Source organism: Sylvia atricapilla, chromosome 4, assembly GCF_009819655.1.
Source record: "Sylvia atricapilla isolate bSylAtr1 chromosome 4, bSylAtr1.pri, whole genome shotgun sequence".
NCBI classification, from domain to species: domain Eukaryota; kingdom Metazoa; phylum Chordata; class Aves; order Passeriformes; family Sylviidae; genus Sylvia; species Sylvia atricapilla.
Genome location: NC_089143.1, coordinates 53,496,589 through 54,445,837, shown reverse-complemented (window position 1 = coordinate 54,445,837; position 949,249 = coordinate 53,496,589). Strand labels below are relative to the sequence as shown.

The following is a 949,249-nucleotide window of genomic DNA, read 5'->3' as shown; positions in this document are numbered from 1 at the left end:
TACCTACCTTTTGAAATAATATTGGAGGTGGGAGAGTGATTAGAGGTTTTCAGAAACAGATCAGTGATCCCAAGTTGATGATGAAAGGATGTATCACCTCATAACATGGATGACGAAAAATGGGATTTTGTGGGCTCAGGTCCCTTTTATCCTCCCTTTATGTGTGCAAGACTCAGTAAATGCACACATAAACGAAGGGCTAAGTATGTTGAACACTTGTCTTTAGCTCAGAAGGAATGGAAGGCTTCATTACACCAACATACAGAAAAGAGATATGTATGTGACATAGTATTTTCTACCAAAACCTTTCAGGGGCTGCCCATTGTTATGTTATGAAATGAAGCCTGTTAATAATTTCAGCCAAGCTGCCACCACTGCCAGCTAAACATCAGACCTGCAGACCTGCAGGGCCTTCCCCGGCCACATTTTAGCCTGGATTTCTCTCCTCGGCCACTTGGGACAGAACATTTGTAGACATTTGATGACTCTTGAAGTTGAGTCGTCAACTTTATTTATTAAATAAAGCAGCTTATAGAATTGATTTTACTGACTAAATCAATTGCCGGCTATTACCTGACTAATCATTAGCTCACTAATCTCTACTTAGTGACACACAGGTATTTTAAGAGAGAGGGTTGCCTCTTAATGTTGCTGCGATGATTTAAAATTTGACATGGATTTGCCAGGAGTTCAAATTGTTTATGGCCAACTACATCACCGAGGTGTTTTAATTTCAGCAAAGATAGGAAAATATTTTTTTTCCCAGATCCCAGCATCCTTCAGTAAAATAAAATTATTTAAGAATGAATAGATCTTGCGAATTTGCAGGCTCTAAATAACAGCAAACAAAAGGAGGTCCCTGAGCGGGCAAGGATCGTGGAGAGTCAGTCATTCCTGCGGGGGAAGAAGCGTGTTCTACAGGGGCTGACTATCCTAAACTCGGGCTTGCAGCCCCATCTTGTGGCGGAAGGGGATGGGTGCGAGGAGCAAAGGGAAAGAAAGCATCACGCCGTGGCCGAGGGTAAGCCGCGGTTTCACAGCCAGCCAAGCGGCCGGGAATGCGTAGGGAATGTCCTCGGCTCGGTCATTGCTGCCACGCCGTTTCTAATCTCGCGCCTCATCAATAGCCTTGCCTCAGAAGAGACTCAAAGAAAATCCTGGCTTGGTACAAAAAAACTAAACAGCAACAACAGAAAAAAAAAAACCCCAACAAAACCAGCTAACAAGCCCCCCCAAAAAACTGCACTCCAAACCAACACGGTCCCACATACCAAAATATGTGTTTCTAAAATCTCAGCGCTCCAAAGACTTTCACTTGGTGCAGAAAGTGTCTCCATCCCAGCACTGTGCCAGCCAGAAATGTGCTTGCCACACTCTAAGAACAGCATCCTCTTCTCAATCTCTTTTTAGCAGGGGAAACCTGAACTTAATCCCACTAATTTCAAGGATTGCTGGTAAATTTGGGGTCAGGTCTGTAAGTAAAAAACCAAGCAAAAAAACCCCAAACCAAAACAAAAACCAACCAACAAACAAAAAACCCCCCAAAACAACAAAAACCCAAAACCATCAGCAACAACAACAACCCATCATGGAAAGATCAGAGTGCTAGGAATTGTAATGAACCTACAGCAGAATAATAAGTCTTCACTAGAAATAATGTGAGAATACCAGTGAGAATAATGACAAGCTTTAAAAGCAGATAAGGAATGTTTGTTCCCTCTTTCTCTCCCCACTTTAGCCCCTACCTCAGATTGTGAGTCAGCCTTAGCAATTAAGCTGTTAAAGAGCAATAGTTTTAAAAGAAGGGAGAGCACCATTTCTACTCTATCCCACAGTGAGCTACACTATCCTAAAAATTATGGATGGTGAAACGTGCACACATTTTTAAAACCAGGCAGATGCAGGCAGCAGCTGGCAGGACTGCAGCATGCTCAAAGCTATGTAGGACCTCCATGGGACAAGATGAGTGTGGCAGCCCGTGCTGCTGTTCAGACACATGTCTGGGAATATTAATAAGATAGCTACACTACTCAAAAAACCCACAAAATTTTCAGTGCCTGTTTCCTGGCCTAGAAAACCAACATAATCCAGCCTCTGTGCCTGTCTACACCTCTGTGCCTAGTGTAGTCCAGGAACCCTAAATTAGGTGGATTGAGACTGCACTAGAATCTGGCTGTGTATGGGGTAATGTTGTGCAAGCTCAGCTAACTGATGGTAATAAGGCAGCCTTAGCCAGAAGTGAAGATTTAGGCTTAAGTCAACTGAAAAGAGAATCTGAGCTCTTGAATCTGGGCTTGACCTTGTGAAAATTTTGCAACACGGCCCTCTGTGTTTGGGATGCTGCTATTTGTAGAGTTCCAGTCACTCCAGGCAACTGTCAAAAAGCAGGGAAGGATTTCCAGCATTCCCCAGAGAGATAAATGAGGTAAAAGTTATAAAAACAGGAGGACAATAAATGGGGGGATTTTTGCTATCACGTTTTGGTAAAGGAAATCTCTTCAGTATTACACATCAGAAAAGCTTCATCTTTCAGTGACCAGCTACACATGACAGCTCAGGTTTTCTTTTCCTGAAATAAAATTTTTTATTATTATGAGCTTAATCTTGCAGCCTATTTCAGGAAGAGCTGGCAGCTGTGTCCTCACTGCTGCCTGCCCAGGGCATGGCTGGCAGCAAAAGTAACACAAGGCAGTGGGGCCTGTCAAATTACAGTCATTCACCCCCCTTAAAGTGTAACTGGGAGGAAGGCGTACTTGCACGTCTCCCAACTCAAAAGTTGTGAAGTGCTACTCACAGTGGACCATGGCTATGAGCATTAATTATTTTGTCAGAAAACTTTGTTTTTATTGGCTTTGAACACTGGAAGAGGTGCAATGTGAGTAGAAGTTACCCCTGAAGAGCCGAAACAGAGAGGTAACTGAAATCATGTCCTTTATTGCAGGGTAAAATGGAGCATGATCAATAGGAGAGAAATATGTAGGCTGGGACTAAATAAAACTTCTCTACATTTGGTATTTGGTTGCCTTGACAATACAAGTCTGTGTAAATGACAAAAAAAAAAAAAAAATTCTGAGTACCAGACTGGATGGAGCCACAGCTGATGCTGGGAAAGGATCCTGCCCATTAATTTGTATGAGCAGAGAAGACTATATGACAGGATTTGAGCACTGGAGACAAACCACTCAAGAGGGAATTTGCACTTAGGCTCCACGGCGGAAACATAAAACACTTGCAAATCTGACCCTGCTTTAAGAATTTCTGCTCCATGAAGCATTTGTCATTCCCCACAAGGAGGGCAAAAGCCATCCTGCATGGTAAAGCTCTGAGGCCATGTTGTGGCCACCCAGCTGCTTGCAAAGGATAAGAAGGAAGTTCTTGTGTCAGCTGTTACTGCCTTACAAGTTGGTTTTAATTATATTTTTAATTTATCAGGCCTTTACCAAGCATGTAAAATAATCACTTTCACAGCAAATGGCATTTTACAAGTTGATTTACTGCAAAAGTCAGCATTCCAGCTGAAGCCAGCTCAAATGGCCTTCAGAAAGCAACCTGTAAAAAAACCAGTGATTATGTGTTCTGGTTGGAAACTGCATCCTGGAGCCAAGAAAAATTCAGTCACTCCACATTTTGTGGATCTTATTTTTTCCAGGTTTTATGGGACTACTTCACTGCCTGAAAAGTTAGTGCCAAGGAGAGATCTAGAGCTCAGCAGAGCCTCAGCAGGGGAAAAAATGTTTTCATCACAAGATTTATTTTTTTTTTCAGTAACACATTAGCACACACCATTTTGTCTGAAAATCTATTATTTCAAATCTGAAATTCCCCCACCACAGCTCATGGGCATTCCAGCCAGATGATCTCTTCTCCTATCCTTTTCTTTAGCTCAAACTCCAGCATGGCTTCTGCATGATAGTGAACCCTGACAAAAATCCTAGGATCTGTGATGTGGTGTGTTTCCAGCTGAATCAAAGAAATACCTGTTGTGCTATGGTATGGCCAAAAATTAACTATGTTCAGTCCTGTTTCATGAAAGGCTAATCTGAATGAAGACAAGTGCAGAAAAGAGCCAGTAGGATCAAACAGAGAGGAGAAAGTTCAGTTTGATATTGGGAAATGAAGACCGGAAACAAATACGATTGTTTATGCTACAGTATAATAAACTCCAGAGAGAGGAGAGAGAGTTATAATTTATGGAACAACATTAGTAAAAAGTCATACTGGCCTATGTGGCTTTTGAATAACTTTAGGGCGGAAATAAAAAAATTATTAAAAATCTAGCCAAGTTCTGGAGTCGCCTTTTGTATTGAGGAATAAAGGCCAGAAACCCAATTAGGCTGAAGGGGAATTATATGATGGGAATGCTGCTGCAGTAGAAAGCAGTTCTGGAGACTCAGTAGATTTTTTCCTGTCTGTGGTTCAAGGGGAGGCCTGATAGGGAGGACACATGATATGGCAAATTTGGGTCACACTGTTTTACAGGAACCGAGTTTCTAAATTTTTTTTTTTTGAGTTTGGGACTTTCCCTTTTCCAGCAAAAGAAGACTTACTCATGGGAAACAGACACACTCCACAAACATGCTTATTTAGTCAAGAAGATGTTTCCCACTGAGAAATCATTCATCTGGAAATTTTCAAGTAGCTGCTGCACTAACATCTGCTTGGATTTAAACCTCTTGGGCAAAGTCCTTGTTTCTTCAGTGTCAAATAGCCTTGGCAATACAGATGAAGAAAGAATGACCAGGCAAGGGAGGTAGAGAGTCCATCCAGCTTTTGCCATCTCCCCTTTCCATGGGCTGGCTGTGAGAGCAGAGGGCAGGGAGTGACCCTGATGCACTCAGACAGCAGCTGGGTTGGAGCAGGGAACGCTGCAAAGGTGTAAACTATACGATGAACCTGACCATGGAAAACTCAAACATGACTTTGCGATGCACAAACTCTGAATGAAATAAAGCTGAATGAAGGAGGCAAATAATAAATAACAATGGAGTATTGCTTTCAATAAACTAGCCAAGTGTTGTGTTGGATGAAACAGGAGGCATCTCAGGAACCTAGGCTATACTGAAAATCATGTTATTATTTGAAAAAATAATTATATTCCAAGAGGAGAAAAAGTAGGATTGAAAAGCTTGGGCTTTTTTTTCAATGATTCCATCACAAAATTGTTCTTTTTAAGAAGAATTCAAGTGTTATCCACTGCAGCTTAATGCTTCTGTCCTACCTGCCTGTTCTTTCACCATGTGAGTCACAGAAATCTGTATATCTTATGCATGTAGAATAACAAATTTTCTTCCTGGAGAAGGTGAATCTTTTGTCAAGTCTTCCACATTTTTGCCACCTACAAGTCCTTTGGGAAATGCTGTTCAACAAGCTTGAGTTAGCAGGGAATTCTGCTCAGCTCTTTCACAAAGCTTTTAAAGAGCTTGATTATCAACAAGATGCGCACATAGTGCTCAGCCACATTCATTTCATGATCTCACACTGCCCAGAGCTTGGGAGTTCTGAGTACAGTCCATAATTTTGGTTTGTACCCCAGCTCCTTTGCAATGTCAGCTAGCCAAAAAAAAAAAAAAAAAAAAAAAAAAAAAAAAAAAAAAAAAAAATCATGCCCTCATGCGTAGACACACACAGAGTATTCTTCCTGCTGCAGAAAGGAAGGATTCTCCATGCCTGGGAGTTTTTGTGGAAAAGCAGTGGAGACAGCAGCTCTCCTCCACTGTGTCCTTGCTTGTCACAGCCTGGCCAAACAAGAAAAGAACATGCACAGATCTCACTCACAGACATGATTGATTGCTGCGATTTACCCTTGTGGGTTTTGTTGCGTTCTAGTTTTTTTGTTTGTTTGGGGTTTATTTTATGGGTTTGGGTTTTTCCCACAGCCTTCTTTTTCTGGCTGTAGCTGCCAGCTGACCAGCTGATTTAGTAGTTTTGCTGGCTCAGAGGCTGTAAGGTCATTTTTACTGTATCGCTCCCACACAGTGCCTAATGATTTGGAGTCACAGCACCCTTGCCTATAAAAGGGAACATAAAGCAGTGGGAATCACTGCCACTTGCTGGGCCTGTCCTGAGTGGAAACAGGATAGTCTCCATTAACAGATAATTGTGTTTATGTTTCACAGCCCATGGGGGTATTAAGGGTCATACAGGCACCAGAAAAGGTTAACGAAAACAGCATGGTTTGGAGTAAATGAAACAATTATAAAGCCCAGTTTACTTGAGCAGTTGTATTGACCATGACAGGAATGGGGCATAATCCCCATTTCCCAGTGAAGGTATGGACAGATCCTGCAGCGCCCTTCCGTCAAGGCCTCCATAAGCTTCTTTTGCAATTTTTGTTCCCAGAAGTATGAATTCCAGTACCTTGTAGATGCATATAACACAGCAGTTCTGGCACTGGGAGTGCTAAATCTACAGTGAAAAGCCAATACAGCATACAGAGGTACCCAACAGCCCAGGGTCACAGCGTTGGTGTGCACTACTCACTCCTGTGTGAGGACTTGACTGCTCTCTCACGCTTTTGGGATCTGTCTTCATGAATCCCCTTAAAGCAGGGTGAGGATTCAGAAGTGGAGAAAGCAGCAACAAGGCGATTTTCATGGCCCTGTCCTGCTGTGAGTACTTGCTAATAATTGCTTTAATTACAGAACACAGCCCACTATGGCACATCTCATCTATCCAGCCTGATAGGTTTGACCAATCCATACTCTCTTCTCTCCCTACAAACATTTTTTTTCTTTCTTACTGTTCAAAGTGATGTGCAAAAAAGGTCAATCCCCACTATCAGCACAGGGGTCTCCGAGAAAATTTACAGGTCACTGCCAGTGGGCAGAAGACATTTTCACCTGTCAGGAGGGAAAAGTAGGGATTTGGAGTTTGCCTTGGAGCAACTAAGCTGATTTTTGCTGTCAATTGGTTTTTACGAGGTTGGCAATGGGGAGAAACAGGCACACATCAGGAACTGAAAGCAAACCCTCTCCTGAGGAGATCAGCACCAGGGCTCTGTCTGCCAGCTCAGGGCTACAGGGAGGAAATTCCCTTTATCAAGCCACCCTGATTCATGGGAAGCCAAATTAATGACAGGAAGGCTAACAGGTCCCAGAATAATTCTAATTAAATGCATTTGTGCTTAAGGACCTCAAAAGACAACAGCAGAGCAACTGGAGAAAGGTACTGAGCCGAAAAATAGGCTGTGCATGCTGGTGGGGAGAAAAGGGAGGTGCAACATGGGGAAGAAGGAAAAGTGAGGTCTTGCCAAGCCCAGGAGCTACTCAATGACATTTCCTCCTGTTGCCAAGTGCTTCAGCAGTGCCGAAATACTTCATAAGCACTTGTCAGTGGTTTAGACACGTTGAATCATAAGTTAACCAGTCAATGATGAGTACAAGTAGGATCCCTGACCTTCCCAAGAACTAAGGTGCTTGTTCTCACCGTCACTGCTGCCCCATTAGATTGTTGCTACAGTTAAGCCAATAAAAACACCTCAGTTTTTCAGTCAGCTTCATAATTCATAGTCAGACATAGCCCTGAGCCTCTTGTAAGCACCAGAATTTTCTTCTCCTGCTTCATTGTAGATATGAAGCTGTCTAATCTTGAAATCCACACAGAACCGATAAGTTCTTCAACTGCTCGATGATTTTGCTTGGATTTGCTTTTTCTTTTCTATTTTTCTCTTTAACAGATCTTCAAACTGCTGTGATTTACTGACTTTCTTGTGGCATAAATTTATACAACACCCCCAAATTCTGCAGCAAAAGAATACTTTAATATGCATCACTCAGAACTGAGGAGGAGCTTTAATGAGGGCTGTCTGTATGGCTTTAACTTGACCCTAAATGCAAGTGCATGATTCATTATACAGTCCTTAATGACACAATTGCACAGTATTTTCTTCAGAGAACCCCTTGCCAATTTACCACATGAGGAGTGTTTTCATCTTTGCTGCTGAGTGTCTCACCCTGAGCTTTGTGCCGCACAATCAGGCTGGCATATTTCTCGCAGAAGATTCAGTGAGAGGAGCAAAAGGGACCAAGCCCTCTGTTCACCCTACCCCAGCCCTTGCCCTAACCACAATCACTGCTGAATCCACTCATTTGTTTCTGCCAGAGTCCAGGGAGCCTGAGAGACATCAGGTTCCTCTGTTGGCTGAGGAAGGGAAAGAGAGAATTTTCCTGCCCTCCTACAGGGTTGATACGCCTGTAGGCTCACACCAGTATCTCCCCCTTAAAATCCATGTCCATACCCCAGGTGTCCTTGGCTCTGCAGTACTGGAAACAACTGCTTTTTTCCTGGTACTCATTCCCATGTTCATACTGGCCACTTAAAATTATTCTGCTTCCTTGCCTATGATTTTTTTTTTTTAATCTTTCAGTTCCCTGGGGCAGAGCAGTGGCTCTGTGAATGCTGGAGAGCAACTAGCAGCAGCGTGAGAAATTGAATTCCTTGTAAAAAAAAAAAAAAAAATTAGATTTCTAAGTGAGACATCCTGTCCTGGAACAACAGGGAAAAAAAGAAAAAAAAAAAAAAGCAGCCAAACAGAGGAACAAGAAAAGTTTGTTCTTTTTAGCAAGAGAGTAAAGCTGGAGTACATAATAAGGTGGTTCATTTCTAAAATCAGGGGTGGGGCTGGAGCATCCAAGGACCTTCAAAACACTCTCTTTGGGATAAAAGTCCCTTCTTGTAGACTAGAAAAGGGATTATGACTCTGCAGAGCCAAAAGGTCCAAAGTCTTAAGGTATCCTGGGAGGGGAAAAGAAACTAAAGTTTGCATAATCTGCAGGCTGCAATTAATCTGACCTGTGCAAAGGACAGAGATCTTGTCATCCCCCAAAGTTCAGGCAGCTATTCAGCCTGTACACTCTTATAGTTCCCTATTTAAACATATAAATTGCAATTGTTAATAAAATGCACAAGGGCTTGTATAAGCTCATGATTATAGTTTGGGTTAGCTGATGAAGAGATTAAATGCTCAAAAAGATCTATGTCTCCTTATCTGGCTTAGTATCCAGGAGCATCCACTGTTTGTACCTTGGAGAGAAAGGGAATGCTGTGAAGGTTTTGCAGAGAGGCAGACACAGTGCTGGCAGGGAGCAGGAGAAAGTGATACTGGCCCCCAAATTGGCTTAAGGTCTAACAAAGTTAGGTGGAGAGGACTCAGCAAAGTACTGGAAGGAAGAATATTCCTGGTATTTGCTACCAGTGCTTTGGTGACACACATCTGAAAAGAGGGCCCCAATGGCTTTGAAACAGATCTGCAGAGCAGTGATGAGACATTGGCCATGCAGACTCCCAGCAGATGGCCTGCCTTGAGAACTTGGGGGGATGCAGTGCCTCTCTAGCATCACTGCTGCCAGGAGATGAGGAGAAAAACCTCTTCAGCTGCTCTTTTCTCATTTTCCTACTTACCTCTGCTATTATAATGCAGATCTTGTGTGCTGCTATCCCAAAGGCAGTAGATGGTGCTATTGATAGCGCTATTAATGCAAATGTTAATCAAGTAAAAGCATCTCTAAAAGAACAGTGCTAAATGCTCGTGTTTTCCTCATATTCATCATCTCAATTCACTTGCCAAAATTTAAAACCTGCATTTTCATGTCAGTTCATGTTTGGCCTCAGTGCAGCCACTCTTGTGTGACCCACAGGCCCAGAGAGAAGACAGGAGACAGCAGACTGACGCTAAGAAGTAAAGAGCCTTGCTGCTCCAAGTCCCATTGAGGCCTGAAAGATAATTTCAGGAAGAAGGATGCAAACAAGCCAGGCTAGAATCTGGCAGGGCTAATATAAATCAAACTAATCTCCATCTTACAAGAGCCCTTAACAACTTGAGGTCAGGTTGTCATCTCCATTATCTCTTGGGAAGAGCTGTTCTCAAAAGCCAGCACTGATTACCCAGTTGGCACATGGTAGCTGCTCTGCTGCTTCTCAGAATGGAGACTTGTGATCTTGGTCCCATTACAGTAATTGACTGTTATTAGTCTCAAAGTAGCAGCTTAGGCCAAAGCCATGGTTCCCAGGGGGGAAGAGATAGTGCAAAGATACAGCTCTTGCCAGAAACGATTTACAAATGTGAGTGCTCCATCCTGAGAAATTAAATTACATCAGAAGTATCACAAAGCTGACAACACTGATTCCTGACTCCAGATCAGGAACAATATTTCCAGGAACAAACTAAACTCCTTTTGCACCCTGTACGAAGTTTTCATTACAGTCACAATCCACGCATCCTAACAGAGATGCTAACAAAGGAATGGGCCAAGATACACAGCAAAGTGTCCCCAAGGATGCTGAACTGGCCGACTCAGCAAGACACTCAGCAGTGTACTTTGTGTTACCAGGCTTTGTGGAAAACATCTGAGGCCTCATAAATAAGACCAAGAGTCAAATTTCTATAGCTGAAGGTGTCAGTGCTCATAGGAAAGATAGCTCCTTATTTGTGAAAAAGAGGTGCTCAGAGCCAAGGCAATTTTAAGTTTTTAGGCGTACCTTAAGTCTTCTCTGTTTTAAAATCAATGTTTCAGGCTGTGTACAGCCTTGTTCCAAATGCATCCAAACACACATCCAGCTCTGCAAAACACATGCCAGGCATAAGAATATCAGTCTGGTCCCACCTTAAAATCTCCAGTATTCTCTATAATTTTCCTTTGTCAGCAGCAATTCATTGATCTTTTGAACGTGTACAATTTTTTAATCTGTAGATGTCTCAGACAAGATTTAAATAGCAGCAGACTGTGTTTGAAGCCTTCCACATCAATGAAAATTAAAGGCCCTTTTCCCAAAGCTTTTTAATACTTGCTCAACTTTGGGCATATGAGCAATGCTATTTAGGAAAGGGATAATTCATGTGTTTTGCTGTACTGCTGCACAACAGCTGGATGACAGTACAAATTGCTCAAGTGACATTCATGAGATTACATGTTTTCTTAAAAAAATAAACCTACAAGAGGAATATTACTTGGCAACACATTTTAGGAAGGGAGAGAGGACCTGGTGACAAAGAATGCACAACCCTGAGGAACAGAGTGTGTTTTGTCTCACTCTTTACAGATTAGATACCCCTTAAATAATCCAAGACCCTGAGACCTGGAAAACTGGAGCAAGGAAGATTTAGCTGTGGTGAAATAGGATCAGGTTAGGGGATATTTAAACAAATTGGACATAGGTTAATTCCATGGACTATGATGGGATGCACCCACAAGTGCTGAATGTTCTAGCAGATAGTAAGACAGCAGGGCCACTCTTGCTGGTATTTAGACGGTTGTGTTCCTTGGAGGAGGTTCCTGAGGATGGGAAGAAAGAAAATGTCATTTCTGTTTTCAAAAAGGGCAAGAAAGGGGATCTGGGGAAGTACAAATTAGTAACCCTCACTGTGATCCCTGGGAAAGTGATGAAAAAATTTCTAAATACACAAAGGACAAGATAATGGAGAAGTCAGCAAGGATTTCTGAAAGGACAAGCATGCCTGACCAACCCAATTATGAAGAGATGATTTGTGAGGGGAAAGCAGACCACGCTGTTTATTTGTTCCAAGGACTGTAGTAGGCTTTCAGCACTGTTCCCCACAGCATTCTCAGAGACAAGCTGAAGAAGTACAAGTAAGGCAGTCGATTGAAATTGGCCTGAAACTGCCAGGCTCAGAGTCGTGATCACAAAATCCAGTTGTGGCAGGAAGCCCAGCTGGAGGCCATTCACTGGTGGTGCACCCAAGGAGAGGATGCTGAAGTCAGTACTGTTAAACATTTCCATTATTGGTTTTGATGACAGGGTGGAGTCTACCCTCAGCAAGTTTGCTGATGACACAAAACTGAGAGGAGTGGCTGATACTCAGGAGGGTTGTGCTGCCATCCAGGCCGACCTCAACAGGCAGGAGAAATGGCCTGAACAAAACTTCATGCAGTTCAACAAGGCTCAGTGCAGACTCCTCCCCAGTGCATCTGGGGAGAAACAGCCCCACACATCGGAACCTGGTGGGAGCCAAGTGTTTGTAAAGCAGCTGTAAAGCAAAGAACATGGGGATCCTGGTGGACACCAAGCTGATCATAAGTTATTGTCATGTCCTTGCAACAAGGAAGCCCACCAGATTCTCCAAGAGAAATGACAAGGAGCATTACCAGCAAGATGTGATCCTTCTTTTAGCACTGGTGAGATACAAATGGAGTGCTGAGTCCAACCCTAGGCTCCCCATACAAGGATCATATGGATTTACTGGAGTGAAACCAGGCAATGGGCCAGAAGATCATGAAGGGAATGGACCGTCTGTCATACAAGGAGAAACTGCGAGCTAGGACTGTACAGACTCAAGAAGAGACAGCTGAGGGATGAGCTCATCAGTGTGTAGAAAGTATCTGATATGGGAAGAAGGGGTAGAGAAGATGGAGCCCAACTCTTCTCAGTGCTAGCCAGTGGCTGGACAAGACTCGATGGACACAAATGAAAGTACATAAAATCACACTCAACCATAAAATGACACATTTTTTTCCCCCTTCCTGTGAGAGTAGTCAAACACTGGCTCAGGTTCCCCAGAGAGGTTGTGACCTCTCCATCATTGCTGGTACTCAAAACCTGACTGGACACGACCTTGAGAAACCTGGCCCCACTGACCCTGCTCTGAGCTTGGGGGTGATTCTCAACAGATAGTCCAGCACCAGCTGTCACAGATCTCATGCTAAATTCAGGTTTACATTAAGAATTTTCATCTTACTTCTCCTAGTGAGTAAAAGAAAACCTTTAAAGTATCCAGTGTAGCTGCCTTATTCAGCTGAACCGTGAAATAATGGTCATTACAGCATACTCAATCTGAAGGTACTAACAGCCAATTATCCTACAAGTGGTGTTTTTTGCAGAGCTAACCTTTTAGTCTTTACTCTGTCTTTTCCTGTGTAATGTACTTACATTAGAATCTAAATGGACAGTATTGCTTCAAGTCTAAAACGTCTAAATAAAAGATACAATCTAGCACAAAGGAGTTACATCCGCTTTCTCGTTTTAACTTCTGCCTGCAAGGTTACAGGAACACTAAAAACACCTGCTCTCCTGCGAAAGTCCTTTCTGTTGCCAGCTGCACTAAGTAGTAAGGCCTGCTCTTAGTTAGCAGCTCTGTAGTTTCCTCTTTTGTCACAAAAGCAGCAAATACATTTTAAACTTGCAGCATATGCCAGTGAAACTCCTGGAACACTTATGGTTCCTCTAGTGCAGGCCAAGTCATATCACCACCAGGATGGTGGGAAGCCTGATACCGACTCGGCTGGTGAATGAACGACTGAGTTATCCAGGTCTGACAAATTGTCAGTCTTCTGCAGACTGAGGTGATTTGCTGACCTCCCTCACCATCCAGGGGAAGTGTTTAAAGGAACAAGTAACCCAAAATTGCAGGCAAGAAAAAAAGGAAGGTTGCTGTGGAAAAGAACTGAATATTAGTATTTGACAGACTTTAAGACTATCATCAAACTAATTTCAGCCATATTCCAATCAGGTCAGTTCAGTTCAGACAGATGTTAATTCTGTTAATCTTCCTGGTTTAGTGGTGGACTTGGAAATACTAGGTTTACAGGACTCTATGATTTTAAGGGTCTTTTTCAACCTAAATGACTCCATGATCTATACTACAATAAGTGCACACATACGCTTTTACTGTCAGTGCTAAAGTTTGCAGCATCAAACTAGTATCTGGGCAAGCCCTGCATTAGCAACAAATTACCTCCATCAATATTTACTTCTTCAAGAATCAAGCCCAGGAGCTTCTACAGGCCAAGGGTAAACAAGAAGTGTTGGTAACCTGTACAGAAAAGCCAGTCTCTAGGGAACCACATAAACAGTTTCATTTCCCCATCAGGAGCTAACACAAGGGTCATCCACCACTACTTCTTGCAGAGTTGTTCATGGTTTTGCTATACTACAACCACAGAAACCAGATGCTGCAAACAGCAGCTCTCACTCCTACCCTGTGGAGATGATCATTTTACAAGGAGGAGACTTCATCTGGTACCTGCAACATTGGTTTCTTGTTTGGAACCTCAAGCAGCATTGAGATAAAGTCAGTAAAATTTGTTTTCTCAGGCTTTGGATCTTACAGGCCCAAATCTGAGTTGCTGTCTTAAGCTACCTTTCACTTTAGAAAATATTTATTGTTGTGAACACTCTCCTCATTTTCCACTTAGTTCAAAAGAAAGGTGGAAATTTGAAAAAAATTCTGCCAGGTTTAGTTTGCCTTTTTTTTTTTTTTTTTTCCCTTCTGCACTCCCAATGATAGAAACAAACCAGAACACAAGGAAGGGCCAGGTTGAGCCCCACTCTTGCAATTGGCACACAAACACGCTCATCAACCAAAGGCATTGTAGCCTGACTGCTGACAACACAGAGCAGAAGCTGAATCACAGCTGAGCAGGGCTAGACAGAGCCTGAGTTTGATGTAGTAGACATTTGTGGAGTCAGTCCTGCAACATAAAACCTGTTTTCTAACTCTGCATGTCAGGAGTTAACAATCTGAGAGGAGAAACCTGCCAGGTACTAAATGAGAACACTACTGAGGTTCACAATAGGAAACCAACAAAACTTCTGATCAGTACAAAAATGTCATCAGTGGGGTTTATTTCCCCCTTGTTGATTTGTCTTAGAAAGTTTCTACCTAATTTTCAGCTGTTCATTCCTATAGAAAGAAGGGTGGGACTGAAGTTACCTACAGTGAATGAAGGAGAATTTAGAGGAGCATTACAGAGCACATGTCACCCATTCACAGAATACAAATAATGATTTGAAAGTATTTGAAGTGTTCAAAGTGGCTTTGCTGTTACATACAGTATTTTACCACATCCTAATTACAAGTTTCTGAATCACTTAGCTAGTTGCAAAAAGCCTAGAGGCATAAAAATCAGAAAACAGAGGTAAATAGTTTATACGTGTTGTCATGAAGTTGCTGGCATTTCTGGTGATATTTCAAATATTTTAGATAGGCAGTACTGACACAAAGTAACTTGATGGAAAACGAAAGAGGAATAGCTCAGATTATTACTTTATATACCCATTGGACATGGTTCCACCGAACCATGAAGTTAATCTCCTTATCAATGCTGATTTATTACCACTTTTGCCTGCAAGAGCATATGTATAAAACATTAAATCACAGTAATATTTGCCCTTTCAACAGCCAAACCCAGGGCCAAAATACCAGGTTTGGATGACACTGACCTCCCACAGCTGCTCTCAGGTATTGATGTTATGTGAACAAAAAGAGAACAAGCAGGGAGTGAGCAGAACCTCTATAACCTTGGAGAGCTTTTGCATCAATCACTTCACAATTTCAAATGCCAAATTTTTGAAAATCAGCAATGAAGGTGCTTACACTCCTAGCCCACTGCAGCCAGCATCTCTGTGGCACAGTAGGTAGGAAGAAGCTCAGCATAAAAGCACTTGGAATGTGCATGTAAAAAAATGGTAGTATTTAATTAAGTTAAAACAGTACCTCAAAATGCTGCTGGAAGAGCACAGCTCTTGTTTCCAGGATTGGAGGGATTGAAGCACCATCAGATTGCACCTGTAGAAAATGTTATGCTCTTGATATATTGTTTGTGTAAATCATTTACCCATGGCTAGAGAGAAGAGTTCTTAAGCACCTTGTAGCTGTTCAACATTTTCCTGGACTGACTGGTTTGGTAGCATTTGCATTCTCCCGCTAAAAAGCCCACCAGCTTCTGTCTACTTGGTTTGTGTAAGAGATTGTATTGCTAACACATATATGGTCTAGTTCAAATAGTAGTAACAGGACTTCTAAGTCCTGCATACCTTGGCATTAGAGCTAAATACGTCATAAAATCCTTTTTGGACCAGACCTAGAAACCTGTGGAAAGATTTAGGAAAATCATGCCAACAGTAAAACCACCTAAGCCATTGGTAAGGAGTGAAGAGTCTGATATGGGGATAATGAGAGAAGGTCAGATCTCTATTTATACTATTTAACTCTATTGAGTTAAAATCGTAAGGGACTTTTAATTTTGCTCTGAGTTCTCTATCACACTAAAACATTTTGTCTGGTTTTGAAGGCACTCCAGGTACAGTAGTGGACAGGCAGTGCTGATAGGTGGCTCCTGTGCCATCTATTACAGGACATCTGTCACACATATACCTGGACTGTTTCTCACTGCTGTTTCTTTAAAGATGACAGACATTCTCATTCAGAAAGGCTGTCTATTTATATCCCCTTAACACTGCTTCCTTCACTGCTCTGTGAAAGCTTTATCCAAACAGGAAGGAGGCCAGTGTAATCTAAAGGATTCTTTGAAATTAAATGATTGAGAAGATTAATTCAGCCATGTCTGCTGGGGAAGGCACAGGAGCCAGGCTCATGGCTAATCCATTAGTATTGTTCCGAGTTCTCAGTTCGCTTAGCCATGCAGTTTTCAGCTGGGGACACACACGCACTTTGGCAGAAACAATGTGCTCAAAGTAGCATCTATGTACCTAATATTTTATAAACATGTTCTAAGAAATTAACACTAAGAGAGAAAATCTGCTGGGGGCCAGCCAGCTACTGTCCAGGAGATTGCAGTGAAGAAGGAAGATGGAATGAACAGCAGGCAGCCTTCTTGAGTCAACACTGTCCCAGCAGAAAGAGGTGACGTGCACTTGACACATCTAAAGACAACAGCATCACAACATGCCCAGTCACCAGAGTAACCTCTTATTTGTCAGCCAGGGCTGTTGCACCACTCTGAGCTTCATGCTGGGTGTGGAGCTGTCTGAGGGGTCCTCAGGGACCACAGTGATGGCTTTTTGCTCTGGGACCCAAATGCTGCTGAGACTGGCCTGCTGCTGAAGGAAAGTGTTACCCAGCTGATGTGTGGCTGCCCACCAGCTCAGCCTGCAAACACACAGGACAGACACCTGAAGACTGTCCCGGGAGGATGCTACCTACAAGGCATCCTGCTTTTTAGCTGGGCCTCAAAGTTGGCATAAATTTCTTTCTGATGGGGTTTTTTCTGCCAGGAATTCAGAGGGAAAGACAACGTGCTCCTCAAAGAAAAAAACCTTCTGAAATCAGTGGAAGTCTTGCCAATGACTACAAAAAGGCCAAGATTTTGCAGTGATCTAAGGGTAAAATATAAATACTGAGCAGAATGTTTGAGTCACTGCTCTGGTACCCGTTTCTGGCCTTTCAAGGCCCTACGTACCAGAAAGGATAACATTACAAATGAATCTAAATGTAGTTATCTGAAACCTCAGTTTCAGCATAGTGAAATGCTGCCTAGCGAAAATGATGGACTTACCTATGCCCTCCTCAAAATTGCTATTTTCATAGTACAATTTCACTGCAAGACGTTTATTCTTTATAAAGATTTGGCCAATAGGAACAAAACTAGGAATTAAAGCACTAGGATAACTTCATTAATTCCCTGCAGGGAATGGTGCAGAGGAGACCCTCATAGCTTATGCTTTAAATCTAGCACTAAAAAAAGAGTCTTAGCTTGTCCTTTAAAAAAGTAATAAAAAAGCTAATCCACAATGACTCGTCAAGACTTGCTGGACTTCCTTTTGTTCTTCTCCTATATCCCTGAATCTGGGTACATCTGAGGAGGCAAAGATATGCTATTAAAGCCTTAAACTAGCCTATGTTCACTCATCTAATTATTTCTACATGTAACATAAGGTGCAGTTATCAGTAAATTTAAGGAGAATTGAAGATACTGCTTAGAGCTAAGGCGGCAGTGCACTTTTTCCTTCTCATTGAAACAAACTGCAAAAAATAAACACTGATGATCAAGTAATGTCTGATGATCAAGTAATGCCACTGCAGAGTAGCAGTATAGTTCAGCCATGAAATATTCCTCCACATTTCATCACAGATGACAGCCGCTTCCCCTGCAACAAGCAGAAGGCTGCTGTAAAAGACAGGGAGCTTTAGGAATCAGAAGACAGAAACTAAGAGATACTGAAAGAGCTGCTGAAGAAACGCTTGACCTTGAAAAAAGGATGACATCTGATGAGGAGCTCTCTTGCTTCCACATGCACAATCTTCTAATTGCTTAAACATCCAGACCCTGAGCACTTATCCCTTCAGGGATTAACACTGCCTGTAGAGCCCATTAGAGCCCCTGTATCTCAAGTTGGGTGTAAAAATACTCAGGAGACAAAACTGGAGCTTTAGCATCTCCCGATCACGTTGCATTCACAGAGACAAAAGACACACTGATGTAAACTGTTTGCCCCATTCCTCCACCTGTTTCAAGTGACTAAACAGGCAATGCCAGCTCTGCCTCCACAACTGTGCTGTTTCAGTCCAGATGCCTCAAGCTGTTATTAGCTATTATGCTGTTGATCATCATTATCTCTCAGACTCATCTTCAGAGAGAGGCTTGAGTTCGTAGATGCTCTCTGCCTCCCAGACCATCTCTGCTTGAACAGACCATGAAATCTGGAATGTCAAATGCTCCTTGCCATAGACTTTCACTACAATTAACCCCCTGACAACACGTGGTGAAGGGAAGGAAGGAGCTGCCCTCAAAGCATTGTTGGAGATGTAAAGTGCTCATCCAGAGCCATGGACTGCCAGCTGAAAAATTAACCCAATGTGCATTCATGGGACCGGGATTAAAAGGTCATTAGATGGTGATTAGCAACACTCCAAGCTGCCTGTTCAGTGCTGTTAGCAGCCCCACACATAGCAGCAATGAGGAGTTGCCTGCGCCTTCCTGGTAGAGACCTCATTGCTGGACTGCCTTTACACAGAGAAGTGCATGTGTTAACCAGGCACAAAACTGCCATCAGGGCTGCATGTAAGAGTGCAGCCTTTCCCAAAGCAGAGGGGAAGCAATAGGACCCAATGGCACAGCCATGTGGCCACAGCAATGTTTATGGGTCTTGCATGTGCTGAGGAAGGAAACTCCCAAGAGACTCTAGGAACCAAAGGGAGCTCAGGGGACAGGCTCTGGCTCTGCCAGCTGGGTTGTGAAAGTCATATCCGGATGTGGGAACAGCTACAGCAAACAAGAAACTCCCCCAGTCGCTCCTGAATATAAACACTATGACAAGCAAACTACTAACTAAATCAAGGGCACTTCAGTAGAGGGTGGCATTAACATCTCCATCAGCTTCTCATGAATGACTCTATGTTCAGGTGACAGCAAGAAGGTCCTTCAGAAGGAAAGATCCCTTCTACACTAGGCACTGTACAGCCTGGGGTGGTTTCCCTACACCTCTCCAAATCTGCAGTTCCAGGAAGACTGTAACAAAAAAGAACAGTGAAACAAAACAACTTGGGGTGAAAAAATACTCAATAGATTCAGCTCTGTTAGCTCTGAACATGGAATTTCTGACAAAGGCTCAGTTAAATTCAGCCTCAAGATGTAACAGTGTCACATGCCTGACCTCCCCCAAAATGGACAAAGCTCACTCTAACTACAGGACAGTGGTCAAGGTTCAGACCTTAGGTGTATGGAGTTATTCAAAGTTAATTCATCAGCAGCTATAAAGGACTGATGGCTTTGTTGAAGTCAATAGCACTATGTTCATTAACTCCAACTGATAATCTGGCCCTTTGGGTTTGATTCAGACACAAATCTTTAATCAACAAAATGCCAACATGAGAAGCTGCAGATGCATTTGTGGGCAGCCCATTGATTAGAACAGGAAGAGAGAGGTGATTTTTCCACATATATTTAACAGCGATGCTTTTTCATTGTTTTCAGATCAAACTCACTCAGACCCAATATGACTCTTCAGAGGAAGCTACATAAACCAGAGTGCCTGCCCTTTAATGTAAAAGGACAATGCAGTGCAGCTGAGGAGTATGATGTGAATTATTATTCTCAATACACTGCAGTCTCATTACATTCCAGGCCAGTCGTCCGAGTCGATTGCAATGCCCAGAGTGCTGGCAATTGCAGTCCAGGGGCTGGCTGAACTAAAAGCCAAAGAGGATGCTGAAGAATAGGTAAATGCAGATTCTCTCTGCCTTTCAGAGGGGAATTAAAGCTCTTAATTTTGTTTCCTGGTAAGAATCTCCCTGCTGAGCAATGCTGCTCTGCTCCGGTGCCCAAGGTTCTCCTGGAGTGCCCACAGTTCAGGAATTTCTTTAGTTTTATCAACCCTTAAGGTTAAGGAGCAGAACTAGGGATAAGACTTGCAGAGGGAATTCAAACTGAATAGGTAAAGCAGAGGTAGGATTGACCCAAAAGGAAATCCATTTTCTACAATGTTCACAGGGGATCTGAGGAAGAGTACCACATTAACATAACATCACACCTGGCCCGGACAGGAGGGAGCTGTAGTTTCTCAGGCAAGGCAAAAATCCCAGGCAGAGCTGGCTGCTGGCCAGTTGCCAGGCTGTGTCCCCCTTGCAAATTGACAGCTCAGCCCAAAGACCAACATGGAGGCAGCGGGACATTTGCTCCTGTGGGCTTCCCATTTGCCTTCTGTCAAGAAAAGCCATGGCCACCTCCTTTCCTAGTGATCCAGGCAGGAATGTAAGCTGACATTGAAGAGTAACCAAAGCATGAATTGCTTAGGGCAGCCTGGGCTGGGCTTCATTCACTCTTCTGCAGAGGACAGACAGTGCAGTGTCCCTACACAGCATCAGAGATGGAGATGTGCCACAGGCACCACTGAGACCTGTCACTGGGCTGTTGGTGGTGCTATTGCAGGTTTGTATGGAAGGTGCTTGGGCAAATCAAAAGACAAGCATTGATTTACACATTCTTCCAAGGAAGCATAATTATTTAATGCATTTAATTAGCAGAGGTTCCCCATTCATTCATTTTGTCTACTTAGCAAAGGGATGCCATGACTGTCAGCCTCCACTTAATGGAGATCAGCCTGGAGGTCTTTGATCTCTGTTGAGCCCTATGGGAGGTGAGCAAGCTCAACTTCTGCAAGGAATTATTTTCTGTAAGATTGCGCCCTTTGAGACGTGGAAAACTCCAGTGACAAGGAGGTCTTCTGCAGGTTTAATCATCAGAAGGCACTGCCCTAGTCACTGAATAGATTGTTTGTCTAATACATGCCAGAAAAACATGATAACTAATTTCTGTACCCGGCTGACTGAGCTGGAACTTACAAGTCTTGTGTGAAACACTCCCAAGTGATGTAGTTGAAGAATATTCCTGGACTCTGCCACTGACACTATTTGATATCTAACAGCCAGCATCGTCTCATACATTGCACCTTGTCCAGGCCATGAGCTGATAAATAGCTGGTGGCTTTTAAAAACCCAAACCTGAGCACTTCCCATGTTGAAGGGAATAGGGTTTTAATGCTTGGGCTCAGTACAGCAGCTGTAAAACGTCCTGCAGTGTGACTGCAGCATTTTCTGGCTCCCCTGCTATCAGCACATCAGAGAGAAAAATGTTCTCTTAGAATAGAAGAACAAATGCCTGCACCCTCTGCTACAAGTGACATGGAAGCAAAGACTTTCTCTAAACATGGCAGCTAATTAGAAGATTAAGAAGCCTCTTTCTCTCTCAGACATTAAGGGCAAGGCTTAGAAGACACATGCTGGGGTGCACAAATCATGAGCTGAAACTCACCTACACAGTAGTCCCCAAGATTCCCTGATGTCCAGTGGCTTCTGAATAGCCTACAACAAAAGTGGCATCTAAGCAAGTGAGAGTTAAAATTGCCTCCACTATTGACAGGCCGGCTATTTTGAGGGGAATTCATACGAAGTGACACAGTCCTGAGACTAACCCCTCCCTTGCTGGTTCAGCAGGCAGAGACAGCACTGCTCACTGGAATGAGACATGTGAGAACTAAACCTTGGGCCAACACAGTTGCCCTCTTTACTATAAATTGTAGTGCAATGCAAGAGTCCTGCCAAGATCAGCTGTTTCCTCTAGATTTTTGTCAAGCCTTGACAGCTCATTAAAAGTTAGGAGGGGAAAAGGGTTTGATTTGCTTCACTTAGAAGCAAAGCATAGAGGCTTACCCTTTTGCACAAACAATAAAGAAAAAATGACCTTCACTCTTCCCAGCTTTTCTCTGCTACACCATAGCTAACAGCAGGGGAGGACCCAGTTCTGTGCTCAATTATTGCCAAAAGTCTTTTAGAGCTCTAAAATTGATTCTCCAGTCAGATACTAATTTGCACTGCAAGAAAAGATTTGGAGCTACCTGCAGGTTTAAGGCATACAGCCGCATCGATTATGCTGAAAGCACCATTTCAGGCAATCTTTGCAGCTTGGAGAGCTAAACCTCACATTTCCCCCCAGCCAAACAGATTCTCCCCACAGACTCTTACAAGGGCAGATCCACTGCAGGGCCTGCAGGCCAAAGGCACAGTGTGAGAAAGAGTTAAATATCCATGTGCCACCCCGGCTGGTGCTGCCAGGAACTGTCATGGTGTTTGTGTGCAGTGTGTTAGTGTGACATTAAAATCGATGTGTGCTCTGTATACCTGCAGGCAGTGCTCGGTCCCTGGTAAACAAGGCAGGCAGGGATAGGATGAGAGCTACAAGACAGAGGACTCAGTAACTTTGCTCTGTTTAAAAGAGATCTCATTTAAAATACGTGGCAATCCCATATAACTTGCCAAGAACACCCAAAATGCCAGAGCACCTTTTTGTTCTTCTGTTAGAGCTCTAATGCTAAAATAAGTGCTGACAATACCTTTTTATGCAGTAAAAAGCTTTTGTATCACATTTCTCTAATACTCTAGGAAGTTACCCAAACAATCTACACCTGCCTTTTCTATCTCTCCAACCTCAGTCAAAACATTCTTCTCCCCTTAAAACCAATACAAAAAAGTCTACCCGAGATTTCTTACTTCTTTTTACAGCTGTGTCTCATGGCAAAGAAAAAGAGAGGCAAACAATAAAACTGGAGGAAAGCCTGGCCTTACAGAGTTTTTTGTGCCTCTCTGGTAAGTCCACACAGCTGAGCCACTTTGCACTCCCTGGGCTGCCCTGGCAGGTGGAGGCACAGGCACAACTGCTGCAGCCTTAGCTCTTTGTCCTTCTTTTCTTTGGACCTTACTTGTTCTTACTCTTGGCTTGCAAAGCAAGAACCATACATTCAGCCAGGCATCTCAAACCACCTTATTCTTGTGCTGAGAATCAAAATCTGTCCCCGAAACTGCACCTTTTAATTGCTATGCATTAATGACACCATAAACTCCATGTAATACAATATCCCACATCTGAGTCCCTCCTCTCAACTCACATCCTCCATCCTCTCCTCTTGACAAAGTTTCACAACTCTTTGAACCGGCCTTGAATAAAGGTATCATATAAGCAAAAAAAATCCATGTTGCACCTTACCTGCAGCGTCCCTGATAACCTCAGCTGTTCTGCAGCATAGACAGTCTTGTCTGGAAGGTTTCCCATCTCTCCTGAGGGGGATCTTTAGCCCACTGATGTACCTAAGTCTCTGCTACAACTCACTGCATCTACATCAAATGCCTTTAGCCTCATGGCTCCTATCTCCTGCCGCTCACTGAGCTCAAGTAATGAAGAGCACTTGTGCCCCTGCTCTCTCCCCACCTGTCAGAGGCTCTACTGCCTCCTGAGCTTAATGCACATCATTATACCTGGTGTTTGCAAAGGTGAGGAAAGATGGGAGCCTCCTTTCTCACTGTCCTTGCAAAGTCCAACCTGCCAAGACAACTGGTTAGGAACCAATCTTACAGGAAAGCTGTTCAGAGACTTTTCATATAAATGGATATTTTTCTTTTAATGAGCTATAGTTCATTTTCATGCACGTTGCAGCACTTTGGAAAACATGTCAATCACTTGATTTTTGAAAGCCAAATGTAACTGTTCTAACAGTGCTGAAATGCCTTTGCAAAAGATTGTTCATCTGCCTGGAAAGGTGTGGAGCATCCCAGGAAAAGGAGCATTTAAACCTGCCCATTCCTTTCTCCACAAACCTTTCTCTTTACTATTCAAGCAAAGCTCTGCACTATGGTTTTCTTTCTAATAACATTTGTTTGTTGTACATGCTGCATTCTCAGCCAAGGACACCGAAACCAAGCTTCTTTTTTCTCCTAGCATCAGGAAATGTAGGAATTTTGGGGGGTTGGTTGGGCAGATAACCTTTTAAGGAAATAGGTCACAGCACTGAAAGACTCAAATAATTTATTCAAGCAAAACTTGCCAAACAAGTTAAAGAAGTATGAAAGCTCTTTAGGGCTGCTATTGAATGCCTCACAACAATAGAAAAGTGTGTTATCAGAGCAGACTGCAGGGAAGAGCAGTGTGTACATTGTGGCATTATATATGTGCTTGGACAAGTAGAAGAGATAAGTGTGTCCCAGTAGAGGGAGGATTCAATGAAGGTATTTTTCCATTTTCTATTTGATCCTACACTGGAGACAGAAAGGACGAGCCATGCTGAAGCTGGACACAACCTCCATATGTGTAGCTATTAAAAAAGGCTGGATCTATACCACATAGCTCTCCTTTTGTCAGGGGTAGGTTCTACAAAAGCTCCAGCTTCTAGTTCAGCAGAAATTAGGACCATTTAGGGACCTGCCTTCAATTTTGGAGGCTCTCTCTACAGTGCCATCAATTAGCTCGCAGTTGTTATTCCAGCCTCTATGTGAGCCAGGCTGGAAAGAAAATACACAAATGAAATGACACAGATATTCTCCCTGAAAGCAAAGGAATGGGCATAATGAGATGGTTACTGCAGCTTTGTGCTTTTGGAAAGTGTGCCATCTCAGAGAAAAATCCAGTGGAAAAAAAAATAGGACTACTCCACCTGTGCTACCAAAAGGTAACAGATCAGAAACCTGGATTTGGCTTTGGCATTGCAAGGACAGAGAGATGAGTGACAGATGGGGAAGAGGCTACTTATCCTTATCCAGCCCAGGAAGGAGAAGCCACGTACTGTCTGTGTAGTTTACACTCAGTTTAGTGATGTCAGGATATGTCCCCAAAGCACAGGAATGTATGTTAGCAAATGAAAGGCAGCTGCCAGTATCACTCATGCTGACGTCCGAAAAGTGAGGAGCAAATGAGAGTGAGAAACCAACCCCTTCACTCTTCAGCTCTCCTTCATCATTAACTGAGCCAAGCTGGAAAGGTGGGTGAGTTTGGGAGGAGAGAGAGAGAGCGCTATCAGCTCCCAGGATAATTAAGCCCAAGATGACAATGCAGAGGATAGTGCTTTCCAGAGAGCTTCAGCTACAGTAAGCACACTTTTCTTCTCTAAAATAAGATGAGTGCAGGAATGAAGTAGAGTCTGTCAGTGCATAAGGTGTATACCAGGAAAGTTAGGGTGAATACCAGGAAGACTTTCCCAGCAGGGAAGTATGTAAACATGCAGAACCATGTCAGTGAAGGCAAAGAGATAAACTTGTAATAAAGGATATTTCATGTCATGAACCAAATTTAGAGCATATTTTGCATTTACCTTATGTAGAACTCATTACAGGGGGCTTACTTAAACTGCTGTACAGATCTTTACTTTCTTAGCCAGCATTTCTCCTTTAAATAGCTGAAGTCACACTGGGTGCAGAGAGATATTTGGATATGACCTGAGCAAGTGATAGCCCTATTTATTCCCCATTTTTTTCTTTCCTGCAGCCAGAAAATAAAGGAAAGCCTGTCCACCACCCTCTGCATACAGAGCAGGCACTCAAAGTGGCCAAAACCTAAGGGGAGCCCAGGAGTTTGAGCAGGGTCAGTAACCCAATGCATGGAGGCAGTATCTCCCCAGAGGCTTTTCCCTAGCTTAAGACTTACTAAACCAAAGCAATTTCTTTCCTTAGCTGACAGCCCAGTAGCTCTCCTTGAAAAAGTAAGAGACACAAGACAGGAAGAAACAGGAGGAGCTCCAAACCCCGGAAGGAGCGGCTTCATGGATGGCCTCACCTCTGCCGGTTCCCAGGCAGACCTGGTCTCTCCTCCTTCTTACGGTCAGGGTGACAGAGTCCGGCAGTTCCTGGCTCAGCCCAGATGTGGGGACTTTGCAGAACCTAGCAGACCTTCCTGCACACCAGCCATTCTCCACCAGGTGCTGAGGGAAAGGTGGGTGCCCAGTGGTTGTGCTCCAACTGCCTGAGTGTTTTCCACCAGCCCGTGAGAAAAATGTCCTTAACTGCTCAGCTCACTTATGTCTTTCTGATGTTATGTAAGTGGATTGAGAGAAAAAACACTGCCACGAGCAGGTTTCTAATTAGGAAAAGAAATAAAAAGAATTATGGAATTAAGGTAAAACCTCAGCATGAATGACCCAAATCCCTTCCTTGTGCGGCAGTCCACAGCAGGCTATTAGAAAACTTTTTTTAAAAAAGAAAGTTAATTCATCACTAAGATGGCACAGCAAAGGCAAACTTTTGTAGGCTGGCACCCGCTCTCCCAAGTAGCTGATCCCACTTAATTTGCCTATTGTAAGTGCAAAGAACACTTTAGAAAGAGATGTGCTTTGTGACACAAGCAGTCCAACAAACATTGCTGAAATATGAGTAACAATGAGGCACACCACAGAGTCTTAGAATCATCAGGGTTGGAAGACACTTTTAAGATCAAGTCCAACCATCTACCCAGCACTACCATGGTAACCCCAAACCATCACTCAGCACCACATCCAGATGTCTGTTGAGCACCTCCAGGTGACTCCATCACCTCCCTGGCCAACCTATTCCAGTGCCTCACCACCCTAGCAGTGGAAAGCATTTTTCTGATATCTAACCTGAATCTCCTGGGCCTCAGCTTAAAGCCACTTCCTCTGGTCCTCACACTCCAGGCACGGGAGAAGAGAGCAGCTCCCACCTCACTACAGTCTCCTTTCAGGGAGTTGTAGAGAAGGAAGAGGTGCCTCCTGAATCTCCTCCAGACAAAACAACCCAAGCTCCCTCAGCTGCTGCTCATAAGACATAAGGCATGCTCTCTATGTCTTTCACACGCCTTCTTGCCTTCCTCTGGACATGCTCCAGCACCTCAATGGACATTTTAAAGTGAGGGGCCCAGAACTGAACACAGTGCTTAAGGCACAGCCTCACCAGCACTGAGTTCAGGGGAGTGATCACTTCTCTAGTCCTGCTAACCATCCATCCAATCACCATTTCCTAATTTGCAAATTTGCACTGGCAGCTTTCAGTTGGTTGTCTGCAGATTGTCATTGCTACTGAGAATTGCCTACAGCGAGTTCCTACTATCACACTGGATACAGGTGCCTCATCAATAGCGACTTTGTGAACATTTCAAGCATCCACAGGTCTCCATGACCTGACCTTAACAGGAGATAAGAGCACCCTACAATTCTCACCAATGAGGTCGTGTATCTTTAAATACTGAGTTGCAGATGTGAGTGCCTCAGCTGCAGATTTAAGTGCCCACATTTTAAAACATTGGCTAGCCAAACTAGTAATTTTATGGTTCTCATTGGAGCGAGTAATTTGAAATTTGCTGAGGAAATCTTCTTTTCCCTCACAATACTCCCTATTGTGAGTGGAAACACCTGCCACAGAGTGATTTTGATGGCATTTGAATCCCTAAGGGCATGGTGGTTTCTCTAGCAGGTGAAGTGAAGCAGATAGCCCAGGATGTAGTGTGGCTGTTTGGAAAGCTCACATCTTCAGTAAATCAGCTGAGGTTTAAACAAGAAGCCAGACTTATTCTCTGTTTTTTAAGGCACCATCTCCCTGAAACTGTCATATTACATGACAAAGTCTGCATCAGCCAGAAGAAGTGCACTGGTCATCATTGATTTGATAGGATGGTAGCTTATTTTCTGTACTAGTCCTTTTTCTTCTGGGTCAGTCCCCTCAGGGTGAGGGATCTTTAGGCTTTTTCCTTACTGCAGCAAGGCTACAAGAATGAAATACTAAAGGGAGACTTCAGCCTTCCTGCCTACCAAGAGACCTTGACAAATGCAGCACAGAGCTGAATGAACCAAGCTGCCACAGGGAAGCACTCTGGCAGCTTGGGGGCTAATGTTTGGCAGGCACTGGCATGCAGAAACCTGAACCATACGACAAGGAATCCAGCAAAGCTCATTATTAAAATACCTTCTGCAATTGCCTAAAGGACTGGGCAATTAGTTGAAGCACCCTGACAACAACAAGGCACAAACAGAGAAACACAACTATTTTTGGGAATAGACTCCAGCTTAGGGTGAGCAGACAGAACATCACTGGTAGGAGAGGCACCATGCAACTGCATTATCTCACTCTGTTCTGCTCCTGTCCTCTCATCATAGGAAAGTGTGTGCCAAGGTGGAGTCCTCATGCCTTCTAGAAGACAGGTACATGGATATACCATATCTGTAACAGCAACAGGCCAAAACACTTCCATAATCTGTTGTCTTACACTCTTTTGTACTATGAGACAAAATTTCCCTTTTTCGGGGTTGGAAAATAGTTCCTGTGATGCTGATGCTCTCAGCTTTGTGCGTGGCATGCTGGCGGGTGGTGCTGGCCATCTGCTACAGCAGTGACCCCGCAGGGATAAATGCTCCTCTCCCACCTGGGCTCAGGGCTGGGGTGCTGGGTGGGTGACGTGCTGTTGTGTGGCAGGGCGCTGTTGAAAGGCCGAGTGAATTCGTGCCAAAGGGCGGAGCAGCAGCTGATGCAGAAGAGCCTGTGCTCAGGAGCAGCCGTGCAAAGAAAGGGAGACTGCACTCACACGGAAGGAAGCAGACAGGTCTCTTCTCCAGCACACACAGCACCTGGAGGCTTCCCCCACCACGCTGAGTTTTGCAAGGTGCCAGATCTCGGGTCTGAATCCAGAAAGCCTTTCAGAGCTGCTCTGACTTAACACACACTTCTTAAATTCAGGCGCAATGTTCACCCTTTAAAGTCCTTTATTTTCCCACATCAGCCTACAAACAGAGACCCAGAATAATTAAGACAGTGCTCATTTTATTGTAGTCAGCAGGGAAACCAGATGTAAAACAGGAAAACATTAAATTCCTAAGGGACTCAATCAGGTGGGTAACACTGCTTTAGTATCACTTTAAGACTTTTCACATGCAAACTTCTGTTGGTATGTCTGAAATGAATGCCATGATACACCTGGTAACCTAAGAATAGCTTTATTTTGTACAGTACATCACGTTCAGTAACTATAAAATTAATAAAGCCACAATAATATTAATTGTTGTTAGAAGCCTCCAAGTTGGTTTTCTTCTGATGCTGGCTGACTCATGGCCATAATTTTTTGAAATTAAAAGTTCAGATACACTCCCTACCTTTGATTCTGCGCAGAAACTCCCAATACTCTTCAGTGTCACTGAGACCTTTACTTCACAACTCAGACTCTGTGATTTTATGTGCCACAAACACACAAATGGTTCTCTTCCATTTTTTGAAAATTCCTCAGAGAGTGTCTAAACTTGCTTCTGATGTACTTGAAACTATTGATTGTGAACTGAGCTAAGGGAAGTGCCAGGAGGACCCTCCAGCAAAAGGGTCACCTCTTACAGCAGAAATGCTGAGAAGTATCTGAGAGACTCGTATTCTGCAGCCGACAATTGCTGGAGACTTTGCAGACAGATTTGTCACTTAGTTCTATTCCTAAGAGTGTCAGTCTTAGAAGAAAGCTAACAAAAGCTTAAGGTCTGATATTTCAAATAGGGATTAGTTGACATGATTCTGTTCCTAAGGAGATCAGATGTTTCCTATCACCCACAGTCTGCTTCTTAGAGACCAGAGAAATATTTAAACTTGCCTCAAGGTTGTGGAAAATGCTAAGCCTCCAGCATTCAAACAGAAGGGCAATAATCATATTAGAGCATGAGTGATGCATGAGACCTGCACACATGCAGGACACACACACATAAGCTTACCTACATCAGAAGTTTTCCTAGAGGAAAAAAATATTTCCTTTCTGTGTGATTTGGCTCAGTAATACCATCACTTTTCTTTAAATAAGCCTGAATGATAAAAAGTAGGTTTCACTTTGCAAAATCTTCTTTGCCAGGATTTGATGCAAAATCCACACTATAAACTCTAGGAAAGAAGAGCTACTCAGAAAAACATAAAGCAGAAAAAACAATAAATCTCAGAGTTAAAAAAAAAAAAACACCCACAGAACAGTTTGGCTCAATTCAGCTGTAATACTTCAGTCTTCCTTTTAAACATCTACAGTGACTCAAGTGGGATAATTTAGGCCCTAAGAGACTATTGAAGCCAGTTCAAGTTACAGGTTCTGACCTTCACATCACACCACCGCATCCAGTGGCACCAGAGATGTTTCGTAGTGTGCAGTATTTGGGTAAAGATCTACCTGCATGTCTTTGGGACAATTGAAAATACTGACCACTCTTACAGGCATAACAGACACACCAAAAAATAAACCAGCAGAGATTGGTTACTGAAACAGGGAGTTAGGGAAAAGGAGGGAAGAGTTTCCCTCAGACCACAGCCCTTAACTTTCTAAGCCCACAGAGTGTGACAATCAGTTGTCTGTCATTCAGAACAGCCATTCCCACAAGCTGTGTGAGAAAGTGACTCTGTTGTGGTATCATTTTGTGTTAATTTTTAAAAGGTGTAGAAGGATAGACACAGAACAATATAATGGATGTAATAATAGAATTTGTACTTTGACACAAACCTTGCATATACTGAGCTAACTAATGAAACACTGGTATGGTACATTCCATGAAGTTTCCAAACTGAAAACCAGTGGCAGCCAATTCGAATTCCTCATCAACACTGACTTTTGTTTGGATTTCCACTTCCAACTTTAACACTTAAACATAGTAATGAAACTCGAGACAAAAGCTAGTGCTATCTTTAGAGCATATATTCAATTTTTTGAATCCCTTCAATATACTTCTTCAAACAGTGCATTTTACAAGCTCTTATGATTAAGTGGCAGTAATAAACAGTTTGACTGCCTAGAGGTTTTCTGGAATCCTATTTGGATATATCTATAAATACTAGCAAAATATACAGCCTTTGGAAATATTCATTTTCCTAAAAGACATAGGACGCCAACAAATAAAAAAAATATATAAGGTCAGAAAACAAGAGGGCAAAACAGACATAGGGATGGGAATTCATTGTGAAGCACCTACACCAACTTTATTTTACTTTTTTTTTTTTTGTCCTTCGCTCCCCATGTTTCTCAGCAATTTCTTCTGTATTCAAAAGTATGTTTTCTTCTCCTGAAATGGGGAACACAGATATTCCCCGTCTTGTCCCTTCAGATCTTTCCTCACTCTTTTTTTCCAAACCAAGTCAGCAGAAATGAGGCAGAACTTCAGCACTTGTGCCCAAGCAACACAAAGCTGACAGATCCTAACCAAGTGCACACAGATGGATATCCCAGCCTCACATGAAATCCAGGACTACATTGCAAATTGCCTGCAATGAGATGCTCCTTCAACTCAGGTATTGTACTGGCAACACTGAAACGTGCTTATTCTCATATTTGCTAGTGGAAAGCCCCCTAAGTGAAACTAGAAGTAAATTATCCATTCTTATTCGATGCTTTTATTAATGGTTCTTGCTACACTGGCCTTCCTAGATGCAACTGACAGGGAAGGGTTTCCTGACAGTGAGCTTATTTCCCAAAATATCTCATCTTGCAAAAAAAAAAAAAAAAAAAAAAGAATTTAAGAGTTACCTCAACTGGCTAGGCTGCAACACAGCTTTGGGGTTTTTCCTACAGATTTACTCTTGGGAATGACAAAGTATTTTCTGTTTTGAACCCTCTTTTTATTAGCCCAAATGGATTTCCTTGGTTGTTTCCCATCCAACTATTGCAATGTGATTCTGAGTCATAGGGCAGAGAAAAAGAATGGGCTGGTGGCACACAGATCATCTCCCCCTACTCTCTGCCATATCACTACTTCAAGCACATTTTCATTTTTGAGACTGACAAGACACCAAGAACAGCCTTTCTTGGCTGCTTCAAGCCCACTCAAATGCATATTTGCTAATTGCTACCCCCAACGTGGTGTTTTGCTGTTGGTGAAAGACATGTCACCGGTGAGGATTCACATTGTCACCTGGACAGTGTGTGCAGGACAAAGCTCTAATCACCAGAGTTAAACTAGCAGATTCCCTAGAGTCTTCCTTAGCAAGGCACAGTCAAAACCTAAAATATTTTCCATGAGATGTGCTGGTGATTATCGACTCATTTTTATATGTTGGCTTTTGGCATTTTATTGCTCGACTTCCAACGTCTGCAGGATTTCTGCAGCCACCAGACAGTGCCATGGACAATTTGCATCTTTGCACTTGTATTTGCCCAGAACACAGGCTGAGCACTACGTGTTGTTTCGGTTATGCCCTTGCAGTTGTTCAGGTGCATCCACTCAGTAACTTGCCCATCAGCACTTTGTAGTAGGAATGCACTGGTGAGATTTTCCTAGAAGAAAGGTCATTTGGTGTGGGGAAGGGAGGGTGGACCAGCTCCTGAAGACTCAGAGCTGAAAGAAGCTGCAAGGAACCAGGGGAGATCTCTCATTCCTTGCAAAGAAGCAGTAAGTCCAGTGCTGCCCCAGCATCCTGCTCATTCATTGCTAAGCCTAGCTCCATCTCCATAAAGCAACTTATACCCATACCCTAGAAATAGTCTGCAGAGCTGAAGCTAAAGGATAAAATTCATGGCAATCAGTGAATGAGTGATAGCTCATAGTTTACTGTCCTCTGGAAGAAAAAAAAATAGGACAATCCATTTGTATATTCAGACTGAGCAAAGGGACAGTTCAGAGTAAGCTGGCTCACAGCTACAGCAAGGGCAATGCAGAGGGGGACACAAGCTGAGCCAAGGGACACGGCTTCACACGAAGACAGGCTGGGCAACAGCTAGCAAGGGAAGGGGCAGAAGGGAGGCAAAAGGAGCAGCACAGAGTCTTGGAACTGGACAGGACACAGCAAAAACTGCAGACAACTCGGGGAACCTCATCAGGGCTGACATGGACACTATGTGGGAAGAGACACTGAACTTGTCAACTAACCTGACCTAATGATACTGTCAACATTAATCCCACACAAAATTTCACGTGAAACTCACATCTCAGACACTGCTAGGACTGGGGTGGAAACAGCAATTCTAACAGAAAAAAGGTTAGAGACTTTCCTCCTGGTAGGCAGAAGCGGGAAGACACTCTAATGTGGTGTTTCAGAATGAAAAACTCAGCACCACAAGTAGGAGAGGACTTGAAATAACATACAGAAGTTGAACAAGGACAAGACATAAAGCTCCCTGGTATATATCTGAGGAAAACTAGGAGTCAATTCAGTACTATGCTTAGGGGTAACACTTCTCATTGCACTGGGTTAAAATATTGTATCTTACAGTATTTTACTTTTCTGCTGAGGAAAAATTGCCCCCAAACAGCTACTATGAAGGTTTGGCAGTTGATATACTCAAGAAGTCTGGTCCCCTAAATAACTGGGGACCACTTCAGGTTCACTTCACCAAAAAAAAAAAAAAAAAAAAAAAAAAAAAGGAAAAAGATACTAATACTCATTTACATGGTGTAAACCTGTAAGATTTAGAGTAAGTTGTAAGAGTGAGATCTACAGAGTAAGTCAGGTGTGTGGTACTAGAGACAGAAATAAATTATCATCATGATTCATGAAAAATCTTTAATGGACTAAAATATCTCCTATTTAACTCTAATACTCTGCAGGATTACAATACCCAAATCATCAGTGCTTTGCAGGATTGATAACTAAATTTTCTACAAACTGCAAGAGTTCCCCAACCTCCCATAATGAACTCTAGTGGACAAAATACAAAGCTACTGGGAAACACATTTCCCAAGTTGAAAAATATTATTGAGAAATGATACCAACATATATTTGAGACATTATTGTATATCATACTTCTGAAGAAACAGTCACTAAGCTACCTTTTATTAGCAGTTTCTACAACTAAGTTCAGGAATACAGCAAAGATTGTCTCAAGATTTCAGTACTGCTGCAAATTTTTCAAGTTAACAGTATAATGGTTCATAATATAGAGTGTCAGGTAAAACAAAATAACACACAGGCTAAATAAATGGTATTTGGGTTATGAAAGGCAGCAAGAAAAGCACCAAAATACTGAAAAAAACCCAGTAAAGTTGGCTAAGAACCTAAAAGGAAAAAAAAAAAATCAGTGTAACACACTAGACATAGAGGCTCATGGACCCCAATGCACAGGAAGGCCTGCTGCTATGGGAAAACATTACTGTGCATCTCTAGAGAGAGAAGAAAGATCCACATCACTTTCCAGAGTGAATTAGAAGAGAGGTGCTCAGCGCCATGGGAGGCTGGGAGCAGGGGCTGCCCAGCTCACCTGAGGAGGCAGAATGGCTGCCTGCTTTTTCAAGACTTGGCAGGAGTACCAGAGCAAGGGTGGGCACCATCCTGCTGGATGCAGGTCCATCTACCGATGTGCTCTCCTGGGCCTCCACGGCTTATACCTTAAGAGTGGCCACTGCAGGGGACAAAAAGCATCTCTCTCCCCTCCCCTTCTGGCCATCAACATCCCACTGATTTAGCTTCTCCCAGAGAGAGAATCCTTCAGTCTTGATCCTCATTCTTTGCCCGGTTCTGCATTTCAACAGGAGGGGAAGACTGGGCACCCTGGGGCTCATCTGAGAACAGCAGCCCATAGTACAAACAGAAGTGAGGCTGCTCAGTGATCAATGTCCATAGCCTGTTCATGGACTTGCCTCAGCACAGGAAACTTACAAACCAGGAAAGTTGTCTTGTGTTAGGTCTTTACAGCTGTTGAACCTTAATTCCACCTCCCTCAGCTTCCCCCAGTCCACCCCTTTGAGTAAGACCTCATAATGCACATAAATCATTTCCCGTAATTCTGACAATCCCTCTGCTTCCTGCTTTATCAGAAGGTGCTGCTCTCCTTGCAGCAAGGTGGCAATTGAAATTTGTGCTTTTGCTAAGTGCCTAGCTTTTCATCTGAGAGCAGTCAAGGTTGAGGCATAACATGGAAATACACCAGCTGTGACAATAATAATGGCAGGATGGAGCATGTGGCTAGTCAGAAAACAAAGGGGGATCATTTTCCACTGTTGCATCACAACCCCAATTACACAACCAAACAGCAGGACTTGAAGGGAGGGATTCTCTCCACCACTGCAGGTATTTAGGCACCCCTGCAAACCATGTCAGTCTAGCACAGAAGAGGGAGCAGGTCGGACGCAGCAATTAGGGCGCCTAAAATTCTGCAGCATGGACTGGAACATGTTGTGCTGCCTCCCTTTCAGTTTTTTATTTGAGGATGTATCTGAAGAAATGGATTTCCGGGTCTGACTGTTTTGGGCCCGGATCAGTTTCTCGTGTTCCCGTATCTGTCTCTGTAAGTGGTTCTGGATGGCAATTCCCAGGGATTCTGGATCGAGGGAAGCACCATAAACCTCCCACGTCATTCCTTGCTCATCCCAAACAACATCCCTGACGTGTTTGGACTGCTTCACCTGTACTTTTGCCTCCATGGCTGGGGTGGACTGCTTTTTGCTCTCCCCCAGGTTTGGTGCAGCCTGAGAGGAAGCGGGAATCACTGCAGTGTGGAGGTCGTGTCTGGACTCCCTGGCCCGGGGCCCCTGTTGCTGGGCAGCTGCCGATGCTGCCATGGGAGGGGCAAGACTTGCAGAACTCACACTCAACTCCGGCATCAGTCCTGCATGCAGGGTCTGGCCACCAGCCATCTGAGACTGGCCGCTGTCTCCGTGGCTGCTGCTCTCCTTCTCACCTGCATCCTGTGCGCGTGCCTTTGCACTGAGAGCGGCAGGCTGGCTGCCACCACTCAGCTCTCCTTTAGGATCAAGCACCGCCAAGTTTTCTTCCTTTGGTTTTACCACAGATTGGTTAGGACTGGCCTGCCCTTGACTCACACCTTTGCTTTGCACAGGCTTTTCATCAGAGCTGCCCAGAATCTCCTTCTGCGTGGCTCCACTGTCCTTGCCAGAGAGTAAAGGTGACTGGCTGCTTCCTGCATGAGGGACGAGATCTCTCACGTTGTTCTGGGTTCCTGGGACAGTATCAGTGGAAGTGGTGCTTGGCCCAGCAGCACCAGTCCCAGACTGTGATGGACTTTGATTACTGGAGTCAACTCCAAGCTGCTCAATGGGGATGGGCTTTGGTGGGACTGGAGCATCCTCTGGCAGCTGAGTAGCATCCTTGACATCACAGGCTGCACTGGGCATTTCAGCATTACACACAGATGTTCCTTGGGAGATAACAGCTGCAAGGGAGCAGGGGAGAACAGGTTTTGCATTATCTGCAGATACTGGACATGCCACATCAGACGGGACCCCGGGCAGTTTGACAGACTGGGTTTGGGCTGAAGCAGTCACAGCCACGACAGCTGATTTTGATGTGATATCAGGAGAACATGGAAACTTTTGTTGTGAGGATAAACTGTCAGTAAGGGCAGCCTGACTCAGGCCCATGCCTCCTTGGTAAATTACGTGCAGCTCTTCCTTCTCCTCTAGAGGAGGATTCCCTTTTAAGAAGGCAGCAAAGATGCTGGGACTGGTGGAAGCTGATTTGCTCTCCACAGTAACCACGGCCTGAACCTCAGCATCCTGCCATGTCCTGCTTACAGCTTCCTGAGTAAAAGGGCTGCTCTCTGGCTGAGCTGTCATTGTACCTGTTTCTCTGAATTTGGAGGGCTGGGTGGGGTTTGGACTCCCAGGTGCGGGGTCCAGGCTCTGTACAGGATGTGGACTCCCGTGGTCAGACTGGGCCGGCGCCTCGCTGCTCTGCACCGCTTCAGTTTTTCCTGGGGGATGCAACTGTGCTGTGTCTGCAGCCCCGCTTTTTGCCTCCAGACCGGTCTGTGGGTCTCTCCCCAGGTCAGCTTCGGCTTGCCTTGCTGGCAAGACTGACTGACACACAGCAGAATCATTTTTTTCTGCTGCCCTGTCTTTTTCCCCTCTTTGGAGAAGGTTTGCCTGAGAAGTATGACAGAATTGATTAACTCCAACAGGATCACTCGGGGAAGAATAATTTAACACTTCAAGCGCTGGCTGATCATCAGTTCCCTGAGGTTTCAAGGCAGAGTCATCTATCTGTGTCAGGGAGCTCGTTTTGGCCTGGCTGCCTTGCACAAACTGCCGGGAGCTCTGGGGGGCTGGCATCATCTCTGGCCCTTGCCCCACCAAGAGGGCCCCCACTGTAGCAAGGGCTGGCACTGCCGGTGCCTGGATTCCCGCCGGCTGGGAACAACCAGCAGGCTTTACACCTGCAGGATGCCCCTCTGCAGTTGTGCTGGGAGAAAAGGCTTCCTGCTGGCTGTCCTCATCTGTGTGGCACGGCTCACACCTCTGTGTGCTGGCAGCACCTGCGCAGCTCAGGTCGAACAAGCAGACCCCAGCTGAGCTGGCCGGTGTGCACGGGAAGCCATTGCTGGCCCTCTCACCACTGAGGGGCTGGGGATGGTGCTTAGCAAGCTGCAGGTCTCCCAGGTGCTCTTCCTCTGCAGAAGCTGAGACCAGGGAAAGCTTGGCAGATCTCAGAGGATCTGGTACAGTCCCCATGGATTGTCCTCGAGATGTTGCTTGTCCTCAGCTTTTCTTTGGAGTTCTCTCGCTGGGCAGGCTGTTGATGACAGGTTTCCTGTGAAGCTAATCTGTTAATAAAACAAACACAGTGTTAGCAGCAGTCAGACTTAAGAAAAAATACCCAGAACTAATTGATTTTACTGTGTGGAGAAAAATACTTGCAGGTGGGGGCGGGGGGGAAGCAAACACCCAATTCTGCCTGAAAGTCACAAAAAAGACACAGATTTCAAGATCTTCCAATTCTCAGGTTTGCATGGAGAAAACAATACTAGGGACAAAGCAACAACAGCTCCTTGTTGATACATTAATGAAAACACTGATATGCCAAGAGAGAGGGGAAAAAAAGAAATATGAAATGAAAGAAGAGGTACAGACTTTGTGTGGAAGTTTGAGTCACAAAATAAAATTCCTGTGATAATATTCTCTAGCAAGCCACCTGTGGAAGGAAATGCCTATGCGAAGAACAGGTTTGAGTGGATTCCACATCTTCAGTGAGCATCAATTCCCCCTTCTTCTCAAGGATAGCCTTTCTAGCTCCACTATCAACAGGAACACAGTCACAGGGGGCAACAGGTCAATTCAGACTGATGTGGATGAACCCAAACCTCACTGGTAAAAGGAATATGGAGGGATCAGAACCTGCTGGGTGATGCAGATAGAAACCAAGAGGAGGTACTACACACTAGGGCTCTGCACATACTTACTGCTGTCACATTTAGATCCTTGGAAATAATTACAAGGAAGCCAGCTTGATTAATAAATGGGGGTATAGATGACCTAGAAATCAACTTACAAGTAGGTGGTATGAAATTGAAAGGGGAACATTGCAGCAGCACAGAACAGGAGGGGTTCATGCCATACCCAGGGAAACGTGGGGGGAGGGATTTTAAGCAGGTAGAACGGAGTTATCCAGGTTGGATTCATGCCAGGACTGCAGAGAAACCATCCCTTCAAACGGGAGGTGATCTCCAAAGGTGCTTCTTGGCTTTCCAAAGGGCTTAGCACTGCCCAGCCTGGACACTGCTTGAGATCAAGGATGGGATCCGTGTCAGCAGAGTGGAGGTGGCCACTGGTAAAATCCCACCCCACTCTTCTTTTAAACTGCAGGCTATCTGTGCTTGTTTAAAAAGCTTTCACTGGCCTGTGCTTCCAGAAAAACACAGGTATGAGACCTGGGAGACACCCAAGTTGTGTAAACCTGAGGATGAAAACGTTGTTGTACCTGTTTGTGTGCCCCTGCACATAGCAGGATCTCCCTTGCTACATTACTAGGGAGATGCTGCTGGAAGCAGTGAAGGAATCACTCAGCTGTTCCAGACCCTCCCTACCCACTAGCAAAATCAATAAAAGCTCTCTTCAGAAAAATCTCTACTCTTCTTTTCTCAGCTTGGATGGTGTAACTTCCTCAGTTTCTGTAAAATCAGACCCATATTTCAGCAACTTCAGATACTCTAAAAGAGCAACAGGAGAAAAACGCTCAATGAAGGAAAATTTTAAAAATACAGTCTATTTTTTCTAAGAAAAGGAAAGTACTGCAACTTATTACTTATTAATTAGGCTGTCTTCCATTTATTAAAAATTTATTACTTTTATACTGCCTTTTTGGGCTCTGTCCAACCACAGAGATATAGTCTGCTGGGTTAAGCCAGCCCTGACAAACTGTAATCCTTGCCCCTGAAGGATCCCAAGTTCCTTAGCTGCACTCTGTGACAGCAGCCCAGCATCACCCCACAGTGGCTTTTCAGGAAGGCTGGAAAGGATTGCCAAGCTTTCTGAGAAGTACTGTAAACCAGACTGCAAATCAATGGAAGTTTGTGGCTGCCCACATGTCTTGCCTTCATTTTGTTCCCACTTTAAGGACAGCCAATATAGTCCTGAAGGAAGGACAGATGTTCCATGTTCACCCTGTTGTGCTATAAACATCTAAGGGCTGTGAGGAGAGGAGCAGGTGGCTTTAGGTATCCATTGGACTAAATTCTGTTACTCTCTTCTTTCCTTTTCCAAATATTGATGCAAGCCAAACCAGTATATACAACTGGGCAGGTCAGACATATTTTTTTCCTTATTGTTTAGATTCAGAGCTTATTTAAGAAAAAATAAGCAAATAAGGAACAAAATCAATCCCCATTTTTAGGATGAGATGTACTACTCAGCAATGTCAGAAGAAGTAAAGATTTCAGAGAAAATCTGTTTGGCTCTTCATTATACAAAGCCTGGGCAAGGCAATCTGCATACTGGAGCACTATCTTTTAACTCATACCCACTCAACAAGGCAGTGATTCCTAATTTTTCAATTAAATTCTGAATTCTGCATGAATTCTCCCCATCTCTTTAGTGGCTCTTCACCAGAATCACCTGAAACACACAGCTGAATGTCTGCCTCATATGGTAATTAAAAGAGATTTTGCTACCAGTCCTTGACATACAACATCAACAGAAGAAAATCTGCCCCAGAAAACCCACCTGGACCTATTCTCTGATGTGGGACAACTGAGCCTAGTCCAGACATTTTGCTTGACCCTTGAATAGGGGTTGGGGGACAGATCATTATTCTTTCTGGAATGATTCTGCAAATGAGTTGGTTTATGAGAGTAATGTTTCTATAAAGACTTTGATGTCAAAGTCATGGGAACTATTCTCTAGACTGTCACTAAACCATCTTAATGACAGGAGCCAAAGGCACTGAAGTAGCCGAAATGAGCATGGTAACTTCAGAAAATATTCTTAACTTAAGAATTAATAAAAAATCAGAAAAAAAAGCAAAGTCTTATGAAAGAGAGCAGAAAGGAAGCCCTACAGATTACAGAATGGGAAAGGCATTTTTATTATTGGAATCTCATTTATGATGATTGTCTCATTTATATTATTTCAGTCCTGTTATATAGGAATGAAGAACAATGTTGGGATCTGTGGACAACTTGACTCAACTGCCAAGACAGTGAGGATTCAAGCAAACAAACAACATTGCCTGCAAGCAAATACTTAGGAAAAACAGAAATACAAAACTCAGTAGAAGGCCAAAAAACATGTCAAAACAAATCAAGATCGCTGATGAATTTTTCAACTCTTGTATGCCAGACCTGGAGCAATTATCCAAAGTTTTTATTTTAACAGGAGGTGAAATTACTATCTCTACAAAGGTCAAAATCAATTTTTAGTAATAAGAACAGATTTGCTACACCAACAGAGTTCTCCTTATCCTTATAGATCACATTAGCCTGCCTGACTGTGTCAATCTCATCTCAACAAAGAACTATTCTGGACCTTTAGCAACAAGAGTTTTCTAACTTTGGCAAAGTCTGTGTTTCGCTTAAATAGTCTGGGAGGGTCCCTGTGTGGCCAGCAGACCTTGACAGACTCTTGTAACTGAGAAGGTCTTTTTCATGTGCTATTAAAAAACCCCCAAAAACCCAATTCCCAGGAAGTTTCCAGGCAACTCAATGCTGACAATGTAAAGAAACTCCTATTTATTTCAGTAATACCCAACCCCCAATAAAACAACACTGCAATTTTTACTCTTGCTGCTTATGAGAAAGTCAACAAAACCAGAAAGTCTGCATGTTTCATAATACAAACCAATACATTTTCAGGAAATTTCTACGTAAGATTCTGCCTTCCATTCCTTCTGGAAGAAATCTAAAAATCTCCAAAAGCACAAATAAGACTTCCAGCATCTCCACCTACTCTAAACCGTAAAAACGACTAAAAGGCAACTCCCAAACAAATCAAGCGCCCCTTTTCCAATTCCAGATTCTCATCACCTTTCCATTCCTTGAGTCCCGCACTCTTTGAGCCCTCTGTTCAACCTTGTCTCTGCAAACAGAAGAGCTGAACACTTGCTCTTAATAGTTCTAATCTTATAAGATCTCTCAGATCATCACAAAAATCATTATACAGCCACATCGGGTAAGAACAGAGATAAACATCTGCTGAAGTGGGAATTCAGTCTCTGTTCTCATTTTCTGATCCAAGTAAAAAGACGATGGCTAACCTGAATTCATATTACACCACTAAAAATACAGAAAATAAAACGCATTTATTTAAATTATAAATACACAAATGCAATTGCGTCCTTCTAATTCTGCAGCCAGTGGGTTTTTTACCCTCTTTTCAGTGTCAAAGGATGTTTGTTATTCTGTTTTTTGGTGAAAAACTTGCTTTATGAATTATTTTCTCCTAATTATTTGTGGGATCAAAAAGACTGGCACTACAAATGAAAGAGAGCACAAAACAAGGACACATTAATTAAAATACGTACGAGATTGCCTGAAGAGATAAGATACAAGACACAGAGTTTCCATCTTTCAGTGTGTTTTGGAATGCTGACAGCAGACAAATTATTCACTGTGATGACAGGGAGGGGAGAGGTGGTGGGGATACCTGGCATACCTCTGATTCCCACCAGAGATGGGGCTGGCATTTCAAGCAGAGGGCGCCCCAAGTCCCAATTCTTCTACACCTCAGGAATACATGTTATTACAAGTCAGACCTACAGACAAAGCAGGAACCTGTGCCAGAGACAGGCAGGGAGCTGGACAGCAGAAGTGACACATTCAGCATCACAGGGCTGCAGCACCTTCCGTGCAGACTTTAAGCAAAGTGGGTGATTGTATGCGAACCACAACACTAAATCAGCTGGAACCACCAACTGAGCCACATGAAGAGCCCTGAGGAGAAACCAGATCCAGCCAGGACTCCTCACCAGACCTCAGAGCTCTTCCTTCTGGATGCTGACATACAACCAGCTATGTCTATCAGGTCTGCTGTCTGCTCAGAAAGGTGTCATGATACAAGGCAAAGTGGAAACGGCAGAGGTAAAAAATGGGAAATAAGGCCAAACACAAAAAGAGAGGCTAAGAGTTTGTCTTTGGTTTGTAATGGTAGTAATCAGAGGAAAATCATGTGAAAATCAAGGGCAAGATGCACTACCATTTTCAGCCAAAAGGAGATGGCTGCCTATCAGCCTGACATCTAATGAACATTTATCTAGCAATATTTGTACATGCTGAAGAAATGCATTTTTCTGGCTGTTGTCTCCTCCCATCTTGCATCTCTCTGCCAGGTACAGAGGTTAACTGCAAAGTGCAGAGCATGGGAACTTCACTTTGGAAGGACAAAGCTCAGCTTAACCTGCTGCCCAAAACCTACAGATGAGAAAATGTGCAAAGCCAGCCCTACAAATGGTACACTGGCCTCTGGGACTAATTCAAACCACAGCAAACTGCTTTGCACCTCCCTTCATTTCTCTCAGCTCCTAGCAAACCTTAAGTACATCCTGCCAAGAGCCCTGAGCAGGACCTTGCCCCAACACTTCAAAGCAGTCCAGGGACACATGGGCACCTCAGCAGTCACTCAGGGACAGATGTGTGAGAATATCTGCAATTGGCTTTTAATGGGCAGGCACAGAGAATAAAAACTGTGTGGTGATCAAGCATGATTCAGCTCTACTGTCCTGCTGGCAGTTACCCTACAATTAGAAAGATGTCCATCTAAAAGGAAATACAGCTCTGCTCCGAGACAGGGTGTTCCAGCCTGTCCCATCTGTTCCCTGTGGGCAGCACCCATCTTGGCCTGGCCAGGAGACAAGCAGCACCCCTCACATCCAGCTCTGGCACCTGCTGATGAGGCCCTGGCAGGAGCCACTGTTTGCAATGCCACGATGCAACTTAAACCCCAAAAGTTGGGCTGCCCCTGCAGAAAATGTCATTGTCCTCTGGCCATGGCCAAAGGCAACAGGCTGCTACGTGCTGTGGATGTGCTGCAAGAGCATCTTGTTTATGTGGGAGCAAGAATCAAGTGGTTATGGATTTATGGCTGCAACATGGTTTATCAAAATACTTCCACATTTCCAGAAAGAAAGTGGGTTTACCTTACACTCCGACACTTTAAAGCAAGAAAAGCAGTATTTAGAAGTGATAGAAAATAAAGTATCGAGAAGATTACTAGAACACAACATTTGGCAAGGAGATTGAAAATCCTGGTTTAAATAAAGAATTGTGGTATCATCTGCTGCCATTGAAATTTCGAGCCTTCAAAGTTCACTCCTTTCTCACAGATTAAAAGCCTTTTCCAGGAGAAGCTCAGATCCTCATGTGATTGCAGCCTCTAGATTCTCTCCAAAAAGCCCCACACATCATCAGAGGAAGGTGACATGGGCAGGAACCACAGGAGGGCTGAACGTCCATCACCTCCACACTCTTCTCTCGTATTCATCCTGCCCCTCTCCTTCCCCACTCAGCTCACCCTCCCAAGCCTGCTCCCTGTTGCAGGCAGGGGTCCTGGGCAGCAGCAGGGGCTGCCAAGACAGGCTCTCTCCCTGCACACCTCCTCCCAGGGCTTCAGCACCCACCAAAAAGGCTTTCTTTGGCAAGGCACGTTAAGTGTGCAAAAGCCCCTGCGGAACACTGGGCTTGCTGCAGAGCACCGCAAAGAGCCCATCAGTCTTCCTCCTCCAAGGTGAAAGGGAAGGATAAATGGCTTTATGAAAACAGCTAAATCAAACAACAACTACACCGACTGGCAGCCAGCTGTAGCAGTTGCATAAGCTACAGTGATACTCCTCCCTCATAGCCTGGGCCACCCTTGGAGGGGAAGCAACACGTGGGTAAAACCCACAAGGTTACACCTTTATTTGTTTAATTGCATGTTATTGTATTTAGCATCATTATTTATCAGCAGTTTTTCCTTATTCCAGTGTTTGACCCTGTAACTAATTTTTTAAGAAATGCAACCTGACTTCAGGGGTAAGCCAAGTTTCAGGAGGAAGTCTGCGTGCACACTCCTGAGGCATGCATGGGAGAGGGAATCAGCAATCTGCTGTCCACATCAGGGAGGTGACTCCACATAGCTCACTGCCACCGCTTATTTTTCTTCAGCTTACTCTTGTGTAAAAACAAGATGAGGCTTTTGAGGAATGTGAGCAGGAGGGTCATGTGGACCTCTCAAACACCACTTTTGTATTTGCTGTCGAAAGCAACAGAATTTCTAATGACCAATGGGAATTTCACTCCTTACCTATCCTGCTATCTCTCTGATAAAGGCATGTTGAAATTTAACCCCTCATTAACACATATTATGCAGCTGACTGCATTTGAATGTTGACAGCTGACAAACAAAAGCCCTTCATGAGCCTTTCGTGAGAGCAGTTTAGCAGTACCAACAACAAATCCTTTTTTCCTACACAGCAATGCCAACATGACTTCAGAAAGCAGAGTGAGCATCTTTAGGGATGAAAGCATAATGCTGGCTCGCTGCCCATACAATTCTTGTAATTCTTTTTTGTTGCCCAGACAACTTGCAATAACCAGGATGATGGAGTTTACATGGACATCCATCCACTCGAAGCTGGACTAAAACCAAAATCATATTTCTGTGGTCAGGAAAACATAACCGCTGCTGAGTAGGTGTGTCTTGGAAAGGGTGGCTCTAGGGACAAAGGCTGTTAAGTACTTCTAACATGCCTTCAGGGTTCTCAAAAGGATATTTCCTGAATTTCATTATGACTTCCTTAAGAGCATTCCCCGCAGTGAACTGAATACAAACATTCATCTTGTGGCTGAAGCATCCACAGCAGCAGAGCTACCACCCTAGACAATTAGGCCTGATTAGCTGCTGAATAACCATACTATCAGCGGCCAGAGAAATGTTTTGTAGCAGCACTTCTTATTTTAAACCAACCTTGCAAACAAGGAAATTCTGCCTTGGAAGAGTTGACAGCAGGATCAATGCCTTTTGCACAAGATAAAACCCCAAAATGATAACATTTAACTCTCATGCACAGTCTGAAAAAATTAAGTTCTCCCCACATATCATATTATTTTAATGAAGATGCTGGGCTCAGTATTAGAGAGGGGAATAGATCTTTACATAACAGGCACCTGGGAAGGGATGTATCCATTGTCATCTACAGGCGTTATCCTAACGGAAAAGAACTACTCCAAATGGCATGTAATTAGAGAAGAAGGATGCAGTGCCTACCCAGTCATTACTGTAACAGAAATTTGCTGTACTGTGTGATTAACCTAAGAAAGGCATGATGATGATCTCACCATGTCTGCTCTTGCCTCCTGGCTATCACAAAACACAACTCATGTGAATAGAGAGGCTGGCAGCTGAAACAGCTATCACCGTGGGTTTTTTTTTTAAAAAAAACCCCAACAGTTAAAAATATCTTGCCTTCTTCCTGCTGCCACCTCAGCAGTTGCTTCCTGTTTTTTCACGTTGTCACTTTGCTCTGCTGCTGGCTGTCATTGACAGTAAGAGCAGCAAAAAGAACAAAATAATCTCCTTAGCAAACTGCCTCCTGCTAAACACCTTCTCAAATAACCCATGAGAGGAAGTGCCATGTGCTGGGCCACTTTTTGTCTGATGTATTGATGCTCTGCAGGAAACCAAATGGCTGCAGGTTGGAGGCCTTCGGTGTTCAGGGATAAAATCTGAGCAATTCTGTGATATCTTTACAATGCTGGTAAATGCTCTTTTGAGGGCAATGACTCAAACATGTGTGCCCAGCTAAGGACTCTAAGCTGCTCACCTTCAGTCACTCAAGCTTATGATGTGACTTTAGTGAGACCATTACATGAAAAGCTGTCATCTCAGCCTCTTCTTTTTCTTTACTTGAGGCTATGTGTTTCATTGTGTTGAACCCTGACCCCAGTGGAACTGGACCACACCAGTGCCCTCATTCATTATTTGTTAAACTGATGAAGAAATGCACGTGGGATGTGGGGGAACCAACACTAGTCATGTACTGCAGATAATCAGTGAGATCACTGTTCTTTATATCCAGAAATGATGGACCAGCCTAACAGCGTACAAAGCACTGTAGGTGGGTGTCAGCTTCCAGTCACCTGACTCAAATGAAGGTCAATGCCAGATGGGAAAATGGTGGTGAAATATTACAACTATAAACCACACCACGTTTTCTTTGGTCTCCAGCCAGAGTTGACAGAAGATGTTGAAAGACTCATGTGAGTAACCACCCAGATGACACTATGGTAGAGATGAGCAGGTAGAATTCAGAGAAACTGACTTCTGGCTCTTGGCTTGAGCAAACAGCTGTACTGGCACTGATACCAACTCAGCATTGCTAAAAATCAACTCCCAAATGCTGCATCACTAACTTTGGGTCCTGAAATTCACTATGTAGCCAGAGGGTTCTTCTGGACAAAGAGAGGTTCTTAAGTCTTCTCCATCCTGCACTTAGACACGCTTGAACAAAGAGACTGCAAAGCTTCCTCCAGGTGAAACAGCCAACTCAGTCACCAAGTCATTCTCTCAACACCTCCATCTTCCTACAGCAAAGAAAAACACCAACAGCTGTGCTGTATGATGGTTTATTTTAGGAAAAACTCATTATCTGCAGTCTATTCCACAGGTGTTTGATGGCAATAGCTTTTTAATGTTGCCCTTACAGGGAGCCCAGGGTTATAAAAATCTCTCATGCTAACAATTGCAGGAACCATCCTCGCTCCTGTTAGAATTGTTTCCTAACAATGGCTTATACAAAATATGTATTTTTATCCCTGTATTCAATATGCTTCTATCCTTCTAGCCCCAAGAAGGAGTGCTAAGGTATCCAACTGTCTGTAGCATTTTATACTGTGATTCAAATATGATTTTCACAGGCTTAAGAATAATTACATTCTCTGCCTCTGAATTCTTAAAAATCTCAGTGCTCTTAAAACAAATCTTTATGTAGTACCTGACCTGGGAAGTCCCATCTGTGCTGGAACCAAACTACGCACAGGACCACTTCCTCAAGGCAGACAATATTTAAGAGGTAGCAGGGCAAAATCTGGAGACTAGTTCAATAAAACAGGCTGGAAACAGAGACACAGCAGGTGTTATAAACCAAAGCTTTGCCCACTGCAGTATGGCACATTATCCATACCGCACACCTCTGCCTTATCCATACCAGACTTATGGTTCAGTCCATACCCTGGAACTCTGTAAGGCTTACACCAGGCTAATGTGACATCCCCACTCCTGCCAAAGGCTGGCATTTTCCAAGTTACAGTTCAAGGTTGACACCGAGCCTATTTCTGGGCACAGCTCCTTATTTCTTCTGCATTTAGGACAGAAGGATTTACATTTATCAGGTGACTGAACCAATGAATGCAGTGATGAAGGCACTGGTAAAAACATTAACTTAGACTTGAATCACTGTCCCTGAGGATGACTGTCAAATTGGTTAGTGAGAATAATTACCATTAATTAAAATGACAGCTCAAAGGAGTTATATCACATCTGAGTTCAACCGAGTCTCCAATAAACTGAGGTTTATTGGAGCTGACTGCCTCAACCACCTGGGCAAGCCCAAAGCAGACATCCCCATGGGCAGCATGACTGGCACCCACTCACCCGGCAGCTATCACTCCAGCTCACCTTCCCGCTTCTCACACTACACACAGCAAGCTCATACCCCCAAACATTAAAAAAAAAAAAAAAAAAAAAAAAAAAAATTTAGCACCGCCAAGCAATTACTGAGTTTATCACCTAGTGCACAACACCTCCCATCAGGCTGCGCTGCTTTTTACTCCTCTTTGGAGTAGTTTTAGCTGCCCTTGCTCAAGATGCCAGCATATTTAACCTGCAGATCTTAGAAGTGATCTAAGGTCAAGTTGTACCTTGCTAGAACACAGCTGTGAGCAAGCAGGGCTGTGGGAGAGCTTTGTCCTTGTTTCTAAGTCAGCTGGAGTGGAAGCTGACAGGGCATGAAAAAGGATCATTCACAGCTTAGGGTTTAATTACTGGACTGGCATTGAACATCAATGCCCCATGCACAGAGGCACACTTGAAAGAGTAAGAAAACATATGGCTATCTTAGAGCCAGTATGAAAATCCAGACAAGATGGTTTATTTCCACATAAGTACTAGATACTTCAACCACTCATCTGACAGCTGTGAATGCACAGCAGCCTTCTGACCACGATTTATTTTTATTGACATCCTGTTTATGGATACAATTTGAATTACCACAAACTACGCCTACTTACGTGATTGAAGACAGATATCCACACACATATAAAATCTGATGTATGCTACCAAAGATAGTCATCTAGCCTAATGTGGGTGATTAAAGCCGGGCATTGAATGCGAAGAAGCCTGATGCTGAAAAGTGCTGAATAATCAGAAATACCAGTAAAGCCACTAGGATTCAAAAGTTACTCAATATTTTTGAAAATACAATTTTTTAATTCCTGTTCCTATCCAAGAAATGCCAGAAGGTTCTAACATACTCTACCATTTTGCTGGATGCTACATGTGAGCATAGAGAAACTAAGCAGTCATCACTTAAGCAGAAAAGATACAGAGGAAAGGTAGGAACCTCTACTTTTTCTGCCTCTTCAATACAATCTAACACAGATGAAGGCCACAGAGAAAGCTATGCAACAGCCAGTGTCTAATGCCAGTCATTTAACTACAGAACAGCTTTCTTCTATATCTCATCATCTACTACTAAAAGCCGTACAATCATGAGCCCAGCAATTCCAGCTTCAGAGATCCACCTCTGCAACATTACTGAAAAAATATTCGAATGAGCTCCTTCCCTTCCTAGATTCAAGCCCTGAATCTACAAAGAAGGAAATAGCCCTCTGCTAAATGAAAGGCAGAAAACAAAACAAGTGTACAGAATATGCTGCTGCTAGCATTTGCAAAGATAAAAACCAAACTCAGAAAACCACCACCTTAAAGCTGAATTAGCAAAGGATGTTATGGACCCAAGAAAAGCACTTGCACATACTCCACCCAAAAAAAGTACCTGCAACCACTGCAGATTTATAACTGTTCATACACGGGGGTAAGCACTTTTGGAAAGGGCTGTTTCTGCTCTTGTTCTGCAGAAAGCTCAGGCAGGGCATGGGATCAGATGGGATATGAACACATGACAGGAGTGAACAGGACATCCGGTCGGAACAGGACAGCAATCAATGAGATAACGCGCCAGCAACTCAATTATCTTTCCATCTTCTTTCAGATGAGCTGCTTCTCTTACAGAGAGCAAGGCTGGCAATTTGTTCTGAAACACCTCTCCTATAAACCTGTAGCCTGTATGCCAGAGCAAGCAAACTCAGAGCAGACCAAATGGAAGTAGTATGTGGACAGAGGCAGATTGTATCAGAGGATGAAGTACTGCCAGGCAGAGAGCTGGGAAACTTAGAGCAGTTTATTAGCTGCTCATTGAATAACCATATTATTAAACACCCAGGCCACACTCCAAGAAACTTGTCTGTCAATAAGGTGGGAAGCCTTGCCCTCCATCTCTGCTCAGCTGCTGGTCAGCACAGTCCAGGTAATTACTGTAGCTTCATTTTCATTATCTCAGCTCTCTTCACTCTGGTCCCTCATCTATGTATTAACAATCCTAAGCCACAGGTGTGGGCAGCCACAGGAAAATTGTTGGGTTTGTTCTACTCCAAGTCAAGAGGAGAAAAATATTTTTGCAAATGCAGACTGCCATGTGAGGTGGTTTGAGAGAGACAGATGTCTGATTAGCACTGCAGATGGGCTGAAAAATCCCCCATCACCACTTCAAAACTCTCACCCTCTTCCTTTTCCAGAAGGACAGAAAATGTGTTCATTTCCCCTCATGTGTGGGAGCTTTGCCTTTATTTTAAGGGTGAAACTGCAACACCTAGAAATTCATTAGGCTCCTGGCCTCCTCTCTGGGCAGTAACTAGATGAAATGGCTCAGCTGTTGAATTTAAGGGTTAGTATGCCTCAGTCCTAAGTTCCTCTCACAAAACTAGAGCGTTAATGCTGACCTTGGGAAGACCAGCCTCCTCCCATATGAATTCAGTGACCATTCCATTTATGAGGCTTACATACCTCTACAGCTGCTGAGTGAATTCTTGCTGGCTAAGAAGGCAGGAGGAGATAAGGGGTGAAGGCGAGACCTGCTCTTTCAGAAAAAACAATGAGGATGTGCAGAGGAAAATAAGTTGGTTGGTCTCCGTGATAAGAGAATTTTTTTGGCCCTCTGCCTCCTGGACCTAGGCTTGAATGCTCTTCCAGCACTGATTCCCCATCTGTCTCTTACTGTGTACTCCTTGCCAGACCATTTCACAGCTTCATATCGCTCAAGGACAGGAAACTGTTCATAAATGCATAATTCAAAATTGTCTTTTGCACGATAGTATAGCATCATTTTTGAAAGACCATTTTAAGTATTTGTGATGTTGACCATGTTCCTATCTCTTGCTGCCGCATGTTGCATGTTCAAGTTGAATAGTGGAAACATTGTTTTGTCTTTCTAAGCCTTTGATGAGCACTTTTTCCCATTTCCTGGGTTTTTTTTTGGAAAAGTATTAGGTCTCTCTCTTTTAATGGTTGACCAATGTCAAATACAATTCAAAAGGCTGCTCTCTGATAATACAGAAAGTATTTTTCTGTGTTTAGGAACATAAAAAGAAAATAAAAAGTAAAACCAAAAAAATCCACACCAAAATAATTCAGAAAAAAAGAACCCGAATACCCGAATAGATTTATCTAAAAAAAAAAAAAAAAAGGTGTATGTGCATAAAGGGGGAAAGTCCATTTTCCCAAAGTCTGCCATGTTTTCAGTCACAAACAGAAAATCCTCTCTCAAAACAGAATTAGTAATTAAGTCTATATAACAAATTAACATTTACAAGTGTCAACAGTGAAGAATTTAAGATCAAGATTAGGTGACCTCAATATATTTATCCCAGCTAAATTCTGGTCCTGGAGGTCAGCTCAGAAGTCCATGAATGAAATTCCCCCATGCAACACACAAATGTTGACCCTACATTAATTCAAAAGGCGATGTATATTTTCATGTTCATTTCTCCTTCAAAATGCTCTCCAAATGTAAGATAACAGGTCTACCCCAAAACAAATTTAATTGTGTCTTAAACTCCACAGTGCATAAGAGTCATCATACAGCCTACTAGAAAACAGACTCTTTTCATTCATCTCTACCTCAACTGCCCTATATTCATTATGAATCAGACATCTAAGACAGAATGACTGAAAGGATGATGTGGTTTGGCTTCCTGTCAGAATGGCAACTATGGTGTTTGGAACAATTTCATATCTCTGGTTAGATACCTCTGGAAAAAGGCCAGATCTATACCTCCTGTAAACTACAAAGGAAATACAGCCTGTAACTGCAAGGTCAAATTTCACCCATCTAATTAAGTTTTCTGCTCTGAGCAGCATGCTAGCTATGGACTCTAACATGATTTTTACAATAACAGGTGTGGCTCTGATTGCCAACAAATGTGCTTTTCTTGAACTCATGTGGTCATTAAAGACTAATTTTGATTGCTGAAGTCAAGATTATGGATCCCATTGAAAAAGAAGAAGGGTTTCAAGAGACAAATATGAGACCGACTGAGGCTGAGTAGGTGGCATTCATTAGTCACCAGAAGGCAGGCTCTGCTGCTGGAGGAACACCACCACATGAATTGTCCTGGAGCTTCCACACAGACGGAACTGATGAGTAACAGCAAATAACACCTCTTACAGAGCTCCCTTCTTGGGATCATAACATTAGAGGCATAATGTAATTGAAGCTGCTTTCCTGGTACACACTTAACGAAACTATTATTAGCTTTGCTGTCCTTTTACTTAATTTTCTTCTCCTAAGGCTTTTTAAGGAATGGCTCAGACATTGTGTGGGTTCTCTCCCTGTCATCTACATGTTTGAGCTGGCTGCTGGTAGGAACGTCTGCTCACATTCCCGCAGGCATGCCAATCTGGATACAGCAAACACATACAAACAGTCTGCATGCAGAAATCTAGAGGAGAAAAAAAAAAAAAAAAAAAAAAAAAAACCACAACCAAAAAAACCCCCTAACCCAACCCCAAACAAACAACAAAAAACCACCCCAAAACCCCAGGGTACTATCTCATGAACACATTCAGTTCACTCATCTTCACATTAGGAAGCAAGTGTGAGTGTGCTTATTGTCCATCTCTTTGGCAAGCATCCCGCTACCTTCCTGTCCCCTCCAGCATGGAAAACTGTAATTCTAAAATAGGTCATTTTATTATGAAAATTTGTTTTCCAAGCAATATTCCCTTGAGGCCCTTCATATTAAGAGCATCTTCTGAACTGGATAAATACCATTCTTCTATTTCCCAATACCAACTCACATGTTCATGTGATAATGGCCAAGCATGGTCCAGCTGGAAGCAATTCTCAAATAGACCATTTAAGAGAAGAGTATTTCTGAGGCAAAGCTCCCAGGCTTTATGATAGGATACTATTTGCTTTTATTTCACTGTGGCCCCACAGCACAATAATGACTTGAGGTTTGAAATGTTCCTTTTAAGTTGATGCATACCCTGAACCCAAAGAGGAAGTAAAAACCCCTTTTCTCGCCAAAAGAAAGACCACGTCTGAGTCTCTATGCCTGCTATATGCAAGAGGAAAGTGCTTGTCCCTTCCTAGGCATCAAGCTAATTGAGACTCAAAACAATCAATAAAGGCTGGATTAATTCCTGAGTGCCAAAAGCACATGCAGCTAAATTAATGAAGCTAATCCTTTTGTAATACCCATTTGTTAAAATTTCTCTGCAGCTCCTGATGCAGCTTGCTTGACTTCTCAGGAAATCAATGAACCACTTTTGTTCCTCAGTCGTAGTTTGCAGTGCATCCTCGTGCATTTTTAGCACCACTAGCACATAGTGGTGCTAAATTAGGCTGAATTCAGCTGATGAACCCTGTTCTCAGGCATGAGATAACAGCACAGATTCTGCACAGTCCTGACCTGAAGTCATCACACTCAGGTATGATCTTCCAAGTCTATGCAGCTCTTGGCTGAGGTAGGTGAAAGCACATTTGTAGTTACCAATGATCTCACTTATGGCATCAATGGGTTTATTTGAAGAGTGGAGCAGCAGACAGGGACCTGAAAGCCTGGTCACTTTATTCTGCCATACCGTGCACTTGAGGTGACTCTTCAAAACACCTCTTACCCTTTCTGTGAAAATGCCTTTGGTGCTGCAATTAAGAATTTTCAAATGTTTCCACAGCTGATTTTGCAGATGGGATACCTGTCCCTACAGATAGATGGAAACTGATGCTATTTTATGGAGTACTCAAACAGCAGACCTTGTTAGGCTACTGCTTAGCTCCAGCAGAAATCTGGATCCTCAAACTCATGCAAACCTGCATAGCCTCTTTAACAGATACTCCCTAACTATTAACCCCAAGGGCAAGATCAACATTTTTATTTTAATTAATGTGGAGAGGCTGTGGTGTGCAGCAGTAAAGAGTTCTGAAATGCCAGCCTTTTGGAGTGGAATAATTCTGTCATCTTGTTTCCATACAGTTCTTCTCAAAACTATCATCTTCCTGACAAGTATTTTATCACTGTTACTTCTACCCCTTACTCCACTCCCCAGCATGCTTATTATATTCCATAATTTTCTTAATGAGTCATCTCAACCTCAATCTTTCAATTGTGTGAAGTTTTTCATGAAACTGATACTTCAGAGGAAGGAGAGTGACCCTTTAGTTTGTTAAATAATGAAGTCAGATTATCCTTCAGCATTTTGTAGCCAAAGGGCTGGCTAAGTCCTCAACAGCCAGACTGCTTCTAGGAGAGCTGAGCTGGGAAGATTTAGAAGACTCTTACACCTCTCCACTTCCTGAAGTTGGGACCTGGTGATACCTAACTCATTCCTCAATGCCCAAAGGCCATCTTAGAAGCTGCTCTGGAATTGTAGCTCCTGTAGTCTAAGAAAACAGGGACTTGCTAAAAGACAACAGTGCCCTGTCCACATCAACGCCTTTGCTGGAAAATTTCTTACCTGCTCTGTTATACCAGCTTTAATCTGTTATTTGACCCTGGTTTTGGCAAAACTCCACAGAGTCCTGGGGCCCTATGGAAGGGGAAGGGCTGCTCTCCGAACACTCAGCAGACACACTGCTTACTGGATTAAGATCTCACTAGCAATATACCAAAGGTAAAGCACTAGTTCTTGGACTTCAAAACATTTTACAGTTTTTTACTAGGACAAAATAACTGCCCACGAGTAGAGAATAACTTTCAGTCAAGCTGGCTTTAGGGTAAGGGACTGTGCTCACCCCAAAGCTGGCAGACACCACATTTCCCTGACCAGAGAAACCACGTGCCAGCTCTACTTGTGACCAAGAGGAACACTCATCTCTTCCCAAACCCATGTAAAATCAGATTAGTAACCAGTCTACTGTTCTTTTCCTTCTCTGTTTCACCCAGGAAAGGAAAAATCCATCCATCTGAAAATTATGCCTAACAGCATAATATCTTTTTCTACATAAATGTTAATGAATTGACTCCTGTTTATCCAAATTTAATGTAAATATCAGATCCTTTGTTATCCTGTGTTGGAAATTCCCACTGTTTCCATGATAACATCTTGACTGATTTTCTTAGCTTTCTAGTGATTACTTCATGCATGTAAAGAGGGGTCCTGGAGTCACCAGAAAATTCCTGAATTAATTCTTCACTGACTTCACCGTCATCATTTGAGATAAGCCATTGCTTTTTATAGTACCCTTTTAAGATTAGTCATAATGTAGCATAGTATTCATGCCCTCTGTTTGAATCTGTTGGGGTTTTGCATGAAGAATATTAAAAATAATTGCACATCTTGATTCATTTTGCCTTTTTTCTTGTTTGACTTCGCTTTTTAAAACTGAACTTTGTTTGTTTGCACATTAGCATCACAGGGAAAAAAATATCACCGTTAGAATGCAGTCTGGGATTCCAACTGCAGTAGCCAATATTTGCTCAATGTTCTCCAAAAGAAGTAGGAGGCACGTGTGCATATAGAAAGCCATCCTGTTCATCTGGATAAAAATGCCAACCGGTGATAACTGCGCGATGATTTTGAGGAACTGACAATATTAATTACAATCAGTGAGCTACAAGAGAATCTCAGCATAGAGGTGTCACTGTGAGAATTCAAGCAAATATTGATTACTTCTCAGTATTTTTAGAAATACCATCCATTTAGCAGAAAAAGAAACAACAACCCAACAAACCAAAACAGTAAAAGGGAAAATAAGTTAGATCTGTCTTTCCAAAGCTGAGTGTTTGGTCACTGTGCTCTGCTTATGTTTGGTATATGTTTTCTTCAGAAAAGAAGAATACTCCTGGTTGCAGGCTCTCTAGACAACCTTTCCTACAGTAGTTACTTCAGTCCTGACCTATGCTTTAGTTCACAGCTGTAGCTAACTGAAGCACTAAAATAACTTTGCTGGCTCTTGCCAGAATCATCCAGACCGCCAATGCTTCAGGGAACACTGCTCTTCCCCCAGCTTGCGTGTTTGCATTCATGTAGAGGCACACAACTGAGAGGGGGTGTGTTACTACTATGTAACCACAATCAATCCACAGACAAAATGAATGGTTTTAAACTTAACAGTACTGCTGCTTCCTGGATCAGGAGGTCACCAGACCACAGTGAAGATTCCTGTCTAGCAATGTGCTTCATATCTGCTTTATCATAGTGGAGTTTAACTATGAGGGTTGCCTGAGAGGGAGACGATAAATATCTCAGAACACATACTTCTTATGATCCCCTCCTAAAAAACTTCTCCTCCACTCCCTCAGCATAATACTTCTTCTCCAAAGCTGGACAACTGTGATATAAATTAGGTTGGACAATGAATTGTTACTACTTGGCAAGTGATACAAACTTTCAGCCTCAGCTCAGAGCTGGTCTCCATGTCAGACACAGACACCAACAGAGGAGATGCTGATAGCACAGATACTAACAGTTTAACAGAGCACTGGGATGTCTGTGTCCCCCTTTATTAACTCCTTCTTAGTAGTTCTCCTAAAAGAACTACTGTCTTTTAGGGAGGAAACAAGCAAACTCAACTGTTACTACCACGCTTTAGTGATGTATAAGTACAGTAAAACAATCAATAGAACATGTGTTTCTAACAATTACACTCGGAGCTTTAATAGATACAGACACTTTTTCCTGGGTAATTTAATAGATACTGTATCTTCCTGGATGTCTGGCTGATACTGGCCGTGGTAATAGCTTCCATACCTGCCACCAAGCTTTGTTACACAGGATCAGAGATTTAGAGGCATGGGGGAGATGAGGAGAAAGAACTGAATCTGTCCTCTGTGAACACACCCATAGCACTCTTTTACCACAATGCATGGTAATATTTGTCATCATTGGCATTCTTCCCTCCACTTGATGAGAATAATTAAGTGCACGTGTCCAGTGCTGACAGAGGACAAACAGATGCAAATTATATGCTGGCTCCCAGTCTTTCCTACTTAGGTGCCCACCTTTGCCTTTCTCCCCCAGAGCCTGCATGGCACCGCAGGTGTTGGCACTGCATTTTCTTCCCTATTTACTCAGCAGCATGCTGACACCTCAACCCTCTAGGATCTGCTGCCAATTTACAATTGTGAGCTCCTAGCCACAGACTCCCAAGAGACAAATAACACGATGTTAATAAGTAACTGATCATGTGTGATTAAATTTTTAATCGGTACCAGTCTTTGTTTCTATAGAACTGTTACAGAGTTCAAAGTCCATATATATAATAAAACAGATTTATGTAGATCTTTTCTATTTTTACTATTTGCAAAAGTAAACTGTATTTAGATATACTTTCAAAAACTTTTTCTGTCAGACAGTAACTTGATTTCATTCAGAACATGAATGTCCAGGACCTGTTTTCCCCTAGTAAAATTATTGATCTTTCGTTTTTGTTCTGACTCTCAAGAAGGTGATGTTTACCTAAATTAGGGAACATCAGGTCTTAATCCAGGATTGCTCTTAAATCCACAAAGGCAGCTGATTCAGCCTATCTCCTGACTCTGCTTTTAGTGTGGGAGTTACAGATTAACAAGTGATGTGCTGCCAGAAGCATAATTCTCAGTTACAAAATTTTATTCTGTCTGTAGCTGTGAGACTACAAGCAGATTGCTTGTACTCCTACAGCAGTGAGGATTTCACAAACTGGAGGCAGCAAGTTGTTCCCTGCAGCTTTGGCTCAGTCTGACAGAGGGAGTTTATGTTCTTAAAAGTAACAGTGTCAGTAACAGCTTCAGGACCCAAATCTGATGCATTTTACCACTGCCATAGTATTTTGCTAGTGAAATCTGTCTAACCTAGCATCCACTGGACAGTCTTTAGCAAGTCTGAGACTCAAAAATACTATCTTCTGTCTGTTCTGGCATTGTAGAATTGATTAACAGCCACTGTTCTTAATACTGGGCTGACTCTGGATGGGCTTCATAATTCAGAAGTGTGTAACTTTTGGGACCAGCCACCCTAAGGAAACACACACATATTCTGATTGCAAAAGAAGTTGAAGAAAAGGTGCAACCATGAGAAGGAAAAGCATATGTTGAAAAAACGTAGAGATATTTGTCCAGTCTAGGGGACAGAAGCTGAGTTTGAATTGGTGAGGGAAAGATACCTCTCAGGTAGTAACATTTCAAAATTTCCTATTGGGGGGATATACAATTGGACAAACAATTGAGACACACTTCCTAAGATGTTGACACCAGCCTGCAGAAAACGCAGCAGAATTCTAGAGCTCTGTTCAATCAGATGTGGTATCTGAGCTCTGTGATGATTTTCAGACCTTTTAAGGGTCTATCACTGTTTATATTTAGTGCATCACTGCCTATACTTCATGAAATCTTATGAATAGACATTTTGTGGGACTTGTAATAAAAACATCTTCATGAAATTTCAGAACACTCTTTGCCCTGACATTGGTTACACAATGAGAATGTACTTTTATTAATTTTAACACTTCTTAAACAATTAGGTAATTCTAAAGGCTAAAACCTACTATCATTATTCATGTAAACAAACCTTACTCACAGGCATCATCATATCACTTAACCCATGGTATGGTCTGCATGTAAAGACCTTTAACTTCCAGACCTCTTATATCACCCTCCCTCACTGTGCATTAAGCTTGTGACAGGGCAAGTCAAGGTGGCTGCAAACACTCAACCCCCAACAAAAAAACCCAACCTAAAACAAAAAAAAAGTTCATTTAAAAGAACTTTGCTTTGTTCCATCTCCTACAGAAGGTGCCTTCAGACTACTCAGTCTTATCCTTTTGTTGAGATTCAAGATGCTACATGCTGCTAGAAAAACTGACAATATTCTGACAGAGCCTCTGGCCCATACTCTCAGATATTGTGCTCTCTAGAGAGCTACAAGTCCAGCCTTAAGCACACTTCAGAGCAAGTAAAACTCACAACATTCAAGTTAAAGACTCGCAAAATAATGACACTGTATATGTCAGCCTAGACACCACAGCCAGCAGTAGGATTTACAGCTCTTTAAGACAGAAGAGCTATTCTCTTTTTTTCCCCTCACCAACACTTGGAGGCACAGCTGAACAAAAACAGTTACAAAAGCAATTCACTGTAATGGGCACTTTCAGTTTGCAGTTTGTATATTACTCAGTATAACTTCTTGGTACCATTTACTCCAGGTGGTATTAAACTTATTTGAAGTTGGCAGGGGGAGAAGACAGACCTTTAGGAGGGAGGTCCCAGGAAAATAAACCCTTCTAACTTCGACAAGACACTAGAGGTCTATTGTGATTCCTGAGCTGCAGACTCCATGGAAGTGATGTGATCTGAGGAGGGAAAAAAACTCTAATAGAGGCAGATCCAAAGGTATGTATGTAGAAATATTTAATTCAAATGCTCCTTACAGGACAGGCAACAAGCTTCTGAGAAAACCTTGGCTTGCAAAGAAGTGCATGGATCGTTGCCTGTAACTAATGGAACAGAAGTTCCCACCGTGCAGTCGTGGGAAAGAAACGTTTGTCCCATTGGGTGAATAGACAGGGGAATACTGAGCACGAGGTTATTATCTCCACACGTGACATCAACAAGGGCCTTCCTGGAACCCACTGTGCAGCACCGGAGGCCGGCAAGGATGGTGGTGGAGGCTCAGAGAAGAGCAGCCCAGACATTTCTCCTGGGGAGCATCTGCATTCCAGCGAGAGACCAAGAGAGTCAGGTCTATTTATCTCATCAGAGACAACGTTAAGTGGCTATTTAATTACTGCCCTTAAATACTTGAGCAGAGAGAGATGATCTGAAACTAGATAGCTATTTAATCTGACAGGCAAAACATTACAAGATCCAGTAGCTGGAAGATGAAGTCAGAAAAGTTCAAAGGGGAAAAGAGATGCAAACGTTTAACAAAGCGATTAAAAATTGGAGCCAATTATCCAGGAATGTAGTCAATTCCCATCGTTGGAAGTCATTAAATCAAGACTGTTTGAAGAGGCTGGTGGGCCAGACCTTGGAGTCACTGGGGAATTGTCTCTTCTTTATATTATGGAAGAGGTTAGGCTATGGGATCATAACAATGTCTTACGACTAAAAAAAGTCCACCACTAGCATCGTTATCTTCCTTGCCAAAAGAAGAGATGAAGGAACAAAGCGTTAATGAAGCCAAGGCCTGTATGGGGCACAGAACACAAGCTGAATGTGGGCAACACAAGCCACAGACCAGGAGCTGACATCATTAATAGTTTTGCCACCAACTATAGCAAAAGAAAGAACAGGCCGTGAGGGATTCGTGCCCAGCCCCAACGCCCCGAGACAGGCAAGGGACATCACCCGGCCAGCCCTCACGGCGCGATGCTCCTTGACTGTGACATCCCAGCTCGCAACCCTCACGGACCCGAAAGGACCCTCCCGCTCTCGGCAGAGTCTCCACACCACGGTCTGGGGAGCCCCGGGCTCCCTCAACAACCACCCGGGGTACCTGAGCTCACCCTCACCGCTGCGTCCACCCGGCTTCGGCCCGGGGGCGCCCCTTGGCCGCGGTCCCCACTCCGGGCGGCGGCTGGGGCCGGTCCCGCGGCGGCGGCCGCCTCCGGGGCACCTTCCGCGCTGCGACATCGCCGCCGCGGGCACGTTGCCGTGGCGACCGCGCCGCGCATCCCCCCGGCCCGTCCCGGCGGTGGGGGGCATCTCACCATTATTCCCTCCACCTTTTTTATTTCTTTTCTTAAGTTTTCCGCGCTCCCGGAGCACGCGTGAGCCAAAGTCGCTTACAAGCGCCGGTGCAAAAAGAGCAGACGATGAGAGCGGAGCCCTCGGGGCCGGCCCGGCCGCTCCCACCCGCCGCTGCCCGCTCGGCGGGGCGGCCGCAGCCCCTCCCGCCGCGGAGCGGGGCACGGCTGGGCTCCCCGGGCCGCGCTCCCCGGGCGCGGCTCGGTCCGGCCGGCTCGGACCCGGCGCCGGGCACGGCCGGCAGGCGAGACACGCCCGCCTCGCCCCGCCACCTGCCCACGCACCCACCCCGCCGCTCTCCGGCGCCGAACGCCCTCGCTGCCGCGCGTGTGTGCCGTGTAGGTGCTCACCGTGCCCGCTCCGCTCCTCCCGCCCCTTACCTCCGCGGAGGCGCCTGGGGAGCCGCGGGCACGCCGCCGCCGCGGGCAGGGATGACCTTGCGGAGAAATCCATCATCCGGGCAGGAAAACAAGCCGTTCCTCGGGGCGTGCGGAGGAAGGAGGGCTCCGCTCGGGCGGCCCTTCCCGCCGCGGAGGCGGGAGGGACGCGATCCGTGCCACCACCGACGAGGCGGCGGCGGCGGGAGGCGCGGGCAGCCCGGCCAGGCTCCGCCGCCGCCCGCGGAGCTGCGCCTCCGGCCGCTGCCAGCTGCGGCTCCCGGCCGGCTCGGGAGGCGGGGAGCGCCGGGGCTGCGGCGCCGGGCCGGGGCCGGGCTCCCCCCGCGGGCGCAGCAGAGCGGGGCAGCTGCCGGGCCCCGCCGGCGGGGAGGGAGCGCAGCAGCCCCGGTGCGCTCGGCCCCGCACCCCGCCCCGAGCCCTCCCAAACGCGCGGGGCGCGGACACGTACCTGCTTCCAGGGAGACATTTCCCGCTGACGCCAGCCCCACCCCGGGCCTCTCCTGGCTTTTATAGCGCGGGAGCTGGCGGCTCCTGTCCTCCATCGGGCTCAGGGGGCTGAGCGAGGGGCCCTCCGCAGCCCCCCGGGAGACCTCGGCAGCCGTGGCAGAGCCCCGGGCTCGCTCTGTATTGCCACCTCTGCCAGCCGGCTTCTCTCCAGATCCCAAACCAAAACTAGGCGCTTGAGCTGCTTCACGGCAGAAGAACTAGAACCTCACTCCCCAAATCCGCCAATTCCATCCACCTGTGCTCGCCGTGCATGTGCCCGCGGAGGATGCGTTCAGCCAGCGAGGCATCTCCTGAGCCCTCAGCTTGCGGGGTGGTACAGGTTTGCGCGGGGAATTGCAGTGAATGCAAATGCGGTTAAGCTCTTGTCACGCTTTCAATTCGGATTGCTGTTTTTGATAGGCGAATTTGGCTTCCTGTGCGAAGCACTGCCCTGTTTGCCAAAAAAAAAAAAAAAAAAAAAAAAAAAAAGTAGAGTCAAGCAAAAAGCAGCAAAAGAGGTTTTGGTTGAAACTCTTAATTATCCGGAAATCTTTGATCTAATTTCGGTTTATTCCCACCACAGTGGAATTTTATCTCTCTCTCTGCTGCAATCACAGGAAATGGTTCTGCAGTGCCCGGAGACTCAAGTCAAGTACAGGTTTTTAACCGGGAAGGTTTTAACTCTTCTGCAATGCCTTTGGGATGAATAGGAGCAGGATTAAAAAAAAAACAAACCCAAACACTGCAGGACAAGCTGTGAGGAGAACTCTGTTGCAATATGGAAAAAATTGAGGGGGGGGGAGGGGGCTAGAACAGGTGACTGGGTTATCTAAAAAATATTTTTTATCCTTAAACGTTGTAGGCATCAGTGAATCATATTCCCTTGATCCTTATGAATGGACCCATATTTTATTTACTGCTTTACCAAACACCCTCTGCCTCAGTTATTGATCATAAGTCTTCTTGACTCAAGAGTTAAGTGATCATGAAAAACACCTTGTGGTGTGGCTTTCTGACAGTTATTTAAGCACAGAAAAATTACGATATGTTTTCAATGTTCACCTGCAATAACCACTTTTTCTCATATGCCAAAGCCAAACCAGCAGTACACTTAAGAGCCTGAACATCCCAAGCATCTATCACTGGAAGGAGATTGGAGAGAGCATCAGATTCTATCAAGAAAAGATTTACAGCACTAGTACATCCAAGGCTTCCTAGCAGCTCTTCTTAACCGTGTTCTCTTCACAATCTTGCTACATTTTTGGTGCTCTGGAGGGCTGAACAAAGCCTGGGCCTCTCCGTGCCCATGTCTGAATCAGGAATAAGAGGTCAGCTTGGCAACTGAGTCAGTGTTCAGCTCTTCATTATTCTGCTAAACGACCTCTTTTTAAAGAAACATTGGCAAACTTCCTAAAATTATTCCTCCTGCCATTAACATTACTACAGTGGAACTTCCCTTTTTTGATAAAGAAGGAAAAGGGCTGGATGATGCAATTTCCTTTTGTCAGCAATTGAACTTCTATGAAGAGATAGCTGTCAGCACTTACAGACCTTGCAGCTGCAAGGACTTTGTGGGACCTCACGGGCTATGCAGCAAGAGACAAATACTCTTAGTAATTGTTTTCATAAACATTCCTAAATGTGAGACTCCTTCTCTGGATTCTTGAGAGACCTTTCTGTTGACAATCCAGTCTTGAAAGTTACAGCAAGAAGAGTTATATACATTTCACTGGAAAGACTAGAAAGTCTTTCTATTGGCTATTGTGTCCTTGCTATTTTAGGGTTGTGAAGCAACTTTAGAGCATGTGGAGGACTCAATCCCAGAACCTGTGGGAAATTGACATTCTGAGGAAAAAAGAGAAGAAATGGGAGCCTTTTTTTGCTCCAAGCCCCTGCATGCTCATGCACCTCATAACTAGTGTCCACATGTTTTCCTGCTGAGTTCAGATAAACCTTTCTGTACAGCATTGCTGAGAATCCCCACTCTGCTGTCAAGCAGTCATATCTGAGCACTGGGTCTACCATTATTGTATCTGATGGACAGAGAATTCTAAGAGAATAGAAGACAGTAATATGACTGAAATACTGCTCAGCTGATAATCTGTTTCTCATGCATGGGAAAGAGGGCATGGATGCTTTAGCCTTCAAATGCAGTGATGATCTGGGAAAGCTGAGAAGAGGTATTAAAGTGACTCAGGTCATAGCAGAACCTGGTTGAGATGATGAACTCAGGGCATGGCCACTTTGTTTATGAATTCTTCTCACATACCTGTTTATTCCTAAGTGTCCTTTACTCTCCCCTGAACCCCAGTCTACCACGTAATGGCTTCATTTGGTACATTAGGCAATATTGGTTTTAAAAACCTCCAAAGAATCTTCTAAACCCTGTTATGAGCTCTGAAGTTCTCTAGCCACTGTTCCAATTGTCAAGGCAAATCACCACATCTCAACACATCAATGTGTCACCATATCAGTGCAAACTAGAGATTTAGATAATTCTGATTTATTTATCTGAATGTTTAACTCCCTTAATCACCTGTGAGTCATGGCCAATTTGCTGCTACTTATCCATCCTTATTTCTGCTTCTGTCTCCAGCTAATATGCATTTGGGTTTATGTTGACTTGTCATAGGTCTCAATGCAGAAAGTATTCATACTGAGGGCAGCACATAGATGGTTGCTTACCTTTAGGCACTCTACTTAAAACTTTGAATAAAGTCAACAGAACACGCATAAAATTAAATGTGTGCATAGGTCTCAATAATATTGAGAATAATAAAGAATTCAGCTTCTTTAACTTCCTGATATTGTCTGAGGTGAAAGCAAAAGTGTAACTGCAGAGAATTTATCTTTTGATATGTGTTAGGCCAGAGCTCAGGGCAACAGGGGCCTGGGTTTTTAGGAACTGTCACAGTCCAATTAGCCATCAAAATGACAATCACACTTATGCAATGCCCTTGACTCTTTTAGGGTATTTTAAAATCTCATCTTCAAACTGTACTACTATCTGGCTAAAAGAAATTCCTTACTGTAGCTGAAAAAAAGATGGATATTGTGATGCCGATTTATCAAAATGAATAGTGTTATCATATGCTGAAAAGCTATGCAGTTGGCCTAAACTAGCGTGGCTTCATTTACTTCAGTAGTGCTAGGCAAGTTTACATTGGTGTGGATTAGGCCTGTTGTTACTGCACTGCTTCTACCAAATTTCTTTAAATATTTTGATGACATTAATGACAAATTTAAATCGTGTGGAAGCCTTTTTTTTTTTTTTTTTTTTTTTAAGACAACATCTTTCATGTCTTCTTTAGGATATGGAGTTAAGAACACTTCAAAAAGAAGCATAACTTTTCCCCAGAAAAACTTCAGTTCAAGATTGAGCTGAAAAGAGCAATGAAGAGCAAATTTGTGAATACAGTCATTTAACATTTATGCTTTTGTGAAGGCACTTATAACTTAACTTTCCATTACTGTGCAAAACAAGTTGAATGACTGGATGAAAATGTTGATTTGAGACAAAAAAGGTGCAGGTCCTCTGGCATGATAGCTGCAGTTGACAGCTATATAATTAGAGACAAATGTATCAAGAAAGAAAACCCTACCATACACAAGGTGATGTGGTTGCATGTGCTTTGTGATCATGTGCTTTCTGTCTGACCAGCAGAGCAGAGTCAATAGTCATTCCATGTGTTACACAGCATCTCCCTCTCACACACCTAATGGGCTGTACCAGGCATCTCACAGATGGATGCACTGTTCAACCACGGTAATAACTCTCCTGGATCATTAGACTGGGACTGGTATCACAGTTTATGGCTAGAAATAATGGGTTCTTTTGGTCATATTTAAAAATGTTTCCTTTAAACATTTTGGTCTTTTTAAAAATAATAATAATAAAAACGGATATAAAGAAAACTGCATGGAACAAATGGTATGCTATTGTGAGGGAACACAATATTTGGGATTTTTTCACAGTGGTCCTAAAACCCTACGCATCCATGAGCTAGCTGCTGTACTTCTGGCACTTACGTCAAATTTCAGTTAAAAATATTCAAGCATGTGAATTTCTACAGCATTGTGAAAATGTTTTTGATCTCACCATGTTCCTCTTGACAGCTTTTGCTTTTGTCTGGGCTGTAAAGGTCCTCATGGGGAACTTCAACCACTCCAGAATATACAGGAGGGACGGTACAGTAGGACATAGGCAATCCCAGAAGTCCTTGGAGCACATCAACTTCTTCATCCAAGTGACAGAGGAGCAGAGGAGGGGTGCTCACTGGGCCTCCTACTCACCAAAAAGGAGGGGCTCACTGTGGATGTGAGGGTCAAAGGCAGCAGTGACAACGAGATGGTGGAGTTTGGGGTCCTGAAAGGAGGTAGGAGGGTAAAAAGCAAATTCACAACCCTGTACATCAGGACAGCAGATTTTAGCCTTTCCAAAGGGTATAGTCCCGTGGAATAAATCCCCAGAGGAAAGAGCAGCTCAAGAAAGCTGGTTAATATTCAAGCATCACCTCCTCCAAGCTCAGAAGCAATCCATCCCAATGAGGAGGAAGCCAGGCAAAATTTCTGCATGAATGAGCTCCCAGACAGTCTCAGAGAAAAAAAGGAAGCGTACAAGGAGATGAAGCAAGGACAGGTAACCTGAGAGGAATAGGCATACATTCATCAGAGCATCCAGAGTTAAAGTTAAGAACGATAAAGCCCTACTGGAATTTAATTAGTCTAGGAACAGCAAAGACAACAAGAAGGGCTTCTGTAGGTAGATGCGTAACAAACAGAAGACAAGGGAAGATGTGGAGGCATTCATTGCTGAATGAGATGGGAGGCCTCTTTACACAGGACATGGAAAAGGCTGTAAGAATCCCTTCTTCTCTTCAGTCCTTACTAGCAAGGCTGACCTTCAGGAATCCCAGGTCCCTGAAATGGGGGGAATCTCTTATCAAAGACATAGCATTGGTAGAGAAGGATCAGGTTAGACAATATTTAAGCAGACTGGACAAGCAGAAGAAGATCAGGAAGGAGGACCAGTAAGCCCCACTTCAATCCTCGGAAAGCGATGGAGAAGTTGAACTTGGAAACTGTTTCAGGCACGTGAAGGATCAGACACCTCTCTGGAGTAGTCAACACAGTTTCCCCAAGGGGAAGATGTGCTTTACCAACTTGATAAACTCCTATGGTGAAATGACTGGCTTTATAGATGAGAACAGTTGTTGCAGCAGCCCTCTTGTTAGAGGGTAGAAATGAGCCAAGGCATAGACAACTTGTTTATCATAGCATGAAAAGAGTCCTGGTTTATTCCTCTTTACAGCTCAGCCATCCTGACTCCAGCCACTCACTGACTCTGGCTGCAGCAAGCTCCTGCTGTGGGTTTCCCTTACAACTTCTGACTGCTGGTTATTTCCTGCTAAACTGCGACTGCAGGTATTAGTTTGCAGACTCTGAACACAGGGGTTTATCTCACTACACTATGACTGTAGGTTCCAACCCCAGGCTCTAACCGCACACCCAGACTGACCTCACAGCAGTGATTCTCTCTGCCCAGGACCCTTCTTCATGATCCTCTCATATCCTCTTCCTCCAGGTTCCTCCTTCACGGTCTCCCCTCACCAACTAACCCACTCCCTTTTATCACACTTACCTTTATTGGATATAGCTGTGACTCATCAGGGGCAAGGCTGTATTGGGTAATTTACACAGTTACTTTTTAGGGGCAAAGTCACTTGTATTCCCTTCTCCTACAAACAGTGATTGTTGTCTACCCACACTTCAGGAAGGATTTTGGCACTGACTCCTCTAAGATGCTCATAATGAACATGGAATATGATCTGGACGAATAGTGGCTGAACAGATGTGTCCAGAGGGTGGTGATGAGTGGCAAGAAGTGTACTTGTAGGCCAGTCACTAGTGGTATATCCCAAGGGTGGAGAGTGGGTTAGTATATTAACAGTATTAAATAATATTAAATAATAATGTATTAAACATCCTCATTCGTGATCTGGATGATGGTGCAAAGTACACCCTCAGCAACTTTGCTGATGGCACAGATCTGGTTAGGGTGGCTGACCAGAGGATTGTGCTGCCCTCCAGAGACACCTCACGGGGCTGGAGTTGGGCTGACAGAAACCTGAGGCATTTCAGCAAAGGAAGTGCAGGGAGGAGTAACCCCAGGCATTGGTACATGCTAGGGCTGCCCATCTGAAAGGCTGTGAGGGTGACCAAGGACTGACACACTTGCCCAGAGAAGCTGTGGAGTCTCCATCCTCAAGGTATTCCAAAGCCATTTGATCTAGGTGGCCCTGCTTGCACAGGGATGTCACACCAGATGACCTCCAGAGATCCCTCCCCTCCCAACCTGTAGCAGTGATTCTGTGATTCCTTTGGTATGATGGGAACTTTTAGCCAATGGGCTGTGACACTTCTGTTTTCACCCTTAGACTCTGAGGAGGACAATTTGATATGATTCATTTCACATTCTGCTATTCCCATTCAACACATTCTGTGTATTCATTACTGTTCCTACATGTGAAGCAGGGCACACACAAAAAAATAACCTTCTCCCTTCTCAGCAAATTAAACAATTTGATGTGTCAGTAATTTATACTGTTTACCTCCTTTTATGTCAACAATCCTGAGACCTGGAATAACACATAATCATAATGATTATAGACATAATGAGCTGATTTATTACGTAGTCACCACATGGTATTCTGGTGCATATTCAGCTGTAATGATGTCAAACAATACAACTGGAAAATCTATCTGCTCAGACAACCACTGCCTACTGGGAACAATAAATTAAGCTAATGCAGTACCAGACACATGGGTTCTCTGGACTCAGTGCTCCATCTCTACTTAAATTATGTATATATCAAAAGCCTTTGACATTTTTAGAATTTCAGGAAGAAGGAAAATTAGTCAGGGATCCTTTTAAGGAGTTGTTGTGATTGCTGAAGGTAAATGTAAATTAAATACTCTCTCAGTACAGGTCTGTGATACGGAATCACTCTTACAGTTGTACATTTTCACCGAGTTTAACAATTGTTTGTCCTGATGGCAGGTTAGTTCTTCTTACTTCCTTGGCTGTGTAAAGTGTTATTCCAGAGGGACATATCCTTTGACAGGGCTATAACAGCTACTTTCATACTTCTGCATTTCATTGCACAAGACAGAAACTTCTCCTCATGCTACCAAAAGCACCATTCCCTGGACCACTACAAAAAATGTTCATGGCTCACAGCTGCCCTCTACAACATGGATTTTTATGCTGATTCATACAACAGGTGAGATGAAAAGCAAATGTAATAGGTGCTGCAAGGTGAGTAGATAAATGATAGATATGTGCAAGCATGGAGGATAAGTACCACAAACAGTAAAGAGTGAAGATAAAAAGAACTAAAGAGAGCAGAGGCTCTTGTTTAGATATAAAGAAGGCCAAGAACCCAAGATATACCATAGGTCAGTGTAGAATTGTATGTCCACAAAGGAAAAAAGTATGATCATATGATTTTTAAACATGTCAATGCTCCACTGGAACAGAAAGCCTTACATTAATTCCAGGCAGCTGACAAAATAAAACATCATGTGTTTCTGTTTCCTGAATATAGTCACTAATTTTCACTAGAATCCCGCTGATACATGGTCTTAACTGTCTGTGATGCAGCTGTGCTTTGTGGAGGAGCATTCCTATTTAAATTTGCCTGTGCATACATTATTCCTGTGTTCTGTATAAAAATGTCCAATTTACTTTCTTTTGGCCATTCTTCATGTTGTATCTATCATCATAATGTATCTCTTAGTCATCTATCCATTATTTCTTAAAATCTAAAATAAGAAATCAAACATTTACAGATTGCTGCCTTTTCATGCATCTATTGCATTTCTTGGCCAGTCATGGTTCTAATAACATTGCTGGTATCACAAACAGGTAATAGCTGCTCTATTTATTTGAGTACATAGAAACTATATCTTTGGCTGAAAAAGCTTAGCTGTAGCTCAGTTGTACTCAGTGTAGCTGTTTCTAGAAGCAGAGCTTGATCTTTTAAAAAAGCCTGGTTTTTGTATTTTTATTTCTCCTTTTCTTACCATAGAAGAAATTACCTCCACTTGATTAAACCAACTGATTTTACAGTTTCTCAATTTAAAGTAGGTCAGACTCTGTCTTCTGTTTGGATTACTTTCTGTTTGAGCTTTCATGCATGTTGTAAACAGCTCACCCCATCACACTGGACAGCCTCATCTGCTGACTCAGCCAGCCCCACGGAAATGGACACAAATGTGCCTAAATGGACACTCTGCACCTCCCACATGGGCTCCTCTGGACCAGGCTTCACCACGGGGATTGCACTGGTTTAGTGCCACTTGAATGGACAAGGTCTGCCTGAGAGTTTCTCCTTGCTTTTTTGTCCTAGTAGGTCTTTCTGCTAGGCTGATTTTCCACTCTGCCTTGGTTATGCTCCCTTTACAGTCCCTCCTTGCTGCAGGGATCATCCAAACACTGCTCATAGCACCAAGAATATGAATCATTCAAGCCAGGACTGAACTGATCTGCTGGGGTATGTGCAGAGCCCATTTTATACAATTTCAGCATTTTTATGACCAGTGAACCTAAGGAAAGTGTTTTGAGACAGGCTTTCTGCAGCACAGACCATCACTGTTTCCCACTCCAGTTCTACCAAAACACACGTCCATTTTGGCTTTTGGTGAATTGCATTAGGGGTAGAAGCATGGTTACCAAAAGCTGTTTTGTCTGATTATTATTTAAAGATGGTTCTTCCTCTGGAGTTTGAGACCTCTCTCCAGAACATGAGCTAGGTTCAGTGATTCACAGGGAGATTGGGAAGATTCCTGTCTCACAGCTCCAGAGCAAGAAAACATTTTTCTGTCAGTGCTAAGAAAATGTATTGTCAAAAAATTGTTTCTGAGCTCAACACAATGGACACAAAAATTTCTAGGTGACTTCTGGTCTCAGTGGACAAGGCAAAAATCCTGGAGTAAGTCACAGATGGCAGATGAGCAAATGTTTCACTAGTCTTTTAAAGTCAACATCCCTTAATATAATTTCAGAAGAACTTGACCTTTTCTTTGAGCTAAAAAACCTTCAGAATCCTGTTAACCAGGGAAAAGAGCAGGGAGAAATAGCTGAAACTAATTCTAATAATTTTAGATTATCTTGACTACTGATAAGATATTTGAATAGTGCTCAGCATGGAAAAAGAAGGTAAATTTTCCATCTACATCTAATGTCACATTGCTTTATGACAGAATCTTTGATTAATTAGCAGCATTCTAAACTCTGAAACTAATGGTCTGTGAGTTAGCTTGTCTCTAGAGGGTGATTAACTTAAAGACGGCTAAGACTTTTCTTTTTAGAATCACGGATTCATTTAGGTTAAAAAAAGACATTTAAAATCATCAAGACCAAACATTAACCCAACACTGAGTCACTCCCTCTGTCCTCTCCTGCTAGAACTGGTAGAATGATGTACCTTCTAGTAGTGAAGGTGTTCTAACCTGTTCTTCTGAAGACAATATCAAAGTCTTTCTCAACTGATATTTAATCTTCTCACCAGGCCATGAACACAAATGCACTTTACAATGTAACTTGCCAGATGGAGTAAGAACCACATCTCTCTACTTCAGATAGCAGAGGAAAGGCTACTCTTGTGGCTGTTCTGTTGAGTGTTTCAGGCATATTTTAGGTAATGACACAAGAAGAAAAGGTATTTTATTACTGGCTTTGTGAAATGAAATTAGACACTATAGCTGACCAAATGACTTCAGGGGTTTGATCCATGGTGTAGCAGTTAGGCAAAGAATGTTAATTCTTATTATATACCTGACAAAAAACATCCCCACCATGTGTAAATTTTATTATATTAGTCTCAGGAAGCATTGTAGAGGTATAATAGTGGTGAAAACTCCCCAGATTCCAGAAATATATGATATTTTATAAAATACACTGAATACACACACCTGTCTCTCTTTCATTTAATCCCTTACTATTGTTATTTGTCCTTCTTCTGAGCTGAATATAAAGTGTTACTCTGCATAGCTAAAGAGTGTTAAGATCAGTGCTGTGTGTGCAGCCAGAGATATTAAAAGGCACTTACTGACACCCTCAACAGTGCTGAACCTCCACCACCCTAAGAGCAACCCTTGCCCCCAAAACTGCAAAGTACAAACAAATTACCTAGATGACCATCTGAGAGACTGAATATTTAAGAATAAATTTGTTAAAGATGCACCCATGGCCTTCACTACAGCTAACAGATTAGTCACCAGGACATTTCCAATTGGCACAGAAATGGGAGTCTTTTGCAGCTATAGGACTCTAAGTGTCTCATTGCACTTTTGGGGATTAATATTTTCTAGGCTAACAGATGACCAAAGCTGGCTCAAGTACTTTGGGAATTTTTTTTTTAAATGAATATGAGAAAGACAGAAATGGTCCAGTGGTTGGAGCACTGGATTCTAACATGATTTTATATCCATTTGAGCATAACCCCAGATCTCCTTCATGGTGCTAGTCAAACCCTTAGGGCCTTGGCTCTCTCTGCTTTACAGTTGCTCAAGAATAGCATTGCTGAAGAATAACAGACTTGGGAGATATTTGGAGCAAAGGAGACAGCTCTCTGTAAAACAGGGCTGCCAGGCTTTTAGAGTTTTTTTCCTTCTTTTCCAAGCTTGCAGTGGAGTAGGACATACCTGAGTACTGTGGTGACCAGAGCTGCCAGGGAAGACTCATTCTAGGCTTGCTTTTTCTGAGCTAGTATTGTGTGAAACAGGAAGAGACAGAAAAATCACTGGTAGTCATATCATCAGTCAATGGTTTACAAAACCTGCAGATTTTATATTTGGGAATAGCAACTACCTGAAACCTGTATAATATACAAAATGGCACCTATTTAATGGATAATGGATAATAGCCCTCCTGGGCTTTGACATTTCTTCCCACGAGGCACATATGACAGAAGCAGCTCAGGTCAAGGATCTCACACTTCTTTGTCAAACCACAGCAGCCTTTTTTACCCCCTCATTCTTCCTGTGCAAGGTTGACTCATCTCCTTACCTGTGAATCCTATGGTGCTCCCAGGAAATAAATAATCTACTGTCTCTCAGTAAAAAACGTAAAAAAGCAAAATATTACAAGAGTGGAACTGTTTGGGGTTTATATTGGTAAAATCTTTCAGATTTGTTTGCTCTGTTGGCAGCCTGATGCTCTGTGACTTTGCAAAAGGAAATCACCCATTTGCCAATACAACAGAACAAGCATGACAAAATCTGTCCTGCTTTGCTCTGGTGAAGCAGCTGCTTGGTATTATGGGATACATATTGACACGGTGTTCCCTTGTCAAATAGCACAGCACTGTTTCCTGGCCGACAAAATGCTCTGGACAGCCTAGTGGCTTTTCCCAATCCAGTTGCTAATTCCTGCAGTCTCCTACCTTTAGAATAGCCACAAGATCTTCTCTTCCGACACCACTGTTAAACACCAAGACAGGTTTACCCTTATGAGTCTCCACTAGATCACATTCCTCTGTGCTCCCACTGGGAGTGACCTCAGCCCTTATGTGATGGCACCTTTCACCCTCCCATCTTTTTCCTATTTGTGATAAATGGCTATGAGTCAGTTGCTATTTTTTTCCCTCCTGTGATGGCATCCTGATGGGATGACTGCAAAATCAGAGGCCTGGGACTAATCCTGCCATCCTGCTCATCATCAGATTCAGCTGACATGAGATCCTGGATGTGGTCACTAAACAGGGTGCCAAAGCAGTGAGAGTATAAAGCAAATAAAAATCCTCTTTCCTCTGTCGCTTCTATATGATAGATGAAAAACTGCAAAATTCTCAGCCACTATGACAAATGCTTTCTGTGGTTATATACACAAACACACAGAAATACATAATGCAGGATGAGGTTTTCCACACCTACATCCTCATGCTGTATGACTGGTTGCTTGAAAGGAGCTGAAGCTCTCAATTTTTTTTTTAATGCTTAGTCCCCTAGATATAACCACACTGGATTTAAATGAGCAAATTGTACCTGTTTTTCTTGCCAGAGTGCTCTGAGCCGGCATCTTGATCAAAGTGAGGCCAGCTGGCAATACTGTGAGAAGCAATCATTATCGGTAAACTGAAATCAATGAATCTCTGGCAATTTATAACAGGTGAGAATCTGCCTTTAGCAAGAGAGAAAGCCTTGAAGCTTTTCTGAGAGGTACAGTAAGACAGAGCAATCCTGAGCAGCCACAAAGCTGTCATAATAAGTCTAAGCTAAAAGCTCAGGGTTAAGTGGGCATCCTGGCACTAAAAGAATGGCACTGCCAGATACAGCAACCCCCTGGTTGATGCAAACCCCCTGAGAAATTAAGTAGGTGGCTGCCACAAAGCAGTCATGAAACTGCTTTTTCTGGGCCTTGAGAGCTGTAAAAAGCAGGGGAACAAGGTGGTGGCCAGGTCCTGGAGCCAGGCCAGGTCCTGGAAAGACACATGGAAGTCTAGTCAGAAAAATTCCTCAGTTTTCAAAAACGTTTGTAAATTATTTAACTCTCTCTCTGTGTTACCTTTTTGTAATACTCAGAGAGAGCATGTTTCTTACTTCCAAAAGAATATCATGTTTCTATTACACTGGAATAACAAACTTTTTAAATTTATAGGGGTCTTTTTATATCAGCTCTTTGTTGAGTATAAATCACTTTTCCTTTTTACAGGGGAAGAAAAGCATAAATATGACTTGACATTCTTATCACCTATCCATTCCCCAACTAAAAGATTTACTGTGTTGTTCTCTGGGAAACATTCCTGTAGTTGGGGGACTTGTGTAGAAAAGCTTAGCTGTGAGACAACCTTATGTGTCTGGGAGATGTAAATCAAACCAAAGTAATCTCCATTAATCTATAGTACATTAGTTGCCAGATTGCAAAGGATGGATAAGACTCTGCTATTTTTCACTCGATTTTGACATAACTACTATACTTTACAGAACTTTGTGATGTATGAGAGGATTTTGGCCATTAAAATTTACTAGATTATGGCTTACAATTCCAAGCAGAATATCTTAAGGCAGTGAATTCTTTGCTAATATCTAAAGTGTAATTGAAAAATTGATTTGTATATGGTGAATGTCATTTTATGCTGTAGTCATTGCAGATTTGCTCTAATTCCTTTTAACCTGGATGTATATGCAGAAGTACCCTGTTTCCAGGAGAAACCGAGACCCTCTTCAGAGGTGTGGTTTTGTTTGTTGTTTTTTTTTTTTTTTTTTCCCCCCAGTGATGCCCCCAGCTGTCTAAAAGTGTGTGATTACTTCACATTTCTGCTTTGCTGGAAAGGGTCACTTTGCTCATTGGTATAGCAGCCTGAGAACTCTCTTCATCATAGAAAATTTGGTTGTGTCTGGTTTTTATGTGACTTATCCTAGTGGACACAAAGGAAGCAGCCTGTTACAGATAGTGTACAGCTACATTGATAACACAACTTGTAATAAAGCCTCATCCCTGGCAGGCCCTTTGGAAGAAACTCTACTCCCATGTAACTCCTTTAGAGCTCAGCACATCATCAAACTTTACCAGAGACAAAAATAAACAGAAACTTCAGTAATTAATATAGACAGTCAATATTGCTAACTCTACTTTTTATCATTTCCACTAAAGCAAATGAACTTGCTATTGATATTGATGGCCATAGGATTACCTTCCTGTACACATCAACAGTTGTCTATTGTGCATATACCTATAAAGAATTCATACTTTATATTTAAAAAGGGAAAAAAAAATCTTAGCTGGAGAGCAGTTTCAGCTAGTCACACATGAAGAAATCTCACTTCAGATTCTGTTCACCTGACTCAGCCCATATTTTATTTTTGACTGAGCTGAATCCTTTGCACTAGAATAAATGGCAGGCTGGTGGGAGATTTTCTAAATGCGCCCTGGAAATCCTTGCTGAGTGATTGAAAGCTTCTTCTTCCTGTGATCCATCCATCCTGGCAGGAATTGCCATCCTCAGGTCTGAGAGAGCAAAGTATGTGATGCTTAAAGCCATCTTTCTTGTGATTTTAATAAAAATCCTTGGAGCCTCAGGCACTCAAGGAAACCTTTCCCTGTGTTGACTTCATTCTACATACAGTAAGCTGTAGAAGGGGAGTGGAATAGGCAGAGGAGGAAGTAAAAAAAAAAAACCAAACCCAAAACAAAAACAGAGAAGTGAATTCCTACTTTACTTAGACCAGAAAGAGTTGCAAGTCCGTTTTTGAATTCCTTGAAAACGTTTGTAGGGACTCCATGTGGGATCTTGCTGAGAGCCCTTGTGCAGATGTTAAAGTGGCTCTTTTCTCCCAGTGATAAACCTATGCCATGAACTTCCTAATTCATTCCTGTCAGACTCAGACATGCATTTGTCTAGGCTAGTTTTAATGTAGGAATGGTGATTATCTTGCTTACCTTTGAAATTTCTGTCTGTGTGGAGTACTGGAGGTTTTCTCACCGGTTCCCTTTACTGGTTCTCTGTCCTCCTCCTGTACCAATTCTCTGCATTTACTTTTAGTTATGCCATTTACCTGTGTGTGATCACTGAATTTATCATCACTGCAGATCCAAGGAAGTCTTGAGTTGCCAAGGTTTCTATCAAAGGTCACAGTGCAATCTGCACCTTTTGCAGAAGATCTCCCTGTGATGCCATGCCAGGTTTTGAGCATAGAGCCCACATCTCTTCCATCCTTTTTTGGCTTAGGTTTGCCTTTCGCTGTCCCAGTGTATTCTCATCAGATGATTTTGGCAAGTCATTTGACCCACAAACAAGCATCACAGTCACAACAAGGTGATGCTGACAGGAATTTCCTATGTTGTCTGTTTTCTCAGGAGTGAGGCCTTCAGAAGCATCTCAACCAACACAAAAGCACAGCACGTCCTGTACTTTCCCTTAGCCACTGATGACTCTTCAGCATCACTGCCCATGAGCTTGCACACATCCACCAGCAGCTAAATAATTCAATGGCTGCTGAGGGATATATTGGAAAAATTCAATTGGTCTTCTAAAAAGTGTATATTAATGAAGTGTGTCTATTTAAGAAACCACTTTAATAGGCAGCAGGAGAATTGTTGAGAATTCTGCCAAGGGCAACGGGTACAATTTATACTGCTAACAGAGGATATTACTCACATCTAGAAGAATAAATTGGATATCACCAATGCACTGAATCACTCTCTTGAAATAGAGGTGGGGAATAGGAGAAAAAATAATATCCCAAAAGCATTAAAGAATCCATCAAAGAGTTTAGACTTGTTATTAAAAACTGTAATCAAAGCTGGATCCCATTGTGCACTCACTCTAGCTTAATGGTTGGCAACACTCCTCTGATCTCAGTGGCATTGCTAAGAAGGGAGTCAGCACAGCCAGAAAGAGATTCTTTTCAGTCTCATCTTCTTAAGTTAAAGGTGAACTGAAGAGAAAAACCTATTTATTTACCAAGATTGATGAGAAGAGGCTAGAGAAATGAAAGCAATATTCCCTCCTGTGTTCAGCTGTATTTCAGAACTGGAGAGATTAACCATGTCACCTCCAGGGACAGTCCCCTCCTTGTCACAGATGTGGGCCCTTCTGGCAGCAGGGCATGGAAGAATTTGCACACTCTGTGCCTGTCTGTTTGCCCCATGCTACTGTGTGGCCTCCATTAAGTGGCACCACTATGTTTATCAGGACTCAGATGAAAAGGCTCTCAACAATGGCCAAAGTTGAAGTCCAAATTTTTTTGAAGTTTTTTTTTAACTGCTCAGCACAGGGTAGCATTGTGTAAAGGGAGAGTATCCAAGGGAAAAGAAGATGCAAGATGCATCCCATGCTAGGGAGAGATAAAATAAAGTCAGCTCCTTTTTTGAAACTCACTGGGAGTTTTGCAATATTCCAGAAAGAGCAGAACTGAGTCATTAATAAAAAAGTCAGCATCCCAACCTCTGAAAAGACCTCAGCCATTAGAAATGTCTCAGAGCAACGTTAAAGCCCCTATGTTTTTCAAATGTTTAAACTTCTGGAAGATACAGCATAGCCTCTCCCATGTGCTGGGCACTGATATGCCAGTTTTAGCTTACTGGTTCCTCAGGAGTTTTAGAAAATTGTGTGGGCAATGGACACAAATGAGTTAATTTCAAGACTCTCACACAGAAGAGATGTGGTGTGTTTGTACAGTAACCAACATGTTGCTTTTCTGTACAGGTCAGCAATGTGTGGATTTTTCTCTTGTGCTAAATGTGCTGTTTACTGACTCAATTGTCTTTCCACAGAGGATAACAATGTGCTTGCTATCAATAGCCACTGAACTCAGACTAAGCCCTTTCTCCTCCAGGACTTTTCCCTGCCTGAATGATACAGGAGCAAGGACAGCAATTTTGGACACATAAAATAAACATGCCGAGGGGGATTCAAGAGGGGCAAAAAGGCAGCCACCTGAGATGGTTTTCTTCCCTTATATGGATTTTCTGATCCTCATGCAGCCCAGAGGGCTCATACAATACAGGTCATGCAGCTGGACAAAGTTTTTTTTCTGGAGAACTAATGCTGATCAAAGTTTAAGCTCCTGGAGGGTCCAGGGGGAATGATATAAGCTGCTAGACAAGAGCACTGTGCCTTCATGTATTTCATCACTGAACCAGCTAGCTCTCTGCTGAGAAATTTCTGTGCTTGGCTGCCTGGCAGGTAGGATGCTCCAAGTCCATGCCAAATCACCTCGTTGTGGAGGACACAAAAATTCACAAAATTTGATGGCACTTGCTCTGTGACATTTGGCTTCATCCTGCAGCAGAGGGGCCACAGACACAGTATTTGCTTGAGGACTGCCAGAAGGATGTGGGGGAATGTGGTTTCAGGGCAGCTTCTAGTGCCCTGCCTGCCTCCTCAGACCAGCACAAACACTTCCTTGCCTCTGTGGTGAGCTACAACAGAGGGCTAATGAAAGCAAAAAGTATCACTCTCCAAATTATTAATTTTATCTATACCAGCTCTCCAAACCATCTTACCACAAGTGTACAGGGACCTTCAGTCACCTCAAGTGAAGGGTGGGAAGAGGAGTGAAACCCCCAGATCATAGTCTTGGGCTAATTGTTGTGGAACTGTACTTAAGCTGTGGACAAGGTGCCAGCACTCCTCTATCACTTCTCTTTGCAATGCTGATCTGAAAAACAATTGTTTCTTAGTTCTGCTTCAGAAACAAGAAGTGGGCCTTTCAGATTCTATAAATAATCCCTGCCCTTCTTACAAAAAGCCATCATATCCCAGGGTTTGATTCAAGAGGAAGAGTGGCTTTTTCAAGGTCTGACAGATTAAAAAAATACTTTCATGGATCTCACCACACAGATGTCGCTAAGGAAGCAGGGAACTTAGGAAAAACTGTGTACATAGAAAAACAGTTTGTCCTGGAGGGGCTGACTGATCCCATACAAGTGGATAACTTGAGATGGGTACTGTAAACTCGTTTGCTGTACAACACTCCTCATTCCATATTTGCACAAGGCTTTACAAATGAGACCTCATTCTCTGTTGTTGCATAAGTAATACCATAATATGACACAGAGCAGCTGAACAGGAAAAGTGAAAGTTTCCTGCAAAAATCGGGCAGATGGATTCAGGGCCCTGCCTACCTTTCATTTCCAGTGGACTGCCACTGGAAGGCAAGCATCTGTACAGAACTCACCAAAGCTTTTCCAGCTGAGAACTTCAAGTGACTCAGGCATCCCTGCAGGACAGCTTGATAAGCTGAACATACCATTCAAATTTTACCCACAAAAGTAAAACCTTTCTGATTCTTCCCTTGAGAGGAACTTCAGGTGATGCCTGGTTGGCAGCCCTCTAGACATTAACCTCAGAAGCCCTAAAATCTCCAGTTCCACAAGCAGTACATCTGTAAAGCATGCCTATTATTCACTGCTGTGCTACTCCAGCTGAATTCCAAAGCAGCTCTGTAACTGGTGCAAAATCTGACTAATGAAGTGCTAAATCAAGCCCAGCAAGTAGAAGGGTTCGATTCTTTTTTAGTTCAAAGCTTTTGCAATTAAGGATAATTATGATCCAATATTTAAACTGTTGCTGTTTCAGTTTTCCTGCAGACAAGATTTGGGTTTTGCACACATAATACTATTTCGTTTCAGTAAATACTTCAGTAATAGTATAAGTGGTCTATTAGCATGTAGTAAAAATCTGTTGCAGCATTTATTTACTAATAGCTGTGAACTATTCAGAAAGGGCCAAAAAAAAAAAAAAAAGGAAAAAAAAAGCAGCCTAGTCTGGAAATGCATGAATGAGCTTGCAAGAGCACTGTTTGCTTTTTCCCTGTAAGCTTCTATTGCTGCAGGGAAATTTGATTTATGAAGCCCTGAGTCCATGTCTGCTTCAGACCCTGGCCTGTTCCTTAATTTAGCAACGAGGCATCAGCTGTGGATTGGCTGCCTTGGAGCAGCACAGCAGTTGGGCTCACTCTCGCTTTCCCTCGTGTAAGGTCACTTTCTCCACCAGCTTGAACGTGTGATGTGCTGCATACAAATAGACAGGGAAAGGCAAAAGCCTGTTGTGAAAAGTGTCTGGCTCTTTGGTACTCATCAACAGCATTCAGTCTGTTGCAGCTGAAATGACACTGCCTTACTCCTCCCACCTTACACCTTAAGCCTCCCTTTAGCCCTGCTCTCTTTCTGCAAGTGTTTTCCTTCAATCCCCTGTGCTTCTTGTTTGCTTTATTATTTTCTAGCACCTTTATCCAAGAGGCTTTATTTTGCAGACATTTTGGAGTGGTGACAGACCATCTGAGCTCCAGACTGTTCAGTTCAGTAGACCAAAAGGAAGGTGACATGACAGCTGGAGTAAGTATCATACCATTTGACACACATAGTGGGAGGTGAGGGACTCTTAAGTCTTACAACTTCACATGCTGGCTGGAAGATGGAGGTGTAATAGGTAAAAAATAACTAACAGGAATCCTAAACAGTTCAGCTCCTAAATTTTACCTTTTTTTTTTTTTTTTTTTTTTTTTTTTTTTTTTTTTTTTTTTTTTTTTTTTTTTCCCTAGGCATGTCTCTGTTTTCAGAACATGAAGTAAAGTTCCTTTCTATTTTTACCTTCTAGCCCCTTAAGTGGATATTCTTTATAACCCAGTTTAGGTCTGGAAAAGCTGCAGTTGCTCCTGCAGGAATCAAATGGAGGATATGGTCCATTGTAAAAATTTGCATTTATCGGATGTCAAAGAACAGAGATAAAGCAATTTTTAATGTCCTCTTGCAGCAAGTGTAGACTTTATATCTCTAAAATTGCTGGCCACTTTGGCTGGATTAACTCTTCAGTTATTGACTTTAGGAGGTGTTCTGCTTGGCTCTGCACCATGTACCTTTTTGGATATACATATTCCCATGGATGAAAACTGTATAGAGCTTCATAAGCAAAGCAGAGATATTCTACAACCATGGGGCAGTTCTGCCAAGCAGCAGGCTTATTCAAGCAATGAGAAAGTCACAAGAATCCTTTCTAATGAAATTTTTCACAGAATATAAATATAGACATTTCTGTCAATTCCCTCATTAATAAATCACAAAGAAGAAAACACAATTGCTGTTTACACAGGAGAATAAACCAAATAATCTAACCTTTATTTAGCATTGGTTTCTGCTATGACTTTTTTCATAGTTGACCTTTTCTACTTCAAGAGAGATCTTTATAAAGAATAAGAATGGATGGGGGGGAGGAAGAAATGAAATTATCTTGCTGAAGTGATAATTAAGCAAGACAAGGGCCATGAAAATAATATATTTTCAAAGGTCTGGGCACTCTCAGTCGCCTTGGGCAACAGGACAACATAAGTGACGCTCTGCCCCTCCTACAGCCCTTCCTGTCCCTGACATCAGCACATCACTGTCATTAAAACTGTCATAAAAAATAGACAGGGCTGATGGGCTGGCTGCGAGGAGCTGTGACAGCTGCTTCGTGTGTGTCACTGGGTTTTATCACTCCATTACAGGATAATGATAATGATTAGCCTTGCCTTGCTCTCAGAATGGAAAGAGGTATTTTTGATGAAAGGAACTAAAAGCTTGGTTTGGGCATCATGGCAAGATTTCAAGAATCAACAGCATCTGTCAGCACAACTCTGAGTTATTCTAATCTGCATTCCAATAACACCCGGACGGCAAGTGTATGAGACAACCCCTGACCTTCAGGGCCCATAGGTTTAAGAAAAAAAGGGACATGGTGTGGAAGAGGAGGCCATTTTTGTGTGTGTTGACTGAAATACATGCATATGTGCATGGACATTTTGTATACAAAATGTAGGGCAAGTCAGTTTCTGGCACTTCTTGTCAAGCTGCTCTTGCCAGTGGGACACTGAGTTACCTTGTGCTCATGCCAGATTGGTTTCCCACTCAGGAGGTGATGTGAGAAAACTCATCATGCAGGTTCTCTGAACTGTAGAACAGGCACAGAACTCTTCCTGTTACCTGTATGTGAAACCAGAGTATCCTGAGTTAGCTGCTCTGATTTGGTCTGTACTCTTTGCAAAGACAGCATTTTGTTCTGGGCTGAAAGCATTAGAAAACAAGTCAAGGGTTCCAGGCTTCTTTGTTGATGCTAAGGATTTAACAGAAGAGATATTCACAAGGACCTAATTGAGATAATCACAATTCCTGTATTTTCTAAGAACTAAAAATTTCAGTCCTCATGCTCATTAATATAGTGTTTTAAGCTCTCAAACAAATACAAAATCTTCCAGATCGTTCTATCTGGTAACCACACAAACTGGTTATTCTGGTATTCTCACCATTTCTAGCATTCCTCTTTTCACTCTTCCTCTTACAAAGGAAGTAGAAATCTGACTGCAAACACAGCAACTCTAAATGACCTGAAAATATATCTGGTACACCAACAAGTTTTTTGTGTCTTTTCTTGGGCCAGGGTTTACCATCTTCATTTAATTGTGATCATTCCTTGCTCAGTAGACTGTCCAAATACAATAAGTTTTTACTCTGATTTAAGCATAGGGGAAACAGATTCACATCCTTATTGACGTGTCCTTTTCTATGAAGATGAAAATGGAAGTTCTCAGCAAAGGAAGCACTTTAACCTGTATTGTGGGACCAAGGGTTCTCAAAATTGTTCAAATCACACTCTCAGCTTTCCTCACAGGGTAACGTTGTGGGCTAGTTTTTCAACAGCAATTATCTCTAGCCACATTTTAATTCTTCCTACTTTTAGAATTTTGTCTCTTATTTCAGATAGATGTTCCTTGGACATGAATGATTTTTCTCGTTTTGTGAATCTTTGGGAGTCCTCTCTGTTGCACATGCAACAAAGCCATGGGCATTTAATGACTATATGGAACAAAACGAAACCAGTAAAAAAAGCAGGCATCCTTCTCTTTAATCAAATGGCCCCCAATCTGAGATTGCTCTATGGTGCAAGAGACCCAGCTGTGCCATTGTCAGATGAAAATGCAACTTGACATTTGTTCACCTCCTTCGCCACTCAGTAGTTGGTCTGTTCTGCTCCTCAGCTGCAGGTCTGTCGTGCTGGGTCAGCTTCACTGACCACAGGGATCACAATCAAGGTGGACTCTGCACCCTGTTGTTCTATCACTTTCTGGCATGTAGGCCACCAGAACCTTAAGCTCTTATCTGGCCTCATTTAAATCGGGTGTCAGTGATGACTGAACCACCTGTTCATCTTGGGACAATGGTTACTGTATCTCAGTATGTGCAAATGGAGTTTTCTTCCTTTTCTACATGAAGTTATTACTTCAGAAGAACTTCGTTCTCTGTCTCCCAGACTCCTACACATGTTCCAGGGTTGATATGTTATATAAACCCCACATATAGACCATGGCCAGAGAAGTCTAAGGCGTCATCTCTTCTGAAAGGCTCATTTCCTAGCAAAGCTGGTCCATGCCTTTCCTGCCAAGAGAGAACTGTCGTTGGGCTAAGCCATAAAGCAGGTAACTTGTGAGAAGGAGAACAACTACAGCTTCAGAATACACTAGCAATACAAGATCCTAGAAAGACCTGTCTGTGATCCATGTGGTGAATGTAGGATCTGGCTGCATGCTGCTGGTATCAGTGGAAGCAGAAGCAGTCATTCCTCTGTGGGTGTGTAACGAAGTCAAATATAGTTTGGGAGTAATCCAAAGATAGCAAGTTAATTGCTCAGTGCTACGTCTGCATGCTGTGCAGAGGAAGGAAATGGCAATTTCATTAAGCTTTTAGTGCAAACAACACACCTCTTTGTCTTGCTTAGTTCCTACATGCTACTCTGGATTTGTTGCCTTCATCATATTTCATTTGTATAAACTGAACTGTCATTTTGCAAAGGGGACACTGGCTTTCATTTTACAATCAGCAACATTACTTACCAGTACATCCTGGTTGTATTCATAACAAGACAAAATATATGTGGTCCTCATAATTGGCCTTTTGGCTAAGGTAAAGGTATAAAGTGTAAAAATGTGGTACTTTATGAGTTCTGGATTGTAGTAGTCATCAAAAAGCATAGCAAAAAAAACCAACAAAAAAACAAAAAACCAAACAAAAAACACACCAACAAAAAGCACACCAAACCAGAACCAAAACCAACAAAAATCAAACACCAAAAAACCAACCAACCAACCAAAAAAACAACAAAAAATAAAACCAAACCCACAATATCCTGACCTATAATTACTTGAACCATATACTTTGTAGTAGAAGCACAGAACATTTTGCAAAACAGTGACATTTTAATACCTGCAGATAAATTCCTTTAGGTACGCTTTGAGAAGCATCATTTTTAACAACCAGACTCTCCCACTGGCAGAGTAGGCAGATGGTTCTGTCCCATGGAGACATGGAGCAGGAGTCACACCAGGCAGCAGAGGGACAGCTGCACATTTGGACAGTCTGATTGGTTTGTACAAGGGGGATGTAAAGACCTCTACTCTTTCATCTCCTCTTTTCCATCCTCACTTAAGGGAACACAGCTCTGGTTTTAGTCACTGCTGCTGCTTGAAGAGGCAGTGGAATATTTTTAACCTTTGGATACACAGGCGCCAGGAGTGATCCAGCTCCTTCTTGTCCATGGTGTTCCTCTGGAGCACTGGGACTTTTGCTGTCCTATCCAGGCTGATTATCTCAGGGTGCCCCTGCCTGCCCAAGCTCTTCTCCCCCTCCTCTCTGTGCTGGTCCAAGTCTTTGCTGTCCCCATCAAGGGTCCCCTTCAGCCCTTTGCTCGGTCACTCCTGCCAAAGCATGCAAGGGCTTCGAGCTGACATTCTGTGTCTCATTTACTTCATCTTCTCCTGCAATGGCAGCCCCACTGTATTTGTTTAGAGAGGCAGAGAAAAGCCTAAAGCAAAACTGTAAAAGCTGCCTCAGGGATTCCCAGTGCCTGCTAAAGTGGGTGGAACCAGGCAAAGCTATCTCCTAGACAATTCAAAAACCTGCTAAAGGGCCCAATCTGTCACGATTTTCTGCACTTACACTGTCAAGAAGAGCATTAGGAGAGAAAATTGCACCGATTCTCTAACCTGAGAATATTTTTAGTTTCCAATCGAAGCGTTTTGGCATTCAGAATTGTAACTGCATGGAATGGGCTGCAATTTCCCTTTTCCCTACACCGATGTGATTTCTTGCTTCTTGAATGTTCCTAACAATTGTTAATGGAAACTGCAGATTTTCCATGTTTTTGAGCAGTTATGTTCATGTAAATGGGGATCTTTTGATGCTTTCTAGGATTATTCAATTTTTTTAAATATAGCATGTTAATAAAATTTGGTTATGAAATTGTGAACTTTGATGAGAAGAAACCTTTGCAAAATCCTTTTTTGCTATAAACTACTCAATTGCTTACAGAGATGGTTAATAGTTCAATGTTCAAACAGTAATGAAAAGAGAAAAGAAAATAACATGCCTTCTCTGACTACCTCTATTACTTGCTGTAGGAAATCTTTAATGAAGAGTACATGAACTTTGACTTGGAAAACAAAAAGTCTCTAGATGCTTCACCTATGCAGTTAGCACCATATCAGTGCTGGGGGCTTGGCTGGCTGATTTCAGAGCTGGCCTCCTGACTGGCAATTTGCCTTTTACCTAAAGACCTTACAAGGCAATTTTGAGTAAAAAAGCCCAAGTCCTTTTGTTGGTTGGTTGGTTGTTTTTTTTTAATTTTTCCTCAAATTGGTTCCTAGGCTGTGGTTCTACAACTCTTGATGCCATAGCTGTATAAACAGGAGCCTGCTAAATGAACTTCAAACTGGATTTAGAGTTTACATGTTGTTGTGGCATTTTAAATATGATTTACAATTGATAGTTCCTTCAAAATTAGACTTAATTAATTCCAGCCAAACTAGTTTAAAACTAAAGAATCTTATAGCCAGACACAATTTCTTAATCAAATAGGTAAAATTATGCCTTTGGCAGGCTGTTGGTTGGAAAAACCATGATAGCTTTTTCTAGATACCAAACAAGGCTAAAGAGAATCTCAGAAAAGCTCATTTTGCAAACCATGAGGTACCTGGATGGTTGTTCTGACCCTTTATGGTCATAGCATAGCAACGCCTCTCCCCTCTCCCAGCTAACCCTGTGCCAGTGACACTGAGCTGTAGGACAGCTCCAGTTCAGAGGCACTCTTTAGGCCAGCATCACTGCCCTGCAGATGAAGAGGAGGCAGGCTCAGGCACAGCCAGGGCACACCTTCTGCAGCCACCAGAGCTTTTGTGACCAGCTGGGTGGGGAAGTTTGGACACTCACCCCTCTGCACCCCTGCACAGGAAGTTTGCAGCCCTGGCTGGCCATTCACCCTCCTTTAGTACAGCTGGGGCAGAGCCAGACATCCACATTTTGACCAGATGAAATTACAGCTGGTGGGTCCAAGGGCACTGGGGAAAGGAATGAAATGGGTGACTTTGTGTGTTGTCTCTACTGTATTTCAATTCCTTTAGCCCAAAGAATGTGAAAATGTTTTGTGATATCCTACATCACTGTGAGTAAATGAAATGCAAACAACAAGGATGTGTCTGATTCCGAGTTCTGAAGGAAACTGTGGAATGTTTCCAGTCATATTAGATTTAATCTAATCTAGCTTTTTCCTTTTTTTTTCCCATAAGCTAGCAGTCAATGTTCCTTTTTCACACTTTAAAGTGAAAATAAATCACTGCTGAAATACACAACACTTGCTAGCATTCACCTGCAGGAAGTCCATAACCCTGACACTGGCAAGCAATACATTAAAGCATGATGTTGAAGATGAAAATAAGGGAATGGATGCTAAATAATCAGAGTTACAATCTGCAAAAGGGGCTCCAGTCCTTATGAATGAACACCCTGTTGCCAGCCTCATCTCTAGGCATAATAAGGGATAAAGAAAAGGACATATTACTTTGTTTTCAACTTTTTTACTTTGTCAGGTATAAGGCTTTAACTTTTGCTCCGTGTCAGTGGCCTGTTATTTTTTTGGCTTTGCACCAGATTCTGTTAAAACAGAAGAAGAAAAACCTTTCAATCCTAAAGGTCCACAGGGAAAAAGATCTTAGTTTGATCTCATTTTCCTTTTAACATTAATTGCATGTTTAGTTTTTGTAGGCAGAGGGCCAAAAAGCAAAATAACAGCTTCCACCAAGAGCATGACTAGGGCCAAGGAGCAGAATTTAAGGCCATTTTGTTCTTAGCACTTCTGGCACTGAAAATCCCCAAGTCCAGCTCAGTCCTTCTATTACCATCTTGGATGTGTTACAGAATAGCCCTGTGCATCTCAAAGTGCAGAAGAAATAAGAGTGTAGGTGCCTGCAGAGCTTGAGATCATCTACACAAACACAGCAGTTTGTAAATACTGCAGTGCACCCTCAATGCTCTTCTGCTGTCTCTTCCCCTTAGCTCTTGAGCTGCACCTACCTCAGTCTCATTGAGAAATGGCACTGAAGAACTGATAAACTTATTTTTTTAATCTGAAAATGTTTGTTCTTACCCTTTGCATGTTTCAAAAAATATAACCACTCCACTCAAAAAAAGAGCAAGTAAATTTAAAGAGAACATGCAGGGAAAGGAAGCACATTCTCATTTGGTTAGCTCTCAGAGCAGAAGAGATTTGGTTTCCTTCAAATGGTACAATACAAACTGAGTACAATACAACACTTCAGGAGTTGGGCTTAAATTCATAACTTGATGTGATCAAGATCACTTGATGTGACAGTTAGAGAGAGGAATCCTGATACAAGATAGCCCAGGACAGCAGAGCATGAGGGTAGCAGGCTGGAGATGAGAATAAAATGGCTATGGTGCCTTCTCCCCAGAACTGACCTGAGACTCCCAGAGTCTGCTGTGATTGCTCTCAGGGCCTTCATGAGAACCAATGTCACTGGGCAATGCCATTGCCCTGCTCATGCTGGAGATGTCCTTGCTCACAGATCAGCTCCCCACAATGCCCAGGCAGGTTTGGAGGACCCTGTGCCTCAGCCTGTGTTTTCAGAACTGGACCATTTACAGAAGGCCTGAGTTAACCTTGTTGTGCCACAACCACAGTTTCTAATGCAAGCAGGAACAAGCTCATTCAGGGCTGGTTTTTTTTTTTCCTCAGCATATTTTGGGTATACTTATTACGGCATAAGCTCCTTATGCTGCCATAAGCATTATAATAATTTAATCAGCTGTCACCTACTGAATGATTTCTTTCCTTCTAGCAACAGTATCCTTCTAAGGTCCAAATTTGTTAAAAAAAGTAATTAACCACAAACTTCATTTAGTTAACTAAAATGAGAGGAGATATTTTTTATTTGTTTGTATTCGTTACTGCAATAGCACCAATTTTGCTGGTTTGTTTTTGCAATGACTCAAGGGGAAGCAAACAAATTATTTTAAACATGTAATAAATACCTAGAGAAAAATAACAATAATTACACTTTCAATGTCAAATAAGTTTTACCTACCCTTATGCTGTTTTTCACAGTTTTATGGTGTTTCCATTTTTAAAGACGGCTTTAAAAATAAATGTCAGTAATGTTCCCTAGAAAATAATGTGTTTGACGGCATTTCTTTTCTTCTGTGCATGAATGGCTTAGGGACAACTGTTGAGTTTTCAGCTATAAATGCAAATGTAAACCTAACCCAGTTTACAGTTTGAATGTGTGCTATTTGCTCCAGCTGTTCAGTGTTTGCAAGGTGGTCTGATTCAATCCCCTCTATCAAATGACACTGTTTAAATTCTCTGGTTGTCTGGAAAAAAAACACTGAAAGGTGAAGAAAGCGATTTCAAATACTGTTTTTCTGGTTAGATATGATAATACTAGATAAATACTGTTTTTCTGGTTAGATATGTAGGGAAACCACTACCTGTCCAAAAATTTTATAGGATTTTTGAGCACCACATTTAAAGAACAGAAGGGAAACAGAAGAGAATTTTTGATCGCAGTGAGACTTCTGTAACCTGTGAGAGGAGGAGGTTTGGGGGCCTGCTTCTACAACTTCTGTGGAGCTACAGGCCTCTGGTTTTTCCCGGCCACTCTGCCAGGGAGAAGTACATTTTATTTTCATGCCAGAAGTATGCTTGCTCAGCCAGCAGGCTGAGCTCTCATGCTGCTTGCTGTACACGGTCAAGGACTGAAGGCATTCCCTGTGGGGAAACTCAGCACACTTAGGTTTTGCAGGCCAATGGTGAAAAATCAATCCTGGCAGGAGAGGCTCAGCGTAAGAGGCACTTAGGTGCCGGAGACAGGGACGTAGTGGCAAGCTTTAAAGGAAAACCATCAATTGTGAAAATCATCATCTTTTGAGGAGGGAAGAGTGTTCCTCCTGGCTGTGGCCTGTATGACATCCACTGCCTGTCAGATGGTCTGTAATGTCACAATATGGCCATGTGGGAGCGGCGCCAAGGCTGGCAGAAGGGTCTAACACACAGAGCATGGATCCTCCTTTGAACCTGCCCCAGGTTCCCTGAGGTTTTGCTTAATGCTCATCCCAAAGGGTTTCATTATTCTGTTTACCTTTGCAGCTTGGAGCCGCTATGTTATTGCCACAGCACTACACATCTTGAGCCAAACACACCTCCAGCTCCCCATGGATATCAGCTGAATTATGTAGGTCTTGGTCATTGTGCTGAATTTGTCTTGGGACAGAGAGCCTGCTTATTTGAAATGCTGCTGCATCTGTGCTCAGTCCACACTAGGGTTGTGCAACCAATAAAAAAAATACATGCAAATTGCTCTAAGTGCCAGTTTGGAAGCATAAATGAAATCTTGTTACATGCATTGTCAGATTGATAGGCTCTGCTGCAGGAAAGAATAGCTTTCATTTTATGGCAGTATTTGCTTATGAATCTAGTGGGAGACAATGTCTTTGTTGCACAGCCTTTGCCAGCAGCCTTGTGAAACTTTGGCATTCCCAATATTCTTCATCTTCTGGTCAAGCATGGTGACCATCGAGGACATGGGAGTGTGACCTTCTGTTTCTAGCTGTGCACAGGCTGCAGAGGCACAACCTCACCCAACTGCAGCCAGATCAGCTGCAGAAGTGGGTAAATTCTACCTCCTTTCCCCTTCTCTTTGTCTGATGAGACTTTAAACACTTGGATTTAGGAACAGCTTCCAAAGGTACATCCATGCTGCACCTTTGCAGTGAGGAGGGGAGTGAGATATTCAGGCTGCCCTGAAGCAGCAGCACTAAGCAGCTCAGCCCAGTCAGTGCCAAGTCCCACACCCTGCCTGGCATCATGTAGCCAGCAGCACAGAGCTTCTACAGCTCAGATATTGCCAGAAAAGATCTCCTCTAGTTCAGTTATCTCTACATTCTGCAGTATGCATCTACCTTTCCTACATTTCTGCAGCCCGGTGGCACAAAGGGTTGATGTTTTACAGTGGCTTTGTGATGTGGGGATCAAGCTCCTCCAGGATACCGTGGTCTGCTTTAATGTAACTGAGGTCACTTTCAAGCAATGTGACAAGCTACAGTTTGTCTCATCAGTACAGGCAGGAGATGGAGCACTTTAAAGGCTTTGAAGGCTGAACAAAAAAAGAGTGTAGAATCAGTTACCCCTTTTTTGGCAGCTGTTCCAATAGAAGGTAAAAAATTATTGTCTTTTCCTAGCGCTCAGAATCATGCCCCAACCTCAAAGTAGCCCATAATAAAATAAAAAGAGCAACCAAAAAAGCACCCATTTTCAGTAACTAGCAAGGTTCCTTCATCAAGCCCTTGCCTCAACAACAGCCAGCAAAATGGCAAGGAAGGCAATTGGACAAAGAAAAGTAAAAATTGTCTGCAGGAAGGCAGCCCATCATCTGAAGGGGTGCTCCCCACTTCCCTCCTCACAGCTTGTTTCTCCTTACAGCATACCGTATGGCTTAGCAACTCTGCAAATGCTGAGACAAGTGTGCTGGGGAGCAAAGAAATGTTTCCTTATTGCCATGCCAGGCTGTCACTCCTCTGCCTCCCCCACTGTTAGGAGCTGCTAGACTCTCCAGCCATCTGGTGCAAGATTTGAAATTTCCTGCTGCTAACCCTGGCCAGCCCTGGCATTGCTGTGCACTTGCCTTATGGAGATGAGACAGGTTTTGAAGTGTTTCTACAAAGCTGGAAAAGCAGTGGAAGTGCTGGAGGAAAATGAGTGGGAAGGTGTGAGCTGGAAACAAGACACACTGGTGATGGAGGCCTCAGCACATACTTCCCTTTTGTGGGGGATAAAGGAAAGAGCTTTGCCCTTAGATTTCAGCAGTCATGGGACACAGCTATGGGAGAATAAATTGTAGATAATATGCTGCTCTTTATTCCCTGCTGGTGAATGGAGATGCAGACAGATTTCTAGAGAAGCACAAGGACTTGAAGCCCTTTGGATGAGGAAGGGTCTGAGAAGCCATCTGCCTCAGTTTCCTCTGCCAGCTCCTCACTGTGGGGTGCCACTCACATGTGACTGTTAGGAAGCTAAAGAAATCCTTATGAGGTTTATTCAGACCAGCGTGCCAGCAACCGGGATCAGGACCAAACTGTGCCTGCATAGTCAGCATGGACAAGAGCTGCTCTTGTGGCTCTCCCTGCTGGAATCTGCTCTGACCCCAAGTTACTCAGGTTTGTTAATGCAAAAAGCTGTAATGCAGCTCCTTTATTTATGCACTTTTTCATTCCACTGGCATTCAGAAACCAATTACACTAAATGCATGATTGACTTGGCCACGTTAGAAGACGTAGCTCTTTCCATACCCTCAGTGCTAGCAAAAACAGAGAACATCCCTTTCCCTGACAGATTGAGGACACCCAGAGCTGTCCCAGATCAGGCTCTGTGATCCCAAACTGCTTATTCATCACTGTGCACATGTCCCTCATAGTCACTGCAATGAGTTTTGAGCCGGTCCTAGAAAGCCCTGAAGATTCCTAGAAATTCAAACAACCATTTTTAAAGTATGAGAGAACACAACTTCAATAGGTGTTTTATGTGCCACAGCATTCGATAGGTGACTCTGGGCAAGAGGCTCATAAGGATGTAGCCTCTGGTTGGGTGGAGTGGCTGTCCTTAGCCAACATGAATACCCAAAATAGTGAATACCCTTGAGTGAAATATGGACTGGGTTTTCCTCTGAACATTATTACACAGCAGATACAATTTGCCTGCAAAGTGACTAGACTTTTTCCCAGTAAGCATGATAGGATAGTCAAACAGTTATTTAGTTATCAATATCTGAATTTTGAAAATATGTTAGCTCCAGATAAAGAGAAATATCTTAGAATATATAGAAAAACCTTCAGTTCTCCAGTTTTAAAAAACTCTCTCAAATATGTACTCTAATACTTGCAGTGTGTATGGTGGATGTAACAGTATTAGTGCAGGACTTCTAAGAAAAATATCTCATCTTTCCACAGGCCAGCATGCAACTGCTTGAAAATAAAAGCTGGAGGCATTATTTTCTATTTCCCAGTGAATAGTTGCTGAAATTATTTACAGTCTTCCCACAGTTCCAATTATTTTCCTGGGGGGCCTTACAGGCTCTCTCTATGTGCAAGAGAGAAGAGAAGTTATTGGCACATAAACTGGCACAGCCAAATTGACTTGGGCTACCTGCAGTGATTTTAAGTCGTAATAACCGAGGATGCTTCTCACCCTACATCCATCACCCACCCAAGTGTGTGCCCTGAAATCCAGCTAAAGGGTGCCCATTAATTTGAATACTGTTTTGGTGAGCCTTTAACAAACATACTACCTTGGTCTTGTTCAGGGCAACCTTGCATGGACTTCAACATGAATTCACTTTCTGAAAAAGGAACAGATAACATCTGTCCCATTAAAGATGCAGCTACACTGCAGTGGGGAAGGTAAATGGTGGTGATGAAGATCATAGTGATGGTGATGAAGGTGTGGTGTGCTCCCCAGATGTCACTCTATGTCTTTATCTCACTACTTAGAGTGTCTTCCATTTTACAGGTTAAATGCTGAACACAGTGGTTTACACTGCTGTGTTCTGCAGATTGCTCTTTAGCTTACAGGCTTTGGAGAAGAGGAAGAGCTTCAGAGAAACTGTCAGTGCTCCTGTCATCAGCTGGCAGTCATCAAAGGAACATTATAACCATGGACACAACAAGGAGCAGCTTGGACTATAAACAAACTGTCGAGACACCAATGTATTATTCTCAAAGGAAACATTTTCTTGGATGTATGCACAGCCTGCTGCTCTTTTGCTCTTCAGAGCACCAAAAGCATGACGTTTTAACCTAAACATCTACCTGAACACATCTGAAGAAACAGAAGGCCTTGTGTCCCAAGCAGGGCCTGTTTCCTTTCCCCCTTAAAACACACAATGGCCACAAGAGTGGCAAATCTTTTGCCTTTAGCATTTTTCCCCCAAATCAATGACTACAGTGGGATGAAAAGAGCACATGCTTCTGACTGACCAAACCAAGACTGTCATTTTCACCTCCTAAAAGAAGTCTGTCTACTAACAGTCTAACACAGTTGAGCAGAAAGGCTTGACTATATTTAAATTAATTACTACTTTATTTATAATTAAATTCAGGAAAAATGGAACCATAGACAACAAGAACTACATACATGAAGGAAAAAGTCTTTCTATCACCTAACCCCTAAGATCCACCTGAGTCTGTGCTGAGAAACAGAAGTGCTCACCTGTGAGTCTATCTATAAATGGGATCACATTCTTCGTGAGTGAGTTCTATCCTCTAAGCTGGACAAATTCTGGCAGTCTCAAGGATGACAGAGAGGCACTGACTGCAGAAGACACGGCCACAACAGGGTTGACAAAATCAGTTGTTCACTTTGTACAGCCTGGAAGTAAGGAAATCACAGTGTGGATTGAGAGGAAAGAATTTGAGTTCGCTGCTCTGTTGGCACCAGGGCAATAGGACTTGGAGTATCTGAAATCAGTCTGTTACTGTTAGAATAATGAGAGACCCACACATGTGCCAGTGCCATCTTGGCAAAGGATTCTCCCTCTATCTTTACCACTAAGAAGTAACTTTGGAGCTTCAAATCAACAGCTGTGCTTCAAGCCAGCTGTACACATCATCCCAAATTAGCTGAGTTGCACAGCTCCCTCTCTGTTCCATTTCCTGTCCCACAAAGCAGAAGACTGACAGTATGTGGATCCTCACCTCTGACTTGTCATCCACCCAAACTGGAGAACTACCAGGACTTGTTGACCACACACTAGAGAGAACAGAATCAGAAGAACATGCAGGTATTCATTTTATTGTGCACTGAGAGTTACTGATAAACAAAATCTCAGACACTGAAACATTCCCAATTTTGATGTAGCAACATCCCAGCCCAGAAACACTACACTTCCAAGAACTTTTATGTTCTGCAAGCATTTCAGCATATCTCCAGCCATAGTTTAAGACACATTCAATAACAATTCTACAGAGAAGAAAGATTTTTGCTGGACGGTCCTATCCCATAGAGATATGGAGGAGGAGTCACACCAAACATGAGGACAGCTGCACATTTGGACAGTCTGATTGGTTTGTTCAAGGGGGATGTAAACACCTCTACTCTTTCATCTCCTCTTTTCCATCCTCACTTAAGGGAACACAGCTCTGGTTTTAGTCACTGCTGCTGCTTGAAGAGGCAGTGGAATATTTTTAACCTTTGGATACACAGGCGCCAGGAGTGATCCAGCTCCTTCTTGTCCACGGTGTTCCTCTAGAGCACTGGGGCTTTTGCTATCCTATCCAGGCTGATTATGTCAGGGTGCCCCTGCCTGCCCAAGCTCTTCTCCCCCTCCTCTCTGTGCTGGTCCAAGTCTTTGCCGTGCCCATCAAGGGTCCCCTTCAGCCCTTTGCTCGGTCACTCCTGCCAAAGCATGCAAGGGCTTCAAGCTGACATTCTGTGTCTCATTTACTTCATCTTCTCCTGCAATGGCAGCCCCACTGTATTTGTTTAGAGAGGCAAAGAAAAGCCTAAAGCAAAACTGTAAAAGCTGCCTCAGGGATTCCCAGTGCCTGCTAAAGTGGGTGGAACCAGGCAAAGCTATCTCCTAGACAATTCAAAAACCTGCTAAAGGGCCCAATCTGTCACGATTTTCTGCACTTACACTGTCAAGAAGAGCATTAGGAGAGAAAATTGCACCGATTCTCTAACCTGAGAATATTTTTAGTTTCCAATCGAAGCGTTTTGGCATTCAGAATTGTAACTGCATGGAATGGGCTGCAATTTCCCTTTTCCCTATACCGATGTGATTTCTTGCTTCTTGAATGTTCCTAACAATTTTTAATGGAAACTGCAGATTTTCCATGTTTTTGAGCAGTTATGTTCATGTAAATGGGGATCTTTTGATGCTTTCTAGGATTATTCAAATTTTTAAAATATAGCATGTTAATAAAATTTGGTTATGAAATTGTGAACTTTGACAAGAAGAAGACCCTTGCAAAATCCTTTTTTTGTTAAAATTGCTTCAATCATCTGCCTGATTATCTATCTGATTTTGGGTATTTCAATGTTCAAACAATAATGAAAAGAGAAAAGAAAATAACATGCCTTCTCTGACTACCTCTACTACTTGCTGCAGGAAATTGTTTCCTCAGACTGATTCGTAGGCTATAGCTGCATGATCATTTATACTGGAGCTCTTCAAATAGTAACCAGCTAAATGAACTTAAACTGGATTGAGAGTTTACATGTGGTTCTGCCGTTTTAAAATCTCATTTACAATTGATAGTTCTTCCAAAATTAGACTTAATTCATTCCAGCCAAACTTGTTTACAATAAAACAGTCACATAGCCAGACAAAACTGTTTAACCAAATGAGGTTTTGCCTTAACTGGATTCCCCTAGGCACCCACATGAGCCCCTGTACAGAGGCAGTAACTAAAGGTTGCATTTAAAGTTATCCTTGGAAAATCTTGAAAGGGAGCCAATAGATAAAAATGTGTGTTTTGCCTTTTTTTCTGTTCCATCTAATTTCACATTGCTTTTATAATTCACTTAGCTGTTGCTACAAAAATAACAACTACAATAGTAAGTTGTCCTTTACCACCTCCATCTCATGCCTGATGTTTAAGTCCAGAGCATCCAAAACCATGAGTGGAATTAATCAAAGTTCAAACTTCATATCAAAACAGATTCAGGTCTACACAGCAGAGCTGATTCTGGCCCAGGTATCCATCACAGATGTGCTGAATTAATAGATAAGCCAGAAGCTACACACTGAAAATCCAAAATCTCTTTCTGCAGAACACTCAAAATTGGAAGAATAAAGAACCTGTCTCTTCCAAAGGAGCACCTACTTCTTAGAGCTTGGCTTGAAAGAGAAAACTGGTGAGCATGACATAGGAAAAAGAGTAGAGAGAGAGTAATTTACCAGTAGAAAAGAAAATAAGACATTCTTTCCACGACATGAAAATTAACTTCATTACTTCATGCAGTTAATTTATAGGTAGTAGCCATCCTTTCACAGCAGGTAAACATAAATAAAGGAAAACATTCCTCCCTCAGTTTTATCTGTAGATTACTATGCTCAGTCTTTTTTTTTTTTTTTGTTAGGCTACATTTCTTGCTAATATTCTTCCATCTCAGTAGTCTTTTGCCACTTCGGCCAGCAAATTGAGAAAAATCAGCTATACTCTCAGCACCTCTAGAAGCCACCTGCTTACCTGAAGATATCTGCAGTACAAAACAGAGGGTTGTGACTGTTCTAGTATTTTGCCTCTAATGCTGAAAGAAACATAATATTTGCATACTATTAGGAGCTAAATAGTCATCCAAGAATATAGAAAAACCTTCGGATCTTACAGAATTGTCTGGTTGGAGATGGACTTATAAAAATGAAAGCAAGAGAGTCATGCCAATTCATTTTTGCATTGTGAGAACTTGGCTACATGAAATTATTTAAATATGTATTAACTTTGGAATGGGCAGCGATTAATTTGTTGATATTTTCTATTTCTTAAAATGAAACCCCTGACTAGCAGTGCTGGGATGAAAACTCCTGGGATGGAGGGTAAGAGGTAAAAGGAGACCACTTATTTGCCCCACTGAGTCTCAGTCTCAGCTTCCATTCCCAAGTATGGCAGCAGCTTGGACCCTGACCTAGAAATCCTTATTCATGCCCAGTTTGGACTAGCTGCTACTTTTTTCTTCCAAAAGCTGTCAATATATCTAGAAATAGGTGCATTCATTTTCTGTATTTTTTCTGTAACAATAGTGGTTCATTTATTTGTTTACTTATGTATTTATTTGTATTGTGAAAAGAAGATCAAGAAGTATCTGAATTTCAAAAATAAAATCCCATATCTGACAGTTCCTCTAGAAGACTTCCATTTCCTCAGAGTCCATGGAGATGGTGCTTTTTACAGATGGGGTTTGGGTCAGCCTGTTCTCACTCTTCATCTCACTCTTTGTCTTCCTATGTGTATGAAAGCTCACGACTTGACAGGCAGCTCAATACCTACAAATGGCCATTTGTAATTTATGGTGATTAGAAAGTGTCCATGCTTTCAGACCGATTACGTATGCAGTGATGTAAGGCTTCTATTTAAAAGATAATATTTATTTATCATACCAGAAGGGGCTAATGTCTGGAAAGGTTATATCGGCAAAGTAAACATGGAGCACTACTGAACAAAGTATGACCTAAATGGCCTGTTTGCATTCAGTATTGAATTTTTAATCTCATTTCCCCATTTTGTTACAAACAGTAAGGGGAAAAACCGATACAGAATCCATAGGAAAAAAATCCAGGGCACTGTACACTGCGTGTGAGAAAAAAAGTCCCCCTGATATCCTTCTGCTTTATCGACAACAGTTTGCTCCCTGCCAATAACAGTAAGAGCAGCAGAGTTTGCTTTAAGTTCTGATTTTCCTGTTTGTAGCTAAGTAAGTTTATTAGGGGTGAAAAAAGCAGGTGGAAAGGGAGGCAGGAAGGAAAGGAGGCCTTTATGGTGTGTAGGTTGCACACTATAGAATAAATATTTAACACCCTGGTACCCCATAAAGCCTATGTTCCCAGGCAGCTCTGCTCTCTTGGGATGCAGCCAAAAGATAAGGAAACATACTCCACCTTCAACTCCCTTCTTATTACAGTTCTGAAGGACAGGGTGAATGAAAATTAGAAGAGCCAAGAAAAGGGTAGAGAGAGGGAAGATCCAGATCATTAGCTGATGTGGAAAGGTGTGGGAAGTCAGACAATTTCTGAGTCCTCTGTGGACTCAGTGCAAGCTAAGACAGAGTCCTATTTTCTTAGAAGATACATGAAAAGAGAGCTACAAGTCATGCTGACCATGCCACTTCAGGTTCCTGAAGCCTTTCCAGATGATCCTAGAGGGAGCCTAGGCTGTGTGAACAGCTATAGAAACAGCTCCATCCTCCACTTTGGCATTAATTTTATTCCGAAATCTTCCTGTGTTTTTAGACACCCTCTGCCACAGCAGTCTTAAAAGAAAAAAGAAAGAGTATCATTGATTTTAGGATCAATAGAAAGTGAGAGTTCTGATATGATTTCTGCACAAGGAAGATAAAAATGGCAGTTTGCCCTGGAAAGCTCAGGAAAGTGAAGCTAGTGTGAAATCCTCAAAGAAAGATTTGTCAAAACTGCTCTGAACAAAGCGAACTTAACTTGATTTCATGCATTCAGTTGACATGACCCTCTTAGCCTCAATTTTCCAACGAGAGTCCAACAGCCAAACCCACAAACATTTTTATAACAGTGCAAGCAACACAACGCACAGAAGAACAAGGCAAATCAGAACTGACTTCTATTGATTTTGTGATAAAGGCTCCATGGAAACCAGCTGTTAATTACCTTTTCAGAGGAGACACTTATTTAGCTCATAGGGTTGGGGTTTTTTTGCCCCTTTTCTCTCAGGTACAGTAGACTGTACTGCTAGGATTAGCATAGGATTGAAACTATAAATGTGTATTGGGACACAGTTTTAATTATTCATCCATTTTATTATGGTACTGCTACAGATCAGGCGAAAATAAGACAATGCACAAACTAGATATGCCCCATCACAACTGCTGTGCTAGTGAGTAATAGTTTCAGCAGTTCAGCATCACTTTCTTTCTAGTCAAAGTTATGCCACAGCAGCACGTACCTGTCCATCTTGTTTTCCTTTCCACTGCTGTTTCTACATATGTTAGTGACTTATCCCTGCCAGGTAACTGGCATGAATGACTTAACCCAGGTACAGAGCTCTCCTGATGCCTTCGGGGTGGGGGCAGAGGGGAGACAAAGTGCTGCGTCTCTGTGCTTAGCTCCTCTCTGAATAAAACCAGCGAGTCCCAGCTGTACCATGGCTCTGAGCTGTGTGGTGGAAGACAAGCAAATGAGGGGCAAATGAGGCTTGAAAACCATCTGTTCACTCACCAGAGCCTGACACGGGCTGATTCAGTGTTTGCTGCCTTGCCTGGGTGATGTGAGCTGTTCCTCACGGCAATAACAGGTGCAAAGCTTCCTGGCAGTAGTGCTGTTTTTAAACCCCCGAGTCCCTTTAATAATCCACAGAGGCGGCGGGCTGAGCTCCCCAAAGTCGTAGGACCAACTTCGTACATGCAACCTGGGCAATTACAGATGCAAAACAAATCCTGCAAGTGAAGTCACACTGTTCCTAGCTTCTCAGAATTACTGGGGATAGTGTACACAGAGCAGGCTCATACACAACAGCAGGATGACATGGTTAGACTTTGCAAACACATATGCTTTCCCTCAAAAAATCTCCCTTCTGATACTAGGGCTGATGCAGTTTTGCTGGAAGTCCTGATGCAGAGATCATGGAATCACAGAATTTCCAGGGACGTGTTCCACTAGACTAAGCTAGACTCAAAGCCCTATTCAACCTGGCCTTGAACACTTCCATTGATGGGGCATCCACAACTTCTCTGGGCAATCTGTGCCAGCGCCTCACTGCCCTCACAGTAATGAATTCCTCCTAACACCTTATCTAAATATTTCCTCTTTTAGTTTAAGATTATTCTGCCCTGTTTTAATACTATCTGCCCCCTCTTTTTAAGACCCTTGAAGTACTGGAAGATCTTGCATTTTTGAGCCACCTTGAGAAAAAAAGGTCAAAGAGAATAGACTTTGGTAGCTGCAGTGCACAAGAAGATAAGGGCTTAAATTATTCATTTTACAAAAAATCTCCCTATACATGATTGAAAACAGGGTGTGCCTGGAATGACAGCTCATAGCTGCTTTCTGATTACTAATATACCATCATTATGTAGTGTAAGGAAAAGAGCTATAGCAGATGGGGCTCTCTATAACCAGACAGACCATACAGGAAAATGCATGAGTCTGTTTTAGCTTACAAGCTGTAAGTAAAAATGGTAATGTGATTTTGACTCAGAGGGAAGCCTTTGTGCAGTAAAATTTGGGAGTCTTCAAACACTGCAACTACTCTAAGTAGACAGATTTTGATTAGTCACTCTTCTGCCTATCTCGAATTTCTGGTTTTTTTTTTCTCTGTGCTTGGATAGGAGCAGATCTAGTGCAAAATAAGCAAACAGAGTAAACTAGAAACAATCAGCAGGATAATCTTGGTTCACACTTCAGATCACACATCAAGACTCTCTGTACCTTAACAAGCTGCCACTCACAAGGAAGCCAGTTCAATCATAAATTAACAAACTCTGCTTGGTTTTGATTCCAGATCTATTGTGCCTTGAGAAATATTACATCTAAAAATACTCTGCGTTACAGTCCCCCATGCTCTTCAAGCAGGGTGTTCTAGAAATGATCTATAGCATTTTGCATGTTAAGGAACAGCAGTGGCCTTGGTGAAGAACACTTTGCTCATTTGCATTTATATCCATTCCCAGACCAGCAAAGTGGCCAAGGTGACTTTGGGAGGAAAAGACTGCTTGAGTACAACCAGTGCAACTGGGGCCCACAACTTTCTGTGCATGTCAAAAGTCATTTGCATATTCATTATCTTTTGATGAGCATTGTGTGGTCAAGGGAAATGTACTTTCCCCTTTGGTGCATATCTCAATTTGATCAGCCTTCTGTAAATCTCCCATGCTCTGTATCAGTGTGGGTATAATTTAGTCCATTTATTGCATGGAAAGATTCTTCCCCCAGATTACCGTGGTTTTAACTGTAAACGAAATATTTGGGAAGGCAGAGAACCTGGCAGGGGAGTTTGCTGGGGGCAAATATATAATTGCTAGCTGTTTAATTAGGACCAGTCCCTAGAATTTTTCTAGGAGATAAAAGAAGGTGCATGCTCATTGGTGTTCAGTAGCAGAGGTGCCAGGCAGGGTTACTAATAAAGCCAAGAAATTTTCACATTGGGATCAGTCCTCAGCTCAGAGCTTATAATAAAACCACAGCTCTTCTGTCCTCACAAGAAGGGTGAGAGCTGAAGCAATTCATGATCTGCCCTTAAATATGAGACAGAAGCTACAGAAGAAAGAGTAGGGACTCAGCAGATAAGCTAACCAGTGCAAGGGAATTTGGCATTGGAGAGGTCATGTTATTCACATTATTGAAAGCTGGATGTGCTTGGTCTGACTGCTTTGCTCCAGTAAGGCAAGGAGCAACCTGCCTTGCAGCTCTACAGGAACAATTCTGTGTCTCTCTCAGGTCTACTCTTAGAGGACAGCAATGCCACTTAGTGGCTTCATGAAATCTGTTTTCTTGTGAAAAAAATTGCCTGTATTAGAGGGCAAGATGCTTGATTGAATAACAGCTTTTTGCTGAATTCTGAGCATAGCTGCAGAGTAAGGATGAGACACCACCCAAAATTTTTGTCTTCATCTTTTCCAGATGTTACCCAAGGCATAACCTCCTTGGGATGTTATACCCCTGCCTTATCTCTGCCCCAGAGCTGGCAGCAGAAGCCCATGTTCCTGGGAGGCTGATATGGGGAAGGCAAGACTTTGGGCACAAAAGCCTACCTTGCCTTAAGAAGGAGCTCCATCCTAACAGTGGAATTAGAACAAATAATCACAGTTCAGGAGGAAAAGCCATTCTCGGGAAAGGAGAGGAGGCTGTATGGCTCTCACCGTCTGCCAAGTGTGTTCACTCCCAGATTTGTCAAGGTGCTGTGCCATCTAGAGGAATTTGAAAGGCATATTCCCGTGCCTCATCAAAGAGCTCACGTCTGCCCCGTGCTGGCTGGTAAAGCTGCACAGGGCTGCCACTGAAGGAGCCAAGCAGTGAGAAAACCACTCCTGGCAGCCCCTCTGTCTGGTATTCCAGCCCCAACATAGCACCAAGGCCCAGAGGGGATTTGTGTGAGTTATACTAAATGCCTTTAAAATGTGCTGCTTTAACTGTTTGGATGTGTTTTCTTTACAGGTTCAATTGACGTCCAAGTGTGATTTACAGAAACAAGGGCACATCCCTACCCAAACACCAGGGTACTGCTGACAGACACCTGTTACTAGATGAAACACGGGCTGCTTCCCTTTTTGGTTTTTTTTGCTTTGTTACACACAGCATCACAAAGGAAACTACTGTAATATCCAACTACCAGTTACTACAGGCAGACATAGACTTAATGATTTTTGGTGCGAGGTAAATATGGAGCACACTAATGCTAATTAACATGAAACAGAAGCTGCAGCCTACAAGTAAAGGCACATGGTAAATAGTTGGTAAACGTTGCCATTGACTGAAAATAGTTATTTAATCTTTAAAAGTGTTAAGTTGATGCAAAATATTGCCTTCATTCCTTTCCTGCTCAAGAACACCTCAAGTTTTATTTACCCTTTGAACTGGCCAGCTCAGCCTTACAGCCTCAGCTCTTTCCTGCCTCATATGCCTGTCCTGGTCCACATTTATCTTCTCTGACTGGGAGCCATCCAAAGTTGATGGGCTGCCTATAGCTTTCCTTTGCATTACCAGAGTAACCCTGTGCTCTCAGCCATGCACAATTCTTTTAGGTTTCCTAATTCCTTTTGTGATTTCTGACCAGCAAAGACATGAGCCATAAATTAGTAGAAAAAATGTTTGTCCATTTCGCTGTAAGAAAAATAAAAGAATTTCCCAAGTTCTCACAAGATTGAAGCCATTGGATGAAAATACTACAGCTCACCTCCTTCTTGACTTGTTTTCAGTTTTGATGCACACTTTAAAAAAGAAGATGATTTTTTGCATCCAGAATGAATATACTTTGTCCTGGCTATCTAGGAGGTGAGGTCAGGGTGTCTCACAGGCTTGCACTTGAGGTACTGACATCCCCACCTTGCCCATGTGCTCCAGGCGCCAAGCTAAGATCTGTTTCTGACTGTCATTAACTTGCTCAGTAGCTCTTAGAAGTCAGTTACTTCCTTCTGTCTTTTTATCCATGTCCTGAGTGATAGGGCATACAGCATGCAGGAGAGAAATGAGCTTTCACTTTCTTTCCTTCTGGGATTTCTGCAATGTGCTCAGAATGAATGATTTGTTTTTCTCCTTGTCCTCACAACCTGCCTGAATCCCCACCTCACTCTCCCCAGGAGAACAGATATAATTATTTCAGGGAATAAGTGAAACACTGCTGAAGCAGCAAGGGTTTCATATTTTTAGTCTAATCCTGTAGTATCTGAGACCTGTAGAAAACAGCAGAGCATATTTTAAATTATAAAGGATTAGATTAGGCAAGTACTCCAACCACTATAATTTCAGAACCAAAGGGCAGGTGGTTTATACACATTCAGCTGAATTCTGACCTGAAAAAATCACATAGCTCCTCTGGGTGTAGCTATTCCTGCCTTCCCCATGCCAAAACCAGTTGTGCTTATTCACTAGAAAAGACTGGAAAAGCAGGTTCAGTCTGTGCCTGGTAAGAAATGGCACCACTGACTTGAAAGTCAAATCAGTAGACAAAGACAGTGCATATATACATTTTGATTCAATATATATTCATCCAAATTACCTTGTATTTTGTGAAAGAAGATTGTATGGAAGATTATGCGTATGTTGAAAAACAAGAAATTAAAATGTGGCTGAGTGTGTAAATGTGTAGTATTATAAAGAAAGTAATAATAATGATGATAATAATAATCTAGAATAGAATAGTAAAAGACAACTTGTGTCAATGGTCCCTGCTGGGGGATAGTCTATGGAAGTTAATGTTGTGGGACCACAAGGTAAGAAGGATATCTGGGTTGATAGGTGAATTAAAAAAGGTTAAGGGATATAAAAGAGGTCATGCTTTGAGTCAAACAGAAACTGTATGGTTTGAATCATCAGACTGACCCTAATTGAGGCACGCAGAGATGCTGCTCTACTTAGAGCACAGCTTTGAAAGCTGATCAAAGTCTGTACAAGAATTACTACATTTTTATGGAGGAAAACTAGAACAATTCATACAAAGTACTATTAAACCAGGCCCTTTAGCATCTTGTAGGAGTATACACTTGTCCAAACTGCTGTCAGAAAGGTCTTGCAGGGAAGCAATGAACACGATGTTTGGTGTCTAGTGAATCACACAACACAAATGGGGATAAGGGCTGCAGAATGCTCAGTGTTGTACAAACATCATTGACCTTTAGGGCTTTCAGGACAGGCAAGAAGCTGTGGAGAAGGCATTATTCAACACAAAAGAAAGGTTTGTCAGTAAAGCCAGGAAGCATGACCAAGCTTCCCAAATCCCTACCTGTCACCTTACCCCCAACCTCCTTCGGATGATGTGAAAGAATTTTTACTGCTTTGTGACTTGCCTTACAGAAGAAAATCATAGGAAGCAAGAACACGAAAATTAAAGAACGAGACTGTCTCTTGAAAGAAATTCAGGCAACTGCACAACGTAAAAATTGCATGCTCTGGCCTAAAACATCTGTTTTGATGCATTGATTTCTTCAGAGAATTTCAGATTGTTCTCTCTCTATTTCAGTTGTCTGAGGGTCCTGGTGGACAACAAGCTGTCCGTGAGCCAGCAGTGCCCTGGTCTCCAGTGCTATCCTGGGGTAAATTAGGAAGAGCATTGACACCAGCTCGAGGGAGGTGATGCTGCCCCTGTTCTCAGCTCTAGTGAGGTTCAGTGAGTGCTGTGTCCAGCTCTGGGCTTCTCAGACAAGAGGCACGTGGAGCTCCTGGAGTCCATGTGGAAGGCAACAAAGATGATTAGGGGAGTGGAGCATCTCTCTTAGGAGGATAGAGAGGGGATCTTGTCAATATGTGAAGGGAGGGTGCCAAGAGGACGAAGCCAGGCTGTGCTTGGTGGCGCCCAACAGGACAAGAGGCAACTGGCAAAAAATGGAACACAGGAAGCTCCACTTGAATATGAGGAAGAACTCACTCTGAGGGTGACTGAGCCATGGAACAAGGTGCCCAGAGAGGTTGAAAATTCTTTTTTCCTTGGGGAGACAAAAAGCTGTTTGGACACAATCCTGAATAACATGCTCTTAGAAGACCTTGCTTGAGAAGGAAGGTTGGACTAGATGATCCCCAGTGGTCCTCTACAAACTTATCCTTCTGATTCTAATTAAGTATCTGAAAGCTGAAATCCTTCAGGAATCTTCAAAAGCAGATGTGATTTCCCCCGTTCCAGAGAGTGGAGAGGAAAAATTATGGCTTCCTTAGTAACACCAAGTAATCAGCCCATGCTCTTAATCAAGCCTATAAATGAGCTTGTGATGAACCTGTGCTTTATGGAAAATGTCCTCCAAGCCTGACATTGTGTGGTGCTGGCTCAAAGCCAGCCCTCCAAGCGAATCAGCATGTGTGCTAATGTGAAACAACCGAACAGCACTGCTCTTCCTAGTGGCACTTTCCTCCTAACACTGCAGGTGTCACTATAAAATAGAAAATCTGCTTGGAACAGACTCTGTTCTGGTGACTTTGCAGTGGGATGTACACAGCTAGACTTGATGGGAGACGTTTTGTCCTCTGATGCTGGATTAGATGCTATCCCTTATTCTAACACTGTTGCTTGATTTGTATTTGGTGGTTGTCATAGTTCTCACAGGAAGAAAATCTGCTGTAAAGGCAGATTTCCCTCTCTCCTATGATATTGCCATTTGTGAGAGAAAGGCAGAGCACCCTTGGCCTGCAAAGCCTAAGTGTAGCTTCATACAAATGAGCAGTGAAAGCTCAGCAGAATGTAAAAAAGTTTGTTTCTTGGGCATGATTGTCCATGGAATTTTGTCTTTCAGAGTTGCCAGAGTAATTCTTTGCAGAAGGAAGTTCAAATGCTTTAATTTGGATGGGTATATCCAATCCACCATGTGATTAGGATGATATAATGAGGAAATCTACAGCAGGCTTCTGTCTGTTATATGTGAGCAGTATTTTATCTTTGCTGTAGCACAGTTCCATAAGACAGAGAGATTGTGTCCTACCACAAAGGCTCATCGTGAGGATAAATGTATTAAAGAATGTGAATCACTTAGATATTTTAGGTATGAAGGTCAGATCAGATGCCAAATGAGATTCACCTCTCACTCAGAAAAACTAGGTTTTGCCGGTTGTTTCACTGTTTTCACTCTCATATGGAAAACCATGGTGTGAAAGCAAATAAATGAATCACCCTGATGCAATCCCTTATTGCAAGCAAAATTATCCAATTTACTCACAATTATAAAGATACTTATAAAGAAAAAAATTTAAACACTTTTTTGTTTGTTTCTTTGGGGTTTTTTGCATTGATTGCTAGCATTTATGCCTTTGAAACATCCCTAAGGATATATTTTAGTAATATGCATTTTAGTACATTTAAAAACATCTTTGAAGCCTCTTGCAAGAATGATGAGAGAATTTCCAGAAAAGGTGACCTTATCAAATGGCATAAAAGACTACTTTAATTGTGTGGATATATTAGAGATATAAGCTAGTATGCTAGCATTTATATATTAGTATTAATATATTTCAGTGTATTAGGACATATCAGCTCAGATAGCTTGGAAGGAGAAAGACCCTAGCTGTCTAGGAAAGTGACATCAGCACCCATTTAAACATCTGTATCTAGGAAAGCCCGTGGGATGTTGGCCAGAATATCAACATACTCTCTGTTTCTCAGGTTGGGCAGTGGTTATTCACAGCCCAATATTAACTCCTGCAACTTGAACTCTCCAGTAAAATCTCAACCACTGGAGCTGTGCCACTACACAGCACTCAGTACAGCAAGGATTCCCAGACACTCTCTTAGGGGAGTAATTTCCCTTGACAGCTGTGTGTGAGGGAAACAACAGCATGTGTGCAGGGTCTGGAAAGAACAAGGTTGTGAACCTGCAGGAAAAGCAACAAAGTGCAGCCAAATTGTGTTGTGCCAATATTCCAGTAAGTGTCCATGTGGGACAAAGGTTCTCACCTCTCCTGGTATTTTGCATTGATTCTGTTTCTATAACAAGGAACATGGAAAACTGTTGTTACTGTTTATCCACACTTCAGAGAAAACGTTTGCTTCAGGCTGATTTTTACCTTTGGCTTGTCCTGGCTAGTATTTTAACAGGTTCTGAGAAAATGAAAAAGGCACATCCTGATTTCATTATAATTCGTGTGCAGGGATTCCTGTGTAGGGATTCTTTCTACTACTAGTGTGAATAAAGCATGCCTCTTTAAATACTGTAGGCATCTCATATAATCTTCTGTTTCCTTTACTCCTGCACTAGACATAAGGATATAGATTATTTTAATTTCTTTTATTTCTGATGGTGTGCTGTTCACCATCAGAAATAGATAATAGAAAATTTTTCATTAATTCCATTTACATTTAACTTACTATTTGCACTTACTTGTCATAAGTAGTATATTCATATAAGCCTGTGGAATGACAATGTTTTTTAGAGATTGCCTTTAAGTTCAGTGCTATTATTATTATTATTCACTATTATTATTCTTATTTAGGTTGACACATGAAGACCAGATGGATATGTGTTAAAACAACTTATTGGATTGTCCTTTTTTTTTTTTTTTTTTTTTTTTTACTTATAGCCTTAGAAGTCAGTTATAAATTGTATGTGTTAGCATGCTGAAGAAATGAATGCAAAACTAAATGTTAAATATGTGTATATATACTATGCAATTCCCTTCAGGTCACAAACTTCAGAATTAATTATTTTCACTGTATATTTCATCCTTCCAGTGTCCTGAAATGACAGCCTTGGTTCCTAGCCAGGGTTTTGGAGCAAGCAAATGAATTCCAGGAGTATAAGGTAAGTAGGTCTTTTGTATTCCTGGATTACTTTTGATCCCTACAGTTCAACAAGAATTTATAGACTGTGAAATGTGTTGCCAGAAAATTTCTATAGTCAGAGAGTTTATTATCTATTCCCATCTCATCTCCCGTGAAAAATCCATGAAAGGAAGATTTAAAATCCCAAAATTGTGTGTGACAGCTATTCTTATGTGCCTATACTAGAATTATTTATTATTAGGATCAGGTGGGTTTGAAAGCAAGTGAAAGAGCAAAGGGGGAAGAGAATAGGGTGGGGTTTTAAAGTGTTCTCAGGTGACTTACATCTTTTAATGAAGAATGGAAAGCTCTGCTTCTCTTTCTGGTAGTCTCAATGAGTACTGACACATTTGGAAAACCCGTGGCCACTAAAACTGCCAGTGAGATGCAGCTTCTATTTAATCTAAGACAGCTGAGGCTTTGGTACTCTGCTCTGTAATGAACACCTGCAATGCTGCAGAAAGAGGCGCAAAACCCAAGAATGGTTTTCTTTGCCATTAGCTTTCAGAAAGACCCTTTCCTGTGTTCTGGGAAAACATCTTGGACTGCTTTTTATCCACAGATCAACCTTCTACATCTTAATGTGTTGTAGGACCATCTGATTAAAATCCCATTCCTTTCACTGCTCTTGAGTGGATGCCCCAAACCTGAATTTTCAATGTTCCTTTGCTGGACTGGGTGCTTTGTTATCCTTTGCACAACAAAATGCTGATAACTCTACCCTTGATCCTGTAAAACACTTAAATACAAGCTTAAACTCACCTACACATGTGCTTTGATGCACAGCAGCCAGTGCTCAGCAGTTTTCAGGTCCATTAGCTGGAGGGAATCGTTTTGAAATGTTCTGTGAGAACTCCACAAACCGAAATTTTTTCAAGCAGACCAATGCAGAAGAAAACATTTCAGTAGGTTTTATACTTCTTTTTTTTTCCTAGGGCAGGAAGGAAATGGAGTGGAAAGATAGTAAAAGACCTGATGCAGAAACAACACTCCTATTCCTTACTGGCACAGCAAACTTAGGACACACGTTCAGTTAATGAAGTGTCCTGCACTGTGATCTTCTCCTTCTCACTATATTCAGGGTGATCCCATTGCTATATGAGAAGCAGGAAACTCTAAGAATAGCATAAAAGGAGAATTCACACATACAATTTATTTTTTTCCATCTTATCTAAGCAAAAAATACTGGTACCCTTTACAACAGGATGGAATAATTGTTTTAGACATGCTCAGAGATGTGACTCTTTCCTCTGATTCTGGATAAGAAAATATACAAACAAACCTTATATACACATTTACACAATGCACAGGGAAACCTGCAAGGATAAATATTAAGGAAGAAAATTACAAAATTGATTATAGAGAAATATTACTCAGACATGATTTAGGAATGCACTGATTTAGTGCCTTGGAAAATTTATTTGAATAAAAGACATATTTTTTTCCATCTACTGTGTGCAGAAATACATAATTTTGTCCAGTTTCATAGGAGGTAATTACTTTCACACTCATATATAGGCATGTACTAACAGAATTTCTTATTAATCTTTGGCTCTCGTTTCTCCCAGGGTAGAATTATTGACTGTGATATTTTCCTTTGATATTGTTTTTTTAATGAAGTAGAGGTTGCCTCACTCATTTAATTAGAAAAGTACATGTATTTATTTTTCTTGTTTGGTAACCTTGTTTTAAACCCAGCAAATTTAAGAAGTATTTTTCACACCCTTCTAAGGCAGGTAGAGATGAGCTACTAATTTGAAGACCTTAATATTACACACAGTGACAGACAGCATTTAGTATTAAGGGCTGTAGTTTCCTTAAATCAATTATAATAATGTGTCTATTATCCAAATAGGAATTTAAAGCCCATTTATTCTATATTAACAATATTTAATGAAGCACTGTATCTACAAAAGCACTTAGAAACTGTAGTACTGCCTAAAAGCCCAGTGTGAGTGGACAAGTCAACACTTTATACTCTTGCTTGTTGACCACATGCCTTCCAGAGGTTTGTAAGGTTCCTGCAGATCGGGGCTTTTACCAGTGAAAATCCAGTGCAGTTAACATTCTCAAGTGCTGAGCAGTGAGGTGCTCCACATCTAGATGTTTCATTTCCACCTGCCTAGTCTTTGGTGTCAAAACTGGCAAGTATTCAAAAGGTTTCTGTGAAGGCAATATGATGATCCTACTGCAACACCTTTCAGCTACTGACTTAATAACAGCCCAGGATGCCAGAAGCTCAACTGCATTTCCTTCCCCTTCTTGAAGTAGTTTCAGTCTGCATATTTCCCTATCTCACCCGGTAGCAGAATTGCCTTAATTTCTCTTGCTGTTGCGTTTTGTATATGGTAATTGCACATTCATCAGACAGAGAGGCTCACCACATCCATTACTTCCTCAGGCATTCGGCAGGACATGGGAATTACGTGGTGACAGCAAGTCACAGTGCCAGGAATGAATCATGTATCTTAGCAACTCTGCATCAACAAGGAGTCCAATTGCAGAATATGTCCTTCTCATCCCATCAGCAGCCAATTGCCTACAGAGTCATTCTCGCTTCACCCCAGCCAATTTAAAAAATAAATCAGTGCTATTCATCATTTTCAGAAGTTGCCAAAAATCTTGGAGTCTTAGCACCTGAAGAACTATATTAGACTCAACTTTTTGCATTTTCAACAATTCCGCTTTGAAAGTCTTGAATTTTTACCTTGTACTGAACTGGCATAGCTTCACTTAGCTTTCTCACTATTACAAGCTGCTGTTATAAAAAAAACACAACCCAACTCATAATATATTAAAAATATTGGTTAGCACACCTCCATATAAAAAACAGCAAGAAAGTGAATTCACTTGAAATCACTTGAAACATTCAAGTGGATGCTGCCTGTGAACTTGAGAATTTGATAATTTTAGCTATAATTTATCTACAGCAGAGATAGAAGGGCTAAATCATAGTTCTTCCTCATGCTTTCTTTCCACTAAGTGAAAGAGAACAGCTATCGACCTTTCGCCAGCAGCAAAAATAAATTGGTATATTCAGCCCACTGTTTGTATGGAGCAGACAACAGAAGTGCTCTATAAAACATGCTCACCAGCAAGGCCATTCTAAGATTGTTGCCAACTTCTGCCTTTAGGTGCTGAGCTTATCCAAAGACTCTACAGTGATAGGTTTTCTTCACTAACGTTGGTAAAGTTTGGAGCTGGACCTACTGATTACCCCAGTAAAATAATATCCAGTTTCTGGGATGTGGAGTCCTAGGCTGTTCATGGGAGTGGGTGCAAGAGGAAGGATGTGAGCTGTCAATTGGAGGCTGGAACCCCTCCATGGCACTGGAGGAAATCTGAGCTGCGGGAGCCAGAGACATGCACCTGACAAAAGGCAGGTAGGAAGGGCAGCAGGTGTACTCCTACTCTTTCAATATAAAGGACAGCCTGGAGGGACTTGGGGTGTAAAGGACACCCCATGGCCTTGTTATATTAATCCTTGATTCATGAGATGAATGGCTTAGTTATAGGGAGTAATCTAATCCATGGTTTGTTTTTTAATTCTGCATTTTTATGCTAGATATGGCCATGATCGGAATGACATATATGGTTTTTTGTTCACTAAGCATTCTCTACTAGTTCACAAGGAGTTTCACTTGGATTTTGGTTTCTTTACTTACAGTTGTTTTCCCTGACAGGAGGAAGGGACTAAATGTTGCTGTCATCATACTGCTGCAAAACTAACGCCAGAAAATAATTTGTCTTGTGGACACATCCACCAAAAGACTGAATATTGCATAAATAAATAGCCTAACTGGTATTCTACACTTACAAAGAGTAGAGCTCAGTTAGGCAAGAGGATGATTAGCATTTAAGGTGTAAGTTAAACCAATGTTTTGGAAGAGAAAGTTCCTCTTTCCTTCTCCCCATTAAAAAAAAAAAAAAGGTCAGAGGATATGGATCAAATTTTTGAAAAGATTATGTTGATTTCTCGTAGAGTTGAAAAATAGGAGTTTTATCCATTTCTACATCAACTTAAATGATGAACACTCTTAGGCAAGATCTATAAAGACAGGGCAGGTAGGGCTCATAGAAAAACTCACAGCATCTTCCCTTGCTTTGATCACTAATGAGAGAACTGCTACAATGTTTGTGACTCCTTACAGAAGAGTTCATGTCAAAATCTATGTAAAATTTATTGTGCAGAGCCCTGGAGGCTCTTTAAAATGCAGAAAAATCCACGAGATGTAAGGGAAAGGCAATGTGATGCCTCAGGTTTACAATTTGTACTTTCTTTTCAGTTCTTATGGTTTTGCTAAAATTAGAACCAAGGCAACTTTGTACAATTCCCAAGTCACTGTAGAATTACACTGGGGGAGTGTATGCACAAGGTATATGTTATTAAATAGTTATATATAATCTGCCTCTACTATACATACTCTCTCTATATGTATATCTAAAATGAAAATATGTATGGAAAAGATACATTCCAAACAAAAATAATAAAAGGAAAATTAATAGGGAAAGAAATCTATTCATTGTAGGGGATCACCTTCACTTTCAATTTTAAAAGGCTGGCTGATAGTCCTTAAAGAAATTTAGACACATGTCACTAAACATAATGGCACTGAAAAATAACCTCTCTGAAGTACCTGCCAAACCGCCTCAAAATCTACACGACTCAAATAAGAGACATCCTAAATACTTATCTAAACTAAGTGTCTCAAAACGGGTTTTTCTGGGTCAGCAGGTTTGTTGCATGTTTATATCTGATAAGTGCAGCATTACTCCCTTACTTTTAAAAGCTGTGCAGAGTTACTGTTTCTAAAACTGAATGAGACACAACTGTTTCCATTTTCTCTACCAGAATTGTCAGCTAAATCATGAAATACTACTTTTAAGAGTTGTATCAGTGGAATCTCACTGAATGCTATGTTTCATGCTAGGAAGCTGCAATTAATATCTATGTGTGGTCAGGAGTAAAATAAATTTGACAGGCAGTGAAAGAAATTCATACCAGTTCTGAACAGCTGTCAAAAAAAATATGACCCATTTCATAATGACTAAAAAGCATTTCCCCCCAAACACCTCTCCCTGTAGATCACTGGGAAAAGCTGTGGCAAACTGCAGTTCTGACTCACAGATAAAAATGTGAGAACAGGTGCTGTAAAGACTGGTATTATCTTTCAGAAGGGTGAATTACTATTTGATGCTCTCACTGCTGGATCTCAAAATGTTTTTAAAAAAGCTAGAGAGTCATTTACTGTCATTCTCCAGCGGATTGATAATGGACCCAGGAATAGCTTAAATTCATTTATCTGGGTTAATACTCATATGACAGTAGAGAGAGAAACATAATTTAGAATGTGCTTTTATTTTTTTCCAGATGGCTAACTCCACATTTGTTGGTAATGATGGAGTGATAATAATGCCAGAACAGAATAAATAGGAATTTAAAGAACTAAGATCCAGTATTTACAGACATCAGCAAGAAAAACAGCTTGGTATAAAATATCCAACTCTTCTGTCCATTGTCACAAGCCATTTTAAGACAGATTTTAATTCCTACTTCTCATTGAGATGCATCTACAGACCAAGTGGCATCTTTTTTTATAAAGCAAAATAATGTGTGTCTGGTTGCCATCTCTGGATTTGCATTCTGTCACTCCGTTTCACAGCCTGAGTTCCTGAGCCAATGGCAGTGGCAATCCACACACATCAGCCTCCTCCAGCGGCTTTGTTTAGTGCCATTTGTCTGTTTCCCCACTTCTTGCTCCATGGATGAGCTAAATCCTGCTCCCAGCCTTACTCCTGTAACTCTGCAGTTGCCCACTGGAGGGACAATTTAAAATTCCTATGCACTTGTGGCAATCTGCCCACCTTTGCTGATTCAAGGTTGGTTATGAAAAATGATACAACTCCCCAAAGGAATAAGCAACAAGCATTGAGTCCTCATTAGATTCTAGAGGTTTTCATGGATTTCTTTCCCTGTGGATCAAAAACCACATAACTCTTCCGCTTTTAAGGTTGTTTTTATTTTGGTTTGGGTTTCTTTTTTTTTCGTATTCCCCCCCCCCCCCCGCCCAGTGCTTATCTGGTCCTGTGAGTCCTGTGGGCACACCAGGAGGCTCCTTTGAAGATAGAAGGCTCAGCTGAAGAGCAGTTCAATAACAAGTAGAGCTTTTTTACTAACACAGGACACTGCACTTGTTCAAATGTGTGGCATCTTAATCACTAATTGACTTATTATGCCAGCAGTGTTCAAGGTTATATTAGGCCTTGTTTAAGTGTTAGAGCAGCTTTTCCACTGCTGAATTAACACCTCTTCCACAACATCATTATTGGCATCCTCTGTAAAAGCCTAAAATTTGAGACACAGTTTTCAGCTTACCACAGTTCAGACATGGAAGTCACTGTACGGGAACAAACTGGGACTTGAGCTGTATCATTTTTGTCAGGAAATTCTTTGTCTTGATAGCAAACTTCCCTGGGACTTCAGATGTATCATCCTGGTATCCTCCCACTATCTTCCCCTGATCTGGGACACCTGGAGATAAACCTGGAGATAAAAAACCATTCAAAGTCCATCATCACTGGCAAATGTAGCACTGAATCTGGATTTAATGCTAAATTTAAATTGCATGCAGAGTCTTTCTAACTTACTGGCATCATCTTGTGGAAATATTTTGAACGTGGCAAGGATCTTCTGAGTTTTGTGTGCATATAATTTATCTCCTGCTTCCTGACTCACAGCATGAGGAAATTTAATTATATTACTTGAACACGTAATTTAGCTTTTAAAGCCTCAGCACTGAGGTGCGAGGCTCACAGCTTCTGTTGGTGAACAAAATCAGTCATGGGTCATGCAAGTTCCTCTCCCCTGTGGCACCACATCAGCCACAGCCTGGAATCTCGTGGAGAGCCTGGACAGCTTGCTAGACACAGAGACTGGGGCAGATGGCTCTGAGATGAAGCAGAACTCAGGGTCACAGTATTGCTTGGGGTGCATTTAAATTAAATTGTCTATTGGCTTCCTGACAAAGGCTAGTTTTCTCCTTGGATTACTCAAGGAAAAAGAAATATACTCTGTAGGGACCTAAAGGAGTAAAAATCTGTAAGCTAGGATTTCATTAGAAGAAATTGCTGCCTCAAGAGTGTGTCCTCAAGACACTGTCTCAGGAAAGTAATTTAAGGGCTGTAGAAAGCTCTCATTGTGTAAAGTATCTGGTTATTTGGGCTACAACCAACCCAGTGTTCTGTACTGGTGATCCTGTGGTGGATGCAAGGTACCACAGAGTCAATTAATAGCAATTGATTAACTTTGCACATCGTTTATAACAGCAGCATGTGCAGGAACGTAGATTTTTCAAATGTGAGCTTTCAGGAGAAAGACAGCCTGTCTTATGCCCACAGCTATGTCAAATTTTCAGGAAATTGCTGTTATAGTTCCCAGTTCACGTAATTATTCTCAAAATTAGAATCAGTATTACATACACATTTTACCTCAACCCTGAAGAATGCACATAGCTATAAACTGTGTGCCTGTTTTTTTGTTTCTGGTTTGTTTGGTTTTTTTCTTTCTTTCTGGATTCTGTGACATAAAAACTTTAAAAGAATAGATAAAATTGAAAAAACCCTTGAACCATCTACATGGCTGAAACTGATAGAAACACAAACCAACAAACACAGACTAAATCCCCAAAAAAACAACATAGTTGAAAACCGCCTCAGCTGTAGTAACTGATAATTCATACCATTTCAGCCATTTTGGCTTTGAAAGTCACATTGAACACAGAAGTCTGCTAACATTCATGCAGCTGTCTCAGAGGATAGTAAATAATTTAGAATTGTTCTAAGTAGGTGAAAACAATCAAGTTTACTAAAAGGACGTGGGGTACAATATTAATGGTAACTCTGATAATCTCTGCCATATTCAGTGCCTTAGTGGTATTAGATGCTCTGAGCTTTTCTCTGTTCATTAGGGTCTCACTTCACAAATAATATGTATTTGTTTATTTCTTTTCATGTTTGGTAGCAGGTTTTTCAGGATTTTCCTCATGCTACTAAACATAATATCCTTTGGTAGCACTAAACTCCCTTCCTGGAGCACATTTTCCAGCAGAACATCGAATATAAACTAAGAAGAGTGCAGGAAAGCCTCTCCAGGCAGGCAAAAGAACGTTGCAGCAGCTCGTCCACGTGATCCTCCTCGTTTCTGTAACTGAGGATATTCATCATCTTGACAGCCACGCTTGAGAGAAGATCTGTAGTTTCTGTGTCAGCCACATATCTCTAAAGCATGTGGAATCATGGAAAGGTTTGGGTTGGAGGGGACTCTTTAAGGTCACCTAGTAGAATCCTCCTCTTGGGTCAGGTTGCTCAGAGACTTGTGCAGCCTGACCTTGGACCTTTCCAGGGATGGGGCATTTACCACCTGTCTGGGCAACCTGTTCCAGTGTTTCACCACCTTCATTGTGAAAATTTCTTCCTTACATCTTAGTCTGAATCTACCCTCTTTTAGACTAAAACCATTTAAAGCCAAGCTTGTCCTATAGCAACCGGCCCTCTTAAAAGAGTTGTGTATGGCAGCACCGTTTTCTTCTGCTTTCCAGGATATTCCTGATATATGGAATTGATGTGCACCTTTAGCCTGATTGCTGCTCCACTAAAAAAAAAAATCTCACATCGAATTTATGCAGGGTATTTCTACTGATGAAGATTTTATAGAAAGAGAAGAGAGCCCATACGTCCATATTTGCACAGTGAGTATACCAAAATACAGAGCTGCAGCTGAAACTTTCACATAATCCCAGAGGGAGGACTTAAGTCATGTTTTCATTAGAAACCCAGAAAATAATTCATGGACATGCTCGACTGATACAAAAATCAGTTTAGGCGAGGCTGGCTGGGCTGTGATCAGGATCCTAATTTCCTTTGAAAATGTGTTTTTCTTGAAACTGAACTTTTTGAAATGGTACTAATTTGGCAAAACACTACCTGAGAGGGAAAGAATTTTTACAATAATGCAATATGCCACTTTTCATAAGAACTTAGTTTTAGGTTTTTTATTTAGCAATTTGCTATGGCATAAAGGAACACAGAGTGTTTAAATCGATTTGGTTTCAAGGTCATTTTTCTGTTTAGTATGAAACTTAATTTGGAAATCTGAAAAACCCCAGACAATCAGACTTTGCATTCTCTACCTCACTTCTCCTCAGATGATTTGTGTTATGTTTTTCTAGGCTGCTTACTTTCTTTACATTGATTGGTGAAAATGAGAATTTATAGAAATTGCCCATGTCACGGTTGATAGAAATCATTGTGTATGAGGTGCTTAAAAGCCTTTGAAAAATCTGACTCCAAGTCTCTATGGAATAATGTGGAGATGCATGTAGATAAGATTAATGAACACAAGTTGGGCAGAGAGAAAAACATAATTAGGCTGTTTCTGATGTTTATCAGAGAGGAAGGAGCCATGAATGAAAAGCAGGCATTTAATCAGGGTGGAGAGACGTGCTCATAGCTGTAGCTCGCTGGGAGCAGACCTCCCCTTGCTCCTTTGGGAAGCTGTTTGTTGGGAGCCAGTGGGAAGCCACAGGGAGAGGAGGCACACAGAGCACACCTCAGTGCCCCACATTCGGGACTTCTGTGGCAGGGCTGTCGAAGGGAAGAAATGGGAACAGAGGGTTTGATGTACCTGATAGTCCCACCACTGCTCCCCTCTCCCTGGAGCTTGGAAAGAGGATACAGGAGCTGCAGCACCAGCATGAGCTGCTGGCCTTTTTTACTTGCTGGTGGCACCACTGGGAGTCAGCAGAAGCAGAATGTTGGGTATGCTGGTTATCCCACTTGGCACCACACTGTGCCACCCAGACTTTGGGTCATGACTTTTAGGAATTTTTTTTTTTTTCCAAAAACATGTAGGAAGAGGGAAAAAAGAACCATGAAAGTTTTCTTCCACTCTGAAAACATCCATCCATCTTGTCAGTCTGGGACAGTCCATAACATCCCAGAAGGGAACAGCAGATTCAGGGTCTTGAAAGGACTCAGTACAGAGCGGAAGAGCGCACTGCAGATTAAATCAACTGCAAGGATGGTTCCAGTTAAGTATCTGACCCAGCACACAGAAGCCAAGTTTGACAGCTTTTTTAGTATGACAGTAACTGAGCACTGGAACAGTTTTCCCAGAGGGGTTGTGCAATCTTCATCATTAAAGACGCTCAAAAAGCCATCTAGATGTGATGCCAGGCAGCCTGCTTAGCAGGAAAGATTGGACCAGATGACCTCCATGTGTCCCCTCTTGCCTCAACCACTCTGAACTGTTTTTCAACAAGATTATTACTGATATTGTTGTGTCCACTTGCTGTTTCTCTGTAGATAGCACAGCAGAAGCTCCTTCTTCCAGCCTCTGGGCTGTCTGCTTACATCTGAAGATGCTCCTAAGGCACTGAGAACCTCTGATTCAGTAAGGCTGTCAGGAAACCCTGACCTGAGAGGCAGCTTATGGCTAATATCATAATACTGCATTTGTTCTAACAGCCTCCCCACTCAGGGGGAAGGAGACAGTATTTTCACTGAGTAGCCATACATGGTGGCCCAGAGATGGAAGCAGGGTTTTGCTTCTTATTCCCACCACCATAAGCTAGAAACAAAATTAGCCTGAGGTGGCTCACACAGATATTATGAAATTGTTATTCACTCTTTAGTATAAGGCATCTGTTTTAAGTACAAAATAATTAAAAGCAGTAAATTCTAGCAATTTTATGTCCTTTAGTTCCAATTCTAGGTTTATACCACCTTGACAACAGCTACAAGTATTTTTGCCTTTTTGGTCATACTGATTTTCATATATGGATGGAAAACAGACTGAGCCCTCAAAATGCACATTAATGCCACACAACCACTCTGCATGGGACCCCATCCTGGTGGTGCCAAATGTAGCTGTATGTTGACACACAGCATTTGGACAGTTTTAGTGCTGCTAACAGATCTTAGCATGTGAGCAGAGGGTGCCCTGAGCATCACTCTGGCGGTGTTCCATAATCAAGATTCCCCTGAGATGTGAGGAAGTGCTGAGCAGTTTATGCCATCTCACACCGATAGGTGGAGGTGGACATCGAGGTGGAAAACCAGCCCATTCCCCCAAGCCCTTCTCCTTTCCCCATTCTCATTAACTGAAAACAGCCATTTAAATGTGTAACTCTTCATCCCCTCTGGTGTATCCAGAACAGCTTCAGGAACTTCCACAGCAAATGCAGCCTTAAACACATAGGGAATAAACATCCGGAAAATGTGTGCAAGCACCACTCCACAGCTTTGGATTTACAACATTCCTCCCCCTCACAGAGACCTGCAAGGCTGAACCTCATCTGGACAGGGTAGGGGCAAGTGTAATGTACATTCCACTTTCCAGGAATGTACATTAGACCAGTAGAGAGAAGGGCAGGAGAAAGACGGACGCATTGCACTCTCCCAGCTTTCTCTGGTGTAAGCCACTGAGAGAGGGATGGGAAAAAGTGTCACTGTTCAGCTAATACACTTTCAAAAGGCTGTACCAAATACTTACACTTTTTCTGATGAAGTACTAAATATTTACACTCCTTTTATTCTTCCCAGATACAGCTTGTTTCTTTGAAGCATGCCTCAGTTCAGCCCTGGTGGAATTACAGTGGCTTCTGTTGGCATCAACCTCCTTATAACCAGGCTAAAATTGTTCTTTTGTTCCACATTTTCTTTTTCCTAACCAGTCATCGCTCCATTGTCCTGGCTTTTAACACTTGTAGCAAACCAGAAATTGCTGCCTGAAATGCTTTTGTTGTCCATTTGCAAGGGGTGACCTTCCTTTTCTCTCGGCACAAGTCTCCAGATGGAAATGTAATCTTTCACAGTTGAGTGGCTTTCAATACACAATTAAAGGCAGTGTGAAAAAACTTACCACTGCTATTAAAGCTGCTCTCTGTAAACAATTACTTGTCTTGATAGGGATTAATACAAGAAATAAGCATTGAAAGAAAGTTAAATCACTCCAAAGCCTGTCTTGCAGCTGTAATTTCTTTCTGCAAATAGAAATGTGAAGCTACTAAGTCAGGCGCTCTTCACTGAGTAGGTAATCAACAGTGAGTGCAGAAACAAACTACACTGGTATCCATGGGAAGAAAACCTGTTTGTTTACTTGTTGTTAATTATGAATACTGCAAATACACGCTGACATACAGAAAACATATGCTATAAGGAATTTGTTGGCTTTTTAGCAATAGAAAGTTTACATAAAACTTCAAATAAAGGACAAACAACTAGTGTGTGCAGAACACTAGAACAAACAAGAATAAGCTAGGTAGTAACTTCTATTTGGTGAATTTTAATGCATAGTCAGTTCATTAGGAGCCACAGCAATAGAGAACTAACTACTCAGAGATGCACAAGCATCATCAGCTAGATTAAACGCAACCTTTTGAACCACTAATAAGATTACATTTCAGTGAGCTAATCAACGCAATATTGTGATTACATGGAGTTAAAATAGATTTTTAGAATAGAAATCAGGCCAGTCATGTAGATAGAATTAATACTCTGGCTTTCCTTGTTTTTACATTTCTTAAAATTCAAACTCAGTGCTAACAGCTTTACAGAATCCTTTCTTTGTTATATTATGTCTATTTATTTACCGTTCACTGGAATAGTCTTGTTAGGCCAAGTGAAGTGATTAGTAAAAACCTCATGCTTTGTTGCAATGTTGTGGAAAGGGGACAACATCTGGGGACACACTTGGCTCATTTTGCTACAGGACACCAGTTACACAAAGATGCTAATAACTGAACAGCACAGACAAAGACTTGAAATGCTGAGTGTGGACCCTGCAATCTGTCCAAGTCCACGTTCTGGTGACAGTACTGGCCAGCTCTGTTTCAGAGTCATCTCTGTCTCACCTGTATCGAGCCAAAGGCTGTTCACGTTCCTCAGCTTCTCCATGGACCTCAAGAAGTAGCTCTGAGCTTAAGAGATGGGCTGTGTAGCAGAGCATCTGCTCTGGGCTCAGCCAGCCAGCCCCACTGAGCTGTGTGTCTTCCCTGAAGAACACGCGTGCGGCCAGTCGCAGCACTGCCACCAGAGGAGCCACACATGCCTCCTGCTACAGGGGCACCTCTGTGTGCTGAGCACCTGGAATGTACAAATATAGCCCATGTCATGCAGTACCAAATGCTTAGAAACAATTGTTAGGTTATGTGATATCAGCTCATCTGAACAATCACAAAGGCCCACACACATCATCCTCAAAGGTGCTCCTTTTTACCTCCCCAGCCAGGCTGTCTCCTGACTGCCCACTGCCCTTTGAGTAGTTTATCTGACATATATATATATATCTTTTTTTGGGGGGAGGGGGTTAAACCTTGTCTCCCTCAGTTTAAATAGTGATTCCTTTTCTGGTGGTGCAAAATCAAATACTGTGCTCTAAGTGTAAGTAGATGAAATCTGTTCTGCTTTCCCATCTCTAAAAAAATCATGTATCTCATGGATCTTGCTTCAATCTGCCATATACCACTGCTCAAGAGTTTTATTTTTCTCTGACAAGTTTCAGAATTTAGTGCATTCTGAGGTCAGAGGACAGGATGCAATGTTTATGCAATTTTTAAAAAAATGTTTCTCTTTAAGAAAAACAAATAATTTGCTTTTTGATGGTAATGGTATTTATGGCATCTTGATTAGGTGTTCATATAAAATAAAAAAAAAATCTTTGTCACCTTGAGCCAGACCTCTGGGATGGAGAATATACTATTTCCCTCTTTTTTAACCTGTAGAATCTTTTTTACCCAGTTCAATGCTCAACTATTTATTTCTTTAGGCCAGAGAAGCATCTTCTGGAATTTTCATTGAAATCTGATCCCAACTGTGCTGAATTTAATCTGTTTCTTTACACAACTGTCCCCTTTCTTTTTTTTCTTCTGTGAGACTCTCCCAATTTCCTTTGCATGGCTATATCTGCCTGAGCAGCAGCAATTTTACTTTATCATTATTCTATAATCTCCTAATATCCTTTTTAATATCCCCCTAGTGCAAGTTTTATTACCCTTTTTACTAAAATAAATAGCAATCAGAATATTATTATTACTAGATTTTATAAATAATATACATTTATAAATTCTATAAAGAGAATAGGCAGACAAATACAATTGAAATGAAAGGTAAATGCCATTTTTCAGGCAGATTAGTGTGACATTCTTGCTGTCATCAGCCTGCCTTTCTCCAAATTACCAATCTCCTTCAACCAAGAGTTCAGGTTAGGAATCCTCTCTCCATATGGTTAAGGATTTTGTATTTTTCCTCAAAGCAGAGAGGTTGGAATGGCTTTTTTTGGTCTGCTTGATATGCATTTAAGTACAAGTTAAACAAAAGCACTTACTGGGTTTTCTGGTAAGTCACAGAAGCTAAATATGCACTGTGTGCAAAATTCACACTTTTCCATTTATACCCAGAGAGCAGCCTCATGGTGGAACAAAAACACTGTCTGCAAAAGGCATATTCAGATAATTTTGTTGTTCTCATGTGAGTGCTTCGTAGTAACTGCAGAGGAAAATAGCACATTTACAGAAAATAATGGTATTACATTGACGCTGTCTGAAGAGCTGCAAAAGATCTGACAAAGGTTGAATAAGCCATCGAAATGCAATTTTTCTTTCATGTTACCTGTTCAAAATGCAAATTGCACTTGGTTAGTTTTACATTTGTGACGTACCTTCTGCCTGGAAATATAATTTATTTAAGAGGTAGTTAACTTCTGTGTAAAAACAAGAAATTTAAGTCTCTGAGTGAAATAGATCTATTTACATGATCTATTTACTTACAAATATGGACTTTTTTTTTTTATTTTGAATTTGTGTAAGCATTGTAGTTCTCTGCTCAAAATGATTCAAAAAGTCCTCATACTTTTTTAAAATGTACTTTTCCCAGACATTTATTTTGAAGTTGGAAGGACCTCTAGATCCTTAAATTGCTTCATCAAAACACATTAAAAAATCCAAAGAAATTGCCTCACTTTCCCTGCATTCTCTTCTTGTTTCAAGCAATGACAAAACCCTAGGTAACTCCTTCCTGTTGATGCACTCCTTCCTGTTGATGCAGTGATGACAGGGCACAGCATGAGTACAGGACCATATCGACTGTTTTGGAAGCAAGATATGCAGAAAACCAAGGAGGGTCTGAGTCCATACCCCAGTCTGTCTGCTTTTAATTTGAGCCAAATAGTTTTGCCACTTATCACTGTCAGACCTTGCAGCCCAAATGCACGAGTCCATGCACTTAGACCAAATTACATCTTCAAAAAAACCCTTGAGAGACTTGCTGTGGAGTTGTCTGGTCATAGTACAAATATGGAGAGGGCAGCAAGCACTGGTACGACATCAGCTTGCCATTCTGTTTCCTGATTCTGAATAATGGAAAGCAATCAAGAAAGCACTTCTGGTTTTCTATGGATGAAAAATTCATCTGATATCACATCAGAAAAGACATCAGCTCAAGCAGGGTCTGCTATCACAATTTTGTCATCAGCACCTCTGGCTGGCAGATGAGTATAGGAATGATGGTGAAGCACAGGACAACAAAGAAACAGCAACTATTTATTTTTGGTTATACCCATGTCTTTTTGTTTCACTGCAGTCTTCTGAACAAGTATTTGGAAATTTGCTTTTCTCAAAATGGGACAGAAGAAGCAGATCACTCCCTCAAAGATAAAAAGAAACAGTTATTCACAATTCTGCATCTAGCAATTTTATGAAGAATGGTTGATATATCAACAACTTTCTTCTTCTTCATTTCTTTTTAATAGGTCAAAAAGAAATCAGGTTAGAAGGTTTAGCCAAATTTGTCAGCTGCACATTACTTCATACTACTCTGTCCAGACATTTTTGTTTCCTTTGGTCCTCTGTTCTTCCTTTGAAATACCCCTTGCACTCCTCTCTTACTGCATAGAAATTTTCTTTCTCAGAACTTTCACTGTAATTTAGCTTGTAATTTTACATGCCTGCAAACAGCCTGTGAGCAAAAAAAAAACCCTGAAAGAGCATAGCTTATATAGTCAGCGAAATGAAACCTAGAAGAGGGTACAGTTTTTCCTGAGGAAAACTGCAGAATGGTAGCTGCTCTGAATGGAGAACATTATTTAAACTACTGAACTGTACTGGCAGCAAATCAAACAGGCACCGACCAGTTATAAATGAATTTCACTTGGATATTTTGAGGGTTCAGTGCTCGGTCTGAGCTTCCAAAATAGTCTTTCAACAGGAGCATGAGAATATCTCACCAGAGTGGTATTAAAACACTGTTACCACCACTGCAGTAAAAGGTTCATCCTGGAGAGTTGTAACAGCAAATGACTGGAATTTCTCTCCCGACCCATTAGCTCACATGACCAGTTGCCCAGTTCCTCTTTCTGTGCTGAAATTTCCTCTGATTCTATATTAAAACCCATGCATTCTAAGAGAAAAGACAAATAAAAGCGTCCACACTTGAATTCCTCCATGCAGCCTTAGACTGGCCACATGCACCAGCCACCTCAGTCACAAAGTGGAACTGGTGGTAACTCTCCAGTGTAGCAACATTTTGTTTTCCCGAGGTCTGCTTTCCAAAAAATAAAATGCATGAACTACACTAAAATGCAACAGACAGTAACACAGGTTTTGTAATGCTGTTGTTGTTACCTCATAAATTCCTGTCTCTTTTTGTGAGGCTCAGAACATCTGTGAGTCAGCTGCTCACAGAAGATAATTAGCTCCTGATTAACACGTACACCTAATTTTATACAATTTCACATTTTCTAGTTTTCCCAGCTTAGCCTGCTCTGAGTCTTTCTGTAATGAATGAACGGTTTTGTCTCACCCCGTGCTCCTCCCAAGGGAAGCATCCTGGTGCTTTTCTGCAGCCTGGTTCTCACACACATCCTGTTGCACTGCTCTGCGTATCAGGGTAAGTCTTACTAGGGCTGTATTTCTCCATGTACACAGACAAACAAACGTGTTTTCAATGAACCTCGAATTAAGGAAGAGCAGCCCAAAATTGTCAAGTGCTCTGAGGACACAGCAGGGACTTGACTGAACATGTGTGAGGCAACTGGTGGTGTACTTAAGGGTGACTAACCCAGCATAAAACAGGTATGAATTCAGAGCTACGCACATGTCTCACCTGATGGACGTTTCTTTTTTGTTCCACATCTACCAGCCCAGCACTCTTCTGGCTTCTTAGATGTCACACTTCACACCTATGTGTGAAGTAGAAAGCTCTTGGAAAGTCTCCACCTATGAAAATACACCTTCCCTCAGACAAAAGATTGAGTTCCTCTCTTCAGCATCAACCACCTTATCTGGCAGCAGTCAAATACGTATTTCATTTTTCATTTAAGTTCCATTACCTTTGGAAATCTGTAAAGGTCCTAAACAGGTTGTTTTGAAGATGACTGATGATCATATATTTTGGTTGACAGCTGGAACTTGCTGGAAAAATCAAGTGTCAAATCAGGCTCTGAAACATAAACTTCATTTAAATTTTTGCTTTTTACTGAGAACATATGTTTGGGGAGAAGCCCTGGGGCTAAATCACACCTTATCTTTAGATTTGCATGCTTTTATATATTCAGACAATTAAACCATAAACTCTCAAGGTACCAGGAAAGTCATCACTATTGAACTAGAACATTAAATATCAATCTTGGTTAGTTGGCACCCGAGGATACAGCTCAAGCTTGGTCTTACGTGAGTATACTTATTTCTGCCTGTTTTCTCACTGTATTTGTGTGTGCTTTATTTTCCATTGGCCACGACGCCCATCAGCTTTCACAGGAGTTACCACTGTTAAGAGGTGAGTAAATTGTGTAACTCTGCCACTTCTGATCATACTTTACCGTTCATAATGTAGCTAATGAATGCTGATTTCCTAAGTCCTTTCCCTAGTCACTGGTTCAAGGTAGGCAGCCTTTTCCTTTCACACTTTCTGTCAAAGCCTTTCTGACATGCTTCACACACAAAATATTTTGCTGTCTTCCTTGAAACCAGAAAACCTTTGCTGCAAAGTTAGAATGACCTTGATTTTTTTCCCTGCTAAGATTACACTCCTTTCAGGTACTGCTTCCCTTTGAATGGTTTGTTCTGACTTCTGAAGTGATTTTACAAGGTCTTCTTTATCTCTTCATCCCAGACCAATTCATTATAAATGTCTACAGCCTGTCTCAGACCTTGTCAGTGCTTGTACTGCAGTGCCTTTCCCTGCTGCTGCCATTGCAGGTTTCTGTATGTCAGGCAGCTGTTTCACACCCTCCACACCCCTGGCAATCTTTCTGCAGTGATCTGCTAAACATTGCTGACCACCAGGTTAGGCTGGCTCCAGTTAACATCAGCCATTTTTTGCTTGGCTCATTGCTGACACTTATAACAAAATAACACACATGAACATCAGCAGAAACCTTTGGTCTGGTCACAATGTCATGCAGTAAAACCTTCCTAGGACTGCTTTTTTCTTTCCATACTGGTAATCACTCAGGTTGGACAGATGAGGTGGTGGGTACCCTTTAAAAGTGAAACTTGAAAGAGCTGTCTGTAAACATGCACTTGTATAGTCTAAGCAAGAAAAATTACCTGCTTAGCTAAAGGAAGATACAAGTTTTATCCCATCAGTACATCTGAAATAATTTTTTTGTGGTAGATAGACATGAATCCATTCACATTTACAGTACCTCTGTGTTAATGACACAGACAATGTCACAGGTTTCCTGCAAATATTTCACTAAGCCCTTGACATCAAAGCAGACCATTGTCTATGTCTCAGTTCCTTCTCCTCAATGAGGAAATGTCCATGTAACCCTGTCCTAAACATTACAGCAATAGAAATGAGTCAAGATTTCGTGGCCTTGAGAGGCAGCTGTCAACAGCAAATCATGCTTTGTACAAACCTCTTCCCATTTCAATGGTACTGGCAGGCAAAGTCAAACCTCTCAAGGATCCTGTTTCTCTGTGTGCTAAGCTGAAAAAGACACAACCAACAATGATGACACGTCACCGAGTCTGATTGTTTTCTCCCCACATTTACTCAAGGTTACCTCCCAAAGTAAGGATCTAGACGGGGAAACATTGCAAATTTTAGACTCCTTAACAGCACTAACAGCCTCAGTCGTCTCTTCCAAAGGAGAGGGAATCAAGCTGGGCTGTGCAGTGACTCAAACATTTTCAGATGAATACCCTTTGGCTGTACTTCAGACAACAAAAGCAGCCTACTGAAGCAAGCACAGCCGCTGAAAGAGGCAATCCTGCCCTTCTCCCCAGCTGTTTGTTTCCACATTTCTTCCTTGTGCTAGCACAAGCTTTTCTGTGACTATTCTGCACTACTGAGAAGACCAAAAAAATAAATCTTTTCATGGGTTTTGGCGAGGTTATTTTTTTCAGCTCCCAGGGTCTCACCGGTCACCTGGCTACACAAACATTTGTGTTAGCCCAAAGACTACAGAAACTTGAAGTGAGGCCACAGAAACTACAGCCTTCTTTAGCTGTAGTAATCTGCACAGACTTTTTAAAGCCAGGTAATCCACCAGCTGCCCTTTGGCAGCAATGCTGTGTCTCCAGGTGAGGGTTGCAGGCCCTATTCCAAGACCCATGTCTCACCATGACACAGCCATGCAACACTGTCCCTTTAAGCTTCCCAAAAGAAAACTACCAGGACTAAGTGACCTGCCAACAGCAAAACAGTGAGAGTCATGTGTCTATGAACAGCTCAAATGACAGTTTCCCTACACATGAAAATGAGATTTTCTAAGATGCATATTTTTTGTACAGAGTAGCCCTAATCTTTTTTTTTTTTTTTTTTTTTTTTTTTTTTTTTTTTTTTTTTTTTTTTTGTGTGTGTGTGTGTGTGCAGGCTGGTGCTTTTGTTCTTGAAACTTTACCTGGTAGGAACTCCTTTTAGGAGAGAAAGGAAAAAAGAAAAATAAAAGGAACTTTGTAATCTCATTCCTGAGCAGCTATTTCATTCTGGTTTTGCTATGTCTTTTCCATTACTTGGTGTTACAGCAGTAAAAGAGCAGAACCCGATTACACTTAAAGTAAAGCTATGAAATGAACACAAGTGAGAAAGCAAAACAGAGAACAGCAAGCGGTCTAGGAGAGCACATCTGGCTCTGCCCAGGGAACACCAGTACCCTGCCACTTTGTTAGGCTCATGATGACTGGGCAATTGAGCAGCCAAAACCACCTGAAAATGACAGACTGTGGGTACTGTTAAGAGCAGAAAGTGCCTTTCTGTGTGTAATAACTTTATCTTCTCCTGGAGATGTGAAATGTCTGTGTCCACGGATGCTTCAGTCACAGCTTGAGTGCCAGTGAAACCAAGAAATGGAAAGGACACTGGTTACAGGGAGACCCTAACAGGTGCTTCTGACTGGATGATGTCTACATTTTAGGGACCTGACTTGCACACTGTCTTAATGCAAATACAAGACAGTACCAAACAGTACAACATGTCTAACGAATTTAACTGCAGCTGCCTGTAGCTTTACAAGCTTAAACTGAAATAAAGGGGGCCAGTATTGTTTTGTTGAGTTTAGTGCTCAGCTGTTTAGATAACTAACTTTCTCCATAAACTACATGCAGGAGGTTTCCATGGGTTTTTTTTGTTTTTCTTAAAACTTTTTTTTAAAATACTTTTTTCCTCAAGTACTAATCCTCTAATGTTTGGGGACAGATCTTGAGAAATATGCCCTAGTGCAAAACAAGCTATGATGTGCTGGTGACCTTCACCCAGCTCCCTGGAGCCTCCCTGAGTCTGTGATCATCCATTCACTTAGCAGATTCACTCTTCATCACAGACAGGGTTCATCCCACTCACCTTTAATCATGAAGCTATCTTACAGAAGTCATTTCTCTTGTCTTCTTCTGTGTGGAGGAAAAAAAGTCTCCAATTAGTTACAAAAACCTGCCTTGTAAACAGAAACAGAGTAGAATTGCAAATACTTAAAGCTCGTTTAATTCAGTAAAGGCATTGGAGTTATTAGTCTTTGAAATTTAATGCTCTGATTACTGTAGGACTTGCAAGTCATGCAATGACCAGTAATTTTGCTTTATTACTTTCATATGTTGAGTTCATTAACTGCCATTAAAATAATGCAGGACTTATAGAATAAAACAGCATATGGACAGATGACAGTACTATGTAGATTTCTTGAAAAGCCATGGCTCTTTCCTCATGCTCTGTCTATGATTATTTTAATTTATATAACCAGCAGACTGATTTTTGACCCCCACTATTACTTGTTTGTGCCCCTAGGCAATGAATGGATGCACCTCTCTTTCAAGCAATAATATTCCTTACAGATGAAGGTTTCTCAGTTCATTTGAGTCTAGAATTAATCTCCTCCAAGAGTTTCTTTCTTTTGTTTAGCTCTTCACAGTACAACTGCCTTCTGTTGTACCCTCGTGCTTGTACAACTAGTCCAAAAGGGTTTCCTTGGTTCTAATTTCCCAAAGTGTGTATGAAACATTGACCATTATTCTAAGCTGCTTCTGCACTGGGCACTGAGCATTGTTCTGGCAGATGTTTACAGGACCTCTAGTCAGATTAAAAGACAGAAAATTTGCTAATGTTGCACTTCCAGGAAACCCTTCCAGCTAAACATCTGTGACAGCTATCTCTACTATATGTGAAGATTTCTTTAGACCAAATTTTAAAAATTACTATTTACTCAATATAATAAATATTAATATAAAACTAATATAAAATTAAAATATTACTATATTTTTAAAACATGTTGCTACTTGTCAATAAGACTTATCATGCTGATTTTCTAATTAAGGTGTTTTTAAGGTGTTTGAATTGAAATGCAATTAACACCAAGAGCTTTCATACTGCTCTTTATGTAAATAAAATCAATTATCAATGTATAAATATAGTTTATACCTATACTTGGTCTTCTAACAGGTAATAACTCTACTCCACAAAGTTTTTCCTTGATTCTCAAAGATTAGACATTTCTGGCAAAAAATAACAATTCAGCTCCTCCATTTAAAGTCTTAGGTGTCTTTTCTAGTTATCCAAAATCTGAGGAGTGTTTTCTGGTTCTAGCAATTCCTTCAGACACTCCAAAACTTAAACAATTTTTTTATTTTAATATGCTAAAGTACTGGGCTGTTTTTTTATTGATTGGTTGGTTGTTTTTTTCTGAACAAAAAAAAAAATTTATCATGAGTCTTTCTGGCAGTCAGAATGAGCCACCTACCCCTGTCAGACTGAGCATCTTGCAGTCAGACTGTCTCAATTCACTTGGGCTCTGTCTTCCCCTGTCGGCAGAGTGTGCCATCATCTGTGAGGCACCAGCAGAATGACATAATTTTTTCTTAATTTCACTTAATTTCTTAAGTTATTTATGCCTTTTTATACAAAGGAAAAGATCACGTGGGTAAAAATAAGGGATTTCTTCCAACATTAGCAAGGCTTCACCAAGTGCTTAAATGTATGTATATATTTATATTTCTCGGATCATCAGCTCCACTTTTCCCCCACATTTTAAGGGAAAAACTACATTTGGTGACAGAGAACGAATGTGGAGAAGACATCCTTCAAAGCTGACAGAGGAAAAAGATCCTTAAAGTGGGAGGACAGGGCAGCAAAGAGCAGCAGTTTTGAGCCCAAGCCCATGGCCAGAACAAACACCTCTAACAGCCCTCAGAAGGTTATCGGCGGCCTTCCAGCAGCATTTCCCGGCGGCTGCCGGGCTCGGAGGGAGACTGGCGGCTGGCAGAGGGGTGACAGCGGAGGGGAAGATGCCCTGGCAGCCAGCCAGGTGGCCGAGGCGGGTCTCAGGCAGCAGGTGGCGATGCACGGCCAGCGAAAGCCAGCGCTCCCGGCTGCCTCCCCACGGGCCGTGCTCCCGGCCGCGGAGAGCATCCCCGGGCCGGCACCGCCCTCCCCAGAGCACCACCATGGTGTCTAGTGCGGCACAGCGTCGGGAGGTTCCTTACGAGCTCTCCCCATGCCCTCTGCTCAGTAGGTAAGCCTCTACTCACCACTGAGAGAGCTGGCAGATCCTCTTCACAAAGGCACAAGGTTTATTCCTTACACGTCTCTCTCACTTTATTTCCCCATCTATTTCTAAAATACAACCAGACAAAGTCATTACTAAAGACAACATTTTTTCCTGCACGCACCCTGTCTAAATATTGGCATTAGGTGTGTACATCTTCCTCAGGAGGGGGAGAGGAGGGGCAGGCACTGATCTATCTCTTGGCCACCAGCAGTAGGGTTTAAGTGAATGGCCTGAGGCTGTGTCAGAGGAGGTTTAGGTTAGATATTAGGAAAAGGTTCTTCACCCTGAGGGTGTTTGGACACCAGAACAGGATTTCCAGGGAAGTGGTCACAGCACCAAACGTGACAGAGTTCAAGGAACTTTTGGACCCTCAGGCACCGGGTGTGATTCTTGGGACACTCCTTTGCAGGGCCAGGAATTGGACTTGACAATCCTTTTGTGTCTCTTCCAACTCGGTTTATTCTACAACTCGATGTAGTCCTTTGGACCAGACGAGATGTGGCAGCAAGAACATTCATGCCTAAGAATTCCTCTGGATGATGCGGTCATCTGGAAGTGACTTGCAACAACCAGAGGTCTCCAGTACTCTGATGAGATGCTTAGATCGTATTGGGCCACCCTTCCTTCCCCAAAGGAGACTTTCTGTCTGTGCTCTGAAAAGCTCAGGAACACCTCAGATCATACTCCCTAAGTCTGGAAGACCTTTGAGCAATAAGCCCCTCTGAGAAAGAGATGTATGAATTAAAAAAAATGTAAATGCAGATTCCACCTCTATCTACAATTGAGGAAGCAATTAATTTTCTATAGTCTACCCCTAAGACTTCTGTAGCTGTGTTATTACTTGTGTCAATCCTTTCCATCTCTTACAGCCCAAAAACTATATGCAATTCAGCTGAAACACTCGGAGCTGTTTCTTGTGAGGAAAGTGAGAAGAAATTTTCATAATATTTAGAAGAAAAATATTATCTAAGTTAATTTATATTATTTATTAAATAATATCTAAGTCCTTTTTTCTTGAATTCTCTAAAGCAGCATGACTCTGCAATACTTTCATAACTATAAGCTGCCTTCAAAACCACATGATGGGTAAAATTTCAGAGTTACAAGATGAAATATTTTTGTTAGTCATTTGTTTTTGCTGGATATAGCTCTGCAAAGAAAAATTCACAAAAGATGCACAATTTCTAAAGCTGCCCTGAAAAGATTTCACATTGAGCACAGCTCTTCAAAAATGTTACCTACCATTAATAGACAGTTGGTTGAAAGGGCACCTAAAACTTTCACTGACCTCTCCTGGCCTCTCACACCCTGTAATGAACACCTTCTACCAGCAAGAAGGTGTTCAAGAAGGAAAGAAATGAGAAGTGATGAACTGCCCAAACAAAAGAAATTAGAGAGAATTTCAGGTGAATTCAGGTACGATAACAATAAAAATGCAGGTAGGTTTATTTTGGCATGAAGAATCTGTGACTAATCACGCACAAAGGAAGCCTCTATAGAGTGGGAGTTTGAAGTGCAGGTGGGAAAAGGATGACACCAGGAGAAAGAACATTAACATGACAGAGAACTGGTATTTTCAGTGTCTGTCTGGGTTTTCTTTCATCATGCCTCAGTCTGTGTCAGTAGTAGTCATTAAATCCAGAAGTTGCCACGATGGCAAACTTGTACCTACCTTGAAAGTTTAGAGTTCAAAGAAGAATGAGCAGATGCTCATTAGATGCTGAGAGTTTAGATTCGACCAAAGAGGAGGGAAACAAGCCCATTATCTGCCAAACCTACTAACAGAGCTGTATTCACAATTACAGCTCCACTTAAAAGCAAGCCCAAACTCTTCTTTAGGTGAGCATCAAAGTACATAGTCCAGGAGTATGCATGAGCTCCTCCTGAAGTCTGTCCATGCCGGCATCTGGGACACCAGAAGGTACATGCAACTCTTGGGCTCTGTAAATGCCATTATGGAGCATGAAAACACAGACCACTGAAACATTTTACCTCCTCAAGTTGTGACTCCCTGTTCGGCCTTTAAATTAATTTGCTTTTGACTGGGAACTAGAAATTTGCTTGCCAAATGTACTGTAGTCTTAAACACTCTGCAGACAATGAAAATTCCCAAGTTTATTTTACCTTAAAGAAATGAGTTTCATGTGCCTAAACAAAAGCAAGAAACACCTCCTTTTCAAAAAGTTCAAACCTGTTTGTCAGTGGTGGGTTTTGCTTTGTGCTTTTTTAACCTCAATTGAAGAACCTGTCACTCTTTTAAGAGCAACTGGGCTTAAAACCAAGACCCAGCTATGTATTGGCCTGGTAATAATGTGATATTGAAGTGGCTGGAAGTACATAAGCAGCTAAAGGTAATTTGTCTCTAGATCACCTGTGCAGACCACTAGGGAGATGCTTCCAGGACCTGGAAATCCCAGAAGAGGTGAAGAGAGCTTATTCTGTGAGCCTCATCTGCCTCCGATGAAGACTCATATCACATATATCATATCATAACCCACTCTTGGTGCAACCTGAGAACTAACTCCAGATTTTCAGCATGCCCATGACTGAAATGTAACAGAAATGACCAGAGGAGGCCTGAGTGGAGGGGAGGAAAAAAAGAGAAAAAGTTCTCAACTGTTAAACAACTGTTGGGAATTAGCTGAACACTGCATTTTTAAAAATAAACCTGATCTTCCAAGAACTCTCTGGAGGAATTTCAGCTCAAAGAAGCAGCTTGAAAAGATAATGAGTAAAAACGTCTCAGGAGAGAGAAGAAAATATTTTGCCATTTCAGAGTAACAGGCAATCATCAACCAGGTAACTGCTGCAAAGATAAAACCAGATACTGTGTGCTGAACATCACAGAAGGACACATCATTGAAATTCAGGACTTCATATAAAGAACAGAAAAGGAGGGGACTCCCGTTCCCTGTAGATTATTGATTAGTTTCTTGGCAATGTCCACTCTGCATTGATAGCTTAGAAGCATAAGTCCAGCTCAGCTTCACAGGTGATAACCTGCAGGGAAGTCAGGACTAGGTGTTCAAGTCCCTCCCTAGATTATATCAGGCTCATCAGATTTTCTACCGGAAGACTGTTTCTTCATTTGTGCCTAGAACCAAAATGAAAACTACCAGAAGATGAAGAGAACAAATATGTCCTGAGCTATGAAATGAAGAGTATGTGAAAGATGTCTTTGCAGGTAAGAGCAATCAGAAGCAGGCTTGCTAGCTGTCTTATGAACATTCTAGTCTGAAAAATAAAATTATATATCCAATCTTTATCATCTGAAGAATGAGACTATGCAGCAGATTTACATCATGGAGTCAGCAGAATGCTTTAAACTATGATTTTCCCTTGAAATTTCCAAAACTATATGAATGGGTCCCGAATTATTCAGAGTTTAGTTCTGTGGCATTTGCAGGACTTTTCTAGACATCAACAGAGATCAGTACTGTTACATCTCTGAGTCTTACTGTGTAGTGTAACTTCAGCTTGGCTCTAGAGCTGAATTTTTAACACACACAAAAAAAGATAAGTTCAGAGACATAGGAACGTATCCTGAGGCTTACAGACATATTCGTCAGCTGTGGAGGAAAAATAAAAGGAAGAAACTAAAACTGCAGTTCTCATATCTTTGTAATTTTCAACACAAAATTTGAATGGGGATCATCCATCCCTGCTGGGCAATTTCTAAGAAAGAATCTGTTTAATTGTGTGGCTGTTACACTCCATATTGCATGCATTTAAATTAAAGTAGGAAAGCCTGTCTGTTATAGTCCAATCCAACTACTGCTCTAATCAGTGTATCGTGCTATTGTAACTCAGAAATGAGTTGTTGGAAAGATTTCCCTAAGCTGTATGGAATGGCCTGGAAAAGATGCCAGTCACTTTACACATCTGAGAATGGCACCAGGAAGAGAGGAATGAGATACACAATGCTACTGTAAGAAAATGTCAGTACAATTTCCAATTTTTTTTACCACTCTCACAACACATAAAGGTGAATAATTTGCAGTGAAAATATAGAGACTGTGAGTAGTAACATTTACCTCAGGAATATTTTTGTCAGCTACCTTCAGCCTAACTACAGGAAGGAAAACCCAAATTAAACCATTCTTCAGAATTACTTTTTAAATCAAAGTCAAGCCTGCTAGGCATGAGTTGGAAGGATTCAGAATCAATACTGCTGTGTCACGTTTGGAGGTAACTGGTTTGTTCTATAAATCTCTCTGCAAATAAAAGGCTACACCTGATATGTCTAAGACTATGTAAACATTCCCCATTTGTACCATCCAAATTCCGTTTCAAGCTAAATAATTTAAAATGCTGTCTGCAGAAACCTTACAACAAGCAATGAAGAATGCAAGTCTGACATTTCACTTAGGTCCAGTTACTCTGAGATTTTGATACCTTGAACACTCTTCTGGGTCCCTAGTTAATGAATTCAAGGGTAAGAACCCGACCACACTCTGCTCTTGCCTCTAGAATAATAACATACTGAAAGAGGTGGACATAGGGCTCCTAAAAATGCCAATATTCCCATGAGAGAGCTGGGATGAGGAGCTTGAAGCTTTGGGCTGCTCTGAAGCAATTTGTACAGCAGGGATGCCCATGGGACAAACACACCAGGGACTCCGTTGCTGCCTCACAGACATCATGGCCAGCAACAGGAATATTACAGAGCAGCTCGGAGTAAAATATTTACTCAGCTCTGGAACAGCTGCTGAGTAAAATATTTTGCTTCGCATCTATTGCATTAAGATGCTTCTGAAATAAAGTTTTCTTTGATTTCTGGTTCACAGATTTCTGCTTGAAATATAAGAAATCAAATCAAAAGAATCAAATAATGTCTCATAAACAGTGGCTCCTGGCTGTTTAGTGATCTCCATGTGGTACTGTTCTCTAGAATAAAAGTTTATTTGAGGACAGTTCCCATTGCTTTCTGCTGGTGGATAAAACAAGGATGCTGGGTATAGCTGTATTGCAGCATGCTTTAGTTCCAAATAGCATGAAGTAACTGCAGCTTTAACATCTGCACAAGAGGGAACCATACACAATTTTGCCAAAATCAATCAACGTAAGAATCTTTAAAAGAATATCTGAAATGGGAGTGGAAAGAACTCCAGCTCTGATCCATCACTGCTTTCACTCAGATAATGTATTAATTTAAAAACATTGCCTGCAGCAATCTTTAGCAAAGCAAAGGAGAAGGATAAGAATGAATTTAATCAATGGGTTTTCCCTTAACAAGAGGCTGGTTTGGTAAACATCTACAGGGATCACCAGAAGGCATGCTGCTGCTCCCCTTGCTTTTTCTGAACTGTGCCCTACCCCTGAAGAATTTGAGCTTCCTGCTCAGTTGCATCTCACTGAAAACTGGCACCACAGGGACAAAGGTGACAGGGGAATTGTGTTCCTTCCTGTGTTTCCCAAGCAGCAGCTGCAGACCTGCCAGTGGGCATCCTCTCTGAGTTATGGCTAAAGATAAATATTATCTTGGTGTTCAAAAAGCACAAGTTCTGAAAGTGGAGTCAAGCAGCCATCTCGAGCTGAGATTTCCCTGTCCCACCATCGCTGGCACCCATCATTTATGTTTTTTGCTCCAGGGGCAGTTTAGTCATCCTCTAAGCAGCAGCAGTAGAGTAGAAATACTTGACCAAAGACTGGCAAAGCAGACCCTGTTTCAGAGAGGAAAGAGTGAGGTGGTGTGATTTTTGTTTGCTGTCCTCTTGGTTGCTTTCCAGCAGTTCTGCAAAACTACTCTCACCAGCAGGTACAATTTGGCCAGTGGCAGGGTCACAGCACCAGTGCCTCAAAAGAACTGGAAAAAACCCTGCTCCCAGGGGTATGCCCAGTGCTTTCCAGAGGTATTTAAGATATAAGATACCAGCAGGGCTCTTAAGCAAAGGCTAGCTTTGGTGAGTTCAGGGTGTAGAATGACATTTCAGCAGGAAATACCCCAGAGGTCCTGGGAAGTTGGATTGCAGCCACTTAAACAATTTCTAGGATGGTGTCAGTCAGGGCAGCAGAGACAATGCAATTATGCACTGAACCTAAGCAGAGGTCAAGACTGGGCTACTTCTGAAATGACAAAACCACATGAAAAACAAAACCAGTGACACATGCAGAATGACAGCTCTTCTTCTGCATCTAGTGAATACCATTACCCCATTTTCTCTTCAACTGAAAACCTAAGAAAGAATCCCTGAAAACGCAGACCTCAAAGTCTCAGCGTTCAGGCTGACTGAACAGGTGGGGAGAGTGGGACTGGGACATCACCTTTCTCATGAAATGTCTGATACTGCTGCTATATTCAGCATGGTGCTCAGTCTCTCCAGATGGGAATTCTTGTGGCCTAAGAAAGGACAGCACACTCTTCCTGTTGCCAGCAAGAGAAGAGGCTCCTACTGCTTGTAGTCAGAAAACAGCCTTCCTGATGAGCACCTGACTGCCTGACCACAGTTTTAACAGCACAGTGCCTCCAAAAAAACAGAATTACAAGTGACTAGAGAAGGTCTGTGGTGAACCCCATCAGTAACTGCTCAGAGATACTGGAGCCAGTGAAAGCTGCTGCCATGTAACACCCTTGAAAACCAGGAGGTGCCTGGACCCCTAGGCCAAAAGTTCATTCCAGAAGGAACATGGCCCAGTGCCTTTGGTGATGATTTCCCCCATATCTGGAGATGTTATTTTGAGTAGTGATAAAACAAAGGACTAAATGAAATGTAAATCTCCAAGTGCTTTAGAAAATTAGCTCCATAGGCATCTTTGGCATTATTTACTAGATCTATTAAAACTCTAGTAAACATTAGTTAAATTATATAAATCAGAGGTAAGGAGAGAAGTTGCAAACACATTTTTTGCTCAGCTTTGCTTCCCCATTGACAGATGTCTATGGACTGTGATTCATCAACACTGTTTTGGGGTCAGATTTACTTCTAAGCCCAGAAGCACACTTACATTAAATGAACAACTTTGCAATGCACTTGCTCCAGATTTGCCAAGAAAAATTAAACTTGGCAGTTCAAGTTACCCTGGCTGTTGCATAGCCTACAAAATGTTTTTTCTCAAAAGCCTTTGCACAGCTAAGAGTGGTCTTTGGGTTTGTTTACTTGACTATGAAAGGCAGAAAGGGACTGGTAACATCACTCTCATATTAAAATGTTTCCAAGAAAGAGTTAATATAATTTAAAGAAAATGAATCCAAGAAGACATTGCTTTCATCGTTAATCCCTAAGCAGGAGCTAAAAGGCTGGAATAAACACAAGGACATTAAATATTCTGCCTATGCTTCAACTTGCTTGCTAAACGTTTACTTACCAACATTGTGGGATACAAAAGGGGTTTAAGGTGGGGTATTTTTTCTCCCATTTCATTATTTCTATTAATAGTTCAGTTGAACATCTGGCTGTAATGTAATTGTATTAATCTTAGTTAAGACATTTGCAATTTGTAATACTTGGATATAACTTAATTGGTTAAATTCAGTAGACAATACATGTACCTGAGGCTGAAGATGGAAAGGAGGTGAAAAGAGAGAACATTGGACTCACTACAATGGGTGAAGAGAAAAATCACCAGCTGGATAATACCTAGGGAAAATTAAGGAACCTTAATATGACACTGTTCTTGTGAATGAGGGCAAACACTGCAGACAAAAAGAATTATAAGTTTGAGAAAGACAGCTCTTGTTTGGGAGAAAAAGAGATAAGAAATTCCGTTTTCAATAGAATGAATAACACTGTAAACTGCTGCAGGCTTGTCACTAGGAGAAAAGCAGCAAGTGTGTTTAATTAAAAATGCTCCTTTGTCATGTAAGAACGTGCAGTCTGGGCTGTCAACATGCTGCCTGCCTAATCTGAGTACAAAACGAGCTGGTAGGAGTGAGATAAAGTGCAAGCCAAGGCAATGGTTTGGTTGTTTGGATATTTTTCTTCTTTTTATATTGTCACTCTAACTGGGTGGGTTTGTTTTTTTTTTTTTTTTTTAATTCACAGGCATTAAGCAGCCTCACCCTCTTTCTCAGATCCATATTAAATGGGATCATTCAGTTAGGAATGGTAAAACACCAGAAGGTGGATCTAGATGACAAAGAGAGCAAAGACATCCCTCTTGAATACTGAGGTATGTTGGACCCAAGAAGTTTTGGAGTGCTCTTGGCCCGAAGATCTATGAACTCCTTCAATTTATTCCAAGCAGAGCACTTGAAGAATACAAAGGAGGGTTGTAGAGGGGGTATGAAAACTCAGTAAGGCTTTCACATGCAGCAGATATATTGAGTACACTGAATGTTTTTCTGATCTGCAGAGGAAGTAAATTTCTATGCCATATCCAAGACTCTTACTAAGCTTTAAAACCATTTGGAGGAAAACAGAACATGACCTGAAGGTCTTTGCAAATGTTGGAATGGGCTCTAATGAGTTTTGGCTCAGAGTAGGAGGATTTACACTGTGCAGAGTATACCCAAACATGGAATCAGTCAGACTAGGGGAAGAAAAAAAGAAACAAAGTAGGATTAAATTTTAGAACCTAAACACGTACCTCCAGCATATTCTGACAAACCTTCTCATCGGTTGGGAATTATCCAAGAAACCTGAAGAGTATAAAAATCAGTCAAGCTTTATTCATTACGTACCTTTTAAATTTCTCTAGTTGGTCCATTTCCGTGTCAATGATGGTATAAACAGTTTTCAAGTTATAGTACTGCTAGAAAATAAAAATTTCAATTGGACACAAAGCACAGCATCTATGTTCTGTGAATTTCAGATTATAATTTTAGTACTATGATCTAGTTTGCTTTCTGCATGTACCTGCTTGTTAGGAATAAAAAACTAAAGTGAAAAATTGCATTAATACAAGCATGAGAGACTTCAATTCTCAAATGCAATTACAGTGACTCAAAGCTCAAGACCTGGAGCAGAACAAACTAAATGGTGGAAATACTCATGCTTTTTCACCTTCTATACAAAAAAAACAACAAAAAAGAGACGAGCTGAGGGAAAAAGTTTTGAAACCCCTGCTCAGTGTCTCCAAGGAGCCACAGTCAGGAGCAGCCCAACATCATCAGAGCCCAGGGACTTCCAGAGGCATCAGAATCAAGAGGCAGTGTAAAGCCATGTATACATTAATGTTAAACTAAAAGTAAGACAGCAATCTTTCTGGTGACCAAAAGACAGAGCAAACTGCTAAAATGCATATATTTTCATCTGCAAAAATATCCTTAATTGAAAACAAACACAATCCTTTTTCTTTTCCCCCTGCAAATTAAGGCAGCTATTGCTGACCCTACAGAGTCCCTGATTTTTTTTCCCTGACAATATTTTATTCCTGGCAACTTCAGTCAAACATCTGTGCATGAAAACGACATGGGCATATAAAAAAGTGACAGAATCAAGTGTCTAGCTCACAAAGAGTTCAATTTCCTTTCAGCTCCTAAACAGAATGCAGTGAACTTTCTCCAGCAGATGTAGTTTTAAACAAACAAACAAACTTACATCTATTGTTTGACTATCAAGCAACAGTGTTCATTTATATCCACTTTCAGGAGAAGCAAGAAATCACCCGATGTCTTTAAGATTCATGTGAATAGTGTAAAAACTTACACCTGTGGATACCACACAGGGCAGAAACCGGAAAAAACGCGTTATGCATTAATTCTGGCACGCAAATCTAGTGAATTTTCCCATCCCAAAATTCAAAAAGAAAAAGGAAGATGACCTAGGGAAATGAAGGACATCAATCCCAAGCAAATTAATGGGGAAATTAATACAAGACTCAACTGATAGCCAGTGAAGGATGCAATTAATGTAATCAACACAAATTATGGAAAACATCCTTAGGGATCTATGGTTTGTTTAATGGAGAAAATTACAGGTATGTAATGTAGTGCAGTGTATGTATGTATGTATGTATATATATATATATATATACACACCTTACTGAAGTACTCAGTTAATCCTTGCAGTGTGTTCTGATAAAAACTGGCTCAAATAAATAGAACTGACGACTTGACAGACTGGCAGACAAAAATTCATTCAACAACCATAACTGAAATCACATTGTTTCTAGAGGTTTTTTCTTGTTTTGTTTCAGGGTTTTTTTGGGGGGGTTTTTTTGCATTGAAGTAAATTAGATCTGATACAGCTCAACAGTTTTCATTAGTGATCCAGAAATATTTTTAAAAACTTTGATGATCAGATTTTCAGGGGACAAAGATGAGTAGAATGAAAATAGTAAGACAGAGAAGCAGTCATAGAAAATGACAGAGACAATCTGAGAGGGATGAAACTTTCATTTTAACAGGTTTCAGTGGAAAGCCCAAAGTATTTAAACACACAGATTACAGTATAAGTTTAGAAGATGACAATAATCATTCTGCAGCTCAAGGACAACTGCCACAATATTCAGAAATCCCACATGGAAGTCTTTGTGTCATGGTCTAATAGAAAAGCAGGTCCTGCAGGTCCTGAAAAGCTGACTTCAAGGGCCTGAACACCTTATTACATACTGCTCCAGTGCTTCATAAACCCAGAACAAAAGGCAGCATCCCTTATCCTCAGAAATGAATTAGCACAGACTCAAGAGAGGCAAATTTACTGACAAGCGGAAACAAGCATTCACATATTCCTGTAGCAATCACCTGGATCTGCTACAGATGCCAATTAAAACAGCAAAACAGGTAACAAATCAAACATCACATGGGGAAAAAGGTAAGCATGACAGTCTAAACCCTGCTGCATTTCTCAAGGTGAGCAAGGAAAGAGAAACTGTGCAGACACAAAGGTCCCTGAAACAAAGCCCAGCATCTGAGCCAGCTGAGGCTGTGTGATTCATGGCATTACTGATCCTGGCTCCTGGGAAGGTCTGGGATCATGTGCATGAGCAGCAACAGCCAGCTGGACAAGGATCAACTCTGACAGAAACAGCAGCACGTTTCACAGATGAAAATGATAAATGCTAAGGGGAGGTTCATGGACAAAATGCATTCATACTAACTTGCACTGCACTGTTTTATATTTCTGCACATCCAACTCCTTGGCTAATCCCTCCTTGGCAAGGTTTCCCTGTGTTTTTCTCCAGGGGAAGGTGCAGGAGCTAGCTCTGATCCTGACTAGACAGCAAGAGTACATTGGGAGTCTTCAAGGTCAGCTCTCAGGCACTGGCTCCAGTCCCAGCCCTGGCAACAAGCCAGAGCAATCTAGGCTTGTTCTAACCTGTGACAGCCAATTAGGACCACCAAGGGACCACTGACCAGCACGGATTTGACATCTGTATGAGATGCCAAATATGCCTTCTCCTTGGAGTCTTACACTAGTCAGAGTATGCTGGCAGTGCTCCAAAGGCCACCTTGAGGAACAAAGTACAAGCAGAAGGGATCAGGCATGAATACGTTTTGCTATTTCCAGAATCCTGCCTGAGGGGTGGAAGGCAGCAACGGCCTCTTCCACAGACAAAATTCACTAAGAAGATTTGCCTACAGCAGAGGAAAAGCTTGGGAAATCTTCTGTCTCTGGAACACCAAGCAGACTTTTGATTAAACAAACTCAATTTTTGGTCAGCAGTTCTTTGCTAGTGCAACAATTCCTGTTGTGCCACGCATACCAGTGGGAGTTTGTAGCCTCTATATACAAACTGGAGAACAGAAAAAAATATTTCTGTCAACTTATTTTACTGAAAAAAGCCATCAAGAGATAAGAGCCCAGCAAAATCCTTACCTTGGAAAGCAAGAATATTTGTAAATCCTTGTTTAAAATCTATACTTTTCTGTTTCACAAAGACCCAAGTTGTTGCCTTCTTCAGGCACACAGAATACATTCTGTGGACAGTAGAAGAAAGCTGCTGTATTGTAAACAGGGTGCCATAAAATACCTCCCAAACACCTAGCTCTAGCCTTCATTGGTGTCAGTGAAGTCAGCAGGGCATCACTGTGTCATGTTTGTCTGGAATAATGTTTGACGGTGCCTTAGGCAATCTTCTCCTCTTGGTGACAGCCACTTAGAGAAGGCACAATGCTGTCCATACTGATTTCTTGTTCCAGACACGAGAAGTGCAAAGGCAAAGGCGCCGTGTCCTCCTGGAGAGAGCTGAACCCTGAGCTCTTGGCTTCCAGATCTCTGTGTGAGAACACCTCATCCCTTCTCTACACATATCATTGCATGTGATTCAGTGAGAGCCCCATATGTGACAAGTTAAGGACACTGACCAGTGATACAGATACCAGTCACCCAGATCTCACAATACCTGGACTTCTAAGCAGATGTCAGATCACAAGATATTAGTACTGATGGCAGATTTTACCCCACCACTAGAATTAGCAAGGTTCACTGATAGCAGCCCAATGCCAAACCCAGGCCTATGCCAGAGCTGAAATATCAAATGGATTTGAGGCCTTGCCATAAATGTTGTATGAACAGATTTTCCTCAGTCTGAAGTAGGAAAAGCCTTTACCAGGCAACAATTACCCAAAGTGCCAGTGTCTGCTGAAGGCAGAGAGCAGGAATGCCTTTCAGCAGACAGGTGACCCAGCACCGCCAAGGGAGGCATCACCGAGCTCTGCAACACTTCCCTTTCCTCAGGGACATGCTGAGCATCTTCCCAGGAGAGACAAAACCTTGAGTTCCTGAAGAAAAGCTCTGCAGCTTTGTTTACACCTGACATTTAATATATTGCATAAGATCTACTGAGCTTCAATAAATGAAACCAGGTGATCATTCAACTTCTTGAACATCTCCATTTCCTGTGCACACAGATCGGTACAACACATTCCTTCCTTCTCCAAGTGTTACAAGGCAACAGCACATGGGAACACAGATTCACCTTCAAATACTGTAGAAAGTAAACACCTGCCATTACCTGATTCCTGGTAATAGTGTAGCACCTGGCTCTTCAAAAGATCTCTCTGAAGTAAACAAAAGCAATAAGCAAATTTAGGTATCAGTCACCAGTACAACAACCCAAAGGACCATTTAGAAAGCATTCAAGGCACGAAATGAGTATTTATGACTGTACAGCACCTACAACAGGAGAATTATGAAGCTTGATTAGGCTGAAACCCTTAGACACTGCCACTCAACAATTAATAACCATATTAACACTAAGAATTAAAACACAAGCTGACCACGTTGCTATGGAAATATAAGAATATGGCAAATACACCCTCCTGAATAGCAGCCAATAACTGGGAATGGCAGAAAGGAAATGAGACTAAAATTAATTACTAAAAAAAATAGAATTTCTTTAAAAATGGAAGTAAGAAAGCCTTGCTTCATCAGGCATCAGAAACACAGGTGCACTAGTATTGGCACTGAGGTACTTTACTTCCAATAATAACATTTTGAACAGCATAGTTACAAAAAGGCTGTGAAGAAGAAAAATGAAGCAAACAAACAGAAGGTATATAAATACAGTTATTAATCTAAAATCTTTTAAAAGAGCAAGCTGTCTTATAAAAAACCATGTCTCAGCCTTTCCTGGTTTGAAAAGGCAAGCTCTACTACAATGTATCAAGATAAACAATTTAAGTGCCAAAAGATGATAAAAGCCCTATTTTTCACTGAAAATTGATATACCAGCCAACACAGGGATACATCTAGAAGAGAAAGATCCTCTTTGGACTTGCTTTTATCACATTTCCATCTGGTAACATCAAATCAGAGCATGTACCCCTGTGCCTGAGTCTGCATTTCTCTTACTCCTAAGGGAAGGCAGCACCTTTCCCCAGGTCCCGAGTCATTCCAAACTCTGTGTCTGATTCCAGCTCATGGAGGCACTTGAGTGGGTAACAGAGTAGTCATAGTGCCTCCGTGCATCAGAGAAGGAGCAATTTAAACAATTTGTGGATAAACTTAATAGAAGGGCAATGAAGAGGCCCCAGGAAATGACAGGGCTTGTTCAGGAAAACAACAAGAGAGGGGACAAAAATGCTTTTGCATTCCATTCCCCATAAAGCAGTCCATCTCCTGAGAGGTTTGCTTTCAGCTGTTGACAGAAACTTGCATCCACAATTTCTCATAGAATTGCTTTCCTTGAGGTTCTGCTGTGCTCATACCTAAGAGATTTCTGCTGGTTTGTGTTTGGGCTATCCTATTCTCACAGCTTCTGGAAATTTCCTCATGTGTACTGGGAGTTATTCCCCAGCAGAGGTGATTAATTTTTCACACACAAAAAACACTGGTGATTTTTAAGGTACGTATTTTTTTGTGCTCGTGTGTTCTTGTGCTGTGTGTTCTTCTTTTCCCCTCAAAGCTGTGGCTGAGAACATCATTCTGTCATCTTTGCTGTGGAAAAGCCCGACACATAGGGGCAAGGACGTAACTCTGTTATCTAAATCCTAAGGAGTACACTGCCTTTTGAAACACTGATATATCACTGCTTGAAGACATTGCTCTGAGCTGCATTTCCACTACAGCACGAGGAAGCAAGGAAGACATTTCCCTGCCTTGAAGCATTTGGGCATATTTTGGGCACAAGCACCCCCACTCAAAGCAGTGGATTCAAAAGCTCCACTCTTCCTGGATTGCCCTGGTCAGCACTAGATGTCACAGAACACATGCAGAGCAGAGGAGCAGACTGGTCATACAGAGATTTAAAGGGTGGGGAGCAGGAAAACACACATAAACAGTATCTACACACCAGCTCCCCACCTTGCCCTGGGTAGAAGACTGCTGCACATGGCCAAGAGCTTTGCAAGCTCCCATGTGAGCAGTTCGGTTTTAAAAACAGATGCCTAATAAATTACACACATCTCTATTCACATCCCAGTAACAATCTGTACTTTTCTTTGCCCACGGACAGTATGCAGAACTATATTAATAATAATTATTTAAATGCCAGAGGTTATGGAAACACATAGTAGAATAAAACCTTATATAGCACAGGAGATACAGATTTATGGACAGAAAACTTTTCCACAACAGGTAGGGGGAAAAATGGATTATTAAAAGCAACTACTCATTTTTCATTTGAAGACACCACCATCGATAAAATCAGTTCTTTGCTTTGATGCAAGTTCCCTCAGAGGCAGACTCCATCACTTCACATTGGGCTCGGAGTTGTGTCTGAAGCACTAAAAGAAAATTGAAGACTTACCTGGAGTAAAATCAACAAATTGAAATACAAAGCCTGTGGGTATCTAGACGCTGTCGGTTCCTTTGAAAAATGTTAACTGTATGAATAGAGCTGCAGGCAGGTCTGCTTCTCATTTCATTGCTCTGAATTGTCTAAGTATTTAAGGGTCATTGACTAGGAATACTTTTCACCCAGGACCAAAAAAGGAAGCACCCATGGGTGGTGACTATTAAGCATAGAACAAGATATTCTTTATTTCACAGAAAAACTGAAGCACTTCCAGAAAAACTGAAGCTGAGCATCATGAACAAATTGCTGATAAATGACTGGATCTTAATTAGAAAAAGCAAAAAGCCAACAGTGAAATATATGTTTTTGAAAAGAAAAGAAAGGAAAAGAATGATGACTGATGCTACTATTCTCCATAATTCAACTGATTAAGTTCTCTCTTACAAAAAAACAACACTGGAGAAAAACAGAGCTAGAAAGAAAAAATACCAGCAACCAAGACAGATCAGCTAAAGAGGGAGGCAGGAGCATCATGCCAGTGCTTTGAAGAGCAGACTCTACTTGATAAAGCTGTGTCTGAGAAGCTGAATTACCATTTATGCTTTATAGGCAATGTTCCAATACCTGGTCTAATCACATAACTCTTTTTTTCTAATATTTTCAGGAAACCACACAGGTTGGAAATGTAATACAGTGTCTGATAGCTTGTGAAAGGGCTGTAAACGTGAGCAGAAAGGATAGAAGGCATTTGTTTCCATCTTTTCTAAACTGAATTCCAGCCCAGGCATTGTTGGGAATTAGACACAATACTAAGAAATCTGATTTGCCTTCATGAGGCAATAACCAGAATTGACTTCTTACACTGAACTGGACCCCAGTTTGGACCTGAGACATCAAATGCTCTATCAACAAATTTTCAATTGGGAAGCATTAAAAGGCAAATGTTTATTGCAACTCTCCAGCCCTCTGCACCTGCTTGAGATAGAAACAAATTCGTTCACTGAAACTGGAAATAATGATAAAAATGTATAAAAGGGGAGGAGAACAGCAGTACACCCATAAACAGCATCTGTCTTCAGAAGGGAGACATAAAAAGCTGGAGAAGAAATAATGGGTTTTAAGGAGGCAATGAGAAAACAAAGATAATTAAAACCAAAACTAAAACTGTTTACCATTATGATGCCCATATAATAGCTTCCCAACAGGAAAATAAAGGAACTACATTTAAATATACATGTACTGGGGAAGAAAGTTCTCTCAGCACAAGATATAAGTGACAAATCTTTTTTGTTTGGTTGGACTTTTTTTTTTTTTTTTAATTTCAAATAAGCACCAAAGAGACTTGGCCTCAGCTCCTGTAATGCTAGAAACATTCTGGTGCCACTGGCTTCCAGCCACTGAAGGACACCCAGCAGAGGCAGGATCACTGTCACCTTGCTGCCACAGCAGCCCGTGCTCCCCAATATCCAAGTAGATGGTAGGCTTGTTCCTGTAGAGAGGGAAACATTTGCCCTGTTCATCTAAGACAGCAGATGTAGCAACTAATTTCACTTGTATTAATCCTTTCGTTCAAGTACTTATAAGCAGAAACATTGCCTGGCCCATGCAGCAGTGTTCTGGTCACCCTGCACTTCTCCAGCTGTCCCACCACGTAATCTGCAAAACTCATTATCCACCACAAAACATCCCCTCCAGTCATGTAACTGCATGTGGTGCAGACATCAAGCTGTTTTGAGAGCTAAAATGCAAATAACTACAAACATTACACCTTTTTTCCTGCCCATTAGGAATTCTCCGATCTCCCATTCTCCTGTGTTTTTAGCTGCAGTTAAAAATTATTTTTCAGGAATAATACCCCACCATAGCCAAAATTCTGGCAGATAGAATCCATTCCCTGGCCTTGTAGGCAGAGACGGACAGAACTGTAGCTGTTTCTTCATCTCTCCAGAAACCCTTCCAACAAGAGAGATGCAGGCAACCTCACCACACTGTGCAACACCTCCTAGTGCAAGACAGAAAGGCGGCTGAGAGCACATACAGCTGCTGCTGCAGGGATAGCAAAGATCCCATTTCAAGGCTAATCTAAAAACTCTTCTTTGTGCATGGAAGTCTGCCAGGGCTTTAAGAACAGGAGGTGACTGTGTGCCAAAGGCCCATTTCAGAGTACATATAACTGTGCATGCCAGGGTGTAAAGATTGCTTCCTCTTCTTTTACACTCTGCTATTGTTAATAATGCAGCTAAATTTAAAACACTGTGCACCCAAGGTCTCTGGTGGGAAGCAAACCCTTTGCAGATCACACAGCTTAAGCCAGGAGCTTCCTTTACTACAAGCCCTGTCTGAACCACCAGCTGTGTCTGCCAGAGCAAGCCTTGCCTTAATTCCATCTTCAGACAATAAGGTCAGGCTGGCAACAAGACAGTTTTCTTGGAACAAGATTTTTTTAAAAAAAGCCAAACACAAAACCCAGCCCATTACCAGCTCCATGTAAGCTAGTGGAGCTTTAAAACCGGGAGTTCCAGCTCTGTCTCCATGTTCCCCGGGACTTCATGCCAGGGCCCACCCCTGCTGCTTCTTCCCCACCCCTTCTTTGAACTCACTGAGTACATATTGCACAGCAGATGTGCAGAGCTGCCTCCCCTCCTACCTTCCAGCCACCCGAGCCCTTAAGTCAAGTCTCTGCTGAAAACACTCTCAGAGACTCTGTCATGCTCTTGACCTTTTCTGTTGTGCTCATTTCTGTACCCGTTTGTACCACTGAAATGAAATGCCCCAAACATACTTTCTGTAGGATTTTTACCAGGCTCCATCTTTGAACCTCTCCTTGCTGTCTCCATGATAAAACTGATGAGCAAATCCCTGGAGGTCCCACAAGCCCACAGCACCTGAGGAAACAAATATACTCCATTTATCCTTTAGAAACATGACTGACTATAATTCCGGTGGTACGGTTGAGAAGTATGTAATCCTATTCATTATTTGCAATAGAAGCCTGCAAGACATCAACCAAAAAACTAAGTTTTTGGGTGCTAATTAGAGCAGGCTGGCAGATATTTTATGAAGTCTTCATATTTTTGACCAAACGCTTAGCAAAGATGATTAAATACAAAACAACAACAATCACCATGATAATCAACCACACAAACAAATAAAACCCTAAGCCCAACATACAAACACGAAAAATAACATTTTGGATTCTTCAGGCTTTTAAAGGAACACGTCTTATGAATTCAGAAATGCAGATCGGGTTAAGCTACATGTTCAAAACAACCTAAAGTTGATGCAAAATGCAACAAAGCTCTTTCCCTCTGCTAAGGGCACCTATAAAACAGTTTATCTGTTTGAGTCATCTCAGTTTTTCTGATGGCATAAGAGGAGACAACTAGCCTACCTCCTCCAGACAAACTACTAAAGCTAGCAGATGAACACTACATTTAAGCAGAATCCATTCTTCTCTCTTGGAAGGATCTGATAAGTTTCTCAATATTCTGTCCACATCTGTATGCATAGAATTGAGCATTTTACCGTTTTCCTGGGCTGATTTTCCTTCTCTTTGAGAAATAATGCAGGGCTGAGAGAGTGTCAGAGTATTATGCAGCCCTTGTCACTGTCAGTATTATTTCATACTGTTTTCTTAGCAACTCATGCTGAGATTCATAAACTGTTTGCACATAAGGATTACTAATGAAGTTCAGTCTTATTCTTCAGCCCCCCTCCAGCCCACAGTGCAATATATAGCTCTACTTTGGATTTAGAAGACTGACTAATCATGCAAGATACCTACCATTTATCTATGGAGAAAGCAGCAGTTTCTACAGGAGGATTCCTGCCTTTTGTCCCTTTGCTCAGTTCTGTATCAAGACAGAAGGACTATTCTGTGGACAGGGTGATAGTTAAGGCTTCTAATCACATAATTTCATACTGGGAAAGGTTGGAAGGGAGCATTGGTGGGGTCATCTGGTCCAACCTAGCTGCTCAAGCAGTGTTCCCAGAAGCAAATTGCCAAGGATTGCATCCAGGTAGTTCTTGAATGTCTCCAGGGATGGAGACTCCACAACCTCCCTGAGCAACACGTTCCAGTGCAGAGTCATCCATACAGCAAATCAGAGCCTTCAGTCCCAAGGGAAATTAGCAGGTTTCAATACCCTACTCTTTAGGAAGACTGCCCACCATTTAGAGATAAAGAATGATTGATCTAGTATTTATAGTATGACTCTGGGAGTAAATATGCACCTTGAAGTGTTGCCTTAACCTAAATTTCAAATCTTGGTGCTGAGCAAATGCCCTAAATTCCAATAAAACTGATAATGACACAGATCTCTTAGGAAAAAACTTGGCTAACACAAAAAACCTCTCACAGATCAGAGAGTTATCCCTTCTAGGCCGTATTTTATAGTCCAAAAATACTTGGTGTTAATATTCATTCTCTATTAACGAAATCAAAACATCATAAGAAAAGTTCTGCTACATTTTCACACATTTAACAATTTTCAGGTTTAGGATCTTTTTTCAAAAGCCTTTGTAGATAAGAAGTGGCAGAAAGTTTCAAGATAGGAAATATTTGTCTGTGCATCAAATAGCTGTTTGTGCAGCTTCTATGAAGAAGCACATCTGCAGCAGAGAGAGGAAAAAATTCTGGCAAAAAAGCAAGCCTCTGATAAATCAGTTGCATGTCAATCTGTAAGCAGTGTGACTCATTCTGTGCTCGTTTCTACTGTAACAAATTACTGCTTTTCCAGGTTTGAATTTTCTCACTGTTTTGCTACAGCACTGCACGAAATAACCCAGCACGGAGCACCCTACAGCAGGACTGCCACATGCAGTTCACCATTAGCAACATAATTCTGGCAAAGGATAGATAAGAGTGGTAGTGCAATGCATGAATAAAGCAATATTAAACAAATATACAACGTGCAGCAGCAGGTGGATTCAAAACAAACGGCAGGCCACAGTGACAGTAGGCTATTTTACACTGAGGCATCAGCTTGAGTCCCAGCTCAGTTCATCAATGTTACTGCCATCAAGCAGCCACTTATTTTCCTAATTCTAAACATGGTAGTGGCCACAGGTGTTCTGAGAGGGCAGATCCAGATTTTCAAGCAAACAGAGCACATCTACGTAAGGGCAGAGAAGAAGGCAGAGTATCACTGTCTCCCTGTTCTACCTTTCCTCACAACACACCTTCTCTTCATTCTCTTCACCATTTCTGTTATGCTTGCTCAGCTTCACTACCATCCTCTCTGCATGTCTCCTCTGTTCAAGCCTATGCATGCTTGGTGCAAAACCTAAAAACCATTCCCTAGAAGCTCCAGTGGAACACTGTGAAGTATCAGTGCATGCTGGACTTTGCTAAAACACTCAAGATTGCCTTGAGCTCCAACATGGGTAAGAAGAAAAACTGGGAGACATAAAAACATATAAGAAAACAGACAGACATAAAAAATAAAGAAGACTTCTGGTGTGAAAAGGACAGACTGGAAGATGTCCATTTTTGGGCATTTCTACACTGTTTCCAGAGACTGGAGGAAAAAGAACTGGCTTCAATCCTACACCTTTCTTGGGGACTTGCCACTGGGTTTTTAGCTTGCTGAAAGAATAAATTAAAAACTCAATTAAAAATTGTATATCAAAAGCATTCCCCATCTCAAAGCACATACCCTCTGTCTCTTGTAAAAAGACTGTTGAGGTAGTCCAAGGTGAGTGTGACAGGGAAGAGGCTTCCTCAAAGTCAGAGTTGATGCAAGAAATATGAATTCAGTAAGATGAGATGAAATAGATCTGGTACAAAGTTAAATGATTAATTTTAGAATGGCTGAAACAGAACATACCTCTTTTCTTCCATTCTAGTAGATGCTTCCCTCTGTGTTACAGACTACAAATGACAAAGGATAATGACTTCTAGTCAATAGTAATTTAAAAATCAAGAGCAGTCTCCATGGTGTGAGTGACCAAAAGTACTAGGCAGGCTGCAGAGACAAGAACCTGGTCCGAAATAAACGAAAAAAGAAAATTTTCCTAATCATGTCCACCGCACTGACTTCTGTCCTGACATCTCTAAAGCTAAACACCTGTGAGGTCAGATTTCTGAAAGTGCTTAGAAAAAGCTCTATTTAAACACAGAGATGTATTTAAATACAGAGGTGAATCATTTCAGGTGTTAGCACAATAACCCTGACTCCTGGAAAAATGCTCAGACAAAAAGTTGCATTTATCTGTAACTTCGATATTTGTATTTCTGCTTGTCCACCAGCACATGACCTAAAGGCTTGACCTGGAGACTCCCTAGGCTTCATCAGTCTGTTCAGCTGGACAAGACACTTCAGGCTGCATCTGCACACGTGCTAAAGGAAGGAGAAAATGGGAGAGCAGGATCAGCAGCCAGGCAGAGATGAGCAGGCACCATGATTCAGATGCACTCACTGCCTTGCCTCACTCGGAATTAATTTTACACCATTTTGTCACTAGAGTAGCTGGAATATAAACAGCATACTATTATCTGCTGAATCAATTGTTCCAAGGTCTCAGCTCTAAACAGACTGAATGCTCCTCAGCTCCTTGTCTGACAGCCTGAATGGCAAATTTTCTTTTCAAAAAGAAAAGAAAGTGCCAGGCATGTTGGTGCTACAAATCAGATGAGAGGGTTTTGGTGTTTTTTTAAGCACATTTTAATAAGATCCCAATTGAAAACAGAACATAAATTATGACATATAAGTAACATTCTTGGTAAGGTTTTTAAAGTATATTCAGAAATGACCCTGAAAGGTGATGATAGTTTTTGAGATACCACAACAGCAAGGTTAGACTCAATATTTTGGGGGGTCATTGATCTAAAATAATATTAGCGATAAATCTACAGACCATCAGAATTTGCTGGGGAAGGGAGGTAAAGGAAGGAAGATCTTGTGGTGGCATCCTGACAAAGTGAGGAGCATGCTGAGTACTGGCTTCTCTCAGTACCTGATGTTTAGCTGCCAAGAGTACTCTTCAGTTCTCCCACCCTTTCATCAGCAAATGCAAGGAAGTTGCATTGGAGGGTCAGAATGCAATCCTCAGCAGGTCAGTCTACAAGCCAGGGTTTTTCCCAATCGATTCTGAAAAGCAATTTCTCTCACCCCCAAGCATATGTGATTGGTGGCCAATAGGGAACTGCTGGCATTTAAAACAAAAGGATTATTTCACAGCCTTTCTCTGCAATGTTGTTTATTTGCATGGCACTGGGAATATGCCAGATGTTCTAAAAAGCCACAAAAACTCACCTCCCTCTTAGCTTTGTAAATAGCAGTTAACGCATTTACATTCTTTGTCAGGTTTGTTGCTCCACCCTGGTATTTTAGAGCCCCTTGGCCCAATCATATCTAGGGTCTGATAGTGCTCCCCTAACACCAGCAACAAATCATAACCAAAATCCCTGGGATTTCTGAAACTACTGAGAGGTGAAACAAGCTGCCGACCTGTCCAGAGTATTTACAATCTCATAAAACCCACAAAAATGACACTAGCAAGCTGGCTGATAAACAGTACATGACAGTCACAAACACCGATGTTCCTACAACCAGCATCATTAAAAATGGCACTGGAAATAAAACATTGTGTGAAACTGGATGAAAGCCAACAAAAAAAATGATAGGTCCCTCTGTGCTTCAGCAAGCTTTTCTCAAGTGAGAGGTGAAGCCTTACATACCCACAAAACTTGTAGCAAGTTACTTTTAAAGGTAAATCTGATAAGCATCAGCAAAGAGAGAGGCAGAAATCTGAAGCCCAAAAGCAGAAATGTGAAGCAGGAGGAGGAAATGATTTATTTTAAGATTTTTGAGTACCAAAGTCCTGAGCAAAGTGGGATGCAAAAGCAACAGCAAGGTGAGTCCCCTTCTGGAAAAGAAAATCAGATTGACAAGCATGGAAATAAAGTACTTGGATTTCATTGAGCAGATTAATTAAATCTGGCCTCTGAGGTCTGGCTGACTTCTAATTTTCCCTATAGTTGAACAAGGATTTTGCTCCTCTGGTGCATGTTCACACCTGGTTCTCACCTGGACCATTTATTCCAACGTTCCCTCTTGGCTCTGCAGACCTAATCTCACTACATTGTGACATGTAACTAAAATTGGTGTCACAGAAAAATGTCTATGGAGAAGCTATTGCAGTGCTGGTTTCCACCCCCTATCTCTGTGGCTCTATTTCCCTCCAGAAAGCAGACTCCTACTAAATGTCTAATAATGTGCCCAGAAAAATGAATATGCTTATAACCATCTAGTTTTGAAATAACATACATGGAAAGAAAACCAAAAGAAGAGCAGACTTCCTTTTTAAAAATCAGCACATGTCCATTGTACTAACCCTGCACTGCCTGTACATTACGTCTCCAAAGAGATTCCGCTAGGAGTCAGGGATGTGCAAGGTTGTGACCTGATAGTCAACACATCCTGGGCTCTGTAACTGAACATTATCAGATCAGCAGAAAGACAAGGATTAAAGTTAACAGAGAAAATAGACCATTCTCTGGCAAGAGTGCTCTGGAAATAGCGTGTGAGTGGAATTCCTCCTGAACCCTGAAGGAACAGATGAGTCTAGGAAGGACGCACTCCAACTCCTGACCCTCGGCCACAGTGCCAGAGCTCAGACTGGACTCTTGCTGCCCCAATCAACAAGTTCAGAGCTGATGAGAGCAAGTCACAGCTCTCCTCTAACCCAGGTGTCATCGGAGTACAAACCCCAGTCTGGGGTCAACACACAGCTATGGCACAATCCGAAGCTGGGGAAGATGGAAAAACAATTATCTTCAGGTACCTTAGCTGCCAACTGATGTTGTGCAAATCAATGATATCCAGATAAATTATTCAAGTTCCAGTTTATTTAATGAAAAAGCTAGAGAATTGCTTACATTTCACATCTAACTGAGCCCATTCCTTGCTTTCAATTTAAATTAAGAAGTTGGAGGAGAAGACTTGCTGTTGCTCTTTTCCACCACAGAATGATATGTGAGATAATAAAAAATACCTAAACATTTTGGTAATGTTTCCTTTCAAAAAACATCAGCCATCTATGAGTAGTATGGGTTGGTCATTTCAACAGAATACCTGCATGACAACGGGGAAACCTGCAAACTCATTATTTTACACTTTGCAGTTCAGTTGTCTTGATCTTGTCCTGTGTTGCCTGAAGTTATGAGAGCTATTTATCCCTGGTAAAAGACAAAGAAGTGTAACACAAGATGACAGAGGAAAAGAAACATCAAACTACCACAACTAGCTACAAATTTATTTCCAGTTCTTTGTCTTCTTCTGCTGTATTATGTCCACATTACTAAATGAAGTTAGAGTAGCTTCAGAATCAGCATTAATAACACCTCTCAGATCTGCAAGCACTCTGCAAGAACAGCTATTTCTGGTTTACAGTTGGGGTGATAAGTTCAGTTGAGGTGATTTCTCTACCACAACATCATAAGCAAACAGCAGAATCTGAATTAAAGTCTGCCTCTGTATCTTGCACCACCAAAGGACACCCTTGTTGTTCCAGTGTTGTGGGATCTGAACTTGCTCACTGATTTAGTTTTCTGACTGTAACCTTCACACCCATCACAAGACACAAAAAGCTGAAGGCACAGCCCTATATTGGCCACACTGCTTCTGCAGGCATTAAGAAACAGCAAAACAATACTTCCCACTTACCTCTAGAAAGCATCTGCTTTTTGCAACATTGCAGTCAAATACTCTTCTTCTTTTCCTTCCCGTTTCAGTTTCTGAGGTAAAGTAAATCCCACTTGAAAGCCAGAATCTTCTGTAGGATTTACATCCCTGTCAGCCAGGTGGAGGTGGAGCTGGAGCTGGTTCAGGCATTAAGCTGGTGATGGAACTGGTAACACACAGATACATAATTTGAAACAGTGCAAAATCCTCTGATGTTGGGTAAACGCAAACCTTTTTCGTGACAATACCTGTGCTTTGTCTAATGTGAAGACTGGCAGGAACTTAGGCAACAATTTACAAAGAGTTGAAGCAGCCCACAGGGATTGAGAGCTGAACTCTGCTGCAATATCCCTCATACCATTTTCCTGAAGATTCCAAAAGGGCCTCCAGAAGCAACAGACTTGACTCTGTTCTCCTGACCTCCAGTTTAACACTATTATCCTACTACTCCACTTAAGTTTCAGTAATATTTGAGGTCCTGTTGAACAAGGAAATGAACAGTCATGGAAGAGGGAGGTAATGACCTTTCCCTCCTGTAACCTTGTGACGTGTAAGCCAAGAAAAAAGTGGTGAAAGAGGGAAAACAGATGGGCAATTAATTGACATATTAAATGCAGTTTCTCCCCAAAAGCTCTCCTCTCCTCACCAGTTCTTGCCTTTTGGATCCTGAGGCAGTGAGCACTTGTGCTCTCATTTCTAGACTGACTTGCATTAGTCATTGCATAGTCAGCTAACATCTTCTCACAGCTGCCTTGCCATCAAACTGCTCCAGAGCAGAGCTGCTCTGCTAACACTCATCTATTCAGCTGTACAGTCACGCTCAGGATAATTCCCTTTGTTTAAGCAGCATAGCTTATCTCCTTATGAGAGAGAGGCAGACTACCTTGATTTAACATGATTGTCTGAATGATTGTCTACCCTTGACAGGAAGAGCTTGTTGTCAGTCACACAGGAGCCAATGTCCCACTGGCATTTGGGTTAAGAAAACCCATCCTGTTCTTGGGAGCAGAAGGTTTGTCAAAAAATCCAGGGCGTCACTAGGAAATCCAGGGTTTCTGCTTTTATTATAGGGTTTCTGCTTTAATTATCATGCTCAGTTAAGTGGAACTGTCACTGTGACAAGCGCTTCAGAAAAAGCACAAAGCACATGGTGGGGGGAGAAAAAAAAGTGAATCTTAACTGATGGAGCTGTAGCATCAAGAACACCTAGTCCAGAGGTGTAGTAGCAACACTGCATCTTTATAACAGAGTGCATTTCACTGTAAAGGAGCAAATAATGTCAGTAATACTGCACTGTAGCTAAAATAAGCCACATATGGATTTATCAATTATGTGGTTATACCTGCAAAACTCTGCTAATACAAGCTTGGGCTATTAGTTGTGAAGCTTGAATTTGGCAGCTTCCAAGTATGTTACCTAGTATTTACATAAAAAACCTTAAAAATGGATTCCTTGAATTTGGGATAATCCCCCACTCTTGAAGACAATTATTAAAATAGTATCACTTACAGTACTTAATGATAGTCCCTAAACATACAGAATAATTAAGAGCAAGAAAGGACTCATCTGTCTGTAAAATGCAGAGTACAGGCGAGCTGTTGCTCTAGTGCACAGCAACTGCCTCTGCACAGACTGTAACAGATTGGAATCATTATTTTATTTGAATACGTTGAGCTTTCATAAAACTGAGAATTAAAATTGAAAGCTTTCAAAAGTTCATTTTTTTCACACCTCAGAACTCCCAGTTATTAAAATAAAATCACTCTCTTGCTGCAAATCTAAGCCAGAAAGGAGCTCAGCTTTGGAATGAGGGAGCTGAATTAAGAGGAGGAATTTTGTTTCAAGGGTTTTGTCAGATGCCGTGACCTTCCTCTGCCAAGGAAAGTTGACACTTAGTAGACTGAGATAAGATTTTATTTCTTTTTGGCCTTATTATGTATTGCTTGTAAATCACTGTTCTTTATATTCTCACCATTATTACTGTTATTTACTCAACAGCACTGCTGTATCTTTTTGTTAAGGCTGCTCATTTTGAGATTTTTCTGGTTTTGGGAAGTAGGCAATGCAGCCATTTCAGCACGATGCTATCTTAACAACTGCTAACATCAGATGACCATCTTTGTTATTTTTGCAAGGATCCATGGAATTTTACAACTGAAATTCCTATGAATAAAATGCCTGGCCAAACAATTGAGGATACAGTTCAAAGGGCATTATGCAGTTTCCTCTTCTGTTCTGGAGACTTATAAAATCAGATTTCATACTTAGTTTTTTATTTATCAATCAAGTATACTCTTAGGTCAACTGCTTTTATTTTACTGGTACAGAGGATTTCAGAAAAATAGAAAAACAGAAAAGGAAATTCAGCACAAAAAGCCATGTCTCATCAAACAGCACAGGAATTCTGGCTCATGGAGAGCAAAGCATCCCAGTTCTGAATTTACCTAGTTCCTGGAGGTGTCAGTCCCTGGAAGCATTGTAAAACTATGGACTATTTTCTATCATTAGCCTCTGACACCAGCAGCAGGGCCCCGGGGGAGAGAGGCAGGATGAACACCAGCCAATTCTCAGCAAGACTTCCATGCCTTCCACGCCATGTTTTTTTTTCCTCCAGCCTCCTCGGCAGTCCTTGAACAGCCCCTGTCCTCCCCCTGCCAGGGCCTTGGGCACTGCCTCTGCCTCGCTGTGTCTTTGGCTAGAGAAGGGACAGAGCACAGCAAGGAGGAGACACTGTCCTCTTTTTAGGGGGAGGATCAGAGACTAAAAATCCCAGCTCTCCTGGCATCCTTACAGTCTCATCACAAAGTACTAGGCACAATGGCTGGAGTAAAATTTTGCAATAAAATGGACACTCAGCAACGGGTACAGGGCAAGATCTGAGCCTCTGAAAATTTAGCAGATTAATGGAAATAAAGAACCAGTGCGACAGCTGTGAATAGAAAAGTAAAATTGAGGTATCCCAGCAGTTGCCTTTCAATAAAACATTATTCTAGTTAAAACTCACATTAATCACTGGAAGTACATGGGTTACTTTGGCTCCCTGTGAAGAGTTCTCCCATGCTGCAGCTGAAAAACACACACTTGTAATCTCATTCACCTTCTCTGCAGAAATGTACCCTGTAGATGTATCAGTTGCTGGTAGACTCTGACCTATGCAGAGATGTGAATATTAGTGGAAAATGATGAAACCCCACTTTAATGCATCCACTGGAGGAAGCATTGTGAAAGCATTTATTCCAACATGGGAGAAATCTCATCTGACCTAGTTTCCTATTCTGTTTGTTACCTCCTGGCTGTCTCATCTGAGGTTCCACCTGCTGTTTCTCCATCTGCCAGTCTTTTTTATATCAGAGGAACCTTCTGAGTTACACATTAAATGTCAGCCAGGCTGGAGAAAAGTTGTTTATGTCTGCATTTAAACAGATGATATTTCCATTAAAAGTGCATCATGGAGACACTAAAGGCTAAGATGTCATTTGCATTTGTAACTCACAGGCAGGCCTGCTCGTGTGAAAACCCATGCTATTCCTCCAGACCTTTGTACATCCAAGCAGAATGACCATACCGCGTGAAGTTCATTGTTAGTGTATTTTCTAGTAATATTGAAAGCCTCAAGCTAGGGGACAAAAGGTTACCAGGTAATTTAGTTTAAGTCACTGGAAACCAAAACCAGTCTCAGGGAACCATCTGTTTGCTCTCACCTCCTAAGCCATTTCAGAGCAGAACAAAGAGTTAGTTTGGATTAATGAGTGAATAAACATCAATTACCCTAAAGAGTAATTAACTCTAGGGTTGCAATACTTAAGGGCAACTATCCATTCAAACCCAGCATCTGAGGTTTTGCCAGCACATAAAACCACAGCTATGCTGAAAAAACCCATTGAGGACTGAGATGTGGGATTATTAAAATATCTCTTTGCTTTTCTGCTACTTCTGCTATTCATCGATATTTTGCAAAAAATTGCCTTTACTTTCAGCAAGTTAGGGATCAGGGAGCATCACCTCCATCACATATCATCCGCCTGGAAAAAAAAAGTACTGTATAGCCAGTGCCTCAGGGAACTCTACAATCAAGGGTTTCAGCAGTTATTTTCTCCCAAAAAAGCACAACACAAAGAACTGGAAACTCACCATGTCAGTGCAGACTGCCACACAATTTGCATGATAAGATCAAAGGTGTAATGGAGCTATAGCTGTCCTAACACACACATGTGAAGCCAGTAGGAATCTTTTCACAGATTTCAATGAACTTGGGATCAAATCTTAGGAACAATTAAGTAGTCCTATTTTGCATATTAAGATTTTACAAATATGTGTAGGCAGACATTCTGTACCTGTGTTTCACCATGCTCCTGGAATAATTTCAGCCATTAAATAGATAGCTGTGGATCTTCCAGTCTCCCAGTTCTTGGAGGCAGAGGTCTCAGCTCTGAGTTTGCTGCAGCTGTTCGACCCATTGTTCATGTCTGATTCTTCCACATGAGAATCCCTGGGCCTAGCCTGTCCATGCTATGGAAACCTGTGCTTTCTGTAGATATACAGGCATGGTACTTTTCTTGGAGTTTATGACACTGCAATTTACCTTACTTTGCCTGCAACTGTCTTGAGGGAATGAAGAAAAGCCTTGGTGGGGAGAGGAAACACTTGAAATTCATTATATGAAATTCATGTAAGACAAGTATTAACACTATGACTTACAGTAATAAAAACATTATTAAAATGTGTTTAATTAGGAACCATTACAAGACCAATTAAAGTTGTCAAAATAGAACAAAAAAACAACATGTGTTTTTCCCCTGGAGGAGTAGGATATGGTGAGGCTCATTATTAACTCTTAATTAGACAACAGAAGACTGCTTTTGCTTCGAGTTAAAACCCAAGCTCTTAGAAAAAAAGAGCTCTGAGTTACAGTCCTCTCTGGCAAACACTGTTTAAAAAAATTTAGCACACCAGCAGAAGCATTTTTTAATACACAGAGTAGACACTTAAAAAAATCTGAATTCAACAGTATCTGTTCAGCTTTAGCACCCAACACAGTTCTGACATTTGCAACCCACATGCCAGTATCCATCTGATTGCAAAAAATAAGACACAAAAGCACTTGGGTTTACCTGGAAAGGATGGCCAAGTAGCCCTTAGAGGAACCTAACTAAAAAGCAGCTTGTTACCAGGGCAGTGCATCACACTGTGCTGCCATAGTAACCAGGGTCCCATGGATTTTTGGGGTCAGCTGAGGGCATATTTGCAAGAGGCACACAAGAACCAAACTGATCACCTTTGGCGCATTTTAACTGACCTAAAATCGCTGAATGATTTGCTGATGTTACCAACCAAAGAAATTAATGAAGGTTGCCATGTTCTGACAACAGACCAGTCTCGGGAACAAGCTTATTATTGTTCTTTATGATATAACACTCCTCAGAGCTTATTTAGGAAGTGCATGACTTATTCGTAACACGTGAACAACCAGTTTAAATTGATTCCCTAGTAAAGAAACAACAGTGATATCAAGACCCGTAGGCTAAATCCACCTGTACGCTGTGGAATTGAAGATGAACAAAAGAAATACATATTCTATTTAGACTGCTATTTCCAGTGCTATTTTCTGAAGTACCTGGCACAAGACTCATCTCAGTTGTTGCTATTGGAGGATGATTCCCTGCTGCCATACTAGAGAAAAAGAAAAAAAAAAAAAATCACACTATACCACTAGGCTTTTCTTCCCAAATCCTTCTCCTCAAACAGAAAGATCCTTACACAAGATAAAGATGTACATACACAAAAGCAGTATCTTACATTGTACCCCATCCTGATATAATTTTCCAGGAACGCAATCAATAGATTTGTCACTGAGTCAGTCATTCTTCACTGCAAAGATATCCAGGTCAAGAAACTCTTTTGACACTCTTGTGAAGGAGACTGCAAACTGTTGGTGGGTTGCTACAGATTACCAAGAAAGATTTCTGAAAAAAAGGCACAGGACTTTGTATTTCATTAAGCAATTAAACTATTCATGAAAACACCTGAAAGTCATTTGAAATGATGATGGGGATTTTTCACTGCTTTGAAGGAAAAAAAAAAAAGACCTCAATAGCAATGCTTCTGAAATAAATCCAAGTCCTGAGAAACATGGGAGTTGGGAAATTGGAGCACTGGTATTCCTAAGCATCATGAAACCAGCATGTTCATGTGACTATGGCTCACAGTACTACCTCATCAGCTCCCACTGTCCACAGATGGAATGGGCACACAGTTGGAAATACCTGTTTCACATTGAGCATGATAGTACCAGGAAGGTTACAGAAAGCCAGAAAGGAGCTCAGTTCAAGAACAAGTTGGAGAGTTCATCCTCCATGGGTCTGTGTCTCTTTTTGAGCAGTAACATGCATTATGTGGTTGTGCCTATGTTTCTCTACTTTCAAAACCAGACAATAATATTTACCTGCTACCCAGAACACTGAAAAGAGTAGCTACAAGTCAAGTTAAAAATCCTACTCAAGACTAGGGAACTTTAAACACAAAACCACTTCAGGGTAGAGGTAACACTTGATCCAAAATAAATAATAAAAAGTGATAGAAATAAAACCATCTCACATATAAATCTTTATGACTATATAGAAAAATGTCTCAAAATAGACAGTGGACTGTAGTTATGCAAAATGGGACTTTACACAAGAAAAATGCATTGCAACTAAGCCATCACTGTATATCCCAGCACGTTAACAACCTTAGAACAGTATTTCTTCAAAGGACCTCATGATTTCCTGATAAACTGTTACAGCCCATTATTAATGGCTTCATTCACTTTCAGGTTGTCCTTACAACAGGAAGTTGATTAGCCCTACAAACAAATCTGTCAGCAAAACTGCACCCAGCTGCAGTAGCAGCCCTGATTTTCTCATTCTTCACCACAGTTTTTGTATAGACCAGGCTTACATTTTTTGGTTTTGCTCCTCCAGTTCCTTCAAAAGAAGCAACACAGCTTGAATGCTTCAACAGGGGCTTTTGGAAAGGAAAGGTGGTGTTAGAAATCATCACTAATTTAGAAATTAATTTTAATGGGTTACATTTTATTTGCTTCAGTTGAACACCATTATTTACAGACACAAGTTAATAAAACATCACAAAACAAAATCTCAACAGCTAATATTTATAGGTGCATAGTTCATGCTCAGTTACTTTTTATATGTATAATACATACACATATATATAAAGCTCTCACAATAAGTCATCTCTGCACAGAAAGAATAGTCATAGGAAACAAATAAGAACTGTATCATAAACAATATCAAATTACTGACAGGCTATCAACAAAACATGTACAGAATTAGAAATAAGCAGTAGACACTTAGGTGTTTTTACTTAATATTTTCTTTTTTAACTTTAAACTTGAAGCCACAATATCCACAGCACAATAATGGCCCTGCCAACCAGCTTTCATTTCAGCAGGAGAGAAATGCTGAAACAAGGTGGATGCAGTCACAGACACTCCAACCATTGCTGATGGAAGACTTCAAAATACACCGTAAAAACTGTAAAAAAATTTAACGACTGGGCACATTGGAACTCAGCACTTGTACAGGATGGGACGTCTTTAGTAGTTAGTAGATTTCAGGTGATAGAAAGGAAAGAAAGGACTCTCATGCTTCAGGTTCATAGTCTTGATACTCTTCCTATTGAAGGAGAGCAGAAATCAGCACTATTGGTATTTTAGATAGACATCCTATTTTCTCTATTTGTTATAGTCCTGGTGGATTCAAATATTATGGATTCTCATGTGACCAGGATATGAAATGTATTTGGATTTTGTCACATTTTCCAGATTCTGTACCTTACAAGTCATGATACTTGGAGGAGAATTAGACTTTTACAGTGATTAACACATTCAGCTGATGCTGCCAGGAACTCCTGAGGCAACCCATGACAATTAATTTGGAGAGGAAGTAGGACTACCTCTGCACTGAACAGCACACCAGGTGCTGCAGATCCTCCTATGAGGCAGTAAATACTATAAAGGAGTGTTTGGCTATGGCCACATGAGCAGCATCCATAATTTCAGTGATATTCAATATGTTATGCTCAAGCCTTTAAGTCTTTCATTGGACCATGGCCTACACCTTTTATACCTCTCATTTTCAGTCTTATTATCTGCACTACCATAAAACCACTAGTCCAACTACTAGTGCATCATGCCGGACATGGGAATAATATTTTAGATAGCTCATTCATAAACACCAACAAAATAATTGCATTAAGATCATGCTTCACAAAGCATGATATGTTGGTGAGTGGCCAAGCTATTAATACAATCTATGAAGATGCAGTTTGTCCTGCATTCCCTATCAAACATAGAGAAAAAGGATTCCTCAAAACCCAGGCATAAGCATTTTGAAACACTCAAAATATTTTCCCATTGAACTTTCCATCAAAAAAGCAAATTATTTTCTGATTCCCAGCACTACACCTCTGGCTGATCTTGGCCAAAGAGACAATGTTTCTGCTGTGCCCTTGAAGCTCCCAGCATCAGCCTGGCCCAGGCTCATGTCACTGAGCATGCAGCCTCCTCCTGTGCCCTTCTCTTGTGTGCATTAACAGCAAATACCACAACAGATTTACCTCTGGAGGCATTTCATAAGCCTCGTTCTCAGGATCCACAGGAACACCTGTATTATTCACCATTCCCTCCTGCAGGTAACCTTCTTCATTCTGCATTTAAAACAGGGAAAGAAAAGTGACAGTGACTGCTTGCCTCATTATTTCCAAATGATCTCACATCGAAGTGTGAGATTTCTCCCCATCAGTGGTTGACTTCTTGGCCTGTCCTTTAGTTGTGGGATGTTGCCAGAGGTCATAGAGAGGAAGCGGACATCAGCTGCAGATATCTCCATGTTTCACAGGGGTATCTATGGGAATGACAACTATCATCTTTTTGAATAGCTGAGACCCCATTTCTCTCTTGCCATGGGCAGGCAAGAAATCAAGCTGAATAAAAGGACAGTCCCACCACCAAGTTGCTCAATATCTTTGGAAAATATTTTAATCCCACAGAAATGCTTTGGTCCAGTCACAAAGCAAACCGAAATAAGGATTCTCTGTGCCTTAAGAAACCCATCTGGGAAACAAAGTCCCACACAAACTGTTTAAGTATCACATTAACTTATCTCATTAATTAGCATTTAACTGCTTTGGGGAACACAGTGACAGGTAGGCAAGAGTGCCTGTAAAAACAGGACGGTATCAAGACATACAAATGAAACAAATTTTTTTTTTTTTCATGCTATAGACACATTCACCCTCCCATAAACCATTGTTTATTTTAAAGTTTTAGTCTTTTCACAATACATGCTAAAAGGGGCAAACACTCATTTTCTTTCTTCAGTTTTATGACTTCACTCTATAGGAAAATTTTTTTTCCTTTAATGGGTCATACCTTTACATGCTGTCTTATGCCAACCAGCATGTTACTCTATGCACTACGGGTATATGATACATGGTATGACACCTTTTACCAAGCTTCTCGCATTTTTTTTCTTTATTATAGGAGCACTTCTATTTTATACAGCGATGTTAGTAAGAGACTCTTGTAATGAACAGCATGGCAATGCTGTGAGGAATGACATGTTGGATAAGTTTACGAAAGAAAGATTATTATTCTCCCAGAACTGCATATACTTTGTACCAACAGGTGTCGATCTAGACAGAAATGCACTAAAACCCAATTACAGACACTCAGGAAGACACTCATTTTAAAAACCCACCTGCAGGCTGCTAAAGTAGACAGAAAAACAAAATTAAGTAAATCATAAACCAGACTAATGAGATAATTCTTCAAAATCTACAAATTATAAGATAGTGGCGCTAAATTACATTTAGGATACAGACAAAATGAGGATAAGAAAAGCTAAACCTGAAATTCACCTCTGAAAGCTTAACACAAAATAGAATATAAAATGCAAAAGAGGTGGCACTAAACCCTCTTTATCTTCACACAATATTTATTGTGCTTCTCCATTTGCCACATCTTGGCTTCCTCTGTGGTTTAACCAGGTGACTTCAGTCACAACACTCTGTTCCTCACTTTCTGCAGCACCCCAGGCACAAACTGAACTTCATCTACCAGATACCAACCCTGTTTTTACTGTGATCAGTCACCTTTCTGATACATGTGTAGGTACACATCTTTCATCCTCATCATTGAAGTTTACGATGTGCAGAATTTACATCCATAATGTAGATTCCTCTCTTCAGTTCTCTTCAGCTCTCATTTTAGACTTTAAAAGGCCCAGTATGAAGAGATACCTGGTCCTATTACTTCTCACTGGGGCCAGATAGGCTTTCTCCTTCAAAGGTAAGCAGCACAGTCTGTTTTGAATCTGTTCTGCCAAGTTCCCTCCATGCACACGCCTGCTGAGTCCACACCCTGAGCTGCTCTATGGCATAGACAATGTGGAAAAAAGCCATAGGACACTGATGAATAAGGTTGAAAGTACCTTTATTTAGGTATTTAATAGGCATCTGTGTCTTCCAGAACTGCCAAATATTTGGGGTGTTCACCATGAAAGGTAATTTTTCAGGCTTGAAATCACTAGAAAAACTTGGCCAAATTACATTCCTGCGTCATCTTAGTAACATTTGAACTCCTCTGATGACTTAATTTCAGTATTTACTTACCTTAGCTTCTAAATAAATTTTTATCGCATTTATGCCTGTTTACTTTTATGAAGAGTAGCATCAATCCCTACCAGCTTTGACTGAAACAGCCAAATAGAGCATGATGCAAATTTTACAGCTATTACTGTGCCCTTGATCCAACAGACCAGTTCTAAGGACCTAAAGCTCCTGTTGCATACTTCTGCTTATTCCAAAATAGAATTTAATTTCTGCTTCCCCCAATCATAAAGGAACAGCTTCAGCTAACAATCAGTTCGTCAAGTAAAACTGTGCTCAAAATCAGGCTTGAGGGAGCACAAGAAAGCAGGCATGCAGCTTAATGTTATCTGTAGCAGGAAAACAGATGGCAAGTAAAACTGCCAGGACCATTATTAACAAGGGAAAGCACTTCCAATAAGGGCTTCAAAGTTTCACTGTTTCTTTGTTAGGAACCTCTGCAATGGATCTGGACTGTCCATCAGGATTACTGAGACACAAGGCCTAAAAGACTGAATTTATCTAAGTCACTTCAGCAAGTTCAGTATGGAGATTTCTCTACAGCTTCAAACAAAACAATCAGCAGCACTAGAAAAATCCATCAGCCACAAGATGACTACTTTTTCAAAGGAAGTAAATCATAAGGAACAACAAACCTCCAAGGGAACTCCTTGCCTTGGGAAGGTTTATCACCTTTGCCCAGCTGCAAACAGCAACACAAACACCACCCCTCACGTTGATGTCACTGCATAAATGACATGACTCAAGGCCATCTGTTACATAAAAATACATAGCAAAGGTGATCAACTCATTTAAAATGGTGGTATGCTCTGCTTCTGATGTACAGTCCCCCCAAAGTAAGGGTATCACAAAGGTAAACCACCATCCCCAGTAACACAGAGCCATCTAAGGTACACCTTAAATCATAATTTACCTCCTTTAAAACCAAGAAATGCAATCTTACACTGTCATGATCAGTAATTCCATATCCTAATTCAGTTATAAAAGAGGAAGACCACCCAAAAGACCAATTCTTGTCTTAGTATGAAAGACACATTTTTCTCTAAAAGCTGCAACCTCTTCCAACCACACAGAAGGGCATTTCCAGAGGGAAAGATTTTTTTTATATTAGATCACCTGAAAAGCTCAACTAAAGCTTCTCAGAGATGAAGGCAGCTTTTAACTGGAGAGCATGAACTCTTGCTGGGAAAACACTTAAAGGGTAAATTACAACTCACCCAATGAACAAGGCATTAGAAGAAGAGTGAGGTGAGAACTTCTGCTTGTCCCCTATGTCCCCCATTAAGGAAAAATGAATACCTATATATCAGTTTGAAGCATGGTCACTCTGGCTAGGTCTTGTACTTTGACTCCAGAGAGTCTTGTGCCCTCAGGCCCCATGCTACAGGAAAAAAACTTTTGTGCTATCCCAAGCAGAGTAGACCGCACTGCCACTCTCAGCATTAACAGGAGTGTCACTTGGTGCTATCAGCACTTTCTGCCTGCCTTGGTAAAGGCATGTGCCTATCAGACCTGCACAAAACCCATGTGCTACCAGGCCACCTGGCAAGACCACCCACCCTTTTCCCAGGAATACATTACTCCAGAAGTTGACAGAGAATTGCTACACAGTGTATACCCTCTCTTCCATGAGGTTTTCTTGTGTTCTCACTCAAGAAACTTGTGTCCTTTTGTAAATAAAGAGGAGATAGTATCCCATCATTGTGAAATGACACTTCTGAATGATCCTGGGTGCCAGTTCTGACTCAAAGTAGAGGTATGAATATAACTGGTATACAAGACCATGAAGCAGAACTGCTGCGATGGCCCCAAAATGTAGATTCCTCTTTTGGTATGGGAATGAATCCTGCTCAGCTCTGTGCACAACAGTGTGAAATGACCCATTTTTGCAACAAAATAGTAATCAAACTAATTAAAAACTCCTCCTGAAGACCTGGCTCTGTTAAAATACAGACTATTGGACAAAACTTCAGGACTATTTCTTTTACTATGAAAATTTCACCAAACAGGTTTCTCTTGTTTCAGTGTTATTGGTGAAAACTGCACTCCATTCTTTCCCTTCACCCTCTTTCCCACCTCATAATGCTCTTGGTGAAAGGGAAGAGACCTTTTAAGATCCCCTTGGTGGGCTGTAAATGAAAATCAGATGAAGTGGTCCACTCCTGGTACTGCTCCTAAGTCAGCACCACGGAGTGAAAATGTCACCTCCAGGAGAGTGCATTCTGTCCTCCTGATGATGTGTTCATGTTGTAAAGCCAAGTTACTGCCATCAGAAAGAAGGTAATTTATCCCAAGTCAGAGACAAGAGCAACTTCAAAAGGAATCATTACAGTTGTAATTTAGTGACTGATCTAAACACTATACTTTGCCATCTCCCTGGTTAGTAATATGCTTTTTTTCTCCATTATGAACACTGATGGAGTCTTATAGTCATGCATAATTCTCATAATGACTGGAGACTAATTCCTTCTGGAGTGATTCCACATTCTGAGATAAATAACCCAGGCTACCAAACTGTCTGCTCTTAGAACACTTACACTGGCAAGAGGCAATCACCCTGGAAGCCACAAACCACAGAGGTCAGAAGACACCTCCAGAAATTGCCCACCTTGACCAGGTTGCTGAGGGCTACTCTTGATCGTGTTTTAACCATTCCCACAGAGACTTCACAATCTCGCTGGATAATCTCATCCAGTATTCAACTAAACACACAGTGAAAACCCTTTTTTCCTACATTTATGTGGACCTTCCTGCATTTCATTCACTGCCCACTGCTTCCTGCCATTTCACTGGGCACCACTGAAGAGTCTAGTTCCATCTCCTTTACCTCCAACCCCACCAGGTGTTTATGCTCATTGATAAACTCCCTCCCTCAAAACTCACATTCACGTTGTTTCATGGTTGCTGATTTTCTTTCTGTTCTTGGGACCTCTACGGAATTTCCCATGCAGATACTGTGGGAGGACCTTTTCTCTGGTTGAAAGCCTTACTGCCCACAATAAATAACACGAGGTTTGCCTCAAACATGTAAAAGATAGATGTAACCTGAGAAGTCATAGTTAATTTCAACAAAATAGATTATTAAAACTCAATGAGCACTGGTCACTCTCCATCACTTGCCAGTCTGTTATTGAGTGTTTTATAATGTAAAACTGTGAACCAATTAAATTTGATTAAATTAAATCTGTGTAAATTAATCAAATTAAAACTGTGAATCAAAAGAGCTATGAACCAAGACAAGAGGCATTATGGAAAAAGCAGTGAACTAGAGTAGGGAAAAAAGCTGGTTTACAAGGTAATCTTCTGTTAAGTCCTTTGAGACCCAAACACAATGTTCCATGCAAAACAATTTTAATACAGTCCAATTTGCTGTACGTACACACCAGTTGGTACCTTTGGGAGTTTAAAATAAGAAAATACACATCTAAAAGCATGATTACCTTGAAAAATTATCACATACTGATAAAGTAATGCCTGTCTGACAGCCACAGGCATGTACATCATCGTGTGCCCAGATGTTAATTCTAGCCCAGTATTAGTGAATTATTGAATTTGTTGTTATAGTCTGGATAATTGCACTAATAATCTGTCTTAATTTATTTAGGGATAAAATTGTTTATCAAGCCCTTACAACTGGTAACTCTGTGTCCCTACAGCTTGACTAAGATCATTTCATTTTGGTATTACCCACTTGTGAGAGCTTTGTCAAGAGCTGTCAATCATTATATGGTGGACCTTAAAGTAAAATTTTGGGATTCCTTTTTTATACCCCTAGTGCAGCCTGTTATTGTTCCTGTGCAATTTTGCCTCCTGCTACATGCTGAATAACAATTTCCTGTGCTTATGGGCTTAAAATTCCCCTTTGAAAAGAAATTAATTTGCATTCCTTTTTCTCCAAAATATACTCTACCTGGATATTGTACTGAAGTGAAAAATAACTGCCTTCCCCATTTGGAAACTCATTTTCTACAGATATTTTGACCTTAAAACCCAACTTACTCGGATGGGAGAGAAACCCTTGAGAACAAAGAATCCAACAAGAGGCAAAACGAAAATAAGCTAAAATGGCCTCAATTCATTTACTTTCCTAGTCCTAAGATATTTTATTCGTGGAAATGACTGAGTTATACAGTTATAACTGAGTTGCCAGGACAGCTTAGGATGCTTTAAAGCTCCTGCTCACTCATTGCAATAGGCAGTGCCTCCAAGACTCAGCTCTAAATGATAAAACATCATCATCAGTACACTTGTTTCACTCCAGAGATACAGAGATGTATCTGTGCACTAGCTAGAAAGCAAGCTGTTTTAATTATCCATAAACTGAACACTCAAGTGAATGACATGATGAGAAAGCATTACATGTGCAAAAAGCTAGCTGTCCCAGTGCACAACTCACATAGGGTACCAAGACTGAAATGAGACTGTACCCCTACTTCTCAAATGTTTAAATGAGGAAGAGGCATTTAATTAAACAAATAAATACCAGCATTGGCACAATGAAAGGCTAAAATAGCACCTGCAAGTTTTACAGGCTGCGTTCTGATTTGCATTTTTATGTCTTTTAGTTGGCAATGACAAAAGTGAAAAGGAAAACAACAGAGGCTTACAGAGGAATGAAGTCTGTGGTTACCTGTAACCACAGGTCCATCTTGGTGTCTACAAATAGCTGGAAATAATCTGTTTATAACAATTGACAAACCTCTGTGAATGCCTTGAAAAACAAATTTCAGTACAATATCGATTGTATGTATTTTTTTCTTTCCTTCCTTTAAAATTCCCCAGCACTACTTGTACACATGAGATGCCTTCAGAGTACAACAGGAACATTTCTGTGAGAAAACAGATTTACTGAAACCCAGATTCATGTTTGCATTAACCAGGCTGGTAAAGTTCCTAATTAGAGCTGCTGGAATGTTGCTATTTGCTGATAAATGAGGATTACAGGGAGAACCTGCTCATTGCACAAGCCAGACCAGAAGTGCATATGAGTTCTACAGCAGTGGACAAGTGCATCAATTCCAGGTGACTTGAAATAAGAGGCTGCTAGGGCCTGAGCCAATGTGACATCAGAAACACACGTGAATGCATTCAGGACACACAGTCCTTTCAGCTTCATCCTTTGCTGCTTCCAAAACCCATGGTGACATAGAAAACTCCACTGGTAGAGAAAGAAAAAGCTACAGCACAAAATTTGAAAAGACTGAATTCTAATTCTAATTGCAATATAGTGGGAATGATGCTAACTAGACATCACATGAGAGGTGGCCCAGATCTGCCTCTTTCCATTCTGCTGAAGAAGGCAATAACAATATTTTAAAATAATAGGTCTTCTCGAACAATATCTGCTACTATACACAACAAACATCCACTATCAACTTTGCTATTTACACTCTCAAAACTGAAATTTCAGACTGTAGTTTGACAGAAATCTCCAGTCAAATAGTATCACTAATTCCAATAAGGATCTGGAAGAAGGGCCAAGAACTGCACTGAACCATTTGCTTCATCTTATGCAGTAAGAAGTAACAATAAACAGTCTGAGCTTATTTCTATTTGTTTTCACTTCATAAAAGACACCTTGACAAAACTGAGTGACTGAAATAAGTAACATGCACCTCAATAGGAAAATGTGTAATTCCCTTCTGTGTGCACTGTTTGCCTGTCATCTTTGGTTTGGTGAGTGCCTAGGTGACACTTAAAAGTCAAAGTCTAACATAAGCCAAAAAAGTTACCTTAGTGCAAAAAAAGGAAGCCATTCTCTCATGTACTAGAAAGGCCTATCCAGCCCTAGGGGGACTTCTCCTGAACACAGAATTCAGTCTACTCAATGCACTTGTCTGGAGATCTTGGGAGATCCCAAAGGAGAACAGCAGGAGTGATCACATCCTAGAACACAGAGGAAAATGAGGGAATTTGTCAGACACAATGTCTGTCAGGAGCTCCATGGGGTTAGCTGAACTCATCTGTCCATTTCTTTAACAGAGGAGTGTCCATTCTTTGTGAAGCCATTACCAAGAATGACCTCCAAGGATGATATCTGAACATTATCTTCATAAAATAAAACTAGAACATAACACATGACCTTAACAGATCACATTAACTAGATGAATGGTACACATCAGTTTGACATTCTATGGAAGGCAGCATAGAAATGAGCAATATTGCTCAGACTTGGCCCTACTAGGTCAGTAAAGATGTTTTTAAATAGTGTGGTCTCAGCCAGAACTTCAATGTTAATTTACCATACTCTATTTAAAACAGTTAGAATATCATAATCACATTTCAATGTTAAGTAGATGTTTAGTACAGATAAACTCCAGTTGTTGTATAAACTCCACGAGCATATATTCTTTAAGAAAAAAATAAAGGAGACTAATAAATGTCTTCTTAAAGAATTCTCCAGTTGCACCAAGTTGATTCAATGCTGTATCATCTAAAACAGCAACCTCTAAACCATTGCTATTTCTCCTACACTTAGACAAAGTTCCCTACACAATTGCATGCCCAGCCACGCTTTGGCATTATGAACAGTATGAGTTCCCACTCACATGGCTCCAGAGCAAGCACATGCTCCAGCTCTCTACCCTATCTCCTGTGACTGGAGTCACAAAAGCACTGACACAACTTCACTCACTCCCAAAGTTCTTAAAGAAAGGGGAAGATTGTCTCTTCAGGTAGTGGGAAGATGGCAGGTTTTCCCTTTTGCTTCTCCCTAGAGGATGAGCAGATAAGTTTATGCAATCAGTACTGACTCATTTGCTTGTACTCTCCAGCACAATGAGATGTGGGCTCACAGGTCATCTAGTGGCCAGATGTCACCTCCAAAGCTGGAATTTACTGACAGGACATGGTATGAATGAAACAGTCACCCTTCAGTTATTATCAGTGACTCTCTCTAAAGCATTGCTTCAAATCCCACCTATTATAGCACTTGACTCAGCTGGGGAATTTTAAAGCATATTTCTTCTACGGAGTAAACCAGCACTTGCGTTGAAAAATAAAACCCACTTGCAACAATTATTTGAACTACAAAGGTTTCAGGAGTACTTCCTGCAATTGTGATCTATTCAGCAGTAGATCAAACACTATAAAACACTAGAGAGACAGCCTGCATTTTAAAATTTATACTCCTGAAGTGACACTCTTTATCTAGAAGCAAATACACAACTATTCAGAGCTTCCACTTGAATTGGGAAAGGTTACTTCACAGCTCAGTGGCACAAAACACAAACATCACAAACATCTCTTCAGCTTATTCTCCTCTCATAGAAGATGAAATAATTCCTTTTAACTAAGTGGAAGGAATTTCTTAATAAAGTCTACAGGGTAAGGTGTAGTACACAAGGAGACACTTTAAAGACCAGTGCCTAAATATACAATACTGAGTATTTGTATTGTCTTTACCCTCCTACCCCAGCACTGCTATTGTTCTCTCTGCCTTTCACTTCCAGCTTACATGCAAGAAAGCAGACTGAAGTCTGCCATCCTCTACACTGCATGAGAGTGGATTTTGAAGCAACAGTTTCCCAGGCCAAATTCTGCTCTATCTTTATCAGTACAACAAGCCTGGGGTAGTTCTCCCCCTCACTAAACCATTGCCATGCTTACACCTGTAAGTCTGAGAGCAGCCTGGGCTTAGGACCCCCTTTTCAGACACCTGCTGCTGTCCCAAAAGGGATGGACACCAGAAAAATCCTCACTACTACTTCACATATAACAAGTGAGGAAGAGGGTAAGTTTGGATGGCCTTGGAGGAGTCACCCAAGCTCCACCTCTGTTTTAGGCAGGTTCAGCTTTCCCCAAATCGTTCCCAACAGATGACTGGGAAAAGCCACCTAAAAGCTTTATAGTCATAGAAGTTTGATACTAGAAAAAATATTACCCTGACTCATTGCAGTCTTCTCTGGGCTAACCCAGCTCTTTATGTCCATACAACACAAGAAAAACCTGTAGAGCATCCACTGCCCTGTACCTGTGGTGCTCATTTATGAGAACTACAGACAAGTAACATCTTGCTAGAGTTGGGATGTGGTTGCTTGGTATTTGGAACAGAGTCAAGTGGGGCAGAGATGCTGCTCACCATATTGCTGAGAAGGAAAAGGAGGGCAAGCATCAGTGCTGACAGAAGTCCAAAAATGACCTGAACCAGTGTGAAATGATGATGATCTCAGCCATAGAAGAAACTTCAAAAGGGAACTGTAACTACACTGTTTTTACAAGAAGGAGGCTTCTATTAATAAACTCTGTTAAACCATTTGACATTAAAATGCAGAGCTGCTTTTAAAGGATCAAAGAATTGAATGGTAGCTATTAGAATTGTTAAAATAACACTTTCCCCTCTGGCCCTTCCTCATTATTAATCACAGTAGCTCCCCAAACTTCACTGGATAAGCAGAGGCTGCCCCTGGAATGCATTTAAGTCACAGTGAAGTTATCATCATAAACTGCTAGAATCCACAGGAAGCAGACAGTCCCACACCCACTAGGAACAAAAGGGAAATATCACTTTTCACATCCCCTCTTCTGATTTGAGAGAGAGGATTCTCATCATACTCGAGCCCTCATCCCATTTATATTTAAGCACATCAGAGAAAAAAATTACACATACACACAACAGAGGTAGCACAAAGAAAAGTAGTTGAGATAGAAGAACTTATTCTGTTTGCAACATCCAGAATAGCAGGTGACATTCTGCCACAAAGTTTTGAGTGAAATACTGCTTAGTAGTTGCACCGATTACAGCATCTACTTTGGGGATAAATAGGAAAAGCCAAGCCACTTTTCTTAAATTCATGGCATAACAGTAAACTACATGTGATTTATGGAAGCTCAGATAAAGCTGAGGAAGAATAATCTCACGTATGTCACATCAATGCGATCAATTACCAGCAAAGCTTATTCTATGAGAGACAAGAAGGCTCAGTTGAAACACAGGAGGAGTGAGAAAACACATGCAGGAAATTAATTACAGTTGGTACAGTTCTTTCTCCTACAAGCCACATTTGCAGTTCCTGAACAATACACTGCCTGAAGCAATACATTTCCTCCATCATAGTGAGAACCTAAATGCTGGGTTTTTTTGTATTTTCAGAACTGATGATGAAACAAAGACTTACTCAGGCATGGAGTCATCCTGCCAAAGATGTGTACTTATAATATGACTCCCTGTAGTTTGAAAACAACACAAAAACCTATCTGCTACCAGCCATAAAGATGTTTCTGTACACATGCTGCCTGATAAACATTCGGATCAAATCAGAGCCAGATCTTAAGAATCACCCATGCAGATCTGAACACAACTAACTTGAAAGATTGCCACAGCTGGATGCCCAAGTGTTTCTAAATGCTCAAGAAGTATCAGCTAGGCACTGAGCTGGTGAGTTTATGGGCAAATGCCATTTTAGAAATTACATACTAGAAAATACTTCAAGGCTAAGAGTAAATGTACTTTGACATGAACAAACAAACTAAATATAATTCAGCATTATGCTGCATCATCATCTTTTAATAACAACCTCCAAATAATTTAGTTTCGGTTATCTGACAGGTATTTGTGCATTCCCTCAACAGGGGTATTGCAATAGCTCTCATTAAAGTATGAAAATTTTTGTAGTTGTTTAGCATAAAGCCAAATGACTTGTTTACAAGCATAACAAGCATTGCTCAACAAGCAGATTCAGTGAGGAAACACAGCAGTGCAAAAAATCGGTGATTTCTCTTACACCTCTGTAACATTTCTGATCCAAGCAGAAAACAAACCAACTAGTCCTTGTTGTCTGGTTTAGCTGCTCATCTACCTGGTATTATCCAAAAAATACTGTAGCATTGGAAAAAGGAACAGTTGGGTGTTCTAATGTTATTGACCTCCTTCCCATCCCTGTAACATTTCAAACATGCAAAGTGTGGATGCTTAGTGGGCTACCTTGACCTAAAGTCACTTCTGCCAGGATGTGCTCTTGACCATCCTAGCACCCTCAAAAAACTTTTTACAGAGGAAGAACCAGTGCTTGAAGTATTCAGAAGCATTTTTATGAATAGATTAATACAGAAAAGAAATTCAACACATTCTCTGCAACAAAAACAACAAGAGTAAACCACATTGTATGGCTATATGGTGCTTATTTGCCAGCTGGACTTAAACCATGACAAATATGTAAGCAATCTGATAAGAGAAGCTTAAAATAACATTACTACTGAAAGCTTAAAAGCTGATCTACTTCAACTTGAATTATTTTTAAACATTTAAATTCGTGGTAAATTTATTGAATTCATTCGTATGATTCAGCAGAAGATTTTCAAGCGTACACTTCATCAAGTAGTTAGCTCCACAGAAGTCAAAGCTTTTACACAGGTTTAATACTAACAGAACACTGTAGCAAATCAATAATGACCTTCAGAAATCCAGTGTTTCAAGTGCCAAAAAACCAAACTAATTAATATGGTAAGGTAGGACATATTGGAAATCTGATGCAAACCACTTTCATCTAGTGAGACAGACTCAGCATGTATCCATCTGTAATCTCTCAGATTAAATCAGTGACAAGTGAGCTCTTCTGCTATACCCTCACTGCAATAGGAGCATTAAGATTCAGATATAAAGAGACAGTATCCCAACAAAGTGTGTTCCTAACACCAGTTCCAACAACCCCTTGGAAACCAAGATTTAAGTCAAAGCAAACTTAGGCGACAACATTTCCCCAATGACTTGCAGGAACAGAATCTCTTCAGCAGTTAACTTTTTTTTTTTTACTGCTGCTGATTATCCTGTGCAGAGAAAAAATGCTCTAGTGCTTTGTGTTGTGTGGGTGATGCTCCCATTTCCCAGCTGAGTTTGGTTCAGCATTTATAGAAGGGATAAACTATTCTGAATTGGCTTCTATCAGTAAAATGACTCAGTGCTCACTGTGCAAGTGGGAGGACTTCAAGCATTTAACATTGCTTCTCACATTCTTGCTTGTCACAAATGCAAATGCTAGGGAATTTAAACTTGTTCCTCTCCTGTCATTTTAAAATCCTAAAGGGACCTTTGATCATTCAGTGGCCTGTTAAATATTTAGCAGTCAGGAAGACAGGATCTTTTTTTTTCCCTTCTGTGATGGTTTAACTGGTTTCAAATCTAATACTGCTTCCTTTATGTGAATATATTGTATCACCATTTGCCCAGCATTTTCCTCAGAGAAAAAAAAAATCCCTTCAATTTAAAATTGATCTGGTATTAAACGAATAAAAAAAGAAGACAAGTAATATAAACAGACAGAAGATAGGGCTGTGAATACCACAAACTACATCATCTGCATGCACAGAGCACACCTACATCTTGGGGGCTTAAAAAATAAACTTTAATTACTCTGTTCCCCTTCAGAGCTAAGTGCCCTGAGCTTGTTGAAGGCAGCACTGCCACTACCCTTGTCAGAGGTGTAGGGCTTCGGTCCTGAGGGCAGCAATACCTCTACTGCACTTGAACCTGTTAATCCCACTGAAGAGCATGTGATTGTTTTCATCGTAATATTCATCACACTCCATGTGGAGATGTGTCTCTCTGACCTAGGAGCTGAAACGAAGCACCAGGGAGCACTGAGCTGTAGCCAGCCCTGTTGCTCTGGCTCAACTCTGCCGGAGCCTGAGGAGAGATGGCTCCTGCAGCCTCCCACACAAACCCTCCCCCGTGCTCGTTAGCATTCCTGCTATATTAATGACTCATCTTCATTGTAAAGGACCAGCTCAGAGTTCTCATTAATCACCTGAAGTGTGCTGGCTTCGGCGGTTTGCTCCAAGTCCCTGTTAGTTCAGGCATTACAAACACAGGGAAGGAGTTTGTGGGTGAGGCCTCGCACTTCAGCAAGGACTTGGTAGCCTCCCAGAAAATACCTTAGGTCATAATCTGGTACTTCCAACCTAGCGCTGGGTAATTCCTGGCTATTTTTTTAAGCCAAAATTATTGCTTTCAAAATGTGATTCTTAAATTGCATGGGTGGCCAGCAGGTCACTGCTGGTGCATTCCCAGTGACAAGCTCAGAGAACTAGTCCTGTACCACAGCCCAGTCCACCTGTCCTGCAGAAAAAACACTGACTAGCTTGTTCAACAGTAGAAAAAGCCCAGAGTAAAAAATGAACGCACTGTACTCCAAATTGATTTATCCCTCAGGGGAAGTGAAAAACTTCCCTCTAAATAGTCTGAAAACGGCTCCCTAAGTATTATGAGAATGAGAACGCCACTGAGAAGAGCTGCACGTTGTGACAAGGAAGCACTGACTTTTCATGGTCTGTGGGCACCTTCTCTTGTATCCTAGCCATTACTAGAGTACATTCACAGCTCCTTCTTTACATCTCTTTGGATTTCGATTACTGTTTCTTAATTGTTTCTGTAATAACTTTCTCCATTTTACAGATGACCCTCTTTAACGCTAGCTACAAATAATATGGCTTCCTACTCTAGCTTAAAATGGGTTTTGCACAAATAAACACCAGAGCAAAGTGCACTGTTACCAAAAACTAACAGCCTGTAACTGATGTAAATTTATGTCCACCCACCAGTTAGCCCATCAATTTCTTCTCTTATAAGATGTCAAAGCACCTGTCAATCACACAGACAATGTGAGAGAGAGAAAACAGACTAAAAGAACAACTCTCCCTTCTAACTTGCCACACCATTCAATGGGTGAAGCATTCCATAGAGGTTAGAGCCCAGACACGGTGCATATGTATCAGGAACTTGACAGATACGTAAGCAATGCACCAAGGCTGTATCACTCCTTGACACATCATTTTCTTAAAACACACACTAGATACCACATACGGGGTATCAATCTAGAACCACGTATTTAGCAGGTAAATACCAGAGCAGTTGCACTGACTTTAGACCTTATGATTGATCATTTATCTATCCCAAAAAATGGCTTATCTACCAAGACTATTTGTATTATTGGAGCACCAATTCACAGACAGCTGGTTAAGGTCAGTTCAAGAGATGTCCTTTGTTCAAGGCAACAGCACACATCTTCATGTACAGCCTGCTCCACAAAGGAACGGGACAGCTTCTTCGCTGACTGGGACTGCCAGACTGAACCTACAAAAGCCTGTAACTAGGACTGGATGTTAACTCCCCAGCATTGGTGTCTTGGAAATTACTACTCAATTTCCCTCCACGGGACAAGTGTCTACAGCTACCCTAAAGGAAGTGCTCATTCCTACTTGCGTTGCCTGCCTAAAATAAACACCTTTCTGGCACAGGAAAAAACCTACTTTTAGACATGCTACATATGAGCAATACATTTTGCTGTAAGACAACAGACAGACTTGAGCTCATGGCAGCAAGGGGCAGCCCACAGCTGACAACACTCACAGATCAGCTGAGCTCATGTCACAGGCAGCATTGCTTTTGCGCCTGAAATACATTTTGTTTCCCCTTCTGCTTTAGATTTTTTTTTTTTTTTAGTTTTGCACTTAAGGATTAGTAACTGCAAATCCAGCAGCTGCATGTTGCTGGTGAATGGCCCTTCAGTGAAGACCTCACCATCTTCATCTCACTGTGCTTTTCACCTTGGGTAAGAGCAGTCCAAGCCCACTCAGCACTGACCTGCATAAAGAACGGTCTCCTGTTACACAAGAAAATGTCCTGGCTCAATAGGCCAGACTTCTGAACTGAAGCTTCTCTCCTCTACATCCCCAAAGGACTACCTGCCTTGTTCTAAGTCCTGGATGAGCAGTCAGTGCAATTCCAGAATGCTGACCCAGTAGCTGTAAACTGCTAAAATGCACTACTGACCAAACCTGTAGCACCACTCAGCACTCCAGCCTGGGCAACACCAATGCTATGGCTTCATCACATCCACTCTACATTTTACTTGACTAAAGGCTTGAAGTTTCAGTAAACCATCCAGTGGCTACTAAAGTGTCCCAGCACAGTAAGAGTACTCACAAAAACACTGAAGGAGCTTTCATATTCAAATAAAGCAACTTGGTATTTCCTTCCATAATTGCTTTAGTCAGGGCAATCTGATACTGTTAGAAAACCCACATTTAATCAAGAGTTAAAAGGTGTTTTTCTACATGGGAACTTACAGTAATTAACTTCAGCAGCTAAGCTCGTTAAGGACACTTCCCTGTCCAACACATACCACCTGAACTGGGACTGAGGCCCCTTCATATCTGCACTGCCCACACTCACACAGAACAGTTTTCCTCCCTCACCAGCTGGACCCCATGATTCCCACACAGCACAGTCACTGAAGTCTCCATTTTTAAAGTACCTCAATTGCAGTGTAATAACAAAATTACAGCTCAAGCTGGTGCCTTCGAGGAGGGACTCAGAACAAAAGAGCTTTTATACCCTCATAGTTTAAGTGCAGAAAGGTCTGGAATCATCAGCTCCTGCTGTGTCCCTGGCCACAGGTCCCGGGTCCCTCTGTTCTGCAAAGGGTCAGCACTTCATGGCCTCTTGCCAGGGGCTCAGGCTCCTGCCCCCCAGAGCTGAGCCCATAACTCAACTGTACTGCAGCCACAGCCTGAGCTACCTGCACTGAATACACGCCTGCCAAAACGCTGAGTGAACTCACTCTGCAGAAATTGCAGACTAAGTCTCCACAGGAAAGTTTTGCTGTACTCATGGTACATACTGGGAACATGAAACCAGTCCATCTTTATTGATGTGTCTATACCCACATCAGTTCTTGCAATGTGCCTATACCCACACCAGTTCTTCCACCAGTATAGCCTATTCTGAAAAACTTGCTCTTTTTTTACTATAAAAGCTTTGTTGACATTTGGGATGAAGTTCCTCAGAAAGCTCTACCAATATCTGTCGACCTTCTAAATATAATCTTTCTTCAGACATCTATCACATTCTCCCATGACACACACGGAATCTGTTCAAGCTTTTCTGTACAGTCAGGTACAGATTTAACTCTGCATTTGCCAGATTGGGATAGTATATCTAAAGTATAGCACAGATAGTATATCTATATATGTGCCAACATTTCTGTCCTTTCCCATCAGTTATTAGACTGTGTAGCTACTTGTGGTCTTGCAATGCCACATGACTACTGAGAAAGAGCCTGTTTTGAAGTTTTTAAAGTAAAAAAAAAAAAAAAAAAAAAAAGCGCTCTGATGCCTTTTCTTTACAAATTGCACAGCAGGAACCAGCTCCTAGTCCCTTCTCTGGATAACCTTGCCATTTCCCAGACTGCTTCTTGAAACTCACTTGGAAGCACGATGTGCTTTCCACTGCTACAAAGCAAAGTCATCCCAAAGGATTGTCATGGGTTTGAAGTCAAGGGCATGCCATGTTTACTTGTGGTTTCTGTTTTCTTTGGGAAGCCTTGGAGAGAAAGGTCAAAAATAAAAAGCTCACTGCTGATACAAAGCAGCGCCTTCTAAGCACAAATGTTTGCACATGTGCAGCAACACTCTAGGTACCAGACGTAACCATAAAAGCATCTCTGCTTCGTAAACATTATGATTACTCTCACTTTTTCTTTTTGGTAAGAGAAGGAAAAGGTTTAAATTCAGGTAATGTTCTTCAAAAGACTGCATTAGAGATGCAAAGATAAGCAAAGCACTCAAAAAACCATGAAACACCATCTGCTCTCTTTTATCTTCTAATGTCTATCAGCATCACCAGTGTTGCCAACATTAGTCACCCTCCTCATGATATTGGGTGTTTTTCTCGAGCTCTCAGCTCTCATAATCAAAATTACACAATAGCAGTTTAAAATAAACTAAAAAAAACCCAAAAAAATAAACAAAAAAACCAAAACAAAACAAAAAAAGAAATCCAATACACTTAATGCCTGAGGAAACTGGTGCAAGTCAGCAGCTCAGAAAAGCAGAAAAGTTTGAACTATTTAGATAGAATTTAACTGCTAAAATTTGTTATGATATTAAGTGTACCCCAGGATCTATCTTTCAGAGTAGCTCAGCTTCCACAGAGGGATAACCACGCTTAAGTCCCAGGGTAGCATGCTGAATCTCTCAAAAATTTGTTTTTAACTATGACCACAGAATATCCAAAAAAATCCTGTTGCAAACCACATTTTTACACAGGCATAGTTCATGACAAAGAACTCAACTGAACTCTGTGCCTTTGGAAACCAGGCAATACTCAAACACTGAGCCCCATAATGATTAGTCTCATTATCTCCTCATGGGAACATCCAGGAGAACAAACGCAGCCTCTGCCTCTCTTGCCAACTTCACATTATCACGATTACATCTCACTCAGTTGCTTCACACAGCTTTTATTTTTACATAAAGTGAAGAACGCTATTGCTATTCTGAAACACGAAGTATGTCACTGCCCACTGCCTGCTGAGACCAGGGTGCAGCTCTGACAAGAGCAGTAGGCACTGGAGAGGCACCAGCACACCTTGGCTGGCAGGTGGAGCAGGGCAGCCCAGGAAAGGCCACTCACAGGTTTTTTTTCAACAACTCAGCACAGCTGAGCTAGGACCCAAATGATTTGGTACCCTTTGTGAGTAGCCAGCAGCTGGGAAACACATCCATTATGCCCTGCTCTCTCCCCCCATTGCATCCCTAGCACAGGTGCCAACCAAAACCTCAGCATCATCCTTTGCATTTAACAAGATCCCAAGTGTTTAACCCCATCGTGGGGTCCTCCTGTTTGAACTGGCAAGTAGGGGCTGCACTATATGAAAGCATTCTGTTCTCTGCACGCATGTTACAGCCTGCATCCCTGCAGGAGGCTCTGACTCATGTCTGACTCATGCGAGACCTGTACCACCAACAGCATCTATCACAGCCAGAAAATAGTACTCACTCTCGGGTTGGGAGATATTTTAATGCCATGTGTGTTAAGGAAGAAATACACGAGCCAAGGTAGCTGGCACAAGGAGACTTGAAGGCAAATGATGCTGCCCTGAGCCCCACAACCCTCACTGAGCCCAAGCAGTGGGGCTTCCACAACAAAGACTAAACTGACAACAGCCACCACCTGAGCCTAATTTATCCACAGCACCCTGGAATCCAAATCCCACTCAAGACATCTTGCATATGCACATGTGAGTTCACATACTCACACAGAAGAATGAACCCAAGCACACACTTGGTCCTTCACACAATCAAATCCTGGTCTTTCTGGCACTCTGATTTGGGCAAGGCATTTTCCAAAATTTCTTTTATTTTCCTATCTACATTTTCCAACGTGAAACAGCAAAGTTAGTAATTTCCTTGCTGCTACAGCTTCCCCCCTGCCAAGAGAGAGGAAAAACACAGAATTTCAGAGAATCAGAATATTTCTTACAGAGTCACCTCCCTCTGTCCTTGCAGCCTCAATAAAGCAAAGCCACTTCTCCCTCACATTTAAAACCACTGAGCTCATTAACTATTTAATTAATTTTGTGCTTACCTGCTGCACAAGCAGCAAGCCTCAGTCTGTTTTCCAAGTTACAATTTTTTTTGTTGTCATTTCTAATACATAGTTTTGTGCACAGAGGCTTCCTGAGAGCCATGTGGACTAAGGCATGTTTCATCACAGTAGGAAATACAGAAATTGGTAGAACAGCAGCACTAGAATTAAAACATTTATTTGATATGTCAAACAAAACCTACAGCACCAAACCCAGCAGTTCCTTACAACATGAAACTAGAATAAAAAAGCACAGGCAAAATGTCTAAAATATCATAGAAACAGAAAATTTGAAATCTTACATGGTATATTATATATTTGGCAATATAATTTAACTGCACTGTAAAGCAAAACTGCTTAAGCATTTGACAGGTATATCGTTTGTACTCACTGCAAGTAACTCTACCAGTGGAGACAAGAAGTTTTAATTTGCCTATAGGGAATTCTTCCAGATGAAATATCGGAGGGTAGTTGAATATTCAACACAAGATGCATTTTAGAAACCTATTTGTCAAAGAATATCCTCTTCAGTTAGTCCTTCCAGAAAACCAGGCTAGATTTTTAATTGTGTACCTGTCAATGCAGATCATTTAAATTATGCTCAGTTTTTAGGCATTAGTTTTAAGAATGAAAAGAGAGAGGAGAGATCATGAGATGATCTGCTTGGTTGATCTCTGGCCACTACTGCCAGTAGACTTGTTAGAGGGAAGCAGACAGAAATCCACGCATGCAGGAGTCCATCTTCTTAATCTACTGCAAATCAAACTACCACCTACCTGGGCAGCATCCAACAACTGCCATCAACAGTAGTCACCAATACATGTCTAGAATGCACCCCAGAACTAATTAGTCAGCTTGCAAATTACAACTTCGCAAGCTTTCCAACAAGAAAACAAGCACATCTTATATTGCTACTTTTTCAAGTTTATATTTTACCTGATCAAAACCATTTAGAGCTACATACTTGGCATTAAGCAAAAGGCTCAGATCCAGAGTCAGTGCCATAACTGCCAAAAACTTAGTTTTGGATTGAGCTGTCACCCATGTCATAGGCTTAACAGTCTTGGATGCTTAGAAATAACAATAAAAAGCAAATTATGATGCTGCTGTTAGCCTTAACACAAGGTACCTGCATCATATGAACTGCTCTAGCATCACCAGAATTCTTAACTTGAATGTTAGTGCAGGTGAACGCAGGTAGGAAACAGCAGTGATATTGGGAAATATCACAATTCCAGGAAGCACACAGTAGCTGAAGAAAAGGCCAGTGGCAGCATCTTACTGCACATCCCCAATCCTTCAATCATGGAGTGGTGAACCACAGGGAAATAACAGCCTTGGTCCTAGGACGGAGAGGATACATGGTGGAGAGTGAGGAGGAACATAGGAAGTGGTTTTTAGAGTAACCATGTAAGCAGACTCCACAAATCACCACCCAATAGCTACAGAAGAACTGTGAGAAAAACCAAGAATGACTCCCTACCACAGGCAAAAAAAGCATGGTCCTGTTTCTCTGTAGTGACTTTTCCTAATTGGAAAAGTAAAGCCAAGTATCTCATTGCCTGCAAAGTGGGATTAATTAGGGATCCCACACAGCCATTTCCTAGCAACACTATACAAAGAGAAAAAGTAGCTTCTTCTTTCAATTGCAAAAAACCCCATATTTTTAGAAGAAATTTATCCTGACATCCAAAAGTTCACAGATGTATACTTCTTTTCCTTCTTTAAAACATCTATGCACTTAAATATAGAAAATAATTCCATGCTATTTGGCATCAAATCAAAGAAAAGAACACATGTAAACAAAACACTTAAATAGCACAGGAAATATTTATTCTGTTAAGATCTTACTGGGTCAAATCAATATAAAAAAATGAATGAAATAGCAAAAGGTATCCTTAGTCATCCAACAACCATGGTATAATGCAAGGAAAAGTCTCACAGTAGGTTTGATCAAACTATTAGTCCTTGGCTTTGATCACTCTGTTTCTCCAAAGATTCTGATGGGAAATATGTCAACGAAGTGAGGTAGGGGATCTCTCTACTCAAAACCATAGAGAAATAAAGACAAGCAAAACCCCAAAGCTAGTAAGACAGCTTCAGACACCTTCTTACATTCAATCACTCTTCCCATCACTTCCACATAATGCTTCAATTTTTAATTTTTTCCTAACACCGCCATTATGCTACCTATGAGCCCCAGTTATTGGTGGACTCCAGCTCCACTTAATCACTATCTGGCCAATAGATCAAATAGCACAAAACATCCAGGCCTAACCTGTCTTGCAACAGGAATGATTTTAGGGAAGAGCGGTGGTCAAGCTATGTCATGCAGTTAAAGTAAGATCAAACAAAATCTATAAACCTCAGTCAGCCATATCCATAAATTTCAGCCTTCTGAAACACTTGCAGCTTTACTAAAGACTCCGTTGATGTTCACCTCTGCAGAAGTCTGCCCCAGCTTACAATAGCAGGCCAAGCAAATATTTTACACAGATAAGGCAGAAACATCCTACCAGCTCTGCAGGTAGGGAAACAGACCGATTAGATTGTCAGTGATTAAATGCAAAGCTACAGCCTGTTTCTGATAGACCAGAACTGTTCCTCTTACTTCTCTAACAGCCTCAGTCCATGGATCTAAATTTTAATTCAAATTTTTAATTTAAGCTCTGAAATTAAAAATTAATTTTGCCTACCAACATGCCCTTAAGTTACCGTACTTCTATGGAGTTTGTTCCAGTGATCTTTTCTGTTACAGAGGCAGCTTGGGCTCGGCATCAACCATTTCACTTACAACCACTAATGAAAGAACCTGGAAAAATCTTTACTTGATCAATCCAACCTTGAATTTTCTTCCCTGCTTCCTGCACTCATCCTTAACTGAGTATCACTGTCCCCATTTCCCCCAGAAACACAATTCAGGGAAATTATTTTTTTTTTTAACAGTACAACACAACATATTAATTTCTGATTTTTCTCCTGACATCTGTGAGGATGCACGGAGTTCACTATGGGGTCACCAGCTGCAAATGTCACCTCCCATATTTTTGTGGAGCTTCTCTTGACCACGTGCTTATCTGCCATGAAGCAAGTTATCCTGCCTTATTTCCAGTGTCTGCTTGTTTCCCAGGACAGAACATCAAAGAGATGTAATGATCACATGTCCAAAACTCACTAGCTTTGTAACTACACTCCAGCTTATCTCAAGATGTTTTGACAAAGCCTTCACATATTCTATCTTCCCCAGTTTCACCATACAAACAATAGTCCTTGTCCTTTGAACACCTCATCACCTTTAAAGACAACCCTCCTGGCATATGTTTCACACGGACACAGCTCCATCCCTGTCCTTAGCAGGGAAAACAGACATAAATCCTATGCACAGAAAAAGTTTTCCTCAACCAGGTTTTCAGTGGGAGCAGTAGAGAAACTTCATGTACCACCCAAATAATGTGGTTCAGGATGAGTATTGTTTTTGTAATTTTTTTTGGCCCAAACTCCTATTGTTCCTGAAGAAAAAGGAAGCCTTTAATTGTTTTTCAGGCACATTCTCCGCATTAGAAGGCCTGCCAGATCTTTGCTGATCACCTCATATGCTGACATGGCTCTTATTGTTTTTTGCCTGTTAAAAAAATGGGGTTTTTTTATTATTTGCACATTATGTTCTTCAGAAAAATGCATATTGTTTGCCCAGTCATGCACCTCCCATCATTACCTTAGCCACAAGTTGTGTAGCTCTGCTTTGGCCACTTGCCCTCCTAACTTAGAGTAATTTATGAACTCTGATATTCATTCAGCTTCCATGCTTTTAACCAGAGAAAAAGAGGCCACTAAATGCTTGCAGGAACTACACTGCCTGCCGCACCTTCTGTAATCTCTGGCACTTCTGTTCATTGTCCTTAGTAGAAGGAGAAAAATTAAGGTGGGGAGCATGCCATATCAGTGGCTTCTCTTCTGCTGAAATGACTGTGTGAGGTTATTTTCTGTTCCTGCATGATCTGGAGCTGGTTCCTCAAGGTGTAGCTAAGCAGATCACCTGTGAGTTACGCGTTCCTCCTCGGGACATTTAGTGCCCATGCCACAGAAGTGAAGCCCTAGGGCCAGACTTCACCAGGTAGCTGATGCTGAGTTGAAATTGTTCACAGTAGGGTTATGCTGCCTGAACATGCAGTCCCAGGTTTTAGTGGTGCAGTGATTTCTTCACCAGTTTCCAGCAGGAGTCATAACACACCACTAGGATGTTCACAGAAGCTATTTTTGACCCATATTGTGGATATTCCTTATATCCCTGCTACCCCCATTTTAAATCTCAGTTTGCCTTGATTCTTTTTGAGTCAGACTCCTTAAGAGTTTCTCAGGTCACTCAAAAAAAGACCAAAAACCCTAATACAACTTGCACAATTACATATCAAATTGTATTTTAATAGGGAATAACTTAATTAAACATAAAAGATGCTGAGCGCTAAGCAATTTTAAGGAAAATTATTGGCCAACATAGTGAAAAGCTCACCTCCTCAACTTCCAAAATCATGATCACTCCTTTCACCCTAGTGGCTACAGCTGTAGCCTTCAGAGTAATCTCAATTTTACACGCTCCTTGCTTTCTCTCAGTCACTCCGTGGTCGTGAAACCATTAGTATTTAAATCTGAAAGGTCTGGCTAAGAAGCTTATCTCACCTAAAAGAGCATTCTTTTTGACTAAAAGCTAACAGTCCGTTCCAAGATGGTTTCCAACTCTCCACTTGTGAGTTTGGGTAGCACCAGAGAAGGGGAGATGCCATCTCAGTGCTCTCTCACTAGGGCCACAGTCAAAAAGGTTTCTGACTTACCCTCATCGGTACTCACACTCTAACACTCTTGGAGTCCCTGGAGCCCCTGACAACCCAGTACCGCATCTGTTTTGAACACAGCAAAACACCATCTTTGTCAGAGGCCCAAACAACTGCAACCAGTGACCTTATTTCATTTCCTTTTTCCCAAAGGAGTACTAATTTCAGCGCTGCATTGTAGAGCTGGCAGAACAGTACGCCTTACAAATTAAGCCGAGAGAAATAACATTCCCAACATCACATTGCATAATGCAAGACACTGAGATTTACTATGTTATTCATGAGCCTTAACATACTGTACTCATCTATTCACAGAGCACTGAATCCTCCTTTTTAGAAAAGGCTCCTACATGTCCCATGCTAACAAAGATGACATTTATGAGTTTTACCATCAGTCTTTTTTCTCCTTAACTAATTTTTTCATTGTAGGAGTATGTCACTTATTTATGGCATGCATTTGGGTGGCGTGTGGGGTTTTAATCACCAACTGGAAGAATTTTCTTTGTTGGACATTTTGGCCAAAACTGTGCTCATTTAAGAGTGGTTCAGAACTAGTAACACTGAGAAGGCCCACTGGAAGCACTTTAGCAATACCTATTTCAGAATAAGTAATCTCAGATTAGACACCCTGAAGTTAGAATCCTAATTATGGGTCACTCAAAAATTGCCTTGGACAGTGACCTAATTTGTAATGCTGAAATGATATCATCAATTTAATTGCTGCTGAGAGGGAAACAAGTAATTAGTTGGTGCTTTCTAAAAGAACAACCAGCAATTTAAGATAGTTTTCCAGGGAAATAGTTGAAACTGCAGAGTTATCTGCAAATAAATCTTCACTGAATTGCTTCTTCACTGCCAAAAAAGGGTCCCCATTGCACAGTAAGCAGAGGCTGATGGGAGAGAACTACATCATTAAAAAGCTAAAATGTGTATGTTATTCCATTTTCTCATGCAAACATTGCTTCTCTTTCATAGCCTTAGAGTAAGAGCATCACATTTGAAGGAAGCCTTCCCTCCAGTTGGTTTGGAAGAAAGAGTAAAATAACTAGCATGAGCCTACACAAACAAAAAAAAAATCACAAGCACCTAGAAGTGAAATACCTTAAGACTTTTTGAAAGTTTTGTTATCCTGTGACCAAATATTCTATCAAATGTTGTTTGATTTGGACCAGATGTTTAGGTGGTCCAAAATGAGCACTGATGAAAGTCAAGTGACAACCACTGGCACTTCACAAGCAAAATGTCAACAGTCTGGGTGGGGATTTGAGAACTGCACCAGAAGCACTAAAGTTTCTCTCACAGAGAAAAATCAGTATCTCTCTGACTGCAATGGGCAACAACTACACACAGCTGAAAATCCTGCTCCTGGATGGAAACAGAAGCACAGGCAATAAAACACTAGAGCAAATCTTGCCCAATAAGATAGCTTTTTTTTGCACAGAATGATAAAAGCAGTTTGATTAAGGGTGCACAGCTAAATTAATATACTTGGACTTTACCCAGGCAGCTGGTGTTGTACCTCAAAAACTTAATTTAAAAATTACCTCAAATTGATTTGAAACAAACCAAAGCCTTTTGAATCTAAGCTGTAAGGAAAGAACAACAATAAATGACAGTGTTTCAATGTGAGGGAAGGTGTCTCATCAGTTACTAAAAGGATTTTTTAAAAATATCTTCCTTAAAAGATCTGTGATAGGAAAGACAGATACTAGTCACAGATTTAGAAGTGGTAATGAAGTGGAAGAAATTCTGATTACTGGCAGCAGAAAAGGAACACACATATCTAAAAACTGAATCTCAAATATTAAACTCCCAGAATTTATCCCAGAAATAATTTGTTCATAAGCTTAAAATCTCACTTGAAAAAAGCCCCCACAACTATTTGTAGCAGGAAATCTTGAAAACGTGAGCCAAATGTGACTATTACATACATGTGTAAAATCCCTAAAATACCCAAATGACAGCTCAGAGACACCACATCTCCCCTTCACTTCTGGGTGTTAAGTCAGAAAACTAAGAATAAGTTAATTTTGCTGACCATTAAACATCTCAGTAAATCTTGCTACAAAACCAGCATCCAGCTAAAGCTCATAATACCCACAACTTGAAGACACACTGTCTTTACAATGCCTATTTTAAAAAGTATCCATGAGAAGCTGCAGCCACACTAAGCCATTATGAAATATTTCAGAACACTGATGTAAACAACTCTTGTAGCCATTTCAACAGCATTCGTCATTCCCCTTATTTACATTCTATTATCATACATATGAGAAGCCACTGCAAATATGCATGCAGTAATGTATTTGCACAGTTCCTTTAAAAAAGGCTTTGTGAGTTTGGAAGACTTTCTATCAAGAGAAAGAACATTCTGTGCAATCAGTGACCAAATGCACAGTGCAAATAAACTGCAAACAGCAGACAGAGCAACTGATAGGCTAAAACAGCCAAATAATTTTGAATAATGGGCAAATTAATGAAAATTGAAATCTGTTCACACATCATTCATGGACACAACAGCTAAAATTTCTGCATAACGAAGTTTTGAAATAAGTATTAGAAAATGTTACAGGAAAAATATGGCTACCACGACCAAGACTGGATGATTATCCTTTCCCCCTTCTACCCCCCCCGTTTCTTATAATCATTCAGTCTAAGACAAGAACAGGACAGCTCCCCTGGATGAGCATGTTACATAAAAAAGTAGGATTTCCCCTTTGCCATTTTATTGCAAGGTGCATATTTTTCAAGAAGTGCAAATAAAAACTCAGTTAACATCAAAAAAATATCAGGATGAAGATCATCTCAAAGACCTCTGATTTGATATTTTTTTGATCATCAACTTGTCCTTTGCCTGCTAAACAGCACACAGATAAGGAAAGATAGATCAGCTGTCTTGACAGCAGAAAAGTAAAGGACATCAAATACAGCCACCAGTACCACAAAAAAAAAAAATCTTCATGTGGGACTCTGGCTGCACAGAGTTACACAGATTCAAATAACTGCTCAGCAAGTTGAGAGGTACCACAGGGGAGCCGCACTTTTTACACAATGATTCTGACAACTCTGGCTAGGAAGTCCCCTAGGTGAACATAACTTCTGGCAAGGGAAGAGTGAGGCCATGCCCTGCATGTCCTGTAACTTCAAGATGAGATCCACACACCACACCAATGTTTATCCCACTCTGTCCACCCGAAGTACACTCTTTTAGATACAGAGTGACTTCAGAGAACCATTACAGCAATCTTCACCCAAAGACCCAAGGAATATCATGTTCAACTCACAGTTCAGACTGCATGGGAGGAAAGCACTGTGGCTGCTTAGAGAATGACCTCCATGACTCAGAAACATGGGTTTTGTGGGTCTGGTCCATGCTTATACAATTACAGAAAGAAAAACATGGACACAGCAGCTTCAGGCCAATACCAGTCTGTGTATGCTCTTCTTCAATGCAATCCACCAAGGCATGAGGCATCCTTCTCCCCAGCCATGCAAGAGGTGAAGTGCTAATTAGTTAACTGGACTCAGAGGTAATTAGTTAATGCTCAAAGATGAACTAGGACTCATGGACTCACCATCTTCTAAAATGGAGTGGGGTCATGCAAATACAGTTATTTCTGCAGCACCCATGCCTACCCTGTCTGGACTGACGGCTGTTCAGGTGGTCTGAATTGGTACTTGTTAGCTGTATAATACTTAAAATACTAACTGGAACCAAACACTTGGTTCAGCTTCCCATCTCTTTTCTCAAACAGAAATTGACATCCATATGTGGCACTTGAGCCAATCCTGTCTGAATGTGACACAGAAGGAAGAGATTGTTGAGAAAAACGTGAACAGAACGGTACTGCTATCACATCCCATGGTACCGCTTGTGTGTTCTGGTAGGAAACGCTTCAAATACAGCCTGACTACTAAGATGAGACTTAAATCAAAAGGCGTATAGAATTATTAGGTGCACTAGAAGGCATGGTAAAAACAAACAAACAAAATTATTTCCCTGAAACTAAAAATGTCATTACTTGGGTGCAAAGTTTTACGCATCTCACAGATATTTTAGGAGCTGCACAGCTACTCTTCTGAAATGCCCCCCCATTGTAAACATGTCTGCATCCTTATTACCAATAGTAAGGCAACAACAAAAAAAAATTGAAATAATCCCAACTCCACAGGAACCACAAAATGCCCTCTGTTCCATTTCCACTTAAACACCTTTTTTTTCAGTGATGGACAAGGAAAAAGACTAGAAGATAGACTATCCTACCATTACAACTTCATTAAGTACCTGAAAACTCAAAAGCCACCAGCCTTGTGATCATTATCTCATTTCAAATGAAAAACTCCTATCACCTCACAGTAATTGTCTGCTTCTCTGACAGTATGAAGAAGACTCTAATAGTTTACTGTATTTCAGAGTCTAAGGCAATGGAGAACTAAATTGCTTGGCTTGGGAAAGGTGGAACAGAAAGCATTAAAAAAGACAGGAGAGTTCTAAGTTATTACTTCTTACCTCAGAGTTAATATAGTGATCTCCCATAAGGGAAAATGAGTTAAAAGGCAGTATTATGCCATCACAATAGACTAAATGCATATACATACAATAGGACTCCAGGAAACCAAACAGCTGACAGTCTGGATGATCCAACCAAGAGCATAGCTAACATCTGTGCTATTTTTTTAATTGCAAAGCACTTCCGTGCAATGCTTGACTGATCATTATTTTATATATTCACAGCTGAAGAAGCAGTTTCCCTGACAAGAGGCTCCTGCTGCCTGGAATTTGCACTTGTTACTAATATCCCAATTATGTTACTACTGATGACCAAGAAATAGAACAAAGTATTCAGTAAGAAATATGGTCATGCACCAAATTATCTCAGATTCTCAGATGTTCAGTCTACACTGTCTTTAAAAACAAAACTATTTATATGGCATAATGAAGTACTCCAAGATCAGAACAATTTTGAACAAAGACAAAACAGAAATCAAGCACCACGTAAATGGAACAAGTTTTCTGTTGAGTAGGTTTGACTGACAAGATCATCCTTTCTTGCTGTCAAAGAGTGACAGTCCACGCTGAGGTGGCTGAACAAGCCGTAAAATAAAAACTTACTGTCAAAGGAAGTAAGAAAACTTAACTGCCAGCAGCTGTCATTGTACCAGCCTTACCCTCTGGTTCTTAGTCAGTTCTAGTTGCTTTCAAACCTTGCCAATCTAGAAGACATACCAGGTTGATCAAGAGTACAAGACAGAACTGACAGCTGACAGGCTCATAATAGCCCTTCTTCATGCAGCCAGACATAACAAATGGGAACAAGGGATGAATTTAAGACCTCAACACCATTTCGCATGTTAAGACTATGATGTTATTTTCTGCTCTGTAGTACTTGGACATGATCCACCCAGTGCTTGCTGCCTCTGGAAGAGCAGCTGCCCAGGTGACTGATGTTGACTTGCACAATGGAGAAGTCAATGCTCCAGATGCTATGGAAGAACAAAACAAGGAACAATGAAGAAAAAAAGATTTTCATGTCACATTTAAAGCCAGAAAAATTACCCATGCCATTTTTTTCCACCCTCTAGAGACTTACTTAATAATTACTCAATAACGCCTGGTGGCAAACCTCAGGATTTTGGTTTCTTGCTCTGTCATGGACAATTACTATAATTTTTCTCTCATACACAACTCCACCACACAGTGGTTAAGCTTGTTAACAAAACTTTGAACACTGCAGCATACACAGCCCCAACAATAAAAGATAAGCAGAAACAAATCACAACTGTTCAAATTCAGAGTCCAAAAAAGCCCAGATAGGGAAATATCCCAAGTGCTGACTTTAGTTAACGGATCTATGAACTCCTTTTTGCCAGCCCACTGGCTAGAGATCCAAGTGAGAAAGCCTGCTGTTAATGAGAACAACTACAAAATTATGCACTAGCATTGTTAAAAAGTGCTAGACTTGTAACCAGTTCTATAGATGTGTATGTTATTTTATCTTATCAATATGCCCATTCACTTCTGCTTGTTTTTTCCGCAATCACCTGTCAGGACTTCATGCATTATTGAGCTGCAAGTTGTTTATCTGCTCACCAAAGCACTGTTGGGTGGCTGAAGAAGAGGAGTCTCACCCTTGCTGCACTTCCAGTTTTAACACTCACATACTAAAGCACTTAAGCCTGTTTAGCACCCCTGAACAAAGACAGTCACATCATGCACTTAAGCATGAGCATGTTTTTACAGTAAGTGATTCTCATGTACATCCCAAGTCTTTACAGGGCCAGTCCACAGAGCATGCAGGTGTTGCACTCCTGTCCTTTCATTTTGGAACTGAAGCAACCCGCTTCTTGAGAGATCAAGTCATCAGCTAAAACAGGAGCTTCTTGGTCCATCTCCCTCACTCCTTGCATAGCTTGGATCCTACCAGCAGTCCTTCAAAGCCTCTGTTAGCTACTCATCTGAAACAAGTGAGGGAAGGAACTTCATGCAATGCCTCATTGTGAGGAAGATAGCTCCTCTTAGTCAAACATTGCTTCTATTTCTGCACTTCTTTGCCCCCACTTCTCAAGCCAGTCTCAAACAGTCTGAAATGCTGGGCACACACAGAACGAAGCTTTGTGAAAGCACAGTGTGTTCTACCAAAGAGCAACCAACAGCTAGCCGGGTGTTTTAAAAGACAAGCCACCATGTCTGGAGATGAGCCAGCCCTGCCTCTCCTCCAGAAGAGATTTAAAAAACCCCAGACAATCCAATGCAGCTCAGATATAACAATCAGAAATTACATGGTGGCCTTACAATAAGGGACATAACAGATGAGATAGTACAACACAGAAGCTCTTCATAAATACGCTACATACAGTAGCTTGAAACACAGTCATGATTTTAACAGCTACATTGAAATGTTTTTTGCAAGTAGTCGACAGTTCATGTCAAAACAAAAAAATACAAACGATTTCAAGTTTTCTTCCTTCTGAAAAATGTTTGCTAAATGCTATGACAGGTTTGTTCCTCTCCTTGAATGCCAGATACATTCAAATAAATGTAAAGAAAACCCTAAAAGTCTACATGAGCTCTTACTTGCCCTGGATCATTGTGGCATTTTTAATAAAGATCTATCTAGCCAAGCTACATACTCAATTTCTTCTGCATAGCCACTCTGGATTAGAGTCTTGTACCTGTTCACCCTTTGACAAGCAAGTTAGCTTTTGACAGCATTGGGGTAATAAAAAACTTAGCCTGACTTGCACATTCATGATTTGTAAGAAAAGCAGAAAAGCACCAATTCAATTCTGATCTCCTACCAGTCTGCCCAGGAGATTGGGGTGGGAAGTGCCCATAACAAACACTGTGTACATTCTTTATACTTGGTTGAAACAGTTGGCCTTTCCGAAGTGTCAACACCCCTCCTAATGATGGACAGTCACTCCCCTTGCCATCCCAGCAAAGGGGAGATGGGTGTCTATCAACGCACTGCAGTCATTGGGATTCCCAGAGGACTGCTGCAGAGATCATGGAAAAGGAGCAAGGAGGATAATGGCAGGGGAGTGGAAGCAGACTGTCTCTAAGGTTCCTTCCAAGCCAAGTCATTCCATGATTCTCTGATACGACGTTGCCCTGTACTGATGAAATACCTGGTCAACCACTGCACACCCAATGGAAACGAAAGGGATAGGGCTCTTCTACAGTACACAAGAGTGCCTGTAGGACAGATGGACCTAAGGCCTAGATTTTATCAGGTTATAGAACTCACAGGACAATTTTAACTCACTGGAAAATTAGAAGGTGTTCTCATTTTACTTTAAATATGGATAATCAATAAACACAAAGCACATGGCTGCAGATTTTTCTTAAATTTAATAATCTTAGAAAATCCCTTGTGTCCTTCTTTCATGCATACAAGCCCACTCAAATGCAAAATCCTCAGAACCTGATAAGTTCCTTTTTCCTTGGGGCAAGGGGCACTAACCAGGTGAGCTAGTGAGATGCCAGCATACAATCCAGGAACATATGGGTGGATATGACGGTTTGCACAGAGCTCAAAATCTGTCTCAGGCATTGAGAGCTGGAACATGAAAGCAGAAATAGAGGACATGACATCACGGACCCTGTACAGATACTTTCAGGTAACTTCAAATCTTCCCTGAACCTATGTCCCTGTAAAACAATCACTCAAATGCCCTGCTTTTCCAAATTTCTCCAGTGTTAGGTGCTAGGACAGGTATCCAAAAACAGTCAGCACTTAAAAAGCTCTGCTACAAATAAGTTTCCTGGCAATTATCAGGACAGATGCAGAGCACTTATTTAAAAAAAAAAAAAAAGACCTAAAATCCAATTTCTTCCCAAGGGATTCACATGTTTTATCAATGTCAGACAAAGCTGCAATCCATTTCACATAGCATATCACAGTTTGAGCCCTTTCTCTGTGTTCCCACAAGCAGAAAGATTTATGGAGAGCAAGTTCTGTGCCAGCATTCACACCCCAGGGAAACAGGATTAGAGGTTGCCTCATGGTGCTTGTATGCAAAGGGAATCAAGAACTACCTTTTCTCATATATGAGCACTTTTCTCCCTCATTCCCAAACCACCAAATACCCCCTTACCCAGTCTTTCCATCCTTTCCACCCAGCTCATCCCCACCATTGACTTAGATCCCACAAATGGACTTCTGCCCCACAAATAGACTTTTGCTAACTAGAGGATAGAGAGAAAGGTTGGGTTTACCATCTGTCCCAGTCAAATCAGGTCACGTTTTCTTAGGCCACCTTTAAATCCAAGATAAACAGAGAAAACTTGAAGCAACTGAATGTCCTTGAGTCTCTGTGAAATGCATTAAACTGACATCTTGACCAGCTATGATACTCCATTTTATTTCAAGTACAACCAATAAGTGTCCACATTCTCTTCATGTAGCCTGCATACCGAGGATGAACTCCCCAGTCTGATTCTCCTTCAGGACGCCTGCAAAGGCTGCCCTTCCCATAATGTACCACACACAATTGAGAGGCATAGAGCTGAGCTAAGGAACACAGAGGCTGGGAAAAGAAGAAACAATTCCACCACTACTCAACTGTTAGCAAGATGCTTACATTACTCCAAATAGATTCCAAAGCAAGGTATAAGCTTCGCTTTTTGAAGTGGTTTCATTACTTCTCCCAGCCTCCCCTATTTCTCAGTTTGGACAACAGCTGACATTTACAGCAGTCCAACCAGCTGCATTATAAAGCGTACATCCGAAATGTAGCTCAGGGAAAAATCTACTGAGACAGCTAAGACTTAAAAACTCCATCTCAGAGATGGTGTGTAGGAGGTGGAAAGAGGCACTGCTGAATCTGTTACCTTTCCTGTGAATGATGAGCACACCACCCCTTCCAAAAATAGACTACAGAAGAAGCATTATGGTGGTGACTGTGAAAAAGCAAGCTCACTACTCTGGCTCAGACATCAGGTCAGCTCTATGTGAACACATGACCTCCTTCAAAGCTACTGAAATAGCTATTACTTAGGTTTTTGCTAAAAAAGTAAACACATGGAATCTATTGAAAATTATGGCGCTTATAAGAAAATGTACCGTCATTTCAAGAAGCTGTTTCATAAGTTCCATGCAAACAGAACGTAACCACTGACTTAAAGCTCCTAGTAAAAGTTGCCATCTTCCACCTGTTCGTCTGACAACCCTGCACTGCATTCTATGACAACAGCCACCACTAACCCCTCCTGCCTTCACCACCTTTTAAGCATTTGACATGCAAACATATGCTCATAAAGCCTTGTGTCCACACTGCGGACAAGCAAGAGAGTCAGGCTGCTAAACGCCTTGGTCCAGCACCATCAAATACAACAAATGCACCTCAGAAAAAATCCTAAGACCATCGTAGGGATGAGAAGAAGGGAGGAAATCTTTCTTCCATCTGAAGATCTGTGCGAAGCCAGTGACACTCTTGACCTGTTAGAATAACTTTCTCCAGAGAGGGAGATTAATTCAGCCTCCAGCTCTATTTGATCTCTGACCTTTCTCTACTAAACAATTTGCATACAGTATGTCTGAACTCGGTCAGTTATATCTTGAGGGATTTCTAAGATGATCTGCTGCATGCTCAAAATCAAAACGGATGCTACTAGGAATCTGAACAGAATCATTTGTTGAGATCAACCATATGTAGCATTAGCTAAGTCAGACAGGAGTTAAACAAGCATGCCCAAGTGCAGTTCTTATATGGCTAAGATATGCTGGTTGTTAAGTAATGAACTGAAGTGTTCTATGCCACCAGAGTAATGTTATTATTTTTAATTGACAGAAGTATATTCATTAGGCAAAGTGTAAGTGTTTCATGCACACATTATCATCTTTAAACTGCATTATGGATATATAAATTCTACCCAACCGGCCAGCAACTGCACACATGCTTACAATTAAACCACAGATTTTAATACCTTTAAAGTATTAGCTTATTATAAATTATTAGCTTAACAATTAAGAACACTTCACATTAGAAGCAATCAGAAGCTCACAGTGAGTTCTCAATACCAGACATGCTAATAGGTTTTACACTTCCCAGCCTCCTTCCTGAAGGCTCACAAAATCAAGAGAACCTGCGAGTCTTACAAGAGCTCTGTAACCCGGCTCAATTGCCCTTGTCATTTCCTTCCCCAAGCACATTTTACATCTCAGTGTAGAAAAATAATTTTTTTTAGATGTGATTGCTTGTTTCAACCACTGCTTCTTGCTTACATCCTGAATGGACATTCCCTGTTAGAAATACTGTCTCTATGAATAAGTAGAGATTTCTCATGACTGACACACAACCTGACACCTTAATTGACTTTTTAACACTACTCCAGGGCAACACATGTTCGTTTAGACCACAATGAACACTTTGGGCCTTAAAACCATCAGAGGGAATTAGTAAGCGGAAAAAACCCCACATATCTTTCTAACAAGTAGGAGCACATGAAGAAACAACTACATTATACAATTAAAAGCTATAGCAGAGGTCAGCCAAAGAAGCCCAGAGCCTCTGCTACATCCCAGAGCCCCTGAGAAGAAATATGCATGGCTGACATCATACTGGCAGGGTATGAGCTGCTCTAGGTGATGCCCCTTGCACAGAGGATGGATGGGGATGTGGGACAGTGTGATTAGGCTGCTTCCTGTTTTATGTGCTTCTGAAGGCGAGGAATTACAGACAGGTCCTCTTTCTGCTCATAGCTAACCTACCAAGCAGGGTAAAAGTAGTTCTTTACTGGATGCATCTCCTCATCTTGAGCTTGATTTTGACTTTTCTGACCCAAGCCCGGCAAACCTCCAGGGTATGTGCTAACAAAGCAGAAGGAAATAGCTCTGAAAGCTAACACCAGAAGCTCAGAGGGCAATCAATATGTCCAATACACTTAAGAACCAGGCTTTCTGCCTGCTTTAGTCTTGCAAAAAGCACGATTTTTTTGAAGGACAACTTTAGTAGCTTATACCTCCCTGTCAGTTTCCTCACAGGGAATATTTTGCATTAGATCAGCCACTGGCACAAAAGATGCTTGCAATCTAAATGTTACAATGCATTTCTGAGACATTCAATGTAGCTTCATCCAGGAACAAATTCCAGTGTCTACATCTATCATGGAACCTTTTGAAACACTCTGAGACAAGTCCTTAAAAACTGAAAAATTACTACCAATCATCCTTATCTAGGCCACTTAACATCCTCTAACAAAATAATTAACACAGTTGAAAGGAGGTGAGAAGTCAGAGTTTAAAAACAGTTTACTGCAGAAAAGATGGATCATCTCTTCACTTCCATTATGTCTTAGCAGCTTCAAAAAAGTCGCAGACATCTGCAGGCTACATCCAAGCTTTTATCTATTACTCCATAGATTCTTCGTGAAGTTCTATCAGTGGTTAAAACAGCCACAAAAACGGTATAATGTATGACAGTAATATTTGCTAATCATCACCAGTATTCTGATATAAATTTCCATTCTTCTGATGGTAACACCAGCACTGCCAGTAATTAGTTAGTCCAAATAAAGCATCCCACCTGACTTCTTTCACTCTCCCTCTCAACCTACAGGATTTCTTTGGGAGGGAGATGACATTGGATTGACATTCTGCAAATACAGACTAATCTCCATCTCCACAGAGAGAGGTATTTACTCCACATTTCAGTTCTTGAAGTTTATACAGCCCTCATCATCACATCAATCTAGGACCCCAACTTGCTACTCATGCCTATTAAACATCCCACTGGAGTGCTTTGCTGAATCGACTGGTAGACAAACACACATTGCAGTGCTTTGCCAAAATGCCATTTCAGCACCCTAAACTTTCACTGCTAGCTAAAAAAATCTGCCAGCTGCAGTCCCTGGCTTTTACAACATGAGCAACCAGCTACCATCACAAATCCTCTGGAGACAATGACTTCCAGATAGAATGAATCACATTTAAGCTTCTTACCTTCCAAGGCTTACACTCTCTTACTTGGCCAGCAGAGGAAAGGAGCACTGAAATTGGCAGAAGAGGCTAAGGAGACTAGCCTGATCATCTTTGGAAGCTTGTAAAACCCTTAACTTACGTTGCACAAAATTTCTACTTCACAATCTGCCCAGCTATCCTGGGTTATATGAAATTATTTCCCATCTGAAATTGCTGACTATTTCACGCAATGTGGGCAAGAATAGGAATAGCTGGCACAAATATATATCTTCCCCACATGAACTTAAAAGTATTCCTCTCACCAAGTAGCACCTTCCTGAATATTTAGCATAGGATTGACAACTATTTAGAACAGGAAAAGAAAAAATCTGTGAGTACTGCATGAAATCCTGTAGATGGATGCATAGGAGAGACTGGGACACTGTGAAATGGAACTGTTCCATAGTTAGCCTGAGAGAATTCAAAAATGCAATGGCCATACCCACACAGGACATCAACACAGAAGCCTGGAACATGCTGTGAGGACATACTAGCTAAATTACACAGAAACAGGAGATGGAGGATATAGGAGGTGGAAGGGACACCAGAGCAAAGAAAAGGGAGGAAACAGAGGAGACTGCAGACAAGCAAACCTTTATAATAAATACAAAAGGCAGACTCATGGTAAAGAATGGGAAATGTCTTCTGTTTCTCCCTCATAAGTTAAAGAAAAAACTTTAAAATGGTGTTTTGCCATTTGTAGATATTATGAACATTAACTGATTAGCATGACACGAACAATTCCTAGTGGAAAACATGCTTACCCTTCTATCAGCTGGCAAACAACTCTTTTTGGAGACCAAGGGAGACAGGCATATTCAATTTAAGACAGGGGTACTGAATTTCTCTATAATCAAAGATGAATCTGAGGTTAAGTAATGGGTAGAAAACAAAGAACTGTATGACACCACCCAAAATCTCCTCAACCCAACCTCTCCACAATTAGGTAATTATGGTCAGAAGCAGCAAAGGCAGCAGATAAGACCCTGAACATCAGTCTGCACTCAAATGTTCTTACAGCTTGGAAGCCATTAGGAAATCTCACAAGACCTTGATATTACACTGACATTTGCTCCTGAATTAATGATGAGCAATAACTGCCAGGATATTTTGATAACACCTTAGAAGTTCTCTTTCCTCAAGTTCTGCTTAAGTCACCCACAGCAATGCATGGAAATGCTTTGCCAGAGAGAACATGATCTTCCTTCAAACACTATTATTTTGCCTTCTGAGATAAAGTATGGAAACGTGCCCCACAGTAAGGAAAATATTTTCTCTGCCAACCATGGAGGTCAAGCATAAGGTGCTATTAAAAATTCTACCAGCACTTCAACACACACACAAAAACTCTAGCACTTATGTCTACAGCCACCCATCTTCCACCACCTGGCTTTTTCCCCCAAGTATTGTTCTTCTCTGTGCATATTTGTTTCTATATTGCCCAGCCCAATTTAAATATTTTATGCAGTGGTGTTCAAAGAGACAAAATTAATCTACTCACATCCAAATCTACCAAAAAATGCTCATACCTGCCAAGGAGGAAGTGACAGAAAAACAAAATCTTAAAAAGCAAAAGAAAAGTAGAAGAAAACCATTCTATTACCTTGCTAGCTTCTTAATTTCTTAAATTAAATTCCTTTAATTTTTCAATTTCTTACCCTTCCTATTAATCAGCTTGTTTTCTGTGGGCATCATTAGCATATTCCATCAAACAAAATTTCCTGTAAACATTGGAGTCTGCTTCACACACTCCACACTGTTCTTTACTGTGGCATTAGGCAGTAGCAACATACACTAAGCTACATATGGGAGGCTTACCCATATGGAAACACCAAGAGAAAACAGAACTGCATTAATGGAACTGCATTAAGTGGCCTCAACTGCAACTGAAATGTATTTCCAAAATAAATTCAAACAAGTAAATCTTGCATTCCGACGTGCAGAACTCATACTGGATTACAACACAATTTCACAGGTCTACTGACATTAATGCCTCTGTACAACCTAGATGAGTCATGAGCTTTCCCCATAAAAAAATGCATGTGCTCTCATGAGGAGGAGATGGGACTGTGTATATAAAGCAGATTCAAAGCTTTAATATCACCTGCCTATGGGTGCCCTGCTATTCATAACAAACCAGAGCTTGCTGTTCCTAGAACATGGATTAGCTTCACAGAATGAATTTGTTACAGATATTTTAGCACAACACACCATCATTAATTCTGAGATAAGTAAGAAAAGCTCTACTAAAATAAATCAGTCCAGCTACACTACAATCAAAGAGGTATGTCAGCTCACTGACAGCTCCACTTACTTCAAGAATTCAAAGAAACAGCTAACAAAGGCTTTCTCTTAAGAGGGTCTTCTATGAATCAGCTCCTGAGCAGTGTGAATCCCCTAACGGGAAATCTATCCCTCATTCCTCCACTCTCAATCAATCTACAGACATTAAAAAAGGAAACACTGCTAATAGCTGCTAAATATCCTCTTTGTTTTCAAGCAGTCACTCGTACATTATGCATAGATCAAGGATAAAACAGTAAGGGAAAAAGAACACCCACCCCAGACTACATGATCTGCATATTATAATTCAAACAAATTCAAGAGCAAATGTCATCTGACTGACATTCAGCTGTGGCTATCTAAGCAGGCCTCCTCCTACCAACCTAACTGCTATAATAATCTCCTATAAACCTGAGCCACTCTGGTTTCCTTGAGGGAGACGGACTGTGTGCTAGTTATCCCATCAGAAACCACTCTATGCAAGCTTGCAATGCCAGGTTGATGGGGCACTGAGCCACCTGGTCTATGGTGAGGTGTACCTGCTTGTGGCAGGGGGTTTGAAACTAGGAGTTCTTTAAAGTCCCTTCCAACCCGATTCATTTTAAGCTTCCAAAGAACTGCTCTAATTGCCCCCACACACCAGCCAGCAATGTCACATCAGAACAATGGAGAAGCCCACCCTGAAGAACCAGAAATCTCATCTTTCTGCATTGCACAAGACAAACTGGCACTGCTTGCCTCAGCAAAAAGGGCTAGAGCTACAACTGCCTGTCAGACCTGCTAAGGATCCAGATTATTTAATATAATTAAACAAACTCATCCATTCGCTACTGTGACTTTGATTAGAATCATCAAGGATAAGAAGTAGTTGAGGAGGGCAATCAGAAGCTGTACCCCTAAAGCCCACTTGGTCTACAGTATCTACAGAAAACATTTACCTCCAGAAGTTAGCTGGGCAGAGGCTGTTGCTGTATTTGGCACATGAAAATCTTACTGAAGTTTGCTCACTTAAATCAAGCCTTGATGTTTTGCTCATACTCAACACTCTGGGAGATCTGCTTGTTCCAACTAAAGAACAACATGCAACTTGCACTTAGCATCCTGGTTTTCATCAGGGTCATTAGCCTTTTGGGACACCTCTAGCAAAGAGCAAAAAACTGGAATGCAAAGGTGAAAAAAATGTCTAACTTAATTTTTGAAAAAGAGAATTGGACATCACTGCTCCACAGCTTTTCCTTTGTGTTTTTAGCCAAGCTTCTCAAAATTAATTGACTAACCTATAGACTAGAAAGATGGGGAATGGTGATTGTTCAATAAGCCAAGCATCCTAAACAGTATATTGAACATTAAGATGGTCAGAGAACCAGATCTTCATATCCTATCAAAATATATGGTTCCACCAAAACCCAAATTCTGCAATGATTAGATCTACTTCTAGAATCTTATTTACAACAAAAACGTCAATAAAATTTATTTTTAAAGTTTCAGGAATTGTCCACGTGGCATGTGAGTATTATGGCACTGCAGCAAAGAAAATGCACTAAAAGAATCTCAGATTAAAAAAAAGAAACAAACCAAGAAAATGCCAGTTGAAACTTTTTATTTACCCAGCTAGGCATTTTTAATGTATGCAGGTAACAATGAGAGCATTAAAGAAGCATTGGGGACTTGAAGGTTAGTATTCAAACTTAGGGAACTGATATCCAAAATAACTTAAGTAGAAGTCAAATGTCATCCCTAAGTTATTTCTGCATAAGATTTCTACAGAAGGGTTTCTAAACTTCTGTTTCTAAAAATCAAAGTGTAAAGTGCACAACCTCAAGATTTCATATTCAGCTTTTGTTTTTTTTAATCTACTAGCTTTTGTTTTTTTTAATCTAATCTAGATGGTAATCAAAATGTCTTTGGGGACACACAGCAATCTCAGTTGGCAAAAAGACAAATCAGACCTCTTGGAAAGAAGTGGTATCATTTACATCTAAGAAATTGGTGTTTAATAAAGCAGAAAAGTATCTTTCCTTCTGCCACTGAAAGACAAATTTTCAGAGACACTCAGAGGTTTTGTATTCCTTTTACTAGTAAGATTTCCCAAATGAACAAGTAACAGATGACTCAAGTACACTGCGATGACTGGTGTCTTAATCAAAACTGAGTTGCTCTCACCAAAATTCAAAGGTGTTTCATCTTTAGTCTCAGAAATGCACCATGTCTCATGGAGCTTCCCTGTAAGAAGGATCAAAAAGGCTTTTACATATTTTTATATTGATTATGGTGATTCCCCAAAGTGGATTCATTCACTCTGGCTCTGAACAAAGCAAAACATCTGTGGAAAATTCTGGTGGTTCACAAGATTGGCTGTTCTAGGAAAGAAAAGTAGTAAATAAAGCAAGATAACCTGTGGTTCCAATGCACTGAATGTTAATGCTATGACACTGTTTGAATTTTAATGAGTGCCAGAAAATGCAGTGGGTGGGAAGAGGAGATACAGGAAACTAGACGTTGTTTTTACTCTTCATGTTAATTTCCACATTAAATCCAACTAGCAAGGGCTCCTGGTTAACTCATATTTTCTATAGAAGAAAACACCTAATGCCTAAATTGTCAGTCTTGACATGTAAAGACTTTTTCACTGAAAGCCTCATAATTAAACCAGTGAGTTGTATTACCTGCTTGGGAAATGTATTGCCTACCTACTTGTTACCAGGAACTGTAATTTTGTGTTTTCAGTGCTGTTTACTGCAAATGTATTACATTAAGCAACACTAGGAAAAAAAAAAGGGGGGGGGAGGATTTAACACATAGAGATAAGAAACATGATCCATACAGAACCCAAAAATCTTAAGGACAAGACCTGTCTGTCTATTTACTTCAGTAAAATCTACAGCACATGAAATCTGTATGACTACAGCATCATAGGGTACTCAAAGAACCTTGACATTTCAGCTTCATTGGGAGTTTTGGTGCTAGAACGGTAAAATAAAATTACTCAGCACAGAACCTAGAGAAGTTGGTAACTGTTTATTCTTGACACGCCAGGGAACCAAATGACATGGATTCTGTGAGGTTAAGAACTTCAATTTGTTAATTACCTTTCTGAGAACAACCTTTGTAATCCATATTTTGTTTTCACACAATATTTATATATAGATACTCACTTGCTGGTACCCCCCCTTTGTATCCATACATTCAGGGTGACTTGCAAACAGAATATTCATGTTTATCTCTGTGTTAAATGCAGCCATCATTTATTCTTACTTTTTAAAAACTGATTTAGAAGACACACTGCTCAGAAACAAAACACACAGAGGCACACAGTAAATGTTCTGCCATTCAGTGAAATATTGCTTGCAGTACATCAGCCCTTTCATAATTAATTTGAGCCCACTAACCACCACTACCCCGGCTGTGTTTAGCACTGTGCCTCTGGCAAAGCACAACTCCTCCAGGCAGCCTCAGATGGGCACTCTCAAGTCATGCCTGTCTCAGCTGTCACTCCACACTGCCTGCTTACACCAGCTGCAGGGCAGGTGGGTGACAGTGGGGTGTCACAGCAGCCCTCCAACCTGGCTGCTTAAGCTTGTGCTTCATGCTCCAAAGCACACCAGTTTTTAATCCCACACTAGGCCAGTTCAGAAAAACTCCTCAAGAAAAAATTTTACCATGAATTTGTTAAGTGTTTCCTTCGCATAAGTATCATTGTATCCACAGGTTAAAAAAAAAGTGTTTTCAATTAGTTGGAAGTCCAAACCAAACTTCCATCATGGCACAAGAAAAACACCAGTCACCAAACAAGACTGCAGGCTCTTACACAGGCAAGCAGCCTTAACATACATAACCTTACAAATAAAAGACACAAAGTCACACTGATAGCTTAAATGCCTAGTTGGCACCTTCTGTTATCTCAGAAAGACTCACCCTGCTTCCTTCAAGGGGTCTGTGTCCCACTGCTTCCACTGCCCACACCTGCCCTACCCAACTGTCAATCCAAGCAAAAAATCTCTCACGTCCCTCTAAGCTGCAAAGGAAGGCAAACCCACTAGGTTTTAAAATAACTTTGTCACTCAGTTTTGATATTAACATTTTGAAATGGCTACTCATCCCTAGCAAAGCCAGTAAAAGACAGATGCAAAGCAGTGCAGGAGCAGCCACAGATACTCATCATCTACATGGCCATACTGCATAGATGACTGAGAATCTGAGTCTAAAAATATTGGTATGAAGCCTCAAATGAATGATTTTACATATCTAAAGAACGAGACACCAGTTCAGAATAATGTTGCTATTAATAGGAATAATATCCATGTACATTATGGATGTTCATTTCACAGATGTGATTTTATTCTGCTACAGCCATCACAAACTTACATTTAAGCTTTACAATACAGAGAACAGATTTAAATCAAAGTCAGCAGACATTTGCTTTATACTTAATTATAGGGATCTTCATCCACAGAAAGAGATGAAAAAGGCATTAGTTATGGTCAATACTAAAGGGGTAATTTTGTATTACAGCAGTGATTACAGAGTTTCAAGAGCTGCAGACAGAAAAGAATATTTTCAGCATAAAACTATGCAAGAGCTTTAGCAGAGACAAAGGGCAGAGATCACTGTGACCATGCCACATGCATGTGTCCCCTGGCAGTTCATTAGATTGTCCATTTTACCCATCTTCTCACACAGGTTTTACAAAGGTCCATGACCACATCAAAAGCAACGTCTTAATTGTAGCTAAATAAGGTAGAACTCAAACCCCAGCAATATTGATTTGAAAGAGAATAAAACTGCTTGAGAGATGTTTTCAAGACAATCCACTACAGTGAAATGAAAGCCTACCACAAAATAACGTCGCTTTTTGTTCCCTATAGCACCAATAGGATTTGTCCAGACAGGACTACACATCAATAAGGATAAACAAGTCCAATTTTTAAGGATTCAATTTTTACAGTTCCTCTGGACACTAACTGCAAACAAGATACACAAGAACTTCATGCTAAATTCCATGACAGTCATATTTTTGTGTAAATACTAAATACACCTCCTAATCCTGTTTTTGTCTAACTCTTAAATGCTTACACAGAAAATAGCACAAAAGGAGGTGTTTGTCTCTTCTGGGTTATTTTTGTCTCCAAAAAAAACACTAAACACATTTCGGAAAGCATCATTCCTGCCAGCTGGGGTCACTTTTCACCTAGTGTCAGTGGAAGAATATTAAGTACAGAGTACAAATAAAAAAAACCTACAGCGTTCCATAAGATGACCTAAAGCAAATTTAATCTCAATAGTTGAGGCTACTTGGAGGCATTTTTAAGACGGTGTCAATGCATTAATGGAAGACAGTGACACTCCAGCTAGAACTTGACTTTAAAGGCAATGTGACTGACCTGTCAGTGGATTGGTACACAAACCATCCTCTCTACAACTAGAGAGGATACAACATGTACTCTTAGACCTGAGATCTGCTGTTTGACCTTTCAGCTCTAGCAGATGGCTTTTCAATCCCAAATTACCAGGTAAATGTTACACTTGCACAAACTCTACACCTATCCTACAGCAGCTGGCCTCCACTAGAGGCTGCTAGGCTCAGAACCACCACTAGATCACACTTCAAATCATGATCCAAATTAACTAAGACATTCGAGAAGAGTAAAGTTCCATGCTTAATCCCACTCAAGTTCCCAGATCCCACAAGTCACTCAAAACACAAGCTATAAACAGCAGACATCATCTTTGCTGTTAGTTTGGCACAAGTCATCCTGCACTCATATGGCTGGGAGACAGAAAGCACTCCATCTGCCTCTCAGTTCATGAGCCTCTCACTGCTCACTTCTTCACCTGGAAAAGACTGTAAATAAACAAACCTGTTTGGCCAACTGATCCTTCTTCACCAAGCCAGTGGCTGCAGCGATGTTCCCTGCTCCTTCCACCGTCTTCTGCGCCACTGCTGTCACTCCTGTCACCACAGCTCCCCCAACATTAGACACCTGCTCTTTGGTCTTCTCAGCCACTGAGGAGAGGCAAAAGATGGAAAAAAAAAAACAAACCACATTATGCCCCTGGGAGCTGTAAGTTTTTTGGAGAATTTATCACTGACAGCCCAGCATCATGAAAAGCCATAAGGTCATCACATTTTCTGTACCCCAAGTGGATCTCAAAACATTAAACTATCCATCTGGTAACACTGGAGCAGCAGAGGTAAACATAAGCCATAGCTGAGGCTCAATTTCTTCCATGTGAAAGACATCTGACATTTTCATTCATGTCTAACTACACTTCAGGGAAGAAAGGGCATTATTTAGGAGCTCTTATTACATCCATCTCACTGTATAATATATCCTAGTTTAGAAATGCATTCCAATTAGTCCACCAAACACCTGCTGCATGATACCGAGGCATGGAAGACAAGATTTTTTGCATCAGATTCAAAAAAATTGATGATTCTTTTTGTATTTTTTCCTAAGATATATTTCATTAAAAGGCAGATCTATCAATGCTCAACCACGAATTTCAAACAGAACCTTTTATCTGACCCCCTTGAGATTTTTGCCCCAATGCTGATACATAATATACTAATTTATAAAAAGACTGAATGCCAAAGCAAACTGGATTAATAGCTAGCTTCCAAGCCCCAGGGAAACCACAACTCATTTAGCCTACATATACATCAGCAGTTGCCATTCTTCCATGCAGAATATCACTGGGGTTTGTCTGCTCATTCATCCCCAAGGGCTCCTTCTGACAGCAGCTTGCACTACAGTCAAACAGCTCTAAGAAAAGGGATGGAATGACTTCATGCCTTAGAGTTACATACCCAGATTTTTTATCAAAACACACATATACTACCCTAAACAAGAGAATGTTCTTCAAAAACATCCATCATATACTTTTGCCATTCTAACTAATTCTATACTTTGCTTTAGGCTAAATCCCATCCAATTCATAAAAGGTATTCATTTCTTTATCTGCATCCTTTATGAGCACAGGACAGATTCTGCTTCAAAGTTAGGCCACTATTTCTGAGTCGTTTTCTGGGAAGCACATATGAAAATTACACATTCTGTGGATAAATTACAGTTCTTTAGTTCTTTACATAAAGAGCATCATACCATATTACAGGGCAGGCCGCATGCATGACATGCTCCTTAATATTAAATAGCATAGTATCATGCTGATTGATATTAAATAGCAAAAATTAAGAAAGCTACAAAGTTAAGCATCATGACTAATATGCAACTTTTATTATAGACCCAAATTATAACTATCTGCCGACTGAAAACGGAGGCAGAAAAATTAATGCTCCTTCTAGCTAAATTAAAGGGAAAAGTTAGTAACTAATTACCTATTATCTCTATTATGACCAGGAACTTTCATTAGAGAGAAGAACAAGAGACTACACCTTCTCTGAAGTTAAAAACAAAGTCTGTTTCACATATCTCCCACTCTATACATGCTAATACTCTAAAAGCTCATGAGAAATGTCATTGCATATGTGTCATCCAGTACTCTACTGCTATGCTTTTTTCAGGGGATTAAAAAAAAAAGATAATCAAAGGGGGATTTTGTGGAAAAGCAAATGTTGCCCTCAGGGAAGGTTTGACTTAGTGCTAGCAAGTGCAAAAAGACATCTATTAAGATGCCCCATTTAATTATTACCAGCTACAGACCACAAAAAGCTTTGGATTCTATGCATGAAATTCATATAGGAAGCTTTCCACTAGTTCTTCCAAACATGTCCTAAGATGTGTGTCCTCATAACACACTATATCTTGCAAAGCCTAGTGAGACCTGATTGTCCTTGGAGTCTTCCAGAAAGAAACTAAGTAGCATCATGAAACCAACTCATTCATGTTGCTCCAAAGTGCAAAAAGAATTCTAAACAAACAAACAAACAAACAAGCAGCATCTTACAAAAACCCAATTGGCAATTAATATCTAAATTAAAAAACAAACAAACAAAAAAATGAAAAGAGGAGTTATGTTTTGGGTATGTTTCAGTACTGCATTTTACTTTTCTTCTGTTTCAATCATTTTCTGGGATAGATATGGGCTCCATTCAGAGCAGCATAACCAGCAGGCAAGGGAGGGGATTCTGCCTCTGTGCTCTGGTGAGAGCCCACCTGCAGTGCTGCATCAGCTCTGGGGGCCCAGCACAGGACAGACATGGGCTGCATGGACTGACTCCAGGGGATGCCACCAAGATGAACAGAGAGATAGAGCACCCCTCCTACCAAGACAGGCAGAGCTGTTGGGACACCAATTGTGGCCTCCCAGTACCTACAAGAAAGGTGGAGAAGGACTTGGTACAGGATCATGTTGGGACAAGGCAGGAGTAGATGACTTCAAACTAAAAGAAAACAGGTTTACATACGAAGGAAATTGTGTACTGTGAGCGTGTTGAGGCACTGGCACAGATTGCGCAGAGAAGCTGTGGATGTCTTATCCCTGGAAGTGCTCAAGGCCAGGGGCAATGAACAACCTGGTCTTGCAGAAGGCATTTCTGCCCATGTAATGGGGATAGAAATCATAATCTTTAAGTTTTTTTCCCACCCAAACCATTCTATGATTCTGTAATTCAGGGTCCTTTCATAGTGTTAATTTTTTTCATAAAAAATTATTTTTTAATATTTGAAAACTCCCCTTGCCAAAAAACATTGAATGGCAAAAAATGTAAAGGACAAATTCAGTAGGCTTAATGCTGACAAGGGCTCAGTTGGCCTTGAGCAGACCTATCCTTTCTGATAAAATTGTAAAGAATGGTTGTACTGTGTTGATTTCACAGGCACAATTAGTTTCATTACCTCAAACTCTTAAAGCAAGTGCACCTCAAAATATCAAGAGTGGAACTGAGTGCACTGTGGATGCTGCAGCACAAACTACCTGATTCTCAATGCCATTATTATACCCACATTGCTTATACTATGTTGTCATGGCAAATACAACCACCTACCAAAAGCAACTACCCAGTGGCTGCTGTTCCCACTATTACAGGATTTCACGAAGGCACTGTCTGAAGTCAGTTTCGTCCTCCCAGAAACACATTATCCTAGGAAAAGCTTAGTACATACAAACTCAAATGAAAAAGGAAAGAATCAGGCCACTAACACCATTACTGGCACAGCAATGAAATACTGATTAAAGTAGTAACAAAAGCAGTATACTTAAGACTGTTTCTATTTCAGACAGCCATGATTTAACCCCAGCTGCCAACTAAGCACAAGGCAACTGCTCATTCAATTCTTTCCCCAGCAGGATGGGGAGGAAGACAATTGGAAGGGTAAAAGTAAGAAAACCCATGGGATAAGTATGGTTCAATTGAAATGAAATAAAAGGAAAATAAAGAAAGAAATCCCACAGGCAATGCAAATTAAAACAATTGCTCACCACCAACCAACTGATGCCCAGTCAATCTCCAAGCAGATGATGCCCACCAACCTTCCCCATGGTTTTACTGCTCACTCTGATGCCATACAGCATTGAATACCCTTCTGGTGAACTGGGGTCAGCTGTCCTGGTCAGTTCCTTGTGAGCCCCCAGGCTCCTCACTGGTGGAGTGAACTGAGAAGCAGGAAATGCCTTCATGTGTAATCCCTGCTCAGCAATAACCACAATATCACTACATTATCAGCACTGCTTCCAGCACAAATCCCAAACAGCCCCATACCAGGCACTATGAAGAAAATGACCTTCATTGATGGAGGAGGTACAGCTGACACCCAAGAAGGCTCCAAGCAGTAGCGCTTGATTGTCCTTCAGTACAACCTTTTACACTACTCATCTGAGATGCAGCACACCTGTGTGCCCCCTACCCTTCTGTGATTGGTCAGGTGCAGCCCAGCATTCCATGTTTCTTCATCTTCAATATCGGTCACCTGTCCTACACAGCTGTAGCCTATTAGGGATGAGGCTCAGCCACGGCCCCATTCCCAGTCACCACAAACTGTGTGCCTACGCTCCATCCCAGCTAAACCAGGCACTCAGACACAGCGTAACAAAGCTGAAACAACAGTTATCATGGAAGAGCTCACGCACTGCTTCAGAAATCAGAGCCATGAAGATAAATTCAGCAAACTATATAAATCGCACAGATTGGCAAAAGCAATCATAGTAAGGAGAGATTCTTCTTTGCTGTCTCTAAGGACTAACTAAACATCAACATCATTACCAGAGTGACTCTGATAACGAGCTCCAGCCTGGTGACCCTCCAGCTCTGAAAACCCCACAACAGGAGAATAAAAACCAAAATAGGTTTCCATTCTCATGTATTTTATTGCTTATATGAGTAATGGGGAAAGCATTAAGTGTGCACAAACACATCAGTTCAGAGTACAGGGGGTTGATTCTAACTCATTAAATTTATCTGAATACCAGGCTGTTTAATGATCTTAAGCCATTAAGTCTTCATAAAATTGCGATCTGCTTTGCATCATGGTGTTGAGAACCAGAGTAAATCAGCTTCTTCAGAGGTTTGCTGCGCTACGGCCTGATCACTTCCTTTATCTATGCAGAGACTGTCCATTCCATTAAATGACCCTGGTACAGTGTACAATGACCACACTAAGGCTAACTTTGAATTTAAGTACTGACTATAGCACTGTGCAAGAACTATTAGCATTAAAGTTGTCTTTTCACTACTTACTACAGACAACCGGGTAGCACACAGCATCAACGTAAAACCTCTGGAGTAATTCTAAATAACAACTAGTTACTTTCAACAAAGTAACTTGAACAACAAAAGTGAAATCAAACCACAATTTCTCTGAATGACTAACTTAATCTTATTGCACCAAATATGCTTTTGAGTAAGTATCTCAAACAGTAAGTTTGTCATAAGTAATTGAATAATTCATTTACAAAGCAGCATAAATATGGTGGTTCTTTAATTTATGCAGTTTTCTATAGGATACCTGCTGGCATTAAAGACCAGGAACACCAATGACTAAGAACGTTAAGAACAGGTATGATCAGATAAAAGAATTAAGCAAAACACTTGACTATGGTGTACTACTATCAATTATGTGTCATCACTCACATGACTGAAGGACTAATAGCTTTTCTGACTTATTTACAAATAGTTCTTTATTTAGAATATCAGGAAATGGACTGTAAACATTTCATCTTTGATACCATTCATTTCTGGGAGATAAGTAAGATAAGTGAATTATGCATTTACAGTCAAAGGCCAGGAGATATTTTCATTAAGAAGGCAACTCTAAACACAAGCATACACCATAAAACCCACTAAGCAGAGCTGCTTTATGATCAGAAGTTCAGAGAAAAGATGACATGACAACACACTCACCATATTCCTGTGAATCATAGCCTGGAATCCTCATTTCACAGAATCTGGATGTCACTAAACCTGGTACAATCAGGTCACATTTAAAGCAAGAAACATCTTAGTCTAGTAATTCTTGGTTTGGAAATTAACTGACTGAAGAATGCACTTAGGTTTTTTAGCCCTTTAAGGTGTGTCATTTCACCAGCCTAGAGGGTTAAATCACACTTTATTCAAAGACAAAACTACCAAGATTTTGGAGCTCAGACATTAAGAAAAGACTGACTGCAAAACTGAACACTCATTTTGATCTGTGATTCTAGTTTGTATCTGACTGCCTCCAACCTCTCAAATCATTTTTTATTTACATAATAAAGTGTTTATTTCACCTCAGTTTTCACATTACGTACTGGGGAGTTAATGTAAGACCAGCACAACTTGTGAACTTCCAGGCAAAGAGACAAGCAGGTCTTGACAAGGGACTTAAAAGGCATTTTTGTCACATCAACTTGAACAGCATTGATTTAAATGGATTTGATTTCTACGGCAACTTCACTAGCATCTCTGCCTTCATGTTACGCCTCATAGAATCACTACAGTAAACCCAAACCTGTTTTTATCTACCTTCTCTTCCTGCCAGAAGAACTAATTATAGGTGTAACAGAGTTGGTTCCAGAGCGAGGACATGATTTGTATTTTGAGTGAGGCTGGGGCAATGGCAGACTGAGCCCTTGGCCTGTGAGCCCTTGGGCCAGCAAGCCTCTGCAGCGCGGAAGAAATTCTCAGTTGTGGTGCAGAAAAAATTTACTTGTCACATTAAGGTGTCTCAGGGAATAACGGGGTTTGAGATGTAGAATCGTAGCCTTAAGACCTTAGCCACCTTAAGGCAAAGATTGTTTACATATTTTGTATGCTCTGTAATTGTCAACTACACTGTAGATGGATAAAAGTGGTTGCACAAAACAATAAAGGGGAGAGCGACATGCTAACTGCATCAGTTTGGACATGTCGTCTGCTCTGTCCGACCTCCCATTATTAAGGGACCCTTTGCAACATACAGGCTTGCTATTATTTTTTTTTTCCTTAAAATGTTTCCAAACAGTTCCTCTGTTCTTACACTAGCAAATCCATACTGTTTCATTTTGGAAGCCGTGATCGCTAGATTTTGCCTGAAGCCTTCTCTTCTCACTGCCATGTTTTCAACCTGTTCATTTTCCATTTTCATTCAACAGCAAAACTCATCTCAAACAGCTTGAAAGGCCAGAAGGAAGCAAACCATGGCACCAAACCCATTATTCCCAAAGTTTGGGCATTTCACTTTTTGTCACACCAAAAGTACGTGAGGAGCAGCTACTGTTTTGCTAGAATCAACAGTAACTTGTTCAAATTTTCTATTCACAGGCACAGCACATAACAGATGTTTTCCCCTTATGTTTGGCTTTACAGTCTGTTTTGTACCTTCCAGAAGAAAATTTCATGTATTTCCAAACCCATTAAAAATTCTATTCACCTACTGAAAATTTCCTGCCTAACTACAGCATTTGAGATCAGTAGTTTCTTTCAGTATGAGGAAGAGAAGTCTCACACTGAGCTAGCCCACTAGAAACCCAGTGCTTCAGTATGTTCCACACATGTGCAAATGCCCTTGACTTGGATCCCACCATATCCCAGTTTGGGGAACGTCACCTCTATTAACTTGTTTCCTAGTGTTGTCAGTTGCTGCTCCCACATCCGCAATGATATTGCATATATGTGCCCCAAATGTCATTCTGCTGCAATCCTCTAATGGTCACAGTAATGATCCCTCTGAATAGTTCTCTTAATTGAGGTCTAAGAAGCTGAGATTTCAAATCTCAAAACAACAGAGCATGCTCAGCCTGAGGCTAAATTCTGAAGGACTATCCTCAATATTCTGCTTTATTTTGTTACTAGAAATACTCCTGACTGACTTTTCGACCCTTTATGTGAGTTGTGCATTAAGTATTGACATTTGTTTACCTACCACTGTTTATCCTTTGCCTTGGCTTATGCGAGCACAATGATGCACTTGGATATGTGAGCTGAATGACACACTGGCTGTACACTGAGGAAAAAGAAATCCTTTTCTATCATCTTATTTGCTTCTGAATTTGTTAGGGGGAAAACAACTGAAATTTCTTGACTATGCATTCTCTTCACATCTCCACAACTCCCACATTCTACAGCAGAAAATTATACATTTTATTTAATGCCCTATGGTCAACTAAGGCTTTTCTGTGCTCTGTAGATATCAAAGACTTCCATTCATTTTGTCGCTTAAAACAAATTATTGGTTACTGGTTTCAGTTCATACCTAAAATGATCCCTGCAATTCAATTTAAAATGCAAATTTACTCTTTCTTGGTGTAGAAATGCTATAGCAAAGATACATGCCTGGTATTAAATGCCAAATTGAAAAGTGCTCTTGCTACTGAGAGATTAGGCAGTTAAAAAAACCTGTTTTTTAAACACTCATAATTGTAATAAACTCAAATCAAACTCTGAAATTTGTTTAGTTCTTGCCATTTCCATTCAGTCTTCTCACCCAAGCAGATCTCTCAATTTTCCTAAGCTTCTCCAGCTTTCATAAATTGTAGTGCTCTCAAAAAACCAGAATTCTCAACACCAAAACAGCTAGTTAATCTCAGGCAGAAAAGAAGCTGCAATCAAGAGATAATTATCTTACCTGTTGTAACGCCATGAACAACTCCTTCCTTGGTCCTGGAACCTAAACAAAGAGAAATATGAGTTTGAAAATGCATACTCTTAAGTACTGGTAAAGACTAGATTCATGATAAAGAGGGATTTATATGTAGACTGCATACCGTTGCATACAATATTTTCCAAGGTTATTAAAAGAAATTAACAAGAAATTCAGTCTAAAGGAAGAGGCAAAACCACCAGTAAAGAACAACTAGGTGGATGGCTATTAACTGTAGAAAGGTGAATAATACTGGAAACACTCCTGCAATACGTACACTGGCTTGCCATTTTCTGAATAGATGTGTTAGGCCTCCCACTTGGCACACACACACGGATGACTCTGCACCAGAAACCGGGTTAACATCCTAAGGAGGATCATGCATACATTTGTAGGAACTCTGAGCCACAGTTGCCACAAGAGTCTTAACATTTCATCTTTGCCAGATCTCAGTTTGCAGGGCTTGACAACCACTACTGAACTACAGGAAGACCTCGAGGTTAAATTCACAGGGAGAATGAAGTGATAGCCAGATTTAGATACCAACTAATCCAAAATAATATCTTTAAGCAGTAGATAGGATTTCAGCATGAAAATGCCCCCCAGGTCACACTCAAGCTGCATCCACTGTCCTTGTTGTCACAGATCACCTAAGAATCGCAGGGAGCAACCTGGAACTTGTGCTAGACTGAGGCATAACACAACACCTGTATGAGCAATCTAACTCTGCCACACAGAAGACCAAACTGATTTCTGCAACACCCATGCAAAAAAGTCATGACTTTTCACTGTGCTGCCTGAAAGGGAATCATCTCCTACATCTTTAAAGGGAAGAGAAACAAACTAGCACATACTGCTGTTTTAAACATAACTAGGTGCCATTTTCCCTACCAGCCCTCTACTTGCCCTTGTCAGGTCCCATAATTTGGCTACATTTCAGGGATTAGTATCCATCTGTGGACTGTGATGCTTAACAATGTGCAATTAAGAGAGTTTATGGCTTCTAGTTAATCATCTTACCTAGTCTGCCAGAGATAGGATGACATTTTATTTTTCTTACCAACACAGAAATGACCTTACTTGTAATACAGATTTTTTGCTGTCATTCAGTACTCAAAACATCATAATTTATAATTCCGGCTTCACACCTCTAACATAATAGAAGAAAACGCATAAGCAGAAAAATACTAGGAAAAAACCAACTTTTTGTGCAAAATTCTTTGCAATAATACAGTTAAACACAGAAACACAATATGAGCTCATTCATCAATATGTCCCACTTGCTACTAGTGCAAATTTATGGAACTTTGGCCATGTAGTTCTGGCACTATTAGATTGATTACATGACTGAAAATGCTCTTACCCATGAGCAAGAGTAGAATAATAAGGCATGAGAAATCTAAGGAAAAAACATACTTCATCGAGTAAAAGGAAACTTTCCTTTAGCTAATTATGAGGTTAAACAGCCAAGTAGTCTCTTTCTCCCTCTTTATCCCAATTTTATCTTGAAAAAAAGTTTGTTTTCTCTCACTGAAAAATATTTACCATAAAACAGTCAGAAGTTTCATTATATGCAAAGTGTTTACACCTAAGGACTTGTTTTAGGACTTCGGTTCTAATTTCATACCACCATGAGACCTGAAAAAGCACATGATGGTTCTACTGACTTCTAGCAACTAAACAGCACTGCAGGCTTACAGTGTGTCTATTGGAATACTTAATGTCTATTAAGCACATGCTTTTAAAGGCATTGTTAGACCTGGCCAATATCTCACCCATGTTGTTGAACTGACTGTTCGTAAGCCAAGCCATTAAAGACATGGAAACCTGTGAATCAGCAGGTACTCAAAGGCCAGAAAGGGCTGGATGGTGTGAAAGAACTCCCTGAGGGCCTGTGCAATGCACACATCTCCAGAGGGAATCTACTCCAACTCGATTCTTACCTCACTTGCCCACACATAACACTGCAGTAACCACAACTTGAACAGAAATGCTGGTCTCTTTAACAGAAGAGAGCCTTCTCTTTAAAAAAAACCTCAGCTCACAGACGCACATGGAACAGGGACATGTATAGCCAGATCCATTAATTGGCAAAAAACGAGCTGGTTGGTATTCCAGACCCTACAGCATATGTTAGAGCTCAAGAGTACTCGCCCCACTGCTGCACACTTGCACGCAAGGAGCTGTTCCTGCCCTCGCAGCTACAGCAGCATCATTAGGGTCTGCCAGAACAGGCCTATAAAGAACAACAGCTGAATTCAGCAGGATGACTTCTGGTTGTCCACATTGTTTCAAGGGGATACTAGCTGTCTTTCATCTTGGCATCCCTGACATATCAACAGTCTTGCTCATTGTACCCTGCATAGCAAGGGGAACACAGGAATCAGAGTAGGGATAATACAAAGACCAAGGAACATGACTAACCTAAAGCAAGAAGCATTATTAGTACATGGTAATGCTACTTTTCCTACCTATAGTAAACATCTGTGTGAGGAGAGCAAGAACACTAAAGAGTATTTTTCAATTTTTTTTTTTACAATTATAAGAAATACCACAGTCTCTTCATGATTTCTTATCATTGGTGTCATTGTGGCAGAATGAAGGAATGTATCAGCACTTGGCAAATACACTCATTTCTGGACTATTTGAGAGACCAACAGATTACTCACATTGCTTAGTCAGAGCTGGTTACAGACTGGGAGACAAACTCAAACTGGAGGAAGGGACAATCAACATTTCAGGAAAACACTTGCTTCCAAGTCCTGAAGCCCATTATTCCACCAGACCGACCTTGAGTCCCTCAACTACTCTGCTGGCTTTTCTACTACCAAAGGAAAATAAGAAACATTATGAAAAAGGAGTGGAGGAATTTGTGGATGACTTTGCCAAATAGGTCATGACTGCTCTGCTCTACTCTAAGGCCACATGCCAGCACAGGGAGTAGTAAACAACTCTGTCAGCTACCCAACTGCTAATAAACTATTCCTTTGTTCTGCAAGCTTATCACACACCAAAAACAATCAGACTGCAAACTTCCATTCCTGAGCACTGAACGTGTGCTCAAGAGTCAATTGAGCAAAAACTTCAGCTCCCTGGAAGCACGCATGAAGCTCAACAGACATCCTGAACACTGCACCTCCAAAAGTGTGTTCACAGAGGAGGCACGACTGACACAGAAGTCTTCAAGCATCAGCACCTTGTTATCTAAAAGTCTCTGATATCTTTTTCTATGCAGCCTCCCATGGGCAACTCCACACAGCTCTGGCTCTTTCTTCTCCCTTCCTTCTGCAGTTCCAGCTCACTCCTTCCTGTCCCCAGCACCACCAAAGCCTGTCTGTCCCTCACACAGCACAGCCAGCAGACTCCAAATAATTCCCTCACTCACTCTTGTAGCACACCCAGAGCTGCGAGGGCAAGGCAGTTCCCACTCTGGTCGTTATCACAGCTGCAATGTATCAGGGGCAAGATTGCCTTGAGCATTACCTCTATCTGTCCTCCCACAGTGTGTGAGCACATCCTTCTTACTCAGTTCCTGGTTTCAAAGCCAGTGGGGATTAGAGTATAGCCATTCTCTTCCTCTCTGCTTCACACTAACAGCTCTCGAAGGATACAGAAAGATGCAGTTTCAATTTTACAGCACACACATTCCTGCTAAGCCTCAGTCCTTTCTAAACAACAACCGGGCCATTTTTTGACATCAAGAAAGGTCCTGATACTGTGCTTGAATGAGTTGAGAGAACCACCAATTTCAGTTGGCCAATGCTGAAGCCAACTGGCAGAGAAATTTAAGGGAAAAAAAGCCCCAGTACTTGAAAGCATACAAACATATTGTAGACTGTATTGAAGGTATCTTGGGTACTTAAAAGGAGGCCAGACAGTGGACTGAGGGAATAAAGAGACTTCAGCATGAACAAGGAAAAATAAACAACTCCTTACTTAATCCTCCAATACACTGCTCTCCTACACAGCTCTAAGTTTCTCCCTTTGCCAACAAAAATCTTCCTTCTACCAAAAAAAAGGCTAAAACTAAAACAAGAATAAAAGCATTACAATAACTACATTTCATCCCAAACAGTAGCTGTTGTTAATAGAACTCTTCCCAGGTAGAATTAGGTTACTAGAATAACCTAATTCTACCTGGTAAGAATAACTTAATTAGGTTATTCTGAGAACCAGGTTATAGTCTTTCACATAACAGTTAACACAGCAGCCTGGACAGAAAGGTCCAGATGTTTGCCACATTTGCTTAAATTGCACTGATTTCAGTGGGAAGCAACATCACCTAGGGGATCTGGGCCAAAGATTCTGCATCTGCTTAATACTCCAGCAGCAATTGGAGGCTGAATGTTATGAAACTGAAAATGATTAACAGGTCCCACTCAGCCCAGTGTTGTTAGGTTCTTTTTTGCAAGATGTCAGGCAGCTTTCACAGTATAATCTGGCTGTGAATCTCAAATCTGAAAACCCAACTATAGAAAAAGGGAGTGAGAAGTCTTCATGAGCTCTAATGAATTGTGTTGCTCCTCTCCTCTGCTCATAAACCTTTTACACTGCAATCATTATCATCCTGCATAACAAAAGATGATCGCACTGGCTTTGGCTAATGCTGCACAGTGGAAGAGACACCTCTGCTCTGTGCTTGGGAAGCAGACAGAGAAACATCTGGCTCCTCCTTGCCCTGTTTGAACTCATTGAAACGTCCTGCCTGTATGGGCAAGCACACAACTCAACGGACAGAAGCTGCCAGAGCTTCTGGAGACAGCTTCCAACCAAAGGCTCTTACCTGGACAGAGCCCTCACCTCCTGAACAGGAGACACCTGGTGGGAGAAGGATCCTCCACCGTTACTACAGTCACATGCACAGGTCCCTATCACGGCTCAGGGCCCTGCTTCCCCCAGTAATTTCTTGAAATTCCTTTAAAAAAAAATAGCAAGCCTGCCCTGCAAAGTTTAACCTCAGCAAAAAAAGTCACTAAAGTAAGCAGGAAATCTGTTGCCTTTGGGAACAGAACTAGGTTCAAGTGTTATTATGGTCTGGAAAACAGGTCAGACACAAAGATTACTTTAGCACACAATGCAAGTTTCCAATATAAAGAAATCGATGACCTCAGAAGCACAGCCAGCACTATGAGGGAAAAAAAAAAACAAATCGCTACTTCTGGAAAATAATTTCAACATCAAGCAAAATATAAAGTGGAAAAACATCTATTTCGATATCTTGAAAATGAGCAGATGCTCATTTTAAAATAGATTCATTGTGTAATTAGTGCTCAAAATGACTGCCATCCCTGTTGGCAAGAGCACTGAGCTTTGCTATGGCTTAAAAGGGAGGGAAGTATATTCCAAATGAGTAGTCCATACTATCTGGAGCAGAAATAATTTCTTACAGACTGGCACTAGCCTGCAACAGGAGAGGGAATCCAAAAAAGGCACTGGAATACCAGAGAGCTCAGTACTCCCATTGAAAAGAGATGCCCCTGGCTTTCAGCTCTGTTTAACTTCTCTCTGTTATGTGTGCACATCCCTCTCAGTACACACAGCACCCTTTAGAGAACTAACCCATTACACAGCACCCATTACAGAACTGCTACAAAATCAACAGAACACAAATGACCTGTAGAAAAGGATATCTTTTCCCTCTCCATCCTTTTATAGACTAGCTTTATTTGACGAATAAGAGAAATAACCACTTACTCATATAGTCTTGGCAGATTGTTTTTCTGTGAATTTTTCATGACAGCATTCACAAGACACTCATCTAAAGCCCAACACTTGCTAAATGAGGATGACTATCATGCACAAAAGTACCAGTCAGGGATTTGAAAAGAATTTTATCCCAGGCTCTACGCACGACTTGGGTGGCCTAGAATAAGACACTAACCACTGCTTTGCTACCTTGGGATCAACCTGCCCTACTTCATTAGCTGTAGAGGCCCTTCCTTGAGAAGTCGTGGAAAATATCTGTCATAAATTTGTAATAGTAATTACAGAACATGAAACGAACTTCAGAAGAAAACACTTTACCATATAAAATATTACTGTCAACATACCAATGTCTACTACTCAACTCCTGAGCTAACCTCTCAAGTGTCTTCTCCTGAAATCCTAATCAAGCCCCACATGCTCTGTAGAACACTGTGAAGCCACCTTCACCTCCAGCTTTTACAATTTTTTCATATTTATTTTTACTGTACCAACCATCCCCTCAGCCTTGATCTGGCAAGCTTCTTGCATGGAGTGCCAGCCAATGACTGGCACTGTGGTGCGTTGTAAGGCACTCCACTCCAAAGAATCAGAGCTCAGGAAGGCACAGCTTTACTCGTGCTTCATTTGCAATCCTCTCCTGTGAGCAATTACATATTTTTTTGCAGAAGAACAGGTCTGATGAGGATCCAGCTGTGAATGTCTGGGTGCACCGACCAGCAGTGTGCTCTCTGCTGCCTACCTACCCACATAGAGGACTCCCTCTTTCGTCTTCCCTGCTGCCTCTGCCACACCCTGCTTGGTTTTTTCTGCTGCTGCTACGACTCCCTCCTTTGCCTTGGAAAGCCCTTTCATGAACACATCCATGGCTGAAGACTTTCTTCACACAGCTCTAGAGGAAAAAAAACAAAACACAGTACACACTTTCAGTAAGGGTTTTTCAGCTTTTTATCCAAGAAAGGGAAAAAATATTATGAATGGGAACACAATTACTTTCAAATTATATTATTTATACTCCCAAATTGTATAGTTACATGGAATAGATATCCCATTTCCACAGAAACCTATGGAGAGGTTGCCAATAATGCAACTGTGATTGGAAGATGGTTCCATTGATATAAGTACCTTCCTTGCCTATCAAGGCATCACTTCTCCCAGAGGACAGTTCTGTTCATGTACTGAATGCAAGATTTAGCCCTGTGATTTAATGATACATCACCTCTCATCCAGAGAAAAAAGACAACTTAAATAAACACCAGCAACTTAAAAAAACCCTAACAAACAGCCCAACCTGAAAAACAAACCACATAAGCCAAGACCTCTCACGAATAACAAATGCTCACTTGTCGTAAGAAAAAGCCATTACAACTCAGGACTGGAAGAAATAAAAAATGCTGCATTTCCATTAGCCCAGCATTTTACACACAGTCCACATAATTCTTTTGGAAACTGAGTTTTTCTGAATGGCTACCTTGCATGCATCACGACTGAGAAAATATTTTACTAAAAAGCAAAAACACAGGATTTTAAAAGCGCTGCACTAAAGCTACCAAGAGAGTCCTCGGGCAGCAATTCAATCCAGCGCTAGCTACACTGAAACACTAATTAAAACCCAGAATCACTATCCCTTCAACAAATCCATTATCAGTAGTCCTTTCTCTTCCTCCACCCACACAGACAGAAGTGCTGCCTGTTATCGCCTCTTCTTTGCCAGAGGCTGAGTAGGAGGAATGGATGTCTAGGAAGGCATCTGGGCTGTCTCAGCTTTCCACTAACTCGTGACGAGCGTGCGAAGAAAGGCAGCGCTTGTGCTCCAGCCAAGCAGCCCACGGCCCCTGCCGGCCCGGGGATGGCGAGGGGGCTGCCCCGCACACCGCGCCGGGGGAGGCGCGACCGGCCCGCGGGACCCGCCGCTGCTCCGCCCGCACGGCCCCGGGGCAGCGCCGCGGCCAGGTGTGCGGCACCTGGGACCGCACCACACCGCACACGGACACCTGCAGAGGGAGGAGCAGGGCGTCGTGCCTATGTATATATATGTGTGTGTATGTACCTATACGCGTACACGGACATGCATATAAATACATACACACAGCGAGGCACCTACCGAGGAAAGCAGAGCGGCGCGACCATCTATCTGGGCACCCACGGGCTCCCGCGGACACGCCGTCGGCACACGGCAGACACGGCGCCCGGCTTCTCCTCCCTCCCCCGTGCCCACACGAGAACGTGCAACAGGACGCATGTACCCAGCTATCCCCGGTATTACCTGCACACGGCTATAATTCCCTGCACACACGCGCGCCCCCCGCCCGAGCGGCCCCGCCCTGCCCGCACTCACCGCCGGGCTCCTCCGCCACCGGCCGGCGACCCGTTCCGAGCAGGCGTGTGGCGGGCGGCTGCGGGCAGGCGGGAGCGGAGCGGCCCCAGCTCAGCACATCCCGAGGCGCGGGGCCGGCCGGCTCTGCTGGCACCACCCCGGCGGCAGCCCCGCAGGCGGCGAGAGGCGAGGGCGGGGGGCGGAGGATGCGCCGCGGGAGGGAGGAGCGGAGCCTCTCGCTCGCTGTTGAGTATGCGCCCCCCGCCCGGCCCCTGCGCCCACCCTATCGCGTCCTCCGTGGCGGTGAGGTGGGAGGGGTGATAAACTGGGAGCACCTGTTCCCTGGACGCAGACCAAGAGAGAAGCGATGGTAAGGGGCGAGCCAGGCGACTTGATCCCCCCTGGACACAGTCACCGCTCCCTCCAAAGGCTGGAGCGCTTTATCTTAGAAGTCTAAGGAAGCTGTCGATGCGGCACACCCCTGAGTCACTTCATCAAACCCTTAGAAAATCTCCCCCAGCTATTAATCGCTTGTTCATCTACTTCCAAATCTTCAACCCTTCAACCCGCACAGTTCAGTGTGACTGTTGTCACAAGATTCATGATCTCAGCTCATTTTAAGCACGGGAGGTGGTGCTCTTGCAGGTGTAATTCGAGGCTTAACTCTGTTGTACACGCACAAGAGTTTTCATCCCAAATGAAGAACAGTACGGCCAGACTTGCCCAGCCCTTACGCCTTTGCTGGCATCCTCCACCACACAATCCATGGTCACTGGCACCCGAACCTTAAACTCATGCAGAGAAGTCATTTTCTCCCCAGAAAGGGAAACCTATCAAACTTCTCTATTTTGGTCACAGAATTTAAGCATGAAAAGCCAAGACCAGTAGGAGACAAGGCACTAGAACAGATGGACCTTCAGCTTCAGTACATCAATTCAAATCCTGCAAGACTTACAGGAACAGCTTGGGGTATATTGCACTCCAAAAGGAGAAACAGAACGTGGCATAGATGAGATACAAGGTTGTGAGCTGCAAGGAGCATCTTTTATCCATCATCCCGTGCAGACAGCTGATGCATCATCCCTGGTTTTGTTTTCATGCTGAACATGTGGTGCAAGATCTTACTCTTGTTAGGTTTCTTTCTAAGTCATAATATTTCTGTATTGTTTAGTAAATTTTATTTTGCTTTGTTCTACTAGTAGTTTTAATCAACCAAGCATTAGGCAACAGATTTTACTTCTTTAAAGAAAGTGTAAGAATGTTCAGACTGGCAATACAAATAATTTTCTCATAATTCTGCCCTCAAGAAAACCTTAAGAAAAAAAAAGCCCAGGAATTAAATTACATAAGGTACCTTACCTCATTCATTCTGTGCCGCACATTCATAGTTAGTAGTGCAACAGCTAAATGTGGTATTCCTCTCTTCTTCCTGTTTTGGGGAGAGGACAATAGGCACAGTTCCAGACAATAAATAAAATCTAATCAAAATCATATTCTTTGCACATTACCTGGCCCAATTTATGTATTTTAGTATATAAATTGGCTCATTGAAAACCCTTCTGTTAGTCATTCTCTCCTACTCTGAGCAGTAAACTTAGACCCCGAATTAAAGTGAATATTGCACTCCTTATATAAGTATTATCCTCCAGATTTAAAGAAGGCTTTTGCTTTTCCAGCATGCACGTAACTGTAAATATGAAATGTTGCTTTTTATTATGTTGATATACATCTAGATAGACTTGTTGTATTTAATTATGTTAGGAGAAAAAGAAAATCCAGTATGATAAACAACCTTGTACATTTATGGGTCTATTTCTGAAAACTTTACAAAGAAGAGCTCAGATGTTTGCAACTCCTAACTCCTAGCTTCTGCAAGCAGTCTTTTTTCTTTTTTTTTTTCTTTATGTTTATCAAAGGCAGGCATTATGTTCTGCTGTTAAACAAAGTAACAGCTTGTCCTTTAACAAAATCGTGCAGCTAGAAATAGAGAGGTAAAGGCAAGAGGGATCAATTGCTGCAGCAGAAGTAAAGCTTGAAATTTCAGCTGTAGTATTCAAACTAGGCAGCTGTTAAATTCTAAATCATAGGGTAAGAGACACAGTAAGAAAAAATTGAGTACAAATGTTGACACAAGAAATTCTTCATTCTGAAAATGAATGGGACTTAAGTGGAAAACAGATTAAATATGGTAGAGAATGGGCATTGTGTCTCCAAGGTAATTCCTATTTAAACCACATTGTCTACAACAGCTGGTTGGGGCTTTTTTTAGGTTGTCTCTTCAGTACTATTAGTATCACAGTAAGTTCTCCCCTGAAGCCTTTTCTGTCTGAAGAAAGGATAGTAGCAAACAGATTGCCCACTGATCACATTTAAAACAAATCTTTATTTAATGACACTGTTTACTTCACATGAGCATTTAGAGCAAAAATCAATTAAGCAGTACTAAAATCTTCTTTAATCCATCTTGCCTTGCAGGCTAACTTATTGGTTTAGTTGTTAGTGATCAAGTATATCTACTTTATCACTATGAAAAGAACAATTATGGACAATTGAAAGAGGTTGCAGAGTGAAATTGATCAGAATTTTCTGGTTTTGGATTACTGACTCACACAAGCTCCCTGTGTTAGCACAGAAGTAATAGATGATGCTCCTCAGAGGAAAGGTACCTTTGAAAACCTGAGAGCTGCAGTATGAAGGGAAGCTTTCTTAGGGCAGTCTGTTCACAGTTAACATTGATTACTCCACTGCATGGTCCTTCTACTGATTGCAGATAATCTGAAAATGGTCTTAATTGGATAAATACATTAACTGTGAAAAACTGTGAACTCTTTATGCACATATAGTCCAGTCCTCAGATTTCTTACGGAACAGTTTACTACTATGTGGATTGCTTTAGAGGCAACTGGGAGGTCAGATCAGTTTCATACATTCTTGCATCACAATGTTTGCATCTCTATTCCCACCCAGCTCCCTCTGTGGACTCTTGCTGTCTTTACTGACCATGCTGTAATTATCTGTGTGCATGGCCCCTTTCTGAGAATTCAAAAATATGCTCAATTAAAAAAAAAAAAAAAAAAAAAAAAAAAAAAAAAAAAAAAAAAAAAAAAAAAAAAGATGAAGAAGATCTCATCTTTGCTTATAGGTAAGCCTGAGATTTAGCAAACCATTATCTTAAAACTTATCATGCTCATAAGTATTGTAATTTAACACTCCAGAGCATGCATGGTGTTCCCATGGTGTTTACTCAACTGAAAGTTAAGCACATGTATTAAAGCCTTCATACAATCAAGATGCAACTCATATCAGAGTTAATTTCCCAGTGGAAGCATTATGTTTATTAATTTTAAATTAATATTCATTATTATGCAGCAGTTGCCATTTCCAGTTCAGTCCCATTGCAAAGATTTCTGTTTGCGAACTGTTTTTACAGATATAACTGGGTGCTCATTATGGGCTGGGTTATTGGATATCCCCTGTCATGCAACCATTGCCGAGGGACACAAATAGAACTGATCAGAAAAGTTTTAATTGATATAGACATATATGATGTATATATATTGTATTGGAGTACTGGAAGGTATGTACACACCTACACACACAGATGTACATATACATATATTTCAGGAGGACTGATGTATGTCTCTCATCTGGTGGATTTCAGGTCAGCTACACTAATCTTGACATGACTCTAACCACCAGATAGAGGGGTCTGATAGCTTTATTATACCTCTGGTACAGGCAAAGCCTGCCAGACCTTTACCTCTCCTCCAGTTGCAGTCAGTGGTGGAGTTACAGAGCCATCACAGCTTTCATAAGCAATGGTAATGTTTCATCAATTAATTAACCTATCTGGGCTAGAAATTCAGTCCCGAATGGCACAAAAACTCTATCTTTTGCACCTGGAACTTTGAGCAAAGCTTTACTCTGAAAAGCAGTATCTTGAGTGCCAAGGAAGCATCTGGCAGCAGGTTTCTACTCAGGGACAACCAGTAGGTCAGATGAGGCTGACCTAAGGCTGCCTCACAAAATGAGTGTTTGTTCTATAAGATGTTTCCCACAGAACTACAGAATATGCTGAGTTGAAAGGGACCTCATTGAGCCCTTCTCTTAGCCCTGCACAGGAGCATCCCCAAGAGTCACACCATGTGCCTGAGAACATTGCCTAAAGGTTTCCTGAACTCTGTTGGTCTTGGTGCTGCAACCACTTCCCTGGGGAGCTTGTTCCAGCACCCAAACACTCCCTGGGTGAAGTCCCTTTTCCTAACATCCAGTCTAAATCTCCCTGATACAGCTTCAGGTCATTCCCTCAGTCCTATCACTGTTCACAGAGAAAAGATCAGTGTCTATCCCTACTCTTCCCTTCACAAGGAAGTTGTAGACTGCAATGAGGTCTCCCCTCAGTCTCCTCTTCTCCAGACTGAACAACCCTAGTTGCATAGCACCAATTAATTGATTTTACCTGAAAGAAACAATCCTCACATGTGATGCAAAGATCAATCAGCAGCTCATATAACTGAAAATGCTAATGCTAAAAAAGTGGAAATCACCGAGCCAGAGTCAGGTCTGTCTCATCCCAAGTTCTGCTTGTTTGAGAAGGCAGCGCTGGATGTCTCCAAGGTCAATGATAAGACAGCATGTTCTAAAGTAGCCTGCTGTAAATATAGGCATCTGAGCCAGTGCAGGCACAGCACATTAATTACCCGGACGGCAGCATTTCTCAAGAGGTGCACCAGGAAGGCAGCAGCTTTAATTAGATACTACAGTTAGTTACCAGAAAACTGTTTGAACAGGTGGAAAACCCAAACAGGAGCATGCTTCATTCTATCAAACTGCCTTTTTCCTGTAATTTCTAAAGGCAAGTAGACATCACATGGAAGAAAAGTGGTGGTCTTCATTCAGATATTAACCTACAGGGACAATCTAAAGTCCTCTCTGGCAACACATGATTCTTTTCTCTGATTCCTATGTTCTAGCTTCCCAGACAAGTTGTCCCTTGGATATTTCTGCTTGGTGCCACTCCAATCACCATAAACTCATAACACCGTTATCAGTTGCCAGCACTTTTTTTGTAATACCAACTACTGGTCCAAGTCAACTCCCATTCATGCTGACATTAAACCAGAGATTAACTCAGGGGAACAAAAAATATCAAAGGAAATATCATTATAAGCACATTATGATATGTCCTGGTTTCCTTGGCTCCTTTATTTAGGACATGGAATCACTTATTGGAATCCTATTTTAGTGCAATCTCTAGCCCACAGGCCTGTACCTTCTTGTTGATGTTTATATTACTACAAAACATATAGGAACTTGTCTTAATCTAGAATTCTTAATTTTAAGGCAACACCCTGGGCTATTAACATTTATCTATATGGAACACTAAGCAGGGCACAGAACAACTGTGGGGAGCCATTTCAGACTTCTTCACAAGGGGATGTATACTCAGGTTTGGGCAATGTAGACAATAGAAAAAAAAATTACTTTTCCTCATTATCACGCACAAAATAAATGTACTTGTAAATTTAATTTGAATTACCATTCCAGTTACAGCCTCAAGCTTAGAAAAAACCCTAACCTTAGAAACATTTAATTTCTGTTATGGTCTCCAATTTGTTTCAATTCACAGTTTGACGCATTCACATTTGCAGTGATGCCCAAGAGGCAGGAGAAAAAGACTCAAAACACCACTTCAGTAAGAGACAAGACAGTTAGGTAAGGGAGAAAGGGAAGACAAAGCAGCAAGCAGGGTGGCAGTGATTACAGTTAAAGGCCATAATCAAACCCAAGTCAAATTTCTTTAGGTATATCAATGAGGGGGGTTTGTCCAGAAAGAAAGTGCAGGTTGTCAGAGAGTTAAGTAGAGATTTCTGGAGAATGACTTTTGGTGTGTGTAGATTTCCTTTTGTGTTTTGAAGTATAGGTGTATAATTTGTGCAGAATCAGTGTCTCAGAAATTTACCTTCTTCTTATGGTACCAACCTACAGGAAATATTCAAGCTATTAAAAACGTTGAATATATTTTGGAATTCACTTTACTCATAAATTCTGATGAATGCCCCATTGTGCTTGATATTTTATAGCCATAATCAGACAATTTTCTTGGCTCAAAGGGGCTTATTATCTTTCACGACAAGATACCAACAGGGGAATGAAGCACAGATGAAGAATATAAAAAGTAGTGAGAATGGAACAGGTGAACTATTCACAGTAACCAATAATCACAGATCACTGTCTTCCTAGGTACCAACTGCCCTGTGAAATGAGAATTTGACATTTCTGTAGCAGTAGATTCTTTGTACTCATGGTACATACTCATCAATAATATTTTCTGCTGGCATCCTCATAACCATGTTACCAGGTGCTTATGGAGTTTTCTCCAAAAATTAAAGTCTTTCAGAATTACTTTAAATGGGCATAAATCAGAAATTCCTCTTGCTATCCATGACCCAAATGCAAATTTCATCATTCTATTACTAGTCTTAATGCTCTCGTGAAGAATAGCATTCCCTATCACCAAAAAACTTGAGTTTCAATTTGTATGTCTGATTACATACATTTGAACTGAACATTTAAATTCCTAGATGAACTTTAACATTCTTCACTTAAAATCACTGTGCTGAACACCTTAAAGAAATGTTGATTATTATATATCCATTTAGTGATTTTAAAACATTGTGTTTCAGTCACTGCTACTTCTGTCTGTTGTGAATAATATAGCATTTACTCTGCAGGGGTCATCTGTGCTGCAAAGTACTAACAGCATGAATGAGAAAATGAGACCTTGACACTTCATTAAGCCATATCAGTCTGAGAACAGCCTTTTTAGTCTCTTTAACATTTTTCATAAGTCAGCTACACTGCTCCCATATCTTTTCATCACAATGTCACAGTTTTGCAGTTTTAACATATCTAGTGTGTAGTCACTGAAAACTACCCTCTCCTATTTTTTACTTCAGTGATCTCCATTTGACTTTACCTGTCTGATTTGGGCTACCATTTAGACCAGCTCTGTGGAAGACTGATTCCTCACAGGGACCACAGAACTAACTTTTTATATGGCCTGGTATGAGATGCTGAGTCAGCCAAAGCTATGAGGCAGATCTATCTTGTCCCTGTCTTAAAAAATCAGAACATTCAAACAGCTAAGTATTTTTCTTAGATTCTGAGTAGAATCTAAGAAAATAATTGAATTTTTCTAGTGAAGTCAGGTTAGATGAGATCAACTAATTAGCCCAACTGAAAATGAAAATATTTATACCTGACTTCATCCCACACTGCCGTGTTCTGGAAGCAGCTTTTGCTTCCAGACCAGTTTATCATCTTTCTGAGTTGCAGCAAGCAAGCTCTGCGTGTTAACCCTTGGATCCTTGGAAACTCCTTCAGCCTGAGGGCTGTTCTTTGCTCTTCAGCCACTCTTGGGAACTATTCCATAAGCTCTGTGAGCTGTAGGGTTCTGGCTGCAGGTGGTGCTGTGTGGCCCTGCCATAGGATCTTCCCTCATTTACCACTCCACGAAAAAGGTTACAGTCTTTTGCTGCCTTCTAGGAAGTCTTCCTGATCCAGTCTTCTTGGGCCACTTCTCATCAACCAAGAAAGCATTCACACACTCTTAGGCTACCCTGAGATCCAGAACGTTTGTTGATTTAAATGTCACACCTTGTTCAGACTGAGCTCTGTTGCAGAGACACAACTGTGTCATGCACCCTTGTAAATCTGGACATACTACATAGTTCAGATATTAAACTGAAATTCCATGCTGAAGATTATGATGGTCTGAGCATGTAGAAAACAAATGACATTTTAGTGTGGAGCATTGACCCAAGTGCTAGGGGCACAGTCTCTGGGACTTTTTACATCTACTGTTGTCATTACAGATTGCAGACAGACAGCCTACGTATGACAGAGAGAGAAAACTGTAAGAGCCAGAACTGCTTGAAAGAAGCAAGCAATGCATTTAGTGTTCATTGTAGACCCAGCAGAACAGTGTTAATCAATAGATCAGCAGGATCCTGTGGCAGTATTCCTTTGCAATTATAAGGAGAGAGAAAGATATTACTTAAAATGGGCTTTCCCATGTGTAAGTCCACAAAAACAGGCTTATTCTTTTCTAGCTGAGAATATGGTGAGGATCAGATATGTTTCTCTCAACAACATGTCTGCATAGGCAAATGTAGAAAGAGCTCAGTCTGCTGGAGGAAAGTGAGATCATGCTGGGAGGCTGTAATGGCATAACTCAGCTCTGCTGAGAAGCTCAGTGTGATGTACACCTTCCAGTCAAAGTAATGCATGGAAACAAAAGAGCCCTCTCTAGCCTAGGGGATGCTGCCTTCACAGGCTTAGCTAGCTTGTCTATGTTGCTGCAGCTTCTATAAAAATCTTAGTGAGTCTCATTTATAGAGTAGATCAATACTTCAGCTTGCATGCCTCGTGCATGTTCAGTCTTGCCAAGCATTGCCTTGTTCTGTAGTTTAAGCTTGGTGATCAGCTTATCACTGTGCAGCTACTCACTCACCCACAGGGGGATGGGGTACAGAATCAGAAGGGTAAAAGTACAAACATTTGTGGTTTGGGATAGAGACACTTTACATGGTAAAGGAAAAGCTGCACAAGCAAGCAAAATACACTAAAGAATTCATTCCCTAGCTCCCATCTACAAGGAGGTGTTCATCCATTTTCCAGGAAAGCAGGGCTTCATCACACATAATGGGTACTTGGAAGGCTAAATTCCATAATTAGGGATGTACTCCCTTTCTTCTTCTTTCCTGAGATTTTATTTAAGAACATGACACCATATGTCATGTTCTGGAATACCCTTTGGGTCAGTTGTGTTCAGCTGTCCCAGTGTGTCCCCTCCCAACTCCTTGTGCAGCCCCAGCCTCTTTGCTGGTGGGGTGTGTGAGGGGCAGAAAAGGCCTTGACAATGTGTAAGAGCTGCTCAGCAATAACGAGAACATCCCCATTTCCAGCACAAATCCAGAACATATCCTTATACAAGCTACTATGAAGAAATTTAACTTTATCCCAGAAAAACCAGTACACTTAGTTTCAGTGGAATTGGCTTTCAGTGTGGTTTGCCATCTTCCAAGGCTTTCTTCCGAGCATGTGAGCAGCCATGAATGTTAGAAGCTCAACTCTACTTTTGTTTCTCTGAGATGCTCTGCTGTGTCACTAGCTCTCCTGTCCTGTTATATTTTGTGAGTTACAGCTTTGTCTCTCTCTCTTTTTTAATGTACCAGACTCACACAGGGGGATGTGAAAAGCACGTCACTATGTTGTGGTTGAAGAGGAGGTTCAGTAACTCGAGCAGACTCATCAGCTGTTTCCTCCAAAGGATTAACACATCTCTGTATTTGACCTTTTGCTATGTCCTTTCCAGTTTTTAGATACTGAACTCTCTAGGCAGCTAGGATGTGTTGAGCTCAATGAGAAATAGTCTTTAATGAAAATTTCTGCTTGTTCCTTCTTCTGTTACCTTAACAACCAGTATATGTACCTCTCAAGTTACATCTTCATCTGAAGTGCCTCCCTCTTCCACATACATTACCACTCTGATTATTCACTGAAAAATTATGCTGGAAATCAAATATTACACAGAATTTGTATATGCCTGTTTTTCCACAATAATTGAAATTGTCAGATAGCAAGCAACTCTCCTGCCAAATTGTGTGGGTTTTTCTTTTTAAATTTACCCAAATCAAAAAAGATAACTTCTTGTTTAAGCTATTGAACACCAAAGCAGAATTAATAAGAGGCACTCAATTTCCTCCTAAGGAAAGGCTCTGTCACATTCTGTATTAACATGGTGGTAGTTTTCATTGGAGGACTGAAGATTTTTTAGATTTTTTTAAAAATTCAACTCTTCAAAATTCAGGTAAAGCAACAAGATTCTCAATGATTAGACATGTAAGTCTCACCAAAGTCCACAGTACCCTTCAATACGACAAGGCTTTAAAATTGCTATGTTCCAATAATTTTTTTTATGGTGAACTGTCTGTATGAAATAATTTCTCTGTGTGGTAACACTAGTATTTCAGACTCCTCAATTCAACAGTGTATATCAGCATGTTCTTAAATTTGAAGTATGCACAGCAACAAGCCAGACTTCACACATTGATGCTTAATTTGTCAACAAGAATCCTGACATTACTCATATTCTATACATTTTCTATAAATAACTGTCTCTAAGACTTTTAAGTTGTTGTAATACAAAGTTTTCTTTAAAGTCCATCATGAATGCACTTTGAGGATGTAACTTTTATAATGGATGTTAGAATTTTGTCCTTCAGTATCACGTGCACCTATTCTGTGCTAGTAGTCCTTTTCTAACAAATCAGTCCCTCCAAGTCATCACACAAAAATGTCTTGCAATAATGTCATCCCACTTTAAAAGTTATATTTCAAACTTTTAAGGCTTCAGTCAAAGAAAGGACTTAACCCTTCTTTAACTACAAGTTCAAAAACACTCTATCAAGTCAAAAAATTATATATTTATAATCCATTTAGAATGTGTCAGCAAGGTTTAAATAGGGGGAAAAAAACCAACCCAACCAAAAGGCAAAAAATTTTCTATTACAAATTTTTAAAGGGTTACTGTTTAATTTTTGTTTATCAGTAGGATAAATATTCTTAAAATTCCAAGGAAAGGTTACTTGCTAAATGCTTAATGACCACCAGGGTTTGCTGGAAAACCCTTACCTAAATTTGTAATACTTAATATATTAAGGATGACTACAATTGTATTGTCGTCTCCCCACTCTTCTCCATCTTTTTGGGTCTCAGATTTGCTCATGGGCTGGAACTTCTACCTTCATGTCTCGACCTGATCACACTCACCTCAGTCACCACATCAGATGAGACAAAGTAAAGAAATAGGGCAATGTATATGCTCAGTTATAAGCCCTGATTCCAGTTAATCTCTTGCTCAACTTCTTTTCTTCCTCTAGTCTTAGCAATTTCTTTAGCCCCACACCTGTAAGACAGTAGATTGAGATTTTTATCTTCAATGTATTTTCCATAAATTTGTATAAAGATTACATTTTTGGCAGGAAGTGTGCCTAAAGATTGCATGGTTCAGGTATATACCTAACCCCTTTCTGCTTATTAAGTTCAACTCTTTAAATGTTTCTGACCATCTTGCCGGAAAAAAACAGATTGCCAAAAAAAAGTCATTAACCTCGTCCTTTGTTGTTGAATACAACACACTCCTCCTGCTTGTTGCCTGTTCTTTGTGCTTTGGTGTAAAGACACCTCAGCTGGGCTGCTGGCTGTGTCACCTTCTTAGAGAAACACCCCTTAATTCCTTTGAGATATTTCCCTGATGTTTCCCTGTTGGCTTTTTTCTGTTTCGCTGTTGGTTCTTTACCTCAGGAATTCTTGACTCATGTCTCTAAGACTGGAAGTGTGCTCCAGTGTGGATCACACATTTCAGAGTCCCTGGCAGAGGGCCCTGTCCCTCTAACCTTTGCCCATCACTCCAGGGACAGCCCTGACATTGTTGTGCCGTGACTGCCACACCCCTATCACACATGGTTTAAAGCTCTGCCAATTCCTGAGCAAAGACTGTCCTCTTTTGCTGAGAAAGGTGATTTCCATTTGATGCCATCATGCTTGGTGCTATGCAGGTCATTCCACTGTCAAAACCCCCAAAATACTGACCAGCCATGGAATCATGTATTAATAGACTCAGCCCTTCTGTTTCTTCCAATGTTGCTGCCTTCAGCTGAAAATCTGTAAGAGAATAGAACTTGTGCCCCAGACTTCCTTATGAATGTCCCAAGGCCCTAAAGTCCTGTTGTGAAGGCACTTGGACTCTATGTTGCCATTTCACTGCCCCTGTGTAGGAGATCAGTGTTGGGGTACTCTGGGGGCTGCACCAGGCTAGGAAGTTTCCTGGTGATATCCTTAACCCAGGTCCCAGGGAGACAGCAGACACTCCCATGGGATGGGCCTGGTTGGCTTGTCAGGGCCTCTGCTCTCCTTAGAAAGGAAATTGTCCACAACTTAAGGCCATCTTTCTTCCTCTTGGAAATGGTTGTAACACAGGGGGTTGACCTTTCTGATTGTAACATTTGTGATTGGTGTAACTGGGCCTTCATCCTCTTCATCCTTTGGCTGGCCTCCCATGGACAAAACCTCATAGCTATTCTGCAGAGGGTGAGTTCAAAATTCCCTTGGAAACATACCACTAATACAGAGCAACTTGTACTTCTCAGATTCCCCCTACTCCTCCTCTTTGAGTAAACAGACTGTTCATTGCTCTTTTACCAACAGCAAGTCACAATGCAAAATGGGGGAAAAAACCCACAGAAATATAATCTGGTCAGCCCAGAAAAGAAGGTCCCATGTCACCTCCCAGCTTCTCCACCAGATTTCTGATGCCCCTAAGGAGGAGATCCATCACTAGGGATGAGGGAGCCATGGTTCTCTGCCACCCTGCACTTGATCTGGACATGAGTGAGGCTGAATGCTGGCACACACTAAAGGGAGCATACACAGATTCGGCCTACTAAAGAAATTTATTACACGCTTGCCACTGTGAGTTACTCAACACCATGATGCACCTTCAGTCAGATGCTCCCATATTCTTCTAAATACCTTACAGTGCCTTGCTTAGTGGCTTTAGGAAGGCTTCAGGCTGCTGCTTTAAATATACATATTTTCTTGCACAGCAACTGCCGCCCGAACTAAAGCTATCTTTTCCATCCCTCCGTCTTAGAAATTTATCATTTAGGGCTGTTTGAAACTCAGTAAATGTAGCTGGCAGTGGCAAAACAAATGGAAACATGTAGAAATTGAAATGGGGCTCATAGAGAAAATTTTATTGCTGCAGAGGGTAAGCACAGCTTGCATGCAAACATAAGCACTCATCTTAGGCCTTAGCTCACCACACAACAGGAAAATGTGTTGCTCAGTTCAAGCAGTTTGAAAAGCCAGGAATAAGCCATCAATCATTTCATTTTACTGTGCCTTATAAATTTGTGAAGCCTGTATTTCCCAGCAAACCATACAACCCATTTTATAGAACCATGGAGCTTCACATGAAGCCAGGAACAGCCTGGCCTGCCCCATCCTATTACATTTTCTTTGTCTTTTCACCAGAATTGCATGTCATTGACAGTGAGCCTTCTTACAGAAATTAATCCAATGAAACTCCCCCTCCAGTTATTGGAAACATCCCTGGTTAGTGGCTCAGGTTACTTGCAAGGCTTGTCCTGGACTGAAACACACACTGATGGGTTTTCCTCAGCTACTCACAGTACAGATTCTGCTCTGTAGTTTGATGCATTCATATCAAAGACTACATTGCCTGAATTTTCCACCATTATACTCCAAATTAATGAGCAAAAAAGGGAACATACCTTATACACAAAACCAACAACTTATTTTTACTTTAATGAAACTCTAAGCTGTGGAATGAAATAATTGTTTTTGGTGCAGTTACAATGATACTTAGGCAGTTCAAGTTAAATACAGTTAAAAATGACATGTACACAAACTTCCTAGAACCTATCCCCTTTCTCTGTTATTGTGTTCACTCTTACACTGCCCCTCTGGGTATGAAGGCTGATACCTTCAAGTCATGGACAGGGAGGTATAGCACAATAAAAATCTCCTCCCCAGGAGGAACGGGATATTGATTCTCCCTTTTCAAACCAGGACCAGTGGTTGAGATCAATATTCAATAGAATATCTTACCAAATGCTCCAAAAGAGCATCTTACCAAATGCTCCAAATATTCTGCTCTTTTTTCCTTGGTCTGTGATGCCATGCTACACTTTGATTTGTGAGCTCACCATGTGTTATATACTAGTTCTTTGTCCTCTTCTCTTCCCACTAGAACTGGTTGTAGCCAGCTACTGAGGCTGCTTTCCATTGATAACCAATTTGTATCTTCTTTCTAACAGTTGACTGGTGCTGAGTCATGGGTTTGCTGATATGATCCTTTCCCTTTGCTATGAAGCTCCTGCCAAAGACAGCTGGTTGAGAAGTAAGAGATCATGCTTATGCCTTTTGTACAAGGTTTTTCAGCTCTTCCAGTTGGAATAATTTGCTGGTGGCCACTATTGCCTGCTCTGACCTCCCTTGGCACTGTCTTAACCTCCAGTTTTCCTCTTACTGATACAGCTAAGAAATCCTTCAAACACCTTTCAAATCCAAACTCTCATTTGACACTTACTGTGTCATGGCTGCTGTACCTGAGCACACGTGTATATTTAGATTTAGTACTTGCTCCCAAAGGTCTTTATTTTATAAATTAAGCCACTTCAGGCTCCAGTCCAACTCCAAACTCCCAGCTGCGGCAACCATTGCATCACCATTACTCAACCCTCCTTCACTTTTTTGTTCCAAGGGAAAAATTAGTCACTACAAATAATCTACATTTGCTCAAATAGAAGATTACACAGAGCAGTTCATGTTGCCTTCCCTTTGTTTTTCTCCCAGGGCATGTCAAGACTGCTAACTAATTTTCTAGGAATAGAATTAATCATGTGAGCCAGAGAAAACTCTCTCGAATTTATTTTCCGTGTGATGGAAAAAGCTTCTTTGTAAATAGCAGAGGGCTCACTCCTAGAGCTTGTACTGACATCCTTCTGTTGCATGATCAGAGGATTTTGAGAAGCATTCAATGTAGATTTGTTTTACATATTATCAAGTTTTCCAGGAAAACAAAACATAGTTTCATATAGTAGCAATCCACACAGTAGCTAAATGTGGGGTTTTAAGTTTGGGTGAAAAGGATAATTTTGAAATTCTTGTGTTAAAGGCTACATCAAAGGCCAAATTTGAGCTGGTTTGGAATCTCTTTTCTGATAAATCCTTGGCTGCTCCCATGCTTATACAACATTTTCTAACTGGAAAATTAACATCATCACTGGTCAATCTTGTGTCAATTTGCCCTACCTTCAAATGAGGTCTTAAGGAACATAAATCCCCAAGTATCTCTTTAAGTAGGGTAAAAGGGAGAACAACACGATCAAGCTGTAAAAGAAACTGAGCAGGTTAAATCAAAGTCAGTGTTGGAAATTGACTCCAACCAGTCATTGCAAATCAGGTTATTCTCTTGTACAGATATTCCACATCTTCAGCTCTTCTACCAAACCTACTCATAAAAAAACCCACTTGCAAATCTGAGACAAAACTGTCTGCCACCAGACTGCTCCAGTCTTTGGAGAGATATTTTTACATTTTCTTGAACTGGTTCAGTTCTGTGACTTAACTTACCCTATAGTCATATCTTGACACAGTACACTTCAAACCACAGAGATAACAGCTGGGAAACACCCAGAAAATCAATTTTCTTACCCTACTGGACTAGAATACCATGATCACTACAGAAGCTAGAGACTGACATATTTATTCCTGTGCATTTCATACACTCACCCTATGAACAGCAACAAGCTGTGGTCATGTATCCAACCAAACCCGGACAAATTTCAAACACAGCAATATGCATAAACTTAAATTTATGTATTCTGAAATGTCTACAGCTGTATTATCACCTTCCCTTTTAGGTTTCTATCCCACTAAGCCTTTCCAAATGTCCCAGGCAGAGTTTGGCAACAGGCCATAGCTCATGAGTAATGGAAGAACATCATGGCTATCTGTGTACTACCAGTTGCAATGCTGGGGCCTCACTGCTGGAAAAATGGGAAAAGGAATTCTGTGTATAAAATTACAGAAATTAAATTGGCTCAGAGAGGTCTCGGAAGAGCAAAATGCAGAAAAACAAAACATCATGAGCACAACTCCTGTAGTCTTAGGAGACCACATGCAGCTTTTTTATCTTGACTGGCTCCATAAAGCCTTGTTCTTTGCATTAACTTACACAACGTTCATTCTCCTTAGTAAGAAGCAAATGAGTTCTCACTGTCCTTTAAGGGATCTGTGACTCTCACTCCAGACTGAGCTGCTTGCAGGCTGTGGAAGAGGGAGGGGAGAAGACATTTATTTTCCCACGAAATGCATACCTACAAGAAAAGTGGTAAAAGAGTGTGATTGTAGAAAGCCAAGTCTGTATATTTGCCATGGAAACAGCAGTTTTAAGAAACATAGTGACGGGAGGAATATCAGCTATCACTTCAGTCTGATTTCTGCAGAATGCAGTTACAGCAAACTGGCTAAAAGTAGTCTGCTCCTCATGCAGCTTGACAGACCCTCCAGTTTTATTAGCTGGGTGATTATGGGCCATTTCTGGCTGCTACTTTTGAAATGTCCTAGGTATCATTTAATATATTCAGGAAATATGAGGAATGAAGTGGAAAGGGTGAAAAAGACTCTCACCTCACTCTGGACACTCACCTCATTTTTTTTGTGAGGCCAGCAGCAGCCTTCATGCATATTTCATTCACATATTTGCCTGTTTCTTTACATCCGAGCAGAGGCACACAGCATAAGAAAGGAAAGGGACTTCTCTGGACACCTCTTGAAGATAAGGAAGCACAGGCCTAATTCTGGTATTCTACTTTTGGAAGCTTTTTGTTTCACAAGGAAAAACTTTATATTAAAAGCAGTTCCAGGGTCTAAGAAAGCTTAATTGAAGTAACAAACACAAATTTTATCACAGGGTTCCCTTCTCAGAGCTGTCACTACTTCTGTAGTCATCATCTCTCTGTTTTTTTCCTCTTACCAGTTTCCTTTCCTTTTGATGCCCTGTTTCTCTTCAGTCACCTCTCTTTCCCTTCTTTATTGCATTCTTTTTGCTACCAAAGGTGCAGTGGAAGCATCCCAGTTTCCCTTCTCATCCCTACTGATGTGAACGAAATGAAGCAAATACTTGTCTCTCTCAAGAAGAGAGACAAACATGCTCAATGCAATCTCTTAGCCCTGGACTCTACAACATAAGTATAGTACACACTTCAGAAGAATTCACAGCACCTGCCCTAAAGAGTGCCAAGGGGGTTTTGGCTGCTCCTAGATGTCAGGGAAACGTTTCCCTTTTAGTCACTTGTAGCATTGCTGTTCAGGAGGGTTGATCACCTTGTGGAGTCACCTTCAAGCTGCAGGACAGCAGCCCAGCACAGACATGGATGTGTGCTTCCAGCAGAGGGAATTTTTGTTTCTCTGATCTTTTGTCATGTTCTTGGCTTCCTTCTGGTTTCCAGAGAATGTTATTGATGGACACACTGGGGAATGAGCTGGTGTGGGAGCTTGTCAGTTGCACAGGTTTGTTTCTCACAGGGTTTTGCTAACTAAGCTTTGCCAGTTGCAGACATGGATGGGAAATCCACATTATCAGACACACAAAAAGTGCATTCAGGAAATTTCTGTCCTTCAGGCATCATTACTTAGTCCCCAGCTTGCCACATTTTCTTGAAGAGAAAGCCAAACTTTTCTTAGTGTTGGATTTAAAGTCTCTATAGGAAACTGTTGTTTTCATTGGTCTCTTGCTGATTTCCTGGCTCATGGAAATGATTTGGTCTCCAGCATAGTGTGAGCATTACCTCAGCTAAACTGTGTTTTAGCACTATCACCTTGAGGCTGGTAAAAGAGGCTGCAGTAGTCATCAAAGACCAGTGGCTTCATCACACCTGGGAGGCAATGCTGTAAAAAAAAAGGCCAAAGTGAGATCTCTGCACCAATAAGTTATTTCTTTTGTTCTAGGAAAAACCTAGTATTCCTTGGTTTATCACAGAATGTGTAGGCTTATTTGCCCATCAAAGTCATTTCTAGAAAGGAAATGCTTGGAACAGCTTACAGAGGGTTTTTTTAAAGTAACCAGATGATTGCCAGTTGCCATTTATCTGATGTCAGCTTTCCCCTAAGGATAGGCTGAAGTTACAACAAAGCAGACAGCAATCTCCTTCATCAGCTACTGCTACTCCCAAGTAAAAGAATACATGAATGTCTCTGAAGGTTAAAAACATGCCCACAGGCAAAGGAAAAGAATATATTGGAATACACTTTAAAAACACAGCTATTACATGATACTTCAGCAAAGGTATACTCAGATACTGTAGGGCATTTTGTTTGCTTAGTTTGATCAAGAGTGATGTTAAGGATGGAATAGGACTCTCTGCCTTAGCTGCATCCCAATCGCTACTGAGCCTTTAGAAGCAGAAGGAGTTCATGCTGTAACCATGCAAACTTCATGTCCTGACCCTTGACTGGAAAATCCTTCTGCTGCTATGTCCTTTTTAAATAAAGTAATGGTTTCTCCTGCTTCTACCATTCTAAGCAAACTAGGACAAACCTAAAGAAATCTTTCTGATTCATGGAATCCTATTTTAGACGTAAAATTTGAACTTCCTGGGTAGACTAGAGAAATATTTTTTTCTAAGAATGCAGTGGCCACCCTAATCATGTAGCATATTTTTTAATTCATGCTAACCAGCCATACACATTGGATGTGAGCTCTAAAAAAAAAAAAACTAAAACCAAACCAAAAAATAAGTGTGGGTATTGCTCAGGAGTCTTCAGTATGCTTTTGGACCTTACAGAGGAAACATCTTGATAAGAAAAAGATACTTTCTCTTTTGACATAGAGGTATAGAGAGCTATTCATAACCTGACAAGAATTTTCTGAATTATTGCAGTGACTGCAGATGTGATTTCTTCCTACTTATCCTGAGGTACCTATTTTGCTGTCTTAAGTGCTGCCCTGTGCATCTGTATATGAGAAAGGAAAGCAAAGTGGCTTTTTCACTGGACCATTCAGCTGCTACCAAGAGGCACTGCAGGAAATGGGAGAAATTATGTCAAATACAAGTGCGTTTGTTCTGGAGCAAGGGAAAGCAAAATCCTCCCAGCAGTAAGCACACCAGTGGAATAAATAGCTATTCAATAACATCTTTCTCACTGTGCTGGTTTGGGCTGGGGTAGAGTTAAAATTGTCCCCGGTGGCTGGTGTGTGTCTGTGTTTTGGATTTGTGCTGAACACAGGGCTGATAATATAGAGATGTTTGTGTTATTGCAGAGCTGGGCTTGCACAGAGCTAAGGCCTTTTCTGCTTTTCATGCTGCCACACTGGCAGGGAATTTTGGGGTGTGTGTGAGGTTGGGAGGAGCCACAGCTGGGACAGTTGATCCCAAAATGACCAAAGGGCTATTCCACACCATATGGCATTATGCTCAGTGTATTAAGGGTGGGGAAGAATGAGGAAGTGGGGGGATGTTTGGAGGGATTGCATTTGTGTTCCTGAATAGCCATTACATGTGATGAGGCCCTGCTCTCTGGAGATGGCTGAACACCTGCCTGCCCACGGGAAGCACTGAATTCTTTGTTTTGCTTTGCTTGCATGTGTGGCTTATGCTTTTCCTAGTGAACTGTCTGTATCTTAACACATGAGTTTTCTACCTTTTGCCTTTCTGATTTTCTGCCTGGTCCTACTGGTGAGGGATTGGGTGAGTGGCTGTGTGGGGCTTGTTTGCTGGCTGGGATTAAACCACAACACTCACACAGAAACTCATTTTTTACCATATCACTTGTGACCCCAAGTGCTAAGCTGGCAGACAGCCCACTGAATGAGGAGTGTTTTACAGCTGTTGCAGCTGCCAGAAGAGCTAGAGGAGACAATCTGGCTGTGTAGTCCTTGGCCTGAAGAGTTCCGAGGTGACTGATCCCTATGGATTTGGGCTACTCATCTAAGACTGGGAATAGGTTTTCTGCTGGTAAAGCCTGAAGAGTGAGGATGACAGACTGTGGCTGTGTAGCCAGGGTGATCTTACTGAAGATGTTAAATAATTCAGACTGTTAATTGTAATTCAGAATTCAGATGTTAAATAAATAAATACTGTTGGAGGATCAACAGTAACTCTGCAAAGGCAGCTATGCCGTCTGGTAACTTAGGGGAGATCACACCTGATGCTCTCCTTACAGTGCTTGGGGTGATTTGGAAGTTCCTAAAGATGGCTCAGGTTATGCAATGAGATGTTCAAGGATTTGTCTGAAGTCACAGTGTTGAGTGTGTGCTGTTAGCAGATGTAAAATACAAAAGTGTTTCTGAAATCACAGTCTCTGGTCAGCTCACTCAAGAATCAGTAAAGTTCTCGCCTTGTCTGAAGAACCACAGCTGTGACCCTGAACATATATGGTGTTCTTCTGCACTACAGAACAGGGATAACTTCTGTGAGCAGAAAAGTACTGCTCTTTTATATAATGTAGCCTGGTGACTTAAATGCCCCCCAGGAGTGCATTTCCATCTTCACAATCCATTTCCACCTTCCAGAAAACTGCTTGTTTTAGCACCCTGTGCTCCTATGGGAACTGAGAGACTCTCCATGCCTCCTGCTGAATGTGCCAATACCTACAGAATTAAAACTCAGTGAAAGAATATGTGTTCAGCAGCAAGCATGAGTGTAGACTTTGATACGGACACTTAATAGGGATAGGAAACTTAAGATCCAGCTTCTGCACCAAACTCAACCTGTAAAATTTCTGAGAAAAGCTCATGAGCCCAGCCCAACATGAAAGGATTTCAGTAACGTGAATACACAGCTAATGCTAAAAATGTGGCACCTATGGATTTATGCTTACAGGAGTGGGCAGCATGTTGAGTGGGAGTTTTCAGAATAATTTTGAATCTAGTTCTGAGTTTCACCAAATGTATCCAAGTGCTGATCTCTTCCTGGGTTCAGTTTTCACCAAGACAGGCAGCACTTGGATGTGAAATAATGCTGAAATAAAGCTTATAATGAGCTTGGGATTCAGATCCAGCATACAAGAAGATGAAAATGGATATCATGAGTTTCATACAGTGCCAAGATTGTTTTGCTAAATAAAAACAGCCTTCACACAATTTTATCTTTTAATCTAAAGCCCAGGCATGTGCTAATGGAGTAGTATTAACAATAAGTTTTCATTTTGGGATATTCAGACAGGGAAATAAACATTCTTGTAGTGAAATCTACCACCCACCAAAAGCCAGACTTTTCTGCATTATTTTTCTCTGCACCAGTGGAAATCTGCAATCGCTTCTCTGAGTGTAGAGGCAGAACTAGCACTTGCAATGGAGTGACACAAAGCAGAATCCAAGACTTTTTTGCTATTAGGCACTCTTACTGCATAAATAAACATAGTATGTAGCTGCTGTATTTTTTTTAAGTCAGCTTGCATTAAAGTTGCAAATACAGTCAACGCTAATTTACCCTTCATTTTGTCTTGGGATTTCTAAAAAAATATGGGATGCCAAATGCTAATTCAGGTAATGGTACTAACTCAAAATCTCAAATATAAAGCTCAAAAAAAAAAAAAAAGCGCTCACATGAAATTGCTTGTGTTAGTCTTAAAATTAAATTGCTCATTAGATTGTCTCCTGTGTCCTACATTCAAAGGTCATGTACAGATTTCACTATGAATTAGAAAAAAGAGAGCAGAAATAGTCTCCAAAAGAAAGAACAACTATGTATCTTTTCTAGTGTGTTGCATCATAAAACTGCATGTGGTTTACTTATACAGCAGAAGCCCGTGCTTTCCAAGACAGTAAAACAGAAAAATGAACCACAAGAGAGGGAAAACCCAACCTCACACCCAAACCTTTTCATCTGGAAACTGAAAGCAAGGCACTGTTATCTAAATAATCTAAACAGAAATAATTATCACAGAGATTCATTTGACTGAAACAAGAGCTGGTGGTTTATCCCCCATGTTTGGTGTTTTGCTCTTGGGTTTATTGATTTGGGTTTGGGGTTGTTTTTTTAAGTATTTTCAGAAAAAACATGCAAGTAATTTACCAGCTTTTCCACTGTGTCCCTGTTAGTCATCAGATTTCCGTAGAATGGGGATTTTGCACCTGTTTTTGAAAAAAGGTCATCTCAAATAACATCAAGTACACCCAGAAGATGCTGTTATGTTTGCAGGTGTGTGAGCTTGCTTTCAAGGATATCTCGTCTATAGTCCTTAGTACAGCACTTGTGTCAGTGGCCAGGGGCTTTTTGAACTGGTGTGCAATGGCCTCTCAGATTTATATGGTTCCTGACAGGTCTATTCTGTTGCTGCTTTGTATCCACTTTAAAATTTCATGTTGTATTTCTCCATGCAATTTTTTCAGCAATTACCTTTTCCTTTTCTTTTCCTTCAACAAGAAACTAAGCAGCCTTACTCTCAGAGAGCTGGAGAATGGCAGTAGAGGAGCAAAGCTTTCATCTCCTCTTTCCTGGCTGCAGTGTTCCACCTTGCAGCTACTAAACATTATTTAATAGACTGATATAGATTGGAAAGGACATCCAAAGGTCATCATCTGGGTTCAAAACCCAGCTCTAAGCACAGCTGAGATCATATTGCTCAGGGTTTTGTCTTTGAGTTTTGAGTCGAGTTTTGAGTCAATTTTGACTGTCTCCAAGCACAGAGATCAGTGGTGGCTACAGTGTGACCCTCTTCCTTATCTCTGCACAGTTTGCAGCAGTGTGCTTAAATGTTGAGAGAAAAAAGAGAAGACACAGCAAATGTTCAGCTCTGTGTAGCACACCAGCTTTACCAATAACAAGGTCATAAGTTTGAACCATCAAAAGGGCACAAGTGATATGTCACTTGTTCGTACATGTACATGTGAAAGGAAAATTAGCTAATAATTTCAGGTTTTGTCCCTCAGGATTACTTCACAGTACATATTTTTCCACATTTGTATCGTGCCATTAATCTTTATCTTGTGCCTTCTGCAGTCTTCTTTTTTTTTCTCCCACATAGGCTGCCAGGATCCTGCTCTCCAAGGGGTCACAGGTTGCAGAGGGATCCACAGAAACAGGAAACCAGGCTTCCTCAGTCAATTTCGACACACCAAAACCTGTTTCCTTTCTACAGAAATAAAGCCTGTCAGGGCATCCTCTGGGTAGGCTCACTATCTGAGCAGCAGCCCGGGAGGAGGGAGAAACTACAGGATTTCTTGTTTAGGAAATAAATGTGAGATAACTTAGAGCATTTAAAAACCATCAGAATGAAAGAGATCATTTTCTTGCTGCTCCTATTGCACTTACACAAGGGCAGCACTGGATTTGACATTCTAGGAAAACTCTGGACCACAGGACAAGGCGATGAAACCCAGACAAGTCACTCAGACTCGACTCCATCTTTGACCACAATTAGGGGGTCACTCCATTCTGAAATCCAAACTACCAAAGCAAGTGCCTCACAGGGACCTCCTTTTGCAACCACAGCTGAAACACTGGGAACAACAGCAGTGAAGAAAACTTCCAGTCCAACAATATCTACCCCTGCAAGTCAGCCAGATGGACACAGTGATGGTGACTCTGGCAGAGACAAGATTGGAAGCTCATCTCGCAGCGAAGGGACAACTCTACAGAGCACTGCTAGAGAGATCCCTCTCCAGAAAGGGCTCACTGCAAGCCTGGATACTGCTACAGGGAACAGATCTGTCAAGCAGACCTCTCGCAGCACCAGGAGCCAGCAGGATGCCAACTCCAAAGCATCTGGCTTTGAAACTACCAGGGGAAAGTAAGCTATGTATTTTTTCTTGTCTCCTATGTACTGCTTATTTTCCTGTTTCCAGTGACATAATTGGCAAAAGTCCTAGCAATTTCAGTAAAATTATTTTTGCCCTTAAAAAAGACCATCTAAAGCAAGCAAGGAACCAAACTGGCAGCATTTACTCAGGAAAAAAAAACATTGTAACATTTCTAACAGAGTAAATGCTGGAATGTTTTATTCCTTAGGGTGGTTATCTCAAAATCAACAGGGAAGTCGTTATCATATATGGGAAGGAAAGGGCTACAATAGATGGCTCTTTGTTTTATGCGCACTAAACTGCTGTTGATCCTTTTCCTTCTTTCTTTTCTTGTGGATAAAAGAAATTGCAAATGCACTATTTCATTTTAAATCTATTAAGAAATATTGTGTTTGTAAGCTTCTCCACTAAACTGAAAGTACAAGCAATTAAATGTACAAAATGCGTCAATGTCTGACAATTTGAAACGTATTTTGTGATAAAAGTTACGAAAAGTGATGTTGTAGCTGAATGTGCATTCAGACTTCTATAACTTAATACACAATAGCTGTGCATAATAGAGTATATCAAGCTCTACTGTCTGGTTTTATAGTTCTGGAACACTCAATTCTTTTCTTTGTTCTCCAATGTCTTCAGTTCTCAATAGGGATATTACCACTGACTTTGCAGATATTGCAAGTTTCCCTTAATTGCTGATATATAATCAGATACTGGTAGAAAATGAAAGACACAAAGGATAGATTGTTTTCCATAGTACTTACGGAGATTGAGCTTTCAGAATATAGATGTCTTCTTTTGATAGTACTTTCCCATATGGCAGCATCCAAACTCATGGAAAGGAGAATAAATCATCACTCCTACAATTATCTTGCTGTATGTGGCTGGGAGTTAATGTTTCTTCAAGTGAAAGAAAAGATTCCCATTGACCTGAGCATGTTTTGGAAAATAATGCATAAGGACCCAAAGGAAAGGAGTTTTTTGCCTCTGCTTGGAAGACAGACCCCAGTAAAGGGGCCGTGTTTCCCAGGTAGCTTTCCTAGCATACTCCTTAAGTTCTGAAAGTCATCTATTACACCACATGAGCGCTGATAGCTACATCTCCATTGAAATAAATCCTTATACATGCTAACCTTGGTCTTTAGCTTTCACAGCTTTCTTCAAGAACAGTATTCCAATTAAATTAATCTTCAGCAAAACTCTGTGAATCAGCAGGTATTCTTTCTACCTTTTTCATGAGATATAAATAAAAGTAGCAAAAAATTAGTCCCTAGTGAAAATGATCAGGTATTTTATTTATCATAATGAGACATAGTGGCAACTGCAGAGAGGCAAAAGAAGCAAATCTTGTATTTGCCAGCACCTAATTTCATGAGTGGTCAAGGAGCAACATGCTGTGCAACATGCATATTGGAGTCCACTGAGCCAGTTAGCAATAAAGCCAGGAGTGCATATCAAATTTACTGGAATGTGTAGCAGCATGAAACCCCAGCATAAAATTGAATGCTGAATCCCTACTTTCTTGCTTAAACTGCTGAGCTACATAGCCTCTCCCTCTCTAGCAAATATCTACAGTCTTAGGTGTGGCTCAGTCCTTTTCACAGTAAGATTCTTGTCCTACAAGGCTTGTCCTCCCACTGTATATGAGTGTTTTTGTAATCACTTTTGTGATGCTTTGAACTTTCCTTCCCCTTTTGCCATCACCTGGACTGTGACTCAAGTCACTTCACTGTTCCATCTTCCTTTCCGTATGGATTAGACCTGGATGAATAATCAACTTGTGACTAATTTTTCTCTTTCAGCAAAGATGTGAGAAAAATGCCTAGTCTAGGGTGCTCACTGTTACCAATCACTGCTGTGAAACACCTGAAAAGCTACTGCTGAGAAAATATGCATAAGAAGGCAAATTTTTTTATTTATTAAATATAGCTGCCATCGGCTACAACCTAAACAATTTGTACCATATATTTCTTTAAAAAAAATCACAAATAAAGTGAAAAAGATGCTGTAAGAATCCCAATAGAGACATAGCTTTCTTAACGTTTTACTCATTTGAAGCCTGAGCTCAGCATGGCACAATAGAAGATTCCATAGCTGTAAAATGTACTGTCTCTGAGGAAATTTGGAAGAACAATTTTCTTTTTGAATTTACTTTGAATTCAAGCATATCTTTGGTTATAGTCTGTACTCTCACCTGAATTTTTCAGTGACCTGCATGATTCTGTAATTCTTAATGGCAACCCATTGTGCTTACATATGTGCAGAGATGCTGACGTTAGGAGGCTCCATATAGAAGGAACAATAGAGAGAGATCTGTGAGAGACAAGAGGAAGGAAAACAGACAAGAAGAAGCATTTATTTTTAAGCATATTTATAATTTAAAAAATAGCAACACATACACTTTGTTAGAGAGTCTGCAAGGCTGTCAGATTGTTCACAAGGCACAATATGTGTCCATTGTACACACTTAATTACCTAAATACCCCTTTCTGAAGGAGGTCATGTGCCTTAATGGCTTAATTACAAAGATAATTCCCTTGGTATCACTACCCTAGGTTATGTGAGGACAGTATTACGCACTCATATCTTATCTACATATACTCTAGAACTAAGTTAGGCTTTGAACCTTTCCATCACATCCTGACGTGGTATTATAAGGACATATTGGGCATATCCTTTCCTGTAAAAACACAAATCTTTTCCTTATTCTTCTCTGACACAGAAATGCAATTAAATCCTGTTCCTTCACATTGGAACAATTTTATAATTCACCTTAGAATAGGTACAGGAGAACACAATTTGTCGCTGTCTGCTCTCAGACCATTTCAGAGGAGTGTTTTCTCTTGTGAGGTTTCCCTCCTCCCCAAGCAGGGTCTGCACCCAAGCTCTCAGGAGGATAAGAAAAATTCATAGGAAGCACATCTGGAATGGCTTGAGCTGAAGGAAAATTAATTTCTTCACTCCTAGTAATGAATTTGATTTATGTTCTGAAATGTGAAACTCAATGTCTCTACAAATATGCATTTTTCTTTTTTTTTTTTTTTATTTCTACCTATCTTTTAAGTTTTATGCAATGCATATGAATAAATAAAGAAATAATGGAAACCTAGAGTGGGAGAATTTCTCCAAAATTCAGAGACATAAATCTGAGTATCAATTTGGTGTGAAAAAAGAAAATTATGATACATTCTTTTCAACTGAGTTCATTTGAGATATGTGTTTTTCAGCCTGTGGAGAGAGACAATTACAGTGTTACACTGTGTAAAGCAACTTAAACAACAGTGGTGCAATGGAGTCAGAGGCCAGCACACTCATCTTCTCATTCTGAACCTGACTTCATTAATTGCTATCCAGGGCAGCTCCCAAATACATGAGACTTTCATTCAGGCTGTAAATTAAGCACAGTGTCTTCACATTCCTGAGTGGCTCTACATTACTATTTTCTCTTATTATGTGTATATTACACCTTTTCCAGTTATCTTGAAGCCACTGAGGGTATTAATAGACTTCCTCTACCATTACCTTGGGTAGTAGTGAGGTGACAGTATTTTATTACTAAGCACAGAAAGGTTTAATAGAGTCAGCACCAGGGACAGATTTGCTTAGCTGTCACATGTGATAGGAGTGCTGAAATATTTTATTCTCATGAGCAGACGTCTGCATTTCTCCCTGGAAATTGCTTTTGCCTGTATCAGCTTGGTAGAAATCTAGTGTACTGACAAATTAAAATGAATGGTTCAGATCAGCAGACAGTTCAGATACATGAGACACGTAGAAACCTGATTTAACTGCCTGGTTAATGCGAGGTTCACAGTCTCTTTTCATCATGTCACTTTTTAATGGAGCAGAGAGAACAATTCTTGAATCGATTTCCTAAGATTTCGCATCACTGTGCATTTACAAAAGATACAGGCCCACATGGCTTAGGTTTCTGCCTCACTAGGTATATTCTCTGTGACCTGGAGGGAAGAAGCCCTTACACAGGTTGCCTTGGTGGCTGTGTCAGGGTGTGTTTGGCAATCTTTGTCCCCAGATTGTTGTACTACAGCTAAGCAGAAGATCATTGCAATAAGTCACTCTCATCCAGCAGCACCTTGAATGTATTTCTGATGCTAGGCTGTAAGCCCACAATCCAATTTTCCTACACGTGCTAAGCTCAGTATTACTCCCATAGCAGTCCCAGGGCAATGATGGCTGGTAGAGTCATGACAGGCTGTTTTCAGCAGGACAGGAAATATAGCACAGGAAAAAAAATCACTTCTTCACCAAAGTTATTTTTGAAACACTCACAAAGTGCTTACCCTTCTCTGAGTCACATTGGTTATTTTTTCTGTGCCACTATAGAGATAATTTCTGATTTTTTTTCAGGATGGTAAGGAAGGTTTCTGCTTGTCTCATTACACTATTTCATTAATGCTTATGCTGATCTTGCTCTTTGTTTCATCTGCCATGGGAACAGCAATGATTAGGAAGAGACTGTTTTCCATCCCTGCAATGTCCCTTCTCTCCTCTAATATATTAGGATTTCTGTTACCAAACTGGACACAGTGTTAGGATTTACCCCCCAGCCACTGCAAATAGTCAGCTCTTTGTGGCATTTTGTTTAGGGTATAGCAGAAACATCTGCTCAGGTACGCACAGAAAATAGGCATTCTTATAAATCTGAATATAATTTTAGAGAACTGACCCTAATTCTAGAATAGACTTGGCAAGGAGACGACAGCAGCAAGGTGTCCCATATGTTTTCCAAAGGCATTATCGGTGTAGCCAGATAGAGAATGCAAATGCTTCAAATGTCGTTTTTTCTGCCAAATCTGATACAGAGCATCTATTCTGTATCACATTCCTGGTAAGCGACGCCATTGGTCATGAGGAAAACCTGTGGGAAAAAAATCACCTTGAATTTCATGGACTTTGGCTCAGATCCTTTCTGTTCAGGAGCCCCAAAAGATCAGACAGGGACACCATAAAGATATGTATCTATATGATTAAGTGGCAAATCAGATACAAAGCAACTGGCAAGGCTTTTAATCATTTAATGAAGGGAAACAAGACAAGAGAAGCTGCCCAAAACAACACTGTAAACAAGGACAAATTCAACCCTGAAACTGTAATGGATCTTATTTTTTATATTTTCATCTTGTCACTTATAAAGGCTTTTTTGTTGTTGCTGTCAGTATTTCTCAAAGTGTAGAAGCCATCACTGCCATATTGCAATCTCCTTTTCTGTGGAAAAAGGAGATCACAAAGCACAAAAAAAAGCAGTGAAAACGAATACCACTGAAGGTTACCTGCAAAGCACTGACAGTAAACTAGACGAGAATTACCTTAATGAATTTTGTACTCTGCATCAATTGGAAGATTGAAAATAAATTTATAATCCAAAAGTAAAAAGGCAGAATTCAGACCTTTTTAAAGAGCAGTTTGTCTGCATTTTCAGATGTGCTTTACTGGATAATTCTCAAAGATTTGAGATTAATGGATATCTTCTCCAAAGTCTAAATTCCATCTGGAAAAGTTTGATTGTGTTGAAGGGCTCTGAACATGGGCTGGAAAATCATGTATCAAAGAGGTGATCTGATTTGCAACAAGAGAACATTTTAAATGCTAAAACAGATTGGTGAAGTGTTAGATAAGTGGAAATAGTGAATTAATTTTTGCAGCATGAGGGAGGACAAACAGTAAATAAAAATTCAGATGAAACAAAGAGGCAGTTCACAGTCCAAGGCTTCAGCACTGTAATACAAAAAAAGGAAATGAATGACGAGAGCAGAATTTGTGTTTTGTAATAGACAGGACAAAATGTCAGGACACTGAGTCCTGAAAAAAAAAAACATTAAACAAATCTTTGACACCTACTGCTCTAGTCAGTGTCAACAAGTTCAGCTGTTTCTCAGGGATAAAAACATATCCCATAACATATTTCACTATCACATACTGTTTTATGTTACATGTCACATGCACCTTTTAGTTTCTTCCATTCCAGCCAGCTTGTAAAACACATTTTCCAATTTGATTTGTTTATGGTCAGTCCATAGTGACTACTGAATTTTTATTGCAGCTTAGATTCATACATTCAGGGCAAAGGAAGCTGGGCACTGAACCTAAAGAATCAACTCGTTTTGGTTCAAGGTTATAATTTCTCTTTGAAATAGACCTTATATTTTTGAAAGATGACCCGATATTCACTTAAAGATATAGAATTTACCCTATCACAGTGAGAAGTCTCTGTGGTCACCTAGTGGAATTCAAGGGAAGTTGCTAAAACCAGTCTCCCATGCAATAGCAAAGAAGAACCTTGTGAGGGTGCTTGTTATCCTTATAATCTGAATATTTACACTGTGTCAGTCAGCATCATCTCTCCTCATCCAAACTTGGCAGGTTGTTTAAAGCAGATTGAAAAGCCAGCATCTCCTGGCTCTACATGCTTGTAGCATCTTTATACATCCTCCTTTGCTCAGATGTAAGGGCTAATATAAAATTAAAACTGTTATAGAATCAAGATGAGTATTTCACTAACTATTCTGTGAAATACAAATAAGCTGCAGGCAACATGAATGAGGCACAACCACCAAGCTGGGCATGGACTTTGATAGCAGCTCCAGCTCTGGGTCCTTTTGTATTCCATCAGCAACACAGTAATCTCATTTTCATGATTCAGTGATGTTCAGCCAGGCTTATTCAATAGCATTTCTATTAAAAGCCGCGTAATCTAATTTACTCCCAGACAAAAATCGGTCATTTTCAGATAGGATGTGAAGGGGCCATAACTGATTCTATACCCTTTGTGGCCCGAGTAGCACTGGTGTTCCTGTGGGGAGGCTTTAGGACCACTCACAAGGATCTGCGCATACAAGCAGAAGCAATCACGTACCGGCGTCGCCAGCAGTTTTTCCGAGGTTTGCTTTTCTCCTCGGCAACGGACCCAGGGAACATTTTACAAAGCAAATGTGCTGCGGCAGGGGGATTGCAGGGCACCCCAAGAAAAAGCTGGTGTCGATCGCATTTCGCTTTTCGGCAGCGTCGGGCGGCGCAGGGCCGGCACCTCGGCGGGCTGCGGCCGCCCCCTGCCAGCCGCGCCCGGCACTGCGCATCGCCTCATCGCCACACGGGACAGCCTTCGGCTGGGCAAAGGCGGCTCTGAGGGCGCTCCAGTGCCCCCCGAACCACAGGGCAGGGGTCCCCAAGAGCTGAAGACAGGCTAAAAGGCAGGGATCCCCAAAAGCTAAAGACAGGCTAAAAGGCGGCGTGTGGGTGCCACTGCTGAGTCCCTGCACGCTGTAGGCGATTTCGGGGCCAATTACCTGCTCAGGACTTGGAATTGGGAACGGCCCTAGGGCCCAGAGGGAAGCGGGAACGGCCCTAGGGCCCAGAGGGAAGCGGGAATGGCCCTAGGGTAGAGGGAAGCGGGAATGGCCCTAGGGCCCAGAGGGAAGCGGGAACGGCCCTAGGGCCCAGAGGGAAGCGGGAATGGCCCTAGGGCCCAGAGGGAAGCGGGAACGGCCCTGGGGCCCAGAGGGAATCGGGACCGGCCCTAGGGCCCAGAGGGAAGCGGGAATGGCCCTAGGGCCCAGAGGGAAGCGGGAATGGCCCTAGGGCCCAGAGGGAAGCGGGAACGGCCCTGGGGCCCAGAGGGAATCGGGACCGGCCCTAGGGCCCAGAGGGAAGCGGGAACGGCCCTAAGGCCAGAGGGAATCGGGAACAGCCCTAGGGCCCAGAGGGAAGCGGGAACGGCCCTGGGGCCCAGAGGGAATCGGGACCGGCCCTGGGGCCCAGAGGGAATCGGGACCGGCCCTAGGGCCCAGAGGGAAGCGGGAATGGCCCTAAGGCCAGAGGGAATCGGGACCGGCCCTAGGGCCCAGAGGGAAGCGGGAATGGCCCTAGGGCCAGAGGGCTCTGGCTGCCGAGGCTGCCGACCTCACAGGTCCCAGCAGAGGCAAACGCTGCTCTTCGTGCCGTGCCCTGCCTCTCGGTGCCTCCTCGCCCCTGACGGTGGGATGGCACATTTGGGTACAGCCAAACCACACTGAGTGCGAGGCTGGGCCAGAAATCATCTAATTTCCACTGGGAATACCGCAGCAAATAGCACGTCAGGGAGGCTGCTTCACAACGGCCTGAGGACTCTCCCACATATTGCCACCAGTACACGGCCCTGGCCAAGACATGCAAGAGGAGGATGAAATCTGTCACTTGGGCTTTATGCCAGCTGGGGGCTTGTACTGCTCTCTCCAGGCTGGATTTCTGTTGTATGTTGTGAGGATTTTGTTTTGTTTTTAAATACAGCTTTCCTGATTGAAATCGGGCTCAATGCAAAAGAGACGCTGGGCTCCTCCAGCTCTCGACAAAATCTGCGTGTTAGAAGCCTGTGTTGATGATCTGGAATAAATTATGCCAGGGAGGGTAAAGAGGATTTTCAGGTTTCAAGTCCTGTTATGCAGATCAGTTGTCTTCTGTTCTGCCTTTGCATTAACACAGCCTGTCACAGTTCTTCCACGACGCTTCATCTTCTATTTCCAAATCTACATTTTTTCAGACAATTTGATTTCAAAATTATATTTACATTCTTAACGTCTCTTAATGAGCTTATTTCATTGGTAGCGTAAACCTAATTATGAGTCACACCAGGGGCTCTTTTGCTGTGAATATTTCCTCCAATTTAGCCTGATCAAAGATTGCTGGGCCGTGTGAGAGCCACAGCTTCAGACTTTGCACTCACGTACATTAAGAATGAGTTAAATATTTTAAATGGAAACAATCTGCTCAAGTTAGTTATGTTTTGGTAGAGACCAGAGGCTGAGTTCAGACTGTCTTTAAGAAACAAGAATAGCCCTTAACATTTGGCGTGTACTATAACATTTTTCCCTTTGGAAAGCATCTCCAAATAGGCAAGTTCAAATAGCTGTTCCCCAAAGCTAGATACCCCTAATAATAGTAATAACAGTAACAATAATAACAACAACATTGTGAATTTTTTTTAAGGTTTGTGGGGGAGGTAGGGTTTGCTTTTTAAACTGAAATCTGTATTCCAGTGCTTTCATGTCTTATGCAATTTTTTAATGCCTCTTTTCATTCTTTTATCTTTTCATTGACCACATTTGGTCAGGTGTAAAATGGCTCTTAGTTACTAGAATGTAAACCCCAAACACGTGCACTGCAGAATGGGTTGTCAATGACAATATTGCTGTACATCTTCTGCTTAATCCCTTTCTCTGGTGAGCTGTCAGATCTACATGCAAGGGTAAAGTGCAGGCTAGGGAGCCACAGGCCCGATCCCTAACATCAGCCCTGCCTCACTGTAGAGCAGATTTTAAAATCTGACCCTTGCATTTCCCTTTTTTATTTGCAAAGGTGGGATGCTTAGCACCCAGCTGCCCGAGGCATTTGCTCCTCGCTTCCCAGAGAGCTAAAGTGCGACAGCAAGGGAGATGTGGTACTGCGTAACAGGCATTACTTCTTCAGAGGTTTTCTGAGCAGATTTTATATGCCATCAGTTAATTGCTGAGTATTATTTAGGAATTTAGATGTTTACATTCTCTATACTTAGTTTAAATCATAAGCAAATCCCCATGCTTAGTCAGAGCTCCTCCTGAATAGCTCAGTGTCAGTCTGGCCCAGAATTGCTTCCTGAATCTGTTAAGAAATATTTAGTATCCTATTCATATGCTGAGAGATTTTTTTTATTTTTTTCAGAGAAAAAAAATGTAGTTTATAATCTTGGATATGAATTTGCAGAACCCTTACCACAGCTGTGAAAGGGAAGAGATTTCATGCCTGCACTGAGCAGGATAACAAGCCTTGATGGTCCTAAGCAACTTCACCTGTAGCCTGCACCCACGCCCCTGGGGGGGCACTCCACTTAAACCCAGGCTTGAGCCCGTGTTATTCTCCTTGTGAGGGTGCTTGTCTCTAGCAGTTCCTCTGGATCTGGCTCCTTATCTGGTCCTTGCTGGGTTGCTCATTGACTTGTTCCTTCCACCCTGGTGCCGTGGTAGCTGTGCTGCTGGTGAAGTCAGTGCTTGGCTTGTGTGGTTGACCCTTCTCTTAGGAAGAAACCTCACTCTTGTGCTCCCTGGTGCTCAGTGAGGGAACCCTCTGGAAGAGCTGTTTTCCTGAGAGTGCTTCCAAGGGTGCCAAGTGCCCTCTGTGTCTGGCTCCCTAATCTCTTGGCAAGAGAAGATGTCTGGCCTCCCTCCCTTGCTGCTGCAGAGGTGTGCTGGAAGAGATGCAGCCACAATCTCTGTCTCTCCGGCTTACTGCTGCTGGTGCTTAACTCAAATATCATTGCTTAGTTACTACTGCCAGTCTCTGTGATAGAGAAGACTGTGGAGGACCCACATGCCCCACCTGGAGGGGTCGGTAAGTAACTTTATTGTTCCTCTGCAAAACTTAAAATAAATTTCCTCTTGTTTTTGCGAATTTTATGTGTCTCAAACTTGCTTATAGTTGCTCCTGACTCCCCTAGAGGAAGTGAGCAGAGTACCTAATTTTAATGCTCGTGCTTCATAGCTGTGTTTAACTTTTAGAAAATATTCATGGAGTCTTTAATTAATACACACAGATAAAAGGTAATAACTAAAGGAGTGAAAACATAAAGGAAGCATCAAAATAAAGCACAGCCTTTTAATACCTAATTAAGAAGAAATACTATCTTAATGAAAACTCTCAAGCAAGTGGAGAGTGAGTGAGCAAGATCAGATCAAAGGGACTCAAAGCCCGCTTTATATAAGGCATATTATTCCTCAAGGAAACAATGTCTGTGGTGGAAGGGAGTGCTGCAGTACTGGCAGTAGAGCTATTGTGAGGTTAAAATCTGTTAGTTCTAGCATCTTTCTGGCTTATCCTGTTTTTTTTCTCAGGAATCATTTTCCAAGTACAGCACTACTGAGCTTAATATGTATACACTGATAATATCTCAGTAGACAAAAGCGATCACTTTGGGAGAGATGCTGACACTATTTTGTGTTTTGTGCTGATGTTCATGTTTGAAGCACTGTAAAGCTGTACTAATGCCGCTTAAGTAAATGGAACTAATCTGGTCTTAATTGTATTTTGATTTCCACTTTAAGGAGCCCATAGTGAGATATGATTTCTGGAGCAAATATACGTATTCTGTTACTGGGCTATGGAATGTGAATGAAACTATTATGACTGGAAGAAAGTGTTAGCAGTAAAACACAATGCAAAAAAAAGAACTTTATGTTCTCATATGCAAATATTGTTTGGAAGTCCTTGCAGCTCCACCAGTCATATGACTGAAACAATGTCTAGTCACTGACTTGCCAAGTCAAAAATTAAATATGTTTCAGCATGGTCAAGGGAATAACATGCTCTTGAGAAAGGCTGTACTAAGTTAAGGATAAAAGACAAAAAAGTCTGCACTAGGCCAGATAGACATTCGTTCCGCCAGTAGAAACACAATAATACTTTCTTCAGGATGCCTTCCAGTCTGCAGCTGGGAGACTTCCTGAGACAAAGGTTATAGTTTTAATTTAATGATTGCTAAAAAGACTAAACTGATAATACCCTAATGGTGTGGGAGTTTTTAAAATCATTTTATTGCTTTTTAAAATCTCTTTTGGTTTCCAAATTCAGCACAGCCTATGGAAATGCTGCCTGACCCTTCATTTTTGTCTTCTTTCATTTTAATCCTGTTGTGTTTTGATACCTGTTTATCATAATGAGACTAACTTAATAATGAATACAGTGACTTTGTATCCCTCCTGCTCTTCAATTTGTCTTTATTTCCATCTCTCTTTAGGGTGTAGGTCCTAACCTGAATTCTTTGTTCAAACTGGCCATAAACTCATATACAGCAATAAAGAGTTGATGTACTGAAACACTGGTGATTCCTGTTTGTTCTTTAGTCTTTCCCTAATAATTTCAAGTATTGCCTAGCTTAGTTAATACAAAACAGTAAATTGGCCTATTCAGAGAGCCATTAACAATGATACCAAGATTATTTTTGTTCCCTGATGAAAGCTACTGTATGTAGTGATACTATGCTAAATCTGTATTTGTGACTGATTCTGCATTACAAAATCCTTTTCTGACACCTACTTAGCTGAAAATTCACTGTCATGAGACTTCTCCAGTTCTTCAAGTTGAGCTTTTTTTACTGCACAAAATGGTTTTGAGAGATTCTGTATAACCCTGCCATCCCTTTATTTACTTACTTCCCCCTAGATCATGAATGTAGTGCCTATTACAGATTAATGTGGGATTGTGTTGATAAATTGCATCTTGAAAAAGTGAGCTAGTCTTTCATCTCTCTGATTTAATGCCTTATTTATAACAGGCTCTATCATCTTACTATGTAATAGATTGCTTCCCCCTCCCCCACAATATCTTTTGGTGAGTGACCTTGCAAAAGCCTCTGAAAATCACACATTTATCTGCTTCTGATTCAGGGAATACCAGTATATCTCTGTGGCATAATTTCCCTGTATAAATCTCTCCTGAGCCATTATTCACATTATAATTTTGACTTAATTCTATTCTCTGCTGGAGCTTCTACTGTAGCCAGGTTTCAAAATCTGATTTAACAGTTTATATTTGCTTACAATGTCCTTAGAAACCTTTTCCAAAAAACCCAGCAAACCTGCTCTTGGGCTCACCAGCTCTGGGTCCCTGTGCAGCAGTGGTCTAGAGTTTGATAATTTTGTATGTGACTGCCTTCTCTGGATGGGCATCCAGAGGCACAGGCAAGTGTGAAGCCATGGCGTGTGTTTGCTGTGTGTGGCTTTGCCCTCACAGTGCTCTGGAAAACAAAGTCTGCCTGTACTCATAGTATTGCTGAGGAAAGAGAGAACCATTAGAATGGCTGCCCCTAAAGTGAGAGCTGTGGATGATTAAAAAACCTCACTGAACAATCCTTTGAATTCTGCGTAAACAGTTTCTGTAGTCTAAAATGCAGGTGTATTTTAAGACCTGTCATTACTGCAGTCCAGAAGAGCTTCTTTGTTCTTGGAGCTCCACAAATTAAAATTTAGATTTGCAAAATTTACCACTTTAAATTTAGATTTTCAATATGAACGTATGTAGAGATGGAAAAATGATCTGTTTTCTTGCTAAAGCACAAAGACTAAGTAATTGCCCAAGACAGCATTGGCAGTTTGAGTGAAACAAACTTAATTTTTGTAGCTTGCTCCTATTTGTAAATTATGGGTATTGCTTTCATAATTATGTATCATATAGCATCATATGGTGGAAAATGTTATTTGTACTTTTTCATTTTTCATTCATGTTACTTGTACTTTTAATCATTTTACCTTCTCTGTTTTACAGAAACTGGTGTGCTTATGTCCATACCAGACTCATACCTACAGTTGTGGTGGACAACCTGGAAACCTTCTCATCAGGCAGAGCAAAGCCTTGCACTTGGCAAATTGCGTCCTGTGCCCAGAGGTATGGAGAACTGGGAAGAAAGAGTACTTGCAAGTAGTTTAATTACAACCAAATACACCATAAATGTGAACATAATTTTAAAAATTAAAAGGGAAACAAGAAGGAGCGTGCACCTTGGTGTACTATGGCACCCTCCAGTTGGTTCAGAGTCTTTGAGTCCAAGAGAGGTGCACAACTACAGAGCTTTAAAGCATATGTAGGGAAGAAAACCCTTTCTGTGCAATTTTCCAAGCTTGTGCTCTGTTGAAGCAAAAGGCTTCCCCTGAGAGGCATAAATATTTTTATCTCTCTGCTGAGCCCTTATTTCTGGCACAGCTTTGGTCAGGCAGTGAACCTAGACAAGTAATTGGCCTGGATGGGACTTGTAAACAATACCTCTGTTAAACATTTAGATTATTCCCTGTGGTTTGGGTGCTTCATTGTTTTCTCCAAATGTTAGATTTCAGTTCTAAGTGAAATTGAGTTTTAATGCATGCATTTGTAAATTGGCAACTGAAACAGCACCAACAAAATGGAGATTGTAATGTATTTTTTCCTTGACGAATTTTAAAAGCCTGTTAAAAGTTAGTTTGACTGTTCTGAGAATTGTCCTCTAGATGGTATAGCAGAACACACTTAAAGCTTTGAGTTGAAACTAGGAATAGAGCTTCCTTAGCATTTGGTGACTCAGAAATGCAGTCAGCTCCATGGCAAAACTGTGGAATGGACCCTGTGGTTGAAACATTGCCAGTTTTGGTATTTTGTTTGAGCTTTTTTCCTGGTTCAATCGCTTTAGGTCCTTGTGCTGCTCCTATGAATAAGGTTATACTACATAGATTTCTGACTCATTTACATTAATTTCTTTTACATGGTTTATTTTGTAATCTCTATTCCTGATTAACTCCTTTCATGGACGCTTGAATTTTATAAGTGGTTTTAGGAATGGATTATGCTAATGCAGAATAAGGTGTTTTTGTCATAAGACCGTCTATACAGCAAAATAACTGGGAACTCTCTTAAATTCAAATCACCTTAATCTTTATTGAGTTCTTGCTGCTGAAAAAGCCATTTCTTACAGCTAAAGCTAGCTGGGGACACATGCAAAGCTCCTGACAGCTGCTATGAGAATTTTAATATATATATAATATTGCATCCCTTGTGAGGGGGTGACAACTGGAGTGTAAAATACAGTGGCCTTTTTTAATGCATTGGGAGGATATATTTTGGTCTGACAGACTTTAAATTTCTCATCTTCTGGAATGATTTATACAGGGGTTGTGTGTACAAAACAATTCAGTAACTGGTTTCTCATAGTATATTATGAGATTTTAGGTGTCCTTCAAGTTAGGGTTTAGTAACTAGTAATAGTGTGTGATAGTTTTTATTTGAACGTTGTATTTAACATCTGAAAAGGGCAAGGAGAGTTGCTGTAGTTTATTCTGTATGCCCTACTGAGGCATGTTCATGCTAAACTGACTTCTCTGTGAAGTTAAACCTAAGAGAAGTGGTGGGTAGCCAGGACATGCAGAATCTGTTGGAACACAAGTAAAATTGCGGCTGCCTCTGCAGTTGCATACTGTAAAGATAAAAATTGAGGCCTCGCAATTACAGAGCCAGGCCCTCCTTTCCCTGAAGTCCAGAGTGAAATTTTTCATGCTTTATTGGATTAATGTTGTATAATCTCGTTTAAAATAATCAGAAGGGAAGGTTTCCAGTGTGCACTAAATGTGTGCTGATGTGGCATAAATTTGTTGTGAATGCATTTTCCCACCCATTTCAAAGAGAAACAGTGTATGACAATTGTTTTTTTGGGTCAATTTTTCCAGTTTAGTAGTTAATAATTGTAATATCTTCCATAAAAGATAGCAGTATTTAAATCCTGACTAAGATGCTTGCAAGAAATCTAAATAGACATCAGGTTTCTTTAAAATTCATGCAGATCATCTAGGGGTTTCAATATTAAAGCTGTGATTGCTAATGAAACATCAAACCCTGGTTAGAATTTACTTTGAATTTCAAGCAGTAATAAAAAGATAGGTATGACAAGTGAGATAATGTAATGTAGTTATGCAGCTATCTTACAGCTCTTTTGGTTACCTAAAATAGCTTTAAATTATTCTCATTTTACAGGTCCCAGACAACAACACATCAGGCTTACAGAATCAAACATAAAATAGTGACCTCACTGGAGTGGAAGTGCTGTCCTGGGTTCAGTGGGCAAAACTGCCAACCCAAAGGTGAGTAGAATTGCAGGGATCTGAACTATTCACCTCAGCAAAAGGAAACAGTGCAAGTTTGATCTGTAAGCAAATGGTTCTGTTGAAAACCACTGCGGTGCTTCTTGTTAAATGAAAACCAGATAAAATGCACAGTAAAATGCTTTGGGGCGTTGACTCTTCCCTGCACATGAATTTCCAGAGCAGCTAAGCACAATGTCCTTTCCCCTCTCCTGCTCTAAATAAAGCTCATAAAATTTCTAGCCATATTTCATTTTGCTAAAATATGGAGTTTGTATTCAGTGTGTCTCTACTTTTGCCCTTTTAGTTATTCAATATTACAGTGCTAGGGATATGAAGTCCAGGCCCTCTGTTGAGTACTTGCTGTAATATTCCTCTACAGCACTATTACTCTTCTGCCTTTTGGTTTCAAGCTCTAAGAATATACTTCCTTTTGGATAAAATGTTGTATCAAATTTTTTTCTTCTCTGAATTTTGTAGTTCTTCTGCTGTTCATTTTAACAGTGACTGAATTTTTTTGGTATTACACATGATCCCTGTAAAATTGAGCCCTTTTTGCCAGAATAGCCTTTTACTTCTGCCCTGGTGATCAAATATGTGGCATCATATTGTAGTTTTACATCTGTATAATGGCTATTTCTTTGCTGCTGTCCTTAAGCAAGCAGTCCTTGAAAAATTAGATATGAAATCAGCATACAGGTTTTAAGTGAATGAATATTGCAAGAAAGGCTATTAGATGTGATAGGGAATTCAATCAGCAGTGGCAAAGTAAAGGGCTGTGATTAAAAATTAATGTGGAGGAATGAAGAAAAATCACTATTGTTCACATCCAGGAGGGAAATTTCAGTGCCCAAGAGCCAGAACCTTGGCAGGCACAAAATTGTCCTCTGCACAGCTGAGTGTGGAGCCAGGTATTAACAAATGTAGCAGAGCACAGGTGGTGAGCAAGGCTGTCCAGTAAGCATGGATCAAGTGTATTAAATGTTCCCTTTCAGAAAAAAAATGAACATTAGCACAGAAAATTTAAAGGGTAGCATTGAGGGGGGAGGTCACAGCTGACAAAATTGAAATGACATCAAAATAGCAGGCAAACATTGACCAGGAAGAAAAGCTGTATAATTCAATTTGTAGTGGCATCTGTGTAAAAAATAACAAAGCAAAGTGCTGTGAAGTGTTACAGGAGCGGGTGTTACGTGTCCTGGGTTCAGTTTTCAAACCTCTTCTGGCTTGCTGAATAACTTGGGGAAGACACTTATAATCTGCATAACCAAGTTTACCCATCTAGAAAATTGAGATGACACTTATCTCACAGGGGCACTGGGATATTTAATTAATTAATGCTTGTAGAAGTGCTTAAAGAGATTGGGATGAAAGGTGTTATGTCAGAGAAGCTTTTCTTCCTTGCTTCTGCAATCCTGCCTCCCATGAGGAGCAGACCACCAGCACAAGCCTGCCTGTATTATGCAATTCCCATGAAGGGATGGCAGCTAATGAACTTGAACAGCTGGGAGTCCAACTCGTCTTCCTGTGCTCTGCAGCAGCAGGGGGGAGAGGCTGGAAATGCTGAGTGAGGCTCTCCTGAGTTATTGAGCCTCCCTCTTGGCCCCTCTGTTGTTCAACAACAGAGCTGTCACTGAAGGGTTTCTGTCCCAAGAGAGCTGGAGTGTTCTGACAACCCCTTAGATCCTGAAAAGGCAGTGTTACTGTGATGTGCGTTGCTTGTAGCAAATGATAATTTAAAATACTTTCTGGTTTAACTTCTCTCAGAGTGAAGTCATATGTAATTATTTCAGTCTGTTAGTCTAGGCAGGAGAAATCACTTGCCAGCACCTGATAGTTATTATCAGACATCTAGAAGTCTTATTCAGTAGCCCCGTTGTAGCTTCTTGGTTACAGATCATTCTCAAGGTAGTGCAGTAGTGAGAGAGATGGAAATGATGTGTTCAGATCACTGTTTCTAACCTTACCTCCCTTGTGGGAGCACGTGATCAAATTGGCTAAGGCATGGATCCTATTCCAGCATGGACAATGCAATTTTAGAAGAAAATCTATAAGAAAGAAACAATGTAGATGTGATTTTTTAAAAGAGTCTAACAAGACAACTCAATATGGACAATCCAACAACTAAAGCATCATCCTTTTGACCTGGGAATATCTAATGCTGAACTGGGAGCAAAACGACTGAAACAAGAGGGCACTTAAATTCTGAGCTGCAGACTTCATGACATGTTGCTTTTAGTAAACACAGCTTTATTTTAACGTTGTGTGTGTAGTAATGAAATCCCAGTTCTTTCACGTGCATTCCGGACACCGAATTATGTGGTTTAGAGCCAGCAGCCGGCTCTGCCACAGCCAGTGTCAGCACGGAATTCCCTGGCGCGGCAGTGATGCCGTTTCTCCAGCAGATGGCCATGCCATGCCCCATCCTCTGCCTTGCGGTGAGTGGCGCGCAGAAAAGGTGACAATTCCCGTTGAAACACAGGGAACGGGAGGAAACTACCTAACCCCCCTCTGGGAAACCCCTTCAGCCACTCCTGCTTCATCAAAGATATATTGAGTCAAAAAGACCCGATCTCCACTTTTTTAGTATTCCCTGAAATGATTTTGAGTTCAGTGTTTAAAAATACATGGGACAATAAATTATACATTTAGACTGATATATTGGATGATAGACGCCGAATGTTCAATTTCTGTGTGCATTACCTGCTTTTTCTGATACAGCCGGAAGAACACATTGCTCAGGATTTTGTATTGCTGCTTTTTTTGGTTTTGTATGCGGTGCTTTGTTATTGCAAATGGCACCTATAAGGTGGGTCTTATTTGATGATTTTTGTAATTGAGCATGGCATAGCTAATTTTTAAAAGGTCTCAAAGGTAAGTAATTTGATGGCTCTTCTACCCTAGAGACTATGTGTATTAGGTTTTTGCTTTGGTGCTCCCATTACACCTGCTGTTATCCAGCATCTACAATGGGAAATCTCAGTTGTGGGAATAAGGGGCACATAGATGTAATCACGGTATCATGTCCTGGAGTGATTCCTTTGGAAAAGGCCTGAGCCATTCTGGGGGAATGATGTAGGAGAAGCTGTATTGCCAGTGACTCCTCTGAATTTGTTTCACAAATGCAAAGCCTGAATTTCGAATTCTACTTGCTAAGAACCTTTCCTGTACTGTGATGAAATTTAATAAGTATACAGGATGTGCCTGTCTGTGGGTGAGGTTTGTGTGTGTGTGCATCGCTGGCTCCAGTCCTTGCTGCTGTCAAAGCCAGTGGACTTTGCACTTTCTCCATGGCTGGTTTGCTCTTACAGAGATGCTGCGTCCTTAATCTTACAGCCATTGTGTTATCTGAACATTGTTACATGAACAATTTTAAAGCATTGTTTTACCAAACAACAGGGAGAAGTATGTATCCTTGGAACTTTAAGAGTGAATAAAACTGTTAGGGTTTGGGTATTCTAAAGTGTGGGGCAATTGATTTATTAGGGACAAGGAAAGAGAAGATGAATAATGTATATTAAAAAAAATGTGGTGTCTGTAGCACCGACAGTGCCAGTGAATGCATTTAGAGCAAGAGAAAGACCAGTAAAATAAAGAATAAAAAGACATTGATCAGCTAGTCTTTATCACAGGCAAGTAACCAACTCCTTTGTCCTAGATTGTATCATCACAACACTACCTGATAAATCCTGTGTAATGAGTTGGGCTGACTGCAAGAATTTAGCTTCTGTCAATAACCATGCCACAGAAAGATAACAGCACCTGTTGAAATTGTAATAATTTGAGGATTTTCTATTTCTTATCCGGCAATTTCAAAAGATTGGTCCATGTGATAAATTTCCTCTGAGTTCCTATCCTAATTTTTACAACACCCTTATTCTAGAACCCAAGCATGTTATATTGTCCTAATTGCAGACTATGAATCTTCAAATGTACTATGTGAAACATACAATTTCTTGATTCAGCATTTTAATCCATTCCCCTGGCAGCTCATGTTATGACTAAACTAGGTTTTCTTATTTGAAGTGTAAAATAATGTCACGATACCTAAGTTATTCTGCTTGTAGTGTACTGAAGACTGGAAATCACATTAGTGCCACACAAGTGGCATTCCTTAGATATGCTCCACCTGGAACATTGACTTCAGAATGTTCCTTGAACTAAGGAAGCATATAAAAACTGGTATCAATTTATACTGACAAATTTATTACCTAATTTATACATGTTGTGTTCTTTAAAAAAATGAGTGAAAAACAACCCCATCGAGCCTGATGGCTAGGGCAATGTATGTCAGGGATATGGAAATCTCAGTTCAGCTCCCAGCAATCTGATCCGTTCGTTACTTTTGGAGAGTGAAGGCACTTAACTTTCTGGACCTCAGTTTCCCTAGCTGTGATACTGAGTTAATAATAATGTTAGTGCAGATATTTGCAGATTGCTTTCGAGTCTTTTGGGCTGAAATGTAAAAAAAGCACAGATAATCCCATCAGCAGAGAAAATATTTGCTAAATTGCCACCTTTGTGAATTTTTTTACATGTATGCTAGTCAAATCTCAGATGATATATGTTGGAACTTTGTATTTGATTGTTTTGGAATTGTTTTTATTTTTTAGATGCTGCAAAAATGTATTATCACTGTTGCCTTTAGTAGTAAGATTTCCTTGGTTGAACATCTGTATAATCTGTAAAACCAAGCAAAAGAAGCAAAAACTAAAATCAGTCAAACAAAAAAAGCCACAAAAGAAACAACCCAGAAGTCAGTTTCAAAAAAAAAAACCTGGTTAATTTTTTTAACCATTAAAAAAACTCTAATTAATTTTACAGCTGACAATCTCTGTATTGTTTTTGCCCTGCTGTTTTATCCTCTAAAATTTTTAGCTCTGAGCATTTGAAATTCTATCCATTATAAAACAATTTTTGATGTTTTAATATTAACACTAGCCCCTGCCACTCTTGAGAAGTCTTTTATAGAGCCAGTCAACATCTTCAGCCAAGTGGTCCCACACTGCACAAAGCAGATAAGAGTCATTGCAGGTGATTAGGCTTTGGTACAGAATAAAGAGAGGGAAAAATTGTTGTGCAGTCATCTCAATTATCATGTTCTGTGATTGACTCACATCCTTTCTCTCTCTTCTCTAGCTCAAGAAGAGCAATCAGTTCTACATAGCAACCAGGCTGAAAGCAGCAGAACTGTCAGTGAGAGGACACCAGGGGCTCTGCAGGACCCCAGTGGACCAGGTCAGTAGTTAAAATTGCTCTCACCTCCACCCAGTCACTGAGATCACTGCAAAAACAATTTGAGGAATATCTCTGCCTACTGAGGGACCTGAATGCAATGTCAGTTTCTATCAGTCATGGTGCAGTGGTTTGCTCTTCTGATAAAGATGGGCAGAAGATACTGAATTTAAATGTACCAGCAGGTTAGAAATTACAGAGGGTTTTCTGCCTAAATTGAAACCAGAGAAGTATTTAGTATAGAAATATTTCAAGTAATACATTATTGAGTGCAATAAATTAGTTAACAGGAGAGAAGAAAACAAAATTAGAGCAAAAAAGAAAGCAAAAAACCCCCACCTGACTACAGGGGTAATATAGACCAGCGTTGCACACAGAAGAAAATGTAATGAACTTATTGACTATCTGAATATGTCATTATTGCTTTATATTTTCTTTGAAAAATTGATATTTTTTTTATTCAAAATCAGTACAAAGATGTTTCAAACCTTTACAAGGACAGCTCAGGCGTATTTTAAGCTACTGTGTGTAGGATGACCAAATAACAAAGAAACATAGTGAGAGTGTAAGCATTTATACCAGAGATGCTTGAGAGTATTTCTTATTGCCTTATACGTTTGTTCATTATTGTTTTTACCTAATATAATCTGGTTATTATGTTTTTGGAACAGAATGTCAGTGTGGTCTTGCAAAAGTATGTACAGAAAAATTAGACTTGTGGGAGCTGGTCAGTAACAAAAGAGATGTATTCAAATAGTGGTCTATATTGAGAAGTTAGATGACTGCTGTGTGAAAAGCTTCATGTTTTGGTTGCTGATTGCTGGAAGCTTTGTTCTGGGAGAAATCCTGTGATGTTTGTGATTTTAGGGGGTGGCACCACACTGTTGACTACACATGCTGCCATGTGAACATGACCATTTTTTGTGAGGATAAAACGCCATTCCTCCAGTGTCTTGGGGTAGGTCTGAGGTGGAGTGTGGGGCTCCAAGGGCCGCCATAGTGCTAGGTGCTGGCAGCTTTGTTCATGGAGAAGTCCTGCAATGTTCACGATTTTTGGAAACAGCATGTGACTTTTGGTTTCAGCGTCTGGTCTCAATCAGTGGCCCTTTTCTACCTGAAAAATGTACTTTTTTCATGGTAAGGAGCCAAAAATAATGGCCATGATGCAGAGGACTGTTTAATGCAAGCATATTCCTTGAACTTTGCTACTACCTTCCTTTTCTTTTGCATCTATTGATGCTGCTTTTGTTTTTGCTTCCACTTGCTTTTTGTATAACTATCATCTGTTCCACGCTGTGGTGTTGTCACTCACCTACTGGCCTATATCCAGAAACATTTTACTGAAGCAATAAATAATGCAGGTTATATTCTCAGGTCTATGTTTTGCAGTTGTTAATACCTTCTTGTGGGCCTGTAATGCATGCTGAGAGAACAGGATGTCATAATTTAGATTGCAACAGAGTTCTATAGAGATTTGTATGTATGTGCTTACATGCTCATATGTGCTTGATTTTAGATCTTAATTGACAGAAAGGGAAAGATTGAATCTGGCATGGAGACAAAGAGTGGTATTTTCAAAAGAGTGTTGGGCTGTTTTGCCTTGGTGATACTGTGTGACCAACCAAGTCTCTCAGGGCTGGAGGGAGGAGGATGTTTAGTAAAGAAGACAGGGCCTATTATGAAAAAGTGAGCTTGATCAATAGAGCACTGGGACATGCCACTTCGGTTAGTGGGAATTATGCTCTGAGAAATAAATCTGAAATTGGAATCTGTAACCTCCATGTTAATTGCTTTTCAGTTATTTTTAAATCAAATTGGGTCAGTCTAGAAAGAGAGAGGCACCTGTTCTGGCTGTCAACCCTGCAAACATGGCCTGAGGCCAGGATTGACTGCCCTGGTCTGTGAATGCTATGGCTGTACAAGCCAGATTCTGTTTCCAGCTCCCACTCTGCAGCTCTGCCACTTCCAGGCATAAAACATTACTTTGAGGTTCATCTACCTTGTCTTCTTCCCTCAGTGAGAACTGCTATAAACCAAGCTAAAAAAAGCATTGCACCCTGCAGGTTAGTTAATCAGTTTGGGTGACTGTGCACAAGCCAGTAATGAATTCAAATTTTCTCACAGTAACAATTCTACCAGAAGCAAAAGCATCCAGACCTGTTTGTCTTTCACAAAGCTGTTTTATGAAGACAACGGTCTATCAAAGGCCTCTTTGCAGTGCCAGTCAGAAGAATTCCCAGAGTCTAAATGAGGTGGTTGAGTTAGAAACAATCTATTATCTGTGGAAGTAGAGAACACAGCTGGAGATCCTAGCATCCTAACCTAAAAGAGCCTTACTCTCCAGACTCTTAGAATTATGGCCTTTACAACCAACATACCTCTATAGGAGAGCATTCTCACGGGTGTTGGCCTGCTGCATCTGCATCTGTCTGTACATACTAGGATTTTCAGGAATAACAGTCATCAGAAGAATATGCTCTTTTGCATATAACTTGTTTGGGTTTTCTTTGGAGCCTTTAGGCCCCTGTACTTAGGCATGATTTCTGATTAGAACTGTTTGCTGCCATAGGAATAGACACTGATGCTGTAATGAACAGTGACAAAGGATCAATACCAATACTGCAAACTTACTCTGATAAATATTCATATGCAATGCCAAAGAATCTTCGATAGCAGTTTATTAAGCCATAGAATAGCCTGGATCATTTGGGATAATCTGTCATATGCCTAACATAGGCTGTTTAGGCTGAATTGTTTTTAGTTTTCTAGATTTGCTTAAAAGCATTTGAACATCTAATTTAATCAGCATCTTCCAAAACTGCCAGACCAAGTTTGATACCTGTCACCTGTAAAACTGAGATGGCTGGCTGAAGTCATGTGCAGTCCTAATTTTCAACATCAAGGTGTCCTTCACCATTACCTATCTTGAAAGCATCCATCTAGGTCTTTTTATTCTTGAGGAGACTACAAGTGTCAAAAGCAATTTGGGCAGGTTTTAAAATACTCTTGAATTTGTGGGTTAAGCTTTTATTTTTAAATGGTAGACTAATCATTATTTCAAAGTAATTTATCTCTTAGCTGTTTTTCTGCCTTGCTGCTGTGTTGAACAATTCTTTATTTTGACCAAATCAATGGAAAAATTATGTATTCCTTCAGACACAAGCCTTCCAAATTCATGAAGTTGTGATAAAAATGGTAAGTAAAAATGAATGCTTTTTGTGACTGCGTTAAAGGAGATTGACTGAATGAGAGTTAACTGAATACCCTGTAGGATGCTAGGTGGAGGAAGAATGGCACTATGTTGATTAAAACAAGCTAACCATTCAGAATACTCTTGTAGAATTATAAATACTTTATAATGGATACATATGGTTCAGTAATTAGTAGCTGCTGTGCTGCTCGATCTCACTAATACATGATACATGACAAAAATCAAGATGATTCACTCAGAACTAAAATTTCAGAAACTTTTTTCCCCACTTTTAGCTAATGTGTCTCAGTCAATTGTATCTTTTTGTTTGTTTGTTTTATTTTGCTCCACAATGTATAACAAAGCTTGTTGGGTTTTTCCCCCCCTCATTTTGCTTCCTGACCAAGCACTTTTTCAAAAAATGAGTGAGAAGATTAGCAGTCAGGAGATGAAACTGACTTTTCTACAGAAGAAGGTTGACAGCCTTGCTGCTGCAATGAATGATGTGAGCCAGATGCTTTCTTCTCTAGAAGGCAAAATCAATGAAGATAAGGGCAGAGACTTCCAGTCCTTTCTAAAAGGTAAGAAAAATAAATTAATGTAATCACTCACCCTGTTAGAGGTGCCAGGAAAAAAAAAGCTAAAAGTCTTCATAGACTGTCTTATTCTATTACTGAACACTTTTAGGGAGAACTCATTTTTAAAATTTCATTTCATAAAAGAGGAATTTTTTGATTTCGCTATGGCGTCTTTCATAGTGACAAAAAATTTGTATTCTTGGGTGCTTATTCATCTACGTGGTAGCTTTAGCCTCTATCAAGGCATTTGCATTTACTTAGAGCATCTGCAAATATTCTTATGTCTATGTTGATCTGGCAGTAGCTAAGGGATGTAGTATTTATTTTGCTACCAATCTAACTAATTCTTTAATATATAATTCACACATCCAGGGCAAACTATAAGGAATTCTGTGATACTTATATTTATAACAGAGCAAACATTCTGCTGAATAAATAATTTGTCTGTGATTGTATTAGGTTGTATTTGATAAACAGCTGTACTCATATTCAGTATATGAGAGAGAGGGGAGCTTGGGCAGATACTCACCAGCAGAATTGTGCATCCATTTGTTGTGAATCCTGCAGCAAGATCTGTGTGTTACCCAGCTAAGAGTGGTGCTTAACAAGCAGATCGAGACTGAAATTTTAATTTCTTCCATGTGCAATATTTTTCAGGAATATTCCCCACACCATATTTAAGAATCCAGACATTTTCTGCTGTATATAAATAGAACAGAGGTTCTGGAGTTGCTTGCATTGAGATAAAACTGAATGAAACAATAAGTGGTTTTGGACCTTCCTCAGATTTACCAAGTTGGGTCCCATTTCCTGTAGTTTCAGTCCTCTGTCTCGTGAGATCTTCCTGCCACAAGCTAGATGGCTCTCTTGTATGTGAGCTTATTCCATCTCTTGATTGGTGACCTGCTTTCACCCCTCCACATATTGCTAGATGGTGTTCTTGACCTTTGGGTGCACATTTAATTTGTCTTTGGATATTTTCTATTTCCCTGCTTTCTCCTCATTCTTTTTTTTATATTTCACTTGTTCTAGCTGTCATTTTCATGCTAGTCTAAGACATGTTTTTCAGCATCCTGTTTCTGCTTCTGCACACTATCTGTATTTCAGGGTCTAAGTCTTAATTAAATGTGCTGTTCAAAACCCTCCCTTCTTTGAAAATGCAATTCAAGCCTTTGTTTTTACCTGCAGTGTTTTATATTATACCTGCTCAGAAACAGATTTCCAGCTGATTTTTTTCATTTTTTCATTTTTCTTCTCAATCTGTCTCCTAATCAAGTAGCTTCAATGAAAAAGATGCTGTTAACTGCATTCCTTGGCCCTATTTAAGAGCATTCCAACACAGGTTATTCTGTGCTTCTATGTAAGTAAACAGCAGGAATAAGGGAAGGAGGAGAGAAAGAAAAGGTCATTGTGTCTCTTGGCTTGTATGTGCAATGACAAATGGCAACAAATTTCAGTCCAGGAAATATCAGTCAGTTGTACTCAAATGCATAAACAGCATCCTAGAGGACTTTCTAGCTTGCTAAAAAATGGTCTTAGAAGCTCATCTGAAGCAAACCACAACTTGGCCAGCACCACTGCCATCCTGAAGCAACCTGCTTTTGAAGCACAGTCAAGTCTGTAGTTGCTTTGTACTATTCAGATATTTTCCTTCTCCACCTACTTTTTCATTTTGTTCCTTTGGTGCCAGGTTCATACAGCTCTCAGTTCATACAGCACCTTTTATCTTAGGGCAGAAATTCTGATGTTCTGCCCAGCTTTCTATGAGGATTTGTTAGGAGCAAGGTATGAGTCTGTGACCAATCAATTCAATACAGTTTAAAAAGTCTTTAACTCTTGGTTTTATCTACGACTTCCATGACACAAACCTGTCATCTATTGATAGAGGGCAACACTCACTGGAATAACTGATATGCTCTTCTATTTTCATTAATGGAACCTGTTGTGCATTTTAAAAGCTGCTTTCAGTAGTCAGGAAGCTGTTCCCATTTGTTACTAAGGGAAAATAATTTTGTGCTCTTTTTAATTTAAGAAACTCTGGTTACTTACTGCTACTCTTTGCTTCCTCCTTTACCTCCATATTTAATACACACCTTTCCTCTTGATTATTAAAATGTATGCTCCTTTCAAAATGAACTCAGTAATGGAGTGTTAATCACTTCCAAGTCAGAAATGTCATTTGTGGCTGCATACATAACCTCAATTCAGTCTCCTGGGTATATACATTTATTTTGCACATTATTGTTCAAATAATTGAAACTGCAAAGACAGTGTATGTTGACACAGAGTAATTACACCCTTTGGTTTTCAGCCAGGGAGCTAAAATTAAAATTTATAATCTCATAAGAAGTGCAAGAGATCTTAAATGTTCACAGGTAGTTGAATAGGACCTTTATATTTCAAAATGAGCAACAGAGAAATTGAATTCCATCCACGAGTGCACAAGTGTATTTGCAGCTCAAGCTTAATATGCCCAACTATCACCAAGTTTGGGTCAGGTCTTTGTGTGGACAAATGTGCTCCAACAGCCCCTGCTGCGCTTTGCTCACGAGCTAGCCAGAAGGCAGGGTAGAGAGAAACCCAAATCTGTCTGGTTTATCAGGCTCCACACTCCCCTGGTAATGGGAACACCTGAGAACCAGAGCTGAGCTCCATACTACACTCACTTTCAAATACATGGAGCCAGAATAGCGGAGAGTGAGGCTGGCACCTTCTTGGCTGTCACAGAAAAAAAAGGTTGGTATAGACCCTCTGGAACACCTCTCTCAGATCAATGGTCTGTTACCAAGATTTGTTGCTGAGATGAAGGAATTTAATTGATTCCTCACAAAAGCTTTAGAGTAATCTTGGTTCTTTCCACAGCCATTAAATTTTTCTTCACAGCTCATTGTGTCTCCCGGAGCACAGAATAGTTTTCAGCATCATAAAGTAACCTGACCAAATCATTACTTGCAATGGTTTTTCTGCGTGTCAGTTTTTTAACTTGGTTCATATCTTTTTTTCCTCTCAGCTGCCAGGACACTTATTCTCAAGTGTTTCAGTGTGCACAAAGATGTGCGTATTCATGCACGTGCATCTGTCTAGTCACTGACTTGCTCTAAAGAGCAAGTAGGTAGGTAAAAGGAAGATAATAAAGGTATATCTCAGTATTATCACTATTGCTTATTGTACTTTTTGTGAAATTGCTGGGACATTTGCCATCTTAGTTGAGGAATTAAATGGAGTTTAATTCTTAGGAAACTTCGTGGTAGATTTCTGATGTGGCTCTTTCCTGGGCTAGCAAACTTGGGTCTGATTTTCTGATGTTCTACCTGCTGAGGATAAGTTTTCAATACATGTCTTGGTGTTTTAGAGGTGAAGAAATAAATTCCAGCCTGTAGAATTAGGAGAGAAGGAAGTGGAAGAAGGGAGCAGATTATTTCTGCCTTTATCAATACAGTTTTAATCAGAGAACCTGTGGTCATTGAGGCGCTGTAGAGGTTGAAGAGTTTAATCATTGTTTTGTAGTCTGCCTGCAAATGTTCACAGGGTTTATGAAAATTGTGCCAAGAATGCTTCAGTGTTTTAGTTGGATAGAGGAGCTGCCTTTGGAGAATAAATTAATAAAATTCCTTCTAATCTCACACCAGAGCAGAACTACTGCTCTAATTGATTGAAATGTTATGTAAAACTCTTTTATGCCTGTCTTGATTTCTTTAAGGCTCTATGGGAAACATATTTTCTTGTTCACTGGGGCAGAATTGCCACACATTCACTTTGCCCTAATGCTTTCCAGGATCATAATTTCTATGATCTGTGTAAGGAGCTGTAGTATGCAAGGCTTAAAGCTTTACTTTTAAAATGCCTTCATTTGGCAGCAGTTGTAGTGTTACTAACTTTAGCTATTAAGTAAGGCTGCTCTTTTCACTTTGCTTCTTTCTCACAATAGTGTTGCATCATGACCTAGCACATACAATACAGTAGTAAGGTAACAGTCTCTGCTTTCAGTTCTTGAATGTCATAAAGCATATGGGTTTTTGCCTTACTTTCTTAGTGGAGAAAGGATACATCATTCATTTATGAGCAAGCCACAAAAGCACACAGATCTCATCCTTTCAATGCTCAGAAAGAGCTTAGGTGAGAGGTCAAAGTTGATGCCACATGTAGAGTTTGAGTTTGCCCTTTCAAAATACTAGCAAAAGTCCCACTGCTTTCAGTAGAAACAGGGAAGAATCCTCAAACACTGTAGTTGTATATAAACTGTAAGCATGCTCTACATTCTTCAGCTATACATTTTATTCTATACGTGGGTGAATTGGGACAGGGATGTGTGTTTCACTTCTGTGCAGCACTGTGTTTATTCACGTTGTGGGAAAAACTTAGATGTTACTAATGCAGTTGATTTGATTGTTTCTATATTTCTTCTTTCCCCAAAGGTCTCAAATCCAGCAGTATTAATGACTTAATCAAAGACATAGTTGGAAAACACTTTGAAGTATTTCAAGGTGAAATGCAAGAGAGCATGGCTCAGATTTTCAAGACTATGTCTAGTATGTCAGGTGACCTTGAAAATACAAAAGAATTAGTCAAGCACCTGAATGAAACCCAAAATAAATTTGTTCAGGAGAAAGATAGTGGGCCAATGGAGCTTGACATTCTGGAGCTGAAGAGTCATATGGTGCAGATGAGAGAGGAAATGGCCCTCACTTGTGACAAGCCTATGAAAGCTTTGCAAGAAAAGCAGAAATCCTTGGAAGTTAACTTGGAGCATCAACAGTCAAGAAGTGTAATTTATTATCAGTCTTTAAATAAGACCCTTACTGAAATGAGAGATGCTCATGAACAACTGTTATCAGCTGAACAGTCTTCAAGACAAAATGTCCCCTCAGCAGATCAAGTCCTGGAGTTCAATGTTACAGAGTACCTGATCACACTGCATGAGAAAGTAAAGAGACAAGGCATGATGGTGCTGGAGATCTATGATGACTTAAGAGTCCAAGATAGCAAGATGAACAATCTCAGTGTTGCACTGGAAATTCAGAGAGACTCTGTTCTGGGGGTGTGTGATGACATGCTGTCAGAGAGCAGGACCGATTTCCAAGCACAGCTGGCAGCAGTCCAAGAGAGTGTGATGGCTCTCAACAGGAGTCTCTCTGATGTGTTTTTTCCCTTGGGCAATAAAGTGGACAGAATGAATGAGCAAATTAATGACTTGTGCTATGATATGGAGATCCTGCAACCCTTGATTGAGCAAGGGGTACCTTTTAGTCTGACTTCAGAGTATGAGCAACAAATCCAAGCTAAAGAATTCAAAGAGAAACTTGAAAACCTCACTGTTGTCATTAACAGAATAAGTTCAGCAATGAAGGAACTTTCCAAAACTCAGGAAGGACTTAAAAATGAATCTCAGGCTTATCAGGAACTGTTTGAGAGTCGTGTTAATGAATGCTCCATGGAAATAGAAGATGGATTAAACAAGACCATGACAGTAGTAAACAGTGCTATTGATTCTATTCAAGATAATTATGTATTGAAAGACATGCTACATGCTCTAAGGAATGAGACTGAAGTTTGTTGTGACAGAGCTGAGAAACTGGACAGCCTCCTGGCTTTTATTCCCCAGTTCCAACAGTTGAATGAATCCCTCCAGTCACTTCTTTACAACAAGAGATACGAAATTACTTCACAAGTAGTGCCATCTATTTCTGATCTTCCCTACAAGGGGTCTAACAAAAGTATCCTCCACAATTTCAGCAGAGTTTTCTATATTTTAAATGATACATCATCAAAAGTGGAAAAGCAGCAACAAGTTATCAGCCACCTGGAAGAAAAACTATTTGACTCTGTGGAGAGTTCGAAGGACCATGAGGTTCGCCTTCTGAATGTAGAGTCAAAAATTTCCAAGTTTTTGGCCAATAATTGTGTCTCGTTAAAAAAATCAAAAGCTGCCTCCACGGAGAAAGAACAGGTGGTCTCCCTTCAGCTCCAGGCACTGAGTTCCAGGATCAAGGCCCTGGAAGCCAAGTCAATCCGTTTCTCAAATGTCATCCCACTTGTGAACAAGACTGCTCATGAGGCCTGGGGGCTGTGCCAGGATGCCAACAACAGCATCCAGAAAGTGAATGCAAGCATACCTGTACTAATTAAATTGGCTCAGCCAGATATCCCCCTGCTGCAGAGAGGCCTCAAGGAGCTCATTGAATCTGTGCTGGAAGTAAAAGCCGGAGCTATTTTGACAAATTTAACCCAGCATGTTGACGTATCAATGGTAAATGCTATGAACAATGTCACCAAGCTTCAGAAGCAGGTCAAACCACTTATAAAGAAACCCTTCCCATCAAAAAAAGGGGCAGGAAATGCCACCATGAGCCTGGCAAGCCGAAGCCAGAGAAACACGGATAATGCAATAGATCCAGGTAATGCATTTTACTCTACTAAAAATCAAGGTATGTTTTATAAAGACTTATGTAATCATTGTGATGAACTGAGTGGCAGAGCTTGACTGAAAGTAAATAAAAAGTCTAAAGACTGCTGCAAAGAGTGTTTCAGAGGAACCTGAGATTAGTCTCTTGTTTACAATAGAATTTATTTTGCTTATAAGATTTTGCGCTCCGTTTAATCATCCTTAAACTGATCAGATGGGAATCTATTATGGTGTATATACATGCACACACTCTGTCAGCTGAGAGCCTGACCTTTTATAAGTTACTGACAGTTTAGACAAAATCTAAAGAATAAGAATTTTATGCCTGCATCTCAATTAGCAGTTTGAGTAGAAAAAGATGTATGCAAGCTCAGAGAGATATATGGAGTTGCATCAGTAGTTTGCAGTGTCAGCGGGGATGAAAGGTATCAAAAACCTGAAGCAAGTGAACAAAAATGACTGTGGCTTTTGCTGGCCTCCTACAGGACTTCACTGGGAAGTGCAGTTACAGCAGTGTGTTCCTGAAAAAGCAGGAATCCAGCCAATCAAGTAAATTTGGCACCAGTCCACCTGGAGAGCAGCTCAGCTAAGCAGGAGCTGCCATTCTGAAAAAGGAAATTTTGACTGTGATCTGCTTCTGAACTTAAATTCAAATCATGTGAAATGAATTATGAATGAATTTGCAGAAGTACAAACTCTTGAGTTGTGACTTCTGCAATCATACTTGAGTGAAAATCAATAGCACAAGATGATATTTTATGGAAATAAAATTTCTGGCACAATACAGAAAATGAAGAGTGGATAAGTGACTCAAAGTGCTGAGATGACTCTAATTCACATTAAAATTAGACTGGTTTCTTAATGACAGAGACATGTCCAGATACTCTTACAGATCCAGACCTGAATATTTTCTGTAAAATGCTCCTAAACTTATGAACATTTCTAAAACAATACTTGCAACCTATTGCGAGCAGCTGTAGAGATAGTAAGAGCTATTACTCTTGTTCATGTGCAAAAGCCACAGGCCATCTCCTTTTCCCTCTCCATGCTTTTTTCCTTCCTGTCCATTTTGTTTCTTCATTTCTTTCTGTCCTAGGGACAGCATTTTTCTATGATCAATGGAAAGGATCCTTGGTAAAATGATAATCTCATTAGTAGCTTGGTTTCTGATGAAAGCTATCCCCACCAAAGAATTTCAGTCCTGGGTTATGTTTTCACTTAGCGAGGGGACATAGCTACTGGAGGAGGCAATTACACTTAAAATGCACAAAGTAATTTGAACTTTTAGGTGTTCAAAATTGCGATTCTTCCTCAGTCACTTGTGGTTTGTCTGTTACTGGCACTGCACAGGATGGAAATTGAAAAACTCTGTTCAAAATTGAAATTAAGAGAAAATGAGAGATGTCTTTGATCCTTTCCACAACATGTACTTTTTTGGAAAGTAATGCTAGTACTACCTGCCTGAAGCACAGGAAGGTGCCAACTGCTCTGGTTTTCATTCCCTATTGACTCATTAATGTCTTTCCCATCTATCATTTATACTCAATAAATAGCTTCCTTGATAGCATTGGATATATGCTTAATTACAGCAAGTGCAATTCTTTGCAGATGTTGAGAAGCCTTATTTTTATATGAGGATTTTACTTAGCAGTGTTTATGCTGACTTTTCAATTGGTAATGAGGTTTTGTACTTAACAAATTTTATGCCTAGCCAAGCCATACATAAAATTTCTGTAAGTTAAAGAAACAAGACCATTACCTTAATTAACAATTATCCATCTTCTGCCTGGGTAGGTTTTACTTCTCCATGAAAGCTTTTTCTCACAAGTTCTAGGACACCACCAGAGATTTGTGCTGCCTCTACTAAAATTTCCAGAAGAAACTATAACGCATAATTGGCTAATTGTAAAATGTATTTAGTCTTGGATTTCCTTTTTCAACTAAAAAAAAGTGAGAAAGAGGTGACAATTGTCATTGACTTCAATAGATTTAATATTTGAACCTGCTCAAACAGATGAGGGGTTAAATTTGCTTTCATGTGTTCAGGATTTGTCTCTGAGGTAGTATTTACTGAAGTAATCAGTTGAAATCAGGAGGCGGCAATGTGAGTTTGCATTGCATATGCAAGGATGTAAAATTTTGCAGACTTCGCGTTTTGTGGAATGAACTAAAGAAAAGCTCTATGTCAAGTAGAGGCTGTGATACATGTATGAGGGGTGGAGGCACCAACACTTCACCTGATACTGACTGTAGCAGCAACACAGGGTGGATAAAAGAGTGATTATATTAAGATGGCTTCAGTATCTAAGAGGAGATTACAATGTTAAAATATATATGTATACACACAGAGTAGCTATTAATTAGTCTTGGATTTGGGTGATGACTGATCCTGCTTTCCAATGCACTGTCCTCCTCCAGGAATATGCAGTGTGAGGGCAGTTAAGTTCCGTTCCCATTTTCCTGTTGCTATTAGTGTTTTTCTCTAAGGAATCCAGAGGCTGCTGTGCTTTCCAAATGTGAATGTACCCTCTTGTTGTACGTCTTGTATTTTTTGTGGGTTTTGCTTTAGTTACATTATGCCGCCCTCCCATCAACATGAATAACTGAGAGTCAAGATGTGTTATATTTACGTATTTGAAAGAGTGCACCTGTGTGAGATGTAACTTCATTTCATTCTCACCTTCTTTGTGTCATATTTGATTTTGTTTTCCTAATATTTCTAATTCCTAACAGAAATGTAAGCTTCCATTGTTGCTTTATCATTCAAGCCTTTGTTTCAAGTGAAATTATCCTACTGAAATGTTTTGCATCTTGTGTTTTAATTGCACAAATGAGATGGCTATTCCAGTTCACCTTGGTGACATACACTTCAGATTTGCATATTTACTCTTTAAACTAATGGGTTGATGAAACTGTTGTGTTGTTTTTAATTTGGTGAGTCTAAAATCATCACACTGGAATTATTAGACACCTCAGCTTAATAAAGGAACAGTGTTGCTAGAGTCCAAGTAGCTGAGATGGGCCCTGGCACTCTGTCCCACGCAAAGCTGGAGGGCACAGCCCTCTTCTCCTTGCTTTTGGCCTGCTGTCAGCCTGAGAGTGTGAAGACAGAGGTGATTAATAGCTATATGCTGGCAACCAGTTTGACCAACCCTGTGCAGGCAGGGTGGTTTAGTAGATTCCCAGGTTCTACCCATGTCTTAGGGCTTCCTGAGAAGCAGTTACTGATAACCAAATACTGAGAATATATTTTTAGGCTGCCTCCTGGTCAGAAGAATTTCCAAACTGAACTGCTGGAGTCAATCCTTTCCATAAGGAGACCATTAAATTGCTGAGTATTTGTTTTGCCTCTAACACCACCCCAGTAGATACTGACAGAGGTTCATTATTTGTTTGCATGGCACTGGCAATCTGTTTCCCATAAGAGCTTCTGGCTGTTTGCACTCCCAAAGAGTAGCAATACTGAGCATTAACTGGCTCTTCTTATTACTACCATACCAAGTGCAATTAGCAACTGCATTTTATTCTCTGCTTGTAATAGTGACAATTTCAACCTTTAATTTATAGCGTCTCTCTTTTACTCATCTACACTACTAAGTTGTGAAACATTCATTAACAAAAAAATATTTGCTTTAGTAGGAGATCCTTTGCTAATCCGAACCTTCTGGCATCATTGCGCCAAAGAGGTAACTCAGACCTAGTGTCTCCAGGACACTCTTCAGCAAGAAAAGAGAAAATACTGGGCGGAGGAGCAGCCTCAGCCAGAAATGACAGCAGAAAGGAGCTATTGTAGCATAGTTAGATAGAGATTATTGGCACAGTGGAGATCTGCAGCATTTTCCTCTTGCTCTGAAAAGCCTCATTTGATTCAAACCCCCACACACCTTCTCCTATTCTAGCAAATTGAGGAGCTTCCCAGTTGCTGCTAAGCAGTGCTTCACCGGGAGGGTTAATTGAATGTATATAAAGCTGTGTGTCAATTTGAATTAATTCCAAGGTTAAGTTCAGGCAGAACCACCCTGCAGCAGGCTTCCAAAATGGTAGTCTCAATCTCATTATCATTTCCTTTTAGTTATCTTTTTCCTGTTTCTTGGGTTTACTTCTTGTTTATGATAAGTAGAGGCCAATTAGCAGAGAGACTGCTGTGTTCTTACAGGAAGCTTTTGTATTTTGGGAGTATGATACGGTCAGCATTTTCAGCTGTTTTCCTTCCTTTCCTGCTTTCCTTTGACATGGTAAATATATGGATGCTTGGTTAATATCAGTGAAATGTTGTGGGTGCTTAGTAAATGTGAGTGAAAAATAACTTGAATGAAGGCTGTATGAAATGATTATCTGAGAAGAAAAACATTGTTTTCTCATGCCTGTGCTGTGACCCCAGTCATGACAGTCCTCAATTGCTTTATTTCAAGGCATTATAGAATAGAAATTATTTTCTGTGAAAAGAATGACTTATGTGTGTATAAATGCATATGCTCTAGCAGAGCAAATTCAAGTGTCACTGTACAATGTGCCTCAGCCTTCTGCTCACTGAGCTAAAATATCACGCAGGAGTTTGCCTTAATGCAGCAGTCTGTGAAATATCTGGTTGGGAAAATGAAGATAACACTAGAATTACTGAAATATCTATGTGAAATCCAGGTCAGAATTTTTCTGGCAATAACTAGATGCTTTTATGCAAGACTTTTTCAGTTCTGACCTACCAACCTAGATTTACTATAATAGGACTGTGTGGAGTTCTCTTTCCAGAGTTTTGCTGGTAATTCTTGGCAAAGAAAAGGTTTATTTTCTAAAATATCTGACTTTTATTTGACCAAACAAAGAGAAAGCAAGCATGTGTGGTTTGGGAATGCTTTATGTTCAGAATTTTTCACAGCAATATTTAATTTTTAATTTTTAATGTGACCTGAATTATCTCCCCACAAAAATCTGTTATGACAACACATTATTCAATTACAATTGGTAATTACTGTCCCAGAGCTCAGCAGCACTGGCTTGACAGATTTCTGTGTATTGGCTGAGTGTAATTTGACCATCTCCTACCTAACTGGGAACGGAGGCTAGGACATTGTCAGTGAGGGTGCCCTGTGCAAAGCCACCTGTTTGGTATAATTTTTATTGCTTTTGCAATCCAAAACTTCTACAACAACCTTGGTGAATATACTGGAATTAGGGATTTCTTTATGGGCAAGTACTTGAAGTGGCTGGGGGATAGCCTTTAGGACTTTTTATCACCAGGACCCTGGCTCTCCTGCAATGATTGTTGTGTGCCTGGGTGGAAAATATCACAAACAGTCCAAGCTATACACCAGCAGTACAGAATCTCTTCTGGTACAAGGATAACATGGCTCAGTCCAGAAACAGCAGCCTGATCTAACTTAGGAGAATCTTCTTTCTTACTGCATGTACCTGACCCTCTGAGACCAGCAGAACTCAGAATTTACAGGTCATCTGGAATATATTGGAGGGTAGCTGAGGATGTGCTGTGTTCAGCTGAAGAGGGAGGCTGGACAGGATCTGAAGTTGGCCTTCACAAAGAATTTCAGCAGAAATTGTGAATTGACACAACTGAATTGAGCTTTTCCAAAATACTGCTTACTGGGGGAGTGTCACTGTTGGGACATCACAACTGAGGCTGTTTTTTTTCCTTGCTGTCTTTCCCAGGGCAGTTTTCAGCCTGTGCCAGTTCCCCGTGCCTGAATGGAGGAACCTGTGTCAATGACAGACAGAGTTTTGTCTGTGCCTGCCGCCACCCCTTCGGAGGAGCCAACTGCAGTGTGAAGCTGGTGAACGACAATTCCCTGAGTGTTGGCAAGTACAGAATTTAGCAGTGCAATACGGGATCAGTCCAGGCCTCTGCCCCAGGGCCTAATTACAGAGCATTTGCTGGTCACAGAGGTCTCACGTTTCACTTTAATGAGTGACAACTCAAGCAGCAGAGTCCTGTGTTTTGGTGCTGAAGACATCAATCCCCATGGGTGACTCATTTTTTAATATGACCAGATGATGGGATTAAATTGCTTGGGGACCTGCCATAATAGCTGGAAAGCTCCCTGCTGAAGTGTGCAGTGGATGTATTTGAACACCATGTCATGGATTTTGAAGGGGGAGGTAAAATCACATCACTGGGACATATTAGCTTCAATGCAGGCATAAATGTTCTATAAATACCAGTAGCGACCAGGGTATGGGGGACTGTGCCCTCAAGGAGTCATTTTTGGCCTGCTTCTGGCTTTCATCAACAAAGGATGTAGCCCTTGAAAGATTTCAAAAGAAAACAAAAAAAGTTAAAATTATGCTTATTCAGCATAATAGATACAATAAATAATTTACACTCAGGCCACATGGAATGTGAATTTTATGCATCTTTCAGCAGTCATTTGGCTGTTTTTTTTACTCATGACAGCATATGAATAGTGAATGAAATAATTTGTACAGAAGCAGGGAATGAGAGTGTACAGGCTCAGCTTGAAGAGAAACCCATATATTTTTATACCCTCATTCAACGTCATGAGTGCTAAACCTCCTCGCTGTTTGTCTAAGATTTGTGCCAAAAGTCTTGGCTTCAGCTCACTCACATGAACAATGAAAGAGATCCTGGGGTGGGAAAACTAGAAGAGGGTGTCGGGAGGAAACAAAAGCTTCCTTAATGATAACGTAATATAGACGAAGATGAAGTTCCCTTGCTGTTGCTAAATTTTTCTCTGGTGGATACACTTAGAGAATTAATTGCAAAGAAAATTAGTTTTTATACAACATGAAAAGATGTGTTTATACAGGAATACTAAGTTTCTGTTTGAGAGACTCTAGGTTTGTCCTTCACAGGATGCTGTGACATCAGTAAATCTGCTGTTGGTTTTCTGGCTGGTCCAAGTTGCCTTTCTGTGATGTAACATCACTTGAAATTGTTCTTTATTCCTTTTCAGATTTTTCAAAAGGATCATACAGATATGCACCTATGGTGGCTTTTTTTGCTTCTCATACGTATGGAATGACAACTCCAGGACCCATCAGGTTTAACAATCTAGATGTCAACTATGGCGCCTCATTTGCTCCAGCAACTGGGAAGTTCCATGTTCCATACCTGGGGGTCTATGTTTTTGAATATACCATTGAATCATTTAGTCCACATGCCTCTGGCTACTTGGTCATTGATGGAATAGACAAACTCAGTTTTCAGGCTGAAAATACTGACAACAACAAGTATGCTGACAGAGTAATTACTGGAAATGCCTTATTAGAGTTAAATTATGGTCAGGAAGTCTGGCTCAGACTGGCAACTGGCTCTATACCAGCCAAGTATCCACCAGTAACTACATTTAGTGGTTACTTGTTGTATCGTACCTAAGTCAGTCCTTAATGGGGCTATTGGTCAACTGCAGCAACCTGCAGATGAGTTTAGCTTTGCATTTAAATACTTAGCTTCTTTAATAGCACTAAGCTTCCCCATGTAGTGGTTTTTCTAGTGCTGGTCCTCCAAGATGTTCTCTGGTTGTAGCCATGTGCACAACTCCACAGAAGTCTACAGGTTGGAGATAGGGGAAAACAAATCTTCATATTAATATGACTGGGAAGCACAGATCTAATCCTGTTCTGCTGTTACGTTACATGGACATAATTACACAAGATTGTGGAGAGTCACTTCTCAAGAGAAAGCTCGTTTTGATCATTCCTTTACACCCTGACTGCAAATCAAAAGTGTTGGCAAGATTTTGATGACTCAGATGCTGGATTACTACTTATCTCATAGTATCAATTGATAATCATGTGTATATAGTCTGCCTGGAAAAAATCTATTTTTCATTTTTGCCTACTGTTATTCGCCACAGATTTTGATATGCCAGTATTTAATTGATACATGCTTTTTTTTAATGTAACCAGTATGATGATAAATTAAGTTTTTTCGACCTGGCAGGAAAAAAAAAAAAAAAAAAAGAGCAATGCATTCAGGTTAGAAATAGGGTGGTTTTAGCAGTTTAATTAGGATTATATGTTTATATAGGATGAACACCATAATGGGTTTGGCAGGTTCTTTCTGCTGCTTGGAATATTTAAATTGCAGCTGGATTTTCTTTGGGTGATGGGCTTCAAGCTAACACTGTTATATTGGCTTTACACAGATTCTAGCATTTGACCTATACAGTACACAAGATGAAATTATGTAACCTAAGTATTTTCTAAGTTTGAGTTCTATAAATCTATTATTTCATTTGTTTCTGCATTACTTTCATGGTTTTTCAAGCACCAATCCAATAAAGAATTATTTTTAATTGATGCCTGGCTGCCTGAAAAAACAAAGCCTCAGATTCTTATTCTTTGCTAAGTGCCAGGCTGCCGCAGTTTTTCTTGATATCCTATCCCCTGGTGTGACTGGCCAGGTTTGTTTCTGGTTATTGCCTTTGTTAATGGTGTTTGACCAGGTTTTTCTGTCTCTGCTTATGTCTCACTTCCTTTTCTTAAAAGCTGGAAAAATCTAACTATGATCTTTGCCAATCTATTGAAGCACAGAATGTTTTGGAGTTCCCTGAGTTATTTTTTCTACTATCAGGAACTTTTCTTGAAAACATGTGTGATTCTTCAGCTCCCTTCTTAATATTACTTAATGTAGCTTACAGTGACTCTGGGTGTGCTCCAGTCTTTTCTCCTGTTGCATACCACATTTCTTCTGTAAACACTCCATCTTTGATATGGCACTAACTCAGCCTACTGTATCACTGAATGTTATCAAATATAATGAACACAAGCCACAGTCTCTCATTGTATGACTTTGTCGTTTTAATGTGTTTAGTCTTCTTTATTCCTGCTGTGGTTATGGCTAAATGGCATGAAAATTACTCTGAAGATGAAATTCAAATGACCCACCAGAGACTGCATCTCTGTTTTAATGTGACTTTCTTTGCCCTTGCTGCCCTTCCCTCTAAATCCTTCTAGCTTGGTCGTCATCTTCACCGGCACTATTTCGCCCTTAGCAATCAGATAATTCGTGTGTCATTGTACTGGTTTTCTTTCCTCTCTTCTTGCTCTTTTTTTTCCATTTGAGTAAAGTAAGAACACTGTTTAACACCACATATACATGAGTAACACTAATTTCCCTAATAGTAAAATGAGAACTACTATATAATTCTATTTAAATGTGGGAATAAGTAATATGTTAAAATTACAATAAATATGTGCTCCCCTTTTTCTACTGTTTAAAAATCCATTAAAATCTTTCTTCAGCTGTCTTCAAACTCCTTATAATTAACTGTCTATTTAAAAAAAAAAACTAAAATACATATTTTTCATTGCAAAGATAGCTTTGTATCAGACACTGAAGCTTAATTATGGACTTGCGCCTGTTCCTGACCTGGCTGGAGTCACACTGCAAGCCACCAAAAAATAAGTGAGGATCAATAAAATAAGTCAGCCTACCCATTATGCAGAATAGAAAACAATCATCCTGAAATCCCCAGAGAACTTTTTAGCTATCAAGCAGAATAGGGGGGTCCTGAGGCGCTTTGTCACCCCTCTGCTTTCATCTTCCTGCTCTGATTTGCATTCCCTAATCACAGCAGGCAGGAAATCTGTGTGCTCATCTCTGCCCACAGCCCTTGTGCAGGACCACGAAGACATCCTGAGCCTTTGTCCTTTAGAGTGAACAGTGTTCTCTTTATTTGTGTGACTCAATAACCATGGCAACATTTTGTCTTGTCTGGGTCTGACAAGCCCATCCAATTTACTCCAGAGTTTGCATTATCGTTTCCTCACCTCTACCAAGCACGTTATGGCTGGACCCAACCCCTCCTCATACACTTGGAATTCACACTGGAACCAGTGGCTGGTTTTCCTCGCGTACCATTTCCAGCTGCATAGCCAGCACAGCTTGTGCCAAGCTCCCCTGCTAACCCAGGCCTGCCTGGGCCTGTCTCGTGGGTATTGCTGTCTGTCCCTACATCTGGAATGTTTTTGTTCCATTATTTTTTTCTCAGTGATAATAACATCAACTTCGGCAGCAAGCGGGGAAGAAACCATTATTTCTGAATTCAGGCAGTGACTGAAAGCGGCTATTAGGAGCAACACTGCAGCTCAATCTCACCAAAATCAGTGGGTACCTGGTGATTAAGTACTTTGGACAGTGGGATAATAACTGCATTGAGGCAATTGCAAAACTGAATCTCTCTAGCAGCTCAATTGGGCAGGTGGGCAAGAGCGTGCAAAACACAAGAAGACAGCACACAAACAGTTTGGACATTTCCAAAGAATGAATGTGTACACCATGGCTTTGCACATCTGTCACTGGTGGCTTCTATCTGGCTGCAGAAAAAACTGCCTAACAACTCCATGCCTTTAATCAACCCCTTCAGGCCATCGGATGTATCACACAGAATTAACAACATCTAGATATTTTCAGTTTTAATTTTATTAATCCCTACTTCTTCCTAATACTCCTGTTCCCACGCTAGAGGCTAATCAACAGCAGAAGGTGGAAACTTTCTTTAATTGTTGAGGAAGAAGGTTTTGTACTTACTAAAGCATCCTGATGTAATCATATTTTCAGCAGTTTTATAAGAAGTACAAATATTTATTACTACTTTGTTTTTAAAATGTACAGTAGTTCCATTGCAGTAATTTTGCCCTTGCGAGGCTGCCATTCTCCCCATTTGTCTAATGGCCTCAATGGCAAGAGAGTTCTCCAGGGTGAGATAAAATAAAACATTCTGTTACATGGGAATCCAATCAAGAGTGCATGGTAAGAAAGCTTCATCAGCAAGCTGCTTCCCAGCTGAAGTTGCTATAGATATGTTACAACCAACACACTGGCTTGTAATGAACTTCCCTGCCCTGCTTCCCCACCCTCAGAAATCTGTGGTGCTTGTGAGCTGAAAACAGTCTTCTGCACTCACATGTTACATGTAAACAAACCAAAGTGTTTCTGAAAACACTGATTGCCATGGCTGCTGTTGAGAATTCTTATCTTAGAAAAAGCAAGTTGCAAACAAAACAGACCATGGCTGTTTACAAACAGTGAGCAAGTACTTCCAGAAAACTTGCTGTTCAAATCTGCAGGAGCTGGGAGATGCCATACAAATGATCCAAAGTGCCCAGAAGTCCTTTATAAACATTGTAAGCGTTCTGAATGCTTTTTGAGCCACTGGAAACGAGTATATCTCACATCCACACAGATCTAGCCTGATGAATGGCAAAGTCAAGAATGGTGGCAATTAAAACAAAATCCTAAAATAAGAGATTTGTTTAGATAAAGAATTATCCTTAGCTCTATCTGATGTCTCTGAATTCTCTGCAAATTGCCTTGGAAGGGAAAACAAGTTTCAGCCATCCATTACTAGGCTACTTACTGAAGGGAAAAAGTACACGTGAGAAAATTGTGTACTGTTATTTCCTTTCAAAGAAAGGGCCATTACCAGCTTGCTCAAGCAAGAGACAATTTTCAGGCTCAGCATTTAGACACATTCTAGAAGAACATAGTAGACTTCAGGTGTAGTGGTCATCAATAAATTTAGGGTCTAAGTTGATCACTGTTACCCTGGCCCCAACACCTGGCATTATTACAGCTTTCTAATAGGTACACACTATCACAAAACATTTAGTTCTGGAAAAACAGGAACTATGCTTCCAAGAAAAGGAGAGAGATTCACTAGAAGTTAAACTGCAGCAAAGGAAACTGGAATGCCATCAGCAGTAATGACAGAATCATTTAGGTTGGAAAAGACCATCTGAGGTCATTGTGTCCAATCTTTGATCACCACTTTGTCAGCCAGACCATGGCACTGAGTGCCATGTCCAGTCATTTCTTTAACACTTCCAGGGATGGTGACTCCACCATCTCCCTGGGCAGTTTATTCTAATGTTCCCTGAAGAAATTCCTCCTGATGTTCAGCCTGAACCTTCCATGGTACAGCTTGAGGCCATGTCCTCTCATCCCGTCACCAGTTGCCTGGGAGGAGAGGCCAAATGTCCATTAAATACAGCCCATCTTGGGCAAAAATTGCTAAAGATCATTCCTTTATATGTGAAATTATTTATGTGAACTAAACAGGAATATGGTAACAGCTATGAGGAGCTCCCAGCTTCTAGAGCAGAAGATACAGATCTAAAATCCCCCTTCAGTTTGTATGTGGGCTTACCTTGTTTGTAGATGTTTGGACTTTCACTTAACTAGTATGTATGATCATTATGGCCCCAAAGGATGGTCAGAGGCTTAAATAATTGTGGGAGAAAGGTACAAATCAGGGAAATAACACAGGATATGTTTGTAAGTGTTAAACAAAATGCATAAATAACAGTACATTTGCCTTACTAAATAAGAATGAAGAGGAAAATAAATTAAAAGTAAGAGATGGGAGAGTGTCTGTCAACAGTTAAAATGCCCAACTGAAAGAGATTGTTCTTCCAGCTGTCACAGTACTCATGTGCATTTGCTGGGACTGAACCACAGCCCTGTCTTTTCTCTGCCTTCCCTGCATTTCTTTCTCCTTCCCTGATGTTTGTGTGAATGACCAGACCGCAGTGACTTTGGAAACTGGCTATGATGCAATATCCTTGCAACACATTTCTTCTGAGCCAGAAAATAAGGACAGATTTTTCTTTCCCTCTGTTATTTTCAGTTTGCTGACTCCTCTGGGCACCTCAATTACCACCATTTCAGTTTTGTTATAGTACAGCACAAAACTCCAAAAAGCTTGTTTGGAAGAAGGGATAGAGCATCCTTTCAATCTATTTTTACACAAGCACAATATTTCATTGTTGTGGTTTGTGTGTGAATACTTTTTTTTTTGTGTTTTTTTTTTTGTTTGTTTGTTTGTTTTGTTTTGTTTTGTTTTGTTTTTTTGGGTTTTTTTGTTTTTTTGGTTTTTTTTTTTTTCAGGCAACAGGAAAAGCTGGTGAGGAGAATTTACTTTTCAACTAGATGATACACTCTTTAGTTAGAGAAAAAAAGTGCGCATGGGTGAGAAGCTGTCTAGCGTCCCATTTTAAACTCCATGCCATGCTTTTCATTTTTTATAGGTCTATTTACAATCTCTCCACTCATTTGGTAGCTAGTTTCACAGCTCTTCCTGCAGGCTGTACCTACCTCAGGTCGTCTTTCCAGTGACTGTAAAAACATGTCAAAGGCCCTGTATCAGCAGTGAAAAACTGCTGATCTGCTATCAAATACTTGGAGATCCTTTCAGGTTAAGGTGCACTGCTGGTCACCCAGCAATGCTGCCCACCAGAAGATTGCAGCCAGCAGGCAGACCTTGATCTATCTTTTTAAACAGGATTAGAAGCAGGTTCAAAGATACAAAGGTAGAAGAGGACAGTTAAAACCAGAGAATAATTCAAAACATTGCAGGTAGTCAAGGGTTGGTATATACATTCATTGCTCAGTGCACATGATAGGCTTGTAAGATTTTTTGACATTGCTCAGAGGGAGATGAAAAATTCTCTTCTGTGCTGATCAGAAGAACTTCCTGTTTACTGAAGACAGAGAACGTATGGCAAGACATAGATCTGTTAAAGGAAATTTCATTTAAGCATTTACACACAAGGAAGGTCTTGAAGTCCACTTGAAAGCAGAAGGGAGATACAGAATGAAGAATCATGCAACTTCTGAAACTCAGCAGGACAACCATGGACCGGAGCAGCAAAGCTGAGGCTGAGTAGTGTGCTGGCTTTCTTACTGGGAAGAACATGGTTACACTGGGGGCATCTGGGACAACTTGGGCCATCTCAGCTCTTACTGTGCCACCTCCAAGTATTAGATCAATACTGGGTATGGATATGTAACCAGTCTAACCCCAGCACCTGCTGTGATGTGTATGTACAGAGCTCCCCTTGGCTTATGAGCACAGATAAAAATAAATTCATTAAGTGAAGTGTCTGTCTCATGTCAAATTACCTGGATGTCAGCTGCCTGCGATTCTGAACACCCTTGCAAAAACTTACTGCGGAAAAAGATGGAATCCTTATCTGCAGGATAACCACTCAGTCAAATTTAAGCCAAGTAATTACGAAATATTTGTTTAAGGAAATAATGAGATTACATTTTGCATTTAAAAATCCCAAGATTAGCTTAAGCACTACAGCAAAAGATGTCCAATAGTTTTTCATTATAACTTGAGGGAAGCCAAAAATCTGGCGTTGGTTTTTTTGGCCTTTTAGTTCTGCTAACAGTATTGAACTTGCAAAAGGGAGGCAATTCTTCCTGCATGCAGAGAGCAGTGCTAGGGGCAGTATTACTGTGGTGATTTTTTTAAAATCTCAAGCTTAGGTGGTTAAAGGAATGAATGAATAAATACCAAACTGCATGTGTGTCACTCCTCCTTCCTGATGGAATAGATGTAATGTTTCTACATGGAGAAACATGTGCACAGCAAGTACTCTACTGCAAGGATGTAGAAAAGAGCAATGTTTGACAGAAGTAAATTAACTCTTAAAATAGGCATATAAAAAGCTGAAGTACAAGAGAAGAAGTGCCTGACAGCATTAATAGGTCGAGGGCCAGGCTCCTGTTCAAGTGTTTTTTTGCCAGTCTCCTGCTGTGAATGGCCCTCAGGCCATTCTAAGGTGTTCTTGTGAGCCTCACAGCCTGCAACCAGAGCACATTTTAAGAACAGCAAGGTTTTTTTCTCAGGAGAGTACTGATGCTCTCTGGAGAGTATCACCAAACCAGTGAGCACTGGTACCATGTCTAAGCCACCATGAGTGTTAGGGTGGGTCGCTGATCTCAGGATGAATTGAAATCTATAGCCAGTTATGAAAGTATCTTTGTAAATGGAGAGCTCTTACTTCACAACTACTGACTAAAATAATGATGTCTGGTGGGAAAAAGACTTTCTTGGAGCAGTCTTTCATCACCATCTGGTTTACTACTTTTCTTTACAAAATTATTTTCCAAAGTGCCAGCAACGACAACCCCTTTCCAGCTAACATCTTTAATGAGAAAGTTTTGTTTGAATTTTGATCTTCCCTCAGCATGGTGGCTCTCCTCTGCAGAGTTACAGCAGCAGCCATGTGCCTGTGTGTGCTGAGAACAGCATGCTGCAAGTGCTGATGATGTTGGGCCTGTCTCTCAAATCTGACAGGATTGATCACAGCAATTCACCTCTCAAGTGGCCAATACTTCTGCAACATTTCAGTCATTCTATAGTGAATCCCACACAGTTTCATGCTTTTAACTTGCTTTTATTTTTGACTCCAGATGCATTGGAGACTCACAAGGGCTTAGTTTTAACATCCATGCTGTTTTGAGTTTTTACATTTCTTTGGAGCAGGCAGCATGTAATATATTTTTCAGCATCACTGTTACGCTGATGATTCACTGTTTTATCTATCAAGTACTCGCCTTGGGAATTTGCGTTCAAATCCGATTACTTCCATAATCCAGGAGTGTTAAAGAAATTGCCTTGGGAGTAGCATCTTTCTCTCACACTTCTGTGTTTGGTTTTAAGGAGGTGTGTTTGTGATCTCTGATCTGCTTTGTCTTATGAACTTTAAAAACATGGCTGGTTCCAATGCAGTACTTTAGGGTCTGGTCTGGGCACATGCCACTTCAGTTGTTCCCAGAAAGCTAATTCAGGCAGGCCTTAAAAAAATTAAACTCTCCTTTAGAGGTAGCTTTCCTTCAAGGCTGCACCTCAATAAATTTCCCTTCCCTGTTTCTCAGGCAGTTGTGCCTCTTTCTGTGACACAGGGATAGCAACTTTGAGGCTTTCCTGCCTAGGAACACCTGACTTGAGAGCAGCGTTTCACATGGAAGAAAAAAATGCCACAAACACCCACAGCTGAGAATAAATGAGTGAGTTCTGTGTGTCTCAGCACAAAAAATTAACTTCAATTAAAACTACACTTTTTGGTAATTGCAGAGGTTCTAGTTCCTTAATTGGCATCATACATGACTTTATGCATTTTGATGGTGAAAAGTAATGTAAAATATATGGATTGATTCTGTTTTAGCCTCCTCCTGGGGTGACTTTCATGTCCAATACTTTCTTCTTGGAGAGGGACTATTTGTCACAGCATTTCAAACAGTTAGCTTGAAATTATGTGTTCTTGGGGAGTCCCCAAAACACTTGAATCTAAACACTTCAGAATTCAAAGAGAATTTGCTCAAGTATGTAGATACAAAAATGCTTTCACATAAACTGTTGCAACCCTTTTAAAAATCCCCTCTGTTTCATGCCCTGTTTCATTATGAGACTAACTCTCCTTTCAGCTGGCAGATCAAAATTGCACAGTTTGAACTCACAAAGCTTCCCCATATTCTCCTAGGAGCTGAGAACCCAATTTCTCCACAAAACTATCCAGACTGCTGAGCTGCTATAATCTTTCAGAAAATAATGACATTTTGCTTTGGAAGCTTGCTCTCATTTACTTGTATGTTGTCAGTATTAAATGAATTGCCAGATATTCCTCCAAATCTAGAATCCTCCAAATTAAATATCTTTACTGCTCATGTGTCCTCATGATCCTTTCATCCAACCATCTGGAATGAGTACTGACAGCAACTAATTTGATAATTATTTTATTGTGCAGATGCACAGAAGGGTAAAAATTCAAGTCTTAAAGACAAACCAGATGAAAACAAAAGGAAAGCGTCTTGCTTTGCCTGGCCTCTCCTTCCTTTGTACCAATACCCTCTAAAACAGTTTCCCCCATTAAGATTAAAACAAGCAGCTTGATTCTTAAGGATAGCAATTATTTTTGAGTGCTCTGGTGAGTATAATTACACTGTCAAGAGTTCACTTATGTTCTGCTGGTAGCCATGTGGCTCTGTTTCAGATTTCCAATTTCTCTCTCCTGCAGGATCTATGTCCCTTGAATGTTTTTAATGCTGTACCAGTCCAATGCATCTGTGTGCGTGCTGTGGTGAGTGGCACACCACCTGCCCACAACCATAACAGCACTGAGCAGAGAAATATTATAGTCCAGTCCCCAGAGGCTGCTGTTTTCTGTTTCCCAACAAGTGACTGCAAAACAGGATCCAATCCTGGGCATATCACCAGGAAATGCAAGTGGGAGAGGGAGAAAAGGAGAAACTATGTTGAGAATGTGCACAAAATAACCCTGAAAATCTAGGTGTGAGATGTGTGCTGATAAAAACGACATGGATTATATTCCTGGAGTGAGAGAAGTCAGTATTGGGGAAATACCTCAGTGGGAAAGGAGACATATTCTGTGACCTGCCAGGCTGCTGAACAGCATCCAAAACTGGAAAGCAGCGAGAAACAAAGGAAAAGTGTTATTTGACGAGATACATAAACAGATGAGAAGCATATAGAAAAACAGCAGGATTAAGAACAAAAGAAAATACAAGGGTAAAATAATTGTAGGCAGTGATTGATTAGCTAACATTCATGGTGTCTATGTGATTCCCAGAGAGCTAAAGCTCTGCTCAAGGTATGCTTCAGAATAGATCCAAGTCTTCTCAAGGAAGGCAGAATCAATCCATCGGGTGAGCAAGATAAAACAAAGAGTAGGAGAGACAATGAGAAAGTATTTTTGTCCTACTGCTGATTTTCTTTTTGTGTGAATCAAGCTGCACTTCAGGTAGGCAGCACCATTGTACACAGGCAGCACATCCCTTTGACCAAAATTAGGTATTTATATAAGGTTTGATGGTTTAAATGCAAATGCCATGTGGGGAAGAATAGAAATTTTTATGATTAGCAGAGCACGTTTTCATATCCTGCTGATTCTTTTATGCTGGATCAATTTGAATTAGTGTTATTCTGCAGAAATCTATTACAAATTGCTACCAAATAACATCCCAATATATGTTATTGTAGCTTGTGTTACATGAAATAGAAGTGGGAGAGACAAAGTAAGTCCTGGGGGATTCAGAGTGGGAAAAGAATGAGCTTTATTTAAAGGTAAAGCTTGAAAAGAGATGAAACACCTTGGTGACCATGACAGTTGTTCTGAAAAAATGTCTTGACTCAAATGGGAAACCTAGGTAAGAGGATGAGCCCACCTGCTCTGGTTTGTCCCCTCCAATTTGCCACTTCCAAGGAAAGAACATCTCTGCTTGGAAGATGTGGGGGAGACTGATTCTTCATCAGGAGGCAAGAAGAGTTTCTTTTGGTGTTTTGAAAGGAAGAAATGATATCCCTTTTGGAGCTCAGAGTTGTCTGATCTCTCTTCACCTCTGCTGTAAAATGCAAATCTGTCTGAGAAACCCTGAAACCAGCAAAGAAAATAGGCTGACCTAGTTAGAGCATGTCCTGCTCCCTGCTCCAAAGGGGTAGAAAAGTCCCTGCACAGGAGGTTTGGGAGTGTTTGGCCTGGGAAAAAGCCAATGACTGACATGCCCTGGGAAAGCACCTGCTGTTAGTGAGTTAGTGTTGAGAGACCCCTGGAGCCACAATTACTTGGCTATGGGTGTGTTGACTTGAACTGTTAAAGATGTGGAAGGAATATACAGGGCACAGGGATGAACATAAAATGTGTTTTGGACCATTTTCTTCATTTTGGTTTTTATCCCTTTTGTTGGTTGTCACTGTTGTTGCCACCTGCAATTTGTGGCCTAATCTTTTCCTGCATGCAGTTTTCTCCTTGTGTGCTGATTTAATTTTGCAATTAATATTTGTATTGATGCTATGATCCTCAACTATATAATGAACCCTTTTCTGCTGTTTTTTCCCTAAACCTCAAGAAAGCATCAGATGGTCTGAGCTGGCACTGTTCCACTGAATTCTAAGCAGGTGAAGCAAAGCTGGCATGAAGGGCTGATATTACAGTACAGTAAAGGGAAGAGGAATTTCCCCCTAACATTACCTCACAAAATTATTAGTGATAGATATTATTGTGGTTGTGGTTTTTTTGTTTTGTTTGGTTTGGTTGGTTGGTTTTTTTACCAGTGCTGTAGAATGAGAATAGATATTATAAAAGCTTTCCATTTTGCAGTCTCCTGTGATATGGCACTTTGTTGACAGAAAGATAATTTATTTGCCTTTCAAGTATCTCCGCACAGCTCATGCTTGTCATGTGGTGACAAGCCTTCCTGATTCATTGAGTGTCTGTAGAAATATGCCTTTTCTTGTTTTTTATAAGATCAATACATGGGTTCCTTCCAATTTGAGATCTTTTATGATTCTAGGATTCTATTCCTTCCCTCCACTCCAGTGCAAGTGATACAGGATAAGCATGGGATTAAGGATTAAAACAAACAAGTGGAAACATATGTTTATTGATTGCCTGGTTGTGGTGACAAAAATCTTCTTGGACTCATTGTAAAGTGCAGAGGTTGCAGCAAGGTACATCCTCTGTGGGTTTGGCTTGTCATGGGCAGCACAAAGAGTGGAGTAAGTATCATTTGATTTGATCAGAGGGCGATGCAAAAGTCAGTGTGAAATGGAGGTGCACATATGAATGCTTTTCTTTGTCAATTGTTGATTTAAAGCTGACGAACCAGTTCCTGCTTGTGATTTGACTCATTTCAGGAAATTGCTTTCACATTCAGGTGAGAATTCTCAGGGGTTAGAAAATGCATTGCTCTTGCATAAAAATCATTAGCTTGGGGTTTTTTAATCAGGATTTTATTTTGCTGATTTTCTAACTAATTTTCTAGCCAGTTCTTCCGGCTGAAAACTCAGAGATAGAAAAGTGTGTGGAGTGCATTGGTGCGAAATGTCAGTTTTGAGTAAATGTTAAGGTTTTCATGTAAACCCTTGTGTTACGATCTGGATCTTCAAAAAAGGTCCTGTGAGACTGTGGGAAGCTTACCAGTATGTTTACTTTTACTGGATGTCAGGTTTGCGTTTCACATTTGGTGAGTTGTGATCTATACAACCCGTGTCTCAAATAGGCTTTTCCATGCTCCTTTTCTTCTGACACAGCATTCACAATTGCTATTTAGCCTGAGTGCAACAATTATCTATTATGAAATTCAGGGATACAGCAACAATAAACCATCAGAAGAATCAGTAAGTGTGCATGTGCAAACAATCATACGTCACTTTTGTTAGTGGAATTCAAGTACTCAAAGCCCAGTGCTCTATCCCACCCAGCTAACACTTTACATTTAAATGTAACTCACAGTTAGTGACAGATGCTGAAATAAATATACAAATAGGGAGGTGAGGGCATTAGTTTATATACAGTCATTTATCTTCTGATAGCCTGAGCGAAGCTGAAGTCAGATACAGTTAAATGAACTGAAGCTTTAACAGTGCCGCTTGAACTGCTTGAATTAACAAAATCAATCCTCATAAATTAAACTATCATTGATCTATGATACAATTAAGTTCTATAATCAAAATACACTATTGGTGCATGCAGCGTAACCATACTTGTTCCAATGCTGAATTTTAACCACTGCGGGCTAACTGCTCATGCCATGTTCTGTAAGGCTCCCATCTGGCATGGGAGATGCTAACATTATGATACAGTATTTCTTTTCCATTTTTCAATTTAGGCTGACATCTGCTGGTCTCCGCAAATGGCAGCCAACCCTGCTGAATGCAAACCAATTTGAGGCTGCGGCTTTTCGTGTTTTCCCTTTGTCATTTTTCCAGAGCTGGGAATGGCAACCAAGCCACTTAATTACAAAGGAAATTCATGCAGAATAATAACTCTGTGGAAGAAGAAAGGCAGGAACAATACCATGTGGAAGAAAATGAGTTTGACATGATAAATTACATGCGTGCACGCCCAGTGCACTGTGCAAGCACTCAGAGGAGCCAATGGCAGCCACTATATATTGGCCAATTAGACCTACACAAAAAAGGTGTTATTTAAAGGCACCACACTGTGGGTTGTAATGAGGAGGCTGTGGATGGGAGTTCTCTCTTTTACACTCTCGATGAGGCTAAAGAGAGGGGGAGTGGTGCAATATTAGGCAATCAGCACTTGATGTCCGCCCAGGCACATGGCAGTGGGCACAAGGAGCTGGGCATTGGCGGGTGTGAGACAATCCAGCAGAGCTACCAGTGCTCCAGGTGATGTGCTACACACACCTGGCCAGAAGCAGCAAGAAGCTGCTCTATGATGAAACAAAACAAGGTGTGTCTCAGCTTCCCTGCTAGCTGTATGTATCGTAGCTCTGTTTTTTTAGGAAAAGCAGTCATTTGCCATCTTATATTGACTGCAGCACTCCTCACCCTGGCAGCTAGCTGCAACACCATTCAGGGATATCTCCAGTGATCCAGCTTCCACCTGTGTGGACTTTCAGTTCAATTGTTACCCAATTGTTATTTTGGACAGGAATCCACTCACAACCACTGCTTTCTCACTGAGATTTTGAAACCCTGAGTAAAACCAGTCCCCTCTGAATGTGCTGTGAATCTGTGGGGGTACTTATGCTTGAGCTACAGTACAGATTTGGATAGGCAGCATTTACTGACTCCCTTGTGGTGGCTTGTTGTGCACTTGGAAGTCCAAACAGTTTGTAAAATTTTTGCTCTTGCCACTTTTCATTTCCTTTTGGTCCAGCTCTTTGTTTGAAACAGCTGGTGTGCCTGCTTATCTCAGCAGCAGTATTTCTCACTTCAGCTGCATCACTTTGTCTTTCCCAAGGTATTTTGTAAGCAAACAGAAGAGAGAGGCATTAATTATGTGATGGCAGAGGTACTCCTCTAACTCCAGGGTGTTTCAAGCCCAGGTTTCTGACAGTGGGTGTTGTCCATGCCTCCCACAGGCCGATGCCTGGGAGTTGGAGTATTATCCTGCTCTTCCCTGCTTTTCCTGTGGTGGCTAACCCTACTTTTCAGCAGGTGATGACATTTTGTTGGCTGTCTGAGCTGACATCCTGAGACATTTCAACACTTAAGTCATTGCACAGGGCAGATTCACTTTAAATCCTGCACTCTAGATCCCTGAGTTGGTTTTTTTGTAGGGTGTTGAAAATACTCGAAGCTAGTTGTGATAACTCATGACAGTGACATTTATCCCTGGGAAACTGGGTTGAAGTTCCTGCTGTAGCTTGGAGGAGCCAAGAAAGCCTGAGCCCGTGATAAAGGAGAGCACTTAGAAAGTTGCCACGTCCATGAGCTGCCATGTCTGGTGCTGAGGCACAGCCCTACAGCACACAAAGAAAGACAGAAAGAGTGGATAAGATGTAGGTCCTTACATCTCATGAGCACTAAGGATCCTCCAGCTGATCCTGCCCAGAGAAGCAGAAAGTCTCACTGCTTTGGGCAGTAAGGAGTAGTGAGATGTGTGCAGTTTATACAAGCTGCTACTGGTTCAGCCACGAATCTGAAGTGAAATTGGGGTTTGGCACAGGTTTAGTGATGGTTACCAATTACAATTAACTGTTATTGTCTGTTAAGTGCAGACAGACATAAAAAGAGGCAGTGCCAGCCCTAGGCTTGATAACAATCAAATGAATCAGCAGTTGGTACCAATAATCCCCATCCCTGGGTTGTTAAGGTGCAGCTGACTTAGAGATTTGGGCTTGATGAAATCCTGCAGATAGTGCTTGGTTGGTGTTGATGCAATGCAGGGGTTAGGGGACCCCCGCATGCTTCTGTTGGTAATGCTAGTACTACTAATAATAATATTTCTGCAGCACCTATGAGAATAAAATACCATTTTGAAGTGTCAGCCCTTTGGATCCTCAGTAAAAATGTATTCAGGAAAATAGGCAAGCTAGCTAGCCAGGTGAGTTTTTCCTCTTAGTGCCTTAAGTCATCCCAGTTATATGAAGTAGAAAACTACAATACTGAAGCTGACACAGAGGTTTGTTGTGATATTTCTAACATAAATAGTAGGAGGTTTTATCTGGTTGTTTACTTTTGGTTTTGGGGGTTTTCTGCATTTATGTTATTGTTAAAATTTTAAATCTTCATTATAAAAAATGTATAAAAATATTAGCAAACTGTAAAGCAAGCGCCATGACAACATCAGTGTAACTATCAAGGAAGTCCTTAAACTACCTTAAGCCTTTAAATGACTTGTTACAAAGCAGTTTGGACTGCTGTGTAAATTACTGTAGTGACATTTGGTGCTTCTTCAGGTTAAAGCCCTCTGAATGCTCCCAACAGCCCTGAACTGAAGTTTGGATTGCTCTGGGTAGCTGCTTCCCAGTGAAAACGCAGGCATTGACCACTGAATTGCTTTTTGACTGCTGGTGTTCGTTTCCCTCCCTCTCTGATTCTGCAGATGCCCTGTTTCTCTCAGATGTTTAATAGTGACATTAATATACTGCCAGATACACCCAGCCATGTTGCAATTTACTGGAGCTGATGGGGAAATGTTCTCAGAGCTACACTTGCAAAATGGAGCTGTTTTATAACTTTCGTGATTGCTATTCTTGAAAACTTCACCTCTCTGAGAGTGCTGAGAGACAATTTTCCCTTCCATTCATTCCTCTGCTTATCGTAAGAGATAGTTTAAGCACAGATCAGTGAACTGTAAATCTGAACAGACTCCTCAGCATTTCATACTGTAGGAGAGAAGAACTGGAGAATTCACATTTGGTACAAGGCTAAAATAAATTATCACACAGATATCTTGCTAAGATGAATTTCACGTTCCAGATCTTCAGCATCAGAGCCAAAAAAAATTAAGGCCAAGTTTTCTATCTGCCTGCTGCTATGCTTTGTGTAATAGACTTTAAATGGAGGGATGCACTGGATGGCTGAATGGACCTGTGACATTCTCATTTAAATGAATTCCTGTAAATGCAGAGTGACATTTAGTGGGTTGTGTAGCATGGATTCAGATAATGGCAGAGGGTAGAATCACCATGTGTGATTCTACAAACAGAACATTTGTGTAGGTATAAGGCACATCAGACCAATGGTGTTCCCAGAAATTTGTTCAGAATTTAGCCAAAACCCAAACCAGCCAATCCCCAGCAATGTTGCATATTAGATCATTAATGGAAAATTTATTGTGGCTTTGACTTTACTACAGTTTCAAGCCAGAGAGCAAGATACACTTAAGATAGGGCTATGGCAAGTGGTCTTCTACTGTTAGTTCAAGACTTATTTTATACTAACCACTTTTGCAATTTAATGATGTGGTAACCACTTTTGCAATTTAAAGATATGGCAGCAATGGCTTTTATTGTGACAGTGAAGGTAGATAATTTCATATTTGTGAAAACTGTGTAGTACTGCCTAAGTGTTCAGGATATGCCGTGATAACATCTAATTTTGTGTCATCACAGGAATTCAACTTGCATGTGTGTTGCCTCCCTTACACAATTTCTTTGACAGTGGCATCACTGCTAATGAACAAGGCCTGTAGATGATAATTTTCCTGAACTTTTTGTGTAATCAGGTCTAGAGGATTTCAGTTCATCAGGTTCTCATTTGAACTGCCAGATACTTTTATACTCTGGAGTCTTACAGAACTGAGCATAGACATGATGCAGAACTACAGCAGTTCAGCTGTGTTGGGCTGTTTTTTTAGCTATTAAGTTGACAAGAAGAATCATCTTTTTCATTTTAGTTTTTCCTTATGAGACAATAATTTTGCTCATTAGCAAAAACCTTCACCAGTCTGAATTGATGATAATAGTATCTGAAGTCTTTTCAAATTGCTGAGACAAGTAGAGTTGCTAACCCTCAAACCTGAAAAAAGACAGATTCCTGGACCCAACCACCTAGATGACCTTTCAGTCAAGTCAGAGAAAACTCTTCGAACAGTTTGGGAAGAGGAAGGGAAAGTTCATATTTCACAGCAGTGTCACGAATAGAAGAGCTTCCAAAGCACTAGTGTGATTTCCTGCCTCTCAGTCCTTTTTTACAGACAATATAATCCTCTGGAGCAACTTCTAGCCACTTAAAACTCCTGATCTAATTTCCCGCTGCCTTCTGTTTTGTCTCTTCATGCCAGTGGAAGCAGTCATGAGACATTCTAGAGGAGCTCACATGGTCACACTTCGTGCCCAGTTTGCCTCTGGTGGAATTTAATGTCGAGGCAAGAGGGCACAAACTGTCAGAGATTCAAATATTGACCTGACAGAGGGATCCCAGAGGGGCAGCTGCAGCAGAGGGCAAGATGAGGACCTCTTTGCACAGCAGAGCTCAGGGCAGCACAGGCCACGTGAAGCCACTCCTGAGGCATCCAGCTGTGAGATAAGAGCAGGATGTGGAGCTGCTCCGAGTCATGCTGCGTTAGCTGATCGCAGACTGACTAGCTCAGGGGATTTGGGGGCTACAGGGTGCATGCAAATCCTCTGTAAGGCTCAGCAGTGAAGAGCTCAGGCCAAAAAGCTGCAGGGCTGCTGTATCGTCTCTGCCTCTGTCCTCATTCAGCTCCCACAAGAATGCTTAAGCAGCAAAGCTTAAGCTTAATCGAGTTATGTGAGCCAATAAACTTCACTGCATTTCTTGTTGCCCTACCACAGTCATATGCTTCTAAAATACTTTGCTTAAAATCAAGGCAAGGTTTTTGACAGATTTCTTCTAGCACAGTCTCTCTGCCTCACCTCCTGAGCTCGCTGCCCTGCAGCTCAGGTGGCCCCAGGGCTGCCCGGTGTGCATGTCTGTGAGGAATGTTCTGGACTGCACAGCTTTCACTTGACCTCAGGCTTCAGAAGGAACGTCAGGATCAGACTCTGAATATCTGAATTAAAGGCTTAACTTTGAAAAGCGCACCGTCAAAGTGGTCAGGAGGTCTGTGGGGTGCACAAAGCAGGCGATTGTGCACTTAGACCCCTGTGTTAGCCTTCCATCTGTTGCCAGCAGCCAAGGCTGAAAGAAAGTGCTTGTGTTGCAGGTAATAGCACGAAAAATAATCTTTCTTGTTGAAGTTCAGTTTTGCACAAGCTGGCCTTTCTACCTCACCCGCCCAGCTTCACAGTAATGAGGGAAACAGCGAGCTCTTCCTCCCGTGATAACTGAGCTCACCCGGTTTCCTCCCTGTTGCAGTGTCTGCAATCCTTGCTGCATTTTAAAAGCACAACCTGTAACAAGTACAAAGTCCTAAGAGAGGCTGGGCTTCAGTTCTGTGGACACCAGTGACATTCTCAGGGGTGCACCTCTCTTGATCCCAGCCCGTGCTTCCCACCTCCTGGTGAGCGCAGGAGGAACGGCTCGTGTCTCAAGGCAAGGCAGCTCCCCGGCATCTTTCTTCATGATTCACAGAGAAACTTTTAATTTACAGAACTGACATATTAACTCCAGTGGCCGAAAAGGATAAATGAGTAATACTGTGGGGTCTTCCGTTCAACAGTGAGAATGTTTTCCCCGAGATCTCTTTTTAATTGAAGCCATTTGTCATTTTGAATGTAGAATGTATTCATTAGAAAGCAGCACCTCGGAGAGGACTAGAGAGCTCAGGAGGTTAGTAGCAGGGTACAAAGCCTTTTGCCTCCAGGTTGCCGGTTTCAAATCTGGCCATGTCAGTATTGATCAGAAGAAGATATTACAGGCTGACAGATGTTTGGCTGCTTATATAGAAGTGACCTCGTCAGATTAGTCAAATTCTTTGTTAAGAGATATGTCCCTGCTCACACACACACACATGCACAAAAATCCTCATTAGCACCTTGTTGGTAGTGCTCACAGCATCAGTAAGGACAGGGCATGCTTGTTTATGCAAAATCAGAACAGAGGGATTTTTGAGCTATGTGAGGGTTGATTGAAGCATTTTCAAAGCATCTCATGATGCACTTTGAAATTTCCAAGTTGATTCTGTGCTGCATAATTTAAAATGAGCCCTTCTTTGAATATTTACAGTGCTTTGATCAATGTAAAATTTATTTTTTTAGGAATCTGAGAACTGAGTTTTTTCTATAGCATCAGCAATATGTGTATTAGCAGTAAAGCATGTTCTTAGCAAAAAAAAAAGGGGGGATGCATCTGAAATATGTAAAAAAAAAAACCAAAAAAACAAAAAAAACAAACAAAAAAAAACCCACCATGATAATACTCCATACATTTTATTCAGTAACCTTCAGACTAAGGCTGAAAATGCCATTAGTCCTGTGATGTGTTTTGCAGACTGATATTTAAGGAATAGAAGAATCTTAGAAAATCACCCCAGATACTTCAGTCCAGCCTGCAGTAACTCATGTGTCTAGTTTGGATTAAACTCTTGCTCCATGGGTCACAATGGCCACCTGTGGTGACACCAGACATCTCCTTGCACAAGGCTCTGCTACCTCTTGAGCATAACCCGTGGCTTGCAAAATCACCTAGGACAGGGACTTGGGAGAGTGTACAAGAAAATTTTCCAACACGGGTTCTTAAAGGGGTCCCTTTCCTGTGTCCCTTTGAAGACCCTATGAGGAAAATAATTCAGCTTGGGATGAGGCTTCCTCCATGGACCCGCAGCTGGGATTCAAGGGAAATTTACCCAAGTGAAGGGGCTCTGACAGAGATGAAAACCTCTACACAAATAATCTGTATGGGACACCCCAATTCTTCTCTGAAACAGAGGAAAGAGAACACCAGAAATCGAGTGGGTGCTCAGTTTGCCATAGGGAAGAAAAGATTAGGTTTTTTGTCAGCTTTGCAGCCTGTGTTGCAAATTGCATTTGAGACAGCAAAAAAAATGCTTTGGGATGTTTATATTTTTTTACATCACCAACAATAAATATCCAAGCTGGGCTGATAATGTCTGTGTGAAAAGTGCAGGTGACTTTGGTCTGTATTGTGAACAGAACAGGTAAAGTGTGTCTTGATTAGTGGGGCTGGTAGGCAACAGTTTTGTAATGTGTTTTTGACTCTAGTCCAAATTCTGCTTTGAGAGACTAAAGGAAATTCTTACGTGAGCTGAACTTGCCTCTAACACAGGAGTTTTGAACAAGGTCTTTTTTAAAACAATTATAATCTTTTTGCGAAGGGAGGGTGGAGGGATTATAGGGTGTGAAAGCAATAAGTAATAGCTTTGGGCTGGTCTGAGTTGTTCTGAGAAATGCCAAATGACTGACACACTTTATTATATCTTTTAGGCAATCACAGCACGTGACTCCAGCTCTTTCTATGTTGAGAACATTGTTTTAAATGCCACAAGGATATGGGAAGGTGTGCCAAGGCTTCTGTGCACCTTCAGCTGTTCCCAAGGTGATGACTTAAAAATGGCAGTTTAGCCTTTGCAGAGCACAGAACAGCACATGCCATTCAAGTCTTGGGCATAAAGATAAGATAACCTGTTGTATTTTAGAGCTGAGGATTATGAATTGGATCTCTGGGGGGGTGGGGGTTGGGGGGAAGGACGAACACTTCATCTACCAAACTTGGCTGATTTGATTTTTCTTATCAGTGAGGAGATGTAACCTGCCTGATACACCATTTCTTTAAGGTCTAAGTAATATTGGTTCTGCAAGAAGTAATATTTCCGTACACCTGGCTTTGCCTTCAGGTCACATCAGCCATAAGTAATACACACTGTGCACTGAGGATCCCAGAAATGTGACCTTCCACTTGTGTCCCAGTAATGCAGAAGGCACCAGCCCAGAGCAGGTCTATGGATTTTATAGGCATCTAATAGGGAAAATAAAAAGGCAGATGTTTCTATGTATTGTAAGGGGAGGGGAAAGGCAGAATCAACGAGACACTCTAAAATAGTTATTGTGGTGATGAATGCTGTGTTATGGATCTGCATGTGTGCCTCAGGCTTTTGTGGGCTTGTAATTATATTTGGAGATATTGCTTTGACCTAGACATAACTGTACACGTTATTTACTATTCTCCTTTTACTTGAGAGAAATAAAACCCAATACAAACTCTTTCAAATACCATATGCTACACATCCGTATGACAACATTTAGAATAGATTTCCTGATGAGCAAAGGAACTAAGATGGCAGTAGAAATCCATTTTAGGGTGGATTGGGGAATGGGAATATTGATGGTTTCATGAAGGTAATTTAACTTGTCTTGGTGTGATGGTGTAGCTAAACAGAAGTTTGTTCTGCCACTCTCGGTCACCACTCTTCCCAGCGGCAGCATGTTCTGATGGACTAAGAGAACTTTGGCTATTTCAAGATAATGGGACAAATGAAGTTGAATCACCAATGAAGACATTTTGGAACAACCTGGCTAACTTTTCTGGGTGGCCTCAAAGCCTTCACACACAGCCTAGAAAAGCTGCTTAGCTGGGAGGTTGCAATAAAGCACTGTTCTAAAATAATTGTGAGTGTTCATAAAGCAGATGAAAGCCTCCAAGTAATACAGCCAAGCTGTATCAAAGGCTAAAGTAACAAGACACATGATTTCTTTAAAACTTTCCCTCTATTTGCACTATGTTTTTTTCTTTCTTGCATAAAAATAGGAAAAACAAAACCAAAACCAAAAGGCTAAGAATTTTCCCAGGTCAAAATTAGGGACTTTAAAAGTCTTGCAAAAGTGTATTACTGTTACAAAATACACATAGAAACAGAGGATATCAGGATAAAAAATTTCAAAACAGAAGGAGTTAACGATATATCCTTTTTAATATTGTTTCAGCAAAGGTAGCCATGCAGCAAATTAAAAAACAATGGCTATGAAGGATTGTAATTTCAAGGAAGAAAAAAAGAAACCTGTAAGACAGCTTGGAAAGCACAGCTATTAAAGCAGAGAGACTTTCTGGATCTACAGGTAGATGCTATGCTGTGGGAGATACTAATAGACAGAAGGGAAAACTAAGGTTTTTTAAAAAGTGGGGGTGAAACCTTAAAACCAATTGAGAATTTATGTAGTGGGTGGATTTACTTGCATTTCTCATTTGTTTCCCATCAGTTTTCTTTTTAATATCAATATAATATATACTCTCCATATCCAAAGTGTAAAGGTCTGATTTTTTTGTTTTGGTTTGTTGTTTTTTTTTTTCTTTTTTTTTTTTGGTTTTTTTTTTGTTTGTTGTTTTTTTTTGTTTTTGTGTGTGATTTCTTTGCATTTCTGCAAGGCTTTCAAGCAATGAGAAAGATGTAAAGTCTCTTTTGCGTGAACAACAACTTCTTGAGGCATTGAAAATTGCTCAGTAAGGCCAAGCTGGACTTGGCAGGGCAAGCAAAGGGAGAGGAAAAGAAAGTAATTATCGTGCCATGGCCATAGTAGTTGCTGTGTATTGCTGCTTTGGGCAGTGCTGGTTTAGGCTGTTTCTACTCCCAAGAGCCTGTAGTGTCCCAGGGAAGCTGCCCCCTTCATCACCTGCTGCCCCTACTCCTTCACCCTCAGAAGTCAACACAAAAGCTTGGGCTGGCTGTCGCCAGGACCTGAATGGTGAAGTGCTCTCTGCACACACAAACATTGTCTTGAACCACGGCTCAAAACAACTAATCACTCTTTAATCCTACTAACCTCTTTGCCTCAGCCGTATGGTGGGGTTAAAATTCCTGCTGATAAGATTAAGTGCTGTCTTGGATTGGGGCCTACATAAATAATAATGCTATTTCCACAGTCGCACTCATTAGAGTGAAATGTAAAAAAGGATGTCGGTCTTCCTGCTGTGGGATGTCAGCCAGCTGCTAATTGTTTGTGATCAGAAAGAAGTTCTCTTCTTGTCGTCCTTTAGGGATCTGTGTGTGTTGATATCTTTCCATTTTGCACTTGCACTGAACTCGAGTGCATTCATCTACAGTGTTTGAGCTAGATTTTTGCCTTTAGAACACTGGATAGCTGCATGTAAGCCTGTGTTGTGTTAACCAAAGGTTTTGTCTTTAGTTTTCTTATAAGGTTGTGCTTTTAATCAGAGTGGTACCTACAGTAAAATCCTTTCTAATGGCCAAGAGAGTCACACCTCGGATTTAATCCCCTTGTTACAAAGCTGACATGCTTTCCCCATTGTCAGACCAGTTGTGACTCACTTCTCCTTTCTGCTAACAAGAAATCCATTATATTAATGTGAGTTTGAGAACTACAATGAAATTATCCCAGTTATCTTTTTATTTTAAAAATTCATCAGCAAACACAACAGAAACAGAGTGACTAAGTCTGTTATTTTACTGAACAATCTAAAAAGAAACAGCTGTTAGAGACTGAACAATGCGGCTTTAATCTTTAGAGGTGCTCTGTGCCCTGTCAACAGCTTAGGCACAAAAAATATGAACCACAGGCCTAATTTTAGGCACACCTGCAGTTCTTCTGGAGTGACTAAGTGCTTTGGTTATTTAGCTGTATGTTAGCAGACCAAGAAAACCTTTGGATCCAACCAGTGAAGTCTGGAAAATCTTTTAAACCAAATCATATATCAAGATAAAACAATCACTCATGCAGCATTTTAAAACTAAATGTTGAAACAAACCCATCTGTTTTCTCTTGAAAATATAAGGGACCCAAAAGAGACGAAAGACTAGCTTTTCACCTAACAAGCATCTCATGTAGAATAACAGAGATGTGTCTGAAACTACTCTTGACATGAAGTGTATGATAATATACATCGACATTCCCAGCACTTTTTGTCTGAATGCTTATTTAAAAAAAAAAAAAAAAGAAATCAATTTCCTTGCAAATTTGTCTGCTGGGGGGTAGGGAAGAAGGTGGAGGGTAGGAGCACTGATATCTCCCATTTTGCTAGACGTGTGCAGAGACGGCTTTGAAATTGTGAGCTGAATGGCTCTTATCACAAGAGGGATCTGTCTGGCTGGGGAGCAGTGCTGTGCCACGGGAGCTATGTAGGGCACGCCTGCAGATATGTCACATAAGGCTGGTCTGTGATGCTGTTCCCCCTTGCGTGTGTCAGGAGTTATCTCCGCTGCTCCTCGGTCGCGCACTGTTGAGAGGGAAATGCAAATTTCCCCATGTCTTCGGGAGGGCGGTGGAGGGAAGAAAGTGAGGAGGGGAATCAAAGGGAATATATTACTGGTGACAGCAAGTATACTGAGTGAGAGATGGAAGCAGAAACTGAAGATGTGGTTAATGAGGGCATGTGAGGGAAAGCAGCCCACCACGCACACTAAACCCACAGCAGGGGCGAAGGTGGGGGAGACACTGAGGGAAAAGGACAAAACAGAGCTTGTCTGCTGATATTTCTAATACTGCAACCCTGTCCTTCCAAGAAAGCAGCACCCATCTGATGGCATAGTCAGAAGCCCTCTAATGCTTGTTATTCCTCTTAATATGTTCCCTATAAAGAGCAGAGGTTCTCTCTCCCTTTCTCAAACCTCTGCTACCCTCCTGCTCTCCAATGCTGATACTAAGGAGAGCAAAGCTTGCTGCCATTTCAACGTTACAAAATGAATTGTTTATAGCTGCAATGACTTGTTCAGTTTTCAATTCTTTATTATTGTATCAGAATGAAATGCCTTTGGCTTACAAAAATAGAGAACTTCCAAGTAAAAGAATTGTCTTCCCAGAATGTTTCTCTCCCAGGGATTTCAAAACCACCATGTTTCATTGTATCTCATCTTGAAGCCAAGCCAGATTTTGAGTTATTTTAAGCCTTTGCCAAATAATATTTTCATCCTTTTGCCAGGTCTGGCTTGTAGCAAGACAGCAGCATGACAGACCTTGTATTATACACTCATCATTCTTACAGAAGACTGGTAAACACAAGCGTGGGTCCTCATCTTGGCCTGTATCTTCATTTCACTGATGGTTTAGTTTACTTTTGTCACACTATTATCTCAGCCCTGCTTTTACTCTTTCCCTAGAGGCACAAAAAGCACATGGAAACAGCACAATATCACAATTCTGCAATTTTTAGGGTAGATACTTTTGGAAATGCTTGATCCCACTGCTCTGCAATTATTATCACATTAATGCAAAATTTCCAGACCTCTTGATTAATGTATTTATGAAATATATATATAAGCACACACATAACCTCAATCATTCTTTGTATTTAACTAGTATTGGCATTCTTTCATCTATGATTAAGATGATCTTTCATGATCAATACAGTCTCTAGTGAACCTTTTACATACACAGTCTTATTAGCGTCTCTCCTCAAAGGTCATGCCTTTCTATTCTCTACTCCATCACATTTAGGTCTCCTTCTGAAATTGTAAGATGTCCAACCAAGATTGCCAAAGTTATCTTCATAAGAATTATTATCATGAGGAAGATGGAAAACTAGATGTCTAGCACATAGTGCTTTTTTATGTATTAGGAATATTGCTTTAAATTTTGTGTTCTTTACAGAAATTTTGATGTTTGAATATCCTGAATGCGTTGCAAAGGAGAAGGACTCAAATATTTTAGAATCAGGACAGAAGCGATGCCTGGATGAAGGGACTTTGCGGAACATAAAGGGAAGTTCTAGAGGATGCATTCAATGTACCATATTCAGGGATGTTTCAGTTTCTGTTGAGTGGTGCTTGCACAGTGTCAAGGCCTTTTTTGCTCCTTGTACCACCCCACCAGTGAGGGGTTGGGATACACAGGGAGCTGGGAGGGGACACAGACAGGACAGCTGACCCAACTGACCCAAGGGGTGTTCCATCCCATATGGTGTCATTACAGTATATAAAGCTGGGGAAGGAGGAGGAAGGGGGGATGTTTGGAGTGATTACTTGTGTCTTCGCAAGTCACCATCGGATGTCATAGGGCCCTGCCTTCCAGGGGATGACTGAGCACGTTCCTGTCCATGGGAAGTGGTGACTGAATGCCTTGTTTTGCTTTGCTTGTGCACACAGCTTTTGCTTTACCTATTTAATTATGTTGACTCATGAGTTTTCTCACTTGAACAGTTCTTTCCCCTATCCCACCAATGGGACAGTGAGCAAGTGGCTGTCTGGTGCTCAGTTGCTGTCAGGGGTTAAACTGCTCACAACAGTGCTGAGTAGTTTAACTAAGTCAGTGTCTAATACATAAATCTTCTTTAAGTTTTATTTCAAAAATTTCTAATGACGCTTTGCTTTCAGATCAGGTAGCCTATGTCAGCGAAAGCTCTTTCCCCCTCCCCTCTAGTAAGAAAAGTAATTTCTAAGATTGTGTTTGACAGCACTTCTGACAAAAAAAGAAGACAGGTCAGTTAAAAAGAGTTAGTATTTCCACAGAGAAACAATACAATCATTTTATCAGGAGACTGTTTGAAAAATAAAAGCCATGTTGGGAAGGAAGAATAGCTCCTTAGATGAACAGATTTTTGAAGAGCAGTTGTTCATTTGAAATATTACAGATTTAAATGAGCACACTTCTCTTAGTCTGATAAGAAATGAGTTTGTACTTTGTAACATTTTTAACACATGCAGAATGACAATATTAGAATTTTTTCAAGGCTCAAAAAGAAAGAACTATATAATTCTTATCCACTTGTCTGATCCCAGAAAGTTCGTATTTCCCATAAAGCTAAAATTAAACTAACCTGAGACTTCTAGGAGGACAAAATCTGTTTTCATAAACACCCACCTGCGTTACAGGAAAATCCACCCCTTAGAAAAAGCCAAAATCCAAAGACAAACCACCCTCTAGTTCTAGCCACCTTATCCTTCAGGGGACACATGGTACCTACACACACTTTCTTCTCTGTAAACACATAACTGGATTAGAAGGACCGTGAGGGTGATAATTTGATTTGCTTCTTGCCAACAGCAGAATGCCTTGCTGCCTTATTTTAAATAAAGTTTATAATAGAAAAAGTGTTTATACAAATAATTTTCCAGGCAGTGCATAGAAATCTTTTAAATTTAAATATTGAGATGCTAGGAAATATGGTTGCTAGCTGGAACATAAAAAAGTTAATAATTTTTTAATCCTCTTTTAATGTGGAAATTCATGAATTTGAATAGAAATGTCTTCCTAGCTAAGGAATTGTCCCCTTTCAAATTAGCAATTACAAATCTGTCTATCAATTCCACATGTAAGTATCAAGCGAGAAAGAAGTCTTGTTATTCTAAATTTCATTTGTGCATTTCTAATTTCAATGCAGAAATCCCTTTGTGTGAAAATCCCTAAAATCAGCATCAACATATTTTCTTTTTCACAGAGTATAAACCTATGCCCACAGAAGTGGCAGGTTTGGAATTCACTGATGATGTGTGTCAAGAACTGCAGCTGTTTTGCAGGGTATTACTAAAAGAAACTATTCCCAGTCACTTTCTACTTATTTTACTGTGTTTTACCTTGATCAGAAGTTAATGGCTTCCGCCGCGCACACAGGGGAGGATAAATCCTCTTCAAAACAAATAACACTCATTTTAATTCTTCTGTTGTAACAACGCATTTATGGATCTAGTTCATCCCTTCCCTTTTGGGAAATGTATGTTGCAGAACACAGCAGCTCCTGTGCATTGGGTATCAGCAAGTTCCAACTACAGAGCTTGGGAAAGTGGAAAAATTTGGGTGAAACCCCCAAATTCAGAGGGGGTCAGTGCTAAAAACTGCGGAGTGATACCACCCAGGCTGAGCAAAGCACATGAGCAACCTCTGTACTTGAAATTTTACTGCCCATTTGAAGTGATTTTTTTGACCAAGTCTCCCCTTTGCAGGACTGAGCATCCCACGTGACCTGTTCAGGTCTGAATCCAAGCCCACTAAAGGCAAGGAGACAGTGTCTGAGTGTTCATGGACACTGCCATCTGCATCAGGCCTTAGACTGGGCCCTGTCATGGCAGCGATTTTTTGGGCTTTACTGAAAAATTTGCAGCCCAAATTTAAACAATTATGGAGATTTCAACAAACTTGTATTATTCACATCACTTAACTGAAGTGTCTTCCTAAAGTCTCCACAATATTTTTCCATTACTTTTTATCTTGTTTCTTCCCTGTTATCTAGGCCCTCATGAGTACATAGTCTCTCATACCTCCTCATCATTTTCCTCTTCTGGGTGATTGATATAAGACAACAGGTCATTAAAGCACCATGATAAAATGCTTCTTAATTTGCTTATCCCACTGATTTTTCAGTGGCCCTACTTTTCCCTGGTTCTTCTTTTATGCCTGCTCCATTAAACAGGCACTTGTTATCACCCTTAGCTTTGTTAGCTAGCAATAGTTCATGGCCTTTCTCCCAGTTGTCTTGCTCACTGCTGGTAATTTTCTGCTCTGTTCTTGTTTTCTCACCCATTTCAGGACTTTCTTGTCCTTGCAGGTCTCTGTGAAGCAATGTGTATGTTTTTAGGCACCCTTCTGTGGTATGGTGGTCCTTTCCCTTTCTTTGGTGGCTCTGAAAGTATGGAGAAAAGATGAGGTGTGCCCTGGACACATTCCTCTGCAGTCCTCCCTCACTCTTCCATCTGCCTCCCTTTGGAGAGATCCGGAGCACTTTAGCTTCAGGGCTAAGTTGTTTCTACTACCGACAAAATATTAACTCAGTTCATTATTTCTGCTGAAAATGAGTTCATGTTATAAATCAAGCACTGCAAAGATGAGATTTCAGAAGAGGTGCATTTGTGCTGGAAGGAGGAAAGAAAAATTCCTGTCAGTGTCCTGTCACTATTTTGGCACATCATGTTTGCTGGCATATTCCATGCTGCTGCACAGGTTTCTTCTGCAAAACACCTGCTCCTCATTCAAGTTAAATTGTGAAACTGCCATTAGTTTCAACATGACAGGAAGGCCTTGTGAGCTTTGCTGCTGGTGGAGTCACCACTGTGCTCTTCCTGAAGCTCTGCCACCACACCATCAAACAGGTGTGAGGTTCTGTCTTCTGCACCCTGTAATTTCACACACTTCTCTTGTAAGTGCCTGCTTGAATTTTTGCCTTCCAATATGTTTTAACTGAGTACCAGTGACAGTTGCTGCATAATGCACACAGTGCAGAACTGCAGCTGCCAAAGCTTCCTGGCAGATTGGTCCTTTCAGTGCTGCTAATTCTTTGCTGTTAACCTAAGTGATCAGACTGAAATCTGGAAAAGGAGCCCAGCCTACATCACTCAAAAGAAATCTCCTTTGCCCTCCCCTGATCTCCAGCATCTGAAAGATTTCCAGCCAAGGTGCTGCCATCTGTGCTTACAAGAGGGAGGAGATTCTGTAGCTTACCATCTTTTGTATTCTTTTATGTAATCTCTATTTACGTGACCAAAACACTAGGATTAGAAGAAATACACAAAAGTATTCCCAAAACAAATGGCATAAGCAATTCAATTGCTTATTTCCCAGGAGCTCTCATCATGTTAAAACCTCCCAATCTCTAAAATTAGTAGCTGGGGAAAAACATATCATAAAAGAGCAAACTAAGGAAAAACCCCACAACAGAAATGGCAGAAAACGCCACAATCATACAGCTGTAACAGCTGGATTTGTGCTCTGGATAGCTTCTGCTACTTAAATATGTATTACTGGCAAAGACTTCTTAGTGTTGTGTTTATTCAGAGAGCTACTCTCAGTCAAATTACTGGCTTAAATCCAAGTAGGTAAATTCGAGTTCCTTTAACTCTTGAATGTACCCGTTTCAAAGCACTTACTCTCCTTTCTGTTTAATTTTTCTCTGTTAATCGATACCTTTCTATGACAAGACCCTGAAAATACAAAACATGCTATACAACTAAATAAGAAGCCACAGCTTGCAGCCCTTAACTCCAGCCCATGCCATCCTTCCCTATAGATCCAGACAGGCACAGGTGTCCACCTTGACACACGTTGGGTTGTAACATAAACCAAGGGAAGAGTGCAAGAGGATTTGACAAATGAGATAAAAATGTAACTTGGAGCTTGGGATTAATGACAAATATACAAAGATTGCTTGCCTAAACTGAGGCAAGGATGATACATGGATTTTTAGCTGGCATCTCATGCTAGAAACCCATTACCAGGAATTATTGGCAAATACAGGTATATGGATTGTAGAGAACAAGGAGTCACACACTTTTTCTCTGTACATCCGTACACCTGGAAGAAGGCATGGGAAACATGGCAGTGCTCTCCCAAGCATACTCTGTCTCTTCTAAATGTTTTCATGCTGATGGCTGGAAACACAGACTGAAGACACTCAAATACACCCTGGATTTTTCTTCACTGCAACAATGTCACATTTGTCTTCACCAGTTCAAGGATGCTGCAATGAAACATGCACGAAATAAAGAATATCCCTCTTCCAAAACTTAAAAACACCATCAAGTTGATATTTCTGTAATACTTGTGTTCATCATTTAGAGTACCATCAGCAGCAGGGTAACCTGGGGTACACAGACAGCTCGTTAGCACATTAGTTGTCATGGGGAATATAATCCTAGCTTCCATTTGTGGCAAATTGAATTTTATAATTAGTTATGCTCTTCAACACAATATGTCCATCAGATTCAGATAATAATTTTGTTTTGCATAGTTTCGTCAGTAGACCTCAGCCATATAGACAAAATCTGTGTAAAGAAAAATTTAGAGAAAATATACTTCAGAGAACACCAAACAGTTTTGGAGAAAATTTCCATATGAAAGATTTTGACCCAGACACTCTGTTGTCTCTTATCAGAAGGGTTTCCTGTTCTTTTAATTTTTCTGGAGAGTACCACAAACTAGGACATGGCTGCTCCTTGCTTATAACAGGATCATTATTTGCTTAATCCTCTCACCATGAATTTGTTTCCTGTTTCATTCTCTCTCTTTTTCTTTTTTTTTTTTTAAGGGAGATTTATTTCCAAATACAAGGTTTCGTCTCAGACCTATTAACTACTCCCACCTTGCTGCTTGACTTTCTATCTCAGCATGGGTCTTAATCTGCCTTAAGATACCATATCTTGCCAGTGTAGATAGGTGGCTAATAAGCTATAACAACCTAGATATTTTAAGAGTTATGTATTGCTTCTGAACAGATGTGACAAGATAATCTTTAATCACTGTAGCATTCTTGACATCCACTGGGCTAAATGTCTAAAAACCACCACTTGTATCAGAAATGCATGGTTGCAAAAGAAAAAGGAAAATTAAAAAAAAAATTATTTGCCTTTTTCTTTGTCTGCTGTGGAAACAGACACACAGCTGTTCTTTTTCATTACTGTGTAGCAGACTGAGCACAGTATTCATTGTTGAGTAAAATAATTGCAGGAAAAAAGGAGAGATGAAGAGAGAAGAAAGACTTGCTTAATGAAGATAATTTGTTTGGAAGTGAGGAATCTGTAATCCTTGCATCCATGCCTATTGTTCACTTGCACTATATTTGCTTCCCCATAGCTGAAAATAATCTTACGGGCATCTTTGGTTTTTGGTTATTCACTAGAGAGAATTGGAATTTTTATTAATTTTTCATTTATGGTGTGTATTATTGTGTATCTTCTGTGCCCTCTCTTAGACGGCATTGGCATGTTACTTGACTACTAAGAAGCAATATCTGACACAGGAATGGAACGGAGTGGGGGCAGGGCAGGGAATTCACTTATTTAGTCCCTGACCATGCAACCACATCTGGAATTGTGGGATGTCTACAATAAATCCCATCTTCTTATCCTGCATATGAAATATAGCTCAACTAATGACCATATGGAGCAGACTAAAGCAAGCAGTCTAATTTACCAATGGCGGGGGAAAAAAGGAAATTTCTTGCTTAATTAACAAGGGCAGAAATACAGCAACAGACAGTATAACAGGAGGACCATATTTAAGGCACCTCCAATCAAATGTTTTAATGGCATATAAGACCCAAGGGAGCTCTAAAAATGCCTGGCACTGCTAACATACTTGAAACATGGTTTTGCTTTTAAAAGCATTTTGGGTAACAGTTTTGAAAACGATCAGTTATTAGGAATATCTCGATTTTTCTGTCTATCCAGCTTGCAATGCCTACAAAGGGGATGATGTTTATCACTCTGTACAGTAATTACATAATTATGGCAAGGGAGAGCAAGATACACTCTCAAAAAATCAAGGCACCCTGGCCTTGACTGGAGGAAGACACTGCATGAGCCAAAGGACAAGGCAAATCCAGTGGCCGCTTGTTCCCAAGTGATACTCAAGAAACATTATCTCACCTGGGACAAGTGACAGCAGTCTGTCATCATCTCAGCAGCCGTAAAAGCAACTTTCAAACATCATCCTTGGCCTGCATGGGCCGTGCTCCATCACGTACTGTGTCCTTGCTTTTGATTCCCTATCCAGCCCAGGGAATTCCTTTGATTACCACTGCAGCCCTCAGAAGCCTTTTGTTTTCTCATATATTCAAATTAGTCCTGTGGGTGACTACTGCATGAAAGGCTGTGGAGTGTGTTTTTCCTGTTAAAGCAATAGTTTTTAACTGATTCTTTTTCCACAGCTGCTGTGAGCCTTGTGAAGTATGCTGTACAAACATGTAGGAAAAGGTATTTCTTTTTCAGGGAAAGCTTTCTATCTGAGAATCAAAGCAGGAGAAAAGTGATTTGTATAAACTTAGAGAGATAATGAATATAATCTAAAGAATTTAAGAAATTTTATATTTGAAGGGCTTTTTGCTGCTTTTTTCTTTATCAAGGTAACATAACAATGGGAAATTAGTGAAATCTGAAACATTTCAGATTTTTTTTTTGTTTTTACCTATGAATCTTTCAAAATGCAGGATATAACACAGTGTATTTTCTTTGTATTCTTGACAGCCTTCCTTCAGCCTCACTGTCATCCTAGCTTCAAAACCATTTTCTGTGTTGTCACTACATGACACTGGATGGCTTGGATTATGTACAGCAAAATGTAATTAAAGACACGTATTGAATGGAAGAGGTAGAGTCACCAAGGAAAAGAAGATTTGCCAACCCTGAAATGAGGATTAAGGAAAAGAAGGTTCGCAGAGACTTGAATACATTAATTTTCCTAACAGCTTACATAGCAATTCAGTGACTTTTATTGTGCAAAGTGTAGTTAGCACCTTCCCTGACCTGAAATCAAGAAGAAAGGGTGTACCTGTGTGGAGTCAGATGAAAGAATACGTTACTGCCGGGTCCAAGAACAAATATCCTAGTCTTGAAAAGAAAAGCTGATAGATGGTAGCCAAGGATTAAAGTGGCTATGTCCCCGAGGATAAAACCCGTCCATCTATCCCTTGGGACTGTGGTTAAGTGACAATTATATAGTCAATGAGATTATTTTCCCAAATCGCATTGTTTCACAGTGCTTGTTGGACTTTTCTTGCCTTGGACTCATGATGATCTAGATCCAGAAATAAGATGGAAGTCACACACAGTCCAGTTTTATCTCTGATTATGCATCCAGTCTCAACTCTGAAACCAGCCCCAGGTTGCACAAAGAACAAAAACTTCCTATGTGAGCATCTCTAACAGAGGAAAATTATGATTTAGGAGCTGTGGTGGAATAGGAAGGTATGTTCTCTGTTATTCTCCATTGTATGTGTCTGTCCATGAATTTGCATATTTTATACATCTTTTCAAAGTCTGTGTTTGTGTTACACTATAGACTTTGCCAGTAGGATAATGAAATAAATGCAAAGGCACAGAGGGAAAAATCACATTGCTACAATGTGATGATTTAAATTATTTGAAAGATTAATTATTTAAATCTCTGTTGCTTTACTTACAGTTATATTAGACCTGTGAACAAACAAACAAAAGCAGAGATGATGCACTGATCAGAAGACTGTGTGCAGTACAAACATTTACCCCAGCCCAGAAGCTACTGAGATGACATATTACTGAGCAGCAAATACATGGAACAAGGTACAGACCACCATAAGATTTTGATATCTGCAATGGGGAATACTTGATGCCAAAAGACGTTGCTCTTATCAAATAAATGTATAATCTGCCACTGCTGCAGCACAAAAAGGACTCCAAAAGACAACCAAGAAGTGGTAGGACTTCAGGAACTTGAAAAACTGATGTGGTTCACTGGAATAAACTTAATTTAATTTTAATAGTAAAGGATTGTTTCCTTGTAGCCTTATTTCTCCAGACAGGCACAGGTCTGTTTCCAGGTCTGGCAGGAGGTTCTGCATACCTGGCTATCAGCTTGGAGGGCTGATTCTTTCTGAAGCCTTTCTTGTGCTGCCTTCCCAAGAACTGCCCAGCCTTTCTCCAGCTGCTTTTGATCCATGGGGAATAGCTGTCCCTATGGGGTGGGTACAGAATTTCCTGCCAGTCACACAGAACTGTCCACAGTGCTTGTTCTTGTGTTAAATACCAGCAATTTTTTGTGTTGCATTGTTCAAGTGTTTCAATCAATGTGTTCTCTACATGCTGAAAATCCTTGTCTTGATTTTTTAGGAACCTGTGTGGTATCACACTGTTCCTCCTGGATATGTTGGAATTTGTAGAGCCTAAGGAATGGGAAATAAGTGCAGCCAGACTGAAGTTCAATGAAACTTGCATTTTGTCCTGTCAATTGTGCATGCCTAAGTGATTATCTTTTGTATAGTGATTAAGGGTTTTTCAAATTCAGTGATTATTATGAGAGCTGAGCATTCTTTCAACACACTGTTGGGAAAGTGAAAGCAATTCTCTCCAAACTTTACACCCTGCTGTACAGCCCACATGGCCTCATCTAATCCGATTCTACTAACACTGGTCAGTGGGAGAGAGTAGATGATTTCTCCTTTTCCTTTTTTTTTTTTTTTTTCACCTGAAGTTTGCAGTAGTGCTGGTGGGACAGTAACTTGAGAATCTACAGAAGGAAAAGCAGGCAGCTTAGCCAGAATTTCTGGTGTGGCCTGTGAGATATCTCCCCGTCAGCTTTGGCGCTCTCCCAAGAATGCACCTGGAGTTTGGTCCTGCTGCTGGTGCATCTTCTGGGGTGCTGCAGGGCCTGGGGAGTTTGCTGGTGCTCCCCAAACCTCGTACACTAACACTGGGCTCTTTTGCAGCAAGAGCTGAGGCTGCTCTGCTCTACCACGTACAACCCCAACCTTACAGAGCAATAAGTTCCTGTCTAGAACCAAGAATCTTGGATCCTCCTGCTTTTGTCATCTAATGGGAGAGTTACCCAAGGAAGCCTTGCATGCAGCAAACCTTTCCAACACTTTTCTTTCCTCCACTGGCAGTTTTATCCTGGCACCACACAGTCCTGTGGCCAAGCAGTTTAGAATAGATAGCTTTAACCTCTGACACAGGTTTAAAGAGCATAAGTACAGACTACTGGAAAATGCAATGTGTCTTTGCTGAACTGAGGAGCCTGGGTGTCTTGATAGTAGAGGAGATCATTATGCCTGGCTTATCAGAATAATTACACTATCAATGACCTTGACTAAGAAGGTCAGATCCTTTCTGCTTATCTCCCAATTTAGCGTTATCTTTTTCATGCACCTTACGCTGGCACTTAAGTAATCCATGCAATGCAATTAGCAGGGAATGGCCATGACTTTTACCTTCAGAGAAGGGAAAAAAGGTAGGATTTCTCTAGTACACTTGATTATTCACCAATTAGCTCCTGTTGTATCATTAACATCAGATACAGGTCTCAGGAAAGGAAGGGTAGCTGACACTAAAACCAGACCACTCAACATTAATTCCCACACAGCCAATGCTATCTGCTAAAGTTTCTGTCTGTTCTTATAATGATTTATCTTACAAAGTGCTACTCATCTCAGGTGTTACAGAAACTATGATGGGATTCTTAAACTATTACCATTGTTGTTGGATTTTTTTTTAACCCTCTACTATTAACTATTGATTCACAATTCCTATTCTAGAATGAGAATGCTGAGAACATACTGTTTCAAAGCGCTGACTGATCACATTGTACTTACTGGTTTTTAGAGAAATTGTGTGGAAATGCTGGACTTTTTAATCCTACCAAGTGCTACGCAATACTGTGTGCTCTGAAACATCATGTACTATATTGACCAAATCAGCTCCCCACGATGAAGGTGTCTGTGTTTCAGTTCCTTTCTGTATGACAGAGATTCTGTCATCCACTCAACTCACAAAAGGTGGAATGAAAACTAAATAATTTTTTCAATGCACCCAGGTATTAGTGTAATGAGATTTTAGTCCTCACCCCCCCCCCCAACTAGTTGTAATATCTGGTTCCTTTCCCTTCTACTTATTCCTATTTTGATCTTAGAATTCACCCCTTTAATAAAGGCATTCATTCAAAAGTCCTTACAAAAATTAAAAATAAAAGTGTTGTCCAATCTGGAACAATTCTTTTATGCAGAATAAAGTTTTCCACTTTCAGTTTAGTTAACCATCTTTTGTGAATGAAATCAACACGTCATATCCATTTAAAATGGTCTGAAAACTTCCATGTTTTCTAAAAAATTTTTCCTTTTCTATTTTACAGCAAATTGTGTTAAATTCAGCTTCAGGAGGAAAAAATCCACACCTGAAATAGGTTAAAAATTGTCACAGCTGAGTAGGCAACTCTATCTGGTAATAAAAAAAAAGCCCTTGTGAATCAGTTCAGCTGGGAGATTTAAACAGGGCACTGCTTCAGGTGAGAAGAAGCCTCTGGGGCTTGTTTTTGGACATAGAAGAGTTTTTATTTTACCATTTCAGAGCTGCTGTGGCCTGACCAAAGGAGGACAAAAAAGGCTTGTTATTTTCTTCTTTCTCTTTGTCTGCAGGTGCAGTTTTACTATTTTTTTTTTCCATTTAATCTGTGGAGAAAAGGTCTGGCTAAGTAGAACATCTCTGGCATTTATTGTACTGTGCTCGTTAAGTCCTGTAACAAATCTCAGGTGGAATGAAACAGAATGATCAGTCTTGGGAGAAATATATCACCTTTTTTTCAGCTTGAGATGCCTGGAAAAAAAATCAGGAGAGCAGTTTGTTTTCAACTTATAATGAGATTATTTAAATTTTTTTTTCCTGTTATTTTTAATGAAACTTGAGTTTTAGCTTCATTTTTTTAAGGGCTCTAATGGTTTGATCAGTGTCTTAACCAGCAACACATGGCTACATCATGAGTTTTTAATTAACAATATATGCCAGCTGAAAGAGATCTTTTTCTTCATTGCCCCATAGTTTCTGTAGGGGAAGTGCTTTCTGTGAGTTGTGTGGTGGCTAGTCAGAGCAGGTACTTCTGCTCATATGTGTTTGTGCCTTCTGTTTGTGCCCTCTGCAAGCAAGGTCCAAGGAGGAGATGGGAGAGAACTGGGAAGAGGACCCCCTGTGGCTGCTCTCAGCATCCAGAAACTCCAATTCCAAGCAGCCAAGTGCTTTGTCTCCCTGCTCTCAGAGGCCAAAGCAGCAGTGCAAAGGTAAATCTAGAGTGATGAACAGAAAGTAGCTTCTTTAGCTGAGCAGAAAGGGAATAAGGGAAAGATGCTGAGCCTGGACTGGCAGCAAAATAACTACAGTAAATAGTCAGCCTTTCTGAAAGACAATTTTGCGTTTATTTATCTGGATAATTTTTTTTTTTCAGTTTGGAGAGTTGTCATGCAGGCTTGTGCTTATTTTCTGACTAGGCATTAAATTGGTAGACTGGGGAGATGTGAAATTTCATGCTGTATTCTCAACTTGATCCATAATATTCTGGTTATTGTAAAATATAATTAGGAAAATGCAAAATTAAAATGCATTCTTATCTAGCAAGACTGAAACAAGAATACAAAAGCAAACTAGAAAAGAACCAGTGAGAAGTGTTGTCTCTTAACATTCTAGCTCTACCAACTACTTTTGAAATACAAGAGATAAATCTAGGTATTGGAAAGTCAGCTTAGAGAACAGCTGTGCATTAGGAGATGTCTAAGCTCCTTTCTCTGCAGAAGCAATTAGAAGCCTTTCTCATGAAGTTAATACTATTAATATATCTATAGTAGATTTCAAAGTCTGGATCTAGAAAAAGAAGTGCTTTGTGTCTATGCAGCCACTTGTTAGTCAAACAAACTACTTTGTCTTGTCCCCAAGAAAAAATAGTGGAGAGTTCATGTGTTTTGGATCATGAGTATTTTAACTGTTCTCATACCCTGCAATGCAAAGGAATGAGAGGATGGCTATTCTTTAATTCAGTTGTGTCCCTGTACAACATGTGTTTGCTATGTAGAATGAATATATGTGTGATTTCTTATATTTATTTGTACGCATCAGATGCCATATTCAAGCAAGGGTCTTTGCCCCAGGGTCTCCTTACATAACTTGTCACTCCTTCCAGCAGAAGAGCTCTCCCAGCATTCAAGGGTTTGATGGATTCCTTTTCCCTTCCGTGCTTCATTTATTCTCCTTCCCCGGGGTGTTTGCAGTGGGTGATGAAGTCTAAAATGAAGGATGTGCATGGCTTTCTGATCATGCTTCTGCAGAAAACTTACAATGAGAGGCTGCTTGCTAGCTCTCTCTAAAACTTCCTCCTTACTGTTCTGTATTTCAGGTGTGCGGTGCTACCACCTATTAAGCTTTGTTTTAAAGACAGGTTGTTTTGGGTAATGAAGCATCCTATTCCTCAAAATTAAATGAGTGAAGTATCTATATCACACCTAGAGTAAAAAGGGGTGTTTTCTGCTGAGATATGTGTATCATATAACAGTGATGTAAATTCTTCTTTAGCAGATTCCATTTCTAGTAATGAAGAGGTCACTATTATGCCTTTTTGGGAAGTTATTTCTCTCTTCCAAGATTATTCCTGCAGAGATATTGTGAAATGTAACTTATTGCCAAAGCAAAATCTGAACTTGCAGAACACATCAAAACAGTTCCTCTGTGTTAGTGCTTACGGGAAGGTGCCACCTTTTTTCCTTCCAAGGATAGGTGAGGTCCAAGAAGTCAGCAAATGAAGTGTCACAGTTCATGTCTTCCCATATTCTGCCAAGGAGTCCTCAGATGTCAGAATTACTGTATTGCTGTGCTGCTGTTGCTCAAAGGCAAGGTTGCACTATAAAAATCCACTAAAAGGTTGTACTAAAAACCCAGGCAAAGAAGCTGGACTTTTTTTTTTCCTAGTGGTTTTAATTTTAGCTTATGACCTGCTGCAGAAAATACTGAGTCATCTAAAAGTTCTGGGCAACTTACTGTGTATGATGTTACCCACTTGTACCTATTGTGCTACAGTCTGCTTTCCACAGAAGAGTTTCTTCAGCCTAACAGCTTGATGGTTGACAATTCAATATATACATGTGGGTATAATTATTTGGTCTTGCTGTTTTAAGGTGACTTTCATGAGATGATGACGTCATTGGAAAGAAAAGATAGAGTTAAAAAAAAAAAAGGCCAATTGTTCTATTGTCTTCGTTTGGAGCCTGTGGATCCACAGGTAGAAACACCCCCCCCTCCCCCTCCTCAATGTATCATAAGTGAGGTACTGAGGGAGTGATTACTTCAGCCTTCCTGAAAACTGAGAGCTTGCCACACAAATCCAAGGGGTCACTGATGTCAGCAAACTTGCCTCTCAGCCCCCTCAGAGCACAAGGAATGTGTGCTGGGGACAGACATTGCCACTGCTGCCAAATTGGCCTTTTGGAGACTGGAAGGGAGTTTTGGTAGACTACATGAGATTTTCCTACCAGGTGGCTGGGCATTTTGATGATGCTGGCTCTAAAAATCAAACTCTTTTTTTCAGGTGATAAACAGTTCATAAAACTGAGTATCAAATATCTGTCTGTGATAGTGATCTGTTAGGATAATATGTGAGAAGATACTCTTTTCTGTAGCCACAGGAAAAGTGTTAGAAAATGTTAGATTTGAATTATGACTGTGAATGTATTTTGTGTATTCTGTATATTAAGAGCAACAGGCTTCTGCTCTTAATATACAAATGTAAAATTTTGAGCTGGAGTGAATGTAAGTGATTCTTGGGAGGTCCTTTCTGCAATGTATGAAACTGTCAGTGGAATAGGTTAGAGTGTTCCTTTAGACTCTGCTTAGATATTTTGCCCTTTGACTTGATAAATCAACATAGAAAGATTTAAGCATTAAAAATAAGATCTTGTTATCAACTAGACTTAATTGGTACAATTAATGAGTTCAGTGGAGTTCTCTAGGTTTTCACATTGTGAAATTTTTTCCATTCAGGGATGGATCTGCATTTTCCTGGAGTTTTCTCATTTCCATCTCCTTTCTCCTGCCGAAAACACAGATTGCTTTCCCTCGCTAGCCCCCTGCCTATTGCATATTAAACACTTCTTGAAAAATGAATAACGGAAAGGTTGAAGTATTTTGAGTAATCAAGAAAGCTAATTATGAATTTTAGTATTTACTTTTAAGAGCAATTATTCATTAGAACAAAAATGCCTGGAGGAAAAAAAGAAATGGATTTTCCTTCATTTGACATCTTTAGATCTGGATATATGTTTTACAGTTCAAGCGAAAGCTAATTTTAATGCAGACATTTCTAGATTGGATTTTAATCTTGTCTAGTAAAGTAACTGAGCTCATACAAGGCATTTATAAAAACATCTCTTAGGTAGTGAATTTAAACCTGTCAGTAGCAACATTTTACTCTTTGATCAGTGAAGATAACCACGAGATTGTACTCTTGGAGAACGGTTAAATGCTGTTTCCTGTTCTAATGAACTTAGAAATTTTCTAACGAAAGTAGTTGTCAGAAATATGTACTCATCTACTGTGGTCAGTAAAAACTCATAAAAGCCAATTATCTGTACTCGAGAATCAACAGAAAAAAGTATCATGTGAAATGGCTTTGGCTAGCACAGGAAGCTTTCCTGAGCTTGGGATCTAAAGGCTTTGTAACAAACTATGAGCTATGCTTTGCAGTTCAGAAAGGATGATTTAAGTGTGTTGCTTAGTTGAAATATTTTACTATTTCTGGGGCCTATCTGGGCATTTTTTTTTTATTTTTTTTTTTTATTGCTATGAAATCCTGTTCGTCAGTGAGTATGTGATGGCTTAGATGTGGTGATGGGAATTTTCAAGATACTTGGTGTTTGTCCCTGTGGAATGAGATGCAAAATCTCCTTTGTGTTATGTCAGCACTGCTGTGTGTCATGTTGTCACTACACTATTTTCTGTCCTGTTGACCTCTCTGAGAGCAGGCAGAGGAGATTCAGTGTTGAAATTCCCCACATCCTTCGGTCTGTGCCAGTGCTGTGACAGCTTTGTGGAGAGGGGGGACTTGGGCAGTAGATCTTGAGCTACAGGATGTGAAAATGATTTAGTTTTCTTTTGTGTAGACAAAACATGCAATTGCTCTGCACATTTCTATCCAGCAATGCAGCCAGGCTCAGGGTGATTATTTTTGTGTTTCTTTTCTATACTGAATATCATCTGGTACTGAATGAACTGTGTTAAGGAAATTTTTGGTTTATCACATGTTTAGCTGATAGCATCTGTAGTTAGAGCTGACATGGTTCTTTATTGACTGGTAGACTAATTTCTGAATGTATCAGGTGAAATAAATCCAAGCCGTGTAAATGCATCTTCAGTGAGAGCTGGAAGAAAGTGCCTACTCCTGTATGATAGGCTGGAGCAGACTTGGGAAGATGCTGAGTGTACTTCGGCAGAAGGGATGTAGCAGCTGCCTAGAGCACTTCTTCGTTTTTGATAAAGTTCCCTGCAGCAGAGAATTATCTCAAGCACAAGACCGATTCCCACTGATGAAGCAGCTTGCCTCTGTAATTCTTAGAAACCCAGTTCTTCCCTGTCCCATGCATCTCAGCTGCAGGCATAAAGCACCATCCAAAACCAATCCTCCCAGCTTTGGTCTCTAATACCAGCATGATTTCTGTAAAGCAAACAAAAACTTGTGCTTCTGTAAACATTGCTAATGGGTGTTATCAGAATTCCCTTTGCGTGGGTACAGTGATTACAGGAAGAAGCAAGAAATGCTGTGGACTTGCATCTTCTGTGTCCAGCCTCCTCCCACACAGAGGACTCTCTTGCAGCCTCCCAGCACCTTGTGCTGACAGTTTGTCTGTCAGTGTCTGTCTGTGTCTCTTTTAAGGTGCATGGCGTTGCTGGAGATCTGAGGGATGGCCTCTGGCTATGCCAGGGGTCATGCTTGAGGCAGAGCTGTTGTACAGTCTCCAAGCTTGGTCTCTGGGAGAGCCCTGGGGAAGTCTAATGTGATAAAGATGTTTTTATTTAACCCCCTTGGAGAGTGCTCAGGCTGGCTTACCCTGCGCTTGCTCTTGTGGGTCAGTACTTTATCCTGCTCTCTGCATCATACAGTTGTTCACTTGGGTTTTCCCTACCAAACTGCCTCACAGCAAAGGTGGAGTAACCACATCCAGCATTATCTCTTGTTAGTGGGCACGGGGACTTGCAGACCTCTTAAGTCTTCTTTTGATAGATCAAGTTGAAACTGTTCAGTAGTTTTCAATAAACAAAAATGAACTGGGGAAAAATAGATTAGACTCAATTTCTTATCTTCCAGCTCCTGGTAACACTTTCCAAGTGTTTTTGTATCACTATTTCTACTTGTTCAGTCTCTGTGGTGGGATATTTCCAACCCATCAGCACGTGGGACTACCTGAATTAGTAACATGATGATCTAAACCTTGGCTGCTTTTCTTTTATTTCCTACCCAAAAAGAGTAAAACCAGAGGAATTTTAGCTTTTTACTCCTGCTCTAATTCCATCACTGCAAAATTACCTGTCACAGAAGTATTTTTAAACCATATCTTTGCCCAATTATAAACAAAGGTATGAGTATCCCATGAAACCCACTGCCAATCCAGACCTCTGGGCCCTTTTTTTGTGCCTGTAACCACAAATCACCCTGCAGCCATCTGCACCCACCAGCTCATTTTTATAAGCACAAAATGGAGTGTAAATGGGTTAAGTGAGATACAGGCCCATCTTATGTGCTTGAAATAACAAGAGAAGCAGTTGACTGCATTTTCTGTGGATACACTTGCTCTCATTTATGTGTGTTCTCTATTGGTAATTGATGCTCTGCTTTGCTAAAAAGATGAAATACAAAAATGCTCTGTAAAGTGTGATCTGATTTACAGTGGATAGTTTGTGACCGAAAACAAACTGCGGGTTTCATGAAAAGAAGAATATTGAGTAGAATGAATCCCAAGGATAAACGTTCATTTGTTTTGTGATTTTTATATCGAAACCATAAATAGGGCATAACCATTTAAATATCCCCTCTGAATTAATCTGATATGGCTCTGAAACAGTACTGATAGTTATGATCTTTTCCATTCCCTTCAGTGCCTACATGAGCATTGTCTTTATTGCCCTTTGTGCTGTGCAATTATCTAGTGGCATTAATTGGGGCACTTCTAAAATAGTATACCACAAGTTCACATGTCCTGTGATTTGCTTATGTGGTAAATCCATACACAGCTACAAGAAAAATTCTGAGTCTGTTTATGAGCCCTTAAGTGCACACAGCTATTGGCAGTATTTTAATGCAGATATTACTATTGTTGTTTATTCCATTACATTGTAATTAGGTTCCACAATTAATTTTAATCATTACTAACCTTACATTAGCTTTCTAAATACCTCGGATATTTGCAATAAATACATATGGATGGATAGCATTCTGGAAAAGAAATTGAGGCTTGACCTTTCAGCAAAGTGACTTGAGAGGCATAATGGAAACTACTTTCCCTTCCATTTTTTAGAAAAAACTAATGTGTGTGCAACATTTTACTATTTAATGGACGTGCAGATTAAAAAGACTGTCCTGCACAAGGTACAGCCTTCCTCATCATGAGCTGGTGTCAGCATGGGGTTTTTTTTAAATGTGGACAAAACAATAGATAGAAGCAGCCTCTATTTTAAGATTATTTGAAGTTGGCTGAGCAATTAAGTTTCCACAGGGAAAAGAGTGACATTAAGTGCTAAGGAAAATAAGGCTGGTACTTAAACTTTATTAATGAGGCAATTGTCTAAAGTGTGGAGGCCAACACTAAAGCAGCAGAAAATTGTCAAAGGAGATAGAAACAGAACCCAAGGCATTTAGCACAGCTTCTGTATTTGTAAGTCAGAATGCAAAGCAGCTTCTACTTTGTTCAGGAACGGGAGGAGATACCAGGGCTTTGTTTCTTCTGCAGTTATTCGTACCCGTTCCAGGCAGGCATAAAGGATATTTCAGTGGGCTGGGTTGAAAGGGAGTTGATAAGGGCAGAAATCTTCCAGTTTGTGAAACAAACGTCACCTCCTGGGACTTGCAGTAGAAGCCAAGGGCAAGTTTGTCTCTGTGAACCTCAAATGTCAGGGCAGACTTAAGGAAGGAAGCCATCTCTCTTGCTCCTTCTAAGCACCGGCTGAGTCAGTCCAACTGGTACAGTATTGAAGGCACCGAGAATAATCTCAATTGTTCAAGTTATTCTTGTAAAGTCTGAGGAAGCCCATGTATAATATAATCATGCTGATGATTTAAAAAAAAAAAAAAGAAAAAAAAAAAGATGAAACACCATTCTAAAATTCTTCTTGTATCTGCCTGAACATTCTTCTTAAAAAAAATCTGTGGTATCTTTCTTCTTAATTTCCTCACGCTTCTTAATTTGCATGTCAAATAAAACCTCCCTGACTGATTTTGATGACTTTGCGTTTAGCTCTGTAGACAATCAGTGTAAATTGTCACACATTATCAGATAACCACTGACAAACTACCTAACCATGTGCTTCACAGCCTAATGTGTAATGATTTTTCCCTTGAAATTAAGAAAAATCTAGATCACTACAAAACTGTCTTTTGTTTGGGAACACATTATGTGTAGTGCTGGAAAATGAGTCAGGTCAGGGAATGTGACTGAGCTTCCTTTTCCCTCTGCCCCTAAGGCCTATTTAGCCTTGAGACATTTACCATATGCCACAGATGATTTTAACCATGAGTGCGCCATATCTTTATGGATATGGAGCAACCACTGGGCTTTCACTGTTACTGGGCTTTCAAGGTTACTGTTCTGAACCAGTGAAAGAATATTATGCTGATATTGTAGACATGTCAATCCTGATCTTAACATTGTTTTCCCTTTTTTTTCCCCCTTGAATAAATTGAAGTATCTGTGAACAGCCATTTGTTGCCTTGCAGTGTGAACTTGAGGCAGAGAGAGCAGAGTGTCTGCACATATATATTGCCTGGGAGGGGGTATGTCTTCCTTTAACCTATGGGAAATGTAGGTACTGCATTTTCATCTTAGGCACATTGAGCTTTAGAGCTTAGTTTCCAATCAGTTCTCCTATTTGGTGAGGTGAAGTGATCCTTACTTAAAGAATTTTTCAGCAATATTGTCACACATGTCATAGAAACCACCTCTTTATTGTTGGCAATTATTTTTCCCAGTGGAATGACATCTTGGTCCTGTATGACAAAACAATAGGAAGGTGCAAAATTGGTCTTGTCAACTCTGATAGACTTGATTGAATGCACAGCAACAAAGAATAACTAAATAAATATGCTTTCACTTTCTTTTCCTAGAATATTTTTTGTTTGTATCATAAGACATAATTTCACTTTCCTCTATATTGTGGTTAGCAGAAAGAGAGAAGTATCTCAGATGTGTAATGCTGTTATTAGATTTTACCTATAAACATGAGTTTGCATTAGTTTGATGTGCTGATAAAGCATTTGTTAGAATTATTTTTTCTCCTAAGAAGGACATAGTCAGAAAGAACTTATTTTCCATAAATGGCATTTGTGGGTACGTGTTGTGTATCATTTACAAAGGAATGAGAAGATGAAAGGTCATGCACAAGTTTTACCTCGTTTGAAAGGTAAGCTTGAACCGCTTAAGGTTTGGTAACAAAAAAACTACCAGAGCGAGAGCTTTTTCTCTGGCTTGTTCCCAGGATTTTCTGAAGGGCCTCCTTGTCTTGCTCATCACTTGTCTGAGTGTGGGGTCACTTCCCCTCGGCTGGAGGGCTCATGGAGTGCCCATCACATGAGGCAGGAGTGTTCCTCAGACATCCAGCTTCAGTACTCAGAGGGCCTTGTGGCCCTTATCCCTCAGCTGCAAAGGGGCCAGGGAACAACTGAAAAATCATGTAAAACGTTTGCCAAAACACTGCTGTCATTGTGTGGGTAGAACTCTGAGCTTTGTATTGCACATACACCTCTTTTCCCTGTTGATAAGAAATTATTTGGGTGCTGGTAACTTGCTGGCTGACTGGTGTGAGAGCATTGCTTATCAGCTCCCACCCACACTTTTGCCTTTTGTTTGGGTGGAAATACACTTGGAATACTGCGGAGGACCACTGTGAAATTTTGTTTTGAGGGCTTGCCTCAGGTGCTATCTTCACCCTGTGCCTCGGGGTGAAGGAAGGAGCAGGACAGTGAGAAGATGGGTGCTTAGAGGAGGGACAAGCCCTGAGAGCCCACCAGGGCACAGCAGCCCTGGGCTGTACTCTGCTCTCCTCTCGCCCAGCACCCGGCTGTGCGCTCAGCCTGGCCTCTCCCACGGGGATGGGAGGCGCTCCCGTCAGACGGATGGTGCTCGCTTTCCCGGCAGGTGGACAAACCTGAATGGCTGGTTCTGCCCTGGTTCACACGGTCTGCTCGCCAAAGAGATCAAAGTGTGTTTATTTCTGGCACAGGACTTGATACAGATTCCTGTGGCTGTATGTAAGCAGGGCATGGATGGGCTCTGTGACCATTGCAATAACCCCAGGTCCACCAAGATGTCAACAACCCCCAGCATCCCTTTTGGGACAACAGACTTTGTTTTATCTAGCAGACCAACTTTCTCTACCAAATACTTAGTAATGATCAAAGGCATCAACTTCTCTTGAACATGTTGTTTTTTGAGGTTTTATGGATTAAGTAATTTCAGATTTTCAGGCATCCCTGTGAAATAGTCGTGAAACAAGATGACCAACTGACTCATGTAGTGTTATGCCAGAAAGCATGGCTTGATTCAGCTTTGAGTTTCAGCTGTGTCTAGCTGTAGTTAAAACCGAGCAGTGACTCACTACCCCTTGGTTCCTGACCCTTTTGGTGTTGCTTGGGATCTGTGACTAGAAAAAAAAATGGTTTGTCAAAGTTAGAAATGTCCTGTTGCTCGGTCCTAACCCATTGTAGTTAATTATCTGTGTACTTACTATTCTTATGTTCAAATAGTTTTTTTTGTTTCTTGTTCTTACATTCCTAAGAATTTTTGCCAGCTTGTGAAGAGGCTGGTAGTTTTCAGCCTGTCCCCCACAGCTCTCTACCACATCACAAGCTCTGTCATGTGTTAGGGTGACTGGCACTGAGTCATACTTTTTTACTGTACCTGTACTTTAGTTTTTCTTCCATAATCAACTTTACTCATATTCTTCACTGACTTTTCCTTATTCAAGTAATAATTCGCATGCTAATGGGATTTTGTTTGAGCCTGTTTCTAGAAGAGTAGCTCTTAGCTGAAGTTTGTCTATACTTTCCATTGTAAAGAGCAATTTGGATTTGAGATTATATTTTTTTTTCCAATGGCTTGACATGGGCCTTCAGCAAGCAGTGTGCTGCTTAAAATCCCTTGTGAAAAACTGAGTAGGATGCCCTACTCAGTACTATTAGCAGTAGTTTACCAGAGATAAAAACAATGTTAGAGCTCTCATGGTAAAGCCATTGTTCTCTCCTTTGCCTCATGATTTTATCTGGCAATCATCCTGACAGGGGGACTTGATATCTTAGAGAGTTAGACAGGGGCTGATTTGATGCCTTAGAGGGTTTACAGTGTCTGTCGTGGTAAAGGTGCTGCAGGGCTTGCAGAGTAGCCAGGGTGCCCTGCACCACCATGTCAGGATTTCCACCTGTGTCTGAACACTCACTGGGTATTCAGCATTCAGGCCTCAGTTGAGCGTCCAGGCTCCTTTGAAAAAAGGTTCAGAAAGTCAGAGAAAGGGATCCTCTCAAACCAGGAAAACCCATATTGGTTGTTACAGCTAGGAAGTGAATATTAAAAGAAAGAACTGGAGTTTGTTTGTGCCTCTCTCCTCTTCCTTTGGGGCCCAAAGGGTGACCCTTTCCTGGGCTGGGGGTTTATTGTAAAATATGGCATCAGGTAAACACGCCTTTAAATGGCCCTGCTTTGAGCAGGGTTTGTACCAGATGTCTTTGAGATCACTTCTGACCTAAATAATTCCTGCCTGGGGGGAGCTAGGTGGAGGGACATAGAACAACACTGCCCTGTTTCCAGTGGTTTGTGATTAAAGCAGCAGCATGTGAGAGACCCAAGTTCATGTTCCTGTCCTGCCTGTTTCACAAAAACATGAATCTCTCTGTTCTGCTCCTCAAGCAGCTGTCCTGACAAACAGGTTAATAGGTACTCTGGAGAGCTCAGGTCTCCTTTGGTTTCTTTGTCTGGAGGAGTTTACCCTGAGAAAGAGACAACTGGATGTTGGCTCTATAGGTTACAGCAAATCCCTGCAGATGCAAAAGACTGGATCAATAAATGTGGAGTCATTCATGAAGTGTACACAGGGAAGAACAGAAAATAGCTTTCCGGTTCGTGTGCTTACCTGAGTCAGACAGCTGGGTTGAGGGTGATCTGAATGTGGTTCTCTGGCTTCACTGCACTAGTAGATGTTTTGGTATTTGCTATGCCTCCACAAGTTTTCTAGCTCTTTGGAAACATCTCTATATATGCTGTAAACTGCATGTCAATGTCAAAACCATGTTTGCAAACCATATTAGCAGCCAGCCCCGTATCGAGAGATAGCAGCAATCCCTGAATGAAGCTAAAATGTGCCCTCCTTTTTCCTGGCAAACTCACCCTTCGTGTAGCCACCATGAGGTCCAGGAGGTTTTCTGCCTGTTTTTATTTTGTTTCGGTTTGCTTTTTTTTTTCAAGAAAGTCAGTCTGACTCTACAGTATTAGGAGACTTCCTTCTATAAATACTGCAATTATGGGCACAACTGAGCTTTACAACCACTGCTGAACATCATCTTTTCTTTACCTGCTGGATAAATACTAGAATCTGAGTTTCTAGCAATGGATGCTGCAGTAGGTGAGAGCATATCCCCACAATATGGTAAGATTGATCCAAATAATTCCAAGTAAAACTCCAAACTTCTAGACATGTGCATATGTAAAATTCTGTTGACATAATGGGTTTTCTACTGCAAAGGAAAATGTTTGATTTGGGTTTTTTCCCCTCTGGTTTGCAGGAGTAAAATATTTCAGTATGCATTAGATATGCTCTTTAATTGTAAATCAATTGACTAGTTGATATGAAATGTAAAATAAGTGTTTTCAGACATTTCATTAGAAGAAAAAGAACTCTTCTGCAAGAACAGTTTCAGCCCTCAGTTCAACTCACATGCTTAGCTAGATTAATTAAGTGGAATTGAAATAAGTGACTCTGGATCAAGTCCAGGTCAAAATAAGACTGCAGTGAACCCAACATTGAAGTCAAAGGTAGTTTTCCAATTGATTTTGGTAGGTACTGTATATTAGAGCCAAGAAAGATGCTGAAAAACCTGCTATTTCTGTTAATAGTGCTGTGTTGAGGATATATCTGCTGCAGATTTTGCCACCTATTTTCTGCTCAGGGTATGGGAAAGGTGCAGGCAGCAGGCTGGGAGAAAGAGTTTCAGCCCTTAAATCCTGGGTTCAGTCATTAAGGCAGCGTCCTCTTAGTAGGCTAGTTATGAAATTCAAAACTCTAGAGCCAATCTGGCTGTTCTAGGAATACACTGTTAAATACCTGATCACTCTTCTGATGCAACAACCTAGGTATTTCTACACTAGAGCACACGCAGTGGCATTATTTCCCTCGCTATGAAGAGAATCTGTGAGGCCTTTTAGATAATTGGGTTGCTGGGCTTTTTCACACTAATTAAACAGAAAATGTTTTGAAGTGAAGTCAGTCACTCTCCCTGGCACGTTGCCATGTGGAATGGTGCAGGGGCAGATGCACTCACAGCTCTCTTCACTGGCTACAGCACACAGAAATTGGTAGGAAAAAGACTCAGTGGAAAATGGCCTGTTCTGTGGAGATACAAGTAATGGCAACACTAGACCAATAAAATTCACCGGTGTGATTTTTATGTGCAGCTGTAATTATTTTCCACTAAAGGAGGTGCGGGAGGAGTACAAAGCCGGCGATTCCCATTGCTAGCAGCCTGCCTAGCAGAACGCCTGCCTCCTCCTCACTGCCTCTCACAGACACACATCAAACAATTGCATTAGCACTTCTGCTGCCTTTCTTCTGCCACCCTCTTTTTTCACACTATTTAAGAGCTAAAGCGGAGTGGTGTTGATAGTTGAGCCTAACAGTGAGTTGTGTTTGAACACAGCTTATCCTATCAATGGTAATTCAGAAATTTCTGCACGCATTTTCAAGGCAACTTTAAGTAATTTTTAGCAAATGGTAAATAATTTGTTTAGTGCTTCTGAAAGCTTGTCTTTGTGGAAAGCTTGCTGTGGGAAGTTAGAATGGGATGAAGTTCTGCCTCTAATCACAGAGATGGGCTCTATGTGTCTGTGGATGTAGAATATGTTCTTAATGTTTAGAATATGTACTTAATTTTTATATAATTTTTTTAATTTTTATATAAATTTTGCCTTTTCTAAAATTAAAAGGTGAACATTACAGAAGAACAAATTTTAATACTTTGTCTTTATTGCCACATTTACTACTGTAGGAGTGATTTTAAGGAATGGCAGTTCCATAACTCTAGGTGCGTTCTGCAGACAACTGCTTTCTTTTTCCTTGACATGTATTCACCAGCTTTTGGTTCAGCCCCCAAATATGTGTAATTAGCTTTTTATAAAAGCTATTAGAGTGTAATCATCCTCCCATCTGGATTTTATGCTCTGGCTATTAATGCTACAGATGCTTTTGAAATATACAGCTCCAAGCCCTGCTCTGATCCTATTAGCTAAGGCATAAATTCCATTTTATTTTCAAAGAGTTAAGCAGAAATTCTTGGGATTTTAAAAATGTACTCACCTTACATAGGGGATTTGTTTAGTACTATGGTCATAGATAATTGACCTGGGGTTATGACTCCAGTCCTGCTCCTAATAAAATTGCTGGGACCTTCGCCATCAAGTTCAGCATACACAAGCTTGTGCTCTTCACTGATGTATGAGCAAAATACATGCATGTTTGCTTATCAGCTTCCTCAGAAAGCTTTCTGTTTGTGTCAGTGTATCTTCTACAAGGGTTCGAGTGTTGTGGTCTTACATAATCAGATGATCGTAATTTCTAAATGAAATATGCGGGCACAATTCAGTATTTTGAGCGGTCCCGCTTTTGCCAGAGGAGATACAGACTCAAAAGAAGGTGTAGTCTTGAAAAGAACGTTCATTTTCAATGGAATATTTGTGAAAGTCTGTGGGAGTTAGTATCCAATTTCTGGTATTTTAATAGGATTTAGGTCCCTAGCTCCTATATGCTCTCCAGAATCTCTGACTTACTTATTCCCCAAGATTTGCAATGAGGACCAGAATCCTGCTGGGCTAAACCACAGACCCAGTTACAATTTCTGCCTGAAAGAATCCTCTATATATGGCTTCAAACATAGGACCTGGTCAAAGCACAGAAACCACAGATTTGTGTAAAAACGTCCTATACCTACATTATAGAAAAAAAATTTGTGCTTCTATAGTGTGTTTTTTTTAATCATTTAATTAATAGAATTATCTAATACCACTACTTTTTTTCAAAGATGAATTCAATATCTTTGAATTAACTAAAGAACATATGATTCCTCAGGTTTCATGGCAGGTATACAAATGTTTATTGAAGAGAGAAGCATTTAGGGACATAAATCCATGCTGCTTGTTGAGGCATAACTTACTGTTGCCCTTGGGAGGGAAAAACACACTGCACTTCTGTGTGTGTGTGTTAATGAGCAGATATTTAATATACTGGCACGTTTTACTTGCTGCAACACTCAGGTTTTCATTTTCCATTTTTATTTAATGTCAGCTCCAAGGGCACTAAGATGTCCATACTCTAGGTACAGATACGTTAAAGTAATCTGAAAAACTGAACACTAAACAGAGCTAGTAAGAAATATCTGTGTTTATTTCATAACTATTCTCTGCATGTATCTCAGAAGGATCCTATTTATTGTCTGTAAATGGTTCAAAGATTGTCATGATTAATATAAAATACTCAGAGAAGAGTAAATAGGGACATGAAAGTCAGAAGGTGGTGTGATGTGTGAATTATTGTCACTCTATATTAGTAAAATAAGGTCTGTGTTTTAAACAGTTTTTCTTAATTATTTGCTTGTGAAGGGTATCTATTAAATAATGTTTGGGCAATACTGAACTCCACCAATTTCTAGTACCCTTCTGCACACATCCTATATGCTTCTGCATTTGCTAAAGCTTTTGAAATCCACACTACTGAAAATGGGTGTTTTTAATGGCAATTATCACATTTATGTGGCTATAAATAACATAAATTAAGAAATTACCCAGGGTAATCTTAACAGACCTTTCTGGTGGCATCCTTAAGGTCATTTAAACTGATCATCAACTGAGTAGAAACTTCCAGAGGAGAAGTGCAGTAGGGAGCTGGCGCCTTTTGCTGAACACCAGACTTGTCCTGTTAACATAGATCCTCTTTTCCAGATGCATGTTTTCTAGAAAGGGATATGTGCTTTAGGGACCTGAGCCAAAATACAAGCCTGTTCAAATTTTCAGTGCATGAGGCAACACTCAGCATTTCTATATTTGGGGAAGTGTGCTGGTTTTTTTCTCATACTGATTATGGTAGAGATATGCATCATGGGTGCTTGGGATGTTCATAAAAATAATACTGTGTAATAATAGAGTATGCAATAGAGTAATAAATATCCTTTAGGATGTAAGACAAAGCCTAATAAATTCATTAAGAAGACTAGATTTCCAGCCCCTAGCAGCAGACCTTGAACTTAAATCAAAATCCAACATGCATTTGTCTGTCCTTGATAGATACTTGGAAACAGACTTTAAAATGAGATGTCTGAATAACAAAACTGCCCTTGCTTTCATAAATACTAAGTATGAAGCTAGGTATAACAGACATGAATGTGGAAATGGAGGCATCTTAGCATGTCTTTGTGTCTCAGTTTGATTGCACATTGTGAGGCCTGGTGGCTCGATGCTTTCTCTCCTTGAGCCTTGTGATCACACCAGGCAGTGCAGTGGCTGATGAAGCAAACCTGTCCCTGCTGTAATAGAAACCCAAAGGGCAAGGCACTAACCTTGTTTAGACTTCAGTGCCAATTTGGAAATTTCCATGCAAATACTCCTCTGTAAAAAATGCCATCTCACATTGACTTAGACCTGCCTCAGACTGCCTTATGAGTGGCAGCAATTACTAAGTAAGGGTGGTGCTGTGAAAAGTGCAATGAGGTGAGGAAGCATTTTTGTTTGGGTTTTTTTGGGGTTGTTTGTTTTTCTCTAACTCCAGTCTAGCACGGGACTGCCAATGCAATACTCTCAGTTCTTTTAGTCCTCTAAGTCCATTCTCTAGCTGCAGCCTCAGACAGAGCATAGGAATGCACACATGGATTATTCAGACACACCATAGGCAATAGTTCATAAACTATCTGCCTGCTGGATAAAAAAATCTAAAGTTTTGGTTAATTCTAAAAGGCTTTAATTTTATCTTGGGTGTATCTTCACTGTTGTATTACCATTTGGGGTCTACCACAGGTTGGTTTGTGTGACTACTAAAGATGCAAAAGCCATGTTTTTTACTCTGCCTGGGGAAATATGGAGGGAGCTAGGGTTTTATGCAAAGACTAAATCCTCTGCCTCCCCAAAAAAGCAATGGTGACCATCCAAGTTCAGCTCTCCAAATTGTTGCCAATGTGACCACTGCATGGTAGATACAGAGATAATGCATGATAGAGCCCACAAGTTATTGTGTATTTACTTCTAATCTGGTTTTTAGGTAGATGCATATTCCTGAACACTAAGCTGAAAGGCTGTATGGAAGAGCATCAGTAACTGAATGAGCTTACAATTTTTTCTGGGTGTTGCCAAGATGATGATTCATTATCCATCATACAAGCCAGTTGGATAATACAGAATTCATGACATATTCTTCTGATTTTGGCATTAATTCTTACTCTTTGACCAATATTTGAGTGCTAGATGTTCTTATTAGGATACAATCTTAGTATTTTTTAAATTTACCAAGCTAAAGGAGTAGATAAATATTTTCTCTTCTGTGAAGTCTGTATCAGTTGAAAGGCACACGAAGAAAACGGGCATTTCAGGGGAGAAGTTAAAAATACAGCAGTAGAAGTGAAAAGGAAGTTTGGGAAGGTAGTGCTGGGAACCGGCTTTGCTCTGCACGGGTGAATGGTACTGAGCAGATCCTGCAGTACAGAGTGTCTCCAATAATAGACTAAGGACCATGAAGCCCATTTGTGCTGACAGCCTTTCCACCAACTGGTCTTTTAGGTGTTATTCCACATAATGTATGCGTGCACCTTACATGTTTTGGTGTATTGAGGTTTACAGCTGCATATTTTACATTCCTCTGCATCATCTCAGATGATGTCTGCCTCTTCTTGGTGGTCTCGTCTGTGGTCTTTCATCTGCAAACAGAGAAGCTGCTGCTCACTAAACACGAGGGAAACTTTAATAATTCCATGCCAACTGAACAACTTGAGGTGCTATTTTAGCCCAAGGCAAACCGAATTAATGGGACTTAAATGCAGAATTTGCTCAGTCCCCCCAGGTTCACTGGTACTGAAGAAAGCTCCTGCTGTGATGATGTATTGGAGTCACAGATACCATAAAATGCAGCACATATTATTTTTTAATCTTCTATTTTCTGGTAGAGAATACCACCCTCAGACTATGTTTTCAATGCTAGCACTCTATTACAAATGGAAATACAGTTTTCCCTTTCAGCAGATTTCCTTCCTTTTCCTATTTTGTACAATGGATAAATAACAAGGCTGGAAAGAATGCTTGTCAACTTCAATTTTGCAAGACGTAAACATTATAAAAAATCTGTAAAAAAATCCCTAGACAAACCAGAATACTACCACAATTTAAGTAAGATTACAAAGATGAACAGATAATTTACAAATTAACCTCGGTAGCTTGCAGAACCAAAATATTTTGTCATGGGTATCCCCCAGGTGGAAGAGTTCAGAATGAGAAGTAAAACTGCATTCACACAGTCTTCCGTTGTTCAAATAAAAAGGCACAAGAACACACAAGGCAGCCACTGGAGACTTTTATTAGCTGCTGTTTGTGAAAATACAATGCTCAAGTCCTTTGGAGTCCTTGAGGTTTATGTATCCATGTGGAGCTTTGGGGATTACAGTGGAGGACCAGAAGTTTGCTCACCTACTTCAGGATTAGGTCCTCAGCCAGTGTGTGCAGATTTTACTGGGGAAATATGCCTCTGAGTTAGAAGCATTATTTTCTTCACCAAGACAGTTTTGCCAGTGAAACACTGAATTAAATGAACAAAACTTCATCTTCCAGTTAGGGCATGTTTCTCTATGGACATGTAAACAAACTTTACCGCTAATCTAATGGTGGTGAAGTTTGTTTATATGAATATAAATTTTATATTTATATGAATATCAGAGCTGATAAGATTTTTCCGCTTTTGATTATACTGATAACGGTAAAGCAAGAAACTTGCATATTCACAGTGTTTGAAGTCAGATTATCTAGAAAAATATATTCACAAAGCTGGTTTGTTAAAAAGAAGTCTTTTTGCTGCTCTTCTGTGGTAGTTATACATTCATGGGCACCACAATTTCCATCAATGAGCAATGATAATATCTGCATTAACTGTTTGAAAACAATTAGTTAAGCCAAAACAGATGAGCTGTTCTAACAGATTAAACAAGGAGAAAAGTACAGGTATGGGGATTGATCCTTTTTTAGTGCCAAACTGGAGATTTTTCTTCAAAGATAAATCCATGTCTCACCACCGGGAGTCAAATAACCTTTCTTTGTTCAATATACTAAACTAAATTTTGAAGTCTAAGGAGCATTTATCTTTTTGAATGAACAGAAATTCTGTTTTTCTAGTCATAATTGTTATTTCTGGCTTCAGTAGTGAAGGTGGTTATAATTCTAGAAAGTGATGTAATTTTGGCCATTGGTGCTGAGGGAGCCAAGAGACTGAATATAAATCAATTTATAGCCTGTTTAAAAGTGGGGAACAAAATGCATGAACCTTAATTCAAAAACTGCTTCAGATTACTATTATTTTATAATTAACTAAAGTGGACTTCAACTGCCTTTGAGGTTTCAATGTTAGCATGATAAAATTCATAGTTTTTAACAAACTGATTGATTTCAGTATTTATTCAGTACATTACATGTACACAGAACAACACAGCAAGGGGTAGGACACTCGATTAATCCTTGGTCCAAAGGTGTAAGTGGATATGATCATACGCAATACAAAACCAATACGTATTGATTAGTGTGACAATGCTTCACTGAACAGATGTCTCTTGAATGGAGAGTGGAAGAAATCTGGTACAGGAGGCCTGCTTTGTCCTCTCCTCTGATGGTCAGGCAAACCAGACCTGACCAGAGTACTCCGTGCTCACTATGGTATGATAACACCCCTAATGCCAACCTGGCTCAGACAGGACTGTAAGGAAAAAAACATTTAGTGAAGTCCATACAACCCCTGGACCTCCCAAGATATCCCAGTGTACCCCAGTGCTAAGGAGAGGTTGTTCTCCCAGCCTGTGGTCATGAGTCACTGCTTGGCATACTTTGTCCTCTCAAACTGGTTCCTTTCAGGGTCGTAAAATGCTCAAACAAAACAGAAATTCATCTGCTTTACCTGCAACGACTGTTTATAGCTCTGGCCACACCCCAAATTGATGCAGTTAGGATCACTTAGGCAGACAACCACTGCATGTTGCGTTGATTAAGATAGACCAGTGCTTCTCTGTGCCCCAAGACTTTATTCTCGAGAATAAAGAGATGCTTGTTTGGTCAAGGGTGGAGACCTTGAAGAAGGTCACACAGGGATACATGCTCAACCCTGATGAACATAGCTTTTGAAATCAATTTGATCTTACATGTGTCAGCTTCCCCTGTGCCTGCCTATGGTGGATCCATACATGTAGAAACAAAACTACAAAGGGATAAAAGTGTGGAAAACATGAAGCCCTCTTATTTTTTGGAAGGAGAGAGCATCAAGCATGGAGCTAATGTGAAATCCTTGGTCAGGCAACAAGGAATGAAGGCCAACAGAGAGAATACAAAGAGCAGACAGATGATGCAAGGGAATCAGACATATTAGTTGTAATGACTTCAAAGACACAGATCTCAATCAATGAGAATATCTTGATCCTGGTGAATCTGCACCTCTGAAATTTCCTTTTAAGGCTTTGTTGGGCTAGCAAAACATAAGGAAGATTTTGGTGCAACACCCTGTCATAGCTCCAAAGAGAGGATTTCTGCTGAAAGTCACCAGGGCCACACCAGTAGGAAACTGGAGGGAAGAGAGGTTACGTGTGCTTGGGGAGATCTGGGGTGTGGTGACCACAAGTATTCCTCCTCCAGTAACTCCCATAGCTATCTGCTGGGCTCTCAGGTAGCAAACCTACTTCACCCCAGGTATTGCTCAATGGTTAAGCCTTACAATCATGTTTAGGCCTTTTTTTGTCTCTCCTAGTCCCTAGAATTTGGAAAAGGTGACATTGTTCCATACAACCTTTAGCTGCTGTCTCTGTTGTTTGTTTGTCTGTGTCACTGGACTGATCAAAGCCCTGACAGCTTCACTGTAAGCATCACTTGTGAGTGTATCTGGAAATTCTGGTTAATCACAGAGGCTTTTTTGCCCTTTCAGGACAATGGAGAGAGCAAAGAGAACTGATAGCAACTGGAGAGCCAGAGTTAACCATTAGGAGGCTCTGTCAATCTTCTGCTTAATACAAGGATGGAGGAAGATAGGGAGGTGGAGCTCAAAAATCATGCAAGACTCTTGGGAGATGCCTGATGCAGCAAAACACAGACATCTCTACCTCTACAATCAAGGCTCACTCAGCTTAACCAAGTGGCTAAGTAGGCCCATAATTTTACTTGTGACAAATACCCTCATCTTCATTGGGACAACTCATGCCCATGCAGTTGCTTAAATACTTTGTAGGTTGTGAACCACCTATCAGTAAAGTCATCTGGTTACTGCATACTCGAGTTTGAAACTCCCAAATTGTGAAGGTAGCTACTTACACTAATGAATGCTCTTGGGGCTGTGTCACATGAGATCTTTTGCCTTTCAAATGCAGATGACAGATTACTAAAAATATTTCTCTCCACGTAGCATTTTTTGCAGTGCTGCTGTGTGCTGCATATGCCAAACTTCCCTCTGCGACTATAAAATACTTCATGTGGTTTAGGTGTATTATCTGGCCCAATAAGAAACAGAAACACCTTCAGATTTGGTTATTGCATTTTTTTGAACGATCTTGTGAATGTGTTGATAGATTGACAGTTATATTTAAATATAATTAGGTACGGTGAACTCACATGTTTGAAAGTTTAGTTTTGTCAAGACATATTTATAAGCATTCAGTTTCGTGATACTTTCATACCAAGTATGACACTGAGTTCTGCACTCTCACACAGTTGTTCAAAATTTCAGTGGAACCTCTTTCTTGCTGTAAGTTGTAGCTGTATTTTGTCAAAATCTATTTTACTCAAAATTCTTCAAAGCTCTCATTGACTTCATTCTTGATCTGCATTTTTCTATAGCCTAGCTGAGAGCTCTTTGGGTTGCAGTTGCAGCATGAGCACTGATGTTACAGAACGAACACAGTTTATCCCTGTTCAGACTGAAGTCTGCAAAATGTTTCTTCAGTGCCAGGAGTTTTATGCATGTTACTTTTTGGTATGAGAGGATAGGGAACACATCTGTAGTCTATCACTTTTGAGTCATCACTAATTTTACTCAATTGTTCTTAATGAGGCAAGGTAGCTCACTTTGGTGGGTGATACAGAAGAGATCACGTATAATTTGGCAAAAAACCCCACAACAAAACAAACCCAGGATATAAAAACTCCTTAAGTATTAATCACAGAGAACACGGCTATTTCTCTGCTTTACCTTATCCTTCCCAACTTAATTCATTACACCTAAACGCCATCTAATTGACCTCTGCCTCACCCGAAAGTCCAGGGAAATCATTCCTGCTCCTGGACCGGCGCAGCCGAGACCTGTCCTTGGTGTGGAGCTGCTTCTTAAACGTCGTTTCCTTATTCCCTCTCCAGGACCAGCAATGAACCGGGATGGCCATGGAGCAACTGGGAAATGATTGCAAAACACATGTCTGGAAAAGGGGACGAGGAAGTGAAATCAGAGGGCTCCGCCGCCTTTCGGGAAAGGGAAAAATACGTACAAATCCCTGAGCAGATGGTGAGTGTAAACGGACCGGAGCGGAGCCGAGTTCCTCCCGCGGGGAACTCGGACTTTCGCCTCTCGCCCGAGGAGGCCGGGGGAGCTGCTCCGCCGGGGACACACGTACAGACACGGGGAAGCGCACACACAGCCGGGCCACCTGTGCCGGCACACGCTCAGCATCCCCTGCACAGCCCCGGAGCCCCGCTCCGGCACACGCTCAGCATCCCCGGCACAGCCCCGGAGCCCCGCTCCGGCACACGCTCAGCATCCCCTGCACAGCCCCAGCCCCGCTCCGGCACACGCTCAGCATCCCCTGCACAGCCCCAGCCCCGCTCCGGCACACGCTCAGCATCCCCTGCACAGCCCCGGAGCCCCGCTCCGGCACACGCTCAGCATCCCCTGCACAGCCCCGCTCCGGCACACGCTCAGCATCCCCTGCACAGCCCCGCTCCGGCACACGCTCAGCATCCCCTGCACAGCCCCAGCCCCGCTCCGGCACACGCTCAGCATCCCCTGCACAGCCCCGCTCCGGCACACGCGCCAAGCGCCGCCCCGGCCCGCCCCCGCATCCCTCCCTCCGCTCCCGCCGCCCTGCCTCCTCCCCGCCCGCCGCGCACACACGCACACACACACCGGCCGCAACATGACGGGCGGGCGGGCGGACTGACACACCGGGGCACCGCCGCTCCGCACGGATTATTCTCCCCGCGCCCGGGCCGCGCCGCGAACCGGCGACCCAGCGGGGCGGGGGCGGTGCCGCGCTGCCGGGAGGGTCCCAGCCCCCGCCGGCGAAGGGCGAGCGCGTCGGGCGCTGGAGGAGCCCGGCCAGGTAAGGCGTCGCTGCCGGGCGGTACCGCCGGGCGGAGCCGGGCCGGACCGCGGGGCGCCGCTGAGTGCCCGCCGTGGGGGTGCCCCGGGGCGGCGGGGCCGCGTCTCCCCGCTCGGCAGGTGCCGCGGTGATCCGGCGTTTGTCGCCCCGGGGCGCGGGCGGCCCCCCCGCCGTGGCCTCGCCTTCCCCGCCCGCGGGGCGGCGGCCGCCGGGCGCCCTGCGCCGACCCGCGGCTGCGGCGGTGGGGGCGGCGGGGGATCGGGGCTGCCGGTGCCGCAGCTCCGCGCTCGTCTCCGGGAGCGCCGGGGATTTGCCGGGGCGGGCGGCGCGGGGACAGCGGCGCTGGCGTCTTTGTGGCGGGGCGGCCGGGGCTCGGCGCCCGCAGGTGTCACCCGGGGGGCCGGCCCGGGGCAGAGGCAGCGCCGGCGGGGCCGCGGGGTGCCCTGGCGGCATCGCGGGGCTCGTCGGGCCCGGCCTGCGGGGGCAGCTGAACCTGCCCGGCCATCGCTCCGGCCTCGCTGCTGCAGGTGACGGGTGAAGAAATCGCATCCTTTTTGTGTGTGTTTTTGGCGTTTCTTCTTTCCGTTTCTAGGCGGTCTGCAATTAACCTGAGAAATCGACAAGAAGTGGTTTCAGAAATGGGAATGGTTAGGGCCCGGCCGCTGGCGGTCATGTGTGACCCTTGCCATGGATTTGGAGGCAGGAGCTGGAGGATGCTGCATATGCTTTCCAAAATCGCATGGCAAGCTTAAAAAGTGGAGCAGATGGTGATTGTAGTGCTTATTATGGAAGAGGTTCGTGGGAATCCTTTATTTCGTCTAGATAGTTTTTGTATTGCTTTTCCTAGCTAAAGAGCTTGTCTTTGACTTTTGGCAAGGAAAGGATGTTGCTGTGAGTTGTCCTGCAAAGGAACGGGGTTATTTTGCTTTGCTTTTTCTTTGAGAAGGGATCCCTCCTCCTTCCCAGCTTTGTGTCTCTGTCTGTCCTTTGGGATTGACAGCAGTAAGTGTCTTGGCATAGACAAACTGCAGTATGCTTTATTTTCTTATTGCACAACTTTATAGTTGAATGTAACTAGAAAGGAGACTTAGAGTAGTCTCTTATCCCTCTCTATGCCAGATGTGTTTTTCTGTCTAGTATATATTGCACTTGAAGTGTTAAACTCTCTGGGGGCAAGGAGGTGGGATGTGAGGCAAGGTCTACTAGCTACTTCAAACAATTCTCCTTGCTCATACTTAAGAGGGAGAGAAAGGAACATGCTGTAAAAGCAGCTGAGGAATATATAAAAGTGAAATATTAATGAACTGAAAAAGCTCAGATAGCAAAGATATTGTGCCTAATCTTTCAGGGGGGCTCTTGTCCTCTTTGTAACTCTTCATATGTGTGCCTGTAGTACAAATGCAATTGGTATAAAGGATGGTAGCATTTGTATTTAGCTGGAGGTAGTAGTGGTACATTTTGGGGTGTTTTTTTGGCATTAGTGATGATGTCTGGAATAGCCTCCTTTAGCTGTGACTTTTGAGACTGCTGTAAGAAAGAGAATTACTACAGAAACAGTAAAAAATATTTCAAGAATGTTTTCTTGGAAATATAAATGGGAAGGGCTGACTCAGACCTGGAATAACCCAAAGGAACAGCTAGTCTTGGAAAGTCCTCTTAGACATCATGATGATGACTGAGGTATTATTCATGTCTTGCATCCCAGAGGCCAACATCCCATAAATAGGACAGCACTGTCTCAGGAGAAGGTAATAATACACAGCTGTCCAGGATCTGCTGAAAACGAGACATAGAAGCAAGGGGTGTTTTCTGAAAGCCGAGGTTCCTTTTCCTCTTTGAGTCTGGAGTGTGGGATGGTCCCTGTAGTTTGATTTACTTCCCCAGTTTGCCTTGGAAGGAAACTAAGTGCAACAGCGTCCTGCCATAGTATGGTGAGAGAATTTAGTTGAGTGGGAAAGTCAGCCCACAGGGTGAAGTCTTGTAAGTCCTGAAGGCTCTAATCCTGGGCAGGACTTCTTGGAGTAGGTGGGGGCTTGAGTCAGGTCTGCCTCCTGGAGAGCTCCGTGCAAGCCTGAGTAGGGCAGCAGATATGGGGAGCTGCACCAGAAAAATCACATGGAACAGCACATACTATCTCTGACTTACATAAATTAATGTTTGGTTTTTAAGTCTGTTAGTAACAGAAGATGCTGAAAAAGCATCTTGTATCCTCAGGTCTGTGCATGTGGTCGTGTGAGAGCGTGATCTCCTGTGCTGCGTAAGTTGTGTGTGGTTGGATTTCTTCTTTTAGGTTCAAACCTAATGTCACATGAGCCTTTGAAGTTGACATTGAAGAAGTTAGATTTGGCAGTGTTTTGGAGCTTTTTTTTTTTGCTAGAGCGTTTCATAAACTGAAAGAAAGCTGTAGAGAAGTTGCTCCATTGGGAAAAATTCCCACTCTTGCATGTAGTTCATGGAAGAGACTATGGCTTTGTTGGATTAGCCCATCTAGAGTACTAGAAAGAAAAATGGCAACTGTATGTTTGATATGATGTTGGGAATTATACAGATACAAGTAAGTTACTGAGAAAAACATTTTGTGAAATTAAACTCAGTGATAATTTTCATCATAAATCTACCTGCATATTCTAGAACTCTGACACTTGCGTAGTGTTTAATGGGATTGTTTTCACTGTAGTTTTGGAGGCCTCCTAATAAAAGGAGGCTGCATATTAACCTTCCCTTGGGGCAAAGGAAGAAATGAATGTTGCACTGTGGTTTGTCTGAAATTGAATGATACTAGTAAAGCACGGCATGAAATAACATAACATTCATGTGTCAGTAAATATATCAATGGAAAAGAAACCTTATGAACCCTTAGTCAAAGTAAATAGCTAGTAGCTTGTTGTGGTGAGGGGCTGAACTATATCTTGTTTTGCAGAAGTTACTCTTTGTTGTAAGATGTAGTGCCTCGGGTCTTCCCCTTGAGAATAGTTTTGCTGCAATTGGAGGGGCTCATCAGCAGGTGGGAGGGAGTCAAACAAAAGCAAATACACATAAATACACCTCATACACCTACACACATAAATAATGGCAAGTAGGGGCTGGGTTTGTTTCCTGAAAAATGACTGCAATTTCCTCAGGTTTTTCCTTCAATATTGCTTTTATTTGGCAGTTTTCTGCAGTGACACTAAACTGGGTTACCTTGATAAAGTAAATATGCTTTTGTACTGGACTTTAGCTATTGAGTGTACTGTCTGTGTGAGATGGCATGTAAAATAACAGAACTTGCTAGTACCTAAAATGTATATTGTCATTTGTACTGGTAAGATTTCATATATATTCCTGTGCTTTAGCAAGGGCCTGTAACTTTAGGAGTGTGAAAGATGCAGCTGTATATTTTACAGGCATCAGTATTAAACCTCTATAGCTGTTTGCTTGTTAATATGTGGTTACTTTGACTTACTGCTTCTTGACATGTTCTCAGTGCACTACATCATGGGGTATGCTGCTTAGATAATGCCAACTCACTCCATGACTGAAGGCTCTAGTATCATTTGTCTGTTGTATGGCAGTGAAATGATAATAATAGTGATAATGCTAGTAGTAATTAATGCTTTCTATGAAGTCTGCTGCCTTTACATGAAATGTGACTGTCCTATACAGGATAGTTGGGTTATAGTAAGGGAAAAGAAGCTACAGGCAGGCAATAAGTATAAAGTCCTAGATGTGGAGGAAGCATATTTATTAAATGCGCACCGTTGTCTGGTTGTGTGTGTTCTGTAATTCTGCACAAAAACTAAAACTTGAAAATTAAAAACACACTGTTCAGAGGGATTACCAGATCTGAGTGATGGTTTTGTATCCAAACACTGTATGTTGGCTCCCCATGGTGCTATGTTTTTGCCCTGATTATTGCTGTGAGGGCCCACGTGAGTGTTGAGGTATGGGTATGTAGTTCTTTCCTCATACATGGGACATTGAAGCAGTGATACGTGGACGTCAGACAGCTGATTTGTGATCAAGACAGTTGAACTGGAATATGCATGCCAAGTCCCACAGTCTTATCTTAATGGATTAACTGTGTTTATAGAGTTTGTTTGATAACTTGGCATAGATGTGGAAACTTCTTACAGATCCAGTTACAGGATTGTGTGTAAAATTATGCAGCATTTTCTCAATAAAGACTAATTACTGTCAGATGATTTTTTTCAGTCTAGGCAAAAAAGCTTTCCCTGGATTTTACTGTGTTGTTAAGTTTGAGAGAAAGCAGTTCTGCACTCGTAGAATGTAATGATGCTTTTACATTATTTAAGAAAATACCATTTAATTTTTCATAATGCTCTAGCATATCAGGAATTTGAGATCCAGCTCAGTCAGTAATGCTTCTGAAGATCACAGCTGTTTTCCAGTACGAGGAACCAGTTGTGACAGACTGGTAGGAAGCTTTTAAAAACACTCCTTGATAAATTTTGCTAGTGCAAATCATTGCTTCTGAAAGTATATTGTTTGGTTCTAGTGCATACCCAGCTCTGACTTTTTTTGCTTATTTCACGATTGTTTTTGTTTTTCAGTTTGCAGAAAACAGTGATCCTAGTTTGATGTGCCATCTTTGTGATCTCTTTAAACATTTTAAAGAGGAAATAACAGCTCTAGGTGATGTACTGATTTTGTATAGTACAGTGGGATTTAGATTTGGGTGAGAGTACAGTAGTATTCAACAGGTTTCTCATCTGTGTGTTGCTTGTGGTATAGTCCAAACCTTGTCATTTACCTAAGAAGCAATGACATCTGTTCAGCTGTCACCTCCCAGTGATGTTAAACTGCTACTGTGTGCTGTGCCAGCCAAATCTCACACTGAGAGAAATATGGACTCACCCTGTACATTGAAAATGTGGTCAGAGAGAGAGAGGTATGCTGTGCTCAGGTGCCAGTGGCAGTCTCTGCCTGCTGTGCCCATATCCAAATACACCAGCAGTTTGTGCTTTGTCCTGTAGGCTAGGTACTAATTCCAAATGCTACAGTATCTTCTAGTGTTAATTTAGTGCAGTACCAATTTGTGGGGCTATACTTTAGAACTATCCTACCTCATTTATTTATTAATTTTAAGTGTTTTGTCTTCATTTTTTTTTACTAAATGGCTGGCAAGGAGAGAGAAAACCGAACTTTTACCATGTATTCTTGCAGAAGTTATGACCAGTGGCAGAATTGCTGCTGATTTGAATAGGAGCCTTGGTAACTGTTTTGTCAGGTTTTATGACTTTAAAATATGGTGCCTAGATTCTTGATGACCAACTGAATGTGTTGTGGCACAGAGGCAATGGAAATAGAGTAACAGCCTTGCCAAGAATAGATTGCCTTTGATTTTTTTATTAGTTGTCACAACACTTAGTACTTTATTCTGTGCAAGAATATTTATTTTGTTGTTAACACTGAAGCTTTAAATAAAAATGTAGTGTATATATTGGAAGGATGAAAATGCTAAGAAGCTAATTTCATTTGGAGTATTCAGAAATATTAATAAATTGCCTTGGAAAGCAAATTCTGCAATAATATATTCATTTTTTTCTGTTGATTTTGCTGAAGGGAGGTGAGTGGGAGAAAACTGTGATAGGAAAAATTATGTGGCTTTCTCCATGTTTATTTCAAACGAAGGGATGCTGCAAGATGATGCACATTCTTTCAGATTCATTGAGACCTCTCAAATACCTTGAGTGCAGATCATGCCTTCAACTATGAGTATAAGGTATAAATTGTGACATGTTAAGCTTTTAATATTTCTTGATACTCAAACCAAGTATGTTTTAAGTTGGGCCACCCAGCATCTGCAGGAAATGGCATGTCCAAGTTGATATCATGTAGCATACATTAGTTTCAATTTACATTTGGAATGCACAAACCTTGTGGTATAATAGAATCATAGGATCATTAAGGAAATGAGCTCCAAGATCAAGTCCAACCTTTCATCAAATACCAATATGCTCACTAAACCATATCATAGAGTGCCATGTCTCATTTTTGTGGTACTCCAGGGACTGTGATTCCACCACTTTCCTGGGCAGACTGTTCCAATGCTTAACCACTCTTCCAGTGAAGAAGTTTTTCCTAATATCCAGTCTGAACTTCCCTTGGTGCAACTTTGGGCTGTCCCCCTTTGTCCTGCTGCCAGTTGCGTGGGAGAAGAGGCTGACCCACAGCCTCATTTCAGGTACTTGTGGAGAGTGATAAGGCTCCCTTGGGACTTGCTTTCTCCAGCCTATAGAACCCTCAGCCTCTCCTCATAGGGTTTATGTTCCAGACACATTATTTGTTGCGTGGCTACTTGGCTGTTTGGAAAACAACCCACAGCATGTGAAGGCCCACCTGCATGTCTTCCAGAGGCAGCCTTTGAAGGCATCCCAGTGGATTTCTTCTGTTGATTTTTTCTGTTAGGTATCCTGGGCTGGGAGAACCAGTAGGTATCTCCTATTCTCTTCTGGTTTTGCTGTTTCCCTTTGTAAAAGTAGATGTGGTACAAGGAAGGTGATAGCAGGCTGTGCTCTCTGTGAATGGCAAAATAAAATGGATTTATTTTATATGAATTTAAATTTTGAATTATGTCAATATGTAGTGTTTTATAGCTATCTAGTAGAGAGATTATACCGTGAGTAGGACACTCGAACATCCTGATTTGTTAGTTTTGAACAGTTTTTTTCAGTGTAGTGGCTGTGAGCTCAGAGAGAAATGTTGGCCCTATGGCCCAGCAGCAAAACTGCTACTGGTTTTAATGAGGCCTTGATTATACCCTTAAATAATACTTCAGTGTCTTGTCTGTTTGCTTTGTACAGCGTCTGTTTTTTTCAAGGACTGATTTTCAAAAGTTACCGCACTTGTATTGTTTTGATGGTTTTTGTTACATTATTAAATTCTTAGTACTTTTAGAAATTAGGTATAAGCATGTTTCTTAAGATAAGTAACTCCAAAAGAATAGGAATTTTTGGATGTTTAAGGCTACAAATACAATTGATGTGAATATGTTCAGTGTCTGAAAATGAACTGCTTTGTACCATCAGGTGCCTGTACTATACTAATGGTGATTATGCAAGGGGACAACACAAGGCCTTTAGAGTTTTTATCAAGTTCAGCTGGAGCAGAAATTCAAAAGACCAGGGTAGTTAAAATGACAGCTAGATATAAAATTTTCAGAAATATATGAATGATGGGGAAGTAGAAGGAAGAATACAAGATTTGGGAAAACTGTTTCAAAATAATATTGGCTGGAATGTTAGGAAAAACCATGAGTATGGAGTAGATGAGGAGGAAATAAATATGAAGAAATTAGTTTGTCAGGTGATAAGTGCTGACCCTACAAATGGCTTCTTTTTATCTGTTAATATTTATTTTATACCTAGCAAACTCTGGGGCATTTGTTGACATGGGGAAGAAAAAGACACAGAGGACAGGTGGTGGGGAACGAAGGGAAAATCAGCAGTTCTGTTCTCCCAGCTCTCTGCCTTTGTTGTACTCAGCCACTACAAACACGTTAGAAGGAATTTAGGGATTAGTCACATGAGCCGGAAGGTAATCTCTATTGTCTTTAAATCCTCATCCCAACATCCTGATCTCGGTCAGTTATGGTTTTGGTGTCTGTGGCAGCATCTCAGCAAATTTGGCACCAGTCTCTGGTACTTGTTCATGCCCTTAATAAGGGAGTAATGTACAGTTGTCCCTTAATGATAGGTTTTGTTTCAGATTAAACTTCTGACAGGCAGAAATCAGAACCAGAAGCTACAATGTTGTTTTAAGATGTCAGACTTGCAGCTCTGCAACACTTGTGTCTATTTTTATTGGTTTTGCTAGTTAACTCTTTTTATTTAGTATTGAGCTAAGAACGTGCACGTAACCACCTTACATGGCTTAGCTGAAAACCTAATAGCTTATGCATCTGAATCCTCTTTGTCAAGAGACTCACATCATTTTTACGTATGATAGTTTCAGGGTGTTAGCAGGTAGAGAAGACTGGGATGTTAATGTGACTTGAATGAAGTTTTTAGCTAACCCATCCTGCGAGTTGCTTACAGGGATACATAATTAATATTCCTGAGACTCTGTGGGGATAAATTTTCTGGGGTAAGTACTGCATGCACCTGTACGTGTGCGTGAGTATATATAAATACATATATATATCAATACAGATGTTTTCAATGAAAGAAGGTCAGCAGTGGTGATTTCAGTTGGAAGCTGCAGTGTTTTTACTATGGAATAGTGAGTGGTTCAGAAAATAAAGGATTTCTTTCATTTTTGGGTTTAGCAACAGTAAAACTGAAACATAAATCCACTCTGAGATATCCAGTAACTGGGGGTAGGCAGAAAATGACAAAAGCAAAAAAAAAAGCTACTTACCCTGGTTTCAAGAGTTTGTTTTGTTGTGAGCAAGATGCTTCTCAAAGCCGTTTATTGCAATACACACATGATTTGTAGCCTTGATTTGAGAGTGCCTTAGGATTATACCGTTCATTGAAGAAGGTGAGCAAGAAGTTACTGTTGGAAAAGAGTGTGAAAATTTTAGATTTTTGTCTATTTTCTCACACTTCCATTTGAATTTTACTGACATGTTGCATTGTCAATGTTTCATTGTGATTCTGTATGCTTTGAAAATAGTTAAAGTGGGGAAAATGTATATATAAAAGAATCAATTCCTTAATCACTGTGATGATTCTTATAGTTTGCATAGGACAATGCATGTGACTTCCAAAATGCTGAAGTTGAACACCAGGGAAACTGTAAAACACTTACACTGCAATATATCTTCTGCAGCATTTTCTAAATATAGACTGAATCCTTGTCATAAAGGGTTTGTATAGTTAAAACAAAACAAGACTTGACATGACATAGAACAGCTTGAGAGAGGCATGTGAGCTATAGGTGAGGAACTATGAGAAATTAAACAACTGTTTCAAGTGAAGGATTTTTGGAAGGCTTGGGAGGACAGTGAAGATGCCCCCCCTTCAGCTGAAAAAAAAAAAAAGGGAATTTAAACTCCTTTTGTTGCCTAGTTTTTTTATTAGTAGGTTTTTAGAAACCACTGTTTCTTTTTCATTTAGATAATAAAACCAGTAACTATATGAAATCTACAGAAGTTCTTTGTTTTGTAATAAATAAGAAAGGAATTTAAAGCTGTTGTCAAATGTACACTTGTGGGTCTGCTTCCTCAGCTGCTGTTACAGCACTGCTTCCTTCAGTGGAGCTCAACACATATTGCTTGTAGCTCCTTTTTTGTGTTTATGAGGCTGAGCAGTGGCTGCTGATGGTAGTGGAAGAAGGATGGGGCAGGCAGAAAATGCAATAACTTTTGATCTGCAGTGCCTCTAGCACCCCGTCCTTGGGATGTTGTTGGTTCTCCTCTGTTCCTCTTTAAGCTGGTTTTCTGTGCTAGTAGTTGAAAATGAAGCTTGTCAGCCTTTGGTAAGTTATGCTGCTTGGACAAAAAATGAAAACACATTACAGAGACAACAACTTCTTCTGATTTTCTATGGAAACAATACTTGCTTATCCTACTGTCCAAGGATCCTACTGCACAAGCTGCACCAGATGTTTTTGAACTTCTTGGTTGCTTTCAGTAAATCGCAGTGTTATTGGACAAAAGAGTGGAAGTCTTAAAAAGACAAGTTCTTCTAAGTTTTGAGAAATTGGAGGAGAGGCACTCATGTAAATTCTCTAGCTGAGAGAAAGGCTGCATTTCACGATCAGTATCAAAGAGTCCACCTAGGAGAGGAGTCTTGCTTGTGTCCTGGCTGCTTGGAGCTTCCTAGACATGGAAATGAACCAACCACAATATGCAAATCTGTAGGTAACTAAGTCTGTTAGATCTGGTATTCATCATGGCATATGAGGGGAAAAAAAACCCAAAAAAACCAAAAAACAAAACAAACTGGGTGCTTTTCTTAAGCTGTTTGTTTGAGGCTTTTTTTTTAAATGGTCTTCGTCCCTTCCCCTGGGTTATTTTATATCACCTGTTTTGAAAGCCTGGGGTGGAGCACTTATTCAGGGTGTTGGACTGGCGCCTGCTTGATGAGAATTGATTTGTTTAAGCCCTTATGTTGTATCCATTTACAACAGACCTGAAGACTTGCTTCTCTCTTTTTTTTTTTTTTTTTTTAATTACTTTCTTACCTGAAGTCCTCAAGCTAGCATATTGCAGCCATGAACCTTTTATTTAACTCAGCTTTTGACTGGAAAGATAGCAGCTATTGTGTTTTTTTAATTGGTCTGTTCACATTGACACTCAACACATCTGTCAGCAGAAGCAAAGAAGGCCAGGCTTCATTTTGTTCTGTGGTGTCAGAAAAGAATGGAAAGCCCAAACAAACCTCGCTGTGCAGAAGGTGCAGTTGAATTTGTTTTGCTTTGAACTAACCTATTCTGTCTGAAAGGACAGAAACTGTGCCTGCTTAGTGAAGTGTGTATTGGGCTGTCTGGACTTGGATCTCTCCCTCCCTTATTACACTCAGTTACAGATACTCAGCTGAAGATGGGAAACCAGGAATTTATGCTCTGTTGCCATTCAGCTCCTTTCTGGTACCTCTGGTTTGAGAAGGTGCATTAAAAATAGGCGAGTAGGAGAAAACTTCAGAGGCATCTATTTTCTGGGCAATAGCAAAACACTTAGCAATTAGTTGTGAATGCAAAATCCAAATATTTGTATTCAAATAGAGTGCATTCTTACTGAAGTGTTTTAAGTGGTTTGTTGCTCTAGTAGAAAATGAGCTTAGAAATAAAGCAAAGGAGTCTTTGTGTCAAGAGAAACTTAATGGAACGTTATGTTTCAGTACTTTAGTCTTTATGCTAAGATTTGGAAAGCATACTACTTTTCTCAACTGTACCTGAGCACAAATTATGGTGAGGAACATGCAGAAAAAATGTTGAAGAGAGTGACTGTGAAAAACAATGATCTTGTGTGTTTGGCACAGTAACAACATCAAAAGACTCCTCATGTGTTTGTTTATTTTGGAAAACAGTTGGGCAGGGCAGTACTGTGATTATTCAAGTCATGTTTGGATATAAAATGAGCTTGTTTTGCTCTGTCAGGCAGGTGTTGCTGTGTTCCAGTAAAAAACATTTGCTGAGCTTGTCTGCAAAAAATGCACCTGTGTATGGGAATGACAATTTCAGCTGGGACAAACTGCTATGCCGGGCACAGCAAAATGGCTCAAGGGTAAGCCATCCTTTTTTAAGCTGGGATTTTTCCTTTGGCACCGTGATAGTTTTGCCCTTCGCTCCTGTTAGTTGTGCTTCAGCCACTGCTGGTTGTACTTCACTTGAGCTCTGGTTACCAGATGTGTGTGTTAAAAACATCTTTTGTATTTTATCTATTATGTATGATGGTTATTAGGAAAAGTTATTTCATGGGCTACTTTATTATCTTGAATACAGCAGCTTGTAATACTTATGGGTTTACCAGAGGGGTTTAATGAATCTGTGACAATAGAAACAATTACATGGGTGGTAGAAAGAATCCTTGAATGTATTATTTTTATTTCCCTACAGTTAATCTTCACATATCAAAGTAAATTAACCAGAATGTGCTGTGTGGATGTCTTCTGGATTCCCAAGTCAAAAGCTATTATGAACAAAATGTCATTTTCTTTATTCCCTGCCCTACAATCCTTTCTCGAAGTATGCTCCTAGTGAAGTCTATATAAGCGAACAAAGTAATATTCTGCATACGTTCGTGGTATTAAGTGAAAGACACTAGTCATTGGGATATATGCAGGTGAAATTATTTCAGGAGGTATTTTTTCTTCCTGTATCTTCGGCTCCTGCCACCCTCTGTCTCCATCCAGCTGGCTGGTGTCACCCATCCTCATGCTCTTTGTTATTCCAAGGGTTGGCATTTCAAGGCCTATTGTCCATGTTTCCACGCAGAGCTCAATCTGCATTTCAATCTGCAGTTTGCAAGCCGAGCTACCTGCACCAGGTGTATTTCTCAACACTACAGACGAGTGTCTCCGTGCCTCACTTGGTCCCTGTAATGCCCTGAGGGATTGCCATCGGAGTGGCATTTACTGAAGAGGTCAGGTTTGATGGAAACTGAAATTGTAACCTGGCTGGAGATAAAACAATATATTTTGTATTTGTTTATTTCTCTAGGAGCAGATACATGCAGAGATGAATTTCAGTGTAATCCTCAAACTGTGTACTGTGTTGTGCTAATCTCTACAGCTACATCTGATTACAAAAGAAAAAAAGGCCACTGAGTTAGGCTTTAAAAGTTTCTGCCATCTGTCCTGGTGCTTACCCTTCATTCACCTTAGGGATGTATTGTGAGAGGCTAGGCTGCCTCTTGGGCTGTTTTTATCTTGTTTCTCTTTTGGACTCTGTTCAGATGGAGCAGCATGTGGGTCTTCTGTTTTACCAGAACAATGCAGATCCTCATATCCTATGCTTCAGTTGTTTAACCTAGCAGCTTTGAATTCGGGACCCTCTTTTTCCCGTGTACCTCTTCACAGCAGCTTGCAGTGGAGTTATCACAAGGAAGAGAGGAACGGTGTGCTTTCCTTCATGCTTGGGGTTTTAGTGCTGGTGGGATGGTTTTACACTGCATACATTTGTTGGCTGAGTGCATCTCCAGGTCCTGGCCATGTAAATGACTGTAGCCTTTGGGTGCACTCTGGATCAGGGTCCTCCTTTTGTCCTCGTCTGGCACTTCACTGGTTGTGTCCTGCTGGCAGATCTACCTGGATCTGAAACCACAGAAAAAGGGGGGGATAGCATGTAATTCTAGCAGGACAATAGCTTTCCTGCAGCTCCTAGCCTGCTTTCACGGTGTGCATGAGTTAGTGTAGTTGAAAAGAATATGATTACTTGTGATTGTGCGGAGGAACAGACCAATGTTTTTGGGAGAGCTGAGGAGGATGCACGATCTGCAACAATGTCGTTCATGCTGAAGTACTTGATTCATCCTAAATGACACTTTGTCCGTGTACTGAGTGTAATAAACTCTATGTTATTAAAGCTAGTAACAACCACCATGGCTTTTGAGAAAATACTATCATTACTGAAAAGCTGGGTTAAGCTCTCTCTAAATCCAAAAGTAATTCAGGCTGCTGATGTGGTTTCAGGACTCTTTCTTAGAAGGTGCGGACCAGGCAAGTGATGGGGATGAGGAAGATAAATACAGATGGCAAATTTGAGAGCTAATCCCTGTATTTTTAAACATTCAATGAATAATTCAGCAAAATATTTTAAATATTTAAACTGTATTTAAAGCATCATTTCTGCAGTTCCTGCATTGTTGGATTTTTCTTTCTAATCTTTTTGGTTTGTGATCGAGGTTTCAGGTATGCTGTTATTTCTACCCCTTAGGTTATAATGAAATGAAGTATTAGTTCAAGATATGAAATTGTTGATGTCACTGCTTGGGCACAGTTAGGCATGGAGACCTATAAGTTTTTCATTTTATGATGGAAATCCATTATAATAAAGTTGGTGGCTTTCAGAAAAAAGGTGTTTTTTGGAGTTATTCACACAACTTTGATGGGAGGAAAGAGTGCTCTTAGAGAAAATAACAGTTGAGTTTTAAAGATTTTTTGCTTAAGTAGTTTTTGCCTCCACAATGTGTACATTCTCTAGATCAGTCGTGGTGTGAAAATTTGTATTTTTTACGCTTAAAATATATTATTTTTGTTATTGTTTTTCAATGGCTGTGGTAAATAAAAGTAGCTGTACCCAGTATAGAAAAAATGAATTTAACATGGTCTTCATTTTGTGGGTGTTGAAACTTGACACTTTGTGCCAAAATGTGTGTTGATGGTTAATAGCCTGTGTGTTCTAAAGGGAATGCAGGACAAGCTCAAGTGAAGTCCAATGAGTGTTGTCAAGTATGCAGAAATTCTGGCATGAAAATGGTAGGAAGAATATTTTGGAGGCATTGGTGTCTTATGTTCTTCCTGAGGATAAGATTTTGTGTGTGCGTGTGATGGGTGCATGATCTGGCTGCATCATAGGAATGGCCGCACCAGATCCAAGTTCTGCCTTCACAATGTTACTCAAAAGCGGTAAAAATTGTAGAAATTAAGAGCTGAAAGTCTCTGTGAGGAGCTGGTGATGTCTGCAGTACCCAAGGTAATGCAAATTGCATGAGCTGACAATCTTACTCTGTGAGCTCAGGGAATGCTGCTGATTTTGTTTTTGTTTTTTGAACTTTGATAATCCACTGTCCCAGGTGGCTAAACAAGGGAGAGAGATCTTGTTTTCTACGTATCTAATGATGGCAGCAATTTCTTGGCAGCTGAATTAATTTCAGATTCTCTAACATGACTTCAGATTAACATTAGATTTCTCATAGCTAATGATATTTTAGCCTCTCAGCTCTATTCACAGAAAGAAAAAAATCCTCTCTCCAGAGGTATTGGTATTTTACATCTGATTTCCCCTACTTGTTTATATAGCATGTGTGTCACAGTTTGACTCTTTAGTAGATGGAGGTATGAAAAGCACCGTGGTCATGACTAGCATAACTTGTTTTAAAAAATTATTTCTTAAACTTTGAGATTCTGCATGAACTAAAAGGTTGTTGATGTATACATAATAAGAGGAATTCAATTTCAGAGTGATCTGTGCTGCATAATAAGATGAACTGACTTGTACAGGGTTCATTTTAATAAGCTAAATGAAACATTGAACAAATAAGAAGCAAAGATTTACGTCACTCTTGAACTGCATTAGAAAAGCAGTGACTTACTGAAGTTGTGGGTCACCAATCCCCTTGTCATACAGGGGGTGAGGCTACAGTGTGTAGGGGAACTGCGGAGCAGAAATAAAGGAGCAGCTTTTTTGTGCTGTATGTTTTGTTGGTGAGGCTTGCTGGAACAAGTCAGTTCGTTGTCTTAGACTGGAAAATAGGATGTCTTTTCATGGAGGGTTTAAAGGAAATGAGAGAAGCTTATCGAAAAAATCAGAAAATGTTTTACCCTGAGGGGTTAAAAAGGGTCTACTTGTTTGTTTTCACAGGAGAAAAAACCAAGAACTTGATGCATGTGAATATTTGAGTGCAAATGCAGGTGAGAGGAAGACTCTTGAAATAGAATAGTGCTTAGTAGTTTGAAGTACAAAAAGTGCTTCTGAAAAACTTGGAATCTGTATATGAAGGAATAATTTCTGCAGACTGTTGTATAGGAGGTGTCGGAAGCAGTGCTCATTTTGGTTGCTCCATCACTAAAATCTGAGAATGATGGAATGCTTCCTGGGATGCACACTATCACGTGGTAATTTTTTTTTTAGATTTTGCAATGTATAGATTAAAAAAAGTAATTATTTTAGGAGAGCACAGGTATTTTCTGTTTAAAGTATTTAGAAAATGGAAGCAGTTTTCACTATACATGCTGATTAGTCTGCTAATTTTTTTTTTTTTTTTTTACAGCTTAGGGTAGGGAAATGATCTAGCCCCTTCCATACTCATGTTCTTACACATGAGGAAAGACTTAATAGAAAAGCTGATGGAGAGAGGTTAATTAATTTAATTGGTTTCCATGGGACTTATAAAAATAAATATGGATACAGCTCATTTTCTCATAGAAGACTGTTTTCTATAAACCTAACAGAGTGAGTTAAATTTGGCTTAAAATCTGTTTGGAGGAACTTACTTTGATGTGGCCTAAGGGATAGGATGGCTCATGTTTTTGGGGTGAAGAGGTGTCCAGGACCTGAAAAGTGCTTTCCTCCATCCTTCTAGCAGATGTCATCCCCCAGACCACTGCAGAATTGGCACCTGTGTCGTGTGCCAGGCTGTGCTCGAGAGGAGGTGTTCAGCTGCTCTGTGTGCGATCACTGAGCAGCTGTTCTGCGTCTCCTGCAAGGTGACAGGCCAGATGGAAGTGTCTCCTGTGCCTGGTGCAGCCTGCAGGCTGTCCTCTGGATGGTCCACATGGCTGGCCAGTGTGCTCACGGTGGCTTCTCCTGCTGGCGTGAGTGGGTTTTCTAAAAGCTTGCAGTGCTGTTGTGTGTGAGTATGCATAGAAGCCTTGCTTTGCTGAGAATACTGAATGAAAAAGATCAGGCATCTTTCTGATTCAGACACTGACTGATTATGGATTTTTCTAACCAGAAACTTGGGTTTCTTCTCCCCTATTCAGGACTGCAGCTTCTTTCCATGTTACCTGCTGAATTTTTGCCTTTTACATCTCTAAATGCATGCAGTTAGTCCCTATCCCACATTAGCATTTTGTGCTGGGAGGAGCCCTTGGAGGCCATGGCTTAACTCTGCTTAGGCTTTGCTGTACAAGCCTGTTGTTAGACAAAGCTTCACATTGAATTCACATTTTCATTATGAAAATGTGCTTCAAATTGGTTCTTTCAGCTAACTGATATGAAGGATGGGTGGCATCTGTTTAAGAAGTCCATTATCATCTGGAGATTAAAGAGGGAAATATTTAAACTTTGCTGTATCTTAGTGTATCGACTCTGTGTTTCTGTAGGAGGTTCAGTGCTGACCTGGAGTTTTATAAGAAATTTAATGCAGTCAGTACATATCTTGAAACTGTTATGAACATATTGATATTTTCTTGGACTCTAGTGGATATCTAAATACAGTACCTGTAAATTTGAACCTACTGAAAATGAAAGTGTGCATTACCAGTCTTTTGTCTGAGCTGTCCCATACACACCATAGTGTAACTAGGTCTCTCTCATTTATTTCCACCACGATTCTCTGTATTTTTAGGAACTTAGCATATGATATTTTTTCTTTCTTTATTTCTTCATACTTGGAAAGAAATCTTTATGCTGAGAGTTATAGTCAAACATATTGACACAAACTGAGAGTGTCTGTAGGTACTTGACCCGTATACTGTCCTCAACTCTGCTGCAGCTGGATATTTCAGAAGCTTGTCATGGAAGCATTTCATGGGGTGAGGTGTATGGAGGGCATATGGCATTATTGTTGGCAGATTATGGACTTCGGATGTTCTTGTGTATAAGCAAAGGCATAATGCTTTCTTTATATAGGTATTGTGTGTTTGTGTGGGTGAATATTGTGTGTGTGTATATATATATATGTATGTATATGAGAGCTGATATTATGTTACACTATTGCAGAGTAAGTGCTGTAAGGTATAATTAGACAAGCTATCATTAAACTACTACTGAGTTATGTAGTTTAGGATTATAAATGAATTCATTTTGGATTGAAGCCATTTCTCTCATGTGGTTTCCATGTCTGTCTTGTTCTTTAAAATAGAATTAAAGACTCAGCAGACATCTACAGCTAATGACATAGAGAGAAATTAAATGTTTTTATGACTTGAACTGTAAAGCCCCATCCATTTATGTCTTTTTTAAAATATTATTTAATACTTAATCTGCGTTTATGAAATATGACAAAGATGAGACCACAAAATACAGCATCTGTGTCGAAGCTGAGCCTGAGATGTTTAGGATATTGTAGGTAAAGGGTGTGTTTAAAGGCTCGCCTTTGTGCATCAGCTAAAACTGCTGTTATGCCTTGTCATAGTGAGAGACTATAGTGGGAGCAGTAGTTTCTGGTTGAGTGGTTGCTTGTAATTGTTTTGGTGACTGAGGGATTTTGGTGGGGTTCCCCTGCTCCAAGGACTGTCCTTGTTTCTGCTCAGTCAGTTGTGGTGGATAAAATCCAGGTCTGGTTTGAATCATCCTCTTCAATACCATAGCTCATGTTACAGCAAAGGAGGAATTCTCAGGACATTGGTGGTGCCTGTGAGAGCAATGGAAATGTGTCCTTATGGAAAAGTGTGGACAATGAGTGATGTGGCTAGAGAGGGACAGTGTTATAGGGCCTGTGAGGAGGAAATGGAGAAATTTGGCCTCAAGTTAAGAGAGGTGTTTTGGGTGCACATGTACAGGTTGTGTGCTAGGAGCTCAGTATTCTCTTTAAGGGATGACAGTCGAACTTCTGACCTTGGATGATACTCTTTTTGCCTCATCACAGCCGGACAGCTGTCGGTCTTTGGAGTTAACCAGTTCAGCTGGGCACCAGATAAAAGGCAGTATCAGATGGATAGCTGGCAATGAGTGTTGCTTCCCCTCTCTTTTTATCAGGAAAAAATTCTTAACAAACATAACTCACGCATTGTTTGTGCATATATGCTGTGCAAAATGTACATATTTACATAAGCTTTTGCATGCACGATTTCTGTGATAAAGGTTTTTATTACTGCCTGGTGAAAATTGTATGTTCAGTTTGAACAAATGTTTTTGTCAGGATTTATGCAGTAGTAATCTTAGAAATATATTGGGTTTTTATTAAATTTACTTTTCTCTGTGAACTGTGGTTTAGTTAAAGGTGGCTTAAAACTTAAGAAAAAAATACCTGTTCTGCTATAAGGATAAATAATGCTTTATTAAAAGAAGGAGTGTATATTTTTCAGCTGCTTAAAACCTTTTCCATCTCCTTACCATAGCAATAAGTTTTTAGTGCTTAGTGCTTGACTTTTCCAGAAGCACTTTACAAATATTAATTAATTTTTTTCCTGGGTTGGAGAAGCTTCACTGTGCAGACGTGTGGGTGGGAGCAGCTAGGGACAGCCAGGCCAGCAGAGCAGTGTGTTTTGCTACACCTCATTATTTCCTGTTGTAAAGATGATTGTTGGAGGTGCCAGCCACCTTTCATTGTCCTTCCCTCTTGATAGTTCTTACCTGGAGGAGTCCACCCTGTATGTTTCTTAATCAATCTCTCCTCTTAGAATACACCATGAAGTCTTGCCTCATATATAGTTTTAGATTTTCACTGGAAAACAATTAGTACTGCTATATTTACACAGTGTGCCTCAAACTAGCGGTGATGAGCATTTGCGTGGTGCTTTCCGAATACTGGTCTCGTGGAGTCTAATGAAGTTGACATTTCCTTATTTTGGAGATGTGTAAAAATATTAAAGTTCAGCAAGACAGAATTGGAAATAGCATATTGGACTTCTGGCAAATAGCTTCTCTGTAAGTGAATGAATAAGATGGTCTTTGAATTATGAAGGAGAGTAAGATTACAGGAGTTAAGAGATGCGATATATTTCACATCCCACGCTAAAGTCAGAGAAAAGGAAAAGCTAATATCCATGCATGTTGAATTGGATTCACAGTAAGATAGTGAGTGCATACACCTGAGAACTTGTGTAAAAATTAATTGCTATTTAGTTACCCTAATAGATTGATTATCAATGGCCAAGTAGGTTAACTGAGTAGCAACAGCCGAAACTATTGTCTCAGACCACACCCATGTACTACAGTGGACTTGGTGTTCTGTTTTGGCAGCAGAGGAGTCAGCACAAATCTGTTTAAATCCCAGTTTTGTTACCAGGATCCATCTTGATGTTCTCTCTTCAGATACTGACAGGCATTGACATTTCAGTTGTCTCTTCTCAAGGCTGAACAGGCCCAGGTCCCTCAGCCTCTCCTTGTAAGAGAGGTGTTCCAGTCCCCTAATCATCTTTGTCACTCTCTGATGACCCTGCTCCAGGAGCATCTGTCCCTTCCTGCAAGGGTGGGACATAAATGACTTGCTAAAGGCCCTGAAAGTTGAGGTTTAACAACGTATTTGGAGAGGATATTGACATTAAAGACTCCTGTAGTCAGTTTTTTCTTCTTCATAGAATTGGACACAATATTTGATTAATTCTGAATTCTGGTCTTTACAGCTGGTAATGGGCAAGGTATCTGCAATTCTTTGTACCCTCAAGCAATGAGAGCTGTGGACATAAATCTCTTTGTTGTGAAGTACCTAAAAATGTGCTAAAATCCAGTGAAATTACAGATTTTGATCATTATGTGCAGCAAAATTATTACCTTTAAATGACAGTGGGATTTTTTTTTTTAACTGAAAAAGACAGCTAGACTCTAACAACATAATTAACACAGATTATCTTCAGTGTTTGTCTGTTTGTACTTTTACTTCAAGGGGCATTTAAGGATAGATGAATATTTGTTAGAGCTACCTTGTAGTAAAGGCCATAACCAGCTGGAAAATTCATATATATATATTTACACAAATTAGTTGGAGGTAAAAGCTCACTTTGCTTTTTACATGTTAGTTTTAATACTCCTCTTTGCTTAATGATGCTCTCCAGTTCTTTTCAAGTTCTCTCCACTTTTGTGTGCATAGCTTTGTCTACAATAGTACATACTACTATTTAGGGTTTTTTTGGTCAGAAAAAAGTGGCAGCAGCTATTTTTTTTTTTAAATGACTGGTCTCAGTAGGTGTAACTAAACACCCAGTTTGTCACCTCAGGAGGCAGCAATTCTACTCTTGTTCTGGTATCTTGTTGCACTGTGTCTGGGCCCACTTGGTTAACACATTATCTGAACGTCTTAGCAGTCCAAAGATCAACTTCAGAACTTTACTGCTCAGATGAGATAAGTTCATGCGTAGCTTATATGGATATAGCAACGTAGTGTTACACATAGGTCTATGCTTTTAGTCTTCTCTTAATTCAGAGAAATAACTCTGCTTTGTTCCCTGTCTACTTATACTGAAAAACTTTCTTTTGGAACATAGGATTTTCTTTTTTTTTTGGCAGAAGTTTTTGCAAGAATGGTAAATCCTGTGATCAGAGAAGGAGTTCTGATTTTTTTTTTTTTTTAAATGTGAGGCTCTAATTGCTGCTTATTAGGAAGGTTGAATTTCCATATTAGCTAGGAGGAATTAAATAAGTGACATTATGCTGAAATCTCTTATTTGCAATCCTAAGCTTTTTAATTATCTGAATATCAGATATGATTTGTTTGTACAATTTTTTAGAGAATTATTGGAATAGTGTAGTGGATAGTAGCCCTAGAAGCTTAACAGAAGTTAGAACATCTCTGCAGCCTAAAAATATACATCCCAGGATAGTAGATAGCTGATACTCTCTATCTCAAAAAACATGCTTGGGCTATTGCATATGCAAATCATGTTATGATTTCCGGTATCAAAGTAGGTACAATGTGGTTGATCAGTGGTCAGTCAGGGGCTGCTTGGAACACTTCAGGTAGAGGGAAGACTGATAATGGGTAATTTTTTGTCTCAAATTTAGGCTATTATGAGCCTGCAGTAACTCTGCCAAGGACAGTAGGGTTATTCTATGTTTATGTCCGAATAGATGACTATCAAATTAGTTCATTAGAAGAAAGACTAGAAACCACTGAACTGAGAGATTGGGTTTTATCAAGAATGTTGTGATATTCATGGTTAAATACTAAAAAATGAATGAATATAGGGAAAAAAAGGAGTGATAACAACAGCTTTTTTTTCTAGCCATCTGGATATTACTAAGAGCTCAATGGTGAGGTAGGTGTTTTGAATCTGTATTGGGACATTGCTTGTTGGAAGCATTGAGCATAAACACTGCATACCCAAGCAATTTTTGCAATTTAAATCATGGGATGTTTTCTAGCAGGAAATGTCATTGCACACTGCTTGCTTGAGGTCAGTGAGTTAAATATTGGAGTTGGATAATTTAATAACCCATAACAGCATTAGCAGTTAGGCATGCAAAGATAAAGGTTGTCATGCTTTTCTCTATAAGCTGATTGCGGTGGGACCTGTCGGGTCTCTTCATATCTCTGCTCACTTTAGAGCAGCACGAGAGTTGCTCTCTTAAAGTCAAATCACCTTTGTAAAAATAGAAATACTAGACTTAGAAGTTCAGTGATTTCACTTTATACAATGGATATTGCATAATTCTGTCTATTCCAATAAGATGCTTGAAATACCGAGGTGTTACAGGAGGGTTGGCACAGCACCATAGAGAGGTCAAGTGCTCTGCCTGACTATTGCCCAAAACATTTTTTAGGGGAAAGGAATAGGAGCAGCTTCATAGGAGTTAGAAAATTTACAAGTGGATTAAGAACTCTTAATCTCCATGTCAGTACAGATGGATACCCTGATAGAGGGAATCTGGTAAGCTTTTTGGAAAAGATGTGCAGAACTGAGACTATTACAGAAGCTAATCAGAGCTGAATGGCTTTAATCTGTTTGTTTACTGCTGGAAAAGCACACACAAGGAAACATAAAATAAAAATTGAACTTAAAAGTAAGTAAAATGTTTCTTGTTTGTTGATTTATCCTACTTTTAAAATAAAATTTGCATAATAAATTGTGAGAGAAGGGAGGGGTACATGCACCTGACAGTCATCCTGGGAGAAAGAACAGTTCAACTGCTTAGTATCTGCTTATTCAGGACTGGCTGCAATTTTTAAGCATGTTCTCTGGTGATCTGGACTTAAGGGAAGAATACTGAGCAGAAGGTACCATGTTCTTTGGAGATTAGTTGATGCTAAAACACGCTGATCCAGCAGCTGAGTATGTGTGGAAATGTGTTATACTCTTATATCCAGTCTTGCTATGCGGAAGATGTTGTTATAGTTAGGTTTTTAATGCTTAGCGGGGGAGCTGTTGGCCTAGAATATAGTTGCCTTGTCACTCAAAATATTTAATCTCATAGTCTGTTCCTCTCTTTGTTACATGGCTACTCATATTTTGCTGGAAGTCTGTTTCCTTCTGTACATTTCCTTTCTTCTTCCACATTTCCGTAATTAGTGGGGTGATGACGGAATATTGGAAGTGTTGAATCATTCTTTATTTTCTATTGAACTTGCAGTAAACTGAAATATGGGCTTTTTTTCTAAACCAAATGAAAACAATCAAAAAACCCCAGCTATCTTCTGTTTTAAGCCATTTAGAATTGAACTTTATCCTTCATTGGATATTTAACTGGAAAACTGGAACTAGCCTAGGCTGAGATGCTTTATTGAAGACAATACCTTGACATGTGTGGGCTATTGCTCTGTAGCACTTCTGTCTTAATCATTTGGTGCATTGGGGCTACAGGCCCACCAAACATTACTCTCTGTCCTGATCAACAAATGCTTCAAAGAGACTTGGTGTGTGAATAAGATAAGTTTAATGCTGTGCACATTTAATGGATAAGGGAAAAAAATGCATAGTTTTTTTGCTTCATTTTATAGAAGACTAGCAAGAGGATTGCAGAGGGCCTTAGGGTTTCCCCCTGTGCAGCTTTTTTCGATCTTGTAGTCACAAAAAAAAAAAAAAAAAAAAAAAAAAAAAAAAAAAAAAAAAAAAAAGAGGGCCGGGGATGTACAGACTGTGTTAAACTTGCCAATAACAGGGATTCCCTCCCCACTTCTCAACCTTAAGCTGCAGAGTGAAAAACAGTCCCCTCATCTGAGTATCTAACTCTGTTCTCATGCTGGCTGTTCTCATACTGTAATTCTCAAGTTCTGAAATTGGTCTATTGGTCTGTTATGGGACAGAGTAGATGATTTCTAATATAGCTCTGATTGATCTCTCTCAATTAGTTTGTCTGGTGCCAATATGAAATATCAGGAACAATGCACAGAAATCAGCATTTCAGCGAGGATTTCTACCTAAGTCTTTGAAATTGCAGAGACCTTTGGAATCTGATTGCTTAGATTAGAGGCATAGGAGACAGAAGGAGAGCTTGGTTTTGAGTGTGACTGCATTGCTACACACCAGTCTTCTGATCCTATAAATATTTGCACTTTTATTCTCTCAAATTAGTGAGAACTAGTTAGAAATAATGGTTAAAAAAAACTGCTTTAAAAACTGAAAATTATTTCATGCTCTTTGTGCCTCCTCAGAAAGAGAGAAACTGACTTATCCAGGAAGTTACAGTGAAGTTACTCTAACAAAAGTATGGCATAGCCTTGGGAAGGGCAAATGACAACTGTATTTATGAAGGTGTAACTTATAAGCATGTATCTTTTGCTTTAGCAGCTATGGTATTAATGTTGGTAGACTACTAAGTAGATCTTCTGTTAATTATTGCAATAGATGATGACATTCTCTTTGTTTGTGCTAGATCTTCTTCCATAAAGAAGAGTCAGTCCAGTAAGTTAAAGCTTGTGCAGAAGAAGCCTATCAGCAGTTTATTTAGAATTTGCTGAAGATGGTTACTAACCTTCCTCTGTAAGTTTTCCCTTGGAAATTATATTGATGGCACATGGGCTAGAAGGTCCTCATCTCTTCTAACCTGACTACAAGTTCAAGTGCAGGCATGGTTGCCTCACTTGGAAGCAGCCTAGTGTTTGAACAGTAAAACCTGTAATGCTGTTTAAGTTCATTGTCAGGAGGAAAGACTGCCTGCCTTATAGTGGTTTGTATGATATGTGAATTTAGCGTACAGGAATTCCCGCTTGAGGAGAAACAAACTGGCTTCTAGAAATGGCTACAGCTGGTAAAAACTCCATCAGTTTCTGGCTCAGAGTCAACATCCAATTTTGAAAAATCTTGGTTAGCTTGTACTTCAGGTGAAATAAAAATAAGACACCAACTCTTCCTTTCCTTATCCTCCTAAAGTATCTGCTGTTATGTTTTTCTTTAAAATAAACTCAAAAAATATCAAGTGAAATTGTTGCTTGAAAATTGGCATGAGGTTCATTGTGTGTGCTGTTTACACAGAAATGGCCCTGGAATGGAAACCTTACAGCTCTCTACCAAGGAATTAAATTTCCTTATATTTCTAAAACTGTTAATTTAGATATATTGGCAGTAGCAATTTTTCATTTTAAAAACCTTAGTGAAAGTATGCTTTGTGTGGGCAGCAATTCCAAATGTTTATGCAATGGCCTGTATTTCATTACGTTTTTGTAAATTGATTTTTTTTTTTCCTTTTGGATGTGTTTTAATTTTTCCTGTTGATTAAGGACAGATAGTTAGCTTAATACCAACTAAGCTTAATATGGCCAAACAGATTAATTTTCTGGGTTTAATCCTCCAATATGCGTCAGGAAAACTCTGGAGTGTTTTCTGCTACCCTCAAAATATGGTGGGTCATGTATGCAAGATTTCTATGGTAATCTCTGCATAGCACTGCATCGTAGATAATGAATAATTGGACATTAGTTGAACAGCCTCCTGGAAGCGATGTCTTCTCCATAACCCTTCCTAATCTCCGTTGTCAGTAAATACAGGCTCTGAGCTTGCACCTCTCTGGGGCTATGGTGCCTTAATACAGTGTTATCAGAGCCAGGACCACAATGGCAGTGAGATTGCTGGTGGTTGAGCTTTATTTAACTGAAATCAAGTGACTTCAGACAAATTTGTGGAGAAGAAGGGGCTCCTGGTTGTCTCTGCTGCATGTTTGGGTTGGTGTGAGGTGAGGAACAGGTCAGAATGGCATTTCTGCTGATGTGACTAGTGAGAGACGAGTGTAGATAGTGTAGAACTTATCCTGGGTTGCCTGCTTGGAGAAGGCGGCAGGGTTTTATATGATGGCTGCTGTCTTGGCTTACAAGGCACTGAGTGAAGTAGTCCTGTGAGTTATTACGGTGTTACAGAGCAGAATTGTGTACGTGTAGTTGCCAGGGGTCCCACTAGTCAGTGCTGAGGTCAGTGGGGGTGCAACACCAGTTGGTTTCTTCTTCAGGGAAAGTGAGGTGTGACATAGGGATTGATGTTTTGGGAATGTGTCTTCAGCTTGGCAAACCAAACAGTAAGTAGTTGTATTTCAGAATGTGTCTTGATTTTCAAGATGTGCATTTTTGAGGGGAAGCAGCATCCACATCTTCTAACTTCAGCCGCATGACTGAGATTTTTATATTAGAAGTCTGTTCTTTGTGTGTGATCAGTGGGCACTGAGAGGCTGCTCTGTAAAGCAATTCAGAGCATCTAAATTGGATTACTTCCTCGATTTGTTCCCTTATGGAGCCCACTGTTCTGCACAAAGGAAGCTTGTGGAAGCTAATGTCATTAAATACTCTGTCATGTCAGCTATGGTAGAACTCCTCTGCCCAACTTCATTAATATTTGCATTACATGGTGGAAAACAACCTGAAATTTGGTATCATTCCGTTATGTTTCAGACGAACTTTTCCATGAAAGATTGATGGTGAGCAAATACTACAGTTACTGTAGAATGGTACTTTCAAAATGTGTTAATGTATTTATATTGCCTTGAAAGTAACAAACTGCAGATGCTTTCCAAAATCTCATTCAAGGTGGTATAATAAAGAATTGTGGTATTTGAAATTTGAAAAAAGATATTGCAGCAAGGAGGGACAAAAATAACTTAGTCAGTTGTAATGAATGTGTGATTTTATCTCTGCAAAAATAGTCTTAATGGTGTCTGGGGCATTTCAGTTTTGGATGTTTTGCAAATGAGAAGTTCGGAGTTACGGTCAGAGATAGGTTTGGGGTTTTTTTGGGTTTTTTTAAGCATTATACATGTGATTGGGGGTTTATATAAAGTAATTAGTTGACTGACTTTGGGTAGAACTTCTCTAGTGTGTGGTACAAGTGTTTGGAGCTTTCTGACTCACTAATACATTAAAATGGTAACAATTACAGTGTACTGCTTTTGGATCTCCATCACTGACCTGCAGAATTGGCACACATCTCCAAGCATAATTGTGGATGGTCAAGCTTCCTCTATGGCTGACAGTAAAGCAGTTTTTTTAGTAGCTTGGGAGAGCTGCATAGGATCACTTGGTGTACTTCAAGTTCATCATTGGTGTAGTGCCTTGTTGGATCAGGATCAGTGATTAACTTCCTCAAGGGATCCTATCTCTACTTACCATAATGTCTTTTTCTGATTTTCTGTAATTTTCAATTCTAGAGGGACATGCTTTGGTGGTTTTTTTTTTTTTTTTTGTTGTTGTTGTTTTTGTTTTTCAAAAAGAAAAATCTAAAATAATTTATTACCACATGTCTGGCAATGGGGTGACATCTTTCAAGTCTATGCTCCTTAAATTACAACCAGCAAGTTCCTAGTCCTTGGGAGCTGCAGCCTGGTAGGAGGCCATGGGAACCAGGAAGGCAGTGTTCCGTTGGCTAGGCCTGGGAAAGGAGCCCAAAGGTTGCTGCAGTTGAGATCATAAAGTTGCTCAGTTTATGAATATTTGCATCTTGATTCAGTTCCTTTGGTGTAAGAAATGAGTTTCTCTCTCAGCTGAAAGAAGACATACTGAAATGCAAAAATTATATTCCTGGAGCTTCTTGCTTCAGTGATTTTCGTATGAAATAAGAGATGGTGAAAATTAGTCCCAGGTTGACAGTGTTTATACTATCTGTTGCAGTAGCCATATTCTTAGTGCTCTTGATCAGACAGGTTGTTTTCGTGCAAAAGAAATGCGCCATGGCAAGCAGCAGAATGGCCAAAGACACTTTGGCTGACATTAGAGAACAATATTAAATGATAAAATGTTTAGAATGATGTTGTTGGTTTGAAATATGTATACATATCGCTTTATAATCCTATAATGAAAGTGAAATCAAACACATAAATCTGAGAATGCTACGTTCAGTGGACAAGTCTGGCTTGTCAGAAAGGACATAAACCAGAAAAATATTTTCATGAACTATTACTTTCTGGGGAATATTTGGGTTTACAGTAGAGGCAAGCATAAATAAAATAGTCTTAGAATAATTTATATGATTATATCACTATAATTTATATATTATATTATATAAATTATAAATTATAAATATATAATTTATATATTATATCACTAGCTAGGCTAGTGATTGCAGTGGACTTGCAAGATTTCATCCATTTGGAGAATAATACATATGTATATCAGAAGATAAAAATACAGTATCTCGATGCCTGAATTTAAGAGCCGTTCCATTGTCAGAAGCACAAATCTTCAAATTTAGGGAATTGGAACCTACTGCCTGACTTAGAAGATTGAGTTAATTGCAGACTCCACAGGCTTTGGCTTTATTCTTTGCCTCCTTCCAGTCTACGAAATAACTTGACACCAGAAAAATGTGGTGCATGACACTGGAAAATGGCCTGAGAGCTCAGAGTGTGGCATGGCAGTGAATTGCAGCATCCTCAGAGCTGATGGGAGAGACCTGCAGTGGAAGTGGGGCTTTACCTGGGGCTTTACCTGGGGCTTTACCTGGGGCTTTACCTGGGGCTTTACCTGGGGCTTTACCTGGGGTTTTACCTGGCTCTCAGTGCAACAGCAGTGCCCCTGTGAGCTCAGCACAGCCTTCGCTTGGGTCCAGTTAGGGTTCAGCTCCAGCTGCCGTGTCTTCTCTGCCCTGCTTCCCACACAGTCAGAACAGCAACTCTGAAAAGGTCACAAAACCATCGTTTTTTAAAATGACTTAATTACAGTCTGCTACACTGGAATGTGTAACAGGGTACAAGTTTGGGTTGTGATGGTATCTTTTTTGCAGAATGTTTTGATGGAATCTGTATATTTTTCTTTTTTACAAAGTTTTATGGATCTGTTACTAGAAAATAGATTTGTCTAGGTTAAAATCAAAAACTGTTGTTTTTTGCAAAAAATAAGGCAGACTAGCGGTCATCTCTGTCATCAGGTTTAAGACACTAGTATTTTCTTGGGAACAGGTATTTTCTGCAAATAATTACATTTTGACTTTCAAAGTCATTACTTTGAGAATGTTTAAGTAGAAAATTTTATCCCACATGTGGGATATTTTTTTCTGTTCATTATTTGCAAATGTAGTCAGTCCATATAAGATTCCATCATATGGACTGCTTTCTATTTTATGCCAATCTCTGAAGACAGATCAGGGAACAGCAGGGCTAATTATACTCTGTCATGCTTAGTCATCCACATACATTTCTGTTTTCAAGGGTAAAAGTCAAAATGTACGTGCATCTCCATGCGGTCAATACAGATATATTTTCTTGGAAATATTGAATATGTGCCAGAAATACTTGGGCCATTTAAAAGAAAAATCACAAGTAAAAATTAATTGGAAAATCACTCAAGTTTATTACTTGATTCTGTCTGTGGCAACTCTAAAACCAAACAGCAGGGAGGATGAAAAGAGTACAAGCTTTTTTATTGCTTTTAGTTTAGAGATTGCAGAGTTTTGAAAAGCTGCTGTCTTTCTTCAAGTGAGACTTTTTTTAATATGAGTGTCACAATTTATAGGAAAGCATGATATTTTTATTGTATTATAGATTAGTTGTCAAGAAGACTTTAGAATGCCCAGTTGGCTATTACTTTTCACTGGCAGAGATATTGCTTGCCTACGAAGTTGATGATTAACAGAATTAATTATATTTAATTGGGTGATCATACCCTGGTGCTGTGCCTTGAGTTCAATGCATTTTTACAAATTGTTGAACAAGTGTTTGCTCTTATGGAAGTTGTTAGTCCTTTTCTCCTCTGTGTGAGTATGCCGTGTGAAGTCTCTGAACTGTACTGCAGAGACACAGGCAGTGGGATGAGCCCGATCTCTACAAGCACAATCTCTGTGCAGTGCAGGACCAGACCTTCCCAGAGCAATAGCTAGGTTCTGATAAAGCCTGAATTACACTCAGTGTGAATGTTTGTACCCTGAGGGCATCTGTCCCGTACTTGAAGTGGCGTATCAGATCGTGTCTGTGAGCATATGCAGCCACTGTTGAGACTGAGAGAATTTAAAACGTAATTGGAAGTGATTTGTAATCCCCTTACTGGAATTATATCTGAGGTTGTTTTCTCGTACTCATTTAGTTTAAAGCTGTGTCTATTAAATTAAGTTGCTTTTTCTTCAATGCTTTCTTTCTCGGATTCTCAAGAAAATGAGTGAAAACCGAATGTCACGTTGTGACCTTCTCGATTTCTGTTTAGTGCTCCCCATCAATCACAAAGACGTGTACGTTGTATCAAATCCATATTTAACATGCCGTCTGAACACAGAGATGCGATGGTGAAACGGTGCAGAATCAATAAAAATCAGCTCCAGGCTTTGCTGTTTAGCTGCATTGTGTTTCAGCACTGCAGGGAGAGAAAGCTCAGGTCCTGCCTTTCAGAGGAGAGGCACTGCTGGTGTGGGAGCTTTAAAGCATTCCTCCTGCAGAGTCCAGCTTGTGTTAAATATTCTCTTCATTCCTTGTAACTCCAAACCCATTCCTTTGCAGGATTCTTTCCCTCTCAAGGAGCATTTACATCAAGTGATGTCAGTTCTGTTTGGTAAAACCCAGTGAGGTGTGGGGGTTGATCAAATGTAGCTGATGACAAACACTTTATAGCCAGTTGGTGGGAGCACAGGCTTCTCTAACATCGCTCTAATACGCTTATTTCACTGAAGTTTCTTGACGCAATTGAGAGGTGTTTGTTTGAAAGCAAGGATCCTCCAGTTCCTGCAATACTTTGGTGGGGTTAAACGGACTCTCAGTTTCCAGCTTCACAAAAAATACCATTGTGACAGGCACTTAAGGCACGGGGCTATTAACCCTCCCTCAGAAAGAAGGTCAAAGTTAACATCAAAGGCACTGTTACAGTAAACGCATAGATTTTCTATACAAAGAAAGAGTCTCAGAAGTGGAATGTTGTTCATTACCTATTTAAAGCACCAATTTTAATTGATAAATAATTTTAGAGACATTCGGGGGCTTTATTTCAGTATTCTGACAAGTGATGCCTTCCTGCATTCCCTGTTCAGAGGGAAATAGCTTCAAGTATAATGAATTTGTCTTCTTACTGCTAGAAAAAGGAACTTGTAAATAAGATTGAACATGCAAAAAATTTTTCAAGAATCTTACCTTTTAATGCAAATCTTGCATAGATTTAGAGTAAAAAAAAACAGAAAAAGAAAGACATGACAAAAAAAAAGGTCAGTGCATTTATGAGATGGTCACAGGACTTGAAATTGCCCTTCTTTTGCTTCTCTTGTTCTAATTTATTGAAAGTAGTGTGGAAAAAAGTATTCAAACCCGTAAGTATAAATATAAACAGGAAATAAACTGATTATTCTTAGAGGTTTAGTAAAACTGTAGAGAAGTTCTATTAGAACTTCTATTATTACTTCTATTAGTAGCAATAGAACAGGAAGAGGAAGATGTATCCTCAGGGTATTTTCCTGCAGTTTTAGAGCCTTTTTTTGCCTTGCTTATAACAGTAATGTGATAAAAGCTTCCAGAAATCTGTTTGACACAGGTCTTTTTGTGCCATCTTCCTGGTATCCTCAGCAAGATTTCTTTCTCTCTACTTTCTCTGGCAGATGGTCCTCAAGAAAATAGCCTTCATTTGTGCTTTATACCCAGAGCCAGCACGTAATTCATCAGATGTATCTCTTATCAAAAGTGCAGTGGAAGGTTGAGAAGGAGGCAGTTCAGAATTTAAGAGTTTAATATTTTAGAATATATGTAAGAAAATGTTGATTTTCTTTGTGGCACCTCTCCTGCTCTGGAAAACTGATTTTCCTGGAGCACAAAAGTGATTGTTTTGGAAAACTAACTGGTATAATGTAATAAACCAGTTTCTTTATCCGTTTTGACTAGTGAAAATGACAAGATACAAAAATGAATGCTATGGACAGCTTAAAATTGGAGGCTGTAGAGGAATTAATTTCCCTAAAAGCTTTCCAGAAATATACTACTATGAAATTATGCCTAGCACTAGACAATGTGTGTTTCTTTCCTTCCAGTCCTGGGAGTGGAACTGCTCTGGATAGTCCTTCAGTCTCTTCCCATAGAGGAAGCAAAAGAAATGAGGCACAAAATCAGACTTGGAAGGTGGAAATTTGTCTGTGTTCATCCCTAAAGGATAGAAGATGTGTAATAATTATCACAAAGCCCCGTACATTGATTCTTACCACTGCATATAAGAGGATACGTCCTGTTCTCTTGGGGTGGCATGAGCAGATACTGGCCTAAATAGGAAATGATGTGAAAATTTGTGAAGCCTTCCCCTTCCCCCTTCTTGGAACTAGTCAGAGTGCGATTGAGGGTACAAGCTGAACGTAGGATAAGATTTGACATGTTAGGATGCTCGCTGAGTGGGAGGATGTGCGTGTCCTAGGTTTGGCTGGTGCTGGCTGCACAGTTATTATACCTGGAGCACCATTAGTGGTGACAGTGCAGCCTCTGTGTGCAGAGAAGTTCTCTTTGCAAATCAGCATAGAATAGCTTGCAAAAGTCTCTCTGCTGCAGAATACATGTGAAGGGGAAGAAGGTCTTTGTGCAGCCTTATGGTTACAGGAAGGAGATGGTGAGAGCAGCGGATAAGCTTCCTGCAAAAATTTGGAAACGTGTTAAGGTTAAAATGTGATCCTTTACTCATCTCACAGGAGAACAAATTTTAGCCACTCATTCTGAAAGGAAGGAAGGAATAATTTGTTTGAGACTGGGAGGAAATGGTAGAGTTCCCTTATACGTACACAGGTGTTTCCTGGACGGAATGTGATCTATCCATATATTAGCATATAGTTTTGCATATCTTTGGGCATTCTCTGGGGCCAAATAGGAAAATTGGCTTTTCTTGGGCTTGGAGAAGTAATGATCACCTTTTCAGCTGTAGTGTACACTGATGATTTCTAAACCATTAGCATTATTCATTTTGTTACAAAACCTTTTTTGTCACTGGGTTAAGCTGGAGCAGGATGCTTTCTATAAGGTTAGCAAATTAGAAGCAAAGAATGTTGATGGTTAGTGCTTTTGACAAAGCCTTAGTTAAGTCAGTCCCTAGAGGATCAGGGTAAATAAACCATTTGAGACATGTTGTAAAATTAAACTGTGCAAAAGTATAATGAGACAATGTGCTGCCACGTCATTTTTGACTACTGGACATGATTACGTGCTGCAGCCGTGACGAGAATGACTTAAATTCCTGAGATGTCCATGCTGCTACCAGAATGATATTCCTGCCGTTGTTTTTGTCCCAGGCCTCAACATTCTGTTCATCATAGCAGCATCATATTTAAGCTTGTGGAGAAGTCACTCTCCTTGTGTCTGATTAGATATCAGTGGGTAAATTATCTAATTTGGTTTATTCTGTGCCCTGACTGCACCCATCCCTGGAGGAAAGGGTGACTGTGCAGTGAGACCCAGCTAAGTGGGAGAGGAAGCCAGAACTTACTTGCAATGGGAGGATAGGTTGAAGTGTATCTCAGCTGTTTGTGGGGTGATTTGACAGGTCTGAAAACAAACAAAAAGCAAAATAAAGGGTGTATTTTGTTTCTGTTTTAAGAAAGGAAGTAACTAAAAAGGAGAAAAATCAAGAAAAATTACTACTGCATTTCTTTCAATACTAAAAGATGAAATTTGTAGTGCTAGATTTGTACTGCAATTGCACTCCTTTTACTTTGTGAATATTGCTGGAGCACACATATTTATGATGAGGAGCTGTCTTAATGGAAAGCAGCATGTCCAGACACCAGTGTGACAGCCAGGAGGAATTTCCAACTGCTGCTAAATGTGCTGGTGCATCAGCCTAGTAGCATAAATTGCTTAGGATGCAGGTTGCACCTCCTGCCACAGATGTTGTTTTGAGTCCCTCTGCGATTCAGACTGGACTGCACTTTTAAGTGTGGGTCTTTATACCCCCCTCCCTCAGCTGGCCTTGTGTGAAGGATTACAGCAGAGGAATTTGAGGCTCCAGGGGAATTACTTTTTTTAACACTTAAGGGTTTATCTGACCTGTGTTTTTATGTTTTAGCGCATTGCCAAGTGCATGACTGCTTTGTGTGGCCAGTGCATTGCTGACAGGTAGAATTCCCATTGCTTAGTTTGAGGATTCTTTCCACAACCCTGTGAAGCTGTGTAAAATGTATTCAACACTTGTTTACCAAGTCCTTGAGCTAGCTGTTGTATTTTTCCAGTTATTTTAGTACTTTAGAAAGCACAGCTACTGTCCATCTCTAAATCTGGTATGTATTCTGTATCTTTTTCTGTCCATACAATTTGAAAAAGGTTCTGCTCATTACAGTTCAGTAGTTCAGACCTACTGCATGTTGAGATCACTCTGATTAAATTCTGAGAATGTGCATTAAGCTTGGTGGTGGTGCTTATGCACTTTTTTTTTAATTGAAATTGCTGCCTCTTGTCTTGTCCATGGAAATGCTTTTTCTCTGAAACATAGCTGCATTATGATTTTCTGTGATTAATGTTAATTGATAAATGATAGTTGGATTCTCTTGTTTCAACCTTATTAGAGATTCCAAATTGAAACTCAGAAAGCGTGTTCCTGAATGCATGAATGGTACAAGGAATGAGGAAAAACAGCTTTGGGAAAACATGTAAAAGATTGTACAAATGGATAGGTAAAACTCTTGACGTCATTTTTTCAGCACATGGATGTGCTGAATTAATTAATTACATTAATGACTTAATTAATTAATTACATTACTAAAGTGAGCACTCAAGTAACTCCTTTTCTAATAGATTCAAGTGACAGACTTAACAATATGTGTTTCCTGTTCATTGATGTATGTACAAATCTTTGTTTCCAGCTTTTGTGAATATATCTAGGAAGGAGGTGATTTATGCTTCAACTATATGCAGTTCTATTGTAACGGAAAGCTGCAGCTGCCATGTAAATTCAGCAGACAAAATCTCTTAAGGTTAAAAGCAGTTTACATCTTTGGAAATACAGTAATTACTGAATTGGGAGAAAGTAGGTCCAGATTCTAGAAAGCAGATCTCAAAATCGTAATGCTTTAGTCAGAAGTGGGATTTCTCTGAAGTAGGTTTCTGATTGTATTCTATATGTTGGCTAATATGTTTAACTTCATTTTGACAGGATAATGTAGCTAATGAATGTGAGGTCCACCCTGTCTCCCAGTCAGATCTTTACATGTCCATTGCCTTAGGAACCTTTTAGTGGGAGTACAGTTGCACCATGATCAATTTAAAGACTTAAAAAATGATATAGCAGTTCTGATCTTTAAATCCAGTTCATGATATGTTGTCAGTGCAAGATCTGCTGGATTAGTGTAAAGATGCATTTTGACACCACCTTTATTTAGGAAGAGTAGGAAGGTACATTAGTACGTGTATATCCGTGTATATATATATACCTACACTCTCCTGGTGCCAGACTCTTCTGTTGATTTAACTTAGTTTAATGCCATAATTCATTAGAAACAATTCCACTGTTATACAGTGAGTGATGCTTTGTACTGAGAAGTGGAAAAGGGTGAGGATTGTATTCTATTTGTTTAATATGTGTACAGTGCACACAGTTTTGGTAATCTCAGTATAAATCTATGTGCATGTGTTTAAGATTACCATTTTTTTTATATGAGCACCTATCTCTCTGCATAATGGAGTCTGTTGACTTCAGAGTGTAATTGCATATAAAAACGTCACATGACCTTTTCCACTTAGTTTTGAGGTTTTTGCACCCTTTTAGAAAATGTTCTTGCGGTAAAAAGGGAGCTTTATCTCAGTCTGTGTCACAGTAATACTTTTTTCACTTTAATATGGCTCTTTGTGTTTAGGGCTTAATGTGTGTGTTTTTATTCATGTTGACGGTGCTTGTGTAAAATGAGCATTGTGTATTTTCAAGATTGGATACGAGGTCTGGTAGGTTTTAGGAATGGACTGGTTTCTGTTACCATTTGGTGCAGCAATGTTGCTTATGCTTCTTTAGGCTTCTTGCCTTCTCTTTTCATTTAGTATAGAGTGAAAATGTATGAATCAAATGAAAAAAAAAATCTAATGGGCTAAATGTGTCTAAAGCCTCACAGGTGGGGCTTTGACCACATTATTGGTCTTTGGTTTCTATATGTCTTAATCCTTAAAAGCTGTAGAAGCTGTACTGTGGTACTAAAAGGCTGAGGTCTAAAATTTATTTGATGTTTAGTTTGGAGGCTGAATTACAAAATAAATGAAAAAACATTTTGCTGGTCAATGATTACTGCTTCATTACATGGTAGACTGAAATGAACTAGGAGAAGATTGTCTTATTAAGACAGAAAAATCAATATTTTATTATGATTCTTGGCCACATTTGAGTAGAAACAGAAGAGTTAAGGTTCTTGAGGTTTGCAGGAAAAAGATAAGACTGTTGATTCTTTTCTTCTCCCTCAGGTGTCCTCATTTGACTTTTGTGAGATAGGTGACTCTGGAATCAGTCACTTCAGTGGTACGGCTTTCTTTCTTTTCTCCTGCTGAGTGCATATTTGTGTTTGGTACAAAAATGGAATTGGTTTAACAGGAGAGACTGATGCAGAGAGTTGCCAGGATCATTACACCCCGTCAGTGAGACACTGCCTGGCAAAGAGTCCTTGGTTCACATCTCTGCTTGGAATCACACAGAGAGGGAAAGTGTGGCCTTGGTCTTCTCTGTCCTTGGCAGCTGAATGGGATCTTGTTAATGGAAGGCAGTTGTAACCTTGCCAAGGGCCAGCTGGTCCTTTACCCTGTCCTAACACCTTTCTGCCTGCCTGCCTCCTTCTGTAACTTGATCAGTTACACCTGCAGGATGACTGCATCCATCAGGGAGGATGCTGTGGGAAAAGCAAGAGGGAAGGGGTAGGAAGCTAGACACAGACCATGGGTGAATTTTTATTGGTGTTCAAGAAGGTGGAAAATCTATGAGATGAGCAGTGCTTTCTGTTCTCCCTGCGAGGCAGTGGAAAAGTTTTTAAAAAAGGAATTTTCATCTGATTTTACTTTAAAGGATTACAACCTCCACAGCAATGCAGTTACTGGTAGAAAAATTGTGCCCAGAAGACGACTCAGAATATGGAATTAAAGGGCACGGGAATGAAGGACTAATTAAAATTATTGAGCTGTGAGGATATGGGCTTGGGATGAAGGAGAAGGGGAATGGGTGTACATGGCAAGTGAACAAGAAGGAGGTGGATGATATGGAATTGTGTAGTAAGGTTATATGATTTGAATAATGCTTGAATTCAGTTCTAGTAATGCCTTTCCTGTCCCTAAAATTGATCAAATTACTGTGCTGTTTAGAAAATGAATCAGGCTTCCTTTCTTTGGTCTTATCTGCCCAGGTGCAGAAGTGCAGTGTTCAGTTAAATTAGTGCAAGCTCCATCTGAATCTTAGGATCTGTGCACGGGTAGCTGAAATGAGGGAGACAGGGGATACCTGAGCTTCCAAAAATAAAATGAGGAAACCAAAATTCTGCCTCGGCATTTCTCTTAGCAGTAAGAGGTTTTTCCCCATCTCTCAAATGTCATAGTCTCTTCTGACATTCCTCGCTCTCCTCTTTGGAAGCTCACTTTCATCTACAAAACTTATTTTCCCTTATCTCTTCCCTAGTCGTCTTCTTTTCCTCAGGGTTCTTGTAGGATCCTTACTGTAACCTTTCTTACTAACTCTGTTGGTTTTTTGCCTGCTGGCTTGTGATTGATGGCTGTGCTTCTGATGTTTACCCTTCAATTTCTACAAACCTATCTGGCACCACCCAGAAGCACCTTTGAATGTCTGGAGCTGAAACCTGGATGAACAATTCTTAGCCTGTCTGCCTTAGGGTGGCTATAAAGAGAACACTGCTGGTGAATCTTGTTTGAGAAATGCTGTCTTTCAGTATAAAAAAATCTCTAAGAAATGAAGTGTGTAAACCAGAAGTGCAGTAGAGTAATTTTCCATGACTTACTTCTTCATTTATTTATATATTTGAAGTTATATTTAAATTTAAAACTGATTCTAGGATTTTTTCCCCAAGACTGTTGTTAAGATTCCAATTAATTTCTTCATATACTATCCTATTCTACTGAATTTTGTAGTAAATCCTTCGACAGACTGCTTAAGGGGTAAGGCCATGTAGTTCACAGTTTATTTCCTTGTAACTTGAAAGAGTATCTTATGATTACTTAGAGTAGAACTTTGAGGGGCTTTGCTCTTTTTTATTTGAAGTAGGATAAGATTTTGCTGTACCAAATTGACTTCTTTGGGAGGTTGAGTAGTTACCATTTGTAGAAGTATGCAGTTTATGCATCTGTATATTTACTGAGAGAGAGTGAAGCAGTGTACAAAATTTAGCAGCTGACTAATGCCATTTACAGACTCATTCTGCAAATAATTGGTTTATTTTCTTACAGGCAAAAAATGAAGATGCAATTTTTCACCTGGTTAAATCAACAGGGTATTAACTTTCTTTGCTGGTATGGATTTTCTTTATCAATATTGATTTTGGGGAGATAAACCTCTTACCTTGTTTGCTTGTGGAAAAGGCGAAGCAGCACATATTGACTCATTCCAGCTGCAGTTGTAATTTGGTGGTGAAGTTCATAAGACTAAATGAGCTGTCTGAACTTTGAGCTCCCTCAATAAGATTTAGCAAACTCTTACAGGTTTTCAGAAGAAAGAAGGTACTGAAAAAATGGAGATTTTTATATACTTTGCTGTGCGAGGAGTAAGTTTATTTGGAGAGCCACACAGACACATACATATACTCTTTTTAAAAATGAACCGGTTTCATTCTAAAGATTACCATGTTTGTGGGTTTTGGTGTTTGTCAGTTTATCAAAAAATAATATCCTTTGTCTCTGTTTATTCTTGTGTATTGTCACTGTATGTAAGATGGGTGTGTGGCTCAGAGAACACCTACAAACTAGGAAGAATTCTGAGTGGTCTTTAAATGGATGAGGATTTTACAATGTAATTCTAAAAACAGCACTTTGAGGTTTAACTGTTGTGTTTTTGTTGGTTTGGCGGCTTTTTTGAGGATTGTGATGGGGTTTTTTATGTGTTTGTTGTGGGGTTGTTGAAGTTTTTTGCTTGGGTTTTTTTTGTGGGTTTTTGTTTGTTTCTTTTACATTTTTAATTTATCTCTTCCTGAAACATTCTTTAAAACTGTGATAAAATGTACTTCTCTGACCTCACACAGTTATTTCTGGGTATGCTTTCTTGGAAATAGTTTTTGTTGGAGGCTTTTTGTTGCTTGTCAAGTTTATTCTGAATCTGATTTCAGTTGTAAAACATGAAACCTTTTTTCTGGCTGTAAATTGCTGGATCATCTTGTTTGATTATAATATGAACTCTAGTGTTTGGTAAACTGTAGCTAGCTGCATTAGAGCAGGTAGAGACAGACAAGGCTGTTGGCCACGGGCTCCTTGTGGACAACACCTTTGGGAGTTGCTCTTCCTGTTCCTCTTCAGTTCTGGATAAAGTGCTGAAGAGGCTCAAATAAGGTAGCAGCCTCCCAGGCTCTGCAATGCAGTTCACACAGTCTAATCCTCTTGATTGAAATGCCAAGTGTTTTCAACAAGAAATTATGCTAATGGTTTGAAATTGTTGGTGCCGCTTACCTGCAGGAAAACAAAGACTTTTTTTTCCTAATTTGGGTTTATTTGAAGGAATAATGCAATTCTAGTAGTGACACAGTGGCAATTTTTAATGTTTCCTGAAGTTAAACCAATACTGTTAAAAACAAATATTGTATTTTTATATCTAAAGGCAGAACATAGTACTGTTACAATGAAGTGTTAATTTCAGCTATTTCACTTGTTCTGATTTCTGCTGTCATTTAGCTCATGCCTCATACTTATGGAACAGCTTTTTGAATGTTTTTAAAGGTCCTATTATAGTCTTAGAGAAGTAGCATTGGAAGTATTCAATGACTGTGAAGGTAGTGTCAGAGGATTAAAGCCTAAAGCTTGTTTTCCCAGTGCAGCTATAACAGTACTTTATTCTGGTCAGTATTATGCCATGGATAGTGATACCACAATCCTCAATGACTGTGAATCAAGTCAAGCAGAGAAAATACAATGTTGAAGAGACTTATAACTGCAATATCTCTGTTTGCAACTGCTTTGAAATTTTATTGGTGGCATGACTTGCAGCATCAGACTTCAGGTCTCTTGAGGTGAATCTTTGTGTTGAAAACCCTCAGGAAAGAGATACACCTATGCGTAGTAGAGTTAATTTGTTCAGAGTTTTGAAAGTAGGGCAGTTCTTCTAATTATACTACTTCCAAGAGCTGTTCTGTTGTTGATTTACTGTTCATGTATGAGATATTCTGTTTTTGAGAGGTTCTTCAGAGTTTAAAAAGATGAGTTTGTATAACATAGATATCTGATCCGGTATATGGAAAGAGATGGCAAAAAAATACCAGCAGTTTTAAGATCTTTAAAATCTTGGAGTAGGCTAAAGCTTCATTCACATTTTTTCATGATTGATTATACAGCTTAGAAAAATTTCTGTATGGAGTTAAGTGGGTAGTTACAAGCAGTTAGGCTATTTTAGTATGCATGTTAAGCTCTCTAGACTTCTGCAATTAAGCCTTCAACATTCAGGTGTAGTCAGGATCTTGAAACTCTGATATTACCCCTCACTGATTACCTGGGACAAGTGTATTTATTTGGCATCAGATGTCTGTAGGTGATCTGATTTGTCACATGCCCAGGATCTATGTGGATCCATCTGAAGGAAGAATATAAAGTCTGCAGATGTACAAGGGTCAGCAGTCATGTATTATATTAAAGAAGACATGTCAGCTACACAGCGTGTTCCTGAGGTTTCAGTGAGTGCATTTCATGTGCAGATCATTACGCCCATTATTCTCCTTCCAGAGACAGGGAAGGTGAAGCACAGGGACATTACCTGCCTAAAGACACGACGAGTCCACTGGGCTGGACTCCATAGCTCATAAACCTCTTGTCTCTCTTATTTCCACAGAACCAAAATAAGGTATTGTTACTGAATCATTTTCTTAAAAGTCTCTGGAAGGGCTTCTCTGTTGTTACAGGCACTGTATTTCGAATGCTTTTAGATGTTTTTAGGCATTATAATGGTCCGTATTCAGAGAAAAGTGGAAAAACCTTAAACCCCTTTTTTTCATGCAGTGAGAAAGGCATTCATACCTAGATGCAAAACTCCATTCCAAAGCTAATTTTACAGCTCAATTATTAACCCCTGGGTAAGAATTCATAATGAAAGTTCTGTCAGTTCTTTAATTACAGTGATTATAATAGAACCTGTAATAATAAGGCAGCGGCCAAGTTTTTGAGCTGCTGTGTCAGCTGTTGAACCTAGGCTCACAAAAATCCCTTTCTGAGTGGAAATGTGGTGTAATGCTATTCAAGAGGGACTTGCATCTGCTCTTTTCAATGAGCACATCAGCTAATGTATGAAACTGTCTTCCTATCATTACAGCTGCACAGAAAGTACATCTTAGTGCATTTGCAGTTATTTCTGCTTCTTTAAAAGAAAAAAAAGCATTTCATTCATAGACTAGATAAAAAGCGCTGTTGTTTGCAGCAACTGCGAAAGTATTAGCGCTTTTAAGAATGGTAATTATTCTTTTTTGCTAAAAATGTCTCTATACCAAACTTTACTTTGAAGCATTGGCATTTCATTTATGCATAGGTTATAGTGCCAAAGTCTTCCTAGCAATCCTTGCCCACACAGTGTGGAAGATGATACACTGATGACCCCCGATTTATCAAGATCCGCCCATTTTCCATTCTGCTCCATCCGTACAAACACACTTTCTCAGCTTGTTGGCTTTAGACTACAGAAAACAGTTAAGGAAGTTTAACTTGGTGAGAACAAGGACCAGGAACTGGCATTGAATGTCCAGTGCTGACAGTTCACTTGGGGACAAAATCCTTTCCTAGGTGAACAGCCAGCCAGAAGTGAGCACTGGGTCACACCATGGATAGGTAGGTAGGGGAACCATGGTGTCTTGAGTCTCCAGGAATGGCTCATATTTGGAGTTTTTTTGTGGCTCATGAGCGTGTTGCCAGTACAGCCCCTGACAGTTAGCATGGATGTTTCTGAATTGAGTTTGTTAGCACTTAAAAAGGCATTTGTAAGCAACTGGTACTTTTATATGTGATTATTAGCTATTTTGTTTCTTTGTGTACAAGATATTTCATGTTGGGTAAGTGATGAAGCTTCTGTTGTCATTGTCCATCTCAAAGTTGGTTTAATTGGACTTTCACTGTCAGACTTGTCTGCAGCATGACTTCCAGAGTAGGAAAAAGATAAAGAAGATTGCTGGTAAAGACAAATTTCTTTTTTTTTTTTTTTTTTTTTTTGTCTGTGATTATTTTAAAAAACATACTATGAATATGGTATGAAAAAATACCTTTTTAGAATAATTCTGTGTGGTAAAGGAATTTGAGATAGGCTGTGATAGTGTTTGTGTGTGTTCACAGAGGTAATTCTCTTAAAAAGAAGAGCTTTTCAGAAGACTTCAGCTGGTCGTATTGATCACTTTGCTACTAGAGACATATACTGTGCTTTGGTAACACCTGGGGTAAATAATCATGTAAAATAAACTTCAGCTTTATTTTTCAAGTATTGTAGTGTCAGGAAAAATAAACAAGTCTTGACCAATACTTAAAAAAAATCCGTTTGATTTGTTATTCAGTAGTTATAAGATTTTAATTGACATTACTTCATTAGTAAAAAAATAATCAAAATTCTATTTATTCTTTGAGGTAAGCAGTTAAGTACTAGCTGAAATAATTTCTTTGGCTTTCTTGAGGGGAAAGTAACTTATTGTTTTTTGCAGGTGGAATCAAAAACATGGCTCTAATGGCTCATAATGCAGTCTCCTTTTCTTTAGGTTATGAAGTGAGTAAAAGGCCACTATCTGGTTTTGATTCTGTCATGTGTCCTCCGCTGCTAATGTTTGTTTGGGAGGAATTATGACTGGAAAATGCTTAATAAAGGCGCAAGGCCTGAGGTCACAGGCTGCATTCTCATAGACAGCTGCTTCCTCAGGTCAAGTCCTTGAGGGTTCTGAAGCATCTGCAAGCTGCCTTTTTCTCCCACCCATATTTATGCTGTTACAAAAACCAGTGGGAAAGCGGTGGTTACCTAGAAATCTTGCCCAGGGGCACAATATGGAGTTCCTTGTTGCTAACCTAAATAACTGTGTTGGTTTTTAGGTGCTAGGGACTGTGGGTGCCTGCACAATTTGATACCAGTCAGTCATTTCTAGTGCTTTGCTACCGATGCCACCAAAATAACAGTTCAGGAAGAGATACCGAAGTGAAAGCTATGCTGTGCCCTACAACCACTAACAGACAAGTGCTGTGCAGTTTTTTTACTGTTTCTATGCTGTCTGTCCTGCATTGATCATTGTGATGGGTGCTATTTGCAGCTTACTGACAAAACCAGCAGTAAACAAAGGTGTTACAGTAACCCACTTCTTTTGTCACCTAATCAGCAGACAGGCCATTGTGGTAATGGATAATGAACATCTCTGTTCCAGGCGGAGTCCAGTAAAGCCTGGCCACAAAACAGAGTTTCTCCAGATTTTGAAGTAGCCATGATATAATAAGACATGAACATGAAATGATGTGGGTAGGTGGGCAAGCAAGATATAGTTGGGAATAATCTGTCCTTCCTTATATAACTTAGTTGTGCACTCTGTTATTGTGGGACCTGTTGTACCTTGGGCAGTTCTGGTTGTGAGCTGTGTACTGTTTACAGGTGAAGCTTCAGAGGACTCCTGTGGCTGAATCCTGTCAGATTTATGTAGTTTCAGCTGATTTGGGATGTCACTTTGTTTGTGGCACAGCTGTGGCCATCCTCTCCTGGGAGCATTGTAGCTTTTCATATCTTTGCGCCATCACTGCACCTTGCCTGTTATGCTCAGATATTTGTCGGGACAATAATGTTTCCTTCTTTATACTGGGAAGGAAGGAAGCGTATTCTCAGAATTTGAATTGATTGTTTATTGACCGAGTTAATGAAACACTTTCCATTTGGCTTTTTCTGTGCAGTTTAAAGTGAGGTTATCAGAATAGGAGCTTGTCTTTGGGTTTTTATTTCTCTCAAGTATTGCTATGTCCCTCAAATAAAGACACAAAATAATTCATGTAGCCCCAAAGAGAGCATCAGGGAGTTGTTTCCACCTACTTTTCTAGTTTTTCCTTTGGAAATGCTTCCTTTTAGATATTGTACTCCTGTATAGCTTTTTTCCTAAGTGGGGGAATGACTCAAGTACGTATTCTTGGTCAACCTTAGAAACCTTTTCTTCTCTCGTTCATTCAGCATTGCCTTTTCCTTATGCCTGGCAGCAGTAACTTCTGAAACTCTTAAATAGTTTCAGTTGTGTATAAAGATAGAGGAGACGTTTTATGAAATATAACTCTTTCACGTGATATGCCTTGTGTGTTTCAGCACTCTTGTTCACAGCATTGACATTTGGTGTTTTCATAAGCTCCAGAGGAGCAGTATAAGCATAACGTAATGTTATGTTATACTGCTGTCATCTGTACACAGTCCACGTTGCCCTGGAATTTGTGTCTTGAGGCATTGGTTTTGCTTTGGTACAGCACATTCTGCATTTACTGCCTTTCCAGAAGCTCACTGTGCTGCTGGTATTCGCAGCTTCAGAAACTGCAGAGGGAAACCTGGATTTGTGCTTTTTGGTCAGTTGTGTCATTTCTGTTTGTCAGAGCTTGAGGTTTATAGTTGTCATTTTGTCTGGGAAGCTTTTGGAGGTCTTTTAGACATTACAGGCTGAAGCTGGGGAATTTTGGAGTTGGTCCCTGGGCTTGGTGTGAGAGAGTTCTGTTGGAGCCATGGACAGATGTCAGGGCCAGACAGGGGGCAAGTGTGTGCCTTGTGCTCATGCCCCATCTTGGAAACTTTACACAACGTGAGCTAGTATCCTAAAGAGAATAACGCCAGAGCAGGAGCTGGGGAGCAGAGAGTATTAAAAAAAATATGGATTCACCTCTTCTTTAAGACAAGCTGCTTCTTTGGCAACAGCTTTACTGATTGCAGATGACACATATGAACTGGGTGGTCAGCAGCAGGGTTATCACTCGGTGATTTGCTCTTCCCATGTAGCTTCAGCTGGTCTGGATTCAAGAACAGATTGATATATTGCAAGTGCATATATGTATAATAGCTTAAAATTAGCTGCAGTAAGGCTAGCATTAAGCCTCTGGATGTTTTTTTTGCCAATATCTTTGGTATGGATATTCCCAGGAATCCTTTATTTTTTGTGGACTGAAAGTTTTGTGTTGGGTTGTAATGTGTTATCTTGTAGTACTTGCTTCTATTGAATAGCTATAATTACATTTTCAGTACAATCTGAATTGTCTGTCCATGTCTGTCTCCTGTGTATCTTAAGTAGTACTTAGATAATTTGGTTCCACCTCACCTCCATTTTCAGTTACTATGTGCCTAAATATCACTTTGCTTGTATTTTGTTTACAAAGCCTATGTATTTTGTTCCTTGTATTCAAACAGCCATCTTCCTGAACAAAGTTTAAAGTCTGAGTCATTAGCTGTTTTCTCCGTTTCATGGGTGTGTCAGCATTTTGTTTGTAATTTTCTTCAGATCCTTCTTAGAAATGGAGGATCTTAAAGCTGCAGTAAGAGTCCATAAAGATGAGACCATAATGGTTAATGTAACCCATTGGCCTGAACATTGCAAATACTTCCTTGAATATGGTATCCTCAAATCCGCCAGGAGTGAGTGTGTCAAAGTGCTGGGTGCACCTCATGCCTGGCAAGTATTTGCATAAGAATGCAAATAACTTGAAGCAGGCGCACCAGCACTTGAGCTTTGATCTGTTAATGACTTCCTCATTCAATAAAGTGTGGAATGCCAAATCCCTGTGCTTGGCAAATTCAGACTGCTAATTTGTCAAAGCTGAATAAGAGGAAAACGTATTTTGCAATTTGTGGTAAGAATGTAAGGAAAACAGAAGTGTTAGTGAAAGGAGCAGTAAGATGCTGAATATCCCTTTTATCTGTTGAAAGCAGATGAAAGACAGTATAACTAATCCATAGTGTCCATATTTCTACTCTTTTGTGTCAAATTAGGCAGTTCATCTGCTCAAATACACACAGGAGTGTTTTGCTTGGTGAAGAGTGGGTGGTGGTCCAGAATTGGAGTAATAAGTTCAAGTAAATATGAAATTGTTTACATTTACCTATGCACTTTAAATTGGTTAATATAACAGAAATTACTTACAAGTCTTTTGTTGGGCTTAGATTACTTAGAGATTGGTGTAAACTTCCAGAACAGATTCTAAGACTGATGCTGTCACCTGGAGACACTTTAAAAAAATTATTGAAACAAAGATAATTCTGAAAATACTTCTTTTCTCTGGAGTTTAGCCTGACTAAAGTGACAGAGATTCTTTACTTCCAAATTTATTTGATCTGTTGAATGACTTTTGTGTCCTAGCTTCATATTTAGAAAAGAAAAAAACATAGTTGCATACCATAGAACAGTTCAAAACAGGGCCATGCAAAGATGTGCCCAAATCCTGATATGCAAAGAGTGGAGAATGGACTGAGAGTAGTCTTGCATAGAAAGATTTTGGGATCCTGGTGCAGGAGAGGTTGAACATGACCTGTCAAGGTGTGCTTGCAGTCCAGTTATATCCTGGACTTCATCACAACCAGGGTGAGGGAGGAGTTCTGCCCCTCTGCTCGGGTGAGACCTGACCTGCAGTGCTGCGTCAGCTGTGTGGCTTCAAACACCAGAAAGACCTGGTCTTGTTAAAACATGTCCAAAGGAGGCCAGAAAGATGATCAAAGATGGCTGGAGCACGTCTCCTGCTCAGGCTGAGTGAACTGGGGTTGTTAACGCTGGAGAAGGCTCTTGGGAGATGATTTAGTGCCTTCCAGTATCTTGTAGGGAATTACGAGAAAGCCAGAGAGGGACTTTTTACAAAGGCTTGTAGGGGTAGGACAAGGAGTAAAAGGCTTTAAACTGAGAGGGAGTAGACTTAGATGAGATATTAGGAGGAAAATCCTCAATGTGAATGGTGTGAGGCACTGCAGCAGGTTGTCTGGAGCATCTGTGGATGCCCATCCCTGGAAGTGTTCAAAGTCCAGGCAGAGTGGGGCTCTGAGCAGCCTGGTCTAGTGCAAGGTGTCCTGGTCCATAGCAAGGAGCTGGAAACAGATGATATATAAGGTCTCCTTCAACCCATTCTATGGTTTCCTGAATAGCAGAGCAACTTGTGTGTGGTTAGTGAAAGATGATGAACAATGCAAGTGCTTCCAAATGAAGTACTGTATTCCCTTAGACAGCAGTTCCCATTACAATTAGACCATATGTTCTCAGCAGATGTACAGTCTAACATTTAGCAATGTAATTTTCCCATTTGAACGTTTGGGATAGTACTAAAATAATGAATTATTAATCTTTGGCATTTCTAAGGCAGTTTCTTTTTTTTTGCTATTTGTCCTCACTGTACTGTGCCTATTTGTTTCAGAAGGTCTTATCACTTAGAGATTTTAGAACACTTATGTAGGCATTTCCTTATATAGACATTTGCTCTCTAGTTACCCTGAAACATTTCCGTTTCAATGCTTGGATGACTAGGTTGGTTAGCCAAGATCACAGCAGGCAACACAAATGCAGGGGGCATCACTGGTGTCTTGAAGACTGATGTTTCTGTCAAGACAGCCACAGCTGCAGGGTCGATGGGGAGCTGCCAAGGGCATGGCATCTGGTAAATGACAAAGTGCCACCTTGAAGGCAGTGTTCAAAGACATTATCTCCCCACTCTCTTTGCCTCTTTTAAATACTTTATATTTCATTAAGAAAGGGAATTGCAGGAACGGGATGTCAATTGTAGTACTCTCTGCTGATAGAAGGAGCTTACTTTCTAATATCATGGAAGGTAGGTATAAAGTAATGTCAGAACAGGCAGGGTGCAAGATAATTAAACCAGGGGAAAATATCAAGTTTCCACTGCAAGTTTCGATAGATCAGTTTATGCTTCAAGTAGAATATAATCTGAATTAAAAGGTCACTAAAATCAGGCTTGCTTTGCGAAGTGAAAGGGGATGGACTGGCTATAATAAGATATATTTTTGAAAGTGTCAGTTAAAATTGTTCCTGTCCGGTCATGTTCTTTAAGAGGCACCTTGTATTGTTTGTTGTGAGTAGTATGTTAACCTTTATAGCCTCCTGAGGAATGTATTGATTAACCTCCTTTTTTTCAATTCAGCCTTACAGTTCTGTGGAAAAATATCGAATGAGTATAATGTATAGAAATGTGTATAATATTTCCTTCAGGGAAAAACTGATGATCTTGTAACCTTCTTGCATTGCCCTTGGCTAGAGAGACACGTAGTCTTATGGGACTTGGGTTCTTGAAAATAGCAGCAAAGCTGTAAGGGAAGCAAAACACTTAGTTTTTATTGACTATTTCTTAACTGTAAAAGCTTTTTTAGCAGTTTTGTCAAGTGTGGAACTTGATCTGTTCTCTACAAAGTGTTGTCTCTTTCTACAGTTTATTTACAGTTCATTAGATGTTCATGATCTGTTGGGGTTTTTTCCCTTTAATTCTGCTTAAGCCAATCAATAATTGTCAGATCTTTTCTTGGTAGTAATTTTGTAGGCCTGTGTTTGATCTCTATCTCTTATCTAATTGAGGATGAGTCAAGGCTGAGGACTCATTTCTTTGTAATGCACAAAGTTAAAAAGAATACAATAAATGGGGACAAATGGCAGATGTACACCGACGCATTTGGAATAGATTTTTTGTTGCCTCTTCAATTATTTTGCCTTATTGGGTCACTGTGTTATTCAAAGTATCTTCTGAAGGTAAAATACAAGACAAAGTCCTTCCGTTGTTCAGTGATACTTCTTGGTGATCTGGATGTGTGATGAAAACAGTGTGAGTTAATTGCATTAATATTCTCCACTTTGCTGGGATATAGACTGTAGTTCTGGTGGTGAAGCCTGGATAATATTTTCTTTATGAAGACAGTCGATAAGTTTGGCATTCAGCAAATCTTATCAGTTGAAATTGCTCTTGCTTTTTCCAATGGAGCTGAAGGAGCAACCACTCAAAGTCACTCTCACTTTGTTGTTGTTCCTGACACCATTCCAGATATTTTCCAGAGGAAATGCCATGCTGCTAGCTTTTGTTTGCCCTGGACCTTCCTGACATTGCCTCTAGGGATGTTGACCTCATTTTTGAATTGTCCAGTTATAAGATTCACCAAAATTAAGGGATTTGTTCTTCACTACCTCTGTTTTTCTACAGTTATCTACAGATGCATTCATACAAAGATAATTTTCTACGTCTTGAAAAGTTGGGGCTTTTTTCCCTGTATCCAGTCTCACTGATATCCCTTGAAGAGTTAAAAGTGCAAGAAATGTACAAGCAGTGTGCTGCTGTTCTAAGCTGACTTTCTATTAGATGTGGACATGAAATCCTGACTCTGCAGAGGTTTGACTCTGACCATTACTAGAAAAGAATGCAGTTTAATGAAGGTCCAGTTAGTTAAAAATGAGGTTGTTGTGAGGGTGAGCAAGTTGGTCTGTCATTTACTTTGCTCTCTGCTGAAGACACATGGTGTGATTCTTGGGGTTGTCTTATGCAGACCAGGAATTGGACCCATGATTCTTTCCAGCTCAGGATATTCTGTGATTTTATGACAGGCATCTGTTGACTTTTGCCTTGCTCTACATTTTTGCAGGACAGTCAGCTGTGGCTCTCAAACATCTCTCTTTCTTCCATGTCTTTTCTTCTGAGTCTAAATCTCCTTATTTGATAAAAAAACAGAGCTCCTAGGCTTCAAATTTGAAGCCAAATTTCAATTTCTTACCACTGAAACTACTTGTCTTTAAAGTCATTTATTGAGGAGGTGGTGTCCCATCATTTCAGCTTTCATAAACTTGAGTACTTCTCTTTCTTCATTAGCACAATATACTTAACGAAACTCAGAACAGTTTTTCTGGCAGCATTTCTTCATTTGGAGTATAGCAGGTCTCAGATCCTCAGTGTTCCTGACTCCAAATCCCTGGCTGACCTCAAGGCCCCCCTGGTGCTTTCTGCTGGAGGCTCCAGGAAGGACTGTTCTCCCTGACTGTTGTGTATGGTTTTTACATCTTGTCTTGTCTAGACTGGCCACTGTCACCTGTTTGATTTGTTTGAAGTCCTGTTGTTGCTCAGAGCCCCATGTGAAATTGTTCTTCTGGGTCACTTGATAGAGCTGGCAATCAGACAGTAATTTGGAATGTGTATTCTCCAGAAACCTACAATGCCTAAGAAAGCTTGTGTGCAATTGGGGTAACCTTTGTATTGGTATCTGCTAAAGCCTTGTACTCATGTGTTTCTGATGTTCCAAGCCACTGGATCCACACAGTCCAGTAAATCCAGTTGTCCCTCATAACCTCTTGGCTGGAGGCAACACCCCTCTAATACTCATCATAGGTTCCTTCACTTATATCTTGTAGAAATGGGTTAGAAATTCTTTCTATAGGGTCAAGAGTAAAGTCAGCTTTGCCTCTCTGCCTGGGAAATCGCCTGCTGCAGGCTGGAGCAGCGGCAGCTTTCCTGTAGGAACTCCCATTTGGGATTGTTTTGCCCTCCAATTCATGTACCAATGTCTCTTGGCTTGATTTTCCATCCCAGCTGCTCACGTCTTCTCCGTGGTCTCACAGGTAAAACCAAAGGGTACCCTAAGTTCTTTATCCTCTGTCTTGAGCAGAAGTTGCATGAGTTTTCTTTGTCCACAGTGGAAGGTCTCAGTGATGGGTTCCCACATCTCTGCATTGATTTGTAGTATTACTTAAACTGGCTAGAAGTTGGTACAAGACACAGTTATAGTACCTGTGATGTCTGCCTGCAATAGATATAGTGCCTGCAATGTCCTGCTCTCCCACCCCAAGCCTTGCTGGAGCTGTGGATGTATGTCAAGTAAAAATGTCTCTTCCAAGTCTTCTCACATCTTTGTTTGTCTATGGAGAATACAGAGTAGCAATGGGGCAGGTGCCTTAGGTACCTCTTAGTGAAGTCAGGGTTTTCCTAAAGCCAGTAGATAGCTCAGTGCCGGAACAATCACCCTGGCTGCATGTTCCTGGAGAAGCTGAGGGTGTCTTATCCATCTCATGGGAGGCAGAAGGGGCAAAATGCAATGGATAGCGTGGCCTCAAGGGGTTGAGACCCCTCTGTCTGGGCTTGGTCTCTCTTGGACAAGCTCAGGCCTGGCTAGGCTGTCCCATGTTGAGAAGACTTCAGGCAAACTCTGTCTTGTTCCCCTTGTTGGTCAGCCTATCCTGGTTTCCTCTGCAGCAGCTGGGGCTGAGGCCTGGGGAGCTTTGTTGCCTGCCGAAGCTTTTCCTGCCTGTGGGCTCTCAGCCCTTGCCCTGTGTGTTGTTGGCCCAAGGCCATGGCGGGTCCTGGCTCACAGCCGCTGGCACTGTCCCACCTGGCTGAGCCCCACTGCTCAGCACTCCGTGTCTCCTGGCTTTCCTGCGAAGGCAGAGATGAGCCGAACCCTGCTGGGCTGCTGCAGCAGGCCACCTGCCAGGACCTCCCGGTGACGGCCAGCTGGGCACAGCAGGACTGGCTCCCTTTCTCCAGATCCTGGAGGCACGTCCTATGTGAGTGTGGCCCAGGGGGGATGGTGGAAATGACCGAGGCTGCTAGGGCACAGAGTGGCTGTGATGAGAGCTATCCATCTTACCTGGCTTGGCATGTTGTACCTGTCCATTTCACCTGACTGTTGTTGTGAAGAACTCAAAGGAGTTCTGAGTCAAGGATGAGATAGAGCACCAAAGCAGTCAGCTGGAGTCTGGACATGAGAAAAGCCTGCCCCATTGCTTTAAATCAGAGGTAAATCTAAGAGAGAAATTGAGCCTGACCATAGGAATCTGAGAGAATGTATGTATTTACTATTTCAGCAGGATTAATAATTACATGTTTATGTTTATGCTGTGTGTCTAATAAAGGGAAAGTAACTTGTGAGGCTGCTGTTGGACTTTACTGAAGCTATGCCTATTTTTCAGCTGGCAATGTCTTCTGAAATCGTTTGTGATAGGATCCAAAAAAGACACTGAAAGAGAATGCATCATAGTATTTTACAGAGCAGCCGTTGGCTCACAGCCAAGAAGTGTTGTAACCCTTGACATAGTTATTGGAGCAATAATGACCTGAAGAGGTAATAGAGACAGCTATCTCTGCCCTTCTTGTTGGGAATTTAGCACTACCACAGAGTTCTTATTTTATTGATATTGTTAAGGGAAAAGTAATAGAGCTGTAGTGTAATTTCCCATATGGGATGGAAATTAAAAAACTCCATCCACTTTGCAGCTGTGTTGAAAACAGAGGGAGGCACAGATATGATAAGTCATCTTTCAAAAACATGAATAATAAAAATTTTAAATTTCATATGTGTAAAACAACTACAGTATTTTTTAAAAATTGATTTGATAATTGAGCATTAAATAAGCAATGCAGACAAAACTTTAAAAGTATCTTTATGGGACCAAGTGTGTTATGATACACTTTGGAATTCGTCAGAGACTGTGATTTACGTGGTAGATTTGGTAGGAAATGGCCGAAGTCAACAAGGGGAAGACTCAAAGGATAGTGATATTTCACTTCCTTGGGGTACTCAATGAATGTGTATAGGAAAATTTAAGACCAAGAAGTCTGCTCACCAAGAGAGGTTTTTTTTTATTCTTTTAAGCCTTTTGCTTGGCTGTGGAAGACCGAAGAAATCCTCATTTGAATTTTAAATGATGAGTAAGAAATTTAATGTTAGTGTGAGAGAAGACTGTGGCTAACTAAAAAAGTTGCGAAATATCTATAGTATCTCTAGAGTCAAGGCAGAGGAGAAGGAAAACTAACTTCTACTGACTTCCATCAGAGGTCTATGTTATGTGTAATACCTGTTTTTAAGACTAATTTAGAACCATACTAGAAAACTTTGTACTATCACAAAATAACTAGCTTCTCTACTATCCACTAAATTTCATCCTTCACCTTTGCTTGTTCAGATTTGTTTTGTACTTGAATTGGAAGCTTATTGAAGTATTGACTGTATTTTCTTAAATGTGGGTATGAGTAAATAAGTAGGGTGACTGAAACAGGACCTACAAGCATTGATCTAATCAAAATAACACATGGCTTCTGAAATCAGAAGCTTCTTTTTTAATACAAGGTATTTTTATCACCAGTTGAAATAGAAAAACCATTGTAGCAGCATTTTCTTTTTTAAGAAAATACTTCATTTTTATTCAGTGTTTTACTCTAGTAAGTTGCACTGTCTGGTTGCTGTCAGATGCTGGGAGATTATTGCCTCGTTTCTTAGACATCTCCTGCATGTGGTACTTGCCTTTGTGACATATGTTCTTGACAGAAGAAAATGGTGGAGATTTGCTGTTCTCATCGTCTGGCATCACTGAACATAAAGACATGGAATATAACACTCTGGGAAATTATCTCAAGAAGCTTATGCATCTTTTTGCTCTTGTCTGTGTAAGCTGTAGTCAGATACAGTAGATTTTTAGAAGTCCTCTTTGTCACTTTGCACAGAGTTGTGATTTTTCAAAAGACCTCAACAAGATTGACTAGTTAAGCCTGCTGTCCATCACATGTTTTTGAACATCTCATCCAAGCTGGTGGATGGCACAGTGCTGTCACTAGTTCAATTTCTTGGTAACACTTTCAAAGGTCTAGAACTTTGATGCAAAATATGTCCTGTTCTGCTGAAGCAGAAAGTTGGTTTGATGGCTCTGAACCTGGCAGTTTGCTGTCCAGGAACAGAGCTCTCCTTGATTACTTCTGATTATATCCCCTCTGTGGACTTTAACTCCATCTCTCTGTGTCATTTTGTTAGCAGCGGTTTTACGGTGTGCAGAGGGAGTCTGCAGGCAGGATGCTTGCTTAAATGTGACATTTACAAGTGCAAATATACTGCCTGTTGTCTAGCAAGAGCTACTAGATTAAGTAATAATATACTTAACATCCTGGTGAGACTTTTAGAGAGTGTGTGCTTGCTATCTGTGTATTCATGCTGTCTGTATTTTGGCTATGTGTATATGCCATCTATGTATATCCTCACAAGAATAACAAGTAGGTGTACTCTACCAGGCTTCAGAACTGTTGGAGTCCAGGACATCCCCTTGGATGACCTGAGACCCAAGGAAGGGAATTTGAGCCCTGGACATGGGGGTGTGGAGCCAGTTCAGGGGGCTTGGAGATGTTTGCACAGAGCCCAGGAAAACACCAGGTTTGATTTTAGTCCATGGGAGAGGCTTCTGACACAGAGAAAGGAATTAGAAACCACTGGGATGTGAAAACAGTAGTTCAGCACAATTTAGATAGAAGATACTAAATACAGTAGTTTTAGGGTTCATAGAATAGAGGTAAATGGGGACAAGATCGTGGAATTTGGGTGATACCTCATGTATTTCTCCTTCTTCCTCGTCCTCCATCTTTTGGGGTGCTGATGGCACAAAGTAGTTAGAGTGGAGTGGGTCAAAGTAATAATGACACTTTTAGTGTGGGCACTGGGCGTTGGTACAAAATAGTAAATACCCGACCCATAGTTATCTGTATAAATGTAAGGGAACGTCCCATTGGGGGGCACTCGCCTCATGTCCCAGCTACTGTCCGGACCTCAGCTGGGAGCAGAGAAAATTCTGAGATACCAAATAATAAGCACCATGGGAAACCTGAAAACAAACCTTGAAGACTCCACTTTTTCATACCAACGCAATTCGGGGCTTTTAGAGGGCCGAGGACTTTAAATAATATAAATCTCAGGTGAGGAAACTCTCCTTGAGACAGAACACGCTTTACGTTTCCAAAATAAGATTGCTTCATCTTACTACTGCTGTTGGAATTCAGGTGATATTGCTCTTCTGAATGTTGGTTGCAGTTCCCATCTTCTCAAAGAACATTCCCTCAGCATTCCCTCAACAACCATTCTCACGGAATTTTGGTTAGACAATTTTTTTTTTTTCCCCTAAAGAAGAGTAATCAAGGAACACATACCATTTTTGGAAAAAGAAATTAATGAAATTTCAAGGAGAGCAAGTATAGAAAGAGACTGACTGTTGTTCATTTCGTTTAGTAATATGAGTTCTTATTCACAGAAGTTGGTAATATCAGTGGCTTAAAAGTCCCTTAAATTACCTGTAGGTTCCAGTTTGAAAGCTTCAGTATATAACGAAAAGATCAAGGCAGACGTGGGAACTAGAATATATGGTGTTCAGTAGCTGTTTCTATAATCAGATGTAAATACGCTGTGTTTTGGGAATTCATTCATATGTTATGCTGCAGTGTAGAAGGGCCTGGTTCAGCAGCTGTGTTAAGCAGTTCTAAACAGAAGCTCTTTTCCCTCCTGGTGTGCAGAATCTGAATTGTGGTGTAGGTTATTTTATTTTTATGTTGTTCATTAAGGGACTTTTCCAGCACCACCCATCCCACAATCAGTTCTGAGGTACCTTTGAGGTTACATTTGTCATTAGTATGAAAGGTCTCTTGCTTTAGAGAGTTATTTTAGCAGGCTTTATGGAGCTAACAGCTTTTAGTGCCTTTAACACTGCAGCTCTGGCAGTTGGGCAGACTCACAGAATGGTTTGGGTTGGAAGGGACCTACAAATTGGTTGGACCTACCTTGTTCCAGCCCCACTGCCTTGGGTAGGAATACTTACCACAGAACCATGTTGATAAAAGCCCAACTCATCTTGGTCTTCAACACTTCCAGAGGTGGAGCATTTTTTGAGCAACTTATTCCAGTGTCTCACCACCCTCATCATAAGAAGTTTCTTGTTTATGTTCAATCTAAACCTACATACTTTAAACCACTTAAGAGCTGTTCTTGGTGTCATCCAGAGACTGGTGGAGGGTGCACTTGCTTTTTGTCATTGCAAGACAGCTATCTTTGTTATTCAGTAACACTGGTCCCAGTACAGACCTTGAAGGACATGACTGGGTAGTGGTATCCACTTGGACACTGAGTTATTGACTATAATGAATCATTTGTTGGCTTCACTTTCAGGTGCAGTAAAGCTTTCTGGCTGACATTTTTCACTGTGAAGAAGATGCACCTAAGCAAAAGCATCTAAAATTACTGATTATGTCAAAGCAAGCCATTAAAATAGTCAAGGCCAGTCTTTGTAAAATCAGCTGCAATAGGAGTAATATTTACTGCCAAGACTGAGTTTCGTTATCTGATCATTGAGGGCCATGGAGAAAGATGGGTCTTGAATTACTGTTTTTGCAACAGCTGTGGGACTGTATGTGTGCATTCACAATATGCCCTCTGATATTTGTAGGGGACTTCGAGAGTGTGGCAGCTCTATTGCTATTTAATACTGAAGAGCTTAGGTGTGATGGAGTAAGTCTTGAGTAGAGACTGTCATGAGCTGAAACTTAGAGGTGTCCAAAACTTTTAGCTGTGTGCTTGCAATTACACAATTGCAAGTGCTGATATAGTTACTGAGATGGCAAAGCCTAATTTTATGAATTTTCCCTCTTGTTCATTGATCTCTCTCCCCTGCAACTTCGTTCAGACTCACCCCGTGCTGCTGAAGCTTGTGTAAAATAAAATGCTTGTGTAAAATAAAATATGTGAAAACCACTCATCTCACTTATCTCAAAAAATTGTAACTAAATCAGCAAAATTTCAGGTTTATGTTGAATCAGAGGTCAGAGATATACCTGTGTTGGTATCTTGTGAGTATACATGCAGAAATGAACTAGTATGTCCTTCTGAATCAATTTTTTCAAACCTGGTATTATTGGCTTTTCAGTGATTACTATGCAAACTGTTTACTTATTGAGGTAATTGGGAAATACCCACACTTGTTTTTTCACACCTCTTTTATACATTCAAGACTGGAGACGTGCTGTATTTAGCTGTCTTTTAATCTGAGCTTTGTGTTCACACACAAGTGTGTGAATTCTCCTCTTATGTATCTGATTTTTGGAACTGAGAACCATATGGTGTCTTGGTTTTGCATTTCTTAGATCTTCTTAATTCTGCCTGCATAGCAATTAGGCTTGTGCATAAATTTGAGAAAATAACACATTCATTTGTTCGTAATGTATAAAGTACACTGAGAATTCATTCCAGCTTTCATAATACCCATAAAAACCATTCAGAACAGGACAATTTGGGTTACATTTACTACATAGTTAATTTGACCCTTTAAGGTTTGCTTTACTTGTTTTTCGCCTTTTATTATGAAATGGAAAGACACAGGGTGTCCAATTCATCCAGTGAAGGGGGCTAAATTATGTCTTTCAGCAAAGCACTCACATTGTGCTTGTGTCCCATTTGAAGTCAATGGGATCACTTATGTTTTGGAAGAAGTGTGTGCTTTTAAGTGTTTTACTGAATAGGGGTGAGGTTATTCTCAAAGTCAAGCATGTGCTTAAGTGCTTGGCAGAACTGAGTTAGTTACCATCTGTGAGTTAGTGTAAGAAAAACTGAACCTTTTAGCGTGCTTGTTTAGAAGGTCCTTTTTCTAAGCTCCAGTTGAGTTTGACTGGCTCTGAGAGAATGTCATTGTGCAGTGAATCAGATACTGTGATTTATCTTTCAATGGAATTAAAAAATAAATTGGGATGACTTTAGGATTCTTCTTCATTGAGACATAGTTTAATCCCCAGACTTCTCTTTTCAATTTTTGTCTCTTACTAGCTTTTAAAATATATTTTGCATTTCTGCCATCTTTTTCTTTAACTCTCTCTTCTAGGCATTTATCTTCTCTTTAGGTTGAGAGGTGATTTGAATTTCTTCCTTGAGTTTCTGCGCAGTTGTGTGTTTTTATAGGTATCTCTCCTGTTGGGAGACAGGTCTCCAGATTGCTCACTCTGAATTGACTGAATTAGAGGTTATTTCTGCCATCATTTCTCAATTGCTACTGGCATCTTTGCTCACCGAATTTGTGTTACTATCTATTTGTTGATCCTTTGTATATGCTAAAATTGTTGAAGGCAAAATGTTTACTACAGATTTGTGTTGCTTAGATGTGAGGGGGGAGCATGTTTTAAAGGAATAGCAGTTGGTCTTCCTACCAAACTTCTAGGTGTGTTGTAGTTGTCTCTGTTTTCTGTCGTCCCAGCCAGGATGCAGAAGACAAATGGATTGCACCCTGGTAAGAAGCTAATTATTTGATTCGACTTCCAGGACTGGCATAAGGCACCTGCTCTTGTAAAAATGCTGTCAGTTAATGTCCCCGATGTTTTGGGAAGTCAGCCTAGCTTTGAGAGTTGTATTTAGTGATTAAGGGGAGCGAATTATAGCAACAGGGACATGGATTCTGATTAAAGCTTTTTAGAAGCTGTACAGTAGTTAACAGTGACAAAGCACACCAGAGACATCCAGGAACATAAAGTAAAAAAGTCCTATATCTAAGGATTCTCAAATTGGAACAGGTAGTTAAAATACCTATTAGGTTAAAATATTCCTGGTGTTGTCATTCTGATGAGCAGGATAGGTTCTCATAGCTCTCTTGATCACAGAGCAGGTCACCTGCTAAGTAGGGGAAACACAGATGGTGGCTTCAAACACTTTTACTCTTCCACTTAATACCTGGATATTTATGTAAGATATGTGATATACGATATTTTTGTAGACTTTTCTGTGTTAAACTTCGGGTTGAATGCTAGCGTTAATGGAAGTTTGTACTGAGTTGTGTCTACAAGCTGTGGAGTGCCAGATAATTGGGTTCTTAAATTCAGAAAAACAAATTAAGTTAGGTGTTCATTTTTTTTTAATTCTTAGAGACTTCCATGATGTTTTTGTTCTCTTTAAGCAGCTCTGAGTTTTCAAGTCGGTTTCTTTTATTTCTTTCTGTGCTTGCTTTAGGGGCTCAGTTTTATGCTTAGACTTTGTAAACCTTCAGTTTTCAAAACAAAATGCAGGTCTTTACCATGTGTGAGCTTGTACACATGCTTCCAGGCATTACTATGGCACTTGTTATAGTGTGCTGTATTTAACACCACAGAAATGTGAGCCACTGTGTTTTAATGTTTGATTAACAACTTGCAATTAGAATTTGAGTATTTGAATATATTGAGTTGTCTGGAGTGTTCTTCTCTTTCATTGTTTTTATTAGCAAGAAGACAGGTGGAAATGAGTATGATAAATTTAATCTAGAAATAATGATAATTTCAATATAACAAAAGGGGTATTTTGTTATAAAAAGCCTGAGTCTTTGCTAAGGTTCATGGAAGTCTTAAGTAAACCATAGTATCCTGATTTAGTTCTAAATGTACTGTGGTTCCTAAAAATGTACTCTTACAAGTCGTGTCCAGTGGAATACACCAGCATATAAAGAAATGTAAGCAGATAGTTTGCAATTAAAATAATGAAATTACACAATATTGAGGATGGTAATTATGAATGTATTTAGTGTTCATCCCCAAGAGGCACGTATCTTACATGTGATAAAAACTGCAGGGAACAGGAATCATGTGGTTCCCATTCATTAGAGTTAGTAAGCTGTGAGGAGCTTGCCTGGAAGTTTTCAGTCAATCTGAATCCTCTTATCAGTCTTATCAGTTCATTTTGCATCACCAGATTTCTTTCGAGGTGTGAGTTGGCAATTGTTCTTTTCTGTTGAGTTTAGAGGAATTTGGAAAAGGGCATTGCTGTTAGATTATTTTGTGGTAATGCAATCAACAGTTGCAACAGTTATATACTACAATTACCTTTTTATTAATCAAAGACCAATCTGTGGATTGAACTGCCAACTGTTAGGTAAAATGTTCACAGTTTATTTTATGAATACAAATAGCCATAGATTTGTTGCATTTTTAAAATCCTATCACTCAAAAGCACATACTTCTTTCAAGAGGTAAAGTGGTCCTTTTGACTTCAATGGGACATAAGCACCGTGGATCCCTTGCATGAGTTTTTAATGCCTTGCCTTGTTGACTGTGAGGATGTGAGTTAAACCATGGGTCTGTCTGTCTCAGTGCTGTTTTTAGCACAGCTCTAAGTGGGCATGTAGGGAGAAGCTGGAATGGAACACAGACGTTTGGCTCTTCAGAACTTCATGGTTGATTTGCTAGGGTTTTATCAATTGTCATTGTAATCCATTATGGGAATCTGCCCTTGGTCATCAACAGAAACAACAACCAAAATAAAAAAAACGCCCCAAAACAAAACAAACATCCCAGAGAAAATTCTGCTTCCATCTACATAAATTATGAGTCTCTGTTCTGGGAATGATTGGATCATGCATGTCCAAGTGTTGGTTTTGCAAGAGTTCATGAAGAATTGCAGACAGGGTGATTGAGGCTTATAAGGATGAAAGGCCAAATGGTTTAAATCAGCATGATTCACTTCATTGGAGCCTGTTGAATTTACAGCAGATGAGGATTTGGTCTTTTTTAATGTGGTTAAGGTCACACATTGAACCAGTGACAGAGGTAATAAATGACATGAACCTTTGTTGTCACCGTGGTTGCTTTATACACAGCAGAGGCAGGCAGCACTTGAGACTGAAAAGGAGCTGGGCTAGAAAACGTGCAGGAAGCTTTATCATAAAAAGTAAATTGCTGCTGAGGTTGGAACTGTGATTTGGAGAGTAAAAGGAATAGAGAGAGAGAACACTGAACGAAGACTTGCTGCTCCACTGGGACTGCACAGTACTGAGACAGTTGTGAGGAGGGGACACAGATTTTAGAAGGAGTGAATTAAAGCTGAACTTGAATGGACTACTAACTGCGCAAATCAAATGGATTATGCTTTAGAAACCCTTGTGATGTCTTGTCTTGTGAGACAGCAGAGTATTTTCAGGAAGCTGTTGGTCTCTTTGGTGTGTGTGGGGTTTTTTGGGGGGGGCGGGGAGAGGCAGTGCTGGTAGAGATGCTGTGAATGCCTGTGGGAGTAGTAGCCAATACTGGTGCTTTGCTTCGCTCTTCCAACAAATTTTATGCACTGAACAGCACAGAGCTAGGGCTGTGTTATTCCTGGTATTTTCCTCGTGAGAATGCCAACTGCCTTGTGCAGTAGTGATCTGTTCCACTCGAATTCCAGAGCAAATGGCTGGCAAGAAGTCTCTTCCTCTCTTTATGTCCTGGACTGAGGCAAGTGCTACATCTGCTGTTTTTCAGTGTGCTCTAGTAGGCATCTTACACCTGTTTTTCATGCATGAAAGAAAATAAATACCCTTAATTGTCTGTAGATTGCTTTTCCCTTTTAGTTAAAATAAAGCACAGCCAGAAGTCAAATTGCTGTCTATATATAAACACATCCTATGTTTATGACTACATGCTAATATTTAGTGTGAAGTCCAAATATAATTATTTTCCTTAAAATATTATTTGAACGTGCTTTTCTGCTGTCTCTAAGTACTGTAAAAACACAATTGTGGGCATCAAGGATGGGGATGAGAGGAGAGAAAGATGTGAGGGAAGAAGAATGGTGTTTGATCTTATTCAATCCTTCCCAGTACCCAGACTGCTATCTCTATGTCCACCCAAGATGTCTCAAAATAAGTCCATTTTTCTTTGTCCCTTCATGGTATAATTTCCATGTGTACTCAGGGACTTGGGTAAGTCCACTTCACTTGTTAAAAGTGAGTGATTCATTGCATGCAAGCATATTTGGGGGAGATAACTGGGGGAGTTGATGCCATGGCATTTCAATCACAAAGCAAGCTCATGCTCTTTGATGCTTGCTTTTCCAGGTTATTAAATAAGTAATAATATTATTGCTTACACTTGTAACTTTTTCTAAGTAAACTGTCAGATATTGTGAATACCAGATGCTGCAAGAAATGCATTGTACGCTTCTCCAGTATCCAGATGAGTGACAGAGGTGAGAGAGGGATGGTGTCTCCTCTGTTAGGAAAGTAACACAACACAGCATAAACTGAATGTGATTACTTCTTGACTGTGGTATTATTTAATTTCTGACCTTGCTTATGTCTGATTGTTGACTAGGTGAAAGTTAATTGTTTATCCTCTTCACCCAATCAGTTTTTTGCTAGTAGCTTTTCCCAGCTCTTACTGAAAAGCAACTGGCTGCTGGGTATATGTAAAGACTAGTAATAAGATTAGTTCACTTCTGTTGCTTTGTATATTATACTCAAGTGCTTTGAGAGAACCTTTGTTGTGATACAGAGACATTTGAAATAGGGGGTGGTTCAGATGTGAGAGAACTGTGGCCTCTAGCTTTCTAAAGATCTGTTACTCTGGTTCTCCTTTAGTACAGGCACAGTTCACACAGTACAAGTGCAATAAATTTACATACCTAGTGATAATAAATGATAGAATGAGTTGTGTGTAATATGTCTTATGCTAATGTTTGCCTTCTGGCTAATTTAAAGTCAAAAGAGCATATATAGATAACTTACGTACAGTTGTCATCTCTGAATGATTGTTGTACTTCTAATTTAATCACAACACTAGGAATAGCAGTTAGTGGATATATGAAATCACTGTCTTCAACTGTTACAATACCAGTCAAAATAGGAAATGGGCTTGTGGCTTCAGACTTCTTTATTGCAAGTTTATCTGCTTGTTTTCTCTCTCATTTCCTGAAAGCACAGGTATATTTGAAAATAAAGATAGGCCTGGGCTGCAGAATGCAGGAAACTGAAAGAAGTCTCATCCCTTGTCTTAGGGTAACTCAGGGTTTGGATTCTGTGTTCTTGTTTTTTGTGGATTTTTGTGGTGGGTTGTGGGGTTATTTATTTATTTATTTATCCATATATATATACACACACATATACATATACATATATATATAAGGTTTTCCTGGATATATAAAAGCTTTTTTGGCACAATTAGTTTTTCAGAACAGAGGGGAATGAGCATGTGTATGTGTGTGCATGTGTAGACATGCGTAACTTTTAAAGGTTTGATGCCCTGTGTTAGGTACTCTTCTGTTGTTTATAAAAATTGTTCAGGAAAACTCACCTCCAAACAGGTGTGGACGTGGTAGGAGCTTACAAAATTTCACTGTGAGAATTACGACTGTGGCTGCTGTTCCACAGAATACACTCTGTAGCTCTGTACCACACTGCAAGGGTTACATGCACAAGGAAGGAAAAGGGAAGAGTGTTATTCACAAAGGCAAGTGGAGCTGTTGTATAGTAGGAGTTTTGCTCATTTAATTTGCAAACCCCGGTTGTTTCAGGATCACAGACCCTCCCCTTTCCTAGCTAATGCCTTCTATTGTTCAGGCATTTGGCTTTGCTGGTGTTTGCAGTAAGATCTTGTTAATTCGGTTACATTGTCCTTGGTATCTGCTAATGCCCCGAGTATTTATTTGTTTGGTGTTTATTTGTTAGCTTTTGTTTTAAATATAAACTGATTTTTAATGGCTTTTTTAGGCTCTTACTTTGTCCTCGTGGACAGGCTTAATCACACACAGTGACCTCTGGGAGCTGTGCAGGTAAAATCAAGTTGCAAATGTAATAGAGAGACAAATGGTATTAGAACTATATTGAAGGCAGGAATGCATAAATACTGGGGCTAATACAGTGCTGGAATGCAAATGATGGAAGCTTAACAATTTGGGTGGGAGCCACAGCCTATGATGTTATCCCATGGACTAATGGATTGCTTCTTGCAAGTGTATCAGCTGCATCAGGACTTCTCTTGGCTCACTGGCAATTACAGATACTTATTTTCATGTAGTTTTGTGGGAATTTGTAGGATCCTGGGGCAAATTTAATTTCTGTGTAAGGTTGGAGCCGGCTGGTCCGTAGAGACTGTGTCTGTGTGGTGGTCCTTGCCTGCTGCAGCATGGTAGTGCTCATGTGAGGGATGGAGGCAGGATATTTGCAGTCTAAGATGCACATGCATGTTCTGCTTTATTGTATGGATCCCAATTCTAAGCAATAAAGTAAATGTATCATCATCCTTTAGCAGTGAGTGAAACCTACAAGTCTTCCATTTGAAGATTGATATTCTTATTGATATTCAGCTCTGATTTAAGGTTTGAGGCCTTTTAGCTGTGTGTCATATCATCTCCCAGTTTAAACTTTGATAGCTAATATATGTTGTCTTTCGGTGTCTACATGTACTTATGATAATGGTAAAGTTCACAAAAAATGTTGATTCCTAAATTTTGCCTCAGAAGCAATGACAAGTGTAAAAGGCACAGGCTGTTGCTTTTTCATATTTGCAGTTACTGAGAAAGTAGATCCATGGCTCCATCTGCTGGGGTTCAAAACCAGAACCACGAGGAATTGCTGGAATTGCTGTTTATTGAAAGCACTGAGTTCTGACATGCTTGTGACAGTAGCTGCTAGACAGAAGCTGAAATAAAAAGACTGCATTTCATTTTTAAGCTGGTGAATTGATGGAGTATATTTCTCTGGAAATATTGGTGTAATATTTTGACAGTTTTGCCTGTTTTGCAATTAAGTTGCATTTTGCAGTGTCTTGGTGCAGGCCAACATGAAAGGAAGCTACTTCCCTCTGATCAACTTTTTAAAGTTTCTTTTAAGAGGGAAAATATGCTCACAGTTGGTTTCTCATTTCTATTGGTCTGAGCAAGGAGCCCAGAAACGGAGCTATAGGCAAGCTCTTGAGGAAGATTCTGCAATAATCTGCTATTATTCTGCCTACAGTTGTTTTCAAAGCAACTTAGTCATTTTCTGTCATTATATCAAACTCTGTCTTGTGTAATGCCAGCTGCAAAAATGTGCATCAGAAATCCATTCCATAAAAAGTAAAAATTTGCTGTCTTTTTCAGCACTGAGTAAACTCTTTCGTTTCAATGGTACTTGGATTTTAGAATTCGAAAGTACTACAAAGTAATAGTTGTGTATTTGATCAAGATTCAAACCTCCATATAGAATAGTGTGGCTGTTTTCTTGAGTATTCTCATATTGTGCTACTGTATTTTGTTCTAAACAAGGAGCCTGAATTAAAGGTCTTTCTCTACTGATTTCTTTTTCCTCTCTTGAAGATTTTAAGAATGCTGGTAGGGATGACAATTTTAGATAAAGAAAATTAATGCTTTTGTAGAGAAGATGAAGCTGGAGTGAATTTCACACTGTAAGTGTTACTGCTGTAAAGTTTTAAATACAAATACTCATGTTGAGTATGGAGACTACTATATTAGCCATAATAGAACATATATGGCAGTTTATAACTCCTCTGCTATAACCAAAATGTTAGTGGAAGATCAGATTTCATAACTATCTGAAAGCATTGCTATCTTGAAATACTTGCTATTTTTCTTTGTGTTGCAAGTAGAAAAGTTAGCATTTTAATTTTGTGCTAAACTTTGGCAGTTTAGCAGTCCAAAATGTGTGTGTATAGAAATGATATGTAATTCTATTAGATTATTAATTTAAAAATATTACTACAACATTCACAGCGCACGAACAGTGTATGGAAAAGGACATGCATATGTGCTGGTATATTTGCACAATGGTATATGTTTTAAGAAATGTTCTCTGATAACTATTGTAGACCTAGAAAAAACAGTGTATTGTACTTCATGTTTTATGGGTGGGGATTTCTGCTGCTTAGACAATAAGAGGAATGCTGATAGTTTGTGTTCTTCCTTCGAGAGATAGGGAAGGAGGAATCAACTGAATAAATGCCATTTTGTTATCTGCTGTTAGAGGCAATGTCTTCTATTAAAATTTATTACCACCTGGAAGGACAAGGTTATGTTTATTCAGGGTCAATCCTTAGGAATAATCTCTTGTTATTTAGACACAGTCTTTGTATTCCTAGTGCAAGTTACAGAGTGTGCTTTTTGCTGAGTTTTCTGCTTTGTTTTGCTCTCAGCTTGGAAAATTTTGTAGTTATAAACTTGGATGGCTTGTTCTTCAGTGAAGTGACAATTTGAGCTGTGGGCAGGAGAGAGAACAGTGCAGCAAATGTAACCCCATAATGTCTATAGATATAATCATAAAATGTCTATAGAGGTTTAATGTGTTTTTAAAATACTTTGTTCATCTACTGTTATTGTAAAAGTGAGTTCTAAAGTCTTTTTTTCAGCAATTATGATTTCTCCTTAAAATGCAGGGAAAAACCCTCAGTCTCTAAAGGTCTTTTGTGTCTGTGCTTATCCATATGTACCAATAACCCTGCAGGCAGAGATTCACAACAGCAAAGAAACCCTAACACAGTTAGGGTCTTGAAGTGGTTAGAGAGGCCAGAGAAGCTTGAAGGGGAAGGATGAGGAGAGCTTCATGTGGCTTTTAAAAGCCCATTTTCGGTAGGCAGAATTGTGGACAGGTGAACAAGCTGGGATAACAGCAGCTCCTGTGGGAGCTCACAGGGTCCCAGTTTCTCTGCACTGTCCCCCCTGCAGTTGCTCTTACACAGTGGTCTAAATGCAAACTTTCATACCTTCAGTGAAATGCAGCAGCTGGCTCTGCCTCAGTTCATTGGTGGATGTAATTCTGGTAGCTCTGTGTGGTCCTGTATTGCCAGTTTTGCTGCAGTCAGACTGAATTCAGATTGGGGTTTCAATCACAAAACCTGGGCATTGTCTAGGTCAGGCTTTAGCTTGCCATCAGAGTCACCAGTGACTTCTCGCAATTAGTGACTACCCCCAAGCTGTATTTCTCGTCCTAAACTACGAAATTGCTTATTGATTCCTGCTGCTTGTGAATAGTGTGGCTGCTTTGCACTGCGTGTTCAAAGTGCAGCTGTACTAGCATTTAAAAAGAAAACGTTAACAGCAGAAAAGCGCAGTCCAATCTCTAGTCAGAAACAGTCTTTGAACTTACTTGTTACCCTTTATTTCACAGTTTTATAACATATATGTGGTTTTATTAGTACTTTAATATTCTGTTTCCATTTATATTTGTGTGTGTATGTATATGCTACCTAATTGCTATATATATTGCTCACAGATACTTGCTGTAGCCACATAACACATATTAAATTGCTCATTAGATGAATTCATTAGATGAATTACTTTGTTTTTGACTTGACATACAAACATTACCTAGACAAATTACTTGGGGTTTATTTTTATGTGCTGAACACCAGCAGCTCATGAAGTTACATTGGGGCATAATTCCTATAGCCTCCTGTGTTCTTTGTGATTATATATTACATGTTTTTATTGCTCTCTCTCTGGGGTCTTGTCTTTCACAGAGGTAGTTTATTATAACAAGAACAAAAGGGAGATAGAACTGATATATGTTTCATAAAGATTCTTCAGTACATCTACAGTGCTGATCAAAATAAGTTTTGCTTAAATATTTATAAAAAAGTGCCAAGTGCTTGTGCATGGAAGCACTTATCTCTAATTTCAAAAAACATGAAAAATTAGCTAATTATAAGCAAATAGGCTGTGAGAGGATTTCAGATGAGTGTTCAAAGGAAACATTACAGTTCAAATCTAGAAACATGATCCCATATTTTGGCAGTAAATTCCTTGAACTCACGGTTCATTAGGAAGAAATTTTGGTGTTGTGTATTTTGCCTGGAGTGCAATGCCATGATTTTCTGTACTGCAAAGTGATCTATACGGCCTTTAGCAGAAGCACATAAAATAATTAAAATCCAACTGAAAGTTCAGTGAAGATTGGAAAACTTAAATGCTCTTCTTTCTTGCAAAAATCTATATTTAGAAATACAAAATAATGATTTATTCTACTCAGACAATGAAAAATCAGCTCTTTTCTCAGAGTGCTTACAGTTTATAAGAACTTAAAAACAAGGACATTTGGGTATTTTATACTTGTGTATCTTTTGGCAGTCAGGTTTTATAACCTTACCCAGTGTCAGGGTATACAATACTGTTGTAGAATACCATATATAAAATTGTGGCTTTTGTCAGTAGAATGTTTTAGGCCACATGTTTGCCCAATTTTCAGTGCTGGCTGTTGAATATCGCTTTGAAATGCTGAAAGTCTTCAGTAATATGTATGCGACAAATTGATGTTGACATCTCATGGGTTTAGGCTGACTGACCAATCTGTTTGAGTGGTCTTTGAGGCTGAATAATTTATCTTCTTTCTCCTCTCTCCTTTATTTTTCTCTCATCCCAGGTTATTTTATTGGCTGTGAAGAACCACGGACTTTTTGTGCCCTGATGGGGGACTCGGGATCCAGACGATCAACTCTTGTATCTCGATTGCCAATATTCAGGAGAAGTGTTAGCCGGAGACACGACTCCCTCCCTTCCTCGCCTTCTTCTACCAATGCCATTGGTGTCCACACCTCTTCCCCATCCAGCACGAACTCCAGCTCAGGGAGCACAGGAAAGCGCCGGAGTATTTTCCGCACTCCTTCCATTAGCTTCCATAACAAGAAAGGGAGTGAGCAAAAGCCTGACTCAGCGAGTCAAAATGTTAACATCTCAAATGGTGCCCAGTCCTCTCTTAGCACTTTGCAAAAACTCAGCTTAGACGAGCACATAAAAAGCAGAGGAAGGCATTCAGTTGGCTTTGGCAGCTCACGTAACAAGAAGATAACGAGGTCATTGACAGACAATTTTGAAAAGGGAAAGGAGCCCTCAGCTAATAAGAACGTCTTTATCAATTGCATAAGCTCTGGGAAGAATGAGGGTGATGATTCAGGCTTTGCAGAAGAGCGAAGCCGATATTCTGTCAAACAGTCCACACGAAAACTTCTCACTAAATCTTTCTCATCACACTACAAATTTTCCAAAGCAGTTCCAGAGAGTCAGTCGGTTTCCTCTGTGCAGCAGCCCAGGTGCTTGCTGGAAGTGAAATCCTATGTGGAGAGCGAACCTGTGATGGCCAAGTCGTCCCCTCCATGCTCGGCGGAGACGACGGAGTGCCTGGGCAGCTCCCTGCAGTCCCCGCTGCTCTCGGCTGACCTCACGGCTGCCCAGACCCCCTCGGACTTCATCGCTCTCACCGAGGACTCTGTTTCAGAGGCTGACGCCCTGCCCAGCTGTGGGCCTGGGGCACTGCTTGCAGAGGATTTCGGCCACGATGTCTCTGCCTCTCAGGTCTTCTTTAATCCTGCTGCTGCTCCTGGGAGGGAGACAGATACTGTGCAAAGTCCTGGCCATTCTGCCGGCGTGTCTCCTGTGAGTCGTGCAAGCTCGTGTAGCGTGGAATCCAGTACCTTATTCAAAACCTCGGTTGCTAATCAAACAAAAGTACTGTTACAGGCCAATGGACTACACAGTAATGATGCAAGGCACACAGAACGAATTAACTCAGAAAATGCACATTTAGAAACCTTGACATTACAGCGTAGTGAAGAACCAGTGACACTCTCTCCAAAGGCACAGGGATTGAGTTGGAGCAGAGATGAAAGCACTCCATCCAAGCACATGAGAGACACAATTCCTGTAGTGGAGTACAAGACTGTTCCATGTTCTGAACCTCAGTCCTTTAAAACACAACAGGGTTATGAATCAAACCATCATAAAGGTATGTTTCACAGGTTTTTCATTTTTGAGTTCGGTGGTTTTTGGGGGAGCTGGCCTCATTTCTTGTATAATGATTGTTTTATCATAAGGTGTTTTTTAGAATTGTAGGTGCTAGCTGTGAAGTTCAGAAAGTAGAAATTGTGTCCTTGCCCAAAAGCTGTAGGAATTAAAAGCAAAATCTATGATTTTTTTGTTTTTTAGATTTTGCAAACACCCATCAGTGATGTTCATGGCTCTGCTTTGCCTAATAGGGAAAAAAAAAAAACAAAAAACCAACAAAAAACCAAAAAAACCCAAACCAAAACAAAAAAAAATATTTTGGTCTTGAGCCATAGGGTTGCATAATTTGGGATGGCAAGATTACCAGAGAAACAAATGTTCTTGTGGTCTGATTGTGGGAAATAATACAATGTTATGTTGATGTGGGTTTAGAAATTTCTAGAGTCTTGCTTTCTCTATTTAACTGATGTTACAGAGTAGCTCAGAGTGGATATTTTGTGAAAGTACAAGCTGTTCTGTTTCTGCTTCCATCTGAAATAAGTGTCTAAGTTCTCGTTTTGTCATCTAAGAAACTGAGGGAGTTAATTACCATCTAAATTTCACACTAGGTCTTTAGTTTATGGAGAATAATTTGGAAATACTAACAAGATGAAGTGGGAAGACACTGCCTAGAAATCCCAATCTATAGAGATACAGATAAATAAGGCACCGGGCCCTTGAGTGAAGGGCACCTGTCAAAAGACATTTATCTCTGACAGTTTATTTTCTTGAGCCAGCTTAATGACTGGTGCTTTCTAGCTTCATCCTGCGGCTGTATGTGGTGGGCCTAAATTTGAGAGCTAACAAGACAGCATTTGTAGTGATTGTATTAGAAGATGAATGACGCTAAGTGTAAACTCGTATAAATTCACACCCATCATTTTGTTTGGATATTTATCTAGACATGTAGATTATAAGCACTCAAAAGCAGTATTGCTTTTTGAATTAATTATTATTCACTGCTAGGCTTAGTTGGATATCTTGTACATAAGTGGCAATAGAAAGTCAAATTAATCCACTGAATTAGCTTTCACCAGAGGGCACCTCTTTCACTCCGAACCTCAGTCACTTTGGGGAAAAAAATATTCCTATTTATCTATATTACTGGTCTTGAACACTCGGTTTGTCTTCCTTGACACATTGTCTCATTTGTGAATGAGCTCTTATTTCTGAATCTGCCTTATTAGAGTGTACTGCAAAACACCAAGTGAGCAGCTTGGAGGGATGTTTAGGAATACCCACTGCATTTCAAACTCATGCATTGGCAATTGAATATTTAATCTGTATTTCAGTAAAGCAGCTAAAGGGGGTTGAAATCATGATAGAGGGATTTTTGTAAATTGGATTCATGTTGACAGAAACAGTTGAGCTTATACTGCACTACATAAAAGCTGATGATTAATTGTTCCGGGTTTTTTGTGCTGTTTAAAATACTTTTTTTTTTTTCCTGGTGTTCTGAAGAATGTATGTCAAAATAGAAATTGGCAAAATGTACAAAGGAACCATTGAAAATAAGATACAATCCTGCCATGTGAAATGAGTCAAATACAGAAAAAGCTTACATGGCATTCAGTAAGATATGGTTATAAGTACACCTGTTGCAAACAGACTGCTTTGAACATGGGGTTTTCTAAAATGGTGTTTAAACCTAGATGTGAATACAAAATATTTCTGTGCATTTTCTTTGATAATGGATTTTTTTCTTCTGTACCTGGTCTCATAGTTGATATAATTATAGATAGCATTGTGAATGTGACATTAATGTATGAGCAGGTTTGATGTGCCATATCAATTTGCCATTTGATGGGCCCTTAGAATACCTTTATGTATTTTTATGTGATATGGATGTTTTTGAGAACCCTTAGAATCTCTTCTCCTGAAAAATGGATAAGATTTTCTGTATGTGTGACGTTTATTATGCTGTTACACTTTTATCTTTCCCCATCTCTGAATTTGCCCTAGCATGTCAAAATGTATTTTTTTTCCTCTCTTTTCTGATGTGTTACTGTTTTAACTGGACTGGGATTTTGCCCACTGACTGCAGGCTAGGTTTGGAGGATGCAGGTGTAAGGCTAAACTAGGAATGCTGAACAGAAATCGAAACCGCTGTGCTTATGTGGATAAACACTGTCTTATGTAGGTATAACAAAGTTGTCACCTGGCCCTTCAAAACCTGGGCTTGCCTTTGGGCATAGGGTAAGCCTGGTTGGGTTTTGGCACCACTGGACAAGTGACAGATGGTAGATTTTACTTTCAGTGATTTGGAAGTATCCTATGTTAAGAGGAGAAAGCAAAGGCTGGAGCAAAGTGTCTTTCTGGATTCTGTGAGGAGCCTTGGACTGGGCTGTAGTGTGCTGAGCACGCCTGTCATTGGGGCTGTAGTGGGGGCCCAGGTGACACCTTTACCTCGGTAAGCACGGTCTGCTTTCCACAGAACATTTCTCATGGGATTTATTTTTAGTGTAATTATTTCAAGCAAAGCGCTGTTCTGATTAAGAAGATACTTGTAGAGAGCAATTCCCTGTAACAAGTGCTGATTGCTCCTCTCTTTGTAGTTGATCTTGCCAATAGCCTCAGTCCGTACCGGGAAGGCAGATTTGTTGAGAAGCGACTGAGGTCCTCTTCAGAAGGCACTGCTGGGGGCAGCCGGATGATCATAAAACCAAAGGATGGAAATGCAGAAGAGCTTAGCAGCCTAAGGAAACAGAGAGCAAGCTCGTCCTCTTCCAAAATGAACAGCATGGTGAGTTTGATTCCCACATGCATAAGTTTGTTTTTGTTGGATTCGTGTAGCTGTAGTGAGAAGCAGAGACTTCACAACTAACAGTAATAAAGAGGGCAGGAGCTGTCTCAGGCTTCTGATCCAGGCTCAGCTTCAGATATTAAAACTATTTTTTTGCAGGGTGTGGTGCTGTGAGAAGTTTTGTGAATTTTCTGGTCAGAGTTTCTTGTTGATGTGTGTTGGTGATTTGCCTGTGCTATTAAAGCATGGAGCTTTTTGTGTTTCTGTGTTTTTGCAGGAAGTTTGCATCCAAATATCAGTGAATAACATGTCATTTTTCAAAGCCAGAAAGAACGTGATGACACTTAAAGATGCTGTTTCATGTAGGTGTACCAAGGATTATTCAGATGGGGTTCATGCCCTAAAATACTGATTTACCCTCTCTCAGGCCTGTGAACCCTTTTTTGTGTTGTTAGACCCAAGATGTTAGGCAGATCTCTGTGTTTATTTAAATACTAGGCTACACTGATGCTGTAGCACTTCATTCTGATTAGCTTTGTATTAATGCTGGGAGTGGGAAGGCGACAATCCAGGAAAAACAGGAAGTAGGCAAAGCGTGGATGGGATTAAGTTGTAATCTGATCTCTTCTTTGTGTTTTGTTTATGAAATCTATGATTTTTTTTCCCTCCTGCCATTAGCAAGATTGTCCAGAGATTGACATGATTTGCTTATGCTTACTGGTATTACAGTCACAGACCAAAGACTTCTAAAACAAGATTAGAGAGCGTGCTTGTGAGTGAAGGAAAATTCTTCCTGCTTTCCCTCCAATACATACGGATATTTTCTTCCTATCTTAAGAAGATGGGACTTCTTTAGTGAAAAGTGAGGTTTAGGAAGTAAATCAAACAAAACCAAACCTGAAAACACCCTTTGCCACCCCACAAACAACTGGAAGACAAAAGAATAAACCAGAGTTTTCTGGAAGCAATAGTAAAAAAAAAAAAAAAAAAAACCAAAAAGAAGAAATCAAATGGTCTTAATATGTGTTTGAGTAGAATGAAGGCCTCTTCAAAATACTTGTCACAATCAATTCATGTTTAACACCACAGTAGCAGATCGCTACCAATGAATGATGCTAATGAAGAATAAATACTAGGTAAGGAATCGGTGGTACTACACAGAATATTATAAAAAGCTAACTTTCTTATGGGGCTAGAGCTGCATGAGTCCCATGATTGTCTGCAGTAATTTTGTTCTGTTCTAGAGAAAAATGAGCCACATATATTTAAGGGATGGCAGATCCCTGGGGGAGAGCAGAGAACCCTCGTGGCAAGGGCAGCATTGCTGGGCAGGTCTGCTCTGCGGCACTGAGTGGGTGGCTGTGGCTGTGGGTGCCAGTTTTCTGGCGTCACCCTGATGTCTTGCTAAGTGAAGAAACCGTACCTGTATCTTTGCCCCTGTTTGTGTTCTTTGTGTTATTGGCAGGCAGTGTGAGCTGCTTCTGGTGAGGGACTGGAGGTGACAAGACAAAAAGTCTCTCTGAAGGGCTGTAAGAGTTTTTCACAAGAGACAGGAAGCTAAAAAATAAAAGCATCTGAGAAATTGTTCTTTATCTTAAACATCTTGCTCAGCAGAGTATTCTTGCATAATTGTCAGTTGTTGTTTCGAAGATGAAAGGTAAAAGCTTGGATAGACTGACCTGCTAAATACTGGGAATATGTGTCAAACCTAAGAACAAGCCCTCTGCTTCCCCTAAGAGTGACCTTAACTAATTTGTGAGGTGCTGAAAGTAATTTCTATTCTAAGACCAGTGCTGTTTGTAAATGAAATTCAGGGAAGAAAAAATTCTTCCAAAATACCTCTCCAAGCGTGCCAATTTCGTAGTATTGTAAATAATAATGTGAACCAAATGTTTGAGATGAATTAGGTTGCCAATTGTATGTTTACGAAGCTGCTGTTCTTGCAGTGGCCGATTTCTGCTACCAGAGGGCACCGTTGGACCAGAAATGGCTTTGGAGAGCAATCACTGCAATTCAGTTTAATGAGCAGTGTAATGTTGCTAGCCTGTGCGGTGTAATAGACCCTCTCCAAATGAAAAGTATTGAGAGTGGTGCAGTTTAAAACGATGCATATCACTGTATAAGCTCCGGTCATTCTAATGCTGCAAAACGAACACATGAGTTAACAAAATGAAATCTTTTGACATGACATATAGACTAGTTACCTGTGTCTCAGAAGACTGGTAGAAGTTAGGCTTCACCTGCTGTTTCTACCTAGGTGGTTCTTCTTTTCCAAAGTGTAAGAGAGAGAGAAAAATGTGAATCAGCACAGGCAAAAGCCCTCAATGGTCTGAAATACGCAGTCCTGCAAGACCAATGGAAAGAATGTAAACCTGGATAGTTGGCACAATGTGAATTAGGTTTATCACATTTTAAAAAAAACCAGACCATCAAATCACCCTAAATAAATTCTTTAAGGGAGTTAGGAGACAGAACAGTGGGGAAAAAAGATTTGATGTGTAACTGTACTTAGAACTAAGAACAAGTGAGATGTGTGTGAGCAAGGGAATTATCCATCACTTCTCATAGTAGTGGCTAATATGGAAGGGTGAGCGTCTTGACTGTCACCTTTATCAGTACAGAGACAAAATGTTAAAGGTTTTTTTTTAATGTATGATAGAGATTTTTAAATCCTAGCAAATTTAAGTCATTAAGACCTGATAGTCATGAAGGATGATATGAATGGAAGTAACTGAAGTTAAAAAGAAAACTTGAGAGAATGGTGGGAGCACCTAGATCACGCTGCCCAATTTCAAGACATGAGCTACACTGTGCTGTATGCATGCATGTGCTTTCCCTCTGTCTAGAAATTCGACTGCATGTATGCAGTGGAGGAGGTCTGCCCTCTTATATTTGGCTCTTGCAGGTCTGCCGTTTTGGCTCTTGGCTATTTGTTATAAGGAAAATAGTTATTTGTCTTTACAGTTGCTCCCTTGCCTGCACCCGTCTATCAGCGTATGTGCTACTTAACTAAAAAACCTTTATTTTTCAACTTGCTGTGTCAGTGGGTGAACATGATGTTGTGCAGACTGTGTTTATCTGGGTGCTCTTCAGTACGGTTTTCTCTTCAGCTACTCATACTTGAATCTTCTCTAAATGTTGCCTGTTTCTTGCTGCTTAAATTCAGCCTCAGCTTTTCACCCCTGCAGGTAAAAACTTTTGTACTTGCCCTCTGTGCTGCATCATCAGCTTCCTTTACCCTGGAGCAAAGCAGTGTTGCTGACTTGTGCCAGTTCAGTTAGAGCAGCACAACTTATTTTTCTGGATTCTTGCTTTGACTGTGCCATTTCTTTCTTTGCATCTTTCCTGTGGTTTCTATATATTAGACAGAAACCCAAGGACTTTGGAGGACATAAACCTAATTTAACCTTTTCCCCCTCAGCTTTAATAGTGGCCCTGTTTTCAAGCTGTCAGATAATTGCATTCATGTTTTCTCTCATGCTGCCTATCATGCACTTGGGTAACTGCAGTTACCATAAAATTTGCTTCATTTCCTTTCTCAATTTTCACTTTTTTGCCTTGCCTAAAGACAACTTTTTAAGATGCTGGTATACTGTATTACTAAGGTTTTTACTGGGCTGTTTTTTGCTTATCCATCCAGTGCTGATGCTTAGCTGATATCCCCCTTTCCTCATGCTTGTCCTATGCTTGTTATGTGGGGATACACCGAGTACTGAACATCTCAGTAAACGTACTTACAATGTAAATTAGGAGGAGTGAATGCAAAACCCAGTGTCAGAATACAGGGCAGTATTTCATGGGTAGGAATTCAATTTGATAATGGAAGTAGTTGAATATGTTAGTTAATCATTAAATTAAGAAAATTAAATAGTTTACTGATTTAGTATAGAGGGGGCTATCTGACATTTTGGGAATATAGAATAAATGTAAGTGATTGACACAGGAATATGCTTGCAAAAGAGAGATTAACTGCAAATATTTGAGACTTCTAGTGTGTCTGGAGGGAGTAGAAAGTCAAAGCAGACATCGCTAATGAAACTGTATTATGGCCAGAATATCTGTCATAATTATCCAGTTAGCAGCTGGAGTCTAAATTGTGATTGGTGTCCTGGTAATTGTGTGTGTGTAACTCTACCTCAGTTGTGTTACTTAAGTCATTTGGGGTGACTTAGCAGTTAATAGTCAGGTTTCTGGTATACTTCATAAATGATACTTGCCATGATGGAGCAATTATCCAAACTTCTGTATTCAAATGTCTTCCTAGTTTGATATTCTACCTTATTAGGCCGTACTCAATTTGTAGCTCATGAAAGTGTGCTTATTGCTTCTCACAGATAACTTGATTTTTAATGTTACCTAATTTTGCCTAATTTATTATCAAGCACCAGTTTTAATCCAGTTGCTACATCATGACAGAAACAGCAGCATCCTGTACCTCTGTGGATTTCAGTGAATGTACATGAATAAGGGCTAACATGTTTTTTATGTTCCTCTTGCCTGTGCTGAGTTGTATGATATCTTGCTGGTGTATGATTAAGCACAGAGTATGAATCAGACTAGGTTGGCTGCTAGTCTAGAGAGAATTGAAGTAATTTTCATATTTACTCGAGGTTGCTTTAACACTGACCTTCTGGAAGCTGTGATTTTTATGTGTGGCTAATATAGGAGATGGAAGCTGCTATTGAAAATACTCAAATTGAATCAGTTTGAGAGGGTGACCAAGAAGTAGTTTTCAGAGTGGAGTTGCATGTGGCTGTTTTTTGTGACCTATAAATGTGACCTGTAAAGGCCTGAGAAAACCTTGTGAGATACGCTTTCCTTCTAGTGACTGGCATTAAGTATTAATGCCTTTAACAGCCTGCCCTGGAAAGGCAGTGAATGAAAGGTTAAAGGGAGGATTTGAGTGCTCAGGGCTTCAGGTTGAAAAAATCTGCAAACAAAGCAGCGTTTTTCAGATATGCCAAGAAATGAACGTCACAAAAATATGAACTAGGTAAGCAAAATGCACAGGTTTCTTTATTGTCTTTTGCGCAACCCTCTTTAGAACTAGCAGTGTTATGTGTACTCTGAATAGCTGCAACTTGTTTTTAATTTGCCATAGGGTGTATCATCTCTGGTATCTGTGGTGTTCATAAAAGCTTTGTCATAATTAAAATAGATGTGCCATTCTTTTTCTGTCAGTACATTATGGTATTTCTGCTTAATTCAAATTCATCTCTGCTACACTGGGCTTCTCGCGGGAGAATATTTAGGAACATCAATTGTTACTGAACTGTTCAAGCAAACCCTGTAAGGCAGTGGTTCACCCTTCATGAGAAGTGGACTTGACAGCATTAATTTATAACTAGATTTGTAGTAACGTAACAAAATTTCCCCTTTTGCAATGAATTTGGCATTTTGCTCCTTTGTGAAAAGAAACTGTGGAAGCCACTTAAAGCAAGAACTGTCAGGACTACTTTGATCCTATAAGGCTGAACAGTGCTATCTAGATAGGAATAAACTGCTGACTGTAGGTACTTAGTAATTTGAGCCTCACTTTGCTAATTTAGCATGGAGAAAGTGTCTTTCACTTACTTATAAGATAAAAAAATTGAAATGGCAGATAGGCCTTTTAAGCATTTTGGCTGTGGTTTTTAGGTCAACTCAACTAGAGGCCTTTTGGGTAACTACCCTGTGGGAAATTAATGTATGTAGTGTAATGTTTGTTTCTTAACAAATGAAGTGCTTGAAAAAATCAGATTGCAGTTGTTAAACACTTTGAATTAATTCTTGAGATCAAGTAACTAACAGAAATTAATTTAGATGTGACTTAATGCTTATGCTGTAATGTTATTTGCCCTTCTTTAAGGACGTAATCATGGCCCAGAAAAGGGTAAACTGTTAATCTAACATTGGAGTAATTATTTAAATTGAATTGACTTATGTTGATACAGGTAGAAAGTAGAGCTATTAGCAATTTTAAATCCCAGAATCATCATGGCAGTGGATGGATATGTTTGGTGTGTAGCAAAACTAGAAGAGAGTTTTCTGTGCTTTTATGGGTTAGCTGCAGTGGGTGAACTGCACCCCTCAGCTGTTGGCTTACTCCCTCCGGCAGGATGAGGAGATGAAGTGGAAGGGTAAACGTGTGAAAACTTATAGGCTGAGATGAGGACAGTTTAGCAGGGGAGGCAAAAGCTGCACACACAAGGCAAGCACACAGAAGAATTAATTCTGTTGTGTCTGAGGCAGACAGGTTCTATCCATCCATCGATCCATCCATCCATCCCGCAGAAAGCATGGCTCAGTCACACCTAATGTGTACTTGGGAGGATAAATGCCACGAGGGCCAACCTTCCCCTTCCTTCTTCCTTCCCATCTTGAACAGCTGAACACAGCATCGTATGGCTGTGGATCCCTTTGGTCGTGTGGGGTCAGCTGTACCAACTGTCCCCCCTCCCAGCCTCTTCAGTGGCAGGGCAGTGTGAGGGGCAGAAAAGGCCTTCACAGGTGTGCCAGCCCTGCTCAGCAGTAACTAAAGCATATCTTGCTGTGTTGATAACACTGATTAGGTCCACAAACCCACAACACAGCACCATAAAAGCAAGCGAATATGAAAAATTTTCCTTTTTTCCCATCCAAAACCAGTACAAATTTGGTATCTGATACTTTTTTCTGAAGACTTGTAGGAGTGCTTGCTCTAAGTATTGTCTGAATGAATTTAAAGGTTGTTGAACTTCTAAAGCTATAGGTAGGTGTCCCCTGTAATGCACTGTGTTTAGTTTTCTCTTTTAATATTTTTCAGAAAAATGTGGCTATTTATTGAGACTCAAAATATAAGTGTAAAGCACAGACAGTTAATGGATTTTTCTAACAAAACACATTTTTGTGCTAGTCTTCCTACATCCCCCAAATAGTTTTGCCAGCTAATGTAAAAGATAGCTTGTTCTGAAGCTGCTCATCATTTAGAGTTGATAATATTTTTATGGATTTCTTTTTCCACATGAAGGGAAAGATCTTTTTTCTGCACAGAAATATCTGGTAATATGTTAAAATATACCCTAGTGATCAATATTGTTTAAACAGATAGATATATTTGTCAAGCAAAAGCAGCTTGGTTATTTTTCTATTTTATTATGACTTGTACATTTTACTTCCCTGTTTATTACCCTGTTTTCCATGTTCTGAATACAGGCGAGTGCTGCAGCAAGATTGTTATACAGCCTTTTTGAAGCAAACCATTCAGTCTGTTGGTACGTGCTAAAATATTTGTCATCACCTATAGTGCCACCACCAAAGAAGTAACTCATTTGTGGTAAAGATACTTACCTTCTGCTCAGTGCCTGTCATGTTGTGGACCTATGAGAGAGGTCAGGGATTTGCCAAGGATGAAACAATCCTGTGAAAAATCTAATGAATGCTCCCTGCCAGCTCTCACAGTAAGTTGATCAATATGAGGAGAGAAACAGAGTCACTGATGTGTGAAGGCACCTTTGAGGATGATCTGGTCCAACACCTCTGCTCAAATCAGGGTCAGGGAGGGCATCCCTACACCCAGGGATGTGTGTAGTTTGGTTTAGAGTGTCTCTGAGAGCATTGACTCCAGATCCTCGCTTGTCAGCCTGTCCAGGTGTTTGTCCAGATTTATGGTTTAAAAAAAGAACAAAGCTTTTTGTTGGGTTTCTTGTATTTTAGTTAGCACTTCTCTATTCTCTGGGCAGCACTAAGAGGAGTCCAGCTCTGTCTTTATGATGCCCATGACCACTCTTGTATGTCAGATGTTCAAAGGCCTTTGATACTGGGAAGAGAGGAGTCCAGTATAGGTAGGGAGCCAAAGGGAATTCTAAATGGAGCTGCCTTGGCACCCCCACTGTGCTACCAATTAATTTGCTGTCCCTGTGGGCTCTGCCCAGTCATTCATTTTGTGTGTAGATGTACTGTGTTGGGCAGAAATTGTCAAGTCACAGGAGCTGGGATCATCCCCATCTGTACACACAGTCTCTTACATTTCCCCATCCTACTTCACGGAGCAGGTGTGCCACAGAAAGGAGGTGGTGGTTTACAGGGAGTTCCTGTGATACCCAGTGGTGGCAGGTGGGAAGTAGAAGTGTGAGAGGGTGGAGAGGCCACTGGTACTCTAACAAGTGTTTCTGAAAGAATTTGAAGAGATGGTAAAACCTGAGCTAGTCTGCCTGCATGCTGGGATCTCTTCCATGCAGAAGGACAGAGGTCAGGGGAACATGGAAGTTCCCATTGGTGGAGACAGGTTGGAGGGTTATCTGAACCAGTGTGGCTGATCTAGTGTCTGTATTTTATTACACTTGATTTTTAAATAAATTTAAATAAATTTTAAATTTTTATACAATGAGTAATACTTAAATGGAAAAGTCTTTCTATCCAGTATTGGTAAAGTACTTCCTCAGAAAAAGAAGGTAAATTACTTAATGTCTACTATGCTCTAGAAATTTACAGTCATGTCTTTTATCTTGGGAGATGACCTTTTGCATGGGCAGTATTTTTGCAACTGTTGTAAATATCTTCTTGGGTTAGCATATGCAAGTAATACATACAATAGGAAAACTGAAATTTTTAGAGGCCTTCTCTAAGGGAGACTGTTAATAGATGCCTTAATCACTGAACTTGAAATTTATGACCAGTGAATAGAAGTCAGTATCTTGGGTTTATCATCCTGTAGATCAGATGATTCATAGGTAGTTTGCACTCACTTAGTTTATTTTTTATGAGAAGTGGAAAATTGCCCTGGCTTTGTTCTTTGTAGGAGTATATATTTTGCCCTTGTCCTTTCTAATGCACATAATTTCCTGCTGTGTGGGTCCCTCATACAGTCTGTCTATAAATGGTTCTGTAGTGTGAGTTCTGGAATGCTTTCCTATAAGCTGCCTATTTGTATTCTTTTGCTGATGAGAGAATAAACTCAGAATAAATACAGGATTTTTTTCTCCAGGCTACAGCAATTCAGGGTAGGGTGCTTCTTCCAGGCCTTTGATCCCTTTGATTGATAAAAAGAAGGTAATGGGGTGAGAAATGGAAATTCTGTTGGGTCACTTGTTAGGTCATTTATATTTGCAGTCCTTCTTGTCTTGCCAGTGTGTTGCTGGAGGCTATACTAGATGAACCCTGGATTAAGGATTTGGCAGGGGCTGGAAAAGAAGCTGTGCACCCTGAAGCTTGCCATTTAGTACAGGAGGTTTTTCTGGTTTAAAGTCAAGTGCCCCATGAAAGACTTAGGATCGTGCTTTGTGATTTGATACATGGAAATCAGGTTTGGGAATATTTATCTAGGTTCGTTTACCTTTTAAAGAAGGAGGTATATCATGGTATATCATTCATGAGAAGTTATTGATAAGATGCTAAACTGCATTTTGTTGCCTCAGATAATTTTCTGTATTCATAGCATTCATTCACTAAAACTAATAAAATAAATTGAAATAACATAGATCTTGTGAATAACTTAGTGTCTATCTTGTAAAATTTTCATAACTTGCTGTGTAGATGTTTGCATGAACAAACTGCACACAGCCCCCCAAACAACACAAACTTTCCAAAATTATTGCACTTATAATGCATGCTTTGTATTTGAATGCTTGATAAAGTAACCAACATTCTGTGATTTTGTTTTGTGAGAGGCTTTTTGGACTTAAAAGGATAAATGGGACAAATGTGTCATGTTTATATTTGCATTAACAGTCTAGATAGGTATTATGGTTTGGAGCTGATTGGCAATCAGAGGAACGTTGGTACTTGAGAAGTAATCATTAGTAATAGGTGGAGCAATTCATTGCACAACACAATGCCTTTGTTTGATACCAAAGAAAACCTGAGGAGGGATGTTAAGATGTATAGTAACAGACTGCTTCAAGATCTTGAACATCTGCAACAGGATGAGGAGTATTAATCAGTTGGAAACTAATAGAAAGTTGTTCACTAAAGTCTATTTCTGTTGCTTAGACAGATATTTTGGACAGAAAGAAGGGCTTCAGTTTTTTACTGAATTGTTTTTTATTCTTATGTGTTTTAAGTTACTCCCACATACCCACCTGTTTGTTATGTCTGATGCTGTGGAACAGGCAGCACTGTAGCAAAACTCTTGTCTCCTAAAGATGACTCCTACAAGATTCCCCACTGAATAACTTTTTTTTTTTTAGTATATCTAAGAAAATGAGGTTAGTTTTTGACTGCTCCAAAAATCAGAAGCCTCTTGTCATCTTTTTTTGGCATCTTTTAGTTGATGAAAGTAAAACCCAACAGTTTTGACTTAGTCACTCTAACCAAAATGATTAGATTGTAAGTGTTGGGAGTATATTTTGAAGAAACTATCCCAAAATAAGGATGGTGAAACTTGTGTTATGTGAAGCAACGTGAGTAAGTAGTGGGAGGGAACACAAATGAAATTGTCGTTATAAATCTGTACTTGGCAGACAGTTATCCTGGAAGACTTTCATCTTTCTTCATTTTCCAACTTTTGAAATGTGTCCTCTTACTGGAGTGGAAGAAGTGCAGTAGGGAAAATGAGAACCTAATCCAGAGAGGAGTAAAGGAGGATAAATGGCAGGACTTAGTGGGGACTGGGCTATGAATGGGATGGAGTTCACTGCAGGTGCTGTGGAAGAGATGAAGCATTAAGAAAGAAAAAAGTTCAGGAGGAAATTTTGTCTAGGAGATGTAAAACTTAAGAGGATGGGATGTAGCTCAGTTAAAGAAGCTGGAAATATGGGAGGGGCTATTTATATTTTTATAAATCAGGCAGGAATTTATGGAGAAGCTGGGAGCTAATGAGGTCAAGAGCCTACAGAACTGGTTGTCAAGAGAAATATATAATCCTTCGTTACCTGAAACGTTAAAATTCAGGAGTTAGTTTTATCTTCTATGAATATTCCCTATAGAAGATATTGGTCAAAAGAAAATACAACAGCTTGTAAAATATGCAGTGTTGGCACCAACCTGTCAGGCATTTCAGCTGGAAGAGGGAAATAATGCAATTTTCCTGCTGAAAATGTGGCAGTACACACAATAGTTTAAGTTTTTTTATTAGTCACATTTCAGCAGAGTTTTTCCTCCAGATAGATGAGAATAAAAAGTTGTCATTTTTGTCTTTATTCTTTAAGGACATATGTGACATGGTGAAAGCAATTTGATCTTGTTATCAAAGCTATATATTTCCTTTTGAAACACTTTGCCTTCTCTCAGCCTGTAGAAAAAAAAGAAAAAAAAGGAAAGGAATATTTTTGCATCCTTATGAATAAAAATTTATGCCTGTTACTTCTGTTCTTGTTGGCTCTGGTTATAGTTAAATCACAAAGTTTGTCTGAGATGCCTAATTAATATGCCTTATTCACACCTGCCCTGTTAAACTAATCATCACAGATAGAGAGTCAGGACAGTTTTGTTCCCTGTGTCTGAGAGAAGGTAACTTTTGCACAAGTTTGGCTTTCCTCATAGCTCAGGATATGCTTTGTATTCCCATTCCTAGACTAGAGGAAGTGTGTGTAATCATTTCAGATTGTGCAGAAAGAAAAATTAATAAAGGAACACATGACACAGTCATGATGGGGCTTCAGATATTGCTTGCTCCCAGGAACATGTTAAGGATGTGTGTTTGTTGTTGTAAAGTGCCTAACTAAAGCAAGTTAGTTCTCAGTCTATCAAGTTATGCATAGATTAACTTGTTTTTACACTGAATCACTCCTGAAGTTTACAAAAAAAGTGGATTATTTTCTGTGGTCTGATCATGGTGGGAAAATTTCTCCAACTTTTAAACAAACCCAAAGCATAACCAGCGGCAGAGAACTATCTCTATAGACAAGCTGTTGAGCTTTTCATATTGCTTTCCAGGTTCTAAGAATAGAGATGATGCAGAAATAAAGTTAATTCCTCGGAACTGTGCTTAAGTAAGAAATTATGACCAGATCTAATAACAAAATATTAATAATAAATAATAATAGGAAAGTAACATGTCCTTCTTACTTTACTGGGCCCAGACACAAAATCAGGAATAAAATATGCCATTGAGAGGCAACCAACAAAGCTTATTCGTGCAAATCAAATTGTCAGAACAGACAGATTTAGAATGGGGTTTATGGATGTCAGATTCTTCATTGCCAGTATTAGGCACTGATAAGATGAGACATTGAATCTCAGTGTGTTGGTGTCTTTGTGAGATTTTTATTTCAAAGAGATACAGATACATGAATAAAAATCTTGAACCTAAGTGAAAGGAATAGTCAACCACTCAGCCATGGTTCACGAATCACAGTAGTTCGTTTTCATAACTTCACTTGGGAAAAGGGATGCCAAACTATTCCATCTGGATGCTTCAAGTGGACTCAGCTGTCTACTGGAAGGACCTACAGGTGGAAGAGAATAGGACTGAATCAGGGATGCTATGCTGACTAACACAAGAAAGAAAAGCACTGTGAATGCATGGTTTTGCTCTTGGATAGCATTCATCCGTCTATACAGTCTGCATAACAAAAGCAATTGTGGCAATATTAAATGGTATGAAGTGATACACTGATTTCTTGTGGCATATTTATTGCTGCTCAGTAGGAGGCCTGTAAGGTCTATTAACTAGAGGAGTTCAAAGATATCTCTTGTTGTTCAATATTTATTTTTTAAAAAACTCAGTGCAGCAGGGTGTCTGTTAAAAAGGTTTTAGGATGCTTTGTTGTCCCTCTAATATGCATTTCAGTTTGTTTAATGGAGCTCTCCATTTTGGAGCTAGCACATGAAACTGCCAAAACTAAACTGTTTGTGAGCCGGGTTGTTGTAAAGAAAGAAAAGCCAACGTTCCTAATGATAAAGAAAAACTTTTTCGTGATCAGATACTCTGATCATTGTTGCATATTTTAATAGGCAGTGAACAAATTTATCACTGGTTTTTCTGCCTCTGTGTTTTCAAGACAAACAGTATCTATTTTCCAAAAATAGAGCAAACTGTACAGAATCTGTCAAGGGCTTTGTTTAAGCTTAGAATTGTTTCGCAAACAAAAAAAAAAAATCAATTTTCATTCATTCTGCATATTTCAAAGGTAGAGAGCATTTTTGCCTAGATGTATTGGAAGCTGTTTTCATATTTAAGGTGAACAGGGTTTAGCAAATCCTAACATGAATTGGGATTTCATTGGAGACCTGAATTTCATTTTGATACTCTGTTGCTACATACAAGGTTTGCCCACTAGCGTTACAAAAGCCAATTAGCCTGCTACTGCTAATAGATATTTGTAGGGAATAGACATACGTTGAATTTCAAACAAGATGTATACATCTATGAATGTTGCCTGAGAAACCTTTTATTTTAGTGGTGTTTTTTTTTTTTTTTTTTTTTCCTGAGAGTCACTGTTGGAACTTACTTTACTAACACTGTTTCTGGACCAAAACCAGGCTATCTTGTTGTTTCCTGTACCTGTGTTTTAGTAGAGTGCTGGTGGTAAAGTGGCAGTGCTGTGTCCAAGCACTGTGTGTGTTGAAGTAAAAGAGATGTTGGGGTCACAGAGTAGATGAGAGCAAAGCGTTTGCTTGTCTGTGTGTGCCTATCAGACAAGTGCCTGGCCTTGTATGTGCTCACAGAAAAAAAGCCTGATAAATTTCTAGAACAGGAAAGGACCATTGGATTCTCTGGTAGACCTTTTGTATGGGACTTATCCTAAAAGGCTACCAGTTACCTCTGAGTCAAGGACAATGAATTCTGCTGGAGTAAGGATATGAAAAATACGAAGGGGTGGAATAAATGTGACGTCATTTGCTAGGTTATTCTGAAGGTGTGAGATCTTAAAAAGCCAACAAAACAAACCAAACAACAGCCAAAGGATCAAACCACCAAAATGAGACTGTGGAAAAAAATGAGGCCTGATTCCTAAATTAATGGTTGCTGTGTTTTTACTTCCAACCATTAGGCCTCAGTTTGTCTTTTGTACCTCGACTTAAGTCCGTCATTTACTAAGTGGCATTTTTCTGTCCATTAAAGCTGCTTGTAAATATAAAGCTACCTCCTTGGTCTATTTTTCTTTTTATTTGAACAGATTGATATCTTTACATATCTTACTTCTCAAGATATTTTGAGTATTTTTATTGGTTTTACGATTTTTATTTGATGGCCTAATTTTTTTTAGGGAGGCTAGGTTAAGCAAAAGGAAAAAAAACCCTGTTTGATTCTAACAAAAGAAGCAAAATATTTCTGAAAAATACTAGTACAAAAAGACAAAAATCACCATCTCGTTCCTGTTTTACTCTGTATGTGTAGCTACAGTAGCAATGAATATTTTAATTTTGTATCTCTGAAGAAGATAAATCTTTTGCTGCAAGGTGTATTGACTTGATCTGGACATTAACTCATGCAAATGATATGAATATGTAGTCCTTCATAAAGCATTTTGCTCAGTAAAGAGAATGACTCTTAGTAAATTTGTGCAGAATTGATAATTTTCCACTGCTGTTTCCTGTGAGGCTGATACAACTATATATGTGTTAAAGAAAATAAAGCGTAGGCAGTAACACACGTTTTGTGTCATCAGTTGTACTCACTGAAGCAGGAGTCCTGTTGTGGCTCATTGGCATGACATAGGAAATTCTTCCAGTGTGCTGTGGGAAATAATTTGCTTTGGATTTTCTTTGTTGCTGTTGTTCTTAATGTTCTTATTTGTCTGAGGACTACATATATATTTTATGCAAGGGCTGCTGATCATAACCACTTGTCTGTCAGCCTTTAGGTGAGTGTTCTTCATCTGTCATCCACTTGCATTGAATTCTGCAGATGCTATGAAGGGACATTTGTTTTCATCAAAAGGTGTGCTGTAGTGTAGTGCAGAAAGATGTGAGCAGTTCAAGTCATGTAATTTATTAGTCTAATTGAAACAGAGGAAAAAAAATGAACAAGCTTTTGTCACAGAAATCCTTTTCAGGGCCAGTTCGTAGGTAATGAGTAATTATCTTGGAAGAAGTGTTTGTGTCTTGGGAATATGTCTGTTTTTCCTAGCAGTAAAACTGGTCTGGTAAATGATACTGTTTCTTCTAGTAAACATTGGTTTTCCTGGCTTTTTAGTCAATCATGCTTGCAACTATTCTGCTAATGTAGATTTTCATCAGCCCACCTCCCTGATTTTATGTGCTTTCAACCGACACAAGCAAAATGTAAGCTATCTATCATTCACACATTGAAAAGTCTGGAAAAGTAGTAATAGATCAGAAAAGTTAAAAATGTATAAGTGGTTTATCAACTGTTTTCATATAGCTGCTTTTTATAAGGTGATGCTGTTGCTTATCTCCCACTGCAGATATTCACTTTAAACTCCTATTTCTTTGTAGTTATTTTCGGAATTTAAAAGAAATAAAAGATGGTGCATTTCTTAATTTGGCAGCTTTCATCATTTACATTTGTAGGTGAAAGCTGCCAAGGCCTATTAGGGGGCTAAGCTTACCAGGGGGATACTTGTGTCATTTCCACCCGTTTGTCACGTTATTTTCTCTACACTTGTTAACTCAAACTGTCAACCTGTAAAGTGCTCTTATAACATTTGCACATGAGGTGCTGCAGGAGGTGACATAAGCTAATAGAAGGAGTTCATGGTAGCAGAAAATCTCATTTGTACGTAGTGGAAGTGATGAGCTCAGGGACTTGCACTTTGATTGCATCGTAATTAACGATGCTTTGTGTATCTTAGTGTGATAGCTGCAGAGACTGCTGCTGTCCCCCTGGTCCTGTCTGACAGGGCTGTTTCTCCTAAGAGGTGTGGACAGGAGAGAACAGCGGAGAGGTACGTGATATAGCTGGACTGATTGCAAGCTCCTCTGCTAATCACAGGCCCGTCACTCATGGTTAAGTACTGAAAGCCAGTCTGCAGTCTTACGTCCCAGTTGCAGATGTGATGGCTGCAGAACAGTGTTTTGAAAGCGTTTCATTTATTTATCAACAGTAGAAAGGTTATGTAGATATATCCACTGGAATAAATACTCAGAAAAAAGAACCAAGAAAGAAAGGTATGTGATAGTGCCATGTAAAAGGATGGTAAGACCAACTCCTGATGCTGAAGCTCCTGAAGAGGAAGCTTTCTGCACCTGATGTTGTTGAGAATCTGTGGGCAATTTGGTTTCCTTAAGCTATTTCTGCTTACCTCTTTAGAGAGCAAAGACATTATCAGCTGAGTTTCTTCTTGTGCTGGGTTGCCATTTCTTCCCTTTCCTTAGAAAAAAAGGCTTGTGAAGGGCTTAGTAGAGCTGTCTCTCTCTCTGGTAGTTGCAGTAACTTATCTATTGCCTTATTTCTACTGCATATCTCATCTCCCTGCACTAGACATTTGTCCTCTGTAATCTGGTATAGCAAGTACCTTTAGGACTTGTTTGTAAAACTTTTATCAGATGATTAATATTCCAGGTGCATTTCATAGTCAGTGGAGAAAAAGGCTCCTCCAGGAGATAACAGTGGCTAATGTCAACCTTCTTTCTAAACCATGTGTAGATTTTCTCACTGCTCTCCCTTGCTGACTGTTGAGAGGACCTCCAGAGATGAACCTCATTGGGCTGGTTCACTACTAAAGCGTTCAACTCAGTTTGGCTGCTTTTTCCCCTGTGCTGACAAATCTTGTGCTGTGAGGATCCAGCCCAATAGTTACGCGTTTCAGCTGATGGATTTGTCCCGCTGCCTCTCTGTCATGTTGGCTTAGCTAGATTGTTAAATATCTGCAGGGGGTTTTGGTTATGTTTTTAACTTGATTTGATCTGAGCTAGTTTATACCATTTGAGGTTCCACTTGAGATTCTCTACACTCTAGCTTCCATTTCATTAAGTGGAAATTGGTTTAATGTAGCTAAATAAATACTCTGTCAGATTTTACAGAGGTCTTTTTCTTACACATACTGACTGATACTGCTATGTACAATAGATGTGAGGCAGCATTTTTTTTTTTGCCACCCTACTTTGGATTTGTGTTATCTTAGCAAATGTGTTCGGAATGGCTTTTATTTGTTGCTTGTTTGTTTTTCATTTGTCAGGAGGTTTTGCATCCTACAGTCGTCTTAGCTTGTTATTAAGTGTTTTAGAAAAACCAAATCCAGATATCCTGGCTACAAGGGTATCTCTCAGAGGGCATCACAAACAGTTGCAGGGGGTCAGTGAAATGAAATCATTTGGGTATTATTTTGGTTTGCTGCCCTTGGAAGCCTTTTGGTAAAGGGATTGACTCAGGTGGAGGATGTGGAAGACAAATTTGCTAAGAAGTAGATTTCATCCAGATAGTCTTGTATCCAGCAAAAGGGTGTTATTAATCATTAACGAAAATGGTATAAACATGATTTGGGTTAACCTTCAGCACAAATACTTATAAGCCATGAAACAAACTACCAAGTTACAGGGTTTCTTTTAAGGACAGCTTTCCTTCCTTAACTCAATGTTCCTTGAAGTCAGGAAACCGTATTCATACATGAAAATGCGTTTGAATATAATAATCTGACAAGTCTGTGGTTACTACACATTTACATACTGTTCCTCCTGGCCTCACCCGTGTCAGTCAATCACAGTCAGAGATAAATACTTCGTTGCAGGCTTGCAAGATGAAACTGAGACTGACTTCTACAACTGTTGCTCTGAAATTCTTAAATTTGATTAGCATTTTTTTAATAACACTTCAAACTGTATGTCAAGAAAATTTAATTCTTGGCATTATCTGAAATAAGATTCTGATTACCTTGGGAAAAAATATATCCACCCTCTTTAATTTCCTAGAGCATTGGTGTATACAGAGTATGACATTTTGTCTTATGATTGTGTTTGTTATTAGACTAGAAGAAATGTATTGGGGAACTTCTAATAAAAAGTAATTGAAATTTTGCATGAGGAAAGATATGGTGTAAATTGTTGGATATAGCCAAGATCATACCGTTATTCTTTATGACATTAAAATATAACCTGCGCTGTCAAAGAAGTGGAAAATACCTGCAGTTTAGATTGTGTACTTTAGGCTCCATTTAATTCTCTTTGTCAGTATGGCATTTTCATTTCAAGTCTGGAAAAAAATAGTACAAATTTAGTCAAAAACTTCTTTGTAACAAGATTGTATTTTTATGAATTCTTACATGAATTGAAGTGATACTGTACTCTCTTATTTTATGATCCTGGAATTGAAGACCTGAGAAATGAGTGAAAGAGCACACTAGATTTGGTGGTGAGCAAATAAACCTTGAATATCATCAACTTAGAAATATTGCTCTCCAAGCAAGTAGACTACTTTTTGTCTGAGAAAATAAAAACATACTTTCAAAATGGTACTTCAAGTCCCTTTTTTCTGCACCTACTCTCTAGGAAAACATGGTCAGAAAAAACAAAAAATAACATTGTTTTCAAGAATGCCTGTGGTACTACAAGAATTTTCTCTTCTCAGTTTTGCAAAAAAGAATGACAAGTACTTGTTGCAGTAAATGCTTCTACTGCTGGGGGGGAAAAAACCAAACTGAGATGAAAAATGCTTGCTGTGTCAGTGCAATTTGCAAAAGCGTGCAAAAAGGAACGAGATTAGTGAGGTTGTAAACAGGTATTGAAATATCCTAGTGAGGCAAAGCGAATTTTAATCTCAATTTCACCAATAAATTGAAGATAGAGGTGGAGGTAGAAACAAAGAATATGAAAATCACAGATGAAGAGATAAGAGGTTAAGCTTTCAAGAGCAGATATTACTCTTTCATTACCTGCTTCCCTCTGTTGATTAATGTATTATGGTAGTTTGGTTTGCTGTTCTCTTTGGAATTTATTTCTAAATGCGTGCATATTATACAGCACTTTTTCATCTATTTCAGTTCTCCTGCTTACTGATTCCAGGGTGGAATCCGCTTTAGGCTTGATGCACTACATTTCTCTCGTTACATTCCTAAGAAAGACAAAGGGTTGTAGGTCTTTGTGAGTTGACAGCCCATAAATAGGGCCTTAAGGAATTAGAAGCTTCTTTATTCTGTCCTTCCTTGCAATGATCAAGGCATAGTGTAAGAACAGAAGAAGGATCAACAGTGTATTGTAATGACAAATAATGAAAAATATATGTGTTGATGGTTATTGTGTATAGCTGGCTCCCCCAGTAATAGTCAGAGCATTGCTTGCAGTCACAGTTCACCGTTATGTGCCGACATTGGGCTCCTTAACACAAATACATATGCTATAAATAGGTAACATAACATTGTGATAGAAAGTTATAGCCTGGTCATTTAATTGTCCTGTTTCTTTTGGAACATCCTACAATCGCTGTGCCCTTGAATTCTTTCTATTCTTCTTGCTTGGAACCCTCCATCATGGTTATTAAGGGGTATCATCAGTCGTGTATTTTCTGTTTCAGTTTTTTTTTGTGTCCAGGACTGATGGAGAGCTCCATATGTCTGATCTGTTTAACTCAAATACTCTCTATAGTCACAGCACTATCTTTATCTCTGTACAAAGCTTGTGGTATGCTTGGAATGCTGTACAAACGTCGAAATATTTGTAATAATTTCATCCAGTTCTTTGGGTCCTACAGGTTTGTTTACCATAATAGAGAGTATTTCCTGGTAGTTATACTCTCTGTACATAAGGTGGAATATAGCATGAATGTCTCTTGTTTTTCTGAGGTAACTGTGAAGGGATATGAAAAGGATAGTGCAACCTGGACAGATTATTTTGAGTTGGTGTTTTTTGGAGAAGAATGTTGATTTGTGGTTCCTGGGTCTGTAGGCTGTAAAGAGATGAGGTGCTGGTAACTGTGAGGCTTTCTCACAGACTCACTGCATAGCCTAAGCTAAGTTTTTTTTTTTCTCTCCATCTGGAAAAAAAAATTACAGTCATCCTGCTGGCAGTGAAAATGCTGATGTAATGAGGGGTTATCTTCTTTAGAAGCGTAAGGTAATAAAAGATACTTTACTGGAGGATACTTTATCTCCTAATCTGTGCTTTTCAGTTTAGTGTCTGAATATATGACAGAACTGAAGGCCTGTATGAACCCTGGATTTTGGTATAATGAACAATGTCAGAAGCAGTTGTGCATATGTGCATGCCAAAGGAAAAATAAAGATTTATGCTTGTAATTCTGAGGTAGCTACTTAATGTTATATTCTCTAGTTTATTATTGCTGTAGTTCTGCTGGTGGTTTTGAGGCTGGAAATATACTTAAAAATGTTTACTTAACCAACAAGTTGCTATTATTTTGTTCAGAATTAATTTTCCATATATTAAAAATGTCATAGCTAGTTTATAGGTGTTATTCTGTTTTATGGGGCTATTGACATTTCAGCCTTGTGATATTTGTCAAGAGGAAAGTAATATTTTTTTCTTGTTAGCATTACAAGCAGTAAGCAAAAATCAGCTTTTTATGTCAGTAATACATTTATTTCAAGAATTACTGTTTTCATTGAAGAAGGAGATACTTTGATATACTTTTCCTTTGCTTAAGGAAAATCTTAGATTTCCTTAATCTGGAAAGGAAGTTATCTTTGTGTCCTTCCTATAGCACTTAAAAATCAACCAGCTGTCTCCCCAGCCAACCCTCTTCTCCTGGATTTTACTGTAGTGCAAACCTCCATTAACTTCCCTGGCTTTTTTGTGTTTATATTACTAGAGGAAAAAAATGAGGTTTGTGGTGCATTGACTGGCTGAGCACATGCCATCTTAGGCTGAGAATGAAAACTCTGACTCCAGTTTGCCTGCAGGCATGGCTGAGCTGTTACGATGAACCTAAGCTGCTTATCTGAAGCAGAAAATTACATGTATGTAGAATACATTTGATGAGAGAGACCTGTAAGGGAAACACAGCAAAACATTGTGAAGATGAACTAATAATCTACTTGTTTGGCAATTAGAGGCTTTCACACTTGTGACAGAGGGTACCCTTTGTGAGGGCACCAGTGTTTGGGTTTTTAGAACTACCTCCTATTAGGTTTTGCATTTCTTTTTTTCTTTATATATAAAATGCTAAAATTTGCCGTTAATTCTGCGAGTACTATATAGAAGCACATGATGGTCACCTTAGACTGTACAATTACTTGGATGCAAAAACCTGAGCATAGGAACGAACATTATGTTTTGAAAAGAAAAACTGGGTCTTGCTGGAATGCTGCCTCCTGAGAAACAATTTGAAGGATGCATCTGAAGCTTACTGCATTTTAAACTTAAGATGTGTTTTGACTGCAGTTTGCTGCGACACCAGGAATTGTGATGTTCAATGGCATCACTGGGAATATTTAGTCAGAGTTGGTTCAAATATGAGTTTTGCTTTTCTGGAAACCTTGGAGTGTTACTTTGTATGTCAAGTAGGAGTAGGAAAGCAGTACCCATGGTAGAGGACTAAAACAGTATTGCTTTACTACTAATATAACTAAAATCCAAATAGCCCCCCACTCTCACGTTTGAACTTTTTAGTAACCTGCTGTCCTATGTAAAAAATACTGAGTTTAGGCTGACTTGATTTGGCTCCAAGTGGAAGAGTGATTTTCTCCAGACTATTGTATAAAAGAGTTTCCCCTTTTGAACTGATCAGTAGTGATCCAATGGCAAGCAGTACTTCTGTGGCAAGTACAGGTGGTGGGTTTTGCTTTTTCCATTTGAAACACTGTATTTCATTTGTTTATCTTTTAGCGATTTTACCTATGGACATGAAATAATGGCATCTAAATTGTACTATAGGGGACATACGGGCAGAATGGATCATTTAAATTTCTCATTGCCATGTACAGATACCCATGGGTTGATTTCTTTCACTTCTGTGTATTTATTTATAAAAGGAAATTGCATAAGATGTTAAAACAGAGGAAAAAATATCCCTTGAAGTTTTCCATGGAGGTGTGGGGAATAATCTGATGTTAATTCTGTGCATTCACTGGGATCTTCAATTTTGTATGGTTTTACTTGCTGTTGTGTGTTCATATGTAGTTTTTATCGATATGGTTGCCCATACTAATATATTTTAAGAGCGTGAGTGTCCGTGCAGGAGCTGCAACAGGCAGTGATTTAAAGGTTTACTTAATGCTTAAATGCAACCCTTGATCAAGTTAACAAAATTCTGTATCAGGGGAGCAATCTTCCCTGGCTGAGCTCTGCTGTAATCTTACAGATCAGCACAGCCTGCAGAACTGTCGATGAGAAACCCAAGTTTGGGTTTGCAGTGCTCAGAGTACATTGTACAGTGAGGTAGCTGGTCTCTCACTCACCAGGATGATAATAAAACACACTTTTATAGATGAAGAGATACCAGTGCTGAGCTCTGTATAGCCTGTCACGGGTAAATAAAGTGCTGCAAAAATATTGCCGCTTTGGGCTCAAAGCATGAAATAGTGTTTTTTAGAACACAATTTTTCAGTTATATTAAACTTGGTCCAGCAGAAGAAAACACATTGCTGGTGGGCAGCCTGAGCCATTGGAGGTTGTATGTCCTGAGTTTATATTCAGGAGAAGAGTCTGAAAAGCCAGGCCCAGCTCCGTGCTTGTTGCATTAAGGGAAGAGAACAGTGAAAATAAGCTCCTCTGCTGATACATCCTCCGCACCCACTACAGTCTCCTTTTGTATTGACATGTATATGAGATTTTAGATATTCATTTATGTTCATTAGTGGCAGCATTCTTCCAGAACTAACAATAAGCTGGTTTGATGTGTTATGCTAACTTGGGAAGAACTGTCTCTGACTATGAAAGACATGGGTGAGTTTCTAGTGACAGGATAAAAGGGTTTAAAATGGAAAGAGTTAAGATTTGGCTTTATCTGGTGTCACTCATGTTACAGTCATGATAGAGATTGATAGATGGCAGCCCAGAAATACCCAGCAGATGGCAAATAATTGACCACCTTTCCATGGCTTTTTCCTTATGCATCTGGAACTCACATTTGTCATCCCCTTAATACCTCCATTTTAACTTAAGTGTACTTTAGCAGTTCTGGTTGTTGGTGCCTTTGTTTCTTGATGAGGTTCCTCTTGGTAGTCCTTTGATTTGCATTAAGGACGGATGAGGGAGTATATTATGAAATTATTTCTCATGGTAAGGATGGAAAAAACCAGATAGTCTCACTAAGGGTATTGTGGAATCTATGTCACTGTGAATTCTCTTTAAGAACATTTTGGATTAGTAGTGGATAGAGAACACTATTAAACCACTATTAACTGACAGATTTTTTTTCTTTTTCCTCTGTTATGCTACTGGACCCATATCTTGTGCCTCAGAGAGGTTCTGGAGTGTATTATCTGTGTGTGACGTTATTAGTTCTGTATTGGCTCATGTGTGCTTATATTTGTGTAAAATTGCATGAATTTGTTGTGAGTTCCCATGTCCAGAAACTCATAAGATGCGTTTCTTTGCATCAGAGTTGCTCAGAAAAACTACATTACAAATATCTTAGAGGTCTTTTTTATTTGGAACCAGTGTATTTCTGTAAACCTTACTACAGTGACATTTTGCACAATTCCCTCAGTTACACATTCCAAGCTAGTACACCAGGAAGCTGCTTGAAAGCTAACTGCCAGTTTTGTTCACCAAACTGATGTAATTTCCACTCTCTTTCCCAGAGGCAAAGTTTTCTGTTCTGAGTCTTCAGATGTTTGAAGTATTTCAAGGATCAGTCATCTTAAATTCCACTGCTTTCTTCTGCCTTTAGTGCTTCCTGTTGGCTACTGCAGACCCTTGAGAAAAGCAGCAATAGCAAACACTTGGTAGAGTGACTTTGATGGAATTGAAACAATCTGAAGTTGAGACTGTGTATGAAAATATGTAGTTTTATTAATGAGGGGAAAGGGTGATGACTTGTGTTCAAAAATAGAATTTTCATTATTTCTTTTCCCAGAAAACATTGGTCAAATCTTTCAGGGAATGGGGTATTGTTTTAAACCTTTCCACCCTCCCCTTCACAAAAAGTTGCTGTGTATAAGGTCATTCTCTTTATGTTACAGAATTGTCTGAAACTCCTGCAGCAATTAATTTATGATGTAACTTAAATTCTACGTAGCTAAAAGGGTGTCTTAGTATTCACTGAATGTATTAACTGTAGTTTAGAAGAAAAATATTCAGTATTTTAAGATGGAAGATAGCTCTGCTAAGGGTGTCCTGTCATTTTCCCCATTTACCACTTCATTTACTATTCTCTTTCTCTTTCTACCCTTGATTAAATACTGTGCTATGGTGCTCATGAGAATAATTGGGATGAGCAGAAGCATTACTAACAGGAAAAAATTGCAGCCTCCAGCAAGTACTTTTTCTTATTAGTCAATGTGCCACCTTATAAGAATGTGATTAATTTCGGATCAGAACTTCACTTTAATGATGTGCTGATGTAATGCTGTATGTAGGTCATTTGTTCTTCCAGCCCCCAAAAATCTGCTGGGCTTCGAGGTAGTCCTTGTCTGCTTTTTATGCCTGGGATGACCACTGATGAAAGAATAGCTATTTTACTTATTCTATGTTTTCATTGGAGGATTTATCTTGGTCTGAAGCCCAACACTACAGAATTAGTAGTAATATAGTAGTTGGAGGTTTTACTTTATTCAAATAAAAAATTCCTGGTAGGCCCGTTTTGATACAACTGTACTCATGTGGAGAATTAGCTGTAGCACAGGAATGGAGACTGCATTTCTTTTTTGATTGTGTGATGTCAGTAGGGCATTTGAGAAATGCAGATTCTGCTTAGTTGTTAACTGCAGTCCATTCCTGAATTATCTGGGATCCTGAGATGGAAAATGAAAGAAGAGCAAAACATTGATGCTTGCTAAGCTTGGCTTTGGTCTGGAATGCTGATGATGTTGTACTAGGATTGAATGGTAATAAAACCAACTGAATCAAAACTTTAACTTTTGTGGATTATTCCATATGGTCAAATTTTACTTGTTGTGAAAATTGTAAGGCATCTGTGTCTCTCTACAACAATCTTTGACACTGCTAAAAAAGGCAAAAATTCTGATTCCTAGTAATATGGAATTGGTTTGTGTTCATGCAAGATATGCCTAGTATTTTTATGATTTCTTCTATATTTGTGTCAGACTGTCAGGAACATAGGGAAAGAAGGACTGAATGTCCAGCTAAAGTGAAATGGAGATAGGAGGATTCAGAATTTTGTTGGTTTTAAAATCAATTATATTTAGCTGAATTGACATACTTCTAGCTTCTGGGACTTTATTAGAAGCATTCATTAGTGGTTCTTTCACCAAAAAAAAAATCTTTTCTGCTAAGCTTTTTTTTTTTTTTTTTAAATTCCAAAGAGTGAGAAGAGCATTTTGTCTTGCACAGCAAAACTATTTAAGTAGCACTCCCATTCCATGTGAATCCATGTGAAATCAGGGAACAGACTTTCCTAAAACACTAAGTAAAGGGCTGATGTAAAACATCTAGGAAAGGCAGTGATGTTAAGATGCTCAGTTGGACACTTGCATCAGAATAAGCACTTTGAAATAATCACACTCATGCCCAGCTGTTAGTCACACATTTCTGACCACTTGCTTCTTTAAGGGTAGAAGTGTTATTCACTGAAGACTTCACTGTTGGGGAAGTAATTTCATTCATAAGTGAATAAATTCAAAAGTGCCATTTCCTGGTCTTGTTCCTGGCACCTGTTAGTCAATGTGCAGTTCAGTCCAAAAGCCCTTCCTGTAATTTGATTAGCTTTGCATTTTGAACTGGTAGAATGTCACCCTTTATTCTGAGAACAACTTCTGTTTAAAGGAATATGAGATAAGGAATAGGTGAAAATGTTCTTAGCATGGCCTTTGATTAATTTGCAAGTCTGTGGGATGGAAGGGCAGTCCAAGGGACACTGCATGTAGACTCATGGCTGCTTTGCTGTCTTGGCCAACCAGCTGATTCCATGAGGTATCTATCACCTCTGGATAAATTTGCAGAGCACCTGCTACGCTGTGAACTTTTAGAATGTCATCTCTGAATATATATGTGGGCAGACCTCACGTTACTTGGATTTCACACAGAGAGTTTTGCTGCTCATTGGAGTTTACTCTTCAGAGACCGAAATTAAGCATCAAAGTTAATTACAAAAACCTATCTTTATGTGCTAACTTTTATTCCTAAAATTTAGTAGCAGTAATGACTCCCTTATCTGTCAGCATAAAACATAATCTTCTGATATTGTATCAGCAGATGCAAATGACTTAGGATTTTTTCTTCAGTAGTACTATAGTAAGAAACTGTGGTGTCATAAAGTAATTTCATAACTCATAAATTTGGATTCTGAATCTGAAGAGGACACTGTTTTTTTACAATCATAGAAAAATATTCAGTGCATGAAACAGCCACAAAATGGAGAAGATGCTGTGGTTGTTGATTTGAATGTTGTGTGAATTAACCTCTCTTTCTGTACCATGTCCTCAGGGGAATAGCTAGTTATCATTTGTATTTATGATTGCTGTTGGTTGACCCCCAGCCATTTGTCAGCTCTCTGACTAGAAGTCAAGCTTTTACAGGCTTTACACATCAGTAGAAAAGGAGTGACTTTTCTTAAATGTGAACACAAGGTGTGACTGCTGATTAAAAGAGAAGTGTAACATAAGGAGTCTAGTGAGTGAAGGAATAGGACGAAATTTGACAGGCATAAGATTGCAAATTCTTGGAGATGATTGGAAGTGCTACCTTATTTAGTAAGAAATCCCATTTAATTTATCCTGATAAATTCCAAAAATATCTCAGGGTTTCTACAAATGGGAACCTCTGCTGTTACAAGTAATTAATGTGAGAGTTGTGTGAGAAAAAACCTCTCGTTTTATTACCTTATCACTACTAGAATATGATCACATGCCAGAGACAACAATATAAAGTCAAGTGATGACCACTGATAAAGGAATAGGTTTTTATACTAATATTGTCGTTCAGGTTGGAAGGGACCTTATGAGGTCTTGTCTGACCCCCTGCTCACAGCAGGGCCAGGTATGAGGTCAGTCCAAATTGTTCCAGGCTTGATCCAGCTGGGTCTTGAAAGTCTCCAAGGCTGGAGACCATACTGCCTCAAAGAAGGGTTTCAGTACTTGTCTGTCTTCCTGTGGAATGAGTTTCTTCCCTTGTCAGGTCTGAACCTTGTTTCAGTCTATGTCTCTCTTACCTCTTGTCGTCTGGGCCATGCACTACTGTGAAATACCTAGTTCTGTCTTCTCCTTGACCTTCTCAGCGCTAATGATGGGCTGCTTTTAGTTCCATTTGCAGCACATTGTGTTAAGGGCTGTATTATCAGCTAAAGCAGCGAAGATTATTAGTTATACTGTAGAGATTAAATTAATAGCTCTTTTCTCAGTGCACAGACAATCTATGAAAAGATTTATCTTGATATGGAATTTCACTACCACCCAGTATTCAAAAAGAAATGCCATCTTTAGCAGCTTTTCTTTTTGCCCATTGCTGTTTTAGAGTACGTTAAGAATGCATGGGTCAGAGGCTGTTATTTTCTCTGACCTGAGTAGCGGCAGTTTCAGATGTACAAAAATAAATCTAAAAACATATTTTTTCTTTGTGCTTGGTTTGAAAGCATCAGCTAGTCCTGTGTGTCGCATGAAACAGAAAACAGTGTTCACAACCCTGAACAGTTATTTTTATTGATAATGGAACAGAGAAATTTAGAATATCTGCATGTGTAATGCATTACCCATGATGTAATACAGAAATTTGATGTAATACAGAAATTATTATACCAGGGCCTTTTTATATCAGTAAGAGAAAATGACAAGTTGCCACTTAAGAACTTGCACTTGTGTTTTGTAGTTATCTTCAAATCACCAGGAATGGGCCAAAGTCCCACAACAAGATTATGCTCAGTTTAAGAACTACCATGAAGAAATAAGGAGTGAGATAGATGGTTGTCAATCATAGATTGAGTTCTTTTTTTTTAAGGAGAACTTCTTCCAAGGATGGAAAAAAAAAACCCCAAAAAAATAAACCCTTTTGATCTAATTTTCTTCAATTCACTTTTTAGAAACTTGTTTTTTTTGCAGTGAAATATTGAAGTATAAAGTTCATGTACATCAAGGTCAAAAGGCAATAAGTCCCATATCATCCTGGTTTTATTTTAAAAGGGAAGCATCTGTAATACAAGTGTAACAGAGAATGCACTTGGATCTTCTGCACCCAGAGTTAATTTTAACAGTATGCCAGCAAGCGATCAGGTCTGCCACTGGTAACAGTAATTACATTGTACTTCTTCCATTCTGGGTAGCATTAATATTTAAATGTATAAACCTTTCAATTATACTCTAAATTCATGATACAGAACTCTGATGCAAAAACTGAAGTCAATTATTCTGTGGTGTCAGTAGCCCATTTGTCTCTTTCATAGATCCCTGAAGTTGTCTGTTGATTGTTGTGCGTAGAAATTAATTTTTGATTACCTGATTTTGTCAACACAAACAGACTGCCAACTGCAATTCAAAGTCATTCTTTAGGGAGCTGTGTCCAGTGCATTTTCCCCAGGAGCTAATTTTTCCACTCAGCCACTTGGTGGCAGCAGGCTTCTTCGGAATGGTGGATGCTGCTGTGAAACGTGCCTTGCTTCGGAGTGAAGGCTGCTCGATTTCTTGTGTAGTATGATAGCTAAGCCTTTTGATGAAAACGTGGTTTATGTTCTCCTTATTTTATACAAATAGCAGTCAGATAATATTTGGAGAGCATTTAGGAGCAGCATGCCACTCTGCAGCATAGAAAACCGTGTTGAGGCTTTGGGAAGAGAGGCAAACAGGGTTCTTTTGATTTCTCAGTAGGTGAGACATGTGGCAAGAAAGCCTCTTCGAGCTTTTTATTTCTGATGATGCCACTGTCATAACCAGGGATCTGTAACCCTGCAGTGCTAAGAAACTGGCAGTGCCTTGTCCTTGGATTTGGGAAGGGTATAGGATCTCTCAGGAGTAAAGAATCCTGAACAGATAAAATACCATGGCAAGTGAAATCCTTATGCTGGAGCTCGGCAAGGTCATTTCAACTTCAGAGCTCTGTGGTGTTGCCTAAGGGAGAGAGATGCCTGAAGGCATTGGGCAGCTGGCAGGCTAAGGAGTTCTCTTGTGATGTGGAGGAATGCGTTGAGTGAGGTGATGGACAGGCCAGCTCAACATGCTTTTACTCTGTAAGCATCAGCTGGCTGTAAAACGAATTTGCAGCTTTTTGAGTAGCAGAGTGAGAGTACATAATTGTTCAGAGCTGTTGCTTGGTAGCAGTGCAGGTACTGTATGGAGGGGAAAACAAAATTCTACTGTATTGAGGCATAACAGAATTTTGACTTGGTTTCCTTTTTCTTATACGTTGTCTCAAGACATTTCTGAAAAGAATGATTTAGTAATAGACATTGTACCCAAATGAAAAAGCTGAATTTTGTGCAGTATGACATAATGAAAAAAAAAAAAAAAAGCTACATGAATTTTCTTTGTTTAATATTGCACTAAATCATGGAGTTTTTGGGTTTTTTTTTAAGTACATGAACACTGCATGGAGATGCTGATTAAAAGACACCTTTGTCATTCTGCATAGGCATAGGGTGCTGCAAGTGAAGGAAGCCATTATGGCTGAGGCAGTTACAGCTCTCAATTTTCCACCTGGCTTTTGGTCGTAGAATATGCAGTGCTTGAATCTTACTCTTCCAAATATCTGCTGTAGCTCAGCTTCTGCATTATGCCTGTCACTTTCCAGTTTAGTGCAAAGTGTTTCAGTTTTCTTGGTTTCCAGTTTAGTAATTGTTGGTAATCAGGTTCAAAATTTCCTGGTGTTTTTTTTTTTTTTTTTTTTTTTTTTTTTTTTTTTTTTTTTTTTTTTTTTTTTCCTGGAAGGGAAAAAACATTGTGCTTAGACAATGGGATGGCTTAAACCTTATTCTTTAGGAAAGTAGGCTAATAAGTTATTGTTTGTAAAAGTTCATGTACTTTTTCCACTGCAAATGTGGGAATAATGCATAGTACTGAGCTCCAGAACAATCTTTACATGTGGTGGCTTTTTCACAGTGATTGTGTTTGCTTTATGACTCCAGTAAGTGGAAAGAAAACAAAACCTGATTTTTGTGTAATCCAGTCTATACATACAGAATTAAGGCTGCAGAAGGGATAGGCATTGATATTTGATCATTTTTTTGTTTTCCCTCAGCACATTCAGTATTATCTAGTCTTATGTAGCTTCTGCTGCCTATTTCTGGAGGCTCTTTAACTCTGTACTTTTATTTTAGACTAAAAGCAGCAGCAGCTTGGAGAAGGATCTTAGATGCAGGAAAGCATTTTAAAAATAGGGATACTGACCAAGAGGAAGCATGCCACTTTATTTTGGATGTGTAAAGCTGTCTGCTAGTCTATTTCAAAAATGGAAATGGAACCTGTTGACTAAAGTGAGGTTAGAACCTGGTTGAGAATAAGTAGTTTTAACATCACTAGTATTGGTATAGTGCAGTACTCCAGAGTAAGATACTCAAAAGTGTAGTACGAGTGTTTCCTCAGTCTAGTAAACATTTGAAAGTAATGTCAGTCTGTCAACTGTAAGACAGCAAATATTTGCTGTTTAATATTTCAGCTTATTTTCTAAAGGCCTGACTGTATAGAAGAAGACTGGTCTCACTTAAGAGATGAAGTTCTTTTTAGTATAAATTTGAAAACTGATTCAGTTTTCAAATTTATACTACATTTGAAAATTGGATATAAATGCAGTTATATGCTGAATAAGTTTTTGTGGCAAATATTCTCTAAAGATGTTTATTGTGATGGACCTACTGAGGCTTAGTCCATGAGGATTCATCTCACTCATGTTATGGGATAAAATCGTGATTTCAATGCTGAAAAAGTCTGGGCTTTTCTGGGGTTTCATTCCCTGCTTAGAATGGGAATGAAACAGAAACAACTTGTTATCTGAACCTATAAATGCCACTATCCCATTCAAATCAGAAGACTGTTTTACTTAATTCTTCAAGAAAATGATAACTTACCTTGTGATCCTTTTAAAATCTAGACTATTGACCAAGAGGCTGTCTTTTTTTAAGCTTCTTAAGAATTTGCCCTCAGCACCTAGTCGTTAACAAATAATGAGATCATTGATTCGATTAAAGGAAAAAAAACCCAAACCGGAGCACATTAGACTATTAAATTAAAAATTTATTCCAATTAGTACTTGGGGACTGCTTTCTACAGTACTAAATTAGGCAGCTGGGAATTAATGGCAAGTGAAAATCATTATAATGACAGTCTTTTTTGGTTAAGATTTTAGAAAGTTTCTGACACTGTCACCAAGACCTCAGAGAGTTTAAATTGCTCTCTAGACTGAAGATGCATAAATGTTGATTAGTGAAAAAGTCTTTGGAGTACTCCCTCACAGCTGAGGCTTTCTAGACTGTCTGAGGTCTAACGCATCAGTGTCACAAGCCACCCATCTCCATTTGTTCAAACACCAGGCTGGTCACATTCTCAGAATGAAGAATTCTGGCACTTCTTGTGATACGTAATGGCAAACCAGAAAGCCTTTAACAACCAAGTTGGTGCTTCAGTGACTGCACTTTTTCAGTCAGTGTTTTTCTAAGCCAAAAATGTGCTGTTTTTTTTTCTATGCTGTATTACATGCACATTATTTCTGTTAAATTTTTAGGAACAATGGGAATTGTTCAAGAAACATAGCAGATACCATTTAAAAGCAAAGCCACACAATGAATGGAAAGAAATGGAAACAGAATTGGGGGTAAAAGACATCAAAGGAGCGTGAAAAACAAGTTTTGTGCTTTGCTTTATGATAAATCCTATACCTAATTTTTAGAATGTTTTTTTCTTCTGATCCAGACACTGATCCAATCTCTACACTACTTGTATGACAGTCGGGCCTCATATGCATTTGTATATGACATGTTTTATGTAACATTATTATTTAAGCCTCGCTGGTTGGAATGCATCAGCAACTACATTTTTTCAGTCTGATGAGCCTGACATCAGTCTAATTTTTAAGCTGCTGTATTGATTCAAGTTACTGAAGAATTGGATGTCGTGCGAGGAAGTAACAGTGTGTGAGGCAATTAACATTGCTAAGGGTTATGTTGTACTTAAAATGAACTGTGAGTTCATTGCCTTAGAGGGAGTCATCTTCTGCCTCTTCTTTAAGCTCTGAAGCAGTGATAAAACTAGGTCTGTTGTTGGGTAGCCTGAACAGACAGGGATGGCCAAAAGCTTTAAGCTAGCCTAATTATCTTCCCTGGCCTTAGTTCAAGTTGTGTTATACCTCTCCAAGAGTGTTGTGGTCTCAGACCTTTCTGCTTTGCTCTGGCAAGAAAATCACCCTCTTAATAGCACACTGACTTCAGCAACAGATAATTCTTTTGCGTAAGTGAATGCTGCGACACAGCCAGGTTCTAGTGGTTGTCCCTAGCTGCAAGTAGTTGGGAAGGTGAGTGGCAGCTTTGGTGGAGTTTTGGTCATCTCTGAATTTGGCCACAACAGCCAGGTCAACCCTGATACCCGCATGTAGTGTTCTGTTCTTCAGCTGGGATGCTTGGCATGCCAAATTTTTCTGTGTGGGGGAAGTACCTCTGTAAATAATGGGAAAGAATTGGACACTGTTTCATAGATATTGATGCTGCTCTTTCATTCTGTGGTCTAGAGCCAAATATTTGTTAGAAGATGATACAGATGTCGATACTGAAAGAGTTAGGTGTCTTAAGCATCAAATAGTTTTGAAAGTATGGAGGAGAAGAGACAAAGCCAGTCAAATAGCTGCATTGCAGGATTTCCAGCAAGTTGTTGTGGTTTCTGTTTCTGCTGTTTTGGAAACTCTCCAAGATGGGGTGTTGCATTTTTGTATTGCTGCTGTTAGTCAAAACTTGCAACAGTTTGCTTTGCTTCAGGTTCCCAATTCACTGCCCCTTCAACTGTGATAATTAAAAGATTTTTTTTTCTTCTGGACCAATAATTGACATTACACTTTTCCTTCCAACAAGAAAAGAAAAATCTAACGAAAACCAAACTAAAGAAAGTGGAGAAAAGTATGCAGTAGTGGAAAAATGCCATTTGAGCAGAGTAATTTCTCAAAGAATGCTATAAAGCCCTGTTTATCAGAGCAGCTGTAGGCCAAAGTTTCTATGGAAACAGAAAGAATTCAAATAATATTATCCATACCATATCTATTATATATTGCATTAATGACGCTCTAACAAAGGGTCAGTTGTGGTTTCATTTACAAGGCTTCCTGTGTTTTATCACCAATATTAGAGGCTAGAATTTAAAATTAGAAATGGAAGGTTCAGCCTTAATTGACTTATAATAATATTGGGAAGGAAAAAAATATTTAATCATATGTCTAGAAGAATTTTGAGTTTTTGATATGCAGAAAGTTCTTAGTCTTTTCTTAGAAACAAAATCATGCTCAAGCCATAAAACAGATTATCCTCACTTGGCATCCAAAAGTGCTGACTCCAACAGTATAGCTGATAGAACTAGAATTGGAACATTCTTTTATTTGCAAGAAAAATCCATCAGTTCTTGAGCTTGGTATGGACCAAGCTGTTTGGGTAAAGGAGTTTAAATTCAGCTGTGTCACAGATGACTGTGGCTGATGCTGGATCGTGGCAGTAGATGAATTGTGAGAACCAGTGAACGATGGGTGAATTGTTAGGTAGTTTGTCAGAACAATACTGACAAACTCTTTGCATAAGAGTTTGACACAGGAGTGGTAGGGGGTTTTCATGACTGTAAATAGTTAGGTTCTCCCTCTTGTGTCCTCTGATGTTAATATTTTTCTCTTTTTGGCACTCAGGTTCTCACTGTGGTTATATTCTTTTTTCCTATATAACCATAGTTCTGTGGTTATGCTTTTTTTTTCTTTCCCTCTCTCTAGCACTGGTTGAGAAAAAGCAAAAATAGAATTGAAGATCCCTTCGGTGTCGTACAGCAAATTTCAGCCCTTTAAGTGTTGGCTGAAGCACTGACTTGGGTGCTTTCAGGACACAGACAAAATTTCAAGTGACAGAAGGTTTAGATGTAAGTTGTGTTTGTAATTTGAGTGCTTTTGGAAAAAAATAACTGACCAAAATAATGGACTGTGTTGAATAACCTGTTGGACGCTGTTTAGATGTACTCACATTTCTAAGGTATATACAGATAAGCTTCACAGAGTGGTCGAAATTATATCCTATATAAATGTGGGATAGAGATGATTGAGGAGCTTTTTCTGTGTTTGGCAGAAAAATTTGGCAAGAGTTTAGAAAAATTTCCCAAAGCTGTGTGCTGATAATGACTGCGCTAGAATGCTTGCATAACGCTTTGCCTATTACAAAAGCTGTAAAAACATTAACTAATCCACAAAGCAGATTACATGTTGCAGATGTATCCCTCTGCTGGGAGGAAAGCATATGTGTGTTAGAATGAGGAGGAAAAAAAAATCTACTAAAGAAGGCTTTATTTGGTCCCTTTAAGCTTTATTCCATTTCATTGACTGTATTTTCATACTTTCTTCAGAGTGGGTTTTTTTTTCCTCTGGGATTCTGTTAATGAAATTGCAGACTGATGTATGAAAAATGTATACACCTTTTTGAATGCAGAAAATCCCATTGTCTTGATTTTGTTTACAGCCAAAGTGCATCTCAACACTCTAAAGTTATTTGAAAGTGTGGCAACCATTCAGCAAAGCGCCTCTGTCTGAGATTTTTTTATTTTTTTCCATAGATACAGGTCTCAGGCTTTTTGCTTCATGTAGGCTTTGGCACATTTTCAAGGTGGCATTTACTTGAAAATTCTTGACGAACAGTGAATTCAGGGTTAGGTGATTGCTGTCTTTTATCAGGTCTGTCAAACGTTGATCCTTACCTAAGGTTGACTTGAATATGGATTTAGAATGCGATCATAGATGCTTAAAATTGCTTAAATTTGCTTAAAATGGTTTAAAACTCAAACTTAAATGCTGAGGCCACCTGTTGCCTCCCAGCTCTCTTCAGAGCTATTTATCTGTGCCTGTGTTGCAAGTAGGTATGGGGTACATGCCTGTATATGTGTATGAGTCAAAGATGGCTGCTGAACTAAAAATGAGATTGTTTAGGAGATGAGGAGCAAGGCCAGTCTTGGTAGGATGGTCCTTGCCATCACCCTCGCTGGGTCTGTGGAGGCCAGGCTCTGCTCTCTCAAGGGTTGGAAACTGGATCCAGAGAGTGCTGCTTCTTTCCTCATCTTTGTGCACTCGTCCTTGATGGCTTCGTCCTTATCAGTCTCCACCCCAAAAAGAAAGGGACTTGATCCACCTCTCCTATAGGTCATCTCATTTTTGGAATGAGGACTAGTTCTGATTCCGTCACTTCTCTCTCTCCTCCCTGTCGCACCACCTTTTTTATAATCTTTCTGAGGTTTTTTGTGTGATTTCTTACACATAGTTTGTGCAAATATGTCAGTGTTCTCTGTTTGAGTCTTTGGAACAGCGTATTATTTGTGTCCCTGTGCTTAGCAGTGTTACAGAATACTTTTGTCTTGTTACCAGTTATACTACTGGTGGCATTCCTGTCCTACCAAAACACTGGGTATTGCCCCTCTGGTTTTGACTGACACTGTGTTAGGTCAGGAGCATGGGCAGGACCTGTCTCTGCCCCCAGCAGTGTGTGGGCTTGGCTGTATTCCCCTTGTGTGTCTCCAGGGCGCTGCCTGGATCTATGGCACAGTGAGCCTGGGATGGGTGAGTGCCAGCTTGAGACCTGTTGGGAGAGTCCATCAGTTACATTCACTCAGGCAAGAGGAGCATCACTGAAAGCATTGATTTAATGGACAGAGAGAATTCAAAGGGTAGAAAAACAATCAGGTAGAAAGTACTGCTCTTCCCTTGCACGACTGAGAGTGCACGCAGAAAATATTTTGAAGAATGGTATGATTGATCTGACCTCTGCAGTTATACTGTTCCCTCCACTGTTAAATTTCTGTCCTTGGTTCTTAAGGGCTCATTAATTTATTATATAACTGGATTTTCACATGTTAGCTACAGAAGATGTTCTTAGTAAACATGGCAACATTTATTTCTTTTCTGAATTCTTCAGTTTGTTCGTGTAGAGAATAATGCACTTTTTGGGTGATGCTGTTCAGGAAAAAAACGAACTGTTTTGTGCTACTCTTGCTATATGAAAGTAATCCATAAGCTTTACACTTGATGGAAAGATTTTTAGGCTGTTGGCAGAGATTCTATGTTAGTAAAAGTTTTTCTGTTTGCTGGATTTCATGTACTTTCATTTTCCCTTTGAAGTGTGTGGGAGAGAGCAGAAGGGGAAATACTTCATTATGTCCATGAATTATTCAGGTATAGTTCTAGCAGCTAACATTACTTTAAATAGCTCAAGGTCTTTCTTCTTCCTTGAGTATGTCTCAGTTTTCATTCTTATGCTGATTGTATGCCATGTTCCTTTGTTGAATACAATTTTGATTAAGTACTATCCTTCGGCAATCTTTAGAAAGCATTTCAGTCTTGAAATAAGTATTTAATTCTGTTCTTCGCCAGCATCAGGTATTCAGTGACCCTCAGTTGATACAGGTGAATTTTCATACATGTGACTTTACAAAAAATCAAATTATTCTCCCTAGAGTGTGTTTTCTGTATACTCTTGTAAAGGCATTGATCTCAAATAGCCTCCCACATAGATTTCTACAGTGAAGGAAAAAAGAGAGTCTATAATATTAAATATTAATGTATTGTTATACTCTGAGAGGAATTTTACAAACCACATTTAGTACGTTATTTCAGTGGGGAGGCATGAACATTAAATCCTTACATTTTGGAAATGTTCTTCCTCTTGCACCAATAATATATGAAAATCTGTATTTAGATAATAGTTAAGAACAGATACACAGAGGAAGACAATTAGGAAGATGTCTAGAGGCCAATGTGAGAGGAAAAAAGCAAAACCGCCCAAAGTGAGTTTAAAATACTGTTCTTGTAGTTCTTGAAAATCCAGTGATTGCTGCATAAGCACTTATGCAAATGAGACCCTTGCTATTATTTCTGGGGGGGGAAATGTTAAAAAATTATTCCCCTGAGGTTTAAGGCTTACCTTAAAGTGTAAAGAGGCAATGGTCAGAATTACAGACAGTTGAGGAAAAATGTATCTGTGTGTGTGTGTGTACAAGAATCAGGATTCCTGGAGGGACGCCCATGACCAAATCTTAAATGCTCAGTTTAAGTTGCAGTAGCAGTGAGAATTTTGCAAGGCAAGCATCAGAGCAAGTGCAGCGGCAAAAGAGGGTCAAACAGTGGAAAGCTTGACCAGAAGATCCATTAAAGACTAAAATGCAGTCAGTATGTTCATGTTCATGACAGTAAGGTTATAGCAATGTATTTATAACCAGACTTCCCTTGTGTATATTTTCTTCATGGATGTTGCAAACATGCCAATGCTTCAGTCTTGTAGCTTAAGTTGCTTACTGGACCTCAGGTTCTCAAAGCCCTTGAACAATCTCAGCAAATAGTCAAGGTTTTGTTGCAGCAACACAATACAGCAATGGAATAGTAATCACAATCTGTGTAAAAGAATCTGGAGATACGCTGAATAATGCAAGGCCCCAAATTCAACCTGTCTGGTAAGCAAAAACGCTGGTCAGAAAAAAATAATTGCATCCCCTTGCTCAGCAAAACGAGATTTATCAGGGCTAAGTCTCTCTCAAGATTGCCACTATAGCACTTGAAAAGCATACAAAAGTTGTTTGAATATCATGTTGAGTGGGGACTGCATGTTAATTAGAATAAATCTAAAAAATAACTGATACAACATTCCAAAAAAGCTGTTAATGACAGAGAATCTCTGTCTGCAGCCTTTGGGACCTTGCTGTTACTTGATTATTTCAGTTGTGTAGAAGAGCAAGAAGTCTAGAATAAAATGTGTGAAAACATGAAGAAATGAATCTTTTGGTTGGTGCCAGTGATTACTGGCTGGTTCAAATGGGAGATTTGTTACCTAAACCAAAGTATTAAACTTGGTTTTATCTATTAGTTGTAAATACTGAGTTCTGCATGGGTTTAGCCTACTTGGCTTATGTGTATTGTGCAATTAATACAGTTTTGCTTCGTTTGTGTGGAATTGAATTACATTGTTTAACAAAATAATATACATTAGTGTATTTGGATATTCATATGTGTGTTTTTGAAAATTATGTGACATTTTTGAAAAGCAGAGTAGTCAATTTTTAGAGGACTATACTCTAATTCCATCAGCAGTAGTTCGGCTAGGTATTTGTATGTGTAAGTTAGTTATTTGGAGTAATAATTAGGAAAAAAACCATAATCAAGAAGCCTTCTTAGAGATGTTATTTGCTTTTTATTGTTTAAAGCCCAATGATAGATTTGAGACCTATTATCTTAGGCATTTTATATATATTTACTGCTAAAGCTGTTGTTACCTATTCCAGCTTTCAAATTCATTTTTAGTGTTGTCCTCTGAACTGAGCAGGTGTAAAAATAATTCAATACTTCTCTATTCTGGAAAGGAACTAAAATTGATATGCTATGCACTAGATTTCTTTTGAGTTTCTGTTCTTAGGAAGGGAAACTGGGAAGAGAGAAAGGAGACAGGGAGGGAAACCCCCTTCAACAGGCCTGAGTAACCTCACTGGCTGGGGGAACTCTGTGCCTAGCACATCTCTCTTACTAAAAGGTTTCAGCTATTTATGAACCATGCCTGTGCAAATTACTGGCTACCTTTTGATACTAAAACTATTTTTAGATTATATTACTTAAGAATGTTAAGGAAGTTGTGACTAGGCCCAGACTAAGTTGAGTACCACTGAATTCAATGAGTCCTGCATAAGATAGCTGGTTGGAAGAAAATATCAGTTTATACTTCTTGTGGTTGCTGAAAGAATTTTAAATATGAAATGTGTTAATAAGAAGGTACTGATGCCTTGAAATATTTATAGATTAGCATCCTGTACTGCTTGCAGCCATTATTGGTTATCCAACAGATCCTGAGCCTCTGTTGTACAAATCACCGCTGTTCAGTCTAAGTTTGTGACATTTAAATTAATATTACTGAATTCTTGTGTAAATACAGAATCCTTAAAATAACAGTGGTAGTCCACCAAGTCAAAGGTAGAGACTATGATTGGCAAATTGAATTTATTAGTTTTTAAACTTGTTGCAGGCTGTGTTGAGCAGGAAAATCTGAGATGTGTGTGTTCATGTGCTCTTCTCAGAGGTTATGATCAAATTCCTGATTGACTAGAAAAAAAAAAGCACCATCATGTTAATTTTGAGTGTGTTATAAAGTCAAAATGGTAGTACAAATCAAGCACACTCTGGAAGTATGAAGTATGTCTTAAGGCTTCTGAAAGGCTGTTACAGGGTCAGTTAAGAGGTTTTTGCCTCAAGGTTGTGCCTTAACTAAATGGTCTGCCTCCTAAAATAAAGGTATGCTGCCCTAAATAGACCACACATGGTTCCTTGAGACCTTGATGGAAGAATTAATTTCTTTTTCTTTATGAAAAGCCTCGAAACTATTCACTTGCAATGCTCTTTAGGGCTTGATCTGTCTCTTATTTAATTTTTTAAATATTTAATAGTGTTATTCTTCAAAGACTGCTGTGGCAGTGGTGAGGGAAGGAATGGGCAGAGGTCAAGAGGTATTAAACTTTAAAGGAAATTACAATTTTTGTTAATTCTCATAGCAACAAAGGAGTAATGAATCCTAGTGAAGAGGCAGAAGGATGGAGGATGTTGGTGTGTCACTTAGCTGTGCTATGATATTAGGCAGGTCATTCTGAGAGCTCAGCTCTCTTACTTTCTAATTATATGTTTTCAGAAAATATTACTTAGTTAGAACAGCCCTGGGAATCTAATTAATGCTCTGTGCTTGGGTGGGCTTTTATGCATTCCTGAGTTCGTTTTTTGTCTGTGTCCATGGAAGAACTCTGCCTACAAGTTGGCCATCAGAGCAGAGAGTCAGCTGGACTGCCATCATTGACATCCTTGGAGGTGGAGCAGCCCCGTCAGGCCCTTGTTCTTGCCGTGATGGACAGTAGCTGCTCTAATTTATTTGGTCCCAGTCCTGTGATTCCCTTTATAAAGAACATGTTAACTCCTGGGAACACAGGGAGACTGTACCTGGAAGAGGTACTTAGAAAAGGATGAACCAGGGGAGGGAGAGTGTTTCTTTGTCACTTCGGCTTGCCTGCTGTTGGTGCGGTTGAAGAGGCTGTAGGAGAGCGAAGGCAAGGAGGTCACAGGTGCCTTGGGAGGGCAGCAGGGAGCCCTCAGCTCAGGTGGACAGGAGAGGTGTTCCTGTGTGGAGCAGGATGTACATCAGATGTACATCAGCACAACAGAGAGGGTAGATGGAGCACAGTTTGCCTCCACTTGGAGCATTACTCAGGTAGTGTAGATCTTCCTAAAAAGAGTAATAAGCAGGAGGAGACTTGAATAAAGACTTGTTACTTTTGATCCCTCTTACATGGTTCTTCAGCTCTTCGGCTTAGAAAATTGTGGTTCTGTTTGTTTACTCCAAATCAAGTGGAATTTGCTTCTTGAAGAAGGCTGTGAGTCACTGTGTTTTTGCAGGCAATCTCCCAGGATTTCAGACCACACATAAATTACTGCACAAGATATAGGAGATGCTCAGTTAGCATGAATTCATTGTTCCTTGCTAATCTAGCTTAGCAAATGATGCTCAGCTTTGATATCAATGTGGATTCAGTTGGTAAACTGTAGTATAGACAAATTTTAATGTAAAGAACAAACCTGTGTACTCCACCCTTTTTACCTTTTGCGTCTACTGGCATGGAAAGCTTTCATCTGTTGATTAAAAATTGCAGGGATTGTTCTTCTGGATGTTTTCACCAAATTATTTTGTTACATGGCAAGAACAATATGTAAACAAAGTATGTTGTACATTCTCTAAGTTTACTATATCATTTGATTAAGCTTGAGTGCATAATAGCATCTAAATTAAAAACGTGACAAAAAATACAGTAACAGCCATAGCAATGGGTTCTGTATCTTGTGAGAGGCTTCTTGTGCTGATGCTAAGTCAGGGAAAGAATGCAAGAAAAAGTCCTTGTGTTGCTTATGTGTCGTTTGTGGAAGACCAGAAAACAGAGTTGGACAAAGTAATTACTCCAAAGGGTTGAGTAGGTGCAAGCGGTGAATAGGAATAAGAAGTGACATCTATTGTGATAGGAAAATGCTTTAAAGAATTAGAAGGAACCTAAAAACTACAGTTGGAACTGAAGTCAAGAAGGGCTTTTACTAGTTTAATGTATAATACTGTTGTATCTCTCAGGCCAAGATCTCCCAGACAGTTCAATGCTTTGGGATGATGTGGGTTCTCACTCTAATTTGTTCTGTTACATTACTGTTGGGAGCATGTACAGTGCATAGGCTGCCAGCATCTTGCCTTGCGGTGTCTAAAGCCTTATTTACCTGTGGATGGACTGAAGAATTGAGCCCTGCAATATTGCTTGTTGATCAACAAACAAAATGCCAGCTGGAAGAAGGCATTGTATTAGTTTTGATTGGTGACTGTGGAGAAAATCAATATTATTGCCAGGTCTAAAGAAATGACCATAGAATAAAGTACACATGGGAAGAAGATGGAGAATTATTGTCCCTGTCTGTAAACCTGCATTATCTGTCTGTGGTTAAGACTTGGCAAACAAATGGTAATGGGGACCTAACCAGCCACACTTCAGAGTCAAATTTCTTCTCTGTCTATATAAGTTTTTGCCACCCACTTAAAAATTCACAAGCTGATAATTCATGCCTGAATTTCCTGTTTATGCTGAATTTGTGTCTATTTATCCTTTGGATAAATAGAACAGTAAATCTCTCTTCAGAGTATATTGGTTAAGGGCAGGCAGTGCTTAGAATTCCAAAATTTAATAAAAAAACATGCACTGATAGTTTTATGTTGTGCTAAAAAACCCATTTTTATTCTTCATAAAAAGTTATGATTAAACTTCAAAGGCACAAAACCATCACTCAGCAGTAAAAAAAAAAAAGTAGATGATATTACTTGTACTTCTGGGGTTTTGTGTTAAATTTTTGACATCCTCTAAAAAGACAATGGTGACAAACTCGCTTCAAGTTTGACAGCTGTTTCATACTGTTTCTCACTGGTCTAATGTTAGCAGAAAATTTTTCTGTAGGTCCTCCTTAAATATGTTTTCCAGATCTGATTGGAAATCATTTTGTGCAGAGCAGTTTGGCTAAAACATCTGTCTAATGCTGCTATTTTTTAAATCCATACTAGGATGTTTTGAATAACTTGGGTTCCTGTGAGTTGGATGAAGATGACCTAATGCTTGACTTGGAGTTCCTGGAAGAGCAACATCACCATCGTTCTGGTAAGTCAGATAAATGATGTCTATCTTCAGTGAGGTATTGTTATTCTGGAAATACAAAGCAAATATATTCAGTACAATTACTTGGAAATAAAAGGTAGTAATTTTCATGGAGGGAGGAGAGTGGTATTCGTTTTTTAGAGTTATTTCTAAGTGCGTTTGTTATTAATCAGAAAAGTGCTGTTTCCACAGCACTTGGCCTTTATATGGTCAGTTATGGAATGGAAGTGATTTTTACCGTTACAGAATTTTAGTACCAAGGGCAGACCCATCTGTTTTCCTAAATACTTAAAATGACTGCTGCCTACCCCTTAGGCACTTAACAAAAGAGTGTGTGTAGAGTAATTGTGATGACATTTTGTGTGTACCAGAATAATATTCTTCGAATAAAGAAGGTTTGGCTTGAAACATGAGTGTAACTTGATGGTTTCTCTCATAGTTTTCTAATGCCGTATTGCACTGCTTTGATTGATAACAATAAACTATTGTTTACTATTGTAAACTATTGTTTATTGTAGTGTTTGCTACCATTTTATAATAGGATTGAGCAAGCTTAAGTTGTGGGACCTGTGATGAGGAATGCTTCATTTCCTTTGGCTGGGGTGTGGGGCAGCAGGATCTCGATGGTGAATAGAAGTCCTGCTAACTCAGTAGGGTTTGGAGAGTCTTCAAACCTTTGTGGGACTTGTGCTTGATCCCAGGTAGAGTTCTGAGTTTGTACTTGGCTGTGATGCTCTATTCTGGCAGTGCCCTGAGTTTGAGCACAAGTAATTCTCACTTCTGTTTTACCTGCTGTTCCCTGATCCCAGTTTCTCCATTCACCCACACAGGTGCCTGTAGTGCACATTCTTGCAGACTCATGTGGAAGTGGTTTTTGAGCCATCTTCACTTCTGGTCCCTTCTTAGATGCAAATCTAGCAATGGTTAGAGAGAAACTGTGCTCCTGATTGATATTTTCTGTGTATGATTATTCTATGAACATATCTGCATTATCTCTATGATAATTCTGTTTAACCATTGTACTGTGCTTTTTAAACCTGTTTGCATATCTGCTTGTATGATGCAACATCTGTTGTGTTTTCTTGGGTAAAGAATATGGAGGGTTGCAGCAGTAACAAGTGCATGATCAGTTTTTTCTGAGTTACTGGAAGCTGGGATGCAATAAATGAACTACCCAGAAAAGGCCATTTCTAAGTCATTCTGAATTGTGCTACGAACTGTTTACACAAAGTTAAATGATGGATAAAGAAATGTGGTTTCAAAAAGCTTCAAAAACAAACATTTTATAAAAATCGTACGGGGTTCAGATTTATTTATTCCCCGGACTAGTTGGAAATGAATTGACTGGCAGAAGTGTTTTTCCATAAATAAAATACCCTAATGAAATACCCTAATGTGTTGCACTTGGCCTGACCTTTGTTTTCCTTCTTTTTTTACAAATCACTGAATTAACAGTGAAAGAAAAGTTGTGTCCAGTATATGGTTGCAAAGATTTTGTAGCAGCTTCTAGAACAGCTAAAATAATAATGTCTGAATGACATAGTTGATAGAGAAGTAATTAGGATGGAGATGTGATCTGACACCCAATCTTCCTGCTCTTGGCTCATTATCCAGAGCACATGAGATGCCTTTAAAACAGAGATCCATATTGTCCTCTGAAGAATGGTGACCATTTCTATTCTGAGCAATAATGTAGAGACACACACTGCAGTATGCACGTTGTCTTTAAACACAGATGTGTGTATTTTAATACTGTTTGCTCTTTGGTTTTATTTGTTTGGTGGTGAATATAGCTGCAAAAAATTTAGCTATCACTGTTTTTTAAGTTGTTCAAAGAAAGATTTGGAAGGATAGACCCACAGTATGGAGTTGACTCAATTTCACCAAATAAAGCTGGTATCTTTATATTACATGAGGATCCAGCACAGAATGATTAACGTGGTTGTAAGTCATCATCTTAATTTGCTTTTAGATATTGAGGTAGTATGCTTTATTTTTAGTGATTTAGCATTTTGAATAGCGCTGAAGTGCATAAAAGCCTTGAACTAGATACTAACATCTAAACACTTAACAAATTCCTTTCCTGATTCTTCTGTTAAGCTGTTGCCAGCTTCCAGGATTTAAGCCTTTTCAATGACCATTCTTTTCAGTAATTCAGAGTCAATCCATTCTCTTTTTTCACTTCTGTGCTGGCTTTTATTTTTTCAAGGGACATCTCTATTCATACCTAAGTAGAATTCTTCTGAACTTCTTCAATTAAATTATATTATCAAATATTTTGATGCAGTTTTTTCTAGAGGTACCAGAATACAGAAGTGATCAAGTGATCCCATTGAAGACATACTGTTAATTTAATGCAGAGCTTTACACTTTTAACACACTCGTCAGGTTGAAATTGATCATATTTCTGGGCATGTATCTATAAGCTCTTTCAGGTAATTGGGAGGCAATGTATGGGGTTTTTAAAATATTTTTTTATTTTGCCTGCTTCAAAAAGAAGGAGACAGCAGATTGCAATGGAGGATGAGCCAGTACTGTTACTGTAGAATATATTATTCTAAAGGAATTTGAATGAAACCAAAGGACTGTTTAATTCTTCAAGTATGTGACTGCCTGAAAAGTATATGATTTTCTGTAGTTTTTGCCAGTTGCAGGTTTGTTGAACTCTTTGTAAAGGCCTCTTTCAAATGATGGGCTTGAGAGTTTAGCTATGGCTCGCTTCAGTAAAATTCAGTCAAGGCAATGGCAGACGTACAGATTTGTGAGCCTTTAGTTAGAAGTTAGACAGATGTGCTGTCTCTTCTGTAGAAGGTTCAGCCCTATGTTATGTCAGATTTACATATTTAACACAATTTATTGCAGTATTTGTTTATCTTCCTAACAAGTTCCTCATGTTTCTTTAATACTTTCTTTAATACTTGTATCTGACATTGACATGCATGTCATACTGCAGTCAGCTGAGAGTTAATGCAGACGTTCTTACCCTGTTATCAAAATAAAAATGTTCATGAGTATAAAAATACTGCACAAAAGGCTGCTTTTTGAATGGAAACATTAAAATTATGCTCTTCTGGAAGTCAAAGGTATTAGCAGTACTGCGACTGTTTGCAGTACAGTAAAAATCCTGTTGGTGTTCTGTGTACTGATGCTGATGACACCATTTATTTGGTTAAAGCCATCAGTCCTAGAGCCATATTGCCATTCACTTGTGCCCCATTTGGCTCTTGACGAGCAATTCTGTGGGGCATTACTACGGGGAGAAATGTTGCAAGAGAAGCTCTGTTCAGTATTTTAACGAATAGATTGAAATATGATGAGGTGTGATTGGAAAATTACTCAATTCTTTCTTCAGTTGTTACAGAGGGGTAACTAAGAAATAGCTAGGAATAAATATTCTTTTAAAGGCTATAGAAATTTCTAATGACAAATTATGTGAGTACAAGAGCTAACATCACATTTCTAACTTAAATATAAAAAATTGTGCCTTGATGAGGAGGCTGTATATATGAAGCTGTATTATTAAGATGTAACAATTCTGAAGGGTACTGCCCCAGTTCGTAAACACTGTTGATGATGTGGTAATTGGCAAATTCAGGAATTCTCTTAAATGCCATTAGGAGCTCCAGTTTTTTAGAGATTTGTTAGTTAAGACACAATTTACAATAGTTTCTGCTTTTAGCAGCTGTAGTTTTAAACAACAGTATTTGTTATTTTGAGTCTGTCTCTGACTTTGTACTGAAGCTTACAATATAGTACTAATTTAACAAAATAATTGAATTGTATTGATCTACCACTGTTTTAGTGACCATTTATGAATATAAAATAAGATTGGAAAGATTTCTGGGAGAATTTGCTGTTATGGACTTTTCAAGAGGAGCTACAAGACATTTGGTAGGAAAGGAGACGTTCCAGAAAGTGGTATGCTGTGTTAATTAAAATATAGAGATAGAAAGGAGAAAGAGACAAAGATCCGTTACCTCTTTCGTGATTTGTGGTGGTTTCTCTTTATTTATTTATTACTCCAGCTCATTTTTTACTTGTGTTTTTGTTCTGTCCTCTCAGCTTTTCCCTAATGAGCTGATTGCCCTCCAGCAGCATCCTCATGAAATGAGGTTCCTGAAAAAAGGTGCTATAAATCCTTTTGAGTACTAGTGAATTAAATAATATCCCTAACTTTTTCTCTAACCATACAACAGAAGGAGACGCCTGTAAACCTCAGGCAGATGCTTCTGCTTTGGACATAGATGTCTGTGCTTTGCTGGTCTGAGCACAGCTTTAGAAGTCTGGAATTTCCTCATTTCCAGCTTTCTCTCTGTAAGTGAGTTTATTGCTTTAATTTACTACTTTTGCTTCTGTTTTAAAGGCTGTATTGTCGAGATAAAGAATGTAAGACAGAGACGCTTTATTATCCCACCTAACACAATTACTTTGGAATTTAATAAAAAAATATTTATATAGTACTTGGTGAGTGCAGAGCACTACTGCATACAAATTTAAAACATTACTCAATGTGATTTGCTGAGAGTTTTGCATACTGTTTTAAAGCTGGAATGCTTAAAATGAGACATAATATGACATACATGATGAGTCCTAAGGGTGCCTTTTTATTAATCTGAGTAAATTAGACTTTTAAAATATGCTGCAGCTTTGATTTCCGGTTGTAAAATAATGAAGTCAGTGGTTTCTATAGTGGGAAATCATTGCAGGTTTATAGAAAGTGACAGCATTAATTTAGCCTCATTCATTTTCCTTCTCCCTCGTGAAACACGATATATTTGATTCCAAGTATTGATTAGTCAAATGTATGAGGAAGAGCTTTGTATTCAGTGATACAAGCAGCAGAGAATTTATTCAAGTAGCGCACATAATTGTGCGTGAGTTGTGTGCTGGTGTTGTCCCATAGCCTATTGAAAACCAAATGGTTTTTTGTGGTTGGTGTTATTAAATCAGGACTGCAATAAATAGTAGCCTTTTCTGAAAGTTCACAAAAGCACAGCTGTCCAAGGGCTTGGGTAATTCCTTAAGTGTTTGCCATGGTGGCATAAAACAAGTGCCCTGCATCCTCCTACAAAGATGTGTGTGTATCTGGGATTTGCAGCAGTGGTCTGGCTGAAAGTTGAGGGGCTGCTCCTGGTGCCGAATATTAAGCACATGCTCCTGTCTTTTCCCCATCAGGCTCCACACTACGCAGTGACTATTCATGGGTGTGAAATTGATTACCTGTGTACCCATACTGGCCTGTGCATCCATCATGTTGCTGCTGGAATGCTTGCTGAATAGTTTTGAATAATGTAGCTTGCTAAAATTTTTAGGAGAGATTTGTCTTCGGATGGTGCTTTAGCCATCTTGGATTAAATGCCTCAGCCTCAGCTGAAAAGTTGTGACCCAGTGTATATATGAAGCATAATTACTTCACCCAGAATATTTCAGAAATGAAATTATTTATCTTATTTGCTGAGGGGGGGAAAAAGCTGTAGAAATATCAAAGTTTATATGAATATGAAACTTTATAATCCATCAAAATCCATCAGAATATTATTTAGCTCTTAAAAAAACAAGCACTTTCAGAGATGGAGCACAGACTGATCAAACTGAAGTTAAGACCATGTCTGTTAGAAGCATTTCAAGTGTGTTCTTAACTCTGTGGTTGTACGTATTTTGGTTCTTGCTCAAGGTTTATGAATGAAGTGACAGATTACAGCATGGGTTTTGCAGACTGAGGAGAAGGCAGAAAGGGTTTTGAGGTGAACACACAAAAATACTTAGATAAACATCAGATTAATCATTCATTATATCAGAATATGGTCTTTGAGTAACATCACTACACTACATGTTAGCAGCCTCACCAATGCAAGCACAGTGTACTTGTTTTTTAGGAAGCTTTTAAAAGTCCAGCATTTGTATTGTATTTCTTTTTAATCCAGCAAAGCTGCAGATCAATTACCATTGGTACCCAGCCAAACTGAATTGTTGGTGTAATGACCCAAAGATATTAATTAGGTAGTTGCTGAGGTATTTTGAATGGGCAGAACAAACTGTGAAAATTCTGTGATGAGTTTGGAGTTCCTCATGTGTCTTATTAATTCAATGTATTAATTATTTTTATTAAATTTTTAGTAGGCACTAGAGTGCTGAGCTGTGATGAAACTCCTTTGGTCTTTTGGTTGTTTTTTTTTTGATGAGGAGTTTGTCAGTGCAAGGAAAGCAAATTTTTCAAAGGTTTTAATTTGCTTTTAAATAGATAATAGGAAAAAAAGACCCTAACTATGCATTTTTATCAAACAGTTGCTTAGAACTACAGCAGAAATACTTGAGTAATTTGAATGTATTGCTTTGCTTATGAATGTGTTGTTGGCAGCAGATTATGTTTCTACATTTACAAACAATGACCTGTTTTGATTTTTAATTGGAACTGGACATTCAGCTCCTTGAGCACTTCTGAAACTCTTGTCATTGCCAAATGCCATCTTTTAGATTTGTTACAGATCAGGCTGAACTAGAGCAGCATTTCCTTAGATTTCTGTTTGCAATGTGTAATAGCAGTTTGGTTTATACTTAACCGTTTTGATCAGAATACAGATTGTGACAGTAAAGTAATAAGGAACTCTGTGTCTCTTCCAAGGAGAAAGTTTAAAGATTATTTGGCTAACTAGCATCTTGCCCTATCACCACAAATTTGGGATAATAAGGTAATAAAAAAGTAAGCAGTACTGATAACGAACAAAACAAAAAGTGATATGTGACTTCACATTAATTATACCACTATAAAGATACCCTAACACCAATTAAAAGGGAAAGTTCATATTTGTTTTCAGTTTTGCAAGACAGAAGGTCTTGCTGAACAAATGCCTGCAATTCCTCTGTCAGATTTCTTGTGGTGAAGGGAGAGCATCATGAGCCACAACTGTGGCCAGCTTATTTCACACATTTATCTGAATTCCAGCGTGGATTTGAAGTATGGAGTGGGAAGTCATGTGCCAGTAGTTTCCATATATCTAGAAAAAGTTGTAACAGAGGTGATTTTTTAAAAAATATTTTCAGAATGACCTTCCTATTCTACTAAGCTGCATATTTTCCCCTGAAACTTTGTTTAAAAAATATTGCACAGTAATGGAATAACTTAAGGTCTCCAGAGAATGTAAAACTTGACATCATCTAACCTCTTCTAACCACAATCTGCAGCTTCTGAAAGAGCACCGAGCATGGAGGAAAGGGATTTTTTCAGAGTTTGCAAAAACGTGAAAGTAGGTGTGACAATATCAAATAAAAAGGGCATGTTTGTGTTAGTTGCAAATAACTAGGAGCAAATAACTTTTGGCTAGGCCTGCCTTAGAGCTCTGGGAGTCTAAACTGTTGAGAGTAAGGAGAAGAAGAAATAGTGACATTGGAATGGAACCAGTTAGAAATCATGGGCTAATATAAGGTTAGTCTTCGAACATCCTTGAGAACCCTGGTCCATATTCTGGAAAAGAAATACTGACTGGAGAGCCCTGTTTCTGTTCCCTTATTTATGTAAATGAAATGGTGCGGTCTTATTTCAATTTTAATTGAGAAAAACAAAGCACAACCTAGAACTGCTACCAAATTAACTTCATCCTAAATCTCTTTTAGTGTATTTTAGTTTAAAAATTGAGTTGTAACCAAGCCTAATTGATGAGCCACAGGAAGCATGTCAAGTTGGTTTCTAGCTATGCTTTCCTCAGAATATGTTTAAAACAAGTCAGGGGTATAGATAATGTACCTGTGCTGTGTGTTTTCAGTGGATCCTGAGCAAATTGGTGTTTATAGGTCTTTGTTTTGGTGTCAAGAGTGGTGGAGGACTGATATTCAAATGACGTGTCTATGTTAGATTCCTATCTGTTACAAATTTTATTAGTGACACGTACATGTAAATGCTACTCAGTTAAGTGGAGCACTATCACAGAGCATAACATTATGATTTAGATACCAAGAGATTTTTTCATTAATGGACAAGAAGGGCAAAAGAGCACAGTCATGAACCTCAGGGTCATTGAAGAATGCTTTTGAGTGAGATGCATTTGTATGGTTATCATAGAACAATTCAATTCAGAGTTTGTATCTCAATTTCCTGCTCTTTCATAATTATAGTGTGACATTTAGTTACAAATCCTTATTCATATTGGTATGCTCAACCATCATTTACTGAAAGAACCAGGACAGTAATTAAATTAGGCGGATTGCCTTTCTTCATTCCTTTGATTTTATACATACATTGAGATGAAACATCATCTTTAATAATATCTGCAGGCAGAAAATAAATGCAATAATAAACATTATGACAAATCAAAGCATAGTGTTCTATTTAAAGCAATTCTACACTTCTAGATGGCAAAGTTTAAGTAGGGTGCCAAATGCTGCTTTTCTCTCCTGCTTTGTAAATTTACAAAGATCTGGACTTGATGTTTTGCTAAAATGAAAATGTGATGAGAACTTTAGAGGAGTATGGCCTGTCTTCTCACTTTTGTGAGAGATTTTGTCAGTAAGAGAAAGGATTATGAGCTTATAATTATTTTAAAGAACAGCCATAACTCTATTTATTTAAGGAACAATTGCTCCTTCCATACAACTTGTGCAGTGATTCTACTTCAAGGTGAGACTGAAACTGTATGTGAGTTAGTGATGGCTTTTGATTTTTTGAAATGTTTCCCTCTGGAATCACTGTAGCTTCACTCTTAGGTAAAGAAAAAAAATCATAATCTGATAGTTAAAACTTGGATGTTGGTCTCCTGGGTTGAGCTGGATTCTCCGATGCCATTTTCCAGTGTTATCATGGGCTTGTCACTTAATTTACTTGTAGTACATAAGTACTCCAGTAGTCATGGGGGTTTGGCATTAAACTCTGAGAGATACTCATGATACCAATGGGATGAGCTGCAGTAATAACTAGAGTCATTTGAGTCTTTAGAGGACAGTCATGTTCTCGTTTGTGCCCCTTCATGTGTCATTCCAGGAAGTGGAGCAGACACTGCCATTGCTGTTACCAGTGTATCCCCTACTGTTACTGCTCCTGTGATTTTTTTATTTCCTTCTGCAGAAAAAAGTGCCAAAGCAAACCACAAGTTTCTTTCTGTAACAGGAGGAAAAAATATTACAAAAGTCTATCATACTCATCAGCTAAAGCCTTGACTCAAATATAAGTTACTTTCTGCATCTTGCCAGAATCTGTCATTACTCAAAGATTGGGTCAAATCTGCTGTACTGTTTGAAAATATTAGATGACTTTATTTTTGTATGTTATTACCTGAATCTCTTGTTATGAGAGAGCCTGTTGTCCCTTCTTTCATCCCTTTGAGTGTTCTATCAAATCCTTTACATTATTTGGATTTTGTTGAACTTTGTTTATGTTTTAACCTCCAACTTCCCTTGAGGAAGAAGGAATTCAGAAATAAATGCTATGCAAGTAGTAGAGTCTGAGATTTATTGCAGCCTAGGTTCAACTTTAGGACAGGGGATCAATAGTTAGCAAGTGCTTTGGAGGTTGATTGGGGGCTCAGCATCATCCTGAGACCTGAGAATGTTTTGTCGTCTTGGAGACTCCTAGAAGAAGGTTTTTGTTTTGTATACCCTAGCTAGTTTTCTGCAGTAAGAAGAATATTGTACACCTTTTTTTGCCAAGGGAACAATTTGAGATAAACTCTGAAAGGTAACCTTGAAGAAATTTTCCAGTTGTATCTTCTCTACTTAGACTTATGTTAGGAATATTCCTTCTGACCTAAAGTGAGTAATGACCCGCCATTCCTTATAACATTCGAATTCTCAAAATTCTTCCATGCAACCCTTACTAGAGGGAATAGCTCTACAATGAAAGTTTGTCAAAGCTAAGTTTGCCTGCCGCTGCTCCAGCAGCTTCATCAAAGGACACGATGCATTCCTTGTGCCTCCTGAGGGTAACATCAGTGTTACAGGGTTGGGGGGCTCTTCCCCCCCCTGTTTTTGTAGTGTTGTGGTGTCTTTAGGAAATAGAGTCTGTTTCCAATGGAGATTTAAAGGAAAGTGTGATTGCAGTGGGAAGGATTCTGAATGCACTCTTAGGAACAAGAAACATGTTCTTTTGCAGGGGGTGACACATCTATGCATGGATCTGCAAATGGGAAGTCATGCACAAAATGTTATTACAATGTTACTGAATCTATAGGTTTTTTTTTTTTTTTTTTGACAAAGAACTAAGCATATATGTGTTTGGTATTTGAGGAGCTGCTGAACCATACACTAAAATGTGGCTGTGAAAAGTTGATTACTGGAGACACTGGCCCCATGCAGCATCCGTCAGCCCATGGTGCTCTGTGTGCATGTGCTTAAAATGGCCTTTGTATAGATGTCTGTCCCTAAGGACTGGCATGTACACGAATGTGAAACATACCTGACAGACCAAAGGCATTCCTCCGAGCTATTTTAGTGTTTAAAATGCTTCAATTCCTTACATCCAGCTTTTGATAGTGATGCTTATTTGTCACACAGTAACTGCTGTATTTGGAATGGTGAGAAATGAAACAGAAATTTGATGGTAAATTAGTGTAGTGCCTTTTGGTTGCAGGATGGATAGATAATGTGCTCATTTTCTCTTTGCTTTCTAAACATTTGCAGCCCTGCAAACACAGTTCACAAATGTTTTTGGAAAAAAGGATTACGGCAATATCTTTGCAAAGGCTAAGGAAACCAGAGAGGCCCTAGGGTCTGAGAAGCTGCTATGAAAAAAAAAAGGTGGTAGTAAGCTGCTTTTTATTATAATAAATTGGTTTTGCTGTCAAAAGCCCAGGCATCATGGTTAACCTGTTGAAGATCTTCCTGACTTGACCAATTTTTTCCTCACAAAGGTTTATCTTCATAAAACCCACAATTTACTATAAAAATATACTTATTTGGAGGTTGACAAGCACGAAGTAGATAAAATGAAAGCACAGTTGTGTTCTAATATTATTTTTGTGCTTTTTTCCCGAAGCTGTTAATTTCACAGAAAATAGTTTTGACAAGTCTCTGTATTTCTAATACATTTTCTTCTTTAATAAAACGTGATATAATTCTATTTCTAAGGTTCAATTTCATTTTTTTTTCTACCTAATTTTTAATTTGTTTGACTCATTTGGAGATTTTGCACGATTGGAGGTTCAAGAAAAAGTATTCTTTGTGCTCCATAATACAACATTCTCTGGTGTGATGTACCTGTAAATTACAGGGTTTAAGTTAGAGTGACATAAATACATTACTTAACTGTCTTATTGTCAGCATGTGCTGGATTAAATGCAAATAGCTCCCAGTTCTGAGCATATTCAATCAAACCCCTCAGTTTGCAAATACAGCAGACTTGTATTCACAGATGGGCTGTGCAGAGCTGTGTGGAGTTACATGGAGAAAACTATTGTCTGTGTCATTGAGCATCTGGAAGGGGTGGGTTTGGCTGTGGGATGAGGTTAACTTGGCTAAAGCCATCGCCTTGTCCTGAATTTTTGTGGAAACCCACACTGTGTTCCTTTGGCACTGAGTTAACACAGGTAGTAAAGAATAGGTGTAGGCAGAAAAGGGAAAAGAAATGAATACAGGTAAGAGTGAAAACTGGTATGGAAAAAGCTCACCTTTATCTTCTGGAAAAAATAACATTGCTTTGGAATGAGGTTTCTCTGAAATTCATTCAGAGTGATATACGACAAGCAGCTTAAAAGAATTTTTCAGACTCTCCCAGAATTCTGTCCCTTTCTTCTGAAAAGAAATCAAGAGGTTGGAAGAAACCCAGGGAGTTTGTGTTTTTCAGGCTGCAGGGGCCATGAGCAGGGGCTCTCTGGAACGTATGTTCCACCTGTGTGTGCTGCTCCCCCTCATCTCCACAGCAAACACAGAGGAAGGAGCGATGGAGACCTGTGTTAGCTGGTACATCTAGTTTCACATCAGTCTGCTCTCTTACCTCATCTGCAAGAAAAACTCTTGAGGACCTTTTCCCTTGGGATATAGGAATAATGAGCTGTTAAATCAGCTCAGTGGTATGTGCCAGAGGAGTTATAAAGGATGGGCAGCAAGGCCAGAGGAGATGACAGGAACGATGACTGCACTTTCTTCCAGCAGGAGAAAGTGGGTAAAGAAAGACACTTCCAGTTGTGTCGCTTTCTTCTTAACTAGAAGCAAGGTTGTTTTCCTTCCCCTTCCACAGCCACTTTTAACACATCTTTTCCTCTCTTACCTACCAAACTTGTACTTTTCTGAAATATGCAGGAGTCTGTGTTACCTTAGATGGTGCTTGGATTTGTTACGATTACAGCTTTATAAAATCGGTTACTACTTTTGCAAATTCAGCTCGTTTTGCAGTTGTCATGCAAAAAAAAGCCCATTACTTCTTCATCTTCAGTCCTTCTCTTGACCTAATTCTGTTTGCTTTTTATTAAAGAATTGTGGTTTGATTAGCTTGTTTCTACTGTACGTTCTTGTCCAAATCTCATATTGAGGAGTGGGATGCAGAAGCCTCTATATTTTGTAAATTTTCAAGCTTTGATTAGTTCTTGATTTCAGTTAAGTTTATTCAGGTAGCAGTAGTATTTGAAACTGTAGGTCAAAGATGGTAACTTGTGCTTGCTTTCAGGCTTAGAAGTCCAGACAGGTGACATAAGTTTTGACAGATTTTTATATCTATAATAAAGAAGAATTCTGTCTCTCCCAATAGACTGTAAAAGTAGAATAGAATAACCATGATTATTTAATAATGCTAGTTGTATATATAAATTACAGTTTAGGCATTCTGGAGTCATCAGAAGTCCTTGGAGATTAGAATGCTTTCTAATTAGCTGTGGCAATAAGTTGTCCTTATACATACTGCTGCAAAAACATATTTGAAATTCTGATATTTTCATCAGGGCTTAAGGTCATCGCATTTACTGCTCTCTTCAACTTCCTATCTATATGAAGGATGATTCAGCATGTTTTACATTTGTCACTTATCCCTTTGATCTATATTTTTAGGGTTCATTATAGATTCAAATTTATTCTATGTCTTCACTCATTGGTCTGAATGCATGTTCTCTGCTTTGGGGAAAAACATTACTAGTGTATCAACGATTTCTAAAAATCCCATGATTTTTCCCTTGGGAAACAGGAATTTTTTGGCCTCAACAACTTGCTGTGAGAACGTCTCAGTGGAGAGTTAAGAATATATTTAGGCTAAGGCACCAGTATTAGGCTAGCTCCACTGAAGTAAGGGGGACTGTAGATTTCAGATTTAAGCTGCTTCATAAGTGGGTCTTTGGAGCCTGACTTGGTACATCCAGTGCCCCCTGTGAGACTGATGTTTTTATAGCTGCTCGGTTTCTGTCATTTGTCTTAAACACAATTATGCTGTGACTAAAAGTAAGCGTGAGTACAGTATTGCTAACATATGGTAAAAGAATCAACTGTGTAGGAAATCCATAGTTATAGATAATGTGTGGACCAATTTATTAGCAATAGCAGCATAGTTTAGAGGAAGAAAAAAAATCATATAGTGGATATTGATTACTTTTCTGAAAAATAAGTTTGGGGATGCCTTGTCTGTTTAATTTCAAGTGTTTTCTAGGAATGGATATGAAAGAGATTTGAAGATAGTACAACATTTTTATTGATACTGCAAGGAAAATTAGAATTTGTAGCCAAGCACAGCATGCTTGTTTAAATTCAAATGTTAGTATCTTTTTGGAAAAAAAAAGCCTTCAGAAAGTACTCCTCCCTAGTGAGCCTTAGCCCATACGAACTCTGCTGCTTTCCCAAAACAATGAGGACATAATTTCTGACTATTTCTTAATCATCCAAGCAGTGTAGAAATAGGTAGTTAGTAGGCTTTATTACTATAGAAAATTTTCATTAAACAGATTTATTTTTTTTATCAGACTTGGTATGCTCAGTAGTCTGATCAGACCTTGGAAACAATTATGAGGGGGAGAAAGAAAACACACAGCAAAAAAACAAAACAAACTTATTCAAGGTTAATTTCAAATCTCAGCATGCCTTTTAACCCACTATAGCCCTGTTTAGAAGTGATGGGAGACTGGTTCTTTAAAATAAAGTAGAAAGAGATAGGAAGCCAATTGGGTCCTTTGCAATCTCTGATTTTAAAATAATTCTGTTCTCTTGCACAAATATGATGCCTTGATAATTTCTTTTGATGGATGGAAAATATTTGGGGTCTATGTTACTTATTGTTGTGAGTAATTTTCACTGTCAACCTAACAGGCTGAGTGGTCTGGGTCTAACTTTGTCTTTCCTGGCAGCCTTGATCACAAATGTAGGTTCCTAAAAAAGCCTACAGGAATAAAAAAATAATAAATCTCAATAGGGAATTCTTAATGAGGAGATTTGATTTTCTTACCTAACCAAAGACCATAATCCCACAGTTTAATTTCCGATTTTTGTATCTTAAGTGTATGTATTCCAATAGGCTTGCCCAGTAGGTGACTAAAATTGCTTTCTTCTCTTCCACACAAGATCTTTTGAGCCCAGGATTTTTATAAGCTTTTCCATCTCTGACATGATCTAATACTAGCATCTAGAACACTCGCACTGAGAAAAATTAGTCAAAACCTAGGGAACGACTTTTGGAGGTAACTTTGTAAGATTTTGTGTGTTGTGGAATCAAATCACGGTTTTGGGAAAAGCAGTTTTATCTCAACAAGCAGAGGCTAAATCTGCTGTGTTTTAATGGCATAGGAGCTAATATGCCATTGTAGTCAGACAGTGTAGTCTGTGCCATTAAGTGATTTAACCTCTACCCCTCACCCTGCTGTTCAGGTACCAAGTAAGCAAATAATTTATTGAGGCGTTGTACACTGATTAAAGTGGTTTTGTGGAGTTGTGGAGCACTGAAAGTTCAAGTATATGGTGTTAGGATTTGATAAAAATCATAATGCTGTCCATGTTTTCTTTATCTGATACAGTGCATGCGTACAGTAAGTAGGATATGCACGGATGCAAAAATAAAGGAGGTTAGGTACAGACTGCTTACAGGAAGGAGTTGGTCTATGAAGCCATTGCCCTTTAGGTTGTTGATAATGTGGTGAGCTGTAATTTTTCATGTGCTGGTGCAGTGGAACTTGGCCTTCTGCTTTTTCATGTTTTCAGTAGTTTTGGTCATTTGTTTTTTGGTTTTCTTCTTTCTTGCTATTCATATGGATTATTCTGTGTAGTATAGCTGTCCAGATTGCAAGAATAAGCTACTAACATTTCCTGCATTTAGTATTTTCAAGTACTAGCCAGTGTAGCATCTGAGCAGAGGATAGGTTTTAGAAACATTTATCTGCTTGTCTGGGGTTTTTTTTTTCAGTCTTTCACTTTAGGATTTAGTATATTAGCTTAAAAAGTTGTAATTGCTATTACCATAGGAAGTACTATAATGAGTATTACAATGTATGCATTGTACACCTTTAGACTGTTTTCTGTAATTTTTTTCAAACCCTTTTCCTAAACTGGTGCTTATTCTGAAAAATTACTGTGTACTATGTGTGAAGATTTAAGCATGTTTGTGTGAGGTACTATTAGAGAAACAGGACTTTTTGCGTGCTGAAAATACTTAAAACTCCTTGTTTATTTTCTTAATTCTTGAGGTGGCAGCCATGCAATGCTGCTGAGTCGTTACTGGTTATTACTTCCACGGTTTGTCACTTGCAAATAGAAAGAGGCTGTTCTGGAGGTGACAGAGCAGATGTTATAAAAAGGAAATTCTCATGGACAGTGCAAAAGTTACCTAGTTTCCAATGAAGAGTAACTGTGAATTTCAGTCACGTTCTAGGAGAAATTTGCGTCTTTCTGTTGATGTAGCAAATGAGATTTTGTGGTTGTGGTCTATGGACCTCTTCATGCCCTGTAGCACTTTGTCATATTTAGGGAATAGTTTGGAAGAGAATTTAATATTCAGTGTGTTATTTGTGTTAGATTGGGTTTTTTAAGCATTTTTGGTAAAAGAAAGCATTGCTAAGATAGTGATAAACCTTTGGATGTTACTGGCTTTCGGAACAGTAACAAATATTTTCTCTAGTCCCTATAATCTTACAAACAGATTGACTTCAAATAAGTATTTGTGTTAGGAACTTGATTGCAGTTTCCAAGTGAGTGCGGAACTTTGCTTTGCTTTTGAAAGTAACCCTAGCAAACTGCTTGGTAAAGATGTAATTTGGCTCCAGTTAAAAAGTGCAAACCAGCTAAATTATTTTTTTTTCAGACTGTCTTCCATTGTGTTTTATGATGTTAGAGTTGGTACAGCTCCAGTGGAACTGGGGAGGATCAAGCATAACCTGAATTTCAAAGACTCCTATCTTCTAGTGTAGATTTGTTAGCTTCCTTAGAGATGTAGGTATGTTTTAAAGCTAAAACAAATTAAAAGGTACTTGTGAGGGTTAATTAAATCAAGGACTGTTATTTTAAATATGTGACTATTTAGTCAGATGGAAGAATTTACTGCAGTGACTTTGGGCAGAGTGACATTTGAGCAATGATTCTCTTCTCATTTACACCCAGTAGGGAACTGTCTGGTAACAAACATCAGATCTCGTCTATCTTTGACATAGTTCAGAGGAATTCTAGCAGAGGGCTCTAACACTCAGTGGTATTCTGCAGATGTGTGCATTCTCTGCAGCACTTCTGGCCTGAAAGTCAATAATTAGGCTGTCACAAGAATGTTGCAGGTTTACCTTGTTTGATTTCTGGGTTTTGAGAAGAAATAAAGGAAAGAATCTGTGAGAAGGGGAGAAATATTTTTGTTAGTTTTGATTTTTTTTTTTAATATACTATGTATAGATAAAGGCTGTGTAAACATTAACAAAGAATGAATATATTTTTAAACGAGTTTTACTGTATAAATAACCTAAATTAAACCATTACTCACTTCGCACCTATGTTAATGTTTTTATCCTGAACAGCTTTTTTAGGGAATGTTTTATGGCCTTCCCAGGAGCTTTAATGGAATTACAGACGTACTGTGGGCAAGCAAAATGAATCATATAGTGTTCAGGAAAAGCATGTAGTCTCACTTTGGGAAATTTGAGATCGGCTTCTGTCTGTGCCACAGGTTTTCTTGTATAATCCTCTACAAGACAGTCTGCTCATCAGTATTTATCTCTCACATAAGGATCCTTTTGGAATGCATTCTTTTTTTCATAGGTTTTCATATACTGTGATTTCCAGTGCTATAATGTATCCTGAAATTTAATAACTTGCAGTATGTGTTTTGCAAATAAGATTCTGATACTGACTGGATTGTTTGAGGAATTTCTTGTTACACCTTCTTTTGGTGTAATTTTGCAAGTGATGTTTACTTTTAACAAAAGAGAAAGTAAATAGCTTTCAAACTGACAGTGATGAAAGAAACTGCTCCACAGGCAGCTTGGAGTTTTGATTGACAGTGAATAGAAGCAAAAAGGAGATTCTGATCTGGAGTATCTGGAATGAGGAACATCAAGTGTTTTTGTACTGTACTGAGGAAGGGGCTGATCCAAGTGCTCCAGGTGATCCCTGTCCTGTCATTCTGTCTTGGGCAGATCTAAAGATGTGCTCTCATCATCCTTCCAATATGTGAAGTGGATTTCATTCACGAGTGTGTTTTCTCTACACACATCCATATTTTAACTGAGGCTCTGCATCCTCAAGAATCTTGAAATAGTTTATTTCTAAATAACATTTTGAATTGCATTGCAATCAGTATTAATGGAATTATCTCACTAATTGTATTCTTGGTTTAAAACCCAATTTGGAAAACAAACTAAAACAAGACAAAAATATTGCAAACCACCTGAACCATTTTTGTAAACTACGTTTACCAATATGCTCTGTACCAAATCATAGATGGAATTGTTTTGTGACTTTCTGGATCCTGTGGTTATCAGACGTTCTCTGTACTGTTTTCTGGTTTCTAGTAGTATTGAGATTTTAGATGCTTCTAGTGTAGAACTTACTAATCATGATATTGCTAACATCTGTTTATTTGCAGAAGTGGAGAAATGCTTTCTTTCAAAATTAGGTGGCGAAATTTTGAAAGAACACATAATTGACCATCCGTACTTGTGTGAAAATATTTTGACATCTTGCATCCAGACAATGAACACAGATTTTATGAGCCAATATGAATCACTTTGGTTCTGGAAAAAAACCCGGTAGTTTGGCTTATGTTAATGAACTAAGCGTCTGTCTTTTTATGCTGTAACTGTGAAAAGGCACAGTATGATCTTGTTCAGTATTGGGACAGGGAATTAGTGCTCTTGTTGAAGAAACAACCCATCCCCAAGACACAGGTGTTTCCTGCTCTTCCAGTGCTTCCTCATGGAAATGCTGGTCAGGCCTACCTGATGCAGTGTATGTTGTGGTGGGGAGATTGCTGCCTGGAATACCGTGCCTGAAAAATGATCAGTTCAATGCCGTCATACCAATTTATGGGCAAATTGCCTGGTAATTGTTTTTGTAAGTTTCAAATATCATTACTCAACAGAAATAATTGGCAGAATGATATGGTTTTTATACATAATTCAGCGTCATGGGCAGATCATTTTAATGCATTATTCTCTTGGAGGAGGTCTTATTTTCCTCATTGTGTCATGGACTTTAGTCAGGAAAGCTAAAGTTCAAAGTGCCTACTGAATGTTTTCTGAGCCTCAGGATGAAGAACCAAATGTGTTTGTTTAAAATATAAACCAATTATTCCTGAATTATACTGATCACCATAGTAACCTACATTCATTGTATTTTGTATGAGGTAATTTAAAGTCACTTAGCTGGGAGAAATAAGTGGTGTCAATTATTGATACATGAATGTAGCCTAATTATATTAATGTGAAACATTTTTGTAGGATGAATATTTCTTCATGCACTGGAGTTTCATGTCATTGTCATAATTAGTGTCACTAATTTATGTGAACTGGAGTTTTGAGCGATTTCTGTTTTTGATTTCTTTTTCCTCTGTGTCCCTCTTACCCACTGAATATAACCATGTGTTACGTTCAGCATTTTAAAATTATTTCAGGTAATTACCTTTGCTTGCAAATACAACTGGATTGTGTTTGAGAAGTACCAGATGCCTACTGGATTTTGTGGTAAAGCTGTAGTCACATACATACAGTTGTGTATCTACAGAATGTCACCTCTATTATTTTTCTTTTATTTATTTTCCCAACAAAACGTTATTGATGTGATCTTGTAAAGAGTCTTGAAGTTCTGGGAAAGTTTACTTGATCCTGATTTTTAATGGCTTTTTTGTTATATACTTGATTAATCAAACTGTTGCTTATTTGTTTAATTAATTAAATGCAGTGATGTTTGAAGGCTCAAAAAGCAATGAAGTAAACAGTCTATAATTGACTGAAATGGGAATTCCATTTGAAGAACTGCTGGAGAATCAAGTTCACTATGTAATCTTAAAATGCAGAACACTTTTGTTGTTTATGTATGCAGCTCCTGTTCATTATGCTGAAATTGAGCTGGAAATTGTTTTCTTTTGCTGCCATTAATTTTAGTTTTTAAATTCAAAGCAAATTAAGTTGCTAACTTCAGCAGCTATTGAGATGACTTCTAAATATGAGATATACTCAGTCTCCAGCTATGTCTAACAAGCCTCATTTTGCTGGGTTGTTTCCAAATACCTGCAGTGAAAGCCAATGTATTTGAAAAAGAATTTGTCATTATTGCTCCAACTAGTATAAACTGTCCATTGCCAAGAGTAGGAAAACAGCCCTCAAGCTTTACTGTTGAAATTTTACATGCCAATTTTACCTCTTTCACTGCAGAACACTTCACCAGCAGCATTCAGATCACCTAGCAGAGTTGGATAGCACAGAAGTTACAGATGGGAAGAGCTAATTACCTCATCTGGCACATTTGTTTTTGTTGGTTTTTGTTTGTTTTTCTTCTTTCTTTTTTCTGCCAGTACAAGCTTTTTTCTACAGTGTGTTGCCTGTCAGGTTTCCTTTTTCTAAGTTATGAAATTGCAGCCAGTTGTCTTGAGAGTTTTCCCTGTTTTGTCACTTTTTTTTAGTTTTGATTTTTATCTAGCATTCATAGATCTAAGTGATGTGCTAATCAACCGATAGCTTAAACCTCATTGTAAAAAAGATCGAGTTCAGTCTCTTAATACACAGAGAGCTATAAATACAGGCAATTACCACATAATTTTTTTTTCATTCATAATTTCCATGAAACAATATGATTTCTTCATTGTGGTAAGGAAAATGCCCAGGTAAATACAGTCTTGTTCATTATGTTAGCTTCTGTTGCATGTTCTTATTCTAATCTGCTCACTTTCTGACAAAACTGAATATCTAGACTTGTACATTGCATTTGATCTTTTCAATCATTAGTAGAAGAAAGAATATAAAAAGGAAGAAGTCAACTGTTTTTCTCTTCTTGGTCCTAATCAACAGAACTCTGAATTGCTTTGCATTTTATTAGCAATGATTCATTAGCCTAAAAAGAAACCCAGAGGCCATGTTAAGCGTTCTGATATTGCCATGAGGGAAAAGAGAAGGTTATGGTAATAAATGGAACATAATTGCTCTGGAATCATTTTGAGAATAAATGCAGGGCATTGTGAGACTCTCCCACACAGAGTTATGCTGGGATGATGTTTTCAGTGAATGCATACACCGGTCCCCAAAATAATACATATATTTCTGTGTCTGACACTCTCAAAGAAGAGAAATGGTTTCACTTTGGTCAGTTGAAGTTGCACTTGAACTTTCAGATCTGCACTTCATATTTGTTTGTCTGTGTTTGACCATTTGTGAATATTTACAAGGTGCTTAAATGTGAGCTCGAATAGTACCAATTTCAGTAGATTGATTTTGGTGTTGATGTCACTCTTAAGATGTAACTCGTTCTTCTCAGCCTGAGTGTCATGAAATGAAGTCTATTTTTCAGAGTGTTCTGTGTTTACATGGGAAACAAATAACAACAGAACTCGGTTCAGTTCTCGGTTTTTCCATGGGAGGGTTGAAGAAAAGCTTAGACTGCTGAATATGCTATGACTGAGGAGATCCTGGAAGAGTGTATTAAAGGTAGTGAGCACTCTTCCAGGGTTAAAGGTGAAGATGTGTAGGCATGTCAGGATCACGCATTCCTCAGCAGAAACTCACTAAGCACTTGGACAGTGCTCTCAGGCAGGTGGTGTGATTCTTAGTGTTGCTCTTTGCAGGGCCAGGAGTTGTACTTGATAATCCTTGTGAGTTCTTTACAATTCAGAATTTTCTGTGAAATAATTTTTTTCCTTTACCATAATCCTTAGCATCATGTGTTTGGTGTCAGTTGCTCTGAATGAATACAACTGCTATGAAATCATAATATGATGATATTTTGAAATAAGAAAGAACTCCCTCTGTTTTACATGTTTCTCATTAGACAGAGAACGTTTCTCATTCTCTTCTGTTGTAAAAGAGAATTGGGATGCATTTTAAAGATTTGCATTGACAACTAGAGTGTGAACAAGCTAAATTTTAGCAAACAATGAAGTAAAATTCCTTTCAGATGATCCAGAGCAAGAGAGTTGAAGCTTTTGACTGCTTATGCAAAGTTTTTAGTGACAGAAGACTGAAGTTTTATCTGAGGGTCTACCATACTGTTGTGTATGATAAATCGTACCAGCTAGAATATTAATTTAGAAAGTGGAGGAGCATAACTGCTGTCGTAGGTGGGCATACAGTTACCTGAGTGTAACAGTGCCTCTGTGCTTTACTTCAAATTAACTACTGCTTCTGTTGTGGAAGCTCTTTTTCATATATAAGTGTCAGCACAGTTTTATCCTTTCCTGCTTAGCAAAATAGGTTGTGACACCTTTTAGTAAACTGCCTGAACAGCGCAGTGTGGGTTGATTCTTGTGGTGTTCAGGTCTCCAAAGTCACTCAATTTGAACTGTAAAAGCAGCCTCAACCATCTAAGACTCTCTAATAGTCTCTGAAAACTTCAGAGCAGCTGGAAAATGAGTGATCTGTCTCCACTATGTGCAGCATAAATGATGTTATGACAGTGTTCAGTTGTTTGAGTGAGTACTCAATAGAGCCTCAGAGGCATTAAGGGATGAGCTCTGGGGGTGTGTGGTCAGCTGCAGGTAGCTGCTTCTGTCGTGCCTCTCTCCATGAGGTGTCTTCGTACGCTTTGTTACAGTGCCTTCAGCTGGCAGGATGAGCGTGGAGGACGCCAGTCTAACTGGGAGGAGGAGGAAGGTCTCCAAACACTCTCATCCATGACAGTGTCTGTCAGAGAACATGAAAGACTATTCCTGTGGTACTTAATTAAGCCTTGGGTCTTTGTTACGAAAACAGCAAACAATTAATTAATGATTAAAATTAGCCGTGTGTCCTTTGTGTAATGATTTATGTACATAATTAATGCTGTAGCATTTTAAGGTGTTAGCCGTCCTTTACAGAGCTGTGTAATAAATGGTGGGTGTTACTTAAAATTCAGAGGGTGTTACTTAAAATTCAAATTAGGATTTACTTCAAAAAATTCTCAGTGCTAAGAGGATAACAAGAAGCAGAGTGAGGCCCCCCCACTGATTTGCTGTCTGTGTATAGAGACATCAATCTTTCACAGGGGGTACATTATTGTTCATACCTGCTCTAACTAGCTAGACCAGTTCTCCTTGGTTCTAGGAAGATCATTTCAACTGCATGTGTTCCCAGGCTACCAAAATGGCTGATTAGACTCTGTTGACCTACAGGTGTGGGTACTGATGGACTGTTGAAATCAGACTGAAGTCCAGCATCCAAAGAGAGCAAGTTGTATTTCGTACTTATTAAAACTTGGATCTATTAAAGCTGGGGTCAGTTAAGCCCTACAAGCCTCAGCGAAGCAACATGCACATCTGTGTTAAAAAGCTCTGCCTTAGTTTTACTTTTACACACAATGGACAGAATAGGAGTCTGAAATTCAGAAAACATGTACACATTATTCCATTTAGCTGCTTACAGGAGTTTTGCTGTATTGGTGGTAGATTTTGGAATGATGGCCATTTTTTGTTGTGTCCAGCCTCTTCATGGCCGCTCCAGTTCTGTCTGAAGAAGGTTGTTTCAAGGTTCACTCAAAATACATGCCTAGTTTAGCTGTGATACCTTGTACACTTAACTACTTTTACAAATCTTTAAGCTTAAAATAGTATTTCAAAACAGTTTATTAGTATACGAAGGAATATACTTTTATGCTCCTGCAGATCCAGTTTCAGCTATGAACATTGATTAGAAAATGAGGGTCTGAAGGAAAGCTGTGATTCAGTGGCTGTAAAATGCTTAAATTGAAAATGTGAATTAAGGAAGAAGCAATTCACTGACTATTAAGTGCTTGAAACACCAGAATTAAGACCACAAGGAAAAGTTATTGTGGAAGTTAGGCTTTGGTAGAAATGGGTAATTTTAAATTATTCTATTTCTCACCCTACCTATGATTGTAGTCTAGCTACATTTGGGATACTAAGCAGTTAGATATAAATAATTCAGTAAAGAGGTGATAATTCATTTCATAAAAATTGATGTGTAAGTAGAGGGAATTCCTATATATAGAAATTATTATAAAAAGGCCAGAATAACATGGTAACCTGGGAGTTTCTGTTCTGGATTAGAACTATGTCTGTCCTCATTCATTCTCCTGTCTTTACCTGTGAGACCTTAGCAACAGAGAAGAGAAACTCATCTTTTTGTAGAAAAGATCTTGCAGAACTTAATGTATTTCTGTTATAATATGGTATATGCTCAAACTTTTTTCCTCAAAACCACAAAGAAAATAACACAAAATGCCAATTTCATCTTTTGTATAACTTTCTGTACCCTGATAGTATTAAGCATTAGGGAAAATATGTTCAGCTTGATTTTCTGATATATGGCAGAATGTACTGAAACAGTATTTTATCCTTCTGCATCCTCATCTCCACATCCCATCTAGCCCTTCCACCAGAATTGTTTTTCCTGTGTATCTGATGCTGGTGAATTCCAAAACCTGTTGATGGGACAGTTTGTGGTCCTGAGCTGTGACCTTGGATACGGAGCGTTTTGTAGGCAGAATAATTCTGATAGTGTTTATTTGCTTCCATGTCAGCAAATTTAATCTTTACCTGTGTCTTATATAATTATTTAAAAATCCTACATGACACTGGTAATTTCAGCAGTAATTAGAAGGTAAAGTGGTTAGAAGGTAATTACATATACAGAGACTTTGTTTTCACAAGTTTAGCAGTCTGCCTAGCAAGCCACACCAATGAAAACAAAAACCAAAAAGTGTATTTCGTCTAGAGAAATTACAGATCTACTCCTATCACTGCAAAATCAACACAAGGTACTGAGAATTTGAATGGTAATCCCTCTCTATCCAAGACCTGATTAATGAAGGTTAATCAGATTCTTAAACAGCAAATCCTTCTACAAAGTGTACCTCTGCCATTGTTCCCATTAAATATCAGGGTCATGGCCCTGGTTATTCTTTTGCATAAAACCTCCCTGTGGGGTATTTTTACAGTGTAAGGTCTTCATGGTACACGCACTCCCTGTATCAGGAAGGCAATGGTCCGTATCTGAGGTCCATAAGAAATTCAGGCGTTGAAAAGATTTGAAAAGCAGTTGACATTTAAGGTGTGATTGTATTTTTTCTCTTGGTGAGCCAAAGTGCTTTTTGACATTAGCAGTAACTTTGCTCATCAGGTACTCTGTCAGCATGAAAATCTCAGAGTGCAGGGCTCTAACCCAGCACTTGAAACCTTCTTCCCTCCTAGAGCAGCACTGCCTTGTGTGGTGTGGCCATAGTCCCTTTCAGTTCTCCTTGTCTTCTGGGATTTCTGCTGGGATAAGTCTGGAGCAGTACAGTACTGCACCAGGAATGCATCTGGTAGTGTTGAAATCCCTAAACTACAGAAGTTTTTGTTTTCTTTTGGGTTTTTGTTTGGGATTCTTTTTTAGTGTGAGTAAAATAACACTTTTGAGTCCCTGTGGGAGATCCTGAATAAATACACTATTCTTAAAAAAGGAAAAAAATACTCAGTTTCTGAGTAAAAGTGATACTTATTTGTTATTAAGCCCTTCAGAAACAAAACAAAAAGTTTATTTTTCCATGCCTTATATTGGCTAGCAAATCAAGCAGGGTGTAAAGGTTTTTCTGCCTTTGCTTTCATTGGCTTTGCAAAGAAAACCTGTTCTATTGAGATTTCAAGGCAAGAAGCTGGAGGGAGGCTGGAAGTTCCTTGAATGGTTAATTGAGACATTTACTGTGGAGCCTATCAAGGGAACCCTTTCACATCAGTTTATAATTTCTTCAGTTTTATTTGAACTTGTTTAGAAGATGTCGTGTAAATATTGGTCTGTGTTACCCAAAAATTCCAACAAGATGGCAGTGTTTTTCCATCTTGTTAAAACTTTTAGATCTATTAAAGCCGGGCTCAGTTACTAAGGTTTTACCTGTCTGACTGCCCTCAGTGATGCTTGTGACCATATTGCTATTAGTAGTAGTTGTTTCTTGGCCCTCAAACTTGTGATGTTTCCTTGTCTTGTGAGAAAGTATAAAACCCTAAATGGTTGTTACTTCCCTTGCTTTCAATGTGTCATCAAGGCAGAACCTGGAGATTACCTAAATGCATTTCTCTGTGCTAAATTTCAATTTGGTTTTGATTAGTTAGTTTGAAAACATTTCTTCCTTCTCTTTATATTCATGTCAAGTTAGATACTCTGCAATCCAGGAAGAGGGAGCAGAGCTCACTGTGTGTTGTGATTGACTGTACAGTCTCTGTACATCAGCAGAACCACATGGATGCTTATGGGCCACAGCAGGCTCCACATCTTCGTGTTGGTCTTGAATTGAGGTGTGGGAAACTCCTCCTGAGAGCAGCTGCTGAGCACATCAGCTGTATCCTGGACTTTACATAAGGTTTTAATTTGGTTACTTTCTGTATACACCTCCTCACTGCAGGTTTGTTTTGGTTTTTTTATTTTCAGAGGCATAACTGGGTGATTTTAACCTACCCCTGTTTCTGAACAAAGAAACTGAAGTAGAGATTGTATCAACTCACAGTTTCTTTCTGGTTTGCCAGCTCCTAGTTTGCTAACAGTTCTCTTGCTCTCAACTGGAATACGAGCTACTTTCTCTGTGTTCTTCAGAGCTATGCCAACAGAAAAAACACAAAGGGTAACATAAGCGTGACCCCCAGAACTGGTAGAAACTTCCTGTCACATAGTTTTTAGCTGCTAACTCTAAAACCAAGCTGAGGGCTCTTACTATTGGCTGCTAGAGCCAGAAATCCTGACTTGGACCATCCTGAAAAGACACCATTTGTTGGCTGTGTTTTTTACTAGTAGTGTAAATTAGTTATCTAAGAAGGAAACTTTCATGTGTCCCATAGTAAATGGGTGTCTTGGAGATATCCATGGTCAGCCTTGATTCCGTAGTTGTCCTGACTCCTCTCTAACTTGGTTTTCAGTCTTTAGCTGCTTGTTACTTGAATTCCAAGGCACTGAGGAGGAATGCTGGCCCTCTGTCATTGTTGACCTTTTTTGTGGGATGGAGGGACTACGTATATCCTATGTGAAGCTGCATTGAGCCCATACATTACTGTGCAACCTTCACTTTCTGCTTTATTACAAGGAACCATGGCTATGTAAAATAATCTTTCTTTCATATTTTATGTTCTGACATCATTAATACTGACAGTACAGCTCTGGGAATCATTTAGTTAGATTGAACAGTCTTTCTGCTGTCTCAGCATTGACAAGTTGCAAAATTTTTAATGATTACTTAATATTACAAACACATTTCAGTAACAAATCCACTAGCAGATCTAAAAATTGAAAGAGATGCTTGGAATTCAGAAGTAGGATCAATCTAAAATTTTAATGTATTGCTCTTTCATAGCATTTTCATCTGTGAGTAGCAATTCTGTACATAATCATTGCCATCCACAGTGCTGGAACACTGATACAGAGGCTGACAGGAAGATGTAGTCAAATGAACCCTTGGTCATGTGTTTAATCCCAGGGGACTGCAGCTATCTCATAACAGCATTTTATGCTTTATGTTCTTCGACTAGGCAGTACCTCTGACACCAAAGCCAGTAAAGAGATAGTGAATACATGAAGAAAAAGTAAAAGCATACAGTGAGAAATCTTTGCTGAGTAGAATATGCATTGCTCGCTTTTTAGATCTAAATGGGTGCTTTAGCACATTTTACGCATGGCTTCTTACATCAGAGCACAGGAATTACTCTTTCAATTGCAATGAAGATAATTTAGATAGCTGATTTCCCATGTTTTTTTATGCTGTTAAGTGTATAAAGCATCTAACTAGTTCAAATGCCACTGGCGAATATACATTAACGATATTGCACAATTATTGGAGGTGCTTTTAAGGAAGATGATGTGTTAAGTGTGTTTCCATCACCTTTTGGATCTTTATATTTTGAATACTTTCGTAGATGAACTGCAGTACATAGCATTTATATTTAAGATTTTATCAGAGGTGAAGTTTTATTTTGATTAATACATATGATATTTAAAATATTGGGTGACTTCCAAATAATTCTTGTTTTTAAATTTGAGAGCTTCTAGCAAATGTCAAGTGTTACTCTTAGGCCTGCTCTTAAATTCTAATCAGCTAAGAGCATAATTGTTCAGTGTAGTAAATTATCTTCTTAAATGCAGTGGCTTAGAGAACTGGTGGGAAGGAGGTTCCAGAATTGGTGGCCATGTGCTCCAAAATGCATGGAAGCACTCTGCATACTGAAGATCGCATTAGCCACCCTCCCTTTGAGGAGACGAGGGTAACCTTTGCGCCCTGGTGTCTGGAGTATTTTTGAAGTTAATGGGACTCCTTCCAGTGAGCGCCAGGATTTTAAATTATGTCGTGCAGTGGATGGCTGTTGACATTTGGAGGAGAATGGAGCACTGTCGTTGAGTGCTCTACATTTTAGAAACTTTGGAGCCAGTTTGTTGTGATTTTCTATGTAGGTTACAACTTTTCTGGAGCCTGGACTTCTTTGTGCGTGTGTTGTTTCTGTGTGCCACCCTTTAGGAACTGGCTGCATAAATATGCAGTCAAGGAGAGTCTTGTCCCTTGAAAGCAAATGGTGAAGGCTGATGGATAATAGCTGAGTTTTTGTAAGGCCCCATCCCCTGATATGCAGTTGTAGGTAAAAGATGGCTCCAGAATCACTGTGGAGTAGGAAAAAAGTGGTCTTTCCTAATTTTTAGGTACCTCTAGAAATCTGGTCCACTTGCACTTGGCTAACTTTCAGCAGGATCTGTTGTACTTGACTGGTTCCTTGGATGCCTTGAATAATATCTGAAGTAAAAGATCTAAGATTTCTCGAGGGAAAGTGAAATGTGGGGCTGTGAATGTGTTGTCACTATTTAAATAGTCATTAGGCCAGATTTTGCTGGATTCACAGATGCCCAGCCAGTCTTCCATATTCATGAACACTCTTCATCTGCTTTGACAAATGGTACTATTTGAGAATTGAGCTTTCATCGTTTTGCTTCTGTTTAACCAGTTCACCTTGGGTTCAGAAATTCTGGGGTTGGTGAATCCAGAGAAAGCTCCAGGTGAATTTGGCAATTTAATTTTTATCTTCAGCTGGAGTGTTATTCAGTGAAAATCAGTAATGTAGATTTTACTCCTATTTTCTGTACTATCTTCTGCTGGTTTAGAATATAATGACTTTTTCTGGAACAAGTTTTTGAGTTACCTTCCTGCCAGCTCCTACAGAATTTCCCAGTATCCTCTTCTGTATTCATAAAATTTAGAGCCTAGTTATCACCTGGTGGAGAACAGGAGGAAAAGCATGTAGTTCTTTACTGTTGTGGGAGACAAGGCAAAAATATTTAGTACAGGTTCTAAGTCACACTTTGAATAAAACGTCATACTTCTCAAAAAAAAAACATTTACAATATTTCCTCAAGTAAAAGAAAACAGTATTAGTGACTGTGCCAACACTCAGCATTTGCAATTCCCATGCTAATATTGTCAGTGTGCACTACTGAATTAAATTAAAAAAGTGCAGCAAATCTCCCTGACCACTAAATGGCACTATTTCCTTTTCAGAGCCAGAAGAAAGGTGTTTAAATCAAAGTTGAGGGATAATATACAAATGTGTATTTTCTTGTTATCTGGTCTCCAAATTGTTTTTTGTCACTAAAAGAAAACTGACTTATTTGTTCCTTCTTTGCTTTGCATTTGGTATGACTGGTATAATCTGAACAGAAGCTGATGAATTTCTAATGGCTTGGCTTTAGCTGTTGCATTGCTTCAGAGGTTTGTATGACTACCTTCTGTGGAGAACTTCACCCATAACTTGAAGAGAAGCAACTTAATTTATTTGCAAGCTAAATTTTTATTTGAGTCATGTCAGGAATTTTAATTATTCTTCTTTGGTAATTTTTTTTTGGTGTTTAATGAGGTTGGAGCAAATCTGATGAGGTTTGGGTGAACAGCACTGAATTCTGGTTATTCTGTTTGTAGCACCCGTCTGTATGAATAATGCATCATTGTCCTGTGGTGGTCTGCTCCCAATTTTTTTAGACATTTTCATGCCAGTTCATGGTCAGTGAACAGGCATCTGCATGTTATTACCTATGGGGAGGAAAATATTTTTTGAAGAAATTAACCCCATGTAGATTTATATCTCATTTTCTGATACGTGATTCTTCTTTTCCCTCTGTTGAGTTCTGTGGGGCTGCAGTGTAAGTATCAATATCAGATTTTAATATTAGTGCTAGGGCAAAATGGTTTGCATAACTTTGTTGAAGAAAACAGCCTCCAGAATGCTTCTATATTTGCTAATGCTATTTTGCTTGCCATGACTGCTTGTATAATTAAAAACCCTAGCTTAAAGATTGGTACAACTGGAGCATCTATATCCTTGAAGTGTGACTTGGAACAACCAATTTTTGTGACTCTAACAGATGGAGACCTCAGTTCATCAAGTTCAACCTCTCAAATAGCAAGGTGATTATCCTTTGCCAGGTTGTGCTATGCAACTTGGAAATATATACATGACAAACACACATCTTAGTTTTAATCTTAATTTAAACACGTCTGTAGACAGACAGTCACCAATTTTGTTTAGTGTATCTTTTTTTTCCCCCAGTCGTTTAATTGCTTTAAGGCTTCAGTTTGACTTCTGCTTATTTAGGGAGGTCTGGAATTTTCACCCGGACAGGATCACATACAGTGTAGTGTGTCTTTCAGTTGTCTTTTTGAGAAGTTGAAATGGTGACTGAGTTGAGCCTGACTTCAGTGACTTCAAAGTCACCAATTCCATGTTTGTATAGCCAGTGCTTACGTTGGACATTTTTGCAGTGGCAGCACACTGAGTTTGCTCTGAACCAAAACTGCACTTCAGAGGCATAGTGATAGTCTGTATTCTCTCTTTCTAGGGCTGTAATCTTGCACTGGGCTCCACTTAAACAGTGTTTGTTATAATCATCTGGTTTAATGGCTCTTCAAGATTGCTGAGCTTGTCTCACATTCATGTAATTTTGATCCCAACCATTTTGCCAAGCACAATCTATTCCTATTTCAATTTATTTATCTTTAAGATAGAATATATTGTTCTCAAAACTTGGTTGGATTCAAGCCCTAGTTAATTTGGGGTTTTTTTAGAATAGTTGAAACTTTCAGAGAAAGTGTGAAAAGGCATCAGCATAATGATTGATTGTTTTATTGCTTTTCAGCAAGATGCCTGTATGTTACTTGGCATATGCTTTATCTGCAGCATAGATATATGTCTGGAAGTCTGTACTCCTGAAAATCAATTCGAAGAATTATGCTTTATTGGTTATTTTGACCATTAATTGGAAGAACTCCTCAGATCACTTACGGACTTGGCATAGCAGTGACTTGTACGCTTCAAAGTTTTGCATCAGGGCTCTAATATTGAACTTTTGGAAGAACCACAGGATATGCCTGTGCCACATGTCAGATCAGATGATCCCAGTAGTTTCATTTGGCCTTGAAATCTAGTAAATCATATGCAGTAAGTACAAAGCATATCAAAATATGAAAGCTGTGCAAATGGGCAGACTTTTAAAACTGCAGGTACATGAAAAAACTCTTTCCCAGTCTTTGTGGCGTGGGAGGTACTGTATCATTCCACAACTGCCACTAACCTTTCTTGTCACCTGGCCGACTTGTGAACATGATTTCTCTGGTCCTGCATGAAAAGCTGTGTGAACAGCCTAGGAAATGGCTGTACTGATTATCTTCTGGAGTCCACCTTTTGCTCGCTGTCCCAATGCACCTGTGAAAAGCTTCACTTGGCAGTCCTTTGAACATCCAAGTGTTCTTCCTTCACACCCAGGGTTAGTGGATGCCTGCCGTAGGTACCCACAGGAGGAAGGTGTTGTGTGTTCTGTCTTATCCCATCGTTTACCCTGCTCTTCCTTAAAGCCTCTCCATTTCCCCTCTTGGTTTAGAGACCTGTCACTAGGTGCTCATGCTGATGTATCCCTTTGCTGTGGGACTGCTGAGTGTGGGTGATGATCTTCCCACATTCCTCATTTCTCCCTTGCTTTGGGGTTACACTGGAGCAGTCAGTGGAGCAGTAGCCAGCTGCTTGTTTATGCCTGCTGGTTTGCAGGATTAGTAAATGACTGCAGAGACACTAGGGCTGAATTTGCTTTCCTGTATGAGCAAAGGGATAAAATAATTGACATTAATTTTATAATAAATATGGAAAATATCTTCCCTGGGAAAAGAGTGAGATCATCTTTGTTATGGATCCTCTACTTGTTTCAATGTCTGGTGTACATTTCTAGTATTTTGTATATGAGTGACTTCTGTGAAGGTAGGAAGGAGTCTGGGATGTCTATGACCAATGTGCTGCTGTAGAGGCTAATCACTGAGTTGTTTGTCACTAGGGTTGATGAGGGCTGTCATTCTGCAGCTGAAAAGATGTGCAGCTCTACTGGCAGCTGTACCTGGTGCTCTGCTGGTGACTGCCAACACGGCTGTAACAGAAAGCCAGATAGCCTCATACTCCTGCAAAGCAAAAAATACCTTGTGTATTTTCCTGGTGAGCTTCTAGAATCTGCAAGGAAACCTGATGTTGTGATTTTATTTAATAATTTCTCTTGGGAAACTGTACTTTTGGAGGTTTATCTGTGTATTAATTGCTCAAGTAAATTTCCTGTGACAACAGCCATTTGATACAAACCACAATAAATTAATCTTGCTTGCCTGTCAGTCTTTATTTCAGCTAGACCAAGAGTAATAGTTGAAGCCAGGAGACTGTGCTCCTGAAAACACTTGCTATTGAGTTTTGACAGTTTTACTTGCAGTGAGTGACAGTCAAGGATATTGTTGTTAGAGTAGTCATTCCTTCAGGGGATTGTATTGTGCCTACAGAAATGCCCTGCAGGCCTTTTTATATTCCTTCTTTTAAGATGCCAGTGTCACAGTCACTCCTTTTTCTCTCCTTTTCTTGAAGGCATCACATAATGTAAATAGAAGCCCAAATGTGATCAAAAGCAGAACTAAAACTATTATTCTTCTTTTGGCTGAAAAAGGAACTTTGAGGCAGATGGCTCTTGCAGCTGGTGGCATCCCTGTGGGATTTCCTCCGCATCCTGTAGGAAGAGAGACAAAGGTTTCCCAGTTTCTGGTACCTTATGGCTATTACCAGGGCATGGCTTGCTGCTTGCACCCGAAACCAGCACTTTGTTTGCTACATTTTCCATTCTTACTGGAAAACTGGAGTCCTGGGCTATTCTGTTACGTTCCATCACCCGGGACCTGTGGTGTTTTTCTTTCTTATTGCCCAGTGAGGCAGCCTTGCCAAGAATGGCAGAGGCTACCAGAAAGGGAGTTCTGGGTGAGCCTTGTTTCCCCCATGAACCAACCTGCAGCTGTATTCTCTGGTGAATTAATTTAATGAATTTACCCGATGGTCTTTGAAGCCTCTTTGGGAATAAGCAGATGGATTTGTTTGGCCCACATGGTGATTAACACCACACATCCTAGACCAAATGACTAAGCCTTCAATTTTTATTCTAACAGATATTCATAGTGTTCATTCATGAGACTTCCTGGAATTTGGCAGAATTAGATATGATTGGTGGGATTCAGATCATTAGTCTTTGATTATCACCTTTCCCTCACACAGTTCTCATTCATGCTTGTGTCACAAAGCAAGTCATAGATTAGAGGGCTAAAAATACAAGCCTATGACATCATCCTGACTGATAGTGTTGCCAGAAGCTAATGAAAGTTAGTCGTCATTTTAGAAGTTCTATTATTAACACTAAACCAATGCTTTTTGACCTTCAGAAGCGATATCTACCTACTGGATACAGAACATGCCTTTTTTTTTCAAGGTTGATTTTTCAGTTCCTGTGTAGGCTTCTTGGAGCAGTATTTGCTTTAAGTAGTTTGCTGTGAATAAGAAAGCATCTCGGAAGGAGCCTCATGCACAAATAGATGTACCTAAAAGGTTTTAGGTGTAGAGTAGTTACAGCTGAAAAGCTAACCCACTTAATTTTCTGTAAATGCAGTTACAGTTTCTCCTGGTCTTGCTGCAGTGATCCATCATGGCAGGAACTGCAACAGGGAATGGTTGGTTGTGTAGAGGTCGGCTGGGAAACCAGAGGTATGGAACAGGCTTTAAATAGCAACAAATGCAGATAATGCAGCCTGTAAAAGAAATGGCTGGCTAAGTATCCAAAAGAAGTCTTTAAAATCCAGAGTGGAAGGTGAAGGGGGAATTGTGCATTGTCTTCTCCCAAGACTAAAACTGGGGCAGTCAGATGAAACAAGCTGGTGGCAAGTTTAAAGTGGATTAATTGGAATGTTTCTTCACATAACCTGTATTCAGCTTTGGAATTCTACAGGACATTGTGGATGCTACAGGTTCACACCAGAATATGAGTAACTGAACAAATTAATAAAATCTCTGAGTGATTAGAAAATACAGGCCCAACCGCATTGTAGAAGAAAGTCTGCAAGTTGCTGTAAGCTGGGGGAGGCTGCTTGAGAAGACTGATCAGTTGAGGTGTTACCCTGTGGCATCTTTCTGCCTCAGGAGAAACCAAGATGCAGTTGTTCTCTCTCTCAATACAGTGGAGTTAACACAAAATGCGCATCAAGTGTGTTATCAGTTTTGTCATTAACTGTTTGATTATTTTAGGAATTGGGATTTTCAGCACTTAGCATGTCTGTAGGGTTGGTCCTTAGGCGGTCAGGGCATACCCTTTCATTCAGCATTCCATTATGCATGAACATTGAAAAATCACAGTTTAATTTCTTATGCATGGAGTACAAGGCACTAAACCCAAATTTTGCTTGTGGCTCTTAGGGTAGTATCACAGTGGCTTGTGACAGCAAACAGGTTACAAAAGCAAGGGTGCAGATCATCACTGCAGGGCTGCTGGTGTGTGAGAGGAATTCCCTGACTCCTGCTTAATGCTGCATTTTGTACCCTTCACGTTGGTGTGCCAGTGTAGGTAGCACAAAGCAGATATGTGTGTGCAGCCTTTGTATAAAAGAGCAATGAAACATAAGAACCTGATAGAAAGTAATTCATTTGCCCATAATGGGCCTGTAATTGTTGCTATTACAAAATTTCTGATTGTGACTATGTTGTGTTTAAGAACCAAGCCTGTGGTTTTATTGCAAAATTATTACAGCAAAACCCATTGGGGCCTGTGAGCATATACACTCATTCTCTTAAGTATTCACTTGGCCAATATTGTGAAATGCAGCTGTTTCTAAGGAACAAGAGGCCCTAGAATAACTGTTGGACTAATAAAAAATAGAGATCCATTTAGTTTCCTTTTTTCTCCAAAGACCATCATCAAATCTAGGATCAAGCAGCAGGGAAATTAGGCCTTTGTATTATTATTTTTTAATACTGAGCTCTTTTTTTTAATATAAGTAGGTGGGCAAAAATAGCTTTCACATAAAGTACCTTGACCTTTTGTGTTGCTTTAAAGAGACTGAAAGTCCCCTTGGGCTTTAGGGTTTAATAACAAACTAGTAAAAGACTTTATTGTGTTTCTGGGGTTGAGAAAGAAGGTATGGAACTGAAATCATACAATTGGTTTTGCTGAAGTGTTTCATGCAGGTGATGTTTGGGGTTGATGGAGAGACAGGTGAGAATGCTGCTTCTTTCCTGAGCCCTCTGAGTGCTCCAGGACTATCAGAAGCCATAGCTGTGCAGTCAGGAGGGGATTAACATGGGGTTAGTCACAGTTCTTCCTGGACGTTCCAGAATTAATGGACTGGATTTCAAGATCCTCTCTTACATGCTATTTCTAATGTCAGCAGCATTCCTGGCAAAATAACTTGAGTTGCATGTTGTAAATGTTACTTTTCTTTCCTCAGCTCTTTGCTTGTTCTAATATACTAAAGGAATTTGCAGTGTATCCACTCTTCCTTGTTGGTTGGTGTGTTTGTGGTTTGGGTTTAGTTTGTTTGTTTCAGCAAAAGCTCTGTTTTAAGTGTAAGTTCTTAGTCCTGAATTTCCCTTGCTTTAAGAACCTGTATCAGGGTGACATATTTTGCAGCTCTTTCTTGTCCTTTGCTCAGAGCACTTCAGAGGGTGACTCATTTCCTGAGCCTTTTCATGGCGGAGAAGTATTTAGGAAACCCTGTTGCAAAATGTGCTCAGTGCTTACAATGAGAATTGGTGTTCCAGAGTTATAACGTCTGGCCTTTGGTAGTAAAAGGTGTATGGGACTGGATGCTTGGGATCCAGATGTTGCTCCCTCACTCTCTAGTCACCTGTCTCCTACAGTGGCAGCTAACTGATCTTTCAGGGTAAAGCATTTAGTGCCTTCCATGCTCCTGGCTGCTTGCCTAGTTTTTTTACGAAAGCAGAAGGATTTTTGGTATAAAACAGCTTCTGTTTCTGGATTCGATCTGTCTCTTGAATGATGAAAGCTGATAATTTGAACATTTCACAGGCATAAATGTAAATACTTTGGATTATCAGGGTAAGTTCCCAGCTTTCTGAAATCCAGAAATACTTCACTGTTTTCATGTCCCTGTGTCATGATTCCCTTATGCTTCATTGCGCACTGCATATGAACATTTCCCTTCTGTTTTCTCTAGGCAGGTAGTACTGGCTGCTAATTTCATCTTGCATCTTGTGTCAAGGGAGACATTTTCGATAGCAAGCAGTGATAACCAGATTGTCTTTCTTCTCAATTAAAAAAAAAAAAAGGGAGGGGAGGGAAAGTGTGTACAATTAAGTGTTTGAAATAGATTATGTAAATGACATCTCTAGAGCTTAAAAATCTTTTTATTCTCTGGAGTAACACATTCTATTCAGTAGCTGTTGAAGGTTTCCTACTGTCCTACTATTTAGGGAATTAAATTTTTTTCGCTTGTTGGTTCAAAGTAGAAGAAAAATGTTTAATTAGTCATTCTCATAGTTCTTGAAAGAGACAGCAAAGAAAAAAAAAAAAACAACAAAACCCTACTGTTTTTCTTCTCCAACTGTAAAGATCTGTTTTGATAGTGAATGATGTTCTGGGACTGCCTAAACCAGCTAGGGTAAATCCAAGCCAGCACTCCTAGTGATAAATATATGGGGTACTTTTAAAACACTTGGCCATGGAAGAAAACAAGCTGCATGCGTCATTAATCTGAAGGATCTAGGGAGAAACCGTGCAGCTTCAAAAGTAGTACAGATCTTTTAAAATAGTAGTCTATGAAGTTAAGACTGTTTATTTTCCCTTTCTGTAGAGTTCTCATTTATGTGACTTGTAATTTGTAGGTAGTGTCTTTTGTTTCACTGAGGAAAATATGTTTCTTTAATGATAACACAGAGATGTTCCTCTGGTTGTGTTATTTCACTACAACTATTAGCTTGTTCGTGTAATGGTTGAATTGCGAATAAAGGACTGAAAAATACCATTGCACTTGCATGCAAATTGCCATTTTTTTTTCCTAAAGGTATTCAGTGTAGAACAAATTCTGAGATACTGAAAGTTAGTTTCTTCAAGAAACTGCTACAGGTAATATAAAATTGGCTGATTGTTCCCCACGATGTTGATAACTTGTACAGTTTTTTCCACCATTCTGCATGTGTGCATCAGGAATCATGTAGCAGACTGAGACAGCTGATCACATTGATGGCTTTGCCAAACATTAACTCAGATGACAGAAAATTCTGCTTTCCTTACCAATTCATGTGGGAAGGCAAAATTATTAAGTTCTTTCTGTATGTTAAGGAGCAAGTTTGACACGTGAGGGGATTTAAAAGAAGTGATCCCTTAGAGTAATTGTTTTACTGATGCTTGTGGTATTTTGAGGATCAAACAGATTCCGACTCATGAAGAGTACAGTGTGTAGACATAGTGATCCTTTTTTGACGTAATGTAAGCCACTTGTAGATTAAAAAATGAGGTTATAGAAATGAAGCTACACTTAAGAGTGAAATTTGGAGTGTAAAACACAAGCAATCTTAAGTAAAACAATACCCATCCCCATCAGTGTTAAAATTGAGAGTCCATTCAAGCACGTTCTCACTATTTTAATGCAAGTTATGAACAGATAGTAATAGTGTACACTCCAGTTGTTGAAAATTACTTTCTGCTGTGCCATCGCTATTTCACGACATTTTAGTTAATTATACTGTCCCATAATGACTTATGACTGTGCACAGAGAGTTGAGATAAGAAGGAATTGCAGTGATTTTCAAAAACGAGACAAAAAATATTGCTGTCTAGAATGAGGAATAATACAATCCATGAGCTCCAATCACTGGATGACCACTGGGTTTGTCTTCAGCTGTAAATTAGGGGATTATACAACTCCTGTATAGCATTAATTATGAAAAAGCAATTTCACAGTTTTATTCATTCATGAAATTTTTGTAAAGAGTGGGGAACTTGTAGTGTCTTCTTTGTTACTCATGATTCCCTCTTTTATCTTTCTTTGTAACTGCTCTGATGGACAGTGCCTAATCTAGGGCAAACCCTCCCCTGTGATGCTTGTCAGCAGACATTTTACGAGTTCTAAAGTAATAACTTGATATTCTAGTGGTAAGACAGGTCTTCTGAAGAAAAATATGTATTTGCTTAATCCTTTATGCTCCCTGTTTTATCAGTGTTTCTGGTTAAAATTCAGTGACTGAATATCAGTGGTGCACTATGACAGGCCTATTTTTTTGCAATTCTTAGACTGTAAATCAAGAGACAAAGAGACATAAATGTTTTTATTTGCACATACTCAGTCACTGGTTGTAATGAGAAAATACTGTTTTGTAAATTACTTGGTGCCTACCAAGCAGAATCGTGCTAGTAGATGGTCTGCTGGTTGTACATAATATAGTAGGACGTAAAATCACCTAAAATTACTTTTTTTTTCTTATGTTGTCTTTTCAGTTCAATGTATTTTGCATTATTTTCATCCTAATCTGTTGTGCATCAAGCTATAACATAAATCCTACTTGCATGCCTGTAGTCAATATAGCAAGTTCTTTTTGTGCATGACCATCTTTTGGAGATGTGTGTCTGTGACAGTGACAAAGTACTGAGTAATGCTGGTTCCAAAGAAAAAAGGAAGGTAAGACTTCAGTACTGGGCATCTTAGGTGGCTTAGTCACTTAGCACAGTGTGGACATTAATATTTAAAATACAAGCATAAATGAAACTGGTCAACATCAGATGAATTAAATGCAATTATAAGCACTCCTCGAAAGTTTGCTTCCTGACAGAGCTGCCTGTGCTCCAGCCATTTGTGCTGAATGGCTCAGAGCTGCTCAGAAAGCAAAAGAAGAGACCTTTGCAGAAATGTCCAGCCCTGACCTGACCTGTTCCTGTTAGTGTCCCTGTTAAGGGCGTTTGTGGAGTGCCGGCATGTCCTGTTGGTGTGTGCTGAGTTCAGGCTGAAGGTAATTCATGCCCTCAGGGTAAAATGGCACTATCAGCTGTTCTTGACCCAGTTAGGTCAATATGGGTGATGTTTTACTCCAGTTTTGCTTGTTTTGTAAGGGGAGCATAGGCTATGCCAAAGGTATGTTGTCTGTGGGCAAAAAGGAGCCACATAATTGTGGAGAACGGAATAATAGTAAATAAATGTCACAGTTCAATATTCCCAGCTGTACCAGTCTTGCATAAATGTATGAACTTGTGAAATGTGTTCTTTCTGGTTTTGAATTGCTAGGTATTTGCCACAGTCATTCTGGTTTTACAGGCTGTTATTGGATCTGTGGGCATGTGTTCACTCTATGGAATAGGTCTGTATGTTATAAAATACTGTGTGTCTTTCTGTTAAAACGTAGGCCACATTTCTTTTTGCCTATATATAATACACTAAAGTACCAAGTGTAAGAAAAGAAGCTGTCATGCTTTGTTCAGTGAAACTAACTCTTATTTCCAGCTTTTATTTGTTTCAGAAAGGTATGTCTTGGCTGTGAAGGAAATCTATAGCTTCAAAATCAGTAGGGGTGGTCACTGCTAAAAGCTGAATGACCAGTGACACTTAAAATCTGGAATTTAAGAATGTTTATGAGTTCTGACATACATAATTATCTGTTTAGAGGTCAGATACTTTTAGATGTTTATTTATTTGTGCTAATTGAACCAATTGCTCAGCTCAAATGTGTGATCATTCCTCTAGCTCTAAATGCTAAGTTGTAGCATTCAGCACAGTAATCCAGATTTTTATTAAAAGAAAGCATGAGTCAGTATATCAGATAGCACTTCTAGACAATTTGGATTTGGCCTTTTTAGTGTAAAGGGAGTCATTAAAGGTGATAAATCACTAATTATATTACCTTAAATCTATTTTCTTACAAAGTCAGAAATTTTTGAAGATGGGAGGTTTGCCTGGAAACCACCCATTATTTTCGCCCTTATTTTCAGTCTGTGATGAAAAATAACTAAGAAGTGAATCATACTGTGATGCCATTTATGAAATATAAGTCCTTTTAGGACTCAGACACACCAATGAGCTAGAGCAGACTGACAGCAGATCTTGTGCTAGGTAAAAGTTAGTGAATGATCAGTCAATGGTGAAAAAGTGCGACATAAGCACGTGTTAGGAAATGTCCAGCACAGTAGCATTTTCATTGCCTGTGACCAGAGTGAAACCTGGTTAGTTATTTGCATTTGTGTTTATCAGGGTACGAATCGGGTTTTTTTCCCTGTCAAGCGCAAACTGAGTTCACTGTTTAACACTGATACTTTTTGTCTTTGCAGTGTGCCGGGAAGACTCATACCAGTCAATAGTGTCATGTGCTGCTGTAGTACTTACCCCGGTAGAGACCACAGTGGATACAAGGAAAAAAGAACAGATGATAATGCCTGATGTGTCCAAACAGTGAGTTACTCAAATAACATGATCTTTTACTACTGCAGTTTAAACACCAGGCCAGATTCCTTCTCATGAATATGCATGTGCACCCTCCTTTCTCTTTCATCAGGGCTTTCATAGGTGTTTCTAAAAGTAGAAACTGGCCTGAGGCTAAGCTGCTGCTTTTCTTCATTAGCCTACATTTTTTCCCAAGACTTTTGGTAATGATACATATAGAGGGAATAGGCCTTTGTGTGCCAAGAAACTGACTTTTTAAAAGGTTTGATGAGGTGATTCTTTATGTTTAAATAGTCCTTTCATTCTTGCAAGTAGTTGATTTTTATAAAGAAGGTGTCTGTCCTCCCAGCTCATCTGATGTATTTCACTCTTTTCCAGTGTCCATTTTACCTCTATGATACAAGATATAATGGGATCTTCAGAAGGGGGGTAATGTGTTATTTCAGGGAAATTCTGTCTACTTAGTTACAATGTATTTTGACATCTTGCATTAGATGAAAATCATAACCACAGAGTGCGCAGTAACATTTGCCTTGCAATACCGGGCAGGATGGTTATTTCTTAATGACTGAGCCCTTGGAGAATAAAAGTAATTTTGTCTTCATGAAAAGAAAGAAAACACATTTATAAGGCTTTATCACAACACGAACTTGAGGTCTGTGTGTTTTAAAGTGTGGAAGGTATTAAAAGACATGACAATGGATAACATCATTCCTGCACTTACCATTTATGTTTAGTTTTCTGCTTCTCTTGGTATGTTCAAGTTTAGTTTTAAAATTGTCTGTGGAGTCCTGGCTTGCATGCCTGTTACTGTAAGAAAATTAAAACATCTCCTCACATCCCCAAAATCCCTGAAACATCCAAAACACCACTGGTGGGTTAGAGTAGATTAGATGGGTTGTGATCTTGTTACAGATCTATGATTTAAGTCTGTATCTGGCTGTGGTATCTTTTTCAATGTTGTGATAAACCCATTTAATCTAGACTGCCTATACTTAAAATTTAACACAGTATGTTACCTGTTGTCTAGGTATTACTGCAGTGGCCTAATGTTTGAAATGCTTTGAGCATCTAATGGTTGTAGTGCTTCCATTGTGTGCTCTCTGAATACCAGGAGATTGGAAAGGCAGTGGGCTGTAAAATACTGTGCTGAAATCCAGAATAATATCTTTCTGGTTAGTTCAAAGCAGCACAGAACATTTTTTTGTCTTCACTAAAAGGGAAACCTGCACTGCTGTTTGATTGGGGCTTTCATCTACTGTGAAGAGATTCAGCATTTAATAATCTCTTATGAATTCTTAGTAGGAAGCTCTGAGATCTGTTCAGCATGTGCTGAATGAAGCCACCTCCCGGATTTTTGGCATGTTTGGGTTTTTATTGTTTTTTGCAATCTGTTTATTGTTATCTTCTAAAAACACAGACATAACTTTTCCTAAGCACTCAAGAGGTCTCAGAAACATGCTCTAACCTCTGCTACTCTTGCAACACTGATGTTTAAAGATACGACCTGTAGCTCTGGAATTCTTTCAACGAGAAACAAGGTTGTACTTAAACAGATAAAACGTATTTGTACTTCTCTGTATGAAACTGTACCAGTGTGTAAATTTGCTTAAGCCAACATTTCTGACAAACATATTTGAAATTAAACAGAACCATCTTGCTGCAAAAAGTTTTCAACTGGAATTTAGTAAATTTTGTAGAAACCTTAAAAGTAATTGTAAGGAAGTGAAAGCATGCAGCTTCCAAAAGATCTCCAGCATTATGAATGAAACATCAGCATACTGATCTTGCATTTCACCCTCTGCTTTCTACATGCAGATAGTTTTCTTCATATCCAGTTAATGGAAGCAAAACATCCTAATTCCTCCGTGCCCTTGGCATTTGTTGAATTCTACTGAGTGCAATGCAGACTCCATGTATGGGCTGGTCTGCATGTGTGGATTATAGTTATTGATACTCAATTCATGTGGAAAACAACATTAATACTTGGATTTTTATACTTGTCTTTGTGTGCCTATATGATTTTGACTTGCATATCCAAAAATTGTGCATATCACAGAGGGCTGAGCAGCAGCCAGCCATTGGGGTCCTTTAGAGAGATGTTTCTGCCTTCAGTCCCTACAGGGACAGAGTATGTTTAGAATAACTAATGCTTCCTAAAACTACATAAGAAAGTGTGTAATCCAAACCAGATAAAATAGATACTAATGATAATAAAATATTAAACACTTGCAAATAGCTAAAAACAGTTATCTTGTATGCCACAGGAAAATTGCATCCAAGACATTCAGAACACAAGAAGTTGTCAAGACTTGGCAGAAAAAAACCCCAAACCTTTCCATGCTACTTGTATAATATTTGATTAATGATGTTATTTTGTTTTACAAAGAAACTCTTTAGTGGCTTTAAATAATGTATTTTCTTAATGTAATTTTTTTGTAAGCAGTAAATGGTGCCAGAAGTGGTAGCAGCAAATCTTAAGGAGACTTTAAGTGTCCGTGATTAGATCTCATCAGGATTGCAGGAGTGAAGGGCCAGTATTTCCCGCCCCCCCCCACCCCGCCGTGTTTTTTCTTGGAAGCTCAAACCATTTCATCAGGGAGTAATTTCATAGTGATACCCAGGTAATTGCTGACTTGTTGCTCGTGCACTGGGCAAAATCCCTACCTCAATACCAGGAATGGATTTGGCAAGGGGAAGAGCCCACCTTTGTGGTTTTTGTCTTTCCACTTTACAACAGGCACTGAGGCAGAGAAATACATGGTCAGTGTGAAGTTAGGGTGAAAAACAAGAAATGTGAGCTCTGCCTTATTTTATCTTCTCAGCCCTCCACTTTGTCTAGGATGTTGCGTTAGCCTTACTTTATTTTGTAGAAACACAAGACTTAAAAACCTTTTGGTGTTCAAGTTATTGAGGCCTCTTTGTGTTGCCATAGTGATACATCAGTCAGTTGTTCTCAAAAGGTGCCCAGATGCTAAAACAATTGGAACATTTTGAACAGTGAATTCTGCTTACAGAGTCCTAATTTTAGTCCTTCCAATCTGAATTAAATATAAATAAATCAGGTGCTGGCTCAGAGCAATGGTATGAGGAACCCTCACTTCTATTTTAAGTTCTTTGGAGGCTGCATGGGAGGGGAAGCATGGCCCAGGGAACTGTATTTTATCCTTTAAATCAACTTGGCTTCACTGGACAAACTCTTGGCTGAAAGGTCAGCCTACAAGGGACAGGGTGGAAAAACAAGTGTCTGAAGACAGTCCAGTCCTGGAGCAGACAATGTTCTGCTGCTGTGTGATGTTCATAGGCAAACATAGAAAACCATTCAGGTGGTACTACTGCATGAAAAAAGTATAGTGAAATTCAGGTGCTCCATTTCCAAATCAGATTTAAAGTTAAGCTGATAGTTGTGTATTTCATCTGATGCATTTCTTTGGATGTGAGTGCCGTGTATTTCATCTGATGCATTTCTTTGGATGTGAGTGCCGTGTATTTCATCTGATGCATTTCTTTGGATGTGAGTGCCCTACACTTCAGAATAGTGATGGCAACATGCAACCCTCTGAGCTGGCTAATTAAAGGTGGTTTGTGCATTAATGCTTCAGCTGCTGTCGTATTTCTGATTTTGATTTTTACTTAAAGATATTATTTGCTGCTAAAGTGTTCCTAGAGCTACAGATCTTGTTATGTCATGAAGCAGACAGAGTAATTTGACAACTCTTTTTCATGTCAGAAATATTTTCCTGAGTTTTAGGAGAGATTTACAGATGAAAAATGATAGGATGACTGGTAATGTTTTGAAACTGAAAGAAGGTAAATTCAGACTGGATCTTAGGAAAAAGGCTTTTACAAGTGAGGCTGGTGAAACACTGGAACACGTTGCCCAGAAAAGTTGTGGATTGCTCATCCCTGGAGACATTCAAGGGGTGTTGGGTGGAGTGCTGAGCAACCTGATCAAGTTGAAGGTGTCCCTGCTTATTGCAGAAGGATTGGATAAGGTAGCCTTTTAGGGTCCCTTCCAAATCAAATGTATTCTGTGATTTTATTTTATGATTTTAAATGTCACAGATCATTTGCCAGTTCTTCAGACTCTTAAGATCAAGTCAGATATTTCCTGCTAAGTGAATGAACCTGTGGAATGAGTCTTTTCAATATTCTGTCTGTGACAAAACTGTTTCACTTGTACCTTGCAACTGTACTTACCTGAGCATTCTTAAGTGTGAGTTCAAATACAGGAGAAAGCTTCTGGATATCACAGTGACTACCTGGGTGCTTGCTGATGGAAACAGGGTGCTAAGGGGGAGAGTTAAGCTCTGATGCCATTCTGTACAGCAGTGTTTAGTGCAGATGCTAACCCAGGACTTCGGTACCAATATAGATGGGAATCTGGGAAGAATTTTGGTGCATATATAGACTGAGTTTATTAGCAGTAAGCATATTCCAAAATTTAGGAGCTTTTTTCCCCCCTCTCTCAGAGTTTCAAGTTATAGATGTATAATTGTTACATCAGAAGTCGGGTAATCCTTTTTGACTCTTGCAGCCTTGCCTAATTCCTTTCAAAAGAAGTTCAAACCAAGCTAATTACATATTATTCTTCACTTGTTCAATTGTAGATTTTCTTTTCATTCTTTTTCTCTCTAAATTTTTTTTGCATTTTTGATTAATCCCAAGGAAGATTCCCCCCCTCCCCCCCTTGAACCAACAGTGATGTTATTTTACCTCTGTAATTTTTTGATGCTTCTGTTATGATCCTATTAATGAGGGATGCCTCTGCCTGAATTAAGGTGTAAACAAGGGGTTGAGGTGATACTAGCACTATGTGTACAAGCAGTTGCTGCTCCACAGTTTGCCGAAGTGGGAACCCTTGTCTGGATGCATCACCTAGAACGTGCCAGGCCTGGAGCCAGGCCACCCTGCCACTCCATCCTGTGCTTTTCTCATGGCAAAGCCCTTCCGTGGGCTTACAGTCACATTTGCCTGTCTCAGACACCCTTTAAGTCCTTAAAGCCCCTCAGTCAGGAGGTGAAGTGTGGCCTGTAAAGCTGCCAGGCAGTGGTGTCAGCATCACAATGTGTGTCTGCTCTGACAGTCCTTTCAAAAGGGCGTTATTCAGCAGTGTGAAACAGGAATGCTTTTCACACTTGTTAGGAAAAGGGGATAAATGATGGTTGTACTGTTCCTGGATGTTTGGGACAATGATCTCACTCTTTGAGTGAGAGAACAGGGATGCCCAGTGTTGCTCTGGAATGACCATACTTTGAAAGCTGTGGTTCCAGCTCAGCTGAAAAACCTGAAACATCAACTGGATGGCAGTATACTCTCCACCACTGCATTTTAGTGATAACAGGTAGGAAAGGTAGTGTTTTTATCCATTTCTTTAAAGCAGATACTTTGAAATGGAGTAAACATGAGCAATGTCTTTATGCTGTCAGCGGTCTACTTTTACGTTCTTTTATCTATTTTGCTAGTTAGTCTATTTAAGCTCTATTTAGTGACTTCAAGGGGAACTGAAAATTTCTATTTTCTGTGTTGCCTGTCACATGGTCTCCTTGTACATCCTGTGTTGCTTTTTGCATATAATGGGAAAATAAGTTATTTTGCTGTACTTATGTCGTCTTTGAAATGGGAAACGTTTCAGAAAATAGTAAAAATACAGTATTTACACATCTTTTATTTTCTGCTAACTAGCTGAAACTCCTACCTGACATTGCCTCTTGTCTAGGCTGCTCAAATTGGTAACATCTTTCTTCTTGCTTTGAGGAAAAGCAGAACATAAACCAGACGCAGTAGTTTCTGTTTCTTTCCCTGTGTCCAGCCACTGCAGAAATGGGAATGATTTTGTAAAATCAATTATATATAACATTTGTGCAAAATATAATTGCACTGCAAAGTGAATATGGAAGAAACTTGATATCTGATTGCAGAATGAGAGTATCATCAGTTCCCATATTCCTTCTCAGTCACTGCAACCACCAGTTTATAGGAGAGATTGACAGGAAAGCAGTCTACATATGTATTTTATATATCTTAGGCAATTGTTTGCAGCCAAGGCATTATGCAGGTCTGTACAGCTTAATTTGATCATGACTTGCAAATGTTGAATAAACTGGTTTTTGAGATTCACTAATTCCAGTTACTGTACTTAGCATTTTCAATATTTTGTAGTTCAACTCGTGTCTTTTCCTCTTGTGTGGTGGTGAATAGTGTAGGAGGCAGAGGAATGATGGCAGTTGTCCTATGGAGGAAGAGTGCTACAAAGATTTTATCTAAAGTCGTGCCGAGGAAGCTTTGATCCTTTACAAGGTAGTCATTGTTTGGAAAGCTTCCTCTTTCCTTTGAGAAGAGATTTGGTTTCCAATACACAATCAACTATGAATGCTTCAATCATTTTCCTTAAAGTATTACTGATGTGACTGAACTTCATAAAAAGATACAGGGGTGGAATGTTAACCAAAGTATGTAATGAGGTTACTTTGAGTCAAAATGTGGAGTATGAAGAAAACTGCAGCATTTTCTAGTTGAGATAATTGTAACTGCAAAATAAGATGAGTGCATTGTATCCATGTGTAGCTAATCTTCATTAATAAAAGAAAATCGAGGAAACAAAAATGTGCAGGAGTAATACAGCTTTGCTGATGATGTTTCTGAGCTACCAGATCGTGAAAATTTGGATAGAACTTTTCAAGTCAAGATATAGTTACTGTAATGTATATTGGCAGAGTGTGGCCAAAGCGGATTTTAAACATTGAACTGCACAAACAAAGGATAGTGTAGTTATAGTAATTGGGAATACAGTTTTCTCCTTCTTCAACTGCAAGCACTGGACAACACAACTGCATCTACAACTACAGTTTCTGAACTAGTTCTGAAGTTGTCATAAGAAAAACATTGTCACCAAATCACAGTGACATTCAGAGAACAGCTTTGCTCACAGCAAGGTCACTTTGTTTCATTGACATGCATTAAATTCTATACCTTTATGATACCCTAATATCATTCTAGTTTTGGCCATCACCCTAAAAAGAATGTTCTTAGGAGTAAGGTTATCAATTTATTTGTCAGACCTGAGAAAATGTTTTAATTTTTTAATTAAATTAAAATCTGTGCATTCCTTTGCATCCTTCTGTTCTCTGTGAATAGTCACATTCTCCACTATGGTGAAATGCTGGGTGTTTCTACAATAGAGGAAGCTTTAATTACATCACTTGCTTGTCCTTCATGTTCACAAATTTCCCCAAAAGAAGTACATCAAGATAAGTAATTTTGCACTATTTAGTTATAGAGCTTATTTGAAAATATGCCTTTTTACGTACATATATGGGCAGATGCTTAAGATAGACTTGGTTCTGGAGTGCAAATTTTATCCAGTATGTACTGTAGTGTCTACTTTATTTACATAACTGAGAATTACAAGTCAGACCACCAATATTGACTTAATTCCCAAGTGGCAGTCTCACACTTGGCAACCAAGAACTCTTCTAAACTGATGGCCTTAAGTAATCGTTGCAAAATATTCTTGGCAAGTACATTTTAATTAGAACAATGAGCCATAAAACAGTTTTGAATTTTAATTTTGGGCTGAGATTTTTGCTGTGTGATGAAATAGAAATATTTTTTTATGTATATATCAAAACTCCATAATGTCTAGGACAATTGTAAAAGGAGATGTAGTTGAATTAAATAAAATCTTACCTGTTTCAATCAGTGTTGAATTTGATGGTTGCTGTAGGTAATGCAGGCAGAGATGTTTGAGACAAACTTAGGCAATTGAAAATCAGCTATTTTATCTGGGCATCACCATCTGGAGAGCTGCTGTTCTAAGTTGTAGTGTTAGTCACTCATGGTGTTTTTTATTCTAATAAAATTACAGTTTTCCATTATCTTACGTGGCAGCTGCCTAAGCCCTGACAAGCACACCCATCGTCTGCTGGGATGACTGCAAAGCCACTCAGGCACCATGTTCTTCAGAGGTAGGGCTGCAGTGGGGCATGTGCAAAATGACTCATTCATTGACTTTGGATTTAAAAGAAAAAACAGACTTCGTTTTCATCCAGCCTAAATTATTGTCCAGCATAGACACTTAGAACAAGTGTTATTACGCCCTCAGTTTCAGGTATTAAAGGAAATCTGCAGTTTTTATTTACTAGCTACCTATTCAAGGGGCAGAAGGCACTTGATTTTGGGGCAGCACAAAGAATCCTCAAAATAATGACCTTACTGGACTTATGCTTCATTTCAAAAAAGCCAGTTTTTTAGGTAGATGAGTGCAAAGTTAGATCATGGAGCAGTTTTTGAACAACTAGTTCTTGTAACATCCTGCATCAGTTGGGAAGGCAATGTTAGATCCTGTTGTTAACCTTGATGCCTGGTGTTGCCTAATGAGAATTTACAGTTGCTGTGAAGCTTCACTGGAGGAAGATGCTTTTAAAGTACAGAACCAAAGATTTGGGAGCAATCTCACTTCACTCCAATGAGGAGAATGAGAGCAGGGCTAGCTGTGTCCATTTTATTGCTTTTTCGTGTACATCCAAAATCTTATAAGAATACAGAAGTTATTTTGCTGTAAAATTGGGGTAAATATAGTTGCTAAACTTGTTTAAGTCAAGCTTTCACGAACATCATTGGAAGTGCTGAGTCTTAGGAACCACTCCAGAAACAGAATTACACTTTCTAGTCTGTAAAAGTATGCTTTGGTTGTTGGTAATTCTGTTTGAGACCAGTGGTTGTATTTTATCATCCTGCAAGGAAATTAAGGCAGCTTTGGGTCTGTACCTTTGTGCAGCAGAAACATCAGTCTGGGGTAACATTGTCTAAATGCTGAAGAGATGAGGGTGGGGTTGTGGGGGAGGTGGAACCAAGGGATCGTTTGTTTTTTAATTTAGAAGCCTGTGGTGTTTGTATTAAAGTACAGGCTCAATTCTTACAAATTAGATTTCAAAACATAATTGCAGCATCAAATATAAAAATTAATCAACTGTGTTATGACTCGTGAACAATTAAAGTGTCATAAAATGAAAAAATATGAAAGAAATACTCTTGTACATGTGATGCTAGGATAGAAAAGTACTTTACTTGATTAGACAAATGTACTGTAGATTAAAACTAGAAAAAACAGTTCATGTGCATAGCAGAAATATATTTGTTTCACTTTGACAATAATTCAATAATTTCTCTGAAGCATAACAAAGAACAGCATTTCTTCCTTCTTACTGTCATTGGAAGGTGGGGAAAGGAGGGATATCACAGGAAAACTAGGTAGATTTGCATTTCTAATTGCATGGTGTAACTGTTGGACTATTGTGCTGTTTCACAGCTCCTTGTATGATTCCAATGAAAGTATTATCAGGTATTCTTTTGAATCTGATGGGGGAAAAATAATGGTATTGTTGTGGTATTATTACTGGCTCATTGAGGGGTGTTTTGTAGAACATTCCTGAAAACCGTCATCCTGTGCAATGGCTATATTATTGTTAGAAAATACACTACTCTTCAGTTGTATTATCATTACTTAAATGGGAATACTACTGCAGCAAGTGTGAGTTAAATCAGCATGCTGCTTAAAAATATAGAGTGCTTCATGGTTCTTAAGGTGCATCCTAGAGGGAATGAATTATGTGAAAAAATATCCATACCTGCATGCTGTGTTTCATGTACTATCAGGAGGAGTTAGCTTTTTATTTAGCACAATTTAATGCAGAGGGATGTTCCAGAAGTGTGCATAATCTAAATGTTAGTACTTCTAAGAGCAAGATTTGGTTTGTTTTGCAGAGTAAAAAAGAGGTATTAGAGAAGGACAGAAATAATTTTAAGAACAATCTCCTTATCCCCACCTCTAGCTCCAGTTTGCTTTGTTAATTTTTTTGTGGAAGTAACAAAGAAATAGATGCAAGATGCAATATTCCTCTTTCTCTACTATGTACATTTTTCAACATATCTATGAATCGCCCTGGGAGCAGTAATTTTAATAACCTATCAAAATCTATGTTTGCAGTGAGTATTGAATACTTTATTTTTACTTGCATGGATTTACTGATAGCAGAGGTGGAGGACTATAGCTAAAAAAGCAGAAGTAGTGCTGTTGCTCTTTGTTTATCTCCTCTTCACCCTCCTGTTTTTTTTCCAGTCAATACAATTGGCTGCGTTGGCCACCATATGGGATATATAAAACACCTACAGCATAAAAAGTCCAGTGAAAAGCAAGATAGGATATGGGAAGGTGGGAAATAGAGGGAATAAAAGTGGAAAGATTGTGCATCATCACACTAGGACACATGCAGCTTCGGTGCAGTTGGATTAAGACATAAACTTGCAATTATATTGCAGTAGAGTTACACTGTAAAGACAAAATATTGTACCAAATAAGAGTGAATTTAAAAGAGCCAAATGCTGCAACAAGTATTTAAACAGTTATGAGGTGAGTGTAAATGTAAGTATTTCCTCCTGTGCTGTAGGAGCAGGATTAAGCTGTCTTACACTGAGGAAATCAACTAGCCCAGCTGCTTTTTATCAGCAATAGCTGTGGTAGCCACCATCTAAAAAGATGTTTGTGAAGGAAGAATGTTTTTGGCTTTTATTTTCCTGTGTTGAAGATCACAATGTTTCATGTGCTTCCAGGTCCATTTACTGGTTCTTTGTGGTTGTGGTAGGATTTCACTCCAATTGTTTCAGTTTTGGTATTTTAATCCTCTCTTAATCATTTCATAAAGAAGTAGGATGTAGCTTTTGTTGCACATCAAAAAATATTCACTGCTGCTACATTGATTAAATGTGTAACAGCATGTATGGCAGATATATCCACCTAATATTAGTAATAATCCAGATTTAGAGCTTTCATCCCAGCAGCCCACAGCATCAGCTTGTGTGCAGCTTTTATAAATGTCTTCAAAAAACAGAAGCAGAGGAGGAAAAAGAGGCCAATGCTTTCATCGTAAGCATGAGGTGATGTTTTCAAAAGCAAATAGATATACATCAGAATATGACAGGTTAAAACCCCATTTTCCTCCCAGATCAGCTGTTTTATATGTTCAGTGCATCCCCCTAATACCAAGAGAGTTCCTGTGATGAGCAGTACAAGTGGGAGAGGGAAATACAGATGGGAGGTTACTAAGAGTGAGCTGCTGGGAAAAATTAAGGAACACACAGGTACGGAGTCAAGTGAGGTAGCTTTGAGGTAAACTTCCCCATGTTTTAATTATTCATGCTTATAACCTGAACTATTGATAAAACTCTGTCTGTCTGTTCATTTGTTTATGCACAAAGCCAATAGGGTATTCATCTCAAAATACAGTAGTGTTCCTCTAATGATGCTGTTTTACACCACAGCAACACAGACTCTAAACTTCAGAAGGCTGAAAATGACTTCTTTATTTTTGGGATGTGTCTCCCTTATATACTATTTTGCACAGACCAGTCTGATTGGTGACAGGACAAACCTCTTCAATCACATTGGTCAGAGTAGAGGGACATCAAGAAGAAGTCTCTCCTAGGAAAAGGAATGAAAACATAGGTACAATTTACAAAAACATGTCTCTTGTTTACAGAAAATTCTCTGGGAAAAAAAATTCAGGAAACCAAAACATCTCAGATATGAAACCAGGGCTATACTCCATTTTTTTTACTGATCTGCTGTTCCATTCCCAACCTTTCATTCAAACTTTTTAATACTGATTTTTCAGAAGCATGGCAGCCTCATTTCCAGTTATTATGAACTTTTGTAAAATTGACACATTTACGTACAACTTTAATATGTGCCCAGATTGCTGCTTTAAAATATACAAAGTGGAATCTCTCATCTCTCCTGGCAACCAGAGGTGCAAAGTGACAGAGACCTCAAGTCAGATCCATAAAGCAACGTGAAATAAATATTATGAGAACTAAGGATGAAAAACATTATTTTATTTTAGAATTCATTTCTTGATGTTTTGATTGCATTGATCTAAAAGGTCGCACACAGTTTAAAGGCAGAACAGAAGAAACAAGTCCTTTTTAACAGATGAACTAAATGATAAGATGACATCAAGTTGTTTTGTCCTAAAAGATCCCCCTATTAATAGGGCTGTGCTTTGGGCCCTTTTTTTGTAATCCCTTTTAAAATTTAGTCTAATGTTATAATCTTATTTTTGTATTCCTTATCTGGACCTGTGTAAATAGAAGTGATGGATACTTTTGACTAGCAAAATCAGATATTCTATATACATCTTTTTAGAGATACAGTCTAGATAAACACTGCTATATTGATTATTTGTTGTCAATTCTGACAAAGTGTGCTTCAGCACTCCAAAATAGGTAAATAAAAATCTCCTCATTTTCCCATCCAAGGAGCAGTGCACTCTATTTGGGATAATCTATGGAGGAGATAGAAAATAGCATTTATTTTAGTGAGAAGGCACAGCTGTCCAGAATTAAGATTGTCTATTACTTTCTAAAGCCTGTGCTGGTGTCATTGGAACAAACATAGATAAATCCTAGTGCTTGATATCAGATGGATTGAAATGGAAGAGTGACATTAAGGTGTGTAATAGTAACAACAAATACTATCTGCAAGTTCTCTACTCTTAACTGCGCTGTAGATTCAAGTTAGAGAATAAATGCAATGCCATTACAAACCAGATTGTTTAAGAAAACCTAAGCAGGCAAATGATTTTGCCATTTATTCTCTCAGAAATTACTTATGTTTTTTGAAGATGTCACCTAAAACCAGGAGTACATTCACAAGGCTTGGAGTTCAGTCCAGATATCTAACAGGAATGAATCACAAAGCTGAGCCATAATTCAAAAAGGAGTCATATCCCTAGTCAGGTAGGAAATTTTGATCATGAGCTCTAGCAAGGCTTGTTTTTCCTCATATCTGACGTTACTAAAATTCACCTGTTCAAAACAATATTTGATGCTTCCAGCTTCGTGCTGTATCTACCTTCTTCTTCCTGAATTATTTTATTAATGTAATACTACCTACTTAAATGCAGTAAATGCCTTAAATTTCAAATTATTGAAAGCAAACCTGAGTTTATAATGAATGCCTGATAGACTTCAGGGAATCCATAATTTAGATAGCAAAAGAACACTCTGAGTCTAGCTACAAAAACAGATAATATTTGAAAAGGCAACAATTAAATACAAAGAATGGTTTTGGTTACTATGGGAACAGTTAAAGGAAGGTTTTTCAGCATTGCAAGCCACTGTGTGTATACAAGAGAAATTATGTTCTTATGATTCAAAGAAGCTATGAAAGCTTTTCAAGGAAAAGGTTAAATAATAAAAAAAAAAGAATTAAAGCAAAAGCTTTCAAATGTCTCTATCTAATATGTTGGTGGTTTTATATTCTCATTTCCTCCTTCCCCTCTCATTTTTCTGTCACTAATTTTTGGAGTTGGAGGTTTTTTGAGTTGTGTAGCAAAAAGCGCTTTGCAAAGAGGATTAGAGAAACAAAGAGCAATGTGGATGGATTATTTTATTTCTGGGTCTGTTTATAAGAGATCTAATCCTATCTCGTAGATTTGCTTAGGTAAAGGCATTTGTACTATAGATTCACACTTTATCTCACATACTTTCCTTTTTATTCTGCTAACCTGGAAATAATGAAGACAGAAGTTAGAGGAGAAAGAAGTGGGGAAAGTTATCAACTCTGTATTTCACTGAAGTTGAAATGCTTTCTAATGGAGTTGCAGTTATGTTATGTATGCTGTACTTAATATTATTGCTTAGGCAGATGTTAATATTTTTTGGTCTTGCCTTTTTTTTAACTTTAATAATTATCATTGTTTCATCATTTTTTTATATTTGCTAAAATAAAAGAATATCAGACAGGTACTAATTACAGCATCACTTTGCAGTAGACCAAATCTAAAAATACATCATATTTTTATATATAATATAATTTAGATATTTTATACTTTATCTAAATCAGAGGGTTTGTTTATCTGTTGGGGATACTTTTAAAGGGTAATCATCAGAAATGCTCAGTCCTGCATGGAAACTGGCACAATCTACAGGACTTGGGATCACCTGAAATGTAGTGCCTTGGAATAAAAAAAATAGTAGTTCAAATAAATGAGCATATTTATTTTCATGATATGGCAATGAATTTAACATGGAGAAGGTTCTTTGATTTCCTTTAAAAGAAATAAACCATCTCGAAAGTGTGTTTTCTGCTATTATTTAAATATGTATTAAACAGTACTGTCCTATTTCTGTATATCTTCCAAACTTCAGATGTAGGAATGTGCTGACACTGAACTACAATCTAGAAGTTATGTAAATTACACTAAATTTGTAATCTAATTTTCTGTGCTTACTTGTGAGGTGAGTGCCTACCTTGTGATGCTAAGCACCGTTCTGCTCTTTTATTTTTCATACTGAAGCAAGAGTGCTGTATTTTGAGAAAAACATTTTTTGGGGGCAACTTAGAAGTTGCAACTCTTTTTGGATGCCATAATTGTTATGAGGTTGGAGCACAACATTTTATTTTTTTTTTTTGCAGCTGTATATGAATAAGAAGAAAGACTGTTTTGTGTCAGGAAGTCCTGTATCCTTATTGAGACCTGACTGACATCTATGTATACAGGCATAGGTGAGGGGAAAGTCTCTGGATTTAGACCCATTTTTGCTTGTTTGGTACCCTTATTGTGCTTGTGTATGCCTTGTTTTCTTGCAAGTCAGTATTAAAAAGGAAGGATGTGTTCTATATCTTGCAACCGCATTTCATTTATAAAATGAGCCTTTCTGGATTCTGCATTTTGGGGAAAAATATATCTTTTCATAACTTACTTTTGCCTCCACTCACATTGCTGTAGGTCATTCAATAACCTGTAACTTGAAATTGTTGTCAGGAAGAAGCAAATACAATAGTAGGGTGAGATAGTGCTGGGTAGCTCAGTGGCCTTCTCAGCTTCAGATACTCCTTGGCCTTGACATCCTCCTCCATGAAGAAGGAGGCCAGTAAGTTGTTACAGATGGCTTTGTGCTGACCTCTGTCAGTAGTCCTCTGTGGAATTCCCATTGAGCACCAGTGTGGAGGGCATAGGCTCCAAATGTGTGTCTGCCATGATTTTCATGTGCTGCTCCACTGCCATCCTGAGCCTTTTCAAAGGCATATTGAAAAGATGATGAAATTGCTTTTAATGGGCACTGGCACAGATCTGTTGTGCTGTCTGCAGACAAGTGGTTGCCAGGACTGAAATGAGTTTAGTGCTCGGTGTTACCTGTTTGGAATCCTTGTCTGAGCTGTGTTTGCCATCATCTGGGCTGATGGTAATTCTGATAACAAGGGAGAAGAGCAGGGAGAACAGGCACAGCCTGTATGTGGCCGGGAGGAACGAGCACGGGTGGGAATAACTTCAGTAGCACTGACACAAGGCAGGGGCTGTTTTTCTTTGCTTGTTGATGGCTGCTGCAAAGATGACCTCAGAACATGTCAGGAAAAGTAGTAAGAGACAGACAAGAAGCCTAGCTTTAGACAAGAAGAGGTAGTGAGTCCATTCTTATAGACTTCTTCCCTCACTTTGGGAGAAAGCTGACTCAAGAGTAGCCACTGCTGGGGCTTTGTAAGCTGTGTTACAGGTACTCTGGTGATTTGGGGCAGTCAGTCCTTCATAAATTGATAAGTTTCTTTTCCATGAAGTAAGGGCGACCTTGCATCCCTTAATCTTACAGGTGGCATTGACCTGATTTGTCACATTTACCTGTTTTCTTAAATAACCTTTGTGAAGTTAGCAAAGGGCGAAATGGATCATTCAGGAAGCTTACTTTAGTGCCCTGTTTTTGCTAGCACTGGCTGTGGAGAAAGCACAGTTCTGTTGAAAGTCTGGTAGAGTCCTTCTTATTGGACCAGATAATTAATTAATTCTTTAAAATCTTGTCTCAAAAATAGTTATTTATGGTTTTTATGCATGTTCTTGAGAGATAGAGTTACTTTTCTCTGCTGCAATTTGCCTTAAGTTAGTAAGCAGTAAGTAAGCAGTGTTCCTTAATTTCAAACTAATTTTCCCTAAGCCCTGAATATTTTCTAAAATATTTTCCAAATATAGCTTCCTTATTATATATAATGAAATAAAGTCACTAGTAAATAGTCGAATGTAAGAGCAGAGATTATAAATGAGTTTACTTAATAATGCATCGCACTATTCTGTGATCATCCTCAGAGCACTGGCTTTTGGAGACAGGAAGAATTTTGAATCTCTAGGGAAGATATATAGGCAGTGCATCTTTGGGGGTCTTTAATTGGCCATTCTGAGATTCATAAAGGTCAGTTGTGTCGCCTACTTTTTCTTTATATCAGGGCAAAACCAGAATAATGATGCAGGCTTAGGGAACCCCTGGTTATGCAGAAAGAATTTTATTTACTTGTTGGCAGGAATTTCATTGGGGTGAATGGGGAGAAATACTTCACGTGCAGTTATATACCTCTACCGTCAGCATTGGATTCATTTGTACCTTGCCAATAAATCAGATTGTCCAAGGGACTTTCACTGCTTATCCTCAGAGGTGTCTTGTCTCATAACAGGCAAGCTGCACAGATATTTCTTGAATAAGTATGTGCATTTGTGCCTGTAGGTGTCAGTGGTTCAATACAATTCCATGATGAGAAACCTAAAATAGGTGAGCAACCTTCCCTAGATTCTAGAAACAACAGTTAACTTAATTTCTTTTTCACTTGTTAGCTTTACTAAAACATAGAGCATTTTACCTTGAATGAAATGATATCTAAAGTGATTGGAGTATGTCCAGTAATGGTATACTGTCAACTGGCTACCTGGCAATAATCACAGATGAATTATTTTTAATTATTTTTAAATTTTTTTTATAGTGTTAGTGTAGGAAATGGTTTTAGTGTATGGTTTAGATTATTTTTTAACAGGTAACTTGGTAGACTCTGTAGGAAAGAACTTGATAGTTTATATTTGTTACACTGAATCATGTATCATGCAAACGTTCGTCATTGTTGGTGGTGAGCAGAAGAACCAACGTTAATCTTTGTTCAATCATGCTTTTTTACAAGAGGAATTAGCATTTGATCATTTTGATAGAGCTTTTGTGTTTTGTGAGGCATCTAATCTTGAATCTGTACTTACATTAGGACATTGTTTTCTAGTAATGCTGTGTATAATGTGTCCGGGACTGCTGCTGAAAACATGCACTTCAGCCCTGTGTATCCTATGGATGCTGATGAGCAGGAAGCAGGTTTGCTGTCTGCTCCTCAGGTTTCTTGGGGCTATGAATCCCACTGTATGTTGATAACATAGGGATAAACTTGTTCATTCAAGCACACCTATGAAAAATTCATGTCTGGTCTAAAGATCTGTCACTTCGGATGCCTATTGGTGGCTATGTGAGCCCATCACGTCAGGTATTGGTCACAGGCTGTGTTTTTTTAATTTTTTTTTCGGAATGGCTTTATTCATCAGCCAAAGCAGAAATGAAGGAAAACCTTTGGTTAGGCAGAATTTATTAGGAATGTTTGATTGAAGAAGATGCCTGTCATGAGGTTGCTACTTCCTCCAGATAGTGATGAATTAAGGTATTTGAAAGTAGGAACTTTAAATCATGAGTCAAATAGCTGGATAAATATAAATGTGGCAGCTGCTTTACTGTCTTCAAAAGACTAATTACAATCCCCCTTTTCATATATTAATGCACATACAGTGGTAAAGCAGTTGAACAGTTGAGATCTGCTGTGTAGAATTTAATTTCCTGACATTAAAAGGTTTACGTATTTAATGATGAAATGCCGGATACTGCAATATGCTGGATGTTTTTGCCCAGTAATTTGTACTGGCCAGGAGTAATCTGGCCAGGAGTAATGCTGCTGCTCTGTGAAATGCCAGTAGGGAACATACCCTTATGTACGTGTTTGCTTGTAAAATGGGGGCCTTCAGCATCTATAAACAGTACCTTTAGAAATCAAGTAGCTATTGATTTTTACTCTCTTTGTGGAAATAGGCAGTTTGTTTTGTTGGGTTTGTTTTGCCCTTTTTTTTTTTTTTTTTTTTTTTTTTCTGAAATACAGTGATTATATTTATTAGAACACTGTGAAGTCAAAGTTCATGAGAGCCAGTAAGATTCATATGCATGATTCCATGCTCAAACACCCCACTGACAAGACCGAAGTATGGGAGAAGATTTGAAAATTCTTTTTTTATTGCTTCTGTGTCTGAAAGTCATATGTTCTGATGTATTGAGTTCTGCAGAACTCAAGTAACTTATCACAAATGTACTTTTATCTGAAGTCTGAAACTGTCATAATGAAGTTAATATATGTTAAAAATTCGGCTACAGTGCTATGAAGATCTGCATAGTTATTCAAATTTAAGCAAATGACTGGTCCATTGAAATTTAAGCCTGTGCGTAAGTCTTTGTGGCAAGCTTGTGCTGTTTTATCCAGTCTTCTTTCATTCAGCAAAGTAGCTGGGATGATATATGTCTGTGAAATGTAAATGTAAGTAGATTTGCATGGCAATATTTAAAGAACTTTAGAAAAATAAGTACTGAAACACAGAAATTAAAGATAAAAGCGTTTTTATTTCCAACAGAACTAGTCAGAAATTTTCAGCTATGGGAAAATACAAAGGACAAAGCTGTAATTCAAACAGATGAAGGTTGTGTCCTTGTAAAGATTGGACTCTTTTCATTCTGAATAATTTAAACTATTTCTTTCCTTTGAGGTGAACATTGTAGAGCGATAAAATCTCTTGTACCATTTTGACCATTAAAAAGAAATTTGGTGATGTCTTACCTTTTCTGTCCTTCATTACATGTACATTTAAAATTCACTTCTGATATTAATCATACTTAGAATTCAATTTGCTAGCCATAGTGATTTCACTAGGGAAGACTCAAATCTTTCAGGGTAATGGAGTTCTAACTAAGTATTAGTTATTAGGTACTTAAGATCTTACTTTTTCCAGATGGTGATGCTTAATCTAGATCTTACACACTTCTGATGGGTACAGATTCCAAATCACCTTCTGAAAAAGTAAAGAAGTTATTCTCATAGTCCAGTTGAATCTACACCTTGCACAGAAGCTTTTCCAGGCAAGTGTCACCTTCTGCAGGCTCCAAACGTTGTTCTTGGCGATTGGCTCTGCACTGAAACCTTCCAGCAGTGAGGGAAGTTCAACCTACAGTCTTAAAGATTCTTACCTGAGCATTTAGGGAGAGGTTTCCACACAGTTTGCTTGAACTGGAAATTGAGAACTGTCAGCAGTGTTCTTAGTCCATGCATAGTTATTCTTAGCTGTGGATCATAAAAAGTAAGGTTCATGCCTGCCTTATTGCAGTATGTCCCTCACCCCAGACCTGATTTGAAATTAGCTGGGGCTGGGATGAGCACCTCTGTGCTTCCTTCAGCATCACTTGGGGCATAAACCTGAAATAGACAACTGAAGGAGAGGAGTGAATGTCTGGAGAAAATTTAATATGCTGCAGTAGATATTAGCAGAAGTGGGACTTTCAGAAAAGCCCATCCCAGTCCAAGTAAGTGCCACTGAATAACAAAATAGAATATCTAGTAGAGTGTACTGGTCTTCACATATTGTCTTTATACTTGCTATGTAAAACTAATCCGTCTGTGAGAATCATTAAAACAAATACCAACTCATTAAGAACAACCATTAAAATAAATCTTAACTATGAACAAATCTCAATACTCATTAAAATAGGTCTCAGCTCATTAGGATTTTTAGTATGCAGGTTCAAAACAGAAGATGAGATAATTTTTTAAAAGAAAAATCAGGCGTCAAGGCCTTTTCTGTTACTCTGACTTCCTCGGCATTGAGGGAACTGGGGGGTGCACAAGGAGCTGGGAGGGGACACAGCCAGGACAGGTGACCCCACCTGACCAAGGGGATGTCCCAGACCATGTGACATCTGCTCAGTCTGTACAGCTGGGGGAAGAATGAGGGATGTTTGGACTGTGATGGCCTTTGTCTTCCCAAGTGACTGTTGTGTATGATGGAACCCTGCTCTCATGGGAATGGCTGAACATCTCCCTGCCCATGGGAAGCATGAGTGAATCCCTTGCTTTGCTTTGCTAGCTTGTGCAATTTTTGCTTTACTCGTTGGAGTATCTTTATGTGAACCCACAAGTTTTGTAGTTTCTGCTGTTCTGATTCTGTTACTGGTCCTGCTCCCAGTGAGTGAGTGAGCAGCTGTGTGGTGTTTACTGGACAGCTGAGGTTAAACCATGACAGTCCTGCAGGAACTGCTGATTCCACAGCTGTCCATGACAGTGTGCCTTAGCTGATCTTCCATGATGCTGTTTGAAAGAGAAGTATGAAGTCATACCAAAATACAGGTTCATACAGTGGAAACTTTAACAGTTGCATGTGTGTTTTGCTATGATAGTGGAAAAATTTGTCTTTTCTATTCAAAAAGGATACTAATGCTGACAGTTTAGAGGTACATATTTTTATGACAGAAAATTCTCTAAAAAATTCTGTTACATCAAAATCCTAAAGCATATTTTAGTTACTCTGGATCAAAATCTTCTCTAAAACAGTGTTTGCACTGCGTTTTGTATTCCTTCACCTCTGCCTCATATGGAGTTGAACTTTGGTCATTGTTTTGTTATTCAAATTGAAGGAAATTGATCAATGGGAGTTGAAATCAGTGGCTCAGTTGAATTGCAGTTACCCATGCATACTTGAGGTCTGAGTGCAAACCATTTATGTTTAATTAAATGTAGTGGTCCGAGTGCTGACCAGATCTAATCTCTGTTTGTTACAATGCAAGAATGAGCAAATCTAGTTAAGCAAAAGAATAGCAACACTCTGATCTCAGGGGCTGGAGGCATTGTTAGAGGTCTAACACTGGCTCTTCATCTATACCTGGAATAGATTGTATAGAAGACTTTAATTAATGCTGACTTGTAGTTTCTGGTACTAATGAATTTCTAAAATTAATAGAACACTGGTGTAGGAAAGAACAGCCCTTTTCAAAAAGTGTCAGCCAAAGACACCATGCCTTTGTATTAACTAAGCTTTTAGGTAAGCATTTAAAATTATGCCAAATATTTCTAAGGTTTTAGAAGCATGATATCTTCCTTTTAATATTCATCAGACTTTGCTGTGAGATTTTCTTGGAAACTCATTGATAAAAGAGCGATATGTGGACTTTCTAAGGGATGCAACAGGCAGTGTAATGCCATTTTTTCTCTGAAAAAATAGTGGTACTTTTTAACCCAAATAATGCGGTCTTTTTCAGGTGCTTCAAGGCAGCGTTGTTTTCCCAGAATAAAATCCAGATTGTTTTCTGAAATCTCATAGTCTGTATTTGGCATAGCCTAAGAACAGACCGTGAGGGAGTGTTTATTCCTACTGAGCTCAGAAGATATGGAAGCTAATGTTAGGGACAGTCCTTCCACATTTCCTCCAAAGACTCTTCTATGGACTCCTATTAGGCAGATAAAAAAAAGATGAAGTTTTTATCAGTCAAAACTCTTTTGGCATTATTAATTAAAAAAAAAAAGAAAGTCGTTGGAAAATCACATTCTTTAGTTTCAAAAAGAATTTCTTTTTTCACAGATAGAAGCGGAAAGCAATCCCAGAAGGGATGGTTTGTTTTTAGGGCAGAGACATCCCCCTGTCCCCTTAGTTGTTAGGCCATTGGTTACTTTCATTTACTGCACTCCATAGTATATTTGATTTATAAAAATAACTGATTTATACAAATACTACTACACTGAACAATCAGTGTAATAGAATCTTGGGATTTTTCAAGAGTGAGATATGGCTTCCTTTCCTTTCAGCCTCCTGTGGAACGTATTTCATGCCTGTCTGCATTTCCACTTCTAAAATACCACTGGTTACAGGAGCCGTAGCTGTTAAATTGTCTTTGCTTTGGGAAGGGTAGACCTATCACTCTTATTAATATTTCTTCTGTATGGGTTCATATGTGACAACCTGGTCAAAGGCATCGGTGATGTCCAGTGTTCCTGGAAGTAATTGAACAAGCAGAATTTCCTAAAATATCACTGCACAAGGAAATGGAAATGTATAGTTCAGTTTATAGGATTGAAATGTGGTTGGGGAAAAAGAAAAATACAAGAACATTGATTGAATAGGTTGGTGTTTTGTTTTTTTAATAGACTCATTGTGATTGCCAGCTAAAAATGATTATGGAATTTTGGGGTTGTTTGTTTTTGATTATTTGTTTTTTAATCCAGAATTCATGATGTGCTCGCTGAAGCAAAGTGATTAGGTTAAGATATTTTTTCTGCTTGTTCCAGTGAGCTCATGCTGTTTGAAGCCCAACAATATTGCTTTAAATCTCAATTTTCTCACTGTTGCAAGCATTTTATTATAAACACATTGAAGAAAAAGAATCATACTTGAATTGTATCAGCATGCAAGAAGAGATGTTAAAATGTTCCTTTGAAAGATTTTAGGGTTTTTGGTACTGTGCAAGATCTGAGGAGCAGAGGAGTCATTTGTCAGATGTAGCAAAATATAAAAACTTCATTAGTTTTGCACAAGATTTTTAGATGGTGTATGATACGTATAAAAATGATGTATTGGAATAAGACTGCTTTCAGATACCTTTTATGCCCTCTGTCCCTACACTGCAAGTTGATTCTCACAATGCAATGCTTTTATCTACTTACCTGCTTACAGGAGGATCTTGTGCATTGTGCTGTAGGGTTTGGTAATCTGAAATGCTCAGCTATATAATCTAATCTAGCTCCAGAGAAAAATCTTGTCCTTTATCAAGAATTCTTTGTTTGATTCTGAGCAGGGCAGAGTATATTTAGGATGTTCAAAGCCGATGTGGCGGTGAGCAGCGTAAGCAGATGGAATCTCTGGTAAACTGAAAAATTATCTGTTCTGATTTGCAACATCTAAAGCAAGATGAAAATATTTGAGTTTGTGTATCTTGAATTTAGAAGTTGTGGGTGTAAGATGAGAAGCTAGATCATATGAAGAATGGCCTCTGCCTTTTGTCAGGCATGCACAGATACCTACACAGAGAAAACTCCTTGGTGTACATTCTGCCTTTGTTTGGATATATGCAATGCCTTGTCAACTGTTGAAGATTCACTTGAGTAATTGAGAATTTGAAATGGGCCTCCCTTTTTTTTCTTCCTTATGAATATAATGTAAAAGATCATCTCCTGTGCAATATTATAGTTTAATATAAAAACATAAGCTCACATGGATATATTTGACCTTAGGGAAAATCAACAAATATTAACATCAGACAAGATAAATAAACCACTACTTTTTTTGCTGTCAAATCTGTGATTGGGCAAGAAGTTTTATTTTGTTACTGAAACATTTTATTGCTCTTAAATTTGTATTTGTATCATATATTATGCTGCATTCTCATGTTGCCTCAGTATTTTAATAGTACTGCAAAGGTCTGTAAATAAAAAAAATATGAGATTGCCAGGCAGTTTCATGCTGCTTTAATGGATTATAGTGTAAATTGCCACATGCAATTGATAATGCTTGCTACAGTCAAGCTAAAATGAATGGAAAATCCCAAGTTTTATCATAAAATATACCACTGAGCCCTTGATACCATCTCTAATGGCTAATTACAAGCTGTCTTCTCACTGAAAATACCTAGCTGGATCTTTACCTCCAGATGGTAGAACGTTACTGAAGATGAGAATCAACTTGATTTCCCGTTGACTAGTTTTTCCTGTTTCTGATGATTACTTTGGCCCCAGTTCCTGTCCACAGCCCTCTTTCTTGAAGGTTCAGCCAGTTGTAGGTGCAAGCTCTGTGTCTTTTTCTTTTGGCTGTACTAAACCAGAGTTTTGCCACCAGACCCATTACCCATGACAGATGTAGTTTGTGTGCATTCCTTGGTCACACAAGGCAATTCACATTCAGAATGACCAAAACTATTGCTGCCACCCACCAATGCTACATTTGAACCCCAGGTTTAGAAGCCTGGCAGTGTCAGGTGGCAAGCAACCTTACACAGTCCAGTACTTACACAGTTGACTACTGCCTTTGCCCAGCTTCTCTGTTCCAGCCCTGCCTCTCAGCTCCTCCCCATCTGGCCAGGTCAAATTGCTGAAATTGAAGACTCTGTGAAATTAATTTATTCCCAGAAGGGAATGAGGAGGATTTAGCTCATACAGGTCATCTTCATTTCACTGGGCATAAAAGGTGTCACAGTGCATGTTGAAGTGTGAAAGCTGGAATTGAAATACACACACAGAACCTGTGCTTTTGTTCTGGTAGAATCCCCTTTGGGACAGCAGCACCTCACCAGAGCTTCTGCCCTGGTGGGTACCTGAAGGAGGCTGATGCTGTGAAACTAGCTGTTGTTATGTTTTGCACTGAGGACCCTGGGTTCTAAAGGGATTATGACTGTAGAATTTTTACCATTGAATTTTTTTGATATTTCTTATGCACTGATGTTTATGATTTGTAATGGCAATTCAGTTTAATCCTTATTTACAGATGAGTATTTTCCCAACTTTGAAAAAGCACCACCAATGGTGTTTTACTTGAGTATCAGCACACTGGCTTTCATATTTCAAATTATTCTGTGTGAAAGCATGAACTCTATTCCCTGCACTGTAATCTTGAGTCATGCTGGGAGTCAGATGGAGGGCTGCATTCCTTGCCAAGTGACAGGATAGTTTCCCAGAGAAGCCTAGGAAATTAATTATGCTGGGCAGCAACCATCCGTATGGTGCATGGAAGCTAAATGTGTAGCAAATATTGAAGGGTGGATGCTGTGGACAAGTAGATGAGAGCAGTTGCAGTAGCTGATTGTGGTGATGTGGGAGATGTGGGGACAGCACAGCTGGGTGTGGTGGCACAGCAGGCACACAGGCAGGCCTGGGGCAGTGATCAGTGGGCCTGAAAATCCTAAATCTGTTGACTTTAACATACTGAGTTGTTTTTCTCAACTATCATTTCTGTTAAGGTTATTTTAAAGTAGAAAAAAACCTACACTGTGCAGGTAAGGGTAGCATTTCAGAAGACAACAGGTACTTCCAAGTCAAACATTGATGTCACCCCTTTCCCCCATATAAAATGAGGCTATTTGTCTACCTTTATGGAATATGTTTTTTGTAGGCTTTGCCAGAAGGAATTAATGCTCTGCATCTGCAGTAATGTCAGATCTCCATGGTTTATTAATCTCACAGTAGGCTGGAATTTAAACAGTTTTCTTATGGTTTTCTCCTTTGTGTTGCCATGTAGTTCTTAAGAGTAGGGGAGAAAGCGGCAGTCTTTTATGCTGGAAAAGAAAAGAATATTGAAGGCCTCTGTTGTGGTATTTTTAAGCACACTCTTCAGTTACATGAGCCTGACAAAAGGAAGGAGTAACAATTACCTCAAAATCTGGGGGAGGCCCACAGTTCAGCACTGTTTTCATCATTAAAATTCACTTGAACTGATTAACTTTGAACTTGTGTAAATTATGTGCAGTCAATCAACAACTGGAGGGGCAAATCTGCAGTGAAATCTGCTTAGTGTAGCTCTTTAAATCCCTTTGTCCTATCTCTTTGCATGATAGCATGTGAAGCACTTTTATTCAGCACTTTGCATGGTGAAACACCAGTTTTGTGTCCGAGTTGCTGGCTGTGGTTGTTCTTGTTCCTATTCCCATGTCATTCATGGCACTGGCTGTATATCAGCAATACAGTTACACATTTTTCTTGCTTCTATGTCGAAAATACACCAAATACAATGAAGAAGGCAAAATACCAACCAAGCAAACCAGGACATGGGCAAAGAAAGGGAAAACTTCTGTTAAGAGAGATGTGTCCTGAAGAATGGGAGTGTAGACTTGATAACTTTGTTTTCTCCATGAATTAATGAGCAGTGATTAGACCAACTGAGCTTCTACAGAAAGTATTGACACTTTTTAATGTATTCTCAAGTGTATTTGTATATTTTGCTTTAAACAATTTGATGTTCGCATTCAAATTTCTGTTCCAAGAATGGCACAGAAATGATGTACTGAGTATAGATAGAGTTTGGAAGGCCAGTTCATCAGTTAATGTGCCGTGAGCTGTCTTGTCAGGATGAATGTGATACTGAAATTCTGCAAAAAGGGGGTTCTGGTCTACTCCAGTGCTGCTTTTGAAGGTCCTGGTTCTGCAGTAAACAGTGATCGTGCAGAAAGTATTTTGTCTTCATTGATGATGAGGCAGCAAATTAAGATTTAGTGATCTGTCTCTCCCGGGAAATCGCCTGATGCCATCCTTTCAGAACAGGCATTGGAGCTTCATGACATGCATCCAAGATTGACTCTCTAGTGATGATGGCCTGTCAAAGAATCTTACTATATTTCAGACAGGGAGGGAGGAAAAAAACTCCCACACAGTTACAATGGAGAGTAATGGCCTGTTTTAATGATTATTTATTTTTTTAGTCAAATGACTAATTTTTTAGACCAATATTTTGGATTCACTTAGTTGCATAGGGAGGAGTCAAAGTTAGTAGTCAGAGTGCAGGCTGAGAGGTAGAAAACTAAAAATCAGTTTCTGGCTTTCAGTTCCCTGAATGACATACATTTTCTCCATACTTAGGGGAAATAATGGAAGCTTCAGGCCTGTCATGTCTGTGATGACTTTTCTTATTATACCCTTTGATAGGAGAGGTTAGGAAAGCTTTTGGGGTTTTCTGAGAATTCACGCAGAATGAAAATAAAGCACCGATATTACTTCTCTTCTTGCATTTTCTCCACAGAAATAAGTGTGGTGGGTATTTTTTAATGGTCCTTAGATATTGCTCAGTTCAAAGGCTAATGCATTCTTGAATATGTCTTCGTGGTGTAAGTGAGAGACTCATTAAACCTATCTATTTGCAGTTGCACACAAAAACCAGTCCTTAATTGCCTCCCTGGATATGGACAAGAGCTTAAAAAGAAGCAAAATATAAAAGATTAAAAGAGCATAATGACATCTTCAAAAGATGAAAGATATGATCTAAATGCTAAAAAAAATAAGAAGAGAAAAGCTTGAAATCTCTTTGTGTTTGCCCAAATTAAGTAGGGAAACTTTGAAGATGACAGTAATTTTCCATTGTGTTTCATCTTTTCCATAATAGCATATTTTGAAATCTGGAATGAATGTATCACCTAATAATGCTTTTAGGACTACATAAGATGCAGTATAAAGCACAATATAAGCAAGACTTTCTTCTGCTTTTTGCCACAATAACTAAAGATACTGTGCTGTGTGGTTTTAAATAATTCTGATTGGATGCATACTTGGGTGAGGCATTCCTAAAGAAAAAGGAGATTGATACTGGTGATTTGTCAGGTGTTGCTCTACAGCTTGGTTCCAAACTCAGATCTTAAGGCTCGAAGTCATGAGGTCTTGCTTTTGAATGAAGTGTAAAAACATTATTCTGACCATTTGTGGTTGTCATAAGTCCCATGGTGCTTTTGGGGATATACCCTCATGTCCTGGCCAAATTTAGTTTTTGTTACTTGCGTGGTTACTTCATTCTTCCTGCAGTTTTGGTATAGATGTGACATTCCTTGCTTCCCATTCTGAATCCCTGGTATGAGTCACTTTGATGTTGCTTAGCCCAGAGGTTTCAGCCTGAAGGAGATTGCTGTTCAGCACAGAGCTAAGGTGTTTGCTAGTTAGATAAGAAGTTTCTGGATTAACTTGGAATAAAATGCTTTTGCTAGGTGGAGATCACAATGTGAACACCAGCACAGGCAGTGTGAATTTACATATGCCAGGCACATGTCTTAGCTGTTGTAATAAACACTGCTGATGTGTGCAGTAGTATGATGATGATGTCTAATAATCTCTGTCAAGGAGATGAAAAGGGATTGTATTTTCTAAGTGCCACATGTTGCTGGAGAATTCCTGACAAATGGTTCAAAACCAGCATTCAGTTTTTTATCTGGACACAGAGGTGCAGATTTCTTGTGTAACAAATGCCAGTGTTTAGGCATGTGCCCACCTGCTATGAAGGGATTGGTGTGCTATGTTACAGTAAATGGAATTACTACTTCTGTTTAGATTATAACAAGAGGTCCCCAGGTTTTAGAACACCAAGGAATGTAAAGTTTTCCATTGATTTTGACACTGACTCTCTGTAACAATGTAGTTTGTTTAATTTTCCTGTGGGTTATTGGAAAGAGGTAAATGTGTCTAGCATGGTGATTGTCACGATTCTCAACTCAGTTGTGGCCAATTTCTTTCTCAGTGAAGAAATACCAAATTATTCAACAGTGGAGTGAAACATTTCCCTTATAGCTTCAGAGTCACAGTTTGTGTCAGATGGCACTTAACAGAGTATGGCTGTTTGTATTTTCAAAAAATGTTTTTTTGCTGTACCTCTCACAGAAAAATACTATATCTTTGCAATATAATTGTATATCTTTGGGGTGAATGGTATGGAGTGGAAATACTTTTTCTTGATACAGCATCAATATGAAGAGCTTCAATCAACAGCCTTATATTTACAGGTTGCTTAGAAGGTCTCTAGAAACCATCAGTCAATAATAACTTGCCTAGTTATTAGGTGTGGGTTTTTTTAATGCATGCTGCTGTGTGATGGTGTGCACATAGGAATGCCTGCATTAATAATGCATGCTCAATTTTTTGTGGAGTGATTTATATGTGGTTTTGTGTCTGTCCTTGTAAACATGCAGGCAATGAGGGATTTGCTTGTTTTCAAGGAGTTTGGTGACAGATCTAATTTGGCCTTGGCAGGAAGAGCCTGAGCTCCATCTCATAGTCTGTGTCTAGGCAGTGGGGTGGAATAAAGTAAAATCCCTTGGCCATCCTGAGTGCAGACTGAACACTGGGGTCTGTCCTGACAGGTTGCAGCCATTGGGTTGCTTTGCTGTCCATGAAGGCCTGGATGCAGCAGGTACATGGGATAGATGGCAGCTGTAAACTTTGTCACACGACACTCACACCAAAGGTGGTATTAATAAATGTCTCATTCATGTCTCAGAAGACGAAGTGTTCTTTACCCTTTTGTTCTTGCACAGGCAGTTTAAAGATGGGGAGAAGTAATTCGCTAACTTGGGAACACACACTGCCTTCATCCGACTTAGGGTGAAGTCAAATGGTTGACCCAGCACTGGGAGGAAGAGCATTTATCATATTGTGAACTGGCGATTTTTGAGAATTTAAGGATTCTCCTTAAGTTATGACACCTTAGGACTTGAGTCAAGATGTTCAGTATCTCCTCTTTGTGAATGGCATCTCTTTGTTTATGACAAGATTGGGAGCACAGGCACCTCTCTTGGGCCATCTGAGCTGTGCCTGTGTGAGATCCCCCAAACAGATGAGTTGTCCAACCCCGAGTCTCTGGCTTGTAGGAGTAGGCTGTAAGGGTGCAGCCTGAGCTGAGGGGATGTGCCCAGCACTCCTGAGAGAGATTTCTATTTTAAGGATGCATTTTAAACATGAGGTTTTGGGGTTTGGCATTTAAATTGCCTGCAGTGGGTAAAGTGTAGTGTGCTTCATTCATTCTCTGCTTATCCTGTGATCTAGCTCAGGCTCCAGCTGAGCTTCCTGCATGTTGGCTGTGTGACATTTCACTGGACAACCCAGTCTTTTCTGTCTTCCTCATGGTCTCCAGCTGAGCCCCAATAACATGAAGGCCTTCTTTTTGGCTAGGAGGAAGTTTGTGCATAAAAAAAAAACAGGCTTTAAGTAACAAGTGAGCCTGAATCATATCTTTGCCCAATGCATTAATCTTTGACCGTCATGCTGTAGAAGAGGAGCAAAGGCATTTTGACTCTAACAGTATTGCTAGCATGAGTTTCTTTTATTGATTTCATTAGCATCTCAATACAGCTCTGCTTTTAAAGACACTGTGCTTTACTTAATAATATTTTAACAAAACTGCAGATGAAAAAATCTCACTTTTAGTTGTATTCTTCTGTGAAACTGTTCAGCTCTTTTTTGCTTTCACCTCTATCTTAACCAAAAATAATTGCAGGTCTTCTGAAATGAGTTACATGAAGAAGTCATTATTATTTCATTTGGATGTTTAGAAGCCAAATTTTAGATGCTGTGTGAGGTGCTGACTTGAGCACTTTCAGTGAGCTACAGCAGCTGTTGTGCAGTTACTGCTCCTTAGCTAATGCTCTGCGACCAGCAGATTATTTATATTTCATTAACATTTAATTAGCCCACTGTACCTATGCCTGAATAATGACAGATGGATACAGTGAACTTGAGGACTATCTGGCTTTTTCAAGTTTATAATTTTAAACCTGTTTTTCCTCTTTTTTCTTGCTTTCCTTTTATCAATTTGGCATTATGGTAGAATTTATTTTAATCAACCTTTGGATACTTAAATTTGGAGAGAAGTAAGCCTCATCATAGCACTAGGAATCACAGAATGCTGTAAGAGTGTGGCAATTTCATGTTCCTTCAGAGAATGTCTCAAAATGACCTTTTCCAACAGATTATCATATAGATATAAACAGTATCATTTGAAGGGCAGGAAATGCAAAAACAGTGTCATCCATTTCAAAGGGATTGCTCCAAACATCAGGTTATCCTTGATCTACTGAAAAAAAATGACCAATGTACTTGTTTAAAGGATTATTTTAGTTATTTCTGTAGTCCTTTAATGGCATGAGAAACCTTTATGCTTTTGTGAGAAAGAGTTTTAATTTTTTTTTCTAGATAACATTGAATTGAAGTTATATAGACTCCGCCTCTTTATATGGATCCTGTGCTGGTATATTAAAATGCAGAAAAAGGCTACAGCGTCAGATTCAGAAATATTAAAATACTTTATAGCATTAGGAGGAAAGTAGTGGAAAGGCAACCCTGCAAAATAAGGAAAAACTGGTTATTGTTCTGAAGTGCAACTGCTTTGGTGTGAGACTCTCCACTGATTTTAGTATGGAAAAGTAACAGGGCACATTTCTTTCTTGTAATTCTCAAGAGTCTAGTAGATATTCAGAAAACTGAAAGTACAAAAGCACCAAATGGTGTTATTGCCATCTGTCCACTTTTGGCTCTTTTCCTTGTGTCCTTTGTTCTCACAGGAAAGTCTGGTTTAAATCTGCTTAGAAAAATATTTTTTGAGACTCCTAGATAGAAGTAACTAGAAATAGTAGTCTTTGCTTACAGAGTCTAGAACAGAACTGAAAGCACTGTTCCTCAGAGTGCCAGGAAAATCCTTGGTAAATGTGCATTAAATCTGCACATATTCTGTTCAAGTCTGTGAAGTCTGATAAGCCCAATGGGAATCATACTCATTACCACAAATGCCTAAATACTAAATCTGATAGGATTTACAAGGGCAATGAAAAGGAAGAGCTGTCGTAACATTTGATTTTATTTTCATGGCCTAGCTAAAGTTTATATTGGTGCCATCAATAAAAAAACACCAATAAATTCAGCAGTAAAAGATTGCCTCTTCAGATATGGTCAGTGGTGTCTGCTTGGCTAAAGTGATGACAGGTGACTCCTTTGTGATGAAAACCTAACCAGAAGTCAGGTCAATATATCGTTCTCAGCATCATATGGCCGGCAGGAACGCTGGCCCTATCTCAGGAAGGAAGAAAATTTGTCAAAGAAGTAGTTCACTGAGAACTCTCTATCTTGTAAAGCTGAGGGATGCTGGAAGGACAAAAAGCAGTTGGAGCAAGTAAAGGTTGGAAAGACATATGTTGCCCTTACCTCTGCCTGTTGGGATCTGTCAGTCAGTTCATTTAATGTTCTTCTTTCGTGACTGAAATGGTTCACCTGGGAAGTTAGTAGTGAGAATGTCCTCATAAACCCAGAGTCTGCCTGGCCGCCCTCTGCCATACATCACCTCTGGGCTGAGAGAAGGGAGAGTTTGTCTGAAGTGAAGGAAGACATTGCAAGAAAAGCTGGTTTATAAACCTGCATCAGGTATAATTTATTACTGATAGTCAAGGTTTGTGCCAAAACCAGTTGTCTGTCATTTTGAAATGCAGGTGTAAAAATTAGAGTGAGAGTGTTTCATATGTCATGTGTGAGGTTTGGGAAATGATATTTGAAAAGAAGCTGATTAAAAATAGCCATTTTAACCACTCCAGAATTCCCACCTGGAGCAGCACGAGGCGTCACTGGTGTTTGTGTCTGCCATAGTAGCTTTGAACTATTTTAATTTCTGAGTATGAAGCCAGACACAAAAACTTGTGTTCTGGAGAGATGAATATTTTCATTCTACATAGCAGACCATTTTATTTGTTTAAAGATTGAAAGCAACATTTGTGGTTGAAAATGTCTATTTTAAACCCTCAGAAAAGCTAGGAAATTAAGATTAATACATTCTGGATTAAATTTTTTGTTTTCTTATGTGTGCATTTTTAAAAGGATGAGCTCTATTTCTTTGTAAGAATCTTACAGCTATTCTATCTTCTGAAATATCATTATGTGAACTGATGACTGCATTCCCCTGGGGATACTGCAATATAAAAATTCTGGTTTTGTGAAACTAATCTCTGTAAAATTGGATAGAAAACATAAGCAGCAAAGCTCTTGAAGAAAATCTGTTGATTTTAGCAATTACATATGCCACTTCAATGCTGCCAAAGGGTGATCACAACTCAAAGGTATTGTTTACCCATAGAAATACATCATTCTCTTTGTTTAAAACTCTTGATCAACACAATATTTTTTGTATATTTGTGTTTGGTAACCACAGTTTGAAGGGTTTCCTCTTTCTGTTTGCAATTTTCGGTTCATACTGTAATTAGTTTTTCCCGGTTTCACTTCAAAAAGTATTTTTAAATTTAAAAATTACATTATTTAAGGAGATGAAAAAAATACCAGGTTTTACACTTTCAGTTCTTGCCATCCTTCATGATGCCATGGCAGAATGTAGAAGTGGAACTGTAGATGACTGAGCAAGACTTAATTTCCTACATTCAAATCTTATGTAGTTTGTCTAGTTTTTATCCCTGAAATTTGCCATTCACACAAGAGTCTTTACTGTTAATACTATTGTGATATTAAGTGTGAATTTTGGAATTCTTGTACCTCTGACAGAATTTTTGTTTTCAGGTACTCAGAGTAAAATACATTAGGTTGATCTCTGTGATATTTCAGGTGATGAGGAAGGATATTCAGCTTTGAATGCCAATTCCAATAAAGTTGTAAGAGACTGATTTTGTGATTCTACTTTAAAAATTTTGAAAACATCCTGATAACAGACATTATTTCCAAACTAATTTTTTGTGCTAAGTGTGAGTAGGAAGAAGAAACGTTATGAAGTTATATGTATTGAAGTTTGCAAAGAGATTATCATACATATATCACAAGAAATTGGTTTCACTGTTTGGACATGAGCAAAAACATGAAAGCACAATGCTTTTGAAACAGCTACACAAAATTATATAACTATTCTAAAAAGTAAATCACACTTGTTTTCATGTATTTCTTTTTCACCCTATTAAATCTTTCTGACAGCTAAAAGGAAATTACTGTGATTTAGGGAGAGAATCTTTATCAGTAGGTGACAGGTAGGGAAAAAAAAGTTAAGTCCATATAAACAGTTATTTATAATAGCATTTACCTGGAAAATGACAATCACTGAGCATTTGATTTGTGTAATTTTCCAGGACAGTAAAAATACCTTCTGCTGGCCACCAGGCACTTTTTATGAACCTGAAGCATAGAAGTCTGCCTGCTCATTTCAGAAGGAACAAGATAAATGACAAAACTGGGTACTGTTGTGTAACAGCAAATATGTTTACAGATTCTTGTCCTGCTTAGAAATAATAATTCCTTTATGAAGTCAAGTTGGTATTTAACCGTTTTGGCTATTTTTTTGAAGTGCACACAGTGGCCAAACTGTGCCTGCAGAGTTGAGTCTTCTACACCACATGGGAGATTGGCACAGCCATTGAGGATTTGCCTGGTGGAGGCAGACTAGTGGTATTAACTTCACTCTCTTTTCCATCTTTTTTGTGTTTCTGCTTTTCCAGAAGAGAAATTCTTTGTCATGTCCCTAGCTGGTGTTTAGGGTGGAGGGATGAGTCCCCTACCTGTGTCATATATTGCTGAGAAACATTGGTAAAACTGATTATTTGAAAACTCTAAAACTGCTCCATGCCATGTTATGTTGCTTTCTAGGACAGGATGAAGATTGCAAAAGCCAAAATGTGGTGAGGCTGTATTTTCTTATAGTTGATGTTCCTGCCAGATACTGAGGCAGAAAACACCAACATGCGTCTTGACTAGAAACTCATCTTATGACAGAACTTTACCATTTTGGAAAGATAAGAATAATCAGCTACATGTTTGAGATTCAGCTGAAGAAGCTGTGATGCTTTGGGATCACCTCAGTTCTCTTTAGTTCCTCTCAGTTTGAAGGTGACTGTACAATATGAGTATTTTGCTCATGCCATACTTTTCCAGCTGTTGAACAAAACTGCTTAATTTTTGAGGTATCCAATCAAAAGTGGGTGGACCAGGCAAATCTCTGGGTTTCTGGAGAACTGACAGAGTTGGCCCAAGATGACAGCAAACACATCCTTAGGGAATTCTTTTGGGGGAAAACGTTTCAGTGTTAATAGAATACAATTTCAAATCCCATGATGGTATGAATACACACAAGTCAGAGAGATGATATCAAGCTAATTAATGGAGGAGCTGTCCTAACCAGGATGAAATTCCTAGGAAAGAATTTATGAAAGTTGAAAATAAAAATTAATCCTTCAGTAATCATAGCCAAAGACGATTTGTTAAGAATTAGGTTTCCTGTCAACAAACCTGTTTTCTATTTTGTCCTGTGGTTTGTGTCCTCCACCAACTGCTTTTGTCCATGAGCAATGCATTATAAAGTGGGGATGAATTAATGCTGCCCAGAAAGGCTCACTGAAGAAGACAGCCTTTGCTTGCGGCCTTAGGTCAGCCTTATTCTGTCCTACAAAAAAACAATAGCATCCTGAAAACCAATTGTTGTTGTTGCATTAAGGATACAGGAGAAAATTGTATTTGACCCTTGCATTTGCATGCAGATCTTGACAAAAAGTGGTCGCTCTCCTTGCAGCTTTCTTTTATCTGTTTGTTAATGCCTTCCTCTGCTGTGCTATTGCAGTTGATGATTTTACAGTGCTTTCCATAGCAAGCGCCAGTTAATCATAAGGTGCTTAGATTTTTTCCTTAAGTCTCAGTACAGAAATTTAATAGGGGTTTCAGTGCTTCAAGGAAGAAAAGTTAAGTAGTATGCTAGCTGAGCTTCCTCATTATATTACCCTGTGCTTAGCTGCTCAGATGAAATGAATAATAATTTTCTTCCTTGGCAGGATTAGCTCTACAGAAGCACCATAAGCATCCAGTCAGGCAATTCTGCATGTCGAACTGTTTTTAATTCATCCGTTTGAATACCAGTTTAATGTGGTTTACTGTAATTCTGCCATCACACATAAAGTGGCATATCTTTTATCAGTTTTTTAAAAATTAATTTTGAGCTCACTATGTGTTAGGGTATATATATGTAACTAATGATTCGTAGAGGTGTACATCTCTGTTGCACAATATGCACCAGTTGTTTGAGTAATTAGATATAAGCACTGAATGTGGACTATGAAATAGAAATATTCATGCAGAAATCCTCATCTGCCAAAATAATTAATGAAAAGGTTTGTCGTTGCCTCTTGTAAGTCTTGAGCAGACTGTTATCTTGCAAAGCCACAACAGCATAAAATTTAACTTACTGATATAGAGGTGCTTTTTTAATATCCTAGGGTTCATCAGCTATGAAAATAAGCATTTTGGGAATAATATATAAAAAGCGCTGAAATTTTAATAATGGAGATGAATTTCTTCTGAAATGTGTGATGTTTTAAGTAGAGGGTTAAAGAGATCTAACAACTAGGCAACAAGGTGGCAAAGTTCTAAATGCTTTGTCATTGGCGGTGCAGAAGATGTTAATATATATTAAAATATTAAGGGAGAAAAACCATAATATCTCCTCTTGTTCTGCATACCTGTCACAACGTATTTCCTACCTTCAGTTACACAGCTTTTCTGAAAAAGAATTTTTCAAGATCTTTCTAGATTTTTTTCCTCTAATGGTGTAGTCTCACATTTTGACTTTAGCAGCCATAGCTCAGAAAACAGAACAATCTGTACTGGTGGAACAAACATCCATCGGATCAAAACTGCAGAAATTTTCCACCTAAGTTATTTCCGATCCCAGTGCACAGTTGTACTTCCAGGAGCACAGCCCTGTGCTGGGGGCAGTGCCCCTGTTTTTGTCATCAGTACGAGCTGACTCCATAGCTATATTTTATCTCCCATATTAGTAGATTACATCTTGTGCAAGATCATGGTAGAGTTCCTTTGGATTGGAGACAGAGGGAAGTGTTTGTAATTTCTTAACTTCTTAGCATATTACTGTGTGCTTATCTTGTCTCATGGCATCCTGTGATGGGATGGTGAAGATCAAACATTACTTGTCAGAGCCGTGTGATAAACCAGGGCAAAATTATTGAGTCTCAGTTGACAGCAGTTTATGGTGGAGAAGGTCTTTGACTCATCAATTTGAAAACCTAAAGGTGCTAAAAGAAGGCATTGCTTCCACGGAAAACTCAAATCACTTTGTAGACTCAGCTGGCTTTTTTTACATGTTGATTTGCTTTTCTGCCTCTTCCCCTCCCACTTCCCCCCACCCCTCAATAGAATGATTTACTTAATTTTTCAGTATTTTACCATTCTCAGACGGGTGTAGGTAAATTATCATGACAATAACAGCATGATTGCTTTCCAAGATTGTAATGGCTGCAGTCTCTGGTTTCCTTTTCTGTGATCAAAAGTCATGGTGGAAGGCGCTCAGCTGATAAATTATAGGATTTATAGGTGCTAGAAAGAATCTAGGCTTATGTCTCTTAAATGCTTTTGTGAGCTAGGTAGCGTTTTCAGTACCTGTTGGAGAACAGCAAGGGATGTTCATTTTTTGATTTCTGGGGTTTATATGGTGTGTTTCAGAGTTGTTCTTCTGCTATATTTGGCTGTGTTAACACGGTATAATTTTGCTTTCTGTGAACTTCACTAAATATTTACTGGCTTTACTGAGTTTTCTTGTCATTAAACTCGGAAGGAGATTTGGGAGAAATGACTGCATGAAGTACGCAAAGAAAAGCAAAGAAAGTTGCAGTTGTATTTTCTGTTTGTTTCTTTCTATTTTTGTGTATGTTTGTAGAATTTAAGATATGCCCCTGGGCTGGGAAAGCATTTTGCTTCTCTGAATGGGAGCAGTTGCTTGGAAGCAATGAGGGCTCTGTCATTGATACCAGCTGGAGCATTAGTCAGCTTGTTGCAAGATTTGCCAGCAAAACCTGGCCATGATAAAAAAATATTATATCTACAAATATTTCAGGTCTAAGACCTGTCACGTACATTTTTCAGTTTATACTGTTCATTTTTTGCTACTGTTTGAGAGCTACAGATTAACTTGCAAATTTTTTTCCAAAACACTGTAGGTTGATTATTTATCTCTTCTTTCCAATGATATATTAAACTAATTTCTCCAAAAGCCTAAACGCTTTATTTTTTTAATTTAGTCTTTTATCAAGGTTATGAAACAAACAACACCGTAGATAAATAATTCAATTTTTCACATTGGAGATAATACTACTACACTGTGTCTCTCTTGAACACATCCAGTATTTATCTGGAAGTTAGTTTTTTCCTAAGAAAATAATGAAACTTTGGCATTTTGGCACTTAGAATTTTAAACCTGCAAAACAAATTAACTATTACCTTATATATTTTATTACTTATTTTATTTTGCAGAGGATTCAGGTAATTACAGATTTAAATACTACAATCTAGAAAGTTTTATTCAGTTAGGGTTTTATGTCTTTATTATATTTCTGTTATTATTGTAAGAGAGAGAACAGAAATATTTTTGCAACCTAGCAGTATTTCAGTGGTGTGTAAATTAATCTTTTTTTTTTGACAATCTGAACTTTGAGTGTCATATTTTAGGAGTTGTCTGGGATTCTTATCATGTTTACATATGGTGTATATGTTCCAATTAATGAGTAGGGCAATCAAAATGCTTCAGTGAATATTCACTGTTAGCAACTCAGTACCATATACAAACTATTGAGTGGTTAGCCCTTAATTTTTTATCTACTTGTGTGTACCCCCACAGTAGAAATCATTAGAGGCACAAGTAAATAGGGAAGAGGTGTTATGACCAGTCTTCACTTGTCCACCAGGAGCCTGAAGTTCTTTTGTGCAAAGCAGATTTTTATCTCGTCTGCGCCCGTGCCGTGTTGGTGCCTGGTGTAATCTTGGAGACGGGAAAACAGCTCCATTCTTGCTTCCTCCCTCTGGCTTGCACTCCTTTGGTGAAATAAGGGTGGAGCATGTTCCCTTGGCTTAGATGCCTGAACACAATAAACAAAACCTGGATGTCAGTCTGACAACTGTAATCTGTAACAGAGCAGGTGTTTGATGACACAAGTTATAATTTTCCAGTTTGGGATGTCTCTGACATCCAGTTTATCACTGTAAATAGAAAAGATTTAAGAAGGTCTTCTCCTGTGAATGTTTCTTGTGGATTATTTAAGTGTTTCTGTTCTGAGCCTGTTCTGCTTTTAGGCAACTTCTTTACCCACTTCACAGTAACTTTAGGTGCCCAAGTTAGGGCTGTGCTTTCTGCTCCAAGGAGCTGCGTTCTCAGCATCTGTTGCCGTGTTCAGTGTCATAGCCTTTAAGTGTCTTCTGTATCTTGCCACAAGTGACTGGATCACTCTGCATAATTTACTTGACATATTTAGCTTGTTTTTTTCTGGTTTAATGCTTCTGAAGAGAATATATGTTAAATGAGTTATCTGAACGGCCCCAAAGAACGGCTTTGTCAAGTATTTTTAAAATCAGAGTCTTAATTGCATGAAATTCATACCCCAGATTCAAAATGTGTGCTATGTCATCAAGTTGATCTTAATCTTTTTGTCACGGCTTTTATTCCTTTTTCTGCATTGAAGTACTTCACATGATAGCAATCTGAAGATCACAATCTAGCATAGCGTATTTCCTGTGAGATTTGACTGACTCTTAATGAGAGTAAATGATTGTTTCTCTCTAACAGGAGAAGTTAGTGCCCATTATTCCTCACAAAAATATGTCACCTATTTGTTTGCACACATAGCTGGATATTTTTTGTCCTTGACATTTATGTCAACATGCAAGTGCATGTGTAGAGCTATCAAAAGAAAAAAAAAATACATTTAAAATCTAGTTTTTGCCATTGCAAATAAGACAAAGTTGACTGGCAGACTAATAAACTGATGTGACCAGAATTATTGTGCTTTTTAGATACTGATAGGTTATATTGAATCACTATTTACGTGAATAAACTTTGACTACCTTAGATCATCTCAGGTTTGTTGCTGTGTTTGCAGGGTTTGTTTGTTTGTTTCCTGTTTAGAATTATGGTGTCTCATAATCTGTGTAAGTGCCAAGGTTATAGTTACAAAGTGATAATAGAAAACAGCTTTTTTAGTCACCTTGTTAGACCCTTCTGTTGCTGGGCATACTGAAATGTTGTGCTTTGCATTTTAAAGTCTTGACTTTCAGGTGATTTTTTGTTGAGACTCTTCACTTTTTAAATTTTTTGTTTGTTTTGAATATAAGCAAGGTGTAAGAACAGATCCAAAACAGGAGTTATTAATTGTCCTCATTTTCTAATCCTAGAGTGGGCTGAAATATAAGAGGATCTCTAAGATTCATTTGGGTTAGGGAGTAGAGGGATAAGCAGAAATAGTCTTTTGTATAAAGACACAGGGAAACTTGAGAAGAGTGTAGTGTTAAGATTGAGTTTCTTAAAGAAGAAATAATGAAAAAAGGCATGAACAGTTACTGCTTCTTTTGTCCTCTAGAGCACAACCTAAACCAGATAAAGCCCTGAGGGAATGAAGAGCCTTTCGGCAACAAATGCCAAGAGGAGCGGTGTTATCTAAACAGTTTTGAGTGTAATAGGCAACCCAGGCTTCTCAAAATATCACAATCTATGCCCAAGGGAGAGTCAAAGGTGAAGGGTGGGGTTAGCTTGTGTAAGGAAGAAGGTTGCGCTTAAAAGAAGGTGCCTTCCTGGAAAGGCTGCTCTCCAGCTGTGTCCCATCTCTTTGTGGAGGTGGCAGCTGTGTACACATCATCTCTGTCCTCTTTAATGTACATCATTTTTGTGGAAATCAAACCTAAACACAGATGCTGGAGTGATCCAGCACTGACTGCAAAGGGCCTGTGGGCTGCTGTTTACACATAACCTGTGCATCTCAGAGCAAGCCTGAATAGTCACCAGTGAGGATAATAGTTCATATGTCAGCTCCAGAATGCATTTAGTCTGTTTATATGATTTATTTCCATCTTTGGTTGCAGATTAAATGTATCACATTTTGAAAACAGTCTGTGAACAATCTGAAAAGAAAATGTTTAAAAGAAGGTAATACAGCGTATCTGAAGGTCTATGCAGGTAAACTATTAAGCTGGCAAGAGACAAAATGTCTTACCTTAAAGTGGAGATTGAACCTCATTCAGAAGAGTTTGCTCAATGCAAAAGCCACACTGTATTTTGTTTCATAGCTTTTCTAAAAAGACTTAGAGTAATGCTATTTCATAATGCTGTCTATCAGGTCTTTTAGGAACAACAGAATTCATGAAGTTGGTGTATTTTGTTGTAACAGATCCTAGCAGGATTGGCACTAATGGAAACACATCTTTGGAACAGGAGTGTTCAAAACTGGTGACCGCAGGAAAATGTCTTGGTGAATGAGTATCCTACATAAGAAGAACTGATTATGGTAGTAAAGTTACTTGTTAAATGATAACAGTGAAAATACTGTTTAATTTGTAGCTCTCTTCCTAGTCTTCATAGTCTGGCCTTAGATACGTGTTACATGCGAGTATCATGTGCAAACTTTTACCAGTATCAGCCAGCTTTGCATCTTCTATATTACTAGCATTTTCTCCAAACGAGAGTTGTTGTGATGGCAAAATCAGTTGCAGGAAGGTTTGATATAAAAATCTCTTCCAAAAAGTTGATGTAAAAATACCTCTAATTTTCGAAAATACTACTAAAATCAGGTGTTGAAATAAAAGGATAAACTGTATATTACATTTGCTAGAGGAAGTGTTTTCTAAAGTGCTTGGAAGTACAAAGCACAACAAATGTTTCTGCTTTGAATACTTGAGCTCTTATGTTTCACTGCTCCCAGTGAAGTATACTGTGTACACACAGCCTAGATGACAGCTAACTGTAATTCTTCAAGTAAGAACATTTTGAGTATGTATGATTAGGGTGCCTACTAAGTTGAATGTGTGTTGTGGCTGAATGGGAGGTTACAAAGAACCATAATTGTTAGATTTTTACCTGGGATCTCTCTTTTTTTAGGCACCAAAATACATACAAGGTTGTCCTAAGCCAAAAGAGACTTTGTGTCTCAACCACTTGACCTTTGCTCTTGAACTGTACATGTTTTTGACTACAGTGTTCACATGGAGCAATGTCTGTCACTGTGCTCTACAGTCCTTGAAGGACTTTTGTCTTGATTCTGAAAGCAAAAGTCTGTGCAGTTGAAGGCAGGACAGACTCAATAGAAATTTTTGGTTTATGAGTGCAGTAGTGCCCCAGGTGGTTCAAGCTTAGAGGCATTTGTGTGACACCTTGCTCAATGATCTCTTCATGTGACAGTGAGACTCCTATCTGTAAATGTACTCTTGAGCATGGGAAAGGGGCTTGATGATTCCCCATTGCACCAGAAATACAAATTCATTAGGAAAGGATGGATCTTAAGAAAGACTGCAGAATATATCAAGTAGACTTTTCAGTTAATGCTTCAATTATGTATTAGATTTGAAAACAATGGTTTGGGTTGGAAGGGATCTTCAAGATCATCTAGTTTCAACCTTCCTGCTGTTGGCAGGGATACCTTCCATTATGCCAGGGCCGCATCCAACCTGGCATTGAACACTTGCAGAGATGGGACAGCCACAGCTTCTCTGGGCAACCTGCTTCAGTGTCCCACCAGTCTCAGTGATGATTTTCCTCCTAATATCTAACCTAAACATAATCTTTCACTTTGACACCACTGCCCCTTGTCCTCTCACTACCTGCTCTTCTAGAAAATCCCTCTCTGGGTTTCTTTGAGGCTCCCTTTAACTGCTAGAAAGCTGCAATTAGGTCTCCCTGTAGCCTTCTCTTCTCCACACTGAATAACCCCAACTCTCTCAGCCTGTCTTTGTGGAAGGGTTGCTCCAGCCCTATACGACTTCCTCAAAGTATGATAGATAATATAGTGTCTGTGGAATTTTTTTGTTCCCCTTTTTTATATAGTGACACAGTTTAAGATCAACTGTCAGATCACATTCAGTTCTCTGAAATATTCGGTAGTTCAGATGAAAACAAGTCTCTACACAGAAGAAAGTGAGAAGAGCATTTATGCCAGTCAAGTTTATAGACATTGTTCTGTCTCTCACAATTTTTTCCCCCTTTTCTTTCCCTATTGCTGGTAACAATTGCATCAGTCATAGGAGAGCTATCAAGTTAAGCTTCATGCACCCCAGTGAAGTTGTTTTTATGCAAATATGGTTCAGTTGCTTTAGTTTCTTATTTGAGAGGGATTTTAGTAAGAAACCTGATAAATTAAAACTGGAAAGCAAGTGGGTAAAGCAAGACAAAAAACCCAGAGTTCCTTCTTGAGTAATGGCCTTGGGGGTTAATATTTTTTTTTTCAATTTAAAGGGCATTGATTAAGTTTAGAATAAAATAATGTTGTAATGGTAGTTTAAATGAAATCTGAAATGCTTTAGGATCACCAGCTATACTGCCATGCTTTGACTGAAGCACAGGCAACTGGACAGACTCCCCCCACAGCTCCTCCTGTGCATTTTCTTTGAAGCCAAGCAGTACCCTCAGGGCTACCCTTGATGAATTTGGAGCATTGCATTTGTTCAGCAGGGGCTGTGTTCATTTGCGTCTCTCTGCTTACTTGAGAGATTTGCGTGTTCCCTAAAAGAATTTGTCGTAACAACACAGTTTCTGGCACTGCAGAAAGAAACCAGATACCAAATTGTGGTTTTGGCAAACAGATCAGTGAGGCCAGAGGGACAAACTCTAAGAAAGTGGGGGAAAGACCTGCTAGCTGGCACCATCAGATCTTTTACAAATTAAGTCTGACTTTTTACAGTAATTCTTGTGTGCCTATGGGATTATGCTTTCTGACAGAGATGGTTTTAACAACATGTAGAAATATAGTAAACTTCAACATATTCTGGAAAATAACCACCAACACTTGGCATGGTTCTACCAAGGAGCTTCCAGTGGTTTCTTCTCCAGCTTCACATCCGTTTAAGTCTAAGCTTTCATTTTCCATAGTTGTGTTTGTGAAATGTTTTGTTTCTGCCCAGGAGACAGTAATGGCCTCAGGCATATCATTCTGCACTTTGGAAGAATACAAATGTTAACTCTTATGTATGTGGATTGGCAGTACTTAGTGCTGCATTGATGGCTAATTTCTTACTACTCTAAGTTTCAGCTAGAGAAAAGTTATAGAAAATCCAGTTATCAATGAAAATAAACTTTTCGAGTTCTTAATGGGTGGTATTTCCTAATTAGGTTGAAGAAAGGATCCGAGACTCACAGAGTAAATAGGCTATGCCATTTTATATTGCTTATCACACATCGTTAAAGTCTGTCAGCAGCATGATGGACCTTCACATCACTAAATGAGTTTGTCTGTTGAGCATTGAAGAAATTGTTCCTTTGTGTGCGAGTGGTGTTCAGATTTGGCCTCTGCATCTGGAGGCGTTTCAGTGAAGATGGTATTGAAAAGGGCACTGGCTGGCCTAACACTCAGACCTGTTCTCCAGTGAAAGTCTTTGCTAGGTTCTGAAGATAGAAGAGACCCTTTTCCTTGTACCTTTGTCCCTATTTAAATCCAGGATTTTAGTTTTGCGTTCTTCCTGACAAAAATGACATCACTCCCTGTTACTTCGTGCCTGTCAGTTTTGAAAGCAGAGCAGCAGTGTAGACAGCACTCTAGTGCAGACAGATGAGAAGAGGCTAACATTTTATTAACACTGTGCGCTCTCTATTTTAACGAGCAACCTGGCAAGTTGTTTAGTCCTTTTTTTAGTTCTGTTCTGCATTTAAAGTTAGTATAAATTTAAATTTGTCTTTATTTGTCTTCATTGCATATACTTAGACTGAGAGCTCGTAAGTGATGTTTTCCTGTAACTAATAAAATTTTGCAATTTACCTATGATGAGCTGATATGTAGCTTGATTTGTACAATGATCTCAAATTTATTTTCACTTTAAGAGCTACAGTTTCAATATTCAAGTTACCTAAATCTCTGTGTTTTCTACACCATTCAGTGTTCTTCATAGTCAACTTGTTGCATTTGAATAAACAGTTCAGAAAGTCTGAGTATAATACAATTACATTATTACGCTTTGGTTACTTGGCAGTTTAAAACTATTTTCTTCCAATTTGGAATTAAAGCCTTTATTGGCAGATGTAGGACTAAGTATAAGCTGGATATTCTCAAAATATTTTGCTTCTGTTTCAAACTTTTAATGGTTTCTCTTGGCTTTTTTAAAAATAAAATGTTATTTTAGTAACAAGATTTCCTTCCAACTGAAAATTGCATATTTTTTTAAATTATCAGGAGTAGCTATTTCTATTTTTTCAAAGAATTTCCAAAAAAGTTTGCTCAGAGCCATAATTCTTTTTCCATTTGATAGACTCCATTTTGCATTCATGTAAAACTAGAACAGTTTTTTGCCTTTTATTTTTGTTTTGTTTTTAATGAAGGCTGAGAAGGTAAACTGAGTAGGCAAAGAATGTTTTCCTTGCAGTAGCTTTACAGTCTGCAGCAAAGAGCCAAAATTTTGGCTCCTTTGTGTGTTTAGAATGCCTAGATTCTACGTTCCACCTCGGAATGTATGTGTGAAGGCTTATCTGTCTCTGTGACTTATTCAGTTACATTGTCTCTTTCTGGGCATTGTATGGGCTGCAGGAGATTTTCCTTGATTTCCTGGCCCCAGAGCAATCCCCTTTCTCTTCTTGCATCAGCCTGCTCAGTTATTCGTGGTTATCTGCAGTCGCAATGGAAGCAGTCATTGCATGAAGCAGCTCCTCTGCTTATTGCATCTCTTGTAGTTTGAGGAACTTGTGGACAGCTCTTAGAGAAATAGAGAAATTTTAAATTTTGCATGTGTTTCATTTAGTGGACTTTGCTTTGACTTGTGAGTGTGGGAAGTGATTACACAGTAACCTGGGGTAGACTGTCTAGGATGGATCCCATAATGTATTTCTAGATAATTTCAAGTTTCTAAAGAAGGAACTGGCATGTCTCACTGGAGACACAAATACCAGTTTTTTTTGTGATCAGGTGTCATCTCTTGAAGCTGCAATTGTCTGTTACTAACTCCTTGACTCAACAAAGTAAAAACTTCCTCCATTCCCAGTTTCTCGATAACTCAATATTTCTGCTTTATCAATGAAGTCCAGCACTTCAACAATTTTTCTATATTATCCTATAAACACAACAACTCTATATAACACAGATATCTATACTGAATTAATTAGTGAAGCCCATTAACAGCTCTGGACTGAGACCAGACCCAGTGGTAATCAATTGCTTTGAGTTAATACTAAGTTTGTGACTGACTCTAAATCACATCCTGTGGTGCTTCAACGGCTGGAGAAAATAAAATAGTGAATGTAACATTCTTTACAGTAGTGAAAGTGTGAGGCTTCTTTTGATGAATTCAGCATTCTGTGAGAACATGGCAGCTCAAGTCAAGAGACTTTTTTTCTTCCCAAGATTTTTGATTTTTAGCGTTTTTTAAATTTTAAATATATTACTCCTCAACACACTCACTTTCTTACTGTTTTATCTTTTCTACCAATATAATTTTTCTCAGACAGTCTAGTGTGTAAGATCCTGTAGGGTTTCTTAGCAGTGGAGCTGCTGATGAATAGACTTCACCTGAACATGGGTTTGACATGTTGATTACGTTTAAAATTTTACATTTTCTTTGCAGAAGAAAAATACTGAATGTTTTGGGGTTTTTTGTTTCTGCTTAGTACTTAAAGTTCAGAATGATAAAGAAGCTTACAGAATTTCATGCTGTAAGAAGATAATTGTTGAAAGTAGTTTATAGAATTAAAAACCTAGTTGTACAGAATCATTGTTTTTTCATACTAGAACTTGCACTTACTTCACTTCTGCATTGGACATGGAAGATTTCACAGCTCTGCTCAAAGACTGCAGCTGCTAAAAACACTTTGCAAAACTGCACCTGTCTGCCCCTGATTTCTGTTGACTGGCTTTTGATGGCATCATCTGTCCTACTGAAGTACTGTGGGTCTTCTGTAGTCTGAATGTGTTGGAAATCCACACAGACACAGTCCAGAAATCCTAGCCGTGTTACCTTTTTCACCCAAATACCTCTACTTCTCAGAAATATAGTTTTCAGTAGGGGAAAAAAAGGGTTATGTGCATTTGGTCAGGGTGGATTGATGTATAAAATCCTATAGAATTTTAGAATATATATATATAGAAACAGAACAAAACCCGTTTGCTGATGGGTATTTCCCATTCTCCTATTACTCATTCCCATAGAAGCCAGCACAAGTTGTACAGTTTTTTGTAAAGAGAAAGAAAATACTTGAAAGTTGTGATTAAAGTCTTAAATACGAAATGTATAAAATAGCTGTCAAGTAAATCTTTAATTCAGTAGAAATAATGTCAAAATCTTTTTGTATTCAGTAGAGCCAGATTTCTAAACACTTTGTAAAAACTTCTAAATGAAATTTTTGGCTTGAATTCAAAGAAATTGATTTTATATATATATATATATATATATATATATATATATATATATATATGCTTGAGTTTGTGTACATATTTAAAATAGATTTTAAAAGTGAATTAAAAATGCCAGGTGCATATGAATTTCCTTGATAGTATACTGTTAGTGATATCCCAGAAATGCATTTTAATCCTTTTTATGAGTCTGTTTTCTGGATTTCCTCCCTGTTTCTGGAACCAAGTCATAATACCAGGCCATCAATCAGCCAGGAAAAATGTTTTAGGAGAATTATTTTCATGGAAGAGCTGCTGTTGCTTAATCCACCAGACACAGTCCACTGTCAGAAAACCCTTCATCTGTTTGTTCTTTTGTTAAGGTATAAAGAAAACAAAGGTACAAAAAAAGATGAAGTTAGCGACTTCTTTTTTCCCCTGAGGCTTCAGTAATTGTTTTTATTGTTAATTCATTACTGCAGAAGATTGTGACTTCTTGAAGCAGGGATTGTCCTCATGTGTGCTGAGATCAGCCACAGCAGTAGCAGTAATTACTACTTAATTACATGTTATTAATTAATACTACTCATTACTCAGTGCAGTGTTTGTACTCTTGAGTATTGTTACACACATGCACATTACTGTCCACAGTTGTTAAGAGGCAGATTTGGGGAGGTAAAAAGGGAACACATTAGTGTTTTATGACGTTTATATCTAGAAAAAAATTAAACAACATCACTGAGCAAATATTTAACTAAAAATTTAAATGTAATATGTTTTGGATTACTTGGCGAATGTGACTTGGGACCTCCCTCTGGCTTTTACCCTGAGTCTTCAGTTAGCTGTTGTTAAATTTAAGGTTAAAGAATTTGCAGTTTGCTTAAAAATGGCAGTATTTGTCTTTGTCAACTGGTAGACATAGATTAACTTATTTCCTAAGTGAATTATTTATTACATTTATGTGAAGGGCAAAAGTTCAATTAAATTAGTTGGAAGGTCTTTTCACTGTTCATTCATCTGAACTAGATCATATGAGGGAAATAAGAATTGTGAGATGTAAGATGCATTAGGCTACAGCAACATAAAGTAAAATAGTGCCTTACTTTTTATTTTCCTTAGAGGCTTTTTTTTGGACATGGTGGTTCACAGGTTAATGTTGAACAAAAAGATGGCATCTGGATGATAAAGCACAAGAGAATGAATATGTCTTCAGTACCACTAAAAAGGTGGGAGGATATAATTCTCTTGGAATATTGAAGTTACCCACACAGAAAAAAAAAGTAAAAATTAATACAAAAGTCAGACACAAGCATGAAAACCCATTATGGCTGACTATTAAAAGAGATGGGGAACAAATTTGAAAGTAATGGCATGCAGAATAGAACTTATTCTGACATCCCATATTAAACATGGTGCTTTGCCTAAACTAGAGATGATACATCACCCACTCTTTATGAAATAATAGTAGGCATGCTTGAAATAGTCAGGAATGGTAGGATGGTTATATAGGCAGTATGCTGTTTGAAATGAGGAAAAGTCAATGCTATAATGGATTATGTAAATAAATATAGATAGTATTTGAATACAGAGGGGGACTAAATCAGCCGAACAATTACAAAATGGCATTGATTTTCTTTGCAAAAAGACAGGTTTGTGAAGTAATTCTTCTTTGTTTGCCAAATATGGTGGCTCTTGAGGTGAGCGAGTTCTGTGGATTGTTCTTATATCAACTGCGGTGCAAAGAAGCTGTAAAATTTGTACAGCCATTTTTATTTTTAGCAGTGTACATAATGGCATTGGTACTTTAGTCCTTATATAACAAGCTCTTTTGTAAATGCAAGAATGGAGGAAATAATTGTTGTATATTAATAAAGTGAGACTGAATACTTCATCAAACTAGTTTTCACTTAAAAGCTATCGCAAGAAGAATTGAGGTTATCCATTTCTGCTTTCTGACCAGTCAGCTTCCCTTCACATTTACTCTCCTGTAACGCAGAACTTCTTGAAGATTTTGAAATCTATAGCGACAGTACTCTTCTTAAAAATGCGATATTGAACTTGGTGTTTGGGGTGAGGTTGCTGTTAAATTGGTGGCTGATAACTTATCCTGGAGTAGAACTGTGTACATGTGTATCCATTGGGCAGGGAAGCCACAGTTCTCTCTGGAATGGATGCACACCTCTATCTTCTTGTCATGAATTTATAGGTGGCTGGGACCCATACCTGTGAGGGGAACTGCTGGCACCCACACAATATTGTACTCCAGCAGTCCTGTCAGGTCTTCTGGCTTCATATTTGGTTGTCACAGTTTACAAAAGGGTGTTTATAACCCTGCGCTGCTGAGAGCTTAATGATCCCCTACTACTTGTAATATTAGGAACTTTCAGCCAGATTAATTTGCAGCTTCCAGTTCTCTTTGCTGAGGAGTAAACCCTTGGGGCTTTAGTTGCATTGCAAGAAATTAAAGCTGTACTTAAATTGTTGTGCTGTCAGTTTGCTTTCGTTTATCTAAATAGTGAAAGACAGGCTGTGAGTACAGACTAGAATGTAAAATTCCCAGTGCACTAGAGTGAGGCCAAATACAAGTGTGAGTCATTGACTTGAGGGGAATTTGCCAAAATTACAAGTAAGATCTGCTAGAAATGAAGTATTTCCTGTTGAAAAGATCTGTAGCTTTTTGCAGATGTCAGTGATGGCTGCAAGCACTGAATGTACTGGGATTCAATCAAAATATCTTAATAAATATGTCCTAGAGCAAAGGAAATTGTGAGAAAAATGAACTTCCTTACTATTTTAATTCTCATAAAACTGTCTAAGTATCAATAGGAGGGCACACTTCCTGTGTATATTTGTGCATCTTTTCTAGAACTAAGAAGTTAGTTTTATGAAACATGATAGGGATTTAATTGTATAAATAAATCAATTCACATAATTTTGTGTCAAAAGTCTTGGTTAGATCTTGTAGGTCAAGAAAGAAGCTGTTCTAATTTTTTTATGCTATCCTGTCTCTGCTCTTTCAAAAAAACACAAATAGAAAAATCTTGACTAGATGAGGCCTCTTTGGAGATTTCTCACACACACCTCACACCCTCGATGTGCATACACAAGATTAATGAATATTGATGAGATTAAGTTATAGGTTATGACCTCAAATTACAGCGGAATTTAATTCCTGTTTAAAAACCTGGCATCTGACCTGTTTGTCTTCCAGTGTACAGTTTTTTGTTTCATCCTGTTACTGCTCATGCCAGTGTAAACCCCTGGTACCTTGAGTTTCATTTTCCGTATTTGACATAAATAAGCCAAGGCCAACAGTAGAACTTGTGGAAAATATGAATTCTGATCATACAGTAAAGATAGTAAATAATTCATAGATTATCCTAGCTAGTTGGGATCAGCAGGTTCTCATGTCTGACCTTTTCCTTCGAATAAACAGAAGAATTTAATTCATGTACTCTTCTACTAAGAATTTTATAGCAATATATACTTACAACCAAGTTTAATGTATTTGCTACTCCAGTCAAAGTAGATCTAGTAGTCACTTTTCCTTATTTAAGAAAGTTATGTGAGAGACAGGTAGGATTTTATTTCAACCATTGTGAAACTTGAAACTCAAGTGGGGTAAAATATATACTGTAGAGGGCCTGAGGAAGGCAAGAAAATTAGCAGTACCCTGGTTGGGGCACGAAGGGTTGGTGGAAGTCATAGATGGGTAACATCTTCCTATAACATGGCAGCTCAAAGGTCATAATTTCTAAAACTTGGACTTAAAAATCCTGGTTTCAGATGTAGCTTGTGTATTTTTTTATTTTAGAAGCAATGATCCATGTTTTAGAAGCAGTCATTAATGAAGTTTAGGATAAGCATCTAATTGTCTTAAATTATAGAACATAGGAAAATTGTTTACTTCAAATAGCTTCTAAATTTTTCCCATGGATTCTTATAGTCTCTGCTCTGGGAATCTTGAATATCATAAGTGATCAGCTCCTCTGTTTATTGAGATGAAAAGGATAGGCAGTACAAGTGTTCTTGAATTTTAATTTAGTGGTTCTAGCAAAGGGGATTCCCCTTCCCAGCACCCCAGCACTTTTTCACCATTTCATGAGCAAAGTGCTTTTCTGTATTTCTGTCCTTCATTTGTGTAAACTACGAGAGAAAACAGAAAGTCCAGAGTGGTGTTTTTTAATACTGTGAATAGCACAGTCTTAGTTGTTAGTTCTTTTATGTCTTGTACCCTCTGGGTTTAGCACATGTGCCCTAATGCAATATTTTCATTCCGTTTCACTCATGCCTCCTTTCATCCCTGCCTGTCCCAAAGAAAGGCTGGAGAACACGCCTTTTGGAGTCTGATGGCAAAATAGCTTGATGACTTGATTCCTTGTATTTACATCAATGAAACAGCTGTGGAATTTTCGAACTTTTTTGATAAGAGGGAATGTTTGGAGCTGAAGGATGTTAAAAGCCAAGGTTATCTTACCATAGGTGATTAAATCAAAAGAAAACTTCTGTCTTGTGGAAAATAAAAAGTAAATGAAGGAGATAATATGGAGAAACCTTCATACAAAATTGCTTCTGGAACTTCTCTGTTTCTATATTAGAGTATAGACTGAATTACTCCATGAATGTAGTTCTGACTCCAGGTGACCTGGTTTGAGTTGCCTCTCTGTCAGTGCCATTTAGAATATCCTTGACAACTCTCCGTAACTCTTCTTTTCTGTGCGGATCCAAGGGTAAGGGCCTCACAGCATAAATTGATTCCCTCATGTGTCAGTAATCTAATTTTGAAGCACAAGTCTTTCATCCTCATATTTTTCGAAATTCTGGTACTAGCTAGAACCTATTTACTGTGCTGACAGATGTTCTAGAGATAAGGGAAGTAGGAAGAACTATTTAGACTCTTAGTTCTGGTATGTTTCCATTCAAATTTGGAATTTTTTTTCACCTCTATATGATCAGTGGTTCTTATTTTTGGAGGCAATAAGAGGACCAGGCATCCAATGGACAACACCACAAGTTGGATGCAGAGTCCTAGAAAATTAGGGCCCATATGTATTATACTTTGTTACTCAATTTTGAGATGATACTGTCAATAAATGTTTTAACTTTTTCTTATCCTTTCTCTTACCAAATTTTCTTCAATTATTTATGAAGTTAATATTTTAATGTCTCGTGGCTATTCTTCAATATTCTGTGTTTCCTTTTTTTTTTTTTAAAGCTAGTTAATTCCTACATCTTCAGGCCTATATTTGCAACAAAGCCATTTGCTTTTCATTACTGTGAACACAGGGTTTAAGACAGTGTACTTATTATATCATAGAACAGGGGCTAACTCTTTTCATACCAGAAATAATGTCTGAAGTAGTGATCCCTTTGTTTGACGGATATTGGATTTCATTTTGGGCTATCATTACCTGAACAAGAGTAGATAACCAATTTATTCATACCTAAGCAAGTATTTCCTGTGTATGCAAAACCTATTTTTGTGAATTTTTTTTCTGTGAAAACTAGAATACATGAGATAGCAGTGATGTGTTCATGTGTTTTAGTCTTTATTCTCTCTCCTCTCAACCTTATTTTCCTTGTTGTTATTCCTCTGTGGTGTACCTGCAGTGAGTCCCTAATCCCATTGATTCAATGACTATTCTTTATTTACTTGTATGGTTCCAGACACATTTATATATATTAAGAGCCATGTATGCCTAAAAATACAGCAATAATATCGTCTGTAGTGCCACACAGGTTAGAAAGGATAACATTGCACTGCCTGTTGCCTGTCATCTTTGTAAAATATTGTTCTGCCAGTAGCCATTGATTTTTGTGAATCATTCAGGGTTTATGGAGAGTAGTGATTTGGGAAATGTCAAGACACCAATCACAAGGTGTTATGGAGTAGTTTTGTTCACAACTAGTAATCATTTTTACCAGTAAAACATTTTTATTGTGTAGTCCTATACTCCTGTCAGCTGTTGAAAAGTGTGACTGTGGAACATAGGTGTGAACGTAGCCTAAGCACTCTGTGTCAGCAAGCCCACACCTGCCTTCAACTGGCACTTGCCACCACATGGATTGTTGGGATTTTCCTTAGAAAGGACTTACGCTGTACGTTATGCATTTTAAAAGGCTGATGAAAATCTGGGAGCAAGTGAAGAAATTATAAAAGGATAATGCTGACATTTCAGTGGGTAATACAAATTTGCAATTTTAAGGACAGAGTGCTAGAGCATCTTTAGTCCAGGAAAAAAAAGAAACCACAACCATCATAGCAGTGTGAGGCTAATTTTAAAGGAGAAAAAATGGAATATAGTTTGGGTGTTTGATTCCTACTGTATCTTTCTCCTTTCCATTATTTTTTGGTGTGGTATTTCTGTATTGTAAGGTGAGTGATAGTAAAGCAGGGTTCTAGGTATTTGAGGCCACTCTGCAGCACCTCTTTGGTCTCTAAGTGCTATTGGCAGTATAAAATTACTTATTCAAGCCCTGAAAAGGAGATGGTGCTTAAGTGCAAAAATCCCTGTCGCAAAAGTGGATTGCACCCAACCTTACTAGACTCAGCACCCTGCATAAAGCTGTGAAAAAGATTTGCTCAATTTGTGGTTCTCTAGACACTATTAATTAGCTGATTGTTATTTTTTAAGTGACTGTTGTGGTACAGAGAAGCTCAGTAAGTGATTTCCCTAAAACCATTTTGAATTTCAGTTCTTCAAGAAGATCCTGCATTTTTTGAGTCTTAATATTGTATGTAGGGTCATACTATCTATTTAAGGGGACATGCTACTGGAGGTTTAATTTCTTTGTTACTATTTTCAGGAGACAAAGAACATAGAAACCGAAGAGTAGGCAGGGAATGCAGATAATATTAACTTGATAGTTTGTATGTGTCCAGGAAATCACAGAAATCAATGGTGGAAGTTAAAATCAGGATATTATTTGTCATTTATTTATACTGCTAATATTGTAGAAGTATTTTTATACCCCCATGTTATTAGTACGTGGCTGGGGAAGACATACGGTTTCATCTTTGAGAAAAAAACCCTTGATATCTAAAGGTACCAAAACCCTGAATAAGATAAGAGGGAGAAGTACTTGCCAATTAAATCAAAAGTGAGATGGAGTACATTTGCAGTGGAATGAATTAGTTGTTGCTAAAGGCTTTCTGAATGCTGGAAACAACTCTTTTACAAGCACAGTATTTTCTAAATGTCTTTGAAAATCTCTTTTGGAACTTGACAACTCATTTGGTAGATGTCAGCTTCAAGGTTCAAAAAGCTTGGCATATAAAATTCAGCTTGGAATGGAAAATCTAGAGCAGCTTTCCTGGCAGATGCTCCCAGCAGCATCACAGAAAACTTCCACAGTATAGGTGATGGGGTTTTAACACAGTTGTCTTAGTGCTAGATTAATTTGTAGACACTGTTCCATAGTTACTTGGCATGAGGGCAACTTAATAAAGGAGGAATCAAGTTCATGTGAAGAGGTGTGTAAATCTTGACAAAAGCAGCTAGGTTAGAGCAGACACAGTGCAAACCTACTCGTGCAGTAGCAATCTGGGCTGTTTACTTGAGAATATAAAGGTTTATTGATTTTTAGCAGGTAACAGCTTTTTTTTTTTTCTTTTTTCCCTTTTTGTGAAGTGAAAGCTGTTGGAAATGACTGTGTATGTCATTAAATCAGTGTTAATTTTCAGACAGAGATAAAAATGTTCAATTTTTCTGGTTATTCTCATGGAGTGTTCTAGCCATTAGTGGAAGTAGAAGGCAAAGATTACATGTCTTGTTCTTAATCCAGATCTCTCTGAGGCAGTTAATTATTCTGGATATATCATCATCTTCTTAAATGTTACAGAGAATGAAAATATCTGATGGTTGTTTGAATAGAAATGTGTATGATTTTTCTTAACTTTCCCACTGATATCCAGTGTTTTTTTATATGCTGACAGACCATTTGTCTCGGTGCTGCTATCTATAATAGCATCTATAATATCATGTAATATTATGAAAGGGAAACCCTTTTTTTGCATAGGACGTAAGTTACTGAATTTAAAGTTTGACTTTTTGACTCTTTCTATGCTCCTGGAAAGAAGATGCAAGATCTCTGCTGCTGCTCTCACTTCTAAATCGTGATTTATAATTCCTTTGGTCTGATTGAGGACAATTTTTGTTGTCTTTGTACCGTAAGAGGTCACACAGAAAACTCCTTATCAGAGATTAGGACCCAGCTGTGCTGGTATGACACAAGCTTAGAAGATAAAGCTAGGGCACCTCACCTAAAGAGTTAGCAGTGGGTGTATGTGTGTGTCTGGATTCTGTGGCTGTTCTCTGTGCAGCTACCACACCTGGATTCTTACAGTAAGAGGAGGGCCACCCGTGTCCTGGGGGACAGCATTGCCAGCCGGGAAAGGGAGGGATTGTCCCTCTCTGCTCTGCACTGGGCAGCCTCACCTCGACTGCTGGGGGCAGTTCTGGGTGCCACAGTGTGAGGTATTAAGCTATTAGAGAGCATCCAAAGGAGAGATAGGACTGTGGTGCTGGTTCTTGAAGGGGAAGCCTTACAAGAAGAGGCTGAGGTGACTTGGTCTGTTCATCCTGGAGAAGAGGAGACTGAGGGGAGACCTCACTGAAGTCTACAACACCTCATGAGGGGAAGAGGAGGGGCAGGCACTGATCTCTTCTCTGTGGTAACAGTGACAGGATCCGAGGGAATGGCCTGAAGTTGTGTCAGGGGAGGTTAAGGTTATATCAAGAAAAGGTTCATCAGCCATAGGGTGGCTGGGCACTGGAACAGGCTCCCCATGGCACCAAACCTGCCAGTGTTCAAGAAGCTTTTGGACAATAAACGTAGTGTAACCCAGCATGTGCACGGCCAGGAGTTGGACTTCAATCATCCTTTCTGGTTCCTTCCAACTCAGGATGCCCTGTGGTTCTGTGATTCAGAACAGCTATTTCATTATGCATTTATGTAATTTCCCATTGAAATGTTTATGTTAGTTGAACAGGTAATATGATGTATTCATGCCATGATGCTTTTAAAACAAGTGATTTTTTGAATATAATGCCAAAGGATTGAAACTCTTCTAAATTGGCCTACATGACAATGGAGGCAACGTGCACTGCAGTCTTTTCAGGCTTTGAACTGAGAAGCCTGTAGGTATTTGCACAATATCAGACAAATAATTTAGTGAAAATATTGCAAAGTCTGTTACAAATCTACTGATAGTATTTTTCAGGTTTTAAACAATGTTTAACATTTCATACATTTGGGTGCATAATTCTGTGCAATTCATACAAGAACTATGACTTTTCTACACAATTAAAAATGACCCATAGAACTAAATAATGTTTTTTTTCATTATCAGAATCAGAAAAAAATGTATAGAAAAAAATCCACTTGAGACAGTGACTAGGGAAATAAAGGTAACTGAATAGCTTAAAAAATGTAAATAAGAAGTTTCAGACACTTCCGCTCTTCACATAGTCTTTATGTAATTTGTGGTTCCCAAGTTTATGCCTCTAGGTGTGCTCAAAGTCAGTTAATTTTGACATCTGGCTCCTTTTTTCAGCTCCTTTGGGATTCACAGGATAGGCATTGCCCTGACTTCTTCACCTGTGGAACCAGATGTTAGAAGGATGCTAACAATGTTCTTTCAAACAGCCACTGAAAACACACGAAGGAGAAGTTTCAGGCTTTATCAACTCTCTCGCATAAGCCTGTTTCAGCTTGACAGAAGTATTTCTACCAGTTTCTCAGTGATTTGATTCTCACAGTATTTCTCCACTTGAACACTGTTTTTCTGCTGGAAAAGAAGGACCTAACTGGCGTGACATGAAGTTTGGAACAGGTGAATCACAGATTTCTGCTTTACCCAGGAGGTCAATGTCTTGGAAACTGGACTATATTTGGGAAGCCTCCATTTCAGTCTTTCTGGCATAGAGACCATGAAGCCCTAGAATGAAGTAGAGCTCCTGAATTAAGTTACTATTCTGGGGATATTTCCATCAGTTTTGCTGGAGCTCTTCTGTTTAAATTGGTCAGAAAATCAGTGAAGCATTCAGCACTCCCTGTAGTTTTGTGGTTGAATCGTGAGGAGGGGTAGAAACATGCAGGTCAAAAGTCCCTGAGGCAGATGAGGGATTTGGGTCCAGGACATCTAAATGTTCTCCCAGATGCTTATTATCAGGCTGTAGAATAGAGAGGCTTAGCAGCCCTTAGATTTCTTTTTCTGCTAATGTGTGAAAGTAGTTACCCTAATGTTTCTCTAATGCTTTTAAGGGCTTTCTACCTTATCATGCTTTTCACTAAAGAAGCCATTGAAATGAGTGTTTTCCCAATAGAAGGAGGTGGTTTTTACTGTTGCTGTGATATGTGCAACTTAGGGTCCACCATCTGCACTCTATTTCTACCTCATTTCTACCACATAAATTACTGGTTGTTTAATTTAGCTTCTCTCTCGTGTCATTTATTTTCACATACAGAGGTAGCAGCTTTACCAGTAGATAATAGGAAGTTATTAACTTGTTTCACCTTACATTCCCACAACCACATGCTGCTATTTCTTATAATAACCTTGGCTTCAGTAATGTGTCCCTTTGTGGGATCTTTGGAGTGTGCTGTGTAATTATATTGCGGCTGCCGAACGAATGTAGACTGTCATTCCATTACCCTGCTAATCTAATATGGTGATAGAGGTGTTGCTTGTGTGATACTTTCCCACTTGTCTCATCTGATAAAAGTCTGTTTGAAATTAACTGCTTTCTTTTCCTGCAACACTGGTGGATTCTGCTCCGCAGCTCAGCCAGTGGAGGAAGGAAACTGCTAAAAGGAATTTAGCAGTTACTGAAGGAAACAGTAAGGAAACTGCTAAAACCAAATTGGTAAAATTGATGGAAATAATACTGATTTCCACGTTTTGAAGGAGCATTGCCCGCAGCAGACTCAACAAAATTCAGACTGTTTCTGGGATTTTTTTCAGTAGTTTTAACTGGGAAGCTTCAAATACTTTTTTTTTCTGAAATTTTTTAACCTGAAACAATTACAAATAATACTTGTCAGCACTGCAAAAGAAAATAAATGTTTATTTTCTTTTTTAGTTATGTATTACTTGCTATATTCTTAACATTGCAGGGTGTTTTTTTTTTTTTTTTTTGTAAGTTCCTAAGTAAAATAAATAGAGCATAAATAATTTAAAAATGCAAGGGGGAAGAGAGGCTGAGACTCTAAAACGGGGGAATATATTCACTGCGAGCATTTAAATTCTTTTTGTTATCATTTAGTGCTGAGTTTGGCTCCTTTCGAGAATATTGCTGTAATTGGCAGATTATGGGACTCTCTGCAAGGAGATGGCAGTAAATGCAATTTGCCATCTGTGGGCAAATTTTTTTTGTGGCAGCATACCTGTGTCAAGAATGGTTGTTTATCGTCATGCTGTGTTTTGAAGTTCATGTCCAAATTTTCTAGTACCGCAGACCAGCCTCTTCAAATGAAAATTAATGGAGTTTCCCTAATTAAGCCATGTGAGGTCTGACCCTCTTTTCAGGATGTCCCCTGTTGTTTTTAAAACGACACATAGGTAATTGTTAAGAAGGACATGCTAGTGACTCTTAAAAATATATGAGTTTCTGGAAGGTGAGAAGTTGAAAATGTAAGCTCTAGTACCATTAATAGATGGAGACCTCTAAGTAGATATTAACTTTCTGATAATTGCAGTGGATCACAGGTAATGCATGCCCCCACCCTGGTTTCCAGTATTTGACTGTAGTGGTTACAGATTCTTTGGTATGTCTCAGAAAAGGTCATCGTGTGCCTTTTCTCCTGCTGCAAAGAGACACACATTTCATAACATGAGAAAACTCCTTGATCTACCCTCTCCTATGTGCTTTTTCAATAAAATGAAGATCGTTCCTGTTGGAGATGAAGGGAATAATTTGTGGATCATTGTAAAAGATTAATTGTTTTATGAACCCAAAGTTCTTTAGAGGATACCACAAATATTTATGATGTCCTTGAGTTTTACACCAGATCTGTAAATTAGCTGAAGGATGTGTAAAAATTCATACAGTCAGACAGCTCCCTCCTGGCTACGCACATAAAGTGGCTCAGGAGCATAAATTATTCCTGCTGAGGTCAATCATAATTTATGCTATTTTGCTTCTGCATCTGCTATTCTGAGAAAGAAGAATATAAAGAACATCTGTATTTGAAGGAAGATTTCCCTCTTTGCATCAAATTTCATTCACTTAGGGAAATCTTTTGGTACAAACCGTAATCTGAAGGGCTGCAGTTTGTATTGGCAGATCACAAGGGAGGAGTGCTTCAGACTGTATTTATGAAAAAGCTAAAAACATTACCACAGCCTGGACAGTTGAACCTCAGAGATCTGTAGAGTTGTCATTGAGGATGTATTCAGTCACATGCATATGAAAGCAGAATAATCCTTTAAAAAATTATGTCAGACCAAGTCCAATTTCTTTTCTATAGCATGTAGGCTGTCTGTTTAGTTTTCACATTTTAGGGAAGTTTTTGTAATATACCCAAAGAAGATTTAGTACATGTGTTGATGATACCTTCCACAGATTAAAGGCTTTGATGGGGGTAATGATATCAGTAGCTTGTTGCCTGTAATTCTTTGGCAAACTGTCCTTACTTTATTTGGGTTTTAGATGTCTAAAATGAATAAAACTAGCAGATAAGAGCTGTAGTAAGCAGGTGGAAGAAAACAAAGTGAAATTAGAGTCAGACTATTCCTATTAAATAGTATTTATTGTCTTTGTCTTTTGCATCTTTATGACAGTGTTATCTGAAATTACACGCATTGCGTGCTACATATAATAATAACCCAAACTGTAAATGAATTTAAGCATTTTTCTTAATTTCTTAATCTTTCTGATACATCTCGCTAAATAAAGGTTGACTCTGCAGCCATTATGAGGAAAAGAATCCAATTTTTCTTTATGTCACTTCCAAACAAAAGATGTGTCTGTGAACAAAGCAGTCGATTTAGGCAAGTATGAACAGGTTATTTGCGAGACCTAGTAGTTGTCTTGTCTCCAGTCTGTTGTTTGTTTTTTTTTTTTTTTTCCCTTGGAAAAAAGAGAACAGGATGAAAAAATAATGTATCAACTTACATTATTGAAGTCCATCCTCTTTGAGACATAGTATTCGTGGTGGTTTATGTTAGAAATGGGTCTCTCAAGATAGAATTCAACGTGATATATTTTTCTGTTATATTGGCATTCTAATATCTAGCTCTAAGAGCTTATTTAATTTCATTCTAAGACGGAAAAAACTAGACTGCAGCTTTTTTCCCCCCCTCACTTATGTTCAGCTATCATAGGCAGCATATACCATATTGCATTTTTTCAAGACTATATTTGAACATGCTTCTTCTAGATTAGCAGAATTGTTGGGAAGCAAAATGAATAATAACTTTTGTGGTATTAATTTGGCTGGGCAGATGTGCTGTCTAAGCTAGCAGTAGAGGATACAAACTGTTGGAAAGGCATCAGGATGCCAGCAATTTAATCTGTAATGGATGGGAATGAGTACTTCAGTCTCTCTTTTTAGTTTTATATTCATATTCATAAATTGCTTCATATTAATACCTATTAGAGTCTCCCTTGCAGACATGCTGAGTGAGCTGGGAGGAGATAAGGCTCCAGGGAGACCTTAGAGCAGCCTTTCAGCACCTAACAGGGGCAGACAGAGAGGGATTTCACAGGGTCATGTATGGATTCAAGGGGGAATCCCTTTACCTGGCACAGGGTAGGTTTAGGTTGAGTATCAGGAGGAAATTCTTTACTGTGAGGGTGGTGAGGCGTGAGAAAAGGTTTCCCAGAGGAGCTGTGAATGCCCCATCCCTGGAAGTGTTGAAAGCCAGGTTGGATGGGTCTCTGAGCAACCTCATCTAATGGAAGGGGTCCCTACCCCTGGCAGAGGTTTGGAATGAAATGATCTTTTTAAGGTTCCCTTCCAACCCAAACCATTCTCTGATATTCTGTGATAATCCTTACAATGAGACGCTGTGCCTAGTGCTTAATCTCCTTTTATGAAATGTTAGGCAGCCTGAAATCAACTCTGTGATGTGCTAAACAACTCCAAGAAATTCTGAACTCCTTAAGCTGCAGAAACAAGCAATGGCATAATTACCATTTCTGATGCCAGTACTATCTCTAATGAAGGATGTTTTTGTGCTGAAATGTAAAAAATTTGCATTTAAAATTCTCCTCTCTTTTATTTTTAAAAGGCAGTTTATGTCTGAAGAAGTGTCATTTACTGCAGAGCACCAAAACAAAAACATGCAAATGACACCAGAGTTTACCATTTTCATCATGAATGTTGTTACTGCTTGTAGAATGAAGATTTTTCTCCTATTTGCACTCTTTGTTATGTATATTTGTCATATTCAGCATGTTTAATCCTGGTTTTCTTCCAAATTTCATTTTCTTTCACCACAAATGATAAAAAATGATAATGAAGCAAAGTGCCCTTTCTATCCTGTACTCTAATTGATTATAGCATACGGTAGCATCTTTATAATATATTACAGGAATTGCTTCAAATCATATATTCTGTATTTCACTGTTTTAAGGAACAAAAATTGTGTGTGCTACTAGCTTTAGGCTCCTTTTTTTTTTATATATTTTTGGGGAAAAAAAAAAGTTAAAAGTTTCCATTTGATTATTGCTGCCTGGAATAAATTTTGCATTTTTCTTGCTACTTAGAGAATTTGATTCACAAATGTAAATTGTTGCTTCATTTTTATTACACTGCCTTAATTATAAGTATATGTTTTGATTTTTTTCTTGACAGTTTCACGTCCTAGTCTCTATTCAGTCTCTATTTGCATCATATTGGTGCATTTCCTGTTTTGAAGCTCAACCAAAGTGGAATTCTAAGGATTAATGTATTTAATTATCTTTTATTGACAAGATTACTTAGACACCAAATGCCAAAACCAAGAAGGTTTTACTTTGCGATTGCCTTTTTCTGTTAAAATACTCTAGTATTTGCCGAAATTTAACAAAAGGCAACAGAAAAATTTGAGGGGTTTTGGAAGATTGTTTCAGAGTGACTGTGGCATGTGAGAACTTCTGTTGTTTTTAAACATTTTCAGTCATCTAGATCTACATTTTCACAATAAGAAAAAAACCCTTCTGTCTGTCTTTTTAACGATTCATAGTCAATATTTTATTTTATTTTATTTTATTTTTAACTAGGTAATGCCAAAATCCATATGGTGCTTTCCTGGCTGTTAATACTTCAAACTTGGAATGTGAAATGTGTTCGCTTTTAATTCACCCCAGGACAGATGGAGCAGAGTGATTCCAGCTTTACAAAGCCATCATTTTTTATCATTTCTTTGAATGGTTGTTTCTTAGGTACTTTCCTAAAGCAATAATTTTACTAATAGCAACTGAAAATTACTGTATAATTTTAGCATTACATTTTCTGACCCTTTTAGTTGATCACACAGGAATTGTAGTACAGTGTCTTCTGCGCAGTAGATTATCCCATTCCTGCCTGTGGTATTGGTCTGTTCCAATAGTATTGCTCTTAGGATCATTGCTATCCAAGTCTCATTTACCCCACAGCTTGTCAGCTCTGCAAGGGGCTCAGTTACTGTTGGAAGTGGTAGGGGGCTGAGATATTCCCCAGAAGCTCTGGAGGCTTTCCTGAAGTGCTGAGTTCAAAAGCTGTGCTGTACATCCTGCAACTTGGGATCAGGTGAAGCCTCTTTCATCCAAAAAGTTGGGCTGGGAGCGGGAGGATGGGGCTTTACAAGAGATCTAGCAGGAATCTCTCTTGGCAGATGAAGTTTGAAGGAGTATAAATTGACTTCTGGAGAGTACTGATCTGCCAGGAGTGGACCTTGGGGCTGTAGGGCACTCCATGGAGCTGATGGTGTCCTCACCCTTTTCATTCGCTGCACAACAAAAGCAGAGCATTGGCTCTGGATATCAAGAGCCAAGTTTCAAAGCACTTGAGCAATATGAGCTCTTCCCTTCTTTGTGCTGCAGACATTTGTGACAGTTGTTATTATGCTGTTCAGTTTTACTCAACCATCTTCTGGCCCCATCATATCTTAGTAATGGCACACAAATGAAGTGTGAAGGCACAGAAGTGAACACGAATATGGGGAAATAAATAGTCTCCATAACCCTTCAAGTGCTCTACTCTTTAACTTCTGCTGTGCATTTTATGGCTGGCCCCACATGTGGGGCAGAAAGGAAGTATATCAAATTTTTTGAGCCAAAGGATGTTAGCAGTTGTTCAAAAGCCAGCAAAAGACTGATTTTCATGATTCTCAATAGAGGAGGATGGACATTAAAAGGCAAATTGACACTTTATACACAGAGATGTTAATATGGCTGTAGCCTTTTACTGTGCCAATAAAATGATACATGGCCCTAAATTTCTAACTGTGAAACATTTGGCTTTATATCATCATTTGCATGAAGTTTTTTTTTAAAACAAAAGTGAACCATGCTTCAGCCATTTGATTTAATTCATATTGTTCAACTAAGACTATGAAAAAAAAATCACCCTAAATTAGTTGGGCACTAAACTTGCTTTTGAAGGGGTTTTTGTTGTCACACAGACATGAGCCCAAAATAGTGTTAGGCAACGAAATTCAAATTTTTATTGCTTCCTGATAAGCGACTGAATAACTGAAACTGCTCCTGTAATATTGATTCTCAAGTAACTTTCCAGTGCTGTTTTCTAACAAACTGCTGATACAACTCACTTTATGCTTCTTGCTGTTTAATTTCTTTTCATTGTAGAGAGGCACATTTGAGAAACTAGCAGAGAGATCTGCCAAAAAATTAAAAAGGGAAAAAAGCAATTGCTGCACTGTGAAGCACTTCAAATCAAAATTGAGCACCGTAAATCAAATCAAAATTGAGACCCTTCCTGGGTTAATTGATTTCCCCTGTGAGATGTAGTGTAATGAATTTTCTGTAGCTGAATTCTATTCTCAGTGCTAGTGGTTAGTAAACCTTTTCTAATTTCTTTAAATAGGTTGGTAAGTAGACAATCGATATTTGAACCTATTTTTCATCCTATTCATAGAAAACAAAAGAAAGTAACTCCTCCCTCCCATCACTGGTATTAAAAATAAATAAATAAACAAGCAGCTTTTTCTAAAACTTTGTAAAATTACATACCTTACCTAGGTGTGCTGAATGAATGACAATTCATACCATGTTTAATTTGCTCTTGGAAACATCCCCCAGCTTTACAAGAGTACACAACCATATTAGCTGAGGTGAATGCTTCAGAGAAAATAAATATATGGCAAACATCCTAGGGCCTAGACTTTGATAAGCCACTTTACATAGAGAAAACTAATTGTCTGCCTGTCTGAAACCCCTGTCTCTTGACTGGTGACAGATAGGGGACAGATTGTGCTGATAATCCATAATGAAAGAGTTTCCTGCACACATATTTTGCGCTGTGCCTCTTAACCAATGTGCAAAACATAACGTTAAGATAATGCAGCGTTGCCATGTCAGTAATTATGGAACCAGATACAGTGACTGTGGAACCCAGCACAGCAAGATGTTAATCGCACTGCAGACCAATGGTCTGGTAACATTAAAGCTGTCATCAGAAAGAAGAGTAGCATTTGAGTCTTAAAGGAGCTGCAAGTTTTCTTCACCGCAGTTTCTGCTGTCCCCTTTCTCTGTTCCAGAAATTTTGGGACAGGAGGCATCTCAGCAGAGTTGCTTTGCCAAACACTATTTGAGATGGTGTCATTTCCTCAACCTCTTACGGTGCTGTGACAAGATCCTGCTGGTACTGGCTGTCCCCAGACAGTTTGAAGTTTATGGAACTGATTTATTACCAGTTTGCAGAATGCATCCAGGAGATCTATACAGAACTCTCCTACTGCTTGAGGTGCGTCCTTGTGAGAGGTGGAGCTCTCTAGTGCTGAACTGCAAGGCTGTCATCTTGGAAGATGAAGGTCTTCAGAGAAGCCTTTGGTAAGGGGAGTTTGGCAGAAGGAAAGGTACAGGTTATCTCTGCAGGTAATTAGGAGCTAGGAAGAAAGTGTTTGTCAGTTATTCCACTGCCACATTTCGGGCCTTAGCAGGCATAGGGGAGGATTTTCCCCCCTACACTGATAATTACATACATGTATATTAGGAGGAAAAGGTAGTTGAGTAAATGGCATATAAAGTCATCAAGGTAAATTTAAACCATGTAGATTTCTTGTAAGTTCTGGAATAGCAAATCATGTGCAGAAGCTGAAGCAAGGAAAACAAAATGAAAAGGAATGGGTATGCAACCAGGCCATAATGAGATGTAGAGCAGGAGGTTTTGATAGAGTTTAGAATAGATGCAGTGATGCAAGAAGAGGGTTCAAGTTCGAATTGTAAGGTATCTTAGCCTTCAAAGGTGAAAGCTTTAGGTTTGAGAAGAACAGCAGCAGCAGGTGAAATTCAAGGCTGCAAAATCACTAACTGTTACAGACTCAGTCAGGGCTAGGAAAATGTCAGAGACCTGATAGCAAGTCTGTAACAAGCTAACAAACTTCTATGGTGGTATGTTTTTCTTGAAAAATACCAGATAGCAAAAGATTGCAATGTAGGAGAAAATGCTGTTTTGTGAGGTGGAGGTGAGGAAACAAAATGAAGGAAGAAATCAAAAAGGGTATTGATGAAAGTAGACAATGTAGATTTGGTAGAAGTAAAGAGGAAGGAACCAAAAGTACAAGAAAGAAAACCATGAAGATACTTTAAAGCAGAGGCAATTAATCCAAAACTAAGGAACTAAACCTAGAAATGGATTATAAACTTGGAAAGATAAGGGTAAGGATTAAACTTTTCCCTGGCACGAATTCATCCTATTAATTTCTTTTTCAGAAGCTTCAAAATGGTAAATAGGATGCAACTGATTTGCCACTTCTCACTGGGCATTGTTCAGCTCCATTCTGCCATGTTTTCTTTCAAACCACTGCCTAATATCTCCTGTGAAGAAAAAAACCAGAATTTACTTGACGGGGGGGAAAAAAAGTAATAATTTTGAAGTTGGTGTTATGTTTTGTTTGCTTAAAGCACACAAACTCCAGATTTCTCATTGGAACATTTTCAGGTGCATTCACCCATGTAGAAAAGAATTTTTTTTTTTCTTTTTAAGGAGAATTTTTTTCTATCACAAACTAGTACCGTAGTCCTGAAATGAGGTGCTATAAATATGGCATGGACTTCATAGATTAGCCATTACGTTCTGTTTTATTTTTCAATACATTTCCCTGCACTGAATCGAACTTTTCAAATTCTCACCCATTAAAAAAAGCTTTTGGACTGCAGAGTTTACATGCACTGTGCTCTTCCATTTACGTAACTCCTGTATGGGAAAATATAGTTCAAACACTTGCAGTCATAAAAAGTCACCTCTATCTCTTTTCTCATAGATTTATTGTTGTATTATCTGCCATTTTGTCTGTGTTTGAGTAAATGTTCAATTTCTTACTTTTCCGTTGTTACAAGTCTGAGAAAATTACCCGTCCTGATATGTGATATAAATGGATCCTTATTAGTTTTTTTTCTTGGAGCATCACACATTGTGATGAAACTGCAGTAAGAAGTCCAAGGGCAATCGAAAGAGATGTCAGGGCCTTGGGATGAGTGGTTAAGAGTTGAGGAGCACAAGCAGTCAAGGCTCTGTCCTACCAGCTGCAGGGAGGGATATTGGAAGGAGCAGACAGTAACAGGCTCGGTGACTGCTGTCATCAGGACAAATTTGGGTTCTTTACTCATGGGTTGGTCTGCATGACAGCAGGCCTGCTGGCAAGAGACAGGGTACACCAGTCTCAAAGGGGCAAAAAGATCTTCATGTAAGAGTTAACAGGGCTTACTGAAATACACTGAAACTAGATTTGAAGGGAGAAGGGTTTGAGGCTTGGCGATGATAAGCCATGGGATGGCGTGTCACTGATGAAGCTGTGGAGTATATGAATTTTGAACACTCCTGACACTCATGAAACCAAGAGCAGCAAAACTCACATTGCTAGAGCTAAACTCTTCTCCAGCTGTGAGTGTGTTTCTGATAGGATTTAGATGCTATAAAAGTATAGCCTGTGCCATTGACTAAAATATAGATTGTTAAGTGCAAACAACTTCTAAAAGTGTACTGTAAAGGAGAGAGCTTTCCATTTAGAATATACCAACAGTTCTGTCGAGGAAAGAAAACAGTCTCACTTTTTTTGCAACAAGCAGAAAAAAAAGCTATGCAAAGAATTTCAAGCTTTGAAGTGTGTTCCTTACTTTGGCCTTACAATAGTGGCTTTACTCTAGTCCAAAGCAGAAAGTTAGATCACACATTTAAGTTGCTGTTTCCATATCACCAGACCAGTGATGATAATGGGATGTAGCAGACTCCATTCATGGGTTGCCTTGAACTTTTCAATGTATGTTTATTCTAATTCAATACTGAAAACTTTTTTTGAACATTTCCAATGAAAAAGAGGCTCTAAAAAGTTGGCTCCAACTGTTTGTTCACAACAGAGACTGGAACGCTTGCTTTTACAGTGAAAAATGAGTTCATTCAAGTAGAATTAAACAGCTGCTGTAACAACTGAGCGATGAAAGAAAATTTAGTGTTTAGTTCATCTGTTTCAGATGTTCTGTATTTAACAGTGGTTCACCTGTCATCCCGAAAGCATACAAAGATAATATTGACCTGACTGATAAAATTGACACTGAGCTATGTTGGAAGATGACCCTTTCTTTTATGTTAGTGTTTTAAGTGCAGCCAGCGTAATAGATTTTTGGAGAACTGAGGTCTCTCAGAATGTGTTCAGTGGAAAATTGTTGATATAATGGTGTCTGTTCATGGAGTGTTGCTGGAGGAGACAAGCAGATCACCATGAGGAAGCCATTTCTTGTGTTTTGCCAGCAGAGCAGCCTGGCCATTGCCCCACCAACCTCAATTTGGAAGAATTGCAGCAGCTTTGCCAAGCTTGTCTCAGTTTAGAGATACCTGCCACATCTGGTAGCTGCAGCAATAGCTTACCTCATTCTTTGTCTTACAGATTTTCATATTTTAAATGTATTCTATACATCTTAGAGTAACATCAAATTCATGTCTGACTTCCTACTGTTTCCTTTTCCCCTGACTGCTTTCCTGTTGGCATAACAAGCCCTTCTGGCACACAATACTGAGAAGGCAATTTAAATGCAGGAGAACAAAGGTTTCACAATTTGAATTTTTCAGCTATGTACTTTATACAGAAGGGCATGTTTGGCACATTTTCCATAGGGAGTGAACCAAAGCTTGCTGTCTGCTGTACATTATTATAATGGGAAGTGTCCCTTTATGCAATCTTAATATTTATTTTATGAGCTAACTTCATGAAGGCTGAAACTCTGTCATTGCTATTTATACTGTATTTGTGCTTTGGGATAAAAAAGAAAAGCATCTGCATAGAAAAGGCTTATGGGAACATTCATACACGACGATTTTTCATCCTGGGGTATGAAATGCGTTATATAAAAAGCATCAAGAAATCTTAATCCTGTTTATGCTTCGGAAGTTCCCTCTGGGCTTTAAATTTTTCTGACAGTGGAGACTGAACTCTTTATGAAAACATTAACGGTTAGAAAGGATTTTCACATTAAGTGAAATAAATTGCTGGATTTTATTCTGAATGCGATTGTGTAGAGTTACTTGATTCACCTATTCCTTTTATGCACTTTTGCTACAAGGATATAAAGAGATAGATGTGAATGTCAAGTCTGCAAAGGAAGACTGTGTGGCAGAGAATCTTCCTCTAACATCTTAGTCTGAATTAAAATATTTTACTGATCATACAATTAGAATTGCAGCAGCAATTAGGTAATACTTGAAATTTCTAAGATTATAATTGGGGGCGGTCCTCTGCAGGCCAGGCATTGGACTCAATGATTCTTGTGACTCCCTTTCTATTCAGCATATTTGGTGTTATATACCTATTCTTCTCTTCTTTCCTCATATTGCTTCTATTTAAAAAAAAATTCCTCAGCTGAGCAGGTACTGCTCCTATTTTGTCCCATGGGCAAGAATGATGTTTAACATGTATTCCATCATTTTATTTCTACAGTGTAGGAGGGTATTTAAAGGAAATAAAAAAATTTCTGAATATGTCTAGATATGACCTAAAATTACTATACTTAGAAGATTAATGTGATGACTGTAACTTTAAAAATTACAGCAAAGGAACATTAGAGAAGGAACCAGTCATGCCAAATTTTAACTCTGTTTTTAATTTGTTTTTTCTGGACTAAAGATAGTTTATTTGGTACCTCTCTAAAATGTGTAGTGAAATCAAATAAATCGGAGAGTGATGGCTTCATAAAATCTATAAATGTGGATAAATTAGTGCTAAATTTCATGATCTCATCAGGATTTCCTTTTTTCTTTTTGTTAATAAAAGGTATAAAAATTCCACTTAAACTCTCCCCTTGTTCTGTTCATGCCCAAATTCAAACAGGCATGTTGTTGTTAGGCAGCGTTTACAGATTACCTTGTTTCTCATTGAAATGCTCTGGTTTTTGTTTCAAGTTCTGATATAAAAGTTCTCATGCTAGTTTTGGCTGGGGTAGAGTTAGTTTTTTTCTCTCTAGCGGGTTTGGAAACCTATGTTTGAATTTGTGCTGGAAGGGTGGGGGAATGAGGGTGCACAAGAGCTGGGAGGGAACACAGGTGGGACAGGTGACCTCAGCTGACCAAGGGGATGTCCCAGACCATGTGATATCTCTCAGCATATACAGCGGGGGAAGAAGAAGGAAGTGGAGATGTTTGGAGTGATGACATTTGTCTTCCCAAGTCACCATTCTTGCGGTGAAGCCCTGCTCTCCTAGGAATGGGTGAACACCTGCCTGCCCATGGGAAGCAGTGAGTGAATCCTTGCTTTGCTTTGCTTTGTGTGCACAGTTGCTTGCTTTACCCATTAGACTGACTTCAGCTCAACCAACAAGGTTTTTTCACTTGGACTCTTGATTATTTGCCCTGCCCCACGGTGAGTTGTGTAAGCATGATGCTTAACGTGATGTCAGCTGGGGTTCAAATACAGCACTGCTTAAGTCAGTTTTGATGGAAAACATAATCTATGCCCGAGATTTTCATCTGTGTATGGATGATGATGATTCTTGGCTGTCAGTCAGGACTTGCCTGCAGCTGTGTGCTTCCTTCGTAGTTCTTAGTCAGTCTGCTTGGAATGTGTAATACCACAGGGATGCTAAACTGAAGTTAAAATACTTACATTCAGTCTCCCTGTGTCCTGTCACTTACGTGTGCTTAGACTGCGGGACTAGGACATGTAGTTTGTAAAACAGGGTTGTCATTCTCTCTGGATTGGAGGGGTCCTGAGTGGTGAAGTAGGCATAGCTGTGAGTGTTATATCTCTCATTGCTGGGTACCCCAGATATTGTACATATTTACACTTTATTTCTGTTGCTCTTCACAGCTGTCATTCTCTGTGTCAAATTGCTCTTACTGTATATTTCATACTCAGTTATTGATCTTTGCTTCTAGAACTGGTTCATAGTGTATTATTAATTGTTAGTGCTTCGGTGAGGGTTTTATTTCAGCTTCTACATTTCACTTCCTTATGAAATGCCTGTCTGTGATGTTTATTTGTCTTTCCAGTCATTACTTCTACTAGGAAACAGTGATGAGCAGTGGATTGGTAATCTGGTGTTGCTCTTGGGCTTTGATGCTTGGTAGGCTTTTCAAAACAGAGCAATAACAGTTTTGGAAAGAATATCCAGAACAAAAGTCGAATTTCCTGGTTTTTGCATTCAGGCAGCAAAAAGTAGTCTTTTTGTTGTCCTCCTTTGCTTCCAAGCAGCCCTCCCTAAAGAGCAGGTTAAAAAGTCAGTTAGATGTTCAAACAATATTTATATTTTTCTTAGGACTGGGTTATCTGAATGAGTTTCCAATGCAGAAACATCTTTTCCCATTTGCAGGTTTGTCTCTTGCAAACAAGTGCAATGGGGGAACTATAAAGAAATGTTAGAAAACGCTAGCAAGGAAAATTGTTCTTGAATGTCTTTGGGAGGAGTCAAGGAACCAAATGAATAATAAGGCTTTTAGCCAGGTGTCTTCACCTGGAACCACTGAAATCACTCTTGGCCATCTGTGTAGCATTACTGGAGTATGTTTGGAAGGATAGTTTGGGGGATTAGGGGCACAAAATGAGGTGATAATTTTCCTTTTATACCCTCTGGTTTTCACACACAAGTCCTTGTAAGAAGGGAGTATTTTGATTATATGTCCTTTTTCACTTGTTCTGCCTGTTTTCACCTCAGCCCCTGCATCGATTCTGTGGCTGAGAGCTTCTTACCCCTCTCCTTTTTTCTAAAGTGCAGTTTGTACACCTATGCCAGGAATCTTGGATCAGTCAAGAAACAGCATTACTTATTCATGCTGCAAGTCCAACTAAATCCATTGAGAGACGAGAGTTTTGAATAAGATTCACTTCACATAAGTTAAGTATTTTTTCATCTAAAATGTTTCTTTCATCAGCATTAGCTTTTGTCACATCAGGTAGAGACCGGCAAACCTGCTACATGGAGCTCCTTCTTTTATCTATCTAAATCTTCATCCTATTTTTACAACCGCAAATAGAGGGAGGGCAAAATACACTTCTGGTCGTGAATGTCCTGCGGTGTTTGGTTTGACATTGCCAATGTCCATTGTGCCTTTAAACACAAGGGCTGAGATGATTTGAGCAGCAACTTTTCTCCAGGCTGACCATTCTGATATGATGGACCTACAGATACCCAGTGCCAACAGCTACTCATTCAGGTTTTTAGTAGAAGACTTTTTGTCAAAAAAGTTCTCCTTATAAACCTCTGCTTGGTCACTAAAATACTGACAGCATGTTTCCTGAAAATTGACTGTTTTTCCACTTAGATATTGAAATTTGAAATTCAGTGGAGACAGTCAGGAGAGACCACAGCAGAAGTTGCACAAATAGTGTGATAAGCTCTGAAATGCCTCAGCAGAATATGAAATTCCTTTTGATCTCCTTCTTAGTTGGAACATGCACAGGGATAGACTGCGGGAACACAGGTGAGATAGTGTCCCCCGGGCTGGGAAGAGGATGTCCTTCAATGGTACCTCCTTACATGCTCACTCTACATGATTTTTCTTCCTCTTGAGAAGTATTTTATGTATTATTACCAGCATTTGGATGTAGACCTGCCATGAAATTACTGCCTCTGTAGCTAGTAGTGCTAATGAGAGGCTCAGTACTTCCTTTCCATATTTAAGGAATAGTTTAGTGTGATGATAAAGTGTGCCAACTTGAGCAGTGATACAAAGTAGAATTCTTGACTATGTTAGTAAGATTCCAAATATTTCTCATATAAGAGCAGTCGTAGCCCCAGGTGTTTATTTCTGTAAATTTCTGCTTTTAAACTGGATACTGCGCTGTTCAAAAGCTTGAAGATATTTTTCCTGGATTAGAAAGAGAAATTTGTACTTCAGTGGCATATAGGTTTATGTCTTTTAATTTCTGTGTCTGAAATAAGCAGTGCTCTTATTTAGGGCTTTAATTGTTTTCACTTTCAAGAATGAAAGAGGGAGCATGTACAGATGACATAAAAAATGTCTAAATTTTGTCATACAAAATGACAAAACTTCCAGACACCTGTAATGCTCATTTTGCACCTGTTTCTATTGATAATCTTACAGGCTTATAAACAAAAGCACTTGTGGTTTGGTTTAGTTGGTTCAATTCCAGGAATTTTGTAAATAAAGTATGTATTTTGCAAACTTCCAGAGTTTTCACTGTTTTCACAGATGAAGATAGGTAGAAAAGTGATAGGTGTAAATATATTTGTCAAGGTGTGGAATTGCTGTGTTATCACTTTTGTTATTCATTCCCATTTACAACAGTAGTTACCCACTGAGTCTTGATGTATTGGAATTGAAAGCCAATTAAAATGCCAGACTTTTTTTTTTTCTGAAAAACTTGTAGCACACAAACAATTGAAAATAAAGTAATTAAGTATAGAATGCTCAGCCTGTTGTTTTAGATGATGCTGTGGGGAAAAACGTTGTCTGCACAAATAACATTACCAGTTGTCTCACTTAGTCAGCCAAGCAGGATGAGAACAAAGAATGGTAGAGGCTAATAAAGATAGGCCATCAACAACTTTCTTCCTTACAACTTTTATTTGTTTCAGTGGCTGCCTCAACAGTTATATTGATACTGCAGTGTCTGCAGTAAAATGTGCAAGTGAATTCTCTGGCTTATGTTCTGAAGGGATGATCATTTATTCTTATGTAACTTAATTGCCCTTGTAGGATCCACAGGGTTCCTCCCTGTTGGTGAGCTGATCACAGTTTGGAAAATGCAAAGTCTACTTTTTCACCTAAAGGTGTGAGAATTGCAATTATTTCCTTGGTTGTCCTCACTTAATTTGTTATAGAAATGAAGTTAATATTCCTGTTGCATCAGCTTTACGTTTTCACATTTTCTCTCCTTTTATTATTGCTGTGGCAAGAGAACGGGCCTTGTACCCTGCAAGTTTTACATGTCAAAAAGTCTACTAGCTTGTCCTGAGTAGGAAGAGTGAAGATCTCTACCTTTCACTGACAGTTTTACAAATGCCAATCAGAGGTCCAGTAGGCTTGTTATTTTGTCTCTGTTTTCTGGTACATGGATAAAAGTGTTAGTCATCTGCCTTGTGGCTTTTGCCAGCATTTAAATGATTGCTTCACTCATCTCTTAGTTATTCTTGTGACAGCCTTTTTCAGGAGAACAATCTGCATTAGGTGAATTATTTCTTACTGTATTTTCTAGAAGTATTTAGTAATATTACAGGACTTAGTAATTTAGAAGAGATTTTTGCTTAACCTGTGCTCTGATGTAGGCATTTCTGTTTCTTTGTTTTTCCAACATTGCATTTGTTCTTGAAAATGGAATAAAAAAAATCTGATAAATGATGTTGTGTAAAAGAAATGCTGGCTTCACCCCATCAGGATTCATTTAGTCTGAAAAATGACACTGAAATTTCAAAATGCCGCTTCTAGAACTAATAAAAATGTCTCTAAGGGAAAAGTTATTTTAGTTCTCTGCTGCCAGATTTGGCTGGCAAACTTTGTGTTTTGCCGTATGACCCTGGCCAAGCTGAAATTGCATTTTAGCAAAGGATGGACAGTAGTTCTGTTGGGATAGAGAAAAGCTCGTGGATTATGCTTAGAGTTCTTTTGAAACCCTCATAACACTGATGGCCAATCACCCTGTTGTCAGTGCAGTTTGACTGTGCTTAATTACATCAGTTTATTATGCTGCCTGCAGGGAACCTTTCAGGGGAAAGCTGGTGGCCTGTTGGGGGAGTGTAAGGAGACAGTCTCCCTCATTTGTGGAAACAGCTCCTTAGCAGTTTTGAGAGGTTGCTGCCGGATGTTAAGTGTACATGCAGGTACACAGGCTGTAGGTACACTAGCAGACCAACCAAGTGAGATGGAATAAAAAATTTCAAGGGCAGGTATCCCTGCTCTTTGATATTGCCCCAGAGGAATATGCATTCCTGGCCATTCAATGAAGTGACTAAAAATATACATTCTGCATTCCACAGAAGTTAAGTGCCCTCTTTCCTATCTGAAGATTTAATCACAATTTACATCAACTTGCTGTTATAACCAGTAAGAAGAACTTCAGGCTAGGTGGTAAAAATCTTCAGAACTGGCTCAATGCAGCCTAAAAGACATGACATTCAGATTTTTGGGGCCTAAGAACTGTGTATTTAAGTGAATGCTGCTGGTTGATCTATTTTTTGTACATCAAGAGTTTCTGTAAGAAAGGTGGGAGAGACTTTTTAGCAGATCTGTTGTGATAGGACAAGGTACAATGTTAGATAGAGGGAAAAAGTGTTTCAGAATAAGGGTGGTGAGGCACTGGAATAGATTTCCATCCCTTGACTGGAAATATTCAAGGTCAGGCTTGGTGGGGCTCTGAGCAACCTGATGTAGTTGCAGATGCTCTTGCACATTGCAGGGGGATTGGAGTAGATGACTTCTAAATGTTCCTTACAGCCTGAAACAGTCTATGATTCTGACAGTTGTCCCCAAAATATTTGTTCGAAATCGATTTTTTTTTCCTAAATGAACGAACAAACAAACCACCCAAAATTAAAAAAACTCCCACCCAACAGAAATAACAAAAAAAAAACCCCCAGAAACACCCACAGAAAAAGAGACTCAGTCAAATAAAAAAGGAAAACCCACAACAGTCAGGTAAAAGCAGGCAAATGACTTGTTCATCCTTCTGTTATCACTTGACCGTGAGTTGTGGCTCTTCTTTACTTGTCTGTCCATGTCAATGTGTAGTTTTACAACATATTCCCTACTAATACACTCACCTCCGCATGTTCCTCAGGTTTGCTGTGTCAGTTTTAAGGAACAACAGAGGGGCCGGTAATATGCATGCCAGTCCAAGTGGCTGATGGATCTCTGATCCCTGAAAGCAAAGGCAGGAGAGCAGCCTTACCACAGAAGGTTCAGACTCTTAAGTCAAGCAGTACTCAACCTCAAAGACTGTAAAGTATCTGTATGTGCACAGGCGTATCTTTTGAGTGCTGTGTCTTCTGCTTAAAATCTATAGGGTGAGCTTACAGCAGGATGTCGTGCTGTGTCTGGCAACGGTGGGGGCCAGAAATTGACATTTTGTGCATTTTAATTTTTAAAAATGGAATTTATTCCAAAAGCTGGAGTGATACTGCGAGGTGCCTTGAAAATAAATGAGTTGGCAAGTCCAGTTGTGATCTCAGTCTAGATGAGACTGGCCTAGATGAGACTACGGATAGCAAGTTTTAACATACGCGCCAACAATTATTAGAGATGTTCTTCTGACAAATAGTTTGCGCAATCTGTAGCTAAAAGTATTTTATGTTATTATGTAATGTACACTTAGTGTTTCACAGAAGAAATGCTACAAATTCTATTATAAATTAATAATCATACTAAATTTTTAATAAGTTCCTTACAGCAACTTTTACAAGTGTGTTTTTTCATTATCATATTTGTTGCAAGCTTTAATAAATTAATGGCACAAGCTATTGCAGTAATGTTAAGAGAAATTGTGTTCCAAATATAATTGTCATTTACTGCTTAAAATCTGCAAATGTGCAGTCTAAAAGGATTCAGACATCAGACATCAAATTCAAATCACAGGTGTATGTTTTCAGTGAGATGCAGCTTTTCTAAAGTTGCTTAGTTTTGCAAATAGTGCTTTTCATGTTATTCTCAGCCTTAAAATGCAAACGGGCACTGTAAACTAGAAGCTGCTGCAGTAACCCCAAATATTCAGGTAATTCAAGCAGAGTCCCCAAACTAGAGAATGGAGCAAGCAGAGAATAAATAGCTGAAATAAACATTGAATTTTAATATGACATTCTCAGAACTCAGTGTTAAAGGCAGTAGACCTGATGTCCTCAAAGTGAAGAGAGACAGGAGGCATTGCAGAGAGAATGAAGCTTCTGATGGGACATAGTTTTTAGGCACTTACCTGTCAAGCAATGTTGCGTCAGAACAAAAATATTGTAAAAGCATGAAGAGCTGAGCTAGTATTGCAGTTTTAGAATGCTTATTTCCTCCAATGTTCTGCTGTACAAATAAATATTTAGAGGTATTTCAGTATGTTTCAGAGATCTGAGCTTGAGTCCTTTATACTCAACCAAACCAAAACCCATTATCTTTTTCATCTGTCTCTGACCTCAGTTTGACAATTCATTGGATTTCCTTTTTCTTAGGAGGCCACATTATGGGGAAAGGACAAGAAATACCTTCTTCTGTAAAAAACCAGTATGGAAGCACTACTGCAGTGCTGTAGTCAAATGAAATTAAATATTCTGATTATTTTTAGTGAGTTATTTACAATCAAAAATAAAAACACTGAAGACCATACTGTGAAAGTCAAATGTCCTGTAGGTGGGCTAATTTCACCGTATGATAAAAATAAACATTTCTGCTGTGGCACTTAGTGATTGATAACGTTATGTGAGAACAAAGCAATTAGGTTAATTTACACATTAATTAGTTTGTTGCTTTCTTTTTGTTTGGTCTCTAATGCCTTTGTTTTAAAAATGGAGCATGGGCTGTTGCAGGGCTTTAATTTCACTAATTAGGTTCCAAGTGCAGATATTGTGAACACCTGCCTTGTAAGTGAAAACATTCTGAGTTAATATAAGCCCTCTGGTTGTAGGAGAGGACATTCCCAAGGAAACGACTTACAGGCTTTCATCTCTGTATGTAGCTGTGAGTTTTTCTTAAGTTTTTGGCCTTTGTTTGTGCTAGGGGCAGTTTTTGTAAGTTGGTGTCTGCAGCTGTGCTGTGTTCAGGGGATGGGGAGGGATTTTGAGCCTTTGCAAGGTGAGTGGTTCCTGAGAAATCTTTGTGCTTGTGAAGCTTTCAGACTCTCTTATTTCAAGATGATGGAGTGTGAGCTGTTTTCACTAAAGCAAAAACTAGCGCTGGTGCTGGAGTTCTTGTTTTGTTACTTTTGTGTGGATCACGGTTCCATAATGTTCCCAAAACTTTTAAGAACACAATAAACCTTGAAAAAAATTGCGTGTAGAGTGGTATCTTCAAGAATGGATGTGTAGTTGCATACATGGTCTGGATTTCTTCATAAATTATGTTCCTGAATCCATTACATGCTTTCATTTATTGGTCATAAAAGAGGATTTAACATAAAAGCTCTGTTAATGGTAACATTAAGTTCCAACTGTTGTATGTGATAATGAGAAAGGACCGGTTTTAAAGTTGCAGGTTCCTCCTGACATAAAGTTTGCTCCATAGCCTAGGTGGATGGTATCCTCTGAATTAATATGCAACTGTTTTCTAGTCCTTATTCTAAAACCTGCTAGAGGGCAAGGAGAAGGGAGGGATACATGGTTTAATCATATATTTTCACCAAAACAGAAGTCCATTGTGTTGATTCCATTGAAGAGTATTGAAAGGTATCATGACTCAGAACGCTGTGTTTGTAATTAGTGAGTATTTTGGAGATAATGTTCTATTACTGACTTTATATTTCACTCTATGAAAATGTAGATTTAGTGCTGAATTTTAGAGTTACGTCATAATTTCCTGAACACTCACACAGTTTTAACTACCTAATTGTTGTACATGGCATCCCTTAACTGCTCAGCTCCTCTGACATTTTATTCTTCTTTCTCTGAGTCTGCCATCTAATCCTGTAGGCGTGAATTTTTGCTGATGGAGGAATGTGTGTGGCTGTGGCATGATAACCTGTAGGATGTAGGATGATTATTTAGATGTCTGTATCTGGTTTTAAATCCTGACATGGTCAGAAACCTAGACATTTCTATAATTGAACCCAATCCAGGATGAGTTCCCTGAGTAACCTGATGGGGAAGATAGGCAGGGTTCAGGATATAGGGAAAGTCAGCAGAATGCTCAAGGTATTTTAGTAAATATTCATTGGACCTGTTTAAAATCTGGTTTGTATGGCAGATGAACCTCTTGGAACGCAAGGGTAATGGATTGCTTGCTTGCTCCACAGAAGCGTTCTTAATGCCTAATAGCTCATCACAAGATAGTAACTTCGGTTAGGCAGTAATAATATGATTAGGTGCTTCCCAGGTATTTAAAAATCAATTCAGGCACGTTTTGAAGTGAATGGCTTGTCTCCTTTATAAAGTGTATGAGTTTTCCACTTAATTTTCTGGTCTGCTGGACGTCTGTCTTTGCCTGTCTTACCCATGTCTGTGAATTCTGCTTGCCATTAGGAAATGTTCCTGCTGCTCTTTTGTCTTTTAGTTAATTTAACCTTTTCCTGCTGAAATGCCTATCTTACCACTAAAGCCTGTGCTAACAGATCAGTACTTTATTACTGAGCACAGAAAATTATTAGCCTCTTTTTTCTTCTTTCATTTAAAATACACAAAATATTGATCAGGATTTCATAAAGTTTTGATAGAAAAAATACTGCCTGTAGTAGGAAGCATTAGACAATTTCTTTTTAAGTAATGAAACGTGGTTTTGTAACTGAATGGAGTGTACTACTTCTTGGAAAGTAGTAATCAAATCTATCTGTTGTGATTTTACAGTTTTGTTTTTTTTAACCTAGTAAAAGCTTGAAAGTTTTATGTTGCATCTGCACATTTTCCAAAGGAAAGACAAGCATTTAGAGCAAAGGTGAAGGAAATGTTGTTCTTATCTAGAAGATGACAGTGACAAAACAGATTTCCTCCTCATTTTTTCCCATTTCCCCCAATAGCATCAGGTTTTCTGGACAGTTCAGTGCCCGTCATTAATATAGTAGATCAAAATGTGCCTCTAGATCCAGGTCAGCTGAGTTGATCTGTTCTGTGCAGTGCATTTGGAGCGAGATTTGGAGAGAGCACCGAGTGTCTTTAGCTTTAGTCTGTTCTGAGGCAGCATTCAGTCAGAAGTGTGTGGTTTTTACAAACACTGCATGTCTGCAGGGAGATGGATCCTTGTCCAAATAAAAGAATCACAAGATTGGAAGGAGCTTAAAGATCTTGTAGTACCAAATCCTCTGCCATGAACAGGAAAAGGCAAAATTTCTGTTTATATCCTGATCAGAGACATAGTGTAATTAACAGCTGTAAAGTAGTTTCAAATATGATCTCATGCTGCAATTTTTTAATTTTTTTTAGGAGGAGGGGGTGGAGGGGAATTTAAAAAGACTGAAGCTACCAAAGTCTCAGTGTCAAGCCAGCATCATTTACTTTTGCTGGTTTATCTTCAGTGCTTTACTTACTACTGCACTGTTAATATTTGAAAGTGAAAAAGCCCCACTGGTCTTTTCCAAGGAGCTATTTTTTTTTGAACATTATCTGATTATTCATTACATTATCAGATTTTATCACATTTAAATTTTCCTAATAGGTTCCAAGAGGAAGAAAAGGGCTGAAGTTTGAAGTGGTGTTGTCTGCTAGATCAGGGGTTATAAACAGGGGTCTTAACTCCTGAGGAGTTTAGAGAAAGGAAAGAAATGCTTGACAGGCCCTTAACAGCTGTGCTTTACCAGCAGCTGGAAGATGAAAGGCTTGGTTTAATTTTATTTCTTTTTTATTTTATTCTCGTTTTCTTGATTACCATGTTCTAGCCCAAAGGATGTCTTTATGACTGTGATATAAACCTTGGAAAGAAAAGCAGTTTTAGTGATTGACAGTCTCTTAGCTTAGAGCAGCACCAACTAATGTTAGAGTTGTGTGCACACTCGTGTGTGGGTGAGAACTTGATAGTCACAGATACTGGACATCATTTCTCTAAAGGGCTGACATTGAAAAATCATAGCATCAATAAAGGATACACAGCTCTAAAAGTTGTAAAGTGTTAAACATGTACCTTAGGACACACAGGACTCTGAGATCTTATCCCTACAACTTCTGAAGCAGTCTGTGTTGGAACGGAAGCAATGCAAGTCAGAGAAGTAGAAATTTTGGTGCCAAAGAATGCCAGTGTGGGTAATTAGCCAAGTCTTTTAAGTTCTGGTTGTTTTTTTATCTTAATATTGCAAAGCATGTGTTTTCAGAGCTGAGTGAGGAGTTTGCCAATTTTTTTTATCCTCTTTGACTAGATCTTGAGAAGATGTAGACACCTAGCAGGGCATTATTTTACATATTCATTGTAATATTTAGGAACATGCTTTTTAAAGTCTGTGCCTTAATTCTGCCAAATATGGTGAGGGGGCTTTCTTGTTTTTCCAAAATATGTGCACGTATTTCGGTTGTGAGCTGTTGGCAATAGAGCAAGTCTCTTTACTACACGACCTTAGTAGGAGATCACTTGGGATTAAGATTCAGTATGAGATGATGGTAGGGTTTCACAGGTAACATACTTCATGTTAGGAGAGCCACAGAGTGCTTCAAGCTGAATTTTGGAAATATTTGAGGTAGGTAGCTTTTCCTATAAAAATCAGAGGAGAGCAATTGCTCTTACATGTCTTACGTGGCCCAACTGAGATATCTTTATCAAAATAGTGATCAGTTAATTTTCTGAATGAGGGAAACCTATTTACTGTCAGTGAGGAAAAAGAAAATTCTGGATAGGAGAAAGCCTTCAATCCATGTTTCTTTCTATAAGAATATGAAATAGGATTTTAGGGCATAACCTCTGTATGAAAGTAAAAACATTTTTCTTCTAATGTAAAAGGATGGGCTAAGCTATGGACAAATAAGAACTACTTGTTTTTCCTGAAAACTTTGTCAATACAAATTTTTTATGTCTTTCTATGTAAGTGTATGTATGATTTCTACAAATATATATATATATGGAGCTATAAAAATTTGTGTGTCTATATACAGGGTATCTTGATTTATGAATACAGCAGCACACCTAAACACTGAAAATTAGATATGTAAGGCTTTTTCTAAGACCTTGCTTTAGAAGATAAGCCCTCAGGGAAGAAAGAAGCTGTGTTCAGCTCTTCTCATGGAGGCTGGGGTCCTCTGCTCTGCTTTCAGAGCCTCCTGATGCCAGCAGTGTTACATGAGTTCTCTTCTGTTAAGCTGATATCGAGAGAAGTAGACTCAGGGGAACCAATTGTAATAGTTTAGGCTAATTCTGCTTTAGCAACATCTTGAGCACTGCAGATGAAAACTAAGAAGATTAAAGTCCACATAATCTGGGGATCTTTATGTAAGTGAAGTTCAAATTACCATAAGCTCTTCAAATCATTGATCTGAGGATCAGTAAGAAGGAAAGAATAACTTAAATAAGCTCAACCTGCAAATCCATGTCTTTGGGTCCTCTTTCTTTTCTTTTTTTTTCTCCTCTTTTTAAAATTTTCTTTTTTTTTTCCTATTTTTTAATACAATGTTTTAAAAATTCTTTAATATAGAAAATTGGTTTTGTTCTACCTTTCTAGTGGAAAAGGAGCTTCAAAGGAGCTGCACAACTGTGTCTTACTCAGTTGACATGTGGCTGCATTGGATTGATGGAGGCTATTAAATGGTGAAAGCCAGTGATTGATTATTTTAATGCTAGCATGTTATTTCAATAAAGGCTGCATTTGAAATCAAAATCTGCCGTAATGGCACTCCCATTTTACCGACTGTGGATATTGTAGCTTCTGATTCTTTGTATCAATTAGAAAGGAGGGAATAGATTCCTGGTGCTCAGTGGATATGTCCAGATCCATAAGAAACAGGCCAGCAGGCCCCGAAAGACCATTGAGTTGCACCAGTTTTTTCACCTTATTTAATATTTACAGACTTGTAACAACGTTTCTGTGGATTTTTTAATATGATGGCAGCAATCCTACTAACATGGTGTCCTTTTCTCTGTTATCATTCACGGTTCCCTAGCCATGGCTCAGGGGTTTGAGTTGACATCTGTGTGGGAGGGTACTTCAGTGCACATCTGCACCACTGACATCCTCCAGAATGGAGTGGTCCCATCCAATTTGCCTGCAGTGACAGCCAAACCATGCCAGGGAATCACTGGAAAGAGTGGTAATGGGGTTGGGTCAAGCCATTTCAGAAGCATTTTGAAACAGACTTCCAGTGCTTCAGAATATTTTCAGGGATGGTTTTATTAAAGTAGGAACTTAGCCTGAGCATATGGCAGATGAATTGAGCTCAGGCCGTAGCCCTGTATTTAAAAGTGGCCAAATGGCCTTTCTGAAATACTCTATGTTGATAATATTATGTACTTAATGTTGTCACTTGAAGGAAATACTTTGCTTTTGGTTATTAAAATAGACCTTTTGAGGCTTTTTTCCAAGGGCTTAAGAAGTTTGTCACAGATAATATTTGTAATAAAACCATTTGTGAAATGCTTTTATTACAGTGAATGCATGTTAGGAAGGTGGAGAGGTCTGGCCATCTGTAAGGAACTCCTGCACTACCAGTTGAGGAACCAGCCCCTACTCCAACTTCAGAGGCTGAGATGTTTTATAATAAAGTGAAACATCTCATTTAGGGAGAATGGTTGGGTTTTTTCTTCTTTCTAAATCCTGCTGCTGCTTTGAGATGAATTACAGTGGATTACCATAATAATAATGTATCAGACCACCTAGACGTTGTTAATAATAAACTTGATGAAATACCATTTACTGGAATGAATTTTAAATGAGCCGCTTTTTTCTGCCACAAGTAGAATGAGTTGTATCAGAGTGTGGAGTTTTTCTGTCACAGATCAGTTACAGTACTTCTGAACTATCAGGGAGGACTGTATAATCTGAATGCTCTCTGTATACCAACTAACTCTGAGTCACCATTTTCAAGTAGAAATTGAGTCCAATTTTAGACTCTTAAGACTGTGAGTGGTGATATGTTATTATGGTGCTTTTCATACTTGAGTACAAGATTCTGTGTTTGAAAAGGTGGTAATTTTGTGTGTTGAGCAGTGTGATATCAATGTAAAGCCCACTGAAGTAACTGAAAATTTTTCTTTATTTGAAATTCAGAATTGCTATATTTCCAGTACATTTATAGCCTGTACATAAACACTGTATCTCTTCCAGAGAGGAGGGTAGTTTTACAGAATAGTGCTCATTTCCTCGTCACTAGGGAGCAGGACATAGCTGGTGATATCTGGTTTCTCCCTGATAATGAGCAGTAGAAGACCACTTTTGGAAGACAGTGCATCTTAAATTGGTCCTTTCTCAGGACCAGGATGGGACCCACATAGAATGCCTGCAGAGGAGTATGAGGAAGATAAAACTTCAGTGAGATTTGCAAAATGAATGTGCAGAATATTCTAAGGAATAATCCATCTTCTGGTTTGCAGGCACTGGGTGGGGAAAAAAGAGAACCTTGTTGTGTCATCTTAATTTAAATAATGTGCTCTTCTGGATACATAAATCTTACACAAGTGTAGATTCCAATAGTTTGAATATGGCTTCTTTTATAAACCTTTAAAAGTGGTCTGTGTTATGATACTTCAGTTTCAGAAATTGTTTTTTCTTTGCATGATTTATACCTGGGTCTTGTTTAAAGGCTAAAACATCGATGGTTTAATATCCTTCAGTCAAAAGCAACTACCATCCACTCATATTTTATTATAAAGGATGCAAAATATTCTACTCAAGATGTTTCAATGCATTTTAAAATTAAAACAGACTTTTTTTGTTGTTTTATGGGTCTTGAAGAGCCTTAAATTCTAGTTCCATTGGGATCATAAGGATCTGTCCAAGTGTGTCATCTCTGTGGTACATTGTTTGATCAAACGTGTTTTTTACTGCATATTGCTTAGCTTTCAAAATATGAAAATGAACAGTCCACAAAAGATAATTATAGTATCCTAATTTAGAGGTTTTCTAGCATGGCAGTGGGAATTGTTTGTCTTAAGAAATCATGCTAATCTGGTTTTGTCTGTGGATCCTATGAAACCAAAGCTAAGGAAAATTCTATGTGGGAAAACACTCTTTGTCCTTCCAAACTATGGCAGAATCAGTTTTATGTTGCATAAAAATTCAAATAGAAGAGGAAATTGGTACAATGTTTTAGATGAATAATTATTATTTTCTTCACTCTTCGTGCTAGCATCTTTAATTGTACTGAGTTAATTTAGTATGACTTCCTTCATCATGGGAAAAACAGATAACTTGCTCTGATATTAAAGGATGATAGTGTGTATTGCACCAAAATCATGGCCTTCCATTACCTTTAAAGTCCTTCAAAATCTTTGTGTCTTTCTGTGTCTTTAATGGATTCTCAACCACAACTTACTGTTTGTTTCATGTTCTGCTTATATAGCTTTGGTAGTAACTAAACCTAAGGAATGAGTGCAGACTAATTGCATTCCATATTCCGTTTTATACAATAGCAGGTTCATCTTATGTCGCTGGGCCAGCCCAGAAGGGAGTATTTTTTGCAGTTTTCTTTTCTTTCTGAGTTTGAAGTCAAAGCACATGGAAGATTGTGATTTGATTTAGCTTCTGGAAGTGCATGACAGATTCATTTTTTGTAAAGCTCAACTGAAATAAAATGGACCTGTAGCATTTTTGCCCACAGGATATTTTGTTTTAAGAAAATGGCTTTCTTTTGAAGGGCATGAGCTAGAACATGGTTTTAATTCCTATAGAATATGATCCTTTTATAAATGTGTATTTTATTGCTAACACCATATGGCTACTTGTATGTTATAAAGGCTGCTCATGCTAGCAGGCTCAAAAAGCAGAAATACAAGTGTCTTTAAGCTCAGAGAAATTACCACCCCCCAAATTATTAGTTCCCTTCCATATTTTAGTGTTGACCTTTCTGTTTTCTCTCACAAGGAACCTATCCCTGAAGCTGTCCAAGGAGGTGGAGCAAGGAGAAGCCAGGTACCCTCGTGTCAGCCAGCTGGCTGGCAGCCCATCTGTGGAGTGGCCTTTCACGGGTCTGGAAGAAGGTGGAGGCATTGAGTCTCTGCCCTTCAGACTGATGCTCCAAGACTGCAGCTGTAAAGACATTGCTACTGAAAATGAAGAGGGTTCTTCAAGAGGTAATCACCCACTTATTTGTTACATTTATATATTTCAGCACTAATGAGCTAGGCAGCAGAAAAGGGTCAGTAAAGTTTATGGACTTGATGTCTTTTAATATATCTTGAATACATGGAATTGATGCAGACGTATAAATAGTCATGCCTCAACATGGTGAAGGTCAGAAAGTTTATACTTCAGCAGAATTAAAATGATTCTGCCATCTTGGTGTCCAGAGTGTAAAGCTTTTTTTGAGCTTTTGCTAAGAAGGTACAGGGGAGGCCAACTGCTTCAGGTCAAAATACATTGTATTGTTTTCTTCCAGTATTTTAGACCTTTTCAGTTTTCCTATTACAGTTGTTATCCATTGTGAAGTTGCATGCAATTTAATTTGTTTAGAGGAGAGATGCAGAGGTAAAAAAATCTCTGAAGTAACAGTACTAAAAGGTTGCCAGCTTGACTTTGTAAATGATGGCTGAAGTGAGATTTTGTAGGCCATTCTCTGGTCCATTCCTAACAATTTCAAGGATCCTGGCTTGTCCTGTGCCACGCTTGCTTCCATATTTGCCTGCTTCCCTGTGGACTGCTGGTGTTGCTTTGAACATTTTGTTTTGTATCTATTCGTCTTTAGAATTTTGGAGAAATAAAATTGTTTGGATTTTTTTTTTTTTTTTTTTTTTTTTTGTATACTTTCCAGCTGTGAAGCCTTTGCTCAGGTATGCTGTGGACTTTTATCTTCATTTTTAGCAAATCACAGTTAGCATTACCTACAGGATCTACAAGAAAGTTTGTTGTTTTTATCTATATAGTTCATAGAAATGCAGAATGATTTATGTTCAGAGGGCTCTCTGGAGGTCAACCTTCTCTACTCAAAGAAAGACTGACTCAGAAGAGGTTGCTCAGATCCTTGTCCACTTAAACTTCTGGTACCTTAATGGGGTCTCCACATCATCTCTGGGCAACCATTCCAGTATGTGACTACATCATTGTAACTGAAGATGGATACAGAATTTCTCCTGTTAAAGCTTCATATAATGACTAAAAATAATTTGGGGGTTTTACTGGTCCCTTCTTGGTACCTGTGGCTAAATTGAACCGACTGTTGTCCTATCTGAAAAGGTTGGTCCAAGGTTTAGCCATGATAGTTTGCAATTAGCCTTCCTACACAGTATGGGTTTTCCTTCTGGCAAGCCCCAGCCTTTGCAGTTTCCTTCAGTTCACTAGAGGCTTGATTTGTGCTATATGGATCCTTAATGCACTTCTAAATCCAAAACTGAAATAATTAATTCTCCATTAGTTGCTTTTTCTTATGTGAGAATATGGAGTGAATTGAAAGGATTTGTAACTTCATTTTATCTGGAAATAAGTAAGAATTATGTATTATGTGATAGAGCAGCTCTAACATTCAGGTGGTAATGTTGGCAGTATTCTCTGCTTCTAGGAAAGGTCTTTGTTACCACGATGGTAAGCATAAGAATTTTGGTTTTAACTTAGAGTTCCATTAAAGTTGTGTAAGAATCTGCTGTTATTTTCTGTTTGGAAATATGTTGTATGTTTCAGTATTAATTTTAAAGCGTTCACCAGGTGATCTCCACAGAAGGAATGTAAGATATTTCATGTGACTCATTGGAATTTCGTGTCCAGTTACTAGTATCTCCTTACGTATTTCATTGATCTTATTTTTTTCATCTTAATCATTCAGTCTTTTACTTATGTGTTCCTTTGTACTATATTTCATCTCCCCAGCTGACTGTAACAGTGTGTCTGTAGTTTTCTTTTGTCTTGCCCTGTGAAATCAAAATGGCCTTTTCCTAATCCTACATTTGGATGTCCAAATGTGCTGTAATTGACCTCAAAAGAACCTGAGTAGCTACTTTGAACACCAAGAGCATGACCTTGAAATATGTTAGAAATTTATATTGAAATGACACAACTTGATTATCTTCAGAAATTCAGACATTTATGTGTTTATGCCACTTCTAAATTATTAGTGAAAGATTACAGGAAAATATAATCTCATAAAATTGAAGTATTGTATTGAAGGATCTGACAGATAAGTCATCTGAGCATATTTAGCAGACAGTTTCCATGGAGAAGATACCTTACTTCCATTGCAACTAGATGTAGTTTTTTCATCCAAAATCACTTCTGCCCAACCAGTATTATAAATCAAACTCAGAACAGTACAGAACAAAAGACATAAAAGAAAAATTCTTTTCTTACCATGGAATGCTGAGGCATTTTTAGATGTAGTCAAACATAGTCTCTGGCAGTCTTATAGAGAATTGAAATATTTTATACTTGCAAGAATGTAAAATAAGATTATATATTTATAAAAATAATAATATTTCATGTATTTTCATCCACTTCAAAAATATAAAAAGCATACAAATTACATGGGGAAAATTACATGGTTTACCAGAAAAAAAAGTTGTAGTATTTCTGTTTTATACCTGATATTACCCTTAGAAGAAGGAATTACAGTAGTGTATACCTCTTTATTGAAAAATAACATGCTAATCGAGTTAAAATATTAGCCCTGTTATTCAGTGTAATCCTTCTTCTTAAGCACTGAGCACTGCTTCCAAGGAATAATTTAATTACAATCTGCCAAAATGTAATACTCGCTAGTAAAATATGCTTTTTTTTGTTGCAGTTGCTTGTAATTGAGGAATCTAAATGGAAAAACTGCATACAATGTATGCTGCACTGTGCTGCAGACTTAGAGGCTTGTTATTAGTCTTATCTTGAAAAGGGAAATTGAAGACATGGCAGTAACTTTCAAGATTGAGAATGTTCTTTAGTAAAAGGCTAATGAATGATCGTTCAATTAAGAGAATTAATTACCATTTCACTTTCAGTGAAAAAGCCTTGAAAATGTCTACTAATAATTTTATGGTTTGGCCCATGTAAGGCTCATAAGGCAGATTGTTCCCCAATGTTTGGGGAAACCTCATTGAACAAAGCTGCGTAGTCTGGAGGGCCCTGGCTTGTGAGGAAACTTGTTGATTTTCTAAGGGCTCCAGGAAATCTCTCTGTCTCATCTGCAATTCTCATGGATGTTCCATTTCTGACAGACAAATAGCATAGTGTAACCAAGACCTGTGGGATGCATAGTTTCTTCAAAAAGTGCTACCAGAGTATTACCTGTACTACCCATCATGGGCAGCTTCATAAAAGCCACTTCAGCACAGCAGACAGTGCCAGCTGGTTTGCACCCTATCCATGATTTCTTGGTTTTCCTTTTCTCTCCAGCTCTTGGATGTTTGTTTTGACTGTTTGGTTTTGACTTTTTTTTTTTTTCCAAAGTCTATATAGTACTAAACCTTTTGACAGTAATAACTCCTCACATTTGAAAGAGAGAAGACAAGGAAATAGGGGTTGGATGAATGAAATTTGGGAGCTTTGCCCACTTGGAAGACATTGTTCTTTACTTTCTGACTTGAGACAGGTCTCTCTGCTCTGAATGTTTCTTCAATTAATCTGTCTTTTTTTTCTCCCCTATTTTGGGAGGGAAAGTATAGAACATTGATATTCTATACTTTCTATGTTTTATAACATTTTCGGAACTGATTGATTGTGTTGAGCCAATGAGCTTCTGAAAACTAGACTGTAGCTTCTTTCTCACTCCTTGCTATCAGCAGTAATGAAATATAATGCCTCTTAAAAGCAATATGTTGGCTTTCCTGTAGTCTCCCAGATGAGAATGAAATTATTTCCATCTGTTGGCTTTTTTGTGGCTTGAGTTATAGCTGGCTTAGGCAGTGTTGAAGTCTAGTTAATTGAGGGGACATTTAAGGGCTTTTCTAAAATCTTTGGTCGAACATTTCAGGCAGAGACATATGAGCAAAACTTGTATGGTTTTGGCTTTGTGCTAACAAGAGAAGGTCTTCATGCTAAAATAAACATAATGGAAATACAGTTGTATTGGGAAAGAATCCATTTAGTGAGTGATAATGAGGTTCCATTCAAACTTTAGTTGTTGAGCTTGTTGATTAATTTTACTGAGCACATTAAAAAGAAAGTCTTAGACATGTAGAAATAAAGGTTGTATTTTCTGTGTATTCTTTATGAAATATATAGTTCATCAGCTGCATTATTCTCCTTTTAGGTATCTTTATGGGGCCATCAGAAATGACCTCATTGCTAATCTAGAAAATTAAGATACGTTGTCTGTATGTTTGTGTAATTTGGAATATAAATTATTCATGCTTTTTTGGAGCTCTGCAAAACACCATGTAGACTATGGAGCTTTAGCTAATTGCTACAATTAGCAATAGGACTAAGTCACTTTGGACATATATTGCATACTGTGTTTTACTAATTATCATTTATTTTACTGAGGGAAATTGCAGCTGCCTGTGGCTGTCATTAAAAGTTAATGTGTCCGATACAGTGTCTTCAGATTACACTTGGAAAAAAACACCAAAAAAACCCTAAAAAAAAAAAAAAGAGAATTGTTGACAATTATGTCAAAATTGCTGTGAGACTGGCCATTAGGGTTGCCTGAGATTAGTGGGGCAGAGTGATACCACTCAGGCTGCAATTAGTCTGTCAGATATCACTGGCTGCTTTACTTCTCCCCATGCATCTTTCACCTCATCAGTAAAATAAGCATAATTATAGAGTCCCCTTTTATACTGCACTTGCAATTCACTGATGGAAAGTACTGAGAGAAAGCTAATTGCTGTTTGGATATTCTGTAGTCTGATTTCTGGTCAATATGGAATTGGCCTTAAACTGTGGTTTTTAGAGACATTAAAGCATTTCCTTCAGTCCTCTATGAAGTGTGTATGTTTTCCAAAATTGTGTTAGCCACGCTAGGAACCAATTGCAAGTTTAATACGCTGTAAAATACTGCAGGTTTTCTTCTTTTAAGTAACTTTGTAATTAACCACTGTAGCATTGCTGATTTATTCAACAACACTGCATCTAACCCAGTCCCTTTTATCAAGTAATTCATGCTGGAAATTGGTAACTCCTTCATTTCATGGTATGTTGACACTGCATATACTCATAAATTTAAATAACTAATAATAAAAATGTACTAGATTTAGTAATGTGATTTAAATTTATCACGTTAAATTGGTTTTTCACTTGGAAATATGCATGGGCATTCCCATGCCCAGCTGGTTGCAAAGACAAGCAGAATACCCATAGCTGCACTTTGCTTGCTTTTCTTCTGGGAGGGTATCTCAGAGTAGTAGAGAATATTGGGAATGAGTGGATATAATCAGATATTCACTTTGGCAGTGAAGATGTTTTATTCTAAGATGATCTGTTGTAATGTATTTAATATTAATGAACAAACCCTGTGCCAGTTATTTAGTTACACATTCTCAAGGTACAGGAACAATTCTGTCCATTCCATGTGATGGCACACAAGCCGATCTGGCACCAAGCTGGCAGGCCTGTAGTTTCTGGCAGCCTCCTTCCAGCCCTTCTTAGAGAAGGGCATCATATTTGCTAACCTGCTGTTAGGGGTTAGCCGGGAGGGACCTCTCTTGTGAGCCAGGATGGGGGATAAATGATTGAAAATGGCTCAGTGAGCTCTTTCAGCAGCTCCCTCAGTACCCTGGGTGGATCCTGTCTGGCCCCATAGATGTCTGCATGTCTAGCAAGATGCTGGCTGTTTCCCCTTGGATTATGGTTTTGTTCTGCTCCCTGTCCCTATCCTCCAGCTCTGAGTTGTCCTCTGAGGACAGCTGATACTACTGCTGTAGATGGATGCAAAAGCAGCTTTAAGTTTCCTATCCTTTGTCTTCCTTCTGCTTCCAGCAAAGGATTGAGTCTCTTTACCCCTGCTTTTGTTTATGTATTTATAGAAACTTTTTTGTTATTCTATATGGCAGTAGCCAAATTAAGTTCTAGTAGCCAAATAAAGGGTTTCATCCCTTCTAATATTCTACGGCATAACCTTGAAGTCTTTGTAGTACTCCTGAGTTTTCTACCTTTCTTGCGAAGATCTCAAATTGTTTTTTTTTTTTTTTTTTTTTTTTTCCCCTAAAGTTCTAGTCAAAGCTCGCTCTTCAGCCACACTGGTTGTCTTCCCTGCCAGCTTGTCTTTTGGCACATGGGGATGGGCTGTTCCTGTGCCATTATGATTTCTTTCTTGAAAAATGTCCAGCCTTCCTGGACTCCTTTTCTCTTAAGGATCTATGGACTTTACAAGAGATGCTCCTGGACAGTGTGTTTATTTGCTGGCACTCTTTGAGCACTTTGGAGTGTGAGCTTACACGTTGGGATGGGCACACAGCTCTGGGCTCCTGTGGAGTCACACTAATCCTGGCTCAATAAAAAGACTTCTGAGTTGGTTCAGCTCAGTTATCAGTTTGTCTTTGCCCATGCTCACATCAAAGTTGTGTTGAAGGCTGCATTCTGAATGTTTTTGAGCCACACTTTGACATTACCAGTCTGAAATGAATACCCTTAATTTTTAAAGCTGAAAGTGGAAAATTCTCTCTTCTATTCTGTTGTTGTGCCACTGGTTTAGTGCCTTGATCTTTATAGATTACATGTATCTATGTGCTGCAGCCTCACTGAAACCAGATTGACCATAAAACAAGTTCTCTTCCACATGTAAAGGAGGTGGTGATAGAAGTGACTCTGTGTATTAAGAAAGAGCTCATCACTTGCTTTCTGATTTCTCCTGTGATTGCCTGAGTTGAAACATTTTCGTATGGCAGGGCAGTGAGCTCCAGGTCAGCACAAATTTGCATAGATTGTGCCCCAGCCTCCTCAACAAGCCAGGTCCTAGCAGCAGTTTGCAGAGAGGCATTAAAAATAGTAACCCTAATATGTAATGTCGCTACATCAGCAGTTCTGTGCAATTGGCTGTGATTAACCTGCAGCTGAACACCATAAAATTATAACTGTTGCAAAACTGAAACCATTTTCTCATTTAGTACTTCCATGGTTTTGATCAGTTGCAGGTCAGTCAGGTAAATCCCACCAATGGAGCTGATCACACCAATTGCATTTTGTGATAAATCTACAAATACCAAAAAGTCCATTGCAAAATAATGAGCAAGTGGTGGTAAAATCCAGAATGTCTGCAAGAGTCTATAGAAGGAATTGATTATACTGAGTTATTAGGGCTCATAAGTAATTTGAGTTAAATGACAGGAGGTAGGTAGAAGAATTTCTGATTAAAAAATGTATAATACTGCCAGGTCTAACAAATTTCCCAATAAGTTACCCTGTTACCCATTTTTTTAAGGAAAAAAATAATTGAAAAAAGGAGTGGGATGAAGATGAGTGCACAGCACCTATACTTCATTATAATTGATTTCCCTGCAAATTTATTATTATGAAAATACCAACTCATCAAACTATTTTTGTAATTTACAAAGAGCATTTCATATGAGTTTTATAGCTGGTGCCATTACATTCAAGTTATTAAATTTTTGTTAAAACCGAAAACAATTGTCCTCATCTAAATAGTCTCTCAACTTCTGAATTGTACACTATACTCCCCCTATATAAAAAGATTTTTTTCTTCTTCTATGATAGTTTTCAGAGTTTTCTGACACTGAAAAATGACTGGATCGATAGATAAATCATAAAACTGGTAATATGTTGCTGTAAATGGATGTTAAAAAGAATAAAAGGTACCAGATGAAAATGTAGGTCTAATATTCAGACAGTGCAGTACCAGCTGCATATGTAGTTACTCATTTCAATATCTGTGTTCATATATGACCATAAGCATGATTCCGCAGAATTTAAATTTGATCTCTTAATTATCTCTAATGTCTTGATCATCCAGGATTTCTGAAACCAGGATAATGTAGTCACAGGAGAAATTCTCACAATTTGTAGCATAGCTGGATCCTGGCATACTCTGTGCTGCAGATTTGTTTAATATTTTCTCTGCACACTGCATTCTATTACGTTGTAGCCCAGTTATCAGAACAATGCTGGTCATTTTTCTAGTGGAAGAAAGAGAAGATATGAGAAATGTTGATACACATGCTTACAACTGAGCACCCTGATGTCGGCTCTGCTCACTGCAGGGTGGTTGGACTGTTACGATTTTATGATTTCGATTGAAAATGATAGTGCTGATTTTGTGCAGTCTGGCTCACTTGAATTCATGAAGATGAAGTGATTTGTTTCAAGGCTTATGTGATTAATCCCAGTGACAGAAAATTAAACATCTTTTTGGAAGAGGATTTAGAAATTGCACATCAGGATCATACCCCACGCCCTGGCTGTGTAATTGTCCAGAGCCAGTTGGTAGGGACATGTATTTTTCATGAGTGTGTAGTGTATCTAAAGAAATATTGCATGTGTCTGATAGTCTGTATTTCACTCCCTTAATACCTTAATATTACAAATACAGGAGTTTTTGGCTCTGGTCAGAGCCTCAGCTGGGTGGGAAATAGCACAGGTGCTTTTCATCCAGCTGGTACTTGGTGCCTTGTCAGAATGCTGCTCTCTTCATCTTCTCTCTTACATCTTTCTGTTCATGGTGAGTTCCCTTTATGGAGACATAATCACCCATGTAATGAAGAGCTCATGGATGCAACATGAAGAGTTACTCATGCCTAGGAGTTGTTTTAAAATTTTAATTAAAACTCTCCTCTGTTTTCCCTCCTGGACTCAACAAAATGTATTGAAAAGTTGTCAGGTAAAGCAATATCCTCATTTGCAACCTGAGGATGATTGTTCTTTTCATCAACAGCTCTTGTGTCACATCTCTGTGAAGATAATCCAGATAGGAGCAAATATATGTTCAGAGATAACTGATGTTGCCTCAGTAGAAATTGAGCATGTCATAAAGCAGCAAAGAAAGTTGTCAAACTGTATCTTTACACCTCTTTTAAGTGGTATAAATAGAATGAATGACTAGCCAAAGATCATTATACCCTAGGAAATTATTTCTTTTACGTGGAAATATTTTTCCTGTCCCTCCTGGGCAAGTCGGTATGGTGAGGTTTTTGGGGTTGGTTTTGTTTTTAAACTTCTTATTTGCTTTATTATATGAAGAAAACAAATCTCTGGTCACAGCTACAAACTGCCACTGAGGAAACAGAGGAGCCGTTTCCATTACTTGTCCCCCACACAAAAATCTCTTCTAACGATTGTTCTTCATGTTTCATTTAAACTATGGTATCAAATTAGATCAGTGGTGAAATAAATTCTTATATCTCCCATGTACAGCCATGCCAGCCTTGTCATCTGTGCAAGACCTCTGCTGCTAATAAAGTTATGGTAGTAGCACAGAGAGAGAGGGCAGTGTTTGGGTCAATCCTTTTGCCATGGAAATGAGCATTTTTCTCACCAGTCCCCCAACTCCTTTTCATTTTCCCTTCTGTGCTTTGTGATGCAGCTTTGGATGTCTTAAACTTGTACTCCTACCCTCATGCACAGTGCTATGGCACAATTACTTTCAAAATTAGGACTGTCAGGGTGCATGTAGAGAGAAACAGTTAGTGGGTCTGGATGTTTTATATAGCTTGAAGATTAAACCAAATTCATTACTTAATAAGTGAGCAAATCTCCCACATGAGCAGATGTGGAAAAAGTCCCACCTTTCCTGATTTGCCTCATCATAAAGTAGAACTTTGTGTTCCTGTTGTGTAGATTGCTTTTCTAGTGAAACAGAGATTAGCCCTTCTGGAGTGCTCAAACTGAACATTCGAGGTAGGTTTCAGGTAACACATGATAAAAAATTGCTGCTGATTGACTTAGGCAAAACCAGTCAACCAGTGTAAGTTTTGCTGTCTAGTTTTTTATTTCAGCAAAGCTCTCTTTCAAAGTTCATTTAGGCAGTGGAGAGCTCTGCCTTGGTGTTAGTGAGCTCTGGACTCCCTGAGTGAGTACGACAATGATGTCCAATTGGATTCACACACCACATGCTAGCAGATTCTGTTTGCATGGTTGTCATTATAATTCACATTCTGGTGGGCCTGACAGCCTTCTTTCATTGTGTTGTATATAGGTGTATAGTGTTGAGCATTTTTGCAGTGAATTACTCAGGAAGATACATGTGCTTTTTTAATACCTACATAACTCTAGAGTTCTCACAGATATACCTAAAATACACCACTGTCTCTTGCTAGTGACACTGATGGTTCCATTGAATTTGCTGCTAAAAAGTGAACCCATACCAAAAATCTGTTACATAATTTTCAATAGAAAGTATTTTTAAAATGTTTCTAAGGCTGTTGTTAAGGTACTGAGCTGTCCTAACCTATGTCATTCTGTCATTGCATTGTTCTTTCACAAACGATTTCTCTAATGAATATGAACTTCTAATGTATTTCTTTGGCTTTTGTGATTAAGCTCTTTCTAAGTTGTCTGTCTTTATTAAAATGCCATTATGTTTTGACAGTGCAAGATTCATCATTATATTTTGTAGGCCATATTCTACCATATGCTGTAGTTTGCTGATGGACAATATTTGACTCTTCGATTGTTTATTCATATAATTGATTTATTTTTTCACAACTTAAGCATCTTGCTGATTATCTTGTGTTCGTGCCATCTTTTTCCAGCTTCTTGAACAATTTATTAGGGTGATTTACTGGCTCAGAATTAATTTTTTTACTATTTATATCCTAGGTTGTACAAAACTATAATTACATAGTATTATTTGGATGAATTATTTTCTCACGTTCTAGTCACTTCAGGGCTTGCATTATGTGCAACTTAATTGGCTGAGATTAGTAAGAATTAGTATAAAGTAGAATATTATATTAGAATTAGTACAGAATATCTTCTCATTATTTAGATATTATTCAGTTTCCTTCCCCCATATATTCGTGTCTGAATGCTGCAGAGGATCTTAGAGAAGCATTTCTAAATATCCTGACAGTATTTAAATCACAGAAAAAATTAGTTTTGTATGCACTTTGGTCCTATAATATTGTCATTGCATAGTGCTGTGTCCATAGTGTTTAAATGGGTACTGCTTATAAGTGATTTTCAGGACTGTGGACAGATAAATGAAATGCAATGTGGTCTTGCAGAACCTACTGGAAGAAAATTGAGATTTTGGTAGTTTGATACAGTGCCTTATGGAATATGTTTCCGTCACAGTTAGAAGAATATGTAGTAGGGTGTTAATTTCAAAGCCGGTGCTTACTTTATTCCTGTAGTAGAATCAGTGTAAAAATAGATTTATGGTGAGTCTTCAAGAGCACATTATTCTTGTGCTGACTTTTTTTTTAAGATTTCATTTAATTTTGTCTATGCCATGGTTCCAATGCAGAACTTTACTCCATTTTTATGGAATACAGGTAGGAATTAACCTTTTTGGACATGCTGGGAACTGAAAATACTTTTTCTTATGGAACTGTTTCAATGTGTAAAAATAATAAAATTTACATAGCTTTAAACTACTTTTTCTTTCAGATCTTTTGGGGAAATGTAATACTAGCAGTGATAGCTTTACTCCTGTGTGTCATTCAGAAAGGATTCTCTGTGCAAGGTGCACCCACAAAACCCCTCTTCATTTATTCCATCTTGGTTTTAATGTTCAATTGCAAATTCCTGCCATTATCTGGAATATAGTTGAAAAAGAGAGAGAGAACGAAGCACAGATGCAAAAATAGGAACAGGAGAGATGTGGCAAAATATGAACTAAATGTAGAAATGCTTTGCTGGAAGGAGGATGGTTGTTTGAGATAGTCTGGCACTCTGGCAGGCCTGCTTCTGTATTTGGTATTTGCTGAAGCAAGTAATTTATCCTGACAGTAACTTTGCCAGTACTGCAAGAATCCTATTTCACTAAGATTAACACTTTCTCCCCTGTTTCTAAGGACAAATATGCTTGATTTCTTGTTTCTGGATCTTTTGTCATGCGTCTCTTCTGTGCTTTGTGTATGTACAGCTTTAGCAGGTGTTGTTATACATGAACTCCAGAAGTAAGATAAAGCAGCTGAATTCTTTAGCTTTCTTAAGGTGGTGGGGTTATTTTGTTTAGTTGATTTGTTTTGGAGGGGGTTTTGTTCTTTTGGGGTGGGGCAGGGGGCTTAATACAGTTTGCTGTTGCAATACTATGAGCTCCAACCACTAGGGAAAGCAAGAGCCTCTTTGTTTGGGGTAGCCATTATTCCAGATGGCTTTTAGAGCAGTAACATAAAATATTCATGTACTGTCTGATGAAATCCTCGTGGCTTTGGCCCATGACATTTTTCAGGGCCTTCTCGCTCATCACCACTATGGTAAGAAGTTCACTTGTAAAGGAAAAAAAAAATTTCAAGGAGTAGAAGGAGAGAAAAAGCCCCTGTTTATAATTGCATAATGTACAGAATTTATTCTAACTTAGAAGGGTGCTGGTAGTGAGATTGTGAGACTTAACTTTTGTGTTCCTACATTAGGGCTTAAGGCAGAGCTTTATTTAGAGAGGTTTCTGCCAGCTAAAGGCATTGATAGCTTTTAATACTTGCAGTTAAAAGAAGATACTGTACCTGGATAGCAGCAAAGAGAGGGCTTATACCAAAGCACTCTTTTGTTTCATACCATGATTGGCAAGGTACAGCTGAAATTAAAATAATGACATTAATGGAAACAGGGCTAATTTTAAAGTAAACTCAAGCATGAACTGTAGTTTGTGTATTTTTCTGATTTTTATGTGACCCCATTTCAACAATTTCAATTTTTACTGAAAACAACAAATCTGGAATCTGCCATTCTTTTCAGTTTCAAGTGCTGACCCTGCTTCATGTCATGGTCTTGCAGCATAAGTAACCAGCTAGTCACTAGCACAGTTTTTGCCATGGGTGCCTGAATTCCGGTTTTCTACTTGACTCCATTGCACAGCAGCTCAGTTGCAGCATGACGCACAGACTTCATGAAACACATGAAGTCAGTCTGGCAGCTTGAATTTAAAAAACCTCTGCACAGGCACTTCTCATGCACTGACCATCTAGCAAGACCCAGCCTGGATCAGCCATCCAAGCTGGCATGAAATAATTGGGATTGCACAGGGCACTTATAGGGACGTCTTGTGTCTGTTCTTGTATGTAAAGCCAAATGGAGGCACTAAAAGTAACTTCTGGAAACAGTGATTTTTTTACTAGACAGACTCTATCAATGTAGAAACTAATTTTTAAAGCACATCCTTCTTTAGATTTCAGTAACATTGAATAGTGGACTTACACTGGTGATCAGAGTACTTTAACTTGTGTTGCAGTAGAATAAATAAAATGATGACAGTATGATTTTACAGGTACATTTAGGGTCTAGAGGGGAAGCCATATGAGGAGAGGCTGAGGTCACTTGGTTTGTTCAAGCTGGAGATGAGTCTGAGAGGGGAGATGTCATAATGGCTACAGCTGCCTCATAAGGGCAAGCAGAGGGACAGGGACTGATCTCTTCCCTCTCCTGACCCAAGGGAGCCACATGAAGCTGTGACATGAGATGTTTAGTTTGGTATCAGGAAAAGGTTCTCACCTAGAGGGTGAAAAAGAAAAAAAAAAAAAAAGAAAAAAAAAAAAAAAGGCACTGAAGACCTAGTTTAAATTTTGAAGCCAAGGATCTCAACAGCTTGACAGAATTTTCACATACAAGGCCTTTGTGTGCACCAAGAAGCTTCTGTGTCTCTGTGCAGCACAGATGTATTCTGATCAGTGCTAGGTTTTAACTCCATTCTTCTGCATACTAATGGAGAATTGTGCAGTCATCAGTTTTATTTTTAATGTCTGCCTACTGCAGTTGTTTTGTTTTGACTAGGCGGGAAAAGATCCTTGGCTGTGGGAATTTAAAAGCTTTGCTGTTGTCATTGATTGGTTACAGCACAGAAGAGTTACAGTATAGGTTAGTGCAGGCTAATTCTGTTTACAGAACAAGTCTTTACCTGTAACTAGAATAATATTGTCATGCTTTAATGTCACCCTAAGAGTTTTTCAAGCCAAATGAATTTCAGAAGTTAGGTGTGTTGCAAAGGTGTGTTGATGGTTGTTTCACCTGTACCTCCAGTGCGCCATCACATTCCAAACAGAAGTTGGACAAAAGGCTCTTCATACCTACTTTTAGAGAACAGGGGTGATGCTGTTCTTTATCTGTATCTTTATCTATTTGTCACTTGTGTTCTAAGCATTTGTGTCTTGATACCAGTATTTTCCTCATTTCTTACTCTGTCCAGGAGCTCTTAATACAGCAAATTTCTGCTGCTGTCACTGGCCTTTTGCTCCCCACATTCACATCACATCTTGTAATTTCTTCTTTCAGTGGCCATCTGATGTATAAAAGGTCAGTTCAATAGGTGCCAATTGAGAAGATACTCCCAAGTCTTTCCAACCTTTCAAATAAATATTACAGGGTTTGATGTGGAAAGATGAGTGTTCATTAAGGGGTTTTTAATCTGTTCTCTATGAAATGAGTAGATTACTGTACAGTTACTATAGAATTTTGTAGGACCTGAAAGACCTATTAAGAACTTAGCATTTTCTGTGGCGTCCACAACATTGGCTTTGTTGTGTTTTCCCCTTCATTTGTTAAAAGACAAATATAAATCACTAAGGACATACAGTTTTCTATTTAGGGCATATATATGCACTATTCCTAATAGTGCTACATCCTGTGCACTATTTATAATTTTAGTTTTGCAAGCCCCGTTGCTGAAATGTTTACATATTTTTGTTATACAAATTTAGTATTGATGGCTTTCAGAAATGTAACTGTAGTGATTTTGAAATGTATGCATGTATGTGTGTATATATGTATATATATGCTTTTGGAAGTAGAAACAACGTCATCTTAAGCTCCAGTAAGAGCAGGATAAAAGCTTGTGAATATATTTTGAATCAGTATATAGTTTCAAATGCAGTCATACCCTTAGTCTCAATCTTCAAGAATTTTAGTACCACCGAAAAATCTGCAGTCGTTACTTATCTTTGTGTGCTGGTAAGGTTTTGGGGTTTTTTTGATAAATAAGATGGCCTAATCAGATTATCAGAAGCAGTAAACCTGGGAAGAAAGGGCAAACACAGTTTTGGAAAGAAAGATTTAAGATTGATGGTGTGTAGAGAAAAGGCTCATTAGCATACTTTGAGATTACCTCTCAACTATTTCTAGGTGGGAATAGAGTTACTCTTTTTTTATTAAATGTTTTCATGTGGAAGATGAACAGGTTGTGTGTAAAAATCCCAAGAGGCATTTTCAGGTAGTAGTTTTACATGTTTAGTAGCTATTAAGCTGTGACCACTGTTAAATGCCTTCAGGGAGCAGAAGCAGTTGTTTTACCAACAGTGTATGGAATGGCAAGAATCTGGTGATGTATTCTGCTGCTACCCATTTCAAAACTTCTGGAAAATGTTTCCAGTAGTCTTAGTTTCTCATTCTGAAAAATGTGATAGAAATCCGGGAGATTTTAATCTGGTGCTTTCTCATTCTCTCATATGGAATAGATTTTGCTTTATACCAAGGCACATGCAGCACATGCGTTGGGATAGCATCAGTCTTTCAGCACACCTTCAACAACAGGAGCAGCTGGTAACTACTGCTCTTACTTAGAGGAAGCCAGTGAAGAAATGATGCTTCATTTCCTGCCTTGCTATTATTTCAGACAGGATCAGGAAGGATAAATAACTAGTACAGATTTTCCAATAGGGCATCTCATTTCTTCCTTGTGCCTGCTGTGCTGCACTGACTGCAAACTCAGGACACTAAACCTCTGTGGTTTTTTGATGGATAACTTCAACACCTCGGTGGCAGGAAGGGAGAATCCACTGGGCAGTCACCAAGGGAGTCATTAGACCAGGGCAATTTCTGGGTAGGAGAAGTAAGGTGGAGGAGGCAGTTTATTCTTCTCTGTGGCTAGGAGCACACTGGTAAATTCTGACTTCTTGCAGTTCTATGTACCAAAAAACCTGCCTTTATTTTCAAATTAAGCAACATTTACTGCCATTTTGCGAACACATGGAGCAAGAAACGAGTTGTTGTTTTTTGTAATTTACCTTCGAATGTGTAATATAACATGCATGTTTTACAGTGCCTCTGTGAATGTCTTATATTTGTCACCTGCAGGTTTACCTTTAAATATTGAAGGATAAATGATCTTGAACAAACAACTAATGAGACATTTCTTCCTACAAGGAAGGCTTGCATTTATGAGCCACATATGTCCTACTTGTATTTTCAAATGACAAGCTTTATCAAATGCTGAACTTGTTTTCTGCCTGATGCTCACAGAGAAGTGTTTTGCAATTTAGAAGTACATTTGCCAGATTGCAGATCCAAGCCAGTTTCACAGAATGACAGACAAAACTCTAACACTGTTTCTGAATGTAAGAAAAGATGAAATTATCCTTTTTAAAATTTCTGTCAGTCATTATAAGTGATAGCAAGCTTCAATTTAAAACTGGAATGTAGTGGAATAAAAATAGCTGGGAATAAAATGAAAAGAGAATGCAGTGACTCTATCCTCTGCATGGAATGCTACTTTTAAAAAGCTTTAAGCTAAAACCCAGAGGGTGGCAAAATATATAATTTTCAGTCTGGAAAAAGATTGATAGCCTTTAAAATGTGTCTTATCATGCCAAAAATAATCTTTATGGCTAATGGACATTCCTTATATTACCTATAGGTAATTAGAAATATGAAGGGGGCAGGAGACCTTGAGCTCACCTTAATGAAGGGCAGGAGCGGAAATAGTTAATGTGTACTCCTGTCTGGAAAACAACATGAAAGATCATTGAAAGGCTATTTAATTTTGATACTAAATCCAAGTTGTGGTAGGAAAGGGAGAAAAACTTTTCCTAGAAGACCCCCATATATGTAAAATCAGATCTTCATTGGCTATTTTCAATGGTGGGTCGAGAACAGTAAAGGATGTTGTCGCAGCAGCTTCTCCCTTTGGGAGAGGTCTCCCAACGATATAAAGATATAAAGGCATTTGCGAGTGGTTTTGATTATAATAGAGGTTACTGTGCCTTTATCAGACAGACTGGAGAGGAAAATACAAGTGTGTGTGTGTGAGGGGAAGGAGAGTGTTACAGGCACTGGATAGGAGTGGTGAGGTGTGGGAAACAGAAAATTAGATCTATTCATCAGTAACAGAATATAGGGAATAGGAACATCCTTCCTGAAGCTGTTTGCTAATATGTACACAGGAAGGAATGAGCATACAAGAATGCAAAGAGATTTCTTCAAAGCGGTGTAAAGGTACAATATGAACCATGGAACTGTTTGTTTAGATTCAGACATACTACACTGAATTCTTTGGTAGGACAACATCATGGGTGGTAGTGTGTGCCTTGAAATTTTCTCATGTTATTCTGTAGGTAAAAAGTAACATCTTACGGGATTGAAGTTCCAATGGCATTTGGAAGTTTAATTGGGTGAGACGTGTTGTGCTAAAGCTGCTATCAGTCTGTGGTTGTGGTGGGACTCCGGTTTGGGTGGAATTAGCATGGTTTGTTGTAAACAAAACTATATAAACTTGAACAAACACCGTGATGGTTCAGCTGCCATCAATTTCTTCCAGAAATCAAGAGAGCCTTCAGTGGCTTCTGAAGTGTAATGTGAACCTTGCATTAGCCTGATGAGATTTTTATGCTGTATTTTTTCATAGTTCCATACAGAGCAAGAAGTAAAAAGGAACAGGTGAAGATAAATAATAGATAAATAATTTATATAAACCTCAGTCAAGATTATTCTTTTAGATGAACTATACTTAAGGTTCTGCTTGAAGGTCAGCGGTTTGATGAGAGCTTCAAAAGTTGCACTTCCTGGAGTGACAAAACACCATTTCATGTTCAGGGTATTTAAGGGAAGATCCAGTCTTCTAGAGATGTTCTTACAGACTTCTACCTTAATATAAACTGCAGTCTTGAAGTTATGTACACTAGCAAGGCATAAAGTAAATACATTTAAGTATTGAAAGAGCTTGTTTCAATTACCTTACTGTTGAGTTGAATGCCATTGAATATGCTGTATGGTAATCTCATCCAGCCTCTGGCTCCCATTCTGGAAGGGTCTCCTCCATGTCCTTTGTCATATCTGCTGACTTCTATATGACTTAAATACCTTAGGATATCTCAGAGATACTTACATTTAGGCAACTGACCTCTTCCCACAATCTCAAATGGAAACAAAACAGATTAAAAGAACTGCAACCTACCAAAAGAATTTTTTTTTTTTACAGTGAGGGCAATGAAACATTGGAAAAAGTTGTCCAGAGAGGTGGTGAATGTCCCATCCCTGAAAACATTCAAGGTTAGGTTGGATGGCGCTCTGAGCAACGTGATCTGGTTGTAGAAGTCCCTGGTCATTGCAGGGGATTGGACAAGATGACTTCCAACCCAAACCATCCTATGATTCTACTGCTGCGTTTTTGTAATACTGTAGGGTACAATAGAATATAAAGCAGGAGTAATGATAGTTCTAAATGTATTTTCTGTGCTAGGGCTACTCATGTAGGGGGATGCATTCTGTTTTCCCTATTAAAAAAAAAAAAAAAAAAAAGTAAGCTACTTTGCTTCTTGTAGCATGTCTTTTTAAAATCAAGATCATGGACAGTTATTAAAAAAGCCAACAAAAAAACCCCAAACAAAACAAAAAATCAATCCACAAGCAAAGACCATTAAATTCAGTTTATGTGGAAGTCTTCTTGCCTTGTAGACAAGAAAACCTAATCTCCATTTTTCAGCATTGTTAAGCATGCAGTAAAATAATGCTGTTACAAGACTTAATAGCAGTATCAACCCACACAGCTTGGCTGTATCTTTCAGAAGAAACTTTTCATGTGAGGCAAGAACGACACTAAAATAGCACATCTAAGAGCACCATCAGTACTTTTCTGCTAGGTTTTAATTTCTGAAGTTATGGGCTGTTGCTTTTGAAGCTCAAATTTCAGCTCGAGTGTGTATTAGATTTAGTGAGCTGTTTGATTTCATTACAAGGCATAGGTCTGCTGCATTTCTCTGATGGCACAATCCACCTGCCTTTGCTGAGAGCGCTCCCGCGGGAATCAGAGTGTTTGTATGATGATGAAAAATTAAACCTTCCGTTTGATGCTCCTTTTATTGAGGCTCTGCAAGAGGGTGTTGAAATGCCTTCTGTGTAATAGGCAGCTGAGTAAAGTATATCCATCAGCGTGGGCATAATGATTTATGTGAATACATATTTGTCACTCTACGTGGTGACAACTCCAGTGAAGCTCAAAGCATTCATTGTGGTTTCCCAAGGAGTGTTATTACATTTCCTGTTAGACTTTGATGCTTTTTTTTGGTTGGTTTATTTTATTATTTTTTTGTCTAATGCTTGTTTTTTGTCAGTTTCTCTATGCAAGAGAAGGAGCACTACTCTTGGCAGTTCATCTTCCTATCTGTAGAGGAGACTTAACCTCCTCAGAGCGCCTTTTTACACACCCAAAAAATACAAACCTGTCTAAAGGAACTGTCAACACTGAGCTGAAAAGGAGCAAGCACAGCAAATATCTGCACTGCAGTGACTGCCAGCTTGTAGGGATAGACTTGGAGTAATGTGATGTGGCTGCCCCACCATTAGCACAACACGCACTTCAAAAGCCACCGGTGTCTTTGGATAGACTCTAAAGCAGCCTTAGTGCCCCTCTGAACTCCAGGCTGCTCCAGCTTCCTTGCTGGCAGTGCCCAGTTCAGCTGGTTGAATGCTGGGGTGGAGGTGTCCTGCTGAGCAGCAGGGATTTTGGAACATCCTTCACTATGGCTTCAGTGCTGTGTTGGATTAAGGAACTTCCCTTTAAATTTTGGAAAGAAATATGAAGGCAAGTCCTACAAATTCATTGCAATTGCTTCAGTTCTCTTATTTCTTTGTGTTTTGGGTGGTGTTGCTTGGAAGGCAGCAGGTGCTTCCACCTCCCCACCTTTGGTCTGGGCTTCTGCAGAATGTTGTTGTTTCTCCTTTCATTAAAAATACTTTTTTTTTCTTTTTTAATTTTTTTATCCAAAGAACATTAAGTCAGGTTTTAACTTGAAAAAACTGCTAATAAAAATTTCCTATGCAGTGGTACAAAGATCTTTTAATGATCTTGTTCATAAACTCTCTGGCCTCTGAAGCTATTAATTCTTTAATGAGTAAATTACCTCATCATTTCTTTCTGAGGCAACAGTGTTTTCCCAGCTGTGTGATCTTTTCAGGGTATTCCCAAAGAAGAAAAAAAAAATTAGCAACAGGGTCAAAACCCTGAAGGATTTCCTATTAGCAATTACATTCATCACGTGCAGCTCTCTGGTGGCTTCTTGGCCTCACTAATTGCCTGTAGTGTGAAGTAATTTTTGTCTAAAATAGCTTATGTGCCTCTAGCTTGAGTGAAGGCCAGAAACCAGGCCAAAAGTTACAACTCATAAATTGAAACAGAATCCCAGCTATTGAAGAAGTAAATTGTCCTGTCCCATCCTCTGTCTGTCATGGCTGAACTCAGGAATTTCTTCCCTTATTTTCTTACGGTGAATTAGTGACTTTAAACCAACCAGCTGGCGTTGTGGTTGTCAGCTGCTCTCTGTGAGCTGGGACAGAGTTCTGAGTCCTGGTGACATCCAGGGGGCTCCAGGGGACCTTTCCTCTTCCAGCCCCTGCAGCTTAGCAAGGAACCATCAGACTGGGCCATGGCGGGGACATACTGGTGTGTTATCTCTAAGAGTCTGAAGACTGGAACATCCCCCAGCCAAGTTCTCTTTTCCAGAATGCTCTGCTTCCTGGCCGGAGAGGCAGGGTAGGGTGTCACACAACACAGCTCTCAGGGAATCCACATCCCACCTTCTGTATGTATATCCATGCACGTGCCCACACGACATGCTCTGCCACCCCTATTCCACAGGGAACATGGGAACCATAACTGCTTTCTGACAGTAATCTTTTACACTGTTTAAATATTAAATAATTTGTGTCTGGGTTTCATTCTATTTTATTAATGAAGAAATGAGTACAGACCACAAACAGTCTTTCTTTCTAATTTCTGCTTTTCCCTTCTCTTTCCCATTGCCTGATAGGTACCTGGGAAGAAATAATCCAAGGAGTAACACTTGGAGTGATGCATGTCATTGGTTTTCCCTTGAATCAGTTCAGTCCCCCACTGTGCTTTTGCTCCTTGCTTTTTTCTCCCCCCCATTCTTATAAACTAAATCTCTCTCACAGCTCATACTGTCCGTGTAGGCAAGATTTATATTCTGAACAGTTTGTTTTTTTAATGTTCAGGATAGCAGATCCTGGAAGATAATGGAGTGTTTCCTCATAAATCAAGTTAAATTGGAAACACTTGGCAACAGTATTTTCCTGTGTATGTGTATAGAAAAGCTTTTTTATCCTCCATCTGGATGTTATGGGTAGAAATTACTATAAATTAGAAGGTGTTGTATTTCTGTGCTGGCATCTTTTATTCTTGATCCTGAACAATCAGAATAATTTTCATTCATTTCTTGTGTTATGTTAGGCTATCACATTTTCTTCACTGAATGAGGTTTGTTTGCTGAAATGAAGGATGCATTTTGTGTTCAGCTTGCCAGGGTGCCCTTTGCTATAATGCAATGTGACATAATATAGCTTGGGTGTCTTTTTCTTTGCCTATATCATTTGCAGTTTGGGAAATGAAGAAATCATGGCTTTAGTGTTGCTTGTCAGGAAGCCCTGAAACTGTCTCTTACCTTATACTTTCACTTTTCATCTTGTGCAGTTTACTAAAAGAGAGCAAAAGTGGTTTACATTTTGAGTGAGAGTGTGGCATCATATAGGACATAATGCCCACAAAGCTTCTCAAATGGAAACACTGTGAAATAATATATACAGTTTTGATACCGAAGAAGGTTTCAATCTCAGTAGCCTCCTTAATTCAAGAGTCTCCAGCAATGTAGAAGTCTTAACATTTGGATTCTGAAAGAACAAATCCAAACAGGTGGTTTATATTTACTAACCAGGAGGAGGTGCTAACTTTTTTTCTGGCTGTATGAAACATGTAAATGTAGATTTTCAGCATCTGTCCATAAACTCACACTGTCTTCTTCACAGCTTCCTAGGTACCTTTCCTCTTGTGTTGTCTTTTGTGTCGCTGTGCTTGCTTACTCTTTCTTATACTGTGCAGAATTGTGAATTTAGGCTCTTCTGTTGAAAATACAGTCTGTGGTGGAGGTTTAAAGTCCCAATGACCCTTACAGTTTGCTTCCTAAATTACTGACAGGGCTGAATGTCATACTGAATTTAACTTACAACAATCTATTTCATTGCCTTTTTGAGATGAGAGAATAAAAAGTCAAAGCAGCCGTGATAGAGTGAGCTAGTCTTGGAATAACTGCGCAAACCCAGATTTATTCTCATATTTCTTTTCTGGATTTCATGGAGTTACACAGGGCATGATCTAAATACAGGGCATGATCTAAATACAGGTCAATTAAATACTCTTTACTGGCTATATGGCCACGTGTATGTTCCATGCAACTCTCAAAAAAAATCTTTTGTCCCAAGTAGCATCTGACTGCATTAAAATATTTTGGAAGTCCATGGAATGCAAATGCCTGCATAGATTGAATCTATTTATGTAAAGAGGGAGCAATGTTTGTGATTGTTTTATCTCTTATTCTGAAACAGGGGCCTCAGTTCCTGATTTTGGGTGGGAAAGGCCTGCCTAGAAACCAAGAATCTGTTTATGTGAACATCGATACTGTAAGCATCTCACTTCAGTTTCAACCTGTAAGGATCAATATAACACAGGGAAGAGAGGAAGGACTGCTTATTGGTCTAATTATCTACCTAGAGCCTTGTATTTTCTTTTTGACTTGTTCAGAAAGTCAGTAGTGAAGCATCTTTGTGAGAAGAAATGGTTTGAAATTAAGATGAATGTGTTTATACAAGCAATCGGCCCATCTATTAAAATTTACAGTACTATCTGAAGATGGCAAAATATGACATTACAGTTACACCAGTGACTGCAGTTTACTCTTAGGAGTTTGTAAGTATAGCATGAAGAGGTATCTGACACAGAATTGATTTTCTTGAAAGTAGAGGGAGTTACACATGCATTATGAAATCCCCCAGAGAAACAGGAAAAATCTGTACTGGCTGGTCACTCTTTACAACAGTATATATAAGAAAGAAACCAAACCCTATCTCATCTACCTTGAGGTTAATCTTTGAAGACAATGGAGATATTCTTAATTGTGATCCTCACATTCAGGCTAAAAGTGACACTTTCTTTTTTACCTCTGAAATGCTTTTCCAACGGCTCCAACAGCTCACAAGCAGGTCTCCATATTACTGTGGTGCCCTGTGGTGGCATGGAGATGAAGTTACCTTGACACGGCCTCCAGGAGAGTGTCATTTTCATGAGGTTAATTTTGGCTGTGGCATTGTATGAATGACATGAACATAATGTTGTGAATCTCTATTATTATTACTAGAAAGAATACTTACCTTAATTTCTGATTTTGTTTTAAAGAACATAGCATTCAGATCCACCCAGGTTACTGATTACTGATCAACAAAAGAGTCAAGTCAAATGTGTCTGCAAAAGTACCACAGAAATTTGATGCAGATAGGTAAATAGGTAGGGTTTTTTTTTAAGGAATATCTACTGACCTATCAATAAATTATTTTAATCTCAACTTCTTTCCATCAAATTAAATGCAACGCACAAAATCTGTCTCTTGAGATATAATTGAATGACATTCAAAGGAGTTTAATTACATAATTATTGTTGACAACAAGAACCAGATGCAATCCAAGTTACCTAGATCTAAATTCAAGAAGTATTTCAGGTTTGTGAATTGTGTTGAAGTAAAGGAACACGTGGTTTTGGTTTCTATATGGCATGCATGTTGAAGTATGCAAAACGTAGTTTAAGCATCCATGTGCATTAGTGTGTATAAATAAGTGTGGTTATTAACATGCATTATCTATATGTGTATGCAAAATTATTTATGTTCTTATGAACTATGGTAAAGGCAATATACTGACGGTGATATTGCTTGTTCAGTGGAAATATTAGAAAAATCCCATTTTGGCTCTAGATGTATTATCCATTTTAAGAGCATAACTTTGCGACTGGGAGTATTACTAAACTTATTTTTATTGCCTACTTGTGTTTGGATTATGTAGGCATATTTTGAGTCAAGCATGTGCCCTGCCAAATGGCTGGTGCGGTTTGCCAGTCATGTGGAAAAGCAAAATCTTTATTTGATTAGGTGCTGACAGATATTTACATATATATTTCACCATTTCCAAACATGTCCGTACAGTTGTAAGCACTTCTATTTTTATAAAGCTAACTCTTACTGATCATGCAGAACTGTTAATGGTCCAGATTCAAAGAAACTTCAATCATTTAAGAGTGACTTGGGAATGCTTTTGCTGAAGTGCTGAACTGGAGCCTAGCAAATGCTGTCTGTGATGAGGTTGCCAGAATGCTGCCCTTGCTTGAGGTTGCGAACTGTCTCTTCATCTGTCTGCACTCAAGGGTCTCTCTTCTATGTTATTTCATGGTTATGTTTGCTGAATGTCAGTAAAACCAGGTGTCCTCAACAGTCCCACTGATTTTTAGCAAGAAGCCATAGAAAGTGGGAGCAGCAGCACCTCCGTTTTCACAACAGCAGGGTGGGAGGGATGTTGGATTATGTTAGGGAGGGATTATGTTCTTCTTGCACCCAAGTAAATTCAGTTTTGGCAATTGGGCAAGCAGCTCATGAAGGCAGAAGGTAAATGCTCTCTATTTCTTCTTCCAATATTGTGCTTTCTGTTGTGAAGAAATGTATCTTAAGATTGTCTTGGGGAGAGACGGAAAAACCAACAAGCATTATGTGAGTATCAGTGAGTGTCATTTTGCATTGGTCTTTGTTCAACATTCGTCTACGGAGGAAATGTCTTTCCCCCTCCACTGGATCCTGGGACTGTCTCTGTATTTAATGTAGTTCTTTTTTAATGAAAATATGTTCTTGGGAATAACTAACACATCAAGAAGAGCGACATTAAAAAGACTGAAGCATTGCAGAAATTATTTTGGATCACTGTGCTAGTCTAATGTGGAAAGCAGACAGCTGGCTTTAAGTAAAACATTAATATATTGGTACTGAAAGTTAACAAGCCTTCTTCAGTCAGTTGAATAACAAAAAGGCAAAAAAATATCACAGAAATCAAATTCTTTGAAGAGCAGTTGTAGGTTCTCTGTTTCCTGAGCAGGGATCTTAGAAAATGTTATTTTGGTCTGCCTCGCCTTTCAGTTTTTCCCTTGGCAAACTGCAGGTCATGTATTATGAACATAGTCTAATACCAAAGTCAGGATCTTGGCTTCATTAACTTCCACCTGAGGAGAGATGCCTCTAGCTGATCTGCTCATTCATTTGGCAGTTTCATCAATTCTGGGAGAATTACTGCTTTTTCTTCTGGCCTGAAGCCTTAAATGGGTCACTGAAATAAATTGAATCTTGGGTTTCTAAGGAGGTGAAAAATATTGCAAAACGTGCAGTTTCTGTATTAACCAGCAGAAATCTCGTCATAGCCTTTGTTTTGATGTAATAGTGATAAACAGGTTTTAGAAAATGGGCAGCCTAAAGGGTTCAAGCCAGTTTGAAGTAAGAAGATGAAGTAATGTATGCATACAAATTTGTTTGAAGTCTCTTCACTTTGTCTCACAAGGAGAAGGGAGAATCTGTCTTATCTATGGACAACTTGGCATTATCAGGATTAGCTCTCCCTTTCTTTGTAAGCCACATAAGCTTCTCCATGATGAAACGTGAATCTCCACAGCACTTTCTGTTCCCCAAATACACACTACTTTTGTGGGCAGGTTATATGAAACCTACAAACACTGTCTGGAAACCATCTTGCAATGTATTAATTGCAAATGTAGAGACTGCCAGTGGAATTTCTAGGAGTGCTTGGCATCAGGCAGAACCGAAAAAGCAGCAGAAAGCCTCTCTTTATAATCTGCCTCCTGTGCTAAGCCCTGTGATTTGAAGCTTGAGGTTCCTTTTGCTGAGCTGATGTGTCCTGCTAAGGAACCTTTAGAGTCCACAACTCCTAGGAGTGCTCTTTATGGAAGTATTTGTTCCTATTTTATTGACTTCCTCCTCCTTTTATAAGGCAGATCAGTTTTAAGATCATTTCTTGCATTTTTTATGTCCCTCAAAGCAACTGGCAGCAGCTTGACTCTTACCTCCCTTCCCTTCCTCACACCCTTCCTCTTTTGTTCCCATATCCTAGGGATATTTTCTAATGTATAGTTTTCCCCTCTTCTGTCAATCTTTGATTATGTTATTGATCATGGTTCTTAAGGTCAGTCTTCTTCACCAAATATTGACATGAATAAGTGGGTGTAGATGTCCACTTAAAAAAATCCTTATGTTGCAGAAAGAAAATTTTCTTTTGCTCTGTTGGGAAATTGTGTCTTTCCTCCAAGTAAGTTCCTGGTGAAAAAATAAGGTATTTTCTTAAACGAGTTTAGGAATGTTTGGGGCATTTCCACAATTAATCTTGCTCTACAATTAAAGCATATTTAGATGTCTTATTAAAAGTAGTTTAATTATAATTACATCATTCACTTCGTAGTCTTTTTCACAGGACATAGGGATTTAGTACTGACAGTTTGAGAGTCACAGGGAATGAAATCTGACCTGCCCAGGACTTGGGCTCTATTGCTATGGCCAGTAAATACTGGGAAGTCTTCCAGGTGTATTGTACTCGAACAGAACAATTAAAAATATTAATCATAAGCTATATACCCTAAGATGTACAGTATGAGGCAGAAGTATGGCAGTAACAGATTTATGTGTAGAAGGTTTATTTTAAATGCACTGTGAATGTGCTTATGTAAAAGAAAAATTAGCTGGAATTTTCATTATTCTTTTAAGGCAGAGTCAAGGTAATGTTGCATTATACCTTAGTGTGGTCCTATTATTTGTTGATGTATGACTTATGGAAGTTACATGACATGCAGCTGCATTTTGTCATGCATTTTGATGATTGGTTTTTTAATGTTTGTGTATGTTGTATATACTCTATAAATTCTGTGTAAGACACAGTTGTCTGAGAATACTTACCTGGGCTTGCACTAACCTTAATTTCAGATGGTTATAGCTGCTAATAAAGTTGAGGTGGAATGTGCAGGATTATTTTACTCATTATTAAAACAATCGCTGAAACAAAACAGAATTAAAAAGCCTTCATTTCTTTTTTATCTTTGTGTGAACAGTATTTTAGTTAACTGCTTGAGGGTCTGATCTTTTCATTCTATTATTATAGACTCCTCTAGTAATGTTGTGGTTCACTATACAGTCAGTCCTTGTTGCCTCTGCAGTGAATCTAACAAAGAACCCTTGTAAACACGTGTTTGAGGCCCTGAGTTCTGAAAGCAGTTTTCAAGTCTGGTGTCCTACAGTATGCTGGTGGAAATGAGTTCTGATTCAGTTGATGAGGTATAAAGGTACACATTGCACTTTGATCCAAACATCATCATTTTAATGTTTAGTTTTCACACATTCTGCTTCTTAAATAGTGCCTTTAATTTTCATTTCTCGTGAAGAACGGTATCTCAAGTCTTTGGAATTTTATCTGTATTATTTTTATGTTCCTCTTTACAATATCAAGTTGTCAGTCCATTTCACTCATGCACAGTTGGCCATCTGTCCAGATACTCTCCCTCGGAATGATTCTCAATATTGCATCCACTTTGGTCATAGTTCCTTTCAAATATTATTTTGTTGTTATCCGCTGTGTAGCTGATGGTGAAAGCAGACACCTGTCGTTTGTAGCTTTGTCAAAGAGCATTCCAAATACAGAGGGCCTCTTCTAGTCTTTTCACAGCAAATCAGAATTTCTGCAGTTCTGCAGGTTCTTAAAACTGATTTTTTTTTTTGGCGTGGTGCAATGTTCTTTAGTGTTAACCTTGGCTGACTGCCAATTGTCCACCAAGCCACTCTTGATCCCCCTCTATTGACATGACAGGGAGAGATAAGCCTTGAAAATCCCATGGATACAAATAAGAGCAAGGAGACTTGTTACTAATTACTGAAGAGGGAAAAGCAGGCTTGACTTGAGAAAATTAATTTAATTCCTTTTATGTCATTTCCAATTAACTGTAACACAGTAGAATAGTGAGAAACATTGAAAACTAAGCACCTTGCCCCTACCCTTCCCTTCTTCACAGGCTCAGAGTCCTCTCACCTCTTTGTGTTCCCCCTGGCACAAGTCCTGAGTGATGCAGGGAATGGGGAATAGGGGTTGTGATCAGCTCATGGTGCTTCATCTCTACTGCTCCTTTCTGCCCGTGCTCTTCCCTTTCTCCAGCATGGGATCCCTCCTGAAGGATACAATCCTTCATAAAATTCTCTATCCCAGGTCCTTCCCATTACCTGCAGTGCTTCAGAATTGCTCCAGCATGAGTTCTGGTTGTAGGCTTCCGTCCTGCAGGAGTGGAGCGCTCAGTGTGGACTCTCCACAGGCTTCAGCTTCCTTCAGGGAACTTCCACATAGGCCAGTGTGGACTGCAGGTGCAAGTTTGCTCTGATGTGAACCTCCATCGGCTGCAGGGGCACTGCTGCTTTGCCAGGGGCTTCACCACAGGCTGTAGGAGAATCTCTGCTCCAGCTCCTGGAGCACCTCCTGACCCTCCTTCTGCACTGATGTTTGTGTCTGCAGAGCTGTTTCAGATACTCTCATTGCTCTTTTCAGATGCTGCACAGCCTTTTTTACTCTTTCCTAACTCTCTTATCCCAGAGGTGCCACCACCATTGCTGATGGGTTTAGCTGTCCCAGCAGCTCTGGGTCTCTCTGGGAGATGGCTGAAATTGGCTCTTTTTCTCGTCACAGAAGCCTCCCTAAAGTGCCCTTCCCTTCTACCAAAATCTTGCCATGTAATCCCAGTAAAAATATTAAAATTGAGATGTATGGTGTAGGGAAATAAAGCCCTAATAACAACATTAACAGCTACAAATAGCTGGGAGCCAAGCTGTTTAATTAAAAGAATCAGTGCTCTGCTTCCTTCTGGAAGCCTTGTGTTTTCATAAGGAACTTGGCTGTAAGGTAGAAAAGTTCTGGAATTTGGTTTCCTCCTATTCTGCCTTTCTTTCCAGTCCTTTCTGCTCTTCTGTAGGAATTTATTGTAAAGTTTTGCATTTCAGGACTTGACTCACACTATTTCTCCTGAACTTGTATCATGAGTATCCCTAAACATGAGACAGGGATGGAATGGGTTGTGTAAGTCATCAGACTAAGTACTCCCAACTGTGGGGTTTCACTGAATTTGATATGGCACTCCTTACGCATGCATCTATGTGAATTGTGTTGCATTTATTCCTGATAAACTAGTATAATATGTAGAGCGGGAAATTTTGGTGCAAGAGAATTTTATAAATGGCTCTAACATCACTGAGAAAGGAGTTTTTTAATGAGATATATCTGTTAAAAATCTCTGAGCGAAAGCATCTGTCCCAAATATTTGTACTTTTCATTTGCATCAAGGACATCTAAAACCTAAATTGATGTGCCTCTTGGGCCATCCTTGAAATTCAAAACAATTAATAAATGCTTAAGACCAACATTAGCAATTGAAAGCACTGGAGAGAGAGCCTGTAGGGCGTCAGAACTTCTCATACTGAAAGCTATTTGCTTTTGTTTTTTCTCCTTGAGTCCTTACATTTTTCAGACCTATTTGTGTCATGTTACGAAGTCAATTGAGCTCATGGTTTTTATATATTGTAGTGTGTTTGTGTCAGTCTTTGTTTGGGCACTTTGGATTGGTTCTGCTCTAATGGTTAAGTACTGTTAGTGTCTAAACAAGAAGAAATTTTCAAAAAAACAGAACTGCTTGTGAACAAGAACAGAGTATGAGAAAAGGCTTTGCTACATCTGTGGCATAAAATGCTGGGAACAGGCCTCTGACTGTCCTCAGAGAGAAGAGAGCAAGAGTTTTATAATTTACAAGAAACAGGTGCTGGAGAAGACACTGCCAAGCCCCAGGAGGAACCATGCAGAATATCATGCCAAAGCCTGACAGAATAGGTGTGATGGCGATACTGTGCAATATGATTTTGGAAAGAGCTTAGGCTAACGAATCACTCTTTTCAAGTTCAAGCTGCACGCCATGTTAGCTTTAAAAGTATCTGAATTTGCTGAGATGGGAATCAGCATGGTCCTCCTTTACTGCATGCAGGGTTATGTCTTTGAGTTTGGGAGCTCAAAATTAGTCGCACTTTGAAACTTCTTCACAATATGTGGTGCAGAAAAATGCAACATATCATTCCCTAACGGCTTGTTGAGCAAGCTGCTTTGTGAGCTAAGCAGGAGATGAAGGGGTTATAGTGCTTTATAGGCCCTTCCTTTTGCTTCTTTTTGTTCCATCACAACTCAAGAGTAGATATCAGTGATTTAGTTTTTCCATTCAGAGAGTGCCAACAATAATTTTAGTTAGCACTTCAAAATTTTAAAAATTCTGTAAAAAGCATCCCAGTTTCTTACAGATGACCCTAATGCCATGTGGAGATAGTAGGATATGAAAGTGTATTGCCATCATAGTGCCTAGTTAACATGTACTGCTGCTGTATTTCTCATTTTTTCAATTTTTCTTTTTTATAGTGTTTGCTTTGATTTTCTTTTGTTGTTTCCTAATTCAGCCCATAACCTCTGCAAAATAAGTTGCTTTCAGGAAGAAAGTGTTTCTATTACAATGATGTGTTTGCATTGCTCTTCTGGTTCATTTCGCTTCATAAGCTCTTTGTGGTCTGTGAGCAAGTGATTAAAGCCAATAAGGGTGAAAAAGGATTGTGTAGGTGAAGGTCTGATTTGAGACACTGGCAAATACCAGATTAGTACTGCATCAGCAATGGGGCATTGCATTTTTGGGCCATTTATTTGCTCTTTCCGTCATAGACTTTTGTCAAAAATGAATTCACTGGTATTGTGCTTTATTATCATGGTGATATAACAAAACATATGTCTGTGTCTTTATCCATAGTAGAGCAAGTGGGGTAAGGGGTGTTGGTTTTGAGTCTGAAAGGCTTGCAGACATGACTCACTAAGTGCTGGTTAGCTAAGCAGCAGAATGAAGGTGTTTGTTCCATCAGTTTCAGCAGAAGCAGCTTGTTTCAGTTTGTTTGAGTTGATCTGGGCTGGTGAGGATAATAACCAGTCTGGCATACCATTTTTGTTTCCTTGGGACTAGCCAAAAGTGCTTGAATAACATGATTGATACTTGAGCCTAAATCTTATTTTAGCAAGTCTGAAGGGCTGCTAAACATCCTGGAGAAATCAGTCAAAGCAGAGACTGATTTCTGCAGATCTTTGGGCTCTGTTTGCTTCCAGACTTGCCCTCTTTACAATTAATTGTTCCCTGCAGTTTGTATAGGGCAAAAATATTAGAGCATCAAAACCTCTTCTGAAACCGGTAATTTGTGTTGGTTCACTTGAGGCTGCTTGCTTTGAAGGCTTACTGTAGTAACTTGGATGTTTTTCCCCTTGACCTCATTTGGTTCTGAAGAAGTCTCCTTCTGAGAAGCGTACAAAAAATACAGGATATGTGGCACATTACACATAATTTTGATTGCAGACTGCTGTTAATGCTTTCACAGTTTCTTGCATTCCCTATAGTTACCACTAAGAGTTCATCTGGAATGCTTTTTTGCTTAAATGGAATTGCAATTTCAAGGCAGTGAACTATAAACTTACAAAAAATCAACTTAAAAATTGTTGATTAGTATACTGCTGTAGCATCTGTTATGTAGACCAGACATCTGCACTTAAAAATACATATGCATAAAGGGTGCATATTCTACCTTAATCTTCACGGATTCAAGGATGGTGGTTTAAGCAGGCAACGTGCAGTATTAATTGGATGAAAAGCCATTGCCATGACTGTACTGGTACAAATAATAATTTCCAGCCTCCTTGGCAGTGAGTGAAGCCATGGCTTTAGCATACCTGTTGCACACAAGGCTGGATGCTTACATGTTGCTAAGTCTGCCCCTGCAAACAAGCACGTAAACCACCTCAGTCTGTGTGGTCTGTCTGTAGCAGCCTCCATCCATCTCCATCTCTTTGCTGATGCAGGCTTTCTTTCTGTGCTCCTGCATCTTGCCCTCTTCTCATTGATGCTTCCAGGAAACTGGTCACTTGGGATGAAAAATGACTGTATCAGGTGAGGCTTGCTTTTCAGCCAGCACAGAGCTGAGTTACTGAGCCTACAATCTCACTCTCTGGCTTCAGATCAACACCAAGGCTTGGTAGCCACCCCTTTCATCTTGGAAAGGAGTCATAGCTAATCTCTTTAGTGTATTAGAACAGCACAGGAAGAACGTTCATGGTGCTGAATAAACAAGCCTGCTAATGGCTGCTGAGTCATGTTAAACTGGAATAAGAAGGCTTTATGGTTGTTTTTTTGTTTTCACAACATTAATCTATGTTTTGGGAGATCTCTTGAGTCTTTCTTTATTTTGCCCACCTTTTGAGACTGAAGAACATTATTAGATAGTTGAGGTGTCTAATTTTCAAAGACTTTTTTTTGTTTGAAAAATGATGACCTTGCAGGAGAAGAGCAGGGCCGATAGGACAAAACTGCTCTGCTTGCTGATGTTGGTCTGAGGGTCACCATTATTAAGGCACAGGGGAACTTCAGTACACGGCGGCCTTTTCCTGGGCTGTCCTTCACACTGAAAGCAGCTTTGGTGTCTTTCGTGCCAACCCACAAAGGACTGCTGTAGCACTTCATCTTCAGAGAATTTCCTCCCAAGCTCCCAAATGTGCATCAGAAAATGTGTGTCTCACCAGATAAGGATTGATAACTCTGCTGGCAGATACAGTGGGCACATTTTGCTTCCAATGTCCTGTACATGTCATGTGCAATTCTCAGCAATTTCCTGCATCTCCTGCCTGCTCACAGCAGTTGCCCACACGTTTGTGATTGTCAGCTACATCAGCAGTCAGGAAGCACAACTGAAATGTAAACATGTAAGTTTGACAGTTTGAACCTGATGGAATGACTGTCCTGAATATTTTCCTTGTAAGTAGGTGTTGCATCTGGTATGTGATACTACAGTTCTAGGTGATAAAGATCACATATCAGGTGATGATATGGTGTGATATCTTGAAATTTCATCTTAAGGAGGGTTTTTTTGTGTGTCCATAGGTTTCACTTTATGGTTGAATTCAAATGGAAAGTTGTTTATTTCCTGGTGGAAATTGGTTTGTAAGATACAGCAAATGGACAGTTTCCTCCCACTGACAGCTCACAGCTATTCCCTTACGGATTCATTAGTGCACAGTAGTATTTCAGTAGTGCAATGAGCTAAGTTTTTTGGGTTTTGTTTTGATGGGCAAGTGTTTTAGGTAGACTGCCAACATTTTCCCAGGGAATGTGAAAAAAGTGTAGTGAAATTGTACTTTTAAGTAGTTTATACCTCAGCAAGATTTCTTGAGACAAAAGTCACTTCTTTGGTTCAAGGCTGTTTTCTGAACTAAATATAAAAGACCTGCAGAGAACAGGGGGTGCAGGAAAGCTTTGAAGAAAAGGTCAGAGGAATTCTTTAAAATGAGAAACGTTTGGCAGGCTGCCTGTAGGTGTCATTACAAGCTGCATTGTGTGTACCCCGAGGGCTAATCTTGGAAACAATTAAGTGCAGGCATGTGAGTAACTTTAATTCTGTGCCTGCCAAATCAGTAAGACAAACTGAAATCTTTCATCATTTGTAAGATCTTCAGTTTACATGTTTCCCCTTCAGCTGTTAGAGCAAAATCATGTAAATGAAACATGGGAATTTGTCTAATATAAATTTAGTGTAATATTGCAAGACAATGAAGAGCTCTTTTGCATGATATTTGTGGGTGTTTTTTTTGTTTTATGCTCTTACTAGGTTTGTTTTGTTTAATACACCAATAACTATCATGGTTTCTGCTTTCCATTTCCTTCTCTACTAGACCTCTTGATCTTAAATTGACATTTTCCTTCCTTTTGGGGTTTAGAGAAAATACTGTCTTCCAGACCCATATGTGTTACCAACCAGGTGGTTTGCATATAATATCAGTGCATTATCTGAGAGTAAAAACCAAATGGTGAGCTCTGCCCAGAAAAGAAGTCAGTCTAATTACCAGGTTAATTGCATTTCTATCACACTATATATTGCACTGGCTGCTATAAAATATCTCACAAGGCACCATAACTTATCTCTATTTTAATCTGTCCTATAGGGTGCTCCAGCAGGGAAGTAAAAACACTCTTTTTGCTTTAAGTGTCACTGGAGGGTGAAGCAGAAGTACTTGAATTTGTGTTCTGAGAATGGATGGAGAGATAAGACACACGACCAGACATTTTTTTTCCCTTAGTTAAAAATATTGTTGATCAAGGTGAAGAACACTTGCATTAATATAGTCTGTTCTAATATAGTTTGGTTTGATTTCCTTTGTATTAATTAGTAAGCATATGAAATGATTTTATCCTTTATAATGGTAATGTCTCGGACTGTAGTGCTTAATCTTTATTTTATTTTGCCATTTCTTTGTTATTTTATTTTCAGTTCTAGCAGCACTGTGGCTACATGCAAAAGCCATATTAGAACATGCGCATGAAATTATACAAGAAATCTGTTATTGGGATAGGAATGGCAAGACTTTTCTCTTTGCTATATGGGTTTGTTTTTTGGTTTTGGTTATTTGTTGGGTTTTTGGGTGGGTTAGGATTTTTTTGGTCTCATGTGTTGAAGGTTTGAACAAATGGGACGGGACTTCTGAGAGACGTTTCCATGAGCTTTATTCTGGCATCACACTCATTACAAGGTTGAGACAACTGAATGATGGAAGCAGCTCAGGTCTTGCCAGCAGCAGCCAAAGATTTTTGTTACAGGGCATTTTAAAAGTTTTCCAGCCAGTAGCATATTGCTAAAGCTTACAGCCAGTTGTTCTGGTCAGTCGCTAAAAGCACATATACACCTGCTTCAAACAATGCTTGCTTGTATGCTTTCTATTAAAAATACACAATACTCCATTAGTAAGCTTAAAACCTTCTACTGTCTTGCTAAGCATGTTTTTCTGCAGTCTTAAGGTCTGTCTTGACCAAGCCTAAAACTCAAACTATTGTTTCATGTCCTTGCTTGCCGTACTATTCTCACTTTTCTACTTGCAGACTTTGCAGCTGCAGCTGGTTCTAAGTTCTCTGCTCTTTCTGTTTCTGAGACCTGCTTTCACAGCTTTCTGAAAGTCTTCTTACCTTGTCTATTTCCCACAGCCTCAGATTGTGTTTTGTGTAGCACATTGTGAAACTGAGTAAGTCCATTCCTGGAACAAATGAAGTATTGAGGACACTGTGTTGCTTTACTTCTTTGTGTTCTTTGCACCCTTCAGAGAGAAGAAATTTGGCAAGACCTTCTTCCACTTCCCTCTTCTATAGAATTCCTTTCCCTTGTATCGTGCATTGGGTTATATGTTTAGGCCTTATCAAGATCCGCACTTGTTCTTATTCTCCAGTCTTCCCACTTGCCCCAGTCAGACCCAGTCAGTATTTTAATAAGGTTTTTACAGAAAACATACTGCAAGTTTTACCTCCTACTTCTTCTTCACAGCCTCTTCCATGCCTTATTTGTCACAACACAAGCCTGTTCTAATGTCTTCTGTAGTAACTCAGATGACCCTGGGGCCACTTTCTCAGCTTCTTTCGGATTTACAGAGAATCCTGTGCTTCTTCTCCTTCTCGGATCAGCCTTTCCTTAAGCCCATCCTTATCTCTTTCAGTTCAAACCCTTTGCTTCATTCCCCCTGTTTTAGACCTGCCAACCACTTATGTCAGGACGTTTTTCTTCAAGCCTTGTCCTTTTTGGTGTCACTGGGTATTTGTCTCTCCTGCTTCTGACTCTTGAGTGGTTTCTGCAGTACAGAATGCCCTGGCTGTCTAACCAGCACACTGATGAATGCCATCAATCACATCGGTGTCCTTTGCTTCATTCACACCTCACTGAATTATCTCATCTGACTACATTAATCTGTCAAATAAAAGGTTAACTTGGAGATTTCATAATCTTCTGCAGCCAGTTCTTGTTTTGTTGAAACTAAATCTGAGTGGGCTCAGAGATAAACCTCCTGTATAGCCACGTGTAATGCTGTTTATTGGCCTGATATCAGTCCATCCTAAGTTCACCTTTCAATGTACTTCTAAAATTATGTGCACTGCTCTGGAATCAATTACACCATTAGGATGCCTTTATATTTGGCTTCCTGATTTTTCACGCTCTTACAAAAATGTGCCAGTAAAATGGTTTAGTTCTCCGTTCTTCTGGGTGATTCTTCGTATCAGGAGTACATCACAGCAAGCATTTCAGGCATCAGCTGAACTGATAAAGATATAATAAAGACTTTCCTATTAATTTTTGCATCCTGAAATATTTATCTTTCTTAAAATAAAACATGTACAATTTACATGAATTTCATTAGAATTACTGATGAAAGTTAGATACAAAACTTGTTGTTGATGGTATACCACTGAGATGTTTTTAAGGAGCTGTCTTATTGACACAATCCTTTAGTAAGCAGCGAAGTCTATTTTTGGTCTGACATAGTTCTTTTCATGTCAGAGAAATTATCTTTTGAAGGCTTCCCTCACTCCTCCAAGTTTCTGTTGCTCAGTGGAAATTAACTGTAACTGATGTTGCTTTTTATGGAAGTCCCCATATGCGGTGTGTAAGTGGATTTGCACAAAACCCACATGTCAGAATGTTGAGTGAAACTACTGGAGTAGAGTAAATTGTTGGATACTGCAATCCCATTGTTTGTAAAACCTTCTGTTGTCGTTTACCTGGGTGAAAATCATGTTATATGAGACTTCAGTCATAGCAAATGTTACTCTGTGTGTATACATTATATAGAATTGAATGGGTTGTGAATTACACACACTTCGGAACTTGTTGTTCCAAGGAAGCGTTTCAGCCCCTGTATAATCATGCTTCTAAGTTTTGGATGTGCTAATGGCAGTTTATTCTTTTTAAAGGCCATGGGGATAGAGAATTATTGAAAATTAAACCCCCCCAAGTACCTCATCCTATACCAGGGCTGTAGGTCGCTGCAGGATCACTGAAGGTGAGAAAGAGAAAGAGCCGTCCGCACATCGGTGAAATTGCTGCTAACGCCATTTTTCAAATGCACTGATGATTCGCTGTGTGGAAATGGTCTTCTGTATCCCCTAGCAACCAGAAACAAAATATCTCTGTTCTTGTCTTCTGGCCTTCAAAAACACATCTGAGAAGTGATTTTTTTTCACAAGGCAATCATGCAGCATTAGAAGCCTGCTCCCACCCATTCTTCATAAAGAATAAACAAAAAGTAGACAGTTCATTTTAGCTCATGATTGATTTGTTGGGCAAATCTTTTTTTTTTTTTTTTTTAGACGTGTGTGGTTTTTCAGATTTGTTTGGTGACTTTCTAATGCATGAAAAACAATATTGTATTTTATGCAAGTTACTGTTACTATTCAATATACACTTAAAATCTGAGAGATGTGACTTTTGTCTTCAATTTCTGAGACTCCTATAGCAACATAGTATTTTATTATTTTTACTCAGCATGCTGTTGAATTTTATTCTTTAGTATACTTAGGATGAAAAAACCCAAGACTCCATATTTCACAAAACATATAAAAATAAGGAACGTTTTCTTTAAACCTAATATGTCAAGTGAGCGGTGTATCTTTGTGTAGGCAGTTGAAATTCAGCAAGTCAAATGTTGAAAAGATTATTATGTCAAAATAAGCACAAAAGACATAAGTTCTTTTTTTTTTTTCAGGCTTGTTTTTCAGCAATCACACCGTTTTCTCTTTCCTCACAGCATGTAGCAATTGATGCTATTTTTAGAAATTATTCTGGTAATAATCGCTCAGCAAACCTTAGGCTGAATTGTTAAAAATACTGTACTTTTAGTGGGAGAATTGCATGATGATGTACAAAGGGCTTTGACTTTTTCAAATCTCCAGTTTCTTTCCCTGTGTTGCTTTATAAATGTAAAGCATGAGAGGAAAAATTTTGTTTTTTATCCAGAGGAGGTGCTTGTTGCACAGTTGCCATTTGCAGTGACAGAGCAGTGGGTTTCTTCCAGTTTTAAAATAGTTTAGTTGTATTTCACACTGGCAATTGTGTGATGAGTTTTCTTGGGGAAAGTTAGAACAGATGATTCTATGTATCTTCATGTCCTGACTGACTGCAGTAGTAGCTCCTTTCCTGCACAGTCCATGGGGGAGAAGATAGTTTAATCCTGGAAGAACTGGCTGGCTTTGGCTCACAGATTAATTTAGCCTTGCTTATACAAGTGGTGTAAGATAAAGGTTAAATTTGTGCACCTGAGTCTCAGATTTAAATGAGAAGCAGCTGAAGAAAAACATGTTTCTCTTGAAAAGTATTTAAATTATCATAAGAATTGAAATTCAAATTCATTTTTTACTATAAAGCATTAATCAGCTTTATTTATAAATAAATTCAAATTAGACTGCAGAGTGATCATACTGCTCGAAATAGAAAATAGAAAATAAAGTTATCAATGCTATTTTGATGTTCATGCATTTTTGCATTTTTCATTTTTTCCCTGCATAATTTTTCCTTGTATTTTTCCACTGCTGTTGAATCCATAAATTGAACTTTATTATTCACTGTTTCAGGCCTCATTTCTACATGGCACTCCATGCAGGCAGTACCCTTCATCTGCTTGAAATGGCTTGCAAAACAGGAACATCAGTAACTTAAATTTGTGACTGTTGGGCATAAGTCACTGCTGCATAAATCTGCTGAAGGCCCATGCTTGCCTTTTTTTAAGATTTGGAGTTCTGTGATATCCTGTGTTCAATGAAAAAGAAAACCAAGCCCTTTAAAGGTCATCTGGTCCAATCTCCTGCAGTGAGTTGAAGGGACACCTTCCACTAGATCAGGTTGACCAGAGCCCCATCCAACCTGGCCTTGAATGTTTCCAGGGATGGGACACCACCTCTCAGTACAACCTATTCCAGTGGTTCACCACCTGCACAGTAAGAAACTTCTTCCATATATCTAAGCTAGATCTGCTCTTAGTTTAAAACTATTACCCTTTGTTCTGTTACTCCACCCCCTGCTTAAGTCTGTCCCCATTTTTCTTACAGCCCCTTTCAAGTAGTGAAGGGCTGCAGTGAGGTCTCCCTGGAGCCTTTTCTAGGCTGAACAAACCCACTTCTCTCAACCTTTCTGTTTTCTATCACTTCATCCCTGGCCTGTGTTGCCATCAGGGGTTGGCCCAGTCCAGGTGCAGCACCTTGCACTTGGCCTTCTTGAACTGCATGAGGTTACCATGGGCCCACTTCTTGAGTTGGTCCAGATCCCTCTGGATGGCATCTGGTCCTTCCAGCATGTCTGTCACATCGAGCAGCTTGGAGCCTAGTGCATTGAAAAACACATATTAGTGGCATTTTAAAGGCAAAACACTTTTGTGTTAGGTAACTTGTGGTAGAATGATGGAAATTATAGTAGTAATTATTTTTTATTTGGTGCAATTTTTGTAGAAATCCTCTGAGAAACATATACCTGCAAGTTGCTTCCTTGAACATAGTATTTTTACTTCATGTATCTGCTTAAAACCTTTTTAAAGTATTCCATGAGAAATTTCATTTTCCTTCAGGAAGACCATACTTAAAAGATGAGGATATTTTGTTGTATTTTTGCTTGCATCTATTAAAAAGCTACAACATGGCTTTATTTTTTTTTCCTGCATTCTAGCTATGACACACTCTAATTTGCAGAAAACTAGCAAATGAAAAGTGATGGAAAAGTCATTTGTATTCACTATTAATAACTTTGTTATAAAAGCCATTAGTAAAAGTTGCAAATTCTTCTTTTTAAAAAAATGTGCATTGATGGGGTTTTGTTTAATGTAACGATTTTTCAGCCCTGGTACTGAACTCTTTGTCTCTGCTTAGGATAAGGGTTAAAACTACTTCTGGGCAGCTGTCTATTGCCCTTTAATACAGGAACCATTTAGACTTTATGCTGCTGAAGAGTAATCAGAACTGAGTGAAAGAAATGGAGGCATTAGACTAGAAATGATTGAAACCTGGCAGCAGAATTTTCGTCTGATCATAGGCAGGCAGCTTCCAGACCCCTGCAATATCCCAGCACTGCAATATGAGTACTGTATGTTAAAAAAAAATACTGAGAAGCTTTTAAAGCTATCATCATGTGCTCTGATTGATGAAGGACTTAGGGCAAAAAAGGTCCGTGGCCATTAACTGAAAGTTACAGTGAAATAGACAGACATATCGATATTGATTTTAGTATTTCCTCAATATTGATTTCTTCTGTTGAAAATGCAGTGTTTCATAACTATGTTTTTGCATCTTCGCTGTATGTGCTTGAAGTTTCTTATATTTTATCTCTTTCCTCTATTCCAGTGCAAAAAACATTCGCCTCTATTCTCAGGGCAATCTCCTTTTCAGGATTCTTCTTTGTGTGCAATATCTGATGCAGACATAATAAATTGCCCAACTTTAAGAGGCATGAAGAAGCAGACTGGTGAAATTTTTTACTGAACTTCTTGCTCTTGGAATGTTGAGAGCAGCAATAGGATGAGAGCTTGAGTCCAGCAGGAATAATCATGAGCTGAGCTTGTCAGGCCAGCTCTGCTGGTGGACATCGTTTAAACACAGGGTATTTCTGCTACCTGTGATCTCTCAGGGGATTGTTTTATATTTCTATGCTTTTGGATGTCAGTTTCTTTTGGATTTCTTGAGGGTTTTAGGAAGAGGATGGGGGACTGACCAGATTTTGCTTGTAGTGGGGATAGCAGCAGTGACAACCACAGGGCCTCCTGCAGCAGAGCCAGGAGGTGTTAGCACCTGCCATCACCTCTGTACTGCCAAGCAGGGAAGGATCCAACAACTCTGCCAAGGAAAGCTTCTGTTTTTACCATAACTCATCCTACAGAGATTCTTGTAAGCAGTGGCAGCTGCTGAGAGCTAAAATCATAGTGGTGGAAGCGAGGGGAAAAGGAGCAGATAAAAGTAACTTGCTGGAGCCGTGCTGAGAGGTTGCCATCAGGTAAGCCAGAGTGCCAACTGCTCCATGGCATAACATGAGTATGGATAAAGCCCTAGCCTATTGTAGAAGCCTAGGAGTTTGTTAACATGTCTCCTCATTTCCTTTGTCTCTTGCTGATTTATTTTTGTAGTTTTACCAAAGCTGTTTTGAGGAATGCTGATTTATCACATGGTGACCGAGCCAGTACCTTAACTTCGCTTTGTGGAATTACAAAATTAGGGAAAAAGAATGAAATATATTAATACAGTAGTGGAGATGCCTGTAACAATACCGCCAAAGAAAACAGGACAGTATTATTATTTTTAAGTTGTTTTTCATTCGAAAGGCTCTTTATATTTTATTGTAGTTAATGAAGGTGAAAGGTGTGTTCAGTTTTGCTCCCTGCTTTCCCTATTAATGTTGAAGGGTAGGAAGAAATTATGCTCATTTGTATTCCTGGACATAACATAAATGAAAAATGAATATTTTATTGCTAATGGCTTTATAAAATGCTATTCCGATATCTCAGCAAATTTAGTATATAATTCTATTGCAAAACAGAAAAATAATAAAAAAAAAGCTCAGCTGAGGACTCTAAAAAAAGTAATGCATTGCCTCAGTACTAGTACAGCAGCTTTTAATTCCTGTATTCCTTTCCAAATGGTATCAGTTTCTCAAACAGTGTCTCTTGGCCTCCCCAGACTTCACAGAGCTTGAGGCTGAGAGTTGTGTCAACATTAAGGTTCACTGTAGCAAAACCCTACAACTTTTTCACACGTTCATTATTTGGCCAGCTTCACTGTGTATGTATCTTTTCAGTAGCCAACTAATTGTATGGCAGCTACATCACAGCAGCTATGGAAGGATTCCTTTAGTCAGTGTTGTGGGGTTTTTGTATCCAAGGATATGTGTGTGTGTCTATATATAATATACACACACACTGTATATACTTTAGATACATTACATGTACTTTAATATAGATATTATATTAATACTGAAAGGGGTGGATGTCGGCCAAAGGAATGGAGGACGGTAGAGCAAGTGGGAATAATTTCAGGTTCAGATGGATGGCACAACAGGGCTAGTGTTGGTGATGGAATGTGTGCAGGAGTGGGAGGAATGGGAATAGGAGATGCTGTGCAAGTAAGCTAAGAGGTAGGAAAGAGCAGACAGTCTTGAAGACAGTCTTGAGGGTCCTGGGGGATGAGAGGCAGGACACGATCTGGCAATGGGCACTCACAGCCCAGAAAGCTAAACCTGCAGTGCTGCATCAGCTCTGGGGGCCCAGCACAGGAAGATCTTTTTTAGCATTTTTATCCTAATAATAAGCATTTTAGATCTACTAGAAAGTAGAAAGAAGAACAAATGGAGTGGAAGGACTGTGGAGAGCTTACTGCAGTTGGGGTAGTTTCTACTGAACCTTCTGACAGGGTGGGAGTCAAAGTTCTGTTGTGCTTTGTCCATAATCCTTCACTTAAGAATGAAAGCTTATGTGTGAAGGTGAAATCTCAGCATAACACATTTTTACGAAATAAAGGAATTTTTTGTGCTGCCTTGACCAACTCCACTGTGGAATCTGCTTCTTTTACTAAAAAGTGGGCTTAGCTTTCTAGAAACTGTCTGTGGTCATCAGAATTTCTATAGTTCAGAAGATGAAATGTTGCCTTATATATATATGCCACATAGATTCAACTTTCAAACTTATTAAAGAACATTACTATTGAAAAGACTGTGAAGCAAATAACATAGCAAAACTCACTAATTTTTTAGCTTTTACTTCTGTCAACATTATACAGAAGTGCTGCAGCCAGGAAAAATATATATCAAACTCTAAAATGTCACTTGTTTCTTTTCATGTGGTGTGAAAAAACACCCAGCCTTCCTTCCTTGATTTAGTAGCAGATACCTACAGATGTTTAAAATGTTTCCTTTAAGCTGTTTTTGGGTAATTCAAGACTGTTTTGAGAATGAAGCTACTGCATCTAAATAGGTTAAAATACACTGTCAGGAGTGGTTCCATACTGAAATTGTAAAAACCCTTCTAAGAAGTGATGAAGAAGTGAGAATAATTGCAATCACAACATTTAGGAAGTGCAAAATAGCTTGTTAAAACTCCAGTGAATTGCATGCAATTGAAGGCATCTGAATCTTTTTTGGGAACCACAGAAAAACAAAGCATAGCCTCAGATTAAAACACAGTTGTGAAACTCTGGCAGAGTCGTCCATGATGCTTATAAAATAAAATAAGTTTAGGAAACAACTGGACAATTCAGCAGAAAATTATTAATGAAAGTCAGGTTGGGTTCATTGTGTTCAGATTTAAAAAATAAGTTTTGTCAGTATTATGAAGCATTGTCCTCATTTAGATGAAAGCACTGTTAGTCAGGGAAACTGTAGTTAGTTAACTGACCAAAATATTGGAGGAGGCTATCAGTTATATCCCTATGGATTTATGGGCAAAGGGATATACTGGACAATAAAGCCATGTGTAGTTTTTGGATGTGAATTTAGTGTATGTTAAAATGTCTGCCTTGAAGAAAGATATTCATTAATAGCAAATACATATAGATTTTTGTCTTGAAGGAATTGGGTTTTTTGTAGACTAAAAAAAGACATTACACTGGCTGTAAGGAGATCACAAATATCTTTCACAGCTTTGTGAAGAACAGGGAATTGTGAGCATGGAACTGTTGTGGTGAAACAGGCACCTAAATCCGTGTCTGGCTTCAACAGTGGCTGTCTGTGGGTACTCAAGGAACTTGGAGAGCAACTTGGTTTGGGAAGCATTTTTTTCCTAACCCGTCAAGACAGTTACTTCCCCATATCCAGCAGCAAATTAATGTATATTCTGTTTATACTTCGGTTCTCTTTAATGTAATTGTAGGTGCATTTATTGTTTGTATTGATATCTGGTCCTTTGTAATTCCACCATGTATCTTGGTCTCGATATGTTATGTTAGGGTGTGTAATCTGCTTGTGTCTCTAAGGGAGAGAAAAGAGTCAGTTCTGTTCTCTGATTTGACCCTTCTCAGTTTGATTAATTGGTTAGTTCTATCTTAAGTGTTTTAATTAGGAAGAGCAGGGAAGCAATGGATGTCTACACAGGGAAGATGTAGAAGTTTTATAGAAGTTTGGCTGATAGCCTCCACTTTGAGTGTATGCAGACCAGACATTTTCTTTCAGATTCAGATTATGACTGTGCTGTGGAGTATCAGGTAGTTACTGTAAGTGCTGTGATGCAGGCACTGGAGAAGGAAAGTGTCTTTGTGACTAGAGTTAAAAACCCACACTGAACCTACTGTGAGAGACAACTGTCTACAGTCTATTTTCTACAAAGCTGAAAGCAGTTGGAAAAAAAAATGTGTACATTTGAACCTGAAAGATCTCCTGCAAGGCAAGAAAAGCAATTGAAATAGGCAGCCTGCAGATTAAAATCCCAGGAGAGCACTTGGTTCTCTCAATTGCCTGCTGAAAGAGCAGAAACAGCTGATTTTATATGATATTATTAGGGAGGAATATACAATAACAAAATGTCAAGGCTGGATAGTATAGTCAATGAAGTATGAAAGAAACAATAGAAACTGAAGAGGGAGAAGAGTTTTGCTTAAGGAAATCAGTTCTCTACTGTGTTGTCAACAAAGCATTTGCATCTGTGAATGCAACCCCCTGGTTTTCATTAGGATAAAAATATGACTGGAGTTGGATTTAATCTCATGTGTCATGGTAGCAGCCCCAACTGAGAGAGTGACAGTCATTGATGATCCCATGGGTCCCCTCTCAAAGAGATGGTAACCCCAAAGTCATTGTCCAAATTAGTCCTGAAATTAGATTCCGCTTGCAGTAGAAGTGAAGGGGATTTTTGGAGTTTAACTTGCAGTGAATTTGCTGTTGGGAAGGAAAAAATTGTTTTCTCCTGCATGTTAATGGACCTTTCATGTAACCTCTCTGTGGCAGGAAGTTGTCTAACATGGAAACTCGTGTCTCTGTTTATTACGAGTTTTGTGGAGGAAAGTAGAGAGAAAATACAGACTCTGAGGGTAAGCTCAAGTCCAAGTGAAAATAAAGAGCAGAAAGGAAAATGTATTTGCTGTTAAATAAATGCACTAGTTATGTAATGACATATATGTATGTACTCAACTGTAAACCAGCAACCTCCCATTCTCGATAGTTCAGCTTTCTACTTCGTTTACAAATTTCAAAATGGTTATTTAGATGATGTCCTTGTCCTAGCTACCAACTTACTTTTATGTTAAGGAATTTCATATTGTCATTTTAGAAACTCAAGACCAGATAATAATAGTTATTTGTGCTTTGAGTTTTGGTGTTCTTACACTTTTGCAATTAATATAAGGAGAAGAGAGATAGGTAACTTCATAAATTTAAATATTTGAGTTAATTAAGCTTATATTAAATTTAAAACAGTGTGAAAATACAGTCTGAGTCTAAACTATTTCCAACACGGTAACCCCTCAACAAACTGTGTGCGCTTTATGTTACTTGCTGGTTATGGGCTTTATAATTGATTTAGCCTAATTAGAAGGGTGAAAGAGCATCTTTTCAGCTGTTTTTACAAGTGGAAACAAATAACAGTCAACAAAATATTCTTCATATTAACCCTACTTGGTGGAAAAAAAAAAACACTGTGCAAAGTATTACATTTAAGATACTTCCTGAAAACTCAGACTCTTCTAAAATAAGCAGCATTGGACATAAAAATACTACTAAGTGACTGATCAGTATCTTCTGTGAGGTGGAATTTCCCAGCTTGCCCAGGTGATTGGTTTTGCTTAGACTGTGAGAGGAATCAGGACTAAGCTGTATGCCTGTATACTAATTGCTGATTGAGAATCAGTTGGTAATTGAACCAGTGAGAGGTTACTCGGCTCTACCTCATGAAGCATAAAAAGAGGTAGCAAGACACAGTAGTAGCTGTAATTTACATTTCACCCCTTCAATGGGAGCTACAACAACTCAGGTCACGTGCAAGACCCATGCAACCTTCCTAGCCATGGGAGCAGTAAGTTCCAGGCAAATACTGGACAACAATACTTAAATGTCTCAGCTGTTAATTGCATGCATTAGTAATTAATAAGAATATTTAACTGTATCTTCTAAGGAAGGAGATGTGACATGGATTTATAAATAACCACCTGAATTGTATTTGTAGATATTGCAAAACCCATTTTAAGGAGGCTCTCACTCCGTTCTTAGTGAGAGAGGTGGAAGATGTTGGGGGATGTTGCTCAAACCTAATAGAAGGTGGGAGGTGAAAGCTTTTATTGTGCGTCTCTTGGGGTTTTTTCATCTAACCTAATTTTCATTTTTCTGGCCTCACTTGTTGATAGAAAATTTATTTGCAGGAATTATATTTATGAGCAAAACCCCTTCATGACATTAATACAAATATTACAGAAATCAAAGCACTCCAAAAGTGTGTAGGAGAGCATTGCACACTCTGGATGAATAACTGGATGATTCTGTCTTTGTTTTTAACCTCCCTTCATAGCTTTGAGCAAATCACTTTCCCTTCTTTTTCACTTCCATGGATAAAATGGGATAATGATATTTAAGTACAATATTTCATAAAGATGCTGTGCAGACCCATTAATAAATCCATTTGCAGGTCTTTGATTACCCTCAGTATATCAAAATGTCACTACTGAGCTTGCTGACTGCACTTATTTAATTTCCTAGTTCTACTCAACTTCTAGATTATAAAATGATATTTTCTGACATAACTTATGATACAACTAAAACTATCACTCTGAAAGTCACTTCAACTCATCCACTACCCCTTAGAAAAAGCTATAAAGTACACAGATTGTCTTTTCTTCAGTTATTATAAAGATTTATTGGATCTCTAGCTCTAATATCCACTGAAGGTTTTCTCTGTCAGTATTAACTCCTTAGATCAATAAATTGTGATACTGATCTCCTGAGAAGTCAGTGTCTGCCAGATACCATTGCAGTGGTTACTCCTGTTGAAAAGCAGCTGTAGCAAATTAAATTGGTTCTGTCGGTGAATGGTCCTTATTTTATGGCACAATTAATGAAGGCTGATGGATAGGCCACTTCCTAAAGAACATCAGATTAAAGGCAAGGGTTTGTAGCAAGAAAAATCTGAATTTATGAGGTGAATCTGCTTTCATTTATAGAAGAGTTGCTGAAGACTGGTAGATGACTCTTCAAAAGAAAGAGTCCTTTTCAAAGGAGCGTGTTTTTCACAGTGTGCACGTACCTTATCTTCTGTGTTGCTGGAGAGGCACTGACTACATTCTCTGATCTGCTGTTAGACAGTTTACCTTGTTATGTAGGTTTGTGAAACATTGTGCTTTGAGGAAGGTAGAGACAAGTGGCATAAACAAAGCCAAGCCTGTAACTACTTTAAAACAGCTCTAGAAACAGCTGCTTTCACTTTCATCTTGCTCAAATGATGAGAACTTGTCCTCAGACAGGATCCTGACCTTGGATCTCCAAAATGATGTAGAAATGGGGAAAGTTTGTTCTCTTAGACTTGTTTTCTTCCTCCACCTCATTGTTTGCCTGGGAAACTTCCTGATCATAGTTTTAACATTGCTCTCCAGGGGTAAATGATTAGCATGGCCTGTCACTGACTCCAAGGTACCTGTTCAACTGCACAATAAGGATGGTGTATACTTAGACTGATTCTAGAAATTAGAATAAAACTTGAGTGTTGATCTTTGCAATCATGGAAGAATTGTTGACAAAATTCTAATAATGTCAGTTTTCTGGATATTGGCAGCCTGTTCCAAACAAAAAAAATGGCCTAAAAGCACTGAGAGAAATGCTCACAGCATTTTTTTTTCTTTTTTTTTTTTGGCATGGACAAGATGGTATTTATCTAAACTGTTGTTCTGATATATACTTGAATTGCTTGATATTCAGATATTTTGAAAATGTTGTTTAGGTGATTAAAGCTGTGCAAATTTTCTGCCCTCTGGTAAACTGAGAGGTTGCCACTGACACATGGGAAAGGCTCAGTCAACAAAACCCAGCTGTGCATTTTGTGCATAAAAATACATATTAGAATGATAGTTGCATAGCAAAGTGGTGCAAAATTAGATCCGCTAATTTTGCTTAATATTTTGAATTAAGATACAAATTATGTTTATTTAGCACTTGTGATGACTTACAAGATATAATTACAGCCTAATGGTATAGCATCTTCTGGTTAATTTATAACTAAAACCTGTCAAGTCTGTGCTGGACTTGAAGTGAGTGGCTGCTTTTATGAGAACACAATTGGTTTAGACAACATCAAATAAAAAGTGCCCATTGAGTAAATTCCTCTCAGTGGGTTTTTTTTATATGCATGGGGAGCTTTAGACAGCAAAGTGTGATTATGATAAACACAGCACAGAGAGCAAATTTAAGTGGGGAGTGTGGTGTTATTTGAAGTTTTTTGTATATTGCTTCAGGAGGGCACGCTATCAACATCTTTCCTAGCAGTGATTGGGTTTTTTAATAGCTTGAGAAACAACCCTTTTGGTACTGTCTCACTCAATTCTCCACTATAATAAACTGTGTTAGTGCCACTGGGTTTAATTAATTTATACAGGCACAGATACTTTCTGCTGCGAAGGAAGGCTCTGCTTTCCTTAGAGAGGAAAATTACTGAAGGTGTTGGAAAGGCCACTGGGACTGTGTATATGTGGACAGCTCTAGGCAGACACAGGCTCTTCTGCCAGTGCTTCTGTCCAGACAAACTCAAATTATTTTCATTCCAGAAGCCACATAGTCATGGTGCCCCTCCTAATATACCCCTCTCTGCTCTCGACAGCCCTTTTGGTTCAGGCATGGTGCCACATCAGTGTGACACCAGATCTGGGCTGGCTCCTGTCCAGTCATCATGCTTTGCAGATTTTTGTAGTGATGCTATAGTTTCAATGCTTAAAGATGGGTCTGCCCTCCTGCACGCTTCTAATTACAAATCAGGACATTTGACTTCATTTGGAAATGAGATGCTTGATTTTTCTTCTTTTTCCCTCTTATTTTTTTGTTTTGGGTTTGTTGGGTTGTTTTTCTATTCATGTAAATTAAGAGGCAAATTCTCTTCTGCAGAGCTGCTGGCATGTGAGGCAAAACATTGCCACGGAAGTATCCAGTTTTGTCTGCACTCTGTGTTTAATGTAAAGCAGCTGAGTTTCACATCATTTATAAAAATTATTGGCCAGTTTTCTTAATGACCAGGTGTGTTTCTGAATACAGTGGATTTTACAAAGATACTGCCTTTCTGACATGCTGTAATCTCTCTTTATTCCTCATCATCATCTCTGTGTTCCATGAGTTATAAATTTCCTGTCTCTTTCTTAGGATATAATTACTATGGCCCCCTTCTGTCTCATTTACTTGCATCCCTATTATTTAGCAAGTAACTTGCCTTTTCTTTCAGCTGTTGGGTAACTGATAGGTATCTAATCTATCTCACATTTTCTCAGTGGGTGTTAACTTTGAAGTCTCTGGCCCTGCTTTGGACTTGACACAGGGATTTTGTACACAAAAGTTTGTCTTTTTTCATCCTCTGCTCAGTTGGCTGAGTAAAATGCAGTGTCTCTCCATAAACATCTTCTGATGAAAGAACAGTTAAAAAATTACTGAGTGGAGTAGTGTGCCTCACTTGCAGAACTTAGGTTTATCAAAGAACTTAGAGTAGATTCATAGTGTTGCAAAAAGATGTGTTGGATTAGTCAAGCACACAAGTTAAATTTAATAAATCATTCAGCAATGCAATGCTACGTTATGGAAAGGAATGCACTACTAGGCCATGCAAACATGTTGGCTTTTTTTATATTATTCATTTCTATTTTATTGGTGATCATGGCGCATTTTTTTCATTTCAGCACTTAGGAACTATTTTTCCCCAAGCAGCCTTAATCTAGTTTTTTCCAGAACAATTGTGATATTGTTTATACAGGTTTGTAAAGTCCAGATTTTGTTCTTCCATTATTATTACCATTCTATATTGTTAAGAGTCACACACTTGTTTTAGTATCTGTCACATGTGTAAAAATAATGACCATGCTAACCAACAGGTTACTGAAATATGATCTAAAGAGGGTTGGTTCCAGGTCAATCTTTCAAGCATTTTGACTTGAAAGATCCGTTGAAGTATACTGAATTATTTTGATTAATAACTTTGGTCTTCATTGTTTCTTTTCTTGTATTAGTGCTTGTTCGTAAGGTGTATTGACTCATATGAATGGGATTGTTTTAAACATTGAGCCTGATATTTTCCTGCAATATATTGCTTTCCTGTTAATTTTTCCTTCTAAATCTACTATTGAGCCATCCCAAAAATAATCTGAAACATTATGTCATAGGTTCTTTTGAGATGAGTAATTTTTTTCTACATGAACAGTATATTTGTGTACTTGTACAGGTTGCAGTTGGCAATCTAATTCTGTTGGATTTTCAGTGATGTTTTCAAGCTCTTTCATCCCCTTCTCCCCCAAAACGTAAAAAAATTGTCCATAGAAATTGATTGGAAATGCAAACTCCTGTGTTCTTTTCTTTCAGAGTACTGACATGAGTCCAGCTAGCAGCACAACCTCCCTCCCTGTTAGCCCCCTTCCTGAGGAGCCGTTATTTTTCAAGGTAATTTAATCCATATAGATTGTCTATTGGTCTTGACTTATCATGTTATCTGCTGTACTGTGAAGTGCTATTATTACTTGTTCCTTTTCTTCAAGTTACTGTAGATGCCAGCTGATGTTCTGTGTGTATACCGTGCAATTTTCAAGAAGTACCTAGTTTTGAATGTTTTGCCAGCAGACTACAGCTGTGAACTGTTATTTTTAAGACTGTGTTTTTATCCTCTATCTCATTTGGATATGTGCATTCCTTTATAGGTGTGTATCGTCAACAGATTTCTCTTTATTTTCTATTTCAAGTGTGTCTTTTAACAAAACAATGATTATTTTCTCCAAGGATACAGGAGACATTAAAGGTCTGCTGAAGAACAGTTTTGGCATAAGTTCAGTGTAAGCCACAGGCTTGGCATTTTGGTTAATCCTAAATGTGGGACAATGTCCACAACTTCATGAGGTTTAAGCTGTGAGGAGTGAGTTGCCATATGTCACTTTCTCAGCTGACACCATGGTACCCACCCTTGGGACACAGAATAGCCTTAGGCAGCTCCTAACTCTTGCAAGAGCTCTCCACCCAGGTACTCAGAGCAGTGCTGCTCCATCTAGCAAAGAGGTCACCTTGCCAATTGCTCACTTAGGTAAGGAAGAGAGAGTTTGAAGTTTTCAGTTTTTTGAGTTTTCAGCACCATTGACTCAATTTGGTGTCAAAACAGGAACTAAGTTATACTCATGTGTAATATCCCTTTTAAAATTTTCCCTCTCCCAAGTAAGTTTCCACCTTCTGTGTGCGTACAGTCAGTTGACTGGGTTGAGTTTTAATCACTTTGTGATGATGCTAAGTTAAAGCTGAGTAACTGGAATTAATTTGATGATGTGAAGTTTGTGTGTCTCTTTCACATTCTTCCATCACAGAAATTAACAGTTATTCTGTTAATCCTTTAGACCTGGCCAAGCCAAGATAAGAAACTCCTTTTTTTTTCCGTCCTGTATTTCCAGTGTCTGTGCAGCAGTTGTACAACCAGCCAGCTGATTATTGCTGTTAGAAGGGTTGAGGATTGTGCTTGCTCAGTTTCATCAGTGGAGGTAGAGATGGGATATCAGTGGTCAGCTATTCACTGATTCTTACTCCTCTTCTGGGATAAAAGGCTTTTAAGACCTGTCTCTCAGTCAGATTTGGCTGAAATTGAGCAATGTTGTGCCAAGATGCAGGGTAAACATTTTTATTTCTTTGGAACATCACTTGAAATGCACATTGAAGTCTGCTCAGCATTCTAAGTCAGATTCAGTAGTTGAGTCTCTCCATGCCTGGAAAAACACTAAGATATGACACATACAAAGAAATGGGCTGCTCAGATAAAGATGTAAGAGGTAAGAAAATCTAACTTATTCATTGTCATGCTGAGGTAATCAGTCATTGCTCTGTATGCATCAGGGCACTGGTGAGTACACTGTAGTGCCTGTATATTTTAAAGGAACTGGTGTTCCATAACCAAAAATTAGTTGTAAATTACTTATTTGAGGTGGAATAGTTGCTCTAATAAAGCAATAAAGATATTTTTCATATTAAAAATCTAGTAGAAATGGTAAAAGAAACTGAAAAATAGGGCAGAGTGCATTACTTAATCTTTAATTTTCAGTCAATTTTCAAATCAGGAAACATTTTTCTTTGCAATTCAAGTAAAAGGGAGGTCAGACGAGGAAAAAGTTAAGTGCATTTCACAGCATTTAGTAGAAATAAAAATAATATAAAATGTAACAGTTTTTGTTGTTTCTCCTTGACTACATCCAAGAGAGAGCACTATTGTTCCAGTTGTAATGTGAATGACTGGTTTTACAAGCCATAACCCTCTCTGAATACTGTCAGTCAATAATATTGGCTTTGGATGATGGGATGGTGCATTTCCCTTAGCAACATGATAATAACCTTTCCCACATCCTTGCTGTAGAGAAGGAGATTGAAAATGAAATTCCATTCTGTGGTTCTGGAAGCACAGGTGTAATGAAGCAGGGCCCTATAAACTGCCTCTCTTCGGGACAGTTGAAGATCTCTGAGCTAATGAGCTTTTATATTAGACTGTGAAATGAAACCAAGCCTATGCTCTCAGTCATACCTGGTTTTATACCAAGAAAGAGAACTGTCCTTCCTTGGATTTTAACAATTTGCCTTCAAAAGAAAGTCTGCATTTCTGCATAAGGAAAGAATACAAATCCACTGTACTCTTCTACATCCAACTTCTACCAAAGCACATGCCTGTCAGTTTTAGTCCCACAGGATATGTGCTGAAAAAATATGGAGAACCCAAGTTTGTACAAAACCATTTTAAGATTTTGAATTTAATCTAATAGAAATTAGAAGCCAAATTTCCCTGGAAGTGCTTGTAAGTTGCATCTCACCGCATCTCAGCTCTTCTAACACCAACCTTGGCTACCATTCTCCCAATATACTGCACGTGCTGTGACTTGTAGCAGAAAGATGCAAATCATATAAGACCCTTCCCAGGGATGTTTGGAGGAAGATATTTTCCAGTGCAGCCAAGAGAAGAGTCCACCTGAGTCCATTAACTGAGTCATTGTGCTTTACTTACATTGACACAAAGTTCCTTCAAAAGGGTATCACTGATGCTCAGCAAAAGGAGTAGAAAACAATTGGGTAAGAAATAAAGGTAGCCAGCTCCAGAGCTGTTGGATCCTAGAAGCAACCATGACCAAATTACTACACAAACATAAAGTTAATGCCATTCAGCAACCTTTCCTCCATAAGTGTAAGTAGAGGATTTGGTTTTCCCTGAGGAAAGAGCAACTTTGCACAGCAGCCAGTATAGCAAATTTTCTGTGTGGCTTTGGGTTCCTGCTCCCTGTGGAGTTAGCAACACACAGATGTTCAGAGCAGTCTTCTTTCCTGGGCTCTTCAAAATCTTATGAAAAAATCCAGTTCAGCCATGTACACAGACAGTTCTGCAGAACTTTTCTACAAGTTTTGATAAAGCCATCCTAGGCATTTCTTTTTGGTAAGGGTTATTTTTATGTCAGATTCCAGCTTTCAATCTTCTGCTGTTTTCCATGGCTAAAAGTGTTTAGGAAAGGAAGATCTTATCCTTTGTTGTAGAGAAAGTTTTTCTCCTCTCAGAAAAGAACACCATCTTCGTCGGTGGTTTTGCACTTGAACTTTCATCTAGGTAAGATCTTCTTTTGAACAGAAGTTTTTTTCTTCTGTCCCTTTATAATATTTCTTGAAGAATTAGGTCTTTGTCTTTTGGAAAAAAGTTATGTCACAATTGAAATATTTCAGAACTAAGAATTTAGAATATAAGGGAGGAGAATGGTATTTGTCATGCAACCTTAACTCAAGTGTTATTCTGTGTTATAATAGCAAAACTGTAGCTGGCTCAAATGTGAGTGACTTTTGATTATGAGTACTTGTATCTGCTCTCATTAACTGGTATTAAAAATAATCCTGCCTTTCATTTAGAAGATAAGTGAAGGAGTCGGTATTTCTAAAAGGTCAACTTACTAAGCAATGTCTCATTTATTTTTTAGAGCCTATTCTTTTCTACTACTCATTGTGCTCTGCTTTATTATAATAGTATTTTATTATTTTAAAATTATTTTAAAATACAGTGACAGTCTTTTAAGAAGAGATCTATGACAGCCATTTAGTACATCAAATATCTAATATTAGCTAATTATACATTATCTGTTGTAATGAGCATCAGTCTCACTGGTTATTAGCCACAGCCAAGTTGTAAATAGTAACCGTAATAGTAATTTATTGTAGCAATGTTTAATTGTGTTTCAGTTCTATTATGAATCTCAACCATGCTTTACTAATTGGCATTAAATGAAAGAAGAAAATTCTTACATTATTTCCTTTCTCCTCTGAGGGAGCTGAGAATTTTCTTCAGTATTTATTGTCTTAAAAGTGTTCTGACTTCTGTAATTAATACCCTTGATGCAAATTTCTAGAGTAAGAAAGCAGAAGTGGCAGGTCAAGTAGCAAAAGCTGAAAGTCCTCGGTGGTGTTACGACTTGTGTAGGTCTAGTGAAGTGCAGTGTGTACTGAATTATGTCTATACTTAGAGTTTTGCCATTCATCCTGCGGCTTTACAGGAAATGCAAATCATTGCAGTCACTTATGCACCTGACTCTGACAGCTCATGACATTTGTGCCTACAATTAGCAAGAGAGAAATTTTCCATTTGGTCTGTAATCACAGTTTAATTTTGCTGCAGATATTTTGAATAATCAACATGAAATCACAGTAATGATCGCTGGTTAGCCCAGACGAGTCATCTTTGAGAATGGAATGTGACTTTATATTTCTAGGTGTAGAATGAGGTTTTTTAACTTGCTCAGCAATGATGACAGCAAACTGAGCCTATAGTTCCAAAAGCTTCCTATGCTAGTTGACGCAGGTAGCTTGTTTACCCTCTCTACTTTAAATGCACTATTTTCCAATATTTTAAGTATTTGCCAAGAGTTCCTTAAATGACAAGATTTTAATATGTTGCTTTGTTTTCAGAATGGAGTCTGAAATAATCACAGAGGCATTGGGACCTCATGGCAGATAGAGCAGGTTAGGGTTCAGTGGTGCTTTTTAGTGGGCTGGAGGCCTCATTAGCTCTCCTCCCTCTCATTCCACCCTCCATCTGAATTTCTGCTTCTGCTGAGAAGCATCTGACACCTTTGTGGTTTTGGTTTGTTGTTTGGTTTGGAAATGTTTTTGATATTTCTAGTAAAGTGAGTAGAGTTGTAGAAGTGTGACTCACACAACCCCACGTTTACTATTCTGCTGCCTCAGTCTCCATCCTATTTTTAACCAGTCTGTCACCATTCTTCAGTGGTTTAATCAATTCCTCCTACTCCTAATTGTTATCTCCCATGTCAGTATTTCCTTTCTTTATGACTCCTGTGCAGTTATTGCACAGACTTTTAAAATCACTTTATCACAGTAGCTTTCTGCCTTGGGTGCAAGCCTTCCATTTTGTTATTTCTCTGAAAGATTTATATATCTGATTTGTTTCACAGTCTTTATCATCATAGGGCATGAGATCTTGAAAAGCACTGAATTTATTCTGAAGGGAGGAGTGTGAAGTAGGTATTATTAGCAGGTCTTGTAACAGGGCTCTGTTACAAAAAGCTTCTGTGCATTTATTCACTCTTTTCCGTTTTCTCAGTAACTCTGTGCACATTCTTCCTAAGAAAAAGAGCTCTGCCAGCAAGTCTGTCTGAATAGAACCACATTACCTGTTTAACGAGTAAATAAAAAAAGAAATACTTCTATTGTGAGGAGTGTGGGTACAACATCTGTAATGTCCCAATGTCACTGATATAATTACTAAATACTAACATATTTACTAATGACTAAGTGGATCAGAAATGAGACTGGGAGCTGCACATGTATTATCTGATTTTTTTCCTGCCTCTATGCCCTGATCATAGTTTTCTTTCTTTCCAAATTTTATATACGTGCATCTTTTAGTATTCCAAAATTATTTAGTATTCTCCTTTATTTTATTGAAGCTTTCAATAAAATGAAAAGTCCACTAGTTGAATATTTCAAAATTACAATCCCAATCTTAGGCAAAACTGACGCTTTTAATGCTATAAATTCAGTTCTTTACTTGGTGAGGCACATACAGGAAAATGATTGATGTATGTCTTATTCAAACCTTAAAAAGCAACCAGAAACACAAGTGATGCTTCAACAAAGGCATGCAGAAGGATCATCATTACTTTTTTTTTTTTCAGTTAAAATTACTTTTTTCCAGCATAACTTAAAATTTTATGTAATCAGCGCTGCAAGGGTAAATATTGGGTTCATTCAGGTTTCTTCCCTCAGGCAGACACACTCTTACACAATTAATCCTGGTGCATACCTACAAAGTAAGCCTTTAATGCTGATTACTCTATATGCAGGATTTAAAAGTCACAAAACTTGTAACATTATAGGTTGCTGACAAGATTTTATCACTAAGACTATGAAAAAAGATTTTCTTGAAACTCCATGGGAGGATTCTGATACACCCAGTAAGAGCACTTAAAGTGCTAATCTAATAATCTCAACGCAGACAGTAAATCCTCCTAATTTCCCTTGTCTTGGGACTAATAGGCATAAGTAAATCCGGGGGAGTGCAGTGGTGTGTTGAGGAATCCATCAGTGCAGGCAGTTTGGGGTTCAGCTCAGGGGGCAGGAGCCCAGCCCCAGGCAAGAGACAGAACAAGGGGCCGTGGGACCTGTGGCCAGCCAGGGGACAGGACACTCAGGAGCTGGGGACTCCAGGCTTTCCCACCCTTGGACTGTGAGGGTGTAAAAACCCAGGATTTTTTTTGTTTGGGGCTGCTCCCCGGAGGCACCAGTTTGCGCTGTTATTTGTTATTTCATTATTGCACTGTGATTAAATGATATTAAGGCTCTGGAAGCCTGAGACTGCTGTGGGAAACCTGGTGCGACTGTGTGAGTGTGAAGGGTGTAATTGCAAATGGTTCTGAGTCCCAGGTCAGGTGGTGGCAGAGTGGCTGCCATGGGGAGTCCTGAGTGGTCAGACAGGAAAGTTTCTTTATCAGGCATTTGTAAAATACGATGAATGGGATTTGTTTGGTGGCGTTATTTTGGGGTTTGTTTTTTATTTTAGTGAGCAGAATCATTATAATGAGTTCGGAACAAAATTCCACCTGAATCAATGGCACAGTGCCCACTGACTATACTGGCATGTGCCATCAGACCATGGATGGCATGGATTACATCAGAGGCATCAATTACTTTAGAACTGAAAATGTTCATCAGTGTTGACCATTTTAACTCCATCAATTATTTTAAAGGTGAAAATGTAAATCCATTTTGACCATTCCAACCCAAGAGTACTTTCTGGAGTTGTCATAAATGAGATAAAATTAAAGTGCTTTCATAAATTATGTTCAATATAGTGAAAATGTAGAACTGTTTGCAATGCAGAAGGTTATTTAATAGTGATTGTTCACTTTCCAGTACATGTTGAGCAACAAATGTTACCTTCCTAGGATAAAATAAACAAACTGGGGATTTGAAGGTGGGTTTTCTACATCTCAGATGTGTATTCTCACTGTAACAGGTCTTCTCTCTCCCTTTCTGGCCAAAGACTGCTAGTTTTTCATCCATAAAGCCTCTGAAAATCATAGGCATGGAAACTTGACATGTTTTCCCCGAAGTTTTGACTTAGTCAAATTAATGATTTTAAATGGAAAACATCTGATCCTTGACTCTTCTTTTAGAAGGCATATAACCAACTTCCCCAGTATTAAATAGTGTTGATGACCCAGCCACGTGTTTGCAAACATAATCCATTACAGTAAGAAATTGAGGGTTGGCATTTTGAAATCCTTATCAAGTTAAACGTCTCAAAAGTAGGACACTAAAAATAACTGATTTTGAAAGTGTTCGCTGCGAGTTTAAAGAGACAGATATTTTTGTGAGCAATTTAGACAGCCATTAATTGAAATTAAAGGCAAGATGTGCTTGCTGACACATAGGCACCTTGTGCCACTTCTAAAAGCTCTCTCTTGACTTTTCTCTGGGTACCTTTCTAGCAGAGCCAAATATTGAGAGGTGATGAAAGCTGTAGTGCTGTAGTTTGATTTTGTTGTGTCCCTGGCTTCTTTAACAGTTAAGTTTGTCACTTGGTCATGCTCTGTCTCTTGCTAAGTTATAAACTCTGTTGCGAGCCACTTGTTTATAATGAGCTGCTTAATTTTAGTGAGGAATGTGGTTTGTCTGGGAGGCTTTGATTGTTTGATGCAATGATGACCTACATTGCTAAGTTGGGACATGTGAAGTGCTGTTCCTGTTTCCACCAGCCTTTTCGTTGTTGTATGACATTAAAGCTGAGTCTGTGTGAAAAGGGCTTTTTTTCCCCTGTATTTAAAGATTATAGCATCATTATAGTAGTATTGGGGTAAATTTCTTGGTCTTGAAAGGTGTAGTATAGTTTGATTTTAAGCTATAGCATGTTCATTCAATTTATTCTCTGCCCTTCTCCTTGTTCCTTGTATAGTTCAATACTTTGATTATTGGTACTGAAATACATTTATAGGCTTAAGATGATTTTTTAGCGCCTTACCATTTTTTTAAGAACCAAAAAGTTTCTTCTACCCTTTTGACACACTTTTTAAAATACAGGAGAAGTAAAAGGATATCTTTGTTGATTGAAATGTTCATACGTGTGGCTGTATAAACTGGCTCTTAATAGTAGTCCAGAAAAGTTATGTCTCTACATGTGTATTGAATAAGAAATCTATTTATTCAGGCTTCTTCATTTATCAGAGATTTTAATAAGAGTCTTGAAAGGCACTGGGGATGTAGACAGTGGAAGTGTCAGTTTTAATTCTTTTTAAAATGTTGGAAACCCAGTCTCAAGACTGTGGGTTTGTACCATTGTTGTCATGTCGAACTCCTTTAAGAAAATGCCATTCCTATTGTGAGTATCTCACAGATAACTTTGACAATATAAGCTAAACCTGTAATTTTTGGACAATTTACCTTTCTAAACCATTTCTTAATAAATGGATGAGGATGTGATTCACTTAAAAATTCTGGTAAAAAAAATGAAAGTGGACTAAAGGAAAAAGAGCACAACCTTCATGGTTGAAGTAGTTGATAGTGGCAGGGGGGGAAGTCTATAAACAGACTTAATCACTTCATTTTGTCCTAGTGAATAATGAACTAAATATGCAGCAGAGTTTTGTTGGTTTTTTTTTTTTTTTTTTTAGATTTGATATTTTCAAGCAGGGCTGATGAGAAGGAATAGCAATTTTTTTGATTTGGATAATATTTGCTAAGCATTTTTAACTTGTGCAGCTATGTGATACACTTTAATGGGTAGCCTTGTGAAAATTGTATCATTGGAGTTATCATCTATCAATAGAGTTCTGAAAGATTAAATTAATATTAAGGAGTGTGCAGTGGAAAAATGTTTTCTTTAGGTGCACATCTGATTACCATTTGTTGTAATCATTACATTTCTGGATGCTGTCAGTAACCAAGACAGGAATGAACAAGCATGACTGATTGTTTATTTTGGGTTTTTCTGCACGGTTTCAAATTTAAGTGTAAGGGAGAAGTTCATCATCCTCCACATGACTCTACAGAGTAATGTTTACTTCTGGCTCTTCTAAAAGTTGCCGGTTTATTTCAATAAGTCAGTAAAAAGAGGTAAAGTTCAGAGGGAGAAAATGTTTATCTAAAGGTGAACCAAAGGAAAAAATTAGGAATGAAGATGAAATAGTTTTTACAAACAACATGAAACAAAGATATTTCCTGAAATTCTTTGTTTACTGTTAACTAAAATACCTAAAGCTGCAGCATTTTCTCAGACTGGTATGTCTGGCTCAAAATGCTTAGGAAACATAGACTGAAAATCTGTGGAGTATGACTGTGTATCATAGAGAGACAGCTGCAGTGGAAACCACAGACAAAAAACAAATAAGAAAACTGGAGACAGTGAAGTTTAAAATAAAGTAGTTTGGCATGCCAGTGTTACAGAATGTAGGAGATTGACACACACGAATTATCCGTTTCTTAGTACTATGAAAGAAAAGGTTTGAAGATATTAAATATTGCTTTCATTCTGATATTGCAGATGCAAAGTAGGATGAAGTTGGGGTACTGTGTCAGTGGAGAACCTGGACTATAAAGTTGACTTAGTAATATTTCTCAGGGATTGTTTGGATTCCTCTAGGTCAGTTTTCTTTGATCAAAACTTCAATCTCTTTGGACAGAAATGTTCCTGCAGTTGCAAGCTTAATAGGCTGGCATCTTTGTGCAGGCAGTTCTGGGTTTCCTACTTTGTCCACGGTGAGCTCTGCTCACTGAGCAGTAGTGGGAAGAGGGATTTTGTCCAACCTGACTACTGAAATGCGAGTTGTCATATCAATACACAATTAAATTTGGACAAAAAGCAGTTATTCAGTACCATGGAAATTCCAAATATTTCAGGACACTCTTGGGCGTGGTATGAAATGAGCAGGTCATAATCTGTGTCATTTGGTCACCCCAGCTCTAAGCCGCAAAGCCTTTAGCAGTTGATAGTGAGATACTTGTCAGAATTAGAAATGGACAGAATGGTACTTGTGGCTTCTTGTATCTTCATTATTTTGCTTTATCCTTTGATGTGTTCTGGAGGATGGTTCTTCAACTGCAAGTTTGTGTATTTGATGTTTATTGCCATGTTTATAAACACTTGAATAAATAATATATACAGGCTTTTAAGTTATGAATTCTTTGCGCCATTTGCTTCAGCATCTTCTTTTGAATATCTTTATCCTCTTTCCTTCTACGACCACAGAACGGTTGATTTCAATACTCTTCATTTCCATAATTATCCATAGTTATGTGTGAGGATGAATGCAAATTTGTTAGCAAAATGATAATTCCTTATCATTACAAGAAAAAAACCTCACAGAAATAGCTGTCCATAAATTAAGTCAGCATTATATTGGGTTTAATCTATTTTATAAAGCGTTGCGCACCTCTTAGACAGAAATAGGTCCTTAGAGTAAATGAAATTAATTGGGGAAAAATTAACAAATGTTATGAAGCTGTCATTTTTTTATGTATCAGTACCACAGTCATGCAAATGCTACTCACATGTTAACTAGATGTCTTCAGCATGCAAATTTGATGGGACTGATCATTATAAATATTAATTAACTCTGAGGTGCAGAGGGTTTTGCAAGCACTAATCCTTGAAACACTCCTACAGAGTGGAGAGGTGTTACCTTCCTTTCTCAGAAAGAGGCTTGAGGTATTTGTGCTGGTGGTCCTCCATGCTGTCCTGGTCTCCTGCCGGGGAACTGATGCTGCTTTTCCTGGCTTTGATTTCCAGTTGTTAGTAATTCGTCACTGACCTGTGTCTTAATCAAAGAGCTAATATTTCCACTGAGAAGAAGATCTCTGCAACTCCTTTGCTGCCACACTGGGAAGTGAAGCCCACTCTGTAGATTTCCCCATTTGCAGTCTGGTGAAGGGAAAGATAATTTCTCTTTCAATAAAGAAGTGGCATCTGAGGAATATTTATTATCTTTTAAGATAGCTTCCATGTCATTACAGCATTAACAGAGAAGTCACTGGTACTGTGTGGTGCTTCTCTGTATTATAATGAAAATATTTGGTTATAGGGATGGGAAGGTAATAAGATAAATAGTTTTTTTATACAAATATACAAACACAAATACATAACATTATTTACAAATACATAACATTATTTGATGGGAAATGTAGAGTGTTAAATATTCCTTTGTGTAGTTCGTTATCTATCTATAAAATCCTCATCTCATAAGGAAGTGAGTTTATTTTTTTTCCTGTTTTATGGGATTTTTCCCCACTGGGCGTCTGTACACCAAGGGCTTTAAGTGTGCAAACATAAATAGCAGACTAAGAAAATTTAGTGGCTCTTCTGGCACAAGGATATGGAAGTATTCATCATTATTCAATCCCTCTTCTCATGTATTCATACATTTATTTTTTGCTGTATGGAAATCATAATTACTGTACAGCTCCATTAATCATTATAAAAAACAGTGCAAACAGGCTTTGTGATGCAGTTACCTTGAAAGACCATTCAGAAGGGTCCAAAAAGGCAGAACTGAATCTAAGCAAGTGCTTCACTCACCAGTTTTAATTTAAATTGGCTTATGATATTGATTTAAAGGAAATCAAATGTTCTTCTGTGATGAATCTACATTTGACTGCCCAGTTGCAGCAGCTTCATCCCTTCAGGCTCTACTGGCAGGTTTTAAAAAAATCTAAATGTGAGGATGTGAACTGGAGTGCAGCTGATCACTTTGTCAGGTGCCTTTGTGCCTCTGACTGTAGATGGTTTTTCAGGAGAAAGGTAAGAAAGAGCTGACTGCTAGCAAAAGTGGCATTTAATGAGCCTAATGGCAGAGAAAGTAGTCAAGAAACAGTCCCTTGACTTGAAGAAAAGGTCAGAAGCAAATGAACCACCTGCTCTATGTGTCTGGTGATTCTGTAGGCTCTTGTGGGCCAGAAGTTTGGGGCTTATTTCACCCAGCAGGAGTGAAAGGGAGCCTGAGCCCTGCAGTTCCAGGCTTTCTGGGGTGTCCAGTTAAAAATGGGCAAATGGCTGCACAGATGGATGGATAATGTCAGATGGACCATGCCACTCATCTCCCCATTAATTAAGGATTGACTTTTCCTCAGGTCCATTTCACGGCATCTTATGTGCACATAGAGGACTGACCTGGACTTTAGTGACTGAAGTATTAATTGAAATTACCATCCTAATCAATGTGACTAATATTCTTCTTTTACCTGCATTAGTCTAAAGGCAGATTAATGTAGAAGAGATATTTGTTACCTGACTTTTCTACATTCTAAAACTTAAAGTGCTGCCAGGGAAATTCATCAAAGGATTCATCTGAAAAGATATCCCTGCGGGTATATAATATGCATGAGCTGTGCTGTGCTACTTTTTATACTTTTCAGCCATACCATCCTGACGAGTTTTGGGGTTTTTGGTTTTCTCTTCCAGCTGAGATGTAGTTTTTATAAGATGAAGTTAGGCTTAAGAATGGCTGAAGGACCTTGGATTAAGGAAGTTCTATTCCTTTAAATGAATCAAGTAATACCTTCATTTCTTGGTATGTGGCTGTCACAAGGGTGGAGGAAACTCACCTGACTTGTCACACTGTGGTTAATGCAGCATTATACTGTGGAGGAAAAACAGAGCATTTGGCAGCAAATCCAAAATGTTTGTAACGAAGATGATTAAAGAATTGGCCAGTTGTTAGCTTCAATCAACAGAAGCCATCTTTCTTTGCCCTGCAAGAATTCAGTTTATCAAGCAGATCTTTCCATCTGGTTGTATGGTGTTTTGGAGTTGTTGTTATTGTTTGTTTCCTTTCATAACAGCATGTTCGTAATTTTGTGTTCTTGACAAGTTTTGTCTTCTTGAGTCAAGTTTTGTCTGTGATATCAACTCCTGCAGAAAAACGCTACTGCACAAATATATCTCTTGGCTAACACTGGAAAAAATCTCATCTAAAAATATTTTACCTAAGAGAGGGTTCAAATACAGTCTGTGATTTGACAGTTAATGTTAATCCTGTTTTTAAATAAAAATCCTTCTGTGGTACATGATGAGAAACCCTGCTAATATGAATAGAGGACTCCTCTTGTGCCATTGCAAAAAGATGTGAAAAAGATGAGCATCGTGGGAGATTCTACTGTGTCAAACAAGCTTCTTGTAGATTGACTCTTACTCCTTCACAGTCCTTTAGGCAGTTGAATTTCTCAAAGTAAGGATTTGGAGGCTTGTTGGGATTTTTACAGTGAGCTGATTGTATTTCTGACTGTGATTAGGAAATACAGCTTTGTCCCCAGTGGTGTTATTAGGAGCCTTGTGCAGATTAGGTTGATCGCCCCTTGTAACACTGTTGATCAAAAAAGAACTCTCTCAATGCTCTTGACAAATGGTGATAACAATTTCTGATGTTAAATCCATTTGGCATGCAAATTAGTGTTTACAGATATCATGGTGATATAAACAACTGCAATTCAAAAAAACCACAGAAATGTCTGACACTTACTTAAGCTGCAACTTTAACTGTAAATTTATTTAAAAGCACTGTACGAGTCTAATTGGCAAAATGACTACAAAATAGATTTTAAAAGCTCCAAACTCCTAGTCACTTACCGAAAAATATGACAATATTGCAGACTTAGCAGAATGATTTAGCTGTAAGGATAATACTGTTTGTATGACAGCTGTCATCTCACTAAGTCTGTGTAACACTGGATTCTTAGTATTTGAACAAGGATCCACAGTTTTGTAAAAGGCCTGTGCAGTCTTCCCACAGAGGTGGAATATGGCTGGTTTCTTTGTTTAATTTTAGAGTTGTGTGAAAAATGCTGTGAGCGCATAAATAGATGAGAGGATCATGGATCGATTATAATTTCAACGGAGAATATTTGGTAATACAGAATAGAATTTGATAATCCAAAATGACCTTATTTTAACAAAATAAAGTTGTTTAGAGAAGAGATGGAAAATACATCTGTGTAGCAGATGACCTACAGAATGAATTGTATGCTTGTCAGTCTTTATTAAATGTGTGAAATTCTTAAGAGTATTTTAAAAAGCACTGTAACAAGATATATACAGTGAGGATAGGCTGCTGTGCTCATTTGTGCAGACGTGGAGTTGTTGGGTGGCTTTCTCAAGGTCAGAAACCCCCCCAGGAGGTGTGAACCTCCCTGGTTCTTTTCTATAACAAGTTTATTATTATTTTTTCAATTAAAAAATAAGTTTGAGATTTTTCTAATTTAAAATAAAAGTAATGAAAAGGGAAGAGTACAGCATGAAGCTGTGGCTTTAATAAAAAGCTTGTCAGTGACAGATCCAGATCTCATGGTCTTCTACTTTGTTCCTTGGTGCTTCTCTGGCTTAATCTCGTTTCAAACTCAGTATGGTAATAGGCTTCCAGAAGAAGTAGTCACATCCCAGCCTTGCTCTTCTTTTACCATTACATTTGTATGAGATCTCTGTTTTGGTTTTACTCTGCTTGCTTGCATACAGATGGGAAATGAGTTGGGGTTGAGGAAAGGGCAGAGAGACCTGGTCTCTTGGCACAGAACCTGCTGATTCTGATTAATTAATAATTGAACTATAAGATCAAAAAAAGTTACTTGCAGTAAGTTCTATAATTAGTTTAATAAAAACAAAACCAAAAAGTCAACCAAGCCCAAAAAACACAACAACTTTTTTCCTTGTGTGACAAGCTAGAGCAAAATTATCTGAATGAAACAGCTTTCAGTAAATGTATAAGTTATCATGATCTGGTCTGTTCAAGGACATGTAAGCATACAGCTTCAATTAGAATATGCTCCCACTGGAAGGATAACCAGTGGAAATCAAAGGTGTTTGGAATGAGGGTGTAGTTTCTCAGATGGTGGTGGTTTGGTACGTAGAGAAGCTCCACAAGACTTACCCAAGGCGTGTTACAGGTAACAAGAGTGGAATAGAAGAGGCAATTCTATTTTTCGTGCCTGTGTGCTGGTTTTGCTTGGGGTAGAATTACTTTTCTTACCAGTAGCTGGTGTGGGGCTGTATTTTGGATTTGTGCTGAACACAGGGCTGATAATAGAGATGCTTGTGTTACTGTTGAGCAGAGCTTACACACAGCCAAGGCCTTTTCTGGTTTTTGTACTGGCAGGGAGTTAAGAGGTGAGGGTGTGGGTGGTGGGAGGAGACAGAGCCAGGCCAGGTGACCCAAACTGACCAAAGGGATATTTCAGACCATACAGCATCATGCTCAGTGTATAAGTGTATAAGGACGGGGAATGGAGAACAGGGAGAAAATTTGGAGTGATGCTGTTTGTCTTCTTAAATAACTGTTACCTGTGATGGGGCCCTGCTGTCCTGGACATGGCTGAACACCTGCACTGGAAGTACTGAGTTTATTTCTTGTTTTGCTTGTGTTTGTGGCTTTTGCTTTCCCTATAAACTGGGGTTTTTTTCAACCCACAAGTGATCCTTTCTTTGATCCTGCTGTGTGTGTTGGGTTGCTGGCTGGGGTAAATGCAGCAGCATCCACTGCTCTTGTCACAGAGAAAATTCAGTTTAATAGTAGACTGTAGAAGGTAGTGGAGTGTTATGGGAGATGCTGCAGCCAGAACAAGATAACTCCCATGGCAAAAGGGAGCTGAGGAGTGACTGATCCCTTCAGTTATCCCGAGAAAACTCAAAAGTTTCCTCTGCTTGAAAAGTCAAATGTTTTTGTTTTAATCCTAGCACACCTTCTGAGCTGTGTGAGTTAAAGATCATTTAGACTTGATGGAGTTTTAAGAAAGTTTATTGTAAAGTGTGTTTAATATAAGGCTTACTAGCAGACTCCCCAGGGAACTGATTTCACCCTGATACCTACCCGCCCACAGATACAGGTATACATTTCTAACAGACATACTTACTGTAAACATGCTCTCAATTGTTAGGTTGCTTTTTTTTGTTTTTAAATTACAGCTGCTCTTGTTCAGAGCTGCATCTGTGTAGCTCTCAACAGCAGCCTACTCATCCTCTCTTTCTCCTTTGTTTCATGAGAAAAAAAGGCAGAGAGAGAACGTGAGGAAAGAGAACGTGAGGAAAAGTAAATCAAATGCCAATCAAAGGTTATTTTTGGGAGCCCCAGGAGAACAAAGGGTTGAATCTACCTGTGATTGTCCAAAAGGAATACTGGATTTTTCTTTCCCTTTCTGGATGTACAGAAGGCAGAAGATGGAAGGGGTGGGAATTTCAATTTCTGAATTACAAAAATGTGTTTAAATTGCAACTAGTGCAAGCTTTGTGCTATATTAGTAGTTTATTTATAGAGAAAGATGGCCTTGGGTTTAAGGTACAAAATTGAAAATCGGAGGATACAGAACTTCTGGCCCAGAAACAGCATATCTTCCTGGGGGAAATAATGTAGGTGATTTAAATTCTATCTGCAGAACTGCCAGAGTACATTTATTCTTTTTAGTGGCATAGTCAGAGTAATTTTATTAATCCTTTTAAGTGCTCAGAAAGCAGCCATGGTATATGTACAAAATACTGGTTCTTGCAAGTGTTCTAGATGCCAAAATATGTAAGAATAGGGCAGTGAACGTGATCCTGGAGGCTGCATTCTGAAAACCTGGCAGAGTTAATCAGTAAGAAAAATATTAGTTGACATAAATAGTCCACACTGGCATCTCACTGTTTGGCTTTTATGAGTGCTATGATTTAATTACTGCTTTTTGGCACGTCTAGGATGCTTCATTGAGCTGGTAAGATTAGATCTGGTATCCATGAAAGGAATGGGCCATATCTTGCCTATTATAGCTATCTATTACACTATGTCTTAATTAGTTTTTTCTATTGTGAACATAGCAGCTTCAGCAAGATTGACACCTTACATTAGAGGAAACATGTTAAAATCACCTTGCTCTAGCGTTCTATAATCTCATGCATATGATGGGATTGAAAAAAACCATATTTGATAGTTTCAATGAAAATCAGGTTCCCCTCCAAGTCACATTGTCCCTAATAAGTACGTTTGGATCAAGAGAACTGTCATAAAAAGCATAAGATTGCATACATTTTGCAAATGACTGTTGGTCTTAAAAGTTTGTTTATTAAGTTCTTAGTATTCATCTATTTCATTATATACATAATGTCATAAAGTGTAGGATAAGAATCTTAGTCATTGAATTCGAAGCAATATTTCATTACTAATTATTCTATTTTAAAGTCTCTGTCCCTTTCCCTCATATCACGAGAGAAACCAAATACTTTTTATGTTTAACAGATAATGAAATTGAAATAATAATTAAAATTCCATTAAAGAAATAACTGGCTTCATCCCTCCATTTCCTGCCATGCAGGTGGATGAGAGACTAAGAACAGGTAGAAGAGTAAAAAATATCGTGTAATTATAAATATGACATTACTGTTTCATCTTTCCAATTTAATTTAAAACAAAACACTACTCAAAGCTGTAAGATTTGCTTCTCTTTGTTTTGGTAGAAAATAAGCTCAGAGATTATTTTTCACTCATAAAGGAAAGGAAGATATAATTTCTGAGCAAAAAACAAAAATACAATTTCAGTAGACACTGCCTATGAAGACAGATTCATGTTCAAATTCTGGTACAGCACTAATTTCTTACTCCTAAGTATATCCATCAAATTTTTGTAGTAATTAGAGTATGATAGCAGTGTTTCAATTAGCTGAAATTAAATTTTAGCAAAGCTATTAACAGAATGGAGATAAAAGAAAACCTTAAATGCCATAATAGAAAGATAACAGGTATCATGTGATCATACACCTCATTAAGGCATTAACGTTTTTTGAGAAGAGCAGAAACCTAAGTGTTTGGAAAACCCCATGGCAAAGAGTAGTAGAAGATTGCCAAATTAGGGGTATCCACCAAATGGCTGATGGGCCATACCCTGCCTGCAGGAAGAGAAGTCGAGGCTTGATGCCTTCTCTGTCTCGTTGACCAATCTGTATGAAAGTGGCATGGCTTAGCAGTTCTGTGATGACAGCTTGTCCTGAAGAACTCATGGTAGCAAGGTTAGTTGTCTGATGTAAAGGTTATACTGAAAAGGAATAATTGAAATTCTTCATTTAATTTTTAGTAATAAAAAAAAATGCTGCTGCTAAATTCCCATCTGTCCAGATTCTCTTTATAGAGGCTGGAAGAGGCTGGTCAGAACTGGGAGCTCCTGCCAAGGACAAGGTTTGGAGAAGGGAGCAAGTATGAGACTGCTGGATGGACTGGAGGAGAGTATCCCTCACACTGGTGGAGGCAGTTTTACTCTGGTCATTTCTGTGGGAAATTCTGTGGCTATGTAAGGGGGTCATTCCAGCTGTGGGTCTGTGCTAGCATGAGAATTTACTCACGGGTAGAGGATTGAGCTGGATTTCTGTGACTTCACTGAGCTGCAGGTACTCCCATTAGTGGGTCTTGTAGTTGCCACTGCTTTCTCCATTATTTGGAATATGCCATCTACTTGGTGTTTTGGGAAATGATAGGTTTTCCAAAATCCACCTTAACAGAAGTTGCCAACCCTGTTTGCAGCAATGAAGGTTAAAGGACAAAGATCATTTGAAGCAGAGGTTTCAGCTTTTCCTGGGTAAGTCAACTGCATACTGCAGTTGTCCTTCTTCATTCCTTGTGGTGGTGGAAATGGAGGAGAAAATGTCTTTCCCTTATAGTCACATTAGCCTCTCCTGTTTAATCTTTCCAACAGGATGTGATGCCAAATAAGCTATCCTCAACTTTTTGTCCAGTTCTACTCAAATTGCTTGGAATATTTTTTCTGTACTAAGATGGTGAAAGTCTTATTTAAACTATCTTATCTATTCAGAAAGCCTAATGAATTCAGTGTCCCTTTTCAGGAGCTTTTACAGTAAGCTTCTGCAGAAATATTTTTCTCTTGCTCTTGTGAAAGAGCATTTTATTTGATTTGTGAAATTTCGCCTGCGCAAAAAAGAATGCATCAGCAATGTCTGAGAAAAAAGTAATTCTTCCTGATCAAATGAAAATCACTAAATTTCTTTTTGGAACGTGAAAATGTACTTTTCCATCACTGGAGTTTCCATGAGCGAGGAAGGGGCAGAGAGACAGGAGATGAATTGGATGTTTAGAGTCAAGTGTGCAGTTCAGTGCTAAAATAGATCAGGACAATATAGCTGTTGTTGAAGTTTCAAGGTTGTTAGAAGTAAACAAAATAATTGTTTTTCTCATTGTTTGGTTCTTCCTCCTTCTTCATCTGTCCCTTAGTGTCTGTAAAGCAAAAATTTTTTAACATAAACGCTGTGGTTTCAGGAAAGACATTTTGTCTTAAATGTAGCCCTTTCACATGTAGTTGTGTTATTACTCAAAACTGGCAGGTTTTAGCTGAAGTTCACAGGAGAACCTAGTGATGTTAAGCTCCTTAGGTTTTATGTTCCTTAAGAGCCACTGGTAAACATCTGTGCAAAAAAGAAATGTTGGTCTTCAGAGCAGTTCGTGCCTAGTATGCCACAAAACTTAGTGCAGAAGCTTAATGTTTGGAAATTACAAATAGAATACCCAACTATGGTGTTTACGATTAAACTGGCAGTAGTTTGTTTTAGGTAGCTCATGACTTTATCTTTGAGGACTGATCTGCAAACACATTCTCAAAGGCTTCCAAAATATTTCTAGTAGTTACAGTAAAATCTATTACTGATTCATATGAATGTGCAAAAGTGCTTAATACCAGTTAAAAGCATTCATTGAGTTATCTTAGATGATGATTAAAATAGAGGAAATCTTACTCTGGTCATGATAGGTATTTGTGTAAGTAAAGTCTTACAAAAGTAGCTGCATCATTTACACAGCATTTGGAGAAATAAAGCTGTCTGAAAATAGAATTTGGGAATTGTACACTGTTTGTAAAATGCACACCCAAACATAACACCCAAAGTGGTATACAAGGCACCTATTATTTTAGTACTTTAGATATATTTCTAAAGAAGTAAGGTCATAGAACTCTTGCTTCTGTTTGGAAAACTTGTGAAAGCCCGTATTCACTATAGTACATATATTTTTCCTCTTGTTTAAAGTACAATCTGTAAATTGCTCTCAACTTTTTATTTACTAAATTTATCAACCAAATTTTCAGATGCTGTAAGAAATGTCCCTATAACTTTGATGCCTTTGTCAATATATTGATTTTTACAGTAGTTCCCCCAAAAGTGTCTTTCAATTTTCATGAAATGTTATTCCTGATGTCTTGCTTAAAACAGAGGGTTTCTGTATCTGGTCTTTCAAGACACTTTACAATACTGCACTCCTTGAATTAATAAATATTTTGAAAAACATAACTAGCTGCGATAACTTTCTTCAAAGGAGTTGTAATAGCATGTATTTTTCTTTGCATGTGTGCTTGGGTTCATCAGTACACATCCCTGGTATTTTCAGTGCTGAAGAAATAAAATCCAACAGTCATTAAAAGTGTGCTTTTCAAAAAGAAAGCAGCCATACTGAACAGGAACGTTTTCTTAAGCTATTGTCCCAACCATTGGAACTCAATACATGAAAGTTAGATTCAACAGCACCCAAACAATTCAACTGAAAATATTTTGCATATTCATAATATAACAATATTCTGTTTTCAAGTGGTGTTATAATAGCAATTCTTTATTAAAAAAAAAAAAAAAACCCTCAGGATTTATCTAGCATTCCTTTGTTATGTCTCCATGTCAAATTCAGAATGAAATGTGATAATCTGCTACCTTTACTGCCAATGTCTTTACGTGGGAGTGCTATTGTACAAACAGCTTAAAAATACCGGAGCAGAAGTGGTGTCATGCCCTCAGATATGCAAGGAAATCATTCCAGCAAACTTGATGTTGGGGATGAATAACCATCCCATGGCAACGAGGCAGTTTGGATATTGTGCATCTGCCAAGTGAGTGCAGAGTAATCAGTGTCTGCCGAAAGAAAGCACGGACCTGTGATCCCACGAGGAATGTTTGATTAATCTCAAGACCATCCGATCTGTGCTTGAGAGATAAATCTCTTTAACCTTTCTGATAGGGATACAGCTGCAACCTGGTATTTCAAAAAAGATACGTGTTGCTTTTTTGTTTGGTGAAAAGTGACACAAGTAATGGATTACTGGGTTATCCATTTATCAGATAATACTGTGTGTTTCACACCTTAAGAATATAGTTGTACAGATGAAAGTCTGTCAAATTATTATTAGTTTTGAAAGATTTTCAAAGCCAAAAATTATATTCAGAAAATGCTTGGAATTACAGTCTACATCAGCACAATTTCTTTTCATTAGTTACCTATGAGAGTCAGATAACTTTGACTAAGTAGGCTAAGTAAATATTTTGATTTTTGCTAAGCCTCTTCGAAAAGAGATGAGTTCCTGTTGTAGTTGTTCACATACAGCATACTGGCGTCTCCCTGCTTTGATCCTGTGTTTATTACAGCTTAATTAGCTAAGGTTGCATAGCAGTAGCACTTTTTGGGAAACTGTAATTGCATATTGAAATTATATATTTTAATCTAATTTTAATTTAAATGTTTTATTGAGCAGCTGAATTAGAAAGTGATTTTTACATGTACTTGAGCTGTAGCTCAAGTAATGAAAGATCCAAGTTTTATGCCTGATCATAAACTTGTAAATTTTAAAAATTATTTGTCATATTTTGTGTCTGGCTGGCTGTGGCAGGATGTAACCCAGAGCATTCCTCACTTTGAAATGGTGCTGTACTTAATCTAATCTGTGTAATATTCTCCCAGAAGCTTACAGAAACCCACTCCACCGTCAGTATGACTCAGTCCATACATCCTCCTCACTTTCTCTCAAGGGGTGCCTTCCTGACTCAGGGAGCTTTACAAAGTAAAAGCCTCACCTTGCCTTTCAGGTTCATGCTGAAACAATTAAACTTCCTTGCCCTGTCTTTATGGACCCAAATTCCATATCTTTGTACATCTTTTATCCTTTTAATTACTGCAAAAGTCACCACATTTTTAGTGTGAGCGTCTCATGCTTGCTGTGTTTGGGGTTTTTTCTGTTTTAGAAACCTGAATTCTCATTGCATTTCTTTCTGGGCAGAGTAACAATGGCCTTTTTTAGCCAGTTCTCTCATGAAAGAGGAAGTCAGTCCTTGGATTAATGTCTTCTCCCACCCCATTCTTTGTTGCTGCACATTTTTATGACTGTGCACCCTTTCATTGCCATCCCTGTAGCCCGTGCTAGAGACTGCAGTATTCCCTTTACCAGCTCTCCTGTCTTTGCAACAACCTTCTGCTGAGCTTCCTAGTCATGGTTCTTAGCTTTGATATATGCCATTTGAGTTAAGCAGCCTAAGTGACACCTCTTCTAGCCCATAAATGTATGAGATGAATCTCACCATCCTCCCCAGAAACCTGGATGCAACCCCACAAACCACATGAGGCATGTGTTGCCTTTTGTTTTGTTCTCTGTGTATAAATTAACTAGTTCTAAAAAGTGCTCTTGTCTTCTTCCACTTATCCTTTAGCAATTTACTGGTGTGCGTTATTGATTGGTTCATATAGAGGACCTCTGTAATCAACAAAATTTTAGTGGTTTTTGGGGTTGTTTGTTTGTTTGTTAGGTTTTTTTTTGTTGTTGATGGTGTTGTTTTTGTGTACTATGCTTTTAAAAATGTCAGAACTGTTGATGTGCCATAAGACAATGACTGTCATGGCTCCCAGCAGTGGAAAGCTTCAAAAAAGAAATAAAGTTAGGTATGTTTTCTTTCTTGGTTCTTAAGCTGTCAATCTTGGTATCCTCTGATTAGTAATCTGGCTCTTCAGTCATTCTTTGTTTAAAAATAGGCCAGATACCTTCTTACAATAGTTTTCACTGCATTAAAGGAGAGGCAGGGAGTAATCAATATGTTGACTCATTTTCTATCACAAAGATTTTTATGGTGACATAAAGCACAGAGAGAATGCTTCTGCCAGTGCAAAAACAATACCATCTGGTATTTAATTTTGATTATTGTCTGATGCTTAGAGTAAATTTGTGTGATTTTTCTGTCAATTCTGTCTAGTGCTATACACATTCCTCCATTAAATCACGTTCCTTATGATTACCATTCTGTTGATACTGGAATAGGTATATAAAGTCGTAAAACATTTTAGAAATCTTAACTAGTGAAGCTTGCATGAGCTGGTGATCCATCCTTTCTGTCTGAGGAGAATGAGCCCAATGTGTGGCTATTTTAAGACACAGGTTGAATTGAGGAGGTAGAGATAGAGTGCTCTGCCAGCCACGTGTGAGCTGGCTTTTATCTGAATCCAGAGACTGAAAATTATACCAAAATAATATATGGTCATCACAGCATTGCCCAGGGAACAGAAAAAAGAAAAGACTGGAAACTATGAGGCATATTTGCCCTTTTCTCAAGCCCCACACTTTTCACCAAGCATCTAGAGGTATGATCTCTTGTCCTCCTCGTGCCATGTCATTTGTTCTGACCCTTTATTTTGTCTGTAATTCTCAGCTTCCCCTGATGGGAAATGGTCTACTCAAGGTCTTTGTAGATTTTTCCTAGCTCTTAAAATGTTGTCTTTTATGGTCTGTAACATCAAACTCTTCTCTCTATCCTTAGCTCCTTTTTCATTGATTTGAGTCTCTTTTTCTGCTGGAACAGCAATTTTTCAATGGGTCTGCCTCTAAAAATTATTGAATACATAGAATTTTTCAATTGTTGGCATTTTTTCATGTAACCCTGACTTCTTCCTTAAGCCATTATTTCTTGTAGATGATTTCTGCAGGATTGCATGCCTTTTCAAGGCAAGAATGAAAGATGAATACTGCATCAAGTCTTTCAAGCAAATTGCTTTCTTAGAACATTGAAGTTTAGACATTTCCTAAAACATTCATTTTTAGATTCTTGTACAAGGAAATTAGATTCTGCTTATACATAATAGGAAACTATTTACATTACTGACTCTGTTCTGTTGTTGATGATTGTAAGTTGTAGCAGAAAAAAAAAATCAGATTTGATTTTCTGTGGCATTTATTGTTTATCTTTCATTTTAATCATATTTTGTTATCAAAACTGTAAACTTCCATTATTTTTGCTAACTTCCTCTAGCTTAGCTTTTCTTTCATGATTTTTCTTTTTTGTTATTTCCTGTACTCTTTGTTTCTCTGTGTCTTATTTAATCCATTCTTTTATTACATTACTCATTTACCTTTCTTTCACAACTCGTCCCCTCACAGATTGGAGGGTTTATTTTTGCCACCACATACACAAGCCTGGACACTTATTAGGCTTTCTGGTGTTCTGGGTCTGATAAGAAGGGGAGAAGGCATCACTCTGAAAATTACAGTAGTCCTTTCCCATCCTAGTTTCTGCCAGCAGGTTTTCTGGATAAGAAAAAAAGTCTGAGCTGGGATTGAGCTTATGTGTATGTAGATTTCAGCAACTGTTCATGAACCTATCACTGGATGGGTTTGTACACCTCATGTCAGCGTCCAAATCCATAAATTTCTATTGTGCACAACAGGCTGTTCTTCCTAGAAATCAGCTGGTTTATATAAATTTTCCTGTTCAGTTGTGTCATATATATGTACTGAATTTTAGCATTGAGGAAGCCAGAATAAATTCAGCCAGCAAAATTCTTGTGCAGCAAATGATGAGCAAATAGCTCTTTTTCTAAGAGATTAGAATTTTACTTACTTTTGGGGAGTAGGTGCCTTTTGATGCCATTCATAGTTAACACATACAGGCTACTTTGCTTTTAATGGACTGGCTTACAAAGGCTAATAGCATTCTTAAAGATTATACAATAACTGATTAGTACCTGTGCAAAAGGATTTTCATTGTTGTGAGGTTTAGTAGGACACTGAATGTAGGGTTAGACGTAAGTAATCCATCTGATACTTTATGAAGAGTGAAATAACTTCATTATTTTGTCAACAGGTTTTACTACATACCAACAATGTTAAAGATTTTAGGGATGAGAATAAAATAATTATAATTCAGCCGGGCAGTGAGATACCTAAGAGAACACACATTGTTCTTGTGGAGAGCAAAACGGGGGTTGCCCGGGTTGATCTTCATGATACCATAAACCAAGGTGTTTCTTTCCACTGAATCAAAAAAAAAAAAAATCTATGCCTCTCTTTTAATGAAAAAATTCTCCTTTGGGGTTTTCATTCTGTGTGACACCTCTGTGAAATCAGTCTGGGTTTTTTCAGATTTCTGAAAACTATACTCATCTCTCTGCAGAATATGAAAAGTTGCTGTTCAGTCCTGCAGGTGTATAACACAGGGTTTCTAATTTTCATAGCTCCATTAGTTTTCCTAACACCTAGTAGTAAGTGTTAAGGCTTTTGTTACGGGTTGGCAGATCATCATCTGTCTTCATCCAGCTGTGGAGGTATACAGAGGATGAGAATTTGAATACATGAATATTGTGGCAAGAGCCTTTTGGTGAAGAGCCAGAGGGTGCAAAAGTAATTGTTTTGTTGGTGATAATGCTTGCAGCAGTGTTCACCTGAGCATGATCTGCTTCTGTGTACAGGGAAGAAAGGCCGTGCTGAAGCTTCAGTGGTGTTATGCCTGGATACTACATTTGTATCTGTTAAATATGCAGGCAAACTTGTTTAACCTTGAAAATTCTCAAGTTTTCAACAACCACCACAAAAGATGAACTTCTTGACCTTTGGTTCTGTTTTACTTAAGCCTGTTAAAATGGCAGTAAGTATTGTAATGTTTTGCAGTTTGCTTAAAGGCTTGAGCATGCCCCACACTGGATGTGACTGGTTTCTTTGTGTCAGGTCACAGGTGTGGTGTTAAGATTTTCATAGCTTTTTACTTGAGTTCTTTTCTTATATGTGGCAGAAAGAAGGAGCAAAGCTGTGTCTCAGTGTAGCATAAAGGAGATTTCTTTGGCCATACCTTTTAATGGGATGGAAGCTTCCTGGGAAAATGTGTCATTCAATCAACAATGAAAGTAAATTTTGCTATTCGCTTCAGAGGTTTAACCTATAAGATTTAGAGTCCTTAATACCATCTTTAAAGATCAGGACTTCACTTGGGACAGTTGTTTAATCATATATAGTAGATATGGAAGTCACTCCTCTCTCTAGTTTATAGCCTTAATTAAACTACTTGTCCACTGTGTGAAAGGTGCTGAAGGACAGTCTCCAAGACTTAAATAATTTTCTAACTCATTCTGTTGCTATATAGGATTTTCACACATCCTAAGTTCTGGGGTGGGGGTGAAGGCAGTCAGATGAAACCATGCGTATTATTACCACAGCAGATTTCACACTTTAATGATTTTTTTCTATTAATTTTAGCAGAAACTTCTGCTCTTTTACTGCAAAATCAGCCATTTTATATTTCCAGGGATAGCATTTCTAGGACAAGGTTACTACAAATGGTGTATAAATATAGTAGCAGCTGAGAACTAATAGTTGGGTCTAAATTCCACTTGTTTTTCTGTCAGACGGGGAATCTTTGAATGACAAATGTTTAAAGCATTGACAAAGGCAAATAGCCTCTCACTGAGAGCTTACCAGTACTCTGTGTCCACCAAGCTAGAATGAGAGCCACTCAGAGTGAGAGCCGTCAGCTTCTTTCAGGTTTTTTGTTTCATCTCCAATCAAGAAATGTAACTGAGGAGAAAATAACCCTTCCTTCTCTTTCTGACTTTGTGACATGAGCTGATTGTTCTATGTAATTTGAATTGAGCCAGAAGACAAAGAACGTTGAAACATAAAACCACACAATTAGCTAAATGAGGAGGCGTGTACTCAATGCTAACAGTTATTAAACATATATGTGCTAAGAAAATCAGGGTCCAGGTTAATGGGCAGAATTTGCTTTTTATTTTAAGCACATAAACGTGTAATCTTTAATGTTCTAGTCTTGCTTTGCAGATAGTTTTTAATTAGTTCCCTTAATTTTTTTCTCTACCTCATCATTTCTTTTTGTGGATGAGGCTGATGCTTGGGTTCAAGCCATTTAAAAAATGTATGTGGGAAGAGTATGAACTATAGGACAGTAAGTACTTTAAAAAATGAATAAAGGTGAATGACTCAGATTTTGTACATTTTTAAAGTGGGAGTCCTAAAGACTGAGTTGTAATATAGATTGTTGCACATCAGTGATGATATTTGGATAAGTCATTTGTCATGAACAGGTTATACTGATGAAAAATTTAGATAGTATTCTGAAGAAGTATTCCCTTCACACATAATCACGTTGTTTTCCTACTATGTCTTTATTTTGTACAGTGTGGTAATTTTCAAAACGTCTAAACAGGTTTGTCATCAGAATTTTATGTATTAGCTGTACAAATGGTTTGGTTGCATAGCCTTATAAAAATAAAATGTGGTACAATTGTCAAATGACTGTGCCAAAGTCAGCTCAAATCCTCCCACCTGGATATGAAAGGGGATTGTATGGTGGGGAGGGGTTGTTTTGTTTCTATTTTCACGGTTTCACATCTTAAACTGCAGAAAATGTTCCTCCTTAGTTTGTACTATTAAAATATAAAATGTTTCTGTGTTCACATGGTGACTAGATACTCATAGTATAGTTGCTAGGGATACTGTTGACCCTCAAAAAGATTATGTACAAGAGGGAGAAGCATACAGATTCTAACTGGTAGGGAAATCAGTATTAATCAATCCTAAAATAAGACATGGAAAAATCCCTCCATCTGTTTCAATGATTGAAGGAAGACCCAAGAATCCTATGGTAAATACTTTCAATTTTAGGTTCACCCGACCAACTCTCAAGTGCCTGGAAAACTTCTGGAAGTATAAAGTCCTGGACTCCAATCCAGCATGGCTTAGGAAAACTATAAAGTCCTTAATTATCCCTGATGCAGGAGAATAATACAGGAGAAAGAGGATTAAGGGGCCTGAGAGCTGTAACAAGCAAAAGAGAATTGAGTTGTGGTCATGACAAGAAATGGAAAATAAAAACCTAAGTTTTATTCTGAAATGTGCTCATTGTCATTTTGGGTTCTCTAAAATCAGGACAATGACCTATGTCAGAAGGCTTTTGTAAGACTTATTTCGTTAGTTTTGAGCCACAGTGCGGAAGCACCAACTGCCTGTAGGATAACAGCGCACACAACTGTAAAGAATTCATCCCAAAAGTCTGTGTGTTGGCTTTCTTTATTTGCTTTTGTTAACCCTCCATTTGTATTACTTACATGAAACATATTTTTGACAGGAATTTGAAAATCTCTGAGAGTCAAGTGCTGCTGCCCTGTCAGTCCCAGTAGTATCATACTCAACTAATAGCTGGTGGAGTCACTTCCTCAGGGGAATGTTGCAGAGGATGGGGTAGTGGGGACACCAGTTTTCATACAGGAAGCAAAATAACAATGGACAGTTGTTCTGATGTAAAGTTAGAAAGATAACCTGCTTTTTTGCACTAGGAATTTCAGAAGTAACTAGTGTTTTTGCCTGTAAAAATTTGAGAAGAAAGAATTGCTTTGAGGTAGTGGGTGTTTCGAGTGGCTCAACAACATAAGGCATGAAAATATAATGGTATGTTTGGGAACTGCCCAGTTTTATTGTACATTGTTTAATTACTTCATATAGTGGAGGGTTGCAGTGGGTAGAATCTTCTAATATGCCCCTCTAAAACCACCCAAAAATTATCCTAAAGTGTAAAGAATTCCTATCACTAAAAATAGGCTCAGCCATAATTTGCCATGCTTCATTATGAGATGCTATTGAAAAAATTGATCATCTCTGATCTTATGCATTATTAATTTATATATAGTTTCATGACTTGCTCTGACCATGAATGGAACAGGGGTACTTATAGGTATTTCCTTAACATTAGTGTTAAAACAAATGCCAAACTCTTGATTAGATATAGAACTCGATAATACTAAGCAATTTATGCAAAATACAACTAATCAGGAAGGTAGGGCTTAGGAACATTTGTTGTTGCTTAGAGTAAAAGAGAGTGTAATTAAAATGATAAGGTAGTCCTGATTGGAATAAATTATTGAGGTTAGAGAGATTGCACCTTAAACCATTTGATTAATGTTGAGAGACCTTGATTGTGAGTATGTTCTAGGCCTTTAAACATTGAAAAAGTAGATCCTAGAACATAATCCTTTCTTCAGTGGAGTTGGCAGACTGAACAAAACTCTTAGGCTAATTTTCTATTTCTCTCCTTCCAAAGCTTCTAAAATTTTGTCTTTGTCTGCAAATATTTTTTACGTTGTTTACCTGCAATTTAAAATTATCAGAAAACATGTGGAAATGTGTTTGCTAATCTGAGGCGTGACTGGGAAAAGAGGCTCACATGTTCCTGAAGAAAATCCAGTTACCAATTAAGATTTTCATTAAAATATTTGAGTCACAGTTAATTTGCATTAGGATTTATTATCTGAGCAAACCTGACCTATTAAACCTTCTAAATCTATTACTGTCAGTTAATGTCATGATTACAGGAAGAGCACTTGGTGTGCCATGTAAACACAGCTGTTCCACCAAATTTTCAACTTGAAATGACCATTGAGTAGTTTATCACTGAATTACTAGGCACAATAAATTATTTTATGCTAGCCACTCTCATGTCCATCTTCTTAATATTTTCCTTGTCATTGTAAGTGCCTTTAGCCTTACAGGGTAATGAAAGGTTCTCGTATCAAGTCTGATTACCACTCTAATGTTTTCCAGGCATGCTTGGTGATGAGCTTGGCATATGAAACAATTTCCTACAGTAATAAAGCTAATTAAAGTGGGCAGTCATCCCCACATCACTCTTTAATGAATTATAATGAGCTCATTAATCTGTCCGGTCTTGCTCGCCACATCTATTGACTAAGCTTCTCTGGCAGTATAGGATAAAACACATGCCCAGGAAAAAGAAAATGGACACTGAAGTGCATCTATTTTCCCATTTTTGACATAAAAACAGGAGAAAGCAGAGGTAAGCTCTAAGTGGAACATGCTCTTTAGTAATCAGAATTGCAAAGGGTAAACGGCTAAGCCCATCTAATGGTGATGAAGGAAGAATCATGCAGGAACTTAACGAGGTCTAGTATTGCACTGCAAGTGATAGAATAATTAATGCTTCTGTGGCACGCACATACCATGTAAAAAATGACTTAAAAAAAATCTTTTAGTAACTGGCTCCCTGGGGAAACTGCCGAAGGAAAACAACATCAAGCTCATTTTTGGCTGAGTTTCTTGGCATTTTTCTTTGTTTGCTCGAAATGAGCAAAGAAGAGCTTGCAAGGTTATTTCATAACCAATTTCATAATGACAAATATTGGAGAATTAAGCAGTAAGATTTATGAGTGGAAAGAGATGATTCATACAAATATACATCTAGAAAAAAAATCTTTTTTTCTTTGATTCTCGCCCCACAACTTTCCTCATCTGTAGCAGATGAAGTCCAGTAATAGCAAATCACAGCTAACTGATGGAGTTACCTGGTTCTTACTAGTATTCCAATGCTCTTAAGTCAAATCCCACAGGCATATTTTTACATTATTTTCTGCACAGAATTATGTCTCTGTTTGGCTTAATATTGGTATATTTCTTTACATGGTAGCTCAAAAACAGAGAGCAGATCTGTATTATTAGCATGTTTATTATGTTGGTGAGTGGTGTACTAATTAGACTATACTCTTTTCTATACTGGCCAAACTAGGTAGGTATTTATACTTGATACTGTATTGTCTGAAGAGACTTAAATTTTGTAGTATCTTTGTACTTATGCTGTCATAGGACAACTATCTTATGATAGCTAAATTTTGTTTGTCTCAGTTATCTGACAAAACCTTGTTTTTGTTGTTTTTTTTTTTCTCAAGAAATCATTAAGATAAACAAATTTTGTCTTTTGTAATGACCATAATGTCAGTTCATAAAGTTGATTTTCTGTATCTATGCAGATAGATAGATAGATAGATAATCCTATATTGATGTATCTGCATAAACTTGAAGCAGAATGTCCTGTTGGTTGAACAAAGGTTTATTCTCAACTAAAAAATGTAATTAATTGAATGTGCAGTAGAGCAGGGAGTCATGCTAAGTATATAGTCTAGTTAAGCTGGTTGACTTCACTACAGTGAAGTATATTCTCTGTAATTCAGAATCTGTTCTTGACTACTGATAAGAAGAGAGAAAACCTGAGTGTTTCTAGAGAGGCACTGTGTCAGAGCTCAGTGACCTAAATGGCTGTGGGTGAAAGAAGTTTTTATGTGGAGAAAAAAATCTGACTGTGTTTGGCAAGTGTGATAAAGGCGGGAAACAATCTTCAGGTTTTATATGTGTAAATGTTACATAAAGTGTAACAAGGTGTTCTGAAATAGCAAAATCATTTGCTGATTTGCTCACCAGCTGTGCATCATTTTGCTGTTCACTGGTATTTTCTTTAAAGGGTCAGTAATATTGTATATATACAAGTATAGAGGATATAATGTTCTTTCACTACACCTTCATGATATAAATATAAACAGTCAGTGGAATATCTAGGGTTTCATTTTACTTAAATAAGAGGATTTCTTTCTTTTCTGTGTCACCACTGTGGATCTGGGGATCCTTTTGGAATAAATTACTTCAGCTGGTGTACTCAAAGATTGTCAAACAAAAGTTATTTGCTCTTTGCACATGGTATCCAAGCATACAGGCATTTGTATATTTGATCTTAAAGACTTGCCTGGAATGACACATTATTTTCATAATTATAACTTTAAGCAGAGCTGGCTGGATCTCTTCCACTTTCTTACTCTCTTGAGAACTTTTAATAAGATTAGTTCTGTTAATTCTAATGTACTTGGAAGATCTAAAATCTTATTCATTGCTTCTTCCCTGAATAATCCTCATAAATCTAAAATTATTTTTGTATGTTTTTATTCATATCCTAAAGCAAACCTTGACTTGGCTTTAAAAACAGTAATGCGAAAATAAAAAATGGATATTTTGTTCCTTTTGTGCAGAAAATGTTTTTTTGTCACATTTTTTCTCACAACTGGAAGAGCCAAAGTCACTATTTTATAACATTCCCCTTTCCCCCTATCTGAAATTTTCTAGTGATTCCAGGAGGCAGGACAAGGAATATTTTAAAGCTGATATATGGAATTCAGCATAAAATAATGAGTGTTGTGTCACATACACAAGCTGATAGTACAAGGGGAGATTTGAGCTTAGTGGTCTGTGCTGCGTTGGAGCTAGAAAAAACTTTTTTATTGATCTCCTTTGCAGGGCAGCCAGGATCCAGTTTGGACTTGACTCCTTCTCTTTAGACAAATGAGATTTTGTTTAGGACATTTTTCTCTGAATATGAAAAAACACCTTTACTGGTATAGCAGTAATTAATCGGCAAACAAAAATACTGCAGGTTGGCAGATATTTTTACTTTACTTTTATGGCCTGAACATTTTTTGTCATGCTACTTGGCAGTGGAAAGAAACTGACATACAAATGAAAAAGCGGCTGCATTTCAGTTGTAAATTAAATTATGTTTGCACAAATTTATGGATTTTATTGGTATTCTTTCATGTGACTCAGTCTTTGTGTATTACATGATTAATAAGGTTGTTTGCCTGTAAAAGTGTGAAGAGGTTTTTGGTTTTGCTGATTAGGTATGAGGGAAAAAAATAGATATGAATGTTTTATCCCTGATGAAAATGGGAGTTAATAGGACAATATTAAGCTGCTAAACATATGGTTACAAACAAACAAAACCCCACCCTGATTACAGAAGGCTTTCATCAAATTAGTAAGTACAATGAGGTCTTCCAGAGAACTTGCAATGCTGAAAGAAAAATGGTGGTTAAGGAAGCACTCTTGGCAAATAAGATTATTGTGAAGAAAAAGTATAATCTAAAAATTGGTCTTTGTTTCCACATCAGTAGATGCACCATTAACATTGGGAGAACTAATCCAAGGAATGAGTCTTGAAATTCCAGTTTAAGATATCTGAGAATAGGATGGAGCAGCAGAGAATAGGAAATCTCTTGCACCAGCTACTCATTCTGAGACTGGTAGGATAAACAGTTGAACTGCTAACTCTTGCCTGTTATCTATTGCTCTAATCTTTGTGGCTGAATGTCAGATGGAAATAGACAACTGCTTTTTGTTTGCTGAGATTTTTTAAAAAGTTCTTTTAATTTGAGTTTGTTACTGGTTAAATTAGTAGAAATTGTTCTTGAAAATAGATTTGCTTGGACCATAAATGAACATAATAAAGGGGGAAGAGCAGAACTGACTTCTTGAGATTTTAATTAGACCTCAGAAGTCTGCTGGAAGAGTCATACATGTGAATAAGGATCATCTGTTTTGTGTAGTTAACTCATTTTCCAAAAACCTTTCAACAGAACCCGTTATCAAAGGGTTTTGAAAAATAAGATGATGAGTGGAAAAGTCTTCTCTTGGATTAATGGCAGATTAGGTGTAAAGTACAAAAGACATAAGTAGTCATTTATTCAAGGAAGAATTATACTTCTAGAAGGTCCACAGTAATCAGAATTAAAATGGAGTTTGAAATGTTGTAGAAAGATCTCATCATACTAAATGATGCAAAGATGCAAAGCAGTTGAGATTCAATGTCAGCAGACACAATGGGGAATGCAAGGGAAGGACAATCCTATTTTTCCAAATGAGGAAAGAGAACTTTCAGATATGGTGCATAGTTCCTTGAAAAGACCTCCTTAGTACTTACTAAAATAAAATTTTAAACAAAAGGTACTTAGAGTTGAGCATTTATTTTTAGTAGAATTCTGACTACCTGGTTCAAATAAATCACTCAGTCCAACTGGGAAGGGTGGAGGACAGGTTTTGATCGGCGATACAGGATGTCCTATGTAAGGAAGAAGGCATTGGCTAGCTTCAGGTAGAAATGACAGTAGTTAGGCAATGGACATGTGGATTTGTAAAACAGTGAAAGTCATGGAGGAGATGAGTAGGAAATACTCCTGTCTTGTCTTAAGTAAACAGGAACAGTGACATTGTTCCCCAGCAGGTTGAAAACCAGAGGAAGGTTAGGAGGTTTTGTTTCGCTTGTTTTCTCCACATGAATGTAGAATTTATTTGGGGATGTTCACCAAAGGAGACACTGTACTGTGTATGTGAATTCTGGCCGTAAAGGGAGAATAGGAAAAAATGCATTTGTATCTTTTGCTATGCTCTTGGCTGCTATTCATGATTTCTGCAGGTTAGATACATCTTGGGCTTCACCTGCTATAATCATTCATATTTTATATTCTGCAGTTTATTAATCAAGCTTCATTCTTTTAAACTCAATGCTTTTTATTATCACTCAGAAAGAGAAAACTTCAACCAGAGTAAAAAAAAAAATCCAAAATAATTTGATCAATCTGTTTTTCAGAGTTAATAGAATTTGGCTCGCTATGAAGACCACATTGTTAATTTAGTGTTCTATTCATAAATGTCAGAAGTCAAAGTAGCATAGCCTGTATAGTTTGTTTGAGTGTTACCTTCACAGTAGAATATCAGTTGAATTCTAGTATATAAATGGATATGACTGTCCTAATTCACCCAGTAATATATTTATTGACATGTTCCATGTAAATAACATAACATTAGAATATGTTATAGTATTGCATAGGTCTTTTTTTAGGATTAATCACCCTTATTTATCATTAGAAGATCAGATCCTATGCTCCCCAAACTCCATTTGATTTCCTGATGAAAAACTTAAATAGAGAGTTGTTCGTTTAGAAGTGTCGTTTGAATACTGGAGCTGTGTGGAATGATGTCTTTTTCTGATATGATCAGGCTTAACGAAGCTGATTAAGGATTTTATGGGTTTTTTGTGGATTTTATGGGTTTTTTATGGATTTTTGTGTTTTTCGCAATGGAAAGATGGAGTGAGACTCTGCATGCGTTGGGTCAAGGCAGTAACGGGAGATGACTCTGAGCTGTTTTGTTATGCTTTAGTGGGATTTTCTGAAGCAAAGACTTGCTCTCACTCTTGTTCTGGGCGTTAGCAACAGCTGGCAGGGCAGTGTGACATGAGAAGCAGGCGAGTTAAGTGTGACCATTGCCTGCAGTCAGCAGGGATGCTCTTTGTTGGAACTCTAGCCAAGACTGACTGGTCTGGCAAGGCACCAAAAGAGCAGGTGAGCCAAAGGAACAAAATCAATGTGCCTTGCACATGTGAAGAAATGCAGCCAGCCAAATCATTTCTCTCTTGGTGTGGTTGAAAGGAATTGATACTACAGATACAAAGTGATGCTGTAGATAGAGCTAGAGAGAGCACAGAAAGGGAAAAGTCACACTGTGTACATGATGAGCCATGGTGTACTTGTAACAGGGACCAGACCAGTGACTTCATTTTGACACCTGAAACAAGTAATGCAGACTTGGTCTCTCTGCTAATGTTAGGGTCTTTAAGACTTTCATTAAAACAAGAGTAACAATGAACAGTGCAAGTACTCATGATCTGACTGAAAACTCATTTCTGAAAACAAGATCTGTGATATCCAGCAGTCTGCTCATGTAATCTCAGCTGGGTAGGTGCTCTTCCTTTCGTAAAACACGTTAACATAGGTGGTGTCTCAGTTTGGAGAAAGATAGTAGTGCTCCTCTGCAAATTTCCTGTAAGATCCACAGAACCACTTGTTGCTTTTCAGATGTCAGGTGGTATAAAGTGAATCATAGAAGATATCCAAAATCCTGAGGCTGGACTCCTATGCTGTTCTCAGAAAAGTACTGTACATGTTAAACCTTTTGTTTCCTCTGAATGTTATAGACAGTTATCCACAAATTGCTTAATTTTACTGAGTAGATCTGCTGTGTAACTTAGCGAAAGCTGCAAGTGTTGCTGCGTTTTTGTACCTGTCTGGACCTGATATTCAGTTTTAAGTTTCTTAGTTTTGTTTGTCGCAGGATCATTCTAAGACACTACATGCTAAGTAATTGTTGATTTTTGCAGTACCCTAAGTTGGTGAACAGTCCTTTTAGCATCTGAAATTCAGCATTTTAATCAAATGAGTTTTATTATATTTTAATTATATGATATTTCTTTGGAAACATATTCTGTTTAGTATCAGAGTAGGAGCAGTAAGTTTATCTTCCAGAATACTTAGTTAGTTCTGTTTGTAGAAGAAATTGTTTGATTACAGTAAGCACAATGTGCCTCTTTGTTCCAAAGTATGAAGAGGTATAAAGTAAGTTTTCAAAATTAAAATTAGTATTATTTTTGGCACTTTTGCATAACCTGCTACAGCTGTCTTCACACACACCACACACACATCATCTTGCGACCTGATCTGAGGAGAAACAGATTTGCTATTATGTTTAGCATTTTCCCAAAAGAGCAGAATTAAACTAAAATAAGAAAATACTGGCACTGAGACAAAGCAGTCACTGTCATAGCTGGCAACTGAAAATAAGTATAAGGGTGATAATTTGAAGAATAGTGTAGACATAAATGTATGCAATAATAACAGCAGGTTATTATTTTTACAGCAAGTTCTGTAATGAACTTGCACCTAAATTGTGGAATATTTTTAGATATCAGAGGATATATGTGATGAAAATGATAGGTAGCTTTTTGCACACAGCTCCTTTTACATTTTTATGAAATACACTTGGAATTTAGTCTGCAGAACTTGTTTTGCTTATCTATATTTAATAAAAGAGAGTAGTTTGAAGATGTACTGTTTACAGATTATGCTGTCTAACAGTTCTCTTTAACAATGAGATGTTAATTGATTTTTTTATCAAGCATTTCCAGAGTCATGGACATGCTTACTACAATTGAAAGCAGAATTCTCATTCTTTTTTTCAGAATAAAATAATGAATAGCATTCATAAAAACAATGAAGATAATAATGACATTGTAATATGTAGCATATATAATTTATTAAGCTCTAAAAAAATAACCTCTAAGCTACAGTGTACACTGGTAGCTTAGGAAAACATGCCTAGAGTGTAGATGGAATTATTTGGACTGATAATTTCATGGCATTCATGTTTGTATTGGACTAGTAGCCTTGATAAAATATTGACGTAAGCTCATTTTGCAGAAAGGTAAGGAATCAAAGTGGCAAAGGGTATTGGTTTAGTAAATAGAAAAAGTAAATGTCACCTAGAAGACTTTTATTTGTGTGGTAGTTTAATTGATTTTAGTTGGCTTCTGAACTCAACTTTACTTATATGACAGTCTTTTCTTTTACTCTATAGATATTGTAAGGGCTGACAAAAGCAGGAGACATATTTTTCAAATGTGATCATGCCCACAACTATAATTTGGCTTATTTTTCTAAAGATAGGAATACATGGGTCAGGTATCTACTGAAATGTGGAGATAGCTAAGAGGCCAATGCTCACAGCCCCAGTGTATTCAAAGTATATTTAGAAATCCCTACTTTGAGGGAAATGGCTTTTTCCAGTTTAGTAATTGCAGTGTAGATTTAGAATACATTGAGTGCATGCTCTCCTAAAACCAGGCCATCCTTTGCAAGTTATTTCCTCATTAATATCTGTTGCTGTGAGAATTCATTAGGAGGCAATGCTGAGTTTTTGGGAGGTTTGTATTTGGGCTTTTTGTTGCTGTTGTTTTTTGTACTATAAATCCCCATCAGACTGTATCTGCTATTTGTCATTTACCTTGAGAAGTTTTTCTCAAAAATTTTTTTGGTCTTTCCACAGCAGCTTTGCCCTGTATTATAGTTTCTCAGCAGATAATGAAGCATTTTAGACCTCCTAAGGAGTAGAGATGATCCATTCCTGAATTCACACTATGAGATATACGTTGCTGTTTGCCCACAGACTAATGAATAACACAGTTCTTGCTACCCTCCACACCATTCAATAACATGCCATTTCTTCAATATCATTCACACAATCCTTCACTGAAATATTTTGGTTCTTGCATGAGAAAAGGATTTTGAGTCTCTTCTGCTGCCATAGCTTTCAGTAGTTACTTTCTGGAGGTACTATATTCAGTGTGTTGGCAACAGTTTCATTTTTTATTCTGTTAGTGCTCCATTCAGACAGGTGTATGTGGTATTGAAATTGCCCAAACCTTTTCGCAGTCAACTGCTAGTCAGTGTGTTTTCTTTCCTTTATTCATGCTCTTGCATTTGAAGAAAGATTGATGCCTCTGCAGATACTGTGCAGCCAAATGAGATTATCAAATCCTAATTCTACTCTGCATTCAACCACAAACAGCTGTCTGCTGCTCCAAGAAAACAAGGCTCTATTGTGTGTAGCCGTGACTTGGGAAGATCAACACCATCACTCCTTCCTCTTTCTTTGCCTTGCTTTATATACCCAGCAGGATGCCATATTTTATGGAATATTCCTTGAATCACTTGGCTGTCTTGGCTGTGTCCCCTCCCAACTCCTGTGTGTCACCCCTTGTCCTTGCTGCAGTGACAGTACGAGAAGCAGAAAAGGCCTTGACGCTGTGTAAGTGCTGCTTGGCAAAAATGAAATAATCTGTATTATCAACAGTGCTTCCAGACCAAATCAAACCCATAGTGCCCTACAAGCTGCTGTGAAGAAAGTTAACTACACCTCAGGCAAAATCATCATAGAGTCCAAACCTAAGAGTATCAGGTATCCCAGAAAGTTCAGGGTGCTCTTTTATGGGGCTGCAGTAGCCTGCACAGGAGCTGATAGTGTGGGGCACTGATTTCCAAGCAGCACGTCCTGCTGGAAGTGTTAACCAGAGTTCTGCTGAAATGAGGCAGTGCAAGAGAAAAACCTTAGCCCTACATGCTTTTCTCTGAGCTCTAAGGATGGTTATGGTTTAAATTTAATGAAACAATTGTTGCATGGAATATGGCAGTGAAGTGCTTGGGGAACTGTGCCGAGCAGAAGGGATGCATTCCTTGCGTGCGTGAGGAAGATCCAGCTGGGTGCTGCACTGCTTTGTGCCAGGAAAGGTGCGCTGTGGGCTTTAAGTCTCTGGAAGCTCTGTGAGGCAGAATCTTTTGTCAACCTCTCACTAATCCAAGGGAGTTCTGCTTTGCCTCTTAGACAAAACGTGGTGCCAAAGCTCATCTCAAAAATCTTCCCTGCTGTGGTTGAGGCACGCTGTTTACAGGCCCTGCTGCTGTACCTCCTTGTGTGTGCTTTCCAGAAGATACTTCTGTAATAGTCTTGGCTGTGGGATCTTGATGTTTTTCTTGTTCCACTGTGTATTGTACTATTTTATTCTAAGTTAGAGAGGAGAAATTCAAGAGGTAGCTGTAGCAAGGGTCCCTGACTAATACGAAATTGGACAGAACAGATGACACATCTACACCAATACGGTGTCCATGTCGAATTCCAGTTTATTCTCAGCCTGCAGTGAGTTATATAGGTTTTCTACGTAGTTTATAGTTACAGGCTATACAAAAAATGCAAACAATCCTTATTTATCTAAGTCTTAAGGTGGCTCCAGTGTTAAGACTTCAATTCCACATTCAGAAACCCATTGCTTCCCAGAACACCTTAATACAAGCTGTGAGTTTTTCTGATATGCCACACCTGTGAATTTCTAACTGTGCCACTGAGGCCTGCAGGCCAAAGGGCCCAGTCTGGAATTGCTCAAGCTTCACTCCAGATATAAATCATGCCCTCTATCTCTAAGGAATTCTGCTACAGGTAGCGACAGTGTAGAAGTATGCTGGCAGAAAGAAGTCAGAACAACGTAACAAAAATTCAATGTAACATAGCTAATGCCATATTGTTTTAAAAACCCTTCCGTCAAATAAAGACCTCACTTTGATAAAATAATAGTTGCTGATACAAAACCATTCATTTTAGAAGCAGATATTTTTGCTAACAGTAATGTTAAATATGTGCTAATATCATATTCAGTGCTGCGGGCTGTATTCTGGGATGCACTAAAATTTTATTTTCAGCTAATGTGCCTAAACATCAATCTGCTAGTAGAGAGTGAAATGCTTCTATAGCATATAATAAAGAAAACTTCTGTGACTTGTTCCCTAATAGAGACAATGTGAGTTTTGGCTTTTTTATAGATTTGGATCTCTCAGAAGATCTGTAGTATTATTGAAGTATTGTGTAAGCAGCCAGAAATGGTGTAACTCTTTCTGTTGCAGTTGTTTTAAATATTTGCAATATTGATGTGTATGTGTCTTGTTTCTTCTTCCAATTCTGTTAGGGCAGATGACAAGCAATAGAATTACTTCGAAAGACAATAATTATAACCTTTTATATGAGGAAAATGGAATCACACTCTACTTTTTTTTGGACCTGTATTACTGTGTTTATTTGTGTTTACAAACACATTAGTACTGGCAGAGTGCAAGTTTATCACACTTGCTGTACCCTTTAGAACCTCTGAACTCTACACAATCTAAATAATTTCTGCAGTCCTACACTGTTATTAACTGGTAACTAGAGGTCCAATTTTTTATTTTCAGAGTGTTGTGAATATACCACCAGATTTCCAGAAGTTTTCTTGTCATATGGCTTGTGGGTTTTTGGGGGGTTTTTTGGTTGTGTTTTTTTGTTTGGTTGGTTTTTTTTCAGTAATAGTATTCCAAATCAATAAACTTCCCAAACTAAATGTTTCTTTCCTAGAAGGCTGTAAAAATAGAGTTATTCAGTTAGAGTTGTATAACCAGCTGTTTGGCTGGTAAGTTTGCTAGGCTTTTACCTTTAAACAGTTTAGCCTGCTAATTTGAATTTCTCCTATGGGATGTTTATCAGAACAACACATAACTACATGATTGATATTTCTTCTTCAAATGTGATGCTGAGACTTAGATGAGATTTCCTGAGGACAGCTTGCATGCCCCTGCCTCATGGACGTGGGTTTGGCAACAGTTTTAGCTATTAGGGTCACTTTTGTGCAGGTCAAATTGAATTACAGTGGTTATTTCACCAAGTGCTAACTGTATTCTTACCTCCCCCAGTTCATACCAGAACTGTTGCTGTTTTAGCTGATGTGGGACAAAAGATGAATGGATGGGGAGTGTGCTTTCCTTTTCCTGTGGATGTCTGTTGTGCTTTCTTTTTCATCTCTCCAAGTTAAAGAGCTCTGCAATAATGCTCTAAATTGATATTTCTCTAATGTTGTTGTGTATGATTAAAATTACAGCATTTCATAGCTGTTTCTCAAATGGGGAGGAATGACCCGATAGGACCTTCCGTAAAAAGAGTTAAAAGGTACAGAAAACAATGACATGGACTTCTGTGCAGGGAGCTATTCAAATTTCTATGCAATGTCTATGGAGACATTAATTTGTTTATGCAGCAACTTAGAAAATGTTATTGAAAATACCACACATGAGAAAGGAAAATTGATTTTCATTATTTGAATGTAATTATCTCACACTATGTGAAACAGCCTTTTCTTGTCATGAGCAAAGTAGAAGCGTTAAGCCTATTATAACATCTCTTTTGATGTTTTTCTAGGATGGAATAAAAGATGAATGCTCAGTGCTGAAGCTGCAGCTGAAGGAGAGAGACGAACTCATAGCCCAGCTTCGTGAGGAGCTGGTAAGCAGGAGAAGCAGTGGGGAGTTTTTTGTTGGTGGTTTTGGATTCATTTACCTGATAATATCACTCCAGGACCAGTTATTAAAGAAATACAATTTCACACCTGCTACACAATTACTAGCCTAAGGCTATGTTGATCATTCAGATAAAAACTGGTAACACTGACTGTACTTTTCTAGGGACTTGTCAGCCTCTGAAGTGGCTCCTGTGTAGGTTCACCACTTGGAAAAGTTTCTTTGAAGAGATAGTATTGACAGTTGTCTGATCAGAGGCAGACAAGCACAGCACTATGCATATGCCAGAAATCTGGAAGGTCCTTGCACACGCCTGATAAAATGTCAGTACTTCTCCCATGAGCTGCTTTTCACATCTATAAGTTCTTTAGTAGAAAAGGAAATATTTTCTTTTCTCCATAAGAGGTGTCTTTGCATAATATAATAAATATTCTTACACTTGCTGGACCTTTCTTTAGCATATGAGCTACAAATGCTTGGCTACTACTGCTTTAAGGATTGACAAAATACTTTTCGGTGACTGAAACCAAATATGTGATATGGGAATTAAAAAAACTAAACCCATGAATATGCATTTTATTGTTTTGTTAGCAAGGTGATAACAGAATTTTAAGATTTCTTTTTTGACAGTATATGGTTAAAGCATGGATGTCATCAGTATTTTTAAATGAAGGAGAGAGAGTTTCCACCTCCTCTCTCACAGCAGAGAACTTAAACCCTGCAGAGAAATCCTGTAGGGTCACCACATTGAGGAGGACATTCAGCACATACATTCCTTCCGTGAAAGCTGCAGCTCGTCAGGCACCTAAGATTTTGTCTAAGCACCCTTTGGGACAAGGGATTGTTTCCCTAATTAGATCTTAATTAGGTGATCTACCTCGGGTTTTTTGTGCCTTTCTGTCTTGTGCCTCTCATGCACCTCTAACAGAATTAATTCAGGTCTGGCTATTACTGCATTTTTTTATTCTCACTAAAAGCAGGAGCACCCTTTTAAGCCTAATAACTGAGTTTCAAGTTGCATGGGAAAAATGTAGTTCTGCCCAAGAGTGAAAGATTTCCTTGCTGTATTAACATCTGCAAAATAAATACACACAATCAATATTCTTTGTTTCATATTTGGCTACATTGAGAAATGATGTATTGTGTAATTATTATCTAAAATTAAATGACAAAATGGAACACAAGGTACATCAAGCTTCTCCACAGTCCTGGAGCATTAATTTTATATCAGTCTAGTTCAGAACATATGCTATTTAACTGGCGGACAATTTTGTTAGTGTAAAATTGCCCTGTATTCATATAGGGAGCTGTAGCTCATTTGCTGTTAAGTGTTGTCAAAGTTTATCTGTGTGTACGTCATTTGAAGAAAAAAAGGCCCACAGGGGACTGTCATAATAGATAGACAAAAAGTGCAACTTCCCAGGGCCATGAAATAAAGATTTCTGTATTGAAAGTATTATGAATTTAATCCATGGTTAATTGACTTCAGTTTTGACACTCTAAGACTTGTAAAGCAGTGCAGATAGGATTCTTGAGACTGTGTTTAGATCGTTTGAAATTGAGCTTTGAAAGGACTCAGTAGATGTGAATTACTCCTAATTGAACTGAATAAAGCCAGGTTGGGAGGTAAACATGGCAGAAAGTATTGTAGTTTATGAAACCTAGAAAAAAACCAAATGGGTACCCACAAAGTGGGGAAAAAGTGTTTGGTTTTTTGTGGTGTGGTGGGATTTCTTTGTTGTTTGGGGGTTGTTTTGGTTTGTAGTTTGTTTTTGTTTCATAGATGTACTTTTAAAATTTCTATTGCGTGCTCTGCAATACTGCACATGCAGTATCGTTTTTCTGGAGGTGGCCTGTGTCTGCCATCACGGCATTTCATGAAGGTGGCTCCTGATTGTGAGAGATGCTCTTGGAAACTTTTTGCAGTGCACTCTTGAGCGAAAGTAAGCTGTCTTTCAGAGCTGTTAAAAATGAATTAAATTTGTAATTGTTGCCAGGAAATTCTCATTATGTTTTCCTTATTTGCATAAAATTCACCAGAAATTGATGTGAAACATGCTTTATTATTCTGCAAATGCTACATTTACTTATGTATTTGTAAGACTGTAAATATTTGGAAAGTGAATGTTCATAAAAGTTAAGAGCAGTCATTTTTGGCTAATGAAACTGCACGTAGCTGCAATTTATTACAGACATAACACTTAATAGAAAACTAGAACTTTCATTCCCATGTCTTGGGACAGCCCATGTTGCAATTGTCACTCTGAACATGGAAATATAAAATTTGTAAATTCAACTTGCTGTCTTGAAATTGTGACATGGTGATGTTAATTCAGAAATAGCACATAAAAATTGATTTGAGTAGGAGTCAGTTTTTTGCTACTTGAGAAGTACATGAAAATCTGTACTTTCCAGCATTCAAGTTGAATGTTTGCATGTGGATATAAAACCCTTGCTTATTTTTTTTTTTACTGCAAAATTCTTCAACTAACCTAAAGTGAGTTTCAGGTAAATTTTGGCTCTCTGGGAGCTTTTGTTTCTTGCTTGGCTCTAGATTTCCAAGACTTTTCTAGTAGTTTTCTCCTCTGATTTTTTTTCCTGATTTTTAAATACAAATGTACTCATTTGAGTACATTATGGAGGAACCTTGAGCTGGGGAAAATGTCAACGGAGTATGAGCTAAAGAAGATTAGGAACTTGTAATTGGTACATAGCTTTTTAAGGGAGGAAAGGCTAAATACTAGAGAAATGAAAATAGGGATTTAGATGCTCAGCTGCAATACCCTGGTAGAAAGGATAAAATGCAAGGAGCCAATGCTTACCTCCTAGTAAACGAAGAACATAGAGTAGTCTCTTGCAGATTTTTTGTTTATTCTCTTTTTTAGTGATTATTTCATGTTGACTCTTTTTGTCACCAAAAGTATGTCTGTCTTTGGAGAAATAAATATTGGTAGGAAGGGAAGTGGCATTAATTCCTCCATGCTTCCATTATCTCCTGAAAAATGCCTGCATCGAGAATGTCAGGTACCCAAACCTACTCTAAAGCTACCTGGAATGGTAAACCTAAGCAGGAATTGAAAATTTGGGTTCAAACTATCACTTGTCTCAAAACTGTACTAATTTATGAAAATATTATCTAGGAATTTAAATGGAATTTATAACATTTATATATATATATAAATATAAATGTATATATATATAAAATATATATATATATATAATTTATATTTAACATTTATAATTGTTCAGAGAATATACTCTTGTTTTCTCTTTTCTTCTTTTTTCTCCCCTAAAATAACCAAAAATAAATAAACACCTTAGTTTTCATTGGGCATGAAGATATTTGAAACCTCATCTGTCTGGTACCCTGGTCTGCCTGCAACTGCATCTTTACATATATTTTCCCAAATTGATCTTCTTGCACTGCAGTGTGAGCACTTAGAATGACTTTAAGCAGAAAATATTTTCATGCTATATTGGCAAAAATAACTGACTGCTGTTTGCAGTAACATTTATTCTATTGCTGTCATTGGTACAGCAACATTCATGCTGAAAAATGAGTGTTAACAGCATTATCCTCTCAACCTTGATTCCCTGTGTGACTTAAGTTGTGTGTTGTGCCTCCAAAATGAAAAACGTAGTGAGGCAGTTTGAGTGGATTCTGAGTGGAACTGGAGGCAAAGTTAGGTCAGGAAATTCATCCCCCTTATAGCCCAGCTGTTGGGGATATTTTTCTGCTGTGGAGGTGGCTCTTTATCAAATGTTAGACTTCGTACATTTATGGAATAGCGAGGTACAGTGAGCTATACCTGAAGCTGTAGAAGTTTCTGCTTCAGGGAGTTAGCTCAAGAGTTAGCTACTGGAGTTAGCTCAAGAAAACGTAGCTGCCCTATTTTTATTTTTTTAAACTTTTTTCTCACTTTTTCAAATCGTAAATAAGCTCTACCTCCGTGCCTGAAACTTAGGTTAAATTATTTGAGAGGGCATGGGACATGTGCTGTGGTTTGGAAGGATGATTTGGTGGGCGATGGTTTTTGGTGAGGAGCGGTTTTTGGTATTTGTTCATTTACTTGCTGTGTCCTAAATGCAGTGTATTCCTGGAGGGCAGGAGTGATGGCAAGCTTAGCTGTTTTCTCTAGGTTGATTTCAATAATAGGCAATTAGCCAATTGCTCAGTTTTTGAAGTATGGTGGAGATGAGTGCTTGTTATTCAGCTTGAGTGTAACAGAAAACCTTAGATGCATTTGAATCCTGCTGATGAACTGTTTATGAAAGACACTTAGATTAAGTGTAAAAATGGCCTCAAAATGTAGTTATGCCAATATAGATCCCTTGAATTTTACAATCTTAACATCACAACTTGTTTTGACAGAGAAAGAATGAGATTTGGATAAAAAAAAGTCATGAATACATGGTGAAAATAATTTTTTGACTTGTTGTGAAAAGGAAAAATTTTCATTAGTCCAGGCTACTTTTAAAGAAAATTTTTAAGAAATTAGATAGTTCCCTATTTGAAAAAGATAATAGTCTTTATTTTTGGAAAAAGAAGTCTAGATTATTCTTTACACTGACTACCCGTTTGCTTTACAGTCTGTTGGTTTATAGTATTATTTCATGTTGGATGTTTCTGTGAGAGGGTATTACAGACCCGTGGATAATTTACATAAGAACCAGCATTTCTGAGTAATTTCAAATCCTTTTTCTTCACCATATTTATGAAAAATTAGGAGTAGAAAAGAAATAGATTAAGTGTACTTAAGCATTATTAATATGTTAGGCATCTTCCCCCTTTTTTGCAGGAGAATTAATTGCACATTTTCCAGAAGAGGCTTATCTGAGCAGTAATTACTCTCTGAATCAGTTCCACAAGACAGACATGGCGTGTGAAAATGGCAATATCCTATAACCCACAATGGGAATTAGGCTCCAGCTCCTTGTCTACACCAGTCCCTTGATGAAAAGCTGCCAGTCAGATAGGATCTTTAATATTCCTGGGCACTTGTTGTTGAGTTTAAGTTCCTACTACAAAACATTGTCATAGCATGGCGTTTGGCATAGATAAAAAAATATGTCACAAGCACAGAGTGTATTCCTGGTCTCACTGAAGCTCTGCTCTGGAGTATTTCATAAAAATAGCACTGCAAAATGAGCAGACCTGAAATATAAAATTTGTCCAAAGTCTCCCTTGAGACACAGTGCCAAGGCTTTTCCTCCTTCAATGATAATGCACCATGTGTTCTTATCTTTGGCAGGAGTGTCACTTGTAGACAGCTGCCTTCATGAGATGTGCAATGTTTTACTGATGGGCCTTCTAGTATAAGCAGGCAATTCTGATCTGGCCTGAGGCCAAAATCTAGGAAAACTTTACTTTTTGATCTATCTGAAGGACAAAATATATGCCTCAATATCACCTTAGCTTTTTTCCACTTAATTTTTTAACCAATTTTTACTCTAGTAAGATCTAAAGATAGCTGACAACAGGTGAATTTTAGGACAAATGGAAATGGCATATTGGGGATGTGCAGGGAAGGAAAACTTCGAATGTTGGAGTTCAGCTTTGTAGATGTTTTCCTTTGTAGGATGAAAGTTGGTTAAAACGTGTCAAAATTCATTGTTGCTTGAATATAAGTTTGTGATATTAGATAAATTCTCAAAGAAGTACTCAAGTTTGAGCTGGCATGAAAATGACTGCTGTCAGTATCTAATGAAATACTGTTGTCAATGTGTGTTTATAACAGAAAAGAGAAAAGTAATGTTGCTTAAAAACAATGCAGGTGCTGGGAAGCTTGTTTTGCTTCTGAAGATCAGCACTTTAATTTCTAGAACCCAACACTTTCAGTATCTTGCTAAAGTCATGTGTGTCACACATTTTTGTTGTCATCTTCTGATATGGATGACTCTCAGATTGATAAATGCATTATCATCACCTCTGCACTACAGAGTTTACTGAATCAAGTGATAGTATTTCTTCCAATAATTAATTTCCTGATTGGGGAAATGTTTTTTCTCTTGATGATGTGGAGATATCTGTCTGTGCAATTTGCTAAGGATCTGATAGAAAAATAATGTTTTGTTTGGTTTCTCTTTTGTCCCCTCATTCTTAGTTTTGTGACTTGTCCAGTTCTCTTTGCCATAGCTGGGCATAATTCACAGAAAAGTCTGTGACACACTGTGTAGCAACCATCACAAATGAAAAATTATCTGCATTTTAATGCAAAAATGTAATTTTTCTTTGCATGCTAGTAACGTTTTTTAAGGAAGGGTGTAATGCAGTTTTCATCCTCAGTGAATAGTTTTTCATTCACTCAGGATATTCTAGAATTTGAGGACATCAAGTATTTTTGTCTCTAAATAACACACTGTTGTTCACAGATGAGAATTTTTAGGAAAAAGAAAAATAAATTGAAAATGCTTTTAGGTTAGGACTGAGAAACTGTTCTTAAGACACCAAAAAGCTGAACTGCAGTATCTGTGCTTTCCTAAATAAGTAACCTAACCATGAATTAGTTGTATTAAAGTATTTCTTACATCTCACTATTATTATTACTTCTCAGAGATTGACTCCATATATTATCTTCATGTTTTGTATAGGATTTTGTTGTTCCACAACACACTTTCAGTTTGTTATTTGAAATGCACAAGATTTAAGAGATTCAACAAAGAATCCATTTCAAATTCTGTTTCAAACACTGAGCACTTTCTCACTGAAGATACCTTCTGCACTTTGGCATCATGAATATTGCATGGTTCAAAGGATGCCCAGACACTTCCTCAGGTGCTCTGCCTTCTTTGAAACACATTCTTCAGTGATTTTAAGTTCTGTTTAGAGCTGGGTCGTGTATATGGAGTTTCAGTAGAACTTCCATAGAAAAGTTCTGATTCCTACCTGGTTTGTGTAGGTGAGGTTTTAGCTCTGAAATTGGGAAAGTTGACGCTTCCAGTTTTTGAAGAGCAAAAATGTCTTTTGCAATAATTGTTTCCCATGGTTTGGAGAAGTGAATTAAATACAATCAAGTGCTACTGATCTTCTAGATTTGAGTAGCTAATCATTATACTGCATGCCCTCTCTTATCTCTGTTACTGGCCTAGGATGGGTGGGACTGTAGAGCTGCTCAAGTGGCCATTTATTTCAAAGATGTTAGATAAATGCTTTTTTTTTCCTTTTTGTTTTTCTAATCAGGATAGCAATCTTACAAAAAGAGGTAGGTTTTGGTCACAGTGTCAAGCCTCTTTCTTCCATCCAGGTCTTTAGTGCTTCACTTGGATTCTTTCTTCTGCTATTCTGATCTCCTGCATCTTTTTTCATCTGTTGAAATACTGTTTCCCTCTTACTATAGAAACCACACACAGTCTGCACATCTTTTCATGTCCTGGGCATGGTTTATCAGTTCTTTATCCAGAAGCTTATTGATGCCCACTTCTGGTTTTTGGGTGGAGACTTTTTTCAAGCTTAGGCATTTGTAGTGCTGCACAGCTGTAATCTTTTTTTGGCTCTGATGAGATTTTATCAGTATCCCACTGCAGCAAAAAGGAAATGAGTTCTGTAACAAAGCTTTCACGAATTACCTGCCGATTACCCTCTTTAGTCTGGGTGTTTGGTGAGATAGGGCTGTACAAATGCCCTTCATCACCCTGCAGGGAGGAGACAGATGACTGAAGAGCCGTAATGTTTTCATGCCAAGTGGTAGTAAAAACTCCCATTTGGGATATTACTGATACAAATGTGTGTTACTAGACTATGTACAAAAGCCTGAGTAGTGTCCTAGCAGAGATCTAGCTTGTAAATTTCTACTTTCATTGCTAAGCTATTTCCAAAAATTATTGCTCAAGTAATTCCGTTTCCTATTTTGTGTCCTCTGATAGTTTCACTGAATGAACATTTTATATTCCTTTGTATCTTGATTAGAAGAAAATAAAACAATAGTATATGGTCATCATAAAAAAATCAAATAAAAACCTAATCTTACTGACTTTTAGCCACATATTGCAGTTAAATTACAAGGAGAAAATAAAGTGCTGGTTAATATTAAGTCAACTTAATCTCACTCACATTTATTTGGTTTGCCTGCATACTCAGTTCTGACCATTTTTTCATAAGATTGCTCTGTATGGCTAGGAAAATAAAAGCAATGAACTGTTTCTTAATATTCTTTGTTGACTTCAGAATATAGAGTGAGAATATATCTTTTTTGGCTTGATTGGTGAGGTTTTTTTCAAAGCTGTTCTTCATGAATAATTCAGTACATTTGAAATGTACTTAACGTATTTTAGCGCTTTCTGGTAATAATGGAAGACATTTATCTCACACTTCCCAATTTGACTTACAGATGATATTGTTTTTCTCAAAGGGAGCTCTTGTGACTTGCCAGAAGAGTAATAGAGTTTGCAGGCTATGGTATTTATCAGAATTCACCAATTATTAACACAGGGATTTATAAAACCAGACTTCCTCCGAGTGTGATATTTATGTTTCAGCTTATTAATGAGGGTTTCACTCAAGTAAGCTAGTTGAGAAGTAGGATGCTATATTATTATGGCTCTAGAAAAATCAAGTGGAGATACTGTGCTGGTAGTATGGTGATGAGAAGGAATAAAATTGTGTAAACTTGCAGGCAAGTCTGGAGGGGCTGCTTGCAGTGAAGCTCAGGTTAATAGGCTGGAAAAATTAAAAGTAGTGTAATTAAAGGATGATCTAAAGCAGCTGAACAACTTGTTCTGTCTTTTAGCTGAACAATATATTTATCATACTGCTTTCAAGAGCAGGGTGATGGGCTCTGAATGGAAGGATAGTAGAGAAAGGACAGGATTTCTGGATTGTTCCTGGATATGTACCTTTTAATAACACTGCCAACAGAGGTATGATTAGAAAATTGCTGTGAAAATAAATAGAAATTGCTGTGCAAAGGATCCTTATTTAGCTAGTGTGAATAAGAAAGCTTTGACCATTTTCTGCAGTTTTTTAGAAGTCATCTTGTTGCATCTTCTTCAATTTACGGAAATAGTATTCAGTTCTTAAGGGACAAAGATATTTGCTCTTTTTTGTCCCTCCTGTTCAAGAACCACTAGAGTGATGAGGCTCTAGAGAAGGGAACTGATAAACCATAAGTAGCTTGACATCTTCTCTAGTATTGTTTTGTCTGTGTCAAATCACAGTTAGTTATGTATATATGTTTGTCTTGACTTGAACCCAAAAATTGATGGGCGATTCTGCTTAGCCAGCAAAATTAAAGAAGTATCCAGGCAGAGAGCTTTTTTCACATATGTTACTCTGCAGAAAAACAGATCTTTGTAATCATGTAAGCAGATTGAGGGAGAGAGAGAGAGTGAGAAAACTATTTCTTCAACTGTAAGGTGTCAATTATGTGGGAAGTGCAATTGTTCTTAATCTGTAGGGAACCCGGAAGCTTCAGGTTGTGTGCATGCCTGTTTGTCTGCATAGAAAGAACCCTAAAAGTGTGTCAAAAACAAGATTATAACTCTGAAAATGTCCAGAATCAGTAATGAAACAGGACTGTAGCATTTTTATCTTACTTCCATTTCAGCTTTAGTTTTCCTTTTTAAACTGATTTTGATAATTTATTATATTTATTATTCATGAGTTATTAAAACCTTCCATATATATGAAGGCCACAACTTCATGGGAGGCTGCTCTGATAAGGAATAGGTACAATTTGACATGAGGAGTACAAACATCCAAGCCCTAGCAGTGACCATATTGCCAGAGATGTGTTCATACAGACAGGTTTTGTTTTGTTTTGTTTTTGGTTTGGTTTGGTTTGGTTTTGGGGGGGGGGCGGTTTGTGGGTTTTTTTGGGTTTTTTTGTTTGTTTGTTTTGTTTTTTTGGTGGATTTTTTTGTTGTTTTTTTTTTAGAACCTAAGCAGGTAAATTAAGATGTTGGATCATTAAGAAGTGAAGGACCTTAGAGGGTGCCCTAATCCTACACCCTGCCTCAAAGAATCCCATGAAGGCATATATTTACATAAAATCTCTAGATGGCCACTGGCATTTGGGATAATACCAGTGTCTCAGTAGAAGATAGTCCATAGAGCTGAGAACCCAGCATTGCCTCTGTTAAACTGAATCCTTAGAAATACTTGAGAAACTACACTTAAATGGGATATATCTTTAGAGAAGTAGGATGTATTTTTAAGAATGAGACTTTAAAGAAAAAAAAATGTATGGAAAGACATTTCTCTTGTCAAGGGCAGTATAAAGCTAAAATAGATGAAATGATGGAATATGAGTGGATATGATTAATGCAGCTCAGAATTTCAGGACTACAGAGAACTGTGTATCAGATGAGTACTGGATGCACCAACTAGGTGTTGCTGTGCTTTGTCTCAGTAAGAACAGGATAGAATTGCTCTGTTGCCCTTTCTTCCTCAGATAAGGTATTGAAGGCATATAGGACCCCTTCAGAACAGATTTCTCACTTTCTTTTTCCACAGCTTTGACCAATATAGTTTGTAAAATTTGTTTTCACAGCTTTTACTTTTTACCATTTTATTCAGATAGGCAGCCAAGCACTGCTCAAAAAAAAAAGAATCTTTCTAATGGTTATGTTTTGCTGTTTCAAATTCTTTGTCTCCTTCTCTTGCACAGAATGCTTTGTAGTTCAATTATTTTCTGACTTGGTATAATATAATTAATAGAAAGGACATCCCAGGCTAATAGACTTCACCAAGACAACCAAGTTTGTTTAGAAGGGTGAAGAATCTATTCACCTCTCCCTGGAGAGCTGCTGCCCAGGTAGCTGCTACTACCCAGGAGGAGGGGTTTGTGTGGGGTGACTACTGGAATGCTTTTCGGGCTTTTTTTGTCTACTTACAGTGGTGTACACTGAAAACGTCAACATAAAATGTCGTCAGAAGTTTGCTCATTTAGTTTGCTGATCTACATCTCTTCACAGATGTAGTGTACAATACATCAAACCTATGGGACAGTATCTTAAAAGGGCTCTCATGGGCCTCACATTTACAGGCTATAGGAGTTTAGTTTAATACGTCTCTGTGAATGCCTTAGTGTTTCTTGATCAGCTTTCTTAGTAATTGCGTCAGGCTGCAGAATTAGAAATGTTTATTGGTGAAGAATGTTAAAGAAGTGTTAAACTCCATTACTTGACATTTCATCACGGTTTTCACTTTTCTTCTAGTCGAATTTTATTAGTCATTAGCGTCCCTCTTTATGTTTTGTGGTGCTGGAGTCCTTGTACCTGTATGGAATGATGTGAATAAATAAAACATAAAATATTCCAGAGGCCAGTAATGTTGCTAGTATCCCACTGGACACTGGGTGAAGTAGGTCCTGAATTGTACTATAAATAGTATTATATTTTTCAGAAGGCATGGGAGTAGAATTTTATACTTGGGAGTAATTAATGCTGTTGAGAAGGATCACGTGTAAGGAGACATCTTTCACAGCTCATCTGTTTTTATGCTAAAATAAGTGAAAGTAGCGATCATTCCTTTATCTGTGAAACATTTGCTTTGTTTTTTCATATGTAATTATTGTGGGAGATGTGCATGGACAGGTTTAAGCATGGTTCTTTGCTGTTAAAAGCAGAACAAAGTGTTTATTAATCCCAGCTCTCGGCCATACATCAACATGTACATTGGACTTGATTCCCTATTGTGTCTGCCTTGAATGTAAATGCACAAACATGTTGATGGCATCTTGTTCATGTCTTGGGTTTACAACCAGGTAATCTCTTATTCCACTGAAGTAATAACTGAAGTAATAATTCAGCCTTTTTCCTCATTCACTTGTGCCAGCCCCAGAGTAGCTGTTTTCTGTTTCTTGCAAGGTTGGGATGCGCTTTAAATCATGCCATGAAGGCTCTCATGTGTAGGCTTCATTTCTGGCAACTGTCTTTGTTTGCATTAATACCTACATATGTTGTTAAGCAGAGGCAAAAAGTCTTTAAAAAAAAAAAAAAGAATAAGCAAAACAAATTCAAAGTGAGATCTTGTCTACTCTAAGCACAATTACGCCATTTTATCATGTAGAAAAAAATAAAAAGTTGTGACTTAGGCTTTTTTTCCACAAGACTTCAGTGTGAAACAAGAGGAAAGAAAGCTCTAATTTTTGCTCGTGGTGATTTATTTGTCAATAAGGGCTAGGTCTTTAGTGGGCAGGCATGTGTAAGTGTAGCTACATGATGTGCTGATGGGCCGTGCTGATTTACATCGAGTGCTGTCACTTCAGGCCTAGAGGGGAAAGTTGTAAATATCCATTTTCTAAGAGAATGATTGAATGGTTCATTTCCTTAACATGCTTTTGGTGGACAGGTATATTAATGTAGCACCTCACATGTAAAGATTGTTGGCAACTTACTTTGCCATTGATTAGATCAGGTTGTGCCTTTTGATTTAAAGATGATTTGTGCATTGCATTGGAAATAGAAAAGTGCAAGAAAGGTCAGTGTTAACAAAGTTGACTGCCTCCCTTCATGATTTATGGTGTGACCTCCTTAATTAAATAACCAAAAAGAACAAGGTGTTATTTTTAACATCAGGATGGAAACGAAGAAAGGAAAGAGTTGACAGTACCATATGCTATCCTACACCCACACACCCTTCTCTCTATAGAGAACTGGAAGTTAATATTTCTAAAGTAAAATCGCAAGTTTTTCATAGACTTCATGTAATCAAAAGAAAGAAAACAAAATAATAACTTTGAAGGTGTAGTAATTGTTTTTGTTTTCTGAAATTTTTCTGGTTTATAGCAGCTGAAGGACACAATCACAGCTGTAAGAGTGCAATCTCAAAATCAACCAGGATGGTTCCCTGTTAGGGAAGATTTGAAAAAATTGTGTGCTAGAATGCTGTAGAAAATCTCTGTTCACAAGGTCAGCTGCTGGAGGTGATTGTTACTGTTCTTTTCACTTCAACTGCTGTGAATCTTGTAATAATTTTTCCCCAAGAAGAATCACAAATGCATTGAAACATGTCTAAGCTTTAATGAAGCATAGGTAGGAAATGGCTTTGAGAGGGGTTTAGGCACTAGCATCAGCTTAAAGGAGTATTTCAGTTGCTCTGGGGAAAAAAACAAAAAGGTTTTACAAGATCAAAATTATGTTAGCCTTGACAAAGGAGTTAGCACAAAGCTACATATGATACGAATTTTGTTTCTGTGAAAAGAAATTGGGCACTACTGTTGCTGAAGACTCTCTTGGTGATGAAATAGTAGGATTATATATATTTAAGTCTACCCCACTTGGGGGAGATTTACCAAGAACAGAAGAAAAAATGTCTATGTTCTTTGGTATCTCTCAGCTTCCTCAGTCATCCAAAGGGAGCTTATCCTAACAGAACTCAATTAGTCTCTTCATTGCTTTGGTAAACCACAATTTTATTGGCCAAAAAAGGAAAAAAAAGGTGTTTCCTTTTCAGGTAGAGACAGTTTCATAGTTTAATAGGCAAGGCATTTTTTGTACATATATGAATTATAGTATGATGAGTACCTAGAGAAATATGAAGGTAGCTTTTATGGAGAGATATGCAACATGGTGTTGGAGGGGTTTAAAACAGTACATTACCCTTTAGGCTTTAGAGAATGGGATTCCAAAAGATCATCTGAAAACCCCTTACTGTCTCTATAACACAGGTTTTTTATTTGTTCCTAAAGTGTGGCTGAACATACAGTGACATGCTGGCCATTTTTTAAAAATACTGTTTAAAATAATGGTGCACTCCATTTAAACCACTGTGGAGATCTTGCTTCATCAGGAATAAAATGTCATCAGTTTAAGGCTTTCTGAGTGCAGTTCCACCGAGGATTGATAAAGTTTTTTCACTTCCTGTTGTCAGGATACTGGAATTCTAAAATTTGTACTGCAACCTTTTATGTAGTACAAAAATTTTATTAAAAATAATGTTGGCTTTGTTGTTAGTTTTAAGGTTTTGGAAGAGCTAATTTCCATTAAAAATAGAGACTGTAACTATGGATGCTTTTCTGGGCCTCCTTTTAAAAAAGCCATCCATTATAAACCAGGTTGGCTTTTTTTCTTTTTTCTTTGTGTGTGTGTGTGGGGGGGGTGTTGGTTGTTTGGATGTTTTTTGGGTTGGGGTTGCGGGTTTTTTGGTGGGTTTTTTTTGGTTTTTTGTTTTTGTATTTTGTATTTTGAGGGTTTTTAGTTGGTTTAATTATTGGTTTTTGTTTGTTTGTTTTTAATGGAGTTTTGTAACACTTCTGGGTGTATGCATCCAGTAAGCATTAAAAATGTTATTTGGTATTTGAAAAAAGCACCATGAAGTGATCTTAGTATTTTGAAGTCTCCTTCTTTGTCTAGGAAGTGACTGATATTCACAAAACTTTCATGATTTTTCTGCTTTTTGGTGGCTGTGAGTCCTTTAAAGATGCACAGATTTTAAGTGGACAAATCATTATTTCTCCCTTTCAGTGCCTGAACGATTTATAAAAATCCCACTATTCCCATTCTTGTAGCATTCATGCCAATATGATATTTTCAGTGTAGATCTAAGGAGAGAATGAGATTTTGAATGCAGGGTGATAGCATAAAATTTTGTGGTTTATGAATGAAGCAGTAGAGAATTAATTTAATTATCTCTGATTATCTTTGAATATTTCATCATATTAAAAACTTCTGCAATTCTATAATTTCAGACAAGCAGATACCAGTCACTTCTAGAAGTTGATGTCAGAATTTCTGTTATGTTTGATTAAATCAGATTTGTCCCATGTGGTTATGGATACAAAGAAACTAAACTTGCTGGGGGAGAGGCCAATGCTTTATTTTTAGGTGATTATTGGGCTTTGCTCACATTTAAACTCAATTTCCTGTGGATATCTCTGTTTTCTCTCACTGGATGTTGTGTCTCTCTGTAAATTTCCCCTACATATATTGATTTTTTTATCCCTATTATGTTTATTTCTCCAAGGAAAGTTCAAAGCCAATATCTGATTTCCATATTTGCATGGAATGGTACTCACTTCGAGAATTGATAATATGTGTAGACTATATTACTATACAGAATGAATTTTTAATCTCTGCATCCATATTTTAAGCCAAAAATAATGGAAAGCCTCCCAAACATTAAACCCAAAACCTTGAATTTGTTTATTTCACTTGGATAACTTGTGGACTGAAACTCCAAGCACCTAAAGAGGTTTTTTGAAGGTGTGGCTCTTAGTGCATTATTCACAGCTTTGGAATGAGAGGTCACACCCTAGAAAGATTATGCTGTATCCTTGACCATTCTTCTTAAGCCTTAGAAACCTTAAATTATGGAGAACGGGAAATCACTTTTGTGTTAGTAGTGGACAGGACGACCACGTCCTCAATGCTGTGCATGTCTCGTCTAAGTCCTTATTGATAATTAGAGCAAGACTCCATGTTTTGGGAAGTGCTTCTGGACAAAGTCACTTCTCATATGGATTAATAACACTCGCATAATCCTGATCATCTTATTTTTGAAGCGCTATTATGGGAGGTATTGTTATTGTTTTTATTATAATATATAAGATATAATATTCTAGTTTTTTATTATTACTGTTATTATTATTAGCCTTTAGAAAATTCAACAAGATCTTCAAAAATTTCCTTTGGGTAGGGTCTTTCATGTCCCAAGGTTTTGCCATTGTTCGAAGGTATTGTTATTGTTTTTATTATAATATATAAGATATAATATTCTAGTTTTTTATTATTACTGTTATTATTATTAGCCTTTAGAAAATTCAACAAGATCTTCAAAAATTTCCTTTGGGTAGGGTCTTTCATGTCCCAAGGTTTTGCCATTGTTCTTCCCTTAATTTAAAGTGAATTCCAGACTATTTTACGATTATTTTCTCATGTTATGCACAATTATTAATTGCCTTTTTGTTCTTAGGCTGTAAGTGTGGTTATAAAGGCATTATCACTATATAGTGCTTTCCTCAGTCCTGTTTTTTGAAGCTACTATGCTACAGTCCTTCACTGAAACAACTTTGAATGAAACCATTAAATGGATGCCGTGTGTTTTATTGAAAGATTGAAAAAGGTATCTGTGTGATGTGTTGTACCTGACATTAACTGCTATCACAAGCAGGAAGTCTGATTTTTCAATTGACATTCACTTGGAAACTGTTTATGTCAATTGACATTAAATAGGTACAGGGGTCCTGAACTGGTGCAAAAAATGAGTTAATGGGTAGAAAATTAAGTGAAAATTTCCATTAAGCCACCTGTTAGAACACAGAGCTGGCTCTCCTCACTGTTTCAATGTTTAGTTTAATATGTGTTTAGTTTAAGATGGTTGCTTTGAGGTTACAAATGTATTTCTTTTTCTTTATTTGAGTGGGAAGCAGCTCTTTTGAAAGCTTTGAGTGGGCTATTTCATTGAGTGAGCATTACCAGGCTGTACCTATACTTTGGTCAAACTCCCTGAGCTGAAGGACCATGATTATGGAGTTAAGAATAGCAAGGGCATTAGAGTGTAATCTAAGTCTCCATGCATTGTGCTGATCTACTCAGCTGGTGCAGTCAATTTAAGTCCAATCAGATGTGTTTTTCAGTACAGAGGTGGTTGTTGCTTTGAAAATTTGTTGTGCTCCTACAGTTTCTTCTTTAAAATCATTAAGTGCAAATTTATGTAATGCAAGTGCTGGTTTGGATCCATTTACCGCTGCTCAAAAGCTCTTATGCCAGCTGAGATCACCCTGTGAGTGATGCAGTGTTTGTAGCAGAGTTTATTTGTTGCACTGTGAGGCTGCAGAAGTCTCTAAAGAGGAAGTCTGAAAGACGGAGCAATCTACAGCCTCTGTTCTGAGGTACCAGTTGGCTCTGTCAAGATATTCTATATATTTTTCAATTACTGTGTTACTGATGATGGAAGTTTAATAAATTACCAAGTGCTGTCATTATCAGGATCAAACTGATTTTTCAAGGGAGATATTTCAACATCCCCTTTTTGTACTCTGAAGATAACAGTTACTGTCATGTAGGACAGTATATTAGATCATGAATGAGAGAAAAACCTATTTTGCCACTGAAATGTTAGTACAGAAATACACTGAAGTTATTAAAGTCTGTTTTCTGGGTATATAATTTTCTCACATCTCTGTAATTCTGTTTCCATTTTGTAACCTGAAGGGAAATAATTTTAATATTCAAGGATGTATTATCATGGAGCCAGCAAAATGCTTACTTTGTAACATGCAAAAGAGAACAGTGGCTTATTTCTCTTCTAAAGTGGACGCCCCTGCTTCCCAATGCACATTCATTATATATTGAAAGTAAAACTTCATTTTCATTAGGCTTCATATACTGTCTTCCAGATGAAGAGCCTAACAGTGACATCTTTAAAATTACTATTTTAACCCTATTAAACCAAGATGATGCCTTTCATGCTCTAATTTAATGACTTCAATGATCCAGCTTTATTAAAACATTGGAGATATTATTTGATTCAGTTTTCGAAAGCATTAGTGGTGATGTCAGTATGTAAAGGTGCATCCAAACTCTTAAGACACTGATAGAGTCAAATGTATGCAGAAACTCTTCTCCATAATAAACTGGAGATGGGCCTAAATCTGAAAATTTAGGCAGAGTATGAGCAATTCTGTACCATCCTCTGGGTTTCTTACTGCTGCAGCAAAGCATTTGAGCATTATGTGTGATTTAAATGCTTAGAGATTTTTTAAAGTGACTTGAATTATTCATGATCTTAAAATTAGGCGTGTGTTTAACTGCTTGGCCGAAAGTGAGGCTTTAATTTTTCTAAAATTTCATTGTGAGCTATATGGCTTGTTCCGTTGTAATGCTTGCAGATCTCTTTGTAAGGTCATAAAAATACAGGAGTATAAGAACATTCATATATTTCTAAAATTATGAGAAACATTGTCCATTGATTCAGCTGAACTATTTGTCTCATACCAAGTCTTATCTCTAGTAGGAGTCTGGCAGATGTCTTGGGAAAGATACTACGCTACTGTTTTGCTAACAAAGCTTCACATTTTACCATAATTTTCTGTCTTCAAGAAGTTAAGTTTTATCTTTATGTCTTATAAACACTGATGGTGGTTTTTTTTTCCTTCTCTAATTCCACTAAATAAGTTTCTAAAACAATTTTCTGCATCCACAATATGATCTATCTATGAGAAGACATTATTTAGCAGCATAGAATAACAGAATATCCCCAAGTTGGAAGATGAAGAAAAAAGTAGATTTTTACTAACTAATTTGTTTTTCAATATTTTGAGCATAATAGAATTAAATATGAACAAAATGCATTTACTTAAATATTTCCGAGTGGTTAATATTTTATAAGCTGTAAAAAAAATTAATTAGTTACTTCATTTTGCCTCCTTTTATCTAATATACTAGATGAGAATATTTATTTATTTACACATATATGCAAATGTTTTTAATATTACTTTATATTCCTACCCCAAATCCATGAATATTCAACATAACTAATTTGTGTCACTTTCCATTTCCTTGCTTCCATTAATGCGGAATTAAGAAACTAACATAAGCTCCATGGGTAATGATATGTACTAATAAGTCTCAAAAGTATTCATACAATAAATAAATTTTAAGTTGTCCTTCAGATCTGTGGATGAGAATAAAATCTGTATACATCAGTATCAGCAATTCACTGTGATAGAGTCTCACAGGCTAATGAGGCTGTGCAGTTAAATTGGGCTTGGAAATGTCTGTGATCCTTTCGCATGGCACCGTTGGGTGTGTAAACCCAATACTGCTCATAAGGAATTCCTGACTTCTATTGCTCTGTCCCCCAGAAGCTTGTGGAGGTCTCTTGAGCAGTCCCTGGCAGAGCAGGGAGTTAATTTCTGCTCCTTTCTGGAGCATTCTTGATCTCCCTGAACTGTGGAAAGAACAAGTGTTCTAAGCTTTGCACCTCTTTCTTCAGGAACAATAGGCGCCTTCTGTGTATGCTGAGCCAGAGGTGCAGTGCCTTTAAAGATAAAACTTAAATATTGCAAGTGAATGCCTCGATGTCTGGAAGGGCTGTTCATGGGCCATGGGAATTAAACTCAACACAGAGACAGTGCTTTTCTTCAAAAAACATTTCCATACCCATAAAACTGCAGTCTTTGTCATAATTTTAAAGTAATATTTTAATCTCTTCAATGCAAAGAAAAGTCTAATGATAAGCAAAGTTTTTATTTTGGAAAGGAGAAAGTGCATTTCCATCATTCCTTTAGACTATCTAGTGAAAGTGCAAACTGCTTGAGTACTTTGGCTCTTGGTAGTGTCCTGAAACTTTAGGATAAAAGGGGGATTTTCCTCATAGGAATTTACTCTGTAAATCTGTGTTCATGTTTTTTTAAAATGCTTATTGACCAGATTTAGGTGAGAGCTGTTAGGAATTTCTAGTTTTCTTGAGCTTGTCTGGGAAAAATTTCAATGTGTAAATTTTAATACTTTGAATACATTGCGAGTGCGTTTTTGAAAGATTGCATGGGTTTTGACATGTCAATTCTTTCCTGATTATAGTATAGTCCATGGTGACATAATTAAATACTTTTCATGTGTGTTTAATCTGAAATCTTTGGAATCTATATTATCTTTTGAATCTATATTATTCTTGGTATAATCAAAACTTACACTTTCATAAGCCATTCCTATTGTTTCATGTAAAGCTGATATATTCTGATTAGTAGAAAACCACAAGCATTACTGCCCTCTTTCCCCTCCTCCTTTTGCCTCCAAAAGGGCTCAAATTTTAACTAGTGATATTTAACAGTTGTCTTTGCAAAATATCACAACTTTTTCCCTCACTGATTTGTCAAAACAGAGAAAACTTCTAAGGAAGTTACACACATATCCTTAGGCAAAATAAACATCACGTTAAGTTTTAAGAATTGCTGAAAGAATTGCTTTCTTCTGGAATTTTTATCTATCAGAAAATAATGTCTGGGAAGCCTGTAGTCAGCAAAGCTGCTGCAGAATAGAATATAGAATGTTACTATTGTTTGATAGGTAATACTTCAGCAAAATATTACAGTAAGAGTTGCAGAATATGAACTTTTTCTGGAAAACTTCCTTGCCTGCTTTTGTTCTGTGCCACAAGACAGAATAGCAACAACACTATTTTTCATACTAAGATTCTTGAAGGCTTATTTCTTCCATTGCATTGTCCAGTCTTTCACACATGCATCTATCAATGTTGTCAGGTCTAAATTTCTTCTGACAGAAAATACCATTTTGTCCACTATAATGTTGTTTCAAAATGCAAATTCAGGTGATATTCAACCAAGTCTGCCATTTGTAAGCAGAATTTCAGAGTTACATGCTGCATGTATAGTTTTGATTGCAGTCAGAGTTTTACATTTTTAGATGCTTATTCATGCAAGTTACACCAGTTTTGGTCATCAGTATACATTAGGAGAAGATAAAATGAACTCTAGAATGACTTCTAACCTGGAATAATAAAGTAGTAATATTTGTAGGAACTCAATTGTATTGATCTAAAAGAAAAGAACAAACATCTGAGCAAAGCACCACTGAGTTCCCCTCCTTCCAAGGATTGTGAAAGAATTTTAAACCTGCCACTGACTCCAAAAAGTCTCAGACACAGCTGATTTTTAAAGGAAGAAATCAGTTTGGGGTTTTTTTTTCAGTGCTTTCTCCTGGTGTTTACAAGACCACTAAGGAAAGAGCTACTGAGGTTGAAGTATGCTTTGTTAGCTATTAATCATTCATTATTAAACTCTTTTTGGCGTAGTGGCAAAATGATTCAACTCAGGAATTTGTTACCTTGAAAGTTGTAAGTTAAAGGATAGGTTTTTTGCGCTTTAGGTTTTTTGAGGGTTTTTTTGGAGTAAGCTGTTGTGTTGTTGTTTCCTTTTCTGTTTGGGCTTTTATTTACACTAGATCTTGATCTAGTGTATTCTTGGTACGAAGTTTAAAGACTTCTTTTGCAGGCACTTGATCTAGTTTACAATTGCCAGAGTAGCATAACATTCTGACTTCAGTATTGGCAGGCAAACAAAGAAGAAATTGACTGTCAAGTATTTTGTGTTTAAATATAATTATTATGGACCTTTATTTTTCAGTTTGGATTTATTTTGTTCCTGTCTGAGTTGTAGCTAGTGTCTGTTTGAATGACTCTAATAATTTGAAAATACTGTCGTTATTAGTTATGACTTCCAATATCTTGTATACTGAAAGTCCTTTGGTTTTTTTCATGGTTTTTAGTTCTCACTAAGAAATTATGCATTCTTTGAGATTGTATGGATGGTATAGGGTTTGCCTTAACTTTTATTTGAGTGTTTTAATGGTTGTTGTGTTATCACTGTGTTAATAAAGATCAAGCCAGGAACTTTCACTAAAATATCCTTTAAATAATTGTTGTCATCATTATAAACCATCCTAAGGCTTAGCTTGGCTTTCTTAATTTTGAGATTTTGGGGTTTTTTTCTGAACCTGAAGGAAAGGTTGTGAAATAATATTGCATTTCAAATTTATGTTCTTATCAGGTAATGCCCAGTTTTTCAAGTGTTAGTACAGCAGACTTCTGATGCCAGAGGAGTACCAAACAGATTCCACCCTTCCCTAAATGGTAATAATTCTGTCATGAGGAGGTTGGTATTGTTATCAGCTTTCAAGCAGCTTTTCTCAGTTGCATGATCCTCTGGTGAAACTGCCCACTGCAATCAGGCACGATTGTAATATGGCAGAGAAGCAGAGTGGTGATTAAAAGGAATTTAGAGCAATGAAAATGGACATCTATTTTATTAAAATATATTTAAAATTTCTATGTGTATCTGGGTGTTAAAGGTGATGAGTGTCTCATTGTTCTTGCAGTCATAACAGTATTTTTTCTTCTTTTTAGACGAGGTTAGTTTGAATAGATTTTACTGAACTAGTAGTAATTTTCCAGTTTCCAAAAAGGGAGGCTGCACTAACTCAAATAGAATGAATCCACAAAATGCTTAATTTTATAATTTTTTATAGCTTCCTGCCTTCATATAGATTCTGTGCTAGTTAAAAAATAGCCAGAGGCTCCAGTGCTACCCTGTAGTGGAGCTACATCCATTATGGACCATCCTTAGCTTGGATCTCTTTGCCTGTGACACAGCTTGTTTCTGGAAGGCTGCAATAAGGATGAAGATGGGGTGTTTTGTTTGTTTTCCTGTCATTTTTTGTGTGCTTTGGCTCTTCAAAAGATTGCTGATGAGAAAGAGCTATCAGGAACACCTTAGAATCAGTGAGAAGCATGTTTCCAATCTATATTGGAAGGCACACTGTCAGAAAGTTTTTAATGTCTTTAGTTGCAGCATGTGTCTCTGGAGCCTCTGTCCTATGTTTATAAGCCATGACATCTATAGGGTAAACTTTTTAAAAGAGCAGCTAACCACCAGCTAACAGCTGTGGTGTGGCTAACAGCTAGAACAAAGTAGTAAGCTGGTTACTATGCATGATGGTTTTGTCATGCATCGATATTATTGCTGAATCTGTTCCTTTGAGATGGTTAACCTGAAGTTTCAACTTTCATTGCATTGATTTTCACACTTTTTGCATGTGATAAATATACATGTCATAGTTTTTATCTCCTTTATTAATCTCACAACACATTTCAAAAGGTATTGTTATTTAATCATTCCGAAAGTGTTGTTCCTTTCTCCTTTTATGCATTGCCATTGTCAAGAAAAATACAGTGGTTTTACCACTGTTGGAGGGGATTTTCTTTCATGAATGCTTCATAGTTAGAAAATGCTTGGCTTTGGGTTTTTTTAATTGTTTTTATTCCAGTTATTCAGCTCTATCTACTGTATTTGTTTGGACAAAGTATCTTCTAAAAATGGCGCATTATGACAAAATAGTTAATGACTTTTTCTAATTCTCTCTCACAAATGGAGAAACTCCATTACACATAATAAAGGATAAAATATAGCCATAATCGAACAACACATTAGACAGAAGGCTTTGAAACTGTGTTTTCAGCATAGGCGCTAGAACTGTTTGTTCATTTATTCCCTATAATATGCAACTTTGACTGAATGCCTGTGCTGTTTACAGACCCAAAGCTTAAATGACAATGTGCTCTGTGTAAAATCTGCTGAAGATTGTAACCATTTTGAAGTGCATTTAGCTTAGTAAAATGACATATCAGTTATTCCCTAAGGTCTTGTGTAGTTGTAGATCATAAACTTTTAGCCTAAATTAAACATCACAGCTGGTTGCCTTAATTTGATGCATTATAGCACAAATGTTTCAACAGCTTGACTAAAATGAACCATACTGCAAATTCAAAAGAAGAGCGAAGGTCAATGCACATGATGCTTAGTGATTTGCAAATTTCCTTTATTTGGATATATTAAATGTATTTTGTGGAATTTAGCATAGAGGAATGGAATTTGGCAGGATAGAACTGATAGCAAAGTATGTTCAATCAGTTTTGCTTAAAAATAATGCAGTACAATAAGGAAGTCAAAATAGTAGTGTCTCAGATTTTCAGAAGGCATTTAAAACTAGAATATCTTCTGGATAGTTAAAACTCTTGGATCCTTTTGCACATATTTACATATAAAGGTGTTTTCATAATCCTCATTTCTAATCTGAATATACCGTTAAAGGTTATTGCTTTTGAAGAACACAGTCTGCTACCTCATTCACATTTAGGGGATTGTTTCGTTGAACAAGAGTCATCTAGACATATCTAATCTGTGGGTGTGTTTCTGGTTGTCTAAGGAAATGAATCATTCCATGTTGACAAAGGTCTGGAATGCCAAGCATCTGCCATTGCTACCTATCTCTTCTGTGAGAGTGTAGTGTTAAGAATTAATATCTCTGCAATGGAAAACGTTGGATTCAGCTACCACAGAGAAAATGAAGGTAGCATTGGGCACATTGCCAAATCCAGTATGTTTAATATGAATGCTCTAATTCTTTGTAGGATTTCTTTATAATATACACCAAAAGATCATATAGCTGGTCATTTATCTGTGACTGCACTTGGTGTACATAACTCTGTACAACATTGAAAAAAATCATCCAGCAGTTTTCACTCACCTAAATAGTAGGTAATTCCAAGTTGCGTGTGCTTTAGGAGTTCGAACTGGTTCATACCAAAGATAATAACTTGCACTTTGAAGAACAAGCCCTCTGAAAGCTTTAGATAGAAAAATATGCTGGCAGAAATTTGTGGGTTCAGTTTGTTTCTCTGCATTGTTTTCCAACTACTACCTTGTTTTGTCTAAGTCAGGTTGGTGCTAGTGGTGTTTCTTGTAAGCAATGTATTCTTACATGATTATATAAAGCCACAGGTTTAGAAAATATAGTTGATTTGCTCTATGTTCTTCCTTCACCAAACCAAACAAGTTTTAACTGTGCCTTTCTCATAATCTGGTCTTCTGATCTAAGTGTTGTGGCATCTGTGTTGACCCACTGAAATACCCCAGTTCATGCAGGAACTCTGTCTCAAAGTAAGGTCCCTACAAATCCTGTTGCTGGGAGGTCTGTGCAACCACCAGCTGGTGGTCTTGGTAGAATGCCTTTATGTATGCACTTAATAAGCAGTAGCTGTATCTCCTTCATTACCATCTTTCATGCCTCCCTAAACTCCCAGATACTTATTTTAATTTTTTTTCCCTTTTTTCCCCCCATTATATTGGAGTTACTTTTTTAGTGTGCTACTTCTGTACTTCATTTCTGCAGGCCTGTTGCTTTGTTCATTGAAAAGTAAGTATGGGGTTTATTTTTCCCCAGATATGCCCTTTTATGTGAAACTTAAGAAAATATTAAAATCTTATGTTTAGATGATTATCACTATGTAACAATGCATAGCAGGAATAATTATTGAAAACTAAAACCCTCTGACTGCAAAGTAAAGCCTCTACTTAAACTGCAAGTGCTTGCAAGTCTATCTTTCCACATTAATGCTGACGTGGTATTAGGAATATGGTGATGAAATTACTTCATCACTTGTGTGACAAACATAAATACTGGGGTTTGTCCTGTTTTATACCTGAACCGATGATGATGATGATGTAGCAATTTTGATTGACGATGTTTGGATTCACACTGTGATGCTCAAGCTGAAACATGGTGCAAATTTAGTATTTATATTATCAACCTTAATTAGCTTCCAACCTTTGTAAATTCTGAACTTGTTGCCATAACTTGAATTAATTATCGAGGGCAGTACTACACTGAAACATTTTCAGCCTGATTTTTTTAACAATTTTAATCCTAGAGAGTTTGATAGAATGTTACCCTATTCATAAGAAATACAAGGTGCGTTGATTAGGTAGTTATTTGATTGACTATTTCAGTCTACAAAAGAAAAGAAATAATATCTGCTAAATATTTCCATAAATAAAAATAAACAAGCTGGTATGTTCCCTGGAGTTGGTTTCATACTCAAAGCACCCATTCTTCAATCTCCAGGATGTAGTTTTCATAGTATTTTTTAAAATATTCTTCATTTTCTGCAACTTAATTTCTTGTATTTATGTTTATTTTTAAATGCCTTTAATTCTGTGCTGGTGCTTCAGATTTTCATTAAATTTAGTTTTACTTGACAAGTTGACAGGAACAATTGTTGCTCACTGGCCTTTCAAAACTTAGTTCAGTTTATGAAATAATGTGTTGTTAATATGTACAGAGAAGTACTTATCTCCCTTTTCTCTTCTTTTCTGGTTTAAGAGCATGAGTTTATCAGAGACAAGTTTTGGAGACTAAGTGCTTATCTTGTATTTTTTTATTCTCATTTAATTTTGGTTTCTGGGTCCTTACCTTGAAAATTGTATAGGTCTTCAAATACAATTGGTATTCGAGAGCCTCATGGAAGCTAATACAGATAATTGCCTTCTTCCAGCATTTGAAAAATGGGTTATTTATGGACTTAACAGCTTAATCCAGAACTGCTTTGTAATAAAAAACGTAACAAATCAAAACCCCAAATCAGAAAAGAAATCCACACCCCCCTCAACACCACCTCAAAAACCCACTTCAAAACTTTAGAACTTTGTTGCACAAGCAAGTCCATCAACCAGCTGCATGAATCTCATTTTGATAGAGTCACTTTACAGTGAAAAAAGCCATATTGTTCAAGTACCTCTATTCTAAGGAGATATGTAAAAGCTATTTCTAAAAGAAATATTGGAAAGCAAGGATATCCTATTACCACTTAGCTCTGCTACATGTTTCTAATAAGTTGGCTATTACGGTGATAAGTGGAACATTCAAACCTGCTCTTTTTGTGGGATAAAATTAAGAAGGAGTACCTAAGTCATAATACTGTTTATGTGACTAAATTATGGAAATATAATTACAAAACCTTGAAGGAAAATGAAGACTGCAAAGCAAAGCATTCCCTTGGGAAGTACAGAAGGCTGGCTTTGTTACTGCTCATGCTCCTGCTGGCAGTGATAAAATGTCCAGTTACATGAGTCATCTTCCTGCTTCCCCACTTCTCACCCCAGCTCCTAAAAGAGGGAGAAATTAATCTTCCGATGAGAGTTCATTGCATTTAATATAATCATTGCATGCTATGGAGTTCAGACTTTGTTGTTTTTTTTCTTTTCTTTTCTGCCAAATACAAAGTGTAATTCCTTGTGAGCTAAGCTTTGGAAATTTCCCTATTCGTGTCAGTGATTTCTGCTTGGAAGATGGATGCCTTAGAAATCAACTAAGAAGTTGTATTTCGTGTGGATTCCTTTTTTGATAACAACTTAAACACTTAATCCCAAAACTAAACAACAAAATTGCCAAGATAAAATAACTGTTGAGAAAAAAACTGAGAAGGCTGTACTTCATTGAAACTATTGTTTTGGGAAAACTATCCCTTTTGAGAAATAGTAAATGTTGCCCAGTGTTTTGTAAGGTTTTTTACTATTAAGGTACAAATAAGAGGGCAGCATGCTTGGTGTTATGCTCACTATGTGGTGGTGTTCTGTTAAAACAAACAAGCGAAAGCTTGAAACAAAAAATCCTCTCAGGATTTGTGGCATACAAAACAAATATTTTAACAACTTCCTACTATATAACTGAACTTACTTTTTTTGTTTTGGTTGCTTGGGGTAGTTTTTTTTAATTTTTGTTTCATCTTTGTAACCTGATTCACTGGAATATTTTGTCTGAACTGATGTCTGACTGTACTTCATTTCCCACAGGTCCTAAAACATTTTAAAAATACATTTCTACTACCACCTTGTTTCACGTGTAGAAAATAGTTTCATGGTAGATTACAAGGTCTAGACAACTAATTTTGTGACATTCTGAATCGTGTAAATAATGTTTGCTCAAGCATGCAGGAGGTTCTTACTGTTTTTCTCCGGATTTTCCACAAAGGTTTTTAGTTTGATGTTCCACTGAAGTATTCTGTCATTGTGCTTGTGACTAAAACATGATGTGCTCATGATTTACTTTTGTAAAAGAAGTCTAAAGGGTATATATTATTTTGGAGCCTTCTTTTTGGATGGAAAATTAAGTGATAAGCTGGATATGCTAACCTGACAGATTGTAATGGCACAGTACACTTGGGGAAATCAGAATTACTGTTCTTTCAGAGTAGCATCCTGAGACTTCCACTCAGTAACTATAGGGAACAGAAATTCAGAGATGGATAAAGAAACCACCTGTCTAAAGCAGTCAGCTGAAACACATGAACAGACAGAACAGAGGGGAGTATATGAACTGTGTGACCTGTACTGCAAGGCAATTTGGTGAGAATCATTGATATAGAACATTGAATTTCTGGTGACTACCTTTCCGAACTGCAAAATGAATGAAAATAGAAGAGGAAAGGGTATCTCAGAGAGAGGTATGGCACATCACATCTCCTTTCCCTTTTGACCTTGGATCTCTCATTATGTCCAATTTAAAGATTTCCCTGGAAGAGTAGCATCAAAGGCAGTGCAGTTTTGAACGTTTTTTTTTTTTTTTTTTCCTTGCTGGAGAATGAATTGCTAAAAATGTGTGTTAAATTAAATTCAAAATCTTTGGGTTTTTCTAGAGTGCAAAGCAGCTACTTACACTCTACCAAGTATAACTTTAGTAGCTGAGACTGTTGTAATATTGATGTATGATGAAATTCTGCAACATTTCTTTTGGACACTGTAATGAAGTTTTCTATCATTTTGCCCTCCAGCAGTAAAGGCCCAGTGCAGCCATACACTTCTGTGCTGCTGGTACATGCAGAATTTCATTCCACTTTTCTGGAGGCACATCCGCTGCAGAGCACTTCTGCTGCCGGCTCACAATTAACCAAGTGTGGTGGGCTGACCCTGGCTGGGCGCCAGGTGCCCACCAAAGCTGCTCCATCACTCCCCCTCCTCGGCTGGACAGGAGAGAAAGTGTAATTAAAGGCTCCATGGGCTGAGATAAGGACAGGGAGAGATCCTGCACCCACACACCAACACAAACAGACTTGACTTGTGGAGGTCAGTTTAATTTATTGCCAATCAAATCAGCATAAAGAAAAATAAAATCAAATCTTTACAGAAGCCTTTCACTCACCCCTCCCTTCTTCCCAGGCTTAGCTTTGCTCTGGATTTGCTCTAGCCCCCTGTGACAGCATTGCAGGGGGGACAGGGAATGGGATTGTGCTTAGTTCATCACACGCTGTGTCTGCAGCTCCTTCCTCGTGGCAGGGCTTCCTCATGCTCTTGCCCTGCTCCAGCATCAGGTCCCTCCCAGAGGGGACAGTCCTCCACAAACTTTTTCATCGTGGGTCTTTCCTACAAGGTGCAGTTCTTCACAAACTGTTCCGCATGGATCCCTTCCACGGGGTCCATTCTTTCAAGAGCAGACTGTTCCAGGGCCAGTGCCCCATGGGGTCACAAGTCCTGCCAGCAGACTGGCTCTAGTGTGATCTTCTCTGTCTGTGGGGCCACAGGTCCTGCTGGGAGTCTCTCCTCCAAGAACACGCTTCAGACAGAGTAAGAGACTCCTTTGCCCATCTACCTGCTCCATCATGGAGTTTTCCACAGGCTGCAGGTGGATCTGTCTCCACTGTAGACCTCCATGGGCTGCAGGGGCACAGCTGCTTCACTGCAGGCTTTACCTCAGGCTCCAGGGGAGTCTGCTCCAGTGTCTGGAGCACCTCCTCTCCTTCACTGACTTTAGCATCTGTGCATATACATATTTAGTGAAAGTTTATAAAAATGTATTTTTTCCCACTGTGAACCATGTAAGGTCAGCATGCAGCACAGGGCTCTATTTTTTCCTGCCATGATAAGCTAAGGAATCAATATCAGCTAGCTTCTAGGACAAGATCTATAAAAGATTCCATTTCATTAAAAGCGTTCTTACCTGTCTCTCGTGAAGCCAATATGTAAATGTGGGAACTCTGGGGACTGCAAATTAATGAAAAGGGTCATCTTAGTTTCTCTTCTGAGAACTTGGTAGTGCAGGAGTGTGTATTGACAAGGGGCATTGGCTCTGTCCTCCAGATTGACCTATTGAATGTCCCACTCGGCTCTGTTTTTTCTATAAAACCTGAGCTGTGCAGGCTGTTTTCCTGAAGGCAGAGGAGTTCTGGAAGTGGGTGAGATGTAGGAAAAGAGGGTGAAGACTGGCACCGTGCAGTGTGTGGGATCTGTGCTGCTCTGCCATTGGTGTGACTGGGAAGTCCTGTACTCAAGGTGATACTGTGGAGTGCCAGCTGCACACTCAGCTGTAGCTCCACTGTTGGCTGTGGGGTAACTTCCCTACAGATGGAGGAACAAAAAGATCCCATGTGAGGCAATGGTTGGAAGAGGAAGCAGAAAGTGAGGGACATCACCCTGCCCTCTGAAGGATCTTAGTCTAGATCCACATTTAGGACATAATATAAAGCAAATATACTCAGTTTGTAAATTGGATGGAGAAAGCAAGTGCTCTACTTGCTGGGAAAAAAAAATAAAGAAAAAAGGTAAAGAGAATAGCAAAGATGCTATGTTTGTATTTTCATGCCTCAAAATGTTCTAACACCATGAAAATATCAATTCAGAGATAATTTGTGCAGTGAAGTGAGCTGCATTTTTTGTCCCCTCTGCAACACTTCTTCAGGAAGAACTTAGAAAAAGGTGGCAGCCCTGGCACTTCAGATGCCAGTTGTTATGTCTGCCCCTGAACTGAAGTTACTGCAGAGGTGAGAGACCTTGGATTTCAGGGTTGCACATATCAGAGGCTGAAGTCTAAAGGGAAGAGTGAAGTGTCTCAGTGGCGGAGAAAGAACGAAGGTTATCAGCCATTTCATAGCAGGGAAAGGACCAGGAAAAGTTACAAAGTAAGGAAGGTCTACAAGGAGGTAACAGGAGTGCAAGGCAAGGAGTACAAAAGAGATGGTCATCTCAAATCTAGTGCAGATGAAAACAGGACTTGAATTCAGATGAATAGAACTGAGAATTTTGTGTCAGAATTTTAGTTTTGTAGCATTTGAGCCCAATTCTTGACTGTCCTGATCACTGATAAGGAGCAAAGTTGCCTCTGCACTTGGGGGTGGGGGTGATGTGTTGCTTTTTCCCTTTACCCTGTTCTTTATCAGTGGAATAAAGTATGTTATTGGGTCTCTCTAACAATGTCAAGATTGCACAAATTACACCAGCCTAAGAAAGCTAAGCCTGAGTAGTACCACTTGAGCTGATGAAGGACCAGCTGTAGGGACTAGAGGTAGTTGTCTGAAGTTCTTTTACAACCCCACATTTTGTACCCACTGGCAAACAAATGATTTGTTTGTGTTGCCCATTCTGTGTGGTTTTTTTAAGTTCTTTGATTACACCTCTGTGTTATGTGGTTTCCCTTTAACTGAGAGTCTGTGTAGTGAAATCAACCAGGACCAGCAAATAAACAAAACTAACAATTAATGGAACATTATATTCTGAGCAGCAGGTAAAACTTAGCGTATGAATGGGGCTGAGGTGAATATATGGGATCAATTGCCAGGGAAGATCTTTGGAGTGCCACAGGAAAACAAGCTAAGGCTAGGATAGAAATGAAATGCACTCAGAAGGACAGAAAAAAAGGAAAATTCACCTGTTTATAATGTCTATTGTAGTCACTGTGGTAGAATTGGAGACTTAGGCTGCCAAAAACAATTAAGTCTTTTGAAGGTTGGGTACAATTTGGGAACTTCAAAAGATAGTTGCTTTCTTTACTTCTGCTTGTATGCATATTCTGACAGGAAAGCAAATACTGTGTCTCTAAGTGGTGCTAGAAAAGCCAGTGTAAACAGAATAAACTGAACATCTCTTCTTAAGAATATTGAACACTGGATCACTTTTCAAGCTTTCCACTCTTGATACAGAGTGGTGCTGTAAATAACAAGTCCATTTTTTTCTGCAGTATTTCTGAAACAAATAGCTAGAACCTGAAAGCTTAAGAGAATCTACTTGAAAAATTCTGTGGAACTCATGAAAAACTCAGCTAATTTTCCATAGAAGACAAGCTACATCTACCCTATCTGTACTTCAAAAAGGATGTTTGCTCACATAATTCTGCTTTACTTTCTGCTTTTGTATTTCATTTTTTTATGCCATTTGGAAATAGACATGTGACAGCCTTCTGTAAACGAGTTGGATTTGGAGAATGAGACTCTTGGTTGCCGTGAATGGAATAATGTGCCATAAATGTTCAAGACATGAAAATGTCAAACCTTCCATGGTTATAAAATAGTCAGCAATCTGAAACAGTTTATTCATGTACTTATGACTTCGAGAGTTCAGTGATGTTCTGAGTTGCTGGTCTGTTGAACCAGTTTGAGTTTCAGTACCAGAAATTCTGGAGAAAAATGGATTGAATAATTGAATAGAAAGAAAAGAAAAAAATATCAAAACCCAGAAAGATGTAGTCTAATTTGGGTTCTGCAAAATCCGTTTAAGGAACAGAACAAAACCAAGATTTTTTTACCCTTTTTTACTTGGTTAAATCATCAGTGGACAAAAATGGGCTTACCTTTTTGCACATCTTACCCTTAATGATTGTAGGTGACACTTGATTCCTAAATCCATGGATAACTTTGAGAGGACAGTGCAGGAAGTTTTTGAGGAAAACAGAAATCTGTAACCAATAGCAATATTATGGTGCAGAGGCACAGGTTGCTACCTGCAGGGTCTCACGTGTAAATGCTTTTACCACCAGCTTTTAGATGCACCTTTTGAGGGTCTTTTAGAATCTCCTTTCACTTGTATGTCAATAAAACACCTGTTTCTTTAGCACATTTGATAACTTGCATTCAGCTTGAAATTTTGAAAATTGATAGAGAGCTACCATATGGCTCCCGAAGAGTTACAGGTTAAAATAGGTTGTCTGGCTTTCTTTTAGATTAAATGGGTGGGTGTTGTTATGTCTACACAAAACTGGTTTTTAAGAAACATGGAACAACTGGAGGAATAGCAGAGGAAACTAATTTTCTTGTCCATTGAAACAATATGGGAGTCTGATATTGCAGTATTACAAAACAGAGTGGATTTGGGTTAGTCTTTCGAATAATGAAATGAGAAAAACTGTACTGGGTCAGTGCAAGGCTTTATCCAGCCCTTCGGCTGACTGTCTCCAGTAGTGGCCACAAGCAGCTGCTTTCAGAAAATGTGGCATTTGAAGACATTCAAATATTTTCTTCAGTGCTCTCCCAGTCCATCACTTTGCAGTGCAAGGGATCTCCTGAACTGCTTTTTACCTTTATATTTGTTAACCCACAAAGGATTTCTGCTGCTCACTGGTGCAATCCAACAGGACTGTGTTTGTAGGTTTATAGCTCCATCTTCTACTGCAGCCATTCATTGCATCTTTTAACCTTAACACCATTAATCTTTTAAGCCTAGTTTGAAAGTGCTTTTGTTTCAAAGCTGCCTTTTTTGGTTTACACTAGGATATTAGAGGGAGTCCCTGGTCTTTGGCCAACAGACAGGATTCATCTCTCTTCTGCATGTGTTGAGAAATGAGGCATCTTCCTAGGCAACACTGGCTTATCTAAAAGCAGCATTTGCAACCAAATCCTTTTTTGAGAATGGCACTGGGACAGCATTAAAAACACTCATAAAAATTTTAGCAGAACAATTGTTATCAACAATAGTGTACCAACAGACCGATTATGAGACAATAAAGATGGTTTATTTGGTAGAGTGAATTTATGTTATAGCATAAACTGACTATTAATGTTTTTCAAGCGCTGTAGATTCACCTTCATCTCTTTTTCACTTCTTATTTTCTGAGGCAAAATGAGAATTTATTTGTCTTTTGTCTGAAAAATACTATAAGAAGGATCAGTGTGTCTCTTTAGACTCGAATAATGTAATTCTCATGTTTTTATGAATATATCATAGTTTGAGTTGTGATTTACCCTCTTTGAACAGTTTCATGTCACAGCTGTTTTATGGTCATGATTATAAGCCATCCTTTTTGGTTTGATTGCAGCAGCAATCTGGGGACCATAGCAACATGTTTTGCTTATGAAATATGTCAGTGGGAAATAAAGGTCTAGTCACCAATTCCTTAAACGATGAGAAATTATATTTTAAAAAGGAAGGAAAAATGACAGATCTTTTTTTCAGTACTCTTTCCTGAAGATCCTGTAATTCTTCTGGAAATCGTAAGAAAAATCCTATTTCAATTCTTTGTGCATCAGTTGCCTTTTTGCATAGTCATCATAGCGAAAACCTGAATGCAATGGTTACTTTCCTTGTACAATATAATACTTGTTATTATCATTTGCAGGTGCCTAGAAAGCTCCAATTTTCATATGATAATGAAAATACTTTGCTATGTAGTTTGTTAGTTTCACCGGTTGAAGTCAAAATGTCATTGTTAAAATGCTTGACTACGTCCCAGCATCCAAATGATTTGCTGTGAAGTTTGTAGCAGTCTCGCAGCTCTCACAAAGTGAAACTCCCATCATTGGAGAAGTTTCTGAATTAATTAAAGACATGTCTGAAAGAAAAGGAGATTGATATGCTCCTCTCTTCTGAATTGCTTTGGCATTGTAAAAGCAAAACAAAATTTTGTTGTCTGGTCACAACTATTCTGCTTAGACAAAGCAGTACAAAGCTGCTGAAAATTACTTTTGAGGCTTCCAATACCTGATAATGCATATTGAAGTGTGTTAGTTTTGTCTTAGTGAATTGAATATGATGTGCTTCATACTTAATTTTCAGTGTCTCCGCTGAGGTGACTGGGTAGAAATGGAGGGCATGAATGATGAACCTGAACTCACAGTAAAAAGCTATCTACTTTAATAACGTTCCAGTGTCAATTACTGGCAAAAACCATGCTGTGGCTTCCCCTGAGGGAAGGTTCACAAAGGGTAAAAGTGCCTTTTGGTCCTTGCTTAAGCCGTTAATTGCCCAGGAAAAAGTCTTTGCAATGTGAGTGCCTGGTGTAGTGACTGAAGCTTTTTCCTGAGCTGTACTTCTACATCCCGTTCTGAGTATGTCTCCTTAGTCTTCTATTGAAGCTCTCTGTTTCCCTGTAATTCTCCATGCCTCACTTTCCTATTAAATCCCTACAAACCCTTTTGGGCTCCAAAACGTTACCTGGGCAGGAGGTGCTGTGCAGCTCCCTGCTGGTTGCCTGTGGGCTGACTGTCAGGTTGAAGCTCCTGCTGAAGCCCCTTGCCAGCTGAGGCCCTTCTCATCTGTCTAGACAGTGATTTTCATGAAACTCCCTCTGTTGCATGGAGCAGTTAGTATTGACCACTGTAAAAAATAATTAGAAGGATGGGCAGTGTGATCACTTCAGTGTATGCGTTTGAATGTCTGCATTTAATGGGCTGCACACAAGTGCAGGACAAAAGCAAGTCAAAGAGTTGTCTTGTTGTTGCCATATTAAACTTAAACTGATGGTTCTGTCCAGAACATCTGCCAAAATTTATTGAGTAGCTGACATAATGTCATAGGGACAACAGCTCAGAGTGGCAGCTGTTGGTTGTTTTCAATATTGCTGAGTATATTTACAATGATGCAGGGATTATATGTTGTTGATATCAGTGAATAAAACGGCAGCCTTATTTAGCACAGAGATTGGTTCAGAGATTTGTTGATTTCCGTGGTGGCAGCCAGTATTTGATTTATGTGATTATTTTTCTCTATTCATTTGACCAACAAATGGCCGAAATCTGCCTGCCTCATGCAGTTGCTGCTGGGACAACTCAAAAATGACCCTTTCATTGCATTTGTACTGTATGCTCCTAATGCTACAGTCATGAGTCGCATTCCTCAGGACAGCAATCTGTAAAATTGTAAATACTTAGCTGTGTGAGGTTTAATTAATGCCAGAAGCCTTCAATAAACAACAGTTGCAATTTGTGATGTGATGATTTAATGATTCTTGTACTCTGTCTAATGCATGTTCTGTTAAATCTCTGTATCAAGTGGCTGGCACTGACGTGAATCACATCCCACCAATGTCCTTGTGTGCACAGAGGGAAAGGGAACTCAAACCAGCTGAAATACTTGACAGCACAGAAATATCTCCTCTTAGAGGCCTAAAGGATGCTGGCATTTCACCTGGTAGGTAGGGAAGAAAAACGTAACAAAAAGTTAATGAATGCCTTTGATAATTTCAAAAGGTAATGAAACAGCTTCCTCAATTCAAACCTTTTATTAAATGTTTTGCAGACTCATCTGTTAATAATGCTACAGGATTTTCATAATGCTGTTACATTGTAGTGTATTTGTTTAAGCAGAGAGTTTTTCCTTTGAGGAATAGTGATAATCACCAAAAAAAAAACCCATGAAAGAAACGACAAAAAATAATTCCAGCCCTTCCAAAACAAATGTTTTGGACAGACTGAAATTCTGTTTGTGTACCCATGCAGAACCTGGCAGCATTTAAAGTCATGTACACCACAGAAGTGATAAATGTGGTTGTTCTGAAAAGGGATAAAGGAAGAAAAAAAACCCAAATTTATAAATGGTGCTTCCTTTCTTAACTAAATTTAGAAAGTTTGTGTCCATTTGCATGTTAGCTTTGTGTGTGTGTGTCAGCACAACTCTGCCAGCTGAATCATGAGCATACCACCTAGAGGTGATGTTGTGGCAGTATATTTCTGTGAAAGCAGAAGGGCAGGAATAATCTAATCTATTTTTTCCTACTCCAGGTTCATAGTTCGTGCTGGACTATGAGAAAGGTACTGTGCTACCCCCATGAGACAAATACTTGAAATAAATCTGTTTATCCTTGTTCAAGGAGTACAGTTTTTTTAAGTTGCAGTTATGTCTATAAAACCTGAACATGAGTTTGCAAGCAATTTAATTAGAGACTTTATGTCTGATCTCCATTTTCAGCTAGTAAACATAAGAAAAGCAGAACTTAAATGGATTTAAAGTTGCTTATTTTTGATGATCAAAAATAAAGTACTTTAAAGATGATGGGTCAAAAATTGGTGTGTATAAAACCAGTAAGTTGTTTCATATGTCAAGAGAGGCATTTTAATACTCAGCTCAGTTAAGTAAATGAGAGCTCTAGTTGGAGAGAATTCCACTGCTGTGTCTGTGATGTCCATTTAGATATAAATTCTTTGTAAAAGTACTGTGAATCAGTGGTGTTCAAGTTGGGTCTTTGAATCTGAATGTGTAACTCTTCTTTGCAGTAATCTTCCAATTCAGTGTCGTACTAAATACTCTTCTGTTGTGGGCTCTGAGACCGTAACTGAGCCCAGAAATTCCTAGCTGAAGTGAGTGTGTTGAATTTATTGGTGTCTGCTTTTCCAGGACATGAGATTTGGACTACATCTTTATGCAGCACTCCATAACTTTTCATGTGGCTTCACATGACCTTGAAAAATGAATCACTCATTGACTATTTTTCTTCAAATATTTGTAGGACTATCAAGGCAATAGTGCTGAAGTGGGGGATTTTTGTGTTTTGCTGCTGTAAGGCTTAGTATCCCAGTATCACCATTTCTGAGTTATCAGACCGGGGTAATACTGTCTCCTCATCTTGTCTGTTGGGTGTTTTATATTTTGGGACAGGATTTTAGTTGTCTAGGTGGTCTTAGAAGTCAGTGGAGCAGTGATAACCCAAAAATATATGGGTTTAAAGAGATACTCGTTTCTATTAGATGAGCTGCTGTAAGATTTAGTAATATCTTCTTGGACATCTGGTTGCAACCACAACGCAAATTAAAACTAACAACAAGGCTTATTAAAAGTTCAAGACTATTTGTAGAGATAATTTCTACATGAACTCCTGTGCTTGATGTGTCTGCCTTTTGAAGGGTTATGACTGCACAGCTGCTTCTTTTTCCTTTCCTTCCAATAACTTTGTGAAGTCTTGGTTTTTGTTTTTGTTGCTGGGTGTTAAGATTGGCATCACTTGTTATGGCCATATTATTCACAGAGTGTGACCGTATAAATGTTTTATTGCATTGCATTATTCAAAGCATGCATGGCCATGTCTGGGCCATATGTGAGTATGTGATTTGTGATTTTATATATATATATATTTTTTTTTTTTTTTTTTGGAGATGTGCTCACTAGAAAAAGTTCCTGTATTTTTTAGTGACATGTTTACACAGGCATATATCTGAAAGTAGCCATGGGAGCCATAATCAGTAAGGAAATGACAACTTGCTATTCAGATTTACTGAATGACTGAGTGATAGAAATAAACAATATGCAGGTATTGCTTTAAAATATAAATCATAAATTCTGATAGCAGTTTAGCATTCTGTTGATGCAACAGATAAAACAGTAAATAATTAATCAAAATACATTTGCTGTCAAGAAGTTCTCCCAATCCAAGAAATGCAATAGAGGTTTTTTTTCACATGGAATAAACAGATAGCTCCCACCGTTTAATGCTGTATTTTAAAGCATCTTCCCAGGATGCTTTTGAAAAATAACTTAAAAACTCAGGTATATATTTGCAAAATCCTTGTTCTGAAGTTCTGAGATGGTCTCACATACCTGTAAACATTTTTTAATTTTGCAGCACATACACAAGTGGCAATGTGGCAATGGCAATTTTTACAGTACAGCACCGTCCAGTAAAATAAATGAATCAGAAGATACAATTTTTTAAGACTGTTTTCCTGTCTGACATTTGTCAGCTCAGTGGACTAGGAGATTCACTTTTTCTGTGTTTTCCCTTTCTGATTAGTTAGACTGGGCTCTCAAAATTCAGAGTCATCTTTTATTGCTAAGGTTATACAGCACTCAACAAAAGAGAAGAACTTTTATATTGCAGAACTTGAGGATGAAAAGTTGAAGAAAATACTTGGGATTATTAGGATTTCAAAACAGTCTCTAGTCTCTAATAACCCTCTCTAGTTAGGATCTAGTAAACCTTGGCAGTACTGTAAGGTTAGCTGGCATGTCTACAGCAGGACTTGTAACTCTGTCAGAGATTTTAAACCTTGCTAAATATTGTTGATTTTCAAAACCTATTATAAAATGATCGCACTTTAAGAAACAGTCTTTTTCATTAGATGTGTTCAGACTTGGCAGTAACTAATTATTGAAGCACTGCAAACTACTTGGAGACAGTTTAGTCTTAGCCTTTCTTGATTCATACCTGGATATCACGTTCTGACAGAAATCAAAGCAGAAGGTGTGCCGTCTTTCATTCCAGATGCCATATTTACCATATGCACAGAAATTTACCGTGTGTTTACAGAAGTCTCCTAAGGTATAAACTGAAAAAACTTTTATTTTGTTTAAGAGTCCTTTGTGAAAGCAATGAAATGTTATCTGAAATTCCATGTAGTTTTGGTGTTTGTTGTTTACAGTGATTTGATAGAACCATAACCCTCAGTGAAACTTGCCTTTGTGCATATTTGGATGCATTCCCACCAAGTTTTCTCATGTTTTTCTCCTGATCAATGGGATAGTCCCCTTGGGGGTGGTCACACCTGTTTGTCACTGTGGTTCCAGAGTAATGCCTCTGGTTTGTGGCTATTTAGCCCCTCAGTTCTTAGTGCATTTATGAGTAGATAGCTGAACCAAGTTGTAGCTGTTTCCTTATGTTGTGTTCAAGAGACAGCTGGCTTTTTGCTGGGCTTCACAAAGAGTTTTCAAGTGTGATGTGATTCAGCTGTACTGCAGCTGATGGCTGGCACTATGCTGTGTATTATATGTTTTCTTCCCAAACTGAGACTCAAACCAATAGGGACTCAATTTCTATGGAAATGGCTGTCATAAAGTCAATTCTGTAGCTCATTGTAGTCTGTAAATTAGGTAGAATAGATGGTGAAAAGCAGGTTTTTTCCTACTTGTTACTCCTTTGCTCTCTGCCTAACTGCTGCTGTTGATTAAGTTTAATCCCAAAGCACATCAGAATTAAAAGACTTTGCATTTTTATAAGTCTTGTGAAGAACAGCTTTTTCGCCCCAGTTCTGTGGTGAGCAGAAGTTGTAATTCACAGTAGGGCTCATGCTGGAAGCAAGGGAAAGAATCACATGTGAGTTGTAAATCTGGCTGCAGTGTTGGTGGCAATTGGAGGCTGTTCTGGATGTATGCTGAGATAAAATGCCACATTTGTCTTCACAATGTTTTCAAATAATCTGTAAAGACTATAGGAGGCAGAGGTAAAAAGTTAACTTAAGAGATTTTATATTTTTAACCTAAGTAACAATCAAGATAAAACAGCCATTAAGGAAAAAAACCTTTAATATGCTGTCAACTAGACAAAATACATTCCATAGGGATGAAACCCACAGCTGTGCTGGACACTAGAGTTTTGATTCCTCTGAAATACCTGGGGCACTAAGTTTTGTTCCTTGTTTTAAGATAACCATTCAAAGTAGTTTTCAAGCATTTTATGTTTGGAATTTGCAATTAAACAAAGCACCACAAGTGGTCACCATGGTGTCACTGGTAGGGGATAAGAGTACAGTCACAAAAAATTACTTCGACCTGTTCACAGTCAAAGCTTTGAAAATTGTTTTAATACTCATCTCTTTGGAGAAGGAATGTTTTAGAAAACCACTGTCATGTTTCAAGATGTATCAAGCTTTACTGACTGCCTAAATCTAACTGGCTCTACTTTTTTCCTGCTGTCTTTCTTTCAGTAGTCAAGACTTAGGTCATTTTCTCGCTTTGTCTTACATTTCACTTTTCTATTTCATCTGTGATATTTGTACTTGCATCATTTATCAGCTGATATCTGTTGCCTTTCTATTTCAGCACCATTTGGTGATTATTACAAACATTGTAATAAAATAGTAAGTGTTCAAACCATGACACTCTTATACCAGAGCTAATTTGAGATACAAACTATGTGTGAACTTCTTCCCATGTGAAGAAATAGACAGGAACGTGATCTTTATTGGTAATGCTTTTCACTGTGATTGTTGAAGTACCCCAGTCAGTAATCTCAGTAATTGAAGCAACTGCAATGATTGAGAAAATGTCCTTCCATGTAGTTCTTTTTATCTTTCTCCCCTCAAAACACACACTCTGATACACACACAGGTACTTCAGAGAGAGGGGTGCAATGAATGTTTCTGGCTATGTTGCTGTTAAAAGAGCCAACAGCTCTTCTGCCTTTTCGCTAATTAGGATGAACCCAGGGAATAAAAGTTTTTCATGCTCTTATCCATGTCACCTGCAAATGTACTTCTGTGTTTATTTTAATAAGAGGCAAGAACAACACACAGAATGGTCAGAGAAGATGCTCATTAATTCTCTCACTTGAAAAAAGTTACCTAGAAGTACTTTGGCTGATGGTAAATATCTTTTTAAAATAAATTATTTGGTCCTTTCTTGGTCCTTAGAGAAGCAAAGGTAACTACTTTGTTTACTCAGTAAAGAAAAAAGGTAAGGAAGGATCTATTTTCAGTCCTTTTTCTACGTAATATCCCAGAGAAGGGGGAGTTGACTCCTCTCAGATGAAAGAGCAGAAAGAAAGAGCAGAAAGTGGGACTGGGTGACATATGGAAAAAGTCAGTAATTATTCAGTTTCACTGGGAAGCCTCTGAAAGAAGATAATTTTTGTCTTTTAGAATATCGGGAAGGTTTCAGGGAAGTTTCAGGACTTGAAAAAACTTGAAAAGTTGCTTTTAAATGTTACTTTATAGTAGTAATCATCCCTATGAGTAGTGCTGTGAGGGTAGTAGAAGGCTGCTGTGGGAATAGATGTCCAGGTAACTTAATTCTTTGTTATGGATCAATGTTAAAGTGTGCTACCTGGCTTGTAAAGATCTTCCATGTCCTATTTTGCTATAATTGAGAAAAAGGAAAGAGGATTTAGTTCCAAGCGCTCTTTCCCGGTACCTGGACATCTGGAAATTTTCAGTTTTTCCCATTTTATTAGTTAGCTCACAAAACTAAATAAAAATGATTACCATGTTAATGTGAAGTCAGAACTTGGATATGGTAAAAATGGATCTCACTGCATATACATAATTAAATAAGCAGTTCTGAGGAAGGTAATATTTTGTTATTCCAACTTTTCTAGCTTTCCCAGTTAATTTGTTGCCTTAATGAATAGTGGATTTTTTCTGGGTTGTTCTTTTTTTCTCCCTGCTTTTTCAAATTTTTTTTTTCAAAATATATGTTTGTGAATCTATGCAGAAAGAACAGAAATGTTAAATTTGATCAGATACACAGTTTACTCCTGGTATTGCTCCAGTCACTAGATTACATGAACACCCGGTATCCATCAGTATCTGTAACTAGAAAATCCATGGAGCTTCTGAGCAGTAAAATACAGTTAAATAAGAGACTAGATATATAATAATGTTTGTTTCTTAGACGTGTGAAACTGCTCTGGACAGAGTAATAAATTTAATGACTAATCAATTCAAAAAAGAGAACAAAGCATTTCTGTCAGAGCTAGGATTTCATTTTCTGTGAATTCAGTTTTAACTTGGTTGTTACATCAACAAATTTGGGCTCAAGTGTTTTATACAAGTGAAGAGATCAGTCTGAATTCTGTTTTCCCCCAGCCTTTATGTGAAGGGTTGAAATACTGGAGATTAGTATCACTAAGGGGTTGACTTCTTTCTGCTGTTTACTCAATTAAGTGATGTGCATACCTTGCCTTGAATCAAATAATATGACAACTTGAGAGTCAATGAACTTGAAATTCAATTTAAATGAATTCTGGGTTATTGCAATACATACCAGTAGTGTTCAATTATATTTTGTAGATCTTGAGGAATTTGAGTTCAAGGTTGATTATTTTTTACAGATACAACTGAAAAATTAAACTGAATCAGTAAGCAGGAAAATATAAATCAATTCAATAAAGAACTTTGCATTCTCCTTCCCCTCCTGTGTGCCTTTTCCTGCCTTACCCCACATATTTACAGTTGTTTTATCAAGTGTCTTCTCCTGGATACCAAAATTGTATGCTCAGTTTCAAATGATGTATTAGAATCTGGGGTTTTTTTGTGTCAAAGCAGCCAGATATCTTTGCTCAAGTCTGTTCAGAGATTCCATGCCACACTTCCAAAAATTATTCAGGTACAGAGGGACAAGGATGGGAAAAGAAGAAACCAGTTTAATACTGAAGAAATGCTCAGGATTTGCTAACATGTTTCTGTCGGGAGTGGGGGAGCAGAAGTCATCTCAGGCTTGTGATCTGCAAGTTTGCATATTCCTTATTTTTTAAAAAAATCTAACTTATTTCTTTGCTGTTCGAGTGGTGCTGGTGTTTGCTGCAATCCCTGCAGCTGTTTGGTGCTTTGTACCTGTGTCTGCTGTGCTCTGTGTCTGCCTCAGTGACATGCTTCTTGTGGGGCCCTCTGTATCACAGAGTTAGACTGGCTGGGTCTACTCTCTGTTTAAGAGAAAGATAAATTTATAAAAGCATATATTAGGAAGGAAATCAACCTCCCGGTGTGAGTAGTGCCATAATACAGCTATTTCTTACCAGCTGTCCATGCATGAGTTTTGAATTTATCTGGATGTTTGGAGCTGCAAAGCCCAGTGAGGAAAAACATGACTCACCTATGCAATGTTATTTTGTTTTACAGGAAAAGGCTCAGTGCTTTCAGAAGGCTCTTGCTTCCCAAGCAGATAAATCCACACAGACAGAACTCGTCGGCCATGATGTAAGTAGCTGTATCAAACGGTATTTTTTATCATTTTTGTGGGTGTTCAGGTTTCTGTCAGCTGATTTGCCTGTGCTGTTTTGTCCATGCATGGATTTGGTGATTCTAAAGTACCTTCAGAAGCATGAGAAGATAATTACAACTACCTGCCAGCACACCAATGCCCTGTTAATTTTAGGCTTTATGAAGAGCTGAGAATTTGCATAAATGAATGTGGATGGTATGTATTAGTGTTTTGTAATTTTCTTTTTCAGTATTTATTTGCACACTTACTGACAGTTTTATGTTTAGAATTGTCATATGCTGTCCAAACAAGATTTGAAATTTGAAAGATAATGGAATAAGTACAGTTTTGCCAAGTGATGTTAAAATTCTGTTTCCTAAAGAGCATCTGTCAGCATTTCTCCCAGAACGTGTATTGATAGTATGTATCCTCATGCAAGAACACAGTCAAGGAAGATTGCTTAACTGTAGAAATACTCTTTCCCCACTTCTTCTAACTGGAAATATTCTTTCTGTGGAACGTTCCTTGACTGCATGTAAGAGATTCTCGTGCTTACATGAGCCTCTTGAATAATCTTGGTGGAACATTTAGCACAGTTCCATTCTGTGACTTGTGCAAAGTCTAACAATAATTCTTAACTGTTCTGCAAAGTAGTACGATGGTTTTGCATTGGTATAGATCAACATGCTGTTTCAAATCTATGGAAAGAACTGTGGAATTAAAGCAGGCTTTGTAACCTTCCTTTTAGTTTTGTGTCAGTGGAGCACTGAAGTTTTGTCTTCTGAAGATAGAAGCACCAAAATGTCACATTTTAATGTGAAAAGTTTTAGCTGCACTAACTTATTTTTTGTGGGTTACCAAATGTGAACCCTTATGTTCTACTGTGTCTGTGTAAAGTCATGTCTGGTGGAATTTACTGAAACTCTGAGGTGTGTATATATTACTGCTGAAAAATCCATGATATTCAAAAAATATTTCATAACTTTTTTGTATGCTGCAGTACTATATCCACTTGTTCTGAGACCAATTATCCTTCACAATACTTTCTTATACATTAGATGTTAAATAAAATTTTTCCACTGAAAATGGCAACAGGAAATATGAAAAGTTGGGGGGGGGGAGGTTGTGTTGTTTCATTTATTTTCGGTTACGTTGTTTGCTTGGGGTTTTTTTAAGCAGATGTGACTTATGCATTTGGTTGTTTTCTCTCAGATCAAATATGTGGTACTCATGCTGCAGGAATTCATGCTGTTAGCAGGTTATATATTTTTTTCCCTCGTTCCCTCGGAGTTTGGTGAGAAGTAAAAAATAACGTTAGGACCTCCTCCCCCAGACAGGTGCAGTTTTCTGGCTGAGATTTGAGTATTAAATGTCATAATAACAACAATAAATTAAATAAATCCTTTTCTTTAGCAGCATTCTCTTCAATTAGTGGAACATGTTTTGCAGAATTCCCTGGTAAAATGCCCACCTTGTCACAGTTGAAGTAATATATTCTCTCATACAGGCTGTTGAGATGCAAGAACAAAAGGAAATGTTGAATGTTTTTCTACGGAACAACACTTCACCTGTATTTATGTCGTACAGTGTTCTTGTGAAAATTCTGTTGCAAGGGATTCATTGCAGAGAAATTTGAATGAATTTACAGAAATAACACAAGCCTGCTATGATCACGAGGGGAACTTGGTGAGGAGGAATGTGCAAATAAATAATGCTAACACTTTTTGTAATATTGTTTAAACTTTTTGCTCTTTTATTTATCAGATTGTGCATCTTTTCTGTGAAGGATAGCTATTAATGATAGCTGTTATTCAGCTGTGTTTCTGTTGAATCAAAGTGGCAATTGCATTTACTTTCTTTGCTTTTGCATGAGATTTTAAAGAGCAAGTTGTAACTACGGCAAGTAGTATCTGTACATCATTTTATTCAGGATGTCAGTTAAGTGTGTAAAACTACAAGTATATTGTGCTAATATGAAATTCAATTAAATAGAAAAATACAAAACAGATCAGAGAATACAAGATGTATTTTTCACCCCATTAGTCTCACATTTTGAGAATAGTATACATTGAATACTTCAGATCTAGTTTAAGAGGTAAGCAGGAAATTTAGCTTCATCATTACAACTTTGCTGGTTTAATTGAAAAAACCAACCAAAAAAAAAAAAAACAAAAAAAAAAAAAAAAAACAAAAAAAAACCAACTCACATTTTTAGTTTTCCTTAATTCAAATTTAGAAGCTAATAGTAGTTGGATAAAAGTGCTACCAAGAATTTGCATAGCATTATTTCATAAATGTAGTACAAATATTGATACACACTACACAGTGTAATAATTCAGAAATGCTTAAAACAGTGTCTCTATGAGTGTTTTGGTTTATATCTTCATATATTCTTTTCTTCCACTGTGCAGTCTTAAGTTACCTGTTTTGCAGTTGAAATAACTAAGGCAGGTTAGTCCCCAAAATAAAGCACTGCTTGGGGGTTTTTTGCTTCTAGACATCTCCAGTAGCTGAGACAGTTCTTTAGCCTTGGAGTTCATTTAGATGTGTCATTTAAAGTAAATGGAAGTTCTGACTTGGACTTAGATGAGGAATTAATCCTTTTGTCTGTAGGGTGTACAGTAATGAAAAGCTGGAGGCGAGTCTATATTTAGGAAGGAACGGGTGAAGAAGGAGGAAATTCAGTGTTTCACTGAGAGGAAATGTTCTTGGGTTTGTGGACTGCTCTGGAAAAGCATAAACAGCACTGAATGAGTGTTTTGGGGGTATGTGTGGGCAGTTACCAGAGTCGAAGTTGTTACAGCGTATTTTATGTTAGCGTCTATAACGTAATTACAGTCAGAATCTGACTGTCAGTAAAGTTTGGATGATGCAATCTCCTGCAATACCTTTGAATTGTTGGATTATACTTCTGATAGAGCACTGATTTTTTCCCATATGGCGCACTGAGATTTTTCAGCAGAAATTACTTTAGAGTACTCTTCTAGTAAGCAAGTAGAAGATAAAGTCTGCAGCAGTAAAGATAATGTTTCTCATAAAGAACTGTTGGAACTGAGAAACAAACTGCTTAATGTCTTTCCTGAATTGAAGCGGTCTAATGCAAAACTTAATTACGGAATTAAAACACAAAGTTTAAAATAATTTCTGATAAGGGCGAAAGAGGGTCTACCATGATGAGAAATGCTGCAGTGTCCTCAAGTGATTAACATGACAACTTTGCTACTCGAGGAAATTGAAAGTAAAATACCAATACAACTACTGTATGTAATCCAGGGAAGACATTGGAAGATGCACAGGGTTTCTATAAAGGCTAGTTGCTTTCTAGTGCCGCATGTCAAGAAATCTTGGTCTTATGATAGACCTAAATTTAGTCTGTTTTCCAATATGTGTACTGAGAATCATTTAGAACATGTTGGAAGTCTTACAGAAAGAGCAGTGTGCACAACAGATTGATGTTGAGGCTGCTAAATAAAAAATTATTAACGTGTCTTCAACAATCAATGGCAGTTTAACCTCCCTCACCTTCCTGTGCTTGCAAAGTCTTCTTTTATTGAGAGATCAAGGAATAATTTCTTTCATGTCGATCACGTTGCTAAAGTGGACCAGAGGAGGGATAGGTGCAGGCAACTAGCACTGGGGCTGATTGCAAGATCATGTTAAAGGGTAGAAATCTAATAATGGCTGCTGGCTAAATAGGTGGTCCAAAGTATCATGCAGGCCTCACACAAGCAGTCTGCAGCATGTGCCACTGCTGATTAGTTTTCATTAAAATCTGTCTCAAAACAGAATTAAACAATCACAGGACAATTCTTATTTCTGTCAGCAAGAGAAATAGAACTCAGCACCACTTTGTTAATCTTTATCAGCCTTTGAATTAAAAGAGTATGTACTTAATTTTATTCTCCACAAAGTAGAAATTCCTAAGAGCTGACATGATTTCTGCAGTGTCTTCTGTGTTTGCCTTCTGCTGATGTTACTGATTTCATATCTGAGAGCTGCTGTCCTCTTTGCTCTTTGTCTTTCATACTTTGAGTAAAGCTGATGTAGACAGATTTTGGACTGGTCCTAAACTCATTCCCCATTTAATGAGCATTGTTTCCAGTGTAGTGGTCCTTACATTTTGTATGATGCTTCTGATGTCTCAGACAACAAACTTGCTTTCAGTCTGCGACAGTTTGGTTTGCACAGCTACAGACAAAAATCATCTTTCTTTGGTGATCACCAGCACTGTTTACAACAGCACTGTGGGACAGATAAGAAGGCACTGACTTATATCACCTGGACAATCATGCAATATTAAAATCCGTACTGATGCATATTTTAGGGTATTTGTTTTGTAGCTTGCTCTGCATTACCTTGGACAGCATGCCTCTCAAAACCTGAGCACTGCCTTCTGCAGGGCCTCTGTGTTTGAATAGGAGGAAGTGGAAGACAAGGAGGTGGGTACTCTAACTATCCCCCTCCACCTCCCTGCTGTGCTCTGTTCCTCACTGCCAGCCAGCCAGCAAGGACTGTGGGTACTGTAGGGGGATTGTGGACACTGTAGAGGGACTGTGTTGCATTGTGTCCTCTCCTTCAGGAAGGCAGGAGAACAGATTACTGAAGTACTTCTTGAATTCTACAGTCTAATCTGAATGTGTTCCTGCCCAAGGTATTTGTGTAATTTATTAAAGATTGAAGTGAGTTGTGTCTTGCCACCTAAACTGGGAAATACATCCTACTTCTGCCTCTGCTCCATCCCTTGGAGGCTGATGTCCATCTGCTATTGTATTTTACTACTAGGTTTTGTTTTGGTTTTTTCCCCTCTATTTCTTTATTTAGTCTCTGAGTTTGTTGTCTCGTGTATACAGGGAAATAATAAAAACTTGTGCATAATATACCTTTCCCTAATACAAAATTACTTTTTTTAAAAATACCTTTAGAAACCAAACAAGCCATTAACTATTTCAATATTTGCTTTGACTGTATGTCTGTGTACCTCTCTGGATTTCGAAGTTGTTCTTGATATGCTACATCCTTTTCTACAGCTGCCTGTAGCATTGATTTTCTCACTTTCTCATGTCGTTTCCATTTTTTACTATATAACTTCAAAATATCATTTCAAAATCTGAGTTTTTTAGGGTGTGTTATATGTGCAAATTATGGAACTTGGATGATGTCAAACTAGGATGATACTTCTTTTGGTTTTAATGATTTTTTTCCACCAACTCTTATGAAACACATTGCTTCACCATCAAACCCCTGCATACTTGGTGTTTGAATTGCATTTAAACACCAGTGAACAGTGAACAGGAATGAATTGTTGCACCTGCTCATGACAGGGAAAAACAGTTCAAGTCACTGGTGCCAAATTTGCCAGAGGATAAATGCTTATGCCGAGGGTCAGTAAATGGGTTCTGGAACAGAAACTGAGGTGTGTCGTATGAAAAAGCCACTTTCATCCTGTGGCTGATTATCACAGGATATTCTGCATTTAATTTTGCCCTCCCTAGGAGTAAAGAACAATGAAATTTGCCTTCTGCAGTGATGCTTAATTGGTATGAATGAGCTTTGGTTTTGATTTGTTTTATGCAAGTTGGGTTCTGGATGCTTATATAGATAAGCTCTGTGCTGTTTCAATATTTGTAGTAATATGATGATAATACCATAACTGAGTTTCCTCCCAGACCTGAAATTAGTACAGTACTAGTAGTCTCTGGATCTTTAAAAGAAGTGCTATTTTCCTTTAATATAATATTACATTTTTAATCTTCCTACTTATTCTACATTTTTCTGTCATAACCTTCTATCTTTGTATCTGCACTTATGCTGCTGCCATCTTGCTTTAAAAGTGCAATATAATATGAGGTACTTTGAAGTTTTTACCAAACTTACTAATTTTTTGCTTAGATGCCTTGGTGTGGGGGAGAGGTATAGGGGAAGAAGCAAAGAAAGCTGTTTAGATATTCCTAATTTTTTGTCCTAGAAGTTTTGTGAGTTCTGGCAGAACTCCTCCCGCTTCTGCTTTATCTCCGTCACTGTCTCCTTCTTAGAGTTCTCCAGGAGTTTGCTTTTTCACTTAAGTATATCCATCTAGACTTCTTGTTTCATTTCTTACCTACTTTAATTTTTGTGCTGTACTTACGAGTATGACTTAGCAGAATTTATTTGCAGTTGTGTGTTTTCAGTGTGTTCTAGTTGTGTTATTTCTATTGTAAAGGTGCTACCAGGCAGTTCATGACTACTCTCAGCAGGAACTAAGTGAGCAGCTATCCCTGGAATTAATAGCATGTTCTTACTGTATCCACTCTGACCTGTTGCATTAAGGATAGAAAGAAGTAGGACACAGACAAACAGGATATTTGAATGGGTTTGTTTGATTGAAATAAAAAAGCTATCCATGAGATTATACCTTGCTGACTCTGTTCATGCATTATGTTGAATACTACTAGCAGTGTCTTATTTGTAAGGGCAGAAAATAGCAGCACTAAACCTTTTGGATATTGTTCAAAAGAATGAACAGGGAAATCAGTGAAATACACTCAGTAACAATCACGAATTGTCAGAAATAGCAGCATTTTGCAATAGGCCTTGAGTATATTTTCTTAAAAAGGAGAAAAATTTGATTTCACCTTGAAGAAGAGATCAACAAACAAAATTGAGAAATGAGGCATGGATAACCACCGAGTATACACCATGAGCAATGTGTCTGGGGTTTGCTGCATTAGTATACTTAGGGTGACTGGTTTTTATTACAGAATGATCTACTTACGCAGTTTTATTGTAATGCGGAAATGTTTTAATGTTGTGTGCATGTTGCATGTAGATTCCCTCTGTTGGCATCGTTCACTCTGGTGACCTTTTTCCAGTAAAAACATGGCATCTGTTGTACATAAGAGTTTTCTGACTAGAATGATGTCATGAGCAAGCTGACCAGTCATATTCCTGATTTTCTCTGCATTGTCTCTTAATTCATTGTTGTGTTGATCATTAGCGTGAAAAAAGCTTTATTATTATGTGCTGCCTGCATGACTGCATACCACAGAAACAGCCATTTTTCATTTACTTTGTGTTGCCATCAAACTATGCATCACTAAGATTTCATTTAATTTCATTTTTTTTTCTTCTTTTTTTGTTTGTTTGTTTTGTTTGTTTTTAAAGGCCCTGTGGAGCTCTCCATGTTCTGAAGGCTTAGTTTTCAAACCTATCAGCATCTCATTGGTTCCATCATTATTAAATTAAAAAGCAACATCTGGACACTCTGCACTTATGGATATAATTAAATACTGCTGTATACGAAATGAGCTGCAAGTTACCATTGCTGGCAAAATTCTACTACTTAAGATAATATTTGTATTATGAACAGTCAAACATCACTTTCTTGGGCAGTATCTTCATTATTAAGTGTATCTATGAATAAATTATTAGTAAGCTATGAAAAAGTTATTATTTGAAATAAAAATTATTCTTACCATTTTGTGCACTTAGTCATCTATTGGTGATTCACTTCAAGTAAGAAAATAAGAAAATCCTTCAGTCATGCTTGTCTCTTAAGATTGAAAATATATGTCTTCAGGATCTGGAAACCTGAGGAAACCATTATTTTTTAAAACCTGTGTTTTTCCTTTTCCAGTACTATTGCACTGACTGTGAATATCAGGGGGGTCAGGACCTTTCAGTATGTGGTCTTACAAATGTTCATAATGGTGTACATAATTCTTATGTGGGATTCAAGAAGCATTTCTGTAGGGTATTTGGTAAGCTTTTAGAAGGCCAGAATTTACCCAGCTTTGTCCCAGGAAACACAAGAGCTGATCCTAAAAACACACACTCTGATTTTTTAATCCAGTAGAATCACTGCTTTACTCGACCTTCTAATTTTCCTGTGGCTTCTAACATTGCTACGAGAGCATCAGTGGGGGCAAATAAACATTGTGTTTGCTGGATGTGACTGTGCTGCTTGAGTGGATCGTAGTTGTTGTTCAGAGGGGTATGATGAGGGTGGCTGGAGAAGGGTCATTCCCAGGGGCTTTATTTAGGGCTTTATTGAGCAAGAAACCAGTGAAGTTCACCACTGTCAGTTGCTTCAGTGTAACCTTACCCAGGAAGGACTTCATTCACCAGGATGTGCTCTACACGCACTCTTACCAGGTAAGATAAGGAGGTGCTTGTGCCAGCAGTATTCTTTACCTTTTCTTCTGATGTATTTTCTTACAAACAAGAAACAATGCTTGGATCTTTTTATTATGCTATTTCAGTCAGGATTCATAGTACATAATACAAACAGTTACTCAACTGGAGCAACAGTTTAGTACCTGTAACTTTAATTTCAAACTGAGGACATACTGCATTCATTCAAAAATAACATTTTACTAGTTATTCCTAAATGGAGCAGAACTGAAAATAAATGCATTCAGCTAAATATTCATGCCAGTCTTTAAAGTAAATGAACCTTCTTTACAAGAGATGTTGCATTATGTTGGCTGATTCTTTACCACTTAACATGATGTTACTGTTTCTCAGTCTTGCATTGCCTTCTCTTTGATCCTAGCAGTTGTCTTTCAGGAAATTCTCTTGCCCTTTTGGTCACGCTGCCTGGAATTTCTTTGTGTGTATAATTGCATAGTTTGTACTGTGTTGGAAGTATCTTGTAAAAGCAATTAAGTAGCAAATGCATAATTTAAAGAAACTACAGAAGCAAGCATGTGCATATTATCCTTTTGAACTTCACCTTCCATGTTGAACTTCACCTGTTAACACTCCTCCTTCTTTGCTTGGACAAAAATGCTTTCTGTAATCATTGATAAGCATAGAAATGCCTGCCTCTTACTTCTGCCTTTCATCACTCTTCTGTGCTTTCTTTTTTCATCACTTTCTTTATTATGGTAATATTTTCAGTTGTTGTCAGATACTGCTCTTTGGAAGAGCATAGAGAGAACATTTTTCATTGTGATTTTTTTGGCATAGATATCTGTGTTTCACTTAAATATATATGGATAATGGAGAGGCTTGTGAAAATTATGTAAGTTAATGAAAGAAGAACAGTTGAATTAAAAAAATGTTTTCAGGATTCCAATGAGAAAGAAATAAATTTCTAAATCGAGAAGGTTTTTTGCCTGTCCATCCGAAGTCTGTGAAAGAATGCTTTAAAATACTCAAAGAGCTAGTTTATTTCTGTATCTGTTGCATCATGGAGATGTTGCAAGCAGCCATCATTGTAATGTAAAACTGAACCCACCCCTTTGGCTTTTGGGGTAGACTGTAAGAGTTGGGTTTTTAAGTTTGCCATTAAATTACCCATAACTTCCAGGTTCGGGTGGGGGTTTTTTTTGTAATTTCTTAGGTTTATTTTCATTTTTATATAACTTTACAAAGTAGTATGAACCAATAAAAATTACTCAGTTTGCTATTTTGCTCACCTAGCATTTATTTATTGGAAATTTACTGGAAAAAATCATGACTGACAAGTACTATTCAGACTTCAAGGATACACTGTCGGTACTTTGTATGCATAGGCAAGAACCTAATGCTGGTTTAATTAAAGTCTTAACAGTCTGATCGAAGATTTTTAAAATAAAATATTACTGCAGTAGAGAGTGATAGAACACATCTAGTTCAAACAGTCAAAAATAAATATATACAATGTTTCTAGTACCTCTTTCTTGGATGTATTTTATTTATTACTCACTCTTGCACAGCCTTTTGCGATCTGAAAGTCAGTGGCTTCTGGTTAGTTGTAGGAGCATTGCAGTAAATCTGCCATTACAACTGCTTCTAGGAGTCCAATAGTAATATTGATTTCTTTCTCCTCATTCTGGAATCCAGTTGGGATCTCTCTTGTATATTTGTTAACATGTTGTACACCTTGCTCTTACCATTGATTTCTAGTGCATGTGACATCTCTGTTTACCCTTATGACTGCTTTTACCACGCTATGAAGATTTCTTTCCTTTGATGGTAACTTCGTAGCTATGGAGCCTCTGGTGTCATCCAATGCCTGTAATTAGTTGGATTGCTTGGTATTGGAAGGCCATTCACAGAGTGCTTGTGACTAGTACCTGTAATATGCAAATATAGAGCTGAAAAAGCCACCCCAGCCCATCTCCCCACCACCAAAACCTTGCCAGGTAAATCCTGTCAAAGTGTTTACACCACATAGCTATAAAAAACTGAACAGCTGGTGCAAAAAGGGTAATAGAAATACCTGGTCATTTGGTAACTGCCCTTTAGAGCTTAATTACTAAAATTTATCCTGTAAATATTAAAAAATAAAGTCTTCTGTAAATAACCAGGTAAGCCATGCAAAAACAAATGATTCCCATGTGTTAGCTTGATCCACAGGCTGTGTCTTGTTCCAAACAATGGTAACACTGTGTTAACAGAGATACAACACTAAAACAGTATTGGCAAAATACTTTGTTCTCATTCTGAGCATTGGCATTTAGCAGGTGCAGAGGTTTGTTACTTTAACTAGCACACAGTGTTTGTCTCCATTTGATGCTTTACAAGTGGTACCAGATAACCTGAGTTTGCTTTCTGCACTTTCCTCCAGGGACTTGTGAATGTGCAAGTGCAAGGCTGCTTTGTACAGCACAGGAGGGAGAAAAGTAGAAGTTAAGTGAATGGACACTGAACATAGGTGCAAAAAATGTTACAGCTAGAGCAAAAATTCTGTGATAAATGTTGAAAGGCTGAGAAGGAACAAGAGTGATTTTAACAGTTATGAGCAGTCAAAAGGCAGACAAGTCTCAAAAAACTGTAGAGAGGCAGAAAGGTTACATCCTGGTTGAACTGAAGGCAGATTTTTCTTCTTTTTTTTCAGTCGGAATTTTATTTTTGCATTTTTAAAAAAGTAATTTTTCTGAAGCAATTTCAATATGAAAACACACAGAATATTTGAATACTAGCATAGGAATTACTCTGTTGTAACTCAATTGCATTTGGGGCACTAAAGAATTCCTGTAGCTTGTCATGTTTATAAAAGACAGTTAAATAATTTGTAACGTGATCATTAAGATTTTTTGTGGGCATAGGTACTGTGTGCATGGTGAAAGAGCTGGAAATTTCCTTGGGTTTGAGTTTATGGGAGATAAGTGTCTTATCTTCTGAAACTGAGTTCCTCCAGTTTTAACCAGTGTTTTTTAGGTGTATTTACATTGTTTGGTCACTTCACTAGTTTAAAGGGCTCAGTATGCTTTAGAACTCTAGGTGAGTGTTAAAACTTAGGAGGATAAAGCCAGTAGTGAACAGATGCTTTACTAAGGAAACAGAAAGTGCCCTTTCTGTCTTTGACCTATTACTATTTCTTCTTCAATACAACTGCAATGAGAACTATATCCAGGCTGTGTACTTGGCCTTCATTTCAAAACAGTGCTCTCTTAGTATTCATTTATTCATTTTTAGTAATGGAAGCTTCTACTTCTTAAGAGTCAACAGAATATTAACATTAATGATAAAACAGCAAGAAGGAGCATGAAGGGAAAGGATTATAAATGAGATTTGGGAAGTATTAATATGTTTCTTTTGTATTGTACAAAAAGGCATTAAATTGATAGCAGAATCTACTGGATACCAGCAATAAAAGGAAAAAAAGTTCTGTTTGGTTGCTAGCAAATGCATACCAACAACAAAAAAAACCCTTACCAAGATATATTTTTGTGTGTACACCTATTAAATCCTGCTGGAATTGAAAGTGCATGGATTAGATACCATATTACAACTTTATATTCAGTACCAGCTTCATTACTTTCAGGGAGAATTTAATTCATCTAAAAACACCAAGGAAAAGCTTGGTGGTGCTGTTAATGATAAGTTTAATGATGAAATTGAGTGGTATCTTTGTATTTGCTACTAAAATAGAGGGGCTTGATCTATATTGTGTAATGGTGCATACATGCTATTGAATATTTGGACAGAAATGTCAACACCTGCACTAACATGTTACATTTTAAGCAAAGAATGGGGAAAGCACAACTGCATTAAACAGGTGATGGAGACAGTAGGATTTTCATATCTCAAACATATAAAACAGTTTTAAGTGCACACATCAAAGACATGAGCTTCCCAATGTGCAAGTATTAAAAGGTGTCTGTGTGAATATGACTTTGTGTATGTGTGTATGTCTGTTTTATTTTACAGTCTGTGAAATGACACAGGAGAAAGAAATTAATGCACAGACAAATCTACTACAGGAGTCTTATTGTGTTATGAATAAATTTTGTCAAGAGAACCCGTAATAAATTACTGAATTTCAGATATTACAGCAACAAAGACAACATGATAAAAGGAAAGTTGCAGTGGTTAGAGGTAAAAGTTGCAAATGGACCAATTCAGCAGTTCTATCAGGTTTCAATGAAGTCATCTTTTGAGATCCTGTATGTTTTGCAAGCATCCAGATAGTCTGAAAAGCACTTAAGCAATTGAAAATGAGCAAAAATTGAACATGAACAAAAATTGTGGGACTAATGATGAACAGCTGGCTTTTCAGACATTTTCATGCAGCTGCTCATACTCCCACCACCACAAGTTTCTTTGAAGGCTGGACAGGTGGAACTGTCCCCTGACGCTGGATTATATAGATATATGCATACACACACACGCGCACATATGTATAGCAAAATAAATCCAGGAATTTTTAATCATTCTGATACCTCAACAGAAGTGAGCCCATTTTTTTGCGTCAGAAGCTTGCTGAATTGCAAATGTTAATGTAGAGTGAGCAGAGGCCATAGGTAATGTTACTTATGGGACTCGGAGAATGATGAGAGCGTTTCAGTGAACTCAAGGCAGGGCTAAGAGGTTGTGTCATTTGTGCTTTCCTGGTTTTAATTGCGATCTGGGATGGAGTGTCTTACTGTGCTTCAGGAGATGCTCCAGTGTGGGCTCTCCGTGGGCTGCAGTTCCTTCAGGGCATATCCAGTTGCTCCAGACCAGTTCTCTCCAGAGGCCGGCCGCAGTGTGTATGTCTTCTTCTGTCCCTGGAACACTTTCTCGTGCATCTTCACTGATTAGGAGGTTCACACTGCTTTTTCCTCACCTTTTTTTCCTTCACTTCTCTGCATCCTGGAGTTTTTTCTGGCTCTTCAGTATGTTTTCAGAGCGGTGACACCAGTTTTAGTGATGCTCACTGTGCCCTCTGTGTGTGGGCTCATTGTGGAGCTGCCTGGCAGCTTTTTTTTTTTGTCTGGTCCTTTCCCACAGAGGCCGTCCTGCAGCCCTCCCACTGCCAACACTTTGCCATGTAAACTCATGGAAAAGCAGAACATAACCCCACAGCTCACCTGAATTATTAATGGACATTAATAATCTTTAATTTGCTTTTTTTTGTTAGGAAAATGCTTGCATGGAGTTACAGAACTGTTGACATGTGAGAGATGAGTATTACAAACGTGGCTGATTAGAGGTGTGAGTTTAGGTCCATAACAAATTCAGGAACAAGTGGAACTACACAACTTCTGTTCCAGAATAACTGGATCCACTGGGTCTGGTGGTGTTGGTGATGACTGCTGTGCATACATCCATTGACTTCCATTGGTGCTCTAGGCCGAGACCTCTTCTGTCACTGCAGGAGCTAGGCACTGCATCACTTTAGGAGGAAGGGCAGAAATTAGCTGGTTGGTTCCATTCCTAATCACCAGGTTTTTCTGTTTTCCTTTCTCTTGTTTCCATGTCTGCAAATTTCTCTTGCTGTTGGAAGTATTTGCAAACTCTCTAAGTGGTGGGGCTTTTGTTCTGGCTCATTATTTTCCCCTGCTGTTCCTCCTTTGCTCATTTCCTTTTATCTTGCTGTATTGTTTTTATTCTCTCTCCACATTACAGTCCCATTTGGCTCATCCTCTCCTTTCTTTTCTATAAAACATGATTTTTATCACCCATAAAGCATGCTTCTAAAACTTCAACAATACTAAAAACCGGAAAGTCACACTTTTTCTTGTAAACTCTGTTTTGCCTCAGTCTTTTCCTTATTTTTAGGCAGAAGGAAAGAGAGAAAAATACATTTAAGGCAAAATTACTCATACAGAATAATTCTCTGGGGCTAGGAAGTGATACCTTTCCTGCAGTTCTTAATGCTAGTTGCTATGTTCAAAATCTATGAAAAGAAAATAATGCCATTTTCAATTCTTTGGAGGTTAAGGTAATTTTATTTATCTTTTTAAGTGTCTAGAAAATTATATTGGTTTATTCTATCTTGTACCAGAAAAGAAATTCCTGTAAAACTTGTTTATCCACCATTTGCTTTTCTTTATTTATTTATAACATACTCTGAAAGGAATATTGAGGAAGTTGTGTTGTGCGCTGCCAGTTTGGATTGCATAGAGAGCAATTGTTTTTAGGTGACCTGGACTTCAGGAAAGACCTCACAGTTCTTACTGTACAACAAGATTGCTTCAATTCTTGAAGCTTTTTGAAAGTCTGGACGAGTTACTTAATGTTATTATAAAGATAGGCTAATTTAATGTCTTTACAACATTGGGCAGCTTTCCTTCTGAAGACACTGATTTCTGCTTTGTTTCTATCCTGCACTGTTCCAGCTGTTCTTCCCCTTACCCTTTGGTTGTAAATAGTGAATGTAATATGCTCCTTTACTTCTGATAAAATTAATTAATCTGTGATTAGTGCCAGCATTTCTCCATAACCATAAAAAAACACTCTCAAAGACTTGGGGCCATGTGTTCATAAAATATTCATCTTGTACTTGTATTAATTTGAGCAGGTTATTGCAAAACCAAATAAAAATCTCATTAAATGCACCTGGCAAATTGTACCCACTCAAGATTTTGCATGGCAAGGTTTCACCTCCTTTTCACAGGAGCCCTTTTAAAGGCCAGCTTATAGAAGTGCCCTGTTGTCTAGGTCATTCTTGCCCAGGGGAAGCCTGCTGCTGCTGCTTCAGACTTTCTTAGCCATCAGACTGAGGAAACTACAGAAATATTTACAGCTCAATACCTGTAGCCAGAGAAAGCTCTATTTTCACTGAAGGGCAGGGAATTGTGACCAGCCTGAATCAACTTCCTTGTTCAATTTGGGATGCCAGAACCTTATATTGAACTACCCTGAGGCTTCGGGGCGAGTCTTTCAAAATCTCTTCTGCACATTTTCCTAGTTATTTGGGGTTTCTTTTGCACATATTAAGGGTTTTTTCTTTTTTGAAAAAACTAATTAGATATAACTCCAACAGTAATGTGATATGTTGTTCTCTAACCCTTTTTTGCATAAATTTGTTCCACTCTGTGTGTGTGTGTGTGTGTGTATGTGTGCATAAGAGCTGATGTTGATATTTCAAATAAATAGTAGGGAAACCTCCCACAGCACATGACATTTTTTCCATCTTACACCTCTCCCAAGACTGAAGTCTAGGTCAGTTCTCAGAGGTTAACTAATGCTTTGTTTCTGAGAAAGGTCTGCTGCCTACAGAAAACTGTTTCCTTTTGGAATGTGCAAGTGTGGAAGGAATTGGGGAGGGAATAAGGGATGAAAATTCTACAATATATTTCATGGAGTGTTCCATTTTTAAAAATATTTTCCCTTTCCTTTCCCCTTTCCCTCCCAGACTTCTTATAGACTTTTTCTTTGTCAGCAGTTTGGTTTCTGTTCTACTCCTGTGCTCATTTGTGAACATTCATCTTCCCCATCTGCAGTTCTCATTCTTGCTCGGCATCTTTCCTTGAAATATGTCTTTTTTATTTTCTTTGGAGTCATTTTGATAGTGCAGAACCAGTAACTTCGACTCCTGAAGTGCAGGTTTATATGGAGGCATCAGTGAATCCAAGAGGGAAAACTTGACTACAGAATAAAATTTCCAATTGGAATGAGTTACTGCATAATTTTTACTAACACTTTTTTGCCTTACTCAGCATCTCTATCAGTTACTGCTAAATAGGTTGTATGCCCATGTTAAGAAAATAAGTTGCATCAAAGATGGTCACAAAACCCTTATAAATATTTTTTTTTCTTTTCCCTGAAATTCTGCAAGCTCTTGGTTAGTGTTAACTCCATCTAGTGTGGATTTTCTGAATGCATGTTGAATTAGCACATCAATATTACTGAGGGAAGTAAGCTTTGTCTGGTGCACAGGCACTCCAGAAATAATAATGAGGGTATTTAAATACTGTTTGCTATCGTTTTCACCTACTTTGTCTTTAGAAGCCAGTATCTGACTACAGAGTCAACATAAGTGGCAAGTTTCAGCTGTAGCTGACAGCTGGAGGACCTACAAGATGGACTCTGCAATTTAATTATAATCTTTACTACAGATTCTGTATCTAAATAAGTGTTGCTTTGGTCCTTGCATTATGGAGAAAAAGCTCTGCCAGTTCGGCCTGGCTTTGATACCTGCAGAGCTGTCATGGAATTGCAGTGACCTTGGAAGGGCAAGAGCTTATGCTACTTCCTTGCCTACTAATTTCTGGCTTTTGCTTAAATTTAGTCAGTATCAAAATAACCAAGAAACCCACCTGTCGAGTTTCTTTTAAGACGTTCCTTCAAAATTATTTTGCTGAGCTCTGTGAGGATAGGACAAGTTTTGGGAGAGAGAATGTTTATTACACAGGGCAGTTTAGAGTCTCATCCTTAGATTCATGTTTCCTAGATGGGTTAGAAAAAGGCCACAAGGGAGCCAGAATCTAGCTTGCTGTATTTAATCACCAATTAGATAATAGCTATTTTTCCATGTAAAACGTGGCACACAGGCACTAAACATGCCATGATACGCAGGAGCTTCCTCCTCATTGGAACTGCTTTGAATTGAATGCAACCTTTCCAAAGGAGTTGATCAAATGACACGTGGTTGTAAGAGGCAGTGTGCTGGTGTTGACACCCTCTTAATTTCAATTTACCAAGGTAGGAATTGACCAGTAGCAACTTCGGCTTTTACAGGTTGATGAATAGCTGTGCTTGAGAGCTTCTCTTTTTGTTGTCTAAATTATTTATGAGGCCTGAGGTTAGGCAAAGTTGGCAAACCAATTTATGATTGTGGATGATTATGCTACCTTCAGAAGGACTACAGTTTCATCTCTAGCTCTAAATGGAAACAAAATTCAAATCACAGCATAAAGTGTTGAATCTCTAAGGCTTATGTAAAATAAGATATTTGAAGGGCTTTTTTCTTGAGTCTCTTTTAATAACGTATTTTAAGAAGGGTAAAGTTGCTTGCTGCAATAAATATTAACTGTGATAACTCAGCATCTTACTGTAGTTTTCTTGTTTCAGAAGAACAAGTAGTTTTAGCAGTGTACTACACCACTAGGCTCTAAGGTAGCTCATAATTATATTTAAGATCCAGGGCCTTCTTTTAGCAAAAAATAAACTTCCATCTTGAACAGTATCTTTGTAGGTGAACTAAGTCAGATCAGTACCCAGATCCTTACCTGGAAGTTATAAGGAGATGCCTTTATATGCTGAATTTTTCTGCACATTGGCCCAAGTACAAAACCTTAGTGTGGATTGTGGAGTTGTATCAAGATAGCTGTTGGAATTTTAAATATATTTGTGATCTAAGTGACCCAGGCACAACTTTTTAGAAAAGTATCAGGAGCTGGTAGGTTTGTAGAGGAAATAATAATTATTTGTAAGTCTAGAAGATGGGATTTGCTGTTGCCTTTATTTTCTTTTCCCTTGATAGAGCTCTTTTCCATAAGTGCAACTCCTGTTGTCCATCACTGAATTCTCAGTACAATGGAGGTTTTCCAGTGTGAATCTTTTGTACATGAAAGGTGCTAAAATCTTTGTCTTGTACTGATGATTATTAATTGCTGTGTCATTGGTATGAACGCCTGAAACGGTCATGTCCTAGACACAGAGACTTTACGCTGTATTTACCTGAAAGAGGGTTCACCTTTGCTAGAGTAAAAATCTGCTTTGCCTCTTCACTTTTAAAAGGCTGATGTGAAGAGTGTCAGAGATGGGAACCATCCTTTTCTATTTTTTTCCCTTATAAAGGCATCTAAAATTGAATATGCTGCTGCGTTATTTGTGTGAACATAAATAGAATAATTTTTTTTTGTACAGTTCATGGGAATGCATATGCAAAGTTGGAAGTAAAAGCTATTTGCAGATTGTAAGAAACAGAACAGAAATTGCTTGTTGCTTCCTTTGTTTACCTCTCCAAATTGAACAATTATTTAAAGTTTGTGCCTTGCTCTGGCTTTGTGTGGCTTTTGTACTTTAGTGAAGGTTCTGGTCAGACTTCACTTTGTGATGAAACCATGCCTTACGTGGAGGGACACAGTGTAGGTATTCAGCTCTCTGTCATGTCTGAGGCAGAGAGAAGTGAATACTCTGTCACCTTTTCTCAGCTGTCACACTGAACCCTGGGATCCTGAACTGTGCAAAGTGGGAGCACTCCACCAGGGAATTCTGGTCCATCGTAAGCAGCATGCATTGCACTGCATTTTGCGTGGGCATGATCACACGCCTTTTGTATGTTTTTGCTATGAAGGCTTATGAAATGAAACTCAAGTATTTCAGTATTTTTCTCCTCGTTTAAAAATACTTTATTTAAAAAAAGTGATGCTGACTTCATTTAGTCTGTTGCTTGAGCAAGTGTGATTCGTGGTTAATCTTCACTTGCATATGCTTATTGCAAACACTAATTAATCCTATTTGCAAGGACAAATTATGATTAATGCATATCCTTAAAATTTACACCTAATTAGACAGAATATAATCTCTAAATTTGTATAAATAGAACTTAACATTTTAAACATTGTAGATAATAAGCAATTTTCTGAACTTAAATTTGCATGCGCTAATTAACGGCTGCTTCATTGTATTTACATTTGCAAACAGTTTTTTTTTCTAATTACTCAACTTAGCGCACTGTGAACAGAGAAAAATAACATAAACATTTCACACCTTATTTTATGTCTAGATTCAGCTTTTGTTGAATTAAATTGATGGTATTTTATTTAACAATTGTTATAGAATTTAATTGCATTTTCCTATACTTAAAAAGGGGGTAAATTCTGAACTTTTATCCTTTTACTGTGTTGATGAATCTTACACTTGGAAAGCTAAACTCTTAGGTAATAATAAACTTGATCACAGCATGTTAAAAATGCACGGATCAGTATGAAATGTAACGAATTTCTTGTGATAATAAATATTTTAGTAATAATAAATATCTTAAATTTTTTCATATGTACACTTTTTGTCCATTCTTAAATACAAGATTTTCAGATCTGGACAATCTAAAAAGAAAATTTCTCAGAGACCTTAATTTTTTTTATTCTGTTTCCAGAGGCAGATTAAAAAGTACATATACACATTGTGATGAAATGGGTAATTTGTACATTGTGGTAGTTAAAGCAGAGTATTAATTTGCAACTATGATATGCTAAAAATAAAACCTAGCAGATCTTATTTTTGCAGCTGGTCTTTTACAAACTACCTCTTTCCAAAATAAAGCCCATAGCTGAAAGTCGATCATTATCTTGTATTTAAATCCATACACTGCTTTCAAAGAATTTTAACTTGTTTTTGGTTCCCTACCTGGAGTCAAAAAATATTTGTTATAAATATTTACTATCAGTAGGTAAAAAATACACTTCAGCCATCTCATAAAATCATAGCTGCTAACAGCAATTGGTGATTATATACTGCTTAGGGAAGTATTTGTTGTTTTGGTTATTGTATATCCCAGCTATAGTATAAATAAATAAACCTGAAATGATTGGTAAAGATTTTAAATACATTTGATCTGAGAGCATTTGTTCTTTTGGTCATTGTGTTTTCTACAGCACTAGGGTGAGTTTCTAATTTAAATAAATGGAGGATTCTAGAGCAGGTCTTGATGGTGCTGCCAGTTTTAACACTGGGCTTCATAATGTGAGATGAAATGCAGGTTAGAGATGTAACCCATTTTTTACCTCTGGTCGCATAATTCAGAGGTGTAGTGTTGTATAAATTATCTGTATTCAGAATATGGAAAGCTGCAGTAAAGAGTGATGAAAAGTTACATTTATAAATTCTCACTGAAATACCTCAGTAAGCCTAATTTAGATGTCATTCAAATAAGCTAGTGATAGCTTTAGTTAGACTATCCAGTGTCATTTCTCCTTGGACCATTTTTCTGTTTGTCAGTCAGTCCATGAATTTCACCTATTGGGCTTGTAATTACACTTGGTAGTACTTTAAAAATTACCAACTTTATTATCTTTTATTTTCAGGTTATAGTGTGTCTTACTCATTCTTCTCAGTCAAAAACAGACATCCATTTTAAGGAATAGTTTTGGGGTTTTTTTTCATGAATGTTGTAACTACTTACATGTTTATGCTTTTGGTTTGTTTATTAACTGCTCAAAAAAAAAAAAAGTCTCAAGGGAAAGCTTCTGACATGCTTCCATTGGAATAGGAATCATTGCATGTCAAACAGATTGGACAGAAAAAACAATTGATGGAGAACAACAGAAGCTCTTTCACTTCCTGAGGCTTACCTGGTATTTGGAGGTCTGATTTCTTAGTAGTGCTTGATCCATCTGTGACTGTTGAGACACAAACACACTTTTTAATGCACCTTATTTTTTTTAAAGAAAAGGTGATTAAATGCTTGGGGTTTTTTTGGCCAGAAAAAGACAAAGATTCTGTATTCAACAACAAAGCATAATTAGGATCAAAGTAGGAAGACAAGATCCTTTCAAGTGTTTTAATCAAATGTTTTCATTTACTTCAGAAAACTTAAAACAAATCCAGTTTATGCAAGTTTTCATTGCTAGTTGCATCATTTAACCTTGCACAGACTCTTGCTTCCCTTCTTTTAAGTTCTGAAATCGAGCTCTTTGCTTTTAACCTCCTAATTCTCCAAGTCTACAGAAAAGAAGTTTAATTCATATTCACATGTTGTGACACTGCTGTGTCACTGAAATTTTGGCAGTTTTCTGTCCATTTTCCTACCTCACATTACGTGAGTAATTTCCTCAGAGTTTTGGCTTTAAAAGAGACAGATCTTATTCACCAATCTTTAAGTTCTGACAGTTGTTACTCTGAAATGTTTTGGCCTTTGTCTGTTTAAAGATTTTTTGGACAAAACTCTTTAAAATCAGAACATCCTATAATATAAATAGAACAACTTTCCTTCCCTTCACTGGGATTCAGTTTAGATAGTTTACAGTTATTCAGGAGGTCCCTGTTTCAAAATTATTTTTAAACCTTAAGACTGCATCATTTATGTGATGTTCTTCTTAAAATAATGTCGCTATTGAACTTCAAGAGCTGTCCACAAATTGTGATCCAATGGTAATTTATGTAATAATGTTTGCCAGGCACTTGCAAGAGCTGGAAGTAATCACTGCTAAGGCAATTTGAGTCTCCACGTGTGTCTTCATTTAGGTATTCACTTATGCTGTCATAATTACTTAAATGTCACGTTTAAATATTTAATCTTTTTCAATGCCTTAAGAAAGCCGAGTGATTATGGTGGCAACACCAGTTACGTGCAGGGAGGGAGTGCTACATTTTGTATATATGTGTATACACACAAGTGGATCAGAAATTGAGCCCCAAGACACCCAAAATAATCCTTTTTGTCAGCTGGGTGCTGGTAAAGTTTCCTGAGATTGCTGCTGTGTTTCGGGGCTGCATTTCAAGACTGGAAATTAATAATTTGTGAAAGTCCAAAGGAACTAGAAGGAGATGAGCAAAACACAAGAAACCATTTCTTGTTCAGAGAATTTGCTGGAGCCTGAATAGCTTAAGGAAAACTGTACTAGAGACTGACATGGATCTCTAAGCTTAAGAGTTTCTGCTAAAACTGTTTGTGTATCAGTTCTTTTGCAGCTTTAGTGTTTTATATAAACAACAGTTAAGTTGAGACAGTTAAAGCTAAGTGGGAAAGAGGAAAATGTCAATAATTATTTATGAGTAGGAACCTGGGAAGCAAAAAATGTTTATTAGCAAAAGCAGCCTTCAGTGATACAGATCTGAGGCTACCTGGGAAGGATCACCCTGGGATTCAGTTTCATCACAGAATGGATGTCTGACTTCCTGCTGCCCCTTTCAGTCATGCTGAGCTGCTCACTCATCCCATGAATTTACATCTTCACTTCAAAAAGTTAACAGTTCTCTACTGACTGCCTCAGTTTGAGGGCTGTTTAAAGCCAGGTCTGGCAGTTTGAAGAACAGTATCATGAAATTGGGAGCAGTAGGTGATTATAGGGAAGACTGACACCTCCCTGAAGATGTGATTCACTCCAGCTAAACCTGTTGTTGACAGTTTGCCACTGAATTTGCGCTAACTCTTCCCAGAAAACCTGGAGAGCCAATCCAGGATGGAATTTCTTCTCTATTGGGTTTTGGTGCCGCTGCTTGAGGTCCTGCCCAGGCTCCCTGAGGTGTGAGACCAGCCAGTGCTATTAAGAAAGGAGTAGCTGGAGGCCCAACAGTACTGTTGCTGCAGGCTGCAGCTGGCTGGTGTAGCACTTAAGGTCTCCATGAAAGTATATAAGGTCTCCATGAAAGAGGGCCTAGGGGCTTTTTTTCCTTTTTCCCCATAGTGGACAATGATTTTCAGGTGTTTGGGTGGTTCCTTGTCTTGGAGAGCTCACCATGACAGTAACCTGTGGTGCAATTGCTGCTGCTTGCACTGGACTGGGCAGGGATGCAGGACAAGAATATGGAGCCCAAACTTCAACTTCTTGTGCTCTGGAGGGGTAATATTGCACTGGTGTAAAGAATTGAACTAAAAGTTAACCTGATACTCTGTTGATCCAATGGGTTTTTCAGTGTGGGATCAGAGAAGTTAAGACTCTGGCTTGGGAATTCACAGGGATAAGTGGAAATCAGTGTAAAGGTTAAATGAGGTGGAAATAGCTGGAGTTCAAGCCGTAGCAAGAGTGTGGGCATGCTCAGGCTTGTGCCTGGGGTATAGATTCTTGCCAGTCCTCATAAATGTTTTAAATCGTGAGTAATCAATCTCAAACTTCCACATAATGCAGTAAGTTGATGGACTTGGGTTTTTTGAATAAATGGAAGTGAAAATACTAATTTTTTTAACTGTGTTCTCAATTGAGTCATTAAAAGTAGTTCAGTTACCATATGCATCATAGTGCTGAAACCCTGAAGCTATTGCAAGGGAAGCCTGAAAGATGTAGTTTTATGTTTGCTAGGAAAACTCAATGCTATTAATGTAAGGCTGGCAAGAGATAAATATCTGTTCATCAATATTTCATCTAGACAAATTTATCATAATGTTTTCAGAAGCACCCATCCTTAAATATATTCCCCAAGCTCAGCTGAAGTGTCTTTGTGCTCTTTCCTTAATCTAGCATCCTGCAACCCCTGGAGTATAGGAGTGAGAAGATGTTTACATAGTATATTAGCTCCAAATGTTGATTTCTTTATTTTTTTGACAGCTGTTCAGTCAACTGTTACTAGATCTTCTGGGACATGATGAATATTTTTCTTCTAGGCTGGAGGAAGGAAGGAAGCAATCACTAATAATGTAGTTCTGCACTACTTCTGGCACTCCAACAGCAAGGTGCTAACTGGAGTGGTTTCAGTTTTCTGTGTAGTGTTGGATTTGGTCATCATGGAGCCACCGTGCAAGTCAGTGGGCATGGTCAGAGGGCTCCATCTGCACCAGCTTGTCCTGCAGCATCCGGATCTTTAGAGTTGGCATAAATGGTTGGAGAGCCCACTGACTTCCATTTCAGTTCAGCTTGCCCTTGCAGCAGCGGGTTTGACATGGCAAAATGCACCACCTTGTAGTTGTGAGAGGGAAAACAAAGAGTGAGACAAGCTGGCACTCAGCTTCCCCCACTGTCTGTGGGCTGGGAGTGTCAGGGGAAGCACACTCAGGTGCTTCTTGGTGCTGTCATCTCTTACAGGCAGCTGCTGAAGGTATGAGATGATGACATGATGATTCTAAGAAATGGAAACAGTTAGACAAAACTCTGGAAAGTGGTACTTTAAAAACCCAACGTTTACACACCAGCAGGTGAAGAAAAAAAACCAAACAAACATGCACAGTATTATTTAAAAAAGATAAAGTATCAGAATGAGGGAGTCTAGTATTCATAGGATGATGCAGCTGGAGTTGAGAGCACTTCTCTTCATCTTAAAATAATACACAAGTCTAAATTAGTCTATCCAAACAGAAATAGTTCATGCCTGGGTTGTAGGTGCTGTAACTAAAGCATGCTGTCTGTACATGAAGATTTTACTTTCTACACATTCATCACTCAAACCAATTCATAGCATTTGAAAAAAATATAGTAGTAGTTCTAGGTGATTAGGTACTTGTTGAAGATAAAATACTTTAATATCTTTTAGACCTGTGAAAGGAGTGATGAATTGATATATTTGTATTGGTATTTTTGTTTTATCTTCATTGCTGTCTTAAATTATATATGTAATTGTAACGTCACTCAGTGTTTTAAGAATTGTTCTGGAATTTCTTTTACCTTTTTGTACCTGCGCTTTTTTTTTTTTTTTTTTTTTTTCCTATCAGCATGATTTAGCAGTGAGGGTCTCGAATTTAATTGTCAGAAAACCTGTTTTCTGACCTCATTCTTCTACTGAAGTAATGTGTGATCTCACCTTGGTCATTTTTCCTTTCTCTTCATTGGTTTTCTTATTTGCCATTTATTGAAGTGCTTTGCATTCTCTGAATATTCAAAATTACTCTTTATTACGAAAACCAGCTTATTTTGGTTGATATTTCCATAAAATATTTATATTTGCCTTACTTTTATCCTACCAGTTTAATGGAGGTAACAACTGTGATGGCTTTGTGTCAGCATTTTAAAGTAAAAATTATTTTTCATGAAGCAAAAGTTATTCAGCTTGTTATTAACAGTTAAAATAGGCAATTTTAAAAATCTTTCCTGTCCTCCTTTACCTAACTTGAAAAGTAGTGCAGTGAGATTCATAGTGAATCATAAATTTTCAACAATCCAGGAATGAAAGGATCAAGATTGGTCTTTTTTTTTTTTCCTTATTTGAACTGGAATATTTACCAGAGCCTCACATGCTTTAACCCAAGAAGTTTTTGATGGGTAATTTTTCTGCTGTTTGTTATTTGGTTTTTTTTCAGGTGGAGAGGGGCTACAATTTGGATACTTTGCAATATGGTTTGTTATTTACTGCCTCAGAGGTAAAATACTTTTTAATAAAGCTGGAGGATTTTAATCTGAAAACACATTCTGTGGTGCTGAGATTAATACTGACTTCTAAGACATAATTCATCTGTTATTACAGGGAAATGACAGAAGGTTTCTAAAAATAGATCTTAGTCTGGTGAAGATTATTGCCTGTGTGGGTTTGGATGCTTAATTTCGAAGCTTGATTACTAAATAAGGTTTTTCGTTGAAAAACAAACAAACAAACAATCCCTGCAAAATTGTTTCAATTAAGTGCATGTGCAGAGATAACTTTTGCCCACTTCCCCCAAAAGCTCCATTGATACCTGTGACAGCTGTCCCTTGATTTATCAGGAATCACAGATATGTGAAGGATTCTCCAATGGTGTGTGTGGTGTTACTTTGTTGAAGGTGTATGGGAGCCTGTCATGGAGCCTTGTTCTGCTTTACTGTGCCCTGATGGGATTAATTTCTGCTTTAGTCAATGCTCTTTTGATTAATGAATCACAAAATATGGGCCAGCTGGACAGCAACCTATCCTGTGAGCCTTGTGATGTTCCCAAATTCATCATTCTTGATGTGTCTCATTTTCCCTGTGGGCTGCCATAGCCTTCTATTCCACAGCAAGGCTGAGCTTCTAAATTATCGCACTTGAGATGAAAAAGTGAAATACAGTTCAAAAATCCAAAATTTTCTTGTTATGACTGAGTCCTACTGTCTTTTGTTATGGATGATCAGTCAATTAACTTGCAGCTTTCTATTCTGCTCTGCTGATGGATTGGATGTAAAGATGTGTTTTTTTCTTTCAATAACATATCAGCAAAATAAACTGTCACGTTAATTAAATACTTTCTGATTGCGGATAGACACATCTGTGGGTTACTTTTTAAGAACTTCAGACTAAGTTAAATTTTGCAAGCCGTTCTGTGGTGCTGTTTTGGGTTTCTTTTATTCCTCTTGAAGTGTAGAAGAAATTGTTCGGTGTCTCTAAATGCAGCCAACTCAGACTGCACCTTCCTTGGCTACTCTGTGAATATCATTATTTCAGTAAAAAGCAAGCATTGTAAACCCTAATGCCGGCACTTATGTCTTACTGCCCACATGCTTTCAAGAAGACATTACACAGACAACTGGAGAGGGTTTGGTCCCAAGGAAAATATGGTCTATTACGACAAACAAAGTTATTTATACTTGTGTATCTAAAAAATGTTTTATAGTTGTACATGTCTAAATGTAACAACCAGTTTAGTGAGAATTGTACCGTTTCCTTGGAATATTATGCATCAAAGAGTTTCGTTCAGGTTAAGTGGTGACCCCAAAATTGACCTCTGCAACAGAATTGTTAGGGATAAAGAAAATGTAAAAGGCTGTGGTAGGCAGCAGTCTCCTATTTACCTTTCTTCACTTGTCCTCATAGTTTTCTGTTGCTTTTTCAAGGATCTCTGCTTTTCCCATACAGTACAGATCCCATGGTGGAGAACAGGAGCTGCTGTGTGAAAGCCAGCCTGCAAGCTGCAAGCAAACCATTTGCTGAGGCAGCAAATTGTTTAAATTGTGGGAGATGTGTTAAATGATAGATAACATAGGTTTATCCCAAACTTTGGGCTGTTTTGGATAAACCTTTTATCCATCAAAATATCCATATTACATGGCTTTTGCTGCTTTTCTTGAGTGTGGAGGATTGAGAAGTACTAGTGTTTGTCTGTGGGGTGCCTGATGAAGGTGAAGGTTTCATTTTTAAGTGAATTATAAAAAAAGCCTTTTCCTATGAAAAAAAGTGCCTTTCTTTAAAAAAAAAAAAGGCATTTATAACATGTCAGTGTCTTTTACAAATCTCGTTCTGTTGGGAAAGGGTATGAGAAAATATGCCAACAGTAGAGTATGCTTCAACTTATGTGCGATGGTAAGTGGTACATAAGTCATTCCTGTATCATCTTTACAGAAGTATTAATTCCTATAAATTATTTTCAGTTATTTTTCTCATCTGATTTACAGTGTAACCAGGACTGGCTGAAAATATAGACATAAATGTGGTTTCTTGCTTAATTATTTGGAAGAGACAAGGTAAAATAGCAGCAGTTAAGTAACAGTATAAAATTTATTTTGCAGAAAAACCGATAATATTTCATGGCTATCTTCAAGTTTGTACATCTGAAAATGCACTCTGAATTTATGCCAGGAGACTGCATCATTAATGTTTAATAGAGAAATAAATCAAGGTATCATCAGCATAACAATGCTATAATCTTTGGATCTGAGTAATGCGTCTCATGTGGGTGGGCATCAATGGCAAGGAAGATTAGATAAAATATGCAACTTTATGTAAGGCACTGTGGGGGATTGCTGAAGATCGGGATGCTATTCCTGAGTCACAGCATAGTAATGTTTATGTATAAAAACACTATAAAATTAGAGTTAGGCCATAAAAGAGACAGCAATATTAGCATAAAATAAAAGGAAAGAAATCTTTACTTCGCTTTAAGACACACACACGCACACAAAAAAAAAGGTACAATGAAAACCCCACTATAAACAGAAAGTTTAAACTTAGAATTCTTTTCTATGCTATACTTAGATCCAGTAGCTTGTATTCCATAAAGGATGAAACCAAACACTTAACTGATTTCCCATATGAAAAGTCAGCAATTGTGATTCATGTTTGTTTATATTAGATCTGTAGATTGTATGGAGATTTATAGAGAGCCTGTCCATATATCAGAATGGTTCACTTTATCCTCAGGAAAAAATGCCCCTGCAGTCCTATCAGTAGCACAGCGTAAGCAGCAGCAGGGTTTTCATTATTTTTATATCATATCATCATTTTTAGCTGATGATAAGAGTACAGTTTTTTGGTGAACAGAAATTTGAGGGCCAAACTACTGCTCTCCACTATTTGTGTTTGACTGTACCCTGTGTGTCTTAAGATCCCCCCAGGGAGTGATAATCAAAAGTCAATCTGTCTGAATCTGTTAGAGGTGAAGTTAGAGGAGGGCAGCCAATGTTTTTCTAAACTTTTGTCCTTCAGGCAGCCTGTGAAATACAACCAGATTTTGTAGGGATGCTTGTCAACATATTCCAAGCTTCAGACAAAGGAGCCACCTGCTAGAAAGCTTCGATCTACTTTGTAGGTTTTGGAATTGCTGTTGCAGATTTTACAATTTTGAATATTTAGGAGGGGGTGGGTTAGCTGTTGGTTCTGTCTTCAATCTTAGATCTTTCAGTGCATTGTTAGTGCTATTGTGCATTTATATAGAAACATAAATCTAATGCCTTTTATATATATAAAAAGTTTAGATTATCTCCCTTAGAGATGCTAAGTACCATTTTTTTTATTCTTGGTTTGGTAATTCTTATTAACATAGGCCTACTTTTTCTTTTCATCTCTCTGGCATTTAACAATCTTCCCACATATTGCATCATTTGCAGGTTTAATTAATGGCTTCTTCATTTAATGACTGTTGGTAGAAGTCTGGTGAAACTTTAACACTCATCTAGCCTCTAGTGGAGTAGGCTGTGTTCCATCTACATTTGGTGTAATTCTGTTACCCTCAGTTTTACTTAGTAGTTGGCAGTGGTTGTGATTCATCTAGTGATACATTTAAGCCAAGTTAGTTCAATCTTGTTGTTAAACCTCCTGACATGATTTACCATTCACATTGCATTGCTTTATTAAATGTAATAAAATCTCTCTGATCAAGAACATGACTAGTTCTAGAGATTTTTGTATTGTTTTAAGTGACTTGTGAAAATTAAACATTTTACAAACATTGAGTTAGACAGAAAGCAAACACAAAAATCTGATTTTGTAGTCTGAAGTCTTCCAATGAAGTCTAAGGTTCAGTGACCCTCATCATTGCCTTAGGAGTACTTGAAGTGCAAAATTTTTCAGGCTGTTGTTTTCTTAATACTGATAATCCAAGAAAATACAGGAGAATGGAGAATCTCACTGAAATGCTTTTTTTCTTTCATAAGTATTGTGTGTTGGTGCAGCCTGAGCAAGTTTCCAGAATTTGTAGGACCTTTTTTCTCCTCTGTATAAAAGAAATCTGATTCAAGCAAGTAAGGACAGTTGATCCCACATCTATGTCTAGATCCTCTATTTAGTTGTCCCTAAAATACTTTCTCTTCTGTTTTTTTAACAGCTGCAGCTTTCTAAATTTGAAACAGCAGTTTTTCTCTGTCTTGCAGATATGTTAAATGCTTGCTTTTTCTCTAAGAAATTATTCAGTTATGTATATATATGTACGCTTAGATGGGTTGAGGGTGTTCATGTATCCTCACTCATTAAGCTCTTAAAAGGTCCAGAGAGGTAGGAGAGGTCTCTGAGAAACAGATTCTGTAATTCAGTAACATGTTTAATGTATTTATAACCTGTTTTCCTTTTGTAGAAACTTAAGCAAGGCAGAAGTGCACACAGTCTGGAGTTTTGTTGAGTTGGAATTGGAAGCACTAAACTATCCGTCCTCAGGCAGGAATGGAAATTTATAGCAGAGCTAGAAATGGAGCCATAATACTTTAGAATGTTATCTTGGCTCTTAAGAGATAACCATCATCCCTCCCATTTACTTTATTTATGGTTAACTAAGATGTACTAGCCAAAGAGAAAATATGTACTTCCAAATGTTTTTCAGTCACTCTGTGTTTTTATCTTCCACTTGCATACTGTGAAGTTCCCTCCCCGAAACATAGTTAGATTTTGGACTGTCTAGCTTTGACTATATCATACTTTTATATCTGCACCAGTAGTAGGTTATTTGGTGTTTGCCATTGAAGAAATGTCATTAATTATATGAACTTTTTATACTGTGCATATTCTCTTCAACATATTGAAATAGTTGCAGTTGCTTAAACACTCACAGTAAAACCGCAGTGTCTTTCTGACCTTACAGTCCATAACCCTGAGACCTTGCTAGCATGATATCCTGGGATTACAGGGATTCAGATTGTATACCTGGCTTTTAAAAAATCCAAGTAGTTGTAAAAACAAGACCAACGAAAACCAGGCACAAATATTCTGACTGGTCGAATTTTTATTTTTTTGTTTGCCTTGGTTGTACCCGACTTTGTAAGAATTTGAAACTTTGTAAGTACTTCCTGAGTTAACACCTATCATAAAGTTCTAAAGGCTATTAAACAGATTTAAGCTCTTCTATTTGAAGTGGGAAGCCATGTTTTTGCACACCATTAGCTGGAAGGTATGTGTAATAAAAGTAATAGTTTATGGGGCAATACTGGTGAAAGTCACAGATATTTATTTTAGTTTCCTGGAGGAAGTGTTCAAGCATGTGTTTGGCTTGTGCCTGGAGCCCAGCTCGTGTGAACCTGATCTCAGATCAGCCTCCCTTCCCTGTGCTCTTGATGTTCTTACGACTTCCTTGTCACACTTTTCCATGGGTGGGTTTGTCACCACAATATATCCTAACCACCAGATGTCTAGATGTAGGACTTAGAGCAATTCTTGACATCACCTTTAGTCAACTGTATCCTTTACTTACTTTAGTAAGTATCCAGTGGTACTGCAGTCTTTTAGTGCAGTGCATCCAAACAGTGCTCTTTTATAATAAAAATCCCTACAATTGCATTTTCACACATGTCCTTTTAACCTACTGTGAAATGGCAGTGATGCATCAAGCATAAGAACTCATGAAAGTAACATTCCTTCAGCACGGTTTTGAAAAAAAGGTCTTTATTTCATTGTATTCTGTCCCATTTCATGAATAGATTTCAAAGAAAAAGGCAGAATAGAAACAAGCTAACCTCTAGAGAAGAGTTTGAAAATGAACAGAAAGGTTTTTTATTTTGTTGGGAAGGAAAAATGTAGTGCTTCTTTTTCTATTTGCATTTGAGCTACAATTTTTTTTAACAACTACTAATAGTTTGTAAAAAATTCACCACATGCAGGCAAGGTTTATAAATATTATTTATTTATCTAGTTATTTATTTATATTATTTGCACTGCAGAAACCACATTTGGTAGTGCAATCGTGTAAAATCCTTTTTTTTTTTTTTTTTTTTTGTATGCTTTGTGCATGTTATAGTTCTCTGATTATTTATATGTGCACAGCAAATGAACACAGAAAGCGCCAGTTCTGGTGAATGTAATGGGGATTGTCTCCCAAAATATCTGATATTGAAATTATCAACTTTGGATAGATAAGAATTTGGACTAGGAGGAATGAATTTAAAGTAGCACTGCCAATCATTTAATTACCTTTAATATGTGTTTTAATGTGTTAGAAACAATTATTAGCTTAAGCAGTAGGAAGATCAAGGTACAGGTAGTAGTAACTCAGAGCAAGGCTTTCTTTACAGTTACTCTGGAACAGAAAAGAAAGGAAATGCACTACTTTTAAAAGCAGGGAGACTTAATTACTTGAATTGCAGACCTTGGAACAAAAGAAATGATCAGATGATTAATATGTTTTGCAGGAAGAAAAACAGTAACAAAAACATTTCTTTGCATGACGCAGTTTTTTGAAATTTATTGATTACTGACCTTAAAAGAGGTATTTATTCTTTCTATTTAGTTCTTGCAGGTTCCCCCCCCACCCCAGGTCAGATAATGCTAGCAGATAAACACTCTAGTGCTCCTTTTTACCTCACTATACATACTGCAATGTTGTTATAATTTAATGTGGTTGTTGGGTGGCAGGATGTTTATAAAATTTATATTTGAGCTATAAACATGGAGAAATAATGTACAAGCAGTGACAATTGAGAAGGACTGAATTTTCCAATCGTGAGCAGAGGAGTGATAATTAAAACCCTGAACAGGGAAAGGACTGAAGAGCAGGAGGTCACAGATAAATCTGTGTGACTCTGTTGCAGGCAGCAATGCGGTGCCAGCCTCTGCCAGCCTCCGTTCCTGTCTGCGGGGCAAGGACAAGGACAGAAGAGTATGAGGAACCCATAAAACTGTCCTTCACTTGAAGGGATGTGAAGGAGGTTTCTAATTTTTTTTAATTACATTAGGCTTTCCAATATGGGATTTTTTATCCTGTCATTCTTGTTCAGATTTGGTCTGTTTGTCCCCTAGTGCCATCTTGTTTCTTTGAAGGGGGTGTGTGGGGGTATACGTGCACATGTGTGCATCTAAATATTATTTGTGTCACAAATACTGTGTGTTTGTAAAGGGCTGTATCCTCCAAAGCTGAAAATTATGGTTTAGAAGATAAATTAGGCTGTAATTTCTTTTCGAACCTGTTTCAAAATAAATTGGCACAGAGTAGTCATGAGCTTAGCAAACATTATTTTTATTCTCCAAGAAGCATTACAACATAGAAATAAAAATAAACCTCAGTCTCTAAAACGGAGCATTTCACAGGCTGGTACTTGTCAGCCTTGTTCTGCTTGAAGACAGCAGCACAAACAGTTGTGTAAACATCATTTTGCAAAACACACTGTACTTCTGCATCTTATTTATCCCCATTTGAGGGCTGAAGTCTAAAGTCTGTACACAGTTGGTGTGATCCCATTAACTTAATGTTTTTATCAGATCATGCTTTCTGAAAATGATGGATTCTGTGGCCTGTGGTAGGATTGAGCTGGCTGTTGACACAACTAAGTAAAGGAATGTTTGTGGCCCAGGTACTACAGTTTAGGAAAGTATTAAAGTATTAGTTTGAGTGACTTGATGAATCCTTTCCTAGTCCTGTTCTTAAACAAGGCAAAGCTGAAGACAAGTTGAACATGGAAAATTTCTTGCATTTATTTGAATTCTTGCATGTTCTGTTCAAGTACAAGTTGAAAATTTTTTTCCAGTATTTTAAAGATATTTTTTCAATTCTTATAGTTTATAGGCCTGGGGAAGGAAATTAGTTGTTATAAGTATCTCCAAATTATGTCAAGGAAAAGATAGAAGGGATTTCCAAAACTAAGGTTTAGATGAAAGGAAATCTGTGAATATGTACAGACAAACATTATTACAAGTGGTTAAATAGTGGTAGAGATAAAGTAAATTACTTATCTTAGATCAATGACAGATGAAGAGAGTTCTTCATTTCTAATAAATTCTTATCTTTAGCCTATGGTTCTTGTGACATTCTGTAATTCTCATCCTATAATCAGAATTGTCATTCATAAGCATGTGATGAAAGCTTAATCAAAGTTACAAACATTTCATTTAATCTGATCGAGAAATCAGGATTCTTTAGAAAAAGTAGATCTGTAATAAATTACTAATGAGGTTGGCAGTGAATCAGATTACTACTTTGAGAACAAAATCCATACTGAGAGCTCTACAAAAAGAGCATGAAAAAGAAATATTTAGCTGTGTTACTATAATTCAAGTAGCTTCAACATTTACTTTGATTTTTTTTGATAACATACATTCAACCTCTTCATGAATGATTGTTTATAGTATAACTTAAATATTTTCTGGTTTTTTGACTCATGAAAAATTCAATTTCTATTGTGCCAAGCTTAATAATCAGTTGTGGTATAAGGCAGAAACAATTTGAAATAAAAAGTAAAAGATATTTTGTCCTTTTTTCCAGAGTCTAACTGTGCAGGAGAGGGTAACCCCATCAGTGTTACTCAGTCTTCATAAGTGCAGATAAATCTCTTGTCAGATCATGTACCTATTCATGAACCATAGATATTTTTAGTGTAGAATACTACCTTGTTTATATATTTTTCTACCCTCTCTCTTCTTTGTTTGAAATTAAAATGCTGCTTTAACATAACAAAGTGCTATCATCTCTCATACCACTGTCCCCCAAGAAATTTTGCCACTTTAAAATAACAGTGGTGTGAAGCAAATGAAATGCTAGTTTAACGTTTAAATGTTAGTCAGAGCCACCTGCTAAAGAAAGACTGATATATGTGTTAGTGAGAGAATTTCATTAAACTTCCTTTTTGATGCAGTCATCAATTTTAAGAAATCTCCCTTTTCCTCTCAACTAAATGAGGTCTCACTTGTGGGAATATACAGTACTTTATGTAGATGTCTTTGGCCATGTCTTCAGCTTCTGGGGAAAAAAAATTGTAATTCTTTAAATAAAATTCTAAATTTTTTTTGTGTATCAGTGTATATGTGTTACAGAAAAGAAGTACATAGCTGAGGCACCATCTTGGCATCTCATATCAATCAAGCATTTTGTGTTTACATCTGCAGTGTGGTTTTTTATGAATCTGATGATGGTGTTGAATTTTCCAGTGGGTTTTTGTTGGGAAATTTACCCCAGTAAGGTCATGAGGCAAAAGTACACTTGTATTACAAAAGCACATAGTGAGTCAGAAATACACGAGTATTCCTGAAAGCCTGATCTCCTGAGTGGAAGGTATTTCATGTAAGGTTTATAAAATAAAACAAGGTAGGGTAGTTCACTTATGGATTGATGGAGGATTTTTTTAATCAGTTCTGGCAAAATCTCAGGATAATAAGGTAGGTTAAATTGTCTGGGGTTTTTTTTGTCAGAGAATCAGTCAAATGAATATTGTCTGACAGTGAATGTTCTCAAGAGAGAGCATTGTTCGAGATACTTCATCAAGGAACTCAGCAGTGGATTAGAAGCAGTATTTATTCTGTTTTCTCTATTGCATTTTGGGTTAAGGAAATCATACATGCCAAATCAGGGGAGAAAGGAGTTTCAGATCCAGCAATGGGTGGAACATGTATATTGTTAGATGCTAATTGCATTGACATCAGAGCAAGAAGAGCATTGGAGGGAACATTAGTATAGTATCACGCTGAAGTGAGAATGACTTGTGTTGCTGATGCCTCTAAATATCGGAATAAATTTGAATGATAATTCTGATTTTTGAGATCTGATTTTTTATTTTTTCTACTGTATTTTGTTCTCTGCCCTATGCAAACACATTTTAAGATACTATCTCTTTGCACATGAAAGAAATATCAATGAGAGAATGTATAAAACAGTGAGAATTAGGAATTCAAATTCTTGTTGAAGGATCCATTAATGTGACTCAGGATTTCATTACACACTTTAAATTAATGACAGATTGTATTGTCCTAGTACTGAACAAAGAAATATCAGTTGGCTACTTTTAAGTTGCATTTAACAGTTGGAACTGCTGATTTCTTTCAAATGATCACAGGAGGGTACCTTTCAGGTGTGTTTGCAGTTATCCCTAAAAGCCTGGTGAGGGAATTTGTTTTTTAGCATTCTAGAGTCATCTAAGTAGTTTTCAATGTTAAATTGATGTTATTAACTTTTTTTTTTTAATATTTTTGTGTCTTCTCAGTGGACAGTTTCTGATTTCTGAAGGGTCCTTTGGGAGAATGTTGGGGTCGTTTGCACATTCTCCCAGAGGTAGTTAAGGACGTGGATCCCCAGAGGGGGCGATATGATGTTAGTCTGGGAAAGGATAGGTTGAAAGGGAGTGTGGAGAAATATGATTAAGGCAAATAGCAGTGGGAGGCAATGTGAAAAGGAAATAGCAGTGAGGACTGGGTAGTTCCCTACCTTTTCTTCAAAATCTGCAAATACAGAGCTGGCTTCAAGTCATTCGTATTCCCAGCCTCCAGGAGAGGGGGAAACAGTGAGATATTGTTCCTACACCCGCACCCCTCCCTGGGCTCTTATGGAGCCAGGGTGGAGGCTTTGGGTTTGTCCACTTGCTGCTCAGGGGCTTTCTCTCAGGTGAGGAGTGGCCAGTGTGAGTACAGGAGCAGTGGCACCCTGTGGGGAGATGTGGGAGCAGCTTTGATGTGCAGAGTGAGGTCCAGCACCGGCTGTGGTGTACAGAGGAACAGAAAGGGTGTCACCAAAGCCTGGCCTGATAGCACAAGGGATGCTGTTTGAGTCACAGCTGCTCTAAATTCGCCTTTCTGGTTTCTTATGTGGAGCTTTTCTGCACCCCTAAGTGGTGGGTTGGGTTTTTCTGGAACCAAGAAGCTGTTTGTAGGATTATGTTTAAAGCAGTCTTTACCAACTTTGTAAACCAAAAATTTAGGGGTATAGGAGACAGTTTTTTGGGTTTTTTTTAAGATTAGCAAGCATCTAACTCAATGGAACAGTTTTTCTCATGTTTTTGTTAATGGATGAAAAACCAGAATGGCTTAATAGTGGGGAATAAAAATTATAAAATTATGAGCAGTAGTCTGTTGCAATCCTCTCACAAGAGGAGGAGAAGGCTAGAACTGAAGAGGTCCCCTGTCATTATGCAAGAAATCCCTAGGTATGGAGGTTGCCATGGGCTGCAATAACAGTGTGTTGACAATGACATGCTGCCAGGTGTTCCATTTTCATTGTTTTCATAGGAGAAAAATAAATTCTATGGATCTATCACAAATGAAGCAGAACTGATGGTGCCAGCATAAAATTTCTGTTTAGAAAAATAAATCCCAGCTGCTGTGTAACTAAGGGTTAGGTAATTTGCTTCACTACAGAGGAAAAATACCACAGGTTGAAAATGTTTGGCTTTTTTCTATTAAAAGTATGTTGCATCTGCTCACTTACAACAGAGAAATTCATCTAAGTTTGTGAATGCAAACAGGTTTAGTTAATTTAAAAACAAGAAACTTAGAGTGAAGTTAAAATAAAATACTTGTATCCTCTTAAAATACATACTTAATACAGTATTTTAACTATGTAAGATGTGTATTTTTTTCTGTGACAACTGTTCCTTGGAACAACAAACTGAATATTTCTTTTATTCCCTAATTTTGCTGTGAATCTACAGCCCTACTTGCAGTAAGCTTTATACAGCAATAATCCATGTCATTTATTTTATATTTTAAATGCTTACCACAAAATTTATACTAAAACATAAGCAGTTATTGAATGCATCATTACAGTACAATGGAAATCATGCATGCTTACTCCTAGTGATATTGTATTTTATTTTTCATTAATTTTCTTGAGTTACTGTATTTTAAAAGGGAGCCTCACTCCCTGTAGCTTACAACAGTTTCCTGCTGTTGCGATTTCTCCAACTTTGTTGTAGCTCTTACTACTGTTAGGTATTTCAGGGTTTTTTTACACAGGATGGTATTCCAATAGTTTATGATGCAGAAATCCTGGAAATTTCAGTTAGTCACTGGGTTATGAGGCTGGGATGCATGGGAGACAAAGCACACTGATGATAAACTGCATGTGCAAATTGTACTTATTGTGTGCACTTGATACTGATCCCTGGGAGAGCATGACAGACACCTGCTGAGCTCTGCTCCTGTCCCTTTGAATATCTCTTTCATTTTTATCTCCCTCCTGTGTGTTGCAGAATCTACCCAAACCAAACTCTGCCAAGTGCTTGCATCTAAGCAAGGGCCTTCAAGTTTGGCAGAATCTGACCGTCCCATCAGACTCTTTAGCAGAGGAAGAGTGCTCTTTGCAAAGAGCTTCATTTTATGACCATGGGAATCAATGGCTGCATAAATATGATTGTTTGCATTTATTTGTATGAAAGCTTTGTGTGGGGCTGTAGCACATCCTCATGAAGATTAAAAGCGCTGTAGTTTTTCTGCCATCTCTAAAGCAAGATAAAATCACTGCTCAGTGCTCAGATCTGTTGTTTCATTCACCTGAAAGCAGCTAAATTTCATGGAGATGAAAGGCTTGCTTTCAAAAGAAGTGTTGCTTCAAGGCCTAATTTTTGGTTATTGCAGGTTTTTTTGCTGACATGGGCCTGAAGAGTTATTTACCTAGTCCTTCTAGGACCTGTTTTGTCCCTTAGCACTGATGATCTAAAGGGGCACGAAGCAAATAAAGCTGTTGTGGATTTCTGCTGGGGGTTTTAGTCTTGTGGGCCTGGCAAGATAGCAATGGCAACATGAAATTGTCAGGAGTCTCATCCCTGCTCAGATGGGCTCCCTGTCCTTGTTGAGGGGCAGGAGCCAGGTACTTCATAGCCACTGTCACACCTGTAACTGCTTCCCCCTGCCCCGCCTCAGAAACTTCAGAGAAGAGGTGGGCAATGCTCCTACCTGCATTGTGATTTTTGTGGAATCATACGTTTCCACAATGAGCAATAGGCAGAATATCTCTTCTTGATTGTTGATAATTGTCTGCCTTTAACAAGGATTTTAATAAAGGATTGTGATTGGAATTATGGTCCCCTAATACCACTTTTATTTAAATTTATTACAATAGTTGCCATGTGATTAATAAAACGTTAGTGCATTCATTGAAATCACCACTGCTATCACGCAGTGTGGTAGTTAAACACAGTAAATACTTCTAATTAGTTAGTAATTGAATAATGTGCATTAATTTTTTTTATATTGCCCATAGGATGTTTAATTGTATTGTTGGCTATTAGCTGCTGTGAAATATATGGGAAGGGTTAGGTTGTATAATTTTCATAATTCAGGCCTTTCACTACTTCCCGGCTCCAAACATCAAAATGAAGTATTTTTATTTCCTAAACTTACCTAAGCATGAATTAAAATCCAAATTTTTACTACCTAGAATACCTTTTCTGCAGTTCTAAAAAACCACATTTATAATTGGAAGCATAAGGAGGTATAGGAAATGGACTTAAGTAGGATGAGTTTGTCACAGGTAGAATGCCATCTGTTGAGAATGCAACAGTCAACATTTTATAGTAAAGATCTTTTCTATCACAGCATCATTATTTTTTTGTGTGTTTTGCACTCTTTTCCTCCCTCCCCTGAGCCAGTTTGCTTTTTATTACATGTGTGATTTAAAAGAAGTTTGCATTATCAAATTTCATTAAGCTTTTGGATCCAGAAGGAGTACATGAAAGGACGGAGTGCTAGGGTTTTCTTTTAGAGGGCTTTGTTTTGTATCCAAAGACGTTTTTTTAATTAATTATGAGAAAAATATTTTAATGTAATTATGTCAATATCATAATAATAGCAGGAAAGGAGTTTTTTTAAACTATTTGTCTTTTTGCCTTTTTCATTGTCTTCCACATAAAAGAAAAAAATTAGGACATCTGGTCTCTGTGAGAATCCCCAGTTAGCGGTTTCCAGTTTGGTGATACATCAAAGCACTTCTACTTCACTAACTCAAATTTTTCACAAGGAAATATTTTAAGAATATTTTAAAAAGACAAATATTAACACTGAAAAAAAAATTAAAAATAAAATAAGAAAGGAGTAACTTGATAGCTATTATATTTTCTTGATTTTAAAAGGGGAGTAAAAGTTGAGAGTAGAGGAAAGCAATTTTGAATTACTTAAAAATCAAAAAAGGAAGGTACTGACTGGAGACAGGGTGGAAAGAACCTGTTCACATGCTGAGTGTCAGTTGTGTGGGAGAGGAATGGCTTCCAAGAGTTTTTTCAAATTCCCAGCTGGGTGATTTGAAATGCTGGGTCCAGCTTTACATCTGAAATAAATGCTAGCAGGCAAACCAGCAAAGAGTCGGTTCTGAAGAACATTCTACATCCTCTGGCACCATTTGTAAGCAAATGTGTTGTTTTTAAAGACCCTTTTTCCCCTCTGCAGTCTCTTAGTGGCTGACAAAATCTAGACACCACTCTGAGGTCCCACAGGTAATTTCTAAGATGTAAAGATCAGGTGGTGGATTGTTTGTTCTTGTTATCACCAGTCTTCCAGCTTTTGTGTTTATCGTTGAAATATACCCAATTCAGGACTGGTGTCATTAAAGACACTTCCTTCAGAACTCAGAGTCTGAGATACACGGATGAGAGCTCACTTCCAGCTGAGCTATGATTTTAAAAAAACTGTGTTTCTTCTTGGCTATAAAGGAGAATACTGATCAAAACCCACAAAGAAATGAACAAACACACCACAGATCTGATGATGGGAGAATCTTACCACTCTTCTATTTTTTAGGCAAGTAAAAGTTTTTTAAAGATGCTTTTAATATATGGCTCTTTATGTTAACATTTCTTCAAAGTGATCTTTGAAAATACTGTTGTGGACCTCTACAGCATATTTACTGAGAAAATTATGCACACACCCCCAATTCTTTTTTGTTTACAGCCAATTTTAATTGCTCAGATAATTGTTTTTTTCCTTTTTTCTCACCCCAATTCACTTCTGAAAGGTTTTTCTTTCTCATTCCAGTGCTTTTAATTGCAATATAAGGGCATATAAAGGTAAAAACTAAGCTGAAAAACTTTTCTTCAAGTGATTCCAAGTCAGGCACATTGCAGACATGTGAGTTGTTGAGTTTTCAGGGCTTGTTTTGGGTTTTTTTGTTATAGTCTTCTTTATCATATTCCTTCTGCAGTCTCCACCTACCTTGGAAAGAACTAATTATTTGAAGGTTTAAAGACTGCTGCTGCCAAATGGTCTCACAGTTAGTGACCGGATATAGAAATGAAACAGAACACTGAACCTTGGGGATTCACCTGGCCTCCTTTGCAAGCCAGGTTGGTTCCTACAGTGTTGAATAACAATTAAAGGAGTTCAAGTTTGAAAGTCACTCTTCAGATGTCAAACTGCAAAGCAAGTTTCACTTTCTTGGCACAGAAAAAGAAAATAACACAAAACAGGAAAAGCAGAGCAAAAATATTAGTACATGGGGTGATGTTTAAAGGTTTTGTCACTGTATGCACGATGTTTACTTATTATTTAAGAGATGTTAGTAGTTAATATTTGTTTGTTATAATTCCCCTAGGGCCACGATCATACAGTCGTCTGTGTGTCTGCATAATCCATACCTGTCAGAAGGGCCTCAAGATGAGAACCTTGTTTTAGCCTTTGTTAACATGTGGTCTGCAGGTGGCCTTTGAAACACTGGTCATTGGCATTCATGCATCAATATAACAAATGCAAGTATCCCCTTTTATCTTCAATCCAAAGATGTCAAACATTCTTATATCCTTGGCTATGCAATCCCTAACTGAAAATTCAGACATTCATATCCTAAGATCTCAAAGATTCAGGAAGCCAAGTATCTGTGCAGCTTTCTGCCTAGGGAGCTGGGACTGCCTGTCTCACCTTCCAGAAGGTGACCCACCCACCAGCCTATGGGGTGTCCCTGATGCTCCAAACCAGAAGCAGTTGTAAAGAATTCGTGCATTTTCAGACTAGATATAAGGAAGATTTTTTTTACAGTAAGGGTTTTGAAATCCTGGAACAGGTTGCCCAGAGAGGTGTTAAGTGCCTAATCCCTGGAAACATTCAAGGTTGTGTTGGTCAGGGCTCTGAGCAACTTGATCTGCTTGAAGGTTTTCCTGCTTGCTGCAGGGGATGACTGTAAAAGGTGCCTTTCAATCGAAACTTCTCTGTGGTTCTGCCACTACAGCCATTGAGACACATGCCTGGGAGAGGAAATGAGAGATGTGGTTTATGCTTTAGTGCATTTCAGGTGCATTGAGCAGCCACTGGAGCAGGTCAGGGACTCTTGTGTCTCCGCACAGTGCAGCCGCGGTGTTCCTGTTCTCTGAAAAGTCAAACAGCTTCAGTGGCAAAGATTAAAGCCTCCCACTCCACAATAGGGGACAGCTTGTTAATTAGACACCCTGCTGGGAGAATCGAATCTCTGGAGTCTGAATAGGGAAGTCAAACTGTTTTCTCACATTCTGGGTGCATGGTCTAGCAACTTAAATTTTGGTTATGAGTTCTTAGGGCTCAGGCTAATGCCTCCCAGTTTCTGCTGGAAGAACTGTTTCCTTGAGCGCCCTGCCTTTTGTGCATTCTATCCTGATATTTATCCTATTTCTCATCCTCAGCAAAAAGCCTATAGGCTTACCCTGTTAAATTGCTGGCAACTACATACATCCTCAAAGGCCTTTTGAGCGCTTCTGTGATCTCTGATTTTACTGGGAGCAAAGTACTTAAACGCCTTCAGAAGTGAGGTCTTGTTACATGAAAGGTGAGATTAATTTCAAAGAGCTGAGCTTGTCTGTCCTGTGCAGCTTAAATGCAGCTTGCAGTCTATCCAGACCAGTCTGTTGACATTCTCCATGTTCTCCTTGGCACAGGATGTGACACTCTTCTTTTCTTTACCCTTGCTTTGCTCTACCTATTAAGACTCCAGATCTCACATTGTGCATCAGCCTTTGAAAGGGTGAAATAATCCGTTGGGAGTGTAAAAAGTTTAATCCAACTTAAACTGGATTCAAAGTGCATGATGTTTGAGAAATAGTTTAATCTAATGTATTTTCATACTTATTTCTACTTATGTTCTGGAAACACCAATTAGATGAGATGTTCTTCGCAGGATTGGAGACATTTAGGATTGGGGCAGCTCTTAATGGAGGGTGAATAAAGTTGTTGCACATATTATTGAGACCAAAATTGTTGTTAAGCACTGCATGTTTCCACTTGGTTCTTCTGCTCTGTTTAAATATTCAGAATTTTTCTAAAGCATTTAGGCATAAACGTTCAACATACATGGAGGAGACATAGCTAGGCTTGAGAGAGCTGCCATAAGAAGCTGTAAAGGTTTGCAGGGCAAAACCTGGCACTTAAGTAGCCCATTGTCCAAAGTGAGAAATCTACTTTTAAGATTTTGGTGGAGAGGGATTAGAGAGCTGGGCTAATTCTTAAGTAGTTTTCCATATGCAAGGGAAAATTATATGAGGTATTCTACACTAATGTTTCCAGAATGCTGTAATTATCTGCTATTAAATAAGTAGACCTTATTTTAAAGTGAAGAAGTATTAACCACTTCCACCAATAAGAGGTTTTAACTTTTTATAACTTTGAGAGATCTTTTCTACCTGACCAAAGTAATCTTGGCTGATGTTTGTCTGTGCATCTGCATTGCTCCATTCCTGCATCTCCACTTCAAAAAAGAAAAATTACTTTAAAACAGGCTGTTACTATCCATGAGGACCACTGCTGATGCACACTCTGTTTTCTGCCTTTGAAAGAAGAAGATTTGAAGCCTAATTTTACTCCTTACCACATGGTGCATAGTTCATTGGGCAATATTTCTCGCTCACAATTCCAGAAAGCTTCTCACTTCTGTAGAATTGTGTTGTATTGCCTGCAGGCCAGACACTCTAACTCAGACCCTCAGTACAGAAGGGGTCAAAACTTGCAAGCTAAAAGGTTTCTTGAATGAAATAAATTCCTGGCCAGGATCTCACTCAGTGAAAAATTCTCATCCTCCTGATTATCTTCTAGCTCCATACAGGGCAGCAGAAATTGACCCAGACATCTTTAAAGGAAGTCAAAGCTAAACAAAAATATTCCCTAATCTGTTTAATCCCAAATGATGAGTTAAGATCTGCTGCCTTTTTTTTTTTTTTTTTTTTTAATTTTATTTCTTGCTGCTGTTTTTGAAGTAAATGCTAATTAGAAGGCACTTAGGGATCCTGGTTCAGCCAGCAGATGCCAGGGGACAAGCACACATCAAGCGCATTATATGTTTCTCACAGTATGAAATCTTTAGTATGATACAATAAGTAACAATTTAAAATCTCAACACACATCTGGTTTCTAGGGAGATCTGCTGAAGAGGATCACAGCCTTCTTCAGCAGTGCTGTGATAAGATATGCAGAAAATCATTGAAAACACTTTAATTTTAAGATTTCATACTGTGATGGCCCTTAAGTGCTTCTGGGAAATGGGACTGAGGTGTTGTCTGGTGCTCCACAAATGCAGTTCTGTGTTTGAAGTGTATCATCCTGAAATTTGTACATAACTAGGAAATAAAGTAGAGGAATAAACAGAGAGATCAAGGCTGAACTTCATTTGGGAAAAATACTTCTAAGTATTTTGTGCCACATTCTTTCTGGGTTTTGATTTTTTGGGACTTTTTTTTTTTTTTCTCATTTATTTATTTATTTGTTTGTTTATTTATGCATTCCCCAAAGGGTTTGCATTTTAAATGAAAAATGGTCAGGCTGGAGTACAGACTGAATTTAAAGCCAAGTATATAAGCTGTAAGTGCTGATTTAATAAACCATTAGCCTATTCGTCTTGTAAACATCTTTGGAGAAAAACTAATGAACTCATTCTGGACAAAATTGCTTGGTGAGAACATCACTGCTGAACACCAGCAGATAATTTGGTGCTCTGAGGCTGTGTCTACCCTGCAGGACAGATGCCTGCTGCTGTGCCACCCTTGTCCCCATTTGCCTGAGCGGGGAACCTCTTACAGTGATTTGTAGCTCTCTTCCAGCCTGTGTGCCCTGCTTGCCTCCCGTGGGAATGAGCTGTCAGACAGATGGTGTGTTCCTAATCCTGTCCTCCCAGGCCAGCAGCTTATGTGTGCTTCAGGGCCAAAAAAACCCACCCTTTGTGCTTTTCATATTATCTAGAGAGAAAGAGCACAAGAGCTTATGTGGCTGAGCAAAAGAAGCGTATTTGAATCCCTCCTGGTTTTGTACAGTAGCAGTAATAGTCTGTAGTTTTATAGTCTGTATTTTTAACAGTTGGTGGATTGTTCATTTATATGCCAAGAATAATATAGTTATTGTAACAATTTATGCCCCAAAATGTTATTGACTTCAGAGATTTGTTACTATTAGAAAACTATCAGGCCCTGCAAGATAAGAAGTGAGCTAACAGTCAGGTCCATGTTAATTAAAAGCAACAATATATTTATTTTCTTCTCTATTTTGTGTATTTTGGAGGGAATTCCTTCTGAATTATATGTCATGTAGAAAATGAGCAGAATTCTATATAGGACATGAATGACAGAACTTCTGAACAGGGAAGAGAGGCAGATGAAGAGAACTCCTCCTGAAGTGAATAGTGATGACATGATGAATTTTGGGTTGAAAGGAATAGAGCAGACCAAAGAATAATGTTTAGCACAAAAGTTATTCATTATGCCATACGTGTTTTAATAGTTCCCAGTTGTTCCACAGATATAATGAATGGGAATAAGTGGTTGAATTTTAGTTTTCAGTTACTGTAGATAAATGTCCTACTTGCAGACAAATTTAAGGATCCCTTACAAAATAAATTCTGCACAACTTCATGCTAGTTTGAAAGTACTGGGCATAAATAAGGATAAAGGTCAACGTGCTCAAAACGCAGCAGCTGAAGGGCAAGTGAGATTGCCTTTGGGAGAATTCAGAGGCTGCTGTATTCAGAGATCTGTGTAAATTAAGTATCCTTAGCATCTCTTGGGGGGAAAAAGCCCCTCTAACCAAACAGGTTACCTAACCTTTTGATACCTAAATGTGGAGGTTTTGGTCAGTGGCTGAAATAGTAGGACTCCAAAGATTTTCAACTCTTGCTCATTGGTGCAATGGAATTTATTTAGGCAACAAGGAGTAAAAACAACTGCATTTCATATGTTTGAACTTTTACTCAGACTTAGTATTTCGTTTAGCCTTCAGCAATGATAACCACAGACATACCCTATGAAATGTTATTTGTGCCCATAGAGTACCATTAATTTTCTTTTAATCTTTCTCTGCCTCAGGAAATAATTCAATTGAATTTTGCTCTTCATGCAAGGTATCAAGAGTACCAAGCGCCGAACTAATTTCCTTTCATATTCCCTTTATTTCCATATTTTTAATAGATTCACGGCCTGTGATGCTAATACAGTAGCTATTGTAAAAACATGTTTAATTAAAAATAGGTATTTGTTGTGTCCATCTGCTAAATTCCCAACATCTTTCTAGAGTTAGTTGCATCTCCTGTCTCAGTTTCATGGTTTGGTCTAGTGGCATTTCCCTGACCAGGCGATTTTGTCTTCTCTGCGTTTCCCATTGCTGCCCTCTCTTGTGTGGTTTTTACTCATCTTCTCAGGCTTCCATGGATTCCTTATGCTGCACTCCCTATCTTTATTGGCCAACAACTATCTCCTGTTCCCCTTTTAAATTTATTAAATTGTCCTAACCTTCTCTCCATCTTTTTTTCTAATTTTGTTTTATTACTTTTGCCTTCACCCCAGGTAGAGGAAAGCTGTTGTATTGGCAGGAACCTGCAGAAACGTGGGTGTCATTTGTATGAGAGCTTGAGAGAGAGGGTGTTTTATTCAACAGCAAATAGCGAACAGCTCTGCATTTAATACTCTTATTTTACTCAGCATTCTGGTGGCGTATTTCTCTTAGATGCATTGAAGCAGCTGTTTGACACAGAATAATGCCACAGCAGAGCTTGACAACTTTTTTTTTTAAAGCAGGCTTTGGATGGGTAATGATTATAAAATCAAGATTTCTGCTGAAAGATAACACCTCTAGCAATCGCAACCCTGAGATACTGGTTCAGAATTAACTCAGAGGGAAGTGTACCATCTGTTGCTAAAACCTCACACTAAGAGCTCAGGCAATTTCTAGCTTAAAGGGAAAACGTGGACATGAACCTAGATAATTAAGGGAAGCAAAGAGAGAGGGATGGAAGCAAAAACTTTTAAATAGCTTCTGGTCCTCTGCTTGTGCCTGGTGCTGTCTGACTGTAGAGACAGCAGAGAGAATTGACACTGCAGAGAAAACAATCTGCACAGAAAGTTCTCTCAAATGCCCAAAGTAAACAAATGGGAAGCATTTTTTCATTGCTGTTTGATTTAGAATAACTCTACTGTATTATGTAAAGCTTCTCCAGGCTCACTTAGGATGTTTAAACGGTTATTGTTCCTTCAATACTTGATAATCAGGACTAATTTCTGTGCCAAAATTCTGTGTCCAGATAGCTTGTTTACTTCAAGTCTGCTTTTCAGCCAAACCTAGCAAAAGAATCAAAATTTCTTGTTGGTGCTTCTTTACATGAATAGCTTATTTTATCTCTTAATTATTAAATTGAATGGTTTAGGTGACCTGGAAGATAAGCCAAAATGTTCTGTTGAGCTTTGTTTTCAGTTCTGCTAAGAGGGGGAAAAAAGAACATCAAAAAAGGCAAAATAGGAGCTGAAGGCCTCATCTGCTTGAAATGAAATACAGTGCTCCAACTTGCTTGCCCATGCCATATCTTCAGATAATGCAGTGATAAATCTCCCATAACTGTGGAACCTGGGTAAATGCAGATCTGACCTTTTGTTTACAGGGTATCAAGGGAAATCTTTATGAGACCACAGAAGTGATTCAAAAGGTTTAGAAACATTATGAGATGGCAGAATGTGTCCCCTGTGGATAATTCTGACAGCAAAGATCTGACACTGTTTCTCAATGAGCAGTGCCCTTTCTGTAGAGCTTTGAACAAGCCATTTGGTAGTGCTGTCTCAGAAACATTTTTGGTAATGCAATTCAGGGAAAAAACTGATCTTTGCTGCTATAATTAGGCAAGATTTTAATGTTGTTAAAATATTAACGTAAAAATACTTCTTGGGTGTACAGATGTTGGGGCTGGTACAATGCAAGATAAAATAGAAAAGATAAAATTTTTGGTTTAGGGAGAAAATTAGTCAGATTAAATTTCGATACTTCTTCTAATTTCTAGTGGTTATGATAGTTTATCTGCTTCTAATTTCAAGTAGGAACTTAAACCTGCTTGATTAAAAGTCCAGATTGTGTTTTGTTACGTTAAATGAATCTATTGATTAAATAAATACAGAACAAAAATGTTGTGAGCAAGAAAAGAGAAATGCTGCTGAATTCCAGGTTAAAGTCTGTTCTGCTTTCTGGAAGGAACTACCTTAAAGAACAGAATAGCAGCAGAAGGTTGGGACTCATTTTTTGGGTTAAAACACTACTTCTGGTTTCAGTTTAGTTTTGTTTTAAATTTAGGCATTTTCATAGCCTATGATTTGGTTTCTGATCTGTACAAAGGCGCATGTTATGAATACATCCACTAATTATCCCTGTGTGATGTTGGTTCGCCTGGAAGTGGAGAACAGTTGGACTCAGTGATCCAAGAGGTCATTTCCCACCTTAGCAGTTCATCAAGGCTTGTGTGTGGTGTGTGCCTGTGGTCACTTCAGGATTCCAGGTATTCCAACAGGTTGCCACAGCAACAAGCTTCTGCAGGAAAGATTGTCTGCAGAGCAGGACTGTGCATGTTCACTGGGGAGCTGTGGAAACAACTTTAAAAACTTTCAACACTGCAAGTAAGCAAGCGTCTGGGGTTGCTGTCTCTGTCACCCTGCAGCATCAGGGTGCTGTCATATTTTATAAAATGGCCATATAATATGTATTACCTGACACCAAAATGCTTCTTCTGACACCAGATGCTAACCAAAAAGGGTTTCTTAGATTTTGGAACGCAAGTTGCGTATTTTTGTTTGTGGGTGTTATGTTTGCTTGCAGTCTTATCTGTTGTTGGCCTCAGGCCATTAAATAAATACATAAAAATATTCTAAATAGAAAACCTAACAGATCAACAGAATGTGTAACCCCCACACCATAGTAATTTTTAAAAAAGGCAATTTAAGAAAAGAAAAATCTGTGCTTTTATATCACCTGTCAGCCTCATTTGCCCTAACTTATGATCTCAGAAATTAGATCATCTGAAAATGAAACAGATGGAGGCTCCTTTAGACCGGGTAGGTGTGGGAATGGGAGGGAGAAGGACACAGCCGAAGGCACCTTCCAGGGTGAGCAGTGCTGCTTTAGCACCTGCTTTGGCTTTGAGTTGTGGTCTGGTGACATCAGCCTCACAGATAGGTTCACTGTGATTCACCAGCTTTAGTGTGGTTTGGCTGCACGAGGGGAGAGAGGAGAATGACAGATAGGAGGGTAAATATCATCTCAGTCTATTGGTCTGACCCTTCTGCCAATATTGATTCATTCCCCAGCAAAACAGCTGGCATAATGCAGTTCCCATCTTCTGTCGTGCAAGCAATGTGCAGAAAGGATTCCTGCCTACCACCCCCTTTTTCCCAAGAAAGTGAGCTAAAGCCTGGTACTATTCAGGCTGTAAAAAAACACAGAAGGTTTCTATTACATATGCCTGCATTTTGGTTTGCATTATGAACTGCTTTTGTAATAGGTGAAACGAAAATACTCAAACTACAGAAACAGTCTGGTACACGACAGTGCTTTTCTTTGGGAGCTGTATTCTCTATCTTACCTAGAAAATATTATTTTTTTTACGTAGAAATCCCATACTAGTCATAAATAAACCAAACCAAAAAAAACCCCACTCTTGTGCTCTGTAGAACCAAAACTTGTTTTGGTTCTGTTTCTGTAGAACCAAAACTTGTTTTAACCCTGTCACATGTTGCATTCGTTGTTTGATTAGCATTTTTGAGTGTATTTCTTAGTTCTTCCATTGATTCTGGTTCCCAGTTTTCTTTTTGGTTCTCTAGGTGTTTTTTGCACCAAGTATGTGCTTTTTTTAGATCATCCATTATCCACATCGGTGTTTACCTTTTTAATGTTCGCAGTGAATATGCCAGCTAACAGCCAGGTTTATTTTGTATATATTCATAAGGTTTTAAACACTGTTGTTCACAAAGTGGCTGGAACTCTTCAAATGACTGCATCTTTGATATTGATTACAGAAGGAACTGCAAGGTAAATAATAGACAAAGTTGGAGGGGTTTTTGTGACAGTGGCATAAGATAAAAAGGACTTTATTTTCAAGATTAAATGGGAGGAGAGACAAGAAACATCTCAGTATCTATCATTTCATCTAGGTAACATTTTTGTCTCAGAATTACCAGAACTGGTGTTGCTCATAGACAAGACCTATATGTCATTTAAACATAAGCAAACACCAGTTTGCAGCTTTCATCATGAAGATTTAACTGTCACGCATACTGGATTACAAAAGTCGGTCTGTTGTATTTTCATTTTCCCTCTGTGACATATTTTTATAGTGAAGAAAAAGCATTTTAAGGAACAGAAGAAAAATCTAACCCACTTTAAAATTCAGTGTTCAAGAAGCATGTACTTCTGAGCTGATGTAAATTCATAACACTTAAGAAGATCTGGCACAAGTTAGCATTCTTCTCTTTTTCCCACTGAATAACAAGTATGAGCAGTTCTTTCTGTCTGCCTATTTAAACAAGGAGCTAACAGTATCAGCTCAGGCAGGCTGAGTAGTGTATGATTTTTTTCCCACACTTTGAGTTATTTAATAAAATCCCTTCCTGATCTGATTGGTTACAGTGGAAATAGACTCTCTTTGAAACAGGTGTTTTAAAGCAAAATAAAAGGAATATTCAAGCAAAGCAGGATAAGCTATATCTAATTCTCTGTCCAGGCTGAACAACTTAGTGCATGGCTTTTGCATTTCCTCTTAATTTAAACTACTTTTCTCAAGGTCTGCACAGGTAAAACTTAGAGATAGGAAAGTTACACATGGTAGGGTACCAAACTGGGATTCGTTGTGTCTGTGTTAACATTTGCCGAAGGCTACCCATGTGACCTTGTCATGTAATTTAGGCTTTGGGAACCTCATTATATAATTACATTTATAAAAATGCATTGTTAATGATTTTTTTTCTTCTGTTCTTTGCATGTCTCATTTATTGTCACTACTCTGTCTACTTTGCTGAGATGTGGTTTTTTTTCTGTGGGCTGAGTGCAATTTGTGAAATTGCATGGAAGTACCACAGTCTGCATGGTGAAACAGTTATTAAATCATTGGACATTAAGATGTTTTCTTTCATTAAGAAAAGACTCTGCTTTTCAATTTTCAATTTCAAGCACTACCACATATGTGGTATCAAAGTCCTGTATTTTAATATGCAGTGTAACACAAATGTTTCTTAGGTTACCCTTAGCAGAATCTAACTGCCCCAAAAGGCCACACAAATCATTATTTTTTTTTAACTTGGTGCTGTCCAAGTTTAGATCATTTAAAATTATTCTTGTTCACCTTAAAATATGCCGTGAAAAATTCTATGCTCCCTTTATCTTTTTATTTCTAGGTGTCACAAAAACCTTTAAAAAATCTTCAGGTTTACAAATATTTTTTCCTACATAGGCTTTAAAATATGACAGTGGGTAATATCACAGTCTGTGTCTTGTAAACAGAGACCAGTTGAGTTCTGTTCCATTTTATGTGACAGACCAGACATCTCTGATTGACAGATTTGGAGCAGGGAGAACAGAGGGACTGACATTATGGCTTTCCTTATTGTTCAGCTGTGCACATACTCCTTCTCTTATCTTTTTTTTCTGGTAAGTGTATCCAAATGTCTTGAGGTGAGATGAGGTTGTTTCTGATGAAATAACTTCAATATTTAGGTTAGGCCTAGTTTGTCATGTGGCTTTCATAAAAGGTAGTTCAAATGACATATGGAATCCAAGTACAGGAGAATTAACATGTGGTAATGTTGATGCTGTCATAAAGAGATGGATTCAGATGTGTTCAGCCTTTTGACATTTTCTGGATTCATTTTTTACAACTAAAATGCGATTGAAATACGGACTGTCATTGTTCTGCTGAAAGGTGCTTACTTACAGGAGATAGATATTTACAAGTTACACTTTTATTTGAAGTATCTCAGTATCACAGGTCGGGTTAGTTAAAAACCCAGTGTAGGCACAGCAGGGTCCTGCAGGTGCTGCTTCTCCCTGGTCTAAGCATCCTTTTTGTGCCACTAATAAAGTGTACAAATGCCTGTGGTACATACCTTGGTAGTAAATTATGTGTAGCTATTATGTGCCACTGGAACTGTATGGCAAAAAAGGCCAAAAATAGGTCAGGGCAAAAGATAAGAAGAAAAATAAATGTTTTCTTTGGTTGGTGTTTTGTAGCACATAGAAGTCTTTTATAGTATAGATATGATTTTTCATCATGAAACTGTATTTCAAAAAGTACCACAAATATGTATTTCCATTGTAAAATTTCCTTTTATATTAACCAGACCGTCCCCATGACTGGTAATTATTGGATAGATTGATTTTTGAGTTTGATTGGAAAAAGACATTAATGGAACACCAGCTCTGAAGAAGATATAGGACTCAATTATGGGAAATCAGCAATGACACACATAACATGAAGAAATTGCATAGTAACTGGGTAGATTTGCTGAAAGGAGTCAGAAAAGAAAATTACTCTGTTGCTCAGCTGGTAGGGTCCTGAGAATTGCTGTCAATTCTGAACCTCATCAAGGAATGGCCATTAGTCAGGTGTACCTTCCTGATCACATAAATCAGCTGTGACCTGTAATTGTGGTAGCTGGCAGCGTGGCTCACAGTGTGAGTGGCATTGTAAGTGTGACACCCAAAGGATTTACTGGCCAGAGCCTTTCCAGGAGAAGCCTTGGCTGCCCATGGCCTGCTCTGAGTGAGGTCTGTCTGAGGATTTCCTTGGAGGACCCCGAGTGACTCGTAGGGTAGGTTGGTTTATAGCTTGCCATCTGGATGTGTCCCAGGAGAAAGCCTGCTGGAGGCACCCTGAGCTGAGCACTGCATAATGCAGCCCGGCACTTGGGTCGGCACTCACCCTGCAGAACTGTGTGTTTGAAACTCAGGACTTTGCCGCAATAATTGCCTGTTACTGTCACTGATGTACTCCAGTTTAACCTGCAGCTGTTTCCTGAGGGGTGGTGCTGGGTATGTTCCAAAGCATCCTTTACCAGGTGGTCTTGAGGTGGCTGCTGGCTGTGTCAGTGCAAGGGGTTCCATCTGCTTGTTGGAGGGAATGACAACGGCTGAGGTGTGCTTGGGAAATAAAAACAGGCGGTAGTTTACTATCAGCTAAACAGGTAATAAATACTCCTACAGAACCAATTGCTAGACAGCAAATCAAATGCTGCATGCTGAGTACAAACATATATAAAGAAGAAAATATTAAAATGTAATTTCATTTACTTTAAAAGCAGATAACAGTACATTGATTCATTAGGGTATTGATCTTAGTAACCTTAAATTGTGCTTTCCATGTCACTTGCATTAAGCTCCTAAATATAAAGATGTAACCACATATTACCAATGCCTTTTACCAATAAGTATTACCAATAATGTCATAAGGATTTGAGAGGACTTCTGTTGTTAGTCCATTATTGTACCTTCAAATGTTATTTGTTAAAATCACATCATTTATATTGTGATGTAACTTAGCTTTTCATCACCATAAAACTGAGTGATACTATACTGCTGAATGCTGTCGTTTTCCTCATCTTTATGAGAGATGTTGTCCTTTTGCAGGGCTAATATTTTGTCTACAGAAAATGTCTTAATATATCCTGTGCTTAAATTTGCAACCTATAAAAGGGAAAATGTAAATTTATGTCCAGACTTAAATGCAAGTAGCTTGCACGGAAAACATATGGATAAATCGGTAACTTCTAGTCTAGTTCCTTGCTTATCTCAGCACTGTTTCTCATCTGAGCTTCATTAAGTGGTACAAACTGCATGTCAAGAGAATTAGAATATGTTTTTCCAAAGGGTTTACATGAATATTTTCCTTAAAATGCTGTGAGAATTAAAAGTGGTTTGAGCATCCAAATCCTTAGAAAGCTTTTAAAGTCTCAGCTACAAAATAATTTTCTTCCACCATTGCCTACATCAACCTCCTTTCTTCACCCCAAAAACCTTCCATGGGCTCTGGACACTAAATGAATCTGTCACAAGTGAGTAAACGAAAGAGACAGTACCCATAGTCTTGCAGGGGAGGATAGAAGCTGACTTGAAACTGGTAGCAATATTCTGATAAAGCTTCTAAAATTCCTTTCTAGCATTTTATATATAAGGGAGCAGCTAGAGCAGTGGAGAGAGACATGATTATCTTTGGCTGTTTAAAGTAGTCACTCATGAAGTGGAAGATCAAGAGTCAATTATCTGTTCTCATAAATACTTATTTGCATATTCAACGAGGTCTCAGGAGGAGGAAGGACTCACCTTGTACTATCTGTGGCTGCCTCCCAAGGGGCTCCTGTGCAATTCGTTTGGCAGAAAAGCCAGGGTCCATGTCAAGAAAGTAGATCTGGAACTGTGCTATGTTTACCAAGGACAAAGTGGACCTTCAGCTCTTACCTTTCCAGATTAAGCTATTTTGGGTCCTTAGAAGGACTCAGTGCTGGTGTATGAGAGGCTGGACATGATCTGGCAATGCACACTCACAGAAAGCCAAACATGTCCAGGGCTGCATCCAATGCTCTGGTAAGAGCCCAGCACAGGACACATGCAGGACTGATGGATCAGGTCCCCAAGAGGGTCACCAAGATGATCAGAGGGGTGGAGCATCTTTCCTGTGAGGGAAGGCTGAAAGAATTGGGATGGTTCAGCCTGGAAATGGGGCGGGGGGGGGTGGTTTGGTTTGACTTAATTTTGGCCTTCCAGTACCAGAGGGGAGCCTACAAAAAAGATGGAGAAGGACATTTTACAAGGCGGTACAGTGACAGGACAAGGGGGAATATTTTCAAACTGGAAGAGAGTAAGTTTTGATTAGATGTTAATAAAAAATTCTTTACTGTGAGGGTGGTGATGCTGAACAGGTTGCTCAGAGAGGCTGTGGATGACCCATCCCTGGAAGTGTTCAAGGGCAGGTTGCATGAAACTCTGAGCACCCTGGTATAGTGGAAGGTGTCCCTGCCTATGGCAGAAGGGTTGGAACTAGAGGGTCTTTAAGGTCCCTTCCAATCCAGGCCATTCTGTGATTCTTAAAGGTCTTTCTTTAGCCATCTGAGTCAGGGCAGTACAGCTGGGTGATATCAGAGCCAGGGTCCTTGTTACACAGGCAGCAAAGCCCCTGTGGGCACTTCCAGCAGAGTTAGAGAGGAGAGATCACACAGGTTTGTGAAGTTAACCTCATTGCAAATGAGTCTGCCACACATTCTCTCCTGAGGTTTAAAAAAATAACCAAGATGGGATTAAATCATCCGTAGTCTTAACAGCTGGATGCTTTATTCATTATAGGACATCAACTTTCTGTTCCCTTGGGAAAAATAAAACCGTTCACTACTTATCGTACAGAGTTTGTAGTTCCTAAGAGTATATGATTCTAGTTCTTTAAATTAAAAAAATTAGTTCTTATGTGAAAAAAAAAATCACTATTTACAAGTATCCCTGTGCCATTATGCAAACAGGAACATCCCGGGGTGAGACTGTGCACCTCTTCCCATGGTATCAGGAGTGGCATACTGTAAAACTACATAGATGCTTCTAGTTTTAGATTCTAGGGCCAGCTGCTCTGCCTTTTGCTAAAGTCTGTTCAGAAAGGAAGAAAAAAGATTGCATCCATGCGGGGGATTCTCTAAGAGTTGAGCAGGAATATTATTCTCCACTGTCGTTCCCAGGTGTATGTAGGAAGAGGAACCTATGTTGTATGTTTGTTGTGTGCAATGAGATGTGTTGCTTTTGTAGTGGCTTTGGATGTGTTTTCCATGCTCAGGCGATGCAGTTTTATTCTCTCCTTGGGCTCATTTGGTTTTCTGAGTATTTTACCTTTCGTATTTTGAATTTTAAATAAGTCAGGATACATGTTAGTGATTTTGCTTTTAGACAGTGCAAGAGGGGAGGAAAACCCAGGGTAATTTAAGCTGCAGTTGTCAAAACAAAGCAAATTAATACTAGAAAAAATTATTCTAAGCCCAAATTTTGCTAATGTGGGTTACAGTATCCTTCACAAACTCCCCCGTGTACTGTGTTGCCGTTGCCACCGCAGAGGTGAGACCTGCGGTTTTCCTGAGGCACAGGAATGGGTACAGCACTGCCAGGTGAGCCAGAACAAAGCCTGCCTCTGGCAAAACCAGCAGGGATGCTGCTGAGCTTGTCTCCTCAACTTGGAAGTCATTCTGCATAACTTATCGTACACAGAGGGATAATTTACAGATGAAAATTAATGCAGACATGAAAAATTATAAATGAGAATCCAAAGCTTTGGTCATATTTGACCTTCAGGTTTCGGTTCCTACACAAACAGAAATATCTGCACATAGTTTGTTAAGTCAGATTACACAGGCTAATGGTGGTCTCCATGACAAGCTCAGTAGCTTTTTTCTCTTTACTTGATTTGTAGATGTTCATTCTCTGTGCTTTGCAAGCATTCAGTAGTTAATTAGAAATTTGAATTAATGGAAGGTGTTCTGGTAAAGAGTGTCTCATTCATACATTACTTGTTAGTTTCATTTTTTTCTTTTCCTACATTTTTTTTTTAGATTTGATTGTTATTAGTGAATTACTCTCAATGAAATTATCTCTGAATTATAAGATTGTAAGTGTGCCATTAAAGTTTTATGTTCAAGTATCAGCTCTTGTGATAAATCTCAGAAGATATTCAGAGATCAAGTCATTTAGCAAAGCACATGCATTTTGAAGAATACTTGACAAGTGAGAGGAGAAGGCAAAAGAGTCAGGAGAAGAGGAACAAACTAAAGGGAAAACCAGTTAATTGTTTTCCCAGCACTGAGACTCATATTAGAAGAATGAGCTGAGGAAGCAGGGCATTAGAAAGCTTACCTGGGCTCTTAACTAGATTTTAAACTCAGGAAGTAATGCTTACAAAGCTGAAAAAAAATCATTTTAATAGAGGAAGATTTTTAATCCAAAATACAGTTTTAGGAACACTGTGTTATATTTGTATTATATGATTTGTGGTCAAGTAAAAGTGAAGTTTTAGGTAGAGCTTTTAAAAGTCTTCAGAAAATTGAATATATAGAAATTTCTATTTTTACTTTCTTGTGTTGGCATTTGGAGGTATCTGGAGTTCTCAGAAAAAGTGATAAATGCAGGCAAGTTCTATATTCTTCTGCTCATAGTAATAAAAGAAAAATTCAGTGAACATGCTTCCTTTAAAACTCACACCTTGCTCTGACAATTGTTTGGCTGTAAGAGAAAGTGTTTGCTTGTACTGTTTCTAGGGGCTGCAGACAGATGATCTGCAGTGATTTAGCAGAACATAGATTTTTGTTCTCTGGAAATTGTATTGCCACATTCAGATGGATGAAGCTGAAAGTTTCCTGGGAAGCCTGTAGATTCTGGCCTACTGACCTCTTTGAATATTGCCAGTAACTTGCAGTGTAATTGCATGATAAATTAGCCCAGCCAGAGGAGTGGCTACAGTCTTTGGATGAAGAGTTCAAAGCTAGCCCTGGCGGCCATCCCCATTCAGCAAAGGCAGTAGACAATATCAGTGTGCTTCCTGGTGTAGTCCTGGCAGCTGATATAAAAAGATAATTTTTTTTTGTATTCCTTCCCACCAGTAAAAGATCACTGGAGCTGTTGGCTCGTGCTTTAAAGAGATTTCTCTCTGTATAAAATACTCATTTGGACTGTTTGCAGAATATCTGGTGCCTATCCATGGAGAGGAACCAAACTTAAGATATATTTTGGGTTGTGACTCTGCATTGTTGTAAAAATTACTTTTTTCTATATCAACTCAAACTAAAAGCAATTTTAGAAATAAAGCTGATGTAAAATAACTTTTAGGTTCTAAATAGCTGACCTTCTACACTATAAATGCACAATGATATCATTTGGAAATAGAAATTCAACAGCATTGAACAGTGTAATATTTCAAACTGAAGGAAAGGTGTGATGTTCATATTTTATATTAAATACGAGGACAGTAGTAGTAAAAGTGCAAGCTATTTTCATGTATCCCTCTTTACCTAATATAATTTTGGCTGTGTTTTAAGTACTGTGGTGATCTTAGAAGTTTGGCAGATTCCTGGGAGATTAAAATATTGAATAGGTAATAAAATTTTGTGGCACAACTGGAGCTTTTCAAGGCCATCTGTCTTTGCCTGTCTTTAGGTATCACGTCTTTATCTGGCTCACGATATCAATACCTAATTCTACTATATTGACATTCTAAGTGATCTGCCATCTCAAAGACACTTTGGAAGGTAATAACATCATATCCATAGTTAGTGGAAGTCTCAGCAGTTTTTTTGGTAGCAGCTGAATGAGATTGTTAATTGTGTATTTAGGAAGGGGATTATGCAAACAATCTTCATACATAAAAGCCACAGGCTTCCACAATCTATAGTACTTCCCATAAACTTCCCAAGGTTGTGATTATAGTGGTCATGTTGGTGGTTTTTTTTGATTTTAGAATTTTTTAATTTTTTGAGTTTAATGACAAATACTAGCTCATCCAAAAGTCTCTTTGTATATTAATTAATATGTGTAATTTTTTCAGTTAACAAAGCATGAATGAAAATCTTTTCTGGAGTTGTTGTCACAGGTACAGAATATCTTCATCTATCAGCCAGGAATGTTCCAAGGCTTAGGCTTGAACAGCTCTGTCTAGCAGCAGTAGTGGGGGAAAGAGTTGCTTTTCCATAATTGAGGAAGTACCTTAGCTACCAGTCCTTGGGGAATTGTGTGAGGAAGATTTCAGACTTCACCTGTCTCTTCCACTCGAAAAATACTTTCTGTTGGAGGAAAGTTTGGTGAGCTGTGATCATCTAAAGCAGATGTGTGTCCACAGACTTTAAAGAGACGGCTGGATCATGCAGAGTTTGCTCTTCAAGGCGAGCGGTTCCAGAGAAGGGGATTACTGCCTCTGTTCAAACTTGAAAACAGTCTGATCTTTTAGTGGCCTGAGGCTGTAACATTAATTTTATAACTGGATAATCATTAACTTATAGCTATGTTGAGTCATTTTGTCACCATACTGGTCTGAATATTAATGTTTTAGGTTTTCTTTCTCATCACCTTATGAAGGGTATACCTGATGCTCCAGCTGAATTTGCAAATTTATTTTTAAAATTGTATTTAAAATGTCCGTTTTAAAGTGATTTGATTTATCTGATTTTAACTTACCTCTGGGATATACCTCTAAGAAGAAAAAAAAAAAAAAAAAAAAAAAAAAAAAACCCTGCAAGTTTATCTTGATTGATCACAGTGTTCTGAACTGGTGGTTTTCTGACTGGTTTGTCTTTTGCTTCATTAATTATTATTTCTTGTCTTTTTTTACCTCCCTTGCCCACTTGCAATAAAGCCAGTAAAGTTTAGTTTTCAAATATTGTATTTCTGGGTTTGAAACTGTATCCTCTTAAGGGACTGTTATCTAGGTTTGTAGTAGAGCAAACAAATAAAACAACCAAAATATCCATCCTCTAATGCAATCTTAATGCAATCTCAGATGAATGACTGAATCTTATTTCTATATAGGGTTGAAGTCAAACTTCATCTAAAAAGCAAACAAAATTAAATACTGGGGAAAAATAAATCCAGAGTCCAAATGTGTGTTCAGGATCACCATTGATAAAGGAAATGTTTTGGGCATGGCATTAATGCAGAATGGGTTGGATGTTGAGCAAGGTGAGGAATTTGGATGTTGAGGGAGTCCAAGTTTTATTTTGGTATTTATTTCAAGTCTTGAACATGGATTATTTAGATCCCCATTTGTTTGTCTTGCATTTGAGCAAAAATCAAGCTCCACATTTTATCTTCCTATTTTATCATAAACAAAAAGCATAAAGTGATTTAAAAATATGGCTAATTGTTTCCTGTGCCCTCCCAGCCCTAGGATTTCTTTCATCATATTTTACTCTGATTATTGCAATAAGAAAAAACTCGGTTTTTCTGGGGCTCTCTCATTTTGACCTTTGTCTGTCACTTGAAACAGTGTTCTCTGGCTAAGAGATTAGCTAAGGGCAGGTTTATTCCACCTTCATCTCCTTTCATTAGGACAGCAAGAAAATTCATTAATTTCCTGCTCATACACAGGTGATGCTCTGTAAAGGCAGGGCAAGACATTTTTTCTTGGAACCTCTGACATTTTGTCATTTATGCAGTGCTGTGTTGGGGGTTCTTGGGTTATTCATCCTTCCACACAGGTCTTGTGGAATATTGACAATGTTAGATGCTTTTACTATGAAGGCATTTTGTATATGCAGTTTATGACAGTTAAAGGAGATATTAATTGTATTGCCATTTTGTACTTTAGCAGAAGTTGCAGCCTGATAAATGATCTCATTCCTTATCAGCTCTTGGGAAAGCACATGAAAAAACTATTTTTTATTATTTTTCCTTTATAGGAATTAGTGGCAAGTTGGATATTCTCTTTTTTCTCAGTTAAGTAGTAATCATATGCATTTGTGCATGCATAATCTCATTAAATTTCTAATCAGATTACATGAGCCTTTTTCCTCTCCTAAGCGGTCCTGAAAGCATGTTGGTTTGTATAAAATTCAGTTTGCCAAAAGATAAACAATCACTTGGCTTCCATTCTGAGGCCTCAGAAGCAGCCATGCAATGTTTCGAAAATGTTAGGTAGAGATATCCCGTATGCATGTGGAAACTTGTTGCAAAAAGGAATGAATTTTTAAAGGCTTTTGGTGGTAAAACGTTGGCAAAGGGAATGTTGTTTTTAGGTACTGTCTTAAATTCTTGTCCACAGATTTCAGGAATACATAATGATGGTCATATGAGGGGACATTATTAGAATATGCATGTGTATCTAATATGCCTGGATTCCAAAGGTTAATGGCACATTGTTGTGTTTCATATGCTGATGTGTTCAGAAAATGCGTTTCAACAGCTATACTAAAAGATTATTACAGCTTGAAATTTGGTTAAAACTACTGGAATTAAAATTCTTGCAGCCTCTCTGAGTCCGATAGTGCTATTCTGTAGTAAATGCACCCAAACAGAATGTCTTTTTCACAGCAATATTGTATCCTTATTTCATGTGTGGAAAACTGAGGCAAAGGAGTGCTAAGTCTTCAAATAATAAAAAATGCACAGCTCTTTGAACTTTCTGAATATTTTTTTTCCTTTACTATTCTTTGGTTTTATTTTTGTAATTTTCAAAACATGGATCCAAATGAGTTAATTTGCAATCTTGGCCTTTCTATGCCTTATCAAATCAAACCCTAAATGCCTCACATAACTCTTCAAATATGGAATAAACAGGCTTGCGGATAGCTGTGAAAACTTGGGAGTTATTGGCTTTGCTGCCTTTAGAAACTTAGGTGGAAGCACGGATCTGATTCCATAGGTGCTGTTCAGTAACTTCATTGATTATTTAACATCTTCCAATTTCTACTTACCAAGGGTATGTGTAGCTAGCAGGATCAGTCACTGGGCAGTACTTACCTTGGGCACTGAATCAAAGAGGCACTCTGGGGGAAAATTTGTGGTTACCAGGTTCTGATCTCTTGACAATGTTTGAATTAGTTACTTCAGTGAATTCTGATGAAGCTTTTTCACCAAAGGAACAAGATAGAGATTTGCTTTTGTTGGAGAGGTTCCACAGGTGGTTGCTGACACTAAGGAAAGTTGCTTTTGTCCCAGAACAGGGAGTCTAGTAGTTGCGAGCTTTTTTTGTCATACTCTGTGAAATTTTGAAGCTTTAGCCTGCATCTGATTTCTTAATGTCCTCATTTACACTGTCTGCATGCATATTCCTCTGCTTTTATTCTTGCCTTCTCTCTCTTTTTTTCTCCTTTCCCTTTGGGTCTTATGGCCTTTTTTTGTCTTTCCCCTCAATTTCTTGTCTTTAAAACAATTGCTTTTTCATTTTCCACACAGCTTGAGAGTCTGCCAAATAAGTGGATAATTGGGAGTTAGGGAAGGGATTGAAAGCCCATTAGGAAGTGCAGACAAAAACCTGGACATGTGGTGGGAGGGGTGAGTGCCAGTGAAGTCTTGCTCAGCTGCCTGCAGCATAGTAGGCACATTTGGGACTTGAGGAAGTAGGGGGTTTCTTGCATATAGGAAAAAAAAAATAAAAAAAAAAAAAAAAAAAAGGAAACTGTAGATTCCAAATGCCAATGTCTTCCATGAAGTTCTGTGAGGAAGGCTTTTCAGTGACTTATTATTTTCCCAAGTTTAGATTCCTTTCCATAAGAAAGACAAAGGACAGATCCAAGAAACATAAAAAGATTCTCTAACCTCATAACTCAGAGGAATTAAAGTTATTAAGTGAATGCTGTCAATTTGGGAACTTTACCTTAGAGTATTCTGCTTTGGCACCATTCTCTAACTTAGCCAACTTACTTCAAGTTCAAATTTTTAAAAGTCCATTTTTTGAAGAGCTGCATTTGAGTTAGGGGAATTACCAGTCCAGACTCTTTTAAAAATTAGCAAGTGATAAGCACTTCAAAAAAGTTGTATCTAGGGAAGAATTCAGCAACGAGAATAAAACACAGAACTGAAGTATCAGCTCAGCCTATAATCTTTTTATCCTGTGCATTACCAAAAAGATTAGAAAATAAAAATGAAAAGCCTGTATTGACTACAAATAACTCTGTGGTTGTGGTAATTCCAGAAAGAAAATGCTAAAAGAGACTTCTCTCTTTTATTTTTTAATACTATCAAGGTCCTTAGGATATTCCTGTGCAAGATAAGTTGTTTTGACTAACAGTGTTTTTCACTGATTGGTGTTTTGTTTGTGATTGAAGCTGAGCTCCTCTCTTTCTCAAGCGCTTCTAAAGGAATATCATGATCTCAGAGGTGTAATTCTTCTCTGTTTCAGTGACAGGTGGAGAATGGTTTGAGATCACAGGCACTCCTGTGAAGCCCATTCGCATCTGAATCTACTCTTTTGTTTTGACTCACACTCAGCATTATAAAACTCCAGTGAACTCAGGTGGAGGTTAGGAACGCTCACAATGACCCCAAATCAGACCATAATTGGTGCCAGTCTGTATGGAAGAATACTTCAATATTTCATGCTTCTATAATGATGTTACTGCATGGATATTCTCAATCTGACAGATGTTTAAGAAAGATAAGGGTAACTGGGAAAAGCAGGGATTATTTAATAAAAGAAAAATCAATTCTTTAAGCCTGAAGGCTGTTTGGGTTTGGTACATGACACTAGGCATCTCTGTGGGCATGCTGATATCAGTGACAATGTTTTTGGCAATTTAAACGCTTTCTTTGGCCCTTACTTTGATGCCTCTGTGTGTCAACAATACTCTCAAGCATTCAGTAAAAGGATGAGAAAGAGAAAAGTTACCAAATAAAAGCCAGCCAGTGAAGGTTGAGTAGGGCCACTTCTTATTTTACATATGCAGCAAGAGTCCTGAACATCATCACATTAAAAAAAAAAAAAAAAAAGAAAAAAATCTTTCTCTGGTAGAGCTGCAAGGTCATCTTGGCCAGGCAAGAACGTCTCCAATGCATGTCAGGAAGACCCATAGCAAATTACACCTTCACTTGGAGTTACCAGCCGTGAAGTGAGTGTTCAAGGAAAAAATGCACAACTCTTCATGCTAATTTCGAATGTGTACATAATTTGTAGTTCTGAGGAGTACTTTCTGGCATGGTAGATTGGCTTCTTTATCTGCTAATTAGAGTGCTTCAGTTCCTCTGCATAGACACCTAGAGTTACATCAGTAGTAAAGAAAACAGCTCATTATTAATCCAGTGATGAGGATGTAAAAGCTGAATCAAAGCACTTTGAATCAAACCTGTTGACTTTCATATGTGTCTAAGCCTGCGGTTTAAACAGTAAAGTGAAACTTAGTTGGATTCAAAATCTTTGCACTTAGAGACAAAGCTGTCTGAGTTCACAGAGCTTATTCAGAGGAAGAAGCTGAGAAAAATGCTTTCTTATGGTCCTAAATGGTTAATCAAACACATGCATTTATTTAGACTGAATTCTCTGTATATTGAATACTCACTGTAATCAGGATATAGTCTGAATTAGGAGTTCTTATTTCAAAGAGAATTGACGAGCTGTGGTAGTGAAGTAGTAAATGTCATTTTCAGATCCATGCCCCGATCTACCACTGAAATTCTCCACTGCCTTTTTTGTAGCCAACTCTGAGCTTCTTTCCAAAAGTGTGTTGTGAATATAATATTCAATGTATCCACAGAGATAATCAACTAACTCCCATATGCAGAGAATTTTGTTTCAGTTTGTGTTTGGGAGTTTGTATTCCTTTAAGGGAAAAAAGTATATATAACAATGGTTTTAAGCAAATGCATTTTTGCTCTTGTCGGAATGTGACTAATTACTATGACTTCCAGCTCTTTTGCCACAATATGCTGCTGGGACCAAGTGAGAGGTATGATCCAGCTGCAGTCTGTAATTAGGGCAGAGCAAGTTAGCTAACAGTCTGTGTTGCTGTACTGTGTGCAAACCAGATTCCTGTAATACACCTGGAGAAATTGCAAGAAAGAAGAAAAAAAAAAAAAACCAAATAAAAATGCTCTCAGAAAACCATATTCAACAGTGAATACGCATAGTGATGTGTGAAATTATATTCTGTATTAGAAGAAAGGAGAAGGCTGTTGTTCCTACTCTCAGGAGTATGTGTGGCTTTAAATATATTTTACTGCATAACAACAGCATGTAGAATTCGGTGCTTAAATATATTCAAGTAGCAGCCTAACCTGAAAGGAATGTGTATCATATACTCAGTTAGAAGTTGTTTTTTCTTGGTCTTTGTAGTATTCATGCAGAACTTGTGAACATATGCCATCAAAATTTGGCCACTGGAGAAAAGAAGGATTATTTTGTCAGGTTGTTGTTTTTTTCCTTCTGTAGTGCTTTGTATAGACTAAATAGCACTAAAAATACCTAGTGAGCTGGGTTGGCTTGTGTTTGCTTGAAAGAGCTCTGCAAGTGTGTAGGTGAACGTGCTTTGCCTGTGCTTTTTAAATTACAAGCATTTAAGCTTAATCACTTGCTCTTTCAAGTAATTTGCAATCATCTGCTTTTGTTTTAATATTCATGCTTTCTTTATGCATGCTTTGGAAAGATTGCTTTCTCTCACATATATAATTATACTTAAATGATATAATGGTTATTACACAAATCAGAAAAACAGCAATGTGGTTGGGGGAAGTACCAAAATGGGGGAGGTAGGTCAGACCATCACCATGCCATCTTTGACAAGCAGTCCCTTTAATTAGTCATTAGCCGACTTTCCCAGACAATTTTCCAGCAATGATTGTGTCAGTAACATTATCAGAGAAGGCATTGCATGGCAAAAAGGAAAGTCTAGCCAACAGTGTCACTCAGAGCTGTTTTTAAATGGATGATTTACATTCTCATGTTTCTTGTGGGGTTCTTAGCCAGTTTTTCTCTCTCTTGGCTAAGACTTTGCCCTTAGCAATGAATTAGTGGCTGTATTGTTATATGCCTGTTACTTTTTGGTTGGTAGGTTTCTCAGCAAGTGCAGATGTTGTCTTAGCATTTGTTATGATGCAGGAAAAGCAAACCCAGCTACCAAAAGTGAACCATAAAATTCTGGCCTTCTCACTGACTCAGTTGTTCATTCTAGTGTATTGTCTTGGTCTGGAAAATTATATACATGTATATATGTCTCCATATAGCTGCATTAAATGTCATCTTAAGAACTATGCTTGATTACAGTCTTAAGCAATGTGTTCTTCAGCTTTTTAAGAAAAAGAAATTAGAATTATGCTTGTGGTTTGGGAGGAAGAAGTTTCTCTGTGTCTTCGTATCATCTGGGTACACTGATTGACTGAATTGTGCCTCCTAGAGATGTCAATGTTTTCAACCTAAGCTCTAAACTGGTATCCTTTATTTCCTTCCTCTTTCGTTATCAATAATGAATTTTTTAATTGTATTTTTCAAACCAGCAAGAAATTGGGGTTAACAGAGGAATTGCTTTGCCACGGTTGTACTGTTGTGTCCTACAGACTCATAGATGACTGCAGATTGGCACTGGCTTTCTGCCTGTTTCATAGGCTAAAGGGTAAACTACCCCTTCTCCTTGAAGAGCTCTAAATGTCTTAAGAACCCCTTCACAAATTCTGAAGTCTTGGTACCGTGTGTTTTCCTTTACCTCTTCCACTATTTTTTTAGCAAGTTCCTGTTTTGTCTTTCCACAGGTTCACTCACAGGTTATGATGCGAATATCTTGAATTCCTTGTAATCTCTTGTTCTTTGTAGCATGAGATCCCAGTAGCTCTGTGATGAAAGTGAGCATAGTCTTTATGCTGAACATGGCATCCTGATAATTGCTATAATCATCCCTGAACTCCTGTACTGTTACTCTGGCTCTCTTTCACCATAACCAAACCAACACAGCCATTTCCAAGCTGAGCTGGTTATACTCAGAAGGACCAAGAGATAATATTCAACATCTATGGATAGAGATTGGGTTCTTGACCCTTGTATCTAGTTCAGACTCCTACGCAAAACCATGAGGGAGTGGCAGAGATGAGCAGCAGTTTACTTCATTCTGCTCGTGTCTATGTTATATTGTCAAAATTACTCTAATAACTGTTGGGAATTTATTGTTGTAGAAACCAATGATTTCTCTGGAAGGAGTAGAATTTCTCACAAAAAATGATCACTTTTCTCTGTCCTGTTGTCTGTGATGACAGACTGTTGTAATTTTTAAGAACATTGCAATTTAGTTGGTATAAACTGAATTCTGCACACAATAGTTGTCTCACAGTAGGGAATACCTTTAGCAGACTGTCAAAACTACCAGATTAAACCCTCAGAAGATAATTTAATTAATTTCTCTGTCTTTGAAGCCTTGTAAAATAGTCAATACTTTGACTTTTAAAGTGGAAGTAGCACTCAAATTGGCATTTTTTATAGTAGTGTATCCTTCATGTACAATCTCTAATTTAATGGTAAAAAATATCAACCACTGTACTTACATGCTTTCTCAATCTCGTACATCAGTTTGTCTAGGAACTGGCAAAGGCTCAAATTACTAAGTCTAAAATAAATATATTTGACTTGACACTAATGTATTAGTCTCTGTAAGTGAATATAGAGGATTAATTGTCCACATCAGTACATTTTTACTTTGTTCATCTGTTTATTAGAGACTCATCTCAATCTAGAATATTCCAGCTCAGTATAAAATGATTTGGTTTTAGTGTTTGTTACACTCTATACTGCATAAAATAATTAATTTTTATGGATTGTGGAGTTTGGTGGGTTATTTTCTCCAAAAATAGGCTATTATACAGTTCAATTCAATGATTTATATACCTCATGTTAAGCAAATGAGATTAAAATGTAGCATAGAAATTTAAAATCTAGTTATTTTTCTCTTTTGCTGAGTTAACAGAATGTAATCATCTGATACAGTGACTCTCTTCAGGGAAGACAATGTATTTGAGTCATAAAGAAATTTCCATTATTTTCCATAATGGAAAATTCCTAGCTCATATTTGGATATTCTTTCTGACACCCAAAGAAACAGGCAGATGAGGTGATAGCTATTCCTACTCTGTCATCAGATTATAAAACCTTTTTGGAGGTTAATCCAGCAAAATATTATGCTTCATTTGAAGTCAAAATAGTTTTATATTTATGGGTCCACAAAAAAGTTACCAAGTTGATGTTAGACATGGATAATAGTTTTAATTATGTTATTAAATACTATTTCTCTCCTCATTTATATGCCGTTAGTTTTTTTTTCCTTTGTCCTCATCTATAAGGATGATGAAATAGGTTAGTTAATTTCACATTCTTCTGTACAATGCTGAAATTTTGGACTTGTCTGTAGCTGAAGATATATTTATTTATAAATATGTAGAACTCCTTCTTTCTGAATTTATGAACACATCTAGCTGTTACCTAAGAGGGCAATCTTCATACATTTACACTGATCTTAAGCAATTTAAAAAATCAAGTTTGGAAACAAATTTGCAATGAGATTCTCTTGAGAAACTAGTTGTGGAATGGTCAAATCATCTTCTAGTGGAAAAACAAACTCAAATTTAAATATTCCAGAGCCTGAGAGTGTTATGAGGCTTGAATAATGCCTATGTTGAAAATAATGTCAGATGAGAGATGATATACAGGAAAGAAGTATTGTAACTGCATTGTTGCTCCTTTTACTCACACTGCAGACACGGTCCCTGTGGCATTGGGCTGGTGTCATTAATTTGTTTAATCTCTGCATGTGATTTGTGGAAGAAGCCTCCCAAAACATTGCATTTTAGAGCCGAATGTTTGCAAAAGATAGAATATTTCATGTGGCACAGCGTAAGATGATCAGTGGCTGAATGTTGCTCTTGATCCCACTGTCCATGTCCCCAACAGTGATGTCAAACACCCACCCCTGAGGTCACCTCTTGTCACTGAGCTCCACCTGGACACTGAGCCACTGACCACAACTCTGTGAGTGCAACCATCCAGGCAGTCCCTTATCCACCGAGTGGTCCATCCATCAGACTCGTGTCTCTCCAGTTTAGACACAAAGATACCACGTGGGACAGCGTCAAACAATTTGCACAATTCCAAGCAGAGGATTTCAGTTGCTCTTCTCTCACCCACCACCACTGTAACTCCACTCTAGAAGGCCACAAAATTTGTCAGGCATGATTTTCTTGTAGTGAAATCACATCCTTACTTTAAATGTGCCTTATCAAAGTTTCCAGGAGGATCTGCTCCATGATCTCAGTGGGCACTGAGGTGAGACTGACTGGCCCATAGGTACCTGGGTGTTGCTTTTTTCCTGGTTGAAAATGGGGGTTAAGTTCTCCCCTTTCCAGTCAGTGGGAACTTCAAGAGATTGCTGTGACTTCTCAAATATGATGAATAGTGGCTTAGATCTACATTCTGCTGATATCTGTTGGTATTCTGAAATGGTTTTGTTGTTTTTTGGGGGTTTTTTCCATTTTGTTTGTTTAGGGTTTTTTTATGTGGTTTGGGTTTTTTGTTAATTGGGGGTGGGGTGTTTGATTTTTGTTTTTTTATTGTTTTTCTTGTTTTGATTTGGGCTTTTTTTGGTTGATTGGGTTTTTTTGGGGGGGGTTGTTGGTTTTTTGGGAGTTGTTCTGGTTTTAATTTGGGGGATTTTGGGGGGGTTTATTCGTTTGGTCAGTTTTTTATTATAATCCTGTGTGGTAAGAAACTTTTCCTCTTCTCTTAGTCTGCCTGAAAGCTTAATCAAGCTTTACTGCGGATTATTGAAGTTGTAACTGATATGAATGCAGGATTAAGGAACTAATTCTGTTCAGTCTCAATGTGCAAGGAGTCCTGAAATGAATATTTGCCTTAGAGCCCTGAATGTCTGTGTCAGGATTGTGTTTCTGTAGCTTTTTCAAGACAGAGGCCAACTATTCAGATATTTTGTAGATGATTTCTGATGTGGGATTTGCTTTAGCTTTCCAAGTATGTCCCACTTGTGATGGATGCCTCCTTCCAATGCCCTGGAAAGCAATCCATTCAGCCCAGTGAACAGCACAATCTAAAAATTATGAGCCTTGGTTTAGTCAGATTAGCCTTACTTCTAAATCAAAAAGTTTGCAACAGATAGCCATGCTTGTAGATCAGCATCCAAGCTAGCACAATTTTCTCTTTTTTTTTTTGGAGATTGTTTCACATTTCAGTGTCTTCCTAATCCCCTAAATTCATCCCTCATCTGTGCCTTAATTTCTGTCTCTATTCCTGGAGAAACACAAACTGCACTAGCCAGAGTGAGCTACACTTGCAAATATTTCTCTTAGGTATTTTCCTGTTATTTCTTAGAATGCTGACAGTATTCTCTGTGATAGACCTCACCTCTTCTTGCTGCTCCTGGTGGTTATCTTTCACAAGAGATACCATCTCATGTCAGGAAAATAACAAGTATTTTTGGAATGGTCTGTAAGAATTTACAACCCCACCCATTTTTTTTCCTCTTACCCCAGAATACAGTTGGCTTCCAAGTACATTAATTAGTTCAGAGAGATGACTTCATGCTGTCAGGTAATCCTACCCCTTTGGGACACCTGGTGAGTTTTGCAGTGTGGCAGATTTGTCAGTGTATTATAGTGTGGGCTCAACCCCAAGCCTGAGCTTTTGCAGGGGTCCTTGTCCTTCACTAGAGCTGAGCAAGTTCAAATTGAGAGGAGTTTTTCAGCGTGCGGAAGGTCTAGGCCTAGGTGCTGTTGAAAGCAATTTCCAAGGGAAAGCAAATGGAGCAGCTAGGGTTGCCTTTTTGGCCATGGAATGCAAGGGATCCATACCTGCATCATAAGATCCTTTTATTTCTTAATTTAAATGGAAGACTGTGGTTATAACATTTTTGTTGATTGTGGGTTGTTGGGTGTTTGGGACAGCATAAAATGAGATAGCTGGCTTCTATGTAAGGTAGTTTGTGTGTAGCAATAGAAACATGCCAGTTGTCCTGGTGCTGGAGAAAAGTCGATATGCTTCAATTCCACTTCTCCTGTAAAGGAGAAATATGTTTTCCCCAGTAATTGTTTTTGTCACCATTCAATTTTTTTTTTCAGAAGAAAATGAGTAAATACCTTGAAATAAATAAGTTTAGAACCCACAGAGGAATCAAAATTGCCTGATAAAAGGGTGAGACAGCTAATCATACTGTGGTAAAATATTCAGAAATAATGAAATAAATGTATGGAAGAAGAACTGATCTATTATTAATTACATTTTCCATAAGCATTTCCCTAATATAGTGCAATCAGCACTAATTTTGAATAGCTATTAAAAACTTGTTATAAATGTTATATACATGCATATATTGCTACAGTTTCAAAAGCCAAACTGCAGAAAAATCCTAATTGTGGTGAAACTTTAGAATTATGTAAGATTTCAGCTGCATTCTTAAAAATCAGGAATAATTTAGGATAATACCCCTTTTTAAGGAAAACATATTCTTTACCTTGTTTGTTTATTCCAAATAAACTTCAATACGTAGTTTCTGTATTCTCAGGGAAATAAGAAAACACGATACACATAGAATAATTATCTCCTGCTTTCAGACTATCAGTAGAGGAATGTAAATTTAAAATAAATTCACCAAATTCATGTGTTAGATAAATTGAGTAGGATGTCGAAGAGCAAATTCTCAAAGTATTGATGAGAAGAAGGACTTAGTGGCAGACTAGATTAAGTTCTGTACTAGGGACAAGCCCTGACTGAAAAAAAAAACACCAAAAATTCACTATTCTCTCTCTCCATCCTTTGCCTCAAACATCAGGTCTGTGTCTGCCTCACATGTGCTTACATTCTTAGTAGAGAGACTGTGTAGTCTGGGATATGTTTCTTTTTTCATCTAGGCCATGGATTAAAATAAAGATTCCTTGGAAAGCACAGATTCCATACATCATAGTGTAATTGTCTCATGGTGCATGATCAGCTGGTGTTGTAGATGTTCCTGCACATTGCTTGTGCAGAAGTACACACACACACAGAGTTACATATCCTGCCACATTTCCTGAGTGCAGTGTTCAGCAGCCCCGAGGAGCAGCCCCAGGGAGTGCATCATTTACCCAAACACGGCCTTGGGCTTGACCTCCCTGGCTGGGGCTGTGTCAGGCAGCCTCAGGGAGAGGCATAAGTGCAGAAAGAGAAGCAGAGGTGAGCAAGGTCATCAAACTGTGGCTCCCGTTCAGTGGCAGGGCTGGAGACAGAGCTGCAGGTGGCTCCAGGGAAAGTCACATCTACAATCTCCCTGTAGTGATAGCAGAGCATATGAAGTGAGGCAGGGAGCTGTTTTTTCTTGTTCTGTGCATCTTTGGATTTTTTTTTCTTAATAATGGTACAGAATCTGCTGTGGTAAATCTTCACTGTCAATTACTAGGCACTGCCTGGGGACTGCAAGGTATCATTTCAGTATCATTTAGCTTTTTAGGGCTTATCTACACAGTACTGTCTTAGTATACAGGCACTTGAATGGGCTTGGGTAGCCTGTGTGGGACTTAAAATGCTGCTGAGGTACCTGTGCTGTTCATTTCAAACTAGCTTGAGTGGAAATGAGCTTCAATTAAAGCACCGGGTGCTGAGGGGTTTATATTGTTAGCTCGGCAATGAAACTGCTTTGCTTTCTTTCCTCCCTCAGCGAAACCCCAACAACTAACCATCAATTGACAATAGAGTTCCTGATTAAAGCTCCCAAAAAAAGCTGCCTTTATAAGTGAAATATGTGGACCTCTAGGAGAACAGTGTGTACAAAAGCACAGAGATTATTTAACAAGGAGTAGCTTTTATGTGTAATCTTGGGCACTGTGCTTTTTATACCTGGGAAATAGCATGCCTGGCATCTATTTTATGTAGAAATCACTGCAAACCAGATCCTTTTACCCTTACATGTGCTGTTTAGTCTCTCTTCCCATTTAAATGCTTTCAGATTTCCTTATGTTTGCTCAGTATAGATTGAGCAGAACAGTGATTTGGTCAGTGGTCTCATACGTGGTGGTGCCTTTGTGTTTATGTTAGGGAGTGGAATATATTCTCATGTTACTTTAATCAAAGCAGAGAGCAAGTTATGTTACTTTATTTCCTGTACAAGTGATATTTAATTATTAGTAGCACTGTGAAAGTTTGCTGTCTTCATGGAATGACTGTAAAACATTGATGGGGAAAAAAAAAATTCAACTTGGCCAGGAATCTTATGTCTACAGTATAGTATACAGTACATTATATGTTTTTTCTTTATTCTCTCCATTTTCAAACACCATTTAGATTTTTAGGTTAAATTGTGTATTGCACTAAGGCTTTATTCTGGCACGTGTTATCGTTTATGAGGAGCATTGCACGGTAGGTACTTCATTAGTCAAAGGGTTGCTTCCAGTGTATTTGGAGTACTGGTCTGTTGCAGCAAGGCAAGAGGAGAAAACACCTCAAGTATTTTTTTCCTTTGTTCCTACTTTTCTTTTTTTCTTTCTTCCCTGTCAAGGCTGCTAATCCTTTCAGCCTTGACACCCGAGCTCAGAACTGAGAAGAATAGTTGTTGACCAAGTGTGGGAGAAAACAAGTACCAATCCATTTGTTCATGGAGAGTCTAATTTATATGAGGAAAAGTCGTTTTGAATTGACAGTTTTCATTTACCTTTTATTCCCAGTGCCATTAAGAACCTCTGTGTTTTGTGATAAAGCTGGCTAACAGACTTGAGGCATTTGCCATGTTGTCAGCAAGCATTTGGAAACGCATTTGTAACCGTGTTGGCCCTAGCGGACTAATGCATTGAGTCTAACTTCTGCCCAAGTGCTGAACTAAACCATTACTTAACAGGCAGCTCTTGGAGGGGTTGGAAAGGTGTGCTGATGGGCTGTTACAGAAGCAAATGCACTCTGACAAAGTCCCAGTGGTGGTTCACAAAAGTGTATGAGACTGCTTGACGTGCAGCTAAGAACTGCCAGGCCTGCCTCACGTACTTGAGCACATCTCTGATTTGAACATCTTGACAAGTAAATCTGAAAACTTAAAACCACTAGTTGGAAACCTGATTTTCAATTATTGACCAAGAATTAGTGAATCATTCATATGTCAAAATATTATTATTTCTCTCATATGACGTCCTCCCACCATGTTTCTTCAAATTGGAGGGAAGGGAGGAATTAAAAGGGATTTTGAGTTAAGACAGGAGCAAATAACAAAGTCTTGCATTAAAAGTTATTAAAACAATGAACAAGGATTCAAATTGACTATCTAATTAGTTCTTGGAATTCACTGCTGGGTACTGTGCAGGAAAGCTAAGGTGTAGTTAGAATATTAGATTGCCAGCTTAATTGGGCAGTATAATTTTGCAGCAGTATATAATGAGAATTCAAGCCAACAATTAATTCAGTAGTTCAGCTGGTAGAATTCTTGGGCTGCAGCCAGCTTTTCTCATAACCTCAGTTACATCCTTTCTTTCCATCCCACCTTTCTCCTGGGGACAGTCAGCTTACTTTTCTACTACTTATTTTAGAAGGAAGTTATTGTGAAATATATAAAGTTAGATGACTTGAAAATCCAATGCCATTCTTGAGTAAATATTGAGTATGTCATGAGGCAAGAGTAAAGGAATAAATTATTTAAATTAAGAAAAACACAATCTAAAAGCTATGCTCTGCTAAGAAAGAGGGGTTTTTTTCTGAGTTACATGTAATAAGTACATAAAGCTGTACTGAAAAAGAGCCTTTTGAACCCTTCTTTATTCTCTTTACGTCACGGTTGTAGAATCATTCGCTATTTTTCAAACTGAAGTATTGATCCTCAAGTTCCAAAAAGGTATTCTGCATATTCTATAGTGCTCATAAATTTGTTTCTGTTGGTTTCAAAATGCAGGCAGGCAGCAACCTTACCTCCTAATACCCTTCTCATGTATTTTAGACCTGTGTTCTTTGAGGAAGGATGATAGAAGACATTGATATGTAAAATGCACATAAAATTAATCGCATATTCAGGAATTACTTCTAATTCAAGTCTCATTTACTTTTGTGTAAAGATGAACAGAATTGCCAAGTCTACAAACTGTTTTCTTATTTGAGAAACACTGAAGGGTACTTCACTTTGCTGTAATTACTTAAGAGAATAAACCAGTGCTGAGGCAATTTAATTTATCAGTTTGTATTATGAACAACTTCAAATCCAAGTGACTGCCTCTGAAAGCTAGGATTTAGAAATGGTAGTAGAATTATGATTTAGGAAATTTTCAGTTCTTTTTAAGACTTTTTACATGGGATTTTAAGTCATTGTTTCATATATAAACCTTGAGGTTTTCCCAGTCCCAAAATAAACATTTTCATTACATTATTGGATGCCTTAGTTAAGAAGGCAAATGGCGTGTTCAAAGAAGAAGTTGAGTAGAAAAACTGTCACTTTAAACAATGAAGATCACTTACTAACTGATGCTTTCCAAATTTTGGTAGTGCTTCCAGTAAACATGCTTTGTTTTATAGGAGTCATAGTGCTGAAATGCCTTTTTAGAGATCAAAGTGGTGTGCTGCAGGTCATTAAGACATGCTGTAATGTTTTCTTTTACCTGTAAAACTGCCTTGTGCTAATGCAATTTGTCCTGAAGAAATGAGTTTAGGCAGTCCCATTACAGTTTAGTATCATTATATATAGTAAAATAGTTAGGATGCTTTGTGAATAAGTAAGAGAGATACCGTAAACAGAAAGCGGTGAAAGATATTTGCAAAAGATCAAAATGGATAATTGTTTTAGAAATATGAATTCACCTGGAAATTCACCAGGTTTAAACAGGCTTTGAAAGGAGAAGCAGCAAATTCTAACACTAATGGAAACCCTGCCAGGATGCAAATTCCCCAGCCTTCTTCCACATTAAATTGATTAGTCCTGTAGTCTGCAAGCTTCCTATGTACCATGTCTAAAATTACTTTATTTCCCCAACTTGTTCTTTGTTTATCTATGGAAGGCACGAGGAGAAAAGGTGGAGCAGTAGTATCCTACTACAGCTGTCAAATTGTCCTGCTCTAGAAGAGACCAAAAGCCTCAGAGATATGCTGTCTTCTGGCAGTGAAAAAAACCCCAAAAAAACCAAATGAATGTAATTAAAAGATAATAGAATGCAAGTGTGTGTTTCTCTTAGCGTTATCCAGCAATGGCACATGAATTCCGAGACAAAGCTGAGACACTTATTTTTGAAGCAGTTGCAAATTATTTTCAGCAGGAAAGTTCACATCCTATTAACGTTGTCACTATCCAAGCAAATGTTAAGCTTTTAAAGCTTAGATTTCGGCTCTCCCGGAAGATAGTTCAACCTGTCACTTGGACTGAATCCAAAAGTCTTTGCTGCTGGCATTATCACGGTGACACCCAAAATTTTTCAGTGCCATGCAAACAAACACACACAGTTTGCTTCTCCAGAAGGCTTGTCGTGTCACAAGTTGTAAAATCTCACTGTTGAAAGCCGTGGGAGAATTGATTTACTCTGTGTGGCTGCCATTACACTGTTGCTAATGCTGCAATGTCCTGAAGAGCTAGTTCAAGATTTGTCCGATAAAATATGGTATTTATTAATGTGGAAGTATTTTTGTAGGCTATATCTGAGTAGCTGGTCTCAGATATTGTTCAACACCCTCAGAATTTTGACTCAAAAACTAAGGCATTTTCCTAACTTTAGTAGCCATTCCTTATTACTCATAAAATCTGCTAAAAGAATGTACCATAAATTGTAAAATATGCAGGCTGCTTACATTAATAATTCTCCTTTTAAGATCTGAGTTCTGTGCTGAAAAGTAAGGTCTTTGCTGTTGTCTCTTGCACTGTAACTTGTGAAATACAGCTTTATTTTTCTCAGCAGGCCGTTCTTTTCTTGTTTTTTTTTTTTTTTTTTTTTTTTTTTTCCTAATAGTAAAAAAAGATCCAGCATTCATGAAATTTGATGATAGATCCAGGTACTGTGGATCTATCATCAAATGTGGATAGTTGCTCTCCTGTGCCTCTTCCTTGAAGTAATTTCTTATTTGGGCAACAAGAGGGTGAGCTGCAGATCATGCTATTGCACTTGCAGCTTCTGATGGGCTCTTCCCTCCATTTCTAATGATGTGCTTCATAACCTGTTATTGATTAAGCAATCTAAATCCCATTTCAGTCCTCACAGATGTACCACAGAAAATAAAAGAAAAAGGCAGCATTTCAAGTAATAGTACACACACTCAGCCTGGAAAGCACATTTTCTATTAGAGTAGATGCAGTTCAGTCAAAGGCAGAACTGTAGTTTTGGGTGGAGAGACATATAAAATTTTTACAGGTGTATCGAGCTTGAAGGAAGAAATGCATAATCAATCTTATGTACAGTTCATGGCTGCGGGTGGGTTTATATCAGAGAACACCTCATATCAGAATAAGCTTCAGCCAGAGTAAGCTTCTTGGAAAAAATAGCTGATTTATTGGCCTGTTTAGTGTTGTTTCGGTGACACGGTTTTTCTCAGAATCCAGAACACTGAGTTTCTCTTAGAAAATGCACTTTAAGGTGTTTTATTAAGAGTGGTATACAACTGCTTGGTCTCCCCAGAAATTTTACTTTGCTGGAGCAAGCATTCAACTTCTTTAGGATTTTTCAGACTGGTTTGATACCTTTTCAGTGGTTATTCTTTGCTACTTATTTGCATGTTATACCAGCACTGACAGTCTCCCAGAAAAGGGCAGATGTGATGTACATTCTCTATGGTTTCAGAAGGCAATTTTTAGAATTTAGAAATGAGAAAATTGTTCCTGTGTAGCATTGGTAGATTTGGCAAGTGTCTTTCTGCCAGAGAAGCAGCTTCTCTTGTTTATTAATAAATGCATTTTATGCTTTTCTCACAGCCTACCACTGCATACAACTCATGCCATTATTGTATCTTGGCATAATTAGTATTTATAGTGCAAACACCTTCTGATGATTTACAGTGTCGTTTTTGAAGGCCAGGAAGCAAGTAATATTTCATGAGCTAATTTTTTCATCTTCTCTAACAATATTTTGTGTTGCCATTAAGTTTTTACTTGTAATTTAGAGTGTTAGAAGAAAAAACATTTGTTTGCCTGGTTTTCCCATAATAATTCTGAATATTATTAAGATCCCTTTGCCTTTTGTCCCCATCTCCCCATCACATAAATTCAGAGTTTAGCTCTTTCTGCTGAAAAAAAAAAAAGCAATCCTGTAAAGGGACTTGGAATTGAGACACTGAAAAGAAAGATCTGAAATAGTGCACAAAACCCTCCCACTCTCTTTCAGAAGAGATCAGAGTACAGGACAAATGCAGAAAATTCTACTAAATCTGTAAATCATTATTATGGCCTTACTTGGAATAGTCTAATACTGATGCTTACAGATGCAAGCATCAAAAAGATAACTGAAGAATGGAGGTCACAAAGGTGACATTATCATCCAGTTCTAATAAAAGATGGGAAATTCACAAAGAAAAGAATTTGAACATTGAAAATAATCACACTGTAAAACTATTTTTATAGCATGCATTGAAGTTGAAGTTTGAAAAAAGACAGTGCAAGCATTTCCTTATTTTTTTTATGACATGCAATTTTTGCTTTTAGCAGATTTTTGAGACTTGATGTTAAAAGTGGCATATTTTAAACACACTGTCTTTCCAAAATAAAAAAGAGAATACTTCACTTCCAAAACTACAAAGCACTGAGTGATCATTTCTTTTAAAAATATTAATCTCTCCAGCTGCTAGTAAATCTGTTTATACGATCTGTGTGATACCATTAGGTCCATTGAATATTGGGTTTGGGTACCATCATTATTCTGTTCTTTAGCAAGTAATGTCAAAAAATACTTACATTTTCAAGTTCTTTTGTTTGATATTGTTAAGATGTTAGGGGTATTATTTTATATACTTTCAGAGCAAGTGCCCGTTTGCTTTGATTCTGTCATCTGTAACACTGTGTTTCCAATCGCACAATCTAAGTTGGTCTAAACATAAATGGGTTCTGTTAAAAAAATTGCAGTGGCCCGTTTCTCCTTCTGTCTCAACCTTTATGGCAACATCACAAGCCACTTTTAGAGGTTGTGAACTGTCTTTTCCAGTCTGTGTAACGTTTATTGCAAATGAAATGCCAAGCTTGATAACCAGCACGTGGTGCCCAGAACAAGGCTGCTGTCTATTACGTGTATGAGACTTCTCCAGGTGATAAAAAATCTGAATTTTCCTAGAAGATAAAATCCTCCTTGTACTTATAATGCCTTTTAACTCTGTCTTTTCTAGAGCTCTTACATCTCCAGTAGAAATTGTAAAGATTGGCTGTTACATGGGTCAAAGTCACGCCTGCTGTGACTTAGCTGGTAGGATGTTTGTTTTAGAGGGAATGCAGACACGTAATTTCATGTTCTTTGAAGGTGCTTAGGAAACTCCAGGAAATGGAATTCATTTTTTTTTCAAGATGAGGTTGTACAGTCTTAGAAATGTAGTTAATTAACACTTGTTGCTCCCAAGTCTATGTAGGTATTTTAATAGTCAATATAAATGTTAATATATCTTTTAATAGTGTAAAGTATTTAAGTATGTATGTATCTGATACATAAGACAATTCGAAATGTATCTGAAATTGCTAAATCTTTTACATGCATAAGGCAGGTTGAATGAAACATCTCTCTGCCACAGATTGACTTTTTCTTCCACAACCTGCTCCAATACAGAATTAAGTGACCCCACATTATTGAAGCTTATTAACCAAGATATTACTGGTTCTAGAAACTGAAATGGTTCTGTTCAAAAACTTTCAGGTCATAATGGTGTTTAATTAGCTGACACATTTTTCGAAACCATATTAATAACAGATAAAAATCTGAAGATAAACTGTCACTTGTTTAAGTGTGCCAAAATTTGAGAATGCAATTTCTTTTGTGAGAAGTAAGTCTCTGCCTGAGAGACTGCCTGAAATCCAGCCCACTTAAATTTAGCTGTAAAATATAAATACACATTGCCTTTGTTTATATGTATTTTTAATGCCTACATATGTATATATTTGTAGTCTAGAGTATGTACCCATATAAAAATATTGTGAAATAATGTAAAAATAATTGCATAGACAAAAAAAATTGCCTGCAAACGTCCCTATGTTAATATTTAAGTAAGCTGTATATTTAAAGCCATAGAAATGTAAATATTCCGTTGTAAATTGTTTCTTCTTGCAGACAATTACACAGAAATAATTCTGTGTATTTTAGCTTCCCCGACAAGTACTAGTATGGCTTAGCATTATCTATGGGCCCATTCAGCTATGCATGTGTGTGTATTTATTCGTATAAAAATGCCTCTCTGAAATACTGACGTTTCAAAGGTTAAATTACAAATCCTTACTATTACTAACTTGACCAATTTTCTGCTTAATATATCCCTTTCTTGGCAAATGTTAGCAGATTGTGTAGTGTGTATCATTAAATATACAGAAGCCATGATGTTGCTCTGTAAATGTCGTTTATCTTTTCCGCTGTGGAATCTTAGTATCACATTATTACAGCTTCTGTTCAGCCTCCTCATCTGAAAGTATGAACAAATAATGGCTGGAATTGTGTTCAGTAACATTTCCATAACTCTTAATGCTTAGGCCCTTTAAGGTAAACATAGAGCTGTCCATGGATTGGCTCACTTTTGTATTATTGCTATGGAGATAGAAAGACCAGTTATACTTTCTCCTGATAATTAATTAAGAATTACTGAATATTGCCATCTACAGAATTTTTTTTTCCAGACATAAAGTTTTCAGTGTCATGGTATTTATCACCCATCACTTCTAGAAAAATGGCCTGTGGTGCCAACAGACAAACTGAGTTTAGGGGTTTCACGTTAACAGTCTTTCGTATTTCAGGTGTCCAGACTGATTCCTGTTTGATTTGGGAGTAAAAATATGAAAATGTCAGAAAGGCTGAGGAGTTTTCTTTACTGACTGATGGCATTGCCACAGCTTAGCAGTTCAGTAAAAGAGGCCCTCAGCCTGCTTCACCACCTCCTAAATCCAGTTGTAGAACAGCAACATTTTAAAATGCAGTGTACCTCCCAAGATGCATAGCATCAGTATTGCTCCATGATGAAAGAGTCCCTGAATATATCTGAATAGAGTTAATGACTTGCTTTCTTTGTTGAGGTGATAATCTGTTCAAAGACTTGTACAGTTTATTACCTCTAAATTATATTGCATTAGGTTATTCCCTGAAAAACTGGACATATGCTAACAGATGTAACTAGGAGATAACACCTCCATTTGTTTATGGTACTCTGCTTAGCACAGCTGGGTGATACAGTCGTATTTCCTACCCTGCTTGACACAGATGCCTTGCGATATACTTCTCAGAGCATTTTATTTTCTTTCTACCTCTTCATCTTTCAAACGAAATGTAACAGATTTTATCCTAGACAAAGTTTCACCTGTTTATCTCCACCACAGTGGCCCCTTGGTGGGGTTCAGATGAAAAGCGAGAGTAGAACAATTAAAAAATAATTAAAGGGGCGAAAAAGGCTTGAAGTCTTTTCATATATGAAACTTCAAGCTTTTATGTTCACAGTGAAAAATCAATGTTTCTGTTTAGTTCCATTTCTTCTGCATTTAGTACAAAGAGAAATAAGTAATTGCCTTGCTTGTAGAGCTGCTTTGTTCATTTTGCTATGTAAAATTGATGGTTTGAAATTTTTATAGAACTGGTACTTCTAAGAGTATCATTTTTCATTTCACCCTTTCTATTATCTCAAATAACATACATTTTGTATTGCCACGTTTTGCTCTGTTTATTCTTCGCACTCTTCATTTTGCACAATTCAGTAGCTCTGAAAAATAGCACAGACGTATTCTTCAAAACAATAACAGTGCTAGGTGAGTGTTCTTTAGAAAAATAAACTTTCTTTTGTCAGTTTAAAGCTCTGCTGGAATAGATGTAAAGCTGTGTATTTTAACTACCTGGTATTGTAAAAATGATGGAATGCACAGTAAAATTGCAAATTAGCACTGGATGAGACCCAGACCCTGATACAGTAAAGGAAGATTAGAAATGATTTGTTTGGTCTCTGTGGGGAGGTGTGCCAGATGTCCCTCTGTTCAAACAATCCCGGGTGGTTAACCCCTGAAGCAATACTCTTTGCAGCTGAGGAGAGCTGCTTGCTGCTCTCAGCATCAGGTTAGGCATTGCCTCAGGTATAAAAGATACTGTCCCCACAAAATGTATCCCCTGCAAAAACATCAGGTTTGGGTGAAGGGCATAGCTTTCTATGGGTTAAAGTGTGTTACTTCCAGACTATGTAATAGTGCCGTCCAAGACAATCAGGGAATGCCATTTTACTGTAGTAGATCTGCATTTTCTTGGCTAATGGGACACTTACATCAAAAGGGGTACTGTTTGCAAGTAAGGGAGGGCGATTTTGAACACATTACAAATTTTCTCCAACATGTCTTTACATACATGGCTGTGCTTGTATACATACATCAAATGTGCGTAGCTTTTTCACAGACTAGCAAAATTATCTAAAAGTAGTGTTGAGATTAGTGAATTAGTGCCTTAAAGGAAGGGAAGTGTCCTAGCAAAGACCTAGTCATGCTGCTGGTGTGAATTGGTTAAACCTGGTAAAATCACATTGTAAGCTGTCTTTAAGAGTTGGCTTTAGTTTTGTCCTCTTGCTCTGTATAACTCGCTGAAGAGAGAAGTCTCATGGGCAAAGTTTTTCTCAGTAATAATAAATCACCATCTATTTTGTCAGTTTGCCGCATGAAAGCCTTGTCTTCTTGTGGTTTTTTTTGTGGTTTTTTTGGTGGGTTTTTTTTGTTTTGTTTTGTTTTTGTTTTGTTGTTGTTTGGTTGGTTTGTTTTGTTTTAATAATACTGTATAAGAGAACATGAGCAGCTAATAGTGTCTTTGCTCTCTTAGTCTGCAAAGTGTGAATACCCAGTGACTATGGATGGTTTGGAACTCTGGATATGCCAGTGAGAGACTTACCTGCTTAACCCTGAGTTTAGCTGGCATCACCATCCTCCTCTTCAGTACAGTTGAGCAGTTCCTGTTAAGTGTCGTGTGTCTGACGACTCCTTACAAGTGGTCTTTTACCACTTTTACTTCTTGTGTCTTAGTAAAGGTACCTTATTTGGCTAAAAAAGTCAGTGCCTTCACTTTGCTGTGGTTGCAATGCAGAGGTGCTTCTGTGTGGGTTAGCTGCGCCCCAACAGGAGTAACAATTGCAAAGTGCCTTTTTATGGAACAGCAGCTATTGTGCAGAGGGCACAAGGGCAAGTGGAGACAAGTGCAGTGTGTCTTTCCTGATGCTGAGTTTCCTGAGGAAGTGGACCAAAGTGTGTGTGTACTTTTCCCTTTGTGGCAGTTGTTAGCAGGCTGTGCCCCACGGTCAGCGTCTGGAGTCCCTTGTGCTGCACAAATATTCATTATGGCCCTTCCAGAGATCATGAGTGGCAATGACTTGGACCTAAGCCGAGTTGACATTTTGACCCAGATTTAGCTGATTAGGGAAATATTTCCATTTCAAATTTGGCATGTGCTGTAGGCGACCGGGAAACTAGGGCACAGATTCCCAGAGGGTGGGGGTTTTGAATTGGATGTGTGTTCAAATGTATGCTTATGTAACTATGGCACTGCTAAATTACACACCCCTTCGTGCTTGACTATTAAATAATCTAAAGAAGACATTGCTCCCTAATTTTATTCTTACCCTGCCAAATTTGAAAATTTTTATACGAATAACAATTTGTCACCAACACTGTCATTGTGTTTTTTCTATGCCTAGAGGTTAGTGTGTTTGGAGACACAGCAAAGTGTGCAAAGTTCTTTATGGATAGTAAAGGGTGGAGCTATGGTATTTGTCAACCCATCTTAGTCAGGTAAGCATGAAATTTCTTCAGCATCTGTGAGTTTTGGGATTGGACAGCCTGACTAAAGGTCGGGAAAGTGCTTCCAAAAGTGGGGTTGTTCTGCTTTGGCAACTTTATTGCTGTACAGGATAAAGATTTAAAAACTCTGTGGATAGAAAACAAAGTTTTTCTTGTAAAAATTAATCAGGGCTTTTGTGTGTAACTTTGTGTAGGAATGTAAATGCTTGAAATACTGCTTACATTGTATTTCCTAGCTATTTGGTGTAAACAATTGTGTAGTACAAGGTACCAGCTGCTTGCTTGTTTTTCTAAGGATTTGTCTGCAAACAAAACAAAGAACCAAACAAAAAAGGCGTTTTTATTTAAGAATATAATGACCAAATTGTTCAGCTCATCCCAGCTTAAATGATTGTCAGCTTAACAAATTAGTCCAATTAGGCTAGCAGCATAATATATAATAAGTACGATACCCTGAAAAGCTTCTGTGGAAGTATTTGTTTTAGTTGTTATACTATTTAATTGCTAAAAGCTCCTTTTTCTTCCTGAGAGAAAGCGACATTTTTTGTTGCATGCATATTCACAAAATACAGACATGATTGACTTGATGGGAAGAAGAAATATTATGACAAGTTTTGAATGTCATCTGTTGTTTCAAATTCAGTAACTTTTTTTTAAAGTATTTTTATTATAAATACCTCAGAAAACTGTCAGTATTGGAAAAAGAATTAAACCAAAAGATCTTTACTGCATTTTAGTGTATCTTTGTTATTTAGATTTATCTTGCTTGCATATTGATAAGTTTTCTGTCCTTTCAAGTAATTCAGCAAGATTTAGATTCAGCATCAGTGTTTGACTGGCTTCCTAAAAAGCCCTTTTGCATTTTTTTCTAGTTCTTTATCTAGTGATCCATCTCTAGAGTATAATGCAGTGGTAACTATTCCAATATTGACGCTTGAATCAAACTTTTCATTTTATCACTTTCTATTATTTTTTCAATCCAAGATTCTCCCGCAATAAAGTTACCTCTGCAATTGTAAATGATACATCATGGCCAGCGTTTCCTTTCTGGATGAGGTTTATGGAAAATGTTTTTAACAAGGAATTCTGAAGCACAAGGGTACCTTGTACCTGCCATTTATACCACTTTTCTTACCTGATATATTGGCTGAAATCACACTGTTTAGCAGATGTCATCAACATATTTTTGCCATAAAAAGCAGTTCTTTTATCTAGAAAATGTCCTGCCAAAATGAATTTGTAAATTATGCATATTGACTGGTCATTTGGAAATTTGTACTTCTGAAATTAGAATCAGAAGTGGTGAATCCCTGGGTGCCACTCATGTCTGTACAGCTTGATTGTTCCATTTAAGGGCTCCTATGTTTTAAGTAGCTCTGCTACTTTTAGCAGAATTTGCTTTTCAGGGTAGACTAGAAGTGTAAAGTAAAACTATAGAAAAAAATTTCCTCTACTACTAAAGAAATTGAGAGACGTATTTTTACGTCTTTGTTCCCCGTTTCTGGGGAGTCTCTCCTGTTGAGGTGTAGAACAAATGTCATTTATATGAAGAGAACATTGTAGACAGGGAGCCAGGTGTCACAGTTAAAAGCTCCTCTCAAGAAAGCAGCAGTTCAGAGGTATAGCCTGTAGTCATAAAATGCACACCTACATGTGGAAGTACATATTTACTCTAGCAGCACCTACGATGTGCTAACTAGCTTTGGAAATTTTATGCAGAAATTATTCCACAGAAATGTTTAAAATTAATTTGAGTGCTGTGGCTGCTTCATGAGGTTTACTTCCCCTCCCCCTCCACACTTACTTAAATTCAGTTTTCTTTAGTTCACTGTAAGCTTCAGTTTGAGCTGGAGTTTGAGTCACCATCTTTGCTTGGTCTGTGATTATGCAAACCTTTTAATCATGTGAGTGGCACTGTGCTGTACATCTTTGGCTCTCCTCCTTTTCCAGCCAGTGTGATCATGGGATAGCAGATATCAGTGGCATACTTGGCAAAATGAGAGACTCTCTGTTCAATTCTGATGCTGTACAGCCAGCTAAAGAACTGGAGGAGCACCAGGAAGCTCTGCTGGGATTAAAGGAGTTGGTCTTTACGCAGACCAGTGAATTGCAAGGGTCGTGGGTTGCAGTGGCTGGTGTCAGCATTTTGGTAGGAGCCACCACAATGTGGTCACTGTCCTTCACAGATGGAGAATGTCCTTCCTCCTCCTCCTCCTCTTTCCTCAGGCAAACACTGTTGTACTCCTCTGTGCCTATGCTATACTGATCCCTATCACCTCACCTCTGGCTCATTTGCCATCCTAGTGCTTCTCCAAGAAAAGGAGAGATAACCTGGACAAGAAAGCCAGTATCCTAACCTGACAGTAAAATAACATATTTGGGTAAGCCTTTAAAACTCTTTAAGTTCCTGTGCAAGCTGCCTGTTTGGCCTTTGAAGAACAAGCTCTATTTTAACTTTTAAAATTATTATTAATTTCCTTTCCCCACTGAGAGTCTTTATAGTCTGCTTTCCCTTCCTTAGGTCCTGATCCGCTTTCTTCTGTTTCACTTACACTGTAACATGATGACATGACGCCTTGTGACCTGCAGAGTGTGTCAGAGAGTTTTAGAAACAGAAAGGAAGCGTTTACTCCAGTCCTGGTATTATATTTTTCAGTGCTTGAGAAAGCACTTAGTGTGGGTTTCTTTGCAAAATGGGATTGGGGGACAGTTATTTCTAGTTTCAGTACAGGCTTGTGACTATGATCTTCTTTTTTCCACTTCTGCTGGCAACTCACTTGGAAAAAATGCTGTTCAGACTAATTTGTTGTGATTATGCTGATTTTTATTAAGATTTTTTTTCCTGCTTGTCACATTCAGTTGAGAGAAAAAGAAAAAAAAAAAAGTTAAGCATAACCAGTAGTTCTAAAAGATCAGCAAAAAAACCTGCAGACATTAGTGCTGCAGGAAGATGCAGCTATGTACTGCAAGAAACTGAAGAGAAGGCAAAAGGTTTAGCAAGGCAGTTGATAGAAAAATTGAAGCAGTGGGAGGTTAGACTTTAAATCAGGTCAGTTATAGGTTTTGCACCAGAGAGAATCTAAGAGCAGTGGCTCAGAAAGCTTTCACTGGGGAGTGAGGAGAGGCTTGCCATCCTAGCCCTTCTGATAGCATAAAGTAACATTAAATCTGGGTAAGGTACGTGAAGCCTGAAAAAAAGGGGAATTCTCAGCATTATCAAGAGCTGAGACTTTGATTTGAGAACAAAGCATTAATACTATTAATACTGCTGCCATGAAAATTGCAGAAAACCATGGGCGGAAGGGAGGAAAGGCAGGAAGAAAGGAGAGATGGGCATATTTTGAGAAATACTGGTCTAGATTCAGCTTTAGGAAATGTGTCCAGAGCTTAGAGTGAGGTTAAGGAAACTTGTTTTTTTCCATTAAGATATGGATATGGAATTTGAGGTATTTCCACTGTCCATTGTAATTGCGTTGATGTGTTTCGTTACTTTTAAATGTTTAAATATTTGGATAGTAAGTGATTTGTAGAATTGACAGCAGCTATAGTGAAAATGCAAATAATATAAATACAACTGGCACAAAATCCAGGTAGCTTGTTGGAGTCTGTCCTCAAAGGAAAAAGTACTCAGAAACTGAACTAATTCACAAATATCTAGTCTGGTTTCATTTTGTCTTTTAATGAGATGGTTCTCAGGATATAAAAAGAAAGTGGAGAAATAGGGAGGAAAATAAGATTAATAACCAATAGTTTGTCTGTGCTTGGAACTGGAGTTTCTATTTTGGTTAATATATTCACATCATTAAGGTGACCTTAAATGAGTAAAATAAGGGGGAAGAGAGAAATTGTCTACATACAGTTTCCATTACAATAAGGCTGCAGACTTGTTTGCTTGCAGGTGTTTTATTCAATTTGTCAAGAAGATTCTAGACGCTAGACTCTAGATTTGTTTCACCTTTCTTCTTGATGGGCTTCCCCATGAAGTGTTTGTAGGAGTTTTTTTTGTTTGTTTGGGTTTGGGTTTTTTAATCATTAAAAGGAAGATCTGAGTCCTGTCATGATTTTGTCCTTGTTTTTGCTTTTGAATTGAAGGAAAGATCACTGAGTTGTGATACCTTGGGCTCTATGTAAAAATACTGCAGGGAAGGTCTATATGTAATATCTAGAGTACTGATTTCAGTAGGAAGGGGTGACCTTTTTTATTAGTTACTAGAGGTCTTTTTTTAAAAAAAAAGGCGCCAACTTCCACATGCCTGAATCTGAGCAAGAGCAGAAAGCACAGTCTCTTGAAGACTCAACCATTTGTCACACTACTCACCTCCAAAGTGCTGAAACCCGCTAAAGAAAATTGTGCAACCAAGTGCAGTGAACCACCAAAATATAAATATAAGTTTAAAAGATCTGCAGAGTTTCGATTTAAGAATTGCTTTAAGTTTTATTGATCTGAGATTCGTTTCAACACGCGTTATAGACAGAGACAGTTTGCGCTCTAAATTGGATATTTTTATTCCATCTTTGGTAAGTACAATTACTCTGCCTGAGGCAGTATTAAGCTAGATTGCACTTCTTAAGCAGTGAACAAACCAAACCATGGATTATGGGAAATAAAAACACTGTACTCAGTAAGAAGTGAGGATAAATTAGGAACTCCAGCTAATTTATGTCGTAGGGTACAGATGTCAGTTTACATTCACTTGTTCTCAATTTTCTCACTACAATTTTATACGAATCAAAATACTACTCAAATATTGTACCCAATTAGATATTTGCACAGTTTTGGGGGGCAGAACCCCAGATAAGGCTGGCACTAATGAAGCGATTTAGTTTCCCAGAAAAAGCCTCCCAGAAAACGTGTGTTTTATTGGTAGATGGTTGAATGTGTTGTGGATTCTTATTCTGGAACGGTGCTTGGATTTGAAGTTAGTCTAATCCCTTTCCAATTATTCCAAATTAATCCTTTTCTGAATAATGGCATTTTAAAGACTCACATACGAAGGTTGAGCCTTTGTATTTCATCTAGGAGTTTAATTAGCATGCTAGTTAACAGCACTAGCAACTAGTTAATGCTAATACACCCTTTAAGACAAATGGCAGAAATTCCCCATTTAGAAAGGGATTTTTCAAAGAATCTAGTCACAGACTGAGAAGAAAAGCAAGCTATTGGACATTTGTTTTCTATGCAGTCTCTGACTGGAATGAGAAGCAAGTTGGGTTCTTGAACTTTTTAGGACAAGGGTAGGGAATCTGGAGCCAGTTGATTGGCACCTCACAAATTATATGAGACTGAAAGAGAAAAGATGCTACTAAACATTGGTGTGCGAGGTGGGAGAGGAACTCACAGCACATGCTCTATCCTGATACTCAATAATTATACATACTAGTTTCTCTGAAAAATGTAGTTTGTGATGAGCTACAGTGTTGAGTATTTGAAAAGAGTTTCGGCAGTGGTATAGATTTTTACTTCTGTTGAGCTGTATGCAAGTAAACTTGCTCTTTAAATTGCACATTAGAATCATCATTGGTCCAGAAATGGTCTAGACCATCATTGGTCTAGATAACGCTCCCTCTCCTTTTTTTCTTTTTCTTATTTCTTATTAACTCTACCTTTTCTTTTGAAACTAACAAGTGTGTTCAGGAAGACAGAATTTTTGTCTTATTTGCAAGGGATTTGAAAATGCTAGATCCAAGTACATGTAGCTGTAATCAATATTCAGTACTGTTGTGGAAGATTACACATCCTTTTCATTTGAACAGAACAAATTTTCATCTGGAAGCCTTCTAGTCCGATTTCCAGTTGCTACCAGCCATGAATATACCCACAGTCTGTATTTTACTGTTTGTCCATGAGGTGGCAAACACTGTTGATCCTTGGCTTGCCACAGAGGGATAGAACATGTCAGTGTTGCTGATATTTTTTACAGTCAGTATGGTAGTTGCAGCAACCTTTCTGATGTTTTGCAGTAAAGATGTTTTATATTTGCCAGTACATAGCAGCATCATGATTTCTCTTCTGAAAAAGCTGGTCAAAAAGGTTATGATCCCTTCCTTCTTCCTCTGCTCCTTGCCAGGTTCTGGCTCAGCTACAGTGCCAATTCCTGCCCATGATTTAAATGGTGCAGTGCAGGGAGGAACTGGAACAGGGTTGAGCTAGGAGCACATTTCAACAGACTTAAAAAAAAATTGAAGATATTCTTGTGTGGATTTATACCTTAGTTTCCACGGGGAAAAAAGTTTTGCTCTTGATCAGTTCATTTTTTCTCCTGCATGGACAGGGCATCTGGGTTTTCTGAGTAGAGCTTGCAGGATAAAAGTCCTGGTGGCAAACAACTAAGAACCAAGCTGTATTAGTTTTTAGGAGAAACTCCAGAAGTAGTTTCTGTGTTTCATATATATATATATATATATGAGGAGCCTTAGCTGTACTTCACAGATCTCCCCAACAGAATGTACATATAAAAGTATTTTTCATTTTTTCATGTTTATAGAATTTAGAAATTTGTGGTGATTGCTCTTCGCAGGTATTCAACTAACTTTGAGCTCTCTTAGACTCAGAATGTTACTTAAACAAAGTATTCCTCTAATTAATTTTAAACACTCAGGAGTCTCTGACATTTAGCCTACTTAATAGCATTTCTTTCATTTTTCTAATTTAAAGCAGGTCTGCTACTAGCATTTATGTAAGGTTCATTTCTTCTTGTATTTGGTTTGTTAATTCCTTAAGAAGCTCCATATTTAAAGAGTGTCAAGGTAATAAAGTGATATGTACCCTATAAAAATCAATAATTATAAAAGTAGACAATCAACTTCCTCCCAGATTCTCCTGCTTCCTAGCTCTGGGATAGAGTGTTCTTCAGTGGAGTTCTGTACTGTTGCCTTTCATAAGGCAAAAATCAATAATCATGCTTAGCTGTTTTATGGCAGTGTACATTTGCCAGATTCCTTATCTGGGAGTTACAAATGATAAAATTGAGAGCAGCTGTGTGAGTTGCTGGGGTCGTACCTGAAATCTGGCCGTTGTGCACATTTTCTGACTTGAGCTGAAACCATTCGATCACTTTACCTCTCTCTGGGGATTGCCTGCAGATGATGTGCTGGTCACACAGAAATGGAAGTTTTGCTGCTGGCATCATTGGATCAGAATTTTCCTCGTGTTGCTTGCATTTTCTTCCACCTTGTTTATCTTTAATAAGCCTTTGTGCTGATTTATAGGGAACATGTACCCAGAAGTTTATTGAAACAAAGGGCAGCTGCTAGCAGCTGCATTATGGAAAGAAGGAGAAAGCAAAAGGTGAAGCCAAACTGCTTCGATCAATGCCACAATATACTGCTTCTACTGATGCATAAGTATTTTGTTGTTTTTGAAGACTGCATCAAAAAGTATTTTTCTAGAATTGAATGAGTAAAATTGAGGGGGGAGGCGGTATTCACTTGATAATATGTGTCCTGAGTAGAGAAGTGTAAATCATGTTCTTGTTATTGAGATGGTATCATTTTAGGGAAAGGCTCTTTCTTTGCTATTGTTACTGGCCTGTATCTTGTGGGGATCTTGAAGTCTTAACTTACAGACCATGGCTCTCATAGCAATGATCAGTGAGCATTTTTTTCAGCTATTTCAAGTAAGTGCAGATGAAGGAAAAAAAAATATGGCATTTAGGAGATGTAATCTGATGGTAGTGTTTTACATGAAATTATAAAGATGTCTGCTTTCTTTACTACTCCTTTTTTATGGTCTTTGCAGATAGGTGTTTTCTAGTTATGGCAAGTAGTTATACTACCACCTAGTAAATACATTATTTGTACAACAGAAAAGTAGCTTCAATAATGTTAAAATTTTATATTTGTTCACTGCAGAAGGGAGCTAATCACTTAGGGTCTCATTTCTAAAGAAAAACTAAACTCTGAGGGTGGAAAAAGTAGGGATTGTGGCAGCTTTGTTAACTTTGATGCTTATATCATGCATTTTAAAAATCCACTTTTCCATAATAATTTGTGAGAGATCTTTCCTTAAAACTATGGAATACTTTGCATCTGAAAATGTTTCTACAGCACTTAATTCTTGCCAGTGCTAAGGATGTGATTGCAACTTAATGATTCTTGCTGGGGAATAGCAGAGGGGGTTGAGCCTGGTCTGTCTAATCTGGACCTGAGCATGGTTAGAAACTCCTACGACTTCCATCAAGTCATGGGGAAAAGCTCTAATGCTTCTCACCAGGTTTATACCTCTGGCCTTGCCTTTGACTGTGACCCTAGTTACAAGAATTAAGTTTTTTTTTAAATTTCTTTCCTTGCCATAGAGAACTTCCCGTCCTGTACTTTTACAGAAAAACACTGAGTCTCTTAAAGAGAGCAAAATTGCCATTTTTGCTGTTATTTTGTGAAATGTGCAATATTCAATTAACTCTTTCAGAAGACATTGGATCACGCTTTTTCTCCTTAGTAGCTGTGTTCTTAGTCAGCAGTTATGGCACTGAAATCTGGGCCGTGATTATGTCTTACATGGATGACTTCAGTTTGTTGGGAAGGAAATGTTCCCCACTGTTCTCTGTGTCAATTTATGTCTAATATAGAATAAAAAACTGTTGAAAAATGTTCTCAAATATATGATTTTGAAACCTCTACTTCCTAGCTCCACAAATAATTTACCATCAATTACATTTAAAATTGTCGTCAGTTGGAAATAGGAAATGGAATTACTTCTATGACAAACTGAAATGTTTTGTCCAAATGAGCACTTTATGCCTATGATAAATCTGCATCAATCCATAAACTCTGTTTGCTCTGTCCTGAAAACCAGTTCCTCAGTGTAGTTATCAAAGGAAAAAAAATCACTTAGTGCACTGAACTCTTACCATCATTTAGATAATTATCTTTGATAGCTGTATTTGTGTGTTAGATGTGATATGGTACCTGTCTAATTAAAGATAACTGTCTCTGTGGGGGTATAAGAAAAAACAAGTGAGTCTATTAAAAATTTAGTACATTTCATTGATTATTATACTTATTTTAGAAAGCTGTTCAGTTTTTTTAACCTTTCCATAGAGAAAAAAAAGCATATTTGCAATTTCTTATTAACAGAAAATGCATATTACAAATATGCCCATCTGATTTGGCAATACTCTTACAATGCAGTTTTATTTTCATTGCATTCATCATTACATTGAAATGACAGAATACTTTACCTCCTGATGGCTGGTACTATAGCTAAATGTTCAAGGTCACTCTGTCTTGGATAGGTTTTATTTTTAACATACGTTGCATTTTCATTTAGCTAATCCATGATCAAGCAGTCTTCTTTTTTTCCCCTTTAGTTTCTTTGATAAAACTTGCCCAGGGACTCATTAAATCTTAATTCACAGTACAAACCTTAACTCAGCTCATTCCCTGCAGTGTAGCCTGTTGTCAATTCTTTGTAGATGTGTCCTTTTGTGAAGTAATTGCATATCTTCTACCGCCTTCAATTCTCGTGCTAGCCTGGGCATTTTCAGGGGGCACCATTCGTACTTGTGCCCCTGAAAGAATAACATGTTCAAAAACACCAGAGATAAACCATATGCTTGACTTCTTGAGCTGTTTTAGAACAGAGTCCATCGTGTAAAAGTGATGCACAGCCTGTTCAATGTGTTAAGCCGCTTACCTAGAGGTCCAGCCCAGGAACAAAATGTAAGAACATACTTAATCACTTAATTTTCAAAGCATGAATAATTTAATCAGTGTCAATGAGATTACCAATGCTTAAAGCAAGTGGCCTTATGTCCTCCACCAGTGTGAGGTTCAGAAAACATTTCTGTCCCTTTACAGCCAGAAATAAGCTCATAAATACAATTATTTTAAAAACTGCCAAAAAAAGTTTGATTGAAGGAGTTCTGCTGATATTTCAAGCACACTGAATTTCCTGCCTGATTTAGAAATACAGAAAGAAGGCCTTCTATGGAAAGCTAATCATAAACTGTAAATTACAGTGTATTCTGTTGCTGTGTAATAACAAGTAGGGTGGTTTTGGTTAGTTGGCTATGCAGAGGATTGGTTTGTTTTTTAGTCTACATGTTCTCTTGGCTTACAGAAGTCTTACAAGGATGAAAAGCCGGTTCTGCAGAGGCTGAAATGAACCAAGGAAAAAACCAACCATTTATGCTGTTTAATGCAACTGCTAAGGCTTTTCTTCAGTCTTGACACAAATTTTGCATTCATTTCAATGGTAAGATTTCCAGTGATTTTGATGGCACCTTATGTGCCTTAGTATGGTTTAGTATGTAAAAGGATCATGTCTTATTTCTAAGCATTCAGAGTGTGAGCATAATTCATAATGGTGGGACAGCATTTATCACAAACTGTTATCTCAAAATGTGTTTGTTCTGTGACAGCACCCTTCAGAGGTGACGTGAAAGTGACTTCTGCAATGAAATAGTCATTTTTAGATAAATCCCTCTATCCAAAGATGCCCCTTGGGAGTTCAGGAATATTAGCTGGGCAAGTGCCGTGATTTTATGTAGATTATTGAAGCTAGCATGTTATTTGAAACTCTGAAGCCTGATACACTAGCAGGTAACTGAGAGAGCACTTGTTGAAAAAGTTATTTAGATCACTTTATTAAACAAAACCAAAACAAACCAACCAAACAAACAAACAAGCAAAAAGGTTTTTTTTTTTTAAATAAGCTAAAAAGCCCCCTGGAAAAAAAAGTCTACCAATTATTTCTGTTGGTCTCAACAGATGGCATAACCAGTTCACAAATGTAAATGCAATGAGCAGTGTACATTGCTAAAAGTGTAAATTTGTCATTTATCACTGTTGTTCTCCTTTCCTGGTCAAATAATAATTAAAATAAAAAAAAAAAAAAAAAAGTTAAAATTCCATTGTGGTACAGAAAAAATGTTTTTGAGCCATGTCTTTAAATGTTTGTTAAAACTTATCTGTGTGAAACAACAACATCTGTTTGCTGCAGTTACTGCTGCTGCTGTTTCAGGAAGCACTGCTGGGCTTGGCCATTTGGGAATTCCTTACATTTGTTGGGAAACTTGCCTTTCTGATTAACTGCTTGTGTTCACTCTGATTAGGGTCTCTGAAGAGGCGTAAGTGGGAATCCTTATGGGTGATTTTAGGCTCTTACAAGCAGGGAATTAGTATTTGGCTGGTATTTTACAGTCGGAATTGCTGGATTGCTCTGCCATGGTATGATCAATCATTTCACTGCAGAGTAAAAAGTGGCACACTTACTTCTACCTCACTGAGACCTGTAAGTACTTGATTGTATAGTTGCCCTGGGGTTTAGTGTCTCCACAGGTGGAGAGCAAGGGTAAATGTTTCAAATACAGAAAATTGAAGTACTGGAAGACCATGTGCACTTTCATGCAGTGCAGTCTAAGAGTGGAAATCAGCATTAGATTATTGACTCCAGTCCAATGTGTGGGTGGGTGGTGACTGATAAAAAACGGTGCTAAAAATCTCTAAGATGTAACACAGACCAAATGCGAGTCCCATTTCCATTGTCTGATCCCACAATTGTTCCCTGTAGCACTGCTGCATACCATGGGACTAAATGTACTGTGGCACTGCTGCTGCTGCTTTGCCTTTACCTCTGTGAATCAGAATGTTTCCATCCTACAGGTGGCATTTCAATATTGCATTCGTTGCACTGCTCTGCTTTGTAAACTGAGTGCCATCTGGATTTTTTTTTTCCTTGCCTGGGAATATCTAAGCACAACGTAGTTAATTAGTTTAAGGCTTTAATACACATACTTGAGGCTCCCTTAAAAATAAATAATACCTTGTCTATTTGTGTTGTGTTACAGCAGAAAGAGAACTGGCACTTTCTTCTCTTTCATTGTCATGATAAAGACCAACTTAAAAAAAATGGAAAGAAAAGAAATTTAAAAGCAAAGTTTGTTTCAGAGACCCCCAATCCAAATGTATTTATGTTTTATGGCAGGTGTTTTCGCAATTATTATTAATTGGAAAATTAGATGCCGTTGCTATAACAGCATCTTTATTCACTAACTGATTTTGGCACATTTTACCTAGCACTAGCTCAGCTAGACACAGTTATTCAAATAAAGTATGTGAAGATTTGTATGGAAGTGGTGAGCCAGTGGTGCAAGTCAGTACATTAACCTTCCACCTCTTGGTCCTGGGCACAGCCCTGGTTCTCTGTGGGAGCACAAGCAAGACCGTGGTGGCCTCATCTGTATTTGTAAAGCACAAGAAAACAGGAAATTCGTGGCATTCTGAGCTACAACTCTTCAATTCTCATTCTTCATGTCTGTTTTGACTGTATCAGTTGCTGCAGGGTCAACAAATTCATGTGATTCTCCTTTTCAAATTGCTTTTCTGCTGGCTTTTTTTTGCTTATGTTTGAGAGGGTGATGTGTTTTTTGCTGATCTCTAAAACCTTTGAACTCATCTTTTCTTGACCTTTGTGCTTGACCTTTTGTCTTATGCTTTTTTCCTTTGGTTCCTGCAGTGAATATTTATTGAGGCTTTTGTCACTGAAGTTACCTCCATGTACCATGTAACATTTATTTTCTGGGCAATTCTAGTTTCTGTTTGAGTGTATCTTTGCATGTGCTTCACAATAGGATGGAGCTCCACTGACATGCTGCATATTGGAGGATTTTCATACTTTAATCACCTTAATTCCTACTTGAGCTTTGAGAGGTACATCTTGCTATGCAATTTGTTGGTTTTAAATTCTCTTCTCTACCTGTGAAAAGCACTTTGAAATCTACTAGCATGCCCCTGCCCTGTCCATACACTGTAGATGATTTTCCCCACCTACCCTTCCTTCTGTGACTGTAGGTACCATGTGAAGGACAGAGAAGGGTTGCTTAATAATAACTCTGGTTTCTTGGCAAGTGTTACCTCTTCACCGGTCATTCTCTACCTTTTCTCTGTCAGAGTCGTTTTGAGTTAGTGAAAAAAAAATAGGCAAGGCAAGGATAGTGTAAAATTTTTCCTGCTATATGCCTCACTCAGGAAGGCATAATGGCAGTGTGAGCAGACATTATATATTCTGTTGGAGAAAAAGAAGTGTCCTGTCTGGGAGGCATGGGTACATGAGTTACATTGAGAAGTTTTCTATGTGTGTGTGTGTGTGTGTGTGTGTGTATACAAATACTTAAAGTTATTCAAAGTACAGTTAGAGCTGGGCCTCTTTTCCATGCAAGCTGATGATGGGGTTATGTGCCAAAATATTGAAGTGCTATGTGCCATACAATTGCCAATAATTTTTCACTCTCATTATGTTTTTTAGCAGGTAGCAAAACAAACAATTTTAATCATAAGGCTTTAACTTCAAAAAAAGCAATTCTCTTAAAAAGGGGTGTCTATTTGAAGGTGCATCATTAGGACAGTGGATAATATGTAAATAAGAGTTTGATTTCTTGAAGTAACATTAGTTACTGTTAATCATGTTAATCATGTCTTGGCAGCTTTTAAATAGTTGTTGCAGCAACAATATTTTTTTTGTTTATAATAGTAAAACACTTGTTTTGATGAGATGCATACTGATAAGAAGTACTCAGAGGTAAAAGTTCTTTGATGAGATGACAAATACACTGTTGGTACTAGAATGAGAAACTTTCGAGTTCTAACACATAGAGCGTATTGAAAGTTGAAGGATGAGTAGGGGGTTTTTCCTTTGATTTCTTTTTATTAATTTGTTTGTTAATTTATTAATATGTATGTTAATTTGGGAGACAGAAAAAATATGCCTTGAACCCCCAGAAAAGTGGCTGTGTTTATTCTTCGTGTTCTTGGTAATATCTCCTTACTGTACGAGGTAAAAGAGAAGGAAAATATTTTGAAACCCATGTTTATTATAACACTCACTCTAGGACAATTTTGTTGATCATATATGATATTCTGTTCTTAATAGCTGGTGAACTTTCCCTCACAGTAGCCCCAAGGCTAAAATAATAATAATAATAATAATAATAATAACCCCTCAAAATAATAATGAAAAGTCAAGGTGACTCATCAGTGACACCAAAAACAAACAGATGTTGTTCTCATTTTTCTTGTACTTCTGAAAACTGATAATGTACCAAATCCCACATGTTTTTAAATATGTAACTAATACTACCCTCACAAAAGACCCCTTGTAACTTCAGGTTTGAATTCTACAGTGTTTAATAACCTCCTTTCCACTAGTTGCTCTTTTTTTTTCCATATCTAATCTCCTCTGTTTTGTAGTGGTTATCCCTGTGATTTGGGAAGTTATGAAATTTTCAGTTAGAAGTCTCAACACAGCTTGAATGTGTCTCTAGCTGCACAGACTTCTAATCAAATGAGAATTGCAAAGATCCCCAAACCTAAACCAAAAATGTCTGCAGCAGTTTGGAGTTCAAAGTAGAAATTTCATCTGCCTTATTTTCAGTCATGTTTCAGCCTACATTTACTAGAAGTAATTTCCACATGTCATCATCCATAAGCTGCAGCTGAGATCTTGACTTGGCATTGTTATTGATTCTAATAAGAGAAGCAGGCTCTGAGGCCATCACCTCCTCCCAGGTTTGTCTATTTCTTCATTTTTTTCCCACCTATAGTTTTCATTTTTTTATGCTTCATTGCTAAATCGTAGTAGAATAGGTACTCTTGTTCTCTTCATATCCTACTGTCCATTCAGTAAAAGGTTGGAAATTATTATTGCATATACACTGGCAGCAAATCTAATGAGAGTAGTGAATGTTAATATATTAAGTGCTAAAAAGACTTCCATTTTGGGACTGCATAAAAATATTAGTTCAATTTCAGAGTGTGGGAAGGAAGAAATGTTTTGTGCCAAATTGGGTTTTGTTGTGCCACACATGCTTTGTGTGAAGTATACAGCATGGTATTCTTAGGAAAATATGCATTAACGAGATGTCAGGGCATCTGACAAGCAGCAGAGGCAAGAGTTATGTTCAAAATGTTTTAGTGTAGTTACAAGGCATTCACTTGTTTTGAAAATGCTTTTGTATAAGAGGTTGGAAAAAATAGCATTGAGCCAATTATTTTTAGATAAATGTTGGTGAAGGGACAGACTCAAATAGAATATAGAGAGTGTGTGTCTGAAAGGTGTGCTAGCCCTGACACTGAAAGAAGTATAAAATCAGGTAGGAACAGAAAAATAGTAATAGCACCACACAGGTTGGGAACAGAGTAATTCCTTGCAGTTGTGTGGAGTTTTTGCAATAAATTCCCTGAACAGATAATATGCTATTGAAACACTGTACATAAAATGCTTACATAAAAAACTAATAGGTAGCCATATATTATATAGAATCATAGAATAGTTTGGGTTGGAAGGGACCCTTAAAAGCCATCCAGTCCAGTTCCCCTGCAATGAGTAGGAACATCTTCAATAGGATCAGAATCTTCAACAGGTTGCTCAGAACCTGTTGCATCTGACCTGATCAAAAATGTTTCCAGGCGTGAGATGTCCACAGCGTCTTTGGGTAGCTTGTGCCAGTATTTTACCACCATCATTGCAAAAAACTTTCTTCCTTGTATCTAACTTAACCCTGACTGACCTTCCATCATTTAAAGCCATTACCCCTTGTCCTATTGCAACACGCCCTGCTGTGATCTGAATCCGGACATGCCAAAAAAGGAGAAATACTGTATTGCTCAGCTGAACATAGGTGCAACTAACTCATATATCTATATACATAAAACTACATTAAAACAAGGCAAGAAACAGTTAGCAAAGCTAAAGCTAAAGCACATTTCTGTGATTGACCATCTGTTCAACAAAGAATCATTTTTTATTGTATCAATTCAAAAGCTCAGATGTTGAAAAAAGTGGATCAAAGCATGAGCACATTAATCAGACTGTGGTTTAGAAATGGGAATCATAAAGATTTTTGTTGTTTTAATTTTCCTGATGGGATTTTTATGGTTATTATTATTTGTGAGGTTTAATTGGCAAGACACTCTCGTGTACATAATTTGAAAACAAAAAAAGAAAGATTTTATTTTTAAGAGAAAAGAATAGTCAGAAAAGTTAACTGTCTTTGGGAGGTGAGAAATTAAGATGTTTACTACGAGGCAATTGGAAATTAAATTCTGAAAGCTTGTCATACTGCCTTCAAAAGAAAAATCAAAATGAGATGTATGCAGAATCACGTCCCTTTTCTTGTGTAGGATGTGTTTTATTTATATTTTAATTTGCTTTTGAAAATAAGCTGAATCAACAGAGTGAAAAAAAAGAAGTCTTATGTTTGAAGATGATAGAAATTAACATACATTCAACAACAAGATCTTTCCCAAATAACAGTTTGCTTCAGATTTGGGCATAAGGCAAGAACTTGTATCCAATTTTTTTTTTTTTTTCCCTTCTGGGTAAGGATGATAATGCATTTCCCCCCTTGCCTATCTCATCCCCACACTCCTGCAGCAGTGCTTTGCTGTAATGTGAGCATTTACCAGCTAGGTTTGGGAGTCCTGACGTGGGAACCATAGAATATTGATCAGTGGCAATTGCTTTCATAATGACTGAGATAGTTCATCTTCTAATAACCATTCTTTTCCTTTTTTTCCAGTCAGTCATCTTTGTTTGTGTGTGATTTCTTTTATCTGTAGATAAGTATTTTTTTAACAATAATCTACATTCCTGATAGAACCGTTCAGATAGTTTAATAACTCATGTTGTTTGTAATAATGAGTTGCTGGCGTTAGCTACTTATATTATTTGGTACAAATAATGTTCAAATTGATGGAATTAAGCAGGAGCTTTTAAAATTATTCTCCTACCTTTTAGATTGTGATTACCTGCATTCATGTGGACAACTAATTGATACAGAGAGTGCTCTATACTGTACTTGAGCTTACTCAAGAATAATATACTTCGGGATGAGAAAGACTTCCAGAGATTTTTGGGCAGACTTATAATGTAATCACATCAAAATTGGCACAGGTAATCACATTCATGGTGATTTGTACAAGCTTCATATTCACTCGAAAATATGAAAATGAGTTTGACTTGCTGGGATGTTTCTGACAGTGACAATTACAAGAAATAGTATACAGAACCGTGGAAGTATTTATATACGTGGAAGTATTTATGTAATGTGGCAAAGCAAACACTGCAGATCTGCACTTTCAAGGCACGTGAATAGATTTGCAGCTTGCAAGAGGGAGAGAAGCCCAAATTTCAAATGCTGTTGTCATGTTTTAACCCCAGCCACCAACCACACAGCCACTCAGCCACTGCCTCACCAGAGGGACTGGGGAGAGAATCAGAAGGGCAAAAGATAGAAAACTGATGGGTTGAGATAAAGACAGTTCACTAGGAAAAGCAAAAGCCACACATGCAATCAAAGCAGAACAAGGAATTAATTCAGTGCTTCCCATGTTCAGCCATTCCCCATGAGAGCAGTGCCTCAGCACATGTAATGGTTACTTCAGAAGAGAAATGCCACCACTCCAAATGTCTTCCCCTTTCTCCTTCTTCCTCCTACTCTATATACAGTTTCATCAGATAAGGACTAGCCCTCTGGTCAGTTGGGGTCACCTGTCCTGTTTGGGTCTTCTTCCAACTTCCTCTGCACCCCCAAATTCCCTTCTAGCATTTTGCTCAGCAATGGCAAAAAATCTCTATATTATCAAACCTGTCTTCAGCACAAATCCAAAAAGGCACTGTTGTTCATTGCTTTATATTTCTTTTTAGCATTAGCATCGTTTTTTATGAAAACGGGTTCTTCTTTAGAAATAAATAAACTCCAGTGAAAATATGGGCTGAGCAAAAAAGGTAGCTTAAATGTTTGCTTCAGCATTATGTTCTGATTAAATTAAAATTTGAATATAAATCCCTAGGCATTTGGTTAAGCTTTGTACAAAGAGCCCTTACCTTTACTGAATTTTTAATTTAGGAGTGATTCAGTCAGAATTCATTGATGGCAAGGGGCTTTGAGCAGGAGGGGGAACTATATGACCAGCAAAGGTCTCTTCTAACTAGAATGGTGCAGGTTGTATAACAGTCAAAAGGATGTGCATACATCTATACCATACATATTTTTGAAGTGATTTTTGAATGTTCTCTATGCACTTCTAATGCATATGTATGTATCTGAAGATAGTTGTATAGACAAAAACAATAGCTAAATATGGGGTGTGGAAAGAATTAACTTCACAAACAGGATCATTTGTCTTTTTGCCTCCCTTGGAATCTAGTGAAGAAAAGTTTCTCATGGTTGATGCAGCAAGTAACTTAGTGTTAAATAAAAGCAGTCTTCAAATAAACCCAACAACCCAGCCCAGTGTAGCCATGTCTCAGATTCACTGTGTTTGCTCCTGAAGAATATCAGATTCACCCACAGGGTTGCTTGCAGGTGGAGTGTTCATATAAGGAATGACATTCACTCTACCTGGAAAGGTAATGTGCACTGAGAGACTGTGAGGTACCCAGGACTCCTTAAGCCATCCTGAGCCCTGTGCTAAACATAGATCAGGAAAAAGTATTTTTCTGACATGAAATAACTTTAAATGATGGGGGGTTTTATTCTTCTGTGTCACACTGTCTAATGTATGTGGCAATTTAAAGCCTTGAAGGTCCCTAACTGTCCTTAAAATAGATGTCAAATTGACTTGCTATGTAATGCAATCAATTACTTTGTTGTTATTGTTTTTAAAGAGTTCATAGTTATAGTTATGAACCAGATACAAGACAAAAAAGTGGCTATCTGTGGAAAACTTAGTTCACTTAAGAGGACCTAAGTACATGGGATCAGCCTGGATCAGACTGTCATCATAAGGGTGGCTTTTGGCAGGAGCAAGGGGCTTAGAAGAATGGGAAACAGGGTGGAAGTTGGCTAAGTACTGAGGTTGCCCATTGGAAATTCAGTCTGAATTTCCGATGCACAGCCCTAAAATAGGAACATTTTTACTGAAGTGTGTACAGAGGATATGTTTTAAATGAAAGATGTCATAGGCATTAGTGCCTAAGAGACCTGAAAAATCAAGTTAACAAAAGACTTCAATGAGCAAAGCAGGGTGGCTTTAAAACAACTTGGCAAAACTGAAGGCAGGGATAGCAAAATTCAAGTTCCCTTAAGTCAAGTCTCCCAAAAGGAGGCAGAATCAGGAGATCAAGTGAATAAGCAATTAATGTAACACAGTATCTATAGTGTGAATGAGATGTCTGCAAATGAGTTAATATTTTCCTATTTACATTTTTGTATGATGTTTACAAAAAGTTTTATTTAAATGTAAGAACAGTATTTCAGCAGATGTTGGGACATGCAGGGATCCACAATTTATCAGGAGTTTCTACCTAAACGACTTGAGCGGGTTTTTGTTTCTCATGATGTAGTACAAGGATGCATTCCAGTTCCAGGGAAGCTAGCTGTACAGAAACATTCCTTGGATTATCCATTTGAAAAATGTATCCTATCGCACTCCGGTAAGGGACTGTAAGTACCCCGAAAGACTGTTACTGCCTTGTCTGATTGTATCTAGATCTCAGGTAGTGTTGTAGTTCAGCCTTATGAGATTGCAATCCAAACTCTGGTGTTAAAGTGTATTTTAGGATCCTTCACTTACATGTGGAAGCAGATTGCTGAAAAGTGCATGTAAATGTTGATTCAGAGCTGAAAATGTGCCAAGAGACTGCTAGTAAAATATTTACTGATAACTTTAAGATGGAAATATGTCTTCCTTATTGAGCTATAAGTTCAGTTTGGAATGTGTTCTGAGGAAGAACATATTTACATTAATATATCTATAGTCTATGGAGCCACATTTGCTCTTGGGGATATTTTCTTTTAGTAATTTTGTTCATGCCTGGCATAGCTTTAAAAAAATGAAAATAAATGTATGTGATTATGTGCTATCATCTTCAATTGCATATACATGTAAATATTTTGGAATTGTATGAAAGCTTTACATTATTTTATGCCACCACAGGAACAAAACATTTTTTTCTTCTTTCTTTGTTAAAGGTAAAGCACATGGTGATCTGAAATCTAATAAAGGAAAAATGCACAAATGATGAGCAGTTTTTCATCAGAGGGAATGTAAAGACTGAATGTTGGCCATTATTAAAGTTGGATAATGCTATAGGAGAGATTAAATTGTAAACAATTGTCTGTGTAAAATAATGAGGGGGTCGATTGAGGGGTTTTTAACATTTTCTAATCCTATCTTTCTAAAAATAAGGTTTCTCTTCTGTTCAAGCTTGGCTTTAAAGGACTGGTGTTCCTCTTTTATACTACTGCTTTGACTCTGACTTTTCATTTATATTTATGCAGAGGCTTTATCTTCCAAAGCCTCAAGATTTCCCCCTCTCTGTATTCAATTTGTCAAAATGAGCTGAAGGATGGATGGTTTCTACATAAGTAGAAGTGGTGTCAGCACTTAAAATTTTAAGTGGGAATTTTTTTTAATTGGAAATGGAGTTAAGACTGAAAGGTAGTGTATGAATTTCAGGCAGAAAACAGCGCAAAGCTGTTCTAACTGACATAGTCCCATTGAATCAGCTCACACAAAAAATGAGCCATGTGACAAAAAGCAGATTTTTCAATCAAGGTGATTAAAAATCTTGAAACCAAACTGAGTGCAGGTTGAGTGTGTACAGTAATATCCAACCATCAGGAAGGTGTTCATGAATAAGTTTGTTGCACCAAAATTGTAACTTTGAAGAAAGAACTTGAAGTTTGATAGAAGTCTGCATCTCTTAGAATCTGGTGGCACCGTATCTGAAGACATGCTCATGTCATTATTTGGAATCAACTTGCATCTATAAAACTTTTTAAGAGATACTGTATTGGAAAAGTAGTAGATCCAAGGCAGCCTTTACTGGACTCTCTCCTGAGCTCAGAGTGGCAGCAGAGTACTTTTTGTGTCACTTCACTGACACACTCTGCTGGTGAAAGTGCTGCGTAATGCAAGTGAAAACCATCACACCAAAGCACATCTTACCACTTTAATAATTACTCTATTTGTGAAAGGAACATATTCTGCTCTTACAGGAGAATTGGGAGTGATACAGCAAGGCTTTCTGTCTCTAAGAAACCTTAGATTGCTATTTTGCCATCATGTACTAATGTGAAATTATCTTTCTTTACAGCTGTGACATCAGTTGACTTTTTTTTTTTTTTTTTAGTGTGGTAATAACTAAGACTTCAGTATAGCCTGTTTTCTAAGACTGTTTTTCAGTTTATAGCAGTGTTCTGAAACATTGTGTGGTATTGGTCTGATTTCTGTGATAAAAAAAAAGGGATACATTCGTATTCAAAGTTCATGTCAAACTACTACATGCTAGGGGAAACTTCTAGGGAAAATGTTGCATATCGTGAGTTATCCTCTTTTAAAATCATAGCATGAGGTTGGGATGGTTTAGAGGTTTGGGGTTGTTTGGGGGATGTCTTTTTTTTAATCTGCCTTTTAACCGTGTGGTAGGTGGGTTTGTGCTCCAAGGGAAGAGAGGGAATTTATTGGAAAACATTCATTTGATGGGTAGCAAGCTCTTCTATTTATTTCTGGCATTGATTGGTGTGTTGTCAATACACATCTTTGTGGAGATTCCTCATAGAAAGTGACAAAAAAAGAACAGCAGTATTTGTGTAGTTATGCTTCAGAGGGGTGTTTAGCTGTATTGATTTGATTGTTTCATATATTGCAACGCTCAGATTTTCAAGTTGCTCAAGGTGAACCCAGAGGACTTCAGTCACTATATTCAGTTGATAACAGGTGGAATCATAACTTCAGAGTTCAGACAGATGAAGGAAACATAAAATTGATAAAGTATTTTTAGCGAAAAGCTTCCTTTGAACAACAAACTAATACATGCTTGGATGTTCTGCTTTGTTGAAGAGGTGGAATTATGAACCCTTTTCACTTGGACTTCCTTGCTACTGTTGTCCCAGAATAGCTACAGTCATAAATATTTAGACGGGTTGGTGTTTTCAGTCATTACATTGAAAAGCTGACAGTAACTTTTGTTCAACGTGACGATGTGAGAAACAAAACAGCAGTGGGAACTAAATGCCAGATTCCCTTGCAGAGTTCAGTGGAGTTTTCAGCGAATACTTAACTGTGACTTCTGACAGAAACTGTGTCGTACTCTCACCTTGATAAGATTAAAAATTGATAGTGTTTTCAAAAAGAACCGAGTTTTGTAATGTTCTGATTGCATTTCTGAAAGCTAAGTGAAAAGAAATTAGGAATGACTGACTGAAGGAGTGTAAACGGAACAACTGTATATCTGCTTGTCTGGTGCATAAAATCCACATTCATTTTAGAGCTGTCTTGGGTAATCAAACATTCCTGCATTAACAATGAGGGGATGCTGCAGATATGTTGTATGAAGGCAGAAAAGATAAAATAAAAGCCTCTCTTACTTTTCTTTTTGAGGAACAGAGACTGTAGCACTAAATTTCATGGCACAGGAATGTATTGAAAAATAAGCCTGTGCCCTTCTTTCACTGGAAACATGGGAATCTATGCTAAGCATGAGTTAATTGGCTGGTTAGTGCTTAGTTCAGAATCTAATGCTGTGGTAAATATTAAATAAATTAATCTGATTGCATAGAGTACTTAATCCGCCCTGGCCCTCCCAGGCCAGCAAGCACTTCGGACTGAAGTTTCAGTATATTTTTTGACAAAGGCTGTAAGATGTAAGCAGAACTCAAGACTTTTCTTTTCATACTGTGTTCATGTGCAGAGCAGTCCTAAAAACTGCCTTCATTGGCCTTCTGAATAGGCCAGGTGTTATAAATGAGGCATCCTGACACTTCTAGAGGCTTCCATGTCTTGATGGGTACCTGAGCTCCAGCTTGTCAGGTACTGATGTCTATTTTCTTCTCACATATATATTGAAAAATACCTTTAGAGTGTATAAAAATCAGTGTCATTTGAGAGATGATGTTGTATATTTCATTTCTTAGTTAAAATTGTATAGCAAAAAAGGTGGGGAGAGGTTCACCACTTACAACTTGAGATGAGTGTGCTAACTTCTGTAAACCATTCACTTAGTAACTACAAGGTGACTAGTCATCTACAAAGCTTCTACATTATTTATAACATTATCTTTGTGTAAGGCTCTGCATTTCTATGAATCACAGGACTTGGAAAACTTAGTGCAGTATTGACCACTGGCAGTCCTTGATGCTTTTAAGATTAAGCATTATACCACATAGAGAGAACAGAAAAGGAGTTGTATGTGACTGAAACTGTTGAACTGCAATAAGTTCTAGCAGAGCCCAAATTTCCTATGGAGAATATCTAAAAACTGGCTTAGTTTTTAAAAAACACTATTATTGGGCGAGATAATACTGAAGGAAAACATTTATTTCTGTAGTATGCGCAGAAAAAAGGAAAGGAAGGCCCGGTTAAAAGAGAAAGGTGTATACCCTTTCCCCTGAGAAGGCCAATTACACTGGAAATCAGAAATGTGAGAAAGTAATCCAGTCAAAATCATTGGCATCTTGCCTTTCAAAGGAGCATTATGTAATTAGAAATCAAGAATTTGTGTCGGGAGTGATGATAGAAACCAGAAATGAATTATTAAGTTCCCAGTTCTTTAGTTGATGGATGTGAAAGTTGAGGCTGTGTAAAGGTTTTATTTTTGATTCATGGAGGGTGCAGTGCAGATGCTACACATTCAAATTATAGAAAAACAACACCTTTTGGCTAAATAGTAAGCAGTCTTTTAACCATTGTCAGACTAATTTACTTTGTGCTTTTTGTTTTGTGTATATGAGTTCACAAATCATTTCAATGTCCTTAAATGATGATCTGGAAACTTGCTTTTAGGAGGTACCATAATAAAAGGTACCATGACGTACCTCAGCTTTTCTAGAAAGATGCCTTTAAGCATTCCAGAACATCTTGGAATTCAGAGAGTGGGGAGGCAGTGGTACTGCCCTCATGCAGTGTGCTTTCTTCAGTATTTCTAGCTTTGGTTTAGATAAATATGCTTAGTATCTCAAATAACTGTATTTTTTTTTCAAAAAATGTGAAGATAGTACTGGAAATGGTAGGTAAAGCCTTATCAGCTACTGAAGAATTTGTCTTAAGTGCTGAATGTACAACAGAATTTGGTATACCCAAACCAGTTTGTCCTTTGGCCACTCCGAGAAGTTAACTGGAGATCAAGGTGGACCTTGACAGTGCTGAAATAATTCCATAAAAAACCGTGGGGCTGGGGGATAGTGCACTTGTAGGGCACCGTCTGCCCTGGAGGAAAGGGCTTTGAGCCTGTTTGAGCCTGTTTGCATGTTTTCCTGACAGACAGGAGAGCTTAATGCCTTTTCCTGGCAATCTTGAAAACAAGGGTTGCAGCTAGCCCCAGCCCAAGTTAACCCCAGCTTGCCCCCTTGGCACCTTGTTGGCTTGACTGTGACCTCTCACTGCATTTTCAGGAGGGACTCTTGGAATGACAAGCTTGGGGTGTAGTGAAACAAATTATTTCTGCCACAAGATTGGCAAGCTGTGGTGTCAGTGGCACAGCCATGATATCTAAGTGAAGAATAATCCTAATTATTGTGGTTTTCCTTGAAAATGTGGTATGTGAATCAGTGATGTAAAGGTCGCTCTTCTACAGGACTCTATAGATATGTATATATATACTTCACTCATCCTGGGCAAAGGAAAATGGAATTTCACAAGACCTGAAAGAAAAAACTATCTCCAAGAACCAATGACTGGCCCTGTCTAAATGTCTGGTAAATCAGTTCCCAGTCTTGCCTTCAAAAAGATGATCAAACTCACAATGGAAGCCCACCCCAGACTCATAAGTTTTAGGTGTTTGATAAGGATATTTTTTAAGGCAATACTTCCAATATAAATATTACTGTGATTAGTCATGCTTGACTACCCAGTCCAAATGATAAGTAGCCCTTTTACTTCGGAAAAGATGGTGCAGTCTTAGACATCAACCCAAAACAAAGCTCTGATTCATGATCTAGATTCAGAATGAGACAACATTGTTTTAACAGTGCTTTTCAAATTTTATATACAAGCATTTCTCTTTACCTACTTATCTCCTTTCTTACTGTTATTAGGGTGGGGTTTTTTTCTGGGATTGATTTGGTTTGTGGGGGAGTGGGCTGAGAGAGATTGTGGGAATAGGGGATCACACTGGGAAGAGATTTGCCTACAGATCCTAACTGGTGTGACTTGCTTCTTATTTGGTTGATGTTTTGTTGACATGCACAGTTGCTGTTTCAGAGATGTGTGGTAGTTGCTGGCATAATACACAAAAAATGAAGCACTCTATCTATTGGAGGAGCATCCTGTGTATATTGTTCAGGAGTTTGATAGAGCTGCTTCCTATCAGCTGGCATAAAACTGACCCAGTGAGGACATGTTAAAGAATTACGGAGACAAGATGAGGAGGAAGTGGCAAGAACTGAACAGTGCTGAGCACACTCTCCTTCCTACCTGTTTGAAATGTACCTTCAAGCAGTGACAGTATCAGCTAAGACATTGGTGTCATTCAGCCTTCTTATTATTGTAAAGGAATTAATATTAATATGTACTCTGTACATTGACCTTTCCATCAAATTTAATTTTAGACAAGTGTGAGCATGCCCGTCTTATGCTGATACTTTTTTCCTGTCTTCTTTCTTTCTCTCTCTTTTCTCTCTTTTTGGTTCATTGTGTTCACTGATGGGTGGATTACTCATAGAACGTTCTCCACTATAATTTATGTTTATCTGAAAATAGGAACTGCAGTTCTTCTGTAATAATAAACTCCTCTATCTAAACAGTCTCTATTTCGATTCACTGCCTCCATTTTCTTCATGTCCTGTCATTTTTCTCATTTGCTGCTGCTGTTAATCTGACACCCTTTGCTCCAAGAAAAAAAAAAAATGTGTTTTATTTACAGGGCACAGCATTTGGAAGTGCTCCTGTACCTTCTCGCAGGCAATTATGTGAGTCTCTTAAATTCCGCTCTGTGTTGTAAAGATGACTATGTGTTCATGTGCTGTAGCATGGCATGCCAATCTAGAGTTAATGCCCTGAGGTCAATATTCAACCGCTGGTGTTGTATATTGCCTGTAATGTGTTTGTAGCTAACAGCTTCTATTGACCCCTTCTTTATTTCTTTGTTGTGTTTTGTTCGACACATCATGAAATGGGGCTGTGCTGTGCACTATAGACTTTGCAAGCAGGGAAGAAAATACCATAATGACTCAAAGTCTGGAGGGGAATAATGTTATCAGATCATGTGTGCAACATAGTAGTGAGTAGTATTATTAAAACTAAAGGATCTCTTTTTCCTGCTCTTCAAATTAAGCTCTCCATTGCACAGACAAAAAAAAAAAAAAAAAAATCTGGACCTCAAAAAGTGAAGGAATGGAAAATCAATCAATGTGGTGTAAGGCAGACATTACTGAGGCCTGTTGTATTCCTTATAGGACTTTCCTTCTAATTAATTTGAGGAACAAGTCCATCTGCTGAGTTGGGGAGAAAAGGGAACTTTTAGAAAGGGATTTCATTCTTTTGTTTTCTTAAATCCATTGGAATTATTGACAATAAATAGTCTTTCTTTTAAATTAACACAAATTCCCCCATTGTCCGCCAAAACCCCAAGAAAACATAAACAAAATGTGCTATATATTTTTTTAAAAGAAAGAAAAAAGAAGAGAAAGGCTTGCATTCTAATTCCAGATGATCTCTCTGCTGCATTAACAGTGTTTGCGTGTGATTGTGTATATTGAATATGTAGATCCTCAGAATACCATCAGACTTTGAGATAAGGACTTTCTTACATTCCTTATTTGTGTCTTTCTCCTCCTACCTTGAGTTAATGTCCATCCTAAAGGCATTGGTGTCTTCCATATGCATATAATGAGCTACAGCCATGCACTGCATTATTATGATTACTGTGCACTGCATCACACCGCTGAATGTGAAACAGATTCATTATAATATAACATTACAGGCTTATTCATAAATACAGTGCAGTTTGACTGATGCTTCATTGTTGGCAGTCTGGAAACATGTTGCTTGCGTAAATCCACTGGTGCTGCACTTGTGTATTCCTAGGTAAACATATGGCATTTGTCTATGAGTGTGGGTCTTGCAAAAGTAACAAAAAATATGGTCTGTATATGACTGTCCTTTCTTTTGTGCAATTATCTAAGATGTTCCTATCCCACTGAGTATATCTAAGGGAAGAAAAAAATACCAAGATGTAGCACTCTTCATGAAATATAATTGTGCTCCTATTACAGTTATTTAAGGTATGGTGGAAATAATATTCTCATTGTGTCCTTCAGAAAAACAGTGCTGAAGTTCTTTTTCATCCAATAGCACACTTAGCAGTCTGCTAAAAAGAAAATTTAAATTTATGGCTGGCTTACTCTAATCTAAATTAGTCCTGCTACTGATTTATATGATTAACAACATCACTGAAGACTGTGGAAACAGACTGACACAATAACATGCTTTAACATGCTTAGTTATAAATAACCAGCATGTCCACTGATGACAGCTTCCTTCCCTGTATGCAGCCTGTGTTTGAGGTGAATGATGGTGTCACAGAATGAAGTGTCTGGGATTTGAACAAAAGGGAAGGTGTGGGGAGCACAGAACATGCTTTATCTGGCGAAGACAGGTTAAAATTTGTGTAACAAAGATGCAGAACTCTGAACTACACAGAGGAATGGATAAAAGGTTGGATAATATGTGGATGGGTAGGCTGGAAGAAATGGTCAGAATTTCCACTCTTTCTTGATGAAATAACAGTAAAACTAACATCACTGAATGGTGAGATGCAAGAAGTAAGTTTAAAGTAGCATATATAGAATGTGTCAGTGACTTAACTGTGAAGCAAAAGGAAACAAACCTGTAAATAAGAGGACTCATAATATCCAGGTGAACTACTTCAGCCAGCTGCTTCCTTCTTTTGTGTTTTGGTAGGCAAAGATTATCTAGAACTATGAGTATGTTGTGGTAAAGGTCTAACAGGAAGCTAAAATTAGAGCTTGAACATCCTGAGCTTGTCTTTTACTCACTGGGGATAATTTTTCTGGTCCTTGCCAAGTATTGGATGTTACTGTTCATGTACCAAAATGGGAAACGAGGATGTGTGGGAATCCGGAGCAGCAATGCTACTGAACGAGTGCCGTGTCCTATTACACTGAAACTGAAAAGTAGCAGGAATACTTTCTTCCAGGTGGTGTGAGCAGTGATCCTCCAGTAACCCCACTGCAGTGGAAGAGGCGGGAATAATCTGATCTCGGTTCATGTGAGATGTTTGAGACTACAGGGCACTTGTGGCTGCTTCTCCTGCAGAGTGAGCAGGGGGGGCTCAGTGGTGGTGTTGGAAGCCACTGGGAAGTCACCTCTGGGCATCCGAAGCTGTCATAGGCACTGAGTGACATCGGTGCCAGTGCTGTGTTATGACATTTGCTTATGTAGCTCTGGGTCCAGAGGAGGTGCTGGTGAAATGTGGCAAAGCAGTGAGTGGTTGAGACTGGGATGCTCTTTATGAGCCACTTTGAAATATATATCTTCTACTCATTGGACATTTTAACACTCTGACTATAAACTCTGGGAGACCGAGTATAAGCATAGCAAATAAATTACAGTATCAGAGTTAAGACTCCTTTCCACAAGATAAAAGCTTGCCTTCTGAATTTGAATATATTGCAACTTTGTTTCTGTTTTACAATAAAGACATATCACCAGGAGTGGGGGGAAAAGGCACGTACAATTCAAATTAACAGAAAAATATGAGAGCATCTGTAATTAGCAACAAAACAAGATGCAAGGACAGAGGATAAACTGAATAGCTGAATGGGGAGTCCAAGGTCAATATAGATGTCCTCAGAAGTCTAATGATAGCTGTCTGACACAGCTTTGCTCATTGGAGTGCTGCTGACCTAAAGGCAAAACACAGATTTACAAAATACAGTTATGACTAAATAAAATGTAGTACCAAAAAAAAATGTAGCTGCAGATTTTTTTTTGCAGAATTTCACTATAATTGCCTTAGGGAGAAAAAAGCTCTCATGTTTTCTCCTGTTGTTTGTTCATCGCATGGAGTAGGAGTACAAATGCGCCAGTGAAATAGTGGAGTAGAGTACCTCACAATACTGAAAACATATGTTTGTGGCAAGATTTCCTTCAAACTGCACTCTTGTCCAGCAAAAGTACGTGTTAGAGTCAGGATTGTAGGTTTATATCATGTGTTAAATTATAGTGGATCTTGCACCAGATGATGAAGCTTTAATGTTTTTATATCTGTGGTCCTTATCGTAAAGACTTTATTCCAAACGTTTTTCCTCATTTGACCTGAAATTTCCTCAGACTGAAAGTAATTACTAATTGAATGTGACACTGGTAGTACTTTTTAAAAATACATATCATTGTTTACATGTAACTTGGGAAATGAAAAATGCTTACCTGTTTTGATTAGCACAAATCAATGGGAAGAGATAGGATAGGAAGAGCCTTACTGTCATAGATGTTCCTGAAACAGAGTAGGAAGGGATCAAAAATCAATACAGTTATGTGGTACCTGACTATCAACTTAACAGACAGAAAAAAAATGGATCAGGTGCTCGAAACAGCCATTTAAAATCCAAATAATTTCATACCATCTAATGCTAAGAAAAGCAGCAGAACTGAGTGCAGCTAAACTAATCTTATAGGCTTGGAATTTAATATAATAAAAGATTTTAAATAACCCAACCTAACATCAAAATTAAGGGATACTTAGTTGGTTCGTAAATGGCATTTTAATGTTGTAATCTCATAAAGTTTAATTACTCAGTACAAATACATCAGAGTTTTAAATTGTGGTGATTTTAATTGCAGCAGAAAATATGTAGAACTGAAATTACGAGAGTTAAGTTCCTGATGTAGACAGTTGTACTTGTCAACTGTCAAATTATTTCAAAGCACTTGACAGCTTCTTGGTCAACCAGAAGGAGAAAACAAGGAAATAGGAAAATGCTGAGAAGTGAACTACATTTTTGATTCACGTTGCATTGCAGAAGAAGAAGCCTTTTTCAACTGAGTGGTTTTCTGATAAAGAGAAAAACCCAGGGTGGTTGTGGTAGATGAGTAAGTTGTGAAGGAAAAGACTTAAAAGGTTGTATTTCAGAATTTTAATGAAATTCCTAATGAATAGGTTAGCATACTGGAGAAAAAGTCTCTTGGGAGAAAGTACTGGCAGTCATTTTCTTGTAGAGTTGATCAAAATCAGCTCGGTTAAAGCAATGCTTTATAAAAGCTTATTAAAAATACCTCCATGTTTGTAAAGTCATACCATGGTAATAAAGGTTTATCTGTCAGAATTCTCTTCTATGTAGGATAAAAACTGTAATCATAGGAAGGTAGATCAGTGTATTTTGAGCTTTATGAGGAACTTCTAGCCTCAAAGAAGGATGCAAAACTCATTTTCCAACCATAGGCCAGATGTGAGTTCTCCAGACTGAACATCTGACTTAGAAAAAATGCTATAGAATGTTAAACTCAGATATATATTCTCTTACTGTTTGACTAGAGCATAGAACTATATCTGACTAATTGTAAAAAACTTACAGTCAGGTTTTAATTAGCTTTTAAAAAAATTAAACAACAGCATTAGAAATAAATTATGTAAGTAGCAATAATCCTTGGTATATATTGGTTTACATTTTTGGCTCATAATTAATTCTGCATTGTACTGTTTCCATAAAAGGCCTAATCTGACAGTCACATGCTAAATTCAGTTTAAAAATTCTTCTGAAAATTATCCATTTAACTGAATAATCTTTTTGATCGGTTTTTTTACCTCAGTAATATGTTCTTAGTGATTTAGGTTTATTGTAATGTAATCAAAAGTTATAGCCCTATTAACTCCAGTGAATGTAAGATCATGCCCTGCTTTTGCAAAATGAGAAAATAGATATTCTGATAATTGTTTTATTAATGTTATTATTTTTAAGTCTTTCATTTGTGGGAGAGAATTCTAATTCTTTTAACAGCACCTTCTGCTTTAATTCCTGTTTCCATGGAAACAAACATTAGCACAATGAAATTTTTTTAAAAGTGATTATTTTAAAACATTGAAGACTGGAGATTTCATTTAGCAAATTTGGAACCCACTCATTAAAAGCATAGAACTTAGATATGAAATAGAAATGAAAGGGATTTATGTGATAGCTTAACATGTGGGTTGTATTTGCCTTTGTTTCTTCATTCCATGATTGAAAAGAAGGATAATTTTGTTATTCATCAGTCTGTGTTTCATGAGGGAGAATAGTATTTATTGAACTGCTTTGTACAGTGGTATTTTAAAAGCCAGTTTGGTTTGCATACTTTCCATACTTGAATATGGAAGAAGAAAACAAATACATTGTTGATGTCTTACTGTGGCATGGGCTGTCTTGGCTGTCTTACCACTGAGCATGGAAAAAAGGCTGTGGCCATAATTTGGTTAAAAACCAGATACTGTGTCTGGTTTAAATAGAATAGCCCTTCAAAAACTTAGTCTTTCATCTTTGGAATAAATAATCTATCAGAGCAAAATTCACTAAATTCAGGCACTTCTTCCTGTCCTGCTTTGAATTCATAAACTTGATTACACCTCAGTCAAGGAAAAGTAGAGTATGGAAGCCATGAGTTTGAAGAATTGCTTTTCTCTGGTTTTTGTCTTTGCTTTCGCTGCCATTTATAGTGTGTAAAAATGAGATACATTGTTTTGCACATATTTTGAAAGTTAAAAGATGAAAACTGAGGTAATACATTGAAATTAGGGAGGCTCTTGCTAAGTAATTTTCAAACTACTGAGAGATTTTCAAAAGAAAGCATTCTCTGTGCTTCTTTAGTTGCCTCAAGTTCCTGTAATTGAATGTTTCTGAAAATGTTCACTTTGAAACTTCCGTAAAATATAGTTCATCAGGTAAGATTTATTTTGAAGTAATTTCTGTATGAAACCCTTTTATTATTTTGGGGGTTTGTAAACTCTTTGTTCTCATGAAAATAAGCAGAAACGGCAGCTTCCAACAGATGTAGTTTACATTCTTAAGTTTTTTTGTCCTTTGGTTGGTTGATTGGTTGGTTGGGTTTTTGTTGTTGTTTGGGGGAGTTTTGTTGTTGTTGTTGTTGTTTGGTTTGGTTTGGGTTTTTTGTTTCTCCATTTTTATTAGTAATTTCTGTGGTGACTATAATCTGTGGCCAATACAACGTGAAGAAAGTTTGTAGGATCTCTTTCCCTCTATCATCTCAGAAAAAAAATAGGTAATTAAATTTAATAATAACTCCTTTCCTAAAAAGACTGAGCTCTATATTTTCCACAGAAAATCATTAAACTTTTCCATGAGCAGGGAATTGACAATTCCATATCTCTAATGCTGGAATTCGTGTCTGTCACAAACAAAAGGCAGTGAAGGAAAACCTCCAGAAACCCCTTCCAGCCAAGGCTTCTCTCAGCCTGTAATGTGGGAAGCACTTCTGTGGATGGAAAGAAGGGAAGAAATGCACATCCTCTGAAGGTGCATCTTTCTTTCAAGTTTGTTTTCTGTTTCCCAATACATGTGCAGTTAGTTAATCTAAGAAAATTTAGCTACTAAACCTGGTAATTTATCTTTTTAAGAGGCTAATGATTGCATTCAGGTTTTCCAAATGAGATTGACTTTTTCCAAGTGGTGATGCTTTTCTTAATTCTAAAAATAAGGTTAAAGCAGTAAATAATTCTTCAATTAAAGTAATATTTAATTTTAGGCCTAACAAAATATTTCTGATTGATCTGATCACTTTAATTCAGGCATCAAACTCAAGAGTCCCTTATTCCCCTAACTCAATTTTGAGTCATGAAATTGAATCTCTGATGGATCTCCTCAGGAGTAAACTCAGAGTTTCATTTATTCTGAATAAATTACATCTCAGAGTAATCCTATTTCTGATTAGTCAGTTATCTAAAATCTGACAGCGATTTTTTTCTTGTTATTATTTTTTCTAAAAAGCTGTATGTGAATTTTAATGGCTTGTCAGGGTAGCCATATGTTAACTTACACTTTGTCAGTGGAGTAATTTCCCTCATTCAGTGCCTCCCCTTTGCCCACTGTCATGTTGCTGCAATTCCTGAACTTTTCCACACAAAAAGAAACCTTCTCTTTCTCCAGTGACCATCTACTGTGCTATAATAATAGTGATGCAAACTTTCAGATTGCCTGTTGATAAATTTTACTGTGAAAAACTTGTCCTACTACCAGCTTAGCTGTTTGTTTTTTATAAATGTTTTGTTGATCACATAGTTACCAGATGTTTATATAAGAAAAGCATCAGGAAAATGAAGAAAAATTACTTGCTTTATGTCATTAATGAGAATAACAGAGCAGAAGAGTACATAGAAATTCAAAATAAGGCTTCCAGTGAGAGAAACCGGTAGAGAAATTATGTGATAGAATGAATGTGAAGAAGAGTGAACATTTCTACTCAGAAAATATGAAACCTGAGGCTAAAAGACTCTTTCTCACGACCTTTGAGTGTCAGAGACTTCATGGCTTCAGGTACCAGTGTTCTCAGTGATGGGGGAGCAGACCTGAGCAAAACAGACTCAAGTAGAATTTAAACTAAGGAACCTATTTACCCATGTTTTTCTCGTTTATATGTGCAGTCATGAAAAAAAATTATTCCAAGCTGTGAGGAGTTAGAAAATCATTTTATGATGACTAACAGCCTAGATACTTGTGTTTTAGTTACCTTGGGTGACATTTCCAATCATGGAGACTGCATTTGCTTTTTGATTAATTATTATAATGGGCAGCGCTTTTCTCTCATGTACTTAAGTGAAAAACTGTTGTATTCATTGTTTTGGTCAGTAGTTCTGTCTTCAGAGGATTAATGAAATTTAGGAGTGCTAAAAATGATTTCTTCAATTACGGAAAGGCTTAATAGGCAAGTCAGTGTTCAAAAGTTTCCAAGCCTTTCTCATTAGCATCCATTAAATGCAGTAGAGAAATTCCGTGGAACTACACTTCCTGCCACACTGCTTGTTGTTACGTAAGTGACCAGAGATACCATGAATATGTTTTGCTTGGCATTGCTTCTGATGTGTATAGGCTGAATACTGAACGATGGCATTTGTTATTCTTCTGATACAGCTATTGAACCATTTAACAGTTTTCTGTATTGTATTTAAATCCGTTGAATAGATTTAAAAATTGCTGCCTTTAATCAACACGGCATGACTTTTTGTCCCAGATTTCCCTTGTGAGAAAGTGTTATTGTTGCAATCTCTTTTGCATTTTATCAGCAGTGGACAAAGCAAACTGACAGATATTTTGCTTCAGATGGTTGGAAAGAGTTGGAGTAAAAATATTCACCATTTCTCTGTGCCATACAACCATATATGTCAATGTCCCCTCTGCTGTTCTCTCCCTCACAGACAAGAGACAGTCTGTACCTTTCTAGAGAGAAGCTACGCAAATGATCCACTCTGTTGTTTTCCCATGAACACCATGGATTTTATATGCTGCATAGACCACTATTTAGAATTACTTGTTTTTAATGTGATGGAGCAAGACATTGCTAATGCTTGAATTATTTTTGGCTATTTATCAAGTTCCTTGAATATCTTTGGGTATTTGTCAAGTTTGTGCATAGGAACTATAAATACAATTAATGTGGTATGGTTTGCTAAAATTGAATATTTGGCATCATACAATTTTAAGCAACATTATATATAATAATTTTTACCTCAATTTATTCCTTGTCCAGGTATTTTTCTAAGAAGATTGTCCTCCTTTTCATCCATTCATTTCTAACATCTGCAGAGGATCTACTGCTTTGCTTTTATAGAAAAGTCAATTCATTATTGTCATTTGGTCATACTGCTGAATTTGAAACACACAGGAAAAGAATGAGAGGCTTTTATATGCTTTGTTAGAGTCATCTATTGTTGGGAAATAAATATCTGCTGAATGTTTTCTGGAAGCTATTTAAGGATTTGTTATAAGAAAATATAATAAAAACGGTATAGGAAACCTCGTTAAGCTTTTCTGTAAAGCAACAGTAATTTTTAGATCCATTGTCTTCAAAATGCTAATAATTACCTCAGTTTGGTTGTTTAAATAGCATCTTATATGAACTTCGCTTCTTTCAGAACATTTTTTAAAAAAAAAAAAAGTAATGTTGTTGACATTTCTCTGTATATCTGATCTCTGGCATTTTAAAAGACCAAAGAAAAGAGATGTAAAAATGAACTTAGTAAAAATGAACTCTACCATAGATAATAAAGGTATATAGGGGTTTTATTACTTATTTTAAAATTACATGTTTTGGCAGTGAAAAATATCACCCTTTGCACTAACAGTATAGATGAGGAAACCCCTGGTAATTCCCAAGCGGAAAGAATTGTTCCATTTCTCTTGTGGGGTCTGTCGTAATTCTACCACAGTCTCCTGCCAGCTCTCTGGACCTAGACTTGCAAACCAGGAAGTAGAAATGCTCCATGACTTGTATTGTGTAAGTTTCCCTGTCCCTTCTTTAGCAAAAGGATACAGTATTCCATGTTTTTACAGGTAAAAGCTGTAAGAAGAGTTAAGAGAGACCATTATTTGTTGGGATAGTGAGTATATGCATAAAGTTGGCTTCATGCTAGCATTTACTATTTTACTCATCAGATTATCATCATTACCCCTGGGCTGCTTATATTTAGTTTTTATGTGTAAGCTCAGACATTGAAATTTAGGGATCAGGCACTTAAGCTAACTGAAGCATGACTCCAAACAAGCAAAATGCCATCATGCACGCAAACAGAGGTGTTTGGGAGACAAGCATAGGCAGTGATACAAAGGTGTGATTCACTAGCTAGACACAGAAACAGTCCAGAAGCACGAATTCATGTCCTTGTGTATTTCATCCAGGAAGTCTGAGGCTGGATCAGCCTGCAACAGACGTGGATTTATGTACAGAACAATCCCTACTGTTCAAGTGTCGTGGTGTGTCCCTGCCTGCTTCTGGGCTGTACTTGAAACACAACCAGTTCTTGCTGACTGTATTTTATCTCCTATAACATCAAAAATAGTTCCTGATTTGAAAAGCTTTATTATTCTATTTATTCATGGCAGTTTTCTTCAAAGAGATAAAAATCTGTGGAGGTTGAGAAAAGAGACAATACTACTGTATTGTACTTGTCACTAGCTAGTGTTTTGTAATCCTCACTTGCAGTTTGTATCTGAATTTCCGTTCTGAGCTACTGTTTTTCTAGAAAAACTTTGACAGAGATAATCAGTGTGTTGTGATTTTTCTCACTGGGGCTTGGAGAAAACTTTTGAAATTTAAATTCATTTGGGTTTTGGCTATCTTGGCCATGTGCAGTGTATCTGATACTGTCAGTTTTGCCTACTCACCTGAATGAAGTATAATTAGTACAGTGGAAACTATTTCTAATATTAATTAAAAAGGGTTAAGGAGTCTTCTCATGAGGAACACAGAGGCTGAGGCCAAATAGTCCTTTTTTTTTTTTCTTTAACTTTTTGCCTGCATCCAGGGCTAGTCAGGTAAGGCAGAGTTCCCAGGTGATGAGCTTGCATGGAGAAGATGTTCTGTCACCTCACCTTGTTTGGTAGCCCTCAGCTGTGGCATGTGTGATGGTGTCTGCACATGGATGATGATCTTGCCTACCAGTTTATGACTGTAATTTAGTTTTACTTGCAGTCTAGTTGTTATTTTAGCTTCATTGACTGTGTGAACATTTTCTCAGGCAATGGTGTGTGAGCATATACTGGATTCAGCTAAAGATTTCTGTTGGTCTGTTCGTGTTCCTTGGCTAAGAAATTTTAAAGATTGACATTTATTTGGACCATACAGAAGATGGTAAAGCTGGGCTGCTGTCACCTAGCTGTAAATCCCCGTAGTTTTGTCTTTCAGCCACAGTGATTGTTTGTAAATTGAAATACCTAACCTTGTGAAACAAGCTAAGAGTCACTTCTCTAAGCTGTGTTAATTAAAGCAAAGCGACTGCTACTGTGGGTTGTGAGCAGTATGACTGTCCTTTAGCATAACATGAAAGAGTGCACAGACCCCCCCCCCCCCCCCCTTTTCTTCTTTTTGGCTTCTTTTGTCTCACGTGGCAGGAGTTAATGATGTAGGTGCCATATCTGCATGACAATAGCAGTCATATGTTTATTTTCTTCTAGTGGCACCCCTTGGCTTGACCTCAGGCATCCTGTGAGAGTAGGACACTGAGATATGGGAATCTCACCTGGAGGGCTCTGTGTCCCACTTCTCATCTTCTACATACAAGATTTCTTTTCCCCCTAACGTGCATTTCAGCCAGACACGCAGTTGTACATGCTTAACTCTAGATATGTGAATAGGAGAAAATGGGACTGTTCCTGTGTAGGAATAAATATTTCTCTTTTCTTGGAGAGAGCTGGATGTGTTTCCACCCCATGGCAGATTTTCTGTTCTCCTGCCTCAGCACTAACCACACAGCAAGACGATCATGGCATTTAGACAGATTTCATGTGATGGAGTGAAAGAGTTTTATTAATTTATAAAACACTTACAAAGCCTTGGAAGATCTCACAACCAGCTGTGAAACTTGCCAGCAAGTTGCAGGTCCAAATGTTCTGTTAGGAGCAACGGAGCTGTTGCTTTACTGAAAGCTTTGAGGATGCAATAATTTCATTTATTTCATTTCATTTCAGCTGTCCAGGTCAAGTATGAGCATGGGTCTCAAAATTTGAAAAATTGTTTCTCTGCTTATCTCTGGGAAGTAGAATCTAACTTTGGATACAAAGACAATACCTTTTATTATTTACTGAGTATGATATTAAATATTATGTTTATGGTACTATAAATACCTCAAATATTTTTAAATGAATTGTCAAATACAGCTACAGACTAAAATGGGAGTCACATCTGGATATTTTACAGTTCACTTTTACTTCAGTGCTAAAATTTAAATGCAATTTGTGCAATAAGTCGTATAGAATAAAACAATAATGTGGAAAATACCCTGCAGTATTAATTTGTCTGCAAATTAATTTGAAGGGAAATTACTGAGTCTGAACACTTCTGTGTGCCAAACGTGTGTTTCATGGCCGTAAGCACAGGATGCCTCACTCCAGATTCAGCATTTACTTTTACACTGAGCTATTAAGTACAAAAGCAACCACTGCAGGAAGATGTTTTTTTCCTAATGGATTTATAATGACATGGAAAAAACATTCCCTAAAAATACCTAACTAAATAATTACAGGATGAAGTGCTATATTGTTACAGTTTTTCAGGTGTACTTTTTAACCAGTTGCCCTGCTTCTGAATTAGGTGGAAAATAAAGCAAGACAAATATAAAGTAATTATTCATATTGCTTATTTAGTAACTGAAGACTGATTTGGATTTTTTTTCCCTTTGAAAAACAACAGGCAGAAGGCAATTTAAATACTGTAATTTATCTTTGATGGATGATGTATTTAAAGTAGCTGAAAGCAAATAATCCAAGCATGTAGCAATTAACATTCTGATCCCAGTAAGGGAGCTGCATATCCTGACCCTCACCATCCAAATGTGGCTCTTAGCAGGTATGAGGTCTAGTGCTAGTTTCAGCTGCAAAGGGAAGTTATTGCACTTTCCTGGGCTGATTTGAAATTAATTGCCAGATGAATCTACAAAGGTATTTCTAGCCCGTCTAGATTAGAGTGGACAAGTTTTGTGCTGCAAAAAAAGGAATCATGACTCAGTGACATGTCAAGCCCTGTCTTTCATTAGTCTAAATAATATGAACTGGAACCATGATTTATGTAAATCCTTCTCATTGTTGATGTGGAGTCCCACCACAGGTACCTTGTGTTTTCCCTGTCCGGGTGGAGAAGCATCAGTGGCAGAAGCGGGACTCTGCTGATTCCTTAAATTATTTCCTTGAGGACAGCACAGCTGTACTACAAATCTGTGGTGCAGAATAGCCTTTTGGCCCCCCTGGAATCAGCCACTGCCAAGGAAACAGTGCAGGTCCTCTCAGGTAAACAGAGTACTTCACAATCAGACCTCTGAAGTAAAGCACAAAATGCATCATGTAGCTCTACACTCCCAGTTGAAATCAGTGATAAGAATGCAAATCTTTAAAACCAGACAGAGTTGTTACAATCCTATTTCCAGCACATACTTTGCAAAGGCTTCAGGGTGATTCACATTACAAGATTTTGCATGCTGGTTTCACCTTGAGATCCTGACGTCAAAAGTATTAAATGCTTATTTGTGCTTCAAGCAAACATTAAAAGCTTTCTCTAGACTTAGCTTAAATTTTTTTTTTTTTTTTTTTTTTTTTTTTCATGGTCACGTAGCCTTGGAGATTTGAATTTTGCTTTGAATTTTGTCTGTTTATTGTAAATTTAATTTATAAACTATACGTTTCTCAATTGGAAAATTTAAGTGCTTGTCTTTGTTGCTTTACCTGGACAGTGGAATGCTGATCCACTGATATCAAGGATTTTAGTATTTGGTCCATTGACATTCATGATTTTTGCTCTACCACCATTTTAAGTTTTGAAGGGTTGGGTTTTTTTGCTCTTTTTTGCCAGTTAATTTTTTTCCTTGGTGGTTTACATTTATGGCAGTAATTTTGAAATGCTTGACATTTATAAATATATATTTCACAGGTTTGAAGTTGCCTATCTTCTTAAGACCAGAAACTCATAGTTGGCAGTATGATTAGACATTGTTATCTTCTAATAATTTGGGACAGCTTATGATTTTAACTAAATTTTGATGTATAGGATTGATATAATATGTATTTTGTGTGATGACAGCACTGGAGAAGGACTGTTCTCTACCTGGATCAGTGAATTGCTAAATTGAAGGAGAGATACAGGTGTTCTTGTCCTTCTGATTTAGTTGAAGAGCTTCACCAAATCTTGCATAGTCAGGTTGTAAATAATTCCTTTGAAGTATGAAGAGTAACATTTTAAATAATGTAACAGATGAAATTATATTTTGGGACTAAACATCTTCAATATATGTTACAGGGTTGTGCCCAGCCCTGGGTCAGGCCAAAAAGTGAGACTATTTTCATGACTTTTCTGGAAAATCTGTTGATATCAGAAATAATTTCAGTAGTTTCCCACTCCCTTACAAATCACTCTATATGATCAGATGCCATTAAGCATACATTAACCGGTAGTTTTTTAACGGAATGAAAAGGCAGAAAAAAGATGAAAGACCATCTTTCATACCCTTGGTGCATATCCATCTGAGATAAGAGCCCACATACATTTTTTTGTATTAGCAGTAATGGTGTCACATCAAATAAAACTAAATCTTACACTGAGTGTTCCAATTAAACTAATTCTGTAAAGTCGACTTAAGCCTTTGGTGGAAGAAATATTTCTGTTTGTCAGTGAAGCTTAAATAATTGACCTGAGGACTCAGTGTTTTTAGTTTTCTTGGTAATCCTTCATAACTTTCAGGCCAGAGACATCATATTTGCATAAAAGTTCTGTTTCTTGCTGTGACTTATTTCAAGACAAGCTTTATGTTGTACAGAGCAATGTATTAAAGAATGCAGAATGATAATATATATAAAAATCAACCTATAACATATATGGTTATGAAACGTGCATTCGCCTATAATTTTAACCTTTTTAATCCTATCAGTACCTTTGTTACCACTATTATTATTAGAGAACAGAGCATTGCTTGGAGGACTGCATTCTGAGATTCAGACACCGGGCAAATATCAAAACCAGAAACAATTATTTATGCCCAACTACTTCTATTTGGACTTGTCTGGATTCCTGTGGGCTGATCTATTCTGGCTCACTGAGACCAGCATTAACTATTTGCTTCTTGACTTCAAGTCATCTGGTTAATTCCAACCAGAATTAAGGAAATTAGGCTGGAAATCAGGCTGGAAATTACCTGAATATTCATATTTTTGTACCATATAAGTAACTGCTACAAAGCACTTGGCTTCCTTTCTGAAGTAATTTTTTTTATGTCTGAGCATAAGGCAAATCCAGCAAAATCAGAAATAGTTTGTCTGCTGAGTCACCTCCCAGCTTCCACTTATCTTCCTCTTTCAGGTCTTATCCTCAGTTTTAGGTATGCACTATTTTTCACCTACTTCCTGAAAAACCCAAGAAAGGGAGTACGTACATATTTATTCAAACTCATAAACATAGTATTACATTGAGCATTCATCTATTTTCTTCCATTTGCTCTGGTTTGTTGTTTTTAGTTTTATTTTATTTATCTGTGGTTTAAACCAGAAACTCCTTGAGGTTAAAGTTCTGTGAAAAACTGAAAAATATCTAGGCTATACCACTGTGTTAAATCTGTAATGGTTTAGGTTCCATTTATTTATAATAAATAACCAAATCTCTCACAGCATTCCCTTTGACTGAAGCACACATGAGGTTGGGTCCCTCAGGAGGTGATTCTGCAATAATTTGCTTATTTAAAAAGAGGTTGTTTGCATTCTTTCTTGTAAGAGCTATAATATGAGAAGAATATAGGATAAAAGGAGGGAAAAAATATTGGAATATTTTATTTTTTTTAAAGCTGCCCCTAAGAAATAATTCTATTTTTATATTTAGAAAACCTTGTGTCTGTGGAACATCATTATATGTGATATATGAACTTTAATACAAGAAAATTGTGGGTTCAGATATAATACAGTCATTAGGCTATATTCAGATAACATTGCTTAAGTGCTCAAAGGCTTCAAAGTCACTGCCTATCATTGGATCCTGGAGTGAACTTACTTGATAAACTGCTGTGTTCTTCATCTGTGCAAAGCAATAGAGATTGCTGGCACTATTGATTGTAATGCTGGAAAACAGAAAGATGATCTCTCGGGGGAGTTTGCCCTTCTAAATAGCAACGTGAGCGTTAAAATTACACCTTTATTTAATACTAGTTCTTGAAGGGAGACTGCAGAAGAGAAGTAGCATTTATTCACTGCTTGAGTCAAGGTGCCGTGTCAGAGGTGGCATCATATTCAACAACAGTTTTATAAGACCATGAAAGGCTCCACAGACACAGCAAATTTCAAATCAAAACCAACAGCTGTGAATGAGTTTTAGATGTGCATCCATGTATTTATACGTTAGTGGAACACGAACTGATGCTTCTGAGGCAGAGAAGATGTAGTAGAAAGAGGGTGCAGTGAAGTGGTGCGTAAGGAGAAAAGAGACAAGAAAACAATATGTTTCATTCACTATAGTAACAAAAAGCAAATAATTACTTTATAATTGTATGTTATCATATATGATTGAGATTCTTCTAGGAAAAACGTAAATTAGAATATCTGAGAAGTATTTACTCCAGCAATTGATTAAAAACGTCAACAAACCACGCATGTAAGTGTTGTACACACAGGCAATATTCATGATGAAGCTATTCCTGAGGCATTGGGTCTCACAAGATATTTTTGATGGTGAACTTAGTCAGTATAATGAACTGCTTGAATTACCGAAGATACTTCTCTGGGAAGATTTCTTTGAATACTGGCCATTATCTGGTGCTAGGTGTAGCTGTTTAGGGACTTTTGGTATAGGTCCCACAGTAGGATAGTAAGTGACATCCAGGATGTACTATCACCAAGTAAATTCCTGTGTGTTATTCAGGTAGTTCTTTAAAAGTGTGACTTGTTTCACTATAGGGGAAGGTAGCAATTCTAGGAACAGAAGTACTTAATATTGTGTGTTTATTTGCATAAGAGTACCTAATTTGCAGGTTTTAGATTGAGCTGTAGGGTGGCAAAAAAGTAAATGGCATCTGAAGTTTCATATATTTTTCACCACCACCAAATTTTAGTTTGTACAGCTGGGGGTTAAATATGGATTGTAATTTCCATTTTGTTGTAGCTATTATCAGTGCTCAGCTGGTGAATGCAGCAAGTGCTCTTAATTGGAAAAGGATGTTTTGTTCTAGGCTGATCAGGATAACATGATTTGCACTCCTCTCCTTTCACAGAGGAATTCCTGTGAAGGATTAAGCATCTCTACCGAGTTGTTAAGCCTGAAGAGTTCAGGATATTCCTTACCCCTCAGTATTAATCCAATTAGTCTATCCGTAGCAGAGAGAGACAAATGAATAGCCGTGTACCCTGCTCCTGCTGTGCTGTAGGATGCAGTTCTGCAGCTTCACGTGTAGACAGTGTATGTGTCTATAAAGCATCCCTAATATTGTTTCCTTTGTTTCATGGTTTTCCTAAGCCCATTATGAAAATTTCTCATCTTAGAGACTGGAATTTGAGGAGAAAGTTATTCCCAGACAGGCTGTAGCCTCATCATTTGATTGCATCTGGTGAATAAAGCAAAGCACACGAAGAGCATGAGGGGTAAGGTACTGTGGGAGCCAGCAGCTGAGCCAGTTCACATGCAGAAACAATACTACTCAACAACTTGTTCAACTGAGCATTAAAGTGTTAAGTCAAGGTGACAGGCACCTGAATGTGCCAGACACTGCCTGAACGTGAAGGAGGAATACAGGAGGAGCAAAGGGCACAGCCAGAGCCCAGAACTGAGCTGGCGCACTTTGAGGCTCGGTCTTTGTGCATGTGTGGGATTGTGTCTGACTCACAAAGGAGTCAGTCCAGCCCAGTACAATTATAAAGCAATGATAGTTTTGTAGTCTCTAACTTTGAGAATTTTGTGGCCTTTTGGAGGAAGCTTTTCATTATATTCCAGCAAATTTACTATAGGTGATGGTAGTATTTAGAGATTAAAAGCGTTTGACTGCAAAAAAACAAAATACAAAATTTGGGAATGAGATCCTACATTATAAAGAACAATGAGAAACACACTTCTCAGCTGCCTTTTAAGTTAATTAAATTGTAGTACCTTATCAAGCATCAAAAGATGCTGCAATACTTGTGTTAAAAATTAAAAGCCTCTTGAATTTTTACATTGACTGGAGAGTGCTAGGACCAGGTTTCTCAGGGGTAGCACAAGGAAACAGAAGTTAACATTTGCTGAAGTCAGTTCTGAGGTGCAGTCAAGACAGAGGAAAGGCCAGAGAGGTGAGCCAATGGACTGCCTGGTGCCAGGAGAGGGACATGAGCTGGTTTCTGCTCCCCACACAGTGCTCTCAGACATGGAAACAGAGCCTGTGCTTGTGTCTTCTGGTAGAAGTTGGTTTCAAGCTGCCCTCACTGCTTCATCTGGGGAGCACTGCCATTTCTTTCTCTTCATGGTCATCAGACACTGAGTCTTTCTTGTTTTTTCCCTAAACAACTGGAGCTGTGTGTCTGCTAACACCTGGTGTGTTTGAGACTCAAATAGACATCACTTCTGAATGTTGTGGTTTAGTTCTTCATAAGAACACAGCTGGGAAATTTTGCCCTCTGTTATTTGTTATGCAATTAATTAATCCTGTGGAATAATTCCATGATTTTTGGCCCAACTCTCCATAAATCCATTAATTTATTTGTTTAAAATAAAAGCACAGGCTTTGGTATGGGAGTACCTGATAGTATCTCTCCGTTAAAAAAATAAACTTCTGGCTCCCTAATCAAATTATGAATATGAATATGAACTAAATACTAATGTACAGTATGTATTTCAGTTTTGCAACCTGAATATTCAAGTCTTGCGGAAATATTAGCAGCTTAGCTTTTTGCCTGGAAGTTGAGAACTTTCCAGGTAAAGATTCGATTTCAAAGCCACATAATAACTTCATCATAAATGCAAAAAGTAATGTGATAAAGTAATGGTTATATTTACAAACCAATATTTTTTAGTGACAGAATTTCTTTGATTTGTTAAAAAATCCATTATTTTCAGGATGGGTAGAATAAATTCCTTATAAAATATTGAAAATACTAATTAATTACTGTAATAAATTACCATCAAGCTTACTGATAGAAGCGGTTATTGAAATGAGTCTTGCATCTTGAACTATATATAATCCTTCCATACAGAATGAAAAAGGCCCATCATAACCTTTTTGATTGAATAGCCTTAAAAGAAGCTTATAGATGTATGTTTTTACACAAGGAAGTCAGGAGTGCAGAAGCATTCTGTACAAGATCTCTGTAATTCTTCATGTCATGGCTACTTTTTGTGAGGGACTTAGTGGCCTTTTTTATTTGGATCCCTGTAGTTCTACCATACTTTTTCTTTTTTGGGGTTGTTTTTTTTTTTTTTTTGGGGGGGGGAGGTGGGTTGGGTTTTTTTGGTTGGTTGTTTTGTGGTGGTGGTGGTGGTGTTGTTTATTTTGGGGGGTTTTTTTGTTCCTGTTTTTGTGCAAGAAATTGTAGGCTCTCTAAAGGCCATCAGCTGAAGTTGCCCCCAGAATATACAAATTACTGAATAAGGTTTTATTTCCGTGCTTGCCCAGTGTGCTCATTAATTGCCAGCACACTGCACCTCTCTGAGAGGTAGATCACCCCAGTCAGTTCCTGCCCCTAGTCAGTAAATGTTTGTGCTATAGATTGCAGATAATTGAACTTATCATTGACGTCTCTTAATGCCAACACACTGCAATTCCAGTTCCACTCCTGTCTGGAACAACGCCATGGGAGAGCATAAAGCAGATGCTGCTATGCTCTGTGCATTGACCAGATTGGAATAAACCCGCTGCTGAAAAGTTTGACAGATCTGTATTATCCCAGACACACAGTGGAGTGTGTTTTCCAAGTATCTGTCTGTTCAACAGGGTTATTAATTTCCCCCCATCATTTTTAAAAACCAGCTGGGGTAACGACAGGACAGAGAAGGAGGGCTGGTCATAGTCGTGCTGTTCTCACACATATTGTCAGTGTGTGGATGATTCATTATGGGTCAGTAAAAAGCCTAACCTCTATCTGGTGTTGTTCCCTTAAATGCAAAAGTGGGCATTTTTGTTTTTTCTTATCTCTGGTGCCACAGAGCAGTTTGATTTTTTGAATACACCTGAGGAAAGGAAAATATTAGTAATTACAGTTCTGAGCACCTATCATGTAAGTGAGATACAAAGGAAGGTAGAGACAGTAGCTCCAGGAGCTTACTCTTTGGAGGCTTCTTCTCACACAACTTGTAAAATACAACAATTATTTCAGGTTTCAACATTTCCATCCTTATCTTTACTAGCAATGGAAGATACTTCAAAAATTACAGTTTGGACTTAAAATATTAAGACACTTAAACACTATTTTGAATTCAGAACTTCCCCACTGTTTTGGTAATTGAATTTGGCCTTGATAAGCATTTGAGACCCAATGAAAACCTTCTTATAACAAATAATGGTTTTTTGTACAGTTCACTTTTCAGTATTTTAAGTAGGAGAAGCAGCAATATATGTCAGTGAGTTTGGTTAAAAGAGAAGCAACAACAAATAGATCAATGATTTGCCTAAAATGGAAACTACCAGTGTAGAGTGTTTAGGGCAAGTTGCAGACATACATCCAAAGTTTACCCGCCAGTTGTCTTGGTGAGTCATTGCTCTTACTGTGCAAGTATTCATAGTAGCTTGATTTCATGAAGCCTGATTTCATTTCACTGTTGTACCAGTGATCAAGTACCCCTCAAGTCCCTTTGATCCACCTGATTGCTTCTTTCTATCCTGCCAGCTCCTTTACAGAATTATGCGGCGTAACTACTTCAGAGGAGAAGATTTTTCAGATGTTCTGTAGGTCATGACACAGTGAAGCCATGACTTTACTCACAAATATCTTGTATATGCTACATTTCTGTGTCTTGGAGAGGAAAGTGAAAAGCTTATCCAAGCTATTGACCGGGCCATGACGGCCTTGTCCAGATATTTTCTCAGGCCCTAAGAGTAATTGTTTCCTAGTGATCTGAATGAGAACAGACGGAGTATAGACAGTATAGCATTTAAAAAATAGACCCAAGAAGTGAGGCTGTAGGGACATGTTCACGAACTACTGCTACTTTTGGTTTATTTTACACTTGGAAGACAGAGCTCATTTTCTGAGGAATAAACCATACCCCAAGTATATTTGAAACTGAGCTTACTTGGATGCACTACCACGTTAACTCTGTGGTGCTGGGCGGGGCCATCCTGCTTGACCTCCTGCTAATATGTAAAGTTCTGCTGTAGCAACCAAGCACCAAAACCAGCCTACAGAAATTCATGATGCTTAGACATACTGTCCATCATTTTGTTCAGTTAATTCTCTGTGCTGCTTCTTATGCCACCTTTTTAAATATGGGGCCAGTGAAGACAGTCTCCAAGGTTGCTTTCAATGTAGTTAGCATTCTACAGAAAAGCACAGATTAAAGCATGTGGCACAGCCTTGTAGTGTGATATCTCAAATCAGACGCGTGGTCTCACCCATTTTTTGTACTGAGCATTGCTTACTTGCATTGCCAGCATTCTCTATGGTTAATGCATGAGCCAATTCACAGATCTTTCTTCTTTTATTACTTTTTCTGTGCTAGGAATAATGTGCCCACACGTCCTTAGTGTTTTGCACTGTTATGTTTCTCTTTCGATCCTAGGCAAGAAAAATGGGCTGAAATCACAATTAAATATTAATAGTTTAGAATACTGAGGGTTTGAAAATTACCCATTACTTTTATCTTGGAAAATAGAGATGTTTATTCATTAGTCACAACTTTATGAATCATTTGTTTAGTGGAACATTAATCTTTTTTTTTTTTTCCCTGTTTGCAAGGGTAATTGTTTAACTTTTCTTTTGCTTCTGGTGAAATTTTGTTTGTGTGTATTACATGCTAACATGGCTCTAAAATAGCTTCTCACTGAAGTTATTCTTGGCCTAATTTGCTGCCTTCTTAGAGGAAGAGCTTTGCAGGAGGGTTAGAACAGTATTTGTGGCTGTGGGCCTCAGAGCCAAATATCCTGATCCTGGAATCCGCACTCTTTCTAAGAAAAGAGGCTCCAACTACTCTCTTTGGATTTTGTCCTTAAACACCGATACTCTTGATAGGTCAGTGATGCTCATACTTGCACTGGCTTTCAGGTGTGATAAGGGATATTTGTGTCTCTCTCATGAAAGAGGGACATGAGGAGAAGCATATTTTATCCTCCTATCTACAAAAAACTTTAAATACCTATCCAGTCCTGCTGTTTCCATAGGAAATTCAAAAGTTATTGTTCTTTCGAGTTCTTAAACGTAAGCAGACGTGCCTGGGGCTATCTGATATATGATATAACTAGCAGTGGAAGGCAAAATAAAAACCCCAAAACCAAACTGTAATATAAAAAAATACCTCATAACCTTGACAGTTGATATATTTTGGCCACAAGTGAAAAAACAGTTCAAAAGAGAAAGTCTCTTTGGGTTAGAAAAACCGGAAAATTCTCAAAAATAATTATTCCTTCTCAGCAAATAGATATGTTGTCATGACAGAATTGTCATTTCAGATCGATAGAATGCTCCTCATACAGATTTTTGCTTGGTAGAGAGGCACAATTTTATTTTTCTCACCAGGAGATAGAAAGATTATTGTTTGATGTATAATTTGGTATATATAAAAAACTTGTTTTAAAGATGGCATGAGTTTAAAAAAAAAAAAAAAAAAAGAAAATGTATGTGAAAGATACTAACTAAAGATCCTACCATAATGTTCTCTCAATTATAGCAGTTCATCTTTTATTCATTTGTCACCCTTGGCACTCGATTACATCAAATTTTCACTGGAAATACAAAGAGTAGATTCCCACTCACTTTTTTTTTTTTTTTTTTTTTTTTTTTTTTTTTTTTTTTCTGACTTTATTGTGGAGAAAGAAGCATGTATGCAAGGTGGTCTGAAGGTGGTGAACTTCAGATCTCTCCAGACCTGTTCTGCAAATTACTCACATTATGGCAAGTGAAGTGACCCATCTTCTGTGTTGGGGGCAGTGTTCCTCTGTGCTTTTCTCTTGTTAACCATGAGCACTCAGAAAATGAAAAGCATATCCAGAAATTGTCTCAGTCTCATGAAGATCTTACAGGTTTCAGATTTAAATGTAGATCTGGAATACATTAGTAACTTTAATAGATGGAAAGAACTTTATGGATTTGGACAGTTGATTTTCCTGGGTGGTACTTTGCCTGCTTGGACAAAAGGATCAGCTGTATGGCAGGGTTGCTGTGGCTTCTATAATGTGAGATCCTGCTGGGGCTGTACATCTGTCATGGTTTTAAAATAACACTGCTGAGCATGCTCTAAGTGTGCAATATATTCTGTGTGTGCCACAGCTCATAAAACTGACAGCATCATCTAGGATGGAAATGACATTCAGTTCAAACTCTTGGACATTGCCAATTTCTGAAACTTTCATGTTGAAAACTCTTCTGCCTGGCCATGAGGCGGAACAGAAGAATTAGCAAGATGGCACAAATCTCAGTATACATATTGCCATAATTCTTGGATGATTTTCAGTAGGAAAGCTAGAAGTAAAAACTTGACTATCTTTCAAAGTGTTTGCACATGCAGTTTTGCAAGTATGTGCCACCTATTATTCAGTAAGTGAAATCCTAGTTAGCCTTCAAAAGGCTTTGGAAACCCAGATAACCTTTTGAAGCTCAGACATGGAAGACAAAGTCTAAGAATGTGTATGTGCATATATCTCAGTAAAAAAAAAAAATTAAGGTGCCCAATACGACTTTCTAGGTCAGTGAAATAACTGAGCTAATAGCAGGGCACACTATTGTACATAAGACCACGCAGTTTGACAGATTTAACTGATTGTCATGTTCTGACCGCCTCTGAGGAGGACATGGGGTGTGTGCATGTAAATTGAAATGTCATAGCAATTATGGAATTATTTAAAATATATATGCATGACACTTCCATCTTGCAGTCGAATGATAGTGTTTAGTCTTATGCTGTTTTGTAATCTACTGGAAGGTATCTGCAAAAAGAAATCTTTCCGCTTTTGCCAGTAAACCACTCTTGCTTTTCTTTCTGATACTATTGTTCTTTTCTTTATATACAGTTATAGAACTATGTAAGTTATGCATAACCATCCTTATTCAGAATGATTAATGTAAGATCAATGACCAGTACAATATCAAAAAATCCTGACAAATTTTCACAACTTAAAAATCATAAGTAGGATTTGAATCTATAGCAAAGATGAATAAGTCTGGGAAGGGGAAAGCTTTCCAGAAGGAAATACATAAATTAAGCTAAACGTTCTGAGCAAGATTTTTTTTTTTTTTTTTTTTTTTTTTTTTCTTATTTGTCTCCTTGGTACCCTCAGAGAGAAACATGAGACACATTTTATTTCTAGGCAATGTCTTTTTATTTACAGCCACTCAACTCATTAGCACTGAAAAAAAAAAAAGGAAAAAACTTGTACTAGAACTGATGAAATAATTGCTGCAAGCTGCATGTTTGGACACATTGTACAAGTTAAATGTACAAAATTTACCCATTAGGATACCTCGTGCCCCCAGTTTGTCATTCACTCCCAATTAGGATTTTTCTTTAGAGCAAACACAAATTCCTCAAGGACTAATTCGTCAAGGCACTGACTGTATAGAGAGGGCAGGTGTCCCTTACTTGTACTGAGGTCATCTCTCAGACGTTCACACATTTGTTCAGGCTGGTGTGCTGGGGTATCCTACACCCACTGTAATCATTGAGGAGTTTCTTTTAATATATTTACACATAGTCAACTAATGGTCTACAAGCTCTGATGAACTTTAGCAGTCTATTAAAAAAGTTCAGGTTTCTCATTAGTAGATCTGCAGTAGGTCCACACCTGTGTGGAAGCCGGAAGAGCTCTGTTGTCCTCCAGCTTCCCCTTTCCCTCCTGAGTAGCTTAGTATAAGACACAAGTATATGAAGTTTATGAGTGCTGCTCTAGCTTAGGGTATTGAGGGTACCTGACTGCATCCTTAGTGATTTTCCACATGTTTTTATTGCTGAAAATTGTAAAGAATTTGCTTTAATTAACACTGATGAGTGTCTAGCCACACTGTAAAATTCTGAGCTTCTGCAGGAAATGGTATTTGAATATGGAGGTTTTGGCATATGCTGTGCTCCATATGGAATCATGATGGCAATTTTCTTAGCCCTCTTTTCTTCAGTCAGTCTTACTTTTGATGGTATAAAAACTTTTTTTTTTTCTTTTAAATTATAACAGAAACAGTTTGGAACGGGCCAGTGATAGATATGATTCCACATGTCTGTCCTCTGGGTTGGTGGAACATGAAATATTAGATACCATTTTGCAATTATGCTGCTGTCGAGTTTAGGTTTTATATGGTGAGAAGTGATACAATATTTCAATTGAAAAGTATGTACTACTGTTAAGTGGGTGCAGGGGATAATTCTGATGAAATGAAATCCCTGTAAAAGTCTGTTTAAAACTGATTCATCCTTGTGAATAGCTGCAGCCATGTACCCATGAATTTGGGTAGTGGCCTTGATGTTTCAAGAGGAAATGAAAGAAGTTTGCTCTTTTTCCCAGGAAAACACCAGAGTAACATTTATAAAGCAGTTAAGCAAATAAAGTTTCAGATACGGTTTTAGCACATCAATGTCAGAATACTGTGTGGTTTCTAAAAAGGCCTTGCAGAAGATGTGAGATCCAGGCACTGGCCAGAATAGTGTGTAGAGGACAATATTTGTATTCTTCTCTTTCCATTTATTGACAATACCTGGCACCCAACTCTTGTTTTGCAGGAGAGTTGTTTTGCTGTTGTGTTTTGCCAAGGACAAGGCTGTACATAGCTGCAGGGTATCGTGACTCTCAACGGCCCAAAGTGCTCCTACTTATATGAAAAAAAAGCAAATTAAAGTAGGAAGTCAGTGAGTTTGTAAAGGAGGATTTTTTTTTTTTTTTTTTTTTTTTTTTAGTCAGTAGAATGACTGGAAACAAATGGATTGATTAATTAAAATCAGTATGTCTTCTTATGGAGTGAGGTACTTGAGCATGATTTATGTGAGGAGTTATTGCGCTGGACTCTTTGATCCCTTGCTTTGAGAATTAAATGTAAAAGTCTCATTCTCAGTTTCAAGGTTGAATACAAATGCTTGTGAGCCGGCCCCTGTTAAATTGTGTCTTGTCACTCTCAAGCATTCAAAGCTTCCATCGAGGCCAAACTCACAAATCCCTTCCCTAACCTCCAGTTTCTTTGCTGTTGCTGCATGTGGAGTTAACCCCCATGAAAATTTACTAAAGCGAGTTTTTTTCCAGTCTTCCTATAAATCTCGCTCTCTCTCTCTCTCTTACTGTGCTATACAAAATTTGTTGATGAAAGATTAAATGTGCAGTACTTGCATGCTGGTTAACCATCATAGGAATAATTAATTGTAACTACTCCCTTTCATGCCAAAAGACTTATTAGACATGCTCCACTGGAGAGATAATAGAAAATGTTTTACCAAATGTTAGATATTTACTTAGGGCTATGTCTTCAATATGGAATTTTATAATAAAGTGTCAGGAAATCTGTTTGTATCAAGGAAGTATTTATAAACATTCATTTTGCAATAATTTGTATGGAAAGTTTCCAAGTGGTTATTGGATGGTTCCAGACAGAAACATTTTTCTTCCCCAGTAAAGAGGCACAGATAAGACAATTGTGAACCCTTCAAATAAAGAGATACCAAGAAATGTAATACTGATGATATTTATGAAGGGAAATGCATTTTAAAAATACAAAAAAGAACAAATCTTTCTAAAATAGGAAACTAAACTTTTGAGGCACCCAGATTTTGTCTTTTCTGCTGGGAATAGCTCACAGTGTGAGACCATAGTAACAGGCATACTGAATAAAGTCCATAGGCAAACCAATGGGAATCAATGGCAGGGAATGAGAAATTACATGCGGAAGAACAGAGTTTATCCAGAAGAAATTAATGAAAGAAGTTGCCACTTGATGCACTGAATGAGCTGAAAAGATGTCACAAAAAACAAACAAAAAAACCCAACCAAACAAACAATCAGAACCTAAAATCCAACCCTCAGAGAAACCAGTCTCGTACTGTTTTCAGTCCCTGTTGGCCAGTTGCATGCGGGAATGTCCCACAGATGCACCTGGAGTTGATCCTGCTGCTGGGTAGCTCTACCCTGATCCTGTGGGTATTGGGGTTTTTGGTTGCTTTTAGTTTGTTTGGTTGGTTGATTTGGGTTTTTTTTTTATTTTAGTTATACGGGGTTTTCCACCCTGGGATTTTGTACCTTTTCTTATCAGTGTTTGCTTTTAAATCTTAGAGCTGCTAACTGCCCACATCAGCAGTGAGAACAGGTGTCTCAAGACTGCCTAAGACTGTGGGGAAAGAAGAAGAAATGCCTTCCAGGTCTTCTTCTGGACTACCACACTCAGTGATAAGTGGCACAGCATCTCTTTGGGTGAATTTCAACAGGAGACGAAACCCACACCCTCTAAAGTACTGATATATCTGTGTGGGAAGATGAGATAGATCTCCATGCAAAGGGTGGAGGAGCAGGGGAATTAGTGGGCATTTCTCTATATTATACCCCAGTCTAGTCTTTTTATTGAATTGTATTGAAATATAAGATGGAACCAAAAGCCTAGGAATGGGAGAAGTATTTAAAGGGCAGTGGGTTTGCATGTGGAATTGCAGGGATGAAGCCCAGTGGTTGAGGTAGCTGAGTGAGCTGTGGGAGAGCTTGGGTGGCTTCAGCAGGACCACTAGCATTCAGCAGTTTGAATCTGAACCTTGATTCTAGTAGTCTTTTGCATTTAGGATTATTTTTATTCATGGCATGGGATCATGGCATAACCTCTGTTATCAGTCCACAGCAGATTTCTTGACATTAATTTTTAGTTTCAGTTACAGGCAACTTGGTTAAACACCATTTGTTTTAGGTCTTCCTTCAGATCTTAGTGGTATCCAATTAGCAGTAGTAGATGTTTAACCTCTATCAGTTAACCATGGCTTTGCTGACCTACCATCAAAATTTTTCCAAAGTCTGTATTTGAAACTACTGAAAAGTTTCCCAATTTTAATGAAAATATTAGGAAGAGGTGAGATAACACAGTGACTTTGCTGCCTGCATCAGTGGATTCAACTGCTATTTCATCCTGGTTCCTTGAACTTCATATGTTATTACAATGGCTTTCGCTTCTTTGATTTATATGTGACTTTAGAACATAAGTCTTTGCGTTTTAGTTCTGTGGTTTATTTTTAGATGTATTTTCTCAGTAATTGAAAGCTGTAATGGTGCACTAAGGAGAATGGTAGCATAAAAGAATCAGCCTGCCGTGATTCCAGCATTTCACTTTGAACTATCAGAAGGCTCCGTGATGTGTAGCAATTTTGCTTTGAAACATGGGATTTCAGTATATAATCTAATTACTGCTGATTTATAAGGTAATTTAAATTAATTTAAATATAGTATTAATGATTTCTCAGATAAATCAACTGAATAACAGGAAAAATTCCTGCTATTTTTCATCATTATATGGTTGCTTTAGTTGTATTTGATTTCTCAGTTTTATTCATTTGTTATGCTTTTCAAATTACACTAGTGAAATTTATAAACTGAAACCCCTAAGACCACTTAACTTGATGTTTCCAAGGGAAAAAAAAAAGAATGCATAAGGTGAATGCAAACTCAATTCTTAGCAAACAGAATTATTTAATTGTTTATAATTAGATAATTGTTCTTTTGCTTGTCGTCTTAGAAGACTCCTGTCCTAGGTTTTGCATTTATTTACGAATTGTCATGGTTAGGTAGTGTTAAAAAAATGAACATGATCTGTGTACACACAAAATATATAATATATAAAATGTGTTTAGTGTGCACATGCAATAGTGTATATTAGCAGAGGACATACAGATAATATTGATAAAAAAGAAGTGCCAATTCAATAAATTTTCACTTTTTGTACAACTCCTAGCAAATTTTTGTTAAATATAGGTACCATTTTCCTCTAATTTAAAGTTGAAATTGTCAGAATGAGAGATTATTGAAAAGATTCAAAGTTTCAGCAATCCAGGTAATACTAACATCTTTAATTTCTCATTAAACCTGTATCCTAATTGAAAAAAACCATAATGTTAGGTCAGTTCTTAAAGCTGTATTTCTTATTTCTAATCGTGAATCCAGAAATGCATTCCCTCAGGTCCTTCCACACTGAGAAATAAAAAAATTTACTTCCATAAATCTGAAACCCTTTCTTTCTTTCTTCCACAGTCAGTAATCTGGCTAATTACTGTTACAGAAAGAAAAACCCCAAACAATACAATAATAACAACATCAGTTTCTTCTATAGTAATTTCTTTCGTATCTCTTTCTGTGAATGGCTTTCAGCAGTGATTACATCTTGCAACAGAATCTATTCCATTAATGGACCAACTTATGAGGAAATTTGTAATTCCGATTTTAGTGTAACAAGGTAATTAAAACACTAGATATAAATGACAGGTGAGTCTAAGGTTATCTGTAGTTTTATTTTTCTGGTTGTGTATCACTTGAAAAGCTGAATATAGAAGTTTTGAGCAGTCTTGCTGCTGCTTAATGTTGCCTTGCTTTGTTGCCAACAGAGGTTAAAGGGTGCCATCCTTTTGGCTCCCTTTGGTGCCATCCATCCACACTGCCTCAAACCACAGCACATCTCTTCCCTTCTGGTACATGATGGCCTTGCTCAGGAGAGGGGAGCCTAAGCACGGCAGTGAAGGAACAAACAACAGGAACCTCCTAAGTGGTGTTTCAGCACCTAAAAAGTTATGGGGAACCGAATTCACAAAATGTCAAATAATGTCTGGACTGAGCTTTCTGAAAGCAAGTGGATCACACCACACTGTTTAGTTCCCCTTGGGTACTCTGCTGAACCAGAGAGTCAGAGCTTGGTGTGATCTGTACTTCTCTAGCACTCAATTTGTTTCTTCTTGTAGATATATAAAAAACAGAAGATGCAATCACAGGGTGAAGTTTTAGTGAGGATGGTTGTTAAATATTTTTATATGTATATTTTAAAATCTTCTTTATAATCATCTAGCCCTCTTTGGAATATATCAAGATAAAATTTAAATGCTTCTTCTTTTGTTAATTTAACCAAGATCTTTCCCCTTGTGGTTGAAAAGACATTAAACACCTCACTCCATGTGTTCATAACCTAATGTAACTTGTAAGTTTAAGATGCTCAACAAAAAAAACCCAGTTGCACTCTGGTGGCAGTGGTGGGACTTGTTTCCAGTCTGTAGTACTCTAATAAAGGAGGAGATGTTACACTTAGAGAGGATCAGTCTTTCTTTACTGCAGCTACAAGCAGAAAATAAGGAAAAATCAAGGTAAGGTCTGTAAAGATTATCAGTTTAGTTTAGAGATCTGAAGTGAGTTGAAGGGGGTACTTCAGTATGTCCATGAAGTTTTCTAGTTGTTCATTTTTGTTATGTGTCTTTGAATATCATTCTCATTCCTTCTCTCTTTTTTTTTTCTTTATTTTACCTTCCATCCATCCATTGTCACGCATTGCATTCTTGATTACAGTGTGTGTAATCGTTACCACCGTGTGAAGGCAATTTCCCACGTCACCAGGTACAGTGTCACACATCAGAAAACATGTTTGTGTGTTCTCAAATCCATTCAGTGTTGTGCATAGCAAATTTCTCCTACATTAGCCTCTTCTCTTCCTCTCTTCCTTTCCCATTCGATCTGAAATAGCATTGCTGCAGGAAAGTGATTTTTAAAATTAATGTATTGTTTAAAAAAAAAAACTTAATTTTCTGGATTACAGAGATCTGTCTTTCTTAAAGGCTAAAAAGCAGTACTGTACAGGTTTTTGGTTGTCCATAGGTATGGCCTGCAACCTGTAACCTTTTTAATGGATTATTGTCTGCTATGAAGTTCCATTTTTGTGAAATCCCTGAGCTGCATTGTTCAGTTATGTTTTATTCTGATTGTGATTGGTTTTTGTTAAAAGCCTGATACTCAGCTCTAGTTTTCACCTCAGTAATGGTAAACAGATGGATAAATTAGTGCTTTTGTCAATCCTTATTGTTCTAGTTTTGTATCTAAACTGTCATTGTTCGGTGTTTATGTGCCCTTAAGAAATGTTTTATTTGCAGATTGCTACGTGGCTAGCTGATTTTTTTGAGAAAATAGTAAAATCCTGAAGATGCTCATTTACATGCAAATTTTTATAACTTTTTAATGATGTTTCTGAACATCACTGGCTTGTAGCTTGATTACTTTTGCACTTGGCAGAAGAAAATTTCATTAAAGAGCTGTTGCAAGAAACTGGTTTTAGCAATAGTGGCAAACCATGTCTTACGACCTGTTTTTCAAGGATTAAAATTAATGTAATTATTGTGAGTTCATGAGCTTATGCACATTTATTATACCTAGATATGTGGAACATGAATCATGTCTTTCTAAGCATTCTTCTTACAAGAAAAAAAAGAAAAGAAATAAATGTTCTTTCTAAATGCAAATTACCAAATCCAAATCTGGTAAAAATGAATGGAACCCAATTGCTTCTGATGGTTACACATGTCATACACCATTTCTGATGCCAGTCCTTTTAATTCAATATTTATTTTGGATCAACTTATAGTCCTTATGGCTCTCCTAGAGATATAACTAGAGATATAACTTTTTTCTGAATGAGGAAAAAGAAGTTTTGAAAATTACACAGTGATTATTTTTAGGCTTTTTAGTTATATCTCAGGTTTTTCATTATGATATCCACCGTCGCTACAACAACTTCAACAGCATAATCATTTTCTCATGTGAATATATGTGAACTTACTGTATCAGTTCCTCTTTTGGTAGGACACTGGTTGTTTCATCTGTCCCTTCTACTTCAGACTGTAAAATGGTAATAAATTAGGAAAATGGTAATAAATTAGGAAAAGGGAAGTGGCAAGTACTTCTTTTAAAAGAAATATGCTGAAATAGCTGGATTTAAGTGTACAACTTTTTCTTGTATTAGTGAGAACAGCACTTAGAACTGCTCAGATCCATCTCAGTACCTCATTCACAAGCTGGAGGCACTCAGGATGTTTATTGGCGTAAATAGGACACAGTTCTGAGAAGCTGAAAGCTGCAGTTTTGTAGCATGCAAACTGCAAGGTGCATTGTTGCAAGGTCAAATCTGAACAAACTGTCGTTGCTCCCTTGTTGTGTTCCAATGTTGCATAATTACATTAATGGATTTTCCTTACTTATTAGTAAGGCAGAATATGTGGGATGTAACATTATCTGTTAATTGGCACAATTAAGCCAGTGGATAAGGATTGTGGTTCAGTTGTTGTAATCATGTGAGGTAATGGCTTTGTTATGGTACCTGCTGTAGAATCACCATTTGCAAAAGCACAAATTAACTTAAAATAATTAAAAATTGATCTGTTTTGAACAGTAAGCTTCCTAGAGAAGGAATAGCTGGAAACACTGAGATAACTAGACGTACGTAATGGATGGATGAATAGTTGTATAACTAAGTCTAATCCCACTGGTGGGTTCAGTCATTTTGCAGCGGTTTTGGGCTCAGATTAGTAGAGACAATTCCCCATTATAAACAGCACTTTTGGGTCACAGAAGTACACAGTATATCTATCATGCCCAAAATAAGATTTAAATCTGTTTGCAAATTTAAATATTCCACTTCTACTAAGGCTTTGCAATCCCAAGATCACTCCTGAAGTTCAAATACCTCTTTTGGTATTTGAGGACCATATAATTCCAGCAGCTCTTTTCTTACATTTTTTTAGCATAACCTTAGTCTGGTGGTCAAAGTTCAGTAAACTGTAGTCATTGAAAATTATATTTCAAGTGAATGCCTGTGATAAGGGAGGGAACAGGACCTGAATAAAATACACAGGTCTGTACTTGGCTTTTGGGAACAGTCTGAGAACAAGCAGGAAAGCCTCATTTTGTAGCACTGCTCACAGCAGTGCTAATAAAATCTACCAAATAATTCTGCCTATTTTCTACATTGTGGGTTACTGGTGAGAAAGTAAGGCAATTCACACAAAAGTGTTATTATAGCATATAGATCATAAATTTGCAGCAAGTTGAGAAAATGAGAAGATGTATTTAGCTACTGTTATTTAAATCACAGTCCTGGTAATGTAAGCCTTCTGCCATTATGTTGTTTGTATTATATTATTAATCACAAATATCCCTTAAATGATTGCACAGGTTGGACTAGCACTTCTTAGGTGCAATCACTACTAAATGAAGCTAAGCAAGGAGTACTACTTGTATCTGGCCTGTGATACTGAACTTTCTGTTCTGTGTATTTGCACTTGTAAAACCTTTTTTTTTTTGTCATGTATTGCCAATTCAAACTACCTCAATGAGATTGTATGTCTATGAATATTGGCATTTAAATACTTTGTATTTTTTATCATTTTAAATTTAGTTTTTGAAACGTATAATAAATGCAATATTGAATTACCATGTAATTAGTACTGTGCTTTTACATTAGACAATGAATAATTGATATTTCAGGTTATATCCAGGTGGTATTCAGAGATGAAATTGTGATATTTCAAAGTATTCTTTCACCCAGATCATTAAAAATGTGCTGGAGGATTTTCTTCTGAGTCTTTTTGGTTTTATGCAGAACATATTAAATGCTGAAAAAAACTCCAAGCCCCCAAAGAATCAAGTTAAAGAAAAAAATCTCTGTAGTTCCACTTATGAAGCGTCTGAAATCCTACACTGTTATAATTTTTTGGAAAAGCAAGAAATCAAATCTATCTGTAATTTTATTTTATACAGAAAATACTATTACGGTTTCTCTGAAAATGTGCTTGTGGGTATATTTGAAATGCACTGGGAATATGAATGCTTGATGGAATTAAGTGCAGACAATGAATCATGGTGATCAGATATTCTCTATTAACAAATATTATCTTTTTAAAAGACTGATTTTTGTAACTCAAAACATCAGTCCCTTTTGTTTCAGATTTTAATGAAACAATTCACTTTTGGCACACAGCTGTAATGGACCAATGCCAGAGGATGGATGCAGAGGGCAGCGTGTTTCAGTAAATCTAAATAGATTAATCATATTCAAACTCAAGTCAAATGTCATTCCTGTTGTTTTCAAGTGTAGCCAGAGTCCTTTAGAGATGTTAGTTGGTGGGTTTTTATGCACAGACTGGGAAGATGAGTGTGTCCCGGTTTGCTTGGTACCTGCTGCTGTCCTGTGCCACTGCAGTTAGGTCAGCTGAACTTCACACCGATTTTGACTCTCCTGCTGTTTTTTAGTGCTAATTTTAAGCAGTTTATTAAGTGGGGGTGAATTTCTCATGGCTCAGTGTATTCCTGTGAGCCTTTCATAATTGGAATAATCACTTTATTTCCACTTCCACTCATCTAAGCTACTTAAGTAGATAGTACAGTAGGCTGAGGCAATGAATTATTTCTTCTTTCCAGCCGTATGTCGGTCATGCAATATAACTGCAAATCAGAGCTAGACGGCGTGCCAATTACTACTTCCAAAATGTGTCTCTCCCACAGAAGTTATTTATGCACACTGCTAATTAGCCACTGAGATTTTGTTCACTGGAGGAGAACGGATCCACATGCATGGCACCGCAGGAAGCCGTAAAGTATGGACAAGGCTATCTGTGTCCAAGGCCCCAGGCCTCCTGCTTCTCAGCAGGACATTCTGACTTTCAGTAATAATTTACATTTTAAGGTAAAATACTGCCACAGGTGTCTGTGGCTTGTAATTTCAGAGCTTACCTGAAGAAGGGCACGAGGGAGTTTAGGCAGGATCAATACGAATAAAAGTCTGTTCCAGGAAAATGTACTGCCTTTTCCCATTTTCATCACTCAGAGTTTTCTCATAGTGCTGAGAAGCCTTTGAAACTGCCTAAATGTAGGGCTTTCTAAAGTAACAACTCACTCTTCTTTCTTTTGTTACATTTCTGAAGCATAATTTATTTATTTTTTGTTTCAGGTGCTTCACCCAGGAAAACATATGGTTCTGCTATCTTATCTAACCAAGCTTTCTCATTTTCATCACTTTCACATAAACACCCCATATAGAAATAATGTAACAGAGACATATCTCTGCTCAGAGGTATAGCACTTGTTTCAAATAAATAGCAAGCTGATGAGAAATGGATCAGAGATGTAACAGTACAATGCATTCAGCGTTAACTGGGGAAAAATACAGGGGCTAACTGAGGAATAAGAAAGCAACTATGATGGAGAAGTAGTTTTATTCAAGCTGACTGTGTAGGATGCGAGGAAATTTAAAGCATGAGGAGCAAAAGGAAAGTTGTCATTAAATCAGTTATAGGTAATTTAATGATTATTTTAGGTAGAATCAAGTTTTCAACCTGTTACTGAATTTTTGCTCCCCTTCCCCTTCCAGTTCTTCTCTCCTTGTTTGCACGTAGCTCTGGTGGCAGCCTCGCCTTAAATGTGGTTTCTTTTTTTTAGTCAGTTGCTGTTCTTTGTGATGTCAGTTTAGGAGTAATGTCTACTGAGTGTCCTCACCTCAAAGATCCTCAGTTATGTTCTATACCACTTGTGTTCTTTCTGAGCCACAAATCTCCCCTTTTACTGTGGCACAGCATCATTGGGATGAGCAGTGAGAGTTCTGCTCTCTGTGATCCTCTGCCACTATGGGGGCCTCTTTGAAGGAGCTTAGAGGTAAATTACTGTGGTCATGCAGCTGAGAAGAGGGTGAAAACAACATTCTTTAAAAAATTAGCCCCTAAGTGGCTGCCTTCCCCTTCTGCTCCTGTTTTACACCAAGAGAGTGTAAACTTTCTCTCTGAGATCTGATGGGACTCCTTGTCCTGGGGTACCCTGATAGGTGCAAATGTTGCAGTCCTGAGTCAGCAGCATAAAGATAACGTGTATTCATGTACTAATCTATGAAGCTCTAGCTTTATGGAGACTTTATAGCATGTTTAAGGGATGATGATTTGTTAGCCACTGTCAGGAAAATCTCTATAATCAGGAAGGAAAAATTGCAGAAGTTGTGAAGTAGATGAGGCAATAGAGGAGAAAAAGGAAGCACTTGGTATCACAACTGCATATTTTATTCCAAATGTTGGAGGCACAGAAACTATAGTCAGGGTAAATTAAAGCATTCACATAACAGAGTGAAACTCAGAATGTAATCTAAGCTTGTGATAATAGTATCATCTATGATAATGGTATGCTTTCAGGTTGTTTTTATGTATTTCCAGTGTAGAACGAACAAAACCAATAAATTCACATTTCTACTCCTAGGAAAAGCAGTGTGGTGTTTAAATAGCTGTGCGAGTTAGCTTTGAAACGCCTACAGTTGAATATCTAATTGTTGGCAATAATGCTACTACTCTGCATTCTCTGACCAGTGTGGGAAATTTTATATATGAGTTATTATCTGTATGAAACCTTTCAAGAGAAAATGTAAGTAGACCTAAATGATAGTCACTTATTTATTGTTGGCCATAGTGGAAAGTGACAGCCTTAAGTAGAAGCTTATTCATTTTGATCTTAAGAAAATGCTGTCACACTGTCAAACATGTCAAAGCAATGCTTTCTGGATAATTTTTCATATCTGTTTTCCATTTCACAGAAACAGCACAGATTGAATGGGTTAACTTTTAAATAAATTTCAAGTTTATTTTGAAGTTTATTTAATCCATAGCAAATTAGGGATTTAGTTTACTGAGCAGCTGTGCCATAAATTATAACAGCACAGCTCAGGTAGGGAGAGATTTTGACACTTAAGAAGATAGAAATGGACAGTCAAGGGACAGAGAGATGGGAAACTCGTTTAAGCAGCTACACTGTCAGTCACAAAACCAATGTGATTTCACATCTTCTGAGGGGGGAAGAAAAAGCATTCCTTTAGTATGTTTATACTAACTTAGAATAAGGTTGTGCAAAGGACCATGGAGGTAGGCAATTTAGGTCTAAATGAGAGTTCAAGGTGCCAAGATTAAAACATGCTAAATAAGATGGAAATGAGACTGTCATGACAGCACGGCAGGTGCCAGTGCTACCACCCCATGCAAATCTGTCTTGCTGGGCTTGGTAGTCAAGACCAGTCGTGGGTTTGTTTCCTCTTATCAGAGTTGTAATGCAGTTTTTTGTCGAGAAGCAGAAAAGAGGAGCAAACAAGTAAAGATTAATGGAACTGCAATTTTATGGTAAAGGCTCTAGATTTACGGGACAGTCAGCATTAGAGAATGCAATGGAAAAGGCTAGCTGTTTCAAATAGTCAACAGTTTTAGGCTGTTCAGTCAGGCAAGTTCTTAAGAAAATCTACAGAGCTCTTAAAAGAGCCATGAAAATATTATTTTTATGCAAAGGAAAGAATGCTGAGATGCAAACAAAAATGTAATACGCAATAACTACAATAGGCTATTTATTAGAAAAATGTTTAAGAAACATTTTTGCTGTGAAGGAAATACACAACAGTGGTGCTGAAGCTGTACACTTCTCAAATTAGGTTTACACTTTCAGATTAGAAAAATGACTTGAAAATGTGTTGGGAAATGTGAAATCTTCCTTGGGAGCTTAATGGTTTATTTGCATAAACCACAAAATAATCAAATAAACCTGAGGCTGGCTTTTAAAGTACACACCAAGGAAATAATATACTCTATTCTTGTGTTATTTTAACAAAAACTTTAATTGACCTCACAGTGTGGTGGTGAAAAAATGTGTGCGATATAGTTAGGTAATGAGATAGGCTGTTTAATAAGACATTAAGAAATAAATAGCAGATGTGGTAATAAACAGAATCAGTCTAAAACAGGTGAAAAAGTGTCCTTAATGACTGATGCACTACAGCATGTCATTTTATACTTCAATTAATGATGCAGTTTAGGAAAAAATGCTAAGACACTAGTAGAAGTCATATCAATTGTATTACTAAATTAAAATTTTATTAAAACATGTGTGCGTAATAAAACATTTTATTATTAAAGTCTGGGTTTTGTGTTCTTGGGGGCAGTTTGAATTCACAGAGCTTGATGGCACACTAATCCTCTATGAATTCTGATCCAAATGAACTTGTGCTTGCCTATGTTGTTGTTTAGATATTTCATGAACTCAGATAATCCAAAGCTGAAGGCAAAGATTTCATAACATAGTTTGAAAATCAATCCATTGGAAACAACCATCCACCTTTTTCCCTATCTTTGGTTAAAGACACATTCCTCATGCCCTGCTCTCTCTTTCTACTTGTTTCTTTCCTCTTTTAAATCACCTGGAGAGTCGTAATTGTGCACAGTTCAAACTTTGCTTTGCCCATTTGCTCTGTTGTAAAAGGGATGGAGGATACACGTAATTGCAAAAGAGCTCAGAGGAATAAATAATTTTGTAAATAATTATTTACTCAGTGCTGTGTTTCTGAATGCTCTGAGTGAGAAGTGACACGCTGAGCTGACACAGTAAATTTTCTACCGTTTCACTACTGAGTTGCACTGGATTGTTTTTTTCTTGTCTTGAGCTAACATTTATGTGTTCACAAAACTGGTATATCTCTTGAGGGAATTTTCAGCTTCAATAGCAAGTAAGGCCTAGGAGCAAAAATAAATTAATAAATTATTTCCAGGAGCAAGAGACAAAGCTTTGTGTTGCAAAGATACCTGGGAAAGTTTCATCCAGATTTTAAACAGTGCCAATGCCAAAACGTCCGACAAGAAAACTTTATGTCAAATATACTGCACAAGTTAAGCACCTATTCAAAATTAGTCTTGATGGTAACACTGTGAAGACCTAGGGGAGTAATTCTGCGGCCATATAAAGTTGTTTATGGGTCTGTAATTAAACAGTAATCAGTCAGTGCTTGACATTTTAGCACTTCAGCTGTCTGCAATGCAAAAGTACCAACTTCAACTACAAATCCCTCATTAAACTTCCAGTAAAACAGGATTACTGACTGCTATGACTGTCAACATGCATTTTATTTTAAATAGTAATCAGAGAAATTATTGTAGTTCGTTCTATAAATATGCATATTTTCTCTATCCGTTTTTTTCAAAGTTTTTAGCTGTGACAAATTAAGTAGGATGAGGTCATTGAATGTTTCCCTTAGAAATAGTGCACAGTTCTGTGCCAGTTTAAATCTTTAGTTTCAATTATAAAGAAAAATTAAGATGTGCTGTGGAGTGAAACTACAATGGTGAAAGATTAATTAGCTAATATTTGTGAAGCTCTGAAGATAAATCAGGCTATGCAGATAAACCAGGCTATGGTGTGTGTGTGTGTGCTAAGTACTGCTGTAACAGGGTTGCCAAATGCACAGTTGAGAGTTAGTTGGAGGGATGATTTTTTTCCCAATTCGCTCACTTGTTCTCAAATCTTCCATATTGTGAGGACTTGTAGGCGCTCATGATAATCTCTCTGGCACTGGTGGATCAATAGTACTCAATTAGTTCAGCCCACACTTCTTTCACAGTCTATTAGTGCCTCTACATGTCTCATCACACTAAGTCCTTTGGGGGGAAATGAATGATGAATCGTTCCTCATTTGCAGTTCCTTGTCTGTGGAAGACAGTTTAGCAAATTGGTTGTTTTAGGGGCAGCAGTGACCAGTGAAGAAAAAATTCCTTTTGTAACGTGAATGATGCCAGGACCCAAATGTTCCTGCCCAAGTAGAACCCAAACTGAGGACTTCTCGATAGAAGAGCTGTAATGGTGTGTGCAGACCTCTTAGTATACAAATCAGGAATGTCACAGTCATGTCAAATGAAGTGCCAGTCCAGTATAAACTCACTCTTTGGCTCAAATAATCTTGACAGGTCAGTTTTGTCTGGAAGGACTTGTGTGGGTTCAGGCATAGCCTGGCCTTAAGTGCCACAAAGCCAGCATAAAGACATTTCTTTTATTCAGATATGAGGTGTTGCCTCTTTTGCTGTCGTTGGATAATCTATAAAAGTGAGATTTGATTTAATAATAATAACTGGATGGATGTAGGATCTGTCCTCCCACCTAAGAAATTGTAGTCTGAGCCACTACTCAAAGAAGCTGTAAAAGAAACATGCAGTTCTCAGTATTAACCCAGTGATAGTTTCTTTTCTTAAAACCCAGTAGTGTTGTATTTTCAGTATTTTAATGTAATTTGTCATTAAATTTGACATGTTGTTCACAACTTTTTAATGCGTTTTTCCCATAAATTTGAAGAATATGTTATCTGAATTTTTCACTTAATTACATCAAAGTAGCAATCTATTTTGACAGTGATAACATCATTTTTCCATATTAATTTCACTAGCATATCTTGTAGCTATTTACTGGACCATTCAACATTGTCCTGGTAGGCACATCTGTAACCTAACTTTATTGTCTTCAAACTTCTATATTTGCTTTATATTCTCTTTCTGGTCTCTCACACACAAGCTGGGAAGGTTAGTTGGTTTTCTGCTCTATGCAGAAGTGGGAAAAAAATTGATAATGCTTCCTGGTTTTGCATAGCCCAATGACAGTGTCTTGCTGCCTGGTGAAACCAGAGGAACTGGAAAACATCTGGGCAGTGGTGCCTTTGTGGAGAACACCCTCATTCTGATCCTGCCATGCTCCTCTCCAAGGAAACCAACCAGCTGAGACTTCTGTGTGAAACCAGCAGAGCCTGGCTGCAGTTACAGTTATTCACTACAATTGTAGTGAATATTGAAAACTAGGACGCTTGTGAATATTTTAGTTACTTTTCTGTAGACGTCAGAAGGAAGTTCCAGGTTGCTGCATGATAAATAATAGAGACTGTGATTTATTTACTATTTATACACTCCACGTTTGTCAGAAGTAAGAGTGCAAGTGAAAAGTCCTGTGTCGCCAAAAAATTTTCCTTACCTCATCACAGTTAAGCTGTAGCTTCAGCACAGCTTTTTGCTCTAGAAAGGTTTGCAGAATTTTAGTCTCTAGTTCGCTTAACCTCTGTAGAGCTGTGCAGAGCTGTCACACTTAAAAATGCAGGCGATAAAATACCAAGCTCCTTTTGTGAAACAGCCTGGAGAGTTGTGTTTTAGTTCTCCTGTAAGTGCCTTCAAATGCAGCGTGATTTAGTATGCCCACTATGAGTATATTCTTAGATTTTTACATTTTAAAGAACTCTGGTTCTGATGTGCAGTAAAAAAAAAAAAGGAATCATTTATCTGCTCTTTAATTATTGGTGACATGGGTAGTGTAGTCTAATGTTATGGGAGGATGTGTTCATCTTTTCTGCTAGCAGAAAGGCAGTGGGATAGTTGAAGGATAACTGTTCAATCAGGGAAATTCTGGTTTTGTTACTGCATACAGGGAGTTTCTTTTGTGCTGAAAGAAAGCCTCTGTCTTCCTGGAGCTGTGTCACTTCCCTTAAAAAAGCCCCTGAAACTCCTAATTTGTAAGTATGCTTATACCATCCTACTGTAAGTGGCCATAACAGACAAATTTGGGTGTGATTACAGATTTTCTAATTTTAAAACATTGTGTGTTGATTTACTGCACATTTATTCCTGTTGCCGGAACCCTGAAGAAAGTGTCTTTTTCAAACTCATAAATAATAAAAAAAGTTACCTAATTTTTTTTCTAAATAAATAAGTTACTTCCAAATCATTATTTCTGTAGATGCCAGTTGCATATTGGTAATGATAGTATTTGCTGTTTCCCTCTGGAATTTAATAATAATTTTATCGTTCATTAGTAAACATATTTCTTTTCCCCTTCTTGATATACTCATGCTTTTGCAATTACTTTGAGGGACCAATACATGGCCACAATGTAGACCAGCGAGTTCTCTTATCTAGTGGATTTAATGCTTAATTTATATTTATATAAATATAAATTATTTATATAATTATAAATAATTGTTGAGTTGTTGTTGTTGTTGAGAGATGTAATGTTGTAGGAGTGTGCTTTTTTTAATCTGCAATTATTTGGATTTTCCAATTTCTGTACTTTGTAACAAATTTTCTCATGAACTACTTTATTCATCATTGGGTACTTGCATTCTATAAGAGTGAAAACCTTGGTATTTTTTTGCCTTAGTTTGTATCGTGCCACTTAGTCTTCAGGTTAGGCAATTTTCTGATAGGAAATAACAGCAATCATGCTTCAGCCGAGTATCTTGGGACTGGATCTGAGCTCGTGAAAGTTTTTGCTTATTTTTGCCTCATTAAAGTTCTTGCTCTATAGATATTTTGCTGCTTATGACTGGCCTGCAGTCTGTGATAGAACAGGCAACTTAAAGTTGTCTGGAACATCTTTGTCACATCTTTGCAACACTTCTCAGGTATGCATTTGCTGTGGTTGTCACAATTGCTACATGCTGGTGTTTCTTCTGGATTAAATGAAGTTGTATCTAATATTGATCTAAGCTACAGTGCACGTACTGCCATTCTGCGAAGTGATGACTTTGTAAAGTGTTTTTTAATGCAGTTACTTGAGCTACTCCTTTATTTCCCAACGGATTTAAAAGCGCATTTAGATATACTACCTTATCTGTTCGTGCAGCCCAGAGCCCAGGGCCCACCATGCAGCAATGATGGGGGGCTGGAGATGAAAAGGGGTTGCCTGAGAAGTAGCAAAGCTTGTGTGATATTCATTTGATCCACACCAGTGGCGCCCACTGGGCAGAGATGGTGGCAGATGAGAAGGGGCCACCAAAGTCTTGCTCACATGAAACCTCTCTGAAGAGAGTGGCTGGCCTTATCTTCACCCCTTACCATTAGCCCGAGAGAACATTGTTTTCTCCACATCAAATATTCTCTTTATTTCGAATGTAATTCTGTTGCTGTTGAATTCCCACCTAATTCACACTTGCTGTATTCCCTTTGTCCCTAAGTCTGCATGACATTATACCATAAATGCTTCAGCCTCTGTAAAATCTTAATGAGAAGAAAACTGGCTTGAATTAACCAGGTCTGGCTCTATCAATATTTTAGCAATGTAATTTAAGACTATATGTAAAACGTGACTTGTAATTCAGAGGATTATCTACTGTTGTATAATGAGAGGAGGGAAAAAAGATAACATTTTAATGCCTTTTAAGGCTTTTTGAAATTAAGTTCTCCCTTGGTTGTACTTGCAATCAAAAGGATTTTTATATTTTTATTTTATTTCTGTTTCATCTCCAAGCTTTATAGAAAAGCCCTCCAGACCAGTGGAATTAAACTAGGATAAAATAGTGGGTTATTGCTGAAATTACGGACCAAATTGTCATGCCTCCTCTAGAAGGAACTGTCTGTTAAGGCTCCCTTGTTCCCTGAGATTTACATTTAATGGCGGAACTGCTTCTGTTTCTTTTCTTATTGATGAGTTTTTGTAGCTTAGTAAGTGTGATGTAATCACTTTAGGCTCATTCCTGGGAGGGTCATGGCTCAACTGTTTTGACCCACAATTTTTAATATCCCTTCAACCCTTTGCTCAGGGATTGTGTCAAAAAACCCCAACCCAGTGATCACAAAAAAATTTGTGTTTATGTGACAGTTGCTGCCATGTATAATCTACCTTTTAAATAAACAGTCTATCACAAGTATACTACTTACCTGACATCAAGTGTGACATATTTAAGGGTACCTGGACCCTTTCTTTAATGTTTATTTGCCTAGAACTGGTTTGAAAAATGCTTTCTCACTCTAATGTAATCTCTCCAGAATTTTCCCTAGTGTTACTGAAAAATATTTTTAATGAAAATGCCAAAGGGCACATCTACACAGGACCTTTGTAATCTGGTATCTACCAAGTCTAGGTTTGATTGCAGCCATCTTAATAAAATCTGATGAGCTAGCAAAGAGGGAAAACAAAGTCTCTCTATTTTCTCCTCAGAAAATGTCAGCTACACGCACTGTCCAGAGCACACTAGTTGAGTTTACAGGCTAGCCAGAACAATTCAAATGTTGAAAAAAATTAATTCCTTTCTCAATTGTTTTCATCTATTCCCCAATATTAAGCAAGTTTTTAGAAGAGAGCTGTTCCACCCCTGTTAACTCTAAGGGGCTTTTGAAAGCACATGTAAATCAGTGTTCCATTAGTAGTGTACCAGTGTTTCCAAGCTATGAACAAGGAAACTGTTACTGCTTATGACAATTGTGGCACCTTGACCTTCGTGGCTGAGTTAGGATGCCTTTGATTATTTGAGTCTTTGTCAAAGCACAGTAGTCCTGGCAAAGCAGAAATTTTACTCTCAAAATTAAAAAGTCTCTTTTTCAAACTGGACCTAGGCAGAAGTTTTGAGGTGTCTACAGCACTGGTTTTCCAGATTTTGTAAAGTTCTCATTTGGCACTTGGCAGGGAACTGGGCCAAGTGTGTGAAAAGCTTTTTGAAGGGCAAATTTCCTCACTGACCTTCATGGTCTGTAACTGATACAATGGACTAAGTCTCATGAAACCTGCTGACAAACTTTGCAGATTTTCACAATTGGGTTTCTATCTCCATGCAACCATAAGAAAAAAAAAAAAAAAAACTATTTCAAAAGTGCAATTATCATCAGGCATCATCTACAATCCTATTAAGAATGAGAGGCATCATTATTTTCGCATGCAGTTAGAAAAAATTATATAAATTACTATTGCTTTGAAAAATTTTTTCTAAGTATTGCGATTTGCATCAGCTATTTACAAAGGAGGGGTGTGATCTGAGCTCAGCAAGAAAGATCCAATCCTGTCTGTGAGCCTTTTCCTCCAGAGTACATAAAAATAATTTATATGAATAGATTTTTCAGGAAGTCTGTGGAACTTTGTCTCTTTTTGTCTCTTTGGAAGTCCTTTGTTTTCATGCATTGAGTCAATAAACAGGCAGACACATTGACATAAAAATTGAAATTCTGGTTTCTCTGGTCGCAGAGACTCAGTCATTCATTTGCTGTCCTTAGTTCACAATATATTGTTTCTCCTACCTTATTTCCTTCTTAAATTCCAACTTAAAGCAGCACAGAGTTTGCCTGAATGCATGAGATCTATTAGCCAGAATCACTACTTTTCTGAACTGCTTCTGAGGGCTTGCAAAAGCTCTTTCTGGGCCAGCTCCCTTTTCCCATTTCTGTGTTCATTAGTAAAGACAATGTGTTTATCTTTCTGAACTGGTAACATGTCAGGTAAGCAAAACTATAAAAAATGTTGTCCTTTTTTTCTGCCTGAAGCAAGACCAAAAATATTTCACGTTATCATGCTGCAGTTGAAATTACTATTTTAGGACTTAATGTTGTTTCACTGTCTACCAAATGAAGCTGCATTATTTTCCTTTATGAGTTTAACTCTCTTGAGTTTCTGAACGCCCACTTCTTGTTTATTGACCTATTCATTTTGTACAACCATTGTTACTTTATAAAATTACCCCAAAAAATTCTGTTCCATGAATATTAAGAGTGTTACTAATTAATATCTTTTTATGAACTGAAAATCTACTGTGTTGCCAGTTAGTATATTAGAGAAATTTATAATACAATTGACCATCTGCTAGTTATATTCTATGATATTGGCTGGCTCTATCATAGTATTATTAAATTTTTGTTGTTTGTGCTGTCTGTACAGCCCCACAGCTTATTTTATAACTTCTATTAAGAAAATAAGATCAATTATTTGGTATAAGTGCTCTTATTTTTATTAAGAGAATGTGAATCTATGAATCCTATATGCTGACAGCTCTACTTTAGTGTCTTGGCTCTCCAATAGTTTAATTAATAAACATACATTTGCTCATTTTGTTGGAGCAAGTTTATTGGTATAATCTAATAATGTTTTACTGGTGAATGAAACTCTCCAAATCTTCAGCTTGATTAATTTCTTACCATGAAAATGAAGTGTATTTCTTAAAAAGGTTATTCCAACATGAATTTAATATAGCTGCCTTTTTTTTTTTTTTTTCCCCATTAATACATTCCCATAGAATTGTTTTCCTTTGTTTTGTCTCTCAATTTGCCCTTTGGAATATTGCAGTTAGAAACTTTTTTACATTTTTAAAATGAGATGATCACATATTCTATTTCCTATTTTATGTGAATTGATTCCATTCTGTTCACAGACACACTGAAATGTTGCCCAGAATTGTAGATATGCAGCTGAGTTACCTTTACACCAAAATGGCTGCTGCAGGTGGCTTTTAAATGTTGATAAAAGAAGCTTCAGGTTATTATTTAGAAATACTGCATTTTGTCCTTTGGATAATACATCCTATTTTCCCAGGTTAGATTAACTCCTTTGCCACAGAGCTAAAACAAAAGTGGGCCAAAATTGTTTCATGATTCTCACTTCATATAGGTAAACTACGAACACATGTATTTTCTAGTCTAACTATGTATATTGAATTACATTAAATTGTAATTCATATTTTTGTTATTCCTCTGTATGTCATTTTCTCTCTCTGATTTCCAATCCATTTGTTCTCTAGATGCCTAAAAAAAAGCTAAAGAACTCTAATTTTTTTTTTCAGAACCCTAAAGGGGAGTTTGCTTTTGTTACTCATTTCTGGGAACACCTGTGCACTGTTGAGTTTAATTGGGCTACAGCTGGTGCCACTGATGTGTGGAGCGAGCAGGGCTTTGCTGCCCGACTGGAAATCTTGACATTGTGTGTCATTGTCTGGTTCCTAAGCTATTACTGTGCTCAGGTAAGATAGAAAGTGTTCTAATTTTTAGGGAATTGCATTCTCTGTGGACTGGTGCAGCGGGTTTAGGAAGATGAATGCTGTGAATTGGGAGTGCATTGCACACTAGGGCAGAACAAGTCTGCTGGGCACCACAGGGTTGGGTCACTGTTTGCAGAAGTTAGGTGGTTATCTTACATCTTTAAGTGCTGAGGAGAGTTCTATTTAAAAAAAAAAACAGAGGAGCTAGACTTTTGTGTCTTTAAAAGTGTGATGGAAAGCAAGCTACCTATCTCCTCTCCCAAGGAGATTCTAGAGAACTGGTACAATGCAAGAAAGGAGGAAATAAGATGAAACTAATGCACCAAAAATGCTGATCAGAAAGAAGAGAAATTTGAAAACAAAATATTTTTATGGTTAGTTTTTTTATTTATGGAATACATTAAGTTTAGAAATGGTAATAAGACAAGTAATATTGAACCTAAATAAGAATTCCTCTGCTAAAGGGCTGAATAAAACCATCAAGTAAGAAAATGAGGGTATTGTTCCCTGTGTGTGAGGGATGACCTAGTGTTCATTTTCTTACACAGGTGTGCTTCCATAGGTTTGGTGGCTGTTTTACACAGGCAGTAGTAGCACATCACTGTGTGAAGATGTTGAAGACAGTGGCTTGACTAACTAGTTCACCAACTTTTGTGGTTATGTTAAAATTGGTTCAAAGCACACAGTACCCCATGTGCCCCCTCACAGAGAGGAGATGGAGGGGGTATGTGACAGAGCAGTGGGCCTGGCTTACTGGCTCTGGTCTGCTGAAAAGCACAAGCTTGGCTTGTACAGCTGAAATAATTTCAGCATAAAATTCCTGTGGTGGCCTTGAATTACCACAGACAGACTTAGCCATTGGCACTTCTTGAGGACGTGCTGCCAAAGGACCAGCTGCTTCCTGTAGGAGACCTGCCATCTGGAGCTTAGAGAGTGATCCCTTTGATAGACATCTCTGGCAGTGGATGCTTTGCCGCATGCAATTTTTCCTCTTTTTCTTTTCTTTTTTTTTCCCCCTGAAGTTTTGGAGGATTTCATACAGTAAACTTTGTGGAGAAATATTAAAACATTTCTCTTCTCTCTGGGTTGACAGTGGGGAAAGTTAACTGAATAATTGGTTGGGATTCAGCCTTGAATAACTACAGTTCAAGGTTAGAAAGTATGGCAGAGGACTGAGGGTCGTGTCAGAGAGTAGCAGCTAGAATGTGAGTGGATGCAGTTTTATACAAGGGCGGTGAAATGATTGTGTTACTGACAGGAATCTATTAAGTAGCGTTTTGTTTGGTATGTGACTAAAGATTTAAGAGAAAGAACCTGAGACACGATGAAATCCTCTGTTGAGCTGGAACTGCTGAAGAAAGCAGTGAAGTAGGGAGTGATTTAGACAAGCTTGGCTTCAAGTTGGATAGATGGATTTCCAGTTACATGTAGAGAAATATAGAATAACAGTAACCTGGGATAAAGGACATGAAAGGGAACACGCACTCGCTAGCCAGAAGTTAATAAATACTGTACAGTATGTCCATCTGGAGACAGGACTGGGTAGAATTGTAAAGTCCCTGTGATAGAGAGCAAAGGGTAATGAGGCTGCATTCTCCTTGTGGGGTCTAACTGCTGACTCAAAAGATATAAAGATAAAAGATATAAAAACAAGTATCTGATGCAGATTGTGGATCCACTTCATCCTAGCAGAGCAGACCTATGCTTGAATGGATTTTGACCCTTTACTTTTTACTACAGTTTAGTTCCAGCCCAGTTTATTCTGGAAGTGTTCCTGAGGAAAAGCAGGGTCCACATGGTGACCACAAGCTGTGTGCTGTGGTAGTAGGTCATTCACACATTTCTGCAAAAGCAGAGTTGGTCCCTGGGAGTTTCTGCTCCAGTTCTGTTAGTTGTTATAGTAAACATTCTTAAGACAGTACAACCCTTAACCATCTTTTTGAGCAGCAAGCAAATGTCTAGGGAGAGCTGGTCCTTTTAAAAGCAGCTCTGGGCTTATGGGTGAGGACTAGAAGCAGGAGGGTAGCACATCCACCGTTCCAGTGGATTCAGTGGTGAATCAACTGTTTGTGAATATTTTGCCTGATTTGCTTTATGACTTTGCTTTACACTTTTGTACCTCTATCATCTTGGCTACCAAAGTGGAAGTTTTTCAGATAATAATGGTCCTTGCCATGACTTACAGAAGCCCTACAATAACAGGACCCTGCTCTTGCTCGAGATGTCTATGTACTACTCACATTTACAGAATTATTCAGCTGTTTGTTTTCCCAGTGGTATCCAGGAGTTCACCAAACTTGTGCCAAAGGTGTAACATTGAATTAAACGAAAAGCTTTGTTTTATTATTTCATTTCATACATAGCTCTCATGCTTTATATTACAGCAAAATAAGCAATAGTTGCTGCAGATAATTAAAAGTGGAAGTGCAATTTAATTATTCCATTTTCTGGAAACACTATTTGTTTTGTGCTGACTTCAAGACAAGAGATAATTTCTTTTACGTAAAGGTTATATTGTTAGGAAATTAGAATTCATCACAATCTAGTTTTACTCTTTGAGAACTTCAAACTCTAAACTCTTACTTTATAGTGGTATGTGGGCCTGGCATAGGCAAGGCACACATAGATGTTTCCAAATGATAACTCACTAATTATTTTTGTCACATGAGGGTAGCTGTGCCGTGCTGGAATACAGGTGATGGTTTTGGAAATGTTTTCTGTGAAGTGATGCAATAGTCTTACTGCCATGTCAAATGTCACCATTATTCTTGCTGTTGTGACTGCTGCAGCTACAAGAGATTACCAACACATGTTGCCCACCCTCTGTGGAAGGATTAGTAAAGCCACAGCAGGAGCAGTGAATAGAAATATGTGTCTGGACAGCTGTGCCAGTTCTGTACTCTCAACACTGAGCTGCATTTGCTGGGTCTGGGACACGCTTTTGTTTCTGCTGCAGGTGCATTGGTTTGTGACAGCAGCAGCAAGCAGGACCAGTGCACTCAAACGTCTTTGTGGTATTTTGATGTGGTCTGCAGGGGAGAAAATTCTCATACCTTGCTGTCTTGCTTTTGTTAAGAGCAGCAGTTCCTAACTCATTCATATGTGACATTCTTGAAGAATCACAAAGAGAAGCCAAGGTAGTGTGTGTGCTCTCTTCTGAAGGCTGGTGGAGCGAATTTGGGAGCTATGAATGGGTGATTGCCCAGAGTCTTTAATCCTGCCCTGGGCATTAGTTCTTGGCTGCAGTCAGAGGTAGGATACTGGGTTCCCACAGTTTTACCTATTTTCTTCTGTGTTCTCTGTTTCATGAGCAGCAGGCAGGAGACTTGGAAATTCTTTATGAGGAAGCAAATGACAATCAAAATTAAAAGAAAAAGGACAAGATTTTAACTCACTGAGGTACAACATTATAATAGAATGGATGTTGCAAATTTGTTTTCTTTTTTTTCCCCAATGATACTGCAAGTGGTCCTTTAGAAACTATAGCAGGGATCCATTAGGATTAGGCCCACAGCAGATGAAATAGAAAAAAAAAAAAATCAGAGCATCAGAATCATGAACACTGAAAGCTCATTGAAGATGAGAAATGTTAATGTTGCTGGATCTATCAAAATTACCAAATGGTAAAACTGCAACATAAATACCTTTGGTCAAAAGTAAATTCAATCTGAAAACAATATTGCATCTTTCTGTGTAAGATCCCCTTTCCATTTGCATTGTTACAAAGTTTTGCAGCCACCTGACTTTATCAAAAAAATATTTCAGATTTATCAATTAATTGAATGGCTCTCCCCATAAAATGGATCTGGCCACAGATGTGAGCATAGAGAAAAAACATATTCTATTAAACATATTCTATTAAAATTTAAATACCTGAGAAATAAGAAAACAATGGGTTTTTAGTTCAAAGATAATTTTTGACCAAAAGGATTTGTTTGGGAATGTTATCAGAGAAGCGGAGTTAGGTATGGAAGCTGGAGCCTAAAAGTAACAATTTTCTTGTGTTATCTCATCTGTTATTGTTATATATAGGTAGCTTGTTAGGTGTTGTTCACACATTCTCATTTCTTATACTAGGTTTAGGCTAATGACAGCTGGTTTATGCCAACACTGTAATTGCTTGATTAGAAAGGCTTTTCCTTCTATCAATTTTCATCAGTTTTTCTTTTCCCTTGGAGCTGATACAGTAGGTACAGTATTCAACATTTATTCTAAGTAAAAAAAAAAAAAAATCAATCATGCTATATACCTCCTGTAAATAACTTGGTAGTCCTATTTCCTCTCCAAATCACTAATAAGAAAATGATTCAATGGTTGAATTCTGAAAGGACAGGCTTTGTAGCATGCATTTTCTTTTATGTGTACACTTCACACCTACTGTTGCAAAACAGGCATTCTTCACTGTGTTATTTGTTGATGCTTAGAGGTTCAATGAATAATTCAGCCCCCTTACCCTTCTTGCTTTGCTGCACACCTATTGAGCTCCCAGAGCAATAAATATCAATAAATTCTGACTTATTTTACAGCTCCAATTTCATGCCTGGCCTTTCCTGAGATATGTACAATCAAAAATAAACAACTGAAAGAAAGAAAATATCTCTACAAATTGTTTCATGAAATTTCATGTGCATGCAATAAGGCCATCCCTCCTGAATTGAAATGGATTGTTAAAAGGAGTTTGCAATCCTTTGATCAGGCAAACACTGTTGAGTTACAACACTGTCCACCAGTGTGAGGGTAGGAGTTTAGAAGTGCAATCGAGTTGCAGAGCACTGTGAGTGCAGGCTTTCAAGGCCAAGAGCACATCAGTGTAGTGTGCACAAATAAAGGATATAATATGGTGGGAAATGGAACCACTCGTCCTGCATTTAGGAAGCTTCATGTCTGCATGGGTGCACTTCAGGGTGCTTGCAGGTAGGTAGATCATCTGCATATGCTTCTGACTTTTCCATTGTGGCAAAATACAAACAAACTCACTCTACCTTAGCTTTAATTGTCAACAGTTTTTGCAACTTCTTCATTCGCATATTCTTTGTGAGAGAAAAAGCTAATTATGTGCTGAAGGGTCAGCAGAGGAAACAATGGTTTTTAACCATCGTTGCAGAGGTATTGTATATATTGGAAAAGTGAGAATTTCTTCAATAACCATAATATGAAAAGTGATTAATTCCTTGGTGTAGTCAAGATAATCAGAGCCTGTGTTAAAATAGACGGCAGAGGTTTCTCCTCAGATGCCAGAAACATTTGGGAATCTGAGTACCCTTGCAGTCAGTGGGATTTAGGGATCCACTATGACCCCACATTTAGTTTTTCTAGAAAGGGGAATGATAGGATTAAGCATAGTCATTTGAAACACATCCCAGTGGAGGGTTTTGTTGTCTTCAACAACTCAAAGGTGTTTATCACCATGCTACTTAAATTTGACTGAATTATGAGTGTTTATTAGGAGTTAATGCCTACAATGATTAAATAAAAAAAAAAAAAAAAAAGAAATGTACTCCTAGGCTGGAAGAGATTATTTAAAACTTATTTCTTGAGAGCTTTCTTCCTATGCATTTGTTTCAGTGGAATAATCATCTGGTCTCTTCTGAAAATTAAAATCTGTTGGCATTTTAATTAGAATTTCTGCTTTTGCTCAGCCACTAACTTGTGAGACAAATATCTTAGAGTTTGAATTGTTCAGGGGAAGAAGAGGATGTCCCTTTCAAAAGGGCTGATTGTCTGTGAGAAATAAATGGTAACAATAACTGAAGAGAAATTATAATATAAAGTACTCAAAGTGTAATTTAAAGTCATATTTTTCTCTGAGATGAAGCAAAAGGATTTGATTCTCCTAAAGAAACAAAACCTCTAGCTGCGGATGAGTTGTCCATAATGTCTGCAGATTTGTGAGAAGTTCTGTTTTTTCTGAGTAAAAAGTACCTTGGCTGCTGAATTATTTGCTAGACCCCAAGGCATGTTTAAATATAATTTCGTTTCTCCTCTTCCACATGGCAAAAAATACTGTTGACAAAAGTTTCTTGGAAAAATCTTCTCTGAAGAACATTTATAATTTAAACACTAGCTGTGCAACTTCTCCCTATATGCCCCAAGGGACAAGTCTTTAGGAATTTCCTAAATGGAAAGACTCACGCAGGGCAAGATAAAGTGAGAAGCTCATTTATTCAGTGTATTTTTTCACAAAGTTTAGATGTGCCTGTTTGGGAGTAAAAGTGTATTTAATACTTCTGAAAATGATAGAATGATTTGGCTTGCCAGTTGTTATTTTCAGTGAGATCTTTATTTGACAGCAGTGTCTCTACTGGCTATTACAAAGGATAATTGAATTGTTATTTAGATTTTAAAGAAACATAGTTACACAAAAAATTGATAGTTCCATCAGGTATCACATAAACACTTTAAAAAGTTTTAATTGTTGCTCAGATACTTCAGGCTAAAAATGAGAACAGCTGTACTCTCATCTTGAATCTTTTTCCCCAGACTCATAATATCATTGTCTAAATATTATCTATTATTAAACTTGGTTGCTGCGTGTCTTAGTAATGTACTCATTTGTGGATGGCAATGCTCAGGTATTAGAGCTCTCCAAGGAGGAAAAATGTTCCAGATAATGATCCAGAATTTTTTTGAGTCTTCTCATTTTCTGGGTATACCTAGCACATACTGTCAGGTTGGCATATTAGTATTCTTTTTTTCAAAGAGTATGTTAGCGAAAAGTGACCATACATCACTCACATTACCTAATTATATTCTGCTGTTCATATCTCATCAAGCATGCAAGTTGTTGGGACAGCAGTTCCAAGTTATAGCAGATGGAAGTCACTATTTTTATAACTATAAATAGTTAATTTGCTGTCATTCTTTATTCCTCCAGAGGTAGAGGAAAAAAAGGAAGTCAGTTGATAGAGTAATGAAAAGACATTTTCAAGGTTTTTACACTAGCTTTTACTACTGGCTTTGTGTGATTGATCTTATTAGATGTTCTGTTGTTTAATGACAGCAATGGAAGCATAATGCAATTTCTGTTATAAGAACTGTTTAAAATGATTATCCTCCAAATAATACAATCTTTTTTGTGAATGACATTATCACAATGATCACCTGGCCTCGCACAGTTTGTGTGGTGTTACTGACCTTGGTGCCTTCCCTGCATGGGATCATTGTGCCTGCAATGAAAAATGCAAACACATGGATGCCAGCAGTCAAAACTGATTCACTGCAGTGAGGGCTTGAATTCCATTTGTGCTCAACCTTTAACCTTCTCTGAGTTTTTTTTCTCTCCAAAACTTTGCATACGTGTCTTAAGTGTAACTTTCAGCAAAGTTTCACTCCTGCTGACTGCAAAATACTGCCATGGGGAGATGTGGCATCCCTGCAGCAGTGAGCGCACATCCACAAATTAGCAAATATTGCCCTGTCATCTAAAGATCACACACAGGTGTAGTAGCCAGGAAACCTGTGGTGTGATCACTGTTGACAGCAAGAATTGCTTTTCATATATTTTCAGTTGTTTTTCATATGCAAACAAACCTTGATTTTTTAATTTTCTTCCAAATTTAAGAATGTGAAATACTTTCTCAGCTATAGGAAGAAGGAAGTGACCAGTATGTACTATTTTTTTTTTAACACTTAGAAGTATTGCTTTTCTTTTTCTTAACTTTTCTGAATTTTTTGGTTCTCTTAGTTACAGAAAGGGATGTCTTTAGCCTGAACAAGTGGTCATTCACATATTCTGCTTGTCAACAGTCATTTTCATGCAGAGGTACTTGGAAGGATTGCATTTACACTCAGTCAAAGGGTTCAAGTTTTGGTCCTCATTGCCTGTTCTGGGATACAGGATATCTGATAGCTGCTCCTGCTGTACCAGGTTCTTATACCTGACAGCGCATGATGTGAAGGATTTCATTGCACATCAGTGTACAGATTTGATTCTTGGTGTGTATATATCAGTTTCCTCATGGCATCTGCCTGTAACAAGCTGGGATTTCCACACTCCTACAGATTTTTCTGTGTCTTTCCTTCTAGAAGGACTTGTTTAATATAAAATAACAAATAAATGGTCTAATGGCAGAGTCCTACTTGGCTCCTGTGCTCTTGAGAAAAAGACTTCTTGTTAATTTATCAGACTTACATTCTCCATCCCACTCACAAGCTGCTCGCTTGTTGGAATAAGTCATTGAAGAAATCCAAAATTCATTGCATCTGTTTTCCTGTGTAAACTGTGCAAGTCTAAAGACATTCTCCTGAGTTAAAAAAATTCTGATGGGTATTCACAGTTTTGCTGCAGATTGAGTAAGAGGTGATTTGCTCTCTCAGTTGATGCCTTTACTTAACTAAGTACAGCAAAATCTGTAGCAAACTACTGCAGTAACAGAAAGTTGAAATGAAGAAAACCTCTCATGATATGTTGAACTCTGCATGTAAGAGAACCTCAGCATTTAAAATCAGAAAAGATTTTTTTTCTTGTTGTCTCACAACTAGCAATTTTAGTTTCAGTGATTAAAGCACTTGTGATATTTAGCTCCTTGGGTTAACAATGAACAGAGTAATTTAAGCTGCACTGAAGGGCAGATTCTAAAGGTTAACGTCTTCTGCATGCTGTTTTGATGAAAACTTTGATGAAGATACAGTATTCAAAGAAATGAATGTTTATTAATTAGAAAGATTCATTGGCAGGTGTAATGGGATTTTTAAAAAAGGGAGACTTTTTTTTTCTCGCTTTGTCTTAGCTGTTATAATTTGTACCAAATCATCCGATGATGAATAATTGAGGTCAGATTGCCAAATTTCAGCATTGACCTAAATCAGCTCCTACTGAAATCACTAGGAATTCTAACCATGTTTTGAGACAAAGGTGGCTCTTTTCATTCTTATATGTATAGTTTGGGGTGGAAGTGAGGAGTGTGTCAGTGAATGAACTGGGTGATCTTTATCAGTTTTTTTAGTTCCTCAAGTTAATTTAAACCATTGAAAAATATTCAGAATATAATTTTAGAGAGATAAAAGACAAGTAAATTCCAGTTAGTAAGAATTGTGTATTCTTAGCAGCATCTTAGGATAAATCCTCCCTTTAAAGTAGTAAGAGTTGGATGTTTGCAACTGCATTAATTTTCAGAGATCATCACTTATGATGGAAACATTTCACTTAAAAATACATGTAATACTGTAAAAGTAAGTGTTGGAGATATTAAAGCCCACTTACCTGAGGCAAATATTCACGTGTTTCACTGTCTGCCCTCTGAGTTACACAGTATGACCTAATTTCCTTCTGGGAAAATTATATGCATTCAGAATAATTAATATACTCCGTTGAGACCTCTACTAAGTTAGTGTGCTAGAAGAAACAAAGTTATTTATTTATTTCCCCCCTCATGCCTAGCCTGATCTCTAACTGCAAATAGCAGTTGACTCAACTTTTGTTTTTCTGTGTGATAGTGATCTGCACTGCTATCAGCTCTAGAGGGAAATTCGTTGTCACGGGTCACTAGAAGTGTAATAGGAAAAAAAATCTTTTGTGTCTTCTGACACTCACTGTTTCGATTTTCTGACAGAGTTTTTGAAGGATGCCATGGAAGTTTGGTATAGTTGTTCTTCATTTCTTTAGGATTAGGATGTGTTGATCACCAGGCTGCTTTGAAAATGTAGTCTTTAGAAAGTGCTTACAAAAGCGATTAAGTGACCTGGAAGCAGTACTTCTCTTATAATTCATGGACAACAGAATACAAGTGAAGGGGGGAAAATGGGGGAGAAAAGATAAGCGTTTAGACATGTGAGTAACTTTGAAAATTCTTCTATATTTAGGATCAAATATTAGACTGATCTGATAGTTGTTCTTCTGGGTTTCTTCTCCTGTCTTTGAACTGTTCGAGCAAATCCTAGGGATTTCTACTGCTCCTTGTTGCTTGTGAGTGTGCACTAGTTAAGATGGAATGGAATGAGTAATTCTTCATGAAGTTTAATGTTTTGTATTTTATCTTTTTTATGATGCGTATTATCTTTCTTTAAAATAATGCTAATAAATTCAGTCGAAATCAACCAAATAGTCTGCTGTAACTCCACTAAGAATTTCTGATTTGAGTCTGATACAGGACTATAGCAGCTTTACACATTGTAGAAGCATTCAAAAGCTGTTCAACCCAGGGAGTCAAAGTAAGGAATGGCATTTGATTGTCTAGTTCTCCACAGTTCTCCAGATAAGGCTGTTATTTTTTTAAAAAAATATATTTATTTTTCTTTCTGTTTTGTATGAAAAGAAGGATGTCTGCCTTCGCTTTCAGATTATGTATGATGATTCTACATTGTGATTTCCGAAAAGATTCCCATCATGTGTGCATTGAGCCTGGCAGTCTCCTTTTGGGTTGAGCAGACTTTTTTCATTCACGTGCCACATTTGCTGAACTCTCAAGCTTATGGGCTGTTTTTGAAACATGGAATTAGTTGAAAATACAGGAGCAGTCACTATTCTAAAGGAAAGGTATTTGAGTCTTGGATGTATTCATACATTTTACAGGAGCACCTCTAGTTCAACCTTTGTGAATGCGAAGCTGCAGCTGGAGTGTTGAACCACAAGTCTAAACATGGCTGGGCAGAAAATATCTCCATATTCGTGACACAAAAGAAAATTGTGCCACCTCATTGAAAAAAAATTGAGCTGAGCACTGAAAGCACCTAATGTTTTCAGAAGAAATCACTTTATTTCAGTCTTTAAAGAAAAACTCAAAGAAAATACTTTCCTTTTAAAAAGATAAGCCTAAGTTTTCCTTTAAAATAGGCTTCCAAAATATTCATTTGTCTTTGTTTTTATGTATCCACTCTCACTGAGAGTGCCTTAAGATAGTCACTTAATTTTGTCTTTTTTCCCCTTCTTTAAAGGCAGAGTAATGAGATTTAATTGCATCAAAGTATTGTGAAGAATCAGAAAACAGCTGAAAGGAAGGATCTTAAAAGTAAAGTAAAGTAAAGTAAATAGTATAACTTGGTTTTACGTGTCTTCATGAAGTGAAAAGCTCAAGTTTCAAAATTACATTAATCAATTATTTTCTTCAAGGCATAGGCTCAGGTAAATCATGTACCAAAGAAAGCAGTGTAGGAATGATAATGAAAATTTTAAAAAATCATTCAAATAATAAGGCATGTGAGCAGAGTGAATGCATAGAGGGGAAATTAATGAAAGCCTTCCAGTGGCACAGCCTGAAACTGTGTCATGGCATTGGGCTGTATTAATGTAAATGGCATGACAGCATGATTCTAGCAGTTGTAGTTCTGCTAATTGTTTGTGTTCATGGCTTAATGATGCTCGAAAGAAATGGTGCATTTCTCAGTAAAATACATCTCACTGACGCTTAAGCCAGCATTATGTTCAGCACTGAACCGAGCGACTTGAGCTGTATGTAGCTTCTTTGCAAGTGTTTGAAGCAATGGTAACTTTTGAGATTCCCTGAGGGAAAGAGAATGTTATTCTCTTGATTTAAAATGTATTACAGCTGTTCACATGCTAAGCAACATATGCATTAGGAGATTGCTGTAGGCTTGCAGGAAAGTTTGCGTCTCTTACATGATAATATTGCCTGTGCATTTTGTCCTCCTTGCAGGACTTCTTGTGTAACTGGGCTTTGCTTAATAGGAAGAAGAAAGCTTTAAAGATTAAATTCACTAACATGGATAAGGATCTGTATTTCATATGTCCTTTTTAAAAAAGAATATAAACATTCAGCAGCACATAATTACCTTATGTAGGAACATAGGACAGAAATATTGGTGTAAATTGAACATAGTGCCATGGAAAAAGGCTGGTGATACCCACAAAGTCCTAACCCCAAACACAGGACAGGTGCAGCTGTCTCTGCCAAAAACCTCTTGGAAAAGGCTTAAAGGAGAACCTTTAACATGTCCCTAGGTGAGAGGACAGCAATGCTGCTGATGTCTCAGGTTTCTGCAACATTGATGTCAGCATTAATTAAAACTGCCTTTTATAACCCAACAGCACATACCCAAGCCCCAGTGATGTTAATGACCTAATGGGAGCAAAACAAGTCCCTGCTGTGCCCAAAACATTGGTTTGCTCAAGTGTGTGAGCTGATACACACCAACTACTCAGTAATGTTGGTACCACTAACTTAAGCTAGTTTACCTTGCTTTACATCCTTCTTGCAACTCTAGCAGTTGCAGAGTTGTGGCACTATCAGCGCACACAATACAACAGAAGTTATCTCCCTGATTTTCCAGCACCAAAATAGCATGTGCAGACTAAGAGATGAGGAGCACTTTTTTCCCTCCATTTGTTTTTGGCTGGGTTTGTTGTTCTGTTCTTTTTTGGGGGTAGATTTTTAAGTTGGAGGCGGTGTTTATTGTGGGTGTGCATTGACAGACTTTTGAAATCTTTTCCCACTTAATATCCATGAAAAGGGAACCAAGGACAAGTTTCTTAAGATTTAATTCTCAGTGAGTCACATGGAAAGATTTCAGGACAGGGATTGTTGCTGATACTGGCTCACCTTGTCTTGCGTAGAATTTTTAGCTGTATGTGTGGTTTTGACAGTCGTTTTGAAGGGTGAGAAATGGCTCCATATTTGCATTTTTAACATTCATTATGGAGAAGCTAGCAGCCTGTGGTTTTCAATTGCCTTTCTAACAGTGGTCAGATGATGAAGACAATCTGTTTAACAAACTGGCATATAAGATAGCTCCCTCCGTATGTCACACATTTGCCATTCCATCTGCTGGGTAATAAAGCCAGCAAAAACCCAGCCTGACCAGACCCTTAGGTGATCTTCTTATTGTCTTCCAGAAAACACCAGAAAAAGTGACAAACTCATTTCAACTTCAAGATCTTTTATTTCATTTAATGCTTCCTCTTGTTCTTGATACTAAATAATGTAGTAAACACATAATAAGTATAACTCAAGTATTTGAAGTAAGCAGTGCTTTTTGACCTTTAAAAAGGAAATATGGGGGCTTGTGAGAATATGATGCTCCTCACCAATGATTTATAACAGGAACAATAAGCTAGTGCATTTTGGTTTTTTTAGGTCAATTAGTGTTAGTGAAGAAGAGTCAGACTCACAGTATTGGAAGAGGGTGACCATGGTAGGTCACAGCGTAAGCAGGAACAGGGCCAGACAAAGGGACAGTTGTCTGTGTGACAAAGAGAAATTAAGCAAAACACCAGTTTGCCAAACCACATTTTTAATATGCACTTTGAGTGTAATGGAAAAGAGAAAACTTTTTCTAGAATTGGTTGGAAGCAAGTGTTTTAGCTATAGTCCAGCTACAAAGATGGACAGGCACGGCAATTAAGGGAAAATTTAGTTTATAGCATGATTAGGAAGTAAATACTGTCAGAATGCACCACGGAAACTTGACCTTTAAGGAAAAGTATTTTAGTTAGCCAGAAGTCTGCCAGAAAACCCCTTCAATTTTTGAGAATTATTTGGAAAGTTAGAGGTGGCAGTAGCAGAAGTTGATGATTTATTAGATCTTAGACTATAAGATGTTCTCAAGTCAAAGATGTGATCACTTGCTGCAAAATCGTTCCATCCTTAAAGGAGCTGGTCTTGTCTAACATTTCAGTTTTCTGATAGGATTAGAAGGGGCTGTACAAACACAACACAGATTTGCTTTGAACTTTTTCATTTAGCTCTTGCAGAAGTCTTCAAGTAGTGTGCACAAAACTGTGCATCATTGCAGTCTATGTGATGCAGCCAAAGCTCTTACCTCAAGTGACAAGCAGGCAGGTACTGAGAAGTCCTTGGCAGATGCACTGTCCTTTGAAGGGACATCTGTGTGTGGCACTGCTACCGTGCCCTGATCTAATGTCAGAAATCCAGGTACATGCTGGGGAAGTTCACTTTTCTGCTTGGTGGAGCTCCTCTTTCTGCAGACACTGAGTGGGACGGCCATTTATTCTCTGTTCACAGCTCCATAAAAGGATGCTGTTGCCATAGCCCAATTTTCTATTTTTTTTTTAATATGAGAATAAATACATTATTCTTGAGCCAAAATTTATCCTTTGACAGGCACAGTTGTGCAGCATATGTTAGCCATTCAAATCTTAGTGCCATGAAGACCACATAAGGGCTTCAAGAAAAAAAGGCGCTGCCAGAAAATGAAGTATTGCATTTCCCTTCTGCTGAAGCAAAGGAACTTCCCATGCCTACATCCCTGCACTGATACCATGAAACTGAACTTCAGTTTCTTTGCTGTTCCCAATTTTTATCAGTGCTTGCAGAAATCTTCTAGTAGTAAGAGCTTCTTTTCTGTCTCTGACTAAACTACTTGAAACCTAACTCTTATGAAGCTGAAGGAGAGTAGAGAGATGACATCTATTTTTTCCAGAAAAGCAGGTGTTGCTGAAACAGAATGTAAATATGGATGGATACTGCTGATGAGAGCTTTATAAAAGTACGTATGACACAATGAAGGGCTACTCCTACAGGGAAGACTGGAATAGGTTGTTTAAAGCCTGGTGAAAAGGGGAGAGTTCAGCTTTTGATTACCTTTTTGTTAACGCAGCATTAAACTACACGGCAGGCTGTTCTAGGAGTGATTATTATCTATTGATTATATTATACAAAGTATTATATTATGTTATCAGAGATTATATTATCTTGAGTATTACCCTAGAGGAGAGAATTTTCATTCCCTCTCTGCAGATCTCTAAGTGACTGAACTCTTTTGAAGGAGCATACCTTAGCACTTTTATAGTCCTCATTAAAAATAATTAGCAGATTGTTTGAAGATAATTTTAAGGTTTTGGGAGTAAGAATCTATGAACTCAAGAGTCCACTGTGTGTCACAATTCAAGTTCCATTTAAGCTGTAGAAACAAGTTGAATAAATAATATTTTGAGACTAAAGTTTGTGTGGGAGGGATTGGTGGTTTAGGATTTGAAAGTTAAATACTACCTTGGTCACTCTTTCACAAAATAGAGATTGAATTTTTTTAACTTTGCTGTATTGTTTTTACTCTCAGGGTTTACTTAAAATCTCCTATTTCTGTATGTTTTTGCATGTGTGTAATTGTTATTTTGTCCAATACATCTCTGTAGTAATCTGTCTTTTTATCTTGTAAAAGCATGTCCTTGCAGTTACTTCAGAAATTGTTCCAATGCCTTCTCAGTTGCCTTTGTAGCCTAATGTGAACTCTTTTTTACTCCTATGGGAAAAAAACCTGGATTGAATTTTTGCCTTGAGTGAAGAATTTGAAATCCCAGTTTCCATCTCCTGTCCTAGACATAGAGTTGTCATGTACTTTCAGGCTTTCCTGTTGATTCTTTTCTGTTTTTTGTTTCAAACATATTATGGGCTTTTTTGTAGTGGAGGAACTAAAAAGAAAGTATATAGGTGGCTGTGAACATTTGGGAAGGTAATTCCTGTATTTTAGTCACTATTTCAGTGCATTTTCAAGCTTTTCATAAAGAAATATGAAAAGGAAAAGTGATGGGTCTTATCTCAGACTGTTGTGTAGCCCTGTGGTTATGACCCTTGCTCAGATAAGGGACTTCACATTCATTCTTTTTAGCATAAAGATTCAGATCTTTTTTTGTCTTGAGCTGGAGGTATTTGATACTCTCCAGCATTCTCCAAATGCACTTTTTCCCCTTTCTCCAAGGCTGAAGGATGGAGTATTGTCTCTGATAGGAATTCTCATGAGTGCAGTTTCTCAGATAAAAAGGCTACCATAAAAATGCATTCTTTATAGAGTGTTGAACATTTTAAGTGGTGTGTTTGTCTCTTTTCACCAGTGTATGGCTAAATTTGTTGTGTTTTGAAATTCTAATGCAGAATTGGAGAAGTTAACCATTCCTAACATGAGTTTAACTAGGTAGAAAAAATGAAATCAAAGTGAAGGGTGGATGAGTTTTTGACAGATTCTGTGGTACATTCTGTGGTAATAAATATTTGAAGTATTTCCTTTCAGAAGGTGTTTAGGTTATTAGAGAATGTTACATTTGCTGAAACCTTAGTTTTTCTTTTGCTTATTACAGTTACTTGATTTTTGTGCAGTGTTTTTTTCATAGCTAGTGCAAAACAAATTATTCCACTATATTGGGTCTTCTGCTTCCTGGAAGAAAGGAAGCTTGGCTTTGTGCATTGATCCATCCATACTTAATATACTTGTGTACATTTGTAGTGCTCTGCTGCAAGTTCAAATGCCTAAAGCTACATACGGGAATAGATTATGTATAATATATTGTGTACCATAATACAATGAAATATAAGCATAAGCACCTTTCATGCCAGAAAACGTATTTTTAGCTATTGCAGGGATTCTTTTGTCATTTCCATCTCTTCGCTAGTGGCTCAAAATTGATTCTAGCATGTATGCAAATTCCATATTCAGTACGTTCTCTGCAATCATAACTTGTGACCTTAGGCTTTAATCTTCATATGCGATCCTAGCATGCTTAGTGTTCACATTACTCATGTCTACCATCATTGCAAAGTCATCCAAATTGTATTTATGGAATTTATATATGCCATGGTGTACTGACAGTTTTATGGAAGAAATTAATCAGAGAATCTAGAGATAAGTTTGTTACTTGCAACTTTCTTCTCATCTCTCTGCCTCATTATAATTAATCAGCTTTTTTTCTTGTTTTTATAGCAGGCTGACATAATTTTAATGATGTTGCTTCTGAGCAAGCTTTAATTATATTTTATAATCTATGCTACATTATACTTTCTCCTTCCTTGTGCTAACAGGGTGATAATCTGTAAAATTATGCTTGTCTTCAGGCTTGTGCAGTGCAGGCAAGGAGTGATGAACAATATAGACACAAGCTGTTTTTCTCTTAAAAATAATGTCAACCATCAATGTAGATTTACTTGCTCTCAAGCTGATGATATTCTTGATGAAATTGAATTTTTCTTTTCAAGTAACATGACCAGAAGTGAAAGGGAAATGGTATACAAAGGCTTACAGTTTTTAATTACTGCAGTTAAGAAGACACTGTAGTGTTCCTGATTTGTTTGTCATGCTGCATGTTTTCAGGAGTAGGATTTTAGCACTCCTGTTGCTCTGAACTTCAAGTGTTTTCCAGCATGATGACATGAGAAGGCACCTCTGTTGATTCAGTGTTAAAATGGATTCACAAAAGCCGGTGATGTAGGTTCACTGCTGAACATAGTAGGCGTCGATTTATGGTTTAATTCTAGACAGCTTGAGTGTATTTAGTCAAAGCTCACAGGTATAAATGACATTTTTATACAAGTGTAAGACTAGACTTTGCTAAAACAATGGCGTCACCATCACTGCAGTATTCACAAGGATTTGGGGTTAATACCCTTCTTCAGTCTCACCTGGTTTTGGAAAACAAGATTTTGGTGTCAGTGTACAGCAGCATCAATACTCAACAATCTGTGGTGGCTCAAATAGTTGGATACTGTGATTTACAAGCCAAAGTTATCTGTTATCTAATGCCCAGCTGAGCAGTCCAGGTGCAGAATGCCTATTATTTGCTAAATGAGAAGTAGAATATACGCTTAAGGGAGGGTCAGCTTCTTTTGGTCTTCTAAAGGAATACAGCTCAAATGGAAATCCTACTCAAAAGTATCTACTTAATGTAAAAGTGCTGCTAGGATTTAATTTCTTTTCAGAAAATAGGCACTTTATGAACATTACATCTAAGTTCTGCATTGTCTTTTGCCTTGAGGGATTTGTAGAAATGTGTCAAATCAGACCACTTCTACCTATTTATCTGTTTAAAATCAGCACATTTGTGTTCACTGTAGTAGTGAGAGCAAAAATATATCCAACTTCACAGACAGGTTTTTAAATAAAGGTGGAGCAGTAATCCAGAGAAATGTAGTTTAACTTTCTATTCATAAATTCAAAGTTATATTTCTACAATTCTGCACTGAGATTTCAGTAAGGTAATCTCATTACATAGCCTGGCATTTTAAATTCTTGTCTTACTTAGGCTAACATAAATAAAGAGAAGCAAAAGTGGTTTTCATCCGTATCACAAAAAACAGGTGCAGAGTTTGTGATAAATGACTAGGTCTCAGATTTTTAATGAGTGATGAAGATAGGAATGGTTTTGGTCATTGCTGGCAATATCCGTTTTTTAACTTGCTTTTCTCTCACCTCACATATGTGTGGTCTTACCCTGCCCTTTCTTTTTCCCTTTCCCCTTTCCCTTTTTTTTCTTTTGTACAGATACCTGGCTTCAGTTCACCCTTTGTAATTTAGTTGCACTTGCTCCTCTTGCCTATACTTTTTACTTTTTTTCCACCCATTTGTGTGAGCATTTTCATTCTTTGCAAGGAAGAAATGGGGCTTTCTATGTGCCTGGAATATCAAACGCAGAAAATTTTACATTCCATTCAAAACTTGATGAGTAAGATTAAATTTTCTGCAGAATAAAACTTCTACATATTTTAATATAAAGCAAAAATACTAAAATTTTATGGAGTTTTATGTTTTTATCAAAAATGTTTAAAAATGGTTTTTTCACATTTCTTTTATGCTAAAATCAACATCGTCTTATATGTAAATGCCCTTTTTTGATAGCTCTAAAGATATCTGAATGATAATTTAAATTACGGAATGTCAGGGCAACATCGCTTCTTTTAATAATTTATGTGAGAATTTTTACTGTTTTTTAAAATTTATCTTACTTTGCTACAGCAATCAGCAAGCATTAGTTGTAGTTAGTCAGTCTTTCCTTAAACTCTCCACAGAACATTAAAGGCTGATGAGTGAAAATCACAAACCTTCTGGAGCTGATGTTTTCTCTTCTTTTTTTTTTTTTTCTTTTGTTGCTTTATAAGGTTATTTTCTTCTCCTGTCTATAAAGCACTGAAAATTTTGCTGTGCTTGAAATGAAGTTGAATTACAGTGTGATTTAAAACTTGTCCACAAGTTTAAAATCACACTATATATTAAATCACAAAAATAGACTGGAGAGTCTCAGTAGCCCTTGGCTGTGCATGTCTGCCAGATATGAACACAGCTTTAATTGCCGTGTTCAGAACCATGATACGGATCACTGGGATGGGAGCAGCTCAAATTGTGATTCAGGAATAGTGGCTAGGCAGCTACTGATACTGCTTCCAATTAAAGGTACATTGAATATATTAAAGCAAGCTACCCTCAGCACAGTGTTTCAGTTGACCATTCCATAGGAAGGACCATACTCTGTAATACTTGAGTCAGTCAAAAGTATTTATCAGAGTGTGAAAGTTGGAGGAGTTATGTGCGTGTGGTTCTTTGCTGGTTAATAACTGGCAGAAATAAGATAATCTCATTTGTGGGACCTTTTAGGTTTTCTTTTGAAGAGGACTTTGATTGTTTCTCCATAAGTCACTTTGTCATGGATGCTTCACTCTTAAGAGAGAAGTAGCAATACGTTTATTGATGTAAAAGAGTGATTAAACATGGTTTGATAGTAAAATGTGGGTGTGGTTCAACAAGATTAGATAGCTTCATGGAGGACAGAGTGACACAAAACTGCCAGAGAGACCCTCCTGTTGAATCATGGGTTTCAGAAAAGCGCCCCTTGCATTCTTCTTTCTTTTCTGGGGAGATTTTTGTTGTGTCTGGATCCACATTTGGTCAGTGGTTTATGTCTAAAGGATTGTATGTGCACAGTCAGTCCTTCATCTCACGTAGCTGAGATTTCCAAGTCTCAGCAAACTTATTCCCAATTCCTTTACCAAGTATGTGGCACAAATAAGGATTTTCTCAGCCTCAAGCACCAACCTGGAAGAGTGTCTGTCCTCCAGGGGGGATCCTTGTGTGCAGCCCACTGGCATGCAGGAGAGTCCAGCAGGCTGTGGGCTGCCCACTGTTTCTGGAGTGAGATGATTGAATTATATTTGCATACCCAGTTGTAGTTTGCCTGGTGCATGGTCAGCCAGCTTTAGCTGTTGAGAAATATTTACAGCCTTCAGCTTAAGCCAGATGTGACCATCCTGACTGCCACGGGTGGCTATTGCTAAAGCAGAATGTGGTGGGGGAACCCATGGGACACTCTTTTCTTACCGTAGTTACAATTTTCACTTTACTGCACGCTTTCTTGTGTGACCTATCACCTGCATATTAGGATAGTTAAGAAGAGACTTTCAGTTCACCTCTTAACCATGCCTTGCTGATGAAGATAGTTCATCCCCATCTTGAAAGTATTTCCTCTGTTCCATTGTACTTGGAAAATATTCATGGCCCTGGATAGTCATGCATAAAGAATAAAAACCTGAGCCCAAGAATAAGCTTTGTGGCACAGGTAAGTTCACCTTTTATCTTCCTCCATTTTTAATAATTAATTCTTGCTAAGACCTTTTCTTTTGTCTATGAGTGGGCTTTAATTAATTTTAGTAATTTTTTCTCCTTTGGCACTCTGACACAAGCAATCAAACCTCACTGCAGGCATGAATCTTACACTGCGAGACAGTTTCTCACTTCAGACAAATCATATCCATTACTTCACAATTTTGCTTCCCAGTTCAGTGGTATGCTTGGAGGATCTCAAGCATGTCTGACAGGTGCAATACCCTTTTCATGGATGTGGGCTGGCTGGCCCTTCACTGCATATGATCTTGCTCTCTTATTAATGTGTCTTCACAGCTGAAGACAGAACCGTTTCTTCATCTTGTTGGTTTTTTACCTATGGGGATATCTGCACACATTAGATATCTCCTGGAGTTTATTGAGGATGGTGTGTAATGACAAATCCACGTGCCAAAGGTTTACCTCTTTTCCTCATTAATTTCTGGACCCGTGACCTTCTAATTGTTTCAGCGCATCTTTCAGGTCCTGGCTACCAGCACAATGAACTCTCTAATTGATTCCAGGATATTAAATATTTAGTCCATGCCTGAAGTCATGCTCCATTATCAAGTGTTCTTTTACCTTGGGTAATCAAAATAGTAAGTAAAGCACTTGTCCATCAGAAAGATATCTCTCTCAGGGGATCACCTTCAGCTTTCACTGTTTAAAAAATTGGCAGAGACTTCAACCTCTCTGCAATTTGATTTCATCTGTCACCACAATGTCACTCTTGTCCCTTAATGGTCCCACTGTCTCTTCATCATGCTGCTCATATCCTGGATTTTAAAAGACTTGCTTGCAATTCATCTTTATTTGCTGTGCTATTTTTATTTCACTGGCTGCTTTTATAGCTGCTCATCCATGCTGAGATTCTAATTTAATTACTGTTTGTATGCCTTTCACTAAGCCTCCTTTGCTAATATTCACGCATTCCAGTAAGGTATTTTCTCAGTCCTTTTGTCAATCTGCCTTTTCAGGCAAATGTCACAGAGCTGTGGCATTGCAGCAATGTATTATTTACTTTCTAACTCCTATAGTCAGTGTCAATACTGTCTTGTATATTCAGTTAATCTTTCTCAATTCCTCTCTTTTCAGTTATTCTTACTTTTGTGCTTCAATCTATTTGCTTCCACATGGTTTTAGCTGTACCCAGCCTTGACGGTATATGTCTTCTTCCTATCCTAACTACTACTTCAATAAAATTTGTGTTGCTGAGATTCCTCTCTGCCTTAAAACACACTGTCATTTTCATTCTATTCTCTTGAAATTTCATGTACATGTTGAATTTAGCCACTTTCCAGCTATTCCAGCTATTCTTCCCACTTGTCTTATTCAAATAGATGCTGTCTAGTCTCTGTGTCTCTGGTTAATTCAAATTTTACACTGCTATCATTTCAACCTTTTAAAATGCTATTTTTTTATAATTTTGTAGGCCAGTTGTTCTTTCTTCTGAGAACAGGGCCAACAATCTATCCCTTTAACTAACCACCTGAAGCTTTTTCAGCCACCATCCATACAAGTTCTCTTCTTTCCACATTTTTCTCCTGGTCAGTTCTTAAGGAGTTCTAAGTCCTCCTTGATAAATCAGACTCTGTCTTTTTGTTTGTTGTTAGCAACGTTGCATATATCCATATTCTCATTTTCTGGAACATAATACTGAATATCTTCCAGACAGCTTTTGTCATCACATGATAAAGAGAACTCCTTGCAGTTTTCCACTAAGACGTCAAGAGGGGCAGGAATTTGAGTATCAGCTGTTCTTCAGAAGACCTAGCCTAATGGTGATGAGTGGAATGAGTGGAAACACAGATCATCTTGCATTCTGTGGTGTACTAGAGTAACCCTCAAGTCACTGACCAACAGATTATTTTCTCATAGAAGATATGATGTAAAGCAGAGTCACCCATTCAGGTGTTTCCATCTGTGATACTCATTTAGGACACCTTCCAGGCACCTCAGTGTTGGGACTTCATTGGCCCTTCAGCTGTCTCCTCCCAGCTCCTTGTGCACCCCTGGCCCACTCGCTGTTGGGGTGCTGTGAGGAGCAGAAAAGGCCTCGATGCTGTGCAAGCCCTGCTCAGCAAGAGTTAAAGCATCCCTCTGAGTCTAATTGGCACTGCTTTGGTCATAAATCCAAAGCTCAGCACAATACAAGCCACTGCGAAGAAGTTAAACTCTCTCCTAGCCAAAACCAGTAGAACTGGAGTAAATATTTGCAGTGCTTTAATAAGGTCCTGGCTCCAGAGCTGTGGCCCAACCATTATGTACATTAGTTGCAGGCTGTAGGCTCCAAAGGGACAGTAGAAATAAAAGAGAGAAATTGAGTACATAGATTTCTGGAGCTCAGAGACAAGCATCTTCTGTAGCAAAGCTGTAGCATCTGATGCTTCCATTAAAGAATAAATATAATTATATACTGTCAAGTTTGAAATGACTTCTGATTGATTTACTTATAAAGCCTAATTTTAAGCAGAATTGACACTTGATATTTACTGTGTATTAACACTTATTCTAAGTATGGTTGCACCAGCAGGCATAATGTGAAGCCCTATGAGGAAAATTTGTGCTTGACAAGACTCAGAATGGGCTTATTGTTAGTAAGGCTGTATTTCATAAATGTTTCATGCTGACCCAAGGATATGCTTGTGTACAAACAGAATGCAAGCACTTCTGTCTAAATAGGTTTCCTTGTGATTTTATAATAGTTTTTTCCTTTGAATAACCCAGATGGGAACCAAACATACCATGTTTTGGGGTGGGATTTTTATGGGGTTTTTTTATTGATTTCGTTTACATATTTGCTACATTCTGTCTATTCCTCTGCAACCACACACAATACTTGACTTCTGCTGCATTTGCCTGTGTTCGTTTCCCTGCTGGTGGTGCTGAAGATGATGTGTGTGTGTTTAGCACTATCAGAGAGCTGATCAGGGTCCACCCTTAGTTTGGTGGCAGCAAAGCTGTAAGTGGCGTAGCTCTTGGAAACAGTGATTGGGTTTATTTCTAGAGTCAGAAATGGTTTATAATGTTTCCCATTCGGTGTATCTGCAATGCAGTGTCACCCCTACTCTCCTCTTATTTTCACCTCTCTCTTCAAGTTGCAATTTCTATTTTTTTCTGGGAAGCTAAGTGCAGTGTTTTAGTATAGTTGTTTGGTTTTATGAAGCTCAGCACATGGATGTTCTTTATTCATTTTTTAACACAAATTGAAAACGTGTCCACTTTCCATCCAGTTGGTGGGAAACATTAGTTGTGGGGATAGGAAAAAAAACGGAGAGTGGTTTTATCATAATGATTCTGTATTTTTTGTTTCAAAATTACTCTTTGAGTTGCAGAAACATAGCTCTCTAATTGTTTGCCTATTCTGTCCTTCCATGGAAGTGCTATGGAAGTTGCAAGTAGGCTCCGAGGAGGTTTTTTCCATTTTGTTGCAGGGAACATGGACTAAAATAAACTCAGTACTGACGCATGCAACTACTTTCTGCATGAGCAGCATTAAGTCTATCCATTGGATAGATTAATCTGAGTCTCAATCAGTCTGCCCAACCTCAACATACCTTTTTTTTCCAGAGGATATTAGGCTAGAGAGAAAGAGGCAGAAAAGTTGTGTTTAATGGATCACACTAGCACAGTGCATTGAAGACAAACCTTTTTTGGGAGAGAGGGGGACAGTCTAAGGTTTGTGTTGTGGTAGCATGAGAAGTAGATGTCATCTTCTTCTCTCTGCACAGTGAAAGTACTGCTGCATATGTAAATAAAATGTTCAGCTTTCTTTGTAGCAAAGAAGTAAAACACATTGAAATTCAATATATGTTTAAGATGAAGTGTTATTGCATGTGGGCCATTGCACAGCATGCCTTTGAGAGATTGCTGAGAGTAAAGAAGGATACTGCCTAAATGACAGGTCAGAAGAATTGTCAGGTTGCAGCAAGTCATCATTTAGAATAAATGAATTTGGCTTGTATATTTTATATAGCTTTAAAGCAATAGCGGAAGGAAATTATGTTCCATATACAAGATTTCCCAGTCAGCTTAAATGGCCCTGCCTTTGTTATAGGCATAATAAATTTGCTGAATTGCAATTAATTTAACTTTCCACAGAAGGAAATTGTTCATCTGAGCTATTCTTTGTACTTAACACTTACCTGCCTCATTTTTTATAACAAAAAAAAACTTGACTCGGTGGGAATTTACTTGCAGCTCAAAGGCAAAATTGAACATTTGCTTATGTCTCACATCTGGTTTGGTAAAATAAAACCTTAAGGAAGCTCTTATTGAGAAAATGAGTATTTTCTGAATGTTTCAAGCAATATCGGGTAGGAATAAACACAAGCGAGTGTGTGTGTCAGATAGCATCTGGAATAAAAACGGTTAAGAATCACATTCCGGTGCCTCTGATTAAGAGCGGTAGCTCTGTCGTTGGTTCCACAAACCGTTTAAGATCAGCTAAAGCATCTGAAGGGGTTTTTTTTATTATTTCCTTCATCATACAAATTACTTAATATTTTATAGATTATTAATTTAGAAAAAGCTGCCTGCAAGTAAGCACAATTTTCAGAAAACCTGGCAGCTCAGAATTAATTTTGCACACACTTTAAGCATTATTAAAATAGACTAGCTTTCTGCATGTGAGTGTATTACTATTCTGACTGGATTTACTATGCATTTGTTTTGTTTTTGCAAGTCTCTTGCAAGAAACAGAATTATGATATTCAAGCACCAATTCTTGTTTATCAACAGCTTCATTTTCTAATTGTTCATGTGGTAGTACTGGATTTGAGATAATGAATAGGGTTTTTTTCTTATTTGACAAGGCTAACACTAAAAAAGGTATTATATATAATTGTTTTTAAAAATGCTGTTTCTTCATGTGTACAACTTAAACAATTTCTCCCATAATTTATGGCCAAAGCTTACTTGTGACCAATAAAACTGCAGAAAAATAATTTTAAAATAGTATTATAGTTTAAAAATTGTTCCAAAACATAGCAATCATAAATACTATCTTTGCACATCAAAATATACAGAGCATTCAATTATTTTCAAAATAAAGAAAGAAATGATTGCTAATTAGATAAATTACTTAATGGGTTGTCAACCCATTTCCCTTTTTCCTTTGAAACCCTTATTGAAAACATAATAAAATATTTATGAGTCTTAAAATTATTTTAAAAAACCCTTTTTTGTATTATCTCTAATTTTGTAAAATTTTAATTCAAGTTTACCTTTGAAAGCATGTCAGATATACATCTACAAATCAACATAAAAGCAATTACTACTAATACTTGCAAGTAATTAGAGAAATTATGTCTTTTAGCAGAAATACTCATTAACTTTAAAAGTCTTTGGCATGTTATCAGCATTGAGAAAATTTGCATTCAACTGGCATGAATACAGAAGCAACTGCAGAAATAGCTGTGTATAGCTAAAAAAAGACCATGGCTGCAGACAGGTGTTGGTGCAAACGTGCTTTTCTCAGCCTTGTATCTGTGTAGGAAATCTTTCCTTTCTATACTCTGCAGCTCTGCTTGTCTTGCAGCAGCTTTTCACCTTTCTGGAAAAAAACCTCTCTACACCACTGTAGAGGCCAAGAGCCTGAAAGTTGATTGAGGTCTTTTCCTCAAGTTAGAGTGTCTTTAGACAAGATGCAAATTCCCCTTTTCCCGAATCAGCATTGGATAAATTGTTTTTTCTCTACTCCTCTCCACACTTCCACCCACCACTGTTAAGGTCTGCAGATCGTTTTGTGATACAGAAGTGTTTCTATATCTTATGAGATTTGTGAATAAATGATTGTTTGCATGCGTAGGAAGAGTTTCCCAATGCACCTGAAACATAACATTATGGCAGTTCATCCAACTGGATTCCCCCTTGCCTTCCCAGACAATAAGAATTTGTAGTCAGTTGCTGTAATCATCATTATTCCTGTAAGCACTTCCCCAAGAAATTACCCATATACTGACTTTCCACTGGCAAGTAGATTTTTTTTCCCTCAGTGTTTGCAGAAATCAAAGAACAGGCAGAGCTAAGTGGTGGGGTTGTCTCATAGGGGCTGGCATGCACTATGATGGGATGTGAGGTCACTTAACAGAGATTTTTACATTATTTTCAAGGGAGAAGAAAGCTCCCAAATTTCAAACTGTTTGATTTAATAGTAGAAATTCTGGGATAGATAGTAGGGTATTTTTTATTTACATTTGGTCCTTAATAAAATAATGCAGAAGTATTTATTTTTAGTTTCTTTTCCTGTATCTCTTTTTCACTGGGGCTAGAAATGCTATGTTTCTCCAGGTTGGGGGTTAAATGTATAAAGCATGATTGGTTTGGAGTTTTGTATCAGACTTTTATCCCTGAAATTCAGAAGGCATGCTCTGGCTTGGTAACAAGGAATAATACCTTGTAAGGTTGGAGGGGGAATGACTGAAAGCTAATCTGCTAGCCACTGACAGAAATGATGGAAGCAATGTCCTGGATCCACTCGAAATTAGATGAAGAGAAGTGGAGGTGAGAAAAGTCTTGGCTAGCATCTTGGGGGTGCAAGCTGATGTGATAAATATGCTCAGAGATCTTCTGGAAAGTTTCCTGTCTTGCTCAGGTAACAGATCAAGCCTCAGAGAGCATCTGCATGTTAGAAAGTAACATTTTTTACTAATAGACATGAAGCATTTAGATTGGTTCAGAGAATAAAAATTTTCTATTCCCCCTTATCTCTAATCACCATGGTTCCATTCGTGCCCTGTAACAAACTCATCACAATAATGGATGCACAGAAAAAATGGAACCACGTGTCAATCATTGCCCTAAATCCAACCCTCAGTCCCTGGGCTGCATCCTGCAAATCCCTATTCCTGACTGGGTTTAGCAGGTGGAGTACTGCAGTGTCAAACACGCCTCCAAAGCACTCAGCACGTGTTGGTGGCAGGAGCCTTCCCAAAGCCTGGTGTGTTGGGCATCCGGAGCCTCCCCAGGGCATCCAGCACAAACCTGCCCAGAGCAGCTGCTCCTGGTGCTCAGGGAGCTGGGAAACTCATGGACCTGCTGCCACCTCTTAGAAAACAGACACTGTGAGGGAAGCCCCAAAAAGGAGACCATAAAGAGTGTTGAAATACACCAGGAAGCTCCAGGCCTAAAAGGTGATATAGATCAAGAGTATTTTAAAAGAGAGGGAACTTGCTTGAAGGAGGGAGCCATCATTGTGCTGGAGATGGAAGGAATACAGAAGCTCCTGGAAAGCTGCTCATCTCCTTGGTGGAGACAAGGCCGTAAGCTAATGGAGTGATTTGAGAGAATAAGTAATGCACACAGAAGCAACATTTATTTTCACTTCTGAGGAAGGAAATTCTTGGAGATAGGAGTACTTTAAATATAGTCTGCTTAGCATAAAAGCAGTTCAAACAGCAGTAATGGTAATTACTGTGCCATGGTTTAGTACCAAGTAATAAAAGACTGGCATATTTTATAAACATCTTCACACAAATACTTTTTCAGGATTTACAGTAAAGTCTCTATGTATTTAGGAATTCTGTATTTTAAGAAGCTGTATTTATTCACTTAGCTAATGTTCATAATATTTTGACAACTTTTTTTCCTAAACAACTTGTGTATTTTTAACCTCAGGTTTTCTCAGAGGCTATCTTAAGGCAAATTGTTAAATTGGACTTATTGTTGGGCTATGTTGCCACAGGTTTTCAAAGATACAATGAAATATCTGCAAAGGGATTGACAGTGAACAAAAAAATCCTCTCCCCATCCCCCCAGTCCCTTGGAAGTTAATTGCTTAATCCAGATCTGCCGACAATGTGTTCAAGAGAGAACATTGGTAAGTCAGTATAAGCATCAAATGTTGGCTCTATCAAGAGATAAATGGATGCCAAATTTTTGAGGGAAAGTTTCTCCTGTCTGTAGTGACCCAGCTTTTGAGGGTTATCTGACCCACAGGTATGTAAAGAAAGTGAGGGTGGGGGTCCAGGTTTGTAGTAATTACTACAAATTACTACAAAACTACCATTAGTAAAGACACAAACACACTAATGTTCCCAAACGCCCTACAGGCCGCTACAAAATTACCTCTAGAGAGTCAAATACAAATACTAAGACACAATACAGAATTCCAGGTAGTGGAACAAGTATATAATTGCAAACCTTTACGTGTGTGCACCTATAAATGTATTATGTGAGGTATTACCACTGTGATACTCAGCAAACCACTCCCAGCAGTGGGGCAAATCAGTGGCAGCAAAGTCTCACTTCAAAGCTGACCCATGGGGTCCAGAGCCAGTCAGGTGTCCCTGGCCAGGGTCCCAGACTGCCCAGGAGATCTTGTGCAGGGAAATTCATTTCATACACTAGCAGTTCACTTTTTATCACTTTTGGTGTAACAATGCCAGACATCAGTTCCTAGGATTACTGTTGCTGCTTTGTGTTTTCCTGAAAGGTCAGGTCCTTATCACGATTTCTTTGTCCTGTACCCTTCAAGGTTTTTGTCCTACACCCATCAGGTTTTCTTTCTTTGTCCTGCACCCATCAAGATCTCTGCCTTACACCTATCAAGGTTTCTTTGTCCTGCAACTGCTCCCCATCAGAGTTTCAGCAGAGCTTATCAGGGATGTCTCAGGGCTCCCGATAAGGAGATGTCCTTTGTCAGTTTGTTTACAAGTCTTTGTGCGTCTCAAGATATTATCCTTTGAAATAGAAATAAAATTTGCAGTTTGAAAATAAAACATAACATCTGTTTTAAAAAATACTTTACTTAGTTAAAATATTTACTTCTAGTGTTAACTGCTGGTCTTTCTGATCTGCAAATTTACCTCCAAGTAAGAAAACCTACCCTAGGCTTTCTTAAGCATCTGCCTCTCCAGAACCTTGTGTGCTTAAGAAAGCTGCTAATTGAATATCCACTCAACATGCTCAGCACACAGCCCTCTCTATACAAATTAATATTTTAATTAATTCATTTTCATTATTAAATTTTATCTTAATTAATAATTTGATATTTCAGTTAATATATTAATACTTGCAATACTCCGTGGAGTTTTTTGGGGCATGGGAGTGTTTGGGGGTTTGTTGGTTTTTTTGGAGGGGTTGTTTGTTTGTTTGTTTGGGAGTTTGTTGTTAAGTTGGTTGGGTTGGGTTTGGTTTTTTGCTTCTTCCCGGCCTTTTTGGGTTTTTTATCATTTATATTAATGCATTCACCTTTCCTGTGGAAACATGATTATTCAACATTTGAACTACCATATAAAGCCTTTTCTGCAGGAGTTAATAGAAGCACTTCAGGACGAGTGGTGCTGAGTAATACTGGCTGGAGGTGGGCATGGAGAAGGCTACTTGCTCCCTTAGCAGTGAACTCAGTTTGTGAGACTCTAGAACAGTGACTCATTTGCTGTGATCATTGGTGAAAAGGCAGGTATGTGACAAGGAGATTGAATGCTCTATTGTTCCCCCAGCCATCCCCATCTCAACTTCTGGTACTCCAGCTTCAGAAAGTCTGGGTATTGAGTCACTGTCCAGTTTGTGGAGCATTCAGTCGGCAAGGTCACACAGCAAACAGCGGCTTGATGAAGAATCTGATTCTCTTTTATGTTCAGCTTCTTCCTCTGCTCTCTAAACAGGAATGACAGATCTACCCTTTTCAGGATGCTTTCCCTTCTTCAAACGTTTTTGACTAGCTGGGTATGTGTTGCCAGAAAATTATATAATTTGATTATAATTTATTTGTATTCTTATAGCTTGTTAGTCTGTGTGCTGTGGCAGATTTTATTTTTATTTTATTGAAGTGCTGTTAAAATGGCTTGGATTGTCTGGAGATAAATTTTAAGGTCTTAATCCAGTGTCTGATGTTGTCAATGAATGCTGTAAAGCATTAAATTTAAAAAGGCTACAGATCCTTCCAGAACAGCTCTGTTTTGATTCTAGTCACTTTTCATAAAGTAGTTCCAAGACCATAGCCTTTTTATCTTTTTTTTTTGTTTTGTGGGTTTGTTTTGGTTTTTTGCCGTAAAGTAATATGTCTGGCAGTGCATCTGTGAATTTTATTTTGCACAGTTATAGGCATCACACCACTTGTCATTTATATGTCTCAATCTATTAGACAGAGAGAAGGAAGGAAAAAAGAACAATTCTCATTCAGAATCATTTTGCTTGGTTGGAGGATGTAAAGTAGGTGGAAAACATCAAGTTTACATGAATTATTGGAGGATCTTTCAGTCATTAGAATAGTAGTCGGATTCACTCAAAGATCAGCACAATTCTCAGAAAGCAAAATTCTCTGTATATTGATTATGAAATGTGGAATACTAAAAGCTGCTGAAAAGTTGTACTAATACAGGAGGAGGCAAGAGGGTGCCTTCTCTGAAAGCAGGTGAAGTATAGTATATACTTCGGAGAAGTGAAGTATAAAACGAAAATAGGGGGAAGATTTTTGCATTTTCATGGATGTGTAAAAGCAGAGGTAAAATGTCATTTAGGGTTTCACTTATGCTTGTATGTTTGCATCATCTTTCATGTTTTGTATAAAAAGGGGAGTAGAGCTTAAGGGGGTGGGGGTTTTCCTGACACACAGGTTGAAGTTTTGAGAAAGAGAATATGTTCTAGCATTTGTCAGGAGAAAAGAGTCATAGTGAAAAAGTTATCAGCATTGATTCCTTTATTAGAAAAAAGAAAACCTGCATGTTTCCTTTTAAAATATAAAGCGAGACAACTTCAAAAAGGCTGAAGTGAGATGGCAGGACACAGTGCACACAGGAATGGAATACTGCCTCCATTTCTTGCAAAGCCTGGAGTATATGTTGAAAGCTATTTGCAATTTTGACTATTCAGTGCTCACTCAGATGGACACATCCTAATGGTTCACCTTTGATAAGGGAAGCATGTGTTACTTCACTGGTTTTGTTCTACCAAGAAAGAAGTAGAACATCTGCTGTCATTTCCTAAGTGCAAAATTGATCAAAATTGCATAATAAAACTTTATAGCGTTTTGGAAGTAGAGGAGCTGCAGAAGTGGATAGCAACAATGTCTCTGAAAAGTATTAAATATGGAGCAGATTTAATATCCTGACTTATATTTAGCTTTATCTTATTCTGCGGAAGTTAATAGCGATACAGAAACAAGGGTTGATGGTGTCAAAGAGAAAAATACTGTATTCTTTTCTAATGGAGGTCTTGATCTGCCTCCACAGAAGGCAAGACATGGAGTCTTCACTTCCATGAAATCATAACTGACATCCCATTGCATTAACAGAGCTCTCATTCTAATTTAATTAGGATTTTTGCTAACAGCAGACACAGAACACTTTTTTTTTTCCTTCCCATTTAAACTCCAGGAGTGGACTAGAAGCTGGTAGAAATTGATGTGCTGTCATTAGCAAGCACAGGTATGCACTGACCGAGGAGACCACGGAGTCAGGCTGCTAGAACTGCTCATGAGAAACTCTGTCTTCTGACAAGGGGCAGTGCCAAGGAGCAGGAAAGGTTCACTTAGCCTCAGCTTGAGTGCCTTCACCCAGATGGAGCAAGGGGAAGATTTGATTAAGTCTCCTCCTGCATATGCACTCATTAATCAAATGCTTTAAAACTACAGGCAATGAGTGCATTATGTAGTAGACTGGAAACAACAGGGAGTTAGGATTAATTTGTTCTGTTTCTAGATAATATTAGAGACTTGCAGGCTACTCTGAGTTGGATTCTCTTTCTATCTGCATTTCCCTAATGAAGAGTAACAATATTTACGCAATTATTAAAAACATGGTAAGATATGCTCTCTAATTCTTTTTGCCAGATTTTAACTTTACTTTAAAACTTAGATTGCAGCCTACTATACCTAACTGGCTGTGAACAAAATTAAACTTAAGCTTAGTAGGAAAAAAAGAGAACTTTTGCAAATATGAAGCTGAACAATCTTTAGGCAAAAATCCTTTTAGTTGGTTTATGTATTTCTTTATCTGTTTAAAGTATACTTGTGAAAGATATGAAGATAAGCAATTGCAAAAGGAGACAAGAACTTTCAGTTTTCCCTGGGTACACAGAAGGATTTTGAAGGAAAAAACTACTTAGTGGAAAGTATTCTGGACTAAAGCATGAAAAGGGAGGGGAGTGACTGCAGAGTTGCCCTGCAGAAAAGGATGGGGGTGTTCAGGTTGACAGCAGAATCAGTCAGTATGCCCCGTTTCCCTCTGTTCCATTCCAGTCAAATAAAGCTTGAGCATTAAGAGTGTCTCTTCCTTGACGACCAAGATAACCAGCACGTACATTTTAAATAGCAGAATAAGCTACAAATCTCTTGCTCATAAATATAGTATTAGCAGCACAGTGTTTTCCTTGATATAATGTAGACTTGAGTGTACTTTTGTAAGGACAAGAAACAACAGTTCACGTTACCATCAGTTTTCTTCAGTCAGCAGGTGGCTCAGCTTCTCAGGGAAGACTAAAAGAACCAGTTAATGCAGTGCAGGTAGAGGATTTTTTTTTTTTAAAATATATTCCAATTTTGTAGAAATGGGGGAGGAGAATAGGAAATGATAGCAACCCAATAATCAGTTTATCAGCTCTACTGTCATCACTAAATGTCATTGTCATCAGAAGATATTGTTCCGGAATACTTCAGAGGACAAAAAGATGATTTGACAAGCTCAGAAAAGCTATGGATTGTGGAGGAAATGGGAGAATATTAGAAGGAGTCTATTTACATATCTGAATCATGACAGGTTTATAGTTTAAATATTTCTGCATAGTAACTAATAAATGTGTCCCTTTTCTGTTTGCTTCTTTGTTACAAAACAATAGATAAAAGAGAAACTCTATTTTCATGAAGTCATGGGCAACTCTAACAAATCCATTTTTAATGCATGAAGAAGGAGATAATACAGTGCACTGAGCAGGATGGTGTACTGTGTTGTGTTACTCTACAATGACTCTTTAGCAGTGCAGTAACAAGTAGGATCTTCAGCTTTCTTTGGTGTTTTGGAAGTAGTTTTGTTTGCTACAATGGTTGCCATCAGTGAAACCATTACATTCCAATATATTTAGCAGTTAATACGTTAAATAATTTTATTTCACTGCAAATGCACATTCTGTCTTTTCCCAAATATCATTAACTGAGAAGTTAATTTTATGTTCTTCTACTGTTATAATATTTATTTCTTTATTATTATTTATTTATGTGGCTACTCCTTAAATAATGGTGAGGATTCTGTTTAGCAAGGAGACAAGGGAGACTGGCAAGAGCTTTGTAATATATGAACGTCTAAGCTGTAGTCCAGATGGTAGTGGAGATACTGAACAAAATGTTAGATATGGCATTTCCTGTGTGATTATGAGGTTTTTAATTGCAGAGAAAAGTTTTCAGTTCCGCTGTCTGTTTTAAACAGGTGGCTTAGCTTTCTGCTCTAGCTGTGGCTCCTAGACTTTGAAAGGGTAAAAGGATCACCAGGGAAGAAACTTTACTCCAAAATTCCTGTGTCTCTCTGCAAGAGCACTAGAATAATGGAATTTGCTATGTCATTTGGAGCTATTCTGCTCTAAAATGTTGTGGCATAAATGAATGCTGTGCCACTGAAGTTGAAACAAGGCACAGCTGTATTCAAGAGAGAACACATCAGACAGTTTTTAATTAAACTCCATTAGAAATAACTTTGAGCAAGAGACCCTATTGTTTTTCCAGACTTCCACTATCTTGGCTCTGAATTATTTTTGGCTATTAATGGGGCTTGTATTCTCATAGTTCCCTGTTTTCCTTTGAGATTTCTTTCACTTTGTAGCAGCATTAAAAAAACTCTACCTTGACTTCTCATAGCTCCTTTCCAGTAATGCATTAGAGAGTTTTGCTTGCTAGCAACAGCAGCTTTTAAAAATGCCAGAGGGAGGCTGTGGTGCCAAGGGCATAATAATGGTACAGCTACTGCAATCATTAGATACCAAAATTGCTACAGGATATTCTTCTTTGATGAATAGGACAGGAAAATGCTCCTATGAAATGTACATGCAGACCAATAAATATACAGGCAATGGTAGAAGCTATAGGTGCACTGTTCTGGCATGGTATGTAAGTGGTTTATCGTACAAGTAAACATTTACAAAGAGTTTTAGTCCTTTTGATTCATGCCTGTTTTTCAGCTGCCTTTTCTGATGTAGAATTCAGTTAATTTATACAAACAACTTAAAGAATTAGCAATACAAAGGACAGGATATTGCAGGTTTCTTTTCCTGTATTACAAAGGAATCAAAGGATTTTGCCTTCTTTATGAGCTGTCACTGACAGAAGTTTAATTTAGGAAGAGCTGAACTCTACTGTAAGGCAATAACAGTGGTTTAGCACAGGGATAACTCCTAGGCAAGCTGTAGGTTTTCTCTATCCATTTTTTCCATTTCTGACTTTTCTTTTTTTCTTCTGTCAATTAGAAGCAATAAGAGAAGTTTCCAATTTTGAAATGAGTTTTAGGAAGAAAATACATTTTTACTGTGTTTTCTGTGAAGAAAAAAACTCCCAAAAGTTGCGGTTCATCCGTTTTTTATACCACTGTAATACTGAGCACATAAGTGGTCTGGCTGAAGTCAATGACAGTTGCTAAAAGGCTTCAGTTTCAGACTGTTGTTTAAGTGCTTTTCTAGATGAGAACAAGTCATTACTACATTGCATCGCATTATATCCATCAAACAAACAGTAAATCTTCGTAGTTTTTATGCCATGGGACGCCTGAAATAAATGACTCTTGGTGACCAGTAAAAAGTTGGTAACTGCCATACTTTCATACACTTCTAGAAGCTAGAGCTGGGGAGGCAACAATATTCAACCTTTATTTTGATTGCCTTCACTTGAAATTTTCCCCATTTGCAGTATTAAGTACTTGCGGACAAATACTTGTATATGTATTTAGTTTTAATAATTAGTCATATATCAGGAAGGAACTGGTTAAACAAATGTGTTTTCAGAAGAATGGAACCAAAAGAGGCTACAAGAACTATGCTACTTTGTCACCAAATGATTCAACTTAATATTAAAGCCCTATAAGAAGTAAAACTTAACAAAACAGTATACAAGTTGAGCAAATGTTCAGTTCATGAAGTTAGATCAAATTCAGTGAATACAGTAAGGTCAAGGATGAAAGCCACCATGATATGCAAATAAGATTATTCTACTTGATATTTTATTTAAAAATTAAATGTCAGGCCACTTTTTTATTATTCTTTAAACAAAAAAAACCTTTACATTTTACAATTTTCTTCTGTCTTTTACTGCCCTCTGCACATGAGAAATAAATGGCTTAGGACAGATCTAATGAATGTGTTGTAAAAGACAGTAATAAATCATAAATTAAAGGGAAACACAAAGCTTTTTTTCTCAGAGGTTCAGAAATATTCTCTGAAGCTGATTATCTTACAGTTAAATCTCAGGTATTGAAAACTGGAATAAAATTATATCACACTTGTAACTCCATCCTGCTCTTACCAGTCCCCCTTCTCTTTGTAAAAAGGTGTAGGTTGAACCACAGAATTGCACATGCTTCACATGTGTGTGTGGTGTGCCTGTGAAACCCTGGCCTTGCTATGCCCAACTTAATGCATACACTGTCCTACATGCTCAGTATTTTGGCAATTTGTTGTTGCTCTTGTCCTCCTCTTTTTTGGTGGGAAGAGAGTTGGGATTTTTGACTTTTTTTCAGGTTTTTTCCCTTTTTTTAATCCCAGCTAAGGGGGTAGGTTCTGCTTATAAGTATTTTGGCCTTCTCTATTAAGTAGGGTGCAGATGTGTTTTTTGTCCTCTGCTTTCCAAATGCTGCTTTTAGTTCCAGAATTGGATGATCATAGAATCATTTATAAAACCACGCAGACAAACCAGTGCCTATATTTAGTTACTTAATGACCAGTTTATTTCTTACAAGGAAATGGATCACTTTTCCACGTTTTCAGTGTTCATTACCTTTGAGAAGATAATTATTTAGCAGATGCCTGAGATGATTGTAAATATGAATGTTACAGTTATGTATATGGATGTCTCCATAAAGTCTGTGGAATTCATTGGCTTTAGTCTGTCTTGTTATAAATTTTGCTTATTTGCACACCTTGCAGATTTAGATTTGCTGCCAGCAGCTTGCCAGCTCTTTCACCTTGCTCATAATGTTTTTGTTCCAAATGGTGAAAGACTCCATTTAGTCTTCCCATTAAGCAGATGGTTTATTATGTCATGTTGTTTTTCTTCAGCAATAGTCTGTTGATTCTCTAGCATTATGAGGTTAGCTGATGCTATCACACCTACTGTATGTTCGACTAAGTTGTCTGGTTTTTTCTCTCCCTCACCTCTTTCAGTAATCTTTGTCCAACAACATGGCCTTAGCACAGCGTGTGCTACATGACTCTCAGAAGCTGCAGTGACCTGGTGGTTTGAAATCATAAATGTGTGTTTTCCTTTTTCTATATCAGCTCTGGTTTTGCTAACTTCTGATGTGAAAGGTGTGCTAACAAAGGTGGCAAGCAGACAGTGGTTTAACTTGAAATTTTTCCTCTGCACCCAAATGCTCCCATCTTGCTAGGCAATAGTCAGTCTTCATTTCCCCAAGCCACTTTTGGCTTTGGTTTCTAGTGCTCCAGAAATGCCTTCCTCCTAATTTGCAGACTAAATCGGATTTGAAAATCAAGCACTTTGTTTGACCACCAGCTTAGGGGACATTTGCTTCCATTTGCCAGTCTCAAGCTACAGTACTCCTGGTCTTGTTTTTCTAATCATTTTACCTCTGTTGTTTGGAAGCAAGACTGAGTTGGTTGGAAGAACCAGTTAGAAGAATCAGTTAGAGGATTCCAATTCTCTGAGAACACTGCTAACAAGAGAGCCCCTCTTCCTCTGTCTTGGCCCTTTTTTCCTCCAGATTACCTTAGTCCATCAGCTCTTCAGGCATTTTCTTAATTCCGCTCTTCAGGCATTTTCTTAATTCTCAGATTGATACATTTCTGCCCGTACATAAGGCTTCATGCAACTGGGAACAGCATGTAACTTTAATCTTCTATTATAATGGAACAAGGTAAAGGAAAACAGTGTTTGTGCCTTTATATTTACATAGACAAAGTAACAGGCAAATTTTCATCCTGTTAGCTTTGACTGAGGCTGGAACCTGGGCAGAGTACTAATAAGAATCACTTCAAGGCAGCAATTGATTATTGCTCTTGATCTCAAGGCTGATCAAGCAGCCAAGGCAGTGAGTTAGGCCCTACAGTCCACTGCTTTTCTTCTGAAAACCCATTGCCCAACAGTCATGCCCCTGCAACAAAATACTGCCTTTGAACTGATAAATCCAACTGCTGCCTTTTAACCCAACCTGTTTGCAGAGCAAAACTACATTGGAGTTAAAGCATAGAGCTCATTTTTTGAGATAGGATTTAAATGTAAAACCTCTAATACAGAATGCAATTTTCACTAAAAATCTCTTATTAACTCAATCTCATCCTTAATCTCATCCTTAATCTCAGTTGCACTGCAAATTTGAGGTTACCACTCTAAAAAAGTTTGAGGGTTTTTTTTCCTGCACTCACTTCCTTCATTTTAACACCCATTTAGTAACTCACTTGCTTAGCATTCTGCTGGGGTCTTCTCTGAGTCACAGAGCCCCTTTAAAATAAGCAACATTTGGTAATCATGCAGATTAGCCATACAGGAGACTCAGCATCTGTTGATGTTTGCCCCAGGTTTGCACATTTTGAAGGACAGTCCAAAATAAACCTGTCTGTGGATTCCTGAGCAGCATTTTGCAACAGCAGTGGACATTTGCCAGGGTATGTTAAGAACAAAGTGCAGCTTTTGCTGTGTGAAGAACACAGTATCTGTACTGTGCAATTCGATGTACCATGCAGTGTATCTGGTGACAACTTGCTGTCACACTGATCTTCACAGAGAAACTCTCTATATCCAGACTCTCTGTGAAAAGCTTGAAGGATAATGGGTTGAACTGTGCTGTCTGTGTAGTTGCAGCTTCTGGCACACAATGCAGATGCAATCCTTTCCTTACAGTACAAAAGATTTTAATCTAAAATCACATCCAGTCCCTGAGCAGCTTATCTGCACCAATGCATTATTCCTAGTACTTGATTCTAGCTAGGTAATACCTAGGGAACGATGTGATTTTCAAGTTTCCCTCAAAATGAACTTCTATGATTGTAGAAGCTCAGCTCTGAATCTTGAAGCTGTGATTGTCTTGCCTTGCTCTTTTTCCTGTTTCCCATTCATGCACTTTTTCCTCATGGGCAATACGAGACCACCTTCTCCTGACTTAAATCCATTATGATGTCCCTGAGTGTTTCTTCATGAGTTGTCCTGGTCTTACCCTCCGTGAGTGCTGCCTTAGCAGTACTCACACACGTTACTACATGATATATCTATTATACAAGTGCCAATCTAAAGCACCCACTAGTTTTTCACTCTCCTGACCAATCCCTTACTTTCTGCATTTCATCGTCTTAATTACATTCCTGTTCCTTTTAATTTGCACTCATCACACACAGTGTATGAAATCACATCCTCACTTGAGTCTTCCCATTTGTGCCACCCTTCTGAAATTGAATTCAAATTTGAACTATCTTGTCTCCTAGTTTGGCTTTTGTGATGTATATAATGGGAGAATCTACTATTTTAAGTTTTTACAAGGTGGTTATCCAAATGTGCCTCATCCACTTTTGGAGGAGGTGAAAGTGAAAAAAGACTTGTTTAAGTTTCAAGAGAAAGAGAAAAAAACACCCCACAAACAGCTTTAGCATCCAACTGTCTGTAAGTAATGTGCTGGAGCTTGCTGTGGGGCAGAGCCCTGGTCATGGCAGTGTCACTGAAGCTGCTTGTTGGTCAGAGGTCACAGATCTCAATTGCCAGAAGCCTCTTGCTGCTGAGTGTTCTTATGGAAATACCTACAGAAAGGGTTTTTACCAAAGGCTTCTGGCACAGGAAGCTGAGATGTGCCTGTGGATATGAGGGAGTCTTGTGCAGTCTGCCTGGTAGAACTCTAGGATTTTTTTTTAAGTCAAATTTTTCTTTATAAGAATAAACAGGAAGAAGTCTAGCACTTTTCTCAGCAAGTACTGCAACATACAATGATTATTTCCAGATCTGTGATAATTACTGTGAAAGCATATAGAATAAGGTCCCTTTCATGTGTAGATACATATATACATATATATATATATATATGCACAGATGCATAAAATGTAAAAATAACATTTTGAGCAGCATATTTGTGTTCCCATGTGTAGGACTCCTGCAGTTTGTCAGTTTGTTCTCATGCTTGCATCTGAAATGTGCTGTTTCAATGCCACCCTACTGGGATAATTCCCTATTTGCAGTACTTAACATCAAAGATATACTCTTTTTTCAGTTGGCACTCTTTTTTTGGGTTTGTTGAGTAATAATAATAAATAAACAACTGAACATAGAATAGAGGGGGGAGAGAAAGTGCTGGTTGTTACTGGAACAAAAACATTATCCGAGAATTGTTAATGATCTTATCCTCAGGAGTACAAAAATGTTCACAACATTTGAAGAATTGATGTAACTTTAGCAGCTTGACGATTATCATTGTCAGTGTTCATCCCATGAAATGTATTAGATCATAGGTGGCATGCCCATCTGTAGAGCCTTTTTGTGTGATGAATCTTCTTTGTGTCTTTGTCAGCTGCTAGTTCGGTTGTCTGCCTCCCTGTATATTACAGGAGTGCACACACATTCCTCTATGTGAACATCCATCTTGGAATATTAAAACAAAACTAAAACATAAAAGAGAAAAATAAAGAGGAAGCCTTCATTTATATAATGCAGTACAAATCACCGTGTCAGTGACTGACTTATTTGTTGATAGTATTATGTAGGATATTAAAGAAAAACAATTTAATACAAATCAAGAGAACTACAGCAACATTTAGAGTAATAGATTCAGTGGGTGAAAGTAATTCATATGCTGATTTGTATGGAGAGTATTAGTGGAGAGTATTAATGGCTTCTATCATCACATTTCTCATCTGAGTTGTTAAGGTGCCATATTTAGTTGTAGCTGTACAGATGGCTGGGTATGAAGTATGGGGTAGCAGTTCAAGGGGTTTTCCATAGGTATGAAATGGAGAAGTACTGCTAGAGACTCATGTTTTAATGTCAAATAGGAGTGGCCTTCTATTTTTTTTTTCACCTCTTTCTGCTGGCCAGTCTGTATTTTTGTGGGGTCACATGTCCTGCATTTGTCCCATGTACCTGAAGGACAATCCTAGTGCAGAAAACTTTGCAAGGGGTTCCTGTTTAGGGTCTGCATTACAGGACTAATTACTACACTGAGACAAAATTCTACTTGCTTGTAGGGAATCCTTTTTCTTCAGAATTTGCCTTGAATAAGACTGTCCTTATTTCTTCTTGGAGGCCACTTCCTTATTCCATTAACGCGAAGGAAAGAAATTCTATGGATGTGAGTCCTAGCATTTGAGCATATGGTAGTCAACAGGTTGATAAAAGACAAGACTGAGCATAGTTTTTTTCTGCAAAATACAAATATGTGTATATCCATAGTGCTCATTACTGGCTACTAAGAAGGGCCTTGATTCAAGACCCTCAGATGTGACAGGTAGGATACATGAATAAACTCCTTCCTCGTAATGTCTACATTGTCAAAAGACAGGCAGTATCCTAGCCTGATAGGCTTTTGAAGCCTGATATCATTTTTGAATTATTAGAAATTTTCATATGCTTTTGTCTGCAAATTGTGAGTAGAGTTGGCAAAAAATTGTGGCCCAGGTAGATTCTCCTCAGTACAACTTTGGTGGAGCATCATGAAATCACTGGAGCTTTATGAGACTGTTTCTTGTGAGACTTTTAAAAGGATTGAGAAATGAAAATAAAGATTTCATCAGAAAGTACCTCCAGTCCAAAGATTACTCTTGAAGGTGGCATCAAGCAGTTGTATGTTCTTTGTTTTGAAATATGAAATGGTTAAAGTAATTTGATTTGGTTTATTTCTGATGCCTAGGCATATACTATCTATTTCGCTTTGCCAGAAGAAATCAATTGTTCAGGTTTTGTATTTAAAGAGGGAAGTAGCTAGTCCTCGTGTGATGTGCCTAAGAAAACAGTTTTCAGGAAGAATACAGAAGAAGGGTAATGGCTTCCTCTTACATTGCTTCCATAGACTAGAAAATTCAGTTGTTACTATTACCTGTAGGTTACCAAAGGCAAAAGAAGAACTGGTGGTGGTGGAGAGCTGTAGTGGCAGCATCTTCGTCTCAAGATAAAATGTTTAAAGTGCAAACTTTGTATTGTATTCTGGGAGGTAAGAGAGAAATTCTCTATCCAGATAAGCTTTCAGTAAAAAAAAATGGTAGTTCAAATGTTGTATACTCCCAGGAACAAGAACACATGTTCACTAAACTGGTTCATTTCTACCAGCATATGGGAGAGGTCACTCAAGCTCTGTGGAGGTCCACTGAGAGCTTTCAAGAGAAGAAATTTAGAAGTATTGCGTATGACTTAAGCACCAATGGGCCTTCCTAGGCACATAGGTGAAATGGTTTCTCAAAGTCTTGCCATTTATTTTTGCTCTGCTGTCTATTGATTATATTATTAATATACACTACCCATCATGAAGTAGAATTTGTATGATTTACATTGGATTTGATCTTATATCTAGTCAGAGGACAGTGAGTGCAGGTAGAAATTATGCTGTAAGTTCAGAAGTGATCATTTTGATGTAGCCTTGCACTAAACAGAGTGCATTTGGAAAGCATGAAGTACTCCATGTGCACTGATGCAAATTTTTCATTAAAATCCTTCATGTTAAATTATTATTTGCTGTAGGGAAACGACCAGTCTTCTGGGCTTATCTCACTTTCCCCATAGAAGTTAGAATTTGAATGTCTGTTCATCCTTCCCAGTCCAGCCCCATATATTTCAGCCTAGTCCCAAATAAATTAAAGGTGTAATCTCCCAAAATAAACATTACATTGCTCAGAAAATGTGGATTTTTAATAATCTCTCCAATAAGGAGCATATGTACTTGTATTCAAGGTACTGTTTTGAATTTAGGATGTTAAAATTACAACTAAAATATATGAAATGAGTATTTCTAATTCTACTGAATGTGAAGAATCTCCACCACGCTGACCTTACAGGTTATTGTTTTTAGTGCACAAGACGTTTCTTGCTCAGCAGCTTTGTGTCATATAGGAAGGAGCTTATCTGTAGCATTATTACTGTGTTGGTATGATGTGTTATCACTTGAGCAGCTCTTTCAGCAGGTTCTGAATTTGTACCTTGCTGTCACCCTGCAGAAAACCCTGCAAGTTTTTTATCTTTGCACTCACAACAAGTGTTTGAAATTTTACAGCTGTCTGTCATTGGAACTTTTTCACATGGTTGAGAGTCAGAGCAGCATGGAGCAGAAAAACCACTGACATTTGTGCAAGTTGTTGCAATCAGCTTTTGCAGAATACAGGTTTTCAGTTTCCTTTTTTGGGAATATAATCTGGTGTTTCAGATGAAAAGCTGAAGAATTTTATATAGGATAGATGCTGCTCTCTTTTCACCCTTCCAAAAGTTTGAATCAGCAGATGTATCCATAGATCAAAAAATAATTTGTCAACCTGTTTAGTTGCTACTTTCTCTTTTGGTAGTATGAATTCTTGTAATGTGCATTCTGCAATGCAAATTTCATCAGCTGTATTTCCAAATAACATGTTTCATGATTTCTTATTAATGAGCTTTTTTTGTATATCAGTATATAAATGCTGGTGCTGCATGGTAATGCAATACTATTTTCTCTACTAGAGTTTTGGTTTATAAATGCTGTTGCCACGGCCCTTGATGTATTATGCCTTTTCCAGGGTTATTTCTTATATAAGTCTATGATTATATTTTTTTGAAAGGAAAAGGAAGAAAGGAAAAAGAAAAAAAAAAACCACTTCCCAATGTCCCTATGACTATTATTGAATGTTAGACTTGGGGGTCTTTTGTCTAGAAATAGTGAAGAAAAGTCTATATGCAGTTTAATTTTTGTTAAGGAAGTACTCACACACATTGAATGGGATGAATCAATTCAATATTAGAAACCTGGAGAGAAAATTCTGGGAAACACCAGAAAAGCTGTTCCAGGTGCTCTATCTCTCTTTGTGGCATTTAAAAAGCAGAATTCCAACAGTTTTTAAAGCAAGAATACGTAACACCTCTGGTGCTAAGCTAAAGTAACCCCAAGTCTGTTCCTAAGAGTTTTATCCTGCAGTGACAGTTCTGCCTGGTGTGTCTGAGTGTCACCTATGAGCTTTGGCGCTCATTTGAGGGTTTCTTTGAGCTGACTTTGCTCCTGGTGTGTCTGCATCCAGCTTTGCCCACAGGAGCTGTTTGCCATGCAAAGACGGAGTCCCTCTTGCTCCCTCTGTGTGTACTCAGCTGAGTAGAGCCAACACCTGGTGTAAAGGTCACTGCCTGCTCCAAGTGTGACAGGGACACTTGGGATCCCTAGCACAGCAAATCAAATACTGTTGAAAAGAAAGGGGGAAAACCCATAAATGCTTACTAACTGTGGCAAATGAAATGTCACCTGAAATAAAATCCGTCTTACTGTTCTTAACCCATCAGTTTAAAAACTGTTTGTTCCAGTGAGGTTACTTACTGCTGTAAACATGCACTATGGTTTTTCTGGTTTTAAAACAGTTTCCCTTGGAGTCTTTCCTGGGAACAGGAAAGGAGGAAAGAAAAATCACAGATAAAAATCAGATCTTGCTGAACACAGTATATAGAGAGAAATGAGGAGAATCTCAAGCTGGAGCCTAGTGTTCTCTTTGCACAAAACAAAACCTTACTAAATATGTGGTCTCGTTGAATTAAATAAGACTCATTGAAACAGGAAAGAAGCTAAAAATTCCTATAAAAAGGATTTTTACATAAGGAAGAATAGGTATAATAAAAGAGTTATTGATCTCTGGATGATGTAAGACTATAAAAGCACATGCAGATGATGGTGGTTAAAAACCAAAATAAGTGAAGACAGCTTAGAATACAATAATTTAGAATTTATTTAGGACCATGAATAAAAAGTCACATTAGTAGTAATTCATGTCTGTGCTGTTATGGGTCACTAAAACTGTCTTATCTTTTTATGTATTTATCTCCACTAAGAAATATATGTTAATATGCCACATATGTAAGTGATAAAAGTCTAAAATTTGAAAGGGGAAGGTTTGACTTTTCTTGAATAGACATTTATGATAGAACAGATGGATTTGATTCATTATTCCATGAATCTTTAAAAAGCTTTTAGTCTTCAGACCAATCATAAGGCATAGCTGCCATCTAGTACAAGTCATAGTTCTGTGAGGTGAACAAAATGTGAAAAGAAATTTCTCAGGTTTTTCCTCACCTTTCTATCATGTGCACTTTTTAGTTTTGGCCTTATTGGTGTTCTTGGTTTACAGGAGAAGGGGAAGTATATGAAGTTAAACTTTTATGGTGTAGACGATCGAAAATCACTTTTCTTCTAAGAGAAATCTAGAGTAGTTACACAAATCAGCTTAGAGGAGATTTTCAGCTGCAGAAAATCGTCCTATCAGTGGGCTAACCCAGCCAGGACAATGCAGATAGGGACTGTGCCCTACTGTTTCAATTAATCATGCTGTGCTAGTTTCATACTGCAGGGGCTGCAAGCACTACAGGTTTGCTTATCAACACTTGCTAAGTCTTTTGTGGCTTTCCTCCACCAACTGCCAGTGGAACAGGTGCCAGAAAATCTGAGATAAGAAGTCCATACTCAAGGAATCACATGCTAAACCAGAAATAAACAAGTAAACAAAAAGAGAAAATGATAGCAAGGCTTGGATGTACTATTCAAGCATACAAGGGGTAGTTTTGGTGTTCATCTCCTTCAAGGGAATGATTGCACGTTATGCAGTTAGAATTGGAGAACTTCAGTTATGCAAATCAGGATTCTGCACATGAGGAAAAGTCACATTTTCCAGACTGGTGAGAAGACAAAAGCTTACAACTAAAATTAAAACCCAGTGAAACTCAAATCTCTCTTCCATTCTACCCTTTCCTACTTTCTATAACCTCCTCCCTTCCCACTGATTTTTCCTTTCAATTTTCAGTATCAACAATACTTCCCCTCTGACTTCCAAAGGAGTTTTCTTCACATTATGCAGAAAAAGCAAGTGCAGAGCTCTAGATGCACATTAGATAGTTCTTTCTAAAATTAGGTGGTCTCTATGGCAATATTTCACAGTGCCCTTGAAGGTGAAAATTCAGTTTTGCTAAGCAGGAGTCCTTCAACAAAAATGACAGATCTCACTTCTGTAAGGAGATTTCTATTGTCAAAGCTGTATATTCAAAAAGTCAGAATTATTTTTTTAAAAGTCAGGAACTAGACAAACTCTTCCTCTAGAAACTGTTGCATGTTATTGTTTTATTACTTTGATATTATTTTTGTCTTCTTTTGTTCAGCTCTACAAAATTTCATAGTTTGATTTTCTTAATTTATGACTAAGGCCTTTATGAACTGTCTAATTTATTATAGAAATTAAACACTCAAGCAACTCTCCTTATCACTTCAAGAACAGTTTGTGTTTGTGGAAGATGCCTGAATATTAACTATAACTGACTAATATTCCTCTGTAGTATAGCCTTCATTAAGGTATGGCTAACTTCATTCCTATGGCTATAAGGTCATTTAAAACAGTGGATATATACCATGAAAGAGCAGGACCCCTGCTTTAAGCAAATGACATTACAAGGATAAGGTAAAAACATTTGTTCTGCTCAATTCTTAAATTGTAGGAATTGCTAAGATGAGTGCTGGTGGAATTTTAGCTTACACTTCTGTCCTCCTGGAGTTTTGTAGCCAGTAGTTTAGTATTTGTATGCATTAAACACCAAAGTGAGAGGTCCATGGGCAAGGACAGATCCATGCGCGTGGATTTTGTTGTGGGTCTCACACAGGCAATAAACAGGAGATTTTATATAACCTTATCAGTTGTTCATCCCGTAGTGTCTTTCATTAGAAGACACTAAGAGTGCTGTGAAATAAAAAGGAACTGGAGAGGGCCATCAAGAAAACATCAAATTTAGTTATATACTGATTTTCAGTGTGTAGTACATATCTGCATATATGGAGATCACATGTAAAGTTATAATGTTCGTGAATTCTTGGATGCTTTCCTGATAGTAAACATGGATTTAGAAGCTTTGAGAAAGCCCTGAGAGTCACACATAAAATTTTCAGTATCAAGTCATATCACATCACTACCTAGTGTGTCAGATCCTCATAACATCACAAATCATCTCTATTTGCATATGGTCCTGCTGTACTGAATTAATTTAGCAAAAGTGCCTTAAGAATCTGTCTAGTCTAGTAAGAATCTGTCATTATTTAATAAAACTCCTCGGGAATGTACTATTGAAGTGCGTGTGAATCCCCACAGAAACATATAAAAACACAAATGTGCTGAACTAGTGTGGATTATTTTTATTACATCTGTGTTAGTTTTTACTTTATTTTCCATGAGCATTAGATGATTAGATGTGATGGAACTTATCATGGTAATATTAGAACTTGCATTGATAATTTCCATTTCTGCTCCTGTCATTTCTTTATCTTCAAAACAGAATTGAAAATAATCTATAATGTGACTCTACTTAGCAAGTTGATTTTTTGTAGAGGATCAGAAAATCCCTCTTGGAATGTGAAGCGGCCAGACCAACATGAGAATCATTTTATCTATTACTGAGAAAGCCATTGCTTGATTTTCCTGGTCTAGGAAAAAAAAGGGACTTTTTAATGAATTTCACTTGTGTTCCCTTTCCCATGTCACATTTTTGAAACATGTTCTGAACATTAGTATTGACAGAATGTGTTGTAGATATTTATAAAAAAAACACATCAGAGGGCATTGAGAGGGAATTTATTTACTTTTTGTATGTATATTGCATCTCTTCCCTGAAGCACTTCATATCCCAAGAGCTTTTTCCTCTCCATTATGAATCATTTTCATATCCACTGAACACTGAAACTGCTTTTCAGATTAATAATAAAAAGTACATTTTTAAGGCAACAAATCTGGAAAACAAAAGCTTGTGCACAGTACTTAAAAAGCTGCAAGACTTTCTTTTTCTATAACTATGAGGAAAAACCCCACCAAGTCAGGAATAGAAGGCTTATGAAAAGCTTATTTGTTCTTTTGTTATTCACACTGATAAAGCAACTGTGAGGTTTGAAGTGCTGCTATCCTAAAAGATACTCGTTTCATGAGTCACTAAAATACACTTCAGGTTGTACTGAATGCCTCTGGTAATAAATCTGAAGGTAAAGCACATCAGTGAAATATAGTTTGAAAATACCTCTAAAAGAATTATTGCATGCTAATAGTTTGCTAACTTGTTTAATTTCAAGGAGTATACGAGCCAGTTTCTTCTCTGAATGTAATTATTGTGTCCAAGTGAAAGAAATAGAATTTAGAGATACAACAAAATTTACATGTTTAATGTAAGTTTACATTTACATTATTCATTATAAGAGCTCAGTCTGCTGAAAGTTGATCAGTTTTCAGCGTGGTTTTGTGCACCATGTTAGCACAAAGCTATGCTGAGCACATTGATCAATGGCTTCATGAACAAATATAGAGATGGAAAAAAAGTGCTGTTGAATCTTAGTTCTCAATGTACACATTAGGTGCCTCCCTCCCTTTTTTCTTTTTACCATTCTGCCCTTCCTCCCTTTCCTCCCTCAAGGTTATTGAAGTTTGTATCACAGACTATAGATGTGGTTTTCCCCCTCATCCTCTTTCTGCCCAGCATTTTCTGCCCTTTTTTCAAGCGCACTTTGCCCAAGGCACTGCGGTTCTGGCTGAGGGGCTCAGCTGTGCCCTATGGTGTGTTGGTTGGAGCTTCACTGCTTTCTGCTTTGCTTCCCCCCAGGGGAGTTTCACTTTATTATTAATCTGAAAATAAAGTTAGGTCAAGCCCTGCATGCAGGGGTCCAACAAGCCCTTTACACTTCACAGTGGTATCGCCTTCTTAGCTAGAATAAAATTTGTTGCCTGGTGAAAAGCATAAAACCTGGGGATTGCTGAGTCATAGACAAATGTTCCCTAATTAAATTCCAGAATGCAGTGTAATCTTTACTATTGCTTGGCTAGTAATGCATTATTATAAGACTGAAGATGGGCAATAGTGTGCATTGTGTAAAGTGATCATTTTATTACACAGCATAACTGGGGCTTCTGGTTCTTCTTGTGAATGGTTCTGAATAAGATCATTACAGAACATGGATTAGTCATAAGAATTACAGTGTTTCTCGTTTATATTTGATGTGCAAAATTTAAAAAATAGCAAAATAAATTCTTGTAGGTTATGATCTGTCTTGTTCCCTTGAAAATACAGAGGTTGTGTTTCAGTCTTTCCCCTGGCAAATTTGAACCACAGTGTTGAAGTGGAAATTTGAATGTTGCTTTTCACAGAGCTCTGTGAGCTCCAAGCTGTCGGTTTTGAGCAAGTTTGGATCCAGATCTGATTTTGGCTCCCACAAGATGATAGGTTTGCAGCTTTACTGTTTAAAATAGAGTGAAATTGTGTACAAACTCTGTCATTAGAATCCATGTTGTTTTCTTTTGAGGACTGTTGATTGTGCCACTGTCCTTATCAACAGAATGAGACACTTTGTGTACTTGCTGAGAAAGAAATGGGCTGAAAATATTCTACGGTGGTTTCAGAAAAGAATCTTAAAGTGTTATCTGCAATTCAATGTATAGTATAATGCTAACTAAATTAATATTTCATAAAGCAGTTTAATGACATTTTAATTACATTTCAAAAAAATAAGATGCTCATAATGGTTTTGCAGTTTGTCATAGGAGTGCTACCACATTTATTAGTCTGCATTTTTCCTTTTTCCAGTTTTTGGTTATTATTACCAGCATTTTGTAGTCTGAGCAATTTCAAAGTGAAATCTCTTACATTAAATCGCTTGACAGTTTTAATGCTAGTAAATTTTTCATCTTCAAAAGGGAAAAGGATGAATTTTTATTCTTGTCTGTAAGAGGGTGCTGATCACAGGGAACCGATCATAAACCACGGCAATCCAAACAGCTCCCCATCCCGTGTAATGTGGGTGACAGAGAATCTCAGTGGCTAAGATTGGCATTAGTCAGACACTGCATAATTGCAGTCCTAGGACAAGCAGCTCTTTTTACCTTCAACAGAACCTCTGAGGTGGGTAGGTGTCCCTTCCTCGAGAGCACAGACAAGAGTTTTAGTGTTGGAAATATCTAGACATGTATAGTTTTAAAGACATGATGATATCCCAACTCCCCCTGCATTGTATCCTAAAGATTTAATGTGCTCTTTATGAAACTGTTTTTCCATGGTGAACTGACTGCTGTGTGTGGTAAAACGAGAGAACTGTGCCAATTTTCAGTGAACTGACAATCCCAGATTTATACTGACAGTACAATAGATTATTTTCTTTAAGTTGTATACAGTCATTTCCATTTCATTTGCCTGTGATGAAAGAGAAGGAAAAAACAAAGCCCACAGAATCACAGCAACCCAGTGATGTTCTCACCCAAAGAGAAGTGAAATAAAATGAAGTTTTTGCTATTTGTTTCAGTGAGGACTAAAATAGCTTGAATCTGAAGAAGCAGCTTCAGGAATAAAGTTAATAAAAATGACAGGCTTTCTGTTAAAAATAATTAGCTTCCTTTTTTTTTTTTTTTTTGTTTTGTTTTGTTTTATTTTTTTTAAATCAAAACAACAGGGAAAAAATAACGTGGAATACCCTCTTTGCTTAAATACTCTCTTGCATCTAGTCTTCAGACTGAATTGAAATATTACATCATTACATTTTATTGTGACTTTTCAGAAAACTAAATGCCATGCTCTATCTTTCAAACAAGGTCTGACTTAACTGAAATTGCAAAAGGTCCTGTATGTTTCCTCCAGGCATTTTTTAAGGATTAGTACAAAACTTTAACAAAGCTCAAACCTCAATCATTAGGCAAATCTTGTAAGGTTTTTCTCCTTTTCTATAATTAGTTTTAGTGGGGATTTTATTGAAATTCAACCTGCTCTTCTGCTGCATGATAGTGGTACATTTTGGCCAGACTACTGGAGTAAATTTGAGAGAAAGAATGATGTTTTGGTTATCTCCATTTAAGCACTCAGTCTTATTTGGGATATATCACTCATGATCAGAGTAGCATTATGAGCTCCTCTTTTAAAATGTCAAATATATTAAAATAGTATTAGGGAGCTTTCTTTCCGACAGGGTGCTAATGTGCTACCCCTGAACACTAAAACATTCGGAAGTAAATTCCAATTATTAAAGGCCTAATTCAGAGCTCTCTGAAGTTAGTGGGTTAATTTGTAAGTTCCTAGGTAAGAAATCACTGAGTTATATAATTTAAGGGCTCAACTGAAGCCCTTAAGAATTTTATATAAGTGCACCTGGGAATATAAATTAGATTCTTTCTACATAAATTTTAAAGTTAATATAATATATGATGTAGTTAGCAGTCCTGGGGAGGAAGGTCAGAAGTTAGCCTTTTCACATAGGAAAGCAATCCTCAATGAATGAGGTGACAGTAAAAGAAGCAGTGAATTGATAGGAATCATTTAAAAAAGGCAGGAGGAGGAATTTTTTTTTTAAAAAAAGTGGAGAAATCAAATGACCATAAAGAAGACCAGAAATTTGAGGTAGGGTTAAAGATGTTTTCAACAAATACATTCAGACCACTGAGGGAGGTATACACTGACTTCAGAGAGCTTTAATTCAAACCTCGAGCAAGGTTTTCAGAAAACTCGTAGCTTAAACCTGTGGCATTAAAATAAATCTGTTGGATTGTTTTGAAAACACTATGTGCAATGGATGGAAGGATATATGCATGGAATACATGCACCTTATACAGTTGTTCTTGGCCTCAGGAAACCTTTCCGCTACCTTTTGTGCAGAGTTCAGAGACTTGACATAAAAATGAGGAGCAAAGGATTCTTGTATTGTAGCAAATTCTCTACTGCAGTGTCTGAGCTTCCATTAAAATGGAGAAAGTGGGATGTAATGGTGGATTTCCCCTCTGCATCCTTCCTCTAAAAGCTCAAAAACTAGGATTGTGTCCTTAATGGTCATAAAAATATACTTAAAATATGTCCTTACAATAAGCTCTGATAGCAATATCTGCCTAAAATCTGATCATACACATTTCACCATGTTCATAACAAAGAAGAAAAGCAGTTTCTTCCTTCTCAGTTATCTGGTATGCTATCTGTAAAGCCTGGGACAATAAGTTCTCACTTGAAACTTCTGGGAGTGACTAGCTGTCATATTTCCAGTTACGAAGAAGATATCAGAAGGGGGGAAGAAACCAAACAACCAACCAAAAGAGCCTTTGAAGTATATTCCTTAAAGCCCCAAACCTTCAGTAAGAGTCAGGTTGGTGTATGCTCAGATCCACTGAGCAAATGCTCTTTGTGAGCAGCTGGCACAACTGCATACAAAAGACTTAAATCATAGTGAAGTTCTATTTTCAGCAACAAAATGTTCTGAAGACCTTACAGGGGCTCTGTATGAAAGAGAGTTTCACCTGAAAGCCACAGCTACCATTTATCTTCTGTACAGCTTTATATCACCATCTGCAGCTATTTGTCTAAATTCAGGATCTCCTCCCAGAAATCTGTAAAGAAAAGGGAGGTTTAATTATGAAAAAGGCTTTGTCTGGGTCATTACATTACTTGGTTATGAGCAGTGTGGATAAGCGAAAGCCTTATTACCTTCACTCTCAGTATCAAAATTCAAAGTAATTTCAAGTTGCGAAATTTTTGGAAATGCTTTTTTCAATATATGTAACAGGGCATAGAAGTGATGCTGATTTATTTATCCTATGTTGAATAGTGTGTCTGTGAATAGCAGTAATGGTGATAAATAATAATCTGATAAAGAGTCTGTCGCATTTTAGAAATAAGCAAAGGCCTGCCAGACCAGAACAGATGGACTTTGGGTGTTGCAGGATAAGAATGCATTGAGAATTTCATTATCTCTTCTGTAAGAAGAGTGAACCTTTTATTTGCTTTGTGTAAAAGCGAGTACCTTTTACAAGCAGTGAAGGTGTAAGAACCGTGATCTTCTGGGCTGGAATCTAGAGTGCCTGAGTCAGTCCTGGAGTTGAAAGATCCTTGTCTAAAATTAGAAAATCCACCTCACTTTGTCATGTGCCTATTAGCTGAGGTTTCATCCTTTTCTCCCTTGACTGTAATCAGAATAATTGTATTAATACTTGTGAAGTGATCATACAGTGGAGGACAGTATTTGTATGAGTGGACACATTCGAATGAGGGAAGTGTAGATGAAAAAGAATTATTTAAGCTGAATTTCTGAAAGATGAAACACTCAAATACTTTATACCTGGCATCATCCTTCAACTGACACTTCTATAGCATGGACAGGAATGTTTTACATCCTCCTTTGACCAGTAGGCTTTCACAGAGGCATTTACTGAATCATTTTATCTCCCAAATTTAGTAATAAATTTTGTCTTTACAGCTTCTTTTTAAAACCTGGAAAATATATATACATTACACTTTTGCAGATAGTTTTTTTGAAATGTCATCCTACAGAACAATATTTTATGTCTGGTTTTAAACAAATATGATCTCAGGGAAGTCAATTGACAGCTAATACATTAGGATGATGTAGAGCCCATGCAAATCCCATGTAGGTGTGTTTATTCCAATACAATTTTTATTAATGATGAAAGAATCATCCTAGAAAGAATAATGATAGGGTCTGTATATATTTTAGGTTTTGATTTGAGTTTTGCCATCATTTACTTGAAGACATGACATTTCCCATGATGATGGCTTTCATTTAAAAGCCTGATAGGAGCTAAGGTAGTTGGATGTTTGGGGCTTTTTCCTACTGAAGCAGTGAATATGAAGTTTCTTAATGGCAAAGTCAAGTTAGATGGTACCCTTGGGAAATTCCAGAGCTGGTGACTCCCACTGATGTCACATAGAGAAAAGTTCAGGCATTCTTAGTAGAGTATGCTAATCAGAGGTGAATTCTGGCTGTTACAAATTATCAGGGGAAGACAAGGAAATAAGGTATGAGGATGAAATAATTTAGAGAAAGTTCAGCCAGTACTTGCAGCTGCTTCCATGCCTGGAAAAACCAGAACTAGGAACAAGTCTCAGAGAGGAATGTGGCAGATCCAGTAGCCATGGAGGCTGGATGGAGGTGGCAGTGGCATAGGACTAGAGGTAGGAAGGTTGTAGTTATGAACAGAGAGAACTCTGTGTCTACAGCGCCTGAAGTGCTCTGCATCTAGCAGCAGAGCTCAGGCAAGGGAGGAGATGGATCTCCACCAGACTTTCTTGCATAACCTGCTTTCACTTTCCACATCATTGCCCTCTCATTAAAAAAAAAAAAAAAAAAAAAAAAAAAAAAAATTAAAAAATCTTGGTCTCCCTCTTTCTTTTCAGAAGATTGTTCTGGCCACTTTTCTTGTGCGACTAAAAAGCATTTGATCAGTGAACTGGTTTGATTGAAAAATAACTTCCCACATAGGGAGAGATTTGAAAGACGTAGTTTTCATCCACACCAGCTTAATTCACTGCATAGCCACTCAAACCCTGATGCTGGTACAAGGGAATTAGCAGGGATGGCTGCTGAAAGTTAAACAGGAAAGATGGCAAAGGTACAAAACTTAATACAGTGGCGTAAGTTTTGTACACAGAAGGTTCTGCCCCATAGTGGCTAGCATAGCAGTGACTATTTTAGTTGCTATGATTTTAAAAGGCATGGTTCCCAAGAGAAATATCCTGTGGAAAGCCCCAGGTCCCCAGGGTAGAAGTTTAACTCATGCTGTATGGATGCTATACCCTGCTTGAGACCTGGTAGACATCCTGCTAGAACCTCATGTTTGAGAACAAAGCAATAACAACCACAGTTACAGCAAATACAGCCTGAACAGACACAGCTGCTAAATATGGAGCATTTCTGGAAGAGGCTTTGGAATTCACACTCACAGCTTTGGCAAGATAGGGACGTTGGGGGCTTGTTTAAATTCCACACCCCTATAAATTATTTCATCCTCATACCTCATTTCCTTGTCTTCCCCTGATATTTTGTAAAAACCAGGATTCACCTCTGATTAGCATACTCCACTAAGAATGCCTAGTTAAAGACTTCGCTGACACAGTACAAATGGGAAGCTGCATATATTTTTCTTTTATGTGTCTTTTTCAGATCAAGCATTTTGCATGCTAAAAAGTCAAGCTGTTGTTGCTTTCTGCCAGTAATAGCCATAAATGTTAAGAATAAAGTGAAAATAGCTTAGCAAATTACCATATATTTCTTTCCCAGGAGAATGAAATAACATAAAATAGGTATTGTTTATGGCATTGTAGACTAGTTAGATTTAGTGTACTTTTTATTTCACATCTACACTGGCTGTATAGATGTATATGTGTGTATATATATATGTATAATATAATATTTCACATCTACACTGGTCAAATTCAGCCAGGACATAATTTGAGCTTTTCTCGCAACATTTTAGAAAATATTACCTGTGACCTGACCTGTTCTTACACTTCTTTTGGGTAAGAAATTAATCATTTTTTTTCACTGGAGTAAAGTATTTTTGCCTTTCTGCATTTTGATATCTATGCGAGTTTTTCCTTCTCTACATTCATGAGATTTGTTCTAGGCAACATTGTTTGAACACTGTTTAATATTAAAAGCTCCAAGAAGGAAGTAAAACATTTTTATTAAGCAGAACCTTAAATAACAATCAATCATATTTTTTCTGTGTAAATATCTACTAAACATAGAGAAGTTCATACTGTAGGTGTTACTTTTATTTTTTTTTCTTCATGTTAACATACAAGTCTGCTTGATCTTGTTTTAAGGTGATATTGTGATATCTAAATTTTATTAAAATAAAGCTTAGTGACTGTTACCAAATTAAGAAAAGAAAAGAAAATATTATAGGTCCTTATTAGAGCTTTCAGGGGGATGCATTTTAATATTAATGAAAACTTACAGTTGGTCATTTTGGTTATTGATTCTCATAAGGGTTTGTTGTTGAACTTACAGCATAAATTTAGATAAATCCACCATTATGATTTCAAAGCAATGGTGCTCTTATCTTGAAATCAAATTTGTTGAATGCAGACTATTTTTCAAATAAATAATTTCTGAAGTGAAGGGAGAACCCTGATTTCTGCTATTTAGAAGCAGTTTCATTTTTGCATTGGCATGGGAGGCATTTTTCTTCACCTATAAAGATTTATGTTCACATACACCTTCAGCATTGCTCTTCAGGTACTAAAAGAAGAGTGCTTTTCTTTCCCACAGCACCATTACTTATTTTCCTACACATGCTTTTCTGAATTAAAAGGGAAGCAGTCTAAAAAGCTAAGATCCTCATTTCAGTTCAAACCCAGTTGGCAAAGGTGTCAGTCTGAGGGGGGTTTTTGCAACCCAGTTTACTCCATAGATCACTGCATCTCATTAAAAGATTTCAAGTGTCTGTGTGTTTCCCACATTTCAGGAGATGATAGTTCATGGAAAGAGAATCACGGTGTCATGTCCCTGGTCCGGCTTGCAGAAAGAGCATGACTCCAGCTGTGGTAGTCTGCTCCTCTTCTGGCAGGGTTGTTCAGTTTCTTTGGAGCTCAGGGCTCTCTGCACTGCAGCCTGGCACTCAGGCACATTCAGCATTTTCTGTTGTCATTACTCGACATACTGTCACTGTGACTGTTGGGCGGATTGATTTTTGGGGCAGAAGCAACTGCAAGCTGTAAGTTCTTCCTTGCAGCTGTGCCTCCAGAAAAAAATGAGGAAATGAAAAAGGAGTAGGAAGAGGAAGATGAAACAGGGATGCTTCTTGAACCTGAATTTTCCCAAAGCAGCAATGTACTGTGTATTAAGGGATAACTGATCAGGTGGCTGGGCTGTGTTGCAGGGCCGTGTTGCTGGTTTGGGATAATCAGGCTTGGTGTAGAGCTTCTGCATTTTGTTTCCTTCCCTAGCACTGTGCAGGCAGATGTCAGCATGGGAGTTTGTCTGCTGAGAAGTGTGTAATTATTCCTAGATGGAAAGGCGGGAGTCGGCTGTTGGCCTGTTTGTCCCGTGGAGGTGAGCTGTGGAGACTGCTCTGACAGGGTGCCTGTGAGCTGTTCATTGCATGTGGCAGCTACCAGTTGGTGGGCGTCCTACTGCTTGCCAAACTTCCTGAGGTCACTCCTGGCTCTCCGTGCAATTGCTCAGCCAGTTGGAGGGAAATGTAATCTTGGGACTTATCCTGGCAAACATAAATTAGATATATGTTAGAACAAATAGCCTGAGTTGGGTTCCAGTGTGCTCCAGTGCCCCAGAACTTGATTCATCAAGTTCTGGTTGATAGGAAAATGTTTGTGGTTTTCAAAATTTTTGCTTGAGATTCTTAATAAGACAAGGGTGCTTTTCCAGCACATCTAGTAGTATAGTCATCAGCATATTTGTTTTTACTCCAGGACACCCTGCTTAATCAATCTCTCTTTCCACAGCTGAGGAAGGATTTTATTTTGGGACCAGAGCAAAGAACTGTCAAACTAGTGCCTAAGCATCTTCCAGATCACAACAGAGATTGTGTTGAAGAGACTGAAATGTAGATGACATGCACTAGCTGAATGTCTGGAGGCAGCAGAGTGGGTGTGTGCCCTGAATTAGAGAGTATTCCCTGTTTCCTGCAAGATTTACAAAAGTGAGGGGAGCAATTTGCCAGTGGCTGAGAGACAGAACTCCAGAGGTGAGATAGGCAGCTTGTAAGATATCCCCTCCCAATTAATGATCACCTATGCATGGTAAGCACAGCCTACAGAGCCTGCTTCGGGTTGGCATATCCTGGGAGTTGTTTGTGTGTGCTTTATTGGCTTTTAGGAATTGGTGGATGTCAGTCAAATGTGAAACTATCTTTTATCAATCCTCAGGGTGTGTGTGAGTGTGTGCACTCACATTGTCCTCCTCCATGAATTTCAAACATTGCTCATCTTTTATCTCTCACTATACAGTTAATTGGAGTGTCTAGGATATTGCCTTAGACAGCTTTGCTGTCTGTACAGTTTTCTTATCCAGCTTGTAGTTTTCCTGAGTTGATGCACAGTTTTGGCCATATTGGCTAAATGTTTAGCTGTATTAGCTACATTTTTAGCCAGTGTAAGTGTTGTTGGTACCTCTCAACCAGAAGGCAGGTTCATTGCCTGCGGATTACATTAAACTGATCCTTCAGAGGTAAGCAGCCATTTAAAAATGTGCTGTTTTGGCTGGCAAGGGAAAACACCGAGAATGTCTGCAATGGTAATAACACTGCGAAATTGAGAAATTCAGCTTCAAAGGGATCTCAGTTTGCAGCAGAAAATCTGAAGGTCATGTCAGAGATCTCTCCTTTAGAGAGTTCTTTGAGAGCTATTTGTTGCTTGAGTGGCTTGACTGCAAACCATGCAGGTCATTCTACTTAAGCTGGTGGAAGGACTCACCCCTTGGAAAATTTGTGTTCCTTACCAGATATAGCTGTAAAGTTTTCTGGTCTTACTTAGGACCAAGCTTCAGAGCTTCAGCCCTGGTGACAGTGGTGAGCAAACAGTCTATGATTTTTTTTTAAAGTGAGAAACTGACATTATGGGCTGTGAAGAAAAGAAAGTGTAAACTTTCACAGAGAAAAGGGCACGCTGTAGCAGGCAGTAGGTAAGTGCCTTCCTGTCTGCTTTATTACAGAAAGTTGGAGGTATAATATGAAATATAATCTTGCTAACTTTCCCTAGGCTAGGCATAGGAATCGAGAAGCAGAAACCAATAGAAGTATTCCAGTATTTTTGCCAAAATTTTGATATCAGTTCTCCTAGAAAGAAAAAGATAAAATTTCAGTGGATATTTTTTTGGGTTTGTTTTCATTTGTTTTCTTTTGTTCATTGTCCCATGCTCAGTTTGTATAATATAGTTTTGCTGAAGGAAATAAGGAGCTTTTATGCTGAATATTTTTAAATAATGCTTTTTTTTTTTTTCCCTTTTTTTTTTTCCCTTTTTTTTTTCCCTTTTTTCTTTTTCTTCTTTTCTTCCCTCATATTTCCAGGAAAATAAGATAGAAAGGAAAGTTACTTCTTTAAGTAACATGATCTTGGTACTGTAGGTTTGGGGTTTATTGAAGTTTTGGGTTCTTTCTCATTTGAAGGCTGTACTAGGTTCCTCATGGTCATGCATCTTGTATAAGCATTTATGTAAGAGAATAGGGCCTTCAAATCATACATCTCACTATTTAAATGACCAGAACTTTCTCCAGACAGGCTTAGCTCCAAATCCACCCAGCACTTTCTCCAAGAATTGCGTATTCCTAAATTTCTTAGACACTAGTCCTCTCTGCTCTGTAGGGACACTATCTCCTAGCAGCAGTTTTCTGAGCAGCAGTATGCCTACTTTTCTTGTTCAAATGCTAATGTAGGATTTGTCACCAGAATATAGCAAGATTTCCAGTAAGGACCTGCATAGCATTGTTCTAAAAATATTTTAGTGGATTAAGAAGGAATAAAATACGTTCTTTATAACTTCTAGTCTTCTAAGTTATGCTGTAATTCCACTCCCTCTCCTGGATTACCTGATTCCACCAAGAGAAATCTATGCCTCCCACTGCAGAGAAGGGCAAACAAGATTATTTTAATGGCGTTTTCTGGCCTTAAAATACATGAAATACATGAAATAGTTTTACCTTGTTAGAGTTTATTTTCCTGGATACGGAATAGTGTGTCTCATTATGAATGCTGTCCTGCACTAGCTGGGTTAAAGAGAGCTGAACTGAATGGATCCTTAGAGAGGGACAGTAAAAATGCTATGAAATATTTTTCTTCTTTTGTGTAAGCCGCTAGCATAGGCAGAAAGAGGGTTATTTCATGTACTTATCTGATGGGTTATTTTACTTCTGTGAAATTTGGTTGTTCTGAAATTACACAGTAAGGGAAATTTTCTATCACCACCAAGTATTGGCAATTTAGAAATGTTAAGGAGATAAGGTTTTGGATATTTTTAGAACTTAATGGATTGATGATAGCCAGCATGACTTCGCTAAGGGCAAATTGTGCCTGACAAATCTGTCGGCCTTGTATAATAATTCTATGGGTTCTGTGATTATTTCATTCAACTGCAAACACTGTTTTGTTAAAGCAATTTCTCTTTCATGTAAATCAGTTGTGTGGAATCCTTATGGTGGTCACATTTCCTTTACAACTACTTATACATCTTTTCTGGGAGTCCCTTTGCTCTCTCTGACAAGATTTTCGTGCTGTAAATATATTTGATATTAACAGATGGAGATTAGAGAACAGAATTTGTATGAACCATTTCCATGCCAGCAAGGCCAAAACATTCTTGGGTCATTGGTTTAACAGAAAAAAGAAAAAAAAAAAAAAAAGGTAGAGATATTCCCTATTCCAAGAGAATGCTATTTGTTCTTTTGCTATTTATAAGATTGCCACTGGCTTAAAAAAAGTCAGCATGGAATGATTCACTCAGCATAAATTTATAACCATCATATTTAGTAAGGTCTTTGAAGAAAATATTTTAAGGTAAATTTTTCTATTATAAATGAAGTCTGATTCACTGAGTATTGTCCTATGGTGCAAAGTTCATACAGATTTTTTTTCCTGACTGAATCCTGTAGCAGGCAGTCAGTATCTCTTTGGAATAGCAATGTTCCATCCTGTCACAGGAGTCCATTTCTCCATCTTGTTCAATACACTAAACCAAACTAGTTTAGGCTAGGGATTGATTATAGTTATGTTATAATTTTTTGGTCCAGCCATAAGGAAAGGCTTAATTACAGAAATTTGCTTTTGGGATAAAAAAAAATCTGACTACTCTGTGATATTTCATTCCTAAAACATGTGCCCTCATATATAGACATTAAAATAAAAATAATATTTTCTCTTTCTCTTCAAGACTATCTTGGTCTCAGTAATCTCATCATTAAAATAAAAAGTCAAGTCACTTTAAGGGCAATTAGGATTTCTTTGCTTGTCATCAGGATAAAATCTGCCTTTTGTATTAGTCCGCTGATTTCTCCTTTGCAGACTGTACATTGACCTGAGGGACAGTGTTACTGATTAATATGACAGTAGCTGATCATCATTTGCCAGTGTATGCAATTTCCCCTGCTTTAGTTATAAGTTCATCCCTTATGGCTTTCAACAGTAAAGATGCTAATTTATGGAACTCATTTATGAAAATTTAATATGAGGGTTTTTTATTGTTGTTAAATAATGTAATGAAAAAAGATGAGTGTTGGCTAAGTACAATCCATCTGGGGTTTTGTGTGTTCTTTTATGAAAAAGCAAGCAGTGCTTATTTCAGAAGGCAGACATTCATTATAAGTCTGATTTGTGGCATCCACTAATTGAAAGCTAGATGAGAAAGCCCTTAACTCAAAGATAAATATATATGATTATCTTCTTCACAGAAGGTAAGATATAAAAAATATACAGAGACTCAATTTGAGACCCTATAATAGGCCCAGCTATTAAAGCAAAAGCCTCATATGAAAAAGTGTTAAGATTATTATCCTAAACATAACATCTGTGAACAAAATATCTATAGTTTTACTTTCTTGTCCTAGAAGTATTTTTCAGACATAGGGCAATATAGGATATAAGCAACTGTACAGTGCATATTAAAATCTTCCTGAGACTACCACTTCTAAGGCTGCCTTCTCCTGGTATATTATCTAAGGGAATACATCATCATATGAATTTCATTTTAGATATGAAATTCCTAATACTCTGGGAAATTGTACTAGGTGATATTAGATTAAGAAAACACATAAGTGTATAACTGGAAACCTAGTAAAGATTAAGTGTGTATGCATTAGTAGTTGTCAAAGGTATTTGCCACCTACAAGTCAGTTTAATTCACATGATCTACAGGTACAATAATCAGGTTTTGGTGACCACATGTCCAGCCTGAGGCTAGAAATGGACTTCAGCTTTCAGACAGCTGGTCATCAATGAAATAAGTAATGCACAAGGCAGAGATCCTCGAACAACTCACTATGTGTACATGGCACATCAAATGCTGTATGGAAATACTGGCTCAGCTTGCAAAGCCAGAGCTCCCTGTCAGCATAGCAGTAAATGTCAGCTGAGTAGCAGACACTTTCAGAAGGGCTAATTAGCACTTGTGTAGTTTTCCTGCTTGTAATTCCAGACCAAGCTCCATTAAGTGCTTCCTCAGGACCTTTGTGTCTTACTTCACTGCCCACACTGCACAGACTGTGGTCTTTTGAAGTGACCCCTGTGTTCCCATGGATCCACTTCTCCTTTCCTATCAGTTCATTTTGTATCAGTTATGCCAAAGAGGACCTTGACTGTACACACCTATGGCTTTCTATATGACTGTAGCTAAAAGCATGGCGTGAGTGGCCCTAATTTCTCCTGGCTTGCACAGCAGTAGCGAGACCCAATGTGCAGGGTGAACGTGGGGCCTGTCCAGTCTCCTGGAATGCAGCCTGGGATGACTTGGGCATCCTATTCTAGACTCTACTGCCTGTGACAAAAGGTGGAACCTGTGTACAAAAAGAGCTTAATGAAGAGATTTTCCTCACTGTTGGCTGCAATAGCTGTCTACCCAAAGAACCTAAGGGGATACAAGATGAGTAAAAAGATGCTAAAGGTTTCTGCAGAAGCAGAGGTGTTATGAGTATTGTTGGAGATAGGAGAGCTACTATTTGCTTAAGACATGATGTTTCTGAGATTAGGGAATTTACAGATCTTTTAAATGTGTGTCCATTGTATCTTTTTGACCATTTTTTTCTCCAGCTACAACAAAATAGAAGTTCATTACCTTTTCTGTTTTGACTTTCTCATCTTGGGGAAGACTTAGATGCAGACTGAGAAACATAAGATTTGTTATTTCACATAGAATGTCGTGCTGTTTGGTAGTTCTGTCATTGAGGGATCCACACTATTTAGTGGCTTTCATTTTCATAAATATTTTTAGAGTTATTTAAAATTTTAAACCATAGAGTATAACAAGGTGTACTCAGTATCATCTAAATGTAGTCTGTAGCATTTTGGAAGAATGTGATTAACAGCTCCAAAGTTCTAATTGTTTTATTTGAAAGGTGTGGCGAACAGCTGTAAAATGCAGAATCTTTTCTTTAGCTTTACTAATGAGAAAAATCTTCCACTTAACCTTTTAAATGCATTATTGAGAATGCAGAACAGTGATTTACTGTTACTGGAAATTAATGGGAAATTCTTTGCTGTTTTCTTCCTGCTTTATAAAACAGCACTATCTTGTGCACATTATTGTCTTAAATGTGCATTATTACTCAGATAAATAAAATTTGTCAAGGACAATTTCATGTTGTGAGAAGATGAAGATCTTTTTTAAGCACTCAGTCTGTTACTTATCACATTGTATCATCACTACCATAAAATTCTTTTAGGACATTAACTCACCACTATAGTTAACTTTTATTCAATTTGCTTGTTTGTTTAAATGGCCTTATGGCAAAGAGGCAGCATTTTAGTATCTCATAATTTTTGCTTTCAGTAAGAAATGGAAGTGTTTGAAAGGCAGAAAGAAAAATGTTTGTGATTTATGTTGACTGCATTCATTTTATAAAGGACGACAGTAGAGCTGACAAATTGATCAGGTATTGGTTCTTACCCATAAACTTTTGATACAAGTCCATGCCTTATTTTGCCATGCTGGACTTTATCTCTTTCATTTTTTCCGTGTTGCCAGAGGGTAGCATCAGATGTTCAATAGATGCAGGTCTGGATTGTAAAAGCTACTTTCTCAGCCCAGGTGCTACTGAAATCAATAAGAGTGAGTGATTTTTAAGAGACTCAAATGAAGAACAATACCTGCTGCAGCTAAATTACATTTCATGTTGGATCATCTCTAGGCTGGAAGCTGGTAAGCACAAAAGTGAGGAGGTGTAGAAATTAAGAAGCTGACACAGTGACAGATGTGGCATATCAAAGCACTGAGTTAACCTGTGTTTTGGTAAATTAGATCTGCACTTACATAAACTGTCAGAACTGCAAAAGGCATCTGAAGGTGTATAAATTCAAAAGCATCATGAAAAGCTTCATCCTTTCCATCCTAAAAAGACATATAGAGCTATAGCACCTTGTTTTGTGTCTGGACTCTTTTATGTTGCTTTATATTTTATGTGTTCTGGGCTAGGCTGCAAATGGGGGCAGCTCTGAGGAAGGTGCTGCAATCCAGCTGAGACCTGACAAGGGCCAAGGGAGCCATGCTGGGCCATGTAATAAATATTACATTGGAGAACACATTTTACATTCCTTGTGTATCAGCAAACACAAAATAATTAAGCAGTAGAAAACATGACAGAATCCAGAAAGTCTTCAGGTTCCTGTCAGAATAATTGCTCTCTATGGTGTGCTTCCATTAACACCTCTGAAAGTGTAGAATCCTTTGGGGTAGTAAAAACATGTTCTTGAACTACTCCCATTGTTTGGTTGTCAGGGTGCAGCAGGTACACTGATGGGAGCATGTTTTCTTTGGTTTTATTCTCTATGTCTGCTGTCAGAATGATGTATTTAAGAAAGTTGCTGTACTTGGAAGAATTACATTATAGGCATCTAAGACTCTCAAATGCCTCTGGGCACAGACATCTTAAAAATCTGCACCCTTTTGGGGTGTTTTTGTCATTCATGTCTTTCCCCATCATTTTTATTAGTACTTTATCACCAGACAGTCAGAAACAATATTCATTTTCAAATGTCCTGCAGCAGTGTTGTTGTGTTGTTAACTCTTGTCATATTTCACTCATTGGCTTTGAAAATGGGAAGTGATGAATGGCTGCAGTGTCTATAATGTCTCGTTCTGGAGCTTTCTATAAAAGTAGCACATTTTCATTACTTAACACTGGGTTGTTGAAGGAGCTTGGGTTTTTTTTCTTAATGTAAGAAAAAGTTATTAGACTTACAGTCACAAAAATGAACCCTAAAAAAATTATGGAAAGAATATTTTAAGGATATTAAGTTTCCATTTGGGTTCAATCCTAATTTATTTAGCGCTAGTGTGGAATAGCCAAACCTAAAGTATTTTGAATTTTCTCACACCTATGTACCTTAAAACAGAAGTGATCATGATACAAACTGGCTAAAATTTTACAGCCAATCAGATTTTAATAAAATATTTTTTTCCTTTTTGAGAAATAGACTCAAGCATGAAGGCATGCACTTCTTGTGTGTTTAATATGATCAGGAAATTGAAATCCAGATGTTTGCTTTAAGGTTAAGACATATTTGAAACAACAAAGGAGGCCTTTTCTTTCTGCTGCATGTATTTAAAATGGGCTACTTTTGAAAGAAATTTCAGAACCCCATTTGCATCCTAATTGCAACCCATTTCCTGAGTCCACAGTTAGGCAGACTATAGAGCGGCATTGGGGATTTCTGGGGCAGAGAAATTGTTGGTTCTAGCTGAGCTACTGAAAAATAAAAGGGAAAAAGATGAATGGATTTTTTGCTTCAGCAGTCACCAGCTGGCAGATCGGCTCCTTGGAGCTCTGCCAAGCAGCAGTTTACAGCAGTCCTGCAGCTGCTCTAGGCTGGGCTGGAGCACGACTGGCACGAAGCCACCCTCAGCTTTGGACAAGGACTCAGCCTTGGAATTGGCCAACAGATGCGCTGGGATTGTGGCTTTGCTCGCTCACGTCTCGTGCTCAGAGAATGCAGTTGGTACCTGGAAGTCCATCACTGGAAAATTTGAGTTCGTTGCTTACAGGAAGATAAGGAGAAATAGGTTAAAAATAAATGTTTAAGTTTGTCCAAAGTTGGTTTGTTTTGGGAGTTTTTTGGTAGGGCAGGTGTGACTTTTACTTCTGCGTGTCTCAGTCTGTGAGACTGAGATTTTTGTAATTTTTCCTTATTTTGACTGGTTCATGAGGATCCAAAATAACTGTAAAATGGACCAGCAAGAAAATTTGGTTGCACTGCGTTCTTTCAAACTAAATTATCTGATTTCATCAAAAGAAAAATTAATTCATTTCAATTCTGTATGTTGGAATTTTTATAAAAATGTAAGAATCATAACAAAAAATAACTTTAAAGAAAAACAAAGCAGCACTGGACTTTTTATTGACCATGTTTTGGAGGGAGAATAATGTTATTGGGATGAGGAGAGAGGAGAGGATTTCTTGTTGATTTTGACTCCCATCTGACAGCTGTTCTCTCTTTTCCTGATTGGAAGATATTCTTTAGTAATTTATCATAAATAACAACAATAGTATTGGGTTTTGGCAGGGTTTCATTTAACTCTATGCTCATTTGATATGTTACTATGCATTTGATAGAATGAGTCTGTCTTTCTTTGTTAACCATCTTATTATTTTATTGCCGGGGACAGGGCCAAAACAATTTCTTAAAATTCTGATGGCATGTTTCTGAATTTCTGTTGGTGTTTTAATGTAGGTAGATTAGCTCTTAATTTGTCACCACCTGGTATTTGTTTAATTATTCAATAGGAGGGTAATTTCAGCAAGTTACGGTTTCAAAAAACTGAGACCTTCCCTAGACACATATATGTATTATTAAATACTTATTGATGCGTACACACATTGCCTCCCCCCACTGGCCAGCAACCAGAAGCCAGTATTTCATAGACCTATAAACCCAGCATTTATTTTCTAAATTGAAAATATTTCATGTGAAATATAACATTGATAAGGAAGAAGAAAGAAACACTCCAGTGCTAGATCATCATAACAGCGTTTCATCAAGTTAAAAAGCAATAGGTGACAATAGGTGATAATAATCAGCTGAATTTAGATATAATTTTGCATTAAAAAATCATAAAACTATTGTGGACAACTAGATGAACACGAATGAATTACTTCATTCTGTCGCTAAATAAAATTACTAGCCTGCTACTGGAGTAATTAATAAGAAGCAGATGAAGAAGTCCTTCATAGGATTAATAGTGTTTGTTCTGCTTCATAATGGTCGGGGATTACCTTGATTACTGTAGTCCTGAGCTTTCTACTCCAAGAAGAAAATAGTGGAATTACTGAAAGGGATCTGTAGAGAAGACAACTGTGAATGACTCAGAGTCTAGCAGATGAGTCCTATGAGAAAAGATCAATCTGGTATTTCTTTATTCTGGAGCAGAGAGGATTAAGGGGTTGCTTGACAGCATTCTTTGAAGACATAAACAGGTATTCGAGATCAAACAGCAATTCTTTCTTCATTTTCACGGGAGAGAGAGAGGGAATGGTCTTGAAGCCAGAAAGATACAGTTTAGACATTAGGAAGATGTTTTCTGAAAGTGAAAGTAGTAAAGTGAAAAAATCTTAGAGGAGAAGGCTGTAAAGGTTACATTGATGAAGGTCCTTAACAGATGGATAAGGACCACGAATGTCCAGAGGGATAAATTGGAGTTAACCAGAAGTTAGGAGGTCCCACCATGAAGTTCTCTGAGGTTCTATATCATTCTTTAGGTCTTCAAAGGTACAGGGTGGTATATGGTAACTCCAGAAACATTCCCTTACAATAAATGCTTGGATTTTTGACAGGACATTACATTTGACTCTTGTCCCAGCAGAGAGGTTATATTTACTGGCATGGAATAATTAATAGAGAAATAAGTAAATAAAGGAATGAAACGTGTTTGAACTTGCAGACAGGTCCTCTCAAGAATGATACCCTAGGAATTAAATGGAATTGCATTTCAACACGTATGTGTTGTAGATGTGAAAACTAAAGTAATGTTTCCCAGAAGTGTTCTACTCCCATTTATGAATCTGTGTGCAATCAGCACGAATAAAGTGGAAAAAAATTATGTTCCAGTACTAACAATTTTTTTGAATATCATCTCTGATGCCTCAAATGCACTGCAATCCTTGTACCCAAACCTGCATATGGCTCTGCATGGAATCACGACCATTAGCCTGCACTAAAAAAGGGATTTAAGTTATGAATACTGACAATACCATTCTTCTGTGCTGCTTAAAATAGAATTACATGTGAAGCGGTACAATTCATTCTGAAACAATATATCTGAGTTTCCTGTGGAATCATGGCAACACCCTGAAATATTTTTAGCCAAATATTGTTGTAAGGCTTGATAGTATTTTTTATTCTCTCAGCTTTGTTCTGCAACATCAGAGCCCATATGTCAATGTAAATGTCAAGAAGCTGCTCCTGTGTCCTTTCAGAGTTCTATTGCAGAAAACCTGTAAGGAGCCAAATTGGACTTCTGTTTCAAATTAAGCAGTTGCTTTAACCATTCCCTGGGAAAGGGCAGCATTATCTCCTCCCCAGTCAGGTGTTCTAGGGGCAGTACAAAGCATCGCACCAGGTACACACTGGTCACAAGTCTGCAGTGATCTGACTTGCCATGCACACATAAATTATCATCATTTCCACAAAATCAGATGCATGCATGCTTGCACAGCATCAGAAGTTGGTAACATGCTGGAATCCTTCTTACGTTCTATTTTTGCAGGCAGCTGAAATAAAATTTGTGCTCTTCTCTAGCATGTATTTGACTTTTAAATGCACAACAAAACACCTGGATTCAAGGGACAGTGAAAATTGAGCATGTTCTGAGCTTAACCAAGGCATGAAGATATTTACAAATTATGTTCTTTAGATTTTGTAAGGATTTAAGAGTATTGAGTATTGAACTCTGTCCAATCAAAATTCTGTTTGTTTCGTTATGTGAAATGCTTTTGAAAGTCTGCTTACAATTCATGGAGACTTTTTATCCATTTATTATCTTCTGAAAAAAAATCTTCCTTTGATTTTAACTATCTTTCTAAAGAAAATCCCAAATCATTACCTGTAGCAAGCATTTTTCAGTCCTAGTGCTATTAAATGTGAATGAAGTTTTGGAAGTTTTACCATCGGTTGGAGTCATCTTTCATTTTAATCTGCCAGACCCACGTGCTGTTCATGTGTAGTGAGGAGAGGTTTATGTGCTCCACACCTTTTCTCCACTGTGTTCTATTACTAACACTTTTCATTTTGTCTTGTTTTGTTTCCCCAGACTACATATCCAATCAGAACGGTGAGCCAAAATCTCAGCACAAGGGACAGAAAGTCAGCGCATACTCCCACCGAGGACCCTTTTAGACACCCGCCAGGCAGCCCAGCAGCAGCGTATGAGAGCAAGAGCTGTCAGCTGTCCGATTTGTGTCTGAGCAGCCTCCTGCAGGAGAAGGAGATCGTGGAAGCCATCAAGCACACCCGAGGCACGTACGAAACCCTGGCTTCAGAGGTCGCCCAGAACGGTGTGTCTGTCCCGGCCCCCAGCACAGCAAAGCCAGCGCCCAAGGCCGACGGCTTCCCCCTCTTCTCAGCAGCTCCAAAGGACCCCACTGCTGTGCCTCGGCAGCACAGCACCTTCACGGGGAGACTGGGGCAGCCCCCCAGGGGACCCATCTCTTTACACATGTACAGCAGGAAAAACGTTTTCCTCCACCACAACTTACACACGGCAGAGCTACAGACTTTAGGTCAGCAAGATGGCTAACAAGGTGCTTATTTTCTTGCCATGGAAGGAGGGTTGCTTTAAAGAGGGATGTAAGCTCACTTAGAGCTCTGTCTTCAGTTCTCATCTGCTGCTACTTTCATGTGAAAAAAAAGATAAAATAAAAATATAAGATTGTATGTAGGTTCCATATTTTGCCACCATGGACTGAGGCAAAGGGATGAACGAGATTGTTAAGTAACTGGGCTGATTTGTCATGCAGAAGTCACCATGGGTTTAATAAATGGGACCATTTGGCTGGCACTGCTAGACCAATATTGGCTAAATATATTTTTTCCCCTCTATAAGTCACTATCATTCCCTGAAGTTCTAGAAGATGATCTTAAATAAAACCTGTATGTTTACTAATATTACTGTTAAAGTAGATGTGAGGAATGAATAGGTAAGTAATTAGTAAACCCTCTTGAATTTCATAGCAATTAGAGAAATAAGAAGTCAGAAATCTTTGAGGACCATATTTTTACACCTTTTTTTTTTTTTTTAATACACTGAAATTTGGTCACTTACAGAGTGTTGCCACTTCCTGCTCTATGTGTTTCATGAGTGCCTCATGCCACAAGTGGAGGAAATAATTGATTTTCCTCTAACAGGTTCGTAGAGAGTCGCCAGGCATTTGAGTCAGTAAAATGGGTCCCAAACTGAGGATGTCAGCTTGCTTTCCCAACCTTCCCTTCCCTCTTCACACTTCCATTTACTACATTTCTTTGAGTGTTTCTGTTCTATGAGGGTATGTAAAGTTGTGGTGATCTTTGTGCTTTCCAGGCACTGTAGCACTCATGATGCAATGTGACATTCTGCTGTGTAATTCATCCTATAATTTCATCTCACTTCCCAAACCAAAAATCTGTGAAACAGTAAAGTAAGAGAAATCATCTTATTACCCAGGCCAAACAACCTGCATCAGTCATGATTTCTGTGGGCTGTGTCGTCTGCACTTAAGGAGCTGTTGGTTTACACCAGCTCAGTGAGTTTGTTACATGACAAAGTGACATGTAACAAACATGACATGCTACAAGTGAGATTAATTTATTGGCTGGTCTCATGGGGGTATGAAATCATCTGACTACACCACGGAACTTGGAGACCTGTTGATAGCAAAAGATCTGGTTTTCCTCTCTGCAGGCTTGGAAACCTGTCGGTCCAGTTACTCCAAACTTGTGGCATATGTGAAACATGACAGTTTACAACCTCTCTGATGCAGGGTAATCTGTTTGAGTTGTAATGGCACATGCAGTTAGTAGTTTAAAATAATTTGGCACATTTAAGTATGATTGAGGCAGATCTGAGACAAGTCACCTCTCTCTTTAACCAGTGACGAGTAAGGAAAGACAAGGGTAGAGCATAATCTCACACACATAAACAAGCCATTGTGACTTAACAGATAGCATATAATGAAAGATAAAGCTTCTGTAGCCACCAAAAATCTGCAACTTTAAAAAGTCACATAGAGTATATGAAATGAAGACAAAATTTTACCTAGTGTTAAATATATCTGCCTCGCTACTTAATATTTGGATTAATGCAAGGAAATTGTAGTAACAAGTCTTGCTTAGGCTAAGAAAAAATAGACTATGAGCTTGGCAGATATTCTGTAAAGTAATTTCAGCAGCTTGAAATTTCAGGCTTCTGTTTATTGAGGATTTTGTTTTGCTTAGAGTAGATTTTATTACATTATCTGATGTTGAAGAGAGCAGGTTTTGTCTAAATATTCTGTAGTGACAGTTTTGGGTATCCAGAGTGGGATACATAAGAACCGAGATGAGACAACAGATTTGGCATTTGGCATTTGCCAAAATTTTTCGTGTTCATGTGTGCATTGCTCCTGCCAAAACAGAATGTGCAAAAATTGCAAACACAGCTTTACCGAATTAACTGTGGGTATTCAAGGCTCCCAGTCCTGCATTGAAACTCATAATTTAAAGTCTACCAAACAAGCTAAAAATAGTAATAGGATAATCGCATTTTCTTCTTAGCAATATGTTAAAGTCATGGTAGATTGAAAGGACAATTAATGTATGCATTAAACATACACTGTAATCAAGGAATTTTTTTTCCAGGATACAAATGTACTGTACTATGTTAAAAAAAAAAAAAAAAAAAAAAAAAAACCACCACGAAACAAACCAATACCCTCTTAAGTTTTAGGTTATGTAGTGTATCTATAGTTGTTTTTTTCCTGGGAAAATGGACTTTTGGATTCACTTTATTAAAAAAATCCATCTATAAACTTCAAAAATAGCATGTTAAATGCTACTATTTTCTTGGAGAATCTTTTATAGAGCTGAAACTTAAAAAACTGGAAAAAAAACAGTTCAATGAAAGTAAGGGATATTTTTAAAATGTCATCTTGAAGCTGTTTTGTATCAGTATTTTCAGCATTGTTATGTTATTTGTAATACTAAGTGTAAATCTCACCCAGAGAAGGGTATTAGCCACATGTTAATGTACAGCAGTAACTGTAAAAGAGGTCCTTTCTTTGATCCTCTTCTGTATATAGGAAATCATAAAGCAACAGCATGTGGACATTCTTGCAGTGAATTGATTCCTTTGTACTAAAAATCTCTAGTTTTTTAAGAGTTCCATGTACAAAATGGTTTATACATTTCTCCAAGGCTGTACATATCCAAAGACATGACACCAGGGGGAAAAGGCATTTATTATTTTTTTCCATGAATGTACCTTCCTTTCCTTCTTTTTTTTCTCTTTCTGTACAACAAAGCCTAACTGAAAAGTTCCTGCTTAAAATTACTTGTTAGTTCCATGTCTTTCAGTGTGATAGAGGGCATTTTAAGGAGGAGGAAATCCCTGAAGAAAAACTGTTTCCATTTGAAGCAGTGTCCGTCCCACTTTTTTCGAGCAATCACTTGGCAAAAGAAACCTTAGATCTGTGCCCTAAATATTTTTTTAGTAATTTAACAGAGCCACACCTGAAATATGCTTATCATCATCTCCTGACTTACCCTGAGTAGAACATGTTCATGAGATACAATAACATGCTAGAGCCAGCCATGGTCAGAAATTCTTGAGATGGAAGGAAAATGGTTTTTTTCTGGTTTTGTTTGGGTTTCAGAGCAGTGGAAAGGGTTTTTTTTATACCTTGTGCATGTAGATGAAGCTCAAGCTGTGTGCTTGTGCATACTGGAAAAAGAAGCCTTGATACAAATTTAGGCTATTTAGGCTATTTAGCAGCAAATCAAAGCATCCAGCCACAGAAATTTCTGCCATCTTTCCAGACAGGCCTGCCCTCAGTATGTAAAATGAAACAGCCAGAATAGATTCCTTTACTTCAATCCAGACTTTTACTGGTTTATTTCCCACACACCTCCACATAAATGTTAGAAGGGCTTTCCTTATGTGGCTTTTTTTCTGGAAATTGTGAAAAGGTGTATATCCAGACTAAGATGCTCAAATGATGTTTAGATAAGCATTTGAAAGCTTACCAAAATGTTCATGTTTGTCCTGCAGGTTCATTCCAGTCATTCCAGGTTCATTACCAATAAAAATTGGTGATTTTCCCTTTCCAAAAAGCCAGTATGGAAGTAATGATTTCTGTCTGTGCTGATTCACTTTATACTGTTAAATACACAGGACACTCTTCAGACTAACAAAAACAAGGTGTTTACAGATCAGTACTGTATTGTGCATGCCCCAAGAGTTGTGCCATGTCTCCACTGGTTGGATTGGAATGACACTGACTTCGATTAGGTTATACTGAGTTAAGTCACCTGATGGCTGAGATTGTGGCCTTTATTCCTGCTAGTATCAGTTTATGCACAGGAAATCTCTAAATCTGGAAAAAAAGACAAGAAAATACTTAATCTAACAAAAACATCAGATCATGATCTATGGTGAATACACTTCTTTTCCCCGTTTGCATTCAAAAGCAAAAAGACCCTGCAAACCCCTTTGTACATCTACACAGTTCACAAATGAAGCAGAGTAACATCTAACAAAAGGAAAAATCTTGAAATAAATACCTGGAGAAAAAAAATACAGGGGAGTCTTCTCACAGATGTTTGTAAAGATGCTAAGTTTGTAGAGATGTTGGTAACTTCTGTACCTGAGTGTAGTAATGAAATATGTTCTGTGGCCTCTACCACTCTCACTGTGATGAATTTTTTCGGGGGGAGAATGTGCTGTTGGAAGCTTGTTCTAGACAAAGCTGGCAGTACAGTGTGAGCAGGTGTCTGTGGAGATCTTCTCCCAACTGGGAGAAACACACAGCATCCTTTCCAGGATGTATCTTAGTGTTCTGCAGCCAGCAAGAAGTTGACAGAGATTCCTCAGGAGAACAGCCCCAAATCATGCAGACCACAACTGTCTTTAAATTGACTTTATTTTAATATGTCCCATATAAGGCACTTCTAAAATAAGATGGAAAAAAACACACCTTGCTTGGTTGTTGGGGGTGTTTTTTTGAGATAAAAATGCCATGTGCTAGTTTTCACCTTGTAAACTCTGTTTGGAGCTTGTTTGCTCATTGGTGATCTATCCAGGATGTGAGAGTTTATCCACTGTAATGGATATGATACTAACACCTCACAGCATAAAGACATCAGATATCCTCCCTGAGGAGCTTGAGATTTGCAATATATTTTCAGTCTAAGAGAACTATCTGGATTTAATTATCTTCTTCAAGGACCTTCAGTTGTTGCAAAGTCAGTGGAAAAGAAACTTAGATATTGAAATATTTT

The 949,249-nt window shown here is 38.8% G+C and overlaps 4 protein-coding genes and 1 long non-coding RNA gene across 5 annotated transcripts; 3 read left to right on the top strand and 2 right to left on the bottom strand.

The window, feature by feature from the left end:
• The first annotated feature begins 25,042 nt into the window (after nt 1-25,042).
• Nucleotides 25,043-26,679, top strand: LOC136359968 (uncharacterized). The gene is made up of 3 exons (XR_010743392.1): nt 25,043-25,102; nt 25,500-25,595; nt 25,685-26,679. It is a non-coding gene; the product is annotated as an uncharacterized lncRNA (long non-coding RNA).
• A 4,841-nt stretch (nt 26,680-31,520) lies between these two features.
• GPRIN3 (GPRIN family member 3) lies at nt 31,521-60,878 on the bottom strand. Its single transcript, XM_066317943.1, has 2 exons — nt 60,761-60,878; nt 31,521-37,454 (listed from the first exon to the last, which is right to left on the bottom strand). Exon 2 carries the CDS (start codon nt 37,360-37,362, stop codon nt 34,990-34,992), a length of 2,373 nt encoding a protein of 790 aa, XP_066174040.1. The 5' UTR covers nt 37,363-37,454; nt 60,761-60,878; the 3' UTR covers nt 31,521-34,989.
• A 101,739-nt stretch (nt 60,879-162,617) lies between these two features.
• Nucleotides 162,618-225,118, bottom strand: SNCA (synuclein alpha). The gene is given in 7 exon segments (XM_066317942.1): nt 162,618-163,237; nt 164,181-164,270; nt 209,026-209,171; nt 214,464-214,523; nt 217,144-217,185; nt 224,966-225,005; nt 225,008-225,118. Coding segments are annotated over 7 exon segments (507 nt in total). The 5' UTR covers nt 225,104-225,118; the 3' UTR covers nt 162,618-163,204.
• A 22,877-nt stretch (nt 225,119-247,995) lies between these two features.
• On the top strand, nt 247,996-287,833 carry MMRN1 (multimerin 1). The gene is made up of 8 exons (XM_066317941.1): nt 247,996-248,566; nt 261,858-261,977; nt 264,087-264,193; nt 269,333-269,431; nt 273,026-273,199; nt 277,612-279,621; nt 285,264-285,410; nt 286,526-287,833. Exons 1-8 carry the CDS (start codon nt 248,049-248,051, stop codon nt 286,945-286,947), a joined length of 3,597 nt encoding a protein of 1,198 aa, XP_066174038.1. The 5' UTR covers nt 247,996-248,048; the 3' UTR covers nt 286,948-287,833.
• A 36,453-nt stretch (nt 287,834-324,286) lies between these two features.
• On the top strand, nt 324,287-945,491 carry CCSER1 (coiled-coil serine rich protein 1). Its single transcript, XM_066317939.1, is given in 12 exon segments — nt 324,287-324,391; nt 346,184-346,328; nt 414,423-415,781; nt 418,375-418,562; nt 460,672-460,765; nt 500,872-500,992; nt 585,891-586,052; nt 586,054-586,099; nt 636,527-636,604; nt 677,969-678,052; nt 720,878-720,955; nt 944,052-945,491. Coding segments are annotated over 10 exon segments (2,652 nt in total). The 5' UTR covers nt 324,287-324,391; nt 346,184-346,328; nt 414,423-414,466; the 3' UTR covers nt 944,538-945,491.
• The last annotated feature ends 3,758 nt before the right edge of the window (nt 945,492-949,249 follow it).

What these genes read in the sequence shown, in the direction of transcription:
- MMRN1 (XM_066317941.1), top strand. Translation starts at nt 248,049, where the DNA reads ATGAAAGAGATCATTTTCTTGCTGCTCCTATTGCACTTACACAAGGGC. An exon ending in TTTGAAACTACCAGGGGAAA is followed by an intron (nt 248,567 to 261,857) that starts GTAAGCTATGTA and finishes TCTGTTTTACAG; the next exon opens with AAACTGGTGTGCTTATGTCC. An exon ending in CGACAATTCCCTGAGTGTTG is followed by an intron (nt 285,411 to 286,525) that starts GCAAGTACAGAA and finishes ATTCCTTTTCAG; the next exon opens with ATTTTTCAAAAGGATCATAC.
- GPRIN3 (XM_066317943.1), bottom strand. Translation starts at nt 37,362, where the DNA reads ATGGGGACTGTACCAGATCCTCTGAGATCTGCCAAGCTTTCCCTGGTC.